The 990,246-nt window shown below is 38.2% G+C and overlaps 3 protein-coding genes, 1 long non-coding RNA gene and 2 pseudogenes across 13 annotated transcripts; 2 read left to right on the forward strand and 4 right to left on the reverse strand.

Moving 5' to 3' along the window:
- Window positions 1-3,689: 3,689 nt before the first annotated feature.
- Window positions 3,690-4,600, reverse strand: LOC126066774 (heterogeneous nuclear ribonucleoprotein A1-like; annotated as a pseudogene).
- A 19,329-nt stretch (window positions 4,601-23,929) lies between these two features.
- LOC126066777 (translation initiation factor IF-2-like) lies at window positions 23,930-47,002 on the reverse strand. The gene is made up of 4 exons (XM_049868147.1): window positions 46,668-47,002; window positions 46,152-46,298; window positions 32,157-32,304; window positions 23,930-24,734 (listed from the first exon to the last, which is right to left on the reverse strand). The coding sequence occupies exons 1-4, from the start codon at window positions 47,000-47,002 to the stop codon at window positions 24,528-24,530; spliced, it is 837 nt and encodes a 278-aa protein (XP_049724104.1). The 3' UTR covers window positions 23,930-24,527.
- Window positions 46,245-523,726, forward strand: FER (FER tyrosine kinase). 10 transcript variants are annotated; one of them, XM_049857769.1, is made up of 22 exons: window positions 46,245-46,566; window positions 70,044-70,185; window positions 86,828-86,918; window positions 89,532-89,601; window positions 108,649-108,916; window positions 128,115-128,288; window positions 130,898-130,997; window positions 161,194-161,377; window positions 168,679-168,816; window positions 169,315-169,434; window positions 185,251-185,373; window positions 191,090-191,279; window positions 246,131-246,223; window positions 264,471-264,674; window positions 276,262-276,384; window positions 339,343-339,399; window positions 350,912-351,027; window positions 353,655-353,749; window positions 398,810-398,933; window positions 505,231-505,385; window positions 511,559-511,681; window positions 512,573-523,726. In XM_049857769.1, exons 5-22 carry the CDS (start codon window positions 108,710-108,712, stop codon window positions 512,713-512,715), a joined length of 2,469 nt encoding a protein of 822 aa, XP_049713726.1. In that variant the 5' UTR covers window positions 46,245-46,566; window positions 70,044-70,185; window positions 86,828-86,918; window positions 89,532-89,601; window positions 108,649-108,709; the 3' UTR covers window positions 512,716-523,726. The 10 variants fall into 10 exon arrangements, with proteins under 10 accessions (XP_049713726.1, XP_049713710.1, XP_049713700.1 ...); XM_049857753.1 differs by having other exon boundaries at window positions 86,828-86,914; XM_049857743.1 differs by lacking the exon at window positions 86,828-86,918.
- A 61,606-nt stretch (window positions 523,727-585,332) lies between these two features.
- On the reverse strand, window positions 585,333-591,098 carry LOC126061382 (uncharacterized). Its single transcript, XR_007513771.1, has 3 exons — window positions 591,008-591,098; window positions 585,968-586,202; window positions 585,333-585,478 (listed from the first exon to the last, which is right to left on the reverse strand). It is a non-coding gene; the product is annotated as an uncharacterized LOC126061382 (long non-coding RNA).
- Window positions 591,099-642,607: 51,509 nt separating this feature from the next.
- On the reverse strand, window positions 642,608-703,765 carry PJA2 (praja ring finger ubiquitin ligase 2). Its single transcript, XM_049857853.1, has 10 exons — window positions 703,657-703,765; window positions 682,801-682,916; window positions 681,071-681,271; window positions 678,615-679,665; window positions 672,087-672,272; window positions 666,131-666,316; window positions 658,724-658,835; window positions 650,073-650,187; window positions 649,587-649,708; window positions 642,608-645,825 (listed from the first exon to the last, which is right to left on the reverse strand). Exons 2-10 carry the CDS (start codon window positions 682,829-682,831, stop codon window positions 645,700-645,702), a joined length of 2,130 nt encoding a protein of 709 aa, XP_049713810.1. The 5' UTR covers window positions 682,832-682,916; window positions 703,657-703,765; the 3' UTR covers window positions 642,608-645,699.
- Window positions 703,766-828,953: 125,188 nt separating this feature from the next.
- Window positions 828,954-830,064, forward strand: LOC126061371 (nucleosome assembly protein 1-like 1; annotated as a pseudogene).
- The last annotated feature ends 160,182 nt before the right edge of the window (window positions 830,065-990,246 follow it).

The raw sequence follows: 990,246 nt of genomic DNA on the forward strand, positions 1-990,246 counted from the left end.
TTTGATTCCTGAGTATTCCGTCTGGTGAGGTCCATGTGTACAGTTGCAGTTTATGTTGTTGAAAAAAGGTATTTGCAGTGAAGAAGTGCTTGGTCTTGCAAAATTCCATCATGGGATCTCTCGCATTGTTTCTACAACCAAGGCCATATTTTCCAACTACCAATCCTTCTTTGTTTCCAACTTTTGCATTCCAATCACCAGTAATCATCAATGCATCCTGACTGTGTGTTTGATCAATTTCAGACTGTGGAAGTTGGTAAAAATCTTCAATTTCTTTATCTGTGGCCTTAGCAGTTGGTGTGTAAATTTGAATAATAGTCACGTTAACTGGTCTTCCTTGTAGGTGTATGGATATTATCCTATCACTGACAGCATTGTACTTCACAATAGATCTCGAAATGTTCTTTTTGATGGTGAATGCAATGCCATTCCTCTTCAAGTTGTCATTCCCAGCATAGCAGACCATATGATTGTCTGATTCAAAATGGCCAATACCAGTCCATTTCAGTTTACTAATGCCTAGAATATTGATGTTTATGTGTTCCACTTTATTTTTAATCTATATATTTGCCTATTTCATTTAAGTGGGATCATACAATGTTATTTTTATGTGACTGACTTATTTTACCCAACCTAATGTTTTCAAGGTTCATCTATGTTTTGACTATATTATGACTTCATTTTTCTTTATGGCTGAGTAATATTCCATTGTATATATATGCCACATTTTGTTTGTCTACTTATCTGTTGATGGCCATTTTGGCTGTTTTTACTTTTTGCCTATTGTGAATAGTGCTACAGTGAACACTGGTACAGAAGTTCCTGTTTGCATTCCTGCTTTCGGTTCTTTTGGGTATATACCTTGGATTGGGATTGCTGGGTCATCATTTTTTTTTTTTAATTGAGTACATTATTCTTACAAAGAATTTTGCAGTGAAGTGGCCAACTTAGGATCTTGTTCATTACTTGAATACCATTAAGCTTTACTAGTGGTGCCATGTGCTGCTTTAATGCTAATGTTGATTGTTTTACATCTTGGTTGAAAGACTTCCTGTGGATGCATATATCTCTCCTTCCCCTGTTATAATGGGAAGACTTCCTGGAATGAGACATAATTACAGAGTCTACACTTAAGGGTAGAGCTATACTGTAATAGGCCATAAACAAATGATGCATTATTCACAGAACATTGGAGAATTTGGGCTCTCAAATAAAGTAAATAAAATCATGAAATATTAATTGATATTTTTAGAGCAGGACAGCTTAATAAAGGGTAAGGTAGTTAGCAGACAAGCCCACGGTGCCTCAGCACTGATACTTTTGTCACCAGAGTGATCTATTGACTTAGGGAACATCAATGGAGACATGCTTTTTTTTTTTTCCAAATAGTAAGATGAAAATATAATCCTGTTATAGTAAAGATCTTTTGATACATTTAAGTTATTATATGCCACTGTGAATTTACAAAATCCTACAGTATTTAGAAAAGTTTGATGGCTCTTTCTGGAATTAAACTGAAAACCCCTTTGATGAGAAGAAACCCCTGAGGTCAGCTCAACCAACCATTCAGCAAGGGACTGCCTTTGACAGCAGCTGAGGGATCACGTACCATGGGCTTCAAGGAACTACAGGGACAGGAGCTCCAAAAACAGTTAACTATTCCGGGGTTGTGAGTTCCTTGAGAGCAGAAATACTGTCTTACATTTATTTGTTCCTTATGCAACCCAGAACCTAGACAGTATGGCTGGAAAACAGCCAGTGCTCAATGAATGGTTGTTGAATGAATAGCCTACCTAGTTTGGCAGTCTTTTCCATGGTGGGGAAGGATTATTGTTTAGAAAGTTCATATAGAACCTAAAGTAGTTGTTTTAAAGTATCTGTCTTTCTATTTTCTTCCCCAGGGTTCTCCACATGTGATGTTGATTCATTAGATAGAAAAGGGAAGCATATTAAACTTATAATTAACTTTTTCTCTCGACATGTAATTATTAGGATTTATGAGATGCTAAAGGCTACAATATCTGAGAAAGAGAGAATAAATATATCAATAGGGGTATTTTTGTTTTACTGAGTTTGGAATAATACAGTCATTTGTTTTCATTGAGACATTATTTTGCTGATCTATTTTTACTTTAAAGTAGCTCATGATCTTCTAAACAACTTAGATATATTATTCTAGTCCAGTCCTGGACTAGAGGTCTGATTCTAACTTTTCTCACCAAAATTGAGACTCAGGTCAGGTGAAGTTATAACATGTGAATTCATTTTCGTCTTTATTTTGTTAAGATAATTTTATTATTGTGTTATTATAACTTTAAAAATTATACTGTAAATAGAGCAACATTTTAGATGAACCAATTAAATCTTAAAGAAAAAATATGTTAAAATTTATACCAAAGTAGAATTTATAACTACTTGCACTAGATTTTACAATACTTTGCAAGGCAAACATAACTAATAGTTATTTTCCATAAGATGGGATTAGTTTTTAAGTTATCTTCTCCTTTATATAGGAAGAAATATCTTTTCCCTTAAATTTAATAGGCTACCTTCAAGACTTTAAAAAATGCCTATAGCAAGGAGACAGGTTACAAAGTATCCAGTTTTTCACTTATCTGGGAAAAAAAAAATCTAATTGACCTGTCAATGAAACATGAGAGATCCTTAACCTTGGGAATCTCTCTCCAAAACTTAAAAATGACTCACATAGACTTCAAGAACACAGATATCAGCCTCACCCTGAACTGTCTCTTGCTTTATAGTTCTTGGGCCTCTAAATCTTGTGAAAACCTCTCTAATAACACTTAGATCAGATATTCTTTTCAGGTACTTACTTTATCAAGCCATCCTATTATGAAGACTAAAATGAGCACCCAGAGCTATAGTTCACAATGTACTTTTCTCTATACTATGGCAAATAACTCTTTTCTATCTTCTTAATTCACTTTCCAAAGTTCAACCCAGAAATTGGAGATATGTGTCCCACGCTTAGCAATCTTCCTTGGTTTCCCATCTGTTTCAATTCTCATATGGGAACTTTACCTATTATCATCACCATCATCATCATTATTCTTCTTTCATAAGTAAAACTTATATTCTGCTGGCCCCTTTCCTTCTTGCCAGTGAGATGTATGTAATCTTTCAATCATAGGTTTTTATTATAATCTTCACAATTCTTCCTTTCCATATTTACTTTTCCCAGTTATTTGAAGAACATGTAATACATTTCATGATTTGATAATTGCTATTAAACTATCATTATTGTGACTTTTACAGCAAAGAATATTTAAGAAACATTTTTTTAAGATACATTTATTCAGTGTCATTATTAGACTTAATAGTAATCAACAGCATGGGTGTAAAAAAAAACTACATTAAAACTCTTTGTTGGAATGCTTTACACTTTCCACAGAACAGAAATTAAAATAACCTATTACACAATTTGTCACAAATACAGTCCTCAATTTTTTGCCCATACCCATGAGTATTGTCTAAAACTGTCTTTTTGTATAGTTAGGCCCTGCCACCACTGTGTTTGGCTGAGTTCACAAATCTGTTGCAACCAGTAGCTTCCCTGTTACTTCTCTGGCTCTCCTCTCCTGCTAACCTTTGTTTCCTGGCAGTCATTAAAACCTTCTGTCCCTGCCATAGCTATTGCTGCTGCTTGAACCTCCATAGCCATCTTGGTTTCATGGTTTGACAAAGTATTGACCTTCATGACAGTAAGGGCCAGAGCTTCTGCGGCCAATGTTTCCTCCCTTCATGGGTCCAAAATTTGAAGATTGTTGTAATTGCCAAAATCATTGTAGCTTCTACCACCTCCAAAACTGTTTCCATCATTACTAAGCCTGTTATAACCATCCTCACTGCCTCGATATCCACAGCTGCCACCGAAGCCACCTCGCCCACTGAAGTTTCCTCCACAGCCAAAGTTGTCATCCTCACCAAAACCACCTCGACAGCCACCACCAAATTTTCCAGAACAACTTCAACCTTTTTGGCTAGATGAGTGCGGCCATCTCTTCCTTTGACAGGACTTTCCTTGCTTCACAGTTGTTGCCATTCACAGTATGATATTTCTAAATTACAATCTATCTTATCTATGGAGTCATCGTCATCAAGGGTTACAAAAGCAAATCCCCTCTTCTTGCCACTGCCTTGGTCAGTCGTCATTTCAGTCATTTCAGTTTCCCCATACTGCTCAAAGTAACCTCGTAGGTGACATTCTTTGGTGTTTTCTTAATGCCACCAACAAAGATCTTTTTCACGTTTAAGCAGGCACCTGGTCTTTGAGAGTCTTCTCATGAAGACTTTGGTCCCACGACTCTTCCATCCACCTTGCGTGGCCTTTCATTAATGGCTGCATTTACTTCCTCCACAGTAGAATAAGTGACAAACCCAAAGCCTCTAGAGCACTTGGTGTTTGACCTCTTATCACCACACAATCCGTGAGCGTCACCCATTGGTCAAAATGGCGCCTCAGACTCTCATCTGGTGTTTGAAAGCTTGACCCTCTAATGAAGAATTTCCACAAGTGTTCTGGCTCTTTAGGATTCTCTGACTTAGACAGGACGACAGTGGGAAGAAAAACCTTAACCATGTTTCCTCCACAGCATCCACAGGCAGAAAGGAGTAGGCTACTGAATGTATCTCAGAAACACATTTTAGTAGCATAAAAAATGTGTGTTGAAGGAAGTAGAAATGCAATTAAGATATATGAAAAGAAAGAAACAAAGTTTAGTTAGATGAACTTTGTTGTCTTCTTTAGGAATCCCCATACCTTTTTTATAAGACCTGTCATAAGGCATAGATAGGCTGTTCAGGTTCCTCTTGATCTTTGCTCAACTAAGATGAAGAGGAAGAATGGCTTCATATCACATATGGCATTACCTGTCCACCAAGAATCAGGGCATTAGTTTTAATTCTACATTTTGACAACTATTGTCAGAGAATTTCTTTATTTCCTATAATAGCAATGATTTCTCTCTTTTGAGAGTTGCTGATCCAAGGTTAAAGCTGATTATTCCCCCAACCTTTTTAAAGTGCTTTGTTAAATGGCACCTGTCTGTGCTTAAATATTAGGTAGCAGAGCTATTAGAAAGGGAAGCCAGGAGGATGGCAGACATAAATATCTTTTCCTGCATTGCTGGGACAAGGTGACCTAAAAAATAGTCACTGCGTTAATGTTAATGAGGATAAACAAACCCTGTGGCAAGACTCAGTAGGGCCCAAACCGCAGTGTTTATTTCTAAGCACACCAGGCTCTGTGGTGGGAATATAGAGATGAATGTATTAGCTCCTATTCTTCCGTCCCCAAGAAGCTCATTGTCTAGCTTCTTTTTTTCTGTGAGGATGGAAATCCTCTGTAGAACTCATATATCACTATTGGAATAATGTGGAGAAACTCCTCAGAGAGGAATGGTTAAGCATATCTCAGGATGAGAAAGGTCAGAACATAGACTTTGTGGTAAATATGAGACTTTTAGCAATTGTACTGTTTATCCCCAAACTTTTGCTCTCAGACTTATTAAATAACTGGTATGTTGCTATGAGTCAGAATCAACTCAACCACAGCAGGTTTGGTTTGGTTTTGGTTTATGCCATCTTTATTTCCTCTCCACTTCATTCCTTAACTTCTTGAGCTCCTCCATCCTGATCACTTCTCTGAAACTACATCCTGATTGCTCAACTGAAACTACATTCTAAAAGGACGTAATTTCCTGATTGTTAATTTAATGGTATTATCTAGACAGAACAGTGATGTAGTTAAGAGAATGGGCTTTGCAATCAGCCAGCCTTGGGTTAAAGTCCTGGTTCTATCACTTACTAACTAGCTCTGTGACCTTGAGAGAGAATCTCTAAGACCTCATCTGTGAAATAGGGATGATAGATTGTTACAAGGGTCAGAAATTTATCATAAGGATTAAGTGAAATAAAATAGGTAAAGCACCTAGCACAGAGCAAGGCACATAGATTGTGCTCTATAACTTCATGACTATTATTATTTTTAAGAAGGCTTTTCACAGTCTTTATTTCTCCCGACAATTTTCTTTAGTATGTGAAAATGTCACTTGCATACATCATGCCTTTTTCTTCTTCCTGGCCACAAACCTTAAATAATCCTTAAAGTCTAATCCTTGAATTTCTATTCTTTATTCTGTAAGAAGCTGTCATCATCCCTTGCGCAAAAGGATCAAGAGAGGATTCTAGAAGGAAGGAGAGTCATATCACTTTGAAAGAAGTAACCCTCAGTGGAGGAACACAGCCAGCCCAAGGCAATATTTGGGGAGTGAATTAGCCAATAATACCCTGAGCTCACTCTCCTCTTTCCCTCTGATCAACTGCTAGAGTTCCCATTTGCTGCACACAACCAGAAGCCCAAGAGTGTAGGAGGCCATGGATGTAGTCCACATGGATGCTGTCCTAGGGTAGACAGCAAGGTGGAGAAGAGTGGAGAGCGGTCGTGGAGAGACAAATGGAAGATATCTGACACAGGGAGCTGTGATTAGTATTTGCATATACAATCTACATTATTCACATATGATTTCTAATTCCCTGATAACCTGAAAGTTAGACATCATGATTCTTATTTTTAAATGAAGACACTGAGAACCTGATAAGATAACCAATTTGCCCCCAAATAACCTAGCCATTTAGCAGTAGAGCCAGCATTTGAACTGAGGTCTATCTGACCCCCAAATTGGGATGCTTCTATACATTACAGGATGGTCCTCTTCTCCACTTTTCTGTAGTCTTTGGCCATATCTCCCTGATATATGTTGTTTGAGGAAGCTTTATGACTTTGTAGGAAGAAAAGAGACCAAACCTATGGGCACCAGAATAAGTCTTTTATTAAAAAACTCAATTTCTTCATCCTCAAAATGAAGGGTCTAGCAGTGGTACCTTTAAGCACTAAAAAATCTGTGTTATTCACCATAAAAAAAAAAAAAACTGCCATTCATATATAAAAAAAATATAGTTTAGTGATATTCCTTTTCTGGGTAAGATTGTTGCTGAGTACTATCAAATCGGCTCCTACTCGTAGAGACTCCATGTATAACAGAAAAACGTGTTGCCTGGTCCTGCGCCATTCTCACAATCCTTGCTGTGTTTAAGTCCATTGTTGCAGCTACTGTGCTAATTCATCTCATTGAGGGTCTCCTTTTTTTGCTGACCATCTACTTTACCAAGCCAGATGTCTTTCTCCAGTGATTGGTCCCTTCTGATGACATGTCCAAAGCAAGCAAGACAAAGCCTCACCATCCCCACTCTAAGGAACATTCTGGTTGTACTTCCTCCAAGACAGATTTGTTCATTCTTCTGGCAGTCTGTGGTGTATTCAATATTATTTGTCAACACCACTTGCACACAGGCAATTGATGGTCTTTTCCATAGTCAGTTCCTGGCTTTATCCTGACTGATAATATTGAGATTCTCCATAGACTCTTTTCACAGATGTAGTTGACTTGATTTTTGTGTAAACCATCTAGCAAGGTCCACATGTATAGTTGTCATTTGTGTTGTTGAAAAAAAAGTATTTTCAATGAATAAGTCACTGAATTTGCAAAATTCTATCATGGGATCTCCAGCATTGTTCCTATCACCAAGGCTGTATTTTCCAACTACTGATCCTTCTTTTTCTTTCCAACTTTTGCATTCCAATCACCAGTAATTATCAATGTATCTTGACTGCATGTTTGATCAATTTCAGACTGTAGCAAGTTCATAAAAATCTTTAATTTGTTCATCTTTGGCACTTGCGGTTGGTGCATAAATTTGAATAATAGTCGTATTAACTGGTCTTCCTTCTAGGCGTATGGATATTACGCTATCACTGACAGCACTGTACTTCAGGATAGATCTTAAATGTTCTTTTTGACAATTAATGCAACGCTGTACTCTTCAATTAGTCATCCCCAGCATAGCAAATCATATGATTGTCTGATTCAAAATGGCCAATACCAGTCCATTTCAGCTTACTAATGCTTAGGATATAGATCTTCAAGTGTTCCATTTCATTTTTGACAACTTCCAATTTTCCTAGGTTCGTACTTCATACATTCCACTTTCTGATTATTAATGGATGTTTAAAGCTGTTGCTTCTTATTTTGAGTTGCGCCACATCAGCAACTAAAGGTCCAGGGGGGCTTTACTGTATCCATGTCATTAAGGTAGACTTTACTGTGAGGAGGCAGCTCTTCCCCAGTTGTATTCTGAGTCTTCCAACCTGAGGGCCTCATCTCCCAGCACTATATTGGTCAATGTTGTGTTGTTATCCATAGGTTTTCATTGGGTAACTTTTGTAAGGGTAGGAAAATGAAAGCTAGGTTAAGCTGAAAGAAAAGAAAATCACTGTAAGTAAATATACTCCAAGTTCTCACAGTAGAAGGCTATCTTTTCTTTTTCTAACAAGTGTTTGTTTTAACTTCTCTCTAAATCAAGGTAATTGGGGGAAGTCCAGTATAAATTTATGAAAAGCCTAAATTATAGAATATGCTTTACAAAATGCTACTGGCATTTAGTGGGTAGAGAAGCCAGGGTTGCTACTGAACAGCCTACAGTGCACAGGATAGCCCCCCACAACAAAGTGCTGAGTTTGTTAAACCCTCTTCTAACAGGAACGAAAAGACTTATCGATAGCTTTAATAGACTTACTAAAGGTTTTTGTCTGTAAAAGTTTAGGATATTAAAAAAGATTAGAAACTATATATATAGTATATGTTATACATATACATATAAACCACTGGCATTCAGTCGATTCTGACTCATAGCAACCCTATGGGACAGATTAGAATTGACTCCTAGGGTTTCCCAGGAGCAGCTGGTGGATTCGAACTCCTAACCTTTTGGATAGCAGCCGAGCTCTTAACCACTGTGCCACCAGGGCTCCAGGGTATAAATACATATATATGTTGTGTGAATATATATATGCGTGTGCACACATGTATATATATTCACACAACATACATATGCATGAGATGTTGTATATGAGATGTGTGCTTACAAAGTAATGAGACTGTTTTGAAATTAGCATGAGAAATTTATTGTCAACATTAGGTAATGGTTTATAGTTTGGCCTCGAAGTTCATCTATATGATTATGACTTTCAAATATTTATCTTTAGCCTAGATTTCAATTTGTTACCACATACTTCTGATTTTCTGTCCCCAATATTTCCTCCATCACTCCCTCTGCCCTCACTATCACTGCATTAGTTTGGCAATCATCCTTGTTTGCCTAGATTACTTTGTGTCCCCATTGACCACGATCTTACCATCCTGTGTCTACAAAATAAGGAAACACCTTTTTCTTAGTGCTCAGATTATAGCAGCTTCCATCCTGACAGGCCTAATTTCCACAAATTAGCCCTCGTCTGATTACCTGTCTGCTCCTTCTGAGGTCTCACTTAGGGTCCTGCAGTGTGGTCTCTGGAGCAGTCCACAGGGCTCTTATGCCCTAACTGTACTCTAAGGCTGTCCTGTCTTCCAGTAAGATCACACTGACTGCTCAGTTGGGCATGGCTCTCTGCCGACGATACCAGCACCCTGGTCTCAGGGCGGGGTACACTGTGGTCTCCTTTGTATATCTTTCTAAAGCATAAGACAAGCCCTTCCAGAATTCTCAACAGCCTGTGTCCAGATTTTAACTTTTTCTAAAAGTTCATTGCAGGTTTAGGGATAAACTTTTCTACAGTTAATTGCTTACTTGAACAATAAGAAAAACGCAATCAAAGTTTGGTTTCTAAGAAAGAAAGAACACTGGCTTTAACATCAGAAAGAGCTGAGTTTGTGTCTCTTACTAAGAGCGTAACCATTTTTAATCTTCTGAGACTGTTCGCTTGTCAGTAAAATGGGGAAATGACACCTCAGGGGCTTGCTCCTTTTCTCCTGTTTAGCTTAAAATACAAACACGCACACATACCCACACTGACACATATCAACTCAATAGAAAAAATAAACTGAATAAAAGTTCATTTTACTGCTCTTTAATGTTCAAAGTAAAGTATGTTGATTTAAGGGTAAAACAATACGTGAACATGTGTGAAGATTCTGAAGGGGATTTCTAGGCACATTAAAAAACTTAGAAATTAGCCTCCCATTTACACCTAATTTCGCTTAAAAGCTTTGATTTAATAATGAATTCTTTTTTTTTTTTCATTCATTCATTCAAAATACATTCATCGAGTACCTAGAATGGGCAGAGCATTGTGCTAGGTAGAGGCAAATCAAAATTTTAAAAAGATTTAGTCTCTCCTCAAGGAATTCAATCTAGTTAATAAGTGGAGAATAACACTAAAACAACAACATAAACAATGTTATAAATACAGTCATAGACATTCATGGGATGTTATGGGAACAAAGAGGAGGATCAGTTACCTAGCCTGGGATATTACTAGTATCCTCTTTTTCTAGCACTATGCTTATGCTGGAAACCCTAGTGGTATAGTTGTTAAGGGCTATGGCTATTAACCAAAAAGTTGGCAGTTCAAATCCACCAGGCGCTCCTTAGAAACCCTGTGCAGCAGTTCTACCATGTCCTATGTGAGTCAGAATTGACTTGACAATAATGGGTTCGGTTTTAATGGGTATGCTTATGCTATTGTCATGATTATATCCTTCTTGTCTCAGAAATAAAACAGATCAAAAAAAGCAATTTTCTAGTCATAAGCAGGAAAGAAAAAAGCAATGGATATAAATGTATGCAAAAAACAAAATCCAAATCTGTTGCCATTGAGTCAATTCCGACTCATAGCGACCCTATAGGACTGAGTAGAACCGCCCCATAGGGTTTCCAAGGAGCAGCTGGTGGATTGAAACTGCTGACCTTTTGATTAGCAGCCGAGCTCTTAACCACTGCACCACCAGGAATTCTGTGAATGTATAGATGGTACCTAAAGTAGAATTACAGTGCCGTGAGCAGCAACAAGCAAAGGAAATTAAAGAATACGATATGTAAGCAATTTCCCTTAAAGCAGGAAAGTAGGTGGTGAAGTGAGGTTGAGTCAGCCTCCATGCTGTTACCATCAAATGGTTCTGAAATGCCAAGCTGGCATCTGGGGTAGGGGAGTAGGAGAAAAAAGGCTCCTGAGTAGGAAGAAAATGGATCGGCGTGTGACAATTTTTTTGTTGGATTTGGATAGAATTCTTGTAACTCAAAAGTGTGCCTGTTTTCAACAACTGCAAATTATTTAGAATAACAGTATTATTCTATTGTGCTCTCAGGAAGTGGTTAAGGAATAAACATTCTCTGGAAGTAGAGCTATTTGGGATACCAGGAATCAATATACTAAATAAGAACACAACTGCTTCATAATGTTCAATGCTTTGAACAGCTTTTAGCTTAGAGAATTGAGATGAAGAATATGGGATCCCAAAAGAAATCATCAGCTGATGAATATAGAAATGAGTGCAGCAGAGCAGAAGTTGGAATTGAATATTGATCTTTGGTTTGAGAGAGAACTTTTCAAATAAATTGGTTTATATTTGATTTAGAAGGCAAATACGAGTCATAGATGATAATATGATCCTGTTTTCTTCAGATTTCAAAAATATTTATTTTGATCAAACAAGAAACAGGAAGAAACTGCATGGTGCATGACTACAAGGAAGCACAGGCCATCAGAACCAAAATTAGCTGCCAGCTTCATTGGACTACTGTGGGGAGAGAAGAGAGAAGACAGGAGGGGAAGAGAAAAACATAAATTGAGTGGAATCTTGCTGTGAATGTTTGCCAAGTACTCCTTCCACCCTAAGTCTTCACAGACGCTATTCCCTAGGCCTAGAACACTATTAGTGTCTGGCTGACTCCGCCACATCTTTCAGGTCTGCATTGAAATAGTTCTTCCCACCCGCAACTCCTCCCCACTAAATTTGGGATCTTTCTGTTATACACAGCCCTGGTGGCACAATGGTTAAGAGCTACCACTGCTAACTAAAAGGTCCATTGTTGGAGTCCACCAGCCACTCCCTGGAAACCCTATAGGGCAGTTCTACTCTGTCCTATACAGTCCCTATGAGTCGAATCAACTCAACGGCAACTGGCTTTCTTTTCTGTTATGTGTTCTCAAAGCAGTAATTACATAATGTTTTTTGGTTAGTCTGTCTCCTCTTCCATACCCTAACTAACCTCTCACCCTTAAAGGAGTTTCAGAAGGGCAGGGACCCTGACCATGAGCAACGCCTTGCAGTACTAATGCACGCAGTCAATCAAGTATTGAATGAATAAATGATGAATGAATGGGTTTCTGTGTTAAGTGGTTAGCACTGCCAGGCCCAATGGAAGCACTCCGTTATTGGTATTCACATTCATTACCTCATTTAATTCTCACAAAACCACAGGAAATATTAAACCCCGTACCGCGGTCGAGAAAACGAAAGAAAATCAAGCAACTGGTCCGAGGTCTGGTAGCCACAGGGCGACAACGCCGGGCCCAGGAGCCAGTCCCGTCCACAAGGCTCACTGGGCTCCTCGTTACCCTAACCGGCCGCCCACCTGCTCGCCCCCAGGGATCGGCCCTCACCCACCGGCCCAGCCCGGCCCATCCCTGCCCAGATCAAGCTCCTTTCTGCCGGAGGAAGAAGCTCCCGACTAAAGGCAGCGTCGAGGGCGGGACGAGGGCGGGAGCGGGAAATGCCTGAGACATTGTCAGTCCCGCAGGCGGGGTCTCCTTTCCTCGCCACAGAAACCGCTCCGTTTTAGGGCCGCACCCGGGCATGGAAGCTGGGGTGCCCACGGAAGCTGGGGTGCCCACTCCCCTTAAGGCACAAGCCTGCTCCCTTTGAGACCTGGGGCAGAGAAGCAGACCACCGAGGTTCAGCACGAACTCCCGCCCCACACCGGTTTCCCCGCAGCCCCTCTAGGACGCCGGAGGGTTTGTCTCTCGGTGGTTTGGGCTGGGCCGCCCCCCGCCGGGAGCCGCCCACCTTGGGGCCGGCGGAGTGTAGGCCAGGCGAGGCCCTGAGTTAGTGCCTGAATGTCTGAGCTGGGACAGAAACTGTGAAATGCGGAGGGGGGGGGTGCGCTCTTGCCATTCCATGTGTGCTTTTCTCTACCCACTAACTACCCCTGGAAAAGTCTCTGATTTCTAAAAATCTCAGAGAGCAACTCCGTCAATTTTTGCAAAAAGTTTGACCCTTTTTTTATGCCTGGCAAAAAGAAAATGATTCATAGCGACCCTATAGGAGGGTAGAACTGCCCCAGAGGGTTTCCAAGGAGCCGCTGGTGGATTAGAACTGCAGCCCTTTTGGTTAGCAGCTGAGATCTTAACCGCTGCGCCACCAGAGCTCCGACTACTTCTTATTTGTCTTTATTATTTTCATATGATTTCTTGTATGTTTTCTCAATTTTGTTTTTAATTCTTGCTATAGAAGCCACGGCATGGTAGTAAGAGGTGTAAAGAGCCCTTAAACTACAATTTCTTAAACACTGAGCAGTGTGGAACCAAGCAGAGCCATTTGCCATCCAGTCTCTGACTCATGGTGACCCCATGTGTGCAGGGTAGAACTGAACTCCATAGGGTTTTCAAGGCTGTGATCTTTCGGAAGCAGATGACCAAGACTTTCTTCCAAGGTGCTTCTGAGGTCGATTGGAACTGCCGACCTTTCAGTTAGTAGTCAAGCACTTAACTATTCGCACCACCCAGAGACTCCTGCATAGAACCAACTGGGTCTCTATAACTGAGACCTCTTTTTTTCTCTCTCCATAAAGAGCTAACAGCCTTAAAAAAGATGAACTGTTAGGTTCATCCCCTGCACTATAGCCAACTCAGCTAACATATTAAGAAATTTATAATCAGGTAGCGACCAAGAAGGAAAAATAAAGTTACACCGTTAGAACGACGAACAGATTAAAGATGAGCAGTTCTTAGACCTGAAAGCACCAAATGTGAACAGTGTGACAGATCCTATTTGAAACTTGTTACTCTGTATGAGGTAAATGGAAATAGCGAGGGAGGATGAACTGATATATGTGCTTTTGTAAATGTACAACTATCAACTAAAAAAGGAATCTTTAATGACAAGGTTTACTGGGGTGACACACAATAATTCTTAAATATCTGCAATTAGGAGTTTCTGTTTTTTTTTATAGTATATGATTCATTCAGAAGGCTTTTTTTCCCCCAGGTCTTTAAAAAAGAAGCCTAATTTCATTTTATTTTCAGTAGAATACTCTGACAAATACAAATAGCACTATCGAAATCAAATGTTTCTTTGTGTGTAATGTATAGAAACATTATTGCATGGGCCGGCAAAGACTTATAATTTAACTAAATGGGAAAAAATGAAGTTGATGCCCCTGACTAGTTAAGAACCCCAAGGAATTCAGTTTCAGTTGGAAAATCTTAGAGCTATTTCAGAATACTTATTAATGAGCTTATTATAGTATCCATCTTAGGAATCTGCCTTGGCAATCTTTTATCCTTAGTAGCTCTCACTAATAATTTCCTCATTTTATTGCTAGGTGCATAATGACATTCTTTAGTATATCCAAGAGAGTTTTTGATGTTGAAATATGCAATGACTGAAGTTTCATTCTAGCAGCTTGAAAGAGCGATAATGAGGTGTTCTCCTTTTTACATTTATACTCCCCTTCCAGGCGTATAATTTCATTTAAAAGTTGATATTGTTCTTCTAAATTTTCTGTTCAATAATGAAATGCAAAGCAATGATTGTTCCCCTAAGAACAACGCCAAGTTTTCTGAGAGCTCTGATAAGGACTTCGCAGCAAATTCTGAAGATATCATTGGGGAATTTAACACAACACACTTGAAAGCCTGATAAAGAGAAAGTTCTAAATTAAAATACGTAGATAAAAATCTATAATCTGGCACCAAATCAGTAGAGATACAGTGGGCGGCAGGAAAAGAGTGGAGATAAATATGGTTCCCTGCAGCTTGTAGGACACAATCCCAACTCAACATTTAGGAGAAATTTGCTTAGACCACAAAAAGAGAAGAATAAAGGGGGCTTGAGGATGAGAAGCTCATGAAGGACAAAATACTAAAAATAATAGCATTTGCTAAGTGCCAGGTACCATGATAAACATTTTACATACATTATGTCTAATCCTTGCAGGGGTGGATTGCCCAGTAAACAAGGTAAGCATGGGCTTGCTTTGCTTATTTACTAATCTGTAGTGACCGATTTCACATGGGTTTCACCAATGGGATTACCCATGTGAAATTGGTCATTACAGATTAGCAGATACCCACAAGTACACAGCTGTTTACCTTGCTTACTGGGTAATCCGTCCCTGTCAGGGACTGTAAATTTGAAAAGAGGCTTTGATTTTGTAGGAACGTACTGTGGAGTTGGGAGAGAGACAGATGCCAGCCATACCTAGAAGAAGAATCTTTGATGTAGTGAAAAATGTGAAATTGTTCACTACAAGATGATCTGGTAAACAAGGTAAGCACTCTGTTTACTCTGCCAGTTGGATAATCTGCTTCTGAATCCATGCGACAACTTTATGAAGTTGGTACAATTATCCTTATTTTACAAATAAGAGAATTAAGATTTAGTTATTTCCCCCAAAGTCACACAGCTGGGAAGTTGTGGAGCAGGGTCTCAAACTTAGGTTTGTCTGATTTTAGAGCTATCAAGAGATTTTTATATCAGTTATATTAATTTTTACTCTTTAAGGTCTGATCTCCCTACAGATGTTGGCCATTCTTCCTTCCTTTCAAAACTACTCCTTTATGTCTGAATCCACATACTTCACTGGCAACGTAGCAGAGATAATGGTTAAATGATATAGCTTTTGCACTGGATCATCTGGATTCAAATTCCAATATCTACATTAGCAAATTGTAGTGGGTTGAATTGTGTCTTCCAAATAGATATGTTGAAGTCCTAACTCCTGGTACCTGTAAATGTGATTTTGTTTTGAAATAGGATCTTTGCAGATGTAATCAAGTTAAGATGAGGTCATGCTGGAATAGGGTGGGCTCTAAATCCAATGACTGGTGTCCGTACAAGGAGAGAAATCTTTGGAGGCACACAGAGATAGAGGGAAGATGGCCATATGAAAAGAGTTGCAGAAATTGGAGTGCTGCAGCTACAAGCCAAAGAATGCCAAGGATAGATGGTAATCACCAGAAGCTAGGAAGAAGCAAGGGAGGATTTTTCTCTGGGTCCTTCCAGGGGAGCATAGCCCTGCTTACACCTTGATCTCAGACTTCTAGCTTCTAGACTGTGAGAGAATAACTTCCTGTTGTTTTAAGCCACACAGATTGTGGTTATTTGTTATAGCAGCTCTAGGAAATAAATACAGATTGTGAGATCCTAAACCACTTATTTAACCTCTGTATGCCTTTAGTTTTTACATCTGTAAATAGGGAAAAAAAAAACCCACAGGGTTTTTAGGAGGCTTAAAGGAGACAATGTGTTAAGCAGTTGGCACATATCTGAGTACACAGAAAGTATTCAGTATATATTAGCTATTTTATTGGAACCCAATATGATAACATTCTCTAATAAGAGTCCATGAGGAAACAGAGGCCTAGCTGTGTCAGAAGAAAGTGAAGCATTTACCCATAGTCCTCTTTGGATCTTATTTGTAGTTCAGTCTGGGTTGGGGAAAAGGAGATGAAGCAAAAGGTTATCAGTGACTACATGCAAAATATAACACCAATAGGAAAAGTGATACCTGTGTATTTTATATCATTGCTGATACTAAATGCTAAAAAGTTCTATACAAATTTAGACATCACTAAATAGACAGTGGAGCACTGGTGGCATAGTGGTTAAGAACTCAACTGTTAACCAAAAGGTCAGCAGTTTGAATCCACCAGCCACTCTTTGGAAACCCTATGGGGGAAGTTCTACTCTGTCCTATAGGGTTGCTATGAGTCGGAATCGACTCAACGGCAGTGGGTTTGGTTTTTTTGGTTTTAAATAGGCAGCAAAAGCTCAGGCTTGCTCTGCAAAGAAAAGGATCTATAAAGAATGCCTTGACTTTTTCATATCAACCAAAACTTATGTCTTAGTTACTTAGTACTGCTGTAGCAAAAAATACCACAAGTGGGTGGCTTTAAGAACAGAAATTTATTTTCACACGGTTCTGGAGGCTTGAAGTCTGAATTCAGAGTGTGACTCTAGCGAGAGGTCCTTCCTTTTCAGCAGTCCCGTGAGTTCCTTGTTATCTGTCTTTTCTCTGTGTGTGTTCTGTGTCTATTCTGCTCTTTTTATGACTCAGAAGTGATTAGATTTAGGATCCACCCTAAACCTATGAGGTTAATGAACTAATTAGCATAACAAAAGAAAACCCCTATTTCCAAATACAGTAATATATACAGGTAAGGGGTTAGGATTGCAACGTATATTTTGGGGGGACACAATTCAGTCTTTAACACCGTGCTTATCAGTTTCTGGTGGGTGTTTTTACACAAATAATATTGGTGGTCATTACTGCTATGTTGTGGCTTGAAGCATGCTAAATGAATATCATTATTTAGAAAACAGATCTGTAGATGTGATTAGTCAAACTTTTTTTTAAAAATTCACAAAAGATTTATTTAATTGTTATTTTTAATACTTTTTGGGATTTGGATTCTACTGAGAATTAAGAGTGCTATTGAAATAATAATAGTGGAGCCCTGGTGACACAGTAGTTAAATGTTCCACTGCTAGCCAAAAGGTTGGCAGTTTGAATCCACCAGCCACTCCTCGGAAACCCTATGAAGCAGCTCTACTCTGTCCATTAGAGTCACTATAAGTCAGAATCGACTCAATGGCAATGCGTTTGGTAATGTTTATTGAACTCTTACTGTTTTAAGCTTTTTATACAAATTAGTGTACTTATTTTCAAGAAGACTCTTTGAAGTAGTTCCTATTATTGTCCTCATTTTACAGACGAGAAAACAGAGGTACCCAGGTTATGTAACCTGAGTAAGCTAGAAAGTGACTGAGCTGAAAGGCTAGCTTCAGAGCCAGAGCTATGTCTCCCAGAAAAGTATACCTGGTTGCACATATCAATATCACATAATTCTCCAGTTTTCCATACAATTTCAGGGGGAAACAGACTCCCTGAAGTCCAGCTATAAACTCTGTGATAAAACCTGCTGTAAGTGGAGAGTTCCTCTAGTGTATTCAAACATATATGTTGATCCCCAAAATATAACTTATTTACAACTTGTTAGGAAAAAAATAATTATAAAAAAGTTCTAATGTTTTCAAATTCAAAATAGTGTACAGAATCCTCACACCTTTTGTCCCATATTAGTAAAACCCATAAGCAGTCCTCCTGTAGCTGCTTATGCTGGAAAACCATGGTAGTGAGTGGCACCCATCCCTTCAGTCTTAGTCATCTAGTGCTGCTATAACAGAAGTACCACAAGTAGACGGCTTTAACGAAGAAGTTTGTTCTCTCACAGTCCAGTAGGCTAGAAGTTCCAATTCAGGGCACCAGCCCCAGGGAAAGGCTTTCTTTCTCTGTAAGCTCTGGAGGCAGGTCCTTGTGATACATCAGTCTTCCCTTGGTCTGGGAGCATCTCATCACAGGAACCAGAGGTCCAAAGGATGCATTCTGCTCCCAGCACTGCTTTCTTGGTGGTATGAGGTCCCCATGTCTCTCTGCTTGCTTCTCTCTTTTATATTTCAAAAGAGATTGGCTTAAGATACTATCTAATGTTGCAGACCTCATCAGTATAACTGCTGCTAATGAGTCATTACATCATAGTGATAGGATTTACAACACACAGGGAAATCACATTAGATGATAAAATGGTAGACAATCATACAATCATACAAGGGAATCATGACATAGCCAAGTTGACAGATATTTTGGGGGGACATAGTTCAATCCATGACACCTTCTTTTGAGAACTGTTTTTGTCCCCATTCCAACTATGTGGTTGGTCCAGAAGTTGCCATGTTCTTGCATAACCCTGCCATCCAGTCAATACTCAGTTGGTCTAGGGAGGAGCCAATCCAAATTCTTCCCTTGAATTTTTCAAACAGGAGTTGATAAGATTTCTTCCCTCTTCTATAGTAGCAGCTGTATATTGAGAAACTTCAATACCATCAATGCCTCATATTAGAAATTGGCCTGCAGAGTTTGTGAGTGAGTGTGTTTATGTGTGTGTACAATGAAACAGAGCGAGAGAATAAGAGGAAAAATGAGGAAAGAGAAAAAGATAAAAAAAAAAAAGGGAGAGAGAGCAAGTGAGTCCTGGCTACCTTCTAGGCCCTGATTCAGTTGTTTCTGTTTCCTTCCAGTGCTGTGGTTATTCAATACTTCTTTCAACTATATGATATTTTTCAATACTTTTTTCTATTTGCCTAAGGTGTTCAAGGTGGGTTTCTGACACTTGCCACAAAAAATTCCTAACATGCGCTTAAATTCATCATGCTGAAATTACCTAGATCATTTCAGTAGCTTCCTGATTGTTTCCACTCTTGTTCTCTTACAATTCATACTCCACAAAGCAGCATAAATTATTCTTTGCTCCAGCTTATCTACTTCTCTGACTCCTTTCTTTTTGGTTCAGTGGACAGTGGTCATACTGGCCTTCTTTTTGTTCCTGGAACACTCATAATCATCCCCATCTAAGGGCCTTTGCATGGACTATGGTCCGTAACTGCTGTCTGGAACATTCTGCTCCCCGATCTTCCAATGGCTGGTGTGGTGGTTAAGATGGTGTGTCAACCTGGCTAGGTCATGACTCTCAGTGTCTTGGCAGTTGTATAATGTGGTGATCACTTCCCTGTTGACATTTGAAACATGATCACTCCCCCCCCCCCCCCCGCCCATGATGGACTCTGCTAAGTGGTACCAGAGGGGGCAGGACCTGTGGTGGCTCACCACCCCCTCAGCGGAAAGGCAAAACATAATTTCTATCCCTTTTATTTGGCGGAAGTCTTCCAGGCTAATACTTTATGATGAGTTAAAATTTTTAAATATAAGAAGTTTAGGTACCTTCTATCTTGCATCACTTCCTCCGTTTTGTCTCAGTGACAGTCACGATGACACAGGGACAGAAGGCTGGGACTCTATCCTGGACGTGGTGTTATAAGATAACTCACACATGCAGCCAGGGAGGTACAAATTTTTGCATCTCTCTCTTTTAAGTTGTTTTTTCAGGACTCAACCATAAGGGGTGGTGTCACAAGATAATCCACATCCTGGACCCTGATGCATGGAGTTCTACATATCTTCTCTACAAGCTGTTTCCCGAAGATGAACACAGTCAGCTGATCCCCCGGGCATGTGTGGTGAAAATGAGTGAGACTTTACAGTCTTGTCAAGTGGCCACCGAGACTGCGTAGTGGTGACAGGACAGCGTCCAAGCTGACTCCACCTTGGATTCCAGTTGCTCACACACGATTTCTTTAACCCCACCATGTCCCAGAAAGCCCCGCCTTCCCCCCCTTCCAAAACATGAAAAAGCAGTGAATAAAACATGAGATCCTTCCCATCTAAAACCCCTTATAAACTCCAGGAAAGCCTCTCTTTGGGGAGAGACTGGAGGCTAGCATAGGCGAAAACCCTTCTCGGACTCTCCCTCGGGAGCCTCTGCTTTCTTTCGGTCACTAATAAACCTTTGTTCTTGTGGAACCCCTGTGCCTCTCCTGGTCATTCTTTGTCAGTAGAAGGCAAGAACCTAGGCAGGACTTGGTCCCAAGCTGAGAAGCCTTGCCCTGCAACAATGATGTTACATAGCAGACTGTGAGTTTACAATAAGAACAAACTCAATTGTTTTCCTTAAAAATGCCCCTAGATACAAGTGAAACAACAAAAAAAGTCCTACGTTTAGTTTTTTTTTTTTTTTATACCCAGATATCCTACAGAGTGAAGGGAAATAGATAAAATTACATCTAAACTTATTTCTTTTTAATTTAGAATGGGAAATGCAATTAGAAACTACTGAGATACATATTTCGCCTGTTCTTCTATGGGGCCTTTGTATGAAACCAAATTCTAAATTACAGTTATAAACGACATGGCAGCACAAACAGATTGGCTCAGGCAAATGAATGCCTCTGTGCACAGCTTCTTCTCAGTTAAGCTGAGGTACCCAGGCACGACCCATTAGTGCTAATGAAAAATGCACTTTGCTCAAAAAGCAGGGAAAAAGTGCTATTAGAGATGCTAAAATATAATGTATTTTCCTTTCTTTTTCAGTTCATCTCTCTCTTGACTTGTCATGATATTTTTATTTGCTATTTAATGTTGTTCATTAAAGAAAGTTTTAAATTATTAGCATGAATTTTACCATTCATCTTTATATTGTGCAATGCCAGTTTTAAATGTAAATATAAGGGGAATGAAGGAAGGTATAGAATTCACATTTCGTAGCTAGCATATGAATATGTGTTCATTCTTACTGGAACAGTGAAAGCTCTGCACAAATCTAACTGAACTATTTTTATTTTAGTTCTTGATCCATGCACATTCTGCCAGCATTCTCTACCTTCAGTTTACTGATGAGTAAGAAAAAACTGAAAGAGAAAGGAACTATGAGTTGCCCTATCTTTCCCTTTCCTCTTGTATGAACATTTTTAGGACAAGCGCTTGGCTAATACAGGGAAGTAACACAAGTAAGAAAGAATATGATACGGTTTCTTGGTTGTTCGTGTTTCTTAGAACACCATTACCTTCTGTCTTCTGTCTTAGTTATCTCTTGTTGCTATAACAGAAATATCACAAGTAGGTAGCTTTAAGAAACAGAAATTTATTTTCTTACACAAGAGGCTAGAAGTCCGAATTCAGAGTGCCAGCTTTAGGGGAAGGCTTTCTCTCTGTGTTGGCTCTGGGGCAAGGGCCTTGTCTCTTTTTCAGCTTCTGTTTCTTGGTCCCTTAGAGATCTCATGTGGCAAGGCATCTGTCTTCCCCCATCTGTGCCTGTATGCTTGCTTGCTTACTCTGCAGTTTTATATCTCAAAAGAGGTTGACTTAGACCTTGGATACACCCGACAAGAATACTGCCTCATTAACATAACAAAGAAAATCCGTTTCCAAATAAACACCTTCTTTGTGCATCTGAAGGAGTTCTGGTTTGAAGGAAATGCATGACCTCTTGGGATGTCAGCCACCTCCCTTACTCAGATTAAAACATCACACACTTAGCTTTAACTTGCTTTGAGTCTCACTAAACCCCCATGCATTGTGGGTCCGCTGGAATGCTGTGCTCATGAAGCACTGGGAATAGTAATGTGAATGGAACGGTGAAGAATGTTGGACAATGCACGTTTTGTGTATCTCCTCTGCTTACATGCATGCTCCATTGTCACATTAAACATCACTTACAAAACACAAGTTTAAAGATAAAATTATTAGGCATTTCAAGATGGTGACAGTAGAGCATTAAGCCAAGCACAGGGCCTTTCTAAGTGTGAATGCAAATGAGGGTAGCATGCCCATGATGCTGGTACTATACCTGTGTTAACCTTGCTGAATAGGGCCACCTTTCCTTTAGTGTGTATGTATTGGGAAGCTCTGTATGTAGTACACCTCTAGTCTAAAAACTTTGAGAAATATCAAGGTTACATATTTTCCTGAACCCCTGGAATACCACTGTCCAAGATAATAATTTATCACTTAATTCTTACCACTAATCTAGGACTAGAAAAAGGAGCTGCATTTAAATTTAGCAAATCAAAAATTAAATCAGACTAAATGTTCTTCACACAAGACAAAAGCTTCTGATTTTAAAGGAAAATAATAATACAACAGTAGATTTGGCCAAGGCTGAAACTAAACAGAAAAACTGCTATTTCAACGATATAAAAAACAAAAAATATTTAGAAATTTTTCCAAATTTAAAACTGCATACTTAGAAAAACATATTCATAAATCCACAGAAGACATTATACCCAGTTATAAAATATACCTCACCAGCACTCTCATTAGATAAGACCTCCTTAGGGGCAAGGCATAATGTGAGCAATCTGGGATCTGTAATGCCATCCAATGATATTTATTATTTGTTTCACTCATTTCATTTCATTTCATGGTCACACTGCACCATACCTAATCCATATCAAGTGTCTGGCAAATACATACAGGTTTTCAGTAAAAAAGCATACAAGAATATTAGGGTATATTTATCAGGGTATATTATCCTAGTGGAAGTAATAATGGCTGAGATACACTCCTTCATTCATCCACTAATGGCCCAGACAGATGAATTCCAGCTCATCTGGTATTTGAAGTTTTCACAGAAATGGGATTTAAGTTGAGCCTGAAAGAATGGAAAACACTTCTTTAAAAGTGGAGGGGTATATTCTGGTTATAAGCCCTTTGGCAGATATGTGATTTGCAATTACTTTTTCCCAGCTGGGTTTGTCTTTTCATTCTCTTTCTTTCACAGAGCAAAAGTTTATACTTTTGATGTTCAATTTACCAATTTTTGCTTTTTATGGATTGTGCTTTAAGATTTTCTTCTACCTTTTCATCTAAAAGTTTTATAGTTTTTCACTTTACATTTAGGTCTATGATTCATTTTGACTTAATTTTTGTATATGGAGAGATGTATGGGTCATGGTTTATTTTTTTACATGTGGTTGCCTAATCATTCCACAGCTATTTGTTGAAAAGACTATCCTTTCTCCATGGTATTGTCTTTGCACCTTTGTCAATGATTAATTGAGCATATTTGCAAGGGTACATTTCTATACTCTGTTCTATTCATCTGTGTATCTATGCATAATCCATACCTCATTCTCTCCCTTCTTCTAGCTTTATAATAAATCTTGAAATCAGGTTGTAAAAGTCCTTCAGTTTTGTTCTTTTTATTGAAAACAAGGAACTCAATTTAAAAAATGGGCAAAAGCTTTAAACAGACACTTCACCAAAGAAGATACATGGATGGCAAATAAGCATGTGAAAAGATGCTTAAAATTATTAACTATTGTTGTTGTTAAGTGTTGTCAAGTCGATTTCAACTCATAGCAACCCTATGTGCAATAGAATGAAATAACTGCCCAGTCCTGCACCATCCTCACAATCATTGTTATGCTTGAGCCCACTGTTGCAGCCACTGTGTCAATCCATTTAATTGAAGGTCTGCCTCTTTTTCGCTGACTCTCTACTTTACCAAGCATGACATCCTTCTCCAGGGACTGATCCCTCCTGATAACAAGTCCAAAGTATGTGGGATGAAGTCTCACCACTCTTGCTTCTAGGAAGCATTCTGGCTGTACTTCTTCCAAGACAGATTTGTTTGTTCTTTTGGCAGTCCATGGTATATGCAATATTCTTCTCCAACATCATAATTCAAAGACATCAATTCTTTTTTGGTGTTCCTCATTCATTGTCCAGCTTTCGCATGCATATGAGACTATTGAAAACACAAGGGCTTGGGTCAGGCACACCTTAGTCCTCAAGGTGAAACCTTTGCTCTTTAACACTTTAAAGAGATCTTTTGTAGCAGATTTGCCCAATGCATTACATCATTTGATTTCTTGACTGCTGCTTCCATGAGTGTTGATTGTGAATCCAAATAAAATGAAATCCTTGACAACTTCAATCTTTTCTCAGTTTATCATGATGTTGCTTATTGATCCAGTTGTGAGGATTTTTGTTTTCTACACGTTGAGGTGTAATCCATATTGAAGGCTGCGGTCTTTGATCTTCATTAGTAAGTGCTTCAAGTCCTCTTCACTTTCAGCAAGCAAGGTTGTGTCATCTGTATAACGCAGGTTGTTAATGAGTCTTCCTCCAATCCTGTTGCCCCATTCTTCTTTGTACAGTCCAGCTTCTCGAATTATTTGCTCAGCATACATGTTGAATAACTATGGTGAAAGAATACAATCCTGATGCATGCCTTTCCTGACTTTAAACCACGCCATATTCCCTTGTTCTGTTCTAATGACTGCCTCTTGGTCTATGTACAGGTTCCTCCTGTGCACAATTAAGCATTCTGGAATTCCCACTCTTCCCAATGTTATCCATAATTTGTTCTTTATCATTAAGGAAATGCAAATTAAAACCACAAGGAGATACCACTATACACTGATCAGAGTGGCAAAGCAAACAAACATTCCTCACCAAATAATAATAATTATAAAACGAAACAAAGACACCTGACAATAACAAATGCCACTGAGAGTGAGGAGCAACTGGAACTCTAATACATGGCTAATGGGAATATAAAATGATGCAGCCACTTTGAGGAACATTTGGTAGTTTCTTATGAACATGGACTTATCATTGGGCTGAGCAAGCCTACTCCTAGGTATTTACCCTAGTGAATTCAAAGTTTATGCTTATACAATAAAACATGTATGAGGATATTTAGAACAACTTTATCCATAATCACCCAAAACTGGAAAAAACCCAGACGTCCCTCAACTGGGAAATGAATAAAAAGACAATGAAACACTACACTGAAACAAAACAGAAGAAACTATTAATACACACAATAACATGGATGAATCTCAAATGCATTATGCTGGTGAAAGAAGCCTGGCTCAAATGTTACATAAAATATGACTCCATTTATATAACATTTTGAAAGAGGAAAAATACTAGGAACTAGAACAGATTAGTGAGTGTAAGTGTTAAGACCACCGTTCATCTGTCAGTTTTTTGTACTATAGTGGCTTATGTGTTGCTGTGTTGTGGGAAGCTATGTCACTGGTATTTAAAATACCAACAGGGTCACTGTCTTAGGCTGAGTTCTCTAGGGAAGCAAAACCAATAAAGCATATAAGTATATATACAGAGAGAGAAATTTATATCAAGGAAATGGCTCATGTGATTGTAGAGGCTGGAACATTCCAAGTCCATGGGTCAAGATAGAGTCTTCTCCTGTTTCACATAGCTGCAGGGGCTGGCGAACCCAAGAAGGACAGGTCAGACAGCAGGGCTCTTGTTCAAATGCCGTGAGGATCAATGAATTCCAAGACTGGCAGGCAAGATGGCAGGTAAGCTACAAGCTCAAGTTCCAAGAACTGGAGTTCAGATGAACAGGAGCCAGCTGCAGGATTCAGAGCAAGCAAAAACCTACAAGTCTTGCCAGAAAGTCCACTTATTTATTTGACACAGGCCACACCCCCAAGGAAACTCCCTTTCGACTCATTGGCTACTCACGGCAGATCCCATTATGGAGGTGATCTCATTATATCAAATCTCATCATGGACATGATCATCATCATATGACTGCCAAACTACAGCATAACTACCAAATCATTGACAATCATGGCCAAGCCAAGTTGACACATAACTTTAACAATCACAGTCACCCATGTTCAAGAGGTTTCAGCAGACCTTCCAGACTAAGATGAGGAAGAAGGACCTGGTGATCTACTTCTAAAAAAACTGGCAAGTGAAAACCTTATGAGTAGCAGTGAAACATTGTCTGGTATAATGCTGCACTATGAGCCAGTCAGGTTGGAAGGCACTCAAACGATGACTGTGGAAGAGCTGCCTCCTCAAAGTAGAGCAGACCTTAATGATATGGATGGACTCAAGGTTTGAGATACCACTCAAAATGAGAAAAAAACAGCTGCAACCATCCATTAATTATCAAAATGTGGAATGTATGAAGTATGAATCAAGGAAAATTGGAAGTTGTAAAAAATGAAGTGGAATACATAAAGATCAATATCCTAGGCATTAGTGTACTGAAAGGGACTGGTATTGGCCATTTTGAATAAGACAATCATATGGTCTACTATGCCAGGAATGACAAATTGAAGATGAGTGATGTCCTACTCATCATCAAAAAGTACATTCAAGATCTATCCTGAAGTACAATGCCATCAGTAATAGGGTAATACCCATATGCCTACAAGGGAGACCAGTTAATACAACTATTATTTACATTTATGTACCAGCCAGTGATGCCAAAAGTGAAGAAATTGAAGATTTTTACCAACTTCTGCAGACTGAAATTGACCAAACATGCAATCAAGATGCATTGATAATTACTGGTGACTGGAACTTGAATGCTGGAAACAAAGAAGAACAATCAGTAGTTGGAAAATAAGAACTAAGTGATAGAACCAACTCTGCAGACTGCATGACAGAATTTTGTAAGACTAAGACTTACTCATTGCAAGTACCACTTCTCCAACAACAAAAACAGCAGTTATACACGTGGCCCTTGCCAGATGAAATAGACATGAATCGAGTTGACTACGTCTATGAAAAGAGATTATGGAGAAGCTCAATGTCATTAGTCAGAACAAGGCCAGGGGCTGACTGTGGAACAGACCATCGATTGCTCATATGCATATTCAAGCTGAAGTTGAAGAAAATTAGAACAAGTCAACAAGAGCCAAAGTATGTCTTTGAATATATCCCACCTGAACTTAGAGACCATCTCAAGAATAGATTTGACATATTGAACACTAATGACCAAAGACCAGATGAGTTGTGGAATGACATGAAGGACATTATACATGATGAAAGCAAAAGGTCATTAAAAAGACTGGAAAGAAAGAAGAAAATAAACTGGATGTCAGAAGAGACTCTGAAACTTGCTCTTGCACACAGAGTAGCTAAAGCAAATGGAAGAAATGATGTAGTAAATGAGCTGAACAGAAGGTTTCAAAGGGCAGCTTGAGAAGAAAAAGCATTAAAATGAAATGCGCGAGGACCTGGAGTTAGAACCAAAGGAGAACACACTCAGCATTTCTCAAGCAGAAAAAAACTGAAGAAAAAATTTAAGCCTTGAGATGTAGTATTAAAGGATTCCATAGCCATATAAGGGCTACCACGTGTCTGTTAGTTTGTCATACTATGGTGGCTTGTGTGTTGCTGTGATGCTGGAAGCTATGCCACTGGCATTCAAATACCATCAGGGTCACCCATGGTGGACAGGTTTTAGCTAAGCCTCCAGACTAAGAAAGAATGGGAAGAAGGACCTGGCAATCTCCTTCTGAGAAAAATTAGCGAGTGACAACCTTATGAATAGCAGTGGGACATTGGCTGATATAGTCCTGGAAGATGAGTCCCTCAGGTTGGAAGGCACTCAAAATACAACTGGACAAGAGCTGCCTCCTCAAAGTAAAGTTGACCTTAATGATGTGGGTGGAGTCAAGCTTTAGGGACCTTCATTTGCTGATGTGGCATAACCCAAAATAAGAAGAAACAGCTGTACATATCCATTAATAATTGGAATATGGGATGTAAGAAGTATGAATCTAGGAAAACTAGAAATCATCAAAAATGAAATGGAACTCATAAACAGCAGTACCTAGGCATTAGTGAGCTGAAAGAGACTGGTATTGGCCATTTTGAATAGGACAATCTTATGATCTACTACGCTGGGAATGACAAATTGAAGAGGAATGACACCATGTTCTTCGTCAAAAAGAATGTTTCAAGATCTATCCTGAAGTACAATACTGTCAGAGATAGGATAATATCCATACACCTACAAGGAAGAAAATATGACTATTATTCAAATTTATGCCCCAACCACTAAAGCCAAAGATGAAGAAATTGAAGATTTTACCAACTTCTGCAGTCTGAAATTGATCAAACATGCAATCAAGTTGCATTGATAATTACTTGTGATTGGAATGCAAAAGTTGTAAACAAAGAAGAATTGGTAGTTGCAAAATATGGTGCTGGTGGTAGAAACAACACTAGAGATCCTTTCACCATACTTATTCAATCTATATTCTGAGTAAATAATCTGAGACAACAGGACTACATGAAGAAGAACGAGGCATGAGAATTGGAGGAGGATTCACTAACAACCTGTGATATTCAGATGACACTACCTTGATTTCTGAAAGTGAAGAGGACTTGAAGCGCTTATTGATAAAGATCAATTATTGATGAAGAGCTTTCAGTATGGAATACACCTTAACAAAAAGAAAAGTCATCACAGCTGGACTAATAAGCAACATCATGGTAACCAAAGAAAAGATTGAAATTGTCAAGGATTTCATTTTACTTGGATCCACAATCAACGTTCATGGAAGCAACAGTCAAGAAATCAAATGATGTTTTGCATTGGGCAAATCTGCTGCAAAAGACCTCTTTTAAGTGTTAAAAAGCAAAGATGTCACTATGAGGACTAAGGTGTGCCTGACCCAGGCCAGGATATTTTCAATTGCCTCATATACATGGGAAAGCTGAACAATGAATAAGGAAGTACAAAGAAAAACTAATGCCTTTGAATTATGGCACTGATGAAGAATATTGAATATACCATGGACTGCAAGAAGAACAAACAAATCTCTCTTGGAAGAAGTACAGCCAGAATTCTCCTTAGAAGCAAGGATGGAGAGACTTCTCTCATTTAGTTTGGACATGTTATCAGGAGTACCAGTCCCTGAAGAAAAACATCATGCTTGGAAAAGTAGAGGGTCAGTGAAAAAGAGACAAGGAGATGAATTGACATAGCAGCTGCAACAATGGGCTCAAACATAGCTACAATTGTAAGGATGGCTCGGAACTCGGCAGTGTTTCCTTCTATTGTATGTAGGGTTGCTATTAGTTGGAACCAACTGGACAGCATGTAACAACCAACCACAGAGGGTTAAGAAAGAAGCACTAGTGAAACAGTGGTTAAGTGCTTGGCTGCTAACCTGAAGGTTGGTAGTTCTAACCCACCAGCTGGTCTGTGGGAGGAAGATGTGGCAGTCTGCTTTTGTAAAGCTTATTGCCTTGGAAACCCTGTGAGAAAGTTCTACTCTGTCTTATAGTGTCGCTATGAATTGGACTCGGTTGGACAGCAAATGGTGGTGGTGGTGGTAGGGGTTAACAAGGAGTCCTGGTGGGGAAATGGTTAAGTGCTTGGCTGCCGGTGGAAATGTGGATGTTCCGAATCCACCAGCCCCTCTGAGGGAGATAAGATCTGGTGATCGGCTCTAGTTCTATCCTGTCATATGACTCAGAATCCACTTGACAGTACACAAGGGCTTAAGAGTTGGGTTGACTACAGAGGAATGGCATGAGGGGATTTTGTGGGGGTGTTTGAACTGCTGTACATCTTGATAGCAGTGGTGGTTACATGATTATGCATTAGTCAAAACTCAAACACCAAAATGAATGAATTTCACTGTATATAAATTAAAAAAACAATTTAAAGTAAATGTGGAGGCATAAAGTATTCTTTTGCTGGAGGGGAGTGGGGAGAGGTAACTGTGTGGTAGGCGTTAAAGCTCGATAGTTAAATTGCTTATAGATTTGTCTAGAGCCCTGAAGCCAAGGTTAAGAAATTAGATTTATCCTCTAAGCTAAAGTATTTGAATGTAGGAACAGTAAAATGAAAATGATGGCCTGAGACATCACCACCAAACTTGGAACCAGGAAGATGGCAGAGACTGACCCCAAGATCATGACGGATTTCACCTCAGTGGTCCAGACACTGCTGCAACAAATGCAAGATAAATTTCAGACTATGTCTGACCAGATCATTGGAAGAATTGCTGACGTGAGTAGTTGCGTTGATGATCTAGAGAAAAATATTACAGACTTCATGACCCAGCTGGGGCGGGAAGAACTGGAAGGTGAAGACAAGATCCCTGCCACACAAAAGAGTTGAAGTTCGCTAATAATTTACACAGATTTGGAACACTGTTTTTACAAGCCAAGAGAAGGCTGAATGGCCTTTTGCACCTAACTAGTATGTGTAGATTGACTCGACGGCACTAGGTTGTTTAGGTTTTTAGTATGTGTAGACAGGTTTTATAAGTGTGCATTCTTACTGTAAATCATATAGTTCCTTTTCAGAGTTATCTTTTTCCCTCAGTTTCTTGAACATGGTAACTTCACATCTTGGACCTTGGTTGATTGTGCTATTAAATATTAAACACTAAAACTCTGGTGGTTCCTAAATAAAAATGTCAAAATTTTAGTGTATTTTTCATGAAGTCATTTTCTGCCATTCCTTTTGTAGTAGTTGCTATTTGATAAAAATTCCTGCATAACTTTTTTCTTAGACAAATAGTAAATCCTTCAATTATAACTAGACTTTGTGAAATAAGACATTGGTTGAGTTTGGGGTTCTTTTCTGAGCAGTAAGTGACTGTAGAACTAACACCAAATAGCGTGTTGGTGATACTTTTCAAATGCCAAAATGTTTATAAAAATTCTTTATTCAGAAATATCTGGCACTCCTATGTTGCCAAAACTCAGAATTGAACTGCGGCTCTATTTCTATTATAAGTGCTTGAGATCAGATGCTAAAGTTCATGAAAAGTAACTATTACCACTTTAGCATATTAGCGTATTAGAATTTTTAAATATGGGAAAGAACAGGATAGCCTAACATAGTGAGATGTTCATTTGTTAGAGTTTTGCATGAGATTCTAATACTTCGGTGGAATTCTATATTGTTCATCTATAATGGCTATCATGAAAAATCTGGCAGGATTTGAAAACTCAATTATTCTATCTTTTCTTTGAGCTACTGATTGGAAAAAGAAACATGAATTATCAACAGAAGAGGGCAAGAGATCATATTAAGTCCGGTTGCTTGGCTAGAAAGTGATGAATGACTTTGTAGTACCCTCAAGTTTTTACAAAATCTTTTTTGAACTTAAACTATTTCTTAGCTAAATTCTTGCAGAGTAGCAATGTTATTGATTATAGAAGACAGGGATAATAACTCTTGTCACTCAAAAATGCAATGTCAGGAGTGCTTTAGCCCAGAGGTCAATACTGACGACCGTGGTTGTCATAGCAAAGTAATTTTATATAACAAAATATTGAAAAATTTAATAAGTTGAGGAATATTATATTATGTTGCTTCATAGAGGGAAATCCTCAATGAACACACTATGGTTTTAGTTTCCTGTATCACTAGTCTTGGTTATCTGTATTACACATATATAAAAATATAAGAAATAATTTGTCCTATTATAAATTTTATGGGAAACACAATGGAGTAACATCCTTCGGTAACAAAGCAGAGTAACTGCTATTACTACCTGCTGCAAGCAGAAGCTGCTCTGAACAGCCCAGCCAGGAGTGCTGCAGGTTAGCCCCCTGAGCATCTAGCTCTAGACAGGCCAGGTTAAGCCTTTACGCAGGTGACTGTGAGCCTAGGAAATGGCAAATGGAAATTACATGTTTTTTATTGCTGTTGTAAGGTAGTCAGGACTTAGGTAGGAGGTGGCTTCTGTAAGTAAAAGGAGAAAGATTCCAAAGGCAGCCTGCCCTAACCAACAATTTGCTCTGAATAAAGGTGCCTGAGGCGTAGCAGTTAAAGTGCTCAGTTGCTAAGCAAAAGGTCAGCAGTTTGAACCCACCAGCCACTCTGATGGAGAAAGACTTGACAGTCTGCTTCTGTAAAGATTTACAGCCTTGGAAAACCCATGGGGCAGTTCTGCTCTGTCCTCTAGGGTAGCTATGAGTCGGAACAAACTGGAGAACAGTAGGTTGAAATCCTGTTCAAACCTCAAAAAAAGAAAAAAAAGAAAATGATGGTTAGGTGGCTTATTCCGTTGACAATGTACATAAAGAACCCTAGGGAGGTAGGCCGAGAAACCAATTAAGAGGTGATAAAGGCCTGCCCTCAGTGTAAATACCTTAATCTGAACAGGAATTTACAAACTAAAAACCGCTTTCTTTTACTCCATCTCCTGTAATCCTCATAAGAACCCCATGAGGTTAGAATTATTACCTGCAATTAGTAATGTAAAATGGAGGCTCAGAAAGGTTAAGAAATTGGTTTAAACCTACATTATGTAACTGTGTAGCTGAGACATGAAGCTTAGTGTTTGAATCTTTATTCACTTTTACATCATTTCCTTCCTAGCATTGATCACAATTTGCAGATGGTCTTTTTTTCTCTCTCTTATTTATTGTCTGTATCTCCCACTTGGCTTTTTCATGAAGCTTGTCCGGCGATTCCCTGTTGTATTCTCAGAGCCTCTTACAGTGCTTGGGACATAACTGGTGTTCAACAAATCTTTGTTGAATGAGTAACTGCCCAAATTAAAGAGCAAAGATACAGCACTATATCTAGCAGAATTCTTTTTAACATACATGCTCTTTATAGTGATATGGAAAGGTATTCCTTATCCTGTTCTCTTAAACCCAGTGCCGCCGAGTTGATTCCTGTTCTCTTAGTAGTTCTCAAACCTGGCTGTGCTGCAGACTTGCCTACAGAGAATTATTTTATTTTCCTCAATGCAATAACAAGTGAGATGACATTACAAGGATTATAACATAAAGGGGTAGCCCAAGCCCCAACCCATAACCATATTTGAACTCTACTCTCAGCACTGGTATTTATCTTTTTTACCATGAAGCATGCTTACAATACCCTTTCTAGCTTTTTAAATTTTAGAAATTATCTGTTGACTTCTGTCTTAGGCTGGGTTCTCTAGAGAAGCAAAACCAGCAAGGCATATAAATGTTTATATAAAGAGATTTATATCAAAGAAGCGGCTCACAAGGTTGTAGAGGTTAGAACATCCCAAATCCATAAGTCAGGCTGGAGGCTTCTCCTGATTCATGGAGCTTCAGGGGCTAGTGAACCCGAGATCGGCTGGTCAGTGAGCAGGGCTCTTGCTCACAGGCTGTGAAGACCAACGAATCCCAAGGTTGGCAGGCAAGATGGCAGGTAAGCTGATAGCTCAAGTACCCAGAGCCAGAAGTCAGATGAACAGGAGACAGCTGCAGGATCCAGAGCAGGCAAAAGCCCTTGAGCCTTGCCAAAATGCCCACTTATATTTGATGCAGGCCACACACTCAAGGAAACTCCCTTTCAACTGACTGGCTACTCACAGCAGATCCCATCATGGAGGTTATCACATTACATCAAATCTCATCATGGAAGTGATCACATCATTCGACTTCCAAATCACTGAGAATCGTGGCCCAGCCAAGTTGACACATAACATTAACCATTACAACTTCCTATTACAGAAGAAAAGGGTATCTCATATTACTTCCCCTTAGAGCCTCCCTCGCCCCATTCCTACAAAAAGAAGCCTTGGTGGTGCAGTGGTTAAGCACTCAGCTGCTAACCAAAAAGTCAGGGGTTCAAACCCACCAGCCCCTCCAAGGAAGAAAGATGTAGTGATCTGCACCCGTAAAGATTACTGCCTTGGAAATCCTATGAGGCTGTTCTACTCTGTCTTACAGGGTTGTTATGAGTCAGAATTGACTTGATAGCACACAACAAAAATTCCTACCATGTAGATAATATTATAATTTTTGGTCAAATCAATATTCAGTGCTTAGATTAGGATGATTCTGTAATTATTTTTAAAATAGCAGAATCATGTATTATGATTGCATTTTTTAAATGTAGTTTTTTGTCTTTTTTTTTTTTTACAAACTTTGTTTTTCCTGTGGTTGTAATCATTGCTTCCCTTTCCATTCACTTTGTCTTTTACATGCCGACCCCTAAGTCATCTTTAAATTGTCAGAATCCTAATACATCTCTCTGTGTTACCAAATACACAAAGTAACTTATTTATCCCATTACTTTTTTCTTGGAGACATCAGTTGTGTAGACTTCCATTCTCTTGCCTCAGTCTGTATGGATTGCTTTTTAGGCCTGTCATACAGCTGTTATCCTGAAAATTTCCTTAATCTTCATTCTGAGTATTCCCTTTTCCTTTTTCCAGTATTAAGGCCATATCTCCATCTCTCTTATTTTTATTCCCTTTTTTGGGTATATTTGGTGGAAGGTTCCCTTATGCACTCTCCTGAGAAAAGCTTCTATAGGAAGAAAACATTTTGAGATCTTATGTCTGATGTAAAAACCTAAATGCGCAAAGAAACACCAATATTAATGTAGCAGAATATATTTATTGCGAGTACATATGATTCAAACTGGGCAGTGTCAATCCAAAGGTATTGGGAAGGCCTTCTAAAGAGGGGACAGTAAAAGTAGGTTATAAGAATGGGATCCTGGCAGGGTAGTCTCCTGCGGATCACTGTAAATTCCATCCATGTTGGGTTCTCAGAGAATGTGCAGGGCTTAAGGGTCAGTCAGTGCAACAGTCATTAATGACATGCCATATATCCTAAAACTGAGCTTCCAGTCAGATCCTGGAGTTCATTCCTCTGGAAACTGGCTGCATACAGATAATCTCAAAAAAAAAAAAAAAAAAACCAATGCCTAAGGCAAAACGATCTAAGCTGTTTAGGAGGCTATTATTTTACTTGAAGGTGACTTTAGGAAAACAGTTCCTTAAAGGCTCAAAGTTCACAAGGACTCCAAAAGGCAAATGACCTGAATGGGTCACCCCAACTCCATGGACCCAGAAATCTGGATTCCAGGAGAATTAAAATGGTTCCTCATTGAAAACAGTTTCATTCTACTTTTACACTTGTTTGACTGGTTGGCTTTATAGAGAATTCTATATTGTAAATAATCTCCCCACTACGTGTCTGTCAGTTAACATGATTATTATTCAAATTTATGCACCAACTACAAATGCCATAGATTAGGAAATCGAAGATTTTTACCAACTTTTGTAGTCTGAAATTGATCAAATGTGCGATCAAGATGCATTGATAATTACAGGTGATTGGAATGCGAAAGTTGGAAACAAAGACAAAGGATCAATAGCTGGAAAACACCGCTTTGGTGACAGAAACAATGCTAGCAATCACATGATAGAATTTTGCAAGATCAATGTTAGGGATTGTATTGTGTCCCTCCAAAACACATATCAACTTGGCTAGGCTATGATTTACCAAATGGTTGTCCACCATTTTGTGAACTGATGTAATTTTCCTATGTGTTGTAAATCCTAATCTCTGCCTGTGGTTAATGAGGCAAAACTAGGCTATGTCTAAGAGAATTAGGGTGGGATGCAACACCCTTACTCAGGTCACAGTCCTGATCCCATGTAAGGGGAGTTTCCCTGGGAGTGGCCTGCATCACCTATTTTTTTAATTAAATTGTTCTTTAGGTGAAAGTTTATAGATCAAGTTAATTTCTCATAAAAAACTTAAACATATATTATGTGACACTAGTTGCAATCCATATAATGTGACAGCACACTCCCCCTTCCTACCCCAGGTTTCCTGTGTCCATTCAACCAGCTCCTATCCCCTTCTGCCTTCTCATCCCACCTTGGGACAGGAGCTGCCCATTTAGTCTGGTGTATTTATTAGAACTAAGAGGCACACCCTTCATAAGTATTATTTTATGTTTTATAATCCAGTCTAATCTTTGTCTGAAGAGTTGGCTTCGGGAATGGTTTTAGTTCTGTGTTAACAGAGAGTCCAGGGGTGATGTCTTCTAGAGTTCCTCCAGTCTCATTCAGACCATTAAGTCTGGTCTTTTTATGTAAATTTGAGTTCTGCACCACACTATTCTCCTGCTCCATCAGGGACTCTCTGTTGTGTTTCCTGTCAGGGCAGTCATTGATGGCAGCTGGGCACCATCTAGTTCTTCTGGTTTCAGTCTGATGGAGTATCTGGTTTATGTGGCCCTTTTGTCTCTTGGGCTAATATTTTCCTTGTGTCTTTGGTATTTTTCATTATCCTTTGCTGTAAGTGGATTGGGACCAATTGGTGCATCTTAGATGGCCTCTCACAAGCTTTTAAGATCCCAGATGCCACTCACCAATGTGGGATGCAGAACATTTTCTAAATAAACTTTGTTATGCCAATTGACCTAGATGTCCCCTGAAACCATGGTCCCCAGCCCCTGCAACTCTGACCCTCCAAGTGTTTGATTGTGTTCAGGAAATTTCTTAGCTTTTGGTTTAGTCCAGTTGTGCTGACTTCCTCTGTATTGTGTGTTGTTGTCTTTCCCCTCACCTAAGATGATTCTTGTCTACTACCTAGTTAGTGAATTCCCCTCATCCTCCCTCCCCTCCCTCATAACCATCAAAGAATGTTTTCTTCTGTGTTTAAGCCTTTTCTTGAGTTCTTATAATAGTGGTCTCATAAAATATTTGTCCTTTTGCAACTTACTAATTTCATTCAGCATAATGTTTTCCAGATTCATCCATGTTGTGAGATGTTTTGTGGATTCCTCATTGTTCTTTATTGTTGTGTAGTATTCCATTGTGTGTATATACCATCTGCATCACATTTTATCTTGCAAGGGATAAAAGGGCAGAGAAGGAAGCAGAAAGATAGGGACCTCATTACCACCAAGCCAGAAGAGCTGGAAGCAGAGTGTGTTCTTTGGATCTAAGGTCCCTGCACTGACAATCTCCTAGACCAGCGAAAGACTCATGACAAAGACCTTCCCCCAGAGGCCACAGAGAGAGCTGGTGCCCTCAATTTGGAATTCTAGCCATCTAGACTGTGAGAAAATAAATTCCTGTTTGTTAAAGCCATCCACTGGTGGTATTTCTGCTATAGAGCTGGTGCCCTGAATTCAGACTTCGAGCTACCTACAGTGTGAGAGAATAAATTTCTGTTTGTCAAAGCCATCCACTTGTGGTATTTCTGCTATAGAAGCACTAGATATCTAAGACAAACAATGACTTATTCATTGCAAATACTTTTTTTTCAATAACATAATGACAACTGTATACAAGGACCTCACCAAATAGAAAACACAGAAATCAAATCGACTACATCTGTGGAAAGAGACAATGGAAACGCTCAATATCATCAGTCAGAACAAGGCCGGGGCTGACTGCAGAACAGACCATCAATTGCTTACATGCAAATTCAAGTTGAAGCTAAAGAAAATTAGAGCCAAAATACAACCTTGAGTATATTCCACCTAAATTTGGAGACCATCTCAAAAACAGATTTGACACATTGAACACTAGTGACTGAAGACTACACAAGTTGTGGGGTGACATCAAGGACATCATACATGAAGAAAGCAAGACATCATTAAAAAGACAGGAAAGAAAGAAAAGACCAAAACGGATGTCAGAAGAGACTTGGAAACTTGCTCTTGAACTTAGAGTAGCTAAAGCAAATGGAAAAAATGATGAGGTAAAAGAGCTGAACAGATTTCAAAGGGTGGCTCAAGAAGACAAAGTAAAGTGTTATAATGAAATGTGTAAGAACCTGGAGTTAGAAAACCAAAAGGGAAGAACATGCTCAGCATTTCTCAAGCTGAAAGAACTGAAGAAAAAATTTAAGCCTCGAGTTGTAATACTGAAGGGTTCTATGGGCAAAATATTGAACGACACCCGTTACCCCTTGCCGTCCAGTTGATTCCGACTCCTACTGAACCTATAGGGCCCAGTAAAACTGCCCCACAGAGTTTCCAAGGAGCACCTGATAGATTTGAACTGCTGACCTTTTGGTTAGCAGCCATAGCTCTTAACCACTGCGCCACCAGGGTTTACTTGAATGACACAGGAAACATCAAAAGAAAATGAAAGATACAGAATCACCATACCAAAAAGAATTGGTTGATGCTCAACCATTTCAGGAGGTAACATATGATCAAGAACTCATGGTACAGAGGGAAGAATTCCAGGCTGCACTGAAAGTACTGGCATAAAACAAGGCTCCAGAAATTGACCAACTGAGACATATCAACAAACGGATGCAGTGCTGGAAGTGCTCACTCATCTACGCCAAGAAATTTTGAAGACAGCTACCTGGCCAACCAATTGGAAGAGATCCATATTTGTTCCCATTCCAAAGCAAGATGATTCAATAGAATGCAGAAATTATCAAACAATATCATTAATATCACATGGAAGTAAAATTTTGCTGAAGATATTCAAAACCGGTTGTATCAATTCATCTATGGGGAACTGCCAGAAATTCAAGCTGGATTCAGAAGAGGATGTGGAATGAGGGATGTCATTGCTGATGTCAGGTCGATCTTGCTTGAAAGCAGGGAGTACCAGAAAGATGTTTGTTTACCTTTGTTTTACTGACTAAACAAAGGCATTCGACTGTGTGGATCATAACAAACTATCGATAACATTGCAAAAGAATTGGAATTCCAGAACACTTAACTGTGCTCCTGTGAAAACTGTACATAGGCCAATAGGTGGTCGTTTGAACAGGACAAGGGAACACTGCGTGGTTTAAAGTCAGTAACGGTGTGCATCAGGGTTGTATCTTTTCACCATACTTATTTAACCTGTATGCTGAGCAAATAATCCAAGAAGCTGAACTATATGAAGAATGGGGCATGAGCGTTGGAGGAAGACTCATTAACAACCTTTGTTATGCAGATGACACAACTTTGCTTGCTGAAACTGAAGAGGGCTTGAAGCACTTACTAATGAAGATCAAAGACCGCAGCCTGCAGTATGGATCACAACTCAACATAAAGAAAGCGAAAATCCTCACAACTGGACCAATAAGCAACATCATGATAAATGGAGAAAAGGTTGAAGTTGTCAAGGATTTCATTTTACTTGGATCCACAATCAACAGCCATGGAAGCAGCAGTCAAGAAATCAAACGACGCATTGCATTGGGCAAATCTGCTACCAGACTTCTTTAAAGTGTTGAAAAGCAAAGACGTCACCTTGAGGACTGAGGTGTGCCTGACCCACGCAATATTTTCAATCACTATATATGCATGAAAATGCCAGACAATGAATAAGAAGACCAAGGAAGAATTGATGCTTTTGAATTACGGTGTTGGAGAAGAATATTGAATGTGTAGTATCATGGACTGCCAGAAGAAGGAACAAATCTTTCCTGGAAGAAGTACAGCCATAGTGCTCCTTGGAAGCCGGAATGGCGAGACTTCATCTCACGTACTTGGGAAATACTATTAGAAGGGACCAGTCCCTGGAGGTCACCATGTCTGGTACGGCAGAGGGTCAGTGAAAAAGAGGAAGACCCTCAAGGAGATGGACAGACACAGTGGCTGCGATAATGGGCTCAAGCATAATAACAATTGTCAGGATGGCTCGGGACTTGGCAGTGTTTTGTTCTGTTGTACATAGGGTCACTGTGGAACCAACTAGATGGCACCTAACAACAACTAATCTCTTTTTGAAATTCAAAGATATTGTTCCATTTTATTCTAGATTCCCACGTAATTGTTGAAAAGTCCAATGCCATTTCCCACGCTTAGTTTTCATCTTCTGTCTGTGATCCTTTTGCTATTCTGCCTAAAACATTTTGAAAAATTTCTTTACCTTTGTTTTTCTGACATTTCATGATTATGTGCCTTTATGTAAGTTCTTTTCATTCATTTTGCAAGTACTTTTCAATCTGGAAACTCAGGTCCTTCAGTTCTGGAAAAGTGTCCTTTACACTCAAAAAAATTCTACACTTCTTCCCACCCATCTTCTTTTCTCTTTCTGGAACTCCTACAGGTTAGATATTTGATCTCCAGTCCTCCTTTCTTAAAAAATCTTTTCTCTCCTACTTTTCAACTCGTTTTGTCTTTTTGCCGTTTTGAGACTTCTCAAATTCATTTTTTCCATCCTGCTATTGATTTTTTTTATTGAATTCAAAAATATTTTTAATGCCAAAAGCCCATTTTTTCTCTGAATATTTCTTTTAAAAAATAACATCCTGTTTTCATTCATAGATGCAATATCTTCTTTTCCTTCACTGAGGATATTGCTCATAATTCTTTTGATATTTTCTTTGCTTTGGCTTTGCCCTGCTCCTCAATATTATTTTGTTTGGTGTCTCATTTTCATGACTGTGGGTTTCCTCAAAAGTGATCCCCAGTTATCTATCATATTTAAGTGTGAGGGAACCCTACCTGTGTGCCTGGAACTTGTAGACAGAGAGCTCTCATTTTGATGTGATTTGGCAGGTGATCTGCCTGTTTTATTAAAAGAGTCTTCCCAGCACCCATAAAAGTAATTTTCTTTGGGGTGGTCAATTTCTCTAGCAAGGAATCCTTCAATATCCTCTTCGGATATGAACCTGGAAACTGGAATTATGGGGGCTGAGTGGGAAAGGAAGTCTCATATTCAGTATGCAGATTTTCACTTATTCCACCGATATGCGTAAGGCACCTCACCCCATACTCAGCTGTCACGATGTCCTCAAGACCAGAGCTTCTCTAGTTGAACCTCTCCAGGGAGTAAGTCTTATCGTCTCTGGATTGGGGTTGGGCAGTGTTCTGCCTGGCTGCTTGGCTGGTGTCTATTTACTCCTTATACAGACTTTCAACCAGTCTGATTATTTTCAGCCTTTCTCTCCACCCATGTTCTTGTAGATCCCTGGGCCCTAGATTCCTGATGATCTGGATTTATGTTTATGCAGCACGAAGCAGTTTGTGGAGAGACCAAAGTGTCTGTGTTCAACCCACTGTTGACCAGATTCACTTGTTTCGTTCCAAATATACAGGTTTTCTGAACTCTTCCCAATACTTCCGAGTCAGAATCTGAGAGGCCAATCTGAGAGTCTTAGTTTGAAAAGGTTTTCAGGTGATTCTGATGATGCTAGTCTATTAACCCACACTAACCATGACTTTCATTAACACACACTTGACAGTTATCTTTGAAGGCACAATGAACTAGGTAGAACTAGGGGAATGAGGGAAAGGACGGGTTAACTCTGAGAAACGGATGCCTTAAAAAGGGACAGGCCTTGAGTGATCCAGGGATATTTTGGAGAGGGTATGTCTTAACTGGGTGTGTTGGTGATAGTATTGTTCCATGCAGTGTAGGTCAGGGAAGCAGGAGACCCAACATTGGAGTGCTAGGAAGTAGGCCAACCTTTGGCTGGGAGTGATGTTTGTGAGATGGTGTTCATGAATTTGGCATCTAGACTGAAGGAAGAATAGTTTTCTTCCTCTAACTCCACCATTTCTTCTCTTCTTTCCTCCCCTTATTTTCCTTATACAGATTTATAAAATAAAGGAAGCCTATAGCCATTTTTTGAAATTTGGAAAGCTAATAAAAAAGTCCTAAAGAAAATTTCATTCAAACATGACCTCTGGTAACAGTATTCATTGATAGTAATTTTCAAAATCAATTTAATCCACTGAAAACAGTGTAGCATATATATATATAGATAAGCCTTCCATATTGTATATCTCATCATCATCTCCATTTTAGGATTGGTATGTGCAACTAGTTAGGTATGAGCTGTGGATCAGAGAGAGCAGAGTCACAAAGCAAGGAGGTTAGCAGAAAGAAGGAAAAGAGAAGGGGCCCAGATTCAGAAAAACAGGGAGGGATATTATGAGGACAGATGATACCCAACCAAAATTCATCTTGAAGCATGTAAGAAACTTTTAAATAGGAAAATAGGAGACATCGTAAGAGGGATGGGTGGTACTAACCAACAAAAGTTAAAAACTTTCAATCAGTTTTTATTACATCTACATTATTATATTCATTTGTCCAAGTAAATAAGGTTATTAGAAAAGATAAAAATTGGCATTTGGGAAAATAAGGACTTATTTGTTTATTGCAAGAAAAAAAAATTTTTTTTTTTTAGTTTTTTTTTTTTTATATACCTAGGTAGTACTGTGACATTTCAAAGCCACGGTACTACCTGGTATAGATCTAAATCTTAATGATAGAAGACAGATTGCTTAAATGCTATGCTAACAATTCCAACTGAGATTCATGTCCCTCCAGGCCCTGTGGAGATGCTTAGTATTTTATGAGGCCCATGGATCACCTAGACAGGAATTATTTTCTTTCATTCTTCCATATTCTCCCTATATTTACAGATATAAGGGGTTGCACAGTTTATCTGAAATTAGGAGAAACAAAGTGCTGTTAAATGTGGTGCAGTTCAGAGTGATACAACAGGGAAAAAATTAAAGTGAATTTGCTATGATTTTTTTTTTTCAGTTTCAAAAATGCACCATAGATTCTCCCCACATGCATTTCTTTCAAATGTATTCATTTAAAATTACATTTCCTAGTACAACACATTGTACAAAGTAGTTTCTTGAGTGAATTGGTAAGAACTGAGTAATAGCCGAAGAACTGGAAAGATGCTTATTCTCTTCAGAGATCTGAGTTCCTTAAAAAACACACAGGGTGTATATGGCTATGGATTGAGTTGTGTATCCCCAAAATATATGTTGTAAATCCTGTACCTGTGGTTATAATCTCATTTGGGAATGGGTTTTCTTTATGTTAATGAGGCAGTATTAGTGTAGGGTGTGTCTTCAGTCAATCTCTTTTGAGATATAAAAGAGCAGCGGATTCAGCAAGCAAGCAAGCACAAAAGGAGGGGAAGATGCATGCTGCATGACTGCCAAGGAATCTAGGAATAGAAACCGAAAAGAGACAAGGACCCTTCTCCAGATCCACAGAAAGAAAGCCTTCCCCTTGACCTAGCAACCTAAATTCGGACTTCTAGCCTCCTAAACTGTGAGAAAATAAACCTGTTGGTTAAAGCAACCCACTTCTGGTATTTCTGTTACAGCAGTACTAAGACATATTAAACAGCTCTATCTTCACTATTATATCTTTATTCCTATTCAAAGCTACTTTCTGCAAATATGTAATAATTCACCAACCACATCTTTCTAGATTCCCTTTGTGTAAGGATAAGGAAAAAGTCTAGGGTTCTTGGGAAAGGCAAGCCTTGATGAAGTTGTGGCATAGTGGTTAAGTGCTATGGCTGCCAATCAAAAGTTCGGCAGTTAGAATCCACCAGGTGCTCCTTGGAAACTCTATGGGACAGTTCTGCTCTGTCTTATAGGGTCACTATGAGTCGGAATTAACTTGATGGCAGCAGGTTTGGCTGGGAGAAGTCGAATTTTGGCTTTACCTATTTAATTCACAAATATTCATTCATTTCATTCATATTAACATACCATATACCACCACTCTTAATGTTCACAGGAAACAAATTTCTATTTTAAGGGGTTTAATACATATGGTATATAGACAGGGAACTGCCAGAAATTCAGGCCGGTTTCAGAAGAGGACATGGAACCAGGGATATCATTGCTGATGTCGGATGGATCCTGGCTGAAAGCAGAGAATACCAGAAGGATGTTTACCTGTATTTATTGACTATGCAAAGGCATTCGATTGTGTGGATCATAACAAACTGAGGATAATATTGCGAAGAATTGGAATTCCAGAACTCTTAATTGTGCTCATGAGGAACCTTTACATAGATCAAGAGGCAGTTGTTCGGACAAACAAGGGGATTCTGATTGGTTTAAAGTCAGGGAAGGTGTGCATCAGGGTTGTATTCTTTCACCATGCCTATTCAATCTGTATGCTGAGCAGATAATCTGAGAAGCTGGACCATATGAAGAAGAATGGGGCACCAGGATTGGAGGAAGACTCATTAACAAGCTGCGTTATGCAGATGACACAACCTTGCTTGCTGAAAGTGAAGAGGACTCGAAGGACTTACTAATGAAGATCACAGACCACAGCCTTCAGTATGGATTGCACCTCAACATAAAGAAAACAAAAATCCTCACAACTGGACCAATGAGCAACAACACGATAAACGGAGAAAAGACTGAAGTTGTCATGGATTTCATTTTACTTGGATCCACAATCAACAGCCATGGAAGCAGCAGTTAAGAAATCAAAAGACACATTGCATTGGGTAAATCTGCTGCAGAGGACCTGTTTAAAGTGTTGAAGAACAAAGATGTCACCTTGAAGACTAAGGTGCGCCTGACCCAAGCCATGGTATTTTCAATCACATCATATGCTTGTGAAAGCTGGACAATGAATAAGGAAGATCAAAGAAGAACTGACACCTTTGAATTGTGGTGTTGGCAAAGAATATTGAATATACCATGGACTGCCAAAAGAATGAACAAATCTGTCTTAGAAGAAGCACAAACACAATGCTCCTTAAGAGCAAGGATGGCGAGACTGAGCCTTACATACTTCGGACATTTTGTCAGGAGGGATCAGTCCCTGAAGGACATTATGCTTGGCAGCGTACAGGGTCAGTGGAAAAGAGGAAGACCCTCAATGAGGTGGATTGACACAGTGGCTGCAACAATGAGCTCAAGCATAACAACCATGGCAAGGATGGCTCAGGACCGGGCAGTGTTTCGTTCTGTTGTTCATAGGGTTGCTATGAATTGGAACAGACTCGACGGCACCCAAAAACAATACGTATGGCTTAGGTTGTGCAGTTAACAGCCACTACAAAATATAGGCCAAATACTAACTTTATTATAATTTCTGTTTCTATTGAAATTTATTAGTGGTTCAGGGATAAGATACCCCTAATGTGAGATCATTTTAGAGAACTATTTAAAAACCAAAAAGTAATCATTTTAAGTTCATAGTCTCAATATTTTGGGTTCTTTGATTTTAAAACAGTAGACAAGAAAAGTCCAACTTAAAATTTATGTACGTCTTTCTATGTCTAGGGCTGTTCAGATGGTAAAATAAATAACCCTATTTAGAAAAAATATTTACCACTCTTCTTTGGTTCCTAGTAACTCAAGTTTTTCAGCGGAAGTGTGGAGATGGGATTGACATTAGACTGCTGCAGGAAAAGAATGTGGTTCAACCCAACTCACAGGATACAACGCCTAAAAAAGCCTGCTACAATAGAGGAGAGTCACACCCCCAATAGTGACTACCACCTATCATACTTTTACAGATCACCCGGTTATCTTCGTTTAGTTCACATTACTCATTTCCCACCTAATTCTTTCAGTGAAGGCTACTTCAGAAATAACTCTCACTGGAAGAGAAAACCAGTTTGGGTCCTTCAGGCATTCTAGATTCTTGAAGAGGCCATTCACAGGACCTGCTGTAGGCTTTTTAACGGCATCCATCACAATTCCAGATTTGAAAAATCTAGTATTTTTTAGACACAGTCCTAGGCACTGGGAATACAGAAATGGTTCCTCTTAAAGGACTCAAGAATCCATTACCAAACTAAACCCGTTGCCCTCAAGTCGATTCGGACTCACAGCGACCCTATAGGACAAAGTAGAACTGCCCCATATGGTTTGGAAGGAGCGGCTGGTGGATTTTAACCGCCGACCTTTTGCTTAGCAGCCAAACGCCTAGCCGCTGCGCCACCACGGCCCCGAAGAATCTACTGGAGACGCGGGAAACCATCCTATAGCAATCAACGTTATAAAACCGAAGCAAGTAAAATACTGGAAAGTATAGGAAAAAGTGACTGATTCTGAGGATGAAAGTGCGTATCTGGACTAGCGGGTCTGCGGCCCCAAACAGCTTCCCTTCCCAGGTTCGCCCAACACCCTGCGGGCACACTTAACATTTTAATCAGGCCTCCGCCCCCACCGTCCGAATTCCTTTCCGGTCGCGGACCCGCCGGGTACTCCCTTCCAGGAGGCCCAGCTTATCACCCCCAGCCCGGCCACTTTCCGGCTGCGGCCAGGCGAGCCTCCCGAAGTTTCCTGTGACGCCGCCGTCAGTCTCCAGACTCATCCCACCCTCACTCCCACCCTGGCAGCTCAGGACACAGTCTAGAGAGAAGCAGGTTACCGAGGCAGACAGAACAGCTCGAGCAGGCGGACCTCGGGACCCCACCCGGACCCGGGAGCGGGCCCAGAAGGCGGCGGCCGCGACTCCACGCCTCCCCTCACCGCGCCCGCTGCCCCCGGCTTTGCGCGAGCCCACCCGGCCCGGCGCCTGAGTCCCGCCCCCTCCGCAGTTCAGGCCAATCGGCCGCGCCCCGCCTCCTGGGAGGTGGTGAGGAGGGGGTGTGAGGGCCGGGCGTCAGCGCCCGCCTTCCACCTGCATCCATTGGCTGCGGCCTCTAGGGTGCCCGGAGACCGGAGTGCAGTGGGATTGGCCGCAGAGGCTCGTGACAGCGGCGCTTATTGGCTGCGGCGGCCACCGTGACGCGGGGTGGCGACTGTCTCCCCTGTCTGAGGGGCTCCTGCTTGTCAGGTTCTAGGTAGGTGCATTTCGCGCCGCCAGCGGCAGGCGCTGTTGCGCGGGGTAATTCTTGGGGAGGGGGTAAGAGAAGGGAGGGCAAGCCAAGAGCCGGGGCAATACCTCCCGCCCGCAGGGGGGCGACTAGGAATCGGCCCCGGCGGCGGCGACGGCGCGGAGGACTCTTCTCTGCCCTCAGCCACCCCCACTCCCGCCTCAGCCTGCGGGGTCGCCCGCCCATCCTCCCGCCAGCGGCGGAACATTCCTGGTTGGGATTTGGGCCGGGCTGCACACCCGGCCCCTCGAGGCCCGCCCCTCCCACCAACCCGGGACCCGGAGGCTGAGGGGGCGGGTGCCGGCGCTAACGGGTGGTGGCGGGTGGGGTGGCCCCTCCCCGCGGCGGGATTGGGGTGCTGCGGCATGTGGGGTAGTGTTGGAGCGCTGTGGGCACCGCCCATCACGCCTGTACCACCTTTACTGTGCGCGCTCCTCTCCCCGGCACCGCCCTCCATTTGGGGCGGACACCCTCGACTGCGAGGTGTTCTGTTAATCCCTTCCCAGCTCTGGGGCCTTGCAGTCTCCGTGACCCCTCTTTAGTATTCAGCCATGCTCCTCCCATGTGCCAAGTTCATCTCCCACTTTTATTCCCTCCTCCCTCCTGTCTTGGCCATTGGTGTTCCCCGTGGTTCCAGATAAGAGACTCATATGTGTGAAGCTAGTACAGTGGGGGTCTCGGGTGAAGGGGCAATTTCTGCTCCGTTCTCTCTGCCATTCGGGACTGGGGAGGTGTTTCGAGGCTTTGAGTCAATTTCTGGCTTCAAGTCTCCCTTAGGATCAACTCTCTGAAACATGCTAATTGGGCTGGTGTTGGTAGGGTCAGGGTACTTCATTCACAAAGGGATTTACTGTTAGGTGGTTGCTTTTTTACTTTGTACATTTGTCAATTTCGTATTTAGTGCTCAGCAATACAAAATTAATAATTCGTTAAGGCTGGTAACTTCATTTTCGTGTTTTATACCTTAATGGTTAAAGTGAAGTTTTAATCTTTTTTATTAAGAATCTGCGTATAGCGATTTTACGTTTTGACATAAACTGCGCTAAAGATGAAGTACTATTTTCCCTTCCTCCAAATAGTTTAAGATAGTTTCTCTAATGGAGTCACCATATATAAAAGTGTAGCTGTAAAATCAATAAGAGGATAGATTTTAGTGATTAAAGACTAGAAATACTTTTTAAGCAATGGAACGAAACAGGATTAAACAAAAATGTATTGCAAAATACAGTTGCTTCACTAGTGCCTTGTAGTCCTGGTAAGCCTATGTGGACTTTACCAAAAACCAAACCCAGTGCTGTCGAGTCGATTCCGACTCAGAGGAACATGGATTTGTGAGAGCTACACGTTTCAGTGGGAAGAATGCAAAGAAAGGGTAAGTGTATCTTTTGTAATCTAGGAAGTCATTTCTTCCAGCACTGTGAGCCAAAGGAAATATGTTTCCAAATGTACTGGGAGTATATTAAAGACAGTACACAGGCACACTTTGAACCTTTTCTTTGTTTCTTATGTGAAGACTTTTGGTGAAGATCTTTTTTTCTTCTGCTCTGATGCTTACGGCAGTCAATATACAGGTTTCCCCTGCTGAAAGAAAAGCGTTCCCTCTGAAACCTTTCATAAGCCAAAATGGCGTAAAGCAAAGAAGCAGTTACCATTAATTTATATGGGAAAAAGCTTTGAGCATTCCAAGGCTCAAAAAATAACCTACCAAATCATCCCAAGTAGCACAGAAGACTTAACACTAACGTATAGTAAAAGCAAGGATGATATGATAAATACACAGCCACGGCAATGGGTTTTATTGGGTATATAAATTGGAAATTACGTACAGTGGAGTTTCTCTTGCCAGAATCGGGAAGACAGCGAGCACGCCGGAAGGCTGAGACGAAGTGGTGGTGATGATGGTAACCCCGGCAGCTTAGGTGGCAATGGCTGGATTGAAGGGCCGGGGTTCAAATCCTACAGAACAGTGGGATTTATATTAACTGTGCTTACGGAGGCTTGAATCCTACAGTTAAGGAAATGTACAAGGAACAAGTCCTGGGTGAGATTTCGAGGTGCATGGTGCGTTTATAAGTCACCAGGCATTTGACTGAACATGGCTGGGTCTTAAGTAAAGGTGGAGGAGTTTGAAGGACGAGGTTGGTCAAGCCGTTACTGCGAAAGGAGCTTTGAGGGTGCCACTCTCCCTGCTGCTTGGGGTGCGCACTGCCTTTTTAATAGCTCACAAACGCTGGACGCTATTTCTGCTTTTCGCCTTTTTTTTAAAACGAAAATCCTCTTGGGATTTCTTTTGATTACTGAAGACAGGTACTGTAATGTAGGTCTCTTGTAAAAGCAAAGTGGCGTAAAGGTAATGTTCGAAAAGCGGGGGACACCTGTACACCATCTAAAATTATTTAGCGTACAGTTTTTTTTTTTTACAGTTAGTGCAGCTCTGCACCATTTCGAAGTTGATGATGTCTGTAATGTAGAAGAAATGATTTAGGCTTTTGTTAGGTAAAACACTTGCATCTTCAACTGTTAGTAGCTAAATATAACTCTGGTCTGTGAACATTTCAAATTTGCCTGTTTTTTTCCCCAGTATTTTACTGTTAAAAATTTCAAAAATGCAGAAGAGTTGAATTGTACAATGAATATCCACCACTTGGACAGCAATAATTTTTTCATGACAGTAGTTACATAGTAAACAGAGGAACTGAAATGATCAGGTTTGAAAACCAGTGTGAATATGTTTCTATCGTAAGGCGCTTATTTCTGTGTGTAGATGGAAATAGTACTCCTACAAACTACTTCGTAATTTAATTCCATGAGGCTATTACAAAGCAATCTGGTAAGTAAGCAGGAAGTCATCATCTTTGTAAATCAAGGCCCAGATGATAAGTTGCGTTTTGATAATGAGAAAAAAGGAAATTAATGATCTTGTTATAGTAATACAAGTTTTGTTTTAAAACTGGACTCCTGTGTTAATAGAGTTTTATACTAGATTTTTGAGTGAACATCTTTTGGAGAGAGATCCAAGGGACTATCAATTATGTAATATTTTGGTAACATAATAAATTGGATCAATCTTATGTATTTTTTTTGGAATAAGAGTATATTGCTGTAATGGAAAATAACTTAGAAATGTGAACTTTTTTAGTAGGACTTTTCATGAAGACTGAACTTATTTATCTAGAGAGGCTTGAGCAAGTAATTTGATAGGACTGAAAACTATCAGGTTGTCTCATGGTATTGATAAAAGAATATTTTAATATAGAACTTTAATTTATAATAAAGGAATAAGTAGAAATGGGTATGAATTCACAAATGTGTGTATTCTATTCATAATTTTTGATACTTGGAAATTCTTGCACTCTAATTATTTGAACCCAGCTTTTCAGTTTTAGTATACCCTAAATCTGGTTTTCATACCTACCTCATTTATATAATTAATTTCTGAAATATCAAAATTAAGAGCTGTGTTTCAGAATTTATAGCTCCCTGGATTGCCTCATTATAATTTTTCTATACCTCATTTGTCTTTAGCATGCTTGTATGGATAACCTAAAATGCTATTGAGAGATTAAGGAGAACAAGCAGGTCATAGTTCTGGAGCTTTAGTAGTAGTTCCAAATCTTTGAGGATACAGCTAAATCGGAAAGAAGATGTCTAGCTTTTTTTTTAAATCAAAGCTCCTCTTTAATGAAAGTTTTCTCTTCTCCCTCCCTCTTCTCCTTTCTTCCTCCTTTCCTTTCCTATTTTTATTTTGATTATAAAAGTTAAAAGCTTTTATATCAGTTCAGAAAATGATGGAAAAGTCACCTGTAATTCCAGCCCTGGTGGTCCAGTGGTTAAGACCTTGGCTTTTAACCAAGGAGTCATTAGTTCAAATACACCAGCTGCTCCTTGGAAATCCTATGGGACAGTTCTACTTTGTCCTGTAGGGTCGCTATGAGTAGAGATTGACTCGATAGCAACGGGGTTTTTTAAAAAAATAATTCCACCATAGTTAATGATTTGGGAAATATCTGAAACTTCGTCTTCTTCTGTAACACTCTACCATTTGTTACATTTTTATGGTCTTCCTTTTGGGGGATTTGCACATGAACCTAAACGTGGAGGAGTTCCTGAATTTAAGGCTCAGTTACCCTAAATTAGAAGAGGAGTTCCCAGGTGGGAAACTTGAAAAGACTAAATAGAGGACAAATTAGAGTCAGAACAAAGGAATCAGACCCAAGAAATCACCCACTTTTTTTGTTTTCCAGAAGTACAAATATAACCCTAGTTATAAAAAAAAAAAAAAAAAAAAATTTTTTTTTTTTATTTATATGAGACTGCTGTTATGATTGACAAAATAAAGGGCTTCTCAAGTTTCCTGTTTGGAATTCAAAATATCTAGGTGAGATGATTTTATTTAGTGCCTTTCTACAAAAGTTTTTAGATTTCTCTGTTTTTAAGATACTATATATTCAGGTTTTTAAATTTTATGTCATGTATGACTTGTATTTCTTAGATATTCACATGTAGTTATCATACTGTGGTTAATTTTCAGCCTATAGTTCATTACCATAGTAAGCATGATACTGTCCTCTCCTTTAGTATTAGTAATTAAAAGACTGAAAATTTTAGTCTAGGTATTTCTTGTCAGGTAGCAGGGCCTGTATGAGTCGGAGTTGACTCAACAGCAGCCGTTTTTTTAGCAGTGTGTACATAGTAAAAATAAGATCTATCTATTTTGGATTTAGACAGTCTGGGTTTCAGCCCCAGTTCCTCTTCTGTGGGATCTTGGGCAAATTACTTAATCTGTTTAAATCACAGTTTCCTCATCTATAAAACAGTGGTGATAAAATTCCCTCACAAGATTGTTATGAAGAATAAATGAGGCATACTAGGTAAGGTGCTTAACATCATGCCTGGACTTAGAAAGTGCTCAATTTCTATATTTAGCTTTAATTTTATCTCTTGTTAATATGTATTTTATTAATGTTTTTGCTGTTAGTTGCCATCAAGTTGATTCTGACTCATGGTGACCCTGTAGGTGCAGAGTAGAACTGCTCTATAGTGTTGATTCCAGGCTGTGACCTTTTGGGAACAGATCACCAGTCCTGTCTCTCGAGGTGCCTCTGGATGAGTTTGAACCAACCTTTTGACTAGCAGCTGAGCACTTAACCATTTTCACTACCCAGGGACTCCTTTTTATTAATACTTGGTGTTAATATGTTTATTCTACAATCCTCAAAGCCCCTGAATTTAAGACTTAGGATATTAAAATACGTACATCAAGTTTACTTAAATTGAATGATATTTGCATTTATACAAACAAATAATTAGAAATATCTCATATTATCTGTTCTTAACCCCAAATATATCCAGTTTGTCTAGATTCCTGAATTATTTTTCTTTCACCTTATGTCATGGATTGAATTGTGTCTCCCCCATCTGTCAACTTAGTTGGGCCATGATTCTCAGCATTGTGTGATTGTTCACCATTTTATGTGATTGTCCACAATTTTATGTGATTTTCATATATGTTGTAAATCCTATCACAATGTAATAAAATGGATTAGCAGCAGTTATATTGATGAGGTCTACAAGATTAGGTAGTGTGTTAAGCCAGTCTCTTTTGAGATGTAAGAGACAGAAGTGAGCAGAGAGACATGGGAACCTCATACCACCAAGAAAGCAGTGCTAGGAGCCCAGTGTGTCCTTTGGACTTGAGGTTCCTGCGCTGCTATGCTCCCAGACCAAGGGAAGACTGATGACAAGGACCTTCCTCCAGAGCCGACAGAGAGAAGAAGGTTTCCCCTGGAGCCAGGGCCCTAAATTCAGACTTCTAGCCTACTGGACTGTATGAGAATAAACTTCTCTTTGTTAAAGCTATCCACTTGTAGTATTTCTGTTATAGGAGCGCTAGATGACTAAGACACCTTAGATTATCTTCTGTTATTAGATGATTGTGCTGAATTCCTTTCATGTAAACCACAAGTATTTGCTTATAAGTGATATAGAAAAGCTAAATATTATTTCCTTAAATCTAACTAGTCCTCCTTCCTCGCCTTGAACTACATTACACATTCCTACATTACTTATATTTAAATAATACACAAAACTCTTAGTTGTATGTGTTTTGTCTCATACCCATGTATTTTTAGGGTACAATATTTTATAAATATCCTTATTTCAGAATGTGTGTTTTATAAGTATAGGGTTCTAATTCTTAAAAAACACAGTTTAAATGCACAAACCAGCCTGTAGTTATTGTGTGGAGTGAAGCAAGCACTGAACTGAGTAAAAGAGTTAGGGGTTGAACCAGATAGTTTTTGTTGTCTCATTCAACAGTAAAACAAAGATTTTGTGACTAAGTCAGCAATTCTTAATATCTTTTTCCCATCCGTGTGACGTATTTCAATGTGCAGTTTTACAGCATGCTAGCTGGAATTCTGTATCTCCCTCTTCCACTCAAGAGAGCTTATCAGAATGCAAGTGATAGAGGGTGACATCATTATAAGGATGAACTTGAACCTACTTTGATTTATTGAAGAAAGTAATTACAAAATATGTTTAAGTACTGTTAGTACAAATACTTGAGAAACACCTTATAGTACTGCAGTTGAGACCTAAGTGACTGCCAATTTTCTTGAAATGAAAGCCTCTCTACTTATTAGTCTTTTAAAGTTGCAGAAGACAAGGTTACTACAATAATTTTATGTAATTGATAACGAAGAGTCTTACCTTTAGAAGAGTTAACTGTTCACGAACGTTGAAAAGTGTTTGAATAATGGCGCCCTTGTCTTTCTTGTAAATAAAATCATACCAGTTATTTAGTTATTATTAAGCTTAATAGAAGAATTGACCTTAGTTTTCTAGTGTAAAATATTTTAATTGATGAGAAACTGTTACATAGCAGGACTAACGGTTTTAGGAGGGGAGACTCTTGCTACTTCATTAATTGTAGCTGTATATATGATAGTAAAATGTAGCATTTTGGGATAAACTTTTATATTCTAAACTAATTTAGTATATAAAATGCTCTATACATTGGGTTAGTCAGAAAAGTATCTCTAAAATTACATATCTGTGGATGAGATTGCTTTTAAAATTGCTTATTCTGTATTGAAGTAGCACGTATGATATATAGTTAGAAGTAAAGACTTAGAAAAACTAAGTTCAGTAGACCCCTGACATTCACAAGTGGTATATCTGGAAACCTTTGTGAATTTAGGATATAACTTTCTCCATAAAATGCAGGCAAATTTAATGGAAAAACTTAAGTGATCCCTTCAGACAGTTAATGATTCTATAAATAGGACTCAGCCTTTAAAGTTGTTAAAAGGAATTTTGTTTCTAAATTCAAGGTTAGATGACTGCATTACATCCTAGTATACAGGCAGAGGTTCTTATTTTTGACCCCTGTGTCCTGGGGTTTGCAGAACAAAAGAGCATTCTTGGCTTACCCACAAAGTCAGCTGCATTGTCACAAAGTTGGAGTTAGTCCTTGGCCACTGTAATGCTAGGTTCTTGTTGCTTTTCTTTGATATATATTTTCTCTTTGGGGATCCCTGGTGGGTCAAGCAGTTAAATGTTTGGCTGCTAGCCAAAAGGTCGGCAGTTTGAATCTACCAGCCGATCCTCGGAAACCCTATGGGGCAGTTCTCTCTGTCCTATGGTGTCGCTATGAGTTGGAATCCACTCTATGGCAGTGGGTGGGTTTTTCTTTTTGGAGTTGAGCACTGCAGTAGTCTTTGTCCTTTCTTCTCTCTGAAAGTCGTCAGCGTGGGAATATTTCCCAGGCTTCTCTTGTCAGTTGGTGGGGCTCTGTTGATAATTTCATATTATGCGAAAAAATACATTTGACTAACAGTATTCAATTTTGGTAACAGAGGGGTCAGTAGCTGCCCTAGCACCTATACCATGTCTTACTCCATGAAAATGTTTATATGATGTCCTGACTTTCTCTTGAATTATGTTTCCTTCAGAAATCACATGCTTTCTATGTACATTCTTATACAGGCTAATCATCATTTCAACTTTCACTAATGTGTTGCAAATTTTTCTCTGCTAGGAGCAAAGGAAACATTTTCAATCATCTCCTTTTTTGTTTGTTTCATCATTTAGTCTGTGATGTTTAGTGGATTTAGCAATGTCCCACATCTAGTCATTGTTACATTTTACATCCATTCTGAATTTACTCCAAATTTATGAATTGTGGTTAACTACCATCCATTTCTTAGGCTTCTTTACCTTCATGTATTGAATAAATTGGCAATGGTAGAGTAATTAAGGGAATCTAAACAATGTAGTTGTCTCAAATAATTGTTAATGACAAATAACTTGATAGGTCACTGTGCCAGCCATTTATAAACAGTTATGTTTGACAAAGTGTATGTATCTTTATCTAGATTTATATACAACAGAAACTTTTTACAAAACAGGAGATTAATTTCTTTGTCCTATTGTCATTCATATGCATATGTGTGTGTGTGTGTGTGTGTATACATATATATAAAACCAAACGTGTTGGCGTCAAGTTGATTCCGACTCATAGAGACCCTATAGGACATAGTAGAACCACCCCAGAGAGTTTCCAAGGACGCCTGGTGGATTCAAACTGCTGACCTTTTCGTTAGCAGGTATAGCTCTTAACCACTACGCCACCAGAGTTTCCACATACTATATATTGTATTGTAATTATTTGTTATGCATGGTTCTTTTTCCTCCCCTCCTTAACATTTTAACTTCCAAGGTAGAAACATTTCTTTCAGAAAAAGTTCATGAGTAAATTACATGGATTCACATATATTGTTATGGGGGAGCCTTTCTTTAGTGCTTATTAAAAGTGCTAGGTACTTTTTTTTTCTTTTCTTTTCATGACAAGCCTATGAATTATGTGCTTGTATTTTATTTTAGTGATCAGGAACCAGTTTTAGGTTATGTCTATCCAAATAAGTGATACCAGGGATTTAAACTCAGATCTTTCATACTCTAAAGCCCATTCACCCAAAGCAAACAACAAGTGTTAAAAGTCTAAATATAATAAACCTTTAGTAGTCAGGATTTAACAGCAGTTTCAGCTATTTGGGAGTGACTCTAAAGGTCCATGTTGAAATATTTGCAGTTTTGCGGAGATGAGTTCTCATTGGAAGTGAGGCCCTAAGATACGCATGACAACTGCCCAGTGTCTGCATCTTGCCTAGCTTTTGTTCTCTGCTTGAAGTTGTCCTATACTATAACTTTTGTGACGTGATAAAATATTGTCCTTTTGTAAAAAATTTTCCTGACAAAGCCAGCTGCTACAAGTGAAGAGAAAGTAAAGAGGCCTAAGAAAGTAATGAATCTTAGCCAGAAAATAGACATTTTTGGATATATTAAAAATGAAATATTAAATTCAGCAAGTATTTGATCTGGATGTGAATCAATACACCACACCTTTTAGGGAAACCAAAGTTGATTTGTGAAACAGTTTTAGTAAATGTTCCAGCCATGTTAAAACTCACTTAAGATCTTTTAGGTAGATTTCTTGAAAATGTCAGGAATCTTTTATTCACCAATCCTGTTCCCCTTCCCACCCCTCGTACCCTTAAGAATAATATTTTGAAGAGATTTGGTTGGTTATTAATAGCTGCTACTTTCTAGAAGTTAATGTAGTTCTTAAAAAATCTTAAAATATTAACATGAACAACAGTACCCTTACTTATAGGATAATATGGTTGTTCTATTTTGAGTATTTCATAAATATATAGTAGTTGGACCTTGGTAATGGCCCCTTTCTAAGGTTCTGATTTCCTTATGTATTTTGGAGCCCAATTTACCCTGTGACTGGAACTGACATTCTAGGATCAAAGTGACTTAGAGACACTTGTGTTGTATACAGTAATATCATGGTTTTTGAAAGAGAATGGAGATGGTAGAGAAATAGACATGTTCTTCAAAGTAGCCTACATTAAAAAAATAATGCAGACATATTCTGTGTCAGACAAGAGCAAGCTGCTGTAGGAATGAGGCAGAGAAGGAAGGGAATATGATTCTTCCTTTTTTGGTTACTTTACAAATGTTAATAGACTACTTACGACATGTAAGGCCTTACATTATGGTTATAGATAATTATAAGGCATAGAAGAGTTTCAAACTCCGTTTTCCTGAGAGGGAGTATGATATAGTAGAAAAGAGCATGGATGTTGGAGCCAGACCAGGTTAGGGTTGAGACTATGCTACCAGTAATTAGTTTTATGAATTAATGCATATTATTTAATTCCTGTGGCTTTTTCATCTGCAAACTGGGAATAAAAATACTCACTAGATTATTAAATACTCTCCACTTGTGTGGGACCAAAATCCTGCTCATGCTAGCTTAGGGCACTGAGAAGAGCAGAAGTGTACCCTTTTAAGGCCCCAGTAATGGCCTCAGGACATGCTCAATGGCTTTCTCTTGTGTTAGGTATACTCTGAGTAGGCTTTCTGAAGTGGAGTCTTCTGCTGGCCCCAGGCCTACATTCTTTCAGTTTTGTAGGCCCAATAAAAGAAGAGGTTTTTTATCCAAAGTTCCAGCGAAAGTCCTAGGATTTTGTCTCATTGAATTGGGTCATGTCTCCATGTTTGATACTGTGGCAAAGGGGACAGCATATGGTGATAGGATCAGGTGCAAACTGCTGGAACTGGGAATAGGAAGTGTGGTTAGCCACCTCTGAACCACGTAGACTGAGAGTCAAGGTGAGGTAGTTGAGTAAAAGAAAAAGAAAAAGAAAAAAATGGCCATGATAAAGGGAAGTGTATCTGGGCAAGCATACCCAAAAGATATTTAGTGTAATCCTCCCAATATGCATATATGTCCTTCCTTACATACATACCCTTGAAAAAGTGCCTTCACCTAATATAATGCAAATATTTCTCTTACAACTTCTAATGTATTCACTACTCACCCCCTACCCCCACAAGGAAGACAACTCGAAGACTTTAGTTACTGCATCTGGGTTTTTTTTTTTTTTTCTCTAAAATTTATTTATTTTGTTGTTGTTGAGACTATATACAGCAAAACACACACCAATTCAACAGTTTCTACATGTTTAATTTAGTGACATTGATTACTTTCTTAGAGTTATTTAACCATTCTCACCCTCCTTTTCTGAGTTCTTAGTACCTCATTAACATAAGCTCACTGCCCTCTAAAGTTCCTGTCTAATCTTTTCAGTTGCTGTTGTAAGTTTGATCCCATATAGATAGTACTCAAATGAGCATAATGCTCAATGCAGACCTTTTTTATTAGTTAAGCTAAACTGTTGTTTGGTTTTAAGGTGCCCTCGGGGGATATTTTTGGCTTAAGGTTTGAAGATTATCTTAGCGCAATAGTTACAGCAGTTCATCTAGCCTTCATGGCTCCAGAAAGTATAGAGTCCATGAGAATTTGAAATTCTGTTCTATATTTTCCCCCTTTTGATCAGGATTCATCTATGGAATCTTTGATCAAAATGTTCAGTAATGATAGACAGAAACCATCCAGTTCTTCTGGTCTTATGGCAAAGGAGGCAATTGTTCATGGAGGCAATCAGCCACACATTCCATATTCTCCTATTCCTGACTCTTCTGCCTCTGTTGCTGTAGGTGGATAGAGACCAATTGTGTCCTGGATGGCTGCTTGCAAGCTTTTAAGACCCAGGCACTACGCAATGAACTAGGAGGTAGAACAGAAGCACTAAATACATTACTAGGCCAGTTAACTGGAATGTCCCATGAAATCATGACCCTAAACCTCCAAACTAGGGAACTAAACCCCGTGATGTGTTTGGTTGTGCATAAGCAGCCTCAGCAGCTACTCTCTCTCTTTTTTTTTTTTTTTAGCATTGTCGTAAATATATCTGTCACATAACTTTTTCCAATTAAACTTTTTAGAGGTGTTCAACCTATTGACAGCAATTACAGTAGTCAGCTGTACAACCCCACCCTTAATCAATGCGGTTTTTCCATCACCGTTAACCCTCCTTTTACCACTTCCTCCTGCCCCTGGTAAGCATTAAAAAATTTGGTCTCTATACATTTGTTTTTTCTTATCTTTTTCATATAAGCAAGGTCATACAATATTTGTACTTTTGTGATTGGCTTATTTTGCTCAGCATAAAGTATTCAAGCTTCATCCGTACTGTAGCATGTATCAAGACTTCATTTCTCCTACTGGCTGAGTAGTATTCCATTATATGTATGTAGCACACTTTGTTTATCCATTCCTCTGTCTAATAATGGACATTTAGGTTGTTTGCCACCTTTTGGCTACTGTCAATAGTGCTGCAATGAACATTGATTTACAAGTCTCTTTTTGAGTCTCTGCTTTCAAGCCTTTTGGCTATATACTTAGGAGTGGAATTGGTGGGTCAGATGGTAGCTCTTTTTTTAGTTTTCTGAGGGAACTGCCACACTGTTTTCCACAAGGGCTGTATCACCAGCAATGGATAAGGGTTCCAATTTTCCCACAAACTCGCCAACATTATTTTGTTATTATTATTATTTTTTTAATCTTAGCTACCCTAGAGGGAGTGAAATGGTATCTCATTTTGGTTTTGATTTACATCTCTCTGGTGGCTAATGATGAAGAGCATCTTTTCGTGTGTTTGGTGGCCATTTGAATGTCCTCTTTGGTGAAATGTCTGTCAAGTCATTTGCTCATTTCATGATTAGGTTGTCTTTTTGTTCTTGAAGTTTTATACATATTTTGGTTATCAGATTCTTGTTAGATATATGGTTTCTGAAGCTTTTTTCCCAGTTGGTAGCTTGTCTTTTCACTTTTTTGGTAAAGTCTTGATAAATAAAAGTTTTTAATTTTTATGAGGTCCCATTTATTTTGTCTTTCGCTATTTTATAATCCAGTGTTAAAAGCTAGGCCTGATGGCGTTGCCCCTGCTTGTTCTTCTAAGAATTTTATGGTTTTAGTTTGCATGTTTAGGTCCTTAATCCATTTTTGATTTATTTTTGTGTATGGTGTTAGGTGTGGATCTTGTTTCTTTTTTTTGATTGTAAAAATCCCATTTTCCCAGCAGCATTTATTGAAGACCCTCTTCTTCCCCCGTTGAATGGACTTAGCACCCTTGTAACAAATCAGTTGATCATAGATGTGTGGGTTCATTTCTGGACTCTCGATTCCGTTCCATTGTTCTATGTGTCTGTTGTTACACCAGTACCAGACTGCTTTGATTACCATAGCTGTAAAATCAGGAAGTATGAACCCTCCTACTGTGTTTTTCTCTTTCAACATTGTTTTAGCTGTTTGGGGCCATTCTGTATAAAGCTGAGGATTAGTTTTTCTATTTCTGTAAAGAAGGCTGTTGGAATTTTGATTGAGATTATGTTGAATCTATAGATTGCTTTGGGGATAGTATTGACACCTTAATATTAAGTCTTTCAATTTATGAACATGAAACATCTTTCCATTTATTTAAGTCTTCGTTAATCTCAGCAGTGTTTTATAGTTTTCATTGTATAAGTCCTTCATGTCCCTGGTTAGATTTATTCCCAGGTATTTTTTTTTCTTGGATGCTATTATAAATGGAATTGTTTCCCTAATTTCCCTTTCAGATTTCTCATTGCTGGTGTATAGAAACTCAACGGATTTTTGTTTGTTGACCTTGTACCCTGCAACTTTGCTAAATTCCTCTATTAGTTCTGGAAGTTTTCTTGTGGACTGTGGGATTTTCTGTATATATGGTCATATCATTTGCAAATGGAGATAATTTTTCTTCTTTTCCAATCTGGATACCTTTTTAAAAATTTTTCTTGTCTTATTACTCTTGCTGGAAACCCTGGTGGTGTAGTGGTTAAGAGCTATGGCTGCTAACCAAAAGTTTGGCATTCGAATCCACCAGGTGCTCCTTGAAAACTCTATGGGCAGTTCTACTCTGTCCTATAGGGTCGCTATGAGTTGGAATTGACTCAACAGCAATGTGTTTGGTTTGGTTTAATTACTCTGGCTAGGACTTTTAACACAACATTGAATAGAAGTGGTGAGAATGGGCACCCTTGCCTTGTTCATGATTTGAAGGGGAAAACTCTCAGTTTTTCTCCATTAAGAATAATGTTAGCTTTTGACCTTTCCTGTATGCCCTGAATCATACTGAGGTATGTCCCTTCTATTCAAATCTTCTTTAGGTTTTTCATCAAGATAGGGTGTTGGATATTATCAAATGCTTTTTCTGCATCCATAGAGGTTGTCATGTGGTTCCTTTCCTTTTTTTTTATTGATGTGGTGTATTACGTTGATTGATTTTCTAATGTTGAACCATCCCTGCATTTCTGGAATAAATCCCACTTGGTCATGGTGTATGACTCTTTTAATATGCCGTTGGATTCTGTTCAGTAGTATTTTGTTGAGGATTTTTGCATCCATATTCATAAGAGATATTGACCTGTAGTTTTCTTGTGGTCTTTTTTTCTGGTTTGGGTATCAGGATTATGTTTGCTTCACAGAATGAATTAGGGAGTATTCCTTTCTTCTCTGACTTTTGGAAGAGCTTAAACAGTATTGGTGTCAATTCTTCTCTAAATGTTTAGTAGGATTCCCCAGTGAAGCCATCTGGTCTAGGACTTTTTTGTTGTGAAGTTTTTGATCACTGATTCAATTTCTTCACTTGTTATGGGTCTGTTGAGACTTTCTATTTCCTCTTGAGTCAGTTTGGGTAGATTACTGTATCTGACTTTAGCATCCCTGGGTAATTTCTCTCAATTGTGTTATTCTAGCAACTTATAGTTAAATGATAAACATAACTAATTCTAATAAAGCCAGTTTTCAGTGTTAGAAGAAAAACAGCATAAGGACAACAAAAATTCAATAGGAAAAGGGGGGAAAAAAAAGAAAAGGAAAAAACCCACAGAGATTTTTAATCCATGGCATATACAAATTTCATTGGACAGGGATGGCACAAACTCTTTACCCTGGCAGTAGAATGAGATTTTTGGTTAGCCAATATGGCTATCTCTGGTTTTGCCACCAGGGAGGATCTCCTTTTTTTTTTTTTCTCATGGTCACAGCCAAGATGGGTATTGGGATAGATCTCTTACTGCGAACTGCACTACATTAGTAGCCCACTTTCTGTTGGTGAGGTGTTAGAGCCCAGAGAGTCACTTTAGGGAGTGAGCAATAATAAGCCTTTGCTTGTTGGAAGTTTCTTAGTAAATCCTAAGCTTATCAGTCATCATCTCGACCTTTGCCTCTAAGCCATTCATGTATTTGTTATAAAGATGCACAGCTAATTTGTCCCTGTTGCTGGGCTGTTTCATCCTGGATGATTCTTTATAATATGGGTAATTATCTTGTTTGTTTAGGATGCTTGATAGGAGCCTGGAGCATCAGGCTTCTGCCACATCTCAGCCTTAACTGGCCCTTAGTTTTTGTGTGATTGAAGGCTCTAACTTTGGTTTAAGGCTGTTCATTTTTCAACCCTGTGAGTAGCAAGATTAACAGCCATCTTGTATTTGTAGGGATAAGCTGAAAGGGCCTCTGTTTTATTAAGACTTCACCCAAGGTGTGCTTCTTTCTTGAAGGACCTTACCGAAGACTACAACATAGCAGGCGGTAAACCAACATCTTTTTTTTAACTAGGTACCCTACAATTCCATCTGCAGTAGATAAACGTAGTCTGATTCATAAGAGATGGCATTTTACCAGCTGTTTTTCTTGTTAAGGATTGCTGATTTCCCACCCTAAAATAGCAGGATGCGAAATTCCCATTGTTGATTCAGTCATTTCCACATTTTAGGGCTGTCACTTGTATTACCTGATTTCTGATTTCTGGCATATACTTTTATATTTGTCAGACTTCTTTTGGATGTCAGTAATAGAAACTCAGTTAGAAAGCCAGTCATTTACAGTGGTAACTCCATTTTTGTATTTTCTCAGGCCCAATACCTTGAGGAGCCCTGCTGGTGCAGTGGTTAAGAGCTCAGTTACTAACCAATAGGTCAGCAGTTCGAATCTACCACCTGTTCATTTTAAACAATTGTACTATGGGGCAATTGTACTCTGTCTTGTAGGGTCGCTATGAGTTGGACTTGACTCCATGGCAGTGGATTTGGTTTTTGGTTTAATACCTTGAAGTTATCTTTAGTTCTTCTTTTCTTTCACTTCCCTACCCAATCCTTCAAATTATTCCATTGACTTCAAAATATATCTGAAATTTGTTTACTTCTTACCGCTTCTACTTTAGTCACTCTGGTTCAATACCATTCTCTCTCTCCTCCTAGATAACTTCTAACAAGTCTCTCTGCTGTTATTGTTGCTCTCAAAATAGTACCTGTGTCATTCTTTTAGAACATAAGATCACTTTTTTGCTCATAATCTTTCAGGGGCTTCCCACGTAACTCAGAGTAAAAGCCGAAGTCCTTAGAATGGGCTACGGTTTTGTTGTCCTGCTCCCTGCTCTCTCACTCAGTGTTCATTAGTAAATATGAACTCAGATTTTACTATTTGGTGCACCACTGTCCCCACACTGGCCTCCTTGCTCTTCCTTAAGTACAGACTTTGCATTTGCTTTTCCCGTTGGCTGGAATGCTCTTCTTCCAGGTATTCATGTGACTCACTTCTTTATCTTCTTAAGGTGTTTGCTCAAATATAATTTTTTTGATCACCTAACATAAAATAAGAAATCTCTGCTCTCTGTTACAATTTTTATTACCTTTTCCTGTCTCCCCTTTATTTCTGTAGAACTTGTCATCATCTAACACTGTATATTTTACTTATTTATTTTGTATTTTGCTTTTTTCCTCTCTCTAGAATATAATCTCCTTGAAGGTAGGAATTTTTGTCTATTTTGTTGTGTATGCTCTCAGTAAATATTTGTTGAGTGAGTTAACAAGAAAAAATATCTTGCCTCGTGTAATTGTTAAGTCTGAAACTCTGAAGGGACTGAGAACATCCTGCTTGCAAGCTAACAAGTTAGCCTGCCTCAGTTTCATATACATATACTAAGAGAAGAACACTGGGTCAGAGACTCAAACAGTTTGTTACTCACAGCAAAAGCAGTGGCCCAAGCAGTGTCTGAGTACCGGTTCCACATGCCCCATCTCTCTTGACAGGTCAGATGTTTACCTGTGCATGTAGTGTATTTGCATCACAGGAGAGGAACTTCAGAATTAAGAGACCCTATAGGGTCTTTTTTATAGGGTCGCTATGAGTCGGAATCGACTTGATGGCACTGGGTTTGGATTTTGGTTTTGGAAGCATGTACAAAAGGAGTCCTGGTTGCTCAATGGTTAAGCGCTAGGCTGCTAACCAAAAGGTTGGCAGTTTGAATTCACCAGCCGCTCCACAGGAGAAGGATGTGGCAGTTGGCTTCCGTAGCAATTACAGCCTAGGAAACCCTATTGAGGCAGTTCTATTCTGTCATATAGGGTCGCTGCTGTGAGTTGGAATCTGCTCAATGGCAAGGGGTTTTAAGCATGTATAAAGAGGAGCCCTGGTGGCACAGTGGTTAAGCACTTGGCTGCTAATCGAAAAATCAGTGGTTCAAATCCAGCAGCTGCTCTGTGGAAGAAGAAACATGGCAATTTGTTCCCATAAAGATTTCAGCCTAGGAAACCCTGTGGGCGCATTTCTACTCTGTTCTATAGTGTCGCTATGAGTTGGAGCTACTTAATGGTATGCAACAACAACAGGCTTATATACAGGGACCCTGGTGGTGCAATGGTAAAGGTCTTGACTGCTAACCAAAAGTCAGCGATTCGAGTCCAACAGCGTGGCGATCTGCTCCCATAAAGGTTATACTCTGTCCTATAAAGTTGCTATGAGTTGGAATTGATTCGATGGCATGTGACCACAACAAGAAACTTGTGTAGGAGTCCTGGTTAGGTGCGGGGCTACTAGCCACAACATTGACAGTTTGAACCTACCCAGAGGTACCTTGGAAGAAAGTCATGGTAATCTGTTCCAGAAAGGTCACAGCTATGAAACCCCTATGGAGAGCAGTTCTACTCTGAAACACATGGAGTCACCATGAGTTAGAATTGACTTGATAGCAACTGGCTTGATTTTTTGGTTTTAGCCTCATGTAGACTACTGGCATGTTTGTCCATCCTCCTCTCTAGAGGGAGAAATATTACTCATTAAGTAAATCTCCTCCACAAGAGAGGGGAAAGTATCTTTAGGCTTGTTGTTGTTAAAAAAGTTGTTGTTATGTGCAGTCAATTCTATTCTGATTCATAGCGACCCCATAGGGCAGAGTACAACTGCCCCATGGGGTTTCCTAGGCTGTAGTCTTTACCGGTGCAGATCAACAGATCTTTTCTCCTGTGGAGCAGCTGGTGGGTTCGAACCACTAACCTTTCAGTTAGCAGACTTAACCATTGCACCACCAGAGCTCCTTTCTTTAGGTTTATTACTTTAGAATGTAAGTAAATGTCTACCCTGGAGTGGGGAAAGGGGAATAAGAGAGTTTAATTTCTCCAAAGCTTTTTGAAGGACTCTATCTTTGGGTAAAAAAAAAAAAAAAAAATTTTTTTATTATTATATCTTTGGGTAGACATTATCTCTAGCTTCCAAGGCTGGTAATTATACAAATACATTTGTACCCTTTACTCAGAAAGGCCTTGACTGTGCAGGAACGTAAGAAATCCAGGCAGAATTGTTTTCCAACAGTAACTCCAAATTCCAGCAGCTAGATGCATTCATGGAGCCCTGGTGCACCTGAACTCACCTGAACTCAGGTGTGACTAGATATAGGGACAAATGTTTTCAGATTTTTCTTCATTTCTTCTTTCATCTCTTGGATCTTCTTTTCACTGAGTTGACTCATTGTCAGGTAGGTCCTTCCCGTGTTCCTTCAGTTTAACAACCTCAGCTGAAAGAGAACTTTCCTTTCCTGATAGTTCCTGCAAAAGTTTTTGGATTGAGTCTTACAGGTTCCATTTGGGTCATATACCCATTCGTGAACTACCTGGGGGAGGGAATATGCTGATTTTCCAGACCTGGGTCATACACCTATTTCAGGAATTTAAGAGTGGGAAAGATTAGTGCCTCCCAAACCACATGGAATGAGAATCACAGGAGGGTAGTTCAACAAAGGGGGCATTGATGATTCAGTGGTAGCATTCTCACATTTTGAGTTTCCCTAGAAAAATGTACCTTGAACATTTTTATACAGAGCCCTGGTGATGAAGTGGTTAAGAGCTACAGTTGACTGCTGACCAAAAAGGTTGGCTGTTCGAATCCACCAGCTGCTCCTTGGAAACCCTGTGGGGCAGTTCTACTCTGTCCTGTAGGGTCGATATGAGTTCGAATCGAATTGATGGCCGTGGTTTTGGTTTTGGTGTTTATATACAGGCTAATTTAATATGCATTTTATACAGGTCAATTTTATGGCACTTTACCAAACCAACAAAACCAAACCCGTTGCCATCGAGTTGATTCCGATTCACAGCGACCCTAAAAGGTTGCTGTAAAATTCACAGAATGGCGAAAAGTTAGTGTGTCTGTTGATGTTCATCATAAATTGTAGATTTGCAATGAGTTTAGAGCCAAAAGATACTGAGTATTTCATCAAAAGAATCAAACAATGCACCAATGTCTAAGATAATTTTAGCTCCACTATTTGAAGCAACAGTGTACATTTGTGATAGAGGGCTAGAGCGATAGAAAGTATGTACTTGACCCTCGAGGTTCGAGGTTCGGTGGTAGAATTCTCACCTTCTGTGTGGGAAACCCAAGTTGGATTCCTGGGCAGTGCACCTCGTCGTGCACAGCCACCACTCATCTTTCGGTAAAGGTTTGTGTTGGTGCTATGATGCTGAATAGGTTTCAGCAGAGCTTCCAGACTAACACAGATGGGGAAGAAAAGCCTGGTAATCTTCAGAAAAATCAGCCAGTGAAAACCCTGTGGATCGCAGCAGGTTTTGTTCCATTGTGCATGGGGTTGCCATGAATCAGGGACTGACTCGATGGCAGCTAACAACAACAAACTCAACAAAAGAAAATTGAGGTGCTATTACCAAAAGAGGGAGAGATAGATGCTCCAGAGTAAAAAACAACAAAAAATTTCTAATACTTACATGTACACATAATACATACTCATTGAAAAAAAAAGTAGAATCTTCTTGTATATAGGCGTTCCTGCCTCAGCTGTTTTGTACCTAACATCATATCATGAACAAGAAATTTTATTTGAAAGCATGGTTTTAAATGGATGTAAAATTACACTTAAATTAGTTTCTTATTTTTAGATGTTTGGTTTATCGGAATTGGATTTGGAAGAAGTAAAAGGGTATTATTTGTTAGATAAGCATGGAGAGGAAAGGTGGGAAAGAGAGGCAGGACCAGGACTAGGGTGAGGCAAGAGAGGTGCCCAGGATAGAAAATTTAAAGAGGCACTCACTCTCAGGGTCCAAGTCTCAGGGTCTCAGGTGGCACTTGGAGCAGAGAAGCATATTCAGGGAATATGACTATGAGTGTGAGTTAGAGAAGATAGCCTGTGTGATTGGGGAAGTTGGTGGGAAAGGTTAAGATGCACCTAGAAAGTAGTAATTATACATTTCTAACTGTCGTATATGAAAATCTTTGCTGAGTTCTGATGAGGATAATGCCTTTGAAGTAACCCGTAAACCTGTTGCCATCGAGTCGATTCTGACTCATAGCAACCCTATAGGACAGAGTAGAACTGCCCCATAGAGTTTCCAAGGAGCACCTGGTGGATTTGAACTGCCGACCCTTTGGTTAGTATCCAGAGCACTTAACCACTGCGCCACCAGGGTTTCCTTTGAAGTAACAGAAGGAAAATAATTTTTATTCATGGATTTATAGTAGTCTGAACAAAAGGAAAGTTCCATTTGGACATGCCACCAAAGAATTTGTTATTTATTTTTAACCTAAACCATTTCAAAGTTTGGCAGTTGTCACTATGAACATAGTGAAAGAAGGAGACAGTGAATGGATGGGGGGTAGGATATTATCTGTTGGATTATGGATGTACTTAGGGAGAGGAGATTGTTTAGAGTGATGGTTCCCTGAGGGTGAAAATGAGTTGGTGTCATTTACTTTGGATAGCCTTCCCTAAGCACCCATTCTCTGCCAAGGGCTCTTCCTCTATGCTTTCATAATGTCCTACCCAAAAACCAAACCCTTTGCTATTAAGTTGATTCTGACTCGTAGTGACCCTATTGGACAGAGTAGAACTACCCCACAGAATTTCCAGAGGGTGCCTGGTGGATTCTAACTGCCAGTCTTTTGGTTAGCAGCCAAACTTTTAACTACTATGCACCAGGGTTTCCTTAGCATATCTCTAAATAGTTCTGTAGGTAGTCATTGATTTATCAGTCTATCACACCCATTAGACTATAGATTCCTTGAAAGCAGAGAATGTACCTTATTCATATTTGCATTTCATGGTTCTAGGACAGTACCTGGTACATAGCGTACATTGATTGAGTGATCATTGAATTTTAGTGAGTGCATATACAAGTTATTTTTTCACCCATCATTTTGTTTTTGTACTTTAATATGTATTGTTCCTGTGACAATATCAAATGGAAAAATACTGTTTTTCTCATTGGGAAATGAAAATTGTAGAAAAGATTGAGTTGGAGATTGAGACATAAATAACACATGGGTGCTTTGACTAGCTTCTTTGAGGAGGACACTTGATGTGGTTTAGTGTTGGTCCTTGAGTCCCAGCTGAATAGTTGAAAATTACCATTTTCATATCATAGCGAGACCAAAATATAGATTTCTAGATAACCTTCAACTGTCTTTGCTGATAGAGAGGCTAAAAATTTTCAAATTAAGTGGACGATCTAGTAATTTTTGCATATATCTTTAGAGCAGAATCAGATACAAACATGTGCACATTTAGGTACATGCTATATTTTGTTCCTTGAAAGTATTTATGAATAATACTGTTTATTGTACTTTATATATATTTTTATTGTACTTTATCTTGAGGATTAAACTGGAGATACTATATAGGAAAGATAAGTATCAAAAGAGAAGTCATGTCTAAAATTTTCATATATAATAAGATTTTATGTCATGAATTTTATCATGTAACAACTCTTGAGAAGACCACGTTTATACCAGAATGTACAAATCAGAGAAAGCTGTAACTCACCTTGGAATTTCATTCATTCAGTAGTTATTTATTTGGAACCCTGGTCGCATAGTGGTTAAGAGCTCGGTTGCTAACCAAGAGATCAGCAGTTCAAATCCACCAGGTGCTCTTTGGAAACTCTGTGGGGCAGTTCTGCTCTGTCCTGTAGGGTTGCTATGAGTCAGAACCAACTCAGTGGCAGCTAACAATGATGACAACAAGTATGTGGTGCAAACAACTACTAGCTGAAAGGTTGGTGGTTCAAACTCACCTAGAGGTGCCTCGGGACACAGGCCTGGCATTCTGCTTCTCAAAGGTCACAACTTTGAAAATCCTTTGGAGCAGTTCTACTCTGAACACATGGGATTGCCATGAGTTGGAATCAACTCAGTGACAACTAACAACACAACAATGTTCCAGGTGTTGTGCAGCATGCTGGCTATATTAAGATAAAACCCCTTTCCTCAATCATCTTTTATGAAAGAAGAGTGATGTAATAATTCTAGCATTGGGAATTTGCTAGGTTGCCGTATCTAGAAGGGAATACAAAAACTTATCTGGGACAAAGAAGAAACCTTTTGGAAATGGGTAAAAAGCTTAGAAAACTAGTTGACTTGGAGAGCATACTGTGTTTAGTCAGCTTCCTGACCAGAAGGAAAGGAGTAATCTTATTGTTAACATCTATGAAATATCATCTGAATCATGTGAAAGTCAAGGAAGTAGGGGAAACAGAATTGGGCAAATGAAAAAGAAGAGCTTGAAAGAAGAGGACAGCTTATTATAAATAGAGATTAGAAATATTAGGGCATGGGGCAGAAAAATGAGAAACTGAGACAGGGCTATAAACTGTGTAGAGTGAGTCAGTGGTAAAGAAGAGAGCCAGTGACCAAGAAACATCTTAGAAGAGGGAGAAAAGCCAATACAAGGGCCATACTTTGGTATACTAAAGCCTGTTAGATAGAAGAAAGTTACTCAGTGTTTGCCAGGAGAATCCTTCACAAACTTCCTTCAGCTTTTCAAAAATCTTTTCTCACGTAATTAACTACTCCTTTTTTTTTAGGCTGTAAGAACATTTTAACAAGTTTATTCATTTGCTTCTTCTGTTGTGCTTAAAACTTGAAGGTAGTTTCTTGTGAAAATGGAGAAAAACATGAATTATCTCTTCAAAAAATTGAGGGAACAGGTTAGGGGAGAAGATCAAATACTTCTCACATTGTGAAACTTGTGAAAAGAAAGGGGAGGGAGTAATAAGGGGATAGGAAAGTAAGTGAGGTAAGTGTAGCGTTCTCATTCTTAATCTTTGTTAAAGTGGTAAACCCTCACCGTGAATTTCCAGTAATATCCTGTTAAATTTCACGTATACACTTTACCTCTTTCTCTGTAGTGAACAGGTCTAACTCCTTGAATTTCTTCTTGCAGCTCATGTTTTCTGGCTAGACCTGTGATCATTCCTGTGAGACTTCACTGCACGTTTTCTGGTCTTCCTCATCCCTAATGTGTAATACCACAACATGGACCTGCTACTTTAGCTAAGTTATGACCAGCAATGAATAGTAGCAAGGTAGGATTATGTTACTCTTCTTGGTAAAAAAAAAAAAAATTTCTTGTCTCTGCAACAGTTTTTACTTGTCTTGATTTTGTAGTGTTCTTTATGTTAGATTATTCTCTAACGTTTTCTATTTGTTATTTCTTTTTTTGCTTGTCATTTATCCTTCTGAATTTTACCTCATCTGTGATGTAATTTTTTTAACTAACACTTATAATCAGCAGAATCCCAATCTATATATCTCTTCCCCAATCTGTGTGCCCACCAGTCCTGTATTTTCCACTGCCTGCCACCAAACTCAACTTACCTTATTTTTCTTCTCAAATATTTGCTTCTCCTTCTGGTTTCTATATTTCAGTTAGTACCATTATTATTCCTATTGTTTAAGTTCTATATTGTATAATATAATATAGTTATATATTCTTTGCTATTTCATTCATTTATCTATTGTACAGTGAGGGGCTTGCTAAAGGGAGCCTTGGTTGTGTAGTGGTTAAATGCTCAGCTGCTAACTGAAAGGTCAGCAGTTCGAACCCACCAGCTGCTCCACGGGAGAAAGATGTGGCAGTCTGCTTCCATAAAGATTTACAACCTTGGAAACCCTATGGGGCAGTTCTACTTTGTCCGATAGGGTCACTGTAGTTGGAATCAACTCCAGGGCAATGGGTTTGGTGATAGGCTTCTACCAAGTTTCAGACACTGTGCTGGCTTCTGGGGACACAGTGATGAGTAAGCTAGATGTCCTTTCTTCATAACTTATATTCTAGAAAAGACAGGTTAAAAGATAAGCTGATAAAATAATTGTGAAGTATGGTAGATTTTTTGAAAGAAAAAATTTGGAGATGAGGAGGTAAGGGCTCCTTTAGGTAGGATGGTCAGAAAAGGATCCTCTGAAGAGTTGCCATTTAAGATGAAATTTACTATATAAAAAGGAGCTACTTAAAGAGTATGTGTTGTGTGTTGTATGTATGGGATATATGTGCCTGTTTGGTGGAGGAAACATTCCCGTTAGAAGGAATAATGAGTGTAAAGATCCTGAAGGAGGAAAGAGCTTGATGAATTTGAGGAACAGGAAAAAAACAAATAAACAAAAAAGACAGTGTGACTGACTTGGTAAGGGGGCAGAGGAAGAGGTTACAGAAATATTTAGGACCAAATCATGCAGGGCTTTGATGGGTTTAACAAGAAGTTTGTATTTTATTCAAAATGGTATTATTGTAGTTTGCTGTGTAAGGAATGGACTGGCTGGGGCAGAAGTGAAAGCTGCTAGTTTTCCAAGCTTAGGTGAGAGATAGTGGTGGTCTGAGCTAAAGGTCCTAGCAACAAGAGATGCTTTTTTTTTTTTGAGTCAGAATTCTTGGAACTTGTGGATAGTTTGGGTGTGGAAGAGAAGAAAGAACATACTCAAGGATTCCTCTAAGATTTCTGGCTTTTGAGTAAATATGAGGATGCCAGCATCATGCACAGAAACCTTTCAGAAAACTATCCTCCCCATTATCTGAAGGATTGCTTATTTTACCAAAATTAATTATAATGCTAGAAATAACATTAGTGCAGAAAATAAAAACATCTGGCAAATTTGTATAGAGTACTGGTTAATATTTTGTTTTACCTTCCCCCCCCCAAAATTTAGTTTTTTAGGACTTTTAATTAATTATGAATTTAATTTCATATGACTTCAGAATCATTCTGGAAGTGAAATCAATTGAGCTATTTTTTACATGGAGTTTTAAGACTCCCCTCTCTTGTGAGTGCTAATGCATTCTCTCTTATGTTCTAATTTTTTTTTTTAATGTTATTGTGTTTTAGGTGAAAGTCTACAGCACAAATTAGTTTTTCATTAAAAAAAAATTATGCACAGATTGTTTTGTGAGATTAGTTGCAATCCCCACAATGTGTCAGCACTCTTCTGCTTTCCCTTTCCACTCTGGGTTCTCCCTGTCCATTCATCCAGTTTTCCTGTCCTGTCCTGTCCTGTCCTGTCCTGCCGTCTCACCTTTGCTTTTGGGCAGGCGTTGCCTATTTGGTCTCGCATGCTTGATTGAAACTGAGAAGCATGTTCCTTGCATGTGTTATTGTTTGTTTTAAAGGCCTGTCTAATCTTTGGTTGAAAGGTGGACTTCAGGAGTAGCTTCAGTTCTGAGGTGACAGGGTGTCTGGAGGCCACAGTCTCCTCTAATCTCTGTTAGACCGGTAAGTCTGGTCTTTTTTTGTGAATTTGAATTTTGTTCTACAGTTTTCTCCTACTCTGTCTGGGACCCGCTATTGTGATCCCTGTCAGAGTGGTCAGTGGTGGTAGCCAGGTATGATCTAGTTCTGGGATCAGGCTGGTGGAGGCTGTGGTTCATACAGTCCATTAGTCCTTTGGACTAATATTTTCCTTGTGTCATTGGCTTTTTTCCTTCTCCTTTGCTCTGCACGGGATGTGACCAATAGATGTCTTAGATGGCCGCTCACAAGCTTTTAAGACCCCAGGTGCTACTCACCAAAGTACAGTGTGGAACATTTTCTTTGTGAACTATGTTATGCCAATTGACCTAGATGTTCCCCAAGACCATGGTCCCCAGTCCTCAGCCCCAGTAACTCAGTCCCCCAAGGTGTTTGGATGTGCATGGGAGGCTTCTGTGACTTTGCCTTGATCAAGTTGTGTTTGAAAAAAAAAAAAATGTTTTGTGGTAAAAAATATGTATAACAAATTTTGCCATCTTATCCACTTTTAAGTGTACAGTTCAATGGAATGAATTAAATTCACAATGTAGTGCAACTACCACCACTATGTATTTCCAAAAGTTTTTCATTGCCCCCAGCAGAAACTCATTCCTGGGTAAGCAATAACTTCCCATTCCTTCTGCTCCCAGCTCCTGGTAACCCCTAATCTACTTTTGTTTTTATGTATTTGCCTATTGTAGATATTTCATATGAGTGGGATCATATGATGTTTGTCCACTGTGTCTGACTTACTTCACTCAGCATGATTTTAGGGTTCATCCATGTTGTAGCATTTACTTGTTTATTATAATTGTAGAGACCTTTTTTCCTCTTTATAGTTGAATGTTTTTCATTTGTATGTATATACCACATTTTTGTTTATCTATTCATTTGTGTATGGACATTTAGGTTGTTTCTTCCTTTTGGCTGATGTGGTAATTCTGCAGTGAACATTGGTGTGCATGTATCTGTTTGTGTCCCTACTTTCAGTTCTTTTGAGAAAAAGAGATAATTCTTTTAACATTTTTTCAGTTAGTCTTAAATCTTCCCAGAGTGTTAACCAAAGTTCTGATATGTAATTTTGTTGTTATTTTGTTTTGGAGATCCTGTGGTATATACCATTAGATACATACTAACTTCACTGGAAAGAATCCAGCTTGTCTGAAATTCTGGGAGGTTCATTTATTATCTTTTTGGTTTTGTGGCTTTATCAGAGCATATTTGTATTTGGCCTTTTAGAATTGATATTTTAATAGAAACTGAAATAGAATAGACATTTTAAAAATTCCAACTATGTATTACTTATTTCTTCTAAGCCAATTAATTGTCCTACTCTCTTGTTTTTTGTTTGAAAACATTTTAAGATGTTTTCTGAAAAGAGAGAAAGTATTTATTGTTTGTGTTCTGTGTGCCAGGCATTTGGCTAGTCATTTTAAATAGTTTATTTTATTTTATTCTTTCAACAGTTGTATGAGCTTTCTATTTGCATATGCTTATCTTATGAGTTTCAGAGCAATTAATGAACATTTCGGTTGTTTCCTTTGTGACTGTTGTGACTAGTACTGCTGTGAATGTTTGTGTGCAAGTTTTTGAGTATCTATTTTCAATTCTGTTGTATATATACCTAGGAGTGGAATTGCTGGGTCATAAGGTAGATCTCTGTTTATTTTTTTAGAAACTCTGAATTGTTTTTGACAGTGGCTTAACCATTTTACATTTTCATCAGCAATCTACAAGGGTTCCAATTTCTTTCCTTCCTTGCTTCCTTCCTTCTTCCCCCGCTCCGTCCTTCCCTCTCCTCCCTCCTCTACTCCTCCTCTTTCTTTTTTAATATTATAGTCATTCGAGTTGGTGTGAAGTGGTATCTTATTGTGGTTTTGATTTGCATTTCCCTAATGACAAGTGGGGAGCCCTGGTTGTGCAGGGGTTAATTAAAGCGCTTTGCTGTGTACTGAAAGGTCAGCAGTTTGAACATACCAGCTGCTCTTCAGGAGAAAGCTGTGGCACTCCTGTCCCATAGGTAAAGATTTACAGCCTTGGAAACCCTATAGGGCAGCTCTACTCTGTTCTGTAGGGTCCCTATGATTCAGACTCAGCTCGAAGAGAAGGGGTCAATGACAAGTGATGTTGAATATCTTTTTGTGTGCTTGTTGGCCACTTGTGTATTTTCTTTGGAGAAATGTATTCAAGTGCCTTGTCCATTTTTAATTGGGTTGATTGTCTTTCTGTTGATGAGCTGCAGTAGATCTTTATATATTCTCAACTGTAGACCCTTTTCAGGGGTTGTCTTTTTAATCTCTTGACAGTGTCCTTTGATATACAAAAGTTACTCATTTCAGTGAAGTCTCTTTCATGTATTTTTACTTCGTTGCTTGTGCTTTTGGTTTCATAAGAATCTATTGCCAAATCCAAGGTAGTGATGATTTATAGTTTTAGCTCTTATGTTTAGTTCCCTATTGGCATTTTAAGTCAATTTTTATATACGGTGTGAAGTAGAGGTCCAACATCATTCTTCTGCATATGGATGTCCTGTCATCCCAGCACTGTCTGCTGAATAGACTGCATTTTCCTCATTGAGTGTTCTTGGAACACTTGTCAAAAATCATTCACTCTAGATGTATGGGCTTATTTTCGGACTCTCAGTTCTACTCCATTGATCCGTGTCTATATCTGTCCTGATGCCCAGGATAGCTATGTAATAAGTGCTGAAATTGGGAAGTACAAATTTTCCAACTTTGCTTTTCTTTTTCAAGATTCTTCAGCTGTTCCAGATCACTTGCAATTTCCTGTGAGTTTTAAGGTCAGCTTTTCCACTCTGCAAAATGACCACTGGGATTTTGATAGGAATTTTGTTGGATCTGTAGATCACTTTGGGTAGTACTGCCATCTTAACAATATTAAATCCTCAAATTCATGAATATGAGATTTAAAAAAATTTCTGTAAGTCTTTAATTTCTTGCAGCGATGTGTTAGAGTTTGCAGTGCATAGTCTTGCACCTCCTTGGCTAAATTTATTCCTGAGTATTTTATTGTTTTGGGGGCTATTGTAGTTGGAATTATTTTCTGAATTTCCTTTTCAGAAATACAACTGATTTTTGCATGTTCGTCTTCTATCCTGTGGCTTTGCTGAATTAGTTTATTGTCGGTAAGAGTTTTTCTGTGTATTCTTCAGGATTTTCAGTATATAAAATTATGTTATCTGGATATAGTGGTAGTTTTATTTCTTTGGTTCCAATTTGGATGCCTTTGATTCCTTTTTTGTTGCCAAATCCCCTGGATAGAACTTCCAGTGCAATGTAAAATAGATGTGCTGAAAATGGGTATCCTGTCTTGGTCCTGATCTTAGAAGAAAATCTTTCACTCTTTCACTGTTGAGTATAATGTTAGCTGTGGGTTTTTTATAAATGCCTTTTATCATGTTGTGGAAGTTTCCTTCTGTTCCTAATTTGTTGTGTGTTTTTATGTGAAAGGGTGTTGGATTTTTCAAATGCTTTTTCTGTATCAATTGAGATGATCATTTTTTTTCTTTGTTCTATTAATGTGATTTATTATAACATCAATTGAATTTTGTGTCTTGAATCACCATTGCATTTATGGGATAAATACTACTTGGTCATGGCATATAATCTTATACAGTGCTGGATTTGGTTTGGTAGTATTTTGTTGAGAATTTTTCTATCTATATTCATAAGGGATATTGGTCTTTAGTTTTCTTTTTTTGTGATGCCATTATCTGGCTTTGATATCAGGGTCATGTTGATCTCATAGAATGAGTTAGTAAGTGTTTCCTCTTATTATTATAGTCTTCTATTTTTTGGAAGAGTTCGAGAAGGATTGGTGTTAATTCTTCTTTAAATGCTTGGTAGAATTTACCAGCAAAGCCATCTGGTCCCGGGATTTTCTGTTAATAACTTTTTGTTTACTGATTCAGTGTCTCTATTTTTTATAAAACCAGTAGTCATCTAGTCGAGTCTAACTCATGGCGACCTCCTGTGTCAGAGTAGAAGTGTGCTCCACAGGGTTTTCAATGGCTTATTTTTTGGAAGTAGATCGCCAGACTTTTCTTCTGAGGTACCTCCTGGTGGGCTTAAACTACCAACCTTTTGGTTAGTAGCCAAGTGCATTTACAGTTTGTACCACCCAGGGACTCACTATTTGTTATAGGTCTGTTGAAATTTTCTGCTTCTTGAGTTAGTTGGTAGTTTGTGTCCTTCTAGGAATTTGTCCATTTCATCTGAGTTACCTAATTTGTTGGTATATATTTGTTCATAGTATTCTCTTATAATCCTTTTTTTTTTTTCTGGTGTCAGTATGGTTGTAGCAATGAATGTCCTCACTTTCATTTTTGATTTTAGTGATTTGAGGTTTTTCTTTTTCACTTGGTCAGCCTAACTAAAGATTTGGCAGTTTTATTGGTCTTTTCAAAGAACCAGCTTTGACTTTGTTGATTCTATTATTTTTTTTTTGTTTTTCTCCACTCTAATTTTTATTATTTTCTTCTTTCTCCTGGCTTGGAGTTTAGTTTGTTCTTCTTTTTTTTAGTTCCTTAAACTGTAGACTTACTGAGTTGGGATCTTTTTAATTGTAGGTGTTTACAGCTATAAATTTCCCTCTGTGCGCTGCCTTTTCAAAAAATTAAATACCATAATTTTGGTATGTTGTGCTTTTGTTATCATTCATCTTAAAGTGTTTTCTAAGTTCACCTGTTATTTCTTTTTGACCAAACGGTTGTTTATGTGTGTGTTTTTTAATTTCCATGTATTTCTGAATTTTCCAGGTTTCTGTCTGTTCTTCTAGTTTTATTCCATTGTGGCCAAAGAAGATACTTTGTATGAAGTTAGTTTTTAAAAATAACTTATTGAGTATTTTTTTTTTTTTTCTTTGCCTAGCTGTGGTCCATCCTGGAGAATTTTTTATATGTGCTTGAGAATTGTATTCTGCTGTCGCTGGGGATAGTGGTTTGTAAATGTCTCTGTGCTCTAGTTGATTTATAGTTTTGCTGAATCCTCTGTTTCCTTTTGATCACCTGTCTAGCTGATCTATTACTGAAAGCAGCGTGTTGAAGTTTTCAAATATAGTAGCACTGTTTATTTCTCTGTTCAATTCTGTCAATTTTTGCATCATATATTTTTTGCTGTGCTGTTAGGTGAGTACATGTTTATAATTGTTAAATGTTTTTGATGGATTGACCTATTTATTAGTTCAGGTAGTCCCCAGTTTACGATGAGGTTCTGTCCTGATGACTCTGTCATAAGTCGGTTCTGATGTATATTGAATACCTCATTTTTTTTAGTTTTCATTATGATTGCCTTTTATTATGAGTATCTTCATAAATCAAATCTTTATTTGTCTTTAGGGGTTGGGAACATTACATATAAACTTACAGATATATTTTAATACATACGTAAAGAAAACCAAACCCACTGCTGTTGAGTCAATTCCGACTTGTAGCGACGCGGTAGGACAGAGTATAACTGCCCCGTAGGGTTTCTAAGGCTGTGAATCTTTACCAAAGCAGACTGCCACTTCTTTCTTCCATGGGGTGGCTTGTGGGTTCAAACCACTGACCTTTTGGTTAGCAACTGAGTGCTTTAAAAAATACGTAAATCAAAAACGTACTCTGATGATGAGGAAGAATCGGATGACATTGGCATTTTGTCAGTTGTGGTAATATAACTCCACTTGTGGAAGCCTCTGGATCATCTGGATTATCCCTGGGAATGGGGATGGTGTTTCTGGTCAGAAAATTAGCGAGAGTTGTCTGTATGGTCCTTTTCTCTTTTTCTTCATATATTTCATGGTAACATCTCACTGTTACTTGAATATTTTAAAGTCTTTTCCTTAGTAATTAAACTGGGAATTACATTTAACATCTTAACTTTATAACAATTAAGTTTGGATCAATACCGCCTTAGTTTCAATAGTATACAAAAACTCTGCTCCTTTAAAGCCTTGCCCCCCCATTAATTTTGTTTTTGCCACAAATTAAATTTTTATACATTGTGTGTCCATTAAAATAGATTTATAATTATTTTATACATTTTAGAATTATATTTGAAAAAAAACAAGATTTACAAGACAAAAATGCAATACTCCTGGCTTATGTATTTAACTATGTAGCTACCTTTGTTGTTTTGTAGCACAAATATACCACAAGTGGGTGGCTTTAAGAAGAGAAATTAATTTTTTCACAGTTCTGAAGAATAAAAGTCTAAATCAGAATCCTGGCCGTGTCAATTCATTCTTTGTTGGTGGCCCTGGATGTATGTCTTCCCCAACATGTGCCTGTGTCCATGTCTGATCTGCTCCTTTTATAACTCAGAAGTGATTAGGTTTAGGATATATCCTATATTGATGAGGCGTCATTGACATAAAAAAGAAAACCCTATTTCCAAACAGGATTACATCCACAGGAATAGAAGTTAAGATTCTAACACATATTTTGAGGGGACACAATTCAGTCTATAACACTGTTCTTTATTTCTTTGTATGGCTTGAAGTCATTATTTAATATTCTTCCATTTCATCCTGAAAGACAACCTTTAGCATATCTTGTATGACAGGTCTACTAGCAACAAATTTCCGTGGCTTTTGTTTTTCTTGGAGTTTCTTAATTTCTTTTCAGTTTTAGTTTTGCTGGATATAGGATTCTTGGTTGGCAGTTTTTTTCTTTCAGCACTTTAAATATGTTATCCCATTGCTTTTAGGCCTCCATGATTTCTATAAATCTTATTAAACATCTCTTGATATGATGAGACAGTTCTCCCTCGTTGGTTTCAAGATTCTCTTTTTATCTTGGCTTTTGAGAATTTACTATAATGTATTTCAGTGTTGATCACTTTGAGTTTATCTTGCTTGGAGTTCATTGAGCTTCTTGGATATGTAGATTCATGTCTTTGATCAAATTTGGGAAGTTGTCAGGCATTATTTCTTCAAATATTCTTTCTGCATTTTTTTTTTTTTTCCTCTCTCTTCTCCTTCTGAGATACCTATAATGTGTATGCTGGTCTGCTTGATGGAGTCTCACAGGCCTGTTAGGCTCTCTTCATTTTTCTTCATTGTTTTTCTTTCTGCACCTTAGATTGAATAATCCTATTTCACCTATCTTTAAGTTTTTGATTCTTTCTTCTGCTTGCTGAAATACTGTTGTATCTCTCTAGTAAATCTGCCATTTTAGTTATTATCCTTTTCCTCCAGAATCTCTATTTGATTCCTTCTTGTAATTTCTATCTATTCATTTATAGTCTGTGTTTTTTAGGACATTATTCCCCTGATTTTCTTTACTTCTTTGTCCATGGTTTTTCTTCAGCTGTGAGCATATTTAGGACAGCTAATTTGAAAGCTTTATCTGGTAAGTCAAACGCCTGGACTTCCTCGTAAAGAGTTTCTGCTTTTTTTCTTCCTGTGAATTGGCCAGACTTGCTTTTTTTTTATTCCTTATAATTTTATGTTGAAAAGTGGACATTTTGAATATTATAATGTGGCAATTGTGGACATCAGATTTTTTTCCCCCTTTTTTGGCTTTTTTGTTACTGCTCGCTATGTGTTGCTGTAGTTTGCTTGTTCAGTGAGTGTTTTGTAAAGTCTGTATTCTTTATTGTCTGTGTCCCCTGAAGTCTTGTTTCATTAATTTGGAGGCCTGCTAGTGTTTTGACAGTTTCTTTAAATCCCTGGAGCCAACAAAAGAAACAAAACAAAAAAACACTCTTCCAGTCTTTTCGAATTGGCTTTGTATTGGTATTTCTTCAACATTTACCCAGGCCATTTACCTGAAAGTCAGCCATGGGTGAAAGGTGAGGGTCTTATTGAACTCTTTTTGGAGCATGCATCTAACCCTGGGGGCGTATGTGCCCTTCTTGATTTTTGGGTACGTGTGGAAGCTTTAGCAAGCCTTTATTCCCCTGTATGTCTTTTTTTAAACTTCCTTCTTCCCAGACTTTTCAGTCTCTATTGCTTGTCCCATGTATGGTTCATTGTCTCTGTCTGCTGTGACAAATACTTGTGCCTTTAAATGCTTTTGACAAAAGCTACCCAGGAAGCCACCCCAGCCACAAAAACACTCTCAGTTGGGAAAAACAAAGGCAAGTCCTTGCACCAGTCTTTCAGGGAGCCACCAAACAGGTTGAAATGGATGACCATAATAGTTTGAGAATGGGATCCATATTGCTCCCTCTGGGACAAGCAGCCTATGCCAGGAGTATGAACAGTAGGTGCTCATGGCTGCCACAAATCTTGGGGTTGGATAAGGTAAGTGAGCAATTTAAAACACTAAGTGCTTTTTTACTGCAAAGCAGCAGCTTTTTTCTTCACCCAGCCTTCCTTAGTTTGTACGTTTTTGTTAAGCTCATTAGTTGCTTTGTAGAGAGACAGAGATCTGGAGTTCCCCGCTCCTCCATTTTCAGTAACATTACTCCTCAATTGTCTTTTTTTTTCTTTTCTCTTTTGCAGCTATTTTGTTATAATCAGAATACAAATAAGTTCCTCATGTTTCATTTGATTAATATAAAGAAATGCCTTCCTGAAAATTATTCTTTCCATTATCTACAAGATTGATTATGTTATAGAAAAGGGAATTAATTATAATCCTAGAAATATGTATGTCTCTAAAGTCTGTTTTAGAACAATATCATTAGTATCACACGCAAGCAAAATTTTGCTGAAGATCATTCAAAAACGGCTGCAGCAGTGTATCGACCAGGAACTGCCAGAAATTCAAGCCAGTTTCAGAAGAGGACGTAGAACCAGGGATATCATTGCTGATGTCAGCTGGATCCTGGCTGAAAGCAGAGAATACCGGAAGGATGTTCACCTCTGTTTTATTGACTACACAAGGGCATTCGACTGTGTGGATCATAACAAATTACGGATAACATTGCGAAGAATGGGAATTCCAGAACACTTAATTGTGCTCATGAGGAACCTTTACATAGATCAAGAGGCGGTTGTTCATACAGAACAAGGGGATACTGATTGGTTTAAAGTCAGGAGAGGTGTGCGTCAGGGTTGTATTCTTTCACCATACCTATTCAATCTGTATGCTGAGCAAATAACACGAGAAACTGGACTATATGAAGAAGAATGAGGCATCAGGATTGGAGGAAGAGTTGTTAACAACCTGCGTTATGCAGATGACACAACCTTGCTTGCTGAAAGTGAAGAGGACTTGAAGCACTTAGTAATGAAGATCAAAGACCACACAGCCTTCAGTATGGATTCCACCTCAACATAAAGAAAACAAAAATCCTCCCAGCTGGACCAATGAGCAACATCATGATAAACGGAGAAAAGATTGAAGTTGTCAAGGATTTCATTTTACTTGGATCCACAATCAACAGCCGTGGAAACAGCAGTCAAGAAATCAAAAGACACATTGCACTGGGTAAATCTGCTGCAAAGGACCTTTTTAAAGTGTTGAAGAGCAAAGATGTCACCCTGAAGACTAAGGTGCACCTGACACAAGCTGTGGTATTTTCAGTCGTGTCATATGTATGTGAAAGCTGGACAATGAATAAGGAAGACGAAGAAGAATTGACGCCTTTGAATTGTGGTATTGGTGAAGAATATTGAATATACCATGGACTGCCAGAAGAACGAACAAATCTGTCTTAGAAGAAGTACAACCAGAATGCTCCTTAGAAGCAAGGATGGCGAGACTGCGTCTTACATACTTTGGACATGTTGTTAGGAGGCATCAGTCCCTGGAGGAGGATATCATGCTTGGCAGAGTACAGGGTCAGCCAAAAAAAGGAAGACCCTCAACGAGGTGTATTTACACAGTGGCTGCAACAACGAGCTCAAGCATAACAACGATTGTAAGGATGTCACAGGACCGGGTAGTGTTACGTTCTGTTGTGCATGGGGCCGCTATGAGTTGGAACCAACTCCATGGCACCTAACAACAGCAGTCTCTTTTAATTAATTCCTTTCTCTCTTTTTCTTGCCATTTGTATGTTGAAGAAAATGGCTCATTTGTTCTGTAGTATTTCCCTCATCCTGGATTTCGCTAATTGAATTCCTTTTGTGCTCTTTAACTTGTTTCTCTATTGCCTGTATTTCCTTTTAAATTGGTAGTTATATTTAGAGATTTGATCAAATTCAGGTTTGGTTTTTATGAGAATAGTCACAGATTATTGCTGTAAACATCCTATTGCATCACATCAGGAGCCATATGTGGTTGTCTGTCTTTTTTGATAGTGTAATTGATTATTGAGTTCAAGGTCAAATGTTATGAGCTTCATTCATCTAGTATAAAGTTTCCCATCACTCTTTTACCTGATGATTTTAACAGCCATTGATGATCATTTCCTAGATTTATTATTTCATTAGGGCTTGCAAAATGGTGATATTCTAATTCTATAACACTTTCTGCATTCATTAGCAGGAATTCTTTCATAAAGAAGATTTTTTTCTGTCATCATCTCTTTGGTTCTCCTGAAATTAAATTCTTAAGAAATACAGGGTAAATGATTTTTTTCCGTTTATGTTTTAATTTTCAGAATTATGAATAGGTTGTTCCAGAAACCCCCAGTAGTGAGCAATGAAACTTTTTTTATAAGTATCATTAGGAACTCATGAATATTTTTTATATTTGACTTGTTTTAATCTACTGTAGACATTCTTTTTGTTGGTCAAATTTTCCCTTTTTTGAAAGTTTCAAATTAATTCATGATTGCTCTTGTTTTATTTGAATATGACCCTAGTAGTCTTTGACAGGTTTGTTGTCTTCTAACCTGAGGAGATGTCCCAGGCTCATCTTGTACCTTTTTGAGCCGTATCTGGACTTAACCGTTTATTAAAGGATACCGCCTCCTAATAAAGCCCTGACCTTTATTAGACTGCTCTATGTTCTGGACAAGAGACTATTTTCCAGTATCTGTATATCTTGCCCTTTACTTCCATTTTCAAGGAAATTAAAAAAAAAAAATCCCTGGATAATTGTTAACCAATTGCGATTTATATGTTAGGATAATGACTTTGTGAGCACAAATAAAACAAAATCCAAACCTTCTTATTATTTATTGAAAAATGAAAACTATATTACTCTTATTCATAGTTAAACATGTGATATTCTCCACTTCATTGGTGATCCTATACTGGCTTAGTTAGTCTCCTGAGTCATTAAAATGTATTTATGATAACCATATAGATATAGTTGGAATCATGGTGGTGCAGTGATTAAGTGTTTGGCTGATAACCAAGAGGTCGGCAGTTTGAATCCACCAGCCACTCCTTGGAAACTCTATGGGGCAGTTCTACTCGGTCCTATAGTGTTGCTATGGGTTGGAGTCAACTCGACAACAATAGGTATATTGATACAGTCTTTTCAACAATTACAACGTATATTATGTAGGACTTTTTCATAAATCATGTTTGATTTCTCTTTTTTGACTATACCTCTAATTTAGTGTAATGATTCAATGTTTTGATTGTTTTTCTAAATTAAAAGATGTTTCATGCTCACACTTTTTGATGGTACAATATAAATTTTGCTTGTTTTATTTGGGATGTAGTTGTACCATTAAGCTTGTATTTGAATAAAATACCGAAGGTATTTCTAGTAAGTTAGTCATTAGAAAAATCCTTCTGTTAGTTCAGTTTTTAAAATAAAATATTAAATGCTTAAATTTGTGTATTTGGAAATATTGACATATAGGTTGCATTTGTAATTTTTTAAAAGCAGAACTCTCAACTATGAATAGAAGACAAAAAATTCTTGAATGCTGTCTTCCTTTAAGGAAAGTTCATGATACTATTTTCAGAGATAAGGAAGCTTTGATTAGGCAGTTAAAATAGCTTTTAAACTACCTTAAAAACATATTTTGAAACTTGCTGTTTGCTGTGAATAACTTTTTGGCATGTAATGTCGAAGTCAAAAGGCATGGCAAGAAATCTTGATGTATGGCTATCAGGGAATACTGCTGGCCTTAGAAAGGTAATAGCAAGACACCCCCAGGTTTGGGTCAGGAAGAAGAATTATAGGGAAAGCTAGATGACTTAAAGTTGCCTGAATTTTACCTTCGCTTTTTAGGGTTATTTTTCTTCAGCTAATGATGCCAGCATCACATTTTGTCCAGATTTCCCCTTGTAACTTTGATCTGAATATGGGAAATATACCCTTCTTTTGTTCCCCAAACATAGCTAAAAGAGGCTAGAGCTTTATAAAACACCAACAGGAAAACAAAGAATGTAAGAGAAATAAAACAGTATCGCAAAGTACCAAATGTTTTGTTCTGATTCCATGTTGGCTGCCTTGTTCCCAGGACTCATGAGGAACTTAAGAGAACATAACTATAACAATTTCTATCACTATCTACTTGCTCACGTTTCCACAATTAAATACCATATTAGTTAAATATTATATAGTCCCTGGCCTCTGTTGTCCCTGGGTGGCACACATGGTTTGTGTTTGACTATTAACCTAAAGATTGACATCTCAAACCCACCCAGCAGTGCTGTGGAAGAAATGTTTGTCAACCTGCTTCTGTAAAGTTATAGCCAAGAAAACCCTATGGGGCAGTTCTACTCTGTAACATATGGGTTGTCATGAGTTGGAATTCGCAATTTTGATAAGTGGTTGGTTCAATCTATGATCCACATTATTAGTAGCAAGAGGAGTTCTAGTCAGAAAGAGATGCCTTTCTTATGGCTAATGATTTTAGTGCCTCTCCCAGTTCTTCTCTACTCCCTTACTTTTTCTTACCTCTGTCTGTGGAATCTGATTTTTATCTTCTCAATCCTCAGTATTAAAAAAAGAGAGAGAGAGAGAAAACAAACTTGTTGGTGAGTCTTTTTTTCCTTTCTTTCTATTTTTGTATTATAAAACCAAAACACTTGTTATAAATATGCAAATTAGAGAGTCATAAAGTAGAAAGTCTCACTTTATTTTCAAGTCTCATTATTCAGAGCTAGCTGGTGTTATAAGTTTGATGGATATCAATGTGGACTTTTATAATATATATATATTCAAAAACACATGTTTATGTGCATATAGTTTTAAAAAATGGGATTATTGGATGCACATGCTTGCTTTTCCTACTTATTGTTTGCTTTTTACTTAGGCTCCATGTAGTTCCAAACTCTGTTTGATATAACTTATAACAGTAGAGGACAGACCAGTACAGAATAATAGGGGAAAACCAGAGTAATTGCATGAATGGGAGAGATAAAATTTAAAAAGCTCAGGCTGAGGAGAATACTTGCTAGTTTTTATTGTTGATGCTTTTAAATTTAAAAGTGGCCTGTATTAACTCAAGTTTAATCTATATGAAGTTATAAAAGTAATCATTTTTCAAATGATGTGTTTGGAACTAAATGCTTGGGAGAGTAAACCTTTAAGATTTGTTGACCACACCTAGTTGTGTACACCTATAAACTGGGCATTGTTTGAGAAGCATGAGGATATAAACATGAAAAAGACACTTATTACTGAGGACTAAGTGACAAAATTTTAGAAATGGAGGACTGATTAGTGGTTGCCAGGGGTGAGGACAGGAGGGAAAGAGGCAGGTATAGCTACGAAAGGGCAACACCTTGTAGTGATAGAACTGTTCTTTTTGTTGATTGTGTCAATGCCAGTGTCCTGGTTATGATGTTGCACTATGGTTTTGTAAGATAAGTACTATAGATTGACCATGGGGAGAGGGAGAGGTACAGGATACATGTAATCTCTTTGTATTATTTCTTATAATTGTATGTGAATCTCCAGTTATTTCAAAATTAAAAGTTTAATTAAAAAAATAAAAAAAGAGGGAGCCCTGGTGGCGAGGGGTTAAGAGCTGCTAACCAAAAAGTCGTCAGTTTGATCCACCAGCTTTTCCTTGGAAACTGTCTCATATATGTCCGAATTGACTCGACGGCAATGAGTTTGGTTTGGTTTTGGATGATAAAGAGCAGAGGTAGAGAAGACTGCCTGAAGGAGGTGGCATGTGCACAGTCTTAAGTTACTAGTAAGAATTAAACCCAGTAAAAAAAAAAACTAGTAAGAATTAAACCCAGTAAAAAAAAACTAGTAAGAATTAAACCTGGTAAAAAAAAAAAAAAGCTGGGTATTAGATGGGTTTAAAAAAAAGGCTATGAAGAGTGAAGAAGGACTGAGTCAGAGCTGGAGGTTGGTAGGACACATGCAGTGAAAAGACAGAAAGGGGAATTCAGTTTATCAATTTAATATATGTAGGGAAAGAAGGGGGGCATATGTCACCATTTGCTTTAGACAGTCCTGTTGTCCTGGCATAGTTAAGAATAGCACCCCCTTTCACTCTTGAAAATATCCCAGTTTGGATGATAAATAATATGTTCGTTCTGGAAGGAAGATAGTCTAGGGTGAGCTGATAAATTTAGGGAAAATATCAGTCAGTAGATGGCTAGAAAGACTAGATATAATAGAGGTTAAGATGCCAGAAAGCTGGAAGATTATGGCCTAAAACTAGAATATTAAAATTTACCATTTCAGAGGTGAGACTCTTGGATTCAGGCTGTGGGCAATCGCAGATGGTAGTTGCAATGGTGTTGAATTGAAGGCCTTTGGAGAAGAAAAAGAGTACGTAAGTTAAAATTTCCATGGATGAAGGCAAGACCTGGGTTAGAGAATACAATTCCGGGGCAAGTGGGGGATTGAGAGGCAGATTTGCAAACAAGTAACGGCAAGGTAGGGTAGGACTTAGTAAAGCTGAACAGTGTAAATTTCAAAGGAGAAAAGAAGTTTGCATAAGATTGGAAGAGTAGTGATTTGGAAATGGTGTAAAGGAACTAGAATAACTTTGCTACCCTGCCCCCCCAGCCCTATAGATGTGAGTGGTTGAATGTAGGGAAGGTGTGGCCTCCATCTGAGAAGCAGGGGAACCAGGTTTCAGATAGGGTGAGAAGTTCCAGGGTAGAGATTTAGGGAAGTTTATTTACAAATTGAATGGGATTCTAGAGGACTCAATAGAAAAGATGGAGTAAAACAAATGGAGAAGAAAACAGAGTTGTAAGGGCATGATCCTAGAGAAAGGATGGGGTGGGAGTGGGGATTCGATGTTGTTAATTGCCCTTGAATTGCCTCCAACTCCTGGCAACCTTATGTATAACAGAATGAAACGTTGCCCAGGAAAAGTCTGAATTACATGTCCAAAAAAAGCCAAGGATGGAACTGACTTTTTTCTCCATGTTGTAAACATGGCACAAGGTTTTTGGAATTGATTGAACTAGTGTCTGATCTTGACTCCCTGAAGGGCAGTTCACTACAGGCTAGGGACTGGCTTTGGCTTAGTTCATTTGACTTGTAACTGATGAAAGTTTGTTGGCCACCATTCTGTTAGGGTATGCCTTTAATGAACCTATTTGAAAGTACAGATATGTATTTCAGAATTATTTTGACTTCTCCCCACATTGTTACTCCCTTTGAAAGAAGAAAATATATTTGGCTTTAATATAAAAGCTTAACTCTTTTATAATAATTGATCATCTAGAAGAGAAAAAGTTTAAACTGGTATCCAGATAATGATATTTTTAGAACTGTGGGGATGAAAAGTCCTATTCAGTAGTACCATAATTAATCTTTTTAACCTTTGTACTTCTGTTTTTCTTCAAATTTGCAATGTTTCATGAGTGTGTTCCTCAGTTTTCCAACCTCTGTACTCTTGTTGGAAACCCTGGTGGCGTAGTGGTTAAGAGCTACGGCTGTTTGAATCCACCAGGCGTTCTTAGAAACTGTGGGGCAGATCTACTCTGTTATACTCATAATCTTGTTAATGTTGAAACTTCTATGTAGAAAGTAACCCTCTTCTACCACTCACTCGTCCATGTTTTCTCTCGTACCCATGCTCTCTCTCATACTTTATTAATAATGACTGCTTTTTAATGTCTCTCTAAAGCCAGATACATTAAATACTTTATCTCGTCTAATCTCCATGACCATCCTGCAAAGTAGGTATTATTATTCCCATTTTTACAGATAAGAAAACTGACCTTGAGGAAGATAAATTAAAATGTACAGTTACACAGCTATTAATTAGAGTTAGGATTTGAACCTAGGGCTTTCTGCTTCCAAAGCCACCTCCTACATACACTTTTGGACACACACACACACACACACACACCCTTTCATAAGTGTTCCTCAAGGCTTATTACAGATGTTCCCTTCTTAATAAAGGTGTTTTGAGTCCCCTACTCAGCTGGCCCCTTCTTTACTCTGTGTCTCTGTAGCCCTTTGTATCTCATACTTTTATATTCTGTGAAGTTTTCCCTGACAGCCTCTCAGAATGTTGTGCATCCTTCCTTTGTATCCTCACTGGGCTTATAACCAGTGTATAGTTGTGCACATGTTGAATTATATGTCAATTATTTATTTATTTTTTCACATTTGTTCCCCCTAGTAGGTTGGTTTTTGAGACTTAGGATTGTATTTTATGCATCTTAGTGTTCCTGGCACTGAGAAATATGCCTAGAAATAGGTACTCAGTACATGTTTGCTGAGTGAATTTTGAATGAATTAATAATGTCATAGTTACCTGTGAATTTGTCTAATTATTCTCAGTAGATTGTAAATTGTTTGAAGGAAGTAATCCAGATATTATTTATCTTTGTGTCCCTAACAGTAGCTCTCACTTGCATACCTAATAAACACCTGTTGATTTGTATCACTACATTGAAACAAAGAAAATACTTCTGTTAATAATTATGCTCTCTCTAAAGAATTTTAAATGCAGCACTTCAAGTTCCTTTTATAGGTAAAATAATAGTTAATTTAGAAGCAAATATTTTGCTCATTTGTTTAATACAGACTTCTAAGGTTTCTATTCATTGTCTCAGTAGAAGGCTGTCATCCATTAATGTTATACCAGTAGGCTGGCCACTTCACTGCTATTTCACTTAAATTTAGCTTTTATTTTAAACTAAGCTGAAAGCAAAGCTTTCAAATAAAGCACAGAAGGAGGTTTAAATTCTGTATCTGTCGGGTGGCCAAGGTCAGCATACACTAACTGGCATATATGATGTTGCCATTGTAGTTACACTTTGGTGACTCTGTTCATTCCTGCCTGTGTAAGTGCCCTGGAAAACAAAACACACCACCTCACTTTGCATACATGTGAGGTCAGTTTTTTGGTTTGTAACTGTGGATATTACTGGCATACTTGATGATGACTTTTTGTGACTTTGTTTCTGTCTTGCTCTAGGCAGCTGAATATTTTGTTCAAATAGAGTCATTCTATTTCTGACTGCTGTCACTGTTGAAGCATGTAAAAGGTAAGAAATGCCTCCAGATAATTCTTCTTGTACTTTAACTGGTTAATGATTTTATAGCCTTTATCGCTGAGCAAATATATTCTGATAAAGTAACTTGAGCCATAAACTGAGTTTGATAGGTTTTATTAGTCAAGGATTATAAACTCAAACCCTGTTCATTTTCCTTCCAGTTCTTGAGAATATCTGTTGGGGAAGAAATAAAAGATTTTCTACTTCTATATTACGTAGTTTTTATTCATTTATTTGCTGATTTTTCTAAATTAACATATTTTCATAGGTATACTTTACTCGAATCTCTTTGTGAATGTTAAAATAAAGGAAATGAAACATTTTTGACCATAAGACATCATCTGTGTTAAAATAAAATTGCCCTTACTTGGAAGAGAATATTCAATACGCATTGTCTAATTATGCTTTATAAAAACATTATTTTTGTCTTTGTACTTGGACATTGTAAAGGCTGTCATTTGTGGTACCAGAGTTCAAGTTGAAAAACAAAAAATTTTAAAACAGATACTTGTATATGTCTTAGGTATTAGGTATTAATTTTACAGTAAATACCATGGGATTCTATGATCCTGCCAAGGAGACTAGTTATCTGTTTTACATTTTGCTACTTAGTAACTTCTGTTTCTGTTTAAGAAGGATGTATTTATAGATTTATTTTATAGAAATTGAGCTTCTAATTTTAGAAAATAAAGCATTTTTTAATGGTTCCTTTAAAGTTTTTAATTACTATTTATGGTGAATTGAAAACAATATATATATGCACTCATTTGATCCTAAATACAAAACTGAGTACCATTAAATAAGATCAATTTATTTACTCCATAGTTTAGTGATTTTTACTAGGTTCACTTTAAAAGAAGATGCTATTTAAAAATAAATATCTTTGCTGATAACACACATGTACTTTTGTATAGTAGTCTTTGCTTATGCCTGATTTGTATTTACTGTCTACTAAATGATAGAAATTTTTATTTTAAAATCCCACTTTATAAACATCTTTTTAAACAGACTCAACTCTTACAATAATCTATAGAAAATTGAGTGCATTCTGGGTTCTGCTTAATAAGCCCCAGAGCTGTAAATGTTAAAAATACATGATATTCTTGTTTCCGGATACCTCAAAATTTAACAGAGGAAATATATCTGAACAAACAATTAGAATAGGAGAAGTGTTATATTAATTAGATTTACATACATAGTACATAGGATCTGAGAAAAGAGAATACCTAAAGTGGCCTGGCACCACATGTCTGTCAGTTTGTCATACTGTGGTGGCTTGCATGTTGCTCTGATACTGGAAACTTTGCCATTGGTATTTGAAAAATACCAACAGGGTCACTCTTGGTGGACAGGTTTCAGCAAAGCTTCCAGACTAAGACAGACTCGAAAGAAGAACCTGGCAGTCTACTTCTGAAAAGTTGACCAGTGAAAAACCTGATGAGTAGCAGTGGAACATTGTCTGAAATAGTGCTGGAAGATGAACCCCTCAGGTTGGAAGGCACTGAAAATATGACTGGGGAAGAGCTGCCTTCTCAAAGTAAAGTCAATGTTAATGACATGGATGGAGTCAAGCTTTTGGGACCTTCATCTGCTGATGTGGCATGACTTAAAATGTAAAGGAACAGCTGAAAACGTCCGTTAATAATTGGAACGTGGAATGTATGAACTATGAATCTAGGAAAATTGGAAGTCATCAGAAATGAAATGGAACGCATAAGGATTGGTATCCTAGGTGTTAGTAACCTGAAATGGACTGGCATTGGCCATTTTGAATCACACAATCATATGGTCTACTAAGCTGGGAATGACGAATTGAAGAGTAATGGCATCACATTCATCATCAAAAAGACTGTTTCAAGATCTATCCTGAAGTACAACGCTGTCAGTGATAGGATAATACCCATACACCTACCAGGAAGACCAGTTAATACAACTATTATTCAGATTTATGCATCAGCCACAAGGCCAAAGGTGAAGAAATTGAAGACTTCTACCAACTTCTGCAGTCTGAAATTGATCAAACATGCAGTCAATAATTACTGGCGATTCGAATGCAAAAGTTGGAAACAAAGAAGGATTGGTAGTTGGACAACATGACCTTGGCGATAGAAACAATGCCAGAGATCACATGATAGATTTTTGCAAGACCAATGACTTCTTCATTGTGAATACCTTTTTCACTAATATAAATGGCAACTATACACGTGACTTCGCTGGACAAAGTACATAACAGTGGAATCAACTACATCTGTGGAAAGAGATCATGAAAAAGCTCAATGTTATCAGTTAGAAAAAGGCCAGGGGCCGACTTTGGAACAGACCATCAGTTGCTGATATGCAAGTTCAAGGTGAAGTTAAGAAAATTAGAACAAGCCCACAAGAGCCAAAGTATAACCTTGAGTGTATCCCACATGAATTTAGAGACATCTCAAGAACAGATTTGATGCATTGAACCACCTCAAGAATAGATTTGATGCATTGAACACTAATGATGAAGACCAGACAAGTTGTGGAATGACATCATACATGAAGAAAGCAAAACGTTAAAAAGACAAGAAAGAGAGAAAAGACCAAATGGATGTCAGAAGAGACTCTGAAACTTGCTCTTGAACATAGAGCCAAAGGAGGAAAGGATGAAGTGAAAAAGCTGAACTGAATAGTTTTCAAAGGGTAGCTGTGGAAGACAAAGTAAGGTATTATAATGAAATGTGCAAAGAGCTGGAGATAGAAAACCAAAAGGAAGAACACTCTTGCCATTTCTCAAGCTGAAAGAACTGAAGAAAAAATTCAAGCCTAAAGTTGCAATATTGGAGGATTCTATGGAGAAAATACTAAACAATGCAGGAAGCATCAAAAGAAGATATACGGAATACACAGAGTCACTGTACCAAAAATAATTGGTCGTTGTTCAACCATTTCAGGAGGTAGCATATGATCAAGAACTGATGGTACTGAATGAAGAGGTCCAGGTCACAATGAAGGCACTGACAAAGAACAAGGCTACAGGAATTGACAGAATATCAACTGAGATGTTTCAACAAAAAGATGCAATGCTGGAAGTACTCCTTTGTCTATGCCAACAAATTTGGAAGAAAGCTACCTGGCCAACAGAGTGGAAGAGATTCATATTTGTACTCATTTCAAAGAAAAGTGATCCAATCAAATGCAGAAATTATTGAACAATGTCATTATCATTAATATCACACACAAGTAAAATTTTGTTGAAGATCATTCAAAAGTGATTGTAGCAGTACATCGACAAGGAACTGCCAGAAAAATTCAGGCCGGATTCAGAAGAGGATGTGGAGAGAGGGATATCATTGCTGATGTCAGCTGAGTCATGGCTGAAAACAGAGAATACCAGAAAGATGTTTACCTGTGTTTTATTATCTATGCAAAGGCATTGGACTGTGTGGCTCATAACAAATTAGGGCTAACATTTCGAAGAATGGTAATTCCAGAATACTTAATTGTGCTCAGCGGAACCTGTACTTAGGCCAAGAAGCAGTGGTTTGAACAGAACAAAGGAATACTTCCTGGTTTAAAGATAAGAAAGGTGTGAGTAATGGTTGTATTCTTTCACCATACTTATTCAATCTGTATGCTGAGCAAATAGTCTGAGAAGCTGGACTCTATGAAGAAGAATGGGGCATGAGGATTGGAGGAAGACACATCAACAGCCTGCTTTATGCAGATGACACAACCTTGCTCACTGAAAGTAAAGAGGACTTGAAGCAGTTAATGATGAAGATCAAAGACCACAGCCTTCAATATGGATTGCACATCAACATAAAGAAAACAAAAATCCTCACAACTGGACCAATAAACAACATCATGATAAATGGAGCCAATGTTGAAGTTTTCAAGGGTTTCATTTTGCCTGTATCTACAATCATTGTGCAACCAGAATGCTCCTTAGAAACAAGATGGCGAGACTGCGTCTTACATACTTTGGACATATTATCAGGAGGGATCAGTCCCTGGAGAAAGACATCATGCTTGGTAGAATACAGGGTCAGTGAAAAAGAGGTAGACCCTCAATGAGATGGATTGACACAGTGGCTGCAACAGTGGCTTAAGTGTAACGATTGTGAACACAGTGAGGGACGGGGCAGTGCTTTTTTCTGTGGCACATAGGGTCATTCTGAGTTGGAACTGACTTGATGACACCTGACAACAACAACAACAACGCAATGTCTATGGAAGCAGCAGCCAAGAATTCAAAGGACACATTGCACTGGGCAAATCTGCTGCAAAAGACCTCTTTAAAGTGTTAAATATCAAAGATGTCACTTTGAGGATCAAGGTGTGCCTGATCCAAGCCATGCATGATGTTTTCAGTCACCTCATATGCATATGAAAGCTGGACAGTGAATAAGGAAAACCAAAAAAGAATTGATGCCTTTGAATTGTGGTACTGACAAAGAATATTGAATATACCATGGACTGCCAGAAGAACGAACAAACCTGTCTTGGTAGTACAGCCAGAGTGCTCCTTAGGAGCGAGTATAGTGAGACTTCATCTTCCTTACTTTGAACATGTTATCAGGAGGGACCAGTCCCTGGAGAAGGACCCCATTTTTGGTGAAGTAGAGCATCAGCGAAAAAGAGGAATACCCTCGAAGAGATGGATTGACACATTGGCTGAAACAATGGGAACAAGTGTAACAACAATTGTGAGGATGGCCCAGGACCAGGCAGTGCTTTGTTCTGTTGTACACAGGGTCACTATGAGTTGGAACCAGCTTGATGGCACCTAACAACAACAACAGCAAATTCACCTGGGTAGTGGTGGTTGTGGGGATAGTCAGAAGAGACTTCACAAAGAATACAACTTGCAAGCTTAGTTGGTGATTCTTTAGGCAGACAAAGGAAGAAAAACACTTAGACTGAGGGAACAACATATGAAAAGGCACAGAGATGTGAAAAAGATGAAACATTTAAGGAACCGTAGGTAATAAGTTGTATGACTATTGACGAGGGTATAAAGTTGACCTGGGCCAGCTTTGCTCACTGGGCAAAGGTGTCTGAATTTTAACCTCTCAGTTAGGGTTGTATAATTAATACTTAGTATTACAAGTAATCATGCAATTAATTACAAATCAGTCTATAATATAATTTTATGTCTGCCTGCCTGCCAGACTGCCTACTTACCTACCTGTCTAATTTTTGACTGCAGTATGATTGTGTAATTTCATATGAAGGATATATGGGCTGATTCCAGTTTTTGACTTTTACTGATAAAGCTGCTATGAACATCCATGTACATTTTGTGGAAACTTAAGTTTTTATTTCTCTGGAATAAATGCCCAAGAGTATAATTACTGGGTCAATTCGTAAGTGTATGTTTAGTATTAATATGAAACCAGAGTCCCTGTACCATTTTGCATTCCCACCAGCAAAATATTTGTGACACAGTTTTTCTATATCCTTATCAGCATTAGGTATGTCATTACCTTTTATTTCAACCCTTCTGATAGGTATGTAGTGATACCACATGTGGTTTTAATTTGAATTTCCTTATAACTAATGACTTTGAGCATACTCATTTGTATATCCTCTTTGGTGAAATGTCTCTTCGTGTCTTTTGCTCCCTTCTAGTTGGATTTTTTTTTTTTTAACTGTTGAATGTTGAAAAGTCTTCCTATCGTCAGATTTGTGGTTTGAAAATATTTTCTCCCAGTTTGTTGCTCGCCTTTTGTCTTACACTGAGTTCTCTAGAGGAGCAAAACCAGTGAAGTGTATATATAAATGTATATAAAACCAAACCAAACCCATTGACATTGAGTTGATTCCAACTCACAGTGACCCTATAGGGCAGGGTGGAACTGTCCCATAGGGTTTCTGAGGAATGACTGGTGAATTCAAACTGCTGACCTTTCTTTTGGTTAATAGCTGTAGTTTACCACTGTGCCACCAGGGCTCCATAAGTATATATGTATGTAGATTTATCTCAAGGAAATGGCTCACGCAGTTGTAAAGGCTGACATGTCCCAAATCTGTGGGTCACGTGTCAGACTGGAGGCTTCTCCTGACCCATTTTGTTGCAAGGGCTGATGGACCCCAAATTGGCAGGTCAGGTGGAAAGCTGCTGGCTCATGGGGTTGTGGGAGCTGGCGAATCCCAAGATCTGCAGGTCAGGAGGCAGGCTGCTGGCTCATGTCCCAAGAACCAGAGGTTAGAGGATGACAAGTCAAATGCAGGATCCAAAGAGAGCTTTGCCAGAACATTTACAAGTATTTGATGTAAGCCTTTACACAAGGAAATTGGTTTACTTTCAACTGAGTGGCTACTCACATCAGATCACAAAATGGAGGATGATTATATGATATCTGTCAAACCACTGAGAATCATGGCCTAACTAAGTTGACACATGACCTTAACCATCACATCTTTTTATCCTCTTCATGTGGGCTCTCACAGAGCAAAAGTTTTTAATTTTGATGAGGTCCGAACAGTTTTTCCTTTATGGATTGTGTTTTTAGTATCTAGTCTAAGAGCCCTGCCTAGTCCTAGGTCCTGAGGATTTTCTCCGTTTTTTTGTTTTCCCTGAAAGTTTTATAGTTTTATTTTTTACACTTAAGTCTATGGTCTTTTAAAGCTAATTTTTATATAAGGTCTTAAGTTTAGATCATACTCACTTTTTTGGCTATGGATGTCTAATTGTTCCCACACAATTTGTTGAAAGGCTGTTTTTCCTCCAGTGAATTGGTTTTGGACCTTTGTCAAAAATCAGTTGAACCTGTTTGTGTGGGTGTTTTGGGGTTCTCTATTCTGTTCCACTGGCCTATGTGCCTATCTTCCACCAATATCACAACAATGTCTTGATTGCTGTAACTAATTTACCAGCTGGACCATGTTTCTTTGAATACTCTTTCAGCCTCATTCTCTTTCTCATCGCCTTTTAGGACTCTAATGATATAAATGTCATATCTTTTGATATTGTCTTACAACCCTCTGAGACGTTGTTCTTTTTTTTTTTCAGTCTGTTTTCTCTTGATGTTGGTATTGGGTGAATTCTGTTGTTCTGTCCTCAAGCTCATTGATTGTATCCTCCAGCATCTCCACCCTACTATAAAGCCCATCTAGGGGGTCTTTTATTTCTGTTATTACATCTTTTTAGTTCTGTAATTTCCATTTGATTCTTTTTTCATAACTTCTATTTCTTCGCTGAGATTCTTTATTTTTTACATTTATTTTAAGATAATTTGTAGTTGCTTGATGAACAGCATTTTTATGATGTTGTTGTTATTGTTAGGTGCCATTTAGTCAATTCTGACTCATAGCGACCCATGTACAGCAGAATAAAACACTGCCCAGTCCTGTGCCATCCTCATAATCATTGCTATGCCTGAGCCCATCATTGCAGCTACTGTTCCAATCCATCCTGTTGAGGAGCTTCCTCTTTTGCTGACTCTCTGCTTTACCAAGCATGATGTTCTTCTCCAAGGACTGATCCCCTAACAACATGTGCAAACTACGTGAGATGGAGTCTTGCCATATCCTCACTTCTAAGGAGCATCCTGGCTGTATTTCTTCCAAGACAGATTTGTTTGTTCTCCTCGCAGTCCATGGTATATTCAGTATTCTTTGTCAATACCATAATTCAAAGACATCAATTCTTTTTCAATCTCCCTTTATTCATTGTCCAGCTTTTGCATGCATTTGAGGCAATTGAAAATACTATGGCTTGAGTCAGGCGCACCTTAGTTCTCAAAATGACATCTTTGACTTTTAACACTTTAAAGAGGTCTTTTGCAGCACGTTTGCCCACTGCAATACATCATTATATTTCTTGATTGCTGCTTCCATGGGCATTGATTGTGGGTACAAGTAAAATGAAATCCTTGACAACTTCAGTATTTTCTGTATTTATAATGGCTTCTTTGAAATCCTTGTCACATAATTCCAACATCTGATTCATCTCGGTGTTGGTGTCAGTTGATTGTCTTTTTCATTCAAGTCGTGATTTCCTTGGTTCTTGGTATGATGGATGATTTTTGATTGAATTCTAACAATTTATCTGTTAGCGGGGGTCTGGGTCCTATCTTAGTCTTTTATTTTTCTAGGCAGTCTTCCTGTTTAGGTTTAACCTGCAAATCTTGGACTATTTTTGGGGGGTCCAAGTTGCTCTGAAGGCATTGGCGAAAAACAAGGCTCCAGGAATTGATGGAATATCAATTGAGATGTTTCAACAAACAGATGTAGCGCTGGAGGTGCTCACTTGTCTATGGCAAGAAATATGGAAGACAGCTTCCTGGCCAACTGACTGGAAGAGATCCATATTTATGCCTATTTCCAAGAAAGGTGATCCAACCGAATGTGGAAATTATACAACAATATCATTAATATCACATGCAAGCAAAATTTTGCTGAAGATCATTCAAAAACAGCTGCAGCAGTATATCAAAAGGGAACTGCCAGAAATTCAGGCTGGTTTCAGAAGAGGACGTGGAACCAGAGATATCATTGCTGATGTCAGATGGATCCTGGCTGAAAGCAGAGAATACCAGAAGGATGTTTACCTACATTTTATTGACTATGCAAGAGCATTCGACTGTGTGAATCGTAACAAATTATGGATAACATTGCAAAGAATGGGAATTCCAGAACACTTAATTGTGCTCATGAGGAACCTTTGCATAGACCAAGAGGCAGTTGTTTGGACAGAACAAGGGGATACCAATTGGTTTAAAGTCAAGAAAGGTGTGCGTCAGGGTTGTATTCTTTCACCATACCTATTCAGTCTGTATGCTGAGCAAGTAATACGAGAAACTGGACTATATGAAGAAGAATGGGGCATCAGGATTGGAGGAAGACTCATTAACAAGCTGCGTTATGCAGATGACACAACCTTGCTTGCTGAAAGTGAGAGGACTTGAAGCACTTACTAATGAAGATCAGAGACCACACAGCCTTCAGTATGGATTCCACCTCAACATAAAGAAAACAAAAATCCTCCCAACTGGACCAATGAGCAACATCATGATAAACGGAGAAAAGATTGAAGTTGTCAAGGATTTCATTTTACTTGGATCCACAATCAACAGCCATGGAAGCAGCAGTCAAATCAAAAGACACATTGCACTGGGTAAATCTGCTGCAAAGGACCTCTTTAAAGTGTTGAAGAACAAAGATGTCACTTTGAAGACTAAGGTGCGCCTGACCCAAGCCATGGTATTTTCAATTGCATCATATGCATGTGAAAGCTGGACAATGAATAAGGAAGACCAAAGAAGAATTGATGCCTTTGAATTGTGGTTTTGGCGAAGAATATTGAATGGACTGCCAAAAGAACGAACAAATCTGTCTTAGAAGAAGTACAACCAGAATGCTCCTTAGAAGCAAGGATGGAGAGACTGTGTCTTACATACTTTGGACCTGTTGTCAGGAGGGATCAGTCCCTGGAGAAGGACATTGTGCTTGGCAGGGTCCAACGTCAGCAGAAAAGAGGAAGGCCCTCAGCAAGGTAGATTGACACAGTGACTGCAACAGTGAGCTCAAGCATAACAACGATTGTAAAGATGGCTCAGGACGGGGCAGTGTTTCGTTCTGTTGTGCATAGGGATGCCATGAGTCGGAACTGACTCAACGGTACCTAACAACAACAACAACAGTTCCAATGATAGTTTAATTTTCAGAGTCTTTGTATATTATTATTTTGATCTGCTTTGTTTATCTGGTACTACTCTGGCTCCCACTTGTCCCTGATGGTGTATAGAAGGGGCTTTCTCACGCTGAGCCACCAGATGTCTGTTGGTGAGAAAGGATGTGGTTGGACTTCTTCGCTGTGCTCCCCGGCTGCCCTGATGTCTCTGGGCAGAGTAGGAGCATCTTGAACCCATGAAGAATAAGTGGCTTCCTGACTGAAACTCTTGCTAATGCTTGGCCCCTCTCACTGGTTCTGCCCATCTGCTCTGGTATCTTTGGGTGGGGAAGTAGGTCTTTGGCTTGCAGGAACAAAGAGGTGTCCCGACCAAGATGCTTGCTATAGCCAGTCTCTCTTGTAGGTTCCTCCTTCTAGGTTCACTTTCTTTTGGGGGAAGAAGGAAGTCTCAAGCCTTTCAGGGAAGGAGAGAGCTTCACCTGACCTCTTATTTTTGATGAGGCTCCTGATCATTTTCCCTTGCTGGTAGTGTCTGGCTCACCTGATGCTGGGGACTCCTGTTTGATCCTGGAATGGATTAGCCTCCATGGGCTGCCTTCTGTTGCCAGGTTGGAGGTTGGGAAAAGCTGGGTCCGGGTTACCTTCTTCTTCTGGGTGGAGGGACAAATATTTCCTTGGATGGTGGGAGTGGTATTGGGCACCTTGCCATGCTGCCTAGAGCACCAGGATCTTCTCTTTCTTTCCTTTGAAATTGTGGTTTGAAACTATGGCGTAAGGTTGTTCTCCTTTATTTGCTGATGATATGTTCAAATTTTTGGTTTTTCTTAAAAACTGTTCTTGTTCTTTTCATTAGTTATTGGTGGTAGGAGCTCCTGAGATACTGTTTCACGATACCAACTTTGTCCAAAAATTCGAAGAATAACTTTTTTCGCAGTTTTCTTATCTCCCTGTGACATTTGACACTGCTAATATCTTCTTTTTCCCCCTGGTTTCTGTGACTCTGCCAAACCTCTTTTATTCTTTTGTTTACCTAATCTCTTCCCTTTTGATGGCCTCTTCTTTCTTTTCTCTATTGATAGATTCTCATTGATGTTGTCCTTGGCTCTGTGCTTTTCTGTCAACTTCAGTCTGTTGGTTTCTTCTAAGCAATTGATTCTCAAATTTGGATATTTAGCTGTAATATTTTACCTAAGGGTTTATTTTCAGCTGAAATGAATATACTTTCCTTAAAGTAGCTCCATGTTCTCATTTTTTTTTGTTTCTATTGTTATTGTCATTACTCTTTCATATTAAAACTTTGAAGTTGTCATTGGATTGTTTCTCTTTTGTTCTCTAATCCATTAACCAGGTCAAGGCTCTTCTATATTAATTCTCGCTGACCTTGTCAATGCTAGATCTTCATTTCTCAAACTATGTTGCTGTAATGGCTTCTTAACTTGCCTTTATCCTTTTTTTCTCTTCCAGCTATCTTATATCCTCCGGCCAGGTCAAAATCTCTCTCTCTTTTAAACTATAGCATACATACAGAAAAGTGCATGAATCACAGGTGCTCAACTTGATGAATTTTCACATACTTGTGTAACTAGCACCAGCAGATTAATCTTTTTTTTTTTTTTTTTTTAAATATCACTCTCGTGACCTTAGTATTCTGCCTTACAAATCAATTAATTCAAGGTTTGAGGTTTACAGGTTTCCTGAGCAGAGGAATAGAGGAGATAAATTGGCATACCATCTCCACTGCTTGCCACACATAGGTTGATTTTGGAGTGACTTTTTTTTTTTTACTGCACTACATATTCACTTTTTTCCCCATACTGCTCTTACTTATTGTGAAATATATTTATTTCTCTTTTGACTTTTCATAATCTAAATCATGGTCATTATCCTGGGTCCTAGCTCATGTCTTACCATTTACAGGAAACTTTTCTGAGCTATCCCAGTTTTCATTAACTATTCTTTCTTCAAAAATTCTTAATTTATTTTTTGAATAGGTAATATTAATATATTCACAAAGAACAAAGTTCAAATGTTCAAAAGGGTATCTAGAATGACAAGTCTTCTTCCCACCTCTCTGCCCTAGTCATTTTGTGCTCTAGAAATATTTTGTGCACGTACAAGTAAAATTAACATCTCTTGTTTCTCTTACTTTTTAAAATAAATGACAGCATACTAAATTCCGCATCTTACTTTTTTCAATTAATAGTTTTTAATGATAGTTCCATATCAAGACACAAAAAAGTTTCCTCAATTATAATTAGGGCCGAGTGATATTCCACTGAATAAATATACCATGATCAGGTCTATCACATAGGGTTGTAAAGGCTGGGTACTGAACAAATTCACATAGACTATGATTTGAATGGCGCTCCCTAAAATTATTCAGTTACAACCTAATCCAGCAGCCTTGATTATAATGTATTTAATCAGTTCCTATGGGTGGATATTTCCAATTTTTTTTGTTGTTGTTATTTCCAACACTACTGTGATGAATAGTCTTATATGTAGGTCACTTGGCATCTATGGGAAAGTATCTGTAGGATATCAATCTCTTATTTTTTGAAGTATTTATAATTTCTACAAGTTCAGCAATTAGATACAGTCTTAATTTATTATAAAGTTGTTTTTTAAAAAAATTCATTTTTTGCATTTTTGAAAGAGTGGTACCTGAAAGGATGGTACCATATAAATTATTTTATATCCACCATTGCCTAGAATGTTGGTGTATATCAGTGGGTCCTTAGAATGGGCTGTAGTGTATCTCACTGGTAGCTGCCAGATTATGTTTCCTTTTTGTTCTTCTGAGCTCTTCACAATTCGTTTAAGATTCCTGATAGTGGGAAGCAAAAAGCGTTGTCAAGGTTTAGATGAGAGCTGGATGTATTTAGAAGCAGAAGCAATATTTATCTCAGATTATGAAAGAATATGTGCCACAATCTCAAATACAGTTAAAAAAAAAAAAAGTTTCACCTTTTTTTGGCCTCAAAAAATGTTTTTATCCTTTTGTTGAAAATGTAGGATGAGACAGAGTATATCTCTACTGAGACATAGTTGAGCTGCAGATAATAACAGGAAAACATTCATTGTAAATTTTTGTGCCCCATAAAGATAAAGCAAGTCAGTAATTTTTTTTAAAAAGCTACCACATACAAAGTAAAAATAATACTGAAATTATCCTACTGGATATTAAAGTGAATAAGTACTTTTTATTGCCTTATTTATGTTAAGGTTGTGGTCACTGGATGGTACAAATGGTTAAAACCAAAAACCAAACCAAACCTGTTGCCATCAAGTTGATTCCAACTCATAGCGATGCTATAGGACGGAGTAGAACTGCCCCATTGTGCTTTCAAGGAGTGCCTGATGGATTCGAACTGCTGACCTTTTGGTTAGCAGCTGTAGCTCTTAACCACCACACCAGCAGGGTTTCTGCAAATGGTTAAGCACTGGACTACTTGCTGAAATGTTGACAGTTTGAACACACCCAGAGGCACCTCAGAAGAAAGGCTTCGAAGACATCTACTTTTAAAAGGTCACAGCCTTGAAAACCCTTTTGTGTAGATCTGCTCTGCATACATGGGGTTGCCATGAGTCAGAATTGACTGGGCAGCCACTGAAAATAACATATTATGGTTCATTTAGTGTCTTAGTTACTACTTAGAAAATTTTGATGGACTAGTGTTTTTCTACAACCATTTATTTTTTTCTTAATTCATTTTATGGTTCATAAAACTAGACAGTTTTTATTTGGGGTACAAGTGAAATTTGTTATCTATTTGGAAAATCCTCATTTTTACCATCTCTTCAGATGAGGTTACTGAAGTTAGAAAAACATTTCTTGGTTTGTCATATAGTTTAGAGAACGTGAGCTGAATTAACAAGAAATTGACTTCTAGTATGAGTGAGCCACCCTTTGAAATCTTCTGTTCATCTCTTACTTCATCATTATTTCATTCACTTTAGCTAGTCTACATTCAAGAGCAAGTTTCAGGGTCTCTTCTAACATCCATGTTTCTTTTTTCTTTCTTTCCTGTCTCTTGAATGACCTTTTGCTTTTTTCACGTATGACGTCCTTGATGTGGAAACCCTGGTGGTGTAGTGGTTAAGTGCTGTGGCTGCTAACCAAAGGGTCGGCAGTTCAAAACCACCACATGCTCCTTGGAAACTCGATGGGGCAGTTCTACTCTGTCCTACAGGGTTGCTATGAGTCGGAATTGACTCGACGGCAACAGGTTTGGTTTTTGGTTTGGTCCTTAATGTCATCCCACAACTTGTCTGGTCTTCACTCATTAGTGTTTGTTCAATCCTTTAAATCTGTTCTTGAGATGGTCTCTGAATTCAGGTGGGATATACTTAAGGTCATACTTTGGCTGTCATGGACTTGTTTTAATTTTCTTCACCTTCAGCATGAACTTGCGTATGAGCAGTTGATGGTCTGTTCTGCAGTCAGCCCCGTACCTTGTTCTGACTGATGATATTGCACTTCTCCATCGCCTCTTTCCACAGATGTAGTCAAATTCACTCATATGTATTACATCTGGTGAGGTACACCTATATAATTGGTGTTTATTTTGTTGAGGAAGGTATTTCCGATAAATAGGTCATTGGTCTTGAGAAGCTCTATCATGTGAATTTCCCGTGTCCTTTCTGTCATCAAGGCCATATTTTCCAACTACCAATCTTCTTTGTTTCCAGCTTTGACATTCTAATCAACAGTAATTATCAGCGCATCTTGATTGCATGCTCAATCAATTGCAGTCTGCAAAAGATAGTAAAAATCTTCAGTTACTTCATTTTTGGTATTGGTGGTTGGTGTGTAAATTTGAATACTGGTCGTATTAACTGGCCTTCCTTGTAGGTGTATGGATATTATCCTGTCACTGACAGCATTGTACTTTAGATCTTGAAATGTTCTTAACAATGAATGTGATGCTATTCCTCTTCAATTTGTCATTCTTGGCTTAGTAGTCTATATGCTTGTTGGATTCAAAATGGCCAATTTCAGTCCATTTCAGCTCACTGATGCCCAGGACATTGATTTTCAAGCATTCCATTTTCATTTTTGACATCTTTGTCGAGAAGATAAAGTAAAATATAATAATGAAATGTACAAAGACCAAAAGGGAAGAACACATTTGGCATTCCTCAGGCTGAAAGAACTGAAGAAATAGTTCAGACCTTTAGTTACAATATTGAAGGACTCTATAGGCAAAATATTGAATGATGCAGGAAGCATTAAAAGAAGACGGAAGGAATATACAGAGTCATTGTACCAAAACGAATTGGTCAACAATTCAACCACTTCAGAAGGTAGCATGTGATCAAGAATTGATGATATTTAAGGAAGAAGTCCAAGCTGCGCTGAAGGCATTGATGAAAAACAAGGCTTGAGGAATTGGCACAATACCAAATGAGATGTTTCAACAAATGGATGCAGCTCTATAAGCGCTCACTCATTTAAGCCAAGAAAGTTGGAAGACAGCTACTTAGCCATCCGATAAGAAGAGATCCATATATGTACCCATTCCAAAGAAAGGTGATCCAGCAAATGTGGAAATTATTGAACAATATCATTAATATCACACACAAGTAAAATTTTGCTGAAGGTCATTCAAAAGTGGTTGCAGCAGTACACTGACAGGGAACTGCCAGAAATTCAAACTGGATTCAGAAGAGGACATGGAGCTAGGGATCTCATTGCTCATGGATCTTGGCAGAAAGCAGAGAATACCAGAAAGATGTTTACCTGTGTTTTATTGACTATGCAAAGGCATTCAACTCTGTGGATTATAACAAACTATGGATAACATTATGAAGAATGGGAACTCCAGAACCCTTAATTGTGCTCATGTGGAACCTGCACATAGACCAAGAGGCACTCTTTGGAATAGAACAAGGGGATACTGGGTGATTTTTTTAAAAAAAGAAGTGTGCATCAGGGTTATCTTCTTTCACCATTAGTTTTCAATCAGTATGTTGCGCCAATAATGAGAGAAGCTGGACTATATGGAGAAGAATGCAACATCAGGATTGGAGGAAGACTCATTAACAACCTGGGATATGCGGATGACACAAAATTGCTTGTTGAGAATGAAGAGGATTTGAAGCACTTACTGATAAAAATCAAAGGCTACAGCCTTCAGTATGGATTACACCTTAATATAAAGAAAACAGATTCTTAGAACTGAAACAATAAGCACCATCATTGTAAATGGAGCAAATATTGAAGTTGTCAAGGATTTCATTTTAGGTGGATCCACAATCAATGCCCATGGAAACAGCAGTCAAGAAATTGAATGACATATTGCATTGGACTACCAGAAGAATGAAGAAATCTGTCTTGGCAGAAGTATAGCCAGTATGTGCCTTAGAAGCAAGAATGACAAGACTTTGTCTCATGTATTTTGGACATGTTATCAGGAGGGACCAGTCCCTGGAGAAAAACATCATGCTTGATAAATAGATGGTCAGAGAAAAGGGAGAAGACCCTTAGTGAGATTTATTGATAGAGTGGCTACAGTAGTGGGCTCAAACATAGCAAGGATTTTGAGGACGGTGCAAGACTGGGAGGTGTTTCATTCTGTTGTACATAGAGTTGCTATGAGTCAGAACTGACTCCGTGGCACCTAACAACAATAACAATAACATGGGTGAGCCAGAACTAAAAATAAAAAGTTTATGTCTTCAGTTCTTCTGAGTGGCCCTGAAAGACTCGCTGCCTGAAATTCTAGGAAAGTAGAGAACAAAATGAATTCTACCATAGTTTTCAGGATTTATAGCAAACAAGTAGGATATTTTTAGGAAGATTCTGGGACTGATTTTGAGATGAACATAAGTTATACTGCGGTGATTTTTTAAGCATCTTTATTGAAATAAAATGCCCAAACCGAAGCATTCACCCGCTGAAAGTATGTATGGAGTCCCTTGGTGGCACAAGGGGTTAAGCACTCGACCACAAGCCTAAAGTTTGGTGGTGAACCCACCCAGAGGCACTTTGGAAGACAGGCCTGGTGAGCTACTTCTGAAAGGTCACAGCCTTGAAAACCCTCTGAAGCACAGTTATACTCTGATACACATGGCATCGCCATAATTAGGAATCAATTTGACGGCAGCTAACAGCAACAGAGTGTACATATCAATGATTTATGGTATGTTTAAAGAGCTGAGCAGCCATGACTACAAGCAGTTTTAGAACATTTCATCATCTCCAAAAGAAATCCAGTACCCATTAACAATCCCTCCCCATTTTCTCCTAAATCCCTCAACCCTAGGCAGCCATGAATCTACTTTCTGTCTCCATAGATTTGCCTGTTCTTGATATATCATATAAACAAAATCATACAGTGTGTGGTGTGTTGTGACTGACTTCTTTAACTTAGAATAATGTTTTCAAGGTTCATTCATGTTGTAGCCTGCATCAGTAGCTCATTTCTTATTATTGCTGAGTAATATTACATTGTTTTATGGGTATGAATAGATAGTAAGCTTTGAAATTGGGAAGCGTGAGTCCTCCAACTTTATTCTTCTTTTTCAAGATGATTTTGGTTATTCTGTGTCCCTTTCATGTGCATATAAATTTTAGGATCAGCTTGTCAATTTCTGCAAAAAGGCCAACTTAGACATTAATAGGGAGTTCGTTAAATCTACCTCACATTTTATTTATCCATTCATCTATTGATAGATATTTAAGTTGTTTTCAGTTTCTGGCCATTGTCAACAAATGCTTCTATGAATATTCATATAGGAGTTTTTGTGTGAATATATGTTTTCATTCCCTTGGATATATACTTAGAAGTGGAATTTCTGGCTAGTATGGTAATTCTGTGTTTAACTTTTTGAGGAATTGCCAAACAGTTTTCCACACTGGCTGCACCATTTCTCATTTCCACCAGCTATTTATGAGGCTTCCAGTTTCTCCACTGTCTCGCCACGCTTGTTATTATACGTCTTTTTGATTATAGGGATCTTAGTGGATGTGAAGTGATTTCTCATTGTGGTTTTGATTTGTGTTTATCTAATGACTACTGATGTTGAGCATCTTTTCATGTGCTTATTAGATTTGTGTATGTTCTTTGGGGAAAGGTCTATTCAGATCCTTTGTCTATTTTTTAATTGGTTTATTTGCCTTTTTATTGTTCAGTTGTAAGAATTCTCTATATATTCCAGGTAGAAGTTCCTTATCAGATACATGATTTGCAGATCTTTTCCCCTATTCTAGGGGTTGTTGTCTTGGTTACCTAGTGTTACTGTAACATTTTTTGATTTGTTTGTCTTTTTGTTGTTAAGTTGAAGGAGTTCTTTACATATTTTGGGTGTTAAACTGTTATCAGATATATGGTTCCTCAAAATTTCCTCCCAATCTGTAGATTCTCTCTTCATTTTGTTGATAAAGCCCTTTGATGAGCAAAAGTTTAAAATTCTTAAAAAATTTATTTTGTTTTTGTTGTTGAGAATATATACACAAAACATACAACCAATTCAACAGTTTTCACACGTACAATTCAGTGACATTGATTATATTCTTCAAGTTGTGCAATGATTCTCACATTCCTTTTCCGAGTTGTTGCTTTCCTAGTAATAGAAACTCACTGACCCCAAGGTTCCTATCTAATCCTTTGAGTTGCTCTTGTTACTTTGATCCCATATAGATAGTTCTTAAAAAAGCATAATGTTCAAGGCAGACATTTTCTACTAGTTAAGTTAAACTATTGTTTGATTATAAGAAGACTTCAGGGGATATTTTTGGTTTAAGGTTTAAAGATTATCTCAGGGCAATAGGTTCAGGGGTTCCAGCCCCAGAAGTTTTAGATTTTAATGAAGTCTAATCTATTTCATCTTTTGTTGTTTGTGCCTTTGATGTTATATCTAAGAACCCATTGTTAAAAACTAGGTCCTGGAGCATTTGCCCTATATTTTCTTCTTTTTATGTTTTTAATTTATACATTTAGGTTCTTGATACATTTCGAGTGAATTTTTGTGTATAGTTTGAGATTTGGGCTATTTTATTCTTTCTGATGCTATTATAAATAGAATTTGTTTTTTTATTTTCAAATTGATTAATGTTAGTGTAAAGAAGTAGTATTGATTTTTTTACCCTACAACCTCATTGAACTTATTTATTAGCTCTAATACCTTTTTTTTTTTAATCTTAGAACTTTATGTAAGATCATGTCATCTACAGATAAAGATGGTTTTACCTCTTTTTTTCCAATCTGGATGCCTTTTATTGTTTATTTATTTTTCATTGAACTGGCTAAAGGCTCCAGTAGGATGTTGAACACATGTGATGAGGGCAGAAGACATTCTCATCTTGTTCCTCATCTTAGGGGGAAAGCATTCAGTTGTAGTTAATTTTTACCCTAAAAAATGGTCTGTAACTTTGCTTTGAAGACTTGATTCCTTTTAAGATTATTTTCTTGTGTTTTCATACACAGATATGTGCTGATTAGAAGCTCACTTGCGTAGTGTGGAGGATAAAGACAGTGCCTTACAAAAATGGGATTTGGGAGTGACCTGAAGAATTCGCATGAAGCTGTGTTAAAATTGCAAGACTGGGAATTACGGTTACTGGAAACAGTAAAGAAATTTATGGCCCTGAGAATAAAAAGTGATAAAGAATATGCGACTACTTTACAGAACCTTTGTAATCAAGTTGATAAGGAAAGTACTGTCCAAATGAATTATGTCAGCAATGTATCCAAGGTAAGAAGAATAATTCCATCATGTGTTATGTATAGCGTTATAATTGTGCTTAAAGCAAATACACCATACTATTGAATGAATGTACAAAGTCAGCGTTCTAAGGCAGCGGTTCTGAAATCTTGCTCATTATCAGAATCTTATGGAGAAACTTAAAAATTATAGATTTTGGGGCCCTACCTCCTGAAATTTTGATTTAGTAGGTCTGGGAGGGACTTTGAGATCTTTTTTTTTTCAAGATGTTTAGGTTATTCTAATGGTTAGTCAGATTTGGGAACCTTTGTTAGAAATTTTGTTTTCTTTTATTAACCTGCTTTTGGTTACATTTTTTTGGTTACATTAGCCCTGTTATGATAACCAACCTCCCTGAACCGTTCTGTGAATCATTAGTATAGTCAGGTGAAATATTTTAATGTGCAGGCTTTCTTTGTTATCATTTTATTTACTTCTAAAACACTAGTCCATTTGTGAATTAGTCACATTAAAAAAATCAATACAATAAGCAATATAGTTTCTTAACTGGAAGTTTATTCTGTCCTATAAAAAGGAAGGCCAGAACTGCACTGTTAATTGTTCTTTGAAGACGTTAAAGATGAAATATTAAATACCTTAACAGTTTTTAGATATTTGCTCCATTTTTCTTCATTGTCTTATTTAAATATGTTTCACTATATTTATTCATGGTCAAGAAAAATTTGTTTTTACTTTGGAAAGTTAAGAAAGTTGTATTTTTCTTTCATTTATGTATCTTAGTATTTGAGTAAATTGTAGAGGAAAATTCTGTTTTCTATGGAGAATGTGTGCTTGTGTGGTGTGTATATTTTTGATCAGGGAAGGATCTGTGGTTTTATTGAGTGCCTCTTAGTATCAATGTCTTTTACTTTCTTTTCCTGGACCAGTCAGGTTCCCCAGAGAGGAATTCTCTGGTCTCTGGTTTGCATACAGAGTTGCCAGAAATACATGACACCTAGTTAAATTTGAATTTGAGATAAACAACAAATAATTTTTTAGTGTGTACTGAAATTATTTATTTATCTCAAACTGAAATTTAATTAGTTGTCCTGTATTTTATCTGACAACTCTATCTGCAGGTATGAACCTGGTGTTGTGGGAACAGATAAAATAGAAATAGGAAAGTAGGCTGGATAAAAGCCATATTTTATTTAATCTTCCTACTTTTGGTAAGCTTCCTGCTGTCCCTGAGACCAAAGGCTCTCTGGTTCATTTTGTCCTCCCATTTTCTACTGCATTGGTAGAAGAGTAGTTGCCTGTCTTTGGAGGCTGAAGAAGAAGAACTAGGGTTCTATCTGCTTCTTATACAGATTTTTAATGAATCTCCCTGTTTCAGAACTCTCTCCACAGCTTTTCTGGAGTTGTCTGACTTATAAATTGGCCTTTTCTTCTTGACCTTCCCCCTTGCAGGCACTTACGTTTCAAATTTTCCTGATACGCAAATTACTTACCACTTACCTGCTTTTCATTTTCTTTAATCCTATTGACATCTCTTATCTGTGGTTGTGAATTTATACTTTAAATTACTATATTGCATTTTTAGTGGTATTTTTGGAAGGAATGAACAGATAGCTATGTGTTTTCTTCACTGCTTAATAGAGATATATTCTATAAAGAAGTAAGATAGTAAAAGGAATGAGAAATAAGATTAATAGGCAAGAAGACTGAGGGTTTAAGAGGTTAGGTCAAATGAAGAGTCATCAGTATGGATACAGAAACGTTAAGTGTTTTGGTGAAGGAGCCAAAAAAAAAAAAAAATCCAAACCTGTTGCCATTGAGTCCATTCTGACTCACAGCGACCCTATAGGACAGAGTAGGACTGCCCCATACCGTTTCCAAGGAGCGCCTGGTGGATTCAAACTGCCAACCTTTTGATTAGCAGCCGTAACTCTTAATCACTACACCACCAGGGTTTCCTGGTGAAGGATAAAGGAAGACAAGTGCTAAAATAATCAAGGAAGGCAGGACTATATTTGGGATGGGAATGGGTGCTAGGGAAAAAAAAAAGTGGGGGTGGTTTAAGTGGATAGTGTTGCTCTCAAAAGAGGAAATGTTGAGAGGTAGCAGTTGAACAGTGGTTGAGAACGCAAAGGAAAATAAGGAGTATGTCAGCTTTTTCTTTTAACGCTGAAAAATAATAATTTATTCTACCTACAAGTAATGTTCATTTTATCAGTTTTTTTTTTTTTTCTGCAGAGACATGTGCTTTTGTTGCACCTAAAAAAAACCTTTGCTTGACTTGAAGTTACAATGAGTTTCTCCTGTGTCTTCATCTTGAAGTTTTATAGTTTTAAGTTTTATATTTAGGACTCTGTTATGGATTGAATTGTGTCCTCCCAAAAGATACGTTGAAGTCCTGACTCCCACACCTGTGAACATGACCTTGTTTGAAAAGTGTCTTTGAAGATGTTATCAGTTAATATGAGGTCCATACCAGAGTGGATCCTAATCTACTCTTAGTGGTATCCATATAAAAGAGACAGAGGGAAGATGGTTTTGTGACAACAGAGTTATGCTATAGCTGCAAACGAAGAATCACCTGGGGCTACCAGAGAGACAAGAAAGGGTCATTCTCTAGAACCTTCAGAGAGAACATGGCCCTCCCGACAACTCAGAATTGGGACTATAAGTTGGTACAATCTTAGGGCTCACTTCCTTAGTTTATAGTCTGTTAGGGATCACTCTTGTTGTTGACTGATGTTCATTGCCTTGAGTGCTGTTGTTTCATGTATTTTGTCCAGTTTTTAGTTGTTTTAGGCAGGAGGGTAAATTGGTTTCTGTTTTCCCATCTTAACTGGAAACAAAAGTCTTTAACTAGTGATTTTTATGTCTTTACTTGAAATTGTAAAATTTATAGCAGGGTTCTAAGAATAAAACAAAGAACTTCCCTATGCCCTTCACTCAGCTAATCAGTTAAATTAACATTTTGCCATATTTGCTTTATGCATCCCTTTCTCTCTATGCATAAATATATGTAATTTTTTTTTCCTGAACCATTTACAAGTTAGTTGAAGATATATGCTCCTTTATCCCTAAATACTTAAGCATGTATTTTCTAATAAAGTATCCACAATATAATGATCATATTTGGGAAATTTAACATTTTTTTACCTTGTTATTATTGGAAACCTTGGTGGCATAGTGGTTAAGAGCTATGGCTGCTAACCAAAAAGGTCAGCAGCTCGAATCTACCAGGTGCTCCTTGGAAACCCTAGGGGGCAGTTCTACTCTGTCCTGTAGGGTCGTTATGAGTTGAAATAGACTTGACGGCAGTGGGTTTGGTTTTGGTTTTTACTGTGCTATTATCAAAAATATATTTCATATCCAGCTTTTGCCAATTATTCCAATAATTTTTTTTGGCACATATTTTTCATTCTGATCCAGGATCCAATCCACAATCAGTCGTTGCATTTAACTGTTATGTTTCTTCAATCACCTGTAATCTGGAACAGGAGCATGAGAGATCACACTCTGTGATTTGGAGATATTTCTTTTAAATTATTTTGAAATTTGGACATTCTGTCTTCAATTAATCTTGAGGGTGTGGCTTTTGCGTGGTTTTATTTTTCTCTTTTTGTAGTTTTGAATTATTTTAGGAGAAAATATTGAGAGATGGAGACCTGGACAGCCATTTTGTCTTCAACTACCTGGACTCTGTGTCCATTATTGTTTGAGTACTTCTTTACTTCTTGGCATAATAAGATATACTAGGCTCTTCTTGAGTGTTCCCTACTCCAGCCTGGAATAAACCACTTTCGCTAGGAATTCTGGTTCCTTTTAGTGGAGAATTGTACTTAGAATATTTGGAAATTCAATCAATTTACTATGTATAGAATTTTAGGCTTCACAGTATTTTGAAATTACAAATAATGCTTCAATGAATAACTGTGCAGATGATTTTCATATTGTTGTGGGTTTCTTCAGGGTAAATTCCTGGAAATGGGATTTCTAGGTCAAAGTATAAATATATATGTAGTTTTATATATTGCCAGATTTTTTTGGTACTATTTTGCATATTCCACAAAATTATATAGGGTACCATTTCCACTTAATGTGAGCAATAGAATGTGTTATCAAACTTTTGAATTTTTGTTAATCTAATAGGTAAGGGATGGTATCTTAGCATGGGTTCAACTTGTATTTTTTGATTATGTTTGAAACTAAACATCTTTTCATAGATTTAGCAGTTATTTTATATCTTCAATGAGTGATTTTTTGAGGACTTATTCTATGCTAAAGATGAATTTTACTTTGTGTTTTCTTATTCATCTAAGAATTATACCTGTGAGAATACAATGATATAGAAACTCCCATCATCCCCAAATAACACACAATCTACTTGAAGGAATGATTGGCTTACCTTTTAAACATGAAGTACATTGAAATATTGGTAATGTTTCATATTCTATGGGGGAATTAAAACTAATAAAAATGCTTTTTGATGAACCAACCTTATTATTTGTTACATAATACACATATACTGTAACTTGGACCTATACAACTAGATTTTTAACTATTTGTCCAATATATATATTTCTAGGGCGATGATTCTCAAGTTGTGCTATATTGTTTGATTTGAAAGAATGAATTGGTTCCAGTGCAATTGGTTTATCAAGAAACAGTTTAACATGCATTTTGTGTTTGCTTATGCTTGATTTTGTTTGTGAGAAGCTCTAGGTGAATGCTGAAAGCTTTACCTAGCTGAATAGAGTTGCATAGGAATGCACATAATACACACAGATGCACACATGCTTCAAATATTTAGCAGCTACTTTGACTTTTGTGTTATGAGCCAACCCATCCATCTGTGATATTGCAGCTTTCTGTCCAATTTCAGATAATTGTGAATACAAATAATAGATAATTTCAGATAAAAAGTTAAAAGCTGCAAACCTTCTGACACTTAGACTTTGACAATCTTCAGTGCCATATTTATTATTTATTATATCAGTTATGTATTTATTTATTTATATCACTTATGTATTTCTTAACAACTTAATATGTGTAAAGCTGTACTAAGTTTTTATTAGGTTCCTATCTGGTTTTGTATGTGTCCCTGATGAGCTTTTTGTAGTGTTACATATGTATTATTCAAATTTATGCACCAACCACTAAGGCCAAAGATGAAAAAACTGAAGATTTTTACAAACTACCACTATATGAAATTGATCAAACATGCAATCAGGATGCATTGATAATTACTGGTAATTGGAATGTGAAAGTTGGAAATGAAGAAGCATCAGTAGTTGGAAAATATGGCCTTGGTGATAGAAATGATGCTGGAGATTGCAGGATAGAATTTTGCAAGACCAACGACTTCTTCATTGCAAACACCTTTTCTGAGCAACATAAGCAGTGATCATACACACGGACTTCACCAGATGTAATATACAGGAATCAAATCGACTACATCTGGGGAAAAAGGTAATGGAAAAGCTCAATATTATCAGTTTGAAAAAGGCCAGGGGCTGACTGTGGAACAGACCATCAAGTGGTCATGTGCAAGTTCAAGCTGAAGTTGAAGAAAATGAGAACAAGTCCACGAGAGCCAAAGTACAACCTTGAGTATATCCCACCTGAATTTAGAGGGTATCTCAAGAATAGATTTGATGCGTTGAGCACTAATAACCAAAGACCGGGCAAGTTGTGGAATGACATCAAGGATATCATATGTGAAGAAAGCAAGAGGTCATTGAAAAGACAGGAAAGAAAGAAAAGATCAAAATAGATGTCAGAAAAGACTCTGGAACTTGCTGTAGAACATTGGGTTGCAAAAGCAAAAGGAAGAAATGGTAAGGTAAAGGAACTGAACAGAAGATTTCAAAGGGTGGCTCGAGAAGACGAAGTAAAGTATTATAATGACATGTGCAAGGAACTGGAAATAGAAAACCAAAAGGGAAGAACACGCTATGAGTTTCTCAAGCTAAAAGAACTGAAAGAAAAATTCAAGCCTCTAATTCCAATAGCGAAGGATTCTATGGGGAAAATATTAAACGAAGCAGAAACCATCAAAAGATGATGGAAGGAATACACAGGGTCGCTATACCAAAAAGAACTGGTTGACATTCAGCTGTTTCAGGAGGAAGCATGTGATCAGGAATTGATGGTACTGAAGGAAGAGGTCGAAGCTGCACTGAAGGCATTTGTCAAAAACAAGGCTCCAGGAATTGATGGAATATCAACTGAGATATTTCAACAAACAGATGCAGTGCTGGAAGTGCCCACTCATCTCTGTGCCAAGAAATTTGGAAGACAGCTACCTGGCCAACTGACAGGAAGAGATCCATATTTATACCTATTCCCAAGGAAGGTGATCCTACCAAATGTGGAAATTATTGAACAATATTATTAATACTACACCCAAGTAAGAGTTTGCTGAAGATATTCAAAAGCAGCTGCGGCCGTATATCAACAGGGAACTGCCAGAAATTTAAACTGGATCCAGAAGAGGATGTGGAACCAGGTATATCATTGCTGATGTCAGATGGACCCTGACTGATAGCAGAGAAAACCAGAAAGATGTTTACCTCTGTTGTATTGACTGTGCGAAGGCCTTTGACTGTGTGGATCATAACAAATTATGGATAACATTGCAGAGAATGGGAATTCCAGAACACTTAATTGTGCTCATGAGGAACCTGTACACAGTTCAAGAGGGAGTCATTTGAACAGAACAACGGGATACTGTGTGGTTTAAAGTCAGGAAAGGTGTGTGTTTTTTCAGGGTTGTATCCTTTCACTACACCTTTTCAATCTGTATATCGAGCAAATAATCCGAGTAGCTGAACTGTATGAAGAAGAGCGGGGCATCAAGATTGGAGGAAGACTCATTAACAGCCTGCGTTATGCAGATGGCACAACCTTGCTTGCTGAAAGTGAAGAGGACTTGAAACACTTACTGATGAAAATCAAAGACCACAGCCTTCAGAGTGGATTACACCTCAACAGAGAGAAAACGAAAATCCTCACAACTGAGCCGATAAGCAACATCCTGATAAATGGAGAAGAAACTGAAGTTGTCAAGAATTTCATTTTACTTGGATCCACAATCAACACCCATGGAAACTGCAGTTAAGAAATCAAAAGACACATTGCATTGGGCAAATCTGCTGCGAAAGAGCTCTTTAAAGTGTTTGAAAGCAAAGATGTAACTTTGAAGACTAAAGAGTGCCTGGTGTTTTCAATGATCTCATATGCATGTGAAAGCTGAAGAATGAATAGGGAAGACCAATGAAGAATTGACGCCTTTGAATTTCCGTGTTAGCGAAGAATATTGTGTATACCGTGGACTGACGAAAGAACTAACATACCTGTCTTGGAAGTAGTACAGCCAGAATACTGCTTAAAAGTGAAGGTGGCGAGACTTCATCTCACATTCTTGGGACATGTTATCTGGAAGGATCAGTCTCTGGAGAAGGACATTACGCTTGGTAAAGTAGAGGGTCAGCAAAAAAGAGGAAGACCCTCAATGAGATGGATTTTGGCACAGTAGCTACAACAGTGTGCTCCAGTGTAACGATTGTGAGGATGGCCCACGACCTGCAGCGTTTCCTTCTGTTGTACATGGGATCACTCTGAGTCGGAAGTGACTGGTGGCACCTAACAACAACTACAGCAACAACTATAACTGATTTTTCTGAAAGCCATGCGTTTTTTATTATATGATTTTGCAGGAAGGTTAGATTACTAGGAATAAAAATACTGTGTTATAGCAGAACTGCTGTACATTAGAATTACATGGGTAACTTTAAAAATGCTGTTGCCTGGGCCCCATTCAAAATCTATTCAGTCAGTATCTCTGGTCATAGAACTCAGGAATTGCTATTTTAAAAAGGCTTTTCAGGTGATTATCGTACCTAGGGTTGTGAACTCCTGGCCTAGGGAAACCAGGAAGCTCTTGAAGAAAATGCAGAAAACCAAAAAACCCAAACCCATTGCTGTGAAGTTGATTCTGACTTATAACAACCCTATAGGTATTGCATAGGGTTTGCAGTCACGTTGCGCAGTGGCTAAGAGCTTGGTTGCTAACAGAAAGGTTGGCAGTTTCAATCTACCAGCTGCTCCTTGGAAACCCTGCAGGGCAGTTCTCCTCTATGCTATAGGGTCGCTATGAGTAGGAATCGATTCAAGGGTAGTGGGTTTGGGTATTTTTTTTTTGGTTGTGGTGCAGAAACTGCATTCTTCATGGAAAATTTATGTTGCATTTTAAACAAATCAACCAACAAGAAAGAAAGAAAGTAGTTGGAAGATGCAGTCTGCAGTGAAAAGCTATTTATGACAACTATTATTTAGGTATTTTTCAAGCTTGAGTCATCTCGTTGATTATTTTCAATGCTTTCCTGTAATTATAGCTCCAGTAGTAGTTTGCTGTTTGACTCAGTGTCCTAGAATAAATACTTTTTGGCATAATAAACTCAAAACACTTAAATTGCTACCTGTTTATGGAATACTGATTTACCTCACCACACCTATGTTAGTTGGAAAGTGGAAGGCAAGAAGGGACATGATGTGCGTTTCTAAAGGATATAATTTTTCTCCATATGTTGTTTTCGCTTTCAAAAACTGAGTATAGTGTTTACTTTCTTTATAGCATGTATTCATTCTAGTATAACTGGTACTATTTATCTCAGTTGGCTTCCTAAGAGTAAAGTAGTCACTTTGGGATTTATATTAATTATTTTAGAAACCTGGGATGCTATTTAGTGTATGCAACTGATTGATTTTTTTTTTTGTGTGGGGGAAGGGAAGAATAAAAATCCCGTAAATTGAACCATTATTTCCCACTTATTATGAAATAAGAGATTCACTTATTTCCAGGAACCATTTTATTTTTAGCCACAAAACAACAACAAGAATGAAAACCACATTTAGGTATTCAGAAAATATTTTGAAATCATACTTTTCAGGTAAATGTATATTTATGATATAATATTAATATTTTTCAGTGTACTACTCATAATTCTGAACAATGTTCTAAATCTTAAAAATCTCAGAAGTTTTGTTTCCTTGGGTTATAGGAAGATGTACACTATCTGTGTCATTGTCTTAAAAGTGGTATTACTTCTAATTATCCAGTGTAGTATTGGGGTTGATTAGAAAAAATGATGGTGACTTATTTCTCAAATCTTCTGCTTAGGGCGATTCAAGGGGTGGATCATTATTCTGGTTAAAAACCCAATTACCTTTAGAAGGCTCTTTCATTTTTTTCTCCATTGCTTCTAAGAGAGTGTGCTATATCAAGAATGACTCACTAATCTTTGCCTAAAAGGACTTCTTCACTTTACGAGTTATTCTTGCTACAAAAGTAGATGGCCTAACAGGAGCAGATACCTTATCCCTATCGATAAGAGGGAAGTTAATGATAAAGTACTAAGTACAGATTAATTGAAGATTACTCTGTAACCAGTATATAAAGTACTTTCATCAGTTTAGCTTAAATAATTATTCTCAAATGGTCTTTAGATGCAATAACCTCTAGGTTTCCATAGTTTTTCTGGATATCTGCCTAAAAACTGTAGTGGAATTTCCTTTATAACCAATTTGGAAGAGAGTATCTACAGGTCTTAACAGTTTTCATATTCCTCTTACTCCTTGCTAGTTAATTGTTGCACATTCAGAATTTCTGATTGATTGATTAATTAAGTCATTAATTTTGTATCCTCCAAATATCCTAGTATGTGCCAGGTCTAGCCAAATTAAAAGGTAGATTTGGTTTGAATTTGAGCTCTTCCATTTATTGGCTATGTGATTTTGGACAGATTATTTAAGGTCTCTGCCACTTAGTTTCCACATCTTTAAGATGAAAATATTTGCCTTACTTAGTATTTATATAGATGAATGAGCACCTCCAGTGCTGCTTCCATTTGTTGAAACGTCTCAGTTGGTATTCTGTCAATTTCTGGAGCCTTGTTTTTTGCCGATGCTGTTGGTGCAACTTGAACTCATCCTTCAGTACCATCAGTTTCTGATCATATGGTACCTCCTGAAATGGTTGAATGTCGACCAATTCTTTTTGGTATAGTGACTCTGTATATTCCTTCCATCTTCTTTTGATGCTTCCTGCATTATTCAATATTTTGCCCAGAGAATCCTTCAGTATTACAACTCGAGGCTTGAATTTGTCTTCAGTTCTTTCAGCTTGAAAAATGCCGAGCATGTTCTTTCCTTTTGATTTTCTAACTCCAGGTCTTTGCACATTTTATTATAATACTTTGCTTTGTCTTCTTGAGCTGCCCTTTGAAATCTTCTGGCCAACCAACTGAGAGAAATCCATATTTGTGCCCATTCCAAAAAAAGATGATCTAAAAGCACAGAAATTATTGAACAGTATCATTAATACCACACATTAATAAAATTTTGCTGAACATAATTCAAAAGTGATTGCAGCAGTACATCATCAGGAAACTGCCAGAAATTCAAGCTGAATTAAGAAGAAGACATGGTGATGTCAGATGGATCATGGCTGAAAGTAGAGAATATCAGAAAGATGTTTACCTGTACTTTATTGACTACACAAAGGCATTTCCCTGTAAGAATCATAACAAATTATGGATAACATTGTGAAGAATGGGAATCCCAGAACACTTGATTGTGCACATGAGGAACCTGTGCTTAGACCAAGAGTCAGTTGTTCATACAAAACAAGGGGATACTGTGTGATATAAAATCAGGAAAGACATGGGCCAGGGTTGTATCCTTTCACCATGCTTATTCAATCTGTATGCTGAACAAATAATCTGAGAGGCTAGAGTTTATAAAGAAGAATAGGATATCAGGATAGGAGGAAGACTCATTAACAAGCTGCAATATGTAGATGACACAACCTTGATTTTTCTGAAAATGAAAAGGACTTGTAGTGCTTACTGATGAAGATCAAAGACTACAGCCTTCAGTATGGATTACACCTCAACATAAAGAAAGCAAAAATCCTCACAGCTGGACCAATAAGCAGCATCATGATAAATGGAAAAATATTGAAGTTGTCAAGGATTTCATTTTACTTGGACCCACTGGCAAGAGCCATGGAAGCAGCAGTCAAGAAATCAAAAATTGGATTAGGCAAATCTGCTGCAGAAGACCTCTTGAAAGTGTTAAAAAGCAAAGATGTCACTTTGAGGGCTAAGATGCACCTGACCTAAGTTAGTGTTTTCAGTCACCTCCTATGCATGCGAAAGTTGGACAGTGAATAAGGAAGACCAAAGAAGAATTGATGCATTTGAATTATGGTGTTGATGAAGAATATTGAATATACCATGGACTGCCAGAAGAACGAACAGATTGTCTTGGAAGAAGTACAGCCATAATGCTCCTTAGAAACAAGGATGTGAGACTGTGTCTCACACACTTTGGACATGTTATCAAGAGGGATCTGCCCCTGGAGAAGGACATCATGCTTGGTAAAGTAGAGGGTCAGCGAAGAAGAGGAAGACCCTCAGTGAGATGGATTGACGCAGCGGCTGCAACAATGGGCTCAAGCATAACAACGATTATGAGCATGATGACTGATAGGGCTATGTTTCATTCTGTTGTACATAGGGTTGCTTTGAGTCAGAAGTGGTTCGATGGCACCTAACAACAATAAATGATAGGGAGTTCTGGTTGCTCAGTGGTTAAGAGCTTTGCTGCTAACCAAAAGGTGGGCAGTTCGAATTCACCAGCTGCTTTTTGGAAACCCTTTATAGGGCAGTTGCACGCTCTCCTGTAGGGCTGGTATGAGTTGAAATTGACTCAATGGCAACGGATTTTTGGTTTATAGATGATAGAATTTTATATATAATGATAGATCAAACATTATTAAATTACTTATTTTTTTTATTTATGGAAACCCTGGTGGCATAGTGGTTAAGTGCTACTATGGCTGCTAACCAAGGGGTAGGCAGTTTGAATCCGCCAGGCACTCCTTGGAAACTCTATGGGGCAGTTCTACCCTGTCCTGTAGGGTTGCTATGAGTTGGACCTCATAGGTTTTGGTTTTGGTATATTATAAATATTTTTAGTTTTTCTGAAACAAGCAGGGATTCAATTCTTCCACTATGCTTGGATTTCTCATTGGATTTTCAATCATTTTTGCTACTTGTTTTTTGACATACTGTTTTCTAGAACATAAAGATTCATTATAGTTATATCTTCATCGTGGTTGATATTCCTTTTTATCATAATGTGCCCCTTTTGTTTTATATTTTTTACCTAGAATTTTTGTAATTTGAATATATCATTTATATCATTTGAATAAAAAATGATATAAATGATATATCATTTGAATAGAATGGGAATTCCAGAACACTTAATTGTGCTCATGAGGAACCTTTACATAGATCAAGAGGCAGTTGTTCAGACAGAACAAGGGGATACTGATTGGTTTAAAGTCAGGAAAGGTGTGCATCAGGGTTGTATTCTTTCATCATACCTATTTAATCTGTATGTTGAACAAATAATATGTGAAGCTGGACTATATGAAGAACAGGGCATCAGGATTGGAGGAAGACTCATTAACAACCTGCATTATGCAGATGACACAACCTTGCTTGCTGAAAGTGAGGAGGACTTGAAGTACTTACTAATGAAGATCAAAGACCCCAGCCTTCAGTATGGATTACACCTCAACATAAAGAAAACAAAAATCCTCACAACTGGACCAATGAGCAACAGCATGATAAATGGAGAGAAGATTGAAGTTGTCAAGGATTTCATTTTACTTGGATCCACAATCAACAGTCGTGGAAGCAGCAGTCAAGAAATCAAAAGATGCGTTGCATTGGGCAAATCTGCTTCAAAGGACCTCTTTAAAGTGTTGAAAAGCAAAGATGTCACCCTGAAGACTAAGGTGCGCCTGACCCAAGCCGTGGTATTTCCAATCACATCATATGCATGTGAAAACTGGACAATGAATAAGGAAGACCGAAGAAGAGTTGATGCCTTTGAATTGTGGTGTTGGTGAAGAATATTGAGTATACCATGGACTGCCAAAACAATGAACAAATCTATCTTGGAAGAAGTGCAGCCAGAATGCTCCTCAACGAGGTGGATTGACACAGTGGCTGGAACAGTGAGCTCAAGCATAACAACGATTGTAAGGATGGCGCAGGACTGGGCAGTGTTTCGTTCTGTTGCGCATAGGGTCGCTATGAGTTGGAACCGACTCGACGGCACCTAACAACAACAACATCATTTGAATACGATAACTATGGGGTCTCTTTACATTTTTCTGGGTAGGCTTTACTTTCCATACACACACACATATATTTTTTCTAATGTTATTTTACTTGTTTTTCTTGTTGAATATTTAAGTGTTTTGCCTTTTTGATTAGATAGTTTTCCTTTCCATAGGTGTTTATACCATTTTCATATACTGTTTAACAGATATGTTTAGTGCCATTTTTATTTTGTAACTTATTTTCAGTTATTCATCCTTTTTCATTTCTTTTGTTTTTTACTTTTTTCTTTATGGACATCATTTATTTTACTTTTTATAAAAATATATAACAAAATTTGTCAATTTAGACTTTTTCACATGTACAATTTAGTGACCTCAATTACATTAATAGTGTTGTGGAACCATCCCCAGATCCACTGCCATATTTCCATCACTGTGAACAGAAACTCAGTGCTTCCAGAATGATGAGTCTGCTTTTCCTCCTCCCTCCTGCCCCCAGTAGTGTTTACTTTTATTAAAAATCACTTCTGATAATTCAGAAGGTGTATATAGCCTTCTTTAATAATAGCCATTAGTTTAATTTTTGAAATTTAAACACTATAAACTTAGACCTGTATTTCTTGATTTATAAACTTTATAATTAAAGTTCTCTATTGACTCTTCGAAAGATTAGGAATTGACAAACTTATACTTCTTCCTGTCAGTCTCTCACTCTTGATTTTTGTTGATATTCTCTGGGATTTTTTGTGTAGTCAACGATAGTTAAACTACTACTTCTGTACTTTGTAGCTCTTCTTTCAAGAGTTATGATATATTCTGTTTTATAAACTTAACCACTGTTTTTTTTTAATTGTATTATTTTTGCCTATGATTATATTTTTTGATGTTAAACTTCAAATTTCTTTTACCTTTTAATATTTCTAAACCTGACTGTAGCTTTCAACATCAGTCCCTGACTGCTGGTAAAATCCCATTACCCATTCACTGCCTTCAAGTCGATTCAGACTTCTAGCAACTCCATAGTCGCATAAGGATAAATACTGTATGAGACCACTATTATAAGAACTCAGGAAAAGGTTTAAATATAGAAAACATTCTTTGATGGTTACGAGTGTGGGGAGGGAGGGAAAGGGGTATTCACTAACTAGATAGTAGACAAGAATTATTTTAGGTGAAGGAAAGGACAACACACAATACAGGCTAAGTCAGCACAACTGGACTAATCCAAAAGCTAAGAATGTTTCCTGAATACAGTCGATTGCTGTAACCACTGTTGCACCATGAGGAATATTATTAACAAGCAGAATTCTGTATAATAAAGCAATCTGACAGTTATAGTTATCTTCCACAAAATATCCTAATGAGCAAATAATGCCCTGGTCATTGCGATGCTGTATTAAAGAGTCATATCTGCAAAGTGCCGTATCAGTTTTATTGCAAATGTTGAAATGTTAAGTAGATCTTTACTTTTGTTTGTTACATTATCAAGCATCTGTTGACATTTTACTCTGCTCTCTCTATAAGAATACTCGAGCTACCCACCTAATTCAGGTACCACACTACTCAATCTTGCCTACTCTCACCATTCCTTTTAGGTCAGTGCTTTGTATTGCCATTTATGCTGCTCCGATTCCTCTATTGTTTTATTTGTTGTAGACAGACCTGCTTATTTTTCCTTCCCATCAGTGGGCATTGCTACCATGCTATCCAATTCCAGGTTAAAAAAATTTTTTTTTTTTTTGCTTTTTTATTACATACATTCAATTCAGGCTTTTTCCTAACTTTCTTCCCTTCATCCCTTCCCTCCCTCCCTTTATCCTTCTCTCCTTCCGTCCTTCCCAAGAATATTTAGTTTATCTACTGTGGAGCAGTTCTGTGCATACATGGGGTGGCCATGAGTTGGAATCAACTGGATGGCAACTAACAGCAACATCACATCTTAGGTATCCTGGTAAATACCTGAAATAATGAAAAGAAACATGATACTTCCTTATGGAAGAAGTTGGGGAGACATATAAAAAAACAAAGTATACATACAGATAAATAGTGGTGTTGCATGCTAACCAAAACCAAACCCATTGCCATTGAGTTGATTCTGACTCATAGTGACCCTAACAGAGTAGAACTGCCCCATATGGTTTTCAAGGAGTTCCTGGTGGATTCAAACTGCTGACTTTTTGGTTAGCAGCTGTAGCTCTTAACCGCTACACCACCAGGGTTTCCATTACATGCTAAGAAGGTAAAAATAAAAAAGAGAATGGCTCAGGCCATTTGTGATAGGCTGCTAACTTAAAGGTTGGTGGTTCAAACACACCCAGTGACTTTGTGGAAGAAAGGCCTGGTGAACTGCTTCCGAAAATATTATAGCCAAGAAAACCCTAGGGAGTAGTTCTACTCTGTAACATAAGGGGTTACCAAGAGCCAGAGACCAACTTAGTGGCTGCTAACAACAGCAACAGACTTACGTTAGATTTAACTTATTCCTAAAGGAAAAGATGGATCTTGCTATGTGAAGGAGAGAAAGAGCAGCTAGGAAGAGGGAAAGCTTTGTATGTTCAGGGAACTGAAGAAAGAGCAATGTACCTAGAATTTATTTTGCTAGTTGGAGAATGTTAAAATATGAAGTTGGAAGGATAAACAGAGGACAGAAAATGGGACACATTATATGTCTTAGAAAGACGTTTGGATTTTATTTTAAGTGGAAAGGAAAGCCAATGTAGGGTTTTAAGCTGGAAAATGACATTAATATCTTTTGCCTCTTCAAGGGGAATGGATTTGAGAGGAGTGGGAGTAAGAGAAAGGGCACTAATTAGAAGGTGTTATACTAGACTAGTCTAAGCCTGAAATAATCATGGTCACAGAAAGGGGTGACAGTAGAGATGGAAAGAAGATAGGTTTTTAGTATACTTTGGAGATTGAATCAAAAAGACTTGCTGATGGATTGTTTGTGGGCAAGGGTGGCCTGAGATTCAAAGGATCTGGGAGCAGTAAGTGGGAATGTTTGTTAGCAGCATTTGGCAGGGGGATTTGAGAGTGGGATAAAGACAGGTTTTTGTTAAAGCTAGAAGTTAAATGGAAAGCTCTGATAAGAGGTATAATGAGTTTTCTATTCATAGAGCAGGGATTCTTTAGGTAGGGGCCTGGGTCAGATTAGGAGATAAAGAGAGCAGTGTAGGGTTGAGAGTCGGGGTGGTAATATATGCTTAGGAAGTTTTGGATGTCTAGCAGTAACTACAGTGAACACGCCTATTAGATAGCCTGGGATGTCCCCTCTGGGAGAAGGAGGGCAATCTGACCTTGTTCTGTGGTCTTTAATGTTGGCTTCTGAGAAGGTTTCTCCCCTAGACTACAAGGACTGTTACACAGAATTACAAAAATTTATTGCTACAAAGCATTTAGAGAATATTTCTTTTTTAAAGATATGGCAAGAACTCTTACTCTTCTCCCTTTCTGTGTGTGTTGGGGTTTTTTTTTTTTTTGTAGCTATAACCTTCTGCACATTCCGCAGAACTTTTTTTTCCCAACATTGTATTTTTTAGAGAGAAAATGGGGTGAAAAAGGCAAAGCTACATGAGTTATTATGGCCATTTAGTTTATGTTTTTAATCTGTGTTTATATAGTTTTTTATTGTTTGCACCTTTGTTAAATTTTAGATTTTAAAAGAAGTACCGTGTTATTTTTAAGTTGCTTTGTGGTGTCAAGAGCATGTTAGCACTTACATTTTTTAAATGCAGAAGTAAATATGATGAGTTCATAAGCCAAGTATCTTGTTCTATGTTCATCATAGAATTCCAGAACTAAAAATGACCCTCCTGAATCTGGAAAGCGTTATGCTGAGTGAAAATAGTTGCAAAAGGACAAATATTGTATGAGGCCAATATTATAAGAACTCAGGAAAAGGTTTAAATATAGAAGAAAACATTCTTTGATGGTTACGAGTGTGGGGAGGGAGGGAAAGGGCTATTCACTAACTAGATAGTAGACAAGAATTATTTTAGGTGAAGGGAAGGACAACACACAATACAGGCTAAGTCAGCACAACTGGACTAATCCAAAAGCTAAGAATGTTTCCTGAATACAACCAAACACTTTGAGGGACAGAGTAGCAGGGTCAGGGGTCTGGGGACCATGGTTTCGGGGACATCTAGGTCACTTGGCATAACAAAATGTATTAAGAAAACGTTCTGCATCCCACTTTGGTGGGCCGTGTCTGGGGTCTTAAAAACTAGCAAGTGGCCATCTGAGATGTATCTGTTGGTTTCAACCCACCTGGAGCAAAGGAGAATGAACAGCAAAGACACAAGGAAAATATGAGTCCAGGAGACGGAAAGGGCCATGTAAAGCAGAGACTCCATCAGCCTGAGACCGGAAGCAGTAGATGGTGCCCAGCTATCAGCAGTGACTGCACTGACAGGGAACACAACAGAGAATCCCTGATGTTGCAGAAGAAAAATGGGATGCAGACCTCAAATTCACATAAGACCAGACTTAATGGTCTGGCTGAGACTGGAGGGGCCCCAGAAGTCATGGCCCCTGGACTCTCTGTTAGCCCAAAACTAAAACCATTCCTGAAGCCAACTCTTTAGACAAAGATTAGACTGGACTATAAGACCTAAAATGATACTGGTGAGGAGCATGCTTCTTAGTTCAAGTAGATACAGATTATGTGGGCGACTCTTGTCTGGAGGCGAGATGAGATGCAGATGGGGACGGGAGCTGGTTGAATGGACATGGGAAATACAGGGTGGAGAGAAGGAGTGTGCTGTCACATTGTAGGGAGAGTAACTAGGGTCATATAACAATGTGTGTATAAGTTTTTGTATGAGAGACTGACTTGAATTGTAAATTTTTACTTAAAGCACACACACACACATATACACACAAATTAAAAAAAAATCAGAACGACCCTCCTCCACAAATGTTTTCAAAGGCTATTTTTTTTTTGGAAAAATGTATGTTGCACAGTGTATCAAAAACAAGATTACCAAGTTAGACCCTGGTGAGTGCTGACTGGGACTAAGAAATTAGGTTATAATTTTGACTTGGATGCTTACTAAAAATCCAATATAGATTATGTTGGAATATTAACAGGAGGAGAATAATTCTGTTCATCCACAGATCAAAACTAATAGAGTAGAAAATTATTCATGTAAATATCTGAAACCATCCTTGTCCTTTTTTGGTATTTTTTACATAGACCTTCCCTTACCGTGTAATTGTTTCTGAATAGACTTTGAAGACCTATAGTGAAGGACATTTATAAGTTAGGAAGTCTGACTAATAAAGGATTTATTCTTCCAGCAGCCTCTGTATGTCTGCTTGTTCCAAACCTGCTATTGAGGCAATGTGTTGTCACCTCAGTTGTGTTGCAGTAAAAAAACTATTGAGAACCAATGTATTTATTAATAAGGAGAACTGTGCATAGAAATCCAGAGAATACCAACATTTAAGACATAGGCAGCAAAAGAAGAGCAGGCACCAAAGATTGAGAAGGAAATTTAAGAAAGGTAGGAAGCTCTGCAGACTCACTCCTGGAAGAAGTCAGCCAGCACGGTTAGGTGCCACACAGAGGCAGATTAGATGAAAATGTCTGTTGCATTTGATCGCTGGGAAGTTTGTTACCTTACTACGGAATTAGAATGGTGTGGGCAGAAAAAATATTTCAGTATTTTAAAAAAGGAATGAGAAGTGCTAAAACAAAGTCTTTTAGACTTCATTCAGATGTGGACTCTCAAAAGAGTCCTATATTCCTTAATCCCTTTCCTAGTATTTTTTTAAGTTAAAAAAATTATCGTTTCATAGTATTCTTGATAGTCTCTGATTACTGAATTTTGAAGCACTTGTACTTGAATTTGAAGATGTTAAATGTGAGCCATACATATCCTATTGCACAATTGCCAGAAACCTGCCATTATATATTAAGGCAATAATTTATATAAAACTATTTGAAGTTCTTGAACATGTAAAGCATAGCAATGGAGACCTCTAATACAAATGCTAATTTTCTTCATCTTTTTTTTTTTTTTTTTAATTAAGTCTTGGTTACTTATGATTCAGCAAACAGAACAGCTTAGTAGGATAATGAAGACACATGCAGAGGACCTAAACTCTGGACCATTGCACAGGCTTACCATGATGATTAAGGACAAGCAGCAGGTGAAGAAAAGTTATATAGGTGTTCATCAGCAGATAGAGGCAGAGATGATCAAGGTTCGTGTTTTCATTCTGGAATTCTTTGTTTTTTAAATTTGCTGAAATATTTTATCCTGTTTGATTCTTTGAAACTGTTTATTGATCATTTTCTGGCAAAAAATAGGCTCTGGTGTCTTTAGTAAGTATTTTCTTATTTTATCGAACATAAAACATTATTGATTATAAGATATTCTGTTACTTTGTGTACCCCTAAGGAAAAGAAAATGCTTTCAATTAAACTATGATACAATGCTTTCTTATCACCAGAGTTTTTATTTTTTGCTCACTGAAATAATTTTTTAAGGCTTTAGAAAAATAAATTTGTATCGTATGACATTGTATGCATACATAATAAAGAAAATATAGGAAAAATAAATTAGTTAAGGTATTCCTAAATTTTCATCACATTCAGAGTTCGTCTTTTCTGGATAACGTTTTAAAACTTTTTTTTATTTGCAAATTTGCAAATATACAAAAGTAGAGAGAATAGTAAAATGAACTCCCATCTACCCATTACTCAATGTTTTTTTATTTACATTCTCGCCAACTTTTTCTTCTACACTAGACCATTTTAAAGAAAATTCCAGGTATCATTTCCTTAAGTATTTTAATATGTACTGCTGAAATAAGAACACTTTTAAAAATATATAACTACATTATCATTATTCTACCTAAAATTAACAGTTCTGTATGTGTTTTCAGCCTGATGAGCTTATTTAAAAAGTTTCCTAATAAGCATTTTACCTAGTAGTCTTAAAAACTAGTGATGTCTGTTACTTAGATCCATTACTTTATTAGGTGTTGCAAGTTGGTGATATTTTACTTCTATCATTATTAATGTAATTGTTAGCTGGAATTCTTCTAGAAGAAATATCCTCTATCAACTTTTTGGTTACCCTGATATATAATTCGTATCGGAAATGGAAGATAAATGGTTGCTTTTTTGAATTTATTTGCCAGTTTTTAGAATTGCAGAATTGAAAATTTGCCATTTTTCAGTTAATTTGCCCAAATTTTAGAATGAATGAATTCTATAGCAGTTTCAAAAGATAATCAGTGAGTTTTTTTCTTTTTGAGGAGTATGCTTTGAACTCATTTATATTATAGTTGGTGATTTTTTTTTTTTTTTTACGCATTGTCACCCTCTCTGACATCAAGAACACTGGTGCTGCAGCATTTCTTAAAAGATGGCTCCACTATTGTTTCTGGTATTTTCTCCCATATTGCCGGTGCCCCTTTTGCAAGTTTCCAGTGCTGTAGCTTTCTTAGTCTTCTCAGAAGGTATAATAGAAGATTTTCAGACAACAACTAGGACTCATATTTTTTCCTAAAATGATATTTACGTAGCTCGTTGCCTGCAGCATCAAGGGGCTGTGTTTGTATAGTCATTCCAAAGAAATAACAGCCAAGTTCATACATGCATGCAGTTACCACTGTCATGACTGCTGCGTGGCCAACAATGTTTGTAAGAGGAATCCTCTTATCAGAGATGTTAAAATGTTAAAAAAAAAAATGCATTTTAGAATTGGTGAAATCAGTTGCATCACTAGGGGGTGTGAACCACGCCAGGTGACAATGTCAGAGGGGGTGACAGCAAAATGCCAGTCTATGAAATTTTTGTGCAATGTTTCAGTGGAAATTTATGATTTTTTATAGAAATATCCCTGTAATTAGTTATCATAACAAAAACATTTTGAGTAAGCCCAGTTTACATGTATTTATATACCTTCAAGGCTAAAACTCTATGCTAATTTACTTTTTGAACCTTCTAATTCGGTGCGGTCAGAGCTGTCATGACCTAATTACAGTGATGCTTCCAATCATGTGATTTCGTCTGCACGCCCTACAAGCATGCGCTGTTTTCGTTGCTGCCTTTGTGTTTTTATAGTCGCTGACTTTGTCAACTTTTCTGGTGTTTTAGCTACAATATTTTGGCAATTAGTATTTGTGAACCTATATCAGTAACTTTTTTGAAAATGAAGTAGTAATTAAAGAAATAGGAGAAAATAAAAAGAGGCTTCCATTCAGTTACTAATAAAGTTGTAATTCAATGTAGAAAGATTTTACAAAATAATTTTGTTATTAGTATTCATATAATCTAAGAAATATTAACATTTAAACAATTTACAACTATATTTATTACATATTATTCTATGATTAAATTTGATAATAAACATTACTAAGGATTCTGCCTCATCTGGTATGGGAGGAGGTCCCAGGGTGAGGGGTGACACCATGAATTACTGCACTGAGTGACACCAACTGTAGTGATGCCACTGGATGAAATACAGCCACTTAAAATTTCTTTGTATAATTAAAATATTTTAATTAGTTTTTTTGAATTATAGAAGGTATTTTTATATATAGCAAATTAATTTGTTGTCACTGATTTTTAGATGGTGACAGCACTATTTTTTGATTTGCTCCTTTTTAAGAAAAATTCTCTTTTCATGTGCTACTGAATTTATTACTAAAACTAATGTTCCGTTTGTCTGTCCTTGTATATTGAAGAGCAACTCTGACTTATCTGCAGTAAAATACATGTCAGTTACTGCTTTGGAATTTAATTTCTGTGACAATTTAAGTTTAAACATTTAAAGATTTTCTGCATTTTGCTTCTTTAACAGGTTACAAAGACAGAATTGGAGAAATTAAAATCCAGCTATAGGCAATTAATAAAAGAAATGAATTCTGCGAAAGAGAAATATAAAGAAGCTTTAGCTAAAGGTATGGCAAAATTATGAAAAAAAACATTTGTTTAGTGGTTTCTATTTGAAAATTATATTAGTGAAATGATTCCACTTAGAGCAATTTACATTTAAAAAAACTCAGGTAAAATAGATTGGCTATCAAACTATGTAGTACATCTTCATACTTTTTTGTTTTAAATTATTCAAAGTAATTTTGAAATAATTTGAAATAAATAAAATTATGTACCACTTAGAATGCAAGGCATGTTTAAATTTTTCTTTCTAGCTTCAAATTTACTTATTAATTAGTAATTATAGTAATTCATGATTAAAGAGTAATTAGTAATTACAAAGTAATAAGAAAAATAAAATTGAATTTATTTAGAAGCCTTTTTTAATCTACATTTTACCTGAGATATATAAAAATTGTTATAACCACAAGATCATTTTATAGAATTATATTGTCTTCATAGCTTAATCTTATGTGTCTACATTGTTCTAGGAAACCTTGGTGGAATAGTGGTTAAGTGCTACAGCTGCTAACCAAAAGGTCAGCAGTTCAAATCCACCAGGTGCTCCTTGGAAACTCTTTGGGGCAGTTCTACTCTGTCCTATAGGGTCGCTATGAGTTGGAGTCGACTCGATGGCGGTGGGTTTGGTTTGGGTTTGGTTATATTGTTCTAAAATTTTCATGAGAACTCGTAGAAGTAGATGGAGAGAGTATATTATTTGTGTTTTAAGCAGCTTTGTGTTATAGTTTCTTATTACGAGTTTTAACAAAAGTCTAATTTTTTAAATGTTAGATTTTAGTAGAGATTTAGCATAGATTATGAGCAGAAGTGTCTTTGGGTGTTGCTATAATTGGTGATATTTTCTTTACACTTAAATGTGACTAGTCTTCATTTTAAGTTTCCAAAAAATTGTAAAAGTTTTTTTTTTACTCTTCCTAGATAAATATAAGCTTTGTTAGAAACTCCATTTTCCTTTGGTTCTTTAGTTTACTTTTCTCTTTATTAGCACATTTTTTTCCTTTGTCTTTTACTTGTTCTATATTCTGTTGTTATTTTGTGAGGGAAATGAACAACTCCTGAATTTTGCTATATCCTGCACAGTGAAAAAATTTTTTGTTAGTTTGTTGTACCCAGTAGACTATAAACCCATTGCCATTGAGTCAGTTCCAACTCATAGCAACCCTGCAGGACAGAGTAGAACTGCCCCATAGGGTTTCCAAGGAGCGCCTGGTGGATTTGAACTGGCAACTTTTTGGTTAGCAGCCATGGCTCTTAACGACTGCACCACCAGGGTTTCCAAGTGGTACTGATTTGAAGGCAGTTCTACCTCCCTCTCTTGCATCCTCCTCTGCTTCTTCTTTTTCTTCCCTTCCCCTCACTCTCTCTCACTGTCCCTGTCCATCCCCCTCTGTTTCTCCCTCCCTCTGCCTCTCTCCCACTCTCTATGTTTGAAAACGAAACAAAACAAAACTTTATCTCCCTCCCTCCCTCCCCCTTTTCCTCTCTCTCTGCTTCCACCAACATTTACTTCATGTTCACATTTCTTGTAATGTTTCTATTGCTTTTTTTGAAAGATATACCTATGTTCACTGTTTTCTTATTTTATTTATTTTTCGTGTACTTCAACCAATATTTTGAGATTATGGTCTCTTTATTACTGTAAACATATCTTTTAAAATGCTTTTTTAGTTAAATTACCTAATGTATTTAAGTGGCATAGTGGAGGGACCATAGACTTTGAAATTAAATTGTTTTGAATTTAAATTACAATATTGAATGATTATTTCATAGATTTTCAAACTTCATGTAGCCAATTTTCATTCTATTGTTATTTTTGAGTGTATTTTAGATAATCAAGAAACATTTACTGAATACTTAAGTTTAAGTTATTGAGGATTCAGAACAATGTTTCCTAGGCATTCAAGGAGCTTAAGGTCTAGTTGATGGCAGAATTTGGAAACTCCAAGTCTCACCTTCTTTCAAAATTTTACTTTTTATACAAGGCATCCCATGCCAAACCGTCAAGAGTCGTTTAGAAATGGTTCAGTACATAATGTATTATTTCTTGATCCACCCAAATAACTAATTTTATAAAGTTCATTAATTCATGCCTGGCTGGCATTCTCAAATTAGTGCTCTTCATTTTAAATACCTATTTCTAAATTCACATAGAGCAAGTGATGACTTAATCCATCTGTGTTATAATCAGCTAATTTTTTTTTCCACACTAGTTATGTATCTGTTAGAGAATGATGAGTTAAAAAAAAAAAAGAAATATATAGTTACTCCCAAGTGTTTGATATCTATTTTTAAGGATATAGTTTATTTTTGTTTAAAAAACAACATCTAAAACTGATATCGCTATACAGGCTTTTTTAAAAAATAGTTCTCATATATAAAGCTTATCAAGGACTATTCATAGATAGTAGTTGTTTATTGCTTTTTTACTTTTTTGGTTTTTTATTGCGGTAAATATATAGATAACAAAACACTTGGTATTCTGTGACATTAGTTATAGTCATCATGTTGTTCAGCCATCGCATTAGTTGTTCCTGAATTTTTCTATCACCCTTAAAAGAAGCTCAGTGTCCCCTAAGCATTGTCTTTCTTTCCCCCTCTCTCCGGCCCACCCTTGGTAACCACTAATAAACTTAGATCCCTATACACTTAACTATTCTAGATATTTCATATAAGTGAGGTCATACAGTATTTGTTCTTTTGTGATTGACTTAGTTCATTCAGCATATGTTTTTAAGATTCATCCATGTTGTAGCAGGTATCAGGACTTCATTTTTTTAATGGCTGAGTTAATATTTCATTGTGTGTATGAACTATATTTTGTTTATCAATTCATCTGTTGATGGACATTTAGGCTGTTTCCGCCTTTTGGCTATTGTGGATAGTGTTGCAGTGAACATTGGTGTACAATTACCTGTTTGCGTTCCTGCTGTTAATTCTTTTGGGTATATACCTAGGAGTGGAATTGCTGGATCATGTGGTAATTCTATGTTTAACTTTTAGGAACCACTAAAATGTTTTCCACTGTGGCTGCACCATCTTGAAATCCCACTAGCAGTGGATGAGGGTTCCAGTTTCTCCACATCCTCACCAACACCTGTTGTTTACTGTCCTTTTAATCATAGCGATCCTAGTGGGTGTGAAATGATATCTCATTGTGGTTTTCATTTGCATTTCCCTAATTTTTTTTTAATGACTAATGATGTTGAGCATTTTTTCATGTGCTTGATGGTCATTTGAATTTCTTCTTTGGTGAAATGTCTATTCAAGTCCTTTGCCCATTTTTTGATTGGGTTGTTTGTGTTTTTGTTGTAAAGTTGTAAGAGTTCTTTACATATTGTGGATATTAGGCCCTTGTCTATATATGGTTTCCAAAAATTTTCTCCCAATTTTTATCTTTTTACTTTTCTTGACAGTATCCTTTAATGAACAAAAGTCTTTTATTTTGATAAGGTGCTGTTTACTTATTTTGTCTTTTGTTCTTCATGCTTTCAGTGTGATATCTAAGAATCCACTGTCAAAAATTAGGTCCTGAAGCATTACCCTGCTATGTTTTCTTCTAAGAGTTTTATGGTATTGGATCTTACATTAAGATCTTTGACCAATTTTGAGTCAGTTTTTATATATGGTATAGGTCCAGGTTCATTCTTTTGTTTGTGTAAATCCAGTTGCCCCAGACCCATTTATTAAAGAGACTATTCTTGTCCCATTGGATAGATTTGGCACCCTTGTCAACAATTAGTTGATCATAGATGTATGGGTTTATTTCTGGGCTTTCAGTGCTATTCCACTGGCCTGTGTGTCTCTCATTATACCACTACCAAACTGTTTTGATTACTGTAGCTTTATAATATGTTTTGAGGTTGGGAAATGTGAGCTTTCCTACTTAGCTCTTCTTTTTTGAGATTGTTTTAGCTATTCAGAACCTCTTGCCATTCCTTGTAAATTTGAGGATTAAGTTTTCCTTTTCTACAAAGAAGGCTGTTGGAATTTTGATGTGGCTGTTGAATCTATAGATTGCATTAACAATCTTAACAATATTAAGTCTGATTCATTAGCATGGAATGCCCTTTCATTTATTTTTGTCTTCTTTAATTTCTTTCAGTAATGTTTTATAATTTTTGATTAACAAGTCTTTCACTTCTTTTGTTAAATTTATTTGTAGGTATTTTATTCTTTTAGATGCTATTGTAAATGAAATTGTTTTCTTAATATCCTTTTCAAATTGGTCGTTGCTGATTTATAAAAATCTGACCGATTTTTGTGCATTGACATTTTATCCTACCTCTTTGCTGAATTCATTTATTAGCTTTATCACCTTTCTTGTGTAGCCTTTAGAGTCTTCTACAGTTGTCGCTCCTTACCTGCAGTTTTGCTCTCCACAATTTCAGTTACCCATGGTCAATCGTGGTCCAAAAATGTTAAATGAGCATGTAACATGATGAAATCTTGTGCCATTTTCTCCCCATCATTCACATAAATTTTATTACAGTATATTGTTATAATTGTTCTATTTTATTATTAGTTATTGTTGTTAGTCTCTTATTGTGCCTAGCTTATAAATTCAACTTTATCGTAGGTATGTATATATAGGACAAAATATAGTATATATGGGCTTTGGTACTATTTGTGGTTTCAGGAATTCATGGGGGGCTTTAGAGCATACCTCCCATGGGTAAACGGGGACTACTGTGTATATAGGATCGTGTTATCTGTGAAAGTAGATGATTTTACTTCTTCCTTCCTGATTTGAGTATCTTTTACTTCTTTTTCTTGCCTAATTACTCCAGCTAGAAATTTAAGTACAATATTGAATAGCAGTGGTGAGAATGGGCATCCTTGTCTTGTTCCTTAAGGGGAAAGCTTTCCGTCTTTCTCCATTGAGTATGGTTCCCCCCCCACCGCCCCGCCCATCCTTGGACTTACAAATTGTTTGTCTTTGGATCTGAAGTGAGTCTCTTGTAGGCAGCATTTTGATTTGAGAATTTCATCAATTACATGTCAAGTAATTACTGATAAGGAAGGATTTACTTCTGCTATTTTGCTAATTATTTTCTACATGTCATATCTTTTTTGTTCTTTAATTCCTCCCTTACTGCCTTATTTTGTGTGTTGATTGATTTTTTGTAGTGTACCATTTTGATTCCCTTCTTATTTCCTTTTCTGTATTTTTTTTAAAAAGTTTTTTGTTTTGTCTTCTTTTTTTTCTGTTCTGTATATTTTTAAAGTTTTTTTTTTGTGATTATTCTTGAGGTTACAATTAGAGTCTTAAATTTATAAAAAACTAGTTTGAATTAATGTCAGCCTAGCTTCAAAAGTATGCAAAAGCTGTGCTCTTATACTTCTTTATCCCTTTCCCTTTATGTTGCTGTTGCCATAAGTTTCATCTTTACCTATTGAATACTTCTAGTAGCCAAAATTTATAATAATGTTTTTTTATGTATCTGTCTTTTAAATCATAAAGGAAAAGAAAGGGGGTTACAAACCCTGAATAAAATAATACTTAGAAAGTTCTGAGGGCTGACAAAACAAAAGAATGCTCCTAAGCCGATTCCTTAGGAGCTGCCAGTCAGGTCAAAACCCACAACCAAAATTCTTCATGAGCAAGGTTCATATTGTCCCCTCTCACATCAGCAAGCCACATGCTGTATGTGGGCCTCTGTCTCTGTGACTGCCTTTGAGTTGGGGAATGGAGAATGGTAGGTGGGTAAGTTAAAATGCCACAATTCAGTGACGATTGCATTCTTGGAGTTGTGCACCCTCCTTTTTCAAGTTGTTCCTCCCCCATTAACATGAAGTCACTGCCTCCTCAGTTTCCTATCTGATCTTTTGAGTTGCTGTTGTCAGTTTGATCCCAGATAGATAGATCTTAAAAGAGCACAGTGCTCAAGGCAGATATTCTTTACTAGTTAGGCTAAACTGTTTTTTAGTTTTAAGAAGACTTCAGGGGATATTTCTGGTTTAAGGTTTAAAGGTTGTCTCAGGGCAGTCATTTCAGGAATTCATCCAACCTTCATGGCTCCAGAAAGTCTAGAGTCCATAAGAATTTGAAATTCTATTCTACTTTTCCCTGCTTTGATCAGAGCAGGATTCTTCTATAGAATTTTCGATCCAAATGTTCAGTAATGGTAGCCAGGCACCATCCAGTTCTCCTGGTGTCATGACAAAAAAAAAAAAAAATGACAAAGGAGGCACTTATTCATGGAATCAATTAGCCACATATTCCATTTCCTCCTCTTATTCCTAACTCTTCCTCCTCTGTTGCTCCAGTCGAATAGAAACTAGTTGTTGTGCCTTGGATGGCCACTTGCAAGCTATTAAGGCCCCAGGCACTATGCAACAAACTAGGAGGTAGAGCAGAGGCGCTAGGAATGTTATTAGGCCAGTTACGGAGTTCCATTCCAAAGACTGTAGTAAGTTGATTCTGATGTAAGTTGAATACCTTTTTTTTTTTTAAGTTTTCATTATTATTGCCTTTTATTATCAGTATTTTTATAAATCCAATCTTTATTTGTCTTTGGGGTTGGAAACATTACATATAAATTTACAGATAACCTCAGCAAATTATGCACTGCAACACTGTAAGTAGTAAATATTACTAACTATATAAAAAAAAGGATGGTCCTAAGTGTGGTTTACTGTAATTTGAATACATCTTAAGTGGGAGAATACCTGTACTCCATGAGCCATCACTCCTTCTTTTCTGCTTTCTCCTGGCCTGAGTAACCACTGAGAAACTTTGGTTTCTACATTTGCTTGTTCTTCTGTTTACATAAGTGAGGTCATACAATATTTGTCCTTTCGTGATTGACTTATTGCACTCAGCATAATGTCTTTAAGCTCCATCCATATTATAGCCTGTATCAAGACTTAATTTCTCTTATTGGCTGAGTAGTATTCCATTGTTCCATTGTATGTATGTACTATATTTTGTTTATGCATTCATCTGTTGATGAACATTTAGGTTGTTTCCAACTTTTGGCTATCAGGAATAGTGCTGCAATGAACATTAGTGTCCAAGTCTCTTTTTCAGTCTCTTTGGTATATACCTAGGAGTGGAATTTCTGGGTCATATGGTTGTTGTATTTTTAGTTTTTTTAGGGACCACCGCACTGTTTCCACAAGGACTATATCATTTTGCATTCCTGGCAGCAATGGGTAAGGGTTCCAACTTCCCCACGTCCTTTTCAACATTTGTTATTTTCTGTTATTTATTTATTTTAATCTTAGCCATCCTATTAGAGTGAAGTGGTATCTTATTGTGATTTTGATTAGCATCTCTATGATGGCTAAGGACACTGAGTGTCTTTTCATGTGTTCGGTGGCCATGTAAGTGTCCTCTTTGGTGAAATGTCTGTTCAAGTCCTTTGCCTATTTTATGATTACATTATTTGTCTTTCTGTTGTTAAGTTGTTGCAATTTCATATATATTTTGGTTATTTGATTCTTTATTGGATATGTGGTTTCCAAGCATATTCTCCCAGTTGGTAGCTTGTCTTTTCACTTTTTTTGTAAAGTATTTTGATGAACAAAAGTTTTTTAATTTTATGAGGTCCCATTATTTATTTTGTTCTTCGCTATTTGTGCTTTTGTTGTTAGGTTAGATAATCCACTGTTAAAAGATAGGCCTGACAACATTGCTCCTACATTTTTTTCTAAGAATTTTATGGTTTTAATTTTCACATTTAGGTCTTTAACCCATTTTGAATTTGTTTTTGTGTGTAGTGTGAGGCATAGATCTTGTTTTATTTTTCTGCATATGGAAATCCAGTTTTCCCAGCACCATTTATTGAATCAGCTTCTCTTTCCCCATTCAATGGACTTAGCATTCTTGTAAAAAATTGGTTGACCAGAGATGTGTGGGTTTTCGGACTCTCAAGTCTATGCCATTGGTCTAGTGTCTATTGTTATACCAGTACCAGGCTGTTCTGATTACTATAGCTGTATGTTTTAAAATTGGGTGTTATAAATTTTTTATTAGGTTTACAATTTCCTAAAAAGTTGATTTAGCCAGTTTTTGCCAAATTAATAATTACGTTAGTAGAGGAATGGATTTTTGGAGTTTCCGGCTCTGTTATTTTCAGTGACGTTTCTTAATATTTTATTTTGACGTAATTTTACCACAGAAATAGTGTGTGAAAAAGATACAAATTCCTATATGCCCTTGACTAATATTTCCCAAATGTTAATATTTTACCACATTTAAAATCTGTAGTTTCTAAATCATTTATGCCAAGTACTTAAAGCCTAAGTAATTTTTAAAATTGTGTTTCACTTTCATAAGAGTAATTCACATACATAATTAAAAAGTTAAAAAACCAGTATAAGACGTAAAGTAAAATAGCAATCTCTTGTCCCTCTCTTCTCTCTAAAAGTCAGTTATTCTTTATGTGATTTTCACCTTTCTGTCTTGGAAACTCTGATGGAGTAGTGGTTAAATGGTTCAGCTGCTAACCAAAAGGTCGGTAGTTCAAATCTACCAGCTGCTCCTTGGAAACTCCATGTGGCAGTTCTACTGTGCCCTATAGGGTCGCTATGAGTTGAAATCGACTCGACCGCAATGGGGTTTTTTTTTTTATCTTGGTTTGTATTGTCCCCTGTCTTATTTTCTATTCTCTCATAACTTATCCTTTTCCTACTGTCATTTTAATGGGTTTTGTGAAGGAGTGCTGATAAAGCTGTACATTTAATTGCCCATTCTTGTCATGTGATTCTGTACCTTTTATACTTCTATCTATATTTATATCTATATTCACCTTATATCTTCTACCTTACAAAAAAACTGTAGAAGCACTTTTATACTTGTAAGAAAGAAATTGTTTTAAGTATATGCTCTCATTGGTAATGTAAGAAGAAGGAAAATAGTACTGGTAGAATTGTAAGAATAAAATAGGACAGTTGATGATAGTCTGTCTCAGTACAGGTGGTCCCTGACTTACGACGGGGTTCCATTCCGAGGGCTCCGTCATAAGTAGGTACTGACATAAGTAGAATACCTCATTTTTTTAGTTTTCATTATTATTGCCTTTTATTATCAGTATCTTTATAAATCTGATCTTTGTCTTTGGGGTTGAAAACATTACATACAAACTTACAGATATATTTTAATACATGCGTACATACATCAAAACTACACAAATCATAAAAATTTGCTCCAATGATGAAGAAGAATTGGATGACATTGATGTTTTGTCAGTTGTGGTAATAACTCCACTTGTGGACAGTTCTGGACTGGATTATCCCTAGGAATAGGGGTGGCGTTTCTAGTCAGAAAATTAGTGAGAGTTGCCTGTATGGTCCTTTTCTTTTTTTCTTCATATATTTTGTGGTAACATCTCACTGTTTCCCGAATCTGCCTATTACCTTTAGCAAAGCAATCAGTATATAGTTTCATGTTTTCAAGTGACTGAAGCCCCTGGTTTGGTTTAGAAAACTAAATCTAAACGGCAGTGTTTTGAACAGTAAATCATAAAATTGAACATCTGCGGGTAAACATCTGAGAATAATAACATCAGCGAATTATGCGCTGTAACATTGTATTGCATGTAGTAAATACTATTAACAATAAGATGCAAAAAAAAAAAAAAAACTCTAAATGGATGGTCGTTAAGTGCGGTTCATGGTAACTCGAATGCATCATAAATTGGGGCTACCTTGCACATGGTCCAGTGACTATTTTGTATATTCTGTTGATTGATTTTTTATAGTAATTCTGAGTTCATAAGTTAGAAGAAGAAACCAATAAAATTGTCAGTGGAACTTTTGCTTGGTACGTGGTAGAGCTACTTTTTTTATTGTTGTTCCCTTTGGATCTCATTAGCATTATGAAAGCTGCAGGAATTCTAGTGAAAGGAGATAATATAAAACAATATCTTGATTCACAATAGAGAGAAAAGTAGATATTTGTTCATTAAATTATTGTAGTTCAAAAATCATATTAGTCTGTTCTCTTTAAGTTCATAATGATTCTCTATTTTTTTCCTGTATGATATCCATAAAAATACTTTTTCACATATATGTCTCGTATATTAATTTGAGTCCTGTTAAGAAATTGTAGTTAGGTAATTTCTTATAGTGTGTAGTTTTTTGAAAGATTCTGGAAGTTTATGTTCTACAATAGACAGGAGTGTTTATATCTCATTTGAAATGAAAATTTTCATATAAAATTTGAAGAAAAACTTATCTATTAAAATCAGTATATTGTTGTTTGTTTTTCTAATTAGAAAAGATTAAACTTTCAAGGTTTAATTCTTATTTTCCTTATCAAGATTTCCCAAGAAACTGCTACAAAGAATATCTGTTTATTTTGATTAAACCAAAACCAAATCCACTGCTGTTGAGTCTATTCTGATTCATAGCAACCCTACAGGACAGAGTAGAACTGCCCCATAGAGTTTCCAAGGAGTGCTTGGCGGATTCAAACTGCTGACCTCTTGGTTAGTAGCTGTAGCACTTAACCACTACGCTACCAGAGTTTCCTTACTACAACTAATTTCTGTTAGTTTAAGGCTGATCATACAAAACTATTATCAGTTTTACCATGTTATTTGTCTGCATTAGAAAATTAAAAATGACGACTTAAAATGCTGGATAGTTTCCCTGGAACTTCCTTGTGGATACACATGATGTCTGCAAAATACATGATAAGGAGAATAATAAGTTAATTGACAGAAGTCTGTCTGATGTAAAAGTCCATGGCCTTATTAGGTTTGTTTCTTCCTATGAAGAGCATGAATTAAATAAAACTCAGTTAGTGATAATGAAAGACTAAAACATATTAACATGATTTTTACAGCTTTACTGGCCTTTAGCGTCATTTGCTCTTTTGACCAAAGAGTTGTCTCAGTTTATTGATTATCACATTTTTGGGTTCACTGTTTTTTTAAGAGATAGAATATATACATGCACGCCTCTGTTCATATGCCATGTAGCACTTTTTTTCAAAGTAAGCTAACTTTATAAAGTTTAAGCAATATAATTTTTGATCATGTGACACTGAATGAAATGAATTTGAAAATGATTTTGCTTTAAATGTTTGAAGTTTACTTGGAGATATAATGAAGTATCAGAAAGGTTACTCATCTCTGTTATTTATTCTGATGTAGCCTATCTGATTGATTCTGTAGGGTTAGGATTACACTAGGGCATTATATTTACCAAGCCTCCAAATACCCACAGTAGCATTTGTGGGTATTTCTAGGTGGGTGAACTGTGAATTCTTTTATGTTACCATATATCATATTCATGAAAAAGAAAAAGACAGGATGAGCTACTCTACATCACATGTGCTCACAACAGTCTTCGTCTAGAGAAGCTTAAAACGAGCTCACTTTGCCCTCTTCTTTTTTAATCCCCATTATAACCCCTTTGCCATCGAGTCAATTCTGACTCATAGTGACCCTATAGGGAAAACAAACTCACTGTCTAATTCTTTCTGTACAAGAAGCAAAAAGAGTGCTAAGGCTTTAACAAACTCCCTGATAACTTACAAGTCCTCATTTAACCTAAGTAAGCAGAGTAAGCAGGTACCTGTTGCTTTAACTGCCAGGAGGTAGCTCCAAGTCTCATTCAAAAGTAAATTTTTCTGTAATTGGGAAATAGATTCTCTAAATTGCCTCTTCAGGCATTATGAATAATTCTGTGGTATTTTATAGCCAACTAAAATTGATTAGATTCATTGAGTTGTCTCTTTAGAGTACTTTAGTTACGAAAATAGTTTGCAATGAGTCCAGCCTTGAGGCAGATGGCTAAATTTATGTTTAAATAAACCCAAATTAAAAAAAAAAAAAATTGATTAAGAGTTTTTTTTTCCCCTAAGGCTCCTTTTGTTGATTTCTTCAATTTGAATCCACAAAGTATACCAACTGTCCTTATTCAATCATCTTTAAATCTTGGAGTTTTTGAAAATCAAAATCATGCATAGATCATTCATGGAGGTCCTCTCGAAAAAAATTCTGTAATTCAAATTTGCCTTTTAGTTCAACATGTGGAAGAAATGCATTTTGGATGGAGCACTTGCTAAAGATCAAAGTAGAGTTCAACTTATGTTTGTTGATCATTAACTCTATTGAAATGATCTTGAAATGAGAGATTTTCTCCTTTTGTGGACCTACTCATTAAACCAGGGCTATAGTGGGCGCATTGGATAATCATTTGGCTGCTAACCAAAAAGTCAGCAGTTCGAATCCACCAGCCACTCCTTGGAAACCCTATGGGGTAGTTCTACTCTGTCCTTTAGGGTTACTATCAGTCGGAATTGACTTGACAGCAATAGGTTTGGTTTTTGTATTACTTTACTCATTAAACCATGATATATCATTACCTAACTTATGGCATGGGTACCTTTCACTGCGTGGAGTATAATATGATAGGAACTTTCCAAGGTCATAAAGAATAATGACATTCTCATTTATTAACGTAATTTGCATTGGGTTGAAAGCCCTCATGGTGCAGTGATTAAGCACTTGGCTGCTGAACAAAAGATCAGTGGTTTGAACCCATCAGCTGCTCTGTGGGAGAAAGATGTGGCTACCTGTTTCTGTAAAGATTTACAGCCTTAAAAACCCTGTGGGGCAGTTCTACTCTGTCCTGTAGGGTTGCTATGAGTTGGAATTGACTTGACAGCAGCAGGTTTGGTTTTTTGGTTTTAAAGCTGGGCAGAAATTGGAGTGAGAGTTGAATACCCTCATTAGCTGCTGAAATACTATGTGGGGTGCAATATGCTACATGATTCATTTATATTCTGCAGATGACTTCCTAAAAATACAATGAAAGCGTAATAATTTATTTTGTCCCTACTTGGCTTAGTTTTATTAAAAGAAAAGGTAAGTTACATACAAAAAGATAAATTGTATCCTTTTGTTGATTTTCATGTGTGTTTTCTAGGTGAGCTTTTTAGAGATACTAGGTTTGAACTTAATTACTAGAAAGATCTAGAAAGATGCTGTAAACAGATGTGGAAGGTAAAACTGTAATCTTCCTATAAATTACCTTTTAAAATTAATGTAAATTTATGTTTTTATTTAAAAATATATCAATTCATGCATTTAACAAATATTTATTGAGTTCTTGCTATATGTCAGTTACTGTTCTGTGTACTAGGGATATTAAAAAAAAAAATCAAATCCATTGCCGTTGAGTGGATTTTGACTCATAGTGACCCTATAGGGATATAAAAAAAAAAAAAAATAGTAGATAATAAAACAGATAAAAATTCCTGCCTCCGTGAAGCTTACATTTTAGAGCAGAAGACAGCTTATTATTAAACTAAATGAGCAACATATACAGTATGTTTCATAAAACCAAACCTGTTGGCGTCGAGTTGATTCCAACTCATAGTGACACTACAGGACAGAGTCGAACTGCCCCATAGGATTTCCAAGGAACAGCTGGTGGATTTGAACTGCTGACCTTTTTCTTAGCAGCAGAGATCTTAAGCACTGCATCACCAGGGCTCTATAAAGTATGTTAGATGATGAAAAGTACCATGGAAAAATGCACAAGGTAGACAGAGTATTGGGAGAATATCAGGTTATGCTTCATGGAAAAGGAGATTTAAAGAGTGAAGGAAATGAGGGAGTAAACCATGTGGTTATCTGGTGCTAAGGGTACTCCTGGTACAAGGAATGGCCAAAGCAAAGTCACTGAGATGGGCTTATGTCTGGGATATTAGAGGAGCAGAAGGGACTCCTGTGTGCATTGACCAGAGTGATAAAAGGAATGGGATGGAGGTATAAGATGAAGTCAGAAAGAATGATGGTGGGTGTCAGGAGAGGCACAGATCATGTAGGATCTTGGTAGGCTTTTTAAACATTTTGGCTTTTACTACAGGTAAGATGGGAAGCCATTGGAGGGTTTTGACCAGGGAAATAATAAGAATCGACTTGCATTTAAACAAGATAATTCTGGTAGCCTTGTTGAGAATGGAACCCTGGTGGTACAGTGGTTAAGACCTCGGCTCTAACCAAAAGGTTAGCAGTTCAAAGCCACCAGCCCCTCCTTGGAAACCCTATGGGGCAGTTTTACTCTGTTGTATAGGGTCGTTATGAGTTAGAATTGACTGGATGGCAATGGTTTTCTTGTTGTGGTTGAGAATAGTATGAGGGGTAGGGGAAGGTTGGAAGTAAGGAGACCAGTTGTTTTCAGCCTATTGCAGTAATCCAGGCAAGTACTCATGCTGGCTCGGATCTGGGTGGGAGCAGTGTGGAGGTGGTGAGAAGTGGCCAAATTATGGATATGTATTGCAAATAAAACCTTGGGGATTTGTTAATGAAGTGGTTCTGGTTTATGAGAGACAGTGAGAAGTCAAGGATGATTCCATGATTTTTGGCCTGAGTAACTGGTAGAATGGCATTGTTAGTAACTACAATGGAGAAGAATAAGGGAGAAGCAGTTTTGGAATATCGGGAGCATGATTTTGAGATTCTTATTAGACACTAAAGTGGAGATGTCAAGTTTGCACTTGTGTATTTAGTTCTTGAGTTCCAGAAAGTGGTCTTGTTTAGAACACTAAACCTGAATATTGGTTGGAAATTAAAGCCACAAGACTTGATGACATCGCCAAATGTGTGAGTGAAGATAAAAAAGAGAAGTGTCCTAAGACTGAGCTTATCATTAAGAAGTCAGGCAAATAAAGAGGAAATTGTAAAAAAAATCAATAAATCAATATCAGAGGAAAATCAGAAGAGTGTATTGTTGATGGGGGGGGTGTTAAAGGAGGAGCAAATGATCAACTACATTGAATACTACTAAAACTTAAGATGAGGACTAAAAATTGGATTTAGCAAAGCATAGGTTATTGGTGACTTTGACAAGAGCCATTTTAGTGGAGCATTGTTGTTAGGTGCCATGGAGTCAGTTCCAACTCATAGTCATCCTGTGTACAACAGAATGAAACATTACCTAGTCCTGTGCCATCCTCATGATCGCTGTTATGCTTCACCCCATTGTTGTAGCCACTGTGTCATTCCGTCTTGTTCAAGGTCTTCCTCTTTTTTGCTGACCCAAGCAATACAGGGAAGAGCCTAAATGGGGCAGATTTATGAAATAATAAGAGCAAAGAAACTGGAGATAATGAGAATAGACAAATCTTTTCAGGGATTTTGCAGGAAAGGGAAGGAGAGAAGTAGGGCAGTGACGGGAAGGAGAAGTGGGATTAAGGGAAGGAACCTTTCCTCTCCTCTACTTTCCTTTTTTTTAATGTTGGGAACAACTTGTTTGCTGATAACAGTGATACCGTTGAGAAGGAAAAGCTGATGAAGCACCAGAATGACAGAAGAATTGCTGGAGGAACGCCCTGGAGTAGATGAGAAAGGATGGATCTGGTACCCAAGTGAATGGATTGGTCTTAAATAGAAAGAACAGTAGTTTTTTTTAAGAGAGACAGCCACGTTATGGGTACAGATTCAGATAAGTGGTTAGATATGGTAGTGAAAACTTGTGGAAGAAGTTCTCTTCAGATCACGTTTTTGTTCTTAGTGGGGTTCATGGGCTCCCTCTTTGTAGTCACGTCATTCAACATTCAAAATCACAAGGTATAAATCTTTAAGTACACAATGAAAAGTTTTCCTCCCACCAGTTACTCAATTTTGTCTCCAGGGGCAACCAATATTACCTGTTTCTTCTAGACATATCCTGTGCATACCTGTAACTTTTACACTACTTCATTTAAGGAATTTATCAATTTATTAGATAACAACTTCATAGTAGAGTACTTTATTAGGAGTTTGAGGTCAGTGACTGGTTATCCATGCTAAAAAAATGGTGACCTCTGCACTCTTTTTCTTCTACAATTATATCCTCTGTTCCAGTGAATAAGTTTCTTTGTGGTTCATAACATTGACATTTTTGAAGAGTACAGGCAAGTTATTTTACAGAATGTTTCTTGATTTGGATTTTTTAATCAAAAGATTTGGATGATTTTTTTTTTTTTTTGCTAGAATACTGTAAAAGTGATATTGTATTATTCTCAGTGCATTATATCAGGAGGTACATGATGTCAATTTGTTCCATTACTGGATGTTAAATTGATCATTTTGTCATAATGGTAAATGCCTGATTTCTCCACTGTAAAACTATGATTTTTCTTCTCTTTGTAGTCAATAAGTACCTTATAGGGAGAAACTTGGAAGCTGTGTAAATATCATGTTACTTTTTGCCCCACTATTAATGGTTCTTGCTTGAATAAATTATTATGTGATTGCCAAATGGTAATTTTTAATTTCATCATTCGTATTATACTATTAATTTTCTTCTAATTAATGTAAGGAAGGACTTCTCTCTTGTTCTACTTTTTATTTAGTGTTTATTTCTGTTATAATTTTGTTTTTTCTTACAATTTTCTCTTTTTTTTTTCTACTTCATGTCTTAGTTTTTAAATTTCTGTTTGTAGGTTGTTGGCTTTTTCATGTTCCCAAATGCTTGTTTGATTATGTTTCCTTCACTTTAGAATGTCGTACTACAGTTTTCTTCTTTGTTTTTTGGTGGGGGGTAGGTATTTTTCATCAGCTCAGTTGGTTGGATTCTCATTTTCTATTTTAGAGTAATTTTATGTAGATGAAGATTGTTTATGCTTCTACATTTCTGTGGATAGGCTGATGATTTGGTGTGGTTGTCAAGATTCGTAGTTTAACCATCTTCTGTCAGTGTAGTAACATATGGTTTTTTTTATTGTTTGTCTCTTTTAGAGGAGGACTGGTGGGAGAAAACTATCTAAGCGTCTTATATTTTTGCAGGCCTTTTTTTTCAAGCTGAGGCACTGACTTCCTTTTGTCCAGACTATTTTTTTGAGGATCCTTGTATAGCAAAAAATCTTGGTAGATAGAATGTAGGACTTCCCTCTGGAGCAAAGAGCAGGTTTGTTTGTTGTCCACTATAATTAAGATAATGTTTCCCTTTGGAACCCTGGCGGGGTAGTGGTTAAGTGCTGCAGCTGCCAACCAACAGGTCAGCAGTTCGAATCTGCCAGGTGCTTCTTGGAAACTCTATGGGGCAGTTCTTCCCTGCCTTATAGGGTTGCTATGAGTCAGAATCGACTCGACAGCAGTGTGTTTTTTCAGTAGGGTCAAAGGTCAGGCAGACTTACTGCACATTATAAAATATTTGTTTTCCTAATCTCAGAGTTCCTTGCCTGTAATGCACCTAACCTGCATGTACAGGTATCTTCTGGCCCTCTTTGTATCGTTTTGTTGGAATTTCGGCTAATGGTACCAGTACACATATGATGATACTCTGGCTACTGTCACTGTGAGTAAGACATTGTCCCGTCTCTGGCGTGGAAGTCTCCTGTCTTCTGCCAGTATCTAATAAACTGTGTCAGGCTACCAATTATGGTAAAATCTCATAGCCTTCATGGTTCTTGACAAGAATTTGTGTCTTTTGAATTTTTTAATAAAAATTTCTTCTTTTTATTTTTCAGGATACTGAGTTTTCCACCCATGCTTCTTTTTTGCCCTTCACAGTTTCCAAAGTTCTTTTGTTTTAACCGTCTCCTCCCTCTGATATATTACCTTTCTAAGACTGCTTCCTTGCCTTTTACAGATACTTTTAAGTCCCTTTCCTGTAGTCAGTGCTGTGATCTACCACTACATTCTTTCCAGTATTTTTACATGCAGGATTGACCTTCTTTTTCTGAGGGAAGTTTTAGGTCAGTCTTAGGCATGCTGCTAGCTCTTCTCCTCTCCCTTTAGTGCATTTTTCCCCCCAGAATAGCCCTTGGTCTCCATGAAAGCTTGCGGTGGGAAGGTGAGAGATGATTTACAGAGATTTGGTGTTTATTTTTCTACTTGCCAGTTCACCAGTTGCTGTTGAGTCGATTCTGACTGATGTCGACCCCACATGTACCAGAGTAGACGTGTGCTCTGTGGGGTTTTCAATGGCTGATTTTTTGGAAGTAGATAGCCAAGCCTTTATTCTGAGGTGCTTCTGCCTATTAGTTACATTGAGGGTGTGGATTGTATATGTTTTTCTTTTTGTCCTTTACTGTACTTTTAGATAATTTGTGGGAAATTCAGAATTATGCTGCTACCATTATCCCCTCCGTACCCCCGTTGCCGTCGAGTTGATTCCAACTCATAGCGACCCTATAGGACAGAGTAGAATTGCCCCATAGAGTTTCGAAGGAGCGCCTGTTAGATTCGAACTGCTAACCTTTTGGTTAGCGGCTGTAGCACTTAACCACTATGCCACCAGGGTTTCTTACCATTATCCCAGCTGCCCAGAATTCCTCTGTTCACAGCTTTCTTACACTATATATTTGGACACGATATATTATTCAGTTTACAATTTTTAAAAGACTGTGGGTCAATTGAATTTATTATTGCATGCAAGGAAATGACACTACATAGATTTGAAGAGCTTGGTGTTTCAAGGTACAGTGAAACCTGTGAGTGCTGAAATTCGATGGACTGCCTTGTTTTTCTGGAACTTGCAAGTTTTCCTCCTTTGACAGAAGGCAGTCTTACAACTTTTCTACCACTTGTTTTAGTGGAAAATATTTGAGTTTTCCCTCACTGACAGGTTTTAGCTTTACATAAAAAAAATTAAAACCAAAGCTATCGCCTTTGAGTTGATTGCAACTTGTAGCAACCCTCTAAGACAGTAGAACTGCCCCATAAGGTTTCCAAGGAGTGGCTGCTGGATTTCAACTGCCAACCTTTTGGTGCAGCTGAGTTCTTAACCACTGCGCCACCAGGGCTCCCTGCCTTACATAGGTTCTGGCTTTTGTAGGTTTTACTGTATTTATATTGAATTAAACAAACAAACAAACGAACAAACAAAAACTTCTTAAACTCTGCTAGGAGATATCAGAATCCCATGATTCCTTCCCACTTATTTCAGTTCATTCAACAGTATAATACCCTTAATAATGCTTGAGAAATATTTCTTGATTGATACATTAAATGTTCTTATGTCAGAGAATTTATTAAAAGTGGTAAAGTATGGATACACTTGTATTTTTTTTTAATACATTATAGGAACATGTGATCACACAGGTTTTTTTCAGTTCTCCTAATTCTATACTTTATTTAGCCTTTGCCATTAACTCTGAATGTTGATAATTTTCTGCCATTTGATCTTTATCACAACCCCATTAATTAGAAAGAGTAAATAATTTAAGTCCCAGGACTAAGCATTAGAGGCTGAAATTTAGATTAAATCACTTGCTTGGGGTTGCACACCTAATCGAAGGAAAAGCTGAGAATAAAACTGATTTAACAGTGTTTCCTTTAGAGCAAAACTGAGTAAAAACGGTAGCTTGTTCATTGTTCCTGCATATCATACTTGAATTTTAAGTTCCATGGGGAAAAAAGTGTATTTGTACATATGCTCATTTTCTTCTTATACAGTGTGCCTAGAATTGAAATAGTGTAGTAATAAGTAAAAATTATGAAGTTGAGGAGGAATGTTTGGAGGAAAGGAAAAATATGAGAAAGTAGAATATTTAGTTAAACAAATGAAAGCATTGTCCTCTTGCTGGGGCTTTTTATTTGAAAATAACCACTTCTTATTTATTATCAGGAGACTTTCCACCATAATATCTAACAATTGGTAAATACTTGAGAAGTTTACAGTAAAAATACTTGACTTTCTAAGCTAGCTTAATGAGTAATCTAGCCTGTCTCTTGTAAATGTCAAACTTACATAATTGAGTTTTGCTAGCTTCATAATATTGTTTATGGCATGACATGTTATATGCACACTCCGTTATTACAAACATTAAAGAGATTTGTCAACAAGTGGTGGCAAAAGAACTATAATTCAATCTCTTTGTGAATTTCATTATATGGAGGAGGAAAAATTGGATGTTTTCCTCCTTGTTAATTGACATGTAGAACAGTTCCATGCCCTGCTTCAGTGCCTCACATCATTAAAAGAAGCATACTGAAAGAGATTTATTATAATTCTGTGTCTGTCAATAAAAATTTATTCACTTTGTGCGCTTCACATTAATTTTAAGCTCAAATGTAGTTATTTAAAGGCCAAGAAAAAATAATAGTGGTTTGAGATATACTGAACCAAATGGCTATGTGACAAGAATCATATTACTTGTTTTTCACAGTATATTTTTTAAGTAAAAGGAATTTTTAAAATTATATTTGCAATTTTGGTTTTCACATAGTGTTACCATTTTTGGGATTTACTTATATAATCTCTGTGGGACCCTAAATATTTATTCAGCAAAACAGGAAGACATATAATAGAATCTTTTCCCAAACTGTGATAACTGAGGATGTTTTTGAAATTCTCTGTTCATATCTAACCCATTGCCATCAAGTCAATTCTGACTCATAGTGACTCTATAGGACAGGGAAAATATGCCCCATAGGGTTTCCAAGGAGCGGCTGGTGGATTCGAACTGCCAACCTTTTTGTTAGCAGCCATAGCTCCTAACCACTGTACCACCAGTGCTCCTTGTTCATAACTAGAAGGAAGGAAACAAAGGAGGGCGATTAAGGTAGGTAGGTAGGTAGATAGATAGATGCATACAAGCATACCCTATAGCCAAATGCACAAGTGCAGGTGAACTGTAGTCCAAAAAAAAAAACCACCTCCGAAAATGAAAACATACCCTCAAATTCAGTTTAATCCTGAAGCTATTTTTCTTTTTAAAAAATTATCATTATTATTTTTTAAATAATTTTTATTGTGCTTTAAGTGAAAGTTTACAAATCAAGTCAGTCTCTCACATAAAAACTTATGTACACCTTGCTACATGCTCCCAATTAGTCTCTCCCTAATGAGACAGCCCACTCTCTCCCTCCACTCTCTCTTTTCATGTCCATTTCACCAGCTTCTAACCCCTTCTACCCTCTCATCTCCCCTCCAGCCAGGAGATGCCAACATAGTCTCAAGTGTCCACCTGATCCAAGAAACTCACTCCTTACCCGTATCCCTCTCCAACCCATTGTCCAGTCCAATCCATGTCTGAAGAGTTGGCTTCGGGAATGGTTCCTGTCCTGGGGCAACAGAAAGTCTGGGGACCATGACCACCAGGGTCCTTCCAGTCTCAGTCAGACCATTAAGTCTGGTCTTTTTATGAGAATTTGGGGTCTGCATCCCACTGCTCTCCTGCTCCCGCAGGGGTTCTCTGTTGTGTTCCTTGTCAGGGCAGTCATCGGTTATAGACGGGCACCATCTTAGTTCTTCTGGTCTCAGGATGATGTAGTCTGTGGTTCATGTGGCCCTTTCTGTCTGTTGGGCTCATAATTACCTTGTGTCCTTGGTGTTCTTCATTCTCCTTTGATCCAGGTGGGTTCAGACCAATTGATGCATCTTAGATGGCTGCTTGCTAGCATAAAAATTATCATTATTATTTTTATTTTAAAGTAATAGATTCTGCCTTGGATATTTTCAAAGGAATTTAACATTTTTCTGAAATGTTGATGATCACTGATAAAAAAAAATTTTTTTTATTGATAATTAGAGTTTGGCTATAATAGTTATGGATTGAATTGTGTCCCCCCAAAATGTGTGTCAGCTTGGCTAGGCCATGATTCCCAGTATAGCATGATTGTCCACTATTTTGTCACCTGATGTGATTTTCCTATTGTAAATTCTACTTCTATGATGTTAATGAGGCAGAATTAGAGGCAGTTGTATTAATGAGGCAGAACTCAATCTACAAGATTAGGTTGTATCTTGAGTCAACCTTTTTTGAGATATAAAAAAGAGGACAAAGCAGAGAGACAGGGGGACCTCCTACCACCAAGAAAGCAGAGCTGGGAGTAGAGTGCATTCTTTGGACCTGGGGTCCTTGTGCTGAGAAGCTCCTAGACCAGGGGGAGATTGATGACAAGCTCCTTCCCCCCAGAGCTAACAGAGAGAAAGAACATTTTGCTGGAGCTAGCACCCTGAATTCAAACTTCTAGCCTTCTAAACTGTGAGAGAATAAATTTCTCTTTGTTAAAGCCATCCACTTGTGGTATTTCTGTTTTAGCAAAAAAACCAAACCAAGCCTGTTGCCGTTGAGTAGATTCCAACTCATAGTGACCCTATAGGACAGAGTAGAACTGCCCCACAGAGTTTCCAAGAAGCGCCTGGTGGATTCAAACTGCCAGCTTTTTGGTTAGCAGTCAGAGCTCTTAACCACCACGCCACCAGGATTTCCTCTGTTATAGCAGCATTAGATAACTTAAGACAATAGTCTTCTTCAAGTTCTTTGCCATCCACTGTGTCTGGTAAAGAAAAAATATATATATATCTGGGAATTCATAATTTTCTGATCTTATTTTGGATTATAAAATATAGGAAGCTGAGCCTGTGTATTTAATGAATCATTCCGGACCAGCTAGAAAGACAGATGGGTAGTATGCAGTTTAAAAATCAGTATAAATAGGGGGACAGATGGTGGTTTAAATATCTCCATGAAAATGTTTGTGTGGAGAGCTTGACTCCTGAAGTTATACTAAAAAAAATTTAAGGAATTAATTAGGAGTAATAAATATAAAAATAATATTGTTCAAAGTGACGTAAAATACGGAATTCACTGAATTTACTGGTTATACCTTTCGAACTGACAATAAAAATTAACAAGCCTCAGAATGTAATAATTAGTAAATACTCTTACCTGGTTAACTGTATGTCTTATTTTCTTATTATGAACATGTAAGCTAGAAAGATTCTTTATCACTTAGAATCAATTTATCTGGGTAATTATAGATGACCTTCTGCACCATCTTTTGTAGTCAGAATTTGATTTCAAGTAACAGACCTCAGAGTAGTTTAAAAGAATGGTGAATTAAAAGAGAAAGAACCAAAGAAACAGGCCTCAGAAAGGGGCAGGAACTAGGGCTAGTCTGGTAGCTTCTGCAGCAGAAGATTTTGGACTTTCACTCTCTTCTGCCATTATTGTGACTTAGCTTGCTTCCAAAAGATTGGTTCCTATTTGGTCAGGTATGCAACTTGGATCTTACATGTTACCTTCACATAGAAGTCAACTTTTCCACTTTGGAAATCAATTTGGTGCTTCCTTAAAAAGCTAGAAATAGAACTATCATACTCCACTCCTTGGAATATACCTTAAAGAAATAAGAGCCTTCACAGAAACATATGTACACCAATGTTCATTGCACTACTGTTTACAAGAGCAAAAAGATGGAAGCAACCAGGGTGCCCATCAACGAATGAATGGATAATAAATTATGGTGTATTCATACAGTGGAATACTACACAACAATTAAGAACAAAGATGACTATGTGAAACATTTAATAACATGGCAGAATCTGGAAGGCATTATGCTGAGTGAAATTAGTCAGTTGCAAAAGGACAAATATTGTATGAGACAACTATTATAAGAACTCTAAAACCCAATGCAATTCTAGATAAAATTTAAACAGAGAAGAAAATATTTTTTGATGGTTACAAGGGTTTTTTACAAGTGTGGGGAGGGAGGGAGAGGGATATTCACTAACTAGACAGTAGACAAAAATTTTTTTAGATGAAGGGAAGGAAACACATAACACAGGGATAGTCAATACAAGTGGACTAAACCAAAAGCAAAGGTTTCCTGAATACAACCAAAAGGTTCGAAGGCCAGAGTAGCAGGGATGGGGGTCTGGGGACCATGGTTTCAGGAGACATCTAGGTCAATTGGCATAAAAAAATGTATTAAGAAAACGTTCTGCATTCCACTTTGGCGAGAGGCGTCTGGGGTCTTAAATGCTAGCAAACAACCATCTAAGGTGCATGAATTGATCTCAACCTACCTGGAGCAAAGGAGAATGAATAACACCAAAGACACAAGATGAATATGAGCCCAAGTGACAGAAAGGGCCACATAAACCAGAAACTCCATCAGCCTGAGACCAGAAGAACTAGATGGTGCCCGGAAGAATTCGATGGTGCACGGCTACCAGAGATCACTGCCCTGGCAGGGAACACAACAGAGAATCCCTGATGGAGCAGAACAGTGGGATGCAGATCTTAAATTTTTGTAAAAAGACCAGACTGAATGGTCCAACCGAGACCAGAGGGACCCTGATGGTCATGGTCCCTAGGCCCCTTGATAGCTGAAGGTTGAAACCATTCCCCAAACCAACTCTTCAGACAGGGATTGGCCTGGACTATAAGATAGACAGTGATGCTGGTGAGGAATGAACTTTGTGGCTCAAGTACACAGATGAAACTATGCAGGCGACTCCTGTCTGATGGCGAGATGAGAAGAAAGAGGACAGGAGCTGGTTGAATGTACACGGGGAATACAGGGTGGAGAGGAGGAAAGTGCTATCTCAATAAGGGGGGAGCAGCTGGGAGTATACAGCAGGGTGTGTATGGCTTTTGTATGAGAGACTGACTTGGTTTGCAAACTCTAACGGAAAGGACAATAAATAAAAAAAAAAAAAGTCAACTTTTGAGAGGTGTGGGTCAGGAGAAAGGTAGGCTGGCCATAGGTGTGTCAGTTGCCTTGACTCTGGGGGACATTTTATGAAATGCACTTCTGTAAGAAGGATGCTAAGTACTAATATTCATGGATTAAAATGCTATATATAACATTCTATGAAAGAACCATTATAGTAATGGACCATGTGGGATGATATGTTCCTGAGAAAGTTAAAACTCATTCATGGCTAGTGTTTTTGAAGTGATTTATTAGTTGCTAAATTAATAAAGCAGGGAGAAAATACCTGGCAATATGCGCCCATAAAGATTGCATCCTAGGAAGCCCTATGGAGCAGTTCTACTTTTTCATATGGGGTCTCTGTGAGTCAGAATTGACTTGCTAGCACACAACAACAAGTTAATGAAATCATCCCAAGTGTTATATAGAGTGAGTATGAAAGGATATTTCTTGTTCTCTAGGGATTTATATTGTTGTTAGGAGCCATTGAGTTGATTCTGACTTATAGCGACCCTTTGTACAACACAATGAAACGCTGCCGGTCCTGTGCCAACCTCACAGTCTTTGATACGCTTAAGCCCATTGTTGCAGCCACTGTGTAATCCATCTCATTAAGGGTCTTCCTCTTTTTCTCTGACCTTCTACCTTACCAAGCATGATGCTCTTCTGCAGGGACTGATCCCTCCTGACAACATGTCCGAAGTACGTGAGACATAGTCTCACCATCCTTGCTTTCAAGGAGCATTCTGGTTTTACCTCTTCCAAGACAGATTTTTTCCTTCTTTTGGCAGTTTATGGTATATTCAATATTCTTCACTAACAGCACAATTCAAGGGCGTCAGTTCTTCTTCGATCTTCGTCATTTGTCATCCAGCTTTCATATGCATAGGAAGATAATGAAAACACCTTGGCTTGGGTTAGGCGCACCTTAGTCTTCAAGTTGACATCTTTACCTTTCAACACCTTAAAGAGGTCTTTTGTTGCAGATTTGCCCAATGCAATGCGTCTTTTGATTTCTTGACTGCTGCTTCCATGGGTGTTGATTGTGGATCCAAGTAAAATGAAATCTTAGACAACTTCAATCTTTTCTCCGTTTGTCATGATGTTGCTTATGGGTCCAGTTGTGAGGGTTTTTGTTTTCTTTATGTTGAGGTGTAATCCATACTAAAGGCTGTGTTCTTTGATCTTCATCAGTAAGTGCTTCAAGTCCTCTTCACTTTCAGCAAGCAAGGTTGTGTCGTCTGCGTAACGCAGGTTGTTAATCAGTCTTCCTCCAACGCTTGTGCCCCGTTCTTCTTCATATAGTCCAGATACTTGGATTATTTTCTCAGCATACAGATTGAATAGGTATGGTGAAAGGATACAACCCTGATGCACACCTTTCCTGACTTTAAACCACTCGGTATCCCCTTGTTTTGTCCTCTTGATCTACGTACAGGTTCCTCATGAGCACAATTAAGTGTTCTGCAACTTCTTTGCTATGTTAGCCATACTTTGTTATGATCCACACAGTCGAATGCCTTTGCATAGTCAATAAAACACAGGTAGACATTCTTCTGGCATTCTGTGCTTTTAGCCAATATCCATCTGACATTAGCAATAATATCCCTGGTTCTGTGTCCTCTTCTGAATCCGGCTTGAATTTCTGGCAGTTTCCTGTCAATAGATTGCTGCAGCTGTTTTTGAATGATCTTCAGCAAAATTTTACTTGTGTGTGATATTAATGATAAAAAATATATATATTGTTCAATAATTTCCACATTCGATGGGATCCCCTTTCTTGGGAATAGGCATAAATATAAATCTCATTCAGTTTGTTGGCCAGGTATCTGTCTTCCAAATTTCTTGGCATAAATGAGTGAGTATTTTCAGTACTGTATCCGTTTGTTGAAATATCTCTATTGGTATTTCGTCAATTCCTGGTGCCTTGTTTCTCACCAGTGCCTTCAGTGCAGCTTGGACTTCTTCCTTCAGTACTGTTGGCTCTTGTTTATATGGTACCTCCTGAAATGGTTGAACGTTGACCGGTTCTTTTTGGCATAGTGACTCTGTGTATTCCTTCCATCTTCTTTTGATGTTTCCTGAGTTGTCTAGTGTTTTCCTTGTAGAATCCTTCAATATTGCAACTCGAGGCTTGAATTTTTTCTTCAGTTCTTTTAGCTTGAGAAATGTTGAGTGTGTTCTTTCCTTTTGGTTTTCCATCTCCAAGTCTTTGCACATGTCATTTTAGTACTTTGTTTTCTTTAGCTGCACTTTTAAATATTCTCTTCAACTCTTTTACCTCATCATTTCTTCCATTTGTTTTAGCCACTTGACGTTCAAGAGCAAGTTGCAGAGTCTTCTGACATCCATTTTGGTCTTTTCTTTATTTCTCATCTTTTTAGTGACCTCTTGCTTTCTTCATATATGATGTTCTTAATGTCATTCTACAACTCATCTGGTAGTCAGCCTTTGGTGTTCAACATGTCAATTCTATTCTTGAGATGGTCTCAAAATTCAGGTGGGATATACTCAAGGTCATACTTTGGCTTTTCCATCATTTCTTCCCACAGGTGTAGTCAGTTTGATTCCTGTGTATTCAATCTGTCAAGGTCCGTGTGTATAGTTGCCATTTTTGTTGGTGAGAAAAGATATTTGGTTGAAGTTGTTGGTCTTGCAAAATTCTGTCATGTGATCTCCGGCATCGTTCCTGTCACCAAGGCCATATTTTCCAACTACTGATCCTTCGTCTTTGTTTCCAACTTTTGCATTCCAATCGCCAGTAATTATCAATGCATCCTGATTGCACGTTTGGTCAATTTGAGACTGAAGAAGTTGTTAAAAATCATCAATTTCTTCATCTTTGGCCTTAGTGATTGGTACATGTATTTGAATAATAGTTGTATTAACTGGTCTTACTTGTAGGCATGTGGATATTGTCCTATCACTGACAGCATTGTGCTTCAGGATAGATTTTGAAATGTTCCTTTTGACAATGAATGCAATGCCATTTCTCTTCAAATTGTCGTTCCCAGCGTAGCAGACCATATGATTGTCTGATTCAGAGTGGCCAATACTGGTCCATTTCAGCTCACTAATGCCTAGGTTATCAATGTTTATACGTTCCATTTCATTTTTGATGACTTCCAGTTTTCCTAGATTCATACTTCGTACATTCCATGTTCTGATTATTAATGTTTGTTTGCAGCTGTTTCTTCTCATTTTGAGTCGTGCCGCATTAGCAAATGGAGGCCTGAAAGCTTGACTTAGTCCATATCATTAAGGTGGACTCTACTTTGAGGAGGCAGCTCTTTGCCAGTGCCTTCCAACCTGAGGGGCTCGTCTTCTGGCACTTTATCAAACAATGTGCTGCTGCTATTCATAAGGTTTTTACTGGCTAAATCTTTTCAGAAGTAGACCACTAAGTCCTTCTTCCTAGTCTGTCTTAGTCTGGAAGCTCAGTTGAAACCTGTTTGCCATGGGTGACCCTACTGGCATTTGAATACTGGTGGCATAGCTTCCATCATCACAGCTGTACACAAGACCCCACACTTCGACAAACTGAGAGACATGTGGGGAGGGATTTATATTAATGGAGGCAAAATGTTTATTGGGGTCTCACTAACATTTAAAAAAATTAAATTGAATAGAATTTTTTAAAAAATCACAACTTATCCCTTATAGTAAAGAGATGAAGTGTTTCATGAATTTCCTATTTCCGTTACATATTTAAAAATTTGCATGATTATTTACTGGTTTATGACATAAAATTTATTACCCTGTAGGTTGTAGTCAAAACCATGTCTTTAGTGGATAATGTTATTTTTTTTCTGACCCCTTCTTCAGAACTGAATGCATTTACTCACCTCCTCCCAGTCTAGGGTTATAACCTCGACACAGAGAGGAATTAAGGAAGATTAAATTATAAAATCTGGTGATTAAATTATTTTCTCACTGAGAAGTTCTTTGCGTTATGTCATAAAGTAAATCACTTAAGGAAACATTTTTGGAATAACTTGAACAATTACTAATACCTATAGTTTTTTTTTTTTTTATAGTGTAGGAACTAGCTAATGGACTGTGGCTAAAAAATTATATTCTATAAAATAATTATGTACAGCTGTCCTAGGAGCAGCCAATGGTAGTTCTAGTGTTTGGAAAGAGTAGAATTTATTGGTAGTAGAGACATAGCAGTCTGCTGGAAAGGTCTGTTTCATTTTCCATCCTGGGTGTAGTCCATGTGCCTCAGAATAAGATGCATGATTAGAAAGGTGAAGAGTTCCCTTCCACTTATACTTGGTTGCTGTGTCTAGGCGTGGTCTAGGGGCCTGCAGTCTCCTCTGTCTGTAAAAACCTTCACTTCTTCTATGTCTTTGTCCCTGGGCTAGAGAGATTCTCAAATGTAGAATATGTTTCTCACTTATCTGAGTGAATATTCAGATGGGTGCTGAGCCTAAGTGGAGTAGGAGCAAGGGCCTCTGGTGTAAAAAAATTCTGAATATGAAATTTGTTTCTGGGCAGAGAGTTTTTTTGGAAGAATCTTTTTGGAAGCAAGGAAAAAAGTAATTTTTTTTTCCAGGAATTTATTTTCTAGACCTAAATTATTGAAAAAATATTTGTTTAATTTACATCTAAAGTTTAAGATTTGCTTTAAAAAAAATCATCCATCCATGCATTCATTCACTTGTGTTGGCAATCTTTAAATATTTTCTGAATGACTCTCATAAAAAACCAAAAAACCAAACCCATTGCCATTGAGTCGATTCTGACTAATAGCAACCCTATAGGAAAAACCCTATAGGACAGAGTAGAAATACCCCATAGGGTTTCCAAGGAGCGCCTGGTGGATTTGAACTGCTGACCTTTTGGTTAGGAACCGTAGCTCTTAATCACTACACCACCAGGGTTTCCGACTCTTATAAAAAAAAAAAAAAAAAATTTTTTTTTTTTTTGGAACCACAAAAAGCTTTCATTCATAAAACATTTAGTTTTTTGTTACAGCCTTCTGCACAAACTTTATCAATATCTCTCAGACTTTTCCCACATCAAGTCTAAATTTCCCTGCTTGATTTTCAAGGCATTCACAGCCTAGAATTACCCTACCTACACAGAAGTATCTTTCCAGCTTCCTCAAAACATGCTCTTTTCTTTAGGCAGGGTTATCTCTTTGCTTGTCTACGTAACATTGCTTATTTTTTTTTTTTATCTTTTCACTGAATATTACTATTCACCAGAACAGAATATGGACTCTACGTCAGGGACTCTGTTTTGCGAAATACTGAATTCCCTGTGTTTAGCGTGGGTTGCCTGTCAGGTGTCCAATTAATATTTGTTGAATGAAAGGAAGGAAAATGGGGAAGGAAGGAGGAAAAGAGGGACTGCTGTGGAACTATTGTCTATTATTCTTTCTTACTCCTGTCTAGACATGCCCCATCTTTTAAGGTCTGTTTTCTTCATGACACCACCTCTGGTTACTCTGACTTGCCATCATTGATATCTCAAAGATAAACCTCAAAATTTAACATTATTATAAACTTTCTTGTTTTCTTGGTTTTACAGTTTTATGTTCACTGGTATTCTAACCTGATATAAGCTCTTTGAAGATGAGAAAGATCGTGTATATGAATTTTTTTTTTACTGTACATTAACCTCTCTTTACCATTTACTGAACTGCATGCATCCTTCTTAGTAGCCACTGTGCCACTGTGCTAGCTATTGGCAAATAACCAGTTTTTTTGCATAGAGCTGATCACATAGTATATGTTCAATGAAGTTTTCGTGATTATTCATAAAATGTATGAAATAATATAAAATAATGGTAACTGATTTTGCACATAGTAGAGATAAACTTTTCTTATCTCTTTGCTTTCTTCAATGTTTTCTTCAGGGAAAGAAATTGAAAAGGCCAAGGAACGTTATGACAAAGCCACAATGAAGCTTCATATTCTGCATAATCAGTATGTACTGGCATTGAAAGGGGCACAGCTTCATCAGAATCAGTATTATGACACCACACTTCCTCTGCTCCTGGACTCCTTACAAAAGATGCAAGAAGAAATGATAAAAGCACTGTAAGATAAATTTTCTATTTTTCATGAAGTAATTTCACCATTATTTTCTGTCCTAGTTAAGCTTTTGTGTAAAGTTGTCTGTATTTCATAAGCTTTGTTATTGACCCAATCCAAAAGGCAGTCCAGACCTGTTCTACCTTGGTTCTTCTTGATTTTCATTTATGGTGTCCCTTCAGTTTGTTCTCATTTTCTAAACCCCCTAGCTAATCCCAGCCAAGGCACATATTTTTGCATGTTTTTGTTTTGTTCCAGTAAGTTGGAAATTTAAAGGAAAAAAAATTCACTAGTTGACAAATGTTAAGAATTAATGATCTGCTTCCAAAGGGTTGGATGTCTAAATCTTAAACACTTGAGAAGTGCCAAGGAAATACTTTTTTGAAAGTGTTTTTTACGAGTCTCTTGTTCTCATTTTCTGTATGAGATTAAAAGCAACAAATAATTATTGAAGTTCTACTATATGCAAAACACACTGCATGGTGCTTTGGGATATAGAGATGATAGAACACAATTTTTGCCTCCAAGGAGCCAACAGACTTCTTTGATCACCAAGTCAACACAAACGTGTTTACCATACACATCTGTGTAAGACAACAACAAAAAAAATAAGCCATCATATGGTGGACTTAACTTCTTTATTGATTAGAGCTTTCCAATGGAATAGACTCCATTTCTTTCACTGAAAATGAATTTTGAGTGATTCTTCAGTGTTAGAATAGCTGCAGACAAAGAGCAGGAATAGGGAAGAGGGAAAACAAATGGGGTAGGAGTGAAGGAGAGTTAGAGAAGAAGAAAGATGTGTGATGGATTATCTCTGAGTTGGTGATCAAGTTCACAAATAAGTAGTGAATTATGAGAGAAGGAACTTGGGCAAGTCAAGTGCAGGTTCTTATAATCTAGTTAATTTATCCGTAGTTACATAAATTATCAAATGAGCCCCTAGGTTTAGTGTATTCTGAAATGTAGCAGTAAATTAATATGAAAGATGATTATGAGTATTTTTCAGGTTATGATATAAGAGGAAGCCTGAATATCGACTAATAGGTGCCAAAGTAACTATTAAAAATAAAATGACAATTTCTGAAACAAACAAGCAAAACAAACAAAATCTTTAACTTACATAAAAAATAGCACTTTGTATTTTATGAACCACTTTCGTCTGCATTTGCTCACTTCTTCCTTACAGTATCCTGGGGAGTTAGGAAGAGGAGGTTATTACTGTCCAGGTTATATCTGTCACAGACAAGTAAGGACTGGCCCAAGATCACAAAGTTAAGACATGGCAGATCTGGGACTTGAAGTGAGGTGCTCTGAGCAACCCAGCCAGTTTTCCATGAGAAGGAGTTATTTAATACGATGATTTCTATTAATGTTTTGATTTTATTTGGAATTTTTCTTTAAACACTCACCATAATTGGAGCTCTTAACTTACTCTTAAGATTTTTTCAGTTTTATCTATTTTTTTTTAAATACCCTGATATTCATGTAATTATCTCTGTTATAGAAACATCTTCAAATATGAAGAAAAAACCATGTGTTATGGATTGAATTGTGTTCCCCAGAAATGTGTGTCAAGTAGGCTAAGCCGTGATTCCCAGTATTGTGTGGTTGTCCACCATTTTGTGATCCGATGGATTACCCTATGTGTTGTAAATCCTAATCTCTATGATATTGTAGACAGGATTAGAGGCAGTTATGTTAATGAGACAGGACTGAATCTATAGGATTAGGTTGTATCTTGAGTCAGTTTCTTTTGAGATATAAAAGAGAAATCAGCAGAGAGAATGGGAACCTCATGCCACCAAGAATGAAGAACTGGATAGGGAGCGCATCCTTTGGACCTGGGGTTCCTGCACTGAGAAGCTCCTAGACTAGTGGAAAGCTGATGACAAGGGCCTTCCACCAGAACTGACAGAGAGAGAAAGCCTTCCCCTGGAGCTGATAGCCTGAATTCAGACTTCTAGCCTCCTAAACTGTGAGAGAATGAATTTTTCTTTGTTAAAACCATCCACTTGTAGTATTTCTGTTATAGCAGCACTAGACAACTAAGACAGAATTTGTTACTGGGAGTGGGGTACTACTCTAACAGATACCTAGAATGTGGAAGTGGTTTTGAAACTGTGAATAGGTAGAGGCTAGAAGAGTTTTAAAGTAAAAGCCTAGATTGCCTTGAAGAGGCCGTTGGTAGAATTGTGGATATAAAAGAACTCCAGAGAGGACTCAGAAGGAAGTGAGGAAAGCTGTAACACTGAAGAAGGTGTATGCAGCAAGAAGCAGCAGCAGAGAAACGGCAGCAGTAGAACTAGGAGACTGATGTGAGACAGTGCTGGAGCTGACCCATGGAGAGAGAGAGCTGAGTGCCTTTGCACAGGAGGCTTCCTGGCAGAGCGGAGTGCCTCTGTATACTTACCAGTGGAGTTAGGCTTGCCAACCTAGGTAGCAAGAGAGCTGAGTGCCTTCCAGACGAAGTTTACTAGTGGAGTGGAGTGCCTCCAGACACTTATCAGTGGAGCTATAGAGCTTTGGAACACTTGCCCCAGCAGGGCGGATGCAGGTGTAGAGGCCAAGGAACCAGGAAGCAGAAGCTGAAGAGACAAGAAACACTGGAAGCATAGCTGCCTCAGTCTCAAATGGTAGGGCCAAGACCTCTGGGGTCTTAAAGGGTGAAGCCATTGTCTCTGGGGCTTCAAAGGCTGGGGCCACAACTTCCTAGGTTTCCAAGAGTCAGACCTTCCAACTTGGTTCTGGAGTGTAGGGCTGCAGTTCACGAGTGCCAACGGGATGAGGTTGACTGTACTGCCCAAAGCTGAGGGAGCAAGGCTGCCATGCTCAAAGGGCAGAAGAACCAGGACTACCCAGGCTGAGGGAGTAGGGTCACCACTCAGATGGACTAGGAGAATAGGGCCGCTCAAAGGCGAGGGAGCAGAGTTGCCATTCCAGTGGGCCTGGAAGGCCCAGCTGAAGCCCAGCACCACCCTCCACCCAGAATCTGGAGGGTGTGGCCAACATCCAGAGTGTGAAGGGCAGGGCCATTGCCTAAATGGTCTCAGAGAACAGAGGATTATTTGAAAGCCTTGAGAGCTAATGTAGTGTGTTCTGCTGACCTGCTTCATGCCTGTTATCCCTTCTCTCCCTCCATTTTCTCCCATTTGTAATGAAAATGCCTACCTTGTGCCTGCTCCACCATTATACTTTGGAAGCAGATGACTTGTAGTCTAGATTTCACAGAGGAAGAGGAATTTTGCTCCAGGATGACATTTGGACTTGAAGTTGATTTAATACTTTTGGGATGATATGATGGGATGGAAGTGTTTTACATGTGGTAAGGATATAAATTTTGGGAGCACAAAGGGTGGAACTTGTAGATTGAATTGTGTCCCCCCAAAATGTGTCAACTTGTCTAGACCATGATTCCCAGTATTGTGTGACTGGCCACCATTTTGTGATCTAATGTGATTATCCTATGTGTTGTGAATCCTAATCTCTGTGATGTTAAGGAGGCAGGCTTAGAGGCAGTTATGTTAATGAGGCAGGACTCATTCTACAGGATTAGGTTGTTTCTTGAGCCAACCTTTTTTGAAATATAAAAGAGAGAATCGAGCAGAGAGGATGGGGACATCACGCCACCAAGAATGAAGAACCAGGAAGGGAGGGCATCACTTGGACCTGGGGTCCCTGCACTGAGAAGCTGCTAGACCAGGAAAAGATTGATGACAAGGATCTTCCACTAGAATGGACAAAGTTTTCCTCTGGAGCTGGTGCCTGAATTCAGACTTCTAGCCTCATAAACTGTGAGAGAATAAATTTCTCTTTGTTAAAGCCATTTTTATGTGGTATTTCTGTTATAAGCAGCACCAGATAACTAAGACTCTGTGTAATAATAGACCATTCTCTAATCTGTCTGAAAATTTATTTTTGTTTGTAACCATTAGAAATGTTATGATCTTTATGATTTGTGACATTACTTTTACTTCTTAAAATATGATTAAAAAAAGTAATATGAACATAACATTTCAGACATACATGATTAAAAATTTTTAATAGTTGTGTAAGTAGCCTTGGTGGTGTAGTGGTTGAGTGCTTGGCTGCTAATTGAGAGATTGGTGGCTCGAACCCACCAGCTTCTCTTTGGGAGAAGATTTGGCAGTCTGCTTCCATAAAGGTTAAAGCCCTGGAAACCCTATGGGGAAGTTCTGCTGTATCCTATACAGTCTCCATGAATTGAAATCGACTGGATGGCAATGGGTTGTTTTTTAATAGTTGCATTGAAAAAATAAAAAACAGGTAAAATTAATTTTAATAATATATTTTATTTAATCCAGTATATCCAAAAGTTGTCATATAGACATGTAATCAATATTAAAATTAATAATGGGATTTTTTTGAGGGGTAGGTCTTTGAAATCTGGTGTATATTTTGCAGTTACAACAGATCTCAATTTAGAGTAGTGACATATTAGGCAAGTTCAGTAAGTAATATAAATTATTTGGATAATAGTTTAATATAGGCTTTCAAAATAGACACCCTTTTTTGACTCCTTTCTTTTATTAAAAAAAAAACCTCTTGAATTTTTAATAGTTACCAATTTTGGGATATTTTGAATATTAATGGTGAGGCCAAAATATTACTTTATAGATGTTTTATTTAGGATTGTATGGCAGATAAATAGTAACATAAATTCTCTTAGTTTGACAACTTTTAGGATTCAGTTGTAAAGTTCATTTTAAGGAATAGCATATATTGAACTACACAGGTAAATACCCCTCTGCAGCCAATCTCGTTCTGCTTCTATCATTTTCACTGAGTCGGATTTTGTCATTCTTCCAGGGTCCTTTCAGATGTTTCTTGATTTATTAAATCTGCAACAAAAGCTTCAGATTGATTTGAGTTTTTCAGACCATCCTTGGTAGATTTGTATCTCTCCTGCAGATGGTTTGCCTTCTCGATGTTCCATGGAGGGATTTCTATGTATGTGTTGGAATGACACACAGGTGTTAGGGATGGGTGGGTTGTTCGCGTGGTTCCTTCGTAGCCTGGTGCCTTTAAGAGCCATCACGTATGCCAGAGGACTCCGGACTTGTCAGTAGCCGTTTCTTTGCAGTCATTTAAATTTTTAGAGTTATCAACTCTGACAACTTTTATAAAGTACAGATATGCCAAGGAGATAGGCCTTTATTAGCATTTATTTTAACACTGTAGGTATTTTAGAGCTCTTTTTTTTATGTTTGTTTCTGATTTATGATTATTTTTTATTGTGGCATTGAGGATAGTTTCTACACAACCTATGTAAATTATGCTGTTTTATGTTTCTCTTCATATATATGCTTTAACTGGGAAACCTGATTGATGGGAGGGTTACTTTGCGACCTGACAGTTTTATGTTGGCTTATTTGTATGAACATTTAATTACCTGCATGTATTTTACTTTAGCTAATTGCTTGATTAATGAATGACTAGAAGTGTTATCAATAAATTGAACTTCCTTTGCATTTATAAATGACAGTATCTTTTTCACTGTGCAGTATATTGAAAAAGGCGAACACTAAGGTCAATAATACGAGTAGCCATTGGTTCTCATTGCTGCACATGGTTCTTCTATACATGTGTTGTAAATCCTAACCTCCTATGCCTGTGGTTATAATCCCATTTGGGAATGGGTTGTCTTTGTTATGTTAATGAGGCAGGATTAATGTAAGGTATATTTTGAGTCAATCTCTTGAGATATAAAAGAGATTAAACAAGCATGCAAAAAATAGAGATGAAGGAAGAGGGATGGCAAGCCATATGAAGATCGCCAAGAAGCAGAAGCTCAGAGAGACAAGGACATTCCTCAGAGCTGACAGAGAGAGAAAGCCTTCCCCTAGAGCCGCTGGCACCCTGAATTCGAACTTCTAGCTTCCTAAAATGGGAAAAAATAAATTTCTGTTGGTTAAAGATGCCCATTTATGGTATTTCTGTTACAGGAACACTAGATAACCAAGACAGTTACTTATTCTTACTTTAAATTATATATTATATAAATTATATATTGATTTAGATGTATTTCCTTTCCTACTTTCATTTCATGAATCAGTTTTTTTCACTTTTCATATCAGTCTTTAATAACAGTGTTTTCATCATCACTGAAACCTCTTTTGAATGTGTAATAGTTTCCTAAAACATATTTCTCTTTACTTTTTAATAAATTGTTTGAAATCTGATATTTTAAAATCACTGAAATTGAATCCTGTGACACAAGGACTCATTCAGATGGTATTAGGGGATTTATTTGCCTTCCCCATGCCCCTCCCCATTTGTCTTAGAGGTGAATATTAATGATCTCCATTATTGTATTGCTTTGTAAGAGTTATCTTTAAAAGGGTCGTTTACAGTAATAACATTTAATAGTTTCAATTATAAGATTATAACTCTAGGGATATTTATTAAATCTGCATTAAATTTTTCTGGCTCCTCTTTTCTTTGAATTGTGTCTTTCAGGTGATTTCTGTAAGCATTCTAAACTAGCATTTCCTGAAATAGTTTATGTGTTTTTTTACTCAAACAGTATTTTGTTATTTAAAAAAAAGTAATTGAGAGAATACTTCATGAGAGATTTTATAAGGCTTTGGAAAAGAAAAACAAACCTTGCCTCATATTTATTTAGGCATACGCAGTATAAGCTTGTCTGCACTTGCTGTGAAATCCACTGATGCCCAGCGATAGGATAGCTTTCTTAAGTTTGGAATCTGGTCTTGGCAACAGAACAGTTTTTTCCTTTTTGCATGTATTAGATTAGGCTAATAACTTTGCTGTCACTTTTTTTTTTTTGCTACTGACTGGAGGTCAAGAACAGATATTTAGATGGCATTGATGACAGAGAACCAGATGAACTCTTTATGTGCATGTATAGAAAAGAGCAAAGGCCCAGGAGCAAGAGAAGAACCAAAAGGGTAGCATGTGTGAGGAAATGACGGATACTGGAAGGAAAATTAAAGAGGTGGGAGTTGGCCCAGAGTTCCATGTTATAGAATCCAAAATTTTTATGAGAATGTTTGGAAATAGAAAGTGAGCAACAATGACCTTACATATTAGACATATCACATACATGCTGGAAAAGGTAATGTTTTATTCTAATTTGCAATTATTATACCAAATGTCAGGTGTTAATCTGTACATTTACATAATTCCTTCACTTTACCATCCTGGTACATGGAATCACATCTGTAAATATTGTATATTATTTCTTATATTTATTGCTCTGATTAATTTTTAGGACTGTATTCCCTTGACAGAATTTTAAATGTTGTAAAAATTTTTCTTTCCAGAAAAGGTATATTTGACGAATACAGCCAGATAACCAGTCTTGTTACAGAGGAAATAGTGAATGTCCATAAAGAGATTCAAGTGTCAGTTGAACAGATAGATCCTAGCACAGAATACAATAATTTCATAGATGTTCACAGGTATGATATTTTTATTCCTCTTTCAGCATTTAATGGTGTTATATTTTTTACCATATAATATTTAATCCAATTGAAAAAAGAAATATTTAAGTGATAAGACAGGATATTTTAGATTATCTGCCTTTAATTATTTTCAAAGTCCTTTCTCATTGATGATAACTATTTATATTATGACCTTTTAAATTTTCTTAGTTATCATATCATTGCTTAAATCTATAATCTGTAAAACTATTTTATTTTTAACATTTATGTAATAATAATACTATTATTTATATGCATATTTAGCTTTATGGTGTACCAATTACTTTTCCATTCATGAATCATCCTATTTTATATTCATTACAATTGTGACATGAATGAAGAGGTTTATCTCTGAATTGTACAAAGGGAAAACTAAGATTCAAGTTACCTGACTGTATCTATGAAGCCTAAGATTTGGTATGCACTAAACTGTAGTATTATAGTGTAATCACACTGATCAAAATTATGCTTTACTAGAACAACGGCTGCTAAAGAACAAGACATTGAGTTTGATACTTCCTTACTAGAAGAAAATGAAAATCTTCAGGCAAATGAGATCATGTGGAATAATTTAACAGCAGAAAGTTTGCAAGTAATGTAAGTATTTGAAAATCTGAATAGCGTTAGTGTTGTTATTGCTGTATAGTTGTACTTTATCGGATTTAAAATTCTATTTTTTTTTTCAAGTGAAAAAAGTAAATTAAAATTCAGTTGATTTTTGTTAAATCTTCTGACAAATAGACTACACCTACTGTCTCGTTACTGGACATTTCATATTTACAGCAATAGTAAAAAATCTGCTATCTGACTGTTTTGTGCATTAATGATGTATACCTGGCAGTGACATACGTCTGACAGTATCAAATACCGAGGTGTGAGGCGAGAGTGAACGCTGGCTGTGATGGTTAAGGTTATGTGTCAGCTTGGCTGGGCCGTGGTTCTCAGTAGTTTGGCAGTTAATATGATGATGTAATTTAGAAGTTATGTAATGATGTAATTTGGCAGTTATGCAATGATGTAGTCGTCCTCCATTTTGTGATCTGATGTGATCACATAATGCTGATTTTCACATAATGACCTGGTCTTTGGAACCTAAACATGTCTGTAAGTGAAGAGTGGGTATACTTTTTCTCACTGCCGTCACTAATATTGATAATTCTCAAAATCAGGGTTCTGTGTTATGTTACTTACATTCATTTACCCAATCATTAGTCATATCTTTCACTGGAATAATGCTTATTTCTCTTCAGAAGTTATTTTTGTTTTCTATTCCATTTGATCCTCAAAACTGACTAAAAGAATCATTTTGGAAATGAAGACACTAAATGTTAGAGATTAGGTACTCATCAATATCGGAAGCATTTAGTTACAAAACCTTGACTTTCCGTGGAGTTCTTCTACCTTTAAACAGGGATGTCTCATATTATAGGCTATTAAATAAATTAGTTCTTTAGTTTATTACTGTTACATACAATTTTTAGAAATTTTGAGAAATTTTAATGTCTTTTAGTATCTTTTAAACATTAACAGCAATTAATAGTACATTTTTGAATTTAGAAAACATAATAAAGGGATTCTACTTTTATTTAACCTATCTTAAGATTTTGTTCAGGTGCAACACAAAGAAACTTATACTTATTAATAAACATTGTGTGTGCTTATCTGTGTATGAGAACAACAGCTAGAAATGATTTTGCATTCATTTTCTCTTCAATTTTGGCCACGCTATATCATCTGTTAGAATTTAACATCAGAAGACTCAGCCAAAAGGCGCAATTAATTTGTTCACATCTGATATAATTAAACAACCTCCTTTCTATTGTTCAGTAACATTGTATTGTTACAGATAATTAATTTAGTGGTAGTACTCTGGGACTAGCTCTTGGGAAGGAGTTTGATATCTTTGAAGCTGGCTAGGTGGGATTGTAGAAACAATAAATGCTTGCCAAATTGTCTATACAAGATGAAGGCTGAATAATTATTGTGGACTGACTGCTGATGAAAGGATTGTAGGCATGGGAGTACCCTGCATTAGAGAGTTTTTCTTAGCAACCATATTGGGATTCTTGAAGCTAGTCCCCAAATTTTTAAAGCCCTCCATAGGATTCTCACTTTAATCATTGACTTTAGATATATCACTATAAGGCCAACTATTTCCTAAACCAGTTGTTCTCACCAAGGGTGATTTTTTTTTTCCCCCTCAGGGGACATTTGACAATGTCTGGTGGCATTTTTGGTTCTAGGTATCTAGTGTATAGAGGCCAGGGATACCTCTAAACATCCTATGAGCACAGGAAGGCCTCCCAGAACAAAGAATTATCTGGTCCAAAATGTCAGTAGTGCCATGGTTGAGAAACTGTGGTCCAAACAATAGATTTGGATGCACGGCACAAAATGGATGACAGAGTTTATCCATTTTTTTAATTTCTGTGCTGCTTGATTAATGATGGAATATGACATGACTTACTCCTGTGTTTTTGTTATGACTATATTGCTTCCAAATTATTCGTTCATTTATTCATCTAAATATATTTACTTATATCTAAGGTTGTAAGGGTTAATACCTCCAAGGACTTTACAGTACGAATGGTCAATTTGTTTTAATTAACACCAAGAAAGAATGAACATATTGTAGTATAATGTGGTAAAATAAAAATAAGCTGTTATAAGCTTATGTAAACTCAGAGCTTTTGGGACCAAAGAAGAATTTGTGTTACTGCCTTTCATCGTATAATAAGAGCAAAATTCGTTATGCTCATAAATCATTATTTCTTTTTTTATGGTGATAAAATAATGAACAAAAATTAATAAGATAATAAATCTTTGATAATATGATAGAAGATTTAATTGCATACCTTTACTTTAGCTGCATTTCCTTGAACAGTGTCTGTATTCAGGATATGAGTTTAAATGGTTAAGAGTTTTATTTCAAGAATGAGTTATTCAGTGTATATTGACAGTGTTAAAAAAATCTAAGGTAAGTCCATAAAATCTGTAAACATTTTTTAAATGTAAGTAGGAATTAGAAAAATCTTACTTTCTTTTGGTTTAAAATTAAACATCCTACCTTTCCTGAAGGCATTGAAATTGAGATTGTTAATTTTGTTGATTATGTTGAAAAACTATGTCAAATGGAATGAAACTATTGAGTAGGAGTAAATACAAATGACCAAAAATCATGTGAAAAGATACTCTTTATTGATAAAGAAATATAAATTTTAAAAAAGAGGCTTTTTTTATTTACCAGATTGGCAAAGATTAGCCTGTTTGTCAAGTCAATTCTGACTCATAACAACCCTACAGGACAGCGTAGAACTGCCCCGTAGGGTTTCCAGGGAGTGGCCAGTGGATCTGAACTGCCAGCCTTTCGGTTAGCAGCTATAGCACTTAAGCACTGTGCCACCAGGGCTCCAAAGATTAGACAATTTGATAAGACTGAGTGTTATGTAGGATATGAAGAAATAAGCCCTCTTATGAAGTGTTGGTAGAAATATAAAATGGTATAACCATTGTGGAAGATAATTTGGCAATATATGTCAAAATTCAGTGTGCACATACCCTTTGACTTAGAAGTTGCACTTATAGAACTTGCAAAAATATATGTACAAACTAAAGTGGTATGTTGCTTGGGTCTGAGTCCTGGCAGTGCCAAGTGGATATGGCATATCCGTACTATATCCACAATTTTTCCATATTATGCAGGTTTTTAGTACAAAGAGATAGGTTTATATATATGCTTATATGGAAACCTCTCCCAAATATATGATAAAGAGCAAAAAGAAGTTACATAATAATATTTATGGAGTAACTGTTAATTAAAAATAATAGTACGTATAAAGGTTTCTATTCACATAGAACATGTCTTGGAAGTGGGGTGAATGGATGGCGTAAGTAGGAAAGGATGTCGGGGCCAAAAGTTATAATAATGTTAAGTGTGGCTTTATTTCTGATCTCTTTGCAATTTTATTGTCAGCAGGACTCCCTCCATAGTAATAGCTATTTATTTTTCCTCCCATTGTGTCAGTTCCTTATCACTTCACCAAACATTTGTTCTTAAATCACATTGTTGTATATACTTTTAGAACAGAGCGCTCTCAAAGGCTCTATTTGAATATACTGGTACTTTATGGCCTGTCCATCTGTGAATGCTAATGCATTATTAAGGAATTGTATTAAGAAAAAGTTCAGAACATTTTTTTTCTGTTTTGCTCTTTATGCTTGTATAACTGATCAGTGACCCTGTTCTTTGTGGAAGGTTACATTACTTTGGAAATAAGAATCTCTGATCTTTAACTCCTAGAGAATTTTCTTAAAAATTGGAGCCACAGTGACAACCTGCCTAATTGCTAGTTAGAAGTGGTATAAAACATAGAATAAATTGGACTATAGTTTATTTTGACTTTCAAAATTGTTGGCTAGCTGTTAGATATTTTGAATGATTAACATCTTTGTTGAATGAGTGAGTGAATGAAGATGGTTTTATGGAGAGATTTCTGGAAATTTCTAAACAGTGGATCTCATCTCTAGATTAGGATCACTTGGAAAACTTTTAAAAATGCTAATGTCTGCTTCCCCTTTCCCCCCACCAAACCAATTAAATAAGATTTTCAGAGAGTGAGATCCAGACATTGACATTTTCAGTAAATTCTCCAGAAGATTTAATTTCAGGAAGGATTGAAAATTCCTACTGTAAGCCCAGGAAAATTGGTAAAAAGTCATAGGTCATAGTTTTGTTGATTTCTGAAAATTTTCAGAATACAGTTCTTTGATTTCTGAAAATTTTCAAAGGGATTCATGACCCCAAATGCCTGAAGACTATGATTTTACTTGAATATCTGCATTTCATATTTAAAAAATATCTTTTTGTTAAACTTTACTAAAGAACTTACATTCCTCCAATTGAATAGCTTTATTGGGAAAGAAATTAGCATTTTTATAATCGTCTAATTGGAATTCTTTTTTGAGTCTTTGTTTTTTCTTCCAATCTGCCATATTCTGGACCAGTCTTGACTTGTATTTGAGTTTTAAAATAGATGCTCTTTCCCTAAGGTTATCTCTTTCACTTTGCTAGTCATAAAAAGTCACCTTTTATTTTTATTTTTTTTAGATTCTCAAATGTAACATAAAAATAACTGTTTTCATTAGCAGAAACTTGTTGTCAATTGCAGTGAGGCAGCTCTGACTCATGGCAACCTTGTGTACAACAGAACAAAACATTACCTGGTTCTGTGCCATCTTTGGAAACTTATTCACTGTAAATTTAATAATTTACATTCTTGCACTAGATTGCATTTTATTGTATTATATAGATTCTTCCCAAATCGTCTTCAAATGCCACACTTTTAAGACACAGTGGAATGGGGGCTATTTTATTATTAAATTAGATGTGCTATAGGAAAAAAAATCATAACGTTTAATAAAGCAAAAAGAAAGTTTTATTCGGCATATATTCAAAAAGGGAGAAGTGAGAAGCGGACAAGTGTGCTGCCAGAGCTAATGTCTGCCCGAATATGTGACAGGTTACAGCATCATCAGTATGTATTAACATCACAGAATGGGTAGAATCATCGAAAGCTCACTTTTTCACCGACTGGCTAAAAGCTGCTAGATCAACGTGATTCTACATTTTGAATCATCCTTCTTAATAATCATTGGTACAGGTTTTAGTAACGACAGTCAGGAAGGTCTTCATTGGTCCAACAATTTTCTATTCACTAAATGCTAATAGAAAAATATATGAGTGGTAAGTCCTTTGTGTTCTGTTTGATTGGCCTATGTGAAAGGTTCCCTAAAAGATATTTTTCTTCACGAAAAGATATTTTTTCAAGATTATCCTAGCTGTTGTCCTTATCTCAGGGCCTAGTTGATGTATCCTTGTGGGTCCTTGTGAGCCTGGCTCTAGCTGTGTCACATTCTCTATGTTCAAGAACAGGAAGTAACGATTCTAATATTATTTCCTAAATCAGATGGCAAAGCACTGTGTTTATTATGCAATGACATTATAGCTGTGCTAAAATAATACAGTAAATGTTGACATTGCCAGACCCAGCACGGGAAAGTACTAGTCAGGAAAATTAGGAAATTTGAAATGGAATATCTCATCACAGCAGACTTTCTTCACAAAAATAAAAATGAAAATGAGGCTGCAGCCAAAATAAGTTTCTGAATGGTACATTTGTTAGCCAAGCAAGGAAAGCCATTTACCTTTGGCAAATTAAATAGTGTTTCATTGTAGTAACTGGAGAAATATGTTCAGATGAACTAAACTTGCTTAAGACTATTTGCCTATCAGCAAGTACATTTTCTTAAAGAGTTAAGACATTGGGAGCAACATCATTAGTCAATTAAAAAGCAAGGCACAATTAATTTGAGTGATTTCCCTTGACACTAATTGAGTCAGCAGATGTTACCAAAACTGCTCAGTTGTTTATTTGAGGAATCAGTGCTAAGTTCAGGTGACTGAAGAATTACTCTCTGCGAGTAATCTGTGCGGAACAACTCCAGATGAGAATATTTTTTTAAAATTTGAGAAAACAGTAATTCAGTACAGCATGAAGTGGAATCTATTAAGATGTGTTAACAACTGATGATGGTAAAAAATATTTGTAGAGCAGAAAAAGATTTAGTTGGACAAATTACAAAGCTTGTGAAAATTTAAAATGTTTAAAGCCTGTGCTTGTTCATTGTATTATTTATCAGCAGGTACTTTGCAGATAATATTTGAATCTAATTATATGTTATTGAATTAGTAATATAAACAGTGAACTTCAGTCCCTCTCGTGTACCTAACCTTCATCAGTTCCATGAATTTTTGTCAGAAATTGAAGCTGAATATCCTACTTGCAAAACTACACATGATGTCAATGGTTTAGAAGTGGTAAAATTTTCTTGTGATTTTTTTTTTTTTTTTTGAGCTGAGGGCTGATACTGAAATTTTTCTGAACAAGAACTGCCTTCAACCAGTGTATTGCACGCTAAATTCCAAAAACTTTAGAAATTAGCAGACTTGATAATTTTTATAGTGAATTTAGCATATTATTTCAAATCAAAACACGCTTGTATGAGAAACTTGTACCGCAGTAAAGTCATTTAGATGACAACCAGTGTGGAGTCACAAGTAGTATCCAGCTGCCTTATATATTTCCTTTGCTGTCAAATGTTAAAACAAGAAGACAGATTGCTTTCTCACCAGATTTGCGGCTGATATATTTTTCAAGCTCAGACTACAGTGTTTATGATTTTTAGAACTTGATATAAATTCAAACGATTTTTCTACGTTTCAGAATCTATTTAGCTGTGCAGTTGAGGAGCTTAACCTTCAACTGGAAGTGATGAATCTGCAATATAACGACATGCTAGAAAGCAAATATCAAGAGAATAATCTAATAAACCTTTATAAATGCCAGCTAAGTGATGAATATGCTCAATTACAATCATATGGTCATGGATTGATGTCAGCATTTGGCAGTACCCATCTGTGTCAAAAGACATTTTCAAAGATGAAATACATGAAGTCTTATTACAAAATAACAGTATTAACAAATGAATATTCACAGCTGATTTTGATGATGAGCAGTAACTTTGAATCCTAATAAAGTGGAATGTTATCACTCTCAAAAGATTTCCATCTTCTCATTAGTAAACTGGTATTGCACAAAATTGTACTAAATTTTTATTCTCTTTTTAATTTGCTGATTATATATTTGTGGCTATTTGTTTTCTCACTTGTTACATTAGCACCTACATAAACACTAAAAACAAAAACAGTTGCCTTTGAGTTGATTCTGACTCATGGTATCCTTGATTTTGCCTCTTGGACAGCAAATGCTAAAACATTTACTCTTGGCCCTTTACAGAAAGTGTTTGCTGATCCCTTTTGTAGGGGTTGACACAAGTTTAATCAATCAGGCTGTCTAACTTAACCTTGGTAATTACTGGGGTATCAAATACTGCAAATATTTTACCCAAAACTTTGATTTTACCAAGTCTGTTTTTGGTTATTCTCATTTACAGTTTTTGTTTGTTCTGTACAGTCTGTGGCTGAACATACACCAGAATTATGTCAGGCTTTGTTAGGAGAAGACTTTTAGAAGTGAGTGAGCTGGAAAGGTTGGAAAGATGTAAAATGTTAGAAGACAGAAGACAAGTTAGGCTCAATGTTCACTGCAGAATTATTCACAGTAGCTAAAACATAGGAACAACTCAAGTGCCCATCAACAGATGAATGGATAAACAAATCTGAGGTATATACACACAATGGAGTGTTATTCAGCTGGAAAGAAAAATGAAGTTCTGATATATGCTACCACATGGATGATCCTTGAAAATATTATGCTAAGTGAAATAAGCTAGACAGAAAAGGACAAATGTTTTATGATCCCACTTATAGGAAATACCTGGAATAGGTAAATCTATCTAGACAAAAGAAGATTGATGGTTACCAGGGGGTGGGGATGAGGGGGACTGGAGAAAAATGTCATTATAATGTCCATTTAAAATTGGTGAATTGTATTTTATGTGAATTATTTCTCAATTAAGATTTATTAAAGAAAGAAATCAAGGGGGAAAAAAAAGAAGACATGTTAGAAATCCAGTTTGAGTGAGAGAAACAAAGAAGTTAACTTGGAAGAAGGCTGATGGATTTATTGGATTGCAGGTGGATTAGGGTGTGTATTAGGAGATGAATGTATTTAATAAGAAACTCAAGTAACTTTTGCTTGGTCTGTTAGTTGCTATGATATTCTGTTTAGTCTAGAGAGAAAAGCTATAAAGATTTATGTCATGGTATAGAAAATCATCCATAAAATGCTATTCTGCTTCAATTATATTTTAAAGAAAAGATCACAAGAAATAGGTTATTTCTTCTGTTTATGTTTCAGTAATAGGTAGAATACAGGAGATGTCAGTAATGTTACTCCAGGCAACTGTAGTCCTTATTCCATTTGTTTTTTCGTTAACCCAAATGTCACAATTAAGTTGGCAGCATTGTAAATTTCATGTAAGAAATAAAAGATGTGAAGATGACTTATTCGGTAAGTCATTTATAGTTTTCCAGGAAGTTGGGTCTCTGTAAGAGTGCTGTAAGATTTAGATAGTGATAGCTCATAGCCAGTGCTTTGAAGCTATGAGAAAATGTTTAAAAAACCAAAAAATCAAACCAGTTGCCGTAGAGTTGATTTCTACTCATAGCGACCCTACAGAACAGAGTAGAACTTTCCCACAGGGTTTCCAAGGCTGTAATCTTTGTGGAAGCAGACTGCCACTTCTTTCTTCTGCAGAGTGGCTGGTGGGTTCAAACCTCTGACATTTTTAAGGTTAGTAGCCAAGCGCTTAACCACTGTACCTCCAGAGTGCCTGTAAGTGTTGTACTGTGTAAGTACTGAAAACATGCTATCCACATTTTTAAATTATTGCATATAGATAATAAAATCTACCGTATCTTACAAGAGGGTACACAATAAAATAAAAATTTTCCCTCCTTCTTTTTGTAGACTTCATTTCTACCTTCGAGGGTTAACTTGTGAAAAAAGTTTATGTATCTTTCCAGAATATATACAAGCATATGCATGTGTATAAATGGTTTTCATAAGTGAGATTATTTTATGCATATTCTTTTGCATCACCCTCTTTTTTAGCATATGTGAAACCTTAATGGTGTATAGTGTTCTCCCGCTTGTATGTAACATAGTTTAATTAAAAGATTTATTTATGTACAAATAGGTTATTTCCAATTTTGTCCTGTTACCAGGGGTGGATCCAGGTTTTGTTGGACATGAAACTTATAAAATTGTGGGTGAGGTTATCTTTAAGAAAAAGTACATCAAATACAAACATGAAATGAAGTACAGGGCCTTTGAAGGGATCCTGAAAGTGAGGGGCTTGAAGGTTAAGCCTCATTAGCATAAGTTTGCCTATTGTGATGCTGTAACAAACATCCTCATACTTACACCTTTGTGTACCTACAGAAACATATTAGGATAAATTCTTTATGGTGGAATTACCATAGAGGCTATGTAATTGTTAAGAGCTCAATTCAGGATTTCAACTGCCTGGACTCAAATGCTAGCTCTTCTACTTAAGGAGCTCTGTGACCTTGGACAAGATACTTAATCTCTCTGTGCTTCAGTTACTCATATGTCAAATGGGGAGAGTAAAAGTGTTGTTAAGACTTATATGAATTTAAAGTGATTAAAACTGTGTGTGGCACTCAATAAATGTCAATTACTATGTCAGATTTTTTTTTTTTCTTTTTCCTCTCCTTTTATTTTTTAGGAGCCCTGGTGGCAAGAAAAATTTAAGCACCTGTGTATCTGGTAGCATAGTGGTTAAGTGCTATGGCAGGTAACCAAAAGGCCGGCAGTTTGAATTTACCAGGTGTGTTCCCTGGAAACTCTATGGGGCAGTTCTGCTCTGTCCTCTAGGGTCTAGGGTCTCTAGGTTGCTATGAGTCAGAATCACCTTGACGGCAATGGGTTGGTTGGTTGGTTGGATGTATCATCGGAGCCCTGGTGGTGTAGTGTTTAAGAGCTTGGCTGCTAACCAAAAGGCCAGGCATTCCTTAGAAAGCCTATGGAGCAGTTCTACTGTGTCCTGTAGTGTCACTATGAGTTGGAATTGACTCGATGGCAATAGGTTTTTTAAAAAAATTTTTTGTTTTTCAGGCAGTGTCATTTTATGGTGGTTAACTGTTTTGCATCATAATTGTTTAGTATATCATTGATATTTAATTTAAATATAAACTAAGTTATTTGAACTATTAGTATTATAATTGTATATAAAACATATATAATAACACATGGTGAATAATGCTTTAAAATTTGTAGACGATTCTTACATTTATTAAGTCATATATACATAACGCTGTAATTACTAGGATACTGTTTCCTTTCCTTAACCCACTCCATACTAGATTTTTTTTTTTTTAGAAATGGTGGCAAGAAAAGGAAAACACTTTCTCCATATTATTCTATTCATCTAAATGATTTCTGCTTTGACTTTTGCAACCATGGATATGAAGATATTTAGGAATATTAAGAAGTTTTCACTTCAAAGGCTTACTTTTCCTCAGTTTTTTTAGTTGAGAAGCTTTTTGTATAAAGCTCAGTTATGCTTTGTCTGCGCCAAGGCTGTCAAAAGATAAAGCCTCCAAAAACTTTTCTTCACATGATCAGAGGCTAGAAGAGTAAGAAAATTAATATTATTGTTCCTTTTTCTCTGATGTCCGTTCTTTATTCTTGTCTTTTTTCCATCTTCTTCAGCCCTTCATTGCTAAACTTAAAAAACATGTCGTAAATTCTAGCATACCAACAGAACAGACCTGCCAGGGAACAGAAATATTGTTAGCTATCCTAGGCCCTTGTTTGAGCTTCTAATGCCTTTCCAACTCTTTAGGGAATCTAGAGTTTGTAGTAAGCTGGAGGTAGACTTTTTTCTTTCTGGCTTAAAGTTATTTTATCCTAGGCCCTTGCTTGAGCTTCTAATGCCTTTCCAACTCTTTAGGGAATCTAGAGTATGTAGTAAGCTGGAGGTAGACTTTTTTCTTTCTGGCTTAAAGTTATTTTAGCACAAAATAGAAATTTTAAAGAAAAGAAGTCATAAGTGCCACCTCATTCTTCTCACAAATGAGCTGACATGTATACTCAAAAACTTAACATATTTCTTCATTGATAGTCTTAAATGATACTTTTCAGGAAAATTACTAAAGGAAGTGGAAAGTGTTATGGATCTGGATGTTAATATACTATGCTAGAATTGCCTTGTACCAGTGGTCTGTGATAAATGGGGTTAGGTAATGTAAGGTGCTTTAAACTTGTTTGTTGCCGCAGTGGATCAGGGCTAGGCATTTACCTCATTCCTCTTTCTCTACTCTGTTTAAGAGTAAAAATACCAAACAAAACCCACCCAGTGCCATCGAGTAGATTCCGACTCATAGCGACCCTATAGGACAGAGTAGAACTACCAAATAAAAAGAGGGCAGCAAAACGATTAACCATGGTAACCATGATGTCCACCACAAATGAATGTCTCCCCTTGAGTTTTTCTAAATGATAAATATGAAGAAATGCTTGCAATATAAATCAATAATAAAATTTCTAGTTTTTTGCTTACTTTTAGAATTTATTATAATAGGACTCCTGTTGCGTAACATCAGATCAACACAAGTGTGGGTGTTTGTGTGTCTATAGATACACTTACCTTTTTTTCTATGATCCTCACCAAAGATAATAAATGCAAACCAATATTAATTTCTCATGAAACTGGCATTCTTCACATTTCCAATAAGTTAAAGTTGTTGGAAATAATATTGTTATGAAGGGCTAAACAATTCTAATTATGAGTAGTTCCTCATAAGGAAGCATACTTACCATATTACTTGTTCTTAATTGGGAATAATATGTAAATAATGAAAATATAACCTGTTCTTGATTTTTACTTAAAAATATATTCAATCCTGTCTTAGGAGCACCACTATTTTTTTACATCCGAAGGTCAGAAAATATTCTTTAAAAAAAGTAAGAGATAACTTCTAAACTTATTTTTCAGATAGATGTTTCTTATTTTACATGGAGCCAATAAAACTGGTTAATAATATAATAATAGTTATATTTATAGGGAAAATATTATACTTCAACTTTAAAAACATGCATCATAGTCATAGGACTATCCAAACAAAAATAAACCCAAACCTGTTGCCGTTGAGTTGATTCCGATTCATAGCAACCCTGTAGGACGGAGTACAACTGTCCCATAGTGTTTCCAAGGAGTGATTGGAGGATTCGAACTTCCAGCCTTTTGATTAGCAGCAGAGCTCTTAATCACTGTGCCATCAGGGCTCTAACTTGTTTTAAAATTTTCTCCATTTTATTAGAGGAAACGGAAGTTCAGAAAAGCTAAATCAGTGTTCACCTGGTGGTTTCTGGTTACAGAGCTGGTGTCTGTTACACCAAAATAAGTTTATTTGTATAAAACTTAGTAAAGGTGTAGGGTTGTAAATACAAATATTTCTCTTGACTTATTCTGATATGGTAAGGTGAAGTGATTATCTTGATGATAAATTTTTTACATGAGAGGAATCAGCCCTGTCCTAATGGCTCATGTATAGAGAAGGAAGACTTCCCTTACTCTACCACTGCAGTGTGTTTAGTATCAGTTTACCTCCAGAATTAGTTGGTGAGTGAAAGGCGTATATCATGTGGTTACCACGTTAAGGTGGCTCTTTACAGTTTTATTTTCTAGGTAATTCAGAATAATAGAAATCAGAAATGTCTTGGGAGTTATTAAGGAATTGCAGCAAAAGCTTAATGTGTGGGCTTCTAGTAAGAAAAACAGGACATAGGGAACTGAGTTGAGCACCTACTATGTGCAAGACACTGTGCTAAGTGTAAAGGATATACTATGAAGAGTAAGCCATGGTGCCTACGTCTTACAGTTTGGTGGGACTATGTATTTATTCCAGGATGGAGCGGAGGATATGGTACAGTGACAAGAATTGAGAAGAAACTAGGGAAAGGAAACAGTAATAGTCAAAGAGAGGAAAGAAGAAGAAGAAAAAAAAGGGTTGGAGGATAAAAGGTCGATGTCTCGTCTCCTAGAATGTAAGTTTCTTGACCAAATTTGTTTATTGTTGTCTCCCATCTATGTGTCTAGCAGAGTGCCTGACACAAAGAATGTGCTTAGTAAACACTTACTTTAAATGAATGAATGAAGGGTTGAGAAGAGAGATGAATGGGCAGTTAAGCTGGAAGAGAATAAGGGAAAAGTGTAGGGGAAGGAGGCAAAGGATAGAAAAGAGGAGAGAGAAGTGATAGAAAGAGAAAAGGAGCTTTCTATTAAATTCAGCTTTGATGTAGCATGGCCAAAGCAGTGGTGAGAAGCTGGTTCTTTGCTGTGTTACCTCCAGACTGGGATGACAGAAGGTGGTGGGGACAGGTTCTGAGGTAGGGTCCTTGTTGGAGACTTTCATGAGTTTAAATGATATGTGTAAGGCAGAGTTTTATAAACAAAGCAATATGTGAATGTTATTTACTTATTTATAATTGTTTAATTAATAAATAACTGGAAGCCAGGGGTTGAAATATAGCTTTCTTGAGAATGATCTCTAATTTTGTTACAGTACTGCCTTCTTTATTTGGTCGTCAGGAAATGAGCTATTCCACCTAAGTGGATTCTCTAGATAACTGAAGCTCATGTCGCTATTAAATTAAAAAACATCGTTTTACTGGATTTGATGCAAATCTTTTATAAATATGTGTATTTTCTTAAACAAAAATACTGATCTTAATTCGACCTTTGATGATTCTGGATCATATAAGAAGCATCATTGATGTTTTGCTATAGTATAATAAGGCCCTCAGAAACCTATTGAGATGTGCTGCTTATCTCTAAGCAAAATGAAATCATTTGAATTGCTATATTCTAAGATCTTTTGATTATGTCCCATAGTTATTCTGCCTCTTCCATCTCTATTACTGGTTTAGTAATGTAAGAAAATTAAATCTCTTCATGTTACAAGAGATAAAAATATTAACGTCTACAGAGTAAAATATTAAAGTCCCTTTTTGGCCTTAAATTATCCTCTACCCCAATCCTACTTCCCTTAGAATATTAAAAACCTGTTGATGAAAGTTTGGTTTGTTGACCTCTGGTTCTTCTGTGTGTTCACATACACATATACACACACACACACACACACACACATATACACAGATACACATAAATGTATTTAATATAATGGAACCATGCTTTATGTATTCTTCTGCATTTTGCCTTTTGATTTAAAAATGTGTCTTGGAGAACTTTATATGTCTGTATCTCATTTTCTTTTTTTTTAGTGGTTGTTTGCTAGTGTGTATCATAAATGTATTGAAATTTATTCAGCTATTTCTTGTTGATGGACTTTTAAATGTTTTCTAGTTTTTTTGCTTTGTCAATAAAGATGTTGCAACAAACATCTTTGTATGGACAGATTTTGTGCATATTGTACAGGTATTTTGGTAAGAAGTTTTTAGATGATAAAAGAATATTCTAATTTAAAAACTGAGAGAGAATTCTAAGTTTACCCCTGAAAAATTTGTGCCATTTTTGTCACAACAGTATATGAATATTTTTTTAAGAAAATAATATTAATACTAGAATTATGTATTTTTTAAGCTTGTCACCTTTAGTAGGTTAAAAATTACTTATTGCAGAATCTTCAGGTATTTAGTTGTGGGTCAGGTTGTACATATTTCCATGTGCTTATTGATCATTTGAATTTTTCCTTGATGAACCTTCCAGTTGTTTTTTTTTTGTCTGTTTTCATATTATGTGGCCTTTTTTTTGTAAAAGTTTTTCCTGCATAAAGAGGCTTTTTGCTAGTACTTTGCACTGCGACTATTTCTTCTTAGTTTGCCTTTTTATTTTATTTATGATATTTTTACCTTCTGGAGATTTAAAATTTTATAGACTTAGATTATTTAATATTTTCTTTTGTATTTGAGTTTCCTGTCTTGCTTTGAAAGCTGTGTATATTTCTGTGGTAGAAATATTTCTGGTAAGGGCCAGGTGCATTTTATGGAACCATAAATTATTCATGCCGAGAGTGTATATTAATTTTGTGTATTTGTTTATCTTCAAATCCATATAGAAAATACCCCTACAGCATTATTAGAATATGTAAAAATAAAAATAGCTTACCATGTACTTAAATTACCGAACAACTGAGCCTCAATTTCTTTAAAATAAGGATAGTAATTTCACTTTCTAGATAATTCAGAATTATCTATCTCATAGGATTGTTGTAAGGATTAAATGACATAGCATATGCAAATAATACTTGCCTACCATTTACTCAATGCCTACTAAGTATCAGTCACTGTATATACACTAGTCCATTTGTTCCTCAAAACACTGGTATGAGGCAGGTGTCACTGTTCTCAAATTACACCTGAGAAAATAGTTTCAATGAGCCCAGGGTCTCATAGATAAAAAATGGCAAAGCTAGATATGAACATATGTTCGTCCAAAAACAAAAACTGGGTTTTTTCACTGTACATTCTTCCTGGGACATGGTGGGTGCTCCTAAATTTATTTCCTTTTCTCTTCTTTCCCTACTTAGACCTACAAAGTGAAATAAGATTCTCCAGACCAGCACTGCAATTATTTTCTGCAATTATTGAAGTGTTCTCTTCTGTACTGTCTAATAAAGTAGCCACTAACCACTGGGCAGATATATCTGTTTAATACTTGATATGTGGTTAAGGCAACCAAGGAAAGGAATTTTCACTTTTTTTTTTAATTTAATTTGAGTTACTGTTTTGGACAACCTAACCCTAGATGAATGAAACTTTTTTTTTTCCTAAAATTTTTTTTTTTAATGTGTTAAGTGAGCATAATTAATACGCTGGTTGATAACGAGAAAACTGTTCATTCTAGGTTGAAAACTTTAGCAGAAGAACTTATGCAAACACAGCAGATGCTTTTAAACAAGGAGGAGGCTGTACTGGAGCTAGAAAAAAGAATTGAAGAATCTTCCAAGGCCTATGAAAAGAAGTCTGAGTGAGTAAAAGAAAACAATTTGAAGGAGAAAAGTTTAATTGATAATCATTTTACAGAAATACCTTAGTTATATGGTATTGATAGATGTAAATTTTAGTAACTTAAATTTTTAAATGTACAGCTTTATATAGTTGAGTTACTTTCTAGGATCCTAGAACAATGATTCTCTTGTTTTTGTAAATACAGCATACTGATCATGATATGATTTTTTAAAAATATTTATCTCAACATTTTAACAGTTTAGAACTGTTTTCTGAAAAATCCTCTGCTAAAAGCTGCCTTCACATTTCCTCATTCATGACCACCAGACCTACTGTGGATTCCCTTGTTAAGAATGTGGCAGGGAAAAATTGGCTTCTACTGTGCTCGAAGAAAGAAAAACTAATTAGAAAATAGCCATCTGTTTCACCCACAAAAATCAGAAAAAAAGATCTACTACTGCGAGCTAGGATTTCTTGAGTTCTTACCCTATGTCACATGTAATGCTGGATGTTTTGTACATATTAACTCACTGAATGTTACCTTCATGGGCTTGATGTGCTGTAATGGCCTCTATTTTACGTATAGGGCTTAGAGAGTTTAGATGACTTACCTACAGTCAGATAGACAGTAGTAAAATTGATGCTAAAAGTATGAGTTCTTGACTCCAACATGTCTGACTTTTTTATTGATCTTAAGATTTTAATAGCATTTTTCAGAGAATAAGTTAGATGTGGTTAGTATGTGAAGCTTTTCAGGGAATGAGTCCTATTTAATCCAAGTTCTGTTAGTCTTTGTCACCATGGAGTTTTTATTTTGTTTTATTATTAGTTTCAGGGCATAATCTTGAAAATGTTAAATATACTTATATAACTAGATAGTTATTGTTGAGTCTCATTAATTCAGACATTGGCAGGGTAGAGGTTTGCATTGAACTATATCTTAAAATATTTTGCTAAACAAATAGTATGAAAGGAATTCTATGGGAAATGTTCGCATTTCAATGTTTTTAGTGTTACTTGAGCATGTCTTTTTTGTGTGTTCAAGTATATGTGCACACATGTTTAAATACACATGTATATAATTAAAAACAATTTTATCTAGTTATTAAGGTAGGTTTAGAATTAGTTTTTCTTCACAACACTTTGTTAGCCTCATATATTACTTGAAAAAAATAAATGATAAAACTTCCCCACAGACATATTCTATAAGTTAGATGTTCATACTCTTAAATCATATCTAGATTAATAGATTTATACTAAATATTCACTTAGTAGATATAGCATTATTGGTCCTGTCAAAATATAACATAATCAAGAGTCTGAAGTCAAAACCTTTAAATTTGGATTCAATATAAATGCCTCTAAAGCATCCTCTATAACAGTGAGAAAAAAAAGTTACACAAGCAATCATTTAATAGTTTTAATTCAAGAAATGAATAATATGAAGTAAAGCTAAACTTAAAGAATGGTTCTTATGTGACTTTAAATTCACACTGACAAGAGCAGAATTTATGCTTATATAAGTAATGCAGGTCTTGGTTGAAGTGAAGCACCATAACACAAGGTATGCCTGTATATGTGATGTTTCTCCCCAGAGAACAAATTCGGCACCCAAGGATTTTAATGGGAACTGGTCATATAGGCACCTCTGCCTTTCACGTATCAGAATTTCAGACTCCCAGAAGATAAACAGATAATTATGTTTAGCATAAACCATATTGTTTGTACAGTCTAGGCACAGTGAGCCTGCCTAATCAGTTAGGGAAAGTTTTATATCAGTGTACGGAACTTTTTTCCAGCCAGGTTCCCAGATGCCAACCAAGCGCCAAGTTTGTTAGCAGGGGTTTCTAAGAACAGCAGCCTCAAGCCTGGTATGTTAACTCTTTTCTCACAGTACATCTATCCCATCTTCCTATAAGCAGAAGTCCTTGTGACATTTTTTAATCTGCCCAAATCATCTCACAAAAGCAGATACAGTTACTAGGACACCCCTTGCCGTTGAGTCAATTCCAACGGAGTACAGCTGCCCCGTAGAGTTTCCAAGAAGTGGCTGATAGATTCAGACTGCTGACCTTTTGGTTAGCAGCCGTGCTCTTAACCACAGCACCACCAGTAACTAGGATAGCAAATGATAAAAAACAGAACAAGATAAAATCCAAGGACAGCATGTTCAACATACTAGATGACAAGATATCCCACAAACCCCCAGAATATGAGTGTGAGGGGCCACATGACTAACAGCAGTAAGACTCATGCAGGGAAAGCAACTGTACATAGGAAGCAAAGAAAAGGAAAAAAAAGGGGGGGGGGAGCTTATGATGGTCTTTAAGAGCTGGATCTTGGATAGTTATAAGAGCAGAAATATCAATGAATCTCTAAAAGGAAACATCTATACTTGGAGTGGAGGACTCAAAAACCAGATCTTAAACTAATAATCAAAATTGGTAGAGGTCTATGTAGGCTCCCACTGAGGGTGAGAGAAAGTGGATTTTTCTTGTTTTAGAATTGTTCTAAGTCATTTTGGAAGACCCTGTTTATTATCAAGGCTAAAATAACATAAAATAATAGTAATACACAGAGATCAGAAACACCACGGAAAGTAATTTTTAAATACAGAATTCTTTCTCTAAACTATTGTCATGGGTTGAATTATGTCCCCCCAAAAATGTGTGTATCAACTTAGTTAGACCATGATTCCCAGTATTGTGTGGTTATCTTCCATTTTGTGACTGTAATTTTATGTTGAGAGGATTAGGGTAGGATTGTAACACCACCCTTATGCAGGGGCACCTTCCTGATCCAAGGTAAAGGGAGTTTCCCTGGGGTGTGGTCTGTACCACCTTTTATCTTTCAAGAGATAACAGGAAAGGGAAGCAAGCAGAGAGTTGGGGACCTCATACCACTAAGAAAGCAGCACCAGGAACAGAGTGTGTCCTTTGGGCCTGGGGTCCCTGCGCCTGAGAAGCTCCTTGACCGGGGGAAGATTGAGGACAAGGACCTTCTTCCAGAGCTGACAGAGAAAGAAAGCCTTCCCTTGGAGCTGATGCCTTGAATTTGGACTTGTAGCCTACTTTACTATGAGGAAATAAATCTCTTTGTTAAAGCTATCCACTTGTGGTATTTCTGTTACAGCAGCACTAGATAACCAAGACAACTATATAATATATATGGATTGTATTTTTTTTTTTTTTAATTGCAATTTGCTATGATGATGCAAGAAACCCTGGTGGTGTACTAGTTAAGAGCTACAGCTGCTACCAAAAGGTCGGCGGTTTGAATCCATCGGATGCTCCTTGGAAACCCTATGGGGCAGTTCTGCTCTGTGCTGTAGGGTGCCTATGAGTCAGAATCCACTCAAAGGCAACAGGTTCAGGTTTCATGATGATGCAATCCTTCTGTTATTTGTTTTGTATTAATAAAGCTAAAACTAATTCTTTTATATCCTTTATTTAACCTGTAGTCTTTTTTTTTCTGGCTGCATCTTGCTTGTAACTCTTTAACATTTTTCCTCCCTAAATTTCTAGTTTTAGTGGGACAGTAAAACCACTTCTGGTTTAGGCTTTTTAAATGAATCTAAAATGCATGTGATCTCTGTTGGCACTTGTACTGGTTTCCTATTGCTGCTGTGAGAGGCTACCACAAATTTAGTAGCTTAAAACAATACAAATTTATTCTCGTACACTTCTGGAGGTCAGAAGTCCAAAATGAGCTTTTTGGGCCTAAAACCAAGATGGTGATAAAGCTGGTTCCTTCTGAAGGCTTTAGGGGAGAGAATCCATTTCCTTGCCTTTTCTAGCTTCTAGAAGCTTTCCACAGCCCTTGGCTCTTGGGCCCACATGACATTGCCTCTGACATTGTCATTCTTGCTTCCATCTTATAAGGAAGCTTATGATTACATTAGATCCACCTGGATAATTCAGGATAATCTCCCCATCTCAAGATATTTAAGTTAATCACATCTGCAGAGTCCCTTTTTCCATGTGAGGTAACATAGTCACAGGTTCTGGGAAAAGGATGTGGTCACTTTTGGAGAACGGGGGCATTTTTCTGCCTACCACAGGTTTTAAGATAGAGTAAAATGTATGCTTTTTGCTCACAAAAATAAATGTTCTTTGAATGATGTTTGGATGTTCAGTTCACATTTACTTTTTTTGCAATTATGCCTGTTGGTCATTTTCTATTTCATTTTTGTGAGCTTATTTTTATTCTATAAATTATTAAATTTTGTATTTTTTCCAAGTCATTGTGAAATTTATTTGTAGAGAACTACTGGTCGCTATGAGTCGGAATCGACTCGACGGCAATGGGTTTTTTTTTTTACTGGTAACAGTAATGCTTCTAGAGTGTTATTATTTTCAAGTATACTTTTCTGTTAATACACTTGTAAAATCATTCACCCTTTTTTCTGACTGATCTGCAGATGTACATGAAAATGTATTTTTGCGATCTGTCTTAGTGCTGCTATAACAGAAGTACCACATGTGGGTGGCCTTAACAAGGAGAAATTTATTTTCTCACAGTTTAGGAGGCTAGAAGTCTGAATTCAGGGGTGCCAGCTCTAGAGGAAGGCTTTCTCTCTCTTCTGGCTCTGGGGGAAGGTCCTTGTCTCTTTTCAGCTTGTTTCTTGTTTCCTTGGATATCTTATGTGGCATGGCATCTCTCTTCTTCCATCTGTACTTGCTTGCTTAATCTGCTTTTTTTATATCTCAAAAGAGGTTGATTTGAGATACACCCATACTAGAACAACCTCATTAACATAACAAAGAAAACCCTTTCCCAAATGGAATTATAACCACAGGTGTAATTTAAAAAAACCCATTGCCTTCCAGTCAATTGTGACTCATAGCAACCCTATAGTACAGAGTAGAACTTCCCCATAGGGTTTCTAAGGAGTGGATTTGAACTGCTGACCGTTTGGTTAGCAGCCGAGCTCTTACCCACTGTGCCACCAGGGCTCCAAAACTACAGCTATAGGGGTTAAGATTTGCAGCACATATTCTTGCAGGACACAATTCAATCCATAACAACATCTTACCTTGGAAATTTTACATTTTTTTCTTATACTATTGTCTCTATCGCTCCCTCCCTCCCTTTCTTGTTTCCTGAGTCCCTGGCTCCCTTCCTGGAGTTGAAAACAAAGAGCCCTCAGGAAGGTTTAGATGCATTATTAGGATTATCTTCTCCAAGATCTGGTTCTTAAAAATTTATGTTCATAAAAGTGATTGTTTTAAAAATCAACTTTCTCTGAAAAAATTCTCTGAGAAGTCAAAATAGCCAAAGTCAAAATATTATAAAAGGAGTTACCAACTAATAAGCCAACCAGAATGCCATAAAAAAAAAAAAAAAAAAAACTCAGTGCCATCAAGTCGATTGTGACTCCTAGCGACCCTATAGGACAGAGTAGAACTGCCCCATAGAGTTTCCAAGGAGTGTCTGGCGGATTTGAACTGCTGAGCCTTTGGTTAGCAGCCATAGCACTTAACCACTATGCCACTAAACCATAGATCATAAGATCATAATAAAGCATCTTACATTTGGCTTTTGTTTCCAAATATTGCCTTATATTTTGTTAATGCTAGCATTTAACTACTGTGATGACTTAAAATCTGTTTAGGTTCATATTTCTTATGTTTCTAAAGGACTCTTAAAAAGAAGAAAATGAAAGCATAATATACATAGATATTGTTTCATTTAAAGAAGTTGAAATAATTTGTATTTAATTTTTTGTCTTTTAGTATTGTGCTTCTGCTAAGCCAAAAACAGATGCTTGAAGAGCTGAAACAATCAGTCCAGCAGCTGAGATGCACTGAGGCAAAGTTTGCAGCACAGAAAGAACTCCTAGAGCAAAAGGTGCAAGAAAATGACGGGAAAGAGCCACCTCCAGTAGTAAATTACGAAGAAGATGCACGATCAGTTACATCTATGGTAAGTAAAAGAGTAATCCAATGAAAAATTTGAACAGGTAATGTCCAGGCACTAAGTCAATACAAGAATTAATTCTGGTTTGCTAAAACAAAGCATTGCTCTTGTAAATGTGCAACTCCTATTATACTTGTCTGCAAATGGAAAATAGGTCACCCGGAGAGCACTTTCAGGAACTACCTGTAAAGTCATTGAAAAAAACTCTCCCCTCTTCCTTCAAAACTGAAAACAAAGACTACATTCTTACATTTCTCTCCACTCAGCCTCCTCGCTCTACCTTGAATGGTCCAGATGCGCTCCTGTTTTACAGTCTTTGCAAACCGTTTATATTTCCAGGGAAAGAGTGTTCCAGCCAGAGGGTGCATCCATCGCAAAGGGAACGAGGCTAGGAAACTAATGGAGAAACAGATCTTGGGACCTTGTGGACCATAGTTAAGAATTGTGTCTTTTCTCTGAGTGAAATGGGAGCCATTGGGGATTAGGGATTGTAACAGAGGAATGATGTGCTCTGACTTTTGAATTAAATGAATCACTGTGGCAGCTGTTTTGAGAATATACTTAAGGGGAACAAGGATGGAAGAATGAGACTATTGCAATAACTCAGGTGGTAGAAGATGATGGTTTGAGCAAGGATGGTAGCACTGGAAGTGTGAGAAGTTCTCAATGAATAAAGTCTCTGTTTTGCTTTTTTTTTTTTATAAGTCAAAAGTGCTTATGTATAGGACCCACCCTGCTCTGGTATGACCTCATTAATATGACAAAAGAAAACCCTATTTCCAAACAGAATCACATCCACAGGTACAGGGGCTAGGACTGCAATACATGTTTTTTGGGTATAGAGTTAAATCCATAACACTCTCAACCCTTTGTCTCCAAGGCCCTTAAGGAAGAATCAAGGGAGAGAGAAAAGAAATATAAAGGGGGGAGAACAGAAGAAAGGTAGCAAAAGAAATAGGTGAGGGAAAGAAGAAAGGTTAGGAGGATGAAAGGTAAGGAGCAGAAGAAAAAAGAAAATATAGAAATAAGAGGTAGGAAAAAGAAAGAAAAAAAGGGACTAGGAAAAGTGATATGGCAGAGAAGAATGCATGAGACAAAAAAGGCTTTTCATTCTCTGTTCTCTCCCTACCTTTCCCAATCATGTGCCTGGCTGACCCACCTATTGTGATAGAACCCACTTCCTTCTTCCCTTCTTCTCTCATTTCCAAGTTTCCATTTTTACTGACTGCTGGCTTGGGACCTTTTATTTTTTAAAACTAGGATTGTACAAGATAAGAATTTGTAGATAAAAGGCATTGATTATATTGGCATTTCTCACACAGTGTTTTGAATTTAAAATAAAAATATTTATTGAACCAAGCTAACTTAAAGGTGTCAAATCTTACAGTTTTTTGTTTTAGATACTTAGTAAAATTCATTCTCACATTTGATTAAATTCTTAGGGCAAGAGCCAAATTATATTTTGAGAAGATTTGTTTCCGTGTAATTATTAGAGCCCTGGTGGTGCAGTGGTTAAGAGCTCAGCTGCTAACCAAAAAGTTGGTAGTTCACATCCACGAACCGCTCCTTCGAAACCCTATGGGGCTGTTCTACTCTGTCCTATGAGGTTGCTATGAGTCAGAATCAACTTGACAGCAATGGGTATGTAATTATTTGAATAACGCCAAATTAAGGTGTTGATTCCCAAAAGTTTTTATGGGGAGGCATTGATTAAAAAAAAAAAAATGGAAAATTTAGACATTTACCCGAATAATTTAGTCCCCTAAACACAAATCTGAAGTATATTATTTATTGTAACATTTTTGGGGGGAGGGCGGTACATGGACATGGATGGGTATAGACATGCTTTATACACATAGTTGCTTCAGTTTTCTATTAATTATGTTGTGGATATTTAGATGCAGCTTATGTTTTTTTTTATGTTAGCTGTGTTTAATTATTACAGGTATTTATACTTTTTGATGTGTCTTTTTCAATTTTATATTACTTATAAAATATTCATAGTCTTTGCTATTTATTAGTCACCAGTGTAGGTATATTATTAGAAAAGAAAATTGCTAGATAACTCTATTATGTTCACTCATGGTTGAATGACGTAAGATGGAATTCAATCATTATGAAAACTCTTATTGAAATCCATTTTTTGCGCTCCCATTGTGTATAGTAGAATTATGTAAAGACTTTCCTGTAACTATAATCATATTTCATGTCTTATTTGATCATGTTTTTAGGACTTAATTCCTGAATTTAAATCTAATAAAGATTAATCGAACAAGAGATTCTATATTTTGATCAGGTAGCATTTTCTAGTATGATACAGTATTTTCTATCTTTCATTTATATAATTGTTTTAGTGTATTAAAAATTTATTTAACCAGAAAGGTTCTTTGCCAGCTTCTTTTGATAATAATGAAATCCATAAGTCTCTCTTGATTTCAAAGAAATATTTAATTATACGTGTGTATGTGTATACACACACGTAAACACACACACATATATATGTGATATACAAACATGTTGATTCTGACTTTTCACTAGTTATTTAACTTACAGCAGAAACTGATGTGTATGTAGGCTATGTGACTGGGCTCATTTCATAGTCACGTCTGGCATCATTAACAGATCCCAGTAAGTGGATTTATTTTTTTTGCCCCTCTTAGAAATATGGTCAACCTTGCGAATTTGTGTTCATGATCTGGAAAGCCCAGCATTTTGAAGGTTAAATGACATGAAAATTAATAAGGGATGGCTATAAAAACCCAGTCCTGTCGAGTCGATTCCAACTCATAGCGACCCTGTAGTGAAAGTAGAACTGCCCCATAGAGCTTCCAAGGAGCACCTGGCGGATTTGAACTGCCAACCGTTTGGTTAGCAGCCGTAGCACTTAACCACTACGCCATCAGGGTTTCCAAGGGATGGCTATAGAAGTGTGTAATATTAGTTTTGTAAGAAAGTGAAGTTGGACCCTGCATTGGCATGACATTTCTATGGCACTACAAGAAAAAAAAAAAAAATATTGGGGAAAAACTATGTAGACCATAGCATGTATAATTCCTATGCCCACCCATTCCCAAAACCCATTGCTGTCGTGACTCATAGCAATCCTATAGGACAGAGTAGAACTGCCCCATAAGGTTTCCAAAGCTGTAAATCTTACTTATGAATGTCTCATTATTTTCTGGTTTCTATTTGGTTATTCCTAATTTTGTTTTGCACGTTATTATTATTTTTTTGCTTTATGTGTAATCAACCTTTCTCTAGCTTTTTAAATAGATTTTTAAAGAGTGCTAAAAATTTAGCTACTTTATGCAACATGTTTCATTTTGGAGGGAGGGTTCTTCTAAACAAATTTATTTACTATTTATTACAATTCAAAATTTCCAAAGAAATCATTCTTTGAGAGACAATTAATTTGATTCATTAACATTTGGTAATGTTAAGTCATGTGTGTTAAGTTGTTCTAATTTGTCCTTTAAAGAAAAGTACTGAAGGAAAGGAACTGACCCTTAATTACTACTTATTTTATGTGAGACGGAGCCCTGGTGGTGCAGTGGTTAAGAGCTTGGCTGTTACCCAAAAGGTCCACAGTTTGTATCCACCAGCCTCTCCCTGAAAACTCTATGGGGCAGTTCTACTCTGTTCTACAGGGTCGCTACGAGTTGAAATCAACTTGATGATGATGAGTTTGGTTTTTTGGGTTTTCTGTGTGTGAAACACTGTACTAGATACACATCATATTATTTTATTTATACTGAGAAACAATCCTGCAAGGAAGGAGTTATTATTCTTACCTTTCAGATGCAGATATTGAAACCTGAAGAGATTAAGAAATTTGACAAATTCAAATGAAAAATTTGGGGTGGGGGGCTAAGGTTTAAATTTTATCCAAGTAATTGCTGTGAGTTGGAATCGACTCGACAGGAGTGGGTTTGGTTTGGTTTTAATAATTTTTTTTTTTTTTTGGTAGCTAAGCCTACAGATGTTTAGAGACCTTAATTCCGATACTCTCTGTGCCATTAACAATATGACCTTGGACAAAGTCACATTTTCTCTCTCAGATGAGTTTCCTTGTTGGTAAATTTTGGCAAGTTATAAAAAATTCTTAGACTTGATTTAAAAATTAAATAAGATAATGTTTGTAAAATCTTTAGCAATGTCTGACACATAGCTAAGCTCAATAAATGGTAGTTAAAATGAAAGAAAACATTACTATTTCATTTCCTAAATGTAGTTTTCCAGTGTTTTTATGTTGGAGGGCACATTGCACTTTAAAAATATTTTAGTTCTTTTAAATAATCTAATACAGAAAGGTGGTAAGAAATTACCAGCAGGTGGAGCTCAGTGTAAGAAAAACTAAATTCTGAAATGGAGATATTTTTTCATCTTATGTTTTAAAAATAAAGTCAAACAAATGCATACAGTTCTGAAATTTATATGTGAATGCCTTCTGTTTTTAACATGCCAGCCAGAAGTCATCATTCTGCAACATAGTTCTTGAAATATAGAAATCATGCTTTAGTTATTCTACATTTTTAATTATATTTTTAGATTTTTTATTATATCACATATAAGGTAACACTTTACCTCTTTAAGGTGTTAAAAAGCAAAGTTGTCACTTTGAGGACTAAGGTGCACCTGACCCAAGCCATGGTATTTTCAGTGGCCTCATATGTATGCGAAAGCTAGACAGTGAATAAGGAGGACCAGAGAAGAAATGATGCATTTAAATTATGGTGTTGGCAAAGAATATTGATATACCATGGACTTCCAGAAGAATGAACAGATCTGTCTTGGATGAAGGACAGCCAGATTGATCCTTAGAAGCAAGGCTAGTGGGACTTTGTCTCACATACTTTGGAGATGTTATCAGGAGGGACGAGTACCTGGAGAAGGACATCATGCTTGATAAAATAGAGGGCCAAAGAAAAAGAAGAAGACCCTCAACAAGATGGATTGACACAGTGGCTACAACAGTGGGCTCAAACATAGCAACGATTGTGAGAAGGGCACAGAAATTTGTTTTGTAGTACATGGGATCACTGTGAGTTGGAACTGACTCGATAGCACCTGACATCAACAACAACAAGATCGTGGTCTGATAGTACATTTTTATGAATAAGACACTTTTATGTGAACTTCATTTATAAAGATTGGCTAAGAGTTTGCTTGTTTCATTCAGTGAAGTAACTGTACTGATAACCTTAAATTTTACCTGTTAAAGCCCTGAAATCTGCCACTCCTATAGTCTTTCACTTAGTAAGTTGCATCACCTTTAATCAGCTGATCAAGCCAAAATCTTGGGACTCACCCTTATGTCCACCCTTTTCTTCAAACCTCACATCACTCCATCACTTGTTGTCACCATCTCTATTGTATTCATCTATGTAAAACCACCAGAAGTTGTGGCCTGGACTACCTTAGCCAGCCTCTCTGCTTGCTTCCTTGTTCTTCCTGTATTTTATTTTCTTTACACTAACCAGAGTGATCGCTCGGTGTAAACGAAATCTTATACTTCTCTTGGTTATGAGCTCCCAGTAACACCCCTATGTAAGTGGAATAAAATTCAATTTTTTTTTTTAAGGTAGCCTAATAGATGCTACATTATCTTTTTCCTTTCCACTTTCCCCATCATCTCCTACCACTCCTGCCCATCCACCACACTAGCAGTTTTGGTCTTTTTATTGCAATTTAAACATGGCAAAGGTTTTATTTATGGCACAAATGATGTGTGCTTAATTACTAACCTAAAGGATGGCCGTTTGAACCTACCCAATGGTGCCTTGGAAGAAAGGCCTGGCAATCTGTATCCGTAAAGATTACAGCCAAGAATACCCTATGGATTAGTTCTCTTCTGTTCGACGGCACTGGGTTGGGTACTGAGTTGTAACACGGGAAACCCTGGTGCTGTAGTGGTTAAGAGCTACAGCTGCAAACCTAAAGGTTGGCAGTTTGAATCCACCAGGTGCTCCTTGGAAACTCTATGGGGCAGTTCTACTCTGGCCTGTAGGATTGCTGTGAGTTGGAATTGACTTGACGGCAGTGGGTTTATTTATTTATTTTTTTGGTTGTAACATGTGGGATCACCATAAGTTGGAATCAACTTGATGGCCACGAGTGTTTTGAGCATGTTAGACATCTCATCTCAGGGCCCTTCTGATTTCTCTCCCCGGAATATCCTTTCCCCAGTTCTTCACATAACTGACTGGCTTCTTTCATCGTTTTAGTGCATGTGTCACTCCTCTGAGTAATCTTCTCTGACTAGCTATAATGGGCTCTCTTATTATTCCTCCACCGCTGCTATCATTATTTATCCTATTTCCCTTTTTTATTTATTATGTAGAATTTATTTCTAGTATCTTCACTAGTACTATAACTTGTACTACTATTACCGCGACTATTACTACTACTAGTTTGCTGGCTTATGTTTACTACATGGTAGGTTTGTTCTAAGCATTTCTGTGCATTAAATACTTTAATATGTGAAATTATATATATTAACTAATTTAAATATGATGTTTGTATATGTATGTTTTTATTACCTGTTTCTTCTGTCTATAATTCCTGCTTGCCCCTGTAAGCTCCAAAAGTCAGACACTTTTAGTTTTTTTACTACAATTTCCTCAGTGTCATGGAGAGTGGTGCTTGGCATATGGAGGAAGCTCAGTGAATACATTTTTAAATATTGGGCAAGCTCTCAGAATGCATAATAACAAATGAAATCATCAAATATTTATATAAAATAACCTTCTAGGTTTTAGGGAACATTTTCAAAGGAAAAAATGCCTGAATGATTGTTCTTAGAGTTCTTTTGAATATGAAGTAATAAGGTATATAAGTTACATAGGCTTTTTGAAAATCTTTGACAATCTTTTTTACCAGATAGTATTAAATGTTAAGTCATTATTGGCATGCCAAAGCTGCTTTTGACGTGGCCAAAGAACAATCTTAAAATCAGAAATCAAAAGGCAGCAGTAAATGGTAGGAATTTATTTGATTAGAAAAGTGTAAAGATTAAGGTGTCTCAGCAATTAATCACAGCTTTTTTTTATTATGTTTCTTTTTCTCTTTATTGTGTTTATTATCTTTATGAGTGACCTGAGATAGTGATTGCCTACTAAAGTTTCCATGAATCCAGATGACACCAAATTCTAATAGTTGTGAAGAGCAAAACCAGTAGGTACATATGATCATAGGTGAAGCTCGAAAACGAGCTTTTGTCTTGGGTAGAGCAAGAAGCAAGGAATCCAGCTTCTGTAGATCTTATATTCCTCAACTCTAACCTTTAATTTTGATTTAAGTCCAAGATCTCTTCCAAATTTAAAGTTTTGTGATTTTATGAGCTTGGGTGAGTGCCTGCCACTTTGTAAACGCTCAATGGATATTGAAAGAATATATGAATAAAACCAAACAGGAAATAAGAGATAAATTTTAAGATAGGAAAATTTAGGTAAATACGTTTACATGTGAAAATCCAAGTTATTTGTTTAAAATGAGCTAGGGGGAAAAACGAACCCAAGGAAAGAATACTGAGAATCAATATGCATTGTTTTCTGAGTTTATCAACCTATGGTGAGAAAAAAAATGTTAACGCATCCCTTGGACCTCTTTTGGGCAATAGAATACTTTTAGTGAGTTGGAGCTGGACCTAATCCAAGAAGTGGAGCATAGTAGTTAACTGCATAGATTCTGCAGCAAAATTGCTTAGGTTTAAAACCTGGCTAGGCCACTTACTGGCTGTGTAACCTTGAGCAAGTTAGTTAACCTTTCTATGCCTCAGTTTCTTATCTGTTAACTAATGGTTATAGTAGATAACCTATCTAATAGGGTTGTTGTGGGCAGTAAATAATCCATCTAAAATGCTTAGGACAATCCCTGGCACATAAGAAACTCCCACCCATGTTGTCTGTTATTATTTATTAACAGTAAACTTCTGTTATTCTCAGGAACATAAAATGAGGCTTTTCCTAATGAACTTGATATAAAGATAAATGGTTGCTATTGGTAGCAAAATCAAAAGGTGGATATACAAAAAAGGAAAATGGAGGACATTATAGAAGGAGCCAGGTCTTAAAAAAAATATTTAACTGGAAAGGTAGCCAAAGGGTTTAAAGTGGGAGATGCTTGTGTCAGAATTGTGAGCCAGGAAAGTCTTACTACTAAGACTTTTGTATAGTTGCTGAATGAATAATTTCTTTTATAAGGATCAGCATAAAGCTGGTTCCTAACAGGAATGTGCTAAAGATGTCCCAAATGCCTAACTTTGCCAAATTGCTGTACAACTCCATCATCTCTAACATCAACATACTCCTCCTCCCCTCAGTACTCTCCCTTCCATCTTTGGGTTCCATAAATCACTGCAACATCTCATAGAGCTCATGACCCACATAAAGGAAATGGCTCATGCAGTTGTAAAAGCTGGCAAGTCCCAAATCCGTGGGCCAGGCTCAGGGTTCTTCTGACTCATGGGCCTGCAGGGGCCAATGAACCCAAATCAGCAGGCCAGAAGTCAGGCTGCTGGCTCACAAGGCTGTGGAAGCTGGCGAATCAGATTAGATGATAGGCTGCTGGCCTACAGGGCTGCATAAGCTGGTGAATCCCACAATTGGCAGGTCAGACAGTAGGATGCTGGTTCAAGCTCTAAGAACTGGGGGTAGACAATGATGAACTGAATGTGAGACATAGAGAGAGTGAGAGGACCCTTCCAGAGCACTTGCATATATATATTGGATGCAGGATATACCCCAGAAAGGGAGTGACTTGAGTAAGGTTGGGACTTGACTGTGACACAAGATATACCCCACGGTAATCCTGCTTCATTAACATATAAATGTTAGGATTTATGACACATAAAATAGGAGAAAAATTAGGATGATTACATCAGATCACAAAATGGAGGACAGCCACATAGTACTGGGAATCATGGCCTAGCCAAGTCGACACATAACACCAGCCACCACACCTCATTACTGTTCCATAAACCTTATTTGCATGGTCTCATCCAGTCATTGTGTGGGAGTCACAAAAACCATAGCTAGAAGGGCCTTATTAAATAATTCACTGCACCACTGCAGTTGCTCTCTATTCCTTTTTTTTTTTCTTTTAACTTGTTTTCATAAAGTTCTTTGAGCTTTGGTTCATTTTAGAAAATGTTCTGCATAGTGCCTGAATGATGCCTGGCAACTAGGAGTTGCATACTGCTTTCTTCTTTAAAAATGAATGAATAAGACAGAGATTTAAATAGCAGTTAACAAGTTATTATAGAGCAGATTACCAAAATAGAAGTCCGATTTTCAGATTAAACATTTAGGATTTTGAGTATCCCAAACACCCTACTGCTTCTTTAGCCTGCCGCCTTACTCTCATTGTGTGTCCCTGTTGCTGCTGCCTTCAGGTAATTTTTAAGCCCAATAATCTTGCTGCAAGGGGATTTCTTATTTTTACTGAGATCTTAAAGATCATTTGTATGTAACTTAGGTTTTTATTTTTTCTCTTTTAAGCAGGAGAATTATAAAGCTTTGGAGAGTTATACCTCAATACAAAATAATAAAAATAAGAAAGCATTGAATTAAGAAAAGTTTAACATAGCTGTCTGCAAGGTTTTATTTCAAGAAGTGCTTGGAAGTTTGGTCTCTTCTCAGAGATCTCAAGATCCAAGTGCCTAAAATAGACTTTTACACATTATATAGGAACAATATTAGCTATTTTATTTAAAATATCGACTAGAAAAGAGATTTGTTTCCTAAATAATGTATTTTCACTTAATGCATGAGGATTTTCTCTTTTTTGCTCAGTAAACCAAGAGTGTTTGTTGGATGTACCCGTTCCTTTAATTCAAAACTGAGCGGTACACTTCCGTGCCAACAGGGGGAGATAGTACCAAATAGGAGGTCCAGATCTGTGCCTCTTCTATCTTGCTTTTACCTCAGACAGGAAAGTCTGTGGTGATGCCTTCTGTGGGTCCACCATCTCTTATCTAAGGTTCGAGATGGAGCACAAAAATAAATGTCTCCATTGTGGCAGTAAGCTGGAGCCTAGTTCTGACTCCCAGCACTGTAAAAATTGTTCTTCGAAGCTTGGCAGTGAGGCTGCAGGTCCCTCTACATCAGAAGTAAGAAGAGATCAGGTAGGGAAGAGGAAAGTCTGTCTCAGGTCCGCTTTAGCCAGAGCCCAGAAATTCAGAGTCCAGCGGGCATGTGTTTTATGTTGCCTCTTCGAACAGGAAGAATAATTTTTCTTGATTTCTGAATCTGGTAGTAGTCAAAATTCTTTTGGAGGAATATCGTTACTCAGACGCCAAGCCAAGACCATTTAAAACAAAAAAGAAAATGGCTTGTTTTCCATTTTCATTTTATATCATGTGTTCTCTTTACTCAACTCTTAGATTTGAGAAAAATACATGCTTTCTGCTATTCCAGTACAAGGGAAGGGAAAAGAGCTCAGTTTTGTTAGATACCTGTGGAGAAGCATTGCTTAGGTTTACATCTGATTATATTAGGATTTCCATTCTTCAGTTTTTAATTTCTCCAGTAGCTAGTGGACTCAGTTTCACTTCATTTTCTGTCATTTCTGTCAGCAAAGGAAAATGACAATATTTTTCTTGAACATAGGTATTAAATAGTGACAATACCTGATACAACTTTTCATTAGAATACATAACTGTATAGTTTATAACTAATACTATAATAGCTTCTTAGAGTTTAATTTAGTAACCTGGGAGATACTAATTCATTTATTTTAAAATATATAACATAAAATTTTTATGAATAAGTGGAATGGAACCCTATCTTAAAGCTATTGTGTTGGTAAAGAATTATATTTACATGCTACTTTGCAGTTTAAGAGTAGTTGCTTGTATCCTCCAAGCCCCCTAATTAATGTACCTGTATTTTAGGCTATCATTCTTCCAGATTCACTATATCAAGGAAAAAAAAAAAAAAAAAGTCTGGCCTTCAAATAAGAAAGATAAATGTCAGAAAAGAAAGTTTAATAATTACATAGTTTCATATATATTTTTCCTTATATTTGAAGAGAGTTGTAATAGACATACAATTTCTGTTTTAATGTTACTAAATTCAATATTTGAGTCATGATGTTCTAAATATTAGTGTCCTGCAGTCATGGAGTAAGTAGTATTCGTATATATAAGAATCATTCCTTATGTGTATAAGTTCTTTGCTATTAGGTTAGTAGTTGAATGCAAATTGTTTTTATGGTCTAAAGATCTAGAAAAATATTAGAGAATGGAAAACCTATAGGAGTCATCTTGTCCAATTTATTAATTTATCTATAATAATGTCTCTGAAACCCAGTATAATTAGTCACTGAAACAGCTAGCTAGTGACTCACACCAACTTAAATTTTCATTAGTTTTAAAAAAAAAAAATCTTGCTCCTTTTTCATTCTTTATTTTCTGATGTATATTCTTTTATGATACTTCTTATTTTATATTTTTCTGTTTATAATCTTACTCTTGTTCATTTCATTATTGTGTTTTGTAATACAACTTTATACTTTTTGTTTTTGAGATTGTTCTAAATCCCACTGATTTTTATTAATATATTTCTTTTCTTTCGTATCAGCTCTACTGCATGTTTTTCAAAATAAAGTAGAAGAGAATAAAATTTTTATTTTATGACTATTTTGTGTAAATTTCATTTAGAATAAGTGGTATAAGACTTTTTGTATTAATGACTATCAGGCACCATCCTCAGGAAAACATTAACTATAGGGATGTACTCTAAAAAACCTCTAAGTCTTAAAATTTTAAAACAATTAACAAGTGAATACTTAGTCAACTTCCACATCTGTGAACTTCTACACATAACCACGATGATTTCTCTTTGGTTATTAGCTAATGCTGACCTAAATATAATGAGACTTTTAGACTTATGATAAATCTATAAATGTATTTTTAAACTTTTATTATCGTCACTTTGTTCACTTAGACGTTACTGCACTCACCCGGACACACACAGTCAGATTCACACATTTCATCTTATGTAGTGATTCCATGCTTAAAGTGATTATAGGAGAGCTCTGCATTCCCTTAGAGTCAGCCTTTATTCTCCTTCTTTCATAAGGTTGTTCTGACTTCTTTGTTTTTTAATCTCTGATATTATTTTCCAATGTTTCCAATGAATACCTGTCAGCATAGAATACACACTGACCCATAAAAGTTAATTTTTAGGCAGGAGTCTTGCCTTTTACCAGTACCCGTAGTTCCTTGGAAATGAGACCAGTCCAGGCCTAGTCTGTCTTTTGCTGGTGAGCTGTAGTCCCCCCACAATGCTGCTCTCTCGCCTCCAAGTAGCATGTCATATTTATACTGTATTGTATATAAGATCCATTGTGTACTGTGTTTTTACTTCCCTAACCCAGCCCCATACAGCTCCATCCTCTCAGACTTTTTCATTGTGCCCTCTGGAATTTCATTCTGGTAAGCACACTTTCCCATCAAGAGAAGTTTGCTCATTCTCCCAGTGTTGAGAAGTGGTCCATATGCTGCCTTTAAGACCGTCGCTCCTTCACTCTTATGTGAAAACCTTTGTGCTATCAGGGCTTGTGGAATTTGGTTATACTACCTTCTACTCCTTGTCATTGAAGAAATTTTTCAAACTTCTCTTCATTCCTTTTTATTCATCAAAGAATGTGATCCCTGACTGTGTCTTTTTCTACCCTAGTCACCTGGGATGACTTAAGCATTCACGTTGAAGAGCCATCCAAAACCTTAGTTTTTAGGTTCATTGAACTAAAATTAGTATTGACTGAAGGATAGCTGGTAAGCAAATTTAGGTCAAGGGACTTTTTTTTTTTTTTTAAAGATGGAAGAACGTTCTTAGGTCCTTGTTGTCCCTGTTGAGTAACTGGCACTGCATTAGTCACGAGTGCTTTTTTTTTTTACAAATTTCTTGTTTGATGAGAAACGTAAACTCTTGTTTGGTTAGGCTGTGAGTTGAAATCGACTGAACACACAACAGTAACAATTTTAGTCATATTTTTGTCACATAACTAAATGCAATTCTGACTGGAAGTAAATAAACTATTAGTGAAAATAGAAAAATAAGGCAGTGTAGTATTGTTATTTTTGTTGGTGGTATTTGTTTGTTTATATGTTTTAGAAAGTGCTTGCTCCCAGATCATAGGAGCTTGCTATGACACTAAGTTTATGAAGGTAGAAGAATCTTAGTTGATCAATAGATATTATGGTAGATTCTAATGTTTAAAAATTTGAGTACTGTATGTTGCCCTCATAAATACTTATACTTTGAAAGTGTGGTACTCTCCCTTTCCCCACCCCTCTAGTTTCTTGTTGAATTCTTAGGGAGCTTTAATTTCCCCTGGTGATTGACAGCCATGTTATAAAATCTTTTAAAGTTATATATGTATTTCAGCGTTTGATGATGTAATAACAGTATTTATGAAAATAGTTAAATTGATGAGTTCTTGGGATTTATTGTAGGACTTGATCTTTTCCGTAAGAATAGAAACCAAGATTGTAGGAGTTAGTGTTGGAGCCATTAGATTTGTTCAGAGAAAACAAAGTAATTGTATATATTTCAGATTGTCTTTGCTAATTGAATAATTTTATGTTATTGCTTTAGATGCCCAATTTCTAATTTCTGACAGGAGATTTATCCTAGCTCTGAATAGCATAATTTTCATATCGCATGTCTCTTGCAGGTATATGTATTAACACTATTTTTCTCTTTTATTAAAGAAAAGGAGTAGGAAGTGGTAGAAAAGATGCCACAGTTATAAAACAAACCAAAGAATAGATGATATGTGAATGCATTAGACTTTATATTTAATACTTTAACCAAATAATCACTGGGGTCTTTATAATTTTTTAAATTGTCATTATGATCCTTCTATGAATTTTAAAATATTTTACATAATCTTTAGTCTGATTAAGAAATATGTCTAAAGACATACATGAAAGCGTTGGATATATGATGAAAATTCATTCCAAAATACAGACTCTTGTGTCCCTGCGGGAGCTGGAGAAGGAGAAAGGACATGGTGTGTTTTTTAGCCTTTTTACCCAGTCTCAGTAAGAAAGATATCTGTTTATTCCTAATGTTATAAAGGTGTATATTCTGTGGTAATTAGGAAAAAGAAACTGTTTTGTTTGGGATAGCAAGAAAGAATTGGCTGCCTTGAAGCCTCTTTGCACAACCCCCCAACCCCTGAAAAAAAAAAAAGTTTAAATTGAGGAGACGTTTTGACTGCTCTTTTCCAGGATGAATCCATCTTAAGTGGTAATAGAACAAATGGCAAATACTTTGTTAGGTAAACCTACATACATCTTGAGCATCAATTCCTAGCATCAACAGGTATTGTCAGATGGAATCTAAGAAACCATCAAGATACTCTATTTATTAGAATTCCAGAAATCCTTTTTTTTTTTAAAGAATGTCTATAAATATGGAAGGCAAACTATTATCTTAAAATGATATTTCACTGCTCAATCACAAATCTATACTATCATTTACCTTTGAAATAAACACAGAGTACTTATAAACATGAAGCTCTTAAACCCCACAATCAGTTGATAGTTCACATAAACATTAATATGTAGCTTAGGTTTGGCTAGATGTTAATGTTGATATTTTATTTGGTAACTTACACATTTTTCTATCTAAGGCAAAAAATTTGAGTATAATTTTTAGGGGGTTAAGTGTACAGAAAAGAGTGAATGACAGGCACTATGGGGTGAATGAGAGGGAGAGGCATAGGTGGGAACGAAGGAGGCTACCATAAGCTTGGGTGACTGAGGTCTTATTGGTCACTAAGTGATCAGAGTAGGAGAAGCAGGTCAGAGATCATTTCCGTTTGGGATATGCTAACTTTGAGGTGCTGTGAGCATTCTTATACAGATGATTAATAGGCAGTGTGGGATGACAGACTGAAGATGGAGAATAAGACCTGAGAGTGACACTATAAAGCAGGGAGAGGGTAAAGAGAGGAAAAAGTAGGATAATTTGAAGTTACAAGAATGAAGGAGTAAACAAATACCGTGAAGAGGTAGGTAAGTACTGAAATGCCGCCTTTGTCTTTTGTCAGTTTAAGAAGTTGTTGATGACTTTAAAAGAAGCCCTGGTGATGCAGTGGTTAAGTACTTGGCTGCTAACCGAAAGGTCAGCGATTTGAACCCACCAGCCGCCCTGTAGGAGAAAAGACATGGCTATCTGCTCCCATAGAGATTACAGCCTAGGAAACCCTGTGGGGCAGTTCTGTTGGGTCCTATAGAGTCGCTATGAGTCAAAATCACCTCGATGGCACACAGCAACAGCAAATGACCTTAATGAGAATAGTTTCTGTGGGGTGGAGGGGCTGGGTGGTGGAGGAGTGAATGGGGGTGAAGAAGTGAGGTTTCAGTTGAGTTTAAGTCCCCAAAGTGTTTCTTATAAACTGTGAGGCATTAGACAAATCACTTCACCTGTCTAAGTCTGAGTTTCCTCATTTGTAAAATGGGTGTAATAATAATTACTTTGTGTTCTTATATGGATTAAATGAGAAAATGGAGGTAAAGTGCTTAGCACTTTGCCATATACAAAAAAGTACACTAAATAATTATAATTATTAAGAGAAGATGATAAATGTAGACCACTCTGGGGATTTTTGGATAAGCAGGGAAAAAAGAGTGAAAAGGTGGTAGCTTGAAGGATAAACAGGGTCAAGGAAGTAGTTTTCTTAATTTTTAAAAGGAAGGGAGAAATGACGGCTTACAGTTGAAAGAATAAGGAATGAGTAGAGAGGGAGAGATTCAGGTGAAGGAGGAGCTAAAGAGAATAATTAATATAGTGAGATTTCTAAGAAATGGAAGGGCATCATGGGATGCATAGGGTTGGCCTTGAAAAGATGGCAAGCCTTTTCTCAAGAGAGAGAAGGAGTAAAGGATAGATGTGTGTATAGATGTCTTTGAAAGTACATGAAAAAAAATTAAGTTTTATGAACAAAGTAAGTGTGTGAGTTTTCTGGGGTTTTCCGGAGAGAAATCTAAAAAACAATTGGCCATTTGAATCTGGAGCATAGGAAACAAATTTGTCTTGGTTGTTATAGAGTTAGGAGTCATCTATGAACACTCTAGAGGGGCAGGGATTTTTATCTGTTTTGTTCACTGATAGGCCTGGAGAACCTAGGTTACTGTCTGGAACATTGTTGTCATTCAGCAGACATTTGTTTGAAAGAGATGAAAGAGATCACAAAGAAAAATAGTATAATATGAGAAATTATACTATCTTTCTAAATTGTACTATCTTCCTGTGTGAGGCCAGATACTTGAGGAACACCAGGTGATGGAGCGAGTAACTCCTAAAATAGAAATTAAGGAAAGACAAGAGAGAAGAAGGAGATCCAACGGAACAGATTGCCAGAATTTCAGTAAAGGAGCAATCACTAAAAGGCAAATGCTTGGAGACCTGGTATTAGTTTTCTATTGCTGTGTAACAAATTACCACAAATTTAGTGTTTGAAAACACCATCCATTTAGTACTTGACAGTTCTGTAGGTCAAAAGTCTGGGACATGGATGCTGGGGTTCTGTGCTCAGTATCTCACGAACCTAAGATCAAGGTGTCAGCTGGACAGCATTTTTATCTGGAGCTCGAGGTCCTCTTATAAACTCTTGGTTGTGGCAGAATTCAATTCCTTGTAGTCATAGGACTCAGGTCCCTGTTTCATTGCTATCAGCCAGGGCCACTCTCAGTTTTTAGAGTCCATCCAAGTATTTTATTATTAAGGGTTTATCTGATTAGCTCAGGCAGACCCTGGATAATCTCCCTTTGTTTAAGTCAACTGTACTGTATAACCTAATCAAGTTTAAATATTAGTAAAATCCATTATATTCACAGTTTCAGGGATTATTCTGGGTATGTCACCATGGGGCTGGAATTTTGGAGGTCACTGTAGAATTCTGCCTTCTATAGATATCAAACAAGTAGAAACTAAATTGTTGTTGTTGTTAGGTACTGTCGAGTCGGTTCTAGTTCATAACAACCCTATGTACAACAGAATGAAACGCTGCCCAGTCCTGCACAATCCTCACAGTCAGTAATATGTTTGAGCCCCCCATCTCCTCGAGGGTTGTTCTCTTTTTCGCTAACCCCCTACTTTACCAAGCATGATGTCCTTCTCTAGGGACTGCTCCCTCCTGATAACATGTCCAAAGTATGTGAGGTGAAGTCTCACCATCCTTGTTTTTAAGGAGCATTCTGACTGTATTTCTTGTTTGTTTTTCTGGCAGTCAATGGTATATTCAATATTCTTTGCCAACACCATGATTCAAAGGTGCCAATTCTTCTCTGGTCTTCCTTATTCATTGTCCAGCTTTCACATGCATATGAGGCAATTGAAAATACCGTGGCTTGGGTCAGGCACACCTTAGTCCTTAAAGTGACATCTTTGCTTTTTAACACTTAGAGAGGTCTTTTGCAGCATATTTTCCCAATGCAATACATCATTTGATTTCTTGACTGCTGCTGCCATGAATCTGCCAGGCGCTCCTTGGAAACTCTGTGGGGCAGTTCTACTCTGTCCTGTAGGGTCTCTATGAGTCGGAATCGACTCAACGGCACAGGATTTTTCAGGGCTGCCATGAGTGTTGATTGTGGATCCAAGAAAAAGAAATCCTTGACAAGTTTAGTCTTTTCTCTGTTTATCATGATGTTGCTTATTAATCCAGTTGTGAGGATTTTTCTTTCTATATGTTGAGGTGTAATCCATACTGAAGGCTGTAGTCTTTGATCTTCAGTAAGCGCTTCAAGTTTTCTTCGCTTTCAGTAAGCAAGGGTGTGTCATCTGCATATCTCAGGTTGTTAATGAGTCTTCCTTCAACCCTGATGGCACATTCTTTTTCGTATAGTACAGCTTCTTCGATTATTTGCTCAGCATACAGATTGAATAAGTATGGTGAAACAATACAGCCCTGAACATACCTTTCATCATTTTAAACCGTACAGTATCCCTTTATTCTGTTCAAACAACTGCTTTTTGGTCTGTATACCGGTTCCGCATGAGCACAGTTTCTTTGGAATGGGCACAAATATGGATCTCTTCTATTCTGTTGGACAGGTAGCTCTCTTCCAAATTTGTTGGCACAGATGAGTGAACACTTCCAGCATTGCATCTGTTGTTGAAACATCTCAATTGGTATTCCATCAGTTCCTAAAAAAAAAAGTTCCTAGAGCCTTGTTTTTTGCCAGTGCCTTGGATTAAATGAGACTATTACGTTTGGATTGGATGTCCGTTATACCAGGAGTATAATAAAAGCCTGGAAATTCTACCAAAGTCATGTAGATATACTAAAAAAAAAAAAAAAAAAAACCCATTGCTGTCGAGTTGATTCTGACTCACAGTGACCCTATAGGACAGAGTAGAACTGCCCCATAGAGTTTCCAAGGAGTGCCTGGTGGATTCAAACTACCAACCTTATGGTTAGCAGCCATCGCTCTTAACAACTATGCCACCAGGCTTTCCCATGTAGGTACAGTTTTAATTAAAAAAATAAAGTAACATAACACCCAGTTTCTTCAGAGGTCATGCTCTCTGAAACCTCAACTATGAGAAAAAGTAAAAGGGAAAAACGTCTATTGGGATCTCACGAATAGATGTTCTTAAATTTACACAATAAAGATCATGTGCTTTACTTAGAGGGAATCTTACTTTTATTTAGAAACAGTTCTAACAAACTTAGTTGCATGATTTCTGAGAGTACTGTAGATTAGAAACAGCAAATGTGAATAGTGAGTGTGGGCGAGGTGATGAAGGAGAGATGAAGGAGTGAAGTTGAGCATTGTCAGTGGAAAGAATTGATAACTCATATTTTAACACCAAGAGAAGAATCTTAAACAAAATAAAAAGTACAAAATGCAGATGGAAGAAATTACAAAACAGAGTCTTACTGATTTTTTAACTGTTTAAGTGGACAGGGAAATACATAATTTGTTTTATGAGGATTATTCTTTAAGGATGTGGCCCAATGAGGCATCTCACTAGTGCTATTTAGTTCCAAAGTAAGTTATTCTTTTAAAAACTGTCAATTTCAACTCGAATTTTAACATATCTAATAGCTATTTGATTTTTTAAAATTCAATACAATTTATGGATTTTTTAAAAATTTATGTATAGTTCTTCAAGATGCATTGATAATTTGGTGAATTAGAATGTGAAAGTTGGAAACAAAGAAGAAGGATTGATATTTGGAAAATATGGCCTTGGTGATAGAAATGACACCAGAGATCACACAATTGAATTTTCTAAGACTGACGACTTATTGATTCAAAATACTTTTTTTTTTTGTTTCAACAAAATAAATAGCGTCTTTACAAGTGGACCTCATCACATGAAATTCACAGGAATCAAATCAATTATATCTGTGGAAAGGGATGACAGAAAAGCTCAATATCATCAGTCAGAACAAGGCCAGGGGCTTACTGTGCAACAGGTCATCAATTGCATATATGCGGGTTGAAGTCAAAGCTAAAGAAAATCAAAGCAAGTCAATGAGAGCCAAAGTATGTCCCTGAGTATATCCCACCTGAATTTAGAGACCATCTCAAGAATAGATTTGACATATTAAACTCTAATGATCGAAGACTAGATGAATTGTTGGATGACATCAAGATATGAAACATGAAAAGCAAAATGTCTTTCAAAAGACAGGAATGAAGGAAAAGTCCAAAATGAGTGACAGAATAGATTCTGAAGCTTACTCTTAAATGCAGATTAACTAAAGCAAATGGAAGAAATAATGAAGTAAAAGAACTGAACAGAAGATTTCAAAGGACAGCTCGAGAAGAAAAAGTAAAGTATTAAAATGAAATGTGCAGAGCCCTGGATTTATAAAACCAAAACGGAAAAACGCGCTCAGTATTTCTCAAGCTGATATAACTGAAAGAAATTCAAGCCTTGAGTTGCAATACTGAAGAATTCTATAGGCAAAAAAATTGAATGACACAGGAAGCATAAAAAGATGGAGGGAATACACGGAGTCAGTGTATCAAAAAGAGTTGGTCAATATGTTCAGCCAGTTCAGGAGGTAGCATATGATCAGGAACTGATGGTTCTGAAGGAAGACATCCAAGGAGGCTCCAAGAATTTGACGGAATACTAATTGTGATGTTTTAACAAATGGATGCAATACTGGAAATCCTCGCTTACCTATGCCATGAAATTTGGAAGACACCTTCCTGGCCAACCAACTGGAATAGATCCATATTTGTGCCCATTCCAAAGAGAGGCGAGCCAACAGAATGCAAAAATTATTGAACAATATCATTAATATCACATGCCTGCAAATTCTGCAGAAGATAATTCAAGAGTAGTTGCAACAGTACATCTACAGGGTACTGCCAGAAATTCAAGCCAGATTCAGAAGAGGACATGGAATGATGGATATCATTGCTGATGTCAGATGGATCCTGGCTGAAAGCAGAGAGTATCAGAAAGATGTTTACCTGTGTTTTATTGACTATGCAGAGGCATTCGACTATCTGGTTTATAATAAATTATGGGTGACATTGTGAAGAATGGGAATTCCAGAACACTTAATTTTGTTCATGCAGAACCTGTACATAGACCAAGAGGCAGTTGTTTGAACAGAACGAGGGGAACTGTGTGGTTTAAGATCAGAAAATGGTTTGTCAGAGTTGTATTCTTATATTATACTTATCCAGTCTGTATGATGAACAAATAATCCAAGAAGCTGGACTGTATAAAGAAGAATGCAGCATCAAGATTGGAGGAGGACTCATTAGCAAACTGTGATATGCATATGACACAACCTTGCTTGCTGAAAGTAAAGAGGAGTTGAAGCACATATTGAAGAAGATCAAAGACTACAGCCTTCAGTATGAATTGCACTTCAACATAAAACAAAAATCTTCACAACTGGACCAATATGTAACAACATAAGAAATGGAGAAAAGATTGAAGTTGTCAAGATTTTCATTTTACTTGGATCTACAATCAATGCCCATGGAAGCAGGAGTCAAGAAATCAAATGACATATTGCATTGGACAAATCTTTGCAAAACTCTTTAAAGTGTTAGAAAGCAAGTTGTCACTTTGAGGACTAAGGTGTTTCTGACCCAAACCATGGTATTTTCTATCGCCTCACATGTATGTGAAAGCTGGACAATGAATAAGGAAGACCTAAGAAGAACTGATGCCTTTCAGTTATGGGGTTGATGAAGAATATTGAACGTATCATGGACTGCCAGAAGAACAAACAAATCTGCCTTGGAAGAAGTACAGCCAGAATACTCCTTAGAAGTCAGAATGGTGAGGCGTTGTCTTGCTTACTTTGGACTTATTATCAGGAGGGACCAATCTGTGGAGTAGGACATTATGCTTCATATAGTAGAAGGTCAGCAAAAAATAGGAAGATACTCAACTAGATGGATTGGCACAGTGGCTGCATCCATGGGCTCAAACATAGCAACAATTGTGAAGATGGCGCAGGATCGGGAAGTGTTCAGTTCTTTTGTGCATGGGGTTGGCTGTGAGTTGGAACTGACTTGACGGCACCTAACAACAACGTGTATAGTTGTTAAAGCAGTGAAGTTGATTTAAAAAAAGATTTCAGATATTAAATCTGTAAGCTGTCTTGTTATTGTCCGGTATGTGTATGAAGGAGAAGGAATGATTGAATTTATATTGTGTTGTAGGTTTTAATGTCAGAATTAATATTCACAGTAAGAACTTATTATTACTGCCTTTTGTAAAGTTTGTTAACCACTCTTAACTTTGGGCTTTTAATGTATGAAATGAGGATAATAACATTTAAAGTTGTAGAAGATTAAATATACAGAGCAAAGCACATACAGGGTATGGAGTACTTGGCACATAGTACTCTATAATGTTAGCTACCCTTAGGTTAGAGCCATTTTCCTAGTAGCTCAATATTGTTTTTCAACAGAAACTTTGAGTAATGTATTGTGGCTGCCCTCTTTGACATAGCCCTTAGAATTTTAGTATTATTGATGCTACTCTCACTGTCATCCATATATTTGATAATATCTAAAAATAATAATAATAATTTGGCTTCTCACTGAACTACTTTGAGATTTAATAAATTTATATGCCAGTGAGTGAAGCATTTGTGAAATGTGGCTCCAAACATTCCTGTCTTTATATTCAAATCCATGTCCCCTGTCTTAATGTTTTTTAAACTTTAATGAAAAAAATCTAATTATTTTACCAGCCATTAATATTTAATAGCTTTCAGTCATGTCTAGCTGCTTCTTCCAACATTCCAGGCTAAAAGCGGCTGTGTGTGTTTATCTATGTATCTTCACATTACCAGTGTCTCCTAGTCTTATAATCATTTTAAATTATGTTTCACTAGTCTATTCCTATTTTTATTATATTCTTGAGATGTGGTATTCAAACTACTGCATCATTTTTTAGGTGCACATGAACCATGGTTTTATATATAATATTATAAGTTGAATGTAATAATTATCTCAGATTTAAGAAGTAGAGCCACTCCTCCACATACCCTACTAAACCCAAAACCCAGTGCCATCGAGTCGATTCCGATTCATAGCGACCCTGTAGGACAGAGGAGAACTGCCCCATAGAGTTTCTGACTGATAGCTACCGTTTGTGTGATCTTTTTGGTAATAGTTGAGACAACGTGATACCAAGCAAAGGGGGGGAGTAAGCAAGAGTTTGCTTTGTCATCATATGTGTGTCCTGGGGCAGGCAAGTCATTTCACCCCCTCCAATCTCCATTTCCTCATCTATTGTGAAGTGAAAAAGTTGAAGTAGAAAATCTCTAACTTAGAAGTTTCTTCTATCACTGATTCTATATAAAACAGTTTCATTATATGACTGCTTTGGGACAAAAATGTGATAGAATAAAAATTATGGCCCAGTAAATTTTATACTTATTTTCTGTGTTCATTTTTTTAGTACTTATTCTATCTCTATAAACACACAGTGACCAACTTTTGTCTTGGGAGTTGGTTGCCTTTTAAACTTCTTTCTTTGCTGACACCTGATTATTGGAAACAATATTGGATCCCAGAAAATGAAAAGGAACATGAAACCACGTGTACTAATTAGTGTGAAAATAGATGCTAGCAAAGCAAATAAGTTAGCCAGTGTTCCAGCTACTGCTCTGTAGGTGAGTGAAAAGCCAGAGGGAGAAAATCTAGTGACCTTGCTACTGCCAAGCTGTGAATATTGGTGTATGGTTTCTTGGAATTATCAGGGCTCCTGCTGAAAAAAACTGTTGTTGGGACTAAAGCTGTGCCTCTGACAGTGGATTTGGGGTAGAGTGTTGCTGTAATCAGAGATAAAATTCTAAAAACAGGAATGGAAAATGAAAGATAAAAAAGTACACATATGCACATTTTAATCCAACTGCATAGAATTTATGAGAATACTGCAGTGTTTGACCAGTTGTTCTGATTAATAGATTTCTTATAAGTGGAATTGTTTTTAGATATTTAGGTTAGCTGATGATTTACAGGGTAAAAATATATTACACGGTTAAGTGGCAGTAATTCTTCCTCAGCGTGTGTGTTAGTTTGCTAGGAATGTTATAACATTACCACAAACCGGGTGGCTTAAAACAACAGAGAATTACTTTCTCACAGTTTTGGAGGCCAGAGGTTCAAAATCAAGGTGTCTGCAGGGTTGCCTTTTTCTGCAGGCTCTGAGGGAGAGTCTGTTTTATGCCCCTGGTGTAGTGGTTAAGTGCTATGGCTGCTAACCAAAAGTTCAGTAGTTCATATCTACCAGACACTCCTTGGAAACTCTATGGGGCAATTCTACTCTGTGCTGTAGGGTCACTATGAGTCAGAATCAACTTGACCGCAATGGGTCTACAGGTCCTCGCTTCTGTTGGCTGCTGTCAGTCCTTGGCGTTTGTTGGCTTATAGACACATCACTCTAATCTCTGCCTCTGCCTTCACGTGAGTTTCTCTGCTTTGTCTCCCTCTTCTGTCTGTGGCTTCTTACAGGGACACTTGCCATTGGATTTAGGCCCCACCTAGATAATCCAGGATGATTTTTATCTTGAGATCCTTGATTTAATTGCATCTGCAAAGACGCTTTTTTAAAATGAGGTCACTTACACAGGTTCCCAGTGGACATATTTATTTATTTATTTATTTTGCGGGGTGGGGGGAGGGGGTGCACTATTCAACCCACTAAAGCTTTTATCTATATTTTCTTTAATTATCAAGAAAGTTTTCAAAAGTTGAAGCTTCGATTGTAAGTGAGATCCTTAACTTTGAGAGAAGCTGATTCTTTTGGCCTTTCATTCAAATGATATTTTTTTAGTACATACTCTGGAGCCCTGAAAATACTAAGTAATTTACCCAAGGTCATCTGGTCAAGCAGCTGAAATTTCATTCAGCTTTGATACCAAATTTGTACTCTTAGCCACTGTGTATTTTGCCTGCCTCGAATAGTTTTTGCCAGCCCTTGACCTCATATTTCCCAAGTACTCTTTCTCAAACTCTTCAAAAAGGAATGTTTTTAAAAGTTTGCTCAATAAATGTCTATTTAACTGCTGCAAAAATACAATAAATGGAGAACTTTTTGGTGTTATACCATACACCAAAAAAAAACAAAACAAAACACTACGCCACCAGGGTTTCCATTGTGTTATACTCTGGATGTAGATAATTGATTTAGAACCTAGGTTCGAGTTCAGACCTTGACTTGGAGTTGGACCATAAACAACATCTCTGTGTTTCTGATGAAACAAGATTCTTCTTCTGATGTCTCCAAGTTCTGAAACGTTATGACTATCTGACCAGATTTTTTTAAACATGTTAAAAACAAATTTTGCGTGTTGTGCCTGTAGAAAATTGAAAAAAATAGTCTTTGTATATTATAATGCATACTTTCATAAAATAGAACTTTTGCTGTATTTTGAAGATGGCAGCAGCAGCAGTTGTAACTAGAAGCTTTGCTAAGTCCTTTACATGCCAAACTTAACCCTTGCAACAGCCCTACCGAATCCACCAGCTGCTCCTTGAAAACCCTATGTGACAGTTCTACTCTGTCCTGTAGGGTTACTATGAGTCAGAATCAACTTGAGGGCAGTGGGTTTGCTTTGATTTCAGTATTATTACTCCCAATTTGCAGAGAAGGAAACTGGTGCATAGAGAGATTAAGCAAGTTTACCAAGGTCATACAAACTGGAAATGGTGGAGTCAGAATTTGAACTCCTTTAGTTTTACTCCAGAATGTGCCCTTTCCACCACTTATTCTGCCTCTGTTGCGTGATTTATATAGTTTAAATGACATAATATTATAGAGATTGGAAAACTGTGGCCCATGAACCAAATCTGGTCTGCTGCCTATTTTTATGGGGCTTACAAGCTAAACATTGTTTTTGCTTTTTGAAATTATTGAAAAAAATGAAAGGACAAAATATTTTGTGATGTGCAAAAATCATATAAAATTTAAATTTCAGTGTCCATATATGAAGGTTTATTGGAACATAGCCATGCTTATTTGTTTACGTATTGGCTGTGGTTGCTTTCACACTACAACGACAGAGTTGAGTAGTTGCGACAGAGACCATATGGTCTGCAAACCTAAAATGTTTCCTGTCTAGCCCTATACTAAAAAAGTTTGCCAACCCATGTAATGTTGCTGGTAATTTGTTATTTTTGTCTTTTGTTACTCTTATAACAGAGACATTAAGGAAAATTTTAGTTTTCTTTTTAGGCAATGTAGTTTCTTTTTCTAAAAGGCGTGTTTTAAATGAAGCTTTAGATTATTTTATATTTCTTTTGATATTATATACCAGAATAAAAGTTTGTCAGTCACTCAAGGAATTATAATAAAATATTTAGGGAATTTATATTATTGAAAATGGTGTGTGTAAAATAACATTTGTAGGTACATTATTAATAGTTTGTACATTTTTAGGGATTTTTATATCAACTTTACAATGCAGTGTCCAAGGGACTATTAAATATTTTTTGTATTCTTGAGCTAATTCTATATCATAGAGTATCTTTTTTGATAACTCATTTAATTACTCAGAATTGAGAGTATTTTCATTCTTTATTCGTATATTTAATTTATGCTACAATAAAGAAATTGAAAATATTATTTAAATCTCAAGCAAAAAATTTAATTATTAGGTAATTGCAGTAACTATATTTGAATCAACAGTCCATTTAGCTAATCACAGACAGCCATTCCCACATAGATTTCTCATTTAAATCTGCTTCAGATGTTCTACTAAGGGAACTATAGGTTGTATTTCTGGTGAAATTATACTCTTGCATTAATGCACTGAATGATTTTAACAAATTGGGAAATACCTGTCTAAGGCAGAAGTAAATATGAAATTGTAAATCATTCTCATGGAGACTTACCATAGAGTTTTAATCTGTGTTCTTGTACAATTTTTTTCTGTCCTGTTTCATCTCTTACATAAAAGCAAAACTGATTTCGTGTCTTATATAAAAGCAAAACTGATTAAGAAACCATTTTTTTATCTCAGATTTTTTTTTGCGTAGTATTAAGTGGCTATGACTTCATAGTTAACATGCATATCGAAATAATTAGTTCTTGCTAATTTTTCACATCTAATATTGTTGAAGTGACATTGGTTTCTGTTAAGGTTAAGGGAATTTAATAATGGATTGGCCCTAGGATCAGAGTTATTCCATCAGATTTGAATGTGGCTCCTTAAAAATATAGTTTTAAACTTAGTTTTTCAAGAATCTGGAAACCCTGGTGGCATAGTGGTTAAGTGCTACGGCTGCTCACCAAAGGGTTGGCAGTTCAAATCTGCCAAGCGCTCCTTGGAAACTATGGGGCAGTTCTACTCTGTCCTATAGGGTCGCTATGAGTCGGAATCGACTCGATTGCCCTGGGTTTTTTTTTTTTTTTTCTTTTTTTGGTTTTTCAAGAATCTACCAGTCAGATGATCCAGTATGCATGAATACTTTGCTTGTTGAATTGTTTTGGTAAGAATTCAGTTTTCATTATACTTTTAACTTGTTCACCATTGTGTAGAAGTTTTAAAATAATGAGAAAGTATGTATAATATGCCAGTAGTTATCCAACTTAGGTATCTTGATTGTTCTTTAAAGCTTTTTTTCAGTATTGTAATTCAAATAAAAGGGTTTCTGAAGAATAATTTCTACTAGTAAACATGAGTAAACAGTAGGATAAATCCCTATGTACATTAAATTGTAAAGACCCAAACTACTTAACTCTGTTACAGAGACTATGTATTAGTTTATGAAATAGCTCTGGAAATTTCTGTTCCAGCAGACACTAAAAAATGTTATTTCAATGAAAGATTTCTCATGTTACCTTTGAAAAATAATTACATTGAATCTTATATTTGGTAACATAATTATGAATTCTTACCAACACAATTTTCAGTCACCTCATATGCATGTGAAAGCTAGACAATGAGTAAGGAAGACTGAAGAAGAATTGGCACCTTTGAATATCCATATACATATCCATAGGATTCTATGGGGAAAATATTAAATGATGCAGGAAGCATCAAAAGAAGATGAAAGGAATACACAGAGTCATTATACCAAAAATAGTCGATGTTCAACCATTTCAAGAGGTAGCACAAGATCAGGAACCAATGGTACTGAAGGAAGAAGTCTAAGCTGCTCTGAAGGCATTGGAGAAAAACAAGGCTCCAGGAATTGATGGAAGAGCAATTGAGATGTTTCAATAAACAGATGCAGTGCTGGAGGTGCTCACTCGTCTATGCCAAGAAATATGGAAGACAGCTTCCTGGCCAACTGACTGGAAGAGGTCCATATTTATGCCTATTCCCAAGAAAGGTGATCCAACCGAATGTGGAAATTATAGAACAATATCATTAATATCACATGCAAGCAAAATTCTGCTGAAGATCATTCAAAAACAGCTGCAGCAGTATATTGACAGGGAACTGCCAGAAATTCAGGCCAGTTTCAGAAAAGGACATGGAACCAGGGATATCATTGCTGAAGTCAGATGGATCCTGGCCGAAAGCAGAGAATACCAGAAGGATGCTTACCTGTGTTTTATTGACTATGCAAAGGCATTTGACTGTGTGGATCATAACAAATTACGGATAACATTGTGAAGAATGGGAATTCCAGAACACTTAATTGTGCTCATGAGGAACCTTTACATAGATCAAGAGGCAGTTGTTCGGATAGAACAAGGGGATACTGATTGCTTTAAAGTCAGGAGAGGTGTGCATCAGGGTTGGATTCTTTCACCATATCTATTCAATCTGTATCCTAAGCAAATAATCTGAGAAGCTGGACTATATGAAGAAGAACGGGGCATCAGGGTTAGAGGAAGACTCATTAACAACCTGTGTTATGCAGATGACACAACCTTGCTTGCTGAAAGTGAAAAGAGCTTGAAGCACTTACTGATGAAGATCAAAGACCACAGCCTTCAGTATGCATTGCACCTCAACATAAAGAAAACAAAAATCCTCACAACTGGACCAATGAGCAACATCATGATAAATGGAGAAAAGCTTAAAGTTGTCATGGATTTCATTTTACTTGGATCCACAATCAACACCCATGGAAACAGCAGTCAAGACATCAAAAGACCCATTGCACTGGCTAAATCTGCTGCAAAGGACCTCTTTAAAGTGTTGAAGAGCGAAGATGTCACCTTGAAGACTAAGGTGCGCCTGACCCACGCCATGGTATTTTCAATCACATCATATGCATGTGAAAGCTGGACAGTGAATAAGGAAGACCAAAGAAGAATTGACACCTTTGAATTGAGGTGTTGGCGAAGCATATTGAATATACCATGGACTGCCAAAAGAACGAACAAAATCTGTCTTGGAAGAAGTGCAACCAGAATGCACTTTGGAAGCAAGGATGGCAAGACTGCATCTTACATACTTTGGACATGTTGTCAGGAGTGATCAGCCCCTGGAGAAGGACATCATGCTTGGCAAAGTACAGGGTCAGCCGAAAAGAGGAAGACCCTCAACGAGGTGGATTGACACAGTGGCTGCAACAATCAGCTTGTGCATAACGATTGTAAGGATGGCGCAGGACTGGGCAGTGATTAGCGCTGTTGTGCATGGGGTCGCTATGAGTCAGAAGCAACTCGATGGCACCTAACAACAACATATCCATATAAAACAATCAAACTTTTATTATGCTTTTCCTATATGGACTGTATTGCTGCTTGTCCAAATAATAGATGAGAGGAAGTATCTCTTTACAGAAATATTCCAACGAATAAATGGAAAAGCAACAATAAAATTTGAAAGATTATCACCATTTTCAGCATCCAGTGAGTCAATGGATCTAAGTTTTGATCATCATGGGCTGCTAACATCACAAAAAGAGAGCAGGCATACATTATTTGTCTCCTCGTATGTACTGCTGTAATTTTAAGAAAGGTATTTAATCTGAGTCTGACTCTTATGGATTGAATAAATGTTCCCCCCAAATATGTGTTGTGAATTCTAACTACTATACCTGTGGTTAAAATCCCATTTGGGATTTGGTTGTCTTTGTTATGTTAACGAGACAGGATTAGTGTAGGGTGTGTTTTAAGTCAATGTCTTTTGAGATATAAAAGAGATTAAACAAGCAAGCAAGAGTAGCAGAGGTGGGGGAAGAGAGATGGCAAGCCACATGAATATTGCCCAGTAGCAGAAGCTCAAGGAGACAAGGACCTTTTCCCAGAGCTGACAGGAAGAGAAAGCCTTCCCCTAGAGCTGGAACCCAGAATTTGGACTTCTAGCCTCCTAAACGATAAGAAAATAAATTTCCATTTGCTAAAGGCTCCCATTTATGGTATTTCTGTTATAGTAGCCCTAGATAACTAAGACACTGCCCTTGCCTCTGGATCCAGCTCCCAATTTGCAGGAAATAAGGCTAGAAGACTTGTTGGACTGCCCCATGAATATGGAATCATCAAAATCTAGTCTCTGGGAGACTGTATAGATCAAATGACTGAATTCTTAAGCAGCAAAATTGTAAGAAAAATATGGGGATAGAGGGGGAACTTATAAATTAAAGATACATTTAATAAAATTTAAACAATGGGTAAGGCTAAATAAACTATAATGACTAGGGATGCACAGTTTGGCAATAATAAAATAATGAGAGTAAGTGATTAAAAGTTAAGATAGTGGTTGCTGTTAGGAGGGATGGAGGTGTTGTGATTAGATTAGATCATATGAAGGGTTCTGCAGTAAGTGGCAAAGTTCTATTTCTTGACCTGGCCACTCAGGTCAAGGGTATCTGTCTTAAGTTATGTATTACCTTTGATTCCATATTTTTATTTTATAATAAAAAATGTTAACAAATTAAAAAAAAATTCCAACTTAGGATATTTGAGAATTTTCCTCTGCTCAATACACCAATCTGACTTTAAGGAGTCAATGTGATTTGGCGATTTACTCATTAATTCACCAAACTTTGTGTATATGTGTGAGTGTGTGTGTGTGTGTCTGTACTTTGTGACAAGCACTGTTCTACGTATCTATTGCTGTGCAATAGACCACCCCAAAATTTAAGGTCTTAAAATAATAACAATCATTTATTTTCCTGATGCATCTGCCTTTGGAAAGGGTTCAGTGCAAAAGGCTCATCTCTGCTCCATGTGGCAACAACTGGAGCAGCTGGACCAGGGGCCGGAGGATCCTGTTCCAGAATGGTTCACTCACATGCCTGGCAGTTTGAAGTCTGTGAGCTGGGAGCTCAGCTGACGTTGAGGACCAAAGCTGCTGGTCTCTTTGTGGGTTTCTACATTGGTAGCTTGTGTTTCCTTAGAGCTTGGGGTGGCTGGGTTTAAGAGCAAGTTTCCCGCTAGAACCAGGAGGGAGCTGGTTTTATGATCTAGCTTTGGATGCCATGTAGTGCCACTTCTGCCAGAGTCACAAGTCCATCCAAATTGAAGTGGAGGTAATACAGGCCCCACTTCTCAATGGGAGGAGTGTCAAAGTCTTATTGTAAGAAGAGCATGCATGATGGAGATATTGTTGTAGCCATTTTGGAAAATGCAGTATACCTCAGGCACAATCCTAGCTTTGGGTACAAAGCTGAATGAGATAAGAGTCCTTTTCCACATGGAACTCATAACTTAGTTATAGACACATTAGCAGATAATTGTAGCATAGTGTAATGAATTCTATAAAAGTAAATATAAGAATACATAAGAAGGCTGCTCCAAACTTGGAGTGTGAGATCTCTAGACTTGGGGCATCAGATCTAAGGGCATATATATCTGTATATTTGTTGTTGAAAATATACACAGCAAAACATACACAAATTCAGGAAGGAAGAATTACACTTTTCAGTGGTAGGGTGGGGGAGAGACAGAAAGTTGAGAGAATTCCCACAGGATCATTTCTGTTTTCTCTGACTAGTAGTGAGGTCATTAATGGGGAGTGAAGGGGGTAGCGAAATAGGTGCTGAGAAAAATGGTAAGTCGGGGGTAGGGGGAGGTTGTTGGGAATGGGAAAAGTACAGATGGATTGTGGAGCAAAACATTGTATTGACCTTAATATTTTTCTAGTCTGAAAGGAGCTTACCTTCACTTTCCTTAATACAGGAGATTTGAAGTTTAGAGCTTGTTCGGAAAATCAAGTGTATTTTAAATTTGACCACTATACTAATGCTGATTTGAACATCGCACGTGTCACTGTTCTTTTACCCATTGAAGAAGAAAAAAAAAAAAAAAAAAGAGTGCCTCCTAATTTCTGCTGTTCTTGTATAATTTCCTTTGATTAACCTAATACTCTACATTATTTTATCAGCTGATGTAGAAAAGAAGATGGCTATGGTGCTTTTGATAATGCCTTTATACAAAGTCATTTATTTTTATGAGAAGAAAATTCCAGTTTCCTTTTTAAAATTAAAAAAAAATTTTTTTTGGTGAGATAAAGTTTTTCTTTACCCCTTATTTGGGGTTATTGTTAAATTAAGATCTTCCTTTACTGAAGTGTTGCTTTCTACTGGTATTATTTCAAATGCAAGTATCTTGTATCTGTCAGTCAGTTTTACAGATTTATGGAGGGAGTAAAGAGGGAGGCCACAATTTAAGCAGTACTGATAAAACATTTGGATTTTACTTGGAATAAAGTATTGCTATTCAGAGGTGTTCTGGTTAGAAATAACACAAATTAATCATATAATTCCAGTTACTAAGACTATGGCCAATAAAATCATTTATATTTTTCCCTTATATTGAAGATTTGGAAAACAAAAAAAAAGCCAGTATCTGTTTTCTGTTATCTTCATATCAGTTAGAGATAAAGTTCTTTGCTCTCTTTGCATTTTAAATACAAATTGTGAGTTTATCATGAATTAGGGGGTATTATGGATTGAATTGTATTCCCCCAAAATGTGTGTCAACTTGGTTAGGCCATGATTCCCAGTATTGTGAGGTCCATCATTTTGTGATCTGATGTGATTATCCTATGTGTTACAATCCTAACCTCTATGATGTTTATGAGGCAGGGCTAAAGATAGTTATGTTAATGAGGCAGGACTCAATCTACAGGATTAGGTTGTATTTTGAGTCAATCTCTTTTGAGATATAAAAGAGAAGTGAGCGGAGAGGAGAGAGACCTCATGCCACAAAGAAAGAAGCACCAGGAGCGGAGTGCATCTTTTGAGCATGGGGTCCCTGCGCTAAGAAGCTCCTAGACCACGGAAGATTGATGTCTAGATCCTTCCCCCAGAGCTACAGAGAGAGAAAGCCTTCTCCTGGAGCTGGTGCCCTGAAATTGGACTTCTAGCATCCTAGACTGTGAGAGAATACATTTGTTTGTTTAAGCCATTCATTTGTGGTATTTCTGTTATGGCAGCACTAGATAACTAAGATAAGGGGTTAAATTAGTCTCTGATGGGTGAATTTTGTCTTCTGAGAAACTCTTTGGTTGAAGATGGCTAAATGTTTTGAAGCTCTGGAACAGTGTTTTCAATGTCTAAGCCTATGAAGTATATACTAGAAACAAATGTCCTAGACTTGCAGAGTATTACTACAAGTCTCCTGGCTATGTACAAAAAGGATCTATTGGGCTTACTGTGTGCCTTCCAGTGTAACAGTTGGTGCTAAATAGGTCTAGGATGGCTCTAAACAACTTCCTTTTTTCCATACAAACTTGGAGAAATTTTAAATTCTTTTTTCCATGCGTACTTTGAGAAATTTTAAATTCATCTGATTACCACAGATATTGCAAATATTTGTATCAGTTTTTCTCACCTTTTGCAGGAAAGTATTCTCACTCCATAACCTTTTCTGAATCTTAGAGAAAGCACATTATAGTCACTCATAAGGTAGGGAGTTCATGCTTGAGGGAGGGAGTATTTACGGTGTAGATCCTGGAATAGGAGAGCTACCTGACAAAGGACTGAAGGTAGTGAAGAGCAATTGTATTTCCTTTGTAAGTTATGCTTTATAAGATATGTAGGTCATGTGAACAAAGGGAAATTTAGAGAAAACATAGATAAGAATATGTATTCCCTTTGGCCGTTCTTTTAATAAAGTATAGCCTGTCCATTTCCAGAACTGCCACTGCTAATTCAACAAATCAATTTTTTACTCTAGTTATATCTTGAGCCAGAAAATATATAGTCAGAGCCAAAGTGAATGCTGTGTGTGGGGGGAGGGGGACTCATCAGGAATAAAGATTTAAATACTATTCATAACTTTTCAGATACTTTTTATCAGAATTTTTAATAAGGTTTTGCTCTCAATGAGATAATTACTGGAAAACTTCCAGTAGGCCTTTTTTGGGGGGGTTGGGTAGGGTGGGAGGTACAATCAGCTTTTGTCCTCAGAGCTCTATAGATAAACTTATATAGAGCTGTTACCTCACACTGATAGATGACAGTAAGATTCATGTTGCAAGTCTTCATTTTCCTTTTTATTGTCTTTCTTCTGAGTACTTCCCATGGGTATAGACTGAGGTATTCTCCTGTATAAAGACCAGAGATGCCCTAAAAAAAAAAAAAAAAGAGTAGTTATAAAATCCCTGGGGAGTTCAGAGAGAACAAAAATATTCACGGGATATTCAAATTCTCACTCTTTAAACTTTTTCTTCAAAGGACATAATTCTGCTTTAGTATTATTAACAAATACTATTTTGAATAATCTTATCTGTGTAGTGCCTTTTAATTTAGTGAAACTTTTGAAATGGGTACTTGATGAGTATCCATTTTTAATTTTCTGACGAAAAATTGTGGTTTGGATGATGCCAGCTAATCAGAGATCTTCCTTGTTGCAAGTCTGATATTTGGAGTTACACGTTGGCTGCTCTAGGCCAGGAGTTTAGTATGCTGTCCGTTTCTTATTGATTCTACTCTATCGACTGAAATTGTTAAAGAACTTTTGAAAATACCCAGTATACCCATTGGGTGCTTTATTAATTTAGGGAGATTAGTGCCTATTAGATAGGAACAGAGACCTAGACTTGAGATTTCTAACTTACATTTATATTGATAAAAACTATGTAAGCAGTGGAGATGGTATTTATGAGCCTTTAATTGGGAAAGTCTGATTAATAATTTATTAACATTTTCTAGGTTTTTCTTGAACCTGTTTTTGAGTAAGTTAACTGTTTTCGGTTGATGTGTTTATAAACGCAGTTGATTAGTTTTCAAACCAAAAACATCGGAAAAAAATCAGTCATTTTGAAAATGCTACAGAGAAAAAAATCTTTTAGCTCCCAATATATCAAGATATTATTCTGTGTTGTTTTTGAATATTTCTTAAAATTTCAATAAGCATAACTTCAGATTTCCAAAAATTAATCTGAGCTAAATGCTGCATGTTACTTGAATGATTTTGGTTAATTTGAGTCCATCAGTTTTCTTTCTTTCTTTAGATTCCTTTGAGGCTCTTTAGCACACACACAAAAAAATAGTTCAAATGCATGTGCCACTTTTTATTAATTACTTTAGTGAAGTTTGAGAATCACTGTCTTACTTAAAAGCATCAATTATTTTGTGGCATTTATTTAATATTTAAATAATTTGAATAAAATAGGTAAAGCCCCCTGCACTCTTGGAACATACATTATATTGTGATTGTGTGTTTGGCTCCCAGATATCTGGGTTGTGTAACCATTCATTGGAATGGGAAGGACCTAAACAAATAAACAGACTAACAGGTTTGGGGGTTATGAGTTCAGAATTAAATATGTTGACTTGTATCTATCTGCCTTTGAGACACCCAAATAGAGAAGTCACATGAATGTTTAGATATACAGAGCTTAGTTAGAGATCTACATTTATGAGTGGGCTTGGTTTAGGAGGTAATTGAAGACAGTGCATAGAAGAGGTTACCTAGGGAGGAAGTATAGAGTAAGAAAAGAAGAGACCTGAAATCAGTAGAACTTAGAAGCTCACTACATTTAATGACCTGGTAGAGGAGGATGAAGCCTGTGAGCTTGGAGGAGAGTGTGACAGGGGAATAGCTGTTTCATGTAAGAGTAAATAAGCAATAGAGTGGAATTCTGCTGAGAGGTCAAGTAAGGTAAGTGAGAAATATCTCTGTTGGATTAGTGACATGGTTGTTGGTTTCTTAGGAGCATCTACTTTGGTGGATGATGGGGTGAAAGCCAAATGGGAGTAAATTGAAGAATGCATGGGAGGAGAGAAAATGGAGACAGTGAGGATAGATAACTCTTTCAAAAATTTTGTCTGTAAAGACCAAGCAGTAGCTGGAGCAGGATGTGTGGTAAAGCAAGAGGCTCATCCTTCCTTTCTCCTTGCCCCCTCCCTCCTTCCTCCTCTCCTTCTGCTTCTCTCCCTCCCCTCCTTTTTTCCTGCGAGAGCAATTTAAACATATATAAAAGCTAAAGGGAAGGAACCAGTTGAGAAGGAATCGTAGACTCTACATCAAAGGTTCTTGGGAGGTTAGGAGGGGATGAGATTCAAAGTACAAGTAGAAAGGTAATCCTTAGATGGCAGAGAAACAGTTCCTTGTTCAAAAAGGCAGAGAAGCTAGAATGGTTTGCAGATTTGAAAAGACAAGATGAAGGAGTTCCTGGCTTATAGGTTTTCTGTAAAGAAACTGGAGGGAGTAGAAAAAAAAGTGATTTTAGGCACAAGAAAAGCGGGAAAGGTTTGAAATGTTGAGTTGGTTAGAGAAATGTAGGAATATTGTCAGATACTTATGGTCCATTTGAAGTTAGTAATGTGACTCTCTCCAGCAGTGCTAAGTTGCTTGGGTGTAAGCTCAGAGAGTAGATAATTGGATTCATCCAGGACTGGGTTTTGCCACATGGGTACAACTAAGAAACAGGATAGCAAGGGAGTTTAGAATATTGGCAAGAGTGCATTTGAAGTGATGTATCATGGAATCTAAGTTGGAGAAAGAGGGAAGAGAAGTGAAGATTGGGAGCAATTTGGAGGCTTAAAGGCTTAGAGTTCCAGTGGGTCTGCAAAATGCTTATAGTGGAACTGCTTGAAAGCAAACTGGTGAGATGGGAGATTGTGACTAGAAAGAGGGAGGGAAGCTTTAATTAGTTAATTTGGAGCTGGAGGAGTTAAATGTGATGGCAAGGCCCAAGAAGAAGCTCAGAGTGATAATAAGAGAGGGAGAGAAATGCTTCCTCTCCTACTGCCTCAGAATGGAAGGTTTGTGGTAGCATTTACTGAAGTGTATTTTGGAGAATAAGATTTCCTGCAAAAAGGTGTGTGCACTAGTGCATTATTAAGGCTCTGAGACATCTCAAATTAAAGAAATCCGTTTAACTTTGTTTAACTGGGAATTTCTAAAACCTGTGGCACTGTACTTTTTTGTGTGCAACCTCTATTAGTAACTATCTAAACTAGGGTTCTTCCAAATATGTTTGAGTAGTTGCTTTGTATGTCATATGCTGAAACTGTTAATGTGAGTAAATAACAGTAATTAATTATCACAGATAATGTTTATATTATAAAGAATTTTTATTTTGCAAAGACTTTATATCTGCATTAATGTTTTCAATATCAAGAGTTGTTTTTCTATTAAAATTATGTTTCCAAATTATAAAAATGTATTATTTTGCTAGTGACAGTTGTGAAATTTAAAATTACTGACTGAAAATCTTTAATTTTTTTTTTAATAATGGATATTCCAGGAAAGCCTACTATATTAGTTTTATGTAACACTCACCCAGGTCAGATTAGCTAAAGCAAAAAGAGTGCTTAGCTACTCATGTAACTGGTATATCTGAAAAGCTCAAACCTTGTCATCAAAAATTTGTCCATCTTCATTTCTCAGTTCTTCCTTCCATTGTATTGACTTTATTTCTCAGGCAGGTTGTGCCAAGGTCCCATAGTGTGTTAACAGTTTCTCTCCAAGGGGCTGAAGGTGAGACAGGCAATTAGAACCTAATTGACTTCTTTCTAAACCAGGATCTCCTAGCTGGGGATTTGCTGGTAAGTAGCAGTGTATTATAAGCACTGCATTCCTCTCTTTAAAGTTTATTATTTCCTGCTATTTTATGAAGTCTTAGTATTTTCTCTTAGGTTCTGCAGTTTCTGATTCCATCCTAATATATAAAATCTTGACTGAGGCTTGAAACTCAATTATTAGTTCCAGTAACAAAAGGAGCTCTGAACAGATAAGAGGATTATTGATGCACGTATGAGACTACTACACAGTAAAACTATTCAAGAAACTTTTTAGATAAAGTTGAAAACTTAACACATGTGCAAATGTGAACTATTAATAATTACCCTTGTGAGGCTGCCTGCAACAATACAAAACTCATATGACAGGAATCAAAAGTTTTGAGACATCTGTACATTAACTCTTCTGAGGAATGTAGCCTTTAACTCTGAAGGCCTATTGTAGTCATTGATCATCATAGTTAATGGTAGTCAATTTCAAGTCTGTAACTTTTGATAAATTAATGGCTGTTTTCTTTGTCATACCAAAGACCTGTAAACTGTATCTTTGTGTTATCTTTGTGAATAAAGGAAAATAAAATGATTGGAAGATTGCTTGTCTTAAAATGGCATATGAATTCTGTATCCAGTTTGGATATGGAAGTCACAAAGACTATCCTTCCTACTTAATCAAACTAAGGCAAATAACCTACAAAATAATAGCTTTTAAAAAAAGTTATCAGAGAGCTGAGGACATGAGGACACTTAAAGGAACTAAACTCCAGAAAGTGACAAGTCTTTCATAGGAAAAAAGAGACCCATGGCTGCTTCCATCCTTGGTGGAACTGCATGAGCAGAAATCCGCCATAAAGGGGAATAAGGAGAAATCAACCCAACAAACTTTTAACAAACTTGTAATGACAATATGTGGGCTGGTGTGATCAGATTAGAATCTGAAAGAGCCCTACCCATGAAGGGAGACTGAGAGAATCCAGGAGTCAGGGAAGAAGACTTGAGAGAGAGATATTTCAAATGAAATCCTCTCCACACCAAAGGAGGATGGGGTTCGATTGGAGAACTGAGCACTCTGGGTTTTCACCTACAAAAGAAAAAGAGAGCTCTCTCTGGAGATACTCTGGGCTTTCAAATACCAAAGATTGAGAGTGGGGGAGGAAAGCTGAGAAACAAACACAAACAACAGCAACAGAAACCCCCCAAAACTGCTGCAGGGAATTCTAGGTCTTCACAGAGCATAGACCAGTGGTTCTCTAAAGGCTGGGGATGGGTAATGAGGCTGCAAGATGTCATTTTAGGTACATAAGGTACAGAGTAGGACTGGAGAACAAAGAGAACTCTCTAGGGCCCCTCCCCCCCCCCAAAAAAGCTGGAGAGATCTCCCACAGTTCCTAAGACTGGCAAGTTGGCTTTGGAGAATAGGCAGAATGCTGGAATCTCGCAGGGGCTCTGATACCATTCCTAGCCAAAGGAGAATTCTTGATCCAGCTCTCAAAATATTTGAAGCCAGTGGTGAACTGATTCAAACTAAAGCTACACAAAAGGCCAGACCCAACTTAACTACAACTTCCCTTCTAGAGGCCTGTCAGAAAAAGGAGTCTGTGTGTGTCCCTTTCTCAAAGCAAATACTGTAAATATTTTTCTTTTACATAAACAGTGTGGAATACAGTCAAAGATTATATGATGCACTGAAAAGAAAGAAATGTGACCCACAGCCAAGAAAGTAAACAGACCCTGAGACAGCTCAGAGGCTGGCACTATCAGACAGTGCTACTGCTATAGGTATTACAGAATGCTAAGGAATCTAATGGAAAACATGTACAGTGTGTATGAAGAGATGGGGGATTTCAGCAGAGATGTAGGTGCTATAAAACTGGAAATGCTGAAAATGGAAAATGCAATATCAGAACTGAGGAATTCATTAGATGGCCTCAGTAGACTGGATACACAGAAGAAAGGATTAGTGAGATGTAAAGACAGGTTGATAAAAACTATTCATACTGAGACAAAAAGAGAAAAAAAGTAAGAAAATATAGCAGAGTATTTGATATTATGAGGTAATATCAAATAGTTTAACATACGTGAATTAGAATACAAAAATAAGAGGAGAGACATAATGGGATAAAAGACATATTTGAAGAGATGAAGGTCAAGCACTTTCCAACACTTTCAACAGACAGATCCATGAAATTTAAGCAGGATAAATAAAAAATAATAATAATAAAAAGCTACACCTGCTCATATCCTAGTCAATTATAAAAGCAGCCAGAGAAAAAGAATTGGGGAATGAATAATGATACCAATTACAGCTGTTTTCTCACTAGAAACAATGAGACCAGAAGACAGCGTACTGAAAGACAAAAAGCAAAACAAAATCTGTCAACCTTGAATTCAACATCAAGTGAAAGTATACTTCAGAAATGAAGGCAAGCTAAAATTAAGCGAATAAAAGCTGAGAGATTCATATCCAGCAGACAAGCACTACAAGAAGTGCTAAAAGAAATTTTTCATGCTGAAGAGAAACGATACCGGAGAACCTCACATCTGCAGAAAATAATGAAGAGAACCAAAAAGAATAAATGTATTTATAAATTTCTTCAAAAGACTTGATTATTTACAATAAAGCAAACATAATAACAATGTATTCTGTGTAGCATATATAGAAGTACAATATAAGACAGCAATAGCAGAAAGTGTGGGAAGGTGGTAAGTGGAATTAAACTGTTGTATGAGTGCATTGGTGGTTCAGTGGTAGACTTCTCTGCAGGAGACTCAGGTTCAATTCCAGGCCATCGCACCTCATGTGCAGCCACCACCTGTCCATCAGCGGAGGCTTTCGTGTTGCTATGATGTTGAATAACTTTCAGTGGAGCTTACAGAATAGTAAGAAAGGCCTGACAATTTACTTCTGAAAATAAGCCGATGAAAACTCTGTGGATTACAGTGGTCTGATCTGCAATCAATCATAGAGATGGCAGAGGACTGGGCAGCATTGTGCATGCATGGGGTTGCCGTGAGTCAGGGGTTGACTCCATGGCAGCTAACAACAACAACAAGATTCAATAAATAGTATTAAATATAAAGGTAGATTCTAATAATGTGACAATGAATAGCGTACTATCTATTTTTGTAGTTAGGTGCAATAGAGTTGGTCCCGACTCATAGCAACCCTCTGTACAAAAGAATGAAACAATGCCGGATCCTGTGCCAAACTCACAAACGTTGTTATGCTTCAGCCCATTGTTGCAACCACTGTGTCAATCCATCTCATTGAGGGTCTTCCTCTGTTTTGCTGATCCTGTACTTTGCTAAGCATAATGTCCTTCTCCAGGGACTGATCCCTCCTGGTAACACATCTGTCCTGGATTGAACTGTGTCCCCCCAAAATATCTGTCAACTTGGCTAGGTCATGATTCCCTTGTATGATTGTCTACCATTTTATCTTCTTATATGATTTCCCTGTATGTTTTAAGTCCTATCACTATGATGTAATAAGATGGAATAGTGGCAGTATGTTGATGAGGCCTACAAAATTAGGTAGTGCCTTAAGCCAATCTCTTTTGAGATATAAAAGAGAGAAGCAAGCAGAGAGACATGAGAAAGCAGCACCAGGAGCAGAGCATGTCTTTTGGACCTGATATTCCTGCACTGAGATGCTCCCAGACCAAGGGAAGATGGTTGGCAAGGGCCTGCCTCCAGAGCTGACAGAGCCTTCCCCTGGAGATGATGCCCTAAATTGGGACTTCTAGCCTACTAGACAGTAGAGAATAAATTTTTCTTTGTTAAAGCCGTCTACTTGTGGTATTTCTGTTATAATCGCACTAGATGACTAAGACAATGTCCAAAATATGTGAGACATAGTCTCCCCATCCTTGCTTCCAAGGAGCATTCTAGTTTTACTTTTTTCCAAGACAGATTTGTTTGTACTTTTGGCAGTCCATGGAATATTCAGTATTCTTTGCCAACACCACAATTCAGAGGCACCAGTTCTTCTTCATTTTTCCTTATTTATCATCCAGCTTTTGCATGCATATGAAGTGATTGAAAACACCATGGCTTGGGTCAGGCATGTCTCAGTCTTCAAGGTGACGTCTTTGCCTTTCAACACTTTAAAGATGTCTTTTGCAGCAGATTTGTGCAATGCAATGAATGCATCTTTTGATTTCTTGACTGCTCCTTCCATGGCCATTGATTGTGGATCCAGGAATACAGAAATTCTTGACAACTTCAGTCTTTTCTCCATTTGTCATGATGTTGCTTCTTGGTCCAGTTGTGAGGATTTTTGTTTTCTTTATGTTAATGTGTAAGCTATACTGAAGGCTGTGGTCTTTGGTCTTCATCAATAAGTGCTTCAAGTCCTCTTCACTTCTCAGCAAGCAAGATTGTGTCATCTGCATATCACAGGTTGTAATATCTGTAGCAACCACTCATAAAATAAAACAAAGAGGTACAGGTAAAAATTTAATACAAGAGATAAGATGGAATATTAAAAAAAAACAATGCTGTTCATCCAAAGAAGCCAGGAAAGGAGGAAGAGAAAAAAAAAGAACATGGAATAAATGGAAAACATCATGAAGATGGGACCCTTAAACCTAACCATATCATAGACTTAAACACAAAAGCTAAAATTATAAAAGTTCTAAATTTCATTTGTATGAAATCCAAAAACATGCCAAACCAATCTATAGTGATAGATGTAAGAATGTGCTTGCTGGGCTGGGAGGAGAAAATCATTGGAAAAGAGCATATGGACAGTTTCTAGAAGGATGAAAATGATCTGTAACTTGGGTATTTAAAAAAATATATTGAACTAAACTGGCCTAGTGGTTAAGTGCTACGGCTGCTAACCAAAGGGTCGGCAGTTTGAATCCACCAGGCGCTCCTTGGAAACTCTATGGGGCAGTTCTACTCTGTCCTACAGGGTCACTATGAGTTGGAATCGACTCGATGGCAGTGGGTTGTTGGGTAAACACTTAAGATCTGTGCACTTTATTGTACGTTAGTTTAAAAATGCAACAAATATAAGAACATTATTATTGATAATGTTTAACTAGCTGGTAAGTGGGATTGTCTCCTGTTGGCCAAAACCTATGAAATAGAGAGCTGCAGACACTATGGGGGCCAGATACTTTCTTCCAGGGGTTGTTATGAGACTCTCCATCCAGTCACTGTCCTCTGAATCACCACTTCATTATCCCCAGGCATTACTCAAGGCCCCACAATGATTCTCCCATTCTCCTTCTCCCCACAAGTCAGTATGTCAGTCTAGATTTGGAAATGTTTAGTTTTTTCCTCCTGCCCCTCACTATAAATCAAGTGGAGGGTGGAGCTTTAATGAGCACCACTTGGAGAAAGTGCTGTGCCTGCTAGGAGGGATTACTGACATCTCATTACCTAGATGGATTAGATATCTCACCACCAGCTGTAGTAGTTGATTTATTGTTCTGTCTCCATGCCTGGACTGGCAGAGAATTGTAGAAAGATAATAGGATGGAGTCTCATACTCATAGCGACCCTATAGGACAGAGTAGAACTGCCCCATTTTTGGGTTTTAATAGGATGGAGAGGGGTTCAGTAGTGGAGCAGCGTGCACTTTTCTTTAGAGAAAGGCATATTTGAATTTCCTGTAGGTCAACTGTATACTTCTGAAGGTAGTTGGGCTTAAATCATCCTTTGGATACCCCATTTAAGAAGGCTAGGGAACTGGTTACATACTGTTGACCAGGTTTGGGCTTAGCTGGGGGCTTAGAAAACTTTGAACTGAGTTTTGCAGAACTCCTACATGTGCTCCATGAGAGAGCAGGCTTGTGGATGCCTTCTACCACATTGGCATAGATGAGTGGTCAGCATTAGCCAAGAGAGGGCTACACTAGTGGGCAGATAAATAAGATTAATTAGACCCTTTCCATCCTTCTTATCACTGTCCTAAGAAATGGAGGATCAAGAAGAACCAGAGGAGGGAGAAAAGGAGGAGTGGAGAGCAGACTGCCTGTTTTCTACTATGATTCTTTGTGGAACATCTGAAGCTTGTTGGAGGCAGAGAGGAGATAAATGTTACATTGGCTATACAATTGAAGTTTTAAACTGCATTGGCCCTTTTTTTTTGATACCTGAAAATGATTTAAAAAAAAAAGGAAAAATTATGAAATTTGGTCAACATGTCTTTCAGTGATACGAAAGGGAGATACAGCAGAACATAATTAAAGGTGCTGTTTGGAGTTGGTATGTTTGTACCCCACCAAGTTCATACTGTTCCGTGTCTGAGCACAGGTGCATTTGGACGCTTGGACATCTCTGGGCATGTGGGTTTAGGCAGAGTTTGGCAAATTGGAAGCCTGCTTTGGTGTTTGACTGCGTGTGCTTACCTATTGCTGAACTATGCTAAACTGCTGGAGAGTTGTAGTCTTCACAATCCTTCTCAGGGATTGCTGGGTTTTGCAACTCTGTATCTAGTGTTGGCCCTTGCATCCAAAATCATGAATTCAAGAATTCAGAGTTTATTCCTTGCACTGAATTGATGTATAAGATAACCTTTCTGTTTTCAATCCCTTACCTCTGAGATAAAGATAAAAAACTGGAGAATTAAAAAAATTCTTAATTTTTATAGATTTAAAGTTGCTAATTTCTAGTAGTATTTTTATTATCTTACCCCCAATTCTTCTCTTAGTTTGACCTTTTGATTTTCTTTTCTACCAACATTCTTGCTCTTCTTTTGACTGCTTTGTCCTTGACTGTCCTGTTGAAATTCTTCTCTGCTTTCAAAGTGGGCCCTGAAAGCTAACACCTTGGTATAGGCCCTCATGGGTGGTGTCTTAAGTTTTCCCTGTCTCTGAAATGGGTCCTGAATACCTTTTCATATTAAAAAAAAAAAAAAAAAGTTAATTCAGATTTCTTGAGGAAGGGAGCCCGATATGACAGGGGGAGCATTGGACTGAAAGTTAAGAAACCTTGCCTACTATTTATTAACTGTGTTTTCCTAGAGATATTGGGCTTTAGCTTCCTCATCTGTAAAACGAGAGTAATAAAACCTGCCGTGTATGTCGTTTGATCGCTTTAGGATCCAACAAATAAATATTAGTAAAACCAAAATAATAAGAACTAATATTTAAGATCATTCATTATGATAAGAGAGAGGGAGGAGAAAGGAAGGAAAAATGGGAGGCAAGGACAGAGGAGACGGGAGATATACAAGCTAATGTGAGAAAGGCATGTGCAGCTTAGGCAGGGAATGTCAAAGAGGTTATTTTGACTTGACCAGAATAATTCATTAAGAGGAATAGTGAGCTTGGGAGTTTGTATGGATGTGGCTGAAGTTGGTAAAATGCCTTGATTAGTAAATACGGGGGCCTCTGATGAAATACTTTCACTAACATTATAATGTACTCCTTCTCTTATAATTTATTAGCTTATGTAAAGAAGATAAATTTACTGTTGTATTATTTTGTCCCTTTATTGTTTCAGAAGAATCTAGGTTCAGTCTTGATATTTTAGCTCATTACAATTGTACTTTTTCAAAAAACTGAAATGTATAGCTTCGCTGAGCAAAGTTTATCAGCATTTAAATAATTGAGTCAGTATGGTGCCCACCAAGTAGATGTGCATTTTGCAGTACTGGATAATTTATAAAAAGTATCTTTAACCATTTCTGGAGCCCTGGTGGAACAGTGGTTAAGTGCTCTGGCTGCTAACCAAAAGGTCAGAGACTCAAACCCACCAACCGCCCCGAGGGAGAAAGATGTAGCGTTCTGCTTCTGCAAAGATTACAGCCTTGGAAACGTATGGGGCAGTTCTGCTCTGTCTCATAGGGATGCTATGAGTTGGAATCGAGTCAGCAGCAATTTGATTTTTAGCCATTTTGCTCACACAATTGAAAAAACACCATGCATATGTATGGAACATGTACTGTATTTAGATGTTGAATACAATGAAAGCTGATTATAGCCTCTTGCTTGGGCCTTGTTTCCCCCAGAGATATCATCTATTTAAGAAATACAGAGTCAAGAATCCAAGAATAATGTTTTGACATTTTTATAACATAGAATTCACCAAACTCTTATTTTTTTATACTGTGGATTTCCTTAGCATTGTTATTTTAAAACAAGATCTTGGTAATCATTCATGTGTTCCCTTTACACATTTGGTTTCCAGTTTTATTATTTCAGGAGATGAAAATACTTGACTTAGCATGGGGGTAACTTTCTTTTAATAAATATTCTTGATATGTGAGCATCAAAGAAAAAACACAGCATGACAGACTAGGTTATGAGGCAGAAAATACTTCTAAAATGATTTGCCTTCAGTCAGAACCCAGTTGCTAAAATAAATCATTTAAAAACTGTCTTAATACTTAAATTCTATGTACTGATAGGAACTGTGTATCCTTCATTATCCCTAGCAAATCAACATCTGCTAAAGATTCACTCGTTTGTTTGTAAATGTATTCTTATTATGAAGGACATTGATATTTACAGTATTTCATTTACATTATAGAGTCATCAGCAGTGGAGAATTTTTTCAGGAAACCATCTTCTCTGAGGTTATAATTTCCCTGTAGTTATTTCTCACAAAATCCCTCTGAATTTCACGGCTGCTTTGCATATCAAGTCTCAAAGATATTTGGCACTCAGCCCGGAGTGTAAGCATGCATATTGTTATCTTTTTCTTGATTCTTACTGCCTCCTGGTTTGAATATGAATCTGACTGTTCCTGCTGGGCCAAATAATCATTTTCATTGCTTCTTCCAAGAATTTTATTAAATTGGGTTTATTTACAAAAGGTCATGAGGAATAATATTTGTTAATAACAAAAAAGTGTTCTAGTGACACCTTTTATTACTATAGTTTACCCTCCCCATTGGAAAGGCACCTCAACCTGAATGTGACTAAGTCCTCTAAGGAAAGTGGTCTGGTTGGCATCCAGATACTATGGAACCTATGGAACTTTCATTGATACCAAATGGGGTTTTCATCAATGATCAGTGCAATGAAAATGATTAGGAAGTTGGACATTACTGGTAGAATTTTTGAGATGAAGATATTTTCTAGTCCTGTGCCTTCCTATTTATTGATATGGAAAATGAGAGCCAGGGTAGTTAGGTAATTTGTCCAGATTCACACTCTTTATCCCTTCAGACATCAAGGACCTCATTCTTTCTACTTTCAAGAGCCTGCTTTAGGAGTCTTGGTTTGAGGACCAATGAGTACTTTTTAGTTAAAGTCGTTTTAACTTACTAAGGCATCTAGATAGACTGTCATCGGGAAGAGCTGTTGAGTTTTGTCAGAGTCATTCCAAACACTAAAACCTCAATTCTTTTTTTTTTTTTATCTCTTTGCCTGTGCTTTCATGGGCAGTGTATGGAGGTGACCTGAGTGCCTGTTTTACTACAGTTTACAAGTTCTAGTGAAGAGTAATTTAACACACTGATTAGAATGTTTTTACTTTAGCTGTAAGTAATTTTGATATGGTTTCTTACAGAGTTATTTGTTTTTAATTGATAACAGGTAACCTTTTAATTAGTTTGCAAAAGATCTTTTTGTTTAATATTTATATATGTGTAGAGAAATAAAGAGCCTCCTCCCCACCTCATTTAATTTTAAAATGATGAAAAACTCTCCTAAAATGAGAGGCAAAACTGATATGCATCTAGAGTTTTTTTTGCAAAATACATTTATAGCTGTACTTATACCATTTTTCTTGGCATCTCATCAAAATTCAGGCATTATTTCCTAACATCTCTTCTCCCCTTTCTGTTCCCTGACTGCCTCCACTGTGAAGGGCTGTCCTTTCACCAGAACTAATCCCTAGCTGTTCTTTATCTGGAAAATGCTCTTTATCTTGTCATTACTTGAGGTCTATAAAATGAATATATCATCACCAGCCTTGGCAGGCATTCAGGCAAAATTAGACACTGTATCCATGGTAATGAAGGGAAGCTTTTAATTATTTTTTTAAGTAGCTATTTAATTTATTGATACAAAATCAGCCTGTCAGTGAATTCAGTGCTGTCTGATGTGTTATTAGGTAGACTGTAATTTAAATCTGATAAGTAATAATACATAGACAAGAGCCTTGGCAAATGAGTTTCATGTTTTATTTGTGGAAATCAGGGCACCAAGTGAACTGACACTGCTTAAAATATTTTATAAACCCTATTTCATTTTGATTATTCCTATATGAAACTTAAAAACCAAAATCAAACCCCTTGTCATCAAGTTGATTCCTACTCACAGGAACACTATAGGACAGAGAAGAACTGCCCCAAAGGGTTTCCAAGGCGACGCTCATGGATTTGCACTGCTGAACTTTTGGTTAGCCGCCTGTAGCTCTTAACCACTGTGCTACTAGGGCCTCTTAAGCTCTAATATTATTTGTTATAATACATTTTTAAGACCAACCTATCAAAAGAGTATCTTTAAATAAAAATCTGGCTTCACTGATTTTATCCCTTTGAACACACAATATATTATGTTTAGTAACTGTAATATTAGAGAAGCAGTTTTTTAAATCTTATTAACCTCATAACTGGACCTATCCACTAGCCTTATATAGTGTTATATCTTAAGAAAATGTTTTCTCTTTTGATATTACAAATGGGTTTTGGGGGAAATACTTCTGTTTCTTTTTCTAGGCTTTGATAACTAAGATAGAGCTTGAGGATAATTATTTTTACTTTCTCAATGAAAAGTATTTATCGTATACAAATAAATGCTTTCTAGTACTTAAAACTCTCTCCTGAGTTTTCTACTACATAATCTTCCATGTAGTTTTCAGTTCTGTTCTCATAGTACCCCAACATTGGAACCAGACTCCCTCCAGTTTTTTAAGAACATTGACACACAAGAGAAGTCTAAATTCACAGTGGAGGTCCTGCTGCTTTCTTGTGAAGCTTTCATTGACATACAGGTAAAGTTGCACTTTCATCTCATCTTCCGACGAGCAATAGCTGCAAAAACATCAACAACTGTATCACTGCTGCTACCAACACCACTGACACCTCCACAAACACACAGACTGGGGAGAGAAGCCCCCTTAGGAATAAGAAAAAGGGTAAATTGGGTTGGGGGGTGAAAACCTATAGCTACTACAGTACTCTCCAATATGTGTGATTTACCCATCATAATATATTACTTTATAGATGTAATTACAGAACAACTACTGTATATGCCTTCCTTCCCACTATTCCATTCTCGATACACTGTCTGTACCTTTTGTCAGTTTTTACCTTCCTAAACTTTTTTATTTTGGCAGACTTTTCAAGTACCAGGGATAGTGTGTTACTTTTTGTTTTTGTTTTTGGAAGTAACTGAGCTGAAGATGGACATGCTTTAAAGAAAGATCACTATACTCCTTTAGTACTTCAAAGCTGTCCTTCTTTCAGTTACAGTGATTTCAGTATGATTTTACTGAAAAGTAAAATTGGAGCTACATGTAACTAGAACTAAAGCTCTAGAATACATGCTCACATTCTAAGGTGGTGATCATTTGTATGGTAGTAATACTTAGGTTCTAAAATGAAATTTTATTAAATATTCACATACTTTTAAAGTGTTAACTTTTATCAGTTATGGTAATTTACCTGTAAGTACTATATTAAGATGGGTTGTATTTTTCCTCATTTTTATAGATGATCAAATTGATGTATATGTAGTGATTTCCACAGCATTGTAAGCAAGATAGTCATATGAGTGATGATAATGACAATGATGTGATAAGAAGAAGCTGATGAACATGGATGACAGCTCTTATTTCTCTAGGGTATATTCCTAGGAGTGGGACTGCTAGATCAAATCTTTCTAACTTTTTAAGGAAGTACCATATCATTTTCCAAATCCATTGTACCATTTTACATTCCCACCAGCAGTGCATAAAAGTTCCAGTCCCTCCACAACTTCTCCAACGTTTGTGACATTTTGTGTTTTTTGAATTACTGCCTATATTGTCGTGGGTGAGATGGTATCTCAGTGTACTTTTGATTTGCTTTTCTCTAATGGCTAATGATCTCGAGCATTTTCTCATATGTCTGTTAGCTGCCTAAATGTCTTCTTTGGTGAGGCGTCTGCTCATATCCTTTGCTCGTTTTTAATTGGATTATTTGTCTTTTTGTTCTTGAGGTGTTGCAGTATCTTATAAATTTTAGAGATTAGACCCTTATATATTATAGCCAAAATTTTTTTCCCAATCTGTAGGTTTTCTTTTTACTCTTTTGGTGAAGTCTTTTGTTGAGCGTAAGTGTTTGGTTTTTAGGAGCTCCCAGTTATCTAGTTTCTCTTCTGGTGCTTGTGTATTGTTAGTTATGGTTTGTATACTATTTATGCCACGTACTAGTGTACCTAGCTTTGTCCCTGTTTTTTCTTCCATGATCTTTATTGTTTTAGATTTTATATTTAGGTCTTTGATCCATCTTGAGTTAGTTTTTGTGTATGGTGTGAGGTAGGATTGTATCATTTTTTTGCAGATGGATATGCAGTTATGCCAGAACCATTTGTTAAAGAGGCTGTCTTTTCCCCTTATAGTGGACTTTGGCCCTTTGTCAAGTATCAGCCACTCATAGATAGATGGATTTACATCTGGGTTCTCAATTCTGTTCCATTAGTCTATGTATCTGTTGTTGTACCAGTACCAGGCTGTTTTGACTACCATGGCTAATAATACCATGGCTGTTATAAGTTCTAAAATCAGGTAGTGTGAGGCCTCTCACTTTGTTCTTCTTTGTCAGTAATTCTTTACTTATCTGGGGCCTCTTCCCTTTTCATATGAAGTTGGTGGTTTGTTTCTCCATCTCGTTAAAAAATGCTCTTGGAATTTGGATCTGGATTGCATTGTATCTGTAGATTGCTTTGGGTAGAATTGATATTTCACAGTGTTGTCTTTTCATCCATGATCATGATATGTTTTTCCCTTTATATAGGTCTCTTTTGGTTTCTTGCAGTAGTGTTTTGTAGTTTTTTTTTTTTTTTTTTTTTTGTATAGGTCTTTTATGTTCCTGGTTAGATTTATTCCTAAGTACTTTATCTTCTTGGGGGCTATTATAAAAGGTATTGATATGGTGATTTCCTTTTCCATCACATGATAGACATATGCACACCTATGTTCATTGCAGCACTATTCATAATAGCAAAAAGATGGAAACAACTTAAATGGCCATCAGCAGATGAATGGATAAACAAATTATGGTACATACACACAATGGAATATAATGCAACAATGAAGAACAATGACGAATCTGTGAAACATCTCACAACATGGATGAATCTGGAAGGCATTATGCTGAGTGAAGTAAATTAGTTGCAAAAGGGTGAATATTGTATGAGACCACCATTATAAGAACTCAAGAAAAGGCTTACACACAGAAAAAAGCATTCTTTGATGGTTATGTGGGTTGGGGGGAGAGTCATTAACTAGATAGTAGGGAAGTGTCAACTTTACTGAAGGGAAGGGCAACATACAGTATAGAGGAAGTCAGCACAACTGGATCAAAGCAAAAGCATAGATGTTTCCTAGACACATCCAAACACTTTAAGGGACTGATTAGCTGGGGCTGGGGCCTGGGGACCATAGCCTCAGGTAGCATCTAGGTCAACTGACATAATGTAGTTTATAAAGAAAATTTTCCACCATCCCACTTTGGTGAGTAGCATCTGGAGTCTTAAAAGTCTGTGAGCGGCCATCTATTGGTCCCATCCCACCTGGGATAAAGGAGAATGAATAAAACCAAAGACACAAGAAAAATATTAGCCCATAGGACTAAAGGACCGTATGAACCAGAGACTCCATCATCCTGAGACAAGAAAAATGACATGGTGCCCAGCTACCACAAATGACTGATCTGACAGGGATCACAACAGAGAGCCCCAGACAGAGCAGGAGAAAAATGTAGAACAGAATTCAAATTCACAAAGAGGACCAATCTTAATGGTCTGACAGACTGGATGAAGCCCCGAAAATATGGCCCCCGAACACTCTGCTAGCCCAGAACTGAAACCATTCCTGAAGCCCACTTTTTAGACAAAGATTAGACAGACACGTAAAACAAAAAATAACACATGTGAGGAACGTAATTCTCAGTTCTAGCAAACATACGAGACCAAATGGGCAGCTCCTGTCCAAAAGCAGGACAAGAAAACAGGAAGGGATGGGACCTGGATGAACGGACACAAGGAACCTAGAGTGGAAAGGGGGAGTGTGCTGTCACACTGTTGAGATTGCAACCAATGTCACAAAACAATACATGTATAAATTTTTGAATAGGAAATTAACTTTAGTAGTAAACATTCACCTAAAGCACAATTAAAAAAAAAAAAAAAAGAAGCTGAGATCATCTTTCCTATTAAGTTATTCTAAGATTATTTTAAATTATTAATATGCATATTTGTAGAATAATCAGAACTATTAGCACTGGCAACTACTATAATAAAAAGTAAATAAAGTGGGAATAGGCAAGTAGAGAGGCAGATACTAAATTTCAGAAACTATAGTGTTTATCAGGCAGCATATAGCCAAGAATGTCTATGTTTACTTTGTATATAGACATACTTTAGGTTTGGAAACAAAGAATGTTGTTTGTGGCCTACTTTTGTTGTTTTCCACTGACACGTATGATTGAGGATCACTTCTGATGGGAGTTGTCATTCCCAACATAGTAGATCATAGGATTTTCCAATTCAAAATGGCCAATACTAGTCCATTCCAGCTCACTAATGCCTAGGATATTGATGTTTATGCATTCCATTTTCATTTTTGACGATTTCCAAATTCCCTAGATTTATGCTTTGTACATTCCATTTTCCGATGATTAATGGATGTTTGCAGCTGTTTCTTCTCATTTTGAGTCATGCCACATCAATAAATGAAGGTCCCGAAAGCTTGATTCCATCCACGTCATTAAGGTCGACTCTACTTTAAGGAGGGAGCTCTTACCCAGTCATCTTTTGAGTGCCTTCCAAACTAAGGGGCTTATGTTCCAGCACTATGTCAGACCATATTCTTCTGCTATTCATAAGGTTTTCAGAAGTAGATCACTGGGTCCTTCTTCATAGTGTGTCTTAGTCTGGAAGCTCAGCTGAAATCTGTCCGCCGTGGGTGACCCCACTAGTATTTGAATACCGGTGGCATAGCTTCCAGCATCACAGTAACATTCAAGCCTCCACAGTATGACAAACTGACAGACATGAGGGTGTCAGAAGACACTCTGAAACTTGCTCTTGAATGTCGAGTAGCTAAAGCAAAAGGAAGAAATGATGAAGTAAAAGAGCTGAATGGAAGATTTCAAAGGGCAGTTCAAGAAGACAAAGTATTGTAATAACATGTGCAAAGACCTGGAGATAGAAAACCAAAAGGGAAGAACACATTCAGCATTTCTTAAGCTGAAAGAACTTAAGAAAAAATTGAAGCTTTGAGTTGTAATATTGAAGGATTCAATGGGGGAAAATATTAAACGATGCCGGAAGCATCAAAAGAAGATGGAAGGAATATAAAGAATCACTGTACCAAAAAGAATTGGTCAATGTTCATCCATTTCAGGAGGTACCATATGAGCAGGAACCAATGGTACTGAAGGAAGAAGTTCAGGCTACACTGAAGGCACTGGTGAAAAACAAGGCACAGGGAATTGATGGGAATACCAACTGAGATGTTCCAACAAACAGATGCAGCACTGTAAGTGCTCAGTCTTCTATGCCAAGAAATTTAGAAGACAGCCGCCTGGCCAACATACTAGAAGAGATGTATATTTATGCCTATTCCCAAGAAAAGTGATCCAACCAAATGTAAAAATTATCAAATAATATTAATATCACATGCAAGTAAAATTATGCTGAAGATAAGATCATTCAAAAGTGGCTGCAGCAGTATATCAACAGGAAATTGCCAGAAAATCAAGCGGATTCAGAAGAGGACCTGGAACCAGGGATATCATTGCTGATGTCAGATGGATCATGGCTGAAAGCAGAGAATACCAGAAAGATGTTTACCTCTGTATTATTGGCTATGCAAAGACATTTGACTGTGTGGATCATAATAAATTTTGGATAACGTTTTGAGGATTGGGAATTCCAGAACACTTAGTTGTGCTCATTGCTTTCTCTTCTTTCATCTTTCCCCATTCACTTGCATTTGTAATATGGATTTAAAATTAAAAGTTTTAAGGTGAAATTTCTTTCAATTGTTATATACAATATTTTGAAATATAAACCTTATACCCAGCAGCAATCTGGATTCTTTTTTTTTTTTTTTAATTGTGCTTTTGGTGAAAGTTTACACCTCAAGTTAATTTCTCATACAGAAATTTATACACATATTGTTATGTGACACTAGTTGGAATTCCTAAAACGTGATAGCATACTCCCCATTTCCACCCTGGGTTTCCCATGTCCCTCCCACCAGCTCCTGTCCTTTCCTGCCTTCTCATCCTTTCTTTAGACAGAAGCTGCCCATTTGGTCTCATGTATCTCCTTGAACTAAGCAGCACACTCTTCATAAGCATTATTTTGTGTTTTATACTCCAGCCTGATCTGTCTGAAGAGTGGGCTTCAGGAATGGTTTCAGTTCTGGGTTAACAGAGTGTCTGGGGGCCAGGGCTTGGGGGGTTCCTCCAGTCTCAGTCAGACCAGTAAGTCTGGTCTTTTTATGTGAATTTGACTTCTGCTCCATACTTTTCTCCTGCTTTGTCAGGGACTCTCTGTTGTGTTCCCTGTCAGGATGGTCATTGGTGGTAGCCATGCACCATCTAGTTCTTCTGGTCTCAGGCTGATGGAGTCTCTGGTTATGTGGCCTTTTTGTCTCATGGGCCAATATTTTCCTTGTGTCTTTGGTGTTCTTCATTTTCTTTTGCTCCAAGTGGTTTGAGACCAATTGATGCATGAATTGACTTTCTTAATGGTAGTTCTTCCAGTACTTCCTTATTTTTACTGCCCACTCCATTATCATCATCATGTGAACTTCCTAGGTACTTAAGGGGAATTCACATTTAAAAAATATGTTCTGTGTAATTCTATTCCTGTTTTCCCCTCTTAATTGTTTCTCTCTTGAAAATCCCTCGTAACTATAGTTCTATCTGAAATCTCTGTTAGATTGTTTCATTCTAACTTGTGTCATTTTTTTTTTTCCTGTATGTTCTAATACTTGGTTTTCTTACTTTCTCCCATCTCATGAATTTTTCTACTCCCCTCTTTTCCCCAAATCAAGGCATTTATTAAGGGTTTCGAGTTGATTCCAACTCATAGCAACCCTATGGGACAGAGCAGAACTGCCCTGTAGGGTTTCCAAGCAGTGCCTGGTGGATTTGAATTGCCAAGCAGCTGAACACTTAACCACTGTGACACCAGGCCTCCTGATTGAGGGTTTAGAAAAACTAAAATGCTATGGAGTTTATATGCACTTGGTTGTGATCCTTAACATCAAGGTTTACATTTTATGTAGTTAAAAGAGATGATGGATAATCTGTGGGTAAATACTTAAATATCCAGGATAACTGTGTATATACTAGGTAGTTTGCTATTGTTGAAAGCTTGTTTCTTAATCCCTCCAGGAAAGAAAGGAGAAGCTATCCAAATTTGAGTCTCTTCGTCATTCAATTGCTGGAATAATTAGATCTCCAAAATCTGCATTGGGCACTTCAACAGTAAGTAGGATTAACTTTATGTTCTACTGAAAATGTTTATTTTCTATCTTTTTTCTGACATTCCCAGGAATGTTACATATAATTTTGTTTTCACAACTAGAAAGTAAGTGCATAGTTTAACTTTTTGTATGCTTATGAACCTGTGTACATATACATGTAGTAAGACCCCATTAACATTGATATAAGGATGACAAATAAATGTGTATTATACACTTCCTATACCACACATGCATAATTACAGGGAACAGTCAAGGTATTTTGGGCCTTATTAGAAGAATGGTGTAAACAATTTTCCTTTCTAGTGAAGTATTTTTATAATAGGGATTATTATAAACCTGTTTTTCTAGAGTCAATTCCTACCCATTGTGACCCTATAGTACAGAGAGAAACTTCCCCATAGGGTCTCCAAGGAGTGGCTGGTGGATTCGAACTGCTGACCTTTTGGTTAGTAGCCGAGCTCTTAACCATTTGCACTACCAGGGCTCCAGGGATTACTGTATATATATTTTAATAATTATGAGTTTATAGATGTATTCATTGTTCTACAACATTTTAATTGTAAAAATGAAGTCTGTTTGCTAGATTAATCATAGAAATTTGGGTTTGGCATATCACAGTAATGAGTAGAATATTAATTTTCCATGGTAATAGCAGCTAATGACTAAGCAAGTATAAAATACTCATCCCATTTAGATAGTGAAATTGTTTTCCTTACTTCCTTACCTTTTACTAAATTTTAACTTTTTAATTCTAGTCATGCTTCATGCACAATAGAGCTTTACAGTGATATCTTTTTGAATGATGGTCAAAACAACAATATGCAGTCTGAATTAACCATGCTTTTCCCCCATTGTTCCAAGTTTCTACATAATAATAACAAATCTTAGTGTCGCTTCTCCTTTCAAAACTTAGCTCTTTAAGATAATGTGGCCCAGCCTTACTTAGAAGAATAAAGTATTTCCTAACCATGAATTATTTAAATATCCATTCACCTATTAAGAAAACATTCTGCATCCTACTTTGGAGAGCAGCATCTGGGGTCTTAAAAGCTAGCAAGCGGCCATCTAAGATGCATCAATTGGTCTCAACCCACCTGGACCAAAGGTAAATGAAGAACACCAAGGACACAAGGTAATTCCAAGCCCAAGAGACAGAAAGGGCCACATAAACTAGAGACTACATCAGCCTGAGACCAGAAGAACTAGATGGTGCCTGGCTACAACCAATGACTGCCCTGACAGGGAACACAACAGAGAACCCCTGAGGAAGCAGGAAAGCAGTGGGATGCAGACCCCAAATTCTTGTAAAATGACCAGACTTAATGGTCTGACTGAGACTAAAAGGACCCCAGTGGTCATGGCCCCCAGGCCTTCTGTTAGCCCAGGACAGGAACCATTCCTAAAACTAGCTCTTCAGACAGGGATTGGACTGGAAAATGGGATAGAAAAAGATGCTGGTGAAGACTGAGCTTCTTGGATCAAGTTGACACTTGAGACTATGTTGGCATCTCCTATCTGGAGGGGAGATGAGAGGGCAGAGGGAGTTAGAAGCTGGCAAAATGGACACAAAAGGAGAGAGTGGAGGGAAGGAGTGTGCTGTCTCATTAGGGGGAGAGCAATCAGGAGTATATAGCAAGGCGTATATAAATTTTTGTATGAGAGACTGACTTGATTTGTAAACTTTCACTTAAAGCACAATAAAAATTACAAAAAATATATAAATATCCATACACATTTTGAATTTACCCCCATAATTTCTTTTTAAGATGTTATGCACATTCCCACCACCACATGTCTGCCAGTTTGTTATACTGTGGGGGCTTGTGTGTTGCTGTGATGCTGGAAGCTATGCATGGAAAAGCTGGACAATGAATAAGGAAGACTGAAGAAGAATTGACACCTTTGAATTTGAAGAATATTGAGTAAACCATGAACTGCTAAAAGGATGAACAAATCTGTCTTGGAAGAAGTATAACCAGAATGCTCCCTAGAAGCAAGGATAGTGAGACTGCATCTTACATACTTTGGACATGTAATCAAGAAGAATGAGTCCCTGGAGAAGCAGATCATGCTTGGTAAAGTAGAGGCTCATGAAAAAGAGGAAGACCCTCAAGGAGATGGATTGAAACAGTGGCTGCAACAATGAGCTCAAGTATAAAAACGATTATGAGCATGGCTCAGGAGTGGGCAGTGTTTTCTTTCTGTGGTACACAGGGTCGCTGTGAGTCAGAACCGACTTTGTGTCACCTAACAACAGCAACAACAACACATTCCCATATTTTTTCCATGTAAGCAACTATCTTTTTTCCACAGTTTATACAAAGCGTAATGTAGGTTAAAAAGAATGACTAAGAGTTTGGCTACTAAGGAAGAGGTCAACTGTTTGAATCCACCAACCTCTCCTTAAAAACCTATGGGGCAATTCTACTTTGTTGTATAGGGTCACTACGAGTTGAAATCAACTCAAAGACAATGTGTTTTATTTGTTTATTTATTTTGGTTTTTATAGACATCTAAAACAAAAATATATATATATATACATAATATTAAAGAGATTTTCTGTTTATATGTTGGCTTTCGATACTGTTATTGTCACTGCCAATTTACAAAATTGTTCTGTGGAAATAAAGATGGAGCTGGGAATTAATGCAGACCTTTTCATGTGCCAATAAAGCAAATGAAAATAATTATAGGCAATAGCTATTTGACAGAGTAAGTCTCTGCCAAGAGCCATCTCCTACTCTTGTTTTTTTAAGATGAAGGTTAATGATTTATAATTTTACAGATAAATAATAGTTCAAAGAACTTGATTTATTATGATTTGATATTTGAAGTAAAGCCTGGAAAGCTTGATTTAGAATTTATGAGAAATTATACAGTCTACATGAAAATACTTTTTGATAAATTTTATTAGAAGATAAAGAAAAAATGATTCATGGAATGTTTGAAAATTGTTTTTTAGAAATGAAAAACAAAAAGAGCTGTTGAAAAGAAATATTCCAAACTATTTTCAGAGAATGAAAATCAATTCTTGAAAGAAATATGCAAAGACTTCAGTTAACCCATCCTAAAATTATTTAATATTAAAATGGACCAAGGAAACACATAACATAGTTTTTTTTTTTTTTTTTTTTTTTAGCTAAGTTACTATGCAATTAGCTTACCTTTTTTTCAATTTGTGTGCTAGCAACTAGTTGCAGTTTATTGGTAAGCTAATTTGTGAAAGATGCCTCCTGTGTTTTTCTTCGTTTACTGTTAAGCTCAAGCTTGACCTAAGTAAAAGGTTTTAAATTCTTGAGAACCAGAGTCTATTATAACATATGCAAGGCTTCCTTCAGGTTTATTCTTTGATGTAAAGGGTAGGAGAGTGGGATTTGAAGCTTCAAAAACAGAGCTTGTAACAGAAAAAATAAGAGTTCTACAATTGTGGAAATGGAATGACATTCTCCATGTTTGTTTGTTTGTTTGTTTATTATTTCCTTACTACCAAGGATTCCTAAGCACTCTGTGCCCTCAAGAAATGTCTCTATGAGTACAACAGTGGCTTCATAGACTTCATGTGACATACCTTACTATAAAGTTCATTTTTAGGGAACCTTTGGCTTTTGGCTTTAGCCAGGGTCTGATTTGATGACTCAAGTTTGATAAGAGAATGGGAAAGATTTTCGCTTCTAATATACACTGATTTACCTGGGAAATTCAGTTAGCTCATTATGAGGTTATATAGGCTTGACTGTACCCTTAGTGTATGTTAAGTATAATATGAAGAATCTTAATGAGTTGGTGATATACAAAACATAACCTTTTAATCTCTGAAGTTATTTTATGTTATTTTCTCCACTTAAAAATGGTCTTTACCTTGTTCTTAAATAAAATTTTTAAATTGACACTAATTATTATAGGCAAAAGTTCGTTGTTCAAAAACTGCTTTTGCCTTTTACCTGAAATGAATCGCCTTTCCCACAAAGCATGTACCTCATTCATATATACAATGTAATCTTTTTTTTTAAAGCTTCTCAACATTCTTGAAATTATGAAATGGCCATTTCTTCTAAGAAAATATTCCCTTGTAATTGAGGATTCTAGAGAATATTCACTCCCTCAAGGCCCAGTCGATCACAACTTTATCTGTATTTTTACAATGAAGGCAGTCATTATCTTCATCAGTTAAATGTCCTGTGGTATTTCCTGGTTCATTTAGAAATCTCGTGAACTAAAAAGTTGTCATACACTATGAACAAATGAATGGAGCTATTCCTCTAAGGTGTTAGGGTATCAAGAAGGTAATTGAGGTCTTAAGTATTAACATAAATATGAAGATTTCAGGTGTTAAGCATGATAATCTAAAATGCATAACAATTTGAACACTACTTAATCACAATTTAAAAACTCTCTTCTGGTATAATATAGTAGTTTTTGGAATGTGCTAGTTTGGTTAAGTTAAAATAGAGGAAGAAAAAAATTTTTAATTATTATAAATGATTTTTCTTGAAAAAAGCTGTAGACAATTTGCTGAATTGGCATAGTAAAGCATTTTTATGTTTTTTAAACTGAGATTTACTTCACATAAGATAAAATTTACCATTTTAAAGTGTGCACTTAGTGGTTTTAATATATTCACTATGTGATGCAACCATCACCACTAATTCCAGAACATTTTCATCCTCCCCCTCAAAATAAAAACACCCCTTATCTATTAGCATTAGTCTCAATTCCCCCATCCACTCACCTCTTAGGAATCACTACTTTCTGTGTATATAGACGTGCCTATTCTGGACATTTCATGTAAGTGGAATCATAAAGTCTGTGGTCTTTATTTTAGTAATGCTGTCAACCTTTGCCTATGTTGTAGCATGTACTTCATTATTTTTATGGCCAAATAGTATTCTACTGTATGGATATGCCACATTTTATTTATCCATTCATTAACATTTGGGTTGGTTCCCATTTTTAGGTGTTATGAATAATGCTGCTATGAAATTCATGTACAAGTTTTTACATGAATGTATGTTTTTAATTCTCTTGGGAGTGGTATGGAAGTGGAGTTGTTGGGCTGGAATTGACTCAGTGGCACCTAACAAAAACAAAAACATAGTAATTCTATGTTTAGCTTTTTGAGAAACTGCCAAACTGTTTCATAGCAGCTGCACCCCTTTACTTTCACACCAACAATGTATTAGGATTACAGTTTATCCAGATATTCACCAGCACTCATTATTGCATTTTATTATTATTATCATTATTATAGACATCCTAACCAAAGTAGTATCACATTATGGACTTTATTTTCATTTTCTTAATGACTAATGATGGTGAGCGTATTTTTATGTGCTTAAAAAAAAAAAATCTTTTTTTTATTAGACATTTTTATTTGTTCTTTGGAGAAATGTCTATTCAAATCCTTTTCCAATTATTAATTGGTTTGTCTTTTTATTGTTGAGTTGTAAGAGTTCGTGAGGGCATTGGTGGTTCACTGGTAAAATTCTTGCCTTCCATGCAGGAGACTCTAGTTTGAACTCTGAACAGTAAGTGTCATGTACAGTTAACACCCATCTGTCAGTGGAACCTTGTGCATTGCTATGATCCTGAACAAGTTTCAATGGAGTGTCCAGAACAAGACACTGGGAAGAAAGGCCAGCAATCTGCTTCTGAAAATCAGTCAGTGAAAACCCTATGGGTCACAATGGTGTGATCCACAAGCAATCATGGGGATGGCACAGGACCTGGCAGCTTTTCAATCCGTTGTTCACAGGGTTGCCATGTGCTGGGGGCCGACTCAATGGCAGCTAACAGCAACAAGAGTTCTTTACATATTCTGGATGCTAGACTCTTATTGAATATTTTCTCCAATTTTGCGTGTTGTTTTTTCACTTTCTTGCTGATGTCCATTGACACACAGAAGTTTTTAATTTTGATGAAGTCCAACTTTATTTTTTTCTTTGGGTGTGCTTTTGATGTCACATCTAAAAAACTATCTTATTCAGAGTCATGCAGATTTTCAGCTATGTCCCCACCTAAGAATAGTTTTTAGCTCTTGCATTTAGGTCTTTGATCCATTTGAGTTAATTTTTGTATACGGCCTGAGGTAGGAGTCTAAATTCATTTTTTTTCATGTGGAAGCATATTTAAGTTAAAACCTTAAAAAATCAGTAACTATGAATCATTTCTTTATTCAAATGAACATACGGAACTTAGTACATCAAAGCATATTTTTAGATAAAATAATGCTTAGGGAAATGAAGTTGGAATTAATCATAATGATATTTTCACTTGACACTTGTTATAGCTATTTGCCTCAGCATTTTTAAGTGTGATTAAAATGTACCACTACCTTTAAAGAAAGTCTTTTGGAACTTAGATTAACAGTCTTGAAAGAAGGAAGAATGTAAGATAATTCACTTTTAGATGAATATGGCTTTAACTGAGTATCATATCTGATGGCAGATGTTTAATATTTATTGCTATGATCAAGGTAGTCTTTAATATGCTTCATCACCTCCCAGTGTGTACTCTTTCCTTCAGTCTACTAAAAGAGCCAACCTATCATTACTGCCTCAGTACTGAGACCAACTCCACATCCATCAACTTCTTAGGCTTCAGGCAGTTATAATTTTGTATGAACAACTACTTCTGAGAGGCTGCCTCAGAAGCCAGGGCTAGAGGTGTGAGATGCAATTAATTGCATAAACAGGCAGCGTACTGACAATATTGAGTTCCATTTCATTTGGATCTCTTTCAAACCACATTATATTTAATGAGATCTGTTCTACACATGTCAAGAAAAATGTCCCTTATCCACGGCCATCTTCAGAGCCATCTTTTTACTGCATAGTCTACAGTAAGTGGTTGAGCAAAACACTTGTTCCATTTTACAGCCCCCTATGAATGCTGGATGTATCACTGATTTGTGGAAGTGTATTGTTGTTGTTAGCTGCTGTTGAGTAGCCCCTTGACTTATGAGGACCTCATGCACAATGGGATCAGACCACTGTGAGCCATACGGTTTTTACTGGCTGATTTTTCAGAACTAGATCACCAGACCTTTTTTTCTAATCTGTTTTAGCCTGGAAGCTCTGCTGAAATTTGTTCAGCATTCTAGTAACACGCAAGCCTCCACTGACAGAGCTCTTATGTCTGTGCTTGAGGTGTATTGGCTGAGAATCCATCCCTGGTCTCCCACATGGAAGGCAGGAATTCTGCCACTGAATCAACCACTACATGCTAGTAATGCTCATGGAAAAATGTTATATAAAATCACAATTCAGTACATTTTGGTCCCATTGATTTGTTCTAGACATCAAGAATTATTATTCAATTCATATATCCTTAAAATTAGTATTTTTTTTCTTACAGTCTGTTGACATGGATCTTATTTTAATTTTAGAATTACTTTGTACTAGAATTTAGAAAATGAAAATATTGGAAAATAAAGATGTGCTTCTTTTGATATGGAATAAACTTGCAAATAAGATTTGTTTCCTTGCTTGTTTTAGAAAATGATAATTCATCTAGGTTTAAATTGTACATTTATTATAATATCAGTATTATAATACTTGGTTTCCATCACTGGCATAGGGAAATGTAGGTATTATGCATAACATAATAAACCTCTTGTATTTTTTAGTGTTCTCATTTGAGTCTACCAGAGAAACCCTGTACTTCCTCTAACAAGGTCTGTTATTAAGTTGACGTTAAATATCGTGCATTTTAAACCTTAGTTGTCTCCTATTATCCTCAAGGTCTTTGCTTTTTTATTTCTTTTTTTTTTTTGCCCAGGCACTAGATGCAAAGAATAAGAAAAAAGGGAAAATAGGAAGTTAAATTTCTTGCACCATATCACTGCCACACACAATGAATTCTCTTGTATAATTAGTCATGGTTAGGAAAATTAAATATGATTTTCTGAATTTCAGGTTTTGAATCAGTAGCATTATCAGACATAATTTTCAAGAAGGGCTTATTGGGATTTATTTTCTATGCTTTACACTGTTTAGGGAACAACTCTATTATATATTTATTCAGATATTTAAAACAAATGAGAAGAGATCATGTCAGACTGATACAGTATTCTGCACAGGCAGTCTCAACATGATATTTAAATTTACTGCTATATGATGACATGCTGAATCAGTAGAAAGACCTGGTGATAATCTTAGTTGAGATGTGTAGTACAATATTGCAGTGAATACAATTAATTGATTGAAAGGTATTATTGATATTGTGCCACATTTTATATAATATGAGCATAAGGAAAGAATATTTGATACTGAAAATATAAAAGTATAAAAAATGCATTGAAATAAGGAGAGAGGATGAATAAAAGTCACAGGCACAACCTGGAATATTAAATGGATAATAATAATAAAGTGCTAAAGAGAAAGTGATTACTAATAAAGAGAAGAAGAGTAAGGGAACTAAAGAAGCCCCCCAAAAGAGGAGAGAAGTCCAAAGAAGCCAGAAGGTATTAAAGGAAGTATATTAGACCAAAAATGAAAGATAAAGAAAATCTCTTACCAGCATGTAATTCTATCTAGTCATAATGCTAGACAACAGTTGCTTTATTAGCTAAAGACCAAAACAAACTGAAGTTCTCAAGATGTACAAAAAATCGTTAAGAAATTTATGGACTTCTGGCCAACATGGCGCCGGGCCACGCCATTCTTGCACAGCAAAGACCCGAAAAACTCAGTAAAACAGACAAACATGACTCCTGGAACCCGAAGTGTCAAATGAAGAGAGAAAGAATTCAGCCAAGCACCCAGTGGAATAAGAAACCGATAGAGACAGAGAGCGAGGAGTGAGGAGAGATACGTGTGGAGGATCTTTATCACCTAATGCAGCACGGATCCGCCATCTTGGACTTCTGCTGTTGGAGATCAGAGGACAGGGAGCATGAGAAAGCAGCTTCAAGGAGCTCCCAGCAGGAGACAGAACACCTAGTAACCAGCGATGCATGTTTTCCCACCTCCCATCCTCTCCCCGCAGCTCTACCTCCGTGCTTCCTGGCTGGCAGCAGTGGATCAGCTGGCCAGGAAGTGCAGGGTCCATGCTTCTTGGTTTCTTTCCACCCACGTCAGAGATCTGTGGACAGAGAGTACTGGAAAGCAGCTTCGTGGAGCTCCCAGCTGGAGACACAGCAGCTGGTAACCAGCGATACACGCTTTCCCACCCACCATGCTCTCCCTGCTGTTCTACCACCACACTTCCTGGGAGGCGGCGGTGACTCCACCAGCGGGGAAGTGCAGTGTCCCTGCCACTTGGATTCACCCCACCCACATCGGAGATCTACAGACAGGGAGTACAGGAAAGCAGCTTCATGAAGTTCCCAGAAGACAGAACACCCAGTAACCAGTGATGCATGCTTTCCTAACCCCCACCCTTCTTCCCCCTCCCTCAGCCTTCTCTGCTTCCAGCCAGTGGCAGTCTCTTGGCTGGAAGGCAACTGTTTCTGCCCCAGGCCGCTTGGATTCACCCTGCCCCCACTGGCCGGCTCCCTGAGTGCCATTTGTCAGTTGCTGGTGCCGCTTTTTTCCATTTCTTTTGGTGTCTTCCATGCCTCCCACCACCTCCCCCCCTTCTCTTGAAAACCTGGCTTCGTATGCCATCTTTGCTTCTTCTTGTAAGGCTGTGAAGCGCGGCTCCACTGGGGAACCACTCTTTGGGTCCACAGCACCACACTGGTGGGATCTCCAGGGCATTTTTTTTTTTTTTTTTTGCTTTATTCTGTTCTATTTTATTTGTTTGCTAATTTTCTTCTTCTTTCTGCAGCTTGGGAGCCCCTTCTGACTGGGTGGCACTGCACAGCTTAGGAGCTAATTCCCCATTCAGTGGAATCCTTAGGGGCGTTCCTTTTTTCTTTTCTTTCTTTCTCTTTTTTCCTTTCTGTCTTTCTTCATTTCTCAGTTCTCGTCTCTCTATACTTACCTTCTCTTCCTGTCTCCTGAATACCTGGCACTGTGTGGCATCTATACTGCCTCTAACCAGAATATACTGCACAGCCTGGGAGTCATTCCCTGGTCTTTGCAGCTGCACTGGTGGGACCCCTGGGGGCTTTTCTTTTTTTTTTTCCTTCAGATTTTTACCTTGTTACTTTTTTTTTTCCTTTCCTTTTTGTTTTTCTCCATTTCTTGGTTTCTCATCTCTCCACTCCAATGACAAGTTCCTTTAGCACCCTTTTTTGTTTGTTTGCTTTTGGCTCCTGTTTCTCTCTCCACTCTCTCCTCCTCTGTATACCCATATTATCTCCACCCATCACGACCTCCCCCTCCTTCCTGCCAACCTGCACCATGTGCTGAACATCACACCCCCAAGAAGGACAGGCACGGCTTACTGGAACCTGTTTAGCACTGATTCCTGGCCTGCCCTGTTGGCCTTAGTATGTGCCACAAACAACCCATTCCACCCCCTCTCCTTCAGCTGGACCTGCCCCGCTGCACCATAGCTGAATAACTGGACCTGCCCATTGGACAAGGAGGTGAAAAGCATCGTTACCACAGACGAGCAAACAAAGAATGCACAGCCTGCCTGCTCAGACATAACCAAATAAAACAAAAAAACAGGATGAAACAAACAGATCTACAATCAGTAAATGAAGAAAATAACTACTGAATTTTCTGAAGAGAGCAGACAATATCAAAACATATTAAAAAAACAGGACAAGATTGTTTCAGTAGGTGTCAAAAATAAGACACCAGATGACCTCCAGTAGAAGAAAAGACACTAGAACTACCTGACGGGAATTGAAATCTCTAGTATTCAGAGCTATCCAAGAGTTGAAGCAAAAAGGAGACAAAAATGAGGAAGGAATTGACAAATTCATAGAAAATACAGGCAAAAAAGGAAGAATTCAGGAACAAAATGCCAAAATAAATTCACAACTAGAAATCACACAAAAACAACAATTAAAAATCCAAAAGATAGACAACAAGATTTCAGAAATGGACACCATCATAGAAGGGCTGAGGAGCAGGTTTGAAACCACGGAAGACAGGATCAGCGAAATTGAAGACAAACACTTGGATACAACTCTGTTTGAGGAAAAATCAAAAAAGAATGAAAAAAAAATGAAGAAACCTTAAGAATTATCTGGGATACAATCAAAAGCAAAAATTTACAAGTGTTTGGAGTTCCAGAACAGGGGAAGAAAATGGAAGACACAGAGAGGATCACTGAAGAATTGCTGATAGAAAACTTCCCAAATATCGTGAAAGATGAAAAGCTGACCATCCAAGAAGCTCAGTGAACCCCGTATAGGATAGACCCCAAAAGAAAATCAGCAAGGTATATCATAATCACACTTGCTAAAACCAAAGACAAAGAAAAAAATCCTGAGAGCAGCTCGAGAAAAGAAAAAAGGCACATACAGAAGAGAAACAATAAGACTAAGCTTTGATCATTGGGCAGAAGCCATGCAGACAAGAATACAATGAGAAAAAAACAATGAGAGGACCTATATAAAACCTTGAAAGAAAAAAATTGCCAACCAAGATTAATATAGCCTGCAAAATCCTTGCTCAAATATGATGGTGAAATTAGGACATTTCCAGATAAACAGAAATTAAGAGAATATGTAAAAACCAAACCAAACTTACAAGAATTATTAAAGGGAATCCTTCAGTTTGAGAACAAACATCAGACCACAGCCCGAATCTAGGACTCAATATTGTACCAGCCAGATACCAACATAGGAAATTAACTCTCAAGGACTATCCAAAACCAAAAGAAGTACAACAGGGAACCAGAGAGGTTAATCTGTAAATGACAACAATGTCAGAAAAATAAAAGAGGGAATAAACAGTGTAGGGGTGGAACTTTCTAATGGAGAGGAAGGCAAGGCGATACCAAGTAATAATAGACTGGTTCAAACCTAGGAAGATAGGGTAAATTTCAGGATAACCACGAAGAAAGTTAACAAACCTACTCATCAAAATATAAAGAAAATGTAAAGTCTCTTTAAAAACAAAATCTACAAAATCAAAAGAAATGAAAATGGAATCACAAAAGGAATTCAGAACAGGAAAGTAAGAGAAAGAAAACATCAGCACCACAAAAAAAAAAAAAAAAAAACTACAAAATGACAGCAATAAACTCACACCTATCAATAATTACAGTGAATGTAAATGGCCTAAATGCACCCAGAAAGGGACAGAGAGTGACAGAATGGATAAAAAAACAAGACACATCAATATAACTTTGGTGAAGGGTAAGACAGTACAAAATACCGGGGAAGCCAGCGCAGCTTGTACGAGGCAACATCATGGAAGCTCCATAGATATATCCAGACTCCCCGAGGGACTGAATTTCTGGGATGAGGGCTGTGGGGAGTGTGGTCTCTGGGAACATCTGGCTCAACTGGCACAACATAATTTATAAAGAAAATGTTCTACATTCTACTGTGGTGAGTAGCATCTGGGGTCTTAAAAGCCTGTGAGCGGCCATCTAGGAAACTTCACTGGTCTCACTGCTTCGGGAGCAAGGAAGAATGAAGAAAACTAAAGATAAAAGGGAAAGATTAGTCCAAAGGACTAATGGACCACATCTAGACTGACTCCAGTACAACTAGATGTTGTCTAGCTATCACCACTGACTGCTTTTACAGGGATCGCAATAGAGGGTCCCGGACAGAGCTGGAGAAAAGTATAGAAAAACATTGTAACTCAAATGAAAGACCAGACTTGCTGGCCTGACAAGAGACTGGAGAAACCCTGAGAGTATGGCTCCCAGACACCCTATCAGCTCAGTAATGATGCCACTCTTGAGGTTCATGCTTCAACCAAGGATTGGACAGGCCCATAAAACAAAACGAGACTAAAGGGGCACACCAGGCCTGGGTCTAGGACTAGAAAGCAGGAGGGGACAGGAAAGCTGGTAATAGGGAACCTAAGGTTGAGAATGGACAGTGTTGACATGTTGTGGGGCTGTTAACCAATGTCATAAAATAATATGTGTACAAACTGTTTAATGAGAAACTAGTTCTGTAAACTTTGATCTAAAGTACAATAAAATAAAATAAAATTTATGAATAAGAATTCTGCTATTGTATTGTGGAAAGTAAACATTAGGTAAAGTGTCTGTTTTAGTTAAAGATACTAGCAGATGTGAAAATGATCAATTTTTTTTTTTTTTTGCTACAAAAAATAGCTAGAGTTTGTACAGTTACAAATAGGCCTTAATGCCTATTAAAGACTGGACACTGCTCAAATTTGCATCCCGTTTGTCTAGCTTGAAGACAAAATGGTCTTGAAGATGAAATATTTGTTTGTTTTTTTTTTTTGAAAAAAAAGGCAGGAAAATTATTTTTCTTGGTTTCATTTTGTGTTAAGCATTTTTTTGTTCAGCTATCAAACTAAATGGTATAAAATATATATTTTTTTAATTGAGCTTTAGATGAAGGTTTACAGAACAAACTAGCATCTCATCAAAGTTAGTATACACATTGTTGCATGACATTGGTTACCAACCCCATGACATGTCGGCACTCTCCCTTCTCAAACCTAGGTTACCTATTACCAGCTTTCCTATTTCCTCCTACTTTCCAGTCCCCACCCCAGGACTGGTGCACCCCTTTAGTCTTGTTTTGTTCCATGGGCCTCTTCAATCTTTCGTTGAAGGGTGAACCTTAGGAGAGGCCTCATTACTGAGCTGAAAGGGTGTCCAGGGTCCATACTCTCAGGGTTTCTCCAGTCTCTGTCAGGCCAGCAGGTCTGGTCTTTCTTTTGAGTTAGAATTTCGTTCTACATTTTTGACCAGTTCTGTCCAGGATCTTCTATTGTGATTTCTGTCAGAGCAGTCAGTGGTGGTAGCCAGGTACCATCTTGTTGTACTAGACTCAGTCTGGTGGAGGCCGTGGTAGGTGTGGTCCATTAGTCCTTAGGACTAATCTTTCCCTTGTGTCTTTGGTTTTCTTCATTTTTCCCTGCTCCTGAAGCGGTGAGATCAGTGGAGTGTTCTAGTTGGCCGCTCACAGGCTTTAAGGACCTCAGACGCTACTCACCAAAGTAGAATGTAGGACATTTTCTTTATAAACTCTGTTGTGCCAATTGAGCTAGATGTTCCCTGAGCCCATGGTCTCTGCAGCCCTCAGCCCAGTAATTTGGTCCCTCAGGGAGTTTGGGTGTGTCTATGGAGGTATCATAACCCTGCCTTGTGCAGGCTGTGCTGGTTTCCCCAGTATTTTGTCTTACCCTTCTCTAAAGTTACCACTTATCTATTGTCTGTTAAGTGTTTTTCCATCCCTACCCTTACCCACCCTCGTAACCATCAAAGATTGTTTCTTTTTGTATGTAAATTTTTCATGAGTTTTTACAGTTGTAATGTCATACAATATTTGTCCTTTTGTGATTGACTTATTTCACTCAGCATAATGTCCTCCAGATGCATCCATGTTGTGTGATGCTTCACAGATTCATCGTTGTTCTTTAGCGTTGCGTAATACCCCATGTATGTATGTAGCTCAGTTTGTTTATCCATTCCTCTGTTGTTGTGCATCTAGGTTGTTTCCATGTTTTTTCTATAGTGAACAGTGCTACGATGAACATGGGTGTGCATATGTCTATTCATGTGACGACTCTTATTTCTCTAGGTTATATTCCTGGGAGTGGGATTGCTGGATCATACGTAAAATGCTTTTTTTTTTCCTTCTCTTTGGTTACATTTCCCTTTGAAAATAGTTTTTTACAACCTGAGGCACATTCCTATTGGATCGACCAGTATTTCCCACCTTGTGCAAGAGTTTGGTGATTATGTTAATTCCAACTGTATGTCATTCTATTCCTTATCTCTTCCTAAAATTTCCCAGTGTTATATAGTTTGGAGCCCTGGTGGTGCAGTGCTTAAGAGCTCAACTTGGTGACCAAAAGGTCAGCGATTTGAATCCTCCAGCGGCTCTTTAGAAACCCTATGGAGCAGTCCTACTCTATCCTATAGGGTCGCTGTGAGTCGGAGTCAACTCAACAGCAACAGGTTTGGTTTATAACACTTTAGAGCTAAAGGGAATTTTATGGACTTTTTGAGAAATGATTAAAATTCTGAGTTACTTATATTCACCCCCATCAATTACCAAACTAGGCTTGGAATAATCCATTACTTAAATTGTAAATTAATAACTAAATTAAGAATAGAAAAGAGAATAAAATATTAATTTTATAGTTATTAAAAAATCATGAAATGTATTTTGTAATGCCTTGTGTTGAAATTTTATTCAGTTTGTTCAAGCTCAGTGAGAGGCTTCCGTGTTCATTTCCCATGTTTTATTCTAGTTTTTAAAAATGGTTTCATATTTGCGTGCTTAATTTTAATAGAACCCAGGCCTTTTTTTAAGCACTTTGTCTTTGATTCTCAAAAAGGAGCTCATCTTTCTTCTCAGATGCTTGAGATAAAGGTGTACAGATCTTCATTAATTACTTAGGAATCAGCCTGAACTGAATAAAGAGGCCTGGTGGTGCAGTGGGTAAAGCAATTGACTGCTAACCGAAAGGTTGGCAGTTTGAAATCACCAGGCGCTCTGCGGGAGAAAGATGTGGCAGTCTGCTTCTGTAAAGATTTACAGCCTTGGAAGCCCTATGTGGTCCCTATGAGCTGGAATTGTCTTGATGGCAGTGGGTTTGGTTTTTTGGTTTGGAGGGTAAGGAGAAAAAGTGACCTTTTTAAATTTCCCAAAGAAAACATATTTTCATTTTCTAGTACTGCCTTTTCATCTCTTCATTTATTTCGCTAAGCCAAATAAGCTCTGTATTTCACTAAGCTCAGTAGGTTTTTACTGGAATATTCTTTAAGAGTAAAGCCTGGAGAAAATTATTAAATGGCTGACCCAGTTAATCAGGAAAGCTTATCATATTAAGTGTAATTTATTAACTGTAGTATATTACTTTAATTATAGAAAATAGGCTTTTTTTCGCCCATAACTTTTGCAAAAATCTCAAATAGCAACAAGGAAAAATTTTCCCCTACTGAGGCTTAGAAAGTTATGATATTTCAGGTGAAAAACCTCATTTCATTTTTGAAGTATTTTATGACAGCTCTTGGGATATTGAATTTTCTTGCCAATATACGCTACATCCTGTTGCTTTTAAGCTTTCTAAATTATATTGGAATTTTATTGAAATCATATTAATAAAATCGTTCCTTCTAATGCTTCCTGATCGACTTTCAGAGGGCATATGTATGACCTTTCTCTGTGATTGTGAGTGTACATACTCACTGTAACATCAGCCTACAATTCATAGCAGTATTGCCTAGGGGATGGGAAATAACAAATCTCTAAGCTCCCCTTCCTACCCAAAAGAAATGAATAAACCTAAAGAATTGGAGTGCAGTCCCTATGAGATAGCAATATCGGTTCCTTCCTATTCATTCCTTTTGAAAGGAACAACAACAACACAACAGCTTAGATATCTTCTCAGGGTGATTTTTTCCCAAGCATATTCCTCACCTTCAGATCCTTAAATGGATTTCTCCAGTGTTTGCTAAGCTCTTGTACTTTAAATACTCCTCTGACTTAATTCTCCAGGCTCTCAATTCCCCCAGTTCTAACTGAACACCCATTTGGGAGGATAGGTTGACCAGGACAAGAAAGCAAGCAAACGACATCTCTGTGATGCTTTCCTGTTGTATGGACTTAATGATACAAGTATGTTCTTTGCTAAGAAGTTACGATACATTTCTTACATAGTGACATTTTTTCAGAGAAAAAAATCAATAAAGCACTTTTGCTATTGATGAGACTTGGAAATATTTTTATTGTAGTGAAATTTTGGTATTTGATGATACGTACTGTGATAAAATTTTGGAAAAGTCATGTATTTATCCATTTTTTTTTACTTTTAAGAAGGATAACATATTGATAGTACCAACATATGAAAAAAATTAATTCTGAGTGGATCTTGATTTATTTTTAAAAGCAACATTTTTGCTTCTTATAGATATGGTTAGTTCTTCATGTAATTAGTTCTTTAAACTTATTTTTAAGAACACAATTAAAAAAAAAAACTTCAAGTGAACAAAGTAGAAACCAAAATGTGGATTCTTCTCCGAGGTCTATTTGGGATTTTCAATGTTGTTTTTTTTTAAACCAGAAAATGGGTTTTACATAATATGAAATAGAATTTCACCAGTAAGTTTTAGGTCTCTTCGGTGGTACCAAACAGTGAAGGCCATGTTCAAAACCAGTGTTCATTTATTACCATACATGGGGCCAGATAGAGTTCATAATATCAGCCTGGAAAAACTTGTATGAGAATATTTTGCCTTTCGTTTATTATTAATCCACATTTCTCCAGCTTAGAAATTACTTTCTAATGAGGCATTGTGCATATTGTATTTTGAGAACCTTAAGAGATAGTGTAAATTATTGTACCTTACGCATAGAATACTCTTACCATATGGGGCAGTTTTGTTTCTGTGGGTGGTTGAAAAAAAAAGACAAAAAATCAGTTAACTTCTTACTTACTAGAAAATACGTGATTCTGTTTAGTATCAATTAGAAACATTTCAAGGAAATATAGTCAGCTCTTAATTATCTCTGCTAATTGGCATTATCATTTGGCTTCCTAATAGAACAGAGAACTTGCTTTTCCTGCTGTGCTCATGGCTGGTAGTCCTCTCCTGCATTTACCGCTGTTTGTAATTGAACATTGGAGGTTTTCAGTGTTGCTAATTATCTCAAGGCTTTATCTGCCGTCACTGTACAGGAGCAGGACCAGCCATGTTGGAGAGGTAATAGCTGAGGAAGTGAGGAGAGTGGGGATAGGGATGGGAAGGCATAGCTGCAAAGCAGCAGCAAAGCCTTGGATAGTGCCTCTGGAACATAGGACATGGGCAATTCCCAGCCCATGTGATAAAAAATAAATAACTCAACTTTTAAGTAAAAATGAAGTTGTTTTGTAATAAAATTTCTCTGATAATACCATTTTTGTTTATAATTTCTCTGGCTGATATACTTTAACATCTGAACTTAGTTTATTAAGACTATAAATGCTAATATCGAGTGTACCTGTGTATGATAATACAGAAAAAACAAAATATTTAAGAATATATATTTGTACTGAACTTCAGCAACAGTGCCTGTAGAAGATCTTTTCTTTGAAAGTTGTGAAAATTTTAGATTCATCATGTAATTAATAGGTCAATGAAGGAGAAGAACAAATGTAAGAAGTATTTATAATTGCTATGAATTTTACCAGAAAAAGGATCACTGTTTTCTCTAACTTAGTTTTTGCTTTTTTTCTTTTTCCCTTCTGTATTTGTTCAAGTTCTCTGATGTGATTTCCATAAGTGAGAAGCCCCTGGCAGAACAGGACTGGTACCATGGTGCAATCCCCAGGATAGAAGCCCAAGATCTGTTAAAACAACAAGGAGACTTCTTGGTGCGAGAGAGTCATGGGAAACCTGGTGAATATGTCCTTTCTGTATATTCTGATGGACAAAGGAGACACTTTATCATACAGTTTGCTGATGTACGTTTCTAGCTTAGTTTTACATGTATATTTTAATGTAGTTCATTGTGGTATAATTGTAATAAAGTGAATATTAAAAAGAATAGTTTGTGGTAAATGCCTGTAACACTTAAATTTTAGCACATAATTTTTTCTATCTGAATCCCTTAACTACAGTGCTTCAAGATTTTAATAGCATGTTATAGCTCATTAAAGGAATACGTACTTAAAAATATTTTAACTTAAAAATAATTTGTAAATTAAAAAAAATTACATTTAAATATCCAATAATTTCAAATATTTTAAGTTTAATTTGAACACTAAAGGTATTTTAAATTAAAAATAAGAAATAAGGTGATGTTATCAAAAATTTTCTTTATTTTCTCCTAAAACTATTTAAGTTTAGGGATTTTATGCTTTTGAAATTGCCTTAAAAATAAGCTATCAGATTTTTAAGAAATATTTTATTGAATAGTGGTAATGAAAATTTCTTATTGACTAGAATAATCATAGTTGAATTGGTTTTGTAATTCATTAAGGATTATATTTTTTGCCCCCTCTGTATAAGTTCTTATAAGCTCTTTCCCATGCGTCTCTCAGTATATCATACTATTGTGGCTTGCGTGTTGCTGTGATGCTGAAAGCTATGCCACCGATATTTCACGTACCAGCAGGGTCACCAATGGAGGTCATGGTTCAGCAGAGCTTCCAGACTAAGACAGACTAGGAAGAGTTCAGAAAAAAATTGGCCGGTAAAAACCTTATGAATAGCAGTGGAACACTGTCTGATATAGATGAGACCCCAAGTTGGAAGGCACTCAAAATATGACAGAGGAAGAGCTGCCTCCTCAAAAAGAGTTGGCCTTAATGACATGGATGGAGTCAAGCTTTTGGGACCTTCATTTGCTGATGTGGCATGATTCAGAATGAGAAGAAATAGCTGCAAACATCCGTTAATAGTAGAGACTATCACAAGAATAGATTTGATGCATTGAACACTAATGATTGAACACCAGACGAGTTGTAGAATGACAACAAGGACATCATACATGAACAAAGCAAAAAGTCATTGAAAAAGGAAAGAAAAAAAAAAAACAAAATGGATATCAGAAGAGACCCTGAAACTTGCTGTTAAACATAGAGTAGCTAAAGTAAAACTAAGAAATAATGAAGTAAAAGAACTGAACAGATTTCAAAGGGCAGCTTGAGAAGACAAAGTAACATACTGTAATAAAATGTGCAAAGACCTGGACATAGAAAACCAAAGGGAAAGAACATGCTTGGCATTTCTGAAAACACTGAAGAAAAAATTCAAGGTTTGAGCTGTAGTAGTGAAGGATTCTGCAGGGAAATATTAAATGATAAACAGGAAGCATCAAAGAAGTTGGAAGGGAATACGCAGAGTCACTGTACCAGAAAGAATTGGTTGATGTTCAGCCATTTCAGGAAGTAACATATAATCAAGAACTGATGGTACTAAAGGAAGAAGTCCAAGCTGCAGTGAAATCATTGGTGAAAAATGAGGCTCCAGGTATTGATGCAATACCAATTGAGATGTTTCAACAAACAGATGCGACACTGGACGTGCTGACTTGTGTATGCCAAGAAATTTGGAAGACAGCTATCTTGTCAACTGACTGGAAGAGATCCATGTTTGTACCCATTCTAAAAAAGGTGATGAACGCAATGCATAAGTTATTGAACAATTTCATTAATATCACAGACAAGTAAAATTTTGCTGAAGATCATTCAAAAGTGGTTGTAGCCGTACACTGATAGGGAACTGCCAGAAAATCAAGCTGGATTCAGAAGAGAATGTGGAATGAGGGATATCGTTGTTGGTTGTCAGATGGATCTTGGCTGAAAGCAGAGAGTATCAGAAACATGTTTACCTGTGTTTTATTGACTAAGAAAAGGCATTTGACTGTGTGGATCATAACAAACTACTGATAACATTGCGAAGAATGGGAATTACAGAACACTTACTTGTGCTCAGAAGAAACCTGTGTGGTTTAAAGTCAGGAAAAGATTGTATCAGGGTGTATCCTTTCACTATTCTGATTCAGCCTGTTTGCTGAGCAAATAATTTGAGAAGCTGGACTATATGAAGAAGAACGGGACATCAGGAATGGAGGAAGACTTATTAACAACCTGCAATATGCAGATGACGCAGCCTTACTTGCTGAAAATGAAGAGGACTTGAATCGCTTACTGATGAAGATCCAAGACTACAGCCTTCAATATGGATTACACCTCAACATAAAGAAAACAAAAATCCTCACAACTGGACCAATAAACAACATCATGATAAATGAGAAAAGATTGAAATTGTCAAGGATTTCATTTTACTTGGATCTACCATCAACACCCATGGAAGCAGCAGTCAAGAAATCAGATGATGTATTATGTTGGGCAAATCTGCTGCAAATGAAAGATGTCACTTTGAGGACTAAGGTGTGCCTGACCCAATCCGTGGTGTTTTCAGTTGCCTCATATGCATGCAAAAGCTGGACAATGAATAAAGAAAACCAAAAAAGAATTGATGCCTTTGGATTATGGCATTGGCCAAGAATATTGAATATGCTATGAACTGCTGGAAGAATGATTAAACCTGTCTTAGAAGAAGTACAGCCAGAATGCTCCTTAGAAGCAAGGATGGTGAAACTTCATCTCTCGTACTTTGGACTTGTTATCAGAAGGGAGCAACCCCTGGAGAAGGACATTATGCTCAGTAAATAGAAGGTCAGTGAAAAAGAGGAAGACCATAAGTGAAATGGATTGACACAGTGGCTGCAGCAGTGGGCTCAAGCATAACACATTGCCAGGATGGCGCAGAACCGGGCAGTGTTTTGTTCTGTTGTTCATAGGGTGGCTATGAGTCAGAACTGACTCAACAGCACCTAACCACAACATATAGGTTCTTGCTTGTAGTCTTTAATAAACAATAAATAGAAATTGATGAAAAATAAATAAAACGATTTATTTACCTTACTTCTTCTAATGCTAATTTAATTGTGGAAATTTATTTAAGTATTGCTAAGCTACTTCTTATGTTGGTTACATTTTCTTTATTGAGCATTCAGCCCATGAAGAAAATCTTAAAATTTTGCTTAACCTTCAACCACTGACAAATGTTTGTTTTTGACATACGAAAGAATACACTTCTATCTGTCGTTTTTACTCCACTCTTTCAAATGGTATGAATTTTCAAGATGGCTGTCCAGAGGATTTCAGTTTATGTCCAGGGACTAGAGTGATGCTAACTAATTGCCTTATGTACTAAATAACCTCAGACAGGTTTAGGTGACACACACACATTGAAGTTCACATAACATAAAATTCAATATTTTAAAGTGTGCAATCCGGTGGGATTTAGTACATTTATATCTGGTAACTTGTATTAAAAAATAGACAGCATTTAAATGTAGTTAGATTGACTAAGGCTATTAAAGTATATATTGTAATTTTGACACTGGTTGTTAGCTGTTTATAGTATTCAGACCCCCACTTTATAATCATATTTGCCTACTTTCATGATCCAACTCACTGTTCTAATAGTAATATGTTGTTTTTTATTTCCTTGACAAAACCTTTTATAATGTGTGTGTGCTGGTAACTTACCTTATAACAATTTGAGACCATGTGGATGATATTTATAAAATTGTATGAGAATTGTAGAAGGAAAAATTGTAGGTAAAGTATAATAAACTCTAAATAATACTATTTTTGAAATATGCCGTCTATTAAATAAGACTGAAATACTTCCCTTGTACTTTTAGTTTAAAATTTAAATGTAGGAAATTAGATTAATATTCTTACTAACGAAAAGGAAAGTGTCAGCTTGCAAATTATCAATTTTCTTTAATATCACCATTTTGCTTTAAGGGGTTAAAATGAACAGCATAAAAAAAACCCACTAATATATGCTAAAAATAGACATTGGTACAAGGTAATTTTTAAAGGTTTTATTCAGCTTCTCTTTGTTATCGAAATTAAAGATCTCTGTTAAAGATGAGAGTGCTTGTGTTTCAGTAAGTGCTTCAGGTTTTGCACTGCCTAATTTTTATTCTAATGCGTTTTCACCATATAATGCCGAGCCCTTTAGGTGGCTGAATGTGGGGTTCAAAGTGTTGGGAAGTTTTAATAATTTTTTATTTTGCACTGGTGAATCCTCCATGAGCTAAAATTATTCCACTTCTTTCTTATGTGCGTGCTTGTTGCCTTGAAGCGGGCAATAAACGGAAATTTATTATTAGATATCTAATGATTATCTGTAATGTTCCAATCAAGGAATTTATAATCCAGTATTAAATTATAAAATCTGTACATAAATGATGTGACAGATGTGTTAAGAGAGGAAGACATAACGTAATATGGGCTGTTAGAGAAGGAGAAGATTAACAGGGAAGAGAGCTTTGCGCTTGGAGTCACAAGACTGAGGTTTCAGTCTCTACTCTGTAGTTATAAGCTCTGTGGTTTGGGAAGTCATTTAATTCATTTGAACCTCAGTTTCCTCATCTGCGTGATAGGGTTGATATCCTGTAAAATTTTTGTGAAAATTAGATCAATGAATCTATACAGAAGTACTTTATAAGGTGTGAAGTGCTGTACAAATGTTAGATATTGTTACAATTATTTGATGTCTTTGAGAAAAATACAAATGTACTTTGTAAGAAATATCAGTGTAATTGGAAAAGTTAATTTTAGAAATGTCTTTTTGGTTTCTGAGATTTATTTGTGAAATTTTAATTGTGATAAATATGTTATTTTGGGATTTATCCACAAATATTATTTTTAGCAGCATTGCTGCTGTCAACTGGAGTCTAGGGTGGCAATTTTTTGAAGGTTTATTTTTGTATTCATGTCACAGTTACTTTTTAACATGGTGTGAAGCTCCATCTTGTGAACATTATGACTGAGCAAGATGGACACAGATATTTTCAATTTTTGTATCTTTTACCACTTTAGCAGACTTCTAGCTATTTCAGGCAAGAAAAACTCTACTTCTTGTTTTGCATTAAATATTTTAATTTTATAAAACTGAGAGTATCTGGCACCATGGTGCAGCAGTTAAGTGCTTGGCAGCTAACCAAAATGTTGGTGGTTTGAATCTACCCAGTGGCTATAGGGGGTGAGTGGCGGGGGGGTGGGGGGAAACCTGGAGATCTGCTCCCATAAAGATTAGAGCCTAGAAAACCCTCTGGGGGCAGTTCTATTCTGTCACATGGTGTTGCTATCTATGTGTTGGAATCCACTTGATGGTACCCAACAAAAGCAAGAATATCTGAATTCATCATAATTCTAGTGTTGTTTACTGACCTATTATGTGGTTACTAGCCTGTTTATGTTACAGAATTTGTGATTAAGCTGTTTATTTTGTATCATAAATATTGATAGATTTTCATAGAGATTCAAATAGCTTCATTCCATTTGATAAGTAAATATATAATCAAATCCTTGCTTTTGTTTATGATAAAACAAAAAATGCATATGATAAAACAAAAGCACTTTAAAAGTTCTTATGCTATTATTAATAGGAGCATACTAATTTATATTTCTATAATTAATTTATCTAACACTCATTTGCTAAGCACCCATTTTTGCAAAGAACCATGATATGTAACACAAGGTGCTGAAACTGAAGCATGTATGGCTCCTCTTGTCAGTGGGTTAAAACCTAAGTATGTGTTACAGTAGTAGAATTGTGAACAGAGAAATATTAAAGATGCAAGATTAGGGATGATTAGTTGAACCATGAAATCCAAATTAACATATGATGATGAACTAAAAATAACAGCATAATAAATACTTGTAAATAAAAGCTTGGGGGAAAAATCCTTGATGTAATGACATAGCATCATCTTTTATTCATTTATTCATTCAGGAAATACTAAAGGAGTGAGTACCAAGTGAGGTCCTGGGATGTAATTGTGGGTAAAACCATGTTGTATTCTTTTTTTTTTTTTTTACACAGAATCAGAGATTTAAGAGAGCCCCTTCTTACCAATAAAGGGAAGTTGGAGGTTGTGAGTAATTACCATGTAAAACTGGGTAGGGTTGTATCAAATTATTAATTCATTCAGCAGGTGTTTATTGGATATCTGTCTTGTGCTCAGCTTTACTTTGAGGTGATGGATTCATTCTCTGAATGTACCAGTTAGGTTTATTTTGTTTTCTTGCCACAATCTCTAGACTCTGAACTAACTTTTAAATTCATGCTGTAGGTCTTATGGGAGACTAAACGGATATGAATAGTAATCCAGTTGTTTGGATGAGAGTTAATTCCAAGTTTGTGGTCTTAGCTTTGTATATTTAGAATTATTTTTTGCCCTTCTAGTTCTACCATTTAAGGACACAAGGGAAAGCAATAAGTACCTTGAAGTCAAAATGAAACTGTTTAAGATGTCATTTTCTGTGTCCTTCATACACAAATAAAGACTTATGAGACTTTTTTCTTAGTAAAATCAAGCCATACAAAAAACTTTCTTAATATTGTTTTCTAGAATATACTGATTGATTGAGTTCTGTATAAGGCCCGAGGATATAATGGTGACACTTGTAGTCGAGGGTGATCACAGTTATTCATAAATTACACACAGTATAGAATTATAAACTGTAATAAGTTCTATAAGGAGAGCTACACAGTGCTATGAAAGCTTGTATCAGGGGAACCTAAGGAAGTTAGTAAGGTTGAGCCAACATATGAAGAATGAATAAATGGCCATACCAAAACCTTACTAATATTATTCTCCAAACTCCCCTAGAATCCCTTCTGTGTACCTGTTTAATTAGTTATTTGTAATACTCCCTGTGCCATTTTTATTTGAGAAAACTGCAGCTTATATTTTGTATTTTCATTGTTAGGCATTTTTCAAAAAAGGAGTATGTTAACTTTCTGTTGTGTTCAACTTATCTCAGCCCCGTTCAGAAATGATTTTCCTTTCCATTTTTCTTCCTTAAACCTGTTTATCCTGAACCCTGAATCTAGATGTTTTTTCAGGAGATCTCTTCAGGCGTATTTTTTCAGGTTATACATTCACTGAATCCCCTTCTCATTTTTGCGTGCTGTCTCTGTTTTGTCTGACTTCCTGGCATAATAACAGTCCTCTAGATATATGTATAGGAATAAAATCAGATTCTATTCTCATGTGTTTTTTATCTATATGCATGATTCATTGACAGTGATAACTCAAAAACAAATTCTAGGTGTAGTAAATGTTTTAAAAACAAAAGTAATACATAATTTTTATAAAATTTCAGGCACATGTATCATGGAATGTATACTCCATAATAATAATCTCCTATTGATTCAGTGTATATTTTTGTAGGTTTTTGAAAAATATTATACTCATGTATATAATTTTTATTTTATAAAAATTGAGTCATACCATATTTCTGTTTGTACTTATTTAATAATATACTTAATATTTGGTATTGTAAAATATAATATCAGTAACAATCAATAAAATGATCTTTGTAGACAGTCGTAGAAATTTATTCTACACTACTATTTTTTATTGCTTCTTTTGGAGTTCATATAAGAGATGATTAGTAGCAACCTTAGCTCAAAAGAGAAGCCTCTTATTTAAAGGTTAGTCTGGATTTTCTTTATCATATTATTGTTAAAACTATTTGGAGATACTTAAAACATCCATCTGTAGTTGAAACCAACCTCAGGTCAGGTGAGTTACAAGAAATTTAGAGATCCGTACAAGGTCAAATGTAGTATTTGGAATTTTGAGCTTATTAAGTCACAGTTCCTTCAATTTTGGTGAATGTACTATTCTGAATCTTTCAGCTGTTTAGATGAGCTTTATCAGCATATAGTCTTAGCATCATTTTTATATTCATTACCTTATCTTCATTTTTAAGAAAAGTAAATTAATCAATTTTTGCGTTGTATTAGGGCTCTGAAACCTTCGCTGATTTCAGAGTGATTGCTTTAAACAATAATTGCTAATGTTTATTTTCAGCCCATGAAAGAAGTATTTCTGCTTGTATAGCTGTATTAGTCCATCATGATTACTCTGTCAATGGCAGACACCTATCTTTAAATTAATAACACGATTTAGTTTTAAATTAAGAAAAAAAAAAAACCCATTGCTGTTGAGTCCATTCCGACTCACAGCTACCTGGTAGAACAGAGTAGAACTGCCCCTAGGTTTCCAAGGAACAGCTGGTGGATTGCAACTGTTGACCTTTTAGTTAGCCGAGCTCTTAACCACCAGGGCTCCAAATTAAGATAGGGAAAATTAAAGTATTAAATATTTTATTTAATATTTCTGTAGTTATAGAGTTGTATTAAAATTTTACTTGAGGCATGATGACACTGGAAGCTGATTTGAAATTTCATTCTCTGTGAACTTCATCTCACTACCTACTCTTTTCCAAACATTGTATTTTGGCATCTTGAGTTTATGTATGTGAACCTCCCTATTCATTTCTAAACTAAGTTGTCTCTTTAACTTCTTCACTGTTGTTAAAAATGCATTGCATTTCATTCATTCACACATGTTTATTGATTCAGGCGGTGTATACTAGAAACTGTTCTAGGCCTTTAGGGATACTGTGATAACAAAACAAATGTAAAAATCCATCACCTTATGAGCTTACATTCTAGAGGGGGAGATAGACAGTAAATAAGATAAATGATGTTAATAGCAATAGGTTCTAAGGAGAAAAATTCAACCAGTAAAGGGAAATAAAGTATTTAGTTGGGGTGAGAAAATGGATATTGAAATTGTGTAGGGTGGCTAGGGTAGACCTCACTGAAATGGTGACATCTGATGAAGGACTAGAAAGAAGTAAGGGAGCTATTACCCATAAGCCTATCTGAGGAAGTATTTCAAGCCACAAATACAAAGGCCTTGAGGAAGGAATGTATGTATCGGCTTTTGGAACAAGAAGCTGGCAAATGTCGCTATAGGGGAGTAAACAAATGGTAAGAGATGAGGTAAGAGAAATTATGGGAGACAGACCATACAGGCTGTTATAGGCCATAACCAGTGTTCATCAAGTCAACTCTGACTCATGGTAACACCATTTGTGCCAGAGTAGAAATGTGCTCCATAGGGTTTTCAGTGGTGCAGTGGTTAAGTGCTGGGCTGCTAACTGGAAGGTTGGCAGTTTGAACCCACCAACTACTCTGGGGGAGAAAGATGTGGCAGTCCGTAAAGATTGTCGTCATTGTTGTTGTTGTTAGATGCCATTGAGTTGGTTCCGACTCAGTGACCCTGTGTACAACAGAACGAAACACTGACCAGTCCTGTACCATCCTCACAATTGTTGCTATGTTTGAGCCCACTGTTGGAGCCACTGTCAGTCCATCTTGTTGAGGGTCTTCCTGTTTTTCGCTGACCCTCTATATTCCATTGTATATAGGGTTGCTATGATTTGGAACTGACTCAGCGGCACCTAACAACAACAACTACTTTATCAAGCATGAAGTCCTTCTCCAGGGACTGGGCCCTCCTGCTGACATGTCCAAAGTATGTGAGACGAAGCCTCACCATCCTTACTTCTGAGGAGCACTCTGGCTGTACTTCTTCCAAGGCAGATTTGTTCATTTTTCTGGCATTCCATGCCTTGGAAACCCTCTGGGGCATTTCTACTCTGTTCTACAGGGTCACTTTGAACAAGACTTTGTGCTTTTTTTTTTTTAGGTTTTGACTTTTTGGAAGTAGATCTCCATCCCTTGCTACTGAAGTGCTTCTGGGTTGACTCGAACCTTCAATCTTTTGGTTAGCAGCTGAGTATGCTAACCCTTTGCATCACCCACTAATTCCTATAGGCCATACCAAACCAAACCTGTTGCCATCGAGTTGATTCCAACTCATAGTGATCCTATAGGACAGAATAGAACTGTCCCATAGGATTTCCAAGGAGTGGTTGGTGGATTCAAAATGCCAACCTTTTGGTTAACAGCCAAATGCTTAACCGCTGTGCCACCAGGGATCCTTATAGTAAGTCTTTTATTCTGAGAGAGATGAGGATTTTGAGTAGAGTAATAACATGATCAAATTTCTGTTATAGTACTATACACTCCCTCCACTACTGTGTTAAGACTACACTGAAGGAGAATAAAAGAAATAGTATATTAGTTTGAAATGTTGCTTTTGTTACATGTTGTGCATCTATGACCTTTCAAATTTCTTTATGTTTTAATCAATTTTATATAAGAATTCTGTGATAATTGAGTTATTTAGAGGTAATCATTATTCCTTGAGAAAATGTAATTTATACTTAATCAGTGTTCTTTGAAAATGTTTCTTTTCATATATCCAGATTTGGAATCTAAGGTTTATCATGCATATGGTGATATTTTAATTGAATGCATACCGTGTGCCATACATTGAGCTAAGTGCTCTGCGTGTTAATACTTGGTCAGGTCTCACAGTTATTCTGTGAGAAGTCCAAAGATTATTTCGTTTCACCAGTGAATAAACTTGAGGCACTGAGAGATTAGTAACTTGCTCAGTGTGTTGCACACATATTAATATATTAGTTTCTTCAGTGTGAAATATTTCTAAACATCCATGGTAATATAGCAGGTTTAGCTGCTGTGTAGAGAAGTTTTTTAGGCAATTTATTAACAGCTGCCCTGAATAGACTCTATGCAAAATGCCTGAGTTGAATTATACTCTATAGTTTTAAGTATTAAAGTAAAGCTAATGATGTTTGTACTTCACTTGATGAAATAGAAATAGTCATTTAAAAAGTTGTCTGTAAATTAAATTATGATAGCCAAAAAAAAAAAAAAAACCCATTGTCGTCAAGTCTATTACTACGGAAAAGGTGATCTGAGTTTTCTATTTGTTAATTAGGAAAATAATACAAATAATATCCAAAATTAGAGAGTTTTCAAAGTTCTTATTTCTTATTTTCTTAAAATGGAGCGGATTCACATTTGTTGTATATACAGGTGAGCACTTTGTGAACAATTAGATGACAGTTTTTATTACATGACAGTACAGTGCTTCCTGCATTGAAAAGTCATGGCTAATGACATATTTTTTTTTTGCTCAATTTATGATTATCTGTTCATCTATATGATAGTCAACCTGTATACCTATTTGAAATATGATGATAGAGAAGCGGGATCTTGGCAGAGTTTGGAAAAATGTTATTTACCTGATATGAAATTTAAAAAAAAAATGCTAAGCTCTGAGCATGCTGATATCTGAGTTTTGTCATTGGTGCATTTTATTTTTATTTTTTTGCCAAAAGTTTGTTGTTGATAACTGAATAGATAATGCATAAATAACCTCACTATAGAAAAACTAATTAATACTATGTTGATAAGTAGAAAATAAATTATCATCAGAGGTGTTCTTTAAATATTTATTATTAAACTGTATATACTTCAAACTTTTGGCATTATTTTTCATCTTGTTTTATCAAATGGAACATACACGTAGACATATCTAAACTTATATCTTGTTCTTAAATTCAGATGTATCCCATGCTTTGCTTTGTTTGGTTATTATTTTAGCAAAATGCATTTCAGATCTATTCGTTAATTTTTTTAATTGAATTTAATTAATTGATGAATGTAGTCTTTTTAATGCACTGTCTTCACATTTATTCTACTTCATTGTTCTCTCTCCAGAATCTGTATAGATTCGAAGGCACTGGGTTTACGAACATCCCTCAACTTATAGATCATCACTACACAACAAAACAGGTCATCACTAAGAAGTCAGGTGTAGTTCTGTTAAATCCTATTGCTAAGGTAGGTGCATATATATACTTTTTATTTTTTCAAGAATGCTTTGTGAGTTAACACTTCCCGCGGTAAATAAAATTCCTAGATTATTTCCCAGAAATTCAGAAATAAAAGGGTTGTACGATTACCACTAGTACTAAAATAACTGAAGCATAGAATTTCTTGTTTCAGTAAATCCCAGTATTAAAAAAAAGAAAAATCCAGGTTCAGTAAAAATAGTTTTTTCCCATGGTAGGTTCAGGATATACAGCTGGAGTTTCAGAGATATTAATGCCTCATTTCACAAACCAACCGAGTATTTGCATTGTATAAAGGCTTAGCTATGGGAAAAAGATGTGGCAGTCTGCTTCTGTAAAGATTTACAACCTTGGAAACCTGATGTGTCAGTTCTGCTCTGTTCTACAGGGTCACTATGAGTTGGAATTGACTCAACAGTAGCGGGTTTGGTTTGATTTTCGGAAAGGCTTAGCCAGATCTAAATCGAGAGACCAAAGTCATAAAACAGGAACATAAAAATGCAGATCTGGGCTTGAGTAGAAATATATAATTTTAAATAAGGCTGTAGTCCTCACTATGTAAAATTTTCCATGAAGTGAGCCTAGGTAGATGGAGATTTTCTGGACTGTTATCTGATCAGTTATAATCTCTCTCCCCAACACTGAGTACGGAGCTGATTATCTCATCATTTTATAGCACGACCCATAAAATATAACTGTAAACTGAGAGCTACACAAGATTAAGGGGCTGTGTATGATTGTTTTATGAGGTAAAAATTTTAAGTTTATATAGCTGACTATTAACCTGTCCTAAAGTACTGGTTTCCAAGGAGCTCGACGGCACTGGGTTACTGGGTAAAGTACTGGTATTTGAAATATGCAAATCATTATGTCAGTTTGTTGTAAATGTTATGTTCTTGATTTAAAGACTGATACTGTTTTAGAAGAAAATCACAAAGAGATTGTGAAAGTTAAATAATTTTCAATTATGAGTGGAGCAAATTATATGGATTTTGTGGTGGTGGTATTATCTGTCATATATATCTTCCTTTGAAAAGTTATTTGTACTCTTATAACTGGGATCTCATTCTTGATTTAAATTTGTGTAAGAAGTTAATGTCTTTGACCATATAATGTGCTGTAAAATGTCTAATTCCATCATGCCAGACTTCATTTTTAGCCTACATAAAGAATGATGTTTTGGTCCCAAAGTAATTTCTGTTTTATAGCAGTTTTCTTCTCTCTTACTTATTTCTGCTCTTACCTAAGAAAACATATCGTTATAATGTCTGACTAGAGGACACAGCAGCCAATGTAGTCTCTTTCTTATCTTCATATTCTTATGTATATTCCTTCAGAGGTCCAGTAAAGTAGATGATCAGACTAAAGATGTTATTTAACTTTCTCCTGGTCATGAAGCTAGTAGGTACCTGAGCCACCCACTCCTCACCCTCCCCTGGCTGATCTACACTGACTCCCAGAGTCTGTATAGAGTTATGGAAGATGGAAGGTCTTGTAAACCAAACCAAAAACCAAACCCATCGCCATCAAGTTGATTCCGACTCATAGCAACCCTATAGGACAGAGTGGAATTGTCCTGTAGAGTTTCCAAGGAGTGCCTGGTGGATTCAAACTGACAACCTTTTGGTTAGCAGCTGTAGCTCTTAACTACTATGCCATCAGGGTTCCATTGTTGTAAACAGGAGCTATTTATTATCCAACATCATCATCTTCGTATCAGCGAACACATTGGACGTGCACATGGCCTGTTCTTTGTCCAGTTTATTGCTCAAATGTCACTTCATCATCAGAGAGGCCTTTTCTGACTAACCATGGTGAAATAATACCTCACTGTCCCCCACCCCCTTATCTTCTCAATTTCTGTTTGTCATAGGTATCTAAATTCTGACATTATATAGTGTATTTTTAATTTTTTTTTTTATTGTGCTTTAGATGAAGGTTTACAGAGCAGAATAGTTCTCATTAAACAATTAATACACGTATTGTTGTGTGACGTTGGTTGCCAACCCCACGACATGTCAACACTCTCCCCTTCTCGACCTTGGGTTCCCCATTACTAGCTTTCCTGTCCCCTCCTGCCTTCTCGTCCTTGCCCTTGGCCTGTGTGCCCATTAAGTTTCATTTTGTTTTATGGGCCTGTCTAATCTTTGGCTGAAGGGTGAACCTCAGGAGTGACTTCAGTATTGAGTAAAAAGGGTGCCCCAGGGGCTATACTCTTGGGGTTTCTCTAGTCTGAGTCAGACCCATAAGTCTGGTCTTTTTTTGTGTGTTAAAATTTTGTTCTACATTTTTCTCCAGCTCTGTCCAGAGCCCTCTATTTTGGTCTTTATCAGAGCAGTCAGCGGTGGTAGCTGGGCACCATCTAGTTGTGCTGCACTCAGTCTGGTGGAGGCTGTGGTAGCTGTGGTCCATTAGTCCTTTGAACTAACCTTTCTCCTGTATCTTTGGTTTTCTTCATTCTTTCTTGCTCCAGACAAGGTGGAACCAATGGAGTATCTTAGATGGCCAAAGTAGGATGTAGCACATTTTCTTTTTTAAACTCTGTTATGCCAATTGAACTAGATGTCCTCCAACAACATGGTCCCCAGTCCTTAGCCCAGTATATCTGTCTCTCAGGTGGTTTGGATGTGTCTATGAAGCTTCTGTGACCTTGCCTCTGTCAAGTGATGCTGACTTCCACAATATTGTGTACTGTCTTCCCTTCAGCAAAGTTACCACTTGCCTATTATTGTCTAGTTAGTGTTTTTCTGTCCCTACTCCTCCCCTCCCTAGTAACCATCAAAAATTGTTTCTCTCTGTGTGTAAGCCTTTTCATGAGTTTGTATAATGGTGGTCTCATACAATATTTGTCCTTTTGTGTTTGACTTATTTCACTCAGCATAATGCTCTCCAGATTCATCCGTGTTGTGAGATGTTTCGTATACTCATCGTTGTGTTTTATCATTGCACAGTATTCCTTTGTGTGTATGTACCATAGTTTGTTTATCCATTCATCTGTTGATGGGTACTTAAGTTGTTTCCATCTTTTTGCTATTGTGAGTAATGCTGTAATGAACGTGGGTGTGCATGTGTATATTTGTGTCACAGCTTATATAATGTATTTTTAATTGTCTATCTCCCCTAAGTTAAATGTAATTTCTATAAGGGCCACAACTGTGTTTAACAGTTAGTACAACACCATCCCCAGTACCTTGAACAGTGCTGACCCCATAAATACTTGTCGAAGGATTAAATTCATTGAGGAATTTCTAGGAGCCTGGTGCTCATTGAGTTTTTTATATGCATTCTCATTTAACCCTCACATATTCCTGTATTTTTTTTAAACTCATACAGTATTATGAATAAGGAGCTGAGGCTTAAAATAGCAAATTGCTTGTCTGTGATAACACAACTGATAAGAGGCAGAGCTGAGAAATGAGCCCATGTTCTTAACCATTATCTGTTGCTCCAGATTGTAGAATCTAGATTTTAAAGCCTAGGTTATACTGTTTAGAGTGAGGTAAAAAATAAGTAAGAAAGACATTTAGTTCAACTTACTGTTTAAATGATACTCTGAAAGTTTATTTGCTTTTTTGAATTTAGTGTTTCTTCAGATTTAACTGTTTTTTGAAAGAAATCTATTTCTGAATGGATATCAAAGCAAACAAGTTCATGATTAAATTCAGTTGAGTTAGAGAGCCAGTATCTTGAACCTTAGACAAATCACTTGCATGTCAGTTTCAATCAACTAATTGTACCTTTCTACCAGAATTTGGTATAAAATTCCAGAATAATAGAGGCAGATTTTAGAGAGGAGAGTAAATCTCTCTGTGGCTGAAACTGCTAACTTGTCATGAAGAGATAGGTTCATGGCAACAACATTCGTGAGCAGATGCATTCAAACAGAGAACAGTTCCTAAGAGAGGAAAGCAGTATTTTTAATTAGGTGCTGTACTCATTTTCTTGGTTTCAAATGACTTAAAAGACTGTTTTATGTTATGTATAGGTAATATAGCTTGCCTCTTTCACTATTACTGTTCAATGATTTTCCTTCTATACAGGCTTATAATATACTTTATGATATATTCAAGTCTTTTCAATTTATTATTTTATGCAATCAAACAAACCTTCTTTTCCTTAAACCCATATCAGAGTTCCTTCCATAGTTCATTAGGATCTATTGGGTCATTATTAGCACAATTTTTAAAAGCTAACAAAGACAGTAATGTAAAATATATGTGATTCAACATCTTTTCATTTAGAAAATATTTACTTGGCACTCACCGTGTGCTGCACAGTGTTCTGTATTTTGTCAGAATACAATAAATGCTATGAAAATGAAGCCAGTTAAGGAGATAATGAATGGCTAGATCTGAAAATGATAGTGAGGACAAGGGTTAGATATTGTGTATGTGTCTGTGTAGGGGAGAGCTGCTAATTTCAAATATCACAGTCAAAACATGTGGTCAGAGAAGGCCTCCTAATGAGCTTTGAGCAGAGATGTGATTTGAACAAAGGAGTTATCTATGGGGTTATGTGCATGCTAATACTAAAAGTGTTTAGCACTTGGTAAGCATGGGTATTGACCTATCCAACTGTATACAACTGGTAGAGCCATCGTGATGTATTTGGCTGAATATCCTCCATGGGTATCTGGGGAAAGAGCATTCCTTGGTCTGAATGAGGAACTGCAGAGTCTAGCGTGGCGAGAGCAGAGTGTTCAAAGGGGAATGAACACAGATTAAGATTAATAGCTAATATATATTATCTGGAAACCCTGGTGGTGTAGTGGTTAATTGCTACGGCTGCTAACCAAGAGGTCGGCAGTTCAAATCCGCCAGGCAGTCCTTGGAAACTCTACAGGGCCGTTCTACTCTGACCTATAGGGTTGCTATGAGTCGGAATCAACTTGACAGCAGTGGGTTTGGTTTTTGGTTTTTATATATTATCTTAAAAGGTCAGCCGTTTATCGCGTATTTTAAGAAATTATCTTCATTTGAGAAGAAACTCAACATAAAATTTTGCAAATTTTCATAGTGAGTCTTTTAAAAAACAAGATATTTATGGTTAATAGTGGTAGTAAATTTCAAGGGAATATTTTTATAGTAATATAGCCATCCTGGAAACCCTGGTGGCGTAGTGATTAAGAGCTAAGGCTACTAAGCAAAAGGTCAGCAGTTTGAATCCACCAGGTGCTCCTTGGAAACTCTGTGTGGGAGTTCTGCTCTGCCCTATAAGGTCTCTGTGAGCCGACGGCAGTGGGGTTTTTTTTTTTTTCTTAATGGCCATCCAGATAAATTAGAGCAAAACCCATGTTTTTTATTTCTAAAGAACTTTTTTTCCCCAGTAATATTATTTTTGGAGGCATCTAACTGGCTGTGCTTCTGCTGTTAATCCTCTTATGCTGTCATTTGTCTGATATTTTTAAAAAGTGCTGTGTGTTTAAAATTTGAAGAGAGATAGTGATCTTTTTCTTTTTAGGTTTTGAAAATGAGATAATTAAATATCATGTCAAATTAGATTTCCAGTTGTGGAAACCCACAGTTTGAGAAAAAAAGTTCTGAACTAGAATACGCACTATTAAGATTCTATTTAAGTGGCTCTTTTAAATCAATTAATTAGTCTATTGAAAATAGAAGAGCGAAAAGATTATAAAATACTCTTCTTAGGAAATTCATCAGGAATATATAAATCTCCATGTGGGCCAGGGATTTGAACACAGAGAACCCAGTCCAGTACTAGCCACACCTTGGACAAGTCAGCCTTCTATAGTAATTCTACATGGTTGTTGTAAAGATCACATAAGAAAACCTATGTGAATGTATGTTGGAAACTCTAAAACCACATATACTTTTTTTAGTTTAAAACTGTTTTTTTTTTAAAAAAGACAGAAATCAAAACAGAAGGCAAATGTGAAATATTTTAAATTGTGAAAAAGCCATAACCAAGGTCACACGACAACTAAGAGCCCAAGAGACAGAAAGGGCCGCATGAACCAGAGACCTACATCATTCTGAGACCAGAAGAACTAGTTGGTGCCCGGCCACAATCGATGACTGCCCTGACAGGGAGCACAACAGAGAACTCCTGAGGGAACAGGAGATCAGTGGGATGCAGACCCCAAATTCTCATAAAAAGACCATACTTAATGGTCTGACTGAGACTAGAGGAATCCCGGCGGCCATGGTCCCCAGACCTTCTGTTGGCACAGGACAGGAACCATCCCCGAAGACAACTCATCAGACATGAAAGGGACTGGTCAGCGGGGGGGGGGGGGGGGGGGAGATGCTGATGAAGAGTGAGCTAATTATATCAGGTGGAAACTTGAGATTGTGTTGCAACTCTTGTCTGGAGGGGGGATGAGAGGATAGAGAGAGAGGGAAGCTGGCAAAATTGTCACGAAAGGAGAGACTGAAAGGGTTGACCCAATAGGGGGAGAGCAAGTGGGAGTACGGAGTAAGATGTATGTAAACTTATATGTGACAGACTGATTGGATTTGTAAACGTTCACTTGAAGCTTAATAAAAGTGAATAATAATAAAAAAAAAAAGCCATAAGCTTACAGTCTCTACAATATCATCACTTCTGACCTATTGGCTACAAATTTGGGTTTTGTACTACTGCCCCTTTAGGATTCCAGCCATAAGCTTGGGGGTTCCCAGGATACCCCTTCACTTCTAACCTGCTGGCTCGCACTTGTCCCTCAGGTTTGATAATTCACTAGAACTACTCTCAGAACTCAGGAAAGCACTATACTATACTTATGATGACAGTTTTATTATAGCAATAAGGATACAAATGAAGAGATGCATAGGGCAAGGTTTGGGAGGGTTCCCAGTGCTTAGCTCCTGTGTTCTGAAAAATGATGTGCTACCTTCCCATGTGCATCAGTGTCTTTCACAAACCAGTAAACCCATGGAGTTTCCATGTCCAGAGCCTTTATTGGGGCTGAGGTCAGCAGATATCATGAAGTGGCCTTTCTGGTATGGACAGCCCCCACCTGAGTCATTTGATTAGTATAAACCCTCAGGTGTGATCTGAAAGCCTCATCAAAGACACTTCAATCACTGGAGAAATTCTAAGGTTTGAGAGGTTATTTCTCAGGAAGCAAGGGCAAAGACTAAATTCTTTGGGTAATGTCCAATTCTTTACTCCACAGTTGTATACCTGAACATTTTAAGATTTGACTAAGTTGGGTAGAGGATTCACACACTGAGTGAAAAATATTTATGATGGAATGGATTATTGTTGAGTATTGTTTTCATTCATACTTTTTCCTCATAATATATAGTTCATAATATGCTGCCAATTTTTTTTTTTATTTTGCAAATTAATTTAACACATTCTTTAGTTTCTTACTTTTTAAATCTTGGACTAGGACACTGAAAACATGTTTAGTGTTCTGAAGACCAAAATTTTCAATGTACTAAGATAGTGAACTCTAGAAAGAAAGAAAAGACTATTAAAAAAAAGAAAGAAATTCTTTTAGAGTTTTCTTAATGTTGGTGTTTCCATCCTTCAAACAGGAAAGAAATGGTCAATAGAATGGGGGGAGGAGGGAAATGAGAAGTTGTAAGGAGTCAGTGAGGTGAGTTGATAAGAAGTAGAAGTATGACAAAGAGAGAAGAAGGTACCTGTTCCACCTTCATGCTGGATTAGTCTCTTCAGTTACATAACCCGTTTTCTTCAGAATTACTCGCTGCCACCACCCCACCCCACTGTCCACATAAACTTTTGAGGTGAAAACTCCTGATGATGAGGGGTAGTTTCTGTTTTCATAATTAGTAAACATTGTTTGACATATACATTCATATTCTGTGAAAATGCCCTCCTGCTTTGGACTCACATTGAACTTTGCACTAGTTACGTGTTGTAATTATTAGGTGTCCTTGGGTTGACTCTGACTCATAGCAACCCCCATATGATGGAGCAGAACTGCCCCATAGAATTTTCTTGGCCTCATAGGTCTTTCTCCTTGAGAACTATTGGATGGGTTCAAACTGCTGACCTTTCATTTAGCAGCTGAGTGCTAAGCATTGCACCACCAGGGCTCCTTGCAGTAGTTATACCATTCACTTTATTTAGTCTTCTATTTTAATAGTTTTGTGTGTCTGAAATTCCCATTTGATAATAATTTACTTGAGAACAGTATTGAACTTACACATTGAAAACCTGTTTTTCTAGTTTTTACTCATATTTGTGTATCACACAGCGTCAAGAATATAATCAACATTCAGTAAATAGCTAATAAAAGAAAGCCTAGGCTAATAAATGTTTAATATAATATTTGAAAAATATTATAACCAAAAGACTTTAATATTCTCTTTTCAGAATAATGTAGAAATTTTAGCTTTTAACATTTTCAAAGTGGAGCATGGTCTAGATCTATGAATGGATCCCTTTGGAAATATAATATATTCAATTTTAGTTCCATTTGTATAATACTGTATTTTCCATATTGTCATTTCCTTCTTTTATTGATTTATATTAGGAGTTACTTTTTCATGTAGCTATGATGTTCTTAACAAACTTGCTTAATTTTCTAAGTTTATAAAGCATATCTGATCCATTCTTGTTCAGCTTATCTGTATTTTATATGACTACAAACTATATTTGATTAGTTTCATAAAACTCATTTGACATCTTTATAAGATTTCTTTTTGGTACTAACTTTAAAGTGATGAAGCAGCTCTTGACATTTATGCAATTTTTAACATCCCCTATTTGCAAATTACTGTCCTGTATGAACCCATTTCAGAAGTGAAAATGAGATACAAGAACAGACATTACTTGTTTTCATTTTTTTAAAAAACCATTTATTTCTCTTTACCGTATTAACTAAATTAGTGTTCACCTTCTGCTATATCGTCCTTGAAGGGCAGAATTTAATTGTGCCACAAAAGACTTGATCCACATTCTATTTTATATAGACTGAATGTGCATGCTAAGAATTTTAATGGTATTAAAATAATAGGATTTAAATTACAAAGAGCAAGGACATTAAAAAAGATATCTGCAAGTGATTTTTTAAAACAGAAAGACTCGTTCATCTATATTTATAACCCTTAGAGCACTGGGTCTGGGTAGAGAAAATGAAACTTATGTTCTTCCTTCTGTTATTTATATAACAACTGGTATATATTAAAAGTAGACAAAAAAATTAAGTTTTCTAACAGGAATACCCATACAGAGAAACTATAATCATATTGACATCCTTGAACCTTAATTGGTGACTATTGAAACTAATAGGAAATAGAAATCAGTGAAGATCAGTTATAATTTCTTATGTGTGTCTTAGTAATAAAGGAGCCTCATGTTCAGACTATGGTCTTAACTGTTTTATGGTCTTACCATTAGGGATATTTCCTAATAGTGGTCTTTAAAACATATTATTTTCCTGATACTTTATAGAAATCCTTTGTGTTCTTTCAAATAAAAATTTATACTTTCTTTTTCCCCTGGAGTCACTTCATTCGGAGGCCATCAGAATTATTACTTAATCTTCATAATACTGGACTGTGAAATAATCAACTGAGCTTTCTCAGTCTTCCTTAGAAATAACTTTAAAAAGACTTCTCCACTTCTTTTGCTGTCTTGAATGTGGGGCTTTTGGAAGGTTAACAATGTTCATAAATAGGTCAAAATTTTCTATGAATCCATTAAAAAAAAAAAATCCATAGGCATGTCTTTAATTGCCTCTTTGTTTAGCATTCAACATACACATATTGAGTACCTCTTATATACTAAAAACTATCCAGGTATTGAATATACAGATGACTGTGACAATCTGCGTCCCAAAAGAAATTACAGTCTGGCTGGGAAGACAGTAAATAAGAATTACTATTGAGGGAATAACTCGTATCACCTATTCTAGAGGAATTTTATGTTATTTTGGAGGACATAAACAAATAAACAAACAAAAAACCTAACCTGTTGCTGTTGAATCAATTCCAACTCATAGCAACCCTATAGGACAGAGTAGAAACTGCCCCACAGGGTTTCCAAGGAGTGCCTAGTGGGTTTCAAAGGCTGACCTTTTGGTTAGCAGCTGTAGCTCTTAACCACTATGCAACCAGGGTTGCCTACACCATATTACAGGACTCCATATTGGAGGACATAGAAAGACACTTTACCTTAACAGTTCATGAAAGGCTTCTAAGAGGATGTGTTGTTACGCTGAGTTGTGAGTGATGACTAGGAGTGTACCTGTGAAGAGCCTGAAACATGGTGTTTCAGGCAGAGGAGCTGTATCAGATCTTGGGGTAAGAAATTTTATGGTACATTTGAGGAACTGTAAGAATTTTGGTATATATACCTATAGTGGAGAATAAATTAAGAGTCAGTGGAAGCGGGGAGAGGAGGTGTGGTAGACAGAATAATGCCCCTCCCCCAAGTGTGTTCACATCCCAGAACCTGTGAATATGTTACTTTACGTGGCAGAAGGGATTCTGCAGATGTGATTGAGTTAAGATCTTGAGATAGGAAGATTGTCCTCCATTATGTGGGTGGGCTCAACCTAAATAAGGCTTCATATAAGGGAAAGAGGGAGGCAAGACAGTCAGAGTCAGAGAAAGAGATGTGACTGCATAAGTGGAGATTAGAGTGGTGCAGCCGCTAGCCAAGGAATGTGGGCAACCTCTAGAACCCAGAAAAGGCGTGGAATGAATTCTTTAGAGTCTGATGGAATGCAACTTTGCTGACATAGAAATTTTAGCCCCATAAGGTCTATTTTGAACTTCTGACCGCTAGAATTATAAAATAATTAATTCGAGTTGTTTTAAGCCACTAAGACTGTGGTAATTTGTTATAACAGCAAGGAAAAACTAATATAGAAGGTGAGGTTGGAGAAAATAAAAGTAGCTTGGTGATAACTGGAGCCCTGGTAGTGCAGTGGTTAAGAGCTATGGCTGCTAACCAAAAGGTCAGACATTCAAATCTACCAGCTGCTCCTTGGAAACCCTGTGGGGGCAGTTCTACTCTGTCCTATAGGGTCGCTATGAGTTGGAATCAACTCAATAGCAATGGGTTGTTTGTTTTCTTTAAGTAATATCTATTTCATGCTAAAGGGCTTGAACTTACTCTTAAGGACAATAGGAAACAATGAATGGTTTTATCCTGTTGTCATGATCATATTTGTATTTTATAAAGATATGACTTGACCATGGGAACCATTTAGTGAGTGGTTGACAAGTGAAAGGTGTAAATGGCAATGAGATGTAGAAAAGTAGGTTTATAACTTAGAGAATGATTGAGTATTTGAGAGACTTGATGGATGAAATTCAGAATGACTAGTTATGTATCTGAGTCAACAAAACTTGGTAAATAATGTGATGATGAGAGAAGGGTATTGAGGATTACTTTTAGTTTTATAATTTGAGCAATGAGGTAGATGATGATGGTATAGATTGAGGTATGTTAGAAAACTGGGGTGGGAGGAGACTTAGAACATGTTGTGTTTGAAGTGTATGTGATACTTCCAAGTAGATGTTAATTGGTTTGGAAAGTGTGATATCCATACACTTTGGAAAGTATATTATCTGTCAAGTTTTGGAAGCTTAAAAATATCAAGATGTCTGAGTAATAGGTTATTTTTTTTTCATAATAGCACAAAATTTCTTAATATTCATTAGATTCCTGTTATAGAAATGAGTTTGACCCAGATGTATTAAACAGATATACTGACAATCTAGGACAAAATACAGGGGAGACAGTAGATCATTGTATGGGTTATAGATTGAACTAATGACTTACATTGAATTCATTCTGAAAATAGAAAAGAAGTTAGATGTATTTCGATGGTAAGCTCTTTTATTTAATCAGCTTTGAGAAAATAGTAGAGGAGGATATGGAAGATAAAGTTATTAAACTGGGAAAGGAAGTCAGTGCAAGAGGAAGAATTTAGAAAATCAGTATTTGGAAGTTATAAATTGAACAACGGATGTATTTTATATTTAATTAAGTCAAATCAAAGAGTTCAAGAAATATTACATAGCATTATTTTGAGCAAAGAGAAACATAATTTTAAAAATTATCTGAAAAAGTAATACATATTGAAATATCCACTTTCTCTTCAAGTATACCATTAGCTGTGATATTAAGAGGCTAATCCTAATCTAGTTAATACTGGATATTATACAACAATAGTTCTCTCTATTACTGGTGAAAAATACTTCATACTAGAGGCCAGTTTTGCTATGTCAGCTAAGTGGTCATGAAAGACACCATTATTCTGGTAAATTCTTGTAATTATTCAGATTTATTTATCTAACAGAAACCATCCACACTAAATACTGTTTAGCATCATTTTTCTAATACCACTTCCCCTGAAGTAAAGTCCCATGTGAAGTGCTAATGTATTTAATATTATTGTGAAGCTGGCTATTTTCACAGCCTTTGGAAAGGTCATTGTGATGCACTTGGAAGTCATAGTGAAGTTGCCTTGTTAGTTGGTTAAGAGTGATAAAAAATTTGAATTACCAATCACCATGCAGAACACTAAACATATTTATTATTGTCACCAGATTCCCATAGTTCACAAGCGGTCCTTGAACATTCCTTGTGGGCTAAGCGTTATTACCGAAGAGTGTGCAGAAGCAAAAATAGCAGGTGACTTCTGCCCTCAGATGTTTTATTGGACACACAGGATATAAAAAAAAAAAAAAAACCAGGATATGCAACCTACGAATTAAGATCTCTTGCTATTTGCTCAAATTTCAGTAACAACTGAATACATTTATTTGTTCAGAGGGCAAAAAATGACTCTTGGTGGGTCAGGTTTTGTAGAGAAATTTTCCTGGAAGTGATTTGGGTAAGAATATGATAATTTATGATTACTGCGTCAAAGGCATTAAAGAATAGCTAAAGTCATTTTTTAGTTCATAACTGAAGCTTAAAAATACATTTTAGTTTACTTCTGTGGCTTAATAATGGTAGTATTTAAGCATAGAAAAAGTAATATTTATTGGCTGATTGATATATGTGTGTATATATATAAAAGATTTGGAGATGCATACAAAGATATGTTTAATAAAGCGGTTAAAATGAGGGAATGGAGAAACTGGAGTGAAGAGAAGAAAATCGTGGTAACATATTTAATGAGGCTGTAATTACTATATTGAAATGTTTGCCTGAAGTTCCTCAAAAGTGCGTACAGGCCACACAATCAGTCCGAAGAGACTAAACAACAAACATGAAAAAAATGAAGCTTTTCAAGAGACCAATGACTATGCATAGTTATATAAGATCTGATCTGAGAGAAAGCTTCCAGAAGGTCTTTATTGAGGAGATCTGGGTTTTGTTTAATAAACACTTATGTATACTACAGGTCAGATATTGTTCTAAGTGCTTTACTCATTTAATTCTCATAAAAACCCTAAAAGGTGGGTACTATTATTCTTCAAGTTTTACAGATGAAGAAACTGAAGCACAGAGAAGTTAAGTAACTTGCTGAAGACCACATAGCTAATAAATGGCAGAGCAGGGTGTTCAACCCTGGCAATCTGCCTTCAGAGTTCTTGCTCTTAAACACTACGCTCTGCTGCTTTTCCAAATGGGGTAGAAGACAGTGCTTGTAATTCCATCTTTATAGTAAGTATACTGAATTTTGTGTGACTCTTTCACAGTACAGCTATCAATGATGCCAGTTAAGGAATCGACTCGACGGCAGTAGGTTTTTGGGGGTAAAGTTAATTTAGGAAATATAAGTCCTTTCCTACTTTTAGTTCCAGCTTTTCTTGTAGGCCACCTCCTAAACCAGTGGTCCTGAAAGTGCAGCCCCTAGACCAGCACCGTCAACATTACCTGGGAACTTGTTAGACATGCAAAATCTCCGGCCCCACCACAGACCTGCAGAATCAGAAACTGGGAGTGGAGCCCAACTCTCTGTTTTAACAAGCCCTGCAAGTGATCCTGCTGCTCACAAGAGTTTAAAAACCACTAATCTAGACTAATCTAGACGGAAAGAGAAGTGCTGTCCTGAACCTGTAAATTATCTTGATTACATTATCTCTATAATTTAGATAGGAAGAATGTAATAGGAATTTGGACTAAACGTACATGTTTTCTACCCTTGAAAATAAGGGAAGAAAACACTTTTTCAAGGAATAGATTGATAATTATTCGATGTATCAGGAATGACCTCTTTAAACTTGAATCATTTCAAACCATCCAAATGATCAAAAATCAGTGAAGCAGAAATGCCTGTTTTATGGCTTTTTGGAAAAGATGATGTTCAAAAATTGATTTTCCTGGTCTTATCAGAATTCAAAAGAAAGCTATCTAAAAAGATATTCTACATGAACCCTTTATTTTTTTAATTCCTCTGATGAGCTGTGTATTCAGTATAATCATTCTGAGGTGATTGTAAAACAGAAAATAATAAAGTTCATCTATTTAAGAATTGTATTTTTTAGAACTGTTTTTGGTCTGTCACATTTTAGATTGATCAAGGAAGCTAAACTGAGAATATTATTTCTTCAGAGAAACATTCCTGACCCCTAGCAATATCGGGTCCCTCTGCTTATTTTTTTTTTTTTCTGCTTATACTACACCTTTTCTTCTCAACATTTTTCATTGTTTGTAATTATACACTTACTAATGTAAGTCTATTTATGCTTCATATTTCTCCTTCATAAAATAGCGATAATCATACCTTATTGGTTTTTATAATACCGAATGAGATAATGAATTCCTTAGAACATTTGTTAGTTTTTTTTTGTAGTTTTTGATTAATACTTGCCTTTTCGTCTACACACGAGGGCAGAAATGGTACCTGTTTTATGCCATTGTCTTCCCTAGCGCTTAGTCAAAAACCAAAGCCGTTGCCATCAAGTCGATTCCGACTTGTAGCGACCCTATAGGACAGAGTAGAACTGCCCCATAGAGCTTCCAAGGAGCACCTGGTGGATTTGAACTGCTGACCTTTTGGTAGCTCTTAACCACTACACCACCAGGGTTTCCTAGCACTTAGTAAGTACTCAATAAATATTTGTGGAATGTGGGAATTGGTGAATTGAACCATTCTAACCTTTAGGATTTAGGAGACACTGTGGCAATGTGGAAGTATGTGTAGGACCAGGAGCAATTTTAGAGATAACTGAGTATCATATTATACTCAATTATATCTAAAATTAGCAAGAAGTTTTAAGAGGGATAGCATCTTTGACCGAGAATTATACTCAGAACATGCATAACACTTTCAGTCTTACCTCCTTCCTGCTTCTTCAAAGCTTACTTTCTCGTCTGCTTCCTCAAAATGTCTTGACTGCTTTTGGTCTAAATGAAGTTGAAATCTAGTTATATTTTAACATGGAGTTGATTTTTGGCACAAATCTGGACAGCTGATTCATAGTATTCTAAGTATGAAATATATATAAAGTAGTAAATTAAACTTTTGTCATCTGATGACAGTTAAGTTTTTGACATGGCAGTCCTTCTCAGCAGCTTTATCAACACATGGAGCAGATGAGCGGTATTTCTAAAGCATAAGGAACTCCTAAGATGAGGACGAAGGGAACACTGGAGTTACTCATCTGGATTCTGTCAGTAAAATTTGACTTTAGGCGCTTTAGAATTTTAATATTTTTACATTTGAATCAGCAGAACTCAAAGCTGCCAATAAGTAAGAGACAAATGGTGATTTCAAAAGTACCTACTTTAAAGTCGTCTAGGTCAGCTAGGTATGTTACCCAGGCCCTTCTTCCAACAAGGGTAGAATTGTGAGATGGCTTTTAAAAAACCTATTCAAGGCAAGTTAATAAACATTTACCCTTACACATTCTCTCCCTTTCTTCTTTATCGCTTTCTTTCTCTCTGTCTACCTTCTTGATCTCTTTCATGCAATCAGCAGATATTTACTGAGCATTTACTGTATACCTGGTGCTGGGCAATATAGTGAAAAACAAAAAGACATGGTGTCTACCCTTGGAGTGTATCTTCTGGTGACTTATATGATTGTTCAAAAAGATACTCTTACTGTAAATGACTATATTCATACTTTTCTGTCCTCTTCTCTGCTTGCTTTACTTTCTCAGTACTTTCCCAGAGGTATAAGATTCCTAAAAGACTTGCTGGAACTGTGTATCTTGTCTTTCTTAATCCTGAACTTGTCTATTTAAAGGGTTAAAGTTAGTGGAGCCAAAGATCTAGAAGAAGAGAGAAAGCAGAGTTGAGAATATGCTTAGTAGGTTTATAGAAACTACTCTTTTAGCCAAGTTGATAATTTGATGTTAGGTGCAGTCGAGTCGGTTCTGACTCATAGCGACCCTGTGCACAACAGAATGAAACACTTCATGGTCTCGCACCATCCTCACAATTGTTGCTATGCTTGAGCCCACTGTTGCACCCACTCTGTCAATCCATGTCCTTGAGATCTTCCTCTTTTTCACTAACCCTCTACTTTACCAAGCATGATGTTCTTCTCCAGGGACTGATCCCTCCTGATAATATGTCCAAAGTATGTGAGATGTAGTCTTGCCATCCTTGCTTCTAAAGAGCATTCTGGTTGTACTTCTTTCAAGACAGATTTGTTCGTTCTTTTGGCAGTCCGTGGTATATTAGATATTTTTCACCAACACCACAATTTGAAGGTATCTATTCTTCTTAGGTGTTCCTTATTCATTATCTGGCTTTCATGTGCATATGAGGAGGTTGAAAATACCATGGCATGGGTCAGGCACACCTTAATTCTCAAGGTGACATCTTTGCTTGTCATGTGCATATGAGGAGGTTGAAAATACCATGGCATAGGTCAGGCACACCTTAGTTCTCAAGGTGACATCTTTGCTTGTCAACACTTTAAAGAGGTCTTTTGCAGCCAATTTGCCCAATGCAATATGCTTCTTTTGGTTTCTTGACTGCTGCTTCCATGGGTGTTGATCATGGATCCAAGTAAAACAAAACCCTTGACAACCTCAGTCTTTTCTTCACTTATTATGATGTTGCTTATTCAGTTGTGAGGATTTTTGTTTACTTTATGTTGAGGTGTAATCCATACTGAAGGCTGTAGTGTTTGATCTTCATCAGTAAGTGCTTCAAATCTTTTTCACTTTCAGCAAGGTTGTTAATGAGTCTTCCTCCAATCCTGATGCCCCGTTCTTCATATAGTTCAGCTTTTCGGGTTATTTGCTCAGGATACAGATTGAATAGGTATGGTGAAAGGATAAAGCCCTGATGCATACCTTTCCTGAGTTTAAACCCTGCTGTATCCCCTCATTCTGTTTGAACAACTGCCCCTTGATTTACGTACAGATCCCTCATGAACACAATTAAGTGTTCTGGAATTCCCATTCTCTGCAGTGTTATCCATAATTTAATATAATCCACACAGTCGAATGCCTTAGTATAGTCAATGAAACACAGGTAAATATCTTTCTGGTATTCTCTGCTCTCAACCAGGATCAATCTGACATCAGCACTGATATCCCTGGCTCCACATCCTCTTCTAAATTCAGCTTCAGTTTCTGGCAGTTCCCTGTCAGTGTACTGCTGTAGCCTAAGTTAATAACATAGAAGACAGAAATATAATTTAAAATAATCAGGAAAAATAAGATAAAATGTCCCACCAAAGCCTGGTGATTATATGCACAAGTGTAAGCATGCTTAGATATTAAAATTAAAAAATATGAAATCTGATTGAAGGATTAACTAAGCATATTTAAAAATATAGAAAAAAAGTATCTGGGAGTAGAAATTGTTCTTAACCCAAGTTATGATGCTAGAGAATGAGTAAATGCCAAACCAAACCAAACCCATTGCCGTCGAGTCAATTCTGACTCATAGCGTCCCTATAGGACAGAGTAGAACTGCCCCACAGAGTTTCCAAGGAGCACCTGGTGGATTCTAACTGCCGACTTCGTGGTTAGCAACCATAGCTCTTAACCACTACACCACCAGGGTTTCCGAGTAAATGCCAGTTAGTAGTTATTTCTGTATATTATTCATTGTTTACATTTTATTGAGTATTGAATTCATATCTCTTCATGTTGTTTTTCACAACCCAATTCATAATGCCAGAAAAAAAAAAAAAAAAAAACATAATGCCAGAGAATGAGTAAATGCCAGAAAAAAAAACCAAACCGTTGCCATCCAGTCGGTTCTGACTCATGGTGACCCCTAGATGGCACCATCAGTTTGCACTTGACTACTAACCTGACTATGAACCTACCCAGAAGTTTTGCACAAGAAAGACCTGGTGATCTGCTTCGTAAAAATTGCAGCCAAGAAAACCATACGGAGTTCTACTCTGTAAAACGTGAGGTTGCCATGAGTAAATGCCAGGCAGTAGTTTATTTCTGCATATTTTACATTGTTAGATTTTATTGAGTGTTTTATGGTCATGTCTTTTAATTACACTTAAGGCAGAAATCTGAAAAATTATTATTCATCTCAAAATATATGGGGAAATACATGATAAAGGATGTATCAAAAATCAACTGGGAAGAGGACTATCCCTCAGTCAGTGGTGGTAAGATAAATTGGTTAGCACTTTGGTAAAGCCACAGTTTAGACACTGATTCTCAGTATTATGTATTCATAATTGATTAGACTTACATATAAAATTCAAAAAATAAAAATCTAATATTTATAAACTTCTTGAGATAGAGATGGGACATTCAAAAATTAGAAAACATACAGAAAATCATAAAGGGCAATGATAGCAATTTTGAGTATCTAACAATATACAAATCTTAAATGTCAAAGTCCCGGGTAATAAGACAAACCACACATTAGGAGGAGTGCTTATCATGGAAAGAACTCATGAAAACTGAGGAGAAAAATACTGAAATTCAAGACTTAAGTGGACAAAGGACATGGGTGACAGCTCAGGAGACAGACTATGATTTTTTTTTAAATATTTAGGTGTATAATGTGTCAGTTCAATATAATCATATTTACAAATAAACGTATAATTAGATTTCATTTTTTAGCAAACACACACGATGATATCTTAGTAGTAAATGGAATAACTTGTCCTACTCTTTGATCTCTTAATCTTACTACCAAGAATCAATCCTAAGGAAATAATTATTAAATGGAAAAAGCTGGATACCCGAGGTTACTCATCTTGTCACTTATGATGGGGAAAAATCAGAACTAGCAGTTATGGAAAAAGGTTATGAGAATACATGAGGGTGGATAATGCCTACCTGTTGTTCTCCATGGGTTACTTAATATAAAACAACAAACATTGCCAGGATCCATTTTGCAATAGCATTTTAGTTTTATATTATAAATAAGTAAAAGGAAATAATTAAGAAATGTTAAGTCCGAAGCATATATCTGTGAATATAGTGAAATATTAGCATTTCGGGGCTTACTGAGTACTTTAAAAAATCCTAGGTCATTTAGCACATTGTTTTCTGTCCGTAAAATATTATCCATGCTTTTTTTTTTTTTTTTTTTTGGATGAACTTAACTAATGCCACATATGTACATTTTTCTTTATTTGACCAGATTAGGGTTTTTTTATCTTTGTGCTTTTTTATATATGACTAGTTCTTTCACCTTGAGTCTTGATTACAAGCCTTTGAAAAATGTCCAGGTAAGCAATTATGCAAATATAGTTGCATGTGGAGTAAGCATGAGAATATGCAGTTATTAATATGAAGGAATTCAATATGATTTAGCTAGGCATTTAATACCTTTTTGTTGATTTGAACAGGACTGTACTCTAATCATTATTGTGTATTTATTTATAATCATTCACATTGTCCTTGTAATCAGCCTAAGGTCAAGGAATGTGTTGTACTTTTTGTATTCTACAAAAGTGCTTCGCACCTAGGGACACAGTATAATTTTAAAGAATTGATTAGGTGATTTGGGCATGCCATGGATACAATCCCAGACATGCAGTAGTAAACAGCCCTAGAATAGGCAAATGTATAGAGATCAAAGTTTAATGGTGGTTACCAGGGATGGAAGGGAGGTGGGGACACAGGGAATCATTGTTTAGGAAGCAGTGAGTTTCTGTTTTTGGTGATGGAAAATTTGGCAAAGGATATTGGTGATGGTTGAGCAACATGATTGACATAATTAGTGTGACTGAATTGTACACGTGAAAGCTGTTGAATTGGCGAAGGTTGTGGTATCTATATTTTTACAACAGTACAAAGAAGAAAAAAGTAAACAGCTTCTTAATATTAGCCTTTGTCAATAAAAACCAAAAAGTATTTTTAAAAATTTTAGCTTAGGCATTGACCATAAATATTGATGAAACTGATAGCAAACTACTACTTATATAATTCCTTTAGTAGCCAGTCAACTCAACTATTATAAGAAGAAAAACTTAGAGTTTTTGAAACTTTTGTTTTAACTTGGTGATTCTTATGTGTATTCTACTTGTGTAATAGGTATTGTAATCAAACTGTGAAAAGCATGGTTGATAAATAATGTTATATGTTTCAAAATATCAGACTCAGAATCCTGTAAAATGTGTTGTGAATGACATTTTGGTTTGCATATAGCAATATTTCAGTTTAGAGAATTTTGATGACACTCGTTATAGTATTGGTATATGCATGTCTGTATGCGTGTGTTACCCCATCCTAACGGACCACTGAAACTCAAATATAAAGAGATTTGGGAAAGAAATTACAGGTGAACAGGGAATGAAGGAAATGGATGAGAAGACAGCAAAAAGTATAATAACACTGTGTTGGTATTTCAGAGGTGTTAATGACATTTTTGATAGCTAAAGATGAAACGATTAATGATCTTGAGAGAGACAAGGAAAGTACATCTTTATAAGACCAGAAATAAGAGAGAAAGTGAACAGTGAAATAGAGAGCTGAGTCATCTCTCTTTAGCACCTTTAAAACAAAGCCTAAATGAATTCAAGCATTACACAGATTTCCTATCCAAGTATGTTGGAGAAATGGAACATGTTTCTATACTAAACAGCCGTGATTTTCCACACTGACATTGCCAAAAACGGTCTCAGTACTGTACATTTAACATTAAAATATGTACATAACGTAAGTGCTTTGCTGAGAGTTAGAGTCATTCTGAGTATGCATTCACATGTACCTATGAGTTTGACAAAAACATTTTGTATTTATACATACGCACACACACATGCACACACTCACAGTCACACAGCACTGCTCTTATTTGTAATGAGATATTAAGGGAATTATTGGTAATACAGTATATTGGAGAAAATGTCAATATTGAGCATAAATACTAAGGTCAATATAGCATGTCTACCTCATTTTATGTGTGTGTGTACGTGCATGCATGTATGTAAATGTGTTTGCCTGTGCGTAGTATTCTAGCTGGTTTCTAGCTTATCGCTAAAGCCATTGATTGGATTATTACATAATTACTGCATTTATTAGGAAGGCAGAAAAACATTATAGGCATATTTAGTAATCCTGACTATCAGGGTCCCTTCAAAACAAATTAAAAAACTAAATTAACCAGAAATCACCTATACGTAAGGCTTTAGAATCTAATGAAAGATAAAGAGTTAAGAGAAGTAAGAAGCTTTTTCAAATAAACAGATCAATATTGATCTCTCATTTTTTAAGGGCTATACATTTTTTCAGGATATAAGTTTTTTTCAGGATTGTCATTTATACTGTATTTGTGCAAAGTTTGTGACCCCAAACAGATAGACCTCAGGATCTCCTTCATTTATTCAGTTTTTCATTCATGCATGTGTTCATTTATTCATTCATTCATCCAACAAATGTCTATTGAGTGCTGAATTTTTTTAACACTTTCATTTTACGAAGAAAAAGTTCTCGTATGATTTAAATCCATCAGGGTATAACTTAGCCACAGAAATATATTAAATTATCTCAAAGGTTTCTCTTCCTTTGGCTACTAATTCTACTTCCTGTTTCGCTTCATATATTTTGAATTCATGGTGATGATATTCTTCTGATATTGAATACTATAATCGTGAAATATATTACCCCCAAATGCAGTCCTATCTGTCTTTGTATCAAAAGCTTAATGTCATACTTTAGACTGTTTTGAAGGTGAATGAAAGGGCAGGGACTTTGAGCTTGATGCTTGACATTTAAATAACATTTTGTGCCCTGTTCAGTGTAAGGAAGCTTGATGAACATTAAGCAATAGTGATAATAAATAAAATGAACAATATCAATTGAGGTAAAGAAATAACCAGAGACAGTACTGGAAAGCTGCAGCAAATACCAAAATCCTTAAGGAGTAAAATATAGTTTTTATTAAAATCAAAAGTAGAAAAGAATAAGGGAAAGGTTAAGATCACAAAAGCCAAAGTAGGAAAAGAGATGCAACTTAAATACGGAAAATAGAAAAGAAAATCATAGCTTTTTTTAATATTCAATATTTGAAAAATAAAAGAGACAATAGAAAAAATTCTATTAGCTTCTTGTCTGGAAGCAGGAACACTAAATAGCAAAAATATTCTAAATCTGTGAAAGCCCTGCTAATATTCTATAATGACAAATATTAATTTATTAATATTTTCATATTCTATTTTAACTGACCAATGAAGTGTGTCATTTCTTAAGTGAAGGTTTTAGACTTTTAAGTGAATGTGAACTTCCAAATTGCCTTTTTGAATTTAAACACTGAATTTCAAATTGTTTTTATTTTTATTTGTTTATTTTTAAAGAGGAAAATCTGTACTTCTTTGTATGTTCTATAAGTTCAAAGTTTATGCTTTGAGTTATGTGACCAGTGCAACAATCAGTTTCCGGCATCCTTTTATCAACTCAAAAAATTCCCTTGTGGAAAGACCTGGTGATATACTCCCCTAAAGATCACAGCCTAGGAAATTCTACAAGGCAGACCTACTCTGCCCTGCAGGGCCGCTAGGCGTCTGAATCAATTAGATGACACAGAACAACGACCCCTTTGTAGTTAATCTCTCCCTCAGCGCCTGCAACTACCAGCCTGATGTTGTCCTTCATGTTTTGTTTTTTCTAGAATGTCATATAAATGAAATCATAGAGTGTGTAGCCTTTTGAGCCTGGCTTCTTTCCCTTAACATAATGCATTTGAGATTCATCAGTGTTATTGCATGTATCAATAGTTCCTTCCTTTTTATTGCTGAATAGAGTAGCTAAAGCAGATGGAAGAAATGATGAAGTAAAAGAGCTGAACAGAAGATTTCAAAGGGCAGCTTGAGAAGACAAAGTAAACTATTACAATGAAACGTTCAGAGACCTGGAATTAGAAAACCAAAAAGTAAGAACATGGTTGGTGTTTCTCAAGCTGAAAGAACTGAAGAAAAAATTCAAGGTTTGAGTTGGCAATATTGAAGGATTCTACAGGGAAAATATGAAATGATGCAGGAAGCATCAAAAGAAGACAGAAGGAATACACAGTCACTATTCCATAAAGAATTGGTCGATGTTCAACCATTTCAGGAGGTACCATATGATCAGAAACTGATGGTACTGGCAAAAAACAAGGCTCCAGGAACTGATGGAACAGCATTTGAGATGTTTCGGCAAATGGATATAGCACTGGTAGCGCTCACTCGTCTATGCCAAGAAATCTGGAAGACAGCTACCTGGCCAACTGACTGGAAGAGTTCCATGTTTATGCCTGTTCCAAAGAAATATGATCCCACCAAATGTGGAAATTATCATTAATATCACATACAAGTAAAATTTTGTGGAAGATCATTCAAAAGTGGCTGAAACAATATATCAGCAGGGAACTGCCAGAAATCCAGGCTGGATTCAGAAGAGGATGTAGAACCAGAAATATCATTACTGTTGTCAGATGGGTCCTGGCTGAAAGCAGAGAATACCAGAAACATGATTACCTGTGTTTTGTTGACTATGCAAAAGCATTCAACTCTGTGGATCATAACAAATCATGGATAACATTACAAAGAATGGGAATCCCTGAACACTTAATTGTGCTCGTGGGAAACCTGTATATGCATAAAGAGGCAGTTGTTCAAACAGAACAAGTGGATACTGCATGCTTTAAAGTCAGGAGTGGTGTGTGTCAGGGTGATATCCTTTCACCATACCTATTCAACCTGTATGCTAAGCAAATAATCCAAGAAGCTGGACTACATGAAGAAGAAAGGAACAGCAGGATTAGAAGAAGAATCATTAACAACATGCATTATCCAGATGACACAACCTTACTTGTTGAAAGTGAATAGGACTTTGAAGCACTAACTAATGAGTATCAAAGACCACGGCCTTCAGTATGGATTACTCGTCAACATAATGAAAACAAAAATTTTCACAACTGGACCAGTAAGCAGCATCATGATCAATGGAGAAATGGTTGAAGTTGTCAAGGATTTCATTTTACTAGGATCCACAATCAACACTCATGGAACCAGCAGTCAGGAAATCAAAAGACACATTACATTGGGCAAATTTGCTCCAAAAGACCTTTAAAGTGTTAAAAACCAAAGATGTCACCTTGTAGACTAAGATGTGCCTGACCCATGCCATGGTGTTTTCAATTGCTACATATGCACGTGAAAGTTTGAAAGTGAATAAGGAAAACTGAAGAAGAATTGACACCTTTGAATTTTGGTGTTGGCAAAGAATATTGAATATTAACTGTACCGTGAACTGCCAAAAGAATGAACAAATCTGTCTTGGAAGAAATGACAGAATGCTCCTTAGAAGCAAGGATGGTGCGATTAGTCTCACATTCTTTGGACATATTATTAGGAGAGATCAGTCCCTGGAGAAGGACATGATGCTTGGTACAGTAGAGGATCAGCGAGAAAAAGGAGGACCCTCAATGGAATGGATTGACATAGTGGCTGCAACAATGAGCTCAAGTATAACAATCATCGTGAGGATGGCTCAGGACTAGGCAGTGTTTCATTCTGTTGTACATAACGGTTGCTGTGAGTTGGAATTGACTTGAAGTCGCCTAACAACAGCAACATTGAATGGTATGAATGTACTGATTGGTTTATTCATTCACAGTTGAAGGACATTTGGATTGTTTCCAGTTTTTGCTGATTATAAATAAAGTGCAAATAAACATTTTTAGGTTTTTTGTGAACCAAATTTTCATTTCTTTTAGTTAAATAACTAAAAATGGGATTTCTGAATCATATGGTATTGTGTATTTTAAAGAAACTACCAACATATTTTTCAGAATGGTTGTACTATTTTACATTCCCACAAACAATATCTGAGAGTTGTAGTTGCCCCACATCTTTGCCAGAACTTGTTACCAGTATTTTTTTTTTTTTAATTTTGCTATTCTAATGGGTGTTTTAATGGGTGTATAGTGGTGTCTGATGTGGGTTTAATTTATATTTTCCTACTGGCTATATATGACTTCATCTCATGCACTTTGGACATGTTATCAGGAAGGACCAGCCCTTGGAGAAGGACATCATGCTTGGTAAAGTAGAGGGTCAGCAAAAGAGAGAAAGATCCTCAATGAGATGGATTGACACAGTGGCTACAACAATGGGCTCAAGCATAACAATCATTGTGAGGATTGCACAGGACCCGGCAGTGTTTCATCCTGCTGTACATGGGGTCACTATGAGGTGGAACCAACTCAAGGGCACCTAACAACAATTGCTAATGCTGCTGAATATATTTTCATTTGCTTATTTTCCATCTGCATATCCACTCTGGTTAAGTGTCTATTCAAATCTTTTGCCCGTTTTTTAATTGGTGTGTTTGTTTTCTTATTGTTGAGAGAATCTTCTGTATGTTCTGGGTATAAGTTCTTTGTTGAATATGTTATTTGCAAGTATTTTCTCCTAGTGTGTGGTTTATCATTTCATTTCCGTAATGGTATCTTTTGTAGAGCAAAAGTTTAATTTTGATGTTCTTTTTTTTTTTTTTACCGTTTTCTTTTATGGAATGTACCTTTGGTATTCTAAGAACTTTTCAAGTAGCCTCATAAATATTTTCTTCTGAAGGTTTTATAGTTTATGATTTATTTTGAGCATAAAGGAGGTTGAGTTTCCTTATTTTTTAATTTGGTACATGATCTTGATTTACTAGAATTTTGTTGATGAATTTTGGATTTATGTTCATGAGGGGTATTGGTCTATAATTTTCTTATGTCTTTGGTATTAGGATAATGCTGGATTCATAAAATAGGTTGGGAAATATTTTTGTCCTCTTTTTGTATTCTGGAAGAGAATGAAATTGGTATTATTTCTTCTTTAAGTGTACAGTAGAATTCACCAGTGAAATCTTCTAGGCCTGGATTTTCTTTATTGTAAGGCTTTTGACTGAATTAAATTATTTATATATATATATATATATATGTGTGTGTGTGTGTGTGTATAATTGCATATGTATATATGGATCCCTGGTGGTGCAGCCGTTAAGAGCTTTGCTGCTAACCAAGAAGTCAGCAGTTCGAATCTACCAGCTGCTCCTTGGAAAGCCTATAGTGCTCTGTCCTGTATGGTCACTGAGTCAGAATCGACTCAACAGCAATGGGTTTAGTTTTGCTTTTTCTTATACATACATATATATAAGCCAAACCTAACTCGTTGTTGTTGAGTTGATTCCAACTCATATAAAACTATTCAGGTTATTTATTTCTTCTTGATGAGTTTTGGCAGTTGGTGTCATTCTAGAAATTGGTCCGTTTCAACTAAGTTATGCATTTTATGTATATTTTTTTAGTTATTTGTAGTAATTTTTAATTATTCTTTTAATGTTTGTAGGGCCTGTAGTAATGTCCTGTTTTTCATTTCTGATATTGGTATTTTGTGTAGTGTTTCATATAATAGAACGAAAAGTTGCCTGGTCCTGTACCATCTTTATGATGGTTGCCTTGTTTGAGCCCATTGTTGAGGCTATTGTGTCAATCTGTCTCATTGAGGATTTCCCTTGTTTTTACAGACCTTCTACTTTACCAACCATTATGTCCTTTTCTAGCAATTAGTCTTTCCTGTTAATGTGTTCAAAGTAAGCAAGCCAAAGTCTTGATATTTATGCTTAAGGAACATTCTGCTTGTATTTGTTTTAAGACTGATTTGTTCTTTCTTCTGACAGTCCACAGTTTATTCAGTATTCTTTGCCAACACCACAGTTCTGATGTATCAGTTCTCCTGTCTTCCTTTTTCATTTCCAGCTTAAGCATGCATACGAGGTGATTGGAAAGACCATGACTTGGGTCAGGGGAACTTTAATCATAAAGTGATCTTAAAGTTTTAGAACTTTAAAGAGGCTTTTGCAGTAGATTTGTCCAACATAATATATTGTTTAATTTCTTGACTGCTGCCTCCCTGAACTTTGATTGTTGATCCAAGTATATAAACAAAAATAACATTTTTTAGAGTGTTCTTATCCTAAGAAAAACAAGCTAACTAACTCTCTAGGAGAAAAATGTGCAAAGGAAAAAGTACAGTTCACAAAAGAAAAATGAATGGATAGTATAGATATGAAAAAATATTTAACCTCGGCATTTGAAGAACTATATTGTAAAGCAATAATCTATATTTTCCATTCAAATTGACAAGTATTAGAAAATAACTGTGAAAGCTAATGAAGATATAGTCTATTGATAAAAGCGTAAATTGCTACAGTTTCTCTGGGTGACAGCTGAGCAATAGTATCTAGAGATGTGCTGTGCGGTGTAAGTGGCCACTAGCCACATTGGCTACTTAAATTAAATATTTATTTGCTCAGTCTCACTCACCAAATTTCAAGTGCTCACTAGCCACATATAACTAGTGGCTACATATTGTACATAGTGAATACAGAATGTTTCTATAACTACAGGATATTCTGTAGATCCAAAGTTGCAAAATATTCACCTTCTTTTTCCAAATAACCCTACTTCCAGGAATATACTCTAAAGAAATAGAAGTTTAAGGATCTTCTGCAAAGTATTGAAAATAAGAAAAAATTGGAGATAGTCCTAATGTCCACAAAAAGTAACAGATAAATGAATATGATTTATTAAAAATGTGTTTTTGCATTAGTGAGTGTCATAGTAATGTGCTCAAAATATGCTGTTAATTGAACAAAAGAGGCTGTAAAACATTACTTACAGCATGATTGCAAATTTGCTTTAAAATATTTTAAAATTTATATTACAAAGCATGAAAGTTTTTTTTTTTTTTTTTTACTTTGCAGTATTTTCTGTCATACACACATGAACACATATTACTTTCATACAAAAATAAAAAATGAAAAGTACATTGGTTTGGGATCCATTTGATTCTGAACCTCATGAAGCAATTAGTAATTATGTCCATTTATAGGTAGTTGGTTTCATTTTGAAATTTAGTGGTGGTTGGCCTATTTTTATGTTTAAGTATCATATTGCCTGTATATGAGTGATACGTTTGTATGTGTATCAGAGGGCGAGAGAGAGAAGACTGGGTAGAAAATAGAATCCCACTCAAATGACTCAAATGAACAGATTTTTTAAAATAAAGGAAGTACCAATAGAAGCAGGGACAGAATTGAGGGAGCAGTTGTGCAGCCATTCTTATACCCCGGTCACTAATCCAATTAATCATTCTCTTCTTTGTGTTGTCTTTGATATTAAGCAAAACTGTTAATATAATATATATTTTTTGTATTATTATTGTTGTGAAGATGTCTCATTATGAGCTTCTTAAAGGTAGAGAACATGTATTATTATGTCAACCCTGTTATAGGCTTGCTGAGAATGCTTAGCAAATTAAGTTAGTAGAGATAATGGTTACACCAAAGATCACATAGATCACTGTAACTTAGCTGGTTTAATGAGTAAAGATAGAGAGGCTGGTTGCAGAGAATTGGAGGGCTACTGATTTAGTTTGCTTTTCATAGCAGGGGTAGCAACATTGCCTTTAGTTGACTGGGATTTTTCATATGTGCCAATCAAAATTTTATATACCTGTTTTGAGGCTAAATCTGAAACCCCATTACTAACTTAGTCCTTTCCAAGAGTGCTTATCCCCCTTCATCCTTTTTTATTCGTTTTAATGTAAAAACTTTTATTTTTAAATCAAAGACTTTTATTCATGTAATGTGATTTCCAGAAACAGCCTTTCCAAAGGTTGATTTCTTTGTGCCCTGTTGATGTTATTGCGATAACACTGTAGCAGAACTTGGTACTGGAGAGCTTTGCTAAGAGATACACTTTGTCTCGAGGACATAAAGTAAATGTAGAGATGTGGGTGAAAATAACTTCTAATTACAATTTTCTGTAGATTATAAAGTCTTTTTTTCTCTTGTGAAAATGGAAAAGAATAAAAAATCAATAAGGGTAAACGCTGGAAAATTCTATGAGAATGTGATGATTCATAAAAAAATACTATACACATATTATTTGATAGAAAATGACAAAAGCAAGAGACATTAGAAGTAAAGACTCATTGCATAACTCATTGCTGAATGTGTGGAGTGGAATTACCTGTCATTAGAATAGTGTTGATGGAATCTTAAATGCATTTTCTGACTTTAGTGCTGTCTTTGTTTTTAAAGTTATCTTTTTAAATGTTGATTTTTTAAAAAAGAACATCTTGTTCTAAAAGCCACTGCTGGTGTTAATGTGAAAGTATGATATTTGTATCTCCAGAAATAATGTCAGACTAAATCTAGTTATCAGAAAAAGTTGCTGATGTCTTTGACAGTTACATTGATCTCGAATCTTGTGTGTATAGGATTTCATAAGCTCCTTGGTTCTAAACGATAGCAATATAGTATTTTTATGAGAGCAACATCTGCTAGCCCCTTTGCAGTCATCACAGTGGTATCATCATTTCCATTTATCAATCTTTGCTATTCGGTGCTTTTAAAAACTGTGTTGTATTGGTTTCCTTTGTAGCTAAACTTGAAATATCAGTTCTTGGCATTGAAGAACATTTTCTTTTACAACTGACTTTTAGATAAATTGAAAGTGATTAAGATGGATATGGAGAGGCAAATGCTTTACTTTTTTAAACAGTAGTTAAGACACTATTTTTTTTAGCAGTTATTGTAAAAGTAAAACTAACAGCGCTTCTTTATTCATGTAACATCATTGGAGTGCCCATTATGTGACAACTTCTTGATAGACTCTGGAGATACCGTAATGGCTAAGACAGGGTTTCTGCCCTCTTGGAGCTCCCAGTCAGCTGGGGAACATCATACGTAAACAGATAATTATAATACAACGTGACAGGTGACATACTAGGAGCATGAACAGAACTGTGGAAGCACCAGGGCAGAATCAGCACATCCTGCCTGGGGGAAGCAGGAGATATCATTATATTATGGTAATTCTAAATTAAATGGGATCATGAATAAAACTATTTTTAAGGAGAAATTTTTTTAACTGTAAAATAACCCTTCTTTTTGCTGAAATAATTTTTCTGAATGTGTTGCTGTTGCTGTCATTTAGAAATTGGCTTTTTCTTCTCTAATCAACGTTGTGTGCCCCTTCCCACACTTGTTTCCCCTCCTTGCCCCTAAATGTCCCCCAAAAATGTCTTTACTCTCTGACTTACTGTGTCATATTGCATCTGTGATCTACATTGTGTGGTTGGGTGCCCTGAGTGAGGGTACTGTAATTTAAGCTTTTATTGAATTCTACTGTGATCGTGGAGCTTTTGTTTTTTGTCTTTGTTTTTTTGTATGTTGTCAAACACAAATTTTCTTTTAGTGTAAGAGATTCCTTCCTAACTAAATGTGTTCAAAACAGACTAGTATACATAAGTAAAAAATATTATTTTTCCTAATTCTACAGCCTTGCCTAAAAGCACATTATCAGTTGCCGTTTTTGCATACTGTGTGCATCATAGTATCTGCCATTTATTGAATGCCATACGGCATGCTCCAGATGAGCATGCAATAGACCAAAGCTAGGAGGAGCCATCAACACTCTTTCCTAATCAATCTCTTTGACAAGGGGGAGCATTTCTGAGATCCAGGCTGGTTGGTATGAGACAGGGGGACTTCATACCACCAAGAAAGTAGCTCCAGGAACAGAGCACATCCTTTGGCCCCGAGATTCCTGGGCTGAGATGCTCCCAGAACAAAAGACTGATAACAAGGACTTTCCTCCAGAGCTGACAGAGAGAGAAAGCCTTCCCCTGGAGCGAGCACCCTGAATTCGGACTTCTAGCCTACTGGACTGTGATAGAATAAATTTCTCTTTGTTAAAGCCATCCACTTGTGATATTTCTGTTACAGCAGCACTAGATAACTGAGACAGTAGTCATACACAGTATAGCATAAATTTGGCCCATTTCTCTGCTCTCTACCACAGTTTTACAAGTAAGACCACAATTTCTATATATAAACCTTCCAAACACCAAATTAAAAGAGAAATCAACAAAAAAACACCACCATCCCTTTCATTCTTTATTATATATTAGAAAGAAAACTATTCTACTATTTCATTAATTTATTGGATCAGCAGAGAGGAAAAAATTAGTATTTGTATAAGAATATTTTTTTTTTAATTGCTTGGAGGGGCCCCATTAAGAGATAAAAATGTACGATAGTTGATGGAGCTCTGGGATTACTGAGGCCGGCTTGCTGGAAATCTTTCCTGGGTAGAAAACTTGGTTATGAGAACGATTAGTTACATTTATCCAGCTGTTATATACCCCTGTGAGTTTTTGGCTCAGACTTTGTTCCCTAGCTCTGCTGTATGACTTTATGTCTGTGCAAACAGAAGTTCAAAAGCAGAAATTGCGTTCTGGCTTTCCCGAAGACTCTAAAGAAACCTCAGAATTGGTTTTCAGCCACTTTGCCAAACAAAAAGCCTTCTGACTGATAAACTCCTTTGGTATGTTTGTTTTAATTGTTGAAAAACTGTGGGGAACTAATTGTCTCAAAGAACGTTGAACTTTTCTTCCTTTCTGAGCAAACCGCCATTGGGTACTAGAATATATTAGAACTTTCCTGTTTGATTTGGGACCAGTCTGAATGAAAGCTTTTTATTATGCTCAAAGCATAAAGAGCGTCCTGTTTTTGTTATGACCATAACCAGGAGGTAAGGAATCATTTTACCGTTATTCTCCTTTAAATGTAAGTAATTTTAAGTGTTTTATCTCACATATTTAGTAGAATAATTTTAGTGTAGCTAAGTTTACACATCCATTATCACAAATGCCAAAATACATGACAACAACCTCATGATCAGACTCAAAAGAGACAAATGATTTTTTTTTAATGTTGTACTCAGTACTGTCTTTTATGGTTTTAATTAACAAACTTAGTTTTTAGCAGGTGTGCAGGAGCATGGTAAAATTTAAATTTTGACTTACTGTAGGCCTTTTAAGTTTTCTTTGACCAAAATAAGAATGAGATTGGGTTGGATCTCAAAATGTTGGATTCCCTGTTATGAAATCTTCCTGAACTTTCTTTTAGTCTTGAAATCAAGGAATTTCTGTATAATAAAATGCATAGTGTGGTGATATCTATAATTATCAAGATGTTAAATGAATTTTTAAACTCATAAATAGAAATTGCTTTTCAATTTTATTATTTTAATGATGTTCACTAAGTTCTGATTTGCTAGAAGCATGTTTTGAATATTCTGAATATTAGAATGTATTACAGTATTTTCTGCTGAAAGTATACTTTCTTATTGGCCAGTTCCTTCTTACCTACTTACCTACTAGCCTTTAGTTTATAATGAATAATTGTCAATATTTATCTTAATACGTTATAAAATTACTGAGGCTTGAGGATAAACATATCACATCTCACCTTATAAAGTAGATTTTTTAAAACTAAATTCTGTAAGTCTCATATAAATAAGATGAACCAAAGGCAAATTATTAGTTTTTTTTTTTTTTTTAGATTTGGTACATGCTTATTTGTGAAACATGACTTTTTGAAGAATGTGCTTTTTTTTCTAAAAATGGTTATATTTTCATGTTATATCAGTATAAGTATAATCCAACAAATATTTGTTAAATACCTACTGTATATGTCATACAGTGCAAGACAGACAAAGCCCCTGTAAGTATACAGTTTACCCTTTAGAGGAAGGAGATAGAGAAAGGTAAACACATATGTTAACAAGATAGTTATAGGTTGATAGTGCTAAAAAGGAAATAAGCAGGGTGATGACATCCTTAGGTCTCGAACAGGGGCTTCTATACTGGATCCACTTTGGCACTCCACCAGTTGCACCATCCCTACAGTTGAGTTTGCAGCACCGAGAGAATATGCCTACCTGTAGTTCATGCATTCTTCTCAGGGTCTCTGTTATTGTTGTGTGCCAGAGTAGAACCTCCCCACAGGGTGTAATCTTTATGGGAGCATTTCCCAGGTCTTTGCTCCTGTGGAACCACTGGTGAGTTTGAACTGCTGACTTTTTGGTTAGCAGCTGAGTGCTTAATCTTGTGCCACCAGGGCTCCTTCCAGGGTCTCTAAACCAAAAAAACCAAATCCATTGCCATTGGGTCAATTCTGACTCATAGCAACCCTATAGGACTTCAAATTTCATGTCCTAGTAACTCTGAGCCCACTTCGTTGTCTTCCCAGGCTTCTGACTCAGGTCCTTTCTCCCAAGGGTGGACCACCTGAAGTTGGGAATATGGATGGAGTTTGGATGTACAGAATTGAGTGTCCACAGACATGCACATGCTAGGTGCCTTGAGTAGTGTGATGGAATCAGGTGTGAGACAACAGGAGAACAGGCCTGGACAGTGAGACCTCTAGGGAAGCATTTTATTATCCTACCTACCATGTGCTAGTGCAGAATTCTTGAGGAGTGCGTATTTGGCTCTCCAGGTTGTTAGTAGTCAAAGGTAATGGGATGAAACATGTTACATTTAATAGTTTGTTAGCTAGATTTACAACTTTTACATGTTTAGCTATGTGATTTTAGTTTCTATAAATGTTACTGACATAATGCATAAATACATATGCTACGTTTTGAAGGCCACTTTAGATAGGGTGGTCTGATAAAGTTTCTCTAAGACCATATAATTTGGGTCAAAAACCTGGAGCATGAAAATGAGTCACTTATGCAAAGAACTTGCAGGGAGCATTCCAGGTGGAGTGGCTATGTAATACAAATGCCCAAAGACTCCAAAACAACAACAAAAGAGTCTGTATAAGGAATGGAAAGAATCTCTAGAGGAGTCTGTGGAATGAGATGAGGGTGGAGCTCTTTAGGAACCAGATCAGGCAGGTCCTAGCAGGCTGTGAAAAAGAGTTTGGGTTTTATTCTAAGAGGAATGAGATGCTATTGGTGGTTTTAATAAGGGGAATGGCAGGTTCTTAATTTTCGTTTTTAAAAAGATTACTTTCAGCTGTCTTGTCATGTCTTGAAAATCCATGTACAGTGAGGGTGGGAACAAGAAATCAGGTCAGAAGACTTACAATGGTCTAGGGAAGAAATAATGTTTGCTTGGTCTTCAGTGGTGGCAGCAGAGATAGAAAGAAAATGGATAAGTAGATGTGTTATCTATTGGAAGTATATTCAACATGTTTCTCGATGGTATTGTGTGTGAAGAATGAGGCCGAAAAAGGAATCAGGAATGACTTTTAAGATTTTTGGCTTGGGAAACTGGATGGATGGTAGAAATGGAGAACAATGTAAAAGGAACACTTTTGGTGAAGATAAGAATTGAGAGTTCTATTGTGAGCTTGAGTAGTTTGAGATACTATTAGACATTCAAGTGAAGATACCAAGTAAGCACTGGAATACTCATATATCAGGGTATCAATATGGACTCTTTCTGTTCCTTCAACATACCAGACTCATATGTCTTACAGCCTTATTTTATGTGTGTGTGTGTGCTTTAGGTGAAAGTTTACAGCACAGGTTAATTTCTCAGACAAAAATTTATTCACATATTGTTTTGTGACAATAGTTGTAATCCTCACAGTGTGACAACATACTTCCCCCTTTCTAACCTGGATTCCTTGTGTCCATTCAACCAGTTCCTATCCCTTCCTGCCTTCTCATCCTACCTCCAGACAGTAGCCACCTATTTGGTCTTACATATCTGATTGAACTAAGAAGCACACTTCTCACATGTATTTTCTTTTTGTTTTATAGTCCTGTCTAATCTTTGTCTGAAGAGTGGGTTTTGGAAATGGTTTCAGCTCGAGATTAACAGAGTGGCTGGGAGCTACAATTTTCGGGGGTTCCTCCAGTCTCTGTCAGACCATTAAGTCTGGTCTTCTTATGCGGATTTGAGTTCTGCTCCACACTTCTCTCCCACTCCATCCAGGACTCTGTTGTGTTCACTGACAGGGTGGTTACTGGTGTAGCCGGGCAACATCTAGTTCTTCTGGTCTCGGGCTGGTGGACTGTCTGGTTTATGTGGTCCTTTAGTCTCTTGGGCTAATATTTTCCTTGTGTCTTTGGTGTTCTTCATTCTCCTTTGCTCCAAGTGCAGTGGGACTAATTGATGCATCTTAGATGCCCGCTCGCAAGTGTTTAAGACCCCAGATGATACTCACCAAAGTGGGATGCAAAACATTTGCTTAATAAACTTTGTTATGCCAGTTGACCTAGATGTCCTCTGAAACCATGGTCCCCAGGCCCCAGCCCCAGCTACTTTACCCCTTGGAGTATTTGAATGTGTCCAGGCAACTTCCTAGCTTTTGCTTTGGCTCATTTGTGCTGTCTTCCCCTGTATTGTGTGTTGTCCTTCCCTTCAACAAAGTTGATCCTTGTCTACTGTTTAGTTAGTGAATTCCACTATTCCCCCAACTCCCCACCTTTGTAAACGTCAAAGAATACTGTTTTCTGTGTTTAAACCTTTTCTTGAGTTCTTACAAAAGTGGTCTCATACAATTTGTCCTTTTGTGACTGATTAATTTCACTCAGCATAATGTCCTCCAGATTCATCCATGTTGTGAGATGTTTTGCAGCTTCATCATTGTTCTTTATCTTTGCATAGTATTCCATTGTGTGTATATAACATAATTTGTTTATCCATTGATCTGTTGATGGGCACCTAGGTTTTTTTCCATCTTTTTGCTATTGTGAACAATGCTGCAATGAACATGGTTGTGCATATGTGTATTCATGTGACGGATCTTATTTCTCTAGGATATATTCCTAGGAGTGAGATTGCTGGATTGTATGGTGTTTCTATTTCTAGCTTTTTAAGGAAGCACCAAATTGGTTTCCAAAGTGGTTGTACCATTTTACATCCCCACTAGCAGTGAATAAGTGTTCCAGTCTCTCCACAACTTCTCCAACATTTATTATTTTGTGTTTTTTGCATTAGTGCCAGCCTTGTTGGGGTGAGATGGTATCTCATTGTAGTTTAGATGTGTATTTCTCTAATGGCTAATGTCATGAGCACTTCCTCATGTATCTGTTAGCCATCTGAATGTCTTCTTTAGTGGTGTCTGTTCATATCCTTTGCCCGTTTTTTATTGAATTTTTTGTCTTTTTGTTGTTGAAGAGTTGCAGTATCTTGTACATTTTAGAGATTAGACCCTTATCAGATATGTCATAGCCAAAAATTTTTTCCCACTCTGTAGGTTGTCTTTTTACTCTTTTGCTGAAGTATTTTGATGAGCATAAGTGTTTGATTTTTCTCTTCTGGTGTTTTTGCATTGTTAGTTATGGTTTGTATACTGTTTATGCCATCAATTAGGGCTCCTAGTGTTGTCCCAATTTTTTCTTCCATGATCTTTATTGTTTTAGATTTTATATTTAGGTCTTTGAACCATTTTGAGTTAGTTTTTGTGTATGGTATAAGATATGGGTCCTGTTTCTTATTTTTGCAGATGGATATCCAGTTATGCCACCACCATTTGTTAAAGAGACTCTCTTTGCTCCATTTAATGATCTTTGGGACTTTGTCAAATATGAGCTGCTCATAGGTGGATGGGTTTATGTCTGCGTTCTCCATTCTGTTCCATTGGTCTGTGTATCTGTTATTGTACCAGTACCGGGCTGTTTTGACTACCATGGCAGTATAATGGGTTCTAAAATCTGGTAGTGTGGGCCTCCCACTTTGTTCTTCTTCTTCTGTAATGCTTTACTTATCCGGGGCCTCTTCCCTTTCCATATGAAGTTGGTGATTTGTTTTTCCATCTCGTTAAAAAAATTTTGGAATTTGGATCAGGATTGCATTGTTTCTGTAGATCGCTTGGGGTAGTAGAATCGACATTTTCACAGTGTTGAGCCTTCCTATCCATGAGCAAGGTATGTTTTTCCACTTATGTAGGTCTCTTTTGGTTTCTCACAGTAGTGTTTGTAGTTTTCTTTGTATAGGTCTTTTATGCCTCTGGTTAGATTTATTCCTAAGTACTGTATCTTCTTGGGGGCTATTGTAAATGATATTGGTATGGTGATTTCCTTTTCGAAGTTGTCTTTGTTGGTGTAGAGAAATGCACCTGTTTTTTTTAATATGTTGTACTTTGCTGAAATCTTCTACTAGTGCCAGTAGTTTTCTTATGGATTCTTTGGTATTTTCTGTATATAAGACCACATCATCTGTGAGTAAAAAACCAAACCCAGTGCCGTCGAGTCAATTCCAACTCGTAGCGACTCTATAGGACAGAATAGAACTGCCCCATAGAGTTCAGCGGAACGCCTGGTGCATTTGAACCGCTGACCCTTTGGTTGGCAGCTGTAGCACTTAACCACTACGCCACCAGGGTTTCCCTCAGCTGTGGATAGGGATACTTTTACTTCTTCCTTACCAATTTGGTTGCCCTTTATTTCTTTTTCTTGCCTGATTGCTCTGGCTAGGATGTCTACCAGGACATTGAATAAGAGTGGTGATAAAGGGCACCCTTGTCTGGTTCCCATTCTCAAGGAGAATGCTTTCAGTCTCTCCCCATTTAGAGTGATGTAGGCTGTTGGCTTTGTATAAATGCCCTTTATTATGTAGAGGAATTTCCCTTCTGTTTCTGTTTTGCTGAGAGTTTTTATCAGGAATGGGTATTGGACTTTGTCAAATGCTTTTTCTGCATTGATTGATAAGATCATGTGGTTCTTACCTTTTGTTTTATTTAGGCGATGCATTCCATTAATTGATTTTCTAGTGTTGAACCATGCCTGCCTGCATACCTGGTATGAACCCCACTTCATCATGATGAATTTTTTTCTTTGACGTGCTGTTGAAATTTATTGACTAGAATTTTGTGGACGATGTTTGTGTCTATGTTTATGAGGGGTATTAGTCTGTAAATTTCTTTTCTTGTGGTGTCTTTACTTGGCTTTGGTATCAGGGTTGTGCTGGCTTCATAGAATGAGTTTGGGAATATTACTTCCTTTTCTGTGCTCTGAAATACCTTTAGTAGTAGTGGTGTTAACTCTTCTCTGAAACTTTGGTAGACTCTTCAGTGAAGCTGTCCAGGTCAAGGCTTCTATTGGTTGGGAGTTTTTTAAATTAACTCTTCAACCTGTTCTTTTGTTACAGGTTTATTTAGCTTTTCTGCCTTGGTTAATGTTAGTTTAGATAGGTAGTGTGTTTCTAGAAATTTGTTTCCTCTAGGTTTTCAAACTTGGTGGAGTACAGTTTTCCATAGTATTCTGTTATGATCCTTTTAATTTCAGTTGGGTCTGTGATATCACCCATATCATTTCTTATTCAAGATATATGTTTCCTCTCGTGTTTTTCTTTTATCAGTTTGGCCAGTGGTTAGCCAATTTTGTTGATCTTTTCAAAGAAGCAGCTTTTGGTCTTGTTGACTCTTCCAGTTGTTTTTCTATTCTCTGTTTGGTTTATTTCTACTGCAATCTTTATCATTTCCTTTCTTCTGGTGCCTGAGGGCTTGAGTTGTAGGGTTAATGTTTTGCTTTTGGCTCTTTCTTCTTTTTGAATGTGTGCAGTTTTTGCTGTAAATTGACCTCTAAACACTGCTTTTGCTGTGTCCCAAAGGTTCTGGTAAGATGTGTTTTCATTCTTATTTGATTCTATGAATTCCTTTATTCCATCCTTGTAACCCAGTAGCTTTTGAGCAAGATGTTGTTCAGTTTCCATGTATTTGATTTTTTTTTTCCTCCTGTTTCCATTATTGATTAGTACTTTTATGCCTTTCTGATCAGAAAAGATGCTTTGTAATATTTTGATGTTTTAGATTCTGTTAAGGCTTGCTTTGTGGCCTAAAGTGTGTTCTGTTCTGGAGAGAACGATCCATGTGCATTGGATAAGAAAGTATACTTCGCTGCTGTTGGGTGGAGTGTTCTGTGTATGTCTATGAAGTCAAGTTGATTGGGGCATTTAGATCTTCCGTATCCTTGTTAAGTTTTTTCTAGGTGTTCTGTCCTTCACTGAAAGTGGTGTGTTGAAATCCCCTACTATTATTATGGAGCTGTCTATTTCTCTTTTCCATGCTATTAAGTTTGTTTTATGTATTTTGGAGCCCTGTCATTGGGTGTGTATATATTTAGTATGGTTATATCCTACTGGTATATTGACACTTTAATCATTTATATAGTACACTTTCTTACCTTTGTGTGGGGGATTTTGCTTTAAATTCTATTGTATCAGAGATTAATATTGACACTCCTACTCTTTTTTTGGTTGTTGTTTGCATGATATATATTTTTTCCATCCTTTGAGTTTTAGTTTGTTTGTGTCTTTGAGCCTAATGTGTGTCTCTTGTAGGCAACATATTGACGGACTGCGTTTTTTATCCATCCTGACACTCTCTGTCTCTTTATTGGTGCATTTATTCCATTTACATTCAGTGTTATTATTTTTAGGTATGAGTTTAGTGCTGTCATTTTGACTTTTTTTTTTAGTGGTATCTGTTCGTTCCACCTACTCTTCTGTGTTGAGTCATTTTTCTGTGTATTTTATTTTCATCTTTTTCTATATTGTTGAATTTTTGTTTGCTGAGTCTTTATGTGTTTCTTCTTCTTTTATTTTGATGGCTAGGTGGTTACCTCAAAATTAACCTTTATTTTTCTATGTTTATGCCAATCTTTTATTTCTTGATATCGCCTTAACTTCCTCTCCATATGGAAGTTGTATGACTACACTGCTTATTCCATCTTTTTTTGTTTTGACATGTCATTGTTTTCATATTGACATCTCTGTTTCCCTGTTTTCAGTCTTTTAGGTTTGACCTGTTTTTGTGACTTGCCTATCTGGGTTGGTAACTGGTTGATCTGTCCTGTGTTCTAGTCTTGGGTTGTTGTCTGATATTGTTGGTTCTCTAACAGGAGGAATCCCTTTAATAATTCTTGTAATTTTGGTTTCCTTAACTTCTGTTTATCTGGAAATGACCTAATTTTGCCATCATATTTGTGAGACAGTTTTGCTGGATATATTATTCTTGGCTGGCAATTTTTTTTCCTTCAAGGCTTTATATATGTCATTACATTGCCTTCTTGCCTGCATTGTTCCTGCTGAGTAGTCAGAGTTGAGTCTTATTGGTTCTCCTTTGTAGTGACTTTTTGTTTATCCCTAGCTGGTCTCAAGATTCTATCTTTCTCTTGGTTTTGGCAAGTTTGATTATGCTATGTCTCAGTGACTTTCTTTTAGGATCTACCCTGTGTGGGACCCATTGAGCTTCTTGGATAGATATTTTCTTATCTTTCATGATATCAGGGAAGTTTCCTGCCAGCTAATCCTCAATACTTCTCTCTGTGTTTCCTGTTATCCTCCTTTGTTCTGTTACTCCGATCACTCATAGGTTTTTCCTCTGGATAATGTCCCACATAATTCATAGGCTTTCTTCACTTTCACTTTCCTCAAATAAATTGGTGTCAAGTGCTTTATCTTCAGTCTCACTAATTCTGACTTCCATTGTCTCTATTCTGCTCCTATAACCTTGTATTAGTCTTCTGAATTCTTTCTCAGGTAATTCTATGACCTTATCTCCCTTCAGGTTTCCTCATTCTGTATTTTGGTCACTTGTTGGAGCCATCTTGATCTGCTTCTTTATATGATTTGATATTGACCCTTGTCTCTAAGCCACCAATAAGTTATTATATTTATTTATTGTATGTTTGTTTTGATATGCCCAAGTAGGGTGGGCATGTGAGCTACTTTGGTTTTTGGCTTCCTTGAAGCTCTCACATCCTGCCTCCAGGTGATTAGAGCAGCTACTAGGTGTATAAGCTCAGGTGTCTATTCGCATTTCTTGTGTGGGTGCAGCACAGGTGTCCAGGTTGTCAGTTACTGAGTATGTGGTGCAGATTCTCACCTACAGTCCTAGGCAGACAGGGCTACATAGAGGTGTTCAGAGCAGAAACAGATATCTGGCTGCAGTAGGGGGCTATATGCAGAGCGAGGCAGGGGCTGACGGCTGTCCCCTGGTGCTTGGGTGGAGGGTGTGTCCCTTGGGGGGTATTTTAACCAGTTCTCGGGCACTCAGTGCTGTTGGCTGGAGGGACTGAGTGGCATCACTTTTTTTCAGACCCCTGTCATGGGTGGCTAAATGGAGTAGGCAGTACTGCCAGCCCTCAGGCCCCTGATGTGAGTGGGTGAGGACCCTGCTTAATGGACAGAGTGGTATCAAATGTCACGAATCTGCACCTCCCCCTTGGCTGCTGCAGTTGAAAGTGGGCTTCAGGTGTGTGCCCTGTTGTTTTATGCTCATGAGGGTATGCAGTGTTGAATCAGCCCACAGAGGTCTAGGCAGGGGTGAAGGGCATTGCAAGACCCCATATGCCAGTGGCTGGACGAAATGGCAGGGCCTCCCCACCCACCCTGAGTTCCTGGCTTGGATGTGTGGCATTTTTTTAAGCTGTCAGACTGGTGTGGGTGTGGATAGTTCCAGCTTAGGGGGCACGGCAGTGTTGAATACTGCAGGACTGGTCTCAGAACAGAGAGGGGTGGGGAGTGGGTGCAGCGAAGTAAGCACTTTTCTGCCATGAAACTCCCAGAGAGGAAGGGGTTATTTTGCCCCTGCGTAGCAGGTTTTTTTTTTATGCTTGCACTTACCTTTCCAGGTGCAGCACCACTTCCATCTGGCTCCACAGGCTTGTGCAGACTTGCTGCTGCCTGGCCTCACTGATGTGGTGAGATGCGTCAGAAACACTACTGCTTGCCTCAGCCCACACAGGCCAGCCAACCCAGCCAGCAGGGTGCCGGCAACCTCATGACTGGCACTTCTTCGCTGCTTTTGAATTATCTCTCCTTCCCCCTGCTGCTCAGTCTGACTCTTCCGTTTTGTCTTTGATGAACAGGGCTCCTAGATTGTCGTATGTAATTGATTAACTTGGTTTTTCAGGTCTTTGTTGTAAGAGGGACCACAGGCAGCATCTGACTATTCTGCCGTCTTGGCCCTGCCCCCAATAGCTGTCTTACAACTTTTGTTTAAGCTGTACCTTCTGTCTAGAACACTTTTTCCCTTCCTCTTTGTCTGGTTTTAGTTTCAGTTTAAATGGAAGTCTTTCTAGATGATTCTCCTTATTCTAACTTTTATTCTCTGTCTCAAAATTGTTTTGTAATTTATGCTTTTGTTTGCAAATTCATTTTTACTTTTTCCTCTCCTTACAAACAGCTTCTCAGGGTGTTAGAAGCTGGCCGAATGGTCATGAAAGAGAGAGTGGAGGGAAGGAGTGGGCAGTCTCATTGGCGGGAGAGCAATTAGGAGTATATAGCAAGGTGTATGTAAATTTTTGTATGAGAGACTGACTTGATTTGTAAACTTTCACTTAAAGCACAATAAAAATTAAAAAAAAAGAACAGCTTATCTCACCCTGGAAACCCTCGTGGCATAGTGGTTAAGTTCTACGGCTGCTAACAAAAGGGTCGGCAGTTCGAATACGCCAGGCACTCCTTGGAAACTCTATGGGGCAGTTCTTCTCTGTCCTTTAGGGTCGCTATGAGTCGGAATGGACTCGATGGCACTGGGTTTTGGGTTTGGTACCTCACCCTGCTCGGCCAGTGCATAACATACAAGGCCTGTCACATAATAGGTATTCAATAAATACTCATTAAATGAATGAATGAATGAGCAGGATCATGATTTGCTTAAAAGCAAAGACAGAGTACTTGGGGTCGATAGGTGTGAAAGATGATGGACTCTCCAACCCCCAAAGGGAGGAAGGATCTTGCCAAAATAATGATAATGATGAGAAGAAGAATGGCTGATATTTGCTAAGCACTGTATGTTAGGTAGTGTTGTGAGCATTTTACACAAATGTTATGTAATGCATAAAACTTCCATATATAGTAGCAACTATTTTTATCTTCATTTTACTTATTAAAAAATGGAGGTTCAAAGAAGCAAAGTATGTTTCTGAAATTTACACAGTTAGTACAGCACAGCCATGTTTAAAGCCCAAACTGTTAGACTCCACAGCCTCCTTCCTTAACCATTAAGTACAATGGAAGGTGATTATAGTGCCATAGATGATTTGGATTGCTTAGGCTTGAAGAAAACTAAAACCAAAGCAGTTGTTATCGAGTCACTTTCAACTCATGGTGACCCCATGTATATCAGAGTAGAACTGTGCTCCAATGGTTTCCTGTGGCTGATTTCTCAGAAGTAGATTACCAGTCCTTTCTTCTGAGTTGCCTCTGGGTGGACTCAAACTGCCTACCTTTTGGTCAACAGCTGAGCTGTTGAAGAAGGTTCTGAAAAATCTTAAGCAATTGCGGGATTGTCCTCAGCACCGCTTGGTAGTCTCTTGCCAGTACCCAGGTTCCAGAGATGATACCACTGGCCCCAAAAAATGACTCTTCATGTATTCCTTAAGGAAAGGACAAGGGTCACTCCTTGTATACCTGTTCTTTATGAGGGTGTCACGCCATACAGAGTACAGCAGAGAGAAGGGAAGAAAGCAGTCTTGAGATATCCCTGAGAAGTGCCCAGACTTGCTCCAACCCACAGACAGGCCTCCTCCATTAAGAGCTCAGCTGCTAACCAAAAAGCCAGCAGTTTGAATCTACCAGCTGCTCCTTAGAAGCCCTATGGGGCAGTTCTACTCTGTCATGTAAGATCACTATGAGCCAGCAATGGGTTGGTACTGGGGAGAAAGGCAAACCCACCTAATAGGGACCCCTTTTCTTAATGGCCAAAGTATGTGGGGATGGAGAGGAGGGGGATGGACGCTAAGATTAAAAAGAAAATGCTGAGCATCATCTTTTCTGATCTCTAGGGATGAAGGTACTGTCCAATCCTCCTTTCTTTTTGCTATTCTCAGTAGCTAATAAACTCCTGAGAGCAGAAGCTGCCCTTTGCTCTCATTTTAATGAACGCTATGCCTTTCACATTCTATTTTTTTAAACTGAATTCAACCAGCAAAAGGGATGAATCTATGACATTGTATTTATAGAGAAATAATAAGATAAATTTCTTCTAGGAATTTGGTAGACCAAGTAGAACCTGCATATTTTTCTAGTTGCTTATTTTTAGTCACTCAGTTGCTGGAACCTAGAAAAGGTCTATATCAGCATTTTTGTGCTTATACCAGCTGCCCCTCTTCATTTGGAGAGCATGACTGTTCAGTCAACAAAAATTAGACATTCTGAAGTTAAGACGAATGAAAATGACTTGGAAAATTGTAGTACACGTACCGAAAGTTATTCTTATACAGGCTTTTGTTCGATTAATAGTATGCTAATAGAAACAGAAGTTTATTATATAACTAGGGAAGTTGAGTGGACATTTATTAAAAATAAGAGCAATTAAAATTCTCTGTAAAAAGACAGGATAAAAGTAATCCCCCCCCCCCACAAACTATTTTATGTAGCTGATAATGCAATGACATATTTTCTAAGGTGGTAATGTATGTCTTTCCTAGATAAGAACGTTTTGTGGGAAAAGAAGTTTTTGATTATTTGGCATGAATTTATAGACATTTAAATAAGTGTTCAATTACTAAAAGCTTCTCAAATGGATTTCAGAAAGGCAGACTAATTTGCATACTTGTCAATAAGAATTTTTTGCTCTAAAGCAACCCTGATAAATTTAATGACGAAGCTGATCAAATTCTGAATAATCCTTGGACTCTAAAAATATGCTATGACTGAGATTTTGAGTGGAACAAATGTGCTAAGCAGGCTAAGCAGGTAATGAAGCAGGCTGTCTGAAAACCTGTGTGTAAAAGAAGAGATAGCAATTATTTCTCAGTATGAATTAAAAATTATAGTTTCTGACACTTTTTATTATGTATTGTGGCATTTTATTAATTATTCCTTTTAAGGATTATACATTGGGCTTTTGGCTTCAAAATAAAAACTCTGAAACGTCATATTGTCAGTATGTTCCAAAATTCATCTGCTTTGGGTGTTAAATCTTTATAGTGAGAATTTTTTTTTAAGTTGAAATTTAAATTTTTGCCTTTTGCTTTTTTTTTTTTATTATTATTACTGTTATTAAACTATTACACTGGATGACCTTTCCCATCCATGTGACTATAACATGAATAAAGCTTACATTCCCAGTATTTTTTGGTTAAATTCTAAAGACAGACCTACATTACATTGACTCATGCATGGTGGTAGTATTCTATTAGTGAAGTTGTCCTGTATTTGTTTAAGGCAGAGGTGATTATAAAGCCAAGGGTTTAAAAGTGAAAATGCTGCATTAAAGGATATAATTCATCTTCATCACCCATATGGAAGCAAGAGCTTCTTTCATTTGAATTTTGACCATGGGGAAGATATATAGGGGTAGAAAAAGACTGTTCTGTAGTATTGTTAGAAGTTCTTTTTTTTTTAGATGGGCTTCCTTCCTGGAGAACAATGTGTATCAAAGTGATGTGTTAATTTAAATCACACTTCTAATCACTCTGACTTCCTGCTTGAGATCTAAGAGTTTTCAAATATGTCCATATATCCCTGTAAAGCCCTTTTAAGTGTTGCTTTAGGACGGAATGTACAGCCATTGCAGAGAGAGTGTTGGCAGGGATTGATTGGCATAATAAATAATGACCATCTGCACCTTGTGGCAGTCCACCAGGAAGTGTGATTAGTCCCCTGCGGGCTGGGCAGACTGTGGCTGGTTGTCTTCAGCAGGTGAACAAAGGAAAAGCTGCTTATTTGCTACTTTGTTCCCTTCATTTAAAATGGCTACTTTCGTGAGGCCAAATTAATTCTAAGATTTAGGTTTTAACATTTTAAAGCTGGAATTAGGTTTGATTTTCAGTTATTTTTATAGCTCATGCCTACTATTATGCCGATTGATGTGCAAAGATGTAGGAGTTACAAGAATATGGTGTTTCCATAAAAGTGGGAAATACTACAATAATGGCTTAATTTGGTTGATTCCTTGTTTCTTTTTTAAATGATTTATTTGAATTTTATAAAAAATTGGTATAGAGTTACCATGGAATAATATGTCATATGTTATCTATATGGAAATGATAAGTGCTATGGAGAGTGAAATATGAGTTACTTTTTACTTTATAGATTGTATAAAGGCTTTACAAAATTGATTCATGATTTGCTAGCTATGTAAAGCCATTTTATTTGCTTACAACTTGAAATTTTTACTGTTTTTTTTTTTAACCAAAAACTTTGAATGTACAAAATGTAAAGATTCAAAGTAGGTTATAATCTAATAAATCCAGTGAAGGAAAAGCAATCTATAATTGATTTACATAAAGAAAAGTATATAAACCATATAAGTCAGAAGCCTTCTTTGAGGACTAGACCTTATCATTTACAAACTTGAAATGGAATGTATAATTCATTTTATTTTAATTAAAACCGAAAATTGCATGATAATCTCTGAATTAGAAAGAGTCATATGCAGTGCTTTAAGTAAATTAGTTTACTTTGGGAGGCAGTATAATTTGTTAAAAAGGACATAGACTTCAGAGTCAGACAGACTGGGTTCAAATACTGTTTCTGCCATTTGCTGTCAGAGTAATCTATCTCTCAGAACCTTCACAGAGTGCCTTGATAAGACCAAAACTGGATTGTACCTGTCTACCAGTACTGAACATTTTGATCAAAGATTCCATAGAAGACCCTGATCAAAAGGGATAAAATGCAGAACAGAATTTCAGATTCTCAGAGACTTCAGACTTCCTGGAGCCATAGAGAGTGAATTAACCCCTGAATCTATTACCCTGAAATAATCTTTAAACCTGAAACCAAGAGTATACCTTGAAGTTATCTTAAAATTAAACAGTAGTTTAGCTTAACTAGTAAAAAAGGGCTGTCTTGAGCATTGTGTTCATTATGGAACCCTAGTGACGTAATGGTTAAGAGCTTGGCTGCTAACCAAAAGGTCAGCAGTTCGAATGCACCAGCTGTAACCTGGAAACTCTCTGGGGAAGTTCTACTTTATTTTATAGGGTTGCTATGAATTGGAATCCACGCAACAGGTTTTTGGTTTTTTTTTTTCAGTATTATGCTCTTTTAAGAACTATCTATATGGGATCAAATTGACAACAGCAACTCTAAGGATTAGGTAGCAACTTTAGGGGCCAGTGAGCTTATGTTAATGGGGGCGGGACAACTCAGAAAAGGAAGATGAGAATGGTTATACAACTCGAAGAATGTAATCAATGTCACTGACTTGTATATGTAGAAACTATTGAATTGCTGTATGTTTTGCTGTGTATATTCTCAACAACAATAAAATAATTTTAAAAACCCTGCAATTACATTAAAAAAAAAAAAAAGTTGGACTTTTGTTCTTATACTACAGGTGCATAAGGCTCTGTTCAGTTTTTTGTTTGTTTCCCCCGCCCCAGTCTCTTCTCCTTGTTGTTTTATTGATCTGTCCTCAAGTTCAGTGATTCTATATTCTGTCATCTCCACTTTGCTATTTAGCCCATCCAGTGAGTTTTTTCTTTAATTTCTATTAATTTTTTTAGTTTTAAATTATCCATTTTATTCTTTTTTAAAACTTCTATTTCTGTTGCTGAGATGATCTTTTTGTTCATTTGTTTCAGAAGAGTTTGTAATTGTTGAAGCATTTTTATAGTTACTTTAAAATTCTTGTCAGATAATTCTAATATCTGATTCATCTCAGTGTTGGTATCAGTTGATTGTCTTTTCTCATTCAAGTTTAATTATCTTTGTCCTTGGTATTAGAGATTTTTTTTTCTTTTTTTATTGTACAGTAGACAGTTTGTCTATGATGTTAGGAGACTCTTAGTCCTATTTCAATCTTTTATTTTAAGCCAGTCACCCTGTTTAAGTTTAGCATGCAGATCTTGGCCTACATTTTTAAACTATAGTTGCAATGGCAGTTTAATTTTCAGAACATCTGCGATGTGATTTTAGCTTACTTGGTTTATGTGACGGGGCTGGGTCTCCTGCTTTCTCCGCTGGTGCTGCCTGAGGGGATAAATGGAGTTTCCCCATGCTGGCCTGTTGATGTACCACTGTGGGGGAGGGGAGTCGCAGGCAGCCCTTGGAAACAAAGTAGTGTCTCTTGTCAGGTGCTTGTTTGGCAGAATTTCCCTGCTTATAGGGAATGAAGAGCACTTCCTGGGTTAGGTGCTTGTTATGGTGGGGTCCTCCCTACCAGTGCCCCATGGATGCACTCTTGTTGCTAGGCAGGGGGCAGGAGTGTTAGGCCCATAGGGACAAGGAACTTCCTAGAATAAAGTGTTTGTTATGGCAGTGTTTCCCTTGCCATCACTGCCTGACCAACCTGGTGTTTCCCGTTGGGGTAGTGTTAATCCCAAGAGCACAAAGAGACTTCACAGGCTTGGCTGCTTGTTGCAGTGAGGTTCCTCTTGCTGGTGCTTTGGGGCCACTGCAGTATTTCTTGGTGGGGATCTCAGGCCCAGCAGGAAAAGAGTTCACTCCCCCTGGCCACTTATTAGCTGGGGTCCTGATCGTCCTCTTGCAAGTTGTGCTAATCTTGCCTAAGTGTTGTTGGTGGGTTTCCCATTTTCTCTGGGGAAAGAATGGGCAGACCCACTGGGATGCCTTCTATTACTGGCTTGGGAGTCAGGAATTCCAAGTCAGGGTCATGTTCATGTGTTCAGTGGAAGGACGTAAGATATGCTGCCTCTGTGTTCTCTCATACCTGAGGTCACAAACCTGTTTGCTCTTCCTCTTACCAACTTTCTGAGTTCTCCTTTCATTGCATTTTACATTATTTCCAAGGATTATATTTGTAGTCCACCACTCGCCTCTCAGTTTATCGTACTGTGGTGGCTTGTGTGTTGCTGTGATGCTGGAAGGTGTGCCACCAGTATTTCAAATGCCAGCAGGGTCACCCATGGTGGGCAGGTTTCAGTAGAGCCTCCCACTAAGACAGACTGGGAAGAAGAACCTGGCAGTCTACTGCCAAAAAAATTGGCCAATAAAAACCTTATGAATAGTAGCAGAACATTGTCTGATATAGTGCAGCAAGATGAGCCCATTAGGTTGGAAGGCACTTAAAAGACGCCTGGGGAAGAGCTGCCTCATCAAAGTAGAGTCAACCTTAATGACATGGGTGGAATAAAGCTTTCGGTACTCTCATCTGTGGATGTGGCATGACTCATAATGTGAAGAAACAACTGCAAACATCCATTAATAATCGGAATGTGGATTGTATGCAGTTTGAATCTAGGAATATTGTTGTTGTTAGGTGCTGTTGAGTCAGTTCTTACTGATAGTGACCCTGTGCACAAGAGAACAAAACACTGCCCAGTCCTGCGCCATCCTCACAATCACTGATACACGTGAGCTCACTGTATCAATCCATCTTGTTGAGGGTCTTCCTCTTTTTCACTGGCCCTCTACTTTACCAAGCATTATGTCCTTCTCCAGGGACTGATCCCTCGTGATAACATGTCCAAAGTATGTGAGACATAATCTCACCATACTTGCTTCTAAGGAACATTCTGGTTGTACTTCTTCCAGGACAGATTTGTTCCTTCTTTTGGCGGTCCATGGTATATTCAGTATTCTTCACCAACGCCACAATTCAAAGACGTCAATTCTTCTTTGGTCTTCCTTATTCATTATCTAGCTTTCACATGCATATGAGGTGAAAACACCATGGCTTCCGTGAGGCACACCTTAGTCTTCAGGGTGACATCTTTGGTTTTCAACACTTTAAAGAGGTCTTTTGCAGCATATTTGCCCAATGCAATGCATTGTTTGATTTCTTGACTGCTACTTCATGGGTGTTGATTGCAGATCCAAGTAAAATGAAATCTTTGACAATTTCAATCTTTTCCCTATTTATTATGATGTTGCTTATTGGTCCAGTTGTGAGAATTTTTGTTTTCTTTATGTGTAATCCATACTGAAGGGTGTGGTCTTTGATCTTCATCAGTAAGTGCTTCATGTCCTTTTCACTTTAAGCGAGTAAGGTTATGTTATCTGCATAAGGCAGGTTGTTAATGAGTCTTCCTTCAATTCTGATTTCCCATTCTTTTTCATATAGTCCAGGTTCTCAGATTATTTGCTCAGCATACAGACTGTAGAGGTATGGTGAAAAGATACAATCCTGTTGCACACCTTTTCTGACTTTAAACCATGCAGTATCCCCTTGTTCTGTTTGAATGACTGCCTCTTGATCTATGTACAGATTCATCATGAGCACAATTAAGTGTTCTGGAGTTCCCATTCTTCACAATGTTATCTTTGATTTATTGTGATCCACACAGTCGAAAGCCTTCACATAGTCAATGAAACACAGGTAACCATCTTTCTGGTGTTCTCTGAATTTGGCTCGATTTTCTGACAGTTCCCTGTCAATATCCTGTTGCAGCCACTTTTGAATAATCTTCAGCAAAATTTTACTTGTGTATGATATTAATGATATTGTTTGATAATTTTTGCATTTGGTTGGATTACCTTTCATGGGAATAGGCCTAAATATGGATCCCTTCCAGTTGGTTGGTCAGATTGCTATCTTCCAAGTTTCTTGGTATAGATGGGTAAACACTTCCAGTGCTGCATCCGTTTGAAATATCTCAGTTGGTATTCTGTCAATTCCTGGAGCCTTGTTTTTTGCCAATGCCTTCAGTGCAGGTTGGATTTCTTCCTTCACTACCATTGGTTCCTGATCATATGCTGCCTCCTGAAGTGGTTGAACATTGACTATTTCTTTTTGGTATAGTAACTCTATGTATTCCTTCTGCCTTGTTTTAATGCTCCCTGCATTGTTTAATATTTTCCCCCAAAATATTAGAAAACTGGAAGTCATCAAAATGAAATGAAATGCATAAAGATCGATATCTTAGTGAGCTGAAATGGACTGGTATTGGCCGTTTTGTATCGGACAATCATATGATCTACTATGCAGGAAATGACAAAATGAAGAGGAATGGCATTGCATTCATTGTCAAAAAGAACATTGAAGATCTGTCCTGAAGTTTAACACTGTCAGTGATAGGATAATGTCCGTGTGCCTACAAGGAAGACTGGTTAATATGACTATTACTCAAATTTACTCACCAACCACAAATGCCAAAGATGAAGAAAATGAAGATTTTTGCCTACTTCTGCAGTCTGAAATTGATCGAACACGCTATCAGGATGCATTGATAATTACTGGTGATTAGAATGCGAAAGTTGGAAACAAAGAAGGATCAGTAGTTGGAAAATATGGCCTTGGTGATAGAAACTGTGCCGGAGATAGCATGGTAGAATTTTGAAAGACCAACAGCTTATTCATTGCAAACACCTTTTTTCACCAACAGTAAATGATAACTATACATGTGGACCTGGTCAGAGGGAATACACAAGAATCAAATTGACTATATCTGTGGAAAGAGATGATAGAGAAACTCAATGTCATCAGGCAGAATAAGCCCAGGGGCTGACTGCAGAACAGACCGTCAGTTGCTGCTGTGCAAGTTCTCATTGAAGCTGAAGAAAATTAGAGCAAGTTCATAAGGTCCAAAACATGACTTTTTTTTAAATTTAGAGACCACCTCAAGAATAGATTTGATGCAATGAACTGTAATGAACTGTAGTGACTGAAGATCAGACAAGTTGTGGGATGACATCAAGGGCATCATACATAAAGAAAGTAAAAGGTCATTAAAAAGACAGAAAAAAAAGAAAAGACCAAAATGAATGTCAGAAGAGACTCTGAAACTTGCTCTTGAACACAGAGTAGCTAAAGTGAAGGGAAGAAATGATGAAGTAAAAGAGCTGAACAGAAGATTTCAAAGGGCAACTAGAGAAGACAAAGTACAGTATTATAATGAAATGTGCAAAGACCTGGAGTCAGAAAACCAAAAGGGAAGAACATGCTTGGCATTTTTCAAGCTGAAAGAACTGAAGAAAAATTTCAAGCCTCAGTTGCAATATTGAAGGGTTCTATGAGGAAACCCTGGTGGCGTAGTGGTTAAGTGCTACGGCTGCTAACCAAGAGGTCAGCAGTTCGAATCTGCCAGGCGCTCCTTGGAAACTCTATGGTGCAGTTCTTTTGTGTCCTAGAAGGTCACTATGAGTCAGAATCAACTCGACGGCAGTGGGTTTGAGTTTTGGTATGGGGAAAACATTGAACAACACAGGAAGCATCAAAAGAAGATGAAAGGAATACACAGAGTCGTTGTACCAAAAATAATTGGAGGACATTCAGCCATTTCAAGAGGTACCATATAATCAAGAACTGATGATAACTGAGGGAGGAAGTCCAAACTGCACTGAAGACATTGGTGGAAAGCCATACTGCAGTAATTGCTGAAATACCAGTTGAGGTGTCTCAACAAATGGATGCAATGTTGAAGGTGCTCACTTGTCTATGCCAAGAAATCTGAAAGACAGCTACCTAATCAACCTTCTGGAAGAGGTCTATATTTCTGCCCATTCCAAAGAAAGGTGATCCAACAGAATATGGAATAATAGAAAAATATCATTAATATACCACACAACAAAATTTTGGTGAAGATAACTCAAGAATGGCTGTAGCAACAGGGAACTGCCAGAAATTCAAGCCAGATTTACAAAAGGAGGTGGAAAAAGGGATGTTATTGCTCATATCAGATGGATCTAGACTGAAAGTAGATAATACCAGAAAAGTGTTCACCTGTGTTTGATTAACTACGCAAAGGCATTCAACTGTGTGGATTGTAGCAAATTATGGGTAACATTGTGAAGAATGGGAATTCCAGGACACTTTTTTGTGCCTATGAACCTGTACGAAGACCAATGGGCAGTCGTTCAAACAGAACAAGGGGATACTGAGTGGTTTAAAATCAAGAAAGGTGTGCATCAGGGTTGCATCCTTACATCGTATTTATTCAGTCTGTATGCTGAGCAGATAATCTGAGAATCTGGACTATATGAAGAAGAATGGGGCATCAGGATTGGATGAAGACTCGTTAACAACCTGCAATATACAGATGACACAACTTTGCTTGCTGAGAACAAAGACAACTTGAAGCACTTACTGATGAAGATCAAATATACCCGCCAGTATAGGTTGCACCTCAACATAAAGAAAACAAAAATCCTCACAACTGGACCAATAAGCAGCATCGTGATAAATGGAAAGATTTTTGAAGTCGTCAGCATTTCATTTTTCTTGGATCCACAATCAACATCCATGGGAGCAGCAGTCAAGAAATCAAAGGTTGGTGTTGCTTGGGGAAAAATCTGTGCAAAAGACTTCTTTAAAGTGTTAAAAGCAAAGATGTCAATTTGAGGAATAAGGTGCACCTGACCTAACCCATGGTATTTTTAATTGCCTGATTGGCATGGGAAAACTGAACAATGAGTAAGGAAAACTGAAGAAGAACTGATGCCTTTGAATTATGGTGCTGGTGAAGAATACTGAATACATCATGGACTGTTAGTAGAAAGAACAAATGTGTCTTGGAAGAAATACAGCCAGAGCTCTTGGAAGCAAGGACGGCGAGACTTTGTCTCACATACATTGAACATGTTATCAGGAGCGACCAGTCCCTGGAGAAGGACATCATATTTGGTAAAGTAGGGGAATAAAGAGGAAGGCCTTCAACAGGATGGATTGGCATAGTGGCTGCAACAATGGCCTCAGGCATAACAACTGTCATGAGGATGTCCTAGGATCAGGCAGTGTTTCATTCTATTGTTTAGAGGGTCACCATGAGTTGGAACTGACTCGATGGCACCTAACAGCATGACAATAATTACACTTAGTGGGAAGTAGCAGGGAAAACTGGCTATATACCATCTTGTCTAGTGACTGCATGATTTTAATTTCTGTTTTTGAAGGTGTTGTATAAAATGCATTATATATTTGTGTAGTAAACAAATGTTCATTTAAAATAAATTTATAGATTATACAAACAGAGGTGTTGGAGACCCCTTGTGTATAAGGTTAAGTAAATACTACATCTCTTAGGATTTAAAGCTCTCCATGGTGTGGTCAGAAAATAAATGTCTAGTTTTTCACCCCACATTGCTTCCTTTTAAGAACTCTTTCTTTCACTGTATTGGTGCATTCACTTTGTCTAGAAAAAATCTTAGGCTTTCCCATTTCTTTCTATACCTTTGCAGAAGTTATTATCTCCTTTTAGTACATCAGAATTGTGTTTGAGTTCAAGGCTTATCTGAAATTCCACCTCTGCTTTGAGTCTTTTTCTGACTACTCTAGCACAATATGGCCTCTTTTTCTTCTGAACTCTTTTATCATCTGTTACATTACTCATATGACACTTAAAATAACATTTTGAACAGAGTGTGCTCCAAAAATTCATTTTTAATTCATTTGTTTCGAGATGAACTTTCCTAGAGAAGCAATGCTAGCAATGGTGCTTGGGTTTTCAAATTTATATATAATGCATCCAACCTATGGAACATTGCTACCATTTTACAATGATCTATGAGTCGTAATCGACTGAACAGAAGGTTTGGTTTTTGTTTTTTTTTAATGGAATATCCCCTTAGAGTTCTGTCTTAAAATTCCAGGACTATATTTCTCCCAGCCCATTTCTATCCAGTATGGTTAGACTATTGACTCCCATAGGAGTGGTGGCTCCCATGGCTAATAGCAGAGGCTGCACGTAGTGGACTCTGGGATAGCTTGTTGGGAGTGAAGTAGAAAAACAAACCCTCTAGTTCGGGGAGAAGTTGGAAAGAGAAAAGCTCGTATTGGTAGAATGATGACCATCACTAACCATAGGTGAAAGAAACATGAACATTCCCACCTTGCCCCCATTCTCCTCCCCTGCTTATGTACACGTACCCCTGTGCCTCAGTTTTCTACCCCAAAACAGCTTCCACTTTAGCCATTCCTTTTTCCTTACAAGGACGCCAGGGAATGACATAGCTGTTTTCTTTTCACAGAAACCAGGTACTATTTCTTACCACCTGAAGCAAGAACTTCATGGTTTTCTCCATTTAGTAGCTTTAGGAAATAAAGCGAAAGTTAGTTCTGAGAAATTTTCAAAACCTTTGTACTTCTTCTGTGAAACCATTTTTAGCCATCTTAATAATCTTGACCGCTTGTACCTCTGTGTCCCAGCTCTATTCTGAGCGTACTTCTCCCTTAGCCTCTATAAATTTCACTCTTTGTATGCTCATATATGGAGCCCTTGAGGATATGGACTGTTTCACTTTCTTTATATTCACATATCATTGAATCTTTAGCACAGTTTAGTACGGGTAAGTGTATATTAGGATGTATTTGGAGCTAGGCTCTTACCTGTCTGTGGGCTTCCACTCTTCACTTATTAGCATGCTATTTCACTGTTTCAGCCTTCTTTTAGTAACTTGGCATAGCCTGGTATATTCCGGACTGCGTTGTATCTTCTTGTATATTATATTGTAAGTCCTGGAAAAATCCTTTATAATAGTTTTTGTGACTGTAGTGAGCCCAATTCATAGTTCATATATATAGGCTCGACTAGGCATCTTGACTGCTTTCTTCATGATCCTGCTTCTTTCCAAGAGAGTATAATTATATTTCATTGCCTTATTGCTACAATAGTAGTAGGGTAAATTTGAACTGTATCTCAAGTGTGTATTGCTAGTTGTTTATTCTTCTGCTTACCACTTAGCCTATTTCTCATTTGCATCCCTTACAGAAAATAAAAAGAGAAATGGGTCTCAATTTACTTAATTCTGAGACTAAACTGAATGGAGTTTGAAGTTGAAAGCTAAAATGAATCTATTGAATAAATTTTCATGTTTCTATTACATCAATTTCTGTGAGTTAAACTGCTCTCTATGACACTATTCATTGTGATATGTTTCATTGTAAAGAAGACTGATATATAAAAATTCATTCTAATATAAGGAACTGATTTGGAAATTACATGATGGCTTAGTTACTAATTTTAATCTCAATTGTTTGAGAAAATGCATTCTCATTAGTTCACTTGGTGAAGCATTTTAATCAGTATTGCTTCTTTATATCTCAGCATCTCCTACTTTTTGTCCATATTGAGTATTTTATTTCTGAAAGCCAAGTGTTTTCTGAGAAATAAGAAACAAGATTTGGGTCAGCAAACAGAATTTGTATGGTATTCTGCTCTAGAATATTGTGCTAAGAGTGGATTAACCCTTATGTGACCTTCTAGTGCTCTGTGTTGCTTTATTTAAACTTCATTCTTCTTTTTACTTTGAAACTCTTTTATGAAATATGAAAAATAATCCTAGTTAATTGAATTCATTTCTTATAACTTATATGCAAGAGAGATGTATGTACAGAAAGGAACTGAAACACTAAGGTACAAGTGGTCAATTCTAGCAAGATGGTTAAAAATGGCCCCACAAGGAAAGTGGAACAGTTTCTAAAATTTCTTATAACTAGAGATTTACTCATTTTTTTATATAATCACTTTTCCTAAAAGTATCTGATTTATACAGATCTATTACACTCATAAATGTAATTTATAATATCTTGAGACCAAATTTCACAATATCATTCCTAATAAAATGAAATTAATGAGACTATCGAATTAAATTTGGCAAATTTCACTCTCTAAGCAACATTTATGTATGCCTAGTATTTAAATAATCCAGTACTTTAAAAAAAAATTACCCTTGGAAGATTTTTTTATGAGATAGTGAAACAGTTTTCTAACATTTATCATTGTAATTTATACTTCAGTACAGTAAGATGTCAATCATCTATTTAGAAATTGATATCAGAGGCATCCTCATCAATTTTTGAAAAAGAATTAAAAGCCATTTTATGCTGATAGCAGTGAGCTTAGTTAAAAAATATGGATACTATGAAAATAGTATCATTGCTAGAATATGCTGCAGTACTTGCTTATTCCTAGTGATAGAATACCACATCTGTTAATAAAAAGAGTAAATTCCAGATGCAGACTTATATATTAAAAATCTAAACAGAGATAGCAGAAGGTCAGGTATATATTCAAATTATTACATGAGAGATTCAGGATAGAGTCAATAAAGCAACACTACACTAAATATTAATTAAATCAACATTTAAAAAATGTGTGGGTAGCTTTGAGTAAAGGTAGAAAGAGGCAATGTCAAAGACAGATTAGTACTCAGTTCAGGCCAGACCAGTAAGAACAGAGACAGGAAGGTTTAGAAAGAGGGATCCTTTAGGCCAGGTCTTTGGGAAGATGATAAATGATGAAGGGGTTGTAGCAGATGTTCTCAGTGAGCTGCTCATAGCCCTCAGGCCTTTCATTGTACTCTGGCCAACTTCCAGTTACAGATATTTCATCTCTGACTTTTTTTCTAGATTCACGGAAAGTTTCTTTGTCCATGCTTACCAGGGGAATTGCCAGGGAGTTAACGCCCTACACCAGTGAATCTCAGGAGTTGGCATATAGTATCCCTTGGGTGGGCTAATTCTGAGACATGTGCCTTGTATCATTTCCTAGAGTTTGCCCCCAATCTAGCAACTGGCTTAATAGTTTACCTTTTATTGGCTGCCTCCACTGCCCTGTATCATTTCCTTCTTCTCTACTGGTGTTCCTTGAACTCCCAAAATTACCTCAGGGCCTGCTTCAGGGAGAACCCAAACTAAGACAGGGGCAGAAGCTCCTTCACATCTAGAAGTTATCAGAACCAGACTCAGTAGCCTTGGCCAGCTTGTCAGAAGATCAATAGGGCTGTCTCATCCATTCTTTCCACTTCTTAATCTCACTCATAAATCAACTATTAAAAGGTACGTTGTGATTTCTTGGGTTCATATTGCCACCATAGTTTGTTTCTCCAGCCCACATCTTCCAGTGATTACCAAAATGCATAATTTCTATCTCCTAAATATCTTCTGAATAAATCCATTACTTGACATCTTTATTAATACTGTCATAAATCATACCATTATTATCCTTTACCTTGTTGTTTTAATCGAAGAATTCTTTGAGTTATCTTCTGTTCAAGGGTGTGAAAAATGGGTAGTCCATGAAGCAATAAATATCCAATAATAGGGTCATTTACCTATGCAGTTCAGAATCATTTTTACCCTCCAGTGTCAGAGAAAGGAATTTTCCATACAAATATCTCATGCTGCAGAAGTCCAAACAATTAACTGTAAAATAATTAAAGACAAAAAGTAACCTATAGGGAAAAAAAATTGCTTTTACATTTCTGTTTATTGTATCCTAGTCTCTTATGCCCATTTATAATTCAGTCTCTTGGTTTTTTGAAAACACTAAAACACATATCATTAAAGTAATAATTATTATTATCATGATATAATTCCCTGAAGCTCGTTATTATGTTAAGCCACGTTTATGAAGATAGCCGATGGTTTATTTTTTAATCATTATGAAGCAATGTTTAAAAATTTTTAGACTCCTGGTTGAATATATACTAGGTTGTTACAGTTGTATGCTTATTATATCATATGAATTTTATGTTTCACATGCAATTTAGACAAATAACTTTCATTATATAAGGTCTGTTACTTGTTAAAAATAATCGAGTATTAACATTAGCTCTAGAGTAGCTACATCACTTGCTTATCGTATCACTAACATGAACATTCTACTTATTATCACAAAGATAGCCTTCAACAAAGTTTCATATAAAACAAAACAAGACAAAAAAGCACTTCAGTAATGGAAACCTCCCTCAGAAAACTGGAATGTATTCAAAAGCCCAATAAAAATGCTAACATTTTTCTAATCGTTTGGGAATGTCTCTGTCTTGCCACATTTTTCTTCTTAGAAAATCACTACTTGTTTGCCCGTTAATAATTGTCAGTCAAATGAATTGTTAAATTTTAGAAACAGAAAAAAAAGAAAAGAAAAATGAAAAAAACCCACCACCTGTATCATAACTAGTAATTCAATTAATACACTGGATTCAGGATATATTTACCTTATTAAGTAATGAAATAAAGTTTGAGTAGATTGTAATAGCACTGCTTCTTTTGTTTCTGAATATAATATATAAGGCAGGAAGTTGAGGTAGAGTGCGCATACATTTCCCAAAACTGTGCTGATCACAATATATTTATTATAATTTAACCACACACACATGAAGATGCACAATACACGAATATATTTAATTCCCAGTACATACACTTCAGAAGTGTTTGTAAATTACATCACATTAGAAATGATAGAATGTTAGAGATTTTAGATTAGAAAACCTGGACTTCAGGAGGATGTGGTTTTTGTCTTCAAACGTAATATGCTGCTATGTAGTAGATAGAGGAGATACATCTTTTGTGTCCCCAGTACTGGAATTGATAGAAGTTAAATATAACAAAAAGTCTTATAAGAATTAGAACAACTCAAACTTAAATTGAGTTTGCTGATAAAATAGTGTTTCCCATCACTGGGTTTTTAGTGATTTCCAATTGCCTGAAGTCGTAATTCTCATCTGCTACAAGTAGCAGTGTCAATAAATGTTTGTTGAATGGATGGATGGAAGGATGGATGGGTGGGTGGAGACAACTAGGGCAGGAGGGTGGGCTGAATGATCTCTACAGCCCTTTCCTGTCCAGATTTCCCTGGTGCTTTTATTCCAGTAGTGTCAGAGGGCTCCATTCAACAGCAAAAATAGGCTATAATGATTCACCTTAAAAGAGGGCAAAATGCCTGGCATAGATAGAAAGTATTAACCATTTAAAACCTTTTATATTTATATCTGTTAATTAAATATTCTCATTGTTTAACTTACTTAACAGTTAAATTAGAATTGCTCATTGCTTCTTTTCTTTATTAAAGTAGGCATAACTGGTGGTACCTTTGAAGTATAAACAGATTTTGCCTTATATTCAGTGAGTAGTTTGGACTCTACAGTATTCTTTAACCCAATGGTAAAGGCTGTAAAATTTTCAGGAACAGAACACAAATAAATTTGACATATCCTAAAGCCTTGTCTGAGAAGTGTTGCCGTGACAACCATGTTTTAAAATTATACTTAAAGCTAGCCATGGAGATAAATGTTGATCTACACAAGTGTTGGTCTACACTTGGAATGTTGTTGTTAGCTGCTGTCAGGGCAGCCCTTGACTTACGACGACCCCAAGCACAATGGACAAGATGCCGCCTGATCCTGCACCATTCCCATGATCAGTTGCAGATAAAAAAAATAGAGGCTGCTGAATTGGGACTTGGATAACTACTTATAGTGTAATTAGAGAATAGGTTGATATTCTGGCAGGCAAGCAAGCTGGAATCAATCTTATTGCCATAGAGATGGTTGGGAGGAAGTGCGTTACTGAAGATTATGCAAGGTGTGCTTTAGGCAGAATTCCCATATTCCCCAGCCCACGTTGCCTCGATTCCATATGTCCTTTACCCAAGATAATTTCATTTTCAGACCATGTTAGTTGACCTTCCAGTTTTATAATTCAATGAAAAACAATTTTTAATCCATTTTTATCTTAGATGCAACAGCCATAGACCTAAATGAAATGAGAGTTTGGACTTGTGAAGTTTTTTCACCTCTAGGTACTTCTACAGTTTGGTTTGAACTGACTCTCTGAAAGTATAACACTCATTTATCATAGATTATAGATGAATATCTAGGAAGAAATAATACATGACATTTATTCAGGTTAAACACATATGTTCTATCCTTTGATTCTCCTCTTTAGTTACCTGACATGATATATATACCGTTTCTAAACCTAAACCAAACCCATTGCCTTTGAGTTGATTCTGACTCATATTGACCCTTTAGGACAGAGAAGAGCTGCCCCATAGGGTTTCCAAGGAGTGGCTGGTGGATTGGAACTGTCAACCTTTTTGTTAGAAGCCACTGTACCACCAGGGCTCCATATACGAAATTCAGACTCAGAAAATTACTGCATTTAGATTCATTTTGAATGTAACATCTCTTGATAGTACAATAAGGGCAAAAGAATATGTCGGAACACTGAAGTAGGAAACAAAAGATTAGGGCTCTTATCCCAGCCCTGCCGCTTATTACTCCTGTGACTATAGACAGGAATACCCTTTCAAGGCCTTGGTTTTCTAATCTCCAAAATGGAGATCAGAATGGTTTTCATGCCCATCTAATGAGGCTTCTTCTGAGATTCAACAAGCAAGTGTCTATGGGAATATTTTGAAAATGTGCTTTTACCTGTACTTTGGATTTCAGACAAGTAAAGATACTTTGTCTCTACTCTAAACCCAAACCAAACCAAATTGTTGCCTTCAAGTTGATTCCAAGCCATAGTGACTCTGTAGGACAGAATAGAGCTGTCCTGCAGGGTTTTAAGGCTATAAATCTTTATGGAAGCTGACTGCCACATCTTTCTCCCTTGGAGTGGCTAGTGAGTTCAAACCACTAATCTTTTGGTTAGCAGCGAAGAGCTTAACCGCTATGCCACCAGGGCTCTCTCTCTACTGTCAAAACAAAAAAAACCAAACCCGCTGCCGTCAAGTCGATTCTGACTCATACTCTCTACTGTAGGTGGACTTAAATCTGCTTCAACCAATTTAAAAAGATACTCTGATTAATTGAAGAATTACAAACATATAAAGATTTTTTTTTTTTAATGTATTCAGTTCTTACAATAACTCTCCCAATTCCTCTTTAAAAAGAAAATCTTTGGCTTAGAGAAGGATCTGCACATGATATCCTCCCCTTTGACTTCCTTTTAATAAGACACTACTCAGAAGAGATTAGAATTAGAACCCACTGTACTTGACACAGTGATTAAGAGGTTGGCTGCTAACGAAAAGATCGGCAGTTTGAATCTACCAGCCGCTCCTTGGAAACCCTATGGGGCAGTTTTACTCTGTTCTATAGGGCTACTGTGAATTGGAATCGACTCCACGGCTGTGGATTTTTGGTTTCGGTGTATTCTAGTGTGACCTTGTTTGACATAATTGATAACAAAAGAAACACCCTCTTTCCCCAAACAAGGTCACGTTCAACAGTGCAGGAATTAGGACTTCAACATATCTTTTTGGAGACCACAATTCAATCTGTAAGAGTTAGGGTGGGGTTTTACTTCAGAAAATTTGTTACTTGTTACAATTTGTATTGTAAATCATAATAACAGTTCAGTCTGTGTTTGTAGTGGGGAAAACTAAACACATCTAAATCATGAATATAAATGTCACTCCAGGATTTTATTCTTATATTCTCTCTCTCCCAGTCTCCCCTTTTTCCCCTCCGCCTCCCCTCTCTTGCTCTCCTTCTCTCTTCTTCCTCCTTCTCACCCTCCCTCGCTTTCTTTCCTCCCTTTCTCCTTCTTCCTTGTTTTATTCCTTTTATTTTTTTTTAAATCTATATTCTTTTCTAACGTTATAACATTGTGTGGTTTAATAGTCAAAAATTTTAGATGATAAAATATTTCCTAAGTAGTAACCACTTCTTTAAATCAGATAATGAGATGCTGTTGTATAATGGCATATTTGAATCACTGGTCTTCAGTACCCTAGTGATGTTGTAATTGATAATTGTCGTTTTATTATACTACAGGAAATTACTTGGGAAAGATATGGGACTACATGCAGTGTCCTAGGCAGCTATAACTCATGGCTGGTTTATATGTGGAAAAACCAGCTCCTGGTAATGTGACTTGTGTAGAAAAACAATTCTCTAAGATCAAGCGAAAATTGGAAATTTTTGCGCTACAAAATAAAATTCCCTTATGTACTTATGACACAACTTTTTGTGAAATGGCAAATAGTAGGAGGGCCTAAGCTTTCTGCTGGGGGAGTGTGCATCCTGAGTTCTGGTCACAAGGGTACACTCATTCTAAAGGCTGAGTTTTCTGATAGAAGTTTGTTGTAATGTAGATTTTAATATCGTGCAGTAACATTTCTTAAATCTGTTTTACAGCTTTTTGAGGTTATAACTTATTAGTGTGCTGTTGATTGAAAGTTCTGAATGAAATATCACTTTAGATATTTTTTCCATTGCCTCAAATATATCTTATAGGAAATTTACTCTTCCTGGGGCTAAATAAATGTTCTTTTTCCTTTGCTGCAGGATAAGAAATGGATTCTTAATCATGAAGATGTCTCATTGGGAGAGTTACTGGGCAAGGTATGTAATCAGCTAAGCCAGGTAACCACGAATCTTCATATTGATTGTGAACTCTGCAGATTTTTTTTTTTTTTCTTGAAAGCTGTTTTTATATTCTAGCACAGAGCAAGGTACATTGCATTTTAATCTGGAAGAACACAAGACCACATCTTTTGTAACTACTGTGTTGTCCATTGAAATGGACGTGTGAAAATCTTTGAAAGGTTGATTTTAGACTTTTTAAAATAGAACATGTACCTTTTTTTTTTCTGGAAGGAATACAAGCCATAAATTATTTTATTACGGTGTGGTAAAGCCAAAACTAGTGAGCTGAGATTTGAAAAGAAACTGTGGTGGTAATAAAAGTTTAAATAAACATCTAATGGCATCGTTCCATTTGTTTCTAGTTATATGTGCTAGTTCAGAAAAAGTGAAACACTGCTCCCTGGAATTTCAGAATTGTAGGGAGAATCATAGTATGTAATAAAAATTAGTAACATTATTTCGTTAGTTATATATATAAGATGCATGATTCAATATATATATTCATTTTGTAACTAGGTCTATTGATCAATGAGGGCAACTGTAAGTAATGAAAGTCCCTTTCTTCCAATATAATTGGAAGTGTTTTCCAACTCATAGGCCCTGTTAAAATACTTTTTATTTATATAACAATAATGGAAGATATTTGTTCATTAATAATATTTGATCATTAATAATAATGTTTATAATTGAGTTCCAATGGGTAAATATTAACTTCTTTATCACTGACTTAATCAGTAATTTTTCCACAGGAAAGTTGAAATTGAGTTTGGCTTCATGTGAAATATAGCATAAAAGTCACATATTTACAAAAAGCCGTAATATGTACGTATATGATCAGTAGACTTAATTAAGGCCCAGCATTTTAGGTAAAGAAATAAATGATTATTCATTACTTTTTTGATTCAAATATGACCTTGATGAATTGACTAATTTTTTTTTTCCTATTTTTTATCTCTGATGTATGTTGAGAATGTAAATCCCTCTTGAAATAATCTACTTTGCAGGATTCTTCTTATTATTATAAAATACCTTTTCCAAATACAAGTAGTAAATTGCTACTGGAAAGCAGATTTTTCTTGGCTGAAGCTGAAATCAGTAGCAGATATGATGATCTAATTATTTTTAAGAAAATATTCTGTCTTTCCATTGCTCTAGATTAGAAGCTCAATAGCAGTGGTTGGACCAAAAATTACTACAAAGAAATTAAGCAAATCTCCATGAAAATACAATGAAATACTAAACTGTAAAACTAAACCCCTTACTAAAATAAGGAGAAAATATATGAGATGGACAGATTGTTCCTCTCTAAGGAAAAACTGTTTTCAATTAAAGAGAAATAGTTCAATTATTTTTTTATGTTTAGTTAGTACAAGCTCTGTCAAGAGAATTTCAGCATTTAGCTCCTTAGGAAGGGTATTTCAAAGACTACTTTCTCAATAACAAGGTAGTAATTTAATTTTTTCAAAAAAAAAAAAAGAATTGAAATTTTAAAAGACATTGTATAAACTTGTTATTGGTGTTGAGCGTTCCCATCAAGTCTGTTCCCACTCATAGCAACCTTATGTACAGCAGAACGAAACACTGCCCAGTCCTTGTCATCCTCACAATCATTACTGTATTTGAACCCATTGTGGCACACAGTGTGTCAATCCATCTCGTCAGAGGTTGTCCTCTGTTTTGCTGATCCTCTACCTTACCATACATGATGTTCTTCTCTGTCTTAGTCATCAAGTGCTGCTATAACAGAAATACCACAAGTGGATGGCTTTAACAAAGAGAAATTTATTTCTTCACAGGAAAATAGGCTAAAAGTCCAAATTCAAGGCATCAGCTGCAGGAGAAGGCTTTCTGTCTCTGTCAGCTCTGGAGGAAGGTGCTTGTCCTCAATCTTCCCATGGTTGGGAGCTTCTCAGGCACAGGGTCACCAGGTCCAAAGGATGCGCTCTGCTCCTGGTGCTACCTTTTTGGTTATATAAGGTTCCCAACTCTCTGCTTGCTTCCCATTCCTTTTATCTCTTGAGAGATAAAAGGTGGTGCAGGCCACACCCCAGGGAAACTCCCTTCACGTTGAATCAGGAAGGTAACCTGAGTAAGGGTGGTATTACAATCCCACCCTAATCCCCTTAACATAAAACTACATTCACAAAATGGAGGACAACCACACAATACCAGGAATCATGGCCTAACCAAGTTGATACATATTTTGGGGGGGGACACAATTCAATCCATGACATTCTCCAAGGACTGGTCTCTCCTGATAACATGCCTAAAGTATATGAGAAGTCACCCTATTCTCGTTTCCAAGGAATACTCTGGCTGTACTTCTTCCAAGACAGATTTCTTCATGCTTCTGGCAGTCCATGGTGTATTCATTATGCTTCGCAAACACCATAATTCAAATGCATCAATTCTTCTGTTGTCTTCTGTATTCATTGTCCAGTTTTTGCATGCATATGGGGTGACTGAAAATATCATGACTTGGATCAGGCACACCTTAGTCCTCAAAGTGACATCTTTGCTTTTTAATACTTTAAAGAGGTCTTTTGCAGCAGATTGCCCAATGCAATATGTCGTTTGACATCTTGACTGCTGCTTCCATGAAAGTTGATAATGGATCGAAGTAATATGAAACCCTTGAAAACTTCAACCTTTTCTCGGTTTATCATGATGTTGCTTACTGGTCCAGTTGTGAGGATCTTTGTTTTCTTTATGTTGAGGTATAATCCACAATAAAGGCTGTAGTCTCTGATCTTCATCAGTAAGTGCTTCAAGTCCACTTCACTTTCAGCAAACAAGGTTGTATCATTTGCATATCCCAGGTTGCTAATGATACTTCCTACAATCCTGATGCGGCATTCTTCATATAATCCAGCTTCTGGGATTATTTGCTCAGCGTACTGATTGAATAGGTATGGTGAAAGGATACAACCCTGACGCACACCTTGCCTGACTTTAAAAGCACTTGTTCTGTTTGAATGACTGCCTCTTGGTCTAAGTACAGGTTCCTCATGAGCACAATTAAGTGTTCTGGTACTCCCAGTCATCTCAATATTGTACATAATTTGTTATGATCTACACAGTCAAAAGACTTTGCATAGTCCGTAAAACACAGATATACATCTTTCTGGCATTCTGTGCTTTCACCCAAGATCCGTCTGACATCAGCAATGATATCCCTCATTCTACATCCTCTTGTGAATTGGGCTTGAGTTTCTGGCAGTTTCCCATCAATGTACTGCTGCAGCCGTCTTGAATGATCTTCAGCAAAATTTTACTTGTATGTAATATTAATAATATTGTTTGATAATTTCTGCATGCCATTGAATCACCCTTCTTTGGAATGGACACAAATATGGATCTCTTCCAGTTGGTCGGCCAGGTAGCTGTTTTTAAAATTTCTTGGCAAAGAGGAGTGAACACCTCCAGTGCTGCATCTGTTTGTTGAAACATCTCAGTTGGTATCCTGTCTATTCTTGGAGCCTTTTGTCAATGCCTTCAGTGCAGTTTGGAACTAGTCCTTCAGTACCATCAGTTCTTGATCATATGCTACCTTCCAAAATGGTTGGATGTCAACCAGTTCTCTTTGGTACAGTGATTCCTTCCATCTATTTTTGCTGCTTCTTGTGTTCAACATTTTGCCCATAGAATCCTTCAAATTTGCAACTTGAGATTTGAATTTTTTTCTTCAGTTCTTTCGGCTTGAGAAATGCTGAGCGTGTTCTTCCCTTTTGGTTTTCTAGCTCCAGGTCCTCGCACATGGCGTTATAATAATTTACTTTGTCTTCTTGCATCTCCCTTTGAAATCTTCTGTTCAGCTTTTTTACTTCATCATTTCTTCCATTTGCTTTAGCTACTCTGTGTTCAGGAGCAAGTTTCAGAGTCTCTTCTGCCAGCTGTTTTGGTCTTTTTTCTTTCTTGTCTTTTGAATGACCTTCGCTTTCTTCATTTTTTATTTTCTTGATGTCATCCCACACTTATCTATTCTTCAGTCTTTAGTATTGAGTGTGTCAAATCTATACTTGAGGTGGTCTCCAAATTCAGGTGGGGTATATTCAGGGTCGTATTTTGGCTGTCACAGACTTGTTTTAATTTTCTTCAGCTTCAACTTGAACTTGCATGTGAGCAATTGATGGTCTTTTCCACAGTCAGCCAATGGCCTTGTTCTGAGTGATAATATTGAGCTTTTCCATTGTGTTTTTCCACAGATATAGTCTATTTGATTTCTGTATATTCCATCTGGTGAGGTGCACGTATATAGTTGCTATTTATGTTGTTAAAAAAAGGTATTTGCAATGAATAAGTTGTTAGTCTTGCAAAATTCTATCATGCAATGTCTGGCATTGTTTCTATCACAAAGGCCTTATTTTCCAACTTCTGACCCTAATCCTTCTTGTTTCCAACTTTCACATTCTAATCCCAAGTAATTATTAATCCATCTTGATTGTATGTTTGATCAATTTCAAACTGTAGAAGTTGGTATTAATCATCAATTTCCTCATCTTTGGACTTAGTGGTTGTCTTAGTTATCTATTACTGCTATAAAGGAAATACCACAAGTGGTTGGCTTTAACAAAGAGAAATTTATTTTCTCACAGTCTAGTGGGCTAGAAGTCTAAATGCAGGGCATCAGCTCCAGGAGAAGGCTTTCTTTCTCTGTCAGCCCTGGAGGAAGGTGCTTCCCATCAGTCTTTCCTGGACTAAGAGCTTCTCTGCGCAGGAACCCCGGGCCCAATGGACGTGCTCCCAGTGCTTCTTTCTTGATGGTGTGAGGTCCCCAAATCTCTTCTTGCTTCCCTTTCGTTTATCTCTTGTTAAATAAAAGGTGGTACAGGCCACACACCAGGAAAACTCCCTTTGCATTGTATCAGAGATATGACCTCAGTAAGGGTGTTACAATCCCACCCTAATCCTCTTTAAATTAAAATTACAATCACAAATGGTGGACAGCCGCACAATGCTGGGAATTATGGCCCAGCCAAAATGGTACATTTTGGAGGGAATTCAACCCAGACAGTGGATGGTGTGTAAATTTGAATAATAGTCATACTATCTATTCTTCCTTTTAGGCATATGGATATTACCCTATCACTGACAGCATTGTGGAAACCCTGGTGGCATAGTGCTTAAAAGCTATGGCTGCTAACCAAAAGGTTTGCAGTTCGAATCCACCGGGCACTCCTTGGAAACTCTATGGGATCGTTCTACTCTGTAGTGTAGGGTGGCTATGAGTTGGAATCAACTCGACAGCAACGGGCTTTTACGGGACAGCACTGTACTTCAGAATAGATCTTGACATGTTCTTTTTGACAATGAGTGCAACGCCATTCCTCTTCAATTTGTCATTCTCAGCATAGTAGACCATACAATTGTCCACTTCAAAGTGGCCAATACCAGCCCATTTCAGCTCACTAATGCCTAGACTATTGATCTTTATGCATTCCATTTCATCTTTGATGACTTCCAGTTTTCCTAGATTCATACTTCATACATTCCATCATACGTTTCAATTATTAATGAATGTTTGCAGTTGTTTCTTCTTATTTTGAGTTGTAGCACATGAGTAAGTGAAGGTCCCAAAAGCTTTACTCCATCCACGTCATTAAAGTCAACTCTACTTTGAGTAGGCAGCTCTTCCTCAGTCGTATTTTGAGTGTGCCTTCCCACCTTAGGGGCTCATCTTCTGGTACTATATCAGCCAGTGTTCTGCTACTACTCATAAGGTTTTCACCGGCTAATTTTTTCAGAAGTAAACTGTCAGTCAGGTCCTTCTTCATAGTCTGTCTTAGTCTGGAAACTCCAGTGAAACCTGTCCATCATGGTTGATCCTGCTGGTGTTTCAAATACCTGTGGCATAACTTCCAGCATCGCAACAACACACAAGCCACCACAGTATGACTGACAGACACATAACAGTTGTATAACTTAATTTCAGTTAATATTTTTGAGTAGAAGAAAATTATTTGTTTATTTAATATTTTTTACTACCTATTCTTAATAAATACTTGCAGCATATCGTTTGAGAGTTCGTAGTCATTAAAAGAAAATTAGCAGTTGTTTCTATCCTTAAGTACTTTGGATGTTAGTAGTACTATAAGATAGAGTCAGGAACTAACTTTCTTATTCAGCACTATATTAAAAATAGACTGTACTTGATATATATGTATCTTTTCTCAATAGATATTTACTCATTGCGTATTTGTTGAGTGCGTACTAAATGGCAGGTGCTCTATTAGAGACTTTGAATACATCAGTGAACTAAGCAGACAAAAATCCTTGCCCTTATGAAGCTTAGATTCTTTATTGCAGAGGAAGACAAATAAGTGTAATAAATAGGTAAACTATATGTTATAGGGTGCTGAGTCATGTGAAAATATATAGGAGGGTTGGGAGCGCTATTGGTTGGAGTTATAGTTTCAAATCAGAAATTCTGAGTAAGCGTAATTGGAATGGTTACTTCCAAATAAAGACTTGAAGAAGGTGAGGGATTTAATCATGTGGATATCTAAGGAAAATAATTACAGGCGGAGAACAACCAAAGCAAAATTCATTTGAAGAGCAAGGAGACAGTTTGACTGTAAATGAGTAAGCAAGGGGGAATATGGTAAGAGAGGAAATCAGTGATGTGGTGAGTGTATATATCACTGAGAGCCTTTTAGGCCATTGTAATGACATCAACTTTGTGAATGAAATGGTGAGCTGATAGCCAATTTTAAGTGGAGGAGTGACAAGATCTCAGTTTTTTAAAAGATCACTTTGGCAGTTGTGTTGAGAATAGTCTGAAGAGTTGGAAGAGTAGGAGACAATTGCACTTATCTGTCTCAAAGATGATGGTTGCTAGACCAGGTGGTGGCAGATGGTGGTGAGAAGTGATGACGTTTTTAATATATTTTTAAGGTCAAACCAACAGAATATTCTGATGGACTCCGTGTAGTGCATGAGGGCAGCATTTTTGGCAAAAGAAGGTTAGGAGTTCAGTTTTGGATGTATTGAGTTTGTCTGTTAGACTTCCAACTGGAGATCTTGGGAAGGCAGTTGTATATCAGGTCTGGAGTTTAGAAGAGAGGTCTAGTCAGAAGTACAAATTTGGTAATTGTTGGTATGTTGATGCTATTTAATGCTGTGAGACTAGATGAGTTCAACAAGGAAGTGAGTGGGAGATAAACGAGAAAGCAAAACAGAGTTGGAGTGTATAGTATCTAATGGGGACTAGTGAAGGGGAAATGGGGGTTAACCAAGGACCAAGAGTTTCTTACAATGACTGATATAGACAGGAGACATCACAAAATTTGTCCTTATGGACTTAAGGTCAGCAGTGGTGATGAGGCTGTGTCTGTTGAATGGTAGAAAGAGATGGGTATCCTAGGCTTCCTCTTGACCTCTTTGGATGGAGAGGAAATGGTCTGGAGATGCATAGTCTTTTTCTTAGTGTTTGGAAATATTCCTCTTCTTAAACAACTGTTGATAGAGTTGAATCCTCTTGGTAATAGTTGTTGAATGAATGATTAAAATTTTCAAATGCCTGCTGTATGTCAAGACCAGTACTATAAAGCAGAAACCATTAGAATGTTACAAAGGGTGATGAGTGTTCAGGGACAGGAGACATAGTTTTGGGAAAATCAAAAGACTCTTCATGAACGAGGGAACATAAAAATTAGGTAGCATTTTCCGTGATTTAACGTGGGGTTTTAAGAAATGTAGGAAAAAATGTAAAAAAAGGAATGACACGTTTTTGGGATCAGTAAACATTTGAGGGAAACCCTGGTGGTGGTGTGGTTAAGTGCTACAGCTGCTAACCAAAAGGTTGGCAGTTCGAACCCACTAGGTGCTCCTTGGAAATCCTATGGGGCAGTTCTACTCTGTCCTATAGGGCCACTATGAGTCGGAATTGACTCAATGGCAGCAGTTTTTTTTTTTTTTTTTTTTTGAGGTCATTAAAAAGACAGGAAAGAAAGAAAAGACCAAAGTGGATGTCAGAAGAGACTTTGAAACTTGCTCTTCAACGTAGACTAGCTAAAGCAAAAAGAAGAAATGATGAAGCAAAGGAGCTGAACAGAAGATTTCAAAGGGTGGCTTAAGAAGATAAAGTAAAATATTATAATGACATGTGCAAAGACCTGGAGATAGAAAACCAAAAGGGAAGAACATGCTCAGCACATCTCAAGCTGAAAGAACTGAAGAAAGAATTGAAGCTTCAAGTTGCAATATTGAAGGATTCTATGGGGGAAATATTAAGCAATGCAGGAAGCATCAAAAGAAGATGGAAGGCATACACAGATTCACTGTACCAAAAAGAATTGGTCAGTGTTCAGCCTTTTCAGGAGGTAGCATATGATCAGGAACCGATGATACTGAAGGAAGAAGTCCAAGCTGCACTGAAGGCATTGGCAAAAAACAAGGCTCCAGGAATTGATAGAATACTGATTGAGATGTTTCAGCAAACAGATGTAATGCTGGAAGCGCTCACTTGTCTATGCCCAGAAATTTGGAAGACAGCTACCTGGCCAGTCGACTAGAAGAGATCCATATTTATGCCTATTCCCAAGAAAGGTGATCAGGCCAAATACAGAAATTATCAAACAATATCATAAATATCACACACAAGTAAAATTTTGCTGAAAATCACTCAAAAGCTGCTGCAGCAATGTATCGTCAGGGAACTGCCAGAAATTCAGAAGAGGGCATGGAACAAGGGATATCACTGCTGATGCCAAATAGATCCTGGCTGAAAACAGAGAATATCAGAAATATGTTTATCTGTGTTTTATTGACTATGTAAAGGCATTTGGCACGTTATGGATAATATCGTGAAGATTGGGAATTCCAGAACACTTAATTGTACTGATAAGGAACCTGTACGTAGACCAAGAGGCAGTCATTCGAACAGAACCAGAGGATACTGCATGGTTTAAAGCAGGTAAGGTGTGTGTCGGGGTTGTATCCTTTTACCATACCTATTCAATCTGTATGCTGAGCAAATAATCCAAGAAGCTGAACTATATATGCAGAATAACATGGCAGCAGAATTGGAGGAAAACTCATTAACAGCCTACGTTATGCAGATGACACAGTCTTGCTTGCTGAAAGTGAAGAGGACTTGAAGCACTTACTAATGAAGATCAAAGACCACAACCTTCAGCATGAATTACAACTCAACATAAGGAAAACAGTAATCCTTACAACTGGACTAATAAACAATATCATGATAAATGGAGAAAAGATTGAAGTTGTCAAGGATTTTGTCTTGCTTGGATCCACAATCAATGCCCATGGAAGCAGCAGTCAAGAAATCAAAACACGCATTGCACTGGGGAAATCTGCTGCAAAAGACCTCTTTAAAGTGTTGAAAAACAAAGATGCCACCTTGAAAACTAAGGTGCATCTGACCCAGGCCATGGTGGTTTCAATCGCCTCATATGCAAGTGGAAGCTGGATGATGAATAAGGAAGACCGAAGAATTGACGCCTTTGAGTTATGGTGTTGGTGAAGAATATTGAATATAGCATGATTGTCAAAAAAGCAAACAAATTTGCCTTGGAAGAAGTACAACTGGAATGCTTCTTAAAAGTAAGGATGGCAAGACTACATCTCACATACTTTGGACATGTTATCAGGACAGTCCCTGAAGAAGGGCATCATGCTTAGTAAAGTAGAGGGTCAACGAAAAAAGAGGAAGACCCTCAACAAGATGGGTGGACACAGCAGCCGCAACAATGGGCTCAAGCTAGCAACAATTGTGAGGATGGCACAGGACTGGACGTTGTTTCGTTCTGTTGTACCTAGGGTTGCTGTGAGTCGGAACTGACTTGATGGCATCTAATGACAAATAACAACAACCAATATTTGAGTTTAGAATACATTTAACAGTTGGAGGCTATAACGTGGCGCCATTAGAGACTAAGAAAATGATGGTGATTGAAGGATATCGAGCAAAGAAGTGGTGTAATCAAAGTTGTCCCTGGAAAGATTAATCTGACAGTGACAGATTAATCTGAGGAGTGAGGGATTGAAGATGAGATAAACTAAGGAGAAAAATTTGAGATCCTCAATCAGGGTAGCCATTCTAAAAATGTAAGGGGGAGAAAGACAGGAGTTGTTGTGGAGGTGAAGTCCAAATGCTTACAGGGGGAATGATGATGGTCTTAATAACTGAAAAAAAGGTAAACTAGCCAAGAAGAGTTTTGATGAATAAAATGATAAATTTTAGAAATGTTGAATTATAGGTGCTTTCAGAATCATTCAGGTGAATACAAGCCTAGCAGTAGTTTTGTATATGAGTAATAACTTCTATTAGCTCTAATTCTTGTGTCATAAATGATCTGAAAATCGTGCCCAAAAAAAAAAAAAAAAAAAAAACTTGAGAATACCCAACAGGAAAAAAAAAAATTGAAGTTCAAATTTCCTTTTTTCTTATTTATAATGAATGGCTACTATGTTAAGAGAATTTATAGTATGTTTACTTTTCATGAAAGAATAATCATTGTTTTTCAGTGAATATATTATAGTTGAATATTAGATTTAAGAGTAAAAATGAATACAGAGCTTGTTTTATTAAAAAATATTTTCAAATCTTTTAATAACAATTTTAAAATTATTTATTAATAACCAGTAATTCAAAGTATGTAAATGTTACATGTTTAAGATTTACATTGATCTCAGAACAGCAGAATTCGGTAACAGGCAGACTCTGAGTTAAGTTACTTTTTGGCCCCAACAACATTATTGAAGCTCATTATATCGTGTTTGCATATTATGATTATAGTTATTCAAAAAATGCATATGCATATATTGAAAGACCTGAAAGGAATAATTAAAAATAGCTGCTGTGTTGGTTTGTTAGCCTTATTCATTTTCTTCTCTAATTTCTAAACATTATGTGATATTTTGTTTTGCATTTATAATAAAAGAAAAATCAATTGACTTCAAACTTCCTACCTTTTCTTAAACAGAACTGGAAATCAGGCATTTTATATCAAAATATATTCTAGCCATAGGATAAAGTTAGGAGTCCATACATTTAGAAATTAGTTCATCATGGTTGACATTGGCATTTGGGTGAGCTCTTTCTCCTCGGTTGTTTTCAAAGATTGACAACCTACAACAGTGGCTGTTGACAGTGCTTCATCGTTCTTGGTTGTGTTGCTTCTCACATACTTCTCCTTTGCCCTCACACTCTTCAACTGACATGGCTGTGTGGATCAATACCAAGTGTTACCTCTGCGAATCTTTGGTTCCTGTTTAAACATTACTGAATTTTTTTTGTTATTATTGTTCATATAATAAGACGTAGAGCTTGGTGTGTTGAATAATGTATTTAGAGTTGGAGGATTGGTGAGAGCAACATTTCCTATTTTTATTTCCTCCTCAAACTCTGAATAAAGCTTACAGAGTACTTTGATTAATTCAGAGTGCTTCATTACATGGTTTGTGTTTAGCTAAGTTTTATGTGGCTGTCATACACCTCAAACAATTAATGTATTTGTATTTTCAGGGAAATTTTGGTGAAGTATATAAGGGCGTATTAAAGGATAAAACTGCTGTTGCTGTTAAAACATGTAAAGAAGATCTTCCTCAGGAATTGAAAATAAAATTTTTACAAGAAGCCAAGTAAGTTCTCTTACAAAATGAGTATTTATAAGTGTATCATCAAAATGTAAATTTGAAGACATCTTAAGTTGTGACTTGCTAAAGTAGTTAGTAAGTAAGCATTTTCAAAACCTTCATAAGTAAGTACTCTCACAATGTTGAAACAGTCTGTTTTTGAGGTAGACTGAGGATCAATTAGGCAAGCATAGTCAAGGAGCCAGGTGCTAGCAAGCAGGAAATGAGGATTCTTCAAGGCTTTAAAAAATACTGCCATTTTGCTTATCTCACATGTTCATACATGAATGTTGTTATGGCTTTTATAGTAGAAATATAAAATATATAATTTATAGCTATAGTTACATCTACCCTACTCTCTTAGATATTATGGCTTGATTCTGTTTTTCCAGCTGATAGCTATCCTTTCTGAGAACCTCAATTTCCTTCGACTCTGTTCTAGCATTTGTTCGAAAATTTGCATATTGTTTCTTTTCTAATTGATATTCTAGGGTGATTCTGTTCTCTTTTTTTAAAGTTTAATATTCCACATGGCTTACCCCTGTATTGCAGGTAGTTAAAATTATTTCGTTAATGGTAAAATAGAGTATATATGATAAAACACGGGATAAATGGAAAGGTCCTCTGGACAAAGTAAGCAGGATAAACGTATGGATGAGAGGATGGGCGAATGGATATATGGATGGACGGGTGGATGGAAAGGAGACACAGAGGACACATGCATGGATCCAAAGATACATGATGTAAAGGGAGGAAGGGAAGGAAGTGTGTGTATATGTTTATATGTTCGTGTGTGTTGAAGGAAAGAAAGTATGTGCATGTGTTTATGTGTGTCTGTCTGTCTGTGTGTGGTCTCCCTCATGGCTTAGTATATAAAATGAAGTTTCTATAAAATGCAGTGGGGAAACAAAAGAGAAGGCAACAAGAAAACTAAGTCCAAGGGCATGGAGTATTTTGACCTGCATTTTTTCATTCATTTATGGCAATGGATTAAACTAGTTGGATACATTTATTAAATACTATCTATGGAATAAGCCTTTTCCTTTCATGTATATTCTTGGCAGTTCAAAAAACTTTTGAGAATTTTCTCAAACTTTTGAGAATTTTCTATTTTGAAATTGATCATGATCATCAAGAAAGCATTTATTTCTTGTGAGAAATAAAAAGGCATGCTATCACAAACTGAAGTTTCATAGCCTCCCATTTTATAAGTTATTCATAAGTGTTCTTAAGGTTTAAGGCTATACCTAACATTATTTTCCAAAATATTTAAATATCTTGCTTTCTAATTTGTTATTGTTTTACTACAACAAAAGAGTTTAATTTCCTCTTTTAAAATGAGATTTCATAGCTTCATGTTAAAGATGGAAATGATGTCTTTACGAATTTCCAAGTGTCCTTTACTACACTTCAGAGCTATATATAGATATTTAACATTATCAGAGTTTATGCCGTTTTGTGGTATTTCTTAACTAAGCAGTTTCTCTAACCTAAGAGCTGACATTTTGTATTAAAGTCATACATTCTAAAACTTTTTCAAAAATTTCTAGTAGAAGTTGTAAGCTTCCCTTTCTCCAAATACAGTTATTGTTCCGTTCTCTTAGGAAAGAAAACTGCACTTTTCAAATGTGAGTGAATTTATAGCTATGTTAATAGGATAATAAGGAATAAATTTTGGTAATAGAAATCATTGGGGTAGACAAGCTTCTTGGCTTTTCTTGTCTATTTTTTAGAGTGTGTGTGTATATATACATATATGTGTGTGTGTATATGGAGCCCTGGTGGTATAGTGGTTAAGAGTTCAAGCTTATAACCAAAATGTCAGCAGTTTGAATCCACCAGCAGCTCCCTGGAAACCTTACGGGGCAGTTCTACTCTGTCCTGTAGGGTCTCAATGAGTCTGAATGGACTTGACAGCACACACCAACAACAATATACGTGGATTTTTGTCTGTCCTACTTTTAACCTCTAAAGCTCCCTTTAATGAACTTTTGCCTTTCTCCTTTTTAAAAGTCTGTCAATTAATTTTTAACCTTTTGCCAGCTTTCTCAAAACTTTTGAGAATTTTCTATTTTGAAATTGATCATGATCATCAAGAAAGCATTTAATTATTACAAAATATAATGAAGTGGTTACCTTTAGCATTTACTAGTATGAGTTGAATTCTTATATTTATGTATTCTAAAATCAAGTGTATACATTACAGTAAAGAAAAGAGATACCATCCTAGCACCTTACAGTTTTTGGTTCACCAACACTTTTGAGCTATAGTTTTGTGGTGGTGGCTAAAACCAAATACTTTTTAGGGAATTCTACATATTTTTGGTCTAAATAGATTATTCCTGTGTAGTATGGTTGTTAGTTGTTCAGACTGGATAATAATTGTAAATGAATAGTTAATTGATCAAAGAAAATTGACTCATTCTTCCTGTATTATTTTGCCAGTACTCATCAGTGTTTGTATGTATACATCCCACTTATGATAAGTTGGGGTCCTGCTGAACTTTCAAAAATTGGGTTGTAATGGTTAAAGTGCATTCTACTTGTACAGATTACGTAATAAAAAATTAATGCTTTAGCTATTTATTATTCAAATGATAACCACCCTTATACTTTTTCCCTGTCTTATCTAGAATTCTCAAGCAATATGATCATCCCAATATTGTTAAACTTATAGGAGTTTGCACACAAAGGCAGCCTATCTACATCATTATGGAACTGATTCCAGGTAATGTGATTTGAAAGGTTTGCTCGATGACATTTTAATGTCATGTTTTATTACTTTTGTATTTTCAGTTTCTTTGATTTCTTCCTGTAAAATTTCTAAGGATTTTGTTTAACATTTTCGTGATGGCAAAGAACTTGTACACATACTCAGTGTTCTTTATAGGCTATAATACTTTGGTATTTTCTAGAAAGTGTCAGCCAACATTTTTTTTAAACAGATTTATTATTACAGTGCCGTTATACATGGAATCTAGTTATTTCTAGTAGTTCTTTGAGAAAAGATCTTTAGAAACATAGTCTAGTTAGTTTGACTTTATAACAATGATAGTAATGTATTTATTTCTTTTTATATCATTTTTAAAGTAGATCTCCGTATATCCTCTTGTTTGATGGTTGTGTATAATGATCCTGTGGTGCTTTGAGTCACTTATGAACTCTGAGCTTCTTTCATATGTGGACAGAGAAAAAGGCAGTCTGTCTAGGAATTTGTGCCGGTATTTTTTTCAGCTGACTCTCAGGGCTTTCAGGTCTTTTGATTGACAACTTTTGTCAGTAGACAAGAACAACTTCAAATGGATGTACACTCATTCCTCACATATCAACTGTCTCGTTATCTAACATTTCACATTTACGACAGTAGTAAAAAAATCTACTCTTCAACTATTTTGGCCTTAATGACATGCATCTGGCAGTGATAAATGCTAAGGCACAAAGTGAGAGTAACACTGACTATGATGTAAGGTTATGTGTCAAATTGGCTGGGCTGTGATTCTCAGTGGTTTGTCAGTTACATAATGATGTAATCTGGCAGTTATGTAATGATGTAGTCATCCTCCATTTTGTGATCTGATGTGCTCATCCATTTTTGCATAGCGCCAATTTTCACATAATTACCTAGTCTTTGTAACCTAACGATGTCGATAAGTGAGGAGTGGGTGTAGTGTGTTTTTACGTATTTTCATTGTACATCTGCATGTTCTAGAAAATACAATTATAGAGATAAATTTTGTTTTTTATAAGGTACTGAATATAATATCTAATAACTGAAAAATATTTGCTTTATCTTGAACAATTATTCATTTAAAAATAAATTAAAAAGGAATTTGAAAAATATTTCTAACTTTAATTAAACATAATATTGTAGGCTTCCCACTAATATTACCAGCATAATTCTTCCACCATTTAAGGATTATTGGTCCCATTTTATTATAGTGTTTTGTTTGCTGTTGGAGTACTTGATATTATCATATAATGTAATGTTCATCCTCATCAAGATGGGATTGTCTGTGTTAGCTACAGCATATGTATGTATGGCTCACACTATTTACAATATATATCTTAAAGTAGCCTTCACTATAGTTATGAAAAGATGAAAGAGTACTGTCAAAAATATATAAAAACAATTGAATACACCATAATTTTTATTAAAATGTGATGTGTAAATATTATAAATATGTATTAACATTCACATAGGTGCAGATGATCTTATCTAAAAGCTCTTGGAAAGATTCTGCTACCAAAGTCACTCCAGCTGTTGACGGAATCCCATTCCTTGCAGTTATTGGATGTAGCTTGGGGCATCTCTCAACTCCTTAAGGTCTCCTGCATTCCTTTTCTCATGGCCCTCTCCATCTTCAATGCCAGCACGTGGCTTGACATTCTCTGACTTCCTCTTCTGTTACAAGCCATAGTATACACTCTGCTTTTAAAAGGACTCATATGACTAGATCAGGTGCACCTGGATAATCTCCAAATCAACTGTGTCATGCAACAGAATGTAATTATAGGAGTGATATCTAATCACATTCACAGATTCCAGGGGATTAGAATGGGCATCTTTTTGAGGCTGTGTTTGAATTCTGCATATCACAGTAGATAGTACTAAATTCTCTTAAAGATTAGTTGCAGTGTGAAATCTGAAACCATATCAACGAACTTATCATACTCTGCTACATTAAGCCCATCAGTCTGCCTTGCACTTTTACGCATGCATGGTTTTGTAGCATCCTTCTTTGGTCATTTGGAAAATATTAGGTTACCAGGTTATGCAGATCTTCCAAATGATGACACAACTAGTTATACAGTATCAAAATATCAAATTCATTAATAAAACCACTGTTGTTATCAGAAGAGTATTAAGAATCTGTGAAGTTTATGGTGGCAGATTCATGTTTTCCAATATTTTAACTTTCGTTTGAAATCTTGGCTTTTATCAGTGGTGAAAAACTGTCAGTTGTTTTCTTCGAAGAGTCAGGCTCACTTTATTCATATTTGAGAAAATATCTGCCACATATCTCATTTAATAACCATAGTTTCTTGTTCCTTCTTTTTTTAGACAGCTTTATTAACGTGTAATTGACATATATATATAAAACTATACATATATAAAATACATAATTTGATTAGTATTGACAAAAACACATACACACACACATATATATGAAACCGTCACCACAATCAAGGTAATGAACACATCCATGTTTTCCTTATGCTCTTTGTGATTCCTTCCTCTCATCCTCTCTGTCCCTGTCCCGTTCCCAAGGCAACCACTGATCACCTTTCTCTCATTATATATTAGTTTGCATTTCCCAGAATCTTATATATATGTTGTATTTTACAGTATGTATTTATTTTGTGGAGGGTCTTGTTTCTTCCACTCAGAATAATTATTTGAATTCATCCGTGTTGTAATGTATATCAATAGTTCTTTCCTCTTTATTGCTGAGTAGAATTTCATTGTATGAATATACCATAGTTTATCTATTCCTCTGTTGATCGGTTTTTGGGATGTGTCCAGTTTAGGGCTATTATAAATATAATAATATAAATATTATGCTCAAGCATAACAACGATTGTAAGGATGGCTCAGGACCGGGCAGTGTTTCGTTCTGTTGTGTGTAGGGTCACTATGAGTTGGAATCAATTCAACGACACCTAACAACATACATACATACATACATACATACATACATACATAAATCTACTATGACCATTCATGTACAAGTCTCTGTGTGGAAATATTCTTTCATTTTTCTTGGGAAAATACCTAAGAGTGCAGGATGGATCATATGGTGTGTGTATGCTAAGTTTTTAAGAAGCTACCAAATTGCTTTCCAAAGTGATTATACCAGTTTACATTTCCACCAGCAGTCTGTGAGAGTTCCAGTTTCCATATCCTTGTCAACACTTGATCAGCTCAGTCTTTAGCCATTTTAATACCTTTGTAGTAATACCTTGCTGTAGTTTTAATTTGCCTTTCCCTGACTGAGTAATGATATTGGACATCTTTTCATGTGCTTATGTGCCATTTATATCTTCTTTAATAAATGCCTGTTCAAATCATCTACCTATTTTTTCATTAGGTTGATTGTTTTTTTGTAATTGAGTTTTGAGAATTCTTTATATATTCTGGATACAACTCCCTCAGCTATATGATTTGCAAATATTTTCTCCTTGTCTGTGGCTTGTCTTTTCATTCACTTAAGAGTGTCTTTTGAAGATCAGAAGTTTTTAATTCTGATGAAGTCCAATTTATCACGTTTTTTCTTTTATGGTTCATGCTTTTGGTGGTGTATCTAAGAAATCTTTGTCTAGCCCAAGGTCACAAAAGTTTTCTCCTATGTTTTCTTCTAGAAGTTTTATAGCTTTAGGATTTATATTTGCATCTGTCATCCATTTTGGATTAATTTTTGTGTATGTCGTAAGGAGTGGCTTGAGTATCCAGTTATTTCAGTATCATTTATTTAAAAGACTATCCTTTCTCTCCTTTTACATTTTTACATTTGTACAAAATTATATATACATGGACTCTATTTTTTGCCATCAATCATTTTGTTTGCCTTTATGCCAGTACCACACTGTCTTGATGACTGTAGCTTTATAATAAATCTTAAAATCAGGTTGTGTTAGTCTTTAAACTTTGTTGTTCTTTTTCAAAATTACTTTGGCTATTAGATGTCCTTTGAACATCCATATGAATTTTAGAATTTTTTAGTTTCTGCATAAAGGCTTACTGGGATTTAAATAGGCAGTACGTTGTATCCCTAGGTCAGTTGGGAGCGAATTGATATGTTAATAATATCCAGTCTTCCGACCCAGGGACACAATCTGTTTGTCTACTTATATAGGGTTGTTTGAGTCAGAATTGACTAAACGGCAATGAGTTTAGTTTTTTTTTGCGGGGGGAGCAGTTTTATGGATCCTCTTTAATTTCTCTCAGCAATGGATGGTAGTTTTTAGCATACGGGTCTTAGACATGTTTTGCCAGACTTATCCCTGAGTATTTCATATTTTGTGGTGCTATTCTAAGTGATTTTTTTATTGTAGTATGTGCTATAGAAGTTATAGAAGATTTGAATAGCACTGTCAGTCAACTTGAAATAATTGACATTTATAGGATATTACTCACAACATCACCAGAATATGCATTCTTTTCAAGTACACAAATAATATTTACCAAGATACACCATATTCTGGGCCATAAAACAAATCTTAGTATATTTATAAGAATTCAAGAAAGAAATCTGAAAAATTCCCAGAATGTTTGGAAAATAAATAATGCACTTCTGAATAATCAATAGGCCAAAGAAGAAATCAAAGTAGAAATTAGAATGTATTTTGAACTAAATGAAAACAGAACATCTCAGAATTTTGGAGGTACCACTGCGAGGTCTCTATGAGCTAGAATTGATGGCGGCAACAGGTCGTTTATTTTGGTTTAATAAACATTTGGGGGAAAATTTTTAGCACTGAATGATTATATTAGAAAAGAAGGAAGGACTCAAATCAGAGACCTCAGCTTCCACCTTAAGAAATTTAGAAGAATAAGCACAAATTACATCCAAGTATGTAGGAGAAAGAAAAAATATAGATAGTAGTAAAATCAGTGGAACGGAAAACAGAAAAGCAGTAGAGAAAATCAGTGAAACCCAAAGTTGGTCATTTGAGGTCAATAAAATTGATAAACCTCTATCCAGACTAATCAGAAAAAAAGAAGACATAAATGACCAGTATCAGGAATGAGAGAGGTGACATCATTATAACGTCTACAGATGCTAAAAGGGTAATAAGGAAATATTATGAGCAACATTATGAATTTGACAACTTAGGTAATATAGACAAATTTCTTGAAAGACACAAACTACCAAAGCTCACTTAAAAGGAAATAGGAGGTAACCCGCATACCTCCATTATCTATTTTTAAAAATGAATTTATAGTTAAAAATCTTCCCTTAAAGAAAACTCCAGGACCAGATGTCTTAGCTAATGAATTCAGCCAACTTCTACCAACATTATATCATAATTAATATTGTTGTTATTTTATAATTGGGGGAAAAAAATGACTAAAATAACCGCTATAATCCAGTCGGAACTTTAGTCCTAACTCTGAGTATGGCCTGCCTCTGCCTCTAACTCTAACCATAACCTAGATTTTTCTAAGGCTGACCTGAGAACAAATTGGGAAACACAGTTCGTCTTCAGTTCTTCCCTTTCCACCACGCTTTGTGATTGTTTTAATTTTTAACCTCCATGGATCTCACTCTCTTCATATGTAAAACTAAGGTGATGGATTAAATGGTCTCTAAATTTAATGTTAATCTGTAATTGTTTATACTTTATGAAATTTTTTCATGAAAAATTGAAACTACTTCAAAATAATCTCTTCATTCTTCATTTTATGAAAAGAATGACTGGGAAATAGTCTTCATTCTTATAAAAGCATAATAATATATAATAATGTATGTTTAAGTAATACTTTGGTTGTTTTTTTTGGGAATACTTACAGTTTTTAAATCACTTCAATGAACATTGTATGTTACCCTCCATTTACAGGTAAGCTAATTTGGGTTCAGAGAACTTAAAGTGACTTTTCAATGTCATGTAAATAGAAAGGGGCAAGATAGTACTCTGTTTCCTAGTAGGTCATTAAATTTATAAGTAAGTCAAAAATATATAATCCTTTTATGAATTAAAAATACAAACAAAAACTCAAGCAACATGTCCTTGCAAGATCGTGTGGTTAAATACATGAACCCCCATCCTATGATCTCTCAGCCTTGTACACAGGTAAGTAAATAGCTTATTGCAGTAAACAGGAAAATTTTTGAGTTACTTTTCTTTCTACTGGGAATCAAGCTGAGGAAGGAAGATTTAGTAAACTGGTAGTCTAAAAGCAAGATTTAATAATTGCTTAGTGCTTAATATACAAACCATTTCTAAAATGTATTATGCAAAGATTTAATATGCTTCTGTTCTTGTCAGATAACTGAGCCCTTTGGAATCGTAAATCTGAAATATATTTTAACCAAAGTAATGTTTGAGAAGATTATAAGCAGTTGAGAATTCAATTTTAGAATGAATACTCTAAAATGATCCTGTCTTTGTTGGAATCATCCCTTGAATTATGAAGACTTTGTTTGTCTGCTTGCCTTTGGGTTGCTGGATAAGTAAAATCAAAACAGAATGCTGTTATAAATGTTAATAGGAAATACCAAAAACAAAACAAACAGAAAAACTCTAATATGTTAAAAGACGACCACATTTTATTTTGCAGAAAAGCTACCTATTACTTACAAATTCATATAAAGGAAACAGTGAGAGGATTTTTATGTTTTTAAAAAGTAACAAGCCATGACTTAAGTGCATATTTATGATCCAGGCCACTGTGATTTTTTTTATGTATTTGATGTGTGTGATTAAATTAGGATTGCCAAGATATCCTTCACAATCTCTTTGAAGACCCTGGGTAGAGCTGATTAATTTTAGCAAACCTTAAATGTCAGTCTCCACTCTTTTTTTCACTAGAGATTTGCAACTGCCCCCTTCTTTCTAAGCTGAATGTTCTCTTTGAGTTTAGAATGTCTTGGAACTAATTGAATGGTATATTATCTGGTACATTTCTCAGCTCACACAAATCATGCCCCTTGGTAATCCTCAAATACATCATAATTTTAAAGTGACTTATAGCTTTGGAACTTTTAGAGCTATTAAAGAGTTTCCATCAGATTTGGGGCATTTTTAAAATATATCTCACCTTTATAGCATGACGTCGTATTTATGGCTAAAAAAATAAAATGAAAAGATTGAACTCATTGCAGTTTATGTTGTCTGGAGATTTTACCTTAGAAAACTGGGACATGGTTATTAATATCATTCTTATAAATGTCTTTAAACTTTCATAGAAATATTTAAATTATCAAAATTCCTTTTCTTTTAATCATTCATTTTCCTTTGTAATTTCTGTAAGCAATTTCACTAATTTTGCTGGAAGGTTAAATTCTTTTTAAAAAATAAACATTTTAGGCCTCTAAGTCACAATGGAGTCAGCAGTTCTAATCCACCAGTCACTCCTTGTAAACCCCATGGGGCAGTTCTACTCTGACCTATAGGGTTGCTATGAGTTGGAATTGACTCAGCAGTAACGGGTTTTGGGTTTTTTAAGTCATAATAATGAAAGAAGCCCTAGTGGCGCAGTGGGTAAGCACTTGACTACTAGCCGAAGGTTTGCAGTTGGAACTCACCAGCTGCTCTGCTGGAGAAAAGACCTGGCAATCTGCTTCCATAAAGGTTACAGCCTTGGAACCCCTATGGGGCAGTTCTACTCTGTCCTATACGGTAACTATGAGTCAGAATTGACTCCACAGCACACAACAACAACCCCAAATCATAGTGAAATTTTATATTTGCATGTGATTTTAACAGAATTAATTTCAGTTGTGTGGCATCACAGCTGTAGAGGGTTATTATGGTATTCACTGGAAATTACAGTTCTAGCTCCTTTCGTAGCTTAGTTCCAGAGTGTTAGCTGTGGATACTTGCCTGGCATCTGCTGCTTTCACCCCCTACTTCCCCCCGTAAATGTAGAAAGAGTGGATCATTCCAACAAAGGATTAAGCTCAAAATCCAAACTGGCACCTTGCCCTTCGCAGAGATAACACTTCACCAGTTGTATAAGAACATGACTTCACAGCAGTAAATTTTGAGGACAGGAAAGAGGACAACACGCAATTCTTAAATTAATATTTTATCACATATTTCTGGCTTACCAAAAATTGCAGGCTTTGTCAACCCACTGGCTGGACTTTTTTTTTTTTTTTTTTAATGTTGTAAATAAATTATGAAAGAAAAACCTAATTCTGTGGAGCTTATTGATTATGTTGTTCAGAAAGGATGATAGAGTACCTGAAAAACAGCTTTTCTATGTGCCTAAATGAGAATTATTATAAATTAAACCAAAACCAAACCCATTGCCATCAAGTTGATTCTGACCCTAGTGGCGCAGTGGTTAAGAGCTATGGCTGCTAACCGAAAGGTCGGCCATTTGAATCCACCAGCTTCTTCTTGGAAGCCCTATGGGGCAGTTCTGCCCTGTCCAATAGGGTGGCTATGAATTGGAATTGACTCGGTGGCAACAGGTATTATAAACTAAACCTGTTGCCATTGAATTGATACTGACTCCTACTGTAAATTTCATTTAAATTACTTCAGAGAATTTTTTTTTCGTATTTTAACTGTCATAATATCTAAGCTTAGGCATTGGTCTTTATAATTCAAACATATGGCATTAATAAACATCAAAATAAATGTCCTCAGTTTCCATTTTATATCATAGATAATGCTTTTGATAAAATGTAAAATATTTCCAGGACAACATTTTGAAAATATAACATCTTTTAGTTGATATTTCTTTGTGAGCCAAGGAATACATTGGGTTGCCCTGTTGTCCTGTTTGCTTCCTATTATCCCAAAGGAAATATGAATAGGGTAGTTTAAGCTGGCCATTTCTCCCTGAAAGCACTCATAGCCTATGAAACTGAAGTTATTTCTTTAATTTACCTGTGACATAAATTGATAACCTGTTAGAATTCCACACATGTGGTACTGACTTTTTTCCACTTGTTTTTCAAGTAGACCACACCCTTCTAGTAGTGCCTGTTTTTGCCCAGGTGGAGCTAAGAGCTAGTTTTTAGTCCAGAAGAAGGATATGAGAAGTGAAACCAAGGAAGTATCAACTCTTTGATCTGAGTGGTTTTAAAGAAGTAGTAAAGCTAGGGTTTTTTTCCCCCCATCAATGAGCAAAGGTTGATATAATAGACATTAAGTGTTGGTGGTACATTTGAACCATCGGTACCTGGTATATACCTGAGCAATAGTACTCATACGCTTTTTATGTTCTGAGCTTCTGATGCACTTACTCCGTGTGAATAAGCACCTCTACAAAGAGGCAGATGGCCTAGTGAACAGGACAAAAAGAAGGCTTTGTGGTATTTCAAGTTCCTTAATTGTTGAAAGAAAAGTGTAGGAGTTATGAACGCATATGCATCTTTCCACATGGATAACTAGTTCCATAAAGTAGTGGTGAATTTTACTGTTGCTTTGTTAGATTATCATTTTTATGTTTTTGTTACCATACGTGGAAAAGTCTTAAAATTCCCAGAAATAATCAAAGTTGAAAATAGTATATTAAATGATAAGAAATGTGTTTTATTGTTGAATATCTACTTATATTTGATGCAAATTCCAGAGGCTTGTTCATAATCTGGAGGATGAGTGTTCCAGGCCTTGAAGAATAGCAGAGAGAGTAGGGTGGGTGGCGGAAGAGGAAGTACAGGGAGAGTAGTAGATGAGGTTAGAAAGGGAGTGGGGATCAAATCATGCCAAACTTATAGATCATGTTGTTTTTATTAGTTGCCCTTGAGTCAATTTTGACTCATAGTGACCACATGTGACAGAGTAGAACGCCCCATAGGGTTTTTAGGCTGTAATCTTTACGGAAGCAGGTTGCCTGGTCTTTGTCCTGTGAGCTGTTGGGTGAGTTTGAACCACTAACCTTCTGGTTAGCAGCTGAGCACTTAACCATCACACCATTTATTTCAGCTTAAAAAGTCATCTGGTGGTGATTTCCCTGAAGTAAACACACTAGATTCCAGCTGTCTTCATCAGCTTCCAAGTGGTGGCACAGTGGTTAAGAGTTGGCAGTTCAAATCCACCAGCCACTGCTTGGAAACCCCATGAGACAGTTCTACTCTGTCCTATAAGGTCTCTGTGAGTCGGAATTGACTCAACAGTAATGGGTGGGTTTTTAAGTGTACGTAAATGGAGCTTCACGTTTATGACAGATTTATCAGAAAATACTGAATATCTCTTAGGCCGTTCCTCCAAGCCTAAGCATCTGTGATTTTGTTGTGTCAAATGGATAGAATATATATATATTAACCTCATCTTCTTTTTCCTTCACAAATTTGAATAAACTTTTAAGGCCAAGTGCTAAGTGCTTATTTTATAACCACCTACATTAATTACTTCTGAAAATCCATTACTCATTTTTTTTCTTTTCTCATTTCTCTCATTTTCTGTTCTCATTTCTGGTCCTATCTAATATCTTTCCTCTCATTTAGGTACTCTTCCTTCCCTTTATAGGCCTTCAGATACTATATAACATAAAATATCTTCGCGGAATTTATCTTGAAGGACTGCATTTTGTATTAAGCATTGTATAGCCTCTTGTCATTGCAAATGTGAAAATAATATTAGAAATTGTCATTATAACACGGTTTTGTGTATGTGGAACTTTCCTGTTCTTTATTTGCTTTCATTTGTCCTTCTCTGTAAAACTGAAGTAGACTGTCGTTGATACCTATTTATAGGTATGCATTTCAATTCCAGAAAGAATATGATTCAGTACCTGACACAGCTGTGCCTGAGATTGAGAGCCTAATAAATATACCTAGGAAATGTAACCTTTGCTTGAAAGAATAAATTTGCCTGAATTCTTCCCATCAAACTTGAAAAAACAGTATCATATCTGACAATATCTGCATTCAAAATGGCTTTAGATGGCAAACTGAGATTAAAGAAGTGACTCTGTATAGCATTTTTAATAATTTTGTACCTTGAGAGATTATGTGTATTAAATATTTTCAGGTTAGCACCTGTTTTCCTTAAGACGTATTCTTCTTTTTGTTTTCTTACTTGTTATGTTCTGACTGTGTTAATGTTTCAAGCAATCTCACCTATTTTCCAGGTCTTTGATAAGGACTTCCAGACGAATTTATCTTGTAAGATGATATTTGCTACCAGCAAGTGGTGTAATGTCTGCAATTTTCTATCTTGACTGGTATAAATTAAGGAAGAAACTCTTCCTATAGTTAACATCTGTCATGATCTCGTGCCGTTTGTTGAATAGGACAAAAGACTCAGATACCTGTCTTTTTGCTTTTTTACATCTTTAAAATACAGTGCTTTGTAAAATAAAATATTTTGTATGTAGGTAATTATATTTGGAAAATTTATAAGAATTATATCATTAAATTTATCTACATTTATATTTAAAAATGCAATTTATATTCTTAAAATTCTTTTTAAGGTGGAATTTCTAATGGTACTGAGATTTGATGGCGCTTTATTTTTTCTAAAAATTCTGAACCAGTCAATTTTGGTGAAATTGAACCCAGAAAATGCAATGACGGTTAATTTATATTTTTAATAGAAACATATATATTACCATATAGTCAAGTGACTCCAAAATTTAGAAGACATCTGTTTTTCTTTAAGGCTTTTCATCATTTAAAACAAAAACAAAAAAACCCACTGCTGTCAAGTCAATTCCAACTCATAGCAACCCCATGGGGTTTCCAAGGCTGTAAGTCTTGACAGAAACAGACTACCTCATCTTTCTCCCACAGAGCTGCTGGTGATATTGAACTGCCGACCTTTTGGTTAGCAGTTGATCACTTTACTCACTGTGCCACCAGGGAGGTTTGGATTAATTACTTTATTTGATAAGTACTTACTAAGCATCAGCTATGTTTCGTACACCACACGCATTGGTGAAAAAATAGATTTGTGATATCGCCCTCCAAAGAATTCACCATATAGTGGGAGAGACATACATTTAATAGTAATTACAAATAAATTGTTTCAAATGTTGTTATAAAAAGAAAAGAGTATTGTTCAGAGAGATGGTAACAGATGGCACTCAATTTATTTAAGGGGCTTAGGAAATATCTCTAGGAGAAAGTGGCATTTGGGCTAAGATCTGAAGAATAAAAATAATCCAGCCTTGCAAAGGGCTGGGAAAGTGCAAAAGCCAGCCATAGTGAGCCAGGGAGAGACTGGCATAGGATAAGGGCAGAAGAGTAGGAAGAAGAGACAAATGATGCAGAATCTCATCGGTCAGGGCAACCAGTTTGGGTTTTATTCTGAATGCAATAGAAAGTCATTAAAATGTTTTAGGCAATGGAGTGACTTTACCCTTTTTAACTATTGCCTTTGAAGCATACGGAAACTCTGGTGGAGCAGTGGTTAAGAGCTACGGCTGCTAACCAAAAGGTTGGCAGTTTGAATCTACCAGGCGCTCCTTGGAAACTCTATGAGGCAGTTGTACTCTGTCCTATAGGGTCACTATGAGTCAGAATCAACTTGATGACGACGGGTTTGGCTTTTTGGTTTAAAGAGTATATAAGGGAATACAGTGAAAAGCCTTCTTTCTGCCCCTGACCCCATTCCCACCTTGTTTCTCTCCCTGGAGGCACCCACTTTTACTTTTTGTGTGTGTATGTTTTGTTGTTGTTGTTTGTTTGTTTGTTTTATTTTATTCTTTGAGAGATTTCCTATGCAAATAGAAACATATATTCATATACATCTTTTTAATTTTTAAGACTGAAATAATAGCTTACCACACACAGTGTCCTGCCTTTGGAATTTTTGTTTGTTTTCATTTGACAAAATAGCTTAGGTATTTTTTACATCGGTATAGAAAGATTTAATTTACTTTCTAATAGTTGCATGGTATTTATTTACACCCTGCCTGATGATTATATTTTTCTAGTCATCTACTAGTCATTCTTAAGCAATTAAGAATGAATCTGAGGCCTCGTTTCTTTCTTTTCCCACTAGGTCATTACCAAACAATTAAATTTAATGGAAATGAGATTTATTTGTAGATTAGTAATTATATTCAAATATCACAAATTTTAGATTCTAGAAAAATAAGTAAATTACAGACAAATACAGTAGAGTTGCTTGTATATAGCAGCTTGCAGTTGGCCAAGTATTTTAACAAAAGTCAGACATAAATGTAAATGGAAATATGACTCTGAGATGAGCTATAAGAAATTGGTATTTGTAATATGAGAAAGTTTGGGAAGCAGTTAGCCCAAACAAAATCACAGTTAACAGATTCAGAAATTCATGGCAAGAAATAGACAAATCAAGGTTAGGAGACAAGTAGAGACTAAGTAGGTGGTTTAGAGGACAAGAGATCTTTGGAGAGCCTAAAACCTGTCATTGATAGATAGGAATGAATAAAATAATCAAGATGTATATGAAACCAGAGTATTAAGGCCAGCGTTAAATGATAAAATAATCTGGCTGAATTATCTCCACCCCCTGAACATACTGAAGATGGTTTTATGAAGAGTTTAATTTTAATAGTTGAAATAAGAAATGATGAAACTATGAAAAGCAGTTCTTTAAACCAAATTAGGATGGATTCTGGCAATGTTCCAGGGAAAATGTTGCCAAACGGGGAAAAAATCCTTCATGTCAAGGATTTTTCAAAATGTCCTTGTATTGCCAAGACAGTGTTTACTTATGTGTGTTATCCAATTCAGGATGATGAGCTATAGGGTTTTTCTGTTTGAATACTGTCTTTAAGTACAAAGGAAATAAAAATTTTTTAAATATGATAGGTGATGGATGTAAAATTTGGTCTGTTTTATGTCATTGGTTATTTTGTTTTGGTTGCTTGACCGATAGGTTGTTTATATTCAAATAACATTGACTGTTATTTGTAATAGAAGGTGTGTCTTATTAGGTTATATGATACTATGAAATAGTTTATGAAACAGTAATTTCTGTTATGCCAGATCTGCCTTAATGAGCCCTAATAGCGCAGTGGTTAAGTGCTTGGCTGGTTTGAACCCACCAGCTGCTCCATGGGCAGTCTGCTCCCTGTAAATGTTACAGCCTAGGAAACCCTATGAGGTAGTTCTACTCTGTCCTATAGGGTTGGTATGAGTTGGAATTGACTCGGTGGCACACAAGAACAACGAATAGGCACTTTAAAAGTTACACTATCCAAGCTCAGCTTTCAGGAAGAGTTAAGTGCCTTGAATTTGACCTGTGATCAGAACATTGATGACCAAGTCCATCATCACAGTTCATGCCATGTAGTTCTTTGTAATATATTTAAGGACAGGAATGTGAGCTGGAAGGCTAGTGCTGTGGTTTGAACCATTTATAGAGTTACTGAGCTAAGAGGCCATTATCTGCACCTTAGCATGTCTTTGTCTTGCTTTATTCACCTACCACCATCATGTAAATATTCAATGGGGAAAGTTATATATAGTAAGGAACCTGTGAGCTTAAGGATTCAAGAAATTTTCAGCATATAATTCTCATGAATAAGAAAATTATATATTCAAATAGTGGTTTTTATACATAGCTAGAAAGAACAAGTAACAAATTCTTGAGCTCTTATTAATAGAAATATTTATTAGTTATGGTTATTTAAGAGTTGCTATGAGTCAGAATCAACTCGATGGCAATGGGTTTTTATAGTTATTTTAATAAAGCTTAACTATCAAGCTAAAGTATTTGTCTTACTCTGTCTTACCCAAAAACACATTTGAAATTTGAGGTTGGATAAAATGCAAAGAAAGGAAAAAATCATGGTGAAGGAAAAATAAGAATAGACTAGCAGGATCAGAATAGTCTATGCGTTGGAACCAACTCAATAGCACCGAACAACAACAGCAGGATGAAATGATAATAATAGTTAATATCTAGAGAATGTACTGTGTACTAAGCACTGTTCTAAGTGCTGAAATGTGGAACTTCTTTGTTATTGCTATAATCCATTAAAGTATTATCCTCATTTTATAGATTTTACTGAAGCACAGAGAGATAAGAGCCCACCCTTATAGATGCCACCAGTCAGGATTCAAATCTAGCCAGAATCAAGAGGCAGTACTCTTAATCATGATGTTATATTGTAATCAGGAGTTTAGTTCATATATAGAAAGACACACTGTAATATGCTTCAGGATTTCCAAATTAGGCCACTAATTAATTTATGAAGTTTCTGGAAGCCAAAGCAGAGATAGAAAGCGAGTCAACTATCAGATTCATTGTCATTGTTGTTAGCTGCTGTCAATTTGGTTCCAACTCATAGTGACCCTATGTACAACAGAACAAAACACTGCCCAGTCCTGCACCACCTTCACCATCCTTGCTATGTTTGAGCCCGTTGTTGTAGCCACTGTGTCATTCTACTCATTGAGGGTCTTCCTCTTTTTCACTGACCCTTTACCAATCATGATGTCCTTCTCCAGGAACATACCTATTGCCTAGGACCCATAGCTATGCTTGGCCTTAAACGCTGAGACACCATTTATATGGAGTTCCATTCTACAGTATAGTCCCTACAGTAATGAGTTTTACAGTTCCCTTGGAGAGCATACCTAAGTATGACATAGGAGGTCATGAAGTGTAATTTCATAAAAGCATTGAAGTACCACTTAGAATCTCTATAGGAATGGAAAGGTTGCATAACTCATAGTTGGGAAGCTGAGTTGGGGGTCACATTCCTTGGTGTGAACTATTTTTTAGATGTATTATGTTGTAGATTAAGTAATGTGAAATGTGACTAAATTTTAATTTACTGTGCTAAGCACTCATTAATATTAACAGAACTTGACTAACAAATAATGATTCCTTAGAGGGATAGAGAGAAAAAAGATTATAAATATAATGATATATCTTATAAATAATTGAAGTTCCACCTGAATCAAGTATTATTAATTAGCTAAAATCAGTTTCTAAGCATCAAAGTGCCATATATATGATTAATTTTCTAACCTTTCATGAGTCTCATTTGTGCATCTCCATCCCAAATCCTTCATTCTCTCCTTAATCTTACCTCTCTTTCTTTAATATTTCTTAGAGCAAAAGGTAATTTCAAAGACTGTGATTAGTTAAGATTTAAAGCATTTTTAATATCAGAAAATTTAGCTATACCATTAATATCATTGGTCACCAGTTTTGTTTTTTTGCAAGCATAGTAAATCACATTGCAGCTTGCTGTAAAACTGATCCATAAATCAATACCAGAAGTATGAAATCATATTAATTTTGAATATTACCTTCTAGATCATTCTTTGGCTAAAAATATTCTAGAAATGGCATTTGCTTAGCATTTAACATGTACCTGCCCACCACCTAAAAACAGATTTAAACTAATCATGGTGGGAAGCTAATAAAAATTACAGGGTGCTATAAATACATTCTGTAATAAAGAAGAATATTATCTTTTTTTCAATTTGAATTACTGCTTGTCTTCTATAAAACAATTACCTGAGATTCCCTACATTTGAGTTGTTGGTGTATCCATAAGCATGATGAAGCATATAAACGCTTATTATTTTTAGAGTGTATTTTCGGAAAACAAGCATGGAAAAACAACTTGAGAACTATTTCAGAGGGACACAGTCTCTATGACAATAGCCCTCAGTTTTTATCAGTGTATTTTTTTTAAGATTACTTTTTCCAGTTAGAACCTTTACAATACCCATATGAGTTTTTTGTATTAATTATGTATAGAATTGTTTTCTTTATGGCTGTTTTTTCTGAGAATTTAAATGATCACATAAACCATGTTGCACATGAGGAGTAAGATAGCCAAGGACAAGGACAGCGAGCAGAGCTGACAAGAAATCAAGAAAGTTTCAGAAACCAGATATTCAAAGTTATCTTCTATCCTGTAGCAGAACAGTGACAGAATTCATCGTGATAAATGCAACACTATAATATCTCTATATTAGACTAAAAGACAAAATTTATTACTGTGCTCTAATTGAAGTAAATTTTATGCTCTTATTTTTTTTTTAACTTTGAGTGGTAATTTTAGTGGTCATCCTGAATGGTTGACTTCTGTTTCCTTGAAAGGTAGTGGCTATACATTACTAGCCTAGCAGTTTTCTAACTTTGTGGCAGGATATTATTCAAAAACTGGAAGTCTGGGGGAAGTTCAAGTATAATAGCTGTAGCAATGAGGTCAGTAACGGTAAGTGTATATTTCCTGGGTTTTTAGCTTTCTGTATGCCATGTACTGTGCTAAACTCTTTAAATCTTTGCTAAAGCCCTGTGAGGTGATTATTATTATGCCACACACCGTTATGGAATGAAGCAGAGGCCCAGAGAGGTTAGGGTTTTGCCTAAGGCCACATGGGCAGAGCCAGTACACATCCCAGGTCTTCAGGACTCCAAGTTCTCTATTACAGTGAGCCTTTGAATGGGACAGGCCAGCCTTCATCTCTTAAACGTGTCTGCCTTTACATACAGTCCTTAATATCAGCTAGCTTGTCTGCCTTTTACATTGTCTGTAATACCAGCCAGATTATGAAAAGCAAAAATGAAACTGTATAATGCTAGAGTTTAACAATAGTGCTAAAATGAAAAATTTGAAGGCATTATGGGACAAAAATATTTGTGAATCACTCTGTCAGAGAAGCAAGCGTCACAGAGAGCTATCCCAAGAGAAATTGTATTTAGAGGACGTGAGCAATTGGAATGAAGTTTGCCTAGATTTCTGCACCATCTTGATGTCCCCTTTGGTATAGCGCTTAAGAGCTATGGCTGCTAACCAAAAGGTCGGCAGTTTGAATCCACTGCTCCTTGGAGACACTGTGGGGCAGTTCTACTCTGTCCTGTAGGGTTGCTATGAGTCGAAATTGAGAGCAACAGGTTTGGTTTGGTTTGAGATGTCCCTTTAAGGAGCCCTGGTGGTGCAGTGGCTAAAGTGCTTGGCTGCTAACAGAAAGGTTGGTGGTTTTGAACCCACCAGCTACTTGGCAGGAGGAAGATGTGGCAGTGTGCTTCCATAAAGATAGCCTTGGAAACCCTATGGGGCAGTTCTACTCTGTCCTGCAGGGTTACTATGAGTCAGACTCGCCTCGATGCAGTAAGTTTTGATGTTCCCTTACTCTATAAATTAATTTCAAATCTAATCTACTCCGGCCATTTAGGTAATAAACCTTTAAAAAATACCTTAAGATCAGGTAAAATAGTAAAAAACATTTTGTAGCATCAACAATTGCTGCATTCAGAATAATCTCTTAAAATGATGTTAGGTACTGTTGAGTCAGCTGCAACTCATATTGACCTTATGTATAAGAGAACAAAATGTTGCCCAGTCCTGTGTTATTTTTACAATTGTTGCTATGTTTGAGCCCATGATTGCAGCCACTGTTGTTATCCATAAGATTTTCACTGGCTAATTTTCAAAAGCAGGTTACCAGGCCTTTTTCCCAGCCTGTCTTAGTCTGGAAGCTCTGCTGAAACCTGTCCATGCAAGCCATCACAGTGTGACAAAGTAACATTTACAATGATACACATGTCGTATTATTAGAAATTATTTGTGAAAAAGCAGACTATGGAATTTTTTTTCCTCAAAATAATTCTTTCCATTAACTACTCATTTAAAAAGATGAATGCATTTGTTACAGCCCATTTGTATTTCAGGGCCTTTTGAAAACCCTGTACTTAAACCTAAAAGAAGCAGACCACTTGCTCTGGGCCACCTGTCAGGGCAATGCCTTGGGCTTCCTCATCTTTTCAGGACAGACTAAGGGTCCATTGTCATTACTTGCACTTCCTCTGTTTCCATCTAGTTTCACTGCTTTTCTTTAATCGTCTTATTTGACTTTCTTTCTCCTGTAGGGTCGCTATGAGTCAGGATCGACTCAACGGCAATGGATTTGGTCTTTTTTTTTTTTTTTTTAATAGGGTCACTATGTGTCCAAATCAATTCGACAGTGATAGTTTTTTTTATGGCAGATAACCACTGTGCACATCACTTGGCTCACTTAATAACAGCCAAGCAGAAATAAAGGAAAAGTGACAAAGGGATGGACAGCACACAACTAACATTATTATTGTGGGTTTTTATTTCATAACTTTTCAAATTTGACAAGTAGGACTTGATTTTATAAAGAACTTTTAAACACATTATTTGATTTTTTTCACAATCACCCCTTAAAGTGTAGTACTTAGGTATTACTATAATTTCCATCTTACACAGGAGGAAATTATGGCTCAAAGAAGTTATTTACTATAATCTTGTGAATCAGAAGCATTTCTGAAATAAACCAGCCAAAACCACTATCAGCTTATCCCCAAAGGATTGTACAAGTCCGAGGCTGGACCCAGGAAGTATCTGAGAAAGATGGAAGTCCTTCAGAGTGGCCCAATAACATCTGTGTGAAGAATAGAGTAAAAAAATACAGAAGGAACAAAATTAAAGACATATACCACAAGTACCATCCCACTTTACTCCTTATTATACAGCAGTTAAGGGCTCATAGATATGTTCATGCTGTTGTTGTTAGGTGCCATGGAGTCAGTTTCTACTCATAGCGACCCCCTGTGACATAGTAGGACTACTACATAGGGTTCTTCAGGCTGTAATCTTTACAGGAGCAGACCACCAGGTCTTTTTTTTCCCCCACAGAACCACTAGGTGAGTTCAAACTGCCAACCTTTTCGTTAGCAGCTGAATGCTTAACTGTTTGTGCCACCAGCGCACCTGGATAAATTCATAGCATACACAAGCTGTTGCAGCAGTCATAATCCTGGAAATATCACTTATGGAGAAGCTGGTGGTTTGTTCGTTTATTAGTTCATTACTAACCAGAACTATTATTTTGTATCCCTCACTGGAAAGGAGGTGATTTAAACCTGTGTGACTATTTAATGTTGCATTATTTTATATTTCCACCACTGAGTAATTTATCTACATCTTTCACAAAATAGGAAACCCTGGTGAAGTAGTGGTTAAAAGCTACTTCTGCTAACCAAAAGGTTGGCAATTGGAATCCACCAGGCGTTCCTTGGAAACTCTATAGGGCAGTTCTACTCTGTCCTATAGGGTTGCTATGAGTGGGATTGACTCAATGGCAGCAGGTTAATGGCTCACAAAATAAGTAGGCATTGCCTGACTTCCAGTTTCTTCTTTGCTCTCAGTCAGACTGGATAGGCCTGGAAAGTTGAGCCAGCCCATGCTAGTGTCCTTTCCTGTTGGTCTTCCTTTAAGAAACAACAGTGCCTTTCTTGTTTGCTAATTCCCCTCTTTTTACATCATCTAAGTAGCAAGGATAAGAAGTTGATATACTGCTTAAGAGTAGATACCCACAGCTGTTGTAGAAATTGTTTATACATTTGATAAACATTTACCTAGTCACTCATATAATGAACATAGTTACTTACAAGAAATATAAAAGAGCATAAAAAAGAAACTGCCCTCTAGGAATTTATATCTAGACAACATTGCCACCAACAGCAACAGCCTTATATAAGACAACACCATATAAGAAGGTCCACGTTATTATCTCGTATTTGAATGTTCTCAGAGTTGACCCCCACATAGCTTAAGTCCATGAGAGAAGATAACTATGAATTGAGTGTTTAAGTATAAAAAAAAGGTATAGCTACCAGTTAATTGATTTTTTGTGGGGGGTAGGGGAGAATCAAAATTTTTACCTGGTCTCTGGGATGAAAGAAGCCCTGGTGGCACAGTGGTTAAGAGCTCGGCTGCTAACCAAAAGGCCAGCAGTTTGAATCCAACAGCCACTCCTTGGAAACCCTTTGGGGCAGTTTGGCTCTGGTCTGTAGGATCGCTATGAGTCAGAACTGACTTGACAACAGGTTTGGTTTTTTTTTTTTTTTTTTTTTTTTTCCTTTGTCTGGGATGAAAGGAAGAGAACAATGTGAGATTGCATTCCCTTTTTTCCTTGTTCCCATGTATCTGTGGAACATATTTGACATTTTTCCCATGCTAAGTCGTACCACAACTACACCCATACCCACACGGTTTAAGTTTGGGTAAGATATCCTTGCCTGTTTTTCCCAGTGGCATTGTTACAAGACTGGAAAGAAAAAATTTTCCAGAACCTATTCTATGTTAGTAGTTGAAGAGCAAGTGAACTTCATAGGTTGCTGTGCTTGCAGAAGTGCCTTAACCTGCTACACCTGGGGAGAGGGGAGAAGAAACAGTCCCTAAACGTTAAGAAGAGCTTTTACAAGGGGGGACGTATATGAAAAATGCCTCCCTTTTTTAAAAAAAAGGGAAGAAATATTGGGAAGTTGTTGAAGGCTTTTTTTTCTTTTTTAGTCTTTTAAAAGCCTGGACTATTTTTTTTTATATAGCTTCATTGAAATATAATGCACATATCATACAATTCACCCATTTAAAGTGTACAATTCAGTGGTTTTAGTATATTCACAGATATGTGCAACCATCGTCACTGTTGGTTTTAGAATATTTTAATCGTTTCAAAAAGAAACTCTACCTTGTTGCTATCACTCTTCTCTCCCCCTACCCCTCCCCACCCCTGCCCTAAGCAACTACTAATCTACTTCGGTTTGTGTAAATTTCCCAAAACGATTGGCATCATCCACTCCACGGGAGAAAGATATGGCAGCCTGCTTCCATAAAGATTTATAGCCTTGGAAACCCTGTGGGGCAGTTCTACTCTGTCCTGTAGGGTCACTGTGAGTCAGAATCGACTCAAGAGCAGTAGGTTTAGGTTTTAGGCATTTGTTGAAGGCATTTCCAACATATGGTAACTCCAGATTGTTGCTTTAATGTGGAATTAAACATTTATTCTTTCATCATTAATCTTGATTGAGTGTCTTGTGGTGCAGTGTTATGCCATATTTACTAAATGAATGAATGAATTGCAAAACATAGTAATAATTTAGTTTTTGCTGATTTTTTTTCTAGCCTTAGTAAAATACCTTCCTTTTATGCACAGTTGGAAGTCAGCCAAAGTACTGGTTGTAGCAGAAAGATATTTCAGTGTAGATGCAGAACCCCTAGCCAGAATTCTAGCTTGGGGACTCTATAGCCAGGCAAGAAAATGATACCCAGGAAAAGTTACAGTTACCTCAAAGAAACCCACTCAAGGCACAAGGTGTCATGTCAGTTTAGATCTTGCAAATTTTCAGGGTAATCTTTCCTTTGCATAAACTGCACTACAGTGTGGCTCTCAGATACTATAGCTGAGCCACTGGCAATCCCACAGTCCTTTCCTTTTCATCCTGACCTAATTTCTAGAGTAAATGCTAACTGTGCTCTTGGAGCTGTTTCTGGCAATTTAGGAATTACTTAAAAGGCGTCATTTCCTTTTGCCAGCCTGTCTACACCACTTGAGCAAATCTTGACCTTTCCTTGGTGTACATTTACGGTTATGGATTTGGTAATTTAATAAAAATGCTACCTTTATTGCTAAATGCAATTTTTTTATCCTTTGGCTAAATGAATAAAGTGTAACCAAAGAGAAAGATAAAATCCCAGCTACGTATAGCATTTTTTCTCTCTGCTTGCTAATTAAGCTTTTATTCATGTCGTAAAAAGAAAGTAATCAACATCCAATAAGAAATGACCTGCATCCTGAAAAAAGACTGGGTTATAGAAAACATCAAGGAGGGAATAAGGAAATTCATAGAAAGCAACGAAAATGAAAATACTTCCTATCAAAACCTCTGGGACACAGCAAAAGCAGTGCTCAGAGGCCAATTTATATCAATAAATGCACTCATACAAAAAGAAGAAAGAGCCAAAATCAGAGAACTGTCCCTACAACTTGAACAAATAGAAAGTGAGCAACAAAAGAATCCATCAGGCACCAGAAGAAAACAAATAATAAAAATTAGAGCTGAACTAAATGAATTAGAGAACAGAAAAACAATTGAAAGAATTAACAAAGCCAAAAGCTGGTTCTTGGAAAAAATTAACAAAATTGATAAACCATTGGCTAGACTGACTAAAGAAATACAGGAAAGGAAACAAATAACCTGAATAAGAAATGAGAAGGACCACATCACAACAGAACCAAATGAAATTAAAAGAATCATTTCAGATTATTATGAAAAATTGTACTCTAACAAATTTGAAAACCTAGAAGAAATGGATGAATTCCTGGAAAAACACTACCTACCTAAACTAACACATTCAGAAGTAGAACAACTAAATAGACCCATAACAAAAAAAGAGATTGAAACGGTAATCAAAAAACTCCCAACAAAAAAAAGCCCTGGCCCGGACGGCTTCACTGCAGAGTTCTACCAAACTTTCAGAGAAGAGTTAACACCACTACTACTAAAGGTATTCCAAAGCATAGAAAATGACGGAATACTACCCAACTCATTCTGTGAAGCCACCATCTCCCTGATACCAAAACCAGGTAAAGACATTACAAAAAAAGAAAATTATAGACCTATATCCCTCATGAACATTGATGCAAAAATCCTCAACAAAATTCTAGCCAATAGAATCCAACAACACATCAAAAAAATAATTCACCCTGATCAAGTGGGATTTATACCAGGTATGCAAGGCTGGTTTAATATCAGAAAAACCATTAATGTAATCCATCACATAAATAAAACAAAAGACAAAAACCACATGATCTTATCAATTGATGCAGAAAAGGCATTTGACAAAGTCCAACACCCATTCATGATAAAAACTCTTACCAAAATAGGAATTGAAGGAAAATTCCTCAACATAATAAAGGGCATCTATGCAAAGCCAACAGCCAATATCACTCTAAATGGAGAGAACCTGAAAGCATTTCCCTTGAGAACGGGAACCAGACAAGGATGCCCTTTATCACCGCTCTTATTCAACATCGTGTTGGAAGTCTTAGCCAGGGCAATTAGGCTAGACAAAGAAATAAAAGGTATCCGGATTGGCAAGGAAGAAGTAAAGTTATCACTATTTGCAGATGACATGATTATATACACAGAAAACCCTAAGGAATCCTCCAGAAAACTACTGAAACTAATAGAAGAGTTTGGCAGAGTCTCAGGTTATAAAATAAACATACAAAAATCACTTGGATTCCTCTACATCAACAAAAAGAACACCGAAGAGGAAATAACCAAATCAATACCATTCACAGTAGCCCCCAAGCAGATAAGATACTTAGGAATAAATCTTACCAAAGATGTAAAAGACCTATATAAAGAAAACTACAAAGCTCTACTACAAGAAATTCAAAAGGACATACTTAAGTGGAAAAACATACCTTGCTCATGGATAGGAAGACTTAACATAGTAAAAATGTCTATTCTACCAAAAGCCATCTATACATTTAACGCACTTCCGATCCAAATTCCAATGTCATATTTTAAGGGGATAGAGAAAGAAATCACCAATTTCATATGGAAGGGAAAGAAGCCCCGGATAAGCAAAGCACTACTGAAAAAGAAGAAGAAAGTGGGAGGCCTCACCTTACCTGACTTCAGAACCTATTATACAGCCACAGTAGTCAAAACAGCCTGGTATTGGTACAACAACAGACACATAGACCAATGGAACAGAATTGAGAACCCAGACATAGATCCATCCACGTATGAGCAGCTGATATTTGACAAAGGACCAGTGTCAATTAACTGGGGAAAAGATAGCCTTTTTAACAAATGGTGCTGGCATAACTGGATATCCATTTGCAAAAAAATGAAACAGGACCCATACCTCACACCATGCACAAAAACTAACTCCAAGTGGATCAAAGACCTAAACATAAAGACTAAAACGATAAAGATCATGGAAGAAAAAATTGGGACAACCCTAGGAGCCCTAATACAAGGTATAAACAGAATACAAAACATTACCAAAAATGATGAAGAGAAACCCGATAACTGGGAGCTCCTAAAAATCAAACACCTATGCTCATCTAGAGACTTCACCAAAAGAGTAAAAAGACCACCTACAGACTGGGAAAGAATTTTCAGCTATGACATCTCCGACCAGCGCCTGATTTCTAAAATCTACATGATTCTGTCAAAACTCAACCACAAAAAGACAAACAACCCAATCAAGAAGTGGGCAAAGGATATGAACACACATTTCACTAAAGAAGATATTCAGGCAGCCAACAGATACATGAGAAAATGCTCTCAATCATTAGCCATTAGAGAAATGCAAATTAAAACTACGATGAGATTCCATCTCACACCAACTAGACTGGCATTAATCCAAAAAACACAAAATAATAAATGTTGGAGAGGCTGCGGAGAGATTGGAACTCTCATACACTGCTGGTGGGAATGTAAAATGGTACAACCACTTTGGAAATCTATCTGGCGTTATCTTAAACAGTTAGAAATAGAACTACCATACAACCCAGAAATCCCACTCCTAGGAATATACCCTAGAGATACAAGAGCCTTCATACAAACAGATATATGCACACCCATGTTTATTGCAGCTCTGTTTACAATAGCAAAAAGTTGGAAGCAACCAAGGTGTCCATCAACGGATGAATGGGTAAATAAATTGTGGTATATTCACACAATGGAATACTATGCATCGATAAAGAACGGTGACAAATCTCTGAAACATTTCATAACATGGAGGAACCTGGAAGGCATTATGCTGAGCGAAATGAGTCAGAGGCAAAAGGACAAATATTGTATAAGACCACTATTATAAGATCTTGAGAAATAGTAAACCTGAGAAGAACACATACTTTTGTGGTTACGAGGGGGGGAGGGAGGGAGGGTGGGAGAGGGTTTTTTATTGATTAATCAGTAGATAAGAACTGCTTTAGGTGAAGGGAAAGACAACACTCAATACATGGAAGGTCAGCTCAATTGGACTGGACCAAAAGCAAAGAAGTTTCCGGGATAAAATGAATGCTTCAAAGGTCAGCGGAGCAAGCGCGGGGGTCTGGGGAACATGGTTTGCAGGGACTTCTAAGTCAATTGGCAAAATAATTCTATTATGAAATCATTCTGCATCCCACTTTGAAATGTGGTGTCTGGGGTCTTAAATGCTAACAAGCGGCCATCTAAGATGCAGCAATTGGTCTCAACCCACCTGGAGCAAAGGAAAATGAAGAACACCAAGGCCACACGACAACTAAGAGCCCAAGAGACAGAAAGGGCCACATGAACCAGAGACCTACATCATCCTGAGACCAGAAGAACTAGTTGGTGCCCGGCCACAATCGATGACTGCCCTGACAGGGAGCACAGCAGAGGACCCCTGAGGGAGCAGGAGATCAGTAGGATGCAGACCCCAAATTCTCATAAAAAGACCAAACTTAATGGTCTGACTGAGACTAGAGGAATCCCGGCGGCCATGCTCCCCAGACCTTCTGTTGACACAGGACAGGAACCATCCCCGAAGACAACTCATCAGACATGAAAGGGACTGGTCAGCGGGTGGGAGAGAGATGCTGATGAAGAGTGAGCTAATTATATCAGGTGGACACTTGAGATTGTGTTGGCAACTCTTGTCTGGAGGGGGGATGGGAGGATAGAGAGAGAGGGAAGCAGGCAAGATTGTCAAGAAAGGAGAGACTGAAAGGGCTGACTCAAGAGGGGGAGAGTAAGTGGGAGTAGGGAGTGAGATGTATGTAAACTTATATGTGACAGACTGATTGGATTTGTAAACGTTCACTTGAAGTTTAATAAAAGTTATAAAAAAAAAAAAAGAAATGACCTGCAATACCTTGAAAAAGAATGCCTATGTAATCCAAATTCTTTTGATGGTCTCTCTGTGGCATTTAACCTATCTTTTTTAAAATCGTAGTAAAAATATATATAACAAAACATTTGCCATTTCAACACTTTAACCCATCACTTTATTGAAAACAATTTTAATTGCTTATTCGCACATGATATTGTACAAAGTGACTTACACACTAGTCAGTGGTTTCTGGGAGCTTATGATAAAAGACCTAGAATACTCCATGTAAGTGGCTTTGAAAAGACCACATAGATAGTAACTTTAGAATTTTATATAAAAATTAATGAAGTATTTACTGTTTTAAAAATAAAGTTATATGGGTTTGTGAAGAGATGCAGGATGTGTTATTCATTTTGATTTGAGGGTGTTGATAAAAGTCATCTTTTGATAAATCAAGAAGGAGGTAATGTTTAAGGATTTTAAGTCTGAGTAATGACAATGTATTAGTGGCAAGCTTCAAGGCAAGGTTACTCTATTTATTTGTTAGAGTTTGTAATAAGAAAATTCTTAATATTCCAAAAATGAATGCACAGGAGCTTGGCCTAAGGCACTGAGAGTAAAGAGTATATGATAGAGGCAAGGATTGTAAATTCGACATGCAGAATAAAGTACACTTATCAACAAATTATTGTTCTTGGATTGCTTCAGTCAGAGATAAGAGAAATGTTAACATTGATTATTGAGATGTGAAGTTTGGGGATAAAGAATCATAGAGGAACTCCAACCTTATACACACACACACAACGTGCTATGGTCTTGGTATAGAGACAGTGCTGGGTAATGGGGGTAGAAGACTTCTACAGTTAATAGAAGATGACTTCTTGCCAAGTGTCCAAAGTAGAACATAGTAAAACTGGGAAACCAGGAATGGTGCTTAAATAATCACCACGTTTCCTGTTTTCTATTGGACTGAACTTCTGGGTCTAAAATATAATATACCTTAGAAGCCATTCTACCCAGTCTCTTTAGTTAACTGATTAAATTCAGAGAGTTTGAGCAGTTTACTCAAGCTTCAACAGCTAATTAAAAACAAAGTTTGGGTGAGAAAAGAAAACAAGTTTATATAATAAAACCATATTAAAATTAATCTTAAAGCTATGAAGTGTTTATTTTTCCTTTAAATAACTCGAATTTTACTGTATGCATGGTTCACACCTCTTTCCTGAGAGTACTTGTACTGAGAAGAGCATTTGAGAGTAAATTGCTGATAGCTTTCCTTCCCACTTAGGTTTGAGAACGTTCAGCACAGTTGGAAACCTGTTTCATGATGACCTGAATTAGGAGGATTATCTGTCTGTTTATGGCCAAACCTTGTGCTTTTAGCGGATTATAGTTGTTTCCAGAACAGACATATATTCTAATGGAGAAACTCCAATTAAGGCAATTGGCGTTTATTTCATATCCTAAATGAAGTTTGAAGAAAAAGATGTTCTTAGTATTAGGGTGAACCCAATTTGGCTTTTTCCTCGAGGGCAGTTATTTGAATATTCATCAGCAATAGTGCCAGTTTAACACATTTTAAGTAACATGAAAGTGTAAACAAATACAAGCAAACATTTGAGTCTTGGAAGCTGATTTGGTAGCTGTTTACTTCCTTTGTTTTGTTGCTCTTCGTTTGTCTTCCCTGCATTGAAATCCTGCTCTATCCTTCAAGGCTTTTACCTTTTCTCTGGACTCTTCTCCTATCCCATCAGTCAGAGTTATAACGTATTGTGCCTCTAGCTGTTATTTCACTGTCTTTTATTATAGTTTATTGCTGAAATTTCTGTCTTTCCTATCAGTTTGAGAACAACTGGAGGACAGGGAATATGCTTTAATTTTAAATTAGTAGGTCTTCAGCAGTTTATCTGGAATTCAATGGAATCAAATTAATCAGGTATATTTTGAGTCTTATTTTTTTCTACTCCAAAGTCTGTTGAGTGTTGTTCTTTCTTGTATTCATTGATAGAATTCCCTGACCCTACCAAATGTATTTTAAAAAAGACATTGTATATGATGGCTGCTGGAAGAGCTTTATTGTATGACATGAGAGGCTGCACACTGCACAGCCTGCCAGGAAACCCAGCCATAGCCCTCTCTCATATAGAAAATTTTGTGTTCCTCACCATCAGATGTGTCTCACATGACACATCAAATACATGTTTTTTCAGGACATGCTGACTGCTCCACATCTGAAACGCTTCTGTAGCCAAGAGAATTCTGATCTCTAGACAAAATACATGGATTCGAGACCCAGCCCTGCCTCCTGCTTGCTGTACATTCTTGAGAAAGTCAATTAATATGTATAATAATATTGTTAGGAGGGTTAATTGAGAAAATGCATGTAATAATATGTTTATTGAACACATGCAAGAGACTTTTAATATTAAACAAAATCCACTGGCAGTTTTACTTCTTTATAAAAGAGGAATTTTTCTCCTGATACCAAAACTTGAAATCCAAAGTTTTTATAATAAGATATTTCTAAAATTCTGTTTACTGTACTTTTTAAAAATGTCAGTAGTCTTATTATATATGTTTGCCTCTGATAGATAGTTTAAGAATTCAATCTCTTGAAAAGTCATCCATCCTAGGAAATTTTAATACTTCTAAAATCTTGTATCCAAGGTGAGAAATCATCTTTTTATCATTGACTATTCATCATTGTGGAAATCTGTTAGACTCATCAAAATACCTCTTTTTACTTTTTTATTTTGAATGCTAAGCAACAGCTTTCTGTTCTGATCGAAAAAAGGGTTAAATTCTCCTGAAGCAAATATTTGAAGGTGTAAAAATAGGCGTGAAGCCATGCTTGAGGATTTCCTTTAGTGCCCTTAAAGAAATAATGTACATATGACATCCTAGTACCCATGAAAATACAAACCTACTTAAAACTGGAAGTTATATAGAAAATAATGAAGTTCTTATTTCACAATGAAAGTTCTTCACATTTTTGAAGCAGCTTTAAAATCACCCTAAATATCACCTACCCAGAAAAACAACTTTAACTTTTTTGTACTATATATAACATGCCTTTTATGCTTTCATCCAAATTCTTGGTAAAAATGTTGAAAAGAAGAGGATCAACCATGCAATTTCAAGTCATACCACTATTGACATTCTGCCACATCTCCATCAAACCTTAAATCAGTATTCTATGGCTCTCTTGGTGCAGTGGTTAAAGCACTCAGCTGCTAACCAAAGGGTCAGTGGTTCAAACCCACCAGCCACTCAGCAGAAGAAATATATGACAGTCTGCTTCCATAGATTTTTACAGCCTTGGAAACCCTATAGAGCAGTTCTACTCTGTCCTTACAGGGTCGCTATGAGTCAGAGTCAAATCAACAGCAATGCTTATGGCTATCAGTTGTTCAAAGGAGCCCTGTTGGCCAACAGTTAAGCACTCTGCTTCTAACTGAAAGGTTAGAGGTTTGAACTCACCCAGCTGCTCTGCAGGAGAAAGACCTGGTAATCTGCTTCTGTAAAGATTACAGCTAAGAAAACCCTATGGGGCGGCTCTACTCCATTACATGGGGTTGCTATGAATTGGAGTCATCTCAGTAGCACCCAACAACAACATCATCATTCAGCCTACAAATCTATTTAAGTATAATCCTACCCAGCTCACTTAGTTCCCATTTTAACCACAGGATTATGGTGATCGGCCAAATGGCTTGGCTGAAATCTAGTTGCATTATGTTTATGGCATTCCTCTGATCTACTTTTTTAGTAGTATAGAAAAAGAAAAGATCTAGCAAGCCTTTTATTAAAGTATGTTGAGAGATACTTTTCCATGTATGTCTCACATTTCTATACATCTTACATGGGATGAAGTCGTATTTCCCTCTAAGCCAAAGAATAGGTTTGTTTACTTCCTACTGTAAAATGGATTTCTCAGGCTCCAGGTTCCTTTCTCATAACACAACCTACTCTGTGTTCTGGGATTCTTCTGGGCTCATCCACAACACTCTCATGGGATTTTTGGTACAAGGGTGACTGACATAAACTTAAAGCTCGTGATGCTTGCTGTGTTGTGAATAATAAAGTGCTTTTCTCTGACCCAGGAATCTCATGCCTATGTTTCCTTCTAAGAACTTTATATTTTAGATCTATAAATCATTTGAAATTAATTTTATTTATGGTGGGAAGTAGGAGTTGAAATTCTTTTTTTAGGCATACAGTTATCTAGGTCATCCACTACCACGTCTTTAAAAGACTTTCGTTTTCCCACTGAATTGTTTTGGTACTGTGTTAAAAATGAATTGACCATATGTAGGTGAATCTATTTTTGGACTCTATTCTGTCCCACTGATCTATTTGATTATTCTAAAGCCAATAAATAACACAGTCTTGATTACTGTAATTATATAGTAATTCTTAAAAGTAGTCTAACTCCTCCAAGTTCTTTTTCAACCTTTTTTTTTTCTTTTTTACTTTTTAAGATCTTTTACATGTTCTTGTAAAAATTTAGAAGCAGATTATCAAATTTTATTTTTAAAAAAAGGCGGCTGGGATTTTAGTTGGGATTGCATTGGCTAAATAGATAAATCTGGGGAGAATCAACTCTTAGCAATCAATAGTAAGTTTTCCAATCCATGAATCTGGTATGTTGTTTCACCTAGTTTGCTCTTCTTTCACTTCTCTCAGAAATGTTTTATAGTTAGTATAAAGGTCTCACACATCTTTATTTAAATTTATTCCTAAGGATTTTATGTTTTTTCATGCTTTTATAAAGGATATTTTTTGGAGTTTCATTTTTAGTTGTTTTTTCTAATATGTAGAAATATAACTGGTATTTTGATATTGACTTAGTATCCTGTGACCTTAGTGAGTTCATGAGTAATTCTAGTAATTAGTTCTAATAGCTTTTTTATATAGATTTGTTTGGATTTTCCATGTATTTATTCATAGTTATCTGGAAATGCTGAGCTTTTTCTTTCTTTTTAATCTTTATTCCTATTTTTTCTATTCTTGCCATATTGCACTGGCTTTGATATTCAGTAAGATTTTGAATAGACATAGTAAGACCAACCATCCTTACCTCGTCCCTGATCTTAGGGAGGAAATGTTCAATATTTCACACTAAGTGTGTTAGCTATACTTTTTTTATAGACCTAAGAAGGTTTCTTCTCTCCCTAGTTTGCTGATTTTTGCTTGTTTTTATTTGTTTGTTTGTTTGTTGTTGTTTTTATCATTGCCAGTTCTAAATCTAAACCCGTTGCCATCAAATTGATTCCGATTCATAGGGTCCCCTAGGGTTTCCAAGGACCATCTGGTGGATTCCACCTGCCGACCTTTTTGTTAGCAGCCAAACTGTTAACCACTGTGCCACCAGGGCTCCTTTTTATTATTAACGGTTGTTAAATTTTGTCAAATGCTTTTCCTATATTGATAGGATCACATGATTTTTCTCCTTTTTTCGTTAATATGATGGATTACTATAGAAATACTATAGATGAATTACTAAATAATAGATAGATTATTAAAACATCTTTGCATTACTGGGATAAAACCGACTTCATCATGGTGCATTATCTTCTCAGAGTATCTCTGGATACTATTAGTGATTTAAAATTTGAAAAAGTTAAGAAAATTTGTCAAGGGATTTTGTTCTGTAATTTCCTTTTCTTATAATATCCTTGCCAAGTTTTAGTATCAGGGTTATATAGGACTTATTTTTTAAAAGTTGGAAGTATTTCCTCCTCCTCTGTTTTCTAAGAGAGTTTGTAAAAGACTGATATTGTTTTTTTTAAATAACTTTTAAGAATTTACCAGACAAGCCATCTGGCTGTGGAGTTTTCTTTGTAGGAAGGTTTTTAATTACAACTTCAGTTTATTTAACAATATACTCATTGCCATTCAGTCAATTCCATCTCATAGCAAACCTGTAGACAGAGTAGAGCCACCCTATGTGGTTTCCAGGGAGCAGCTAGTGGATTCAAACTGCTGACCTTTTAATTAGCAGGCCAGCTCTTAACCACTGCACCACCAGGGCTCCATTTAACAATATGAGGCTATTTAAATCTTTTATTTTATTTTGGGTTTATTTTATCCAGTTGTATTTTCAAGGAATTTGTCTGTTACATTTCTCATTTGTCAAATGTATTGCCATCAAGCTTTTCCTCGTATTCCCTAATTATTCTTTTTATGTCTGTGGGTGGTAGTGATGTTCTCTCTTTCAATTCTGGTATTGACGAATTGTGTTTTCTCCCTTCTTTCCTTGATTGGTCTTCCTAGGTGTTTGTCAATTTTATTAATCTATTAAAAGAAACACATTTAAGCTGTTAGTTTTCATTATAGTTTTTTATTGTTGATTGCCGCCTTATCTTTCTTATTTCCTTCCTTCATCCTATTTTCAGTTCAATTTTATTTTCCCCCAGGTTCTTATTATAGAAGTGTAGATCATTAAGTTTAATCCTTATCTTTATCTAATATACACATTTAATTTAAATTATGGCCAGGCACTGTATGACTTTTGTCCTTTGAAATGTATTAAGACGTGTGTAATTGCCAAATGCACAGTCTGTCTTGGTGAATATTCTGTGTGTACTTGAAATGACTGTGTCTTCTGTAGTTGTTGAGAATTCTATAAATGTCAGTAAGGTTCAGTTAGTTATAATGTTTACAAAAACTTTTTAAATCCTGATTGATGTTTTATCTACTTGTTCTGTTAACTATGGAGAAGAAGAGCATTAAAATCTCCAACAATGATTATGTATTTGACCATTTCTCCTTTTTGTTTTGTCATATTTTGCTTCATGTATTTTTTTTTAAGGTTCATGCTATCATATTTACCTTTGCTTGTGTATCATCTGTCTTTGGAACATGTCCCGGATACATAATGGGCTTAGTTGTCATTTTCATCCTCATCAATTTTTTTTTTTAATCTCCAAGCCCAACCACTGTTGTTTTTCCCCCATGTATGGACTTTGAATATCTGTCAGCCTCCAAAATTACATACAACATGGGTATATGTTCTTGTAAGCATTGGAGCAGAATGAGATCCGTCACTTTCATCAAACTCTTAAAGAGATCCATGGTTTTACAGAACGTAAGAACCATTAACTTAGGAGTTTCTGGCCGAGGGACCATCCCTGAATATTTCAAAATCTAATTTTATAAAGCATATAGTAGTGTCTTTTAGTAGTTGGACTATGGCCCAGTAGTAGGTCAAGAAATCAGTTTAGTGAGTTTCTACCAACATTTTAAAAATCCAAACAGAGTAGGAAACATGAGAGGATATTGGCCATAGTAAAGGTAAGTATTTTTTCATTTGTATTTCTTCAGGTTTACAGGCATAGGATTATGTGCATTTTGGGTCACATTGTAAAATGTATTACTAATTGTGGGTCATGACCACACATCCAGAGACTACATTTGATTCTGATTTGACAAGTTTCCATTTGCATTTTTTAAAACTGAGCCAAACTGGACAATTACATCTCTTAGGTTTGTTGTTTAGACCAGGTAGTGAGTTGCTAATGTGGTTTTCCTGTTTGTGTTTTGGTTCCAAATTGGTTTTTTCTCTGAGTTTCTTGAATAATTAAAAAAGCAAGATGGAATGCCATTTGTCATGATCAAGAATGGAAAATATTTAAGAAAGCTTTTTTCCCCCTCATAGATATTAGTATAATCATCTGAGGTAGTCATTGATATCATTGACTTGGGGACCTTAATATCTCTAACACACCTAGCCTATGATAAGTTCAGTTTTTGAAACTATTGTTAGCTTTTATGAGCATTTCTTCCCTATTTAAATTTAAAAATGCCTTTGAATTTCTTTTTATCCCCCATCTCTTTTAAAAAAAAAAATATATATATCTTTTAAATCTGATTTTCCTATCCATTCCTGCCCTTACACTTTACATCAAAGGCACCTTTGAGGCGGAAAAGAAGTCAGGAAATGAAAAAGTGACTAGTTTGGCATGAAAGCAGGGAGTGAAACATAGTCACACTTCTTTGTTTTGGCGGTAGACAGTGAGTTGTGAATGGGGAGGGTGACAGGGGATTTATGTGTGTATTTCTATCAGCCTGTGGACATAAAAACTTACAATAATTGGTGAAATCATTTTTCCAGCTTACTCTTTGAGAATTAAAAAATAGCATTATTGAGTCCTGATGCAAAAAACACAGTGAGAAAAGTGAAATATTGGTAGACAAAGTGGTTGTAAGAATCATTTAAACAAAAGGAACTATAACTATAAAGACAATTTTTATATGGAGTATTTTTTATGAGTAATTAATACCTTAGAATAGGTGTTGGCAAACCTTTTCTGTAAAAAGACAAATAGTAAAATTTTTAGGCTTTGTAGGCCATAGAGCCTCTGTCACAACTACTCAGTTCTGCTTGAAGCAGCCATAGGCAGTATGTAAAGGAATGACTGTAGCAGTTTTCCAATAAAACTTTATTTATAAAATCAAGGGGAGGGCTGAATTTAGCCCCCAGGCTGTAGTCTGTAGACCCTTGGTTTAGACTTTGAATAAGATCACCATAATCACCATCTTAAAAATAAAAGCTGGGTTAAATTCAGTTCCCTCTTCCATGATAGGAGAAAGCTAGATTATATTGTCTCCAAGATCTTTTCCCATGCTGACATTCTAAGAATCTGTGAAAGTCAACTATGGTGTCTGTCTTGGCTCTTCACATCATGTCTGGCAAGATTATAGCTATTACCCCTTGAACCAGCACGTTAAAAATGCTGTAAATATATTCTTTTATTTCATAGATCTGTTACAACTGTTACCGACTTACTTTCTTAAAGATCATCTGCAAAGGAAAAATGCAAAAGGTTCCCCATTATTCTGCAGTGTTAGCAGAGCATGGCCATTAAGGAACTCCATCAGGAAAGAGTGATGTCATGTATTAGCCCAAATTGAGAATACCACATACTCACCTCTGCATTTGGCTTAGCTGAGTTATGTTACTTACGGGGCAAGCCGTTCAGTAAGTGCTTCTTTAAGAAAAAGAAAATGGAATCAGGAAAGCCAGTATATTCTTGGAGTCACTTTCAGTTTTTCATTATTTCATTTTCTTTGTCTTTCCCCACAAACTGACCCATTTCTTGCTTATTACTGAGTCTTTTCAGATCTACCTTTTAGCCTATTTCTATGAGTAGTTCTTAGTATAAGCACTCATCACCTCGCTCAAGAACTAGTGCGCTCTCCTGGCGAATCTCCCCTTCTATGCAATCCCTTTCTCACAAATACACCCTACATGCAATTCCAGTATCTTCTGCGTCAGTGTTTGCCTTGGTCATTTCCTCTTCAGGAACCTGTTTTGGCTTACATCCTAATGCATAAAATCTATTCCATGTTTCAGAATATGTTGCAATACAAGTTGAGTCAGCATACATTGCTTATGCTTATCACATAGGTTGTTTCCTTATCTTTGATGGACTGGCTAACAGCCACAATTCCCACTACAGTGGCTTAAAAAGGAAAACTTTTTTAAAAATAAGCACTCTGAACGATGACATAAATGGAGCCCCAAAAATAGCTCTCCATAATTTAATAGTTGTTTAGATTCCTACCCTTTTTTAAAATGTATAATAGAGCACAACTGAACCAAACAAGCTTCTCAGGAAACAAACTAATATCCTAAAAACCAAGTGTAATGAATACACTTTATATATCACTAGGGATCAGTATCTTTTAATTTAGTAAATTTTGAAGTTATTTGAGGGTAAATTAAGATCTCTCCATGATTTGGTGATAGGAGGTCATTAGAGGTATAGCCCTGATTATCCCTTTTCTCTAATTATAAATTGATAAATTAGTACTAATGTTTATATAATCTTTCTGAGTTTAATATGATCAGTTCCACAAAGCTCCATTAGTACTGAGAGAATATGACCAAATTGCAATAACATAGAGTATTTACAGTCTCTGAGAAAGAGCTATTGTTGAATAAAACCTTCATCTTATTAAAAATTAACTACAAACAATAATAAAAAACAATAATAAGCACTTCTATTTAATGGGAAACTCTGGTGGCATAGTGGTTAAGTGCTACAGCTGTTAACCAAGAGATTGGCAGTTCAGATCCTCCAGGCGCTCCTTGGAAACTCTATGTGGCAGTTCCACTCTGTCCTATAGGGTCGCTATGAGTCGGAATTGACTTGACGGCAGTGGTTGGGTGGGTCTATATAATGAGCTTTCTACTTGTTCCAGATATTTAATATATTTTCTTGAATCCTTAAAACAACCTTCTGATATAGATATTATTATATCCTTTAGGAATCTTCTGAGTTGCTATCACAGGAAATATATAAAAAATTAGAGACTTTTTTAGTTTAAAAAATCTAGTGGCTTAAACATGTCACCAAAGAGCAGTCTCTTTCCTTCACTCTGTTTTTTTGTTTGTTTTTAAAAAACATTTTATTGTGTTTTCAGTGAAAGTTCGCACAGCAAATTAGGTTCCCATTTAACAATTTCTGTACCTATTGTTCAGTGACATTGGTTACATTTTTCACAATTTGTCAACATTCTTGTTATTTCCATTTTGGTTGTTCTGTTTTCATTAATCCAGTTTCCTTGCCTGCCCTCCCCCGCCACTACATACACATCTTACCTTCTCTTTGCTTTAGAGTAAATATTGACCTTTTGGTCTCATATAGATGATTTTTTTAAAGGAGCACTGTACTCATGGGTGGTATCGTTTATTTTACGAGCCAATGTGTTATTAGCTGAAAGGCAACCTCTGGAAGTAGTTTCAGTTCAAAATTTAAAGGGTATCTCAGGGTGATAATCTCAAGGGTTCCTCTAGTCTCTATCAGTGCGGTAAGTCAGAATTTTTTAAGAATTTGAGTTTTTTTTTTACATTTTTCTCCCATTCTATCAGGGTCCGTCTATTGTGTCCCTAGTCAGAACAGTTGGCCGTGGTAGCCAGGCACCATCTAGTTCTTCTGGTCTCATGGAAGTTGAGGCTATGGTTCATGTAGGTTATTAGTTACATAGACTTTGAGTCTTTGGTTTCCTTCTTTCTTTTTTGCTCCAGACAAGTAGAGACGAATAGTTGTATCTTAGATGTTTCCTTAACTCTTACTCTACTTTCCATGGTAATAACTTCATTCTAAGGCTAGTGGTAGTCCTTGTTTACTTTCAGTTGCAGAGAGCACTCCTTTCCTTGTGCTTCTCTCAAAAGAGTAAGAAGTTTCTTTTGCTCTTCAAGCATCTCCTTGTATCTTGTTGGCCTGAATTAAGCCATGTACCTATGCTTGGGGGTCTCCGTGCTTGGTTGCTAACTGAAAATTGGAGGTTTGAGTCCACCCAGAGGCTCCTTGGAAGAAAGGCCTGGTGGTCTACTTCTGAGAAATCAGCCACTGAAAATGCTATAGGGCACAGTTCTATACTGATATATGTGGGTCTTCATGAGTTAGAGTTCACTCGATAACAACCGGTTTACTGATTTGCCTATCCTTGAACCAATCACTTGGGCAGAGGAACGGACTTAACTGATTGGTTTAAGCCAATTCAGGCCTAGTCTTAGTGTTGAAAGTGAGGTTAATGCCTTCCAAAATAGTAGAGAGACAGCCCCTGAAAGGAAACTTGAGGTAAGTGATGGGAAAATAGATACTATGTGTAAACAACCAGTTCCTACTATAACTCTTCCTTATTTTACATGCAAAATAACTTTAATAAGAACAATAAATAATAAGTAGTAGTAGTATTGTATATACCATGCGCTAGGCACATGCTTAGGACTTTAAATACATTTTTATCTTCAAAACCATTTTGAGAATTATATGGTATTAATCCCTGTTAAACAACTGGCCTAAGGGCTCGTAGTTAATCAGACCTAGGTCAATCTGAGTCCTATAACCATACTCTTTTCGCAATGTCATCTTGTTTTCTAAGTAAGCTAAGCATTGACTATGCAAATATACTAAGTATTATCTTAGAAATTCATCACTGTCATAGAATTCTAGGAAATTATCCATCCTATCTTGGTTTAATGTGCAGTATACCCAAAAAGAGGTAAGCCTTGTTAAGGCTTGTTCATCAGCTCAAAAGGGGAAGTTATTTATCTGGCTTTGTCCACTTTGAGCACCGAATTTTTACTGCAGTGGTTAGGTCAAAAAATCCAAACTCACTACCACTGAGTTGATTCTGACTCATGGTAACCCCATGTGTTAAAATGTAGAACTGCTCCATAGGGCTTTCTTAGTTATAATTATTATGGATATTGCCAGGCCTTTCTTCTGATATGCTACTGGGTGGGTTTGAAGCATCATCCTTTAGGTTATTAGTCAAGTGTGAACCATTTGTGCCATCCAGGGACAGGGCACTCTATTGTATATGCATATACACACTTATACTTACATACGCATATATATATACACACACAAATGTATACACACAAACTGCATATATGATTATTGTATATAACACGTATTCTAAGAGTGTTCTTTAACTTGGTACAGGTAGTCCCCGATTTACAATGCATTCCAGTTACAACGAACTTCACTTATGACTGTATTATTTTGTTGTTGTTGTACATCTTATTTTTAGAATACGTATGTATATATGTATTAAAATGTATCTGTAAGTTTGTATGCAGTATTTCCAACCCCCAATGACAAATGAAGATTGGTTTTATAAAGATACTGTTAATAAAAGTCAATAATTATGAAAACTGAAAAAAAAAAAAAGAGAGATATTTGACTTATGTCAGAACCAACTTATGATGGAGTCATAGGAACAGAACCCTGTCATAAGTTTGGGAATACCTGTATTTGATGAAAATGACCAAAACAACAGGTTAAGAGGGATGGGCCCTGCCTTCTAATCTTGCAGTGAATATTAAAAACTATGATCATCTCATATCAATTTCCAGTCCCTCTTTTCTTAATAGTGATAATCCTTAATTATTTTGCCTAAGGGAATATTTCTGGCTCAGTCTGAATTACTCTTCTGGATATCCTACATTTGCCCCATGTCTTTGTCCCTGGATTGTTTACTTCTTGCTTCAGGGTTTTAATACTTGTAATTCCCCAAGGCTCAGGCTTTCAGTACTGAATTGAAATTATTTAATATTTACTGAAGACATTGCTTCTCTCCAGTGTTCTCTAAGAAGCTGATTAGGGCTTTGGAATGCTACAGCTCTTTTCCTTTACCTAAGCATTATATCTGTGGCTTGAACAATTAAAAACTGGAAATAAATTTAAAGTTTACTTTCCTAGATTTAATGATTTGAAGGAAGAGATTACTCTAAGCCAGATATATTGTTGGATTAACTACAAGACAGTGAGACATCCCTTTCTCTCTGTCTTTGGCTGTGTCAGAGTATTTGGACATATCTGTATATAGCTGTATTTTCTTGGTACTTAAGCTTTATTGACTTGCTGTCACTTTTCAACCAGCAAATTTTAATGCTATTCAAAAATGTTGTCTTTTCTTCGTTTATTAAAATACATGTGTTTATTGTTTTACAATCCTTTCAACCTAGGATTGCTTCTTTGAAAATCATTTTTGAAAATGATGCAATTTTTAAGGCAGTAATATTATAGAAGTACCAAGATGAGCTAGAGCATTAAGCGCTCTAAATTTTATTGTTGGAATTTAGAGAATTTAATGGCGTCCATCAGTACCATTAATAAGAAATAGAATGTCATTCTTTTCTAAGAATTTTTTTTAACATTTAACAATTACTTGAAAAGTACAGTTCTAACAACTGATGAAGGGGTACAGAAAAATTAATATTAATGAGAAATGGCCCTTACCTTCATGAATAGCTCATAGGCTGCAAGAGGAAGGAGATATAATACATTGTTTATTCATTAATTCAGGAAATGTTTATTGAGACATTACTATATGCCAGACACTGTGTGGTCGTATTGAACAATGGAGGCATGAGTTTTCACAGGGTTTTATAATCCGGAGGGTGCGGTGTGCCGGGAGGATTATATAAAGGAGTAAATTTTGATAGGGCGGGAGGCAAATGGAAAAGAGCTGAATATGAGCTAACTTTGGAAAGAAATAGTATCAGAATTCCACAGAAGACCACTGGTGTCATGTCATATACTGCTTTTAAATCAGATTCCAGAAAAGGTCTTTTCATTTGAAAATTATTCCATAGTTTAAACAGAATGTTACGTGGTTTCGAGACTAGAAAAGTACTTGTTTTCTAAAACAAGCTAATATACATCTAATAAAAGAATTTATATATATGAATACTGGTCCAAGTAATAACTTGAACAAAATATTGCTTTCAAGTTCATTTTAATAGACATTTTTGATACCTAATAAAGCTAAGAAGTTAGTGGTTAATTTTGCTTTTTACTGTTGCATTTACATGTTTGCTCAGATTTTTAAGTTAACCTTGATAGAAACTATTTCAGTTATCATCCTAGTAATATATTTAATATTGTCTTAAAACAACAGAAAAATCAATTTACCTGACATTGCTGAGTTTATTTTTAAAGCATAAAACTTAGTGATTTTGTGAATTAAAAAAAAAGCCCACCTAAATTTGTGTGACACTTGATTTGTGAATGAGAGAAAAGCTTAGAATAAAAGAGTATTAGGAAGAGAGTTAGGGAGGTGTTTATTTTGTAGGTACTCTCATTAAAGAAAAAGCCATTAAGTCTTCACCTCTAGAGCTTTTCTATTTAAGGACGCCTAGATCCCTGGCGAAGAGAGTAAAAAAGTTCAAGAAATGGTAATTAAAATGCTAATCCCTCTTGCAAAATTTGGGCTTAACATCTGGGAGCCTAATAGAAAGAGAAAGTAGGCATAACTGTTTCTAGAGAATGTTTATTCTAATATACTTTAACTTTAAAAAAAAAATAATACTATTGTCTTAGTTCTCTAGTGATGCTATAACAGAAATACCAGAAATGAGTGGCTTTAACAAACAGAAATTTATTTTTTGACAACTTAGGAGGCCAGAAGTCCGAATTCAGAGTACCAGCTCTAGGGAAAGGCTTTCTCTGTCTGTCAGATCTGGGGTAAGGCCCTTTCCTTGCCTCTTCAGCTTCTATTTCTTGGCTCCTTCATAATCTTCATGTGGCACGGCATGCCTCTTCTTCCGCCTCCGCTTTCTTGCTTGTTTCATCTCTTTTATATCTCAAAAAAGGTTGACTCAAAACACACCCTACACTAATCCTGCCTCATTAACATGACAAAGACAACCATTCCCAAATGAGATTATAACCATTAGGATTTACAACACGTATTTGGGGGATACAATTCAATTCATATCAACTATATGCTACAAACTAACCAACTGAAAGGGAGAACTAATCAAACCATCCACCACTCTTCTGTCAGTCCTACTATGGTGACTTGTGTATTGCTCTGATGCTGGAAGTTATGCCACCAGTATTTCAAATACCAGCACGGTCGCCCATGGTAGACCAGTTTCAGCAGAGCATCCAGACTAAGACAGGCTAGGAAGAAGGACCTGCATCCTGAAATTGATCAAACATGGAATCAAGAAGCACTGATAATTACTGATGATTAGAATGCAAAAGTTGGAAATAAAGAAGAAAAATCTTGTGGAAAATAAGGCCTTGGTAATAAAAACAATGCCAGAGATCACAATAGAAATTTGCAAAACCAACGATCCATTCATTAGAAATGCCTTTTTTCAACAACATAAAGGATGGCTATACACATGGACCTTGCCAGATGGAATACACAGGAATCAAATCGACTACATAGGTGAAAAGAGACCAGGACGAAGCTCGATAATCATCAGTCAGAACAAAAGCAATGGCGGACTGCAGAACAGACCATCATTTGCTTATATGCAAGTTCAAGTTGAAGCTGAAGAAAATTAAAACAAGTTCATGAAAGCCAAAGTTCGACCTTGAGTATCACCTACCTGAATTAGAGACCATCTCAAGAATAGATTTGACGCATTAAAGACCAAAGACTAGAGGAGTTGTGGAATGATATCAAGGTCATCATTCATGAAGAAAGCAAAAGGTCATTAAAAAGGCAAGAAAGAAAGACCAAAATGGATGTCAGAAGAGACTGTGAAACTTGCTCTTGAACGTAGAGCAGCTAAAGTGAGTGGACAAAATGCTGAAATAAAAGAGCTGAACAGAAGAATTGAAAGGGTGGCTAGACTTCACAGGGCGGCTTGAGAAGACAGAGTAAATTATTATAATGAAATGTGCAAACACCTGGAGTCAGAATACCAAAAGGCCATGTTTTCCAACTTCCAATCCTTCTTCTTTGTTTCCAACTTTCGTGTTCCGATCAACAATAATTATCAATTAATCTTGCTTGCATGTTTGATCAATTTCAGACTGCGGAAGTTCGTATAAATCTTCAATTTCTTCATCTTTGACGTTAGTAGTTGGTGTGTAAATTTGAATAGTAGTAGTATTAACTGGTCTTCCTTGTACGCATATGGATATTATCCTATCACTGACAGCCTTGTACTTCAGATCATGAAATGTTCTTTTTGACAATGAACGCAACACCTTTCCTCTTCAATTTGTCATTCCCGGCATAGTAGACCATATGATTGTCTGATGCAATGACCAATACCAGTCCATTTCAGCTCACTAATGCCTAGGATATCGATCTTTATGCGTTACATTTCATTTTTGACAACTTCCAATTTTCCTAGATTCATACTTCATACATTCCATGTTCCAATTAGTAATGGATGTTTGCAGCTTTTCCTTCTTATTTTGAGTCATGCCACATCAGCAAGTGAAGATTCCGAAAGCTTTACTCTATCCACATCATTAAGGTCAACTCTAGTTTGTGGAGGCAGCTTTTCCTCAGTTGTGCTATGAGTGCTTTCCAAAATACATTGAGGGGCTTATCTTCCAGCACTACATCAGAGAATGTTCTGCCGCTATTCATAAGGTTTTCACATGCCAGTTTTTTCAGTAGACCACTAGGTCCTTCTTCCTAGTCTGTCTTAGTCTTTAAGCTCAGCTGAAACCTGTTCAGCATGGGTGATCCTGCTGGTATTTGAAATACCAGTGACATAGCTTCCAGCATCACGGCAACACCCAAGCCACCACCGTATAATACACTGACAGACAAATGGGAGCTAAATGTGACTAGTGCTTCTAAAAACTAAGTTTTAAATTTTATTTTAGTTTAAAAATTGATACTTGATTTAGTTACTGTAAAGCTTTCAGACTAGTCTGGAACAAATTAATTACGTGAATCTAATTTTTCAAATGCAGATTTTTTAAAATCAAAGTACAGATCACACATTTCAGGTGAAATTATAAATTGAGATGTACTATAAGTATTAAATAAGCATCAATTTTCAAAGACTAATTACGATAAAAGAATTTAAAATATTTCAATTATAATTTCTATATTGATGCATGTCGAAATAATATTTTGGATATATTGGGTTAAATGAAATATTAAAATTAATTTCTTGATTTCTTATTACTTTTTTAATGTGGCTACTAGTAAATTTAAAATTATTATGTGACTCACATTGTATTTTTCTTGGACCATGCTAGTTTAAGAAACCCTGGTGGTATAGTGGTTAAGAGCTACAGCTACTAACGAAAATGTTGGCAGTTCAGATCCACCAGGCACTCCTTGGAAATCCTACGGGGCAGTTCTGCTCTGTCCTATAGGGTCACTGTGAGTCAGAATTGACTCAACGGCAACGGGTTATGCTAGTTTAAGGAGTTTTTGTAAAACATCACTGGAATCCATTTGATGCATAAAAATCCAATTTGAGTCAACAACTAAATCTCATCAAAATCATAGCTTCCACTCACACATGGCACTACTATCAGTGACGGTGTTCTTGGTAATAATCATATTTTTAAAGCAATTACTATATATAATAACTCATCCCATAATATTTACTTTTTTTTTTTATCATAACTAGTTTGATATTAGTGAAAATCAAATTGCTTAAAAAATTTTAAGAACCCCAGAGGTCATGGTCCCCAGAACTTCTGTTAGCCCAAGACTGGAATCATTCCCAAATCCAACTCTTCAGACAGGGTTTGGACTGGACTATAAGATAGAAAATGATACTGGTGAGGAGTGAGCTTCTTGGCTTAAGTAGACACATGAGACTACGTGGGCAGCACCTGTATGGAAGGGAGATGAGAAGGCAGAGGGGGACAGAAGCTGGCTGAATGGACATGGGGAAGACAGGGTGGAGATAAGGAGTGTGCTGTCTCATTGGGGGAGAGCAACTAGGAGTACATAGCAAGGTGTATATAAGTTTTTGTATGAGAGACTGACTTGATTTGCAAACTTTCACTTAAAGCCCAATTAAAAAAAATTTTTTAGCCAACAAGTTGTTGGAAAATTTTGACAGGAATAAGTATGACTTTTGTTGAATGTTATTCTAACAATACTAGTGTATAGTATGAGGTACTTAAAGTTCTTTAACTATATCTAGGAGAGTTTATGGTGTCTGCTTTCTAATAAGATGTGTTGCTTTCATATTTTCTTTTATTCTCACCTCAAACAAATTGGGCAAAAAGCACGGCCAAATATCTAATGCTTTTTGTTCTGTCTGGTATCTCGTATCATGATAAATGTGACTTTTATTATAATTTTGTCTCATTGTTCACCCGTCATTTCTTCTAGGAGGTGATTTCCTCTCTTACCTGAGAAAGAAGAAGGATGAACTAAAACTCAAACAGTTGGTGAAATTTTCATTAGATGCTGCTGCTGGAATGGCATATCTTGAGAGTAAAAACTGTATACACAGGTAAGGAGAGCTTTTTTAAAGCATTTTCTGATTTTGTTAATAGACTAGAAAAGTTATGTAGATTCTTGTTGGTTTTCATTTCATATGTGAAAGCATTCTGGTAGTTATTTATATAGCTAACAGAAACATTTTTCTCATAGCTTTCTTGAGAGAAATGCTCCTAATTAGAGAATGACTTGCTTACTAATTAGAATTTGTTTTATTATAATCAAGAATAACAGTGATGTAGAATGTACACAGTTTACTAATATAACCAGCAACAGTCACCTTAGCTTTATAACAAAATAAGATTGTCTAATGTGTTACCTTTTCTCATTTTTCTAAAGAAATTACATATAAAATTATGGAAAAACATAAGAATAAAACAACAATTTCCAACCGTGAATTTGGCCAAGGATGAAAGGTTTTAGCATACTATTTATTTCAAAGTTGATTTTAGAAAACTTTCTCTGATCACTCATAGTCACCTGTTCTTAATGCTTTATAGATTGTAGTTTTAGTTGCTGGTAGCTGAAACTGTTCTTTATGGCCAAGTCAACAGAGCTTAAGATCTCTTTCAGAATTCATGTCAGATCCTAAATATGACAAATGTAATGAATGTATATAAACAAAATGAAGTGAAGAATTGATGCAGTTCTTATTCACTGGAAACATCACACAGTACCTGCCTCATGCACAGCAGAGTTCATTGTCAGATTGAACTGTGGTGGCCTTTATCCAAGCTCAATGAGTGAATACACTTTTCTCTGATGTGACTTATTGTACACCCTTTGACTTAACATTCTAGTAGAGTTGTATAATTATAGGAGAACAAAGTTACCTTCACCTGAAATATACATTTATTTAATCTCAATGGATATTTTAGCTTAATTTTCCAAAAAAAAAAAATTTTCTTAGTATTCATTGTCATTCTATGTCATTGTCATATTTCTGTTGTACTTTCTATGAATATGGCTTAAACTGCATTATACTAGATTTTTCTAATGACTTAAAAAGCTTTTGATTTTAGTTGAAAATTGCACTATCTTTAATTTTTTTAGAGGCAAAAATTTTTTTGAAGGTAACCTTAAAGAGTTTTGCTGTCTATTTAGAGAAGAATCTAATTTGCATTGCTCAGGAATTGATGCTACTTTGAGTTTCAAATTCAGCATCAAATTCTCTACTATAGTTTTACATTTTGTCTCAGATTCTTTTTCAAACCATTAGACCATCTGGGCTTTAAGCCACAATAAATACAAATTATTAAAACTATTTCATGAATTTGTCAGTTACTTCTAACTTTAACTTCCAGTACTTTGCTTGCAATTGAGGGAACTGTTTCAATTTCTTGCTGCTTTGTAGTGATTGCTTTCTTTGTAAATCAGTAACTATATTTTTTTAAATGCCTGTGGCATCACCATAGAAGCCATTCTAGTTTGTAGGTGGCTGTTAGCTTTTAAAAATATATCCTGTTCACCAAATCATGACATAATCTGCTGTAATATTATTTTCCCGGTTTCCTTTTGAAGAATTTTCATGCATTCATAAACTTGAAAATCAACCCTTGCTTGACCACATATCCTAGCAGGTTGTGCATAGGAAGTTTGTCTGCTGGGAAGGTTTCCTGTTTGAACATCTTCAACAGTGTCACTGACTGCAGGTTTAACAAATAAGTTTCAGCTTTAGCTCCAACGTCCAGTGGTTGGTAGTAGCTCTCTGTGGCGCATGTTGAGGATTCCAGGCTTAGCTAAAAGGAGTACAGCAATCCATTAGCCATGTCTGCCAGGATGCTAGTGAGTGTTAGTTAGCACACAGGTCACAATCTGTCACCCTCAGCATAGAATCTCTTTTTTTTTTTTTGGTCTTTATTCTCCTTAAAAACATTTCCCTTATTTTTAACTTTTTGATACGTTTTTTCTTACTAGCCATGATATAGCAATGATGTAATATTTTGCCATAATCATTTCCATTGATTTCTTCTAAGCTATATGATCTTATTTCCGTTGTTAATCATGATTCCTGGATGAATTTTTTTATATCTCTAACCAGTGGTCTTTTGTTCCTCTTTAAACTAATGCAAGTGCTATTTGGATGAATTCATTTTTCCTTCTTTTCATGTTAGCACCTCACCAATACATGACATTATAATGAGAATATAAAGCATTATTTGTGCTGAATTTTTTTTAGTAGTCAATTGTGCTGTAGAACCCTATCCCTATGGGTCAACCTGTGCAACTCTATCTATAGTAGCAATAGTGGTTGCCATGGAATTTTGGTTGAATCGTAGTTAAAAGACACATTCAAGATGCATTGTGTATATATATCCTCTAAGAAATACCAAAAAATGTATGTAGAATTTACTACAGTGAGGTTTTCTTTTTTTTTCCTCATTGCAAAGATTTCCGATTAGGTTTTTCGAAAATGAATTAAAATAATTTAAAACATGATTGAAAAAAAAATTTTTTTTTAAGTAGTAAGAAAAGGCGGCAAAGCACGTTCTTGACATCCCAAAATGTTACTAAAATAGATGCGTGTCTATGAATTACATAATGTATTTCTCATAAATCAAAGTGAAAAATTTAAAGATGCTTAAAATTTTGTATGATCTTATAAATGTTGTCTGAATTTCTTTCTAAATCTGTGTCTTGGTTATCTAGTGCTGGTTGAACAGAAATAACTGCAAGTGGATGGCTTTAAGAAAGAGAAATTATTTTCCTCACAATAAAGTAGGCTAGAAGTTCAAATTCAGGGCATCAGCTCTAGGGGTAGGCTTTCTGGAGGAAATCCTCCCCTGGACTAGGAGCTCCTCTGTGCAGGAACCCCAGGTCCAAAGGATGCCCTCTGCTCCCAGCACTGCTTTCTTGGTGGTATGAGGTCCCCCTTTCTCTCTGCTCACCTCTCTCTTTTATATCCCAAAAGAAACGGGCTCAAGACGCAGTCCAGTCCCGTAGGATGAGTCCTGCCTCATCAACACAACTGCCTCCCATCTCCCCTCATTAACATCATAGAGGCAGGATTTATAACACATAGGAAATCACACCAGATGACAAAGTCGTGGAGAGTCACACAATATGGGGAATCATGGCCCAGCCAAATTGATACATACCTTTTTTGGTGACACAATTCAATCCATGACAGTATGGCACTAACTTTACTTTTAAATTTCATTAGGAAAAACTAATTCAATAAAGCTAAGGTTGCCCAGAATTGAACAATATTTCATTTTACTTAAATGTATTCTGGAAGAAGATTGTCTCATTCATTGACTTCTGATAAGACTTAGCTGTGTGTACTTTTTACTATAAATACAAGATGCCGATTCTATTTTTGTTTTTTTGAGACTTCATATTTTACGAGGCTAAAGATTTAAAAAAAAAAATTTTTTTTTTTTTTAAAGATTTGGCATTATATTGATCATATACATTTTTCCCCAGAGTTTTTTGAGGTTTTTCTCTATTTTTAACTAGAATTTATTACCTAGCATCTGAGCTTTTCCTAAGCCTTGAAATGTACTTTAAAGAAAAAGGATACTTCATCTCATTTAAATGGTAATATAAAGACAAAATAAGCTAAGTGAAATATTTTCATTCGATGATTTTTAAACCTTCATCATTTCTGAATCCTAGCACTTTGATTCTGTGCCCACACGCTGAATCACTACACTCTACTCTATGGCTTTCCATAATAAAAGCATCTTTTGACCAATTACGAGATTCAGGACAAAAGGTACCTAGTATGACAGCTCAGTTTATAGTTAGCATCTAGACTCTTTATGCTCATGAGTGAAAACAGAACAGGGTGCTGAAGCCTATGAAATGTTATTTTAGAAAGACATACCAAAGTGTTTTTTTGTTGTTTTTTAAAGAATAGCTGCTGAAATGCAGCAGTATTTTGTTATTGCCTCTATATTTAATTAAAAAAAAAAAATTAGAGCTCGAAAATTAATTTTTTTCAAGTTTTATACACTATTGTTTAGATATCCCCTTCTGTTTATCTGTTAATTAAAAACACAGGATTAGCATAGAGATGTGATAATCTCAGGTAGTTGACTAAGCATTTATGACTGATTTTCTCATTCCAGCATTTGATTACATTTTTTAATATATTGAGCTGTATTTTATGTTTTAGTTTTTAAACCGATATTGCTACGGTACAGAGAGAACAACAACAACAAAAAAAAAAACCTGTTGCAGTTGAGTCAATAAAAAGAAAAAAAAAAAAGGCTGTTGCCATCGAGTCAATTCCAATTCATAGCAACCCTAAAAGTCAGAATAGAACTGCCCCATGGGTTAACAAGGCTGTAATCTTTACGGAAGCAGACTGCCAAGTCTTTCTCCCACAGAGCCAATTGTGGGCTCGAATTGCCAACCTTTCAGTTAGCAGCCGACTGCTTTAACCACTGTGCCACTGCTAAATAATTTTAAATATGTCAAAAATATATGGTCCTTCTCTAGTTTAACCTTTTTTTGTAGTGCAGTTTGGTATTTGCATATGAATAATTGTCATACAAAGGATATCACAAGAATACCTGTCTAAAAATTATTTATCCTGCTACTTTATTCAGGGAGCCATGGTGGCACAGTGATTAAGAGCTACAATTGCTAATTAAAAGGCCAGCAGTTCTAATCCACCAGCAAAAATACCAAACCAAACCCGTTGCCATCGAGACAATTCCAACTCATAGTGACCCTATGGACACCTTATGGGGCAGTTCTGCCCTGCTGTATAGGGTCACTATGAGTCAAAATAGACTAAACAGCACACAACAACAACAACAACTTTATTCAGTGTCAGAATTTCCCTCCACTACTTTCAGTCATTTTAACTAAGGGGTTTTTCTCTAAACTCACATGTATATTTCCAGGGATGAAGACGGGGCCTTTTCCTGTATTAGAATCTATTAAATTGCTGGCTCAGGTTAACATGCCAGGGTAGCTAGCTGCCTCTTTGGAAAACAAAAATAAGAGATTTGGGGTAATGGATCAGAAGACAGATAGCTTTTGATTTAGGGTTAGTGGTAGGAAAGATATAGCATATATAAGACACTGTTCAGAAATCAAGGCAGTCCACCAAACAGAACGAAAGTCCTTAAGGGAGTAAGGAGAGGAAAGGAAAAGCATAAGAGTACAGAAAAGCTATTTCATGGTTTGGTTAGGGCTAGTCTTGTCTTATATTAGATAGAAATGATAGAAGGGGAAACTGGCCGATGTTCATTACTTTTCATTATTTCTGACTTTTATTCAGTCAATTATAGGTAAGTACATTTGAGGTTTAGAATGCCAAAAAGTGATCCTTTACATTAAAATCACAACTGGTTAGAATTACCATTTTTCTCTTTGAGTATATTTGATTCCAAGAAACAGAAACTGTCTAAGTTAACTTTAGCAAAAGTAGATTTATTGTAAGAAAACAGGGTTATCTCACAGAACTCAAGGACAGGAAGTTCCCCAGCCTCAGGAGCCATTGGAACTGGGAACTGGGAAGCTGTCAAGGGCTAAGGCAACATCTCTTTCTGTGTCCACTTGATCTTTCATCATTTCGTCTCCTTGCATTACTGTTTCATTTCCTTCTCTCTCTAAAGACTACTTTTCCACTGCCGCCATTTGCAGAGGGCCCACAAATGACATTTGAGTCAATATAACCTTCCAGGCCCAACACCTGTATAGCCTAATTAATTAACCTTTGAATTCTAATATCAGATTCTTGGAAGAACAAATTGATTAGCCCAGCTTGTATTAGGTTTTACCCGTTTTAATCAATATTGTAGGTAGACAGGGAAGAGTGTACAGAATCGCGATCACATAGAGCTGGAAGAGCCTATTCGGAGGAAGAGTTCTCAGAAGATGGGACATGAACTAAGTAGGCTCCTGAAAAGATGACTGTCATATGTTTCTTCACAGAGTCTTACTATTTGCCAAATCCTTCGTTATCTCATTTAATCATCATAATTCTGTGAGGAAATTACTACTTATCTCCATTTTATGATAGATCAAATTGAGACACAAAAAGTAAGTAACTTGTCCAGCACAGCTAGCAAGAGGCAGATTCAAGCCTAGATCTAGCTGATGACAAACGCTGTGAAACTAAGCAAAAATTTAAACTATATTTTAGATTCATTTCCCAGTTTCTTATGTTTCATGAGTATGATGAACAATGTGGAAATCTCTCTTATGAAGCAGAACTTAAAACCATTTAATAAATGCTGATTTAGAGAAAGTCTCATTGTAGAAATAAAAGAATCCTTCACATAGTTTATCTTCATAGTTTCTTGGGATGATTTATTCCCACTCAGTTCCATGGTATAGTTTTGGCACGTTGGCTCCTTCTTGAAGCTGGTCTATGAAGTGTCCTTGAATCCTAGCTCATACCAAGTCCATATCTCGGAACAGTAGAGTTAGGTTCATGATTACCCTAGATATTTGGGTGACCATTGGTTGAATCAAGTCAAACCTGATTCATGCTAAATTACCCTAGCTTTTTAAAATTAGTTTTAGTCAAATGGAAATCCTAGTCTCTGGGGAATCCATTAAAACTGGAATGACACAGAAACAAGCTTAACCTTCTAGATTACAAATTATCTCCTGCCCTGGCAACCAAGGCAAAATCGGAGCTATCACCTTACGGAACTAGAGACAAAAAAAGCCTGTGCCATCTGTTAGGTATTTTGAGAATTACTTTTTTTTTTTTTTGCCAAGTTATTGTTTTTAAGTATTATTCATTTTTTATTTTGTAGGATATAAATGCACTATAAAATGTCTTTTTCATTCCCAGGTTTCCCCTTTGAAAGTATTTCTATGACAATCTAAACTGTCTCCCTCTACATTGCCAACTGACATCCATGAGGCTTAGCATTTCAGAGCCACTTAGCAGCTTCAGCATAGTAGTTAAGACCACAGATTTGGAATTGGAATGCTCTGTGTTTGAATCCTGGCTCTGCAACATATTAGCTGTGTGACTTTGAGACACCCCTTCCCCCCACCTCAGCATTCCCTGTAATCTTTACCCTGCTTTATTTCTTTTTAATCACAATCACAGTTATTATCACCTAACATTTATTTTATATATGTATGTACATATGCATACGTGTGTATAAATAAACAATAAAATACTGTTCCATTTTTTATTGCCTGTCTCCCCTGACTAGAATGTAAACTCCATGAGGACATTGACATTGTTTTGTTCATTACTCAGTCCTCAGTACAGAGAACAATGCCAGCATCTGGCTGGTGCTCAGTAAATATTTATTGAATAATTAAATGAATGCATGAATGAATGGTGTTTCTGTAATTCTTTTTTTTCTAATATAAAATGAGGGTAATAATATTCATTTCATGGAACTTTTTACAAGAATCAAAGGAGACACCTGTACCAAACATGTAGTAAGCACTTATTAAATGCTTAGATGCTACAAAACAATGTTGGTGCCAGGCAGTTCACTCTGATGCACTGATTTTGTTAGAGAAGGCAAAGCATATACTACTTGAGTAGGAAAAGGAGTATCTCAAGGCTCCCCACTAAGAAATATCCCTGTAGCATTTCAAGAGGGCCACAATTTAGCATGAAGAGATCATACATACCATACCATTGTAAGATTGGCATGACCGCATAAAGCAAGAGCAAATGCAGGCTATCTTAATTCAGTTTCCCTTGGTTCCCAGGGTTTCTAAGGATGACATTGTCTGCACGGAATAGGGCCTTGTTGAATCTGAGACTCTTTTCTTGCTACGCTATAATGGAAGTTACAACACCATACAGGAAGTACTTACACAATCTGTGTGGCTTTGTTTAATGCTTTAAACATATGTACCAAACTCAGTGTCAACAAGGCCACATCTTCATTCTGTGGAAAAAGCAAAGTTGAACAGTTTATCTCCATCTCCAGCCCATTTCCCCACAGTTTACTACCTTACTTGCATTACGCTTTTATCTAAGTGTTCCCAGTACTATGTTTTGTCCACATACTTTTTCTAGGTACTGTGACTGCAGCAGTGAATGAAACAAAACTCTGCTCTGATAGAGCTTACGCTAGTGAGGGAAAGCAGATGATAGACGCATATGAAAAATAATAAGCAAGTAAATATAAAATATTCTATGTGGTGATAAGTGATACAGAGAATCCTAAAATAGAACAAAAGGGATTGGGGGTGTGGAGGAGGGCACTGGTGGTAAGAGAAGACCTAAAGGTGGTAAGGGAGTGAGCCAAGTAAATATCAGTGAGAGGACCATTCCCGATAATGGGGTAGCAAGTATGAAAAGGCCTTGAGCCAAGAGCATATTTGGTATGCCTAAAGAAGACCAATAGGCAGGTAGAAAGTGAGGTTGGTTATTAGGCGTCCCTGGGTGGCCAAATAGTTTACGCTTAGCTGGTAACCAAAAGATTGGCAGTTCGAATCCCCGCAGTAGCACTGCAGAGGAGAAAGTCTGGTGATCTGCTTCCTTAATGGAGCAGGTCTACTCTGTAACACATGTGGTCATCATGAGTCAGAATCGACTCAGGGGCACAAGACAGTAACAATAATTAGGTGGCCAGATCATAATGGTCTTGTAAGTCAGTCACTGTAAGGCCTTTGACTTTTAGTCTGCATGAGATGGATAACCATTGGAAGAGCAACTTGATCTGTCCCAAGTCCTTAAAGGATAAGTTGGTTTTTTGAAAATAGATTTTAGGGGGAACAAGTTTAGAAGCAAGAAGGACTCTTGCAGTAATCTAACGAGAGATGATGAGATCTTGGATCAGGATGATAGTGGTGGAGATCATGAGAAGTGGTCAAATTTTGGATGTATGTTGAGGATAGAGCCGTATTCTCACAGAGGCTTAAAAAATGATCTTGCTGTATTCTTATAAATTCAGCTAGCCATATGACAGTTTCCATTTTTAAAAGTAATTCTGACAATCCTAACATTACTGCTTCAAACCGTAATAAACCAGATAAAAGTATAACATGTAGCTCCTTTTTACTGAGAGCCTACTATATGCTGACAACTGTGCTAGTGATATAGCCATGAGCAAGATGGACGGGTACCACTGCCTCTGACATTTTCATTCTACCATACCTACTTCGTAATTCTGGTAATGAAAGAAATTGGCCTTGAAATGAATGGCACTCGAGGGCTCATCTGCAATTTTTTGTATTTAAATTCAACATACATTTCCCAAATAAGTTATAGATCTTTAAGAAGTGTACTTTGCAGATAGTATCCCAGTTCATGGACCCAGTGGACCCAATGATAATGATATAGAGAGATAAGTAAAATTAAATCTTTGTGTAATTCTAAAGGGTCATCTTTCCACCCAGAGCTTTGGTTTGGGAACTAGTAGATGAACAAAATTAATTATTAGTCACTGAAGTGAATAACTCTGTAGTGTTGCTAGTTAATAATGCCAGAAGATCATGCCTGAGTGAGCAAGGTTTTCCCTTACAGAATTAATATCATCTGTGGAACCAAAGTGACATGAAAGAGAAGATGTCATTGACTTGCTATTATGTTTAGTATACAAGAGGTCATCCTCTCCTGAAGTAAAGTTATGTACCATAAGATAAAATTACCTCTGTTATAATAAATATTAAATTCTTTAAAAAAAATAGCTTAGACTGTTTGGTATGTTTTTGTCTGCTTCTTATGGGCCGCTATTGTTATTATTATACAAAGAAGCACTTGCTGGGCATCCCAGGGTGGCACAGTCAGTTGACTGAAAGGTTAGAGGTTCGAGTCTACCCAGAGACATCTCAGAAGAAAGGACTGACAATCAACTTCTGAAAAAAATCAACTACTGAAAACCCTATAGAGCACAGTTACACTCTGATGCACATGGGGTCACCATGAATCAAAATCGGTTTGACGGCAACTGGTTTAAGAAAACAAACACTTGCCTATTTAGCTTTCTTAAATTGAACTTTTAATGCTGAACTTTCTCTATTACTTTTTGTGGGGAAGGAACCTGTGCTGATTTTCTGTGAACATTTTTAAGTCGGTGCTTTTCACATAGTAGCAGCTTGATAAACAGCCAAGGTATGAATGAATGAATGAATAGATGGATTAATGCTATCCAGAGTGCCGATTGTCATTAGAAGACTAAGGATTTCCCAAATAATTATAAACTGTTTAACCTATAAATGTTAATTCTTCATTTTTACTTTCTGCTGATTCATTTTTAAAAGGCACTGATGAAGGAAGAATATATCTGATACAAACCTGTATGCATTATACAGTCAGACCAAAATCCTTTTTCTGTCAGAAGTCAGTATGAAAGCTTTGAGATGCTTATGACACTTTTTGAATTGTTTGAACGTGATCATTCCAGAGTTTTAGTTTGACAGTATCAGGTCAGACAATGTTCTTTTCAGAAGGCTGTCATCCTCCAGGGGCCATGGGAGGTGAATACTATACTGTTTCCATCCATTTTTCATCTAACAGTAGTTATTTGTTATATTGATTCTGGTCAGGGCTTAAGAAAGCAATAGTGTTTATAACATTGCCAGAAAATATTAATTTTTAACATGTGCTTCAAAATAAGTGGCAGTAAACTCAGATGTATTATTATGTCTTAGAGTACTCGGTGGGCCTGTATTGCATTTACTGTCCTTCTCCCTTACCTGCCTTTTGCCCACTCATTATGTAAATAACATGAAATTGTGAATGCTTTGGCTAAATAGTCACAGTATTCTTAGTTCCTTACCTTCTGATATAGAGAACAATTGGGTAGGGTGTAGTCAGTAACAAGTAGCTTTAATTCTCATTGAGTAATATGTCTTCATTCTTAAAATTCCCATTATGTCTCTTTAAAATTAGTCCTTTATTTACTTACATAAATTAATGAAGGAATAAAAGTAAAACAATTTTATCTGTTACTTAAAATCTTTTTTAAACCCCCAGGCAGGACATTACCATATAGCCTGAAATACAGCCTATAAACCTCCTTATAACCAAACTAAAACTTACTTGGTACGTAATTTAAGACTTGCCTTTTTTTTAATCACATTGTGCTATGTTACACATTTTTAAGACTTATTTGCTTTCAAATATGTATCATGTGAATAAAAGAAGAATACAATTTTCAAATCATATTTATACTTAAGTACATTATCCTAGTAGAAACAGATTATTGGGGTTTCCATATTTTTGCTTTTATGATATCATATAAACTTTCTTGGTGAAATTTTTTTATTTTATTCATAATCTCTAAAACGTTTCTGTGCCCCACAGATTAAATCTAGCAAACACCATGTACTGAGTGCCTTCTTTTTGTGAAGCACTATTCAGACATGCTCCCTACTCTCAAGAAAAATGAGAGAAGTAAGATAAAGATATAAAACTATCTTGATAGCTTGATAAACAATGAGTTGGGGTTTCTGAAGGACTTTGATATTAGAAAGAAAAAAGTAGTGTACTGTTGTAAGAATTTACCAACAAATACTGAGAATATTTATTAAATTTCTTTTATATGACCAACTTTATTAAAAATAAACTTAATTTTTAAGAGATTTCCTAATTGAGCTTTTACTTTATCTTAGCAGGTTTCATCATTCCCCTAATTTTATTAAAGAATACATTATCTGCAAGGTTGGTTTAATATTAGAAAAACCATTAATGTAATCCACCATGTAAATAAAACAAAAGACAAAAACCACATGATCTTATCAATTGATGCGGAAAAGGCATTTGACAAAGTCCAACACCCATTCATGATAAAAACTCTCAGCAAAATAGGAATTGAAGGAAAATTCCTCAACATAATAAAGGGCATCTATACAAAGCCAACAGCCAGCATCACCCTAAATGGAGAGAGCCTGAAAGCATTTCCCTTGAGAAGGGGAACCAGACAAGGATGACCTTTATCACCACTCTTATTCAACATTGTGCTAGAGGTCCTAGCCAGAGCAATTAGGCTAGGCACAGAAATAAAGGGCATTCAGATTGGCAAGGAAGAAGTAAAATTATCTCTATTTGCAGATGACGTGATCTTATACACAGAAAACCCTAAGGAATCCTCCAGAAAACTACTGAAACTAATAGAAGAGTTCGGCAGAGTGTCAGGTTATAGGATAAACATACAAAAATCACTGGTATTCCTCTACATCAACAAAAAGAACATTGAAGAGGAAATCACCAAATCAATACCATTCACAGTAGCCCCCAAGAAGATAAAATACTTAGGAATAAATCTTACCAAAGATGGAAAAGACCTATACAAAGAAAACTACAAAGTACTAGTGCAAGAAACTAAAAGGGACCTACATAAGTGCAAAAACATACCTTGCTCACGGATAGGAAGACTTAACATAGTAAAAATGTCTATTCTACCAAAAGCCATCTATACATACAATGCACTTCCGATCCAAATTCCACTGGCATTTTTTAATGTGATGGAGAAACAAATCACCAACTTCATATGGAAGGGAAAGAAGCCCCGGATAAGTTAAGCATTACAGAAAAAGAAGAAGAAAGTGGGAGGCCTCACTCTACCTGATTTTAGAACCTATTATACAGCCGCAGTAGTCAAAATAGCCTGGTACTGGTACAACAACAGGCACATAGACCAATGGAACAGAATTGAGAACCCAGATATAAATCCATCCACATATGAGCAGCTGATATTTGACAAAGGCCCAGTGTCAGTTAATTGGGGAAAAGATAGTCTTTTTAACAAATGGTGCTGGCATAACTGGATATCCATTTGCAAAAAAATGAAACAGGACCCATACCTCACACCATGCACAAAAACTAACTCCAAGTGGATCAAAGACCTAAACATAAAGACTAAAACAATAAAGATCATGGAAGAAAAAAAAAAAAACAACGTTAGGAGCCTTAATACAAGGCATGAACAATACAAAACATTACTAAAAATGACGAAGAGAAACCAGATACCTGGGAGCTCCTAAAAATCAAACACCTATGCTCATCTAAAGACTTCACCAAAAGAGTAAAAACACCACCTACAGATTGGGAAAAAATCTTCAGCTATGACATCTCCGACCAGCGCCTGATCTCTAAAATCTATATGATTCGGTTAAAACTCAACCACAAAAAACAAACAACCCAATCAAAAAGTGGGCAAAGGATATGAACACACACTTCTCTAAAGAAGATATTCAGGCAACTAACACATATATGAGAAAATGCTCTCGATCATTAGCCATTAGAGAAATGCAAATTAAAACTACGATGAGATTCCATCTCACTCCAACAAGGCTGGCATTAATCCAAAAAACACAAAATAATAAATGTTGGAGAGGCTGCGGAGAAATTGGAACTCTTATACACTGCTGGTGGGAATGTAAAATGGTACAACCACTTTGGAAATCTATCTGGCATTTTCTTAAAAAGTTAGAAATAGAACTACCATATAACCCAGAAATCCCACTCCTCGGAATATACCCTAGAGAAATAAGAGCCTCTACACGAACAGATATATGCACACCCATGTTTATTGCAGCTCTGTTTACAATAGCAAAAAGCTGGAAGCAACCAAGGTGTCCATCAACGGATGAATGGTTAAATAAATTGTGATATATTCACACAATGGAATACTACGCATCGATAAAGAACAGTGACGAATCTGTGAAACATTTCATAACATGGAGGAACCTGGAAGGCATTATGCTGAGTGAAATTAAAAAAAAAAAAATAGTCAGATGCAAAAAGACAAACATTGTATAAGACCACTATTATAAGATCTTGAGAAATAGTATAAACTGAGAAGAACACATTCTTTTGTGGTTACGAGAGGGGGGAGGGAGGGAGGGTGGGAGAGGGTTATTTACTGATTAGTTAGTAGATAAGAACTACTTTAGGTGAAGAGAAGGGCAATACTCAATACAGGGAAGGTCAGCTCAACTGGACTGGACGAAAAGCAAAGAAGTTTCCAGGATAAACTGAATGTTTCGAAGGTCAGCAGAGCAAGGGTAGGGGTTTGGGGACTATGGCTTAAGGTGACTTCTTAGTCAATTGGCAAAATAAATTCTATTATGAAAACATTCTGCATCCCGCTTTGAAGTGTGGCATCTGGGGTCTTAAATGCTAACAAGCGGCCATCTAAGATGCATCAATTGGTCTCAACCCACCTGGATCAAAGGAGAATGAAGAACACCAAGATCACATGATAGCTATGAGCCCAGGAGACAGAAAGGGCCACATGAACTAGAGACTTACATCTTCCTGAGACCAGAAGAACTAGATGGTGCCCGGCCACAACCAGTGACTGCCCTGACAGGGAGCACAACAGAGAACCCCTGAGGGAGCAGGAGAACAGTGGGATGCAGACCCCAAATTCTCATAGAAAGACCAGACTTAATGGTCTGACTGAGACTAGAGGAATCCCAGCGGTCATGGTCCCCAAACCTTCTGTTGGCCCAGGACAGGAACCATTCCCAAAGACAACTCATCAGACATGGAAGGGACTGGACAGTGAATAGGAGAAAGATGCTGATGAAGAGTAAGCTACTTGTATCAGGTGGACACTTGAGACTGTGTTGGCATCTCCTGTCTGGAGGGGAGATGGGAGGGTAGAGAGGGTTAGAAACTGGCAAAATGATCACGAAAGGAGAGACTGGAAGGAGGGAGCAGGCTGAATCATTAGGGGGAGAGTAAATGGGAGTATGTAGTAAGGTGTATATAAGCTTATATGTGACAGACTGACTTGATTTGTAAACTTCCACTTAAAGCGCAATAAAAATTATTTTTAAAAAAAGAATACATTATCTACTCATTTTGTAAGCATCTGGGTATTGAAAATAAGTCACATTGTAGGTGTCCATGCATATCAGAGTAGAACTGCACTCCATATGGTTTTCAGTGGCTGATTTTTTGGAAGTAGATTACCAGGGCTTTCTTCCAAGGTGCCTCTGTGGACGCAAACTGCCAGCCTCTTGGATAGTAGCCCAGTGTGTTAACCGTTTCCACCAGCCAGGGACTCCAGGTGCTCCATAAATGTTAGTTTAATATGAGATGCTAACTATATACTAAGAGCTTTCTGTATGTCAGGTACATGGTAGGTAAGCTGAGGATAAAATGCTGAGCAAATCAGATGTGGTCCCCATCCTCATGGAGCTGACCATCTAGTGAGCAAGACATTCATTAATATTCATAAAGAGAACATTTAAAAGCAGGATATGACCCCATCAAGAGGCCATGGAAGGCGTCCCTGAGGAAGTGATATTTGAACTAAAAGTTAAGAATTAACTAAAGGAAGGTGGAAGTGAAAATAATTTAACTACAGGACTAGAAGAGTAGAAAAGATCAGTTAGGAGGGGAAGTAGCATGGAGGTGGGAAGGAGAATGAAAGAAATACAAATTATGACTCAATTGAAAAAGACCTTACTGACTTGAGATGTGACCTGTGAAGGTAGGCCAGGTTCAGGAGGTTGGTCTTGACCCTGAGGGCAATGGGAAACCACTGTAGGGTTTTCAGTAAGAGAGATCAGATTCATGTCCCATGCAGGTCATTCTGGCTACTGTGTGGAGAGGGTAGTGGAGAGAACAATAGTAGGGGAGTTTTCAGGAGAGGAAGTATCAAGACATATTCCAAGTCTCTGGTTTGTGCAGCTGGATTCTGAGGGCTCTCTTTGCTCAGGAAACCCTGGGAGAGGAGGATGTTTGCAGGAAAGTGAATGAAAATTAGGAGTTTAATTTAGGGCATGTTGAATCTGAAGTGCCTGTGAAGTATTTGTGAAGTTCTTGAGTAGTTAGATGACTATTTAGACCTAGAATTCCAGGGAAAGGTCTGACCTGGAAAGAACAATGTGGGAATGATAGATGCAAATGAATGAATAAATGTATAAGTGAATCAGTGAAACCTTGAATTAATCAATGAATCAGTGAAATACGTATTTGAGAACAGGATAAGAACATAGGATAGTTCTGTTGTTTTTTTTGTTTTTTTTTTAACTCTGCATATATGTATTTGAAAATGCACAGCTCGTTTTGCCTGTATATTTTTAAAATAACAAGGCACTTTTAGAAATTACTTTTATTTTTTGATAGTAGTACCCAATATTTGTAATTTCTAGTTCTGATAATCCCATTTGACAGAAAAATAACTCTGGAATAATGTTCATTTGTTTAATTTACTTACTACTTTAGCAACCACGTTAATGGTTAAGTACTTCCTTTGAAGTCTTAAAACAAATTGTATCAGCCTTGGTAACTTCTTTATGGTCTCACAAATAATAATGACAATTGGAAAAAGAAAGAGAAAATATATTTTCATTGTTTTGAGAAATGGCCTTAATTCCATCTAAAAGAAATTTGTAAAATCACCATTAATAAAAAGAAACCCATTTCCTTTGGACATTTTTCTTAAGGAAGAAAATCAGGATAGTAACTGATTTTGTCTTTTGGAAGTTTTGCTGTCTAGCCAAGAGCTCACTGTAACATTTGAGATAAGATAACAGGAACATTAAATACAGCTTGGTGCTAGTCTCCAGTGACTAGGAGTTCAGAGTAGCAACAATGAAAGTATCTCTTCACTGCTTCTCTTACATCTCAAGGCCTGCATATTTATTTACCTAAAGTGGACACATTTCCATTTTTTCTATAATAAAAATCAAATTTAAAGGCAAAAATAATTATCTTTCAGGAAAAAAAAAAGTATATTTCTTAATATCCAAAGGTTTTTTTCCCCTTCGTCTATTAAAAGGGGGAAAGCAATACCAATCTCACAGACAGTGGCTGTAAGGTTAAATTAAGAGATGTGAATGCCTTTGAGAAAATGATGGTTCAAATTATGCATAGTTGTAAAATATTATCCAGTTGTAGAGGAAGGAGTTGGACTCTAAGGCACATTAGATGAGCAAAAGTAAACAGAGACAGGTGAAGGAATAGATGGGTTAAAGAAAGTGTAAATTGAAAAGGCTTGACTAGGGTAAAAGCAAATGGTGATCATTCTTCTGTATGTATAGTGTGGTGTCTGTGTATCAGCTGCAAAAGACCACTGTGTAAACCATCATGGAGCCAAGGTGAAACTTACTCCTGGGAGCTAGTGCCAGCTACCTCATCTGGGCCTTTCTGGGGCTGCTGCTCCAAAATAGGGCTGGGGGGACATCAGTCTGCCCAGAGCTATTTGGCTGCACATACATTATTTTTATTTTTTCATTTTCAAGGCTGTATTTATTTAGAATAAAAAGACTACAGCATTGAAAAGCTTTATATTTATGTATTTATGTCTGTTATTTTTTCTTTTCTTTTATGAGAAGAGGAATTAGCTTTTCCCCCATCATCTTCATTAAACCCCTGTTTTAGAGGTGAATTAAATCCACCTTATGAAACATTTGAATATTTCTTAAAAGGAATGTCTAATAACAGAAGAGCCACTGCAGTTTTCAGCAGTGCATGCTCCTGCCTCCTATTAGTCATAATGTTATTTGTATCCTGCTGAGAAGAGTAGATGGCTGGTTTTCTGATCTGACATATTAGAGACACTGCCTCCTCTCAGTAGCATGAAACCTTTCACATTTCATAGATACCCATGCCCACTCAATTCATGCCTTACCTGATGCATCTGCCAATCCAACTGTCTTTTCTAGTGCTAAAAAACATGGTCTAGAATCTCCCAGAATGTGAAGAAGGAAAAACCATGACTGCTGAGTCTAGACCCAACCTGGTGATGCCAGGAATACCATGCTTATCTTCCACATCACTCAGTTAACTGTTGCTTATCAGGTCATCGCTGAAATGAAAATTGGGCTTCTCTTACCTGATCTTTTGCCCCAGGATCCTCTGCCTACCTATCTGTGACTTGGAGATATTGGTAGTCCTTGATCAGGCAGAAGCAGATGATACAGAAAAGGCATGGATCTTTTTCTCATGTGTTTTAACACTAAGAAGTGAGGAAAGTGTGGAATAGGTCTGAGAACCACTACTTTTTAAACGGTATCCATTGAAACTCTGTTTTCGCCTCTTAAGGAAACAGAAATTTGCTTACATCTTTTATTTGATACTCTTCTCTTTGAGCTACTCAATTTTTCCTCTGAAATTGTTTAAGTATTAGATTGTTTTGTACATACATGCATGTGTGCACAGCACAAACTGGAAACCTCCTGGCCATATTTTGTGTTTTGGCCCTATCCCCATTGTCTACCAAAGTGTCTGGCACGTAGTTCTACTCAGTAACTCAGCATAAAATAATGAAATCTAGATGTTAAGAAATCTAATTTTTTTGCAGAACAAGAAGACCAAAGTGTACTTGATCTTTATAAATGCTTACTCTTTGATAATGATTTAGTTTTTGCCAAATAGCATAATATATTCAAAATGTTATGTAATGTGAAATCATTTAATATGTAAGAGAAAAGCCAGGAGAAATACCTAACAGATGAAGCAAGACATCAAAATAGAAAACTGAATAATCAGAGGCATAAGAATGGCTTTTCTAAGGTGATATTGCGTTTTTGTTCTCTAAGTGATTGTGATAATGATGGATAGGGCTGATGAAGTGAAAGTCCGTTGTTTGCCCAGAGTGGACTGTCTGTATATAGGCTGTACGCCTAGTTCTCCACCCACTACGTTAATGTCCCTCATTCTAAGTGCAAGGATTTGTCATGGTATTGATTGATTCTGTTCATAAACCATGTCTTTTGTGATTTGCCATGTACATGAATGGTTAGCATTAAAAACCCAGAACTAAGTTTAATGTTACTCATTTTTTTATTTTAAAGTTCCAAATAGCTATCAGTTAATTTTCATTTATCAATTTCAAATTGTGTATCACTGCAAATGTTTGAGTAGACAGAAGTAAACTTTATTAAAGTGATATCCTGTAAATGATACTGCTTTCCTCATATTTGTATGCTAATATCAAAACTTCATTGCATATGAAAATATAAGAATGTGTGAAAGGATTTTAGCTTAGAATTTTTGAGGATTGGGCAAAATGGTTGAACCCTTGCCCTAGAACTTATTCTTTGGGGCTAGAATATTTTAGAATATTTTAAATTTTCCAGGCTATAGGATTTCTATCACAACTACTCAACTCTAACATTGAGCTTGAAAGTAGCGATTGACAATATGTAAAGAAAGGAGTGTGGCTGTGTTCCAGTAAAACTTTGTTTACAAAAACAAAACAGTAGACCAAATTTGGCCTGTGGGCCGTGGCTTGCTGACCCATGCTCAAGAATGAGAACTAAAACATTTAAAAGAGAGTTGTATCCCTCTTCTAAGCCTATTTCCAATTTTCTACTGAGACCCGTGCTCAAATCCTACTCCTCCTACTAGCCTCCCCTCTCTCTTTATCCCTTTTATCTGGTCTATATCTTATTCTAAAGTTAATGGCTTGTTTCCCCAACTATATTGTTGAGTGTTTACATTGTTTCTTTCCTTCCCTCTTTTTTTCCTTCCTTCCCACCCTCCATCCTCCTCTCCTCAGTTCTTAGTAAGCTGGTGGATTTCGTTGCTAATAATGAGTTTGTTTTAACTCTTAACTATCATGATGAAGATATTCCAAAATTAATTAATGATTTTATTTTTTATTTCTCAGTTCCTAACATAAGAATCTTTGTTGTAGCTAATGAAGATTTAATTTTTTTTCTAACATTATCAAAATTTTAAAGTATTTATAAGATCAGGGAGACCTACTTAATAGGTAGAATCACATGCTTTACAGATAGGTTGGACATGGTAGGTAAAGATAGCTCCTAGGTATCTCTGATCCAAATTGAAACCCAATGTTTTCCCAGTAAGACTACCATACCTGTTAACCAGCCTAGGAAACTGTAAGTGGAAAAGGGCTTGCATAGTAAGCAAAGCAAAATGCATGGCATATTAACAAATTCTCTCTACATCTAGGAGTTTTGTGAGATTTGCTTATAATGGTTTTCTTGTTTGGGGGTTATTCAACCCAAAAATAAAAACAGTCCAAGTTATTTTTAGGCTTCCCCATAAGTAAGCTTCAAGTTAGTAGTCTACCAGACAAATTTTGCAATTGTTTGCCAGGAAAAACTCCTTTGTTCTTTTCGAAGGATTAGAATTTTCAAAAAAAAAAAAAAATTTTTTTTTTTTAGTATATATAGAGAGAGAGAGTATGTGTGTGTGGCTTGTGATAATTTTATTCTTTCATTTTGTAGATGCTTTCTCACTAGAATTCAAAATTATAAAAATATAATTCACAAAAATATTACTATAAACTTCTTCCTTTTTTGTCTTAATACTTTCCCCTCATTCATCAAGCCATGTTGATCTACTCTGTGCCAAGCATACTCTGAGTTCTGGCAGAGAATTCTAAAGTGAATAACACACCATCTCTTCCATCAAGGGCATATCACATAAGATATAAGACATACGCATGCAACCAGAATGCAATGAAAAGATAAGGAGCTGTAAGTGGAAAGTCAGATAAAGTGGTTTGAATGAACATGGGAGAGTGTGTTGGGGGCCCTGTTAGTTACAGTATCAGTGCTTCCTAGGCTACCTCAGTCTAACGATAACCAAAAAAAACAAAAACCAAACCCACTGCCATCGAGTCGATTCCGATTCATAGTGACAGTGGTGTCTTAAAGAGGTCGTCAGGTTTCCAAAAATGATTAACCTTAACCTATAAAAATATATATATATATATTTTTATACTAGCTAGGAAGAGAGAAACCTATGAAATATGATTTTGCCAGTTTTCTTTACTGATAGATGTTGACAAGCAATGCAATAGTACTGATTCTAGATACCAATTACAATGAAATCATTTCATCTATATCCTTGGTTAAAAACTTTGACTGCTCTTGTTTCTCTGTGGATTTTTTTCTTTCCTTTTAGATTGCTGTATTTCTGTTTGCAAATATAATTTGGCAATGTGTTTGTCATTCGAAATGTTAAGAATCAGTCTCTTCAGCATACCTGGTGAATTAAACCAAATCTGCATCAAGTTTCTTGTTTAAAATGTTGCTGTTCTGCCTTATTCTGAGAAATAAATGTGTATTTACATTCTGCTTGTGCTGATGTCCTTGATTGTAGGCTGCCACCGTATTTCAAGATAATTGTTACTGATGCAGCCTGTCTTCATACACATAAAACGTTTGCATTGCATTTTGCCTTTGAAATGTCACTCTTTGTAAGTAAAAACAAAAACATACTTTAAAACACATGGTGTTTTTAAGCCTAATGTTATTTTCTACTTCTTTCTTTGGTATTAACAAACATTATTCAGTAGTTCAGAGTAAGGACTAAACTGAAGTGGATAACAGAAAATATATCTATCTTTGATCGTACTTTTAAAAAAGGTCAGAGAATAGAAGATGAATGGAATTCTTAGGTTTAGGATGAAAGATTTAGCTACTTCCTATCATTATAAATGTCAGAGCTCTTAGAAGGGAACCTACTGTGAGACGATTTGTCCAAGCTTTTAGATTTCTATTTCATGTTTCTTATGGGACTTTACCTTTAAGAGACTTTGTTGACAATGCCGATTCATTCTCAGTTGTTATGTGTTAACTCTATTATACTCCTACTACAATTCAGAAAGGCTCTCTTTCCCCCAGGATAACATTCTAGAATGGTGTCATCCATTAAATGTTGAACCCATGTCTCTATACATTGGATAACGTGTAGGAGATTCTATGGGTGAGAATTGTCATTGCACTAAAACGTAATGATTCCTATGTGTTTTTAATCCTATACATTTGACATTTGCACAGTTTCATGCCAAACGGGGAAATATCAAGTTCTTATATATCATATGGACATTGTGGTATACTAAGGTGGGGGTAAATATAGTCTACCATTTTGTGATTTTTGTAATGACAATGGTAGTAAACTTCTGTCATCCTTATGTAAAATGTGGTACCTGGAGTGAGATTTATTTTTGTTATAATTATCTATTATTTTGATATCCTCCGTCGATAGTGAAATTATCTAGATAGTGAAATAGCTTTGCCTGCAAGCTATTTAGCCAAGAGACTTTGCATAAAGTAGTAACCTACCAAATGTGCTTTGAATAAATCATGGTATGATAATATGAATAAAAATAACTTATAAATTGTAAACTATACAAATAGACCATCTTATGTTTTAATTGTATAGGACCAGAAGCTATAGGTTAGAAGCTAATTGTGTAGGACCTAGAAGCTTTATAGTTGAAATAAAGATTATAAAATCAAAGTATTTTTAAAAAAATCAAAGTATTTATTTACTCCTTAAACCAAAAAAAAGTTGACATTGAGTTGATTCCAACTTATGGCTACCCCGTGTGTGTCAGAGTAGAGCTGTATTCCATCGGGTTGTCAATGGATGGTTTTTGGAAGTAGATCACCAGGCTTTTCTTCCAAGATGCCTCTTGGTGGATTTGAAACTCCAACCCTTCAGTTGGCAGCTGAGCACATTACCATTTGCACCACTCGGGGACTCCTGTGAGGCAGGGGTGAGAAGGAGGTAATATGTTCATCCTAATATACCCAAGTGTAGCTGTCATGAGTTCTTATATTCTTGACAAATGTACTTTAAATATTTGGCTCCTTATTTAACAGTATTGCGTTCACTTTTCCTTTTCAAATTTAAAGCAGACTACTCATTTTCTAGTTAATGTAAAGACTGTAGTTTAATTCTAATATAAGCAACTGCTAGACAAGAGAAGATGAATTTACATTTTCATCACTGCTCCTTTTATCTTGGGAATATTTTAACCTGTTTACTGAACATCTCAGTCAGTATCTGGTTACATTTGTGTGGCTTAAGTTAACAGTGAAACATTTGAAAGGAACAGAAAACTAAATGCTTGGCAGTTCCCCTTATCCTTGTTATAATAACCAACAGGGAATCGTCAAGAGACACAGTGCAGTGGGAAATCACAGGAGTGTGAACACTTTGTGCACTAGTGAAACAGAAGTTTTAATGAGATCCATTTGCAATTTCTAACTCCTAAATCACTTTGTGGATCCTCCTCTCTTCCTTTATATTCAGAAGGGGCATCAATTCTTAAAAACATAATACCTGTCAACTATAAGGTTTTGTATTGTCATTTCTCAGAAGAAAGACTTTTTTTTTTAATAAAAATAACCATGTTTATTCTTAAAAATATGTAAAATATACAGAAACAAAATAAAAAAGGAAATCATCAATAGTTCTTCCACTCAAAGATAATCACTGTTCATAGTTTGGAGAATTATTTCTTTAGTTTTTCTATGCATAGTATTATTTTTTTGTTTTTAAAATATGGTTGATATCATACTATGTGTGTACATATTTATAAATAATATTTAAGGATATATTATGTATCTTGCTTTTTTGCTTAACCTTATAAGAATTTTCATTCATTCAGAAAATGTCAGACACCTTGGTAGGTGCTGGGAATACAGTGGTCAATAAAACAGACATTTCTGTGTTCTCAGGGAACTTATAGCCCATTGACTAGAAATATAAACCAGTAACACCAATTGCCATTAACTCATGGTGACCTCATGTGTGTCAGGGTAGAGCTGTGCTCCATGGGGTTCTCAGTGAGTGATTTTCTGAAAGTAGATTGCCAGGCCTTTCTTCCAAGGAGACTCTGGGTATACACGAACCTCTGGCCTTTCAACTAGCAGCCAAGCTCTTTAACCAGGACTCCTAGATATATACAGTGTCCTTGATCATCATATTGTGGCTTTTTTTTTTACAGGAATACTTAAATGGCAAGTGCATTTTTTAAATCATCTTTGTAACATCTAAATAGTTGAGATCATATTTAAAGCTAATCATCAAGCTTTTAGAGAAGCATGCCTTATTTTCTGTGATTTAGAAAAAAGATGTTTTTAATGGCTTTTTTTTCTTTCTTTTCTCCCTTCCCTGATGGACAGCAACTTTAAATTCAGATCTTAAAATTGTGACTCTGAGACAATTACTTAACCTCTTGTGGAAGAAAAGGTCACAAATGGAAAGAAAATATAAGATTAGAAATATGAGTTTCTCCCATTAAGACAGAAGTTTGACTTCTAATCAAGTGGCGAAAGTACTTTAAGCATTTTTTTTTTCCATTTCACTAACCTTACTGTTCTCAAGATCCTAAAACCTGAGGAAATAAAGATGAGCAATTGTTAGTAGTACTTCCTGCTGCATACATTGGGATGCTTTATGGAATATGGTGGATGTAAATGTTTTGTGAGTCATCGTTTGGATAATTATATCGCCATAAAGCAGTAGTCACTGTGAAATATAATTGTGGTTTAAAATTTTTAGCAGTTTAAATAAATGACTCAGCAATATGTTTACTAAGCTTTTCTTGGAGGTGCATTATGTTCAAGGACTTCAAAACGTGTGATTAAGTTCACTTTTGCCGCCTACAGCAGTCAGATGTTTTCAATAATTCCAGACCATTCCCCCATCCCCTAAACCTACACACAGTACAGTCTGTAAAATGAGGATAATAATAGCACTTATCCAGTAGGATTCTGGTGAAGATTATATGTAAAATGGTAGCACAGTGCTTAGAACATTTTAATCACTGTGTAAACGTTAGCTAGTATTCGTTGTAGTAGTATTGTTTCTGAAATGTTAAAGTAACAGAAAAGAAGAACTAGATTTGTTCTCTCAATATACTTCTAAAACCTGACCTTCCCAAGTGTTTTATATTCTAAATCACCTCACAGGAGACTTTGTTACTTAAGAGGTAGGAGTTTTAAGGTAACAACATCCACACATTGTCCTTAATATGCTTGTTCCTAAATTGGAAATTCTTTTTAGGCATCCCCTGACTCCTCCAGGACTCCATGTTCTTCTAATTTATCAGAAAGAATGGAACAGTGAGGACTGAGTGCTATGTCCAGGGGTGGCTCATACATTTCTTAGTACTTGGAAGCTCATATCTACAGCTCTTTCTTTTTTTGTCTTTCCTGATGCAACCAGTATTTAGCTCAGTTCCAGAAGCCATACTTGCTGCTAAGAGACTCCCAGCCTTTATGAAATTTTTTTTTTTTCTACAGATAGCTGTAGTTCTATGCTTGGAAATAATTGCAGTCATTACCTAAAAAATACAGAAAAATGTCTAAACATCTGCAGTGTGGTCTGTGATACCTGCTTAAATCCACAGTACACCCCTTTGCCCCTCCCCTGCACCTGTTTCTCCAAGTAGTTCACCTGGTCATCTGAGCCCAATATTATGTTTGCACAAAGTTAAGGATCCTTTAGTTTCCATGCTTGCTATATCTGTAAGCACACTAGCCTCCATTCCTCTTGGACGTTCTAGAGCAACAGCAGCACTACTCCTTTGCCTCATCCTCTGTTAACTTATTCACCTTACATCATATATGGAGCCAGTACACAGAAGTTGCTTTGAAGAAAGGGAGTTTGATCTACCAGGCAGCAGAAAAGATTATCAAAGCACGTTGTTGTTGTTAAGTGCTGTCGTGTCAGTTCTGACTCATAGCGACCCTATGCACAACAGAACGAAACACTGCCCGGTCCTGAGCCATCCTTATAATCGTTGTTATGATTGAGCTCATTGTTGCAGCCACTGTGTCAGTCCACCTCGTTGAGGGTCTTCCTCGTTTCCACTGACCTTATACTCTGCCAAGCATGATGTCCTTCTCCAGGGACTAATCCCTCCTGACATCACGTCCAAAGTATGTAAGACGCAGTCTCGCCATCCTTGCCTCTAAGGAGCATTCTGGCTGTACTTCTTCTAAGACAGATTTGTTCATTCTTTTGGCAGTCCTTGGGTATATTCAATATTCTTTGCCAACACCACAATTCAAAGGCGTCAATTCTTCTCTGGTCTTCCTTATTCATTGTCCAGCTTTCACATGCATATGATGCGATTGAAAATACCATGGCTTGGGTCAAGCACACCTTAGTCTTCAGGATGGCACCTTTGCTCTTCAACACTTTGAAGAGGTCCTCTGCAGCAGATTTACCCAATGCAATGCGTCTTTTGATTTCTTGACTGCTGCTTCCATGGCTGTTGATGGTGGATCCAAGTAAAATGAAATCCTTGACAACTTCAATCTTTTCTCCATTTATCATGATATTGCTCATTGATCCAGTTGGGAGGATTTTTGTTTTCTTTATGCTGAGGTGTAATCCATACTGAGGCTGTGGTCTTTGATCTTCATTAGTAAGTGCTTCAAGTCCTCTTCACTTTCAGCAAGCAAGATTGTGTCATCTGCATAATGCAGGTTGTTAATGAGTCTTCCTCCAATCCTGATGCCCCACTCTTCTTCATATAGTCCAGCTTCCCGTATTATTTGCTCAGCATACAGATTGAATAGGTATGGTGAAAGAATACAACCCTGATGAACACGTTTCCTGACTTTAATCCAATCAGTATCCCCTTGTTCTGTCCAAACAACTGCCTCTTGATCTATGTAAAGGTTCCTCAAGAGCACAATTAAGTGTTCTGGAATTCCCATTCTTCGCAATGTTATCCATAGTTGGTTATGATCCACACAGTCAAATGCCTTTGCATAGTCGGTAAAACACAGGTAAACATCCTTCTGGTATTCTTTGCTTTCAGCCAGGATCCATCTGACATCAGCAATGATATCCCTCAGGGGTTCCAGGTCCACTTCTGAAACTGGCCTGAATTTCTGGCAGTTCCCTGTCGATATACTGCTGCAGCCATTTTTGAATGATCTTCAGCAAAATTTTGCTTATGTGTGATTTTAATGATATTGTTCTATAATTTCCATGTTCGGTTGGATCATCTTTCTTGGGAATAGGCATAAATATGGATCTCTTCCAGTCAGTTGGCCAGGAAGCTGACTTCCATATTTCCTGGCATAGATGAATGAGCACCTCCAGTGCCGCATCTGTTTGTTGAAACATCTCAATTGATATTCCATCAATTCCTGGAGGCTTGTTTTTCGCCAATGCCTTCAGAACACCTTGGACTTCTTCCTTCACTACCATGGGTTCCTGATCATATGCCACCTCTTGAAATGGCTGAACATCGACTAATTCTTTTTAGTATAATGACTCTGTGTATTCCTTCCATCTTCTTTTGATGCTTCCTGCGTCGTTTTATATTTTCCCCATAGAATCCTTCACTATTGCAACTTGAGGCTTGAATTTTTTCTTCAGTTTTTTCAGCTTGAGAAACACTGAGCGTGTTCTTCCCTTTCGGTTTTCCACCTCCAGCTCTTTGCACATGTCATAATAATACTTTACATTGTCTTCTCGAGTTGCCTTTTGAAATCTTCAGTTCTTTTACTTCATCAATTCTTCCTTTTGCTTTAGCTGCTCAATGTTCAAGAGCAAGTTTCAGAGTCTCCTCTGACATCCATCTTGGTCCTTTCTTTCCTGTCTTTTCAATGACCTCTTGCTTTTTTCATATTTGATGTCATTCCACAACTCGTCTGGTCTTTGGTCGCTAGTGTTCAATGCGTCAAATCTATTCTTCAGATGGTCTCTAAATTCAGGTGGGATGTACTCAAGGTCATATTTTGGCTCTTATGGACTTGTTCTGATTTTCTTCAGTTTCAGCTTGAACTTGCATATGAGCAATTGATGGTCTGTTCCATAGTTGGCCCCTGGCCTTGTTCTGATTGATGATGTTGAGCTTTTCCATCGTCTCTTTCCACAGATATAGTCAATTTGATTTCTGTGTGTTCCATCTGGAGAGGGCCATGTGTATAAAAAAATCCCTGTTTATGTTGGTGAAAGAAGGTATTTGCAATGAAGAAGTCATTGGTCTTGCAAAATTCTATCATTCGATCTCCGGCATTGTTTCTATCACCAAGGCCACATATTCCAACTACTGATCCTTCTTCTTTGTTTCCAAATTTCACGTTCTAATCACCAGTAATTATCAATGCATCTTGACTGCATGTTCGATCAATTTCAGACTGCAGCAGCTGATAAAAATCTTCTATTTCTTCATCTTTGGCCCTAGTGGTTGGTGCATAAATTTGAATAATAGTCGTATTAACTGGTCTTCCTTGTAGGCGTACAAATATTATCCTATCACTGACAGCGTTGTACTTCAGGATAGATCTTGAAATGCTCTTTTTGACGATGAATGCAACACCATTCCTCTTCAAGTTGTCATTCCCAGCGTAGTAGACTATATGATTGTCTGATTCAAAATGGCCAATACCAGTCCATTTCAGCTCACTAATGCTTAGGATATCGATGTTTATGTGTTCCATTTCATTCTTGACGATTTCCAATTTTCCTAGATTCATACTTTGTACATTCCAGGTTCCAATTATTAATGGATGTTTGCAGCTGTTTCTTCTCATTTTGAGTTATGCCGCATCAGCAAATGAAGGTCCCAAATGCTTTACTCCATCCACATCATTAAGGTCGACTCTACTTTGAGGAGGCAGCTCTTCCCCAGTCATCTTTTGAGTGCCTTCTAACCTGGGGGGCTCATCTTCCAGCACTATATCAGACAATGTTCCACTGCTATTCATAAGGTTTTCACTGGCTAATGCTTTTCAGAAGTAGACTGCCAGGTCCTTCTTCCTAGTCTGTCTTAGTCTGGAAGCTCAGTTGAAACCTGTCCTCCGTGGGTGACCCTGCTGGTATCTGAATACCGGTGGCATAGCTTCCAGCATCACAGCAACATGCAAGCCCCCAGAGTATGACAAACTGAGAGACACGTGGGGTACCAAAGCATATGTTCTATAATTAACAATTGTTACCTTTCATAATAGTATTCAGATTCTAATTTTCCTCTTTGCTAATTTTTCTCCTGCCTTCATTTTCAACATTTGATCTTTATCTAGTATATACGTAGGCTAATAAATGTCACATTAGAGTCTCTTCATTGAATGTCTCTTGCATACAGGAGCTATCCAACATACTGAAGATACCGATACTGCAGTAAATCAAAAAACCAAACCCACTGCCGTCAAGTCAATTTCGACTCATAGCAACCCTATAGGATAGAGTAGAACAGCCCCATAGGGTTTCCAAGGAGCGCCTGGTGGATTTGAACTGCCAACCTTTTTAGTTAGCAACCATAGCCCTTAACCACTACACCACCAGGGTTTCCCATACTGCAATACTTCATACATAATACCAAACTATTGTTAATTTTTCTTGAGTGTACCAAATAGATACAAGTATCAGGCTGCTATGAAACAAGCAGATTGTTGATGCATTTGTTGTTGCTATAAATTATTAATAACTTTATAACTTGTATGTCACCATGTCATGAAAGGTCACTGCCAGCAGGAGGAAATAATACTGTTTATGTAAACCAACCATTTCACTTTTTTTTTTTTTTAAGTATAGCTTCATTCATGTTTGGTATTAACTTTTTCTGGTTTAGTTTTATTGAAAACTGTAAATCAGAAATTTTATAAGCCTTTGATTTAGCATTTAATTCATGTGAGAAATATAAAAGTGACCTACCCAGCTGTGAAGTTTATCCTAACATAGACAAAGAACAAATATTTCTCACCCTCTGCTTTCCTACCCAATTATTGATCACATAAGTCTTTATCATACCTTTGCAAGATATACAAGTTTTTTGTTTTTTTAATAAGAGATATATGGCTAACTATTCCTTAATCATGAAGAAGTATTAAGTACCCAGATCATCAAAGTACATTTTCACATGCAATCATTAATTATGGCATTTTATACATGTATTACATATTTACAGACCAAAATATATGTCAGAAGAGACTCTGAAACTTGTTCTTAAACATAGATTAGCTAAAGCAAATGGAAGAAATGATGATGTAAAAGAGCTGACCAGAAGATTTCAAAGGGTGGCTCGAGAAGACGAAGTAAGGTATTATAATGAAATAAGTTATAAGATTATAACTGCAAAGACTTGGAATTAGAAAACCAAAAGGGAAGAACACACTTGGCATTTCTCAAGCTGAAAGAACTGAAGAGAAAAATTCAAGCCTCAAGTTGCAATATTGAAGGATTCTATAGGCAAAATATTGAATGACACAGGAAGCATCAAAAGAAGATGGAAGGAATACACAGAGTCATTGTACCTAAAAGATTAGTCGATGTTCAACCATTTCAGGAGGTAGCACATGATCAACAACAAATGGTATTGAAGGGAGAAATACAAACTGCACTGAAGGCATTGGCAAAAAAAAAAAAAAATAAGACTACAGAAATTGACGGAATACCATTTGAGATGTTTCAACAAATGGATGTAACACTGCAAGTGCTCACTCACCTATGAGAAAAAATTTGGAAGACATAATACCAGACTGATTGGAAGAGATCCATATTTGTGCTCAGTCCAAAGGAATGTGATCCAACAGCATGCAGAAATTATTGAACAATATCAATAATATTACATGCAAGTTACAGTTTTGCCGAAGATAATTTAAAAATGGTTGCAGCAGTACATCCACAGGGAACTGCCAGAAATTTAAGCCAGATTCAGAAGCGGATGTGGAACAAGGAATATCATTGCCAATGTCATATGGGTCTTGATGGAAAGCCGAGAATACCAGAAAGATGTTTACCGGTGTTTTATTGACTATGCTGAGACATTCAACTGTGTGGATCATAACAAATCATGGATAACGTTGTGAAGAATGGGAATTGTAGAATATTTAATTGTGCTCATGTGAAACCTATATATAGACTAAGAGGCAGTTGTTCAAACAGAACAAGAGAACATGGTATGGTTTAAAATCAGGAAAGGTGTGCATCAGGGTTGTATCCTTTCACCATACTTATTCAATCTATATGATAAGCAAATGATCTGAGAAGGTGGGATATAGGAAGAAAAACAGGACATCAGGATTGGAGGGAGATACATTAACAACCTGCGATATGCAGACGACACAACCCTCCTTGCTGAAAGCAAAGAGGACTTGAAGCACTTTACTAAGATTAAAGACTACAGCCTTCAGTATGGATTACACCTCAACATAAAGAAAACAAAAATCCTCACAACTGGACCAATAAGCAACATCATTACAAACAGAGAAAATATTGAAGTTGTCAACGATTTCATTTTATTTGGATCCACAATTAACGCCAATGGAAACAACAGTCAAGAAATCAAACAACATGTTGCATTGGGCAAATCTGCTGCAAAAGACCTCCTTAAAGTGTTAAAAAGCAAAGATGTCCCTTTGAGGATTCAGGTGTGCCTAACCCAGGCCATGTATTTTCAATAGCCTCATATGCTTGCAAAAGCTGGACAATGAATAAGAAAGACCAAAGAATTGATGCCCTTGAATTATGGTGTTGATGAAGAATATTGAATATACCATGGACTGTGAGAAGAACAAACAAATCTGTTTTGGAGAAAGTGCAGACAGAATTCTCTTTAGAAGCAAAGCTGGTGAAACTTTGTCTCACGTACTTTGGACATATTATTAGGAGGGACCAGTCCCTGGAGAAGGACATCATGCTTGGTAAATAGAGGGTCAGCGAGAAAGAGGAAGACTCCCAATGAGATGGACTGACATAGTGGCTGCAAAAATGGGCTCAAACATGGCAAGGATTGTGAGGATGGTGCAGGATGGGGCTGTGCTTTGTTCTGTTGTTAATAGGGCCGCTGTGAATCGGGACTGACTCAATGACACCTAACAACAACAATACATATCTATGACCACTTTCAATGGTCAGTTTTGGGAGCATAAAGAATCAGTCTTTACCTAGTAAGGCATTCACAGTAAATTCTTTTAATATCAATATGTAATTTTGGACTGTTCCTTTTAAGCTAATTAATCATCTAATGATATTTCTAATTCATATTTGGGAGTTAATGAAAATGAGAAAGGATGCACTTAGGATATTTTGTCATCATCTGATGTTTACTGTTTTATAGCATGTACTTTGTCATGTGTTAATTGCTAATGTAGCAATGCAGAATGGGGATTATAAAGATCATGATACTTGCACTAAATTCAGCAATAACCATATGTTAATCAAGTATAGATTTTAGAGTATGTGAATGACAATGTACTTAAAATGATAAATTCACATTTTATGCAAATAAAATAAGTTGTGAGTTTTATTTTAGTATTTTGAACATACATTTAGTATACTTCTTATCAAAATCCTAGTAGTTGATTTGGAAGCTTTATAAAATGATTCAAAAGTACATCGGGAAAAATAAAAGGGCAAATAATGAAGAAGGACCCAGAAGTCTACTTCTGAAAAGAATTAACTGGAAAACCTTACGAATAGCAATGGAACATTGTCTGATATAGTGCTGGAAAATGAGCCCCCCAGGTTGGAAGGCACTCAAAACATGACTGTGAAAGAGCTGCCTCCTCAAAGTGAAGTCAACCTTAATGACGGGGATGGAGTGAAGTTTTCAAGACCTTCATTTGCTGAATGGCATGACTCAAACTGAGAAGACACAGCTGCATACAGCCATTAATAATCAGAACATGGAATCTATGAAGTATGAATCTAGGAAAATTGGAGGTCATCAAGGATGAAGTGGAATGCATAAACATCAATATCCTAGGCATTAGTGAGCTGAAATGGACTGGTATTGGCCATTTTCAATCAGACAATCATATAGTCTACTATGCCAGGAATGACAACTTGAAGAGAAATGGTGTTGCAATCATCATCAAAAAGAGCATTTCAAGATCTATCCTGAAGTACAACGCTATCAGTGATAGGATAATATTTGTACGCCTACAAGGAAGACCAGTTAATACCACTATTATTCAAAGTTACGCACCAACCACTAAGGTCAAAGATGAAGAAATAGAAGATTTTTATCAGCTGCTGTAGTCTGAAATTGATCAAACATGCGATCAGGATGCATTGATAATTACTGGTGATTGGAATGCAAAAGTTGAAAAAAAGAAGAAGGATCGCTCATTGGAAAACATGGCCTTGATGGCAGAAAACAATGCTGGAGATTGAATGATAGAATTTTGTAAGACCAACAACTTCTTCATTGCAAATGCCTCTTTTCACTGACATAAATGGTGATTATACGCATGGACCTCACCAGATGGAATACACAGGAAACAAATCGACTACATCTGTGAAAACAGACAATGGAAAAGCTCAATATTATCAGTCAGAACAAGGCCAGGGGCCAACTGTGGAACCGACCATCAATTGCTTATATGCAAGTTCAAGATGAAACTGAAGAAAATCAGAGAAAGTCCACGAGAGCCAAAGTATGACCTTCAGCATATCCCACCTGAATTTAGAGACCACCTCAAGAGTAGATTTGACACGTTGAACACAAATGACCAAAGACCAAACAAGTTGTGGAATGACATCAAGGACATCATACATGAAGAAAGCAAGAGGTCATTGAAAAGACAGGAAAGAAAGGAAAGACCAAGAAGTATGTCAGAAGAGACTCTGAAACTTGTTCTCGAACATTGAGCAGCTAAAGCAAAAGGAAGAAATGATGAAGTTAGAGAACTGAACAGAAGATTTCAAAGGGTGGCTCAAGAAGACAAAGTATTATAATGACACGTGCAAAGACCTGGAGATAGAAAACCAAAAGGGAAGAACACGCTTGGCATTTCTCAAGCTGAAAGAATTGAAGAAAAATTCAAGGTTTGAGTTGCAATAGTGAAGGATTCCCTGGAGAAAATATTAAAGCATGCTGGAAGCATCCAAAGAAGGTGGAAGGAATACACAGAGTCATTATACCAAAAAGAATTAGTTGATGTTCAGCCATTTCAAGAGGTAGCATGTGATCAGGAACCGACGGTACTGAAGGAAGAAGTCCCAGCTGCACTGAAGGCATTGGTGAAAAACAAGGCTTCAGGAATTGACAGAATATCAATTGAGATATTTCAACAAACGGATGCAGCAGTGGAAGTGCTCACTCATCTATGCCAAGAAAATTGGAAGACAGCTACCTGACCAACCAACTGGAAGAGATCTGTATTTATGCCTATTCCCAAGAAAGGTGATCCAACCAGATGCAGAAATTATTGAACAATATCATTAATATCGCATACAAGTAAAATTTTGCTGAAGACCATTTCAAAAGCGGCTGCAGCAGTATATCAACTGGGAACTGCCAGAAATTCAGGCCGGATTCAGAAGAGGATGTCAACAAGGGATATTGTTCATGTCGGATGTCAGATGGACCCTGGCTGAAAGCAGAGAATACCAGAAGGATGGTTACCTCTGTTTTATTTACTATGCAAAGGCATTTGACTGTGTGTATCATAACAAATTATGGATAACGTTTGGAAGAATAGGAATTCCAGATCACTTAATTGTGCTCATGAGGAACCTGTACATAGATCAAGAGGCATTTGTTTGGACAGAACAAGGGAATAATGAGTGGTTTAAAGCCAGGAAATGTGTGAATCATGGTTGTATGCTGAGCAAATAATTCAAGAAGCTAGACTGCATGAAGAACAGGGCATCAGGATTGGAGGAAGATACATTAACAGCCTGCAATATGTAGATGACACAAGCTGGCTTGCTGAAAGTGAAGAGGATTTGAAGCACTTGCTGATGAAGATTAAAGACCACAGCCTTCAGTATGGATTACACCTCAACATAAAGAAAACAGAAATCCTCACAACTGGACCGATAAGCCACATCATGATAAATGGAAAAAAGATTGAAGTTGTCAAGGATATCATTTTACTTGGATCCACAATGAACACCCATGGAACCAGCAGTCAAGAAATCAAAAGACACATTGCATTGGGCAGATGTGCTGCAAAGGACCTCTTTGAAGTGTAGAAAAGCAAAGATGTCACCTTGAAGACTAGGGTGCGCGCGACCCAAGCCATGGTATTTTCAATCGCATCATATGCATGTGAAAGCTGGACAAAGAATAAGGAAGACCAAAGAAGAATAATTGATGCCTCTGAATTATGTTGTTGGCAAAGAATATTAAATATACCATGGACTGCCAAAAGAACGGGCAAATCTGCCTTGGAAGAAGTACAATCAGAATGCTCCTTAGAAGCAAGGATGGCGAGACTGTGTCTTACATACTTTGGACAGGTTGTCAGGAGGGATCAGTCCCTGGAGAAGGACATCATGCTTGGTAAAGTACAGGGTCAGTGGGAAAGAGGAAGACCCTCAACAAGATGGATTGACACAGTGGCTGCAACAGTGGGCTCAAGCATAACAATGATTGCAAGGATGGCGCAGGACTGGGCAGTGTTTTGTTTTGTGGTACATAGGGTTGCTATGACTAGGAACCGACTTGAAGGCACCTAACAACAATAACAACAATGAAAAAAGCATTTTGAAAGAGTGATGAAGAAATTTCTTTTGTATACGTTAAAACATTGATAAAGCTATTCCTTTTTATTATTTTTAATATGTATGTGATTTAGTGGTGATACCACCTTTTCTTTCTGATATTCGTAAATACGCCGTTTTCTCTTTCTCCTCAACCCCCCCTCCTTCCCCCCCATCAGCTGGGTGGATCTGGGTGGAAGTTACAAGACCATAGCTAGAAAGGCCACACACAAAAGTAATTAATCACACCACAATATCTACATATACTTGTTGATTTTTTGTTTGTTTCGTCCAATCCTAAAAGTGGTGTAAAGTTATTACATACTAATTTATCAAGACCTCCTGAATTTCCAAGACTCTTTGCCTTTCATTTCACCACTGTGCAGTTTCACTTAGCAATCAACAAATCGCTGTTAAAAGGCAACCTGGAGACCTGGAGGACAAGGCTTGAAATAGCTATGGTAAATCTTAATATTCCATAACATACAAAAAAAAAAAAAAAAAAACCCAGTGCTAAATCAATAAAAAAGCAAATTATCTCAATAGACAAATGAGCAAAGGACATGAACGTGCAGTTAATTTAGAAGAATATACATTTCCAATAAGCCTTTGAAATAAACACAAATTTAAAACAAAATGAAATACCATTTTCCTCTTACCAGAGTGGTAAATATTTTAGAAATCTTTGATTCCCACTATTAGTAAATGCATAGAGAAACATACTTTCATGTGCTCTTGGCAAGGGTATAAAATGATACATGTTTTTAGAATAGAAATCATTAATATGCATCATACCTCTTTAAAAATACATGCCATTTGATATAGCAATTCAGTTATTAAGAATTTATCTCAAAGCATTTATCAAAGATGTCAAATATTATGTTTATACTCGTTTATCATATCATTGTTTATAAGAATATATTTTTTTAGAAACATCCTGTATCTCAGCATAGATGGGATCCCACTTTTACTACTGAGGGAACAAATCATGATACCAAATAACAGGTTTAGTGCAATCAGTTTTTCTATAAAAATAAATGTATATTTCTATTCTTATCCATAAAAGTTTTAGAAAGACATACAGCAATGTATTAATAATTACAGATAGGTTTTTTTATACATTTATATTTATCTCTGTTTTCAGAATATATCAGTGTGCACATATCTTTACAATTAAAAAAGCCATTCCCATATTTTAAAAAAAATCAAGAAAATAATTAAGACTTTTACATTGTAGGAAATATAACAGTTAAAATATATCTGCTTAATAAAGTATTTGACATTTAATATGGAAATTATATTTGATGACTTTTAATTTTTTTTCCTCTCCTTTTAGTGCTTTATAGACTCTCCTTAGAGTCTTTTTTAGATCCCTGCCCCTCTGTACAGAGCTATCATGGCACTCATCAAAGATGGTACAGTGTAATTCACTGTTAATTTTCTTCCATTAGAGATGTCCAGTAGGTATGCAGTATGAACACATGTGTAATTTTAAGTTTTCTAGTGGCTACATTAAAAATGTAAAAAGAAATGGTTGAGATTAATTTTGATAGGATATTAATTCAACATATGCAAAATTTTATCATTTTAAGATATAATTAATATGAAATTTGTTAATGAACTGTTTCACGTTCTTTTGTTGTACAAACTTTTCAAAATCCAATGTGTATTTTACACTTACAGCACATCTTAATCTGAAGTAGCCACGCTCCCGCCAGTGGTCAGTTGCCACGTATGTACGGCTAGCGTTTGGCTGTATCGGACAAGCTCGCTGAGGACGAATGATCTGTTTTACTCTTGTATCTCCACTACCCAACATAATGCCTAGCATTTAATTAGCACTTTTAAATATTTGAATGCACTTCCCCATAGTTTGTTACTTCTAACTCTGCAGTGTCACTTGTTCTGTTCTATTGTACTTCTTATTTACATGCCTGTCTGCTGCATTAAACTGTGTGCTCCTGCAGATACTACTCCTGTTTTATTTAGTCATCTTTCTAGTAGATGCTCAACAAATTTTTGTTGGAAGGAAGTAAAGGAGAAAGGGAGAACGCTGATCTAATTTTTTACTTCAAAGAACGTTTTTCTAGTAAATGAGTCTTTTGAAATTTACATGTTAAATCTCACAGTCAAGGTTGTAGAATTACATAGGAATTTAGCAATAGAAATTGAAAGAACTGAACTCTTCACTTATTTGGACTTCAGATTAAGTCATCCAAAATGGCTGATTGTTTCTTTTCTTTTAAAAAATCTCTAAGGGTTAGAAATTCAGCAACCTTACTAAGTATAACCTTATCCAGGATTGAATAAATTTTACAACGCAGAGTTCCTCCCTGTCAATGCTAATAATCCCTTACTGTAACATAAGACTTCTTCCCTGTGATCCTTGCTGGAGACAGAGAACAGTTGGTCCCCATTAATCATGTATTGAGCTTTCACATTAGTAAAGTTACTTGTTATATTTTCCCTTAAACTTTATTTTTCCAAACTGTAGAACAGTAGTTTTTTTTAAAAAACTACTTCGTGGAATGCTTTTATATTTTTTCTAATAGAAAAGATAAATCCAGGAATGTGTTTATTTATTGGGTATATGGAACACTGTTCTACACATAATTGGTGTTATAAATAACACCAGGGAGTACTTTTAGCCTTACCAATAATAATAACTGAGTAGCCATCACATGCCAATATGGTATTAGTTGCTGAGAGTGGGAAATAATCTATATTTGTTGTTTGGTGTGCTCTTAGCTAATAGTTTTATTTTGGGTCACAGGCCTGAGAGTCATTGTTGAGCCATGAGCATCATGCACACTGCTTGTGAGTGTAACCAGACCTGTAATGTAAAACAGCTTGCTGTCAGACATGCCCAGTTCAAATCCAGGCTTTGCCAGTCGTGCAACATCTCTAAATCTCTTCTATACATTATGCATCTCATAAAGTTGTTGCAAGAATTACACAAGATAAATGTGCCTAAAGTACTTGGCCATAGTAAATATGCAATAATCAATTGCAGTTATTATTATAAAGTCTTCTCTGAAGAATCAGCCAAAACAAGTTGCTATCAACATTAGAATCCAAACGCTCGGCATTTTCAGAAACTTAAAAATTACCAAAGACCCAAAAACAAAACCACAATAGGTCGTTGTTAGGTGCCCGCCAAAATAGGTTACAGGTACTAAATCATGATACAGCCACATTTGGAATATTGGCTGTGATTTCTCAGTCTTTCCTCAGAGGAAAGATACAACAAAGTGAGAAAATTCCTGAAAAGTGGGACAACTAAAATAATTTATGCAGATGAGTTGCTAATTTAGGAAGGCATTAATTTATACATTCATTTAATTTATTGAGTTACTATTATATGCCAAGCACTATTTAGGAGCTTGGGATATATCAGTGAACAAAACAAATTCCTCAAGAAGCTTAGAGTCTTTACAGTGAAATTCATACTTCCGGTGTTAACCTCAGGAGGCTCTGCTGTGAGGCTAGAAGGGAGAAGACTAAGCTAGAAACAGGTGGAGCCAGGGAAAGAAGGCCGTCTCTACTCTGACTGCTAAAAGGCTAGATCGCAAGACAGAAGACCATAGGCCAAAACACAGTGCCCAGTGTCTGAGGAGACAGATGGCCTCAAGTGTAGTAATTCAGGTTGACATTGATATCCAACAGGCTTAACTGGTTCATTTCGTGGGGAAAGACAGTAAAGGTCTCTAGGCAATGGTGACCTTTGGGAGGAGGGTCAGTCACTTATTAAAGAAGAACAGCCACAACTTAAGATATACAGCCCAGATGGCTGCTCCTGTTGAGAGGGACTGTCATGTCATTGGAGCCACAGCCCAATCAATGACAATCGAGGAGAAACTAGTATACTTGAAAATTTTACAAACAGTAGTAAAGACCAAAATTAATTTTTTTATTATTTATAAAAAATATATATACATGGTCTTAAATAGGAGAAATTTTATCTGAATTGCATAATTAAAAGTTATTAATAACTCTCAGCGATAAAAAGAAGGCAAGTTTTCTCTATTTGACTATGTGAAATATTGAAGCAAGACCTTGATAAGAAAATTGAAGCAGTTTGTATCTTCTCCATTTGTCTGATGATTGTTGCCTTCGTCCTGATTTATGTACCAAAAACTGCATTCGATATGTTTCCCATCAATCAACTTATTTTGTCTTTAATATCTTCTGTATCCGGCATTCTTGTAAGGGATATAAACAACATCTAGTATAAAAGATTACATCAAATATAGCTTATAATCAATTCTTAAAATATGTTTCAATGCTGGTATTTCTTCCTAAAGAGTACGATTTTAATCGCAGATGTTATTTTTATTTCTGATTAATAATTGGACCCTTAATTAGTAATGATGCCTGAAGGGTTTGACTAAGACATCAGGGTTTGACTAAGACATCAGGGTTTGACTAAGACATCAGACACAATTTTTTCTCTCTTCTTCTGTTGTGACATAAATAATCTTCCTATTTTTTAAAGAAGAGCATTACCTGAAGATAATGTGTCTTATACTGATTTTACTTTCTTATGAAGTTGAAACATGCAAAAGTAGATATGTATTGAAAATATTCCATTGTGTTGGTATAATAAACTTCAAATACTAAAAAGTTCCACATTATGTAGTATTTTATGGCACGATCAGTCTGCAATGTTTTAAAAAATAAACAGAACAATGGCATATCCCAAATAGTCAATGTTACAATTTTATCTAAAAGGCAATCACATTCAAACTTTAAAAATCAATTGAATTTATTTTACAGGATTTATCAAAATTAAATGGATAAAACAGAAATGTAACATCAAGTTTTACAATCAAAGTTTTTCTTCTGTCATTTATTAAAAATGACTATTGAATGGCACTGATAGGATATAATCCTCTTCTCAATTACTTAGAGGCATATCCCAAACAAGTACCATACTTTTACACAAAAAATAACATGCGTTTTTAATACCGCACAACTCCTTCGCGCCATTTTCATAAGAGCTCTGTACCACTATTTTTTTTACACGTTGATGACTTACCATCTCTGTCTTTTTTTTTTTTTTTTTCTGTACAATGAATTTAATGTTAAGTCTTCGCCTTGGTGCCTGTTGATGCCAAGGTGTGCTTCTCAGCAGCAGACCCCCATCAGTCTACCCTCGGTTTGTAAAGCAGCCCCTCTCCCAGCAGGATTCCTTCCCAGTTCTGCAAACTGCTTTCTCTGATGCAGGAAGAAATCACCTTTTTGGCCCCGGGAACAGCCCTTGCCAGGGCGGCTGGCTGCAGCCCACAAGGCCCGAAGTTCTGCGCACCCCCCAGGCCTGAGAGGCCGCTCAGGTGGTCGAGGCCGGCGCTTAGCCGTGCGCATTCCGCCCACTGTCCGTTAGGGCTGTTTGAATCCCCCACCCATGCAGACGCTGCGGGGTGAGAATGAGGGGTGGTGGTGCAGTGGAATGGAGCTTCCCTCTTCAAACCAGACGGTACCCACTGGCCTCACAGGGTCGGAGCAGTGCACACCCACACCATCCTGCCACCCGGCTTCACGTGGGGTGGGGCCTGGGCACACACGGCAACGGCCCCCACTCACGGTAGGACCAGCCCTGGTAGCGCTGGCTGTAGCAAAACGGCGCACAGCAGTCCGCCTGACTCTGTGCTGGTCTCCGGCAAATAACTTACCTGGGCACAGATCCGCTACAAGGAAGTCCACTGCCCTCAGGTCGAAATGCTCACTGCCCCAGAGCAAATGCACGGTTTTGATTATTTTCTGATTATCGGGTGCTTTAGTTATCCAGTGCTGCTCTAACAAGATATACCATAAATGAGTGGCTTTAACAAACAAATTTAGTTTCTCACAGTTTCAAAAAAAAAAAAAAAAAACCCACTGCTGTCGAGTTGATTCAACTCAGTAAGACAGAGTGGAACTGCCTGATAGAGTTTCCAAGGAGCACCTGGCAGATTCCAATCGCCAGCCTCTTGGTTAGAGCAGCCATACCGCTTAACCACTATGCCACCAGGGTTTCCTCTCATAGTTTATTTAGAAGGCAAGAAGTCCAAATTCAGCATGCTGGCTCTAGGGGAAGGCCTTCTCTCTCTCTTGGCCCTGGAGGAAGGTCTTTTGTCTCTTTGAACTTCTGCTCCTGGGCCATCTTCATATGGCCTGGTTTCTCTCTTCCCTCCTCTCTACTTTTGGCTTGCTTGTTTAATCTCTTTATATTTCAAAGAGATTGACTCAAAATACACCCTACACTAATCCTGCCTCATTAACATAACAAACATATTTACAAATAGGATTATAACCATAGGCATAGAGGTTAGGATTTACAACACATATTTTGGGCTGACACAATTCAATCCATAACACTGGGGTACTACCTAACTCAATCCATGACTTCTTCACCATGACTTATACCTTTATCATATAAATATGATCAAAAGTAACATTTTCAAACTATTGAACAAGGGGGAGTGAGGCCAAAATTCACTTCTGGAAATGTCAGGAGACATGCTCGGTTAAGCCTGTGCACACTATGCCAGAACTTTTTAACATTTTTGCCCATTATATGTGGGTGCGCTATTTTCAAAAAAATAGGTAACTTAAATCGGATTTTGTTCTTTTAATTTTGATATTCAGCTTTGGTAATTGTTTGACCAGTATAGCCAGATAGTGACTGATGGTGCATCTGTTAAAAGCAGTTCAGCCAGGAGCTCTGCTTAACACTAGAGCCACTGAGAAAGAGACATACAGTCTCTGTCCTGGAGGAGCTGACAACTACTCTAGAAGAAGTAACATGTAAATGCGTCACTGAAATATAAGTTGTGCTCTCCAGGCATCTTCCTAGAAACAGGAATAAAACATACAAAGAAAGATTCACTCATTCTGGGGGCAGCTTCTCAGGGGACATAGCTCAGGGATAGAGTCTTAATGTTCAAACAGAGGTCACTAGCAATCTTTAAACAGTACATCTTCGCCTCGTAGATTGTGAATGAGCCCTGGTGACTGAACCATTAAGCACTCAGCTGCTAACCAAAAGGTTGGCAGTTCAAAGCCATCCAGTGGCGCTGTGAGAGAAAGACCTGGTGATCTGCTTCGATAAATCCTATGGGCAGAATCCTACGGGCAGGTGTATTCTATCACATGGGGTCGCTATGAGTAAAAATCAACTCCAAGACACCTGACAACAACAGTTAGATTGTGAACTTCATAAGGGGGCAGGAACCAAGCATTTTTTTTTCACAACTGTTTCCTCAGAAGCCAGCATAATAGTGCTGAGGAAGTGATTGTTGAATGACCAGGTGAAGACGGGAAAAGGTGTACCAGGTGGAAAGATAACAATCTACATTAGGTATTCAGGAAACTATAAATTGTTGGTGTTTTTGGAGCACAGAGCCAAGATAGGCAGGGGAGTGAGTGGTTGGAGGTAAAGCCAAAGAGGTAATGATGATGATGAAAAAAAAAAAAAAAAAATTACCATCAAGTCGATTTCGACTCTTAATGACCCTATAGGACACAGTAAAACTGCCCCATAGTGTTTCCAAGGAGCAGCTGGTGGATTCACACTGCCAATCTTTTGGTTAGCCACTGAGCTCTTAACCACTGCACCACCAGGGCTCCAATAATGATAACAGGTAATATTTATGTAGTGCTTGCTATACCATGCCCTTTATGCATCTTATGTGTATTAATACACTTATCCCTCACAACAATCCTTGTAGTAGGTGCTGTTGTTTTCCCTTAGTTTTTGCAGTTGAAGAGACTGAGGTACAGAGAGGTTAAGTGATTTGCCCCAGATCATACAGCTAATAAATACAGAACCAGCATTCGAACCCAGGTAGTCAGTCTAGCTCAAAGTTTCTATTCTTAATAATGTATTAATGCTTTTTGTATTTGGTTGAAACAAATGTGCTTGCCGTTTTTCTAGGTCAAAAATAGCTAAATAGTAGTGATTTCAAATGGTTCAACCTAATGCTACACAGTGGAATTTAGATATTATTGATATGGATAGAACTCTTGAGTGCCTTTGAGCAAAGGAAACAAGATGACATTAGCTTGGGGCAATGGTCTGTAGACTTCTGTAGATGCCTTGCAGTCAAGGACAAACTAGGGTTTTACCCCAAATTATCCAGGACTCTTCCCACTTTAAGCCTGACTTATTCCCTTTTTTTTTTTTTTTTTAATTGGCCTGGCTCTTCACCTTTGGTATTTTCTTTGGGCCTTCAGCTGCCTCATGGATGTTGGTTGACAGTCATCTTGCTATTTCTTCTGATTTCTGCCACTGCAAGGTGGGGCTCTAACAACCAGCACTCAAAAATAGGAAGGAAACCAGAGCAGCTCTGTGTACAGCTTTCTGTGGAACCTTGCTTCCTTCTGCGTGGCCTGGGCCATCCCAGCTCTACCCTTGAGGCATATTGATGTTAGATTGAATAGGAGATAACCTCAAGTATAAGAGATGAAGAAAAGTGAGAATACATGTAAAAAGAGCATTTTAAGTGGGGTCTCTTTCTGTTTCTATGCTTTGGAAATGTCTCCAAGTATGAGTAACTCAGATATCACATACAAAACAATTTGGAATATTTTTCACAGTTATTCTCTAAACCATATTCTTTAGAGAGACAGTTTTGAGAATAATGATAGCAATTACATTTATTTAGCTAGTTATGACTTAACAAATTACTTGCTCATACAGTATCTCACAGTAGCCAAGGGAGGTAATTATCACTGTTTTATAGGTGAAAGAACAGAGGTTTAACAAGGATATATGTATTTTCAGAGCTTGAATCTAGGTTTCTGAACTTCAGATCTACTCCCTTGTTTTCCTCTACAGTACCGTGCCCTTCCATGTTTATAAATTTAATAAATCAAAATAGTATCTTGCAAATGCCGGATAAATACTAGAAACACATGGATTTCTAGTCCAAGCTTTAACTCAATTACCTCTGTGAGATTTGGATAATCCAAGTAACCTCTCAGCTCTTTGATAATTACTAAAGTAACCTATCATCTTTTTTATGGTCGTATTAGTAATTATGATGTTGTCAAGATGAAGCAAAGAAGCCTCATTTTAGTATAACATACAGGTAATAGAGGCCATACAATTCATCTCTCTAATGTTGTAACTTAAATTAGTGTTTCTCAAATCCTCTTAGTTTCTTTGAGAAGTATTTTTTAATTGTTTCTTAATTATAACAGTGGTTTTATAAACTTATTACCTGTTCTACTGACTTGGGATCCTACTAGGCTCTGTGGGGAAAGGGGGACATGGAGAAGGAGGCCTCCAACCTAGAAGAGTGATGAGGGCTTTTTTTCTACCCAGAAGTATCTCTCAGGTCCTATTTGATGGCCTTAGCCACGTTTCCAGAAGAGCAAAAAAGGTTGCACCAAAGTTGCCTTGTGTCCTCCTGGGCTGTGCAACCGCTCATTGTGCCCTTGCACCATGCAACTGTTGACTCTCCCTGATGGCTTACTGAAGTTGTCCAGTTCTCCCATGTTTGTTCTTGACTGGGTTTCCTGCCAGGCCTCTTTTTCTCTGTTCAAGTTATCTCTAAAGCCTGGGATAAGGCTTTGACCTTGGTCTGACTTTTAGGAGCTTGGGAAAAGTACAGGAGTAGAATAAGACTGAGATCAACTATAGGGGATAAAGTCCTGGGGGGAACACAAGAGAATGTCTAATGTGAAATCCAACTCATGAATCACAAACTAATCTAACAAGCCTACTACCCAGAGGTACCAGAAAGAGAAAAAATTCATATTTTATGGAAAGGGGCCACAACAAGAGAGAGGAAGATGGAATGAACTGGGGCTGGGTGGCAGGGTGGTATAAGAGGCCAGGCCTGATGAGAGACCCATAGAGGATGGGCACCTTTTCATAGTACACCTATGGCATCAGCCCTGGGAAGAAGGGAGCAACTAAAGACAGCAAAACTGATTTTCAATCCCACTTCCGCCTTTGGGGCTTGATAGTTCACCCAGATTGATTCTAATCATTTCCTTATGGACTCAGCTCTGATCCATTAGCTAGTGGCTTAGTTTAATTTGGGAAGAATATCCTGCCTAGTTCCCCCCTCGAAACACACTTGGACCCACCTTTCAGCTCCATCCCATGACTAATGCACTGGTTAGGGCTTCCCGTTTACCCACTCTCTGACTTAAACCAGAGGCTTTCTGTTATATTGGAACTGGAGGGTCTCAGGCTTCAGGAAGTGTGGGAGAGAATGTCAGATGTGGGGATGGAACAAAGGATGTACAGGGCAAGGAGAGTGGGGAAAAAGGAGGACAACTACTCTACCTTTCATTTCCTTAACTCACCCATGGGATACTCTGGCTTGCAGGCCTTCAGGATGTTTCATGATTCATATTATTCATTATTAATTATCTTACATGTTTCTTCTAGTAGCATTATCAAAGACAGAAAAAGTTGTTAGAAAAGAAATTCAGTGAGACCTTTATGTCAGCTTAAAGCCTTAGACTTACTTGTTCTCACCCTGAGAACTTCTGTTTTTCTCGTTTGAAGCAATATTGCTGCTTCAAAAATTCTTTATTTCTCCTAGTTCTTCCACTTTCTTTCAGCATGCAGTCAGCTGTCCCTCAGTTTCTAACTGATGTTTCACAGATTGGGGGCTATGAAGCCACTTACCTTCTCTGAGCAGTTAGGAGACTATTATAGTTGTCCCAGAAAGAGATGATAACGGCCTGAACTATGACAGGTGGAGTGTGAGTGCCAAACAGAGGTTGAATTCAAGAGCTGTTTCAGAGGTAGAGTAATTATATATTATTGATATGACAGGGTGAGTGAAGGGAAGAGTCAAAGACAATGTTGAGAGTATATTTCCAACATGGGTAGGGGGGCACATGGCAATTCCGTGAATCAAGACAGGGAACAAGGATGAGAAGCAATTGGGGGGGGAGGGGAGGGGTGGTGGCGGAATTCAGCATTTATTTTGGACTTAATTGAGTTTGGGGTACCTGTAAGTTTACATTTAAGAAAGCAATCTAGAAGATTCCAGTTGAAATATTTGGATGGAAGATATAAAATGGGATGCCTGTGTGGTAATTAATGCCGTGGGGGAGAATAGGGTCACTATGAGTCAGATCAACTTGATGGCAATGGTGAAGGAGAGTGAAGAGAAGTGGGTCTAGGCCAGAACAACATTTTTAAAGAAGAGGAGCTATTGCAAGAGACTCCAAAAAGTATAGATGGGCTTCAAGTTGCTTCTTAAATATTGTATATCAAAATATCGTCTTTCTTTCCCATAGACTGCTTCCTCAGTCTGTCTTTCTGCCAACCTTGCAGAAGATCCCGGTGCCCCACCCCATGCCCCTAAAGGACTGGGCCTGGGCCTTTACTTCTCATTCTTCATAACTGATGGACCCCTTGATAAAAGATTGAGAAATTGTTCTTATTTAACGTTACTAAGGAAGCATTTTTTAAGGAAATACGGTTTGACTCACTTTTATTTCATTTTTTTCCCATTAAGATTTAGAAGTTTTCTGGTAAGTCAGCATAAAAATTGTAGTAGCTATATATATGCCGTGTTATGAAAGCAAATCCCTAGTTTTCTCCTGGATAAGATGTGTTGATATGGGAACACACATTTTGCTGACACGTTCTGAAGCTTAATATTTTGATGAATTGACCTGGGAATAAGAACTGATAGAAAACTTCTCAGTTTTACAATGGTTGAAGGTAAGTATGGGTAAGGAAGATGGGCAGCCAGTTAGCTGACAGGATCTACACAGTGCTAGATGGGTTGCAATAAAAAAACTGAATTAAAGAGGAAACAGTGCTATCAATTACCAGCTGACTGGCAAGTACATTATTGAATCATATCAGAAATAAAGGCCAAAACATTTTTCTCTGACTCCCAAAAAAGCTCGGATTCCAAATACTTTCAGTGCCTAGCAAGCAAAACAATGCTACCTTATGTAATGGAAAATATTATAATAGACAATGAAAGTGTTTAGCTTTTTGTCATTAGCAGATTAAGCCTATTTTCTATTTTGTGCACGCAAAAACCATATGCATATTACATAAAGCAGTAGATTATTTTTGTGACTCTTATTAATGATTCAAATAAAGCTTCAAAATAGAAAAGAATGGATTCAAGTAGACCAGAGTTTTATCTGTAATAAACTAAAACCACATCTCTGTTTTCATTATACTGGTTAATTAAAAACACAGGTACAAATAAAGAAATAGTATAAAACATGTCTTTTCTCAAGTAACACTACTGGCATCTTGAACTGATCAATCCATCTTATGCTCATATTGTCTAAATTTTTCCATTCAAATTCCATAGGAAAGCATTTGACTTTCATTTGTAAGAGTATGATCAGTGGTGTTTTTAGAAAATAGAAAAACAGTATGACGAAATACCTATGCAACTAGAAAATGTGTGTTTTAAAAATTGTCTTCAGAAATGTACTAAAGATTTTTGGGAGAGCAAAAAAATTTACTAAATACCATAAAAGCTTGTTTTTTTATGATATCATGCAAATCTTGAACCTCAAATACTTTTGCATTTAACACTGCTATAATTTTACTAATGAAAGAAAAATGTTAAAGTCTTCTATCTTATAACTGGAGATACTAAGAAATATACAGAAAATTTCTTTCATGGTCTGAGTCATCTGATAATAGTGTGGAATATATTTAAACTGTAATGAATTGGAAGGAAGGAGATCGTTCTGTGGTAGACTTAAATATTCTTATCATTTATGTAAGTAGGCAATTTCAGCAATCTCTTCATAATTCATTTTTTGTCCTTTTTTTAAAAAAATTTGTACTTTAAATGAAGGTTTATAGAGCAAATAAGTTTCTCATTAAACAATTCATACACATATTGTTTTGTGATATTGGTTGCCAACCTCACAACCCCTTCTCAACCTTAGGTGCCACATTACCAGCTTTCCTGTCCCCTCCTGCCTTCTCATCCTTGCCCCTGGGCTGGTATGCCCATTTAGTCTGGTTTTGTTTTATGGGCCTGCGTTTTTTTTTATCTTTGGCTGAAGGGTGAACCTCAGAAGTGACTTCATTCCTGAGCTAAAAGGGTGTCCCAGGGCGCTACTCTCGGGGTTTCTCCAGTCTCTGTTAGGCCAGTAAATCTGTCTTTTTTTGTGAGTTAGAATTTTGCTCTACATTTTTCTCCAGCTCTGTCCAGGACCCTCTATTGTGATCCCTGTCGGAGCAGTCCGTGGTGGTAGCCAGACACCATCTAGTTGTGCTGGACTCAGTCTGGTGTGGTGGTTGTGGTCCACTAATCCTTTGGTCTAATCTTTCTCCTGTGTCTTTTGTTTTCTTCTTTCTCCCTTGCTCCAGATGGGGTGAGACTAGGGAAGTATCTTAGATGGCTGCTCACAAGCTTTTAAGGTGCCAGACACTACTCACCAAAGTAGAACGTACAACATTTTCTTTATAAACTATGTTATGCCAACCAAGTTAGATGTTCCCCAAGACCATGGTCCCCACAGCCCTCAGCCCAGTAATTCACTCAGGGAGTTTGAATGCGTCTATGGAACTGCCAGGAAACCCTGGTGGTATAGTGGTTAAGTGCTACGGCTGCTAACCAAAAGGTCAGCAGTTCAGATCCACCAGATGCTCCTTGGAAACTCTATGGGGCAGTTCTGCTCTGTCCTATAGGGTCGCTATGAGTCGGAACCCACTCGACAGCACCAGGTTTGGTTTTTTTGTTTATGGAACTTCCATGGCCTTGTCTTGGACAAGTTGTGCTGGCTTTCCCAGTATTGTGTACTGTCTTACCCTTCACCAAAGTTACCACTTACCTATTGCCTATTTTTTTTTAATTGCTTATTTAGTGTTTTTCCCTCCCCCCCTCCCCTCCCTCATAACAATCAAAGATTGTGTGTATGTGTGAGATGTAAACATTTTCATGAGTTTTTATATTAGTAGTCTCATACAATATTTGTTCTTTTGTGACTGACTTATTTCATTTAGCATAATGCCCTCCAGATTCATCCATGTTGTGAAATGCTTCACAGATTCATTATTTTTGTTTATCGTTGCATAGTGTTCCATTGTGTGTACATACCATAGTTTGTTTATCCATTCATCTGTTAATGGGCACCTAAGTTGTTTCCATCTTTTTGCTGTTGTGAACAGTGCTGCAATGAACGTGGGTGTGCATATGTTTACTCGTATGATGGCTTTTATTTCTTTGGGATATATTCCTAGAAGTGAGATTGCTGAATCATATGGTATTTTTATTTCTAGCTTTCTAAGGAAGTACCATATTGTTTTCCAAAATGGTTGTACCATTTTGCATTCCCACCAGCAGTGCATAACGGTTCCAGTCTCCCCGCAGCCTCTCCAACATTTGTTATTTTCTGTTTTTCTGATTTGTGCCAGTAATATCAGGGTAAGATGGTATCTCATTGTGGTTTTGATTTTATTTCTTTACTGACTGGTGATCGAGCGTTTCCTCATGTATATGTTATCTGTTTGAATGTCTTCTTTGGTGAAGTGCCCCGGATAAGTAAAGCACTATTGAAGAAGAAGAATAAAGTAGGAGGACTCGAACTACCTGACCTCCGAATCTACTATATAGCTACCGTAGTTAAATCAGCCTGGTACTGGTACAAGGACAAACACATTGACCAATGGAACAGAATTGAGAACCCAGATGTAAATTCATCCACCTACGGTTGGTCACCTGATCTTCCACGAAGGCCCAAAGTCTATCAATGGGGAAAAGGCAGTCTTTTTAACAAATCATGCCAGCAAAACTGGATGTCTGTTTGCAAAAAAAAGAAACAGAACCCATACTACACACCAAAAACAGTACACAAAAATTAATTCAAAATGGATCAAGGACCTAAATATAAAACCAAAAATTATAAAGGCTGTAAAGAAAAAATAGGATCAGTGCTAGAGGCCCTAATACATGGTATTAACAGGATACAAACCATAACCACCAAAACATAAACACGAGAAGATAAGCTAGATAGCTGGGATCTTCTAAAAATTAAACACTTTTGCTCATCAAAAGATTTCACCAAAAGAGTAAAAAGTGAACCTACATACTAGGAAAAAAAATTTTGGCTGTGACAAATCTGACAAAGGACTAATCTCTAAAATCTACAGGAAAATCTAACACCTTTACAATAAAAAGACAAATAATGCAATTTAAAAATGTCATAATTTATTTTTGCCCTCCAACTCACAAACAGAGCTGAGATCCTCTGAGAAGTCATCCAAGGTAGAATCCTGGACCTCTGCTCCTTGATAACTCCTCTTCTTCTACATCTTTTGTTCATACCATGTTCAAAGAAACAAAACCAAACCCATTGCTGTTGAGTCAATTCCAACTCATAGCGACCCTATAGGACAGAGTAGAACTGCCTTATAGGGTTCCCAAAGAGCAGCTGGTAGAGTCAAATTGCCAACTGCACCACCAGGGCCATGTTTACAAAAATAGTTTTAAAATAAAAAAGCTGTTAATAAATCATATTAGATCATTTGAAAGCTCCGTTCCACTTCTTTTATTTCAATCTAATAATCTGGCCCCAGCTCCTTTCTCTAGTGTTTTTATTATAGAAATGACAAGGGTGGCCACATTGTTTGATGGTAAGCCACTGAGCAGGTGTGGGAATTACACAAACAAGCAGGCTTCAACACGGGAAGTTTTCATGGGAGAGGCAGGATTTTAATTAAAAAAATGATTTTAAAAATTAAAATATAAAGAGCCATGCTTAAAGGAAATAAAAAGAATGGTATGACTGCATGGAGCATTTATTAAGCAACTACTGTATAACACATTCTGTGCTAGGTGCCAGGGATCCAAGGAAGAATAAGATATGACCCTCTCTTGAAGAAGATCACAAAAGAGCCTATCCAGCATACAGCATGGTTTGGGAGAAGTTTGGAGGTTCTAGAGGGGGACTTATCCAAAGGCATCAAATGGTAAATTCAGCTAAGAAACAAGGAGAGAACAGACTGGAGAATAGGAAGATATAAAGCAATAGACCTCTCAGTGACTAATCTGTATTTATATATAAACCTGATTCTGACTCATAGCAACCCTGTAAGACAGAGTAGAACTGCCTCATAGGGCTTCCAAGGCTGTAAATCTTTACAGAAGCAGACTGCTGCATTTTTCTCCCTCAGAGCAGCTGGTGAGTTTGAACCACCGACCTTTCTGTTAGCAGCTGAGAGCTTATCCACTATGCCACTCAAAAAATCCAAACCGACTGCTGTCAATTCCGACTCATAGCAACCCTATAAGACAGATTAGAACTGCTCTATAGAGTTTCCAAGGAGCGCCTGGTGGATTCGAACTGCCAACTTTTTGGTTAGCAGCTGTAGCTGTTAACCACTATGCCACCAGGGTTTCCACTATACCACTAGGGATCATTATATCTATATACATACATATCTTTATTTCTATTTCAGCTCTGACCTCCTTTTATATTTCATATTTGGCCTATTCTGTGATGTTTAGTGTTTACATAAAAATGAGAAATATGGAATATAGAATCGTAGGTTGTATTCTACTAGCAGATAATGAGGAAGCCTAAAATTTTACCTTTTCAATGTTAGTGAGATTGATGGCCAACCAGTGACAGATAAGTCTTTTTTTTTTTTTGTCCTGTCATTGAAGATGGGATGTGATTACTTTATGACAAAAGCAACAACCTTACATCACTTCTGGCCACTCTAATTTAGCCCAAAACCCATCTCTGTTGAGTGATCTGTTCCTGTTTCACTAAGAGGGAGTCCAGGGTCAGTGAGAAAGCTAGCAGCTCCGTCATCCCATTAAGTAACTTGGACAGTCAGAGTCAGCATTTGCCACAATCTTAGGAGCATCAGGAAGAGTCATATCAGGGAACAAGATTCAGCGGCTGCTCCAGCCAAATCCACTTACAGGTATAAAGAAAAGAGCTTGTTGTATGCAATAAACTGCTTGACTCTAGACACACAAATTTAGTTGTCTTCTTGCTAACCGTAAGAGATAAATTGTATAATCAGTCTTGTGAGTATTGAGTTAAAGAAAGGACAGGCAAAAACATTTAGAGAAAAACAGGACCCTAACTAGGGTCCAGCATGAATAATTTTTTTTTTTTTAATTTGACCTATTTTTCATCTCAGACCTTTCTACCAGCCTGTGTGTAATTCACACTCCAGTTTTCAAAGGTCTCCTCCTCTGCTTTAATGTCACCGCCTCAGAGGCCTTCTCTGTCACCCCCATCTAAAATAGGATCCACTTCACCTCCCTCCCACTCTATCCCCATAACCTGCTGTTCTTCCTAACACATGGAACTGCCAGAAATTGCATTACTTCTCTACTTATTTATTGTTTGCCTCTCTCACCAATTTCTAAACTCCAGGAGAAAAGATATTTGTTTATCCGTGTATTGCTGTATCTCAGTAAATATTTGTTAAATAATTGTCAAAGCCATTAGCCACTACAGAAGCACGATTTGGCAGAGCAAATTTATCTGGGGAAGCCGTTTCATATAGCTGAAGGCAGAGAGCTCTCTGGATTCTGAATCGCTTCTTCCCTGTTCTCTTTTTTCCTAATACTCTTCCTCCTAGCATTTTTACTGGTAAGATAATTGTTTTTGTAGAAGTAAACAATATGAAAAGATAGCTAACTTTATAAATTGAATATCAACTTAACATCCTTGTGTCCAGAGGCTGCATGGTAGGCCTTTAACAAGAACCCGCTGGAAGCTGGTTAACCTACATTCTGGACCAGTTAGTGCCTCTGGCTTCCTTGGAGATCTGAGTCTTCCTATGCAAACAGAGGGGGTCAGATGCTTGCAGGGCCTCCCACACTATAGCAAGCTAATTCTTACTATGCCCAGATAGCCTTTTCTTACTCCCACACGTGTCCTTGAAAGTGAGAGAGTCTGAGATACAGAATTTGTTTATTTTAGGGTTTTGTTTAGTTTGGTAGCAAAGTGCCAAAGGGCTGTCACCAAATGTTGTTTGGATGTACCTAGGACACAGAGTGGTTCTTTCAAGAGCTCACTGCATCTGAGAAAAGTAGATATAACCAATATGAAAATTACTGTGAATATCTTTTCTATTGGTTCTAATACCATATCAAGAGAATTGCAGAATATGAGAATAAATATGATATTTAATATTTGTAACTGTTTCTCTTTAATTCCTTCCTCTGCAAGTAATCTTAAAGTTGTGGAAAGAAAAGTGTTTCTAATTTTCTCTTTCTAAACTCTGTTCCCTATTTTTTCAGGATATTCAAAACATATGACCAGAATTGTTTCATTTCTTTATTTTCTCTTCATAGAAAATATAATCAAGTTTTATTGTTGCATTTAAACCAAGAGCACATGTTTATGCTAATAATGTGTGGCAAACTCAGGTATAAGAAGCTTTACCTAACAAAGTTCTACTTCTCCCCCCGTCCTAAACTTTCTTACTTCCTGTGCTATACATGTGTAAAGCCACTGACTCTACCCAGTATGTCCCAAAGGACGAGGTGACCCTCACCAGGGCTTACACAGCCATAACAGATGAAAGTAGTTCTCCCTCCAGGGAAAATGTTCTCTTTGAAATCTCAAGCTTAAAAATAGCAAAAGCATCCCCTTGCAGAGCTTTACAACAATGACATGAAGAAGGAAACAGGGTGTTCAAAGAAAACTTTTTCATATCACTTTATGGAATTAAATTTACCTTCAGATTATGTGCTTCAGTGTTTTATATTACGTTACAAATTTTTTCTTGCCCGAGTTGTAAAGAATTTTTTGCCCTGTTCAAATCACTTACCTGTGCTTTACATTTCTTGCCATCAATCAGTGCCTTTAGATTGGGAGACGTCCTGATTGCTAGCAACATGTAATATTCAAAACTGAACAAATGTTTCTTAGGGGATCTTTATTCAATGGTAGTGAAACCGTTTCTGAGATTATTCAGAGCTGAGATTCGTGGGAAGGAGGCTGTATACATATGGAATGTTATTACTGGGACTTTATTATCGCCACACTGATGTAGCATTTCTCAGGAAAGGTATGCTAATGTGTTTCTACTTGCCTTTTTTTAAGGCCTTAAGTAGATGGGCTGAATATTGAGTCTATTTGGCTGCCTAGAAAATAGATCTTACAATTTATAAACTGCATGTTGCTATGTTTGAAAAAAAAAAAAAAAACTAATAATCTTCTAGAACTTAGAATAAATAATACAGAGATAAAATAACTTGGGTGATTTAGATCTTGGTATTTGGTTTGTAAGATATGTGCATGCAGATGGCAATCCAGGCAACCAGTAAAGAAAAGTATAAAGATTTCTCAGTAAAAGAAGTGAATGTGAACATATACGAATTTCATTTTAATTCTGTGAATTTCAGCAACAAAGGAGAAAGTCAGAGTTACAGAGTTTTGGCCCTCAAAAACACTTTAGTTTTTAGCACTTCTCTTGTGATTTTTTCAAATACTTTTTTTTTAGCCATGTAGTAGATACCTAGGCCCAGCCCTTTCCCACCACTAAAATACAGGTAGAAAGCCCTATCTAATCCAGCTGACATCAGAGAATTTAGATATTACTATTCCAGGGTCACTGACCTGAATATTATGGACTAATCTTTTACATGGATAGAACCATATTTATCCACAAGTGGAATCTCCTCCTTCATTATTGTAATTGTTTTATCTGGCTTATTCCTTTATTTCTAAATGCAGTTAACAGTTCTTTTTAAAATTTCTGAAATATGAGTTTGTGGTATTTATCCATGTATTCAGCATGTGTGAGGTGCCTCTTACTTCTCAGGCACCATGTAGATCAGATAATTATACGTGCCTCACCAGAGATACAAAGTCCTTCCCAAAGGTGACACATGAATGATTTTAAAATTCACGTGCCCTAAATGAAGTACTGACAGAATAAACCACAGAGTTTAAAATGTTGCACCATATGGCACGTATGTCATTGGCAAGGCCTTACATACTATGGTATATGCGTCGTTACCTCACACTGATGGGTTGGCAGGAAGTCCAAAGGATAATAAAAAATAAAGCCGAGAGGGGCCTTAGAGCATCTATCACAGGATTCTGTAATGTGGTAAACAATTAAGAGACAATAGTTTGTTTTTGTTTTTTTTTTGTGAATACACAATTAAGAGACAAAAATATTGGGAAAACACACAATCATATGAGAAGTGATAGCTTTCATTCCTAAAGTTTATTTATAAATCAATGAGTAAAAAATACATAACCCAATGGAAAAATCATTAGAGTGATGAAAAGGCACCTCACAGAAAAATGTTTACAAAAAAACAAAAAAGTATTTGAAAAGAACTTGCTAAACTTCAGTAGTTCCATGAGAAGTACAATATAAAACAGGTATTATTTTTATTCTGCCAGATTGGTAAAGATTAAAAACAATGCTGTGAATCAGTGTGGATAAAGATGTGATAAAGCAGACATGCGTATGCCACTGGTGGGAGTGTAAATTGCACACTGTCTCTGAGGAGTAATTTAGGACTATGTTTGTAAAACCATGAACGTTTGCTTTTACTTTGTCTCAGCTGTTTCACCTCTGGGACTATATCCTGTGAAAATAGGTAAAGACAGGCTGGTAGATGTGTGTGACCAGGTGTTCACTGTAACATTATTTATGATAGCAAAAGAAAAAAAAAAACCTGGAAAAGTAAACTAAAATATCCAACAATCGAGCATCAGTTATATAAATAGCATGCCCATTAATGGAATATACATAAATACTGTTATAAATCCTGTGATAAAAGAATATTTGGTGGGAGAAAATGTTCACTCTATATTTCTAGCTGAAAAAGGCAAGCCAACTTTTCAAATCTATAATCTGATACCATCTTTTTTTAAATGGTACGTACACAAACATACATATTTTCTATGTAAAGAGAATACACATATATAGAGAAAACACTAATAAAGCGTACCAAAATATTAAGAGTGATATCTTTAGTAGATTCCAAATAATTTTTTTCTTTTCCTTCTAGTTTTCCATATTCTTACCATTTTTACCATATTTTTACAATTACTTTTGTAATTGGAATTTTTTTTTTTAATTTCTCCATCCAGTCAAAATGTAGTATTTATTTTGAATTGCCTAAAATGTCAGTCCTTTCTTCTTCAATCATGTGTAGGTTTAATAGTTTTTCTTTGTTGTACATGCATATATTTAACCATAGTGGTGGTATCTGTCTTAGCTGGATGCACTCAGATTTTCTAATCTATGTATAAAGCTTACTTACCTAGGATATTATTATCTGGCAATACCAGCTATCCAGAGAATAGATACAAATGGGAAATAATCCATGAAAGGTCTCTAAAGCCTAAATAAATGCCATAAAATCCCCTGCACCAAAACTCTGGCACTTTAGGTTTGGGATATTCCTTTGAGACATCTTTATGTTTTAATTGAAGCTTAAACCTTGAAAGTGGTTTTCAGGTTTTCACGGATTTGAATCAGCAAATTAGAAAAGGGCATGGAGAAGATTGCTAACCAGGGAGAGAAGAAAAAAGGACTGTTTTAGAAACAGGCACAGACAAGACAATCCAGGAAAGAGGCAAAATTGTAAAATCAGTAGATAGCAGCATGAGGCCATTAAGCATAAGAAGAAACCTACTTGCTTTGAATGTCTTTCAGGAATTACTCTTACACAAAGTGTAGTAATTGTCATTGGTAATGATTACCCTGAGTCACGGGGGCTGGGTGAAATTCTTTTCTGGCTGCTTACTAATATAAGAAAGTGTGTATAATATTTCAGACTTTTTTTCATTGAAAATGGTTAAAGGTGTTTAAAGGCTTTTCTTAAAGTATTAACCCTCATTTACTTGGATAATTTCCTTATGTAAATCACCTAGTTCCTTGATGAGGCCAATGAAAATAAGACTTGCCGTGTGTACTTACAGAGTAAGAGAGTCACCTGTGACATGCTTTGATGGTTGAGATCACAAGTACCAAAGTGGCAACACATAGGTAAGATAGCCTTGGAGAAGCTGAAGATTAGAAAGATCTCACCAAACAAGGATCTGATACAGACTTGCATTTTAGCCTAATTAAATTATAATGTAATACAGTAGAGCAAAATATTACCAAACTCTCCTTTACCCATGGCTATCAATTGTCACCAAACTGAATTCAGTCAGGGTCTCTAAAAGTTCAAGTCACTTTCATTTTTTCTGGTTTATTAAAAAACAAAGAAATGTAAAAGCAGGTTATAGAAATTGACTACCCAGTCTTGTCAGAATGTCCCTGTGACCATATGTATAACCTCATTTAGAGATAAAGAGATAAGTGTAAATTTGAGGCCCTTTCTAGATGTAAGGGTTCAGCCAAATGGCTCTTCTGCCTTTCCCCCTCACCATTATCCCCAAGAGTAAATAAGACTCAAAATAGTTCATTTATAATGGGAATGGGAGGAGGAAGAGATAGAAAAAAACATGGGGTCTGAGACACCTTAAACCTTTTTGAGTGCTCATAGTCTTATTCCATAGACTGAGCGTCTGAGAGCAGAAGGTTCCTTCAGTGTGGGGGACCTAATCAGCTGGCACCCACTTATTTCTGTAGCCTCATGAATGAAAATGAAATTTCTTGTGATTTTTGCTGTATTATTGCTATTTGAACGATCTGTAACTTATTTGTGACATTTTAAATATTTGACCTTGAAGTAGAACCCATGACAAATTTCTCTTATTTATCTCTGAGTCATCCTAATAGAATACATGATGATTTAATTATAGCCAAACAATGTTAAGGCGATCAAAATGGCATTTTGTAAAATTGCTATTGTGTTGGAAGTAACAGACTCTAAAATAATGGATTATAGAATTATCTTCTGAAGAATCTTGAGTATTTCAACTAGTTCTTTTTCCTTTTGACAGTGGAAAGATAGTCTAAAGTGGCCTCATTGAACAGAAAATTGTTGCAATTCACTGAAAGATGTTTTCATGCTGTGCTATAATTTTTTGATGGAGGTTTTCAATTAAAAAAAATTTTTTTTTATATATTTCTTTTCTCTAATTTTGAGTGTTAGGGACATTTTTTCATACCCACTTTGAGACACAAGAACTAGAATCATAAGGTTAAATTCAGTCTAGTTGAATTGATAAAAAGGTTACTAAAGTCAAATTAAAAATTAGATTTTCTGCTTTACATGCGTTATACTGAATTACCACTCCAGAGACCATAAAACAAGAAATTTGCTCAATAAGAAAAAAAAAAAAAATGCCATGTTTACTAAATTTGCAAACTGGTACAAAAGCTGTAAACATGCATTTACCCGGAGTGACAGATCAGTAAAATATGCAAAGCCAGAAAACACATCAGGGTGTGTGAGTTCTGTTTTGCTTTTGCTAATACAATGCATTGTCTTTCGTTGATAAATTAGTTTTTGCTCTAGTAGGAGTTCCTGAAAAACTTGACTCTAGAAGAGATTGCTCCAGCAAAGAAACTTTCAGAAATAGGTTGTTTTCATTACAGATAACTACAGTCATCTGCAGGATAAGTCACAAGGGTTGTAGTCAAAGCGTAGTCTGACAGCAGCCCAATACCTGCTCAAAATAATGTTCATCTTTCTGATATTTTAGAAGTGATCCATTGGACATGTTTATAGCCACTCTTAGACATCTTCCAAGTTTCATCCCACTATTCACTTGCAAAATTAGAAAGCAGATGACATTATTTTTAGCTCTTTAAAGATGTGCCTTCACTGAGTTCTGGTTTACTGTGGTGCCTCCTGCCTTTTGGGAAGATCAATGCATGAATTGTCAGATTGTACAGCATTTCTGAGAGTTCAGCTATAGTTGAAGATAGTCGAGATCTGTTATTCTAGGAGATAAATGATATTTCTACGTGAGTTCCAGAATAAAATTTGCATGCTCACATGGCTTTGTGTGTCATCTCATGTGAGGAAACAAAACCCTGTGACCCTACACATTTCCCTTTCTGCCTTAGCTGTCAAACATGTAGCATCAAAATCGTGTCTGAATGTATTAAATCCACTATGTCATCTATTCATTCTGCTTCCATTTAAAAGAAGGTCCAGATTCTTTTTTATCCTAAATCTGTGTTTTAACCTACCTGAGAGGGCATCAGTATAGGTACGTAGTTCATGTCCTGCCCTAGGGGTCACATGGGAACTAAATGCAGCCTGCACTCCATTTGTCCACTCAAAGGGGCACTCTTTTTAGATTTGCATAAAGGCACCATACGGCTATAGGTGCTGCCAGTACCACAAGCCCACTAGAAGTAGGCAGGTTATAAATTATTAATAAACATAAATGTCAGGTGTAGGACTCATGCAGCCCTCTGGAAAAGGCACTGAATTATGACTGCTGTCAGGAAAAGGTCAACATACATCTCTGATTTATGTGTGTGTATAAAATATATAAAACAAATATATTAATTCACGCATATATTGGATTCCAAGCATTTGTAGGATAACTTCACTGTGAAATTGTTAGCATATGTATGCCTACATTCTATCTATGGTTGCATTTGCTATTATCATGTTTAGGAAAGCCCTTTCAGTGAACTTCTAGAACTGTGTCAAGGAAAGAAGCATGAAACCTGTAGCTTTATGTACCACCTGCATTATTATTACCCAATTAATGAAATGTACATTGTAAAATAAGCCCTTCAAATGTGAAATTTTGGAGGCTTCATTTTTAGTATTGAGTTTTAAGACCATTTATGTTGTCTTTGAGAAAGAAAAGGTTAACAAAGTATGATTAAAAATAAGGACTAGCAAAGATGCAGGCAGAAGGTAATGTAGCTTTGTATGTACACACAGCTAAACTGAAATGCTACACTCTTTAGAATTAGGAGGCTGTGCTAACTCACCCGGGAATCAAAACAAAGATGAGCACGAAGCCCTTTTCTGACCTCATGTATACTTTGTTGGTGCTGGTTCCCTAGTAACCCAGCATTTTAGGGTAAAAAGTTAAGTCAATTCGGATAACCCTTTGAGTTTTCATTAAAAGTCAGCATCATAACATGATCAATAAAATTATCTGTCTGTTGATTTAGTTGTTTTCTGGGGTTATATATATATATATGTTATATAGGAAGATATTCCAAGGAATGAAATTTGAGGGTTTTTTTTCCTCTGTGATTTTCTATTATTGTTTAAATTCTTTATCAAAAACATGTATTATAAAAACAACTAAGTCACTCTAAAAATGGAAAAATCATTTGACTTGTGGTTGCATTTTCAGTAATAAAGTATGCTTTCAAGTCAGCTATATCAAATCTGGAGCCCTGGTGGCACAGTGGTTAAGAGCTCAGCTGCTAACCAAAAGGTTGGCAATCCACCAGCCACTCCTTGGAAGCCCTGTGGAGCAGTTCTGCTCTATCATTTAGGGTCACTGTGAGTCTGGATCAGCTCTAGAGCAGTGGATTTGGTTTTCTGGGAGGTATATGTGGCTTCAAGGATTCAGGGATATTGGAAAGGGTACCAGATTTAGTTCTAACACTTAACTCTTTAACTTCACTGCATAACATAATAGTCTTAAACGGTTATGTAGTACTTACTATGTGCCGAGCCCTGTTCTAAATTTTACTCATTTAGTCCTCACTTTTTATTCTAATGTGAGTACTGCGTTTTTACACAATTACCACTTGCATTCTACATTTTTGTTTTGTTTTATTTTCTTTTGCCAACCATGCCCTCCCCCCTTGAGGTATTTTCATAAGCACTATGCTAATTATTTTTTACAGCTGATTATTTTTAATTGCTTTTTACAGCAACATACATACAAAAATGGGAGGGGAGAGGGAACGGAGCAGTTGGCAAAAAAAAAAAAAAAAAAAACTTAGAACATGATTATGCTCTTTTTGTAAAGATACCATATTATTACTATCCGCATTTTACCAATAAGGAAAATGAGGCCCAATCATGTACAGCTAGTAAGTGCCAGAGCCTGGATTCAAACCCAAGCCCCAGAGTCCTTGTTTTTAACCATTATCAATATGCTCCCTCTCTCACTTTAGAAAAATCACTTCACCCATCAGAACTCCTATTTTCACATCTCAGAATTAAGTTATTGTTTACACAATGTTATGGACCGTTTGTCTGGAAGCAGCAGGAAGAAACAAGGAGAAGAAGAGCAGGGAATGATCAAATTGTACTTTCTTGCAGATTGAAACAAATCGATGTTTCCTCCAGTGACTGTCATATTTGTTTAAGGGTCTCTACGTTTGTAGAAACTAGCAGAAAGAGAAGTAATACTGATGCTTACATTTGGGGATAGTACAACAATCATATGCTATTGGAAGGGTGGGTCTACCCTGTATAGGAGTTTAGTTCTGAGGAGTATCCCAATTGGCACCAAGAAACAGGTGTAATGGATGTTTTGACTTTATACTTCTCAACAAGTGTCAGGGATAGCTATAACATTTATGAAACTTAATACCAGGAGATATGAAAGCTGAAGGAACTAGAAAAGCCTTCAGAGATTGTACCATGTTTATCTTCCTGCTGGAGTCCAATCACCAGCTCTGGTTGTTAAATGCAGGCTGATCTTTACAGTGTAGGTGAAAGGCTTAATGAATTGATTTCTTCATTCAACTTTATTGGGGAAGATAGAATAAATAATTCAGAAATGGAAGTAGGAAAGAAACCTTTTTATAGGGACTAAAGAGGAAGCTAAGCCCATATCTTTAAGATAAACATGGAAGAATGAATGGGTTGAAGAGGTCAAGAAGAAGAAACTTATAAAGTAGCCCTTAACAATTAGCATTTAGGTAAAGATGAAAGGAATGAGGAATATAGTTGTATTGCTAGACCTTTGAGCTGGATAGAATAAATTGGTTACTGTGTTTCTGATACAGGTCATCCAGTCACCCACTTGGCCCTGATGCAAAATACAGTAGTAAATTCGTAAGGTGGTAGTAAGGGCTCCATCTATTTGCTTATCTCCTACTATGAAAATAACCCTGCTTAAGAATAAGAAACTGCTTCATAGTGAGGTGACATGATGTGACTCTTATAAAAAATCTTTTTTTTTTTTTTTTTTTGCACTAGCCAAGGTGCCAGATTAGACATAGTTATATACCTAAGAGTTTAGGAAATTACTTTCTAAATATTCGGATTAAAAAAAAAAAAAACACTTGGCATCTGTATTACTTTCCTATTGCTGCTGTAACAAATTACCAGAAACTTGGTGGCTTAAGACAACACAAATTTATTATCTGACAGTTTTGAGTAAAATGTCTGAACTGAGCCTTACAAGACTGAAATCAAGGTATCAACAGGGCTGTGTTCCTGTGAACACTCCAGGGGAGAATCCATTTCCTTGCCTTTTCCACCTTCTGAAGGTTGCCGGCCTTCCTTGGTTCATGGCCCCTTCCTCCATCTTCAGAACATATCACTCCAACTTCTGCTTCCCTCATCACATCTCGTTTTTATGACTCTGACCCTCCTGCCTTCCTCTTATTGGGACCCTTGTGATTACAGCAGACCTGCCCAGATAATCCAGGATAACTCTTCATTGCAAGATCCTTAATAACATCTGCAAAATCCCCTTTGCTTTGTAAGGTAACATATTTATAGGTTCCAAGGTTAGGACATGTGCCTCTTTGGGGGGCTATTATTCAACCTAAAAAGAGAATATTGCACAATTGGAATGGAAGCCCTTTAAAACAGATTTTGAAATAATGGTGAACAATCCTGTATTAGGTAGGAAAGATTAAGCTATGCCACAATAACAAGCATTATAGTTCAACGACTTAACATATAAAACAATATGTCTTGCTCATAGAAAATCTGCTACTGAGGTCCTTTAACTCTGCAGAGAAGTTCCCTTCCAAGCAGTGACTCAGGTCCAGGTAGTTCCATCTTATAGCACGACCATCACAGCATATGCCCTACAGTCGCCATGGCAAGGGAGAGTGAGACAGTTGTAAAGGAGCTTTTCATCACCTTAGCCCAAAAGTGATACATCATACCCTCAAATTCCATTGGCCAGAACTAGTCATATGGTCATACCTAACTATAAGAGGCTAAGACGTGTAGTTTTCCATGTGCCTAGGAATGAAAGAAACAGATATTAATGAGCTTTAATAATATCTGCTATAGATCCCAAAGTGGAAAAAAAATGAAGACGTATTTTAAACGGATATGTTACTGCCTGGTGACGCAGTGGTTAAGAGCACGGCTGCTAATCAAAAACTAGGCATTTCAAATCCACCAGCCACTCCTTGGAAACTCTGTGGGGCAGTTCTACTCTGCCCTATAGTGTTGCTATGAGTTGGAATCAACTCAATGGCAACGAGTTTTTAGGAAACTAGTGAGAAACTCTCTGTGAAAATAGTACCGGCAGGCTAAAAGTTAAAATGAGCTGAGGCTGTTGAAAAATATTAACAGGCAAAATAAGAAGGGAAATGGACTTTTTTTCTCTTTTTTTGTGATGTTCAAACTAGGAAGAAAAGAGCCAGCACTTAGAAAAGATGGAGTTATTTAATAAGTGATACAGCACGTGAGAGGATGGAGAAGGAGAGAACTAACATTACCTTATGAAGAGGTTCTTGTCATTCAGAAATGATCAGGAAAGTGTATCTGCTTGGAATGAGTTTACTGTCTTAGTTATCTAGTGCTGCTATAACAGAAATACCACCAGTGACTGGCTTTAACAAACAGAACTTTAGTCTTAGTCTGGTAGGCTAGAAGTCTAAAATCCAGGCACCAGCTCCAAGGAAAGGCTTTCTCTGTTGGTTCTGCAGGAAGGTCTTTGTCATCAATCTTCCCCTGTTCTCGGGGAAACCCAGGCCCAAAGAACGCCCTCTGCTCTTGGCGCTAGTTTCTTGGTGTTATGAGGTTCCCTGTCTCTCTGCTCACTTCTCTCTTATATCTCAGAAGAGATTGACTCCAGATACAACCTAATCTTTTAGATTGAATCTTACCGTATTAACATAACTGCCTCTAATTCTGCCTCATTAACATCATAGAGGGGGATTTACAACACATAGGAAGATCACATCAGATGGAAAAATGGTGGACAGTCACACAATACTGAGAATCACGGCCTAGCCAAGTTGACACATTTTGGGGGAACACAGTTCAATCCATAACACTGTCTAAGGTGAACTATATAGCCCAGAGTACAAAAAAAAAAAATGCTGGTGAGATCAGTAAACTGCTGATAGTGATCTAAAGACTCATGAAGAACAGAAGAGGAGCTAAAACACTAGAGACTACAAATATCTAGAGGAGAGATACAGACTGAGGAGTCATCAGCATATAGATGGCTATTAGAGCCAGAGGAGTGTATGAGATTAGCAGAGAGACCTTATACACTGAGAAGAGCACCTGGGACCAAACCTTGGAGAATACCAATATTTAAGGAATTCAAGTGGAAAAGAGACCAACAAGGTGTAGCCGAAGATGTCTTAGAAGCTAAAGGAAGAGTTTCAATGAGGGCTCAGTGTCAAAAGCTACTGAAAGGTCAAGAAAAATAAGGCCTACAGCATGGCGTTGAATATAACCACAGAGAGGCAAGAGCAGTTTCAGTAAAGCGACAGATGCAAAACCAGCTTATAATGAGCCAAGGAAGGAGGTAAAGTAGTAGACAGAGAGGAAAGAAATGGAGTGAAGTGTGGAGGGAGATGTTCAGATGCCAATGAAAAGATTCAGTAGAGAAAAGGAGGGAGAACACAACTGACAACTAAATAAACTCTACTAAACGGAGACGTAGGCACTTACTTCTCATAGGCCACTTAACCCAGAAGTATCATAGCCGTTTTTGAAAACTGCTAAGCTACATGAATTTCATACTGGTTACATCGTGAAGAAGTTTACTGTCTCTACAAGCCAGTCAAGCCTGTGGACTTAAGAGTTTTTCAATGAATCAGAAATATATACACAATTAGATTGAATCAAGTCTTTATTATCTTCTGTGAGACACTATGGCATTTTAAAATCTGCTGGCAGTTCAGTGTTACTCAGATTTTCTTAGTGACTGTTTCTATGAAAACACTTTAAAATGCAATTTACTGCTGTGATCAGCAATAGGGGAAAGCTGTAAACTTTCCACTGTTCTAAATTCTATTCCCCTTGGTCTCTCCTGCCTGGACTGTAATTTCTGTAAACCATTTATCTTCTTGTTGGAATTTTCCACTGGAGTATACATTGCTAGTGGTTTTATTTGATCACTGGCAATGAGTTTCTGATATTCTTTTTCTGATATTGAGCTTTTCAAGAAGTTCCCTAATGAGTCTGCCTCTGCGCTCCAGTGCTGTTAACTTTGATAGATTTCCTATTGTGAGAATAAACTTCCAAAAATAATTGACTTACTTTCCTTGGTGACTCTCCATTTTTATGGAACTTCATTATTTCTAAAATTGTGGGTTTTAGTTTGCCTACCCAGAACTTCTCTGGTTTCCTAGTTTAAGGGGCATTTGGACATGGGAGACTTGAGAACATTCATGCGTTTATTCAGCAGGCATTTATTGAGGACTACTGTGTGACGCATACCTAGGCATGGAGGTTTCAAAGTCTAATAAGAGGGTCTGTACGAAGCTAACATTTGAGACAGAGTAAAACCAGTAAATCAGTAATTATCATTTAGTGGGACACATGCTGAATTGTGCTATGGTGATGTCAGAAAGCCTTCCAATGGTGACAGTACTTGAGTTAGGTTTTGAAGAATTAGTAGGAATTAGTTAGATGAAAAAGGGAGGGAACACCTGAGTTAAACGGGGGGAAAAATGTTTTTAAATAGCCTGTATTTTATATTAAAAAGCTGGGGAGTCTGTGAAACAAATGAATTGGGAAAAATGATGGTGGCAAACATGCTTCACTTAAGAACACAAAACTCCCCCTAGACTTAGGGCCTCTATTCTATCCTTTAATCCACCATGTTTTTGCTTCAATAATGTTCTAAATTTCAGCTCTAATTATAACCTCTCTGGAGAAATGTTCAGTGGTTCAACATTGTCTCCTGATGATATCCAGAATCTAAAACTGGCATTCGAGTCTCAGGAATCTGGGTGGGGTCTTCTCATGGGCATGGGTCCTACTGAACTCAAAACCCAGAGTACTCAGTTTTCCCTGAGCCCACCGAGCACTTTCCCATAACCAAACCTTTGCTCAGTTATACCCTCTGCTTAGTATGTTCTTCCTTTCATCCTCCTTCCCTTCCTTGCCAAATCTTACTGGTTAAAATACTGCTTATTCTTAAAAAAAGTACAATATCTGAAATAAATATTGGTACATTCATGCAATGAAGTACTTTTGTTGTTGTTAGGTGCCATTGAGTCACTTCCGATTCACAAAGGCCCTATGTACAACAGAAGGAAACACTGCCCAGTCCTGTGCCATCCTCATAATTGTTGCTATATTTGAGCCCATTGTTAGAGCTCTGTGTCAATCCATCTTGTGAAAGGTCTTCCTCTCTTTCACTGCCCTACTTTACCAAGCATGTCTTTCTTCAGGGATTTGTCCCTCCTGATAACATATCCAAAGTACGTGAGGTAGTCTCACCATCCTCACTTCTGTGGAGCATTCTGGCTGTATTTCTTCCAAGGCAGATTTGTTCATTCTCCTGACAGTCCATGGTGTATCCAATATTCAGTATTTAGTATACTCAGTACTCTTAAGACATTAAAAATAATTTTGTAAGATCAATAATTATGAAAAATGATTTTACTATATTGCTAAGGAAATCAAACAGAATACAGTACAGTGTGTTTAGTTTGATCACATTTAAAATATATATATATTTATAAATCTGCAAGGTCCCTGGGTGGCACAGATCGTTTGTGCTTGACGCCTAACTTAAAACCTGGCAGATTGAACCACCCAGTGGCACGGTGGAATAAAAGCCTGGCGATCTGCTTCCATAAAGATTACAACCAAGAAGAACCCTTGGAGCAGTTCTACTGGGTCATCCAGAGTCAGAATTGACTTCAAAGCAATAGGTTTTGTTTTGTTTTGTTTTTTATGAATGTACAGAGCATAACAACATTAGCTGTATTCAGCATGGTGTTAGCGTTCATTTTCTCTGGCTAGTTCGATAATGGCTGCTCTTTTTCTCTCCTTTTTTGGCCTGTTCTTTCTTTCTTTCTTTTTTTTTTTTTCTCACAGTAGGCAGGTAGTGTTTTACAGTAGGAAAACAAAATAATAGATGTTATTTTCAATTTTTCAAATAAGTTTTTAAAACCTTACTCTTCCTCAAAGGGGCTCAACCCATTGTTATTTCTTCCGTAGAATTTTCTGCCACCCACTAATCAGGAATTGTCTTTACCTTCTCTCTGCTACCATTGCATATCTCTGTGCTTCTCTTATAACACCGTATCACGTTCTTAGATTTTATTTACGAATTCAAAGGTTATCCCCACAGTCTCCACAAACGAACTGGTACTGTGGACAGAGACCACTCTGTTGAATGAATGCATGCATGCATGCTTTTGGGAATTCAGTGTGGGATAGTTCTTTTCTTTAAAGTGCTTAAAATCTCATTGGGGAGACAGTACTTGTAATCAAGAAAAATATAAGACTTACAAGGCCATAGGGTAATAATTGTCAAAAAATTTGTAAATGTAGAGTTGTGTGGTACAGTGTGTGGTACAGCCAACACTGGAAGAACTCTATAAACATTGTCAGTAGAATCCTGTTTCCCAAAATGAGATCCAGGGATTGTCGTTGAGATAGACAGGTGCCAAAAGAAAGCATTTTTGCTTGGCAACCTACTTCAGTGATATTTGAAGGTCAAAAATATGAATGCAGAATCACGGAGTAGAGTCTGTGACTAGCCCCAGCCCACCCTCCTCAAGCTTTTCACACTGGCTCTGCACAAAAATAGAATCATGTGGCAGTAATCTGCAAAGCAGATCATCTGCGCTGATAACAGGTCGTTGACTAGTTTTAATTTCCCTGCCTTTTGAAATTGTTGTTGAAAGCACAGTATTTTCCTAGAGATGGTTATTAAAGTGACATAGAAAAGAACTGCACCTTGTTTTTGATTTTTTTTTTTCCCAGCTCGAACCTTGTAAGAGCATCTGCTGGGAGGAAAGAAAATGAAACCAAAACATCTTTCTGCCTCAAATAAATATTTCCTGATAAATTGGAATGCCGTTCATGCTTACTCCTTTCAGATGTAATACACTAGAAATAAGGCATTCCGCATAGATTTCTCCCCCTACAATTAAAAGTTAGTCTGATAGAGCCATATAGTTATCTCTTAGGGATTCAGTCAGGTTTCAGACTCAGTGCTGCTGATTGTTTTGCCTTCAGACCACATGGGAAGAAACAGTGATGAATCAAATGACGGGGATGAGAAGAGATTCCCGATGTCTGCTGTCCACCAGGAAGCCCTGCTGCCTGTTAAATGCAGAGCTGGTTCAGTCAGTTTTCTCTCATATCCTTTCTGTATTGGCATTTTAACAACTTTCCTTGAAGGAATAAAAAAAACAAAACCTCTTGCCGTGGAGTCGATTCTGACTCATAGCTACCCTATAGGATAGAGTAGAACTGCCCCATAGGGTTGTCAAGGAGTGGCTGGTAGATTTGAACTGCTGACCTTTTGGTTAGCAGCCAAGCTGTTAACCACTGTACCACCAGGGCTTCCTTGAAGGAATAGTATATACATAATTGCAAATGGTTTTTGTAAATGTTTCATGGGAGGAAAAATCCTGTTCTGGAAGCTTCCAGTCATAACTTGGTGTGCAAAATTGCTACTCCATCTTATAAAATTTCTTCCCTACTTCAGGTGTTTAATGCCTAGAGCTGTTAGGTTTTGGTTCTCTGTAGTAAATGAATTAACTCGTCAAAATCCTGGTTCAAAGTAGAGTCTGTGAATAGATGGTTCAAGCCACCTCCTTCCCAATGTCTTCGTAATTTCTTTTCATTCTCATTACCTTTTATTTTGTCTAATTTTAAATTGACAAGGAAGACACAGCTTGGCAGTTCTTGACCAGCATCACATGTGTTTTTCTGGGTCTCTTTTTCTGAGCAGAATGTCAGCTGTCCATGTCCTGGAATGAGAGGAGACAAACCTTTGAGACTTGTCACGTGGTAAATTGCTTCTTTCCATGGTCTTTTAACTACCACAAAATTATTGGATGGGACTATGCAAGTAAGACGCTTGTGGTCCACCGAGGGGATAGGACAGTTTTGCTAATGCAAATGAGGTACATGGAACCCTTGTAGCATATTGGTTGTTTTTGCCATCCTCCTAGGCTTAAGGAAACCCTGGTGGCGTAGTGGTTAAGTGCTACAGCTGCTAACCAAAGAGTCGGCAGTTTGGATACGCCAGGCAGTCTTTGGAAACTCTGTGGGGCGGTTTTACTCTGTCCTATAGGGTCGCTATGAGTCGGAATCGACTCGACAGCACTGGGTTTGGTTTGGTTTTGGTGCTAGGCTTAAAGGGAGCCAATCCCAGAGGTTGGAGGGGGAACTCACTACCATCAATAAGAAGAGCTGAGAGCGGAGCACATCTTTTAGATCTGGGAACCCTGTGCTAAGAACTTCCTAGACAGAAGACAGAAAGAACCATAACACTGAAGATGGCACAAGATGACAACAGCACAGGACTGGCAGGCTAGGCTCACCGACTCATGGAGCAGAGCAAGAGACCTGACCACCGTCAGGCAGGAAGCCTCTTGGTGGAGTGGGGTGCCTCAGGGCACTTTTTGATGAAGCTTTGTAACACTTACCCAAGCAGGGCAGAGGCCATGCTGAGGGCCAAGTGCTGAGAGCAGAGGGCAGAGAGCAAGGGCCAAGGGCCAAGAGAGAGGCCTGCCTGTGGGCATGGCCGAGAAGAAGCTGTCCTGATCAAAGAACTGTATCCTGAGTTGTTCCTCATACTTCCAAGTTGATTCTGATCCTGAATTGTAACCTGTTAATTTGCTAATAAACCCCACAATCATGAGTATGGCCTGTGAGTTGTGTGTGGCCGTTGCAATGAATCATCCGCTGCAGCAGAAAGGTAGAGAGTGCCACAGGAGGGACGGCTGGTTTCAGAATTGGTAAAGTGGTTAGAGAGTGGAGGTATGCCTGACCTCCACCTCGTAAGAATCCGCTTTGTGGTGATGCTGAGGATGATACTGATTGTCCTCCCAGCTCAGGAAGTTAGACGAGGAGGTCTGATGCCATGCCGTTTTTGCAGGACCAGACTAATTGTGTGACTCTATAAAAAACACTGAGAATTTCTCTAAATTCTGAATTCAAGCTAAAAATAGAACTCTAGTACCTGAACTTTCGGTTGGGAATGTAATAGCCTCATGGATGAGGGAGTTTGAGGGGGAACAACACATTGATATATTACCTTATTCTTTGCCACTGAGTGTAATGATCTTTTTCAAATTCTGCCTCTTCAGGGTGTGCCGAAAGGCTTTGGGAGACTTACCATACATAAACACCAAATGCAAAGGTCAAGAGCAAAGTAAATGTGTAAGATGAAAAATAGGAAAAACAGGATCAATTGCTTAATGCAGAGTGTGACAGCGCTGTTAATGTATTCCGCTTCCGACTTCATCATTTGTTGTTAGTTGTCGTCAGGTGGATTCCTGCTCATGGCAACCCCATGAGTTCAGAGTAGAACTGCTTCATAGGGTTTTCAAGACTGTGACCTTTCAGAAGCAGATGGCCAGGGCTGTCTTTCAAGGGCCTCTGGGTAGGTTTGAACCTCTAACCTTTCAGCTAGTAGTCAGACACTTAGCCATTGGTACCACCCAGGGACTCCTCATTATTTGTAAAGGGCTCAATTATTTGCTTAATTATCCTTTTGTAATAGTTTTTGTAGATTACTTTTGTAATTAGTATTTTTTAAACTTTTCTAAATCTTGAAATCATTTATTAAATGTTTTTAGTGGTCTAAAAATATACGTACTTTTCCAGGAATGCCTGCTTTCAAGGCATTTTTGTACAATTAATATCTCTAAAAAAATACAAATTAATAGGAAATATAGAAATGATGAGTTTCCTAACATTTAAGAGAATAACTCAATTTCTATTTCAGTAGTAAGTGTTCTAGTTCATAGTTTCTTCTGTAAGAATTCGTCATCCTAACCCCTTATACAAAAGTAAGGGCAGTTATACCACTATTTTATTTTCTTAATTATTAATAATTATGTTATTCATTAAGGCAACACTGTTTTTTCTATTGCATAACATCATTAAGATAAAGTAATATGGAGGTAGTTTATTGAATTTTATTTTGTGTTACAAAAAGAAGCCAAGTAGAAAATGCAGGTGCCTTATAGATCCCCTAGCTGTTTAGCATTAGAAACGCCCAGTCAGGAGCCTCATACTCCCACCAGTCCTTTCTCCATGTGTCTCACAAATACCCGTCACAGAAGGTACTGATCTTGTGGAAATGGCACAACAAAAATCTCTCCAATATAATAAAAAAAAGCAGAAAATTTACTTTCAGAAGCATTTTCATATATTAAGAAAGGTAATTTTTTTTTTTTTTCATAAAAACTGACCTTCAAAGTGGTTTTTATCCTGATAAAGAAATTTTGGCAGGGAAAACAACCTAACCCCTCCTCCATTTATTTCTTTAGTATAATACAGTCATATCAGTTTGCCTTGTTGCAAACATTTTCCTGTCGTGGTAGCATTCAGCAAGCTGGTGGTTTATTTTCTCTTGACTAGCTAAAATGGAAAAAAAAATTCCACTGTATTTTTATTAGGATAGAATATAAAGTATCTTGAATTTATGTTTTATTTATTTCAGTAACTTTGATCATACCATTTTGACATAGATCAAGGGTTATAATTTCTTGCCATTTAAAATGACTGTTCACTGAGTATGGCTGGTTTATTTTCCCTGTAACTTACTGAAGACATTTAGAAATGGCTCTACTTAAGTCTTACCTTGAATCCCATATGCTAGAGTTGTTGAAGAAAGGGATTATTTAAATACATTTATTTGCTTGATTTAGCTTAAAAATAAATCAATTGACTGTGTGGCCCCTAAATTATTTTGCAGTCCATGTAAGAAATCCTATAGTAAGCTGTGAGTTTGTGTTTATGGTGATGGGAAATTTGACATTGATTAAGGATAATGGCTATACAGCATGATTAATGTAATTGATATCACTAAGTTGTATCACCTGAAAAAGGTTGAATTGCCAATTTCTTGTTTTATGTACATACCAAAAACCAAAACCACTGCCGTCAAGTCGATTCCGACGGTTAAGTGCTACAGCTGCTAACCAAGAGGCTGGCAGTTCAAATCTGCCAGACTCTCCTTGGAAACTCTATGAGGCAGTTCCTACTGTGTCCTATAGGGTCTCTATGAGTTATATACATACATGTGTGTATATATTTTACGATAAAAAAATTCATTAGGAAAAAAATCCCACAGTAACATACTATCCGAGTTCTTCATTAATAACACCATTAACTGTAGAGTGATGAAATATATTTGTAAGACTCTTAAAGGATAAATACAGTAAAAATATACCAATTTTAAGGGTACAGTTCGATGAGTTTTACCAAATGTACATAATCATGTGTAAAAATGACTTGAGGGCAGTGTCTGACCTCCTCTAACATTACAAGGGGAAAGGAAAATCAAGACCAACAGCCCAAGGCTGATTCCTATGAGGCAGAGGTCAAACATGCATTCTACCATCTCTATCAACTCTCTAACCATCCCTCCCACAGCACTTTCTACTTCTCTGCTGGGTTGGATAGTTCATCGCAATGGCCACACAGAACTCACAGACCATACTCATGGTTATGGGGTTTATTAGGGAAGCAACAGGTTATAGGTTACAATACAGTTCTTCCATCAGGACAGCCTCTTCCCAATTGTGCGCACAGACATGCCTCTCCCTGGCCCTAGGCATCTCCCCAAAGGCACTCAGCTTTCTTTCTCCTTGGGCTGGGAAGCCTACATCTCCTGTTGCTAGGTCTCTGCTTCCAACCCTTATCAACATCTTCAGGGTACAGGTCCCTCTCTCTCTCTCGCCTCTCTGTGTTTCTCTCTATCTGTCTCTCTCTGTCTCTCTCTCCCTGTCTCTGTCTCTGTCTGTCTCTCTCTCTCTCTCTGTCTCCTGCTTCCAGGAACTTCTCAGCACATGGATTCTGGGTCCAAAGGATGCAGTGGCTCCTGACTGTTCTTCCTTGGTGGCGGTTGGCTCTTCTCTCTGCTCTGAAATTGGCTCTCTTTTAAGGCAAAACCGACCAATTCCCTTGGTGCACCACAATTACCCTATCACACAGTCTCGCCCAGTCACCTAGGCAGGAGTTACAAAACCATGGCTAAAAAGGCCACACAAAAGTAATCAGTCACACTGCATCATGTAACCAGCACATTATTTCCATCACCCCCAAAATTTTCTCATCCTGCTTTGCTGTCAGTTCCCTTCTACTGCCCCAGGCTCCAGAAAACCACTGGTCTTCTTTCTGTCACTATAGTTTAGCCTATTACTAAAATTTCATTTAAATGCGACCATACAGTAGGTAGTCTTTTGTTCTAGCTTTTTCACTTATATAATGCTTCTGAGATCCATCCATGCTGTTGCAAATATTGTGTGCCTTTTTATTTCCATCGTATGGCAATACTACAGTTTGTTTTTCCAATCTCCAGCTGATAGGCATTTGGGTTATTTCCAGTTCGGGGCTACTGGGAATAAAGGTGCTATGAAAATTAATAAATGTCTTTGTGTGAATATATATTCTTATCTTATTGGGTAAATATCTAGGAGTTAAATGGCTGGATTATATGGAAAACGTGTGCTTAACTTTATAAGCTTCCAAAATGTTTTCCAAAATGGCTGTACCATCTTTGCATACCCACCAACAATGTATGAGAGTTATAGTTTCTCCATATCCTTGCCAACACTTGTTGTTAGCCTTTTGATTGTCAGTCATTCTGGTGTATATTACTTCCCTGATGATTAATGATACTGAGTATCTTTTCTTGTGTTCTTTTGTGAAATGTCTGTTCAAATCTTTTGCGTGTTTTTAAAAATCAAGCCATCGTGTTCTTATTATTAAGTTGTAGATATTGTATTTTTTGGATACAAGTCCTTTATCAGATAGGTATTTTGCAGATATTTTCTCTCCATCAGCGACTTGACTTATTTCTTAATTACATCTTTTGAAGAGAAGTTTCTGATTTTGATGGTTTATCAGTTTTGTCTTTGATGGATCATGCTTTTGGAGGTATGTTAAGAACTCCTTTGTAACCAAGGTCAGAAAGATCTTCTCCTATGTTTTTGGGGTCTTCCCTCACTCCTCCACCCCCGACACCCCCACAAAAGAAGTTTCCTAGTTTTAGCTCTTTCCTTTAGATCTAAGACCCATAGAGTGCCTGGCTCCAGTCTTTCCTGATTTGAGACCTTTTATGACTCTTCCCAGCATTTGATTCTTTGCTTACTTGCCTGTATGGTTTCTGGCTTTGCACACCTTATGATCAGAACATGTCTATCATTCCCCCAGAACGTTGCCTTTTCTGGGGAATTCCCATTCCAGGCCTATCTCATCTCCTTCTGAAGGTCAAAATACATCAAAAATCTACTTTTAATAGTATCCATTTTCCCCTTATTTTTTAGTAGCATTTTTAGAAATATATTCTTCGATGCCATATGCATACCTCTGCCATAGCATCCTCTAGAAAAATGCCAAATATTTTCTTTATTCTTTTGCCTGGTAAAATATGTAAAAGTTCAGAAATGTATAGGACTTGAAATAACCAAATATTTAAATTCAGTGTGAAACATTTAGTGTGAAAGTTCAGAAAATTCCATTATGTTAATTTGATCATAGTATAATAAAAGCCTATAAAGATAGCACTGGAGCAGTTAGTCTCTTAAGTAAGGGTAAAACTATGAGAGATTCTTCCTAAGTCACATCAAACATGATTTCCACATCTGAATAACCACCCTCTTGTTGTCGTTTAGCCGCTGCCAAGTTAGCCCTAACTCATGGAGACCCCATGTTTGTCATAGTAGAAGTGTGCTCCATAAGGTTTTCAGTGCCTGATTTTCAGAAGTAAATTGCCAGGCCTTTCTTTCAAGGTACCTCTGGGTGGACTCGAACTACCAACCTTTGGGTTAGCAGCCTACTACTTAACTGTGTGCATCACCCAGAGACTGAATGATTACCTTAGCTAGCATGTAATTGACAAGCATGTAGAGCTAACATGATCTACTCTAGCATGAGGCATTTCTAATCATCCCTCCCCATCGACTCCCTTTTTTTGTGTCCCAGCTTATCCTCTATAGACCTCTATCAACTCTCCTACAAGACTACTTTGTAGTGCCACAGACAGGAACCTGATCTTTCCTAACACTACACAGTGCTTTGTACATATTAGGTTCCCAGGAAATGTTTGCTGCTGAATGAATGATCTTATTGTTTCTTTGACATTTCCAGAGAAGGAGATAGTATCATCTACCTATCTATTAAAATCCTAAAAATTGCTATGGGTAGGAATTCTGCCATCTCATTTGCTATTTAAACTCACTTTCTTCCACAGTGTCTTATTCTTCTTAATCATAATCATATTATCAACTAAAATGCTACATTATCCATTGACTCTCACTCTTTTAACGCCATTCAAACCAAAACCAAATCCGTTGTCATCTAGTCGATTCCAACTCATAGCGACCCTATAGGACAGAGTAGAACTGCCCCACTGAGTTTTCAAGGAGCACCTGGTGGATTTGAACTGCTGACCTCTTGGTTAGCAGATGTAGCACTTAACTGCTACACCACTGAAGGTGGCATTTTACTAAACTTAATACCTGCTTTTGAGTTTTTAGTAAAATGATGATACCTTCTTTGAGTTTGGGCTTCATTTCATAAATCCTCTTCCTGAACCATTGTTGGCTCAGCATGAGTAGAATTCTTTGTTATTATTGTTGGAAAGAACTTTAATGGGTGATTTTTAGAGGAAAAAAATGGATTTTGGTACAGAAATAAGCATCTGCTCTTCTAGTGCAATCAGAAGGAAAAAATCACTTTCGGTGCATCCAGTTCAATTTTATTTTAAATAAAATATTGAACATTAGGGGCCCTGGTGGCTCAGCGGTTAAGAGCTTGGCTGCTAACCAAAAACTTGGCAGATCGAATCCACCAGCCGCTCCTTGGAAACCCTATGGGGCAGTTCTACTCTGTCCTATAGGGTTGCTATGAGTTAGAATCAATTCAACAGCAACAGGTTTGGTTTGAGTTTTTTACTGAATGTTCATTTTAAAACATTACCACTGCTTCGTATTTTCTTTGATAAACCAAAAACCCAAACCTATTGCTGTCAATTCCAACTCATAGCAACCCTACAGGACAGAGTAGAACTGCTCCAACAGGGTTTCCAAGTAGCGGCTGGTGGATTGGAGCTGCTGACCTAGCAGCCATTGCTCTTTACCACCGATCTGACATAAATAGATTCAGAATATAAGAGAAACTTTATAGAATTTTCTGGGGGCCTCATAAGGTTCTAGACAATAATTTTATTGTTTAGCACATGGCAATTTGATGAACTATACATACTTACTCTATAGCTAATATAATAGATTATGGAAACATTCAGAAAATAAAACCAGTTCCTTATCTGCATAATGGTTGTTTTGTCTATTGCTGTACTAATAGGTTCAGTTACCAAAGTACCTAATCTTCATAAAACCTAAACCAGTTAGCTTTAAACAGTAATTGACTCTGAAATTACAATTGGACAAGGCCTAGTAGAAAACTTACCCCTGTTTCTTGAAAACATATTTGCTCCCAAAAAGATGTTCCCAGAGGCCTTGATGAACCTGGCTTCATATAAGCCAAACAATGAAGCAGGCCCAACTTCTACACAAAGTGACATCATTACCTGTTTAATAATCAGACCACACACTGTTATAGTGAGTTTCCATAATTACTTTTGATTGTTTCAACATGGATCAAATTTGAATGACCCACTTTAATTAGTGATGTTGTTGTTGGGTACCATCGAATGGATTTAGGTTCTTAGCGGCCCTTTGTGACAAAGTAGAACTGCCTCATAGGATTTTCTAGGGTTTTTTTTTTTTTTAAATCTTTACAGGAGCAGATTACTAGGTCTTTCTTCTCTGGAGCCTCTGGGTGAGTTTGAACCACCAACCTTTCAGTCAGCAGTCAAGCGCTTAACTGTTGCACCACCAGGGCTGCTTTCAGTGATGGTATTGTTAAATACTCACACGTGGCCTCCATTTTCCTTTATTAGTGTTAGTTAAGTTGCTGTTTGCTTAGAAGGCAGATCCTCTGGTCCCTGTTGGATATTTGCCTCTGATGCTGCCGTATTCAATCATTGCTGATGTTGCTGGCTTTTCACCTCTTACATGTTTTTTACATTGTCTCATTCTAAATCAGTTGTAAAGCTTCACTTCTTTCGTTCTTGCCCTTAATTCACACTGTGCCTGGGTTCCCCTGTTGTCGCGTTCACTCTTCTTGCTGCATTTTCCATTTAATACCGTTAACAAATCTTTTTGGTGAATTCTGCTTTTCTAGAAATATAGAACAGTTCTTTTTATTCTAACTTATGCTCTTTTTTCTCAAATTCTATTTTCTGATAGCAATATAGTCACACCTGATTTTTGTTTGTTAACATGTGTTTCTTATGCCTGTTTTCTTTTATATCCTAACTTTATTCTCTTCTAGTGTGAACAGGATGACTTCAGCATGTTTTCACTTACCCCACTCTGTTCCATTTCCTCCCTTCCGCTTAGCATAGTGAAGTCATCTGGGGTTTTCCTGCCATTTTTTTAAACAGAATTCATCAACATTTATTTAGACAAAATTTTAATTCTCATTTATTTCTTTTCCCATGTTGTTTCTCACTTCCCACTTCTTCCCCTTTTATGGATCCTCTTTTTACATTATGTGCAGTATTCCCATGAGTAATTCTTTTAGAAAATGTCTTTGAATTATAAACTTCCTAAGTTCTTGTAGTACTGCTGGCTTCCAGGAATTTTTGAAAGCATACTTGTTTTCCAGAATCATTGTGAAAAAAATTTTTTTTTTTTTTTTTTTTTTAATGTCTTCTTCATTTCAGGGGTTTCCCAACAGGAAGGAGAGTAGACACATGTGGTCAGTTTACCAGCTTAATCCAATAATCACAGATTTTGTTTTTCACTTTTAACCCAGAAGCTAAAATTGACCCTGAATTTGGATGGCAGCTAATTGTTTGAGTTACTGAAAGCATCCTTATTTTGATGGAAATTTAGTAAGCTCTAATGTTGATTCTGGTGGTGAATGCCTGGCTGGGAATTAGGCACTCTTGACTATTCTAGTAAGGGCACATTTACAAGATACAGACTAACTCAGCCTGCAATGTGCTGCTTGTACAATGATCATGAAAACAGGTAAGAAAAATAAAACAGGGCCGAAAGGGGTCCTAAAAGTGTCATTCTTCCTGTTGCCGGATTCTAGCTTACTCATGCAAGCCACACAAATATTCCTTTTTTAAAAAAATGACTTCTGAGACATTGCATAGCCATTTTTATTTACAGTGAATCCTTAACCAAGAACTCCAACAAACATTGGTATATTCCCTTCCGGACTCACCGTAGCATTATTTACTGGCTGTACTGTGTATTTTCTGTATCAGTTATATGTCCTATTTTACCTTCTTTTCTGCAATAATTGCATTATATCTAACTTCTTCATATGTGCAAGCTTTTCTTCCAACAAAATGGCAAGCTCTTTTAATTCAAAAGCTGTGTAATATTTAGTAATGCCTCATTTAACTAGCTCCTGCCAGATTAATCTAAGTTCCATGAGGACATGGATTCATGCCTGTTTTGTTCACTGCTTTGCCTACAAATAGTAAGTGCTAAATTCATATTTGTTAAAGGAATCAAATAAATTTGTTTTATCCCTTGTCCTTTTCCTTCGCAATTTTAAATCTTTTTATGGAAATCATTATAAAGTATCACATTTTCCTGCTTTCTGAAGCCCAAGTGTACCCCACAATCATTAAGCTATATGGATCACTGAAGGTCATTATCCATATCATTTACTGTGATTTCTCTAATTTGATATCAGAATTCCCTGAAAGTCCTTCAGAGAACTTTACCTCTAAATTAACTGGCTTCAGTATGGCAGGCATTGATAAATTATTTTTCTTCTCTTTCTATCAGGCTAGGAATGCTAGTACAGAAGCCTGGGGGTCTCAGAAAGCTCTGTGGGAACATCATTTGCTGGACATGAAGGTATCCCAAGAAGCAGTGTCTTAAAGAGATACTGCTCAAATAGGATGGAGGTCAAATGTCATGTTATTTGAAAAAAAAACAAACCAAACCCATTGCAGTCAAGTCGATTTCAACTCATAGTGACCCTACAGGACAGAACAGAACTGCCCCATAGGGTTTCCAAGGAGTGCCTGGTGGATTCAAACTGCAAACATTTTGGTTAGCAGCCGTAGCTCTTAACCATTATGCCACCAGGGTTTCCAAAAGGCTTAAAAAAGGGAAAATTCAGATTAGTAGCTTACAAAAAGCCAGATAGGAAAATAAATTCAAAGCTGAAGATGAGAAACAGAACCAAAAGCAATTATTGCACCAGTGAGAGGGTGCCTGCAATAGCTTTTTATCAGGTATGAATTGGAAGGAAGTAGACGATTGCTTCAGTCCCTTCATGTGAACAGTGATAATTTTCTTTAATCTCTTACTTCTCTACTCTGCCTTGCTCTTCAGCTATCATTCTCCCTACTGTTAATGAACCTGCTATACCAATTATCCATAAAATGCCGCCCCAAAATTTAGTGGCTTAAGATAACAACTGCTTATTATTTCTTATTGTTCTGTCAGTTTGGGTAAGCAGTTTGGGCTAAGCTCAGCTAAGTGGTTTTCTGCTGTTCTATCCTTTATTTATTTTTTTTTATCCTTAGGTCACTTATGTGACGTCAGTCATCTGGTACTTGACTAGGGCTAGAGGTTCTAATATACCCTCAGTCACATGTGTGGAGCCTCAGTGCTGGTCATAGGCTAATCCTCTTTCTTCCCTGACGTGTTTCTCATCTTTACATTATACCAGGAGGGTTCCAAGAAAACAAAAGTGGAAGGTGCAATGACTCTTTGAGAGTACACTCCAGAGCTTTATTATATCACTTCTGCCACATTCTGCTGGTCAAAGTAGGTTACAAGGTTGGCCTCGATACAGGGGTGAGGAAGTACAAAATATATTGGTCATTTTTTCAGCCTACCACACCTGCCTTTAAGAGCTACCCCTTACCTTCTAACCTGTAATTTTCAATATTGTAATTTACATGCTCACATAGTATCTCTTCTTAGAGAATTGAACTCCTTGAAAGAAGGGACTAAGTTCTGTTTTTCAGCAGCACATTGTAGACACGCTGTTACTAGTAGGGCCTCAATATATGAATGTTGAACAACTGGAGGACTAATTAGTTGACATGTACATACATATGTATGTATGTATACATGTTTCTAAGAAGCCCTGATGGTACAATGGTTAAGCATTCGGCTGCTAACTGAAAGGTTGGCAATTAGAACCCACCAGCTACTTGATAAGAAAAAAGACCTGGCAGTCTGCTCCTGTAAAGATTAAAAAAATTACAGCCTAGAAAACCCTGTGGGGCAGTTCTGCCTGTCACATAGGGTCACTGTGAATAGGAATCAAGTCTACAGCACACAGCAATCATCTTTTTATACCATGTTTTGTGTACTTTTAGTGTCTAGATTCTGTATATATAAGATTAATGGAACAGTACTTCACACAAAGTACAGAGTTCTATCTGTAATGGGATTTAATTGATTTCAGTTTAAAATAGTAGGGATTTCTGTTCATGTCAAGAAATTACCATAGAATGCAGCGTTCTTACAACGTAGAAACTATTGTGTAATATTTGTTGCATTTCCTTGATCAGTTCCCAGATTGAATAGCCAGATGTGATTTCATCTCCTTTCTCCACCACTATCATCACGCATGTTGAACCTCATAGCATGTTATATGCTGTCTTGTGCCATGTAGCTTAGTGTCATAATAATGACCATTTGTGCCAAAACAACGTTTTAATAAGAAAATGTAGTCCCTAATTACTTCGCTTTAAAAATACTTTGATAATCTAAGAGATAAAACAATCACTGAATATCATCTAAGATTCAATTGATGACACTGATGTGCCTGTTTAATATTTCATAGTTTTAAAATTCTGTGTCCTTCTCAGTGAAAGCAGTGCTCAGAGGTCAATTTATATCAATAAATGGCACACATCCAAAAAGAAGAAAGGGCCAAAATCAAGGAATTATCCCTACAACTTGAACAAATAGAAAGAGAGCAACAAAAGAAACCCTCAGGCACCAGAAGAAAACAAATAATAGAAATTAGAGCAGAACTAAATGAAATAGAAAACAGAAAAACAATTGAAAGATTTAACAAGACCAAAAGCTGGTTCTATGAAAAAAATCAACAAAATTGATAAACCACTGGCCAAACTGACAAAAGAAAAACAGGAGAGGAAGCAAATAGCTTGAATAAGAAATGAGATGGGCAATATTACAACAGACCCAACTGAAATTAAAAGAATCATATCAGATTACTATGAAAAATTGTACTCTAACAAATTTGAAAACCTAGAAGAAATAGATGAATTCCTAGAAATATACTACCTACCTAAACTAACACAAACAGAGGTAGAACAACTAAATAGACCCATAACAAAAGAAGAGATAGAAAAGGTAATCAAAAAACTCCCAACAAAAAAAAAAGCCCTGCCCTGGACAGATTCACTGCAGAGTTCTACCAAACATTCAGAGAAGACTTAACACCACTACTAAAGTAATTCAGAGCATAGAAAAGGATGGAATACTACCAAACTCATTCTATGAAGCCACCGTATCCCTGATACCAAAACCACGTAAAGACAACACCAAAATAGGAAATTACAGACCTATATCCCTCATGAACTTAGATGCAAAAATCCTGAACAAAATTCTAGCCAATAGAATTCAACAACATATCAAAAAAATAATTCACCATGACCAAGTGGGATTCATACCAGGTATGCAGGGATGGTTCAATATTAGAAAAACAATTAATGTAATCCATCACATAAATAAAACAAAAGACAAGAATCACATGATTTTTATCAATTGATGCAGAAAAGGCATTTGACAAAGTTCAATACCTATTCATGATAAAAACTCTCAGCAACATAGGAATAGAAGGAAAATTCCTCAGCATATTAAAGGGCATTTATACAAAGCCAACAGCCAACATCGTCCTAAATGGAGGGAGCCTGAAAGCATACCCCTTGAGATCGGGAACCAGACAAGGATGCCCTTTATCACCGCTCTTATTCAACATTGTGCTAGAGGTCCTAGCCAGAGCAATTAGGCTAAAGAAATAAAGGGCATCCATATTGGCAAGGAAGAAGTAAAATCATCTCTATTTGCAGATGACATGATCTTATACACAAAACACTAAGGAATCCTCAAGAAAACTACTGAAACTAATAGTTCAGCAGAGTATCAGGATACAAGATAAACATACAAAAATCAGTTGGATTCCTCTACACCAACAAAAAGAACATCGAAGAGGAAATCACCAAATCAATGCCATTTACAGTAGCCCCCAAGAAGATAAAATACTTAGGAATAAATCTTACTAGAGATGTAAAAGACTTATACAAAGAAAACTACAATACACTTCTTAAAGAGACCTAGAAAAACATACCGTGCTCATGGGTAGGAAGACTTGACATTATAAAAATGTCTATTCTACCAAAAGCGGTCTATACATTTAATCCAATTCAGATCCAAATTCCAACAACATTCTTTAATGAGATGGAGAAACAAATCACCAACTTCATATGGAAGGGAAAGAGGCCTTGGATAAGTAAAGCATTACAGAAAAAGAAGAACAAAGTGGGAGGCCTTACTCTACCTGATTTTAGGACCTATTATACCGCCACAGTAGTCAAAAGAGCCTGGTACTGGTACAACAACAGATACATAGACCAATGGAACAGAATTGAGAATCCAGACATAAATCCATCCACATGTGAGCAATTGATATTTGACAAAGGCCCCAAAACGGTTAAATGGGGAAAAGACACTCTTTTTAACAAATGGTGCTGGCATAACTGGATATCCATCTGCAAAAAAAAATGAAACAAGACCCATACCTCACTCTGTGCACAAAAACGAGCTCAAAATGGATCAAAGACCTAAATATAAAATCTAAAACAATAAAGATCATGGAAGAAAAAATAGGGACGTTAGGAGCCCTAATACATAGCATAAACAGTATGCAAAACACTAACAATGCAGAAGAAAAACTAGATAACTGGGAGCTCCTAAAAATCAAACACCTATGCTCATCCAAAGACTTCACCAAAAGAGTAAAAAGAATACTTACAGACTAGGAAAAAGTTTTTAGCTATGACATTTCTGATCAGCACCTGATCTCTAAAATCTACATGATACTCCAAAAACTCAACTGCAAAAAGAGAAATAACCCAATTAAAAAATGGGCAAAGGATATGAACAGGCAGTTCACTAAAGAGGACATTCAGGTAGCTAACGGATATATGAGGAAATACGATCATTACCCATTAGAGAAATGCAAATCAAAACTACAATGAGATTTCATCTCACTCCAACAAAGCAGCATTAATCCAAAAAACACAAAACAGTAAATGTTGGAGAGGCTGTGGAGAGATTGGAACACTTAACACTGCTGTTGGGAATGTCAAATGGTACAACCACTTTGGAAATTGATTTGCCGCTTCCTTAAAAAGCTAGAAATAGAATTACCATACTATCTAGTAATCCCACTCCTCGGAATAAATCCTAGAGAAATAAGAGCCTTTACACGAACAGATATATGCACACCCATGTTCATTGCAGCACTGTTTACAATAGCAAAAAGATGGAAGCAACCAAGGTGCCCATCAACAGATGAATGGATAAATTATGGTATATTCACACAATGGAATACTATGCATCGATAAAGAACAGCAATGAATCTGTGGAACATTTCGTAACATGGAGGAATCTGAAAGGCATTATGCTGAGTGAAATTAGTCAGTTGCAAAAGGACAAATATTGTATGAGACCACTATTATAAGAACTCAAGAAATCATTAAACAGAGAAGAAAATATTCTTTGATGGTTATGAGAGGGGGGAGGGAGGGAGAGTGGGAGAGAGGTATTCACTAATTACATAGTAGATAAGAACTACTTTAGGTGACACACATAATACAGGGGAGGTCAGCACAACTGGACTAAACGAAAAGCAAATAGTTTCCGGAATAAACTGAATGCTTCAAAGGCCGGCATAGCCGGGGCGGGAGTTTGGGGACCATGGTTTCAGGGGACATCTGAGTCAATTGGCATAATAAAATCTATTAAGAAAAAAAAATTCTTTGTCCTTCTAAAGTTGCCACGTGGGTAATTATTCCAGACGTAATTTCACCAAGATACTGTGATACTCGTTTTGATTTGCAGCCATCATGTTTTTTCCTCTGGTAGTTTAGAGATCATTTAAAATTTTCCAAAAGTCTTTGGGATCCTTTAAGTATGATAAGCTTTTCATATACATAAGTTATCATTTTACCCACCTTGAGTCTTTCAGATATTGTTTCATGTAACTGTGGTCTACAAGTTGATAAAAGCAAATGTCGTTAAGAGACAAAAAAAAAAAAAAACACATACAAAGTTAATATTTGCTTAGACAAATAATTCATCATGAACGCAAAATGAAGTTTGTGTGGATTGCATCAAAGAATCACAGAACAAATAACAACTAATCATAGAAGGGCATTTGGTGAATATTGTAGGTAAACATTTTTAAAAAAGCTTTATCTTACGGAACTGCAAGGAGAGAAAAATAGCTACACATATGAGATAAAATCTTAATGTAATGCCATAAAAATAAAGTCTTATCAAAAATAATGCAAAATTATTAAAATTGAACAAAGATAAAGCAAGTTTTCCTGACTATGGAAAGAAAATATATAGAGACAGGAAAGAAATTGAATTTCAGATCTTTGTTCAAAGATAAAGATGAATTATCATAAAATGACCTGTATTCATAACTTAGACTCTACTGTTTGGATTTTGTACATTGAAAACAATCATGGGGCTGAAGGGAAATTTATTATAAAGTTACCTGGAATATCACTTCATAAACATAGAAAACATTAGAAATTGAAATGAGAATAGTGAAAATTTCATTTTAAAAAAACATAAATGGGAGGCAAGGAAAGAACTGTTGAGATATCGGAAAGTCACTGCTTCTCTTGAATTTCTATAAATATTGAAAAGTATTTTTCATTAACAGAATACTTGTGCTACAATACATATGACTAGATATTTCTCCCTCTGCACATAGTGGCCCAAACTATTCTAAAGACTTTTTCTGTGGTAGTAATGTCAGATGTCTAAAGACATTTTCTGTGGTAGTATGTCAGATGCCTCCATGTGTCTGTCAATTTGTCTAACCGTAGGGGCTTGTGTGTTGCTGTGATTCTGGAAACTATGCCACCGGTATTCAAATACCAGCGGGGTTACCCGTGGAGGACAGGTTTCAGCTGAGCATCCAGACTAAGACAGACTAGGAAGAAGGACCTGGAGGTCTACTTCTGAGAATAATTAGCCAGTGAAAACCTTATGAATAGCAGCGGAACATTGTCAGATATAGTGCCAGAAGATGAGCCCCTCAGGTTGGAAGGCATACAAAAGGCAACTGGGAAAAAGCTGTCTCCTCACAGTAGAGTCGGCCTTAATGACGTGGTTGGAGTCACGTTTTCAGAACTTCATTCGCTGATGTGGCATGACTCAAAATGAGGAGAAACCTCTGCAAACATCCATTAATAATCAGAATGTGAAATGTACAAAAATCTGGAAAAACTGGCAATCATCAAATAGAGAAGGACATCATGCTTGGTAAAATTAGGTCAGCGACAAAGAAGAAGACACTCAACGAGATGGATTGACACGGTGGCTACAACAATGGGCTCAAGCATAACAATGATTATGAGGATGGCGCAGGACTGGGCAGTGTTTCATTCTGTTGTACATAGGGTTGCTATGAGTTGGAACTGACTTGACGGCACGTAACAACACCAACAATGCCAGATAAGGCTGTCTTTCCACCTGCCTCTCCAGGAGTATGGAAGAGTCTAGGCACCAACAAATTAGAGGGCAAAGTACAAGTTGGCCGTGTAGCTCTCTCTGATTTGGGAGGATTGGAATGCAGGGCAATCCAGGAACAAAGCCCATTACTGATCATTTCAGCAAAATATAAAGTCACTGGCATCTCTTGCACAGAGAAGTTTATCCTACAAAGAGCTAACCATTGCATCATCTACAGGTCCTTCAATATCTAAATCTAGGTGCATTCCATCATAACTACAGTATTAGCTGAACATTTTGTGGACTGTAAAAATTGAAATGATCCTAAGGCTCATTATGGCACTTCGTGTATGACAAATTATGCAGTTGCCCTGCGCCTTTATGTGCCTTTTGTATCTTAACTTAGGTCCCAATATGAGTATGTACATAACATTGTAAGAGTATAAACTATACAAAATGGTTATGGAGGGATTGTTATGTATCTTTGTACAAAATAGAAAAATCAAATAGAAAATAAGAATGTAAAAGAGAAGATAGACAATTGAATAAAAAAATAAAACATATTTTAGTCCTCTCAATATATTCTATATTCCATGGGCTCAGCACTGAGTCATGGGCTCCATTCAATTAAATTTAAATGGGAAATAAATCAAGTCCCAAGAACAAAATGGCAGAAAGATTGAAGAGTATAAGTTTTGTCAAGATAAACTTAACAGTATTTCAAAGAATTCAAAAGAACACCCAGCACTGTGGAATACTGAAAGAACATGGGCTTTGGAGTAAGAGAGATTCCTTAGTTAGCCACTTAGCAGCTATGTGGTCTTGGGCAAGGTATTTAATCTCTGAGCACCAGTTTCTTTATCTATACAATAGAGAAATCTACCCTGCAGATTTTTAAAAGTAGGGATAACAGGTAAAGCTTCTGGTATCGCAGCTGGCACATAGGTGCTCAATAAAATCATTACTATTATTCTTACAGGGTTGGAAAGAATGTTTTCTTGGTAGTACCAAAAAAAAAAAAAAAAAACCCAAACGAACTGCAGTCTAGTTGGTTCTGACTCATAGAGACCTCATACAGTCTCGAAGTCTGTAAATTTCCACAGACGCAGACTGAGACATGTTTTGCTCTTGGAGCTGCTGGAGGTTTCGAACTGCCGACCTTTCAATTACCAATCGATCACTTTAACCACTACATCACCAGGGCTAGCCCACAGTTACTCAGCAGAGGCAAACTAAAGGATGCCTGCATTGTGATAGTTTGGTCCCGAGGTAAGTGGAACGGTTGGCCACGTGGAGCAGCATGGCATTCTTGTGACTCACTTACCCAGTTTCATTTATATTCGTTAGCTGCCAACACTCACTGTTGCACTGGCAACCTAGAAAATTCTTCACCAGGACTATCTAGCACCACTGTGCGGTACCCAGTTGATTCATCTGGTCAGTTAGAGAAAGACAATGCCTTTAACCTAGAGTATACCAAATGTTAAGAGTTGAAAGGACCATACCCTAGCTACCAGCCAGTAAACCACAGACCTCTGGTTTCAACAAATTATTGCAAGTGTTCCAAACGTACACGGAGCATCATCTGAGACAGAGTAATGTCCTGTACATATCTATGTTCAGCATGATTTTACTGTTACGATTAATGAATGACAAATTCGTTTCAAAACATTGCTGAATTCTTAGTAACTTTTCATCGTGTATTTCCCTATTATCCATTATGAAACATACAACTGTCATATCAGGTTGGATATAGTGCTGAGGAAACACAAAATTATTTGATATCATACAGGACCCATTATGCTTATAAAAGTCAAGAACTGCTATTCTCATTTCTATGGTTCTGGGAAATGATAGGTCGTGCATATGCTTACATAGTCTGTTAGGAGAAACACTGGGCCTAGAACTTGAGTCTCCTGATCCGTAGTCCAGATCCATAATACAGTGGAGGTGTTTGTATCATTGCATCCAGACAAATTTGTGAAATGCATTTGATGTACAGATTTTATTGTGTATGAAGTTGATATTGACGGAAACTAACCAGTAAAAAAAAAATTTGCTGTTGAGTCAATTTCGACTCATGAAGACCATGTGTGTTAGAACAAAACCGTGCTTCTTAGAATTTTCAATGGCGAATTTTTCTGAGGCATCTCTTAGTGGACTCAAACCTCCAACTTTTTGGCTAGCAGCTGAGCGTGTTAACCATTTACACTACCCAGGGACTCCTGACAGAGAATAAAAAAAAGAGACTAGGTTACATGAAAAACATTTAAAATAGCACTTGGCACATTTAAAGAAGTCCATAAATACTATTATCATAAGGAGTGGTTTTCTCGCTGTTTTCGTCTGTTGCTCAGAGTAACTTATTGCATCCAAATGTAACATGTTTTTATTATGAAAAAAAATATAACAAACATTTGCCATTTCAACATCTTTTACACGTACAAGTCAGTGACATTAATTATGTTTAGCATGTTATGCAACCATCCCCGTTATCCGTTTCTAAATTTTTCCATCACCCGCAGCAGAAAACCAGTACCCCTTAAACAATGACTTTCCCTTTCATTCTCCCTCCTGCCCCTTCTAGTCTCTCTACATATTCCTATTTTAGATATTTCATGTAATGAGATCATACAATATTTGTCCTTTTGTGACTCACTTATTTCACTCAATATAATGTTTTCAAGGCTCATCCATGTTATAGTAGGTACAAGTGTAACATTTTAAATTATAGCATTTGTCACTCAGGTAAGTGGCTTCCATTTTTACTTCTCATATTGTCAGAGTGACAGGAGCTGGATATTTTAAAAATCCCCCTTCCAGAAGACTGTTAGGGGTACAGGCTCCTGCCATCGTCAGTACTGAGGCCAGCTTTGAAACCAGGTCCTTGCAGTGCGTTTTATTGCAACCTGGAACTGCTATTGACCTTTAATGTGAGTGCTTACAGCAAAGCTCAGTTTTCTTTTTGAATTATCTCAAGAATTTAGTTTATTTCTGTGAACTGAAGAGATTTAAACATTTACTTTTCATCAATGTGTTTTTAACTTGTCCCTCCATGTTCCTCTGCATTGGACTCTTTATTTTTAAGAGGTTTAGCATTAGATCAATATTTATTAAAAATCTGCCCAGAGATAATCTCTAGAGCTTTGGTATCTCATTTCACAGTGTGGCCCACAGGTGATAGAGAACAGAAACCACTGAGTGAGAGAGATTTATATCTGACTATGCAAATAAATAGCGTACGCATTTCATAAAACTGTAAACTATCCAGATTAATCACAGTAGTTAAATACAAAGACAGGTCTCCTGAGGTTTTTTGAGGCAAATTTAATTCTGAAGTTAAGTGTTACCACTGTGTGTTTGGTTCTGATTTTTCTTTTCAGTATCCATGTTAAGTATAAGTTCACTTTCTTTAGCCGACTATCTAGGAACTTTATTTCTAAAGTAAATAAAAGAATATGTTGGGGTTTGCACTTGCACATGTCCATTTAGAATTCTTTTTAAGGGGTTACCCACAGAAAGGAGTTGAAGGAGCGAAAAGGAGTAAGCACTTCTCTATGTGCAGAGCATGTCCATTTTAAGTAACGGCAGGTGACTTACAGTAACTTACATAAATGGTTCTCATTCAGGGGGATGTGTCAGACAGAGACTTGGTTGTTTCATGTGCCATCCATCTGTTGAGCAGCAGCTTCACTGGGACAAATCACCAAAGGCTTTTTTTTTTCCCCTCTGGAGAACACAGCTCAGTGTAGCATTACTTCAATATAATAGACTCAGTGGTTGAGGCATCCAGATCTCCCCAGGTGGTGTTCCTCTGCTGTTGAGAATGAGGTGACTCTGTTTACAATAAATATACTAGAGCTACTCCTAGATAAAATTTTTGGAAGTTATATTAGCATTGTTTCCCCCACTGAATGTCCCTCATACCCTTAAAATATTCACGCAGTGCCCAAATTGACTTTCCCCACAAAAGCCCACCTTATACATTACCCAGACGTGCTTTCCCCAGCCAGTACCCTGTACTAGTCAATTTTCTCTTTCCCCTTCTTTTTTCCATTATCAGGACATACCTGCCCTGACATTCCATTCTCTTAGAACTTTCAATGACACCTTTTCAAATCTCTGTTCAAATAATTTATGCCCAAATGTGAGTAGGTGGTGATATGTGCCTCCTTCTCCACAAAGTAACACATTTACATTTTTGCAGTGGCTTTAAGTATATGAGGAGACTCAAATACTGAGGCTTCTAAGCACCCTGGCAGGCAGCAGGAGAGCTCTTTCAGGAACAATGAGTCCTTTGGCTCTCACCATATATACCCATCAGGTGTTGGACCAACCAGAGAGGGAAAAAAAATGATGCTGTCAACCCTCACTCCCCACCAGGCCCGCTACTGTACTCACAGAGGCAGCACTTTTGTTTCCACCCTACCAGAAATCTGTGCACTGGAACAGCTTTTCAAAGGAAGAGAAAAGGCAGTTTAATAATAAGACTAATTTTCACAGTTTTGCAGCTAGGGCTTCCTTCTTTTAGAAATAAATGGCCCATTAATAATGGGCACAGAATTTCTGCAGGGGAAAGGCATGTGGTGGTAAAGGAGGTGTGAAAGGGAGACAGGAGGTGAGGAACAGAATGGTGAATGGAAAATTGGGAGTCAAACGAAGGGTGTGCTGAAATGAGAGATGTAGAGAGGTTTTCATATTTACGTCACTTTAGTCAAAGGAAAGATAAGGTAGACTGTGAAGTGAGAAAGAGCAACATCTGAATTGCAGGAGAATCTGGTTGGTCATGTCTTTTTTGCCAAACTCTGATCCTATCACTTGCAGCTGAATAGTGGCCAGTATGTAATGGTCCCCAAGGTGTCAGCTCTATTGCCAAAGACTCCCCACCTTGCCCAACCACAGCTTCCTGGCATGCCCTGTGATACAATTTACAATTCCACTTCTAGTATTGTGTGCAGACGTTTTAAACAAGAAACAAGCAATCCTATTCCCCTTCCATCAGAACATTTATGTATATCGTTTTAAAGACGTAAGGAAAATTTAACTCCTTCAGAAAATGGATTTTTCATATGCTTATTGTATAGGCCATTTTTGTTTTTGTTGTTGTTAAGAATGCTTAAAGTTCACTTCCTTTCTACTTAACGGTAACCAATTTGGGCTCTTCTGTTGTTTAAAATCCAAAAATTGTAGCCATTGACCGTGGATCAAGAGGTGCATAGTTTGATTATATTCCCAAAGAGAATTTCTGGAAATATTGAGAGGCATCATGGCAAGTGTCTGAAATTCCAGACTCTAGGTCCGGACTTTGATCTTCATGAAGATCAAAGACTACAGCCTTTAGTATGGATTACACCTCAACATAAAGAAAAACAGAATCCTCACAACTGGGCCAATAAGCAAAAGGGGAAAATATTGAAGTTGTCAAAGATTTTCTTTTACTTGGATCCACAATAAACCCCCATGGAAGCAGCAGTCAAGAAATCAAAAGACACGTTGTATTGGGCAACTCTTCTGCAAAAGACCTCTTTAAAATGTTAAAAAGCAAAGATGTCACGTTGAGGATTAAGGTGTGCCTGACCTAAACCATAGTATTTTTAATAGCCTCATATGCATGTGAAACTGAACAATGAATAAGGAAGACTGAAAAGGAATTGATGCCTTCAAATTATGGTGTTGGTGAAGAATACTGGACATAACGTGGACTGCCAGAAGAACAAACAGATCTGTTTGGGAAGAAGTACAGCCAGAATGCTCCTTAGAAGTGAGCATAGCAAGACTTCATATGACGTATTTTGGACATATTATCAGGAGGGACCAGTCCCTGGAGAAGGACATCATCCTTGGTAAAGCAGAGGATAAGGGAAAAAGAGGAACCTCAATGACACAGCAGCTGCAACAATGTGCAAAAATATAGCAACTATTGTAAGGATGGCACAGGATCTGGCAGTGTTTTATTCGGTTGTACACAGGGTCACTGTGCATGGGATCTGACTCCACAGCTCCTAACAACAACAGAAGGGCTGGACTGCTGTGTTTCAGCTCTTGCGTTGCCCCACTTAACTTGTTGTCTGTCCGACCTTGGGCAAGTCACTTAAGTCTCTGAGTCTCAGTTTCGTTGCCTATAAAAATGGAGATCATAATTACAGTAATTAGGAGAATTTAGGAACATATGACAAGTGCTTAGAATAGTGCCTGACATAAAAAACTAGCCTGACACATAGCACTATGTAAGTTGTTGCTGTTAAAACTAAATTAAATGACCTTTGTAGTCATATAAAGAGAAATTATCAAATAGTTTATTCCAATTAGGAGAAAAAAAAATGCTGTGATTCTCCAACATATACCTTCTAGGGCTAAAATTCAAGTTTTGCTGTGTTAAGTGTGCAGTTTTATATCTCTCTGTAGCTAACATTTATTGCAAGCCTACTATTTTCCAGTTACAGTGCTAAGCGATTTACGTATTATTTAATCTTCACAACAACCTTATGAGGTGGGTACTATTATTATCCCTATTTTACAGGTAAGAAAACTGAGGTACATAAGTAAATTTCTAAAGATTCAAGTGCTAGTAAATGATAATATAATACTTCAGAATTAGTGCTTTTAACCACTACTGTATAATGCACCCAAAATATGCTTGCAACCACCTACCAAAATATAGATGATTTGGGCAGTAATAAAGCTGATTGCTCTCCTCTATATATAAGAACTTAGTAAGGCAAAGGAAGTCTACTTATTTATTTCCTAACCCCTGGGTTGTAGGTTTAAAAAAAAAAGGTTTTATGCCATGTTTTAATCAGAATAAGGAAGCCTTAGGACTTTAAATAGGCTTTTTCCTCCTAATTGCTAATAGTTATTTTTGGTTCAGTATTATCCAGACACAGTGGGAATCTTTTTTACACCAAAAAAATTTTCCTGAGTCCTTTTCTATGTGAGGGATAAATCCTGACTTTGTGGAATCCTAGCTGCAAGTAGTAAATGATGTTTGGAGTAAAGCAGCATGGTGAAGGAGAACGCTGGCTCGGCCTCATGGTTATTCTGGTTTCCCAGAGTGTTTGCTGTGAGTCAACATCACCACAGAGCAGGATGCCCACTGTTGTGCTTTCCTGATGGTGGAAGAAAATTTGCTCCTCTCCATTGCCTGCTGGTGTTGGATTTCCTACAACTGCTCTCTGTTCTCATTTTACCCTTAATTAGCCTGTCTCACATTATGTATGACTTGTAAGACACCTCTGGTACACACTCAGAAGTTTGACTTTGAATCTTCAAATAAGATTTCTCAGCAGACATAAATGGAACATTTCCATATCTTTTTGGCTGTCAGCATTTGCTGTTACATTCCTCTGCATGTGGTGAGATGCAGCTATTTCTGATACCTCCTGTGAATGACAACCCAAGCCTGGTATGAGAGTTCCCATCTCTGAATTCCTATAGGATTTACGATCTATAAATAACAGGCTCACATTGGCTTGTTCTCCAGCAGTTTCATGTGTGAAGAGGCAGGGAGCACTATTGTGTTTCCTAGAGTGTCTGACTCAGGCCTGGATAATAGCTGAATACAGAAAGAAGTGGGGAAAAGAAGGGAGGGCAATGTATGTCTGCCTTATCTCCCAATTTAGACTGTCATCTTCTCAGCCCAGAGACCATATCTTCTTTCCGATCTCCTTTAATACTTAGAATATTAGCCAAATAGAAAGTACACAGTGCATGCTTATTGCCTGATGGCCCACGGTTTTACTGAAATTCATAGATTGTGCCAAAAAGATTCCATTTCTGTTCATTTGAACTTAATGCAGCCCAAACAAAGTTTCCTAGAAATGTTATTGAAATTTTATTTACCTTGAGTTGAAAAATAAAAAAAAAATCACTAAATTAATTTCTGGTTGGTCCTCATAGAACTGTATCATCATTTCAGAGGACAAACCTATAAGTTGGTGGTACAATGAAGACAGTTATAACAACAGAAGTATACAGAGTCCTGAAGCATAAGTCTTGTTTTGGGGAAAGTACTAAATATGAAATCATGTAAATGACTAAAATGCTGCAGTGAATAAAATCTTATTCTGACCCAGAAGGATGGCATTTGCCCCTGAGGAGTAGTCCGCTGACCCATGGACTAGGGCTGAGAGGTACATGGTGTGGCAGTTCCTCTGGATTGGGGAGGACTGGCTGAGTCAGGAAGAATCTGCAAAACGAATGAACTGAGGTCACCAACAAAAGCTTTCCTTCCTTCCCTTGAATGGCACCAGAATTCACTTGCCTCCCTTTGCACTAGAGTCCTCTACTTCTTACTGATTTTGTAATCTTGGGTATGTTGCAAGCCTCTCTATGCTTCCATTTCCTCATCTATACAGTGGGGGTGGCTCTGCTTACTTTCCCAGGTTGTTAGAAAGTCACCTAAGTAAACTATAAACCATGCCACATAGCACAGCCATTCACAGCTATTAGTCCCCTCCTACCTTCTAAAGACACCATCAGAAGCTTATCCTCAACACCTAGGAGCTTCCTTACCATCTTCTCTGTCCAGCATGCTCCTTACAAACAAAGATGGCAAGACACAAGACTTCTGCTCGCTTACTTTGGACATGTCATCAGGAAAGACCAATCTCTAGAAAAGGACATCAAATTTGGTAAAGTCAGCAAAAATAAGGAAAATCTTCAATGAGATGGACTGACACAATAGCTGCAACAATGGACTCAACAATCAGCATGAAGATGGCACAGGACCGGGCAACGTTTTTTTGTGTTATACATACATAAGGTCTCCACGAGTTGGAGCTGACTCGATGGCACCTAACAGCAAATGCCTAGGATTCTGCCTTGTTCAATTGCCAGTTGAGAGGATGTTTCCCAGTTCCCTGACCATCTCTGTTAGGGGAAAGGGCTGACTGTTGTATGCTTCAGGGAAAAGTACTTGGGTGGTTCTCCCACAGAGATCCCCGGTATTAGATGTACTTCACTTTGTGAGCTAAATATTTAAATACAGAAGAAAAGGATACCAATATTTTAACTTTGGAAATATATCATTTTAAACAAATCGGTGTGCCCTGTTTGTTTTTTTAATATAAATGAATTATTTTAGAAATAAAAAAAAATTGAATTATTTTAGAAATAATGGTACATAGGTAATAAAAAAAAATTGAGCTCTTACTGATGGTAGGCTATGTATATATGAGTTCCTTCAATCCTCACAGGAACTCTGTGACATAGGTACTATTGTTAGTTGTTGTTAGCTGCCATCTAGTTGGTTCCAACTCATAGTGACCCTGTATACAACAGAATGAAATGCTTCCGGGTCCTGCCCTATCCACACAACCATTGCTATGTTTGAACCCATCCTTGCAACCATTATGTCAGTATATCCTGTTGAGGGTCTTCCTATTTTTCACTGATGCTCTATTTTACCAAGCATGATGTCTTTCTCCAGGGACTGGCCCATCCTGATAACAGGTCCAAAGTACATAACCCAAAGTCTTGCCATCCTTGCTTCTAAAGATCATTCTAGTTGTACCTCTACCAAGACAGATTTATTCATTCTTCTGGCACTCTATGTTATAGTCACTATTCTTCCACAACACCATAAATTAAATGCATCAATTCTTCTTTGGTCTTATTCATTGTTAAGCTTTTGCATGCATATGAGGTGAATCAGAATACCATGGCATGGGTCAGGTGCATCTTAGTCCTTAAAGTGACATCTTTGCTTTTTTAACACTTTAAAGAGGTCTTTTGCAGCAGATTTGCCCAGGGCACTACATCATTTCATTTCTTGATTGCTGCTTCATGGGGGCTTATTGTGGATCCAAGTAAAATGAAATCCTTGACAACTTCAGTATTTTCTCTGTTTATAATGATGTTGCTTATTGGTCCAGTTGTGAAGATTTTTATTTTCTCTACATTGAGTTGTAATCCATACTGAAGTCTGTAGTGTTGGATTTTCATCAGTGAGTGCTTCAAGTCCTCTTCACTTTCACCAAGCAAGGTTGTGTCATCCACATATCTCAGCTTGTTAACTAGTCTTCCTCCAATCCTGCTGCCACATTCTTCTTCATATAGTCTAGCTTCTCGGATTATTTCTTCAGTATACAGATTGAATAAGTATGCTAAAAAGATACAACCCTGATGCACACCTTTCCTAATTTTAAAACAGGCAGTATCCCCTTGTTCTGTTCAAATGACTACCTCTTGGTCTGTGTACAGTTTTCGCATGAACACAATTAAGTGTTCTGGAATTCCCATTCTTCACAATATTATCCATAATTTGTTGTGATCAACACAGTCAAATGCATTTACATAGTCGATAAAACTCAGGTAAACATCTTTCTGGTATTCTCTGCGTTCAGCCAAGATCCATCTAACATTAGCAATGATATCCCTCATTCCACATCGTCTTCTGAATCCAGCTTGAATTTCTGTAGTTTACTATGTACTGCTGCAACTGTTTTTGAATGATCTTCAGTAAAATTTTACCTGTGTGTGATATTAATGATATTGTTCAATCATTCCTCCATTCTGTTGGATCACGTTTCTTTGGAATGGACACAAATATGGATCTCTTCCAGTTGGTTGGCCAGGTTGCTGTCTTCCAAGTTTCTGGCATAGGCAAGCTTTCAGCATTACATCTGTTTGCTGAACCATCTCAGTTAGTATTCTGTCAATTCCTGGAGCCTTGTTTTTCGCCAATACCTTCAGTGCAGCTTGGGCTTCTTCCTTCAGAACCATCAGTTTGTGGTCGTATACTACTTCCTGAAATGGCTGAACATCAACCAGTTCTTTTTGGTGCAATGACTCTGTGTATTCCTTCCGTATTCTTTTGATGCTTTCTGCATCTTCCAGTATTTTACCCGTAGAATCCTTCAGTATTACAACTGGAGGCTTGAATTTTTTCTTCAGTTTTTTCAGCTTGAGATGTGCTGAGTCTGTTCTTCCCTTTTGGTTTTCTCTCTCCAGATCTTTGCACATTTCATTATATTTTACTTTGTCTTCTGGACCTGCCCTTTGAAATCTGTCCAGATCTTTTACTTTATCGTTTCTTCCATTCACTTTAGCTACTCTACACTCAAGATCAAGTTTCGGAGTCTCTTCCAACATCCATTTTGGTCTTTTCTTTCTTCTCTGTCTTTTTAATGACCTTTTGCTTTCTCCATGTGTGATATCCTTGATATCATCCCACAACTCATCTGGTTTTTGGTCATTACTTTTCAGTGCATCAAATCTATTCTTGAGATGGTCTCTAAATTCAAGTGGGATATATTCCAGGTCGTACTTTGGCTCTCATGGACATGTTTTAATTTTCTTTAGCTTCAGCTTGAACTTGCATATGAGTAGTTGATGGTCTGTTCCACAGTCAGCCCCTGGCCTTGTACTGACTGATAATATTAAGCTTCTTTGTCATCTCTTTCCACAGATGTAGTAGATTTCATTCCTATGTATTCCATCTGGTGAGGTCCACATATAAAGTCACCATTTATGTTGTTGAAAAAAAGGATTTCCAATGAACGGATCATTGGTCTTGCAAAATTCTATCATGGGTTCTCTTCGTCATTTTCATCACCAAGGCTGTATTTTCCAACAATGATCCTTCTTCTTTCTTTCCAACTTTTGCATTCTGATCATCAGTAATTATCAATGCATCTCAACTGCATGACTGATCAATTTCAGACTGCAGAAGTTGGTAAAATTTTTCAATGTCTTCATCTTTGGCATTAGTGGTTGGTGGGTAAATTTGGTAATAGTCATATTAACTGGTCTTCCTTGTCGGTGTATGGATATTTTCCAATCACTAATAGCATTGTACTTCAGGATAGATCTTGAAATGTTCTTTTTGATGATGGATGCCACACCATTCCTCTTCAATTTGTCATTCCAAGCATAGTAGACCATGTGATTGTTTGACTCAGAATGACCAATGCCAGTCCATTTCAGCTCATTAGTGCCTAGGATATTGATCTTCAAGCATTCCATTTCACTTTTTACAACTTCAGTTTTCCTAGATTCATACTCCATACATCCCATGTCCCAATTAGTAATGGATGTTTGCATCTGTTTCTTCTCATTTTGAGTCATGCCAACAACAGCACTCATCTGCCATTTTGCTGTACTGTGGTGGCTTGTGTGTTGCTGTGATGCTGGAAGCTATGCCACCAGTATTTCAAATACCAGCAGGATTGCATGGTGGACAGATTTCAGCAGAACTTCCAGTCTAAGACAGACTAGGAAGAAAGAGGAAGAAGGAGGTATTATTAGCATTCCCATTTTACAGATGAAGTGACTGATACATAGAAAGGTTATGTAATTTGCTGAAGGTAATGCTCATGAGCATAGAAGCTGTACTTTGTTTTCATAACTTCATTGCAGTGTAATTGAAGTACAATAAACTGCACCTAGGAAGCCCTGGTGGAACACTGGTTAAGCTCTTGGCTGATAGCCAAAAGGTTGGCAGTTTGAACCCACCAGTCACTGCACAGGAGAAAGATGTGGCAGTGTGTTTCAATAAAGATTTACAGCTTTGGAAGTCCTATAAGGTAGTTTGCCTCTGTCCTACAGGGTCATTATGAGTCAAAATCAACTAGATAGCAATGGGTTTGATTTAAACTGTCCATATTTAAAGGGTACAATGTAATCAATCTGACATATGTATATACCCATAAAACTATCACCAGAATCAAGATAATACCCTTAAAAGTTTACTTGTGTCCCTTTGTAATTAATCCTTTTCTCCTTCCCCATCATCAGGCAATCACTGATCTGATTTATGTCACTATAGATTAATTTTTATTTTCTAGAATTTTATATAAATTATACACTGTATACTAATTGGAAAGAGGGCTGGCTTCTTTTATTCATCATAATGATTTGGAGAGTCATCCATGTTATTGAGTATATGGTAGTTCCATGTTATTCCCAAGTAGCATTTCATTTTATGGATATCCCATTATTTGTTTATCCTTTCATCTGTTGATGGACATTTAGATTTGAATTGTTTCTAGTTTTCATCTATTACACATAAAGCTGCTATGAATATTTGCATGCAAGTCTTTGTGTAGACATATATATTTATGTTTCTCTTGGATAGAACCCTATAAGCAGAACAGCAGGGTTGTGTGGTAGGTCTATGTTTAACTCCTTAAGTAACTGCCAACTTATTTTCCAAAGCCATTGTGTAATTTTACATTTCCACTAGGAATGTATGAAAGTTCTAGTTGCTCGATGTCCTCATCAAGACTTGGAATAGTTAGGTTTTATGGATAATATTACAAAGAGTGGAAATTCCAGCACATTTAATTATGCTCATGCAAAACCTATACATAGACAAAGTGGGAGTCATTAGAACAGAAGAGGGGATACTGTGTGGTTTAAAATCAGGAAAGGTATGCAGCAAGGTTGTATCTTTTCATCATACTTATTCAATCTGTATGCTGAGCAAATAATCCGAGAATCTGGACTGTATGAAGAATGCAGCATCAGGATTGGTGGAAGACTCATTAACAACCTACAATATGCAGATGACACAACCTTGCTTGCAGAAAGTGAAGAGAACTTGAAGCACTTACTATTGGAGATCGAAGACTACAGACTGCAGTATGGATTACACCTCAATGTAAAGAAAACAAAAATCTGTACAACTGGACCAATAAGCAACGTCATGATAAACGAAGAAAATATTGAAGTTGTCAAGGATTTCATTTTACTTGGATCCACAATCAATGCCCATGGAAGGAGCAGAGAAGAAATCAAATGACATATTGCATTGGGCAAATCAGCTGCAAAAGACCTCCTTAAAGTGTTGAAAAGCAAAGATGTCACTTTGAGGACTAAGATGCGCCTGACCCAAGCCATGATATTTTCAGTCGCCTCATATGCATGCCAAAGCTGGACAATGAATAAGGAAGACCAAAGAAGAATTGATGCCTTTGAATGATGGTGTTGGCAAAAAATATTGAGTATACCATGGCTTGCCAGAAGAACAAACAAGTCTGTCTTGGAAGAAGTACAGCCAAAATGCTCCTTGGAAGCGAGGCTGGCAAGACTTCGTCTCGCATACTTTGGACATATTATCAGGAGGCACCAGTCCCTGGAAAAGGACACCATGCTTGGTAAAAGAGAGGGTCAGCAAAAAAGAGGAGGAACCTCAATGAGATTAATTGACACAGTGGCTGCAACAATGGGTTCAAACATAGCAACGCTTGTGAGGATGGCTCAGGATAGGGCAGTGTTTCATTCTATTGTACACAGGGATGCTATGAGTCAAAATCGACTAATGGCACCTAACAACAACATGTAGAGGTACCTCATAGGGTTTTAATTTGCATTTCCCTGATAAATAATAATGTTGAGCATCTTTTCATGTATGTATTTTCCTTCCATATATCTTCTTTTGTCAAGTTTCTGTTCACATCTTTTGCTGATTTTCTCACTGGATTGTTAATCATCTATTAGTAAATTGCAGGTCATCTTTATCTTCTTTATATATTCTGCATAGAAGTCCTTTGTCTGATATAGGTGTTGTGAATATTGTCTTTGACTTACTTTTTGTTTTTCAGCCTTGTGTTTTGAAGAGCTGAGTTTTGAATTTTAATGAAGTCCAATTTATCAATTTTTTTTTCTTTTATACTTTGTGCTTTTTGTGTTCTAAGAAATATTTGCCTACCACAAGATTGCAAAGATTTTCTCCTATATCTTATTTCAGAAGTTTTATGGTTTTGGGTTTTACATTTTAGGTACATGATCAATTTCTAATTAATTTTTGTATATGCTGCAGGATATGGATCAAGGTTAATTTATAAGTAGATATAGCTATAAGCCAAAAAACCAAACCTGTTGCTGTCAAGTCGATCCCAACTCATAGCGACCCTATAGGACAGAGTAGGACTACCCCATAGAGTTTCCAAGGAATACCTGGTGGATTCAAACTGCTGACCTTTTGGTTATCAGCCATAGCTTTTAACCATTATGCCACCAGGGCTATAGCTATAGATACAGATCTTTAGATAAGCAATTATCTCAGCATCATTTGTGGAAAAACCTTCCCCTTCATTAAATTGCTTTGTCCCTTTGTTGAAAATCAATTGACCATATGTATGTGGATCTATTTCTGGACCCTCTATTCTGTTTTTGGAGTTATGTATTTATCTTTTCACCAGTAGTAATCCTTATTGCTTACTACTTCTATCCTGAAGTACAACGCTGTCAGTGATAAGAAAATATCCATACGCCTACAAGGAAGACCAGTTAATGCAACTGTTATTCAAATTTACGCACCAAACATTAAGGCCAAAGACGAAGAAAGTGAAGTTTTTATCAGCTTCTGCAGTCTGGAATTGAAAGAACATGCAATCAGGATGCATTGGTAATGACTGATGATTGGAATGGAAAGTTGGAAACGAAGAGGGATTGGTATTTGAAAAATATGGCCTTGGTGATAGAAACAATGCCGGAGATCGAATGATAGAATTTTGCAAGACCAACGACTTCTTCATTGCAAATACCTTTTTTCACCAACATAAACGGCGACTATACACATTAGATCTCTCCAGATGGAACACACAGGAATCAAATTGACAACATTTGTGGAAAGAGACGATGGAAAAGCTCAATATCATCAATCAGAACAAGGCCAGGGGCTGACTGTGGAACAGACAATCAATTGCGCATATACAAGTTCAAGCTGAAACTGAAGAAAATTAGGACAAGTTGACGAGAGCCAAAGTACACCCTTGAGTATATCTCACCTGAATTTAGAGACACTCTTAAGATTTTTTTTTTTTTCCTTAAGATTTGACGCGTTGAACACTAATGACCAAAGACCAGACGAGTTGTGGAATGACATCAAGGATGTCATCCATGAAGAAAGCAAGAGGTCATTGAAAAGACAGGAAAGAAAGAAAAGACCAAGATGGATGTCAGAGGAGACTCTGAAACTTGCTCTCGAATGTCAAGCAGCTAAAGCAAAAGGAAGAAATGACGAAGTAAAAGAACTTAACAGAAGATTTCAAAGGGTGGCTCCAGAAGACAGAGTAAAGTATTATAATGACACGTGCAAAAAGCTGGAGATAGAAAACCAAAAGGGAAGAACGCGCTTGGCATTTCTCAAGGTGAAAGAACTGAAGAAAAAATTCAAGCCTCGAGTTGCAATAGTGAAGGATTCTGTGGGGAAAATATTATACGACACAGTAAGCATCAAAAGAGGATGGAAGGAATACACAGAGTCATTATACCAAAAAGAATTAAATGATGTTCAACCATTTCAAGAGGTAGCATATGATCAGGAACCAATGATAATGAAGGAAGACATCTAAGCTGCACTGAAGGCACTGGCAAAAAACAATGCTCCAGGAATTGAAAGCATATCAATTGAGATGTTTCAGCACACGGATGCAGCCCTGGAAGTGCTCACTTGTCTATGCCAAGAAATATGGAAGACAGTTTCCTGGCCAACCGACTGGAAGAGATCCATATTTATGCCTATTCCCAAGAAAGATGATACAGCCAAACGTGGAAATTATAGAACAATATCATTAATATCACATGCAAGCAAAATTTTGCTGAAGATCATTCAGAAGCAGCTGCAGCAGTATATTGACAGGGAACTGCCAGAAATTCAGGCCAGATTCAGAAGAGCACACGGAACCAGGGATATCATTGCTGATGTCAGAAGGATCCTGGCTAAAAGCAGAGAATACCAGAAAGATGTTTACCTGTGTTTTATTGACTATGCAAAGGCATTCAACTGTGTGGATCATAACAAATTATGGATAACATTTGGAAGAATGGCAATTCCGGAACACTTAATCGTGCTTATGAGGAACCTGTACATAGATCAAGAGGCAGATGTTCAGATAGAACAAAGGGATACTGAGTCAGGAAAGGTTTGCATCAGGGTTGTATTCTTTAACCATACCTATTCAATCTGTATGCTGAGCAAATAATCCAAGAAGCTGGACTATATGAAGAAGAACAGGGCATCATGATTGGAGGAAGACTTATTAACAACCTGCGTTATGCAGATGACACAGCCTTGCTTGCTGAAAGTGAAGAGGGCTTGAAGCACTTACTGATAAAAATCAAAGACCACAGCCTTCAGTATGGATTACACCTGAACATAAAGTAAACAAAAATCCTCACAACTGGACCAATAACCACCATCATGATAAACAGAGAAAAGATTGAAGTTGTCAAGGATTTCATTTTACTTGGATCCACAGTCAAAGCCCATGGAAGCAGCAGTCAAGAAATCAAAAGACGCATTGCTTCGGGCAAATCAGCTGCAAGAGACCTCTTTAAAGTGTTGAAAAGCAAAGATGTCACCCTGAGGACTAAGGTGCACCTGACCCCAGCCATAGTATTTCCAATTGCATCATATACTTGTTAAAGCTAGACAATGAATAAGGAAGACCAAAGAAGAATTGATGCCTTTGAATTGTGGTGTTGGCGAAGAATATTGCATATACCATGGACTGCCAGAAGATGAACAAATCTGTCTTGGAAGAAGTACGACCAGAATGCTTCTTACAAGCAAGGACGGCAAGACCGCATCTTACATCCCTTGGACATATTGTCATGAGGGATCAGGAGGGACATCATGCTTGGTGAAGTAGAGGGTGAGCGGAAAAGAGGAAGACCTCAACGAGATGGATTGACACAGTGGCTTCAACAGTGGGCTCAAGCATAATGATTGTAAGGTTCTATTGTGTTTTGTTCTATTGTGCATAGGGTCACTAGGAGTCAGAATCGACTTGATGGCACCTAACAACAACAACAACCCGTATTGGTAACTTTAACTTTATATTAAGATTTGAGACCAGGCTGGGTAAGTCCTTCAACTTTGTACTTCTTTATTGAAATTGCTTTGATTATTGTAGAAACTTTTCATTTCCATATACATTTTAGAATCAGCTTGTCTAGTTCTACAAAGACATCTAGAATTTTTATTGGGATTGCATTAAATCAATAGATCAATTTGGAAAGAAGTGACATCTTAACAATATTGAGTGTACCTCTTCATACGCATAGAATATCTTTTTATTTATGTATGTATTTATTATTTTTTCTCACCCAAGTTTTGAAGTTCTAAGTGTAGAAGACTTGGATAGTTTTCTTATTTCATTTCTAAGTATTTTGTTCTATTGGTGCTACCCTAAATGGTATTTATCTTATTTTTTAATTGTTTGCCACTACCATATAAGAATATAATTTTTGCATATTAACCTTTTATATTGCAACCTTGCTAAATTCATTTATTCTTGTTTTCATTATGTAAATTTTTTAAGGTTTTCTATGCAGAAAAAATCATAGGTAGATAGGTACAGTTTTAAACTCTCTTGCTTATATCTCATTAGCCATAACTTAAGGTTATGGTTCATGCTGTTTTGTGTTCTAAGAAACCTTTGCCTACTATACCTAACTCTGGGAAGTCTACAATTTGTAGCTTGTTTTTAGCTGGATGGCAGTATATTCAGCTCAAGATCAAGAATCTTTTACTAAAGAAGAGAATAAAATAATATAGCATCTAGCTGTCTCTGCCACACACCCTGAATCTCTTCCTCCCCCAGTATTCCCCATTTCAATGTCAACTCCATTCTTCCAGTTGCTTAGGCTAGAGATCTGGGGATCATCCTTTACTGTCTTTCCCTCCCACTCCACATCTAGCCCTCCAGCAAATCCTATTGATTCTACCTTCAAAATGTATTCTAAATCTGGTTAAAAAAAAAAACAAATCCATTGCTGTAGAGTCGATTCTGACTCATAGTGACCTATAGGACAGAACTGCCCCCTAGGGTTTCCAAGGCTGTGATTTTTATGAAAGCAGACTGCCAAGTCTTTCTTCCCTGGAGGGGCTGGTGGGCTCAAACTGCCGCCCTTTAGGTTGGCAGCCAAGCACTTTAACCACTGTTCCTCCGCCAGGGCTCCTTCTGAATCTACTTTTCACCAATTCCACCACTCTTAGTGTAGCTTATTATTACCCCTTCTTGACTTCTGAAAAAGTCTCCTAACTGGTCTCTCTGGTTCTACCAATCCATTCTTCACATAGTAGCCATATGATCCTTCAAAAACATAAGTCAGATGATGTCACTCCTGTGTGCAGAACTCTGTTAACTCCAGTCCTCTCTGAATAAAATCCAAAGAGCTTAATGTGGCCTAAAAGTTCCTACTTCATTGGTCTTGGCTAACTCTAGTAAATCTGCTGTTATCTCTCTCACTCATTCTACTGCGGCTATATTGGCTCCTTCATGTTCCTTGAATATGCTAAGAATATACCCACTTCAGAGCCTTTTTATCTACTGTTCCCTACCTGGAATCCTTTTCTCCCAGATATTTCCCTGGCCTGCTCCCTAACTTCCTTCAGGTCTTTGATCAAACATCACATTATCAAAGAGGCCTTCCCTAAAAGCTCTATCTAAACTAGGATTCCCTCTTTTAAATCTCTTTCCCTTTATACTGCCTTTTATTTTTTTCTTCTTAATGGTTAGCACACTTATTACACTATATTGTTGTGTGTATATATACACATGTACATATATAAATATATATGAATTTGTTTATTGAGTATCCCGCCCCCCCGCTAGAATTAGAATACAGCTTGTCACATTTGGGGGCAAAAAGAAGCCCAGTATGGCTAGAACATAGTAAATGATGGGGAGAGTGGAACAAGATATGAAGTGGGAAAGAGAAGCAGGAGCCAGATGGTCTTTAGGGTTTTGCCTGTCCCAGAAGCAGTAGAAAAAGAATTGCCAACTTCTCTGGCACCACAGCCCTTTCCCAACCTTTGGGAAGCTCTGGGGCTACACTATCAAAAACAATTGCTACTAGCCACGTATGGCTATTTAAATTTAAATTAATACAGCATAAACAAAATTTAGTTTCTCAGCACCCTAACCATATTGCAAGTGTTCAGTAGCCGCATATGTGGCTAATGGCTACCTTATTGGACAGCACAGATAGAGGACATTCCTTTATCACAGAAAGTTCTGTTGAAGAGTGCTGCTCTAAGAAAGACAGAGAAACAGGAAATGGTGCCAAGTATGCACAGCCTCTTCTCTATGATCTTCTCTTTTAATCTTACAGTCAATATTTTACTATTTAAATGGAAATATATGCTGCCTAGAAGACTTGCATGTGGCCTGTTCCATATGCAAATGTTCTCGTGGATAGTTTTTACCAATGACAGCAAAGATGGGAAAAAAAAGAAGAACTGGTAAATCACAGGCATTCATAACCTTATTACAAATACACTGCAAATGTAAAAATGCAAAATGTGGAAGTCATAAACATGAAAACGGCTTTCAATTTAATAGGTGTTTTCTATGTCTTATTGTAACCTAGGGACCTTGCTGCAAGAAACTGCCTGGTAGGTGAAAATAATCTTCTGAAAATCAGTGACTTTGGAATGTCTCGTCAAGAGGATGGTGGAGTGTATTCATCTTCTGGCTTAAAGCAGATTCCCATTAAATGGACAGCACCGGAAGCTCTTAATTACGGTATGGATAGACTGTTTCTCCTTTTGGTGGTAAAAATGAGCTGTATCAGCATGAAAAATGATCAAGGAAAGTTACAGGGGTAGAACAGAGCCCAATTTAGAATGATCTGAGGATCAACACAAATAAGTGTAACTGTTCATGTATTGGAACTTACACATGAGCAGAAAATTCATTGAAATTTTTTATCAGGTTTCTGTATGTAAGAGTGCTAGATTAAAAAGGTAGATAAGCATTTTAAGGTGTAACTAATCATCTGAGAGAGAAATGTTTTTTCCTTTTTACCAAAAAAAAGAAGATTATTTTTATTTTAATAGTCAGATTATACACAGAGTAAAACCATTGCTTTGGCTCTGGATTGTTTCTTTTGCATAGCTTATAATTGGTCTGTGAACCTCATCTAATATTTGGCTCCTAGACTACTGATTCGATCAGTGCTTTAGAGTTTTTCTCTCTGACAATTGACTTAGTATCTCAGCATCTCAGTCTCTGGAACTTGTATAAATCTTGTGAAGACGGAGATAGGAGTTAAATTTTAAAACAACAGGGATTTTTTTGCACTTGATTTTTATGTGTCATTGTAACTGGAAATAAATACAGCATTATCTGTGGGCGGGGTGAGATGGACCATATCAAGATGGATAACAGCTCAGGAATTTTTGAAAAGACCAGATTGTACTTTCGGTGAAGTTAGAAATTACATTTTCATTAAGGGTAGGAGCATATGAGCCCATGGATTGGTGAACTGATGTAGTATGTTTTGAATAAAACTATAAAATGATGCTCTGTTGATTTAAAACCAAAAATTACTTCATCATGAAAATGAACTTTTGAGGCATTTCTAAAGTTAAAGGCAGATAAAGATTTTGAATGTAATTAGTTCAGTAGTTACTTAGGGCCAATCCAGACACCAGAATCTATTTTGTAAGGATTCTATACACCAGAAACATCATGAAATATATGTGTCGGTAGTTGTCATCATGAGAATTGACTAAGCTACTGTAGTTGATAACAATGAAGTATTTGAACCGAGACTGTACAGATACTAATACTCATCCTTAGTTTGCCTTCCCACGTGCCAGCAAGAGAGCATTTTGTGAGCCTTCAAGTGATCACAAACCAATCCCACTATTCCTCAGAATCTACAGCCAGTAGGCGTCCTGCTATTTTCCATAGAGAATCTTCTTAGGGATGGTTGCGATTACTCTGTGGCTATATTGCTTAAGGAATAATCACAGGTCAAAAGGTAGAATCAGAACACTTTGTATTTACACAGAGGTTTTCTTCATATGACCCAAAACATTTATAAACCCCTTCTTGTTTATTCTTCAAGCGTCCCTGTAAGGGAGCTCTAGCAGGACTTGGGAGGCCCTATAGGCTTACCATTAAAATCCAACTCTCTAGACTTTGTTCTTAACGATGTTTGCCAGATCCTCTACATTATGTTGTCTTTAAAAATCGTCTTACAATTAAGCAATTACCCCAAGTGCAGTTCTACCTCTCACTCACAGTATACTTTAGCTGAATTGCAAGTCTACTAAAGTATTTAAAAATCTAATTTCTAATTCTAGATGCCTCTAACATCTAGACGTAAAACATTTTAAATAATAAGGACTAGTATCAAGATCTTTGATTGACAATGTAGGACAGTTTTTTAGCGATCTTTAATATTAACTTTGTAAAATGCAGAGCAACCTAAATGACAAAGACATTGAGATTTTAGTAGTAGATGAGGAAGAGGTCGTAATCTGAAGTACTTATTACCCAGTCTGTTGAGGGAGTTCCTGAAAAGGTCTGCAGATCTCGTGGAAAAATTATACCTTGAGAAGCTGTTTTAGTTCTCACAGGCCATAATTACTGAAGATTAGCTCTAAATTCTAGCATTTTCTTAAAGCAGAGAAAATATAAATAATTATCTCATGAATGAAAGTCCTTGTTCATTGGTATACTTCTTTCAAGTTTTATATAAATATAGTTATGTAATTGGGGGTGCCAAGAAATATGGAAGATAGCTTCCTGGCAAACCGACTGGAAGAGATCCATATTTATGCCTATTCCCAAGAAAGATAATACAGCTGAATGCGGAAATTATCGAACAATATCATTAATATCACATGCAATCAAAATTTTGCTGAAGATCATTCAAAAGCGGCTGCAGCAGTATATTGACAGGGAACTGCCAGAAATTCAGGCCAGATTCAGAAGAGCACATGGAACCAGGGATATCAGTGCTTATGTCAGAAGGATCCTGGCTAAAAGCAGAGAATACCAGAAAGATGTTTACCTGTGTTTTATTGACTATGCAAAGGCATTCAACTGTGTGGATCATAACAAATTATGGATTACATTTGGAAGAATGGCAATTCCGGAACACTTAATCGTGCTTATGAGGAACCTGTACATAGATCAAGAGGCAGTTGTTCAGATAGAACAAGGGGATACTGAGTCAGGAAAGGTATGTGTCAGGGTTGTATTCTTTAACCATACCTATTCAATCTTTATGCTGAGCAAATACTACAAGAAGCTGGACTATATGAAGAAGAACAGGGCATCATGATTGGAGGATTAATATTAACAACCTGCATCATGCAGATGACACAACCTTGCTTGCTGAAAGTGAAGAGGACTTGAAGCACTTACTAATGAAAATCAAAGACCACAGCCTTCAGTATGGATTACACCTGAACATAAAGTAAACAAAAATCCTCACAACTGGACCAATGAGCAACATCATGATAAATGGAGAAAAGATTGAAGTTGTCAAGGATTTCATTTTACTTGGATCCACAATCAACAGCCATGGAAGCAGCAGTCAAGAAATCAAAAGATGCATTGCATTGGGCAAATCTGCTGCAAAGGACCTCTTCAAAGTGTTGAAGAGCAAAGATGTCACCCTGAAGACTAAGGTGCGCCTGACCCAAGCCATGATATTTTCATTCACATCATATGCATGTGAAAGCTGGACAGTGAATAAGAAAGACCAAAGAAGAACTGACGCCTTTGAATTGTGGTGTTGGCGGAGAATATTAAATATACTATGGACTGCCAAAAAAAAAAAAAAAAAAAAATGGACTGCCAAAAGAACGAACAAATCTGTCTTAGAAGAAGAACAGCCAGAATGCTCCTTAGAGGCAAGGATGGCGAGACTGCCTCTTACGTACTTTGGACATGTTGTCTGGAAGGATCAGTCCCTGGAGAAGGACATCATGCTTGGCAGAGTACAGGGTCAGTGGAAAAGAGGAAGACCATCAACAAGGCGGATTGACACAGTGGCTGCAACAATGAACTCAAGCATAACAACAACTGTAAGGATGGCTCAGGACCGGGCAGTGTTTCATTCTGTTGTGCATAGGGTCGCTATGAGTTGGAACCGACTCGATGGCACCTAACAACAACAACGACAATTGGGAGTGAGCTTTTGCCTCCTTTCCAAGGGCCTTTTCATCCCTATTAATGCTTTTCTTCACTCCTGCCTCAGAGTACATGAAATATTGCCCAAGTCTCCACGAAGTATGCAGTCAGCCTAAGACCTTCAGTCTAAGAAGGCTCTGTGAAACTTTGGCTTAGAGACGTAGAATTAAACATATTTTTACCATTATTTTCTTATTATTGTTGTTATTTAATTTTCAAAAAGATAATACTGATACATAGACTTGGTTTTTTAAAAATCAAGCCATATTAAAGGGCCTACAATGAAATATAATCCCGTCTTCCAACCCTGTCCCTAACCACCCAATTCCCCTTCCCAGAGACGAATACGCTTATCATTTGCTTATATTCCTCTCAGAGATTTCTCAGCCATTTATTTGTATATATGACCCACCTCCTCTTTTTTAACTCAGAATAGTAGCATACTTCATAGGCTGTTCAGCATGTATTACCACCGTCTTTAGTCATTGCTGCTATGAGTCGGAATTGACTCAACGGCACTGGGTTTTTTTAGTCATTGCTGTTACCAAAGGTACTATAGGGAATATAGGATACTGGTCTGTAACCGAGGAATAAAAAGACCTATTCATCAATTATTGAAAAGAAATTTTTTTCATTTGTCACCTGGGAATTATGGGCTAAAGCACCCTCTAATTTAATTACTGTGGTGTAACTGATTCTCAGCTACCCCTATGAAAGGAGCAAGATTTATAGCGAAGAGAGTTCTAGACCACCCATCAGGAACCACTTTTCATAACCAGTTATGTCAGTAACTGTATGAGCTTGGTAAGCCATCTTCTTCTCTGCACCTACATTTCCTGATTTGTAGGGTGAGAGTGATAGTACCTTTTCCTCCTACTAGGGTGTTATGGGAGCCCTGGTGGCATTGTGGTTAAGAGCTCAGCTGCTAACCAAAAATCCACCAGCAGTTCAAATCCACGAGCCGCTCCTTGGAAACTCTATGGGGCAGTTCTACTCTGTCCTGTAGGGTTGCTGCGAGTCAGAATTGACTCAATGGCAATGAGTTTTTAGGCTATTATGAGGATCAAATGAAAGATGGAAAAGTAGCAAAGTTTTGTACTTTGTAACAAAGTAACAATTGTAAGTTACTTGTAGCCCATTAAAATTACCCAGCAAAACCAGGTTCAGTGGTCCAGGTAATAGAGTTAGGTTTTAAGCTTTTACTTCTGAAGTGTGATCTTGGCTTTTATATAACTTGATCTCTGCCCAGATATTATCTTAACCAAAAAATGTATATGGCTCTATTCAACTTATACTTTCTTAAAGAACTAATTAGTCATAACTTATAGCCATTGAATGACTTTCGTGAAAAGTATTAAATTATTGGATGCCAAGCTTGGAAAGAATTGATATGCAGACAAGAAAACTAATCTTTCCACCAAACATCACAATCAATGTCCATAATTACTGCCTTCTAAGAAGGAAGTTAATTCACACAGCTGGAGATGAAAATCAGTAAGTACACTCCAGACTCTGACGTCAGTGTGGTTACCATAGTGCAAGCATACTCTCATTTTAATTTTACTTTTTGCAAGAAAGAGAAAGGGCCATCCTACTTGAAAATAACAAGCCACTTTTAGAGGAGGGCCATTTATAAATACTGAAATGACGGAGTTAAGGCAGGAAGCTACAAGAGGCTTAGAAAATGTAATCATTTAAGAAATCTTTAGCACCACTGAAAATGGAGTTTAGCTATGATAGTATACGCTCTATATGTAAAATTAAAACAAAAGTACAAACATGTTGAGAAAATCTTGGAAATTCTTACCCCTAGGAGTTTGGGAAGGATTTCCTGCCTTCCTTCCTTGATTTCACATCCATCTCCAGAAGGCATTTTTTGTTGGTTTTTATTTATGATTCTCTAAAAAACTATTAAAAAAAAAAAAAAACTAAGAGCTTAGCTCATATAGATCCGTAAAACAGGTGCAACAAGATATTTTGACAAAACAAGGCACCATATAATTTAAAGTTGTTTTTATCAGCCACTTATGTTAATTTCCACTCTATTCAAAACAGAAAATGTATTTTCCGTAAATGAAACTATCAGTGGAGAAAATGAGACCTTCAAGCATGTAAGAATATCTGTAAACAGTGATGAGTAAAAATTTGAAGTTAAAAAACTTTCCTTATTGCTTTAAGTTTGTTTATAATTTTAGTGGAAAGAAAATGATGCAGGCAAAAGAAAAAATTGCAGGGATCCAGATTATTTAATCTCCTAGGCATTGATGTGTGCAAATTTATACATTTGTTTTAAAATTTAAGCCATTCATCCACAGTAAGGCAGGCTTGCATACTGGCTGAATATTTGTTCTTGGTGGGAGGAGAAAGTGAATTGGAAGCTGGTTTGGTTTAACTGGAGCCCTGGTGGCGCAGTGGTTAAGAACATGGCTGCTAACCAAATGTCAGCAGTTGCAATCGACCAGCTGCTCCTTGGAAACCCAGTGGGGCAGTTCTACTCTGTCCTGTAGGGTTGCTATGAGTCAGCATTGACCCAATGGCAACAGGTTTAGTTTTTTGGTTTTGGTTAAACTAGCAACCTGAAGATGTTTCCTTTAATTGGTAATATCACTAAACCTGGAAAATAAAATAGGATCACTAATTACTGAGTTTTTTTTTGTTCAGTTTAAAATATGCTAATACATGACTGACATAGACATATATAACCAGAAAAGTCCTCCCACTTGTCTACTGTGCCTTGCTTGGTTATGGTTGTTGTTTCCCTCCAGGGAGATACAGCTCTGAGAGTGATGCGTGGAGCTTTGGCATTCTCCTCTGGGAGACCTTCAGCTTAGGGGTCTGTCCATACCCTGGAATGACAAATCAGCAAGCGCGAGAGCAGGTGGAAAGAGGTGAGCCAAAGACGTGGGTTAGGAGGATTCACAACCAGCCCTGGGGCAGTGCTGATGCTGTGTCTGACGGCCACACTTCCTGGGGCAGGGGGCGGGGAGCGGGCTGGGGGGTGCGGGAGGCCACCATTTGAGTACCTAAGTAGAGATCAGAAAGAAGAAAGTTTTTGAGAATTTTTTGACCCTTCTGAAGAAACTCTGTGTTTTTCCCAGATTTGAGATGGAATAACTAGGCGATGATAATACTCTAACATGCATTCGTGTAGGGCACAGTCTTAGCTTTCAACAGAAAGAACGCTTCCAACAAAGTGCCAGTGGCCTAGCGCCAGACCTGCCAACAAAATTGTTGTAGAATCGGGTGGAGGAGGCTGACTTTCTGGCTCCCTTCCTTTCTCTCCTTCCGCTCACAGACATCGCACTCTCTAAGGCAAACATGGCACACACACACTACCCAACAACTGCTGCACAACCACCAGACTTTGAATTGAAGACGAGATTTTTCTTAGGCTGTAAAAGAGTACAACTCATATTCATTTATATTTCGCTTTTGAATTAATGTTTATGAAATGCTCATCCTCCTTTCATCTTCAAGAACATAGGTTGTAGAGATGATTTTTTAAAAACTCTGCCCACAGCATCTAAAAGCAACTAAAATGTGTCTTAATCAGACCTTGTGACAAGCAAACAAAAAAAAAAAAGTCTCCTGTGTCCCTGTGGCTTTGTAGTATTAAATTCTGTATCCCTAAAAAAATATATCAGTTTGCCATGAAGTGGATTTTTTGTTTCTATTACACCTACACCATAAGGTGTTAAGGTTTCAAAACTGCACAATGCCCCGTGTGAGCATCTTCTCTCTGTGCTAAATTCTCTGTTCCTCTTCTCTTGGGTCTTCAGGATACCGGATGTCAGCCCCTCAGCACTGTCCAGAGGATATTTTTAAAATAATGCTAAAGTGTTGGGATTATAAACCTGAAAACCGCCCCAAGTTCACTGATCTTCAGAAAGAGCTCACTGCCATCAAGAAGAAAATCTCGTAGTGATGAAAAAGTGCCAACCTCAGCGTCCAGCACTCTGTCTCCCAGCAGGGTAATATTGTTCTCATCAACAATGAGTTCATACCACATTACCTGCAACAGTCTTCTAAGGTTATTTTTTTATTAACTGTTTGGATTTTTTTGTAATATGTTCCACTTTTAAAGAGAGGCAAAGGTAAATGGGTTAAAAAAAAGAAAAAACAGTTCTACCAAGCAAGGGCTTTGTTAGCTAACCACAGCAATCCTGCCATTTCAGGCCATTGTAAATAGAAAAGCACAGACTTTAAATGTGAGGGACAACAGATCCGTCTTTTTCACACCCAGGACTATTGATGTTTCTCAAAGGTTTTCTATGTCAGGCACAGTTCACAGGCTGCCATCCTATGCCACAGACACCTACTCTCTTGGTGCTATAAGCTACGTTGGTACTGCCACACTTGCAGGGCACATTCCAGCCAAAGTTGGCTTTCTTCTCTGCTGAGTCAAGATAATATTTATACACATCTTTTTATATTGGGAATTATTTGGACTACTTAGAGTTTTTCTTTTTTCTTTTTTGCCAAAAATAAGCCTAGTGTAAGCATCATCATACTCTGGCTTTATTAGTAAGGTGGCCATTTCCCTCCTCCTTTGTCCAGGCAACTGCTCCTAAAGGACGCTGTAGAGAGCTTTGACAGCAAGAAGCAGGTTTGAACAGGAAGGTGTTCTGGAGAAAAGAGCAGCTAGAATGGTGATCAAAAGTAGAGAAGAAAAGGAAAATATAAAATCACCCTTCTTATCAGAATATGCCTTTATAAACACACACACACACACACACACTTATCCTTTTTTTATATTCTGAATTCACCAAAAAAGTCCTAAGAAATTTTCAGGAATTCATAGATAGAAACTTCTTAAAGGCAACAAAATGTTCTTTTCAGAGAAACTACAAAGCAGAAGCCCATAGAACTTAACAGTTCCTTCTAGTTAAGTGTCTTCACCTCAAAGGAGGCATCCCAAAATTTAGTTCCCTTCATTTGTATCAGTTTCTCGAGCTGTTGGGATTTCGTGATCTTAGTTCACAAACACACTCGTGTGTACACACACACAACCAAGGAGCATGTCAGGCATGCGTTAAGTAGATGGTTAAGACAACAAGTGAACATCAATGAGGCAAAAAGCAATTACGAGGAGAAAGACATAGGGATAGCCATCCTATTTCCACCCTACCCTGTCATTTACCCTTATATCACTACCTGGAAATTCTCATCATAAGCTGATGGGTATGTGACCACAGTACCAGAAATGTTCAGTGTGGATGACATGTAACACAGAGTTAAAACTAGGATTCTGTTGAGCTGAACCTTAGCTCCATCCAGGGAACTCGCCCCACGTTTTGTATATAGTTGCTTCTCGGGATAAATATGTGTGTAGGAGAGGGTCACGCTCAGGGGTAAACGTGGCCTGGGAGTCTTATAAGTGCTCAGGCATTTGTCCAGATAAACAGCGCCTTAGTGAAGATTTGGTCTACATTCTTTAGAAGAGCTTAAGAGAGAGAAAGTTCCTCCTGCCCTCTCCAGCTGTTTGCTGCCTCTGAATATCAGGGCGCCGAACTCACACCCAGTAGTTTAAAGAGTAAAAAGGATGATACTGAACAGAAAAATGGCTTGTGTTTATCATTTCAATCTCCGTGCAAGTTTTGCGTACATTTAATGATCCAGACTAGGAGCTCTAGTAGTGCAGTGGTAAAGCACTTGGCTGCTAACCAAAGGGTCAGCAGTTCCAACCCACCAGCTGCTCTGCCAGGTCAAAGATGTGGCAGTCTGCTTCCATAAAGATTTACAGCCATGGAAACCCTATGGGGCAGTTCTACTCTGTTCTGTACGGTCACTATGAATCAGAATCGACCTGACGGCAACGGGTTTTGTTTTATTTTTATATTCAGACTAAAATGAAAGCATAATAAACTTGCCCTCAGAAATATTCTGTAACATACAAAGCAACTTCTTTTAATCAGTATGGTTTTCCCTTCTATCAAATGTTAAAAATAAATGAAAATTTCTTTTGATGACACATACTGTGGTAAATCAAAGCTTAGACTCCGGAGTTAAGTGCTGTAGTCTTCAGGCATCTGTCAGCCTTCAAAAGTAAAACTAAGATAGGAGGGAACGTTTCCACCCCTTTGTCAGTATTTCCAAGTGAGTCTTTCTGTTTGTAAGATTCTTTGTCTGTTTAAAGAAAACAACCTTCCATCACTTAGCGACCTCAGTGCTGAGCTCTCAGAAAGAAGAGAGAATGATGGTTTGGGCTTTAATTTTGTGAACAAGACCCAAAGCTTAATCCTTGCATTCTAGTGTGAAAGATGAACATGGCATTGATATTTCGCTCATCCAGGCTGTTAGAATTTACAATTCACATCAAAACGCTGTGCTTAAATTAAAAAAGCTTTTCAAAACATTGTGACATCTGCAGCATTTAAATTCTGTTTTATTCTTTGTCCCAAAGCACACAGTGGTACAGTTCCAGATTAATAACTCGTTGGGCATCTTTCAGGGTCATGTCAGTTATATAGACCATTAAATTTAATATAGGCACATACGTTAAGAAAAAATTATGCAAACTAATTTTTTTACTGTTAATTCTGTTGTGCTTGAAGCATAATTTATTCATCCCTTCTGTCACTGATAATTATTGGGATTATATACTTTAGGAGGCTGATCCATACCCAGAAAGCACAAGTATAAATACTGTTCTGAATTTGCAAGTTGATTTAGGGAAAGGAGGCTTGCAAAATGCAGAAAATACTGTGACTTGTTTAGTAGGAAAACAGTTGTAACCAAAATTGCCACTGGTCTGGATGTAATTAAGTCAGGTCACAAATCTTTGTGTTATTAATGGATTGTTCAAGAGTTGCATATGTCACTTCTGTATAATTCCTCTTATAATTTCTTAAATTGATGAGTACTGGTGGTACAGGACAGGCAGTCTGAGTCTGACCCGCATTTATCTGCCTTCGATCACTAAGAAGCCTTTGTGAGACATATGTAGGTAGTTCATCATTTTTCAAGGACGGAAATCTTTTAATGTCAAATTAACATTTATTACCAACATATGAAGCCTAATGAATTTTGTATTCTGTGTTATCTAAGGTTATTTCCCAAAGCCAACATATTCTTTCTCTTCCAAGGCAATAATAAAGGATTAACAGGTTTTGTTCAAACTTTTAAAAAGAGGCTTTATTTAAGTCATCCTGCTACTAGGTCCCCTGTGAAAGGACTTCTATAATCGTTTCTCTTTTACGTCCCAAATTTAATAGGAACAATAAAGTTTCCCACCCACAATTCATATTTTACCACAGTATTATTGAATCATCTTACAAGTCGAAGAATGTAGACCATGAGCTGACTTGTGTTAGGTATTATATAAGTGCACATTTCACAACTGTTTTTCATTTTTAGAGTTATTTTATTTCAGTTTGAAAAGTGAATGTTTAGTCATCAAAATCATTTTAATTTCCTTTAAGCCATGACATGGTTTTTCTTTCTATATTCATGTTTCAGTTTTGCCATAGGGTTTTATGTTTGGCCAAAACCACTAAAATAACTATTATTTCCCAACGCTGTTATTAGACTGTTTCAAGAAGAAAGCATTTTAGTCATAACGTATGCTTCACACTGAGGACCTTGTAGTGGGATTAAACACAGCAATTTGAATGCATGTCAAGATCATATGTCACTGTTACTCAGAGTTATCTCACTCAGACCACTTTACAATTAATTCTTGTGAGTCATCAGATGTTCTAAGAGTGTACCTCAAACCTTACTAAGTATAACTCTGTGTACACTATTCTGCGGCCACATGTCCTTTGAAGTGGGATTAATTGCTAGTGTTTTCTGAAAAGACGTTTACCTCAGCCCTCTTTTTTTATACACATACTCCCTTTATCACACCACTGAGATTTTAGATGTTTCTTATCAACAGAATTGATTGTCCGTAAGCAGTGTTCTGAGTCAGAAAAAGACTGACTTTTGCATTTAGGAGAGCAGAGGCCTTATGCAAAACAGAACTTAATGCAAAATAAAAGGAGCAACGAAGGCACAGACAACTGAAAAAAACATGTCTTCTTGATATATTGATTTCTTAACTAAATGGAATAAAAAAATCTTATATACAAATGAGTTTATATTACATTTAGAATATACTATTGAGTTAGTATGAAATTTACCATTACAATAAAGGTGGTATCTCTTTTATTATTAACACTGATTTGATTATACATACCGTAATTGTTTTATTAAACATTTAATTTTATTTTGCTCTGTTTTGATTAGTCTCATATCCAGTATGAATACTATATCATTTGGGAGAATCCAGAACTGCATATTCATTTCCACAAAAGAAAATACTCTGATTAAAAAAAGTCACAATTCCAGTTACCAAGATTACCTTCTTGCAGAGATTTTGGTACAGTGTTAGCATGCCATAAAATCTCTTTTAAAAAAAAATACCATAATCCAGAAAATATATAAACTATACATCATAGCCATAATTCAATGTCAGAAAATATTTGGTACTCCTTAAAAACCATCCTACTGCTGCATACTGAGTCCAAGATTAAAATATGAATTGTTAAATATAGGCATTAAGAATCGCTTAGCTGCTTACTAATGACTGACGTTTTGAGGGGTCCAAAAATTCTGCTATAGTAAATTCTTAGTCACTTTAAACTGCACAGAAGTAATACGCGTAGGCTTCAGTATGTCTCTAATCAGATACGTTGCATATGCAAAAGCGAAAGAGGGAAGAACCAGTTATTCTAAAGTAGGATAATGCAGCCCTACAGAGGGCATGGCAAATTAAAATAAAACAAAGACAGGCAATGTCACTAGAAAGCCTGAGGAGAACAGTGACACAAAGCTGGATCCTTCCCTATAAAAAGGGAAAGATTACTGGAGGCAAAAGAAACAAGAAAGGTCACCTGCCAGTGTGTGGGCCTTAGCATGAGCAAACTCAATACCTCGCCTTGCATTGTTAGGTGCCATGGAGTCAATTCCGACTCACAGCAACTCTGTACAACAGAACGAAATACAGCCCGATCTTGTGCCATCCTCACATTCCTCGTTATGCTTGAGCCCATTCTTGCAGCCACTGTGTCAATCCATCTCATTATGGGTCTCCCTCTTTTTCACTAACCCTCTACTTTGCCAAGCATGATGTCCTTCTCCAGGAACTGGTCCCTCCTGATAGCATGTCCAAAGTTTGTGAGATGAAGTCTCACCATCCTTGCTTCTAAGGAGCATTCTGGCTATACTTCTTCCAAGACAGATTTGTTTCTTCTTTTGACAGTCTGTGGTATATTCAGTATTCTTTGCCAACACCATAATTCAAACATCAATTCTTGAGTCTTCCTTATTCCTTGTCCAGCTTTCATATGCATATGAGGTGATTGAAAATACTATGGTTTGGGTCAGGAGCACCTTAGTCCTCAAGGTGACATCTTTGCTTTTTAACACTTTGAAGAGGTCTTTTGTAGCAGGTTTGCCTGATGCAGTATGTCATTTGAGTTCTTGACTGCAACTTCCATGGGCATTGATTGTGGATCCAGGTAAAATTAAATCTTTGACAACTTCAGACTTTTCTCCGTTTATCATGATGTTGCTTATTGGTACAGTTGTGAGGATTTTTGTTTTCTTTATATTGAGGCATAATCCATACTGAAGGCTGTAGTCTTTGATCTTCATCAGTAAGTGCTTCAAGTCCTCTTCACTTTAAGCAAGCAAGGTTATGTCATCTGCTTATGGCAGGTTGTTAATGAGTCCTCCTCCAATCCTGATGCCGAGTTCTTCTTCGTGTAAACCAGCTTGAATTATTTGTTCAGCATACAGATTGAATAAGAATGGTGAAATGATATAACACGGACACACACCTTTCAGATTTTAAACCATGCAATATCCCCTTGTTCTGTACAAACAGCTGCCTCTTGATCTATGTAAAGGTTCCTCATGAATACAATTAAGTGTTCTGGAATTCCATTCTTTGCAATGTTACCCATAATTTGTTACAATTCACACAGTCGAATGCCTTTGCATAGCCAATAAAACAGGTAAACATCTTTCTGGTATTCTCTGCTTTCAGCCAGGGTCCATGTAACATCAGCGATGATATACCTCGTTCCAAGACCTCTTCTGAATCCAGCTTGAATTTCTGGCAGTTCTCTGTCAATATACTGCTGTAACCTTTTTTTTTTCTCTTCATTGTCTTCAGCATAATTTTACTTGCATGTGGTGTTAATAATATTGTTTGATAATTTCCACATTCCATTGGATCACCTTTCTTTGGAATGGGCACAAATAAAGATCTCTTCCAGTTGGTTGGCCACATAACTCTCTTCCAAATTTCTTGGTATAGATAAATGAGGCCTTCTAGCATTGCATTCATTTGTTGAAACATCTCAGTTGATATTTTTTCAGTTCTCGGAGCTTTGTTTTCTCCAGTGCCTTCAGTTCACCTTAGACTCCTTCCTTCAGTACCATCAGTTCTTCTTTATTATATGCTACCTCCTCAAATGATTGAACATTGACCAGTTCTTTTTGGTACAGTGACTTTGTATATTCCTTCCACCTTCTCTTGATGCATCCTGCGTCGTTCAAATTTTGCCCATAGAATCCTTCAGTATTTCAACTCGAGCCTTGAATTTTTTCTTCAGTTCTTTTAGCTTGAGAAATGCTGACTGTGTTCTTCCATTTTGGTTTCCTAATTCCAGATCTTTGTACATTTCATTATAATACTTTGTCTTCTCAAGCCATATTTTGAAATCCATTCAGCTCTTTTATTTCATCATTTCTTCCTTTCATTTTAGCTACTCTGCATTCAAGTGCAAACTTCAAAATGTCTTCGGACATGCATTTTGGTCCTTTTTTTTTTTTTGTCCTTTTAATGACCTTTTGCTTTCTTCATCTATGATGTCTTTAATGTCATCCCACAACTCCTCTGGTCTTCAGTCATTAGTGTTCAATGCATTGAATCTATTCTCGAGATGGTCTCTAAATTCAGGTGGGATATATTCCAGTTTGTAATTTTCTTCAGCATCAACTCAAACTTGCATATGAGCGATTGATAGTCTGTTCCACAGTTGGCCCTGGCCTTGTTCTTCCTGATGATATTGAGCTTCTCCATCATCTCCACAGATGTAGTCCATTTCATTCCTGTGTATTCCATCTGGTGAGGTCCACATGTATAGTTGCCATATATGTTATTGAAAAACAACAGACAAGTGGTGGTCCCTTGCATTAGGAGCAATTTTTTATTCCTAGCTTAGTCTCTACAACATTTTTTAAATGGCATTGAATTGAGTATCAGTCGGATTTTCTTTATGTTCACTTTAATATCAGGAGGTAGCCACTTTTGAATCAGAAGTGTTCCTTCTTTTTCTGTAAGGTATCAGTCATGTTGGTGATTCAGCCCACTCCCCAGCAGAAGGAAGCCGTATAATGGCACACATCTGTCTGGGGTAGCCAACATTGGTGGAAAATTGTCATTAAAGCTCCTGTTTTTTATTTTATTAAGGAAAAAATATCTACACTTACTATATGAAGCAGATTTAGCTTCCCTCCTTGCAAGCAAACTTCTAAGAGACCCAAAACAATATTTGGGACCAACTCTGAAGAGGTTCAATCTTGAGTTTCTAAATAATCTTCCCAAATATGACCAGTGAGACCAGCAACATGCAAGTGTTTTACAAAGAAATAGAATATTCTAAGTGATAATAATGACCCTGGTAGAAGAAATTTATGTTTCCCTCAACTTTCTTCATTGAGAAAGCATTTCTTGAACATCTCTGCCATGTCATGTTTTCCTAGTATTTGTTTTTGGCTTTTGGTTAGTATTTCCTTTTCTTGTAGTTGATTTCTCAATCTTTTGCTTTACCAAAATAAAAAAAGCCTTTATCATCAGCTTGTATTGGATAGTGTCATAATTGGCCTCCACTAAGGAGTTTCTCCTCACGTGCTCAGGAGGCTCCTGTCTTATAGGGAACTCCCAGGCATTCATTTACCAAGGTTGGCTGCACAGTCACTGCATGAGAGGGCCCGTGGTAGATGGAACTTAGCGTATGAAGAGTTGTAGTCTTCGTTGTGGAGAGAGAATGACTAGGTGGCTGATGTGTTAGACGAGTGGCACTATCAGTAGAGGCTCATGGAAGATTTTCCCAGGAAAGAAAAATCACTGTGAGCAGGCATGTCCAGAGAAACAGCATGCTGAAATGCCTCAGTTGACCTTCCCCCAAAGAAATGTTAAACACTAACAATGATTGCTTTGCCTTAAACCCCTGGGCAAGGTTAATACTTCTACTCCACTCTTCTATGCCAATATTTTTGTTGTTGTTATTTCCTTCATACACCTCTTGTTAGTAAATGTCCAAAAGTATTTCCGTTGTGCAAATATGAAGTCTTAAGTTCAAAGCAACCCAGTCTACGTAGACATGTAGACCCCAGAGCACCATTCTGAAGTATCACTCAGGTAAAACATCAGCTCTACTCTGCAGTTCTCCAAAGCAGTGTGCTTCCTAATAAGCCAAACATCACACTTTTCTCCCGTTTACTAAGTACTCCTATGGTGTCAGAATAAACACATTCTAAATGCTATCGAAAGCTGATTCTAAACCAGTTCCTAAGAAGCCAGGTTTTGAACTACAATCATCACAGCTGACAACAGAAACCTCACTTCACCTCTCTGTTGTCAGTTGAAACATCCTTGAGAAAACTATAACCACTTAGGTAATTCATCTAATCACAGGAGATTGTATCTTTTTTGAAAGCATAGGGCAAATGTCAGTATGAAATGTCAGTGTGCTGATCAACACAGGATAAATGTAAAGTATCCATAAAAAAAAAAAAAAAATTTTTTTTAAAGACCTGCATTGGAGCAGCAAATACCTGAGTGTAAATAATGAAGTTGCTTATGAGCCTGAACTCTCATTATTTTCTTCATATAGCTCTTGTCATATAGTACAACATTGGGGTCTTCTTTTGAGTTGCCTAAAGAATCTTTATAAAGAAAAATACTAAATTTCCCCCAGTGGGGCCTCAGATCCGTAAGTGCCCTGGGTCCCCGTTTTTCTTTGGTAGAGGCTGAGAGGGAACCTAGAATCTGGGACTACTGAAATCCTAGGTGAAAGGCCCACCCTGGCAGTATCTTTACCAGCTCATCCATTAATGCTTTTGTCTATTTTTATACACAGAAGTGGTGGGGAGAACCTCTTATATAGGAATTTTCCACTTACAGATAATTTGACTTGATAGAAATAAACTTGCCTGCCTGCCCAGACTGTTGTAAGCAAATACAGAAGGCCACGTGCCCTGAGCCATGCTCAGTATGATGGCGAATGTTTTCTTCCTGACCCAATGAGTACAGTGGTCTTGTGTTTAGACTATAGCATGCTACAGAGGCCTGTCCCTGCCAGTCTGAATTGCTTTGTTTCCACAGCAGTCAGAAGACCAGTTCCAACAGAAGTGGGTTTATTTGCCATAATTGCACCTCAAATGCTAGGCTTTTCACACTTTCAAGGTACAGAATTTTTTTTTTTTTTTTCAAATTCACTATTTGGGGCTTTACCATCAAAGATACTGATTCCATAAGGTTCACTTGATTTTCTGTAACAAGTGTATTTTATTTTCCTATGATTCTAAATCCAACCCTAGGTGTAGTTTCTGAGCATCAAGTCAAAATCAAAGATAAGGATCACTGAGAAGAGGCATCTCGGTTATTTTAAATTCATGGCCAAAGTATCCAAAGACATAACACTCCCTTTCACTTGACTATACGAAAAGTCGCTTACTCAGTTCCATCCTGTGACACAAGCCCGCTCAACATGGACCCACGGCCCTGTTCACTGGCCCTGTCTGTTCCTCACTCTTCATACAGAGTTAGGATTCCTCATGGAAACAGCTTTTCTAGTCAGATAACTATAGATTTTAGTTCATGTTTAAACATATTGCATTAGATGGCCTAACTAAGCAAGGAGAGTGGGGCGGGGGGAAGGGGGGGGCTAGTGGTGTGAACTCTGCCAGCCTTAAGTTGTGATTTTTTTGTGTGCTTTTTTTTGGTTCGGTTTGGCTTCTTTTGGTGCATACCCTAAAAAATTGGAACTCTGAAGTCATACAACTACGTAGGATTAAGAGAAGTCAAGTAAAGACAGGGGAATAAAATCAAGTTACCAGAGTCCCAAGAACACCCTTGACTTCTTCAGGAAATGAGTAAATAGAAAGCAGAGATAAGATAGAAAGTGCAAATGGTACCCTCACCATTTGACTGTGGACGACCCACTGGCTAAGGCACTGCAGTCTCCCGGCACCATCCCACAATGAGCAGTTGTGGGAATGTGATTTTCCTCTTCCCTTTGATAGAAGATAAGTTTGGGATGCTGGGGTGGAGGCAGGGTCTGCCCTTGGCCCCCATGGTATAGCTGTTCCAGCTGCAGGCCTCACTTTGAGCAGAGCACTCCTGTGGTTTACAGATTTTTCTTTTAGTGCCAATATATGGTCAGTTTAATGTCAGGTTAGAGCACCTTTAGTCCTTTTTGCTATTGTTTTGAAATAATATATTTGTGAAGTGGATAAAAGAGACACTGGAAATAGGGTGCTTCTTTCTTCTGAAAAGTTCAAGTGTAAACAAGGCTTTTGGTGGGTTTATCTGGCTTTGTAAACAAGCCTGAAAATGAGTGAGAGCTAAATATATAAAGGAGTTAGCTGTCTGTCTTTTATAATTTTTAACTCAGATCTGTATTTAACACTTATTTATTTGTTAGTTTTTGCATTCAGAAGAAATACACTTTGAACTTTGGCTAACATTGTAGGATGTTTTTAAATGTTTTCTACTTTTTCAAAACATGATTTCATCATTTTTGTAAATGTAGGCCATTTTTAAATTGCCTCCTTTTCTTTCCCAAAAGACCAGTTACCACTTTTGAGTCTGCGGAATCTCTTTTTACTGTATTCTTATAATAAATGTAAAATATTTGTATCAAACTGCCTCATCCTGTTTAATCTTTCCATCGTATTTATATTTGTCTTTCGTTTCCACATAAATACACTCTAAGTAGAAGAAAAGGAAAGAGAGATTTCCATGGTAACTGACCTCCTAGGGATGTAACAGTGCATAAAAGATTATTAGCATTCAATTTCCCTGTAATTAAGCTTATGAGTTCTGATGAGAATGGGTGTGTGCTGCTCACAGTCCAGTCACTGCTTCCTCTGGTTAGAAATCAAAACTGAAGTGTAATTCAAGGCCCATTTCTCCGCATGGATTGGCTGTGTGCTCGTTTTTTTTGTTTCATAACAGGAGAGATTTAGATATCAGGAAAGGGTTTAGGGGAGAAAGGTGACTAAGAGGGACATTTGGAAAGAGAAGCTGAGACCTGCTACTCCACAGCAGTTACAGGCGAGTGTCATCCCCTGTCTCTTGTACGGACCTGAGCTGGAAATAGAGCCAAGATGCCTGACTTCTATTTACCCTTCAGGCAGCAAATCAATAACCTTTCTAAAACTGCATGCTGTTATTTACACAGGTTTTGGGCCCCATTCCAGACATCGCCCATTCATAATGCTTCCCTGCATTAAGCCAAGCTGTCTCCTCACCCTTGACCACGAGTTATAAGCTTCTGCCCCGTTCTGCACATCCACTGTTCGTGGGGCAGTGACAAGCTTCTTAAGACGGGCAAAGCAAAGCCACACACCTGCTAGACCTTCCTAACTTCTGCAGCTCTCTGACTGACCAGAGCTAAGTGTTTCTGGGCCCTTGGTGAATTCCTTTTCACTATAGCTCTTAATTGTCTGTCTAAGATTGTATCCTCAAATCCAGTAGGCTTGATTTCCGGTGCAGCATCCCAGACAGCCTGTACATTGACTTGGTTCTATTAATTAGGACCAGGTACATCCACCATCAAGGAAGGTTGATATCTGACTGAAATCCCATTCCCCAGGATGGATGAGCAGCATCCCTGAAATTCCTTGGGGTTCCTGTGGTATTTAAAGTCCTTCACTTCACTGTACACTCCCCCTCTAGCTGCTGATTTCTTCAAGCAGATGGTAGTGATGTTGCTTGGATGTAAGAACAGCTTCTATTAAAAGCATCATGGGTTACCCCTTCAAGTAAATGAAGTGCTTTTACATACCCCCTAAATCCAACACATATGGACTAGCGAACACGCTTTCCAAATCTCAGCCAATAAAAACCCTGTAGATAAACAAGGTCCCAATCACAGCCAATCATGCGCTGGCTCAGAACCAGGCAGTGTTTCATTCCACTGTGCATGGGGTCACAATGAGCCAGAGGCCAACTCGACAGTAATAGCAACAAAACAAGGCTGATGATGCAGGGTTCCAAAGGCATCTCTGATTCCTTACCCCGAAGCAGGTGCTCCATACTGAAAGAAGCACCAAGATGAGAGTCAGGTAACCCAGGTCCATTCCTGGTTGGGCTGTCTAATTCATAAACTTGGACAAGCCATATCACTGTATAAGCCACAGTTTTCTCATCTATAAAATGAGGTTGGAATAAATAATTGCCTAGTAATGGTCTTTTTTGGCGGGGGGGCTTTTCATCACCCATTCCCCCTCTTCCTGAAAGCATCCTGATTTTCTCTTTAGCATTTGGTTTGCTCCTGATGAAAAGGCAATTCTAAGTTTCCACCTCTTTGTACAGAAGTCAAAGGATCCATATCCTCCCTTACTCAACTGGGTCCTTTCTCCCAGGACTGAATCTTGAAGGGAGAGACAAAAGAAACATCTGGAAGGGCATTCATTAATGCAGAGTCCATTCCTCCTAGGAGAAAGTGACTGTAATTCCCGGTTCCAGGAGTCCGTGGGTGGCTCAAACAATTAAGCACTTGACGACTAGCTGAAAGGTTGGTGGTTTTGAACCCACCTAGAGGTGCCTTGTGCCTTGTAAGCAGCCCTGGCAATTTGCTTCCAAAAGGTCACACCCTTGAAAACCCTATGGAGCAGTTCCATTCTGCACACATGACGTCACCATGAGTCAGAGTCAACTCTCCAGCAACTAACAACAGCAGCCCACCAGAGTGTGCCTGGGTTCTTCCCGTTCCTGGGCCTGGTTCTCCAGCCTCCCATTGAACTTGGAATCTCCTGATAACCTTCAGTTAATTCCCTTTACTTAAGTTATCCACAGTCCATTTCTGTTGCCTGCAACCAAGGATCCTGACAGAAAGAAAGATCCCTAAGGCCCCTTCCAATTTTGACATTCTGTGCTCTCCCATCTCCTCGGGGTCATTTTGGACTCCCTAAACACCAATGCTCTGCAGGAAGGGCTCTGTTCCTTTGCTTATTACAATGTGGCTGTCCAAATTCAAGAGTGATGAGAAAAAGGAACGCTCCCCAAGGGTTCAGTCATCCAAATGTGCTGCTGATTATCCAAAACGAGCCTTTTAATGTTTCCCGAGCTCTGGACCTAGGTAATTCAAAATTATAAATGTTTCTTTTGCAGTCTCCCTGTGGAGACGGTGGCAGCATAGGATAGTTAAATGATAAGGTCAATGGACTATAGTGTTGTGAAAGGCTAATTGATCTATCACCGCAATATAAATGCCAAGAATTAATAGAAAAAATAAATGTCACAGGAAGCTGATATATTGACAACCTTAGAAGCTACTCACTTCTGATCTCCCCCTCCTAGCTTCCAATAGGGCTTAATCTTTTGCCATGTTGGAGGGTCCTTGCCTTTCCTCTGTGGGTGGGTGGGATTATACACACACACACACACACACACCTGTTGCTGTTGAGTTGAACTGCCAACATTTTGGTTAGCAGCTGAGCTCTTAACCATTGCACCACCAGGGCTCCTCTACATAAACAAAAGATCTGCAGTTGAAATCAATGGCAATGGGCATATATATAATGAGTATGTACACATATGTACGTATGTGTGTGTGTGTGTATAGATATATATACCACCAAATGTTTCCATCTAGGCCTGGGTAAAAGCCAATAAACAATTTAAACCTGTTGGGTTTTCAGCCTGAGCTAATTTTCCAAGCAGCCCTTGGAGGCCTTCCCTCTGCCTGGTGTCCTCCCTCCTCCTGTCCCCCTACCAAATGTCAAGGAATGATGATGACACAGTAATGCACTGCAGCGGGGTTCGCAGGGAGGCACTTGGGGTATATTTGCCTTGATGAAAGGGAGTGAGTGGGCCAGTGGATGATGACACAGTAATGCACTGCAGCGGGGTTCGGAGGGAGGCACTTGGGGTATATTTGCCTTGATGAAAGGGAGTGAGTGGGCCAGTGGGAGGACTTGCTCGTTTGCATCCCATCCAGGCTCTCAGTCTCATGGGCTTCAGACAGTGAAGCTCTGTCACAGTCAGTCAAAAATGCAGAAACCAGGCTTTTTCCCTTCCAGAACTGCACACTTTATTAGTCTTTAGGAAATACCAATCAGAGATGAGAACATCTTATCTATTATGCCTGAACTATTACTTTGAATTTCAATCAAATATGGGGAGGGGCGAGCCATGTGACCCAGCCAGGTTAGCGTCTAAATTATTTTTCGTATCATACTAAATCCTACTCCACCCCTACATAGCTCAGCTGCATATAGAAACTTAGAAATTGGAGACCAGCAGATTTATAGCACCAACCCTCCCTTCTTTACTCCACTGTTGTCTCCCATTCTTCCTTCTTTCCCTCGTCCACACCCTTTCTCATGTACTGAAATGAGAGTCCTCTGTCAGTACACATCGCAGTTCCTTATCCTAAAGCAGGTGCTCCATGAATATAATTATTTGCATCTTTTAAATGTGTATTCCTTAGCTGCAACCTTGGAAAGATGACAGGTCATTTACAAGATTAAATATAAGGTAAATCAGGAAAATTAGAAATAAAAACAAAGTCCGGTAATAAAGGACAGAGAAACAGAGAAAACCAAGCATCTGAAACTCATTAATTACAGGCAGTCCCCGGATACAAATGTCTGACTTACGCACCACCCGTGGTTACGAACCCAAACCTGTTACCTGTTGCCATCAAGTCAGTTCTGACTCATAACGACCCTACAGGACAGAATAGGACTGTCCCATAAGGTTTCCAAGAGCAGTTGGTGGATTTGAAGTACCGACATTTTGGTTAGTAGCTGAGCTCTTGACCACTGCTCCACCAGGGATCTGGTTATGAACCAACCCTTGTAAAGCCGATTTTCTTAAAAATTTGAGGTACATCCAATGGTTCATAATAACAAATGGGTGTTACTTTGCAACAGACATCAAAGCATTACTATTATTACTGTATTATTATATTAAAGATGTTTTAGTGTATCTGGAAGTGTTTCTTTAATGTTTTTTATACATAGAAAGGTACACTATATGCTAAGACAAACATTTGTGTAACCAACATTAGATACAAACTGTACCTGACTGTGCTGATTTAAGAACAAATTCGACTTAAAGACAGATTTAGGAATAGAGCTTGCTTGTAATCCGGGGACTGTGTATTCTGAAATTGGGCAATATATGTCACTGAATTTCCTAACAACCAAAACAAAACAAAAAAAGGTGGGGAGAAGGGAGTACTTATATTAGAAAATGAATGAGTTAAGCATTCAATTTAAGAGTTTAGGGGAAAAAAACCACAAATAAAGTAGGAAAAAGGAAATTAAGAAATTGAAAGTAAAAAAAAAAGACAGTAGGAAAAAAAATCAGATACTAATGGAATAGAAAACAAAAGTACCAGGACTAAAATTGAAGCTTTGGCCAAGTCTCTGAGGTGACAGAGATCAGATACTGTAGTGGACATTGTGGTGTGTTACCCAAATCCCTTTCAGGACTGAGGTATTCATTCCCCTAGCTACTGGGAATATTTTCTGTTGGCAGTTCAGAGCTGAGTCCCCGCTCAGAAATTGGCTTCCACGAAAGAGAGCTTTCTGTCCTGTGGTCACCTCTACCCTAGGCAGCCAACATCAACTGAATGGTTGATGCAGTACAAAGGTCCAGCCTCCTTGCCTTGATTCAGGACAACTCTGAAGGATAATTCCAGCTCCAGGCCTCAGAAGAGAGATGGTGAAGGTGTCTCCAGATTCTTGGAGCATGTAGAAGGACTGAATGACCACAGAATATGATTCTCAAGTAAGAGATCCGTAGTGATTGGGAATCTCCAGAGAACTCATGAAAGCACCCCAGAAAGGAAGGAGTCAGATTTAAACGCCTCCAGGCTCAGAAAACACAAAGCTAGCTAATGACAGCGCCACTGAAGGAAGAACTTCTCTGCTCTCTTTCCTCCCCCTCTCCCACTCCAACCAGGAGAGGTCAGAAATAGCCGCTGACATGGAAGAAAGAGAAAAAGAGAGGAGGCCCACCATTCCTATAATAAAGAGAAAGACTCCATTTTTGATGTTTGACCACTGACAGCTTTCAAGCTCCACTTTTCCTCTTTCTTTTTTGCCCCACACCTAGGTCAGTCAATAAGAAAGCCCCACACTCCCTTCCTTGGTGCTGGAGGGAGGAATCCTGGTGCTGCCTAGGGGACTCTTCAGCCTGGCCCCACTTCTAGTCACAATAAAGAGCAAAGCCACTAGGACAGGCTTTCTTCTGCCCTATTCCCCCCAGAAAGCCCCAAGGTATGAGTAATAAATCTTTTCATAATCTCTTGGTGTGAGTAGTGTCATCAATCTCAACATACAAACTATTTCATTGGGAAGGGATTCATTCTGCCCTCCACGAGGTAACTGAAAACAATGTCCTTCTTCCTGTAGGCCCGGAAACCTATGTCAGGCCAAAGGAAAGGGGAGAAACCTAAGTTCAAAATTTATATTATTACAAAGAACTAAACATTATAAAATATTGAATTTAGAGCATGTTTGCAACAAAGTGATTATAGAACTTCCTGTTTTCTAAGATTGAACATAAAAGCCATGGCAGTGTTTCTCATCTGGTAGTGAATTTGCCCCCAAGGGGACATTGGCAATATCTAGGACACTTTTGGTTTTTACACCTGGTGAGTGCTACTGGCGTCAAGTAAGAAGAGGTCATGGATGCTGCTAAACATCCTACAATGCACAGGATAGCCCCCCACAATAAAGAATTTTCCAGCCCAAAATGTCAATAGTGCCATGATTAAGAACCCCTGAGTCATGGGCCCTGTCTGAATTTCCATCAAAGAACAATGGAAGCCTTTCTTTAACTGAATGAATTTTACAGGAACAGTAAAAGACAAAATAAAAATGTTGTTTTATTTACTTCTCATAATATGGCATGTTTCACTGTGTACTACTTACACAGGGAAATGATCTAAAGGGTTAACAAAGCCAAAGTTTATTTTTAAAACAATACTCTAGTGAGATTTGTCAAGGAAAAAAAATAAGAATAAACTATATTAAGAATGAAAGTGTAGAAAAAAATAACTATGAGCAAAAAATTGAATGATGCAGAAAGCATCAAAGAAGATGGAAAGAATACACAGAATCACTGTACCAAAAAGAACTGGTCGACATTCAACCATTTTAGGAGGTACCCTATGATCAAGAACCACTGGTACTAAAGGTAGAAGTTCAAGCTGCACTGAAGGCACTAGCAAAAAATGAGACAGATTGACACAGTGGTTGCAACAATGGGCTCAAATATAGCAACAATTTTGAGGATGGCACAGGATCAGGCAACATTCTGCTCTTTTGTACATAAGGTCTCTATGAGTCAGAGCCAGCAAAATGGCATCTAACAACAACATATTTTTTCATGGCAAAGAATACTCTGTATTATGAAATATCAATTCTTTTCAAACATAATTCTTATTCAATGTCCAATAGAGATCCTTATAAAAGTTGGCAAGATAATTCTAACCTTTATATTGAAGAACGAAGTGTCAAGAATAGCACGGACCCTAAGAAAAAATCAGGGGGAGCAGGAATGGAAACTTGTCCTATTAGACAAGATTTATCATAAAGCTATAGTGTGGTATTACTACAAAGATAACAAATAGAAAGGGGGCCAGACTAGAGAGCCCAGAAATAGAGCCAAACATATGAACAAACACTCGATATATTACAAAGTTGGTGCTACAGATCAGTGGAGAAAAGACGGATTAGTCAGTGAATGGTACAGGAAGATCTGGTTATCTGCATGAGAAAAAAAAAATTAAGATTAAATCTTCCACAACATACCTACACATTAAAAATAAAAAACCAATGGATTAAAAACAATTAATGTGAAAAGCAAAATATGAAATCATTTAGAAGAAAATATAGAAGATATCTTTATAGCCTTGAGCAGGGAAGTTCTTCTTAAGCAAGACACAAAAGGAAAAGATTGCTAAATTCAACTACATTAAAATTAAACATTTCAGTTCATCAAAGCACATCATAAAAAAGTTAAAAGACCAAATCATAAACTGGAAGACAATATTTATAATATGAAAGAAAAATTACAAATCACCTATAAGCACATGGAAAGATGTTCAACTTTATTCGACATCAAGGAAATAAAAATGAAAACCTCAAGGGGATACCACTGCATGGCCATAAGAATGGCTAACCTTATAAAGACTGATGTTACCACCATTGGCCAAGGATGTCAAACAACTTGAACTCTCGTACATTGCCAGTGGGAATGCAAAATGATAGAGCCAGCCTGGAAAACATTTTGGCAATTTTTGATGAAATTAAATCTATACCTACCATACAGTCCAGAAAATCCACTTCTCGATATTTATCCAGGAGCCCTGTTGGTGCAGTGGTTAAGTACTAGGCTGCTAACCAAAATGTTGGTGGTTTGAACCCACCAGCCACTCTGTGGGAGAAAGATGTGTCAGTCTGCTTCCATAAGGTTACAGCCTTGGAAACCTTATGGGGCAGTTCTACTCTGTCCTATAGGGTTGTTGTGAGTCGAAATCAACTCGATAGCAATGAGTTTTTCAACACATATTTATCCAATGAAAACACACGACCACACAAAGACTTGTTCGCGAAAGCCTTACACTAATTGAAAAAAGCCAGACACAAAAGACTTTATACAGTGTGATTCCATTTAGATGACATTCTAAAAAAAAAGGCAAAACTATCAGGAAAGAAAACAGATCAGCAGTTGCTCAAGGCTGAGGGGTAGGGGAGAGGACTGACTACCAGGGGCACAAGAAAAGTTTACTAGGTGACAGAAATGGTATTTATCTTGATTGTGGGGGTGATTATGCAGCTGTGTTCATTTGTTAAAACTTCTTTGAATTGTATACTTTAAAGTGTGAATTTTATTGTACCTTCATAAACCCAACTTTCAAAAATTTGGAGTGAAAAAAGCAAATCATAGAAGAATAAATAGAGTACAAACCCATTTATATAAAGGTAAAAATTGTTTATAAAAATGTACAATATTGTTTTGGGATACATAAGTACGCAGTAAATTTATAAGTCAAGAAAATAAACACAAAACTGTAAATAGTAGCTCCCTCTTGGGAAGAGGAGGAGGGGTTGGGAGAGGTACAAGGGGAGCATTGTCTCTATGTTGGCATCTGAATTTTTATCCTGTATTTCTGATACAGTATATACTTTTTTATGTATGGAATATTGCATTGTACAATAAAATTATAATTAAAAATTAAAATAAAAAGGAAAATAAATTGAGTTATAAATTTATGTGTTGGAACAACTTTTCCTATACTGGCTCAATCAAAGACAAAATTTATCAAAATTTCCTTGTAGAAATAATACATATTTATTGGTTTAATATTTTCTTATAGAAAGACAATGCCTGTAGAACTTTTTTCTCTAATAAGTGTCTCATAGCTGCAGACCGACAGCTATTTTAGTATTAGAGCTTGTCCATGGAAGGCCATGCACTAATTCTAAAATGTCTTCAGGGAACCATCTCAAGATTTTGGTCCATGTTAAAGAGCACTCTCTTTACCAGGCAGGCATGGTAGACCTAGAGGACTATCAGAAGGGCTACCCTGTATGTGGAAATAATTCTATCTCCTGTTTTTTTTAAGAAGTCCCTGTGTGGCGTAAACAGTTAATGTGCTCAGCTGCTAACTAAAAAGTTGTTGGAGGTTCAAGTCTACTTAGAGGCACCTTGGAAGAAAGGCCTGGTGATCTACTTCCCAAAAATCAGCCATTGAAAGCCCTGTGAAGCACAGTTCCACTCTGACACACATGGAGTTACCGTGAGTTGGAGTTGACTCAATGGCAACTGTTTTTGTTGTCGTCATTTTCGTAAACAGTTAGGTACAGAGGGTTGAGGGTGACAGTGTGCTGACTGTTAATGCCAACACTCAGGACAGTCATGTGTTCAGCTGTCTTGATCCAGGCAAAGCAGAATGACTGAAAGAGACTGAACACGAATGGCCAGAGTGCACAGAGGACTGTGCAATGCTAAACAATTGTCCCAGTTTGGGCAGTTCAAGGGGAGTGATTGGCAGTTAGCCTTCTCCACACTTCCAAATCCCTTGCCCAAAAGTCTGTCCTGTGCCAGCTTCTTAATCTCCTTAAATTTTCACATTTATTCTTAAACTGCCTGTTTTCTGAGCTGCCATACAGCACCCTCCACCTCCTGAAAGAGATGAGATGCTTCATTAATGTAGAGGAAGACAAGTCCCCAACAGGGATGACAGTCCTGACAATGGTGGGATGAGGGCGGGCCGGCCAGGCAGGGGGTGGGGCACCGAGCAGTGCTGGTTCTCTCATGAGTACCTTTTTGCCATGTTTGCCTGTTCCAGATCAGTGCCCTCTTCTGAGGCATTAGTCCACTGCTGTTAGAAAACTTGCTCAGTGCTCAAACTGTCACGCAATAAGAAAAATGAAAATAAAAAATGCACTGAAATACCACTTCTTACCTATCAGACTGGAAAATTCCAAAACTTACCTAAAAAAACAAACGAACCAACAAAAATAGATTCTAAAATACCTATGGCATTGAAAAGAACCTGGAATATCCAAAACAACCTTATAGAAGCACAAAATAGGAGGACTTACTAAGGTGGTATGGTACTGACATGAGTACTGACAAATAGATATACAGAACATAATGGAGCCCAGAAGCTGACCTGCACTTACATACCTGTTGCCATGGAGTTGATTCCAACTCATAGCAACCCTACAGGACGGAGTAGAACTGCCCCATAGGCTTTTCAAGGAGCGGCTGGTGGATTTGAACTGTCAACCTTCTGGTTAACAGCCAAGCTCTTAACTACTGCGCCATTAGGGCTCCACACTTGCATAGTTAACTGATTTTTGACAAAGGCACCAAAGCAGTACAATGGGGAAAAGCAAGTATTCAATAAATGGTGCTGAAATAACTAGATATGGGAGAAAAAAGAAGAAAAAGACCCTCAACCCCCTACTTCATACTATACTGAAAAATTAACATGAGACGATTCATATTCCTAAAGCAATACCATAAAAATTTGAGAGGAAAAATATTTTAGGAGAATAACTTCATGACTTAGGGGATAGCTAGAATTTCTAGGACAGAAGAGGCAATATAACCTTAAAACAATTGATAAATTGATTTCATCAAAATTAATAACTTCCTTTCATCAAAAGATAATGAACACACAAGCCAAAAACAGAGGATATATTCACAAAACCATATAGTAACAAAGAAGTGGTGTGTAGGATATGTAGGAGAAAAAAAAAAAAGAAACTTCTACAACTCAATAATAAAGGACAACCCTTTTTAACAATAAAAAAAAAAGTGGGGGAGGCAAAAGATCTGAACAGCACTTCACAAAAGAAGACATGTGAGTGCTGAACAAGCACTGAAGGGGTGCTCAACATCATTAGTCATCAGGGAGAGGCAAATTAAAGCCAAAATTAAATACCACTACACATCCACTAGAATGGCTAAAATATAGAATTACCATACCAAGGGTGGACAAGGATCAGGAACAACTAGAACTCTCATTCATTGCTAGTAGAAGTGTAAAATGGTGCGACCACTTTAGAAAAGCTTAGGCAGCTTTGAATGAAAGTAAACATACACCTACCCTGTTGTAGGTGCCGTGGAGTTGGTTCCAACGCATATCCACCCTATGTACAACAGAACGAAACGCTGCCCAGTCCTGTGTCATCCTTACAATACCCTACATCCTCACACCTACCCTACAGCCCAGCAATTCCACTCCTAGGTATTTACCCAAGACAAATAAAAACATGTCATATGTCAATAAAAAGACACGTTATTCATGCAGCATTATTCATCATGTCCAAAAATAGAACCAAGTGTCTGTCAATAGGAGAAGGGATAAAGTGTGGTAAGCTCAACAATGGGATAGTACTCGATGATACAAGGAATGAATTACTGATAAGCACGACATGAATGAATCTGAAAAACATTTTGCTAAGTGAAAGAAGCCTTATATAAAAGTGTATATACTACATGACTCTGTTTATCTGAAGTGTTAGAATAGACAAAACTGCTCTGTTGTGTAAAAGAAATCAGAATAGTGGTTGCCTCCAGGGTGGGGACAGGGATTAACTGAGAACAGACCATGTGGGAATATTGTGGGGAAAAAGTAATGCTCTATATCTTGGCAGGGGGTTGCTTTACATAGGCATATATGTGCATTTGCTGCAAACAGTGAATATACACTTAAGATTTGTGTACTTCATTGTTTGTAAATTTTACATCAAGAGAAAACAGTAAACAAATATTGAACTCTAATGATCTGTCTGCTGGAGTATTTAGGGGTAAGTGTGATGATGGCAATATTTTAAAATACAACAGTAATAATAATAATGAGACGTACTGATAGAAGGATCCAAAACCCATTGACATCAAGTCAAATTCCCACTCATAGCAACCCTATAAGACAGAGTAGAGCTGCTCCATAGGGTTTCCAAGGCTGTAAATCTTTATAGAAACAGACTGCCATATCTTTCTCCCCAGGAGTAGCTGGTGGGTTCGAACTGCAGACTTTCCGGTTAGCAGCTGAGCGCTTAACCACTGTGCCACCACGGCTCCTCGATAGAGGGGTGGAAAAATGCATAGGTATGTTATAAAGTGTCTTAGTTCCCTAGTGCTGCCATAACAGAAATACCACAAGTGGATGGCTTTAACAAAGAGAAATTCATTTTCTCAGAGTCTAGTAACTTACAAGTCCAAATTCAGGGCGTCGGCTCCAAGGGAAGCCTTTCTCTCTCTGTGGGCTCTGGAGGAAGGTCCTTGTCCTCAATCTTCCCCTGGTCAAGGAGCTTCTCAAGTACAGGGACCCCATGTCCAAAGGACGCACTCTGCTCCTGGTGCTGCTTTCTTGGTGGTATGAGGTCCCCAACTCTCTGCTTGCTTCTTTTTCCTATTATCTCTTGAGAGATAAAAGGTGGTGCTGGCCACACGCCAGGGAAACTCCCTTTACAATGGATCAGGGAGGTGACTTGAGTAAGGGTGGTGTTACAATCCCACCCTAATCCTTTTAACATAAAATCATAATTACAAAATGGAGGACAACCACAATACTGGGAATCATGGCCTAACCAAGGTGACACATATTTCAAGGGGGACACAATTCGATCCATGACATAAAGCACGTATAGGAAAACGTTAACTGTAGAATATAGGTAGTGAGCACATGGTTGTTCTCTGTTAAAATCTTCCAATTTAGCTGTATGTTTGAAATTTTTCATAATAAAATATTTTAAAAAGCAAGATGCAGAACTGTGTATATAGTATGCGCCCTTTTATTTAAAAAATAGGAAGGAATAAGAATATATATTCATCATCTGCTTATATTTGCCTAGAGAAATACTGGAAAGATAAACAGTGGGGGTAGATTGGAGTGTCTCAGTGTAGAGCTTTAAATACTGTTTTGCTCTTTGAATCATGTAAATGCGTAAACTATTCAGAACAGTTAAATGTTTTAAAAGAAGAGTTTGCCCAAAGAAGGAATAAAGATCAGATCTTCATTCCTCCTGCCCTCCCGTGTTTGCAATCTATTCATTCTGAGGTCTTGGGAGAAAAGAGAAAAGGCAGATGGTTGAGCTTCTTGGAAGTCTACCTTGAAAATCTAAAACCTGACAACAAAATTACAAAGCTCCCTTTATGTATCCAATCTAATTAGTTCAAAATGGGCCTTCTAGCGAGATTTCTGTTTTAGCCACACCTTTACCCACCTCCTGTCTATACACACACCCACTCACATTCATTCACACTCACACATTCATATACTCACACACAGACATACACATGCACACACACACACTTATTCACATAGTCACATACACTTCTATACACTCACATTCACATATGCTCATACATTCACACTCACACATCACACACACTCACACACTCACATACATACTCACACACTCTCAAACACACACACTCACATAGTGTTGTGCACGAATGATCCGAAGGAGCCATCGCCACGACGTCCCTGTGACCTCCTCCACCAGCCAGCATCCCCCCAATTCTTCCTCTCCCCCCTTTACGTCCTCTCCTGGGAACAAGGTCTTATCAATCAGGCACACAGGATGGCAACTGAGGCACACGTATACATGTATCTTCGTCTAAACAACCCTGTAGGCCCCTTTATCCAGTCGCTCAGGCAAGGCTTGGCCTCTCTGTGAAATACTTTTGCTCGGAAAACGTGGCTGCGCTGAAGTGGTAACATGAAGCTGGGAAAGGGAAGTCACTACCAGCTTATAGCTGAGCTTTCCTCGGACTCAGCCACCTACCACTGATGTACTCAGTTCATCTATATTCTGCAACACATTTCCCATCTCCCCCAAAGTAAGCACTTAGCCCAGGAGCTAGCCCCAAACTGTCCGAGAACACTGGACTCTGCTGGGGTCCTAACCACATACACAACACATTCCCTGCAGGCCCACTGGTCTGCTACCAGATGTGAAAGGCATACCTGTGAACAAGAGGGTTAAGGAATTCATGAGACGATTCCATATTTGGAGAGAAAGCGTTTTTCTCAGATAGACGGAATGCTGTTAAGATTGATTACCCTGGGGGAAAGGCCAGGGAAGGGCAAAGAAGTTGGCCCTATAGCTGAAAATTAGAGCTATGAACAGCAGCCAAGAAAACCCAACTGATAGCCGCCTCTAAAGGAGAAACACCACAGGAGATATTAAGTTAAAGCAGCGAATTAAAAATTGTGGATGGGCTGTCTCTCTTTATCAGCTCAGATCACTAATGAAATCCGAATCTCCATGGAAAGCTGGGAGGAAAACAGAATGTTAAGAGGCAGCTGGCTTTAAAAAGGAGTGTCCCGGGAAAGGCGAGATGTTTAATCTATGAGTCTTGCAGAAACTATCTCAGATCTTCCACTTCCCTTTCTTGGAGCTGAGGCCCGCATTCAAGAGAGCTGGAGCCCATGTCGGTTAGATCTGGGGAAGAGAAATCACTGAAAGAGGGAAAGAAATTAAGCGATGCAAACGAAAATAACGAAGGCGGCTCCGGAAGTCGTTTCACACACTTCATCAGGGGCTGCCTTAGGTGGGGACCGCACATGCCGCGGGGATCCCACGTTCGCGTCCTCTCTTGCCGTCAGTCTGGGGTTCGCCTGTAGAGGGCGCACCCTTCTGTACCAGGCCTCTCTCTGCCGCGGGGCTGGGAAGCCTCAACTCTCAGCAAAGTTCAGCTAGCACAGCCAAGTCCCAGTCCCTTTCCATCACCCCAAAAGATGTTGGAGATCTGGGAACGTTCTCAGCACCTGAACCAACACATCTTTTCTTGCCTTTGGCAGTGATCACACTGCTGCAGCGAGGCTTCACAGTCTCAAAGACCCAAAACCAAAGCAAATCTGTTGCCTTCGATTCCCACTCATAGCTACCCTGTAGAGCAGAGTAGAACTGCCCCATAATGTTTCCAAGGCTGTAACCGATCAATTAACCACTGCACCTCCTCTCCTCTGCGGAGAGTGCTTATTAATCTAGTTCTGGGCATGAGCACAGCCTGAGGCAGCCATCTACCCTTGGAAGTGGCTACAGGGACCTTCAGAACATAACCAGAAAATCACCCAAAGGAACTGAATTGTCTGGAAGAACCCCTGGCAGGCTTGCTCCAGAAAGCCTTTTCTATCTCCAAAACTGGCTAGCTCTGGGCAAAACTGCTGGGAAAAGTGATAAGCAGCCTTCCCACCCTTCACTCTCTTGACCTCTTTGCTAGAGCTCTAGAAGCCTGGCACTCTTCTCAATCTTAACAATATCTTCTGTCGGGGAGCGTTATGTTATCAGTTATTTTCCCTCAGCATAAATCAGACAGTGTAAAAGCTTTGGCATTAAATTGACCAAGGTTCAGATCCTGACACCACCACACACCATGAACAAGTAACACACCCTCTCTGTGCCTTGAGTCCCCTACTCTAGCTTGAAATAGAATCAGTCAGCCCCTCACACACTAGCAGACTGGATTGCCTAGTACAAAGGTGCCCTAATGTTCTTGGTTCTCAGTCCCTTAGTGTCTCAGTAACTTCTTTCAGGGCCAAAAGAAACACCTAACAGTTCCACTTATTAAGTAATTACTCCCTGCCAATTAATAAGTATTTATCTTTAACAACTTAGTAGCCATTTGAAATAATACACATAAATTAAAAGAAAAGATAGCATTTTGATTTTATTCTTAAATAACCAAAATTGCTTACAAATGCAATGGGTACACCTTTGGGCCCTGCACAGCTTCTCATACCTTGGAATGAGATTGGACCCAGTCACCCTCACTTCCTGTTCCACAGTGACTTTTGTTTTTCATTGCAGCAACCACTGAAAACCCAAATTTGTGAAGATATGCTGCCATCAGATGAAATACAGCATGATCTATTGAAACTATAAACTACTTATAGCTAGTAATTCATGCAGTATCAGACAGAAGTTTCCCTCAAAAACCCAAAATAGCTTATGGCACCTCTATGAGTTTTCTGTGGCACCCTGACGTGCCTCTGTGCACAGTTTGGTAACCACAGCCCTAATTATAAATATTTCCTTACTAGATGTTTACCTGGGCTCAAATCTTCAGTTTCCACCTCTTTAAAAACCCTGTAAAATTATGGTACTTACTTCATATGCATCTCCTGAAAATTAAATGAGAGTGCCCATTTTTTTAAGTGTTTAGCACACAGCCTGGCAAAAAGATCTTTGTATTAGTTTTCTATTGCTGTATAACAAATGACCACAAACTTAGAGGCCTTAAATAAAGGAAGACATTTATTATCTCATATTTTCTGTCAGGAGGCATGGCTTAGCTGAGTTCTTTGCTCCAGGGTCTTGTTGTTGCTGTTAGTTGCCTCTGAGTTGATTCTGACTCATCGTGACCCCATATGTGCAGAGTAGAACTACTCTACAGGGTTCTCAGTGCTGCGGCCTTTCAGAAGCCTATCTTCCAAGGTGCCTCTGGCGGGCTCGAACCACCAACATTTGGCTAATAGCTGAGTGCTTAACCATTTTTGTCACCCAGAGACTCCTGCTCCAGGGTCTTCCCAAACTGCAATCCAAATGTAAGCTAAGGCTGCAGTGTCAGCAGGGGCTCAAATGGAGAAAGAAAATTCCAAACAGAATTTATTTCCTGTAACTGTAAGACTGAAGTCTTCATTTTGTTGCAGACTATTGGCCAGAGCCTGCTCTCAGCTCCACAGAGACCCAGCCACAGTTTCCTGACACATGGCCCACTCCATGGGCAGTTCACAAGACAGCAGCTTACTTCTTTGAAGCCAGGAAAGTTTCTCTTTCCAGGCTAAAAAGACAGAGTCTGATGTAATGAAACATAATCAAGTTAGTGACATTTGGTATGTAATGTAATCTAATCAAGAGAGTGACATCCCTTCACCTTTGCCATATTCCGATGATTAGAAATAAGTCATAGGTTCCACCCACACTCAAGAGGAGCATATTCTAAAAAAAAATGTGACTCATTGCGGGTCATCTTAGGTTTTGCCCAGCACATGCTTGAAAATAGTATCATGTCCCCTCCAAGAGTTCTCTTCTCCAGGCTAAATGTGCTCAGGTGCTCCAACTATAACTTGTATGACAAGATTAAAATCCCTGGTCAGAAAACATTTGACAGAGTCCTGCCCATTTGCTCTGGAAGGAAGTGGGGGAGGCAGCTGTGTAGAGGAGATGGGTCCCCTGAGATGTGGGAGAGGGTACATTGGAGTCACTTTCTATTTCCATGTATTAATTTATTCATCCTTCTACTCATTCACTCAACAAATTTTTGTTGAACAATTTCTATGTTCCAAGCCCTGGTAATCAAAGAAAAGATTGAAGTTGTTAAGGATTTCATTTTACTTGGATCCACAATCAACACCCCTGGAAGCAGCAGTCAAGAAATCAAAAGACTGGAGGTGGGGCCAAGATGGCAGAATAGTAAGACACTTCCTGTGGTCCCTCTTACAACAAAGACCCCCTCAAAAAGCGAATCAATTATGTATGACAATCTAGGAGCCCTGAACATCAAAGACATAGTTGCCAAGTAGGACTGAGTGGCAGGGGGAGGGAGAGACAGTTCGGAAGCAGTGAGGAAGTCCCAGATCTGACCTGGCCAGCATCCAGCAGGCTGGAGCATTTGGCACATGTGAGCCAAGGCAAGCAGCAGTGCTTGGGATGCATTTTCCAAGTTGGGAGAAACCGAAAGGTAGAGAATCTGCACAAGCCTCCAGAGCCGGGGGGAGCTGTGTTAGATGTGCGAAAGTTAAGTGCAATTGTATAACCTACCACACAGGATCAAAATAACACTCCCCACTCTGGGAAGTACCTCTCTTCCCCTCACCCACCCCCTCCACATTCTGCTCTGGTCCCAGTCCAATGGTGTTCAGTGGTTGCCACACTCCCTAGGCCTGAAGTGGGGCCCGTCACATACCCGAGCCAGTCTCCTGGCTTTGGGGAGGGAACAAATAAACAAACAAACAGGGAAAAAGAAACTACCAGTTCCCCTAAGCTGGGAATTCAGGTCAGGCACTGCCCCTTTGCCTAGGTACAGGCATAAGGGGTCCACAGACTTTGAATGCCTTTCACTCCTGTCTAGACCTTTAGCATAGTACAACAGGGTATATACCTGAAGCCTATTTTCAACTGCAACAGCTAAGGGGGAATGGCAGTTTTGTGACACTTGACATAGCCCTGCCCATTAAGCAGGGTCTTCACCTACCCATATCAGGGGCCTGAGGACTAGTGGTTCCACCCACACCACCCAGCCATCAACAACAGAGGTCCAAGAATAAGTGGTGCATCCCAGTCCTTACAGACAACAGCACTGGGCACTCAAGGTCTGGCTGCAAAACCTACCCAACTATGTACTCTAGGGGACAGGGACACACTTTCCACCCAAGCACTCAAATGCAGCTGTCAGCCCTGTACCTTACTCAGCACATAACCCCCTACTGCAGCCAGATACCTGTGCCTGCTCCAATCACCCCTATGTAGCTCCGCCCATCTAGACTGTAGGTGAGAGCCTGTACCACACATTTGGTGACTGATCACCTGGACAACTGAGCTAAATCCACATGAGAGAAATAAATGGACTCCTAGGCTCACATACCTAGTAGCAGCTCTAACCACCTGGTGACAGGATGTTAGAGCTTCAAAGACTGCAATAATCAAAGTAGCTCACACACCCTGTCTATTTGGGCATATCAAAACAAAACAAAACAGGAAGCTAGGACACAGTAAGCAAACATACAATAAATAAATATAATAACTTCTTGATGGCTCAGAGGCAACAGCCAGTATCAAATCACATAAAGAGGCAGACCATGATTGCTCCAGCAAGCAACCAAAACAAAGAAACAGTAAACTCCCAGAGGAAGATTAGATCTTGGAACTACCAGAGGTAGAATTTGAAAGATTAATATACAGAGCTTTTCAAGAGCTCAGGAAGGAGATTAGGCAAAACTCAGACCAAGCCAAGGAACACACAGATAAAGTAATAGAGGAATTTAGGAAAGCTGGGCAAGAGCAAAATGACAAATTTAACAGGCTGTTAGACTCCATAGAGAGACCAAAAAAAAAAAAAAAATCCAAACCCAGTGCCATTGAGTCGATTCCGACTCATAACGACCCTACAGGACAGAGTAGAACTTCCCCATAGAGTTTCCAAGGAGCGCCTGGCGGATTTGAACTGCCAACCCTTTCGTTAGCAGCTGCAGCACTTAACCACTACACCACCAGGGTTTCCTCCACAGAGAGACAGCAAATAGAAATCCAAAAGATTAACAATAAAATTTCAGAACTAGACAACTCAAGAGAAAATCATAGGAGGAGAATTGAGGCAATGGGAGTCAGAATTAGTGAGAATGAAGATAAAGCACTTGACACCAATTTATTTGAAGAAAAATCAGATAAAAGAATTAAAAAAAAAAAAAAGAAACCCTAAGAACTATGTGGGACTCTATTAAGAGGAATAATGTACGAGTGAGTGGAGTACCAGAAGAGGGGGTGATAACAGAAAATACGGAGAGAATTGTTGAAGATTTGTTGGCAGAAAAGTTCCCTGATATCGTGAAAGATGAGAAGATATCTATCCAAGAAGCTCATCGAACCCCACACAAGGTAGATTGCAAAAGAAAAGCACCAAGACATAGTTAAACTTGCCAAAACCAAAGATAAAGAGAATTTTAAGAGTGGCTAAGAATAAATGAAAAACCACCTATGAAGGAGAATCAATAAGTTCTGACTACTCAGCAGAAACCATGCTAGCAGGAAGAAAATGGGATAACATACATAAAGCCTTGAAGGAAAAAAATTGCCAGCCAATAATTATATATCCAGCAAAACTGCCTCTCAAATATGAAGGCGAAATTAGGACATTTCCTGATAAACACAAGTTAAGGAAATTTGTAAAAACCAAAGCAAAATTATAAGAAATACTAAAGGGAGTCCTTTGATTGGAGCATCAACAATATCAGAAAACAACCCAAGACTAGAACACAGGACAGAACAACCAGATACAACTCACATAGGGAAGTAAAAAAAATAAGTCAAAGCTAAAACACTAAAAATAGGGAAACAGAGGCGTCAATATGTAAAAGATAAGAACATTAAAAAAAAAAAAGAGGGACTAAATAGTGGAGTCACAGAACTTTCATATAGAGAGGAAGTTAAGGTGATGTCAAGAAATAAAAGATTGGTTTAAACTTAGAAAAATATAGGTAAATTTTAAGGTAACCACAAAGGAAACCAACAAACCTACACATCAAAGTAGAAAGAAGAAAACCATAAAGGCTCAGCAAATACAAAATCAACAACAATGAAAAAGATGAAAAGAAAATACATAAAGAAAAACAACTCAGCACAGAAAATTAAGTAGAACAAAGAAACTGTCAACACCACACACACAAAAAAAGCAAAATGACAGCACTAAACTCATAACTATTAATAATTACACTGAATGTAAATGGACTAAATGCACCAATAAGGAGACAGAGAGTGGCAGAATGGATTAAAAAAAACCAAAAAAACCACGATCTGTTTATATGCTGCCTACAAGAGACACATCTTAGACTCAAAGACACAAACAAACTAAAACTCAAAGGATGGAAAAAATATATATCAACCAAACAATAACCAAGAAATAGCAGGAGTGGCAATATTAATCTCTAATAAAATAGACTTTAAAGCAAAATCCACCACAAAGGATAAGGAAGGACACTGTATAGTGATTAAAGCGTCAATACACCAGGAGGACATAACCATAATAAATATTTACACACTCAACAACAGGGCTCCAAAATACATAAAACAAACTCTAACAGTATTGAAAAGAGAAATAGACAGCTCCATAATAGTAACAGGATACTTCAGCACACCACTTTCAGTAAAGGACAGAACATCTAGAAAGAAACTCAAAAGAGACACAGAAAATCTAAATGCCACAGTCAACCAACTTGACCTCACAGACATATACAGAACATTTCATCTAACAGCAGCCAAGTATACTTTCTTTTCCAATGCACATGGAACATTCTCCAGAATAGACCACATATGAGGCCACAAAGCAAGCCTTAACAGAATCCAAAACATCGAAATATTAAAAAGCATCTTTTCTGACCAGAAAGCCATAAAAGTAGAAATCAATAACAGAAAAAGCAAAGCAAAATATATATATATATACATATATATATATACGTGTATTTGATATATATATATATATCAAATACATGGAAACTAAACAACACCTTGTCCAAAAACTACTGAGTTATAAAAGAAATCAAGGAGAGAATAAAGAAACTCATAGAATAAAATGAGAATGAAAACACATCCTAACAACTTTTGGGACACAGCAAAAGCAGTGCTCAGAGGTCGATTTATAGCAACATCCAAAAAGAAGAAAGGGCTGAAATCAAAATATTAACCCTACAATTTGAATGAATAGAAAGAGAGCAGCAAAAGTAGTATTCGGGCATCAGAAGAAAGGAAATAATAAAAATTAGAGCAGAATTAAATGAAATAGAGAATAGAAACAATATTGAAAGGGTTAACAAGCCCAAAAGCTGGTTCTCTGAAAAGACCAACAAAATCAATAAACCATTGGCCAAATTGACCAAAGAAAAACATGAGAGGAAGAAAATAACCTGAATAAGAAATGAGATGGGCAATATCACAACAGATCCAATTGAAATTAAAAGAATCAGAGCAGAATACTATGAAAAACTGTGCTCAACAAATTTGAAAGCCTAGAGGAAAGTGACAACTTTCTAGAAACACACTACCTACCTAAACTAACACAAACTGAGGTAAAAAAAAAAAAAAAAAAAAAAAGCTAAACAGAAGAAGAGACTGAAGGTAATTAAAAAAAAAAAAAAAAAAATCCCGACAAAAAAAGCCCTGACCCTGATGGCTTCGCTGGAGAATTCCACCAAACTGGCAGAGAAGAGTTAACACCAGGACTACTAAAGTTATTTCAGAGCATAGAAAAAGATGGAATATCCCGAACTCACTCTATAAAGCCAGCATAGCCTTAATTCCAAAACTAGGTAAAGACACCACAAAAAAAGAAAATTACAGACCAATACCTTTCATGAAAATAGACACAAAATCCCCAAGAAAATTCTATCCAACAGAATTCAACAACATATCAAAAAAATAACTTACCATGACCAAGTGAGATTCATGCCAGGTATGCAGGGATGGTTCAACATTAGAAAAACAATCAATGTAATCCATCACATAAATAAAACAAAAGATAAGAACCACATGATCTTATCAATCGATGCAGAAAAGGCATTTGACAGAGCCCGACACCCAGTCATGATAAAAACTCTCAGCAAAATAGGAATAGAAGGGAAATTCCTCAACATAATGCAATTTACACAAAGCCAACAGCCAACATCATCCTGAATGGAGAGAGTTTGAAAGAATTCCCCTTGAGAATGTGAAACAGACAAGGATACCCTTTATCACCACTCTTATTCAACATCGTGCTGGAGGTCCTAGCCAGAGCAATAAGGCAAGAAAAAGAAATAAAGGGCATCCAAATTGGTAAGGAAGAAGTAAAAGTATCCCTATTCACAGATTATATGATCTTATACACAGAAAACCCCAAAGAATTGACAAGAAACTACTGGAACTAATAGAAGATTTCAGCAAAGTATCAGGTTACCGGGTAAATATACAAAAATCAGTTGAATTCCTCTACACCAACAAAGAGAACTTTGAAAAGGAAATCACTGAATCAATACCATTTACAATAACCCCCAAGAAGATAAAATACTTAGGAATAAATCTAAGCAGAGACATAAAGAACTACACAAAGAAAACTACAAAACACTACTGCAAAAAACCAAAAGAGACCTACATAAGTGGAAAAACATACCATGATCATGGACAGGAAGACTCAAAAATGTCTATTCTACCCAAAGCGATCTACAGATACAATGCAATCCAGATCCAAATTCCAACAACATTTTTTTTAAAAGATGGAGAAACAAATCACCAACTTCATATGAAAAGGGAAGAGACCCTGGATAAGCACAGCATTACTAAGAAGAACAAAATGGGAGGCCTCACATACCTGATTTTAGAATCTGTTACACCGCCACGGTAGTCAAAACAGCCAGGTACTGGTACAGCAAAGATACATAGACCAATGGAACAAAATTGAGAATCCAGACATAAATTCATCCACCTATGAGCAGCTGATAGTTGACAAAGTCCCGAAGTCCATTAAATGAGGAAAAGACAGTCTCTTTAACAAATGATGCTGGCGTAACTGGATATCCTTTTGTAAAAAAAAAAAATGAAACAAGACCCATACCTCACACCATGTACAAAACTAACTCAAAATGGATCAAAGACCTAAATATAAAATCTAAAACGATAACGATCATGGAAGAAAAAATAGGGACAAAGCTAGTAGCCCTAATACATGTCATAAACAGAACACAAAACATAACTAACAATGCAAAAACACCAGAAGAGAAACTAGATAACTGGGAGCTCCTCAAAAATCTAACACTTATGCTCATCAAAAGACTTCACCAAACAGTAGAAACACAACCTACAGACTGGGAAAAAGTTCCAGCTCTGACATATCCAATAAGGGTCTAATCTCTAAAACCTACACGATACTGCAACACCTTAACAACAAAAAGATCAATAACCCAATTAAAAAATGGGCAAAGGATATGAATAGACACTTCACCAAAGAACACATGCAGGTGGCTATCAGATTCAGGAGGAAATGCTCGTGATCAACAGCCATTAAAAAAAAGCAAATCAAAACTACAATGAGATTCCATCTCATCCCAATAAGGCTGGCACTAATCCAAAAAAACACAAAATAATAAATGTTGGAGAGGTTGTGGAGAGACTGTAACACTTATACACTGCTGGTGGGAATGTAAAATGGTACAACCACTTTGGAAATCGATTTGGGGCTTCCTTAAAAAGCTAGAAATAGAACTACCATATGATCCACTCCTTGGAGTATATCCTAGAGAAATAAGAGTCTTCACAGGAATATATATATGCACACCCATGTTCATTACAGCTCTGTTCATGATAGCAAAAAGATGGAAAAAACCTCGGTGCCCACTAACGGATGAATGGATAAACAAATCGTGGTATATATACAGAATGGAATACTACACATCGATAAAGAACAATGATGAATCCTCAAAATATCTTACAACGTGGATGAATCTGGAAGGCATTATGCTGAGTGAAATTAGTTAGTGGCAAAAGGACAAATATTGTATGAGACCACTATTATAAGAACCCAAGAAAAAGTTTAATCACAGAAGAAAACATTCTTTGATGGTTACGAGGATGGAGGGGGAGGGAGAAGGGAATTCACTAACAAGATAATAGACAAAAATCATCTTAGGTGAAGTGAAGGACAACACACAACACAGGGGAAGTCAGCACAACTGGACTAAACCAAAAGCTAAGAAGTTTCCTGAATATAACCAAACACATGGAGGGACAGAGTAGCAGGGGCTAGGGGCCATGGTTTCTGGGGGCATCTAGGTCAATTGACATAACAAAGTGCATTAAGAAAATGTTCTGTATCCCACTTTAGTGATTAGCATCTGGGGTCTTTAAAGGTTGCGAGCTGCCATCTAATATGCATCAATTGGTCCTAATCCACTTGGAGCAAAGGAGAATGAAGAAGACCAAAGACACAAGCCAAATATTAGCCCAAGAGACAAAAAATAAAAAAACCAAACTCACTGCCGTTGAGTTGATTACTGACTCATAGCATCCCTATAGGACAGAGAAGAACTGTCCCATAGAGTTTCCAAGGAGCGTCTGGTGGATTTGAACTGTTAACCTTTTGGTTAGCAGCTGTAGCTCTAAACCACTACACCACCAGGGTTTCCGAGAGACAAAAGGGCAACATAAACTAGAGACTCCATCAGCCTGAGACCAGAAGAATTAGAAGGTGCCTGTCTACCACCAATGACTGCCCTGACAGGGAACACAACAGAGAGGCCTTGATGGAGCAGAAGAGTGTGGAGCAGAACTCAATTTCACGTAAAAAGATCAGACTTAATGGTGTGACTGAGACTCGAGGAACCCCTGAAGCCATGGCCCTGGAACACTCTGTTAACCCAGAGCTAAAACCATTCCCAAAGCCCACTCTTCAGACTGCAGTATAAAACATAACATAATACTCGTGAAGAGTGAACTTCTTAGTTCAAGCAGATACATGAAACCAAATGGGCAGCTCCTGTTCAGAGACAGGATGAGAAGACAGGAAGGGACCAGGAGCTGGTTGGAGTGACACGGAAAACTTGGAGTGGAAAGCGGGAGTGTGCTGTCACGTTATAGGAATTGCAACTGGTGTCATATAACAATATGTGTATAAATTTTTGTATGAGAAATTAACTTGAGCTGTATGCTTTCACCTAAAGCACAGTAATAAATAAATAAATAATGGAGAAATCAAAAGACATATTTAATTGGGCAAATCTTCTCCAAAAGACCTCTTTAACGTCTTAAAAAGTAAAGATGTCACCTTGAAAAATAATGTGCACCTAACCCAAGCCATGGTGTTTCCAATTGCCTCATATGCATGTGAAAGCTGGACAATGCATAAGGGAGACTGAAGAAGAACCAATGTCTTTGAATTATGGTGTTGGCGAAGAATATTGAATACACCATGGACTGTCAAAAGAATGAACAAATCTGTCTCGGAAGAAGTACAGCCAGAATGCTCCTTAGAAGTGAGGATGGTGAGACTTCATCTCATGTGCTTTGGACATGTTAACCGGAGGGACAGTCCCTGGAAAAAGACATCACGCTTGGCAGAGTACAGGGTCAGCGGAAAAGAGGAAGACCCTCGACGAGATGGATTGACACAGTGCCTGCAACAATGGGCTCAAACATAGCAACGATTGTGAGAATGGTGCAGGACCAGGCAGTGTTTTACTCTATTGTACATAGGGTCACTATGAGTTGGAACTGATTAGACAGAACCAAACAACAGTGACAACAACAAGCCCTGGTCTGACCCTGAGTGGAGACAAGGAGTATGGAAAATCTACAAGGTCCCTGGACAGTCCTCCAACTACCCACATTGGGCACAAACCTAACATCATTTGAATCCATTCAAATGGGAAATGTAGACCATTTCCTAGACTTGTGCTTGCTCTGAGGTCAGGGGCTTGCCAGCTCCCTGGGCAGAGCTGTGGTCTTCCATATGAACACAGATGTGGCCAAGAGCAACTGGCCCCAGGGAGAAAGGGAGGGAAGAGGCAGAGACAGATGGCACAGAGGAAAAAGAATGTGACTAGGTGTCAGTATGCATGGGTTTCAGGCCTTATTCCCTTTGTGAGTTCTCCCTAGAACTCACTTTCTTCATCTGTACCAAGAAGGGGTGGTCTGAACTAGTGACTACTAAACTTTCCACTGCTAAAATCCATTTTTATTATCTCCCATACCCACATTTTGTAAGATTCTGTCTATCCAAACCACCTACATTTATTAAAAATTAGTCTATTTGTTTTCCCATGAAATCAGCAGTGTTACACCTGAATTGACATCAGTTCAGTCAAATACTGGGAAGTGAATGCCTAGGCAGCCAGCAAGTATACAACTGAATACAGGGCATTTAGGAATTGAAAAAAGCACACGGAGTCCCGTGGACTTCTCACTACTGCTGTGGGCTTTCGGCTGTATAGGTCCCTGCCTACTCAGCATTTCCCCAGAGTGGTATGGGAGTCACTAGTGATCCTGGAGATGATTTATGTAGTACATAATTTTTATAGGTAGCATTTATTTTAATACATAGTAATAAAAAATTGTAACTAGCCCATCAAACCAATGAAATAATTTCCACTTAAAATAAACAAAATAAAATTGTTTTACACAGTAAATAAATACCAATCTAGGAGGTAGGTGGCTATGGTAACACTGTGAAGGCCATATGCAAATGACTGAAATGTGGGAAACTCTAGCTTTCGTGACCTCAAAGGACTCTTCACCCCCATACTTGGTTTCTCAAGCCAAGCCCCAGCCCCACATCACCCCAAGTCCTCTGGACTTCTGCAGCAGCTGGGGGCCTCAGACATACCAGAGAATGGAGCTCAGGAACAACCAAGCAGCTGAACCATTTGGGTGCCACCGGCTATTCGATTTCAATTTTTCAAATTGCTGATCAACTATTTTACAACAGCCTTCACTTTCTCATTCTTATAATTTGGTGTCAGGTATCAGACTGTAAGTCAAAACATGATAATGATCAGGGATGTTTTGTCTTGAGATTTAAAAAAAATGGTATAATTCTTGCTAACATCCACACACAGGCTGTTTGATTCAGAAGCACATCTAGAATGCAGCCCACGTGTGGCCTCCAGGCTACTCCCGGTCTTTCTCCCGCTGACACATTACAGTGTCTGCTTTAAAAGTATTTCCCTTTTTCCCCTTTATTCCCCAGCATTTTTCCTGCCAGGAAGATGACAGTAAAAAAGTGCAAGGTAAGCCTAGAGCCTTGACGTTGGAGATTACCGGGAGACAAATGAAGTCTCTGTCTATCTCTTTATCTGTCTGTCTGTCTGTGTCTGTGCACACCCACAGGCTCCACCTTAGCAGCTCAGCACTGTGCTCCAAGCAGAGAATTGTGCCACATTCTGATTTATTTCCACTCACTGTGTTCCTCTAAGCACATAATTTAAAGGGAGGAAATTGGTATTTTTATATCTTTTATGGATGGAATACTTTCTCCCTATCTGCAACAGTTTGGAAGTGCTTTTTAAGAACCCAGATGACGAGGTAAAGAATAAATCTTTCTTTCAGCTTGGAGCTCCCTGAGAGTGTAGAAATGAATGAGGGCCTCACAGCAAGGCCAGGGGAGCAATAGTACAAATTCACGTGTCCAGAAGCACACATGTGCTAAGCCTTTAGCTGCCTGCTCCTCCCTGAGGCAGGAGGAGGTGGGGAGAGAGGTAGGCTCAAGGCTGGTTATCCCAAACTGAACCTCACTGTGGAAAACAAGGTGATGACTGAGGAAAACTTGTACAAAAACAAATGCACTGATAATGGCTTGTAGAATGGTGGCCGCTGAGATTTGTTTATTTATTACAAAGTAAAATATGTCCCACGTTTGAGGAAAATTGAATGGATGGCAGAAAAGCCACTTGGCTTCTTTCTCTGACAGATTTTGAACACTTTTATGTCCTCCAGTGGTGAATGTCATGCAGAAAATTTCCCTCGCCCTCGTTTCTCTGCTTACCTCTGCTTTTCTAGGATCTGCTTTTAAAAACCAATTGTTGTCAGCTCGATTCCAACTCATGGCAACTTCATGTGTGTCAGAGTAGAACTGTGCCCCACAGGGTTTTCAAGGGCTGACATTTTAAATCTCCAGGCCTTACTTCCGAGGTGGCTCCGGGTGAACTCAAACTGCCAACCCTTCAGTTAGGAGCCAAGTGTATTAACCATTCGCAGCACACAGGGATTCACAGATCTCCTCAAAGCCTCCCCAGATCCAAGCTCCCTGCAGCAGCCCTGGCTTTCATTATCTATGTATCTCCTGATTTGACTCAGATCTTGGGCAAATGGTTCCTTGTTTGTCTGTTTTCTCCATATCCCCTGGGGAGCTCATAATCCTAGGAAAGGAGGTGAGATTCACAGTTTGCAGTGGAAATATTTGATAAGTCCTGGGAGGAGGGAGAATAAAGGAGTTGGAGGAGGGAGAATAAAGGAGTTGGAGGAAGAAGTGGGCCACACCTTTTCCTTGGGAGCCTGTTCTTTAATTTATATCACTGTTGGAGTTTCTTAGAACGCATTCACCTTATTGATATATTTAGGCTGTTTTATGCCAGTCATAACAACAATAAAAAAACAAATCCATTGCCATCAAGCTGATTCCAGCTCATAGCGACCCTGTAAGAGAGAGTAGGACTGCCCTTTAGGGTTTCCATCCAAGCAGCAGCTTTTGGATTTGAACTACCAACCCTTCGGTTAGCAGCCATAGCTCTTAACCACTGTGCCATTCCATAACAATAATAGTCATAGGAATATCTTATTGTCACTGGGATATTTTATATCCGTATAGCTTGAGTCAAATTTCAGGGACCTATCCCATCTATTGCCTCGTTTATCCTGGAAGCAGTCCTAGCACATTCTCAAGGGCCTGCCTTGTTTGACAATCTACAAGGAGATGGGATGGGATAAACTCTACATGAGCTACCCTATGTTGATGTCCTCAAAGTGAAGCAACACTTTCAGATCACTGGCTCACAGATGCCAAAACAGGACTGAGAGGGTGGCCCTAAAAGTTTACAGGATATTCATGACAGTGAAAGAGGCTGCTATTTATTAATAATTAAGCTAGGACAACAGGACTGTCCCAGGCAAACTGGGAGGTGTGGTCACCAATTCTAAGATACAGGAACGCTGCTGGAGCTTGCCGCCCTGCCTGTCTAGTCCAGCATTCCTTTCTGGCAACAGGTTAACTTATAGCTTTGTGGTGCTGGACTTGTACAAACTGGGTATCTTAGACTGGGTTCTCTAGAGAATCAAAACCAGTAATGTATATAAATATACTGAGAGAGATTTATACTAAGGGAACAGCTCACGCAATTGTAGGGGTTGCAACGTCTCAAGTCCTTGGATCAGAATACAATCCTTTTACAATTCACAGAGCCACAGAAGCTGGTGAACCCAAGATGAGCAGGTTGGAGAGCAGAGATCCTGCTCACAGGTTATGACCGTCAAGGAATCCCCAAGGTCAGCAGGCAAGACCACAAGGTTTCTCTTGAGTCACTTAGCTGCAGGTCGGGGAGCAGCACTCTTGCTCGCAGGCCTTGAAGATCAGCAAATCTCAAGATGGACAGGTAAGCTGCTAGCTCAAGTCCCAAGAACTAAAGGTCAGACAAGAGACACCTGCTGAATCCGGAACAAGCCAGCACCATTTGCAAGGCAAGCAGGAAGGAAGTAGGCAGTGGAAGGTGGAGAGATGAAGGCTGAGGAGGCAGTGAGCTGCCACAGGCCCCACACCCGCTGGTACCACTCAGCAGATTCCATCATGGGGGTGATCACATATCAAATTTCAACAGGAAGGTGGTCACAACATTATACCATACCATACCATACCATACCATACCATGCCATGCCATGCCATGCCATGCCATGCCATGCCATACCATACCATACTATACCTGTTGCTGTTGAGTCAATTCCAACTCATAGTGACAACATTATACAACTGCCAAAACACTGAGAATCATGGCCCAGTCAAGTTGACACACAATCTTAACCATCACACTGGGGTTTATTTGTAATAAACCCAGTGCACTGGGGATGAAGAGGGGTAGGCTTCCAGAAATCCATCTAAGAGAGGGAAAGAAAAAAATTTAGTGCTCTTTGGAATTGTAATGAAAATATTTCCTATATGGAAATAAATGGATTGGCACTGTAATTCTGAGCCAGAATGGACGAAAAGGCCATCCAAAATTGAAGAATTTGAATCAGGGAGGGGCAAGAACAGATTTTTTGGAAGGAAAAGTTGAAGGAAGACAACCTGTAAAAGGGCTGTTGCTGCACTTTAGGAACCCACTCTTAAAGTATGGACGTGAGGTTGGAGAGGAGGGCATGCACCATATGGCTCTGCTTGCTCAGCTCATCCGTCCACACCCAGAGATACCCCAATGTTCCCCACTCCTGTCCAGAAAGGTGCCTCTAGGTCCAGAGATGATCGGGACTATCCTGGGGCTGCCTCTGGCTCGTGTGAGCATTCTGCAACTCCCACCATGCCTGGGCCCTGAAAAGCCCTGCTTCTGTGTCCCATTGGCTGGGTTGCTATTGCTGCTCTTGGTCTTCCCATCTCCTTGAACTCCCACTTGCGGTGGGCTCAGGGGGCCCCTGTACTCTCGAACACCTCTAGTTTATGTGGGCTTCTGTCATCACTAATCTTAGAGTGGCATAGAGGTACAATGACAGGGTTCCTACCAGCATCCTCACGCTATCCACTTCCTGTTTGATTCCCGTTCTCCACTCAGGATCAGGGCTGGGAAGCTTTGCCCTTGCTCTTCACACATTTTCAAATCTTCCAATTACCTTCAGGGTACGGGGTTTTGAAACTAAAGGTTTCTTCTCTGTGTTTCTGCTGTAATAACCCTCCTCCAAGGAAGACTCCCGAGTGAACCAGCTGTTGTCTGAATGGGGGGAAGGGAGTGGTGTAACAAGAAGTACAGGGGGAAAGCTTCCAGCAAGAGTGCAAAGGTATTTTCTCCACAACAAGATTGAAACCATGTGGCACAATGCCTGCCACATAGCAGGTGCCAGTAATCCTAGGTCCCTTCTTCCCCCCAGTCCCCTTCCCATCTGAATTTCTTTCTAAATCTCTGTCTTGGTTATCTAGTGCTGCTTTAACAGAAATACCACAAGTGGGTGGCTTTAACAAAGAGAAATTATTTTCCTCACGGTAAAGCAGGCTAGAAGTCCAAATTCAGGGTGTCAGCTCCAGGGGAAGGCTTTCTCTCTCTATCAGCCTTCTCATCAATCTTCCCCTGGACTAGGAGCTTCTCCTTGCAGGGACCCTGGGTCCAAAGGATGCGCTCTGCTCCTGGCACTGCTTTTTGGGGGGTTTGAGGTCCCTAACTCTCTGCTTGCTTCCCTTTCCTTTTATCTCTTATAAAAGGTGCTGCAGGCCACACCCCAGGTAAACTCCCTTTACATTGGATTAGGGAAGTGACCTTAGTAAGGGTGTTACAATCCCACCCTAATCCTCCTTAACATAAAATTACAGTCACAAAATGGAGGACAACCATACAATACTGGGAATTGTGGCCCAGCCCAATCGACACACATTTTTTTGGAGGGACATAATTCAATCCATGACAATCTAAGACATCTGTTTTTCCACAAGAGTGTGCCTCCCAGACCCCATGCTCCTCTTCCAGCTAGTTGTCCTCCCTCCCTCCTTCCTCCTTCCCCTTTCTGTCCCGTCTGGGAGCTTTCATGTGGGCTTTGCACAGGACTCTTACAGATGAATGCAGATGAGCCAGGAAATTCTTCTCTCCATTGGACTCCATGCTGTCACTATCTTTTTTTATTTGACCATTCATCTTGTATAATTATCACTACATTCTGGGCTCAAGTTCTTATGTGGGTCCCTTGAATAAATCTGAACAAAGCCCCAAGGACAAATACCAATTTTAGGATGAATCAACCCCGATTGCCTTTGCTGAGCAAATCAGCTTGTTAATGTCATTTGGTTTCTTTCAGAATGAATGATCCCAGTCACAGCTCAATTGTTTACTGGAGTACAAGACCCTGTTCAATCTCCGTGGTCTTGCCCAGTGGGAAGCCATGAACTACTCTGGCTGGAATACACTTCTCCAAAGGGTTCATTTGAGAATTCAATTTTTTCTCTTCAGAATTCTCCGTTAGTTCTGACATCCTGACACCTGACTCTTGTATATAGCACAGGTTCAAAATTTGAAAGATCAAATTAATTTCTTTGAAGTTCATTATTCAGGGATTTCTCTATATTCATCAAATATCCCAACTGGGCTTTTAAGCCCAATATGATTTCCTAGTTAATGAAATAACCACGTGTTCAAGAAGCAGCATTTATCCAGGAAGGAGTGGGAGTAGGAGGCCCACAGAAGTAATAGGTCTGAACATTTCTCTCCACATGATGCCAGTGCAAGACACTCATGTTGTGAGTTAGAAATGAGAGAACCTGAGGTTTATGTAGTTTTACAGTTTATAAGGTGCTTTCCCATATGTCATGTCATTTGTTTTGTGGGTTTACTCTGGCATTAGATCAAAGCTTCTGTATTCTAGAAAAAGTACTGAGCCAGGATGAGGGGCCTGAGTTCTGCTCTTAGGTCTGCCACTGACAAGTTTCTAACAGGAGTCGAGAGTCCTGGGTCCTGATCTCAACACAGCTGATAATGATGAACCTGCTCCTTTCTTGTCAGACTACATGTGGGAGAAGTTGATGGTTGCTGGACCATGTCCCCTTATATGGTCTCAGAGTCTTTTCAGAATGTTTATTTCAGGTCCCCTTGTGTTCCCCAGAGGAGTTCTTGGGTGGTGCAAATGATTAATGTGTTCAGCTGATAATCAAATTGTTGGAGGTTCAAGTCTACTTGGAGGCACTTTGGTAGAAAAATCAGCCATTGAAAATTCTATAGAGCATGGCTCTACTCTGACACACATGAAATTGCCATGAGTTGGAGTCGACCCGACAGCCACTGGTGGTGTTCTCCAGAAGAAACCAGTCAGTTGGCAATTCGGTCCTTTTCCAAAGCCAAAGTGCGAGGATCAGGAGCTTACCCCACCTGCCCGCCCTTGGGAAACCATTTGATGATTTTCCTTGGCCTCCAAAAGGCAGTTCACCATGTCCAACACCATGAATAAACAATAGAAAAGCTCGGTGAGGAAGCTAGAAATCTTTCCAGCAGCTGTAGGAACCCTTACCCAGTGTCAGTACAGTCAGGTCTAGCCCTTATGCTACTGCTTTGGAAAAGGCCCAACCTGTCAGCTGACTGGACATGTACCCGGAATACCAAGGGGCCTTAAATAAATACACCCAAAGGCTTCTGAGGCTATGGAAGGAAACAGCCCCGCAGGCAGGCAGATAATTCTCTCTGGCCTCCCAGCAACAATGCCTAAGTGTCCAGGGGCTACCACAAGAATCTCCGCAGGAACCACCTTTTTCAAGGAGGATTTCAAGAAAGGTGGCTGGAGCCCTGGGTCCCAAACCAAGGGTATAAATCTGCCAGATTTGGGAGCCTAGCCACACCTTTGGAGTCCCTGGGTGGTGCAGTTAATGTACTTGACTGTTAACTGAATGGTTGGAGGTTTGAGTTTACCCAGAGCTGCCTCGGAAGAAAGACATGATGATCTACTTCTAAAAAATCAGCCATTGAAAATCCTATGTACCATTACTGAACATTTTGACCAAAGATTATGTAGAAGAGTCCTGATCAAAATGGGGGAAATGCAGAACAGAATTTCAAATTTTCATGAACTCCAGTCTCCCTCTAGCCATGGAAAGTATACAAACCCCTGAAACTATTGCCCTGAGGTAATCTTTAAACCTTAAACCAAAAATATCCCTTGAAGTCTTCTTAAAACTGAATAGTTTAGCTTAACTAGGAAAGCCCCCATATGTCTGTCAGTTTGTCATACTGTGGGGGCTTGCATGTTGCTGTGATGCTGGAAGCTATACAACTGGTACTCAGATACCAGCAGGGACACCCATGGAGTACAGGTTTCAGCTGAGCTTCCAGACCAAGACAGACTGGGAAGAAGGACCCGGCAGTCTACTTCTGAAAGGAATTAGCCAGTAAAAACCTTATGAATAGCAGCAGAACATGGTCTGGTATAGTGCTGGAAGATGAGCCCCCCAGGTTGGAAGGCACTCAGAATAGGACTGGGGAAGAGCTGCCTCCTCAAAATAGAGGTGACCTTAATGACATAGATGGAGTAAAGCTTTTGGGACCTTCATTTGCTGATGTGGCATGACTCAAAATGAGAAGAAACAACTGCAAACATCCATTAATAATCAGAGACTGGAAAGCAGGAAGTATGAATCTAGGAAAACTGGAAATCATCAAAAATGAAAGGGACCCATAATATCCTAGGCATTAGTGAGCTGAAATGGACTGGTATTGGCCATTTTGAATCCGACAGTCATATAGTCTACTATGCCGAAAATGACAACTTGAAGAGGAATGGTGTTGCATTCATTGTCAGAAAGAACATTTCAAGATTTATCCAGTCTGGTCTTTTTTTTTTTGGCAGGGGGCGGGGAGGGTTAGAATTTTGTTCTACATTTTTCTCCAGCTCTGTCCAAGACCTTCTGTTGTGATCCCTGTCAGAGCAGACAGCAGTGGTGGTGGTAGCCAGACACGATCTAGTTGTACTGGACTCAGTCTGGTGGAGGCTGTGGTAGCTGTGATCCATTAGTCCTTTGAGCTAATCTTTCCCTTGTGTCTTTAGTTTTCTTCATTCAGAATCTATCTCTAGTGATGGGTGAGACCTCCCAAGATGCTGGAAGAGAAATTTCAGCCTCTGTACTTCCCACCAGGGATTGGTGTGCCTGCCCCCTCCCTTGGATCTTATGCTGTTTCCAGCTCTGCCCAGCGTCTTCCTTTACTTTGGCCTTTCTCATGACTTTCATACTCCTGTACAGAAATACTAGTGAGCGTCCCTTTCCTGGCAAAGTAACGTGACTTTAGAAAAGAGAGGCTACAAATTGCTGGTGAGGTGTTGTTCAGCAGCCGTACAAATATCATAAAACCTTTCTGGGTAGAGCTTTTTTTTTTTTACCATTTCGCAGAGGATCAAAAGGAGAATAATTTTCCATGTATATTGTCAAGATCACCATGAGTAAGTGTTGAAAAGCAAAGATGTCACCTTGAAGACTAAGGTGTGCCTGATCCAAACCATGGTATTTTCAGTCACATCATATGCATGTGAGCTGGACAATGAATAAGGAAAACAGAAGAAGACTTGAGGCCTTTGAATTGTGGTGTTGGCAAAGAATATTGAATATACTATGGACTGCCAAAAGACCGAACAAATCTGTCTTGGAAGAAGTACAACCAGAATGCTCCTTAGAAGCCAGGATGGCAAGACTGTGTCTTATATACTTTGGATATGTTGTCAGGAGGGATCAGTCCCTAGAGAAGGACATCATACTTGGTAAAGTACAGGGTCGGCGAAAAAGAGGAAGATCCTCAAGGAGGTCGATTGACACAGTGGCTGCAACAATGAGCTCAAGCACAACAACGGCTATAAGGATGGCTCAGGACCGGGCAGTGTTTCGTTCTGTTGTGCATAGGGTCGCTATGAGTCGGAACTGACTCGATGGCACCTAACAACAACAACAAGTAAAAATGTCTGCCTTAAGCATTATGCTCTTTTAAGAACTATCTATATGGGATCAAACTGACAACAGCAACTCGAAAGATTGGATAGGAACCTTAGAGGGCAGTGAGTTTATGTTAATGGGAGAGGAACAACTCAGAAGAGGAAGGTGAGAATGGTTGCACAACTCGAAGAATGAACTGATATTACTGAATTGTTCATGTAGACACTGTTGAATTGGTGTATGTTTTGCTGTGTATATTCTCAACAACAACAACAAAATAAATTAAAACAAAAGAAAGAAATCTCCATGGAACACAATTCTACCCTGACACAAAAGGGGGTGTCATGAGTCAGAGTCAACTCGACAGCCGGTTTGGGTTGAACCGCGACTACCATACCAATCAACTAATGTGGCTTTGGAAAGATAATGTGGGATGCTCCAGCAGCTCAGGGATGTGTGTGTGCCAAAGACCAGGTAGCTCCATTCCTTCAGATGTTGCAATTTAGAGAAAATAAGCTGTCAAGTCTCTGATATTGGAGTCCCAGGCCTCCAAAAATCACAGTGCTCAGGAAGGACTATGATCACCCAGTGTCAGCCAAAAGAGGAGTCTTCCTGACTCAGAGGAAAGAAACAGCTCAGCTCAATCTGGCCATTTTCTTTCTTACTTTTGAAACCTTTTACCTTCCTCTCAGATATATCCAAGGGTAAGGAAAACCAAATGCTGACTCTAGCTTTTCTTATTTCTCCCTTTTCAATTTATTGGTTTCTGCCTCCCAATTAGATACTAACCTTTTGCCTGACTGTCGTTTGTTTTCTCCTTCCTAATTTGGACATGTTATCAGGAGGGACCAGTCCCTGGAGAAGGACATCACACTTGGTAATCAAAAAAGAGGAAGATCCTCAATGAGATGAATTGACACAGTGGCTGTGACAATTGCTCAAGCATAGCAATGATTGTGAAGATGGTGTTCTGTCATATACAGGGTCACTATGAGTCAGAAGTTACTCAATTGTACCTAACAAAAGATGCTTTACCTACACTTAGCAGTTGCCGTCCGGTCAACTTTGGCTCATGGTGACCCCATGTGTGTTAGTTCAGAGCTGTACTCTGTAGAGTTTTCAATGCCTGATTGTTCCAGAAGTAGATCAACAGGCCTTTCTTCCAAGGTGCCTCTGAGTGGACTCGAACCTGCAACCTTTCAGTTAGCAGCTGAGCACATTAACCATTTTGTGCCACCCAGGGACTTTACTTGCATTTAGAACAGTGTATTCATGTCTAGCTTTCTAGAAGTGTTCTCCTCTAATGGCATGGGGCCAGGATTTGGAAAGCCTTCCACCACCCCCCACATTCAGGTCAGCATCAGATTCTGTCCTCAGACACATTCCTGCCCATACCTGCTGTTTTGGGGGCAGATATCTTTTGTGGAAGAGGCTTTTGGAATTGTTCAGCTGCCTGACTCTGGTTTCTTACCCAAGGTGATTTTGACAACATACATGGAAAATTATTCTCCTTTTGATCCTCTGGGAAACGCTAAAAAAAAAAAAAACTCAACCCAGAAAGGCCTTATGATATTTGTGTCACTGCTAAACAACACCTCACCAAAGCAGTCAGCAATTTGTAGCCTTTCTTTTCTGAAGTCTAATTTCTTTGCCAGGAAAGGGACACTCACTAGCATTTCTGTGCAGGGGTATGAAAGTCATGAGAAAGGCCAAAGAAAAGGAAGACGCTGGGCAGAGCTAGAAACAGCATAAGATCCAAGGGAGGTGGTGGGCACACCAGTCCCTAGTGGGAAGTATGGAGGCTGAAATTTCTCTTCCAGCATCTTGGGAGGTCTCACCCATCACTAGAGATAGATTCTGAATGAAGAAAACTAAAGACACAAGGGAAAGATTAGCTCAAAGGACTAATGGATCACAGCTACCACAGCCTCCACCAGACTGAGTCCAGTACAACTAGATGGTGTCTGGCTACCACCACCCTGCTGTCTGCTCTGACAGGGATCACAACAGAAGGTCTTGGACAGAGCTGGAGAAAAATGTAGAACAAAGTTCTTACCCATAAAAAAAAAAAAAAGACCAGACTTACTGGTCTGACAGAGACGAGAAACCCCAAGACTATGGCCTCTGGACACCCTTTTAGCTCAGTAATGAAGTCACTCCTGAGGTTTACCCTCAGCCAAAGATTAAAAACCCATTGCCGTCTAGTTGATTCCAACTCATAGTGACCCTATAGGACAGAGAAGAATTGTCCCACATGGTTTCCAAGAAACACCTGGTGGATTCAAGCTGCCAACCTTTTAGTTAGCAGCCGTAGCTTTTAACCATTATGCCACCAGGGTTTCCAGTAGCCAAAGATTAGACAGGACCATAAAACAAATTGAGACCAAAGAGGCACACCAGGCCAGGGGCAAGGACCAGAAGGTAGGAGGGGACAGGAAAGCTGGTAATGTGGAAACCAAGGTAGAGAAGGGAGACTTTTGACACGTTGTGGGGTTGGTAACCAATGCCACAAAACAATATGTGTATTGTGTATTGAGAAGCTAGTTTGTTCTGTAAACCTTCATCTAAAGTACAATAATTTTTTTTTTAAAAGAGATGGGTTCTGAATATCAGCTTCTCACACCCTCTGGGTACCTGGACTGAGGTAGTGAAGGCATTACCCGCAGGAAAGAAAGAAGCAGGGAATGGAGAGATGGTTTACCTCCGAAAAGCCACACATGGTTGAAGAAATGCACAAATAATCCAAGCTAATTGATTGAACCAATAATTTCAAGTGCTGCCCCTACCTCTGTTGTACAAACATTGCAAAAAGAAGGGCAGAGGACTTGAAAAGCCAGAGCACTGAGAATGTTGTTTCTGTTGTTGTTAGGTGCTATGGAGTTGATTTTTGATTCAGAATGACCCCATGTGACAGAATAGAAGTGTTCCACAGGGCTTTCTAGGCTGTTATCATAGTGGGAGCAGATCTCCAGGTCTTTTTCTCATGGAGTGGCTGGGTGAATTCGAACCACCAACCTTTTGATTAGCAGCTGAGTGCTTAACCTTTGCACCACATGGGTGCCATCTTAAAATGCTCGGCTTTGGGAATTAATGGAGGTTGGGGAGTTCTAGGAGTCAGAGAAGTGGTTCTGTAACGGCCAGCTGGGCAGTGAGATTGTGTTTGAACACCTCAGGGAGTGGAGGGCATGAAACTTTGGACCTGCGGAACACCTTGCCTTCTTTGAACACTTCCCAGCTGTGAACCTCAGGGTTCTCCACCCATCCCATTTTGCCCTCAAAGTCTCCATCTACTCTACAGCCTGGTCCAGTGTTGTTCTCAGTTGGTAGGGTTGCTTTACAAGGTCAGTCCTCAGGAGATTCATTTCCTCACAGCCCCAGGTCCCTCTCCCCCAGGTGTGGATTTGATGCTTGGGAGATGGCCTCACAGCTTACTACCAACTGTGAGGCAAAGGGAAGAGTAACCTTGAAATAGAATGGTACTTTTCCCGCACTCAGATAAAAAAGAAAATTACTGAAGAAACTGGAAAAAAAAAAAAAAAAAAACTGCTGCCATCGAGTCATTCCAACCCGAGTAAAGCTGCCCCATAGGGTTTTCAAGACTGTAAATCTTTACAGAAGCAGACTGCCACATCTTTCTCCCGAGGAGCAGGTGGCGGGTTCAAACAGCTGACCTTTCAGTTAGCAGCTGAGGGCTTAACCACTCCACCACCAGGACTTCTAAAGCAACTGAACATAATCTTAATAAGTTTTGTTGTCTTGTTGCAGATTTCCTGGGTTTTCCTGACACACTAAGATTCACCTAGAAATCCACAGAAGGGTCTGGAACATTCTCTGTAGCCTCTCCTTTTCCCCAGCAGCCCTTTTCTCTCATCAGCTTTGAAGAGCCAGTCGCATGAGTCCACACTGACACTTCAGGAAAGTTAGGGGGCTCACGATACAATGCTGCTTAATTTTACTCAGGTTTTCATAAAATATATGCATTTGTAATAGGTTGAATTAGCCTTTTCCAGACACCCCTTGAATTTGCTCTTTTTCAGTTGTTCCCCATCTCTGCTTTCAGGCTTGGGTCAAGCTAACCCTCGTATGATTATGATCTCTGGAAAATTCAAGATTTGAAGAAACAAACAAATGTGCAACTTGATGCTTTTCATCTGTTGACTTTTAAAAAAAACCAAACTGGTTTGCCGTTGAATCAGTTCTGACTCATGAAACCCTGGTGGCATATTGGTTAAGTGCTATGGCTGCTAACCAAAAGGTCAGCAGTTCAAATCCACCAGGCAGGTGCTCGTTGGAAATTCTATGGTGCACTTCTACTCTGTCCTATAGGGTCTCCATGAGTGTTGACTGTTACAGTCACTAATTCTGGCACTATTTTTTTCCTTCGGGTTGAACAAGATCTGATCTCTTTGATTTCAGGATATTTATAGAGCTTTTCTAATGAGCAGCATTGCTTGTTCAGACAGCATCTTTTAAGGAAAACTATCTGCCTATTTTGGTTCACCCAAACCCTGATGGCGTAGTGGTTGAGTGCTATGGCTGCTAACCAAAAGTTCGGCAATTCGAATCCACCAGGTGCTCCTTGAAAACTCCATGGGGCAGTTCTACTCTCTCCTGTAGGGTCACCATGAGTCTGAATCGATTCAACAGCAGTGGGTTTTGGGTTGGAGGGCCTGCAGTAGGCTGACAGAGAAACCTGAGACCCTGAGACTGCATGAAGAGAAGAAAAGTCTTGGTTGAGATGGCCTGAGCCCTAACAGGAGTCATCTGTGCTCTGCCATGTGGTGAATTGAGGCACATGTATACACAACTCGTGAGTGACACACAGCGATATGCTGATATAAATACCAAGTTCCTTACAGAAAAATAAAGGTAAGGATCTTACCCAATCTGCTATGGCTTGGTCTAGGCTTCTGTTTTCCTTCCACTGTGTGCTGTGTAAGCTCTACCGATTGACCTGTGTATGTCATGCTGTTCCTGCCCCATCCCAGAATGCCTTGGAAGAAACATTTTTACATCAAACCAAACCAAACCCCCTGCCATGGAGATGATTCTGACTCATGGCGACCCTATAGGACAGAGTAGAACTGGCCCACAGGGTTTCCAAGGCTGTAAATCTTCAGGAAGCAGATTGTCATATCTTTCTCCTATGGAGTCGCTGATGCGTTTGAACCACTGATCTTTTGTTATCAGCCTAGCGGTTAACCACTGCACCACCAGGACTCCCTATTTTTGCATCAGGTCCCTATATTTACATATGACTCAAAACACTTTAAGGGTGTCTTAGTCATCTAGTGCTGCTGTAACAGAAATAGCACAAGTGGATGGCTTTAATAAAGAGAAACTTACTGTCACAGTTGGAGGCTAGAATCCCGAATTCAGGGTACCAGCTCCAGAGGAAAGCTTTCTCTCTCTGTCGGCTCTGAAGGAAAGTCTTTGTCATCAATTTTCTCCCAGGAGCTTCTCAAAACAGGGACTCTGGGCCCAAAGGATGTACTCTGCTCCCTGCACTTCTTTCTTGGTGGTTTGAGGTCCCCCTGTTGTTCTGCTCACTTCTCTCTTTTATATCTCAAAAGAGATTGACTTAAGACACAACCTAATCTCGTAAATTGAGTCCTGCCTCATTAATATAACTGCCTCTAATCCTGTCTCATAAACATCATAGAGGCAGGATTTACAACACATAGGAAAATCACATCAGGTTACAGAATGGGGGACAATCACACAATACTGGGAATCATGGACTAACCAATTTGATACACATTTTGAGCGACACAATGGATTGAAATCCATAACAAAGGACTAACATCAAGAGAGGCTTACACTCTTCCAAGCACTGCTGGGGTCTGACGCCAGGCCTTGCACTCAGGATTCTGTTTCTCTCCTCTGTGGTCATGAAAAAGCACCTACTCTGTTTTTTCGGAAACCCTGGTGGCGTAGTGGTTAAATGCTAAGACTACTAACCATAAAGGTCGGCAGTTCGAATCCACCAAGTGCTCCTTGGAAACTCTGTGGGGCAGTTCTACTCTGCCCTATAGGGTCGCTATGAGTCAGAATTGACTCAACAGCTGCGGGTTTGATTTTTGGTCTGCTTTTTCAGTTTTTAAAAAAAGTAACCTTCCTGCTTGGGGTCTGGGCTCACAGATATTTCTGGCGTTGCATAGATTAGGGTTACTGGGTCAGTACCATTAAACAGCCTCCTACCACCACCTCACATGTATGATTAGGATGCCATTCTAGCCACTAATGATAGAAACCCCAAACACAGTGGCTTAAACAAGATAGGAGTTTATTTCTCTCTCACAGATAAGGCTAAAAGTAGGTGGATCAGGGCTTTGTGAGGCTTCCTGAGGTAAGGCCACCCAAGGATCACTTTATCTCGTTGCTCAGCTGCTTGTAGCTTCCATACCCAAGGCCACCTCATGGTCTAAGAAGGCTGCTTCTGCTCTGTCATATTCACATTTCAGTCAGAAGGAAGGGCAAGGATAAAGCATGCCCCCTCCCTATGAAGACGCTCCTCAGAATTGGCATACGCCATTTCTGCTTACATCTTATCAGCTAGAATTTTGTCCCATGGCCCCACCAGCTTCAAGAGCATTGGGAATGTAATTTTTTTTTTTTTTTTTCTGCAGGGTCCTATGGCTAGCTAGAAAATAGAGAATTCTATTACTATTATCATAGAAAAAGGAGGAAAAGATATTTTGGAGAACAACCAGCAGTGACTCCACATATCTTCCATTCCATTCCCTTCAACACATATTTCCACGTCACCACATTCCCACATTAAATTATCTTCAGTCTTTATTCCCTGCTCGAATTCATCCCAGAGGTTGCCAACAAATTCCAAAACTTCAGATTAGTTTGAATTAAAATCTCTTGCAACTTCCCTCAGTGCCTATCTTTTCATTTCCTACTGAAAACTCACAGGCCCTTCTTAAACAGGCAACAGCCCTAGCATTGTGGTTCTTAACTCCTTGACTCACACAGCAGACACACACACACATACACAAACACACACAGCTTCCAAATTTCTTATCTTTCCATTCACCCTGAAAGACAAAAATAATCACAGATGTTGTTTGTTGATAGAACCCCTGTGGTTTTCTTTTTCAACCAAAAGGTAGTAACTTTCTCATCTCCTGTTTAAGAAGAGACAGAAGGTTCTACTCAAAACAAGAACTACCAGAGCTGTATGTCTTGAGGAAACCCTGGTGGTGTAGCGGTCAAGTGCTACGGCTGCTAACCAAGAGGTCGGCAGTTTGAATCCGCCAGGTGTTCCTTGGAAACTCTATTGGGCAGTCCTACTCTGTTCTATAGGGTCGCTAGGAGTCGGAATTGACTCGACAGCAGTGGGGTTTGGTTTGGTTTGGGTTTTTTTTCTATGTCTTGACTCTTTGGGGTATGTAAAAGGAATATTTTCTCATTCTTTTTACAGGAGTCTACTTTTTAACCATAAAAGTAACATTATAGATAGAACATGGAATCAGTACTTAAAAGAAAAAAAAATGTATTATGTAGTATGTATTCCGTATAACCCCATTACTCTTACACAAACGCTGCTGTCAGTGGGTGCCATTTCCTTTCAACCTTTTGTCAAATGGGCGTAATTGTACCCAATATACATACTTCTTTATTTGAAATTATTTCCTAACATTTTTCATATTTCTACATTAGCTTTCAATAAGACCATTATTTTTAATAACTACATAATGGGGTAGATATATCATAATTTTTGAAATAGTTTTCTACTCTTCACATGTAGCTTGTATCCAATTTTCTTCCTTTCCCTGAGGTAACAAACAATGGGCATTTTTATGAAGATTCATTGTATATTCAAAATCACAGGAATTCTGAGTTTTATTTTTTTAAGTGGAAATTTTAAAGCTAGCTTATTTTATTTTACAATTAATACACTCACATTTTCTTAAGCTAACTGTAGAATAAGGCATAATCCCTAGCAGTGGCTGGCACTAGTCCCTCTTCCCCAAGACACCTACTGTTATGTTTCTGTTTTATTCCTCTGGTGACCTTCCATCATAATTTTGAATAATATTTATGTGGCTTTAAATATGTACATCTAAGAACTGCTGACTCTTTGAATTTATATTGTCCTCTTGAGTGGCAGTTGTATGTGCGTCAAAGTCTAATGCATTCCTTTTTATTTATCTTCTGTAGCTGTTTTCACACCTGCTGGCTCATATTCAACTCCCTCTGACTCTTGCTTCCAATGCCATTAATCTTCTGGACTTCTTACTTGTGTTTTTCTGGAATACCACCTCAAATAATTTTTTCAAATACTTGTATGGGGGAAGGATAAACTTTACAAATACTTCCAGGTTCAAAAAGCTCCTCCCCCCCATAACTCACACTTGGTTGATATTTTGGCTGGGCATAAAAAAACCCACTGCCGTCAAGTTGATTCTGACTCATAGCAACACTATAGGACAGAGTAGAACTGCCCCATACGGTTTCCTAGTAGCACCTGGTGGATACAAACTGCCGACTTTTTGGTTAACAGCCATAGTGCTTAACCACTATGCAACCGGGGTTTCCTGGCTAGACATAGACCTCTAGGATCAAATCCATTTTTCCTCAGGACTCTGATGACAATCTTGTAAAGGTACATCTAACACTGGTGCTGAAAATTCCAATATTCCATCAATCTGATTTTCAAATCTTTGTGGGTAACCTTTTTCTCCCAGGATTTTTTTTTTCTCTTTAATTTGGCAATTCTGAAATATCCATGTCAAGATCTTCTTTTGGTAATCCTGACTAACTCTCTGAGGGACATTTTATTTATTTATTTATTATTGTACTTTAGATGGTTTACAGAACAAACTAGCTTCTCATTAAACAATTAGTACACATATTTTTGTGACATTGGTTTTCAATCTTACAACATGTAAACACTCTACCCTTTTCAATCTTGGGTTCCCTATTACCAGCTTTCCTGTCCTCTCCTAGCTTCTTGTCCTTGCCCCTGTGATGATGTGCCCATTTAGTCTTGTTTTGTTTTATGGGCCTATCTAATTTTTGGCTGAAGGGTGAACCTCAGGAATGACTTCATTCCTGAGCTAAAAAGGTGTCCGGGGGTCATATTCTCGAGGTTTCTCCAGTCTCTGTCAGACCAGTAAGTCTGATCATTTTGGGGGGGGGTGGGGGAGGTGGAGGTGGGGTTAGAATTTTGTTCTGCATTTTTTCTCCAGCTCTGTCCAAGGCCTTCTATTGTGATCCCTGTCAGAGCAGTCAGTGATGGTAGCTGGGCACCATCCAGTAGTGCTGGACTCAGTCTGGTAGAGGCTATAGTGCTTGTGGTCCATCAGTCATTTGGACTCACCTTTCCCTTGTGTCTTTGGTTTTCTTCATTATCCAGATGGGGTGAGACCAGCGGAGTATCTTAGATGGCTACTCAGGAGCTTTTAAGACCCCAGATGCTACTCACAATGTAGAATGTAGAACATTCTCTTTATAAACTATGTTATGCCAACTGAGCTGGAGGGGCATTTTAATTTAAAGATTCATGTCTTTCGTCAGCATAGGAACATGTTCTATTTGTTTCCTCTTTAATCATGTTCTCCTAGAAGTTATCTGTTCTCTGTTCTTGGCACCCAATAAATTGATGGAGGAACAAGATGGTGAGGGACATTCTTCCTCCTTACTTAACTTCGCTCTTATATTTTCCATCTCTTTGCCTTTCTGCTGTGCTGGTAAATTTCTTCAACTTTATCTTCCACTGACTAGTTTTTTAACTATTTCACTTTATTTTCAGCTATACTTTTTTTTATAATCATAATTTAATTTCCAACACTATTTCTCTTCCCCTGATTCTCCTTTAGCATTAATGATCTCAGAGAGAAGTGGGTGCTAGTTTCCTCACAGCTCCAGGAAAAATCCCTGGCAGGGCAGGATTGGGTTGGCAAGGCACCTCTAAGCCAACCACAAGGGGGGATGAAGTAACCCAGGCAGGCCTGGCCTATGTGCCCACCCCTTGATCTGAAAAATCCAAAGAGGTGCTGAGAGGTGAACAGCATATTTCTTTCCTCTGTAGGGAAATGCTGACAGGATCCTAGAAAGATGGGGGCCAGCAACACTGTAGAGAGTGGATGAGCGGGAAGTGACAGCAGTTAGAAAGATCAGCGCGAAGTCTTGTGAAGTCCAGGTAGAAGCCGATGGGGGGCTGGATACGGCTGTAGTGACAGAAGGGAAATGTCACAGAGATGTTTAAGAATAAGCAGAATGCGAGGTCTGCTTAAGTGTGGGGATGAGGTGAGGGGGTGGCTGGTTTGACAGCCTGTTTCTGATTTTAGAGTGATGTCTCCTCACCAAGCGACCACAGACAGACATTTCCCCTGGTACTTGAAGCATTTTAGAGCCTTGGAAACATCAGGACTCGAGAGAGAAAACACATCTGATGAAATAAAGAGAAGTGAAGAGGGTCTCAAGAACACTCGAGGGTTTTTATTCCCTTTCTCACATTCCCTGCTTTTCCAATATAAATGTAAATTTTTTAGCAAAAAGGGGGGGGGGTCTCTGACTAATTGAATCAGCTTATATTACTTATGCATTAGTGAAGATTATTCCACAATTCATTGCAATCCCTACAATCAGTCTTCAAGCAGAAGGCAAGTGTGGAAAATAATTTTTCATGATAATAACAACATATATTAAGAAAAATCATCCTTACCACCACTCTTGTTAGAAATCTAATCAGGAGCAACGTACTTGACAAACTGTCTGCCAAGGGCTGACAACCAGCCACTTCTGCGTGCAAACCCCATGCCTGCACACAGGCCGCTCCGGCTTTGGATAACGGAGGCCAGTTGCAGGGCAAGACGTGTTGAGTTGGGGCTGCCTCATTTCTAGAATTTCTGAGATTGCTTGAGCTAGAGTATAGGCTGACATCTAGAGTGACTGTAACTAATACGATATCAAATGCATTTCCATTCTGTTGCAAGGGCCCCTGGGAGCCCCTTGCCCAGCCTCAGAGAAGAGGGCAAAAGTAACCAGCATTCTCTCTATAGCCCCACAGCACCTGAACCCCAGGTCCAAAGCCTCGAATGTGTACACAGGAAGGTGAAAAAGGGGGCACAGTGGGCCAGACAGCACTTGCAGGCTAGCCAAAAATGATTGCTATTGATTTAGGGCAACCTCATGTGTGTCACAGTAAAAAAAAAAAAAAAAAAAATTTTTTTTTTCATGTGTGTCACTGTAGAGCTGTGCTCCATAGCATTTTTAACAGTTGTTTTTTTTTTTTTTTTTGGAAATAGATTGCCAGGCTTTTTCCCCAAGGCATCCCTGTGTGGACTTGAAGCTCCAACGTTTTGGTTGGCAGATGAGTGCATAAACTATTTGCACCACCCGGGAATTCCCGCAGGCTAGCAGAGGCCTGGAATTGATGCCCGGAGAGTTTTCCAGGAACGTGTTCCTTAACTTCTCTGCGCCTCAGGTTTCTTATCTATAAAATATGGCTAATGAGGCCAGTCTCACACGGTGGTCATGAGCATCATATGAGATGATGCATGTAAATATTTACCCGACTCATAGCTACCCTATAGGACAGAGTAGAGCTGCCCTGTAGAGTTTCCAAGGAGCACCTGTTGGATTCGAACTGCTGACCTCTTAGTTAACAGCCGTAGCACTTAATCACTACGCCACCAGGGTTTCCTTACCCAGGGTAGGCCTCAACAAATAGTAGAGAGCCTTTGGAATTCCTCAGAAATGTGATATTGCTTTTGGCTTTCTATTTTGGTAAGGCGAGGACCGTTTCAAGGACTTCTATGGTCTTCACCTAAAAAATAAACCTTGCTCCACAGGACAAGGAGCCAAGATAGAGATTCTGCCAGTTGCTAATTTTATTTTTTCTAACTGCTCACTTGAGAACCAGAGAAATAGGATAGACCCAACAGGCCCACTGGCAAGGGACCAAAACTTTTACTTGCCGCAAACACCATTTCTCATCTCACTCCACAAGCCCCTACTCTAACTGGTAAAGGACAAAGAGCCAAAGACCAATAATACACTAAATGGGTGGGCAGGTCTCTTCACCTGGCACACAGCTATGTGGGCAAATGGCTGCGGGTCTCTTAGGAGAAGGTTAGGAGGGAGATTTGCGGAATATTCTTGTGATTTTATCATTGGATCCTTCCTCAAAGGTGTGTCACCTCCCTTCATTTGGGGATTCCTGGATCTGTGAGCTGTCTCAGGCCTGGGAATTAGGTGAAGCAACCTGGCTCTCTGTCAACATCATTTGAGTCAGCCTTCTGTTTGTGAGGGGTAGGGTTTTTACAGCTACGCAGTTCAAGTGGTATTCTAGTGGACTATCCATCCGTCTTAATCCTAAGGACACTGTGACCAGTCAGCCACTGACAAAGATCCCTGCCGATCAAACCCTTCTGATATACCATCTGGTCAGGGGCCCTTGACAGAAATCCTGCCAACCTTGCCTCTGGCAGGTAAATGCTGCTCTTTCCTTCCATCACCCAGAAATCTAAACTATCTATATTAGAACCAAGGAGGCTATTTCTTTGACATTATCTCCGACCTTCATCTCTGACCTAAGATGACAGCCACCTCTATACTTTTTCAAGGATGTGAGCTGTCATAAGTTCAGCTACCTAGAAGCAGAGCCTGATCCAATGTTTGTTTGTGTAAGTAAGTTACTGAGGAGTGCTTTCAGGAGAAAAGGCGAGAGGACGGTAGGATACAGCTGGGGAAGAAAACGAAGCAAGGAGTTGGTGTTGGCTGGACACTAGCTTCAGCCTGGTCCTTCTGGGAAGCACTGAAGCATGAATTGCTCCACAGAAAATGATACCACCTTGAGGCAAGGGGGCTGGTTTTTGACACCCTGTCTCAGGCAGTCTTTGGATTCTGGATACCTGGGGAGTGTGACAGAATGGCATAAAGTGGCTCCTATTTGGCAGAAGGCAATTGTATGGAGAAAACAGAAGCCAGAACTCAGAGTTGCTGAGTAATAGATGTTCTGGCCTCATGAAGGGGATCTGAGCATGGGCCAACAGTATCCAACTTGCAAACATTTCCTTACTAATGTATTGCTCAATGCTGTGGTGAAGGAAGTGCCCTCTGGGAAGAGAGCCAATAGCATATGATACAGTTACTCCAAATTCCTTCCTAAGTCCTTGGAGTCCTGCTTCTACATTACACCAAGGAATTTCTGACGTCTAACCTTTGCCTACTGTAGACCACTGCACTAAATGGAGGGGAGGTGGTTCGGTGTTTCAAAAAGAGGAAATGATGATTGTACAAAGACTCAGACACAGAGCAGGACAAGTTTGAGGATCTGAAGAAGTCAATGAGACAAGCTTGAAGAGTGTGAGGAAGGAGTGGCCAAAGATGAGGCTAGAAAAAGAAGGGAAGCCCACATCATACAGGACCTAGGGGCATGGTAAAGGATTTGAATTTTATACAGAAGCAACAGGGAGCCATCCAAGGGCTCTGACCAAGGAAAGAGCATGGTCACATCTTCTCTTCAGAAAATTTCACTCTGTATGTACAGAATGGGAGTGGATTGAAAGAGAGGAAGAATGAGACTGTGGTAGTCATCCAGGCAGAGGGCATGAGGATTGGACTAGGGAGATGGCAGTGGAGAGGGAGAGAGGGGATTAGGTCCCAGAGATAGTCAGAAAGGTGTTTGATCCTTAAAAATAAAAACCCATTGCTGTCGAGTCAATTCTGACTCATAGCAACTCTATAGGACAGAGTAGAACTGCCCTATAGAGTTTCCAAGGAGGGCTTGGCAGATTTGAACTGCAGACCTTTTGGTTAGCTGCCATAGCACTTAACCACTATGCCACCGGGATTTCCATTGAGCCATTAGTGGGCATAAAATTAATTTAGTGAGTTATGACCAGAGTTTTTTGTTTGTTGGTTTGTTTAATGAAATAGATTAAATTAAACTATGGGGGAGGGGGTACTTTGTTTAGAAAGGATAGGTATTGCTTCATGAAACATTTGTTTCCAGTGTGTATGTGTGTGTGTGCACGCACTCACTGCACACCTGTGTGTGTGTGTGCATGTGTGTTTTATGGTATACTGGATTGCGACATGTGGAGTCCTGGTGGAGCAGTGGTTAAGAGCTCGGCTGCTAATCAGAAGGTCGGCAGTTCAAATCCACCAGTTGTTCCTTGGAAATCCTATGGGGCAGTTCATCTCTGTTCCCATAGGGTCAATAAGAGCCGGAATCGACTTGATGGCAACTGGTTTTGTTTGTGGGTCACAATAGGAATTTGAAAGCCACTGATGTGAAGTCCCTGAGTGGTGCAAACTTAAAAGAGTTCAGCTGCTAACCAGAAGATTAAAGTTTGAGTCTGCTCAGCAGTGCCTCAGAAGAAAAGCCTGGCCATCTATTTACAAAAAAAAAAAAAAATTATCTATGGAAAATGCTATGGGGCACAGTTCTAGCTGACACACATGGGGTCACCACGAGTCAGAGTCAACTCCAGGGCAACTGGTTTTAGGTGTTGCAGCTGGACCTCCTGAACTTGGTGACTGATTAGACATGGGGACTGAGGGGGAGGAGTGAAGATGACTCTGACTTCAGGCTGCCCCAGCTGGGCAGTAACACTATTGAGTGGAAAGGTGGGGAAAATGATGTTTCTTCTTAATTTTAGGTAGACCAATATAGGTTACACACAGGTGAGGGAATACCAAAAGCAAACCCATTGCCGTGGAGTCATTCTGACTCATAGCGACCCTACAAGACAGAGTAAATTGCCCCATAGGGTTTCCAAGGAAAGCCTGGTGGATTCGAACTGCCAACTTTTTGGTTAGCAGCTGTAGCTTTTAACCACTGTACCACCAGGGGTGAGGGAATGAAGGGTCCTTAAAACACGGGGTGCCCCCGCAAGAGACCTCTTGGTAAGAGTGAGTGTGGTTCCTCTGTAGCATTTCCTGCCCTTCAGAAAAGGGGTCAGTCAGCTGGTCCTGGGCTTTAGGCAAGGCCTTGGAATCTAGCTTTGCCCCCCGACCCTCCTCCCAGGGGCATCTTCTGGTCTTGAGTGCTGACCAGCCCACACATCCATCATCGAGACTCTGCCAAAGAGGCTGTCGGCGGAATCACGGCGGAATTTCTGCCTCATCACTCTCCGCCTGCTCCTGGGTGTGATGGATGGCCTCTGCGCAGCTCGCCATTGATCCTGGCCCGCGCCAAGAGTAAAACAACCGTTGCTGCTACATTTACATCGCGCGCTGACATGTGTCTGCAATGCGGCGACGAGGCCCCGGGACTGTGCCCAGCCCACCGTTTGCCTTGTCGGGGAAGGACTCGCTGCAGCACACGGCTCAATTCCTCCTTCTCGCGACCCTTTGTAAATTGCCTTTGTCAGCTTCTCCTAAAGGAAGCTGCTCTCCTCATCAATCAGAACCAATGGCCTGTTGGAATGAAAGATTCCCCTTCCCAGCCAGCTGAGAAAAACGGTTTCAGGCCCAAGCTCTCCCTCATCGCTCTCAGGAGCCACCGACACACTCCCACCCCTGGCGGCCGGGCTAGCCAGAGGCTCTGCCCCAGACCAAGGACTCACCTCCCACCTGATGCCACTTGTGACAGCGCAGAATTCAGAGTTGAGTCCCTTTAGGAGTCAGAACTGCCCAATTTCTTGTCCTGCTAATGGCGATACCTCTATACATGTGTTTAGCACTTCATGTGTCCATTAAACCTTCTTTTCATTACTTTAGAAAACACGTGTTGAACGCATACTTCCTAGGGGCAGGAGATTTCTAAAACAGATTCACATGCATTATCTTCGGAGGACACAGGGTAAGGTAAGAAAAGGAGTCCCAGGGCCAGGCCACCCTGGGTTGAATTCTGGCTCTGCCACTATTAGCTAACTGTACAACCTGGGGCAAGCAAGTCACTTAACCTCTCAGTACCTCAGTCCTGTCTCTGTAAACAAGGATTGCATAGGCACCTACCTCTTAGGGCTGACGTGAGGATTAAATGACCTAATGAACGTAATATGCCTATCATAGTACCCGGGACATGGTAAGGGCTTTGTAAGGGCTACCTATTATTATCACTGTCGTCATCAGCAACAATGGCATCCCTATTATCATTATTTGATTAATCCAGTGAGAGAAGAAGATTAGGTATTATTATGCCCATTTTAGGCAGCTGGGTGGTTCAAATGGTTAAACTCTCAACTACTAGCCAAAAGGCTGGCAGTTCAAACCCACCCAGAGGTGCCTTGGAAGACAGGCCTGGTGATCTGCTTCTGAAAGGTCACAGCCTTGAAAACCCTATAGAGTTGTTCTACTCCACACACATGGGGTTACCATGAGTTTGAATCAGCTCAATAGCAACTAACAACAAACAGCATGCCCATTTTATAGATGGAGGAACGGAGGCATAAAGGCTTAAATGCGTTAGTGACTCACTCACAGACCCAAAGTCTGCAAGTCGTGGAGCCAGAACTCAAATATAGGTGTCCTGACTCCAAATGTTCTTTCCCTCTCTGTTACATAGTTCTACAGAGTTAAGACAACTCTTTCACCCACATTATTTAAATTCTAAGAAAGCATCCAAACTTTGCTATCCCCAAATAATTTGACCAGCCTGCTCTGTGGACCGTCTCCTCCTCATGGCAGGATAAAGCAACCCCCTTCCAAAATGCAAACCCCTAGGGGGAGTCTCCAAGGACATTGCTTTCAAAGGATGCTAACATCACTCACCAGGGAAAAAGAAGGGGGCAGAAGGGACTGTCCTGAGGCCAACCCCCCAGCCATATCTGTAGGCTCTCTTAGGTCATCTGCAGACAAGTGGGCCCTGGGACACGTAGGCTCACAGAGTAAGTTGCAAGTTCTTTCCAGATTGTCAGCGACACTTAAAGCTGCAGGTATACTCCTTGTCTTCCTTTGGACTCACGCTGGTGCTGACCTCTGGCACTGCAGGGGCTGATTCCAGTGAAGTAGGGCGCACTGGTCCACAGCCAGGGATGAATGGCTTTGATTCTGCTTTCCGTTCTGCCGAGGGGAGGAAGGTGCTTCAGGGGACCAGGTGGTGCAGGGGGACCAGGTGGTACAGGGGAAGCAGGTGGTGCAGGGGAACCAGCTGGTGCAGGGGAACCAGGTAGTGCAGGGGTAACTTGAGCGAAAGTCCCTGTGTAGTACAGTTAACAAGCTTGGCAGCAAACCCCAAAGTTGGAAGTTCGAGTCCACCCAGAGGCACCTCAGAAGAAAGGCTTTGCAGTCTACTTCCAAAAAAACCAGCAGTTCTACTCTGAAACACATGGGGTCGCTATGAGTCAGGATCGATTTGACAGTGACTGGTTGAACTATTGAGCCAAGTTCATGCTAACGTGAGCTGCCAGGTGTTGAAGGCCTCCTTCCTATGGGTGATTTGTTCTCCTAAACTTGACAGCCTCACTTTGCCCCTGTGCCTCTCACCTTGGCCCCTCATTCCTGCCTCCTTCCTCTCTAGACTCTCGCTGGCACATTTCCACCTCTCCCAGACCAATTTCCAAGTGCTCTCTTAGTTCCGAACTTTTGGTTCTGAGCCCTGACTCTAACGGCCTGATGCAGACAGGAAGACCAAGCACCTCCCTCCCTATCCCAGGGTGGCCCCAGTGGGCTCCCTCACTCCCCAGGAAGGACAAGCAGCCTTTCTTCAGGTGGGCTCCTACCTAACTATGCTGAACACAAACAGACGGTGGAGCGGATTTCTGCCTGTGGCTTCCCTCTGTTGCTGCTATTAGCCATCTATTTCCCTTCATGCCCTATCTTCTGAGTGACAGGGCTAATCCATCACTACTAGCCCACCACAGAGACATTAATGCAGCTGACTGCCTTCTGACAACAGCTAGCGGAAATACGGGAGCCTCTTGTTACGGGAGTGGTGATGTTTATTTCAAGAGAGAAGCCAAGAATTTGAACCTAAAAGTAGAATGGAAACTAGTATTAGAAGTTGCAGTAAAAGCACTTATTCTTCCTGCCTTTTCTATACCACTTCTTCCTAAGAAATTTCATGTCCCATGCTGCTAGAATACTGCATATGCCCAAAACAAAACAGCAACAACCAAAGCAAGAAAAAGGCATTGGCTGCCACTTAAATTTATTGCTGGGACATGCTCATCAGATTATCCTTGTTTGTCTTGTGCTCTGAAGGCCAAATCTGTAGAAAGCCGAGATTCCTATAAAAGACTCTAATAAACACTTAAACAAGTCTCGGGAGCTAACGGCCACGTCTTTCAGGGTTAACGGGGGGTGCCCCTAGAGAGCAATTTGCTTTGCTGAAGACAAAGGAACTTTGAATGTGTTTTGAAGACAGCACTGTTTGGATGAGGCTGCTTGGCTTTTCTAACTCCTGCCTGGAATTTTGGAGGTGGATTTGGTGGTGGCTGGTTCAGTGGGAGTGGGTGGTAAGCAGAGGCAGGGGCATGGCTGCTGCCCCTGTGTACCCGGAGAAATTTAAAAATGACATTTTAAAACCAACCATTAGTTTATTGATGCTGAGAAGGTTTGTTAATCAAGTCAGACTTTTTCTTTTCTTGATCAATACATATCTGACTTGTCCTGCTAATAGACAGCTACCCAATTAACTGCTCTCTAATCGTAGCCTCCACAGAAACTTGGGCTTATTTCATTGATTAGGTGACAGCTAAATTGGCACGCAGGCTCTCACAGAACAGATTTAATCTGGGCTGCATTTGATTAAAATGCTTTACCCAAACCAGTGCCAGATGTAATTTCATCACCCTCAGAAATGACCCAGAGCAAAACACGTGACAAGGCCTAGCGTGTCCGTTCTCCAGTCCTTGGAAACTTCTATATGAGCCATGACCTGTATAAATTTGTCTTTAAACACCTAACTCCTGGTTCTCACCTCCTTGAGATAAATTCCTGCAAGTGGAAATCCTTGACAGGAGGGGCAGTTCCTTAGCATATCTAATGATTCTCTTAGTTGCGGAAAAAAAGAGGATAAGAACATAAATATCGCCAAAACATAACTGTAGGAAAATACAGTGTTCCCTTTGTGAGTCAACTTAATAAAAGGTAATTTTTCTGAGAATCACAATGTGTTACAGTGATAATCATATAGAAATCTTAAAAGCAATCTCTATGCCTTTAAGCACTTATGTTATTATTATTTATTTAATGAATCTCTCATATTGTGAAACAAAAAGTTTAATTAAAATGAAGCTATAGGCTGCAACGCATTCATACAGAGTAATCACTTACCCTGTCCTTGGGGATTAAATACTGAAACCAAAGTCTTCCTAATTACCAAGAAACAAACAAACAAACAAAAAACCTAAGTGTTATCTATGTCATTAGTTTTCACCTCAACCTTGCAAAAGGAGAAAATGCAATTAACTCATTTGCAAAAACAATCTGAAATTCTGAGAAATCAAAATATAGCCAATATTTTACAATATGTAAGTGATGTAAATATAAATTAGTTATAAACGAATTGTATTATATACCCAGCAAAGGAGCAGTAAGCTCCTTGCCCAGTATAATGCAAATAAGGGAAAAGGTAAACATGCTGTGGAAGTCCTGGGGCGAATGTTACTGCCTTTACTGTCAGGATTCCTGCCTTGATTCTGCATAAACCACCCAAACACCAAACAAAGGAAGCCCAGACCCAAAACCTGTGCTCAGAAATACCTGAGAGGAGAAAGGAACAACGCTGTATTAAAAATATATACATTTTTTATAGTCTTGTTTAAATGATACTGGACTTGGTTTTAGATGAAATGCATTTGCTTCCCCATCTGAAAGTGGAAATACTACTAATAATATAAATACGTTCTTAACAAAGGTTTTTCTTCTTTTTTAAAGTGGCTATTTTCTTTCTGTAAAAATTTGTATTATACAATAAAGTGGTAGCAAACATGGGGTAAAAGATAAAAGGGATAATAGAAACAGTAAATCACGAAATTTCCAGATGTTGGCTTTTTTTTTTTTTTTCCTTGAATCGCTCATACTGCTCTGAGAACTGACATTGGGACCTAGAGCTTCACGGAACAGGAATAGAAATAGGAAACTTTCGGATTTCTGGAGACCACACTTTTCTGGCTATTTCCCATATACCAGAAACACTTCATCCCGCTGGGTTAAGCTACATCCAGAGGAAGCTTGTCACGTCAAGGGACACAGTGTGAAGTTCAGTCCTGGATGGGAGAGCCCAGCTGAAGCACTGGCTACCACTCCAGTGCCCAGCAGAGAGCTGCAGAAATTCACTTCCCTTAAGAAAAAGAATTGTAGCGATAGCTAACACAGAGTGTGCGTATATTGTACGTTTATTAACTCATTTAATCCTCGAAGTAACCGAACGAAGTACATAATATTACCTCTACCTTGTTGTTGTTGTTGTTGTTCAAATCCACTAGTCACTCCTTGGAAACCCTATGGGGCAGTTCTATTCTGTCCTGTAGAGTCGCTATGAGTTGGAACTGACTCTACGGCAAAGAGTTTTTTTATTGTTGTTAGTTGTCATCGAGTAGATTCCAACTCATGGTGACCCTGTGTGCAGAGTAAAACAGCTGCATAGGGTTTCAAGGCTTTTGAAAGCAGATCACCAGGCCTTTCTTCCAAGGCACCTCTGAGTGGATTTGAACTGCCAACCTTTCAGCTGGAGTTAAGTGTTTAACTGTTTATGCCACTTAGGGACTCCATGGAGACACAGAGAAGTTAGGAAACTAGCCAGTGCTCCATGTCTAGTAGCTGGCTGAGCTGGGAATCAGGCCAGAGAGTCTAGAGCCGAGTAGATGTTCTTTTGACTCTCATGGAAAACACAGCAAGGATTTTTTTTTTTTTTGTATGTACATATTTTTTAAGTAGGAAAATTTTAAATTAAGGAACTATTTACATACAATGAAATTCACCCATTTGAGTATGAATTTTGGTCACAGTTTGATGACTTTTGGTCACTATGTAACCATGACCCAAATTGAGATCTAGAACTGGTCCCTTGTTCTGAAAAGTTGCCTTCAAACTTTTTGCAACTGATCCTCCCCCCTCCAAGCCCAGGCAAAACTGATCTGATTCTCTCACTGTAAAACCAAAACCAAACCTATTGCTGTCGAGTCATTCCGGCTCATAGCAACCCTATAGGACAGAGTAGAACTGCCCCCTAGGGTTTCCAAGGAGCGCCTGGTGGATTTGAACTGCCGTCCTTTTGGTTAGCAGTCGAACTCTTAACTGCTGCACCACCAGATTTTCCTCTATTACTACAGTTTTGCCTTATCTAGAATTCCATATAAATGAAATTAGTTTGCCATCTATTACTTTGGACTTCTCTCACTTAATGTAATGTTTTTGAAACACATTCAAGTTGTTACATGTATTTTGTACCTTTTTTATTGCTATGTGTCCTCCCATAGTATGGATGTCCAACACTTTATTATTACTTGATGGACATCTGGATTCCTTCCAGTTGTTGGCTGTTCTGAACAGTGATTTTATGAATATTCTCTTACATGTCTTCGTGAGGATATATAGGTTTTCATTTCTCTTGGATAATTACCCATGAGTGAAATTGCTGAGTTTTATGGCAAGTGTATGTTTATAAAATACTACCGTTCTGTTTTCCAAAGTTGCTTACCATTGCACATTTAACAGTTAAATGCTTAACTACAAGCAGGGTGTGAGAGTTGCCAACACTTTGTATTGCCAGTCTTTTTAATGTTAGCCTTTCTAGCAGATGTGTAAAACCATCACACTATGGCTTTAATGTCTATTTATTAGTGATTTTACTTGTGACGTCTTTACTAATTTTGACTAGAGATGTGGAGCACCTTTTTAGTACTTACTGTTTCAAGAGCAACTTTTGAAAGCAGCAAGAAAAAAATGACACACTACATATAGGGGAACAATCATCTAATTAACACCTGACCTCTTATCAGAAGGAGCCCTGGTGGTGCAGTGGTTCAGAGCTTGGCTGCTAAATAAAGCGTCGACAGTTCAAATCCACTAGCAGCTCCTTGGAAACATTATGGGGCACTTCTGCTCTGTCCAATAGAGTCACTAGGAGTCGGAATCAACTTGACGGCAACCAGTTTTCTTATCAGAAACAACAGAGGCCAGAAAAGAGTGGAGAAACAGTTTTAAATGCTGAAAGAAAAATAAAAGAAACAAGCAAATTATAGACTCAGAATTCTGTATTCAGTGGATTTTAAAATATATACTACCCACGCACTTGGGGTAAGACCAACATTCCAATGCACTGTTCACCATGTGCTTGATGAGGTCAGGTCAACCATGGTGGGGAAGTGGAATCTGCAGGAATTTAAAAGGTGGCACTGCCCATCATGGTGTTACCTGGGATTCCCCTGGTGCTGGTTCTGCTAGGGACAGGCAGGCTGGTCAATGTGTCATGAAACCATATCCAACAGTAGTCGCCAGTCCCAGTGCCTCAAGGGGCTCAGACATACAGGCTTCTCTGTCTCTTGGTAAACACCTGACTTATTTATTTTGGGACTTTCAATGATCAGCCTCCCAATTTACCAGAGAGACAGACAGGCAGAAGAAATTTCATAGTTTTGGCCTGTGCCATATGGATTTTGGACTTGCTTAGCCAGACTTGACAACCACATAAGCCAATTCTAGGTAATAAATCTCTTAATATCCATAATTTCTACTGGTTCTGTTTCTCTGGCTGAACCCTGACCAATATAAAAAAAAAGTACTTATGTTATTATGCTGTCTTACAGATGGGGAAACTAAGGCAATGGAGAGCTTAACTGATTTGTCCAGGCTCACACAGCTAAATGGTTGAGCAAGGATTCAAACCTAAGCATCCAGATCCCAAATCCTGGGTCTTAAGCAATACTGCCTTTCTAAACCCCAAAGTGACATAAATACACATTTACTTGCTCCTGTGTGGTTGTTGTTTGCCATTGAGTTAATTCCAACTCACAGCCACCCTACATGACAAGTCGATCTTCCACATAGGGTTTCCTATGAAATCTTTATGCGAGCAGATCTCCACGTCTTTCTCCGGAGGAGCAGCTAGTGGGTTCAAACCACAGACCTTTCAGTTAGCAGCCGAGTACTTAACCGTGTGCCACCAGGGCTCCTTACTTGTTCCTGGCCCAGTGATTTTTCCCACAAAAACTACTTTGTTAGTTGTATATTAGCAACAGTAAATAACCAATGACTTCAAGTTGTTTTGTTAATTTTTTCCTGATATAAACATTAGCTTCTTTGTCATTAACCACTGATGAGTTCATATTTGTGATTTATAATAGATGATAAGCAATTACTCACTAACAGAAATACCACTGGCTTGTCTTCACCCAATTATTCAGAAATAAGAGCAGCTCTGCTAGTCATAAAGATTGTGATTATTACAAATTTGGTAGTTTGTCCGAACACACACATTAAATCTAAAGATCAAACCCAGAACTATCTGTGCTAGCAAAGAAAATCCACACTATCACCAATTATTAGGGTTTCCTTACATTTCTTTTGCCAGTGTCAATCATCTGTCCTATAGGATTGCTGTGAGTCAGAATCAACTTGACAGTAACGGGTTTGGTTTGGTTTTTGGTATGAACATAAATAATAAAATATCTTTAGCTTTCTAAATTGGTATTTAAATTTTACAACTTTACTTGAAAATAAGGACTCAGTCAACACTTTAAAGAATAAAGTCTAAAGTACAAAATACAACTAGCCTGAATTAAAGAAGTGGACATAATGTTGCAAATTTAGCCAGCTGTCATTCCCTGAGGCATGCTAATTGTCTTCTCCCTGTGGATGTTACAAATTTTTTTTGTTCAAAATATAGGGATAATAAGGGGGTAAAAACCTCATTCCCTCTGAGGGTACAAAACAGTGAGGATTTGAATTGTTCTGAAGGAAGATACATTAGAAAAAATATTTTGAGACTCGGATTCTCTGCAAGGGACGAGGATAGTGGGTGCTTTCCCTTTACCTTAAAGCAATAGAGATGGATTTTAACCAGAGAGCTTAATAGTCTGCAGCTTGAAAGGGTCACTGTGAACTGGCATCTGATTCCAGCCTATAAAATCTAAACAGCAAGAGATGGGCTGGTTGGTTGCCCTGCTAGTGGACAGAAGATGGATATGGTCAGCAGCATGGGGAATGACCTAGACTCCTAGTACTTATCAGTGCAAAGGGTCGTGCTGCCCCCAGACTAGCTGTGAGCCACAGGCAGAGAGCCGGCATGAGATGACTAAGGTCTTGTTCAAGAGGGATACCTGGAGGTGCAAAGACCCTTTGGTATAAAGAAGCTGCAATAGGTCATGAAGGTGCATCACCGACATGATGGGAAACACAGGGACGGTTCCCAGCAAAGGGGTGGAAGAGGAAGGGTCTCCAACCCCCAAGAGAGAATCAACTCAAATGCCTGCTAGACCAGGTAGGGTGACACTCATGACAGTACCACACTAGGATTCTCCTGTTCCCTGCCCCTCTTTTCCCTCCCTAATCTCTGACACAAGAAGGATTATAAACAGAGATGCACAGTAGAGGAATAGAAGAGCTCTTTGAGGGAAAGGAGACACCAACCATGATCCCCTTCTGCTGACTTTCAACTTAGGGCAGACTAAAGCTGGACATGGGGAGATGCCTCAGTGTGATGGTTAAGATTGTGCGTCAGCTTGGCTGGGCCATGATTCTCAGTGTTTTGGAAGTTATATAATGTTGTGATCACTTTCTTGTTGAAATTTGATATGTGATCACCCCCAAGTTGGAATCTGCTGAGTGGTACCGGTGGGGGTGGGGCCTGTGGTGACTCACCGCCCCCTCAGCCTTCATCTCTTCACCTTCTGCAACTTAATTCCTTTCTGCTCACTTTGCAAAGGTGGTTGGCTTGTTCTGGATCCAGCAGCTGTCTCTTGTCTGACCTCTGGTTCTTGGGACTTGAGCTAGCAGCTTACTGGTCCATCTTGGGATTCACAGATCTTCACAGCCTGCAAGAGTCCTGCTCCCTGGCCTCCCTATCTTGGGTTCGGCAGCCCCTGCAGCTAATTGACTCAGGAGAAATCTTGCGGTCTTGCCTGTTGACCTTGGGGATCCCCAGACCGTCACAACCTGTGAGCGGGATCCCTGCTCTCCAACCTGCTCATCCTGGGTTCACCAGCTTCTGTGGCTCCGTGAATTGGGAAAGGATTCTATCCTGATCCAAGGACTTGGGATGTTCCAACTCCTACAATCGCATGAGCTGTTTCCTTAATATAAATCTCTCTGTATATATTTATACGCATTACTTGTTTTTCTTCTCTAGAAAACCCAGCCTAAGACACCTAAATTTTCAAACAAGTTCAGAGTTTTTATTATTACATGGAACTGAATTTGTAATTTCTGAATAAGGACTGCACTGAAATTTAGAGTGACTGGAGGAGTTTTGTTATGTGAGAGTGACCAGGAGTGTCATGGGATGTCTAGCTTTCCTTCTAGGGAAGGACCCGTGGTTGAGTGCTGTAAAGTCAATTTTCTACTCAGTGATCCCATGTGACAGAGTAAAACTGTCTCACAGGGTTTTCTAGGCCATAACCATTACAGAAGCAGATCACCAGATCTTTCTCCTTTCGAGTTGCTGGGGGGGGTTGAACCACCAACCTTCCGGTTAGCACCCGAATGTTTAACTGTTGCACCACCGGGGCTCCTTAGGGAAGGAACTAGCCCTACACAATAAGCTTAAAGGAAAAGTGGGAACAAAAATAAACTTTTTTTTTTAATACATCCCATGAAACGTGCCTGTCCTAAATCAGCTGTATTTGTCGTAACATTTCCATAATGTTCAGCACCCTCAACTGTTTCTCTCTGGAGAACATAGCACTCTTTTATCTTTTATGAAGATTCTTTGCAGTCTAAGGTACGAGCAAACTCAGAGATACCTGATTCTTTCTTTGACATTTGTCATCATTGTATGGGTGACTCCATTAATTATCAATATGAAAAGAGAAAAATACAAGCAAACAGCTTTTATTTAAAAAAATAAATAAGTAAAATGTTCTTTGTATTTATCCCTTCCACTTCCAACAAACCATTAGTCTTCTCACGAATTCTTCAATGGTCACACTTCTAAGCTGTTGTTATGTTTTAAGCCCCTTAATTTCAAATGTTATTTTGTGGTCCCCAATCCCGAAGTTAGCGTCTTTCTTTCATACAGGAATTAGCACTATAAAAAAAAAAAGATAGTTGGTCTTAATGTATATTGTTTTTACTCTGTTCCACGAGAAGTTAAAAGAATCAGAGATTTGATGGGATTTCACACAGACATAGGAAGACTACACAGGAAGAATACTGCTCCCCAAAGCTATAACCAAAACAGTTGCCTTCAAGTCAATTAAGATTCATGGTGACCCCATGTGTTTCAGGGCAGAACTGTGCTCCACAGGGTTTTCCATGGCTGATATTTCAGAAGTACCTCACCAGGCTTTTCTTCTGAAGCACCTTTGGGTGGACTCAAACTTCCAACCTTTCAGTTAGCAGCCAAGTATGTTAACCATTTGTACCACCCAGGGACTCTCCCAAAGCTATACCCCCAAATAAAATACTTCACATGTTTGGGTCTCATTGCTCTCCAAATTTGACCTTCCCTTCCTTCCTTTCCTCTTCCCCTTCCTCTCTTTTTAGAACAAGCCCCTACTGTAATGTGAGAAGTTACATGTCTTTCCTTTGCTCGGTGGCAGGAACACTTCCACAGGTCTTCTGCGAGGATGTGTCTATTCCACTGGTGGAAGCTTCGCAGACTCACTTGCTGAGGGGGGTGCGCTTTCCCTTTCTAATCCATAGAGGGGGATGACTGTCAAATGTGCACACACTGAGCCGGCAGAGCTACTGCTGGGCTGGCGATCTTGGATCTTCACTGAACGCTGTTTTAAATATCTCGGCTCCCTCACCTTTGTGAAAGAAAAAGAAAAAAAAAAAAGATAAAGCAAAACAAACCCAAAAGCCATAGAAAGCAAAATCGGTTTCCATTAACTTGAGCACTGAAAGCAATTGTATAGGGTTATATATTTGGAAAAGCCTCTTTGCATTTCAATAGTGTGCCACCTACAAATATAACCAGCGAAACTGAATTCAGCTTAAATGGATAAGATGCAGCACCTAACCGAAGTGTCACAATACATGAAAAACATGTACTCACTGGAGATTACAGTTGCGTTCTTGGCTTGTTCCTGGGAGACAGCACAGAGGTGTGGATAAGAAAAGCAATGCCTGGGACCATATATGTGTTTACACCTAATCATCTTTTTGGAATGCCACGAAATTCTCCCAAATTGCCTTCTTTCTGAGAAAAATTGTGTCGCTGTTGACATGGGCTTTTTGATATTTCCCTCTTGGCAATCACTGTCACAGAATCTTACATTTTTCTCCCTTGATTCAAAACCCAGGTCAGAGGTAGGATTGAAATAATAATAGAGCCATTCAAGACAAATATTTTTCCCTGAGTTTTCTGACTGACAGCAACCTGGGAATCCCTGTGACCCTAGAAAGTGACTCCCTACTCTTGACTAGAGACCCCCATTTCTATTTCATTCCATTGGTTTTCACAGGTTTTTCAGTCTGTGACATGAGTGACCATGAGTATGAGGAAATCACTAAAAAGAAACTGATACAGTCTGACCCTCACTTTGTCCACAGCCAGCCTGGAATCACACTTAAAAGGACCTAATCTAATGTCATCTGGTACCAGAAAGGAGCATGTTGCAGTGAGGAAACAGGCTTCTGGGTAAAAGGGCTCACAATTGTGTGGGGAGAGCTGGGACTAGAACCCAGGTAACAGTGCTTCCCCATGCTTCTTCCCCAGCCATTCAGTTTAACCCTCAGAGTTTTCCAGAATGCACCCTGGCCTCAAATCTCATGAACAGTTGGCACACTTACCACATCTCTGATGAGGTGGAAGTATGGCTGCAAACCTGAGAGGGAGAAAGTCTTGGAAGACCCCATTCAGGTCCTCCACAACCACCTCTAGAAAGGGAGGCCTTCTTTTCATGTCCTCTGTCAGATTCCCAGAGGAGACGGAATCTGGCCTGGCAACTTTCCTCTCAAAGGCCGAGACCTATCACTGTCTGGCTATTGCTTGTCGCCCACCTCCAATCACCACACCTTTTATTGAGGCAAGTTTTACCAAGATCAGTTCTTGTCCAGTCAATCCCGGTTCATGACGACCCTATGTGTATCAGAGCAGAACTGCTCTCCATAGGGTTTTGAATGCTGTGATCTCAGAGGCAGATCAGCAGGCCCTTTTGTCCAAGATAACTCTGGGTATGTTTGAACTGCCAACCTTTCAGTTCAGAGCCAAGTACTTAACTGTGCCACCTAGGGACTCCTAAGGCAAGTTTATTAAGGTATATTTTACATACAGTAAACTTCACCACTTTTTAGATGCAGTTTGATAAGTTTTGACAAATGTATGCAGTAATCACCACAATAAACAAGATATAGAATATTTCCCTCACCTCATAAAGTTTCCTCTTGCCCCTTTATAGTCAATCCAACCTTTGCTTCCATCCCCTGGCAAACATGGATCAGTTTTCTGTTCCTATAATTTTGTTCTTTTTGGAATGCTATATAAATGGAATCATACAGTATGTAGCATTTTGCATCTGGTTTTTCATTTACCGTAACGCTTTTGAGACTTGATCATGTTGTTGCATGTATCAGTAGGTCATTCTTTCTTATTCCTGAGCCATTTCATGTCCACTTTAAATCTCATTTCCCTTTACAACAATGACAAAAAAAAAAAAAGAGTAGATGCCGAAGCTGCTTATGTACAACAAAATACCTCACGGGACTTGGCTTCTTGATTTGGAGGTTTAGGGTCATGTTTTCATGGAACATCCCAGTTAATTGGCCTAATAACATGTTTAGTGCTTCTGTTCTACCTCCCTCTACCACCCCACCATCTCATCTCTCCTCTTCTTTTGGGCATCTTGAGAAGTCTGTTTGCATGCTTGTTTATGTCTTGTCTCAAGAGTTCAGTGGTAAACTTCTTAAGAAAGGATGTAAGACAATGTTGGCTTGCTCATCACTATAGCTGGCACAAGGCTAGGCATATTTGTCTAATCAAATTCTGTTTGTTTTTAATTAATAGTCTGTTTTTTAGAGCAGTTTTAGGTTTACAGAAAAATTGAACAGAAGGTACAGGAGTTCTTATATACCCCTTCTCCCCAGCCCACCCACCCCTACAGTTTCACCTATTATTAACATCTTGTGGTGATTTGTTATAACTGATGAATCAGTACTGATACATTATTATTATTGACTAAAGCCCCTAGTTTACATTAGGGTTCACTCTTTATGTAGTGCAGTTCTGTGGGTTTTGACCGAAGTTTATTTTCATGTGTATCCACCATTGCAGTATCGTTCAGAATAGTTTCACTGCCCTAAAAATGCCCTGTGCTCCACCTATTCATCCCTTTCCCCTTTCCCACAAACCCTGGAAACCACTGATATTTTTGACTGTCTTTATAGTTTTGCCTTTTCCAGAACGTCACAGAGTTGGAATCATATAGTATGTAGTCCTTCAGATTGGCTTCTTTCACTTGTATGGGCATACTGCAATTTGTTTATCCATTCACCTATTGACTCTCTGTGTTTTAAAGATCCTTTTCCCCTTCTTTGCTGCCTTTGTGCTGGGGCCAAAGACAAGCAGCTCACCAGCAGCTCTGTGTGTGTGAGTGAGAAAGAGAGAGAGAGAAGGTACGCTCTGAGTCTACAATCTCCTGAGCCTTTTCCACTTGAGGCAGTTAACTCAGGGTCTTTTCTTTCTACTTGGGACCTAGTTCCCATTCATCTGATGACTCATGAAGCTGACAAAATATTGTCACCCACCCCCCACGCCCCACCCCCAGGATCACTTCTACACAACAAAGGCTACTTAACTGCCACACCAATGACTGCCCGAGCATTTTCGTTCCCTTGCCTGCACCACCAGGCAAACCTGGAGTGCCAGTGAGTTAATGCTTGTGGTAGCAGCCCTCTCAGTTGAGGACAGACTGGCAGCTGGGAGTCAATGGATCAATATCCCAGCTTCCTCGCTGTCCTCCTCCCAAGGTGGGATAACTCTGAGGTGTGGCCTACACTGTCTCCCACAGATTCCCAGCAAGACTGAGCCCCAGTATCCCACAGAGCCAACAGGCTTGACATGAATCCTTTATTGGCTTCCTTCTCCCTGTCTCTCTTCCCTACTTCCCTACCAGTGCTTCCAGGGGTCAGCTACCAAATAAACTACTTGCACTTAAATCTTTATCTTAGAGAACAACTCAACTTGCTTTGCATTCTTTTGGAGATCTTTCCTAAAACACAAGTCAATCAATCCCGAATGCTTTTTCTGAGAAGTGCTGGTCAATGACAGCAGAAGCAGAAGGACAGGTCTGAGCAGCCTTGTCTCAGGCTTTCAGGATTCATGTTAGCAACACACTCAACACCCTGGGCTGCCTCTCACCCAGCATGCTTCCAGCAGATTCCAGGTCCAGTCATTTCTAAAATTCAGAGCTGAACAGTAGCACCCAGAGAATTCACTGAGTCTGGCCTAATGTGCTTTGCACAAGTCCAGACAACTCTCGGTTCTCTGACAGGAGTGGCCATGGGGTGTGCTACATTTGGATCAAATTACCAGTGACCTTCACCAAAGCACAACCAAAGCAGTAGTTTACATACAGGCAGTCCCCCGGGTTACAAAAGTCCAGCTTAGATACAAGCTGTAGTTTTGGACCAACCTCCGGAAAGCCTGTTATATTAAAAATTTGAGGTACGTACAATGGTCCATGATAACAAACGGGTGCAGTTTTGCAACATGAATCAAAACATTATTATTGCTATTACACTATTATTATGTTAAGCATGTTTTAGTGTATCTGAAAGTGTTTCTTTAATTTTTTTTTGCATGGAAATGTATACTATGTAGTATATACTAAGACAAACATCTGACTAACTGATGTTGGATATGAACTGTACCTAACTATTCTGATTTTTGTACAAATTTGATTTAAAGACAGACTTAGGAATGGAACTGGTTCATAATCTGGGACTGCCTGTATTTTCCTAGGAGTTTTTCATTTCACTGGCAGAAAGCTTTAAAAAAATTAGAAAAGATTCTTGCAATAAGGGTCTGTCTAGTATCAGACCAGAGCCTGGCTGCACAGTGGTTAAGTGATAAGGCTGCTAACGAAAAGGTCAGCAGTTCAAATCCGCCAGCCATTACTTGGAAACCCTATGGGACAGTTCTTCTCTGTCCTCTATGGTTGCTATGGGTGGGAATTAACTCGACAGCAACTGGCAACTGGTAGTATCAGATCAAACAAATTCTGAAGTATCCACTTTACGAGCCCCAGTCCACTTTTAATACAATAAAATTTTCTTTTTTCCAGGCCTGTATCATGTCTGAATCCATAAAGCAAAATGACCCAGCTTTGACATTATTTGTAGGTATAAAAACATAGTGCTCTGGAAATAATTATCAATGCTTTAGTAGGAAAGTCTTTTTTTTTTCCACCTTGAAAAGTGAAAATCAATGTCTAGTGTAACATGTAGCACTCTTAGAAATAAGGCAAATTCTATACAAGTGACAGAATCTTGTTTGAAGCGAGAAGCTTGGGTGCATTCAATCCAGCTATTGCTGTGATCATTAACAAAAACTGAAGCAGTTTCTAAGCAGAGGAGGGGACTGAGAATGCTGGACAACTGCATCTGTACTCACCCTTCAGCGAAGGTCTAATTAATGTGGGAACACTTGGTCCACTGTGCCTAGGGACTTGCTTTTCTTCTGGTCTGGCCTGGGGTTTCTTTTGTTGTGGTGGTGGCGATGGTCAAGTTCAACTGATGGTCATCTGCGTGTCCTGCATATTCTTGTTATCTTCCTCATTATCCAATTGTGCTCTTTGCGGAAAATTCTCAGCTTCTCCTTTTGCGGTTGTCCAAATTTCCCTTTATTGCAGGGTCTTTTTTTTTCTCACTTGATTGCTGAGTATTCTGCTTTCCTCCTCTGTGCACTCCAACTTGTTGGTCCTGAGTTGCTCACAACCAGGACCACCACCTCATGTCTGTGCTATGTAGCAGGTGGGCTGCGTGTGTCTGTGTATCCCCATGTGGTTATCCATTCTGTCATCATGGGAGGTGTTATGAACTGAACTGTGTTCCCCAAAAATATGTATTATGGAGCTGATTTAAGACTTTTGGGATAATGTGATGGGGTGAATGTGTTTCGCATGTGGCAAAGATGTGAATTTGGGGGTGGGGGCAAAAGGTGAAATATTATGAGTTGAATTATGTCCAACCTCTATGCCTGTGGTTATAACCCCATTTGGGAATGGGTTGTCTTTGTTACGTTAATGGGAAGGATTAGTGTATGGTGTGTCTTCAGTTAATCGCTTTTGAAATATAAAAGGAGCAGATTAAGGAAGCAGAGGTGGAGTAAGACAGATGCCAAGACACATGGAGGTCCCCAAGGAATCAGGAAGCAGAAGTTGAAGAGACAAGGACCTTCCTCCAAAGCTGACAGAGAGAGAAAGCCTTCCCCTAGAGCTGGCGCTCTGAATTCAGACTTCCAGCCTTCTGAACTGTAGAAAATAAATTTTTGTTCATTAAAATACCACCCACTTGTGGTATTTCTGTTATAAAAACACTGAGAAACTAAGACAGTAAGGTTCTATTATTATGCACACTGACTTTCTGATGGAAGATAGCTTCCAAACTGATAGGCAAGTATATTCCCCCAGAACAGAAACTTGGGCTCAAAAACGCTTCATATGTCACTTGGCATCCCCACTGGCTGCCACCTTCCAGGCCTTGATGTGTGATCACTGTCTGGCTGATACTCTGTGGTTCATGTGAGCATCAAGGCATATGCTACCTGTGCCTGAGCAGCATCCATTCTTCAGCCATCTACTTAGCAGCACTCCAATTCTCCTTTGGGAAACCTGCTTTCTCTAGCTCTCAGGTGTGGGGTTTGACTTCACCACCTGGCTTTAGAGGTACAGATGAGGCATAGTCTGACCAATCTGCATAGTCCATCCCTTTGGCTACAAAGACTGGAAGAGGGAAAGGCACATGGTCCAGAATGGGCAAATCACAGTAAATCTGAGGATATTTGCAATCAATTTTGGGAGTGAGCTCTCCACCAGGGTTACTAAATTGGTAGGGTGTAAATGTTAGAGCTCTCTTCCTGCTGGGTTAGCAGATCTTGCTGGAGTTTCACTAATGCAAAGGAAAGCAGCTGTTAGAGACAAAGATAAGTTTAAGTGCTTGGATCCAGCCATGCTTGAAGTCAGCCCTTGGATGTTTTAGGTATATGAGTCAATACATTTCTTTTTTTTTTTTTTAATGTCAGTTTGAAGTGAATTTTGGTTGCTTATAAATGTGAGTCCAGGCACATGATGATTCTTACACATGATAGTGTCAAAACCAGCACCAGGACTAGAATAAGGCAAGCAAATTGCCTTGGGCACAAAATTTAAGGAGATACTCACTCCCAGTGTTGTGCAGGTACAGAGTTGGCAGTTGCACAAACCTGAAAGGGAATGCCTCCTTACACTTTGCACCCTAGGCACCTCGCTCACCTCTGATCAAAACATTCACGGTGGTTACTGAGAAGTCATGCTGAACGTTGAGAAGGTATTCTTCCATCATCAAAAAAATCTTCACAACGGGATCAATAAGCAACATTGTGATAAACGGAGAAAATATTAAAGTTGTCAAGGATTTCATTTTACTTGTTTCAACAATCAACACCCATGGAAACAGCAGTCAAGAAATCAAATGATGTATTAAAAAAAAAAAAACCAAATCCAGTGCCATCGAGTCAATTCTGACTCATAGCGACCCTATACAACAGAGTAAAACTGCCCCATAGGGTTTCCAAGGAGCTCCTGGCGGATTGGAACTGCCGACCCTTTGGTTAGCAGCTGTAGCACTTAACCACTACATCACCAGGGTTTCCAAATGATGTATAAAAAAAAAAAAAAAATGATGTATAGCAACGGGCAAATCTGCTGCAAAAGTCCCCTTTAAAGTATTGAAAAGCAAAGATGTCACCTTGAGGACTAAAGTGCGCCTGACCCAAGCCATGGTGTTTTCAATCGCCTCATACGCATGTGAAAGCTGGACAGTGAATAAGGAAGACTGAAGAAGAATTGATGCTTTTGAATTATGGTGTTGGTGAAAAATATTGAATATACCACGGACTGCCAGAAGAACAAACAAAGCTGTCTTGGAAGAAGTACAGCCAGAATGCTCCTTAGAAGTGAGGACAGTGAGGCTTCATCTCATGTACTTTGGACATGTTATCAGGAGGGACAGCCCCTGGAGAAAGACATCATGCCTGGTAAAGTTCAGGGTCAGTGGAAAAGAGGAAGACCTTCAACTAGATGGACTGACACAGCGCTTGCAACAATGGGCTCAAACATAGCAACAATTGTGAGGATGGTGCAGGACCAGGCAGTGTTTTGTTCTGTTGTACATAGGGTCACTATGAGTTGGAACTGACTCGACAGCACCTAACAACAACAACATTCCTCCATCATAGAACACTGTTATGCTGGTGTCCTCAGGAGTATAATATGAGAGTAAGTAGCATCCAAAGCTTACAAGGTTAAAAATGTTGTTAGCTGCCTCCTACTTGACCGCCAACTCATGGCAACCCTACACACAACAAAACGAAATGCTGCCCAGCCCTATCTCATCTCCATGATCAGTTGCGGATCAGACAGTTGTGATCCGTAGGGTCGTGATTTTCAGACATAGATTGCCAAGCTGTTCTTCCTAGTGCATCTTAGTCTAGATGGTCTGCCGAAGCCTCTTCAGCATCACAGCAACATGCAAGCCAGTGACAGACAGGTGTTGACTGTGGATGAGGTGTATTGGCTGGGAATCAAAGCCAGCATGGGAGGCAAAAACTCTATCACTGAACTACCAATGTACTGGAATATAAATTCCAAGCCTAATTATAGTCCTAATTTTGGATTGCTCAAAGGTGACTCTTCCTCGTTTGCATTTTCTGTGGGATTCTCTTTGAAAATTACACCATTAATATTGAAATAACTAAATAGCAGTGCTGATCAGTATACCCTTTTGGCTCAGGTCTTTGTTGGTCACAGTGGAGCTCACTTGAAATCACATAGAGCTTCGAGTTTGGGTCAAACTAATTTATGCCTCTGTAAATGTCTTCCTTTGAGAGGATGCTTGCTTTTAAAGCAATTAAAGGCAGAGCAGATGCAGTAAGTCTTTAGAGGAAAAAAAAAAGTCCCCATATAATGAAAATCAATTGGATCATGTTAATGTGGAAATGGCTTTCAGAAATGGTTAGAGTGGTTTATCATAATATTAGTCCCAGACCTCGGAGGACATTAAGAAAATGTTACACGCATGTTAGAGCACAGGGAGTCTTTCCTGATCATATAACTTTAGATGCAGACGACCTGCCATTTCTGAGATTTGTTTAATGGCTCCAGCTTTCAGATCCTACTTGATGGTAGTGCTTAAGCTTTTTGAATGCAGTAGGACTCGTTTGCTGAATCTCTGCAACAGGTCAAAAGATCAGGCCAATATCGTTTATCATCTTGTATTAAAAGCCCAGCCGGGTTCAAGACCTAGTGCTATTGATTGTTCCTGCTCTCTCCTGTATCGTCAGCCTGTCCCTTGTAAGTGGCTCCTTTCCATTAGCATTTAAACATGCCCAAGCCTCTCCCATCTTAAACATTTATAAGCTCCCCTCTATTGCCCTCCTTTTCACAGTCGAATTTTTTGCACTTCCTGGTTGATTTCAATTCCTTACCTCTCATCTATTCCTCAACCCAAACATAGCCTGGCTTCTCTCCATTGCTCCATGAAAACAGTTCTTGCCCTCACCACAAATGGCCTCCTTGTCATGAAATCAATGGGCAGCTTTCAGTATTAATCTCCATTGTCCTCCTGGAAACCTTGATGCTGCTGACCCTCCTTCCTCCACCAACTCCCAACTTCCCTCACTCCCCACCCCTGGTTGGACTAGGGTGGTGTAGAAGGGTAGAAGGGTACAAGGATTGAGAGTCACAGGGCATACTTCCCCCTCACGACTCTGACCACATTGGTGCTACAAACAGGATTGCACCACAGTGAGATCTGTTGCAGGAAGGAAGAACCAAGATGGACTTTGCAGCACATATTTTTTTTCTTTCTCCTCCTCCTTAAAATTCACCCAATCAAGTAAGAATCATATGACAGTTTCCAGGCAACATGTGAAAATAAGGACATCATCCTTCCCTCTGAGTTTCTGGTAAGTTTATCAAACATAATATGCTAAATTGTGAGCCAATATATTTTTAACCGATGGAAGTAGGCAGGGTTAGCTATCACTTGGGCTTTTTACTCCGTCTGTCTTCAGTCACATGTCCTTTCTCCAAGTCACCCCACTCCCAGCTTCATGAATTTCTAGAAATAGGTCTAAGTTCTTGATTTACAGACAACTCCCTCACCCCTGCCAATGTATTTGTCTCCACCATGATACTGTAGCCATGACTTCTATCCAAGTTCTATCCAACTAGCTTTCTGTGGGGCCTGTAGAATTGCAGTCATGAATGTTCTTTCTATAGACACTGGCATTTGGCATATAGATATATGAGGCCATAAATGTTGTTCTGCTTGATTTCCTTCTCATTTTCTCCTAAACACTTAGGCAGCCATTTCAAAATTATGCCTTTTTCAACACTAAAACCAGACAACAGCACTAATACCTATTATTCTCCTCCTGGTGTCCAGACTCCATTGCTGCACAGTTCTCTCTGATAGAAAGCCCTTCTTGCACATAGTAGGGCTAAATGATGTTCTGTGGAGCCCTGGTGGCCCATTGGTTAAGAGCTCGGCTGCTAAACAAAAGGTCAGAAGTTCAAATCCACTAACTTTTCCGTGGAAACCCTATGGGGCAGTTCTACTCTGTCCTATTGTGTCTCTATGAGCCAGAATTGACTTGATGGCAACAGGTTTTTTTTTTTTTTAAACAATGTTTTGATGGAATCCCACACCTGTTCCCACTTTCAATAACTTTCATTTATCTTTCTTCTGTCTGTCTTCTGGAGTTGCCCGAAAACACCTGTCAAAAAAAAAAACCCGTTGCCATTGAGTCAATTCCAACTCATAGCAACCCTGTAGGACAGAGTAGAACTGCCCCATACAGTCTCCAAGGAGCGGCTGGTGGAGCCGAACTGCTGACCTGTTGGTTAGCAGCCAAGCTATTAACCACTGAGCCACCAGGGTTCTGACTTGTGCATTCTGTGAAAACATGGTGTTTGCAGAATTGATTGTTCTACATGACAGTCATTAAAGTGACTGAAGGCTGATTTCATGTCTCCATTTTGGGTCATTTTGGGGGCACCTCACCCTATTACAGTAAAGGAAAATCTTTTTTCTTCTGTTAAAAAAAATATACCTTAGGTTCTTACAATAGCTTATAAGGAATTTACTCCCATTATCACCCTGAGCAGCCCTCTGTCTGCTCCTGGCCTCTCTCCCTCCTCCCAGCCATACTGGCCTTCCTGCTATTCCTCAAACACTTCAGGCCCCCTCCTGCCTTAGGACTTTGGCTCTATGTTCCTTCTGCCTCAACTGCTTTTTCTTCCTGATACCCACTGCACTCACTCCTTCACCTCCATCCAGCTGCTCAAATGTCGCCTGAGCCCCAACAGCTGTCCACCCTGCTCCAGAATTTCTGATGCCCCAAATTCTGTTTGTTTGTCCACAGCAAATGATATAATTTACTTAACGTATTAAGTTTATTGTTTATTGTCTGTCTTCCCAGCCCCTCCCCATGAGGGCAGGGATCTTTAACTCTTTATTGTGTATCCCAAGGGCCAAGAAAATGCCATGTACCTAGTAGGTGCTCCATTTACTCGTTATTGTATGAATAAATGAAAGGAAAGAGCACATAAAAAATGAAAAACACTGTAACCGTAAGCAAATTACAACTCACCGTTCTTTTCCCAGTAAGACCGCTCCAGCCCTATTTACTATCTTTGTATTTTCTTCACAGCTCGGTAGAAAAGCTGGCTCTTGAGAGAAGGGATCCAAGGGACTAGCTTGCTGGAAACCATAAATTGGGCAGAGGATTATGTGATGGGGTGGGCTTGGAGAGGAGGAGTCGGTGGTACACCAGATGAGAAAATAAGTTGAAAAGGTACAAATTCAGGAGATAAGGGCGAAGCAGAAAGCAGCAGAATTGCACACAGATCTACTAAACAGGCGGACAAAGGAGAGTGGCCACCTCAGAAAGAACCCACAGTTTCTAGTTGAAAGGATTCGAGGCAGGGAAGTTTGATCTGCTGCTGCTGCTGCTGGATTTCGTTTGAGTTGTGATGGACTTCAGTCATGCTGGTAGAGCCAGAGGAAGAAGCTAGCAACCTTACACGCTGTCTAGATCTCAGAGAATGGATGCCTTCGTGGAAGAAGAGACTTTCTTAAGAAAAATAGTGGGAATATGTTTGCGATTTTAACAAGGTTGTGATGCTAACGTAACAGCAGCCTCTCCTGATGGTCTGCTCGTGTTAAAGCACCGACAACAAACCCATCCAAGGGTTGTCCTCTCCCCTTACCGCTCTCTGGACTAGAACTCCTCACTCCCAACCTTCCAGAACTGGGAACAAGAGCTTTGCCGAGCAGCAGATGAGCCTGACTTTCTGGAGCAGCTTCTCTGGGCCAGTCCTGTGTTAAATCATGTGAGGTATCAGACAGCAATAAAAAACCGGCTGCCTTCAAGTCAGTTGTGACTCATGGTGACCCCACGTGTGTCAGGGTAGAACCCTGCTCCATAGGGTTTTCGATGGCTGAATTTTTGGAAGTAGATTGCCAGGCCTTTCTTCCGAGGCACCTGTGGGTGGACTTGAACCTCCAACCTTTCAGTTAGCAGCCAAGTGCACTAACCGTTTGTACTATCCAGGGACTCCACAGAGAGCAGTAGTTGTAGCGATTGCTCTCAAGGAGTTTCTAGTCTAGGGAGGTCACAGGTGTATATAGAGAGAACCAACACAACTGCCGTAAGGATGTTAATAAAAAGCCATTTACTTCAGAGCTGGGTCTTTCTACTTAGAAGAATCAGGGGAAATTTCCCAGAAACGGTGGGGGTTAAACTGGAATAGAAGAACAAGTAGGGTTTTAGTAGGGCATGGGAAGTGTATTCCTGGCATAGGGGACCACATGTGCAAAGCTGAGGAGATACTGGGAATGGAAAATACGGGAGAGCACGGCATGGTACACTTCAGGAGCAGTAAAGGGAGATACAGACGCAGAGAAAAGTCGTGTCCAAACTGAGGAGATTCCTGAAGGATAATTTCTGGGGGTGAGCTTTATTCTGACAGCAACAACAAGTCATTGGATGCTTCTGAGCAAGTACGTAAGCAGATTAGAGTACAGCTTTTCCATAGATATTGAGAATGGAAGATTAAAAAGAACCCATTTGGAAGGAGATTGCAAAGTCCTGAGTTATTCTCAGGTCCAGCTAACATGATACGCATTCATCAGTAGAAGGCAAAATTGAATATCACGGAAGCCCAGGCAGCTGCTCCAAGCTCTGGGTCTGTCAGGCCTCCCTCTGGACTTCCCTAAGGCAAGTGGCCACAGGCCATCGAAATGAAGAAAGTGTATCCAGGCCCAGGAGAAATAGCAGTCGTGTATCTGAAATTTATGTTCCCTGAATAGATTTTCTACCTCAAATTGTTCTTGCCAATTTGCCAATTTCTTTTTCTGGTGTTACATTAAGTCAAATCATTTTCTAAAAAATACTACCTCTAAAAGGAAATATAACAGACATACTGAGTGAAAAATAAGCAGAAGGGAGCTGTAAATCATATTTCTAAAAGTAGTAAGATGAAATAATCACGTCCGTGTTAGAATCATGGTCACAAAGGCATTATCTAATATCTGATGAGACAGCTCCCTTCAAAAAAAGTAAATGAAGATGTTGACAACTTTGTTGCTCTCTGTGTATGTCATCACTTCTTCCGAGGTGACCGGGCATAGGTAGAAAATATTGCTTTAAAAATAATTTTCTGTCACTTTTCAATTTCCAAATAAAATTGGTTATTTGGCTCAGAAAGTACCGCATGAGATATAAATCATTGCAAAGAAACATTGAACTGTTATTAAATTTTTTTTTAATTTAAGTGGTAGACATTTCCACTTTAAAAATAAATACATACTTTACAAATCAAAGTATAGCAAGAGCATTTGTTCTACCAAAGTTGACAAGAAAACATGGTTAAGTGAACATGCCATCTGCTTCCCCTGCCTGAACGCTGACATTTCCCTGCTCCGTCGTGTGCACCTACACGCCTCGATGGACGTCACGTGTTCATAGCAGACACTGGGAGCTGCTCCCATTTCTGCTGCTTTCAGAAACTGTAGCAGATTGTATTGAGTTATTCCATGATCATATTGTCTCAGATCTAACAACCACTGTAGACTTATGCTGCTCTGTAAGTAGCCAAAGCTAAATACAAGCTTTATATCTTTTTATGTGACCTGAGGGAACTGGTTTTGGAGCTGTAGCTTAAAGCCATGAAGATCTGGCGGCCTTATCTGGCCTCCCCAGACTTCTTTGTTCTCTCTTCTACAATAGGTAGCTCTGGCCTTAAGAGGCATTTAATTTTTTTATTTCTATAAATATTTTGATTAACTTCTATGTATCCAGAAACATTTCATTCTTAATTACGTGTTAGATAGGCATGCACACACACACACTCACACCACACACACACACCCACCAAGATGTCAAGATTGCATTTTTCTGTAAAGACATTTAGCTAAAGTATACAGAACCACCTCAGAACTTCAGACAAAAATTGATTTGAGTTCGACATCAATCAATCTCCACATCAGTTTCAGTAACTCCACTCAGTTCCACTTACAGGCATGTTTGTCTTTTCACAGTACATCTTTGGAGTGTTTCTATTTTAGCTAAAAAGCGATGTTAATGACCTTTATTGTTTTAATACAGTTACCGGACAGAAGCACAGTGTGGTTCTATTGGTAAGAATTTAAAGACCTGGTTTTGGCAACTTGGCCCTTCCACAATGTATAGAAAATATCTTATAACACGTTATTGGGTTCAGGTTTATTATGCAGCATTAACGAATTTTTAAAAAAAGGTTTACATTAAGGGTTCTGTGTTTACACAATCTCAGTTTTGCTTTGCCTTTCAGTATAAATGCCTCTGATGAACATAACACAGTCTCTGGTTATGTGTGGTCTATTTCCCACTCTCCTCCACCTGTCCTGCCGTTTACACATGCACTTAGAGCCTTTTTGCTGTGGGACCTGAATAGTCATGCCCATGCCATGATAAATATAATTAGTGGATTAAGGTGGACATATTGCTGTTGATGCTCAAAGGTAGTTCAGGAAGCTGGAGAAGGGAATAATGAAGACAGGAAAAAGGCCATCCTTTTTAAGGTATGAGATACTACTAGGACCATTATCCAAGTAATTTATCATCCTTCTGAGCCCAACCCAACAAACTTGTAGCCAAAGCTAAACCATATTTCACATACTCTATACCATTCTGGGTAATGTCCAGAATAGTCCAGAAATTCTGTTGTATGAAAGAGGAACGAGCTGAGTATCCTGCCTTCTCCCTCCCCCAATCTCTACCCTCCAGCTACAAAAGGAAATGACTAAAGGAAGAAGAGGAAGAAAACCAGCTCTATATTGTTTCTGGGAACAGAATTAGGACCCAAATTGAGGAAGCACAAAGGAACTGATTTTAGTATTTTAATAATAGAATGTAATTTGAGCCTGGGGTTGCTCACTAGTGGCACAGACGGCCTTGTGAGCTTCTTGCACTGATGTCTTCACGGGAACTACAGATGGTCTTCTGTACTGGAGGATGAAATTGGACCAGAAAAGTGGTTCCTGAAGTTGGCTTCTGTCTCAGTTATCTAGTGCTGCTATGACAAAAATACCACAAGTGGATGGCTTTAATAAACAGAAATTTTATTTTCTCATAGTTTAGGAGGCTAGAAGTCCAAATTCAAAGTGCCAGCTCTGGGAGAAGACTTTCTCTCTCTGTCAGCTCTGGAGGAAGATCCTTGTCTCTTCAGCTTCTGCTTCCTGGTTCCTTGGAGACCTCCATGTGTCTTGGCATCTATTTTACCCCACCTCTGCTTTCTTAGGAAACCCTGGTGGCATAGTGGTTAAGTGCTACAGCTGCTAACTAAAAGGTTGGCAGTTCGAATCCACCAGGCGCTCCTTGGAAACTCTGTGGGGCAGTCCTACTCTGTCCTATAGGGTTGCTATGAGTAGGAATCAACTCAAAGGCAATGGGTTTGGTTTTGGTCAGCTTTTTTTTTTTTTTTAATAATTTTTATTGTATTTTAAGTGAAAGTTTACAAATCAAGTCAGTCTCTCACTTACAAACTTATGTACACCTTACTACATACTCCCAATTACTCTCCCCCTAATGAGACAGCCTGCTCCCACCTTCCAGTCTCTCTTTTCGTGACCATTTTGACAGCTTCTAACCCCCTCCCATCTCCCCTCCAGACAGGAGATGCCAACATAGGCTCAAGTGTCCACATGGTGCAAGTAGCTCACTCCTCATCAGCATCTCTCTCCAACCCACTGTCCAGTTCAACCCATGTCTGACGAGTTGGCTTCAGGGATGGTTCCTGTCCTGGGCCTACAGAAGGTTTGGGGAACGTGACCGCCGGGGTCCTTCTAGTCTCAGTCAGACCATTAAGTCTGGTATTTTTATGAGAATTTGGGTTGGTCTGCTTTCTTAATCTGCTCCTTTTATATCTCAAAAGATATTAACTCAAGACACACCTAACACTAATCCTTCCTCATTAACATAACAAAGATAAAAAAATGGGATTATAACCACACACATAGGGGTTAGAACTTACAACACATATATTATGGAGACATAATCCAATCCATAACAACTTCACTTTAGATGCACTTGAAGAATTCCTTCAAACTGGAGATTCCTGGCCCCTGCACCAGACTTACTAATCAAAATATTCAAGGGTGGGACCCTAAATATATGTACTTTTATAAACTCCCCCAGGTGATGCAGATGTGCAACCAGCATTGGGAACTACTTGTAACACATAACTCTGAGATTCCATCCCAATTCAACTTTTACCCCAGACACCAACAACAGTAACAGTAACAATAATAATAGCTTTATCACCAGATATCTTTTTCTCTTTCTATGCTTAAGCTTTGCTTTCCCTCTGTGTTGGCCTTGCTTTTGGCCAGGGTATCTTCAGTGGGCGATAAACTGACAACCAGCAGCTCTAGGTCTAGTCTCTTCCAAACAATACTCATTTGCCAAAATCTTTTATTTCCTATAATACAAATAGAAGTATAAAACCAAGCAAGAAAGAATGTTTAAGGGATTATGAGCTGTTAACCCACAGTTATATGAAAGTTTATTTTCCTATCGAAGGTGGACCAAAAAAAAAAAAAAAAAAAACACCAAACTTGTTTCTGTTGACTCAATTCTGACTCATAGCCACCCTATAGAAGGTGGACAGCTGTTCTCAATTCCTCCTGAGGACAGTGCAAGACAAAATGAGTTTATTTTAGACACAAAGGCAAGTACATTGTTACTGAAGGTGGTCACACCTTGAATATATTCCCTAAAGCAGATGTAAATATTTCCTTCAGGGAGTCTCTGAAAAATATGTGGATTTCTACAAGCCCAAGATGGCTGAATCCTGCCTACAGGCCAGCAGAAAGGTCAGGTGTTCTTGTGGTCCTGAATTCTGTATTAACTTTCAGCCCCCAAATGTATCTACAATTTAGACACTTTCTTGGGCCTGGCTTCAGTGTCTCCCAGGGATAGGGTGTGGCTGGGTCTGGTGGCAGGGGTTATGGTAGTGGAGATGGCTGAGGGCCTAGCTTTAATTTTCACAACGAAACTTTGTTTTCACTGAAACCAGGGATCAGGAAGATGATTGGGTATTTATGTTGTTATTATTCACTCATTTGTTTATTATCTGGCTCCCTTCACTGGAGTAAGAAAAAACTAAATTTGTTTGATTGCTTTAAGGATTTCCACGGCCTAGAATTTTTGTCAAATGAGTAAATCAGGGAAAGAGTTGGTTTTGAAAGCTGCAAACAAAAGAGAGATCAGTGAGCAACAGGTGAGTGCATATTACTTTCTCTGCAGAGACTTTGCAAGTGGAGTGAGTGCTGCATTTGGTGGACCTGACCAAATACAAGGTCCCTTCCCCTCTGGGCAGTGAAGCCCTGGCCAGGCCACCACCAGTATCATGACACAGAGAGAGTCTGTGTTCTGTGAGCTGTGATTGGCTTGGAAAGGGGTCATTTGGTTCAACTTCAGCAAACTAATCACGGATCATAGAACACCATGTGTGTTAGGGAAGACCCTGTGGTGTGGCTTGTGCAAAGTTGGGAGGGTTATTCACTACACAGACCAACTAGGTGCTCCACTGGGGTATCCTAGAGGCTCCATGTTATGAAATCAAGGAGCCAAAGATAGACATGTACTGAGCTGGTTTGATGGAGAATAACTTCCCAAACCAACCAACCAGAAGTCTCTTCACTTCTTTGTCCTTCTTTATCTTTCTTGCTCATCTTTTTTTTTTTTAATTGTGGTAAATATATATGTAACAAAGCATTTGTCATTTCAATATTCTTCCCATGTACAATTCAGTGATGTTAATTACATTCATCACGTTGTTCAACCGTCACCATTACCCATTTTCAAGTTTTTCCATCACCTTTAACAGAAGCTCAGTGTTCCCTAAGCAATGGCTCCCCCTTGTCCCTCTCTACTTCCCATCCATGACTGATCTTTTTTAGCAACATTCTCTTCCTCTTTGGACAAGTCAATGTTGCACATGCGAAATATTTAACTAATTTTTCCTACAGAAATCCCAATTCATTGAACTGACCTTCACCATTTCTAAGATTGTATTTGACGGAGAATGTCTTCATGGGAATCATGCAAGCAATAGTGAGCAGAGTGGTGACCTGAGTACCAGGAGGTAGATGGTTTCAGGACACCGTTCCACAGATAACCTGTCCTCCGTTGGGAACTGCCAATTGGCCTTGACCATGTGAGTCCTAATTCTTTTTGAACCCGATATTATACAATTTGCATTTAAACAATAGATAATGGAATGAATGTCTTAAATTTTTTTTCTACCTAGGATTTCTTTAACCACCCACCACTTAAACATGACAGACCAAATCTTCTGAAGGGTTTCAACACCCACAGCCTGGCAACCCAGAGTAGGAAAAAAACAGTTTTTAAAGTATTTTTAGTTTCTTCCATGAAGTGACATTTTATTTTCCTCCTCTTAGAAACATTCAACTTCAACAAAGGTTCATGTAGGCTAAGTTCTGCAATCCGATGAACAATAGGCTTAGTTATTCAGAACAATGGACAGCTTCATCCAAATTCGTTTGCCCAAGTCATAGCAGACTCATAGAAATCTGATTTGGTTGTGAAACAATGGAAGTTTACCAAAGGAAGTGGTGGAGTCTGCTCTCCTGGAGAAAATAAAGAGTTCAATTCCTATTCTAAAATAAGATACATTTGTTCTACCTGGCAGGGAATATTTGTCTGATATGGCACATATGGGATGTATGATGGTGTCGGGGGAAAAAGATGGCAGATCCAAGCTGAGGAATTTCAAGTGAGTTTAATAAATGTACTACATAAATGGTGTGGGCAGGGCATAGGGAAATAATAAGGAAATTCCTAAGGCTAGCAACAATAGGGAGTCACCATCCCTAGGTCTTATAGGAGATGAAACAGTTGTGTTGTTGTTGTTGGGTGCTGTAGAGTTGATTTCAACTTGTGGTGACCCCATGTGACAGAGTAGAACTGCTCAATAGGGTTTACTAGGCTGTAATCTTTATGGGAGCAGATTGCCAAGTCTTTCTCCCAGTGAGCTGCTGGGTGGATTTGAACTGCCAACTTTTTGGTTTGCAGCTGAGTGATTAATGATTGCGCCATCAGTTACAGGAAACCCCAAAAGAGTAGCTGTGTAAAGAGAGCTTCCTAGCCCAGTCCTCACTCTCTGCCCACACTCCAATCTTCTGCTAGTGCCACGCATTGGCTGAACCCAGTCAGAAGCCAAATGGCAAGGGAGCCATTGATTTAGTCTCAAGCATAGAACAAGATTGAAGGAGTGTGCTATGGATCCCAGGGAAAAAGGAAGATTAGCAGTAAATGAGGAAGAGATTGAAAAAGATAGAGGTGATCAACTGGATGCTCTTATTCATCTTTTTGTTCATTCTTTTACTCACCAAATATTTATTTGTTAAACACCTTCTAAAAATAAAAGCACCTTGGGAAATACAGGTGAAGGATGATAGGTAGCCACTTCTCTCGTGGTGCTCATAATGGAATTAGGGAAACAAGACATGAGCACATGGAATGTCATAAAACAAAAGCCTAGCTGAGAGTTGGGGGTGTGCCAAAAAGTGTCCATGTGACAGGAGTTCAGAGAAGGTGGTGGCCAGCCTGGGCTCTGAGAGTGAAGGAAAGCGAGCTTTCAGAGCACGGCAGGACTCAGATGGAAGAGCAGAGGATTTTAACAGGCTTCTAGGGTTTGGTAGTGGGTGGAGTGGTAGGGAGTCCTGAAGCCTTCAGTTCCCATCTCAGCACCTCTGTGAAGAGACAGCACAGCCTAGCAATCTCTCAGTGAATTCTAGAACTGTACAAGCATGCACATACACACACCATATTTTTATGCAAATAACGTGTGCCTTCTATGTTTGTTTGCCAGCCTTGCCCTCCCCTCTGTGAGGTATTTTCATAAGCTGGGTATGCTAATTTTTTCACAGCAACATGTTTAAAAAAATGGCATAGCATCGCTTATGAAAATATCTTGCAGGGGTGGGGAGGGCATGGCTGGCAAACATAGACGGTTCATGTTATTTACATAAAAATACAGTACATGTGTCATGAGTTCAAATTGACTCAATGGCAACTAACGACAGCAACAAATACACACACACACAGAGATACCCACCCTGGGTCACACAAATGATTTAACACTGGGTTACTAACTGAAAGGTTGACAGTTCAAACCCGTCCAGTAGGCACTTCCCCCATACTTCTGTCAGTTTGTCATATTGTGGGGATTTGTGTGTTGCTATGATGCTGGAAACTATGCTACCAGTATTCAAATACCAGCAGGGTCACACATGGAGGACAGGTTTCAGCTGAGCTTCCAGACTAAGACTGACTAGGAAGAATGATCCAGCAGTCTACTTCTGAAAAGAATTAGCCAGTGAAAACCTTATGAATAGCAGCAGAACATTGTCAGATATACTGCCGGAAGATGAGCGCCTCAGGTTGGAAGGCACTCAAAATACAACTAAGGAAGAGCTGCCTCTTCAAAGTAGAGTTGGCCTTAATGGCATGGATGGAGTCAAGCCTTCGGTACCTTCATTTGCTGATGTGGCACAACTCAAAATGAGAAGAAACAGCTGCAAACATCCATTAATAATTGAAACTTGGAATGTATGAAGTGTGAATCTAGGAAAACTGGAAATCATCAAAAATGAAATGGAATGCATAAAGATTGATATCCCAGACACTAGTGAGCTGAAGTGGACCGGTATTGGTCGTTTTGAATGAGACAATCACATGTTCTACCATGCTGGGAACAACTTGAAGAGGAATGGCATTGTATTCGTCATCAAAAAGAACATTTCGAGATCTATGCTAAAGTACAGGACTATCAGTGATAGGATAGTATCCATACATCTACAAGGAAAACCAGTTAATACAACTATTATACAAATTTATGCACCAACCACTAAGGCCGAAGATGAAGAAATTGAAGATTTTTACCAACTTCTGCAGTCTGAAATTGATCAAACATGCAATCAAGGTGAACTGATAATTACTAATGATTAGGATGGAAAGCTGGAAACGAAGAAGGATTGGTAGCTGGAAAATATAGCCTTGGTGATAGAAATGATGCCAGAGATAGCACAATTGAATTTTCAAGACCAATGACTTCTTCATTGCAAATACCTCTTTTCACCAACAGAAACGGCGACTGTACACATGGACCTTACCAGATGGAATACACAGGAATCAAACAGACTACATCTGTGGGAAGAGACGATGGAAGGGCTCAATATCATCAGTCAGAACAAGGCCAGTGGCAACTGTGGAACAGACCATAAATTACTCATATGCAAGTTCAAGTTGAAACTGAAGAAAATTACAACTAGTTGACAAGAGCCAATGTACGGCCTTGAGAATATCTTACCTGAATTTAGAGACCATCTCAAGAATAGACTTGAAGTGTTGAACATTAATGATGGAAGACCAGATGAGTTGTGGAAACACATTAAGGACCTCATACATGAAGGAAGCAAGAGGTCACTAAAAAGACAGAAGAGAAAGAAAGACCTAAATGGATGTCAGAAAGGACTCTGAAACTTGCTCTTGAACATTGAGTAGCTAAAGCAAAAGGAAAAAATGAGGAAGTAAAAGAACCGAACAGAAGATTTCAAAGGGCAGCTCTAGAAGACAAAGTATTACGATGACATGTACAAAGACCTGGAGATAGAGAACCAAAGGGGAAGAACACATTCAGGATTTCTCAACCTGAAAGGAGAGAAGAAAAAATTCAAGCCTTGAGTTGCAGTTCTGAAGGATTCTACGGGGAAAATATTAAATGATTCAGGAAGCATCAAAAGAAGATGGGAGGAATATACAGAGTCACTATACCAAAAAGAATTGGTAGACGTTCAAACATATCAGGAGGTAACATATGATCAGGAACTGATGGTGCTGAAGGAAGAAGTCCAAGCTGCACTGAAGGCATTACTGAAAAAAAGAGTCCAAGAACTGACGGAATACCAGTTGAGATGTTTCAACAAACGGATGCAGTGCTGGAAGTGCTCACTTGTCTGTGTCAAGAAATTTGGAAGACAGCTACCTGGCCAAACCAACTGGAAGAGATCTGTATCTATGCCTATGCCCAAGAAAGGTCATCTATCCAAATGCAGAAATTATCAAACACTATCATTAATATCATATGCAAGCAAAGTGTTGCTGAAGATCATTCAAAAGCAGCTGCAGCTATATATTGACAGGAGACTGCCAGAAATTCAAGCTGGATTTAGATGAGGATGTGGAACCAGGGATATCATTACTGATGTCAGATGGATCCTGGCTGAAAGCCAGGAAGATGTTTACCTGTGTTTTATTGACGATGCTAGGCATTTGACTATGTGAATCATAACAAATTATGGATAATATTGCGGAGAATGGGAATTCCGGAACACTTAATCCTGCTCATGAGGAAATTGTACATAGATCAAGAGGCAGTTGTTCAAACAGAACAAGTGGGTACTGCGTGGTTTAAAGTCAGGAAAGGTGTGTGTCAGGGTTATATCCTTTCACCATACCTGCTCAATCTGTATGCTGAGCAAATAATCCATGAAGCTGGACTATATGAAGAAGAGTGGGGCATCAGGATTGGAGGAAGACTCATTAACAACCTGCATTATGCAGATGACACAATCTTGCTTGCTGAAAGTGAAGTGGACTTGAAGCACTTACTGATGAAGATCAAAGACCACAGCCTTCAGTATAGATTACACCTCAACATAAAGAAAATGAAAATCTTCACAACTAGCAACATCAAGACAAACAGAGAAAAGATTGAGGTTGTCAAGGGTTTCATTTTACTTGGATGGACAGTCAACAGCCATGGAAGCAGCAGTCGAGAAATCGAAAGATGCACTGCCTTGGGCAAATCAGCTGCAAAAGATCTCCTTAAAGTATTGAAAAGCAAAGAGGTCATCTTGAGGACTAAGGTGTGCCTGACCCAAGCCATGGTGTTTTCAATCGCCCAATATACATGTGAAAGCTGGATCATGAATAAGGAAGACAGAAGAATTGATGCCTTTGAATTGTGGTGTTGGTGAAGAATATTTAATATACCATGGACTGCCAAAAGAACAAACAAATCTCTCTTGGAGGAAGTACAGTCACAATGCTCTTTAGAAGGGAGGATGGTGAGACTATATCTCACATACTATGGACATGTTGTCAGGAGGGATCAGTCCCTGGAAAAGGACATCATACTTGGTAAAGTGGAGGGTCAGTGAAAAAGAGGAAGGCCCTCAATGAGATGGACTGACACAGTGGCTGCAACAATGGGCTCAAGCATAGCAACAATTGTGAAGATGGCACAGGACCAGGTAGTGTTTCATTCTGTTGTACATATGGTTTCTATGGGTCGGAGCTCACTTGATGGCACCTAACAACAAAAAACAGCAAAGGCACCTTGAAAGAAAGCTGTGGTGATCTGCTTCTCAAGAGGTGCAGCCACGAAAACCCTATGGAGCGCAGATCTACTCTGCAACGCATGAGTCTCCATGAGTTGGAATAGACTAGAGAGCAATTAGTATGGTAAAGTAGTTAGGTAGGTATATAGGTAGGCAGATGGAGAGATAGATAGAAAGATATAGAAGATAAATATATTCACACACACACATAAACACATGCATATCACTTTTATTAAACACAATGTGCCAAGCACTTTATGTATAAAATCTTGTTAAAGCCTTACAATGACACTGTTGAGATGGGTGCTATTTTCCACATTTTATTTTTATTTTGGATGAGGATAAATAAAGAGACAAGAGGTGAAATTTATCTAAGGTCACACATCTAGTTGGAAAGGAGCTGGGGTCCAAAGCCAGGTGTTTCTGAGTTCAACATCCAAGCTATTACCTCCTTAGACAATAAAGAATATAAAGGATTTAGCAGTGGTCTCTGCCTTGGGTTTAAACATTTCTCTTGGTAACACCCCCGTGTGTTCTCAGATGATGAGTAGCTAAAACTTTTCTCCTATTTTAAGAAGCTGCTTGACTTGTAAAATAGGTTATGTTTTTCACATGAGCTGCCTGCACTTAGGTATAGTATTTGTATCTGAGGAAAGCTGTATTGGGGTGTTGCCTTTGTTTCATCCCTGTTTAAGACCCTCTTGTGACTTCTCATTGTACTTGGAATTAACTCCATGAACTATAGATACTACAAGATCTGGCCCCCCTCCTGATTTATCCCTTACCACCCACCATTTTCTCATTTGCCCCAGCCACACTGGCTTTCCTTCTGTTCTTTGAATATGCTAAGTTCTTCCCAGCACAGGTTCTTTGCCCTAGGCGTTCCCCCTGTGGTTCCCTCTGTCTAAAATTCTTTCCTTACAGATCTTCACAGACAGGCTCCTTTTGTTATTTAGTCTCAGCAGAAATGTCAGAGTATTTTCTGACGACCCTGTAAAACGGCCCTCCACCCAACTTCTAAAAGATCAACTTGTCTTATATTCACAACACTTATCACTATATGATTATTTCTTGGTTTATTTAATTTCTATCCACAGGAGGGTTGGAAACTTTCAGTAGCTTATGCAATGCTAGATGCCCCTGTGCTTTGAAGAGTGTCTGGCTCCTTAAGTGGTTGCCAAGTCAATGAATGAATTAGCCCTTGTTCAGAGAGAAGAGTAATAATAGTAAACAACATCTATTTATTATTTAAGTGACCTACTTTTCAGGCATTATTTCTATTTCAAGATGAAGACCTGAGGCTTAGAGATGCCCAAGGACATGTAAGCAGCAGAGCAGAATTACAACACGCACATTTTTGATTCCATGTCTACTGGGCTTTCAAATCCACTGTTGCTCCTTGTAGCCATTATGGTTCAGGCTATGTTGTTGCTATTATAAGACCCCCTCCCAGTACAGTGACTTAAATGAGATAAACCCTGATTTTTCTCTCATGCACTGATATAGAAGTGAGGGGCTGAAGGGTGGCTCTGGCAGCCTCAAGGTGTAGCTTCCACTTCTGGGTCCAGGATGACAGCTCCAGTTGTGGCCATTTTCCTGCCAGTGAAAATGGAGAAAGAAGGAGTGGTGAGTCTGGCAGTTTCTTCTGAAGACATGATTGGAAAGTTGCATGCATCACTTCCGATAGAGCTACAAGAGAAACTGGTCAATGTAATGGCTAGTTTTGGAAAATATATGCCCAATTAAGACTTGAAGAATTCTATTACTAAAGGAAGAAGGTGAGACTGATGTGGGGGTGGGGGGCAATAAGCAATCTCTTAGGTCCTAAAACAACTCCAAAAAAAAAAAAAAAAAAAACAACTCCATTAGGTAGAGGTTATTAGCATCTTCATTTTACATTCGTAGAACCTGGGGATCAAAGAGGTTAAGGATTACAAGGATAGGAGGGCAGAGCTCAACACAAGATTCCATTTTAGTTCCCCATTTCTTCATTTATTTCTCAGTTTCTCTATCCCTGTCTGTCTCTCTGTTTTTGCATCTCTCTCTTTTACACACACACACACACACACGAGTCTTCCGTGCTCTGAAGGGTTTTACCCATCCTCAACCTTGGAATGTCATCCAGCCTTGATGTCTTAGAGAGTTTCAACCAACAAAGGCAAGGAAGTAAGTATAGGTGACTGTCCAGAGGACTGGGACCCTCTAACAGCAAGGCTTGCCTCCTGCTGTGTGTACTGGTCCACAGGGGAAGCTGGGCTATGGCAGCAGTGTGTACTGATAAGTTAGGACCTGGGTTTTGGGGGTGGTGATGGTGAGTGTTCATTGGCGGCTTTGTAGACAATGAAAGTCACCTGTCCCTGACAGCTGATGGATAATAACAAAGAGGTCATCACCAGGTTCAGTAGTCAATTGTCCTCATTTTCTGGGATAATACTTGTTTACAGCTGCCATTCCACTATGATTATTAAAAGTGCCTCTCCCAAAAGTATCCCAGTTTTCCAGAAATTATATGGTCACATTACCAACAGGCCCACGTTACCATTGGAACTCACCCCACAAAATGCTGGGTCAAAAATCATGGCGACGTGAATGGCTAACTAAGCAGGAGAGATACCTGAATATGAGTCCCTGAATTTGATTGCCGTTGTAAAGTCCCAATGAGAAACTGATCAACAGCTCCAATTAATAGTAACTCCATTCTGTTGAATAAATCCAAACAATCTAGTTATAAAGGTTACTTTTGTAGTTCGTTCTTAGACTACCAGAGTAAAAATATCTTGGACGGTGTTTTATGCCGCAGAATCATTAATGATTAAAATGTCTGGGAACAAAAATATGCACAGTTACAAATTATTCAAATCACATAAGACTTTAAAACATTCCATCTATGGGGGCATTTAATAAATAACCCAGAATTCATCTATTTCATGTCCATGCCCTTTGGTTTCAATGACATTCTCATTTTTCAAAACAATATTGAGTTACACTGCACATGGAGTTTCAGAAAAGTTCTTCCCAGTTAACCAAAATTTACTCAATTTGTAGCACAACGATTTCATTCCCCAGGGGTCATCGTTACCACTCCATATCTCTGAACCTGACTGAAAAAATCCTGGAGGGAGATTTGTAAAATGACAGCCCTCAAGGAACTTTCTGATTTGGAATCAGAAAGATTTAATTAAAGATCAACACATAAAAGAAACTCCTGCTTCCTGAAGTTAGTACGAAACATAGGACATATTAATTATCTAAGGATAATTAGTAAAAGAAATAAAAGTCATTTAAAATGAATCCACTTAAAACAGGGACCCAAGTTTCATAGTAAAGAGCAAAAAAAGCTTGATAGAATTTAATGAAATTAAAAGCTGGGGATTTTGATGTAACTCTCCAACAAATTTGTACTTCAGCATATAACATATTTCACTTGATCCTTGATTTTTCACATGACCATAAACAGGATCCTCTAACCAAATGTGTGAAGGCTTCATTGGTCTTCCCAACAGATTCTCTTAAACCTTTTCACATCCAAATATTCTCTTTGATGTCCTTGTCAACTTCCACATTCTTTGTTTCCTCTCAGTTATTAATTAGTCAAACTCTGCCAGTGCCTTATTTATAAAGTTTCAGCTGGCGTAATTTTCGGGAATTCTCTAATATCACTTTCATCAACCTCATGAGATCCAGCATCTTTCTCAAGATTTGCATTTTCACAGTGCAATCAATTTGTATTGTATTAACAGAGCATTGTTGAGTATTCTAAATAACCAAAAATCCTTCAGTCAAGTCTCAACTAAGACATTGTTGCAATTGGTGAAAGTAAACATTAAATGGAGTGGAATATCTGAATGAGGAATAGTTTTATGATTGTTTGGTCCATTAGACAATATTTTCCTGTTATGTGCCCCAATGCCAACTGTCTTAGTCATCTAGTACTGCTATAACAGAAATACCACAAGTGGATGGCTTTAACAAAGAGATTTAATCTCTCACAGTCCAGTAGGTTACAAGTCCAAATTCAGGGTGTCAGCTGCAGGGTAAGGCTTTCTCTCTCTGTTGGCTCTGGAGGAAGATCCTTGTCCTCAATCTTCCCCGGTCAAGGAGTTTCTCAGGCACAGGGACCCCGTATCCAAAGAACAAGCTCTGCTCCTGGTGCCACTTTCTTGTTGGTATGAGGTCTTCAACTCCCTGCTTGCTTCCGTTTCCTTTTACCTTTTGAGAGATAGAAGGTGGTGCAGGCCACACCCCAAGGAAACTCCTTTTACCTTGAATCAGGGAGGTGACCTGAGAAAGGGTGGTCCTACCCTAATCCTCTCAACACAAAATTACAATGACAAAATGTAGGACAACTACACAACACTGGGAATCAGGGACCAGCCCAATTGATACACACATTTTTTGGGGAACATAATTCAATCCATGACATCAACTGTATAGCAGCAGGGCCCTAGGTAATGAACGCTGGCGCTGTCCTAACTCCATCAACTCGTCCTGTGGTCTTGAGCAAGTCACTCTACCTCAATGATTCTCAAAGCCTAAGAAACCCAGATTCTTTTTCTGGGGCCCAAAATGTTCTGGGTGTATGTTTAATGTGTATGTTCTCATGGAGTGTGCCTATACATTGCCTCAGATTCTCAAGAGTCCAAACCCTCAAACACAAAGTACCTCACATGGTCTCTAAAGTTGTTTCCAGCACTCACATTCTCTGATTTCTCATTTTACCTGGGTCAGATTCTCTGTAGGGAATGAAAATGAAGGCTTGGATTAGGCCAGGGGGAAAAAAATCTGAAAACTGTCTCCTGTGTTCATATCTCCCAGTAGCGCCTTGAAACTTGTTTTGAGAAACTGAAGATTTTTCAAGTTAGTTGTTTCAGGGGAGGTAGAGTGCAATATGGAAGATTTAATGATGCATATGCAATTGCAAATCATTAGAGAAATACTGGGCAGTCAGCTGAATCTATTTCTAAGAATTTGAAGCATCGCTAAGTAACTACTGTCCTATACTAGAAATTAATTATGACTAAAATCATTGCAAAGATTTGAGTTAGGGAGACCAAAAATGGCATGTATTATCGGATATAGGCAGAGCATGTAGGCTTTCTGCAAAGAGTAATTTGACCTGTTATTCAGTTAATCCAAACCTAGACACTGTCATAGCTATGACTTTATTAAATACCAGTTGCTAAATTTAGACTTAAAATTCTAATGAGACCACAATATGATATTCTTATAAAAGCAAATACAAAAAAAATAGAAAATTTGTTTTGGTGACATCAGCCCCACTTTCAAATAGAATCTCTTTTGATGAATTAAAAAGATCTGAGTCTCATTTCTTCATCCTTTTATCAAAAACGGAAACCCAGGTGTTGTAGTGGTTAAGTGCTAAGACTGCTAACCAAAAGGTCAGCAGTTCAAATCCACCAGGTGCTCCTTGGAAACTCTATGGGGCAGTTCTACGCTGTCCTATAGGGTTGCTATGAGTCGAAATTGACTCAATGGCAATGGGTTTTTTGTTTGTTTGTTTGTTTTATCAGGAATGGAAGGGACTCAAGATAGGGAAATCTGTTATGATCTTATTGCGTTAGTATAGGCCTGAACTCATGAAATCTTGAACGACAATTTTCAACAGTGGATGGGCTAAGGCCCAGGATTTTAGAGAAATGCTTAATTTTTTTTTTTGTATATATAATATTTACAAACACAGAACCTACCTGTCAGTATAGGGTTTCAGAAGTTTATGGAAAAACTTGAAACAGGTTATGGAGACTGAGTTAATTCGATCAGAAGGTATGACATGGAAACTTGTTAAAGTGATTTCCTGAGCGCTTCCTCAGTCATAGAAATTTTAAAGAGCTCTGAGAGACAAAATTAGCTAGACCCCTGATCAGACCATACATCATACTTCCTTACAGGTATGAGAAGGCATATGAACAAAATGACTGAACCTATAAGGGAGAAAGAAGAACATAGCTTACTAATTCAAATATATGTCAGTATTTAGATTCAAATTGGACATAAATACTGAGTAATTGACAGTAGGAAAAATGATTTTTTATTGCTGTACTGCCATGGGCTTTTTTAAATCACAGGTTTTCAAAACTTGCGCTATGGTCAACATGAATTAACAGTTTCAAAAGAGATTTGGACATTTGTATGACTATGTAGTGGAGGACATTTGTTGCTTGCCTCCCCAGCATTCATCGCCCCTTCTTTTTGTAGTAGCCCTAATTTTTCATTGGAATTCACCTCTGCCCCACTATCAGTCCATCTTGGGACTCCATGCAGCTCCGGGGTGGAACGTGTGCTTAGACATGTGACTCAGGGCTGACCAATCACAGCACCACCACCTTTTGGTCACAGTGACTGGATAAGTGATGAATGTGTCCAACGTTCATCCAATAACGGAAGATGGAAGAAGAATAGATGCCTCTGAATTATGGTGTTGGTAAAGAATACTGAATATGCCATGGACTGCCAGAAGAATGAACAAATCTATCTTGGAAGAAATACAACCAGAATGTTCCTTAAAAACAAAGATGGTGAGACTTATCTCATGTAGGGGCATCAGGATTGGTAAAATAGAGGGTCTGCGAAAAAGAGGAAAACCTTCAATGAGATGGATTAACACAGTGACTGCAACAATGGGATCAAGCATAACAATGATTGTGACGATGGCACAGGGCCAGGCAGCCTTTCATTCTATGGTACATAGGGTCACTATGATTTGGAACTGACTCTATGACTCCTAACAACCACAACAGCAATCTTTAGGAAACAATTTGCCACATCTTTCTACCTCAGAGAGGCTGGTGAGTTCGAACCACCAACCTTTTGGTTAGCAGATTAACCACTGTGCTACCACGGCTTCTCCCATAGGTGTAGGGGTTAGGGTTTATATTTTGGGGGGAATCAAATTCAATTCATAACAGCAGATATTAGTATAAGAAATATATAATCTCCTTAGGGTCAAATCTATGAGATTTTTCATAGAATTGGTAATTTAGGGAAGCTCAGTGGAAGTGCAGGCTTTTTCAGGAATGTCTAGGAAGCCAGGTAGCAATGTCTTCTGCCATTGTGATTCTGGTTTATAAGGAGGCTGGCAACTTAACAAAATTGGCTGAGGGAGACCCAGAACATTTGAGAGATTTCTAACTTCTTCACAGCCCTGACCAGAAAATTGGTTGTTGCTGTTGTGTGCTGTCAAATCCATTCCTACTCCTAGCAGCCCTATATGACAGAGTAGAACTGCCCCACAGGGTTTTCTAGGCTGTAATCTTCACTGGAGCAGACTGCTACATCTTTCCTCTGGTAGAGCCGCTGGTGGGTTGAAACCACTGACCTTTTGGTTAGCAGCCAGCATTTAACCACTGTACCATTAGGGCTCCTGGACCAGAAGATATATCCACCATATTCCCTAAATTACACCACTTAGAATTTCCTTTGTGTTAGCAAACACATTCAATTTATTAGTCAGCCACACTTGAGGGTGATTAATTTACCCAGACTGCTTAATTCAACATGGAGCTGGAAAATGGGGGAATAGGTTATGAGGGCGACACATATGCCTCCCTGGGCAAGATTAAACAGATACTTTACAAGAAAAGAGAAAGCAACACGTGTTGAACCTTCTCTTCTACCATTTGAGGCACTTTCAAGTTATGTAATTTAATCTTCTCATCAACCCTCTGAGGTAGGTATTAGTGTCTGCATTCTGTCATAGATGATGTATCAGTGATTCACTGTAATAAACGGAAATCTGGCTACAGTGGCTTCCACAAGTAAGGTGTTTATGCTTTCCCTTGTAATAAGTCCAGAGGCAGGAAGGCCAGATCTGGCACCACCTGAACAAAATTGAGGCTCTATTAAAAAAAAAAACGATGAATTGATATTGAGGAGGCAAGTAGCAGTGTCTTGGGTTCCTTGGTGATCTCCATGTGGCATCAATCTTTCCTCGTTTGAAGACAGATCAAGTAGCATACCAAATGTACATAATCAGCATTTAAAAAAAAAAAAAAGTCAAGAATTAAACCTTGGACTAACTCCAAAATCAGTGTTTTTCCCCCTACAGCATAATGAGTTTGGATGAGGTGCTAGAGTTGAAAGTTGTTGGGTAGTACCCAAAGAGCACGGATTTCTTTAGGTTAAGTCGTCAGCAAGTAGCCATAGTTACCAAAATAAGCTCCTCATTTCCACCTTCTTCCTCAGGGTCAGCCAGGAAGCACCATTACCGCTAGGTCCCTGGATGGCACAAGCGGTTTGCACTCAACTACTAATTGAAAGGTTGGCAGTTCGACCTACACAGCAGCTCCACAGAAGAAAGGCCTGGGAAACCACTTCCATAAAGGTTACAGCCAAGAGAACCCCATGGAGCAGTTCTGCTTTGTAACATATGGAGTCACCACAAGTCGGAATCAACTTAATGGCTTGAGTTGTTTACCACTACTACCACATCCATCTCCATCTGCCCTCACTTTCAGCACCATCATGTCTATCCTTAACTAATTGGGTTTGAGCAAAAGCTTATAAAGTTTCTTCCTTCAAAGGATCATGTTTTCATTGGAGACAAGATAAATGCCAGCAGATGTAGACATCTGTTTTTCCTCACATGAAAGCCTTCAAGTGGCCAATTCCATTGTTTTGGGGGGGACGAGACAGTGGGTCAGGGAGCAAGTTAGGTGAGATATGCACATTTATGAGAAGTGGAGAGAAGAGCGCGGTTAGCATCTTGATGAAAACCTATTCTTTCACTCCCTGTTTGAAGGTGGTTTCACTCTTTGAGTGGCATGGACTTCATTGTATTTTAGCCAACACCTTTGGGATAGCATAACTATCAGAAATTCAGGCAATTGTATTCTTTCCTAGGTTAAGGTGTTAGCCTAATTTAATATTAGTTCATAATAAAAATATGCTGGCAGATGGCTTCTATGAGCATGCAGTGGTTAAGAGCTTGGCTGCTAACCAGAAGGTCAGCAGTTCAAATCCACCAGCCCATCCATGGAACCTCTATGGGGCAGTTCTCTCTCCTATAGGGTCACTATAAGTTGGAATCCACTCAACAGCAACTAGTTTGGTTTTATTTTTTAAATTTTCAATATGGTTTAGCCCAAATTTACTAACTATAACATGGAAATTAATAAATAAAATGTACTTTCTTCACTTTTATAGTAAATTTTTAAAAATTTTGGAACAATCATAAACTTATAGGAAAGTTACAAGTACATTGCAAAGAATTATTTTGTTTTTCCTTTATTCCTTTGTGAATAATTTCCCAACTGATTTCCATTCTCTCTAAACATTTTACTATGCATTTCCTACAAACAAGGGCATCTCCTATAGCACCGCAATTAAAAAAAAAAAAAGTCATTGAGTCAATTCCGACTCACAATGACTCTATGTATTACAGAGTGGAACTGAGCCCCAAGGAGTTTTCTCGAAGCTTTTCTGTAATTTTTCCAAAAGCAGGTCACCAGACCTTTCTTCCACAGGCCACTGGGTGGGTTCAAATTACCAATCTTTAGGTTAGTAGCCAAAAGCAAACCATTTGAAAACCACTCAGGGACTAGAACCATAATGTACGTTACTGTGTGTCGTAGGATTGATTCTCATAATGACCTTTTATTAGGACAGAGTAGAACTGCCCCGTATGATTTCCTAGGCTGTAATCTTTACGGGAGCAGATTGCTAGGTTTTTTCTCCTGCAGAACTGCTGGTGGGTTTGAACCACAGACCTTTTGATTAGCAGTTGAGTACTTTAACCATTGCGTTCCAGGGCTCCTTAGAACCATAATAAAAAACCAAACTCATTGCTGAAGAGTCAATTCTGACTCATAGTGACCCTATAGGACAGGCGGAGCTGCCCCATAGAGTTTCCAAGGCTGCTTAATCTTTATGAAAGCAGACTGCCACATCATTTTCCCATGGAGCAGCTGATGGGTTTGAACCACGGACCTTTCTGTTACCAGCTAGGCACTTAATCACTGTGCTCCATCTAGAACTATAATACAGCTATCATAATCAGGAAAATAAACCCTGATACTTTGCTACCATCTAATCCTTAGAGTTCACTCCAGTTTCTGCAGTTGTCCCAATAATGTCTTTTATAGCTAAATGGTCCAGGAATCACACATTGCATTGGATTTAATTGTCTCTTTGGTCATATCTCTTTGGTCCCCTTTAGTCTTTCTCACCTTTTCTTTGTCTTTCCTGACCTTGAATCTCCTGAAGACTACAGGCAATTACCTTGTAGAGTTTTCCTCAATTTGTTTTTTTCCTGACGTTTCCTCATAATTAGATTCAGGTTATGCATCTTTAGCAGGAACATCACAGAAGTTCTTCTAAATGCATCCTACATGGTGGCACAGGATTTCAATTTGTTTCATTATTGAGGATGTTTGTTCACTTTGATCACTGGAATAAGAATATATCAGCCAGGCTTCCCCACTATGAAGTTACTCTTTTTCCTTTTGTAATTAATAAATGTTTTGTGGGGAACTACTTTGAAATTATGTAAATATTTCATTCCTCATCAGACTTTCATCCCTTCACTCATTTATTCATTCATTCATTTATAACTGTACGGCTTCATGGTTTCCTGTTTAGTTCAATGAGTGAGAATCTTTTATTATTATTATTTATTTTGATTCTCAAACCGTCCCCAACTCGGCCAGGGGAAACCTCTTCGGGCTGGCGTCTGTGGCCTTCTGACGTGCCCACATTATTCTTTCTTCAGTCCCTTTTCAAGCTCAAGATGTTCCAGGCTCATCTTGTCCCGTACTTGAAATCAGATACTTCTCAAATGAGCTCTGGTCTCTTTTAGTGGAAGATGGTTTTTAAAGACCAAGATCTGTGTAATAAGATTGTTACTATTCTGAGGCACCTCAGTGGACAGAGCTAGAGAATATGTGAGCGTGCACACACACACACACACGCACACACACGTACATTTCTATACCATGTATATAAAAAAACTATTATTTCACATTGATACATCCAATTCAATACCATAGGCTCATTCTAGTTTTCTCCTCTCCTCAACTTTAACTCCCTTCTCTGACAGGGAGAAATCTGGATTCTATTATCATTAATGTATTTCTTGGTTTTATCAGTCTCTCTGGATGTAACCAATCCCCCATCTGGGCCACCACCGTGCACTCTCCTGTATTCCCCTCAGATGGCCTCTGGCTTTCATCACTGGGCTGCTCTATGCAAAGATGCTTTCATGCCCAGCTTGGCTCCACCACCCCACACCAGAACTTCCCCGCCGCCACCCTTTCCTACCACTACGTGGACATCCTCCCTACCCTGCTTGGGATGACTTCCCAGGGTGGGCCACTCTGTGAGGACGCTCTCCACACCCTGCTTGGGCTCCACTACCCCACTGCGGGTAACTTCTCCTTGTGGCACCCTCCTTACCCTGCTGTGACTTCAATACCCCAAACTGAGCTGCCCCTCTGTGAAGATACCTCCTCACCTCCTCACACCTGCTTGGACACTGACACCCCACTCTGGGCTATTGTAGTTCCCCTACCCTGGCATCCATGCCTAATTCCATTTAATGAAATTGTTCAAGTAGGAAAAAAGAAGAGGTACCTTTTAGGTTTTATAAGCAAATTTTTTGTGCTTTTTTTAATCGCTTTGGTACTGAAAACAAACCATGCTCTTTGAGCAGAAAGAAAGAATAGGAGAGAAAGAAATTCTGAGGGCTTTCAGGTCAGTAGACTTGTCCTCTCTTATGCCCTCTGTTGAGGTCAACAGATGAAAGGACTGTGTGCATCCTTAAAGGTGCAGATCCCAGCATAGTGGAAGTGGGTAACGGAGATACTAAGCCTGGGAAATGACCTCTGTTGGCCTAGCCTTGGCACAAAAGAGGGAGTTTGTCAAAACCAAATGCACCCCATAGTGGATAAATGCATGAAAGTTTAAGAGGGGCACCAGGGCCTTCTGGCCCATGGTCCTGGCCTCCTTATCTTCCCAACTCGTTGACCCTCATATATACTTTTCTTCTGCTGCATAAAAGATAATCTCCTGGGAGGCTTCATAGTTTATCTTTAAATCTTCAAAAATAAATTTGCGCCTTGTGTTTCATGCACTACGTAAGTAGAGCCCCTGCTGTTTAGGAGTGTGGGTTATTGATGGATTCTAAATATTATCCATGAATTCTATGAAAATCTGGACTGTTGTTTTAATCTGGACAGAAAATCCAGATGGTTATAAAAGAAAACATGAGTTTTTAAATAACTCAGTGTGTTTATTTACACATAGGAGGTAACGGAAGTTTGCATTAATGTGTTGAGAGCTGTATTTTAAGAGAACCTTAGCAAGATGAGCCCTGGGACCTCCTGACAATGCCATGTGACAACGGCGGGGTTTCCAGGTTGTACACCTGAACCAACTCTCCTTAAGCAGAGCATGCCAAGGCCTATGCATCCCTCCCAAGAAACAGCAATAAAGAAGGAATTCATGCTGTGTCTTCAATACCCAGAAAAAAAAGCCTCGATTTGTTTTGGAAAAGATGCTTACTTGTTTTCATGTTTCTAGAAAAGATTAGGATTGGAGGAAGATTCATTAACAACTTTTGTTGTGCAGATGACACAGCCTTGCTTGCTGAAAGCAAAGAGAACTTGAATTACTGATGAAGATCAAAGACTGCAGCTTTCAGTATGGAAAGTTACATCTCAACATAAAGAAAACAAAAATCCTCACAGCTGGACCCATAAGCAACATCACGATAAATGGAGAAAATACTGAAGTTGTCAAGGATATCATTTTACTTGGATCCACAATCAATGCCCATGGAAGCAGCAGTCAAGAAATCAAATGATGCATTGCATTGGGCAAATCTGCTGCAAAACACCTCTTTAAAGTGTTAAAAAGCAAAGAAGTCACTTTGAGGACTGAGCCATGGTATTTTCAATTGCCTCATATGCATGAGAAAGCTGGACAATGAATAAGGAAGGCTGCTGAAGAATTGACACATTTGAATTATGGCTTTGGTGAATAATATTGAGTATACCATGGATGGACTGCCAGATGAATGAACAAATCTGTTTTGCAAGAAATACAGCCAGAACGCTCCTTAGAAGCGAAGATGGTGGGTCTTCAACTCATGTACTTTGGACATATTATCAGGAGGGACCAGTCCCTGGAGAAGGACAGCATACTTGCTAAAGTAGAAAGGCAGGGAAGAAGAGGAAGATCCTCAATGAGATGGACTGACACAGTGGCTGCAACAATGGGCTCAAGCATAGCAATGATTGTGAGGATGGCACAGAATCAGGCAACATTTCATTCTGTTATACGTAAGGCCACTGAGTTGCAACTGACTCAACAGTGTCTAACAACAACACAGTTCCAAAAAAGTAAATAAGGTTGTGATTGGGAGAAACCTTGGACTCTTAGCCTCTGCCCTGAGTGAAATTATAAAAGGGACAGAACATTGTCCACTTTAAAGGGGTCTCCCTCCCCTAAAGTGATCAGAAGCTGTGCTGTGACTGTGGACAGGCCCTCTCCATCTTAGCCCCCTTGCTGCCCGGTGAAGCCAGGAGGATTAGACAACTGGACATCCTACCTTCATTTTGAGGACTGGAAGCACTGGAGTCACAGCTGGATATTTCTTGGGTATTTCCTTAATGCACAATCAAGGAAAACTGGAACCCTTCAGCCAACTTCAGGACAGATTCAGAATCTTGTGGTTTCTGTTTTATTGTGATCAAAGAACCAAAGTAAAGCCTATCCCAAAAGGTCAGTCAGTCCTAATCAGGGCAGGCCTCAAAATGGAGGGAGAGAAAAGGAGGAATCCTATGAGAGGACAGCTTGATGATGAGATCATTTTCTAAACAAAACTCTTTGAGGATAAATAAAACTGGGACTGCCAAATCCTCAAATCAAAACACACATACACCCCAATGGCATAATTCCAGTGGATTAAATTTGTTTCAAGAAATAATATAGATAATGGAAATTCCTGTGTGATCTTCTTGAAAACTTTGGTGGAAAAAAAGCAATTATTTTCCAGATATTAGATTGCATAAGGAATCTTGTTTACAGTGCAGAAACCTTGGTGCCATTCCCAGAGATTCAGTCTCAAATTGTCCAAAGAGCATACTCTGAGTAGCAACCAATGAGGTAGAAAAGAGGAATTATGTCCCAGGAGGCAATGACTGTTTAGTGTGATGGAGGAGTGGGGACCGAACCCAAGACCCTAGCCCTTGGGCTACCACTTGCTGGGGGAACAACAATGGCTAGGACTCTTTTGGAAAGAAATAATTTTTAAATTATAAAAGTAATATAACTATATTACATTCAGCTGGAAAAATAGAAACAAGAAAAACTGTAGTCCAATTACCATAGCATGATGTTTTTGTTGTTGTTAGTTGCCGTTGTGTTGATTTCAACTCATGGCAACCCATGTGTGCAGAGTAGAACTGTTGCATAGGGTTTTCAAGGCCGTGACCCCTCAGAAGCAGATTACCAGGCTTGCGGTCCGAGGTGCCTCTGGGTGGGTTTGAATCACCAGCCTTCCCCCTAGTAGTCAAAGCACTTAACTGTTTGCACTACACAGCCATCTCTCTAGCATGAAAACTCCATCTATTATTATTTTATTCCCATCTTTTTTTCAGATGTGTAATTTTACAGTTATGGTCTTAGGATATGTATATATAAAATTATGTCTCCTTGTCTCCTATTTTGTTTACATATGCCTTATTTCAGGTCTCCTGGTCCCCCTAAACATAACTATAAAGAACTGCATATTGTTTGATTGGTTCCAAATTCACTTACTTAAACATTTTCCTATTATCCCCATGAGTTAGAATCAACTTGATAGTGAAGCATATTTCCTTTTTGGTTGTTGTTGTTGAACATTTAATTTGCTTACAACTTTTGCTGTGACAAATACCTTCATTTCGACGACTCTTTGACATTTTAGATTATATCCTTAGGTGTGTTGTCTTCATACAGGGTTTCTTGTTTTTTAACCTATGAATGCTCCTCTTATAATCTTCCTCTCAAAGTCAATGCCCAGAAACAGTGCTTTGGCGACAAGAGTAGAGCTGTTAAGAGACTGGAAGCAGTGGAATTTTCATTCAGTCCAAACCACGGAGGATGTTAAGAAGGAAGGGAGTTGTTTCTTTGCTGGAGATTATCCAGGTCTGTGGAGTGATTTAAAAAAAAAAAAAAAACAAAAGCCAAGAATCTCCAGGGTTCAGAGAAGAACTTATGAAGCTCAAGAAAAGGGGCCTTTGGGAAAAGAGGGAAAGAGGAAAAATGGGATGATAAAATGCAACCTGAAAGCTTGAAAAATGATGATAGCTAATGTTGAGTGCATACTATCTGGGACTTCGAGGAATCTGAAGAAATAGCAGCCCATTTCCCTGATCAGAGTCTAAACAAACCGTGGAGTAAAACAAGTGGCAGATATCGACCAAAATAGCTCCTTTGTTACTGATAAAGTCTGAGATGTGGAAATTTTATTTCTGTGGGCAAATGTTTTTCTTCAGGGTCATCCCATAGAGGTGCAAGGAAGGCCCTGGGTGAATATTTTTCCAGGGCTCCTATCTATATGAACAATTATATTGCAAAACCCATATGAGATACTGTGACTATCAATGATATCTGTGAAGATTTAAAACAAATCATGAGTAACATATTTGTTTATGGTCCAGTCAGCGATTTGGAAGAATCAGTGTGCACCCACCCCTGCCTTGCACACAGAGGGTTCCTTTGCACAAGAAACATGTATCTCTGATGAAGCCCAGTTTAAGACCAACTCGTGAGAGCACAGTGTCACCATTACAACTGAGGGTAAAAGAGGATATAGATGGAAAGGGCCAGTGGGTGTTGTGGGCGATGGTCTCAAGAGCACTCAAAAGAGATGGGCACTGCCGCCTGAAGGACTGCCTACCCGAGGGGCGGAGCCTGCCCTGGTGGGGCGGGGGCCACACAGGGTGAAGGGGGGCCGCACAGGGTGAAGCGCCTGCAGCCCCCCCGTCAAGCGCCCGAGACCCGAGGCTGCACTGTGGTGACACGGGCCCACACGCAGCTCCCACGAGCATTGTTTTGTGTCTAACATGGGTGAGCAAAACCGAAAAACCAACCCCATAGTGGTGGAGTTCCCACTCATAACGACCCTATAGGGATAAAGTAGAACTGCCTCATAATGTTTCCAAGGCTGTGAATCTTTACGGAAGCAGACCGTCACATCTTTCTCCCATGGAGTGGCTGGTGGGTTCCAACCATGGACTTTTCGGTTAGCGGCTGAGCGCTTAACGATTGTGCCACCAGGGCTGTTTACATGAGAGTCGCTCCAAATTAGTACCGTTCTGGTGGCCCAATTTTGCACGTTCTTGAAATACCACACTTGCCAGTCAGTGGGAGAGATTCCCTCCACAGGCAGCCCTCCAGGAAAGGAGCCTGGCCATGGGGCCCCAAGATGACTCCAGAGATTGAGTCCTGGAGCCCCTAGGGTCATCTGTGGAGCCACTTGGAGGTCTGAGGTAAGTGCACGGCCAAGGGACAAAAGGGGCTGGGGCCCACACAGGGCACTGGAGGTTCAGCCAGTCTCTGGGTAACACAAAGGGTTAAGTGCTGGACTCCTAGTTGGCGCTTCAATCCCACCCACTGCCCCACCCACTGCTCCCTCAGAAGACAAGCCTGGCAGCCTGCTTCCTGAAAAGTCACTGCTTTGAAAATCTTATGCAACAGTTCTACTATGCACTCAGAATTGACTCAATGGCAACTAAAAAAAAACCTTAACGGAGACAGATTGCCAATCCTTTCTTCCTACTGCTGGGCGGGTTCGAAAAACCAACCTTTAGGTTAGCAGTGGAATACAAACTGGTTGTGCCATTCAGGGACAGAGCCCCAGAATTAGCCCCATGCCCACCAGCATTGGCCAGAGCTGATGAGCCAGAGCCGGTCTCACATGGGAGATGCTCTTGGAAAAGGGTGGCAACTGCCTCCTGTGGGCCCTCACTCCCATGGGAGACAAGAAAGAACTGGGTGCAGGTTTATTCACCCCAAATTTGCTACCAAGCAAGTTAGGTGTGGAGAAAGGCCAGGAGTGTCTTAGTAGTGGAGTTCCCTCTATGGGGAAGGAATATCAGGAATGGGGAAGAAGTGTTCCCAACCGAAACTGCAGTGCAGACACATTCTCAGCACTTGACATGTATTAACTCACATAATCCTCGTAATAACCCTGTAAGATAGATGCCACCTGTCTCTGTTTTATAGACGAGGTAACAGGCACCTGGAGGTTAAGTAAACCACCCAAAATTTCACAGCTAGTGCGTGGTAGGACTAGGATTTAAACTCAGGCAATCTGGCTGATGAAGGAAGGAGGGAGGGAGGGGAAGGAGGAAGGAAGAAAGGAAAGAAGAAAGAGAAGGAAGGAGGGAAAGAGAAGAGTAAGCAAAGGCTAGTTAGCTCCAGTGTATAAATACTGCCTCGGCTTTCCTTTTCCTGGGCTCAAGAAAGTCTACATAGAACCACCCTAAATTTCCATTTTTGTCTGAAAAGAAAAAAACCTTCTCCTAGGGTGTAGTGAAGCTTATCTTCATTTCTGTAGAGATCATCTCTGACATTAACAGGTCACCAGAGAATGCTGTTTCTCAATTTACAAGACAAAATGTTCCCTTCATTGTGGTTTTTTCTACCCAGCAGGTTTCTTATTTCAGGACCATCAAGCAATCACCGGCTCCTAGGGATTATTAATCAGTGTTGTCATCCTTAAAAAGCTTGAAGTTTCATCCTGTACTTTCACTTTAATCAAGGGTCTTCTGCAAAGGAAGGCGAGACTCCAGTCTAGGATGAAATGTGCCTAACCTCACAGCCTGGAGCTGATAAACATTGTTTCCCATGAGGCCTTCCACAGGCTTTTCAGGAGTGAACTACAATGGCAAACCCGCCAGAGGTTAGATGGTAGAATTTGCTGCAGTTAGAGGCCACCAGAAGCCACATAGTAATTCTTTTAAGATATCAGTTACGGGTGTCACCTTGAATACAGTGCTAATCACTTTTTTAAAAATATAACTTCATTTACTTTGTTGTTGTTCTTGAGAACACAGCAAAATATAACCAATTCAACAGTATCTACTTGTACCAATTAGTAACATTGATTATATTCTTCAAGTTGTGTAACCATTCTTACCCTCCTTTTCTTTTTTTAGTTGTACTTTAGATGAACGTTTACAGAACAAACTAGCTTCTCATTAAACAGTTAGTGCACATATTGTTTTAGGACATTGGTTAACAACCCCACAACATGTCAACACTCTCCCTTCGTGACCTTGGGTTCCCTATTACCAGCTTTCCTGTTTCCTCCTGCCTTCTAGTTCTTGCCCCTGGGCTGTGTTGTAGGGGAAAAAACATCACAAAGTTTAGTAAAGCAAAAAGAAAGTTTTATTCATCTTATATTCAAGAAGACAAAAGTGGGAAGCGGACAAGCATGCTGCCAGAGCTAATGTCTGCCCGAAACCAATATTACAAAGTAAGCAAGAATGGGAAAACACACGAGGATGCTACCACAGCCATGTCTGCCTGAGTCCAAGGAAGGTTACAGAGTCATCAGTAAATATTAACATTACAAATGGGCAAAACCACTGAAAGCTTCACCTTTTCACCGATGGGCTAGAAACTGTCATCCTACATTTTGAATTATCTTTCTTAACAACCATTGGTACAGGTTTCAGTAACGACAGTCAGGAGGGTGTCCATTGGTCCAACAAATGTCTATTCACTACATGTTAATAGAAAAAGGTAAGAGTGGAAAGTCTTTTGTGTTCTGGCTTATGTGAAAGTTTCCCTAAAAGATATTTTCCAGGATTATCCTATCTATTGTCCTTATACCTCAGGGCCCAGTTGATGTGTCCTTGTGAGTCCTTGTGAACCCAGCTCCAGCTGGGACACATTCTCTATGCTCAAGGACGGGGAACAATGACTCCAATATTATTTTCTAAATCAGCTGGTGTGCCCCTTTAGTCTCGTTTTGTTTTATGGGCCTGTCTAATCTTTTCTGAAAGGTGAACCTCAGGAGTGACTTCATTACTGAGCTAAAAGGATGTCAGGGGCCATAATTTCTCCAGCCTCTGTCAGGCCAGTTCCTCCCCAATAACATAAATTCACTGCCCCCTAAGGTTCCTATCTAATCTCTTGAGTTCCTGTTGTCAATTTGATCCCATATAGATCATTCTTAAAGGAGCATAATTCTCAAGGCAGGCATTTTTTTACTAGTTAAGCTAAACTATTGTTTGGTTTTAAGAAGACTTCAGTAGATATTTTTGGTTTAAGGTTTAAAGATTATCTTAGGGCAATAGTTTCAGGGGTTCATCCAACCTTCATTGTTCTGGGAAGTATGGAGTTCATGAGAATATGAAATTCTGTTCTGTATTTTCTCCCTTTTGATCAGGATTCTTCTATAGAATCTTTGATCAAAATGTTTAGTAATGGTAGCTAGCGAGGATGGATTACCCAATAAGCAAGGTATACATGGGCTTACTTACTAATCTGTACTGCACAATTTCACCTGTTTTTCACATCTTTGATGAAACCCATGTGTCATGGATTAAATTCTGTCCCCCGAAAAAGTCTGTCACTTTGGCTAGGCCATGATTCCCAGTATTGTGTGGTTGTCCTCCATTTTGTGATCTGATGTAGTTGTGCTATGTGTTGTAAATCCTAATCTCTGCCTGTGGTTAATGAGGCAAGGTTAGGTTATGTTAAAGAGGAATTGATGCAGTGAACACTAATGAATGAAGATCAGATGAGTTGTGGAATGACATCAATGACATCATACATGAAGAAAGCAAGAGGTCATTAAAAAGGCAAGAAAGAAAGAAAAGAACTAAATGGATGTGAGAAGAGACTCTGAAACTTGCTCTTGAATGTTGAGTAGCTAAATCAAAAGGAAAAAATGATGAAGTAAAACAGCTGAACAGAAGATTTCAAAGGGCGGCTTGAGAAGACAAAGTAAAGTATTACGAGGACATGTGCAAAAAGGGAAGAACATGCTCGGCTGAAAGAACTGAAGAAAAGATTCAAACCTTGAGTTGCAATACTGAAGGATTCCATGGGGAAAATATTAACCGATGCAGGAAACATTAAAAGAAGATGGAAGGAATACACAGAGTCACCATGCCAAAAAGAACTGGTTAACGTTCAGCCATTTCAGGAGGTAACATACGATCAGGAACTGATGGTACTGAAGGAAGAAGTCCAATCTACGCTGAAGGCATTGGCAAAAAACAAGGTTCTGGGAATTGATGGAATATCAATTGATATGTTTCAACAAACCAAAGCAGCGCTGGAAGATCTCACTCGTCTATGCCAAGAAATTTGGAAGACAGCTACCTGGCCAACCGGCTGGAAGAGATCCATATTTATGCCTATGCCCAAGAAAGGTGATCTACCCAAATGCATAAATTATCGAACAATATCATTACTATCATATGCAAGCAAAATTTTGCTGAAGATCATTCAAAAGTGGCTGCAGCAGTATATCAACAGGGAACTGCCAGAAATTCAAGATGGATTTAGAAAAGGATGTGGGACCAGGGATATCATTGCTGATGCCACATAGATCCTGGCTGGAAACAGAGAATACCAGAAAGATGTTTACCTGTGTTTTATTGACTATGCTAAGCCATTCGACTGTGTGGATCATAAAAAAATAATCGATAACATTGTGGAGAATGGGCATTCCAGAACACTTAATTGTGCTCATAAGGAACCTGTACATGGGTCAAGAGGCAGTCGTTCAAACAGAACAAGGGAATACTGGGTGGTTTAAGTCAGGGAAGGTGTGCATCAGGGTTCCTTTCACCATACTGATCCAATCTGTATGCTGAGCAAATAATTCAAGAAGCTGGACTATATGAAGAAGAATGGGGCACGAGGATTGGAGGAAGACTCATTAACAACCTGTCATGTGCAGATGACACAACCTTGCTCGCTGAAAGTGAAGAGGACTTGAAGCACTTTCTGATGAAGATCAAAGACCACAGCTTTCAGTGTGGATTATACCTCAACATAAAGAAAACAAAAATCCTCACAACTGGACCAATAAGCAACATTACGATTAATGGAGAAAAGACTGAGGTTGTCAAGGATTTCATTTTACTTGCATCCACAATCGACACCCATGCAAGCAGCATTCAAGAAATCAAAAGACACACTGCACTGGGAAAGTCAGCTACAAAAGACCTCTTTAAAGTGTTAAAAGGCAAAGATTTTACCTTGAGGACTAAGGTGCGCCTGACCCAAGCCTTGGTGTTTTCAATCGCCTCATATGCATGTGAAAGCTGGACAATGAATAAGAAAGGCTGAAGAGGAATTGACCCCTTTGAATTTTGGTGTTCGTGAAGAATATTGAATATACCATGGTCCGCCAAAAGAACGAACAAGTCTGTCTTGGAAGTGCGGCCAGAATGTTCCTAGAAGTAAGGATGGTGAGACTATGTTTCACATACTTTGGACATGTTATCAGGAGGGACCAGTCCCTGGAGAAGGACATCATGCTTGGTAAAATAGAGGGTCATCAAAAAAAAAAAGAAGACCCTCAGCAAGATGGATTGACACAGTGGCTGCAACTATGGGCTCAAGCATAGCAACAATTGTGAGGATGGCGCAGGACCAGGCAGTATTTCGTTCTGTTGTGCATAGGGTTGCTGAGTCAGAACTGACTCGATAGCACCTAACAACAACAACACTGAAAGAGGGTTAGTGTGAAATGCAACACCCTTACTCAAGTTATAGCCCTGATCCAATGTAAGGGGAGTTTCCCCAGGGTGTGCCCTACATCACCTTTGATCTTACAAGAGATAAAAGGAGAGAGAAGGGAGCAGAAAGTGGGATCTATTACTACCAAGAAAGAAGAGCTGGAAGCGGAGCGAGTCCTTTGGACCCAGGATCCCTGCACTGAGAACCTCCTATACTCAGTGGCAGATGCCAAGAAACATGGAGATTTCCAAGGAAAGCTGGGCCCACAGATGTTGAAAGGAGACAAGGACCTTCCCCTAGAGCTTACAGAGAGAGAAAGTCTTCCCCTAGAGCTGGCATCATAACTCAGACTTCTAGCCTAAACTGTGAAAGAATAAATTTCTGTTTGTTAAAGACATCCACTTGTGGTATTTCTGTTATAGCAGCACTAGATAACTAAGACACCGTGTGAAATTGTTCACTACAGATTAGAAGTAAGCACAATTAAACCCATGCGTAACTTGCTTACTGGTTAATTCACCCCGATACAGGGCACCATCCAGTACTTGTCTCATGGCAAAGGAGACAATTAGCCACACATTCCACATCCTCCTATATTTGACTCTCCTTCCTCTGTTCCAGGTGAATAGAGACCAGTTGTTGTGCCTTGGATGGCAGCCAGTGCTACTCACTTTTGTAGTGATTTGGCAGCAAAGCGTTGTAACAACACAGTCTCTCAAAGAGTGCAGGGAAGGAAGATAAGCTGCTGGGTTGAACAACTGTGGCACATCCCACAGTGGATGGGATGTAGGAAACAAGGCTTTGAGCAGGGAGCACATACCGGTCCAGCTCCCCCTTCCCATACCTAAGGTGGACATGTAGCCACCTCTTTCTGAGCCAGTATTCAGCCAGTACTCCCTTCAGCCACTACTAACTGATCAGAGTTGGCGAGTCAGGCAAAACCTCCTTACCATCCTAGACCAATGGGAGACCCATACGGTTTTGGTGAGAGCCTCTGAGAATGAGTTGGGGAGGGGAAGTTGAAATGAAAACAAATTTCTGAGAGATACTGCCCTTTTTTTTGAGGAATAGGAACGAGGACAGATTCAAAAGGAGAAGAGACAAAAATAGTGTTTGTATTTCATAAGGGGAATGGAAATGAACTCTAAGTGCCTTCCAGAAGGGCTTCTATAAAGTGAATGAGAAGGGGCAGTTTTGCTGCAAGATGGGGCTTGGCAGGAGCTTGCCTTCTTCTTCTTGTTCTTTTTTTAAAAAAAAAAAAAATAATATTTTATTGTGTTTTCAGTGCAAGTCTACAGAGAAAATTAGGTTCCCATTTGACAATTTCTATACAAGTTGTTCGGTGACATTAGTTATATTTTTCACAATATGTCAACATTCTCTTTAATTGCATAATGGTTGTTCAGTTTCCAGTGCTCCAGTTTCCCTGCCCTCTTATTGTCTCAGCTTTGCTTTAATTTCTGACCTTTTGGTCTCATACAGATGTTTTTTTAATAGAGCTCCATACTCAAGGGTAATAGCCTTTATTTTGTGTGCTAATCTGTTATTTTGTTAAAAGGTGACCTCAGGGAATAGTTTCATTTCAAGGTTTAAAGAGTATCTCAGGGTGACAGTTTCAGAGAGTCCTCTACTCTCAACTGGTCCAGTTAGTGTGGACTTTTTTGAGTTCCATTTCACATTTTTCTCCCTTCCTATCAGGGTCCTTCTATTGTGGCCCTGATCAGAATGGTCAGCAGTGGTAGCTGGGCACTAGCTAGTTCTTCTGGTCAGGAACCCACCTCCCGGAGGCCTGCCCTGCATGCCCGGTCCTGGTGCGCATGCACACGTTCCATTAGTCCGGGCCAAACAGCACTGTGGTCAGCTGTTTAGAACAAGGGGGAACCAACCTGTGGGTCAGCTGCAGCTCCCCGGTCAGTCACCTGAGGAAGGCCGGAGGGCCTTTCCAAACCTTATGTTTTATAACTTTGAGCTTGGGATAGCCCCAGAGTCACTTCTGCCTGCACAGCAGTCTGCTCATCCTTCACATATTCCATCCTGAGAGTGTTCAATCATCCCCAGGTTCCTCAAAATCTCTCATTTCCACTGATAGTGCTTTTTCTTTTTTTATAGCTCAGCTATGGATTTCTTCCTTAATAAGATTTCTGTCATTGCAAGGGATTTGAAGCCAGAGAGAAGGTGAAAGTATGTTTGGGACACTTTTACCCTACCTCCTGTATGCATATTTTAAGGGACTTTGATAACTGTTTCCAAATTATTATAGAAATGTAGTACCAAGACACTCTCTTACATCTGTATGTTCCTGCCTAACGGTGGTTATTGTAACAACAGCAACAGATATCTCTATCTACCCATATATGTATCTACAGAGAGCTGTAATACACACATACATATATACATACTTTTGCCAATATGGCAAAATGTTAATAATTCTAAAATCTAGATGATGGATATATAGGGGCTTGTTACCGTCTTTTCATTTTTCACCCGTTTTTGAAACGTTATTAAAGAAAAAAAAAACTTATTTCTATTTTAAAATCTCTTAAAAGTTTAACATTGGTAGTCTGCAAATGTGCCAAGTAGCTATTAAGAAATCCTCAGTTGCTGGAAGCTTGAGAACCACTGACATTTGCTTTCACTTTTCTCTCTAAGCTAAAGAAGAGTTCTCCCACTCTCCAATTCTGTTCCTCTCTCCCCTCCCCTCAACCCCAGCCCAGCAGCCCAAGCCTTTCCTAACTGACCCAAAACGGCAGCAGAAAAACAGGCACTCACAAGCAAATGTCTTGGCCGGTTTCCTTGGGGCATTATTTTCCCAGTTTGTCTCCTGGCAGCTGAGTACCTACAAGCAAAGCAGATTTGCAGGTAAATATGCAGTTGCCATTGTGTCAGGGTAGAACTGTGCTCCACGGGGTTTTCAATGGCTGATTTTCAGAAGTGGATCACCAGGGCATTCTTCTGAGGCGCCTCTGGTGTAGTCAACTTTCTCTGGTGTACTTGGACCAATATTTCAGTTAGTAGATGAGTGCAGTAACCATTTGACCACCCAGGGACTCCTCGAAGGCCAATAAAAACCTATTATATACAAGTCTTTGTTGCTAGTGTTTTGGACCTAACCTTAGCTGTTGCCCCTACTCACCAGAGCATTACACGGGGCACAGGCAAAAGGAAAGCAGGAGCACAGCTTTTAGAATAGGGGGAAAACTATGTTTGTAATTGGAAGACCTAAACTCAAGCCCTGGCTCCAACATTTTCTGGCTGTGTGATCTTGTACAAGCTACTGTCTCCTCCTTAGTTGAGCTGATATATTGGTGATTAATATCATTAATTTTTCATTGATTAATATGCTAAACACAAAGAAGTCTCTGAATAGACAAGCATCTCTGCCAAGTAGCTTTGGCAATGCTCTCAGTCTCTTGTGCCATCTGTTACTGGAGGTGATGAAGTTATGGGTACGAATGAACCAAAAGGACTAGCTGCCTGGGACAGAGATCACTTAGGACAGGACAAGCCCATGTAGAGTGGATTTAGTGTGAGCCACAGCAGGGGCGGGACATTTACCCCTTGTCAGTCACAACTTACTTTCTACCCAGGCTTCACAAGCTTGGAGAAACACTGCAGGCCTACTTTGACCACATCATTGTTCTTGCTTAATGTAGATGGCGACAGTGGTCACTGGCGCTGTGGCTACAACAGGGCTTGACGAGAGAAAAATGATGGATGTCGATTTTTATCTGTAGTGGGTTTGAAAGTAACATAAACTTCTGTATCTGCCACGAGCATTTTTTTCAGGTAGAATAAGTCAATTTAATATGTTTAGGCTCCTTTTCTTAGCTTCTTTGGGCTTATTCTCTGTGATCACTAATAAAAATCAGTTGCCATCAAGTTGATTGTGACTCGTGTGTCAGAGTAGAACTGTGCTCCTTAGGCTTTTCAGGGGCTGATTTTTCAGATTGCCGGGCCTTTCTTCCAAGGTGCATCTGGGTGGACTTGAACCTTCAATCTTTTGGTTAGCAGCTGATCCCATTAACCTTTGTATCACCCAAAGACTCCACGATCATTAATAAAAATCAATAATAATTTGAGTAGTTTGAGCCCAAATGTTTAGTGTTGTCATCCACATCGAAAACAATTATAAAGGGTTATTGGGCTTGAAAGCTAGTCTGCAAGAAGTATCGGTAAAGTAGCTCACATTTACTTCATTTGTACTTACTTTGTTAACCCGTTTTCCTACTGTGTGGTTAATGTAGTGAAGTGGTTAAGGACCCTGGATTCAAACTCTGACTCCCCCACTTACTCGTTATGTGATCTTCAGCTGCTACGTAACCTTTGATGCCTGTTTTTTCTCCTGTAAAATGAATGCAACAACAGTGTCTTCCTCTAAGAATATTTGCTAGGCTGCAACAATGGGCGGGCTCAAGCATAACAATGATTGTGAGGATGGTGCAGGACTGAGCAGTGTTTCGTTCTTTTGTACATAGGGTTGCTATGAGTCAGAGCTGACTTGACGGCACCTAATAACAACAACAAACTAAGATACCCACCCAGTGCCGCTGAGTCAATTCCAACTCATAGCGACCCTATAGGACAGAGTAGACCTGTCCCATAGAGTTTCCAAGGAGCGCCTGGTGGATTCGAACTGCCGACCCTTTGGTTAGCAGCTGCAGCACTTAACCACTACGCCACCAGGGTTTCCACAAACTAAGTGCATGTCAAATCACCTATGACAGTTCCTGGCATATACATATATATAGTTTGCACTCAAAAAATGTTAGCTAATTTACTGTGGCTGCCCCACAACACCTTTCTATACCTCTTCTGTTCTTTTTAACCAAAGAGCTCACTTAGCTAAAACAGAGTCTCATTCAAATTTTCTCCAGTAATAACTTGCATTAGGTCCTTGGATGGTGCAAACGGCTGATGCACATCAACTGGGCCCTGAGGTATAAAGACAGTAGCTAAAAATAATCTTGGAAAATATCTTGTAGCGAACCTCTCACGTAAGCCAGAACACAAGACTTTCCACTCTTATTTTTTTCTCTTAGCATTTAGTGAATAGAAATTTGCTGGACCAATGAAGACCCTCCTGACTGTCGTTACTGAAACTGAATGAATCGTTAAGAAAGACAATTCAAAATGTGGGATCGCAGTTTCTAGCCAGTCTGTGAAAAGGTGAAGCTTTCAATGGTTTTGCCCATTTTGTGATGTTAATAGATACTGATGACGACTCTGTAGTATTCTCTGGACTCAGGCAGACATCAGCTCTGGCAGCATGCTTGTTCAGTTCTCAACTTTGTCTTTTTAAATATATGCTGAATAAAACTTTTTGCTTTACTTAAAAAAAAATCAGCCATTGAAAAGGCTATGGATCACAGTTCTACTGTGACACATATGGGGCTGCCATGAGTCGGAGTGGGCTCGACGGCAACTGGTTAACAACCTGTGTGTGTTATGATACAAGGATGTCCATGTTTAGGGTGGGTGGCAAATGGGGGTACAAAAAGTAAGATGTCTCAGAAAGGGAAAGAGCTCTATATGCTTTTTCATGCTAGGGTCCCATCAGAACTCTGACTACAGCTGGCTTCCTCTTCAATTCCACTTTTGAGTATTTTCTCCAACTTATATCTTATAGTGGCTGTTAGTTGCTGCTTCCTCACTACTTCAAGACTTCACAACCTTAATATCCTTCCTCATGCAACCCTTTTGCTTTAGCTTCCCATTTCCTATTGGGAATGTCCTATTTCCCAAGCGTAAATTAGCAAGAGAAACTGAATGGCCTACCTTATCTTTAGCATCAGGTTACTGGCCAATCTGAATGGATGGGCCTTGAGTCAGGTGCCCATCCAGTCCCATCAGCTGTGGCTGGGAGGAGTGGGCCTTATGACCTGCATTGCTCCATCCCGTCAGTGGGCGCTCTGTGTGTTGGGAGACAATTCCTTTGGGGTTTCTTACATTTCTGTACGTCTTCTGAGCGAGAGGCACTGACAGCTTTGTTCTGGGCTATCTTTTCAAACATGTTTGTCTAGCACGTAGATATAATGCTGTTGTCCAGTTTCATTTCCTGACTACGATAATATGTTACACTCTGAGGCAAAGGTTGGGCAGGTTTGCCAGCAGCCCCCTTATATGATTGGGGGTTTCCTCAGCTCAAGATTCCTCAGCTGTGGCACGAACCCAGTGTGTGCAGCATCCACCTGGGCCAACCTGTGTATCATCTCAAGGGACTTTGGGACAAGGGGAACTGAAGCAATTATGAAGCTCATGCTGCCTGTTGTGCCATGAGAAATAAAGTCCTTTGTCTGGTATCTGCTGCCAGAATCTGAGACTTGTTAGCTTGCAAGCAGCATAAAATCTCAGACCTTTCACAGTTCTTGACAATGAGAAGGGATGTTTCGATAGAATGGTCTTGGGAGGCACTGTGAAGAACCCATCTAACACAGCCTTCTACTTCCTATTCTTATAGTTTCACCTACACTAGGGATCAGATAAGCTTTGGGGGTTAGCCGGGGCCTTATTTTTTGTTGGAAAAATGCATTATACAGCAGCGTGGTAAAAGAAGAACCCAAAGGATTGTGCAACAATTCTCCCCTCCCTGAGTAAGCCCAGGCATGATGCCCAGATAAGTCAGGAAAAACCAGGCAGGAAAGGCTATGCTAATATGATGTGTACCCAGATAAGTCAGGAAGGGCTATGGTAACAGGACTGTGCCTCTACATAGCATTCGGTACCCTGGACGCCCACTGTGCTTTAAGATTTGGCTCATTCAACTGCTGTGAGAGTCACAAGGCAGCCAATTTGACAATGTGATAGTGGTACCTACTCCTGGCTAAGCCCTTCTTAAGACAATTTGCAGGCTTCTTATGTCAGCCCTGATCCTCCAGCAAGGCTACTGAGAAGTCCAATATTTGCACCAGAGGCTACGTAGCCAACAGGGAGATGATGCTTCAGGATTGCCTGCTTCATGTTCCATTTTTTGTGTAAAAACACACTGGATGCTTATGTGTGAATGCCTCAGAGCACAGGGAGGAGGGAACGTAATCCAAGTACAGGGCAGGTCAGAAGGTGAAACGCTCTGTAAGTCTTGCTTGTTTCCATCCTGTTTCGTCCCATCTCTAGAAAATAAATTCTCATGAGACTTCTCTAGTTGTGAGACTCCATGGAAACCAAGGAGAACTGAACCTCGGAAGAAATCTTTAATCTATAAGCCTGCCTACATGACTATAGACCCTTTGGGCTGAAGTTGTTTGCTCACAGTTGAAGTCACCTTAGGGGCTCAGCACTTCCTCTCTCCTGTGGTCATTTCCAGCAGGGCTGACCCTGAGGAACTTCCAGGCCCTGTGAGACAAGCATCGCCCAGGCCGGGATGAAGCCCTCCCCATACAATGATCCAGCTGTATTGGGACGAAACATGTAATAGAGTCTCCTCACTACAGTGGGCACCCCAGGAGGCCAGGGATTTTGTCTAACTTGTTTACAGTTGTATCATAGGCACTGGACAAGCATTTGTTAAATGGATAGCACCTCAGGATATGCAGTTAATTTGTTGGACTTGGTGAAGGTGGTTTTTTTTTTTCCCCAGCAGATTCAGGGAGGATGCTGGCATGTTATGTCCTAGTGTTTTATTTTTCAAGCTCCCTTTTTTTTTCTTTAAAAATTTTAAACATTTCCTGTCAGGTGCTATTTATTCGTTTAGATTTGGGTCATAACCAAGGTGTTCACCTGGGAATAGACTCACCATCCTCCTCCTCTCCATCCTTTCCAGAAAGGCTGATTTTGTAAGCTCCCCATCCCTATTCTCATTTGCCTGAAATTGGAATCTGCAATACCAGGGTTGGGGAATCCTTGGTCCTAGTCAAGGAGACATATTTGTTAAGGCCAAAGGCTGGTCAGTACGATGGTATGTAGTGAAGTCCCTTGTAATAATTCTAACACGTGGGTTCTTTTAAAAAGAAAACGGGAAATGGACAAACAGAACTGGGGCATAGTTTACATAGCTGGAAAAAATGTAAAATGGCATTTAAGGACTGAAATCAAAAGGAAAGTTTCTGTAAGTGTCTCTACTGATGAAAAACTTGGGGATAGGTTTCCTACTCTTTGGAGTGTTTGCAGTTGTGGAGTGCAAATGTCTACTATGGCTTCTTAAGGAAGAAGTCCAGGGACTTTGGAGAAGGGTGAGGCCTAGTTGCTTGTAGACAGGTGTCTGCATTAGTTAGGTCTCATTGGCTGTAGAGGACAACAGGATTCCACATGCCTCTTACGCTAGAGACAGTCTCTGCAAAATAATTTAAGCAGTGCAAATTATCAGGCAAAGGTAGGAAATTCTTGTTAGATCTTAACGCCTCTAACCAGGATGGCATTAGAACTTTGGCCAGCAATACTTACTTACTGTAAAAATGTCTCTATAAAACCTTGGCAAAATAATATGGCAAGAAAAACAAAATATTTTTCAGAATTTTAAATATATCTATTTTTTTCCATTTAAAAAAATATGTATAGCATCTCAAACAACTTCCTTACATTTTAATGCCGATCAGACATGCTGCTCCCATAAAGGCAGCATGAAGTGCAAAGAATCCTTAGGCTCTCGCTTAGCAATCAGGGCTCTTTGACCATCTCTAGGTCTCAAGTGTTTTTCTTTATTTGTAAAGGGGATAGTACAACTGATTCTGAAGATTCATTAGGAAGATGAGCTAGAACAGAGTGTCTAGCACACTTCCTGAGTCCTTGGGTGGTGCAAACAGTTGATGCGCTCAGCTGCTAACCAAAAGGTTGTCAGAGGTGCCAAAGAAAGGCCTGCTGATCTACTTCCAAAAAAATCACCCATCGAAAACACTATGGAGCACAGTTCTACTCTGACACACACACGATCGCCAGGAGTAAGAATCGACTAGATGGCAACTGATTAACACACGGTCTAATATGTAGTAAGCACTTGGTAAATGGAAACTATTCTTAGAATGTAAAAGTGCATTTTTTTCCCCAATTAAGCTTAAGCAAAAATGTGTTCCAATGAAAAAGTACAGTGGCTAGCAAAAAAAATTTTTTTTACTGAGAGTGAATAGCTAAAAGGTAGTGTCTTCCTACAATATTACAGATCACCCCCTCCAATTTTCACTATAAGGTGGAATAAGTTGCCACATTCTTATTTTTTATTGTTAGCCAGGCCTGTAGCCTTTTAGTAAAATTAAGAAAATTAAAATTTCACTTATTCTGATTTAAATATTTCCATGTCAAATTCTTTCTCACACAGTCTGGACAGGTTAGGACACTTTTAAGATTTAATCTGAAATGTGCATCGTTCTCTAAAAGGTGATGCCAAAAACTGAACAGTGATGGAAGTCAAGCACATTTCCCCATAACTTTGCACATCAACCAAGAACTTTTTTTTTAAACTTATATTCATGCACAAACAGTGGTATTGAACCCATAATTTAGATTCATTACTTTACGGAGAAACAGAAACAGATTAAATGACTTGCCAATGTCATGCTACTTCAACCATCCCATTTTTAGAGGGAAACGGTAGATTTCAAAAACTATAAATGAGCTTGACATTGATCATTTATCAGTCTGAAGACCAGATTATTAAACAGATGGTATATGAGTAGTTACCAAAGGAGGAAGTATGATTTCACTAAGAATGAGTCATTTCCAGCTAATTTCATTTCCTTTATTTAACATACTAGCAGATTAGGCTACTTCCATGGACATTGCATCTGGTTGTCTGCAAAACATGACAAAATTTCTTATGGTGAACTTCTAGGGAAGATTAAGAAATACGGGCATGATGAAGCGAGTTGGCAGTTGCTTAAACAACTATACCCAAAGTACTGCGGTCTAAGTTACCTGGGAGGCATCCATAGTGGCATGCTAAAGAGGTACTTCATCCCATCCTATCCAATATTTATCAATAACTTGGAGAAAGCCACTAAAGTCCAAAGGCATAATTTTATCAAAATAGGAACTGACACACAGCTAAGAGGAAGAATCAAAACTCTGAAGAATCTTTTCAAGTTAAATTTAGTAAGGATGTATCTGGTCTTCCAGTTAGGTTAAGAAGAAATTGTGTAAGTTAAGATTAGGAGTAGGACTGGCTTACTCAATGCCTGTTACCACAATGTGATATGCCTGCCCAATAACAATGGTGGTGATAATCATGCCAACTTGTAACAGCTCTAACAGCCATATCAGAATCATTATGAACTCAGCAATAATGCCCCTGAACTCTGTTCTTTTCAGACCAGTTAGAAGAATTGTGTTAAGTCCTGAGTAACAAAAGAGCCCTGGTAGTGCTGTGGTTAAGCACTTGGCAGCTAACTGAAAGGTTGGCGGTCCAAACCTACCAGCTGCTCTGCAGGAGAAAGATGTGGCAGTCTACTTCCATAAAGATTACAGCCTTGGCAACTCTATGGGGCAGTTCTACTTTGTCATGTAGGGTTGCCATGAGTTAGAATTGACTCAACTGCATTGGGTCTGAGCAACAGATTTTAAGAGGCACTGAAAAATGAGAGCTAACCCACAGTATGGTCTGGAATAGATGGAAGATTTCAGCAAAACTGTGAAGCTGAGGGAGGACATGAAGAGGGGACCACACAGAAGAGACAGGACCTTTTTGTCTAGCTTCACATGTGCTATTTATAGGAAAGTTAAATTAAAAATTAAAAATGAAGTTAAAAATTAAATCCATTCCTTGTAGGAGTGCCAAGTACTTCAAGTCTGGAAGCACTGACTGGGTGGGAGTTACAAGTCACAATCAATGAAAGAACTCTGGCACCACAGAGGAGCTGTATCATTGACCTCTGAGGTTGTTTTTCTAGCATACATTTGTTCTATCAAGGGAGAAATCAGAATTCTAAACTTCCTAACACTTCTAAACAAAAGAATTAGCCTTCTGGGCATAGCCTATCATCATCCACTTGACGCTTGTGAAATAAGTGAGGTCTGTGAACCCTTTGGAAACCAAGCATAATCTTTCTAAACAAGTAGATTTGATAATAGTCCCATGCTTACTTTGAAGGGAACCACTGAGGAGAAGCAGCCCTCTTCTTAGAACTTTGCTCTGAACCAGTGTGGAAACCATGCTCTTCTGGAACCTACAGGATTGCTAATAACATAGGGAGGAGAGGGCAGGGACTACTCCTTCAGAGCCATTCCAGAAGCAAGAAGTCCACTAACCACTTCTGAATGGCTGGGCTCTCTGTAGGGCCTTCTCAGATCACAGTTAAAGAACTATAAAATCATGTGCTCAGGAGCCTATTCTAGCTGTATTCTTTGCCATTAACTCTAAATCTTTCAGGGGTTACATTACAAAAGTGATGATGATTGTACAATTAAATATTAGAAATGACCACTGAGTATATCCTGTTTATTGTTTATGACTTACACAGAAAATGATGGGGTAGGATTGTAGAACAATAAACCAATCGTTACATTTAGACCTGGGCTTTTGAAAAACTTGCATTCCATTTTAACAGTTCATATATATTTAACAGCTTATATATAAATCCAGATCACAAATAATCTTGAAGAGTTAGTTAGCTTAAAGATAAAACGATTAAGAAACACACACAAAAAAAGGTCCACATGGATCTACCTTTAAATATCAGCACTCATATTACAAGAAATAAGGAAGTGTTTAAAAAAAAAAGTTAGGCTAAGTCACTTAACATATAACAAATAAGAGAAACATATTTTAATTAATATTCATACCTATCTGTAATTTACCTTCATATAGTCTTTACTTTTTCAAAAGGATCCAAGATATAAATTATATTTTGGTGTCTGAACTTGTCAGCTTCAGCTTATATCAGTTTGTTATCACAACCATCCTAAAACCTCAATTTTCTTTCCTTTAAAAAAAAAAAAAATTTAAGCCAACTCTTATTCAACTTTTCTCCTTCATAGCAGCTGTTTATAGATAATAGGGAGCCAAGAAGGAAGGACAGTAACAGATGGAAAGCAAAAAGTACAACAGCTATCTTAAGTTTAGTTCTCAACACTACTGGTTGAGTTTAGAACCAAAGCCTTTTAACAACTGGCAGACAATAGCTAAATCTTAACAGGCAAAGAAGAAATATTTTCTTTGGGACAGCTGCTATTAGAAGAAAACCAAAGTCCCTTAATACTGCCTAAACATAATATGTGGCTTATTACAAACAGAGAAATCAGTAGCAATGCCAGTTCAACCATTAACTGTCAAAACTGATCAATATTACTCGAAAGGAAACAAACAAAAAATTTACACTAGCCACAAATTTCCACAATATACACATGAGAATTAATTTTAATTTGATTTGACTCCTTGACACTAACTGATCATCAATGAAATATGGTATGGGAAGATCACAAAGTAGAAAACAAGCAAAGATTAGTTTATACAACAGTGACTATATACATCAGAAGGAAAACATGCTAGCTAATGCAACATTAAGGCCTGAATGTAAGCGTCTCCAAAGTCACAGAAGCCCCAAAGAATCCCTAAATTACAAATTCAGCACGTTACATGCATGCAATGTTCGGTTTTGTTTTACCCATAAAAGGATACACAGTATTTTGCTGTAAATACCAGACACATTTACAATATATGCACAAATTAGAATGCAAGTGTTATGTTCCTTATATTTAAGCCTCCACTGTGCCAACAGTGAAAATTCACTTATTTTTAAGGATGGAGAAAAGGGGTAAAATATAAATAATCAGAAGAATTACACAAATAAAATGCAATTCTACATTTGGAAAGTCATATAAATATTCCTGCGTCCAAACTAAATGACCACGGTAACATCTGGATGGATGTACACTCACTACGTGCCTTGCTACTTTACTTGCTCACATGGGATGTTCTAAACACCCATCATTTGCTAGTATTCATAACTTACACTAGAGTGTAAGGTAAGCATTATGCCACTTTTGTGTGTGTGATCACCTATTGAATAGGCTGTGCAACTTATATAATTACACAAATATAATTATACAAAGATGATCCTCTGGGTCAAATGTCCCACTAAAAAAATAAGGAAAGCTGATTTCTTCACTTTTGTACAAGTTTGTGAACAGAACTCTCTTACAGGGTAAATCTGAGGTCTGACCCTTCTTTTCTCTTTTAGAAAAAGGAAAAGAAAGGAACTGTGTTGTATGTTCAGGTCTGTTCACTTAGCCACTAGTCAATCATCTCATCATCTACTCCCTTTTTACTCATGGTTTAATTTGATTTAATTTGAAACTACCTAGTTGTATTTTAGTCCAGATGTATAATTTTGCCAAAATTAGCTACTGTAAAGAAATAATTCTAGTAATGTAACATGAATAATCCTTGTTCAGGAATACTTTAAAGGTATAAATTACACCACAGCAAGGTTTAGATACGCTGTAAAAGTGCAGCCAAATCTGTCCTTTACCCTATCAACTTTATGCTTTATACAAGGTGGTATGATCAACCATCTCGTTTTTTAAGAATCTGACTTTCCTTTACGATACAACAGAATGAGCATTTGAATATTCTACGCATGTTTTTAAACCTTACAAAATACTTATGAACAAAAATTACCTTAAACTTACTCTATCTGATATTTATTAAACAAATATGCCATGAGTGTTCTGGGCTCAAGTATCATTTTAATGAAGTAGAAACAGGCTGGATAAAAGCTTAGGAATGATTTCATCAGGCCATCTAATTTATTTCACTGTATCAAGCACTGAGCATACTGGATTCTTCTTACGCCTTACTAGCCTTTTTTTTAGCACTAGTCATTAAGTTACATTCACCAATTTATTAAATAATTTATTTTATTATCTAACCATTTCATCAGGGGAATTACATCTAAGACTTAAAAATTCTGTGATGCTCTGGCCAAAATTTTAGCCTGTTTGGCAGTCTGAAGTCTCAGTTTTAAACTAAGATGAAAGAAGAGATTCCTTTCTAAAAAACCACTCAGTATTACGAACCAAGAGCTTTTACTGTAGCAAGAGCAGAGGGACCAATGAAAAAGCATGCTTTAGGACTGTTTTTATTTCCAGTGAAACCAAATTCTACTACTGTTGTGATTGCAAAGTCTTCTCATTTGATGCAAATAGGAGAGCTTATTCATAATCACTTAGTGGCAGTACTTTAGACAAAACCAATTATCTGTGCCACAAAGGTGATTATTTCTTCTGAAGAGAGTTAGCTGATAAACTTGACTTTACAATTAATATCAACATATTCAACTTAAGAAAATGCACTGTTTCAACATTCAGCTTGAAAATGTTTAGTACTTTCCGCAAACCTAAATTTAGTTTAGAAAGGTTAATATTCTCTTTCTAAACTATGGCGTATACTATATATAGCATTTTAAATATATTTATATATAATTATTTGCACATCAGACTTAGAAGGAATTTCCAGCTCTACTTGGATAGCCTGGTTGATCTCTCCTCAGCTGTTCCGGCTTAGGAGGCCTCTGCAGTGCTGTCGTTTGAAGGCGGGGAATCAGCATCAGGTTCAGCGGAAGCAGCCGCTGAGGCTTCGATCACCGTAGGTGGGAAATGACGGCGGCACACGGGGCATGTTCCTGACTGCAGGGCAAAAAAACCCCAACAGGTCAATAGCCAACAGAAACGTTTTCACAGCTAGAGACAAGAATCTTAGAAAAGAAAAAAAAAATTGTTCTATCCTAAAAACAAATCAAGTAATTTAAAAAGAAAAGCCAGATAAACTTCAAATCCTTACTATACAGAAGGACAAAAATTTTTTATGCCATCTCCCCTTTTATGCTATCTCCGCTTCACCCTAATTAGACACCAAGTTCTTATAAGGTAAAGAGTGTGTCTTAATCATGTTTGTACCTTCTAGGTCATTCATCTTTCACCGAGTATTAAGGGCCTCCTCTGTTCTGCGCTCTGCATTGGCACCACGGTAGAGGCTGAGCAGTTACACTGCTTGTCCTCACGGAGGTCTCAGTTTAGCTCAACAGCTACCTGAACGAAGCTGCTGGGTGGGTTCAAACTGCCAGCCTTTAGTTAGCAGCTGATAGCAAACCACTTGCACCACCCAAGCTCCTTATGATGCATATGCTAGAGAAACCACAAACCTAATTAATTCGCATACTTATCTAACCAAATCATTCTCCAGGACCTTACTCATTAAACTAAGGCGCAGTTTAGTGTAGCTCATATATGTCAGAGCAGAGAGACTTCAGATTTTTATAAGCCATGTAACTTCTCAAAAAGATACGAGAGCTGGGTGCCTTCGAAATAACAAGAAAAATCAACCATAGACCTCGGAGGGAAAGAGAAACAGTTACACAGAGAGTAGGACATTTTAGGACCAATGCAAAATTACAGAGATAAATCATCTGATTTCTTTGAAAATCTGGTTTTTCCCCAAAGAGATCTTCATGATAAAAGGGAGGCTGAAGAGATTACGCTGTTGAAAGTGAGGAGGAATTGTATCTTGGGAAGCCTCTCCCCAGAGGAAACCAGGAAAGGCTTTACAGTTTCCTGACAAGAGAGAAACTCAAGAGTTTACCCTGGGTTATAGTAAAGTCAGTTATAATTCAAGGCTGTACCATACATACAATGTTTACAATTCAGGAATTTAATTCAGCAAACATTTGCTATTGCACTTACCATACAGACTGGACCCTAACAGCAACATTTTAGAATCAGAGAAATGAGCTTGATCTCGACCAAGGTGGGATTAGCTGTGTAACCTGGACAAATAACCATCACTGGGAAATGGGAATAATGATGTCCTAGAGTCCTAGAGTTACTCTGAGAATTAAATGGAAAAATGTACATGAAACACACAGCACAGTGCTTGACGCACAAGAAGGTACACAAAAAACCCATTCCTTAATGCCTGATGCTGCCGTGGGAGTTTAAAAAAAGGGGCTATTCCGGACAGATAAGGTAGAATTTAAACCGCACCTACCTAGGTGATCTAATCTTACAGGTGGAATGGGGTAGGGTGTGGGGGGAAGAGGATGCCAGCCTAAGAAAAACATGAACAAATGTACAGAGTGCTGAATCTGGGGAGATGGGTTGGGGGCTAGCTCATAGAAGGACTTACAAGCCAAGACAGAAATGGTAGACTATTCCATAGGTCATTGGAAGTCTGTCTGTCTGTCTTTTTTGAGATGTAATGTAACATGATCAGAACTATATTTTGGGAAAATACCTCTACTGGACATAAGAAAATGAGGTTGGTAATTACTACAGTAGGTAAGGCCACAAAGAAATAAAGGTCTGATGTATGGGAGTGGAAATGAAAAGAAGGAATGGACCTGACAGTCACAGGCGTACACAAAATTGGTTACGACTTGGTGGCTTTGCATTTTCTGCATTCACACTAAACTAACTTTAATATCTACTGCCTTTACTGCTGCTGCTGCAACCACCACACCACCAGCATGTAGAGGTATTGAAAATTCTTTTCCACTTAATTCTAATTACTGCTAACTTCTGCTACTTTTCCTGCCTTGTATTTAGTATGTGCCAGGCACTATGCTAAATCTGTGACGTAGGCTGCCTACTTCAACTCTTATAAAAGCCCTAGAGGGAGGGTATGCTCTGTATACAACGCCAAATAAGCAAGGTAAGTTAAGAACAATTATCTAGGCTGCCATTTCCCCAATTATGTCCTGAGGGAGGGAAGAGATCACATATTCTGGATATGAATACCAGTTATGAAAAGCGGGGGAGTAGTGGAGGGGAAGGCGGGGAACTGAGAAGGAAACAAGACTGCAACAAGTAGAGAAATAAGCAAGTGGTGCTTTGTAAAAGTAGATTATAAAACTATAACACAAACTGAACATTCACACAGACATGAACTAGAAGCTGGGATCAACAATTGAAAATGTCTGATTTGATGAAGGAATTGTGGACATTTCTGCAGTGGGTTTCAGAGTTTTTTAATAAGAGTTTTAAGAAGGATGAAGTAGCAGCAGATGGGGAGGAAAAGCAAAGAAAGGAAAAGAAAAAAGAGAAGGGAGGGGTTGCAGGGGAGAGCAGGAGCTATATTCATAAGTAAATAACCTGGGGAAATGATTTGGTATCTTGTGTGAAAATACAGAGTTTACAGAGAAGATTTAAGTAAAATTCATTTTTTAAAAAAGTAATTCATATATCCTTAAAAATCAGCAGGTAAATATTCAAGGACAGTACCTAGTAACTGGAATAGGAGATACTTAGTAAGTTTGTTAAATATCTAGATGAACATTCTCCCAAATGATATAAGGAGTAAAAACAATGATGTAAAACAAATGATGTGTAGAAATTTAAGCTAACTAATAGTATCATGATAGTAAATTTAAAATGAAATCAAGCAAATACTTATGGAGAATATTAAATTATGGAGCATACTTCTCCCAAATATCAGTGTTCTTGCTCATATACATTTTCTGAGGCACTGATCCATATTAGCAGAATACTTGTACAATTTCTCCTCATTTATTGATATGTTTAGGTTCCAAACACCAGGGCATTAGGTGAAATCAGTGTTATGTGAAAATGGAGGAGATGCACACAGCACAAAATGGAGGATGACTACATCATTACACAACTGCCAAGTTACATGATCATAACTGCCTAGTTACATCATTACATAACTGCCAAACTACTGAGAATTATGGCCCAGCCAAGATGACACGTAATCTTAACCGTCAGAGCCAGTGCTACTCTTGCCTTGCACCTCGGCATTCCTTACTGTCCGATGTACATCATAATGTGCAAAATAGTCAGATTTTTTCTATTGCTGTAAATGCGAAATGTTGGCTAAGGAGATAACTGATAAGTGAAGAGAAGATGTATATTGTTACAGAACTTTGAGTAGTGCCATAAACTTCTTTGCAAAACTTTTGAAAACACCAGATTTCACGGTTACGATTAAAAGTCTAATTGACTTTATCCTAAAATAACTTTCTAGAATAATATGCTAAATAATTATTGTTGTCTATATTGTCCAAGGAAACCCTGGTGGCACAGTGGCTAAGAGCTATAGCTGCTAACCAGAAGGTCGGCAGTTCGAATCCACCAGGCATTTCTTGGAAACTCTGTGGGGCAGTTCTACTCTGTCCTATAAGGTCGCTATGAGTCGGAATCAACTCCACAGTAGTGGCTTTGGTTTATTTTTTTTTTGGTTGTATTGTCCAAATTTTAGAGAATTTAGTAAAAGAGTTCTGTATTATCATTTATCTGAAATTATTAAAGGCAATACGTTTTTACTAATTTTAAAAGTATTGCAAATATGTAGCTAAATAGATTTATGAGACCCTACCATCACTAATTTATAGGAAAAACTTTTAAAGTACTGATAAAAAAATAAATCTAAAACTCACCTTCTGTAGCCAAATTGATACACAAGGCTTGTGAAAGAAATGGTGACAGGGTAACTCTGTTGCTATATCATCCTTAATGTACTCACTGCAACAGATCGGACAGCACTGCTCCTGACCAATAGCTGAAAACAACAAATAAGTTAGATCTTCCAATCACATATTAACAAATAATAATCCTGTGAAAGACAACAAAACCAAGCTTCAATCAATTAATTGGTAAGTTTGCTTCTGTCTAAAACACCATTGTTCCGAATCTAATAAATAAACACTGTTTTTGTGGAAGAGCTGACTGGGTAACATTTGTACCAGTTTATAACTTGATAATTAAAAATACTATTCTAGTAGGTGAGAGTTTGTCAGAATTAAGTCGCTATACAAAATCTAATGAACGTTTCTAATATTCAACATTTCATCTTCTAGGTACATTGATAATACACTTAAACATGCAATGTGTCATTTGACATCTGTGACCAGCTCTGCCCTTACCAGTGTGATCTTCAAGAACAAGAGTCTCTGGAAGACCATCGATGCTTTCCTTACTGGCTGGTGGATTGGCCACCTCAACATCCACTGCAAGAGACTCCAAATGGGCCAGGGCAGTCTGAAAAATAAAAGTTACAGTTCTTTGTAGAAAACACTTTAAAACAGTAATAGAAAAAAAAAAAATTTTTTTTTAAGGTATCTGCCAAAGTTATATCCAGCATTATTCTCTTCCTGTTAATTTCCTTTGCTACAGTCCCTTGCCCCCTTCTAAAGGAACCACCACCAAAACCACCATCACTATCTGACCAAAACACCAAAAACATACAAAACAAAAATAAAAAAATCCTACCCTTTACTACAAAAATCCATCCTGGCTCAACAACCACCTACTTGCCCATCATATTTATATTTTCAGAGGAGTGGTTACTTCTCCCCATTTATGACTTCCGGTGGCGGATCTATAATATGAATAGAAAGTAAACAAAAACACTCTGGATAGGTTTCACCTGATGAAAGACAAATGTGGCTGAGGTTACTTGATGCTCAAGGTACATGCAAATGATACATTCCTGAATAGCTGTATCTACTGCTGGCATAGGGTCAGCGCACACACACATCAGCTCCCAAGTACTACTCAGTTACATGGGTTGTGAATTTAATTGAGGGATTCAAACATTTGAATAAAGTTCCTGTTCTAACAAGGATAGAGAAAACATGAGATCATGCATCACCCTCATCCTTTCCGACTTAATTAGCTTGCCTGGCTCCAATCAGATTAGAACTGTAGGTAGATATATATCTTTTTGCCTGCCATTTTGTACAATTCCATGCTCTTGGTGCACATGTTGCTTCCTGTGCCTGGTCCTTCCTGTCTATCAAAATCCTATCGGTTGCTCAGGGCCTGGGTAAGTCCTATGCCTTCCGTGAAATCTATGTCAGTGGTCCCAGACCACACTTGTTTCTTCCTTTGGAACTAGTCCTATATGCAAAATAATTAGAATTAGCCAGTTTAATAATTACTTGTTAATATTATACCCTAATTACAGCATCATAGGACCACAAATCTATTTAGCATTAATCTAGTTCAGACGAAAAAGCTGAAACAGATTTGACAACTATCAAAATGGAGCCTCCCATGTAGCAGGAGAATTTTGCCTGATAGTTAACATTGTGTTTGTCTTGGATGACAATTCTTTGTATATTCCTCAAAAAATCACAGTTATTACAGCAACAAACTATGTCTTTCCAAAAAGGATTCCAAATGATTTACGATACAGGATAAGGCCAAGGCCAAATCAAAATCAGGACCAAAAAAGGAGAAAGAAACAAGTCTCATCATATTGTGAGGATGGTGTAAGACCAGGTAGTGATTTGTTCTGTTATACACAGGGTGGCTATGAGTCAGAGCTGACTTGACTAATAGCATATCTAAAGCCAGTCTTTATTTTAAAAATTCAATTAAAATCCCACATACGCAATTGTCTTTCCTAAATATGGAATCCCTGGGTGATGCAAACAGTTAATGTGCTCAGCTGCTAACTATAAGGTTAAAGGTTCAAGTCCACCCAGAATCTCAGTGGAAGAAAGGCTTGGTGATCCATTTCTGAAAAATGACTCATTGAAAACCCTACAGAGCACAGTTCTACTCTGACACACACGGGGTCGCCATGAGTCAGAATCAACTCGACGTCAACTGGCTTGATTTTTTGGGGTTTTTTTCTACAGTCTTAATTTACACAATAACCCCTTTTTGAGCCCCTGCCAAAAAAAAAAAAAGTCTCATCATAGGAGTTAATAGTTAATAATACTGAACAATGAATTTGGCTCTAGCTTTGCAGAAACACTGCAAAAAGAGAAGCTGCGCCACTAACTGATTTGTTGCTTCTCAGCTCCAAATTCACCTTTCATTTCTGCTCTGTGAAAACAGATCTGAGCCTTTTAAATATTTTTCCTTTATCAGGTGACATGATCTTAAGCTTTACCACTAAAGGGTGCCGGAGAGACACTGCAGCAAGAAAGAACTTTGCTTCCTGGTTCCCATGGGCTTGCTGGGTAGTCCCCTGCAATGTCAAGCATTCCTCATCATCCAAGCTCCAGCAGGATGGGTGGCTTCTTAGTGCCTGGCTCAAGTGCACACAGGTACTCTAGCACCCGCCTCCTGCAGTACCAGGTGGCCAACAGCACCCAATGGCCAGAAGCTTCCCTTGCCCCCACCCTGGGTAGCTTTGTAGTGGAGTGCTTCCAGTTAGTCACCTCTCTGCGAGCAGCTTCTCCTGGTATCATAGAGGACTGATTTATTGATATGTTCCAGATTTCCAGCAGGTTCTGCTGAGATGGTACCACAACTACCTCTCTGCCATCCAGTGAGCTGCAGCCATGTCTTCCCCAAGTCTGGATCTCAGTCCAGGGGGCTCTTCCTTGAGTGCTGTATCTGAGCCCCTAAGACTGGTCCTTGTATCTGCTATTCTTAAATTCTTTAGAGTTCTCTTTACTTCCTCCTAGTCAATCCCTTGTTACTCAAATCTCCTGTTGTAGTTAACCATTATTTGTATTAAACTTTCTCTGTTCAAATTATTGTGTGTTTTCTCTCTTAATTGAGCCCAGGGTAACAAAGAATTGGTATCACCAACAGTCCCAGGACACAGACTTATAAAAATAGGATTTGGGGGTTGGTTTGGTTGGGCCTTTGGTCTTGAGCACAGTGAGAAGTTCCTTGCCAACGGGAAACGGGATGCTAGTAATCTATGGTATGTAGTGGTTGACTATGATGAAGTACCAACTGCAGCATGTGTCTGGGGAGTCCAGGTGGCTGCTTCAGTAATGATGACTATAAAAGCTGAGATGTGGAATAAATTCTTTTGAGTGCCCTTACATGTTTACAAAGAGAAAATGATAAACTCAGGACTATAAACTCTCAGTTAAAGACACAGCTTTTGAAAACCAGGGAGTTTCCATGACAGCCCTAAAGGAGTTCTTATTTCTGAAAATCTAAAGTAAAGTTGAATGGTATGGATTGCTGAATTAAAATGAGACTTGAATTTCCAATCTTGACAAGTTCTCAAAAATTAGAGCACCAATTACTAGAGTAGGATTCCGAAACCTGGAATAAGGGCATCTGATTGGGCTCAGATAAAACTGACACTCTTAAATCCCCAAGATACTCTGAGCCTCCTTTTACCAGCGGAAGTAGCTTGCCTTCCACAAACTCGCCTTCCTCTGCTTAAAAATTCTGTGATAACCACACCTGGAGTATACCGCCTCTTAGCACTTCCCGCCCAACAGTAAAGGTTAAGGGAAAACTATGGCAGTCAAATAAAGGGTAGGATGATTGAGGATATAGACCCTTTAGGAATGTGGGTTTGGGTCACTTCACCAAGTAAAGAATTCCAACTGAGCTTCTGGCTGAGGGCAGGGAAAATACGAAATGCATTGTGGAAAAGGAAGCCACAGCTATCAATTATGGTCTCATGATCAATTACAGAAACAAAACTAATAGCTTTGTATATTTTCTATTTGCTTGTTATGTGTGTTTATCTGTATATGCTAACCATTTTCTTCTTTTCACTTTCTTTCCATTTTTATTTTATATACCAGTTATAGGAAGTTAACTTTACAATTTAGTCTTTAGAGAAGAGAATATTCAGTTTGTGGAGTAACTAATACAGCCAGTGATGGATACAATGCTCATGCTGGGGAAAGATGAAAAGTTCTTCATTTGTAAGAACATCTGTATCTTGTTATGTAAAATTAGAGTTTTTTTATTGTTGAATGGGAGTTCAAGTGTGTGTAGAAAGGTGCATATGGAGGCCAGTTAGTCAAAGGGGTGGACTGTGTCAGTTACCAATTAATTGCTCCTCAGATCCAAATTCACTATTTTTGCCAACTCTCTGTGAAAACGGATGTGGGCCTTTAAACATATGTTCCCGTTGACAGCTGGCATGATGTTAAACTTTGTTCATAGAGGGTGCTGGCGAGACACTGCAGGAAGAAAAGGGCTCTTCTTCTGATCCTGGTGTGCTTGCTTAATAGGCTTCTGTGGCATACATGGATTTCTCTCGCATCAGACTCCTGCAGTGCAACAGGTTCTCAGGCTTCAGGCTCTTGCAATGCATGGGGATAGCAGCACCCGGCAGCCAGCAACGTTCTCCAGCATCCACCTTGGGCGGTTTTGAAGTGGAGTGCTTCTGGTTAGACACAGCTTTCCCTGGCCCCTACAGAGCAGATGTCCAGCAAGTTTTTCCAGTAATTTCTTGGCCATCCAGTGGACCACAGCTGTGCCATCTCCATCAAGGTGGGGGCTCTTCACTGGGAGCTCTACCTTAGCCCTAAGTATGGTGGCTGCTCCTTATATGTGCTTTTCCTATATACTTTATAGACTTATCTTTATTTCTTACTAGCCAATATTTTTTTTTTTTTTTTTAGCCAATTACTCATTAATCCTGTAAATAGTAATTCTTTATATTAAACTTTCCCATCAGGAAATGGGAAATGGAAGGTAAGTGTTATTTATCCCTTTCTTTCTCACAGAACCATAATCATGAATCTTCTCCAATTTGCCATGTACTTCTCAAGACAGACACTGTTTATAAGATTCATCAGTGCTACAGCTCAAAAAAAAGAAAACCCATTGTCACTTAGTCTATTCTCACTCATAGTGACCCTAAAGGACAGAGTAGAACTGTCCCATAGGGTTTCCAAGGCTATAAATCTTTATGGAAGCAGACTGTCACATCTTCCTCCTGCAGAACGGCTGGTGGATTCAAACCACTGACCTTTCAGTTAGCAGCTGAGCAATTAATCACTGTGCCACCAGGGCTCCTTGAAACAAAAAGAAGAGAGACTATATTTACAGTAACTTCCACTTTGGCAGGTTATTTCAGGCTAACTATTCTTCAACACATGTCTCCTCAAGGGGTTCAGCAGTCTTCCTTTTTGATTATTATCTGCACATCTGCAGTGTTAATAAATGCCTGGAACTGCAGCTATGTAAAAATAATTTATTGCTTAGGTAATGACACACATTTAAGGTGATCTAGGCTCACTTATATGCAACAAGAGCAAAGAGACCATTTTGCTAACTGTACCTTTAGGCAGTACAACAGATTTGCAAAAGTTAGTCCAAATATCAGACGGGCTAAGTAGCCCAACCTGGAGTACAGGTTTAAAGATGCACATAGGTCCCTGCGATGGTACAAATGGTTAAGTGATCGACTATTAGCCCAAAGGTTGGCAGTTTAAACTCACCCAGAGGCAACTCAGAAAACAGGCCTAGAGATCTGCATCCAATAGTTACAGTCTAAAAACACTACAGAGCGGTTCTACTCTGTACATATGGGGTCGCCATGAGTCGGCATTGACTTGACGGCAGCTAACAACAACAAAGTAACACAAAATCCTTGTCAGGACAAAACTTAGTTTTTAAAGAATAAAATTTAGTTTGAAAGGATGAAGATTTATAACTAATGATTTAAAACTGATTTTGAATGGCCACTGAATCTAGATAATGGAATGCTTTTGCTAAATGATTACCACTTGGATGACCATTGATTTGGGAATATCTATGAATATAACCATTTACTGAGAGCTTACCACGTGCACCAGACAATTTGCTAAGTGCTTTAACGCAATCTCACAGTAACCCATAAGGAAGACTTTATGATTCCATTTTGTCAATGAGGAACCTGAAGTTTGGAGAGATTAAGTGAATTGGCCAAAGTCACTTAGCTTAACTGAATCTATGTACCTCAAAGTCTATGTTCTTAACCTCCATGTACCGTCTTCCAAGCACCTACACCTCAGTGTATAGGAGGTGCTCTTGTAAGTACATGAAGACTTTCCAAGGGGTCCACCGGCATGACAGTCTTAAGGGAATCAATTTCCGTATCCTTAACTTTCTTATGTAATCTTTCCTCAAACTGCTCTGCCTAAGAATCCACCTTCAACCAAAGTATCACGCTGGTTCTCTGTCCCCACATTCCTCTTCATACTCACTTTCTCCCACTCTATAAAATAGAAGCACACTTCTTACTCATGTCAAAGGGGCAATCTAAAATCCTGGGGTCAAACTGAACTCTAATGAGTGAATATCCAATTTTTTTAGGTGACTTCCATTTCTCTGTTTTCAAAAAAATTGAAGGACAACTTGTAAATGGTCTGTCAAATTGACATGATTTTTGGTAAATAATTCAGAAGAATTAAGTGACAATGCTATGACAGACTCCTTCCATCCCTATCAATTTATTTATGTGAATAAGGTTTCTCAAGCTCACATCCACAATGATGAAACACAGAAATAAAATTTATGCCTAACTGTGACTCATTCTAGGAATAAATAAAATTCATTCACAAAGTAATTGGAAGAGGGAGAAAAGCTTCTATCTCATTAAGTGGTACATTTCGAGTAAAATTTTACTTATCTTTATATAATTATCAAAATTTATAATTTGTTTTGATCAACTGGATATTATTAATTGTAACAACTCAATGTAAACCAATTTTTTTTAACATTTAAATTGCTGAACATAGCTTTACTGCAAACAAGTATGATAGGGTGAACAATACTACTTAGATTTATAGTAAAGAATTTTTCAAAATTTGTTTGGGAGTAAAAAGTTTTACCATTATTGTTTCAGAAAGTTAAAGATCTTAGATATTTTACCCTGTTTTTACTCAAATTTGAGATACCAATACAATATAAGGCAAATGGACAACGCCAATTATATTCACCAGTAGCCTGTATCTGAAAAGAAAGATCAGTCTACTAACGGAAAAATAACAGATAAATTAAAATAAGACTTATGTAGTAACGTTAAGTAGCCCAATAAGGACCAGTGCTGCTTGATAAACACATAAATAAACACAAAAAAAGGTGGTTTGTCTTATTATTTGTTGTTGTTTCATTTAAATAATATTAGTTAAATCTAAAGGGAAAATCATAAATTATGTTTCATTTTTCAAAATGACTAAATAAGTGCATACGAAAAAAAAACAAAAACAAAACTACGCCACCAGGATTTCCAAGTGCATACTAGACATGAAACATATCTTGATCAAATTCAAACAAAATGAAACAGAACACTAAAATTTGAGAAAGTCGTTAAACTGTGGAGAAGAGAGATGCTTAAAGCCATTAATCAGAGGCAGCAGGAGAGGTGTGTAAGAGTAACTTTGAAAGTGGCAGCATCACTGGGTTCCCTAATGGCAGAAGCCAACAATGTTTGGGACTGTAAGTTCCCTGAACATACTATGCCCTTTCTTGCCTCCTGTCTCTGTTCACTATACCACTGCCTTTATCTAGCATGACTTTCCCTGATCAATCTCTCTGGCTCTTCTTGTAAGATGCCAATCAAATGTCACTTTCTCTGTTAGTAACAAGTAATAAAACTTTTAATTCTTAATACTTAAAAAAAAAAAAAGCCTCTATAATACTGCAGAAAATAATAAACCACTAGCATAATGGAAGAAACTGTTCAAACACTGTGAAACCAGGCCCTAGAAAAGAGGGATTCTATTGTGGTTACTCAAAATGTATTTGGCTCAAGGAAGTTAGTGATTCTTAATCTTTACATATAAAATTTCTGATGCAAGTTACCACGCTGTACCAATATTTTGCATGTGTCAGAATTTTGCAAAAGTCCCAAACATATCCTGTCTCATAATGCTCTTCTGTCTTTTTTCCTAATACACAGTATTTCTGCTATGGTCGCTTTGAGAAAGACATACACCATAAAGCATAATTGAGAGCAATGATTTCCACGACAGATTACTCAGAGGTAAAGAAGGCGATGCCAAAGGTCAGCTAACGTGTGCGTGTCTCTGCCTGCTCTACCTGCCCATCTACCGATGTAACTTACCAGTCTAGACTAGAGTTTCTAATCTCAGACAAGTTCCAGATAAAGTGTTACCATAATGCCCCTGAAAGCTCGTTCATTAATTTCTGTTCTTTCACCTTTGGTTCGTTCACCAGTTATGACCGTCCCCAGTTCCACTCTGGAATCACATCACCTTCTTCTAATGAAACCCACTAGTGTACACAAAATTTTCAAACATGAAAATGCTCGGGCTTTTTACCCTAGACAAATATAATTAAGAACAAGCTTTTCTCTTTTTGTTAAATAAGGAAGAGAAGGCAAGGCAAACTTTGACGCCAAATATGCCGCATTTATTAGAGTGTGTATATTTGTGTGTGAGGAGAGAAGCATGAACTGCATTAGGCAGCAGGGCAGTATCTACAGATGACACAAAACGAAAGAAAGGAAGTGACTTGCAAAATATCCTTAAGGATCTTCCATTCATTTCACAAGTACACCTGTGTGTGTGTGTTCTGTGTGAATAAAATATTCAGACTCACATACCTTTATAATTCAACAGAGGAAAAGAATGTTATTTTCTAAATGTAGGTAAAACATTTTCCATTCTACAGTAAAAACTGGGAGATATTTCAGTTGTAGACAAATTGACAGGCCTCAAGAATAATTTATATATACTCACTAGGTGTAATCACTATTTGGTAATTATTATTAAATTGATCAAAAAACTATTTACCTTTAGACTTAAAAGTAGTTTAAAATCCCTTATAACATTTAATTTTTATCATTTTGTATCCTATCAACATATATACATACATTTATATGGACACAGAGTAACTAAAATACCTCCATAGCCTGGGCTAAGCGTTCTTCTAGTGCCATGTAGGTGAGGAACTGCGGGTCCACGTAAGAAATAGCTTCAGCAACACCTAGTCCATCTGCAAATCCATCAAACAGGCTGGAAAAAAAATACAACCATGATTTGGGAAATCTTTATGGCCAACACATTGTTATATTAACATACTGATAAGCCAATAAATATATTTTAAGCGGAAACCTTTAAACTGTTTTAACATAAACCCTGTGGGTGGGGGCAGGGGTAGCAGAAAGTTAAACTGCTAAGCGGCCCCTTCTAAAAGATAGCCAGACTCACTGCACAAAGTTTATGGGAAAATCTTATGTTTCTAGTTCCAGCTCCATGGACTGGTTAAGACTGAAATAAAGAGGACTTCCTCCTTCTTAGTTCTTTCTCATACATTTTCACTTCTGCTTATTTTAGTTTCCAATCAGAGTTCAGGTGATATTATGATAGTTATTGTACTTATTTTAATTCTATCATTAGTCAAAGCCTCTTTTTCTTCTCTCATCTTGTATTGCTTAATTACTTTGCGCTTTAAAATAATTAATTTTCTCAATGCCTCTCTCATTAATCTCTTCTACTCTTGTAAGAACTAGGTCTCCTCCATTATTACTCGGCTTGAAAAACATTCAGCTCCTAGCTGCTTGTTCTTATTACCTTTTTCCTAAACAAAAACCGTTACGCCTTAATATGGTCCTAATGGCCTTTCCTCACCCTAGAAATAATTCTGCCAATGATTCCTGGAATATTAAGTGTTTCAAAAGTTGGAAACCTTAAATATGTTCTCAGTCCTCTTCTCTCTAATCTTGCCCCCTTGGGAATGACATTCAAGCCCAATTCTTCAATTACCCTCTCTGCAGATAATTGCCAAATATCTGTCTGATTCCAAACTCCTCTTAAGCTCTTGTCCTACATTTTCTAATTGTAGGTGGAGCACCTTAAGTGGAAGTACCTCAAATTCAAGATCTCCAGAACTGAGCTTATTTTTCTATCTAAAGACAGAATATCTGACTTCTTCACTGCTACCAGAGTTTGACTATCATAGTCAGAAACATCCATAGTTACAACACAAGCTAGCTAAAAATAGTTTACTGCCATCATTGAAATTACAAACCTATTGCCAAGAGACACAGAAGTGATTCTCATGAACAATATATTACAGCTTAGCAGTTGGAACTCAGCAAGTATCACATGAAACATAATATAAAAGAACAGACATTCTCATAAGAGTCACACATTTTAGAAATGGAATGAAGACTAAGAATTACTGAATCCAAACACATTTGCAGCACTGGGATCCTTCATGATCAGGGAGATACACTGCAAAGAGGGAGAGCCCTGGAGTCAGTCAGACAGGGATTTAACTTCAAATTTAACTGAATCATAGTTAAAGAACTGGACATTTTTATTTAACTGTTTGTTTATCTATAAAACAAATTAAATGAATAGATGCACACAGGTGCCTGGCACAGAGATGGAAGCATAGTATGATTCAAGAAATAGTACCATTTGCAAAATACACAGCTCTCTGGGGTGGTGCATTCCAGCCTGGGAGAGCCTTATCAGGAAGCTTACATGAAGGAAGTATTCCTGCTTATAACGTCTACCCTGTTGCTCTAGTTCTGCCTGCTGGAGAAATACAAACTATGCCTACTTTCTCTTTGAGTTTTATCCCTTCAAGTGGTTGAAGTCATTCATCTCCCAATAATTCTCTTCTTCTCCAGGCTAAACAATCATAAACATTCAAAGCATGGTACCTGGTTGTAGTATGGCTACTGCAGAATAATCAGTTAATGATAAAAATTCTAGTGTTATTCATCTGGCAACCACCACGGAAATAACTGATTCAGACAACATCCACGAATGGATGCTAAAACCAGTGAATTAAAGTTTGATGGTTTGAGATGAAGCAGGTCATTTACAGTCTCAAAGCATCTGCCCACAAGATGCCTACTGATTATTAAAGGAAAAATGGCAACTGTACAGTGAAGAAACCTGGAAGATCCCACCTTAACCAAGTGAGCAGATTTAACAGCTCCAGTGAGGGGAAAAATTGACATCATGTGCCTTCTGATATGTACAGAGAAGAACAAAACACCACTTCTGTGGTGTTCCTGCCAAAAATTCCTAACTCAAATCTAATCATTACATCAGACAAACCCAACCTCAGGGACATTCTACAAAATAAATGGCCTGTACTTTTCAAAAATACCAAGATCATGAAATACAAACAAAGACTGAGGAAATGTTCCAGATTAAAAGAGACCAAAGAAATATTAACGTAATGTAAGAAGTGATCCTGGATCAGACCAAAAAAAATTTTCTTTTGCTCCAAAGGCATTAGTGAGACAATTAAGGACACAGGAATAAGGTACTCTAGCATGTTCACTTCCTGGTTTTGACAACTGTACTTTGTTGTATAAGGGATGTCCTTATTTTCAGGAAATTCATCCTAGAATATTTATGAGCACAGGAGCATCATGCTTATAACTTATTTATAAATGCTCTGGGTACAGGGGTAAAAAACAGAGAAAGGAATGAGAGAATGATAATGCTAATGTGGTAAAATGTTAATATCCAGGGACTCTTAATTAGGAATATATGGGAATTCCTTGTATTTTCCAACTTTTCTATAAATCTGAAATTATTTCAAAATAAAGCTTTAAAAATTCTACTATTAAACTAAAGATACATCCACACAGTAATAATTTCTTATAAGCTTATTAGGTTAATAATTATAACCCCAATTTCTTATTGGAAGACAGAGAAGTAATTATGAAAAAATAAATAAATGGTAGAGCTGAGATTTGAACCACATCTGCCTAAATCCAAAACCCCTGTTTCTCCACATTACCTCCTACCACACAAAGCTATGAGATGTTCTCTTGGTATTTCATAACACCTCTGCGACTTCATCAAAACAAAGAAATTTTTGATACAAATTTCCTCCACTGTCCTTTAACCTAAAACAAGGAACCAAAAACCTTTAATTTTTTCCTAATGATGAAACTGAAAAAACGTATGCCAAATTTGGGTTTTAGAGACAAGAGCTGCTGCTATTTGCCATGCTTTTTCTTTTAGTTTTCAAAATTGCATGTTATTTTAATATGAAAATCCAGCCATGTTTTCCACCTTATCAACATTTAGCCACTGCCCCCCAAATAAAGAGTACCACATAAGCAAATAATAAGGTGCTGACATAACCTGGATAAAATTCAAAATAGCAACCTCCAAATATTTCTGCTTAAAATCAATGCTAAAATGCTCTCCATTATTAAAAAAACTACTTTGAAGCTTCCCAAATTTGGGTAGAATTAACAACGTTTCTAAAACTTTAACATAACACGCACATCCAGAAAGACCGAGTGTAAATTAGAAACTAAAGACAAGAGTTTTTAAATTTCAGTTAAAATTATATTGACCACAGACCTATTCCTTCAAATTTTTATGTGGAACAACCTTTTTCAAAGGTTATTTGGAAACACATATAAAGAGCTTTAAAAATACCATATAGCTCAGTCATTTTACCTTTAGTAATCTGTTCTAAAAAAAAAATAGAAGTACAGAACAAGTTTATGGGGGAAAAATAATTCGCAGTACTATTTCAATGGGGGAAATGATCAGTTAAATTTTAACGCATTAATTACAGAATGGAGAATCTACATGATAAAGGTACAAAACTATTTTCACAGACTTTTGAAAACATGCAACAGAAGAATATGCCTCATATGAAACCACAATTGCCTCCTAAACATGTAGTATAGATAGAACTAAATAGATGATTCTTTCATCTGCTTACTTACTTTGATGAATTACTTTGCATAATTGAGGGGGAAGGCTTCAAAATTAAGAGGGAGTGCAGTGAGAGGGTAAGGGGGAGAGGGAAGAAAGAAGGAAGCATCAAGATCAGTATAACCAGGGCTCAGATGAAGCCACGGATACTCCATAATGCTTGGGAAGCCAGAAAATGGGTTCTGGACAACGGGAATGTTCAAGGTAGAATTACAAATTGTTTGTGTGCTTATGACGAAACCCCACTTCTACTTCCACACAATGGTCGATAAAAGTCTGCTCTGCACACACAATTCTTTTCTCTATCTGGGGGAAAGGATGGAAGAGGGTAAAGAGGTTCTCAAGAAGATGCTCACTTTGGTGTCTGGGACAAATTGGAGAAGCACAAAGAAGTAGCTAATACACATAGAAAGAGAAAGTGAAGACAAAAAGGAGGCCTTGAAAACATAAGTTCAAGAAACCTGCAGAGATATCAAGATAAACAAATGAGTGTTTCTCAGCTTTATTTTTCTAAATTTTCTGTAATGGAATCATGTAACTTTCATTAAAAAAAAAGATAAATTCTCAAAAATATATTTGTGCAGAGACAACAGTAAGACCAGTAACATGTCATTTCTATTTCCAGAAAAAAAAAATAAGATAAATTCTCAAAAATATATTTGTGCAGAGACAACAGTAAGACCAGTAACATGTCATTTTTATTTCCAGAAAAAGGAAGATGGAACAAATATCCTTTCTCCATCTCAAGAGTTAGCTGCTTCCAATGAACTACTGCACCCTTGAAAGGTAAATCCAACTTACCAACCAAAACAGATAAATGGTGAACATTATATCATGAAAATTAACAATTCTAAAATCCAGTGCATTTATATGCTTTTACTTGCAGCCCACTATTCTTGGTCAAGGAGGCCTGGTGATGAAGTGGTTAAAGCGCCTGGCTGCTAACCAAAAGGTCTGTGGCTTAAACCCATTAGCTGCTCCATAGGAGAAAGATGTGGTGGTCTGCTTCCATAGATTACATTGCACCCTTGAAAACCCTACGGGGCAGTTCTACTCTGTCCTGTGGGGTCACTGTGAGTCAGAATCAACTTGACGGCAACAGGTTTGGCTTTTGGTATTCATTGTCAGTACAAATTTAATACTTTCAACATCTCCGGGAAGGTACAATTTATATCTTCCAAATTTTAAACACGGAGAAGGACAATAAGGAAATCTATAGCCTTATGATTCTTCTGATTCAATCACAAATTTGAAATTCTTCAAAAGGTATTCACTAAGGACCCCCCTTTTTAAAAAAAAAAAAAAGCTATGCTAAGTGCTCTTTGCACATGTGCAAACAGCTGGAGATGGAAAACCAAAAGGGAAGAACACGCTCAGCATTTCTCAAGCTGAAAGAACTGAAGAGAAAATTCAAGCCTCGGGTTGCAATAGTGAAGGATTCCATGGGGAAAATATTAAACGATGCAGGAAGCATCAAAAGAAGATGGAAGGAATGCACAGAGTCATTATACCAAAAAGAATTAGTCGATATTCAACCATTTCAAGAGGTGGCATATGATCAGGAACCGATGGTACTGAAGGAAGAAGTCCGAGCTGCTCTGAAGGCATTGGCAAAAAACAAGGCTCCAGGAATATCAATTGAGATGTTTCAACAAACAGATGCAGCACTGGAGGTGCTCACTCGTCTATGCCAAGAAATATGGAAGACAGCTTCCTGGCCAACTGACTGGAACAGATCCATATTTATGCCTATTCCCAAGAAAGGTGATCCAACTGAATGTGGAAATTATAGAACAATATCATTAATATCACATGCAAGCAAAATTTTGCTGAAGATATTCAAAAACGCCTGCAGCAGTATATCGACAGGGAACTACCAGAAATTCAGGCCGGTTTCAGAAGACGACGTGGAACCAGGGATATCATTGCTGATGTCAGATGGACCCTGGCTGAAAGCAGACAATACCAGAAGGATGTTTATCTGTGTTTTATTGATCATGCAAAGGTATTCGACTGTGTGGATCATAACAAACTATGGATAACACTGCGAAGAATGGGAATTCCAGAACACTTAATTGTGCTCTTGAGGAACCTTTACATAGATCGGGAGGCAGTTGTTTGACCAGAACAAGGGGATACTGATTGGTTTAAAGTCAGGAAAGGTATGCGTTAGGGTTGTATTCTTTCACCATACCTATTTAATCTGTATGCTGAACAAATAATCCGAGAAGCTGGACTATATGAAGAAGAACAGGGCATCAGGATTGGAGGAAGACTCATTAACAACCTGCGTTATGCAGATGATAGAACCTTGCTTGCTCAAAGTGAAGAGGACTTGAAGCACTTACTACTGAAGATCAAAGGCCCTAGCCTTCAGTATGGATTACACCTCAACATAAAGAAAACAAAAATTCTCACAACTGGACCAATGAGCAACATCATGATAAACAGAGAAAAGATTGAAGTTTCGTCAAGGATTTCATTTTACTTGGATCCACAATCAACAGCCATGGAAGCAGCAGTCAAGAAATCAAAGGACACATTGCATAAGGGCAAATCTGCTGCATTGAAGAGCAAAGATGTCACCCTGAAGACTAAGGTGCGCCTGACTCAGGCCATGGTATTTTCAATCACATCATATGCATGTGAAAGCTGGACAACGAATAAGGAAGATCGAGGAAGAGTTGACGCCTTTGAATTGTAGTGTTGGCAAAGAATACTGAATATACCATGGACTGCCAAAAGAACGAACAAATCTGTCTTGGAAGAAGTGCGGCCAGAATGCTCCTTAGAGGCAAGGATGGTGAGACTGCGTCTTACATACTCTGGACATGTTGTCAGGAGGGATCAGTCCCTGGAGAAGGACATCATGCTTGGCAGAGTACAGGGTCAGCGGAAAAGAGGAAGACCGTCAACAAGGCGGATTGACACAGTGGCTGCAACAATGACCTCAAGCATAACAACGACTGTAAGGATGGCTCAGGACCGGGCAGTGTTTCGTTCTGTTCTGCATAGGGTCGCTATGAGTTGGAACTGACTCAACGGCACTTAACAACAACAACAACAACATGCTAAGTGCTAGAGGGCATACAAAGCTAAATAAGTTAGGAACACAAAACCATGAGCGCATAACTAAGTAGGATATAAGATAAGCTCTAAGGATGATCAGGTCCCTGGGTGGCACAAATGATTTGCAGTTGATAACTAACCTAAAGGTTGGCAGTTCGAACCCACCCAGAGGCACTATGAAAGAAAGGCCCAGAGGTATGTTTCTGTAAAGAGTAACAGCCAAGAAAGCCCCTGGAGCAGTTCTACTCTGTAACATATGGAGTCTCTGAACCGAACTGACTTGATGGCAACAGGTTTTTTCTTTTTGTTTGTTTCAAGAAAGCTAAAGGTCAAAAAAGGAAGAAGCTGCTGACTAGAAGAAGGAGGAAAGAGTCCATTTAGGAAGTGACATATGAAATGAGTTTTGAAGGACAGGATGACTCCAACGGAAGAGAAAATCAGAATACTTCTTAGCTATGAGAATCAATTTTCTTAGAATCAAACAAATTCTATTCAGTAACAATTAAGCATAATAGTAACACTGTTACACATACCTCCAGTCCACATCTAAGTCTTCGCTTACACTGGAGTCATCCTCAAGGTTATTGTTACCATCCAACATGAAAGCTTCCGGTTGTGCAAATTCATTGGCAGGCTCATTTCCCTCATCACTGCTGCTTTCGTTTACTTCATTGTACTGTAACCAAGGAATTTCTCCCTCTTCCAAGGATGTCTGTTCCCTAATACAGAAATTTTAAAGGAAGAAACATTTTTAGAACACATCATAAAACTGTCCTTTAAAGTATTCTATTTAGTGTGCAAGTGAACTCTTTATACCTTGAGTTCTATGCTGTAGGTACTTAAACAATTTAAAAAAATTATTTTCTTAACTGCACTATTTACAAAAATACAAAAGAAGCATATTTATCATTGAGTTATATGCGCATAGAAAGAGTTCCTCATTGCATAGGAATCTATTTATTTGATTTAAGAATTATCTGTTGGTGTTGTCCCTGAATCAGTTCCAATTCACAGCGAGCCCCTGTACAACAAAAGGAAACACTGCCCAGGCCTGCGCCATCCTCACAATAAGCAACACTGCCCAGGCCTGCGCCATCCTCACAATAAGCAACACTGCCCAGGCCTGCGCCATCCTCACAATAAGCAACACTGCCCAGGCCTGCGCCATCCTCACAATAAGCAACACTGCCCAGGCCTGCGCCATCCTCACAATAAGCAACACTGCCCAGGCCTGCGCCATCCTCACAATAAGCAACACTGCCCAGGCCTGCGCCATCCTCACAATAAGCAACACTGCCCAGGCCTGCGCCATCCTCACAATAAGCAACACTGCCCAGGCCTGCGCCATCCTCACAATAAGCAACACTGCCCAGGCCTGCGCCATCCTCACAATAAGCAACACTGCCCAGGCCTGCGCCATCCTCACAATAAGCAACACTGCCCAGGCCTGCGCCATCCTCACAATAAGCAACACTGCCCAGGCCTGCGCCATCCTCACAATAAGCAACACTGCTATGTTTGATTCCACTGTTGCAGCCACTGTGTCAATTCATCTTGCTGACACTCCACTTTACCAAGCATGATGTCCTTCTCCAGGAACTGGTCCCTCCCAATGATGTGCCCAAAGTACATGCGACTACATCTTGCCATCCTTGCTTCTAAGGAGCATTCTGGCTGTACCTCTTCCAAGACAGGTTTATTTGTTCTTCTGGCAGTCCACGGTATATTCAATATTCTTCACCAATACCATAATTTAAAGCCATCAATTCTTCCTTAGTCTGCCTTATTCACTGTCTAGCTTTCACATGCATATGGTGACTGAAAATACCATGGCTTCGGGTCAGGTGCACATTAGTACTCAAGGTGACATCTTTGCTTTTTAACACATTAAAGAGATCTTTTGTAGCAGAGTTACAAAATGCGATGTATCCATAATTTTGGGCCCCGGTAGCACAGTGGTTAAGAGCTCAGCTGCTAACCAAAAGGTTGGCAGTTCGAATCTACCAGCCAGTCTTTGGAAACTCCATGGGGCAGTTCTACTCTGTCCTATAGGGTCACTATGAGTTGGAACTGAACTGATGACACCTATCAACAATAATAACTTTACATATCTAAACCCATAAATGTTTCCTTAAGTAATTTCAGGCCCTAAACTACAATACAGAATAACAGGTTTATAAGACTTAGTATCTACTATGGCCAGTCTAGGAAAAGCAGAGGAATTAGCATAATGAAATAAGCTACTTTTATTAAGGTTTTAATGTCTAATATATAAAGATAATGAATATTTTCCCTTCGTGTATCATAATTAAATCCAATGAAAATTTAAACTTGAATGGAATCAAAATACGAAATCAAATTAAAAACTCCCAAGCCCACGAATCTTTATGAAAGCACTCATCCCACTGTACTGGAACTCACCTCGTATCTGACTCACTTGTCTTCCCCACTCAACTGGGAGTGTCTCAGCGCTCTCTCTCACCCTTGCAGCCTTAACCCCTGTAACAGTGCTTGCCACACAAGAAGCACTCTAATGTATGTGTTACAAATGAAATAATAAATCCTTATAAAACAGTCTCTTAAAAAACTGGAATAATTTAGAGAATAAGACTGGAATAGTCCTTGGAAATTTTTTCTGTTGTTTCTGAAGTACTCCTACAAAAAATACTTTACATTTCTTTTTTCTATTATATAGACATAAACAGTGACTCAGTTACTCAGTAACAGAAACTAAAATCAATAACATCCTGTGGGCGGCAGCATTAAAATTATCAAAATATATTCATATACTGATATTGAATATTAAAGAAATTTTTTAAAGTTTTTAAAATATGCTCTCGTACAATCATGCATCATGAGATTTTCTGAGAAATGAAGAAAATAAAAGGCAAAGAAAATCAACCCCCTGAAAATACTAAACGCTCTGATTTTACAAATCTGACTGGCTTCATTTAGCTAACAAATCAGCAATTTGGTTATCCACTATTTGCAGCACAGAATTCTAAATGTTTTAGTTATACCAAAACTTTAAAAGTCTGAGGCATTCATAAAATAACCTAGCTGTAAATCCTGTAAAGCATCATAAACACTCCTGATAAACTGATATTTAGATAACGGGTTTTCGTTTTATAACTTAAGACATATGTAAGCAGTGCCAAACTTTAGGCATATGCTCATTTTAAGTAATTCTGATTGTATAGCAAATTTTTATGATTTTCAAATCCCTATCTCAGAGTAAAGGGAAGTAACTGAAATTTGAGTTAGAGCCCAAAAAGGCTTAAGAGGGAATTACTACTTACAAAATCAAGGGTACTGTTTCATGTCATCTAATCTCAAAGACAAAATCCAGGCATTTACATTAGAGAAATTCTTTATTCTAATAAGTGTAGGGTTGACTAATAGGAAAGGCAAGTATATTTATTAAATTTTTATAAAAAATGATTTTAAGAGTTATTTTAAAAAGTTTATAAAACAGTCATCAGAGCAGCTAGAAGTGCCAAAAGGAAACCACACGAACTTGATGAGGCTGATTTAATTTTAAATTCATAAATACAAATCTCAAATGGACGCTCAATACTGGGGAGAAATTATTCAGTGTTACCTAACACGTTTGCTGTTGAGCTCTCTGAAAGCCTATATCCTACCTTTTCTTATTTCCTTAAAATCTCTCAATTTACCTCCCTAACTCACAACATCTAATTAACGATGAGAACACCTCCTTGAGATCTTAACGTACACCTACCTGATTACTAATGAGGCTGAGCATCTTTTGATATTCTTGTTGTTGTTAGGTGCCGTTAAGTGGGTTCCAACTCATAGCGAACCCAAAATGAAATTTTGCCCAGTCCTGTGCCATCCTCACAACACTAGATATGTTTGAGCCCATTGTTGCACTCACTGTGTCAATCCATCTCACCGAAGGTCTTCCTCTTTTTTTGCTGACCCTCTACTTTACTAAACATGATATCCTTCTTCAGGGATTGGTCCCTCCTGGTAACGTGTCCAAAGTTAAGTGAGACAAAGTCTCACCATCCTCACTTTTAAGGAACATTCTGGACATACTTCCTCCAAGACATATTTGTTTGTTCCTCTGGCAGTCCATAGTATAGGTAATATTCTTTGCCAAACCATAATTCAAATGCGCCAATTTTTCGGTCTTCCTTTTCCACTGTCTAACTCTCCCATACATGTGAGGCAGCTGAAAATACCATGGCTTGGGTCAGGTGCACCTTATTCATCAAAGTAACATCTTTGCTTTTTAAGATTTTAAAGAGGCCTTTTGCAGCAGATTTGCCCAATGCAATATGTCATTTGATTTCTTGACTGCTGCTTCTATGGGCGTTGATTATTGATACAAGTAAAACGAAATCCTTGACAACTTCAATATTTTCCCTGTTTATCATGATGCTGTTTATTAGTCCAGCTGTGAGGGTTTTTGTTTTCTTTATGTTGAGATGTAATCATACTGAAGGCTGCAGTTTTTGATCTTCATCAGTATGTGCTTCAAGTTGTAATTTTGTAATTATGATATTCTTATTACCCACAAAATTATCTGCTCAAATGTTCTTATCATTTTCTAATTGGATTGTCCCTTTTCTTACTGATTTGATTTGTAGGAGTTCTTTATACATTCTGCATATTAATACTTTATATTCTATAAATTTGTTCTCCTAGTTTGTTTCCTTTCATATCTTTTTGCCTTTTACTGTTTTCCCATCATGCCATGCTGACTAAGGGCTCCATTATAATGGCATATGGCAATGGTGCTAGTGAGCATTCTTGTCTTGTCCTTCATTTTATGTGGAAAAACTTTTAATGATTATTTATTGAGAATTATTGATGGGGGGTAAATATCTTTTATCGGGTCAAAGAAGTTCCATTCTAATGCTAGTTTTTGAGTTTTTGTCATGATGAGGCACTGATTATTACTAAGTAAATTTTTTTCTGCATCAAAAGAATCATATGGATTTTCTCCTGTGTTCTGCTAATGTGGTGACATTTATAGATTTCCTATGTGAAACTACCTTTGCATTTCTAGAATAAACTGAGATTGGTAATTTTTATCTTTTTCTAAATACACTTATAAATTCAGATTTCCAACAATTTTATTAAGATCTTCATGAATGAATGAAATTGGCTTATAATTTTCTTCACATATTCCCTTCACCTAGTTGGGAATTAGGGTTATACTGGCATATAAGATGATCTGGGGAAACAGTTCCTTTTTTTAGTCTCTGGAAGACTGTATATAAGATTGATCTGTTCCTTGGAAGTTTAGTTTAAGAGAATTTAGCTCTGAAATCACCCAGATCAATTGTTCCCTCCACAGGAAGATTTTTAACCAATGATTATATATATATATATATATATGTAATGGTTATAGGACTGTTCAGGCTTTCTATTTCTTCTTGAATGAGTTTTAGTAAATTCTATTTTCCTAAAAATTTATCAATTTGTTCTGTATTTTCAAATTTACAGGCATAAAGTTTATAGTATTCTTTTTTAGTCTATTTAATCTTTACTGAATTTGTAGTTGAATCCACTTTGTATTTCAATATTATTTGTCATCATTGTAAATACTGTCACTTTTTATAAATAACGTTTTGTTGAATATAGTCACACTTATTTGTCTACCTATTGTCTAAGGCTGTTTTTAGGGAACAGCAGTAGCTTTGAGTAGGTAGAACAAAAACTGGCCCACAAAGCAAAAATATTTACCCTCTGGCCCTTCATAGTACAGGTTTGGCAATTCCAACTACAGCATTCCCATTAAAGTTGGGAAAACCCAATGGTGTCTACCATCAGTCAGTCATATTTAACATTGTTCTGGAGATATTATCTAATGAAAGTAGATAAGAATATTAAAATTTCAATTTTTGCAACTACCTGCTTCCAGTTCTGTGAAAAGAATCGCTTATTTCCCTCTTGAGGCCGCCCTTTCTCCCTTGCCATTACCTCCAGTGGACAGCAATGGCAGCTCTAGTTAATTCATGCTTAACCAAAATCACTTTTTAAACGCCCAAATTTTCTTAATAAAGCAAAGCAGGAACATGCATTGCATCTCAACAGAAGATTCTGACATTATCAGTATTTTCAATTTAATTTTTCGTTTTTAAATATCAAAAGCATAATGAAAAAATCAGTAGCATTATTAACAGGCTATTGGTATTACAGCTTGAGCCCTGGTGACTCAGTGGTTAAGTGCCTAGCTGCTAACCAAAACGTCAGCTGTTCAAACCCACCAGCTGCTCTGCGGGAGAAAGATGTGGCAGCCTGCATCTGTAAAGATTTACAGTCTTGGAAGCCTATGGGGCAGTTCTACTCAGTCCTATAGGGTCACTATGAGTTGGAATTGACTCAGTGGCAATGGGTACTGGTATGAGAGTATGTAAATGCAATTAATAGTATACCTAACAGTTAAATATGACGTATATGTAAACTATCTTTTGACAACACACATAACACAATAAAGCTCATGGTTAAACATACCCTTCCTGAAGAGATAATTCTTGGTTTTCTTCTTCAGGGCCACTACTATCACTGTGTAGTTCGGGTTCATTCTCATCTTTTCCTGGCAGAGTCTCCCAGCTTTCATCACTTGAGGACTGATCTTTCTCTGTACCGGAAAACCGATGAGGCAAAGAAGCAGACCATTCCCCATCACTGCATTCTGAGCTGCAAATTTACATGAATAAAATAAACCATCATCACATGTTCAGTTATTTCCATCATTAGAAAAGTTAACCAGGTATCATAATATTCAGTGGATTGCTGATGTCACACATGCTTCAGCAGATGTCAATTCAATTTTAAAAAAACAAATCAATTCAGCAGAATGTAACTTTTCCAAATGAATATGGCATATGGTAAGTTAGGAAATACATCACTTATTTTTTAATTTCACTAAATTATATAATTCCATGGTACCAGGGTAGAGGCTCTTCATATTTTACATATTTCTAAATAAATTTTAAATAGTTTGATAATCATAAATTAACTATTAACCTACAATAAATAACACAGCACTCATTTGACCTGACTATAACAACTCTTTCTAATTACATATTGACAAATAGTGACATATTTTCTACAAATAAATTTTCACTACTGGCATACTTTAAAAAGCTTTTTTTTCCTTTCTTTTTCACAAAAACTTTTAAAAGGATTAGTCTATGTTTAAAAAGGAAGAGGGATTCAAATTCATGAAAAGCAGCACTGATAAATCTTCACTAAAATCCTCAGGTAGGCCCATGAACAGAAAATAAGTTTCAGTTCAAGAGAGTATTTGGATAACAAATCAAAAGGTATTATAAAAAATTAATAAAGACCCTTAGAAAATTCCTCTTAGTTATGTTTAAGTAACTACTTTTAAGTCTTTAAAGAAGTAGTCATCTTATATTACCAAAGGCTGAAGTATTACTTATCAACATTGAAAATAAGTCTTACTTAAGCACTCCTCACAGACGTAACATTATTCTGATCAAGAATCCCCTTAAAGAAAGATTAATCCAAAGGACTAATGGATCACATCTACCATGGCCTCCACCAGACTGAGTTCAGTACATCTAGATGGTGCCCAGCTACCACTACTGACTGCTCTGACAGGGATCACAATAGAGGGTTCCAGACAGAGCTGGAGGAAAATGCAGAACAGAATTCTAACTCAAAAAGAAAGACCAGACTTGCTGGCCTGACAGAGAATAGAGAAACCCTGAGAGTATGTCCCCCTGGACACCCTTTCAGCTCAATAATGAGGTCATTCTTGAGGTTCACCCTTCAGCCAAAGATTGGACCAGCCCATGAAACAAAATGAGACTAAAGGGGCACACCAGCCCTGGGGCAAGGACTAAAAGGCAGGAGGATACTGGAAAGCTGGTAATAGGGAGCCTAAAGTTGAAAAGGGAGAGTGTTGACATGTTGTGGGGCTGTTAACCAATGTCATAAAATAATATGCGTACTAACTGTTTAATGAGAAACTAGTTCTGTAAACCTTCATCCAAATAATAAAAAAAAAGAATCCCTTTAAAGATTTTTCTTTGTGTACCATACTTTTGTGAAAATCAAAAATAATGAATCTTAGTTTATGTTTTTTAAAAGTGACAACTGGTAGGAAATTAGTTTCTACCTTCTTTAAAAAAAAAAACAAACCCGCTGCTGTTGAGTTGATTTCAACTGATGATGACCCCATGTGTTACTGATTAGAACACTGCTCTATAGGGTTTTCTTGGCTGTAATCTTTACAAAAGGAGACAGATAGGCCTTTCTTCCATGGCCCTGCTGGATGGATTTGAACCACCAACCTTTGGGTTAGTAGTCAAGCACAAACTATTTGTGTCATCCAGGGATCTAATTCTTATTAATACCTAGACTAGTTACTTCCCCCTTCCATAGGCAGATGAACCCAAGAAATAAACATGTTATTAACAAACAGTAGCATCTGAGTTCTGAGAGATTAGAAGAAGCAAAAAAATAAAACTAACTTCCAATTTTCAGTAAACAACAGGAAGCAGGGCTCACACACCCTAAAGAAGGAATACAATATAGCCCAGGCTTAGCAAATAAATGGTGTTCTTTTAGCTGGGTATGAGCCAAAGTTGCTAACATTGTGTAAAATTTTCTGTTACCCAAAGAATAAACCAAGATCAAATAAACAATTTTTAGACTTACATCAGTGCCAAAATCTAACAGAAAACAGTTTTAAAACAGTAGTTATGTGTCCCTGACTACAAAACTTCTTATTTATTAAAGGTAAATTGTTGGTGATATCGTTAGTTGCTACTGAGTTGATTCCAACTCATGGCAACTCCCTGTGTGCAAAGTAGAACTTCTCCATAGTGTTTTCACAGCTGTGACCTATTGGAAGCAGATCTCGGGGCCTTACTTCCAAGGCACCTCTGGGTGGGTTGAAACCGCCAACCTTCGGGCTAATAGTTGAGTGCTTAAATGTCTGTGCCACCAAGGGGCTCCAAAAGCTAAATTACCAACACTAAGTTTGATAAGTATTTAAAATTCAGGGTATCTTTATTAATTTGTGGCAATTTTAACATATGCCTGCTTAATGTAGTTAATAAGGCACAGAGGATTAGGCTATTTGAATTGTGCAGCCATTTACAACTTTCAGGTCTTTTCCCTTAATATCAAGATATTGTAATCACTTTAACTTCATAGCATGCCTAAGGAACAAACCCATTTATCCCTAATTTACTCCTTTTAAGTGTCCATGAACTTGGAAACAAGATAAAAAAGGTGTGTTAAAATGTTAGAGCATGTGTTCTAAGATATTCGTTTGACTGTTCATAGATGTTTTATCTCTTGGTGGTAGAGGGGATGTCAGAGGGGCTCTTTATTCATGGCTCTGAGCTAAGTTAACAGGAGAGGAAAGGAGCTGTGATTCGGCATCACGAAGATTATCTGTGCATTTTCTCTTCCCCACTAGGCTGGTGCACCACAGGAACGGGGACCATTATTATTTATTTGCATTTTCAGAACACCTAGAACAAAGTCTAGCACTTAAGAGGATTTCAGTCAGTCCTTCGCGAATACATCAAATTAAAGTTAGCATTTCTTTTACTCTCCCCCAAAAATATCAGTAAAAAAAAGTTGTTCCAAAGTTTTTACCTTAAGTTTTTTTTTTTTTAAACTTTTAAGCAAAGTTAAGTATGAAGGAAGGAAAAACTCTTATTAAAGAAACCTTAAGTGTTATAAGAAATGATCAGTAGATGGCATGCCTCTCTTTAGAACAGTTAGGCCAAGGTTAAAATGTGCCGGCATTGCTGTAAGGTTTTTCTAAACCCAAGCTCTTGCTCTCGAACAGTTATTAAAGTTCTCAGGGTATATTTCAAAAGAGCGGGGTGTTAACCTTAGCTCTCTGGTTTAATTCCAAGTCTGGTAATTATATGCTGCCTATTAAAATTCCCCTCACAGTTCTAATTTAATAAGGTGGGGTTCAGTTCTGTCAAACAGCTTAGAGCAATGCTACCAGCTAAAACACTTACCCCACAGAGTGTAATGTTTCAGACATGATTAAGTGATCATTTAAGAATTTTTCTAGCAAGGCAATAGGCATTTATTAAAACACTTTTCTTCTTTTAAAGAATACATAACTTTTGCTTTAAAAAACAGTCAAAATTCTTATATCTAAAAATGTTATGGTGACTTTTAGCGATGTTCCTGTTAAGTTCTATTTGTAGCTATTCCAATACAAACATGACAAGAAAATTTTTCAAGTATATCACCTTAAATTTTACAAAGTACAGAAAACAACTTAAAAAAATCTCAGAGACTCAAATTAAGCAGAAGCTATTTCTATTTTCATTCTCAAGAACTTAATGGTAGATTCACTGTGTTTCCCCATTTCTCTCATCTGCCAGCATCAAAATAGAGCAGGACTACAAAGCAACATCAGGTAGACGAACAAATGGCAAATTGAAACTAAGTAAGAGTGTACAGCTATTAAATTTCAACCTTCAGCTGGCACCATATTAAAGGCACTCTGGCAACTGTAATACTTAGCAGACAGTTAGGGTAGTAACAGTAGCACAGAAATAGAATTACTCCTCAAAATTGTATAGGCCATTGAAAGGAGGACTTAAAATATATACCTTAAGGCTTATACATGCAAATATAAATAGATTCTAGGTAGAACCATTATCCTTCAGAGCTTATTCTGTGATAAGATTAAAAAAAAAAATCCTAAGTGTTTCTGGCAATTTAATGTGTCTTAACAAAAGCTTTAGGTTTCATCACTGAGTCTGCCCAACTACGGGTTCTGTAAATCAATATACTGCTAACAAGGTGAAAAGAAAAGAGAAAAATTCTATTAACCACGATTTACCAATACGTATATTGTACTTGTAAAAAAAAAAAATCTATTACTGTTCAGAATACTGACATTTCACTTAAAAAAAAAAATTACAAATAAATACATCCTATAACCACTAAAAGTCCAGAATCATTCTCAGGTAAAGAAAACACTTCTACCAATGACAAAATATCAGTTTAAAAAACCTGGATGGAGTCAAGAAAACTACCCTTTCTCTTGGGGTTGACAAACAACATAAGATCTCATCTACTTCATCACGCAACATTACACCTGACTACAAAAAGGCAAACAAAAGTAAGAGGTTTTTATTTTTGGTTAGTGTGTCCACAATGATGAAGGCATAGTCAAAGTAAATAATTTTCTTTAAAAAATCAAAACTGTAAGTGCGTGTGTGGGGTTAGGAGGAGGCGGGGGGGAACCTAACAACAGTATACTTCAAAAAGATATCTAAAACTCTATGAGCTTTCCTGATTTTTTTAAATGGTAACATAAAAACCAAAAAACCAAACCCATTGCTGTCGAGTCAATTCCAACTCATAGCGACCCAGTAGGACAGAGTAGAACTGCCCTATAAGGCTTCCAAGGAGCGCCTGGTGGATTTTAACGGCTGACCTCTTGGTTAGCAGCCGTAGTACTTAACCACTAAGGCACCAGGGTTTCCAATGGTAACACAGAAGTATAATAATAGAGTTTACAATTCAATCCAAAAATCTTAGGGCTGAACGTGTTTTAGAACTAAAAATTTTTTTCCCTAGATTAAAATATTACTTAACAACCTCCAATGGGGTCTGGGCCAGCACCCAATAATCAAATACATTCATATTTCTGGAGCAAAATATATGAATACTTGAAACAGCGGCCTCATTTTAGTTCAGATCCAAGCTTGCCATTAAGTAAGTTAACATCAGGTCAGGTTTTGTTGCCAGTTTCTACTTTCAGAACATTCTGCTTTTTGGATCAAAGACTGTGGGTCTTAACTGAAAAAAAGAGAAATAAGCTAGGCAAAGTTCTTAGCTAATATTACCCTTAGCTTAAAATACAGTACATTATATAAATATTGTCTGCTCTCTCTTGAAGTTTATAAACTTTTAGATAATACTAAAAATTATATTTCAATTGTTTTCTATAATATGTTATATATACTATATTACAATAGAATTCATGTCTAAAGAATATTAAATATTTGAATTAATTTTATGACATGAAATAAAATACATAAAATGAATTCATATAAAAATGATAAATTACTTCCTTTATAGTATCTCCTAGTTTAAAGAAAAATATTTCCACTAGTTAACAGAATCTTGTAATTTCACTGTAACTGAGCACTGTCAGGGTTACAACTAGCTTTAAAAGGATATGTGAAAGCTTGAGCTTTGGAAAATTTGAGTTATGAAAATTGAGTAGCTGAACAAAGAAATCTTCCATTTCTCTTCTTTCTGCTATCCTATGGTTTGGAATAAAAAGGGATCTGTGTTTTTAAGAGAGATCAGAACGTTTATTTTAAGAAAAGTTGTAGTTCACTTGAAAACAGAACATTACAGTGGTGAAAACACAGAATCTGGAGCTAGGCAACAAGCAGGTATTCGAATTATGGCTCCACCATTTACTAGCTCTGTGGCCTTAGGAAGTCACTTAATTCTCTGCCTCAGTTTCTTCATCCAAAAATGGGGAAAATAATGATACCTACCACACAGAGTTGTTATGAGAATTAAATTCTAAATAAAAATAAGTAAAAATTAAGTCAGTAATAGGAAGAATGGAAAGAATAAAGAGAGAAATGGGAGACATTAATAAATATTGGCAAAGTTAATGCAATATTACCAATCAAAAATTTCTCGCTTTTTAAACTTAAACTGCCTTAACAAAGATTTTTTTTAATACAATAAATGCTTATCTAGGTTTTTATTAACCACAATACCATGAATTGAAATAATCAGCATCTCTATCCTGCTATAATAACAATCATTATTTGAATTGATAATCTTTGTAAACTCCTAAAACACCTCAGAGGAAGTCTGCGAGAAATTCTAAACAATAGTTTGCACGTATGGTTAGCACTCAGTAAATAAGAATATTTGGTAAATCAAAATATCTAATTCCCTGACCATATCAGATAGAGCAAATACTGTGGTGGTAGAGATAAACCACTTTGTTCACTATATCATCTGTCAAAGTAATGTACGAAACCTTACCTATCTTCATCTTTGTCATACAGTTGGTAATAATCTCCACAGCCATTCCAAAAGGTGCTATCCACAACTTCTTGCCTTCTTGCTGTGGCTCCATTTTCTGGTATTATTTCGTTATCGTCTGCTTCTATTTGTATAACTCCTCCAAAAGGTGGATCCAAGAACATACAGTCATGCTCTCCATGGTACTCTTCACATTTTATTAAGAGATCATCTGAGCTGCTTTCCTCAACTTCCAAAGCCTCCTTCCACCTCTGAACACTTCTTTGTTTAGCCTCATGTCTATTAAAACCTGTTTCTTGGTCCACCTGGCTTGAACTTACCAGTTTTCTAACTTTTGGCCTCACTACCTGTTCAGGAGGCCTTTCCTGGTTGTTTTCCCTATCACTGGTATTTTGTTCACTACAAATATGCCCTGAAGCCCAGGCTGAATCTGCAGGTGAATTTTCTCTCTGCCTTTCCTGGCTAATATTATTTTGCTGTTTCTTCCCAACAACTTCATCTTCAGAAGAGGAGGTCTGAAATTTCTGGTTATTTTGATGGACAAACTCAATATCACCACTAGAACTTTTCACTAAAGGTGCTGAATCTAACTCTTCAAACTCTTCTCTTATTTCACAGTTAAGAGAGGGAATTGGTGGTGAAATACCTGTATATGCCTCTACTCCATTTTCCAACTCAAACACTGTATTGCCCAACACTTCCTGATATCTACCACCTTCCGCAACTTCTGTAGAAAGCTGAAGATGCTCATTATCCTCTCCATGTTTGGCATCTGGGTCGTAAGAGTCAGTAAGAACCACTGCATTTCCATTCTGGACACCTGAAGCATTACAAGCTCCTGGAGGACATTCTCCCTCAGAGCGATTATGAAGATCTGTAATGCTTCCTAAGGGCTCCCTGCCTCCCTCACTGTGATGTACTGCAGCACAGGATGGGCTGCTCTCAATGGTTTGATTCAACGCTGTACCACAAGTGGGAATTTCTGTTTCACTTTTTTTAAATAAAGATTCGTTGGGTAAAGAAGAATGAACTTGATCCAATGGACTGGAACCTTCACAGAGAACAAAAGAAAACACATTTATAGGGATTCATTTAGATAAAATTGTATTTAATAACAACCATTTAAGTGGAAATCATATCAATTATTACCTACTTGAAAATATAAATGAACCTCTGTGGCAGGTGCACCTATGTTCCCTAACTTCATTGGGAGAGCAGACTGGCTACCCTATGACTTCATTTATAGCATTGTATAGCCTCTAAATAGCTCCTCCCTCACATGTCTTTTGTAGGTTTTCCACCTAAATGCTAACACCTAAAATCACGTGCAAAAGACGTAAGGGAGAAGCTATTGAGAGGCTGCACAATGATGGGCATAAGCACAGTTATAGGGTAACCAATCTGCCCTATCAGTGATCTTCAAACCCATTTCAAGTACTCATGACAGAAAAAATAACAGTTACAGATGTAAGAGAAACGAGACACTATTGTGCTTTGATGTTAATTCGGAAGATTGTATCATCATATTGCAAAAAGGCTTCTTCTTTAAGGAAATGACCTAAGCTAGTAACTCAGATTTCTGTAAGTCAGATTCCTATAAGTAACAGTAAAGATAACCCAGAAATATCTAGTTTGCTCAGGAAGACATTTCAGTCTACAGATGTACATTCAAAGGATGTAGATACCTGAAAAATACTTTTTCAAACCACTGAATAAAAAAATTTTAACAGAATAACTACGCATTATTTGATGTCTATATGTTATTAGGAAACCCTGGTGGCATAGTGGTTAAATGCTCCAGTGCTAACCAAAGCGTTGGCAGTTCAAATATGCCAGGCGCTCCTCGGAAATTCTACGGGGCAGTTCTACTCTGTCCTATAGGGTCGCTATGAGTTGGAATTGACTTGACAGCACTGGGTTTGGTTTTGGTATATGTTATTAACAACATATAATAATTAATATAATTAATACATATAACTATCAATAATATATAATCAATATTACATATTAATAATACAAGCACAAAGGAAGAAACAACATATCAAACTAACCAGGCTAAATTATTTAGAGGGAAAACTAAAACAAAACAAAAGCTATTTAAATGTAACAGACATGGAAAAATCGCTTTAGCTCACATTAAAAAAGAAAATCATTTTGGCTGAATGATAAAGATTTCCTCTTGCTGAATGATGTGATCACGGCATGATCAGTGTAGTTATATTTTAATGACTGATCATATTCTACTTTCTTCTATGTTTAAATATATGTACTACTAATATTAAATTAAAAAAATTTCAAAATAAAATTTGATAGCAAATGTACTGCATTTATACCCATATACACACATAAAGCCCACTCACAGTTTCAAATATTACAAGATACATTTCTACATAATTGCCTTCTGTTGTTATTTATAACTCATATTAATAGCCCATAAATAATTACATGTTACACACCTGAGGAGTTTTCCTTTGGAACATCATCTAGTTCCAACACTTCATAGTCATCACCAGCCCGACCTAAACTTCTTTCATGCCTGGTCATACACGGTTTAAAACTGACATACGCATGCCTTCTTCCGTATCTCCTGCCTGTAATTGTCTGATAGCCTCCTGCTGGTTTAGGCCAAGCAGCCTTGTTGGATTCTTGATCCATTGCTGGAAAAAAAAACAAGTTTAGAAATAAAAGAGGTACTGCAATGACCTCTATTCTGGTGACCAGTAGGGGGAAAAATTGCTTCAACGCGTATGTAATTACTTGCCAAATCATATGCTACTGAATGTCAAGTGCACATTACTAGTACTATAAAACATTATTCTTATTCACATACTTAAAAAGCATGAAGTATTATGTAATGAGAGTTATGTGGCCTCTTCCGCCCAAAAAAATACCATTTTAAGTTGGGTTTCTTTAAGGTATTTCAGATTTTTATAATGTAAACTACAGAAAAGATTTTTCATATGTTAAATTGCTACACTGCAAATGCTCTTTAAGGATTGAGAATGATCCTCCAAACTACCTTAGTAAAATATCTTACATATAAGCAAAACAGTTGTATTCAAGTCAGTTTCGACTCATGGCAACCCCACATGTATCAGACAAGAGCTGTTCTCTATAGGGTTTTCAATGGCTGATTTTTCACAAGTAAATCACTAAGCCTTTCTTCTGAGGCACCTCTGGGGAGACTGAAACCTCCAACCTTTCGGTCAGCAGGTAAGCGTGTTAACCGTTTGTATCACCCAGGGACTCCTTACATGTAAGTATTCCATAAATAACTGTTGAATGAGTTACTAGAACATAATATGATAGTTCCAATTACAGTAAGAGTGACTATGCTCCGCTGAAGGTAACAGGTAATTTTTTAAAACGCTGTCTGTACTTTCATTAAAAAACCAACTGGACCACAACAGAATGTGTTTCAAAGATTAGGGTCAGACAAAAGTCTCCATAAGGAAAACAGTGATGGGCCAAGTCAAACAGATGCTACCCTATACCTTTTAAAACTACCTGTGGTATATATTATGGTTAAAAAAAAAAATCCAGCAATATTTGGACAACTTGAATATTAAATGTTGATGACTTAGGAATATACAGTAATCAGTAGTAGCATCTTTTACTAAGTACATTATGTATACATACGTACATATATGTGTATGTACACACACAGCAGGTCTGCTTACTCAGCTATGCAAGAACTAAACAAAATATTTTTGTCATAGCACATGATATACTCAATAAACAGAATTGTTTTTTTGTTTCGTTACATTAGAATAAGAAGAAAATATCATTTCCAAGCATAAGGGAGCAACAAATGTATTTATAACATTAAATACGAAGCGATATGCTATCTTAATTCCTTCAATGACCTTATATAGTAGGTAACATATACTCTATTTTAAAGATAAAAAAAGTTAAAGCTAAATGTTTAAGTACATTGCGCAATAACCTAATGACTCCAGAACCAATGCCCTTAGCAATTCTTCCTAAAAAAATAGTCGACAAACTGGAAATGACAAGAGGGTGTGGAAAGAAAATATTAGAAATTAAGCTTTACGAATATTCACTATATAAACTGAAACTGGTCTTTAGTAATACCATATATTGGATAGTTAGATGTCATATATGGTACTAAAGGAAAAATAAGAATTCTTCAAGGAAGAAGCATTGACGATGACACCTTCCTTACCTGCTGGCTCTTTTTCAGCATATAGCGACATGTGCGGCAGTTTGTGTGTGCCCAGTTCAGTGATTTCTGGATGTGATTTTGTTTTTACTCACACAACAGTAAGCTGCAGGAGGTCCCTATAAAGAAACCATAAATTCAGCGAAATATTAATACAAGCACAAAATAAAAATGGCAAAATTGATACTTTTCCTCTTCCTAGGACAAGCTCGTTGTTAGCCCTATAATAACTTAGAAAACATCTGTTCTGACAAGTCAATTAAAAGAACTCAAAATTGCCAAGATGATCATTTGAAACACAGATTTACAGAACCTTGCCCTAAGTATATATTGTCCTGAAGACTGCCAATGATAACAACATGCATGTTGTTGTTGTTAGGTGCCACTGAGTCGGTTCCGACTCATAGCGACCCTATGCACAACAGAATGAAACAACGCCTGGTCCTGAGCCATCCTTCCAATTGTTCTTATGCTTGAGCTCATCGTTCCAGCCACTGTGTCAATCCACCTCGTTGAGGATCTTCCTCTTTTCCACTGACCCTGACTCTGCCAAGCATGATGTCCTTCTCCAGGGAGTGATCCTTCCTGACAACATGTCCAAAGTATCGAAGACACAATCTCGCCATCCTTGCTTCTAAGGAGCATTCTGGTTGTATTTCTTCTAAGACAGATTTGTTCATTCTTTTGGCAGGCCACAGTATATTCAATATTCTTCACCAACACCACAATTCAAAAGCATCCATTCTTCTTCAGTCTTCCTTATTCACTGTCCAGCTTTCATATGCATATGATGCGACTGAAAATATCATGGCTTCAGTCAGGTGCACCTTAGCCTTCAAGGTGACATCTTTGCTTTTCAACACTTTAAAGAGGTCCTTTGCAGCAGATTTGCCCAATGCAATGTGTCTTTTGATTTCTTGACTGCTGCTTCCATGGCTGTTGAGATCCAAGTAAAATGAAATCCTTGACGAAACTTCAATCTTTTCTCTGTTTATCATGATGTTGCTCATTGGTCCAGTTGTGAGAATTTTTGTTTTCTTATGTTGAGGTGCAGTCCATATTGAAGGCTGTGGTCTTTGATCTTCAATAGTAAGTGCTTCAAGTCCTCTTCACTTTGAACAAGCAAGGTTGTGTCATCTGCATAACGCAGGTTGTTAATGAGTCTTCCTCCAATCCTGATGCCCCGTTCTTCTTCATATAGTCCAGCTTCTCGGATTATTTGTTCAGCACACAGATTGAATAAGTATGGTGAAAGAATACAACCCTAATGCATACTTTTCCGGACTTTAAACCAATCAGTATCCCCTTGTTCTGTTCGAACAACTGCCTCTTGATCTGTGTAAAGGTTCCTCAAGAGCACAATTAAGTGTTCTGGAATTCCCATTCTTTGCAATGTTATCCATAGTTTGTTATGATCCACACAGTCGAATGCCTTTGCATAGTCAATAAAACACAGATAAACATCCTTCTGGTATTCTCTGCTTTCAGCCAGGGTCCATCTGACATCAGCAATGATATCCCTGGTTTCACGTCGTCTTCTGAAACCGGCCTGAATTTCTGGTAGTTCCCTGTCGATATACTGCTGCAGCCGTTTTGAATGATCTTCAACAAAATTTTGCTTGTGTGTGATATTAATGATATTGTTCTATAATTTCCACATTCAGTTGGATCACCTTTCTTGGGAATAGGCATAAATATGGATCTCTTCCAGTCAGTTGGCCAGGAAGCTGTCTTCCGTATTTCTTTGCATAGATGAGTGAGCACCTCCAGCGCTGCATCTATTTGTTGAAACATCTCAATTGATATTCCATCAATTCCTGGAGCCTTGTTTTTTGCCAATGCCTTCAGAGCAGCTCGGACTTCTTCCTTCAGTACCATTGGTTCCTGATCATATGCCACCTCTTGAAATGGTTGAATATCGACTAATTCTTTTTGGTATAATGACTCTGTGTATTCCTTCCATCTTCTTTTGATGCTTCCTTCGTCGTTTAATATTTTCCCCATAGAATCCTTCACTATTGCACCTCGAGGCTTGAATTTTTTCTTCAGTTCTTTCAGCTTGAGAAATGCTGAGCGTGTTCTTCCGTTTTGGTTTTCCATCTCCAGCTCTTCGCACATGTCATTATAATACTTTACTTTGTCTTCTTGAGACGCCCTCTGAAATCTTCTGTTCAATTCTTTTACTTCATCAATTCTTCCTTTTGCTTTAGCTGCTTTAGAGTAAGTTTCAGAGTCTCCTCTGACATCCATCTTGGTCTTTTCTTTCTTGTCTTTTCACAACACGTGTATAACTTATAAATAAATAAGCAAATATATTGGGAGAATGCTGATTGAAGTACGTGACCAAACTGGGAGTCAAGTATATTACATTATCTTTGCTTCTCCATCAAGTACTATATAGCCTCTGTAGCCTTGGAATTGTTAAAAGCAGAAGCTAAACCTAAAAAACTTCATTTTAAAAATGTGTAATCATTTATCACAATTAATAACTAATGTATATAAATAATGATGTGCTTAGTCTTTACACAGTCAACTAGTCATTCAAATAATTTAATCCCAAATAAGAAGCTATTCTAAATCAGAAAAAACTACAACTTACAATGTAACAAACACAAAAAGATCTCTGTTTTGAAATTAATCCATTTATTTCCTATTTCAGAAGTTCCAACCTATGCTTTTTTAAAAATTTGGTAAGGGTTTAATTTTTTATTTAAACACTTTTTACATACTTTAGGTATTGTTAACTGCTCATCATTAACTCAAATTTATTAGAAGGTAATAGTACTGCAAATGATCTTAACTGTTTTTTTTGTATAGGTTGTGCTATCTGTTTGACCACGGAGGATAGCTACATACAGTTGAGTCTGGTTAGTTGCGGAAGTTATGTTATATAAAGTTGCTGCAAACACCGAATCGGTGAATACTGACCTGTCGCTCTAGGGGAAATACAAAGTTAGGTTCCTGTGAGCCTCTGGTCACAACATGTTTGTCAGTCAATTTATATGTTACCTTGTTTTATGAGTGTTTCTACTTAAAGACATAATTGACTCTAATTTTACAGCCTGGGTAAATGGAAAAGTCGAATTGCCATTAACTGACATATGAAAAATGGTGGAAGAAATGGGTTTGGAGAAAATTTCTTGAATTCAGTTTTGGATATGTTAAGTTTGAGGTATTTATTTGACATTCAAGTGAAAATGTTAAAACAGGAGTCTGGAGTTGAGTGGGAGCTCTGAGCTGATAGTAAAAATCTGAGAGTTATCAGTGTAGAGATGATATTTAAAAAGGCATGAACTTAGATGAGATCTTTAAGGTGTACACGGAGAAGCAAAGAAGTTCAAAGACTAAATCTTGACACAATCCAATACTAAGAGGCTAGTAAAAAGAGAAGCAAAAAAAACTAAAAGAGAGGCCAGTGAAAAAAAAGAAAAATTCAGAGTGTGGATGCCAAGTGAAGAAAGTATTTCAGACAGAAGAACTAATCCACTATACCAAATGCTGCTGAAAGGTAAACTACGATGAGGACCTATAACTAACCACTGGACTTAGCCACATAGAGGACAATGAAGACCTTGACAAAGGCACCTCTGGTAGAATGATAGGTGCAAAAGTCTGAATGGAATGCTGTCAGGAAAAAGTAGAAGGAAAGGTATTGGAATGAGTACAGAAATCATGAAAATCACTGTTTCTTAATCAAACTTTTCATTAAAGTGATTTCACTTTCCTCTTAAAGATATTCTTTTTGAAGCCCTCCAATATTTCAAGACCTGTTACTCAGCCACTTCTGAGATATCTTTCGATTATACTACTCCTGGGTTAGGTACTTCAGTTTAAATTCTATGTTTTCCTCATTTCTTCCCTTTACTAGAAAATCCTCAAATAATTGTTCCATAAAGTATATCTAGGAGGTAAACTTTCAGTCTTTTCATGTTAGAAAATATTTTTCTCTCTCATTCGCACTTTGGCTACAGTTAAAATTACTTTCTTCAAACGTTGAAAGGCATTGTCTTCTAAGATCCCTTGTTGCTAATAAGAAAATGTCCTGCCAATTTATTTCTCATTCTTTTGTTGGTAAAACAGTATTTCTCTTTGGAATACTTAGGTTCCCTTTTTAATAACTGGTGAAGAGGACTTGAAGCACTTACTGATGAAGTTCATAGACTACAGCCTCCAGTATGGATTACACCTCAACATAAAGAAAACAAAAATCTTCATAACTGGACCAATAAGCAATATTACGATGCTATATGAAAATACTGACATTGTCAAGGATTTCACTTTACTTAGATCCACAATCAATGCCCATGGAAGCAGCAGTCAAGAAATCAAACAATGCATTGCACTGGGCAAATCTGTGGCAAAAAACCTCTAGAAAGTGTTAAAAAGCAAAAATGTCCCTTTAAGGACTAAGGTGTGCCTGACCCAAGCCATGGTGTTTTTAATCGCCTCACGTGCATGTGAAAGCTGGACTGTGAATAAGCAAGACAGAAGAAGAATCGATGCCTTTTAGTTATGGTGTTGGTGAAGAACGGTGGATATACTGTGGACTGCCAAAAGAACAAACAAATCTGTCTCGGAAGATTTACAGCCAGAATGGTCCTAAGAACCAAGAATGGCAACATGTTGTCTCACATACTTTGGACATGTTATCAGGAGAGACCAGTCCCTGAAGAAGGACACCATGTTTGGTAAAGTAGAGGGTCAGAGAAAAAGAGGAAGACCCTCAATGAGATGTGGCTGCAATAATGGGCTCTAGTATAACAACAATCGTGACGATGGTGCAGGACCGGGCTGTATTTTGTTATGTTGTACATATGGTCGCTATGAGTCAGAGCCAACTTGACAGTACCTAACAACAATAACAACTTAATAACTGGTACAGTATTCTGTAATTTCATGAGGGTTTTTTAAAGGACAGGTCATTTTTTAAAATTTCTCCTACATAACAACATTGGATGTACCATTTTAATTTCAAAGATTCCTGTTATTTTAAGTTTTTCCTTTTTTTCTTCCTATTTTCTCTGTATTTAGACCACATGAATTAATCCTTTGTCTTTCACCTTTTCTTTCATATTTTCACTCTATGTACTGGGAGATTTCATCCACTTTTACTTCCAGCCTCCTCTGTAATAATATTTTTAATTTTTAGTACTTTCTCGTTCTCTACTTCTTTTATTATTTTGAGTAGTCATTTTTGTCTTATGAATAAAATGTAGTTTAATTTTTCTATATATGCTGTTTTTGTTGTTAGTCATCTCTCTTTAGTCTGGAGCTAGCTATATTCAAGTGTCTACGACACTATTATTCCTACATCTCAAGTATAAAAAATTAAAAAAAAAAAAAACTATCACTGTTCAGAATACTGACATTTCACTGAATAACAGGGAATGAAGATCACAGTCGTGGTCAAAATTAAATGATTAAATCATCTGTCCCAAATTTGTGTCTAAAGTGAACTGGAAATATTTAGTTAGAATTTTCTCTGAAGTGACATTTTCTTTGCTGAATTAAGTCTCTTGCTCCTTATAATATGCACCTAATAAATAACATATTGCTGTTCTCTTTTGACAATTATTCATTTCAAATGCTTTGGGTTTTTTTAATTACATCTTAAAAAATTACGTCTTACTACCTGTAAAAAAAAAAAATACATATGTGTGTGTGTCTGTGTGCATGCGTTTCTAAAAATTAAAAGAGTAAATCAGGGAAGCATTAATGCTAGATCTTCCAATTATTACCCTAGAAGTCATCACTTTATCATATAACTGGCTCATTATGCCAGCAGCTCTAGACATACAAGAGAGACAACCTCTAAAAGAATACAAGGGAAAAGTATGAGATGGTATGTACACCTCCCACAGTAGACTGAATTTAAAGACAAGGGTCTTGTTTTATTTTTATTTGAATGTATTTTACCTAGCACATTATTGAATATAGTATGTATTTAAATGGTTACTGAATGAATAAATGACAATTTTTTACTCCTTTGATGAAAATGCAATAATATAACAATAAGAGAAGGCTAAGTATTGGGAATACCGGGATTCAAACTCCAACTTTGCTACTTAGCCAAGCTACTTAACTGCTCTTGGTGTTAGAATCCTCTCTTGTAAAATGGGGATAAATATCATTTAATTAAAAAGTTAAGTAAGATAAAGTATGTAAAAGCACACAGGTACTCAATAAGTGAAAGTTAATTATAGCAGAAATAATTAAGAAACAGAAAAATCTAAACAGGGATTACACAAACTGAATAATGGGCACTTATATGCCTAATTAGAAACACTGGTGGCGTCATGATTAAACGCTACAGCGTAGTGCTTAAGTACTGCTAACCAAAAGGTCAGCAGTTCGAATTCCTTAGAAACTCTATGGAGCAGTTCTACTCCGTCCTATAGGGCTGCTATGAGTCGGAATTGATTCGGCAGCAACAGGTTTTTTTTTTTTTTTCCGTTTATATGCCTAATTTGGAGCCCTGGTGGCACAGTGGTTAACAGCCAGGCTGCTAACCAAAAGGCCGGCAGTTCAAATCCACTACCCACTCCTTGGAAACCTTATGGGGTAGTTCTACTCTGTCCTATAGGGTCACTATGAGTTGGAATCAACTCAGGGTAATGGGTTTGGTTTTTATATGCCTCATTATATACAATATATACTGAAGTTGGTATGTCCTTGTCCTACATTTTGAACTGCTTTCATATCATTGTACTTCTACCCCACTCAGTCATCAACTAATAGTATAGCTTGTATGGTATTTTTAAAAAAACATATTTATTTTAAAACCACTTAAAATATGTCCATAAATTCTTTGATATTTCTCCTTTTAAAAGAGGGAGCCTAACTGTACTCTCCTTAAATGTGGGATTTATTTAGTGACTTACTTCTAACAAAGAGAATATGATAGAAGAGATGGTGTGTGATGTACCAGCTTAGGGCATAAAAGACATTGTGGGTTCCTCCTTGCTCTCTCGGCTCACTCTCTCTGGCAGAAGCCAGCTAATCATGAGATCATTCAAGCAGTCCTATGGAAAGGTCCTCGTGGGGAGGAACTGAGGCCTCCTGCCAGGAGCCACAAGGAACTGAGGCCTTCTGGCAAGAGTCATGTGAATGAATTCTGTAGGAAGCAGATCCTTGAGCCCAAATCAAGCCTTTACACACTTACAGCCCCGGCTTACATCTTGATTGTAACCTTGTGAGAGACCCTGAGCCAAAACCACCCAGCCTGCTGTTCCTGAGTTCCTGATCCACGAAAACTGTGAAATAATAAACGATTTGAGCTGCTAGGTTTTGAGGTAATTTGTTACACTGAAATAGATAACAGATACAAATAACTTGCCTTTGCTTGGGTACCAAATATTCTTATTTCTACCTATCACTAGATCAAAGATTTTCTAATACTGTCTTCCCAAAATATATCTTATTTTCTTCTTTAAAAGATCTACCTATTACCAGCACGGCAAGTAACATATTGGGGTTAACAGTATCAAAATGAAATTACAGAATACTGTACCAGTTATTAAGTTGTTATTGTTGTTAGGTGCCGTCAAGTTGGCTCTGACTCATAGCAACCGTATGTACAACATAACAAAATAGAAGTATAATTGGCTAAGGGGGCTAAGGGGAAATATTAAGAGGGAGCCAAAGACAAACTGAGATGAAAGAATAAAATATTAACCCATTAGAAAACAAAATGAAGACTATCCCACAAATTTACCTCTCATTTAGTTATTAGGAAGATTTTCCCTGCAGATGTAGTACAAAAAAAAAAAAGGTCCCTGATCCCTCTACCCTCTTTTGAGATACACAAGTCAAATCTGTTCAGAATAAAGTAGTAGCAGAGATTTACTTCCATGTCAATGGGTCAGGAAAAAAAAGAATAGGTGATCTACAGGAAAAAAAGAAAACAGAAAATTCGACGTTCAACATACCAAAATGTAGTAAATTTCATTTGATGATAACAATCACAAAATGTGATTATTACTAAATCAGCAAACATGACAACTTACTTCTGAAAAACTGTGGTAAGTGTTTAGTATCATAAATGGCAGTGAAAGTGAAAAGTCATTTCTTTAGGGAGTGAGGAGAAATTATGATACCTAAAAAGTCATAAAAGTTAAAGATCTGGGGTAGGATGGCATTGTCTGCAAGCTGACCTCCTGTTCAGGAATCACAAAATTTCTAAATTTTCTGAGTCACAGGATGAGTTAAAAATAGGAAAAGGCAATTCACAAATAGCTCCTTCTCCATTCATCATGTAAGTAAACTGGATATTCCTTTTTGTTGGCAGTAGCATATCTTGTGGATATCATATGCATTTACAGATGTTAACTTGTAATGGACCAAATCTCAGAATATGGAACCAAATGGGCACACCAGCCCAGGGGCAAGGACGAGAAGACAGGAGGCAACAGGGAACCCAAGGTCGAGAAGAGGAGAGTGTTGACATGTTGTGTGGCTGGCAACCAATGTCACAAAACGATAGGTATATTAATTGTTTAATGAGAAACTGGTTTGCTCTGTAAACCTTCACCTAAAGTACAATTGAAAAAAAAAAAGAAGACATTCCTTTCCTTCCCTGTTACTTCCCTAATAAGCCCCATAATTATCAGTACGGCCTGTGAGTTCTATGTGGCCATTGCAATGAATTAGTGAACCCAGCAGAGAAGTAAAGAATGCTGTGTGAGGAATGGTTGGTGTCAAAATAACGTAAAGATGTTGGAGAGAGGAGGCTTGTCTGGCCTCTGCCTCATGAGAGTCAGCCTTGGGCTGTTGATCTTGGTTCTCCTTCCCCCTTGTGGGTTGGAGGAGGTCAGACACTGCCCCCACGCTGTTTTTACACCCTCTTTCTACCCTTCAATATTATCTCCTCTCCAAAAGACAACTGCTGTTTTGGGTGTATAATTCATAGATTAGTTCTGCCTGTTTTTGAAATTTGTAAAAATTGAACAAATATCATGAACTGGTTTTTATTTGTATTTTCATTTCATTCATGTTAGTGAGATTCATTTATATTGTGTATAGCTGTAGTTTATTTTTGTTGTAGTATAGTACCCCAACTATAAATATACCATACTCATCCACTGTACAGCTGATGGACACTTGAGTTCTTTCTAATTTGGGGCTATTATGAACAGTGCTTCTTTCAACATTCTTGTATGTCTTGGTACGTATTTCTAGGATGGAACTGCTGGGTCACAGTATATGTGTTATGTTTAAGAGACACTTCCAAAATGTTTTCCAAGGTTGGGGCACCAACTTACATGCTCACCAGTAAGTGTTCCAGTTACTCATTATTCACATCAACATTTAATATGATCAGTCTTTTACATTTGGATTTCTGTGTGTAGTGATAATTCATTGTGTTTTTAATCTTCATTTTCATGAAATTATGCACCTTTACATATATTTCTTAGTCATTTGGATATCTTTTTCTGTGGTCTATTTGGCTATCACTTTTCTTTTTGATTACATTACTCTTTTAGAGTTTAAAGAGTTCTTTATGTATTTTGAATGCGAGCTTTTTGTTAAGTTATATGATGCAAATTTCTTTTCTCATCTGTGGCTTTTCTTTTCAGTCTCTAAATGGTATCTTTTTATGAATAAAAGTTCTTAATTCTATTCCAATAGATAAAATTTCAAAAAACATGAGCACACTTTTTTGTTAAAAAGTAACAAAATACATGAGAAATACAGCTGACAAGGGTTGGCAAAATAATAACCAACAGGAAAATCCCTATAAAGCCTTCAGAAACTGTTATTATCAGATAACAGAATTTTTCTTTATCACATAAAGAGGGGAAAAATAAAGAAATTGAAAGTATGACTAGGAAAGACGAGACTACTAAAAATGGCCAGCAGATCTGAAAGACCAAATAAAACACCTAAAAAGAGCATCTGTAATATTAAAACTCAATAGATGAATAAAAGAGATTAGATATAGCTGAAAAAGGAGTTAGCATGATAAACCCAAATATTAGCAATAGTAGATTAAAAAAAAAATCCAGCATCTAATACCGAGAAACAAATAGCTGAAAATATGAAAAAGTAGTTAAGACACATGAAGGACAGAATGAGAAAGTAGAACATACTTCTAACCAGCATTCAAATAAAGAGAATGTAGGAGATGATAAAATGCATATCAACAGTTTAATATAAAATGGCCACAGATGTGTCACAACTGATGTAAGAAATAGAATCTCATATTCGGGAAGCCTAAAGAATATCAAACAGGATAAATAAAAATAAGATTCCCCTTGGCATGCTGTAGTGAAAATTGCAGAACATCAAGGTCAAAGGGGAGACCTTAATCATAGCTAGAAAAAAGACAAAGCTGAAGACAGGCTGATTAAAAAAGATAAAAATTGATAAAGACAGAGATAGGGAATGGCAAATGTTGTTACATATTTACTACAATAAAAAAGTAATTTTAGAAATATACCACTATAGAAGTTCCACTTCTGCCTAGGATGTAGAAAGCTGGACTGTCATTCTCACTCTAACAATAAGAAAATGCCAGAAAATGACAAATTCATAACTCTTCTTGAAATCATCAGATTTCTGAGGTAGCTAGGCAAACAAGTAGCTGAAAACATAAGGTAAGACAGATCTTCCCAGGGAGAGATGGGATGTGAACATTGACTCACTGATAAGAGCATGGGAGGAGTACAAGATATGGGACACCACATGTAGAGTAAGAAGGATCAGCTAAATTCTGTAACATTGCTAAAGACAGGGTGTGGGCTAGAATAAAGGTAAATAATCTCTGAGACTTGCAGAAACACACAAAGTTGGCATCCACTAACAGACTTTTTTCCATGGATCTCTACTGGGTGCTTAAGAAAGATTGGGGCCAACCTGGAAGACTGAAGAGAGCATCCCTGCTTGGTGTGGTGGAAAGAAGTGACCACCAACAAGGGAGTGAGTGGCATGAAGCACTTCCTGAACCCTACTTCCCTACACAAGAAAAGCCTTAATCCAGTGAGAGAAGGACAGCAAACGCTGTCCTCCATTGTGGCTATCAGATGGGTTAAAAAAAAAAAAAAAAGACCTGTGCCCCTGGAGTAGGAGCTGCAAACAGCCCATGGTCCAGGCTCCTATGGTAATACGATTACAGGTTCTGCCACTGAGGATGAGGCAATAAAATGTATCCTGCACAAAACTCATCAAAGATTCAAGGCACAGTTTGGCTATCAAGGGGAGAAGAAGCAGAATCGCTGCCTATCCCCAAAACCAAGTGCCACAGGGCTTGTGCAAGACTGAGTACAGATCAGGAAGACAAAGAACCTTTTTCCCCACATCACCAGGTTAGCAAGTGTCAACTAACAAGCAACAACAATCTACAGCTGAAGGAAATGCTAGCATGTGGGGATTCTTCCCTCAAGGTATGGGTCCACACAGAAAGACAGGAAAAAAAAAAAAAAAAACAGATATTCTAGCCCCCACACTAAGCACAAGGCAATACTAGAAAAATCTGAAGCCAGTAGTACACTGAAGGTAACCATAACAACAACAAAACCCAAACCAGCTGATTTGCTGATTAGATTAAATCAGACACGGCCACATGAAAAATCTACCAGAAGAGGCAAACTCACATTCAGGTGTAAATATTACTTACCACAACTCTACTATTCTACACACTGTCCACCATCCAATCAAAAACTGTAAGATAAGAAAGAACAACAACAACAAAAAACCCTACTGTCGAGAAATAAAACAATGAACAGAACAAGATGTTGGAACTATCAGAGAAGAAATTTAAAATAATTATAATTAATCTGTTAATGGCTCAAGCAGAAAAGGTATAAAACATGCATAAACAGATGAGGACTTTCAAGAGAGATGGCAATGCAAATGCTAGCAATAAAAAACAGGTAACAGAGATAAAGAATGCTTTCTATCAATCAATAGACTAGCTAAGGAAACTGTAAGTGAACTCATGATAGGTCATTAAACACTATTCAAATTGAGACACAAAGTGATTTAAAAAAAAAAAAAAAGAATGGGGAGGGACAGTAGAGCATCCAAGAGTTGTGGGGCAGTATTAAATGAACTACCATGTGTTTAAATACAATCCCTAAGAAGATAGACCAAATGGAGCAGAAGAAATATCAGAAGAGATAATGCGGAGACTTTCTCAAACATAAAGAGATCAAACCTTAAATCCAAGAAGCTCAATGCCTGCCCCCCAACCCAAGCACGATAAATACAAAGTGTGCACGCCACACACTCCAAACACACCCAAGGCAAATCATAACCAACATGCTAAAAACCCAATGATAATGAAAACATCTTTGAAGCAATGGAAAAGAGGAACAAAGATAAGAACTACAACAGACTTTTAATCAGAAACTATGCAAGCCAGAAGGCAATGCAATAACATCCTTAAAATGATGTAAGAAAAATAATAATGGAGATAAAACCAAAACCCATTGCTAATGAGTTGATTCTAACTCATACAGACCCTACAGGACAAAGTAAAACTACCCCATAGGGGTTCCAAGGAGTGCCTGGTGGCTGTGAACTGCCAACCTTTTGGTTAGCAGCCAAACCCTTAACTACTGTGCCACCATGGCTCCAATGGAGATAAATGGACTCATTAAAAATACCAAAGAGCAGATTAAATAGAAAGCAACTAGCGAGACAGTAGATTTAAAACCAGCTATATTGACAACTACATTAAACATAAACACCCTAGTTAAAAGAAAGATTGTCAGAATGGACCAAACAAAAAAAAAAAGAAAGAAACAAGATCAAACCGTATCCTGTCTACAGCAAGCCTACTTTAAATATAAAGACATAGACTAAAAGGATGGAAAAAGACGTATCATGCAAATACTAATCAAAAGAAAGCTGTGGTGGTTATATTAATATCAGATAAAGTAGACTTCAGAACAAGGAATACTACCAGAGATAAAGAGAAATATTACACAATGATAAATTCACCAAAAAGATGTTTAACAATCCTAAATGTGTATGCACCTAGAAAGCACTTCAAAATACACGAAGCAAAAACTTACAGAACAAAAAGGAGAAACACACAAGTCCACAATTATACTTGGGAGACTTCAGCCCTTCTCTCAGTGCTCAAAAAAACAAGTAGACAGAAACTCAGTAAGAAAATAGAAAACCTAAGGAGCACCATAATCAACCTGACCTAACTGATATTTTTAAAACATTCCACACCCAAACCAAAGAATATATTTTCTTTTGAAGTACATAGGGAACATTTACCAAACTGGCAATATTCTGGCCCATTAAATAAAATTAAAAAAATTTAAAATAAAAGGAATTATACAAAGTATGTTATCTGTCCACAACTTGAAAATATTTTTGTGATTTTGAATCTCTCTTATCAATTCCTAAATAACTATAGACAAATAACCCATGAGTCAAACAGGACATCTCACGAGAACATAAAAAATATTAACATACCAAAATTTGTGGGATACACCGAAAGCCATGCTTAGAGGGAAAGGAAAGTCTCAAATTAACAGCCTAAGCTTACATTAAAAAAAATCTGAATAGGGCAAATTACGCCCAAAGCAAGCAAGAAAAAGTACATATGAGTAATTTCAATGAAATTGAAAACAAAACAAAAATTAAAAGCTGATTCTTTGAACAGATTAATAAAATTGATAAACCTGCAACCAAACTAATAAAGACATAAGAGAGAAAACAAATGATCAATACAAAAGAAAGAAAAGGCATCACTACAGATCCTACAGACATTAAAAGGGCAATAAAGGAACACTTAATGACAACAAATAGATGAAAAGAAATTCCTTAAAGACAAAAAATACTAAAGCTCATACAGTGAGAGAAAGTGATTCATATAGTGAAAGACTGAAAGCTTTCTGGAAGATAATCCCAATAGTCCTGTATCTATTAAAGTACCATACTTTTACACAAATAATTTGCACCTTCTATGTTTGTTTTCTAAGAGTTCCCCACCCCCCGTAAGGTATTTTTGTAAGCGCTGCTATGTCATTTTTTTTTTTATGTGTTGCTATAAAAAAATTAGCACAATGTGCTTATGAAAATACCTTGTGGGGGTGGGGGGAGTGATTGGTAAACAAACCCAGAAGGCACATGTTATTTGCATAAAATATGGTAACTGAATTTACCCCTTAAAATCTTCCAACAAAGAAAACCCTGGGCCTAGATGGGTTAACTTGCACTCTAACAAACATTTATGAAACAATTACTAATACTCTTATATAAAACTTCTCAGAAAATAAAGAAGAAAAAACACTTCCCAGCTCTATGTGGTTTTTCCGGGGAAAGTGTTTATTCTGCATTACCCTGATACAAAGAGATGGCATGAAAATAAAATCACAGACCAATATACTTCATGAAAATATATGCAAAAAAATCCTCAACAAAATATTGGCATATTTAATTCACCAACTTACGAAAACACTACAACCAAGTGAGCTTTATCTAGAGAATGCAAGGTTGATTCAACATGTAAAAATATATGTAATTCATCAAATTAACAAACTAAAGAAGATAAACCATATCATCATCTCAATAGATAAAGTAAAAACATTTGACCAAAGTCAACATCCAGTCATGATAAAAACCTTCAGCAATCTAGGAATAGAAGATAATGTTCTTAAATTGATAAAAGGCTCTCTATTGTACTTTTTTTTTTTTTCTTGTACTTAATACTGAAAGACCGAAAGCTTCCCTCTCAATGTTAGTAATGAAGCAAGAAAGTCCACTTCATCACTCCTATTCAATATTATACTGGAGGTTCTGTTGCTGTGAAGTCGATTCCAACTCATAGCGGCCCTATGCAATAGGATGTGTATGTGTGTTTGTATATGCATATAAATGTTTGCATATATGTGTATGTGTCAGAAACCCTGGTGGCGTAGTGGTTAAGTGCTACAGTTGCTAACCAAAAGGTCAGCAGTTTGAATCCACCAGGTGCTCCTTGGAAACTCTACAAGGCAGTTCTACTCTGCCCTATAGGGTCGCTATGAGTCGGAATCGACTCGATGGCAGTGGGTTTCGTTTTTTTTTTTTTGGTACTGAAAAAGAAATAAAACTGCCTGCATTCATAAATGACATGATTGTTGTTGCTGTTAGGTGCCGTCGAGTTGGTTCTGACTCATAGCGACCCTACGCACAACAGAACGAAACACCGCCCGGTCCTTAGCCATTCTCACAATCGTTGTTATGCTTGAGGTCATTGTTGCAACCACTGTGTCAATCCCACCTCATTGAGGGTCTTCCTCTTTTCCACTGACCCTGTACTCTGCCAAGCATGACGTCCTTCTCCAGGGACTGACCCCTCCGGACAACATGTCCAAAGTATGTAAGACGCAGTCTTGCTGCCCTTGCTTCTAAGGAGCATTCTGGTTGTATTTCTTCTAAGACAGACTGTCCATTCTTTTGGCAGTTCATGGTATACTCAATATTCTTCGCCAACACCACAATTCGAAGGCGTCAATTCTTCTTCGGTCTTCCTTATTCACTGTCCAGCTTTCACATGCATATGATGCGATTGAAAATACCACGGCTTGGGTCAGGTGCACCTTAGTCTTCAAGGTGACATCATTCCTCTTCAATACTTTAATAAATGACATGATTATCTATACAGAAATATCCCATAGATTCAACAAGAAAGCTACTAATACTGGTAAGTGAATTTAACTACATTATAGGATACAAAAACCCAACTGTACTTCTATATATATTAGCAGTGAAAATTGAAAACTGGAATTTAAGAAAACTATTTTTTATAACTGTAACAAAAAGTATGACACACTTAGATACAAATCTAACAAAATATGTATAATAACATCTGTATGCTCGAAACTACAAAATGCTAATGAAAGAAATCAAAGACGACCTGTTCATGGATTAGTCCAAAAAAAAAAACCAAACCCACTGCTGTTGAGTTGATTCTGACTCATAGCAACCCTATAGGACAGAGTAGAACTGCCCCATAGAGTTTCCAACGAGCGCCTGGTGGATTCGAACGGCCGACCTTTTGGTTAGCAGCTGTAGCACTTAACCACTACGCCACCAGGGTTTCCCATGGATTGGTAGACAATACTAAATATTATTTCTTCCCAAGTTTATCTATACATTCATCACAATCCAAATTAAAAATTCCCTCAGGCCTTTTGGGAGAAGTCAATAAGCTGACTCTAAAAGTTATATGGTAAAGCAAAGGATTTGGACTAGCCAAAACAAAATTGAAAAAGAATAAAGTTGGAGGACTCACATGATTTCAAGACTTATTATAAAGCAATAATAATGCTACTGGCAAAAGAACAGGCACAGTCAACAGGCAAGAGAACAGTCCAGAAAGATGCTCACATACATATTCAACTGATTTTTAACAAAGTTAATTCAACAGGAAAAGGAAAGTATTCCCAACAAATGGTGGTATAAAAGCTGCATGCCCATTTAAAAAAATAAATAAATTTTGACCCACACCACAAACTATATACAAAAATTAACTCAAAATGGATGATACACCATGACATAAAAACCAAGACCATAAAACTTCCAAAAATAAACATAAGAGGAAATCTGCACAATTTCGTTTTGGGCAAAGAGTTCTTAGAACACAAAAATAGGTATCATTAAACAAATATTGATAAATTAAATTTCATCAAAATTAAAAGCACTTTAACAAAATTAGGAAAATGAAAAGGCAAGCTTCACGTTGCAATGTTTGTGCGTGTGTGTGTCTGTCAAAGGACTTATAATGTAAAGAATTCTTACAATTCAATAAGATAAGCAACACAACTTTAAAAACGAGCAAAGATTTTAACAAATACTTCACAAAGGAAGATATACAAATGGTACATAAGTACATGAGCAGATTCTCAGCATTTTTAGTCATCAGGTATGCAAATTAAAATCACAGTAGGATACCACTCATACCCATTAGAAGAGCAAAAAATAGACAATATCAAGTGTTGATGAGGCTGTGGAGCAACTGGAACTGTCATACACGGCTAGTGGATATGTAAAATGGTACAACCACTTTGGAAAACTGTTACAAAGCTAAATATACTCCTGCCATACAAACCATACAGGAGCCCAGGTGGTGCAGTGGTTAAGAGCTATGTCTGCTAACTAAGAGATCAGTAGTTTGAATCCACCACCCACTCATTAGAAAACCTGTGGGGCAGTTCTACTCCGTCCTATAGGGTCACTGAGTTGGAACTGACTGGACATCAACAGGTTTGATAACAAACCAACAGTTCCACTTCTCAATATTTACCCAATAGAAATGAAAACATATAGTCACACAATAAGTCATAAACAAATGTTCATAGCAGCTTTATTAATAAAAGCCCCAAACTAGAAATAACCCAAATATCCATTAACAGGTGAAAGTCAACAACTTATAGTAAAATAATACCATGGACTACTAGTTAAATAGAACAAAATATGATGATGTCAAAGACATCATGGTGAGAGAGAAAGCCAGATGCAAAAGAATACATATTACTAATTCTGTTTATATGAAATTCTAGAACAAATGAAACTAATTTACAGTGAGGGAAAAAAAAGATGATGAGTGGTTTCCTGAGGCTGAGGGTGATATGGGACTGACTAAAAAGGGTAGAAGGGAACTTTTGAGAATGATGGAAATATTCTATATTTTCATTGTGATGATGAAAATATTTTTCTTTTGATGGTGGTGGTAGTGATGTGTGTACACATTAGTCAAAACACAATGAACTGTGTATTTTAAATGGGTGTATACTTTTTATTATATGTTAATTATCCTCAATAAAATTGATTATTTTAAAAAAGGTGCTTTCTTAGGAAAATATTAACCAGGGAATATTTGGTGATGCCTTATATAACTACTTCAAAAGATATCAAAAAACATCTAATAAAATTCAATACCCAATTGTGGTTTTAAAAATGTCAACAGAAATGAAATAACAACAATAAAATCCTTTTGGAAAGCCAAGAATAGGAAGAGATATTATCACCTAATATCAGCTGACCTGACGGCACTGGGTTAATATCAGCTATTTCTCAGAAAGCTTCCAAAAATATTATAATTTATACTAAAAAATTAGAAACATTCTCCTTAAAGCCAGAAATACACCAAGTTTCTAGTGATTACTGCTATTATGCAACATTATACAGTATGTATAATAGCCAAAACAATGAGAGAGAAAAACGATTGATTTATAAAAACTGAAAAGGAAACCACAAAACTGAATATTTTCAGGTAAACATCAACTCAATGAAGTGATGAGAAACACGATAACAGAAAATTCGAAAGCTTTCCTATAACTGGAACAAAAACAAAGAGAATATGTTGCTGCAAAGTTTACATCTACCACAGCAATCAAACCATGAAATAGCTAAGAATACTAAAAGAAGGAATATCATATATATACATACACATATGAACAAAACAAAACAAACTATAAAACCTTCCCTAAGAACATAAAGACCTCACTAAAAGACACACCACTTCCCATACAATAAAGGTAAGCTATCTCCAAAGTAATCTAAAATTTCAATATGAAACCATTCAAAATCACCAAGGACTTTTTTAAGGAACCCTGGGGGTGCTAACCAAGAGGCTGGAGGTTTGAACCCACCAGCCAGCCACTCTGCAGGGGAAAGATGTATGATTACAGCCTTGTAAATCCTATGGGGCAGTTCTACTCTGTCCTATATGGTCACTATGAGTCAGAAACAGCTTGACGGTAAAGGGTAAGGATTTTTTATTTTACAGGTTGAGTCTAAAGTTCATCTGAAGGAGGAAATACATTAAAAAAAAAAAAAAACAGTTGAGAATATTTCTGAAAAAAGTATTGAGGGAGAAATTACCAAAATTTAAAATATGGATACACTTTTTTTTTTAAACCTAGTAATTACATTTCTAGGAATCCACCCTTCAGAAATAATCACACACAGAAGTTGTTTACGAAATTGTTAATGATGACTGGGATGAAAGCAAGTTAACAGTGATTCTTAGGATGAAGGTAGGACTAAAAGGGCAAGTGGGAATTGTACTTTTTTATCTTATATTCGAGTTTTTTTTCTGGGATCTTATATTCTTCCATACTATTTCAATTTTTAAACTCAAGTACAATTTTAAAGTTTATAGTTAAAAATAAATCAATAAATTAAAAACTTGGTTGCACAGAAAGCATTACTTGTGACAGCAAAAAAGCTGCAATTAATTTAAATATCTATCAATAAAGGGGAAATCCTGGTGGCCTAGTGGTTATGAGTTATGGTTGCTAACCAAAAAGTCAGCAGTTTGAATCCACCAGGTGCTCCTTGGAAACTCTATGGGACAGTTTTACTCCGTCCTAAAAGGTCGCTATGAGTCAAAATAGACTAGACGGCATTTTTTTTTTTTTCTTGATCAATAAAGGAATGATTAAATTAATGAAATACCACTTAACCCTTAAAAAATATTAGGTAGACCTATATATAACAGGGAAAGTTTCCCAGATGGATAATTAAATGAAAAAGCAAGTGATATGTTAATGTGTTTGGTACAATCTTCCCCACCCACCCCCGCCCAAACTGGGTGTGTGTGTGTGTGTAAAAGTGCATGTGTAAAAGGATTTTAAAAGATGCATACTAAATTGTTAACTCTAGATACTGGAGAGGGACTAGGAGATGAAGAGAAATTTTCACATTTTACCTAATAGTCTTTTCAAATATACTGTTTGAATTTTACACCAAGCTTGCATGCCTGTAATTAAGTAAAAAATCAAAGTTATTTCATTAAAAATCACATGAATTCCAGAAGACAACTACAAAGTTGAAAAAACAGTTTAATCGTTTATTTCCGTTATCTTCGGGTATATTTACATATTCTTCAAATGATCTGTAGTCTTCAGCAAAGGTGACTGCCGTTTTAAAGAAATTTAACTGATCAATATTTCATGATAAAAATAACAGATATATATATGAAACTTTAAAAAATGTGTAACTTCACAGAACCAGAACAGGCTCAAAGCAGTGTCTACGCAGATGTATTTTTTAATGCGTGGAAAGTCTACAAACAGATTATTCTTCCTCCCTGCAAAAAGACTATTTATTACCTCCTCCCCTTTTCTTCAACTTGGTCTGAGCGGCTTTAAACTCACCGTTCTGAATGTGCGCAAAATGATTACCAAACAGTAATCTTAGGGAGGCCGAAGCTGAAGGTGCATAGGCCTTCAATCAAGGCGTGCTTTGATCTGACATCGCCAACAGGGAGAAGCGGTGATGGAATGGTGGGTGCTAATACCGGGAGAAAAACGACAGCTGTGGTTTGTGCAGGGTATCTGCGTGCCCGAGTTCGCTGACAACCGGGAAAAATGGTAATACACCCACCAGAGCAGCGGTAACGGAAGGCTTTTCGGCGGGAGGGGGGGTGCAGGCCTGTGGCGTAAGATGGATAAGCTCCATGCCAGATGACTGGAGATGGGCAGAGAAGACGGCTGTGGGGTGTTAGTGGGGGACACACTCCTAGACAGCCGCAAATGTGGGGAGAAAGGCTGTGGTGCGGGGTCCTTAGCCAAAGCACCAAGGACAGCAGAAGAGGCAGCAGGAAAAGGAGGGCAGCGGAGCCCCCCGATACCAATCGACGGCATCCTCAGGGAAGTCAGCAGGCGCAGCGGCCACGGACACGAATGTGGCCCGAGGTCCATGCTGGGCACGGCCCAGGAGGCGAAGAAGGCCTCTTACAACCATCAACCCCACCCACCATGGCCGGCGCAGCGGACCAGGAACAGGCCCCGCTCCTTCTTGAGGGGAGAAACTAACAAATCGAGGAACTGAAGCAGCAATTTCCTCGCCCCGATCCCTCGCACTCCCGACATCATAACAGGCCAGTTAAAAAAAAAAAAATCCCCTCACCGAATGTGCAGCGGCTCCGGAGCGAGAACAGCGCTCGATCCTCCACCCGCCACCACCGCCTTCTTCTCCGCCTCCGACTCCTCCCCCGCGGAACGCGCAGGGGCTGGCGGCGGCAGCGGCGGCGGAAGCAGAGGCGGTGGCAGCGCGTCCCGCCCCTTGCGCCGCGGCAGAGGCGAAGGATAGAAATAAAGCCCCGCCCCCAAAACAGCTCTGACCAATAGATTGAAAGGATTTCTGCAGGGGCAGTCTAAATATCCACTGACAATCTGAGGAGTGGGCTCACGTCAATGGTTGGGACGTGGCAGAAAAAGAGAAAACACTTGGACTACTTCTACGACCGGCTCCCCATTCCTCCTTCAGGAGGACGTCACCGATTGGGCGAAGAGCGGAAAGACGCAGCCCGACTCCGCCCCCGTCCGAGGCAGCCTTCTTTCCCTGCAGTACTGCGACGTTTGGGGAGGGGGCGGGGCACCAGTCTCGGTCTGGAACAGCAGGCCTTTTGTGGTTTGGCTGGGGGAAAAAGGGCGGGGTCTCAGGGAAAGGGAAGTAGCCGTGAACTGAGAAGGTCTGGCGCAGCTAGACTTTTCAGGATTACAACAGCAGCTACCAAAATGGAGCATTGCAGTCGTTCCTGATTCAGCGGGAAATCTAACCAGGTTATGGTCTCCTGGCATAATGAAAGTTCATTCCGTTGCTGTTCATACTTGTGGGAGAAGAAAAAATAGCAGACGTAAGAAGAGCACGCTTGCCCATCTTGACTGCGCACTACACAGTGCCTTCTATCCACCCACCGCAGTCAGTTCTCTCCCCGCTTCCCATTTCTGATTGTACTGGAATGGGGCGGTGTACAAGGAGGCCTTTCCCCTTTATAGCCAAGGCCTGACCAGAGCTTCCCAGATTGCATCTTGAGGCTGATCGGTTGTCAAGCCGAGAAGTAACCGCTCCCATCACAAGCAACCAAAATAAATATAACAGCTGTAGTCCCTGGACATCTTGCTTAATTTAAACCCGGGTAACTGTTTAGTTAATTATGTCAGTGATAAAAAATTGTTTTTTTCGTTCTGCACGTGTCCTCTTTTTTCATCCTGAATATGCCTGCTTCTCTGATTACAATCCCACTCTACTCCCATCTCATGCCCCAGCCCCTCCCCCAACGCCTGGTGACAAAATATGTTTATTGTCCCCACCGCCCTGAATGAAGACCTCCACTTCTTGTACTGTCCCCTGGCAACTACAAATTCTGCCAGCTAACTCAAACTGTTAATTTTTCTGCTATTGACGGAAACGAACTATCCAAAATTTACTATAGAAACCCAGATGATGAGAATTTGCTAGACACTTCGTAAAACCAAGTCTAATTTTCAGCCCACCCCTGTAGGACATTTCTTACTGGGGAGGACAGTTCCCACTTGACATTTCTCTACCTTTACGCGTGTTGCTCTAGAAGTTCTGGTTTTCTTTGCATCCAAGACCCTCCCTCTTTGAAAGAGAATTGGTACTTTTCTGGCGTGTTTCTAATTTCCCATTAGAATATTGCTAAGATTGTATACACTAACCTGTTGCAGCTCCTGGATAGTGCAAATGGTTAACCTTCCGGAAAGGTTGGCAATCCAAACCATCCAGAGGCAACTCGAAAGACAGGCCTGGCGCTCTGCGTCTGAAAGATCACAGACTTGGAAATCCTATGGCATTTTCTACTCTGCACACATGGGGTTACCATCAGTCAGAATCAGCAGCTAATAATAACAACGACAACCTGTTCTGGCACAGTTTCCCAAATTTCAGTCTCTTTCATGCCATATCTGTGTATACTATATGCAGTAATTATTATTTTTAAAACAAATGTACTTTTTCTCACATTTTTTAAGAGGAAAACTTTATAAAAGTACTGCTAAAAGAAAACTAGCATCACTATCCTAAGGTGAAAGTAACTAAGTAAACATAATGTTTTTAAATTCTGGCTGAAAACTATTGCCTACTAAAAGGTTCTAGAAGCCTACTCACTGTGTTAAAAGGAGAGGTTACCAAGCATTAGACATACATTAAAGATATAGTGCTTAAATGACATTTTCATCATGATGTAATCCAAACAATAGTAGCAAAGTAGGAATCACTTTCTCACTGAGTTATTATTTTGAATCTTGTATGTGTGTCCCAACTAAAGTCATCTGAGGCATCATAAGTGATCTGTTATTTGGGGGGAAACAGCACTGTGGAGGCTTACAAGCAATGTACTCTGGGATCAAGCAGATCACACTCTCATTGTACTCCTTATGTGCATAGCTGTGTGCTTCTGGGAACTCTACTTACCTCTCAACCTCAATTTCTCATTAAATATGGGGAAAGTAGCAATGCTTACTTATGGGGTTTTTATGTAGATTAAACAACCTAATCTATGTAAGGCAAATTATGCTTACCTTTTTTTTTTTTGTTGCCATCTAGCTGATTCTGACTCACAGCGACCAACAGGACGGAGTAGAACTACCCCATAGAGTTTCCAAGGTAAAATTAACTTGAGCACAACAGAGTTTTTAATGATTAGTCTCTACAGAAGCAGACTACCACATCTTTCTCCCATAAAGTGGCTGGTGGGTTCAAACTGCTGACCTTTCGTGTAGTAGCTGAATGCTTAACTACTCAGCCACTAGGGCTCCTTGTATTATGCTTAAAACCAACCCTGCAACCATCCAATCCATTCTAACTCATAGCAGTTCTACAGGACAGAGTAGAACTGCCATATAGGGTTTCCAAGGAATGGCTAGTGGATTTAAACTGCCAACCTTTTGGTTAGCAGCCAAGCTCTTGACCACTGTGCCACCAGGGTTCCATATTATGATTTAAAAACAAAGAAACAAACAAACCTGTTGCCGTCGAGTCAATTCCAACTCATTGCCACCCTATAGAATAGAGTAGAACTGCCCCATAGGGTTTCTAAGAAGCACCTGGTGGATTTGAACTGCTGACCTTTTGGTTAACAGCCGTAGCTCTTAACCACTACATCCCCAGGGTTTCCGATTAGTATGTGGTAAATACTAAATACATATTATTGTTTTGTTGTTCTTAGGTGACATTGAGTTAGTTCCAACTCATAGAAACACTGTGTACAACAGAAGGAAACACAGCTGGTCCTGCGCCTTCCCCACAAACATTATTATGCTTGAGCCCATTGATGCAGACACTGTGTCAATTCAGTACATTGAGGGTATTCCTATTTTTTGCTGACTCTCTACTTTACTAAGCAAGATGTTCTTCTCCAGGGACTGATCCCTCCTGAAACATGTCCAAAGTACTTGAGACAAGTCTCGCCATCCTTGCTTCCAAGGAGCATGCTGGCTATACTTCTTCCAACACAGATTCATTCATTCTTCTGGCAGTCTATGGTATATTCTATATTCTTCACCAACATCATAATTCAAAGGCATCAATTCTTTTTCAGTCTTCCTTATTCATTGTCCAGCTTTTGCATGCATATGAGGTGATTGAAAACATCATGGCCTGGTTCAGGCACAGCTTTGCCCTCAGAGTGACATCTTTGCTTTTCAACAGAGTAAAGAGGAATTTTGCTGCAGATTTGCCCAGTTCAGTACATCATTTGAGCCCTGGGGACATAGTGGTTAAAAGCTCGGCAGCTAACCAAAAGATCGGCAGTTCAAATTCCTAATTGGAGGCAGTTCTACGTTGTCCTGTAGGGCCACTATCAGTTGCAACGAACTTGATTTTTGGCACTTAACAACAACAACATACATGTGGACCTCACTGATGAAAAACATGGGAATCAAATCTACTACATCTATGGAAAGAGACAATGGAAAAGCATAATATCATCAGTCAAAACAAGGTCAGGGGCTGACTGTGGAACAGGCTGTCAATTGTTCATATGCAAGTTCAAATTGAAGCTGAAGAAAATTAAAACAAGTCCATGGGAGCCAAAGTACAACCTTGAGTGTATTCCACCTGAATTTGGAGACCATCTCAATTAATAGATTTGATGCACTGAACATTAATGACCGAAGACCAGACGAGTTGTAGGAAGACATCAAGATCATAAATGAAGACAGCAAAAGATCATTAAAAAAAAAAAAAAAAAACAGGAAAGAAAGAAAAGACTGCAATGGATGTCAGAAGAGACTCTGTAACTTGCTCGTCAACATAGAGTAGCTAAAGCGAATGGAAGAAATGGTGAAATAAAAGCTGAACAGAAGATTTCAAAGGGCCATTCAAGAAGACATAGTAAAGTATTATAATGAAAAATGCAAAGACCTGGAGATAGAAAACCAAAAGGGAAGAACACACTCAGTATTTCTCAAGCTAAAAGAACTGAAGAAAAAATTCAAAACTTGAGTTGCAATTTTGAAGAATTCTACAGGCAAAACATTGAATGATGCAGAAAGCATCAAAAGCAGATGGACACTAATTAGATAGTAGACAAGAATCATCTTAGGTGAAAGAAAGGACAACACATAGTATAGGGGAAGTCAGCACAACTGGACTAAACCAAAACTAAGAAGTTTCCTGAACACAATCAAACACTTCGAGGGACAGAGTAGCAGGGGCTAAGATCTGGGGACCATGGTGCCAGGGGATATCTACGTTATTGGCATAACAAAGTTTATTAAGAAAATGTTCTGGATCCCACTTTGGTAAGTGTCATCTGGGGTCTTAAAAGCTTGTGAGCAGCCATCTAAGATGCATCAATTAGTCCCAGCCCACGTGGAGCAAAGGAAAATGAAGAACATCAAAGGCACAAGGAACGTATCAGCCCAAGATACAAAAGAGCCACATAAACCAGAAACTCCATCAACCTGACTCTGACCAATGACAGCCCTGACAGAGATCACAACAGAGGGTCCCTGATGGAGCAAGAGAAAAGTGTGGTGCAGAATTCAAATTCACATAAAAAGACCAGACTTAATGGTCTGACTGAAACTGGAGGAACTCTTGAAGCCATGCCTACTGAATGCTGTGTTAACCCAGAACTAAAAACATTCCCAAAGCCTGCTCTTCAGACAAAGATTAGACTAGAGTATAAAACGTAATACTTGTGAAGAGTGTGCTTCTCAGTTCAAGCAGATACACGAGACCAAATGGGCAGCTCCAAATGGGCAGAATGAGAAGGCAAGAAGGGACAGGAGCTGGCCGGAAGGACATGGGAAACCCAGGGTGAAAAGCAGGAGTGTGTTGTCACATTATAGGAATTGCACCTGGTATCATGTAACAATATGTATATAAATCTTTGTATGAAAAATTAACTTGAGCTATAAAGTTTTACCTAAAGTCACATACACATATACACACACACAACGCACATGGGAGGAATACACAGAGTCATTGTACCAAAAAGAATTGGTTGATATTCAACCATTTCAGGAGGTAGCATGTAATCAAGAAGGTATGGCATTGAAGGAAGAAGTCCAAAGTGCTCTGAAGGCATTGGCGAAAAACAAGGTTCCAGGAATTGATGGAATACCAGTTGAGATGTTTCAACAAGTGGATGCAGTGCTGGAGGCAAGCCAAGAAATTTGGAAGACAGCTACCCAGCCAACCAACTGGAAGAGATTCATATTTGTGCCCATTCCAAAGAAAGATGATCCAACAGAATGCAGAAATTATTAATATCACATGCAAATAAAATTTTGCTGAAGATCATTCAAAAACAGTTGCAGCAGTACATTGATAGGGAACTTGAAGCTGGATTCAGAAGAGGACATGGAACAAGGAATATCATTGCTGATGTCACATGGATCTTGGCTGAAAACAGAGAATACCAGAAAGCTGATGCCTTTTATGTTGTTGAAAAAAGGTATTTGCAATGAAGAAATTGTTGGTCTTGAAAAATTCTACCATGCAATCTCTGGTGCCATTTCTATCAACAAGGCCATATTTTCTAACTACCAGTCCTTCTTGTTTTCAGCTTCCACATTCCAATCACCAGTAATTATCAATGCATCTTGATTGCACTTTTGATCAGACTGCAGAAGCTGGTAAAGACCTTCTATTTCCTCACCTTTGGCATTAGTGGCTGGTGCATAAATTTTAATAATAGTTGTATTAATTGTTCTTCTTTGTAGGTGTATGGATATTATGCTATTTTTGACAGTGTTATGCTTCAGGATAGATCTTGAAATGTCCTTTTTGATGATGAATGTGACACCATTTTTCTTCAATTTCTCATTCCCGGCATAGTAGATCAAATGATTGTCTGATTTAGAATAGCCATTACCAGTCCATTTCAGCTCACTAACACCTAGGATACTGTTCTTTATGCGATACATATTAGCTTTTATTATTTTTTATTCCAGAGGTAGGAAGCACTCAATTCTCCCTAAGGCAGTGAGTTGAAGGTAACCTGTTGCTGTGGTGTCAATTCCAACTTATAGCGACCCTATTGTACTGAGTAGAATGGCTCCATAGAGTTTCTAAGGAGCACCCGGTGAATTTGAACTGCTGACCTTTTGGTTAACAGCCAAACTCTTAACCACTGTGCCACCAGGGCTCTGGGTTAAAAGTACCGCATAGTGTATGTAATACAGTGGTTCTTAAAGTGTGATCCCAGACCAGCAGCATCAGCATTGCCTGGGAACTTTTTTAAAATGCAAATTCTTGGGTCCAACCTCAGACCTGAATCAGAAACTCTAGGGTTGGGGCCTAGCAATCTACATACTAACAAGCCTTCTGGGTGATTCTGGTGCAGGTTTAAGTTTGGTGATCATAGGTATAATGGAAGGAAGATTGGTCAAGAAGTCAGAGGACCTGAGCTCTAATTTTGTCTTGGTGTGATATCACCAAAAGTGGTAGAAATAAAAAAAAAGGACCTTTACAAATTCTCTCCTTCATAAAAGCAGTGAGTAAACTGACAAGTTGTTGGAGTCAATTTTTTTCAGAACTCTTGAAATTGACTGGAGGCTTGCAGCAATCCAGAAAGCATTTATTTAAAAAAAAAAAAAGTTGAATCTTGGTAAGAACTGTGAGATTTGTGGCATTTAACTTGCCCTTTTCTCATCTCCCCTACCTCTAGCTCCACTATAAACCAAAAAGACCAAACCCATAGCCCTTGAGTCAATTCTATGAGCTCCACTATAGCCTTGAAAAAACAGGAAACCACAATCAACAAAGAAAATAAGTAGCATGGCAGCCACCAGAGGGGATGGAATGAGAATGGAGCTTCTCCAAATCCTCATTCCCAGGGAACTATCATTAGACCTATCTGGTGGTTCCCTAGAATATTCCACTTGCAAGGTTGTCTTTCTTTGACCTGACTCAGAGTTTGCACAGTATAAAAAACCTTTTCCCCAGGAACATTTGTCAAAAACAATTAAAAATAATTGATTAACTTCACTGCTGTCTGCATGAAAGACAATCTCTGTCTAATCATTAACTGACCTCTAAGCTAATCAAGGAGTCTGTGTGGTACAGTGGTTAAGCACTTGGCTGCTAAACCAAAGATCGTTAGTTTGAACCTACCAGGCACTCTGGAGGAGAAAAGACCTGATGCTCTGTTCCCATGATGATTACAGCCTAGGAAACCCTATGAGGCAGTTAAACTATGTGACATTGGTTTGCAATGAGTCAGAATTGACTCAACTGCAAACAACAACAATAAACTAATCAAGCAGAAACTTTAGTGGCAACACAGGACAAAGAATAAAGTTGGGACAAACAGTAGGTCAACCAAAAGTTTAAAGAAACGCCTGGAGAATGAGATGTCCATAGAAGCTTTGCAAAACTCCAAAAATTTTCTGGGAATCTAGAAGCCCACATGTATGTCAAGGGCTGTGTGCAGCAGTGTACGTGCTCATGAAAGACTTGAGAAGACCTAAGCCCTAAGCTCTCACCTCAGGCTGACCTTGTGGTTCTGCACAAGCCAGAAGTGAAGGCTGATAAAAAGTTGTCAACTTCCTGGCTTAATGTTGAAGCCATGCTCCAAAATGCACAGAGACCCTCAGCAAAGACTGCAAGACATACTGGCTCAAGATGTTTAAGACGATCTCTGTCTAATCATTAACTGACCAATAAATACTACTAACCAAAAGGTTGGTGGTTTGAACCCACCCAAAGGCACCTGGAAAGAAAGGAATGGCAGTCTGCTTCCAAAAGGTAGCAGCCTTGAAAACCCTGTGGAGCATAGTTTTACTCTACAACACAAGGGGTTGCTATGAATCAGAATCAAGTAGAGGGCAACTGTGGTTTGTTTGTTTTTTTTCTTGTTTTTGAGCTAATCAACCAAAGACTTTAGAGGCCACACAAGACAAAGAATACAGACTTCACAGAATTCATTCAGAAAAGTCACTAAACAAACAAAAACAACAATAACAAACAGCAACAACAACAATAACAAAAAACATGGGAATGGGGAGGAATCTGACTGTGAGGATGCCACAGGACTGGGCAATGTTTTGTTCTGTTGTACATAGCGTTGCTATGATTTGGAACCAACTCGATGGTGCTTAACAACATGTCGTAAATTTAAATGAGATGATAACTATAAAAAGATTAAATTAGTAACTGTAGCCACTGTAATAAATAAAAAGCCAGTTCCTGTCAATTTTAACTCATGATGACCCTATGTGTGTCAGAGTAGAACTGTGCTCCACAGGGTTTTCGATGGCTGATTTTTCAGAAGCTGATCCCAAGACCTTTCTTCTAAGGTGCTTCTGGGTGAACTTGAACCTCCAACCTACTGGTTAGCAGCCAAGCACATTAAATGTATGCACTACCCAGGGACTCCACTGTGATAAATAAAGCCCTAAAATTTCAGCAACATAACAAGATCATTTGTTATTAACATAGAGTCAGTTTAGCAGGATGGGTGAGAGGCTCTGCTTCACATTCAGGGACCTGAGCTTTATCATCTTCAATACACGGCTTTCTTTATCTGTCTGAATATTATGACATCCAGTCAGTACAATGAAGGAAAGCATGAAGGAACAAAATGTAAAGAATTTCTGAGATTTTTATTGGCCTGGCCTGGAAGTGGTATAGTCATTAAAAATCATGTTCCTTTGGCCAGGGTGAGTAGATAACCTTAAACCCCTGCAGGCTTGGTTTTAGGCTATGTTGTTGTTGCCCAACTCATGACAACCCCATGCACAATGGAATGAAACTCTGCCTGGTTCTGTGCTTTCCCATGATCAGTTGCGAACCCTAGTCTATTTCAGTTTTGCCCTAACTACTAAGGTGTGGTCCTGACTCTTAAGAGTGTTGCCCTTCCGGGGTGTCAACTGAAAGCCTGGGATATTTACCAGGACAATTATCTATGCTGAACTTGAATTCCTATCTTTGTATCCTCAGGCCATAAGAAGGCTGAAATCTCTGCTCAGCTCTTGAGCCTCTCAGTTGCTGTTTTCTCCCGGTATTCTTAGAGTCTTGTGATTTGCATACATCATTTAGAAGTGAGCCCAACAACTTGAGGGGAATTTATATGAAGATTTTGAGTTTCCTTCTTCCCAGTTTCCTCCTCCTGGGGATTTTTCCCCTTGGGCGCTGTCATTTTTGGCAACTTTGTACTCTGACGTCTGTGTCCTCCTTGTACCAAGACTGCCTCTTTCAGTTTAGCTCTATTTCATGGTACCACAGTTTGGAAAGAAGCCCTGGTGGTATAGTGGTTAAGAACTCAGGCTGCTAATCAAAAGGTCAGCAACTCAAATCCTTGGAGATCGACCAGCTACTCCTTGGAGACCCTCTAGGGGAGTTCTACTCTGTCACATAGGGTTGCTATGAGTCGGGATCAACTTGATGGCAGGCAACAACAGTTTGGAAAATGCTCTCAGAGGAAAAGTCAGGATGTAAGTAGAGCTCAGCTCATGTACTTCCCTCCTCTCATAGGTCCTTAAGTTCTACCTGCTTTGCTAACTCTTCAATGCCATCAAATATTTATATGTTTTACCTGTCTTTTAGTTGGCTTTTAGTAGAAAGACTAGTCTTACAGAAGTTAATCAGTCAGTCATAGCTGAAACCAGAATTCCACCAGAGGATTGCTTTAAAGTTTAAACATGAAACTGCATTTTTAGTCTAGGATTATGGTTCTTTAACAATATAATTCCCTGCAAATCTTAGTAAACTTCTGTCATGGATTGAATTAGGTCCCCCCAAAAAAGTATGTATCGATTTGGCTGGGCCATGATTCCCAGTATTATGTGGTTGTCCTCCATTTTGTGATTGTAACTTTATGTTAAAGAGGATTAATGTGGGATTATAACATCTTTACTAAGGTCATACCCCTCATCCAATGTAAAGGGAGTTTCCCTGGGGTGTGGCCTGCACCACCTTTTATCTCTCAAGAGATAAAAGGGAAAGGGGACCTCCTACCACCAAGAAAGCAGTTCCAGGAGCAGAGTGCCTCCTTTGGACCCAGGGTCCCTGCCCAGAGAAGCTCCTAGTCTGGGGGAAGATTGATTGATGAGAGGGTCGACAGAGAAAGTCTTCCCCTGGAACTGATGACCTGAATTTGGACTTTTAGCCTACTAGATTGAAAGAAAATATATTTCTTTTTGTTAAAACCATCCACTTGTGGTATTTCTGTTATAGCAGCACTAGATGACCAAGACAACTTCGTATCTTCTTTCTTTCAGGCAGTTCTTTTGGTCAGTAGCCATATTCAAAGCTCTTTCCCAAATTTAACTCTCAAGTCTGGTTTAATTCTTTGCTTCCTCACCTCCATGCCTCTCTCTTTCAACTTAATGTTGACTGTCTTGAGGTCAAGAGATTGAGTTGGAAGGCCATACTCTTAAGCTGATTTTGATCATAAGAAAGAGTCTTAACGGGCCTTTGCTAATCAAAAGCTTTCTCACTCTTTTATGTCGTTGTTTGGATATAGCCGAAGTCTACTTTTCAATCCTTTGCAGCCCAAACTTCTGGAATTTCTGTTTCATTTCTATTTGAAAACCAGCTATTTCTTGCCAGAGCTCATCCCTTTTGTCTTATACCTTGCTCAGTAGAAATACAGAAATTCTGTATTAATTAAACAGCACTAGTTGAAGTAATAGATAAAACCTAAAATTTTTTGGCTTAACTCAATAGAATATATAGAAGATACTCTTGAAAATATAAAGTCCAACTAGTGGTGGGAAAGGTGGGGGTTGGGGTGCGGGGAGATTCTGCTTTATGCTACAATTCAAATACCCATGCTGGCAGAGGCACTGCCATTTTTAAGTCATGTGTTCAAAGCACCAGCTGAGTGCTGGTTGAGGTCAAAGGAAAAAAAAACCAAGAGGCCATAAATAATTTTCCAACTACAGCCTATGTCCTCATTTACTCTATAGGTTATAGCAGCAATTTTCCTGGATAAGCAGCATCAGCAAATTTTCAGACCCCATCCCAGACCTGCTGAATCAGAAACATTGGGGGTGGAGCTCGGCAATCTGTGTTTAATTAGCCCTCCAGGTGATTCTGATACAAGCTATGGCTGAGACCCACTGGGTTATAGAACATCAACATTGGGTTGAGACAAAGGTATGACGACTAACAAGACTTTGGTTCTCTCCTTTTGTAGAGACCAATCTCAGTTTTATGGTAGCTATTGTTCTTTGAAAGTTTAAGTATGACAAGAAGAGTGTGGCCTGTACTGTGGTAGGCAATATGGATTAGCTTTTTCAGCCTTCATTACAACCTTCTAACATGCCTTCCAACACTGAAGGCTTCTTAGATTCCCTTGCAGATGGGAATCTTGATGTGATTTAGGTTCTGCCCATTAGATGCACCCATATGAAAGTTTGGAAGGTGAAAGCGAACTTTACAAGACAAAACTACCCTTCCACTGTTTTGGCTGTTTCTGCTGCAAGCCCAGTTTGGTGGATTTAGAATTATCTCTAGCAGCTGTGGCAGAGATCCTAGTGCCTGGACTTGAGTTCTACAGCAGTCCAGAGTTAGGTGTGGGACATCCATTTTGTTGGTGTGTATTGTGGTAGAGATGGTGTGGTTATAGAGCTAAAAATCACAATGATGGTTTCCTTGAGTTGGCAAGTAGCTCTTGATTCTTTATTTCTCTGCTTATGGCAAGTGCAGAAGTTCTCTTGGTAGCTCAGCTTTGCAGTGCGACTTTGGGAGCAGTTTTTGGAGACTCAAATTAGAGTCTATTTCATCAACAACAGTGCAAGACAGTTTATAACATATTATTTCTGCTTAAACTTGCTAGAGTGGATTAAATTCTCTGCAACTGATTCTAAACGATACAGTAGGTGGCTTGTTCTCCCCTTCCCCTCCCTGCACCCTCCCCCCTCCAAGCTTTTAGCACATTTCATTTCTTTTTTGTTCTAAAAATTTACAAAGATTCATTCTAAATGTGGGTCTTTTTTGATTCATGTGCTAGGCATGGAGTAAATTATTTCTGTACAAAGACTTAAACATTTGAGGCTAGGAAAATTTTCCTTTATTATTACATTGATTATTTCCTCCCTTCTCTTTGCTCTCTAGATATCTTCTGATTCTTTTCTCTCAACTTTTCTTATCGTCTCTCTTTTTGTTCACCTTTCTGGGAGAGGTCTTGAACTTTATCTTGATAATTCCTTCTTTTGAATTATTTTTTTAGCCATCATATATTTAATTTCTAAAATTTGTTTTCATGCCATACTGTTTTTATTTTATGGATGTAATCTTTTCTTTAATCTCTCCAAGAATTCTAATTAGAGGTTCCTTTGCTTTTCTTTTTTTAAAGTTCCCTTCTGTTTCTTGAAGTGTCTCTGTTTCCTTCACTGCCATTTGCAGTATTTTTTAAATCCTTGTATTTCCCTTTCTTAGTTCAAGTTTTCTTCACATACACGATAATCCTGGTTTTGTGTTCTGATTTGAAAATAATAAGTGAATTGGAAGTTCTGGAAGGGCTTGTTGACAGGCAGGTTCACTTTAAGGTGAGCTAGCTGTTATGCTGGGAGAACCATAAATACTAAAATGCCAAAATTTTGCTCCAGGACCATTCAGTTTTGCGGGGGTGGGGAGGGGAGGCAGGAGATACGTTTTTAATTTTCTGTCTGGGAGATAAACATTTGGCTGCTTTATTTTTCTGCATGGAATTTCATATAGGCCTATATTGTCCAGTTTGGTAGCCACTAGCCATATGTGGCTATCGAGCGCTTAAAATGTGGTTAGCCCAAATTAGGGTGCATGGACATGTGAAATACACACCAGAGTTTAAAGATTTAGTACAAAAAATAATATAGAACAACTCACTAACAATTTTAATATTGATTTCATGTTGAAATACTAATATTTTAGATATATTAGATTAAATAAAAATATGTTACAAATAATTTTACCTGTATCTTTTTAACTTTTTTAATTTGGCTTCAAGAAAATTTAAGTTATATATGTGGCTTATAGTATATTTCTATTGCTCAGAGGTTTCAATTATCTGTTTTTGGTTCTATATTTTTCTTCCACCTTTCATAGCACTAACACCCAGCATTTCAAAATCCTAGTGTCCCTGGGGTTCTTCAAGTTTTCTAGCTGCCCACCTCAGCTGTAACTCCTTCTAAGTATTCTTGAGTTTTCAGCTTTCTCTGCACAGATCCATCAGTTATACTCCACCATTTTATTTCTGTTTTCTAAAAATTTGTTGAAATCTCTCATGTGCCAGTTGATGTCTTCCCATTATCTCTCATGTGCCAATATTCTCTCATTGTATTTTTCATTTAAGGTTTAAATTTTTAAATTTACTTAATATTATTTTCATATGGATTCAGGAGGAAGAGGAGATAACACGCTGTCTTGAACATACTCTTTGACCTAATAGATTATTCAAGCCCCGAAGACATTCTCTGGACCACATACTTGGGTATGTTTTCAGTATTGCCTAGCACAGAGCATTGCAAGCAGTAGGGATTCATTTAACTTCAAATGTTTCTCTTTTTAAAAAAAAAAAAAGAGAAAGAGATGATATTTTAAACTGAAAGTGATGACTTCTACTTCCTTATGATGGAAAGAGGAATTATAACTGCTTGATTAAAAAAGAAAAGGAAATTACTGAAAAGATATTGGGTAGCTCCCAGGAGATTAGGAAAGACTAGAGAAGTAGGTTTGGGACACTGGCAGGAGCAACGTGAATCTGGCCACACAGAATCATAGCCTGAGACAGGTCACATAACCAGACTGGTGAGGACACTGCCGTCACCCCATTGAACACTACATGACTCAGCCTGCACCAACATGGGGTGGTGCTACTGGTAATTCTGCCACCCAAAATTGCATGCTGCTGCTGCCAAAATCAATTCTTCACTGACTGTGCTTCTTTACATCACCAGTTCCTGAGTCAGAGTCTCTGGAGGGAGCATCTGATTAGCAGACCCTAAGACATCGGGTCACTATGAGTCAGAATTGACTCGACGGCACTGGGTTTAAGACATACGCCATTAGAGCATAGGTGATGAGTTGTAATCAACTAGGTGGTAAAGGGTTTGGGTTTTATTTTATTTAAAAGCAGGTATCTGGCACTTTCTGCTCTTATAATGAGAAACTCTGCCTCCCCTTAAGATTTGTATGGGAGGGAATTCCTCATACAGGAAAATGGTTCACATTTCAGCCAGTCAAAAGAAATGACAAATGTCTACTATTAAAAACAACAACAACAACAAAGCCATTGCTGTCAGGTTGGTTCCAACTCATAGTGACCCTAGAGGCCAACAGAGTAGAATTGCCCGGTAGGGTTTCCAAGGAGCAGCCAGTGGATTTGAACTGTGGATCTTTTTGTTAGCAGCTGAGCTCTTAACCACTGTGCCACCAGGGCTCCAATGTCTACTATAGGACACATATACACATTACCGGATAACTCTTAAAATGTGAATGTTTAGATATCTTTAAAAAATATATTCTTCTAGTTAGAAAGAAGAGTCGATATCATTTAGTTTAAATTCTTACTCAGTGCAGAAATTTTTCCCAAGATCCAGGTTCACTGTTTACAGTATTTAGGGAACTCATGAAAATAAAGTTTCTTTCCAACTTTGAAGTAGTAGAAGTGAAATGTTAAAAGTTTTCTTATATAAGATAAAATCTTCCTTCTTATAACATCCACCCATGAGTCCTAGATCTGATGGCTCTAATTGTTGTTTTTTTTTTAATTTTTATTGTGCTTTAAGTGAAAGTTTACAAATCCAGTCAGTCTCTCATACGAAAATTTATATACACCTTAAAAAAAAAAAATTTTTTTTTTTTTTTATACACTCCTAATTGCTCTCCCCCTAACAAGACAGCATACTCCTTCCCTCCACTCTCTCTTTTCATGCCTATTTGGCCAGCTTCTGATCCCCTCTGCCCTCTCATCTCCTTTCCAGACAGGAGGTGCCGACATAGTCTCATGTGTCTACTTGATCCAAAAAGCTCATTCTTCACCAGTCTCATTTTCTGTCCCATTGTCCAGTCCAATCCCTGTCTGAAGAGTTGGCTTTGGGAATGGTTCCTGTCTTGGGCTAACAGAAAGTCTGGGGACCATGACCACCAGCATCCTTCTAGTCTTAGTAAGACGATTAAGTCTGGTCTTTTCATGAGAATCTGAGGTCTGCATCCCACTGCTTTCCTGCTCCCTCAGGGGTTCTCTGTTGTGTTTTCTGTCAGGGCAGTAATTTGTTGTAGCCAGGCACCATCTAGTTCTTCTTGTCTGAGGCTGGTGTAGTGTCTGGTTTATGTGGCCCTTTCTGTCTCTTGCACTCATAATTACCTTGTGTCTTTGGTGTCCTTCATTCTCCTTTGCTCTGGGTGGGTTGAGACCAATTGATGTATCTTAGATGGCCGTTTGCTAGTCTTTAAGACCCCAGATGGTCTTTAAGACCCCAGACGCCACTCTCTAAAATGGGATGCAGAATGTTTTCTTGATAGAATTTATTATGCCAATTGACTTAGATGTCCCCTGAAACTACGGTCCCCAAACCCCCACCCCTGCTACGCTGGCCTTCAAAGTGTTCAGTTTATTCAGGAAACTTCTTTGCTTTGGGTTTAGTTCAGTTGTGCTGACCTCTTCTGTATTGTGTGTTGTCTTTCCCTTCACCTAAAATAGTTATCTACTATCTAATTAGTGAGATTTCCTCTCCCTCCCTCCCTCCCCCTCTCATAACCATCAAAGTATATTTTCTTCTACATTTAAACTATTTCTCAAGTTCTTATAATAGTAGTCTTCTAGAATATTTGTCGTTTTGCAACTGACTAATTTCACTCAGCATAATGCCTTCCAGATTCCTCCATGTTATGAAATGATTCACGGTTTCATCATTGTTCTTTATCGATGTGTAGTATTCCATTGTGTGTATATACCATAATTAATTTATCATTCATCTGTTGATGAGCACCTTGGTTGCTTCCATCTTTTTGCTGTTGTAAACAGTACTGCAAAGAACATGGGTGTGATGGCTCTAACAGTTAAAACTTTTGTGTGGAGTCCAACTAACCTATACTTGCTTCCTGGCTTTGTTTCTTACTAGTTGGTTGACCTCTCTAAGGTCTTGTTTTCTACATCTATAAAATGAGGATTATAATAGACTTATTGTGTGGAGTGAGATGATTTAGTGCTGGAGTCAGTAACCAAAGCATACTGAGCTTTCAATAACAATTAGTGATGATGTGTGGTGATGATAACAGCATTTCCAAAATTGAAAGATAGCTGCCATTCAATACCACACAGAATTACATTAGACAAAGAACACCAAACCATCCTGAGTTTTCAGTTGTAATCCTGATTCTATCACTGACTCTGTCATCTAAAATGATTTATTGAGCTTCTTGAAGGTTATTTTTTTTTTTCCAAAGTGAAATATTTGGACTACCTTATCTTCAAAAGATTCCTTTCATCTCTAAAATTCTGAGCTTGTGTGGACACTTAAGTGTTTCTCATACTGAACATTACCAGTTCCCTCAACTGTACCTTACATAACTGGATGACCAGAGTCAGCATAGCATTTGACACCTTTCCTCAGCATTGCTTGTTAATGTCATTCTTAGGATATAATACTCAGGCTATTATTGTATTAGTAGGCTTTTTTCTTCAGATAACTGATTTTTTATCCTTATTTTTAAACTTCCAAATAGCGCATAAAGCTATATGTACAAAATACAGTATGAAGCTACAATCCACATGGCTTCCATTAGCTGTTTATGAGAAGAAAGTACTCTAGTTTAGTCTCAGACAAGCAAAAATATCTATATTACAACATTTTGAATATACATTTAAATATAATGTATTAAATATATTTTTAATATTTGATTTAATATAAATATATATTTAAAATAAATTTCATATTTTAAATATAATCGTATTTCACATATGTGAGTCTATATTTTATATCAATGATTTATATATTCACATATATATTATTTTATATTTAATATGAATATATATTTAAAATGTACTTGGTAATTTAAATATATCCTACATATAGTCTATATTTTTTTGTTCCACTAGCCTATAAACTCTACGAGGGCAAGATATAGGTCTATTTTGTTCATCACTGAATCTGGTATTTAGCAGAGCACACACACACACAAACATATGTGATAAATTGACAATGTGCAGTCTTTCCTGAAGAAGGGTCAGATAAAACTGTGGTGCCATATATTTTGCTAAATTAATCCAGCCTTTCCAGTGATTATCAAACCATTAAAAAGTCAATGTTGCCTGGACTTCCTATTGCCAAAAGTTTAGGAATGTCAACTTAGAGGTAGGAATGAGTATCCAGAAATTACTTTATAGAATAACCCCTAATTTTGTTTTGGAGACAAAGTAAGTATAGATGAGGACAGTAAGAAAGAGATATTTTGGAGTGCAGGGCCATCATTATGCAGATAATATTCAGCTTTATTCAGCCATACATCTCCTTTCCTCTAGCCCAGATGGTGAAATGACTCATCTATTCCACTGGCCAGCAAAACAAGGGAGACAGAAGAGGATCTGTTATAATCCAGATAAAAATGGATGGTGTTTCAGAAGCAAGGGGAAAATATTTCTAGGCAATGATGATGGTACATTGATAGTACTTGTTAATACTTTACATTCCATTTCAGATTCACAGCTTGAGTTTCACATTGCTTCCAGGATTCTCGAGGAATAGTTCTGGCCAGGAATTCTTTTTATCTTTTTCACGCACGTAAGCGGCAAATATTTTTGACCTTTAAATAACTTACTTTAGCAATTTCTTTTTGTGAAACCCAAAGATTCATCTTCGAATTTGTGACTTTTTTGTTATATTCCTTGAAAATCACCTAGCAATTTTATGTGAAGCATATTCTAATTAAGGATGTGGCCAGGGTGGATGTATAGCTCCTTCACTGATTGACTAGTAAAAGCAAAATGCCCACTGGATAGGAAGAAAAATGAGACAGAAAATTAGGGGGTCTAATTTTTTTTTTTTTTTAACAGTAGGAGCCTGAGGGGTGTGAGTGGTTTGCGATTGGCTGCTAACCAAAAGGTTGGCAGTTCAAACCCACCCAGTGACTCCCCTGAAGAAAACCCTGGAGATACGCTTCCATAAAGGTTACAGCCAAGAAAACCCTATGGAGCAGTTCAACTCTGTAACACATGGGGTCACCATGAGTCCAGGACCAACTCAACAGCAGCTAATTATAACAACAGAGAAAAATTAAAAGTAGGATAAGGAGGGTTTTGTTTATGCCTGCTTCTGTAGTAGTAAATGTGTGAGACTATGCTGAGTCTGTGTGCATGTGTATGTGCGCACACAGAGGGGCTTAAATATGTAGTCACAGAAAGTCTTGAATCTTGCCTCCTTCAAAATCTGAAGATATCATTGACTACTAAGGAAGCTGACTAGGCTGTCACTAACTAGAAGCTACCTTTCTAAGGCAAGAGAAGGTGGAAATAACTGGGTAAGATTTGTTCTTAGCTACTAGTGGCTCAGTTGTACCTCTGCATCTAACCTCCTAGCTCATTTGATTCTAAAGCCATTAACCTGAGCTTCCTATAGTTTCAATTGTGTTATTCCCCTATCTTAAAACATTTAATAGATGCACATGTCATGGATTGAATTATATCCCCCCCAAAATGTGTGTATTAACTTGGTTAGGCCATGATTCCCAGTGTTATGTGTTGTCTTCCATTTTGTGATTATAGTTTTATGTTAAGAGGATTAGGGTGGGATTGTAACACCACCCTTACTCAGGTTACCTCCCTGATCCAATGTAAAGGGAGTTTCCATGGGGTGTGGTTTGCACCACCTTTTATCTCGCAAGAGATAAAAGGAAAAGGAAGCAAACAGACGGTTAGGGACCTCATACCACCAAGAAAGAAATGCCGGGAGCAGACGGTGTCTTTTTAGACCTAGGATTCTTGCACAGAGAAGCTTCCAGTCCAGGGCAAGATTGACGAGAAAGACCTTCCTCCAGAGCCACCCTTAATTTGGATTTTTAGCCTACTTAACTGTGGGAAAATAAACTTCTCTTTGTTAAAACCATCCACTTGTGGTATTTCTGTTATAGCAGCACTAGATGACTAAGACAGCACATTCCCTCTGACATTGGGTAAAGCCTTTTACCCCGGCATTCCAGGACAGTTCTACATGGCAGAGCCTACTTTCCTGTTGTTATCCTGTGAAGGATGTTTACATCATCCACACTAGCCAAATTAAACTTGTTCATAAAACATGCAGTTTATTAGGACTCCACTGCAACCTAGCTGACAGTGCTCTCATTATCCAAAACGCCTTTCCCTACTACAGTGGGTATCTCTTGTTTTGTCTGCTTAACACCCATTTCCCCTTCTTCTGGTAATAGTATCTAGGTTGTCTTTTGGGGAAGATCTCCAATTGCACGCAATCTTGTTGGGACTCCCAGTCAAACTGCTCATCCACCTCTGGCTAAGGAGTGGGCACATTACTCAAACTAAGCCAGTTAAATTCTATCTTTCCCTGGAATTTGAATCTTGAGCAGCATAACAATAAGAAATTGTTGGAGCTCTTCTCAGTGGAATTCAGACTTTCAGAAGCCATTGATGCTGGATGAATCCCTGAAACTAATGCCCTGAGATAATCTTTAATCCTTAATCCTCAAACCAAACCTATCCCCTGAAGTCTTCTTTGACCCAAACTACAGTTTAGCTTAGTTAGTATAGTATGCCTGCCTTGAGCACTGCGCTTTTTTAAAGAATTATCTATGTGGGATCAAATAGACAGCAACAACAGAAAAGGTTAGATAAGAAGCTTAGGGGACAGTGAGTTTATGTTAATGTTGGTGGAATAATTTGGAAAAGGATAGCAAGAATGGCTGCATATCTTGAAATATGTAATCAATTGCATATGTAGAAAGGTTGAAATGGTATATCATTTTTTTGAAATAGTATATCTTTTGCTGTGTACATTTTCACCAAAAAATAACTTGATGAGCTAAGCCTGTGTCCATCTAATAAATTTTCTATTAACTTAATGTATAGACAATTTCAACTATTTGTAAGCAAAGAATATTGACGGACCTGTGGTAGACAAAATAATGTCCCCAAATGTCCTAATCCCCAGAACCTGTGATATATTTTGTTGCATGGCAAGGGGAAATTAAGGTTGCAGATGAAATTAAGGTTGTTAATCAGCTAACTTTATGATGAGATTGTCCTGGATGATCCAGATGAGCCCAACATAATTATAAGTGTCCTTAAATGGGAAAGAGTGAGGGGAAAGAATCAGCATAGAATCAATCTTTCAAAAAGGCTTGAGTTTGTTCTTCAGTTCTTTCAGCTTGAGAAATGCCAACTGAGGTCTTCCCTTTTGGTTTTCTAACTCCAGGTCTTTGCACATTTCATTATAATGCTTTACTTTGTCTTCTCCAGGTACCATTTGAAATCTTCTGTTCAGCTCTTTTACTTCATCATTTCTTCCATTTGCTTTAGCTACTCTATGTTCAAGAGCAAGTTTCAGAGTCTTTTCTGACATCCATTTTGGTCTTTTTCTTTCTTTTCTGTCTTTTTAATGATCCTTTGCCTTCTTCATGTCTGATGCCCTTGGTGTCATCTCACAACTTGTTTGGTGTTCAGTCACTACCGTTCAATGTGTCAAGTCTTTTCTTGACGTGGTCTCCGAATTCAGGTGAGATATACCCTAGGCCATATTTTGGTTCTCGTGGACTTATTTTAATTTTCTTCAGTTTCAACTTAAACTTCCATAGGAGCAATAGGTGCCCTATTCCACAGTTGGCCCCCAGCCTTGTTCTTACTTTAGTTAATAATAAGGTATTGGTACAGGTTCATTAATTGTAACAAAGATACCATTCTAATGTAAACCAAATAACCAAACCCATTGCCGTCAAGCTGATTCCAACTCATAGTGACCCTATAGGACAGAGTAGAACTGCCCCATAGGGTTTCCAAGGAGCAGAGGGGTGGATTCAAACTGCCAACCTTTGGTTAGCAACCCAATGCTTAACCACTGCACCACCTGGGCTCCCCATTCTAATGTAAGATGTTAATAATAGGGGAAACTTGGTGTGGGATATATTGGAACTCCAATAAAAGACAAACCAAAAGCCAATCCCTTGGCCACTGAGTCGATTCCAACTCATAGAGACCCTGTCAGACAGAGTAAAACTGCCGCAAACAGTTTCCAAGGAGCAGCTAGTGGATTTGACCTGCAACCGAGCTCTTAACCACTGCACGACCAGGGTTCCACAGAACAACGCGAACTAACGTAACATTTTGTCTTGTCAATAGCAAAAGACATAGAAGTCTGTAAGATTTCTTGATAACGCAAGTGTTTCTGTGAAGTGTTTTTTTTTTTTCTTTTATTAGAAAAATACGAAAGCTGATTCAGAAGTGACATTCATGTAGTCATGACTCATTGACGCCTGGATTTTTTTAATGATTAAATAGAACAGGATTTCTCACTACAAAGTAAGAAATGAGTTCAACAATTCACTTTTCCTAAATGAATGCGTACGCTTTCATCCAGCAATTCTACATGTGCAATTTTCTTTGGAAATAATCATGGTTGTCTGCAGAGGTCTAATTACATGTGAATGTTTACCATATGTAGGTAGATAGTTCTAAAAAATGAAAAGTAACTTAATAATAATGGTAGATCATACTAACATAGTGCTTACAATCGTCCTCTTCTAATTTTTTACATATAAAAAAAATTAAACTAACTCAGAAATCATCAAAACCATCCTATGAAATCAGTAGTGTTATTGTTTTCATGTTAGAAATAAGGACGGATGAGGAAAATGAGGCCAGAGAGGTAAGTCCCCTACCCCGGATTGCTGCTTCAGCTATGAAACCCGTTATAGCCTAGCCTTGGAGGTCATGCCGAGTGACTTCTACCACATTCTTTTCATCAGAATTAAGCCAATAAGCCTGGCCAATATTCAAGGGCAAGGGAATTAGACTCTACCTTTGGATGGGAGGAGTGTCAAATAGTTTGTGGATGTGTTTTAAAACTACCGGTCACACAGCTTTTCAGTGACATAGTTGGGATTCAAACCCAGGCAGTCAGGCCTCTTAGCCACTATGTTAAAAGGGATCTATTAATCAGATTCTGATACATATAACTAGAATCCATTTCTCCTCACTTCTGGCAGCTCTTTTCCATTCATATCATACCACTTCTTGATATGACAGACCTTTCTGAAAATTTCCAAATGGAAGTTGAGATCTCTGACATTTCCAAGTAATGCTTTTTTAAACTAGTCTTAATTTTGAGTAGTTTTAGGTTTACGGAAAAATTGTGCAGAAAGTACAGAGAGTTCTCGTATGTTCCTTCTCCCCCCAGCACACTATTCCCCTCCTGGTAACATCTTGCATTTCTGTGGGATGAGCTAATATTGATACATTATAATTAACTAAAGTCCATAGTGTATTAGGGTTCAGTCTTTGTTGTACAGTTCTACCGGTTTTGACAAATATATGATGTCTTGTGTCCACCATTATAGTGTCATATGGGATAGTTTCATTGGCCTAAAAATGTCCTGTGCTCCACGTGTTCATCCCTACTCCCCTTTCCTTGAATCCCTAGCAACCACTGATCTTTTTACTCTCTTCTATAGTTTTGCCTTTTCATGTAATGATTTTTCCTCTCATGGAAATATGGAATTATTAGGACATGACCATTGTTCCTAAGCAAAGTATGGCAAGGTCACCTTGCCTTTTCCCAGAAGAGAGGCTGCATGTCTGCAGTGAGGGTGCAGGACAGTACAAGTGGTTCAGATTCTCACTTTAGGCAACAAACTAGAGTCAGTCTAGCTATTGTCTATCATTGCACTGCATAGAGAACAAAGGGAGTATGAAATGCTCTATCTAATGGTAGCCTGATATTTCCCTCTTCTTGCAATAATATATATATATATATATAAGTATGGTATGACCCCCCTCCCCCCAAACAGGAGGTAAGTCCAAATTTGGAAGAGCCCTACAACAACTGTGTAATAGCATTCTATGATTTAAAAAGCAATTTGGTCTTATATAATTCCCTTATCGATTCTGCTATGTTAGCAGGGGAGATGTAATTTCTCCAGATAAGGGCAATGGGGTCCGGAGAAATGAAGTCATAGTTCTGGTTCTGCAGGAGAAACCAGCTCCTCCGGTTCTTAGTCCATTGTAGATGTGGCTACAGGAACCTACAGACACAGAAACAATCGATTGGAAGAATATAAAGGTTAAACAACAGAAAGCAGTCTGTTAAGGATAAAAATCCTGTAAAAACTAAATAGTCAAACAGTGTCCTCCCAGGAACAGGGATGTTCTTCAGCTGAAATATGCTAAGAGCACCTCCTTTTCATTCTTGCTTTTGGACATAAATTTGTAATTTTGGGAGATTATTTTATTCTTTCAGCAGAGAGAATGAGAAGTCCAAGAAAATGAACGTTTACTTTTTAAATTGTATCCAAAGAAGGAGTCAATGCTTTTCATATCGTTTAACGTGTCGTTGGAGTATTAGATGAGAAAGTGACAGGGTCTGACATGCGCTTATTATGGTTGATAGACTTAAAAAGCAGTAAAATGGAAAATGAAGGTCTTCACCCCTGTGGTGAAGTATACTTTAAAGTTCTGCTATAAAATGCTGTATAGCATTCTGGAGAAAGGTTCACCTATTGTCAGTCTGCACAGCTGTCCAAACGTCCTTCCTGCACGTAGAGGTGACCTAAAGTAGAGCACTATGTTGGCAATGACCAGCAGATTGAGGAGTTAGTTTACTAGTGGACCATAGTTACTAGTAGAGATTTCACTCTTATTCATGGTTTGAATTGGTCACAGACCCAATACTTTCAGTTTAATTTTCATCCAGTTTCTATGATTTGGATGGATTATTTAGCAAAATTATTATTTTTGGGGGGGGTGGTGTAAAAAATTTCCTTGGATTTTCCTTTCAGTTGACATTCACAATAAATATTTGAGTTAGACATTGAGCTGCACACTCAGTTTGCAAAATCTTGCCCCTCTTTTACATGGTTGTTCCTTTCTATGTGCTATTCAAGGAGCCCTGGTGGCACAGTGGTTAGTAAGAGCTTGGCTGCTAACCGAAAAGTCCATGCTTTGAACCCATCAGCTGCTATGAGGGAGAGAGATGTAGCAGTCTGCTTCTGTGAAGATTACAGCCTTGGAAACCGTACAAGGGCAGTTCTACTCTGTCCTACAGGGCTGCTAGGAATCAAAATCAACTTGACAGCAAAGGGTTATGTGCTATTCCCTCTGATTAGAAACCCCCTTGCCCTCTCTCTTCTATAACGAAGTCCTCCTTATCCTACAAATTCATCTATTCTGAAAAGACTTGTTAAACTCACAAGTTACTTTGATGTCAATACCATTATTTATGCCCCATTGGGAATAGATAAGATCGCTCAGGGACAACATGTCATGTGAAAACAGAGGTACTGTTGTTGGAACACAAACAACTTCAATTTGTAAGGGACACCCCGAGGAAGCAATGCTTGCAAGGGAGACTGGGGAGAAGTGGCTGAGGAGGTAAGAGAGAGAACAGGATAGAAGCTGTGATGGTTAATTTTATGTGTCAAGCTGGCTAGGCTACGTTTCTCAGTGTTTGACCAAACACTAATCTAGTTGCTGTTCCATACTGTAATCTAATTCAAATGTAATTACCTTCCATAATGTAGTCTAATATAATGCAATCAATCATTTGAAGGAGTTTCCCTAGGGTATACTCTGACTCCAGAATATAAATAGGTATTTTGGCAGAACTTGACTCTGCACTCTTCCTGTCATCTGACCTACGGATCTTAGGATGCAAATCTGCAGAAGTCTTCAGTCTGTCACCTATTTTATGGATTTTGGACTCGCCAGCCCCCCACAATCATGTGAGCCAATTCTTTGAAGTAAATCTCTCTTTCTTCCTCACGTGTATGTGTATCAATGCATGTATGTATGTATATATATATCATACACGTATATATACATACATACATATACATACATACATTAAAAAAACAAAAAACCTGCTGCCGTCGAGTCGATTCCAACTCATAGAGACCCTAAATGTGTATGTATGTGTGTGTATATATATATACATATACATATATATCTTACTGGTTCTATTTCTCTAGAGAACCCTAAGACAGAAACCAAGGGATGAGTGTTTGCAGATGCAGTACATAATGAGCCCTGCTCATTGATGCAGAGGAGACAAGCAGGTTCAAATAAAGACAATGATGTCTTAGGTTATATGCATATGGACCCTAGTGGTGCAGTGGTTAAGAGACTGGCTGCTAACCAAAACGTTGGCAGCTCAAGTCCTAGCCGTTCCTTGGAAACCCTTGGGGCAGTTCTACTGTGTCATATAGGGTCGCTATTAGTTGCAGTCAACTCAATGGCAATTTTTTTTTTTTTTTTAATGCATGTAGGGTAACTCTGGAATGACACATAGGAATCTAAGAACAGTGGTTACCTGTAGAGGAGGGTGGGCCCTGGACAAATGAGCAACATGTATAGAAGGTACATTTTGTGTACCTTCTATATTTTCTGAGTTTGAACTATGTGAAAGTAACACGGTCAATAAATTAAAGTTAGTCTAAGGATGACTCTTTTCTTAATATTCATATCAAATTAGCAAAATACACCAACTTCTAAAATTTTTTATGAAATTAAAATTGGGTTTAATGAATCAGATGGTCTAATGGATATATGCATGAATATTTTTGGTAAAATTATTATTACACTTAGTAATTATACTGTATAGGTAAACAGAAGATGTTTCTGATCCCCTTGGATTGAGAAACATTTTGTTTGTATTTTAGTAGTTACTCATTTCTGGCTCCAAGTAATCCAAATATTTTAAAGTCGTATAAAGCATTTTCTTGGTACCATAGAGCTTCTGGAACCTTTTTATTTTATTTTTCTAAGTAGATGAAGTGCACAAGAAATACAAGATTCACATACACCTAGTGAGGGGTCAAACCTTTATGTTTATCACGGAGTTAATTTAAGAATATAAAAAAGTTAATAAGACAGCATTCCATTTGAGGGAAAATGAAGTAATGACAGTGATAGAATTATACTGGTTTCCAAGGAATTTTTGTCTAAGCATTAGTTTCCAAATATCCCATCAGGTAGAGTGAGATTTTTTTCTTATTTTGTATATGTTATATCCTCTTATTATGGGTACTTAATGCCTATTCTTTAAAAATATATTGGTTTCATTGAGCCCTGGTGGAATAGTGGTTAAGAGCTCTGCTGCTAACCAAAATGTCAGCAATTTGAATCCACCAGAAACTCCTTGGGAACCTATGGGACAGTTCTACCCTGTCCGATAGGGTAACTATGAGTTAGAATCACTCAACGGCAACAGGTTTGGTTTTTATTGGTTACATGTAATAATTTCTGTGTTGTTGTTGCTTTCTCTCTCTCTTTCTGCATCAAAGCCCTCATGTGGGAAAAATTTAGTACTTAGCAGTCTTGGTATGACACCCAATCTGTCTGATCCCCCTCCCTGGGCTTATTTGTAGCTAAACGAAAGATTTTTTTTTTTTTCATGATTTTAGTGGAGTAGCCTGAAATAAATTCCATTTTTTAAATTTTTTAATAGAAAATCGGAATTAGAAAACTCTCTGAAGTTCGGTAAAAATGATAGTATCTATTCTTTTCAAGAAGCATATAAAATATTATATTCTTACACACTAAGTTTTCTAAAACTTCTAAAAGTATTTTCTAAGAACTTGAACAGTTTTTTACTTTTTTTAAGCATAAGACTTTAAAAAGAAAATCTGATGGTTAAGTTTACACTTTTACATAAGAGAAATTCTAAATAGATGTGTATTATATTTTTGATTCAGTAATTCCAAAAAGTGAGAAGGAAACATGCTCCATTTCTAGAGTAGCCTTGTGAAGCCTGTGAGCCACATAAAGTTCTTAAAATAAATAAATAAAGGACGAAAGTCCAACATTCTCTATTTGATTCATTCTCTATTTTAAGTATAATTATAATTCCAATTATAATCTACATATTACTAAACATAAACTTATCTTCATAATTTTGTTTGTCTTTTTCAGATAAAGCCCTAATCAAGCATTTTTTCCCACTGTTTACGCTGACAATTTGTTTCCTGCTTCACAGGCTAGGCTATCCTGCAGTAACAGGCTTATCCTGTAATCTCTGGGATTTAACACACCAAAGACTTGTTTCCTGTTCATAAAAATTCTGATACAAGAATGCCTCTTCTGGGTGACTCAGGGATCCATCTTGTGGCTCTGCCATCTCATCACGAGGCTTTGACTGCAGGGAAGAGGGACTTTCTCTCTCACAGAATTCCTCACAAGCTCTACCTAGCTGTAAAAACGGTTGTGAAATGCTATTTTCTCTTGTGTTCAGGAAGAGAAAATGAAATAGGACTAGATGAACACAAAGCATTGCCTTTGGCACAATTCTAAGTATAGACCCTTTGAAAGCATGTTTTCTAGTACCCATTATCCTTGGAAAAGAAAAACTTCTATGGTTGAAGCTAAATTAGAGCTGTTACTGATCTCTGATTCCTTCAGTTAAGTTTCAATTCACCACCCAGTCATGGAATTTGTGAACATCCCTGGCTTATTATTAGCTTCAAGACTTAATGTCATGATTTGTTTTATTTTGATTGGATATTGCAAATGCAGAGGAACTAGAGAATTAAGAATGTATTAGTAGATAGTATTGCTAAGCAGAATGAAAATCTCCCATTGTGACTTTAGTTTTGCTTTTAAAAAATATTACTATCAGAAATGGTTTACATGCCTCTGATTATATTTATGGTCTTGAAACTTTTTGCATTAAGCATTTGATGGAGTTGAGAACTTACATTAACAAAAATAAAATTATATCTAATAAAAGTACTCTATAAATGTCACAAAGATAAATAAAATATTTTCATAACTTAAAATAATGTCTCTTCTGGGCATATTTTTAACCTAAAACAAGAACAAAAAATATTCTCCAAATTTTATACTTTCAGACTATTTTGAACTCTACTCCACGGCACTGGGTGTAGCAGACTCTAGCAGGATGACTTCATTTTTTTTTTTTTTAAATCAAACTTTAAGGTGTAATCAGAAAAGCCTGAAATATTCACTGTTAGTTTGCTTTATTACGGTGAAGATACCCTGGGTACAAAAATCAAATGGCTATATAGCCATCTATCCTCATCCCTAGGTATCTGTGGGGGATTGGTTTCAGGACCGCCTTCCATACCGAAATCCATGGACGTTCAAGTCCCTTATATAAAATGGCATAGTATTTGCACATCCTCCTATATACTGTAAATCATCTCTAGATTATTTACAATACCTAATACAATGTAAATGATATGTAAGTAGTTGTTAATGCTTACGCTCAACACTTAATGCTTTCTCAGCCTTTGCAAGCACTTTATCATGAACCAAAGAGACCATTTTCGTTCTTGTAGGGGCTGTACTAATGCTTCCATGAATTTCGGCTTTGTTCTAACTTATTGTGTGAACACTCAGTTCCTTCATACTGACCTCACTGCCCATTTCAACAAGCTACTTGTCACTTCTCAAAAGATCTAAGCCTTTTATTTTCTTGTCGAGAGATAGCACTTTATTCTCCCTCTTAGCCTCTGAGGGATGCTTTGACCACTGTATTGCTTTTTAGGAGCCTTTTTTTTTTTTTTTAAATAATTTGTATTGTGCTCTAAGTGAAAGTTTACAAATCAAGTCAGTCTCTCACATATAAACTCCCACTTACTACATACTCCCACTTACTCTCCCCCTAATGAGTCAGCCGGCTCCCTCCTCCCAGTCTCTCCTTTTGTGACGATTTTGCCAGTTTCTAACCCCCTCTACCCTCCCATCTCCCCTCCAGACAGGAGATGCCAACATAGTCTCAAGTGTCCACCTGGTGCAAGTAGCTAACTCCTCATCAGCATCTCTCTCCAACCCATTGTCCAGTCCAATCCATGTCTGATGAGTTGGCTTCGGGAATGGTTCCTGTCCTGGGCCAACAGAAAATTTGGGGACTATGACCACTGGGATTCTTCTAGTCTTAGTCGGACCATTAAGTCTGGTCTTTTTATGAGAATTTGGGGTCTGCATCCCACTGTTCTCCTGCTCCCTCAGGTGTTCTCTGTTGTGCTCTCTGTCAGGGCAGTCATCAGTTGTAGCCAGGCACCATCTAGTTCTTCTGGTCTCAGGATGATGTAGACTCTAGTTCATGTAGCCCTTTCTGTCTCTTGGGCTCATAACTACCTTGCGACCTTGGTATTCTTCATTCTCCTTTGATACAGGTGGGTTGAGACTCATTGACGTATCTTAGATGGCCGTTTGTTAGTGTTTAAGGCCCCAGACACCACACTTCAAAGTGGGATGCAGAATGTTTTCTTAGTAGAATTTATTTTGCCAATTGCCTTAGATGTCCCCCGCAGCCATAGTCCCCAAACCCCCGCCCCTGGTCCGATGACCTTCAAAGCATTCAGTTTATCCCGGAAACTTCTTTGCTTTTGGTCCAGTCCAGTTGTGCTGACCTCCCCTGTATTGAGTGTTGTCCTTCCCTTCACCTAAAGTAGTTCTTATCTACTATCTAATGAGTAAATAACCCTCCCCCACCCTCCCTCCCTCCCCCCTCTGGTAACCACAGAAGAAAGTGTTCTTCTCAGTTTAAACTATTTCTCAAGGTCCTATAATAGTGGTCTCATACAATATTTGTCCTTTTGCATCTGACTAATTTCACTCAGCATAATGCCTTCCAGGTTCCTCCATGTTATGAAATGTTTCACAGATTCCTCACTGTTCTTTATCGATATTCCATTGTGTGAATATACCATAATTTATCCATTCATCCATTGATGGACACCTTGGTTGCTTCCAGCTTTTTGCTATTGTAAACAGTGCTGGAATAAAAATGGGTGTGCATATATCTGTTTGTGTAAAGGCTCTTATTTCTCTAGGATATATTCCGAGGAGTGGGATTTCTGGGTCGTATGGTAGTTCTATTTCTAGCTTTTTATGGAAACACCAGATCAATTTCCAAAGTGGTTGTACCATTTTACATTCCCACCAGCAGTGTGTAAGTGTTCCAATCTCTCCGCAGCCTCTCCAACATTTATTATTTTGTGTTTTTAGATTAATGCCAGCCTTCAAAAAAAAAAAATTTTTTTTTTTTTTCTTGGAGTGAGATGGAATCTCATAGTTTTAATTTACATTTCTCTAATGGCTAATGTACTCTATCCTATAGGGTCGCTGTGAGTCGGAATCGACTCGACGGCACTGGGTCTGGGTTTAATGGCTAATGATCGAGAGCATTTCCTCATGTATCTGTTAGCTGCCTGAATATCTTCTTTAGTGAAGTGTGTGTTCATATCTTTTGCCCAATTTTTAATTGGGTTGTTTGTATTTTTGTGGTTGAGTTTTAGCAGAATCATATAGATTTTAGAGATCAGGCTCTGGTTGGAGATGTCGTAGCTGAAAATTTTTTCCCAGTCTGTAAGTAGTCTTTTTACTCTTTTGGTGAAGTCTTTAGATGAGCATAGGTGTTTGATTTTTAGGAGCTCCCAGTTATCTGGTTTCTCGTCGTCATTTTTAGTAATGTTTTGTATTCTGTTTATGCCTTATATTAGGGCTAGGAGCCATTTTTTCACAGAAACAAAGGGCACACTGCACACTACACTAGCTGTGAATGAAGGAGATGAGAGGTGAACAATGCTCAAACAGTGAGTGCTGGAGAGAGACTGAGGATTGGTGAAATGGTGGGAGGCTAGGGCAGGGGATGCATACACATCACTGCACTTGCGTTCATTCAGCATAGTGCTTGTACAGGGCAAATTCAAGTTTGCTTCTTGGAACTTTCCTTTTTTTTTGCCCCGATATTTTCTAACTGCGGTTGGTTGAATCTGCAGGTGCGGAACCCACAGATACAGAAGGCCCACTTATATCTAACATACTTAGACTTTTCCTTGGCACACATGGCATCTCTAAGGGGCCGTATAGCTGTCAGTTGAGGTCTGTGGGTTGACCTACTGGGTAAAACAAAAGGGTTATATATGGTATCTGGCCTGGCAGGCCGGAGCATTGGTACAATATTTGTGAGTTCCAGCTTTGCTCCAGGCTCTTTATAGTTTCAAATAAGTAACAGGTAAAATTTTGAAAAGTAATTCTACTGTTAGAAGTGATATAAAGTCTTACCTTAGATAAAATAATAAATGACTACATAAACAAGAAAACAAAATTTTCTTTTTCAATTTCACAGAACAGATTTCTTATCTCATGCTGTTATTAACAACAGTTAGAGTAAAAGCTAAGCAACAGTGAATAAGAAAAATGGGGAAAACCATATTTCGAGCTGTTAGCTCCCATTGACTCAAAAATGGTGAGCTGAAAAGATAAAGACTTTTGTTCGCTAATTCCTGCTAGCAGTTGTTACTGTAAACCAGTGAGCTAGCTTACATTTTTGAATGAAAGGAAAAGAACACAGACAAAGTTGTGCTCTTTTGTAAGCTTAAGTCTGTGTAAGCTGTTTGTCCTCATCCCAAATCATGACACTCAGCACACAGTTCTTTCCCTTGTCCTGAAACATAAACCACGGGAATCACTAACCTCAATGGTCAGAAGAGTCAAGAAAGAGCCAGACAATGTGTGGTTATTACCAGTCATGGGACCAAATTAGGTCAAGGCTGCTAGTGGCCAGCATAGCCATTGGAGTCAATATGCACAATATAGGATTTTGGAGAAGTCTAGAAGTGTCCTTAAACTTTTTTTTTAATTTGTTTTTAACTTTCTAATTTTTTTTATTGTGCTTTAGATGAAGGTTTACAGAGCAAATTAGTTTCTCATTAAACAATTAATACACATATTGTTTTATGACATTGGCTGCCAACCCCACAACGTGTCAACACTTTCCCCTTTTTGACCTTGGGTTCCCTATTATCAGCTTTCCTGTCCTCTCCTACCTTCTGTCCTTGCCCCTGCGCTGGTGTGCCCACTTAGTCCTGTTTGTTTTATGGGCCTGCCTACACTTTGGCTGAAGGGTGAACCTCAGGAGTGACTTCATTACTGAACTAAAAGGGTGTTCAGCAACCATACTCTCGGGCTCTCTCTAGTCTCTGTCAGACCAGTAAATCTGGTCTTTTTTTGTGAGTTAGAATTTTGTTCAACATTTATCTCTAGCTCTGTCCGGGACCCTCTATTCTGATCCCTGTCAGAGCAGTTGGTGGTGGTAGTTGGGCACTATCTAGTTATGCTGGATTCAGACTGTGGTCCTTTAGTCCTTTAGGTTAATCTTTCCCTTGTTTCTTTGGTTTTCTTCATTCTGCCTTTCTCCACATGGGGTAGGACCATTGGAGTATCTTAGATGGCTGCTCACAAGCTTTTAAGACCCCAGAGGCTACTCACCAAAGTGGACTGTAGACCATTTTCTTTATAAACTATATTATGCCTATTGAGCTAGATATCCCCAAAGACCACAGTGTCCTTAAACTTAAGGCTTAAAGAACAAGTAATGTGATCACTGAGGTCATGGACCTTCTGATTCGTGGACCATGGCTCTGGTTCCTTTGAAGACTAGGCACTTGTAGAAGACTTATCAGTTTAGTATATTCATATATATACATATATATGTATATACATTTATATAAATATCTTGGGAGCCTTGGCTACATAGATGCCTAAAAGATTTAATAAAAATGAATACATTTTTACCCATATTTTTGCCTTATTTCTTATTTTATAAAATTCTGAATCACAGAACAATCTCAGTTATACACAAAAGGAGAAGTATCTCAGGATGAGTGGCTGCAAATTTTTTCTTGAAAACAAGGAATATTGAGCAGGAAAGCACCAAGTGAGAAGGTAAGTGTAGCACAGAGTGCTGTGCAGATGACGGAAGGCTACTCCAGATACGGCAGTGACAAAGAACTCTCCTGCACCCAATGTTAGCAAACCCCATAATAAATACTAAGGTACTGAGTAAGCGTGGAGAGAGGCTCAGAAACATTGGTCCAATTGGCAAGGACCAATTGGCAGTGGGGGATTTAGGAAGGAAGCAAGGTGAATAACAGAAGAAAGTACAGTAAGGCATAATGAAGGTGAAAATAATCACCCATGGCTACAGAGTTGTAAATCCCAGGTAAAGTGGGATTAATAGTTAACAAAACCACTCCGACAGCAGACATGTTAGCTATTTTCATAAACATCCTAGGGAACATTTGATATATATGTAGCCATATATCTATGTTGGCAGTTCTGTAAACATTTTTGTTATTTACCTATTTATTTTACAAAATTATGAATTAAATAACTTCTCAAGATATTGTGCAAGCAGAAAAATTTACCTGAACCTGGATGTGGCCATTTGATAACCTAGGGCCCTGATAATATTCATAGTCAAGGATTGTTCAACAGTTAATACCTTTAGAAAGATGGATCCTCAAGTGGCTCCTGAGCAGAGATGAGGCCTGGCTTTTAGGATGTGTCAGAATAGTGTTACGCCTGCAAAGAATTGTTTTGGATGACCAATAAAATGGTGAGTAGCATAATTATCATCAAAGAAGCCTTTTGGTAGGTACATATTCATGCTCTTACCCATCCTTTTATATGTGCAAGAATATCTACTGAATGTCTCCATTGTAAAGGCATTTGTATGAATAAGAGAAAGTCCCTGGTTTTCAGATAATCACAATTTATAAGGAAAATAAAAGATCAATGTCTTAGTTTCTCAGTGCTGCTATAACAGAAATACTACAAGTGGGTGGCTTCAAAGAATAGAGGCTAAAAGTCCATTTAGGGCTCTGGCTCTAGGGGAAGACTTTCTCTGTCCACTCTGGGGGAAAATCCTTGTCTCAACTTCTCTAACATTCTTCTTGTTCCTTGGAGATCTCCACGTGGCCTCTATCTTTCCTTTATTCCTGCTTGCTTGTTTCTGTGCCTAATCTCCTCCTTTTATATCTCAAAAGTGATTGGCTTAAGACATGCCCTATACTGATATGGCCTCATTAACGTAACATAAAAAACCCTATTCCCAAACGGGATGACATCACCAGGTATAGTGAGTGGTTAAGATAACAACACATATTTTTGGGGAATGCAATTCAATCCATAACAATCAGTGTAAAGCCAAATGTGTTGAATGTTTAGAAGGAATGAACAAAGTTAAAAGATAAATAATGGCACTCTTTACAGTGGAGTACTATGTAGCCATAAAAAGTGCTGCACAGTATTTCTTTTTGTATTGATGGAACAATCAATAAGATATGCTAAGGGAAGACAAGAAAGGTACAGAATAGTGTTAAAATTATGCTATCTTTTGTGTAAAAGAAGGGAAAAAAGAATAGGTGTGAGTCAGTGGGTGAGAGAGTGTGTGTGTGTGTGTGTGTGTGTGTGTGTACTTTTTCAAGCATGAGATATCTTTGGAAGAAAACAGAAGAAACTAGTAACACTGATGTGCCCATGAGGAGGGAAATTAGATGGCCATGAAGAGGCGAACTGAGTGGCTAAGGAATAGGAAGGAGAGTTTTCACTGTGTGCCCTTTCACGTTTTTAAAATATAGAACCTTAAGACTACATGGCTTATACAAATAATAAATAAAAATGAACATGCTGCAGTGGCTGCTGTGGTTCCTGGCAGGGAGCCACTGCTGCCATAGTCACCTGCTGCCGCTGTTACACTAGTGTGGTCACCTACAGTGACATCTGCTGGTGCTTCCCCACAGCTCTTTTAGCTCAGTGTTTTCCAAACTGCTAGTTTGAGAGCGGGCCATGAAATCAATGTCGTGGGTCCAACCAGCATTGAAAAATAAGGGAAACAAATAGGATGGAATAGAAATGAAAATTAAAAAAAAAAAAATTTTTTTTATCAAGTAGTAAACATAAGTACTGTTTTGTGAACTTTTGTTTTGATTTTTTTATATGTATATGTGCTCTAATATGATGTCTTCCTTACTGTGTTGTAAATCCAATAAAGCCACTAATCTCAGAGGTGCCCTTTCTCAGTTAATCCAGACTTCCACAGTTCCCCCTGAGCAGCAAGGATATTAATAGGGAATACTTGAAGCACCCTTTCTGATTGGGCCAGATTTTTCAGACCGTAGACGTGGGATTCCGCCCTTTGGAGCCTGGTCCTTGTGTTTATATCTCCATTACCACTGTGTATACAGAGTATTCATTTGTGCATGCTCCAGGCTGTGTGTCTCCTCACGTGCAAGCACGCCCATTCTCCTTAGGAGTACATCCCATTCCATGGGTTGACTGGAGTCTAGATGGTGTGGCTGGGACTAGAATCCCAGCCTGGAGTTCCTCGTGCATCCTAAGCTTCAGCGACCCTGCAGCAACTTCTCTTCTCATATTGACCCCGATGCCTCTGATCTTGCAGCTGCACCATCAGCAATGCCTTCTCTCCATCACTGCTTACTGTAATCTAGCTTCCTTCAAGGCCCTGCCCAGTGCTATTTCTTCCATAGAACCTTCCCTAATTCCCTTAGCAGAAAGCAATTGCTCTCATAATCATCATGCTCTACTGATTACAATTGAATGAAACTCAGCCCAAACTTGGCTTAAAAAAAGAGGACAATTGACTCAGGTAATTGAGAAGCTCAAGGATAGGCTGAATCCACAGGCTAAAAGATACTATCAAGACTAGTCTCTCTCTTTCATTCTCTTGTTTTCTTCTGGGTCAACTGAATTCTTGAATATGTCCTCCCTCATGGTGGTAAGGAGTCCATGGGTGCTGCAAACAGTTAGTGCACTCGATTGCTAACTGAAAGGTTGGAGGATCAAGTCCACCCAGAGGTGTCTCAAAACAAAGGCCTTGTGATCTACTTCTAAAAAATCAGCCATTGAAAACTGTATAGAGCACATTTCTATTCTCACACACATGGGGTTGCTACGAGTCAGAATCGACTCAACAACAACTGGTTTTTCATGGTAGTAAATGTGTGCTTGGAGCTTATTGATTATATCCAACAAGTTTCAATTTTGAGAGAAAGAGAAGGCTTCTTTTACTCAATGATCCTACCAAAAGTTCCAAGAATGAGTCTAAGTGGCCTAAGTTGACTGTGTGCCCAACAAAGCCATGAAGACAGACTTCATTGATAGGCCAATCGCTGATCGTGTGCTAACCCCTGGGGACCAGCTCAGTCTCAGAGGGTAGCTACACAGGATATGGAGGAAGGGTGGCTCTTCAAACGCATATTAGGAGTGCTGTTACCTAAAGGGGGGGAATAAATAAGGGGCAGGCAAAACAACAAAAGTCCTTGTCAATTTGTAATCTGTAAGTGAAATCCCAACTTCCTAAGTACATTTTCTTTATCTATTAAAAAATATCATTTAAGACAAAAATGTTCAAATTGGCAAGTGAAATTACTATATCAATTCTTGAGTTACCTTATTCAGCTGTCCTACATTTTTCAGGCTTCACCATAATGTATTTTCCCCCAGAATTTTATTTCTATCTCCACCAACCAATTCTTGTGAGGAACTGAGTAATTTATCAGATTATAAAACCTATAACATTCATAAAAATATTTAGTTCATTGTTTTTTGCCTCATTGATTTGGCCAGATATTTTAATCACAATTTCAATTTAAAATTTATGAAAAGAAGACCAAAATAAACTTTGAGGAGCACATATATCATTTCTGCTTTTACTAGCTCTTTCTGAGGAAACAGAAAATGATTTTAAAGAGAAACATCACATCTGGTGTGATTTTCTAGCTATCCAGTTTAAGCCAAAAAAAAAAAAAAGTTGTATCATCTGTTTTTCTTTTATATGTTTTGAAACACAAGTCTCCGAAAGCTATTTCCTAACATATGTCAATTTAACATCTGCTGGTTCCTAAATGATAGCCAGAAACAGCCGTGCTGGCACTATCAGCGACAGTGCCAAGGTATTTCCAGTTAGAAATCTCTTTACTTTGGAGTCGTCAGAAATATTTTTACTCTGGGGGTATCGTATTTCCCTAAATTGAAGGAGTCATGTGAATGGAAGCACAGAGCAGGGGGGATAAATAAGATGATGTGTTTACAGTTATGTGAAAGACCAGCAGAGGAAGTTTAAAAAAAAGTTGTTAGATAAGGAAATGAACATCGTAGGTCATGGATTAAACTGCTTCTTCCGGGAAAGTATGTTTTGCTATACCACATGGTAATTTCTCCTTGTTACTCAATAATATCAAGAGTGTTTGAAAGCAGAAATTCACATGTATTAACCTTATCTAAGGATACCTGACCATGTCCAAAACTTCTCTTACATTCCTCCCGCATTTTAATCATTTGATAGAATTCAAAGTGCATCAATTTCTATCTGGGAACTCGTAACAGAATATTTTGGCACTTATTTTTTAAGGAGAAAGCGTATCTGGGGAGAGATCAATATTTTTACCTGCCCTAAAATAAGCCAGTGCTTAATAAGCATATAAAATTTAATAATTTTCAGACCTAAGAATTTGAAATCTCAAAATGATTGGTGTCATTTGTTCCTTTGAATACATTCTCCCTACCCCAATAACATTATTGCATGTTGTATCATTGGACTTTAAAGGACAGGCAACTCTATAGGCTTGCCAAGGCCAGGCTTGTCAATGTTGATATCTCTATATCCTCTATAGTAAATGCTGTGCTTGGATCAATCCTGCCACAAGATTCTGAAACGCAACATTTCTTCTTGTTGTTAATTGCTGTTGAGTTAGCTCTGACTTATGATGACCTTTTTGTTGTTGTTAGGTGCCATCGAGTTGGTTCCGACTCACAGTGACCCTACGTACAACAGAACGAAACACTGCCTGACGCAGGGGCATCCTCACAATCGCTGCCAAATTTGAGTCCATTGTTGCAGCCACTATGTCAATCCATCTCATTGAGGGTCTTTACTCTTTTTGGCTGACCCTCCACTTTACCAAGCATGATGTTCTTCTTCAGGGACTGGTCCTTCCTAATAACATGTTCAAAGTAGATGAGACAAAGCCTCACCATTCTCTCTTCTTAGGAGCATTCTGGTTGTACTTCTTTCAAGACAGATTTGTTCGTTCTTCTAGCAGTCTGTGGTATAGTCAATATTCTTCGCCAACACCATAATTCAAAGGCATCAATTCTTCAGTCTTCCTTATTCATTGTCCAGCTTTCACATGCATTATGAAGCGACTGAAAGCACCATGGCTTGAATCAGGTTAACCTTAGTTCTTAAAGTGCCATCTCTGTTTTTTAACACTTTAAAGAGATATTTTGCAGTAGATTTGCCCAGCGCAATGCACTGTTTTATTGTGGATTCAAGTAAAATGAAATTTGTGACAACTTCAGTATTTCTCCGTTTATCATGATATTGCTTGTTGGTCCAGTTGTGAGGATTTTTGTTGTCTTTATGTTGAGGCATAATCCATACTGGAGGCTGTAGTCTTTGATTTTAGCAGTGAGTGCGTAAGGTCCTCTTCACTTTCAGCAATCAAGGTTGTATCACCTGCATATTGCAGGTCTTTAATGATTCTTCCTCCAATCCTGATGCCATGTTTTTCTTAATGTAGTCCAGCTTCCCAGATTATTTGCTCAGCATAGAGATTGAATAAGTATGGTGAAAGCATACAACCCTGACAAAGACCTTTCCTGATTTTAAACCACAAAATATCTCCTTGTTCTGTTCAAATGACTGCCTTTTGTCTATTTACAGGTTTTGCATGAGCACAATTGAGTGTTCTGGAATTCCCATTCTTCGCAATGTTATCCATAATTTGTTATGATCCACACAGTCGAATGCCTTTGCACAGTCAATAAAACATAGGTAAACATCCTTCTGGTATTGTCTGCTTTCAGCCAGGATCCATCTGACATCAGCAATGATATCCCTAGTTCCATATCCTCTTCTGAATATGGCTTGAATTTCTGGCAGTTCCCTGTTGATGTACTGCTGTAAGAGTTTTTGAGTTATTTTCAGCAATCTTTTACTTGCATGTGATATTAATGATATTGTTTGATAATTTTCTTGGATCACCTTTCTTTGGAATAAGCATGAAAATGGATCTTTTCCAATCTCTTGGCCAGGTAGCTGTCTTCCAAATTTCTTGGCATAGATGAGTGAGTGCTTCCAGATTTATGGTATTTACTCTTAAAAAAAATATATATATATTTACTCTTAGAGTCCTCAAATTCAGGTTTCTGGATTATTCTCTTGTAAATTATAAAAATCATCAAACTGACTCAGAAAAAGAAAGAAAAAAATGAGTTCTAGGACTCAGACTTCCAGGGGAAAATCTTTTTGGTAGTTCTCTCTAAAGAAATGTGGGAACTCACACATGCTCAACACCAAATACCACTTACGGTAATGGCCATTCAGTAATTTTTTTCATGAACATATTGGTTCTGAATATAAGAATGGAGGTTGTGGAAAGAAAATTAGCTTTGGAGGCTGATGATCGAGAGCTGAAATTCTGGATCCACTCCTTACAAAGTCATTTAACCTCCATGAATCTCAATTTACTTAACTGTAAACTACAGATAGAAATACCTACCATGTAGAGCTATTATAATAAATTCAATAAAATAATAATGTATATAAAAAGCTTAGCAAAGTATCTGGTACCTGGTGGTTACTTCTTCGATAGTAATTATTATGATCATTATTATAACCATTCCCGATATCAGCTCTTCTGATATTATGTAGTACAATTAATAGGCTCAGTGACATATAACCCAAACCATTAAAACTTTATATGTTAAAGTCAAACTCTACCCAATGCTGTATTAGTTGCCATAACAGAACAGTAAAGGAGTCCTTTCTCCGTGTCAGATTTCTAGCAAAAGGACTTAATGAGATCTAGACTTCCAGCATGATTATCAGGGTGGTCCTAATAGAAGCGGGAGGCAGTGGTAGACTTCTCACCTTTCATTCAGGAGACTTGGGTTGGATTTCTGGCCAATGCACCTCAAGCACAGCCACCACTTGTCTATCCGTGGAGGTTTGCATGTTTCTATGAACCTGAACAGGTTTTAGCAGATCTTCTAGACTAACATGGATTAGGAAGAAAGGCCTGGTGATCGCTTCTGAAAATCAGCCATTGAAAACTGTATGGAGCACAATATTTAGTCGAGCATGGGGTCACCCTGGTTCAAGGTCAACTGTACAGCAGCTAACATTAACACCAATATACGTGATGTCACAAGGCCTGTGAGGCAGACCTAACAGAATTAATAGTTATGAGAGAAGAGTCATGCTTAATGTCTCAAACCTGACTTCCTCTACTGGAATTACATCTTCCCAATCTGTACCATATTATCCAACTGGTACAAATGTATGTTTGCCTGGGATTTTGTAAAGGAATTGTAAAGCACAGTCAGAAGCTGAGCAGAGAATTTTCAGGACGATCATTAGTGTGGTGTAGGTTTCTCAAGGAACCCTCCCTCCCTGCCCCCTCCACTTCTCTTTCGTTACCTAAGAGGTGCCACGTACTGTGCATACAAAGAATATTTACAGGTGATAAGATAGCAGATGAAAGGAATTCTAATACTTTTTCTATTTTGACTTGTTCTGAAAAAATGTGAAAGCCATTCCATGAAAATTAAGTACTGTAAAAATACATTTGACTTCTGATTCACCAGAGGGATGCTTTGAGTTATGCTCTTAAAACTTTTTGACATATGAAAAAACTTAAATAATTTCAATTTCACCTTTAGAATATACTAAAAAATAGTTGCCATAGCCCTTCTTAACACAGGTGGTGGAAAGCAAAATGCAAACCTTCTATACTGAGTGGGTTGAGAAAAGTCATTTAATAGAATTTTTTTTTTTTATATGCCAGTATGAGCTATAAATAGAATTTAAGTTGGAGTTTGTGACAGTTAAGATCCTGTGGCATCTTGGTCGCACCAGGATTCTCAGTGTTTTCGCAGTTGTATAATGTTGTGATCATTTCCCTGTTGAAATTTGATCGGTGATTACCACTGTGATGGGATCTCCTGTGGAACTGGCCAGGCCAGGGCCTGTGGCAGCTCAACGCCCTCTCAGCCTTCATCTTGATGTCTTCTGCTGCCTAGCTCTCTCTGCTAGCCTTGCCGACGCTTTTTATTTGTTCTGGATCCTGCAGCTGGCTCCTGTTTGTCTGACCTCTGGTTCTTGGGACTTGAGCTAGCAGCTTACCTGTGGTCTTGCCTGCTGACTTTGGGATTCATTGATACTCACAGCCTGTAAACAATAGCCCTGCTCTCGGGCCTGCCAATCTTGGGTTTGCCAGCCCCTGAGACTACGTGAGTCAGCAGAAACCTCTTTCCTGCCCCACAGACTTGTATTGGAGGCTATAAAAATGGCATGAGCCATTTCCTTGATATAAATCTCTTTCTTTATACGTATATTTATGTGCTTCAATGGTTTTGACTCTCTAGAGAACCCAGCCTAAGACATTTGGTACCAGGAGTGGGATAAGAAAAAGGTTTCTCCTGATTCATGTAGCTGCAAGGGCTCTCTCTACTATATATACTTAAACACTTTACTGGTTTTACTTCTCTAGAGAACCCAGCCTAAGACAGAGTTCAACTCAACTATTTATTCTCGTGTTACTCCAGCAATAATTTATCTCTAAAGTTATTGATTAAAGTGACAAATTACTTGGAAATTTTGCCTAATGTTGGGGAAAAAAAGAGGTGTGTAATTTTCAGATGGCTACATTTATGACCAACTGAAGCATTAAAAAGAAAAAAAAAAAAAAACTACATAGAGGCATAATTCCAGCCAACATCTTTTAATAGATACATCACTTGTTTGTAGAAAATACGTATTGGTTTCTCTAAAATACAAGAAATATCTCTTGAAATGCCTTTTTAGGATCACACATTCTCATAAGAATAACCTCTGCAGGATATTGACCAGATGTACAAATTCTGGAAGTCTTCCCAAACCTGCCAGAGACAAAGAGAGGTCAAGGCAGTTTTGAATGTTGATACTTCCTGAAATTTTAGATAATTTGCTACTTGTGAAAAATCAAAGACCAATCTTGATCTGGCTCATTATTTGCACAATTCATATCCTATCAGAGGTAATTATAATATCCATCCAAAATTTTAAATAATGGATTTAATACTATTTTCTTACATTAAAACTTCCAGTTCCTGCCATGTATATTCTCAAATGAACTTGCAACCCATTCTAGATTTAATTGGATTTCAGATTTTTATAGAGGTAGATATGATACCAGGGCCAACGAAGTAAGACTAAGTCCAAATGATAATTTTCACTGGTCTCCAGCAGTACTCTTCATAGACCCAGGTTTTTCCAGACTATTCCAATCAAATGTTCTATCTTCACCCCCTTTCCTGTTGCTTTCTCCCCTGGAAAAAGTATTATGCTGTCATTTATCCAGGCTTGAAATGTTAATTTTTTTCTCTCTCCTTCCCAGTTACCTATTGCTGCATAACAAGCCATCCCAAAACTTTTTAGCTCGAAAAACAAAAATCATTTACTAATCATTTATCAGTTGCTCACAGATCAGCAGTTTGGGGCATGGCTCAGCAGGGACAGTTGTTCTTTGCCCCACAGGGTGTCATCTGGTGTGGTTCAAGATGCAGGGCAAGATGGTACTGGCTATCATCTGGGGCTGTCATTTGGAGTCCTTTGTTCCTTTCCAAGTGAACCTGGCCACAGGGTTTCTTGGGCTTCTTTACAGCTTCATGGACGGTGGTAATGAGAGGGAGTGTTCCAAGAGGCCCAGGAGGAAGCCACAAGACTTCTTATGACCTAACCTGAAGAGTCTCAAAATATCATCTTTGTCACATTAATCAAGCAAGTCATGAAGACAGTTGAGATTCAAGGAGAGGGGAAGTAGGCACTATCTCTCAATGGGAGGAGTAGCAAAAAATATGTGGACATTTTAAATCTACCATGTCCTGTCTCTATCCAAGTTTTGCTGAATCTACTATCACAACAGCTCACAAATCCAGTCCTGGCACTTTCATCCACCCAAGTCTTCTGGTGCAGAATAGACAAAGAAAATTGCGTTGGCAGTGCCAACAGGTTAGTGAAGGAGATGATTTAAGACCTATGCAGCTATGGGTTGTTCTGAAGCAGGGCAGCCACAAAGGCAGCTTAGAATAAAATGAGGCAGTAGAAAAGTTAAAGGGAAAAGATATTTTTCATGGGAGAAGTCCCACCATTGTCATTGTCACCTTTTATCTTACAATCATCAATAAAATCATTCATTAAACTCCATTTCTACTCTGTTGAGTGATCTTAAATGACTGTATATGGGAACATTGAAAAAAGAAAAAAAAGAGGAGATACAATCTTTAATTCCCTGAGTTCCTTCTTAAAAAGATCTGTGCCAACGAAACCAAATTATCTCCCACTTTGAAATTCCAAAGAACAGAAAATTAATGGTGATTGAATTTATTCAGTTCATCTATGGTTAGTTATTATAGCTCAATTGGATTCTTCATGTGCTATAGGTATATTTTCTCCTGTATAATATATGTAAACAGAAACATCATGCCATTTTATAAGATATGTAATATAATTTTTACAGTTTTAAATTATTATGGATGGATGTCGTTGTAGCATCGTTGTTTTTATGATAGTGCAGCTGGAAATAGCTACAGTTTATTGGTTTTTGTGTCCCTTATTTAGGACCATGACTTTCAGTTATAGCTTTGGTCTTGGGGTGGGGGTGGGGATATGGTGTGTTTATCATAGATCCCTATGTGGTGTGGCTTCCAGGAATGCTTTGTGGACACAAGCAAGGACTGTCTGTATTGTTTCAAGACTGGAAATAACACAAACCAGCATCTGAGTGAACACTGTGAGATACACCCTGAAACAAAGCCTTCCAGGGTACAAGAGAAATGATGGTTCTAATGCAACTTGAGGAAGAGCACTAAATGGAATTTAATATAGCCTTTCCTGACTTATTTTTGCTTATGATCCTATAGAGAGCTAATTGTTTTCCTCAATCCTGTGACAGAAAAATAGGAGGGACAGGAAGAGGAAGAACAATTTGGCTCATACTGAATTCTCAATAAAGGGTTAAGACCAAGTAAATACTTTTAAACTTAATAGAATGTTATTCAGGCAAACGATTTTTGAGAAACACTTTCAAGCCTGAATTGAGTGGATAATTTCTCAGATTGATCATCTTATATCCAAGTACTTTAGTAAAATATGACTGGAAAATGCTTATCAATTTTATTTAAAAATTTATTTTCCTTTGGGTTAATTTTCAAATCTGAAAACTTTAGAACTTTTTTTAACACTCAATTTAATATGCTGTGTTTACAATGTACTGCTAACTGAAAACAGAGTAACTATATTTTCTAAAATAATTAGAAAAATGTAAACAAATAATTCCATTGGTAACACTTAAAGTATATCTCAATGGCAGATTTGACTCATCCTTAGCCCTAAGTCAGCATTATCATGTAAACCAGGAGCCAAGAGAGGATCCATCTCATGTTCTTCTAAACCTCAACTGTAGTTGAACAACTGACATCAATATATTTCTCCAGCAAGTGAATATTCCTTAAAAGCAATTTTTAGAAGGAAAGTAAAATGCTGCTGCTTTCAGACAAGCATCTTCTCCCTCAGTGATTCTCATATTTTCTTCCTTTTTCTTGCAAATGTCCAAGGTGGAGGACAAACCTGTTGAAATTTTTCATAGATCAGATCAAGTGATGTGTGGATGCCACAGTTTTGAGGAATGATCATACAGATTTAGGGTGGGGGTATATAGGGAGAGATAAAAATGTCAGTCTTGTTTCTTATGAGATAAAAATATTCATTAAAACTCTTCCATTACTTCAGGAAACTGGGTTGTAATTTACTGAAAGCAAAAAAATCTCTTGCAAGTTAATTTTGTTTGGTGAAAACTGATAACCCCCCGCCCCCAAAACCCATTGCTGTCTAGTAGATTCCAACTCATAGTGACCCTGTAGGACAGAGTAGAACGACCCCATAGAGTTTCCAAGGAGCACCTGGTGGATTCAAACTGCCAACCTTTTGGTTAGCAGCTGTAGTACTTAACCACTACGCCACCAGGGCTTCCAAACCAATAACCAAAAAACCAAAACCAAACCCAGTGCCATTGAGTCGATACTGACTCACAGTGACCCTATAGGACAGAGCCGAACTGCCCTATAGAGTTTCCAAGGAGCGCCTGGAGGATTCCAACTGCCGACCCTTTGGTTAGCAGCCATTGCACTTAGCCACTACGCCACCAGGGTGAGGGAACTAGCTCTTGCTATTTGATCCAAGTTCCTGGGGAGTGAGGGTTAGGGTTTTTTAATTTTTAACTTACTCAGTGTATAATTTAATATGAGTATTTGTGTTTTGAACCCTAAGTTTATTACCTAAAAATAGCAGGGAGTGGGTATGAAAGAGATAGAAGCCTGAGGTGGAGGAATCCCGTCAGCAGAGCTGTAGCTTTGAGGCACAAGGGGTGGAATTAAAATTTCTTTTTCTTGCCTGGCCCAGGGTAGCTGCAAAATGAGTTATTCTGATGACCAAATAGAGAACAGAAAATATACTTAGAAAAAAAAAAAAAACCCTTCTAATGATTTTATAGGGCCTTGGAGACATGATTTTAATAGTCTGCATGCCCCTAGAAGTAGTAAGAAATATCTCTCCTTCTCAAATGGAAAAACCAAAACGAAAATACCAGTTCATGTGAAAGAGTGCTAGACATAATCAGCAAAATAAAAGCAAAGTGAAAAACCCAGAGAACAGAACCAACTTTGCTATTTTCTATAAATATTGCTCCCTAAATATAAACATCCCAACATAAACTAGTAAAAAGAGCTGTGAAAACACCCTGCTATAAGGCTACTGGGAACAGTTGAACTGACATGTTGCAATACTTCCCTTATTTCTTAAAAAATAAAACTTCAATGTAGGAGTTAAAAAAATTAATTTATGGCATATTTTTAATATATAATGAATACCCACATACTTGATTCTCAACTTTATCAAATCTCAGCATTTTGCATACTTTGCCTGTATGTTTTAGATTTTTTGTTTGTTTGGTAAAAGGAATGTAACTGTTGACATTTTGTGTGTATCTCTTCCCACCCTCCCAGAAATAATTGCTATCATGAACTTGATGCTTATCATTCCTAAGAACTTCTTTACCTTTTGATAAACCCCAAAACAAACATCCATAAAAAACTTATGGCATTACTTGTTATGTTTTTAATTTATATAAATTATAAAGTAATGTAACATCATAAAAGCTACACTTATCCATTCACCATCAATAGAACATTTAGGCTGTTTTCAATTTTCTGCTGGTATAGCCAATGTTGCTTCTGTGATATATGATATATATCTAGAATTAGAATAGCTGGGTTGTAGGGTGTAGGCATCTTGAACCTTACAAATTATCCTAGAGAATGATGACCAATTGGCATTCTACCAGCAGTGTGTGGGAGTTATAGATTCTAGACATTATCACAAAACTTAGAATTATCAGATTTTTAAACTTTAGTGGTTGGATAGGTGACATTTTATGGTCTTATTTCCTTGGTAATAATGAACTTGAACATCTTTTCCTGTGTCTATTGACCGTTTAGGTTTCTCATACTGTGAACTGATTGTCCATTTTTATATTGGGTTGGTTATTTTTTAAAAAAAAAAATTATCTGTAAAGGTAAAAAGTGCATGTGAATATGTATATGTATATATGTACAGGAAAAGCCTGGTGGCATAGTGATTAAGTGCTACAGCTGATAACCAGAGGGTCAGCAGTTTGAATCAGGCAGGGGCTCCTTGGAAACTCTGTGGGGCAGTTCTACTCTGTCCTATAGGGTCGCTATGAGTCGGAATCGACTCGAGAACACTGGGTTTGGTTTTGGTATATATGTGTTGGAAGTATCTCAGTCCAGGGTTTGACTTTTTCCCTTCTTTGTGGTATCTTTTGATATATGGAAACCCTGGTGGCGTAGTGGTTAAGAGCTATGGCTGCTAACCAAAAGTTTGGCAGTTCAAATGCACCAGGCACTCCTTGGAAACCCTAGAGGACAGTTCTACTCTGTCCTATAGGGTCACTATGAGTTGGAATTGACTCGACGGTAACAGGTTTGGTTTTCATATAGAGAAGGTTTAAATTTTAATAGGGGAAAATGCATCTTTTTTTTTTTTTTTTTTGGTGTGTGTGTTTTTGATGTTTTACTTAAGAAATTCTTCCCTATCCTGGAAATAGTAAACTACTATATTTTTCTCTTTTAAAGTTATGATTTAAAATACTTAGTTTCTTAGTCATTGTATTCATTTTCAAGGGTTGCTATAACAAATTACCACAAACTGGGCAGTTCAAGCCTGTAGAAATCTATTCTCTCTCAATTCTGGAGGTTAAAAGTCTGAAATCAAGATGTTGGCAGAGCTATGCTCCCTCTGAAGGCTCTAGGAAAGAATCCTTTTTTGCTTCTTCCTAGCTTTTGGTTGTTTCCAGCAATCCTTGACATTTCTTGGCTTGTAGCTGCATCACTCCAACATCTGCCTCTGCCTTCACATGACCTTGCTCCCTGTGTGTCTCACTGTGTCTTCACGTAGCCTACTTTTAAGGACGCCAGTCATTGGAGTTACGGACCACCCTAATCCAGTATGACTTCATTTTAACTTAATTAATTACATCTGCAAAGACCCTATTTCTAAATAAGAGCATTTTCTGAGGTTCTGGATGGATATGAATTTTGTGGGGACACTATTCAACCCAACACAGTTGACCCGGAATTTATTTTTGGCTCATGTAAGATAAAGATTTAATTTTATTTAGTTTTTTTTTTTTCACATGAATAACCAATTCTATGTCTTTTCTCTGAGTTTTGGGATTCTGCTGTGGATTTTTTCTTGGATTTCTATTCTGTTTCATTAGTTAAGTAAGGCAAGTTACCCTCACCTTGTCCTTCAAATTGAACAGGGTATTTTAAATCCTTTGTTATTATATATGGATTTAGTATGAGATTATTAACTTCCACTAGGAATTGTACTGGTATTTTGATTGGAATTTTATCCAATTATAAATTAATCCAGAGAGACTAACATCTTTATATTATTTAGTCTTTCCATCCATGAACATTGTATATCTCTCTCTTTTTTTAATTTTTAGAACTTTTTTGTGCTATTCAATAATGCTTCCCAATTCTCTGTACAAAGGCCTTGCACATATTTTGTTAGAATTATTACCAGGTGCTTTATACTTCTTGTACCTGGTATGAATAGGGCCATCTTTCATATTGTGTTTTCCAATAGTTATTATGAGTATATATAGTAAGGTTATTGACTTCTGTATACTCATCCTGAGCACAAAACTATTAAGGCAGGCTTGAAATATTCACTAGCACTCATTTTTATTAAATAAATAAATTTGACATTCATTCCAATTCAGCTGAAGTCATGGTTGTCTAAAGATGAGTAAATTATTAACTACCTAAGAGTGCTGACTAAAAAGTTACAGGTCTTTTGCTTTAAGGTCATTACATTATATTGGACCCAGTCTGATAAACATTTAATGGCCCCATCTGGTGGCAGTTCGGAGTTCTAAATGAATTGGAAAATATGTTTCCAGGTTTTATTGGATAGTGATTTGCATTTAAAAAATTATGATAGCAATCAGTGTCCTTGCTGGAATGTCAGGGAATAGCAAAGATTAATCCAACACATTGAAATTAATTATGCTTGAAGTCTTTAGTGTTGTTAATTTCAAGATGAGAATAAGGCATGTTTATGGAGAAAATTATGTACAACCTCCCCAGACTGGAGGCAAATTATGTATCTGGAGATTTAATATTCAAGATTATTAAAGAGGAAGTTATTGTAGGACATGTTTACACAATGTTTAAAAAATAAGATTACCAATGGCAGGCCAAAGTCAATCTACATGACCTGTATAACATAATTCTCAGAGTGCATGCCATGGGAACTACTTTAAAATTAAGACCTTTCTTTTTATTTTACTAAGTAGGGCTCTTTTTTGTGTGAGAAATTATGAAATCATATGCATAATTCTACTCAATCTCAAAAAACATTGGAACAATTTGCTAATCACTGGGAAAAAGTATTAAGTTTAACTCTAAAATAATCCCAAAATGGATTAAAAATGTAAATGTATGCAACAAAGCTTTAAAAGCATATGATTAAAATACAAGTAAAAGCTTATTTCATTTCTGGGTAGGGAAGACATTTCTAACGATAGACAGAGGCCCTGAGACTAGAGGGCAATTAAAAATTTCTATAGAACAATTAAAAAAAAAATTAGAATGACAGCATCAAATCTTTGATAAAGTTTTTAAAATGATAATACCCTATGTTAATATAGGTGAAGGTTGAACACATTAAAAACAGGTATCCTTACATTGGTAGTAGAGAGTTTATTTGGAATAAACTCTCTTGAGGGAAATTTGGCACTGCCAGCAGAAGTCTTAAAATATGCATGGTCTTTGCCCCAGAAATTCTACTACTCAGAGTAATTATAGATATGCACCAAATGATTACAAGAATGTTCTTCTTAGTACTAGTTAAAGTATTAGAAAATTAGAAAAAATGTAAAAGTCCAACAATAGATGAACTAAGAAGCTAAGGAGAGCATGTCCTTGCAATATAATTCTATGCTGTTATTAACCCTAATGTTACAGAATAATACTTAAAAGCATTTAAAATATTTTTACATATTTAATTATGCAATAACACAACTAAGGGGAAAGATGTTCTTGGAATAAAGTGAAATAAAAAGCAGAAAGTGAGTTACAAAAATAGTATATTTCCATTTTTTACACAATTGAATTTTGCTCTTATACAGAAATATGCAGAATTGAATTATTCAACAGGGGTCATATTCTGAATCTTGAGGTAATGGGTGATTTTTTTTTTATCTTTATTTCTAAATTTTCTCCAATAAACATACTGCATTTATAATTTAGAAGATATTTCCAAAATACATTAAATAGCATTAGAGCAAATTTCCAGTGTATACAGGTGATTGAGTGAGAAACTCATCATTAGTAAAACCATTTATTCAAACATGGTTTGTGATTACCTTGATGTATCTTCATTAATTCTCTACATACACTAATTATTTGCTAACAATTAGATGTACCAAAACAGAGTGAATCCTACTTAGCTATGAATGGCGAACATTGAGAAGATTTCTATATATAACTGCAGGACAGGTTTATTTTCCTTTCATCTAACTACAATTAATATTTGAAAATTTTGACCATTTTAATCATTGTATTTCCAATTAGAGTAAGTAATTAGCATTCTGCCTTAGGATTGGATGCCTAATAATAGTAAAATAATACATTATTTCCTCGCACCATAAGACATTTTACAATTATCTTACCCACTCATCCTATTTCCCTTTAATGTCATCAAATTTCCAAAAAATAATTTCCTACTTTTTCTTTTAGACAATTATATCTAACCATAAGTCAGGGATGAGATCATGAGTCCCCCACCCCATGGCAATACATGATGTCTATTCCACACGCATGTGCACATGCACTCGTGCACACACACAAACTCATACACAGTTTTTACCCATTTTATTTTCATCATCTCAATATCCCCATGTTAACCCTAGGGAAGGAATGGAGAAAGCAGGACTACATGTTTTGCGAATGGCAAGTTTTCTTTGTGTCAGCAAAGGATTTGAACAATTCTGGGACCTGGGGAATGGGAGGTCCCTTTCCAGCAAGCTGAGGAGGACTTGGCAGCAGGGAATTTCTTCTCACAGACAGAAATCCAGAGTCAGCTTATACAGAGGACACAGAACGACTGACCCTGAGTCAGTCTGTAGTGCTCATTGATCATTTGCGCTACCCAACATCTTTAAACACTCTCCCTATGTTTTGGTAATTTCCCACCATACATGTTTCACATTCCCAAAATGGAAACCAGGAAACTTGCATTCCCAGATAGCCTGCATGAGGGTGTAGGCATGTGACCTAGCTTTCTCCAATCAGACAATCCTTGGGAGTCAGACCCAGAGGGAGCACATGAGGAGGCAGGTATACCAATCTTGGTCTTTTGGCAAGCCAGATGGTAGAGGGATTCCGTTGCTGGAGGCTGCAAGTAACAGTGCTCATGGAATCCAGTCCTGAGCATCCCCAGTACCAAGTGTCAGGGCCAGTGGTGTTCTTCTCTACAAGGGGCAACTGGCCATTATTCATGGTGCTCTAATTTAGTCTGCTTCCCGAACCCAACCAGAGATTCTGTGAACCCCCAAAAACCCTTTCATAAACTTTCTGCTCAAATTTGCAAAACCCGTCGCCGTCAAGTTGATTTCCACTCATAGCTACCCTATAGGATAGAGTAGAACTGCCCCATGGGGTTTCCAAGGAGCGGCTGGTGGAATTGAACTGCCGAAGTTTTGATTAGCAACTGAGCTCTATACCACTGCTCCACCAGGGCACCATATTTGCAAAAGTGGATTCTATAGACTGCAATTCAGAACTCTGTCCAATACATCATCCCAATTGTATCACTCCTCCCCCTCAAAAAACAAAAACAAACAACAACAACAAGAACAAAAACTGAAGCCCAACCCTAGAAAAATTTCACTGCTGGTTGGTTAATGACCACTCTTTAAAAAAAAAAAAAAGACCCGTTGCTTCAAATCCATTCCGACTCATAGCAACCCTATAAGACAGAGTAGAACTGTCCCACAGAGTTCCCAAGGAGCATCTTGTGGATTCGAACTGCTGACTTTTTGGCTAACAGCCTAGCTCTTAACCACTACACCACCAGGGTTTCCTTAATTACCACAGGACCAACTGTATTTGTAAATAGCAACAGGAAGATGTAAAATGTAAATCAGTGCTGTTATTTACAGAGCTTTAGTAATTAAAAGAAAGAACTTTCTGGCCAAAGCCCTACCTCTCCCTCTGCAGGAATCAGCAGAATTCATTCTTCCTGTTTTTTTGGTCTGACAAATAATCTGAGGATTTAAACAGAACCTGTGAAGTTGACATCTTCCTCATAACACATGTTTGATCTCTGAAAAAACTTGCATTCATTTACTGGGCACTTAACCACTCATTTCCCTGATATGTAAACATCCTGAAATTCCACTTCATATTGCATGTAATTTTGACTATCACACAAAAAGCCCAGGGATCAGCCCATGAATATCCTCAACGTAAACATAAACGTCAGTAGGTGAATATTTTTATTAGCTCTGCTGGGGAGCAGTGTGTATCCTGAATGAAGGGAGGGAAGGATACAGGGGGAACCAGCTGAAATACATTCTCACATGAAAGGACAGTGATTAGACAGAGAGCCACCGCACTCAGGGACAACAGGTGAGCGTCAGACCCAGGTGGACGGAATTGGAATTTGAAGAGATTGTGGGTACATAATAAGGATTTCATCATATGTCAGAGTGATTATATCTCAAAAATAACATATTTCCACTTGATGGAATGCTGTGCCACCATAAGCATTTATATTTTATGAAGATCATTATTTTGAGTTGCAATTCATTGGACATTTGGTATACGTCAGCATTAAGACTTTGCATCTCATAACTCATTTATTACTCTCGACAGCATGAGGCAGAAATTGTTAACCATCTTTTACAAAGTGATTCCCAGAGAGGTTAATTAATTGCCCAACGTAACACAGCTGCTAAGTGACAGAGGTGGGACCTGACCTCATGCCTGTTAGACACCAAAACTCTCCACACTGGATTATGAAGACTATGCTGCAACAATGAAATATTGCTTATGATTTTGCTCAGTGACAAAGGAAGGTAAAAAACTGTACGACCAGTATGATGCAACTTTCTGAAAACTTTACATGTGTATGGACAAGACTTTGAAGGGAGTACATGTCACGTGCTCTGTGTTTTTGTGTCCGAGAAGCTGAGAAAATCAGGAAATGGATGGTTCTTATAAGCAAAATAAGATTAAGTGTGCGCGTGTGTGTGTGTGCCCACAACTGTTTAAATGGAACAAGCAAAAGGAATTAGGGAACTTGAACTCATTTACTAAGCACATTTATAGAACACATAGGATCTAAACTCACAGGCTGTGTCCTATGTAGTTGGACAGTAGGATTATCGGAGTTTTGTTTGTCCCAGCTTTTTTTTTTTTTTCTCAAATGTTCTTGAAAGCTGCCGCATTGTTTGTTTTTATAACGAAAAGAGAGAGAAGAATAACTCATGTAAAGAAGCAGAAAGGCTTGGGATTTCAGCCCCTGAGAAGTGCTGAGCTAGTAAAGGCTGAGGGAACAGGGGTCAGTCCCAATGCCATGGCCTTCAGGGTGACTGCTGGGCTCTGCCCTCAGTGCTCCTGCTAGGAAGCAGCTGAAACCAAGTTTGAATTGAGAGTCTAAAAGGTCACTGAGCAAACAGCTTTAAAAGGTCAGGGACAGTCAGGGACCTGTAGGAAGGTAAACAGGCACTTGTTCCGGGAAGGAAACATGTTATCCCAGGATCCTAGGGATTAACTCTTCTATGATGGTTGCAAACTTGGATATGTATGTGTGTGTAGCAAACCTGGTGCTGTCAAGTTGATTTTGGCTCATGGAGATCCCGTGTGTAACACAGTAGAACTGCTGAGCTCCATGGGGTTTTCTTGCCTATAATCTTTACAGAAGCAGACTGACAGGACTCTATTCTGAGGTGCCTCTGGGTGACTTTGAGTCACCAACATTTTAGTTAGTAGCCAAGTGCTTGACCGTTTGCACCACCCAGGGACTACATACACACACATGTATAGATTTATTTTTTTAATGAGAGTGATTTGAGGATTTACCGTAGGTAAAGAGGGTCCCGAATCCTCAAATCACTTTCATTAAAAACATAAATATATACGTGTGTGTGTATGTAGTTTTTGGGTTACCTAGGGGATTCCTCACCATGCCTCACAATCTAATATACTAGCTTCCAGTACTGTACCTTGGTGAGAAAGACAAATTTCTATGAAAGAGCTGGTTGGGCTGGTGGTTTCTTACTCTCTAAATGGGAAGAGAGGTACAGACGAAATGTAAATTTGGCTCAGATAAGGGAGGAATTAAGGATCAGGAGAGACTCTCTGAAAGAGATGTAACTGAAGTTCAGCCAGGAAAAAAGATTTGAATGGTTAGAGAAAAGGGTAGGAAGCTATTTTGAGTGAATAGAGACACTTGAACAAAGACCCAGAGAAAAGAAATCTCACAATAATACGCATTTCTCTGAAGCTTCATCTATTAATGATGATCTTGATTATTCTCAAAAACCAAGATGATATACTGGATGATATAGATTCAGCTATGGACATGTGACCCTTGATTTCTAGTTTTTCAATAAACTAGATTTACATAATTTCAATAAACATATCCATGCTTACTTGGAAGAGCAAACAGATAAAAGCCTTTAGTATGTATGTAGTATGTAATAGTGTAAATGTTTTGGCTTGTGCTTTGAGAAAGGAAAACTTCAGTATCATATAGCGGTTTAACAATAGTTTAGCCTAAAAGAAATAGGAAAATAAAGACAACCTGGTGCATAAGCATCAATTAGGCTAAACATGTCCAGGAGTGGCCAGGGCCGAAGAATAGTTAACCACAGTCAGCCAGCCTCCCAGATGGCCCCTGATGTTCCCCGGCTCCTGGTATTCACACTCTGTGCAATACCTTTCCACATTGCACTAAGATAGGTCTGTGTGACCAGTAGAATATGGCAGAATAAATGGTATGTCACTTCTGAGATTCAGTTATAAAAGTCCTTGTGGTTTCTGCTTTGATTCCTCTCATTTTCTTGGATCACTTGTTGTGGGGAAGGCCAGACCTTCTCTTCACAGATACTTAAAGTAGCTGACATTTTAAACGGCTGTAATGCTGACTCTGTGCTAAACATTGTATATGGGTTTTGTTAATTGTTGTGACAATCCTACTAGAAGGGTACTATTGTAATTCTCATTTTAGAGATGAGGAAACTGAGGCAAAGAGAGCTTACAGAGCGTGCAGGGCCAGACAGTTTCTAAGTGACGGAATTAAAGTGTTCTATACATGCCTGTAAAAGGACTTTTGCTACTTGTACACTTGACACTTCCAGACAAGCAGCCCATTTAAGAGGGTTGATTCTTCAGGTAGAATCCCTTGTCCTCGCTGATTGATTGTGTAATATTCAAGCTAACGCACGCTAAAATTCAGCTTTATCAAAGCCACAGCATTCTAGTAAAAAAGAATGACATTTCATTTTTAAAAACATAAGTGGGAAGAAGTTTCTTACAACTCCTCTAAAATTATGCACTTTGCTGTACTTCTTCACTTTCTCTCCCACTGCTCCTGGCTATGATAGAATAATTTGCTCCACATATAATATCCTTGCAGCACTATTTTCTGTAATTTATACCACATGCTGTCCACTCTCTTGTACTATTTTATTCGATAAAGCACTTTGGACACCAGTTTATATGAAAGATGTTGTTTGAAATGAAGCTGTATTGCAAGCTACATTATTATAATTTCCCTCTTGCTTCAGTCTTACTTCATCTTGCAATAGTTTTCCTGATGTTTGATGCGGTGCTGAAATTTTAATGGAAAGAGTGTTTAGAATTGATGCTCATGTATAACTTATTTAACCTGCTGCCACAGCAATCCACGATAGAGTTCTCAGTATTCAATATATTCCAAGCTCTGCTCTGGCATCCATCTTTCTTGTTTCATGGAGGAGATCCTGTGATAGGTTAAATGTAAGTGGGCAAGTAGTTCTTGCTTTGGGGCAATGTCATAGGCAGAAGAACTTAATACTACACAATTGTGGGTAGAGGGAAAGTTTGTTGGCTCTCAGTTATTCAGGGACTAATTGACTTACTGAAGCATTGATGGTTCAGCGGTAGAATTCTGATCTTCCATGTGGTGAAACCTAGGTTCAATTACTGGCCAATGCACCTTATGTGTAACCACCGCTTGTCTGTCAGTGGAGGTTTGCACATTGCTATAATGCTGAACAGGTTTCAGCAAGAGCTTCCAGACCAAGATGGACTAGGAGGAAAGGCCTGGTGATCTACTTCTGAAAATCAACCAGTGAAAACCCATTTGATCACAAAGGTCCAATCCCCCCAAAATCATGGATGCGGTGCAGGACCAGGCAGTGTTTTGCTCAATTGTGCCATGAGTCAGGCCAACTCAATGGCAGCTAACAATGACTGCCTTGGTCCTTTGTTTCTATTCTTTCTGCATTTTGTCCTTCTACCTTTTCTCCATTCCAATGTTCTTTAGTACTTTTAGAGGTTAGACAAAGAAGAAGAAAAATTTGAACTGGTCAAGTGAATAACTTTTTAGAAGATCTTGATAAAAACCCAATGAAAAAGAAGAAAATATTATTTTGGAGACAAGGCTGGTGCCTAAAATGAGATTTGGCATTTATGTATACATGTTAATTATATTTCAGGTGTTTAATGAAAGTTCCCTAACTTTTTATTTTGCTAGGAGGGCTACATTAATAATTTATAATATGGAAATGATATTATTATTATCACTTACAAGAAAACATATTCTAATGTCTTTTTAGTAGAAAAGAGAGATGCTAGCAAGGCAGAGAACACACAAGATTTTTCTAGGTTGTCATTCTTCTGCTCCCTTACTCCATTCTCTGAATGTCTGAACCTGTCTTGTGGTTTAAAGCTTAAGGTCACCTCCCTGCTCTGACTCCTAAAGTGCATTGTCTGTGGTACTTTTCTGGCAGTGGACCTATTCATCTATCTATCTGCCGGCCTGCCAGCCTATCTAATGCCCCAAACTAGAGCATGTGCTCCTTGAAAGTAGAAACTGGTTTTGGTTCATCTCTTGTTCTTCTCACTATACTTGGCACAGTTTCTTATAGAAAGGAATATTTTAATGAATAGGCAGTAGAAGATTTTATTTTTTGTTCCAAAATGTTATACAAAGTACCAGTAAAGTAGTATTGACATATAAATAAGAAGAGCTTCTCTAGGCAGTCTTTGAATTAGGGAAGATAGAACTGGAAGAGATCTTAGAAAGCATCTAACCCAATCCCAGATTTCATGGTCAGGCAATGGTTTATAAATCTCGAGTGGAGGCCTGGATCTTAACATTTATTGCCAGTGTGGTCTTGGGCAAGCTATTTAACAACTCTGAGTTTACTCTACTAAAAGAATATTTACCTTACACAGTTGTTGTGAACATTAAATAAGATGATGTAGGTAAAAGTGCTTCGTAAAACTTTACTGCTGTATCAATATTCATAATCTTTATGGAAACAAATTGCCAAGTCTTTCTCCCAAACAGCAGCTGGTTGGGTTCAAACTGCCAACCTTTCAGTCAGCAGCCTAGTGCTTACCTGTTTGCACCATGAAGGCTCTTAGAAAACCCTATGGGGTAGTTTTACTCTGTTGCATAGGTCTAGTCTGTCACATGGAGTCACTATGAGTCAAAATTGACAGCACCTAACAAGAACAACAATCAATCAATGTTCACGCAGGAACCTGACACTACACAATTTAAGCTACTATTCCTGGGTATATTTTTCAGCTGGTGAGAGAGCCAGATTTCTTCAAGAGATAAAAAAAAAAAAAGAGATAAGGTGTAGTTAAATAAGGACTGAATTCAGTGTCAGAAGGAAGGTACATTTCAAGCAGATAGTAATTTTGCTTGGAATGCACCCAGAATATCCTTGCCACTTTGGTTAGTGCTAATTTGATACATAACAATTCAAGTTGAAAGTTTTGAAAAATAAAACTGGCCTCAAGGGACTGTCACTCACCAGCTGAGCTTGTTCTTGAAACGTAGAACAGGGATTAGATGAGCTATACCTACCTTATACAGAGTATGATCATGTCTATCAAAAGGGATAATACACGTGAAAGTATTTGGTAAAGAGTAAGGAGTTACGTAAATGTCATCATTACTGTTTCCTGCTTCCTCCATTTAGCTTTATATGTTCTTGTCAGATCAGGAATGATAAAAATAATTCTCCTGCAAACTTCACATTGTCACTGGAAAAGCTTGCAATATTTGATTGCTATTTTTTTCCAAGCATGATTTGTTTATTAAATCTCCCTTTCATGACGCCCATTTCATTTTTCAAAAATTTTCAATCTTATTCTCTTATTTTTCTCCCAAAGACCATTACTGCATATTTGTTATTAGTTTTGCCCTGCCCTGTCTCTTACTATTAATCATTTTTTCTTATTCCTTTTCTAACATTAGTCTTTGCCATATACTATTTTTTCTCTTTTTTCTGCTATTTGAATGACTCTTTCCCTCCTTCTACACCCACTAGTCTTATAGAGTCTTACAAACGAGTGCTGTGAATTAGGGCAAGCTCTTACAGGAATTCTTCACTTGCCCCTTTGGGAAAATGGCTGAGATTTTGATACTTGTGTTTCCCTTTAAGATAATTACTAGAAAGAAATCTGCCCTGAATCATAGCTCTACTCCTCCCCAATTTATGGAGCTCTCTTTGCATAAGGGAAGAATCCATACTGGAAGAATCTCAGATAAACACCTAATAAAAGAAATGCAGCACACATTAAAATACTACAATACCAGATGGTGGAGTTTAAGTATTATTCAACTACTGTTTATCCTACCCAGTGCTCATTTTAAATTCAACGTTTTTGAGAATTATTCATGGAGCCACGGTTGTATTTCATGCAGATAACAAGCTTAGTTTGGAGTGAATTACCAGAATGCACCCATAATTTCCGTACTCCCTTGGTTATTGTTAATTTGGATTGCAACTATTAGTTAAAGTTGAGAGGCTTTTGAAAGCAAATCGACATTAAGCTATCGTGGACAATAATTTGTTCAGCAATCTGCGGGGAGAGCAAATCATTAAATTTTACAGGGTGCAGGAACCTACCAAAGTATGTAATGTTCCATCTGCCAAAGCTGAAAAACACAAGTGTTTGATGAGTGTGTTTCTTCCTCTGTAGCAGCCTGCCCACTGAGCAGACAATTATTCTTACTTTTATGTAATGGTGGTAGCCTAACTTTTAAGTGAATATAAAAAACAATTTCATCTTGCAACACATCCCCCCGTGAATGGATGAAAGATCAACAGAGCTGTCTCCATACAACACAATTTCCTATGTAAAGTCATGGGGCCCTTTGTATTGATCACTAGGACATGCATTATGGCAAATGTAGATTAGTGAGCTCCTCTCAACTCTGGTTCCCACCATACATTTGTATTTTATTCACATCATGTTAGGGAAAATCACAAGCTTTCCTGCTCTAAGTCATTTAAAAAATATTAGGAGACCTTTTAAAAGAACAACATCCATTCCATTACTAAAAGCTAGTGCTTTGACAGCTTGAAGAGTTTTCACTCCACATTTAAAATTAATCTTTGAGTGGAAAATGTTAAATTCAATATGACACATTCTCAATACCTTAAAAAGCTTTTACATGGAAAAACAGGGTTTGAAGATCTTCCTACTTCATTCTTGAATTTTCCAAATTTTGAGAGCAATGGAAATTCAAGGGACTTTGTCAAATAATCAGCCTTGTCATTAGTGCTTTCATTTGTTGAGCATTTACTATGTGCCAGAGTACTATGCTGGAAGCTCTATGTCCGTGATCTCATTTATTTCCTGCAATAACACTACAAGGGATTCCCATTTCACAGATGAGGAAACTGAGCCTCAGAGAGATTAGTAAGCACAGAGCTCAAATGCTTTTTTTTCCATTGGGTATACTTCCTCCTTGAGCATAGTTGTTGTTGTTGTTAGGTGCCATCAAGTTGGTTCCAACTCACAGAGACCCTAGGTAGAACAGAACAAAACACCGCCCAGTCTCATGCCATCCTCACAATCGTTGTTATGCTTGACCCAATTGTTGCAGCCACTGTGTCAAACTATTTGTTGAGGGTCTTGTTCTTTTTACTGACCCTCTTCTTTAGGAAGCATGATGTCCTTTTCCAGGGACTGGGCCCTCCTAATAAAATATCCAAAGTATATGAGACTAAGTTTCACCATTCTTGCTTCTAATGAGCATTCTGGCTGTACTTCTTCCATGACAGGTTTGTTCTTCTGTCAGTCCATGGTATATTCAATATTCTTCACCAACACCATAATTTAAAGGCATCAATTCTTCTTCAGTCTTCCTTATTCATTGTCCAGCTTTCACATGCATATGAGGTGATTCAGAATACCATACCTGGGAACAGGTGCATGTTAGTCCTTAAAGTGACATCTTTGTTTTTCAACACTTTGAAGAGGTCCTTTGCAGCAGATTCACCCAATGCAAGGCTGATGTCAGATGGGTCTTGGCTGAAAGCAGAAAATACCAGAAAGATGTCTACCTGTGTTTTATTGACTATGCAAAACCATTTGACTGTGTGGATCATGACAAATCATGGATAATATTGCGAAGAATGGGAATCCCAGAACACTTAATTGTGCTCATGAGGAACCTATGTTCAGACCAAGAGGCAGTCATTTGAACAGAACAAGGGGATACTGCGTGGTTTAAAGTCACGCAAGTTGTGTGTCAGGGTTGAATCCTTTTACCATACTTATTCGATCTGTATGCTGAGCAAATAATCCAAGAAGCTGAACTATATGAAGAAGAATGGGGCTTCAGGACTTGAGGAAGACTCATTAACAATCCACAATATGCAGATGACACACCCTTGCTTGCTGAAAGCAAAGAGGACTTGAAACACTTACTGATGAAGATCAAAGACCACAGCCTTCAGATGGATTATACCTCAACATAAGGAAAACAAAAATCCTCCCAACAAACAAACAAAAAAAACAGTTGCCATTGAGTCAATTATGACTCATAGCTATCCTATAGGACAGAGTAGAACTGCCCCGTAGGTTTCCCAAGGAGCAGCTGGTGGATTCGAACTGCTGACCTTTTGGTTAGCAGCCGAGCTCTTAACCACTTTGCCACCAAGGCTCCCTTATGAGCATAGTAGGTGTGAAATTATGTGTAGGAATTAATATTTACATTTTAAAAGTCACATAAAAGAAAGGAAAGTACAGTCTCTTGTAGGTGCGGGTGTCGCCTGACTCTCTTAGCATTGCCCACGGGAATTATGACTCAGGAAACTGTCACAAGAAAATGCTGGTGCTGTAGTTATTGCTATTACTGTGGGTAATAAAGTTCTTTGTTTCTGACCAAAAAGTCTCATGTCTTCTCTTAGTACCCATTAAATTATGGCAGGCTAACTTGTTATCTTGGAGTCCTGGTGGCACAAAGTGTCTAAGAGCTTGGCTGTTAACCAGAAGGTAGACAGTTTGAATCCACCAGCCGCTCCTTGGAAAACCTTTGGAGCAGTTCTACTCTGTCCTATAGGGTCTCTATGAGTCAGAATCGACTTGGTAGCAATAAGTTTTACAGGTAACTTGTTATCTTGGAAGAAGGGTAAAATCTCAGACTCTTAGCAAGTCTCAATACCTCATATAAAAAAAAAGCTATGACAATTTAATGAAATAATCTGTGTAAAGATCTCAGTGAACTGGCGTATAGAATGTACTAAATATATGTTGACTATTAATGTTATTAGAGCCCTGGTGGTGCAGTGGTTAAGCATTCAGATGATAACCAAAAGATCGGCAGTTTGAATCCACCAGCCACTCCTTGTGTGCTCTATGGGGCAGTTCTACTCTGTCCTATAGGATCTCTATGAGTTGGAATCCACTGGATGGCAATGGGTTTGGTTTTTGGTTTATTGATGTTATTACTGGTCCCAAACAAAACCAATTGGTGCATTAATAATATGTGTGTTTTGGAATTTTACATGAATTAACTTCAAATTGCTTTTTTATCTGTGATGAACAATCTAATAGTGACATTTCCTTTTATATGCCCCCATTAGTTCAATTGGGCTTCTTGGAGGCTCAAGTCAACTCTGTAAATATGGAGTTCATTTTTTTTTTTTTTAACTCTTATGGCAGATCACGTGGTATAGAAATAATTTTGGAGACATCTTTTAGTGTGACTTCAGTAGAGATTTTCAAAAATTCAGTGTTGAGGGAAAACTTAATAAACCAATCGTACAGCAAGTGGCATTCAATAGTCTGCCAAAATTTAATGAACCAAAAACCCCAAAGTCTATGGTTCTTTATGTACTTCATCTGGGGAACACTGGAAATACGATTTTTAAACCATCTGCAAATCATGTAGCTTACTGATGCAAAATGAATTATGAATTACAAATGACAGTGTAGCCCTGATAACTACAGAATCTGTCTGGATCCTTCTGTTTCTCTTTTCATTTTATTTCTTTTTTTTAGCTCTGACTTCAAATTATCAAATAGCAGAGGGTATTTTGATACTAATGGCAAGTTGTTTCACTCTTTATGCCTTTGGAGGGTGCTTCTGGTTTGATATGCTCTGCCTTTAGCAATTCTAGGATAGTCTACTTTAGAATTTTCCTAATAGCCACCAATCACTTCCGGTCTCATGTCACTGGTAGTTTTCCTATCTATGGCCTATGTTGGATTTTTCTTCAAAAGTGAGTTGTTTAGTGAGCGAAAGTTTAAGGAGAAACAAGACCTTTGCATAATCTCAAGGTATTTCCCCCCTCCAAATAAATAGTTATTAATGACAAAGGAGAAAAGAATAAATTTAAAGCTGAAAACCCTGTCAGACACAAACTTAATCAAGATTGTCATTGCTGATAAACATATCCACGTCACATATCCCTGATATAATACAGGGATGATGAACACATCACTCCTTGGGTATTCTTCCCAGTAATGCATAACTTCAATTTAAGCATGAGAAAATATCTAACAAACCCAATTTGAGAAACTCTCTACAAAATCATTGACCAGAACTCTTCAAAAGTCTCAAGGCAATTGAAGGTAAGGAACGACTGAGAAAGTGTCAAAACCTTTGAGGATAAGGATGTGTAATAAGCCTAAAGCAACGTGGAAACCTGGGTTAGAGTCTTGATCAGAAAGAGAAGATTAGTAGAAAAACTGATGCAATCTAAATGAAGCCTATAATTTAACAGCATTGCACCAAAGTTAATTTCTTAGTTTTGATAATTGTACTTTGGTTATGTAAGATGTTAACATTAGAGGAAGCAGAATGAAGATCATATGGGAACTCTGTATTACTTTTCAGCTCTTCTACAGACTAAAATTATCTCAAAATAAAAAGTCAAAAGAAAGAAAGGAGTTATTTGTTAATCACTGTGATAAAACTCTGGCTTTATTCTTCATGCTAGAAAATAAAGTGAAAAAGCAAAAGAATACAACAGGTAACTCCCAATAAGGAAGATTAATTTGTAACATGGAGACAGAATAGTGAGGTTGCTTATGGAAGAAATTCAACAAAATGGCATCCTCTTTGCTTTGTTCTCTTTTAATGCATAGGTAGCTAGCCAGGCATACTCTGCCTCGTAAACTAGATTATAAGACCCTCTACCTTTTATTTATCCACTGTCTAGCTGATATTTTTATACGTAATAGATGTTCAATGGATGTGTTATGTTGGTTGCTAACGCTTAGATCTCAAGCACTTTTTTTCCTGGGCACCAAATATCTGCTCTATCGACTTTTAAATTGCATACTTAATATAATGTGTAAACTGGAAAAAAATAATTTTTTTTACTTCTAATTCACAATTTCTTTTAGCATTAGTAGGACATACATTTAAAGTGGGTTACATAACACATTTTCTTTAACCAGTGGCAATAAAAATGTTTCATTTTCTCCACTCAGTTGAGTGTTCGTGTTAATGAATTAAGGTTTGAAAAGGGTAGGTGAGGTTTTATGTTTATAATGATCTTTTAGAGAAACTGGAAAAAAGCTGCAAATTATCTTGATGTTCGTACAAAGGAATTCTAATTCTGCTACCGTCTTCTCCTTCAGATGTATTTTTTCCCTTGAAACCCAGACACACATTTTTTATCTTTATCATCAGAAGGTATTTTTCAAGCGTGTTCTGTCCATTTCGCTATGACAGCAATGGACGAAACACTTCTTGTCTTTAGCATCATCTAGAATCAAGACTGTCAGGTGCTCCACTATAAACCTCAGCCACTTCTTCCGAGACTATGATCTTGAACTACCTTCTGTACTAAACTGTCATTGATATCTGAAATTACACATTGAAATTTCATTTCCTGGTTGCTTCCTATTTAAATACAGCCACAACTAAAAAAAGGTAACACACTGTGCGTTATATTATTAAATCCCTTCTAACATGATTTTTTTTTTTATAACATGATAGCAGGCTGAAAGTCTGTTTGAATAGGAAAGACTCGGAAAACAGGTCTTCTTGCACCAAGAAGCTAATAAAAAATGGGGAGTTTATAATTAATGAGACCCAAGGTTCAATCGTAACTCTTCCATTTATTAACTGGGTAACTTTAGATACATTAAAAAATAAGAGTTGCTGTTAAGTTGACTCTGACTCAGGACAACCCCATGTGTGTCAGAGTAGAACTGTGCTCTGGAGGATTTTCAATGGCTGATTTTTTGGAAGTAGATCGACAGGCCTTTGTTCCCAGGTGCATCTGCGTGGATTCGACTTCCAGTCCCGGAATGAACAGTTGAGTGTGTTAACTGTTTGCTCCACCCAGGGACTCTTTCGTTCTTTTAGCTCAGTTTCTTCCTATGGTAAAGTGGGAATAGTTAGCTCACCTCCCTGGAATGCTGTCAGATGTAATTGAGCTGAGATATGTGAAGACATCTAAATACGGTAACTGATGGAGAGTAAGTGCTGAAAGGTATATATATATATATATATATATATATATATATATATATATATATATATATATATATTTAAACTGAAGACACACTTTTTCCCCTCACAATCTCACCTCTAGGGCCAAGTTTTACTAACTTAGAGACCTCAACCCTATGCACAGATGTTTAAACACACAATGGGAGAAACCCTCCAATCCCATCTCTTCACAAGGTTGTGTCTTGGAGACTGAGTTCTGGATGTGCCCCCTGCCATTGTTTCATTTTCAGAAGACAAATGAAACAAAGCAAAGCAGCTGCTGTCTCCTCTCACCAAGACATGAGCTCAGATTCTTCCAAGCTGGCTTGACCTCAGAGGTCGTGCTAGTTGGATGAAGAGAAGACGGTGCCTGTGACAGAAGAAATCACTTTGTCTCTTAGATCTCAGGTAGGAGCTCCAGGTCAATCACTAATCGTGAGCTCAGTTGGAGAGTCTAGACAGGGTGGACCTCCAGGGCTTTCCCCATGCTGAATGGCTTTATGAGGAGCAGGGCCCTATATCCAGTGTGTCTCAGGGAGATACTTGGCCTTTTACTTAAAGACCTATGATAAGTCATGGGCCTGATTTAGCTCGTGTTGTAGCAGCTGTGTCTGATTTCTCACTGCCTCTTCCCTGGCTTAGGAAGATGTGGCTCAGGCTCCTGTTTGTCCTGTCTGTGGGAACACTGTGAAGAACCATCTCTGTGTTGAAAAGAAAGTCTGAATAACACTAGCAGTTGAAGGAAGTTTTTTTTTTTTTTTTGCAAGCTATTTTTAGAATCCAATCGTGCTCTTTTTCCGTTAGAGCACAATTAAAGCAAAACAAACCAAAAAACAATGCTTATTTTTCCTTGAGGATTTTCACTGAGGTTTACATTATTCATCTATGTTTACATATTTATTTCAATTTTGTCTCATTATGTAAAATAACACTAACCAGAAAGCACTTCTGTCATCATCTGCGTGTTCTATTCTTTTGGGATATCTGTTAACGAGTGTCACCTCTGAATAATCTGAATAAATAACCACCAATTTGAAAACATCACTGGAAGAAATAGGCACACCTCCACATATCTTCATTTGCCTTCTATGATAGCTGTTCACTATGCTTATGAGTGAGGCTATACTGATGCTTCAAAGCCAGTTAGCACTGTACACAATCAGCGTTATTTATTATGATTCAAACAACATGACTCAGTTTTATTACTGATCGTATTCACCAGGTACTCATACAAAAATAATTTTTCTTGATGTTTTGAGGAATGTTGTTGTTGCTAAGTGCCGTCAAGTTGGTTCTGATCCCTAGCAAACCTATGTATAACAGAACAAAACACTGCCTGGTGCTGCGATAATCCTCACAGTTTTTGCTATGCTCGAGTCCGTTTTTCAGCCACTGTGTCAATCCATCTCATTGAAGTTCTTCCTATTTTTCACTGACCCTCCACTTTACCAAGCACGATGACCTTCTCCGGGGACTGGTCCCTCCTGATAACATGTCCAAAGTACGCGAGACGAGGTCTCGCCATCCTTGCTTCCAAGGAGCATTCCGGCTGTACTTCTTCCAAGGCAGATTTGTTCGTTCTTCTGGCAGTCCTTGGTATATTCAATATTCTTCGTCAACACCGTGATTCAAAGGCGTCAATTCTTCAGTCTTCTTTATTCATTGTCCAGCTTTCACATGCATATGAGGCCACCAAAAATACCCTGGCTTGGGCCAGGCGCACCTTAGTCTTCAAAGTGACATCCTTGCTTTTCAACACTTTAAAGAGGCCTTTTACAGCAGATTTGCCCAATGTAATACATTGTCCGATTTCTTGACTGATACTTTCATGGCCATTGAGGGAATACAAAAGGTGAATTTTTTGGAAGTAGTCTCTAACTCAAGGAGTTTGTAATCTAGGTGTGAAAGTAGGGTATCTAGTGAGATATTTGAAATGTGGGTTGCTGATAAAAAAATATAGCAATGTCAATTGGAGAGAAATTTGGCAGTAAGTATCAACACTTTAAAAAAATAAACATCCTTCTTTTTTGCAGGAATCCCACTTCTAGGAATTACCTTCATGTGTGCAAAAATTTATGTACAAGGTTACCCACACAGTGTTACTTATAAAAGCAAACCATGAAAACATTAGATACACTCATTGTACATCCGTTGAACACTATGAAGCCATTAAAATGGTGATGAGAAGAATATTCAGTGATAAGGGAAAGTATTCATAACAGGTTAAATGAAAAATCAGGTTACAAAATATGGGTAATGTATTTCCAAATTTGTAAAAAGTATACGTGCACATGTAGGTAAATTAAAAAAAATAACTGGAATATACACCCCAGCGATTTCATAATTATTTTTAGGTAGTGGGATTAACAGTAATTCTATATGTGTTTCTGTATTTTCCCAACTTTTCAGTAATAAGCTTTTATTATTATTATTATTTTAATTAAAAAAATAGCCACAAATATGCTGTAAGTGATTTGAAGGCAATTATAGAGAAACTTCAAAAAATGTTTTGGCCATTTTGCATCATCATGTAAAAAACTTCAAATGATGATTTCTTGGAACTCTCTCTATGTCTTGTCATCCTCCAGATGATTCTACAAAAAATTATTTTACGTATTTGTTTAAATTCAGGGAACGTTTTCCCAAAGACAACAGCAATTCAGGTCATCTCTGAAGCAAGCATCTGGATGCTTATTCTCTACAAAGCACTCCGCTAAATGCTGGGATGAGTACAAGAGGGATAAGAAACAGCTCTTGCTCTCAGGGTGTGCAGGGTGCAAAGCTCTAGAGAGATGAGGTGACCTGTCCAAGGTTAGCCACCTATCTAGTGGCAGAGCCAGGAATTAACAAATGAGACATTTCTGGAGCCCAAGGAGCCTTTAATCTTGTTTATGATGCTTGCTCTGCACCCTGTGCCTCTGCTCACTGCAGGGACATCGGCCTTCTCTCCTCCCATGTGTCACACCAGTCCTGGAGACACAAGGAGCAAGACACACAGACTGTCATTGCCTCCATCTTCGTCTCCTCCTCATCCTACTTTTTCCTTTAGTTTTTATTTTTACTAAAGTTGAACATACATAACATCTGAAGACTCTAATAGTTTACAAGGTTTACAATAAAACACAGCATTGTCCTGCCCCTCCCCAACTCTTTGTCCTCCCAGTCTCCAATGTTTGTCTCCTCCAGAAACAATCACTTTCACCTGGCTATTTTGTCATATAGCTTCATAACTCTAAGTGGCATTCTTCATTGCTATTTCCTGATTTTTCAGGCAATGACAACTGACTTCCCACTACGAAAAATGAGATTATACAGCTCTCTTTTCTCCCCTTGCCCCTGCCCTTTCCACATATGCATATTCTGCGCATCCCCTTATCCTCCCAGTATTTATATCCTCCCGGAATCCTCCTGTAGCTGTACTGTAATTTTGGTTAAATTAATATTAATTAATGTAATAATTACAGTACCTAGGATAGGTGTGCATCAGGGCTGTATTCTTTCACCATATCTATTCAATCTGTACGCTGAGCAAATAATCTGAGAAGCTGGACTATATGAAGAAGAACGAGGCATCAGGATTGGAAGAAGACTCATTAACAACCTGCGATATGCAGATGACACAACCTTGCTTGCTGAAAGTGAAGAGGACTTGAAGCACTTACTGATGAAGATCAAAGACCACAGCCTTCAGTATGGATTACACCTCAACATAAAGAAAATAAAAATCCTCACAACTGGACCAATAAGCAACATCATGATAAATGAAAAAAAGATTGAAGTTGTCAAGGATTTCACTTTACTTGGATCCACAATCAATGCTCATAGAAGCAGCAGTCAAAAAATCAAAAGACTCACTGCATTAAGCAGATCTGCTGCAAAAGACCTCTTGAAAGTGTTAAAGGGCAAGAACTTCGCCTTGAAGACTAAGGTGCACCTGACCCAAGCCATGGTGCTTTCGATTGCCTCATATGCGTGCGAAAGTTGGGCAATGAATAAGAAAGTTCGAAGAAGAATTGGTGCCTTTGAATTGTGGCGTTGGCAAAGAGTATTGAATATACTATGGACTGCCAAAAGAACGGACAAATCTGTCTTGGAAGAAGTACAGAATGCTCCTTGGAAGCAAGGATGGCGAGACTACGTCTCACATGCTTTGGACGTGTTATCAGGAGGGATCAGTCCTGCAGAAGGACGTCATGCTTGGTAAAGTAGAGAGTCAGGGAAGACCTTGAACAAGAAGGATTGACACAGTGGCTATAGCAACAGACTGAAGCATAATGATGATTGTGAGGATGGCGCAGGACCAGGCAGTGTTTCGTTCTGTTTTACATAGGGTGGCTATGAGTTGGGGCCGACTTGATGGCACCTCACAGCAACAATGACAAAGATACTATTAATACATTATTATAACTATGTAAATTCTATTTATGTAGCAAACTAGGAGCACTATCTCTTTCCTGAACAACACTTTTATTTCCCTGGAGTTTCATTTGCTTAATTGTTTAAATTTTCTCTCAGGAGCCTTCCTGGAGACTCTTCTATTGAGCTTTCATTTTTAACTACAGTATTTTTGATTAGTAAGAGCCCTTCTTTATTATTTGAATGTTTCTTTATTATAGTATCCTGTCTTGCTTTTGTTTGTATGATCTTCTCTTGTTTTTCTGTAAATATAAGTGATGTTTTGTTTTTAATATTTTAGTTTATTTTTTCTACATCATCTCTGTTTCCTCCAAGTTGTTTTAAATATATTTGTTTTGGTCTCTGTCTTTCAAACTATATGCTTGCTTCCAATATCTGATAACCCTTGGTTGTTGTGATGGTTAGTTTTACGTGTCAATTTGGTAATCTACACGGTGTTATGAAGTTATTTTGTAGATGTGACTTATATCTGCAGTTAGTTGACTTTCAGTAAAGGAGATTCCCCTCAATAATGTGGGTGGCCTCATCCAATAAGTTGAAAGGCCTTATAAGCAAAAACAGTTTCTCAGAGAAGATGAAATTCTGCTCAAGACTGCAGCATCAACTCCTGCCTGGAGTTGCCAGCCTGCTGGCCTGCCCTGCAGATTTTGTACTTGCCAGTCCCCACAATTGTGTGAGCCAATTCCTTAAAACCTCTTAATCTATATCATCTATCTATCCTGTTGGTTCTGTTTCTCCGGAGAATCCTGATAGATACAGTCGTTTTCTCGTATGTTATAGTATGGTAGTAAAAGCTCATTGCTTCCTTTCACTGCATGAATGGGCCTTGAGTGAATTAATTTTGGAGTGATCAGGTCAGCTATTTTCTTGGTAAAATCCTGATGTCAGCATCTTTAAAACTTTCCTCATGTGTTGTCAATGTTTCCCATTGATTTTCAATCTTTTGCCTGGATGATAAAGGCCTGGCTACCAGTGTGGAGGAAGATGGCTAAATTCACTTCATCTTCCAGTTTTCAATACAGTGGCCACACCCTCAAGTTCATCTTTTATCTCCCAGTGCTAGACCCTCTGTCCTACCCACTTCTCAAGTTCTCTGTAAATATAGCTGAGGTAAATTGAGAAATCTTATAGAAGATTAGAATTTATCGGAACATGTCTGTCTATAGTCCTGTTCTATTTTGGGGAAAGGTGTACTTCAGAATTCCTAATATCAAATCATAATTTAATAAAAATAAGAGAAATGCGGAGCATCCAGCATGCACATTGATTGTAACAGTTTATCTTTCAAATGAGAGTAGCCTAGTTCACATAAGTTGGAAGTGATGATGGGTATGGAAGCCCTTGCTTTCTCACTACCCAGACCTGAGCTGGGCATCCTATCCTTTTTCAAGAAGGTAGCCCAATTTGACATGCATTCCAGGAGCAGAGTGGCTTGATGTAACCTATTCAATGGTCTGAATATGCAATGTACTCCAGCCCATGTCATTTTGGCTAACTCGGAATGCCTTTTCAGACTACCTCTCTGAGATCAGGTGAACTTTCAGTGTAAAAATCAGTATTCGTTTTGGATATTAAAGATAATATTCAATCCCTGGCATTTTTCTATAGTGGTAGAGTTCCTAAAGCATTCCGTTCAATAGGGCATAACCCTTCTTGGGGCCCTATTTGAAAAGACATCAAAGAGTTCAGTGGAAAACATTTCTTTCAACCATAGTAATGGGACTTCTTTCATGTTGGGAAAGATCTTAAATTTTATTTGAGTTTGAGCATTATTTTCTTTCTGATGACACCTGATGTTTGAAACAGGTCTTGTTAATAAGATTTACATCACCTTCCCTTTCATTAAATGGATACGATTAGCCCAATCAATCAGGCCTTCTAACATTTTTCCCTACAAATCAAGTTTTGGAGCTTTGAAAAATATGAAACAATCAAATTACTGTTATTCGAAATAGACACAGTATGTCATGCTGTAGTTAGGTTTGTAATGGGAGCTCATTACCATATTCATTACAGTGAGTTATATGAGTTTCCTGCCTGGCCTTCATTAACCATCTGGCTTTAAACATTGATTTGTGGTTACGTATGTTATTTTTTTAGAAAAGAGCACCTGAACATCTACTGAAAACATTTATTTCATCTTGTTCCACATATTTTTAAAGGCCATGAATCTCACTCTTGTGAAAATGTCGTAGATTCTGGTGTATCTTTGTCTTTGACTGGTAGTCATGTATTATTTATACAGGAGCCCTGGTGGCACAGTGGTTAAATGCTCAGCTGCTAACTGGAATGTTCGTGGTTTGGACCCATCAGCTGCTTTGTGGGAGAAAGATGTGGCAATCTGCTTCTGTAAAAATGTATAGCCTTGGAAATCCTATGGGGCAGTTCTTTTCTGTTCTTTAGGGTTGCTATGCACCCAAATCAACTCCATGGCAATGGGTTGGGTTTATTACTTATCCAAAGGAAATACCAGCCATGTCATCAAGTCTTGTTCTTGTAATTTCCTTTTCCTCAAGAAATTTCCTAGAAAGATATAGGAAAGCAGAAAACAAAAATCTAATTCTGTAGATTTCCATTCCAATGTAGAGGAAAATTTTACATACTGTCAGGGCTTGGATGCTGGGGGACTTTAAACCCAAACGAGAGGATACTAAAGGCATTCATTCATTAATCCATTTGATAAATATTTACTGAGCACCTTCCAGGGGAATAAATACTGTTCCAAATGATGGACATGGTGGGGATGCAGCAGTAAAGATAGGCAACAATGGAAAAGAAAAATAAACAAAGGAGAATAAAAGATAAAGAAACATAGAACTGTGCAATAGAGAAGAATTAGGGGAGGAGGCTATTCAGACTGGATGGTCAGGAAAAGCCCCCCTGAGAATATAAGAATGGATACCATGTGAGCAACCAACAGAAGAAGCTTCTGGGCAGCAGTGACAGTGAGTTCAAAGGATGTTAATCTGTAAAGAGCTCGGTGTATCATGTGTGGAACAGAAGGGAAACCTCTGTGTATACAGCACAGTTAGTGCAAACAGAATGTGGTAGAAAATAATGTTGAAAGTGTTGGGAATGATCATGGTAAGGAGTTTGAATGTTGTTTTGATTCTGATTTACATTTTAAAAATATCATTTTGGCTATTATGTAAAAAACAACTGTAGGAAGGTAGAGCGTCAGTGAAAAAGAGGAAGACCCTTGATGAAATGCATTGACACAGTGCCTGCAATAGTAGGCTGAAACACAGCAACAATTGTGAGGATGGCACAGGACCATCCTTCTGTTGTACATAGGGTTATTATGAGTTGGAACAATCTTGACGGCACCTTACAACAAGGAAGGCAAGAATTGAAGCACAGAGACCTCTTAGGAAGCAAATGTAGGCAAATGATAGATAATGATGTCCTGGACTAGGGCAATGGCAGAAGAGGTAGAGCGTAATAGAAGTGAATGAGGTTTTGGAGATGGAGCCAACATAGCATACTGATATAATTGTTGTTGTTGTTGGGTGAACTTGAGTTGATACTGACTCATAGTGACCCTATGTGACAGAGTTGAACTTCCCCATAGGGTTTTTTTTGGCTGTAATCTTTACAGAAGCAGATTGCCACGCCTTTGTCCCATGGAGCCACAAGTTAGATTCAAACCTCCAGCCTTTCAGTTAGTAGCCAAGAGCTTAACCGTTGTGCCACAACGTGAATAATCAGGAAGGAAAAGAAGCAAGGATGACTTCTAGAATTTTGGATTGAACAAATGGATGTATAGAGGTACCATTTACTGAGATGAAGCATTCTGGGAAAGGAACAGATTGGTGAATCAAGAGTTCATCTTTTGGCAAGATAAACTCAAGGTGTCTATTAGACTTTCACGGGAGCTCTGGAGACACAGTGATTAAGAGCTCGGCTGCCAACCAAAAGGTCAACAGTTCAAATCTACCAGTAACTCCTTGGAAACCCTGTGGGGCAAAACTACTCTGTCCAATAGGGTTGCTATGAGTCGGAATCGACTAGACAGCAATGGGTTTGGCTTTTTGATTTTGTATTAGACTTTCAAGGAGCTCGGTGGCACAACGGTTAAGTGCTGGGCTGCTAATCAAAAGTTCAGCAGTTTGAACCCACCAGCGGCTCCACAGGGGAAAGATGTGGCAGTCTGCCCTTTAAAGATTACATTCTTGGAAACCGTATGGGGAAATTCTACTCTGTCCTATAGAGTCACTGTGAGTCAGAATTGATTCAATGGCAAAGAGTTTGGTTTTGGATTATTAGACTTTCCCATGTAAATAGCAAAGAGGAAGCTTGGTATGAATCTGGAATGTATAAATGGGACTAGACAAAGATTGCCCATGGAAGAAAATGTAGTGCAAGAAGAGAAGAGGACCCAGAACAAGTACTGTATTGATTAGGTTCCAGGAAGGAAAACAGAAACCATACTAGTTATATTTATAGGCTATTCATTATACAGGTGTTGGAAGGGTGAAACAGCAAAAGGGGGTTGCTGTTTTAACCTGGTGGTACAGTAATCAAAGCCCTCAGCTGCTAACTGAAAGGTGGGCAGTTCAAACCCACCCAGTGGCTCCATGGGAGAAATATGTGGTAGTCTGCTTCTGTAAAGATTTACAGTGTTGGAAACCTTACGGGGCAGTTCTACTCAGTCCTATAAGGTCACTTATGAGTTGGAAGCAACCCAGAGATTAATGAATGTGGGATGCAGCTATTATTCTCCAGCTTAGAAAACATAAGAAGTCTTGTAACCAGAACCTATAAACTAGGAGAGGCTCTATGGGACTAGTGCTTGGGTTTCTGGGAGAAGTGCTTGGACCTCAGAGGAGGGGGTGGCCAGGGGCAGCTTAACCAGTAAGAAGGGTAGGCATGGGCTTACTTGTGCTTACTTACTAATCTGCAGTGAACAATTCAAGGAAAGCCAAAGATGTGGTGAAACTCATGTGTCTTAGGCTGGGTTCTCTAGAGAAGCAAAACCAGCAAAGCATATAAATATATATATAGAGAGAGATCTACATCAAGGAAATGGCTCATGTGTTTGTAGAGGCTGGAATGCCCCAAGTCTGTGGGTCAGGATAGAGGGTTCTCCTGATTCAGGTACCTGCAGGGGCTGGCTAACCCAAGATCACCAGGTCAGAGAGCAGGGCTCTTGCTCACAGGCTGCAAAGATCAGTGAACTCCAAGATCAGCAGGCAAGGCTGCAAATAAGCTGCTAGTTCAAGTCCCAAGATCTGCAGGTCAGACAAACAGGAGCCAGCTGCAGGATCCAGAGCAAGCAAAAAGCCACAAGCCTTGCCAGAATGTCCACTTATATGCAATGCAGGCCACATGCCCAAGGAAGCTCCCTTTCAACTGACTGGCTGCTCACAGTAGATCCCATGGTGGAGGCATTCACACTATATCAAATCTCATTATGGAAGTTGTCACAACATCATACAACTGCCAAATCACTGAGAATCATGGCCAGCCAAGTTGACATACAACCTTAATCATCATACAATGTGAAATTGTGCCCTAGAAAAACCACAGATTAGTAAGTAAACACAAGTAAAGCCCATGTTTACCTTGCTTACTGGGTATTCCACCCCATCAGGTATTGTAAACTTGAAAAGAGGCTTTGATTCTGTAGGGAGGTGCTTTGGAGTTGAGAGAGGGACAAATGCCAGCCACACTTAGAAGCTGAATCTTTGATGTGGTGAAAAAATGTGAAATTGTTCACTACAGATGATCTGGTAAACAAGGTAAGCACTGTCTTTATCTTGTATATTGGACAATACACCCCTGGGGTGGCCAGGAAGGTTCTCCCCTGGCTTACGGGGAGTAGCCTGATTGGTAAGTGAATGCAGTTGGCTTGTACTAGGGCTGCCAATGTCCTTGAGCTGGCTGCTACCAGGTAGCTTGATAAGAATGGAACTGGAAATGCAGGAAGAAGGTGGAAGCTGTAGCCAACTGTAGGCTGTTACCTGAACTTCCTAATAGAAAGTAGGAAATAAGAAATAGGTCACTTCTCCTTTCCTTCTGATATCCAATTATATCTTTGGTGACTCCCCTTGGTACATCCTAACAGGAAGCTAGCTAGCTAGGGAGCCTGGGAAATGTAGTTTGTGTAATCTCAGACCAGCATCACAAATCAGAGTATAAAAAGTGGATTGGAGCTGAGAATTAGTTTTTGAATATTCCTTGATTTTGATTTGAGGGAACAACACTGTTTTCATGATGCTGTTGTTGCTGTTGTTGTTAGGTGCTGTCCAGTCAATTCCAATTCATAGCTACCAAATGTACAACAGAGTGAAACACTGCCCAGTCCTGCACCATCCTCATGTTCATTGTTATGTTTGAGCCCGTTGTTGCAGCAACTGTGTCAATCCATCTCATTGAAGGTCCTTCTGTTTTCTCCTGACCCTCTACTTTACCAAGCATGTTGTTCTTCTCCAGGGACTGGTCCCTCCTAATAACATGTCCAAAATATGTGAGATGAAGTCTCACCGTCCTTGCTTCTAATGAGCATTCTAGCTGTGCTTCTTGGAAGACAGATTTGTTTGTTCTTCTGGAAATCCATGGTATATTCAATATTTTTCACCAACACCATAATTCCAATGCATCAATTCTTCTTCAGTCTTCCTTATTCATTGTCCAACTTTCATATGCATATGAGGTGACTGAAAACACCATGGCCTGGGACGGGCACACGTTAGTCTTTAATGTGACATCTTTGCTTTTAACACTTTAAAGAGATCTCTTGCAGCAGATTTGCTCAATGCAATGTGTTGTCTGATTTCTTGACTGCTGTTTCCACGGGCATTGATTGTGGATTCAAATAAAATGAAATCCTTGGCAGTTTCAATCTTTTTCTCATTTGTCGTGATGTTTCTTATTGGTCCAGTTGTGAAAATTTTTGTTTTCTTTAAGTTGAGCTGAAATCCATACTGAAAACTGTGGCCTTTGATCTCCATCAATAAGTGCTTCAATGCCTCTTAACTTTCAGCAAGCAAGGTTGTGTCATCTGCATATTGCAGGTTGTTAATGAGTCTTCCTCCAATCCTGATGCTCTGTTCTTCACATAGACCAGCATCTTGGATTATTTGCTCAGCATACAGATTGAATAAGTATGGTGAAAGGATACAATCCTGACGCACACTTTCCCTGACTTTAAACCACAGAGTATCCCCTTGTTCTGTTCGAATGATGGCCTCTTGGTCTAAGTACAGGTTCCTCTTGAGCACAATTAAGTGTTCTGGAATTCCCATTCTTCGTAATGTTTTCCATAATTTGTTATGATCCACACAGTCAAATGCTTTTGCAATAAAACACAGGTAAACATCTTTCTGTTATTTTCTGCCTTCAGCCATGATTCCATCTGACATCAGCAATGACATCCCTCATTCCATGTCCTCTTCTGAATTTGACTTGAATTTCTGGCAGTTCCCTTTCAATGTACTGCTGCAACTGCTTTTGGATGATCTTCAGCAAAATTTTGTGTGTAATATTAATGATATTATTCAATAATTTCCATATTCTGTTGGATCTCCTTTCTTTGGAATGGGTACAAATATGAATCTCTTCCAGTCAGTTGACCAGGTAGCTGTCTTCCAAATTTCTTGGCATAGATAGATGAATGAGCACTTCCAGTGCCACAACCGTTTGTTGAAACACTTCAACTGGTGTTCCATCAATTCCTGAAGCCTTGTTTTTTGCCAATGCCTTCAGTGCAGCTTGGACCTCTTCCTTCAGTACCATCAGTTCTTGATCATATGCTACCTCTTGAAATGGTTGAAAGTCTACCAATTCTTTTTGGTACGGTGTCCCTGTATATTCCTGTCATCTTCTTTTGCTGCTTCATGCATCATTTAATATTTTCCCTGTAGAATCCTTCAATATTGCAACTCAAGGCTTGAAGTTTTACAGTCCTTTCAGCTTGAAAAATGCCGAGCATGTTCTTCTTTTTTGGTTTTCTATCTCCAGGTCTTTGCACATTTCATTATAATACTTTGTCTTCTCAAGCTGCCCTTTGAAATCTTTGTTCAGCTCTTTTACTTCATCATTTCTTCCTTTAACTCTAGCTACCTGACATTCAAAAGCAAGTTTCAGAGTCTCCTCTGACATCCATTTTGGTCCTTTATTTCTTTCCTGTCTTTTTAATGATCTCTTGCTTTCTTCATGTATGATGACCTTAATATCATTTCACAACTCATCTGGTCTTTAGTCATTAGTGTTCAATGCACCAAATCTATTCTTCAGACGGTTTCTAAATTCAGGTGGGATATACTCAAGTTTGTACTTTGGGTCTTGTGGACTTGTTCTAATTTTCTTCAAATTCAACTTGGACTTGCAGATGAGAAATTGATGATCTGTTTCACAGTTGGCTCCTGGCCTTGTCCTGAAGGATGATATTGAGCTTTTCCATTGTCTCTTTTCACAGATGTAGTCAATTTAATTCCTGTGTATTCATCTGGTGAGGTCCACGTACGTGTATAGTCACGTTTATGTTGTTGAAAAAAGGTATTTGCCATGAAAGGAGTTATTGGTCTTGCAAAATTCTGTCAGGTGATATCTGGCATCATTTCTATCACAGAGGTCATATTTTCCAACTACCAATGCTTTCTCTAACTCGATGGGGCAGTTCTACTTTGTCCTATACGGTCACCATGAGTTGGAATCAACAGCAATGAATTTGGGTTTTTTTTTTTTAATCCTTCCTCTTTGTTTCCAACTTTTCCATTCAAATAGCTAGTAATTATCGGTACATCTCGACTGCATGTTTGATCAATTTCAGACTGCAGAAGTTGGTAAAAATCTTCAATTTCTTGATCTTTGGTTTTAGTGGTAGTTGCGTAAATTTGAATAGTAGTCATATTAAGTGGTCTTCCTTGGAGGCATATGAATATCATCCTATCACTGACAGCGTTGTACTTTGGGACAGATCTTGAAGTGTTCTTTTTGACAATGAAAGGATGCCATTCCTTTTCAATTTGTCATTCCTAGCATAATAGACCATATGCTTTTCTGATTGAAAATGGCCAATACCAGTCCATTTCAGCTCACTTATGCCTAGGATATTGATGCTTATGCGTTCCATTTCATTTTGATGACTTCCAATTTTTCTTGATTCATACTTTGTACGTTTCACATTCCAATTGTTAATGAATGTTTGTAGTTGTTTCTTCTCATTTTGACTCATCCCATATCAAATCCTGAAATCTTGTCTCCATCCATGTTGTTAAGGTGGACTCTACTTTGAGGAGGCAGCTCTTCTCCAGTCATATTTTGAATGGCTTAAAACCTGAGGGGCTCTTCTGACGCTATATTAGACAATGTTCTACAGCTACTCGTAAGGTTTTCACTAGCCAATTCATTCTTTCAGAAGTAGACTGTCATGTCCTTCTTCCTATTCTGTCCTTAGTCTGGATGCTCATATGAAACCTGTCCACTAAGGGTGACCCTGCTGGTATTTGAAATACTGGTGGCAAAACTTCCAGTGTAACAGCGACACAGAAGCCACTGTAGTATGACAAAATGACAGACATGTGGTGGTGTTGTCATGATAGGTAGGTACATAAAATGAAGGCTATTAAAGAGTCACTATGCCAACGACCCTGCAAGGGAAAATCCCACCTCTAGCCTATGGAGCAGGACTAACCTCTAACCTCTTTTCTCTCTCATGCTGAAACCAGAATATTAGTTTCCTCCCTATTCCTGACTGCTTCCTCCTTCCCCAGAAGAATCGGCCTAATGTTTTCTCAGCAACTTTCCGGAAATACCTTATGCATATATAGATCTCAGTAAATATTCCCCTTATACATGTATTCATTCAGTCATTTGTTTCTTTAACATTTATCCTACTCTGTATTTGGCACAGACCTAGATGTTGGCATAGTAATGAACAAGAACAAGACAAAATTCTTGTCCTTATTGACTTTAAATTTTAGGGAGTAGGGTTAGCGTGAGGGAAGAGTTAGTTATAAATATGTAAAAAAAATTTTTTTTTTTTAATAAGTTATTTTCAAGTATCGTTAGGTCCTAAGAAGAAAACCAAGTGATGGATGGCTCACTTTAGCTATTATGGGTTCTTTACAAACATTACTAGTACAGTTTCCAGCAAAATAGGCTGATTCGTTGAGTTCAAGCTGCTAGTGACTAGAAAGCCTCTCTAAGGAGGTGAAATTTCATTTGACCTGAAAATTGAGCAGAAGCCAGCTACGTGGAAATGTGAAAACCAGGAAGATATTTCAGAAAAAAAGGATAATAGGTACAAAGGCCCAGAGGATGAAATGAGCTTGGTATACCTGAAAGAGGGAAAGAAGGCCATGATGGCTACAGGACAGTGAGAGTTGAGGGGTGGGGAGCAGCAGATACCTGTATACTGTCCTGCATTTGAAGTCCCTGGGTGGCACAAATGGTTAACACACTTGGCTGCTAACTGAAAAGTTGGAGATTTGAGTCAACCCAGAGGTGCCTCAGAAGAAAGACCCGGGAATCTACTTCCTAAAAATCAGCCATTGAAAACCCTATGGAGCACAGTTGTACTCTAACACACATGGGGTCACCATGGGTTCGAAATGGCTCAAAAGCAACTGATACTGGTGGTCCTCTATCTAAGTTATTTTTTAACAAAATATCTTGGAAATGACTCCATGTCAAAAAATCTCTCTCTTTTTAGTGGCCGCATGACATTCCATTGTACAGGCATTTAGTTTATTTAAGCATTTTACTATTGTTGGTTGTCTTTAAGATTGTCTACGGTCCTTTATTCTTAAAAACAATATTCAATGTTGTAATAAATATGCTTGTACATATGGTCTTGCACATTACGGTGATTATATCTGTATAAAAAAATCCTACAGGTATGTGTACATTATATATTTTGGTATTTTCACTTTACATTTTGGTAGATATTTCCAAATTGACTCTCAAAGAACTTTAATCAATTTCCACCCCTGCCAACAATAGTGCATAATTCTCTTCACCCTTATCCATCTTATGAACCATCAAACTTTTGGGTCTTAGTCAATCTGCTACTTGAAAATGTCACCTCATTATAGTTTTGTTTTCTCTTACTTTCTTTATTAGAGAGATCTAGTTTATTTTCATGTGTTTAAAAGCCATTTGTTTTTTGTATATGTATGGCTCACTCTCAGTTCATGACCTTGGCCCAATTTCCATTGGACTGCTAAGTTTATTTATGTGAGGAGTATATTACGGGGTGACTCCACCAGCAAACCCATAGAGTCAGTGATTGTGTCCATGAATGGGAAGGGGCAACAAAGATTCCTACTTCCCTCCCACCTCCAATGTACTTTGGCTTTGCTACCAGTCTAGACACCATCATGGTAACTTTTTTTTTTTTTTTTCTTCCTTATACTCTGGGCTGGGGAACTGAAGCAGAATGTTTTCTAGAGAGGAGACACCAAAATTTCATCTCATCCACAACCTCCAGTTCCTAATCCCTGGCACAGAGCTGAGAACCATCCCCCTCTTACAAAGGATTGTGAAATAATACAAATGTGAGGGTAATTGTATCCTTCTTCCCTGACACAAATTGTAGAGGGTTCCTGGTGGGAATTTGTCTCACTTTTGTACTTGTGGCTGGATGAACGTATGAGAATGTTTCAATTATGCATTCTATGTATTTAAAGCCATGAATTATAGAATACAAATATGTTCAATCGCTAGAACTAAGAATAAGAGCATAGTATTTTCTAGTAGAAGGAGCCCTGATGGCACAATGGTTAAGCACCAACAAAAAGTTGGTAGCTTGAACCCATCAGCCACTCTGCAGAGGAAAGATCTGGTGTTCTGCTCCTGTAAAGATTACAACCTAGGAAACCCTATGAGGCATTTCTACTGTATCCTATAGGATTGCTATGAGTCAGAATCGATTTGATGGCAGACAACAACATTTTACAGTAAATTTGCAAAAATCCTTCTGCCCCACTTCCCTTCTCCACAATATTTAATTCCCAGTGCCAACACACATACACAATTTTGGATAGATATTGGAATCTGTGTTTGCCACAGTTAAAAAAAAAATTAAAAAACAAAACAAAACTAGGGAGTTATTTTCTCTACTGGGGAAGTTCCAAGTAGGAAGAGTAAGCAAAGATGATTTGAAAAATTCCGGTTCCATCAATCAGCGGTTACACAATCACACATACGGAATATTTTTCCAAGGTGTAGACTGACCAACTGAAGTCAAAGTAAACAGGCAGAGTAGTCTCAGGTTTATTTAAATCTGTTTCCAATTTTCCAGATGATAGGTCAGTCTCCATCATAGGAACTGCTGCAGAGTATCGGGTACGGATAGGAAAGAACCTTTATTTTCAAAAGTTAAAAAAAATCCTCTGCAGGGATTTTTGAATTCTTCCTTCAGAAGTACTTTAAATCATTCAAAGACCTCTGCAACAAGACAGTCATGGCCTAAAATTTAGAGGAATTGCTAAGTCTTAATTATAATACAATTCACTCGTACAAGGTTTTCATTTTAATTCTTACCCATGTCTTACCTTTAATTAATGTTTCTCTTTAAGCTAGAAGAGCAGTAATTTTCTTGGCTGTTTCTTCACTAAGGGATTTACTATTCTTCCCAAATCTTGAACTTTAGTCTATTTTATACTAAGTGTAGCCCAAAACGAAGTGTGCAGAGTCAAATACAGGGATCTAAAGTTCTGAAATGTTGTATAAGACTCAGAACTTTCCTGAGCCAGTGTTGAACAATATTTATAATCTCTCTCTATTCCATGACTACCATTCATTCATTTATTTGTTTATCCAGCACAACACATTTGTTAATCATACTTTGACTGCCAAGTATAGGGCTTGGCACTGACACAAAGATGGACAAGACACAGCCTTGGAGGTATCTCATTTACAGCAAAGATATGGAGGTGATTATGTGTACTATGAGTGCTTTATTCCATTTGAACCTCACAGTGGCTCTATAAATTACGTAGAACATATGTTGCTATTCTCACTTTATAGATGACAAAACGAAGACTCACACAAGGGTTAAATAAATTGTCCAGGGCCTTGCAAATATTAAGCACAGGACTGAGACACAAACCCAATCTTCTAATTCCAAATCTATGTTCTTCTTGTTGCCTTGCTTGTTGGTAGTTGCTGCTGCATCAGCTCTTGCTCCTGGTGACCTTATGTATAACAGAACAAAATGTTGCCTGGTCTTGTACCATCTTCATGACTGTCGGTATTTTGAGCCCGTTGTTGTGGCTATTGTGTCAGTCCATCTCACTGAAGGTTTCCCTTGTTTATTTTGACCCTCTACCAAACTTGACGTCCTTTTCTAACGACTGGTCTTTCCTGATGACATGTCTACAGTAAGTAAGATGAACATGGTGCTAATGGCCTTCCTTGAAAAGCTTCTGGGGGGCAGTAATGCTAGTGTGACTGCTATACTGACTCTTGACATCTGTGTCATAAACCATGAAGCATGTTCATAAACAGACAAATTCAGTAAATAGACTAACATCATTTTATTCCTTTTATCTGTTCATAACAGAAAGACGAGCTTATACTGCACCCCAAAGTTTTCTATAGTTGTGCTTTAGCAATAGCAAACTTTAAAATCCAACTAAGCCGCATGCATAGAGGAATCAGACTCATCCCTCAAAGCAACTAACACACATCTTCACAGTGATGTTATCTCCACCAAGTACTTTTCTTTCCTACGACAACCCAAATTATCATGGTATTCCCTGCAGAGCCAGATTTTAATATACAGCAAGCCAAGTTGTGATAAGCCTGAGAAAGAGATAAACCAAGGTATGTATCAGTGGCATAGCAATATAAGCTGACTGACTACTTAGCAATGATTTGCCCAAAATCAAATTTTAAACAAGAATGGTGGTGAGGCCAGGCCTGGACTGGAAGAAACACACACATGGTTACACTAATTGTGAATAAATAACATCAGGTTTGGGTAGGACTTCACTTGAACCTTCTGATCGTGGGTGATATATAGGATGTAAAACCCATTGCTGTTCAGTCGATTCTGACTCATAGTGACTCTGCAGAACAGAGTAGAATTGTCCCATAGGATTTCCAAGGAGCAGCTGGTGCACTTGAACTACCAACATTTTGGTTAGCAGCCAAGCTCTTACCCACTGCACCATGATCTAAAACTGGCCAAAAAGTGATTTCCACCCCCTGGATGTCATTGGACACATGACTCCAGCTAGACCAATGGGACTCAACTTGGGGACTTTCGTTGGGGCTCCAAGGAAAAAAAAGAAGTTCCCTTTTTTGCTTGACTTAAAGCCATGAGGATGTAAGCCTGAAGCTTAGAAGGGCCACAACACAGAAAGAGTCTGCCTGAGAGTTAGTTCAGCACAGAGAAAATCTGAGCCAAGAAATGGAGGAAAATAATTTTAATATCATCATTTGAATCCCTGGACATAGCGGCCATGTCTGAAGTTAGAGCTACCCCTGTACTACTCAGATGCTTGAGTTAATCACTTCCTTTTTTGTTCCCTCTCTCTTGTAAACCAGTTTGATTTACATTTCTGTCATTTGCCACTAAGAGAAAGGAGCCCTGGTTAAGCACTTGGCTGTTAACTGAAAGGTCCTGGGCTAGAATCCACCAGCTGCTCTGCAGGAGAAAGATGTGGCAGTCTGCTTCCAGAAAGATTGTTGTTGTTAGGTGCTCTTGAGTCGGTTCCAACTTATAGTGACCCTTTGGATAACAGAACAAAACACTGCTCGGTCCTATGCCATGCTCACAATCGTTGCTATGTTTGAGCCCATTGTTGCAGCCACTGTGTCAATCCATCTCATTGAGGGTCTTCCTATTTTTCACTGACCCTCTACTTTACCAAATGCTATGTCCTTCTCCAGGGACTGGTCTCTTCTGATAGTACGCCTAAAGTGGGTGAAACAAAGTCCCACCATCACGGCCTTGGAAATCCTTTGGGAAAGTTCTACTCTGTCTTATAGGGTCTCTGTGACACGGAATGAACTCAACGGCATGGGCTCTATGGGCCACTAAGAGTTTTAACTGAGGAAAATAGCAATCAGCCTCTCTTCCCAGTGATTTTGTATCGCCTCTGAAAACTTATAGGTTATTAGGGACAGTGACCATTTAGCCCCATAAGTCCTTAGCTGCACAATCCACAAGATCCAGCCTCGCCCTTTTTCTTGATGTTTGGGGAGCACTTGAAATATGTTTTTGGGGAAACATAGCCTAGAACAACTTAAAGTTTTATTACTTAATAAAAAATAAAATCTGTTATGAAAACCTAAGACCAGAAACGGTTAAATGCTTGCAAAGTTAGTGGCATTTTCAGTTGCTGCAATAAAATGCAATCTTTCATTTTAAAGATCACAGACATTTAAAATTATCCAGTAAATACGCTACACTGATTTAATCACAATGCTCTACTCTCTTCCTCAAAATCTCTCTAATCCTACTAGTAAAAAAGCACTTTAGGTTTTAGCCAAATTCCATGAGTACCTAGTTTTCTATGGTTTGCTTAATATTTAGAACTGAAAAGGGAGGATGGTTTCTAAAAGTAAAGGTCACTAGAGACCAACGTCTGAAATCCCTGCGGTTGAAATAGTTTAATTGGCCTGCCGGCATGCCTGCCCGCCCGCCCGCCCGCCCGCCCGCCCGCCTGCCTGCCTGCCTTCTTTCCTTCCTTCCACAACAGATCTTTTAAGGAGCTAGAGTTGGTGTACACAGTTTAGCAAGGCATATTCTCACTGTGTAGTGCAACAGAGGGGTGAGAAAGTCAATTATTAGAGTGCTTTCTGTTTTTTTCCTCTAAAAATCTCAGTGATATTTCTAACATTTTTATTTGAAGATTCTTAGACCTCCAAATTACAGACTGAGTTTTGTGTTAGCAAGTTAAGCTTGAAACTAGTTTGTACAGTAATGTATTGTTTTTTTTTGGTTTTGGTAATGCATAAAAACATGTATCTAATATTGCCTTGATGAGTAGCCTAAGATTTACAATAAAACATGAAGGCACGATTGATGTTTTAAGAGGAAATAAGCCTGTAATCCACAGTAAAGGCTATAAAAGAGGTGGAAGGAAACCAACACTTGTTATGCGCTAGTGTGCTCATTATTTTATGTTTTCTCAACTAATTCTCACCATACCCTTTGAGGTTGGCCCATTCTGCTCTTTCCCCCAGGCAGGCACAGTCCTCCAAAGTGGTTGGAAGGGTAGGGAGAGCCCTCTAAGGAGATCTGAAGGTTCTAAAACCTACAAGTTATCAGGAGAGTCAGCACCTGCCTGTTCCCATTCAAGGGCACCCGATTTCTAGGTTCTCCTTCCAAGTGGCAGCCTGAGTAGACAAGGTGGCAAAATGTGAGTGTGCAGCTCCCTGATCTAGTACCTAACTCTGACTTCCACTAAAGGCAGCCTCAAGAGGCAGGTCCTCAGAATCCAGGTGCTCTCCTCTGTGCTCAGGCACAAAATAACACTTCTGCAGAAATCATATTCTCTCTGCATGAATTTTTGTCTGTTACCTAATCTCTTCTAAACTCCCTCCCAGGTGATTTCTAAGGCAGTGCCAATTCAATTACAAGAGATTTTTGTTGTTGTTGTAACATCACCAAATTAAAGTAAGGGTCTTGATGCCAGTTTTGACCAGGGCCTTAATTTCTACCTGGGCAGAATTCTACTTTGCTCCTGAGATTTCTTGTTCTTGTGGTGAAAAGATTGAAAATCATACCATAGCCTTGCCTGCTTTCTTTCCTTGTTTTGTCTTTCTCTCTTCCTGTGCTCTGGCTGATCTATGCAGTTCTTCTCCTTTACAAGGTCAACTCTTAGTATTTCTACTAGTTCACCATCGTTATCCTTCTATGTTGTAGATGACTTCTCTGATCTCTCTCAATAATTTCCATTTTGTAAATGACAAAGCCCAGAACCAAGTGCTGTGGAGTCGATAGCAACTCTATAATAAGCTATGAGTGTTTTGTAAATGAGGACAATGAAATTCAGAGAAGTTAGTTACATTGCTAGTAACCCTAGGGCAAAGATTTGAATCCAGAACTGTGTTATTTCAAAACTCACATGCTTTACTATTTTTTTTTTGTGGCTCTTCTCATGTTTGCTTAATTTATGATTGATTTATAAAATTAAACTGCAAGGGGATGGATTTTTTAAAAATTTAACATTAATCATCCCCTATGGCCAATTATCCTGCTGTTGAACACTTCCTACAATACATATATAAAATATGTATGCTCAGGCGTAGTAATATTTTTCATTATTATTATTTGACTTACAGACTTCCTAACACTGATTTGTGTTTTCCCCAGATTTTTAGTAAGAATCAATCATTTCATATAGCCTCGCAATTTTTAAGAAAATTATGCTACTTTTACATAAAGATCTTGTGGAAGAATAGTTTGTTCTCCAACGGAGAAAAATCAAGTGATAAATAATACACAAGGTTAACTCCAGCTTCCTTGAAATAACTTCGCCTGCAGTTCAGTTCGTATGATCTTATTGGCATTGGTATGTGTAAATATAACTACAGATGATGTTCCTGTCCAGGTTCAAGTGGCCAATAACTTTAGTTAGAGCTGGAAGTTGAAAGTATTTCCAAAGTTCTCTATATTTTAAAGTTTCACTTGCAGTTTATTTTTTACAAATTCTTATTTTGGTGGACAAGATTTTATTTTATTTGAGGGATTATTAGGACAATATAACCTCATAAATTATATACTTTTGGACTGTACCATAGAATATATCCCTGAACTTTGTTTCTCTTGGATTAAAGTTATTGCTGAAGTATTTCTTCATGGGTTTCTAAAAGCCTTATTGTGTATCAGTTTTAAATATCAACAATAACTTCCACTAGAATCTTGTTTTACTTCTATTTTGTGCATTTAATCAGCTTAATCTGCCAACAAGCCAGACCGTGAAAGAACTTAGTGATGTCTATCCTCCATCCTTCTATCTATCTATCCACCCATTGATTCATCCATTCATCCATCCCTCCCTCCATCCATCATCCCTCCCTCCCTCCATCCCTCTCTCCATCCCTCCACCCACCCACCCATCCATCTGTCCATCCATCCATCCATCCATCCATCCATCCATCCATCCATCCATCCATCCATCCATCCATCCATCCATCCATCCATCCATCCATCCATCCATCCATCCATCCATCCATCCATCCATCCATCCATCCATCCATCCATCCATCCATCCATCGAAGTCATTTGAGTGCCTACTATTGGTTGGGTACTGTGAGGATAAAATAGCATGCAAAACCAACCTTGTGGAGTCTAGCTGGGAAGACAGATAATAAGCTACTATCTTACCCACTACTTCCCAACATGGGTTGAAAGAGAAGGTGAAAAACAAAACAAACAAATAAAAAATAGTGCAAGTAAACACTAGCTGTCCAGGAATCTAGATTTTCGAGACCAGATTGATTTATGCTTCAAAGTTATGCCTTTTGCCACGTATTCCTGAATCTTGGCCAGGGCACTTTTGTGGTCAGACCAAAATAATATTGTATACTTTGCTTTTCCAAACAGAGTGGCAGATTTGATCCAGTTTTCCAAAGAAGGAAAAATTGGCACATGTCATTTATTTACTCATTCATTCCAACAAACATTTATTAGTTCTCTTAGGTTCTTTCGGAATGCCAGAGCTGTTGTAAAGATGAAAAGTCATGTATAAAGAGACTTCTGTTTCTGAGCAGGATGTGGTAGACCAATATTCTTAAACAAACAAAATATTACAAAAGTCATATTTTCAAAAGCAACAGGGCAGTGTGAAAACAATGAAGAATAAATGAACTACAATTTCAGAGAAGGAGCAATACTCAGAGGCGATCCAATTAGTCACCCATTTTTTTGTCCTCAGTGCATTCGTCAGATTTGGGAATGCACTGAAGCTTGGTTTTGACCCAGGTAGAGGGACTGTGTTGGAAGAAAGAGAAACAAATCTTTTTTTAAACGGGTGAAGCACCGGAAATATGAGAAGCTTCAAATGCATGCATGATTCTCTCAGTGACGTCACTAGGGTTGGTGTCACCGAATGTGGAAACTCATGGTGTTGCCCCCCCCATGCCTGGGGTGAGCAGGTGGGCCAGTGAACCCCTGGTGGATGGACCAGCCAGCCCAGCCTTGCCCCTGTGCAGGGCCCAGCTCCACACCCCCCGACCCTCCCCACACCCCCCCACACATCCTCTCCTCCCCACCACACCACCCTCCCCACCCTGTGGATCCCTGGAGTCCCTCCCTTCTTCCATTGCCAAGGCAGAGACCCTCTTCTCCACCCAATGGTGGGCACTGTGGCCAGCAGCCTGCACCCTGACTGATGGGTAATGGGTAGAGGGGGGTGGTGACAAGTTACCACACTGAGTGACAGGTGACACCAACCCTAGTGATGCCACTGCCTTGGGGGCCCCACTCCCAATGGCACTGGCCCGCCTGTTGCCACTGCCACCACTGCCTCTGTAGTAGCTGATCCTGGGTCCATTTTGCTGTCACCCCTCAGAAAGTGTCAGGGGGTATGGTACGCACCCCCTGTACCTCCCTAGCGACTCCACTGGATTCTCCCGTTGTGCTGATGATATCTCCCACAGCCTCACAGAGCTTAGAAAGTCAAGATCCATCTGAAAGAAGGCCTGCCTCAAACACATAGCCAGTCTACTCCCAAGATATTTGTCAAATCTTGAAGTTGCTTGGGGAAGAAGGCCAAAAAGTAGGCTAAAAACTTCTGAAGGGCAGAAGTATATTCTCTTTCAATCTTTCAGGGTAGAAGAGGCCACCATGCTTGCAATGAAAAGCCTGGAAGAGCCATGCCCCAGGAAAATGATTAAACCAGAGGTAGATTGATTCTTAATAAAACCTTATCCCAACTCAATTTCTGATTGAATTGAATTGATTATGTTCCCATTATCTACCAAAGAGAGGAAAACGGTAAAATCTTTTTTAGTGTAATATGACAGTGATATGAACTTTTATGGGTCTTTTATACACATTACCTACTACCAAGAGCTACTAAACATGTGAAGAGACAAGGTCATATGAACAATAATCAACATAAAAAAAAGCTGTAAAAGCAAATAGATGACGCACATAAATAAAGTTAGCAGACAAGAACTTTAAAATAACTATAATTGGGGACTTCTGGGTGCTGAAGGCAATGACAGTGGCCTAGCTACTTGCCTCCCAATATTTCCTCCACAAGTGATTCAACTCAACAAGAAAGGATATGTATATCTACATAAAACCATGCCCTAAGTATAAAGTGAATACTGAAAATACCAAAACTTTAAAATGACTGTCTTAGTTAACTAGCACTGCTACAACAAAAGTGAATGGCTTTAACAAATAAAAATTTATTCTCTCACAGTTTAGGAGGCTAGAAGTCTAAATTCAGGGCACCAGCTCTAGGGGAAGGCTCTCTCTCTTTCTCTGTTGGTTCTGGGGGAAAGTCTTTGTCATCAATCTTCCCCAATCTAGGAGTTTCTCAGCGCAGGGACTGAGGGTCCAAAGGACGCACTCCACTCCCGGCCCTTCTGTCTTGGTGGTATGAGGTCCCTCTACTCTGTGCTCAAATCTTTCTTTTATATCTCAAAAGCAATTGACTCAACATACCACCTAATCCTGTAGATTGGGTCCTGCCTCATTAACATAACTGCTTCTAATCCTGCTTTATTAACATCATAGAGATAGGATTCACAACAAATAGTGAAATCATATCAGTTCACAAAATGGTGGACACAATATTGGGAATCATGGCCTAGCCAAATTGACACGTATTTTGGGGTAACACAATTTAACCCATAACATTGACTGTGACTAAAAAAAGAAAAATCACCAAATCTCAATGCACAATTTCTCACGCTCCCACTCACAACACCATACTGCTGCAAGACTTTGTGGTGAGTGAGGACAGACTGAGAAAAACTTCAGAAAAGTGAAAAAAGGAAAGCTAGCAAAATGTCCCATGGTTCATCTAAAACTACATCCTACAAGCCTAAGTTTGAAAATATTATAACAGTATCTAGGCAGAGGACAGCATTGACCTTGGGTAAGGGACTTCAAAGTATAATTAAAATGGTCAGGAGTGATTTAAAGGAATCTGGGACCAAGAGAGTGGGGTGCTGCTCTAACAGTTACCTAAAATGTGGAAGCAGTTTTGAAACTATGAATGACAGAGAAGCAGCAGTGGCAGAGAACCAGCAGCAGCAGAGAATCAACAGCAGCAGAACCAGGAGACCAGTGTGAGACAGCGCTGGAGCTGAATCATGGAGCAAGAGAGCTGAGTGCTTGTGCGCAGGGGGCTTCTTGGCGGAGCGGGGTGCCTCTGGTCACTTATTGGTGGAGCTACAGAGCTTTGGAACACTTGCCCCAGCAGGGCAGATGTCAGCATGAGGCCCAAAGAGCCAGAGGCCAAGAAATCAGGAAGCAGAAGCTGAACACAAGAAGCCGAGCTGCCTCAGTCTCAAAAGGTATGGCTATGACCTCAGGGGTTTCAAAGGGTGCAGCCATGGCCTCTGGTGTTTCTAGGGTGGAGTTGCCACCCTAGAATGGTGCACCTAAAACTAAGGGAGCAGAGTTGCTCTCCCAGTGGGCCTGGAAGGTGGAGCTGAAACCCAGGGCTGAGGGGCCTTCACTCAGAATCTGGAGAGTGTGGCCAATACCTAGAGTCTGGAGGGCAGGGCCATTGTGTAAATTGTCTCAGAGAACAGAGGATTATTTTCAAAGCTAATGTACCGTGTTCTGCTGACTTTCTTGATGCCTGTCATCCCTTCTTTTCTTCCAGTTTCTCCCATTTGTAATGGCAATGTTTAGCTTGTGCCTGTTCTGTGATTGTACCCTTGGAAGCAGATACCTTGTAATCTAGATTTCATAGATGAAGAGGAGTTTTTGGATTTAGGACTTGGAGTTAAGACTTTCGCTATGATATGATGGGTTGAATATGTTTTGCATATTGCAAGAATGTGATTTTGGTGGGGACAAAGGATGGAATGTCATGGATTGAATTATATCTCTCCAAAAATATGTATATCAATTTGGCTGGGTCATGATTCCTGGCATTGTGTGATTTTCCTATATGTTGTAAATCCTGCCTCTATGATGCTAATGAGGGAGGTTGGGCGTCAGTTGTGTTAGTGAGCCAGGATTCAATCTACAAGATTGGATTGTGTCTTGAGGCAATCTCTTGAGACATAAAAGACAGAAGAGAGCAGAGACACAGGCGGACCTCATACCATCAAGAAAGCAGTGCCAGGAGCAGACTGCATCCTTTGGACCTGGGGTTCCTGCGCAAAGAAGCTCCTAGTCCAGGAGAAGATTGAAGAGAAGGCTGAGAGAGAAAGTGTTCCCCTGGAGCTGACATGCTGAATTCGGACTTTTAGCCTATTTTACTGTGAATAAATTTCTCTTTGTCAAAGCCATCCACTTGTGGTATTTCTGTTATAGCAGCACTAGATGACTAAGACAGCCATTGTTCAAAAGACAGTGTTTTAGGGGAGAAAAATAGGCAAAAAGGGAGAAGTACTCATTGGCAATTGAGTGGTAAAGAGAAAAAGAAGCAAAAGGTAGACAATTCAGGATCTTGGAAGATCAAAGAGTAACACAACATTGAAACACCCTCGCCACAAAAATAAAACCAATCCTTAAAGGATATTAACCTTTCCAATCACCTCCTCATATGCATGTGGAAGCTGGACAACAAATAGGGAAGACTGGAGAAGAACTGATGCATTTGAATTGTGGTATTGGCAAAGAATATTGAATATACCGTGAACTGCCAGAAGAATGAACAAACTTGTCTTGGAAGAAGTACAGCCAGAATGCTCCTTGAAAGGGTGGACGGTGAGACTTCGTCTTATGTGCTTTGGATATGTTATCAGGAGGAACCAGTCCCTGACAGAGGACGTCATGCTAGGAAAAAAGAGGGTCAACGAAAAAGGAATGACACAGTGGCTGCAAGAAGGGGCTCAAACATAGCAATGATTGTGAGGATGGTACAGGACAGGGCAGTGTTTTGTGTTGTACTTAGGGTTGCTGTAAGTCAGAACTGACTCGATGGCACTAACAACAACAATAACAACAGCAGCAACAACAATATATTGATAGATGATGTAGTCACTAAACTTATAAAGCACCACAATACCATAAAAATGAACAAAGTCATACATTGCAAAATATCAGGATACAAAATTTTACTTGTATCAACTAAGTAATTATATGTCAACTGGGCTAGGCTATGATTCTTAGTGGTTTGGCAGACACTATGCAATCACTTTCCATTTTGTGATCTGATGTGAGCAGCTAATCAGTTGAAAAGGGTGTCTCCTTGGGGGTATGGACTGCCTCCAGTTGTATAAATGAAGGTTCTGGCAAATCTAACTCTCCTTCTTGACCCTGCACTCTTCTTGTTGCCTGACCTCCAGTTCTTGAAAGATACGCCTGCAGAATGCAGAAATCTCTGGCCTGTCCCTCACCTGCAGATTTTGGATTCACCAACCCCTGCAACCTTGTGAGCCAGCAGAGGGCGTCAGTCTGTTGACTGACCCATGGATTTGGGACTTGCCAGCCCCCTCAATTGCATAAGCCATTTTCTTGAAGCAAATTTCTCTCTCCATATATGTATTTTTATACACTCCACTGACCTAAAACATCCCCAGTGAGAAAATCCCTGAAGCAGAAGAAATCTGTAAGTCTACACTCCAGATAGAATCACGTATACTCATTCAAGTGTTTAAAAAAAAAAGTGTTTAAGGATATGAAAAACCCACTAAAAACAGAAATGGATGCAAACTTGAATAAATAAAAAGAGACGTGATTGAACTCAGGAAAAGAAATGAAAGAAAAGGACAAACTTATCTGGGAAATGAAAATAAATTACAAGGTGCCCGAGGTAGAATAGACTCAAATGAAAACAGGCATAGGAAAATGGAAGAAAAATAAACAAGAGCATAAAGTAAAAAGAAAATTAAAAGGTTAGAGAGAGTAATGAAAATCGAAAAAAAGGCAAAGAAGGGCAGTGCAAAAAAGAAAACTAAAGACCAATACGCTCTTGAGTATTGATGCAAAAGCACTAAATAAATATCAGCAAGCAGAATCTAACACTGTATTATGAAATACACAGTAAACAAGTGAATTTATTCCAGGAATGCAAGGTTTGCTCAATATTAGGAAAACCATTAATATCAAATACATATCAATTGTTCCAAAGAAAAATATCATATGATTATCTCCATGGGTGCTGAAAATCTTTTGACAAAATTAAAACTCATTCATGATAAAAACACTCAGAAATCAGAATTGGGGAATACTTTCTCAACATGATAAAATATATATGTGTGTACGTACAGATACATATACAACACACACACACCCACACACACACATATGCACTTAGTCTAAAATCTAGTTTATAAAGTAATGGGGGGAATACCAGAGGTATTTCCACTAATAATAGGAGCAAGGCAAAGATGTCCACTCTATCTGCTCCTATTTGACACGACAGTGGAGTTATAAGCCAATGCAATTAGAAAAGAGAAACTAATTACAGGCACGAACATGGGTAAAAAAGAAGTAACACTAGCTCTATAAACAGATGATTAAATAGTATACCTGGAAAATCTTAGAGCATACCAGGAGGTCAACTTAACCTGAGAAAAGTAGAAGGGTATCAAGTTAACATAAAAAAAATCAATAACTTTTATACATACACAAAATAACAAGTTAGAGGATATAATGGTAGAGATAAATCTTTTTTACAATAGCAAAAAAGAAGATTAAATTCCTAGGAATAAGGTTAACAATAAATGTGCAAATTATGTATGAGAAAAAATTGTAAACACTCCTGAAAGACACAAAAGAGATTTGAGCAAATGGGAAGACATCCTTTGTTCTTGAATAGAATGATTCAACATTATAAAAAATGTCAGTCTTCCCTGAATTTGTTTATCAATTCAATACAATTCCAATAAAAATACAAAGAAACTTTTTTTATGGAGCTCTACAAGTTGATGCTTAAAGTCACAGAATTAACAAATGTATCAGAATAGTCAGGAAAACATTGAGAAAGAAAAGTTGTAAGGGAGAGCTAGTCCCAAGAGACATTAAAGCATACTCTAAAATTCTGTAATTAAAACAGTGGTACTGGTGCATGGATAGGCAATTAAGCTAGTGGTATAGAATAGGAAGCCAGAAACACGTATGGAAATCTAATATATGACAAAGGTGGCATCTCGAATCACTGGAGCAAAGATGGACTTTTTAATAAATGGTGTTGGAACAACTGGGTACCTATTTGGAAATAAAATAAAATCCATATTCACAACATTTATGATAAATTCTAAATGGATTAAAATCTAAATGTAAAATACGAAACTATAAAGTACTAAAGACAGCATGGAAGAATTCCTCTTTAACCTCAGTGTAAAGAAAATCTTTCTAACTATGAGTCAACATCCAGAGACAATACAAGAAAATATTGATAAATTAGACTATATAAAAATAAATTTGCCAGACAAAAACACCATAAACAAAGTCAAAAGACAACTGACAAACTGGGAGAAAATATTTGCTACATATAACAGAAGCAAGAAGCTAATATTCCTAGTACATAAAGAACTTTTAAAAATGGAGGAACAAAAGATCAAAGCCTCAAGAGGAAAATGGGAAAAAGACTAGAACAGACAATTCACAAAAAAGATTTTTAAAATGGCCTTCAAACATATGAAAACAATGTCCAAATGCTGAAAGTTCGAGTTGCAGATTAAAATGATAATGATATACAATTTTCATCTATTAGGTTCACAGAAAAGAAATGCATGAATTTTTTTTTTTTATGAAGACAAATAAAAAAAAGGAGAAACCTACTGGTAAGGCCATGAGGAAACAGGCATTCTCATACGTTGTTTGTGTACATGCAAACGGTACAACTCTTCAGGAGGAGAATTTGTCAATAACCTAACAAAAATATCCAGTACATCCTGCTTCTAAGATCCTACCCTGAAGATACACCTCCAATAATACATACATATAATATGCAAAAGGTTACTCATTGGAACATTGTTTGTAATTGTAAAATATCGTAAACAACCTAAATGCCAATGCATATGAGAGTAGTTATATAAGCTATGAATTAACTAAATCTACACAATGGAGAACTAAGCAGCTATTAAAAAAAAAAAAAATGAGAAAGATGCCTCTGACTGATATGGAGGGATTAAGTGAAAAAAGCAAAGTGCAAAAGAGTGTGCTACCTCTTAAGAAAGGTATATAAGAAAATATCCATGTTATCTGTTAATTTGTGCCAAAAAAGGGAAGGATAACCCTGAAATTAAAGAGATTGGTTACTTATGGGGTGGGGTGAGGATAGGAAAGGAGCAGAAAGAACAGGGAAATAGAAATGCAGTGGTCAGTCAACCCTAGAATTCTCATCTTCCGTGCAGGAGACTTGGGTTCAATTCCAGCCAACGCACCTCAAGCACAGCCGCCACGTGACTGTGAGTGGAGACCTGCATGATGCTATGATGCTGAGCAGGTTTCAGTGGAGCTTTCAAACTAAGAGATTAAGAAGAAAGTCCTAGAGATCTACTTCCAAAAGATTAGCCAGTGAAAATCCTGTCAATCACGACAATCTGATGTCTTTGTGCATGGTTCGCCATGAGCCGGGGGTGACTCAATGCCAGCTAACAACAAGGATGAGAAGGGAGTGACAGTTCTCTGAGGATACTTTCATGTATTGCCCTGACTCTTAAAACTCAAGGGCTGCCAGTTGCAACTTTTTTTTTCTTTTTGTATAGCATGAGGCCAGAAGTCAGGTTTTTTCCGGGTTTGTACCCAGGAGTCCATCGGGAATGGACTCAAGAGTCCATCAGGAATACTTATTCCTTACTTTGGTGCTTTTCACAAAAACCATATTTCTTCTTGGTCTGGATTTTTTTTTTAAAACTAGAAGTTACTAATACCCTATTTAGAGCAAAGGTTGAAAGCAAAATCAATTTCTAAATACCAAATGAGTAATTTTATTTCTTATCTGTTAGTTACAAGTTTATAACGAACCCCTTTCGTTACCAACAGGATGCCCCAGGCACGTTTCAAGGTTGGGACAATCAAACCAGCTAATTCTCAGCTGGCTGTCCTTGTACCAGGGCTAATTATCTCTTTAACAGGGTCCTTTGTCTCTCTGAGCATGCACACACACACACAGACACACACAGACACAGACACACACAGACACACACACACATACCCCTATGGTTGAGTGGCTTCTGACTCTTAGTGACCCCATAGGGCAGAGTAGAGCTGCCCCATAGGATTTACAAGGGTGTAAATCTTTTAAGGAAGCAGACTGCCACATCTTTCTCCCATGGAGCAGTTTGAACCATTGACCTTTTGGTTGGTATCCGAGAGCTCTAACCACTGTGAACCAGGGCTCCTCCTCACTGAGCCGTAACTGCCCTTAATTACCTTCAGTTCATAAGAAGATCAAGTGGGACACTAGGAACTTCTGCAGCCTGTTTTTAATCTCTTCCATGGACATCCAACAGTCACTAACAGTCATGTGATTTTGAGAATGTCTTTGTGCCTCTCTTGTCTGTAAAATGGGTATAACTATTCCTGTTGAGCCCGCCCAGAGCTGCTGTAGAAGCCAGGTATCAGCTCTGCCCAGGCAGTCCTCCTGGTATAGGGCTGGAAAAGTTGATTCTGAGTTAGTGGGTCCCGAACGTCAAGCTCCTGAGATGAGGGCATGCCTGCCTCTTTACTACTGTGTTCCCAGGGTCAACATGTGGTTGATGCTGAATTCATGTTTGTTGAACAAGATTGGGTGAATAAGTGCTATAAACATAAAAGCAGTTTCAGCTTTAAAACAAACCTGCTGCTGTCGAGTCAATTCCGACTCACAGCGACCCCATAGGACAGAATAGAGCTACCCTACAGGGTTTCCAAGATACAGCTGGTAGATTTGAACTGCTGACCTTTTGATTAGCAGCCAAACTCTTAACAACTGCGCCACCAGGGCTCCTAAATGGACATAGTAGAGAGTTATCAAGCAGTCACTTAGCCAGTTTATTAGCCTTCTCTTTTCACCTGCCATGGCTTGCATTTTGCCATATTTGCTATAAGGACATATGATTGCCATAGGCCAGTTGTCCTGATTAATCCTGGTATAACTCTTTATTTAAACGTATACATTTTAATTTAAGTTGCTAATGCTATTTCACTTTGCTCCCTTGGTATAAGTAAAAGAATTAAAGCTGAATTTGAGTTCTAACTCTCTTGCCTACTCAGGGCAAAATCTCTCTGAATCTTGGTTTTTCCATTTGTAAATTAGAATAATAATAACCGTATATAATAAAATCTAAACCACAATGCTAGTTACCTAGTAACACTCAAGAGACCTTAGTTTTCTCCCATTTGTTTTTATTTAATCTTCCTTCTGTAGTCACTAAAACTCATCTTCTATCACTACTCCAGAAATAACACATAGAACCACATTTCCGAAAGTGTTAGCGGGTTTGCGATTGCAAGCAACAGAAACTAACTGGCTGACTCGAGCAGAAAATTATTTAATGAAAGAATATTGGCCAGGTGATAAAATCTCCAGAAAAGCTTGAGAACCACGCTAGAAGGTCATATAAACAGGAAAAATGCTCCAAACTAAGCCTCAGAACTATCTAGAGTCATACCCTTGAAACTTGAGTGGGCACAGGTGGCAGCTGGCACATCTCGCTTCTCTGATACCACTGAGTCTGTGGTTCTGGATGTGGCTAATGCCATTGTTGCCAGAATTGAGCCTTTGGCAGTCACCGATTCTTCTTGTCACCAGCTTCTGAATCACGAGATTGGTCAAGCCAACATCTTGTGTCTGTGTCTTGGCTACAAGGGAGGCTAGAAAAATGTCTCTCAGGTATTTTCAGCTTCTCAAGAGGGAGTTGAACCCTGACTTATAAGATGGGGGTCCCCAAATATAGAAAAGGGGCTCAGGTACCAGTGAGTTGGAAAAAAAAAAAAAAAGACAAATGGCCACTACAGAGTTTCATGAGATGTCAGTCAACATTGCATGAGAAAGTGGGAGATCAGATAAACTAGGGAAATGTTCTTTTCCTTTCTTTCTTCCCCTACTAATCCCATTTTCTTTACTGTTGTCTTGCTTAAACCTTACCATTTTCAGGCCACTGCTCTCTCTTCTCTCCCTCAAGAAAGCATATGGAATGTTAGTGAGAGGTAATGAATTAGTCTAAGGATATCTTGAACTGACTCTATTAAAGGAAAAGGGTAAATTATTACTAATGTTTGGTGTGCATTGATTATCAATAACAAGTACTGTAAGCTATAGTTGATTTTGATACACTACGAGTCATGACCCCATGACTGAAGCATGCGGATTTAGGCCTAACAGTGTCAGGAGGAAAAAAAAAAAAAAAGCATTACTCAAAATGTGCAGTTTGGAGGTTGCTCTATGAACAACATTAACACTCACTGGGACCTCACTGTTTTGCTGTCCTTCCCATATTTATTTTCTATTGTATATAGCAGGGTATCGTCAGGAGGGATCAGGCCCTAGAGAAGGTCATCATGCTTGGTAGAGGGTCAGTGAAAAAGAGGAAGACCCTCAATGAGATGGGCTTACACAGTGGCTGCAACAATGGGCTCCAGCATAACAATGATTGTGAGGGTGGCTCAGGGCTGGGCAGTGTTTCCTTCTGTTGTACATAGGGTCGCTATGAGTCGGAACTGACGCGATGACACCCAGCAACAGCAGCAGCCGCAGTAGGCTATGCTGTTACTAATATTATTTAGCTGTGGTGTCTACCTCAGCTCCCCATATCTTTCCACACAATCTGCAATCAATTTTAAATAATTAAAATTTAAATTCATCTTTGTAACTAGCCCACATTAATTGCTGCTCTCCACAATCACAGTGCTTCCCAAACGATTAAGTCCACAGGCTAGTTAACGTACAGTGCTGTCAATTCTAGCCTGTTATGCCAATTACAAGTCATTCCGTGGCGTCTGGTAGTGCTGATTTGTGAGTTGTGCTATCACCTTATCGAGCTTTTTTCCTGTTAATGATCCTGCTGCCACAATCCCCACATCATTCAATGTAAATTAACTGCGGCTTCATGCTTAACCAGTGGACTAGAGTGTGTGTATATGTGTTTCTTCAAGAAAAAAAAAAAAACATTGCTTTGTTAATATCCCAAGTATTTCATACACAATAATCTAGTCCAGGGTATTGTTAGAGACTGATAGGTGACTTAGAGACTGATAGGTGACTTTAACACCCTGTGGCAAAATCTACCACGTATGCCATTGGCTGGAACCTCCAAAAAGATACAGATGTTTGTAAAAATTTAGCAGAGCAGTCTCACAAGTGCTCCTATCTTCAATACAGGCCAGTTCCTTTTCCTATTTTACTCTTCAGCTCTGGTGGCACAGTGGTTAAGCATTTGGGTGCTAACACAAGAGGTTGGCAGTTTGAATCCACCAGCTGTTCCTTGGAAACCCCATGGGGTAGTTTTACTCTGTCCTGTAGGGTTGCTATGAGTCAGAATTGACTCAAAGGCAATGGGTTTGGTTTTCCCTGCTAAAGCTGAAATTTCTCCCACTCTCTGGAATGGTTCTTGGTATGTCATTCCTGGTCCCCATTACTAGTCTCCTTCTTTCCCACAACCCTACCTTGGGCTGTGGATGAAATGGTAACCAAGTGGTGTATCCCCACTACTGGCCTAGAATGTCCCTGGGCCCTGTCCATGGTCAGTTTTCATCACATCTGGTAAGATATATATATGCCAAGATAGCTCTCATTCCATTGATACTGGAGGAATTTTATTATTTTTTAATAATATTTTACTGAGATTTTGGTGAAAGTTTACATAGCAAGTTAGGTTTCCATCTGATGATTTCCATACAAGTTGTTCGACAACATTAGTTACATTTATCACAATGTGTCAAACAGAGCAAAATTAAAGAGAATGCTGACACATTGTGCTTTGGAGTAATTGTTGACCTTTTCATCTCATACTGGTAGTTTTTAAGTAGGGCACTGATCTTACAGGTAACATAGCCTTTATTTTGTATGTCCCTCTGTTATTTTGCTAAACGGTGATCTCAGGTGATAGGCTGGGTTGTAGCTGTAAAGAGTGTCTCAGGGCAATAGTCTCAGGGAGTCCTCTGTTCTTTACTGCTCAAGTACATCTGGCCTTTTTTTTTTAATAAGAATCTGAGTTCTGCTCCATATTTTTCTCCCACTCTATCTGGGACCAACTACTGGGACCCTGTTCAGAACTGTCAGTGGTGGTAGCCGGGTACCATCTAGTTCTTCTGATCTCTGGGTTAATGGGGTTGTGGCTTGTGTAGGCCCATTTCTTCTCTGCGCTTTTGGGTACCTTCCTACTGTTTTATTCCTGGTGAGTAGAGACCCGTAGTTGTGTCTTAGATGACCACTCACAAGTTAAGGCCCCAGATGCTGCTCACTTCACTAGGATGCAGATCATGATTTTTGTGAACTGTGTTATGCCAATTGACTGAGTTGTCCCATAAGACTATGGTCCTAAGCTTTCAAACCCAGAAAACCAGTGTTGGAAGGTGCTCGTTATATCTGAGGAGTATCTGTATTTGTGGCTTCAATGAACATATGTGCCTGTACCCACATAACTGTATTTGCACATGCCTAGAAAAAAATATATATATAGATACTTCTATCTGTTTTCACCTATGTACACATCTGTACCTACCTGAAGGAATTTCAAACGCATCACCTCTATTTTTTCCTATCTTCTTCTTGACAGTTTTTCAAAGTATATGAAATGAAAAATTGGGAATCAATTGGAGAGAAAAATCTGAAAGTTGCTTGAATAATCCTTAGGTATTTCAAGCCCCAAATAAACAAGAGATGGTTTAGAAATCTTCAACTCTCCCTGTTTAAAAAAAAAACTTCAAAATTTATTAGGTTCCAATGTGTCAGGCACAGTGGTAGGCTATGAATATAGTATAAGACCCGTTGCTGTCAATTCCAACTCATAGCGACCCTATAGGACAGAGTAGAACTGCCCCATAGTGTTTCCAAGGAGTGCCTGGTGGATTTGAACTGCTGACCTTTTGATTAGCAGTCGAACTCTTAACCACTGTGCCACCAGGGTTTTTAATACTATAGTATGGTATAATATAATAAGGAGCCATGGTAGCACTGTGGTTAAATGCTCAGTTGCTAAAGGTTGGCAATTCAAACCCACCAGTGACTGGGTGGGAGAAAGTTGTGGCAGTCTGCTTCCATAAAGATTAGAGTGTTGGAAACCCTATGGGGAGGTTCTACTTGATTCTGTAGTCGGGATCGACTCGACAGCAATGGGTTTATAATACAATAAATTACACAGACTATCATTAATAACATACAAAATTTTATTCAATTCTTAAAACAACCCTATGGAATAAGATTATGGAGAATAGAGATTATCTGTTTCAAAACAATTAGTTTCCCTGTCTGAAAAATTGGTCCCCAATTTGTATTTGGTGTTTGTGTCTGAATTACTCTTGTAGGTTTTATTCTTTGAGGTCCCCTAAAGGAATTAAATAATGTTAGGTGACCTACTAGAAGTTCTGCTTCTAGTAGCAGAAAATTAGGCTAGAATCCTCAAGAGATTTGCAGGCAAAATTAGCAGCAGAGAGTGTAAAAGCAGCAACAAATTCTGCTAGAAAATGAGCAGAAGGGAAGATACCAAACTTATTAGCGGCTAAGTCATCAGTCAGAGCAGCAAGAATGTAGGAATGGGGCTTTGAAGGCTCTTTTCTCTTTAAGAGTCCCTGTTATTCTTCTTATTTCAAGACCAATGGCAGGACAAAGGAAAATGGTAGCAAATATAATCCAACGGAGGAGAACAGTTACATTATTGTTCTGTCACATAATCCTGTAAGAACTGAGCATGGCTCAAGAGCGACTTAGGGCACTCACAGCACTGACTGCCAGATACCACAAGCACTTGTCATTATGTTCAAATTACCCTGAAAGCTTTGCAAGAATGGTTCCTGGTGTAAGGTTAGCCCACACCAGTAAATCCACCAGTCAAATGAATTCAAGTAGGAGCAACATGTGCCAATTATTATTGGTCAATTATTGCTCCTTGGGTGTGTAGCCCCAGTAGGAGGGGCAGGGTAGATGCTTCATTTCACCTTTCATTGAGTGTTTTAAGTCAATAAAAGCCTGGAGTTTGAAAAGAAATCCAGTTTTCCAAGGGAAAGAAGCTCAAAAACTATGCGAAAGAAAGAATATTTCACATGTTATGGTAGACAATCCTAGACTACAGCTAAATGATTAAATTAGTTTGTTTACATGTAATTTTTCTGCTGAATTGACCTGATGTTAGTCCTAGATGTTAGCGTCTCTGGTCTTTTCATCTGTAAATTCTTTAAGGCCCCTTCTAGTGCTAACATTTGGATTTGTGATCAAGCAAGTCAGAGTCAGAACAACTGGAACAGTTAAAACGCATAGACACAGATGTTTATGTGGAGTCTTGTAATGACATTAAAAAAGGTGAGGGGGGAATTGTGAGTCACCAAATCCCTTGACATTTATTTAATTTCCCATCAGATATAATCTCTGGTGACTTGACAGCAGGAGCAATATAAAATTCAAAGTACAATTACTTTCTCATTTCCACATTCATTGTTGAATTGATAAAATATTCATTTTAAAAACCCAATAGGTTGTTGATTTTCCTGAACACAATTAAAAAGCTCTAAATGTCAGTACAGTAATTCAGGCTGAGTGACAAAACAGTCTTGTGCAATAACTTTCAAAGAGAATTCTGGTAAAGCCACTCATTCTAAGTAGATGAATGATCTCCCATCTAACACCATGCTTGGCACTACGGTGCTCAAAAATGTTGTTTTTCTTTCCTTCTCAGTATTGTTGAGCTTACTCAAGGAAAAGCATTGGCTAAACCCACAACCATGCACAATGCTACCCTGCTAGGAAAGTTTGCCTCAGCCTTTGAAGCGGAGGAGTAAGAGATGGGGCTCCCATATTGGCCTGCTATTGGTGTGTACCTGCCCACATCTGTTCCTTGCCTATCTGATTTTTTTAACAGTATTTTGATTTTCCTTTTGGGCACCGCTCTCAGCCTATTAATTTAGGTGGCTGGTGCCAGCATGGACATATGATACATGCTTAGCTAATTAGCAAATTCAAACATAATAGTCTTTACAAGCTGACAGAGCTCTACCTGAAGGTAGTCTACCCCTGGCTTTGTTGGTTATATGATTTTATAAATTTCATTTATTTAATAACCAGAAACATTCTAACCCACATTTTAAAGCAAAGTCTTTTGCTTTCTACACAGGGAAATTCCATTTTCTGTGGCCACAGTGCCACCAGGGTCATGGCATTTTTCATGGACAATAACAGTCACATACTGTCTTCCTGCTTTGATTTTCTGGACTCCTCTAAGGATAAGACACTACTGATTTTGAAGGCCACAAAAGCTAATGCTTGGCAAGGAATATCAAGAAATACATAGTTGGGGCAGTGCTAGTAAGTGAATGGAATGTAGGAGTGATTCTTTACCCTCAGGTAAGGGCAGTGAGCTATTCCTAGCAGAAAGAAGAAAAGAAAGCATATTCACCTATAAAAGCTCATGATAGCACTGTCAGAAAGAAAGAAAGCAATGTCTATTATCATTTTGTACACCATAATCTTTGGAGAAAAAAAAAAAGTACAAATATCCTTTTAGAGCTTTCAACTCTTTCTTAGGAGAGGTAAAATAGCAAAATGGTTGAGGCCAAAATGCCCACTTCCAAATCCTACTATAGTCATTTAATAGCTGTGTGTGTGATCTTGGGCAAGTTACTGAACTTCTCAGTACTTTTGTTTCCTCATCTATAAAGCAGGGATGGGAATCAAAGTTATTTCATAGGTGTTAATCCCTTTGTGGTACAAATGGTTAAACGCTGGGTTACTAACTGAAAGGTTGGCAGTTCAAACAAAACTGACTCCATGGTGCTATGGAGTCATCCCAAGCCTTCCTCACAGTGTGATAGATTAAAGTGGGATGACTACTGGACCAGAATTTCAGCCAACGCCAGACATCAGAAGACAGAGACATGGTCCCATCTTGGCCACTAACAGCCGTGTGATTTTGAGAATATCTCTGTGCCTCTCTTTTCTGTAAAATGGGTACAACTGTTACTGTCGAGCTCACCCAGGCCTGCTGTAGGAGCCAGATATAAGCTATGCCCAGGCAAACCTCCTGGTATGAGGCTGGAAAAGTAAATTCTGAGTTAGTGGGTCCCTAACCTGGAGCTCCTGAGATGAGGGCAAACCTGCCTGTTTACCACTGTATTCCCAGGGTCAACATGTGGTTGATGCTGGATTCATGTTTGCTAAATGGATAAATAAGTGCTGTAAACATAAAAGCAGTTTCAACTTTAAAACAAACATGTTGCTGTCAGGTCACTTTCAACTCGTAGTGACCCTATAGGACAGAGTAGAACTGCCCTACAGGGTTTTCAAGGAGCAGTTGGTAGATTCAAACTGCTGACCTTTTGGTTAGCAGCCGAGCTCTTAACCACTGCACCACCAAGGCTCCAGTTTCAACTCTTGTTGTTGTTGCTGGTGCCATCAAGTCGGTTCCAACTCACAGCAGCTCTATGTACTGGACAGAACAATATACTGCCGGGTCCTGCGCCATGCTCACAATTGTTATGCTTGAGCCCATTGTTGCAGTCACTGTACCAATCCATCTCATTGAGGGTCTTTCTTTTTTCCACTGACACTGTACTTTACCAAGCATGATGTCCTTCTCTAGGGACTGAGCCCTCCTGACAACATGTCCAAAGTATTTAAGACGCAGTCTCGCCATCCTCGCTTCTAAAGAATATTCTGGTTTTACTTCTTCCAAGACATTTTTGTTCATTCTTTTGGCAGTCCACGGTATGTTCAATATTCTTCTCCAACACCACAATTCAAAAAGGTGTCAATTCTTCTTCTGTCTTCCTTATTCATTGTCCAGCTTTCTCATGCATATCATGCGATTGAAAATGCAATGGCTTGAGTCAGGCACACTTTAGTCTTTGCTTTTCAACATTTTAAAGAGGTCCTTTGCAGCAGATTTGTCCAATGCAATGTGTCTTGATTTCTTGACTCCTGCTTCCAGGGCTGTTGATTGTGGATCCAAGTAAAATGAAATCCTTGACAACTTCAATCTTTTCTCCATTTACCATGATGTTGCTTACTGGTCCAGTTGTGAGGATTTATGTTTTATGTTGAGGTGTGATCCATACTCAAGGCTATGGTCTTTGATCTTCATCGATAAGTGCTTCAAGTCCTCTTCACTTTCAGCAAGCAAGGTTGTGTCATCTGCATAATGCATGTTGTTAATGAGTCTTTCTCCAAGCCTGATGCCCCTTCTTCTTCGTATAGTCTAGTTTCTCAGATTATTTGCTCAACATACAGATTGAACAGGTATGTGAAAGGGTACCACCCTGACACACACCTTTCCTGACTTTAAACCATGCAGTATCCCCTTTTTCTGCCTAAACAACTTCCTCTTGATCTAAGTACAGGTCCCTCATGAGCACAATGAAACGTTCTGGAATTCCCATTCTTTGTAATGTTATCTATAATTTGTTATGATCCGCACAGTTGCATGTCTTTGCATAGTCAATAAAACCTAGGTAAACATCCTTCTGGTATTCTCTGCTTCCAGCCAGGATCCATCTGACATCAACAATGATATCCCTGGTTTCACTTCCTTTTCTGAATCCAGTCTGAATTTCTGTCAGTTCCCCATCAATATACTGCTGCAGCCACTTTTGAAGGACCTTCAGCAAAATTTTACTTGTATATGATATTGTTTGATAATTTCAGCTTTCTGTTGGATCACCTTTCTTGGGAATAGGCATAAATATGGATATCTTCCAGTCGGTTGGTCAGGTAGCTCTCTTCCAAATTTCTTGGCATAGATAAGTGAGCACTTCCAATGCTGCATCCGTTTGTTGCAACGTCTCAATTGATATGCTGTCAATACCGGGAGCCTTGTTTTTCACCAGTGCCTTCAGTGCAGCTGGGACTTATTCCTTCAGTACCATCAGTTGCTGATCATATGCTACCTCTTGAAATAGTAGACTGTCAACCAATTCTTTTTTGTATAATGACTCTGTCTATTCCTTCCATCTTCTTTTGGTACTTTCTGCGTCATTTAATATTTTCCCTATAGAATCCTTCACTATTGCAATTTGAGGCTGAACTTTTTCTTCAGTTCTTTAAGCTTGAGAAATGCTGAGCATATTCTTCCCTTTTGGTTTTCTATTTCCAGCTCTTTGCATGTGTCCTTATAATCCTTTACTTTGTCTTCTCGAGGAGCCCTTTGAAATCTTCTGTTCAGTTCTTTTATATCATAATTTCTTCCTTTTGCTTTAGCTGCTCGACATTCAAGAGCAAGGTTCAGAGTCTCTTCTGAGATCCATTTAGGTCTTTTCTTTCTTTCCTGTCCTTTTAATGACCTCTTGCTTTCTTCATGTATGATATCCTTGATGTCGTCCGCAACTTGTCTGGTCTTCAGTCACTGGGGTTGAATGCGTCAAATCTATTCTTGAAATGGTCTCTAAATTTACATGGGATGTACTCAAGGTCGTAATTTGGCTCTTGTGGACTTATTCTAATTTTTTTTTTTTTTAGTTTCAGCTTGAATTTTCATTTGAGCAATTGATGGTCTGTTCCACAGTCAGCCCTGGCCTTGTTCTGACTGATGATCTTGAGCTTTTCCATCATCTCTTTCTATAGGTGTAGTCGATTTGATTCCTGCGTATTCCACCTGGCGAAGTCCATGTGTATAGTCGCTGTTTTTGTTGGTGAAAAAAGGCACTTACAATGAAGAAGTCGTTGGTTTTACGAAATTCTATCACGCGATCTCCTGCCTTGTTTCTATCACCAAGGCCATTTTCAACTACCAACCCATCTTCGTTTCCAACTTTCACATTCCAATCACCAGTAATTATCAATGCATCCTAATTGCGTGGTCGATCAATTTCAGACTGTAGAAGCTGGTAAAAAATTTCAATGTCTTCATCTTTGGCCCTAGTGATTGATGCATAAATTTGAATAATAGTTGTATTAACTGGTCTTCCTTATAGGCATATGGATATTATTCTATCACTGACACTCTGTACTTCAGGAAGAGGCAGCTCTTCCCCAGTTGTCTTTTGAGTGCTTTCCAAACTGGGGGGCCCATGTTCTGGCACTATATCAAACAATGTTCCACTGCTATTCATAAGGTTTTCACTGGCTAATTCTTTTCAGAAGACTGCTGGGCCCTTCTTCCTAGTCTGGAAGCTCAGCTGAAACATGTCCTACACGGGTGACCCTGGTGGTATCTGAATATCAGTGGCATAGCTTCCAGCATCACAGCAACATACAAACGCCCGCAGTACGACAAACTGACAGACACGTAAAAAAATAGTTTCAACTCTAGGGATGACAATTGCCTAATTGGCTCAAAAGCTAGATACTCACGGGGATTACCCCTAATAACTACTTCTATGGTAGGCAAAACATGACGCCATATTGATTTCTGGGCCTCTGATATTGCTAATCCCGATTATTAACTTGTCCCAAGTGAAAGCTACATTTTCATATGTTTATAATAATATTTTCTTTAAAATTTTAGCCTGACAGCCTTTTTTTTTTCTTTTTTTTTTTACATTGTGGATTAGTGTTATATGCAGGCATATGCTCTTAATTTATTGCTTTTCATAAAAGTTCATTAAAAAAAAAAAGAAACAAATGGAAATTGCTTGCACAGAGATCAGTAACACACCCTGAAACCTTTTGGAGAGCATCTTATTAGGACTCTTATAGTCACTTGGTTTCTATGCAGTCACATTGAGAAAAGCAGATTGCCTTTACATGCTACAATTTCTTGATTTTTAACTTGTTCGTAAATTTAGAATAAACTTTGGCAATGCTGACCATAGGTTATATTTGTAAAGTTAGATTGTAGCTTCATTAATCACTAAACCATGAATTTACATTAGGTTTAAAAGGTCTTACAAGCATTTATAACATTTGGTTTTTCAATAGCTTGGTAGAAAGATATTGAACACTTTGTTAGTTAAGATAATGAAAATAAAAAATCAGTTTATTAAGGAAATAGTTGTGAGGACCTCACAAAGCAAAATCCCCTTTCCTGTCATGTTTATCATGCTCAATCTCTAGTATGTGAATCTGAAAACTAAACTAAAACTAAACTAAAACAAAGCAAAATCCCCTTTCCTGTCATGTTTATCATGCTCAAACTCTAGTATGTGAATCTGATATTGGCAAAGAATGTGGCACCAAACCGAGCATTTACATAAGCTCTCATTTTTTTCAGCATTAAGTTTTAGTGACAGATATTTGCTAGCCTGGGCCAATTTCTATAACTCAGAAGGGAGCCAAAATCCAGTTTTATTCAGAGTAGGAAGTGATACAAATGGATGACGGATTTCCTCGGTAAGTTACAGAAGGGCTCTAAGAACTGCTGGCGTTGTGTTTGCTATTGTTCCCTGATGAATTCTACCTTTAAAGGAATTGATAGAATGAGAGAAACTGGCTCCTAAGTAGTAGCTTGCAGTAAATTAACTTGGCCTTGGAACAATCGTTTTTGTGAGAACTTTCTTAAAAAACAAGACCTCCTGCTTGTAAATAGATAATAAAACAAATCCTTTTATAAGCCCAGGAACATCTCGAATTCAGTTTGGATTTGTGAAATCCAGAGACGGGCTCTGTTTACCGCAAAGCTGTGCCACGCATAATGCCACAAACCAAAGTAAGAACTGCAAAATGCTCTCACTGGGCTCATCAAGGATAGTTGAACACTGTAAGTGCAACAAAATTGGGCACCTCATTCATCCACAGGACAAATATTAAATGGAAACTCTTAGCTTCATGTCTTTCTTAAAGATGGAAAGAAAGGCAAGGACCAGACTGACATAGCTACCCTACATAGTAGAGCTGTCCTATCGGGTTTCCAAGGCTGCAATCTTTATGGAAGCCGACTACCACATCTTTCTCCCTTGGAGTGGCTGGTGGATTTGAACCACTGACCTTTCAGTTAGCAGTCAAGTGCTTAACCCAGTGTGATACCAGGGCTTTTTGATGTTATATAGTCCCAGTTCAATTTGTTATTGGTTGTATAACTAAAACTATGCACCTGACATTATTCTAATGTAGGCACCAACCACTGAAGCCAAAGATGAAGAAACTGAAGATTTTTACCAACTTCTGCAATCTGAAATTGATCAAACATGGAATCAAGATGCATTGTTAATTACTGGTGATTGGATTGCGAAAGTTGGAAACAAAGAATCATTAGTTGGAAAATATGGCCTTGGTGCTAGAAACGATGCCAGAGATTGCATGGTAAAATTTTGCCATACCAATGACTCATTCACTGCAAATACCTTTTTTCAACTGCATAAACAGTGACTCTACACATGAAACTTGTCAGATGGAATACATAGGAATCAAATTGACTGTATCTGTGGGAAGAGATAATGAAAAAGCTCATCTGCCGACTACAGAACAGATCATCATCTGCTCATATGCAAGTTCAAGTTGATGCTGAAGAAAATTAAAACAAGTGCACGAGAGCCAAGGTACAACCTTGAGTATATCCTATCTGAATTTAGAGACCATCTCAAGAATAGATTTGATGCACTGAAAGCTTATGATCGAAGACCAGATGAGTTGTGGATGACATCAAGGACATCATACATGAAGAAAGCAAGAGGTCATTAAAAAGAGGTCATAGATTGAGTTGTGTCCCCCCAAAAATATGTGTATCAATTGGGCTGGGCCATGATTCCCAGTATTGTATTATTTTCCTGTATGTTGTAAATCCCGCCTCTATGATGTTAATGAGGGAGGATGGGCAGCAGTTATGTTAGTGAGGCAGGACTCAATCTACAAGATTAGATTGTGTCTTGAGGCAGTCTCTTGAGATATAGAAGAAAGAAGCAAGCAGCAAGACAGGCGGACCTCATACCACCAACAAAGCAGTGCCAGGAGCAGATCGTGTCCTTTGGAACCAGGGTCCCTCCTCAAAGAAGCTCCTAGTCTGGGGGAACACTGATGAGAAGGCCAACAGAGACAGAAAGCCTTCCCTGGAGCTGACACCCTAAATTTGGACTTTCAGCCTACTTTACTGTGAGAAAATAAACTTCACTTTGTTAAAGTCATCCACTTGTGGTATTTCTGTTATAGCAGCACTAGATAACTAAGACAACAGAAAAGAAAGAAGAGACTAAAATGGATGTCAGCAGAGACTCTGAAACTTGCTCTTCAACACTGAGTAGCTAAAATAAATGGAAGAAATGATGAAATAAAAAGAGCTGAAAAGAAGATTTCAAAAGGAAGTTTGAGAAGACAAAATATTATAATGAAATGTGCAAAGACCTGGAGTTAGAAAACCAAAAAGGAAGAACATGCTCAGCATGTCTCAAGCTGAAAGAATTGAAGAAAAAATTCAAGCCTTGGGTTGCAATACTGAAGGATTCTATGGGCAAAATACTGAATGATGCAAGACGCATCAAAAGAAGATGGAAGGAATACACAGAGTCACTGTACCAAAAATAATCTGTCAATGTTAAATCATTTCAAGAGATAGCATATGATCAGGAACCGATGATACTTAAGGAAGAAGTTCAAGCTGCACTGAACTCATTGGTAAACAAACAAACAAAAAAAAAAGATTCCAGGAATTGACAGAATACCAATTGAGATGTTTCAACAAACGAATGCAATGCTGGAAGCGCTTACTCCAGTTTGGAAGACAAGCACCTGGCCAACAAACTGGAAGAAATCCACATTTGTGCTCATCCCAAGGAAAGGTAACCCAAAAGAATGCAGAAATGATTGAACAATATCATTAATATCACATGCAAGTAAAATTTTGCTGAAGGTCATTCAAAAGTGGCTGCAGCAGTACATCAACATGGAACTGCCAGAAATTCAAGCCAGTCTCAGAAGAGGACATGGAACCACGGATATCGTTGCTGATGTCAGATGGATCCTGGCTGAAAGCAGAGAATACCAGAAGGATGTTTACCTGTGTTTTATTGACTATGCAAAGGCATTCAACTATGTGGATTATAACAAATTATGGATGACATTGTGAAGAGTTGGAATTTCAGAACATTTAATTGTATTCAGGGGAAACCTGTACATAGACCAAGAGGCAGTCATTCAAACAGAACAAAGGGATGCTGCACGGTTTAAAATCAGGTAAGGTGAGAGTTAGGGCTGTATCATTTCACCATACTTATTCTGTCTGCATGCTGACAAATAATCTGAGAAGCTGGGCTACGTGAAGAAGAATGCAGTATCAGGTTTGGAGGAAGACTCATTAACAACCTGCGTTATGCATATGACACAACCTTGCTTGCTGAAAGTGAAGAGAACTTAGAGCACTTAGTGGTGAAGATAGAAGACCACAGCCTTGAGTATGGATTACACCTCAACATAAAGAAAACAAAAATCCTCACAACTGAACCAATAAGCAACACCTTGATAACCTGAAAATATTGAAGTTGTCAAGGATTTCATTTTACTTGGATCCACAATCAACACCCATGGAAGCAGCAGTCAAGACACCCAAAGATGCATTGCATTGGGCAAATCTGCTGCAAAAGACCTATTTAAGGTGTTTAAAAGCCAAGATGTCACTTTGAGGACTAAGATGTGCCTGAGTCAATTCGCGGTATTTGGAATCCCTCATATGGAATCAACTCGATGGCGCTGGGTTTTTCATACATATGAGAGAACTAAACAATGAATATGGAAGACCAAAGAATTGGTGCCTTCGAATTATGGTGCTGGTGAAGAATATTGAATATACCATGGACTGAGAGAAGGAACACATATGTCTTGGAAGAAGTACAGCCAGAATGCTCCTTAGAAGCGAGCACAGTTGGACGTCATCTCTCTTTGCACATGTTTTCAGGAGGGATCAGTCCCTGGAGAAGGACATCATGCTTGTAGAGGGTCAGGGAAAAAGAGGAAGACCCTTAATGAGATGGATTGGCACAGTGGCTGCAGCAATGGGCTCAAACATAGTGATGATTGTAAGGATGGTGCAGGACCGGGCAGTGTTTCATTCTGTTGTGCATCGGGTTGCTATGAGTCAGAACCAATCTGGCAGCACCTACCAACAATAACAACTATCACATGCACGTTATGCACTGCTACCACCAGTCAGTGGTGGCTTGTGTTTTGCTTTAATGCTGAACAAGTTTCAGTGGAGCTCCCAGACTAAGATGAGCTAGGAAGAAAGGTCTAGATAGAAAACCAAAAGGGAAGAACACGATCAGCATTTCTCAAGCTTGAAGAACTGAGGAAAAAATTCAAGCTTCAAGTTACACTAGTGAAGGATTCTACAGGGAAAATATTAAATGATGCAGGAAGCATGAAAAGCATCTGAAAATCAGCCAGTGAAAACCCTGTGGATCACAACGGTCTGATCTGCAACTGATTGTAGGGATGGTGCAGGACTGGGCTGCATTTAGTTCCGTTGTGCATGGGGTGGACATAAATCAGGGGCCGGCTCCATGGCAGCTAACTACAGCATTTGCAACAGATAACAGGAATATTTATTCATTCATACCATGTTTATTAAACTCTTGCCCTAAGAAAAGCAGAGATAAGACCCAACCTCTACCCTCAGGGATACGTGGCCATTACCTGCTGTATAGAAATAAGGTAAAAAACAAGCAGTGTTAGTCCAAAAACCTGATGCACCAGGTCACCAACTGCCTGCCTCACCTCTTCTGTTTACACACATTCCAAGTGGCGAAAGCTGTTGCAGGTCTGGGCAGTGCTTCCAATTATGATTTCACTGGGGCTTTTCAAGTTCAGTTCTATTTAATGAGCAAACAGATGTGCCTCCACAATGTGCCTGCCCTGCTGAGGTCCACAAGGAACGAGCCCAAGAGGAGCTCAATTGCCTTTTTAAAAAACAGTCTGTGGTCTCCGAGAAGCCCAGTCAGTCTAGTTGGTTTCTCTGGCAGAAACTGGAGCTTCAGCCCCTGGCTTTGGCCAGATGCCTGTTCACTATCTTCCTGACTTCTCCGCACTCAGCCGCAGCTTATGAGCCACATTGGGGGTTGTTCACCTTGCTGTTTTTATTCCTTTTCTGGCCCTGTCTGTTCCTGGGAAACAGACTGTGTCCTGTGTTCATTGTATTGTAATCCACAGCATGTCTGCCTTTAATTCACCTCCTTCAGTTGTCTTGATGCAGGGTTTACATGGTGAAGTAGGCGAGGCGTGGGCTGGGCCTCTTGTCTGACTCCACCTTGGCTGTTTACAGACACTGACATTCTGGGCAAAACAGTTAACCCCCCAGCCTTGAAGCCCTCCACTTTAAAGAAGGTAATGCTTTTTATCTGATAGTTATGAGGGCTAAATGAGCTCATGTAGTTGTATTGGTTAGGGTTCTTCAGAGAAAATATATCTATTTTAAGGAATAGGCTCATAAGATTGGGGAGGGGAGAGGGGCTGCAAGTCAAAAATCTTCAGGTTAAGCTAACGGGCTAGAAACTCAGGCAGGAGTGGATACTGCAGTCTGGAGCAGATTTCTTCTCTGGAAAACCCCTGGTTTTGCTCTTAAATCCTTCAACTGATTGGATGGGGCTCACCTGTTTTACTGAGGGTACTCTCCTATACGTAGAGTCAACTGATTGGAAATGTTAGCCACATCGTCACAAGACCTTCGCGGGTGCTATAGCCTAGCCAAGATGACATATGATACTAACCATCACAGTAGGTAAAAGGCTTGGCATATAATTACGTTCCATACACATTAGTTAGCATATTCTTTCCTTCCCAGTCCCTCACTGTAATGATCCAACCTCCACACTTAAGCTTCTGAACAATTAACAGCTTAACTCCTGAATACTCATTTATAACATCTGTCACTCAAGCTTCTTCAAGCCCTCCATGGAGAGCCACAGGTCCCTTCCCCATTGCTGGTCAGTGGAGAGGGCAATTTCTATTACCCATGCCGTCTCCATGAACTAAAGTGGTTCCCACAGACAAGCTCAGGCATTTGATACACAGTCAGTATTCAAAAAGTAATGGTTCAAGTGAAGAGATGCTGAATATAGGAATGGAAGGCTTAGCTCAGACTAAACCCAGTTACTCCTCAAGAGCTTACGGAGCAAGGAGGTGAAGCAGTGAAAGGTTGTCTTTATTTCCCATGGGTCCACATCCTATTCCTCACAACAGGGAGCAAGCGTGGCATTGCATCTGAAGGCCATCCGGGATTCTGTGGTCACACTGCCTGGTTCCCACTCTGATTCTACCACTTATTAGCTGATGACTTTGAGTTGTTTAACTTCCTCATGCCTCAGTTTCCTCATCTATAATAATTGGTTGCCATGGAGTTGACTCTGACTGGTGGTGACCTTTTGTGTGTCAGGGTAGAACCTTGCCTCATAGAGTATTCAATGGCTGATTTTTCAGAAGTCGATTGCCAGCTCTTTCTTCCATGCAGCCTCTGGTTGGACTGGAACCACCAAACTTTCCTTTAGCAGCCTGGAGTATTAACCATTGCACCACCCTGGGGATACGGAGATAGTATCTACCGTAAAAGGTTGTTATAAGGAGTCAGCTGTTAAGATCTGTGAGCTGCTTGGAACAATATCTGAGACGTAGTAAACATTGTAAGTGTTTTTAAAATAAAACACATTTAAAAATACTATTTACTCCTGGGGCAAATTGGATGACTTTTGATTATAAAGGTTATACATGTGAGACCTGTGATTGTTTTCTCATTTCCTCTGAAGAATATGTTCTGTCAGCCGTAGCCATTCCTCCACTTGGGTCCCTTCTGTCACACTGCCTTCCTCGATCTTTCCAACAGGATTGCCCTCCCCTGTTTAGTTTACTTTCTCTGCTCATGCTGTCATTTAATATACTGATGGAGCATTAGCCGTGTGCCAGGAGCAAAGCTAGCTCTTGGGCTATACTGATGAATAAGATGGACCTGGGCTCAGTTGTCCTGATGCTTTCAATTTTGAGAATAGGATCTAAGCTTTCTTTGTTTCTCTAAGCACTTGATAAAATGGTTTACACTGAAATGGACATTTGATAAATGTGCTAGGCTGTAAGAGCAGTTAACAGAGAACCACAAGATAGGATTTTATTGGTAACAAGGCTGTGTCCCCATGGGGGCGGTGGGGGTGGTGATTTAACTGTGTCGGGTTTCCGGTTCTTTGGCTTTTTGATGTTAGGGTTGGCACATGTCTTCTAAGATCACTTCCTCACTAAATATCATTAAATAGCATTTGTAAAATTTGACGAGATTTGCAGCCAGGTATACCAATTAATATCAGCTGTCTTTTAAGTGAGAGGCTAGGACTTTTAAAATAAGATAACCATCATGACATTGCTGAAAGAAGCACCAAAGTTTCTAGGATCAGTTACAGATTGTGTTTGAGTTACTATAATCTCGGTGTTTAGATTATTGCTTCAAAACTAGAATATAATAATGAAAAAAGAGTTGAGGCAACATCAGGAAATGGATGGAATTAACATTGGGGTTTTTAAAACTGCTGATGTGAAATTGTAGTTTCTAAGTAAATTTTTTTTTTTTAAGTAAATATTTGGTGACAAAGTCTTTTATCTTCCTGAGAGAGGTAAATACGCCACACATCCAAAAATGACTACACAGGGGGTGAAATTATCCACAAAACTTAGCTCAGTATGAGTCTGAACAAATGACTTCCGTGGGCGATTAGGCTTACGGATCCAGGTTCTCTAAGAAGCAAATTGTACATATTTGTATTTACAGTTCAACTTGTATACATTAAATGATTGATGATTGAGATAAAAGGGTATGTTTTACAATCATGTTTCTATGGTAAAATTAGAAAAGCCTAAACCCCATCACAGTAAATTTTATTGAATACAAAAACATCATATATATGTGACATTTGCAATAGATAATAGGAAAAAAATATATTGGCTCATTAGTAATCATTCATTACAAATCTGCCATTTCCCAGTGGCCAATAGAAAATAAGTGACCTTCCCAAAGTCACTTTGAAAACTAATGGCAAAGCTGGAATTCTAACCCTCGTCTTGGGCCAAGGAACCCCGTGCTGCCTCAGTGATTTTGTTCTCTGTGTGCAGAGTAGATGAACACTGATTGTATCTACTACCTGTCTTTTACAGAAACTCGGTTTTGGAAGCTCAGAATGTCTGTTACATGATGAGACCTTGTTCTAGCTGTTTCTCTTAGTCAAGCTGCTCATTCTTAAGCTGAATCTTTCATTTCCTCTTATAACCTAAACATTTGTTACCTTCAACTGTGCCCTACTCTACCGTCGTCTTTTTTCTGTTTCTGCATCTTGCCTTCACTCTACTTTTAATCTCACTGGACTTGTCCAACTGGTGGTCCAGCCCTGACAAGCTCTGTAGCATCTCCATTCAGGGCTCTAGAAGGATTTTACTTTCAATTTTGAAAGCTGTGCTCGTGCATCCATATCTGGTATTTCTTATATCAATTATTTTTGAGCTGCTATCACAGATTCAGTGTTGACTATGGAAACCTTATCTCTCTCGTCTGACACATTGAAGACAAAATCCTTCATCCTGGATCAACCCAGGGAACCGCATTATTAGGTCCTAGATGAAACGCTGGCTATTACCTGACAGATTTGTTTCCTAGCGGTAACCCTTCAGAAAGGGTAGGAAGTGGGGGAATAAATGCATAAAATGACTGAAGGAGAAAGTAATTAAATTTTTTATACTGCTTAGGCAAAGGCAGTTGTGACATTAAGTTGGTGCAGGTGGTTCAGTATCAGATTCTGTCATTCTAAGCTGATAAAACACGTTCTCCCAGAAATCTGAGGGAAAGAGTATGCTTCTCTTTACCTCATCTTCTGCAGGAAAGTGAAGTCAATTCTCACATCTCTGTAATCCATAGGTTTATAATGTCCTGGCTCCCAGTATAGTCTAATTGCTCTAAGGGCAAATTAATCTCTGGGACTCTGAGTTACTAATATGTCTCTAGAACAGTCAATGTGAAAAATTGATGGGAGGAGTTCTGTTTATGGCTACATTGGACTAGCTTGTATCAGACTGACCATCACGCTAAATAAAATTAGAAAAGCTGGATTAAAAAAAAAAAAACTGAAGGCATCCAAGGCTTTCTGAGAGCTTCCCCTCTGTGGTTTAGAGAAGGGAAGCACAGAGAAATGAGGCTGACATTGGGCTCACAATTTCTCCTGAGCAATTTGCTGATTTATAAGTAGTAGAAATGAAGGGAAGCTAACTAGAGTTTTTGGCAAGCTCTCAGGGCTAATGAGACAAAACTTGGAGTTTAAGACTTTCCAAAGAGGAGGGCTGATAAAAACTCCAGGTTTCCAAGTCTCCTGTCCTCCAAGAGGAAACCCAGGTGGTGTAGTGGTTAAGTGCTACGGCTGCTAACCAAAAGGCCGGCAGTTCAATTCTGCCAGGCACTCCTTGGAAACTCTATGGGGCAGTTCTACTTGGAATTGACTTGATGGCAGTGGGTTTGGGTTTTTTTTTTTTTTTTTTTGTATCCTCCATGAAGACTTGAACCTTAAGTCCAACAAGAAATAGATGAGCCCTCACAAAAACTGAAACCAAGATTGAATCATTTCAATTCCCTATGAGATTAAAGTGATCTGCCTCTGACCTAATTGTCTGACAGAAGCTGAAGTATATTCTCACCAGAAGGAATGTGATATTATCCAGAGCCTCAAATTATCCCTACAATCTTTCAAAAACAATGTTTGGCATTAAATTAAAAAATTACCTGGAAAAAAATAGGAGAAAATTTTGGTAAGCTTGAATTAAGCAAAGATTTTTTTTTTAGCTACAATACCAAAAGCGTAATCTATCAAAGAACAAAATGATATATTGGACTTTATCAAAATTAAGACCTTCTGATCTTTGAAAGACTCTGTTAGGAGAATGAAAAGACAAGCTATGGACCGAGAGGAAAACATTTGCAGATCATGTTTCTGAAAAAAGATTTATATCCAGAATATATAAAGAACCAAAAACTTAATAAGAAAGCAAACAAACAAACAATAAATAAATAAGTGGGCAAAAGATTTGAAAGGACACTTCACTAAAGATGATATGCAGATGATAACTGAGCACATGAAAATATGTTCAATATCAGTAGTCATTCCAAAACAAACACACTCATCACCGTCAAGTCGATTCTGACTCATAGCGACCCTATAGGAGAGAGTAGAACTGTCCCATAGGGCTGGTGGATTTGAACTGCTGACCTTTTGGTTAACAGCTGAGCTCTTAACCACTGTGCCACCAGGGCTCCACATAAGTCATTAGTGAAGTAAATTAAAATTACAATGAGGTAGCACTATACAGCAGTTAGAATAGCATTAAAAAAAAAAAAGACAAAAGCAACTCTTTGTAAGGATGTGAAGTAGCTGGAACTCTCATGTATTGCTGGTAGGAATGCAAAATACTACAACCACTTTGGGAAGAAAAGTTTGTAACTTCTTGTAAACTTATGCGTACACTTAAAATACTATTCAGCCATCCTATTCTTATTTATTTTCCCAAGTCAAATGAAAACATGTTCACACAAAAAAGTTTCATATAAATGTTTATAATGACTTTATCTGTAATCATCAAAAACTGGAAACATCCCAAACGTCCTTCAACTAGGGAATGAATAAACAAACTGCAGTACATCCTTTCAATGAGATACTATTCAGTAATAGACGAGGACAATCTACTGATAGAAGCAACAGCATGGATAACTCTCAAATGTACTATGCTAAGTGAAAGAAGCCAGTCTCAAAAGGCTGCATGCTATGTGATTCTATTTATGATATTCTGGAAAAGGCAAAGCTATAGGTACAGAAAACAGATCAGTGGGGGTGTAGAAAGAGGTTGGCCAAAAAACAATTTGGGGGAATGATGGAACTGTGCTGTATCGTGATGTAGCGGTGGTTATAGGACGGTATATGCTTGTTAAAACTCTCGGAATTGGATTTCCACTTCTAGGAAGGTGAAGTAGACATAAAACAAATAAACAAACAAAACTCTGGACATTATTCGTAAAACAAACATAAGAAGACTCTGAAAGCTGGAGAGAAGAAGGGGAATCTGCTGGCGGCCATGGGATCTAAGGAACTACACAGTGGTGGATTCCCTAGGTTTTCTTTTTCTTTTCTTATTTTATTTTTTTGCTTCCATAGTCCAGGTTTAGAGCCGAAAAAACTGGAAATGTGGAAATACCAACAGGTGCAGACAGAACTAGTCCCAACAAAAGCCTGCTCCTTTGAACCAAAAAACAAAGAAAGGGGAAGCTTAGCAAGAAAGAAAACATCTAGAAAATAATCACTCTACTCCAGCTAAACACCGCAGAAAAAACACATCCCACCACACCCACACCAACAAAGGCTGAGTGGGGAGCCTAGATTTCCACCCTTGCCAGGTTGTAATGGGGCATTCTAACCTTCCTGCTGGGGTAGTGAAAGAGAAGGTTGACAGTAGTTAAGACTGTGTGGTATTGGTGGAGGTATAGACATATGGATCAATGGAGCAGAATAGAGAAACCCTAAATAAAAAAAAAAAAAAGACCCTCACAAATAAATCTAACAGATTTTTTACAAAGGTGCAGAAACAATTCTATAGAGAAAAGACGATCTTTTCAACAAATAGTGTTGAAGCATCCATACCAACCCAAAACCAAACCCAGTGCCGTCGAGTCGATTCCGACTCATAACAACCCTATAGGACAGAGTAGAACTGCCCCATAGAGTTTCCAAGGAGTGCCTGGAGGATTTGAACTGCCGACCTTTTGGTTAGCAGCTGTAGCACTTAACCACTACGCCACCAGGGTTTCCGAAGCATCCATAGGCAAAAAAAAAAAAAAAAACCTTGACGTTAGTCTCATATTTTATACAAAAATTAACTCAAAACTGATCACAGACTTAACTGTAAATTATAAAACTGTAAAACTTTTAGAAAAAAAATAAGAATCTTCAGGGTCTAGGGCTAAGCAGAGTTCTTAGACTTGACACCAAAAGCATGAGTCATAAAAGGAAAAATTAATAAATTGAACTTCATCAAAACTAAAAACTTTCATTCTGTGAAAGACCTTGTTGAAAGGATGTAAAGACAAGCTACAGACTGGGAGAAAATATCTGCAAATCATTTATCCAACGAACAACTAGTATCTAGAATATTTATAACTCAAAACCAAACCTGTTGCTGTTGAGTTGATTCCCACTCATGCTGACCCCATGTGTTACAGAGTAGAGCTACTCCGTGAGGTTTTCCTGGTGTAATCTTTATGGAAGCAGATCACCAGGCCTTTCTTCCATGGTGCTGCTGGGTAGGTTTGGGAACTGCCAATATTTAGGTTAGCAGCTGAGAATATATAAAGAACTCTCAAAATTCAAGACTGAAAAAACGACTCAATTACAGCATGGGCAAAAGACATGAAAAATATTTCACCAAAGAATATATACAGTGGCAAATAAGTACATGAAAAGATATTCAAAATCATTAGCCATTAGGGAAATGCAAGATAAAACCACAATAATGTATCAATACGTATCTACCAGAATGGATAAAGCAAACTAGTAAAAAATAGTGACAATATAAATGTTGATGAAGTTGAGGAGAAACTAAATGACTCATATCTTACTGGTGGGAATGTCAAATGATACAGCCATGCTGGAAAACATTTTGGTAGCTTCTTAAAAAACTAAGCATTCAACTACCATATAATACAGCGATTGCACTCTAGGGCATTTATCCTGGGAAGATGAAAAATGTGTGCTCACAATAACCTATACATGTATGTTTATAGCAGTTTTATTCATAATAGCCCCAAACTGGAAACAACCCAGATGTCCTTCAACAGGTGAATGGTTAAATAAACTGTGATATATCTATTCCAGAGGAGCCTTGGTGGTGCAGTGGTTAGGCATTCAGCTGCTAACTGAAAGGTTGATGGTTCGAACCCACCAGCTGCTCCATGGGAGAAAGATGTGGCCGTCTGCTTCTATAAACATTTACAGCCTTGGAAATCCTATGGCGCCATTCTATTCTGTCTTACAGGGTCACTGAGTCAGAATCAACTCAACAGCAACAGGTAACGAGTATATCTACATCATGGAATACTACTCAATGATAAGGAACAAACTATTGATAGACTCAAAAACCTGTTTAAACTCCAAGGAAATATGCTGAGTGAAAAAATTGAATCCCAGAAAGTTGCATTCTGTGTGATTCCAATTATATAACATTTTTAAAATCATGAAATTGGAGATGGAGGACAGAATTATGGTTGCTAGGGGTTAAGGAGGGACTGAGGGGGAGAGGGAAGTGGGTATGGCCATAAAAGGGCAGTAGGAGGAATCCTTGCGGTGATGGAAATGTTCTTAATAAAGAAGATATTGATGTCAGTATCCTGGTCGTGATACTGTACTATAGTTTTGACAGATGTTACCATTGGGGGAAACAGAGTAAAGGAAATGCAGAACCTCTCTATTATTTCTTATAACTGCATGTGAATTTAGAGTTATCTCAAAATAAAAAGTTTAACTAAAAAAATTATCAGAATCATATACACTAAAGGGGTGAATTTTACTCTGTATAATTATATCTTAATAAAAGAAAAAAATAAAGGCATGTTAGGAGAAAAGACTCAATCATTGAAACGGGGGACTAAAAGCAGATCCCGATATTAGAGTTTTCAGCAACACACTTAAAAATAATAATTATTAGTATGTTCAAGATGACAAGGTGGAAAATCACCAGAGAACTGGAATATATAAAAAGAGTAAAACAGAAATTATAATAAATAAATAAATACAATAACTCAAACTAAGAACTCAACATTTGAGTTTAAGAGGAAATTTTACAGAACTGAAGATAAGATTAGTGAACTGAAAGAGACTAGAGAAATGCAGACTGAATAAAGAAAGGAAAAAAATATATAACAGGAATATGAGGCATGCTGAAAGGTTCTAATATATTTATCAAATGTATTATGCATTTGGAGTCCCAGAAGGGAAAGGTAGAAAGAATGAAGCAAAAGGATGCATTGAAAAGATAATAACCAGGAATTTTAAAATACCGATGAAAGATACAAAGTGACAGATTCAGCAGATGCTAAAAAACGTAGGATAAAGGCAAAGAAAAGCACACCAAGGCACATCAATATAAGACTGTTGAAAACCAAAGACAAAGGGGAAATTCTGGAAGTAACAGTCAAAGGAGCAACAAAGACCTCAATCCAGCTTTATAATAGAAATAATGGAAACTAGAAGACAACAGAATGACATTAAAAGGTAGACCCAAAAGCCATACAAAAAGTAATCAAAAGAGAGCTGTAGGAACTATATTAACATCAGAAAAAAATAGGCTTTAAGACAAGAACTATTACTAGAGACAAAGAGAGAGATTTTATAATCAATATTTCAGGAAGGTATAATAATTATAAACGCAAAGGACCAGGCAGTGTTTTGCTCATTGTACATAGGGTCACTATGAGTCGGAAACAACTTAACAGCACCTAACAACAACAACATGCAATTAACAACCAAGCCCAAAAAATCAAACCCATTGCCATTTAGGAGATTCTGACTCATACTAACGACAGAGGACTAGAATATTTGAAGCAAAATCTGAAGAATTGAAAGAAAAAAATAGACAATTCAAAAATTAGAGTTGAAGATTTCGATATTCCGCATACAACACTGTTAATTTATAAACAGTCATGACCATAGCTTTAAATTTATTGAGTAACCATTAAGAGAAGTAAAAGGAGAAACAGAAAAACCCACAATCATGCAGGAAAATTTTATCACACTTCTCTCAGTAACAGTTTGAAGAAGCAGACAAAAGTTAGCAAGAATATAGGCAATTTGGACAACATGGCTTACAAAATGGAGCTAATTGATATACCTAGGAAACTGCTTCCCCTCCAAACTGCAGAATGTACATTATTTTTAAGTGGTTTTGAATTACGGGGTTTCCCCGCTATCCAAAAGTAGAGCATTCCTATGAAATCTTTTGTAAGTGGCACAAAGCCAAGAAACAATTACCATTAATTTATATGAGAAAAATTTTTGAGTGTTCTCAGACCCAAAAAATAACCTACTAATCATACCAAATTACATACAAAACCTAAAATAACCTAACAGATAGTAAAAGCCGGAATGATATGATAAATACACAACCTATATAAAACAGATAAGTGTATGTACAGGAGCTTGGTGACACCACTCTTGCTGCTCAGGGTACGTGCTGCCTCTTCTACTGCTCACAGCAAAACAAAAATGCTAGTTTTGCTTTTTGCCTTTTTTCTTAAAAACAAAAATTCTCTTTGGATTTCTTTCAGTTAGTGAAAACAGGTACTAATGTAGGTCCTTCATAAAAGCAAAGTGGCATAAAGCAAACTTTCAAAAAGCAAGGAATACCTGTATTTGCAAATTGTACTTCGCCAGACCTTAAAGTGGAAACCCCGGTGGCATAGCAGTTAAGTGCTTCGGCTGCTAACCAATGGTCAGCAGTTTTAATCCGCCAGGCCCTCCTTGGAAACTCTATGGGACAGTTCTACTCTGTCCTATAGGGCCGCTATGTGTCGAAATCGACTCGATGGTACTGGGTTTGGGTTTTTTTTGGTTTTAGACATTAAAGAATGCCTCTACAAAATTCAAAGGACTGAAATAATAGTGAGTGTGTTCTCTGACCACAGTGAAATTAAGATAAAAATCTGTCTAAAAAATAGAAAATCACTAAATGCCTAGAAATTTTAAAGTATATTTATATATAATCCATAGGTCAAAGAGGAGATCGCAATGAAAAATAAAAAATGTTTTGAACTAAAGTATAATGAAAATTGTTGTTAGGCACTAGTGAGTCGATTCTGATACGTAATAACCACACGGGACAGAGTAGAACTGCCCCATAGGATTTTCTTGGCTATAATCTTTATGGAACCAGATCACCACATTTTTCTCCTGCAGAGCTGCTGGGTGCATTCGAACTGCTAACCTTTCAGTTAGCAGCCAAGTACTTAACTGTGAGCCACCAGGGCTCCTTATCAAACCTTGTGGTATATAGCTAAAGCCATTACTGAATGCGATGGGTTCACCACTTGTACTCTCATTAAGAATAACTAAGAGTCAAGTGGATTTAAAGTAAGGCATAGTTTATTACTTGCAGCGAGTTAGGAGACAAGGAGATAACTCTCAAAGCCCTACCTCCCCAAACAAAGGACTGGGGAAAATTTTATACTATGCAGGAAAAGGGAAGTTATACATATTCAGTAGATTTCTAAGAAGTATGAAGAGTATTCACAAAGGGCTGGGTTAGGACTTGACACAGAAATGGCTGACAGGTGCTTTGCTTCTGAAATGGGTTCGGCCACCACTCAATGATGTATGTCCAGTGATTCTGGTTCTCTGGCATGAGTCTTTTGGTTTCTAGGCAATACTTATTATGGGATGGAGTCATCTGCTGGTCAACCTGGCCTCCTACTGCACATGCCTGAGAAAAACAGCTACAAGCTGGGAAATTTAGGAGGAAGTGAACAACCTTGGGCCTAACTTTAATCACAAGATGTTCTTTTAAATGGGGGTAAACAGTGTCTTGTAGTTGATACTATTTTTCTCTAGAAAATTTTAACTGGCACAGCTTATCATTTAGGAACTTTTCTGTTCCTAGCTGGTCTCAAAGCCATGTATATGAAAATTTATAGCTTTTAGGGCATATATGTCAAAGAAAGAGATTTAAAAAATTGATGATGCAATTATATAACTCAAAAAGTAAAGAAAAAGGACAGCAAATAGAACCCAAAAGAAGTAAAAGGAAAGAAATACAATATTAAAATGCAAAAACCTTCTGCTGGCAGTGCCGCCTACTGCTCCACCCACCTCTGCCACCCTGAGTCACTTCCTGTGCAGCTCTGGCTGCCTGGCTCCAGGTTCTAGCCAACGATATTTGGAGTTCTTATGACATGGCAGTCATTGACAACAAAGACCAATCTGAACTAGTTCAAGATTTGGATGATGTTGAAGAAATAGAAGAAGAAACTGGTGAAGAAACAAATATCAAAGTGTGTCAACTGACTGTTCAGATGATGTAAAATCCTAAGATTCTTGCAGCCCTTCAAGACAGACTTGATGGTCTGGTAGAAACACCAAGAGGATACATTGAAAGCTTGCCTAGGACAGTTAAAAGATGAGTGAATACTCTTAAAAAACCTTCAAGTTAAATGTACACAGTAGAAGCCAAATTCTATGAGGAGCTTCATGATCTTCAAAGAAAATATGCTATTCTTTATCAGCTTCTGTGTGATAAGTGATTTGAGATGATCTTTGCAATTTATGAACCTACAGCAGAAGACTGTGAATGGAAACCAGATGAGGTAGATGAAGTTTTGGAGGAGCTGAAAGAAAATGCCGAGGTTGAAGATGAGAAAAATGATGAAGGAAATGAAAATTCCAAAGGAATTCTGAATTTTGGTTGACTGCTTTTAAGAATGTTGACTTGCTCAGCGATGTGGTTCAGGAACATGATGAACCTATTCTGAAGCACTTGAAAGGCGTTAAAGGGAAGTTCTCAGATGCTGGCAAGCCTGTGAGTTTTGTCTTAGAGCTTCACTTTGAACCAAATGAGTATTTCACAAATGAAGTGTTGACAAAGACATGTAGGATAAGGTCTGAACCAGATGATTCTGATCCTTTTTCTTTTGATGGACCAGAAATTATGGGCTGTACAGGGTGCCAGATAGATTGGACAAAAGGAAAGAATGTCACGTTGAAAACCATTAAGAAGAAGCAAAAACACAAGGGACGTGGAACAGTTCGTACTGTGACTAAAACTTTCCAGTGACTCTTTCTTTTTTTGCCCCTCCCAAAGTTCCTGAGAGTGGAGATTTGGATGGTGTTGCTGAAGCTATCCTTGCTGCAGACTTTGAAGCTGGTCACTTTTTACATGAGCGTGTAATCCCAAGATCAGTGTTATACTTTACTGGAGAAGCTATTGAAGATGATGATGACGATTATGATGAAGAAGCTGAGGAAGCAGATGAGGTAATGTTTACCAAATGAGTAAATAATTCTCTTTTTGACACCTTGGGAAGTAGATTGAGTGACTTATGTATTCCACGTTATTATTATTATGTCATATGGATAAAAATTTTTTTTGAAAAAAAAAAAAAGATTTTAGAATTCTACAGCCAAACAATATATGTGTAAGGTTTCAATAAATAAATTTTAACTAAAAAAAAAAAAGCACCATGGTAATATGGTAAAAAATGCACAATAATTAGAATAAACAAATGTAACAGTTGGTTCCTTAAAATAGTAAGATTGATAAAACCATGGCAAGACTGATGAGAGATGGACAGAAATTTTCTAATACCAGTTGTAGAAATGGGGCTATCACTATAGATTCTGCATTCATTATAAACACTAGTATATTATCAGCAACTTTCTGCCAATGAATTTGAAAAATCAATTTAATTGGTCAATCTGATATAAAAACACAACTTTTCAAAACAATTGTCATTATACACAGACAACATGGTTTTATAATAAAAATCCAAAATAATTTATAGGATTAATAAGTGAATATGGCAGTTTCTGAACACTAGAGCAGTTGTATTTCTACCTATAATCAATAAACAATTAGAAAACAAAATAAAATTAAATAATATCCTTTACAGCTTAAAATTCAAATTTCTAGGCATAAATCTAATGAATGTTGTACAAGACCTCCTATCTCTCTCTGTCTGTCTCACACACACACTCACACTGTAAAACATAAGTATGACTTGAATAAATAAAAAGATATATCACATTCAAGTATTAGAAAACACATTACTAAAGTTCCTCCATCTTATCTACAGATTCAATGCAATCGAAAACAAAATCTAATTTTTCAATTATTTTTTTAAAATGAAAATTGACAAGCATGTTCGAAAATGTACGTGGAAATATAAATGGCCAATCTTGAAAAAGAGCAAAACTGAAGGACTTACACGAGCTGACGTCAAGTCAGTAATTAGGACAATGTGATATTCGTGCAAGGGCGGGTAAATGGAATAGAATAAAGTTCAGAGGCAACCCCACATAGATGGCCACCTGACTTAATACCATTGTCAATGCAAAGCAGTAGGAAAAATATTTTTTTCAATAAGTAGATGGTCAATCAATGGGATAACTCTGAAAAAAAAAAAAAAGAAAAAGGAAATTTACCCCTACCTCATACTTTACGGAAATGAATTCAAGGTAGGTTGTTGGTGTAAATGAGAAGGGTAAAATACTAAAGTTTCAGTATGATAATACAAAATAATATCTTTATGACTCTAGGGGAGGCAAAAAACTTCTTAAACAGTACAGAAAAGTGCCATCCTTAGAGGAAAAAAAATGATTAATCGAACCACGTCAAAATTAGGAACTTCTGTTCATTAAAAGAGGTCGTTAAGAGAATGAAATATAACTTGCCAAGTTGGAGAATATGTTTGCAATACATATAACCAAAGAAGACTTTGTCAGAGGATATGTAAAGAAATCCTAAAATCAAAATAAAAAAACAAACTAATAGAAAAATGGGCAAAACCTAGAACACAAAATTCACAGAAAAGGATATCTGTATAGATAATAAATATTTGAGAAAGTAATCACATCATTAATCACTAGGGAAATTAAAACAACAATGAGATACCACTATATAGCTACAAGATTCACTAATTTTAAAAAAAGACTGATAACATGACGAGCTGGCAAGGGTGTAGAGTAACCGGAACGTTCATATACTTCTTTAACAACCATTGGAAAACTATTTTGCAGCATATGCTAAAGCTAAACTACCACATATCCTATGATGCAGAAATTAAACTCCTAGGTATATACCTAACACAAATGCCTAAATATATATAACATGTTGTTGTTATGTACCACAGAGAAGATTCTGAATCATAGTGACCCTATATGAGGGAGCAGAAAGGTCCATAGGGTTTCCTTGCCTGTAATCTTTATGGGAGTAGATTGCCAGGTCTTTTCTCCAGAAAAGCCAGGAGGTGGGTTCAAACCACTGGCCTTTAGGTTAGTAGCCAAGGGCTTACCCATTGTGCCACCAGAGCTCCTTATGGATATTATAAACTTGCGTAAAAAAGTTAATAGCAGCATTATTCACAGTAGTCCAAACCTGGAGATAACCCAAATATCCATGAACAGTAGAACGGATAAAAATATTGTAGAATATTTATATAATGAAATACTACACAGTAATGAAAAAGAACAAGTGACCGCCTTATGTGTAACAATATCATCTCACAAACATAATGTTGAGGGGGAACAACAGACACAAAAGAGTGCATGTGGGGGCAGACTATATAAACTCCATTTATATACGGTGCACACCATTTAAGACTGATCTGTGGTTACCTTTGGGAGTATCAAAAAGCTGGAGTCTGATGTGGAACACAAGGATTGTTTCTTTTGTGCTGTCCAAGTTCTGCTTCTTGATCTGTGTGATAATTACAAGGATGGGTACATAAGAACTACTTAAGCCGTACATTTAGGATTTGTGTATGTTTATGGATGTGTATTATTTCAATAAAAACTTGTTTGGAAAAAACTAAGGAGGAGACTTAGGTAGGAGCCCTTCCCAATTAACAAGGTAACAGAACAGTGAGGTTATTTCCATTTTAAAATGTTGTTATCTAAAATGATAAGTGGCATCAGCTAGATAGAATTAATTCATGTAAATAGACAACCTCGTAGTAATTTTTATTTCTTTTATAGGAAAGGCAGCTTGTAAGTTAGTAATACGTTATTGGAGCGTACATTCTAACATTTGTAATGACTACATTTCCTTTGGTCTTTATTTTGTCTGTTTAATGTGTATCTAAGGAAGAGTTTATTTCCTTGCTGAATGCAAGGCTCTCAGAAAAAGAAAAAGAGCTGAAGTACTTCTTGTTCAGTCACATTTGTGTTGCTACTGAAGAGGGACCAACAGATAAAAATTTACAGCGTCCCATTTAAATAAAATTTGCTTTGTTACAAAACAAAAAGCAAATTTTGGAATTAAGCTTTAAATGTCCTTAAAACAGGTAGTAGTGTTCTGTAACTAGTTTAAAATACATTATAAGAATTGGATACAGGGATAGGAATGAGTCTCACTTAAGAAGGTCTTGAGGAAGCATCGTTGTTGTTGTTGGGTGTCATTGAGTCGATCCCCACTCATAACAACCCCACGTGACATAGTAGAGCTGCTCCATAGGGTTTTCTAGTTTGTAATCTTCATGGCAGCAGATCACCTGATCTTTCTCCTGCAGCCACTGAGTGGGTTCGAACTGCTAACCTTTCAGTTAGCAGCCGAGAGTTTAACCGTTACACCACCACGGTTTATTTGAGGAAGAATGAAAGACAAAATTAACTTTAAGAAGAGAAGCTTTCTATTATTTTTTTTAAATGAAAAAGAATACATTTTACTATTCAAAAAACTTAGAAAATACAAGAAGGGACAAAAAAAGAAAATAAAAGTTGTTCATGAACTGATTACTCAGAGATAAAAACTTATCAGTCTGGGGTTATTCTTAACACTTTATTTTCTTGGCCTGTATTTAAGAAGGTTTTACTACACTGTAACAAGCTGTCCACCTTTACCGTTCCTTCTGTCTTGAACATTTTTCCAAGTCATGATATATCATTCTATATTTAATGGTTTTCAATTCTCAACAGAATTACATGAATTTTTAAAAATAGAGAAATCCAGATTTCACTCTAGGCCCACTGATTTGACTCTCCTCGGAGGGATTCAGGAGCGTGTATTTTTTTTTTTTTTTTTTTAAAGTTTCCCAGCTGATCTCTGTACGCCAGGATTGAGACTACCCTCTGGTAGCAATGCTTTTAATGAATGCATAGGATTCTATCATAGGCATGTACCATAGTGACCATAATGTTGTTCCTTACAGGGCAGAAGAGCTATTATAAACAACGCTGTGACGATATCCATCTGTGGATACATCTCTGATTATCTCCTAAGATTAAGTTTCTAGAAGCGAAATTGATGGTTCAGTTTAACTGGAAGTTTTGATTGCCAAACTATGTAGAAATGTTTCGTTGAAGTATTCTAGCACCAGCATAGTAGTTGATTAGGTTTCCCTGCACCATCACCAAGTAACAGTAAATATTAAAATTTAAAAGCATTTTGGCCAATGTTATTATTTTGATGTATGCACATCTTTGTTGCCAGTTAGGTTGAGCAATTTTTCATCAGTGAATTGCCTCTTTATATCAGATAAATTGCTCTTACATGAAGTAAAACTTTAAGAAAACCCTAAAATTTTAATGTAGACATGAAAATGACTTGGCATTCAATGAACTGAAAGCAAACTAAGAACTGAAGCAAAATTGAAAGAGTTTTTAATTGCAAAATCTAGGCTTATCACAAATATGTTCACTCTTAGTAGAAAGGAAATTAAAACACTCAAGGAAAAATGGGTTGATGTTTATATCTTCCTGGTAAATGCACTTAGTGGGTTATCCATAAAAAATTAAAATCTGAATGCATATGTGGACCATAATTTCCTCCTAAACATTAATCGAACACTGTAACAGCTGGAGTCCCAACAGAAAAAAAATAGTACATGCAAATTAGGATAATTCGAGGAGGGTTTGTTACGGAGGGCTAATTACAATGATGTGGGTGGGGTGGGGTATAACGGAATTCAAGGGATAGCACAGGATTCCAGGGCTGCTGTGAGCAGGGCTTCTCCATCCTTAGTCCTCAAAGAAAAGAGAGCTGTATAAGACTGACAACCATGCGAGAAGCAGGGACGCACCACCACAAGTTCAAGGCAATTTCATGGGGCAGGAATAGGGAATAAATTCCCTGATCGTGTTCTTCTCCCTCCCTTAGATTTCTTACTGTTGCTCCCCATTGGCAAACCCAACAAGAACCCAGAGGACTTGGAAACCTGTCGAAGTAACCATGTAGTTCAGCCTCCCAGAGCAAAGAGCAAGGAGAAGGGTAGAGAGAGCATCTGAGGTGACAAAGGGATGCTGCCCAGCATGTCACTTGCTACATTGTCAGCTCTGTGTTTGTCATATGGCCAATACAAAAGAAGTTTGAGCCCTTGTTTCTAAACTAAACTCTTTTCTGCCTGAAGACATTTATATACATTGTCTTTAGTGCCTGGAGCTCTACTCCCCATGCGTTTTCTATCTAACTGCCTCTCATTCTCCCTTGGTATAAAGTACCTTCTTTTTTTTTTTTTTTTTTTTTAGGAAGGGCTTCCCTAACCCCTCAGCCTTGACTGGGACCTTCTATTATAAGCTCTTACAGCACATTGTAGTTTTACTTCTTAAGGTTTTTTTTTTTTTTTTTAATAATTGGAGTTACATTGTTATTTTGTGAGACATTCTGTTTAAAGTCTGTCTTCTCTACTAAATCGTCAGAACCATGGAGGCAGGGCTGTAACCATTTTGTTCCTGCTATGTTGTCAGCAGCTAAAACAATGTCTGGGTAAGTACTGATTTAATTTTAGTGTTTTTCTTATGAATGAGCAATCTGGTTTGTGTGCTGGAAATTCTTTCCTTTAACATTTCGAAATGTGGTGTCTTTGTATGTGAAAATGACATTTAAAACTCAAGTCTCTATATGAACTACTTCTGTTTTCTAGCACAGCATCTCTTATTAATAGACCTAGAATAAATATTTTTGAAGGGATTCATGAGTGTCCTATAATGGGAGACTTATTCTTCATGTTTGTTTAGATTCTTGTTCCTCAAAGCAAGAGGGGGAGGGGCACAGGCACAGGCCTCCAGACAAAGTGAGAGATTGCCAGCTGGAGCAAAGTTATTTTTCTTGTGACATCTTTTGTCATCCTTGTGTCAGATGGTGGTATCAGACAATTTTCCTGGTTGATAGGCGTTCTGATCTTTACAGGTAGTAAGAAAGGTTCCAGGGCCATTGCTAACTCATATATTGTCATTGGTGGCTTAGAAAAAGGCACTGCTTTCTTGTGACTCTTTACTTCCATCTGTTTGCAAACTATTGTAATACATTACTAATTTTATTGGCATTTTACCCCCAAAAAATTCTCCCAAATATTGCACAAATCTATCACATCCACAGTGTGCATAGAGCCCTCTGGGTGGTGCCATTGTACCTGCCCAAGTGTCCCTGGAAGCCCAGGGCAGTGCAACAAGATGTGGAAGGTAACTGAAAACGTCGTGCAGTAGTTTTTCTTCACCAATGATACAAAGTACAGCGAATCTCAAAAATCTTTCTTTATACTCATTGGGACTTTCTGAAGAAAGGCTTTAACGACATGCATAGGCCTTGAATATTTGATTTCCCTCTTCTCGTTTCTTTTTCTCAAAACTCATCAGTTTTGCTCCATTCCGTTTTACCCCATGTCACTCTAACTGATCTCTTACTTCACTTTCACGATAGGCCTTTAAATTCACTCTATCGTCCCAGAGGGCATCTTCTTTCCTGCATTGAGGAAATAACAACAAACAACCCATGAAGTCTCCTGGATAACTTAAATAAAGTACAATAAAATTTAACTTTGAAACAGCTGTTTTGTTGGCATGAATTTCGTCAGTTGCAAAGAATTCGATTCTCTCAGCCAGTATTTCCTAAAGTGGTATTCTGCAGGCTGCTAAGAGGAATATGGTAGAAAAAGTGTTCTATGCTATAAAAATTGGGGAACTGTTGGTTAACATATTTAACAAGATTGTTTTGTCAAAGCTTTGGTTCTTTTTTTTACAGATTTTCCTAATTTTTTGTTATGTTAATGTGTATCGAGAATTTGAAGTGTTTAAAACTTAGTTAACTTTGAATTCTTTGCAGTTCTTATTAACAAAACACTGAGTCAGGTTCTGGTGAACACCAGTTTGGGAAGGGTTGTTTTATTGATTGCTCCATTTATTTACGTGAGCTGAGGGCAGTGAGGTGGAAAGGCTCTTCCTGACAACTAGGAGACCTAGTTTCCAGGCTTCTTTCTATGACATAGTTTTATATTTTGGGTTGTTAAGTAAATATTTCTAGGACTGAGTTTTCTTCTTTGTTGATATAATTAAAAAATGTGGCAAGTCAATATTCTAATTATTCAGCAGCTACCAACAAATTTTGCTTTTTCAACTAAATACGTTAAATTTGCAGATTCTGCCTTTGTTAGGAACTAAATCTGCTCCCCAATCTCATGCTCCTCACTCCAGCCTATACTTTCTACTTCTTTGGCTCTCCTTGAGTATAAGTTTGCTCTGCAATATATGGTCTCTATAACAGCCGTTAAACAAGTCTACACAGACATGCCTTGGAAGAAAGGTCTCTCAATCTACTTCTGAAAAATCAGCCATTGAAAACTCTGTGGTGCACAGTTCTGCTTTGGCACACATGGGGTTGCCATGAGTCACAATCGACTAGCCGTCAACTGGTGGTGGTAGTGGTGGACACCAGCAGCGTCGGTATCATCATGGAGATTTTAGAAATGTAGAATCTTAGGCTCCACCTCAGACCTCTTGAACCAGAATCTGCATTTTTTAAACAAGATTTCCAGGGGATTTCTGAAGCACTGGTTTGAAGAATTAGCTCCCTTGAGATTTGATGGCTCCTAAAGCTGAAAAGGAAAATTGCCTCATCTCTTAAACCTGTTCTAACTGTTGAGGATAGGGCTCTGGCACCCCAGGTGTTCTTGGTTGCTGTCTTCTAGGCTTCTTGTCATCTGCTCCCTGGCATCTGGTTTGGCTCATCTCTGGGTGTCTACCTTCCATCATTCCTTCCTAAGTCTTTCTCTTTTCCTGGCTACTCACCTTGCCCTTATGCTTTGCTGCTGTTGCCTGAGCCCTGGTATACTATAAATAATTATAAGTGCCACTGTGTCTGGAGGACTAGGACTTATAACAAAGCAAGTCAAAGACTATCAAACAGATGTATTATCATATCCTCAAACACCACCAGAATGTTGGTCTCATTAGCTTCACAATGTGTATGATATCTCTTTCCCCCGTTACTAATATAACCCACGAAGCTAAAACAGAAGCTGCCCACCAGCTGGGAAAGCATGTGATGTAAAGCAAAATCAAAATATTATGATATTGAAGCTATAAAAATACGTATGTAATTATGCTGGCTCTATTTTGCATTGGATTCTCTCCGAGGTAGAAAATGAGATCAACTTCCTTTGATAAAGAAATAAAATTCCATTTTTATAGGATTTGTAATGGAAGTATCAGTTACATGGTAATGAAAGTGACTGGCTGGCACAGAAGCAATGAATGAGCATAGGTGACTTCTGTCATTTTTATTCTGCTTCTAAGTTCTAATTCACTAAGGAAAAGGAAAAAAGGAGGAACGCTAAATTTATTACATTTCGTCTTTACGTAAGTAAAATGTTATTTTTTAAATTTCCAACTCCTCATTTTATAGAACGTTAATTTGCATCATCTTGATCACCACTTACTCCATTAAAATAAGATTTTACTTCCAACTTATGAAAAATATCCGTTTTTTTCCTGTTGTTACTACTAAAGTGTGATTTCTTGTGTCTCATAGAGCTGGAGATTTTTTTTAAACTAGGAAATTTACTACCCTTTCCCTCCAAGTTTTTGTACATAAAGCCAAATAATGTCTTATACTTCAAAGTATGTTGCCACCACCTGTATACAATCATGTGTCATTGTTGAGCTTTACTTAAAAATATCCATAAGCAGTTCTTTTCCTCATAGCATGTAAGCAATATTTAGAATAGAGGGATTTCTTGAAACTTGACTGTCAGCCACCGTTTTCGATGACATTCTGTTACATTTTCAACAAGATACCATTGTTGAGGCCCAAATGGGAAATATTCAACAACAAACACGATCTTTTTATGTAGTATGTGTCATGCCGGTTCACAACCTGTGTTTGTGGATAGGCATATTGGAAAGAAAGCATTTCCTAGTTACCTATGACCAGGAGACTGATGCACTAAAAAATAGAGCAGATTAGAAGGTGGCTGACACTTCACCCAGAAAAACCAGAGGAAGGCAAAAATCTACTCAGAGGACATGGAATTGGAGCTCAGTGTTTCTTGTTTTGCCAGTAAATCACCAGTAGGACTCTAGGCACTTAATTAACCTCTCTGGACCTCATTTTCTTTCTATACAAGTAGGCCGCTAGTCATGACAGGAAGGTACTCTTGATATAAAATATGGAAACAAGCTAAAGGAAACAAATAAAAACGTTCTTCTATTTATTTACTTAGTCATTCAACAAATAATTTTGAACACCTATCTATTTCCAGGCAGCATCCCTGACTTGGGAAGTCAATTCACAATCTAAGGAGTGTATCATGTACTTGGAATCAAAGGCAGTGCAGGGCAGGAGAAAGAGCTTATGATAAGCAGTTGACTTTTATTCTCGGGATGAGCCTGGGTATGTCATCCATCACTCCCACATCCTTAGTTTTCTTATCTGAAAAATGAATCAATATTCTCATCTGGCTGGGGAAGAGAACCGTAAAATTAAAAGTGCTATACAAACATTAGTTGTTATCATTTTTATCAATTTATATAAACTTAAAATGGGCAAAAACATATTGCCAAATGAATAACTAAAAGAAGGACTACAGTATTTTAAACGCTACCTTTATAGTTAGAAAAATACAGGATGGAAAATAGGAATTATTATAAACAGTTCACAAATAAAATATGATATAGAAATCTATCACTGTAATTTATTTTCTCAACTCTAGCATACAGTTTGCCAAAAATCTGGGCAATCATTCATCTCATAACTACAAAGCCCTTTCAGATAAAAGGGTCTCTGTGAATTCAAAGTAATAGTGTTGACAAGCTTTTATCAACAACTCTTAATCCACAGACTGGGTGATCAGCCCCTAAATAATACCGGTTCTCTTTGCAGTTATTTTGCATGAATATCGCTTCAACAGGACTTTAGAATTTATTTCCTTATTGTACAGGAAGAGAAAAATTCCTACAGCCAGAGAGGTCTGTTGTATGCCCTAAACACCCCCTTAATGACTCTGGCTGAGCCTGTAAGTGGGTTAACAGGATGCAGCATTTTTATTTGATTGTAGTAAATATATATACATGTACAGTTCAGTGACTTTAGTCATGTTTATCATGCTGTTCAACCATCACTGTTGTTCATTTCCAAAATTTTCCATCACACTTAACTAAAGCTCAGTGTCCCCCCCTCCCCAAGCATTGAGTCCTCCTTTTTCCCGCCCTCCTACCCTTCTCTGTTGTTGGTGTTGGGTATCAGTGAGTCAATTTCAACTCATAACAACCCCTGTAACAGAGTAAACTGCCCCATAGGGTTTTCAAGGCTTTAATCTTTATGGGAGCAGATTGCCAGCTCTTTTCTCTCACAGAGGCACTGGTGGATTTGAACCACTAACTTTTCAGTTAGTAGCCAAGCACTTAACCAGTGCACCACCAGAGCACCTTACTATCCCCTGGTAACCACTAATAAACTTTGGTCTGTATATATTTGCCTACTTAACATATTTCATACAGGTGAGCTCATACAATAGTTGTCCTTTTGTGACTGACCCATTTCATTTAACATAATGTTTTCAAGGTTCATACCATAGCATGTACTTTATGGCCAAGTAATACTCCATTGTATTATGTACTACATATTATTTATCCATGCACCTGATAACGGACATATAGGCTGTTTCCACCTTTTGGCTATTGTGAATAGCACTGCAGTGGACACTGGCATACATACAAGTATCTGTTTTGCATTCCTGCTTTCAAGTCTGTTGGGTATATACCTAGAATGGAATTGCTGGATCATATGGTAATTCCATGTTTAACTTTCAAGAAACTGCCAAACTGTTTCCCACAGTGACTGTACCGTTTTTGAATTCCACCAGCAATGGATAAAATCCGTTGCCATTGAGTCGATTCTGACTCATAGCGACCCTATAGGACAGAGTAGAAATGTCCCCATAGAGTTTCCAAGGAGCACCTGGGGGGTTGGAACTGCCGACTTTTTGGTTAGCAGATATAGCTCTTCACTAGGACACCAGGGTTAAAGGGTTCCTATTTCTCCATATCCTCCCCAACACCTGTTGTTTTGTTTTGTTTTTAATCATAGCCATCTTAGTGAGTATGAAGCATTATCTCATTGTGGTTTTGATTTGCATTCCCTAATGACTAATGATATTGAGCGTATTTTCATGTTGGCAAGATGCAGATTCATAAGAGAGATAAGAAAAAGGGATGAAGAAGCTCGGAAGGAGACACTGAAAGAAGATAAGTGAGAGGAACTCTAAGCGTTTCCAAACCACAAGTTGTGATTCATTAGTGACCTGATGTCACATCTTATCTCCTCTCTTCTCCTGGTTTTCTTAAAGGCAAAACTTTAGTAGTAATAGTCACAGGAAGTACAGCCAGAATGCTCCTTAGAAGCAAGGATAGTGAAATTTCGTCTCACTTACTTTGGACATGTTATCAGGAAGGGCCAGTCCTTGGAGAAGGACATCATGCTTGGTAAAGTAAATGGTCAGCAAAAAAAAAAAAAGGAAGACCCTTGTCATGGATTGAATTATGTCCCCTAAAAATATTTGTCAACTTGGCTAGGTCATGATTCCCAGGATAGTATGATTGTCTACCATTTTGCCATCTGATGTGATTTCCCTATTCGTTGTAATCCTATCCTATGATGTAATGAGATGCATTAGTGGCAGTTATATTGATGAGAGCTACAAGATTAGATAGTGTCTCAAGCCAATCTCTTTTGAGGTATAAAAGGTAGACGTGAGCAGAGAGACACGGGGAACTCATACCACCAGGAAAGCAGTGCTGGGAGCAGAGCATGTCCTTCTGTCCTGAGGTTCCTGTGCCAAGATGCTCCCAAACCAAGAGAAGACTGATGCATCACAAGAACCTTCCTCCAGAGCTGGCAGAGAAAGAAAGGCTTCCCCTGGAGCCGGCACCTGGAATTTGGACTTCTAGCCTACTGGACTGTGAGAGAGTAAAATTCTCTTTGCTAAAGCCACCCACTTGTGGTATTTCTGTTATAGCAGCACTAGATGACCAAGACAACCCTTGGCCAGATGGATTGACACAGTGATTGCAACAATGGGCTCAAAAATAGCAATGATTGTGAGGATGGCGCAGGACCAGGCCATGTTTCTTTCTGTTGTGCATGGGGTCACTGAGTTGAAATTGACTCAACAGCATCTAACAGCAGCAGCATCAATAGTCACAGAGGATCATTCAGAGGATGAAATGAAATGATAAGGAAGCACTGAGCTCAGCACCTGACACATAGTAGGTGCCTTATGGGCTAGCCATTCTTCGTCATCATCTCCATCTTATTCTCTCCCTTTATTTAGGACCAGATGCCTTGGGGCTGCCCCCTTCTAGAGCTCAAGGGTTAAAGCTATGCCTGTAGCCAGTTTGTCTTGTGGCCAGGACGATGATTTTTAATGAATGTGCTAGGCTCTCAAAGGCAGTCTCACGGTACCTGTTATCTGCTGAATCTCTCAGTCCTTCTTAGCCTTTTCCCTTCTGTCGTATGGAACATGTTGCTGTTTTTTTCTCTCCCTTCAATTAAAAAAAAAAATTATCTTTGCAACATTCATGACCCCATTTCGCCTGTCATGAACAAGTTGACATGAACAAGTTGTGTTTGTTGCATGATTTTAATGTTATCGCATCTTTTCAGTCTTGCTATTTTATCATGAATGGAATTTCTACCATTTGCACAAAGCTAAAACCACCCTGGATCTTCCCAATTTTGTTTTCTTTTTGTGTCATTCTTAAATTGGCCCTTGCTTTTTCTTTAGAAACACTTAAACACAAGAGAGGCTAGCTTTTGCTTTTTTTCTTGTGACATTTAGAAAAAGATGTTTCTTGTAGAAGCTAGTGATTTAAATAAATATTTGCATTTTATTTAAGTAATATTTATCTATGCATCCTCCTGTATTCTAATAGTTTAGAGATGGTTACAAGTATTACTATTAATATTATTCTTAACTACCAAAATCATAGAAAAATAGAGGCTACATTCTTTTCATTTTTGTGTCTCTAGTGCCTAGTATAGCCCCTGATGTAGTAGACTAAACTGTAAAATTTTGAATGAATGAATAAAGGATTTTTATGCAGGACAAAATTTTCAGTCTTTATGAGTTTACTCATAGTTAAGAACTTAAGGAAAAAATAAAGTGAAGCTATATTAAAGAACAAATCCAAGCAAGAAAGTTAGAGATTATTCTTCACATCATAATTGTGATTTAAATACCAACACATCCAACAGGCTTATCTGAAAGTGTGAGTACTGTTCTCCACAGATAAGGGGCCTGTAACAAACAAGAGTATTTATTCTGCTATAGAATTCTGCAGTTCAAAAACTAAGAAAGGAAACCAGGATATACTGTAGTAACTTTCCTTCCAGAATCATTATAGGATATAAAAAAAAAAAAAATTTATATCTTATAGGATATTTAGAGATAATTCTCCCAAAAGAGTAACATTAAATTATTTGCAAAGAATAATAAAATGCTAGACTGTCGAGGAAAGACATCCTGTTGAGAAAGCACTTGTGAGGGTCTAGGCTGCACTTTGAGGGGAAATTTTAAAATTACAGCAGACAAGTGGCTGAAAGCTATCACAACAATAGTGAGCTACAGAGAAATATAAGCTAAAGAAAGGGAATTTTGTGGAGCCATTTACTGAAATAAATACCACTTACATAACCTGAAAATTTAAGATAATCCAGGATTTATCTTACCAGGTTACAAATGGTATGGATTCTATAATTGTAAACATTTTTTAAAGTATAGGAATGTTATTATTAGTAACAGAGTTAATTATAAAAAATAGAACATGGCACAATGAATCTCAGGATACTACTTTCTCCTGTCATGAAGTACGTAATTATAAGGTAATCATATTATAGTCAAATCTTTCTGGACAGAGGCATAGACACCCTTCAAATTCAAGCAGCATTCATTCAGAGCTTAATGCATATAAGGCTAGTTGTCACCCAAGAGGATAAGAAAGAAAGAGAATATGCTTGTAATCCAGTTAGTGAATAATGATAACAACTAACAAGTATTTAGTGCCTTCTATGTCATAAAAATGATTACAGCCTCACAACAGTTTTGTGAGGTAGGCACTTTTTATTATCATCATTTACAGATGGGAAAACTGAGGTACAGAGAAGTACCATAACTTACTCAGCGTCACACATCTGATTAATGGCATGGATGGGATTTGGATCCTGGCAGCCTGCATTCAGAACCCAGGCTCTTATACTCTGTGCTATACTGTTATTCGGAAGGTAGAATACCAAAGCACTATTAATTCTTTAAAAGATAAATTGCTTAGAAGCTGGTGCGCAAAGTGAAGCACATTCCATAACCTACCCATTTCAGTTAGCAGCATTGACAATACTATTTTAAGAAATTCTATTTCCTGTTAATTAGATGTAGCTTTTCAATTTGTCTTTGCTCAGTATCTCTAGCCCTGGATCTGGGCATGGCTAATGAGTAGAGTAGTAATGAATGCTCAGACCACCTGAAAGAGCCAGTGTTTGGGGCTTTCTAGGTCTTGCCTGAAAGATGCCTCTCCACTCTGTGTGGAGCATCCAAACAGGTTGTGGTTATGGGTGGCCATCATGCTGTTCTTCTAATTTGGGCTAAATCTCCCCTTTGATCAGGAAATTATCTAGTGAGTTACCATGCCTTCAGTTGAATCCAGTTTGCTTAAACAATGAGGAATTTATGATTCTGGCACAGTGAGGACTCAAAAAGTAAGGATGCTCCAGGATTAAATTCAGTGATTCAACATTACCATCAAGGATCCAGGTTCTCTTGGTTTTCTCACCATGTTATCCATAGAGAGTTGGGTTTGTCTTATGATTAGCTTTCCTCTTTTTCACAAGATAAGATTTTCAGCCAGATATGACAAGGTCCAGAGGAAGAGGAAACCATCTTTTCTAGAAGACCACGCTTGTGTTTTACTAGTCAGAACTAGGTTTTATTAAACAGAACTAGGGGAGGTGGGACCAAGATGGCAGAATAGCCAGATGCTTCATGTGATCCCTCTTACTACAAGGGCCTGAAAAATCAAGTGAAACAATTATATTTATGACAAACTAGGAGCCCTGAACATTGAAGGCAAAATTAGAAAATGGACTGAGTGGCAGGGGGAGAGAGAGGTGGTTCAGAAGTGGAGAGGAGTTGCCAGACCTAAATTGCTGGTATCCCTCAGGCACCATCCCTGGGAGCAGCTGCAGTGGGCTGGTAGTAGCATTTACCTGGAGTTTCCTCAGGGAGAAGCAGCCAGCTGCACAGCCTATTCGCACCTCCAGCACCAGCTCTTGGCAAAAGCTAAGTGCCTGTGTATATTTTTCTGCGCCCCCCACCCCCAAGCCAGCTTCAGTGGCTGTTGATATCCCTGGGCCTGAGATAGGCCTATCTGAGCACTCTGAGCAATGCTCCTGGCCTTGGAGAAGGAATAAATTCACATCAGGGGGAAAAGATAATTTTCCAGCTCCACTAACTGGGGGAGCTCAGGACAGAAGCGGCTCCCATCCAGGCATAAACAGTCCATGGACTTTGAATACCTTTCTCCCCTGCTTGGGCCTGTGTGGGCCTATTTTGGGAGAATAGGCCCTTGCTGGCAGACTGCAACTGTTTAAGCTGTGCAATGGAGAGGTGGGTGTTTGATATTTGACACCACTCTGCCTATTAAACAGGGTCCTCACCTACCCACACCAGGGGCATAAGGACCGGTGGCTCCATTCAGGTCACCCAGCCACCTGTGACAGGGGTCCAGGGATAACTGGTACCTCCCAGTCCTTACAACCAAAGGCATTGGGTACCCATGGTCCATCTGCAGAATGCACCCATCTGTACGTTCTAGGGAACAGGGATGCACTTTCCTCTGAGTCTCTCGGGGGACAGTTCTCAGCCCCCTGCCTTGTTCAAAGCATGACCCCCTGCTGCAGTCAGATACTGGTACCTACAGCAAACATCCCTGCCCCTCTAAGACTGTATGACAGAAACTGTATCACACATTTGATGACCAGCTACCTGGACACCTGAGCTGAATCCACACAAGAAAAGTGAATGAACTCATAAGCTCATATACCTGATAACAGCCCTAGCCATCTGGTGGCAGGATGTCAGAGCTCCAAAGGAAAAAATAATCAAACTAGCTTACTCAAGGAACCCATCCGGGCAAATCAAAACAAAACAAAGCAAGAAACTAGAATACAGTAAGCAAACATAAAATAAACTAATATAATAACTGGCTCAGAGACAAAAATTGGTATCAAACCGCATAAAGAAACAGACCATGATCACTTCAACAAGCTCTCAACACAGAGAATCAAAGGATCTTCTGGATGAGGGTGCCTTCCTGGGATTACCAGATGCAGAATACAAAAGATTAACATATAGAACTCTTCAAGACATCAGAAAGGAGATCAGGCAATATGCAGAACAAGCCAAGGAACACACAGATAAAACAGTTGAAGAAATTTAAAAGGTTATTCAAGAACATAAGGAAAAATTTAATAAGCAGTAAGAATCCACAGAGAGACAGCAATCAGAAAATCAGAAGATTAACAATAAAATTACAGAATTAGACAACTCAATAGAAAGTCAGAGGAGCAGAATTGAGCAAGTGGAAGGCAGAATTAGTGATCTTGAAGATAAGCCACTTGGCGCCAATGTATTTGAAGAAAAATCAGATAAAAGAATTAAAAAAAATGAAGAAACCTTAAGAATCATGTGGGATTCTATCAAGAGAAATAACCTATGTGTGGTTGGAGTACCACAGCAGGGAGGGATAATAGAAAATACAGAGATAATTGTTGAAGATTTGTTGGCAGAAAGCTTCCCTGATATCCTGAGCAATGAGAAGCTATCTATCCAAGATGCTCATTGAACTCCACATAAGGTAGATTTTAAAAAGAAAGTCACCAAGATATATTATAATCAAACTTGCCAAAACCAAAAATAAAGAGAGAATTCTAAGAGCAGCTAGGGATAAATGAAAAGTCACCTACAAAGGAGAGTCAATAAGAATAACCTCGGACTACTTGGCAAAAACCATGCAGGTGAGAAGGCAATGGGATGACTTACTTAAGAAATTGAAGGAAAAAAATTGCCAGCCAATAATTATATATCCAGCAAAACTGTCTCTCAAATATGAAGATGAAATTAGGACATTTCCAGATAAACAGAAGCTTAGAGGATTCATAAAAACCAAACCAAAACTACAAGAAGTACTAAAAATGGAGTTCTTTGGTTAGAAAATCAATAATATCAGGTATCAACCCAAGGCTAGAACACTGGACAGAGCAATCAGATGTTAACCCAGACAGGGAAACCACAAAAACAAATCAAGATTAAAAAACGCTCAAATAGACAGAACTAGGCCAATCACTGGTAAAGGAAATGGACCACTATGATTGGCTTTAACAAATCATGATTTATTCCTAGAGGTAGGGATATGATCCTTCTCTTTGGGAGGGACACCCAAATAAAACCAGGGCTCTACAAGCAAGGGAAAGGGGGTAGAAGATCTTGGGTGGGCCACCAATAATGTCTGCTATAGGATGATTAACTAATGCTCATCTTTAAGTTAAAAAGACCAAAAAAAAAAAAAAAAAAGCAACAACAACAAAAGATTCTACCTTCAATTCCAAAAGGTATATTCATATATTGTCCATCTTCCTGGTTATGAGAAAGGTTCATTGACGTTTTTCAGAGACACTGTGGATAGTCCTAATTCTAATTTAACCCCAAGTTCATTGGCTGTGCAGGAAAAATATGCAAATATGACACCGAAGTAAAAGAAATGGAGACATGGTCCACTGACTAATACCTTAGTAATTTAAGAAAGAGCGAAGAGCTGGGAAATCACTCAATAGCTGTATCAAATAACTCATTAATGCATTATTTGTTTTCCTTTCCCATGTAAGTTCAAATTCTTATTCCAGATAGGGACAAGGGAATGGTGGAAAAAACACAGAGATTTTTGGTTTCCTGGGACCTAAGTGTGGGCCCACATTTTCCAAGTGTGCAATCTTACCTGAAATTCCTTTGAATTTCTATCAGTAAAATAAAAAATAGGCATAATAAAAATATACTGTACAGATTTTTCAGGAGAATCAAATGAGATACTGTTTATAAAAGCACTTTGTTAGGAATTCTTTCAGCTACAAGTAACAGAAAATAAAAATTCTAATATCTTAAACAAACTCGAGGTCCTTTTCTTTGTCACACAAGACATCTATAGGTAGGGATGCAGGTGTAGCAGTTCCATTCATCATCAATGTCCCAGGATCCTTTTATCCTCCATTGCAACTTCCTAAGCAAGTCAGCTAATTGCTTCTTGGTCACGACATGACTGCTGGATCTCTAGATATCATCCCCAAATTCTAGGCAGGAAGGAGGGAGAAATATGTATCAGTTTCACCTGTTCCCCTCTTCTCAAAGCTCTCTCAGCAGACTTGCACTTACGCCTTACAGTCCAGACCTGGATGACATGATTATTCCTATCTGCAAGGGAGGTTGGACAAGTATTTGGCTTTTCAGCCTCTAAAGTGGGAGAGAGTGAGGAAGAGAAGGAGGTTGGATAAGTTCATCAACAGTGTCTGTCACAAGCATTTTGTAATGTGTCAACTGAGTGAATAGTAATTACCAGACTTCTGGATGAACATTTCTTGAAAGTAAATCAGTCACTAAACACAAACTGGATGTGAACTAGTAAAACATAAAAGAAGAAGAGAAAGTTAAAATATTAGCTTGTTCAGTGAGATGCCTAGGTCATAGCTGTTACTTTTTCTCACAGAAAGGCAAGTCCAAAACAGGACCTGAAATGGAAATGCTGCAGAAAGAATGGATTAATTGGGCACCATTTCCTACTGCCATCCTCATGTTCTATAAGCAGATGAAATAATTTGTGCCCTTTCCCGCCCCTTTTTAGTATTTGCCAGTAGAATGGAATGTCAAAAAGACTTACAATGCCTAAAGCATTTAGAAATTAAAATGGTATGCTGTGGTACCATGACCTTTTCAACATGCTGGTTTTTCCATTGTTCCGCCATTCCTCTTCTTCTTTTTTCTGACTCTTCTTTATGAGAGGGAAAGGTGAATTGGCACCTAAAGTATGGAGTACTCAAAGGAACAAAACAGCACATCATGGAAACAATTCAGAGGCAGTCCTGTACTATTTCAGAGTGGCAGGGAAACAAAAGAGTGTAACTTTATTAATTGTGACAAGGCTGGGGGAATGGATTTAGTACCTTATCATACCAACTTTCCTGTAGTGTGTTCGAGAGGTCCCCAACTCTGCATACGAACACCTCTGCATGATCAAAATGTGACCCTGTCTTTTCCAAGAATAAAAAGGAATCAATCTTCCAATGGTATGGCTGTTCAGCTTCTCTGAAGGAAAATGGTTGCTTCAGTCTCCTTGACATCTCTTGGAAGGAGGCTTCTGGGGATGCCCACGCCTCTCTTCTGGGTTCCCATAGCAGCCTGCACATGCTCCCCATGTACATAGCGTTGCAAGTTTCTGTTCACCCACTCAGTCTCCCTAAGAGAGTGTGATTTCCTTAATGGCATCTAGCACGTGTCTGGAACACAGGAAGGATTCACTGTTTGTTGAGCAAATGCCATTCAGTGCCAAGAGCAGTTCAAGTGTGCATCTGAGATGCCTTCTTCCATGCTTGTCAGAGGGTCCCCATCTCTAAAGAGACTTTAAGAAAGAGCAGGCATATTGGATGTGTGCCTGCCTACTCCACCTTCTCCAAGTTTTATCCCAAAGATGACTTTGGTACAGTTCTCTCTGAGCTACAGCAAATTGGGGTGGCTACCGAAGAATCCCACAAATGCAGGTGCCTCTAAAGCCACTCCTCTGCTTTCTTACAAACGAAGAGGAAGCAGGTGTCATTCCCAGATAATACCAGCAATTCCTGAAATCAGAATAAAATGTGAAAACGCAGTGCCTCACACTTGTATTTTTATCCATCTCTTTTCTTGCATTATTTCCCAGAAGTGGGAATAGCCAAGGGATAAACAGGAACAGGGAGAATCTCAAATAAATGAAAAGGACCTAAACAGATGTTTGCAACATCCAAGCTAGGTAGGTGTCTGAGCAAAGCAGGTGCTGGCATACAGAAATATATATTTAGCAGGGGGAATAAAAACTAACCCACTCAATTCTTTGATTCTGTTAAAGAAAAAAGGAGGATGGGCAAACCATAACACGTATAATAGTGAATGATGAGACATAAAATACTGACTAGGAGTGAGGCTTGTGGAGTAGGATTCAGTTCCCAGATCTGCCACTTTGTAAGTATGTTACTTCAGTCAAAGTTATTTAGCCTCCCTAATCCTCAGTTTCCACGTTTGTAAAATGGGGATAATGATAGTGCCTACATAACATGGGGTTGTTAGGAGAATTAGATGTAGGGCTTGGTTCAAGGTAAGTTGTTAGTGTTAGTTGTAAAAATTAGCTATTACTGTGTGACAATGGCCTGTCATTGCTCTCCTAGGAGGCTGTACATTCGTAGTAGAAAGGGTAGAAAGGTTAGGAAATCTAAGCAAGAGACACAGCTCCATAACAAACTGTAGGCATGATGGTGGGCACTTCTTAGGGCCCTAGTTTTCTAATCTAATAAATGAAGGCTTGGAGCCCTGGAGGCTTAGTGGTTAAGAGCTATGGCTGCTAACCAAAAGGCTGGCAGTTCAAATCCACCAGGCGCTCCTTGGAAACCCTATAGGGCAGATCTACTCAGTCCTATAGGGTTGCTATGAGTTGAAACCGACTAGACAGCACTGAACAACAACAAATGAAGGCTTTGGATGAAATCATCTCCCACCTAATTGTTCTGGAGAGACTATGGCAACTAGCAACCAGTGTAAAACAATTTCAACACTTTTCTGAGTATTTTCTACAAAGTTGGATGAAGCAAAGAGATGTTTCCTGAGAGCATCCCCTAGCAAGCACAGACTTCAAGGCTATATGAGGTCCATGGCTACAAAAAGGAACATGGAGTCCAGAGTACAGCTACTAGTCCTCCCTACCAGCCACCACTGAGCACAGGAGGCTCTGTGAATACACTGTGCTAATGGCTCCAACCTCTCACAGCACCCCCCCCCAAAAAACTCATTCCTATCGAGTCGATTCCAACTCATAAGGACCCTAAAAGACAGCCCAAGAGCCACCTAATTCTCCCCGCCTCAAATGTCTATTTCCCTTGGACACTGCCCAAGTGTGTCTTTCTGGTCATGTTTCTCGCCGAAATTTTCATCCTAATTATGCGTGTACTTCTTCTCCTTGGCCCAATTGCCCATCCTTCCCCTTCTCCACTGAACCTCCTTCTTTAAGCCCTTTAGCACCCCTCTTCCATGGCCCCAAAGTCGTACCGCGTATCCTCAACTTCTTCAGGAAATATTCCTTCAATCTTCCCACCTCCACAGAAAGCCAGCTGTCACTTTATAAAACCACTTGTTCTGTAGCCTTCTTGAGTGGAGGCTGATTTTTCCCCCCACGCCCTGTCTATCTCAGGATTGGGAGGAAGAATCTGCAGTGCACTTACTGCTACCTACAGCGTCTTGTAAAGGAGAACTCCTGTCACTGTGGACTCCTGATAACTCTATATATTACGGCTCCATGCTCATTAATTGATGGCTTTGGCAACCAGCTCACTGTCACTTTCCTTCTCTGCCACAATTCCTGCCACCATTCTGGGAATTCAAATGGGCATGTGGCTGGCCTGCCCAGCATATGGCCTCTAAGTTCCACAGATTCTGTTTTTCAAACATCTCCTTCTCTCTAGTTGAGCCATTCAGTTTCGTTTCACACCTAGTACCTTGTCATGACCTGAAATTTTGACTTCTCAGAAATGTCTAATTAAAAAAAAAAATCCCACTATTCAATCACAGTACCTCACTTTTTTAAGCTTGGCTATTCATTTACTTTCTTTATAATTCATCATTCATCTTATCAAAATAACCAGTTCCTTGACCCATTTTTCCCTGGGTGGGGCAAACGATTAATGTGCTAGGCTGCTAACCAATAGATTGTAGGTCTGAGTTCATTCAGAGGTGCCTCAGAAGAAAGGCCTATCGATCTACTTCCAAAACATCAGTCATTGAAAACCCTGTGGAACACAGTTCTTCTCTGATACACATGGGGTCACCATCAGTTAGGATGACTGACTCCATGGCAACTTTTTTTTTTTTTTGACCCACCTATTTTCTCTGTATTCACCAGCTGTCTCCTGTTCCCTGTGGGTTGACTTTTTTGCCTGTTTTGTTCACTGTTATGCCTATAGTGATATGTTCCCTATGCCTAGTGATGTCAAACATATAGTAGGCACTCTGCAAACACGTATTGAATGAATAACTTTTTAAAAAATGTATGGTCAGACTTATGACATCACTATTGTGGGATGTTAAATGTTTTGATATAGGTTCATATACTACAAACTGTATATTTTATCTAATATTGACTATTGTTCATTCAATTTAAAATTAGGAGTGTATGTTGAGGAGTGTGGGGGATAGGATATCTTAAAAAAACGAGACCTAAAGTCCTATAAAATGGCATTTTGTAACTAAAGTTTTGCTTGTTAAATTTTCCATAGGTTGAACGATGTTCAAATTTGATAAGTTGTATGAGTTTTGCATATGTATAATAAAACATTGCCATTATTATAAATTCAAAATGCATTATTTAACATATGGCGAACATTTGCTAAAAATGTTTTCATTATCTATTAGACAAAGCAAATATATCACTTGATATGTGGCATGAAAATTTAACAGGAAATATTCGTAATTGATCTTTTTTAATAAATTGGATGCAACCCAATATTTATTCAACAAATTACCAGTGGTTTTTTTTTTTTTCATTTTTTAAAATTACCCTATACAGAAATAGTAAAAATGAATAATATGCAGATATTGTTTATGTGGGTTCCCTTGTGAATGTACTACTTGCTAATTTTGTTTTTAAAACTTAACTATTTTTGAGTTATTAACCTTTGAAAACATTTATAGTTCTGGAAAATTTTTTCAACTTGCGAAATTCAAAAAGCAAGTCCATTTCCTAAGCCTTTTTCTTCAAAACATTCTTCATATATGTATTTGCTCTGAGCGAACGTTTAAAGCTGTGTTTAGTGTGACCACCATCAATTAGCAGCCTTTCTGATATGTAATACCAACAGTGAAAACCAAAGCAGTGATTAGTATCATAGGGATAGAGCCTCAGGCCTTACTCTGACTCAGGGCTACAGATGTCAAGTCAGACCAACGAGTCACCATCAAGACAATTCTGACTCATAGTGACCCCATATACGTCCGAGTGGAACTGCTCTGTAGGATTTTCAAAATGGCTGATTTTTCAACGAAGATCACTAGGCCTTTCTTCCCAGGTGCCCCTGAGTGGACCTGAACCACCAACCTTTTGATTAGCAGCCAAGCACATTAACCATTTGTACCACCGAGGGACTCCTGATGTCAAGTCAGTAGGGCTTAATGTGTCGCCAAATTCCCCAAGGGCTCAGGGTTCTCATTCTTCTTGCTCAGGAATCAGTGAGATGCTCCATCATACCTGCTGAGGGTAGCATTTTATATGTTGCTTACCTCTTGACCTAATCCTCCTCATCAAAATCATCGGCCTTACATTCTATAACCTTAAGCCTTGTAAGATAGCTTGCTACTCATCTAATAAGCAAAATCAAACTAAACTGTTAATGAACACTTGGTGTTTCCTTTTAACAATCCACACCATTTTTGATCATCTATCATGTGAAAGTGATACATTAGACACTTTGGTATATATAAAATGAATAAGACAACCAGTTGATTCCATCACAGTGTGTATCAAAGCAGAACTGTGCTCCATAGAGTTTCCAATGGCTAATTTTTCAGAAATAGATCTCAGGGCTTTTTTCTGAGGCTCCTCTGGGTGGACTCAAACTTTCAACCCTTCACTTAGCAGCTGAGCACTATCCTCCTGAATAGGACAAAACCAAAACAAAACTAAACTAAATCCATTGCCGTCAAGTCAATTCTGACTCATAGTGACCCTGTAGGACAGAGTAGAACTGCCCCATAGGGTTTCCAAGGAGAAGCTGGTGGATTTGAACTGCAGACCTTTTGGTTAGCAGATGTAGCTCTTATCCACTGTGCCACCAGGACTCCAAATAGGACAAAGTTCTTCTTTTTAAGAGTTTCTAGTTGTACAATTAGACAATTTGCAATTTTATTAGATTCCTTTTAACTCAACTAAATGTAACAAATATTTAAAGACAAGGTATTATGTGCTAGTCGCTGTCCTGAACCCTATGTATATACAAGTGGATAAGACTCATCTATTGCCCTCAAGGAACTCAGGATACCACAGGACAGAAGTTGCTGACTGGTGCCTGGAAGCCACTCCTGCCTGAAGATTCCTTTAGTATTGATTGACGCAATGTTATAACAAGTTTGAGACTAAATTTGAAATTGTGAAATTTCACATAAAAATCTGAATTTCCAGATTCTCCAGAAAAATCATAAGACTAGTTCCTGGTACAACTCACCTGGAGCAGATTAGCAGCCCCACTAAGACAGGGTATATGTTTTCCAGTTTACTACAATCGTCACAGTCCCTCTTTCTTCCTGACACTGAGGTTGAGTCTCAGTCACCATTCTCTATTACTAAAAAAAAAAGAGAGAATTTTTGTAACCAAGTCTGTATCAAAAGAGGAAAATTAAAGGCTCAGAGGAACACCTATGTTATAAGTGAAGACAGCATATTTCTTTAAAGTACTGAAAATCATCCAATGTATTTAATGTGTAAATACTAGATTTTCATCACTACCATAGACAATATTCTTTGCCTCTTTAAGCATTTGAATTTCAGCCTCTGGGTTAAGGGATATAGGTATAAAGTCTTCAAGACAGAGGGGAAGAAATTCAAATAATTGTGTTAGATTATGGGAAAAGGAGATAGTGGGAATTGTGAGAAACCTGGAAAGCTTTTGATTAGAAAGCAGCTTTCAGGGTGAGAAAGGGAATTTAGGGAGAAGCACAACCTTGAACCAAGTCCTGAAGGTAGGCAGCATTTGGTGACTATTAGTGAAGTAATGATAATCATAATGAGGGGTATGGTGGGGAATGAATGAGTGATAATACTGGAGTCTTATCCTCTGAGACATAAAGTGTAATGTTGGACATGGGCAGCAGGGAGATTAATATGAATATCTCTTTCCCATCCTTTTGGTGGCTCCTTCCTATAGCCATCATCACACCAGTCCATGTTGGGTGGTGCCAATATATCATGCAGAATCATCTCTAAGTCAGGCCCACATTGTTGCTTTCTCAGTCAACTGATTATAGAAAATTCCCCAAGAGACTATGTGTGAGGGTCAAAAGGCAGGTGACAAAGCAGCAAGAGTAGGTGCCATGGGAATTTTCAAGGCCTGCTTAGACATGATGGTGTTTATACTCTTTCCACTTGATTGAGGAGTGCTGCTGCCCATTCCAAAGTCTGTGGCTCAGTGAATTATACAAGGTCTAGTTCATGATGGGAAGCTCAGGTTGTCTGGTTGCTTGAAGACCATGGTCAGTCATTATACCTCTACCTGGGTTCAGGAGTACCCCAGGAGTTATTTATGGAAAGGAGAAGAATTATCTGCAGAAGAGAGCATGGTTTTGCCCTAAAATCCCAAGGGTCTGCACTATGATTTTCTAATCTAGGTCTGTCAGAGGCTGAGTACAGCATTTCCATTTGCAACAAGTGGTGTTAATGAATTGGTATAGAGAAGAAAGCATTTTCCAGATCAACAGAGGCACACCTGATGCCAAGGATAGGTTGATTTGCTCCAGAAAAGATAGAATATCTGAATCAGTGGTTGTAATTAGTGTCACAACCTGATTAAGGTTATGATAATCCACTGTTATTCTCCAAAATACATTTTTCTTCTGCACAGACCAAATAGGAGAGTTGTATCCAAATGTGATAGGAATCATTAATCCTGAACTTTTCAAGTTCAGATGATGGTACTTGTCTCAGGCTGGGTTCTCTAGCAGTAAAGAGTATAAATATACATAGAGAGATTTATATCAAAGAAATGCTCACAATGTTGTAGAGGCTGGAATGCCCCAAATCCATGTAGGGGCTTCTCCTGATTCACATAGCCACAGAGGCTGGTGAACCCAAGATTGGCAGGTCTGAGAGCAGGGATCTTGCTCACAGGCTGTGAAGATCAACAAAAATCCCAAGATTAGCAGGCAAGATAGCAGCCAAGCTGCTAGCTCAAATTCCAAGAACCAGAGGTCAGACAATCTAGGAGCCAGCTGCAGGATCCAGAGCGTTGCCGGAATATCCACTTAAATCTGATGTAGGCCAAACCCCCAAGGAAACTCCCTTTCAACTGATTGGCTACTGACAGATCCCAGCATGGATGTGATCACATTATATCAAATCTCATCATGGAAGTGATCACAACATTGTACAACTACCAAACTACATCATAACTGCCAAACCACTGAGAATCATGGCCCAGCCAAGTTGACATACAATCTTAACCATCACAGTACTAATCTCCAAAATCCCCCAGGGTTATAGTATTATGATTAACTGACTACATTGGTAGAAAGGGGGAAGTTCCAGGGCTTCCTCTTGGCCCTTCCTGTCATAATAACCCTCAATTCAAAGGCTAGGATGTGAAATTCTGCCAGTTGCCAAATATCTTTTTGGAAAATTAGGAAATAACCACAAGGATGAGTTTACAGACCCACTGGAGGAGGGATTCAAACCACAACCCTATTTATTATCTGACTTCCATTAATCAGCACTCTAACTGGTAGGTCCTGAAATTTTGGGGGTTCCCGGAGATTAGACAGTTCATAGCCAGTTTCCAAAAATCTGTAAAAGTCTTTGTATTTTCCTTTCTGTAGAGTATATTCACCCTAGTGAACGGATTCATTTTGTTTTGAGGAAAGCTAGGAAGAAATTTTATAGTGCATTCTTGGTGCAACCTCATTGGGTCCTTCCTCAAGGGGTCCCAGCTTCTCCTCCTTTTAAAGGGGTCTGTTTTCTGGCTCAGGTGGCTGGGTAATACAAATGGTTAAGTGCTTGGCTACTAGCTGAAAGATTGAAGGTTTGAACCCACCCAGAGACACCTCAGAAAACAGGCCTGGGAATCTGCTCCCAAAAAGTCACAGCCTTGAAAACCCTGTGGAGCAGTTCTACTCTGCACACATGGTGTTGTCATGAGTCAGAATTGACTTCAACAGCAACTAACAAGTTAACTGGCTGGGATCTGAGAACTGAGTGAGAGTCCATGATTCTCAAAGGTGGTGATTTAAGTCAGATATTTAATAGACTTAAAATTTATTTTTAATTTTACAAATGAACTAAGGTATTAGTAGGCTGACAATTCATTTCAGTTCCAGGAACATCTTAATCAATAACTCACTGCGAAAGTTCACTTGGGTGAAATCATTCAGATTAGGACTGTGGCCTGCTGTCCAGTGCAAAAATCTTGGCCACCTTGCTCTAGTGGCTAAGTGCTGGCAACTGTCCTCTGCAATTCCTGCCAGCCCATCTAAATAGCATTATCTTACATGGTCATCACTAACCTGGAAAGGGACAGACACCACTGAGATATTCAAGGATACTGGTACTTGTCCAACCAATGAATTTCTCAAAGCCTTAATGGTGGGAGTATCCTATGGGTCTTCTTAGGGGTGAGTAGGTCACATATGATTGATTCAAAACAAACAACACTTTTAACTTCCTAGTTCTCTGTATTCTTCTTATTATACCTATTTCATCTAACGAAGGCCTTTACTGGGTCCTGGTTTTAGTTAGCCAATGAAACAAACTATAGAAATTGTCCTAGCCATTCAAACTAAATATTAAATCTAGAATCTATGATAAATGTTCCCATACTGATACATTTGGTCTTATCCAAAATTATGTTTCTTCCTCTTTGATCCAAAACCATTAGATCCCATTCCCACACGTTTTCCAGGTTTCTGGTAATATAAAATCTTGCAGTTCTTCAGGGTGTACATTATATCCTCCTGGGTCATACTCTATACTTATCCCCCTGGGTCATTACGTTCTGACTGTAGTTATCAATTTAGAGGCAATGGGAAGAAGTGGAGGTAGATCACAAAGTGAAACTATATCGCTGTGAAAGGCATCTGCTTCAAGATCTTTAAGCAAAGGGAAGCCAATCTCCTCAAACAGGGAAGAGGGACAGCTCTGCTAGCAAGGAAGGCTCAGTGAGATTTGGAAGTTCTTAGAGTCATTGGAATCCACTCAAATGTCCTCATTCCAATTCTTGTTCTTTCCCTGACAATTCTTGCTCAATGCCTGACAAGTCTATGAATTTCATTTGGGTTATAATTCTGCAAACTATAGGATAAAATTTTTTTTTTTTTTTTTTTTTTTTTTGGTGCATTAGCCATATGGCTCTATGAGATAAGAGTTTTTTTTTTTTTAGTGCAGACCTAGAACTTCTCTGATTTTCTCACTGTTCTTGAGCTGAGAATTTGAAGTCCGAACCATTTTGTTTTCTTCCTATACATTCTCCCAAGGATCCCTGATGGCATAGTTGTTAAGTGCTTGGCTGCTAACCAAAAGGTCAATGGTTCGAACCCACCAGCCGCTCTACAGGAGAAAGATGTATCAGCCTGCTTCTGTAAAGACTACAGCCTTGGAAGCCATATGGGGCTGTTCTATTCTGTCCTATAGAGTCACTATGAGTCAGAATCAACTTGACGGCCATGGTTTTTTTCTTTTTTTTTTTTTAAACGAGTAAACACTCTCCAGTGTAGTCAGAAGCAGCCAACCCATACCATAGCCCTTATAGTCTTTGTTGTTGTTGTACGCCATTGTCTACAAGGCTTGTCTACAATAATTCATTCCAGAAAACTGCAGGTAATTATTTTGCCACTTTTCGTGGACTACGGGTATCCCATTTCCCACTGGCAGTGAGATCTGAACTACTTTCCAATCTAACAAGGTCATATAACTAATTCCAGGTTCCTGTCTTTGAATTTCTGCAACTGGAACAACTTTCAGAACCAAGTACTGTTATTAATCAGGATTTTGCCAGGAAAGCGCTTACCTCTCCAGGTATGATAGCAGGAAGGAATTCAGTGCAAGAAATTACAAACTTATGAAACTGTTGGGAGTAGAATGGGGGGATTTTGGTTCATGGAGACATACTGCTGGTTTTCAAGAAATTTGGAAATCCAAGAGTCACAGTGACTGGTAGTTACTGCTGCTTGAAGCAGCAAAGCCAGTGATTCTCAAGTGCTTGACCAGAAGCAGCTGTAAGCCTCATGCTTGCTATCAATCCAGAATCTCCCAGCCAGTGCTGGGGAAGAATTATGGCTGTCCTCTCTTCTGTCTTTCAGGGATTATGCAGATGCCTCTTATTGGCAGAATCTAAACCAGGCAATGAGGGAATTTAAAAAAACCAATTGCCGTCAAGTCCATTCCAATTCCTGGCAGCCACGTCTGTGTCAGAGTAGAACTGTACTCCATAGACATTTTTTTTTTTTTTTTTTTTTTTTTTTTTTATAATAACTTTTATTAAGCTTCAAGTGAACGTTTACAAATCCAATCAGTCTGTCACATATAAGTTTACATACATCTCACTCCCTACTCCCACTTACTCTCCCCGTCTTGAGTCAGCCCTTTCAGTCTCTCCTTTCTTGACAATTTTGCCGGCTTCCCTCTCTCTCTATCCTCCCATCCCCCCTCCAGACAAGAGTTGCCAACACAATCTCAAGTGTACACCTGATATAATTAGCTCACTCTTCATCAGCGTCTCTCTCCCACCCGCTGACCAGTCCCTTTCATGTCTGATGAGTTGTCTTCGGGGATGGTTCCTGTCCTGTGTCAACAGAAGGTCTGGAGAGCATGGCCGCCGGGATTCCTCCAGTCTCAGTCAGACCATTAAGTTTGGTCTTCTTATGAGAATTTGGGGTCTGCATCCCACTGCTCTCCTGCTCCCTCAGGGGTCCTCTGCTGAGCTCCCTGTCAGGGCAGTCATCGATTGTGGCCGGGCACCAACTAGTTCTTCTGGTCTCAGGATGATGTAGGTCTCTTGTTCATGTGGCCCTTTCTGTCTCTTGGGCTCTTAGTTGTCATGTGGGCTTGGTGTTCTTCATTTTCCTTTGCTCCAGGTGGGTTGAGACCAATTGCTGCATCTTAGATGGCTGCTTGTTAGCATTTAAGACCCCAGACGCCACATTTCAAAGTGGGATGCAGAATGATTTCATAATAGAATTATTTTGCCAATTGACTTAGAAGTCCCCGCAAACCATGTTCCCCAGACCCCCGCGCTTGCTCCGCTGAGCTTTGAAGCATTCATTTTATCCCGGAAACTTCTTTGCTTTTGGTCCAGTCCAATTGAGCTGACCTTCCATGTATTGAGTGTTGTCTTTCCCTTCACCTAAAGCAGTTCTTATCTACTGATTAATCAATAAAAAAACCCTCTCCCACCCTCCCTCCCTCCCCCCCTCGTAACCACAAAAGTATGTGTTCTTCTCAGGTTTACTATTTCTCAAGATCTTATAATAGTGGTCTTATACAGTATTTGTCCTTTTGCCTCTGACTCATTTTGCTCAGCATAATGCCTTCCAGGTTCCTCCATGTTATGAAATGTTTCAGAGATTCGTCACTGTTCTTTATCGATGCGTAGTATTCCATTGTGTGAATATACCACAATTTATTTACCCATTCATCCGTTGATGGACACCTTGGTTGCTTCCAACTTTTTGCTATTGTAAACAGAGCTGCAATAAACATGGGTGTGCATATATCTGTTTGTATGAAGGCTCTTGTATCTCTAGGGTATATTCCGAGGAGTGGGATTTCTGGGTTGTATGGTAGTTCTATTTCTAACTGTTTAAGATAACGCCAGATAGATTTCCAAAGTGGTTGTACCATTTTACATTCCCACCAGCAGTGTATGAGAGTTCCAATCTCTCCGCAGCCTCTCCAACATTTATTATTTTGTGTTTTTTGGATTAATGCCAGCCTTGCTGGTGTGAGATGGAATCTCGTCGTAGTTTTAATTTGCATTTCTCTAATGGCTAATGATCGAGAGCATTTTCTCATGTATCTGTTGGCTGCCTGAATATCTTCTTTAGAGAAATGTGTGTTCATATCCTTTGCCCACTTCTTGATTGGGTTGTTTGTCTTTTTGTGGTTGAGTTTTGACAGAATCATGTAGATTTTAGAGATCAGGCGCTGGTCGGAGATGTCATAGCTGAAAATTCTTTCCCAGTCTGTAGGTGGTCTTTTTACTCTTTTGGTGAAGTCTTTAGATGAGCATAGGTGTTTGATTTTTAGGAGCTCCCAGTTATCGGGTTTCTCTTCATCATTTTTGGTAATGTTTTGTATTCTGTTTATACCTTGTATTAGGGCTCCTAGGGTTGTCCCAATTTTTTCTTCCATGATCTTTATCGTTTTAGTCTTTATGTTTAGGTCTTTGATCCACTTGGAGTTAGTTTTTGTGCATGGTGTGAGGTATGGGTCCTGTTTCATTTTTTTGCAAATGGATATCCAGTTATGCCAGCACCATTTGTTAAAAAGGCTGTCTTTTCCCCAGTTAATTGACACTGGTCCTTTGTCAAATATCAGCTGCTCATACGTGGATGGATCTATGTCTGGGTTCTCAATTCTGTTCCATTGGTCTATGTGTCTGTTGTTGTACCAATACCAGGCTGTTTTGACTACTGTGGCTGTATAATAGGTTCTGAAGTCAGGTAAGGTGAGGCCTCCCACTTTCTTCTTCTTTTTCAGTAGTGCTTTGCTTATCCGGGGCTTCTTTCCCTTCCATATGAAATTGGTGATTTGTTTCTCTATCCCCTTAAAATATGACATTGGAATTTGGATCGGAAGTGCGTTAAATGTATAGATGGCTTTTGGTAGAATAGACATTTTTACTATGTTAAGTCTTCCTATCCATGAGCAAGGTATGTTTTTCCACTTAAGTATGTCCTTTTGAATTTCTTGTAGTAGAGCTTTGTAGTTTTCTTTGTATAGGTCTTTTACATCCTTGGTAAGATTTATTCCTAAGTATCTTATCTTCTTGGGGGCTACCGTGAATGGTATTGATTTGGTTATTTCCTCTTCGGTGTTCTTTTTGTTGATGTAGAGGAATCCAAGTGATTTTTGTATGTTTATTTTATAACCTGAGACTCTGCCAAACTCTTCTATTAGTTTCAGTAGTTTTCTGGAGGATTCCTTAGGGTTTTCTGTGTATATAATCATGTCATCTGCAAATAGTGATAACTTTACTTCTTCCTTGCCAATCCGGATACCTTTTATTTCTTTGTCTAGCCTGATTGCCCTGGCTAAGACTTCCAACACGATGTTGAATAAGAGCGGTGATAAAGGGCATCCTTGTCTGGTTCCCGTTCTCAAGGGAAATGCTTTCAGGTTCTCTCCATTTAGAGTGATATTGGCTGTTGGCTTTGCATAGATGCCCTTTATTATGTTGAGGAATTTTCCTTCAATTCCTATTTTGGTAAGAGTTTTTATCATAAATGGGTGTTGGACTTTGTCAAATGCCTTTTCTGCATCAATTGATAAGATCATGTGGTTTTTGTCTTTTGTTTTATTTATGTGATGGATTACATTAATGGTTTTTCTGATATTAAACCAGCCTTGCATACCTGGTATAAATCCCACTTGATCAGGGTGAATTATTTTTTTGATGTGTTGTTGGATTCTATTGGCTAGAATTTTGTTGAGGATTTTTGCATCAATGTTCATGAGGGATATAGGTCTATAATTTTCTTTTTTTGTAATGTCTTTACCTGGTTTTGGTATCAGGGAGATGGTGGCTTCATAGAATGAGTTGGGTAGTATTCCGTCATTTTCTATGCTTTGGAATACCTTTAGTAGTAGTGGTGTTAACTCTTCTCTGAAAATTTGGTAGAACTCTGCAGTGAAGCCGTCCGGGCCAGGACTTTTTTTTGTTGGGAGTTTTTTGATTACCGTTTCAATCTCTTTTTTTGTTATGGGTCTATTTAGTTGTTCTGCTTCTGAATGTGTTAGTTTAGGTAGGTAGTGTTTTTCAAGGAATTCATCCATTTCTTCTAGGTTTTCAAATTTGTTAGAGTACAATTTTTCATAATAATCTGAAATGATTCTTTTAATTTCATTTGGTTCTGTTGTGATGTGGTCCTTCTCATTTCTTATTCGGGTTATTTGTTTCCTTTCCTGTATTTCTTTAGTCAGTCTAGCCAATGGTTTATCAATTTTGTTAATTTTTTCAAAGAACCAGCTTTTGGCTTTGTTAATTCTTTCAATTGTTTTTCTGTTCTCTAATTCATTTAGTTCAGCTCTAATTTTTATTATTTGTTTTCTTCTGGTGCCTGATGGATTCTTTTGTTGCTCACTTTCTATTTGTTCAAGTTGTAGGGACAGTTCTCTGATTTTGGCTCTTTCTTCTTTTTGTATGTGTGCATTTATTGATATAAATTGGCCTCTGAGCACTGCTTTTGCTGTGTCCCAGAGGTTTTGATAGGAAGTATTTTCATTCTCGTTGCTTTCTATGAATTTCCTTATTCCCTCCTTGATGTCTTCTATAACCCAGTCTTTTTTCAGGAGGGTATTGTTCATTTTCCAAGTATTTGATTTCTTTTCCCTCGTTCTTCTGTTATTGATCTCTAGTTTTATTGCCTTGTGGTCTGAGAAGATGCTTTGTAATATTTCGATGTTTTGGACTCTGCAAAGGTTTGTTTTATGACCTAATATGTGGTCTATTCTAGAGAATGTTCCATGTGCGCTAGAAAAAAAAGTATATTTTGCAGCAGTTGGGTGGAGAGTTCTGTATAAGTCAATGAGGTCAAGTTGGTTGATTGTTGTAATTAGATCTTCCGTGTCTCTGTTGAGCTTCTTACTGGATGTCCTGTCCTTCTGCGAAAGGGGTGTGTTGAAGTCTCCTACTATAATTGTGGAGGTATCTATCTGGCTTTTCAGTTCTGTTAAAATTTGATTTATATATCTTGCAGCCCTGTCATTGGGTGCGTAAATATTTAATATGGTTATGTCTTCCTGATCAATTGTCCCTTTTATCATTATATAGTGTCCTTCTTTATCCTTTGTGGTGGATTTAAGTCTAAAGTCTATTTTGTCAGAAATTAATATTGCTACTCCTCTTCTTTTTTGCTTATTGTTTGCTTGATATACTTTTTTCCATCCTTTGAGTTTTAGTTTGTTTGTGTCTCTAAGTCTAAGGTGTGTCTCTTGTAGGCAGCATATAGATGGATCGTGTTTCTTTATCCAGTCTGTGACTCTCTGTCTCTTTATTGGTGCATTTAGTCCATTTACATTCAGGGTAATTATAGATAAATAAGTTTTTAGTGCTGTCATTTTGATGCCTTTTTATGTGTGTTGTTGACAATTTCATTTTTCCACATACTTTTTTGTGCTGAGGCGTTTTTCTTAGTAAATTGTGAGATCCTCACTTTCATAGTGTTTGACTTTATGTTAGTTGAGTCGTTACGTTTTTCTTGGTTTTTGTCTTGAGTTATAGAGTTGTTATACCTTTTTGTGGTTACCTCATTATATACCCCTATTTTTCTAAGTAAAAACCTAACTTGTATTGTTCTATATCGCCTTGTATCACTCTCCATATGGCAGTTCAATGCCTCCTGTATTTAGTCCCTCTTTTTGATTATTGTGATCTTTTACCTATTGACTTCCATGATTCCCTGTTATGTGTATTTTTTTTTTTTAATTAATCTTAATTTGTTTGTTTTTGTGATTTCCCTATTTGAGTTGATATCAGGACGTTCTGTTTTGTGACCTTGTGTTGTGCTGATATCTGATATTATTGGTTCTCTGACCAAACAATATCCTTTAGTATTTCTTGTAGCTTTGGTTTGGTTTTTGCAAATTCTCTAAACTTGTGTTTGTCTGTAAATATCTTAATTTCGCCTTCATATTTCAGAGAGAGTTTTGCTGGATATATGATCCTTGGTTGGCAGTTCTTCTCCTTCAGTGTTCTGTATATGTCGTCCCATTCCCTTCTTGCCTGCATGGTTTCTGCTGAGTAGTCAGAACATATTCTTATTGATTCTCCCTTGAAGGAAACCTTTCTTTTCTCCCTGGCTGCTTTTAAAATTTTCTGTTTATCTTTGGTTTTGGTGAGTTTGATGATAATATGTCTTGGTGTTTTTCTTTTTGGATCAATCTTAAATGGGGTTCGATGAGCATCTTGGATAGATATCCTTTCGTCTTTCATGATGTCAGGGAAGTTTTCTGTCAGAAGTTCTTCAACTATTTTCTCTGTGTTTTCTGTCCCCCCTCCCTGTTCTGGGACTCCAATCACCCGCAGGTTATCCTTCTTGATAGAGTCCCACATAATTCTTAGGGTTTCTTCATTTTTTTTAATTCTTTTATCTGATTTTTTTTCAGCTATGTTGGTGTTGATTCCCTGGTCCTCCAGATGTCCCAGTCTGCATTCTAATTGCTCGAGTCTGCTCCTCTGACTTCCTAGTGCGTTGTCTAATTCTGTTATTTTATTGTTAATCTTTTGGATTTCTACATGTTGTCTCTCTATGGATTCTTGCAACTTATTAATTTTTCCAGTATGTTCTTGAATAATCTTTTTGAGTTCTTCAACAGTTTTATCAGTGTGTTCCTTGGCTTTTTCTGCAGATATCCTAATTTCATTTGTGATATCATTAAGCATTCTGTAAATTAGTTTTTTATATTCTGTATCTGATAATTCCAAAATTGTATCTTCATTTGGGAAAGATTTTGATTCTTTTGTTTGGGGAGTTGGAGAAGCTGTCACGGTCTGCTTCTTTAAGTGGTTTGATATGGATTGTTGTCTCCGAGCCATCACTGGGAAACTAGTTTTTCCAGAAAATCCGCTAAAAAAAAACTGCAGTCAGATCCCTATCAGAGTTCTCCCTCTGGCTCAGGCTATTCAGATGTTAATGAAGCCGCCTGGGGAGGGTGGGGGAGGGAACAGAGAGATAGGAGAGTAGCACCTCAGAATATAGCCAGAGTTGCTTGTCTTGCTTGGAATGACTCTTATATCTGAGATTCCCGCGGGCGCGTCGCCTATGTGTGCTGTCTGTGTGGAGATTGCCCCCGGGGGGTCTGGCCCGCTGGAGTCACGGTCAGATCCTCCGCTTCCAGCCCCACGCCCAGCGTCAAGGCTCCCCTACTGGGACGGTGCACTCTCGACTCCAAAATCAGTCGCTGCCTCCCGGGGACTTCTCGTCCCTCCAGCCGCGTGGCCGTGCCGCCCCCGTGAACCAGGTGGGCCCCCTCCCGGGGTTAGTTCAGATGGGTGGAGTAGCTCCCCGTGCTTGTGCCGCGACCGAGTGTCCCGGCTGGAACGCTGTTCTCCCCGCTCCAATACCAGTCGCTGCCTCCCGGGGACTTCTCCTACCGGCTGCGTCCCACGCCGCCCGCGCGACCCGGATGGTCACCTTCCCGGGGTTAGTTCAGGGGGTGGAGCAACTCTCCGTGTTTATGGCGTACCTGCGTGCAGTCCAAATCCCTGTGGGACGGTTCCCCAGCTCGGATGCTACTCTTTCTGCTCCAAGATCAGTCACTGCCTCCCGGGGACTTCTCCTAACGGCTGCGTCCCACGCCGCCCGTGGAACCGGCTAGTCCCCCTCCCGGGGTTAGTTCAGGGGGGTGGAGCAGGTCTCTGTGCTTGTGCCGTACCTGACTGGTATGCTGGCTCCAGGCTCTGGAAACAATCGCTGCTTCCCCGTATTAGTTCGTTCTCCGTCTCTAAATCTGTGTTTGTTGTTCAGGGTTCGTAGATTGTTATGTATGTGATCGATTTACTTGTTTTTCCGTGTCTTTGTTGTAAGAGGGATCCGAGGTAGCGTCTGCCTAGTCCGCCATCTTGGCTCCGCCTCCTCCATAGACATTTTTATGGCTGATTTTTAAGCAGTAGATCACCAGGCCTTTCTTAAGAGGTACTTCTGGGTGGACTCAAACTGCCAGCCTTTTGGTTAGCATCACCCAGGGAATTTAGGCCATGTATCTTTCAGCCTTCCAAACCCTATAATATAGTAAAGAGATTGGAAAGGTATTGATGGCTCTGAGCATCAACATGCAATACCTGGCACAGAAGCCTTCAGCCTCTCAAAAATATTTAAAATGTAACACCAAAACATAATGTATAAACATTCTACTTTTTCCTGTTGTCTTTCCAATAAGTAGAGGGTTACAGTTTTCCCATGAGCTGTTTCCTCTTTTTCTTCCAATCTCTGAAATCAGTTATTGTGAACCTTCAAGATGAGACTAAGAGGATAATAGATAGAGTAGGAGTGAAGTTTCGTGAGCAGTGACTAGAGAAGGAGCTTTTAGAGGGTTTGGAGGGAAAGACCAAGAGTGGTTACAATAGGAGAGCATTAGCTGGAAGGAGAAAATGTGATTTTGAGAAGCATTGCTATGCATTATGTGTTTATTTTGTGGTGTTTTAAGAAGCACAGGCAAAGGATTTTAGTCATTTGGAAATACTCTTTGCTGCAGCACTGTGATTGTGTGTTTGTTTACAGTAGAGATTCTCTAAGTGTGGCCCACAGGTCCCAAAGTGTTCCCAAGACTCTTTCAGGGGCTCTGCGAGGTCAACATATTGTTGTAAGAACACCATGTTGAATTTTCTACTGATGTACAAAAGAAATGATGGGTAAAACTGCAGGCAATTTAGCAAGAATCAAATCAGTGGCACCATCAATTGGTCTCAGCCCACCTGGAGCAACGGAGAATGAAGAACACCAAGGTCACACGATAACTAAGAGCCCAAGAGACAGAAAGGGCCACATGAACCAGAGACCTACATTATCCTGAGACCAGAAGAACTAGTTGTTGCCCGGCCACAATTGATGACTGCCCTGACAGGGAGCATAACAGAGAACCCATGAGGGAGGAGGAGATCAGTGGGATGCAGACCCCAAATTCTCATAAAAAGACCAGACTTAATGGTCTGACTGAGACTAGAGGAATCCCAGCGGTCATGGTCCCCAAACCTTCTGTTGGCCCAGGACAGGAACCATCCCCGAAGACAGCTCATCAGACATGAAAGGGACTGGACAGTGGGTGGGAGAGAGATGCTGATGAAGAGTGAGCTAATGATATCAGGTGGACACTTGAGACTGTGTTGGCATCTCCTGTCTGGAGGGGGGATGGGAGGATAGAGAGAGTTGGAAGCTGGCAAAATTGTCACGAAAGGAGAGACTGGAAGGGCTGACTCATTAGGGGGAGAGCAAGTGGGAGTACGGAGTAAGGTGTATATAAACTTATATGTGACAGTCTGACTTGATTTGTAAACGTTCACTTGAAGCTCAATAAAAGTTAATAAAAAAAAAAAAAAGAATCAAATCAGTGGCACCAAACTATATTAGTCTATGTCATTATATTCTTCACCACCAATCTCTTGTGCAATAAAAATAGAATAAACATGCCAGTTTCACTGAATAATATCCTTGACGAAGTAGCAAAAAATTTTATGTTATTAAATCTCAATCCTTACGAACATTATTTTAATATTGCATGACAAAATGGAAACTAAGCTTGCAAAGCCTTCCCGCTGCATACCAACTTATGATGGTCATCTTCAGGAAAGCACTTTCGTGATCACGTTGTGAGCTGAACTAGCCTATGGTTTTCACAGAACACCATTTTTACTTGAAAGAACGACTGACAGAAAAACGATCATTATTCAGACCTGGGTGTTTGGCAGACATGTTCTCTAAAATGAACAAAATGAGCCTGTCGCTTTATGGAAAATAATTTACGGTATAGGATGCCAGTGATAAAATTCAAGCTTTCAAGTGAAAAATTAACATGTTGGAAAACTTGTATCTAAAACCATGAGCTTGACGGCTTCCCAATACTTAAAGACTTTTCTGATGAGACTGTGGTGATATTAAAATATGTGATATTTTTGTATTGTACAATGAAATGGGCTAACATTTGGAGGCTCTGCATAACTCAGTGAACCAATATTTTCCAAGTGATCAGTGTATGATCTTTGAAGCCAGACAAATGTAAACTAGAATCATAGCTCAGCCACTGCACGGCTGTATTAGCTTAAACATATTTCACTTAACCTTTGTTAGGCTTTAATTTATTTAAAAATGAGGACAATAAATACATACCTCATATAAGGAGAATTACGTTTAGGTAACATACTAGAATATAGGCTAAGCTACTGTAAGAATTAGACAAAAAATTACAATGGTTCAAGCAAAATAGTTTATTTCTTTTAAGAGCCTACTTAGTTCAGAATGATCAGAAATTTCTGCTTCATGTGGACAATCAGAAGCCTCGGTACTTTTCATTATATTGCTTTTGCATTCTCTGTGTTGTTCTATAACACATCTGCATTACAGCCAGGAGAAAATGGGAAAAAGAGACAATCCGGGGTAAAAATAAATAAACAAATAAAAATTTCATGTATTCAAGTGATACAGAAGTTGCACATGTAATTTCTTCCTAGATTCTATTGAAAAGAACTTAGTCACATGACATGGCCACCTAGCTATAAGGTAGGCTGAGAAATATAGTCCCAAGTTGGAAAGCCATATTCTTGCCTAAAAATCCATTACTATGGAACAAAGGAAGGAGCCTTGGTGGTGCAAGTGGTTTGTGATTGGCTGCTAACCCAAGGGGTGGTGGTTCAAACCCACCCAGTAGCTCTGTGGGAGAAAGGCCTGGCAAACTGCTCTCATAAGGTTACAGCCAAGAAAATCTTATGGAGTAGTTCTACTGTTTAACACCAGGGGTCACCATGAGTCAGGGCAGCTAACATCAATGGAAGAAAAGGAGAGTGCATTCTGAAGCTGGCTGTCTGTGTGTCGTAGCTAATGTGTGTTACTAGTATCCCCATTGCCATCAAGTTGATTCTAAATCATAGGGACTCTATAGGACAGAGTAGAACCGCCCCACATGGTTGTAAATCTTTACAGAAGCAGATTGCCACATCTTTCCCCTAAAGAGCAGCTGATGGGTTCAAACCATCAAACTTTAAGTTACCAGCCTAGAACTTAACCACTGCACCACAGGGCTCCTTTGTTACTAGTATACAGAAAAAAAAAGACCATTGCCAGCGAGTTGATTCCGGCTCATAGCAACCCTACAGGACAGAGTAGAACTGCTCCACAGGGTTTCCAAGGAGCTGTTGGCGAATTCGAACTGCTGACCTTTTTGGTTAGCAGCAGAGCTCTTAACCACTGTGCAGCCAAGGCTTCCATTACTAGTATAAAACCAAAAAACCAAACCCATTGCCGTCAAGTCAGTTCTCACTCATTCACGACTAATCAGTAATAAAGTATCTGTTTTTATTATAAAGCAGTATTATAAACAAGTATCTGTTCTGTCAAAATAAGTTAAAAGGTTTACAAAAATTCTTCTGAGAGAGCTTTTCAGCAAAGCCAGACTTTTAAGTGAGGAAGAAATATAGGTAGTATATGTAAATACACTGTATATTTTGGTCTAATATCAAGGTTCATAGTCAATTTTCACTTCTTTTACCATGCTGCAATGTCTGTATTTTACTATTACAGCCTATTTTTTTTTAATATACTCAAAGTCCATAATGCATGGTTATTATGGACTATTACCATCCTAGGCTAAATCTATTAATTTGTTATTTCCTGTCCCACCCCTTCTCCCTCTTTCCCTGTATCCTCATTGTAAAAATCCAGAAGAATCTATCCAGAGAGGTAAGAATCCCCTAGCTGGCTAGGAAAAGAGAAAGAATTAAGCAAGGAAAGCCAGAGCCCAGCTTAGAAGCTCAGAGCAGGTACTTATCAGAACAAGTGAGAGATGCAATAGGTGAATTTTAACGGAGAAGAGGAAGAGTGTGGCTCAGAGCCAAGGCTCAGCCATGAGAGGGTGGGTCTTGGTGAAAATAGAGGAGCATTAGGTACTCCAGAGGGGAGGGAAGGTAACAAAATCAGGGACTAGAGGTGCTGGTATTTCAAAGCAGCTATTTCATGGCTTTTTTTCCCAGGGCCAGCCCCACTTCAGAGGCTCTGCTGCAGCCACATTTAGCTGGAGACAAATAAATTGTATGAAAACTCCCAAGGCTTCAAGTGTTTGAAAACCTCAGTGCAATTTCTGGGTTTTACAGTTATTTAATCAAGACAAGCAAGAGGGTTACAGATACAACAACTTTGTGATTGAGATTAATGTGCTCAGAAGTTAACTCTTGCCTTCACAGGCAACTGAAGAAGTGAACATCAGACATTCAACATTCTCTAAATTAAATCTGCCTTTTTGGTGGCCTGGAACAAAACACTGCTCCTGGAATTTAACCTTTTCATGGTTGGCACCAGAGCTGGATTAAGTGGTGGCTAGTTAGGATATGACCAAGAACTGCAACCTGCAAAGGGTGATAAAGCATCACTAATAATGCAAAAACATGGTTTCTAGCCAGAATTTCTTCCAGGAAGATTGCTCTCTGTGACCGGCAGTAGTAATGTGAATATGCCATGTGAGATTGATGATAAACCAGACACAGAGCTTGCTTAGAGCTCTTTCTGTCTTGGCTTAAGTGGAGTCTTCATAAACTGAAAACAGCACAACAGGTTTCAAGCTGTGCTCATATTTCAACAGGAAGTGGGAGACCACCATGCAAACCCTGGTCAACCCATTTTGCAGGATCAGGCAAACATCCGTTCTAAGAGTATAATCCGGTTTGGGCTGAAGATACTGAGGGAAGAGAGGATGTTTTTGGAGAAAGTTGTTTAAAGTATATGTCAATGCCATCCCTGGCAGTGTTGAAGTGGAAGGGTATGCTTGCCTCTACCTCAAGCTGAAGAAGAAGAGCTTGAGGAAATTACTTAGAAAGCTTGACTTACATTCATGGAATTGGTAGATCACAGTAATTGGAAAGATATAAATATGAGAGACTGCAGCTGGTTTCTGCTGTCAAGAAGGCAAGCCCTCTCAGCAGCAGCATGGTGGGTAAGAACCCACAGGATTACTACAACTGCTAGGTTGGCTACCACAACACTTCCATGGCTTTGGCCCGTGTAGAGACAATGGTCCTAAATGGATTCACATACTTCATTACCACACAGCAAAAGAAAGGTCATCATGGTGTTTGTTCCCCATATCTCTAGTCCCACAGGATGATACCAAACCAAGAAACCAGATGATAGGTGACACAGGGGATGGATCACTCTGCTGCTGAAGAACCACTCTAAACTATAGCCAAAGAGTTTCTAGACTTACCCAGAAGTTCCCAGCTGTACTCTAAGGGGGTGGAGTAAGACAGAAAGTCCTTGCTTAACTGAAATTAAGGAGATGAATGAGAAATGGTTTTGTGGTAGCTCCTCACAAGGCCACTTAACTATCTATTCTAGAAGGAATCACAGAGCATTCAATGCATCTTATTAAGGTTCTTTCTCTTTTTTGTTGACCCTCTGCTTTACCAAGCATGATGCCCTTCTCCAGGGACTGGTCCCTCCTGATAACGTGTGCAAATTTTGTGAGATGAAGTCTTGCCATCCTCACTCACTTCTAAGGAGCATTCTGGCTGTACTTCTTCCAAGACAGATCTGTTCATTCTTCTGGCAGTCCATGGTATATTCAATATTCTTTGACAACATCACAACTCAAATGCATCAATTCTTCTTCGTCTTTCTTATTCATTGTCCAGCTTTCAAACGCATATGAAGCAATTGAAAACGCTATGGCTTGGGTCAGGCATACCTTAGTCCTCAAGGAGACACCTTTGTATTTTTAACACTTTATTTAAAGAGGTCTTTTACAGCAGGTTTGCCCAGTGCAATACATCATTTAATTTCTTGACTTCTGCTTCCATGGGGATTTGTTGTGGATACAAGTAAAATGAAATCCTTGACAACTTCAGTCTTTTCTCCATTTATCATGATGTTGCTTATTGGTCCAGTTGTGAGGATTTTTGTATTATGTTGAGGTGTAATCCATACTAATGGCTGTGGTCTTTGATCTTCATCGGTAAGTGCTTCAAGTCCTCTTCACTTTCAGCAAGCAAGGTTGTGTCATCTGCATATTGCAGGTTGTTAATGAGTCTTCCACCAATCCTGATGTCACACTCTTCTTCATAGAATCCAGATTCTCAGATTATTTGCTCAGCATACAGACTGAATAAGTATGGTGTAAGGATACAACCCTGATGCACACATTTCCTGATTTTAAGCCATGAAATATTCCCTCTTTCTATTCGAATGATTGCCTCTTGGTCTATGTGCAGGTTCCACAGGAGCACAATTAAGTGTTCTGGAATTCCCATTATTCTGAATATTACCCATAATTTGTTATGATCCACACAGTCGAATGCCTTTGCATAGTCGGTAAAACAGAAGTAAACATCTTTCTGGTATTCTTTGCTTTCAGCAAAGATCCATCTGACATAAGCAATGATATCTCTCTTTCCATGTTCTCTTCTGAGTCTGGCTTCAATTTCCAGCGGTTCACTGTGGATGTACTATTGCAACTGTTTTTGAATTATCTTCAGCAAACTTACTTGGATGTGATATTAATGGTATTGTTCAATAATTTTTGCATTCTGTTGGATCACCTTTCTTTGGGATGGGCACAAATATGGATCTCTTCTAGTTGGTTAGCCAGGAAAATTGCCTTTCAAATTTCTTGGAGGCAGATGAGTGATCACTTCCAGCATTGCGTCCCGCTCTGACAAACTGAAGAGTGAGAGTAACAATAGATGGTAAGAAATTGACTTCTAAACTAGGTGAGTTTGCTGAGTATGATAAAAAATTTTGGCTGGAGCTGAATTGCCTAGGGGAATAGAGGAAGGGCTGAGGCTTTCCCTAGTACCTCCTTTTCTACCTCCCTTTTACATAAATATTGAAAAAAAAATATTTAAGAATTTTAGGTTTGAAGGAATGCCAAATTATTGATCTGTTTGTTGCAGTACATAAATTGTTCCAGCCCTGTTTGGCACTTAAAACGTAGATATTCGTAAATTAAGGTAAATAACTAAGATGTTTTCTTCCTGGCTAGACTAAGAACCAGGTTGAGGGTAACTCTAAACTGAATACATTTACAATAAGAAGAGGTAGAGCACTTCCTTTTCAAACCTCACTGCCATTACAAACATTCAGTTGGGCTTTTAGTAACTCACTAGAGAGTATGATCGATTCCTGGGTAGGTCACAGTTCCAATACGGAGGTGGCTTAGGTTTTATAATTAGGACACACAGTATCCAGCAGGTTTCAGTATTTTTGATAATATGAAACATCTTATAAATACATATGTGGGTTTTATATGAATTTCAGGTTAGCATGTTTTCAAAAGATAATTTTTTTTAAAACAGAGAGAACAATTTGTTTTAACTGGGCCCCATTCAGTAGTTTTTACCTCTGGAAAAGCTTACCCCTGGTGGGTAAACACAGGTGGGTGATTCAGGACTGGAAGAGAACTAGGGCACGAGGCAGCTGGCTAAAAAAAATAGGGCTTGAGTTTCAACAGCTCTTATTATCCTAGTGCCCAATCAGAATGCTTTTCTCTTCATTCTACATAACCGATGTAAACATTCAGTCATTGTTTTCTAAATACCATGACTATTACATCCCTGCTCAAGTAGAAGCTGAACATAGAAGCTTGGATTTCATAGAATGATGAATCTAAAAAGAATCTTAAATAATCCATCCACTCTTTTCTGTCAAGTGCATGTCTCTAGACCAGGAATTTTCATTTATTTTTTGACATCTCGCTTTTCACTCAAGGAATCACAAGGGGATTTTGAAGTGCTCAAAATTCATTTAATTAACTTTAAAGGATGTATCTTAACATACTTGATTGTATGTTGGGATATAATAAAATAAAGCACATAATGCAGATATCTAAAGTCCAAAGACTGAGTCTTAGTGTTTGAAACCATTCAAGGTGGGAAGCTGTCATTTAGTTAGTTCCACCCCAACGATGCCCCTGTTCCTTTTCTTTCTAAAGCCTTTCCTTCAGTTCTCTAAGCTATACCATTTCCTTACAATAAATTCCTTTTCGACTTAAGTCAGTCAGAGCTACAACCAAAGAACCCTGAGTGACATGGAAATGTTGTCTACTTTCTTGCTTCAACTGCCTTGGAACAAGCATTTTCTCTGGAATTCTGGTAAATGATGTTTTTTTCTCCATCTAAATATTAGGCAAATTCTCACAATCCTCATTTCTAGTAAATCTTAAAAAAAAAAAAAAAAAAAGGGTGAGAGGAGGAGAAAAAATTTCCCTCAACTATCATTAGTCAGTGTTCCTTTGGGGGAGGGGAAAGGAGCCAAAACCTGATATACAAACTATAATGCAAATATTCTTAAATCTGCCTTCAAGGCTTTATTACACATCCAAGATGTATAGATATAGCAGCTGAAGTACATTCTAAGGGTACCATTCACTGAATGATGGAAAGAGTTTTTGGAAGTTAAATGGTGGTTTTACACTAATTGTTCCTTTTTATGTGTGGGGACTGAGACTGTCAGCATTCATTTTGCTGTATACTCTTCCTTTTTGTCATTCGATTAATCCGAACCACTTAATTGAGCTTTCTTCTCAGCTAGGAAAACGCGTCATTATTATGTTAAATATTCCTTTGCCTGGGTTTCTTTATATACCACTAGATTTCTGAATAGAAATTATCAAGCAAAAAGCAAAAACCTGTTGCTGTCACCCTAACTCATAGCAACTGTATAGAACAGAGTAGAACTGCCCCATGGTGTGGACCTTATACTCCTCAACATGTTTTCTCTTTTTCGAAATGAGTGATTGAGAGCTTGACATAACTAACACCATAATGATACTATAAGTAAACCTATAAGTTCTTTTTTTGCTTGATATTTTGTATACTCTCAGTTTCAATGTCCTTTTTAATCACACCAGCTTCACTGGTCTCTTTCAAAAGTGGTGTGGGGCCTTTTCAGCTCTTGTGGCCTTGGTCTCCCTCCTTTTCTTTGTTCTCCTGAGAGATGGCCTTCAGCCTGCAAGGTGGCAGCTGGAAAGGCTGCCTGGCACTTGTGGTCTGAAAATTTCTTTTCTTTTTTTTCTTGCTCCTTATCTTAGTTAGAGTCCAGAGATCCAGTATGCATATCTTCAGTCTAACAAAGTTTTTGTAACTGTCTTGTGATATATACTCATCCAACCATCTGTAGACTATGTGCCTAAGGACAGACACTACATAACCCTTGCAAAAATGATATATAGGCTCTGATGTAGAAACTGCCTTTCAGGACTCCATGAAGACAACCAGTGTTACTGTCAGAAATCCCGTTGGCATCACCTCCTAATAAACTTTCTCTCTTTTTCTGACTTGTAGTTTGTTTCATTGGCTCGACTGCTCCAGGGAACCAACTCTAATCGGGCAACAATAGGGTTTCCAAGGAGAGCTTGGTGGATTCAAACTGCTGGCCTTTTGGTTAGCAGCCCAATGCTTAATCACTGTACCACCAGGGCTCCCCCATTATCAAGCAGGTTAAGTGAAAATCGAATTCAAACAAAATATTAAGCAACTCTTCTCAAATCATCATCAAGTGTTTCCTCCAAAAGTTGTAAACGAAACCAAGTTTTCATATGGTCTTGCACAAAAAATTTACAGAGAAATTTAACAGTATTCCAAAATTTCAGTCTGGTAGATATCTTCAAGGAAATATTTTTAAGGAAAAGAGATGCTTAAGAGATAAATGTTTATCTATGAGATGTGGTTAGATATAAATGGTGGAGTAGTAGTCGCCAGAGGGAGTGTGTTATTTGTGTCTTCACACAAGGTGAAAGGCATACTAAGAGGGAAAACTATTATATAAAGTATGATGTATTCAATAAAAATGGAAATTAGTTTGAATTATACTTCAAGTTGGTCTAATATTATGATCGATTATCTTGACCATAACAGAACCAAGTCTTGCAGACTTAAGGCATTCTAAAGTGATCTATAGGTTGCCATGGTAACTCCCCAAAATGCATTCTTACACTATATGGGGATAATTATCAGTTAGAATGTTTTTGTTACTTTTCATTTTTCAAATTATTTTAGACAATCTGGTTTGGCCTTCATAAAATTTATGAAGTAGGTCAGTATTACCATTGCCCTCTTTATACAGCTGAGAAAACAAAGGATGACGGGGTTAGAAAGCCTTTTCAGGGCACAGTCCTTAAAGAGGACCATAATTAAGCCATCAGGAATAGATTTCGTATATTTTATTCTGAAAAATCTCCAGTTTATTCACAACCTCCTGATTAAAAGGAGAATTTTTCTTTATAATTTAATCAGTATCTTCCCAGGGTAGAATTTAAGCACATTTATTACCAATGTTATCAATAAATAGTAACATTTCTGTGTATTGATCACTGGGTATTGCTAAGTACTCTGCTACACACTCTTTACATACATTATATTACTTTTATCTTACAGCAGTTCTGTGAAGTGGGTGTTGTTATCATCATTTAAAGAGGAGGAACCTGAGTCAGAAAGGTTATTAACTTGCCCAAGTTCACTACTGACTGGCAGATGCAGAATTGAAAACCTGGTCTGTTCGATTTCTAAGCCTGAGTGCTTAATCATTTTGCTAAATGTTCTGTTGTCATTTTATATATTCATTCAGCATGTGTTTGTCTTGCATGGCACTGTGGTAGGTATAGTACATGTAACATGTGTTTGGGATAGTAGTAAATTAGAAGAAACAAAGTCATGGGGGTCACAGAGCCTTAAGTTTAAACCCAGACAGTGCCAGTTTGCAGCTACTGCTCTTCTGGATTTTTGGAAAGAATTTATGAGATTAAATACAATACCTGCCTCAGGGCTTGGCGTATGGTGGAATCATAGAACAGGCAGTCAACTGTTTCTTTCAACCCTCGTGTAGAAAAAATTATTCTCACCTAATCTATTCCCCACACTTTGAGGAGTAGTCTATCCAAAATGTAAACCATTGATTCCATAATAACACATCACTCTTACTACCAGATGTTGTCCTAGGTGCTGTCAACATAATAGTCAACAAAACAGACAAAACTCCTGCTCTTCATTTTCCAAGCAAACTCTTCAAGACTCCTTATACTTTCAGGATAAGAGTCATACGCTTTATCAGGGAAAAACTGGTCCTTCTTTACTGGGCCTCTGCAGTGGAATTTACCATGCAGTTTGGAAGAGGTGCCGGAAACGGGAGGTGGGAGAGGGGGATGGTGGGAGAAGGCAGGTAAAGCATGTGATGGCTGTAAAGAAGGCAGGAGGCTGAAAGGCTATGTAGGATCATAGACTGGAATTTAGGAAACTGAGTTTTGGCACTGGCTATGAGCTCTGCTTAAGTCCTCACAGCTTGTCCTCCGGGTCCCCATGACCTGCAAAGCTCCATGAGGAGGGGACTGTGGCACCTCATCTGTGTACTCCTATTGCCTGTCCCAGGCCTGGCACGTAGTAACAGTTTAATAAATGTTCTAATTGAAAATAAAAAACCAAAAACCAAACTTGCCGTCGAGTCAATTCTGATTCATAGTGACCCTATAGGACAGAGGAGAACTGCCCCATAGAGTTTCCAAGGAGCCGCTGGTGGATTCAAAATGCCAACTTTTTGTTTAGCAACCTGAGCTCAGTGGTCTAACATGTCTGTGGAGATTTAAGTTTCTAAAACCCAGTTTGGGTCAGATTTTTCTCTTCTGAAAATGAAGTGATATAAATACTTGCAACTCAGGCTGCAATCCATAGACCCACAGTATTAGCTAAAAGGTGCTTATTCAAAAAGAAGAATCCAGGCCTCACCCAAAATAACTGACTTTGAGTCTGCTTTTTAACAAGATCCTTTTTAGATGATTTATGGAGCCCTAGTGGTGAAGTGGTTAAGGACTCTGCTGCTAACCAAAAAGGTCAGCAGTTCGAATCCACCAGCTACTCCTTGGAAACACCTGTGGGGCAGTTCTACTCTGTCCTATAGGGCCTCTGTGAGTCAGAATCAACTCGATGGCACCAGGTTTGGATTTTTTGGTAGATGATTTATATGTACATTAACATTTGAGAGGCACTGGAGCAGACGTTCTTAATTTTTATAACTAATCAATAATTTTCAACAAAATATAAGCAGCTATATAGTATTACACTCCAGTAGTGCCAGCTGTTTTTATACATTCAGGGACAAAATCCTGGGCAGGGTCTCAGTAAGCTGCAACAGGATAGACTCTCAATCCTGTAAACCTCCTCGGAAACATTGGCACCCAAGAGAGAAGGACTTTATAGCTCCTGACAAAGTTAGGAGGCTGTAGACAGAACATATTGCATTTGTCAACCTGGGAACATTAAAGAAAGTTTGTTCTTTTGTGCAATCATTTAGCAATAAGGTAAGAGTTGCCAGCCAGATTTATTGGGATATTGGATTTTATGTTTCTTGTATCGAATAATATTTTTTACATTGTTTATGTCTAAATAAATCTGTCTTCTATTTTACATCACGCTGTTGTGTTGCTGCTTATAGATAAAGGGCTCAGGTAGCATAATTTGCTCTGCCCTTGGGACATGCTGTCATACATTAAAACCCAGTCACATGAAGATTGCCGCAGAGAATTTCAATGTGCTCTGCAAAGTTGTACAGAAATACTGAGGGAATAAAACCCACTGAGGAGATGTGGTTTCTGATCTTGCATTAGTTAGTCAGTGCCTGGGAGACACTGATTATAAGCAAAAGTCAAACCCAAAGATGATAATTTCAAAGTAAAAATCTTGCCCTAAAAACCCTCCATGAGGTTCGATCTGCTTCTTGCAACAGCTATTTGTAACATCCGTGGTTTTATGCCCAGTAGGACCTATAAGACTTTGATTCTTTTTATGGTGTATGTACCAGAATTGAATCAGTAAGTAATAGTGAAGGGAAAAAAAAAATCCAATCAGATTAGAGTTTAAAAACTAACTTAGAATTTTTCAAAGGAAATAATGACTATTGTAAGGCAAATTAATGTAGACCCTTCTTTGTGCTTATAAAAGCAATAGAAATATGCTTTCACTTTGAACAGGCAGGATAAAATATGTCCATTTGTATTACAGTCTTTATCTGTTAGTCTGCTTTATGATTTGATTTCATGTTTTCATTGTTCCAAAGCAATTTTCCAGATCGAATCTTAAAAGGATTATAAACCACCGAAGTCATTTTAAATTCTACATGGAGTTAATACACCTACTGCAATTCTGTGCATTTGTCTTCTAAATTTTATAAAGAAATTTGTTGACATTTTCCCTTTCACTTGTTTCTTACAATATATTTTGGGTAAAAATTTGTCAAAAATTGATGCCTGTCTTATTTAATATGTTTTAAAATATGCCAGCCAATCAGCATAATGTCAAATATACTAGAGTTTAACATTTTTTCTGTATTAAAATACTATACCAAACTAGAATCAATTGCTGATGCAAAAGAAATAAATAAAGCTTAAGTTCAGAAATAAGACAGTGGCCTTTTTCTTTTTTTTCCTCCCCTGTCTCCCTATAACACAAAGGATGGCCGAGTCTTTCTCTTCCACTCCAAAGTGGAGCCACCGTAAGTAACGTTAGGGAGCTTAATTGGTCAGGCTTATTGGACATTCTTGGAAGATAGACTGTATTTGAAACAGAAGGTGAAAAATAGGAAGAGACATGAATCCTTCTATCTGGAAGGGTAAGAGAAGGTGTAATATTTCTTCTGCACAAACAGAACATTTAGGTAAGTTGGCTAACAGGGGCTCTAATTTTTTAATCCTTAAAAAAACTCACTAGCCAGATTCTGGCAAAATTATTCTCTTCTTAATTCAAGCATTGGAGATGTTTCTTCTTATTTTATATTCAGGATTCTAGTGTGACAGACTTCTTCTCGTTGTTAACTGCCATTGAGTCAGATGACAACCCCATGCACAACTACATGCTGCCCAGTTCAAAAAAACCAAACCCATTGCTGTGGAGTCAATTCTGACTCATAGTGACCCTACAGGACAGAGCAGAACTGCCCCATTGGGTTTCCAAGGAGAGACTGGTGGATCAGACTGCTGGTCTTTTGGTTAGCAGCTGAGCTCTTAACCACTGTGTGACCAGGGCTCCACTGCCCAGTCCATTGTAATCAATAGGTATTCATTGGTTGGCTTTTGGAAGTAGGTTGCCAGACTTTCTTCCTAGTCCATCTTAGTCTGGAATCTCCACTGAAACCTGTACAGCATCATAGCAAGACTCAAGGACTCCACTGACAGACAGGTGGTGTCTGCGCATGAGGTGTGCTGGCTAGGAATTGAACCCAAGTCTCCTTCATGTCGGTGTTATTAGATGCCAGTGAATTGGTTCTGACTCATAGCAACCCCATGTATAACAGAATGAAACACTTCCTGGTCCCGTGCCATCCTCACAATTGTTGTTATGCTTAAGCCTATTGTTGTAGCATTGTGTCAATCTATTTTGTCTTCCTCTTTTGCACTGACCCTCTACTTTATCAAGCATGAGTCCTTCTCCAGGGACTGATCCCTCCTGATAATATGTCCAAAGCATGTGGGTGTAGTCTTGCCATCCTTGCTTCTAAGGAGCATTTTGGTCACACTTCTTCCAAAACAGAGTTGTTCATTCTTTTGGCAGTCCATGGTATATTCAATATTCTTTGCTAATACCACAACTCAAATGCATCAATCTTTCTTCAGTGTTCTTTATTCATCATCCAGCTTTCACATGCATATGAGGCAATTAAAAACATCATGGTCTTCAAGGTGATATCTTTGCCTTTTAACACTTCAGAGAGGTCTTTTGCAGCAGATTTGCCCAATGCAATGCATCGTTTGGTTTCTTGACTACTGCTTCCATGGGTGTTGACTGTGGATCCAAGTAAAATGAAATCCTTGACAACTTCAATCTTTTCTCCATTTCTCATGATGTTGCTTACTGCTCCAGTTTTGAGGATTTTTGTTTTCTTTATGTTGAAGTGTAATCCATACTGAAGGCTGTGGTCTTTGATCTTCATCAGTAAGTGCTTCAAGTCCTCTTCACTTTCAGCAAACAAGGTTGTGTCATCTGCATATTGCAACTTGTTAATGAGTCTTCCTCCATTCCTCATGCCCTGTTCTTCTTCATATAGTACAGCTTCTTGTATTATTTGCTCAGCATATATGGCAGATGAGAACTCTACCACTGAACAACCACAGCCACCATGAAAGAGACTAAGCCCAGTGTTCCTGTGAGATTCAGACATGTAGAGGAGGTGGGTGGGCTTTCTAGAAGGAATAGAAAAGCATCATGAAAAAAATTCTCTCCAAGGAAGTCAGAGTTGAGATGCACACATTAACTCTATAGAAGGATTTTATGGACAATAGTGTGTGTGCACCACCCGGCTTGTCCTCTGGCCTGTCCAGCCCTGCCCTGTCCCTTCCTATCCTCCAGATTTGTTCCTAAGCTTCAGGAGCACAAAGGCCAGAGAGCACAAGTGGCCCTACTTCTGTCCTATGTAACACAGGGGTGCACAAATGGGGTGTGAGGAACCTTATCCCCTTCAGTGAAGCAGTGATGGCGACGTATGAAACAGGAGTGGCTGTGAGTTCAAGGTGGCAATAAGCTATGTCTTCGCAGTGGCCTAACAATCCACGTGGCCAGTGTCAGAAGCAGAGGGGGCCCACAGAGCCTCTGTCTCATTTTAGAGTTACATGTTTGCATTCTTACCAAATTGTCAGCTCTAGTAAACTGACAACTTTTCAATCTGCATTCTGCGATTCTGAAGCCAATATCTTACATAAGGAATAGGTGGGCTTTAGGCATGACTAGCCCTTTATAGGTTTCTATTTTACTCTCTTATTACCCTGGGAAAAGAAGCCTACCAGAAATAATATTATTATTATTATTTTTACTTTTTTACCCTTTATTCAGCCATTTGCTCAGAGGACAGCAATCAGCTTTAGGCATAACATAGACATCTGACTATTGATAATTATATAATATCTGCATATTTTTGCAGAGTTGGGGTTGGTAGAAATGATCTCTATATGAAGCAGTTAAAAATTTCCAGTGGGGTAAAACACACTTGAGTTCTGTCATCTGTTCTTCCCTTCTTTTTAACTTTTAATTATCTGTTACCATTTTTTGAACGAACAAACAAATCTGTCTCGGAAGAAGGACAGCCAGAATGCTTCTTGGAAGCAAGGATGGAGAGACTTCATCTCATGTACTTTGAACATGTTATCAGGGCAGACCAGTCCCTGGAGAAGGACATCATGCTTGGTAAAGTAGAGGGTCAGCAAAAAAGAGAGGAAGACCTTCAATGAGATGGACTGACACAGTGACTGCAACAATGGGCTTAAACCTAGTGATCGTGAGGATGGAGCAGGACAAGGCAGCGTTTCATTCTGTTGTACATGGAGTTGCTGTGAGTTGGAATGGACTCAATGACACCCAACAACAACAATTTTTTGGATGGGTTGAAAGAAAAAGAAGTCCATGTGGGAGAGTGTGCTTCTCTGTGCTGGTACTGGGCACAGTTGTCAATTCCAAATTGATACTTGTCCTCTGACACATGCTGGAAGTGGGGCATTCATCCATCCTTATAAGAGGTTATTCCAAATGTCTCAGCCTTGTTGATGGCTATTATTCTCATCAGTGCTACTTATGGAATCCAAACAAAGCACAAAACATTGCACAACTGGAGAGGACTGTGTAGGACAAGGTTATTCAATAACTGTTTTTACTTGGCAAAGAGCCTTTATGAAATAGGCCAAAATCAGAACTTGTCTTGTACTTTGAAATTGAACCTACTGATAAACACCTTGTTTTTGTCAGATACTAATCCAGGGACTTCTGTTGGCACACACAGAAAAAGTCAAAATTAAGAAAGTAGTAGAAGTAATCTTTTTTTCTGTGTTTCCATAAAAGATAATTACAATTTTTTCTAGAAATGTATATAGTCAAAATTTTTGAGTTCACTACTCACTTTCATATATTCCCACTCTACCCCACATATATTCACAACTCAAACTACTTTCCCTTTCTCCGCATGGCAAAACTAAGGGTACTCAAAAATCTTTGCATGCTCCTTGGTATGAATGGTACCAGTACAAAAGCAAACAAACAAAAAACATGTGGCTGTTGAATCAATTCCGACTCACAGTGACGTTATAGGACAGAGGAGAACTTCCCCATAGGGTTTCCAAGGAGTGGCTGTTGGATTTTCATTAGCAGCCGAGCTCTTAACCACTGAGCCACCAGAGCTCCAATATGAATGGCAAGTGGACAAAAAGTGAAGACTTGCTAATGATGTGCGATTTACTCTCAGTTGGTTATGTCCCCCCTCTCTCTTTCTCCATTGCCAAGCTGCCTGTGTGAAAGCTGACATCTGTCAACATCTGGGTCCCAAGGACTCTCCTGGAATCAGAGCCTCTGTACGTGTGGGGAGACAGGGAAGGGAATTGTTCCTGCTACGGTTGAATACTCAGGAGAGCCAGTGGTTGGTATCTGCTGGACATCTAGGGGATCTGAGGTCACATTGAGTTATAGATGGGAGTCAGGAGGAGCCAGTTCAACTAATATAAGAAAGTCACTCATTGCCAATTAGTGGTGGTCTCATTTCATTTAACATTTGAGAACAAGTTTCTGAATATTTTCTAGGAGACAGAATCATGCACTACAAAGTTATGATAGCAGAAACCACATAAACAGTTTGATTGTCCAACTCCCAGGTGCAGCAGCATGCTCAGCTGTTTCCAAGGCTAGATGGCTCTCAAAAATCAGCTTAGTAGTTGTTAGCTGCTGTCAAGTTGCCTCCAATGCAATTGGACTATTGTGATCCATAAAATTTTCATTGGCTGATTTTCAGAAGTAGATTGTCAGGTCTGTCTTCCTAGTCGATCTTAGTCTGGAAGCTCCACTGAAACCTATTCAGCATCATAGCAACGCACAAGCCTCCATGGAGGGAGGGGTGGTGGATACACATGAGGTGCGTTGGCTGAGAACAGCACCCAGGTCTCCCTCGTGGCAGGTGGGAATTCCACCACTGAGTCACCAGTGCTCCCTAACTTAGTATAGTGTAGCATTTTAGAACTAGGGTAGAAGAGAGCTCAAAGCTGATCTGATCCTATCCCCTTATTTTGCAGATGAAGAAACTGAAATCCATAGAGGGGAGGTAACCTACTTAAGACTGTGTCAATAGTTAGCTCAGAACTCAGGTTATCCGTCTTCCCATCTAGCACACACAAATAATACACGTTATGTACAAAAACAGACTGACATACTGATCAACCCAACACAAATGTATAGAAACATTTGGGCCCCAGGATAGACTTGAGTCTTAGCCTGAGTTACCTAGGACAAAGGTTCACTGTATTAGGGAGTATAATGCCAGGGAGCAGAAATGAGGGATAAGGAAAGAAAAGGAAGGAGGGAATTGCCAATACAAGGATGTTGTATTGAGTTGTCTATCACACAAGCATTTGGTTGCTCCATCCTGAGTCTGAGAAATTATGTGCGTCTCAGGACCATTCCACATTCATCAAATGTTGGCCCCATGGATTCCCACAGGTATCCCATACCACTGTGTCATCAGAGGCGAGAATTAGGAAGCAAACAGTTCAAAGCACAGGTCTAAAATGATGCACTGTCAGGCTGCACCTGTTTGAAGCTAATTGGAGCCCAAGGGCAACTGTCACTACAAGGTGGCCAGAATAAGAGACAGGAGGCTGAAAGGATAAGAGTGATGCGTAAGGGGTGTCTGATCAAATTGTCTTGGGCATTCCTTAGACTCGGTTCTCAACCCTTTGGTCTTCAAAACCCTTTATCTTTTTAGCTTAACTTTTACATTTTAGATCACAGAGTATTATAAACCTAGTGATTCAGCGTATAATTTTATGATTAAATAAACTGTGAAAATTTCCCATGCTCTCCATTTTTCCAATGCTACTTTCTAGAACAACCACCTTTAACAGTATGGTAGTTTTACTTCCCAGCTTTTTCCTAAAGTTATACAAATATATTAATATATTTGTGTGGACATATATGTATATACACAGATATACACATATCTATATATAAATATATACATGATATATACAAAAACACAGATCTATAAGTATACTACATATATATATTCTGCTTTACAAAAATTTGTATCATGCTGTATGCATTCATTGAAGATTAAATAAGTCATGTAGATTGCTTACCAACTGCCTAACACATATTATTCAATAACTATTAGCTATTATTATTAATATTTTGGTCTGTAATTTTTTGTTCCATTTAATATATACTCATATAGATGAGCGTTTCCCATGGTTACAATGTATTTCATTTTATTATATGGATTATCACTATTTTTTTTAAGTTGTTCCCAGTGGATTAACATTTAGGTTATTTCCACTATTTTTGCCATTTGAAACAACATGTAACGAACATCCTTAAAGGTGTATCTTTCCATACTCATGTATTATTTACGTAGGCTAGATTTCTGGAAGCAGGATTGTTGAATATGTAATATTTCCATTTTTAAAAACTATTTAACCTGTTTTATTTAATCTAAGTATTTCTCTAGAGTAATTTTACTAATTTATATCCATCAACCATGTATAGGGAGATTTCCCCACAACTTTACCTCCACTGTATGATCAACTGTTTATTTTTCTTCCTAATCTGAAAGGTTAAAAAAATATATATTATTGTTTAAATTTACATTTCTGTTATTATTATTGAGATTGAGCCTCTTTCCATGTGTTTGTAACTATTTGCATTTTTCTGCATATTTCCTACTATGTCCTTTGTTTATTTTTCTATTGGTGGCCTTTTCTTACTGATTTGTAGAATTTTTTATTTATTCAATAAATACTTATTGAGTGGCTATATGTGCCAGAGAGCCCTGGTGGCGAAGTGGTTAAGAGTTCGGCTGCGACCCAAAATGTTAGCCGTCTGAATCTACCAGCCGCTCCTTGGAAACCCTATGGGGAAGTTCTACTCTGTCCTATAGGGTCACTATGAGTTGGCATTGACTTGATGGCAATGGATTTGGGTTTTCTTTGGTATATGTGCCAGATGTCCTTGCACTGAGGATATACCAATGAATGATGGCTACCATTTATTGAACATTTTCTATAGACCAGGGACAATGCTAAATGCTAAGCAATTCTTACAGAAACTCGATGAGCTGAGTACTGTTGCTATCCTCACTGGGCAGTTAAAGAAGCAGATTCAGAGTGGTTGAGTGACTTGCTCAATGTTATACATGAATGAGAAGCATACTTATATGACAGCTTGTAAATGGCAGAGCCAAAAGTTCAAGCCAGACATGTTTAACACTTTTTGTAACACTAGGAATTCTGAGTTAGGACAGACCCAAGATTTTAACTACAGGGACAGGGGCCTAGAAGACAAAGTTTCCTGCAGCAACTGCTCAATTCGAAATTAGTTCTGAGAACTGGAAGGGAGGAATGCTGACGATAGTCAATTAGGACATTAACTCTTTGTTACAAGTATTACAAATGTATCCTCCTAGTTCTACTGTTTGAGTTTTAGCTTTGTTTTTGGAGTATTTTTGGTAAAGATATAAAAAAAAAAAAATTATGTCATCATATCTGTCATACATTTTCCTTTATGGTTTCTGGGTTCTGTTTCTTGCTTAGAAAGGCATCTCTCAAGTCCAGATTATGAAAATATTAGCTTATATTTCCTCTTCATACCCTATGGCTTTTATTTTTTTACATTTGGATTTTTAATTCATGTGGTATTTATTTTGGAGTTGACTCTAGCTAAAGCTGGAGTCAAATAAGCCTTTTTCTAAGTAGAAGCCAGCTCCAGTGATAAAAGTCTATTTCAAAGAATTTTGATATTTCAGTTGGTTTTGAGAGGATTTTAATGTGTCTGTTTGCACTTTGGCACACTGTTAAGTACATAGAGAAAGGTCTAACCATCAGCAACAGGTTGATTTCTTGTTAGACCAATACGTTAGAGGAGAAACAAATTGGACTTTTGAATCAAACAACCTGAGTTTGAATCTTGGCTCTATTACTTACCAACTGAATGACTCCTAGCAATTACTTAGTGTCTTCTTACCTCAGATTCCTTGACTACAAAGATAGAGAAAATTTCCACTACATATGATGATTGATTAATATAATGTGGCAAAAACTCAGCTCAATATTTGGCCAAAAGAGGTCCTCAGTAAATATTGTTATTGTTGTTGTTAGTTGCCATCAAGTCAATTCTGACTCATGGTGACCCCATGTATGCAGAGTAGAGCTGCTCCATAAGGTTTTCAAGGCTGCAACCTTTGAGAAGCAGATTGCCAGGCATGTCTTCTGAAGTGTCTCTGGGTAGGCTGGAACTGCCAACTTCTGGCTAGTAGTCAAGTGCTTGACCATTTGCACAGCCCAGGTTGCCTTCAATAAAAACTAGTTTTGGTTATTTTTTTTACAAAGTTTGTTGTCATGTTGCATATGATTCAGAAATTCTTATCTCCTGCTCTGCCAGATGTTATTGTTCACACACAAGGATGGCAGCTCTTACACACTTAAATGGTTTTATGCATGTATTTCTAACATACCCATAAAGAGGATGAAAAAATCAATAACGACTTAAAAGCTCTGGTGCTGTGAACAATCAGCCTAGTCCACGCATATGTAACAAATGTAAGTGAGGAAACTGTTAGAAGAGAGGCATCATCTAAGTGGTGAAGGAAGGAAACAAAGACCTTAGGGAAATAAAACACACTCCAGATCAAATTGTTAATTTTTAAAGTGACTCCCAGAGTTTCATACAAAACCTAGATGCAAAAGACCATATCACAGTCATTCAGTAGGCTGGATGGAGCCAATAGTGAAAGCCTAGAAAATTTGTCAATTAAATGGAAGTAATTAGAGTACATTTAAAGAGAAATGATGGGAAATTTCAGTTTCACTCAAGATGAAGTAGTAGGGACTAGACTTACCCTCCCACGTGAAACAACCACAAAAAGGACAAAATATATGAAACAACAGTTTGCATGACTCTTACATCTGGCAACAAAAGACTGTAATCCTTGGAGGTAGGAAACAAATGAGGAGAGTCCTATAATTTATAACCATCCCAGCTAGACAGACTGGGAAGAAAGGCTGGGTGATATACTTCCAAAAATCAGGCAATGAAAACCCTATGGATCGCAATAGTTCAATCCGCAACTGATCACGGGGATGGCGCAGGACCAGACGATGTTTCATTGTACGTAAGAGAGCCATGAGTCGGGGTGGCAGCTAACAGCAACAACTGTCTGGAGAGTGTTTCCAGGCTGTGGCGCTGGAAAGGAGAAGCCTTTCCACATGGGCTCAGGCTGCAGGTAACAGTCTCTATTGTGGCTTCCAAGGCAAAACATAATCCTTCCCACAGTTGACCCTGGGCACTTTGGGGGCCTTTTTTTACCCAGTTCTTTCTAAAGATTAAAATATGAAAATAGGTAGCTAGTTTATCTCCTTATTTCAATATATCTTATCCATTAAGTTTGACTTCGTGTTTGCGTTCATGCATTGTAGATAACATCTACTGAGTTACTTCTGAGCCACACAATTCTAAACAAGTTGCGCATATTGATACATTTAATCCATATCAGAACCCTGTGAGGTAGGTTTTATTATTATACCCATTTAACCCTTTGGTGACCTAATTATTTTCTACTTTGAATTTTTTGTTAATACCGTGTGTTTTCATTAATGGAAACATGCTGAATCATTGAGTGTGTTTGAATTTTTGGTAGGTAGTATGGATTTTCTTTTGTCTTGCCCCCTCCCACAAGCCTACCCTAAGTGTTTAGTGATGCATATGAAGTACCACTAATTATACCCCAGAGTCCCCACAGGAGTCTATTGGTACATGTGTAAAACAAAAATTTTCAAAATTTCTGTTTTTCCTACCCCTCATATAACCAAAAACCTCATTGCTGTCAAGTCAATTCTGACTCATAGCCACCCTAAAAGACAGAGTAGAACCGCCCCATAGGGTTTCCAAGAAGCAGCTGGTGAATTTGAACTGCTGACCTTCTGATAAGCAGCTGAGCTCTTAACCACTTCACCACCAGGGCTCCACACCTCATATAATACCTTATAAAAATTTTAATTTGCAGCACACGCCCATTTCTTTGGTTTTAAACCATCATAAAGGTCCCTGCGTTGTGACAGCACACACTGTCAGTGGTACACCAGCTTCGCAATAAACCCCAGAGGCTGAAAAATTTCATGGTTACTATATGTACCACTGGGCATGAAAGGGTTTTAAAGACAAGGAATTTGAGGCACAGAAGGATTAAATACTTTGTGCAACTTCTCAAAGTTTATAAATTATGGAGTCAAAATTTGAATCCAGGCATTCCGACTCAGTGAGGACATTGGTGGTTCAGTGGTAGAACTCTCTTTTTCTGTGAAGGAGACCTGGGTTCGGTTCCCCACCAGTGCTCTGCACACCAAGCCACCACCCATCTGTCAGCAGAGACTCATATGTTGCTATGATGCTGAACAGGTTTCAGCAGAACTTACAGACTAAGGTGGGCTAGGAAGAAAGACCGGGAGACCTACTTCCAAAATCAGCCAGTGAAAACCCTATGGATCACGTTGGTCCAATCTATAACCAGTCATGGGGCTGTCACAGGACCAGGCAGCATTTCATTCTATCATGCACAGATTGCCAAGAATCGGGGCTGGCTCTACCGAAGCTAAAAACAACTTTCCAACTCAAGAGCCTATACTCAGTTTATCACCATACTAATGAAACCGACAAGGGGGAGGATGTTTGGCCATAAGCCAATCCATTGTACTCAGTAACAAATACTCTGTTATGTGGTCACAGACTCCTTAAAGAGTTTGTTTATTGGTGACAAGCAGTATCAAGTGAAAGAAATAGAATGGCTTATTGTAAAGCCATTGTGATTACTAGAAAAACAACCCCCAGCTCAGCGTCATCACTGCCATCTTCACCCAGAGGGCTTGAGTTCTTCTCCCTCTCATCTCTGCCCCAAACGTGTTCCCGGGAGAAGTGGGAGCCACAGAGTCAGTGAGAAAGCCAGGCATTCCAGCCTCGGCCACTGAAGAGTTGTTTCCTATGCTGTCAGAGAGAAAAAGCTGAGCCCTGCTCTATGCAGGTTGAGGGCGGGGGGGCAGGGAGACAAAGACATATCTGATAAAGATAAGGAAGAACTAGAAGGAAACATTCCAATATTTCAGCAGCAGGTATTTCTAGTTGGTGGGATTATGGATATTGTGGATTTTTAAAATATGTTTATATTTTCAATTTTTTAATCAAAAACCTGTAATTATCACCTTAAAAATAATCAATGGTTAAAAAAATTTTTTAAGAATTTTTTTACAGAGCTGCTGAAAGCTAGAAAAAAAAATAGCAGAACTTAAAAAACACACATACACATTTAAGTTGTTGAACCAGGAGAAATAAAGTTTGAGAGGGCCCCATCAGAGGTGAGGAGATTTCTTTCACAGGAAATAAGCATACATCAAATGACCTTTTGATGGGCATGTGGCAGAGAAGATTCAAGCATCTGCTGGCCTAGGATCCTGCTACTCAAAATGTGGTCCATGAACTGGCAGCATAGGTATCTCCCCGGAGCTTGTTAAAAACATAAGCTCTCTGGCCTTCCACCCAGGCCACTAGAATCACATGAAGAATATTTAAATAAGTGGTCTGCCTCAAACATGGAGGCTTTATATTCAGTAGTACTAGGTCAGAGGCAGGTGATATTGTGCCCTACAGATTAGTGTTGTTGTTAGGTACCTTAGAATTGATTCTGCCTGGTCCTGCACCATCCTCACAGTCGTTATTATGCTTGAGCTCATTGTTGCAGCCACTATGTCAGTCCATCTCGTTGAGGGTCTTCCTCTTTTTCACTGACGCTCTCTACCCTATCAAGCATGATGTCCTTCTCTAGGGGTTGACCCTTCATGATAATATGTCCAAAGTACGCAAGACATAGTCTCGCTTCTTGCTTCTAAGGAGCATTCTGGCCATACTTCTTCCAAGAAAGATTTGTTCGTTCTTCTGGCAGTCCATGGTATATTCAATATTCTTCACCAACACCACAATTCAAAAGTGTCAATTTTTCGGTCTTCCTCATTCATCGTCCAGCTTTCACATGTGTAGGAGGCAATTGAAAACACCATGGCTTGCATCAGGGACACCTTAGTCTTCACAGTGATACCTTTGCTTTTTAACACTTTAAAGAAACCTTTTGCAACAGATTTGCCCAGTGCAATGCGTCTTTTGATTTCTTGACTGCTGCTCCCATGAGCGTTGATTGTGGATCCAAGTAAAATGAAATCCTTGGCGACTTCAGTCTTTTCTCCGTTTATCATGATGTTGCTCATTGGTCCAGTTGTGAGGATTTTTGTTTTCTTTATGTTGAGGTGTAATCCATACTGAAGGCTATGGTCTTTGATCTTCATCGGTAAGTGCTTCAAGTCCTCTTCACTTTCAGCAAGCAAGGCTGTGTCATCTGCATAATGCAGGTTGTTAATGAGTCTTCCTCCAATCCTGATGCCACATTCTTCTTCAGATAGTTCAGCTTCTTGGATTATTTGTTCAGCATACAGTTTGAATAAGTATGGTGAAAGGACACAACCCCGACACAAACTTTCCTGACTTTAATCCACATAGTATCCCCTTGTTCTGTTCAAAAAACTGCCTCTTGATCTTTGTATAGGTTCCTCATGAGCACAATTAAGTGTTCTGGAATTCCCATTCTTTGCAAAGTTATCCATAAAAGTCAAATGCCTTTGCATAGTCAATAAAACACAGGTCTGATATTCTCTTTCAGCCAGAATCTATCTGACATCAGTGATGATATCCCTGGTCCCATGTCCTCTTCTGAATCAGGCTGGAATTTCTCATTACAAATACCTTTTTTCAACAACATAAGTGGTGACTATACATGTGGACCTTGCCAGATGGAATACATAGGGACCAAATCAACTACAACTGTGGAAAGAGATGATGGAAAAGCTCAATATCATCAGTCAGAAACAGGCCAGGGGGCGACTGCAGAACAGACCATCAGTTGCTTCTATGCAAGTTGAATTTGAAGCAGAAGAGAATTAGAACAAGTCCATGAGAGCCCAACTATGACCTTGATCATATCCCACCTGAATTTAGAGGCCATCTCAAGAATAGATTTGACGAATCAACACTAATGACCGAAGACCAGATGAGTTGTCATCACCACATAGCAAAGACATAATACATGAAGAAAACAGAAGGTCATTAAAAAGACAGGAGAGAAAGAAAAGACCAAAATGAATGTCAGAAGAAACTCTGGTACATGCTCTTGAACATCGAGTAGCTAAAGCAAAAAGAAGACATGATGAAGTAAAAGCCGAACACAGGACACAAGTAAAGTATTATAATGACAGGTGCAAAGGCCTGGGGCTAGAAAACCAAAAGGGAAGAACATGCTCAGCGTTTCTCAAGCTGAAAGAACTGAAGAAAAAATTGAAGCCTCAAGTTGCAGTATTGAAGGATTCTACAGGGAAAATATTAAACAACACAGGCAGCATCAAAAAAAGATGGAAGGAATACACAGAGTCACTATACCAAATGTCCCATTTTAATCAAAGCCCAGAAAGATTACATAACACACTCAATGTCACACAGCCAGTAAGAGGCAAATATTTGAATTCAGAACCTACTGATCTCAAATTTTTATGTTCTTTCCATTATCCCACACACCATCCTAAACTCCCAGTTGGTAGCTGGTGGCCTGGTAACCTGTCAACTCTTGACAGCCTGGCTCTATGGAATTGGAGAATCATGTATAACAAGATGGAGACATTTTTGCCTGCTGTAATTCCAAGTTTGGGGGATTGGGAAAGACAAGCAACCTGGTGGGGCTATGGGGCCATATGTCAGAACACCAGCTTCAGAAAGCTGCAGAGCAGGAGAGGGTGGCTCTAGAGGAGGAGGAGAAGATGGCCACACCTCATCAGAGTTTGTCTTCTCATCCCCTGCCCCTGCAAGTTCCCGGATGGCAGGGATTTTGTCTGTCTTGTTTACTGCTATGTCTATAGCACTCAGACATTAATAATCTTCTTTCAGTGTGATGGTGAAGATTAAATGTGATAACATTTCCTGGCATAGGATAGGTACTCAAATATGACTAGTTTTTTCCCTCTGGGCTCTAGAGAGGTTCTGAAATTCTGGACTATATCAGAAAGAGCTGCTCAATAAATTAATAGATGTGAGTGACCCTTGTCCCTTCACACACACATATCAATAAAACTACAAAAGTTATGACACACTGTGTGATTTGGTTTCTTGTGACAGTTGATGAGGAATGGGGTATTGCACCTAGATCGGCTTAATGGTTTTGTGGGGCAACACTAAACTCTATACATGGGTGCAGGAGTAAAGACAGAGAGAACCATAAAAAGTAAGTCCAGAAATGTGCAGTGATTATGGCCCTCACTGGTTGGTTGTGAGCTTGGGGATTTGAGGAACATTTACCTAAATCTCAGAGGGCATGAAATCCCCCAAGTGACTCCTGGAAAACCTTGAATAGACAAATGTTCCAGGCCACAGCTACCTTCTTCCTAAATTTTAAATATCAACTAAAGGCTTTACCCTACATACGTAGTTGGACCAATGACCAAAGTTCCTGATATGGAGGATGACACTATGTTTCCTCTTGGGCACTGCTGCCCCACAGATGTCCAGTTTCCAGAAGGGCTAGTTTAGTCCAGCTGCTGCCTAATTGTGACCCATAGGCCTAGTACTCTCATTCATGTTATCCTACTGGCCCATGATGTCTTGAGCCCCAAGAACCCAGAACTATGATAATCACCCTTATGCTTTTCTGGCTTTTGCCTTGGCTATTATGGGCCTGACGAATGGCCTATCTTCCCAGTCTCTTGCTGCCCATAGTTTGGTATTACAAAGCACCCCAAGGGTTATGGGACACTGGCTCAGCTCACTTGCCTTCATCTCCTGCCATAGTCATCACTGCATCAGGGGTACCCTTTCCCAGGCTTGTGAGTGACCCAAGGCTGGCAGTTCCCTTTCATATCCTTCACACTTCCTGTGCACACACATAGAATATGATCAATAAATGTGACTGACCGAGAACATTTGATCACTCTAATTTTAAAAGGGCAGCAGTTGTTTTCATATCACTTGACTCTAGGTAGGGGAATCCTGAAGCAATGCTGAAAGTTCTAAAGGTTCTTTACTATACCTCTGCATAATTTTTTGTGCTATCATGTATTCTTCTGTACCAAAGATTCTGTTGTTGTTATTAGGTGCCTTCAAGTTGGTTCTGACTCATAGTGACCCTGTGCACAACAGAACGAAACACTACCCAGTACTGCTCCATCCTTACAATCCTTGTTATGCTTGGGCTCATTGTTGCAGCCACCATGTCAGTCCACCTCCTTGAAGGTCTTCCTCTTTTCTGCTGACCCTGTACTTTGCTGAGCATGTTGTCCTTCTCCAGGGACTGATCCCTCCTGACAACATGTCCAAAGTATGTAAGATGCAGTCTTGCCATCCTTGCTTCTAAGGACCATTCTGGTTGTACGTCTTCCAAGACAGATTTGTTTGTTCTTTGGCAGTCCATGGTATATTCAATATTCTTCGCCAACACCACAATTCAAAGGCGTCAATTCTTCTTTGGTCTACTTTATTCATTGTCCAGCTTTCACATGCATAAGGTGCAATTGAAAATACCATGGCTTGGGTCAGGCTCACCTTAGTCTTCAAGGTGACATCTTTTCTTTTCAATACTTTAAAGAGGTCCTTTGCAGAAGATTCTACTTTCATTTAAATTCAGTGAGACCTCAGTAAAAAGAGAGGGCATTCCAGAGAAGAGTGGAACCATAGCCCATGACTTTGAAAAATGAAAAATAAGTCATTATCTTTTTTATAACACGTCCACACTGATGACAAGCAATAGTGGTGTTAATGAGATTAGGTATAAATGATTAACCATGTGATGAGTCATTATATGATGGTTATTATCCTACTGTTGTATTGCCTGGTTCTACTGTTGTTGTAGTAAGTCCAGCAATGTCCAGCAATTAAGAGATTCAAACTAGAGCTCAACCATAGGGAGCTGGGTATCAAGATTAAAAATTACGTATAGGAAGGCAGTCAAGAGCAAGGGAGTTATAAAAATTGTCTCTGGCCTTTGTACAGGTGTGTTTGCTGAGAAGCTATACAGAATGTACCTGTGGGTGGGTGCAGGATTCCAGGAAGAGTGGCAACGTGGCAGAGGGTCTCGGTGATGATAAACTGTCCAGTCTTCTCAGTGTCGCTCTTGCAATTGCAGGGACAGAAGTGGGAGGCCCTTATCCTAAATCCACAGCATCCTTCGTTCTGGGCATCATGTGACCACCTTGAAATGCTCTCTTCCTGATTTGCTTTTTCCTTCCTGAACTGCACCTTTCCCCTCATCTCATTTCCTGCTGCTGCTTTTCTTCCTCTGTCCTTGAAATACAGCTACTCTCTGTACACAACTATTTTCAGCTCTCTACTCTTTTACTCTTCTTTCTATACCTTCCCTCGGAGACCTTATTCACTATCAGGGGGTCAACTACCACTTCTAAGCTGTTAACTCTCAAATCTTTATTTCCTCCCCCAGTTTCTCTTTCCAGCCAAGGGCACACGTTGCCTACTTGATTTCCTACTTCATTTCCACGTGTTGTCACTTAAAGCTCAAGATGCTTCAAATTGAACTCTGCTCAAATGAGCTCCTTTTCCCAAAGTCTCTCTTTCTAATAAAGGCACCGCTATTCCCTCAATTCCCAGCTGTCCCTCACCCTCTGTAACTAATCAGCCCTCAAGTAACATGTCTTTGATCTAAAAAAAAACTCTCTTTCATCTCTCCTATTTTTCCCTGCCAACTGCCACTGCCTAATTCAGGCCCTTATTTTCCTTTATTTGGGCCATTTAAAACAGCTTCCCAATTAATCTTTCTGCCCTTAATCTCATACCACCTCATTTCATTGTAAACAAAATGACCTTTGTCAAGTACTGCTGGGCTTGTTTCATTTTCTTATGTCAAAACTCCCATGGCTCCTCATTACCCTTTGAATAAAAAACAGCTTATATATGCATTCATTGAACAAGTATTAATTGAGCACCTACTGTGTTCCATATATTTTTGGGGTGCTGGGGAATCACAATGAACTAGACTGAAAAGATTCCTGGTTTCGTGGCTTTTGCCTTCTAGTGAGAGGAAGATGAGTAGTAAACAAGCGAGCAAGATCATTTTTACTAATAATAAATGAAATAAAGGAAATGAAATGTAGTGCTGGGCTTGTGGGTGAGTTGCTGGGTAGAGGAGGAACTGCTTTAACAGATTGGTCAAGGTAGACCTCTTGGAAGAAATATCTTCAACCAAAGACCTGAAGAACAAGACGGAGCTGGTCACAGTCATGTGGAGATCTGGGGAAGAGCATTTCAACTAGAAAGAACAGCAAGTACAAAGGCCTTGAGTGGGGAAGATGAATTGTTTATTATTCTTGGCCCTCCGTCTTGCCTACCCAAGCTAGCTTTGTTGTCTAACCTTACACAACTCTTCCACACAATACTCAGGTTCCTGCCGAATTACTCTGCTGGTACTTCTCCAAACATGACTTTGCATTCCTGCCTCCGTGTTTTCCCCTTCACCTGGAATGGCCTCTCCTATCCTGTCTATAACTATTGAAATTCAGCAAAATCTGGTTCAGTTACCATCCATTCTGTGAATGAATCCCTAATCACCCACAGCAAAAAGTCTACCCTTCCCTCATTGAAATTCGACAGCACATATTAGAACCTCTCATGTCTTACTTGTTATATCCAGACAGTTCTATAGGAAGCCGCATTCTTGGAAAAGGCATTGTAATTTGAAATATGTAAGCAGAACCAAAACTTTCTCATGACAAATGTGTCATGATGATGGTTATACTCTCAGCCAAGGACCTGATATTCGGTATATACAGAAATGTTCAGAAACAATAAATTCAAGGAACTCTGTCTAATAAATCAATATTCTATCTCAGAGCTATCCAAACTTTTTATAAGTAGCAGAAACTTTCCTCTCAATAATATATAACTGTATTTTCCACTATATAAATTATAATAGCAGAGCTGGCCTGCTGTTCAGGGAAAAGGGGTCCAGTTGTCTCCCCACTCAATTTTCTCTTTGCATTCCCCAAGCAACAGATCCTTTATCTCCACCCCTAGCCTCTACCGCCTTAGTCCCCCAAGGCCTTTGTGGAACCCTAGGGCTTCAGGAAAATGATTCAATAAAGCACAGTCTACTTCACAAAGGTGTGCTTAACCCAAGCCCTGTTATTTTCAATTGCCTCATATGCATGTGAAAACTGGACAATGAATAAGGAAGGTTGAAGAAGGACTGATGCCTTTGAATTATGGTGTGGTGAAGAATATTGAATATACCATGGACTGCCAGAAGAAAGAACAAATCTGTCTTGGAAGAAGTACAGCTAGGATGTTCCTTAGAAGCAAGGGTGGCCAGACTTCATCTTTTGTGCTTTGGATGTTATCAGAAGGGACCAGTCCCTGGAGAAGGACATCATGCTTGGTAGAAGGTCAACAAAAAAGAGGAAGTCCCTTAATAAGATGGATTGACACAGTGGCTGCAACAATGGGCTCAAGCATGACAATAATCATGAGGATGGCAAAGGACCAGGCAGTGTTTCCTTGTGTTGTACATAGGGTCACTGAGTTGAAACTGACTTGACAGCACCTAACAACAACAATCTTTACAAAGCATATGTAAATCAATTAAAATGAACATATCTCTTTAATTTCTTTAGAAGCACTCTAAAGGAGCCTTTGAAGATGGTGGGGGCCAGGGGAGGCCATTGCTATGGGGCTATAGGACAGAAAAGAGCTAGCCAGAGCATTCACAGGGTAGAGTTTTTGCAGCTCTGCTTCAATCTACCTTTGTTTAGCCAACTCTTCCTTTGAGTCTCAAATTAGATGTCACTTCTTCCAGGAAACCTCCCCTGATTCCAAGTATTGTTGGGATTACTCTGTGAAAGGTTTGTATATCATCCATTCACTTTCCCTACCACAGCTCCCTATTACAACTGTTTAATGGTGTGGCTCCTCCCACTATTCTGTGAGCTTCATACGGGAAGTGACCCCAGAACTCCCAGTGCCTAGCAATGCATGGCCCGAGGTAGATCCTTGAGTATCTGTTGTATGAGCAAATGGATGGGTGACTGAATGATTTTGTGAAAATAGGTGGATTGGTAATTGAATGGATTTATGAAGATGGATGGTTGGCTGAATGGACGGATGAATGGACGGATGGACGGATGGACAGGTGGACGGGTGGGTGGACGGGTGGGTGGGTGGACGGGTGGGTGGACGGGTGGGTGGACGGATGGATGGACGGATGGATGGATGGATGGATGGATGGATGGATGGATGGATGGATGGATGGATGGATGGATGGATGGATGGATGGATGGATGGATGGATGGATGGATGGATGAAAATCAGAAAGGAGCCATTCAGGGCAGGAGAAGGCAAGGTATGGGACCTTACCAGCCCATAGCCCACCTTCAAACATCCTGTTTGTGTGTAAATAGTAGGGCTTTGAACTGGTTTATTCCCATTTGAACTCCTGCTGAGAATTTTCATTTCCACCCCCAGATATAATGAATCAGAATCTACATTTTAACAAGATTCTCAGGTGATCCTTATGTATAAGAAATTTTGAGAACCACTGCTGTACTAGTGGTTTGAACTGGAATGAACTAGTTTGAAGCCCTGGGAAACAGTGAACAAAGTGCTGTAGTGCTGCAAACAACATTGTCAAGTATCTCATATTGTGGCCCTTGCATATCTGTTTTTGCTTTCCTTCTAAATTGTAAGCCTATTTGGGGCTTCAACCACAGCTTATATCCATACCTTTTTAGGGTGCATTTGCCGTTTGCTGCCTAGTATCAATTTTCCCTTCTCTTAACAGCCCCTGAAATTTCTTTTGGCAAAACACTCCTCTACCCTTCTCAGCTATATGCTGCTAATGGATTCACCATGCTCCCAGCTTCAGTGGGTCCTAATTGATTTAAGCCAATCAGCATATCCGATTACCAGTACTCCACAGTAATTGGGTCAAAAGAAGCATAGAGCCCAATCAGAGCTGATGAGCTGTCAGTGAGTTAGTTCAGTGGTAGAATCCTCACCTTCATATGGAAGACCAAGCTTCATTTCCTGGCCAATGTACTTCAAGTGCAGCCACCACCTGTCTGTCAGCAGAGGCTTGAGTGTTACTATGATTCTGAACAGGTTTCAGCAGAGCTTCCAGACTAAGACAGATGAGGAAGAAAGACCTGGCAATCTACTTCTGAAAATCAGCTCCCCAAAAAAACCCTTTGGATTACAATGGTCTGATCCTATTGTATATGGGATCACCACGAGTCGGAGGCCAACTTGAAGGCAGCTAACAGCAGCATACCTCACCCTCATTATGACCCTTTGGGATAGATATTATTGATAGTAATTACCTCCTTTGTATGGATGTGGAAGCTGAGGCTTAAAGGGATTAAGTGATTTGTCCAAGATTTTAGAGCTATGCATAGTACATTTGAACCTTCCTCCATAGGGTTGCTATAAGTCAGAATCGACCTGATGGCAATGGGTTTGGTTTTTTTTTTTTCTCTCTCTGATGTCAGGAAAGCCTGCTTGTGTAGTGGTTAAGTGCTATGCTGCTAACCAAAAAGTTGGCAGTTCAATTCCACCAAGTGCTCCTTGGAAACCCCAGGGGACACCTCTGCTCTGTCCTATAGGGCCACTATCAGTCAGAATCGATTCAATGGCAGCAGTTTCTCTGATGCCAAGGCCTGGGTTCTTCCCACCACACCCTTTTTCTCTCCCCACACAGAAGGAACGATTAGGGCCCTAAGGGGGAAGTGCTCCATAGTTAGGCGCTTATGAAAAAAAATGTGGAGTAAAATTCAGTCTTCCTGATTTCAGTATGCTTCAGTATCTTGTAATAAGACTCAATCACAGGGACAAGTGCTAATTAGCAGTCAAATATTTAGAGAATCGATAACCTAATTAAAAAAGAAAAAAGAATTAGTGCCATACTTAAATTTTTAGGATGTAGATCTCATTTTCTTGGAGATATTTTAAGCTAGCTGAACATTAAAAATAGAAAAGATCATGAAATTAACGTGCAGAGGGTTTTCTTTTTCCTTTCCTATTTTTTTTTTAACCCCAGGCTCTAGATGGGTGGCAATCCTAATTAGGAAATTATTTCCTTTAAATTAATTGTAGATGGCCACAGTCACTCTAAAGGCTGTAATCCACAGCTCGATATTAGTACCTTGGGCCAAAATTTTATGTTGGCAAATGTTCCCGTGGTGATTTGTGATTGTCCTGTTTTTAATAGTTATCTCCCTCCTGCTCTCTATAGAATTAACTTCTTGTGAGTCCATTTATTAACTGCTAGCAAGAAATTTTAATTGTGAAGGAAATTACATGGGTTCTGGGCTACTTCCTGACACCCTTTCTGTAGACGTGGTTCCCTCCATGATGAAGTAGGGCCCTCATTTAATGACAAAGACTTCCATAGGTAGGCCGAAGGCTGCTGCTTACAAGAAGAGAAGTTTGCAGTCATTTTAAAAATCACCCATGAAAGATCTCCAGGAACTCTGCTGCTACTGCTTTGCCAGTCAATATTCATGATGTCACTGGCAATGTTTTTTTTTTGCAAAACCCTAAGCTGCAAAATACTCTTTCATTGGAAGTATGATTTCTTTACCCCACAATACCCCTGGTGAAGAAAAACTTACTAAAACTTGCTTTCTGAGATGCAAACATCACAAAAGAAAGCAAAAATAATTTTTTCAAATACATAGTGTGTTTTAAAAAAATTTTTTTTATTGTGCTTTAGATGGTTTACAGAGCAAACAAGTTTCTCACTAAACAATTAATATGCATGTTGTTTTGTGACATTGGTTGCCAACCCCACGAATTGTCAGCACTCTCTCCTTCTCGACCTTGGGTTTCCCATTACCAGCTTTCCTGCTCCCTCCTGCCTTCTGGTCCTTGCCTCTGGGCTGGTGTGCCCATTTAGTCTCATTTTGTTTTATGCGGCCTGTCCAATCTTTAGCTGACGGGTGAACCACAGGAGCGACTTCAGTACTGAGCCATAACGGAGTACAGGAGCCATACCCTCAGGGTTTCTCCAGTCTGTCACATCAGTAAATCTGGTTTTTTGTTTTTTTTTTTTAAGAAAAATAATTTTTACACTAATAACTTCTAGCAAGAATATTAATAAGTAAAACTTTTCAGAAATGTACAGTTTATTCTCCCAGCACACCTTTTCTGATCACATTTGATATTTTTTAATCTATGTTTATAGCTTAAAATTACTCATTTTGTATTTAAAGGCAACAGGAGAGGTAGGAACTCTGCCCCTGAAGTTTCTTTGGGGTATTTATTTGGAAGACAAATTGGATAACACTTTTAGCAAATAGCTAATGCATTTTTTTTTCTTTGCCATAATCAGAATTCATAACTAGTCTAGTGCATACCAGTGTAGTTTTATCAGACACTGTCTGTACAAAAACTTGTTGGAGACGGTTCATGGGATACTTTACACCATTTTCTCATCTAGAGCTTAGGACAAAGAATGCCACTTCACACTGAAGCCTCAGCATGAAAAAGCCTCGTCACCTGAGGTATCAATCAAAAGCCTTCGCCCTTCTCCTCTGTAGCATGTAACTGGTGGGTCATGCTCCGGGTGAAGCATCATGTTTAGGGTGTAATTTTAATGCAGACAATGGCATGGTTTTATCATAATCTACTGTGGTCATTCATGAAAGCCAGCCTGTTGTGCAAACTGTACTGGAAAGTCATTGGGCAATGCATCAAAAAAGGTGACCAAAGGTAATTTGTTAAATTGCACTACCTGTGTGAGTATCCCTTACCCAGGTCAACTTCACTCTCTGCCGTATTCCTCATGCCTATATATATATTCACATAGCCGTAACTTGGGCACTACACCGCATTCCGTGAAGGGGTGGAGGTGGGACAGTCCAGTGATCTTCTTCACTGGACTGTGGGTTGGTTGATCCTCCATGGCTTACCTTGCCTTGCTCTATCTTCCACTTGGGAAGAATTGAGTCCATCACGTAGACCTGGGATGGAGCGTGGTAGAGCACATAACAGAATGGCTTCTCCCCTCCCTTAGTCAGGCACATGCACAAAGAATCTCTAAGACCATTCCATCAAATCTTTACAGTCAAGTAATATAATCTACTGGTCAGAATCTGAAGTATGGCGGGTGTCTTTAGTCTGGCTAGCTTTTCTGATGCCTTGTCTATAATGTGGGGACACATTTCTTGCTTTTTGGGAGATGCACATGTCTCCTATCAACTGCTGACAGAGTCTCCCTGGATGCTCTCCTTCGCGTTCTGTTAACCTCTTCTCCACCCCCTTCCTTACTATCTGCCTCCTCTCTTATCATGTTCTGTGGCATCAGGTCAAGTCATTCTCTACAGCAGTTAGAGGGAAGGGGGTTATATAGGATCCAGGGCCTGGAGGAGGTGGGGGTCATCAAGTGCTCTGATCTGAGGCGGAAACACTCTCCTAAAAATTATATTTTTCACACTGTGCAGGTTACACCTTCACAGACTTTCCTTCCAATGCTTTAGCACACAAATGTCTATCTCTGTACATGTCCAATTAGCGGTGAACATCTTTGCATGTTTTGGCTGCTCTCCTGTAAGTGTTCCTATCTATTTTCATCTGTCCCATTTTCTTCCCTATGTATTTTATTCCCTCCCTACATTTCACACTTCTAAAAGGAAGGGGCCATATCTTCTATTTCATTTTAATTCCCTAAATTCTCTACTAACAGAGCTTAATGGATGCTCTCGGCTGGCTGACATGCCTTAACAAGTGGTTTTGATTCTGCTGGTGCCCTGGGCTTTTTATAGGAGACCTGTCACTTGGAGGTGCCCGTTTTGACCTTGAGCAAAGCTCTAAATCCTAGTCAGCTGCATGTTTTCCTTTCATCATGAAAATACTGCTGCTAATGGGTTATGGTCCAACACAAACTCGGGAATCAAACCACAGATTTGACCTCACTGTCAATACTGAAAGGAACCCTGGTGGCAAGTGGTTAAACTCTCGGCTGCTAACTGAAAGGCTGGTGGTTCGGACCCACCAGTCTCTCTTTGAGAGAAAGATGTGACAGTCAGCTTTCGCAAAGATTTATAGCCTTGGAGACCCTGTAGGGCAGCTCTATTCTATCCTACAGGGTCTCTGTGAGTCAGAATTGACTCAGTGGCAGTGGGTTTGGTAGGTTTAGGTTGATACTGAGGCCAAGAAAGCTGCGAGTCACACTCTGGACATTAGTTTTCTAGCTCTAGGGAAATTGCATGTGATGAATACTTCTGCTGACACAGACTCAATCACACTCTCCCCCTGGGAAGAGAATAGTTTTCCCTGACAGGCTTGTGATGATTTTTTTTCTTTTGTCCCTTTCTGGTATTTCAGAAAGTAAAAACAAAGCCATCTGAAGAATAATAACCTCAAAGTAATGGTAAGCTTGCGAATGAGCATAATGAATGCAGAGAAAATTAGCGGGTAACTAAAGCTGAGACATCATCCCTGTCTTTCTAGATACAACAGTGCCGTTCCCTAACTGCTTTCTTCCTCTTCCATCCTGCCCAGGTTTTTTGAGGACATTTAGACATTTGGTTATTTTAGCCTTTGCTATGTTTCCCCCTGTCATATGTTGAGAGTTTGTTGTTTGCTTTTTTAGTGCCAAGACTTCTTTCATGTATTAGGGTGTGAGTGATCCCATAGATGACATTTCAAAAATCCCTGAATTGACAGGTAATGATAACTTCTGGTGAACTAGTAAATAAAGAGCAAAAATTAAGCCTAAGGTCTGGGAAAAAAATTTGGCATTCAAAGCTCAGTACAGAAATCTGAGGTCATTCAATCAGCCTCTCAGAAACTCCGCATGGGTTATAGCCAGTGCCAAATGATGAGCCTGAACGATGGATCGGCTGCTTTTATTTGGCCTGATTATACTTTGTGTGTCAGAGCTCTGGTGGTGCAGTGGTTAAGAGCTTGGCTGCTAACCAAAAAGTCGGCAGTTTAAATCCACCAGCTGCTCCTTGGAAACTCTATGGGGGCAGTTCTACTCTCTCCTATAGAACTGCTTTGAGTCAGAATCAACTGGATGGCGACGGGTTTTTTGTTTGACACTTTGTGTCCAAAGTGGTAAATGACGAGCCGTACTGGTTATCAGATAAGTACTGTTTAAGAACGTTGGCTATCATTCCTTTAACTCTGACTTTTTTTCGGATTAGGCTCCTGGACTTCACTGCCAGTTAGTCCAATAAAAAGTGGTGAATACCCAAAGTTTTAACTTTTTTATTTCTTTACAAGAACACTGCCTTCTCTCCATAACTAACTCCCAAATTTTCCTTTTCATTTCCGTATAATTAGCTCCCCTTGCTTAAGTGTAATCATGAGGGGGAATCCAGCACATATTTATGAGAATCAATTCCCTCAATGAAGAGGAAATTCAGATTTACTCTGTGTAAGGAAATTCAGACTTACTCGATCCTATCCCAGGCCAGAGAGGAGTCTGTTCATCCCTTCATCTTGAACCTGCTCTAAACCTCGTTGCTCTTCTTCTCAATGTGTGCTAGTACTCCTTGACCTAACTTGAATTATTATTTTTTTGTTTCCATGCCCCCATCTGTTTTGACATGCAGACTCATGCTTTTGATTTCTTTTGATACCCCAAATGTTTGAAATCATGCTGAGAACCTTTACAGTTTAATAATCAGGGACATATGATGTATTTACCCTGTACCTGTAGATGCTTTGCTTAGGTCTGTCTCACAAAGAAAATTAATTCATCTCTCAGGCTCTGAAGTTCCCAACTGCTTCAAAGTCAAGTGCTCATATGCATTGATGTGAATATGTTCATATACACATAGGGCTTGAGAAATAGTCCCTTGTGAACGGCTGCAGCTGGGTTTGGGGACTAGTGAAACACAGCTGGGAATTCTTTTCAACTTATAATGGGCTCTACTCCAAGCTTCAGCCATCACACTGCCTGTTTAAAAACACTTATTCAACTCCCAGGGAACACATAAATTCCTGCAGGGAGGTGTGGGAAAAGAAGAAGGCTGATTCTGCCTGCCGAAGTCATGAGGGCATGGGCCAACCTCTCCAAAGGGATGAGTTAGATAAGAGAGGAAAGCGTTGAGAATTTCCTTGATTTGTCCCTCTGCAGTGGCTAAATGTTCTACTGAAAATTTGTTGAAACTAAAGAAAAATATAGTTTTGATTATTTGGTACTGATAAAGACATTCCCAATCTTTCCCATTGCATGTCCATTGCAAAGAAAAGATACATTCAAGATAGGAAAGTTACGCTAGTTTGAAAAGTTCGCTTCTAAGGGAACTGAAATTTGAAAGATAGAGTTAAGTAAACCCTACACTTAAACTGAAGTACCAGACATGAGGCTTTTAACTAACTCCTACCCTTTCTACCCTTAGAAAGGCAAGATATTCTCAGTACAGCAAAGGGCTCATTCACAAAACTTCCTTCCCCTCCCAAATATATTTGGTTTAATTATAAAAGTAGATGCCAAAGGCAAAACTATAGGGACAGTAAAATGATAGTGGTTGCCAGGGCTTCAGAGGGAGTGGAAAAGGAATGAATAGGTGCAGGAGAGGGCGTTCTAAGGGCAGGGAAACCATATTGCATGATACTGTAACAGACACAGGATATTATGCATTTGTCAAAACCTGCGTACTGTACAACGCAAAGAGTGAACCCTAATGTAAACTACGGACTTGAGTTAATAATAACGTTTCAATACTGGCTCATCAGTTGTAACAAATGTATCAGACTAATGCAAGATGTTAACAATAGAAGAACCTGTATGCAAGAGGAAGAGGGGTATAAGGGAACTCTCTGTACTTTGTGCCTAATTTTCAGTAAATCTAAAACTTCTCTAAAAAGTAAAAGGTATTGAAAAAAAAAAAGTAGATGCCAGAAAGAATCTCTGAATGTTATCGTTTTGCCCTGAGTACTACAGCTTTTGACTGCCCAGGTCTCTCTTCTTTTCTGGCTGTGCCTGGAGCTGTTGGTCAGGCACACAGTCATCAGCTTTTTGGGGAACAGCAGCCAAGTTGGGCAGTGTGCATACACACAGAATCCAAGCATTATTATCAACACTAGAGTTTCAAAGGATGAGAAACCAGCTCCATGCCCTACCATGACTTGCAACTGGTCTGTTGATGCATAAACTTTGGTTGGAGGAAAATAGGTCCTTGGATAATAATTCTGAACGTTAATTTTAAGTGCTTTCCCATCAATTTATTTAACTTCCAAAAATACCATACTTCAAATGAATGGCCCATTTTTTCTTACAGAATGGATACAAAGATGGGGAGCACAATATTCCAACTCTCAGCCTTGAGACAAAGCTCCTGATAACCTGCCAAGGTTATCCTGGGAAGAGGGGAAGGGGTGAGTAGATGTTACTGTCAGCATTCACTCTCCCCAGAAGCAGAAATACAACTGCATGCCTCCAGACAGGTGGCAACACTTTTTAAAACATAAAAGAAAGATGTGTTTGGAGTTATCTTCTGAGGAGTTTATGTGATAATGGCCTCGTACAGGTTTTTTTTTTTTTTTTTTTGAGAAATTCAATATTTTCCCACCTTTTCTCCTTGCCATCCAAAAATGAATAAGAGCTTCTGCTGAGAGCATGATTTGCTTATCCTGATTTAGGAATGATCTTTGATGACAAAATTGTCCTTCTTTCTTTCATGCAACAGATATTTATTAAGTGCAAATTACTGGGCAGGTTCTGTGACAGATGCTAAGTTTACAGCAGTGAGAGGATAAGACTCGGTCCTTGCCTCTTAGGGAAATTTAGAGTCTTGAGGGGAGAGTCATGTCAACAGGAGCCTGTAATACAGAAGAAAAAGGGTTATTCTGTAGGTTAAAGGGATACTCGGAGCACATGAGAGGGAAAACAAACCCAGCCTTTGGGAAAAAGGTCACAGAATACTTTCTGGAGAACTAGAGGGGTAGGCTGAGACCAGAACAATCAGGAGTTAGGGGGAAGAGGTAGAGAAGTCGAATTATGTAAGAGAGCTTTTTCAGAAAGACAATGTGTTAAGTTCTGTTACGGGCAGTGGGGGAAAGGATGATTCCCCATTTAGTAACCAGTAAAAACCAATTCCGACTCCTGTCAACTCCACGTGTATCAGAGTAAAACTGCGCTCCAGAGCCCAAAGTCCGTCAAATGGGGAAAAGACAGTATTTTTTTTTTCTTCCATATGTATTTTTTTTTAATTGTCCTTTAAGTGAAAGTTTGTAACTCAAGTCAGTTTCTCATACAAAAACTTGTACACACATTGTTATACGACCCTAGTTGCTCTCCCTACAGTGTGGCAGCATACTCCTTCTCTCTACCCTGAATTTCCCATGGCCATTCAACCAGCTCATGCCCTCCTCTGCCTTCCCATCTCTCCTCCAGGCAGGAGCTGCCCATATAGTCTCATGTGTCTGCTTGAGCTAAGAAGCACACTCCTCACCAGTATCATTTTATCTCTTATAGTCCAAAAAAAAAAAAAAAAAAAAAATTTTTTTTTTTTTTTTTAGTCCAGTCTAATCTTTGTCTGAGGAGTTGGCTTCAGGAATGATTTTAGTTTTGGGCTCACAGACAGTCTGGGGGCCATGACCTCTGGGGTTCCTCCAGTCTCAGTCAGACCATCAAGTCTGCATCCCACTTTTCTCCTGATGCATCAGGGACTTTCTGTTGTGTTCCTTGTCAGGGCAGTCATTGGTGACAGCCAGGCACCATCTAGTTATTCTGGTCTAAAGGTTAATGGAGTCTCTGGTTTATGTGGCCCTTTCTTTCTCTTGGGCTCATATTTTCCTTGTATTTTTGGTGTTCTTCATTCTCCTTTGCTCCAGGTGGGTTGAGATCAAGTGATGCATCTTAGATGGCTGCTTGCTAGCTTTTAAGGCCCAGATGCCACTCACCAAAGTGGGATGCAGGATGTTTTCTTAATGTGCTTTGTTATGCCAATTGACCTAAATGTCCCCAAAACCGTGGTCCCCAGATCTGCACCCCTGCTACACTGTTCCTTGAAGTGTTTGGTTGTATTCAGGAAACTTCTTAGCTTTTGAATTAGCCCAGTTGTGCTGACTTCTGCTGCATTGTGTGTTGTCCTTCCCTTCAAAAGACAGTCTTTTTAACAAATGGTGCTGGCAAAACTGGATGTTCATATGCAAAAAAAAATGAAACAGGACCCATACCTCACACCATTGACAAAAAGTAATTCAAAATGGATCAAAGATCTAAATATGAAACCAAAAACTATGAAGATCATAGAAGAAAAAATAGGATTAATGCTAGAAGCCCTAATACACAGCATTAACACGATACAAATCATAAATAACAACACACAAACTCCAGAAGATAAGCTAGATAACTAGAATCTTCTAAAAATTAAACCCTATGCTCATTAAAAAAGACTTTACCAAAAGAGTAAAAGGGAACCTATAGCATGGGAAAAAAAAATTGGCTATGACAAATCTGACAGTTTTAATCTCTAAAATCTAGAGGAAAATCCAACACCTCTACAACAAAAAGACAAATTAAATTAAAAAGCAGGCAAAGGAAATGAAGAGACACATCACCAAAGAAGACATTCAATCAGCTAAGAGACACATGAGGAAATACTCTCAATCACTAGCCATTAGAGAAATGCAAATAAAAACCACAATGAGATACCATCTCACCCTGGTATTACTGGCACACACACACACAAAAAAAGAACAAATGTTGGAGAGGCTCCTAGGAAACTGGAACTCTTATGTACTGCTGGTGGGAATGCAAAATGGTACAACTGTTTTGAAAAATGATATGGTGCTTCTTTAGAAAGTTAGAAATAGAAATACCATATAATCCAGCAATCCCACTCCTAGGAAAATTTTCTAGAGAAATAAGAACTGTCACACAAATAGACGTATGCACACCCGTGTTCATTGCAGCATTGTTCACAATAGCAAAAAGATGGAAACAACCTAGATGCCCATCAACAAATGAATGAACAAACTACAGTACATACCAAAGAGTACTACACAACAATAAAGGACAATGATCAATCTGCAAACATCTCACAACATGGATGAATCTGGAGGGCATTATGCTGAGTGAAATAAGTTAATCACAAAAGGACAAATATTGTATGAGACCACTATTATAAAAATACATGAAAAAGGTTACACAAAGAGACTGTCTTTGATGGTTACGAGGGAGGGGAGGGGTGGGGATGGAAAAACACTAATAGACAATAGATAAGTGGTAATTTAGGTGAAGGGTAAGACAGTACACAGTACTGGGGAAGACAGCACGACTTGTCCAAGGCAAAGTCATGGAAGCTCCACGGACACATTCAAACTCCCTGAGGGACCAAATTACTGGGCTGAGGGTTGTGGGGACTAGCTTGATTGGCATAACCTAGTTTGTAAAGAAAACATTCTACTCCCTACTTTGGTGAGTAGCGTCTGGGGTTTTAAAAGCCTGTGAGTGGCCATCTGAGATGCTCCACTGTTCTCACTCTGTGTGGAGCAAGGTAGAATGAAGAAAACCAAAGACACTAGGGAAAGATTAGTCCAAAGGACTAATGGACCACAAGTACTACAGCCTCCACCAGGCTGAGTCCAGCACAACTAGATGGTGCCCTGCTACCACCGTGGTCTGTTGTGACAGGGATCATAATAGAGGGTCCCGAACAGAGAAGGAGAAAAATGTAGAAAAAATTTTAACTCAAAAAAAAAAAAAAAATCAGACTTACTGGCCTGACAGAGACTGTAGAAACCCTGAGAGTATGGCCCCAGTACACTCTTTTAGCTCAGTAATGAAGTCACTCCTGAGGTTCACCCTTCAGCCAAAGATTAGACAGGCCCATAAAACAAAACAAGACTATAGGGGCACACCACCCCAGGAGCAAGGATGAGGATGCAGGAGGGGACAGGAAGGCTGGTAATAGGGAACCCAAGGTTGAGAAGAGAGAGTGTTGACATGTCATGGGGCTGGTAACCAATGCCACAAAACAGTATGTGTACTAATTGTTTAATAAGAAGCTACTTTGTTCTGTAAACCTTCATCTAAAGTACAAAAAAAAAAAAAGATAAAAAAATGAATCGTACACTTCAAGTCGCTGAATTTTATTGTACGTAATTTATATTTCAATAAAGTTGATGGGAAAAAAAAAAAAAAAAACCTGTGCTCCATAGGGTTTTCAATGCTGATTTTTTGGAAGTAGATCACAAGGCTTTTCTTCCAAGGCACCTCTGAGTGAATAAGAGAGATAAACTTCCAACTAGGTGTTAACAGCTTGCGCCACCCAGGAACTCCCTCCATCAAGCAAAGTGGCCTTCTGCCATGCCTGTCTCCAGGGATTAGCTACAGTAGGAAGTCATTTTGCATATTCACCTGCTCTATGGCAGTACTGGCTATTGACCAAGCTTACCTCAGAGAATATAAATATGAGAGCAGATCAACATACAAAATGACCTGGTACCAAATTTGCAGGTAACCCCTGGAGGCAGGCACACCAGGAGGCCATTTGCCTTAGGATTGGCTCTCATGGAGGAATATTGCCTCCTGCTTCTAGGACTATTTTTGACAACTGGCAACAACACCTGGAACATTTTTTATTATTTATTTTTAAAAATTGGTCAGCTACATCCTCTTGGTTGAAAATTTAAAAAGAACCACAAGGTAACACATTATACATACCTGTCTTTATTTCCTTAACAATGTATCTTGAAGATTATCTTAAATCAGTAGGTAAACATCCCCCGCACCCCATTCTTTTTTGTGACTCCATAGTGTTCTGTTTTATGGATGTACAGCATAATAGTACTGTTATATAGACATTTAGGTTCTAACCAATTTTTCATCTTACAAACAAACCACAGAGTAACCTTGTATGTTCCTGCAGGTTAACTTTATAGAAAGGAAATTGCTGGATCAAACGTTATGTGGGCTGTAATTTTCTTAGATATTGACAAATTGTCCTCCGTAGAGGTTATTCCAATTTGTACTCCTATCAGTAATGTAGGAGAGTGCAAGTTTCTGCACAGTCTAAGCTTTTGGATATTTACCAATCTCATAGATAAAAAATAATATCTCAGATTCATTTTAATTTTAATTTCTCTTATCATGAGTGAAGCTGAGCATTTTTCCTCTTTTTTAAAGAGCTGTTGTTTAACATTTTTGTGTGTAAACTATCTGTAATAGTATTTTACCTTATTTCTATTGCGTTTTGACTTTTGAAAATTGGTTTGAAGTAGTTCTTTATATAGACAGGTATGATATGTTTGGAGATATTTTCCACAGACCTTGCTTAGTGTGAACCTAAATATTTTTGGCTCATTATAGCTTACTGGAGTTCCTGGGTGATGCAAATAGTTAATGTGCTTGTCTGCTAACCTAAGGGTCAGAGGTTTGAGTTTCACCCTGAGGCACCTCAGAAGAAAGGCCTGGTGATCTACTTCTGAAAAATCAGTCATTGAAAACTCTATGGAGCACAGTTCTGTTCTGACACACATGGGGTCACCAGGAGTAAGAATCCACTCGACTACAACTGGAAAATAGCTTATTCCCCAGTGTAGACACTGGGATCTTAAGCACCAGTTCAAGTGGTACAGGGGACTCAGAACTATCTCCTAAAAAAAAACTCCCTGGATTTCAAATACCCTTCCTTCCACATACAGGAGATTATGAGTTAAATACCTTATTTTCATCATGACAGAGCTTAACCTCCTACTCAACTACTTGGTTTCCAAAGCCTCTGAATTAGCAGTGACAGGAGCATTTTGCTTCAGCCCCCTTAGGGAGTAGAATATTGGTGGCCTAATGCCAGCCTCCAAGAAGAACTGCTCAAGAGCAATGTCCTCAAGGTATAATGAGGTGCAGGGAACATGCTACCTGTCTACGCCTCTAGTCTAAGTTCTGTTTATGTGCCATTTGTCAACCAGAGGGCTACACACTAGTGTCATAGCCCTGCAATTCCTTAAAGAACTCTTTGCTTTGTCATTGTCTTAGTTATCCAGTGCTGCTATAATAGAAATACCACAAGTGGATGGCTTTAACAAAGAGAAATTTATTTCTTCAGAGTAAAGTAAGCTAAAAGTCCAAATTCAGAGTGTCAGCTCCAGGGGAAGATTTTTTCTGTTTCTCTCTCTCTCTCTCTCTCTCTCTCTCTCTCTGTTGGCCTTCTCCTCAACCTTCCCCCAGACTAGGAGCTTCTTCACACAGGAACCCCTAGGTCCAAAGGACATGCTCTGCTCCTGGTGCTGCTTTCTTGGTGGTATGAGGTCCCCAACTCTCTGCTTGCTTCTCTTTCCTTTTATCTCTTGAGAGATAAAAGGTAGTGCAGGCCATACCCCAGGGAAACTCCCTTTACCTTGGAGCAGGGAGGCCACCTGAATAAGTGTGGTGGTAAAATCCAACCCTAATACTCTCAACATAAAATTGCAATCACAAAATGGAGGCCAACCACACAATACTGGGAATCATGGCCTAACCAAAAAAACCAAGTTGACACATATTTTTTGGGGGGACACAATTCAATCCATGACAGTCATCAAGCCTGAGAATTTTGAGCAAGGAAAACTCTGTCTCCTAAAATACTAATTGGTATCCTCCTTTCAAGGAATGAAAGTAACCTTTTTTGTGTAGGGCTCCTTCTTCAGAATATAAAGCCAGTTGTATAGCCACTGTGTGTTGGTATGTCCAAATTTTAACATCCACCCCCTAGTTTTTAGATTCTTTTTGTAATTGTTATTACTACTTTTGATGAATTGGCTTTTTTCTCCTCTTTTTGGTGATCCTGTCAATTAATAGTCAACCATTTCAATCAACATTTCTCAATCCAATCTGCATATTAAAATAACTTGTAGAGATTAAAAAGCTCCCTATGTCCCAGACAACTCAGTCCGAATCTCTGGAGGTGGGTCTGGGCATTGTAATATTTAAAATGCTCTGTGAGGTGTGAGAACCAGTAAACTAACTAGACAATTACATAAAATTGCAACATCAAAGTAGAAACGGCCCAAAGACAGCATTATTTTCATTCCATGGGGGATTAATAAAAATGATAAGAAGAACCCCCTTTTAAAATCCTAGATTGACGTAGCTGTTGTATTAACAATTATAGCTTTGAAGCGACCTCTTTCCCCCTAAATTCTGATTCTTCTGGTCTTAGCCTACTCTTCTAATTCTCCAGAAAGTATTCTCTGACTTTCCCCCCAAACAAAGACTGGCTTGGGTTTCCCTCCCATGTGACCCAAGAACCTCTTATTAACCTCCAGAGTAACCCTTCTGCTTGTGTATCGCAGGTGCCTGTTGGCTTATTTCTCCCCACTAAGACTCTAAGTTCCCTAAGGGGCAAGAAGGAAGTATCTCTGTCTCTGTCTCTCTCTCTCTGGTTCACCCACAAGTGCTAGAAGGAAGCTTCATGCAGTACTTCCCAACTGTTTTGGTCATCTAGTGCCGTTATAACAGAAATACCACAAGTGGAAGGTTTTAATAAAGAAAAATTAATTTTCTCACTATCTAGTAGGCTAGAAGTCCAAATTCAGAGCATCAGCTCCAGGGGAAGGCTTTCAATCACCATTGGCTCTGGAGGAAGGTCCTTCTGATCAATCTTTCCTAGACTAGGAACTTCCCCATGCAGGAATCCTGGGTCCAAAGTAGACGCTTTACCCCCAGTGCTGTTTTCTTGGTAGTAAGAGGTCCCAACAAATATTTTGGGGAGACACTATTCAGTCCATGACACTCTGCCTTTTGGCCCCCCAAAATTCATACGCTTGCTGTGTGTAAGACACATTCACCCCTTCATATCATAGAACAAGTCTTAAATTGAATCTGAGTCCAAAATCCAAAAATCCTTCTTCATCTGTGACATCTACAATACAAGTTATCTGCTTCCAAAGTGCAATGGCAGAACAGGCACGAGCTAGACATTTCCATTACAAATGGGAGAAATTGGAGGGAAAGAAGGCATAAGAGGCACCAAGCAAGTCAGCAGAACATATTGCATTAGCCCTCAAGGCTTGAAAATAATCCTGTGTTCTCTGTGACAATTTACACAGTGGCCCTGCCCTCCAGACTGTAGTTATCAGCCACACTCTCCAGATTCTGGGTGTAGGCTCCTCTGCCTGGGGCTTCAGCTCTGCCTTCCAGGCCCACTGGGATGGCAACTCTGCTCCCTCGCCCTTAGGCACACAATTCTCCTAGTCCATCCAAGTGGCGACTCCACCCTTAGAAACACCTTGAGACCATGGCTCCACTGTTTGAAACCTCAGAGGTTGTGGTCATACCTTTTGAGACTGAGGCAGCTCGGCATCCCATGTTCCATATCTCTTCAGCTTCTGCTTCCTGGTTCCTTGGCCTCTTGGCTAATCAGGCCTTTCCACCCTCATCTGCCCTGCTGGGGCAAGTGTTCCAAAGCTCTGTAGCTCCACTGATAAGTGCCTGGGGGCACCCCACTGTACTAGGAAGCTTCCTGCTCACAGACACTCAGCTGTCTCACTGCATGGGTCAGTTCCAGCGCTGTCTCGCACTGGTCTCATGGATCTGCTGCTGCTGGTTCTCTGCTGCTGCTGGCCCTCTGCTGCTCCTTCTCGTCGTCTGCGTCCTTTCCAATGTAACAGCTCTCCTCATTTCCTTCTGAGTACTCTATCCTTTCACAGTTCCGAAACTCCTTCCACGTTTAAAGCATCAGTTACAGCAGCACCCCACTCCCTTGGTATCAAATTCTGTTCTAGTCATCTAATGCTGCTATAACAGAAGTACCACAGGTGGATGGCTTTAACAAAAAGAAATTTATTTTCTCAGTCAGTAGGCTAGAAGTTCAAATTTAGGGCGTCAGCTCCAGGGGGATACTTTCTCTGTCTGTTGACTCTGGAGGAAGGTCCTTCGGCTCAATCTTCCTCTGGACTAAGAACTTCTCTGTGCAGGAACCCTGAATTCAATAGACATGCTCTGCTCCCATTGCTGCTTTCTTGGTGGTATGAGGTCCCAACACATATTTTTTGGTGGGGGGACACAATTCAATCCATGACACCAACAAAAGAAGTTTGGTTCCTAGGAAATTTGACTGAAGAGTTAATATTGTCCTGGACTTTTTTGCCGTGGGGTTTTTGTCATCTCTTCACCCTCTTACTCTGTGGAGCGTGTTGAGGACAACGGTCATGTCTTGACAGTTTTATATGCTCTGGGTCCTACGTATAACCAGGCACAGATTAGGTAGTTAATAAATATTTGTGAAGGAAAAGGGAGAATTAAGTTTTTTTTTTCCAATTATTCAGGAAAATATTGATCATATATAACTGTTTTGTCATTTTATACTGCATTTAATCACACAACTGGAAAGCCTGTTAGGAAAATGAGCCACTTTTTAAAAAATTCATTTAAATAATTATTTCATGAAATAGATGCTGAAGTGTACACAGAATAAAACCAAAACCAGTAACTACGTTACGTAGTCCACCTCCCCGTATGTGCATATTTACCTATTTTATCTCTTTCTCATCTCTTTGATGTTCATCTCTGTAGAAAGAAATGGAATCAGTGTGGGAGAAAGGGTTTCGGGAAGAGAAAGGGATGACATTGGAACAAGAGATAAAGGGTGTCTTAGTTGTCTAGTGCTGCTAAAACAGGATTACCACAGTGAATAGTTTTAACAAACAGAAGTTTATTCTCTCACAGTTTAAGAGGCTAGAAGTCTGAAATCAGGGAGCCAGCTCCTGGTGAAGTCTTTCTCTCGGTTCTGGGGGAATGTCCTTGTCATCAATCTTCCCCTAGTGTAGAAGCTTCTCAGAGCATAGAACCTGGGTCCAAATGATGCTCTCCACTCCCGGCACCTCTTTCCTGGTGGTATGAGGTCCCTCTCTCTCTACTCTCTTCTCTCTTTTTTATCTCAAAAGAGATTGACTCAAAATACAACCTAATCCTGTAGATTGAGTCCTGCCTCATTAACATAACTGCCTCTAATTCTGTCTCATGAACATCATAGAGGTTGGGATTTACACCACCTAGGATAATCACATCTAATCACAAAGTGGTGGACAACCACACAACACTGTAAATTGTGGACTAGCCAAGTCAACACACATTTTTTTTGGAGGGAAAGAAGGAATAACAGGTACAAGCAAGTAAGAAGAACACATTATTTTAGCTTTCAGGCCTTGAAACTTATCCTTTATTCTCTGAGAACATTTAGGCAATGGCCCTGCTGTCCAGACTCTTGGCATTGGCCACACTCCCTGGATTCTGGGTGGAGGTCTCATGGTGCTGGACTTCAGCTCTCCCTTTCAGGCCCACTGGAATGGAATCTCTGCTTCCTCACATTTGGACAGCCCCATTCTCTTAGTACAACTGATTGATGGCCCTTCCTCCTTGGCCCTGGCAGGCCTCATTCTTCTGCCCCTTGGGCATGGCAACCCAACCCCCTCAGCTTTGGATAGGGTATCTGGCCTCATCCCAGTGGCACTCATGAACAGCAGCCCCACACACCAGCACCAAATTGGTAAAGATCTGACTTTTTGAAACCTAGGAGGCTGTGGCCCCACCCTTTGAAACCTGAATGGCCATAGATCAACCCTTTGAGATTCCAGAGATCATGGCCCTACCTTTGAACCTGAGGCAGCTCTGCTTCCTGTGTTCCTTGTCTCTTCAGCTTGGCCTCTTGGCCTTTTGGCCCACTGAGAATCTTGGCCTGGCATTTGCCCTGCTTGGGCAAGTGTTCCAGTGCTCTTTAGTTCTATTGATAAGTGCCCGGAGGAACCCCACTCCACCAGTAAACCTCAGCTAAACAGCATTCAGCTTTCTTGATCCATGGATCAGCAAGCCTAGCTCTATTCATAAGAACCTGGAGGCACGCCACTCTGCCAGGAAGCCTCCTATGCAAAGGCACTCAACCCTTGCTCCATGGATTGACTCCCACATCTGGTTCTGCTGCTATCATTTCTCTGCTGCTGCTTCTCGCTGCCTGTGCTGTCTCTGGTGTTACAGCTCTCCTCACTTCCTTCTAAGCCCTCACCAGAATTTTCTTTGATGTCCATAATTGACTAACAGTCAAGGCAACCTTGGCTTTTACTATTAGACAGTTTAAAACTCTTCCAGCTTCTACCCATTACTCAATTCCAAAACCGTTTCCACATTGTAGGTATCTGTTAGAGCAGCACCCCACACTCTCAGCACCGAATTCTGTCTTAGTTATCTAGTCTGCTATAACAGAAATACCACAAGTAGATGGCTTTAACAAACAAAAGTTTATTCTCTTACAGTTCAGGAGGCTAGAAGTCTGAATTCAGTGTGCCAGCTCCTGGAAAAGGTTTTCTCTCTCTAGTCAGTTCTGGGAGAATGTCCTTGTCATCAATCTTTCCCTGGTCTAGGAGCTTCTCAGTGCAGAGACCCTGGTCCAAAAGATGTGCTCCACTCACAGCACTTCTTTCTTGGTGGTATGAGGCCCCTCTCTCTCTCTGCTGTCTTCTCTTTTTTATATCTCAAAAGTGATTAACTCAAGATGCAACCTAATCCTATAGATTGAGTCCCACCTCATTAACATAATTGCCTCTAACCCTGTCTCATAACATCATAGAGGTTAGGATTTACAACACCTAGGATTATCACATCAGATCACAAAATGGTGGACAAACACACAATGCTGGGAATCATGGCCTAGCCAAGTTGACACATATTTTCTGGGGACATGATTCAATCCATAGCAGATGGAAAGAGCAAAAGAAGAGAGATAAAGAGAAAAGAATGAAAGCACAATATAAGAAAGCAAGAAAAGCCTACACCATATGCTTCTAATAGTGAAAGAGTTGAAAATGGTATTCATGAAATTTTTCTACATGAATTTACTCTTCTGGTAGGGATCAGGGAGGAGGTAAAGAGAGCAAGAGATTGTAGTAAAGGGGCCTTGACCCATAGAAAGTGTGCCCAGACCAACTATACAGACAGCAAGATCTCTAAAGCCAATTTCACCAGTGCCCTTCCCATTATGGCTCCACACCCGACCCCACCTCCATTAACTCAACAGAAGTTCTCTGAGTACTTCATACGTGCAAGACATGGTGCTTACATGAATATGAGAAATACATCAAAATGATTGTGAGAGGGATCCTGCTTTCAAGCATCTTATGCCAATACCTTCAACTAAAAATTAAATAGTAATATTTGCTATAAAAAAGGCACAGAGATTGTGTCATTTTATAAGAGGAATATATTCTCACTCAGACTGAATCCTCATTTAGCAGCCCTGTTAGTGTTTTCTTTTTAAAATGGTGTTATCTCTAAATGTCTGAAATTTCTAGAGTTGTTGTTCAATTGTGCATAAAAATAAATAATTCATATTCCTAAATGAATGGCAAGGTACCTCCCAGTTCTTGAGTTCTACATCATAATCATTAAGTAGTATCTTCCAAGTGGCCAGATAGGCATGTCACAGCTCTATATTAGGCTATTAAACAAAGCCCTTGCCTTTAAAGAGCAGAAAACCTCAGCAAGACAACACCAAACAAGCAACAGATGAACGCACATGTACAATTTGTGATGGAGCCCCTTATCTTTCATAAGAATGAGCTAAGCACCACACAGACATCTTTCTAGGCTTTTCAATTTTTGGAACCAACCAAATGGAATATAATAAAGGGAAGGTATTAGAGCCAGGCTTGACACCGAGAAAATCTTATGAAGAAGTTAGGTTTTTTGTTGATGTGAGGGTGGAAAGAGCTAACTTCAAAGTGCCAGAGTATTCCAGTTAAATAAAATAAGATGTGAAGGTTTATGTCTGGGGTGGGGGAATGGAAGAGAAGGACTCCTTTCTTAAATCTTAGATTGAAATGACATCTGATATACTTGAAGTATGTGTAATGTTGCCACTACAAATTAATGATGGATTTGGAAAGGACTTCCTTCCACTGGGCACACCTTAGGAATGCGCTAAGAGAAACTTGGGAGATAAGTGGAACTGACTACCCTGAGGTATGACAATCATCTCTTCTCATAACCTGAAACAATGGAATTCTATGGTCAGTACAACAGGAAGTACTGATTCTGAAGGAGAAAAGGCCAGGACAAAAGTCTTGGACTCATCAGGTGCTTTGCTTTGGTGCTTATTTTCTCTTGACTTGGTTTTCAAGTGAAAAATTCATTTTGGCAGAAAAAAAAAGTGGTAAAATTCTGTCTCAGTGAAGCAATGGCTTAGGGATCAATTGATTCTCGTTTCAGTCAGTGGAGTTCTTAGGTGATGTAAACAGTTAACATGGCTGCTGACTGAAAAGTTGGAAGTTCAAGTTCACCCAGAGGTACCTCAGAAGAAAGTCTTGGTGATCTACTTCTGAAATCACAGCTGTTGAAAACCCTACGGAGCACAGCTCTGTGCTGACGCACACGAGGGTGCCATGAGTCACATCAACCCCACGGTAACTGATTCAGACGGGGAAGAAGAGGGTACTCCGGCTGCACGTAGTGGTGGCAGCAGCAGTGGCTGCCTTAGTTCAGAGTCTCTCTAGAAGTCCACGGGGCTTGAGTAGATCAGAAGGCAAAACGAGCAGGTGAGTGGGAGAGGAGGTAAAGAGGCTGACTTATCTTCATCCGGGCGTACCCTTCACCCACTCGCCAACAGTAAGCTGACCTGTGTTAAGAGAGCAAGAGAGAGGTGCTTAGTTTTTCAAAGCACCTTTAAGAACTTAAGGCTTATTTAGGAAGAGGGAAAACCCTGGTGGTGTAGTGGTTAAGTGCTACAGCTGCTAACCATAAGGGTCAGCAGTTCGAATCCTCCAGGCGCTCCTTGGAAACTCTATGGGGCAGTTCTACTCTGTCCTATAGGTTCACTATGATTTGAATTTGACTCGACAGCACTGGGCTTGCTTTTTTTTTTTCTTTTGTAGGAAGAGGAGGAGGGTGGGCTCAGGGGAGCTGTTAAGGAGAAAAGCCACATGCTTAAGGAAAGGAGAGAAATCCCGTTGGCAGCAGCACAAACCTTTCTGAAACATGCTGCTACAGCAGAGTGTGCAAATCCTATGAACTGCTGCTGTGAATCTGGCTGCGCTCTCTCCACACACTTTATATAGTAGCTGTCATTGTCAATTTGGTAAACCAGGCAGTGACCAGAGCCACCATTTCAGTAGCCTCATAAAGTGAAACTGCATTATAATTTCAGCAGTGTTAAGAGGAACTGAAAGTTCCAACAAAATGAAACCCTGGACCTAGAGATACGAAGCTCTACCTTCCCTGAAAGCAGCTTTACAGCATATAAAACCAACCTTCCTTCCTGCAGTTAAACCAGAACAAGATAAATGTGTCTCATTCCTTGACATAATGGCCTTGAAGCATCTTAATGGAAACACTCTAATAAAAGTTTATCTCAAATACTGACCATCACCTCACTGGCTGCAGCAAGAATGGTGAGAAACCGCCCGGAGCATTCAGCCTCATGGAAAAAGAAACTTCAGTGTCAAAACTTGGTGATGAAGAAATCAGGATGAACAGTGCGAACTGTAAGGATGTGAAAAAAAACACAATTACTTTTGCACCAAGCCCCTCGCTTCACAATTTTAGAGAAGTAATTTCTGATCTCAGTAGAAAGGTCTACTGAAGACCTCCTGATACCTCTGTCAGTTCATCTGTAGTGGTTGCAAGATGAATAAAATGGCCCCCAATCTCTGTTTTCTATGAGAGCCTTTGGAAAGCGAAGAGGGCATCACTGAACTACTTGCACTGGAACTGAACTCTTTAAAAATAAAATCCCTTTTTTTAATCTCTAAAAGGAAGGAAATGAAAAGAAAATCTTGAGCAGTAGTAAAGAAAATCCTAAAATGTGTTCAGAGAGAAAATCACTCCTAGGAACGGCACCCCTTTTTGCCACCTCTTAGCGTTAAGGTGATCATTTCAACACGGATAGAAACCTGAAATGGATTTCTCTTATAGCATTCTTCATTCGACAGGGGTTGCTACATCTCCAAACTTTGCCTCTCACAAATGACTGCCTTCCACCAAATTCAAGCTCAATTCACATATGTATTTCATTCACCAGCTCTCCCTCTCAGCACTGTGACCTCCAAAAATAAACATCAAGCCACCTTAATCTTAAAGAAAGCTATTAGGTTTTAGGATATGCTGGGTGGTCATTTCCATGTCCACATGGTTACTTAACATCTTTAGCTTTATTTATTGAAAGGGAAAGCAGCCACGGTTTACACTGTAATTTAGCAGCCGAAAAATGGAATTTGATCACTTAATTCATTTCCTATTACGTAAATTTGTTTGAAAATAAACACCTCGTTTAGGGCTGTGATCTGACCAGAATACTGGGAAAAGCCATCTCTATTTGAAAGATAGTAACTGTTATTGGACTTGAGACACTCACCCAGTTGTAAGTCAAGGGTATGGATTTTCAAATAACTTCCTGTTCCAGTTGGTCTTGGTTTGAGTCTCTGTCTCACAAGGTATTAGCTATGTGACCCTGGTCAAGTTGCCAAACCAAAAAACCAAGCTTGTTGCCATCAAATCAATTCTGACTCATGGCTGCCTCAAGTGTTACAGAGTAGATTTGCTCCATAGGTTTTCCTTGGCTATAATCTTTACAGAAGCTGATTGCCAAGCCTTCTGGGGTGCCACTGGGTGGATTTAAACCTCCAAACTTTGTGCCATCTAGGGAACTTGGGCAAGTTACATACCTCCCTAATCCTTAGTTTATTCATTTGTAAAATGGTAGCTACCTCGCTGCTGTGTTGGGAGGAGAAATGGAGATAACAGTGGTAGAAGGTGATGCTGGTACCTGGGAAGTATTCCATAAACGTTGGTGGTGTTGTTGGGTGCTGTGCATTTGATTCCAACTCATAGCAAACCCATGTGACACAGTAGAATTGCCCCATAGGATCTCCCAGGCTGTAATCTTTGTGGGAGCAGATGGCCAGGCCTTTCTCCTACAGAACCCCAGGGTGGGTTCAAACTGCCAACCTTTTGGTTAACAGCCAAGCACTTAATTGTTGTCCCATCAGGGCTCCTTTTTTCATGAATGGTAGGTGTGAGTGTTATTATTATTACTTAATTTCTCAGAAGAAGGATGTATAAATTACGAAGAACAGGCTGTGGCTGAATTACTCAATATGACTTCAGTTTCATTTTGCTAGTTCCACTTTCTGACACTGAAAGGGGATCAGCAAAACTTTTGAGAAAGAAGTAGGCCCAATGTTTTATTCTGTATTCAACCAGTACCCTCGTTGTTTGGCCATGCACACATTGCCACAGTGAATAATGAAAATTCCACAATGTTTCTACTCAATTTCTGCCGCTTGGCAGCTATGACCAAAATCAGCCTGCAGCTGTCATTTACAACAGGGACCCCCAGCCAGTCACTTGAAGCCACCCTGCCATAAGGGGCAGCTGCTCAAGAGTATTTCAAGCAGGAAAGTGACAGAGCCAGATGCTATCAGGAATGTGTCGATGAGGTCAGGGCATTAGAAAACAGTGGACCTTGTTCCCCAAAAGGATAGGGACTCCTGCTTTCAAGTCATGCCAAGTAACTAACCATATGATGATCCTGAGATCCTGTTAATTACAACAGTGCAAATAATGAAAGACAAAGACCTAAATACTTCACAGTGTTTGGAAACCCACAAAATTAGAAGAAAATCGCAGGAGCACAAGGGTAGTTTCAGGGAAAGGCGGTCTACTATGACCATCCTTTAGTCCATTTTCCAGGGTTCAGAATTTTTAAATGTTACTCTCTAAGAAGTGATAACAATGCATGACTTGAACTTACATACAACCATTTCAAGATGTAACACACATTAATTCTTCCAGAAGCTCTGAAGTCAGTAAACTATTTGGGAAATCTAGAATCCCAGAATTTTCCTCAAATTCTTCTTCTACTAGAATGGTAAAGATCTCCAGAAAAGCATTTTCCAGTAATTATCTGAGAAATACTAGTTTTTTGCACTGTCAACAGGCTATTACACAAAAGGTATGTCTAAACATACCTGGGTTTAATAAAATTAAATAGGATTCTTTGTTGTCAGACGCCCAGGGCTTTCAGCATGCTGATGAGTCCTGTGTATAGCATTTCCCAAATTTGTTTAGTCATGGAGTCTGTGTATGCATCTGTGTGTGTTTGTGTGTGTGTGTGTGTGAAACAATTGAGGAACATGTTTTCTCTGCAAAGCTCTTTGGGAAATGTAGCCCCAGACTGTAAGCATCTGAGTACAGGGACACCTCTTATTTGTCTTTATTACTCCTAGACCCTAGCACAATGGATGGCATGGAGCAGTGCTCAATTATGTTTGCCCAGTGAATTCATGAATGCTAAGGAGATTCCTGGAAACCCTGGTGGCGTAGTGGTGAAGTGCTACAGCTGCTAACCAAAGAGTCAGCAGTTTGAATCCACCAGGCAGTCCTTGGAAACTCTATGGGGCAGTTCTCTGTCCTATAGGGTCGCTATAAGTCAGAATCGACTCGACGGCACTGGGTTTGGTTTGGTTTGGTTTGGTAAGAAGATTCCTTAAGGGGCCCTGGTAGCACAGTAGTTAAAGCTAACTGAAAAGTAGATGGTTCAAACCCACTGGCTGTTCTGTGGGAGAAAAGATGTGACAATCTACTTCCATAAAGATTACAGCCTTAGAAACCCTTTGGGGCAGTTCTACTCTGTCCTGTAGGGTGGCTATGATTTGGACTCAACTTGATGGCAAGTTTTTTTTTTTTTAAAGAAGTGTCCTCAAATTTACTGATAAATACTTATGCAGCATAAAGGATCATGGGAGAAAAATAATTTCTGGTCATTTCAAAAGACTGGATGGTAAAATGTGACACCTGGTTGAGGGAGGGGCAAAATCAAATTTATAGAAAATTTTTAAATAATTCAGAGATGAAAAAGGAACTTCATGTGTTATCAGGGAACAAGAGCCCAGTGAGCCACACATTTAGTAGAAAATAGAAATTGTTTTATTACAAGAAATTCAATAAAGGATGCTTTTTCAAATAAGCTCTATTGAATATTGTCTTCTACCTGCCTTTGCACTGGAGATGGGAAAGAGTGTCCTAAAGACCTGCCATGCTGGAAGGCAAATTACCTCTTTGTCCTCTCTTAGTCCAACTTGGAACACACTGCAGAAGGTGAAGTGGGTCCTGCAGGTGTGAGTGCCGTATTAATTCCCTGTGAATAGACACCAGTGGAAGGTGAGGAAACAGTCTGAAGGAGGTGCACTGCTGCACCTGAACCTCCTTTTTAGCCCTGACACTCTACAGGGCCCTCCCAGCCACTGCTACCCCATCTCCAGCCCTTCCCTAACCCACTTGGCAGGAGAAGACCATCGGATCACTGCTTGAAGGTGATATGAATAATGAAGCGCCCCATGGAGTAGGCCACCATGATGCCAGTTGCTGAGCTGAGCACCAGCTTTTCATGGAGACTTACAGGGGTGCTGGGGAGGAGTGCTGAGGACCTGTCAGTGTAGCTGATACAAGGAGATAATAATTTTTTACCTATCAGGCTAGAAAAGATCAAATAGTTTCATAATCACTGTGCTAGAGAGAATGTGGGGCTATAGGCACTCTCACACGTTGTTGATAGAATGATATCTTATAAAAATAATAGCTAAAACTTATATCACAGGGACATTAGCGGTTCAGTGGTAGGATTCTCACCTTCCACGTGGGAGACCTGGGTTCAATTCCCAGTCAATGCACCTCGTGCACAGCCATCACGTGTGTGCCAGAGGATGCTTACCTTTTGCTATGACGCTGGACAGATTTCAGTGGCACTTCCAGTCAAAGATGGGCTAGGAAAAAAGCTTGGCAGTTTGCTTCCGAAAATCAGCCAGTGAAAACACTGTGGATAACAATGGTCTGACCAATAACTGATCATGGGGATGGCGCAGGACCTAGCAGTGTTTCGTTTCATTGTGCTTGGGGTCGCCATGAGTTGAAGTTGACTTGGCGGCAGCTAACAACAACACATACATCAGTTTATTTTGTATTGGACACTCTTTGAACACTTCACTTATATTTACATTCTTGACCCTTAGAACAACTCTATGAGGTAAGTACTATTATCCCCATTTTAGAGATAAGGAAACTGAGTCCCAGAAAAGGGAAATAAATAACTATCCCAAGAGCACATGGCTAGCATATTTTGATTCAATCTCTTTGGAGGACATTGTGTAAATTTCAAAATATCGAACGCTTATACCACTTCCAGACATTTAGCTTAGGGAAACACCAGCAAATGTGCATAAGGAGGCATATATGGGATGTTAGTTGCAGTGTTATTTATAATAGGAAAACATTGAAAACAGCTTAAATGGCCATCTATAAGGGAATGGCTAATGTAGTGAAACCCTGGTGGCATAGTGGTTAAGTGCTATGGCTGCTAAACAAGAGGTCGGCAGTTCGAATCTGTCAGGTGTTCCTTGGAAACTCTTTGGGGCAGTTCTACTCTGTCCTATAGGGTCGCTATGAGTCGGTATCAACTCGATAGCAGTGGGTTTTTGGTATATTCATGTAGTGCAGTGCCATAAACAATTTAAAGAAATAAAATATATGACCATAGAAAGATATCAAAAATTTGGTTGAGTGAATAAAACAAATTGAGTAACAATTCATATTTTATAGTTTCATTTATATAAAACTTGACCAAAACTTTAATACATATTGTGCATATGTGGAAGGAAAGATACCAGTCTTGTCAGTGGGACAGGAGAGGGTAAAAGAGTTGAGGGCGATGGTCAAAGAAGACTTTAGCTTTAAAATAAATGTTCTATTTATTTTTAAGGAGAATATATTCGTGTATAATTTAGGTAATTAAAAACTCTTAAAAAGTAAAAAACAAAAAACAAGAGGCTCATCAGGTAAAATTAAACAAACCAAATAAATAAAGGGGAAAAATAACACGCAGAGCGATTTAGCTTAGCTTTTTTTTTTTTTAAGTCAACATGTTCTTTCAGCCTGCCTAACACAAAAAATAAAAGAGAGCTCCTAATTTTTGTTATTTCACTCATTTTCTTAAAATCTCATGTTTTTATTACTCATCACTAATTTTCTTTAAAACTGCACATCATTTATTCTGAGAATAAGCTGGTCTAGAATTTTTGGTAGACTGGTGAATTACCTGCATCTTGCGTTGAAGGCAAAGACGGTGTTGTCAGTGTAAAGTAAGATTTCAGTTGCAATTCTTCAGTGTATAAAAATAGTTTTAAATCTCTGGCAAGCTATCCATAATGAAGAGGTCTCCTCTTCCTATGCCAGCAGTGGCTGCATTTTAAGTGCTTTCCTAGGGACTGTACGTTGCCAAAAAATACAATTACTTTTCCCTCACTTCAGAAAACTTTTAAACAAACTGGAAGAAAATGTCAGAATCCGAAATAGGAATCTACAAAGAAACGTGTTTCAATCACATGCATTTTGACTGTGAGGTGCAAGGCTGGAGAGCCCATCTTGATAGATTGTTTCACTCGCCTTTTAAGCACCTTGTAATTTAAGTCTAGGGTTGAATTCTATCAGCAGAAATCTGAGCTCTGCGGGATTTGCTGTCGGGCTGCTCCCTGTGTGTGTGTGTTACCTGCAAGGCCTAGGATCAGTCTTCTGGCTGAGCCCGGTGTTCTGTAAGATCAGCTTCACAGACAGTGGTAAGAACAGTCAAGTCTCCAAACTGATCTCCTATAATTACAAAGTGACAGTGGGCATTAGGGACTTCCAGTAGACCTTTGAAATTTCTGAAATAGCTGTTGTTAGATGCTGTCCAGCAGGTTCCAACTCATAGAGACCTCATGCACAACAGAATGAAACACTGCCCTGTCCTGCACCAGCCTCACAATCGTTGCTACGTTTGAGTCCATTGTTGCAGCCACCGTATCATTCCATCTTGTCAAGGGTCTTACTCTTTTCTCGCAGACTCTTTCCCTTACCAAGTGTGATGTCCTTCTCCAGGGACTGATCCCTCCTGATAATATGTCCAAATGGCTGTAGACTTCTATTTTCTATGAGTATTTTAAATTAACAGAGCAAAGGGCTACGCGAAAGGAATCACATTGCCACAGGACATTAGTTGACCTTGGAAAAAGAGGGAGAAACTCAGGCTGGCTGATGCCTAAAATGTGCTGTTAGCATTGCTTCAAATTATCTCACCTATGGCACTGGGTTTTGTTTATTAGCTATTTAATATGCCCGGACCCCTGCAATGTTGATATTATTCTCCCTATTTTCCCAGATGGGAGCTCAGGTACAAAGACATTCATTCTTGTGACATAAGTCTCACGACCAATACATTATGTGGCAAAGCCAGAATTTGAACCCATTTCTGTTTTAAATCAAAGACCATGCTCTCTCCACTGAGTAACCAAGAAAGATTACATTAGTTTGGTCAGTCTACTAAGATGGTGTTTGAAATACTATTGATCTAGTCTGTTCAACAGAAAGTGATTAGAACACTTGTACAGACTTTCTTAATGCACACACCTCAGTTAAGGACTGTCAAGGAGAGTAAGTGTACAGGGCTGTTCTTGTGTCTATGATTCTTAGTACACTCTTACACCTTGCTGTGTAGTAGCCTGGAAGCTGGAATGTAGGCAGCCTACACAGAAACCATCTTGAAGCAGAAAGTTGCATTGGCATTGGGAAAATGTGGCCTCCAGGTAATGCTCAGCTTCATTTTCTACGCTACTGAAACAGAATGGATTTCTCTTAGGCCTGCTAATCCTTGCCGCCACCTGCCTCTTCATCTACTGTCCCTGTTCAGCTGCCCAGAGTGCAGGCTGCTCGATCTCACTACCAGAGGAGAGCAAAACATCAATTGTAAAGGCAATATGTGTCCTCCTTGTCCCCTTGGAGTCATGGCAATCAATGGCAAGCACAGTCTTCTTCTTCTTTTTTTAATTTTTGTTGTGATTTAAGTGCAAGTTTACAAATCAAGTCAGTCTCTCATACAGAAATTTATATACACCTTGCTATATACTTCTAATTGCTCTCCCTCTAATGAGATAGCACACTCCTTCCCTCCACTCTCCATTTTCGAGTCCATTCAGTCAGCTTCTGGCCTCCTCTACCCTCTCATCTCCCCTCCAGACAGGAGCTGCCCACATAGTCTCACGTTTCTACTTGATCCAAGAAGCTCACTCCTTACCAGTATCATTTTCTATCCCATAGTCCAATCCAATCCATTTCCGAATAGTTGGCTATGGGAATGGTTCCTGTTTTGGGCTAACAGAAGGCCTGAGGACCATGACCTCTGGGGATACTTCTAGTCTCAGTCAGACTGGCACAGTCTTTAATAACAAGCACAAGGCCATTCCGGCAGAACCTGAAGCTCATACCAGACTTGAGGCTGGGGCATCTTGACAGAAGAGAGGGCTGACATTTTTTAGGATAAAGTGAAAAAAATGGAGTGATTCATTAACTCTCACTTTGTCTTGTGAGCAACAACCACAGTTCTGTCCAATCTGGAGACTGAGGGGATCCAATTTTGTGTAAAACATAATACATTCTGATTTTAAGGAGCTCTGGGGCACTATGACATTCCTCCCATCCTTTATTATTTATTTATGACACCTATTATGTGCTAGGCACTGTTTACATATTCACTGGATATTCAATGATTAAAAAAAAACAGCAAATAACCATTAAAAGACATTAATGAAAGTACCAGAGTAATACAGATTTAAGTACGTGCTACAATTACAACTACATAAAATGCATATGCACGAGGATGAAAAATGCATGTGCAAAACTGAAAATAATTATGTTGGTATCTGGGATGGCAGTTGATTTTTATTTTTCTTCAAAATTTTCCTTAATGTTGCTATCATACTGATTTTACAAAGAAAGCAAAAAACAGGAAAATGTTCAAATTAGCATCCAGAGTTAATTGGCTTAAGCTGTGTGTTACACGGATCTCTGATTCTTTGATGTATTTCTTTTTTTTTCAATTTTAATTAGGAACTTAGATTCCGTGAGTATTGAAACTCAATGTAATTTGGAACAAGGGTTGGCATTGGTGTGGTAATAAGTCTGTGAAGAAGAGAAAAAAAAATGTGTTCTAAAAGAGAAAAAAAAAAAAACACCTACTAAATCTTGATGTCCATTTGTTATAGTGTGGAGTTGTAATTCCCAATAACAGTAGGGGGAGAAAGCAAAGGAAGTTGGTCTTGCAAGCAAGGATTAGAAGTTAAATAGCGGTGGCTATGAGTCAGAATCGACTTGACAGCAGTGGGTTTTGGTTTGTGCACTAAGTGGGAGCTCTGTGGTGCAATGGTTAAGATCTCGGCTGATAGCTAAAAGGCTGGCAGTTCTAACCCATCAGCCACTCTACGGGAGAAAAAACCTGGTGACCTGCTTCTCAAAAGATTACAACCTGGGAAGCCCTACGGAGCAACTCTACTACATCGTACAGGATCATTATCAGTCAAAATCAACTCAACAGCACACAACAACATGCATGAATTATATTCAGATATACTTTTTCTTAAATGAATCTGATACTCAAGACACTGTTTTAAAAGAATATTGCACTTTGTCCAAAATTTCCTACAATATATTTTGCAGACTAGCTTTTGCACATGTCTTAGTTACTTAGTGCTGCCATAACAAAAAAAATCACAGGAGATGGCTTCAGACAACAAGAATTTATTGCCTCACAGTTTTGGAAGCTACAAGTCCAAATCAGGGCATTAACTCTAGGGAAGGGTCCTTTCTCATCAGTAGCCTCAGACATTCCTCGGCATTCCTTGGCATACAGCCAGTTCCTCACATGGTCTCATCCCCCTGCATGTATGTCTGTCTCTCTGTGTCTATATTATGCTTTATAAGAGAACACTTGGAAGGGATTTAGGTTTAGGACTCACCCTACTCTGGTATGACTTCATCAACATGTTCTTGTTAGGTGCCTTAGAGTCGATTCCAACTCATAGCAACCACACGTGCAACAGAAAGAACACTGACCTCCTGTCTGGTCCAGCACCATTCTCACAATTATTGCTATGTTTGAGCCCATTGTTGCAACCACTGTGTCAGTCCATCTCAAGAAGGGTCTTCCTCTTTTTCTTGGACCCTTTACCTTACCAAGCATGATGCCTTTCTCCAGAAGGTTCCTCCTGATAACAAGTACAAAGTACGTGATATGAAGTCTCGAGATCCTCACTTCTGAGCACCATTCTGGCTGTACTTCTTCCAATACAGATTTGTTCATTCTTCTGGCAGTCCATGGTATATTCAGTATTCTTTGACAACACCATAATTGAAAGGTATCAATTCTTCGTCAGTCTTCCTTATTCATTGTCCAGCTTTTGCATGCATATAAGGTGATTGAAAATACCATGGCTTGGGTCAGGCACACTTTAGTCCTCAAAAGTGACATCTTTGCTTTTTAACACTTAAAAGAAGTCTTTTTCAGCAGATTTGCCCAATGCAATACATCCTTTGATTTCTTGACTGCTGCTTCCATGGATGTTGACTGTGGATCCAAGTAAAATGAAATTCTTGACAATTTCAATATTTTCTCCATTTATCATGATGTTGCTTATTATCTGTCAGTTTGTCATGCTGTGGTTGCTTGTACATTGCTATGATGCTGGAAGCTATGCCACTAGTATTTCACATGCCAACATGGTCACCCATTGTGGACATGTTTTAGCAAAACTTCCAGGCTAAGGCATACTGGGAAGAAAGACCTGGTGGTCCATTTCTGAAATAATTGGCCAGTGAAAATTTTATTGGCAGCAGTAGGACATTGCCTGATATAGTGCTGAAAGAAGAGCCCTTCAGGTTGGGAGGCACTCAATATACAACTGGGGAAGAGCTGCCTCCTCAAAGTAGAATTGACTTTAATGGTGTGGGTGGGCTAAAGTTTTCGGGACTTTCATTTACTGATGTGGAATGCCTCAAAATGAGAAGAACAGATGCAAGCAATCATTAATAATTGGAATGTGAGATGTATGAATGTGTATGAACCTAAGAACATTGGAAGTCAGCAAAAATGAAATGGAATACATAAAGATCGATATCCTAGCCATTAAAGACCACCACTGCCGTAGAGTCGATTGGACTGCTATTGGTTGTTTAGAATAGAACATTCATATGGTCTACTATGCCAGGAATGACAAATTGAAGAAGATTGGCAACACATTTGTTGTCAAAAAGAACATCTCAAGATCTATCCCGAAGTATGATACTGTCAGTGATAGGGTAATATCCACATACTTACAAGGAAGACCAGTTAATATGACTGTTATGGATTGAATTGTGCCCTCCCAAAATGTGTATCAACTTGGCTAGGCCATGATTCCCAGTATTGTGTTGTTGTTGCTGTTATTAGATATCATTGAGTTGATTCTGACTCACAGCAACTCCATGTACAACAGAACGAAACACTGCCCCGTCCTGCACCATCCTCACAATTGTTATGTTTGAGCCCACTGTTGCAGCCACCATGTCAATACATCTCTTTGAGGGTCTTCCTCTTCTTCAGTGACCCTCTACATTACCAAGCATGATGTCCTTCTCCAGGGACTGATCCCTCCTAATAATACGTCCAAAATATGTGAGACATAGTCTTGCCATCCTTGGTACTAAGATGCATTCTGGTTGCACTTCTTCCAAGACATATTTGTTCATTCTTTTGGTAGTCTGTGGTATACACAATACTCTTTGCCAATGCCATAATTCAAAGACATCAATCCTTCTTTCATCTTCTTTATTCATTGTCCAGCTTTCCCATGCATATGAGGCAGTTAAAAACACCATAGCTTGGGTCAGGTGCATTTTAGTTCTGAAGGTGACGACTTTGCTTTTTAACACTTTAAAGAGGTCTTTTGCAGCAAGTTTGCCCAATGCAATGCATCTTTGATTTCTTGAGTGAGGCTTCCATGGATGTTGATTGTGGATGGAAGTAAAATGAAATCCTTGGCAACTTCAATCTTTTCTCCATTTATCGTGATGTTACTTATTGGTCCAGCTGTAAGGATTTTTGTTTTCTTTATGTTAAGGCTTAATCCATACTGAAGGCTGTGGTCTTTAATCTTCATCAGTAACTGTTTCAAGTCCTCTTCACTTTCAGCAAGTAAGATTGTGTCGTCTGCATAACACAGGTTGTTAATGAGTCTTCCTCCAATCCTGATGCCCCACTCTTCTTCATGTAGTCCACCTTCTCAGATTATTTGCTCAGTATACAGATTGAATAAGTATGGTGGAATGACACACCCCTGATGCACACCTTTCCTGACTTTAAACCAAGCAGTGTCCCCCTGTTCTGTTTGAATGACTGCCTCTTGATCTATGTACAGGTTCCTCATGAGGACACTAAAAAAGTGTCCTGTAATTCCCATTGCTTACAATGTTATCCATAATTTGTTATGATCCACACAGTTGAATGCTTTTGCATTCGGTTGGATCACCTTTCTTGCGAATAGGCGTAAATATGGGTCTCTTCCAGTCTATTGGTCAGGTAGCTGTCTTCCAAATTTCTTGGCATAGATGAGTGAGCACTTCCAGAGCTGGAGCCTTGTTTTTCACCAGTGCCTTCAGTGCAGATTAGACTTCTTCCTTCAGTACCATCATTTCCTGATCATATGCTCCCTCCTGAAATGGTTGAACATCTACCAGTTCTTTTTTAGGATAGTGGCTTTGTGTATTTCTTCGATCTGCTTTTGATGCTTCCTGAATCCTTCAATATTGCAACTGGAGGCTTGAATTTTTTCTTCAGTTCTTTCACCTTGAGAAATGAGCATGTTCTTCCCTTTGGCCTTCTATCTCCAGGTCTTTGCACATGTCATTATAATACTTTATATTCTCGAGTTGCCCTTTGAAATCTTCTGTTCAGCTCTTTTACTTCATCATTTCTTCCTTTTGCTTTAGCTATGTGACATTCAAGAGCAATTTTCAGTATCTCTTCTGACACTCATTTTGGTCTTTTCTTTCTGTCTTTTTAATGACGTTTTGCATTCTTCATGTATAATGTCCTCGATGTATGATGATGACAACTCATCTGGTCTTTGGTCATTAGTGTTCAATGTGTCGAATCTATACTGGAAATGGTCTCTAAATTCAGGTGGGATATACTCAACATCATACTTTGGTTCTCATGGACTTGTTCTAATTTTCTTCAGTTTCAACTTGATCTTGCTTATGAGCAATTGACGGTCTGTTTTGCAGTCAGCCCCTGGTCTCATTCTGACTGATGATATTGAGCTTTTCCATTGTGTCTTTCCACAGATGTAGTCGATTTGATTCCTATGTATTCCTTCTGGTGAGGCCCACTTGTATAGTCACCATTCATGTTGGTGAAAAAAGTTTTCTTGTCATGTGGCGTGATTTTCCTATGTGTTGTAAATTTTACGTGTATGACGTTAATGAGGCATGATTACAGGCAGTTGTGTTAATGAGGTAGGGCTCAATCTACAAGATTAGGTTGCATCTTGAGTCAATCTCTTTTGAGATTAAAAAAAAGAAGCAAGCAGAGAGACAGGGGACCTTATGCCACCAAGAACAAAGAACCAGGAGGGTAGTGTATTCTTTGAACCCTGTATCCCTGAGCTGAGAGCTGCTAGACAAGGGTAAGGTTGATGACAAGGACCTTTCCCCCAGAGCCAACAGAGAGAGAGAGCCTTCCCCTGGAGCGGGCACCTGAATTCAGACTTTTAGCCTCCTAAAGTCTGAGAGAATAAATTTCTCTTTGTTAAAGCCATCCACTTGTGATATTTCTGTTATAGCAGCACTAGATAACTGTCTTAGGCTGGGTTCTCTAGAGAAGCGAAACAAGGAAAGCATATAAATATATGTATAGAGAGATTTATATTAAAGAAATGGCTGACGTGATTGTAGAGCCTGGAGCATTCCAAGTCTGTGAGTCAGACTGTAGGCTTCTCCTGATTCACATATCTGCAGGGACTGGCAAACCCAAGATCAGCAAGTGAGACAGAAGAGCTCTTGCTAATAGACTGTGAAGACCAATGAATCCCAAGCCTGGCAGGCAAGATGCTGATAATCTTGTAGTTCAAGTTCCAAGAACCAGAGGTCAGATGAACAGGAACCAACTTCAGGATCCGATACAAGCAAAAACCCATGAGCCTTGCCAGTAAGTTACCTATATTGGATGCAGGACACACCCCTAAGGAAAATCCCTTTCAACTGATTAGCTACTCATAGCAAATCCCATCATGGAGGTGATTGTATCATTATATGACTGCTAAACTATATCATATCTGCCAAACCACTGATAATCATGGCTCAGCCAAGTTGACACACAACCTTAATGATCACAGTAACTAAGACAGAATTTGGTACCAAGAGTGTGGGGTGCTGCTCTAAAAGATACCTAAAATGTGGAAGTGGTTTTCAATCAGTGACTGGGTAGAGACTGAAAGAGTTTTAAAGTGTCAAATAGTAAAAGACTGGGTGGCCTTGAAGAGACTTTTAGTGGAATTGTGGACCTCAAAGACAAATCTGGTGAGGACTCAGAAGAAAGTAAGGACAGCTGGTACATTGGATATGGTGTAGATGGTAAGAAGCAGCAGCAGAGAAATGGCAGCAGAAGAACCAGGAGACCAATGCTAGACAATGCTGGAGCTGACCCACGGGTGAGAGAGCTGCGTGCCTTTGTAAAAGAGACTTCCTGGTAGAGTGGGATAACTCTGGGCACTTATCTGTGGAGCTAGGGTTGCTGGCCAATGGAGCAAGAAAGCTGAGCACCTTCCAACTGAAGTTTAGCAGTGGGGTGAGATGCCTCCAGGTACTTGTTGGTGGAGCTAAACAGTTTTGGGACACTTGCTCCTGCAGGGCAGACATAATCAGTGAGGCACAAGGGGCTGAGAGGCCAAGGAACCAGGAAGCAGAAGCTGAAAAGACAAGGAACACAAGAAGCACAGCTCCTCAGTATTAAAGATTGGGTCATGACCCCTGAGGTCTCAAAGAGTGGAGCCATGGCCTCTGGGGTTTCAAAGGGTAGGGCCACAGCCTCCAAAGTTTCAAAGAATCATTTCACCAATTCGGTTCCAGAGTATGGGGCTGCCTTTCATGAGTGCCAGCAGGATGGAGCCACATCCACTGCCCAAAGCTAAGGAAGCTGAACTGTCATGTCCAAGGGCAGAAGAATAGGGTCTATCCAAGCAGAGGGGGTAGGGTAGCACCTCAGGTAGACTAGGAGAATGGGACTGCCCAAATGCGAGGGGGCAGAGTTGCCCTTCCAGCAGATCTGAAAGGTGGAGCTGAAGCCCAGGATCCAGAGAGTGTGGCCAACACCAACAGTCTGGAGGGCAAGACCATTGCGTAAACAGTCTCAGAGGGAAGAGGGTTATTTTCAAGGCTTGAGAGCTAATGTATTGTGTTCTGCTGACTTGCTTGGTGCCTGTTATCCCTTCTTTCCCTCCAATTTCTGCCGTTTGTAATGGAAATGTCTAGCTTGTGCTTGTTTCATCATTGTACTTTGGAAGCAGGTAACTTGTATTCTAAGTTTCACAGATGAAGAACAATTTGGGGAATTTGGACTTGGAGCAAGATTTAAGACTTTTGCTATGATATGATGGAGTGAATGTGTTTTACATGTGTCAAAGGGCATGAATTTTGGGGGGCTAAAGGGTGGAATATTAAGGATTGAATCGTTTCCCCCAAAAATGTTTACATCCAGAATGCTCCTTAGAAGCAAGGATGGCAAGACTACATCTCACATACTTTGAACGTGTTATCAGGAGGGACTAGTCCCTGGAGAAGGACATCATGCTTGGTAGAGTAGAGGGTCAGGGTACCTGAATTCAAATTCTAACCTCCTAGACTGTGAGAGAATAGATTTCCCTTGTTAAAGCCGTACACTTGGGTATTTCTGTTATAGCAGCATTAGATAACTAAGACATGACTGTTACTCAAATTTAGGCACCAGCCACCAATGCCAAAGATGAAGAAATTGAAGATTTTTTATGAACTTATGCAGTCAGAAATTGATCAAACGTGCAATCAAAATGCATTGATAATTACTGTTGATTGGAGTGCAAAATCAGCATAAGAAAATATCCAATTTCCAAACAGGATCGGATTCAGAGGTACAGGGGTGTCTGAGTCACCTAGTGCTGCTATAACAGAAACACCACAAGTGGATGGCTTTAACAAAGAGAAACTTATTTCTTCACAGTAAAGTAGACCAGAAGTCCAAATTCAGGGCATCAGCTCCAGGGGAAGGCTTTTTCTCTCTGTCGGCCTTCTCATCAATATTCCCCGAGACTAGGACTAGGAACTTCTCTGCACGGGGACTCTGGCTCCAAAGGATACACTATGTTCCCCGCACTGCTTTCTTGGTGGTATGAGGTCCCCACTCCCTGCTCGCTTCCCTTTCCTTTTTATCTCTTGAGAGATAAAAGGTGGTGCAGGCCGCATCCCAAGAAAACTACCTTTATATTGGATCAGGGGTGTGACCTGGGTATGGGTGTTATAATCCCACCCTAATCCTCTTTAACATAAAATTGCGATCATAAAATAGAGGACAACCACACAATACTGGGAATCATGGCCTAACCAAATTGACACATTCTGGGGGGCCACAATTCAATCCATAACACTCCACCATTTGGCTCCCCAAAACTCATGCTCTTCTTATGTGCGTAATACATTCACCCCATCCCAGCATCTGTAAGTGTCTTAACTCATTGCGGCATCCACTCTAAGTGCAAACATCTTATCCTCTGAATTATCTAAATCAAGTATGGATGAGACTCTGATTGTTTTCCATCCTGGGGCAAAATTCCTCTCCATCTGTGGATGTATGAAACCTAGAATACAAGGTATCTGCTTCCAAAGTACAATGGTGAGACAGGTATAAGGTAGACATCCCCATTCTAAAAGAGAGAAACTGGAAAGAAAGAAGGTGTTATGGTACCAAGCAAGTCCAAAACCCATCAGGGCACATCTCATTAGGTCAGGCTTTAAAATAATTCTCTATTCTTCAGCATAACTGGACAATGGCTCTACCCTCCAAGCTCTGGCCATTACCCCTACCTTCTAGATTTTGAGCAGAGGCCCCTAGGCCCTGGGCATCAACCCCACTCTTCAGGTCCATTGGGAAGGCACACCATCTCCTAGGCTTTGGGTAGCCTTATTATCCTGGTCCATCAGAGCAGTGACCCCACACCCTCTGCCCTGTGTACCCAGGCCTCTGGCCCACCATTTTCCTGGACCTGCTCCCTCATTAACATAACGAAAGAAAAGCTTATTTCCAAATAGGATCACATTCATAGGTAGTTACAGGGTTTAGGGCTTCAACATCTTTTGAGAGGACACAATTCAATCTGTAGCACTGCATGTATTAGTTGTACTATTTAACTAATACATTAATTAATAACTGATTAGTACAACTAATGGTCAAACATTATGTGCACGTTATTGGCAAATAGATGTTGATAAGTTATTGTTCTGAAATGTTAATACCATTAACTTCACAGTGAAATTGCACTTTTGCTCCTTCTCCACCATCATTTCATCTGCGTGAGTAGCAGCTGCTATTAGATACAGGAGATCGTCCTTGAGCTGACAAGGGTAAATTCAGTCCCATTTACATTCTCGGTCACTCTTTTTGTCATTATTTACTAAGTAAAAGTCTTAAAGTATTGAGTTTTGTTCATACATTCTTCAATCAAAGAATTAAATATATTGTCACCACTACCTCATTTGACCAATTTCTCATTATAAATCATTTTCTGGTTACTATGAGCCTTCAAGCATTACATAAATAATTTCTAGTAGAGCAGGTCTTCAGGAACTTTAATGCCTTACCAAACATCACTTGTAATATTCTTTTCTTCCTTAGGTGGGCAGAAATTTTTGTACTATCACTGAAAAGCAATCTGGTGATTCACTTCACGGCATCTAGAAAGAAGTCAGTCTCATACTGTGGTTAAAAAAATAAAAAATAAATAAAATGCACAAAATGAGAAGTATTTCCCTGAGTAATTTCACACATGCTGCTAAGTACTGCAGAGTATTGCCAAGACTAGCCTTTAATCTCTATGGGAAGCCATAACAGCTGTAAACTCTTATTTGCTGTCAAATGTATTTTGCAGGGTTATTAGAAAAGGTAGGAGGCAAGAAGTCCTTCCAAGTTACCTTACTTTATTTTTGACCTGCTTTTTTTTTTTTTTTTTATTATCATTACCACTTTCTGTTTGTTGACAGCTCAAAGTGTGTATATTTTACCAGTCCCAGGCAAAATTATGAAGAGGAATTCCTGAGGCTTTGGTGTTTTTTTTCATTTCTGCTGTCTGAGCTGTCACCTACATTCTGTCCCAGCAAGTTTCTCACCCTCTGGATGGGTTCTCTGAACCTATTCTCTGCCCAAAGCACTTATTATCGATTTTCACAATATATTCTCAGTGAGATGAAGACCAATGTGGTCCACTGACCCATGGTCAGGGATCACCATCTTATACCTCCCAGGTAAGAATCTTACAGGATAGAATAGGCCTGAAGGAGTAGAGCTAAGATGTTGGGGGAATCACACTTACTGAAGTTGACCTTTAATCCCATCCTTCCCCCATGTCCTGGAGTGGGAACACATTTCTCTCTCTTTAGCAGGCTCTGTATTTGCTTCAGCTTTTCTTCCTACAAAATCCCTGGGTTGTACAATTAATGTGTTCAGCAGCTAATTAAAAATTTTGAGGTTCGAGTCTACCAAGAGGTGCCTCGGAAGAGAGGCCTGGTGATCTAATTCTGAAAAATCAGCCATTGAAAACCCTATGGAGCACAGTCCTACCGTGACACACGTGGGGTTGCCGTAAATCAGAGTTGACTTAACAGCAACTGATAGGTATTCCCTATACCCTGAGGACTAGCTGACTATCTATTAGAAGTTCCTACAGTAATTGCCTCCACACTTACTCGATCTATCATTCTTTTATTCCTGGAACTAGAGTTCACCATTTGCTACCATAGACATCTCCACCTCACTCATTTCATTGAGTCATATAGGCTCATGGATATCCTACAGAATATTTTCTAATCCAGTTGGGAAAAAAGAATAAAAGAACATTAACTTTTCAGAAAACTTGGGTTCAAGACTCAGTTCAACCATATGATATCTGTGTGTCCTTGGGAGAATACATAACCTCTTGGGCTTTCAGTTTCTTCACGTGCAGCTGAGAATGAAGCTATCCCTCCCTCAGAAGGTTCATGAGGTTCACAGGAGCTGATGTAAGTGATGGGCTCATAAACTATAAAATACCCTACAAGTGTATGTTCTGTGTTAGAGGTAGCCAGATGCAGTGGAGTAAATGTAGAATTCAGACACAGCAAGAATTAGATTTAAAATCCTCCTCTGCTTTTCCTAACTCTGACCACTGTGGCTTTTAGTTTTTCTAAGCCTGTGTTTTCTTTATCCATAAAATGGAAACAGTAACATTCAGGGTTGTTGTGAAGATTAATTGAAACAATGTACACAATGGGCCTGGCTAGCACGTTGTTGCTGTTGTTAGATGCCATCCAGTGGGTTCTGCCTCATAGTGATCCCATTCACAACAGAACAAAACACTGCCCAATCCTGCGCCATCCTTACAAATGTTGTTTGAGCCCACTGTTGCAGCCACTGTGTCAGTCCATCTCATTGGGATCTTCCTCTTTTTTGCTGACCCTCTACTTTACCAAGCATAATGTCCTTCTCCAGGGAGTGGTCCTTCCTGATAAGAAAACCAAATTAAGTGAGATGAAGTCTCGCAATTCTCGCTTCTAAGGAGCATTCTGGCTATACTGCTTCCAAGACAGGTTTGTTCATTCTTCTGGTATCTTTAGTATTCTATGCCAACACCATAATTTAAAGGCATCAATTCCCCTTATTCATTGTCCAGCTTTCCCATGCGTATGAACCCAATATGAGGTAATTGAAAATACTATGACTTGAGTCAGGTGCATCTTAATCCTCAAAGTGACATTTTTTTCTTTTGAACACTTGAAAGAGGTCTTTTGCAGCAGATTTACCTAATGCAATATGTTGTTTGAGTTCTTGACTGCTGCTTCCATGGGCATTGACTATGGATCCAAGTAAAATGAAATCCTTGACTACTGCAATATTTTCTCCATTTATCATGATGTTGCTTATTGGTCCAGTTGTGAGGATTTTTTTTTTCTTTATGTTGAGGTATAATCCATACAGAGGAGCCCTGATGGTGCAATGGTTAAGAGCTAGCAGCTAATCAAAAGATCAGTAGTTTGAATCCACCAGCCCCTTCTTGGAAACACTGTGGGGCAGTTCTACTCTGTCCCATAGGCTTGCTATAAGTAGAAATCAACTTGATGACAACGGGTTCAATTTTTTGTTTGTTTCATCCATACTGAAGGCTGTAGTCTTTGATCTTCATCAGTTAAGTTCTTCAAGTCCTCTTCACTTTCAGCACGCAAGATTGTTTCATCTGCATATCGCAGGTTATTAATGAGTCTCCTCCAGTCCAGATGCCCCATTCATCTTCATATTTCTACTTCTCAGATTATTTGCCCAGCACACAAATTGAATAAGTATGATGCAAGGATATAGCTCTGATGCACACTTTTTCTGATTTTAAACTATGCAGCATCCCCTTGTTCTGTTCAAAGGACTGCCTCTTGCTTTATGTATTGGTTCCTCAGGAGTATAACTAATTTTTCTTGAATTCCCAGTCTTCATAGTGTTAACCATAATTTGCTATGAACCACACAGTCAAATGCTTTTGCATAGTCAAAAAAAAAAAAAAACACAGGTAAATCTCTTTGTGGTATTCTCTGCTTTCAGCTAAGATCCATCTGACATCAACAATGGTATCCTTCATTCCATGTCCTCTTTTGAATTCATCTTGAATTTCTGGCAGTTCCCTGTCAATCTACTGTTGCAACTGTTTTTGAATTATCTTCAGCAAACTTATTTGCATGTGATATTAACAATATTGTTCAATAATTTCTGCATTTGGTTGGGTCACCTTTCTTTGGAATGAGCACAAATAAGGATCTGGTTGGCCAGTTAGCTGTCTTCCAAATTTCTTGGCATAGATAAGTGAGTGATTCCAGTGCTGCATCCATTTGTTGAAACATCTCACTTGATATTCCATCAATTCCTGCAGCCTTGTTTTTCACCAATGGCTTCAGTGCAGCTTGGACTTCTTCCTTCAATACCATTGGTTCTCTATCATATGCTACCTACTGAAATGGTTGAACATCCATCAGTTCTTTTTCTACAGTGATTCTGTGTATTCCTTCCTTTTTTTTTTTTTTTTTTTTTTTGATGCTTCTTGCATTGTTCGATATTTTCCCCATGGAATCCTTCAATATTGCAACTCGAGGCTTGAATTATTTCTTTAGTTCTTTCAGCTTGAGAAATGCTGAGCATGTTTTCCCTTTTGGTTTTCTAACTCCAGGTCTTTGCATATTTCCTTATAATACTTTATCTTCTCGAGCTGCTCTTTTAAATCTTCTGTTCAGCTCTTTCTACTTCATCATTCTATTTACTTTAGCTACTGGACATTCAAGAGCAAGTTTCAGCGTCTCTTCTGACATCCCTTTAGGTCTTTTCTTTCTTTCCTGTCTTTTTAATGATGTTTTACTTTCTTTATGTATGATATCCTGGATGCCATCCCACAACTCATCTGGTCTTTGGTCACTAGTGTTTAATGTGTCAAATCTATTCTTGAGATAATCTCTAAATTCAGATGGGATATACACAAGGTCCTCTTATGGCTCTGGTAAACTTGTTCTAATTTTCTTCAGTTTCAACTTGGACTTGCTTATAAGCAATTGATGATCTGTTCCATAGTCAGCCCTAGGCCTTGTTCTGACAGATTATATTGAGCTTCTCCATCATCTCATTCCACAGATGTAGTCGATTTGATTCCTGTGTATTTCATCTGGCAAGGTCCACCTGTAATCACCATTTATGTTGTTGAAAAAAGGCATTTGCCATGAAAGTCTTTGGTCCTGCAAAATTCTAGCATGAGATCTCCAGCTTTGTTTCTATCACCAAGGTAATATTTTCCAACTATCAATTCTTCTTTGTTTCCAACTTACCCATTCCAATCACCAGTAATTATCAATGCATCCCAATTGCATGTTTGATCAATTTCAGGCTGCAGAAGTTGGTAAAAATCTTCAATTTCTTCATCTTTTGCCTCAGTGGTTGATGCATAAATTTGAATAAGAGTCTTATTAATTGGTCTTCCTTGTAGGCATGTGGATATTACCCTATTACTGACAGTGCTGTACTTCAGAATAGATCTCAAAATATTCTTTTTGATGATGAATGCAATACCATTCCCCTTCAATTTGTCATTCCTGGAATGGTAGACCATATGATTGTCTGATTCAAAATGGCCCATACTAGTCCACGTCAGCTCACTAATGGCTAGGATATCAATCTTTATGCATTCCATTTCATTTTTGACAACTTTCAATTTTCCTAGATTCAAACTTCGTACATTCCATGTTCTCATTACTAATGGATGTTTGCAGCTGTTTCTTCTTATTTTGAGTCATACCACATCAGCAAATGAAGGTCCTGAAAGATTTAGTCCATTCACGTCATTAAGGTCGACTTTACTTTGAGGAGGCAGCTCTTCTGTAGTGTATTTTGAGTGCCTTCCAGCCTGAGGGGCTCATCTTCTGGCACTATATCAATGTCCTACTCCTATACGTAAGGTTTTCACTGGCTGATATTTTCTCAGAAGTAGACTGCTATGTCCATATTCCTTGTCTGTGTTTGTCTGGAAGCTCTGCTGAAACCTGTCCACCACAGGTGACTCTGCTGGTATTTGAAATACCAGTGGCATAGCTTCCAGCATCACAGCAACATGCAAGCCACCACAGTATGACAAACTGACAGATGAGTGGTGGCTAGCATAGAGTCCTAATAATGTGTCTTCCTTTCTCTAATTTCCCAGCTCAAATGCCTTCCAGTTTGAGATGATATTGCTGTTAGTTCATTATTTATGTTTCCCCAATCTTGAGAGAGAACCACTTATATTTTAATGGTTAAGGGTAGATTTTGGAGCCAGATTGCCTGGTCTTAAACCCTGGCTCTGCTACTTGCCAACTCTGTGATCTTGAGCATGTCACGTCTCTGGTCTTCTGTTGTTGTTTGATCTCCAATAGTATTTACTTAGGGTGACTAACCATCCTAGTTTTCCCAGGACAGAGAAGTTACTGTTGTGCAGGACATTCAGTGCTAAAGCCAGGAGTGTTCCAGGCAAACTGGGATGAGCTGGTCACTCTATACCTACCTCACAGGACTGTCATTAAGTTAAAGGGAGTTACGTAGACTAAGCACTTAGAACAGCACCAGCAGTGACTAAGTATTACAGAGCTCTTAGTTATCACTGGGGTCCCTGCGTGGTGCAATCGGTTAGCATGCTCAGCCGCTAACTGAAAAGCTGGAGATTTGAGTTCACCCAGAGATGTCTCAGAAGAAACGCCCAGCAATCTACTTATGAAAAATCAGCCATTGAAAACCCTATGGAACACATTTCTGCTCTGACTCACATGGGCTGCCATGAGTAGGAGTCTACTCGACGGCAACTGGCCTAGCTGTCTAGTTATCATTATTATCTCTCGGGAAGCATTCCTTTAGTCCAAAGTTTGAATAGTGGAATTTAAGGGCATAGTGATGAACTGTGGTAGATACTCTAGGAGAGAAAGATCTCTTCAGAACCATTTATTCAACGGCAGGTACAGCTGTTTACCTAAGCCCTACTCCTGACAATGCTCTCAATAATCTTCAGCTTCAATGGGTCATAGGCAGAGTGGAGCCACCTCAACTATTGTCCCTATGACTGCCCTTCAGTCATATTGAGCTTGCAGCTTGAAGGAAGGATGGAGAAGAAAAGAAAACCTAGTTGTTGAAGGCTTCTTGTTGGATCAGGGCAAGCTCCAGGAGAGGAGGGGAGGCAAATCCAGGGCTAGGTTTCAACCAGGCTTTCTTTTGTTGCCTCTGAGACATAGGTTCCAGTGGGGGCCACAGAGTGCTTTTCTGATGCTGTTCATGGAACTTTATTTGGTGGCCTGTTATTTTAATTCTCTGTTTTTCCTTGAGTTCAGAATCAAGCTACCTGTGTTCTAGTCCTGCCTCTGTCACTGCTAGCTAGATGACCTTCCTTCTTCTTTAACCTCTGTTTTTTTATCTGAGAAATAAGGATAGTAACAACAGGACCAACACCATGACAGTGTTATGAGAATTAAATGCCATAATCCATGTAATAAACTTTTCTCAGAACCTGTCACATGGTAAACTCTCTGTAATTAGGGGAGGGGAGGGATGGAGGAAAATGGAGGCTCAACGATGTTGCTTCATCCCTATGCCTGTATTTCCAAATAATATAATCTTCTTTTTAGGTTAGTACACTTACTCATAAAATTTATTCACCCACTTTTAACGGTGCTCTGAAATTAGAATGTTGAAATTATGACTAAATCGTTTTCTAGACCTAATGCTGGTTGAAATGGGGATCACGTATGGTTTCACTGCCTCGTTAAGAGTTTGTTTGCCTATTGTCAATAACTGATAAGAAATTAAAACATAAGCTTCCAAAAACTGGTTCCAGGAATTAGGTTTTAGTGTGTCATCAGTTCTCCCAGAAAAAATGCCAGAAATTAATGTCAAACAATGAAGTTATATCTTGCATGTTTAATTGTTTACATGTTTACCAGAATCATTCTTTTTATACCTATCAAATTTGCAATGACATCTCTTACCAACATATCACAAGCAGTCTTAATAGTGGTAAGGAAAACAGAACTATGCTTTGAATTCTTGGCTCTATCTTCCTTATCTTAGCGTTCTTCTGGGTTTGACTCTGCTGTTCCCTGGTCTTTTTCTGTGCAGAGTATCTTATGCCTGGAAGCACGACACAAAGCAAAGCTTTTGCCTTTAACGATGCTGAGACTGGCAGAATGCCCTGTGCCGTCCCCTCTCTTGTTTCCTCTGTGCATAATAACGGGACCAACTGAGGGTCTCTGTTAAAGCTTTGTAGACCAGATCATATTATCAAAAGCAGCCTTCTGCGCTTAGTCTTTTACACAGTCCTGTTCCTCTATAACAGATCTTCAGGTCATACCTGTGAGTGATTCACAAAGGGAAAGAACCTCCAGGCCTCACAATGTATAGTCTTCCTAGAGTCCTTTGATGTGCACTGTTAGTGCGATGTTTCAGCACATATAGCTTAAATAGGAAAATTAAAAGAAATTATATATTGTGACCTTGCCAAACTGTACCCTATGAGTAAAGGAGTACAAAATATGTTTTTAAAGATAATTTTAATAATCATTCCCATTCCTACTAGGTCTCTGAATTTCCCCTAGCCCTGCAGATGCTTAGCTTTCTGCTCAAAGGTCAAAGATTGCTCATCTCTGAATTTTATGGTACCTCAGTTTTTAAAATCTGAATCCACTCATCCAGCTACACATCTAAAATTTGCATGTGTTACCCTATGTAAATTCAACCCAATTTAAAAAAAAAAGAAAAAAGTGCCCCAAAGCATTTAACGAAGAACCTCTTGGTAGTGGTGCTTTGGATATGGTTATTTGCCAAAACTCTCCAGGTGATTCTAATGTGCAACCAGGGTTGAGAATCACTACCCTATAATATGTAAAATCATAGAGAGTTTGGGTGCAGAATGAGGGTACTCCTGCAATGTCTGGGCACATCTGGGTCTCTTAGCACTAAACTCTCACCCACAATCTCAAAGAGTACGTTATAGTCTTGCTCTCATTAGGTGCTGTTGAGTCGATATTGAACCATAGTGGCCCTATCCAAGCCTCAATAATGCCATCCTCTCTACCGTTCCCCAGCTAGACCTTCTAGTACTTTTACCCACAGGATGAGTTTGTCAGGAGTTTTCATGAAGTAGTAATGGCCCCAGAGTCTCTTTTCCTTCCACTCTCCCCTAAAATGGACATTTGCCTTGTTGTAAGTTATAAAAGTGCACTAAAAGATTTCAGCTTATTCTGTCCTTTTAATCAGGGAGTAAAATTATTGTTTTAATTGCAGTATAATGCATTTGAATCTCTTCTTTTCTTGCCCTGCTCCCTTTTCTTGTCAGTCACATAAGTACTTCTCCACAACATACTTAGAACTAAACAAAGGAGGATGAACATGTCTACCGCAGACTACAAAAAGCAAGATAGGCAGCTTCCTGGGGCAATCCAGAAAACAGAAGTGTGGACTGCACTGGAAATGATGGACTAGCTTGTATCTATTCCCTCTGTCATACATTTTGTTCCCTGCTAGCTGAATATTCTTCTGAAAAATGACATTGATTATCACATGCCCTTGATCAGAATTCTCCGGTGGTCCTATTGGTTGCAGATAAAGAGCAGTCTCCACAGTCTCCCACTTTAATGGCCTTCTTCCTCGAGCCCACAGCTGCCTATTTCTGGCCTCATTTTCCACTGTTCATCTGCACTACTCCTTGCTCTTTCCAAGGTGAGCTCTTCCTTTTCCGTTCTACTTCCTTTCCTTTGCCTTTCCCCTGGAACATTCTCTCCCTGACCCAACCAAACCTTACCTCTCTTTCTAGCCTTGGCATCCCTGACCATCCCAGTATGACAAGGCCATTCCCTTTCCTGAGGGTGTACAACTGTGTTCCTACTGGAATGAGCATGAGCTTCAGACACAGGCAGATCCACTTTAAAATCCCCATGACCTTCAGCAAGTTCCTTCATTTACCATTTGAAAAAAAAAAGGCGGCGGGGGTGGGGGGCGGGGAGGATAATAAAACTCCCAGGGGGAGGATTGCTGTAAGAATTATATGAGATCGCATGTGAATGCACTTAGAGGATCAATACATATATCCCTTCCCTTTATTATTCGGATAGCATTGCTCTCTCTTGTGGGTTTTTGAGCGCACATCTTGCTGTCTCTATAACAGCATAGGGTCTTTGAAACCAAGGCCTTTTCTTACACTTATTTAAATATTCTCTAACACCAGGCAGAGTTACCTGCACATAGAAAAGTCCTCCATAAATAAATGAATTTTCTGACCCTCTGTTGGATAAAAGAGGGAGGAGGGAGATGTAAAAGCAGGAGTCAGCCTACTTAAAATACACTGCCCTGGCAAAATGTTATAATGATTAGCATTAATGATAATTATGAAAAATGCATTAAGTCAAATATCCAGTCATGTCCTACCCCATTTAAGCTTCCTGAGCATGGACACGAGGATTTCAAATTTGCAAAGAATTGCTGTGCTTGTGTTCCATACAACAGCGAAAAGGTACCCAGGATCACACAAAAATTCCTTCATCGACATTTGATGCTCTTACACTTGCAATGTAAAGAATAGAATGGGCTCTTGTAGTTCCCTTTTTTAAAAAATTCTCTTTAATGAACTGCCCACTACTGTGTAGTCTGGATGGCTCTTTAGAATCTAAACGTAAAAGAATGCTTCACTTGCCATGAAAATAGGGAGGAAGCACACACAAAAGAGAGGCTTTATGGACAGTCCACGCAGGAATAGTGTTTCTTTCACAATAGTGACAAAAAATTAAAAAAAAAAAAACAACAAAAAACCTGTATATAGAAAGGCTATCGCTCCATTATGAGCTGAACTGTTTGACAAAGAGATGATACCAGAGAGTTTATATTCCTTAGGAGGAGATAGCTTTTCCCTCGAGAGAGAGAAAGAAAAGAGAACCAGATGCAATGCTTTTGAGTGTTTACTGCTAATATTGCTAAAAAAGCACTCATAGTCTTATTAGATGACACAAGACCAGACACAGCTTTATATTGCAAGGTAAGAATGACCCACTTTTTGATGTTTAAGATCCATCAAGACTCGCAGGTAAATTGAAACTGCTGACAGATGACCTTGAAACAAAGCAGTGTAATACAATATTTCTCTACCACCGGAAAGAAAAGACATTTTTGACAGCAGAAAAATGGTGACCAGGTCTTGAAATATTGTCACTTTTTTTCTCTTCGAAGAATTTGCAGTATATGACTTAGGACAGAGAACACATCTTTGCTAGGCTCTTCGGGAGCTTAAAGTAACATCAGGATCCTGCAGATAAACAATGACTTCATATCAATAAGCTTTTAAGGAAAAATAAGTGGTGTGATTTAATAAGAATTCAGTTCAGAGCATGGTTTAACAAATGTCTCACAATTTCACAAGGAAAGCTATTTATTCAGTTGGGCCCTCATTGCTGTATCTAATATCAATGAAAAAAAATATAGGCTAACTTAAGAAAATATATAAATGCGTGATGATAGTATAATAGTTATTTCCCCAGCTAGTACTCTTTTGGGTGATAAATATGACCAGAATCAAACAATGCTGCATTTTATTAGCACCTTCAGGACTTCTTTATTTGAATTATTTTTCCAGGTTTCATAAAAAAATAAAAAAGGCCAAAAAAAAAAAAAAAAAAACAAAACAGGTTGCCTTCAAATCAGTTCCAACTCACAAGGACCCTATAGGACAGAGTAGAACTGCCCCATAGGGTTTCCAGGGAGCAGCTGGTGGATTCCAACTGTTGACTTTTTGTTTAGCAGCCAAATGTTTAACCACTGGTCAACAGGCCTCATAAAGCCAATTTTAAAAGGAGGAAACTCAAGTTTCATATTAGTGATTGATATAACTAGTGGAGCCCTGGTGGCAGAGTAGTTAAGAGCTTGGCTGATAACCAAAAGGTTGTCAGTTGGAATTCACCACCTGCCCCTTGGAAACACTATGTGGCAGTTGTACTCTGTCCTATAAGGTCGCTGAGTCAAAATCAACTTGACAACAATGGGTTTGGGCATATTATAACGAATGAATAATCAATAACATACAATTTGTTAAATAGGCAAGATTTATAACAAGAAAGAAAATTGAAAAGAAATGTAAGAATGAAATTCTAGAACCTATTACTCTCACTAAGGTACAAAACATTTACCAAAAATCAAGTGATAACAAGTACTGTTATTGTTATTCCTATCACCAAGTATGAGCATTAATGCTAAAGATAATTTCTAGTTTCTTTGTAACCTAAATCTCATTATGAAACATAAATAAAAGTATGTTACAATTAGTTATTTTACTATGATATTGGGAAAAAGCTTTCACTGACGTCCTTTCTGAAACAGATACCCTTTTCATAGCATAAGCTATGCTTCTGAACTTTCGCCTCTTACTGTGCATAACAGATTTAGTGAAACAACAGCGACACAAAATAGGAATTCATACCTTAATGTATGCTCTTCTTTGTATTTTTCTTCAATTACAGAGCCATCATTTTGAGGTCATGTTGTTTCCTTAATCAATAAAAGTGTAGGTGGAAGAATTTTCAAATAATGATAAATGCAGAGCTGATCAAAATGGATTGTCTTAAATCAGCACTTCCGTCCAGAAGTTTTTGTCCCCCCGCACCCCCCCCCTTTTAATTTCCCAAGTACTGTCTAATTGCTTCCACATTGTAAAGGATGTGAATATTGTCATGACAACTGAGAGGAAACTTTGCCACCAAAAGTTATTCAAAATACAATGAAATCCTTACTGTTGGGCTTTCTAGTGTTGGCTGAGATCATAAAAATGTGCTTTGTGCCTCCCACCTCAATTTCGATCCAAGTATTTTGGACTCATTTGTCTGCTTATATCAGGAAAAAAAAATGTTTGCTTTTAATTTTTGTGTGGGTTTAGTTGAATATATTTTAGTTATTGTGATGGTACTTTGAGGGAAAGAATGTTTAAAGCAAGAAAACCTAATTACTTTTCATGGATAAGGAAGGATGGGAAAATTCAATGGTAAAACTACGCATCCTCTTAGAGGATATCCAGCTTCAAACACATATGCCGAGTTAAAAAAATGGACAAGGCGAAACTATAGTGTCTAGGTTTGCACTCTTGGGTGATAAAACGATAAAGCAAAGCAGGTAGGGCATAAATATAAAGATCCAGGTTTGATGTTACTAGCTGCCATTGAGTTGATTCTGACTCACGACAAACCCATGTGTGCAAACGTTTTCGTGGCTCTCACCTTTTGCAAGCAGGCCACTAGGCCTGTCTTCTGAGGCTCCTCTGGGAGCCTTCAAACCACCAAAGTTTCAGCTAGTAGTCGAGGGTTTAACTGTTTATGCCACCCAGGGACTCCAAAGATTAAGGTAGTGGTTGCTTTGGGGGGAAGAGAATGGCTGTGGTGAGACAGTTCACATGGAGGGGCTTATGGGGTGAGTTGGGGGGTGGTCACATGGGTGATTGCCGTATTAACAATTCACTAAGCTTCACATTTGTCTAGCTTTTTGTATCTGCATTTCATTTTACAATAAATACCTTAACAATTTTTTAAAGGCTATATAGCTTCAGATTATGAGCAAAACTCTGTAGACTATTTACAGCCTGGAGGAGGTTTCTTGAACTTTAAGCAATGCTTCAGCCTTTGTGTGTCCTCACTATTGTATACAGAAGGTTAGAGATCAAAGAGCAATAACGAGAGGAAAAAGAGATGGATAAAAAAATTATTTTAAAGTAAATTTTTTATTTAGAATTGCCTTTAAATTGTTAAGTCATCAGATGTAATGATGGTATTTTCTCCCAAGAGATAGGTGCTGAAGTATTTATATATGAAATGGCATGGTATCTGTAATTTGCTTCAAAATAATCCAATGGGGATGGGAAGTCAGAGAGTGGGTGTTACGGGTGAAACCAGAGTGTCCGTATGTTGGCAATTGCTGAAGCTGTGTGATAGGTAGCAGGGGTTCTTTAGCCATTGCTCTCTACTTTTGTGTATGTTTGGAAACCCTGGTAGCATAGTGGTTAAGAGCTACTGCTGCTAATCAAGAGGTCGGCAGTTCAAATCCACCAACTGCTCCTTGGAAACCATATGGGACAGTTCTACTCTGTCTTATAGGGTCGCTATGAGTCAGAATCGACTAGACGGCAACCGGTTTGGGTTTTTTTGTGAGTGTGTGCGTATGTTTGAACATTTCCATAATAAAAGGAGTTTTTAAAAATAAAATAAATTCTAAAATATACAGTGAGAATATACATACATATATTAAATTGATTTAGGAGACTGTAGTCTTTACGGGGTTTGTGGCATTCCAATCAATTTTATATACCTGAATACAACTATTTGTAAAAGTTATAATAGAAATATCTTAGAGATTAGTCTTTCATTTGGAACTAGTTCAGTTACAAACTAGTGGCTTCAAGTATTTATAATCAAATGATTCTACAGCTGAAATAAAATGAATCTAGGTAGATGAGTAGATGAGCAGCTTGGGATGTTTGCTGCTCCTGGCACTCACTCAGGGAATCTCTGCATTATAGCTAACCCACTATACAGAAAGGAAGAGAGACCTGGGCAAAATAAGCTGTCTGCACAATCCAAATGGAGAAGAGGACTGAATTAATTCCTAGATAACTCAAACCCCACAAAACCAAACCAAATATACTACTGTGGAGTGGCTTCCAACTCATAGCTACCCTATAGGACAGAGTAGAACTGCCCCCATAGATTTTCCAAGGCCGTAAATTCTTGTGGAAGCAGACTGCCACATCTTTCTCCCATGAAGAGGGTGGTGGGTTTAAAACACCGACCTTTGGGTTAGCAGCCTAACGCGTTAACAACTGAACCACCAGGGCTCCTTAGATAATTCGAAGGGAGGTGGCGGTGGGGCGGGGGGGATACTAGAAGACATGATTGTTTCTAAAGAAGCATTGTAATTTTTCCACTTTTCTGTTCAAGATGTTAAACCTGTTCTATGGAAAGTGCAGTAGTTTGTTTTCCCCCACTATTTCACTGACAAATGACGGTGACTCCACATTTGTCGTTTATTTAACGTAAAATGTTAAAGCTATATATAAATTGCTGTAACTCACAATCTTACACTCTTTGTATTAAAACTTTGTTGATTCTTGAGGTAACAACTCCTCAATGTAAGAATAAGACCTTCTCCCTGATCAAAAACCTGTCCATAACCAGCTTCCTTAGCTACTTTCCTAATTAGTGCCATCTTCTCTGCAGATTGCGTCCTCTGCAAGGGAAGAAAACGGTCCGGAACACTGATTCCAAACAGAAACCTTTTCAGAAGAAAGCATTCTCTTCGTGAAGCACTCTTCCCAGACACACAAGACACATAAGGAAGTCTTGGAAAAGGTTTTAAAAAGCTTTCCATTTGGAAAATATTTCAAGCTTAACAAAGTTTCAAAAATAAGAAGAGTATAGAACATACCTTTACTCCCTTATTGTTAATATTTTGAATTATTTGCTTTATCGTTTGCACGTGCTCTCTTCATTTATCGATCTACCTCTGCGTATGTATCTATCTCCATATATCTTTATCATCTGTGGATATACAGTGTATATATATATATATATATATACATATACTTTGTATATCTAAGTATATGTATTATACATTCTATCTAAGTATATGTATACATATTATTTTCCCTGAACCATCTGAGAGTAGGATTTATATATCATGCTCTTCACTCCTAAATACTTTAGCGTGTATTTAATAATATCAGGGATTTTTTAAAATATAAATAACCACAATATAGCTTTCAATTTCAGTAAACATAATATTGAAATAATACTTTTTTCTAATCCACCAGTTTTGTCCAATAACACAACACCTTTATAGCACTTTTTTCCCTCCAATATGCGATCTGATCTACGATTGAAGATAGCACTTAGTTGTCAGTTCTTTTTAACCTTCTTTTATTTGGAACATTTCTATAGTCTTTCTTTTTCCATCATGATGTTGATATTTATGAAGCATAAAAACATACAAAATATTCCTCATTTGGAATTGTCTGATACTTCCTTATGATTTAATTCAGCTTATAAACTCCTGGCCATAACACTACATAAGTGATGTTGTGTCCTCTTCAAGGTATCATATCTGGAAGCACTTGGTGTCTGTTTGCCCTCTGTTGGTGTGTTAATTTTGATCAGCATTCAAAGTGTTATCCATTCGTTCACTGTATATTTACTATTTTTTCCTCTAGTAACTAAAACGCAATCTATGGGGATTGCTTGAAGACCATGCAAACAACCTGCTCCTCATAAAATTTCCTTAATATTTATCATGCATTGCAATTTCCCTAATATTTACCTTGCCTGAACCAATCTTTGCAAATTGATGATTATCCAACTCTAGATGTTCTTCCACATTTACCACTTGACACTCAACATTCTACCCTAAGCAAGAGCCCTCCTTCCCTTCCACTTATTCATTATTGGTATGAACACTTGAATCTTATTTTATAATAGGTTTCTAATTCATTACTGCAGTTAATTATTTTGGCACTCAAATTGTCCCAGATTTGGCCAACATCAGTCCCTTCAAGCTGGCCTTAGTTGTGTGTTTTTGTTTTTGTTTTTTTAACCTCTCCTTTCCTCTGGCACAACAAAATGTCCCAGGCTCATCTTTTAACTATTCTGCTCCAGCCTTGTAATAAACCATTGCCCTGAGAAGCCCTGGTTCCTTTTAGTGAGGAATATTAGACACCAAAATAGGCATGCTAAGTGTGTTCATTGCTACTGTGGTGCCTTTATCTGTAGTTGTTTTCAGCGACTAGAGCTAGAAAATATATGCATGTATATAGACATAATCATATGTGTACATATGTGTACATATATGCACATACATGTGAACTTATACATGCCTATGCATAGTCATATACATATTTTAGAAATTGTGACTTCACACTGATGCCTCCAATTCCAGTTCATCCTCACAGGATTCTTTCTTGTCTTTCTCGGTTATAAAATTGAGGGTGCTTTCTTTCATAGTGAGAACTCTAGGTTGTAACAACGCATTTACTCATTTTCCCAATCCTATAATACATTTTAAAAGTTTCTAAAGTGCTTTACCCTTACCTCTTAGGCAGATGGATAGATATATCTACTTAGATAAATATACTAAACAGTGTTCAGAATTTGTTTTCAGTACTCCTCTCACCCTATCCCCCATTTAAGACTGAGAATATATAGTCAAATATTATGTTTGTAAATTATTGGAACAGTTTTTCCCCTCTGCAGTGTAGTTATGTTATACTCTTGAAATATAATTGTGTTTACTTGTTGCAGTTTGTTTTCATTTCATTTTTTCCTCCTTCCCATCCTGGTTAATTTAATTTTTTAATTTTCATCTTGGTAAAATATATATAAGAAAAAAAGCCATTTTAATTATTTTTAAGTGTACAATTCACTGACATTAATTACATTGACCTTCTTGTGAAATTATCGTCATTATCTGTTTCCAAAAGCTTTTCATCTCCCACACAGAAACTCAGCACTCCTTAAGCGATAGCTCCCCATTCTCTCCTCCCCCCAGCCTCTCCCTGGTCATCACTGATAACCTTTTGTTTCTATGCATTTCTTTATTCTAGATATTTCATGTAAGTGGGATCACACAATATTTAGTCTTTTGTGTCTAATTTATTTCACTTAATATTTTTAAGACTCATCTATGTTGTAGCATGTATCAGAACTTAATTTCTTTTTATAGTTAAGTAATAATCACTTTAAAAGTTGAATAACAGTCATATTAACTTTCAAGATCTATCCTGAAGTACAATGCTATCAGTGATAGGATAATATCCATATGCGTACAAGGAAGACAAGTTAATGTGACTATTATTCAAATTTACACACCAACCTCTAAGGCCAAAGATGAAGAAATTGAAGTTTTTACCAAATTCTGCAGTCTGAAATTGATCAAACATGCAATCAGGATGCACTGATAACTACTGGTGATTGGAATGCAAAAGTTGGGAACAAAGACTAAGGATTGGTAGTTGGAAAATATGGCCTTGGTGATAGAAACAATGCTGGAGATCCCATGATAGAATTTTGCAAGACCAATGGCTTCTTCATTATAATTATCTTTTTTCAACAACATAAACAGAAACTATACACGTGGACCTCGCCAGATGGAATACAGAGGAATCAAACCAACTACATCTGTGGGAAAAGACAAAGGGAAAGCTCAATATCATCAGTCAGAACAAGGCCAGGGGCCGACCGTGGAACAGACCATCAATTGCTCATATGCAAGTTCAAGCTGAAACTGAAGAAAATCAGAGCAAGTCCGCCAGAGCCAAAATATGACCTTGAGTATACCCCACCTGAATTTAGAGACCATTTCAAGAATAGATTTAATGCCTAGAACACTAATGACCAAACACCAGACAAGTTGTGGAATGATATCAAAGACATCAAGCAAGAAGAAACCAAGAGGTCGTTAAAAAACAGGTAAGAAAGAAATGACCTAAATGGATGTCAGAAGAGATTCTGAAACTTGCCCTTGTAGGTTGAGTAGCTAAAACAAAAAGAAAAAATGATGAAGCAAAAGAGTTAAACAGAAGATTTCAAAGGGTGGTTCAAGAAGACAAAGTAAAGTATTACAATGACATGTGCAAAGACCTGGAGATAGAAAACCAAAATGGAAGAACACGCTCAGTATTTCTCAAGCTGAAAGGACTGAAGGAAAAATTCAAGCCTTGAGTTGCAATATTGAAGAGTTCTACAGGGAAAGTACTAAACGACACAGGATGCATCAAAAGAAGATGGAAGGAATACACAGAGTCACTATACCAAAAAGAATTGGTCGACATTCAACCATTTCAGGAAGGAACATATGATCAGGAACCTACGACGCTGAAGGAAAAAGTCCAAGCTACACTGAAGGCATTGGTGATAAACAAGGCTCCAGAAATTGAGGGAATACCAGTTGAGATGTTTCAACAAAGGGATGAAGTGCTGGAAGTGCTCACTAATCCATGCCAAGAAATGTGGAAGACAGCTATGTGGACAACTGACTAGAAGATATCCCTATTTATGCCTGTTCCCAAGAAAGGTGATCCAACCAAATGCAGAAATTAACAAATAATATTATTAATACCATGTGAGTAAAATTTTGCTGAAGATCATTCAAATGCAGCTACAGCAGTATATCAACAGGGAACTGCCAGAAATTCAAGCCGGATTTAGAAGAGGACTTGGGACGAGGGATATAATTACTGATGTCAGATGGATCCTGGCTGAAAGTGGAGAATACCAGAGAGATACTTACTGTGTTTTATTGACTATGCAAAGGCATTCAGCCGTGTGTGTCATGACAAATTATGGATAACATTTCGGAGAATGGGAATTCCAGAACACCTAATTGTGCTCAAGAAGAATCTGTATGTGGATCAAGAGGCAGTCATTTGAATAGAACAAGGGGATATTGCATGGTTTAAAGTCAGGAAAGGTGTGTGTCAGGGTTGTATCCTTTCACCATACCTATTCAATTTGTATGCTGAGCAAATAACCTGAGAAGCTGGACTATATGAAGAAGAACAGGGCATCAGGATTGGAGGAAGACTCATTAACAACCTGCAATATGCAGATGATACAACCTTGCTTGCTGAAAGTGAAGAGGACTTGAAGCACTTACTGATAAAAATCAAAGACCACAGCCTTCAGTATGGATTACATCTCAACACAAAGAAAACAAAAATCCTCACAACTGGACCAATAAGCAACATCATGATAAGTGCGGAAAAGACTGAAGTTGAGGATTTCATTTTACTTGGAAGGACAATCACCAGCCATGGAAGCAGCAGTCAAGAAATCGAAAGATGCATTGCACTGGGCAAATCTGCTGCAAAGGACCTCTTTAAAATGTTGAAAAGCAAAGACGTCACCTTGAAGACTAAGGTGTGCCTGACCCAGGCCATGGTATTTTCAAGCTCATCATATGCATGCGAAAGCTGGAATAAGGAAGACTGAAGAAGAATTGAAGCCTTCGAATTGTGGCGTTGGTGAAGAATATTGAATATACCATGGACTGCCAAAAGAATGAACAAATCTGTCTTGGAAGAAGTGCAACCAGAATGCTCCTTAGAAGCAAGAATAGTGAGACTATATCTCACATACTTTGGACATGTTATCAGGAGGGATCAGTCCCTGGAGAAGGACATCATTCTTGATTAAGTAAAGGGTCAACAAAAAAGAGGAAGACCCTCAATGAGATGGACTGACACAGTGGCTGCAGCAATGGGCTCAAGCATAGCAACGATTATTGGATGGTGCAGAACAGGGTAGTTTTTAGTTCTGTTGTTCATAAGGTGGCTATGTGGTGGAATGGACTCGCCGGCACCTAACAACAACAATATTCTTTCATGTAGATATGCTACGTTTTGTTTGTCTATTCATCCTTTGATGGACACTTGGGTTGTTTCCAACTTTTGGCTAATATGAGTAGTGCAGCAATGAACAAGTATCTGTTTGCATTCCTGCTTTCAATTTTTTTGGGTGTATACCTAGGTGTCTTAGTTATCTAGGGCTGCTGTAACAAAAATACCACAAGTGAATGGCTTTAACCAAGAGAAATTTATTTTCTCACAGTCTAGAAGGTTAGATGTCTGAATTCAGGTCACCAGCTCCAGGGGAAGACTTTCTCTCTCTGTCGCCTCTGAAGGAAGGTCCTTGTCTTCAATCTTCCGCTGGTCTAGAGATTCTCTGCACAAGAACCCCAGGTCTGAAGGATGCGCTCTGTTCCCAGTGCAGCTTTCTTGGTGGTATGACATCTCCCTGTCCCTCTGCTTGCTTCTCTCTTTTATCTCCTGTAAGATAAAAGGTGATACAGGCCACACCCCAGGGAAACCCCTTTACATTGGATCAGGGATGTGACCTGAGTAAGCGTGTTGCATCCCACCGTAATTATCTTTAACATAATCATTAACCACAGGCAGAGATTAGGATTTACAACACAAAGGAAAATTACATCAATCACAAAATAGAGGACAACTACGCAATACTGGGAATCATGGCCTAACCAAGTTGACACATATTTTTGGAGGACACAATTCAATCCATGACACTAGGAGTGGAATTGTTGCTGAGTCATACGGTAATTCCTTGTGTAATTTATAAAGGAACTACTAAAGTGTTTTCCACAGTGGCTGCAACATTTTATATTCCCATCAGCAATGCACAAATTTTACTATTTCTCCACATCCTCTTTAGCACTTATTAGTATCAGTTTTTCTGATAATAGTCATCATAGTGGGTGTGAAGGTCCCTGGGTCACACAAACGGTTTTCACTTCACTACTAACCTAAGGGTTAGAGGTTCAAACCCACCCAGTGGGGTCATGGATGAAAAGTCTGGTGATCTGCTTCTGAAAACTCTATGGAGCAGCTCTACTCTGTAACACACAAAGTCTCTATGAGTAAGAATCAATTCCGTGGCAACCTCTTTCTTTTGGTTTTAGTGGGTATGGAGTGGCATCTCATTGTGGTTTTAATTTGCATTTCCCTAATGACTAATAACATTGAATGTCTTTTCACAAGCTTACTGACCATTTGTGTGTCTTCTTTGGTGAAATGTGTATCAAGTGTTTTGCCCATTTTCTAATTGGCTTGTTTAGTCTTTCTGTTATTGAGTTGAATGAGTTCTTTATCTATTATGGATATTAAATGCTTATCAGATTTATGATTGCAAATATTTTCTCCCATTCTGTGGGTTATCTCTTCACTTTCTTGATAAAGTCCTTTGATGCACAAAATTTTTTAAATTTCTTTAAAGTACAATTAACTTATTTTTCCTTTTGTTTATGGAGGTTTGCATTGCATATTTAAGAATCCACTGTTGAAAACTAGATCTCAAAGCATTACTCATATGTTTTCTTCTAAGAGTTTATTGATTTTGGTTTTTACATTTAGGTCATTAATCCATTTTGAGTTAATTTTTGTACGTGTTGTGAGGCATGGGTCCAACTTCATTCTTTTGCATGTGCAAATCCAATTGTCACAGCATCATTTTTTGAAGAGACTATTCTTTCCCCCATCGAATGGACTTGGCACCCTTGTCAAATAACAGTTAGCCATAGATATATAGGTTTATTTCTGGGCTCTCAATTTTATTCTATTGCCCTATTGTCTTCCCTTATAACACTACCACACTGTTTTGATTGCTGTAGTTTTATACTATGTTTTGAAATCAGGACTGTGAGCCCTTCTATTTTGTTCCTTTATTTCAAGACTGTTTTGGCCATTTAGAACCACTTGAAATTCCATATGACTTTGAGGGTTGGCTTTTCTATTTCTGCAAAAAATCGCTGTTGAAATTGTCATAGAAATTATGTTGAACCTATAGACCTCATACATGAAGAAAACAAAAGGTCATTTAAAAGACAGGAAAGAAAGAAAAGACCAAAATTGATGTCAGAAGAGACTCTGAAACTTGCTCTTGAACATGGAGTAGCTAAAGAGAATTGAAGAAATGGTGGCGTAAAAGAGCTAAATAGAAGATTTCAAATGGTGGCTCAAGAATACAAAATAAAGTATTATAATTAGATGTGCAAAGACTTGGAGTTAGAAGACCAAAAGGAAAGAACATGTTAGGCATTTCTTAAGCTGAAAGAACTGAAGAAAAAATTCAAGCCCGGAGTTGCAATATTGAAGGATTCCACGGGCAAGATACTGAATGAAACAGGAAGCATTAAAAGAAGATGGAAGGAATGCACAGTTACAGTACCAAAAAGAATTTCAGGAGGTAGTCTATGATCAAGTACTGATGGTATTGAAGGAAGAAGTCCAAGCTGTGCTGAAGGCATTGGCAAAAAACAAGGTTCCAGGAATTGATGGAATATCAATTGAGATATTTCAACAAACGGGTGCAAAGCTGGAAGTGCCCAGTCTCCTATGCCAAGAAATTTGGAAGAGAGCTACCAGGCCAACTAACTGAAAGAGATCCATATATGTGCCCATGACAAAGAAAGATGATTCAACAGAATGCGGAAATCATCGAACAATATCATTAATATCTCACACATGTAAAATTTTGCTGAAGATCATTCAAAAGCAGTTGCAGCAGTACGTCATCAGAAAATTGCCAGAAATTCAAGCCGGATTCAGAAGAGGGCATGGAACAAGGAATATCATTACTGATGTCAGGTGGATCTTGGCTGAAAGCAGAGAATACCAGAAAGATGTTTACGTGTGTTTTATTGGCTATGCAAAGCCACTCGACTGTGTGAATCATAACAAATTATGAATAACATTGTAAGAATGGGATATCCAGAACACTTAATTGTGCTCATGAAGAACCTGTACGTAGACTAAGAGTCAGTCATTCAAACAGAACAAGAGGATACTGTGTGATTTAAAATCAGGAAAAGTGTACGTCATGGTTGTATCCTTGTACCATATTTCTTCAATCTACATGCTGAGCAAATAATCTGAGAAACTGGACTATATGAAGAAGAACGTGGAATCAGGATTGGAAGAAGACTCATTAACAACCTGCAATATGCAGATAATACAACCTTGCTTGCTGAAAGCGAGGAGGACTTTAGTGATGAAGATCAAAGACTACAGCCTTCAGTATGAATTACGTCTGAACATAAAGAAAACAAAAATCCTCACAACTGGACCAGTAAGCAACATCACGATAAATGGAGAAAAGATTGAAATTATCAAGGATTTCATTTTACTTGGATCTACAATCAACACTCATGGAAACAGCAGTCAGGAAATCGAAAGATGCATTGCGTTGGGTGAATCTGCTACAAAAGACCTCTTTAAAGTGTTAAAAAGCAAAGATACCACTTTGAGGAGTACGGTGTACCTGACTTAAGTCACGATATTTTAAATCTCTTAAAGCTGTGAAAGCTGGACGATGAATAAGGAAGACTGAAGAAGAATTGATGCTTTTGAATTATGATATTGGTGAAGAATGTTGAATATACATGGACTGCCAGAAGAATGAACAAATCTATCTTGGAAGAAGTACAGCCAGAATGGTCCTTAGAAGCAAGGGCGACAAGACTTCATTGCACATACTTTGGACATGTTATCAGGACGGACCAGTCCCTGGAGAACGACATCATGCTTGGTAAGGTAGAAGGTCAGCGAAAAAGAAGAAAATCCTCAACGAGATGCATTGACACAGTGGCTGCAACAATTGACTCAAACATAGCAAGGATTGTGAGGCTGGAGCAGGACCAGGCAGTGTTTTGTTCTGCTGTACATGGTAGGGCTGCTATGAGTGGGAACGGCTCGACGGCACAACAACAACATAGATAGTTTTGGATAGTATTGACATATTAATAATACCAAATCTTCCAATCCATGAACACTAACGTCTTTCCATTTCTTAGGCTCATTGGTTTAATTTTATTATTTTAATTTATAGAACATTAACATGCTTCAAAAGTAAAAACTGTAAAAAATATAATGAAAGAAGTACAACTCCTTCCTGTATTCTTTCTACCCTGTCCCCTGTCCCCGTCCCATGTAATCAACTCAACTGTTTCCTGGTTTACCCATCCTATTTTTCTTTTAGTGAAGATAGGCTATAAATTTTTTTTTTTAATTTCCCCTTTATGCTTACACAAATGGTAGCATACTTTTTGTACTCTTTTGTACTTTTCAGCTGTCTTTTTTCAGAGACATTTTGTTAAAAATAGGTTTGATTTTTAGTGTCTATTTTGTGACATCCGTTGCATATGATCAATGCATTTCCAAGATTCAAGAATCTTTATGCATTTTTAATGTCTGCATTAGTCTGAGCTTCATACAAATTATGTTTGGACTTATCAGTAAGGAGTCATCCTGGATTTTTGGCCGGCCAGGGGTTCTAGGCACTGTTGCATAATCCATTTAAGGTGCATATGAAATAATTAAACAGTAAAACCCCAGGTGACTTCAACCTGGGGTGTATTTAAATAGTGCAACGTAAGAAGTAGCATTATCACCAATTATCCTTGCCCAGAAGGGAAATCTTTTTCAGGTATGAATGAATGTTTTCTCTCCAAAAGTCAGGGTAGTCTCTATAATCCTTCTCACTGTCACAGCAAAGCAGCGAGAGAAAGCACAGAAATATAGACGACATCCTTCGCTGCATCCTCCGCACCACCCCCCGCCCCCAACACACACGAAGAAAAAAGAAAGCAATTATACTGCAGATAAATTTTGGATCTGTTCAATAGGAAATTAGGAACAGTGGGAGCTAATGCAATACAGATACATTTGCTAAAGACGCTATACCTAAAGGCTGAACAAACACCATTGAAGCAGAGAGATCGAGTTATCTTTACAGGGAAAACATGGAATTGTGAAAAGTAGGCACCCGTTTTGGAGGCAGACACCTGCACATTTGTTATGAATCTTTGCTTGTCCAGCCAAATCACCTTTATATGTCTGAAGAAGCTGCCATTTGTGTGTGTAGATCTAGTGGAAGTCAGTGGCCTCCTAAAATGGAAACAAAATGAAAAAAACCGGCTCACCCAGGCCCAGGCAGATGGAGCAAAGATGTAGAGAAGCCAAACATTCAGAGAGCTCATTCTGATGGTGGTGGAAACAGCGGTGACAGCATCCTAACCAGATCTCCTCTCTGGCATTTTAGAAAGAATTACTTATTACATGTACCACACATGAACATGATTTTATATAAATGCATAAAAATAATAACATACACATAGTGTGTGTTTTCAGTTCTTTCTTTTTCTTTTCCTTATTTGCTTGGCTCTATCAACCCTCATCTTGCCCCCCACTCCCACCTCACGCAACTTCTGGTGACAACCTAGGATATACCCTCACATAATTTTTCTCCACATAATATATTCATTTGAAAACGCATTTGTGTTCATATATCAAAAAAAAAAAAAAAAAATCAAGTTTTCAAGTTGATTCCAACTCATAGCTACCTTGTAGGACAGAGTAGAACTGCCACATTGGGTTTTCAAGGAGCAGCTGGTGAATTTCAACTGCTGACCTTTTGATTACAAGCCTGAGCTTGTAACCACTGCACTACCAGGGCTCCATGTTCATATAACACCCAAACCAAAACCAAACCCAGTGCCGTCGAGTCGATTCGAACTCATGTTCATATAACAAAAAAACATGTTCATATAAATATATAGGTTTTGTCACTGTCTTGTTAAAGTGTGAATATATTATAGATACTTTCCTGAATCTTGCTTTTCTTACTCAGTAATTCCTTGTGGAAATCTCTCTAAAGCACCGGGAGAGTTCTATTTATCTTTATTAATAGCTGTATTATATTCCATTAATTCTGCTATAATTTATTCACCTTGATGACCATTTGTTGTTTCCATTTTTATTTCTATTAAAGAGAAAATACATACATGTAATTTCTGGAAGGATACACAGAGAGGTTTTGTACTTTCTGATATCCTTACGATAAATTACTATTCCGCTTATGTCAGCCAGAATCAAAATCTATCGTGTGCAACCTAGAATTCTGCCTGGTACGCTAAGCTTCCCGTCCTAGCCTTAATACTTAGTAACTGTATAAGCTCTATAAGCCCTTATTTCCTTGTAAAGTTATGAAAATTTGAAAAAAAATATGCAATCTGCCTGGCACAGTGCCTGACATATACAAGGCTCCCAGCAAGTGGTAACAAGAATCATATAAATAATAATACTTAATGATAACAGTTAGTACAAAGTCCTTTATATAAGGAAGAGATCTTTTTTATGCCAGTGTAGAGCCTGGAACACTGAAGGACATGGAGAAGAACCAGTGGAAGACAAGGTGAGGACCCCAGATGGGGCCAGGTTCCAGGCTTCACCAATCTTTTAACGAGAAGAATTTGGGATAGTAGTCAGAACCACACTGTATATTTACATATGTCTAATTTTCTATTAAGGAGACCTGGCAGAGCAATAGTTAAGCGCTCAGCTGCTAACTGAAAGCTTGGCGGGGGGAATCCATCCAGAGGTTCTGTGGGAGAAAGACTGAGCTATCTGCTCCCGTAAAGATTACAGACTAGAAAACCCTATGGGGGCAGTTCTACTGTCACGTGTGGTCACCCTGAGTCAAAAATCAATACGATAGCACCTAACAACAAATTATCTATTACATAAGGCCACCATGAGTTGGAGCCAACTGGAGGGCAACTAACAACAACGATTATCAGTTTGCTTTGTTGTTGTTAGGTGCAGTCAAGTCAGTTCCTACTCATAATGACCCTGTGTACCACAGAATGAAACACTGCCCGGTCCTGTGCCATGCTCACGGTCCATGTTATGCTCGAGCCCATTGTTGTAGCCACTGTGTCAAGCCTTCTCTTTTCCACTGACCCTGTACTTTACTAAGCTTGAGGTGCTTCTCCAGGGACTGATCCCTCCTGACAACATGTCCAAAGTATGGAAGACGCAGTCTCGCCATCCTTGCTTCTAAGAAGAATTCTGGTTGTACTTCTTCCAAGACAGATTTGCTTATTCTTTTGGCAGTCCATGGTACATTTAATATTCTTCACCAACACCACAATTTAAAGGCATCTATTCTACTTCACTATTCATAAGGTTTTCGCTGGCTAATTCTTTTCAGAAGTAGACTTCCAGGCCCTTCCTCCTAGTCTGTCTTAGCCGGGAAGCTCAGCTGAAACCTGTCCTCCATGGCTGACTCTATTAGTATCTGAATACTGGTAGCATAGCTTCCAGTATCACAGCAACACACAAGCCCCCACAGTATGACAAACTGACAGACACATGGGGGTAAGAAGACCAAAGAAAAATTGATGCCTTTGAATTGTGGTGTTGGTGAAGAATATTGAATGTACCATGGACTGTCAAAAGAATGAACAAATCTGTCTTGGAGGAAGTGCAACCAGAATGCTCCTTAGAAACAAGAATGGCAAGACTGCATCTTACATACTTTGGACATGTTGTTAGAAGGGATCAGTCCCTGGAGAAGGACATCACGCTTGGTAAAGTACAGGGTCAGCGAAAAAGAGGAAGACCCTCAACGAGGTGGATTGACACAGTAACTGCAACAATGGGCTCAAGTATAACAACTGTAAGGATGGCACAGGACCAGGCAGTGTTTTTTCTGTTGTGCATAGGGTCGCTATGAGTCAGAACTGACTCGACAGCACCTAACAGCAATAACAACATTCTTCTTTGGTCATCCTTATTCATTGTCCAGCTTTCACATGCATATGATGAGATTGAAAACACCATGGCTTGGGTCAGGTGCACCTTAGTCTTCAAGGTGACGTCTTAGCTTTTCAAAACTTTTAAGAGACCCTTTGCAGCAGATTTGCCAAATGCAATATGTCTTTTGATTTCTTGACTGCTGCTTCCATGAGCGTTGATTGTGGATCTAAGTAAAATGGAATCCTTGACAACTTCAATCTTTTCTCCATTTATCATGATGTTGCTTACTGGTCCAGTTGTGAGGATTTTTGTTTTCTTTATGTTGAGGTGCAATCCATATTGAAGGCTGTAGTGTCTGATCTTCATCAGTAAGTGCTTCAAGGCCTCTTCACTTTCAGCAAGCAAGGATGTGTCATCTGCATAATGCAGGTTGTTAATGAGTCTTCCTCCAATCCTGATGCCCTCCCTGTTCTTCTTCATATAATCCAGCTTCTTGGATTATTTGCTCAGCATACAGATTAAAGAGGTATGGTGAAAGGATACAACATCGATGCACATGTTTCCTGACTTTAAAACACACAGTATCCCCTCATCGTGTCCAAACAACTGCCTCTTGATCTATGTACAGGTTCCTCATGAGCACAATTAAGTGTTCTGGAACTCCCATTCTTCCAAGTGCTATCCATAACTTGTTATGATCCTCACAGTTGAATGCCTTTGCATAATCAATAAAACACAGGTAAACATCCTTCTGGTATTCTCTGCTTTCAGCCAGGATCCATCTGACACCAGCAATGATATCCCTGGTTCCACATCCTCTTCTGAATCCGGCCTGAATTTCTGGCAGTTCCCTGTTGATGTACTGCTGCAGCCGCTTTTGAATGATCTTCAGCAAAATTTTACTTGTGTGTGATATTAATGATACTGTTCACTAATTTCTGAATTTGGTGAATCACCTTTCCTGGGAATAGACATAAATATAGATCTTTTCCGGTCAGTTGGAGAGGTAGCTGTCTTCCAAATTTCTTGGCATAGACGAGTGAGCATTTCCAGCGCTGCATCTGTTTGTTGAAACATCCCAATTGGTATTCTGTCAATTCCTGAAGTCTTGTTTTTCATCAATGCCTTCAGTGCACCTTGGACCTCTTCCTTCAGTTTCATCGGTTCCTGATCATATGCTACCTCTTGAAACGGTTGAACATCGACCAATTCTTCTTGGTATAATGACTCTGTGTATTTCTTCATCTTCTTTTGATGCTTCCTGCGTCATTTAATATTTTCTGCATAGAATTCTTCCCTGTTACAACTTGAGGCTTGAATTTTTTCTTCAGCTTGAGAAATGTCGAGCATTTTCCTCCCTTTTGGTTTTCTATCTCCAGGCCTCTGCACATGGCATTATAATACTTTACTTTATCTTCTCAAGCTGCCCTTTGAAATCTTCCGTTCAGTTCTTTTATATCCTAATTTCTTCCTTTTGCTTTAGCTGCTCAATGTTCAAGAGCAAGTTTTAGAGTCTCTTCTGAGATCCATTTAGGTCTTTTCTTTCTTTCCTTTCTTTTTAATGACCTCTTGTTTTCTTCATGTATGATGTCCTTGATGTCATTCCACCACTTGTCTGGTCTTCAGCCATTTGTGTTCAGTGCATCAAATCTATTCTTGAAATGGTCTCTAAATCCAGATGGGATATGCTCAAGGTTGTACTTACTTTGGTTCTCGTGGACGTGTTCAAATTTTCTTCAGTTTCAACTTGAACCTACATGTGAGCCATTGATGGTCTGCTCCACATTCGGCCTCTGGCCTTGTTCTGACTGATGATATTGAGCTTTCCCATCTCCTCTTTCCACAGATGTAGTCGATTGATTTGATTCCTGCGTATTCCATCTGGCCAGGTCCATGTGTATAATTGCTGTTTATATTGGTGAAAAATGGTATTTACAGTGAAGAAGTCACTGGACTTGCAAAGTTCTATCCTGCAATCTCCAGCATCATTTCTATTACCAAGGCCCTAGTTTCCAACTACTGATCCTTCTTTGTTTCCGACTTTTGCGTGCCAATCACCAGTAATTATTAGTGCATCCTGATTGCATGTTTGATCAATTTTAGACCGCAGAAGCTGATAAAAAGCTTCAATTTCTTCATCTTTGGCCTTAGTGTTTGTTGCATAAATTTGAATAATAGTTGTATTAACTGGTTGTCTTTGTAGGCATGTGGATGTTATCCTATTAGTGATGGCAACGTATTTCAGGATAGATCTTGAAATGTTCTTTTTGATGATGAATGCAACACCATTCCTCTTCAATTTGTCATTCCTAGAATAGTAGACCATATGATTGTCTGATTCAAAATGGCCAATACAGTCCATTTCAGCTCACTAATGCCTAGGGTATTGATGTTTAGGCATTCCTTTTCATTTTTGACGAGTTCCAATTTTTCTAGATTCATACTTCATACATTCCATGTTCTGATTATTAATGGATGTTTGCAGCTGTTTCTTCTCATTTTGAGTAGTGTCACATCAGCAAATGAAGGTCCTAAATGCTTGACTCCATCCATGTCATTAAGGTTGACTCTACTTTGAGGAGGCAGCCCTTCCCCAGTCATCTTTTCCCCCACGTCTGTCAGTTTTTCTTACTGTAGGGGTCACTTGTTGCTGTGATGCTGGAAGCTATGCCATTGATATTCAGATGCCAGCAGGGTCACCCATGGGAAACAGGTTTCAGCTAAGCTTCCAGGCTAAGACAGACTAGGAAGAAGGACCTGGCAGTCTACTTCGGAGAAGAATTAGCCAGTGAAAACCTTATGAATAGCGGCGGAGAATTATCCATTCAGTATCCTGCATATTTATTCCATAGTGTGGATTCAGGCATTCTTATTTTTTCCCTTTCCATTGTGATTACAAAAGTTGGCATTATTCCTTTCTTATATTATTAACATGAATACTCAGAGGGGTGTAACCTGTTGCTGTCTAATTGACTCCAAGTCATGGTGGTCCCATGTGTGTCAGAGAAAACTGTGTTCTATCAGGTTTTCAATGGCTGATTTTTTGGAACTAGATCTCCAGGCCTTTCTTCCAAGGCACTTTTGGGTGAACTCAAACCTCCAAACTTTCAGTTAGCAGACAAGCATGTTAACTATTTGCACCATAACAGGGAAGATTTGTCTCACAGTGAGCAAAATGAGGGAGCAGCTCTTCTTATGGACCACAGGCTAAGGTACCCCAAAGCCTATCCTTGCAAATGCTGCTTTTTAAATTACTACTTGACACACCAGGAAAATGTATATGTTCCTTTGATTTTGTTCTTTACTATATAAGGCTATGGTTGAAGAAGCTATTCAGATGAAAAGAATGTCTACATTTAGATGTCGATATTTTAGGTGGGTCATGAAATTGAATTTTTCCTCAGTAGTGAGCATATGTTGACGGTGCGTGGCAGAGCTGTGTGTGCTCAAGTGTAGTTAGGAAGAAGGGAAAGAGAGGCCTTCTGTCTTTTAGATGCATATTCATGGGGGAGCTCATAAAATTCGCTGAGAAAAGTTTCGTTTATGTATTTGATTCTTGATAATTAAAGCAAATCAACCGAAAGGGAAGCATTAGCTTCATAGGTTTGTTTGTAGTCTGATGCTGTTAACATATAGCCACTAGTGTGTTTAATGTATTGTTTAACATTTATTATTTTCTGTTCTATTTTTAAAGTCAAGATAATTTTTTGATTAAAAATTATTTATCTCCCTTTTTGGACTAAAAACTTATTTCTCTATTAAGCTTCCATTTTTTTTTCTTGATATTTACAATTAACTGCATGTATCAGCCAGGGTTCCACCAGAGGAAAAAGAAGTGGAAAATTTTATATATATATATATGTATATACATGCATATGTATATATAGTGTAAGTTTCAAAATATACATTATATACCATATGTATGTATATGTATATATATTATACATATATAAAAATATATATATTCATTGCAAGAAACTGGTTTTCATGATTGTGGGGGCTGCCTACCAAAAAAACCAAACCCGTTGCTGTGGAGTCAAATCCGAATCATAGAGACCCTACAGGGGGCTGGCTAAGCAAGTCTGAACCTGCAGACCAGTCATCAGAAAGGGTAGGCTGGAAACTCTTGGGCAGGAGCTGACTCAGCAGTCCGCAGATGGAATTTCTTTTTCCTCAGGAAAACTTCAGTTCTGCTTTTAGGGCCTTTCAACTGATCGGATGAATCCCACCCAGATAATCAGGGATAACCCCTTTTACTTAAAGTTAACTGATTATAGCTGTAAATCACATCTACAAAATACCCTCACAGCAACGCATAAATCAGTGTTTAATTAAATAACTGGGTACTACAGCCTATCGAAAAAATCAGTCTTAGAAGAAATTCAACCAGAATGTTCCTTAGAAGTGAGGATGGAGAGACTTTGACTAGCTCACTTTGGATGCATCATCAGGAAAGATCAATTGCTAGAAAAGGTCGTTACGTTTGGTAAAGTAAACGGCCAAGAAAAATGGGGAAACCCTCAATGAGATGGATTGACCCAATAACCACAACAATGGGCTCAAATATACAAATGATGGAGACATAGAACTGGGCAACATTTCATTTGTTATACATCAGGACACCATGAGTCAGAGCTCTTTTGAAAACAAAAACAACAAAGTCTACCCAAATTGATACAGAAACTGACCGGCACACTGCATTTGTAATTATTTATTTATTTCAGTTTTAAGCTTATTTACTGTTATGGCACTTCATGCTCGTGGCTAAAAAATCCAAAGAATACTCAAGTGTATAAACTGGAAACCACAGACGCACCTCTCACCGGTCTTACTCCCACAGATAGTCACTGTTAACAATCTCTTGTATATCCTTCAGCTTGCTATGCATATGATACCATTATATAACCAGAAAGTTTTGATATTATCTTGATTTTCTCTCCATATAATTATTCATATGATTAAAATATACATATATATAGTTGAATCCATTAAAATTTTGGACATTTAAGATTGTTCGAGGGTTTTTTTTTCCTCAGTTTTTTTTTTGCATTTTTGATTTTTTTTCTGTATTTTTAATTTTTTTCTTCAGGAGTGCTGGAGAAGATAATTAAGACACTAGACTTGATTTTAGATGCAGATGCAAACTTAATAAAAGATGGAAATTTCTGGAAAACTATTGGATTTTTTTTTTCAGCAAGGGTTTTGCAACTTATTTTTTCCCTCTAGTTTTTTTTTTTTTTTTTTAAGATATTTGTAATTCTAGGCTTACACTTCTACTAGTGAATAAAATGAAACAAAAACAAAACAAAACAAACCCGCTACCATTGAGTCAATTCTGACTCATTGACCCTACAGGCCAGAGTAGAACTGCCGCATAGGGTTTTCAAGGAGCAGCTGGTGGATTCGAACTGCTAGCCTTGTGGTTAACAGCTGTAGCTCTTAACCACTGCACCACCAAGGATAGATTTCTGGGGTTTTTTTGTTACTGTTTTTGTGGTTGTTGGCACCTCCCGTTTTGAGCTAATAGTGAATATAAACAATTTTATCTTTAAGTTTCTGGGTTTTCCTTTTCTTTTACTGCCTTAATAGCCTCAATTTCATAAATAGTCCTTTTTTCATATTTGCATTGTTTCCTTATTTTTATTTCTGTCTAAGACATAAATTACAAGTATCTCATGATGTATTGCATTGATCTTAAAATATACGACATGAACCCCTTTCATTCTTTTTTTTCTTTTCTTTTTTTAATTCTTATCTTTACCTCCTATAATATAAATGATTCCTAATGCAAGATTCCTGGGCCTCTTAGAATTGGCCCAGCTATTAAACATGACTGATCAGGCATTCTCCAGATACTTCTTTGTTTTACTGGCCCTGAAATACACATTACCTTCTGCATCTTAACTATTCCTCTAATTCTGAATCAGCATGTAAATACTGTGAAAAGATAAAAAGACTAAGAACACAAAAATCAATGTTTTATTTAGGTTGATTGTGAATTTCTCAGTGTTTTTCTTCTTCTTTGTGTTCCAAGCACCTTAAGATAGTGCCTGCACTTAGTAAAAAGTAGGCATCACTAATTGCTCATCAGGGGATTTATTTGATTATGAAATGGATCCAAACTGCTATAATCTAACTATGCAAAATTATGTTTGAAGATGGACAAAGATTGAAAAAAAAACATACACAAATGATAGTTAATTTTCTAAGGTGGGGGAGTAGTAGGTGCCTTGCTGTTATTTTATCTCTTGTGTTATTATAATGCTGATTGAACAATAAAAAGTTCTGTCAGAGTTTATTTGCTGTGGGTCTCTGCATATAGATGCCTGAATTCAGAGTCTACCCCCCACCCCCACCTTTACTAATGGCAGATCATGTTGTGGGCTTTCTTTTTTTTTTTTTTTTTACAGGAGAATTGAGCTGACACGAGCATCTAGATCAATGTTGAGGGTCATGATAAAGATTAAAGCCAATATTGCATGTTCACTCACAGACCAAGCACAGTACTTAGCAGCTTGCTTACATGATGTCATTTAATCCTCCTAACATGGTTAGGAGATAGGACTGTCATTGTCTCTGTTTTAGAGATGAGGAAGTAGAGAGAGACTCTGGGAGGTTAAATAGCTTATTCAGGAGCGTACAGAATCTTGGGTCTGTCTCCAAATCCTCGGTCATAACCTTAACGGAGCTTGAGGTGAGCAGTTAAGAGTTAAGAGTGGAGCTGGCAGGCACATCTACTTTGCTCCCACAGGAGTTGATTGACTTACTTTTTGTGTAAGGGTCTTGGCTGTTGCTTAAGCTTTGTTTACCCAGGACTCAGGCAAATCAGAATGTAACTGGAGAACAAATAGGGGGGATCCATCAGGGAAATGGAGCCTTGGTGGTGCAGTGGTTAAGCACTCGGCTGCTAACCAAAAAATTGGCAGTTCAAATCCACAAGCCTCTCCTTGGAAACCCTATGGGGAAGTTCTACTCTGTCCTATAGAATTGCTATGAGTCGAAATCAATTTTTTTTTTTTTTTTTGGAATCAGGGAAATAATATGCATAGAAGGCCAAGGAGCAGGCTAGGAGTAAAAAATTATTCTCGGTCGTGAGACAGCCAAGACCACAGGTTTGATCTAAAGTTGAACTCAGGTTCTGAGGAAAGGGTCTGTTCAGATCAGTGATAGTCCCTGAGTCCCACACTGAAGATGCCACGTATGAGCTCGTAGGTGTAGAGCATGGAGACAGGGACCCTTCATGTCTTGGTCACAGGAAGCCAAGACAAGAAAAACAAAAAAATGGTTGAAGTCATCAGATGACTTAGCCGACTCCATTCAGGAGTATGTGTGAGACCCTAGTGGTCATCCTTGGCTGCCGCTGCTGTTCAGAGCCATCATCTTTTCCTCCCTAGCCCCTGACTGTTTCTCTCAGTCATGCCCCACAGATGAAGGGTCAACCCTTCCTGAACATACTATATCCAAGGGACAGCAACATTTTATTGTTTTTTTTTTGTTATTCAATGTTGTTGTTCCAAGAAGACAGTGAACTCTTCAAGGGCAAAGGTCATATAATTTTTTTTTGTATCTCCAGCAGTGCTTAGCACAATATTGGGCAAAGGGCAAGCTGATAATTCCTTGTTGACCTGATCTGACATTAATTTGGTTCTTATGGTTAAGTAACTCAAAACTGTATACACATTGCTGCCAAGTCGATTCCAATTCACAGCAATATTATAGGCTAGAGTAGAACTGCCCCATAGGGTTTCCAAGGCCGTAATCTTTACTGAAGCCAACTGCCACATCTTTCTCCTGAGGTAGCAGCTGGTAGGTTGGAACCACCGACCTTTCGATTGGTTAGCAGTTGAACACTTAACCACTGTGTCACCAGGGTTCCTGCCAAACTGCACAGAGATGCCAAGAGATGTAAATGGAAAAAAAAAAAAAAAAAATCCTTCCTTCCTGACTATCACCAAGGACAGCATTGCTTGGGAAGGACTGAAATATTCTCTATCTCTACTAACCATCTCCCTGGGAAGCAACGCCAAGCCTCTGATGCTGATTAACATTGTTAATGTTCTTCTGTAGGCGGACAGGCAACTCAGAGGCTTGCTTCTCACCTTCCTCCTCTTCCTTAGATAGAATGACTTAACTCTTCCTGATTTTCAGAGAGGGGGAAAAACTGAAACTTATTTACAGTTACGCAGACTCTGTGCCTCTGCCTGTATAACACATATCCTGCAGGAATTTAGAAAGCAGTGAACTTTAAACTACAACATAAATATCCTGTGCTTAACCCCGTCTACCACATCAGAATAAGTTAGGAACCAAGAACCGAGAAAGGACTTGATGCTTTAGGCAATTTAAGGGCCTTTGTACTGAAACCAATGAGGTTTCAGTATCAGAAATAGCTATAGCCGTTAGAGTTCAGTGACTATGGGAAAAAATAAAATACCACAACACATCTGGCAGATGATACTCTTTCAGCTCAGTTATTTGTTTATTCATACTTGACCATGCACTTACTTGACTAAGAGAACCTGTTTCTCTAACAAATTGTATTGCCAGACTTTATATGTTGTCAGGATTTCACCGATGATGGCGGGTGTTTGTTAGTTTGTTTGCCCTTTGACAACTTAAATGGCAGGATGATTTGTGTTTACAGCTAAATTTGACAAAGCATTTTTATTCATGGCAACAAGGACCAGGAGTCAATAAATTTTAGCCTAATTCCTTTCTAACTATTGGATGGCCTTTAACAAAAGCCGCATCTCTCTGGACCCCATTTCCTTATCTCTAAATTAGCACATTGGACCAGGTGCCTTTGAGGATCCTTGCCAACTCTGATGCTCTGTGTTATCATTAATGGAGAATGAAGTATGATGGAGAGATGTTGTCTTAGTCATCCAGTGCTGCTATGACAGAAATACCACAAGTGGATGGCTTTAACAAAAAGGAGTTTATTCTCTCACAGTTTAGGAGGGTACCTGTATACCTGTTGCCATAAAGTTGATTTGAACTCATAACGACCCTATAGGACAGAGTAGAGCTGCCCTATAGAGTTGCGAAGGAGTGTCCAGTGGATTCAAACTTCTGACCGTTTGGTTAGCAGCCTTAGCACTTAACCACTATGCCATCAGGGTTTCCAGTTAAGGAGGGTAGAAAACCAAATTCAAGGCACCAGCTCCAGGGAAAGACTTTCTCTCTCTGTCGATTCTGGGGAAGGTCTTTGTCATCAATCTTCCCCTGGGTCCAGGAGTTTTTCTGTGCAGGGACCCCAGATCCAAAGGATATGTTCTGCTCCTGGTGCTTCTTGCTTGGCGGTAATGAGATCCCTCTCCTATCTGTTCGCTTCTGTCTTTTATATCTCAAAAGAGTTTGACTCAAGATACAATCTAATCCTGTAGATAGAGTCCTGCATCATTAACATAACTGCCTCTAATCCTGCCTCATTGACATCATGTTGAGTTGTTGTTGTTAGGCACCCTGGAGCAGGTGTCGACTCATAGTGACCCTACATACCACAGAATGAACCACTGCCTGGTACTGTACCATCTGCACAATTGTTGTTATGCTTGAGCCCATTGCTGCAGCCACTGTGTCAATCCATCTCTTTGAGGGTCTTCCTTTTTTCTGCTGACCCTGTACTTTACCAAGCATGATGTCCTTCTCCAGGGACTGATCCCTCCTGACAACATGTCCAAAGTATGGAAGACACAGTCTTGCCATCCTTGCTTCTGAGGAGCATTCCAAGACAGAAGTGTTTGTTCTTTTGGCAGTCCATGCTATGTTCAATATTCTTCGCCAACACCACAATTCAAAGGCGTCAATTCTTCTTCAGTCTTCCTTATTCATTGTCCAGCTTTCACATGCATATGATGAGATTGAAAATACCATGGCTTGGGTCAGGTGCACCTTACTCTTCAAGGTGACGTCTTTGCTTTTCAACACTTTAAAGAGGTCCTTTGCAGCAGATTTACCCAATGCAATGTGTCTTCTGATTTCTTGACTGCTGCTTCCATGGCTGTTGATTGTCCTTCCAAGTAAAATGAAATCCACGACAACTTCAGTCTTTTTTCCGTTTATCATGATGTTGCTTATTGGTCCAGTTGTGAGGATTTTTGTTTTCTTTATGTTGAGGTGTAATCCATACTGAAAGTTGTGGTCTTTGATCTTTATCAGTAAATGCTTCAAGTCCTCTTCACTTTCAGCAAGCAAGGTTGTGTCATCTGCATAACACAGGTTGTTAATGAGTCTTCCACCAATCCTGATGTCCTGTTCTTCTTCAGATAGTCCAGCTTCTCAGATTATTTGCTGAGCATATAGATTGAATAGGTATGGTGAAAGGATACAACTTTGATGCACACCCTTCCTGACTTTAAACCATGCAGTATCCGCTTGTTGTGTCCAAACAACTGCCTCTTGATCTATGCACAGTTGCCTCATGAGCACAATTAAGTGTTCTGGAATTCCCATTCTACCAATATTAGAATTTACAGCAAGTCTGATAATCCCATCAGATTGCAAAATGGACAACCAAACAATACTGGGAATCATAGCCTACCCAAGTTGACACATATTCTTGGGGGGATGCAATTCAATCCGTAATAGATGTCCAACTGAAAAATTAGAAGACATGGCTTGAGATCCCCAACCTGCCAGTCCATTTATCTCTCCAGTCATTTACCAATCCATTAAACTGCTCGGAACCTTGGTTTCTTTCATCCATAAGATCCATTCCAGTCTTAAATTTCTATGATTCTATGATATTGCTTCTTGAGTCTGAAAATAACACAAACATAAGGTCTCAGAAATTACCTTTAAGCTTTTTGTACTACACAGATTGTACCACATAAACTACTCAATTTGATCATGAACCACTGCATTTATTGTGCAAGGAAATGGTTTATCTGCACCACCGTGCAGGGGTGAGAGGATGCATATTTTGCAAACACCACTCAGCAGTAGAGGTTTCATTTGTTCCATTGTAACTGAATTTTAAATCACCATTAATATTTAGTACTAATTACCACCATGCTGTCTTGTTTTCATGAGGTTAAACACTGTGTCAAGTTATACATCCTAGATTTTTAACACTCTGGATTTCCTGCTTTCTAGGATGGAGCCTCTGGCAAACAGCCAAACAAACAGAGAGTGATGGCTTCATAAAATTGGCCCTTGGAAAAATGCATGCTGGCTGAGGTGCTCATGCACTCTGCTTGCTGTGGTAGTTTCCACTTCAGGGTTTAACCAACTCATCTTCTTCCTCCTCCAGGAAATGAAGTATCGTGTTTTGTACCAGCTTGATCATGGCTGGGTGTTGTTTAAGATGTGATGGTGCACTGAGCAAAGAATTTGTTTGTAAGGAAATCTCTGTAAGATGCAGCGGGGGTGTGCATTGCCCTGGGGTGCTGACTTTGTGCTCATTGTTTTCATTCTCTTATTGGCTTTCTTCTAAAAGCCAGAAACAGTAGTGTTGGCTGCCAAAGATGGTTTGAATCTTCGTCTGGAAGCTGCCAAAGTCAAAAAAGGAGGAAAAGAGATGGGAAGTAACAACATTTATTGGGCACCTCCTGTGCTGCCAGGCACTGCTTAACTCATTCGGTGCTCATGATGTTACATCAGACATGGCAGGATGCAGAACCCAAATAATGTGCTCAGGACTCTGATTTTCTCCATCTCTCAGTTCTGCCTTTCTTTGCTTGACTTTGTTCTCATGCCAGCTCTGTCCATACATTAGTGAGATGACCACCAGTGGCCCCAGTCTCACATCCTCCTAACATAATAAGCCCATGGAGAGCAGACTGCTCCTTCCCATGCCTGTATAACAGTCTCAAAGAAATTCAGATTGGCCTTGCTGTGCCATATGTTCATGATTGAGCCAAGGCATGGCTAGCCTGGTCAGAAGTCAGAGCTGGGCTCTGAGCACAGTGATGGGTAAGTCCTCTGTGAAGTGGGGGAAGAGTTTCCTCAAGGACTCAGAAGAGGAGTGGCAAGCCTTGCTAGACAGACAAAAACTCTAGCTACCAAATTTCACTGCATTAAGTTACTTAAGAATAATGTTGGTGGGAGTTGAAAATTTGAATGTTTTCTCTAGTAGAACTGAATCAAGAATCCAACAGGAAAAGTTAAGGGCAGTTTACCAAGTCTCACTGGACATATACATTAACATATATCTGTCAGAGAAGCTACATAAATCAGTCTTTTTTCATCTTTTGATGATTCTTGCTGTGCTGGAGTAGCAGTTAGTTTTCTCTTGGATACACATGCAGTCATCTAGATTTAAAGGCATATGGTCTGTCTTGGATCGCTGACGGATTGTAAGATGGCTCTGAAGCCAAACTTGCTGCTTATTTCCTGCCCTACATATTTAATTACTGCTTGATGTGAAAGAAGCCTTTTATCTGAAGATATGCGCCGCTGAACTTTTAGCTGGGTTGGGTCATAAAACAGTTTTCAACAGATTGAGGCAATCTTAGAGGGAAGTTTGTGAAGAAAGTTGGCTTGAACTATCTCTCTGTAGGTCATAAATGTTTTGAGTCAGTTGATCTTTGCTGGATAAAACAACTACGAGTATTCCTAACTTAGTGCTTTTCTGGAAAATTCTAGGGCTAAAAACAAAATTATTCTATTGCAGTTAATCAGCATTGGTAAATAAAGAGAGATAGGGTATTTCCCTCAGTCACTTGTTTCTTTTTTGAGTTGTGCTTTATTGGTGGAAACTAATTTCTCTGTGGCGCAAGTTTTCTTTGTTTTCCTCTTTGGCTTTCCTTCTGGGTCTTCATTCAGTTAAGCCACCCCTTTAGCTGTTTATCTTTAGGTAGAACCAGCTTTGGGCAGGGGAATAGTAATAACTGGGGAGCCTGTATAACCTGGTGTTTAAAGAGGTAGATAAAGAATACGTGAGTTTGGGCTGCTCTATCTCGTGGGTTGTTCTATCAATTTTCAATTATGTAAATGTAGGAAAATAGGTATCCCATAGGCTTATGGTAAGGATTGAGGAAAATCCTGCTAGTAAAATGCGCAGCACAGTGTCTGGCACGTGATCTCCATAAAAGGTGGCTGTTGAGTGGTTTTTATCAATCCAAGGCTGCTGTGTGTACATTCTTCATATTGGAGCACTTGGAGGCGGGGAGGGGGCAGCTGTTAGTCACTTCGGGCTCCTGCATACCCATTCTGAATGATCCTCTATTTTCTCCTTTCCTACTGCCTCCCCTTCCTGGCTGAGCAACTCAGATAAAATGCAAAAATAATCTTACCCCAGCTCTTCTCCTAAGATGCAGAATGGAGAAAGTAATTGTGACTGACTTCTTTAAATTTCTCCAAAGTATGGCATGCTCTCTCCCTCCTTGGAGTTTTTACGTAGGCTGTTCCCTCAGTCAGGAACACGTTTCCTCTTGTATTTGTGTATGTGCCTTCTCATAACTCAGGCCTTAGATTAAAATTTCTTCTCTCCAGGAAGCCTTGCCTGGCGTCTGTTCATCTTCTAGGTCTCTGAGCATGCTAAAACTTCCCCTATCCCGGCAGTTTTCACACTAATTACTGTCTGGCTCTGGCAGCAGACTCCGAGAACGGCAGAGACTACATCTGTCTAATTGATCTTATGATCATTGTACCTCTAGCACCTAGCACAGTGCCTGGCCCAGAGCAGGCACTCAATATATGTCCTTCCTTGGAAATACATGTGTGAGTTCCTTTTTCTCAAAGGGACCCAAGGATCATTTACTCTTTTACATCTACTTAGTCACCTGTCTCCAAGAGCAGCGCTGCTGTGATGATGGAAATGCTCCATATCTGTGTGGTACAACACAGTAGCCCTGGCTACATGTCGCGATTGAGCACTTCAACTGTGGCTACTGCCACTGAGGGTTTAAATTAATTTTATTTAATTTAAAATTAATTTACATTTAAATAGCCGTACATGGCTAGTGGCTAGCACATTGGACAGCACAGTCCAACAGCCTGAGGCTTAAAAGTTTGTTTCCAGGAGCTGTAACTCTAGGAACTTTCGCCTTTTGGGAAGGAGGAAATTATCACGAAACACAGAAGCTAATGTCTGGAACTAAGTTCCCAGATAAGGCACACATTGTGTCATTTGTTGGTTGATGCAGGGAGTCTTAGTTTTAGGCAATGGAATATAGCGGCAGCATCCCTGCTCCTACACTTTCTAGCTGTGTGAACTCAGACAAGTCACCTAACACCTTTGTGTCTCAGTCTTCTCATCTATAAAATGGAACAGATATTAGTTTCTACCTCAAATGATTGTACAAAATGAGATATTCTATCTGTCTATTTATCAAAGCCACGTGTGTGTGCGCGCGCACGAGAGCGCGTGCCTCCTTTTGTCAATCCAAGGCTGCAGTCCATGTACATTCTTCATATTGGAGCACCTTGGGCTGGTGATATATATATACATATATATATATGTATATATATATATGTTCTCAAAAATGCTAATCACCATGATTAATTACTCCATTCTTCCATATTTTTCCATCAATATGGCATTTATATATACATATATACTCTCCTGTATATATATATATATATATATATAAATTTGCAATATACTTCATAAATGTTGGTCACTCAGAATGAGAAATGAATGTGACTGTAAAGCACAATGAAAAAGTCAGAGGAGATGAGTAATAGAATGTTAAACCGTACCGCTATTAGGAAAGGTAACTTATTTTAGAAAGGTAGGAACGAGCTTGAAATGTAATTTAAAAAAAAAAACCAAAATATTTGAAATAGGGAGTTGAATTCCTCTTGGTGGAAGGCTTTGCTGCAAACATTTCTATTCCACTTTTCAATTTGTGTCACCTGTCCAGGCTCCCCCAGTCTCTCAATAGGCAAAATATTTAGGGACAGTTGCCCTGTACCAAGTACCGTGGAGGCTGAAGTAGGCAGAAGCAATGGTCTGAAATCCAACCTTGAAATTTTACCATTCAAATCAATGTGCTCTACAATACTCAGCCCCATCAGGAAACTGTGTGAGGGAGGGAGGGAGGCCAGGAGATAGTTCCGGGAATTGGTAGCTGATTTGTAAGTCTGAGAAGTTTGCATGAAAAGCAGCAGTAAAAGTCAGTCATCAGCTCTGGTATTTATAGAGAGAGGGAGGAAAGAAAGAAGAGAAAGCCATGAAATGCTCTCAGGAAGTCAGGAAAACAGAGCTACTCAGTATAACTCACACCTTACTACCTGCTCTCCTTTTTTTTTTTAAGGTATGATGTATATGTGGGGTCTTTTCTTAAAACTGGAAAAAAGAAACTGTCCTCTCTCTCATCAATGGTGTATGGTAAGCTGCTATGTTCTTTTGATAAAAGAAATTGAAATGAAGTAACCCAAAATGCAGGAAGATGAGAACTAAAAGGCAATATGAGGTTTCCTTCTTTTTTTTTTTTTTAATGTCACAACTTGAGGAATTGTGCTGAATTTTCAAATAATATGCATGGCCCCAATAACAAACTATTGCATATTTTGAAAATTTTGATGCATTTTAAAAAGCATTTAATGAAATACATTTTGTATACTCAGAACAGAAGAAAAAAGTAATTTTCGTATGATGTTGGAAGAACATCTAGTGGTTTACACTTAAGCAACAATATTGTACAAACAGCAAGGACTCATTTTATTGTCAATACTCACAAATAAATAAACAGTAGTTATAGTGAGTCACAGGTGCCTTGAAAGCTGTTGGAAATGCTGAAATGCTACAAAATTCAGGAGTTTTAACATGCCCTTTTTTATTTGGTCTTATTGCTTGTTTTTGTGACTCTGCTGTATTATTCTGGGGAGATTAGATCACCATGCTTGGAATTCTAATTGACCCTTGGAATTCTAATTCTAATTGGAGATTACTCCCTATACTACCTAGCAACTGGGGAATATGACAAGTGTTTTGGGGGGAGAATGCGTCCAAATATATAATAAAGTGAAAAATGTGTATAAACTCCTTCTTTGAAAGTCTTCATTTTGAGTCTTTGAAAGATCTAAGCCTTAGCACTAAAATTGCTCCTTGGATCAGCAGGATCCTTTGGGAGGGTTTAAGAAAGCATTCACCCTTGTGAGTTTACAAACCAGCAGCAATCATAAAATGTTAAAGAGCCTGCAAAAAGGCCAGCTCCCCACCACACATTTTGCGTGTGAGTAAACTGGAATCCCAGAGTTCAGCCCACTTGCCCTTATACTGTTTTTAAGGGCAAGATGCTGGTTCTAAAACAGGTCCTCCTGACTCTCATCCAATGCTCTTTTGACCTTGTGGATCTATGATACCCAGTGTCTAGTCCAACCCTGGCACATAATAACCTCATAACAAATACCTATTGGCTAACGGAGTGGTCTGATAACCGTAATATTTAAAAAAATCATTTTTAATTACATAAGACCACTGAACAAACTTGACTGTCAGAGAGACTAAGCAATCCCTAAAAAGACCAACATGAACAAGAAGAGAGGTTACTGAACAATATGAACAGGAGGAAAGGCTCAGCTGTATCCTATAGTAAAGAACTAAAACTTATGATGTAGGGGAGCTGAAAAAGCTAGTAACCTGTGACCATTTCCAAAACCAACAAGCCGCTTGCTGTTGAGTTGATCCGGACTCACGGCGACCTCATGTGTTGCAGAGTAGAAGTACACTGCATAGAGTTTTCAAGGCTGTGACCATTTGGAAGCAGAAAGCCAGGCCTTTCTTCTGAGGTGCCTCTGGTTGGGTGCAAACCACCAATTTTCCAATTAATGATAGCATTCTTAACCATTCACACCACCCGCAGAAGGGCAAAAACTGCCTTGGCTACAACGAAGGAAAACATGGTGTGAGATTCCTTTGCTTCCTGCTGCTGTTCAAACAGCAGGTGTATGTTCAGAATTTTTTTTTTTTTTTTGGAGAAAACTGGGTCAAATTTTGATATCAGAAAGTCTTGAGATAACCAGAGCAATGTGAATGACCACTAGGGAAGAGCAACCCTCAGTTATACCAAATTAGAAGACAGCTATTTTGAGCAGTTTTATTCAAAATATGGAAATTTTTCTTAATTTCCATCTATTCTGTTCTAAGTCTACCAACCCTGCAAAACAGAGGCATGATTGATCTTAAAATGTCAATCTCACACCTAAGGAGAGGAAGAAAAGGTTTATTTAAAGAATAAAATGTCATAGGGGTTCTTCAGAGAAAAGCTCTTGGGTTTGGGTTTTCTCTTGACAGCCTGGTTTCCAGGTGAGTCATTCTCCCTCTCCATCCATCTTTGAGGCTCCCCAGGTAGCTCTGAGTGAAGACATCCAGGCTAGCAAATGTGTCCTGTTTTAGTCTTATCTTCAGCGACTCATCTACTTGGGCACTGAGTTTCAGGAAAGAGTTCTTGGTACCTAAAGAAAAAAGTCCTCAGGACTCTGAGGAGATGACAAAATCCCACTGCTGGATTGTTTTCATCCCAGTGAAAACACATCCACTCGGCTGTTGTTGGGAACAAAGAAGCAGGAATTCAGTGTCTTTGGTTTAATGCTGGGGAAGCTGGGAGGAAAATGAAACCCACAACTTTGAGAGTTTGCCTGAGTACAGATTAAAGTATAAGTGGCTACAAAAAAGTGAATGGATTCTTTAGAGGGCCCCAAGAACTATTTTTTTGGTTGGGATATGCAGTCTGGAAACCCTGGTGGTGTACGACTGCTAACCAAAAGGTTGGTAATTCAACTCTAGCAAGGGCTCCTTGGAAACTCTATGGGGCAGTTCTACTCTGTCTTATAGGGTCGCTATGAGTCGGAATCAATTGGACAGCGATGGTTTTTGTTTTTTTTTTTAATATGCAGTCTGTACACTAAAGGTTTAATATATGTATTATACTTTTTTTTTCTTTTCCCCAGCATCTGTAAGTAGTGCCTGCCTGGCACATAGTAGGAGCTTCATATTATTTGTTAAAAAATTCAGTAGTTAAAATTAGAAAAAATGTCCTACTAGAAATATATCCTGTTTATGAAATGTTTAGCCATTATTTTGTGACCCTGTAAATTAAAAACAAACAAGCAAAAAATTTGTTTAGAGACACCTTTAGGTTTTATCTAAACTGACCTCCTGTTTCAGAGAGAATCTTATATGAGCCACCCTAGATTCATTGTTAGTGGCTGTTGAATTGGCCCTGGATGCATAGAGACCCCCTGCATAATGGAAGGAAATGTGCCCAGTCTTGCACCATCCACATAATCGGTTGGGGATTAAACCATTGTGATCGATAGGGTTTTCACTGGTTGATTTTCAGAAGTAGATCGCCAGGCCTTTCTTCCTAGTCTGTCTTAGTCTGGAAGCTCCACTGAAACCTGTTTAGCATTGTAGCAACATACATGTGGTAGACACTGACAGATGGGTGGTGGCTGCACAGGAGGTTTATCGGTCAGGAATGGACTTGGGTCTCCCACAGAGAAGGTGAGAATTCTACCACTGAACCACCACTGCTCCGAGTGAATACTTATTCTATTTTTGGAGCCCTGGTGGTGAAGTGGTTAAGTGTTGGGCTGTTAACCAAAAGGTCAGCAGTTCAAATTCACCAGCCTCTCCTTGGAAACTGGATGGAGCCCTTCTACTCTTGGTTTTTGATTTTATTCTCCATCTATAAACCACTTAAACGAAAAAACCAAAACAAAACCACACCCATTGCCGTAGTCAATTCTGACTCATAGTGACCCTATAGAACAGAGTAGAATGCCCTACAGAACAGAGTAGGATTTCCAAGACTGTAATCTTTAAGGAAGCAGACTGCCACACCTTTCTCATGCAGATGTAGAAAAGTTCAGTGACCCACCAGTACCTTGGTTTTCTTTGAGTCAGGGTAAAATAATCTCTGTTCTTAGGGTTTTCTGAATTTCTTGATGGTAGGCAGGATTAATGGGGCCTGTTGTCATTAGGAACCTCTGGCCATCCCCACAACCTGGTCCTTATCCTTATCTTTACAGGCTTTACAGAGGAACAAAAGGCAGAGAGAAGATGCCCTCTCTTTGCAGAAAACCAAATTAAGGAAAAAAACGACTCTAAAGGTGGGGATCTCTGATCTGCACTCACACCAGAGGAAGCCTGACAAATGAGTCAGTCTCTCTGAGGGACCACTGGGCTGCCAGAACTGAAAAAGAGTTTTATTTGTCCTCTAAAGGACTGGAAGGGACAGAGGACATGGGTGAGAACACAGCTGCAGTTGTTTACTCTGAAACCTTTTGGAAACAAGGCCCTAGGAAACAAAAAGGGGGGAGGGGCCAAACTAAGTGTTGTAGTTAATTATCTAAGGAGAATTCCTAATTTCCATTCCTCTATTCCCGATAACAGAGTTGCTTGGGCCAATATTATGGATTGATTTGGTAAACGCCTCTGCATCTTGGCAGAGAATCAAGCAAGAAGCATACATGTTATGTTGTACTGTTCTAAATAACTCCTATAGTTTACATAGCTACATGCTTATAGTTGAAACACACCCAGGACAATGGAAATGTCCTCAATGTAAAAACTGTCCTTCAAAAATTATTAAAAACATCTAGGAGATTTCAAATTGAAGCGATAGTATCAAGTCAGGGTATAAATGTACCAGAACCACTTTGCCTTAACAAATATAGTCCCTGAAGGGTAGAATGATATGCATACGAAACTGAAAATGCACAAGTCTTTGGTTCCGCAACGACTGTGGGGGAAATATTCTAATTTATTTGGAATCTGCCAAGAAAACAATTTACCCTTTCAGCTTTGTCTCATTTTATGTTTTTGAATTTTTAATAAGTTGTATTGATTCTTGTTGACCATTTTTCTTTGACACACAGAGAAAAGTAAATTAAATGTTTTAGAATTTTCTTTCTATGTGACCTCCTCTCCCCCTAAAATTTAATTACGTGGCTTTTCGCTCGCATAGTTCTTGGCTGCCATTTTGCCCCTTTGTGTCAATGATTTATTATAGGAGCAGAAGGACTCCCCACCATTCCTTCCTAGGTATCTAAATGGCTGTAAGTGAAGATATTGGCTTTATCTACAAACTGCTATAGTCATATTGTTGTAGAAATATGAATTAATTACTGCAGCACCAATGCAATGCTGTTACTGGAAACTAGAGAATTAAAACCAAGATCCAAGGCAATACCCATGCATGAAAGTGACTGGGGTTTGCATCTGAACTGTGATGGTGGATTCAAGTTTAAGAGGGAGAGTGAGATGAAGAGACAGAGAAAACCTCACCACAGCATGTAAAGTTTCTCCGTAGGAGAGCCTCGTGGCTTATTGTGCCTGTCAGGGAGGCTAATGTGTCTGTAAATTTCCTCTGACAGAAAACACATCTCAGCAGCGCACCAGAAAACTACACAACCAAACTGTGGAAGACTAAAAGCCCAGCGCTTTCAAGGGTGATCAGAATAGACCAGAGTTAAATAAAAAAAAAAAAAAAAACAAGGCAGTGAAAATAAAGTTTGAGAAGAAATGAGATCACTTTCTAAGAAAAAAGCATTTATCATTTATAGGCCAAAAGAAATGCTTCTCCCACAGCCATTTTCTATATATCATTTGGCAGACTCAGTCAAGGTCAAAAATATCAGAGGGCAAAAAGCATATGACGCAAGATTTAAGATTTTTCATGACTGGCTTTGTAATTGCATAAATATTAAATATGTAGAAATAATTGTAAGTACATTATCTCCACATCTCCACACAGTGGTTTAATTTTTAATGTAATCTTTTATCCGCATTTTCCTCAGCTGGCTGTGGGTTTGTGATTTGCATATCTGGAATGATCCGGTGCCATCAATTTAGTAATGAAGTCACTCATTGAGCAGAAGAGGCTCCTAAAGATCACACAATGCTGTAGGAAAGAAGAGTACAGGAGCGAAATTTTATGTTTCAGGTAAATGGGAAGTTTATTTTAGAACACATTTTTGTTTTTCGTTGTAAAAGTATTATCACTTTGAAACAAATTTGGAAAACTGAAGAGGAAAAAGAAGCACCCACAGTCCCATCATCTTAACATTGTCAGTGTTTTATATTCTAGTCTTTTATGCCTATCTATATACACCTCTGGAAACCCCTGTGACGTAGTGGTTAAGTACTATGGCTGCTAACCGAAAGACTGGCAGTTCGAATCCACCAGGCGTTCCTTGGAAACTCTGTGGGGCAGTTCTACTTTGTACTATAGGGTTGCTATGAGTCGAAATTGACTCGACGGCAACAGGTTTGATTTTTTTTTTTAAATATATATATCTAGATCTACATGTAAACACTGATGTAATAGACATACCATTTTGTGTTCTGTTTTTTCTGTTATTAATATGGCCTTCATAACTATCATTTTTATGACTACAGAATAATAATAAAAAGAGGGGTCCCTAATTTGCTTACCCACTGAGTTTTTTGTAGCTAGTGTGGTAGTATAGTATAGTAGTATAGTAGAATGCCTAAACATGTGGACACTAAAGCAGGTTAGATCAAATGCCAGCTCTGTTCTGTGAGGATTTAGGCAAGTTAGTTAAAGGTTGTGCCTCAGTTTTCTCATCTATAAAACTGGAATAACAGGGCTGCTATCAGAGTGTTCCTGTGAAAGTTACAGGAAGCATGGAAAACACTAAGTCTGGCTGTGGCATACTATATATATTAAGTACTAAATTATTATTATAGACAAAAATTCAAATATATTACATCGAGTTAAAAAAAATGCTTGAGTCCTACAAAACTGAATTTCCTAGGATGTTTGCTATTACCTCAAAAGTTCCCATGTGCCTTTTTCCTGTTACAAATCTCTCTCTCCACCACTAAGCAGGCACTGAGGACTGTTAACACTTCCTCATACTTACTTAAACAGATAAGGGTGTGTACCTAAAAATGGAGGTTAGTTTTGCCTGTTATTGAACTTGATATAGATGGAATCTCACAGACAGAGAAAGAGAGAGAATCACTCTGCATTTAGATAGTGTACAATGTAAGGCTTGGTTTTGTTCTGATGAAAAAAGCTTTGGACAGGGAGCCAGAAAACTTGGCTTCTAGTCCAATCTCTGTTGGACCTCAGGAAAATCTCCATGACTCTCTGGGGCCTCCATATAAAATGTTTGAAAGTGCTAAGTGTCTTGAAGCTTTAGAGTACTACATTGTTAAGCCCTTCCTATTTGAGTATTATGTTGGGCTATAGAAAAATCAGAGCCAAAGAAAATCCAGAGAAAGGCTTGGGGCCTGCTGGAAATAAGCTTCCTCTTCCCAAACACCATGCCAATAATTTTGACATCAAACAAAGGACTGTAGAAAAGTGAAAATGATGGTGCTATATCACAAATAATTTTCTCATCTCTGGTACATACACATTTAGACATATTATTGGCCTTAATTATCATGCACATAGAGGACAATTTCCCTTGGGTAAATCATAGCTGTAAAGATTTTAATGTCAGGAGTTTGGCGTTCAAATAAGTAATCACATATTATAGGTTTTCTTAGACAGAGTCATTTTAAAAAAATTTAACCCTTTCTTTCCATAGAGGAGCCCTGGTGGTGCAATGTCTAAGAGCTTGGCTGTTAACCGAAAGGTCGGCAGTTGAAATCCCCCTGCCGTTCCTTTTTTTGTTTGTTTGTTCCTTGGAAACCCTATAGGGCAGTTCAGCTCTATCCTATAGGGTCGCTATGAGTTGAAATCGACTCGAGGGCAATGGGTTTTGTTTGTTTTTTAAATCGCACTTCTACAATTACTGCCTGTGGTCCATACTATAGGCTAACTGCCTCGATGTCATTCTAGCCTCCTGTTACAATGGCTCCCATACTGCAGACTGGAAACTTAACATATTTCCTACACTTCTTAGCACCTAGACCTATGGATATGAATTATGATCTGCCAATTTGATATATCCATGAAAGACTGGGAAAACATAAGAGAAATGGTAGCATCCTTCTGACCATTTCTGGCTATATTTCTCTTATGATTAAGGTCATAAACCAACAAAAACAAACCTGTTGCTGTCGAGTCAATTCCGACTCACAGCAACCCTATCGAGCAGAGTAAAACTGCCCCGTTGAGTTTCCAAGAAGTCGCTGGTGGATTCTAACTGCCAACCTTTTGGTTAGCTGCCATGCTTTTAACCACTGTGTCACCAGGGCTCCAACGTTCCACAGTCCATTATCCAGCCTCCTGGATGACAATAACCAGGTGTGGTAGCTGTGACACCAGTGGCTTCTTGGTTCCAACTTTTGTCACAGGGTTATATTCTTGAACCAGTGTTCCAGTAGTCCTCGGAGGTCACAGCTCCACTGATAGATCGGCTCTTTATTCTACTAGGAGTCATGCTGGAAGGCTCACCTGGAGCCCATTTCTCCAATCCTGATATGGACTTTGTAAGCATCCTCTGTCAAATACCTTCCTGCTTAAAAATACCTAGTATGACTTCTTTTTTCTTTATTAACACCAAGGAGCCCTGGTGGAGCAGTGGTTAAAGTGCTTGGGTGCTGACCAAAATGTCCATGGTTTGCACTCACCAGCCACTGCATGGGAGAAAGGTGTGGTAGTCAGCTTCCATAAAGATTGCGGCCTTAAAGATCTGGTGGGGCAGCTCTGCTCTGTCATGTAAGGGTTATTATGAGTCAGAATTGACTCAAAGGCAGTGGGGTTTTTCACACTGAACTGTGACTGGTACATATCGTAAATATTATTTTGGTAAATCTAGTAACTGCAACACAGGTATAAGTTATCCTAACTTATACTACAGAATGTTAGAGCAAAAAGAAAAGGATTTTTGAAGAAGAAAGAACAGCCTACACCAATTAGTATCTATACATCCTAAAGCAAGGTTTTTAACCTCTCTGTACCTAAGTTTTCCTTACGTGAAACAAATATTAATATACTACTTTTGCAGAGCTGTGAGAATTAAATGAAGTAATATAAGTAAAGCACCCAGCATAGTCTAGTCACTCACTATACAGTATCCATTTCTTTTTGTCCCCATATGGAACTCAGCTGTTTTAGTGACTGAGATGATTACTAAAACAAATTTTTAGAAATTCTCCCTAAGGCGTTTTTTAAAACCTTACAAAAATGCAAAGATTTAGGGCTGACTGACAAGACAAGAGGAATAGCTTTAAACAAAGCTGAACAGCAAACAGACTTCTATTATGAATTAGGATAATAATCCCTTACAAGCACTACCAACCCATTCCTATCGGTGGCTCAGGGCCCAGATAATCATTCATTCTTTTAAAGAGTGTTTATTAAACCTCTATGTTACTAAACGTTATTTTACCTGTAAAGATACAGTGGCAAACAGAAAGGTCTATGACTTTCAGGAGCTTGTGCTCTATTGGGAGAGACAGACATGAATGAAGTCGATAAATAATTTCAAATAGTGACGAGGACTGTGAAGAGAAGGCAGTCCGCCTCAGCTCTCTCTTGCCTTCTCTTCATGCTCTTCTCAGCACTTTGTTAACTTGACTCATGCCCTCTCCCAGCTTCCTTTCATGGAGGGGCCGGGGGGCGGGAGGCGACTGAGGTGGGGGAGCAGGGGTGGGAGAA

This window comes from Elephas maximus, chromosome 2 (genome assembly GCF_024166365.1).
Source record: "Elephas maximus indicus isolate mEleMax1 chromosome 2, mEleMax1 primary haplotype, whole genome shotgun sequence".
Lineage (NCBI taxonomy): Eukaryota > Metazoa > Chordata > Mammalia > Proboscidea > Elephantidae > Elephas > Elephas maximus.

Bases quoted from the DNA above. Each gene is read 5' to 3' on its own strand.
- LOC126066777 (XM_049868147.1), bottom strand. From the start codon at position 47,002: ATGGGCGGTGCCCACAGCGCTCCAACACTACCCCACATGCCGCAGCAC. The intron at 46,299-46,667 runs GTATTGCCCCGG...GGCGGGACTCAG, and splicing joins CGCCCCCCTGCGGGCGGGAG to GCGCCGGGCCGGGTGGGCTC. The intron at 32,305-46,151 runs GTAACCTGCTTC...TCTTTTTTTGAG, and splicing joins GAGCTGTTCTGTCTGCCTCG to GTTTGAACAGGATTTCAACC.
- FER (XM_049857769.1), top strand. From the start codon at position 108,710: ATGGGATTTGGGAGTGACCTGAAGAATTCGCATGAAGCTGTGTTAAAA. The intron at 130,998-161,193 runs GTATGGCAAAAT...TGTTTTCTTCAG, and splicing joins TAAAGAAGCTTTAGCTAAAG to GGAAAGAAATTGAAAAGGCC. The intron at 161,378-168,678 runs GTAAGATAAATT...TTTTCTTTCCAG, and splicing joins GAAGAAATGATAAAAGCACT to AAAAGGTATATTTGACGAAT.
- PJA2 (XM_049857853.1), bottom strand. From the start codon at position 682,831: ATGTCGCTATATGCTGAAAAAGAGCCAGCAG. The intron at 681,272-682,800 runs GTAAGGAAGGTG...TTTTTTTTCCAG, and splicing joins TGCTGAAAAAGAGCCAGCAG to CAATGGATCAAGAATCCAAC. The intron at 679,666-681,070 runs GTGTGTAACATG...TTCTCTGTGAAG, and splicing joins TCCAAAGGAAAACTCCTCAG to GTTCCAGTCCATTGGATCAA.